We start from the raw sequence: 991,567 nt of genomic DNA on the forward strand, positions 1-991,567 counted from the left end.
TTACGTTGTCCATTCAACTAAGAATTCAACGCTTGCTTTGAAAGATGTTGGGGACATTAGCAACCCATTGACGTCGATGGTAACTGTCTCAATGCTCGTGATATTGGGATTTTTCATTACATCGTCCAAGATGGGCTCTCTTCAAGAGAACCTTTATCAACCATAAGTGTCCAGACCAATGCCATAGTAATACGAGCACTCACAGTGGATGCGAGACTTTGACTACTAACAGAAGACACTACAACATGTCTGGAGAATATCACCAGCACTGACTGAGAAGAAAACTCATAAGGGAACTCATTTGGTTAAACCTAACTGGTTTCGATGCAACTTTGGTGAATGTTCAATTAATATCCTAGATTTAATGGTAATATTCATTTTGCCGTAAAGTACTAGTAGAGTTATAATCGTTTGTTGAAAAATAGTTGGGTGGCTTGGAGCACTGAATGGTTGAACAACTGAGTGGATTGATATACCGAGCCTGTTATCGAGTTCAGGTTGGCCACACACGGCTCGCTGTTCAAATATTGCACACTTGACTGAGCAGCAATAAGTCTGTTCAGACAAGTACATTCATGGGTCTCTCTCTGCTCGTTCTAGCTGCAGGATCATTCTCTGACCAAACTAGCAGAATAGAGGAAGTAGAGGATGTAGAATTACGTATGCATTGTACAAATATACCTGCAGTTCTGCTTTAAAGTTCCATACAACACTTTATAATACGACAATCCGAATAGAAAATCACACTCAAAAACCTATATTACTGAAATCTACACCAGTCTATGTGAATATCAAAATATTAGGGTTTGAAAGTTCTGTATCGTTTAAAATAGAAGCTAAAAATACAGTGAAACCTCATTATCACGAGCGCGCCCAAGATGAACACTCGGTTAACCTGAACAAAGTTTTGGTCCCTGCAGGGAATGTATTATTTCCAATGGAAACACGAATTTCGGTTACCACGAACTACGAACTCATTTTCAGCCCCCTGAGTCATTTTATCACACTTAACGCGAACCACCGGTGCTATGTTTTGCGTTTGTTAAGTTGTTTTTCTGCTAGGAATGCAAGAAATCCGCGTAGATGAATGTAAATCATTAAACCACTGTAGGATATAGCTACGAAAAGTGTGTTAACATTGCTGCAATTAGATCGACTATCATGAACGTCACCGAGTCAACAATCAGTTTATATTCAAAGCCTAGGAAAACATTTCAGATAATGTGCACATTTAATGTAAGGTCAACAGTTGTCATTGTTAGAGATAGCGATAGTGATGAGGAGAACGATATAATTTCTCCCAGCCGCTAGGAAATTTTAACCACCTTGAATATTTTAGAGCCGGCCCCGTGGTGTAGGGGTAGCGTGCCTGCCTCTTACCCGGAGGCCCCGTGTTCGATTCGCGGCCAGGTCAGGGATTTTTACCTAGACCTGAGGGCTGGTTCGAGGTCCACTCAGCCTACGTGATTAGAATTGAGGAACTATCTGACGGTGAGATGGCGGCCCCGGTCTAGAAAGCCAAGAATAACGGCCGAGAGGATTCGTCGTGCTGACCACACGACACCTCGTAATCTGCAGGCCTTCTGGCTGAGCAGAGGTCGCTTGGTAGGCCAAGGCCCTTCAAGGCCTGTAGTGCGATGGGGTTTGGTTTGGTTTGGTTTGAATATTTTAGAACGTTTTGCTGCAAAATTCCGAGTCTCCGCTAAGTTTTCTGATACTATGGGTATAGATGACCGTGAAGAGACAAGATACTTTCGTTCCCGTAGCGACAGCGAAACTTCCTTGGATATTTATCCTCAATATCACTTGAGAACCGTTAGTTTTTTTTAATTTGTATTTAATTTTTATTTTTCCTTTTCATTGTGCTACTGGTTTAACGTCGCACTAACACACCGAAGTTTCTCGGCGACGAAGGATGAGAAGGGGATAGAAACGGAAACGTAGTGGCCGTAGCCTGTGCCAGTACAACGTAAAGAAAATTGTAAAAGATTTGGTCCACCCGAAATGGTTCCCTTGTTAGTATGAAATGGCAGGACTGTCTAACGAAAATCAGTGTCTCGAAAGAGGTCCATTTCAGGAGTACTGAGAGAATGATTACCGAACATCAACTTATGGGATGGACACGTCGCTCGCATGCCTAACCTATGCGTTCAAGGCAGGTGATGTATTCACAGTAGAATAATTCATGACGTAATTCGAGAGGACAGCAAAACCGATATAATGGCGTTCTAAAGTCTGATATGAAGGCGTGTTAAAAGGATATCGGCAACTGCCATCTGATCGGCCGATGTCCAATGGAGTCCACAACAGCGACATATTCCGCTATAGTTGATGCTTTCAACAGAACGCGAAGAATGCCATAATAGCAAGCAAGTTCAGTCATCCCCGCGCAGGCCATGCAGGCGCTTGGAGGAGAGGAAGGTAATGGCTTCTGCTATCCACAGCCTCGTTAGTTGTGGGATAGACTAGTTAGCTCTCAGGCCGCCTTTTCCCCCAAGATTTAACCTGGTACTCATTTGTGGTGTAAGCTGAGTGAATCTCAGGGCCATGTGCCGCTCGACAGGTGGCAATCTTGTTTCATAAATATTCCGAGTTCGTGACGGCGAATCGAGTCCACGTCCTTCCGAGTGAACCGAAAACGCCTTTGCCATCTCGGGTAGGTAGTCCTTGTGTTATAGTAGCAATTTCATTACACAATTAAACATAACAAAATCAACATCTGTTTCACCCCTTGGTACAGAATTCCCGTATTTACCTGCTCCCACATCGGCTATTTTAATCATCTCATTAATATTAATTGCGATACAGTAAACCTATATAAATACCTTGTTTATGTTATTGCTCTGTATGTAAAATGTAATACATTAACAAGTAGTTTGAATGAGCTTGAAACCTAATATACCATTAGTAACATACGCGGGATCCATCACAAATTTACGATGATAGCATTCAAATAGAAATATTTTGTGTAATGAAATCGCTTTTCATAATTAATAACTATTTATAAAGCATTTGGTTGTAGTTATTCATTCATATTAGTGGTTGGGGCATCTCTAGACATCGATCTCACGTTTATTTGCAAGTTAGGGGAATGTCTAGCCGGGAGGACATGGCTCGATTCGCCGTCAGAAAGTCGAAATATCTAAGGAACGAGATTTCCACTTCTGGAGCGACATATCGCCCTGAAATTCACTCATTCATCCCACGCCAAAAACGAGAACCAGGTTAAACTCTGGGAAAAAAGGCGTCCGAAGGGATAGCCAGAAATAAAGGCGATTGTTTGTGCACACATAGAAAGGAACTTGACTGTATATAATTTGAAAATAATCGGTCCAGCATTGGTGCTTTTTACCTGCCTCTCCATTCCACAGTAGGAATAACCATGTACTGACTCACGCCGCAGTCTAGTATACCAGTCGTGAAACTCTGATGATATTTATTTTATCCGAGGTGACTACAGCACTCCAAGTGGCGAGGTAAAGCAAACGCTGTACGTTCACTACAGCTGTACTGATTCAAATGCAGTCAAGACATTACGAAAACGCGTGTGGTGCTATAAATTGCTCCAATAACCGGAAGAATTAATCGGGATTGTCTTTCTTTAGATTTCCTAAATTAACGTCCGGCTCCATGGCTAAATGGTTAGCGTGCTGGCCTTTGGTCACAGGGACCCCGGGTTCGATTCCCGGTAGGGTCGGGAATTTTAACCATGATCGGTTAATTTCGCTGGCACGGGGGCTGGGTGTATGTGTCGCCTTCATCATTTCATCCACATCACGAGGCGCAGGTCACCTACGGGTGTCAAATCAAAAGACATGCATCTGGCGAGCCGAACTTGTCCTCGGATACTCCCGGCACTAAAAGCCATACGTCATTTCATTTTCCTAAACTAATAACAGTCAGCATCCATCCCTGGATGGCAACATAGATGCTTCTAAGCTGATATTCAGTAGCACAAAAATCATCTGTGATGACCTGTAGCAGTTTTCCGATTTCAGAGATGACGTTCTTTGTTTCGGAACACCATAGCCCAAACTTTTCAACAGCAACTGCGACGTAAACGTAATTATAGACAATGGATCTATATTTATTTCGCGGGTTCGATTCGCTTCCTCAGCCATACTCGAAGTGGTTTTCTGTAGTTTCCCACTTCTCCTCCAGGCAAATGCCGGGATGGTACCTAACTTAAGGCCACGGCCGCTTCCTTCCTTCTTCCTTGTCTATCCCTTCCAATCTTCCCATCCCCCACCAAGGCCCCTGTTGAGCATAGCAAGTGAGACCAACTCGGCGAGGTACTGGTCCCCCTCCTCACACTCCAGGGCACTGCCCCTGAGGCGGTAGAGGTGGGATCCCTCGCTGAGTCCGAGGAAAAAGCCAACCCTGGAGGGTAAACAGATTAAGAAGAAGAAGGTAAATGTGTTGCTGCAACAGTATCTACACAAATCGCATTCCACATTAAGGATTTTTGGTTCTTTCAAGGTATGGTTGATAGCCTGTAATATTTGTAAATACCAATAAATAATAATAATAATAATAATAATAATAATAATAATAATAATAATAATAATAATAATAATAATAATAATAATAATAATAATAATAATAATTGTTACGGAGATATCCGTGGTAGTTATGCGTGAAAGAAGGTGCGGGCGTGAACGGGTCTCAAACTACGGAATCAAAGTTAATATAAAATTTAACAAGGTTATATTTTCTTTTCAAACACAAAGAAATAACAAGCATGGCAGGTACAAAGTAGCAAATCAAAAGGGTAGTTACAATATTTACAGAATTTGGGCTTCGCGCCCTGACTTTACACTGCTTGGGCAATCAGCTCAGTTTTACCCCAAACACAAGTTTCAACAGAGGGGCAGAAAACCCCATTCATGCCTAGGAGCCCTTGCTCCAAATTGCACTGAAAAGCCTCCACGAGGCGTACAACACTCAATTTTCAAAAGAGCCACTCGCTCTCAAATTTAAGCCTCTCCCAGGCCACACCAAACTCCACCTTCAAGTTGTCCTCAACGGACATAACCACAGCAGTAAAATACCCAATCTACTGAGGTCTATTAAATGAAAAGCAGGTTAATTAAATGACCTCTAAAATAACAATTTGAGAGGAGGCGAACTTGCACTCCTAATACACTTTGATTAAGACCTACTTGGAACTAGGCCGTTAATACAAGGGCTAATCCCATACTAAAGAGGTGACTTAAGAAGAGAACAATTTGTTTTACGTTATCGAAGAATAGGTTGAGAAAAATAAGTTCACCTCAAAACAATATGAGTGGGAGCTCGAGAGGGTTAGCACTCTCTATCCCAGAATGTAGCTTTAAAAGAGAATAAATGAAAAGAGTAGTTACATTTAGGAAACGGTTACATGGTGGAAAGCTTAAAACCCGCCCCGAGAGTTAAACTGCTGAGCTAGCAAAGAAAGAAGTTATTAATCGGCCATTACCTTGTTGTTGACCGCTGCCGAGGAAAGAGGCGCTTCCCGCCTCCTGCTATGTACTTAATACACTGAAACATCCTCCCGCACATTCTTTATTGGCTAGGGTACAGAAACATATCCAAGTAGGGGGAAGATACATCGGATTGGTCGAGAAAAAACTCAAAGAAATTCGGGATTGGATAAATCTAAAACAAGGGGAAAAAGAGGGGTATACAGCCAACTTAAACAATAACAGAAGGAAATTTAGCAAAGAACAAACATTTGAAATAAAAATTTCTCCAACAAAATAGTTCTTTGACTGCGCACTAGGTTGCACTATTGTTGATCTTCAGTAGTGTCCTCTAGAAGAGAAAGTTCACACTTCTTACTTCAAGCGAAACAAAAACACATCAAAAATGACACAGTTCAAAAACTCAAAGTTTTCCATGTGGTGACATCTTCAGAGAAAGTAGAGAATTAATAGCGTAGATAAAGTTCAGACTTCCTCCAACAGAGGAGTTTCAACTGGCGCACATTTTGAATTAGCGGTGTGGAGGTGTACCGCCCGGTACAGACCTCCCCCCCCCCCAAAAGTTCCTCCCGGGGTGACACATGAAATGGTTTGAAAACAAGGTCCAAGTTTTGATGTAGATATGGAGATTAATTGCCAAAAAAAAATTTATAAGATTTTCTTAGTTTGGTTTGATTTAGTTTCAAAATTTTGTTGTTGCAGATGAAGTATAGTTTTTAAGTTTGTAGAAGTAGAATTCTGAAGATAACCTTTTAATACTAAAAGTGATGAAAAATTTTGCAATGTCCACCAAATATTGCTGTTGAATTCCCAAGTGTAGTCATTGCTTATCGTAACTGTCCATGTAGTTGATGTTGATAAAGTTGGATGGCCAGACCGGCCGTTGCAGCTTGCGTCCAAAGGAGGCCGCTCGGACCCCTCAAGTACCCTGAGATACCGCTCACCCGCACTATGAGGGGAGCAGTGGTGTTGAAACACGCCGCGCCCGCGGTGAAGGAATACAGGCTGCGGGCAAGTAGCAGGTCGTGCGCCGCACATCAGCCTTGGCCGGGAGGAGAGCTCCGGCTCGCCGTGCACATGTCGTCCTCGCTGGGGCCGAGGGGGCCCGTCCTCGAACCCAGTCGCGGCACAGCGCCGCGCGGCTGCGGGGGCACTGAAACATTAAAGCTAGGCGGCAGAATATTGTTGGACCATCATCATTTTTTTGAGGGCACAGTCTTGGTGAAAAGGTTGAGGGGTCAGCGGCGTGCAGTTGTCCATGGCATTCAATGCAATCAAGCCACAGTGTATATTGGAGCAGGAGACGGGAGCGTGGTAATGGCCGAGGCAAGGACAGAATGGCAGTTTAACAAATCGGGGGAGGTTTCACACAAATGCTTACATATAAAACAAAATATTATAGAAGGGGCAGAAAGCCTTAAAAGTGAAACTCAAAAAAAAAAAAATAACCTTCATATTCCTTTCAAAATAATATGAAGCAAGTTAACACAGAAATTACACCGGTTTCACCTGGGACAGGTGAACTCTAAATATCCTCTCGGTGGCTGGATTACTTAACAATAAGGTAACCGGCGTAAGGAAATCCAGAATAATGCATGGCCCATGGAATCTGGGGGCAAGCTTGCCCGCGGGGACAAAGTTCTTGACCATCACCTGGTCACCTACCTTCAAAGTGGTGGGTCTCCGTCCACGATCATACCTTTCCCTAACCTTTTCATGAGATACCTTAAGATTGGCTTTAGCCTTCTTCCAAAGATCTTTAATGTTATCCGGATCTATTGTCTCGGGTAGAATGTCACTCAGAGACCAGAGGTTAGAGAGCGGCGAGTTGGGAACAAATTTGAACATTAAAGAGGCTGGAGTGAATTTATGTGATTCATGAACCGCCGAATTCAAAGCAAAAGCTAACCAATGCAGGGACGTGTCCCACCTGGAATGATCTTCGTGATGATAGGCAATAAGTGCGGACCTGAGATTACGATTAACCCGTTCAGCCAGAGATGGTTGAGGGTAATAAGCGGAAGTAGTTACATGAGAGATGGATAAATCAAAACAGAATTTACGAAAAAGATTTGATGTAAACGCCTTAGCGTTATCAGACACAATATATTGGCACGGACCAAAAGAAGCAAAAATAGAATTTAGGCAAGTAATGGTGGACTGAGCGGTAGCCAGCTTAGTCGGAAATAACCAGGAAAATCTGGTAAAACCATCTACACATACAAAGATGAATTTGTTGGCATTTCCCTTCGACTGGGGGAAGGGTCCTACATAATCAATATACAGGCGTTCCATGGGGCGCGATGCTTGATGCGAAGACAAAAGGCCTACCTTGGTGGACATGGTGGGTTTACTGAGCAAACAAGATTTACAAGCTTTTACAAGTTCACGGATTTCACCGTCCATACCTTTCCAGATGAACATTTCACGAATCTTTTCACGAGTTTTAAAGATACCAAGATGTCCTCCTAATGGGGTCTCATGATAATACTTGAAGATCATAGGTACAAGAACAGCTGGAACGACAACTTTCATCATCTTGTCATGCCTCGAAGGGCAACATAAAACACCATTCCGCAGAACATAAGGGACAACATGTTCCCCAGAAGAAAGGGTTTCCATTATCGGAGCCAGCGTCGGATCTTCACGTTGGTATTTCTCGATATCCCTAAAGAGCATGGGGGCATCCGTTAAGATGGTATTAACATCAAATAGTGTGGACTCGGGAGGTGATGAACGGTCGACCGGTTCATGGATCTCAACGTCGTTTGAAAACATACGACTGAGTCCATCAGCAACAACATTTTCGGTACCTCTGATGTGCCTGACATCGAATTGGAAGGCAGAAATACGGATGGCCCAACGGGCTATACGACCAGTACGACGCGGCCTACCTAAGACCCAGCTTAAGGCTTGATTATCTGTCTCCAGGTCGAATTTAACATGTTCCAGATAGAGACGGAACTTCTCTAAGGCGAATAAGACTGCCAAACCTTCGAGCTCATAGATGGAATACTTGGCTTCTTGAGCCGACAAAGTCCTAGATGCATAGGCGATGGGTCGCCTCCCTAGTTCAGTCTCTTGAAGAAGGACTGCCGCTACTGCTGACGACGACGCGTCGGTTTGGACGATGAATTTCTTCGAGAAATCAGGCATAGCAAGTACAGGGGCATTACAAAGTGCTAATTTAAGGTCTTCAAAAGCGGCTTGTTGAGAAGGTCCCCACTCAAATTTGATGCCTTTCCTACGAAGAAGGTTTAAGGGTGCCGCTCTATTAGCGAAGTTAGGAATAAACTTCCTGAAGAAATTCACCATACCAATGAACCTGGCGATGCCTTTAATGTCCTTGGGAGGTTTAAAATCACGGATGGCCTGTGTTCTAGAATGATCGACAGCTACACCATCAGGTGACACAATATGCCCTAGGAAAGACATAGAGGGCTTAGCGAAGGCAACCTTGGACAACTTAACCGTTAACCCAGCCTTACGAAGGCGATCGAGAACTTCTCGCAGATGATCTAGATGCTCTTCAAAAGTCTCTGAAAATACGACGACATCATCCAAGTAGTGATATAAGTACTCAAATTTGATGTCGGAGAAGACCCTATCTAGTAGCCTAGTGAGTACAGCTGCTCCCGTGGGGAGCCCGAAAGGCACGCGGTTGTATTCATATAAATTCCAGTCCGTGGCAAACGCTGTAAGGTGTTTAGACTCTTCGGCAAGGGGAATTTGATTGTAGGCCTGATTCAAGTCCAAGATAGTAAAGAACTTGGCCTTACGAAACCATGAAAAACAAGAATGAAGGTCAGGAAGGGGCACAGATTGCAACACCACCTTCCGATTGAGAGCCCTATAATCAATGACAGGCCTGAAGCCTCCTTGGGGCTTCGGAACTAGAAAAATAGGCGAAGAATACGCCGACTTAGAGGGCCTAATAATACCATCCTTCAACATCTGATCGATAATTTCTTTCAGAGCCTTCATTTTAGGTGGAGATAGCCTATACGGTGGAAAACGGACAGGAATCGAATCCGTGACCTCAATTTTGTATTCGATCAGGTCAGTAACACCAAGAGTATCAGAGAACACCTCGGGAAACGACTGACACAATTTGCGAATACTATCAGCCTGCTCCTCAGGTAGATGTCTAAGGTCTAACAACATCTCATCCTGGGTAGGCGAAATAGAAGAACATAATGCAGAATTACACTTTAATAAAGGGATGTTACAATTAGAGGCAAATTTGAAAGTGCAAGACCTACTCTGAAGATCGAGCACAAGACCAGTGTGAGAAATAAAGTCCGCTCCCAATATAATGGGGCAAGACAAGAGCTTGGCCACAAACAATTTAACTTTCCATGTGAATTTAAAAATACGAATTTTGATATATAAGGAACCGAGAATTTCTAATGGGGATGAATTAGCCGAAACATATTGAACAAGAGATGAGACATAGTCAGGTAGTTTACAAACAGATTTCAATTTAGAATTCCATTCAGCCGAAATAATCGAACAAACACTGCCTGAATCTAAGAGAGCTGTTATAGGCTCGTTATTTAACTCGATCTTAAGAAAAGGAACCGGTGCGGGGGAATCTGCCGCAATCCTAAGACACTCTTTGGGACCTTCAAAAGATAAATTTGAAAATTGCTCGTTCCCTGAATTTACAACCTGTTTACCAGGGGCTGAGTCTCGGAAAGATGGATTAGTCGACTCAGCCGAAGCCACTAGTCACTTTTTATTATTGGCATAGGTAGAATTTGCACCAGAAGTTGAGCAGGAGGGGGTGCTATTCGAGTTTGGGCAATTCTTGGCGATATGTGAGAAAGCCCCACATTTAAAACAGCCTTGTGCTGAACCAGCTCCATTATTTGCCCTACTAGTTTTGACCAATGGACATTTATTGCGAAGATGGTCAGGCGACCCGCAAGCATAACATTTACGGGGTGTGACTGGTCGGCGAGGTGGAGGCCGAGTATTACTAAACGAAGGAGGGGGTTCTTTTGCCACACGCAAAGAATCAGCGTACCTAACTCCTTCCGCTGAGACGGCCAACGCTTCAAGTTCAGAGAAAGTTTGCGGGCACGCCGCGAAACACAAATATGACCTATAAGATGGTGAAATGCCTTCTACAATAGCCTGTACAATCTGGTCCTCAGGGAAGTGCAGAGCAAACACCCTAGTATAAAACTTAATGTCCTGTATGAAATCAGCCAAGTTCTCATCCAAGCGCTGTACACGATAATAGTACTTCTGAATAAGGGAGGACCTGGCCCTAGCCGGGATGAAGTTAGCTAGCAAGTGGGCATGGAAATCCTCAATAGATGATTGCTCGGCAATGGCTCTTACGATTTTATCTGAGAGAATACCAATAGCATACGGATAGATAATTTGCAAAATTTGACATGGAGAAAGAGAAAACACAAGTGCATGATCCTGAAATTCAACCAGAAATCTTAAAAATGAAATTACTTCACTGGTGGTATTAACCGAAAACTTAGAGATACCTCTGAGCAACATTGCCAATGGATGAGGCAAGCTGCTAAACCCGGGTGACATAGTAGGTAAAGGTTTCAAAGGCAAGGAAGTTAATTCCGAACGGATGTTACTCAACGATGCACGGCGTTCAGATTCGTTGTCCAATGGGGCAGAGATAGTTTGAGCAGCAACGGTTATCCTATTAACTTCTCCCTTATGAGGCTCTTCCTCGCTACCTACATTCACTGTGGTGGTAGATCGCTTTTGGGAGGACCCTCCCCTGTTAACAATTGAGTGACCTTGCTAGATAATTCAGACATATTTTCAAGCAGCGTACTAGCTTCCTTCTTCTGAACGTCATTCAACTTTAGAGACAATAGATCGTTAACTCTATTTGAAAAATGAAACAGCCTAGCTTGCACACGCTTAATTTGATTAGGAGAAGGATCATTTTCATCAAAAAAACTAACTACAGAAGCTAGCCCAGTAATATTCTCCGTGATCGTGGAAAGAGAGTCGTCAATTTCTTTCTCTCCCAAATTGGGGATGGAAATGGGCAAATCTAGGGACTCTCTAAGCTTGTTTGTGTCTACTGCAACCGTGCCTCCAGATTGTACATTTCTAATAGTCAATTCATAGATCAACTCCTCCTTGCGCAAATAGTTAAGATGGAGAACATCGCGAGGGCCGGGCATGGTGACAGAACAATTTTGAAAAACTCAAAAAAATTCCAGCAACTGGGAAAATAGTTAGAGTTCGGAACAAACAATGTTTAGCCGTCCAAAGGGGCTAAATTGAGACCCATTCAACCACGCTCTGCTACCACTTGTTACGGAGATATCCGTGGTAGTTATGCGTGAAAGAAGGTGCGGGCGTGAACGGGTCTCAAACTACGGAATCAAAGTTAATGTAAAATTTAACAAGGTTATATTTTCTTTTCAAACACAAAGAAATAACAAGCATGGCAGGTACAAAGTAGCAAATCAAAAGGGTAGTTACAATATTTACAGAATTTGGGCTTCGCGCCCTGACTTTACACTGCTTGGGCAATCAGCTCAGTTTTACCCCAAACACAAGTTTCAACAGAGGGGCAGAAAACCCCATTCATGCCTAGGAGCCCTTGCTCCAAATTGCACTGAAAAGCCCCCACGAGGCGTACAACACTCAATTTTCAAAAGAGCCACTCGCTCTCAAATTTAAGCCTCTCCCAGGCCACACCAAACTCCACCTTCAAGTTGTCCTCAACGGACATAACCACAGGGGTAAAATACCCAATCTACTGAGGTCTATTAAATGAAAAGCAGGTTAATTAAATGACCTCTAAAATAACAAATTGAGAGGAGGCGAACTTGCACTCCTAATACACTTTGATTAAGACCTACTTGGAACTAGGCCGTTAATACAAGGGCTAATCCCATACTAAAGAGGTGACTTAAGAAGAGAACAATTTGTTTTACGTTATCGAAGAATAGGTTGAGAAAAATAAGTTCACCTCAAAACAATATGAGTGGGAGCTCGAGAGGGTTAGCACTCTCTATCCCAGAATGTAGCTTTAAAAGAGAATAAATGAAAAGAGTAGTTACATTTAGGAAACGGTTACATGGTGGAAAGCTTAGAACCCGCCCCGAGAGTTAAACTGCTGAGCTAGCAAAGAAAGAAGTTATTAATCGGCCATTACCTTGTTGTTGACCGCTGCCGAGGAAAGAGGCGCTTCCCGCCTCCTGCTATGTACTTAATACACTGAAAGATGGAACAGAAGTGGCCCGGAGACCCTAAAATCAGCAGTTTATATCCTCTCGCAGAAGTTTCTAGGCGTTAGGGGAATGAAAACACCCTCCCGCACATTCTTTATTGGCTAGGGTACAGAAACATATCCAAGTAGGGGGGAAGATACATCGGATTGGTCGAGAAAAAACTCAAAGAAATTCGGGATTGGATAAATCTAAAACAAGGGGAAAAAGAGGGGTATACAGCCAACTTAAACAATAACAGAAGGAAATTTAGCAAAGAACAAACATTTGAAATAAAAATTTCTCCAACAAAATAGTTCTTTGACTGCGCACTAGGTTGCACTATTGTTGATCTTCAGTAGTGTCCTCTAGAAGAGAAAGTTCACACTTCTTACTTCAAGCGAAACAAAAACACATCAAAAATGACACAGTTCAAAAACTCAAAGTTTTCCATGTGGTGACATCTTCAGAGAAAGTAGAGAATTAATAGCGTAGATAAAGTTCAGACTTCCTCCAACAGAGGAGTTTCAACTGGCGCACATTTTGAATTAGCGGTGTGGAGGTGTACCGCCCGGTACAATAATAATAATAATAATAATAATAATAATAATAATAATAATAATAATAATAATAATAATAATAATAATAATAATAATAATAATAATTAAGCATTGAAATAGGATTAAAATAATATGAATAAAATAAAATGCTTAATCGCCTCACGCTTGGGCGAACATTGTAATCTAATTCAAAATATGTGGATAAATAACTGAATAAATTACTAACATAATTAAAATAAAATTAATTATAAAAAATAATTAATCGAAATGTCCGTAGTATGGGCGCTAGAGTTCACCATCCCTCGAATTTTGATAGAGCATGATAATTCTTTCTCTCCCAGTCAATCAGTCACTACTGATCTGCATTAAGGGCAGTCGTCAAGGTGGCGGATTCCTTATCTGTTGTTTTCCTAGCCTTGTCTTAAATGATCGCAAAGAAATTGGAAAATTATTGAACATTTGTCTTGGTAAGTTATTCCAATCCCTAACTCCCCTTCCTATAAACGAATATTTGCCCCAATTTGTCCTCTTGAATTCCAACTTTATCTTCATATTGTGATCTTTCCCACTTTTAAAGACACTAATCAAACTTATCCGTCTACTGATGTCCTCCGATGCCATCTCTCCACTGACAGCTCGGAACATACCACTTAATCGAGCAGCTCGTCTCCTTTCTCCCAAGTCTTCCCAGCCTAAACTTTGCAACATTTTTGAAACGCTACTCTTTTGTCGGAAATCACCCAGAACAAATCGAGCTGCTTTTCTTTGGATTTTTCCAGTTCTTGAATCAGGTAATCCTGGTGAGGGTCCCATACATTGGAACCATACTCTAGTTGGGGTCTTACCAAAGACTTATATGCCCTCTCCTTTACATTCTTTACAACCCCTAAATACCCTTATTACCATGTGCAGAGATCTGCACCCTTTATTAACAGTCATATTTATGTGATTACCCCAATGAAGGTCTTTTCTTATATTAACACCTAGGTACTTACAATGATCCCCAAAGGGAACTTTCACCCCATCAACGCAGTAATTAAAACTGAGAGGACTTTTCCTATTTGTGAAACTCACAACCTGACTTTTAACCCCGTTTATCATCACACCATTGCCCACCGTCCATCTCACAACACTATCGAGGTCACCCTGCAGCCGGTCACAACCTTGTAACTTATTTATTACTCTGTACAGAATAACATCATCTGCAAACAGTCTTATCTCTGATTCCACTTCTTTACACATATCATTGATATATATAAGAAAACATAAAGGTTCAATAATACTGCCCTGAGGAATTCCCCTCTTAATTATTACAGGGTCAAATAAAGCTTCGTCTTCTGTAATACTAATAAAAGCAATAATAATTACCGAGTGATTTGGCTGCATGGTGTGGGCAGATGACTTTTAGCTTGCTTTCAGGGGGTTCGAACACCCATCAGCAGCAGCCCCTAAAATGGTCATCTGTGGCTTCCCACTTTCACACCAGATAAATATTGGGGCTGCTTCTTAGTTAAGGCCACGGCCGCTTCGTTTCAACCGAGCTAGTTGGCTACGCCGTCTGCCTGAGTTAGCGCGACTTTAAATCACTAACGTATATAACATCTCTTCAGTACTTCTGAATGTTAATACACTCATTCATTCTACAACTTTGACCGGGCGAATTGGCCGTGTGGTTAGGGGACGCGAAGCTATGAGCTCGAATCCGGGAGATAGTGAGTTCGAACCCCACTGTCGGCAAACCTGAAGATGGTTTTCTGTGGTTTCCCATTTTCACACCAGGCAAATGCTGGGGCTGTACCTTAATTACGGCTACGGCCGCTTCCTTCCCATCCCTAGGCCTTTCCTGTCCTCTCGTCGCCATAAGACTTATCTGTGTCGGTGCGACGTAAAGCAACTAGCAAAAAGAAACAGGAAGGCCAGCACACTACCGTCTGAGCTACTCAGCCCGACTGGCGGAGCTGATGTATAGGGATATCGTGATACTTCACTCTACATGAACCTTTCTATGAGAAGAATATCTCACTTCAAAGGGTAGGAGGGGTCCACCTATTCAATACTATCAGTTTGTATATTGTCTTATAAAACTGGGACTAGTTTCGACCCCATATATATGGGGTCATCTTCAGTCACGCTTCAATTGGAAGACATAAGCACTCATATAACCAAAAATGATATAAACACTGATATGACACTATTTATAGTCTTAATTTAAACCACTGATGAAGTCTGAATAACATATCCACACTTTAAACTAAATAACACATCAAAAATGTTGTGGTTGATGACGAACTATTTTGTCATTTCTACAATTGTCAATACGGACCATAATGAAATTCATAACGTATGATAATATCTCATTTTGAGCAATGAGGGTGTTCATTATTACTAGGTACAAGGGGCCTCCGTTTCTCTTGAGTACTGTGCACTTTAATACACATTGAAAGAAAGGAGAGAGATACCTGACTCTTTCATTGTTTGACTTAACAAATGAAGCACTCTTTTACCACACTCATTAAAACTCCCACAATATCTCCCCAAAGCTACCTCAGTAGCTTCAGAAGAAGACGAATTGAACATTAATGTAAGTCTAATGAACATTTCAATTAAATAGACTTTAATAACTGATAAGTTCGATTGTTCTTAGGAAAATTAAAATCGCAGACATCTGACCGGTAGATAGAAGATTTCATTTTAATTATGAAACGTCTTTCTTGTTCATTTGTTCCTCTCATTCGATGTACAATGTCACGATCGGAAACAGTGAGAACTGGCAAGAAGTAGAAGAAGAATGAAGATTGGTGGCTGCATAGGGTACTTGGTTAGATTATATGCAAGAGATGTGCGTTAGTAGATTAAATAGTATGTATAACAGTATCCATCCAGGGATAGTCCGGCATTCTGGCGTCCCTTAAGACCAATAGCAGTTGAAGGGCCGTTAACTTGAACTTTGACTGTTCAAGGTCTGGTGAAGATTCAGTATATCGAGCAGTTCTGAACTTCTGGATTGGGTAGGTGTACAGACATACATGTGCTGCCAAAAGTTATTCTCCTTGACAGGCATATGAGTGCTTCTTATTCAGCCAAAATTTGTTCTCATACCTATTTTCCCTGACAGACATATGAGCGTTCCTTACATCCCCAAAAATTGCTCTTATGTCAATTCTCCTTCACATACATTTGAGACTTCCCTACGCTTCCAAAAGCTTATCTGATATCTTCTATCTTTTACAGGCATTTGGGAGTTCGTTTGAGTGACAAAACTTGTTCTCCAACCCATTCTTTTGTCAGACACGTAAGCATTCCTTACCCAACGGCGATGAGTAATTTCAATACGATATTTGACTTTGTCTTTCAGATCAAATAAGTTGGGATCAACAAAAGCTCCCTATTCTTGTTGAGTTTTGTATATGTCTTATCAAAATTTGCATTTACAAACTGTGATGATGTTCATATTTTTTTAAAATTGAAACACTATCCAGAGAGTAAGACCTTTTTAAAACAGAGAACGTGCTATCGGTAAGTCAACGTTTAGGATGTAATTTTCAGAAATATTTATTTCACAATAACACTTCTCTCGGTGTACTGGTATTTCAAATAATTATGTTCTTGAAATGATTGTTTTCACCCAATGCGGCAGTCGATTTGCATACGTCCTGCAACCATGTGGAGAAATTACAGTAATATATTTAACAGAACTGACGAACAGACAGCATTTTTGCGTTTCACAGAGACAACGCAAAGACTCTCGTATCTTCGTTCACCTGAAAGAGGCTGTAAACATGTTTTTTCTTTTTCTGAAAGTGAGAGAGATCATCTGTAGCTTTTACGATACTTAGGTCATGCTTCTTTCTTCATTCTCATCAGTCTGTATCATATACTTCTTTTAACAAGACTGTTCTTTCCAGCAGCCTGGATGTGAGTTGTTTCATGTTGAGTTTGAGTAATGGTCTGAGGTTGCGTGGGACGGAATAGGATATGAAAGGAGATAAAAAGCAAGTGGATATACTGTAGTTTGAAGAGAGGTCATCTGAAACGGAAAGAAAGAAGTTCATTATCTCTTGGATACCGTATAATAGCAAGAGGAGTGAGATTTAGAGTGAGAAATGTTTGTTGTGTGGTAGTCTTACGGCGAGTAGTGATAATGCTCTTGACAATAGCAACAAGAGGGTCATTCGTCTCTATTGCATTGGTAAGTAATACTACTGTCCAGCTGAAATGTCTCCGTTTAAGAATGAAGGGAATAAGAGAAAAATACGTTCAGAAGAAGAGAAATGTGTCACTTCTACTTGCTACTTTAACATACTCAACACTTTTAAGGTAGAGCGGACCTTTTAACAGAAGGAAAATTGATCTATTATTTTACTAGTCAGGAGATAAAATGAAGGAGGCACGACCTTTCATTGAACGAAAGGAGGGAAGAGGAAGCATGATAAGGAAGAAGTGAAAGATGTAAAAATGAAAAACTCTGTAAGTCTAAGAAGCGTAAAACCGTCGGGGTGAGAAGAAAAGTAGAGTTTCTAAGGAAGGTCGAGTAGGAAAGATGAAAACGAGGAGCCTGGCACTCATAATATTTAGCAGGGCTTAACTCAGAAGTGGATCCGGTGTTTGTTTGTCACCTCACACTGCCCATAACGAGAGCCCCTGGATATTAATACACATTAAGAAAACAGGAATCAATTCCAGCTCGTCTTTAACATCCATTATCTGTACATTCTGGCCATAACGGAATGTAACATATTTCGAACATTCAACTGCATTTTCTAGAGATACTTAAGTTATCTTCAAAATAGTTTCAACGTACAGTATTTCATTAAGGCTTTTCCTTTTTCACAATATTCTTTACTTCGCACCGGCACAGAAAGTTCTTTATTTTATTTAATTTTTTTTTTTTTACTTTTTTGCTAGTTGCTTTACGTCGCACCAACACAGATAGGTCTTATGGCGACGATAGGTAGGGGCTAGGAGTGGGAAGAGACGGCCGCAGCCTTAATTAATTAAGGTACAGCCCCAGCATTTGCCTGGTGTGAAAATGGGAAACCAGGGAAAACCATCTTCAGGGCTGCCGACAGTGGGGTTCGAACCCATTATCTCCCGAATACTGGATACTGGCCGCACTTAAGAGACTGCAGCTATCGAGCTCGATACAGAAAGTTCTTATGACGATGATCAGATAAGAGAGGCCTAGGAGTGGGAAGGACATGGCCTGGTGTGAAAATGGGAAACCAAGGAAATCCATCTTCAGGTCCGCCGACTGTAGGGTTCAAACTCACTATCTTCCGGGTGAAAGCTCACAGCTGCGCTCCCCTAACCGCACGGCCAACGCACCCGGTAAGGAGAATATTAAAACTATCTTCTACCTTAAAAAATTATGGGTCCTTCATTTATCAGGCCAACGGCCGTAGCCTTGTTGAAACACCGGATCCCGTGAGATCTCCGAAGTTAAGCAACATTAGGCGTGGTTAGGAGTTGGATGGGTTGTCACGCGCTGTTGGTTAGGGAATGGAGGAGCGGAAAGGAACTGGCCACCCTACCGCACGTAAACTCCGGCTCAGGAACACCTCTGCGGAGGTTCGGACCTGCCTTCGGGCAGAATAACGAAACAACATGCACACATACATTCTAAATGTATGTGATTTGTAAGAGTTTCGTAGTGAAACTTTCATTAAATTGTAACTCCTCTGTGCGTCAGTGGTAAAGTGCCGACCTCCGGATCCAAAGACTGTGGGTTCAAACTCGGCAGAGATAGTCGGAATTTTGAATGGTGGGTAAAGAGTCAGTTTAAAATTCCATGTCGTACGATGTCGGCGTTTGAAAGATATCTGGTAGCACATTTGGTGTTCACCCAACAAAATTCATTAAAAACTCAGCCGAATGTCCCCACGAGAAATTTTTGTAACCATGCGTTCTGATAGTGTAAAACGTAACATCAAAAGTTATGGTGGGCAGCCAAGATGGCGTCCAATTAAATGCCTGCCAATTGTAGCTGAGGCCATACGATTATTATTATTATTATTATTATTATTATTATTATTATTATTATTATTATTATTATTATTATTATTAGCCTACATCAGTAAACAATTTGGCTTAAAAGTAGAAGGAAGTAGACAGAACTCTGGAATAATAATTGTCATTTTTGGGGGGCTATTACAGATGACTATAGGCTAGTCCTTGCAAGACAGAAATGCCGATGAGGGTGGGTGGTGTCTACCGTTTAAAGGAAAATGCAACTTGCTGTGGAGAAGGATAGTGTTGTATGCGGTACGTGAGTTGTAGGAGTGTTAGATCGAAACACTTCATGAGCAACGGAAATTAACCGTTCGTGCTAAACTCCCTTAACCAAGCCGGAAATCGAACCCAAAATACCAAAAGTCCGAAGGTCAAGACATTGACCGTTCAGTCATGGATTATTGAGGTATTTGGATTCAAAACATGTTTGAATGGGTATTTAAAAGAATAATTCTCACAATACATTCCAAAACTCAGGGGCCCTGGTTCGATTCCTGGTACTCTCAGAAATTTCATTTCGGCAGGAGGGCTGGTGTGTGGTTGGAATTGTACATGCAGCTCACATCCACTGGGGTGTGCCTGAAAAGAGATGCACCACATCGGAATGAGGACACGAATTTTTTTTTGATACTTGCTTTACGTCGCACCGATGCAGATAGGTCTTATGGCGACGATGGGACAGGAAAGGACTAGGAGTAGGAAGGAAGCGGCCGTGGCCTTAATTAAGGTGCAGCCCCAGCATTTGTCTGGTGTGAAAATGGGAAACTACGAAAAACCGTTTTCAGGGCTGCCGACAGTGGGGTTTGAACCTACTATCTCCCGAATACTTGATACTGGCCGCACTTAGAGGACACGAATTTACTTATTCCACACTGCGTTTTGATAGTGAGTGTCCGCAGAAAAATATAGTTGTATTTCTGCATTATTGCTTTACGTCGCACCGACACAGACAGGTCTTATGACGACGATGGGATAGGAAAGGGCTATGAGTGGGAAGGAAACGATCGTGGCCTTAACTGAGGTATAGCCCCATCATATGCCTGGTGTGAAAACCACCGAAAGAGATGTTCAGGGCTGCCGACAGTGGTGTTCGAACCCTTTAATTCTCGAATGCAAGTTCACAGCTACGCGACCCTAACTGCACAGCCAATTCACTCGGTAAGTTAATATTTATAAGATAGGAAATGTACAGTGCAATTCTGCTTCTCTGATTTTAAAAAGAGCCGACGACTCTAATCAATATTTTCCATGCTTATTACCACGGAAACAATAGCTAATGTAGTGTGCTATTGTTCACGGTTGACTAATTCGCCCGCATCATTGAACTGCGTCCAGCTCCACCAATTGCTCTGCAAACTGTCATTATATTCGTGTGTCGTTTTTCTTCTCCCTCTCTTTTATGCCAGCTATTTTATAACTTCGAACTAAGGCATATAAATGGTTTCGGCTTTGCTAGCATAGAGCTGAAACTGGAAATATAGGCTCGTGCGGACATTGGAAACAACAGAAGACTATCTTCAGATTCGTCGACGGGGGTGTTCGAACCCATCATTCCCGTATGCAAGCTTACAGCTACACGTTATACAGAGTGTATCCGAAATGATGTTACAAATTTTCAGGGGTGACGGAGGACGACAAAAAGAACGATTTGAGATAAAGAAGCGTAATCCGGAAACGTTAGAGTCAAAAGTTATTAATTTTTTGAAGGGCCTTGGCCTACCAAGCGACCGTTGCTCAGCCCGAAAGCCTTCAGATTAATCCTCTCGGCCGTTATTCTTGGCTTTCGAGACCGGGGCCGCTATTTCACCGTCAGTTAGCTCCTCAATTCTAATCACGTAGGCTGAGTGGACCTCGAACCAGCCCTCAGCCCTGACCTGGCCGGGAATCGAACCCGGGGCTTACGAATAAGAGGCAGGCACGCTACCCCTACACCACAGGGCCGGCAAAAGTTATTAAGAATACAAGTTGTTTAACGTCCGTCCGTTCTTAACTGATGCGAGGTGTCGGAATTTCGTCCCGCAGTAGTTCTTTAACGTGCTGAAAGCCAACGACATGGGGTTGTCACCTTTAAACCCCTTTAAAAGCCACTGACCTCAGTCAGGTTTGAACCCGTTAACTTGGGAATAGGAGACCAACGCGGTATCCACTATACCAGTGCGGCCGGTAGTCACAAGTTAAAGCAAAAATCAGTCTGGTACCACCGACTATCCTGTACACTACATGTGCTAAGAGTACAATAGGAGAGACAATCACGACGAGCAGAAGAGTAGAATTTTGCATAACTTTTGATTCGAACGTTTACGGAATATGGTTCTTTATCTCAAATTGATCCATTTGCCGACCTCCATCATCTCTGAAAGTTTGTGACATCACCACGGATACACTCTGTATATTGCTCAGCCTACTCTCTCGGTATAATTTTGTTTCGGTAGCAGACATTTCTCGAAGGATCATAATTGTACCACTGTTCTACCGGTTGGGGAGAAATTATTATACTTCTACCCCTTTAGACGCCCAGGAACATTTTATTTCTCACTCAAAGAATTATATACATAAATATCTTACTCTTATAATGTTACGTCATTATTTGGAATGGTGATCATATATCATGATTAGCTGCCATCCCCAAAGGCGCGGGTTCGATTCCTGGTTCTGCCACGAAATTTGGAATATGGCACAAGGGCTGGAACGGGGTCAACTCAGCCTCGGGAGGTCAATTGAGTAGAGGGGGTTCGATCCCCTCCTCAGCCATCCTGGAAGTGGTTTCCCGTGGTTTCCCACTTCTCCTCCAAGTAAATGCCGGAATGGTACCTAACATAAGGCCACGGCCAATTCCTTCCCTCTTTCTTGTCTACCCCTTCCAATCTTCCTGTCCCCGCCCACACACACATACACACACACACACACACACACACACACACATACAAGGCCCCTGTTCAACGTAGCAGGTAAGGCTGCCTGGGCGAGTTACTGGCCCTCATCTCCTGTTGTATCCCCCGACCCAACGTCTCACGCTCCAGGACACTGCCCTTGAGGCGGTAGAGATGGGATCCCTCGCTGAGTCCGAGGGAAAAACCAACCCTGGAGGGTAAACAGATTAAGAGAGAATGAAAGATCATATATCTTAAATTTTCCCAAATTTGAATATGTTACTGAAGTCTTCGGAATCCTTTTGTCAATAATTTTCTGAAATTCGTGACGAGTTTATCAATAACGGGAACTACTGTATGCTTACACTTTTTTCCACATTTTCTGCACGTGTGTTGTTATGAATACAGTAGCCTCATGAGCTGTATTTCATATATACGAAAGATGACTAGAACTTTGCTAATAATGCTTATCACCGGGCGAGTTGGCCGTGATTTTAGGGTCGCCACAGCTGTGAGCTTGCATCCGGAAGATAGTGGGTTCGAAGCCCACTGTTGGCAGCCCTGAAGATGGTTTTCCGTGGTTTCTCATTTTCACACCAGGCAAATGCTGGGTCTGTACCTTAATTAAGGCCACGGCCGCTTCCTTCCCACTCCTAGGTCTTTCCTGTCCCTTCGTCGCCATAAGACCTATCTGTGTCGGTGCGACGTAAAGCAATTAGCAAAAAAATATGCGTATCGGTTTATAAGTGTAACAGAGATTCACAAAAGTTCGTGACGTGCCGAACAGATATTCATATAACATTGAAAAAACGGACATTTCACCGGTTTTTATTATACTACGAGGACGAATCAAAAAGTAAGTTACACTTCCAAGTAATGGCCATTTATTAAACCACTTACACATAGGCAACAGGGCTATGAGAACTTACCACTTTTCCATACAGTCCCCAAGAGACTGTAAACATTTCTCGGAACAGTTAAATAACTTTCATATTCCGGATGCGTAGAAATCACCTTCAGCGCTATCTGGAGACAGCTGCTTTCACCTCCTCGTCGTTTCGGAAAACTGAACGCAGGTGTGATTTTGTTATTGGATAACGCAGCACCACACACGGCCCGCCAAACGTCCGAACTGCTGCAGCGATTCAAGTGGGAGGTATGACAACATCCTCCATACAGTCCAGACTTAGCGCCATGCGACTAGCATGTGTTCGGTAAGCTGAAGAAGGATCTCGGTGGACGCCGATTCCGAAACGACGAGGAGTCTCTTCGGGACTATGTGGAAAAGTGAACTTACATTGTATGTTGTCGTAGCCGTGTTGCCTATGTGTAGGTGGTTTCATAAATAGCCATAACTTGGAAGTGCCTTTTGATTTGACTCCTGTAGGTGACCTGCGTGTCGTGATGAGGATGAAATGATGATGAAGACGACACATACACCCAGCCCCCGTGCAAACGAAATTAACCAATTACGGTTAAAATTCCCGACCCTGACGGGAATCGAACTTGGGGCCCCTGTGACCAAAGGCCAGCACGCTAACCATTTATCCATGGAGCCGGACAGAGGTTTAATAAATGGCCGTAACGTGGAAGTTTAACTCACTTTTTGATTCGTCCTTGTAGTTGAAGTTGCCCGTACCGACAGTAATACATGAGCACTGAAAGAGAAATCTTGGAAGTATAAATGTACTTCACAATAAGCACAGTGTATGAAAGATTCATTTCTGCAGTTGAATATTGCGTAACTCAAATCTAGTGTGTTCTAGGTATATGTCAGGAGCATCAATGAAATTATATTCCACAGGAAATACCTTTTATTCCAGTTTTGTTTAATAATCTTACTGAATATTAGAACACTGAACTCATTATGGATAAGCACATGAGGGTCGATGATAGCATTAGAGGTCTAGACATCGATGTTGTCGAACACAACTCATAAAAGCATTGGCTTAAAGTTGAATAAGCGAAGTTTCATCAGAAGGAGTGGTTTAAGTGGAAAGCAAGCGCAGTATAATGACTTTCCATTAAAAATGATACGTCATGCATTAGCTGAGATGCGAACCACGGCCACCTTGATGAGAACCCAGTGGCAATGTCACTGAGTTATCACGTCCTTCTAAGGTGACTGATTAGGTAGTTAATGGGTTAACCACCGTAGTCTACTCTAACAACGGTCACACTGAAAGACTAATAATCTTAATCAAAATTCAAGTAGTCATTTAAAACCCACAATTGTCTCCAAGATTTTCAGTTCTTGCTAGACCAGATTAGGTAATTTGGTTGTTGTGTTGCGTACGTATAAGCTGCATCATCCTCACAAACGTATCGTATGGCAGTGAATGTGAGGATACTCGTATGGAAATGTAAGGATACCGATAGTTGTGAGGAATATCGTCAATTTATCTGAGTGATTATCCAGTACTACACATACTAATTTAGCAAACATAAACAACTAGCTCAAAAATTAAACACGTAATTATGATGGACGTATGGGGAGATGTTTTCAGATGATTTATTAAGGACTACTGGGGAATATTTTGATATTACCACATCCGACAGGCAGATTCGAATCCATAAGAAAATGTAACAACAGTTCGGTGCGCTGTTGGCATGCTTTGAATTTGACATTCAACCTTGCCTACAATCTGGCAAGACTATTCTCGCACATGACAGGATTTATTTCGTGGGAATTTTGGTAAATCGCTATTTTTCTATGTTCAGGGATTTGGGATTGACTCCTTGTGCAATCATCAAAAAAGTTCCTCCAAGTACGGGTGAGCCTAGCTCAGTAAGGTATCCCTGTTCAGGGCAAATTCTGACACTCTGCCGTTGTTTGAATTCTATAGCAATTGAGGGAAAGTTAAACACGCATTATTATTATTATTATTATTATTATTATTATTATTATTATTATTATTATTATTATTATTATTATTATTATTATTATTATTATTATTATTAATTCATTTATTTATTCATGTCGTATAGGCCAACTTTGGACCACGTCATTTCAACTGTCTACTTCTGGCTTTGATATCTGCTCAGTACTTCCGCATGCGTTCTCGGTGTCGTTCTTTCCTCTCCTGTGTCCATGCCTTTCCCGTTTTTAATTTTGGCTCATCTCGGAAACAATGGAACGCTTGAAGTTTCTTCTTAAATGGTACAAGCTCCAAGTTTAATTAATTTAACAACTTTGGCAGCACCTTGGTCGGCGCGAAACATCGCTGGCCCCAAACTACAGTTTTACAACTGCCAAAAGCATGGAAGAAAATTCAGCATTATTATTATTATTATTATTATTATTATTATTATTATTATTATTATTATTATTATTATACCAGAGAATATCTTTAAACACGGCATCGTCAATTTCATACCTAATTAATCAATTAAACTTGAAAGTATTGTGTGACTTAGTAGGCCTTCTGCCTCAATGTTCTGTAACTTCAAAACCTTGAAAGTTACAAAGCTTAAAAAATAGGATAACTTACTAGTAGTTTACAAGGTTTCTTGGACAATTACAAAGTGTATAAAAAATATTAGGAACGAAGTCAGAGTAAGTTACTTAAGACAGTCAACCCTAAAGTAAAGTGGTTACCAGTTCGTTTATAACATAAAATAGCACCAATGCAGCTCTAATAGAGCAACTGATGAATAATTTCATTCGTTTGTTCCTCCAAACATAAACAAAAACTTCAATTGTTATTTGTCGTCATCAACATTTACGACTGCTCTGATTTAAGGCTGTCGCCCAGGTCGTGGTTTTCCCATCAGCTGTTTACTTAGACTTTTCCTAAATGATTTCAAAGAAATTATTCCAATTCCTAATTTCTCTCCCTATAAACTAATATTTGCCCCAGTTTGTCCTCTTGAATTTCAACTTTACATTGATTCGTACTTTGTTACTGGGAAGCGAGAATCTCCTTAACAGTCTATAATTTGTATTCTTAAAATTGAATTTCGGAGCATTCATTCATATTGCGTCGTGTAGCAGCAATGTGCCTTCTCATGTAGCAAGACAGGTGATACTGTGAAACGTTAATAACGGTGTTTGGCTCCGAAGAGGCCTGGTGCAGGTTTTTCAAGTTGACCCCCTTTAGGCGACCTGCGCGTCTGTGAGATTGAGGCCCTACCTATGATGAATTCTAGTGCCCCCTAGCAATTGGAAATCGAACCTGTGACCCAGAATTTTACTGCAGTCGTACAGTATGTTCGTTGGCATGTGAGAGTAAACTGCGTTGTTACACGTTCCATGGGCTGCAGCGTATCTAATGTATACAGACTACACAGAAAATGGTTTGTAGAAGGACGTATTACATTCAAGGAACGTTCTGGATGTCCGACATTAACAAATGCCACACAAAATCATCATCTTATAAGAATGTCAATAAGGGAATGAGCCCTCCTCTTTAGCTGAATGGCCTTCGTTTCAGAGGACCTCGGGTTCGATTCTCGACCGCACTCGTGTGGTTAATTCCTCTAGCTCAGGGACTGAGTGTTTGTGTTCATATTAATACACATTTTCATTTGCATGCAACACATCACATTACTAATCACCAAGAAACGAGCTATAGTTAATACATACCTCCACGTAGGGTTGACGTCAGGAAGGTTATCCGGTCGTGAAGTTCGGTGTGATCCACGAATACGGCCGACCCCAAGTATCTGGGAAAAGCCCTCGTAGAAGAAGTTAAAATGGAATGATTATCTCACTTCTCCTTCTTTTTATTTCTCAGCTTATTTTTTGTAACGGTGCAGAATTCGCTTGCTTGTACGACTTTCTCTACTTTTAGCTTCACTACCTCACCGTATCCCCTTAAAACAATCATCATCTCCTGAGGATGAAAGTGTGTTATCGTCTTCCTTCAAGTGGTGCGTTAGTTCAGCAATGATAATAGTAAGACGTTTGTCCTCGTGTCTTGTGTCAGTCTTCGATTCACACAGTATTCTCGTCACCATATCCAAAGGCTTGCCGTTGACAAACCATCACACGGTCTCCGGATTGCAATATTTCTTTAGCCGATATAGCTGGAAGGAGGATTGAAAGAAATATTGTTTTTTCTTATGAATCACTCTCTTGTTTCAGCAGACATGACAGGTTCAACCTTATCATTTGACGATCTGGTGAACGGTGTCATCTAAACTATATTCGCAATGTGGAATTTAGTGACGTGGTCAGTTCAGAGGTCCTCGGCCTTATGTTTCCTTGAATTGAAGCCTCTGTTCTGCCTGAGAAAGGAGGCATTTTTGGGGTTCTAAGTGCGACTAAATATGTAACACAGTCTTCTAACACATAAAAAACTTTAAGATAAAATTTGTAAGGGTAAGAGAGAGATAGTCGTATCTTCAAGACCTGATGCTAAATATTCGGTATACCGCCTGCATTAGACGAGACACAAACTTGAAGACAGGGGATTGTGGTTGAGTCGACAAAGCATTACCCTTAGAAGCTAACAGATCTCTGTAAGGACAGTCAGCACTTAGAATGAAAAATTGAAACATATATTTAATTGTATGATGAGTACTCAGCTCGAAGCCTGTTTCGGACCTCAACAGCTACGCCATCTGCCGTTAGGCGGTCCAGGCGCCATTGAAGAAGCGTACTAAGGAAAGGAGGAGTGAGGTAATTACCCATTGCTTTCCTCGATGAGCCAGAATTTGCTATTGCATCTCAGTCTGCCAAGCCCACTGAAATGCCTGCACCAGCTGACACTATGAGCAACATTTTCACATAATATATAACAGGGACTAATCATACCAATATTGCGAGCCCTCGTTCCGCCAATTACTTTGTGAGAGCGTCAACTCTAAGGTTTTGTTTCATTAAGACAATAATTTCAGACTTCATTTAGTTGCAACTTTGCACCTCCCACGGTTGCTACAACGCTAGATGTTTCACTCTTTGAAAATAAAGTTCGAACAAGGGTGAAAGAAGTGCGAATGGCTATTCCTGTGGACACAATTAAAACATTATTAGTTTCGATGCTCAGCAATTCATTTCTAATGTTCGCTGAGTGCACCTAGGAACATGAACCTCTCCAGTATGGCCGTTTCTAACTTTTACGACTTCCTAGTGGAAAATCGAACCCACGTTATTTCGGGTGAACGGACAGCACCTATCATTGATTTAGTTCTTGAAAATAAAAAATTCTTATAAAAATCAGACGACTGTTAGAACTGCTTGGGGTTGACGCTTAAGGCATTACATGATAACAACAACAACAATAACAACACACTCCTTAACGTTGTTCTTATCTTTATGAATGCAGGGATTTTAAACAGAATCAGATTACCTAACTGTAACGTTCCCTCAATTGTTAATTTGAAATGTAATCTCATTCCGAAAATGATTCCTCTAATACGGTAGTAGATATTGTCACGAGTCCCTCATATTCGACCGTTCTTAAATGTGAACCAAGTTCGCCTGAATTCTATCCTAAATCTTGAGGGTAGAAAGCTATGCTACGCTGCAAGTTTCAATTACGATAATATTTTAACTGAAGACAAAGACTATCAGATGGAGTTATTGAACGTTTTAATGGATTGTAATATTTAAATTTAAGGATTATTATTATTATTATTATTATTATTATTATTATTATTATTATTATTATTATTATTATTATTATTATTATTATTATTATTATTAATCATGTAAAATGAAAAGCAACGGAAAAGTATAGAAAAGCCATTTACATGTAGCCTTTCTCAGAATTATGTTTGTATATCGTAATGCATTTGTGATAATATGACAAACTACATGTACTGATGGAGACATTGACTGTATGCTTGTAAACAAATGTTTCTAAGAATGTAAATAGCGAAGATCTATTTGGAATTCCTGCTCCACACTACGGTATTTGAAGAACGGAGGTAGAGAAATGTGGGACAAACTTCCAGAAACTCCAATAATGTGGGTAAACTTGTTGGAATGCAGATTGGTACAACGGCAATGCGGTCTGTCTAATTACCCTCGTCGACATAAAACTTCTCATACTTCGTTTCCTCCGATCTTCTATCTTATATTATTTTTCTTACAGATTTTGTACGGCAGCAGTTGCTGAAGTTTCGTTCACGTAGACCAATACATGCTGTTGCTGGTCCCGAGGTCTTTGGACAGCAAGCTTGCTTTTTACCGAGGTGCCTTTGTTTCGATTCCTGGCCAGGTAAGTGATTTTAACCTGAATCATTGAGCTGGATCGGAGGACCACTCAGTCTGCGTGAGAACAATTGAGGAGTTAAGGTAACTTAGGGAGATCCCGACATAAGGGAGAACTCGACACTTTTAAGCTTTGCGCCTCTGGTAACCACAGTACTGCACAGGTCGAACTTGCAACTACATTTACTGGAGCCGTATGGTTTTGTGCTCATGGTCACCCTGTTAGCTGAAGATTATCACTATAAATAGAGCACAAGGCATATGAACAACTTGAAGGTGAGTAAGTAAGTGATATATGATTTAAAAGTAACTTGCTATAACATGACGAGTAGGTTGTGTAACGAAATAGGTAGATATGCGATACTTTTAAGATAATGTTTTAAGTTAGGCGCACTAAGCAAGTTTCGGAGAAGCGGTGATGTGATTTCCAAATCGCCAAACCTTCAGCTTGGTAAGTGTTACGACCTCTTGCCTGCCAATGAAACTCGGAGAGATCTAGACACGACAAGCTGGGAGATCTCGACACTGAATCTCTAAACCGTGATACATTTTTGGGGACATGGTTTAATGGTGCATTAATTCTACAGTTTAGTAGGAGTAATAAATGATGACAATGTAGTGTATTAGGATATGTATAATATTTTTGCAATGCGATATTTTTATAATAATGTTTGTAGTGTTAAATTAAACTCAAATTACGAAGGTTGGAGATTGATGATAAAATTTCGCATTAATAGTTTTGCATCCAAATGGTTATAGGTGGAGGATGCCACGGAAATATGTGTACAAAGGTCTGCTTGGACGATGGAATGAAGAAGATATGGCTGCTGCTATTAAGGACGTGAAAGAAAATGGAACTGCTTTGGCAACAGCTGCGAAGTATTTCAGTATTCTAAGAAATACACTCAGATCAAGAATACTGTCTGGTATATCTACCAATAGAAAACTGGGAAAAGGAGCAACGATTGCCAAATCTATAGAGGACCAGTTAGTCAACCATCTTTTTCATCTCGATTCTAAAGGGTTTGGGCGAACAGTGACCGACTTACGAGAACTGGCTTTTAGGTTCACTCAGATGAGTGGTATTAAGAAGCATATTTAAAAACCAAAAGGCAATGCCTGCATATGACTGGGTTTTTCAAGAGCCTGGTATATTTTGAATGTCAATGAAACTGGTGTTCAGCTCATATTTAAGGCAGGGAAGATTATCAGTGAAAAAAGGAAAGAAAAACGTGTTTCACAGCACCACGGCAGAAAAGGGATCTACGGTAACAGTAATGGTGTGTGGTAATGTTATCCCACCCTTTGTTATAATGAAAGGGGTAAGGCAAAGATACATTCAAAAGGAATGTCCAGTGGATCAGTTGTTAAATTGTCCGAATCATTATTCCTTGATCACCTAAACCGTTACAAACCTCAGGGCAGGATTCGGTTCATAATCGACGGACACTCAACGCACTGCAAAGATCCGGATGTGCTTGATAACGCATTAGCTGTATGAATAGGGATATGTTGCTTCCCCCCCCCCCCTTCCAACCGCCACGGTGACTTCGCAGGATTATCGGGAAAATTGAAAGAATAGGAAACGCGAAAATGAAAAGAATCCTTCAAATCGAAGGACAACAACGAGAACTCGGCGTGCGCAACGGGGAAGCTAGTTTCTCAAGCAGTCTTCTTTGCTCTGAGAATTACTGCGCAGTATGTGACGACAACCGTAATGAGGCATGGGTCCAATGTAGTGGGGAATGCAGGAAATGGTTCCACGAGTTGTGTGTGGAAAATGGAAACGATGAGCAGTTTATATGTACCCATTGTGTACAATAGTTGCGTAACTATTCGGAGGTCCTACCTAGCGTCAGGTTCTCTCTAAGTGCGGGAGAAGTGGACATTATTGCATCCTTTATTTATTCGATAATTTAACATGTTATGAAATGTTATTTTTGCCGTAAATAATAGAAAACATAAGTTAACTGTGTACAAAATCACCTGGGAAATAATTGAAATATTTTACAAATAAATCATGATCAAAATTTCAGGTTTTTGCTTAGCGTGTCGAGATATCCCTAAATTACTATATCTGATAGCGAGATAGTGGCTCCGGTCTAGAGAGACAAATACAGAGTGGTCGGAAACAATGTGAACCGGATATGTGAGCGTTAGAGGGCAGGTCATACTGATCAATTATTTGAAAAAATAATAATTCGATGGGTAGGTTTCCCTACAGACAATGCATGCGGGAGTGCTGGGTGCTGCTACCAAAAGGACTGTGAAAGCAGAACTCGTACTTTACGTGAGAAATGTAATGTATAAGATTTTAATTGTTTAAAATCGTCCCATACTGTAAAATAGAACATTTGATCATGTACATGTGTATGTATATTCATATGTACTGAGCGATTTGTTTTTATTTTTTATTTTTGTAGGTAGTGAATTAAGTCCTGACACGCACAATTGTGTGGGTTTTGCTTTTCAGACTATAGTTCTTATTTTGTAAAATAAACTGTAAAAACATATATTTCAGATCACTTTAGTAAGGTTTTGACGTACAAACAAAAATTCACACCTCTAGTTTTCTTTCAGGTCTGACGACAAGGTGCTGCCACTAAAAGTTCAGTAAAAGCAAAACTCGTCCTCAGTGTAGAAAATGTAATGTTTACTTGTGTTTTAACTAAGATTTTAATTGTTTTAAATTATTATCCACTGTAAAATAGAACATTGCATCATGTACATATGTGTATTCACATGCATTGTTGATTGTTTCTATTTTGTAAGTAGTGAATTAAGTCCTGACACGCACAATTGTGTCAGTGCTTTTCTTCAGATGTTAATTTTTATTTTGTAGAATAAACTAAAAATATATGTATTTAGGAGCATTTTAGTTTTTGACGTACAAACAAAAATTCACACCGCCAGTTTTCTTTCAGGTCTGAAAAGGATCGCACTGTTGCCAGTTTAGTCGTCAGGTCGCCTTGCGGGCGAATTCGAATGGGCTTTGCGAGGCGATGTTGCTAAATCTGCATGTGGCTTCAGATCGGCTTGAGAGCCATGGTTTCAGCCAGTGTCACCGAAGTGTATGGAGCGATCCTCTCAGCTCGAAGTTCCGTGTTCAAATCCCTCCTCTAGCAAAGGTTTTGTTCCTTCGATCTGTGCTCTCAAGCCGATGTTAAGTCAAGCACACATTTAACAACAGAGCCTGGCAAAGCCCATTTGAAATCGTCCGTGAAGTGATCTAATTGGTTAACTTGACAAAGATGCGGGATACCGAATTATTTTTTTTCAAATTATTTATCAAATGATCTGCCCTCTCGCTCATATGCCCGCTTCACGTTCTTTCCGAGCACTCTGTACTTTATAGCAGCCGAGGGGACTCGTCCCTCTGTTCGCGTGTCATCTTATATGCTACAGGAATTCGGGCGGAGTTCAAGTCACTTGCTAGGCCAAGCTTCATCAGGGCTGTGCTGCCATAGGGTTTTTGTTTTTGTTTGTTTGCTTTCATAATTTTTTCGTAATATCTGAAGCCATCTCTTTTCAGTTTTGACTCACTTAATATGTAACTGTTATGTTCTTCAGTCTGCTGAAACTAACTTTCAGTAATAAATTTATAAACTTCCTGAAAAATGAAACATACGATAACTTGAAACATGTAATTTAGTTGTTTCATTCTCAAGTATAATACTGTTACTATTTATGTTTTCTTCCTCAGGTACTTTATAAATGTATTAGTCAAAATTATTTTCGACAGATTGAAGAACCTAACAGTTATAAATGTTTTGATATTGCCATTCTTTCTCTCTTCGTAAGATCGAGGGTTTGATAACTCATTTCATTTTTAAATAAATTTCTTTATTTTTTATTCTATTTAATTTAATGTTTTGTTATTTTATTTTATTTTATTATTATTATTATTATTATTATTATTATTATTATTATTGTACCGCGTGTACACATTCTCCGTCCGGTTGAACTGCGCGCCTTCTAGAAGGCCATCTGTGCTATGAATCTTGAACTAATGTAACACAAGATACTTGGACCTTCAACCATTAGATGTCTCTACCATCAGCCTATGTGCCCCCTCTGGCGGGATTAAGAAAAAATAAATTTGAAAGGAATTTCATTTTTGAAAGTTTGTAAACCTTAAGTTTTTGTAGAATGTTTTGTCCATGCGTTAAAGTTGTCAACACTACTACTGTTTCCTTCTTCCTTAGTTATTAACCAATCAGGAATTTTGTGTTTATTTTCTCTGGCCAATTAAAATTGAGGTTGTTTACAAGCATCCTGCCTATCTGAAAAGAGTTCTGGAAACTTCCCTTCGGAAATGTTATAAAAGCTGGGCGCTTTGGGCCGTTTTGTCATCTCCATCACTCTGGTCTAGTAAGTGCGGCGTGTTATTTGGAGGCAGGGCTGCCTGTCGTCGTTCGGTAATGGCAGGAATTTCTTAACATGTGATAGCTCCAGGCATAGAACTTGAGAGGAAGGTTTCAAACTTCTTTTCTTAATGTAAAGTATAAAGTCATAGTTTAAATGTAAATTTTCGGCAAATGTGAGGACTCTGTTCAAATCCCTGCTGGGGAACATGTAAATTATGGGAACAAAGAGCGTTCACCGTCTGTTGATTCCCATTCAACTTGGTATGGGGTGAGTAACATGTTCTAAACCTCTAAATTCTTCACACTCCTTCGGTAATTTCTCCTTCCCGTTTAGTCACCCCTCTGTAGTGTAGGCTTAGCCTTTGCAACTTCGGGCTATAAGCGTTTTCTAAAAGGAGAACAAGTGTTTCGTCTCCTAGCCTTTGTTCATTTTTACATTAAGGCCATTTAGTATGGGCACTCATTGCCCCCGTTCAAATTGTAGTTATTCATAGGCGAGTGTGTAACAGACTGTTGAGCAGAAGTGACTATAAACACAGTATTTGAAGTTTGTAAGGCATAATTTTGTAAGAAGCTTGTGTCGATAATTTTCTCTATTGTACCTGATTATTTTGGACTTATAGTCCGCTATTGTTATCTGAGCTGACGATCTGTTATTTATTCCATACCATATTTTAAAATAAAGAGAAGGAAAATATAAAATGTAAAAATTTAGTGCTTTAACTTATGCTCTGGTGATTACCTTGTCCGCCATTCACCCCTGCACCTTCCTTCGTCTCTCTGTTCCACGATATTTCCATATAATTTATTATTATATGTACACGGCTCCATAGGAAATATGGGTAGTAACGGGGCACGGGATGCACCAAGTCCATTACAATAATTAAAGTATTTACCCATTATAATACAAACATTGATGTGCAGGTATATACAGAACTCTAGATCACTGGATCCCACAATGTTGCATATTGACAGGAGGACAGAACGTTGAATAACTTTTTAGATGTTCGGTGGAAGGCCCAGTTCTTGCAGACTCTTGTGAAGTGTGTGTCGAATGAGGCCGTTGACTGACAGAATCACAGGGACTATCCGTACCAGTTTCATCTTCTAGATCCTCTTGATCTCTTCTGCAAGTTCTTTGTACTTGCAGATATTTTCATGGTCTTTCCTGTCAATGTTGGTGTCATTGGGGATTGCGATGTCAATAACTAAAATTGTCCCGGTTTTCTTGTTTACCTGTATGATGTCTGGTCTCTTATGGTTCATTGGTTTGTATGTCACTACAGCAGTGTCCCAAGCTTAATCGACTCGTTCTCCAAGAGTGGTGTTGGATGGTACTTGTACTTAGGAATACGCTCCTGAGTTAATAGGTTTTCCTGAACAAGTGTCTGGTGTATAATTCCCGACATATGATTGTGCCGTCTCATGTATTCTACTGAGGCAAGTACTGGGCAGCCCGCAGTGATATAGTCGATTGTCTCGAGATGAACGGAGCATCGTCCGCATTTGTCGGAGAATACGCTGGTGTATTTGATGATGTACTTTTTGTACTTGGTTTTCTATAGCAACTGAAAATCCCTCTGTCTCCCAAATAAGCGCCCACTTTGTAACCACATGTATGACATATTCTTGTCTATGCTTTGTTGATTTAGATTGCCGTAGTATTTTCCGTGGAGGGTCTTCTCTTCCCAGATCTTTCTTTCCCTTGCAGGGATACTTGGTGATTTGTATGCTGGTGATTTGTATCAGGGTCAGAGGCGTTACATGGATACAGTACAGTGTACAAGTCAGCAAGTACTACAGCTTTATGAAGAAGGTCGTTTTGTTGCTTTTTTGAAAGTATCTTCTTAGGTTCTTTATCTAATTCAGAAGCATAACTTGAAGATCCAGTACTCCTCGGCCTCCCGATTTTCGTGAGAGAGTGACCCTTTCCATGCATGAATTTGTATTATGTAATCTATAGGTGTTGAGCAAAGTTCTCGTTTTCCTATGTGTGCTGTCTATTTCTGTAGCAGACCATTTCATAAGTCAGAACGAATAAACAATAATTGAAATAGCGTACGTGTTTTTAGTTTTAATTTTTTTCTTGGCATTTAGGTAGCTACGCAAAATCTGACGCTACCTCGATGTATATTTGTCAATGAGTTCATGTTTGATTTTCTTGTGCTCCAGCGGTTTATTCTGAGCAAACCTAAGGTACTTGTAGGTCTCTGTTTGTGTCATTCTCTCAATTAAAGATCCGGTATGAAGCTCATATGGTTGGCAGTTTGTGTACCGACCACATTCAATTGTTAGCAGCTTACACTTCCTTACTCCCAACGTCATTCCCACATCAGATGAGTAGGAGTATATTATGTTCAGCGGGGCGTTCATTTGTGTTTTGTTGTGGGCATACAATTCCAGATCATCCATATAAAACAAATGGGATATTCTGTGCTTCATACTGTTATAGTAAATATCAAATCCAAAACCAGTAGCTTTTAGAAGATTGGATAGGGGATTCATTGAAAGGCAAAGCCATAGATGACTTAATGAATTTCCTTGAACAGTACCACGTTCAGTTTTAATTGTGTCGGATATGATGCATTTATTTTCTGTCTTAGTGCAGAGCACTGTATACCAGTTATTCGTAGTAACCTCAAGAAAATGAATTATGGCAGGACTGATCTTGTACAAATGAAGTACATCTTTTAACCAATGAGTGGGTAACTGAGTCATATTGTTCATAGTAACCTCATGAAAATGAATTATGGCAGGATTGATCTTGTACAAATGAAGTACTTCTTTAAACCATGAGTGGGGAACTGATTCAAATTCTTTCGGATAATCTATGTACGCTGTGTACATGTTCTTTGTGAGTGCATTGCCTGCTGTATTACAACGGAGTCAATGATTATCTGTTCTTTGCACCCTAGTGATGATTTTTTGCATCCTTTCTGCTCCTCAGTCAGAATTTTAAGGTTGTTGATATGTTTATACATTTATTCTGTGAGTTTGGAGGTAAATAGTTTGTAGATCGTTTGTAGACAAGCGATTGGCATGTAAGTTAATGGATCTTTAGCATTTCCACCTTCCATAGGTAGGAGGTATGGAATTCCTGACATACAAAATTCAGAACACTCTTGAGGATAATGCACCAGGTAAGTGAATTGTTCGGCTATTTTCTTGTGCATGCAAGTGAAATGTTTGCACCAAAAATTTTGTATTTTGTCTGTACCTGGTGCTTTCCAACTTGGACTTCTCCTGACAGCATTACTCACATGGCTTTCTTCTATGGTATCAAAACTCATTTCTGGATAAGCATTGTTGTTTTGCTCTTCCTTAATCCAGGTTTTGATTGTATTTTGGACTGTGTTGGTACACCAAATAGGTTTCCAAAAGCCTTCCGTGTCCTGCATACTTGGAGGCTCTTCAGTCATAGTTGTTCGGTTTTGCTTGAGAGTTCTGTAGAATCGGCCCTCATTCTTGGTAAAAAGGTTGTTTTGCAATTTTCTAACTCGAGACACTGTACCTCCTGAGCCCTGCTGTTTTTGCACACAACTTTTGTTTTTGGATGTCAATGTGTTCTTTGATTTTTCTCTGTGCTCAGGTTCCTGTGTATAGGTGTTAATTATCCTGAACACACTCCTCAAGTTTCTGGTAGTTTTGGTTTTGTTACAGAGGTACGAGGAAAGTTTACCTATGGTTTTTATAGCTCTTGGATATCTCTTTGTAATCGATGTTGTATCTGGGAGTTTCTTGTTGGCCTGGATCAGTGGCATATCGTGCGTCTGAATTTTTACCGTTGGGTATTTATTAGAGACTAGATTTTGAGTGGCTATACGTGTGTAGCTGCTATCGACATTATAATCTGAAACTGCTGACATCTATTTGGTTTCGAGAGGCCTATGTAAGAGATGCTTTCTGCGAATTGCAATGCTTTTGATCTGATTTTCCACCATCTCTTGTATTGCTCGTGAAACTTGTAAGTACCCCTGTATTTGATTTAACGCAATTTTGAGCTGACGTTTTCCTTTATACCTTTCGTGTTTGATTAATTTAAATTTTTATTTTCATTTTAATAAAATTGGTGTGTTGAAATGTTTTTTCTTTTAGTAGCTTCGTTTACTTAGATGGGTATTTTGGTTGACGTTGTGAATAACTGGGTTCAGATTCTGACGGTACATAGTTTACACTGGTCTGAATCCATGACCCATTTTTAACACAGTGGTTTTCTTCCAGTGCGTCTGCGATCTCTGCCTTTGTTTATTTTGAGTTTCAATATAAGTATTCCCTGGTGTTGGCTGGTTTGGTGGTCCGTTTCACGATCCAGAGAGTCTCTGCGCCACAGAGAGTATGTTCTCCACGAAAACAGGAAAAATAAAAGAGAGAAAATAAAGAAAGAATTTCGGAGAACAATTTAGGAACCATTGAAAATAAAATATAGATTGTTTGCATGGGAGGAGTGAAGAACTATGCAAGGACTAAGAAAACGAAAGGATGGCGCATACGATCATAAAGAGCATAATTAGTTCTTTCGGTCACATGATAAATATGGATAACAACGGGGTTAGAGAGAAAATTTTCAACCATGTATACAAGAGCAAGAAAGGCAACCAATGTACGCAAGGAATAAGGAAAGAGATCAGGTTAACAGAAGATATAATACAAGACAGATCATCTTTCAGAATGTCGATACAAAATTTCAAGGGGTTACAGGAGGAGGAGAAGGAGGAACACGTGAAGAAGAAGTTGTTTGACACACAATGTGTTCGTGCTAAATAAGGTAAATAATTGTTCAACATATTTGTGCATTTTAGAAATATGGTGGGCATATTCAATGACAGGCACAGTGACATCAATCAGATAAAGATTATTCTCCATCATTTATTCTAAAATTATACCTCTTAGGACCTTCTTGCCAACATAAAATTTGAGCTGCTATATTTGATCCATATGTATCTATAAAATGGGAATACGAAATGTTTGCAGCTAGCAAAAACCAAGCCCAGTCCTTCAAAGTGAGATGTCTATACTTTACCCGTAGATCTTGGATCCAAAAACCGCAAACGAGTTACTATGTCGTAATTTACATCCAACGAATTTATATTTCGCGGTAAAAACACGTTTAACGTCGACTTCAAAAGTTGACTTTAACAGTAAAGTACATGCGCAAAAGGAGGAATGTGATAAATTCTAAAAATAGATTGTGCTTCCTTGATTCGAAAGGGAACTGAACAAGTCTGACTTTTACATGCAATATACAGAGAATAAATTGTCTAAAGATTGAATTTCTCAATGACGAACAGTAATATTAATCGTTTTTTCCACCTAGTCTACGTCATGTTAACACTAAAAAATCAAAGACGAACTTTCTAACAATTTTATACACTATCTAACACTTTCTGAGGTTAGCAAATAAGAGAATAAGACCTATGTTCTCATACTTCCATGTAAATCATTCTTTTCCAGAATATTGGCTTATTGTGCTGTATTACTATGGTAATGTAAAAATAACGAAAATATGCAGAACATTATAATTTGAAAACATTCGAATGCATGTACGATAACTCACTGTCATAGACATCTTCTATGAGAAGATGTACGAGGACAAGTCAGTAAGTATCTGCAATCAATTTGTATAATTTTTTACACAAAGAGTACACACTTTTTTATTGATATAATTTTTCAACATAGTCACCCTGATTTTCGATGCACATGGTCCAATGTTTCATAAGCTTTCTGATACCTTTGCAAAAAAGGGTTTTCGTTGCTCAGCAAGCCACATATGCACCGCTTCCTCCACCTGTTGATCCGAGCTGAATCGACGGCCTCTTAGAACATTCTTAAGTGGACCAAACAGATTGTAATCCGACGGGGTGAGATCTGGACTGTACGCAGGATTCTCCAACTCCTCGAAGCGCAGAATCTGAAGAGTTAGAGCGGTGTGGGCGGAGGTATGTGGGCGCGCATTGTCATGCAACAAAAGAACTCCTTCCGACAATCGAGCTCTGCGTTTATTGTGAATTTCAGGTTTAAGCTTGTTTACCAGTACATCATTGTAAATTTCACTGTTTGCTGTTTCCCCCTTTTCCTGTTAATGTTCCAGGATTGTCCCTTGAGAGTCCCAAAACACTGTGAGCATCACTTTACCTGCAGAAGTCTGACTCCTGAATTTCTTTTTGACTGGAGATCCGGGTTACTTCCATTTCATGCTCTGATTTTTGCACTCTGGTTCGAAGGGGTAAACCCAGGTTTCATCTCCAGTGATGATCCGTTTCAGAAGCGTTTCACTTTCGTTAGCATGACAGTCCAGTAGGTGCTGACAGATTCTCACACGATTGCGCTTCTGCTCTCCCTTGTTCTTTTGGAACCCATCTCGAACAGACTTTGTGAAAGTTAAGCCTGTTATGCATTATTTCATATGCAGAACCATGGCTAAATTGCGTATGGTTTGCCACGTCATCAACAGTCATCGTCTGTTATTCAGGATCACATCACGCACTTGTTCGAAATTGGCATCAGTTACGCTCGGATCTTTCCTCATCCTTCACGCTCGTGCGACCCCTTTTGAACTGTTCAGCCCACTAGTAAACACTTCGCTGTGGTAAAATATTGTCCTCGTATTGTGCTCAAAGTCTTCTATGAATTTTCACTCCTGCTACACCGTCAGACCACAAAAAAACGGATTAAGGAACGCTGTCCTTCCTTGGTGCAAACAGAGAGTGGCTGTTCCGATCTGATTACTCTGAAACAAGTAACAACGAGTAACCTAGCGGCTGGTGAGCACGCAACGCCATAGATCCAACCTAAAGACAATTAGAGCAAAATTGCAGGTACTTATTGAATTACTTACGTACTTACATACATTCAGTGATGGTGGTGATTATTGTTTTAAGAGGAAGTACAACTAGGCAACCATCCTCTATATAACACTAATCAGAGGGAAAAATAGAAGGGATCCGACACTTCGAAAAATGAAGATATCGGTCATAGAAAGAAAAGGGCCACGAAGGGCGTGAAAATGAAAGACTCCCTAGCCCTCGCAAACCTAATAGCGTCGGGGTCGGAAAAGAACAAGAGTTGACCAAGGGAGGTCGGATAGGATAGATGAAAGTGAGGAGCCTGGCACAAGTAAGTGGAAGCAATGGCAGGACCCAGCTGAAGACCCCGTGGTCGCCAACCCACGCTCCAAAGTTCAGAGTCCCTGGGGCCCCTTTTAGTCGCCTCTTACGACAGGCAGGGGATACCGTGGGTGTTATTCTACCGCCCCCACCCACAGGGGGAGTACATACATTCATACATGTACACCGTGGATCGCTATGCCTTTCAGAGAGCTCTCTGCAAGCCTCTACATGTACACTAAGCGCCTTTACAATCCTCGATTTCCATTATTGCCTGTAGCCTGCCACTACACATTGTTTTTCTGGAGTTATCAACGCTTGAACGTGGTGTATACTTTACAAGGTTTCCCTGGCTTGGTTCTGAAATGGTAACAAAACGTGATCGTCCTTATTTGTTACTCGGTTTAGTTAACGAATTACTTCGATGCACTTGTGAAATGTTTTAAATTCGAATCATAATTCGTTGCGATTAAATTATACAAAACGAATTCTTTGGACAGACGAAGCCTGTTTTAAACTGAATGGTTGTGTTAATCGCCATAACGGTGCCTACTGGAATGGCTGAAATAGTTACGATATAACGGAAAACCAGTGAAATGTCCCTAGAGTAAATGCTGGGCAAGTATTCGGAGTGGCAAGAATCAGGGAAAAGCTGTAATGGGAAATTTATACCTTGAAATTATGCAAGCTGCAGTGTTATCGGACTTACAAAATAACCTTTTTTTAAGGACAGCAAGAGAGAGCTTCTCCATTTTACAGTTTACAGGTACGGGAATTGCTCAGCAACAGCTTCAGTGAATTGATTCAACGGCGAGGCACAACAGATTGGCCCCCACAAGTATGTGATCTTACGCTGTGAGTCTTTTCGCTTTGGAAAATCATTAAAAGTATTTTTTCACAAGAGCCTAGAGATTAGGAAGATATAAGGAGAATTATCGAACTTTACAAGAACGTTGTGAGAAGTGTATTGAAGTGAATGGCAGACATTTTTAACAGTGGCTATATGTCTATAATAATAATAAAGATGCTGTGTGTTTGATCTGGATAGGCTCAAAAATTACTGGACCAATTTTTTGGTAAAGATATTGCTTGAACACTTCAGTCATACAAGGATTCTTTTGATATATTTCACCGTTTCGAACTAGTGGGAGATTTAACAGGGATATTTCCCAAAATGGGCAGTTTTTACCCAACATCAACTAAAATAACCGTAACACGGTTGGCTCAATCGAAAAAATGCAATGCATCGTGTGGCCTTGAAAATTTACATTTTGGAAGAAACGCCATATTTATTTGCTTCCTAACTCCAACCGTTTTCGAGAAAATTCATCTTTCTTGTATTTTGGCTATGGTCGCCTTCACTAACGAATAGCCTACTCATTTCGCGCATGTGTAATTTCATGTGAAGCCATGATCGTCATCATTCGTGTAGAGACGTTGTTCGTTTGTTAATAGGTCAGCTGAAGAGTGAGCGCGGAAAGCGTTTAGAGGCTACAGTTGCATTGTTGAGAGTGCTAACTCTACTTATATTTGAGAACAACTGTGGAAAGTAGTTTATTTGTTCAGCCATTTTCATTATATTCGTCATCGTATTTTTAATCTATATATAAAATAACTTGTCCTGACTGACTCACTGACTAATTCATCATCGCCGAGCCAAAACTACTGGACATAAAGAAATGAAATTTTGGGGATACATTCATATTAAGATGTAGGTGCTCGCTAAGAGAGGATTTTTGGATATTTCGTCGCTAAGGGGCCGAAAAGGGGAGTGACATTTTAAAATGAGTGTATCTGTATCTCAAAACTTTAAAAGTTTACAGATGTAAAAATTTGTATTTAGAATCTTCTTTAAAAATAAGGAAACATGTATCTTTTTTTTTACAGAAAATCCCAATAGGAGGGTGAAAAAGGGTGAAATAGGGGTTGAATGCCTTTAATCAGGATACCGGTACTTATATCTCAGAAACTGAAGATATTACAGACCTGAAAATTGGTACTCTTGATCTCTATTAAAAATAAAGAAACACGTACTTTTTTATTTTCGGAAAATCCAATTAATGGGAAGGTGAAAAGGGGGTTGAATTATTAAAATGAGAGCATCTATATCTCTAAATTTATAATGTTTCCAGATGTTATTGTTACCGTGTTTTGGTGGTAGTTATGCGTGAAAGAAGGTGCGGGGTGGTGAATAGGTCTCAAGCTACGAAGGTAAAATTAATTTAAAATTTAACAAGGTTACATTTTTCTTTCAAAATAAAGAAATAACAAGCATGGCAGGTACAGAGTAGCAAGTCAAAAGGTAGTTACAATATTTACAGGATTTGGGCTTCGAGCCCCGAATTCACATTTCTAGGGCAATTAGCCCAACCTTACTCCAAAAATAAGTTTTACCAGAAGGGCCGAAAACCCCATTCATGTCCCAGAGCACTTGCTCCAAATTACACAGAAAAGCCTCCTCGAGGCATACAACACTCAATTTTCGAAAAAAAAAAAAGAGCCCCTCGCTCTCAACTTTAAGCCCATCAAAGGCCACACCAAACTCCACCTTCAAGTTGTCCTTACTGGACATAGACACAGGGGTAAAATACCCGAAATTACATGACCTCTAAAATAACAATTTGAGAGGAGGCGAACTGCACTCCTAATACACTTGTTTCAAAACCTAATTTGGCTCTAGGCCACGGATGCAAGGGCTAATCCCATACTACGGAGGTGACTTTAGGAAAGAAATAATTTGTTTTACGTTAACGAAGAATAGGTTGAGAAAAATAAGTTCACCTCAAAACAATATGATTGGGAGCTCGAGAGGGTTAAGCACTCTCTATCCCGATATACAGTTTAAAAGATGAAATGGATACAAGTTCCTTTACATTTTAAGGAAGGTTACATAATGGAAAAACTTCGGACCCGCCCCGAGAGTTAAACTGCTGAGCAAGCAAGAAAAGAAGTAATTAATCGGCCATTACCTGGTTGTTGACCGCTGCCGGAGAAAGAGGCGCTTCCCGCCCCCTGCTATGTACTTTACACACAGAAAGATGGAACAAAAGTGGCCCGGAGACCCTAAAATCAGCAGTTTATATCCTCTCGCGGAAGGTTCGAGGCGTTAGGGGAATGAGAACACCCTCCCACAAACTCTTTATTGGGTAGGATACAGCAACATATTCAAGTTGGGGGAAGATACATCGGATTGGTCGGAAATTAATAAAGGAAATTAGGGATAGGCTAAATACAAAACAAGGGGGAAGAGAGGGGTATACAGCCAACTTAAACAATAACAGAAAGAAATTTAACAAGAAACAAACTTTTGAAAAAAAAAATTCTCCAAAAAACAGTTCTTTCACTCCGCACTAGGGTGCACTATTGTTGATCTTCAGTGGTGTCCTCTAGAAGAGAAAGTTCACACTTCTTACTACAAGCAAGACAAAAATACGTCGAAAATGACACAGTTCAAAAACTCTAAAATTTCCAGGTAGTGACATCTTCTGAGAAACTTGAAAATTAATACCGTCAATAAAGTTCAGACTTCCTCCAGCAGAGGAGTTTCAATTGGCGCACATTTTAAATTAGCGGCGTGGAGGTGTACCGCCCGGTACAGACCTCCCCCCACCCAAAAGTTCCTCCAGGGGTGACACATGAAATTTGTTTGCAAACAAGGTCCAAGTTTTGATGTAGATATGGAGATTAATTGCCGAAGAATTTATAAGATTTTCTTAATGTGGTTTGATTCAGTTTCAAAATTTTTGTTGTAACAGGAGAAGTAAAGTTTTTATGGTTGTAGTTGAATTCAGAAGAGAAACTTTTAATACTTGAAAGTGAAGAAAAATTTTGCAAGGTCCACCAAATATTGCTGTTGAATTCCCAAGTGCAGTAATTGCTGATAGTAATAGTTCATGTAGTTAATGTTGATTAAGTTGGATGGCCAGACCGGCCGTTGCAGCTTGCGTCCAGAGGAGGCCGCTCGGACCCCTCAAGTACCCTGAGATACCGCTCAACCCACTATGAGGGGAGCAGAGGTGTTGAAGCACGCCGCGCCCGCGGTGAACATATACAGGCTGCGGGCAAGTAGCAGGTCGTGCGCCGCACATCAGCCTTGGCCGGGAGGAGAGCTCCGGCTCGCCGTGCACATGTGGTCCTCGCTGGGGAAGAGGGGGCCCATCCTCTAACCCAGTCGCCGCACGGCGCCGCGCGGCAGCGGGGGCACTGAAACATTAAAGCTAGGCGGCAGAATGTGTTGGACCATCATCTTTCTTGAGGGCACAGGCTTGGTGGAGAGGTTGAGGGGCCAGCGGCGTGCAGATATCCATGGCATATAATATAAGCAAGCCACAGTGTGTATAGCAGGAGACGGGAGCGTGGTAATGGCCGTGGTAAGGACAGAATGGCAGTTCAACGGTGCGGGGAGGGTTTACAAAAATACTTACATATGAAACAAAATATTATAGAAGGGGCAGAATGCCTTAAAAGTGAAAACTCAAAAAAAAAATAACCTTTATATTCCTTTCAAAATAATATGAAGCAAGTTAACACAGAAATTATACAGGTTTCACCTGTGACAAGTGAACCCTAAATATCCTCTCGGTGGCTGGATTGCTTAATAACAAGGTAACCGGCGTAAGGAAATAGAGAATGACACACCGCCCATGGAATCTGGGGGCAAGCTTGCCCGCGGGAACAAAATTCTTGACCATTACTTGGTCACCTACCTTCAAAGGGGTGGGTCTCCGTCCACGATCATACCTTTCCCTAACCTTTTCATGAGACACTTTAAGATTGGCTTTAGCCTTCTTCCAAAGATCTTTAATGTTGTTCGGATCTATTGTCTCGGGTAGAATGTCACTCAGAGACCAGAGGTTAGAGAGCGGCGTGTTGGGAACAAACTTGAACATCAAAGAGGCTGGAGTAAATTTATGTGATTCATGAACCGCCGAATTCAAAGCAAAAGCTAACCAATGCAGGGACGTGTCCCACCTGGAATGATCTTCATGATGATAGGCAATAAGCGCGGACCTGAGATTACGGTTAACCCGTTCAGCCAGAGATGGTTGAGGGTAATAAGCAGAAGTAGTTACATGAGAGATGGACAAGTCAAAACAGAATTTACGAAAAAGATTTGATGTGAACGCCTTAGCATTATCAGACACGATGTATTGGCACGGACCAAAAGAGGCAAAAATAGAATTTAAGCAAGTAATGGTAGACTGAGCGGTAGCCAGCTTAGTCGGAAATAGCCAGGAAAATGTAGTAAAGCCATCTACGCACACAAAGATGAACTTGTTGGCATTTCCCTTTGACTGGGGGAAGGGTCCTACATAATCAATATACAGGCGTTCCATGGGGCGCGACGCTTGATGAGAAGACAAAAGGCCTACCTTGGTGGACATGGTTGGTTTACTAAGCAAACAGGATTTGCAAGCCTTCACTAGTTCACGGATTTCACCGTCCATACCTTTCCAGATGAACATTTTACGAATCTTTTCACGAGTTTTAAAGATACCAAGGTGCCCTCCTAATGGGGTCTCATGATAATACTTGAAGATCATAGGTACAAGAACAGCTGGAACGACAACTTTCATCATCTTATCCTGCCTCGATGGGCAACATAGAACACCATTCCTCAGAACATAAGGGACAACATGTTCCCCAGAAGAAAGGGTTTCCATTATCGGAGCCAGCGTCGGATCTTCACGTTGGTATTTCTCGATATCCCTGAAGAGCATGGGAGCATCTGTTAAGATGGTATTAACATCAGATAGTATGGACTCGGAAGGTGATGAACTGTCGACCGGTTCATGGGTCTCGACGTCGTTGGAAAACATACGGCTGAGTCCATCAGCAACAACATTTTCGGTACCTCTGATATGCCGGACATCGAATTGGAAGGCAGAAATACGGATGGCCCAACGGGCTATACGACCAGTACGACGCGGCCTACCTAAGACCCAGCTTAAAGCTTGATTATCTGTCTCCAGGTCGAATTTGACGTGTTCCAGATAGAGACGGAACTTTTCTAAGGCAAATAAGACTGCCAACCCTTCGAGCTCATAGATGGAATACTTGGCTTCTTGAGCCGATAGAGTCCTAGATGCATAGGCGATGGGTCGCCTCCCTAATTCAGTCTCTTGAAGAAGGACTGCTGCTACTGCTGACGACGACGCGTCAGTTTGAACGATGAATTTCTTTGAGAAATCAGGCATAGCAAGGACAGGGGCATTATAGAGAGCTAATTTAAGATCTTCAAAGGCGGCTTGCTGAGAAGGTCCCCACTCGAATTTGATGCCTTTCCTACGAAGAAGGTTTAAGGGCGCCGCTCTATTAGCGAAGTTAGGAATAAACTTCCTGAAGAAATTCACCATACCAATGAACCTGGCGATACCTTTAATGTCCTTGGGAGGTTTAAAATCACGGATGGCCTGTGTTCTAGAATGATCGACTGCTACACCATCAGGTGACACAATATGCCCTAGGAATGACATAGAGGGCTTAGCAAAGGCAACCTTGGACAACTTGACAGTTAACCCAGCCTTACGAAGGCGATCGAGAACTTCTCGCAGATGATCTAGATGTTCTTCAAAAGTCTCTGAAAATACGACTACATCATCCAAGTAGTGGTACAAGTACTCAAATTTGATGTCGGAGAAGACCCTATCTAGCAGCCTAGTGAGTACAGCTGCTCCCGTGGGGAGCCCGAAAGGCACGCGGTTGTATTCGTATAAATTCCAGTCCGTGGCACACGCTGTAAGATGTTTAGACTCTTCGGCAAGGGGAATTTGATTATAGGCCTGATTCAAGTCCAAGATAGTAAAGAACTTGGCCTTACGAAACCATGTAAAACAAGAATGAAGGTCAGGAAGGGGCACAGATTGTAACACCACCTTCCGATTGAGAGCCCTATAATCAATGCCAGGCCTGAAGCCCCCTTGGGGTTTCGGGTCTAGAAAAATAGGCGAAGAATACGCCGACTTAGAGGGCCTAATAATACCATCCTTCAACATCTGATCGACGATTTCTTTCAGAGCCTTCATTTTAGGTGGAGATAGCCTATAAGGTGGAAAACGGACAGGAATTGAATCCGTGACCTCAATTTTGTATTCAATAAGGTCAGTAACACCAAGAGTATCAGAGAACACCTCTGGAAACGACTGACACAACTTACGAATACTATCAGCCTGCTCCTCAGTTAGATGTCTAAGGTCTAACAACATCTCATCCTGGGTAGGCGAAATAGATGAACATGATACAGAATTACACTTTAATAAGGAATTTTACAATTGGATGCAAATTTGAATGTGCACGACCTACTCTGGAGATCGAGCACCAGACCAGTGTAAGAAATGAAGTCAGCTCCCAATATAATGGGGCAAGACAAGTGCTTGGCCACAAACAGTTTGATTTTCCATGTAAATTTAAAAATACGAATTTCGACTAGTAAGGAACCTAAAATTTCTAATGGGGATGAATTTGCCGAAACATATTGAACAGTAGATGAGCCATAGTCAGGTAGTTTACAAGCAGATTTCAATTTAGAATACCATTGGTCCGAAATAATAGAACAAACACTGCCTGAATCTAATAGGGCGGTTATAGGCTCGTTATTTAACTCAATCTTAAGAAAAGGAACAGGTGCGGGGGTATCCGCCGCAATCCTAAGACATTCTTTAGGGCATTCAAAAGATGAATTTAAAGGCTGATCGTTCTCTGAATTTACTACCTGTTTACCAGGGGCTGAGTCTCGGGAAGATGAATTAGTTGACTCAGCCGAAGACACTAGTCACTTTTGATTGTTGTTGTAAGTTGCACCAGAATTTGAGCAGGAGGGGGTGCTATTTGAATTTGGGCAATTCTTGGCAATATGTGAGAAAGCCCCACATTTAAAACAGCCTTGTGATGAACCAGCCCCATTCCTTGTCCCACTCGACTTGATTAGTGGACACTTATTGCGAAGATGGTCAGGCGACCCACAAGCATAACATTTACGGGGATTGACTGGTCGGCGAGGTGGAGGCCGAGGATTACTAAAAGAAGGAGGGGGTTCTTTCTCGACACGCAAAGAATCGGCGTATCTAACTCCTTCCGCTGAGACGGCCAATGCTTCAAGTTCAGAGAAAGTTTGCGGGCACGCCGCGAAACACAAATACGACCTATAGGATGGTGAGATACCTTCCACAATGGCTTGTACAATCTGATCCTCAGAGAAGTGAAGAGCAAACACCCTAGTATAAAACTTAATGTCCTGTATGGAATCAGCCAAGTTTTCCTCCAAGCGTTGTACACGGTAATAGTACTTCTGAATCAGAGATGACCTCGCGCGAGCAGGAATAAAATTTGCAAGCAAGTGTGCATGAAAATCTTCAATAGATGACTGTTCGGCTATGGCTCTTACTATTTTGTCTGAGAGAATACCAGTTGCATAAGGATAAATTATTTGCAAAATTTGACACGGAGAAAGAGAAAAAACAAGGGCATGATCCTGAAATTCAACTAAAAATCTTAAAAAGGAAATTACTTCACTGGTGGTATTAACGGAAAACTTAGAGATACCTCTAAGCAACATTGCCAATGGATGAGGAAAGCTGCTAAACCCGGGTGACATAGTAGGTAAAGGTTTCAATGGCAAGGAAGTTAATTCAGAACGTATATTATTCAACGATGCACGGCGTTCAGACTCGTCCAATGGGGCAGAGGTTGTTTGAGCAGCGATGGTTTTCCTATTTACTTCTCCCTTAGGAGGCTCTTCCTCGCTACCTACATTCACTGTGGTGGGTAGATCGCTTTTGGGAGGAACCTCCCCAGTTAACAATTGAGTGACCTTGCTAGATAATTCAGAAATATTTTCAAGCAGCGTACTAGCTTCCTTCCTCTGAACTTCATTCAACTTCAGAGACAACAGATCGTTAAATCTATTTGAAAAGTGATATAGCCTGGCTTGCACACGCTTAATTTGATTAGGAGAAGGATCATTTTCATCAAAAAAACTAACTACAGAAGCTAGCCCAGTAATATTCTCGACGATCGTGGAAAGAGAATCGTCAACTTCTTTCTCTCCCAAGGTGGGGATGGATATGGGCAAATCAAGGGACTCTCTAAGCTTGTTTGTGTCTACTGCAACCGTGCCTCCAGATTGCACATTTCTAATAGTTAATTCGTAGATTAACTCCTCTTTGCGCAAATAGTTAAGATGGAGAACATCGCGAGGGCCGGGCATGATGACAGAACAATTTTGAAAAAATCAAAAAATTCCAGCAACTGAGAAAATAGTTAAAGTTGTAATCAAAGCAATGTTTAGCCGTCAAAAGGGGCTAAAATGAGACCCATTCAACCACGCTCTGCTACCACTAGTTACCGTGTTTTGGTGGTAGTTATGCGTGAAAGAAGGTGCGGGGTGGTGAATAGGTCTCAAGCTACGAAGGTAAAATTAATTTAAAATTTAACAAGGTTACATTTTTCTTTCAAAATAAAGAAATAACAAGCATGGCAGGTACAGAGTAGCAAGTCAAAAGGTAGTTACAATATTTACAGGATTTGGGCTTCGAGCCCCGAATTCACATTTCTAGGGCAATTAGCCCAACCTTACTCCAAAAATAAGTTTTACCAGAGGGGCCGAAAACCCCATTCATGTCCCAGAGCACTTGCTCCAAATTACACAGAAAAGCCTCCTCGAGGCATACAACACTCAATTTTCGAAAAAAAAGAGCCCCTCGCTCTCAACTTTAAGCCCATCAAAGGCCACACCAAACTCCACCTTCAAGTTGTCCTTACTGGACATAGACACAGGGGTAAAATACCCGAAATTACATGACCTCTAAAATAACAATTTGAGAGGAGGCGAACTGCACTCCTAATACACTTGTTTCAAAACCTAATTTGGCTCTAGGCCACGGATGCAAGGGCTAATCCCATACCACGGAGGTGACTTTAGGAAAGAAATAATTTGTTTTACGTTAACGAAGAATAGGTTGAGAAAAATAAGTTCACCTCAAAACAATATGATTGGGAGCTCGAGAGGGTTAAGCACTCTCTATCCCGATATACAGTTTAAAAGATGAAATGGATACAAGTTCCTTTACATTTTAAGGAAGGTTACATAATGGAAAAACTTCGGACCCGCCCCGAGAGTTAAACTGCTGAGCAAGCAAGAAAAGAAGTAATTAATCGGCCATTACCTGGTTGTTGACCGCTGCCGGAGAAAGAGGCGCTTCCCGCCCCCTGCTATGTACTTTACACACAGAAAGATGGAACAAAAGTGGCCCGGAGACCCTAAAATCAGCAGTTTATATCCTCTCGCGGAAGGTTCGAGGCGTTAGGGGAATGAGAACACCCTCCCACAAACTCTTTATTGGGTAGGATACAGCAACATATTCAAGTTGGGGAAGATACATCGGATTGGTCGGAAATTAATAAAGGAAATTAGGGATAGGCTAAATACAAAACAGGGGGGAAGAGAGGGGTATACAGCCAACTTAAACAATAACAGAAAGAAATTTAACAAGAAACAAACTTTTGAAAAAAAAATTCTCCAAAAAACAGTTCTTTCACTCCGCACTAGGGTGCACTATTGTTGATCTTCAGTAGTGTCCTCTAGAAGAGAAAGTTCACACTTCTTACTACAAGCAAGACAAAAATACGTCGAAAATGACACAGTTCAAAAACTCTAAAATTTCCAGGTAGTGACATCTTCTGAGAAACTTGAAAATTAATACCGTCAATAAAGTTCAGACTTCCTCCAGCAGAGGAGTTTCAATTGGCGCACATTTTAAATTAGCGGCGTGGAGGTGTACCGCCCGGTACAGTAATAATTGGTATTTGGAATCTTCATCAAAAATAAAGAAACACGTATTTTTTTGTTTTCGGAAAATCCCAATAGGAGGGGAAGGGGCTGAAAAAGGCGTTGATGCCATTAATGAGGATACCTATACCTTAGAAACTGAAGATATTACAGACTTGAAAATTGGTGTTTGGGATCTCCTTTAAAAATAAAGAAACAGGTATGTTTTGGTTTTGGAAAATAGAATTAATGGGGGTGGAAAGGGGATGAATTTTTAAAATGAGTGTATCTATATCTCAAAACGTTTAAAGTTTATAGATGTAAAAATTGGTATTTAGAATCTCCTTTCAAAATAAACAAACACGTATTTTGTTGTTTTCGGAAAATCCCAATAGCAAGGGCGGAAAAGGGTGAAAATGTGTTGAATGCCTTTAATGAGGCTACTTATATCTCAGAACTTGAAGATATTACAGACCTGAAAATTGGTGTTTGGGATCTCCTTTAAAAATAAACACGTATTTTTTATTTTTGGAAAATCGAATTAATGGGGGGTGAAAAGGAGGTGAATTTTTAAAATGAGTGTATCTATATCTCAAAACTTTTAAAGTTTATAGATGTAAAAATTAAAGAGACATGTATTTTTTGTTTTCGGAAAATCCCAATAGGAGGGGTGAAAAAGGGGGTTGAGTGCCTTTAATGAGGATACTTAAATCTGGGAACTGAAGATATTACAGACCTGAACATTGGTATTTGGGATCTCCTTTGAAAATAAAGAATTTCCTTTTGCTTTTGGAAAATCCAAATAGTGGAGGGTGAAAAGGGGGTGGATTTTTAAAATGAGTGTATCTATATCTCGAAACTTTAAAAGTTTGCACATGTAAAAATTGATATTTAGAATTTCCTTTAAAAATAAAGGAACACGTATTTTTTTTTCTGTAAATCCCAATAGGAGGAGTGTAAAAGGGTGAATAATGGGTTGAATGCCTTCAATGAGGATCATATACTCAGAAACTGAAGATATTACAAAACTGAAAATTTGTATATGGGATCTCCTTTAATAATAAAGGAACACGTGTTTTTTGTTTTTGGAAAATGCAATTAATGGCGGTTAAACAGGAATGACAAATTGGGATGATTTTTTTGAAAGTATATATCCGCAGAATATCTGAGAAATGTAGAATGTTACAGATGTAAAAAGTGGTATTTGGAATCTCCTGTAAATGTAAAGAAACATAGGCGATTTCTTTTTGGAAACTCCTCTTAAAGGGAACTAAAAAGGGGCTGAAATTTTAAAATGAGAATTTATACAGTATATCTAAAAAAACTTAACATGTTACAGAAGTGAAAAAAGTTACTTTTTATCTCTATTAAAAATAAAGAAACGTGTATTTTTAGTTTTCGGAAATACCACTTGGGTGGATGGAGGGGTAAAATTGACTGAAAATGGTGTTGAATTCTTTTAATTAGGCTACTGTTATCTCAAAAATGAAGATATTACAGGCGTGAAATTTAATATTTGAAATCTGCTTTAAAAGTAAAGAAACGGGTATTCTCGGAAAATCCAATGAATTGGGGGGAGGGGGGGAGGTGAAAGAATTGAAAAATTTCTTGACTTGAGAATACTTACACCTAATAAAAACTAAAGTTGTTAGGGCCTACAGACGTGAAAATTGGTATTTGTTTCTCCTTTAAAAACAAAGAAAACTCCGTTTTGGCGGGGGAAATCATCTTGGGGGCAGGAGTGAAAAGGAGTTGAATTCCTTTCATGAGGACACATAAATCAAAAAATGAAGAAGTTAGAGTCGTGATAATTGGTATTTAGAAGATCCTTTACTATTAAAGAAACAAGTATTTTTGCCGGAAAATTCACTTGGGGGGGGGGGAGTGTGAAAGTGAAAAAAGTTAATTTTTTAATCTCAAAACTGAAGCTAATAGACGTGAACATTGGTGTTTGGAATCTCCTTTAAACATAAAGAAACACGCCTTCTTTTAGTTTTTAGGGGGGGGGGGGTATAATAAACTTAACGGCGGTGGGGTGTAATAGGAGGTGAGACCAATTGATTTTACTGTTCATAATATATTTATAAGGAGCCTCCGTTGCTCAGGCGGCAGCGCGCCGGCCTCTCACAGCTAGGTACCGTGGTTCAAATCTCGGTCTCTCCGTGTGACATTCGTGCTGGACAAAACGCAGGCGGGACAGGTTTTTCTCTGGATACTCCGGTTTTCCCTGTCATCATTCATTCCAGCAACACTCTCCAATATAATTTCATTTCATTTCATTTGTCATTCATTATTCATTGCCCCAGAGGAGTGCGACAGGCTTCGGCAGCCGGCACAATCCCTATTGTCACCGCTAGATGGGGGATTTATTAATTCCATTCCTGACCCTGTCGAATGGCTGGAAACAGGCTGTAGATTTTCGATATACTTATTCTGATTACAAACCTATCATTTTTAATATTTCCTGGGTTCGTTTGCAAGAGCCATCTTTTCCTTCGGAGAACGTTCTTAGATTACAGTTGATTCTCCTGGCATATATATAAAAATTTAAGCACATTTGAAATAAAAGATAGGAATGAGATTGACAGTCCAATTGTTCACCTATTTAATAAGGTCAATAATGCACGGAAGTATGTCATTCGTATCGCCAGAAATCCCGCACACTTGCCTACGCGCGACGATGGTGCTGGTCACATTCTCAACAATGACAATGGCAGCAGATGTAATTTACCGCCAAGTAGCGGTCTTACATCTTGCTGTGGGGTGCAGAACATCTATAATAATAATAATAATAATAATAATAATAATAATAATAATAATAATAATAATAATAATAATAATAATAATAATAATAATAATGTTCTGGACCATCGTCAAATGTGCGGACCGCGCTGGAAACTGGTCCTGGACGGGTAATGACTAAAAATGCAGTCCGGCCGAGGGTTCAGTATCGCCAAGGCACCCAAGACGACACCACGCTGGATCTTCTGAAGGATTTGATCCATATTAAAAAATGCTTACAGGAAAAGATGGCAAAGATTTATGGACCCAACTGACCGGGTGGAATACCTGGACCTAGCCCGGAAGTACGAAATCGATTGCTGGAAAGAAAGATTGAAAAATGGAAGGAACCTTGCCGTAATCTATTAGAAAACGAGTCAGATCGGGAATTTTGGCGGATTCTCTCAGAAAACGAGTCAGATCGCGAATATCGGCGTATTATATATAAAACAATGAGCATTCAATTCTAAATTTCAGTATAATACCGTAGCGAAGCACGGGTATGTTGCTAGTATTTAATATTTCATATTTAGTAGGTATAGATTCCGTGTTTCATTTTGCGTAGTCAAAAAATCACATATATTTTAAAGTTATTTTTATTATTACATTCTTTACAACCTCCCGTGTTTTTGTCAAACCCCTTCTAATAATTTATTGTGAGACGTACTGTGATGACCACGGGTCCCGTTCTAACTCCCTTTTACATTGGCCTTTGGAGTAACAATAAACAAGTTGCAAATTGAAATAGTGAAGGTAGTAGGACTGCAACTAGAAAACCAATGTTTCAGTCACGGCCATTACGTGACGTGCTGTAGAGTGTCGAGTGTATTGTCTACGAGAGCGTGTCGTAAGACACACATATAATTGCGGGCCACCTTCATTTAATCCTTGCTCATAAATCCGTACAAAGAACGGGTACTTGAGCTAGTTAATAATAAAATTGTCCGTCTCTATTGCTGAGTGGTCATCGTCTTGACCATCGATCCTCCAGGCCACGGTTTCTAGTCCCGACGGTGTCGAGGTATTTCAACCTGAATACGGTTATATTTTCGTGCAGCTCATAAACCACACACATCACTATCCTCCAACATACTAACTCGCAGTTTCCTATACACGACAGACGCCGCCTACCCTCACTAGAGAGTTTTCTTTACAAGGGATGTACAAGGGTAGTAATAGTCACACGAAATTATTAAATTATTATTTATAAAATTGTAAAGTAATTCAAAATTTACTGTAATTATTTTAATAAACCAACATTGTAATTATTAGTAATCCCTTGTGTATGCATGGGTTACGTAGGGATGTGCTTAAGAATTTTAAACTTTATAAGTGTAGAAAAAATATGGTTAAATAATTATAAGTTATGAATGTGCTAGTGTGTGATATACTTTACGGGGGTATTTTGTTTATATTGTAGTTCCTGTTGTACGTTCTCTGTTCCGGCTAGCACATCTAAAGTATCTTGTACCACTAAAATGAGTGATTGCCTGATGCAGTCTTTCTATCCGGTCTATAAGGAAATTCTGAGTAGCTTTGGCAACGCTATTTTTGTTAAATTATCTTTTCAGGAGGATGGAGGAATGCGAGTCTAGTATTTCTGAATAATTGAAGTATGTAGGGAATACAATCCCCTCTAGAATTCCCCTGTGTGCACCACATTACCATTATTTCTTTTCAACTTATTTAGAAGTTAATAGGCGTATAGTACATATGAGAGTATTAATTCGGAAGACCTGACGTCATCGTAGTAGTAGAAGCAATATAAATCCTTCTCATAACGGATCATAAAGATTCTTTTTCACACCACTCAATTTCAGTTCCTTTGACTTGTAGGTTTACATGATTGAATATCGTGATCATTGCCGCGGATTATCAATTTTTACAAGAAATCTGAAACATGAGGTCAAATATTTTAATTCAAAACATCCCACTGATTTGCCCGGGGCTTGAACCATGGTCGCCTTAATGAGATGCTATAGCGATGCCACTCTGCTATCACATTTTCCTATTCCTACTTTCGGTGTGATATAATTTTTCAACGGCCGTATTCCCCAAGAATCGTAAAAACTGTTTATGTTGATTGTAGGTTACAACATGAAAGAACTCTTTTATGTGAGTTATTACTGAAGTACAGTCCGGATCCATGGCTAAATGGTTAGCGTCCTGGCCTTTGGTCACGGGGGTCCTGGATTAGATTTCCAGCAGGGTCGTGATTATTAACCCTCATTGGTTAATTCCACAGGCACAGAGGCTGGGTGTATGTGTCGTCTTCATCATCATTTCATCCTCTTCACGACACGAAGGTCGCCTACGGGCGTCAAATCAAAAGACCTGCACCTGGCCAGCCGAACATGTCCTCGGTTAACCAGATAGGAAAACAGACCAAGGAAACGCATCACATTACAGAAAGTGTTGAAACTACTCTCCGTAAGTCTGTAGACAAGAGTTGTACCGTGTAATGATATTTTGGTTCACTCCCTTCTGTTAGCCTCACGAATATTTAACATTTCGGTGTTAATTGCATTTTTTCACTTCTTTTATGGAGCGAGGATTACTTCTGTACACTCTCTTTCAAACTACCCCACAATTAGGAGTCTCAAGGCACCAAATAGGATGAGTGAACTGGCCATAAACCTGCAATAATAATTCTACTCGCGAAAACATATCGTACTGTACTCACTGAATTACGAAGAGTATGTGCTGTAGACCCGTCTTTCTAGAAATATCCCAGCGACCTTTCCTGTTCAGTAAGTTGAGGAAACAATTCGTTCAGTATTAATTCTATGTAGTCCATTGGTCAGAATGAATGTTATCATTAACAAAATTGGCCCTACAATTCTTTTGGAACTAACAGAGCACCAAACTCTAATATCAAGGTCGTGAAGTGGTGTTTATTACCGAATTATCACGTGACCAATACCTTTTATTTTGCGAATTTATACGTCCATGTAAATAAAACCACGCCTCTTCAGGAAGAAGTACTAATTCAGAATTTAATTCACCACTGCTAACAGACTGAAGTACCAGCTGGATCTTTTGGGTTTTAACTTTGCACTTTATACGGCTTAAATTTCAAATTTTCTTGTGAACATTCTAGCAGAAAAGTGTGAAGCCTCGCTTTGCTGAGCTATATTCCTTGCATATTTTCGGAGGGATCGCACAAGTCTTTCACAAATATCGTAAATATTTTCGTCTGTTAAGACGGTCGGTTGTTTAACTCATTTTTTATTTAGCACTTTTTTTTGCTAGTTGCTTTACGTCGCACCGACACACATAGGTCTTATGGCGACGATGGGACTGGAAAGTGCTAGGAGTGGGAAGGAAGCGGCCGTGGCCTTAATTAAGGTACAGCCCCAGCATTTGCCTGGTGTGAAAATGGGAAACCACGGAAAACCAATTTCAGGGTTGCCGACAATGGGATTCGAACCTACTATCTCCCGAATACTGGATACTGGCCGCACTTAAGCGACTGCAGCTATCGAGCTCGGTATATTTAGCACTGAACCCATACTGTGTTTGTTTTAATTCTGTAACACGTTGGCACTCATGTTCCAGAAAATTGTTTGCGAGTTACTCTTCTCAGGCTTTCAGCAGATTCTTGCTTTAAAAATCTACAGTACACGACAATACGATCTTCAACACGTAATTTAGAAACTATGAAATGCACCAAGTCGATCAATTACTGCTGAATAAGAAGCAATCACTCTGTATGACATATGGCACGTTATTGTAGATAGCTGAGAGCATGATATATATGGGCCAGGAGGTTATTGCATCATCCACTCGCCCAGGCCAAGGCCCAAGGCACGGTACATTCATTACACTAGCAACGCCGTGTTTTAACTTGGTCTGCAACCAGCATAACGCAACAGTGCTGCAGAGTCCTAAAATAATATTCCGCCTGCCCGAATGTTTGCACACCGAACAGTAAGATTTCTATGAACTTACACTAACACATTTATATTGATCTGATTGTGAGATGTATTGGTTTAATGTCCTTCTATACATCTCTATGCAATCAGCGTTAATGGCAAATCCACTGAATTTGTGTTTAATTTCTCTCAAATAAGGCATTTTATAAATAACACGACACGGCAGATGCTGCTTTCCCCCGTCTGGGGGTCTGCCCTACAAGGACTTCTCCTGGCCAGCAATAGCCACATGAACTTATTATTACTGTGTTTACTCTTTTCAAGTCTTTTTAAAACGGCTAACCGACTTATTATCCAGTGAAGGTTCATTTAAAACACTGTCGTTCCTGTGTCCAAACGAATAATACAATTTTTTATTCTCGAAATAAATTGTACAGTGTCCTCAGAGGAAGTTACGTCTCTGGAGTCACTACATCTGATGAGAGTGGAGACATTAATTGGCAGTAATTCGAAGAATATATTCTAATATTTGAGTGTAACGACCCGCCGTAAAGTGTGAAATAAACATGGGGTGAAGTGCCAGAGGTACAACTGCCGAGCAGTTTGTTTTAATTTCATTACACATTTAGTTCCATCTCTCGTCCGTGAAAACCTTCTTATCTCCATCTACCAGAGCTATTGCAGCTGTTGTACATAACCTGGACGTAAGGACCTCGCAATCTCACTCTAAAGGTCTTTCCTGCAACAGAAATAAACACATCATGAATGAGGAACTCGAGGAAAATAAATAATAACTATACAGTATACACTCAGCACACAAATTAGGGGAACAGGTTTTTAATGCTGTGTAGAGTCTCAACATATGGATTTGTGGAAAGAAACACATGTTGGTGAAGGAACTGCATCCTTTATTCAATTAACAACAACAAAACCATCGCCATTGCATTTAACCATTCATCACAATTCGCAACACAACAGATGAACTACCACAATCACAATGTACAGTTCGTGCTAAACAGTCTGCATACCCGAGCGATAGTTGTCTAATACCGCGTTGCACCTCCCCTAGCGTCAAATAAAGCTGCACACCTATGTGGCAAGCTGCGTATGACTGCCTGTGCAATGGCGTCTCACTCCTCAACCAGTGCTTCACTGAGGTCGTGTAATGTTTGTGGAGCATTTTCGCGCTGCCGAATCCGTCTCTGCAATACATTCCATAAGTGCTCCAGTGGATTTAGGTCGGGGATCCTCGCAGGCCACTCATCACAGAAATGTGCAATCGCTCGAGATGATCTCTGGTGTCTCATGCAGTATGAGCTGTCACATTGTCATGCATCAGCAAGAAATCAAGCCCTACACCAAGAGCAGCAGGAGCAATATTGTCGTTCACGATGTCCCTGATTCACATTGCAGCATTCAAACGGCCAGGTACCACCACAAAATCCGTACGATTATCAGTCATGAACCCTCCCAACACCATGACCGATTCATCACCATGTCTGTCCACTTCCTGCATAAGACCTTCAACGAATCGCTGTCCTCGTCGTCTCCACACGCGTTGACGGCCATCCGGTCCATGTAAGTAAACTTGGACTCATCTGTAAACATTACCTGACACCAGTGTCTCAGTTTCCAGTGACGATGCCCTCTGGCAAATGCGAGACGAGCTGTGCGGTGTTCCCTAGTGAGTGGGGTTACTCGACAAGTTTTCTAGAGCGTATGTTATCCTCTCTTAATCGACTGCGTACGGTCTGAACACGCAGCTGAACGCCAGAGGCTCTTGTAGGGTCACTTCACAGTTCCCTGGCACTAGTGGAGGGCCGGCGTAGTGCTGATAACCGTAAGAATTTGTTTTGTTGAGCAGGATGTTCCCGTTTGCGACCTTGTCCACGGCGTCTAACCATTGAACTGTAGGTAATACTGGAACGCTGACTGTATGGGAGCGAAGTGCGGCTTCCGGCGCGACTAGCTGTACGACGAGACACAGGTATCATAGCAAATTTTAAACATTTAGGCGGAATGTCTCTTGCAAATTTCACCTCATTTGCGGTGAAATATCTCTTTCAGAGGATTAATAGCAATTTGAAATTGAAAATGGCTAGGAATATTGAGGAAAATGAAAATATATTCTAGGCCTGATTATTCTCAAACATTTTTCTTTAAGAGATCACAATACAGTAAATGCGTATATCTACACTAAAAAGTAAAAATCCCCTGGCGCAACAGCCTTGAAGGGCCAGGGCCTACCAAGCGGCCGCTGCTCAGTCCTAAGACCTGCAGATCATGAGGTGTCGTGGGGTCGGCATGACGAATCCTCTCGGCCGTTATTCTTGGATTTTGAGACAGATACCTACACTAAAAGGGCAAAAAAATAGACACCATACAAACGAAACATATGCAGACATATGCTTTTAGACGGGAAATATCTGCGAATGATGGTCAATTGAAAATACATTGTAATCTGTTTTTGAACCAAAAGTATTATCAGGACAAAGGCAGCATACGTATGCGTGTATATATTCATACACAATACACAACTTCATATTGCGATATTATACACTTAATAAACAAAATATGTACACTTTACAAAATAATCAATCACTATTGATATGCATTTAGGGCACCAATCCAGGTGGCAGATTCCCTATCAGTTGTTTCTTTAGTCTTTTCTGAAATAATTCTAAAGAATTTGAAAATATATCGAACATCTCCCATTTTTAGAGTCCAATATACCCTTCTCAAAGCTATAACCCATTTTTTTTTAATATTTCCGGACGTTTCCACGGAAATCTACAATTGTTGTTGTTTGTTTGTCCAACCCTTGTCCCGTTTCCCTACGGGGTCGGGTATGAGGTGAGGTGAATTTGTCATGGCGGGTTTTTATGACCGGATGCCCTTCCTGACGTCAACCTCATCAGAGGAGTTAATGAGATGAAATGAATGATGTGATATATGATATAGAGAGAGGATGAATCCCGGTGCCGGCACATAGCCTACTCCTGTCGAATAACACCAATGGGTCTGCTCAAGGCTTAACGTCCCCATCCGACAGACGAATCACCATCAACAGCGTCCTATGCCCTCACTCCATATGAGCACTGCGGAGAGGTTTGGAATTTAATCCAGGCTTTTGGCACGCAATCTAGTGATTAGAAATTGTATACCACCACCTCCCCTACCCCGCCGGCCAACATTCTGATGGCGAAAACTTTTTCGACCAACGGAATTCGAACCAGCTAACCTCGGTGTCAGACCGTTTAGACTTCAACGCCTTAACGATCATGGCCACCAAGCGGGCGCCCACGGAAATCTGCAATTGAAGTTATAAATTCTATAACAATATCATTCTGACTATAACCTATAAAAAGTATCGTACGATATTTAATATGCCAAAATATCATGTAAGATATCTCCATAAGTATAGAATACTTAATGACAAGAGCCAAACCGGAAGAAAATAGTACTTATCGTTTAAAAATACCATATTTATTGCCTTGCAGTGAGATAGTGCTTAGACTGCTTACTTGTGGTAACGATGCTTTTGTAAGTTCACATCTGTCTTCTTCTGCTGCACGTAGGTGTAACCGTATGCTACACAAGAAATAGGAATCTTGATTAAATCACAAATTTGACGTACGGTCAGATATTATCAAAAGAGTCCATCAAACACAACACATCAGCTAACTCCAGGCTCCGTATCTTGTCAATTTTGCCATACACGAGGAGGCGTGACTAGCCAAGGAACAGGAAGCAGTTTTCTGGGAGAGCTACCACTACAGTCACCATTCCAGTATTACCTAGAGTTCAATGCGTCTAACATACCCTCCTGTCTCCGCATAGCGATGACAGAGCCTGTGCACAACAGATGGAGACACTCTGAGGTCGTTAGTCACATACAGCATTGTTTCCCTTCTTGACGTAGGGCAGCAGATCGGGACACTTCCGCTTCACTTATGTACCTCATGATGACTGTCTCATTCTAGAACAGGGCCTCTCAGGGTGCATGCGCGTGGTGCATGCACTGTGCACGGTGCAAAAGACGATTTGGCTTGGTTGACCAGAGTGCAGACCCCCACTCCTCGATTTGGAGCAATAGCGCTTACTCTCTCTTTCCTCACGCCTGTCTCGCTCCCCCACTTGCGCCGTAGCGCTCCAAATCCGGGCTGAGTTGAGCCGAGTATAGCCGAGTAGAGCCGAGCATAGCCGAGTAGCCCAGAGACGAAGCGTTGATCCGAGCCATGCCGAGCGGCACCGATGCACAGTGCACGGAGCTCTTGCGCCTCGCTCTGCACGCGTGAGATTTTGGGCGTTTGAGAGGCCCTGTTCTAGAATAACGCGTATTAACGTCACCAATAGTGTGAGGACAGTGGTTCATCTACTGGGGACTACTTTGTATAGAGACCCGACGGGACTGGAAGCATGTTTATGTCAAATAGGGTAACCTTTACGCATTTAAATCACCGTGATAGCGTTACTGTGGTGTGGGGTAGCAATTCGTATAAACCTGTATATATCTCATGCTCCACGACATAAACATTCACAGCATGTCAAACATTTGTTCCCTAATTTTTGTGCCGAGTATATTAAAGAAAGTGAAATCTTCTTCCATCACATTTACCACAATTTTATAGAATCGTCGATGCGAACTGTGTCGCACATGTAAATTTGACCCTGTTTTACGGCTGGATACCCTTCCTGACGTCAATTCAACGTTAAGGGATATATTCGATATTGTGTGTTCTGCAGTGATCGGTAGTGAGTGAGTGAGTGAATGAATGCGACATTAACGGAAGTGAAATAATAATTGAAAAATGGGAAAAACTAAGAATTGGAAGAATTAATAAATGAAATATACAGCGAAGGAAGGAATAAATATAAAATAATGAGGGAGTATTTCTCCATTTCCATATTAACTTTATAACCGGAAAGTGGAGGTCGAACCTTTTATTTTTACATTCATTCGTACGATGTTATCAATGTAATATATTAGCACATTAACGAAATATAGTTTTACTCTCCAGCAAGGTAAACAATAACTGACGAAAAGAACGCGAGAAAGATATATAAAGCATTTTATTTTGAACAATCCTTTATTTTCCTATTTCCTATAACTTGGATTACTGCGATTACCAGCAAAGTGCCACAAAAAAGAAAATGTAATATCCTTAATAGATTAGTGTTGGCACTTCTTATCCTAGTACTGAGCTAAGTGTGTCAGACGGTACAGTGCAAATTTTCTTACCTCAAAGTGGTAGATTATATGCCCTGTCTCAGTCCGTGGTATTTGAAAATGTTCAAATATGCAAGTCTCATGTCGGTAGATTTGCCGATAAGTTCGAGAACTCCTGCTGGAAAAAAATTCTGGCACCACAACGCCTACGTGAAATGAAAACGAGTTAGTGAAAGGTAAAACCGACATTATTATTATTATTATTATTATTATTATTATTATTATTATTATTATTATTATTATTATTATTATTATTATTATTATTATTATTATTATTATTATTATTATTATTATACTCTGCCAGTTTTCGCCGCGATAACTACTCGAGAAACACGAGACACCATCAGGGGTGCTCAGTAAGTGATTTGACATGTTCCAAAAATGGTGTGGATCAAAGAAAATGAACAGATATCAGCAAATAACGACTCTCCAAATAAAAACCAATGATAGATTATTTATTACAGAAAATAAAATCATCCTGAGAACTATTATTATGAAACAAGAGCTCTAAATTTTAAATTTAAGTTCAATTCTTCATGTACATACAGAGATAAAAGAAATGGGGTGGTACACGTTAATAAATTCTTACTAATTCTGACAAATTCTTTGTTAAATATTAATTTCGAATCCGAATTTGAATAATTGTGAATTTGGTAATTTGGTAATGCTCGTGCGCATATTAAATTATGCAGGAAAAATCTGGAAAGAGATTTGAAAATGTTAGAGTTACATTACTGGTCAAAACAACGAATACAAAATTTACAATCAAAATTCTTCCACAAAATGATCTGAAAATTACTTGGAGCTTAGTTATGCTTCGTTCTATGTCCATCATAGTTAACTTTGACATTGAAGTTACTATCTGTTCAGCGTAACTTCAAAATACACGTAACTCCACGTGATAAAATATGAAATGTAAACGAAAATAATCTTAAACCATGTGCAATGGCCTCAACACAACGCCGAAACTTAGGACAACGATGGTGACACACACATCAATAAATTACACAGAAAATAAAAATCACTCAACCTGTGGAAATGAAATACAAGCAAGAAACCTCCCGTTACCATAATCTACCACTAGAATATATTAAAAACACTATCATACAAATATACAGCACGTGTCCACACGTGTTTCATCCGATTTAATGGGGATGAAATAATCCCATAAGTGATGACATGGAAAACAATAGTAATTAATCCGGTTGAAATAGTCTGGGTGATTGTGACTAACAAGGTTGTCGCCACAAACGTCGAACTCAAGTCGTTGCGGAAATCTGTCGAATATTGAGGAATTATAATACAGCTACGTTCTGATATCATTGTGACTGTGCTCATCAAGTGTAACAAAAGGCACTAATAATCTGATACGCCCAATTTTATTTCATAAGAAGATATGTGGTTTACATCGTGGTTCAATAATAGCCAACCTTGTGAAGACGCTCCCGTCTATCTTTTCACTCGTGGAAATCAACCAATCGCAGATATGTCAAATGGCTACGATTAATCCTTAAATATCAGCTCATCATTATACTCAACGTCCCATAAAATACTTCACATGTGCTCATAATCATAATGACGCGAAGATTCGTCCCCAAATAGCACATAGAAATTTCATAATCCTATGGTTCATGGTGTGGGTTACTGTAGTCACGTCCTAGTTCGTGAACCATGGGCAACGGCTGAATGGCCTAGTAAGTGGTCCTGAGAGTCGGAACACAAGTTGCTATGGAATGGGAGTGGGCATCTCGGACATATTCTGAGTCATGGCCCTCCTTGCGCTCAGGCGATTAAGACTATACAATCCACTGGTGGTCCATAACCCATTAGAGGAGCGATCCTCACTTGGACTATGTGTAAATATAGTAGCATCCTGATTCATAAATTTACCGAGCTCAGAACATGTTAAGCAACCCTCAGACCTACGGGAGTAACAGAGTCCCACTCCCATTTGACAGGCGAGGGACTCCTTGGAAACAACGTGACGAACGAAATGGAATTCGATGGAGCTATCAGTATTAACGGGGCTGATGGGAGAAGGAAAGTAGAACTGGCTGAGTCAACAAAGAGGATGCATCTGGATGTGCTATGAGTAAGTGATAATCGGATAAGGGGAGATAAGGAAGAAGAGATAGGAGATTATAAAGTGTACTTGCCAGGCGATAAAAAGGGAAGGGCAGAGTATGGGGTAGGGGTGTTCATCGGGAATACTACTGCACGCAACATAGTTTCTGTTAGGCACGTAAATGTTCTGGACAGTAATAAAGAATCTTAGGAATGGAGGGAAAAAGGAAATGAACAGTGTTTTGGGTAATTCAAGTGAACTCATAACAGATCCCAGGGAATCACTGGACAGGTGGAGGGAATATTTTGAAAATATTCTCAACGCAAAAAGAAATATTTCTGGTAGTGTCGCGAACAACCAAGTTCATGGGGAGGAGGAAAACGATGTTGGTGAAATTATCCTTGACGAAGTGGAAAGGATGGTAAATAAACACCATTGTCATAAAGCAGCAGGAATAGATTAAATTAGACCTGAAATGGTGAAGTATAGTGGGAAGACAGGAATGAAATGGGTTCATAAAATAATAAGATTGGCATGGAGTGTTTGTAAGGTACCCTCAGATTATACAAAAGCTGTAATTGCACCCATCTATAAACAAGGGAACAGGAAGGATTGCAACAACGATCGAGGTATCTCATTGATTAGTATACCAGGTAAAGTATTCACTGGCATATTGGAAGGGAGGGTGCGGTGGTTGAGAGGAAGTTGGATGAAAACCAGTGTGGTTTCAGACCACAGAGGGGCTGTCAGGATCAGGTTTTCAGTATGCGCAAGGTAATTGAAAAATGTTACGAGAGGAATATACAGTTGTATTTATGTTTCGTAGATCTAGAGAAAGCATATGACAGGGTGCCGAGAGAAAAGATGTTCGCCATACTGGAGGACATGGAATTAAGGGAAGATTATTAAAATCAATCAAAGGCATTCAGTGAGAATTGATGGTAGAATGAGCTCTTGGTTCAAGGTACTTACAGGAGTTAGACATGGCTGTGATCTTTCACCTTTACTATTCGTAGTTTACATGGATCATCTGCTGAAAGGTATAAACGAAAAACAATAGGGGGATATCCAGCCCAGAAGTAAACGAACAAAAAATGGAATGAGACTAATTAATCTCTGTAAAACCTCTCAGTTGAAATTAATGTCGGCTTTCTACAGGAAAATACAAAAGAAGAGGTAAAACATGGATATTTCCAAACCCAGTGTTAGAGAAATTCCATTTGGATCATATGGCTATTTCTCAAAGGAATATTAAAGAACTATGAATGTAAAAGTAATGAGAAACTGAGAATTTGACTCTGATCACTACCTCTCCGAACTCGAACTTCTCCCTCATAAAATTCAGAGAAGACAGAAAAAGATTTATAAAATAAACAGAATCAACATTACACAGGAAACAATAGAAATATTTCAGGAAGAAATTCAAGTAATTCATCTTGGTAACTGGCAAGAATTATCCAAAGAAATCAACATTGTAGCAAAGAATGTATTCGGGTCAACAAAAATTAAAAAGAAAGGAGATTTTTATGCGTATTTTATTTATTTATTTATTTATTTATTTATTTATTTATTTATTTATTTATTTATTTATTTATTTATTTATTTATTTATTTATTTATTTATTTATTTATTTATTTATTCGCTAATCGACCAAATAGGACCACGATAAGTTTCGTTACGCATTCTGGCGTTTATTCGAATTTACTTTGATCCAGCTAGTTTTCACTAGCTCGCTGTGTCGATCATTCAATTGATCATTTTGCACCAGTTGTCCATTTCTCATCACGTAAAGTCGCAAATATCACGATGCTTGTTCTGATGTTAATATACCATAGCATTGTTGTTTATGGTTACGTTTTGACTCAAAATGGTTACAATTACGCTTTGTCCATCGAGAGTCGCCCATCCATCGCAGGTGACCGCAGAAGCAGGCTCTGCGTTTGTGCATTGTTTCCGAGATGTTCTCTATCAGAGGAGATTTATTATGCGTATTTTCTTGTGTAGATCCCGTTTTTGCAGTTGGCTAAGTATGTTGTGGAGAATCTTTCATTTTTGCAGTAACCTAGCGATAGCACATTTTTGAGAGACGATTATTATTATTATTATTATTATTATTATTATTATTATTATTATTATTATTATTATTATTATTATTATTATTATTATTATTATTATTATTATTATTATTATTATTATTATTATTATTATTATTATTATTATTATCGTATGGCATTTACAAGCATAATCTGTAAAAATATACAATTAACATACACATTAAAATATAGAGGTAATTAAACTAGAATGTCCAGCTTCGACAACCAGTCCACTGCACTTGGTGTCAATTCATGCAGAGACCGTAAACCGTCCTTAAATGCTGACAGTGGACAGCTCTCAACAACATGAAGCAATGTCTGCTTCTCAGCACCACACTCACACGCAGCACTTTCACAATATCCCCACTTTTTCATCATATATCGGCACCTGCCGTGGCCTGTTCTGAAACGGTTGAGTTTTGACCACTCATGTCGAGGAAGATCGAAACCTGGCACATTCTTCGTTGGGTCTTTAATCAGAAAGGCGTTAGTGGGTGGACATTGTTCCCATCGCCGTCTCCATTCTGCTGTTACACTGAATTCTTCATAGGAGTGTAGATCAGTCCAGAGTGGATTCCTGGATTTTAACCTCATCACAGGTGGATCTCGTAAGGCATTGAACAAAAGTGAGTTCCTGTGTGCAAAGGTCTTATTGAGCAACTGTACTTTTGCTGCTTTTCTCCTCAGATCTGGAGGAGCAATGTTTGCTAAAACAGGCAGCCACTGAGTAGGCATTCGGGCGTTCCCTGGGCAACGGTGATACACCGGCTGATTCTTCCACGAAGGCGCTGCTACACAGCAACAAGCAGATGATAGCAAGTACTATGAGAGACGATAAGGAATTCTGACGCATAATGGGGTACCGACTTGATGACAGTGTTGTAATGATGAATTTTGATATTTATGAAAAATGAAATTTGTTATACTTGTTCCGAGTGGTTTGGAAAGCTACTTCTATTTTTGTGCTTTGCTCTGGAATATCGAATTCGGTATACCTGGGTAATTATTGCAAGTGAAGTCTTTCTGACATCTGTATTGGTGCGTACACTGGTAACCAACAGTGAATAGTTCGTAGCACAGGTGAAATTGCGAATATTGTAGTCTTACCCATAAACTAATATTAATTTAAAAATTGATTAATCAAATATTTTATGTGAATTTATTTCTATATAACACAGAAACATATTCCTTATTTAAAAAGCTAAGTGTGAAATTCATAAGCATTCCCCTAATAATAAAGCAGTGACACTATACAAATTCCTTTCTGCACTTTGACAAACCAGAAATGGAGAGAATTAATATGAATATTATGAATTTCAGAAATGAGATGGATAACTCCTGGTGATGTTTGGATGGGTAACTATATTCAGCATTAGTGGACCAGCCTGGGATTGCAGGAGTCGGAATTTTTTATTCTCAACAAGCGAATGGCACTAAGAATAAGATAATACGTTCAGTATAACGAAAGAATGAGTATTGTTGGAGTAGAAATCAAATTATGGATACAATAATAGTCCAAGTATACATGCCAACAAGGCTCATTCAGGAACTAAGTTCTGAAATACCTTAAAAGGAACAAAGAATATTTTAAGATAACGGAGCTTATTTCTGTGGATATAATGATACATAGGCCTATGCATCACCCTTGTTTAAGCACTTGTCGTAGCGTCATATAGGTCTGCCTCCAAAGACCCGAGTAACTATGATTGTAATCGCTGACTGAAGCGCAGCGTCACTGTCACAACGTCATCCTGCCAGAAATCTCTTCAATGGAGGAAGAGACGAATGTCACTACTTGTGTGGTCAGGGCTGTTTGGTAGTGGAGGGGGCGGGGGATCAAATATTCTACCCGAACTGCTGTAGAAGAAGCTGCGTGTTCCTCACTGTATGGGACTGTGCGTCATCCTGCAAGAACGTTAGGCCAGCACTCATCTTTCAAGTCTCTTGTTCAAGTCTCCACAGCTCCATCAGTGTGTCACAATAACTGCGCGTATCTCCTATTCGGCACGTTTACATGCAGGATTCAGATCGATTTGAGTACACTTCCCGTATTGAAAACGCCATGTAAACGGGGACTCAGTTCGGATTGATTTTCAAGGTCGATACGGTAAAATCTGGGATCGTATCGTACTCGGTTCGAATTGAGTCAAAAGGTCAGTTTGGATTCAGGATAAACCGAGGTACTACACAAGCAATACGAGGTCTAAAATTAATTATAGATCAATGAATGTAGATGAAAACATGCATTGCATTCGTAGATATATAAACATACAATGAGGTAAAATGTTTCAGATTCTGAAGGGAATAGGAATGAACTATAGAGACTGACGAGCAATATGTAATATTTACAGGAATGAGACAGCTGTTGATGAAAAGTCAATACAAGAAGAAGAGAGATCATATTGAAAACGACCGCGCACACACTCCATGTTTGTTCTGATGAAATCATCATCATCATCATCATCATCATCAAAGTTCTGTCTAAATAACAAATATAATAACCCAGTAAATATATTTACCTGTATAAATGATCAGCAACTGCAATCAGATTATAAGACGTCCAGCCCTTGCGATTAACAAAATCACGATAACCTTCTGTTGGGGGTAAAATTGGAATGTGCGCTCCATCTATTGCACCAATTACATTAGGAATACCACACATACTTTCAAAACTGAAAGTTATCTCCTGGGCTTCTACTGCACATGGCGTTTTTAAATTCTAAGAGTGATATCGATTTTACTACAATTCTGCATCGTTCGTATACATCGATGTTGCCTGGCGGATTCAACACGATACTCAAATAGCCTACTACATGTAAACGGGGATCGTATTCAATACGGTAAGTGTACTCAAATCGATCTGAGTCCCCATGTAAACGTACTATGTATGAGAGCGGTCATGTTTATCTTCGCAAAGCTTTAACACAACTGCACCCACTGAACTGCAAACATATCAGAGTGTTGCCACATGTTCTTCCTTTACTCCATCGCAAACTTGTCCCGCGTAAATCACCAATTCCACCTTGCTGCTCTTTCGAAATTTACTTCCTGGTTGAGCCTCATATGGCAAACTAGAATAGATCATTAGTATAGTAAAAATGCAATGAAAAATGTACCGTATGAGGTGATGTAAATGCTGTTTCTGGGGAGGGAAAGGAAGAGAAGATGTTAGAGGAATTCGTATTGGGAATAGGGAATTGAAGAGGAGACGAGTTTCTGTAATTTTGCCAAACAATTAAACACATTTCTCAATCACCAACCGAGGAGATGCCAGGAGATATTGATAGATAACAGACTGACTTCATAATTGTAAAAAAAAAGGTATCTAAACCCCAAGTCAAACTAGAACCTACCCAGGCTGTGATATAAGAAGTGACTACGTACTGTGATGAAAAGAGAGTTAAAATTCACGAAAATTGAAACAAAGGGGAAATGGATACAAATGGGAATTAGTGAAACTTCAAGAATGTATTTAAACTCTACCACGAGACAATAGACAAGAAAATGTTTCAAGAAAATGCAGTGAGGCAGAAGAAATGGTGCCTTAGGAGCAGCAAAATAAATCATAGGCAAGAAAAATGGAGGGAAAGACAGGAGGAAATAATGAATTACCTCCGAACTGTTGAACATGGTGGCATAGAGAAAAATAAAAGAATTCCAAAAAGAAAGATCAACCGGCGTATAAAATCGTGAGGAACACGATCAATAAAGATAAGAGACAAGCGAGAGGAAAGTACCCTGAAGATGTCTATACTGAAGTCGAGGAAAACTTGAAAAAGAGGAGTATAGGTAAGGCTTACAAATCGGTAAAACATTTCTTTGGAAAGAGAAGAAATAGAAGCAGGGTAGTTATGGATGAAAATTTTGAATAATGTAAAACTGTAAACATATGGAAACAGTTTATAGGAGAACTGTATTAAGAAAAGGACTTCCTATAAATACTATAGAGGAAGAAACAGATGTAAATAGTCTGGGTGAACCTATTCTGAAGGGCGAGTATGAATGAGCACCGAAAAAAAGTAAAAAGCAACAAAACACCAAGTACAGACAATATTCCAGCTGAAATTTTTAAATCAGGAGGAACAAAAATGAAAGACAGGCCTGAATGACCGTATATGTATCAGATATTAAAAAAACAAAGAAATATTCTCACTGATTTTGAGAAAAGCTCTGGGATTCCCATACCTAAGAATACAAATCCGATACGATTTAAGAACTATTAGTTTAGTTACGCACGCACCACAAATAATTACCAATATTTTCCTCTGTCTAACAGAAAAAAAGTAGAAGTTGTGCTCTCAAAAGGTCAGTTTGGATTCAGGATAAACCGAGGTACTACACAAGCAATACGAGGTCTAAAATTAATTATAGATCAATGAATGTAGATGAAAACATGCATTGCATTCGTAGATATATAAACATACAATGAGGTAAAATGTTTCAGATTCTGAAGGGAATAGGAATGAACTATAGAGGCTGGCGAGTAATATGTAATATTTACAGGAATGAGATAGCTGTTGATGAAAAGTCAATACAAGAAGAAGTGGAGATTCGGAAAGGTGTCCGACGAGGGCATCTACCATGTATAGGAAACTACATGTTATTGTGACGGAGGATAGGGTGTTTGTGTGTTTTATGAGTTGCATAGATTTTGGGGATAGCACAAACATCCAGTATCCGGACCAAGGGAGTTAAACATTTAATATTAAAATCCCTGGCCCTGCTGGGGGTTTGACCCGAGGCCCTTTAAAGCGAAGGCCACTATACTGAAGATTCAGCCAAGGATCCGGACAATGTAAACATACAAGAGGTACTTAAATTGCTATAGAAGAATGTTAAAGACAGGTGTAATAATACATGGCTAAAGAATAGATATACTGTACACTAACGAAATTGCAGTCCTAGCTGTCAGTCTTATGAAGAACTAAAAGGGAAGGCGGAGAAACGTGAGGAGTTCAGAGCTTCTGCCATTAAACCTTCGGATTAATCACCAAAGACGGAGAAGAAGAAATTATACAACAGTATTCATCCATACTTTGATATTTTTAGCTTGACAGGAACTACATTTATTTCTTCGTGTAGGTCTACACTTCTGTATAATTTAATAGAGAATGATTTCATCCATTCTTTCTTTCTTTCTTTCTTACTTTCTTTATGTATTTAATTATTTGTTAATGTATTTATTTACCACATGTCAGCCTTCCTTTTTAGTTATCATTAGCAACTCAAAATCTCAAAATTGTGATGTGGTATTAGAGTTATACTTCATGTTGTTTTTAAATTTGTTGGTGTGTCATTGTTAAGAAAATTAATGAATACTCTTTTTTCTACATGTATGTAACAATCGTCATTAAATTTTCAGCTGGATTATTTAATTTGGAAAGAACTGACCATGGCTTCTCATTTAGATAGGCAACCATCTTGACATTTCCATCGGTTTGAAGTGTGAAAGCTATGGAGAACCTCTGTCAGGAATGCCAAGAAATATATTTAATCCCACTTTACTGCTCAGTTGTGCTCTCTGGGATGACTGCAACGCATTCCACAACCAAAATTCAGTCTTGAATTTGAGCCTGAGTGTGGAATAAACCTCACGTCAATCGGAAAGGTGTAATAAAATTTACATTTGAAAACAGAATAACATTAAAGAAATACACTCATCGACTACAAACTCCACATATATACAGGGTACGTATTCAGGGTTCAAAAGAATCATTTGCAGCCAATAACTTGTTTTCTTTAATCTCAAAATTCATTTCTCTAGGATCTACGGTGATGTTTCATTCTCTTAATCGTAAATATCTATTAGTCCAGTTCAAATCTGCTGTGTCGACCACCTCCTAGCCACCTCTAGTGTCAATTGCAGTCCTCCACAACAACCCTAAATGATATTTACACTTCCTGAACAAAGCATTTACCCTCTTTGATGTTTGCCTCGCCTCGCCTCAGAGTCTCTCACGCAGCAGTATCGCTTTCTGATGAGCACGTTGATGAGAAGCAGTTGTCTGGTTCCCCTTCACTAACAAGTCTAACAACTCTCTGTGATGAAAACTATATATTAAGTAATGTCCAGCGCTGACTATCTTAATTCTTCTTCTCGGCATCGAATATTATTTGTTAAGCTCCTAGCCAATGTATTTGGGAATTTAAAAATGAAAAGTTACATTCCTGTGTTTCAGATTTCACATCAAATTGGAAGTACAGTCACGTAATATTATAAGCTTCCTTTCTTATTTGCTCATGTTACAAAAAGTGTTTGAGGAATAGCTGCTAATAAGTTTATAATAATTGGCCTAGAACAGTGTCCTCAGTGCATATAAATTGGTAGATTCAAATTTCCTTGTAACCGAGTGAATGGCTGCGTGGTTTGGGCCACGCAGCTATTAGCTTGCATTCGGAAGATGCTGGGTTCAATCTCAGCTCCCTTCGGTGGTATTTGAATGTATTCAAATACGACGATCTAATGTCGGTAGATTTACAAACAGGTAAATTACCGAGCTCGATAGCTGCAATCGCTTAAGTGCGGCCAGTATCCAGTAATCGGGAGATAGTGGGTTCGAGTCCCACTGTCGGCAGCCTTGAAGATGGTTTTCCGTGGTTTCCCATTTTCACACCAGGCAAATGCCGGGGCTGTACCATAATTAAGGCCACGGCCGCTTCCTTCCAACTCCTAGGCCTTTCCTATCCCATCGTCGTCATAAGACCTATCTGTGTCAGTGCGACGTAAAGCAAATAGCAAAAAAAAAAAAACAGGTAAATTAACTTCTACAAGGCAAAATGTCGGCACCTCGTCGCCACCGAAAACCGTTAAAACAGTCAGGGGGACGTATATTAAATAACATGGATTATTAAATTTCTTAAACGAAATATACAAGGATTTTTTTTTTTTTTTTTACAATTTGTTTTACGTCGCAACGACACAGGCCATATGACAAATAAATGAAATGACGTATGGCTTTTAGTGCCGGGAGTGTCCGAGGACATGTTCGGCTCGCCAGGTACAGGTCTGGTGATTTGATGTCCTTAGGTGACCTGCGCGTCGTGATGAGGATGAAATGATGATGAAGACGACACATACACCCAGTCCCCGCGTCAGCGAAATTGACCAATGATGGTTAAAATTCCCGACCCTGCCGGGAATCGAACCCTGGACCCCTGTGACCAAAGGTCAGCACGCTAACCATTTAACCATGGAGCCGTACAGGCCATATGGTGACGATGGGATAGGAAAAACTTAGGAGTGTGAAGAAAGTGACTGTGGTCTTAATTAAGGCACAGCCTGATGTGAAAATGAGCAACCACGGAAAACCATTTTCAGGGCTTCCGAGGGTGGGATTCTAATCCACTACCTCCCGAATGCAACTTGACAGCTACTTGGCCCAAATCGCGCAGCTACTCGATCGAGTTTAGAAATCTAAATTTCCTATTCATTAGTCTGGCCTGAGGTGCCCAGAATGCTAAATTCCAAGCATCGTTGACACTGTTTGAGAAACATTTTCGAATTTTTATTCATGATCTTCTCTGTAAATAAAATTACGTCTGTCTATCTGCTTTCCAAAACGACTTTCCGTCTAAACCGCTGGACGGGATTTCATGTGATTTTGCACAAGTACTCTCAGAGGGATCTGTCATGTGACTACGTTTTAATTCAAAATATAGACCTGAAAATACATTATTATTATTATTATTATTATTATTATTATTATTATTATTATTATTATTACTATTATTATTATTATTATTTGCGAAAAATCGTGCAATATCTTACTCCCAGGCCAGATTATGTGAGCAGAGCAATGGTATGAGTTTACTCGTATGAAGGCGATAATGTGTGGTTTGTCGAGTGTGGTAAAGTACGTACGTCGGCCTGTGGGTAATTTTACCAGAAATAGTCCTTAGTAATTTGTCTTTCGTAATTGATCTCTGTTTCTTAACAGCACGATTTCAAGGCTGGTAAAATCTTCAAAGATGCTCAAACGTCTGGGAGAAATAAAATTAAAGTTTACGACTTCTCTTATATTTTTAAATGCAATAGGAATTTTAAATACGAACTATAGTAGTAGTAGTACATTAAATTGAGTGCACGAAACAATGAACCAAAATATTTAACGTTTTTAAAAACGTTCTTTGTAATGCTTTAAGTCGGGGTTACATTAAAATGATGTGCTTCGTGTAATTATTTTCAAATTTTTCCCTGTTTACTGTTGCAAACAAGCGACTGCCGGACTATCGAACGAAACTATCTTTACATCGGTTTGTTTTCAGATCGACTTGTCTGTACGGATGTGAAAGTTGGGTGGACTCACGATATCTTATTCATAAGTTAGAAGTAACAGACATGAGAATAGCGAGAATAATTGTTGGAAAAAAAAGGTGGGATGAGAAGATAAAGGCTAAGTTAGAAAGAAATTATCCAACGAAAGGAATCCTGCAGCCAACAGAGGTTTATAATAAATAAAATCTTGATCTAGAGAAGTATATTTAAGACAGGTGAACAGGGCATCGGCTCTGTGGTGTAGTGGTTAATGTGATTAGCTGCCACCCCCGGAGGTACGGGTTCGATTCCCGGCTCTGCCACGAAATTTGAAAAGTGGAACTGGGAGGTCAACTGAGTAAAGGTGAGTTCGATTCCCACCTCAGCCATCCTGGAAGTGGTTTTCCGTGGTTTCCCACTTCTACTCCAGGCAAATGCCGGGAGGGTACGTAACAACGCCACGGCCGTTCCTTTCCCCTTCGTTGTCTATCCCTTCCAATATTTCCATCTCCCCGCAAGGCCCCTGTTCAGTATAGCAGGTCAGGCCGCCTGGGCGAGGTACTGGTCATCCTCCCCACTTGTACCCCCAACCAAGAGTCTGAAGTTCCAGGACACTGCCCTTGAGGCGGTAGAGGTGGGATCCCTCGCTGAGTCCGAGGGAAGAACCGACCCTAGAGGCTAAACAGATAAAGAAGGAGGATAAGAAGAAGAAGAAGAAGAACAGGGCGTCCAAGGCGCTACACAATGTAAAAAGAGTAAGCGAATTTTTATGCAATAATAAATAGATTACGTTCATATTTATTAAATCTTGCACTACGTTTCTGCAGAATGATGTGCATAAGCATTACGGGTGCTGTTCCAAACAGCGGGTTCGATCTCAGTTTCTTTTACTTATTTAAGGATTGTTATTAATTTATTTCAGGAACACTAATTTCGTCTAGAGCATCAGTTTACATCAGAGTTATTCAGCAAAGACTTCCACCTAAAATAACTCGTGAACCGTTAGAGATATTGAAATTGTCTTTTCACTTTCAGTAATGGTACTAAGGGCCTCATAATCAAACTTAAAGCACTATTTCATGGCATCAGTATCTTCTGATATAATGGCACTATTTTTTTAACGAAATTACTCTGTTTTCTACACCTACTCTGTAGGGGCTGCCTTGTTCGATTCGCGCTAGGTATGAAACATGCAGAATTCCTTCATCTTTTTCTGACAGCTAAGGTATTCGCTCTACTGTTTCCACAAATACACAATGATAAATTTATGATTTAACACCTTTCGAATTGCCGTACGTTAATAGGTAAAGGGAAAGAGGTAAACGGCTGCTACGGGAAATCATTATCTTGACGTGGCTTTAAGCGACACACAACCGAACGACCTAGCTGCGTGGAATGGACCGCGTAGCTGTTAGCTTGCGTTAGGGCGATTATAGGTTCGAACACCATCATCGGTAGCCCTAAAGATGGCTTTCCGTGGTTTGCCATTAATTTTAACACTAGGCAAACGCAGGGTTTCTACTTTAATTAAGGCCAATCGTCGAAGACCCACTTGAGTTTGTGCGAACACTAGAAGAAAGAAAACCACACTTGGATTGCGTCAGGAACGACATCTGGCCGTAAAACTTTCCCAAATCCGCATGCGTGAACCGGTCACAACCGCATCCCCTCCGTGTTGTGCGAAATGTGGCAGAGAATGAAAGAGAAACATTAATAAAATAATAAAAATAGAAATAATGGCTTCGTATGAAGGATGGTAGTTTGAACGTTTGAACTGGACGTTTGAAAGTAATACTGGTAGTGGAAGTGAGCATTATTTTAAGAAGCACAACAAGTACAACTGTGCAGTCACCCCTTGTTAACACCAATCAGAAGGGAAGAAGGACCGAACGAGCGACCGCGTGGCTTGCATTCGGGAGATAGTGGGTTCGAACCCCACTGTCGGCAGCCCTTAAGATGGTCTTCCGTAGTTTCCCATTTTAACACCAGGTAAGTGCTGCGGCTGTACTTTAATTAAAGCCACGGTCGCTTCCTTCCTTCTCCTAGCCCTTTTCTATCCTATTGTCACCATAAAACCCTATTTGTGTTGACGCGACGTAAAGAAAACTGTAAAAAAGAAAAGGGAAAACGGAAGTAGTTCGATCCATCGAAGAATGTACAAAAGAAAAAAGAACGGTTACGAAGACCATGAAAATGACTCCTCATAGGCTTCGCAAACCTAATAAAATCGGGGTAAAAAGAACAACTGTTGACCGAGGGAAGTTTGACAGGAAAGGTAATAATAATAATAATAATAATAATAATAATAATAATAATAATAATAATAATAATAATAATAATAATAATAATAATAATAATAATAATGCTATTGGTTTTACGTCCCACTAACTACTTTTACGGTTTTCACAGACGCCGAGGTGACAGAATTTAGTCCCGAAAGAGTTCTTTTAGGTGCCAATAAATCTACCGACACGAGGCTGACGTATTTGAGCACCTTCAAATACCACCGGATTGAGCGAGGATCGAACTTGCCAATTTGAGGTCAGAAATCCAGCGCCTCAACCGTCTGAACCACTCAGCCCGGCGGATAGCAAAGGAAATCCATCGCATATCTGATTTCCTCTTACCTGTTATCCTCGGTAACATTAAAGATTTTAAATCATACAATTTATCATAGTGTGTTTATTGGCGCAGTAGAGCGAAAGGTGAAGGAATTCTTTGTCACTTACGTAGCGCGAATCTAACAGGGCAGGCCCTTGCAGTCAACCCAAGTAACTTTGAATACATTTCATTTTCTCGAGAAGTACTTCTCCGATTTTCAAAATAACCACGGCTCTGAATTAATAATATGTGTACGTCTAAGTCTAGTTGTAGAAAACAGTGTAGTTCTATTAAAAAAGTTAGTACCATTATCGGAGTATAGCCTACCTATTGAAACTCTGGAAAAGTACTGCAAGTTATTTGAGGTGACCGTCTTAGCTGAATAACGCCGTGTGTTTGTTTGTGTGTTTATTGGTACTTGCAGCGTCGCTTTAAATCTGTTATATCTGTTAATTGCTTTTCTTAAAACATAATTCTGCAACACTAAATTAACATGTACCTTGAAATTCTGTTGTAGAAGCGGCGACACAGAAAAATAACTGAATAACAACACGTTCATTAAGTTCTACCTCCTTTAACTGCTCTTTTATCTTCATAATGAGCAAAGGATGTTCCATGTCACTGTTATCTAGACTGTTACAGTCCGACTGGATGTGCCAGTGGTAATGTCCCGTAAAATGTTCAGTAGCTCTATAAAAGAGCTTATCGTGGTTCTGAAATGGGATAGAATGACCTTTTTTCTGCAAAATGAATCCATTTTTTCAATGAAAAAATGTCTCTTCGTCTCACTCTGATGCCTCGTTTTATTTTCTGTTCCCAAGAGGTATCACGTTGTCTCGTCTACTGATGGTAATTTTTTTTGGTTTAACGTCATCTGGGTTATTTGCAAGTCAACGCGGAGGTCTTAGTACTGTGGTAGTGAAACAGAGAACACTGAGAGTATTTGATTGCATATACGTTTACGCTCTAATGTGTTCACCAACTTTCTGGCAAACATTATCAAAATTCATTTAGACAACCGATTGAGTTAGCTGCACTGTATGAATCATGTAGCTTAGATCTTGCATTTAGAAGACGTCGGGTTCCCATTTTCGCATCAAGACCGCTTCTTTCTCAATCCTAAAACTTTCTTTCTATCTTCACCATAAACCTCTGCGAGTTAGTGCGACGTAAAGTAAATAGCAAATGAAATCATTGGAGAGTTTCCAAAATAAAATGCACATGTCTTTCAAATGACCATAACACTGTATTGCTGCACCATCATTCTCCTTCGTATGTCAACTAATAATGTACCGTGTTTCATTTGGTACATAACTGCGAGGTTTCTTGCTCGCGCACTCACACATACACACATTCTTCATAACTGATATGGAAAGATCCGAGTTTGTGTTCAGAGCTATCATCCTTGGCTTGAAAACACAAGCTCGGGCACAAAAAGTTAGCTCTCTAGCCATTCAGGCAATAATGCCGTCATTGAGGTGTGACATATAAAGAGGAAATGAGGAAGTTACTACACATATTTCATCAAGAGGTGACTGACAATTAAAAACTTATCCAAATACATAGAGTTCATAGATTCGTTACCTAGTCTAAAGAATCCAGTAAGTCTCAGAAATACGGTTTTCAAAAATCGCCAATATAAAATTATCGGCAATCCGTAATGAAATTCCAAAAACTGTCCGTTAAATGCGAAAAGAAAAAAATGACAACGAATCGCAGAATTTCATTATTTTTTACCAAAGAAGGAAGGCTGTCAGGAAAATTGTAAGCGTTACCAAAACATGCAATATTAAAGTAAAAAGGAACACTTAAGAAAGAAATATGAGATAGCTAATTTTTATTTGACCAAAATATATGACCCAATTAGAAATAAAAACTTTGGTAATGGCATAGATATTTCTGCATAACTATTACCTTCAGTAATAAAAGAAGACCTCGCTAGACACTAGCACAAATAAAGAAATCACACAGGATTGGTAGTTAATATGCCGCTATTTAAAGAATCATTGGCGTATCCATACAGGATACTGCAACAACAGCAGAGGTCTTTAAAATTACAGGTGACGCTGTAATTTTAATGCTGCTAACAAGCTGCCCGAGGAAGGTGTACAATCTATCTTCATCCCAATCCACGAAACAGGATCGAGAAAAAATGTTAAAATTATAACTTCTCATAGCAGTAACGCTTTATCCTGCACAAACGACTTCGAGCATTCTTAGAGTACCAAATTCCTGAAGTCCATACTAGATTCATGAAACGAAAAGGCACCTGAGGACATATCTTAAATCTGATACAGATGATTGAAAATAGTAGAGAACTCAATGTTTCTGTATACATAATTATATTTTATTGTCTATCAAAAGGCCTTCGGTACCGTCACATGGAACCATCTTCGGAACATTCTGAATGACATGAGTTTGCCACTCTAAATGATCTCCTGTCCCTGTATAAGAAAAATTCAGCAACTTTGAGGATTCGAAACAAACATACCCAACAGTTCCAAATGAAGGCTGGAGTCCATCAAGAATATTTTCTACCACCACAATTTTTCACTCTGTACAGCGGATATGCAATTAGAACTGCACTAGGTGACTGAAATAATATTCTATTGGAGTATACAAGATCAACAAGTTAGGACTTTCTGATGACACCACCTTGTTAGCATCATCTGAAGAGGAGTTGACAGAGCTGATCAAAGGAGTGTAGGAAACAAGCCTACAAACTGGATTACCTCTAAATCGGCAGAAAACCAAGAACAACAGTTCACACATCCAGAAAATTGGTGGATATGAAGTTATGAACCAGTAAATAATGTATATTAGGTTCCGTGTTGTTCAATTCTACTGAAGGATCGAAATAGTAAACGTAGCAATGATCCGTCTGCAAAAGATTTAGAAAGATGATAATATTACCATCAGTAAAAAAAGGAAGCTTGTTGAATCTTTATTCTCAGTTCTTTAGTATGGTGCAGGTAAGTGAACCATCCTACGATGAGATCGTGCATGAATAGCAAGTTGCTTTTACGTCACACCGACACAGAGAGGTCTTATGGCGACGATGGGACAGGAAAGGGCTAGGAGCAGGAAGGAAGCGTCCGTGGCCTTAATTAAGGTACAGCCCCAGCATTGTGCATGAATAGAAATCTGGAGGAAAATACTAAAGATTCCTTGAATAGTTCATCGCACAAACACGTCTGCCAACTAATGAGTGGTGATTTTCCGTGGCCTGTCATCCTAAGGATGGAGAGACATGCTGAAAATAAAAGCAATGGTCACTCCAAAGAGCACTCTACCTGGAAGTTCCACGACTACAGGCCACCGCAGTCACTGATTCTCGGGAGTTGGTCTCAGGGACAGTTGCTTCGCATTAAACGTCATACAACTGTGTGGTCTTTATTAAGAGGTGACCGGGCAAGTTGGCCGTGCGCGTAGAGGCGCGCGGCTGTGAGCTTGCATCCGGGAGATAGTAGGTTCGAATCCCACTATCGGCAGCCCTGAAAATGGTTTTCCGTGGTTTCCCATTTTCACACCAGGCAAATGCTGGGGCTGTACCTTAATTAAGGCCACGGCCGCTTCCTACCAACTCCTAGGCCTTTCCTATCCCATCGTCGCCATAAGACCTATCTGTGTCGGTGCGACGTAAAGCCCATAGCAAAAAAAAAAAATTAAGAGGTGAAAGTAACCGTCTTCAGATAAAAGTTTAAGAGTTCGTCTGCCGTGCAAAGTCTCCCAGCGGATCATATGGCATTTTGGACATACAAAAAACCGAGAAGACAGTCGTAAAACGTTGTCTGTTAACTGCAAAATCCAAGAAACTAGACAACAATAACAAGCGAGTACCAACAAGATGAATCTACGGTACATGGTGAATGGATCCTTACAGAGTTCTCTCCGAGTAACCACACTGAAGAATTTGGTTGAAGAAGAATGGCGGAATATGGCTCATCAGTTAGCTGGTTGTCATGGCACCTCAACAATGAGGAAAAACGAATAAGGAGGAGGGGACACTAGCCCTGGGCAGGATAAAGTAGTACAATACGTCAACAAATGTGAGAGCACATATTGCTAGTCTGATGTTAATTAAAGGAGTTGTTTCGGATGTGCTTATAATTTCTCGAGGGGATGAGTTGGATATTACAAATTTTAGACCACTTAGCACCTGTTCTGTCGTCTTGAGGTTTATATCGAAACATTAGATCGCACCTCTATGGAATACGTGCTCTTCAACCGTTGACAATGGGGGTTTGTTATAACGCCTGGAACTTTAATTAATATAAATATTATCACTGGCATTATGCCTATAGTTCCTGTGTGCAAATCTTCTTCATTTTAGACATTCGTAAAGCCTTTGACATCACTGAACATGATCATCTAACTGCGACCATAGAGCATCCTCAGTTTTCTACCTCTCTCGAACATTTGCTAATAAAACTATTTACATAAAATAAAACAGATGCAAACGCACGAAGTTCGCACTGAGGAAATAAATATATGTGGAGTTATGAAAGGAGATCCAGCATTACCATTTTTAGTTAATTTGGGTATTAACCACATATTTAAATACACCTCGATGGAAAAGATATGCTTATGCCGTATGTTTCGCTGTTGATATAGCAATTGTCAGAACAAGCAAAGAATCAACATCGCTCTTAGTCAGAAGTACAACAAAAATCCTGCAAGAGGTAGACCAAAAAATTAATGCTAAGAAATCTAGAACCATTTTCATTAAGAATGGAAAATATATATGTGATAAGAGTTCCAACTAACTGTCAAAATATCGCGAGTATTGACGATAATGAAGAAGATAAATGTCTGGATATGTCATTCAATGATACGCTTATATTAAGTGAAAACCAAACTTAGAATATCTAATTAATTTAATGATATTGGCTTTACGTCCCACTAACTACTTTTACGGCTTTTTGGAGACGCCGAGGTGCCGGAATTTAGTCCCGTGGGAGTTCTTTTACGTGCCAATAAATCAACTGACACGAGGCTGACGTATTTGAGCACCTTCAAATATCACCGGATTGAGCCAGGATCGAACCTGCCAAGTTGGGGTCAGAAGGCCACCGCCTCAACCGTCTGAGCCACTCAGCCCGGCAATAAGTAATTTAGAAATGCTTTCTGCTACCCATTTGCTACAACCATTGTAAAAGTTAACTGTTATAAATCAGTTCATAGGTCCCACTTCTTCACTTTCAGTTCGATCTGCAGCTACAGACAACATTCCAAAAATGTTTTCAATAAAAGCAGACAATTTAATCAAGAGTGCAGTGAAGTAAATTGTTCCGCTACCAAGTGATACACCTAACAGCGTCTTCTACACAAGAATAAAATATAAACGTATTTATATACTTCGCACAAGGAGGAAGCCTATCTCCAACAACTAAACATTAATCGCAAACTTGAAGTAACTAATGATCTTCATGTTAATGCTGTCAGAGATTAGATTATAATGCCATCAATAATCATTGCTCTAAGAGTTGTATCAGAAATGATGGCAGATCCAAGAGTGATAAGAAAATCAGAAGGCTTTTTTGACTAAAGGAATTTCATACTTGGAGAAACTATGCACAGAAAGGGAGGGAGTTACCTTATACGTAGAAGTACCTTCCAACTAATGGGTGGTGAATTGCCATGGACTGTCATCCTCAAAATGGAGACATATGCTGAAAATACAGGCATGGTCACCCCAGAAAACGCTCCACCTGGACTTTCCACGATTACAGGCCACTGCAGTCACTGCGGTGTTCGGGCACTGGCTTCAGGGAGTGTTGGTTCACATTAAGCGTCATATAACTCCACGATCTTTATTAGCAATCAGTCTCAAAAGAAAAAAATAACTTTGAGATGCATGAAGAAGCCCATGGTATGACGAAGGGTGAAAGTAACCGTCGTATCGAAATAATCACAATAAACCAGAGGAAAATCGAATCAGAAACCAGTGAACCTACGATGAGGTTTGAAAACTCTCTCTATCTATAAAAGTTTTCATTCCCCACCCTGAGGGAGTGGGGCGGACTACCTAAAGGGTTACGCCCTCTCTCTAGACAAGAGATGCGGGTGAGTTGGTGGGATGTGCTGGGAGAGGGAAGTGGGTAAAGGATGTGAGAAATGAAGGAGATAGAAGGGGGAATTTATGGCCAATGGGCTGGTTTTATTGAACTGTCAGATGATTACAATATTGTTTCGAAGAGATACATGTAAGAAGTAGTTACATACATTCAAGATGAGGATAATATTTTCATTTTAAAAAACTTTTCTTTCTGCTTTTTTCTTTTTATATTATAATCTTACGCCTGATAAACATAGCAATATTGAGTTATGAATGCATATACAGTATAGAAAAGGTAGCATGAAGGTGGTAATTGCGTGATTCTGACTGCACATACACTCTTTATTTTATTCTTGACTTGGTTGTCCTTAGTGCATGGCAATGAAACATGGAAGCATATGGTATTATTGGGCAAGTGTATGAGGCTGAAAATACTATGAAAAGAATTATACATGAGTTTCTAAAGGTGCAAAGTTCATATGTATGGTTGTGAACTAGCGATCTATTCTATGGGTGGATATTGAGCAATGAAACTTTTACAAATTTGATCAGATCTTGACTTGTAGAATGGTGACATAGTATACGAGTTGCCGTGGTTGGTGGGTCGATAGTGCGAATGGGGGCTATTAATTCAGGGCCGTTTGGGAGAGGTACGGGACGGCCTCTATATCGGCGAGAATAAACTGCATGGTTGCAACCGCAGGTGTTACACCGGGGGGAGGGGGTGTTGAAGGGTGTTGGGGCATTTGTTGGTGAAGTGATGTTTGGTGCAATAACCGCACATGGAATTATTTGCCTTGCTGTTGGGTGTTGATTATAATGGAGACATTTTTCACATTTAAGAGACTGCGGAGGTGGAGCGCGGGATGGTTCGACTTTGTGATGATGACGATGGATTGAGACACCACTGGCAAGTAGTCTGTCCATGTCGGCTGGTGTTGGCAGGAGAATCCGCACCATGAATGTTGGCCCCGCCCCATTTCTGATGCGGAACGCTCTCTGAGCTGTTATTCCCTCTGCGTTGAGCTCGGTGACAATCGTTTCTTCTGTGAGTGATGGATCCACGCACCAGATGACACAGCTATCTGATTATAACGGGGTGGTCGAGGTGGGAGTTGAATGGGTGGTAATGGAAGGGGTTGAAGAGAGGAGTTTGGTCCGAAGGGGGTTGCTCTGATTTGGGTGGGGAGTTGATGAGCTGCAGTGTCTCCGTTGATTTGGATGATTATTCCTTTTGATATCTGTCGGATATCAGCGATGCCTTCTCGACGCAGATTGTAGTGGAGAAGCATGCAGAAAATAGCTTGGGGAAGAACTGGAGAAGAGAAATGCATGAGTTCCAGATGGGGTTGGCTGTAGAAAACGGAGGTGGGTGATGGGTCGTCTAGTGCCGGAAATGGAGGAATGTTCGAGCCGGGAGCTGGTGGTGGTGGCGGCATTTGTGGTGGAGGGTGGAGAGTGCTGTATGCTGATATCAATTGGAGGAGATGTTTCGTCTGCTGTGGCCAACAACGGTGCTGGCGCTGAATCCACTGCCAGGCTACGTGGTACCCGTTCCTGTCTCTGGGCTGGTCGAGGGACTCTCCTCGTGAATGGTGCTCGTGAGGTGTACGGATGATGAGCTGATTTCACTGGTAGAAAACGGGCTTCATAATTCGGAGCTGCATGGTTGGACATCAGTGCTGTGTGGAAACCAACGGCAGCTGTGCCTCCGGTGAATTGTCCGAAGGTGGCGATGGGGGTAGTGGTGGTGCTGATAGTAGCAGGAAAATATGGCGTGTGTGGGGTACATAGCTGTTGACTCAAGACGGGTCGACGGTGGAATATTTCCTGATCCACGTGTAGTGTGATGAAGCCGATGAGCTCGTCCCAAGGTGAGACCTCACTGATTTGCTTTCGTCCACCTGGCGAGAGCACAATCTCCGTGGCTGCTTGAAGTGTTGCAAACAGTCGGACAACAAAGGGCCCCAAAAATTTATTTTCTAGTCAAACGAAGTAGATAAAGGAAAATAGGTGATCATATACTAATTCTGCTGCTGCTGTTACTAGAGGATGAGCCCGTAGGTGAGCAGGTAACCATGTGGTGTCAACACAACGGAGTTACACCACAAATATCAGCACGGAGAAACATTCACATGCAGTGTGCTAGAAGCTTTCATTCCCCACCCGCGCAGGGTACGGCGGGCCTCTTAGACGGTAACACCGTCTCTCATGTCAGTAAAATTGTATTAGAGATGCGATTTGTGGAGAAAGTGAGGTGGGTACGGCCGTGGCCTATATACATTTTTAAAACCTAAAAACCATATTTATCCCGTGTATAAACTTTGCAGAAATGAAATTACATATCAGTTCATATAACATATTCTACTGTAATTGATATTAATAAAGAAATTCTAAATATATGTTACACACTTGTCCATTTCCCATTTAACACGCTAAATGTGCATGGATCAGTTAATGAAAACAGCAGATACCTCATCAGATCTCTTTGACCCCACATCTAGATCAACCTCTATGAGACTGAGATCAGCAGTTACAGAATGTGGATCTTCATCAATCTTAACTCGATTGTCAAAGGGTTGGACAGCATTTCCCTTAAAATTAGGGGGTTCTTCCGTATCTGCAGGCCATGATGGCTACATTATAAAAACACAGGTTCTTTATACTTTTCAACCTGTAAAATGAGAAACGTTTCAAGCTACATAAATACTGAGGAAGTAGGAAACCGAGTCATTGCCTTATCTCACTTTATTTTTTTTTGTTAGGGGTTTTACGTCGCACCGACACAGATAGGTCTTATGGCGATGATGGGATAGGAAAGGCCTAGGAGTTGGAAGGAAGCGGCCGTGGCCTTAATTAAGGTACAGCCCCAGCATTTGCCTGGTGTGAAAATTGGAAACCACGGAAAACCATCTTCAGGGCTGCCGTTAGTGGGATTCGAACCTACTATCTCCCGGATGCAAGCTCACAGCCGCGCGCCTCTACGCGCACGGCCAACTCGCCCGGTATATCTCACTTAAATAGTCCGTATCAAGGACACACATACTACTAGTGTTCTGACAATAATAAACGACACAAAATGTTACAAGATGATATTACAAACTACATGATGTTGCGATTTACTTCAAACTACAAATAAATTAATTTCAAAATCTGTGCAGCCCCTCCATCTTCGGAGTGTAAAGCTCCAAGAATAGTAAAACTAACCGCTGTTAAGGCACACTATACTGTCGCCTGGCCCTCCAAATCATCCGATTTAATACCACTTTACTTTTTCCTATGGAACCTTTTTAAACAACTAGTGCTTGTTCAGCAGCCAAAAGATCCCAAGTCTTCGAAATCCCATTGCGGCAGCCTACAGATTTGTAGTACCTATCATGCTCCAACGAGCCCAAATGTCAATTTAACGGCGTATGCAGATTTGCATTAATGAAGAAGTCCAACTGTTCGCTACTAAACTAGTCCTCAGTTAGCCGGATTCAAATCACCTGACAGTTCTATCCTCGTCCAGCCCTGCTTATTAAATGGCCCTCTTTTAGGACCAGCCAACGGCCGTAGCCGTATTGAAACACCGGATCACGTCAGATCCCCGAAGTTAAGTAACATTGGGCGTGGTCTAGATTTGGATGGGTTGCCACGCGCTGTTGGTGGGGGGTAAGGGAATGGAGGAGCGGAAAGGAACTGGCCACCCTACCGCACGTAAACTCCGGCTCAGGCACACCTCTGCCGAGGTTCGGACCTGCCATCGGGCAGAATACACCCTTACCTTTTTAGGACCACATAATCATCCGATCACGGAATAAGCATGAGCGATACGAAATAGCCATTGTCCTCATTACTTTTTTCAGTTATACTACTTTTCTAGTAGAGTGGAAGCGAAGGTCTGATCTTTACTGTATTAAAATAAATAAAAATTAAATAGACAACCCCACGATATTAGGCGAAACATCCAAATCAAAAACCCAAAACAGTCCTATTGTGGATTTAAACCTGCACCCAGTACGTCAACAGCCCGTTCCAGCTGAGGTAACCAAGCACACAGTGCATTGTTGGCGGATATTAGTTTATCCATTATGCTGTGTGTGGACCTATTGCGCCCTTACACATCGGCTAACGTGCCGCATTCCATACTGGTGGGATATCGCGTCGATTCAGGAGCAATAATTTTCCACATTCCATGGCATGAGGCCTTCAGGCAGCACCATCCACACTGTCACACACCAGCAGGCCGTGATGTCGTGATGTTTGTAGGATGTCTATAAAAGCCGTGTGACCTAAAAGTAAGGTGCAGCAGACTCGCATGGTACACTGTATTGGTGTATCAGAGTGAATGTAAACAGAACAATATGTACAACTGCAGTGCTTACTCTTTTTTGTTTTAAATTTGCCGTTTGTTTTGTCACTTACTTTAACAAGAGGACAGCACCGCAGGCTCCAGTTTGCGACGCTTCCGTAGCTGTCTCATTCGTTCTACAAATGTACCTTGATCGTATTCGATACTCCTGCAAACGTTATCTGCAGGCTTTTGCCAGGTTATTAGCCATACATTTGCAAATGTTTGAGACGTATGTCAATGCCCGTCAATTTTCAGTCGCAGACCAATCTTATTTAAATTTACTGTATTATTTTAATGTGTATAATGTTTTCTTATATAACTCCTCAAAACATATCAGATTAGACTTTGCTTGGCTTTTCACGCTTTGCAAGCTTCACCATGCTATAACTTACTTTCGACCGCCAAAACATATGTTAACTTCGCCGCCATCTTCTGATGACTTCAAGCGTATTAGGTGATCTACCATGGTCACATTTCGTGCATACTTCCTTTTACTTTGAAATAATATAGAAACTGTTCCCGTATAACTTATACCAGGCTGAGTAGCTCGGACGGTTGAGGCGCTGGCCTTCTGACCTCAACTTGGCAGGTTCGATCCTGGCTCAGTCCGGTGCTATTTGAAGATGCTCAGATAAGTCAGCCTTGTGTCGGTAGATTTACTGGCACGTAAAATAACTCCCGTGGGACTAAATTCCGGCACCACGGCGTCTCCGAAACCCGTAAAAGTAGTTAGTGAGACGTAAAGCCAATAACATTATTATTATTATTATTATTATTATTATTATTATTATTATTATTATTATTATTATTATTATTGTTATTATTATTATTATTATTACTATTTTATAGTTGCTTTACGTCGCACCGACACAGATAGTATTATGGCGACGATTATGATGATGATTATTATTATTATTACTCTTATTATTATTATTATTATTATTATTATTATTATTATTATTATTATTGTTATTATTATTATAACGTATGTGCTGTGTCCAACTCATTGGCTGAGTATTCAGTGTTGAGGTCTTCGGTTCAGAGGGACTCGGGTTCGATTCCCGGCCAGTTCGGGGATTTTAATTGCCTCTAATTAATTCTCCTGGCCCGGGAACTGGATATTTATGTTGGTCCCAACACTTTCCTGCCCATATTAAGACAACACACTACACTACCTACCACCACAGAAACACGCAATAGTGATTACATCCCTCCATATAGTGTTGGCAACAGGAAGGGCATCCGGCCATAAAACAGGGCCAAATCCACATGTGCGATACAGTTCGCACCCGCGATTCCACAGGTGTGGGAAAAGCAGTAGGAGAAGAAGAAGAAGAAGAAGCAGAAGGTAACTTATGTATAGTAATACTGTTGTAGCTATGATCACATTTTGCGTCACATCGACTTTTCGTAGTAAGCCACGACCCAAATTTGAAAGGCATTTCACGTCAAAATATACTCTAAAAATTCAGGGATCATTTAGACTACTGTCAGTGACTAGAATGGAACCTTAGCACCTTTCAGTCTATTAACTCGCCTACGAAAGTTGAATTAACAAAAGAGAAATTACTGTACTTCCAACGGCACACTTATTTTACATATCCGCGTCTCGGTTAGCGCCGATTAATGAACACTTTTCTGCAATTAATTATTCTACTTTCCGCCTCTGTGACGTAGTGTTTAGTGTGATTAGCTGCCACCCCCAGAGGCCCGGCCTCGATTTCCGGCTCTGCCACGAAATTTGAAAAGTGGTACGAGGGCTGGAACGGGGGCCACTCAGCCTTGGGAGGTCAACTGAGTACAGGTGGGTTCGATTCCCACCTCAGCTATCCTGGAAGTGGATTTCCATGGTTCCCACTTCTCCTCCAGGCAAATGCCGGGATGGTACCTAACTTAAGGCCACGGCCGCTTCCTTCCCTCTTCCGTGTCTATCCCTTCCAATCTCCCCATTCCCCCGCACGACCCCTGCTCAGCATAGCAGGTGAGGCCGCCTGGGTGAGGCACTGGTCATCCTCCCCAGTTGTATTCCCAGGCTTAAAGTCTGATGCTCCAGGACACTGCCCTTGAGGCGGTAGAGGTGGGATCCCTCACTGGTTCCGAGGGAAAAATCGACCCTGGAGGGTAAACAGATAAAGAAGAAGAAGAATTATTCTCCTAAGGAGAGAAAGGAAAAGGTTGAGGAGGTGTTATTCTACACGTACAAGTTATTGCCTTCCACAGCGGGGCACTAAAATAGAAGACTTTTCAAATGTCCCACTACCTCGGTAATATTCCACATGCTAAGTAATGCCATACATAATTAAAACTTTCTCTTTATAGAAGTTTTTAAAATATATTCCGTCCTTCATACGCTTCATACACTTCACAAATTACCAGGACTTGTGCTTTGTAAAGATGAAAGGGGTCGTTTTAGGGTCAATATGTAACTAAATGTATATTCAAAGAAGATTTGTATAATTAGGAACTTCACTACCAACAGTTTTACTTAACATCAGGTCGAAGAATCTTATTGCTCTCAAAACTCAGGGAACTAGTCAGAATATAAGTACCTTACTTTACATGTAAAACCACGTATGTCAGAGTGTCAGAACGGTCTCACGTCCCGAAGTTCAACAGTTACCAACTGGTAAATTTCACATAGGATATTTCTAATACCATGGGTGAGAGCATACAGGCGGATATAACGTACAAATATTTTTAAAATGTATTTGACTAAGTAGATCATGACACCTTCTAAATTAAATTCGAAAAGTTTTGTAAGCCACTTCTCCACTTTATCAGTCATCCTAAAAACAGAACACAGTACGTCATCTTCAGAAGAATTCGTCGGGATTTCCTCAAGGTCCAAGTCTGGGACCAATTCTGTTTTTACTTTTTATTGATTGTCTCCAAAATTGTGGTTACTTTATGCAAATGATCTGAAAGTATATACGCGTATTTCAAAACCAGATGATCGTAATCTTCTACAGTGCGATACAGATAACAACGTATAAAAAGAGAGGGGACTCTACGTAGGAATGCGAGGCGAGGGATTCATCCTGTCAAGAAAAGTTCAAAAGGGTAAAGACCTAGAAGCACTAGCTGGAATAGTCATTTTCTATTTGAAGGAAATAAGTTTTCTCAATGTTCCAACCACCTGCCATCGTCGAGTCTCCAATATTTACAGTTTAAAACATAGGACGATTGATCCTAGCACTCGCAGAAACTTCATAACCATTTGTTCATATAAAGAAAGAAAGAAAGAAAGAAAGGGGGTGGTAATTTCCCACTTTCCTCATATAACACATTGTTCCCTCGATTCCTCCCGGACCGAGAGAGCGCGTAACGCTCTAGGGGGCCCACCCCGTCCCGCGGGGAATGAAAACTAAAAAAATGAAGGCTGCTGTTGCGAGTTGTTGGTGATGTTGCAGCGTTCAGTAGAATGAGGGCTGACGATGTATTGTGACCGTATCGGCACAATTAATATTTATTTCAAATGATATGCTTGGGAAGGAAGTAGGCTTGTAGCTTCCTTTGTGTGGATGCTAGCAGTAGCGACATATTGCATAACACTTCGCGACATAGAGGCGCCTAGAGCACCCAGTGGGTGGCTCAGAAAAACTCCCAAACTGCGCGCGTATCATGGAACAAGGGGAAGAAGAACACAATTTTGCTGACTCCATCTTGAAAACAAACGCCAACGCACAACGATGCCAAAGCGATGGGGCGATTTTGGGGGTGTTTTCAGCTCAATAAAGGCTAAATTAACCAGAAAACATACGTCAGAGTAATAAGAGGAATATTGGATGAATGGCAAAATTGGAAATCAAGGTAGAATAATTTCACCTACGAAAATGCATCTTCATAAGATTACGTAACCGGCTCGACGTACCCACGCTTACAGTGAAGCCAGATGCTTATGGGAACTCCTACCCCCACCCCGATTTTATTGGAATTCATTACTACAAATCCACCGACCATCCTGAGTTCCGCATTACATCTTGTATTTCGGAGTAGTTGGCCACACAATTTGCCGCATCGCTGAGATTCGTAAGCCTTGTGGATCTGCAAAACTGAAATTTGTAGGAGGGAGATGTCTCCCAAGCATCCCCCACCCTAGGGTAGCCCTTATATTTGCCTGCACATATGAGGGTGGACACCAGTCTTCGAGGAGTCTACGAGGTGACCACACGGCCGATTTTTGGTCTGATTTCCCTCTCTTTGTATGGGAAGTTTTCTGTAAGCGGGAGTGTGAAAAGTCGGATTTCAGTGCGAATCTGCAGTAAAAATCTGAACTGTGTAAACATGATGTGCGCATTTCTAGTTTGATCGCGGTGCGACACGAAGGAACGTGAGTGACATAATTTCGCACCGAGAACTGTGAAACAATGAATTGCCGTCTATCGGGCATGGAACGTCATTTTTCAATCAGTATCCCCTAGTGGAGGCAGAGAGCCTCTTGATTATTGTCTATGTTTGAAACTGTGTAAACGGCAGGCGAGTGAAAAGAGATAGTACGGATAATTAGTGGTTATCACATAAACAAAATTACATCAATATTTATCGTGCTTCAGAACGGCGTAATTTGAGGGGCGCGCATACAAGGGGGGGGGTGCATACAAGACAGGGTTGATAATAAATATAAGTAGCCCATCTTAGGGTAATGCGGAATATTAAACTATTCCGGTAATGAAACTGTGAGCTCGGAATTGCATATGTCAGATTAGGATAGGCTAGCTGCGTCCTGTGCCTGGGTATCAAATACATAACTTTCGTTCTGGTGAGAGGAAAGGAAAACTTGCCTGTGAGGTGTGCAGTGGATATATTTGTGAAACAGTATAAACAGTGTCATTTCAGTGTTCAAACCCCACCGACATGGATTATTGCAGAATCATCGCAGTACGGCATGAACCAGTGTCCTCAAACTTCGCCATGATCGAGTAAGTCCTTCAAGGGAGCCCTTCCATGGGCTCGAACGGCGGACGATGGACAACGGACCAGCACTGTTGAGTACAAAGCTATAATTTTATGATATTAATATTTCCTGTAGATAAAATGTATCACAATATAGGAATAGCGTAGGATGATTTTATATTGAATAATTAAAGTAGTAAGATTGGAGTGTTCGGTATTTTCTTTTTAATTTTAATCATTTAAAGTTGTTTGGGAAGGAAACAAATTAGGAATAGAGTATGAATTTCCATCTAGTTGTCTTTATTGCATGAACATGGTTGTAGCCTTGTTTAACGAGTACTGTCAGAAGAGACGGGGGGAAACGGATAATGAATTTCGTTGAGGTAATGGAGGAGCCTTCGTTCTTGGAGAGATATATGAAAGAAGTCAGGTTAAGATGACGCAAAGATCTTTGCCAAATATCCTGTGAACCAAATACAGTTGGATAGATGAAGTACTCGATTTAATGTAATGTAGTTGTACTTGATGCATGATAACTTAAGGCTTTGCTGCATCATACGTGTGTGAAGAGTTCATGGCACCGAGGTACAAATGTCCACCCCATCAACCCTAGTTAGGACACTGTAGAAGAAGTCTCTGTTTGTTTGTGATTGTTTAAATACCTTTTGTTAGTTCATTTTATTTTATTTTAATTAATTAATTTGGTCGGATAATTTTATGCCGATCTAATGAAGGTAATATAAATTCAGGTCAGGTACACAGTTACTATGATTATTATTATTATTATTATTATTACTAATATTATTATTATTATTATTATTATTATTATTATTATTATTATTATTATTATTATTATTATTATTATTATTATTGTGATATCCGTGATATTATTCAACTCTTGTTTGCTAGCCCGTGGAGTGTGGTAATTCTACTATGAGAGGCACGAGGATGGAACACCGGACTCCCATTAAAGCGAGAGAGAGAGAGTAAAATAATGTAACGGCCCAAATGTTGAGAGATTGATCAGATGAAGAATACCTGAGCGGGTTAGAGCATGATTCTATGCACCTGTTTTTTATTTGTTAGTTTTGTTCGCGTGAATAAATTGGCCCACTGAATAGTCTCTTGTAAACGCACTAATGTTGGGTTTAAAGAGAGTGTGGCCCGTGTGCGGGCAGTTGACAAGGAAATATATAGCATCCTACCCCGGGAGGGTCGGAGCTCGCTTGTTGTGTCAAACCAGGTCTGCTAAAAGGAAAATGTGTGGCCGTCTTTCTCAAGGAAGTGTTGTTACTCGAGCCCTCTTTTGCTCTGCTAGTAAAATGTTTTATGTTAATCGATTACCACATTCCAATAAGGCTAGGTTGGATGAATGCAGGAACACTTAATTCATACACATGGAGAAGCGATAGATAGGGTCTTGATTTTCCAGGTTCCCCGACTCGAGAAACCTGTTGGTCTCCCGTTCGTACCTCGGACATGACAAAAGGGAGTCAGTCACACAAACGACGGCTAATGGTAAGCTAGATGCAGCTACAATGTATGGGAAATGTGATAATATGTATTTTCTCTTCCAGGTGTGACAATAGTGTAAATAGGATGTTGTTTTGATGCTAATTGATTTGTTTAATTGAGACTTCGAGAAAAATCCTTTGATAGTTCGTTTGAGTGGAGGGTTCAGGCCCTATGATGTGTATAGTTAGTCCTCAAATGAGGTGATTAGCAGTAACTAGAATTGTGTGCATTTCATGTCTTTGCGAGAGGTTGTAAAGCCGTGAAGTTGTTTATCATTTTATGATTTTTTTTAATTCTTTAAATATTGTATTTCTCGTGTTATGTTCGATGTAGGTGGCCACTCTAATCTTAGGGTAAATTAGTGTAACTTGCTGTGTTTTAAATATGTAATTTGGGAATTAATCCAGGGAATATTTATATCCGTAAAGTCATAGTTTTCTTATTTTTTTCTTTTTCCTGTAAATAAGTTAGGTTCATTATAATACTGTTTACCGTACTCAACAGGAAAAATAATCGTGTCCTTAAATTCGAAACCAAGCTTAACAACGAAGATTGTAGGAAATGCAACTCAGTTTTCTCCGAGTTGTTGGAAACTATATGTGAACACCCAAGTGCTTGATTTTGTGATTGTTCTTGTGTTCTAATATTCAACAGCGTAATGTCAGTAGACCACATAAAGACTGTAATGAAGATGTGGATCTAGCGTACACTTGGGTGACAGCACGGACCTGATTCGGCCGTCGCTGAAATCTGAATAAAATGTATTTCACTTAAAATTTGATAAACAAGGTTGTAGGTTGTAAATATGTTCAACGAGAATTAATTATATGTGTTAGAAAATTTAATCTGTGCCTATTTTTGCCGATAAATAGCATCCAAAACCTCTTCTGTTCATTGTAGGCCTTTAAGATAGTTTAAGTTTGATAGCCTCTACATGCAGCGAACGGTTTTCGACCCTGAGGAGTCCGTGTTCAGACCTCAGGAACGGGAGAGTAGCTTTGACCTGGCTGTGCTGTATGGCCGATAACTTCTCATGTGAGTGGATTAACGATACAATCCCAATGAGGGGAAATCGGCACAGGCCGAATAGGTCCCTTGACTATCAACTTCTATGGAGCATGGTCCCATGTGTTCGTGACCCGAGAGGGTTACATTTTTGTCGTTCACATGGTCCCATGAGCTATGGGAGGTGATGGGAAAGGTCCCAGTATGATGTTGCGGCGATGTGAGTAGTCCATAATAAGGTAATTTAAATACAGGCTTGTAGAATTTCCAGGGGAATGTTACATAAAAAATGTTTAAATGTGATCAGTTAACTAGTAGCAAAGTTGGTAGTAACTATTACATTCATGTGTAACCATCCTTGCCATAATAATGATCATTTCTACGTGTCAACCCATACTTAATTATGATGCTTATCATCATTAATGCAATTAGTATATGTGCTTCTACATTTTAAATTTGTGAACTGTATTGTAATTGAAGACTTGTTCTCTGTTGTATGCTTATCATTAAAATTAAACTTTATTTATACTACTCATAAGGATATGAAAACATCGAGAACAATAGTTCCGTTAATATGATAACTTGAACTCTTCAGTTCGCCAATAAGCGATAAGAATTTCAAATTAATGTGAGTGGATGATCAAACAAATTTTGAGCAAGAACATTCATCATATTTAGGTAAAACTAAATAGGAGGGTGGTTAAAATATTGAGTGGCATAGCCACTGACTTCTCACTAACGTAGCCGCAGTTCGAATCTCGGTAAATGCATGTGGGCTTTTGGATTCCACGTAGAACTGGTGGCCGTTTAGCTTAGACCCCAATTTGAATAATCATTTAACCTATAAGATCCCTTGCTCTCCATTTCACTTGGTGAAGTTACAACCAACCCTTCGTATGTCACCACCTAGGCCCTACAGTATCTAAGTAAGACACCCACATTACATACTCCTTGTGACCTTCTTTTTCCAATTTGCTTTACGTCGCACCGACACAGATAGGTCTTACGGCGACGATGGGATATTAAAAGTGTTACGAGTGGAAAGGAAGTGGTCGTGGAAATTAAGGTACAGTCTCGGCATTTGTCTGGTGTGAAAATAGGAAACCATGGAAAACCATCTTCAGAGATGCCGACAGTGGGGTTCTAACCCACTGTCTCCCGAATGCAAGCTTACAGCTGCACGATCCTAACCGCATGGCCAACTCGTTCAGTTTGTGACCTATTGAACAAATGGATGTGCTCTATGCTGTGTCCTTTACGTAGAATCAATACCTACAGTATGCGTCCAACGCAGTTCTTGCCACTGCGGACACATGCTATAGGATAGGAGTTTCGTTTTATACCAAGAACACACTTACCGAATTACTCCGTTCCCTGGAGAAGCCATGCCATCAGTCAATAAGATGGAAACAAAACCCCCGGGCGTTGTGCGGCTTCTTACTCTGCGTCTGTTTTTATCAGAAGTTCCAGTCAATAAGGACTGTGCTGTGAAGTAGTTCTCAGGTGAAAATAGCAGCTGTTTCACTGTAGTGGCACTGAAATAACGCACATTAAGAAATAACTAAATAGTTACCTTTCAAGACATTAAACCTTGTGATTATAAGAAAAGTTATCGATATTTCTCAGGTAACTCAGCTTGGAAAACATAGCGTTGAAGAGTTTACTTAGGCCTACTTAAGAAGAAAAATAACAGCTGATATTAGAAGTAAGAGAAATCTGGTTAACAAAGTTAACCGATCAAAGACAACCTTTAATAAGAAAGTGAAGTTCCTCAGGTCCAAAATCGTCAGCTTGAGGTTAACAAGAGAAATGTCGCATCCATCAATCCTAAACCTACTTTGAATCTTTGCTGACATAACCGATGTGCTACTGGAAGATCACATGCCAAAAATTAACTTCTTGTTTCCACTGGAAGGCCCCGAAATCGAATCTGGAATCCCACGTGGCCAGACGGTATCGCAGCGCAGCTGGACATCACTACCTCACTGACTAGCTGTGAAGACATCGACTCACAGTTTTCTGCTCTCTGCTCCACTTCTGGCTCTCTATGCCCACAGTGAGAGCTGCACAATACAAACTGTAGCGACAACAATCGCTTTCCTATGAATGATTTATTTCAGAGATTTATTTCGAAGCCTTGCGGTGTAAACATGGATATGTTTTGGGGTGAAGTCTATCTAGAATTAGCGTGGGCAGTTTTCCGTCAACAATGGTAACCGTGGCAACCAGTGTACGTATTCTATGTTTACTAAGGCAGGAGAAACATATCCATGCCTTTATGCTTCTCCGTGTAACGGAGGAACTTACTTAATTTCTTTTGTTGCATGTGGTCTTCTCGCAGCACATCGGTTATGTCACCTAAGGTACAAACTTTATTTCGGTATGAAATGAAATGAAATGAAATGGCGTATGGCTTTCAGTGCCGGGAGTGCCCGAGGACAAGTTCGGCTCGCCAGATGCAGGTCTTTTGATTTGACTCCCACAGGCGACCCGCGCGTGGTGATGAGGGTGAAATGATGATGAAGACGGCACATACACCCAGCCACAGTGCCAGCGGAATTAACCAATTATGGTTAAAATTCCCGACCCTGCCGGGAATCGAACCCGGGACTCCTGTGGCCAAAGGCCAGCACGCTAACCATTTAGCCATGGAGCAGGATATTTCGGTATGAAAGGTGTGATACCTCCCTTGTAAAGAAGTGTCAAGACGTGTGGGAAGCGTGTTCCTCCACGGATGTAAGACTTTGGCATTAGGCGTCGAAGCATTCGAGTTACGGGTGTTATAGAAGGATGTTGAAGATATGCTGGACAGGCCGATTTTGTAGTTTGAAGAAAAGGAGAGACGCCTTGCTTAACAAAGTATGTGAGGAAAAGAAGGAACGTCTGGAGGAAATTGTAGGGGCAGGCCGGGGTGGGCTGCAGAGGACAATTAGTGAAGGAGCCGGTTTGCCAATCCTAGGTGGAGCTGGGGAGACTGGCAAGACCAGAGAACTCCTGCCAATCAACCTCAGGGCTGACAGACTTCGAAGAGAAAGTCCACATTTAGCTGGGTTAGATAGTAATACTGGAAAGATTTTTTTAAATATATATTTGACTACTGGTATCATAATCATAGCCAGAAGATATCGACTGTTACATGGAATCTGAACCACAGGGACGTGGAATTAATTTCCATAATCTCTTATGTGTTGTCTGCGATTCGAAACATGGCCGCCGTGATGTGAAGTCAGTGACTACGTCACTCAGCTACCACGCACGTGGTTTGTACGGATGGATTGTGTTTACTGAGGGAATATCAATATTTAAGGAGAGCTCGTTGGTTCTTGAAGGTCTTGAGAACTTCGTGTAGTTAACTTCCAGCAATTTCCAGAAAGTAAAAGAACTCTTACAAAGTACAGCACTATTCATGGAACATTAGTGATTTATTATTATTATTATTATTAGTAGTAGTAGTAGTAGTAGTAGTAGTAGTAGTAGTAGTGTGCATACGTATATCTTCATTAGCCTATAGACAGTTATGGCTTTCAGCCTTCAGCATGCCAAGTCTCTGTGGATTAACTACTTGTCTCTACAATTCCTTATTTACAACTAGCTCTGTGATCTCGTTTAGTTCCACACCTATTATCTTTAGTCCAACTCATTAAAAAACTGAGTCTAGCCATCTTCGCCTTAGTATCCCTCTACTTTCCTTACCCTCCTTTTGCGAATGCGTAAAATCCCTTGATAATCTATCCTACTCCATTCGCCTCACCTTTGTCCAATGCAGTGTAAAGACTGGCGCTATTACCTACAGTCTACGAGGCCCGCATTCGTTTCTCGATATTGCTTCCCAGGTACACTCCCAATGGAGGTGAACTGCATGCACCATTTTAACCACACACCAACCTTGCTGTCATTATTAAATTTCTGGTAGTACTGGGAACTGAACCTGGGCCCCCGACGATGGCAGTTAATAGTACTAACCGTTACACTATGGAGGCGAACGAATCAACTCGTGTCCTCGTTCCGAAGTAATGCAGCTCTTTTGAGATACACCCCGAATGGAGGTAAATTAACCACACACCAGCCCTCATTCTCGTTCTCTTCAAATACATTAAAAGATCAACTTCGTCTTTTGCAATCTAGTTGACGGATATGGATTACGAATACACAACTACCTGCCTTTCCTCGACCTTAGACTTAAACCCTTACATTTATTCCCTCCAGAGGTTTGTCAACCTTTGGCTCAATTCTCTTTCGTTCTTCCACTGATACGTTCGGTGGTTTAGCAGACTTTTCAGCATTGTCCCTCAAATCCGTAACTTCTTTGCAACTTGTTTTGCTAGAGAATTTCAGCTTGTGGTATGCTTTCTTCCTGTAGATCTATGTGCACCCCTCTCAACCAGCGAGGGCCGGTTTTCCATTTCTCTTGAAGGGCAAGTAACGGGTGCCAGGAAATGTTCTCCGCAGTGCCTACATGCTGGTGCATAAGCCCGGCTGAGTGGCTCAGACGGTTGAGGCGCTTGCCATCTGAGCCCAACTTGCCAGGTTCGATCCTGGCTCAGTCCGGTGGTATTTGAAGGTGCTCAAATACGTCAGCCTCGTGTCGGTAGATTTACTGGCACGTAAAATAACTCCTGCAGGGCTAAATTCCGGCACCTCGGCGTCTCCGAATACCGAAAAAGTAGTTAGTGGGACGTAAAGCCAATGACATTATTACTGCTGCATAAGGGAGCATCAGCAGTTTAGTTGGCAGTACGGTGTATCTGTCACGCTCACTCACCGACAGGCCAAGGTCAACAGGATAGCAGTGCAGGGAAGACCACAGGTGTGAGCTGTCGAAATCGTCAGTGTATATTGCATTAAGCGAGCGTTCTGATAAATTATTGGAATAGTGCAACAGGATACAAGCGGTAATGTTTACTACTGAAGAGAGAGCTTTTTTGGTGGAATACGTGTTTTGCGAAGGCGATCGCTTTACAGAAAATTTAAAACTACAATTTCAGGCGTGGTCTCCTAATTCAAAGTGTCCAAACCGGGATACCGTTTGGGATTTGATAAGTAAATTTCGCGTGATCAGCTCAGTTTACGATGTACCGGGAACAGGCGGGCCTACACTTTTAACGGACGAAAAAAGATTGATGAACTTAAACTGAATATCATTAATTACGTGCAGTCCATTACGCAAGAAACTTCAGTGAAAGTCTTCGACAATATGTGTAAACTTGCTGAAGTCTGTTTTCGAACACAAGGACAATACTTCCAGCATCTGTTATGAATTGCTGTGGTGAGTACAAAGTTTACTGTTTGTTGTTTGTTTTGTTTATTTTTATACAATCGGCATCAGCCGTCCTGCCAACTTAACTGCTGATACCACCTCGCGCAGCAGCACGTAGGCGGTGCGGAGAACATTTCCTGGCGCCCTGTACCTTACAAGCTAATCTTTCCGGGTTCATTCTCTTCAACCAAGCTCGATAACTGTAGTCGCTTAAGTGCGGCCGCTATCCAGTATTCGGGAGATTGTGGGTTCGAACCCCACTGTCGGGAGCAGTTTTCCGTGGTTTCCCATTTTCACACCAGGCAAATCCTGGGGCTGTACATTAATTAAGGCCACGGCCGCTTCCTTGCCACTCCTATCCCTCTCCTGTCCCATCGTCGCCATAAGATCTATCTGTGTCGGTGCAACATACAGTAAAGGCAACTTGTAAAAAAAAAAACTTTCTCTTCAAATACGGTACCGTAAAAGGTGAACCTCGTCTTTCACCCTGTGGTTGATATATTTTCTATATTTGTATATGACTCCTTGTTGGACCTTAGATGGAACATAAACCCTTCTGGGCTTTCTAGGACCCCAATACCCTCCAGAGAAACTTCCTTTTCTTTTTCTCCATCAGGGAATCTATGTTGTCCAGGGTCTGGGTGGCTTATAGGCACTCTGGTCTGACAACTGGAGAGTAACGTTTCAATTTTGCTTTGAAAGATATGGGTCTGCATATGTAGGTATCATGGTAAAGTTTAAATTTTATTTCCATATTCGACACTCTTTCTCCAAGTCCTTGCTTTTCATTATCATTAGGACTAAGGATCTCACCGAGGTATTCTTGGGGACAAAACATGACGACCTCAGTTTCTGGAAACGAGTTGGAAACCAGCAGTCAATCACACCTGCACCCTGCTGAGTTCTAAGTGATCCTTGTTTGGTATGGAGGGGCTGCCAAACCACTTTCCTACACACTCTATTCAGTCTTGACCCTTCCTCGGTGTCGATTGCTGCAGACGATTTCACAACTCTGACTGGAGTAGACGTAGTAAATCCTATGAAATGGCGTATGGCTTTTAGTGCCAGGAGTGTCCGAGGACATGTTCGGCTCGCCAGGTGCAGGTCTTTCGATTTGACGCCTGTAGGCAACCTAGACACCGGGCTGCCGCTGGAGAGTAGTGGTGTGAGGTGAGGTCGTCATGTTTTGTCCCCAAGTATATTTACATTATTCAGTTCTCCGAACAGTTCCGTACGTTGTTGATGGGGTGCATGTTCCGTATGGGGATCATTGTAAGTACCTAGGTGTTAATATAAGGAAAGATCTGCATTGGGGTAATCACATAAATGGAATTATAAATTAAGAGTTCAGGTCTCTGCACATGGGTATGAGGGTGTTCAGGGGTTGTATTAAGGTTCTAAAGGAGAAGGCATATAAGTCTCTGGTAAGACCCCAACTAGAGTATGCTTCCAGTATGTGGGACCCCTCATCAAGGTTAGTTGATTCAAGAACTGGAAAAAGTCCAAAGTTCTGGGTGATTTCCGACAAAAAGAGTAGCATTACAAAAATAATGCAAGGTTTGGGCTGGGAAGACTTGGGAGAAAGGAGACGAGCTGCTCGACTAACTGGTATGTTCCGAGCCTTCAGTGGAGAGAGGGAATGGAATGACATTAATAGACGAATACGTTTGAGTGATGTCTTTAAAAGCAAGAAATATCAAAATATGAAGATAAAGCTGGAATTCAAGAGGACAAACTGGGGCCAATATTCGTATATAGAAAGGGGAGTTAGGGACAGGAATAACATACAAAGGAAGATGTTCAGTAAATTTACAATTTCTTTGCAATCATTTAAGAAAATGCTAGGAAAACAACAGATAGAGAATCTGCCACCTGGGCAACTGCCCTAAATGCTGGTCACCGAGCTAGATAGCTGCAGTCGCTTAAGTGCGGCCAGTATCCATTATTCGAGAGATAGTAGGTTCGAACCCCACTGTCGGCAGCCCTGAAAAAGGTTTTCCGTGGTTTCCCATTTTCACACCAGGCAAATGCTGGGGCTGTACCTTAATTAAGGCCACGGACGCTTCCTTCCTACTCCTAGCCCTTTCCTGTCCCATCGTCGCCATAAGACCTATCTGTGTCGGTGCGACGTAAAACAACTAGCAAAAAAATGCAGGTCAGTCGTGAATGATTGATGTTGTAACAATCTCGCTGACTGATTCTGTCTTCTCCGAGTTACTACTTATTATTTGGTGGTGGACGAGTCCGCTTGCAGAAGCAGAGTCCGAATCGATGGATCTTAGCAAAGGTTCACAAATTACTGAGATCAAAAGTCAAACAGGTGTTCACTTTGATCAAATAGGAGATGCATATTTTTATCCTACAGAATGGAGATTTGTCACATATGTAGATTTAAGACCCGTAAAAATTTTATGGAAGGAAACTAAAACTCGAATTATGAATTTGAATAATATATGTAATAGACTAAAAAATGAGACTTGGTTTGCATATACAGATTGCTAACCAAGTATACCTTATTTTCAATCCAAAAAGAAAATTGACGATAGGTTGAAAAGCATACTAATAGATTTGATGGGAAAAGACTCAAATTCAGAAAGACGGAAGCGAGATTTATTCAATTTCGGAGACAAAATCTTAAAATTCTTATTTGGGACAGCTACAGAAGATGAAGTAGTTACCAATTTCGAACGTATATAGGCAATGGGAAAAGATCATAAAGAATTTTTAAGAATAGCTTCAGAACAATTGCTAGTTCTAAAATCAACTATCATTACAATGAATTCGACGTTAAAAGACGTGTCAACAAATTAGAATAAAATTAAGGATATTTTACAGACGTTAAGTGAAAACATAAAAACGCAAACGGCGGAAGTAAAGAAGGAAATTGATGATAGCCGTATACTAAGTTAATTAATATAACAAATTGAACGGGGAATCGAGGAATGTCAACGCACACTTGATTTGTTAATTGATGTATACTTACATGCTCAAGATGGTATTTTACAACCACAAATTATTACTATACAAAAGATTAAAGAAACTCTAATGCAACAAACAATGCCAGAATCTGCAATGTTACCACCCTTCTCATCATCCGAACTCCTTTCATTAATCCATCCAACTATCTATACACAAGGTCCATACTTAGTGTACGCTGTTAAAATACCTTTGGTAATAGAAAGTAAATTTAAATTACAAAAAGTCATACCTAAAGTATTAAATGTAAAAAGAGAGTATATTTTTGTGGATACTCTAAATGAAAAATATGGGTATATGTCTCAGTATGAATTGGATAAATGTATTCAACCCAATCAACGATGTTATGTGTGCACAGAAAGAAATCCATTTTTAATTATATTCGCAATATGGAATGTGTACCCTCCTTGTTACACCCTTCAAATACCAGAAGTGTGTGTACTTTTAAGTATCTACCATTAAGACAAATAATGTGGTTACCACTACACAGAAGTAATTCTTGGTTGTTTGTAGCACCTAAAATGGAACTTTTCACAACTGTGTGTCAAAACGGAGAAAAGTACTCTAGTAGATTACTGGGCAGAGGTATAATTAATTTAAGAAAAGATTGTAAGGGATTAAGTAGCAAAACTACTTTATTCCCAATTTCACAACATGAAACTAATTTAACGAAGGATGACATTTTTTCCCCTTATTTATATAGATATTGATTGTTGTTTAACCCTTCCTGAACAAGAAAATATAAAAGTTGCTCCTTTGAGCCTTCCTCTATCAAATATAGTATCATCCTTAAATGATTTGTAAATGGCTAGTTATAAAATTTATGAAGTAAATCAATTCATAAAATAACAAGAAATCAGAGAGGAACAACGAACCTATTCTTGGAAAAGAATTGGTACATCATGGTATACGTATGTATTATCATTATTTTTATTCATATGTGTTTGGCTTTGTGGGTGTTGCTGTTACAAGTTGAGCTTTTGATAATTTAATCTATGTTTCCCTAAAAAATGGTGGATAGATTCAAAACAGTTTTGTACCTAAATCGAATTTAATAATAGTCCAGTAAATCAAATTAATCTCTCACTTGAAAGCATTCCACAAATCCAATTAGAACAACAGAGCTTAATGGAAGCTCCTCAAATAAAAATGAAAGATCGACTTCGGTACGATCACTGCCTTCAGCACCAGAATTGATGGAATTAGAGAATAATAAAGAAATGGAATCTGATCAACAATTGAGAAGATCAAGTAGACTCAAGAAAAGGTAATCATGGTCAATGTACAAAAATTAAAGTTTTTATGAAACACATCTGTCCACCTTTCTAAGAAAGGGAAACTCATAAACATGTTGATATCTAATCGTAACCAGTCAATAGGTTAGGCCAGAGGCCAAACACTCTCGATTGTGAGAGTATATAAATGGCAATGTAATATATGTAAATTTGTCAGTATACGGGCATCAATACTGTGGCTCGTATGCTGGAGGACTCGACTACACTTATATTAAATCGTCTGAACCTTTCATCTTTAAATACTTATTATTCAGAAGTTATCATAAGTACCTTAACAGCTACTAATACGTTAGTATCACGTACTTAGACAGCTGAATAATACTATCATCATTCTTGGACCTGTAATTTGATATCTTCTAATTCAAATCTTCTATCGGACTCGAGTTACGACTCAGGTCCGAACCCTAGATACCTTCATTCGGAACTTACTTCAAAATTGATTATCGTCGCAACGTTCGGCTACGCGACAGTAGTACCAGAGTTCTTCGGGTCAATTCTGACTCCGTGCTGGGTGTTGCTATTTGTTAATGTTTTATTAGATTACTAGCAAATGTGCCCGTGCTTCGCTACGGTATTCTACATTGTATTCGAATATCGAAGTAAATACTGTACATGCAGCAAATAAGATTGTTTTAAAATGGCATGTCTCTTAGCGTTATCCGAGAAACAGCATGGGGAGGTTGCCAATACGGTGTTTCCAATGTAAAGTGATTGTTACGAATTTGTGATGATAACGGCAGGCTCACTTTTTTACTGACATTCACAGTCGAGTTGCAAAGTTTTCATTGTAATTGCAGGCCCCATCGCCTACTGCGGGGTCACAATCGATTTGGGGAGTTTTCGTAACAATGGCAGGCCCCTTTCCTACTTCCAGACAGATTACAGTTCGGGAGTTTTCATTAGAATGTTAGGCAACTTCCCTACTACCAGTCGAAAGTGAGTTGTGCAGTTATCATTACAATGACTGGCCCCTTTTCCTACAGCCAGCCAGCTTACTACCAGTCACACCAAGTTGGTGAGTTTCCATAAAATAGCAGGTCACTATGCCTAATGCCAGTCACATTTTAGATGGATACATTTGTTTATAAGGGCGGGCTGCCTTACCTACAGCCAAATACAATCGTTTAGGGGAGTTTTAAACAAAACTGCATGCTCCCTTGCCTTCTGCAAGTCAAATCGAGAAGTGAATTATTCATTACAATCGTAGGCCTTCCTTATTAATGCCAGTTACACAGGAGTTGTAGAAGGACCCCATTCCTACTGCTAGTCAAAGACGGTGTGGGGAGTACTGATTACAATAGCAGACACGCCCATTCTCTATCGCTACAAAACGACATCAGTGAATATATATAGATCGACATACGAAAGTAAATGCATGCCTACAATATTACAGACCTTCATTTACAGATTAACTGCTGCTAAACGGTACGTCATATCGACAAAGGATTGTACCATAAGACGCCGGATTTAGGGGCCTAAATGGCTGGTCGTATGATATCTCATCTATTCATGGGTCCGATTGAGTTAGAAACGTTGAATAGGGTAAAATTTTTATAAGATTATCTCACATTGCATTACTTTTAGATAATTATGTGACAGCTACATACATAGCATTTGGCTCATATATGGCTACTGGCTGGGCCAATTTTCGTGTAGGGTTTCATGATTCTATCTTTCTTATAAGTGACTGAAAGTATGAATTATGCATGTGAAAAGTCAAAATTTACTTAACATCGAGAAATAGAGAAAAATCAAACGTAAAAGGCATACAGAGACGACAAATAGTAGCAAGACCAAGGTTGTAGATCACTCCAAATTGTACGGAGATTGTGGCATCCATTATGTGATCGGACTTCCCGAAGGTCTGCGCCATCATTAAAATTGCCTTCATATTTCGATATTCTTCGGGGATAAAAAGTGAAAAATTTAAAAATCTTGGAAATGTTCTGTCCGTTACAGCCTAAAACGTCTAATTTTGCCAAATTTCAGTTTTCTTGTTCGTCTGGCAGATTATGCCGCAATGTGGATTTTGGGCGAGGAGGGTTAAAATTAGGACTTTCAGGAAACCAAACCATAAAAAATTGCAGATGGTCATTATTACCCCTGAATCGCGTAGCTGTACGAAAATTTCACCGAAATAGTCAATGTACAGGCACACAGTCGTTTTATTTATGTAGATAGATAAGGAATCTGCTCCACGTACAACACCTTTTGGTTTATGTCTACTGGACTTAACGTGCAAAACTGACCATTCATGATATCTCCCTTATTAATCTTCCTGTCGAAAAAATGCACATGAAAAAAGTTTTAGAAATGGATTTCCAACAAATTTGGTCGATTTCCAGTCAGGTTGGTCTTGTGCTATATATATTTCGGAAGAGTAAATTCACCATTTCGGTTCCCTATAAACCGCTAGTCCATTCCGAGAACAGGAAATGTTATTGACCTTTAAAATCTACCTTTGTAAAGGTGGATGCTAAATAGAAAGTTTGGTTCAAATATCTTCAATAGTTTTCAAGTTGTAAGAAATATGCTCAACACGCACCCGTTCTTAAGTTAAGTCCGGTGGGACTTGTACCGAAAAACGGTCTGTTAATGATATCTCCCTTATAAATCCTCTTATCGAAATCATGCACATGGGAAAAAAAGGTTTAGAAATTAATTTCCATTAAGGCAGGTAGATTTCTATTAAGTTTGGTTGTGTATATTTTGTGGGAGTGCAAAACCACGGTTTCGGCTTCGTATAACCCCCAGTCAGTTCATGGATTTAGAAACAATATTTGCCCTAAAACCTACCCAAGTACAGGTGGATTCTAAATATGAAGTTTGGTGGAAATATATCCAGTAGTTTCCACGTTATAGACAAACAGACAAACAGAAAAACAGACACCAAAGCTAAAAATATGCAGATGGTCACTGTACCAGGAAAAGTTGTGGGCAAAGGGCATGAGTAGGACCTCAGGGAGTGGAACTGGGTTTTGGAGCCGATACAGAGAAGGATAGTCTCGCAGAGCGAATAATAGATGGTAAATAATTTTTTTCTTAAAACGATTTATTAATTTTTCACCCTGCGGTATGATTATTGACTCAAATTTTGCATAGAAATTAAATGTCGAAAATAATCTCCTTAAAAAAATGGCATAAATATCATTGGTTTCAAAGTCTTTCATATGTGGGAATTTCCACCTAAAGTCTTTTTAAACCTAAGCACACTTTTATAATGAGAAATTATCAAAGTTTTCAGTTCTCAGTTCGTCAATCTCGATATATAGCACACTTGAAAGCCTACAGTCTTTCTACTGAAATTAAATTTATCACTTTTGAGAAATTATGAAAATTGTTCACACGCGACACTGAAGTTTCACTGTTCAAAATAAAGGAAAAGGTTTAGTCAGTTTGTTACTCACTTATGACAAGAACTGTTGCTACCAAATGTCGAAAGATGGACGTCTGGAATGTTCCATGTAGAATCAGGATTGGCGATGTTGACGTTCCCAATGAGGTGATGACGGCTGGAACTGGATCACGTTGAGTTGTAGCTTGTTCGGGTGATTTTCTCACACGAAAATGGCGTATGAAGAATCACAGTCCTTTCTGTACGAAATGCTATTTACAGTCGTTATTGAAACGTTCATAATCACACAGTTCACATAAAAATAAAAAAAAAATAAAGTAAGTCGATAAGCACAGTCTTTGAACACAGTCTGAAGTTGCTAGGGATTATTTTCTGCTAATCCTGTTACTATAATGTTATATTAACACAGAAAAGTTCTCACTTTTTCACTCAAATTACTACTGTGAGTCTTATGTTGGTGTGACGTGAATATGAGTTCTGGTAATTCTAAGTATTAGGCTCAGTAAAAGTTCAATGTTACTGGAAGTTACCTAAGTCCACACGTAATGAAATAGTTAATATTTGTACTCCAATAAGTTCACTCGCGTTACAGTCTTAAATGTCTTTAGGATTATATTGTAATCGCAACGCGGTATACTAACTGCAGTGCGACGTCCTTTAATAATTCTATCGGTGATAGAATTTCGCGTTCCGGAGATACGACGGAAAGTACTTCTACCGTGACTGCGCGAACATACTGTACGCGGGCCGGTCTCTTCGCTATCTCACTCACACAGCTGTTTGCTTGTCCTTGTACTAGTTTGCGGGCTGTCTGGCCTTGACATATATAGATACCAGCGCAGGGAGGGGTGGCGGCTCTCTCGGCCTTGTGACCATGATTACGTAATTTCGTTGAGACTTTAAATTATTATAACTCAACAACCGTTTGATGAATTAATTTGAAATTTACAGGGATTAACTTTTATGATGTTTGCTATAATTCAGCGTTTGTCCCGTTGAAATTGGTTAAGGCGTTAAAAAGCTGTTAAAAGAAAATTTCTTTCGAGAAATATCTCTAGGGGAGGTGAGCTTCAAGCGACAGGTGACGTCACTTGACTCCGCCTAGCGCACTCGTAGGGTCTGGCACATACTGGAACATTCTTTACATGGATGTTCGTACGTCGGTCGGATCTTTAATGCTGGAAATAACATTTCTTTCAATTAACATGGACCAGGACCTAGGCCTTCCTGGTACATCTTCCCCTTGGTTGGACGAAAAGAAAATACGCAGGATTTTCTTTTCCAGGCTTTACTCTTCCTGTGGTACATATTGTTTTAAATTGGCCGTTAGGCTTACGTACTATGGCCAATGGATTCAAGTACTTAGTTACGCAAGGCGAAATTATCCCATCATCTGTCATTTTATGAATTAAGTTACGAACTTCTTCTCGATATTTCTCGGGTACGGGATATGGTTTCTTCTGATAAGGAGACAAGTCATTTACATCAAGATGATATTCGTAGTCAGCTATCTCTCCAGGCTTATCATCGAATACACATGCAAATTTCTGTAGAACGTCATTTTTTAGCCTCCTCCAATTTTAATTTAATTTCCGGGTCTTCAACCACACTGGCTATTGACATTATATAATCCGGACCTATAATGGAGTTCTCATTGAATAGGGACTCTGCGTCGTCCTCACTTTGGTCACCCTTTCTACTTTCTGCTACGGCTGGCGCAACCTCGCTTACAGCGGGCTTAATAATGTCACCACCGGCTTCTTCAAAACGGGCTCCCTTCTCTTGAACTTCCAGGTCACTTCGTCCTACCAGCTGTAGTTCTAGGGAATTATTCTGTAATCTTACGAGGTTGGCATCATAGTCAATGGTTCCTTTGTATTTGATCATAAAATCTGATCCAAGTATTAAGTTGAAGTTAAGACGTGATACTACCAAAAATATGTGTTCGAACATCTGACTGTTAATTTCAAACTCTAAAAATGCCTGGGATTTGCATTTAACAATCTTATCAGGAACTATCCCTCTTACTTTAATCTGAGCTGCAGGTAATAACAAAACATTGTTCTGATCTTTCAGCGAGTCTACAAGCTTATCAGAAATGAAAGAAGCTTGCGCTCCAGAATCGATGAGCGTAATCACCTGTAGGTTGCCTGTGCGTACTGTTATGACAGGTAATGAACGTGTAATAATTGGCCTTAGTGTTTGTGCGTCTTCGAATAGTAATTCGGAATCGTCAATATGCCAGTAATTGATAACAGCAGTACAATAATTTGACGTTTCGACCTCATCGTGTTCGGTAGTCAATCTCCCTATTGCGAGATCGGCGTTTTTTTTTATAGCGCCTGTTGGGTCAGGATCAGGTGATCTTTGTTCTCTTGGTCTGAATTGACGTTGATATTCCAGGGATGTCGCTCCAGGTTCATTAGGATTACGGTTTCTCTCCCTGATGTATTCCCGTGTGTCCTTCCATCTACTTTCGAGTTCTCGCCGTCTGGCCTCACGATTTCCTTCAGGAGTGCTTTCGCGCTGTCTCCATGAATTCCTAGGTTGGTAAGGGTGTCTATCCTGATTCCTCTGACGTCTAAAATTCCGGAATCTGGTTGGGTTAGTAGGGCTTAATCTGCCTTCTTCACGTATCCTGGGTTCCTCTCTCTCCGGAGGTTTTATTTCCGCAGAATTCGTATTTATTTCTCGACTCCTGTTAGTTTTCGGACTAGATTGGGTATTAGCCGTATCTAACCTACGCAAAGTAGCGTCAAAATGGTCCAATGTTTTAATGTTGGCAGCGACTAGTATCTCTTGAACATGAGGCGGATATTGAAGTGTCAGGATCTGAATAAGTTCAATATCTGGCAAAGGTGGATCTAAAAACTGGAGTTTCTTTAATCGCATTAGACAGTAATCTGAATATCGGGAAGTATTGACTGAAGTATTGTATTTGCTAGAGTAGAGTTGCATCTTGACAAGGTGCTGTCTTTCTGAATCCCAAAAGCGTTTAAGAAGTGCCTGTTTAAAGTCATCATAGTCTTTAAAATTGCTCTTAAAAGCTATGAACCATGATAAGGCTCGTCCTTCTAGAAGTTTGGATACTACTCTAAGTTTCCTATCGTCCTCTACCCTATTCTCTTCCAGGTAATCGTCGACATTTAACAAAAATTCTCGAGCAGTGTACTCATCACGTCCTGAAAATTTGACTGGTTTGTCATCTGGTACTTTAATAAGGGTAGTTGTATTGTGTATTTCCCTCGACGAACCAGGAATTGTGACGTCAGTTGTATGTTCTTTAAGTTTAATTTGATTCATTTCTTCGGACAAATTTTTAATTTTAGAATTAATTGAGGTGTCTAAACTTTTTATTTCATTTCTCAAGTCAGTTTTAATGACTTGTACGTCTTTACAGAAAGCAGCTATCTGGGTATGCGTGCTATCTAGCTGTCCTGTAATACGCTTGTCGAGTTCTCCTTGCGTGCTCTTAATTAATCCTATCTCGCTTCGTAATTTACCCACGTCGCTCTTTAATGCATCTCGCAAGGTTTCCTGCACCTGAGCTAACTTTGCTTGAGTTTGTGAGATGTTACCATGGGATTCTTGAAATTCAGTCCGTAAATCTTTAAGTTCAGTGGAAAATGCTTTAACGGAAGGAAGAACATTTCTAAGATCTTTGTCTAAAGACTTGACGACCTCTGTCTTTATTTCTTCCTTAATAGACTCTAAATTTTCAACAAACTGATCCCGCATGTTTTTCAATGTAGCTTCGACTTGTGCACTAGAATCAGTAAGTTTCTTTTCGAGGCGAGTTCCAGCTTCACGGAATCGTTGCTCGATAAGGGCACTAGATTCAGTGAGTCTTTTATTAATGACTTTATCCGCTTCAGCAAACTTAGTGTCCAAGGTCCTGTCAATTTTAGAAGTTAAGTCTTCAACCTTACTATTTGACTCAGTTAACTGCGCTTGAAGTTGAGTATTTTGTGCCTGCATTTGTTGTTGAAGTTGAGTATTTTGAGCCTGTAGTTGGGAATTAGACTCGATCATTTGAGCCTGCAATTGGTTATTAGACTCTACCATTTGTGACTGTAGTTGTGTTATCTGGTTATTAGACCTATCAATCTTGGCATTCTGATCGTTAATGCTAAGCCTGAGAGCTTCGATTGCTGCAAGTAAGTTATCCATGTTTCCGGAATATTCGATAAGTCAAATACAACAAATTCTTCGTGTTCGTAATGATTGCAGTCGGATCCTGTGCGCAAAATACAATGACTTGAATCGAACCCTGAATATTGCGATTATTACGGGCGCATCATCTGTTATTATAGCACGGCTCCAAGTTGAACCCTTGAAGTTGCGACGTCATTTATTATTATAGCACGGCTCCAAAATCGAGCCCTTGAAGTTGCGACGTCATTTATTATTATAGCACGGCTCCAAAATCGAGCCCTTGAAGTTGCGGCGCCATCTATTATTATAGCACGGCTCCAAAATCGAGCCCTTGAAGTTGCGGCGCCATCCATTATTATTTTACTATCCTCTCTGTACCAGGAAAAGTTGTGGGCAAAGGGCATGAGTAGGACCTCAGGGAGTGGAACTGGGTTTTGGAGCCGATACAGAGAAGGATAGTCTCGCAGAGCGAATAATAGATGGTAAATAATTTTTTTTCTTAAAACGATTTATTAATTTTTCACCCTGCGGTATGATTATTGACTCAAATTTTGCATAGAAATTAAATGTCGAAAATAATCTCCTTAAAAAAATGGCATAAATATCATTGGTTTCAAAGTCTTTCATATGTGGGAATTTCCACCTAAAGTCTTTTTAAACCTAAGCACACTTTTATAATGAGAAATTATCAAAGTTTTCAGTTCTCAGTTCGTCAATCTCGATATATAGCACACTTGAAAGCCTACAGTCTTTCTACTGAAATTAAATTTATCACTTTTGAGAAATTATGAAAATTGTTCACACGCGACACTGAAGTTTCACTGTTCAAAATAAAGGAAAAGGTTTAGTCAGTTTGTTACTCACTTATGACAAGAACTGTTGCTACCAAATGTCGAAAGATGGACGTCTGGAATGTTCCATGTAGAATCAGGATTGGCGATGTTGACGTTCCCAATGAGGTGATGACGGCTGGAACTGGATCACGTTGAGTTGTAGCTTGTTCGGGTGATTTTCGCACACGAAAATGGCGTATGAAGAATCACAGTCCTTTCTGTACGAAATGCTATTTACAGTCGTTATTGAAACGTTCATAATCACACAGTTCACATAAAAATAAAAAAAAATAAAGTAAGTCGATAAGCACAGTCTTTGAACACAGTCTGAAGTTGCTAGGGATTATTTTCTGCTAATCCTGTTACTATAATGTTATATTAACACAGAAAAGTTCTCACTTTTTCACTCAAATTACTACTGTGAGTCTTATGTTGGTGTGACGTGAATATGAGTTCTGGTAATTCTAAGTATTAGGCTCAGTAAAAGTTCAATGTTACTGGAAGTTACCTAAGTCCACACGTAATGAAATAGTTAATATTTGTACTCCAATAAGTTCACTCGCGTTACAGTCTTAAATGTCTTTAGGATTATATTGTAATCGCAACGCGGTATACTAACTGCAGTGCGACGTCCTTTAATAATTCTATCGGTGATAGAATTTCGCGTTCCGGAGATACGACGGAAAGTACTTCTACCGTGACTGCGCGAACATACTGTACGCGGGCCGGTCTCTTCGCTATCTCACTCACACAGCTGTTTGCTTGTCCTTGTACTAGTTTGCGGGCTGTCTGGCCTTGACATATATAGATACCAGCGCAGGGAGGGGTGGCGGCTCTCTCGGCCTTGTGACCATGATTACGTAATTTCGTTGAGACTTTAAATTATTATAACTCAACAACCGTTTGATGAATTAATTTGAAATTTACAGGGATTAACTTTTATGATGTTTGCTATAATTCAGCGGTTGTCCCGTTGAAATTGGTTAAGGCGTTAAAAAGCTGTTAAAAGAAAATTTCTTTCGAGAAATATCTCTAGGGGAGGTGAGCTTCAAGCGACAGGTGACGTCACTTGACTCCGCCTAGCGCACTCGTAGGGTCTGGCACATACTGGAACATTCTTTACATGGATGTTCGTACGTCGGTCGGATCTTTAATGCTGGAAATAACATTTCTTTCAATTAACATGGACCAGGACCTAGGCCTTCCTGGTACAATATCCAGTAGTTTCCACGTTATAGACAAACAGACAAACAGACAAACAGACACCAAAGCTAAAAATATGCAGATGGTCACTGTTACACCTGAAACGGATAACTGTACAGAAATATCGCCAAAATAGTCAATGTACTGACACACTCTAGAAGTGCAGACCTTTATTTCGAGAGTTACTGCTTTGAAACTCTGCGACATATCTACAAAGGGACTTCACCATCAGACGCCTCTTTCAGTGTTCTACATGGTTTTTCCCATGACATCTTCTCGTATCTCCTATATTTATGGGTTAGATTAAGTTAGAATCATTGAATGGTGTGAAATTTTGTACTGTTTTCGCATACTACTTTATATTTGTGATACTCATGTGACAGCTAGAATCGGAAAATTTGGCTATCACATGGCCTCTGGTCATGTCAATGTGCGTGCCAAATGTCATGATTCTATCTTTCCTATAAGTGTGCCAAATGTTAACATATACGTGTGAAAGTACAAAATTAACTTGAAATCGAGAAATACAGCTCTATTTAACGTATAAGGGATAGAAATACGACAAAAAGTCATTGGACCAAAGTTGTAGATTTCTCCAAAATGAAAGGCGATTGTGCTTTCTGATTTGTGATATGACTTTCCGATTAGCCACCAATTATCCCGAAACGAAGGCCTGCACCGTCGTTAAAATTGCATCCATATTTCGATATTTTCCGGGGCCAAAAGTTATACATTTGTTTTGCTTAGAATATTTCCTCAAAGGAAAGAGTGTCAAGCTTTCGGGTTTAGCACTCGCATACATACGGAGTAATTAAGAACGAAAATAATTCAGTAAAGTAAGTTGAAATTAATAGAAAATGGATTAAAACTGAGGACAGCCGGATAGGACAAATATGTAAATACCAAGTGAATGTATTGGAAAATCAAATGCCCCTCAATAAACTATGATGGTATGAGTTATGGATATAAGAAAGCGATAACAAAGGAGAAATGTAGGCGCAGGAACAACCACGAATTTAAATGCATGATGAGGAAAATAGCAATACGTTACCGTACTTCTCTGCTGGCAAGCAGTTAGAGACGTTGCCATGGTGACCAGTATGCTCGCTGTCGGTCTGTCGGTCACACACGCAGACCATGATACCCGCAGAAAATAGTAAATTTCTCCGTCATTTGAATAGTAAGGTAAATTATGAACATAACAAAAGTTGTTTATAATGAAGAGACGTTTCACATATGGTCCACGGAGTTTACAGGAAGTCAATAGTATAAGAGAAAATGGAGGAAACCCGTCCTGGTTTTCCTATAAACCCCCCGTCTAATCAAAGATTTTAAAATTATATGCACATCGAAACCTTCTTCGGGGTGAGTATACTCTAAATGTGAAGTTTGGTCGAAATCTATCCAGCCGTTTTGCCGTAATGGTGGAACAGACAAATAGACAGACATGAAAAATAAAAAAAAAACGGATTCGGTCTTGAGTTGGCCTAAAACGGATAAATATCTGAAAAATTGGCAAAACAAACGAAATTACAGACAGCGCACCCCCTACAACTTTATTTATATAGAATTATTATTATTATTATTATTATTATTATTATTATTATTATTATTATTATTATTATTATTATTATTGAAATCGTAACTTCAAATAACGCCCTACCTTGAATTACCTTCAGGTAAGCAAAGAAAATGTGAGCAGTCTCCTCAGATAGCGATCAAAACTTTCGATGGTACGTAACGTAGGTTCTAGTACATACGGCTATGAAAGTAGATGTTGGAAACAAAGATAATATTTAGAGAAAATGAGCCATCAAATATTAATTTCTAACACTTCAAGTTATCTTAATTTTTCCTCGAATGTACTCTATGCATATTCAGTAATCCAACGGGACATAATGAAGAGTCTACTCTATTAAACTTCCAGATAACAAAGACATGAAATATAAACACTGACAGAGCAATTCAGCGCACGAGGGAATAATAAATTTAAAGTAATTCACTCACTGTATTTGTAATCCAACATTAATTAAGTCTACAAATGAACTAACCAAGAGCATTAATCGAGGAATGGTATTCAGGCTATCTGCAGATGAAAGCTTTACAGTGTGACTCGTAATACAATACGTAAGAATCCCAGAAGGATGTTACGCAGATCAATTCTCTAGACTTAGGAGATAAAGTGGTAACCACGGGGCCCCTGGCATAGTCTCGCATTGCTATACGTTCCTCATTCTCATATCACTAACCAAGCAAAAGCTTTCATCTTGGAATTTCAGAAATATCGTCACCCTGCCGAAAATATAGTGACATTGTCTCTGGCAACGAGAACAATGCATGTTATATTTTTAAAATGAAGTGTCACATCTTTGGGGCTGGGGCTCCAAGCAAAACAGTAGGTACTGTGACTAATAATTAGGTTAACGATTGCATATCAAACGGAAAATTTGAGTTTTAGGACTGCTGCACAGCCTGATGTCCGGCAAACATACATTGTCAACATAACAACTTCCTCAACCATTTTATATGACTTGACTCGCTTCATTAATCGTCCTTTTGGATTGTATAACTTTTCGCTACCCGCTTTTTCTTTAACTTGTTAATTTATATCAAATATCTTAAATATTGTTTATCAAATTTCTGCTGTTGTTAAAATTTAATTGTTGTTAGACCCACTGAATTCCATCACCTGGTGTGCTTATAACTTTACCATCCCTAAACAGTTTTCTAAATAATTGATCCTTTCCTCGGACTCATTATGTCCAAAGTCACAGCTCCAGTACTTTCCTTGTGTGAAAATGGGAAACCATGGGAAACAATCTTCAGGGCTGCCGACGGTGGGATTCGAAACCACTATCTCCCGGATGCAAGCTCACAGCTACGTGCGCCCAGCCACATGGACAACTCAGTCGGTTAGAGCTGTTGATATCGTAAAATTCTATTTTTGGAGGTTGGTTACGTTGGAGTGCGCTGGAAGCACGTTTGCCAAATTTACCACCCGCTTCGCAGATGTATAGTTTCTTTGCGATGCGTCGTAACATGGAAATAAACATCTGAATGGTGTAGCGTGGGTGGCAGTTGCAACGCATTGAGCATCAGCTTCAGTCGTCTTTTGCCTGGTTATTGGCAGTGTTCCATTTGACATGGACTCATATTCAAATCGACTTCAGCCCGTATTGAACACCATGTCGGTATCGATTTTATTAGCAGAAATGTAGCCGTAACTTCGCGTTCAAACTCCAATGCCCTGATCCTCACGGTAATGTCAAGAGTGACATCTCACCTCGTAACGAGGCTTGTGATTCTGCTTGATGTTATTATATAGCGAAGTTCCAACTGGTGCAAGAAATGCCTGCTTGCTTTAAAACTGGGCATGTCCAGTAAGAGAGCTGCTTCTCTCGTCCTCTTCTTTAAGTGCCACTAACGTGTTCCTTGTCGCATGCATTCCGGAATTTGGTGTACATTATGCTCACTAACTCAAGAATGTTATTATTCTAGCGTCCTAGTCTATTAAGCACCTCTACTATTTGTCTCACTCTTCCCGGTAAAATAATAATAATCGTATGGCCTCAGCTACCGTGTGCAGACATTTCAATTTGACGTCATCTGGCTGTCTGCTCGTCAATTTCGACGTTCCGTTTTATTCTAGGCCCACTAGATGGCAGACCGAGTAAACCGGAACTCTCTTGGGCGTCTATGGCTGAGATTTAATGAATTTTGTCGGGTAAACACCAAATGTGTCACCAGAGATCTTTTACGTGCCGACATCGTACGACATGGAGTGTCGAATGGACTTTTTTCCGCCCTTCAAAAATCCCGGTGATGTTCTAGAATTTTATGTCTATTACTGCAAAGGTTTTGTTTGGAGATCTTGACACTGTTAAAGCTAGTTCGCATTTTTTTCAGAAACTTGTTTACACATCCTGACACTTACAAATTATTTGCATTGTTCTTTTTAACTTTCCTTTTTCGGAAAATTGTTCGTGGATAATTTCCCGTTTCAATCTTGGGAACGGGGGGGAGGGTTATGATTCAGAGGAAATGGAACTGGTTGTCACGTTGTGTGCTGGTGTCTCCGGCGTATCACGTATCTTCAGATAGTGTCCAACGTTCCCTCACTATAACACCACAATGCCTAGCAGTGCTGCCACGGACATGTTGCTTCAGTAAGTTATACAAATCCCGTGCAATCCGACTGCCCATGTGTGTTAGAGAAGTGCTGTTCGCCTGGTAATTCTGCATCACCTCATTCATCAGTATCTGTACCACAGCAGTCAATCAGCGAAACACGTAATAGTATGCAGTATTCCGCATACAGTATTCGTTAGTATGGAAACAAACCCATGCCCTGAATCAGACAACTAAATGAACAGTCACTGATGTACACAAAGTAGAATACCTAACAGGGATGCGCAGTATTACAAAGCGATATCGTGGCTGTTTGTTTTAGTGTGTTTTGCACGTTATGCCTGAAGATATTACAGTCGGTCGCCCTAATTTCATAAGTCTTGTTTTAGGAGCTTCGGGTGATACCGAAGTGATGAACTTAACATTACTTACTTTGGTATCTTTATTGTTCGTTCCAAAATAATTCGTGGCGATTGTCGTCGATAGGTCAAAACTTCCCTTGCAAGTGCTTTCAACGTTGTTAAACAGTCTTTTGGATGACGTCTCCGCCTTCAAATCAATCCTCATTTCTATCCACTAAATTTAAATACTGGAAGGGAAATTGTTAGTTCAGATCACTAGTACAATAATACTGTGTGTGTATAAATTCCCTTCAGTCGCTCTTGATCGTTATAAAAGACGGAGTAACTGAATTTCGTCCTGAAAAGTATATTATTAAAGTTCCAATAATCTTCAGACACAGGGTTAAACACCGTACCGGGATTTGAAGTTACAATCTTGACCACGTCAACTCGTTTCTGAGCTGGTTACATTAGCAACATCGCTAGGCTGAGTGGTTTGGACGGTCGAGTACACGTTTCCTGAGTCCAAGTTGGCTGCATCAATCCTGGCTGTGTCCGGTTGTCTGAAGATGCATAAATACCCCAGCCTCGTGTCGGTGGATTTACTAGTGCATAAAATAACTAAACTACAGCAAGACTAAATTCTGGCATTTCATCGTCTCTCAAAACCTTAAAAGTTTATCAAAGGTCATCAAAAGGTTATCAATATTTGGATAAATGCAAAACAATACAAGAATTACAACTCAAGAGAATAACTGTAGTGTTTAGTTTTATTACTTTGTAGAAAAGCTTGTTCTTTGAACCTCCTCATAACCTCATCTCGCACAATAATTAAACTATTTTGAAAAGTATCATATCTTGCGACATTTCTCACGTCTTGAATCATTTAAGAAAAGATTAGGTAAAGAACTAGTAGGAAATCTGCCACCTAAATCTGCTCTAAATGCAGATTGATTGATTGATTGATTGATTGATTGATTGATTGATTGATTGATTGATTGATTGATTGATTGATTGATTGATTGATTGATTGATTGATTGATTGATTGATTGATTGATTGATTGATTGATTGATTGATTGATTGATTGATTGATTGATTGATTGATTGATTGATTGATTGATTGATTGATTGATTGATTGATTGATTGATTGATTGATTGATTCAGATTTCAAATTATGGTTCAATAAATAAACTCTAGCTAACCCTCGTGATAGTACAGCTCTCTTGGCTTTTATTCGGCCGATAGTTGCCTTCCTTACGCCAAATCAACTGGGAAAGACCGAGGACTGCAAAGAAAGCAGCCTTGGTCTTAATTAAGGTACAGCCCCAGCATATGCCTGGTGTGAAAACTGAAAACCACGGAAAACCATTTTCAGGGCTGCCGAGGGTTCGAACCCACTATCTCCTGGATTCAAGCTCACAGCCACCGCGCCCCTAATCGCACGGCCACCTCGCCCGGTGGTCAGTTCGTCTGGCTCGGGAACTGGATATATATACTCGTCTTCATATACTTCTCTTCACGTGCACACAACGCACCACACTACCAACCAGCACAGAAACACTCAGCAGTGAATACATCCTTCCGCGTCAGGAAGAGCATCCGTTCGTCAAAATAAGCCACATCTACGTCATGTGCCGACCCCAATTAACTGAGAAAAGGACCAGGAAGGAAAAGATAGGAGAACACATAAACCCTTCTTTGGTTGGGGAATGCTGCATACTACCGATACCTCATGTTGTCTAGTTGTGCTAATCAGTGTTTTTAAGTTAATTTCATATACGATTAAAGTACATGGAAAAAACTCAATTATCCGGACTAATTGGTACCAGGGGTCCTCCAGATCAGATGAATTCAATATTTTTACATTTTTAAATAGTAATAAACATACAGTAAAAACATTTATGAACCATTATGAAGCCCCAAAGCTGATGTAACATATCAAAGTAGAAGAAAAGTGCTCATGTCCGGATAATTGAGCATCCAGATAACTAAGGTCCGGATAATCGAGTATCTACTGTACAGGCAAGAAGGAAACTCAATTTCTTACATTTTTAGTTTCAGTAGTATGAAAAATCCACAGCCTAATTCCAGTTCAAACCGGGTCAAGAACGGAATGAATGAAGCCCCATCTAGCGGCGAGGATAGGAACTTTGCCGGCTGCCGAAGCCTCTCTCACCACTCTGGATAATTGTTAATGGCTGACAAATGAACTGAAATGATATGGGAGAGTGTTGTAGAAATAAAAGATGACAGGAAAAACCAGAGTACGCGGAGTAAATCCTGTCTCGCCTCCGGTTTGTCCTGCCATGAAGGCTCGGTAGTATATGTATATACCGTACAAATTCATGTGCTGTACAGGTGCTATAATCTTCGATCCGTCTCGCTTATATACGTACATTATCTCTCCTCGTCTATCCTAAGGAAAATCTAACATGGCCTTAGGAATAACGACTTTCAGTTGTCTCATACGCCAGATAGAGCATATCGTGAACGTATTCTACTATCTATCCACAGGAGTCTATTGCAAAGTGTGCCGGTATGGAAGAAACACAACTTTATGCGGTATTAAACACTGTTTGTGGTTCTGAAGTGTACCCATTGACAAGATTAAATGTGTGCGTTTACTTTTGAAACGAACTGTACATTCACCGTGAGTATGGACGCGTGGGCGTCTGTAACTTTGCCCTTTTCTTTTCCTGTGGGTGGGCTTCATGAAGATGGACATAGAACTGTAGAAACAAGAGAAAGGTCTTACTCTAGGAGGAAACTGTATGGAAAGCAATATTTCAAGTCCTGTATGCTAGCTCACGGCTTCACTAAGGGTCATCAGTACAGCCCGGATTTTTATGCATTAATATGTTAGAATGCAAACTTCCTGAAGCGAGTAACGAGTAAAGTCCACCTCTACAACGACCACGCTATGGCGTTTGCATAAACATTAGGGGTACGCCCATGAGAACCCCTGTAATTTATGTTCCTCTTGCTACATTATGGAAGAGCGGGTGGCCGACACTTCCTACTAACCAAATTAGTTTGCAAACTAACCTGTTACTGCATAAAAATCCGGGCCTTAGTCATCAGTATTGGGCTTCGTCCGGCTACATGGCTAAATGGTTAGCTTGCTGGCCTTTGGTCACAGGGGTCCCGGGTTCAATTCCCGACTGGGTCGGGAAATTTAACCATAATTGGTTAATTTTGTTGGTACGGGGGCTGGGTGTATGTGTCGTCTTCATCGTCATTTCGTCCCCATCACGACGCACAGGTCGCCTACGGGAGTCAAATCAAAAGACCTGCATCTGGCGAGCCGAGCTTGTCCTCGGACACTCCCGGCACTAAAAGCCATACGCCATTTCACTTTTTTTTATCAGTTTGGAGAATTTCGTGCTCAGGAAAGGACTGAGCAGGACTCATAATGTAAACTTGGGCTTTTCACGGGAAGTAGATGTTGACAGAAATGAATCCTTTAGTGTTGTTTTACAATTTACTTTACACCGCACTGACACAGATAGGGGTAGAAGCCCCATCATTTGCCTGGTGTGAAAATGGGAAACAACGGAAAACCCTCTTCAGGGCTGCCGACAGTGGGGTCTTCCGAATGCAAGCTGAGAGCTACGTGACACAAAACACGTAGCCACTCGCTCAGTTTTATTGTTATGGAGGTGGCATGACTATTGAGTGGTGTTGTTACTGGCTTTCTGCGAAGCCAAATGAGATTCAAATCCCGGTCTATCTAGTGGGATTTTAGAACTGAAATGTAACGTTTCCATGGCTCGTATTCCACGTAAAATTGAATGTGTTGGGAATGTGATCATCATGACATCAGAAGCCACGTCCTAATGTCAGCTTACAAGCTTGTTTGCTTTATTGTTTATAGTCGGATGAGAGCTTGAATTCTGGCACAGTCGGTTAATGTTTAAGGGTGATTTAATGCGGTTTATTAACATATTAACCATCTCATTCAGATATTTATTGGCCCTTCCATAGACAACGGTATGTTAAACAAGACAATGATCTTCTCAAAATTCTAATCTTAGGAAAAGAGAGAGAGAACCTATCCTATCAGAAGTTAACAAGAGATGGCAATAAGAGAGTGGACAGTATAAAAGACGATAATAATAATAATAATAATAATAATAATAATAATAATAATAATAATAATAATAATGATAGTGAAGAAATAAAATATTTAGGGGCAACTTTCAGACAGACTTTAGTCTTCAATGAACATCAGGTACTTGAAAAATTGAAAGCTAACTTAGACCAGATTACCAGGACTCACTTACTCCAACCGCATCAAAAATTGACTGTAATAAATCAGTTTATTGGTCCTACACCGATATACCCCTTCCAGACTGTTTCGGTTGAGAAAATTCCCAAATAAAGTCTGTTAAAAGCCGACAACATGATCAGAAGCGCACTTAAAGAAATTCTACAACTTCCGAGTGACACACCGACAAGTATGATCTATTCGAGCCACAAATATAAAGGGTTAGCACTAATGCGCGGTACTTGGGAAGCGTACCTTCAACAGCTGAACATCAATCTTAAGCTAGAAGCTGTGAATGATTCGCACGTAAATGCTGTTCGAAATTTCACAGCAATAAAAACTCGCTGCCTATCTGAACTTCAACTCAATGAAGAGACATCAACGAAATCTGTTAGACAACTGCGCGATATACTTAGAACACACGAATTTGAAGCTTGGTGTGCATATCCACAAAAAGGAAGGGGTGTTGAGTTATTTACTCAAGTTCCTGCTGCTAATTCTTGGGTTACCAGAAGAGATGGTTTAACTTGTTCGGAATGGAGGGAGATGTTGAAGATGATCGCGATGGTTGCACCAGTACGTACTCTGCCGGGACGTTCTACCAGCACAGGCCACTGCAGACACTGCAGTGAGTATGAAACCTTACCACATGTGTTGGGGAGTTGCTCTCAAGGAGAACTGCTTAGGATCAAACGCCATAACATCATCAGAAATCTGATTGCTAATGCTCTTCGTCTCAAAAATCTAGAAGTGCACGAAGAAGTCCACTGTCTCGCCGAAGGAGGCAGCACTCGCAGGATTTATATTATAGCGATTGACAAGATGGAGGAACGAAGCAGAAATTATTGATCCTACGGTACGCTTTGAATCTTCATCCTCTCAGCCGACTGACGTAGACAATGAGAAAAAGGATATCTATAATCCAACCAACCCTTTCTTTCTTGAGTCGTATAACCTTAAAAAAATTACAGTGACTGGACTTTTCTTTGGCGCGAGGGGAACAATTCCCAAATCTTTCGTCACATGACGACAAAAATATAAACTAGAGGGAAGCCTACAAGATGAGATAGTCGTCTCACTCATCAAATACTCCGTTTCGATTCTTCGTCACCATTTATATGGAGTTCGTGCCATTTAACATAGTTAATTGTAACCTATCATTTTTTTAAACATTAATCTTTTTTATCTTCCCTCAAAATTGTTATTGTGTATTATTCTGTGTCTTATGGCAAATCTAGGGTGTCCTGGATCAGACTAAATAAATAAAATAATAAGAATAATATTAAGAATAAGAATAATAATCTCGTATGACTGTAATGATACAGGTCTGGTCTGAAATAACGACCTTTTCTAATTCCTTACTTGTTGGATATTAGAGAGATTGTACTGTTCACTTGCAGATTGACCCCCGAGTCCTTTATGCCAATTTCCTAGACTTAAATCAGAAATACTCGTGAGGAATTAACACTCAGGATATGTAGTGCCGAAGCTACAATTACAGCTTAGACTTTTGGGAAATAAAAAGTTCATGTCTCCGTTTTTAAACATTACTTCAATTCCTATACAGTATATTAGCATAAACTGGAACTTGTCTCGCTGGACTTACTTCATATGCCGCAAGCCAACAACTCGGATTTGTCGCAAATGAACGTATTCATTTTCCCAGAGGCTATTTTCCGGTGGCTTTCGTTTCCGAGACGCATTTACCCAACAACAATTAATACCACAGTATTTCAGTAACAAGTGGGTAATACTGAAATTATAATCATATAAATATCATTGAGTTAAAATATAACCGCGGAAACGTAATTTCTAAATGTGTAAGTTATATTATTTAGACTTTTATACCAAAAAGTAATAATTTTATCTTACTAAGAAATCCTTATTTCGAAATATACATTTAAATTTGAAAGTTACATTGTTCGCTTTTATGCTAAAAGATATTTTATCTCCTTAGGATATCGTTATTTCCAAATTAGATTAAAATATAATGCGAGAAAAATATATAGGCCTATATATTGGAAAAATGTACTTGAAGAAAATTAGATTGGGAATATTGTGGATGGACAAAAATGTTTGTCGGAAAGAACCGTTTTGGGAAATTCGACCGCGTATCCAGTAAACAACAACGGCAACGGAAGCAAGATCTAGCACAAAAAACGCAGAAGTCACCTATATGACATCAACTATTATTATTATTTTGAACTCTGGATCGCAGTTACGTGGGTCCAAACCCAGCGTAAACATGTAGTGGTTTTTAGAAATGCAAAATAAATGAAATGGAGTATGGCTTTTAGCGCCGGGAGTGTCCGAGGACAAGTTCGGCTCGCCAGGTGCAGGTCTTTTGATTTGACTCCCGTAGGCAACCTGCGCGTCGTGATGAGGATGAAATGATGATGAAGACAACACATACACCCAGCCCCCGTGTCAGTGAAATTAACCAATTATGGTTAAAATTCCCGACCTCGCCGGGAATCGAACTCGGGACTCCTGTAACCAAAGGCCAGCACTCTAACCATTTAGCCATGGAGCTGGACTTTTAAATAGCAGAAAATACTCCATTCAGCACTCCACGTCGTACGATCTTGGTATGAAATAACATCTTTGGTGATACATTCAATGTTTACCCGATAAAATCAATTTTAAAAGTCAGTTATCAGTGATCAGATTTCTCTCCCGTCTGGTGAAGTAAAACGGAACGTCATTTTTTTTTGTTAGTGGTTTAACATCGCACAAACACATTGAAGGTATTCGGCGACGCAAGGATGGGAAAGGTAGCGGCTGTGGCCTTAATTAAGGAGCTTCTGCATTTGTCTAGTGGGAGAACGTCAATATTACCATGCAGACAGATGAAATGCCATAAAATAAAACTGCCTGCACAAGGAACATGGTACCATTCGATTATTTCTTTTATGTGACGTAAGATCACGAGATAACAGATCCCTTTTTTACATTTGGCTTTACGTCGCACCGACACAGGCAGGTCTTACAGCGACGAAGGGATAGGAAAGGCCTAGGACTGGAAAAGAAGCGACCGTGTCCTTAATTAAGGTACAGCCCCAGCATTTGCTTGGTGTGAAAATGGGAAACCAGACACAAACATCTTCAGGGCTGCCGACAGTGGGGTTCGAACCCACTGTCTCCCGGACGAAAGCTCACAGCCGCGCGCTCCTAACCGCACGGCAAACTCGCCCGGTATAACAGGTTCTAATTGGTTACAGGTTATTTTAACTGACTTGGAGAGCGCTACCTGAGTCTCGGTCCCCTCTTTGATCAACATCGCAGGAATACCTTCATCCAACCCGCGACGTTAGCTGGGATCAGTTCCACAAGTATTCAAGTCAGATATTATCAACAAAGTCGCTCATCTGTGAATCGATGTACTTATCCGACAGGCGGCTGGTATTAAATTATTGGTTTTGTTGTTGTTGTTTTAAGGGGCCTAACATCGAAGGTTATCTGCCAAATTATTGGTTTTATATCCGACTAACCTCCTTGACCTTTTCCCAATATGTTAGGGTCATCACTTGGTGGATTTGGCCCAGTGTTGTGTGTAGATGAAGAGATGCGTTTTAAGACGTACACAAACTCCGATTCCCCGACCAGAGGAGTTAAATCAGACGCACCATACGCAGTTAAAATACCCGGACCCTGTGTTAGATCACTACGCGACCATTCAGTCTCTACTTTTACGACTTTCGCAGACGCCATGGTGCTGGAAATTTTTTCGCGCAGGAGTTCTTTTGCATGCTAGTAAAGCTTAGTTCAGGCGAATTCCGTAGCATTTGATCGTGTGTTTAGTCAAATATAGAGGACACAGAGGAAGTTTTCATCACTTCTCCACAATATTGGGTGCATTCTATATTAACGGACAGGATCGCACATGGCCACTTTGGCCTTTACCTAAAGTTAAGAAAATTTGAAACTAAGTTGTTCTACATTTAGAATAACTATCATCATCATCATCATCTGTTTACCCTCCAGGTTCGGTTTTTCCCTCGGACACAGCGAGGGATCCCACCTCTACCGCCTCAAGGGCAGTGTCCTGGAGCTTCAGACTCTTGGTCGGGGATACAACTGGGGAGTATGACCAGTACCTCGCCCAGGCGGCCTCACCTGCTATGCTGAACAGGGGCCTTGTGGAGGGATGGGAAGATTGGAAGGGATAGGCAAGGAAGAGGGAAGGAAGCGGCCGTGGCCTTAAGTTAGGTACCATCCCGGCATTCGCCTGGAGGAGAAGTGGGAAACCACGGAAAACCACTTCCAGGATGGCTGAGGGAGGAATCGAACCCACCTCTACTCAGTTGACCTCCCGAGGCTGAGTGGACCCCGTTCCAGCCCTCGTACAACTTTTCAAATTTCGTGGCAGAGCCGGGAATCGAACCCGGGCCTCCGGGGGTGGCAGCTAATCACGCTAACCACTACACCACAGAGGTGGACTAGAATAACTATAAAATTCGAAAACTGTTTAAAATCGTGAAAATCTCATAAAAGATGCTGTGTCACTAGAAGAAAATCAAAATCTCAGTATCGCGGAGCTCCGTATCCAAGACGGTATGTTCAGGGCAGCTGAACGCTCTCTCTCAGCAATTGATCGAAATAGAGGCGCAGTGGAAACGCGAGACATGCTTCTTTGCAGCCACTCAAGATACTACTGTGCGTACGTATGAGCCACCCAACCTCGAGTGAACGAATATACTTACGCAATACAACTTGACACCGCACGGTTTCGTTTCTGCTGATTCTGCACGGACAGAGTTGCAAAGTCTGAACTAATCCTGCATCTACTGACACATAACCGTCGTTTGTGAGCCCCTACGAATACCATCAAATCTGTATTTAACCTAGCTACTTGGGCTCAGAAAGTCAATGTTGTGCCTTACAAACTGAGGCACTCAACCGCACAATTTGAATAGTACAAGAACAGATAGTGAAGTAACGTACATTAATTTGTGCCTAGAAGTAAAATCATCTAATGATAGGCAAAAATACTCGTAGCCCAGAGCCATTTCTGGGGAAATATAGTGTTTACAGTACTGAAATGGCGTATGGCTTTTAGTGCCGGGAGTATCCGAGGACAAGTTCGGCTCGCCAGATGCAGGTCTTCTGATTTGACTCCCGTAGGTGACCTGCGCGTCATGATGAGGATGAAATGATTATGAAAACGACACATACACCCAGCCCCCGTGCCAGCGAAATTAACCAATTTTGCTTAAAATTCCAGACCCTGCCGGCAATCGAACCCGGGACCCCTGTGTACAAAGGCCAGCACGCTAACCATTTAGCCATGGAGCTGGACAGGGTTTACAGTGTGATATCTCTTCTGGGTTGTTTGTTACTTTCATCGACCTGTGTCGCTTTCATCTTTGTCTTTGACAATATTAAAGTGAAATAAAATGAAATGGCGTATGGCTTTTTTTTTTTTTTTTTTTTTTGCTAGTTGCTTTACGTCGCACCGACACAGATAGGTCTTATGGCGACGATGGGACAAGGAAGGGCTAGGAGTGGGAAGGAATAGCGGCTGTGGCCTTAACTAAGGTACAGCGCCAGCGTTTGCCTGGTGTGAAAATGGGAAACCACGGAAAACCATTTTAAGGGCTGCCGACAGTGGGGTTCGAACCTACTATCTCCCGAATACTGAATACTGGCCGCACTTAATTAAGCGACTGCAGCTATCAGCGTATGGCGTTTAGTGCGGGGAGTGTCCAAGGACAAGTTCGGCTCGCCAGGTGCAGGTCTTTCGATTTGACACTCGTAGGCGACCTGCGCGTCGTGATGAGGATGAAATGATGAAGACGATACATACACCCAGCCGCCGTGCCAGCGAAATTAACCAATCATGGTTAAAATTCCCGACCCTGCCGGGAATCAAACCCGGGGCCCCTGTGACCAAAGGCCAGCACGCTAACCATTTAGCCATGGAGCCGGACAATATTAAAGTGACTGAGATCTGTAAAGCTAGAAAGCATTCTTTAAGTAGTCAGTTCCTGTGATGAATGGTATGAAAGTATCTCTCACATGGCCGGTGGATGTGATCATTTCAGTGGGATTCCACGGTGCCTCGACGAGGTAAGCAACAGGAAACTACATCACTCCCGATTTTCCTATCACCCCTCTCCAAATACTCCTTGGCTGTGTAAGACATATGATGGTTGAGATGTCGAAGGTCCAGCCAGCCTGTGGGCTGAGGACTCAAACATGCACATGCAAGTATTCTACGCGAGTTGCGAACGATTTTCAAAGCTGTTATATCCACACCCTAAAATCTAGCTCATAGATATGGTGCTGATTATTGTTTTAAGAGGAATTATCTCATTTTAATCAAATGTGACAAAGAATGTAGGTTCAACCCTTTGAAGAATAAATGCACAGACAAAGTAAAACGAACAGTTTGAACATTAAAAACGCCCTAAGACTCACCAACCTAGTAATTTCGGAGTCATAAAAAGTAATAAATGACTAAAAGTCAGACAGGGAAGTGGAGAGCTTAGTCTAATACAAGTCGGTCGGAGTAATGGCAGACTGAGCTAGCAGCCCGAGGTCATCACTCCACACTTCAAAATTATTTTTTCTTTGCTTCTGGCTTTACGTCGCACCGACACAGATATGTCTTATGGCGACGATGGGACAGGAAGGGGTAGGACTGGGAAGGAAGCGGCCGTGGCCTTAATTAAGGTACAGCCCCAGCATTTTCCTGGTGTGAAAATGGGAAACCACGGAAAACCATCTTCAGCGCTGCCGACAGTGGGGATCGAACCTACTATCTCCCGAATATTGGATACTGGCCGCACTTAAGCGACTACAGCTATCGGGCTCGGTCACTTCAAAATTAACAGCCCTTGAGGGGTAAGAAAGATGAAAGGAAGATCCAGGCACAAGCAGGCTAGATGTAAGCAAAGCCATACTCAACTACAGGTCTCATAAATGTCATTCCACGTTCTCGTGTTCACCCTCCGAGAGAGGATGCTCAAAACTGTACCAGAATTATGAAATGTTACAGAAAAATAACTTGTCAGTGATGTATTTTTATTCATGTTATTATTTTAACTTTTTTGAGAATTATTTTTCATTCATCGATAAACTAGGAGGGGATGATTTTTCCTTTATTCACTGCTCTCACAAATCATTTATGAACATGAAAGCTACCGAAGCATCGAACATTTAAACCTACTACTACTACTACTAATAATAACAATAATAACATGGCCACAGATGCCGTGGGTAGGAATCTTAATCTCAAACCATTTAGGTTGCCTCCGAGTTAGTTTCGGTATTTTGGTTTACTCTATAAGATTACTGAGAAACCGAAACAATATTAGGAAATCTACTGGTGAGTTTTAATTTCGTTGTTGTTGTTATTTGTTTAATGTCGCACCCATACAGGCATGTCTTACAGGTGACGATGGGATTGGACAGGGAAGGAAGTGATCGCGGCCATAATTAAGGTATACAGTAGCTTAATTTGCCTGGTGTGAAAATGGGGAAACGACGGAAAACCATCTTCAGGCCTGTCGACAGTATTGTTCAAACCCACTATCTCCACGAGTTTTAATTCATTTGGGTCAACACTGTAACCGTACGTATGTACGATCCCCGAATTTTTAGGTTAGGAAATTTTCGTATATAGTTTGTAATGTTAAAATCATGTAATTTTGTTTATTTAGAATGTAAAAACGTAATATTATAAGAAGAATGTGTAGTTAGGGAATGTTGCATATGTGCATCATTATATTTTTTATAAATTTCCGTTTGGGTAAGAGTCTGTAAATATGGCCTAGCCGTAAGGATTGTTCAACCGGGAAAACTGCGACTATATCGGGAAGGACGGTTGAAGTCTGTTGAATGTGTTGCAACAAAGTGGCTTGGAAACACGGGGTACGGCAGGTAGTATAGGCTGAAGAATTGGAGTGGATCAATGTGGATGTACATGAGTGGACGTTCGATGTCACATCAGACGCACGATGGCCAATACGAGGGCTTTGTTTTAAGCGAGGTTGGATTGACTGAGTGACGCGTGAAGATGTGCCTGTGAGAGCGTTGCTACCAGTAAACCTTTCTGGAAGCTATAACCACGTGCAGCAAGCCTATATAAGCAGGTACGCGTGTGCGGCAAGTCATTCTAATGCTATTTCTGATTGTGTTTCTGTCTCTGATTCTGCGTGTTTCTCACTCGGACCGGCGCGCGGGAGCTACTTTGCGCATAGTCCTAGGCAATGTTGTATTGTTCTCGAGTATCGTTTTCGGAGTGAGCACGCTAAATGTCGCTGATGCTAACGAGTTTCTGGTGGCTGTTAGGTCAAAGACGCTACTTAAGTGTTTATTTGTGACTCCAACTCTGTATAATAGTTGGACTACAATTCTTCTACGAGATTATGTACAGTGGATGTGGTGATGCGTACAGAATCGAGATTCGGTAGTGGATGTGTGTTTGAGCACAGAGCTGATTCTTGGTCGAGGAAATCGTTGGCCGAGTATCCACTTTCAGTTGCAGAAACCTGAGGCGTTACACCAACCTGTGCGGCACTCGAGAAGAACTCAAGACGTCGATGAAGTGTGTAAATAAGTTTAGGGATGCTCTTCGTAAAGAAGGTTGCATCCGTACGTAGAGAAAGTCGTCGTACTTTTCTCTACCAGATTAGGCTTTTCTTCTGCAACAGTAGAGTGCAGTGCGACTCTTACCTGGAGGTATGTTAGGAAATGTATATATAGTATCAATAATTTTGTTGATGGTTTGTAGTGTGTATATTTGCCTTTGTAAATGACAAACAAGTAGGTCTCGTCAAGTAATGATTTTGTTGTTGGTAGTAGTGTGTATATTTGCCTTTGTAAACTACAAACAAGTGGGTCTCTTTAAGTGATGATTATTGTGGTATTTATTATATTTTGTTTATTATTTTGGGAGTAAAGTTCGGGTATCAAACTTGCAGTAAATCTTTTTATCAGTGGAGTGAGGATGAACCTGGCATGCTACCTACATCTAATTTCAGGGGTAAACAGGTAAGGTTATAAAGTAAGTCTGGAGCTTCGTCAGCCTGATGACCGTCGCCTTGGGAGAGGGAATTACTCATTACTCTATATAGTTATATATTCCTGTAATTGTTTTTCAGGCGGCGCCCAGTCTTGGTTTTTATACTTATTTCACTCACCGTTAATTGATATATATGTTTATTATTTATTGGTAGTCGTCAAATTGTTACAACACCAAACGTGCACCAGAGATCTTTTACGTGAACAACGTGAAGTCTCGAATGGAGTTTTCTTGCCTCCCTTCAAAAATCTGACAATCTCTTTCGGGTTTGAATAAGCAACCCTGGGATCCAGGGGCCACTGATCAGCAGAGATACACGATGTTTCGGACACACATCACTAGGCATTGGAACAGCCTAATTTTAAAAGTGAAATGCTGTAAGTCATAAGAAGTAACGTTCTAGTTTTATCTCTCCACGCTTTTAAGCTTCTAAAATTTAAAGATTCCAGGTGAAAATATGGAGTACGTTTTCTCCTTCACCTGACTATACATGGAGGGCTGGCTGTCAGGTAAAAAAGACGACACCTGCGTCTCACATTTATCAGCTTCTGAATTTTGTCAAGTGCTAAAAAGAGAGAATCTATTTTAAAGTGATGAGCACCTTATCGACCTGAATGAACGACGTTCAGTAATAAAGTGAGTTGCAGAGGTTGATTTTGGGAGGAGGAAACGTCCCATAATACCGTCAAATATGTTGTTTGAACACAGTGCATTCATTCGGTCATTACGCAGTAGAAGTAATTCGGTTTCACGAAAACAGATGTCTATCAGCGAGACAGACATGCTCTAATGTACGTGATTGGATCTGTTTACTTATCGTCATCTCCTGGTCAAACAGTGGGCGTTACCCACAAGGTAGTCTGCTCCACCATTCAAAAAGGGAAGAAAATCATGTAGAAAAACTGAGTTTACTGTAAAATGAAACTAAGTTACAATTACAATTTAAAAAGGTTAAATTACAAGCAAAGATATAAATTGAGAATTTAATCTACGGATGTTTGTGAGATTGACGATGATTTTGATCGACTTTCCTCATTCAAATGATTAGTACTATAGGAAAACGGCACAGTATGTTGAACTTACATGGGTAACTATGTGTATTTTGCTGCAAAACTGTTTATCTCATACTACACATCATGCATTCAGCCATCGCTATAGAAAGAGCAGATATTTATTATATTTATCTGCCAATTCAAATAAATTCCTGGATCTTTACTCCATATAACTTACCTAGCCAGAACTATCCACTCTAACTGCCAAAGTACACTCGTTTAATGTAAATAGCAAGACTGATTTTAAATTTTTTTGTTCCTCCTGAAAATTTATATTTCTGGGAATGTGCCCTTTCTTAAATGACTGATTCGACTGATATACCGGAAAAAGGGAACAAATAAAACGCAAACAAATAAAACAAATGATAGCACAGACTTAATATATATTTCTCTGTTCCTTTTGGCACGCAGTCTAGTGATAAGAAATTATATACCACCACCTCTCCTACCCTGCTGGCAAACATTTTATGGTGAATTTTTTCCACCATTGGGGCTCGAACCGGCTAATCTGGATGTCAGACAATAGAGATTTGATGCCATAACAACCATGATCACCAGGCGGGCTATAATAATAATAATAATAATAATAATAATAATAATAATAATAATAATAATAATGGATGAAATATCCTACGTAATGCTGCGAAGTACCTTAAAATGGTTGAGGAAATGAGTGCAGCAGACGTCTACAGTGTATCTCAGGGCCAGTTTGTACGCCTGTAGCGACAAATCTTCAGTTTCATGTATACAAATTTACAGTTGTTCATGAGTTAAAGTAGGCAATCCCATGAGAATAACGTGCCTATGGTTTCAAGTATTCTTCAGGCGTGAGCTTGACATCCAGGACAGAACATTTTTGTTTGCCACGTTGACCACACTATCCATAGAGAGTCACTATACTATAAACGTTGGAGAAACAGAAGTTCCATCCTTCCGAGAATGAGGGTATCGACTGAAGAGACAGGATACAACGAAAGGTGTACAGTGAAAGGCCTCCTAAACTCATTACCATTGAGACAGGAATAGATAATAAATAATAATATTGTTGTATTCACGTCCCACGAACTACATTTTAACGGTTTTTGGAGACGCCGAGAGTGTCGGAACTTTGTCCCACAGGAGTTCGTTTACGTGCCAGTAAATCTACCGACACGAGGCTGACGTGTTTGAGCACCTTCAAATACCACCGGACTGAGCCAGGATCGAACTTGGCAAGTTACGGTCAGAAGGCCAGCGCCTCAACAGTCTGAGCCACTCAGTCCGGCAAACAGGAATAGAACAAGAGTCAAATAAGGGAGGAAGGATAGCAGAGAAAAGGAGATTGTTGTGGTTATCATCGTCCCAAGGTACTATACAATTCGATAACCGATGCGTATTAATAATAATAATAATAATAATAATAATAATAATAATAATAATAATAATAATAATAATTGTTACCGTGTTTTTGTGGTAGTTATGCATGAAAGAAGGTGCTGGGTGGTGAATAGGTCTCAAGCTACTAAAGTGAAATTAATTTTAAAATTTAACAAGGTTATATTTTCTTTTCAAAATTAGGTAACAACAAATAGAACAGGTACTTAATAGCCGAAACACGATTGAAAAATACATTTACATAGGTATCCCATTTGGGGCTTCAAAAGTCAGAAACATAATTCTTGAGCAATGAGCCCAACCTTACAATGAACACCATACAACAAAGGGGCCGAAAACCCCCAAACATGCCAGAAACATTTGCTTCCAATTACACCCAAAAGCCTCCTTGAGGCAGAAACACAATTTTCAAGAAAGGGCAACTTCCCCCTAAAATACAAGCCTATCATAGGCCACTCCGAACTCCACCTTTAAGCTGTCCTCCAAGGACATATACACAGGGGTAAAATACCCAACCTACTGAGGTCTGTTAAATGACAAGAAGGTTAATGCATGACCTATAAAATACAATTTGAGAGGAGGCGAACTTGCACTCCCAATACACTTTGCTTAAGACCTACTTGGCCCTAGGCCGTAAATACAAGGGCTAATCCCATACTAAAGAGGTGACTTAAAAAGACAACAATTGTTTTACGTTAACGAAGAATAGGTTGAGAAAACTAAGTTCACCTCACAACAATATGAGTGGGAGCTCGAGAGGGTTAGCACTCTCTATCCCAGTATGAAGCTTTAAAAGAGAATATATGAAAAGAGTAGTTACATTTTAGGAAAAGGTTACATGGTTGAACGCTTAGAACCCGCCCCGAAAGTTAAACTGCTGAGCTAGCAAAGAAAGAAGTTATAAATCGGCCATTACCTAGTTGTTGACCGCTGCCGAAGAAAGAGGCGCTTCCCGCCCCCTGCTATGTACTTTACACACAGAAAGATGGATCAGAAGTGGCGCAGAGACCCAAAAATCAGCAGTTTATATCCTCTCGCGGAAGGTTCTAGGCGTTAGGGGAATGAAAACACCCGCCCACAATAATTTTATTGGCTAGAGTACAGAAACATATCCAAGTTGGGGGAAAATACATCGGATTGGTCGGAAATTACTAAAAGAAATTCGGGATTGGATAAACCTAAAACAAGGGGAAAAAGAGGGGTATACAGCCAACTTAAACAATAACAGAAGGAAATTTAACAAGAAACAAACATTTGAAATAAAAATTTCTCCAACAAAATAGTTCTTTGACTCCGCACTAGGGTGCACTATTGTTGATCTTCAGTAGTGTCCTCTAGGAGAGAAAGTTTACACTTCTTACTTCAAGCGAAACAAAAACACATCAAAAATGACACAGTTCAAAAACTCAAAATTTTCCACGTGGTGACATCTTCTGAGAAGGTAAAGAATTAACAGCGTAGATAAAGTTCAGACTTCCTCCAGCAGAGGAGTTTCACCTGGCGCAATTTTTAAATTAGCGGCGTGGAGGTGTACCGCCCGGTACAGACCTCCCCCCCCCCAAAAGTTCCTCCAGGGGTGACACATGAAATCTGTTTGAAACAAGGTCCAAGTTATGCTGTGGATATGAAGATTGATTGCAGAAGCATTTATAAGATTTCTTAATTTGGTTTGATTCAGTTTCAAAATTTTGTTGTTGCAGATGAAGTAAAGTCTTTATATTTGTAGAAGTTGAATTTCTGAAGATAACTTTTTATACTTGAAAGTGAAGGAAAAAAAAAATTTTTCAAAGTCCACCAAATATTGCAGTTGAATTCCCAAGTGTAGTCATTACTTATAGTAACTGTTCATGTAGTAGATGGTGATGAAGTGGGATGGCCAGACCGGCCGTTGCGGCTTGCGTCCAAAGGAGGCCGCTCGGACCCCTCAAGTACCCTGAGATACCGCTCGCCCGCACTATGAGGGGAGCAGAGGTGTTGAAGCACGCCGCGCCCGCGGTGAACATATACAGGCTGCGGGCAAGTAGCAGGTCGTGCGCCGCACATCAGCCTTGGCCGGGAGGAAAGCTCCGGCTCGCCGTGCACACGTCGTCCTCGCTGGGGCCGAGGGGGCCCGTCCTCTGCTCCAGTTGCTGCACGGCGCCGCGCGGCTGCGGGGGCACTGAAACATTAAAGCTTGGCGGCAGAATTGTGTTGGACCATCATCTTTTTTTTTAAGGGCACAGGCTTGGTGAGGAGGTTGAGGGGTCAGCGGCGTGCAGATATCCATGGCATTTACTCAAATCAAGCCACAGTGTGTATTGAAGCAGGAGACGGGAGCGTGGTAATGGCCGAGGCAAGGACAGAATGGCAGTTTAACGGATCGGGGAAGGTTTTACAAGAGGCTTACATATAAGACAAAATATTATAGAAGGGGCAGAAAGCCTTAAAAGTTGAACTCAAAAAAAAATATAACCTTCATATTCCTTTCAAATTATATGAAGCAAGTTGACACAAAATTTACACTGGTTTCACCTGTGACAGGTGAACCCTAAATATCCTCTCGGTGGCTGGATTGCTTACTAACAACGTAACTGGCGTAAGAAAATCGAGAATGATGCATGGCCCATGAAATCTGGGGGCAAGCTTGCCCGCGGGAACAAAATTCTTGACCCTCACCTGATCACCTACCTTCAAAGTGGTGGGTCTCCGTCAACGATCATACTTTTCTCTAACCTTTTCATGAGATACCTTAAGATTGGCTTTAGCCTTCTTCCAAAGATCTTTAATATTATCCGGATCTATTGTCTCGGGTAGAATGTCACTCAGAGACCAAAGGTTAGAGAGCGGCGTGTTGGGAATAAACTTGAACATCAAGGAAGCTGGAGTGAACTTATGAGATTCATGAACCGCCGAATTCAAAGCAAAAGCTAACCAATGCAGGGACGTGTCCCACCTGGAATGATCATCATGATGATAGGCAATCAGTGCGGACCTGAGATTACGATTAACCCCGTTCAGCCAGAGATGGTTGAGGGTAATAAGCAGAAGTAGTTACATGAGAGATGGATAAGTCAAAACAGAATTTACGAAGTAAATTAGATGTAAAAGCCTTAGCATTATCAGATACAATATATTGGCACGGACCAAAAGAAGCAAAAATAGAATTTAGGCAAGTAATGGTGGACTGAGCGGTAGCCAGCTTAGTCGGAAATAACCAGGAAAATCTGGTAAAACCATCTACACATACAAAGATGAATTTGTTGGCATTTCCCTTCGACTGGGGGAAGGGTCCTACATAATCAATATACAGACGTTCCATGGGGCGCGATGCTTGATGCGAAGACAAGAGGCCTACCTTGGTGGACATGGTTGGTTTACTAATCAAACAGGATTTACAAGCCTTTACTAGTTCACGGATTTCACCGTCCATACCTTTCCAGATGAACATTTCACGAATCTTTTCACGAGTTTTAAAGATACCAAGATGCCCTCCTAATGGGGTCTCATGATAATACTTGAAGATCATAGGTACAAGAACCGCTGGAACAACAACCTTCATCATCTTATCATGCCTCGAAGGGCAACATAGAACACCATTCCTCAGAACATAAGGGACGACATGTTCCCCAGAAGAAAGGGTTTCCATTATCGGAGCCAGCGTCGGATCTTCACGTTGGTATTTCTCAATATCCCTAAAAAGCATGGGAGCATCTGTTAAGATGGCATTAACACCAGATAGTATGGACTCGGGAGGTGATGAACTGTCGACCGGTTCCTGGGTCTCGACGTCGTTTGAAAACATACGGCTGAGTCCATCAGCAACAACATTTTCAGTACCTCTGATATGCCTGACATCGAATTGGAAGGCAGAAATACGGATGGCCCAACGGGCTATACGACCAGTACGACGCGGCCTACCTAAGACCCAGCTTAAGGCTTGATTATCTGTCTCCAGGTCGAATTTAACATGTTCCAGATAGAGACGGAACTTCTCTAAGGCGAATAAGACTGCCAAACCTTCGAGCTCATAGATGGAATACTTGGCTTCTTGAGCCGACAAAGTCCTAGATGCATAGCCGATGGGTCGCCTCCCTAGTTCAGTCTCTTGAAGAAGGACTGCAGCTACTGCTGACGACGATGCGTCGGTTTGGACAATGAATTTCTTCGAGAAATCAGGCATAGCAAGTACAGGGGCATTACAAAGAGCTAATTTAAGGTCTTCAAAAGCGGCTTGTTGAGAAGGTCCCCACTCGAATTTGATGCCTTTCCTACGAAGAAGGTTTAAGGGCGCCGCTCTATTAGCGAAGTTAGGAATAAACTTCCTGAAGAAATTCACCATACCAATGAACCTGGCGATACCTTTAATGTCCTTGGGAGGTTTAAAATCACGAATGGCCTGTGTTCTAGAATGATCGACTGCTACACCATCAGGTGACACAATATGCCCTAGGAAAGACATAGAGGGCTTAGCAAAGGGAACCTTGGACAACTTAACCGTTAACCCAGCCTTACGAAGGCGGACGAGAACTTCTCGCAGATGATCTAGATGTTCTTCAAAAGTCTCTGAAAATACGACGACATCATCCAAGTAGTGATATAAGTACTCAAATTTGATGTCGGAGAAGACCCTATCTAGTAGCCTAGTGAGTACAGCTGCTCCGGTGGGGAGCCCGAAAGGCACGCGGTTGTATTCATATAAATTCCAGTCCGTGGCAAACGCTGTAAGGTGTTTAGACTCTTCGGCAAGGGGAATTTGATTGTAGGCCTGATTTTAAGTCCAAGATAGTAAAGAACTTGGCCTTACGAAACCATGAAAAACAAGAATGAAGGTCAGGAAGGGGCACAGATTGCAACAACACCTTCCGATTGAGAGCCCCATAATCAATGACAGGCCTGAAGCCTCCTTGGGGTTTCGGAACTAGAAAAATAGGCGAAGAATACGCCGACTTAGAGGGCCTAATAATACCATCCTTCAACATCTGATCGATAATTTCTTTCAGAGCCTTCATTTTAGGTGGAGATAGCCTATACGGTGGAAAACGAACAGGAATCGAATCCGTGACCTCAATTTTGTATTCGATCAGGTCAGTAACACCAAGAGTATCAGAGAACACCTCGGGAAACGACTGACACAATTTGCGAATACTATCAGCCTGCTCCTCAGGTAGATGTCTAAGGTCTAACAACATCTCATCCTGGGTAGGCGAAATAGAAGAACATGATGCAGATTTACACTTTAATAGAGGAATGCTACAATTAGAGGCAAATTTGAAAGTGCAAGACCTACTCTGAAGATCGAGCACAAGACCAGTGTGAGAAATAAAGTCCGCTCCCAATATAATGGGGCAAGACAAGAGCTTGGCCACAAACAATTTAACTCTCCAAGTGAATTTAAAAATACGAATTTTGACCAATAAGGAACCTAGAATTTCTAATGGGGATGAATTAGCCGAAACATATTGCACAGGAGATGAGACATAGTCAGGTAGTTTACAAACAGATTTCAATTTAGAATACCATTCAGCCGAAATAATCGAACAAACACTGCCTGAGTCTAAGAGAGCTGTAATAGGCTCGTTATTTAACTCAATCTTAAGAAAAGGAACCGGTGCGGGGGAATCCGCCGCAATCCTAAGACACTCTTTAGGACCTTCAAAAGATAAATTTGAAAATTGCTCGTTCTCTAAATTTACAACCTGTTTATCAGGGGCTGAGTCTCGGGAAGATGGATTAGTTGACTCAGCCGAAGCCACTAGTCACTTTTTATTATTGGCATAGGTAGAATTTGCACCAGAAGTTGAGCAGGAGGGGGTGCTATTCGAGTTTGGGCAATTCTTGGCGATATGTGAGAAAGCCCCACATTTAAAACAGCCTTGTGCTGAACCAGCTCCATTATTTGCCCTACTAGTTTTGACCAATGGGCATTTATTGCGAAGATGGTCAGGCGACCCGCAAGCATAACATTTACGGGGTGTGACTGGTCGGCGAGGTGGAGGCCGAGGGTTACTAAAGGAAGGCGGGGGTTCTTTCGCTACACGCAAAGAATCGGCGTATCTAACTCCTTCCGCTGAGACGGCCAACGCTTCAAGTTCAGAGAAAGTTTGCGGGCACGCCGCGAAACACAAGTATGACCTATAAGATGGTGAAATGCCTTCAACAATAGCCTGTACAATCTGATCTTCAGGAAAATGAAGGGCAAACACCCTAGTATAAAACTTAATATCTTGGATGAAGTCTGCCAAGTTTTCATCCAAGCGCTGTACACGGTAATAGTACTTCTGAATAAGGGAGGACCTGGCCCTAGCCGGGATGAAGTTAGCTAGCAAATGGGCATGGAAATCCTCAATAGATGATTGCTCGGCAATGGCTCTTACGATTTTATCAGAGAGAATACCAATAGCATACGGATAGATAATTTGCAAAATTTGACATGGAGAAAGAGAAAACACAAGGGCATGATCCTGAAATTCAACCAGAAATCTTAAAAATGAAATTATTTCACTGGTGGTATTAACCGAAAACTTAGAGATACCTCTGAGCAACATTGCCAATGGATGAGGCAAGCTGCTAAACCCGGGTGACATGGTAGGTAAAGGTTTCAATGGCAAGGAAGTTAATTCAGAACGCATGTTACTCAACGATGCACGGCGTTCAGGCTCGTTGTCCAATGGGGCAGAGATAGTTTGGGCAGCAATGGTTTTCCTATTTACTTCTCCCTTAGGAGGTGCTTCCTCGCTACCTACATTCACTATGGTGGGTTGATCAGATTTGGGAGGAACTTCCCCAGTTAACAATTGAGTGACCTTGCTAGATAATTCAGACATATTTTCAAGCAGCGTACTAGCTTCCTTCTTCTGAACGTCATTCAACTTTAGAGACAACAGATCGTTAACTCTATTTGAAAAGTGATATAGCCTAGCTTGCACACGCTTAATTTGATTGGGAGAAGGATCATTTTCATCAAAAAAACTAACTACAGAAGCTAGCCCAGTAATATTCTCCGTGATCGTGGAAAGAGAGTCGTCAATTTCTTTCTCTCCCAAATTGGGGATGGAAATGGGCAAATCTAGGGACTCTCTAAGCTTGTTAGTGTCTACTGCAACCGTGCCTCCAGATTGCACATTTCTGATAGTTAATTCATAGATCAACTCCTCTTTGCGCAAATAATTAAGATGGAGAACATCGCGAGGGCCTGGCATGATGACAGAACAATTTTGAAAAAGTCAAAAAATTCCAGCAACTGAGAAAATGGTTAGAGTTCGGATCAAAACAATGTGTAGCCGTCAAAAGGAGCTAAACTGAGACCCATTCAACCACGCTCTGCTACCACTTGTTACCGTGTTTTTGTGGTAGTTATGCATGAAAGAAGGTGCTGGGTGGTGAATAGGTCTCAAGCTACTAAAGTGAAATTAATTTTAAAATTTAACAAGGTTATATTTTCTTTTCAAAATTAGGTAACAACAAATAGAACAGGTACTTAATAGCCGAAACACGATTGAAAAATACATTTACATAGGTATCCCATTTGGGGCTTCAAAAGTCAGAAACATAATTCTTGAGCAATGAGCCCAACCTTACAATGAACACCATACAACAAAGGGGCCGAAAACCCCCAAACATGCCAGAAACATTTGCTTCCAATTACACCCAAAAGCCTCCTTGAGGCAGAAACACAATTTTCAAGAAAGGGCAACTTCCCCCTAAAATACAAGCCTATCATAGGCCACTCCGAACTCCACCTTTAAGCTGTCCTCCAAGGACATATACACAGGGGTAAAATACCCAACCTACTGAGGTCTGTTAAATGACAAGAAGGTTAATGCATGACCTCTAAAATACAATTTGAGAGGAGGCGAACTTGCACTCCCAATACACTTTGCTTAAGACCTACTTGGCCCTAGGCCGTAAATACAAGGGCTAATCCCATACTAAAGAGGTGACTTAAAAAGACAACAATTGTTTTACGTTAACGAAGAATAGGTTGAGAAAACTAAGTTCACCTCACAACAATATGAGTGGGAGCGCGAGAGGGTTAGCACTCTCTATCCCAGTATGAAGCTTTAAAAGAGAATATATGAAAAGAGTAGTTACATTTTAGGAAAAGGTTACATGGTTGAACGCTTAGAACCCGCCCCGAAAGTTAAACTGCTGAGCTAGCAAAGAAAGAAGTTATAAATCGGCCATTACCTAGTTGTTGACCGCTGCCGAAGAAAGAGGCGCTTCCCGCCCCCTGCTATGTACTTTACACACAGAAAGATGGATCAGAAGTGGCGCAGAGACCCAAAAATCAGCAGTTTATATCCTCTCGCGGAAGGTTCTAGGCGTTAGGGGAATGAAAACACCCGCCCACAATAATTTTATTGGCTAGGGTACAGAAACATATCCAAGTTGGGGGAAAATACATCGGATTGGTCGGAAATTACTAAAAGAAATTCGGGATTGGATAAACCTAAAACAAGGGGAAAAAGAGGGGTATACAGCCAACTTAAACAATAACAGAAGGAAATTTAACAAGAAACAAACATTTGAAATAAAAATTTCTCCAACAAAATAGTTCTTTGACTCCGCACTAGGGTGCACTATTGTTGATCTTCAGTAGTGTCCTCTAGGAGAGAAAGTTTACACTTCTTACTTCAAGCGAAACAAAAACACATCAAAAATGACACAGTTCAAAAACTCAAAATTTTCCACGTGGTGACATCTTCTGAGAAGGTAAAGAATTAACAGCGTAGATAAAGTTCAGACTTCCTCCAGCAGAGGAGTTTCACCTGGCGCAATTTTTAAATTAGCGGCGTGGAGGTGTACCGCCCGGTACAATAATAATAATAATAGTTTTAAACTTCACTAACTACATTCTTACGCTTTTCAGAGAAACCGACGTATGGGAATGTTGTCGTACAGGAGTTCTTTCACGTGCCAGTAAATCCACCGATACGAGGTTGATGTATTTCAGCACCATCAAATACGACCGGACCGAGCCAGTATAGAACCCACCAACTTGAACTCAGAAAATCAGCACTCTTCCGTCTGAGCTACTCAGCCAAAACTAGATAACCCTCTTCTCTCCGCTCCAGTCAGAATAAAGGAAACCGACCGTCGACAGACATTAAAATTATTTTCTGTAGGTTGCCATTTTTCACACCAAGCAAATACTGGGAATGTGGTTTAATTAAGTCCACAGCGGCTATCCTCGCTGTCCAAGCCTTTTCTCATTCAGGCTTCGCCCAAAATCTTACCTGTGTAAGTGCACCGTTCAGGCCGAACTGAGTGGCTCAGACGGTTGAGGCGCTGGCCTTCTGACCCCAGCGTGGCAGTTTCGATCCTAGCTTAGTCCGATGGTATTTGACAGTGTTCAAATACGTCAGCCTCGTGTCGGTACATTTACTGGCAGTAAACCGTAAAAGAACTCCTGCGGGAAAAACTTCTGGCGCCTCAGCGTCTCCGAACACCACAAAAGTAGTTAGTGGGAAGTAACGCAAATATATTATGTTTATTATGATTATTATTATTATTATTATTATTATTATTATTATTATTATTATTATTATTATTATTATTATTATTATTATTATTATTATTATTATTATTGCACCGTTAAACAGCTTACAAGTGAGGTCTTACACTTCGAAGAACAAAAGTTGACACAAAAGAGCTTGAAAAGGGAGAATGAAAGAGAGGAACTTGTCACAAATAAATGAAAGCATTACCAGGCCGAGTTGTAGCCCTGTGGTTGCCACTTCACACTTACAAGACCCGTCGAAGGGAGATACAGTATCATAGGTGTGTAAAAATATGTTTCTTACAACTGGTCTACACCAAAAAGAATGAGGTCTACACCACAACGATTCACTACGCCTGAAATATTGCTGTCTCCTGTCAATCCTTAGTTAATCTAAGAGTTTTACCAGAGCACCGCCCGTTGTGTTCATTGTATTGGCACTCCGTTACCGTCAAGCGGACTGTTCCAAAAGTGCAGTGAATTGGGTGGAAGTAAGGGGTCGAAGCGAAAACTCAATTATCAGAGAGAGAAGCTATTAAAAGAGACTGATGGACAAAATGCTTTCCCAAGAGAAAATTACCTACTTATTGGAGGGGAAGCAAGGAGGAGGTACGTTAGTTCGCCTTGTGTTATCGCTCAGCAATTGACAGCCGCCCTAATAGTCTTAGACATACCATCGTTAACGCAGCGCAAATACAGTTACTACACAATTGGGATTGAACCTACACCTCACCCAACTAAGGCTACGAAAATAGCTACAAATTACGTACTACACTGTAGACAGAACACGCCCCGTGGTCCAGGGGTAACGAGCCTGGCTCTCACCCAGGGACCTCGGGTTCTATTCCCGGTGAGGTCAGGGATTTTTACCTAAATCTGAGGGATGGGTCGAGGTCCACTCAGCCTACAAGAATGAAATTGATGATCTACCTGAGGGTGAGGTAGCGGCTCTGAGAAATCAAGAATGACTGCCAAGAGGATTCGTCGCGCTGACCATGCTTCACCTCGGAATCTGCATGTCTTCGGGCTGAGCTGCAGTCGCCTGGTAGTCCAAGACCCATCAGGGCTGTAGTGTCGTATGGTTTGTTTACTTGATGCCGTATGTTTATGTTGAATCGTCAACCCAGCATCTTTATCGTCAACTGTCATATACAGCCTGGGCGTCACACTAGAGGCGTACCAAAACTTAGGAGTCAGGTAATTTTCTGTTGGTTTCGTCACTGAACCAGAAAGTTCTGCTGCTACATACCAGTCTGCCAAGTCTACTGAGAAGTACATCCAACCGGCTATGTAAGTGACACCTTCAAACCATTCTAACACGGGCTGTTTGCATAAGGAATGGGCTTATTAGCATCGCTCAAATCTCGGCCACTTACATATTGTCAAAGTCAAGGATGAGACAGAAGACAGTGTGCACTGTAAACTATATTTCTCACCAGAAATGGATCTGTCCTATATTTGATGTTATAAAACAGATATTGTTAGATACGACCGACCGCCAGTCCCCAGGAAGCCCTCTCCGGTTTGTTCTAGAAGGTACGAATGAGTCAGACTAGGAAGTGCCCGTCCTCCCTGAGGGCATGTGACGGCTTATGCTTGTATTGTGCTATTCGTCTGATATCTCCATGGATTTTCTGGAAGAGGAATCTAGAACGTTCCTATTTCGGACGCACCCTAAAGATACTAGATTTTCACCCGCGACCAGGTGAGTAGTTTGAGTTTTAAGAGAGTGTCGGCGTGGTGCAGTGTTGGTAGCGTTGGAGCGGTTGTCAGTGCTCAGTGGTTGGTGTTGATTTGGTGCTACTGGTGTTATTGTGTTGTTGAGAAGTAAGTAGTTCAGTGTGTGAAGCAGTAACGTGAATTGATTGTGCAATTTATCGGTCTTGTCTTGAAACGAACCAAGTGTACATTAGTCGTGCGTTGTGATAGTCAACAGAGCTGTGTTTGAACCTGTCTGTATGGAGCTGCTAAGTGAAAGGACAACAACGGTTCAAATGCCTGGAGTTGGATATTTTAAATGAATAGGTTCATTCCTGTAGTTCAGATTCCACGTACAGTAAAACTAAGTCCTGTAACTGATATCAAAATTTACGCTAAACTAGATGTTTTCTTACTTACCGACCTTAGCGGCGGCTAGTGGTTAGCAGTCTGTTCAGAAGATAGTAGATTCGATTCCAGCTGAGACCGGTGGCATCCGAGGGTCTTCAAATGCGGTAACTGCGTATTGTAAGCTAGTAACACGTTAAAGAACTCCTACGGGACGAAATTAAGGCACCAGACCAAACTTCTCGTTTTATGTGACTGTTGATTTGTAATTTTAGCCATGGGAACTCCAGTTTTACGTTGAATCCGTAACAGAGGGATTTGACACTTCATTTCAAAAATCCCACATGCATTGGCCTAGGTGAGAAGCCCGTGGCTATACTATTCGGTTATAACTCTCCAAACTAAGATACACAGGCATCTCTTAAAATTCATAGCAACTGGAAGAAGTTATTTTGGCAACTACCATGGAAAGTAATCTTTTTTTACGAGCCACAGGCGAGGGCGGAATTTCAAAACGAGTAACGTAAACTTATCACATTAGTGGCTGTTGCATACAATATTTTATTACATATTGTGGTGAATTTACTTATTTTAAATTAAATGGATTTAATTATAAATAACTGTGATTCGTCACGACGCAAATCGACAAAGTTTGACCCATGCACTGACGTTTCCTGAGAGATGTGTACATGGGGTTATGTTGTAATAAAACATAAAAAAAAACTAATGTTATTTGAAGGAACGAATAGTCCACTAAACTACCAGAGTCGTAAACGTGGTCCTCTGGTCCTGGATTAATGACGGCAATACGAACTTCATGATTTACTGTTATATTTGCAATATTTATCTGTTGGAAATGCATTAAGCTATATTAAGTATTGTGACGGCGGTAGATTAGGTGAATTGGAAATGCAGAGACGCCATATTTTGTGTAGATGAGCACGGAACCACGGTGCTGCAATCAGGCGAAGAAACATTTCAACAAGGTTAAAATCGGTGTTGCTTGATTCATGATCTTTCTGACCATCCATGTTTACAATATTGTAAGGTGGAGTTCAGCCAATCGGAGACAATTTGTAATACAACAGTACCGTAAAGTGTCTTTTGAGTGTGGGAAGAAGGCAATTACGTCATAGTATAAACTAAATTATTATTAGAATATTATTATTATTATTATTATTATTATTATTATTATTATTATTATTATTATTATTATTATTAAGCCTCCGTGGCTCAGACGTCAGGTGCCGGTCTCTCACCGCTGGGTTCCATGGTTCAAATCCCGGTCACTCCATGAGAGGTTTGTGCTGGATAAAGCGGAGGCGGGACAGGTTTTTCACGGGGTACTCCGGTTTTCCCTCTCATCTTTCATTCCAGCAACACTCTCCAAAATCATTTCATTTCATCTATCATTCATTAATCATTGCCCCAGAGGAGTGCGACAGGCTTCGGCAGCCGGCACAATTCCTATCCTCGCCGCTAGATGGAGGTTTCATCCATTACATTCCTGACCCGGTCCGAATGACTGGAAACAGGCTGTGGATTATTATTATTATTATTATTATTATTATTATTATTATTATTATTATTATTATTATTATTATTATTATTATTATTATTCCCTCTGTGGAACAGTGGTAGAGTGTCAGCATCCGGATCTGAATATCGTGAGTTCAAACTTGGCTGAGATCGTCGGATTTATTGAAGAGCGGTAAGAATCCGTGCAGAACTTTACACTATTACGATGCCGACATGTAAACGACCTCTGGTGACACATTTATTGTATACACTACAAACCAAAACCTCAGAAATACGTCACCCAATAGAGATCCAGTTTCTCTGCCATCTGGCAGATTAAAATGGAACATCAAACTAATATATAGACAGCTTAATTGAAACTCAGCGATAGATAGTCAGGCAGGGATCTGTTTCTCTTCCATCTGGTCGAGTAAATTGGAACGTTGGAAGTGTCATGCAAGCATCTTAAATGACGTCAAATCAAAACACCTGCATACGGTAAATGAGGCCATTCGATTAATAAAATTTATTATTAATCATCCGGTACGGTGCAGACAACTTCATTTTTCGCTATTTAATATTGTTGGGTGAACACCAAATGTGTCACCAGAGATCTTTTGCATACTGACATCGCACAACACAAAGTGTCTGCACTAATAATATAAAATATATGAAGACAATAGGAAGTATTTCACTGTACGTGCTACCTTATTTCAGTGCAATTACCAGGAACACCCCGTCGCGTTTTTATTTATGTTGCCGTGACCATCGTCATAACCATCGCTTTGAAATTCTTTTCTGTCCTTATCGCCAAAGTCTTGCGAATTCATTATAATAAGTTGCAGTATTTCGTCAAGCTTAATTTATTTAATAGTGCCCTTTGCATATTTATTAATTTTTGCCAGTTTCTTTATGAATGAGTATTTGTACATTGTTCATTCTGAAAGTGTTTTTTTCTGAAACTTTGTGCTTTATACGAGACCACACAAGCTCTATGGAGTTAAGCTGGCAATGAAACAAGGAAAGTCGTATAACTGTATGGATGGCCCGTTTCGTTTGCGACTTCATCGAGCTCCTATATTTAAAAGGTAATACAAGTTAGTTGTTTGAGTTTCAGGTACTGACAGTTCGAAGTCATTAGTTGCAACCACTTAATAATAGTTCATTTCCTATTGGTTGTGTTTAGAATTATGTCTAAAGTGGTGATTAAATGAAATGGCGTATGGCTTTTAGTGCCGGGAGTGTCCGAGGACAAGTTCGGCTCGCCGGATACAGGTCTTTTGATTTGACTCCCGTAGGCAACCTGAGCATCGTGATGAGGATGAAATGATGATGAAGACGGCACATACACCCAGCTCTAGTGTCAGTGGAATTAACCAATAATGTTAAAATTCCTGACCCTGTCGGGAATCGAACCCAGGGCCCCTGTGACCAAAGGCCAACACGCTAACCATTTAGAAATGGAGCCGGACTAGTGGTGATTGATGAAGGGCGATGTCCAAAACAAACCTTTGCCACATAGAGCTCTTTAAGGACTTTGCTAGCCAAGACGACTGTTGCACAGCCTGACGACCTGCAGATATTGGAATGCCATGTTGTCAGCATGGTGGCGTCGCCAGCCGTTTTGCTTAGCATTCATGACAGGGTCCTTAGTCTCTGGCATTGGACAGTTCCTCAGTGGGTCTAGAAAAGGTCGAGTGAACCCTGTTCCAGCCCTCAGCCAGAATCAAAACCTATGGACAAGCTGGGAATCAAACCTGGGGCCTCTGAATAAGAGACAGGCATGCTAGCCCCTTCACCACAGGATTAACAAGTACCAGGTGTGTGTATGTCTTTTCCTGTTTCACTAAGAGATGGCGCCAGCGAACAGTACGTAACGTATGAATTTGACACGTACGTCAGTTTGTTCGTCTGACATTAACCTACCAACACACACAAGTTGAGTTAGCCAAACACTAGCATCTGTGTGGTATCGTTCAGTGATCATGTCGACGTTTGTGCCTGAAAAAGAACATTTGATGCACGTGTTGCTTTTCTAAAAAGAAAAAGGCTGTGGGAAGTCATTGTTTGCTGGTAGAAACATATGGTGAACACGCTCCATCGATTAGAACATGTGAGACATGGTTTCGACAATTTAAACGTAGTGATTTCAATGTGAAAGACAGTGCGCGCTCTGGATGATGAACCAACTCAAACTAAACAGCAATTGGCACAAGCATTAAATGTGTCACAAGAAACAATCAGCAGACGTTTACGAATAATGGGGAAAGATCAATAAACTCGGTAAATGGGTCCCACACGATTTGAATGAACGGCAAATGGAAAATGGCAAAGTCACTTGTGAAATGCTGCTTCAACGCCACGAAAGAAAATCATCAATGTACCAAATTGTGACGGGTGACAAAAAAAATGGATTTATTTTGAAAACCCGAAGCGGAGAAAAATCGTGGCTGTCACCTTCAACACCAAGGCTAAATCGCTTCGGCAAGAAGACCATACTTTGTGTCTGGTGGGACCAGAGCGGTATTGTGAATTATGAACTCTTGAAGCCGGGCGAAGCCGTTCATGCACAACGCTATCGGCAACAAATGATTATCAAACTCTGTACTGTTCAAAAGACGACCGGAATGGGCCAGAAGACATGGAAAAGTGATTTTGTAACACTACAATTAGTGATGGGCGAATGATACGGAAGTTCGAGCAGGCTCGAGTCGGCCCGATACGCTACGTAGGCTCGATGCCGTATCGAACCTGTTCGAACTGTCAGGCGACACCACACATCGACTAAGCGGAGCGCGGACGGAAAATTCGTCCTATTAGATTACTACTAGGTACACTCAGTATATTTATGTGTGTGGGGGGGGGGGGGTGAACACAACGTTCTCAGTGAACGGAAAGAGCATTTGTTTAAGTCTTTCTGGCAGTACGAACAACAGATTGGTAATATTTATTTCGTTAATATGTACCTTTGCATTTTACATTTTGTCCGCTCTTCAGAAATACGTTTCTGTATAACTTCGTCGTGTTTTGCAGGCTTAATGTTGTTAATCATTACTTTCAAGTACCGATAGTTAACATGTTTTTCGTATGCTACGAGCTATTATTTTCTCATTAATAATTAGTAATACATTATTATTTTTTTGCTATTGGCTTTACGTCGCACCGACACAGATAGGTCTTATGGCGACGATGGGACAGGAAAGGGCTAGGACTGGGAAGGAAGCGGCCGTAGCATTAAGGTACAGCCCCAGCATTTGCCTGGTGTGAAAATGGGAAACCACGGAAAACCATCTTCAGGGCTGCCGACGGTGGGGCTCGAACCCACTATCTCCCAATAATACATTATTATGTCCGCCTCTGTGGTGTAGTGGTTAGTGTGATTAGCTGCCACCCCCGGAGGTCCGGGTACGATTCCCGGCTCTGCCACGAAATTTGAAAAGTGGTACGAGGGCTGGAACGGGGTCCACACAGCCCCTGGATGTCAACTGAGTAGAGGTGGGTTGGATTCCCACCTCAGTCATCCTCGAAGTGGTTTTCCGTGGTTTCCCACTTCTCCTCCAGACAAATGCCGGGATGGTACCTAACTTAAGGCTACGCAGGTGAGGCCGCCTGGGCGAGGTACTGCTCATCCTCCCCAGTTGTATCCCCCGACCCAGAGTCTGAAGCTCCCGGACACTGCCCTTCAGGCGGTAGAGGGGATCCCTAGCTGAGTTCGAGGGAAAAACCGACCCTGGAGGGTAAACAGATTAAGAAAGAAAGAAAATACATTATTATAATAGACGAATTTGTTATTACTTCAGACAGAGCAGACAATGGCCGGTAGAAAAAGGTCATGGACTTGGGACTACTTTGAAGAGCTTCCAGACAAACGAGTAAAATGCACTCGATGTGATAAAATATTAAAACGATAGTAAAAATACATCGACGATGATAAGATACTTAAAAATTCATAATATTCGTCCTTCGTCGAATGACACCATTCCAAATGAGGGGGAGACACCTCCACGTAAACGACGTCGACATATGCAGGTAAAATATTCTTAATAGGTTCCGTTTTGTTTTTCATGAATAGCACAGTGGACGGCCGCTCGCATTTGACTGGCGAAAGGCTCAGAATGTCCGCCTGGACAGGGTCTACATAGTTTACTGTTGAGGTATACAGTTTATACCGATTTTACGTGCGTAAGCATTACGTTATGAAACCATCAACTTATTAATTGATTGGCAATTAGTCCGCCTCTGTTGTGGAGTGGTTAGTGTGATTAGCTGCCACCCCCGGAGGTGCGGGTTCGATTCCCGGCTCTGCCATGAAATTTCAAAAGTCGTGCGAGGGCTGGAACGGGGTCCACGCAGCCTCTGGATGTCAACTGAGTAGAGGTGGGTTGGATTCCCACCTCAGTCATCCTCGAAGTGGTTTTCCGTGGTTACCCACTTCTCCTCCAGGCTATTGCCGTGATGGTACCTAACTTACGGGCACGGCCGCTTCCTTCCCTCTTCCTTGTCTATTCCTTCCAATCTTCCCATCCTCCCGCAGGGCCCCTGTTCAGCATAACAGGAAAGGCCGCGTGGGCAAGGTACTGGTCATCCTCCCCAGTTGTATCCCCGACCCAGAGCCTGAAGCTCCAGGATACTGCCCTTGAGGCGGTGGAGGTAGGATCCCTCGCTGAGTCCGAGGGAAAAACCGACCCTGGAGGGTAAGCAGATTAAGACGAAGAAGAAGATGGGCAATTAAAGAAAACGATGCTGAAAATCGAAAAAGTAGCTAGTGGGTCGTAAAGCCAATAACGAACAATGGGGTTCTTTACTTCTATGGTTATGGCCCCAAACAGGAAATAAACACCCCTTACATCCTCGTTTTAAAGCGCTGGGGAAATCGGGCTAGAAAAATATAAGGGCCAAGAAAGAATAATAATTTTATTGGCTTTACGTCCCACTAAAAAATTTACCGTTTTCGGACACGCCAAGGTGCCGGAAGTTAGTTCCGCAGGAGTTCTTTACGTGCCATTAAATCTACCGACAAGAGGTTGACGTATTTGAGCTCGAACCTCGGCGCGTATCGGGTCGGCTCGATCCCGCTCGAACACGGGCATCGTTTGCCCATCACTAGCTGTAGCCCGAGTTAGACTCCGCCTTCGGTCACGTGACTGCTCGAACTTGCTTCGAACAGGCTTGAACCTCGCCGCGTATCGGGTCGGTTCGATCCTGCTCGAACACGGGTATCGTTCGCCCATCACTAGCTGTAGCCCGAGTCAACTGCGCCTTCGGTCACGTGACTGCTCGAACCTCGACGTGTATCGGGTCGGCTCGATCCTGCTCGAACACGGGTATCGTTCGCCCATCACTAGCTGTAGCCCGAGTCAACTGCGCCTTCGGTCACGTGATGACTGCTCGAGCTTACTTCGAACAGACTCGAACCTCGGCCCGTATCGGGTCGGCTCGATCCCCCTAGAACACAGGTATCGTTTGCCTATCACTAGCTGTAGTCCGAATCAGAATCCGCCTTCGGTCATGTGACAGCTCGAGCTTGCTTCAAACAGGCTCGACCCTCGGCTCGTATCGGGTCGGCTCGATCCCGCTACAACACGGGTATCGTTTGCCTATCACTAGCTGTAGCCCGCGTCAGAATCCGCCTTCGGTCATGTGACAGCTCGAGCTTGCTTCGAACAGGCTCGAACCTCGGCTCGTATCGGGTCGGCTCGATCCCGCTACAACACGGGTATCGTTTGCCTATCACTAGCTATAGCCCGAGTCAGACTCACCCTTCGGTCATGTGACAGCTCGAGCTTGCTTCGAACAGGCTCGAACCTCGGCTCGTATCGGGTCGGCTCGATCCCGCTAGAACACAGGTATCGTTTGTCCATCACTAGCTGTAGCCCGAGTCAGAATCCGCCTTCGGTCTTGTGACAGCTCGAGCTTGCTTCGAACAGGCTCGAACCTCGGCGTGTATCGGGTCGGCTCGATCCCGCTAGAACACAGGTATCGTTTGCTTATCACTAGCTGTAGCCCGAGTCAGAATCCGCCTTCGGTCTTGTGACTGCTCGAGCTTGCTTCGAACAGGCTCGAACCTCGGCGCGTATCGGGTCGGCTCGATCCCGCTAGAACACAGGTATCGTTTGCTTATCACTAGCTGTAGCCCGAGTCAGAATCCGCCTTCGGTCTTGTGACTGCTCGAGCTTGCTTCGAACAGGCTCGAACTTCGGCGCGTATCGGGTCGGCTCGATCCCGCTAGAACACAGGTATCTTTTGCTTATCATTAGCTGTAGTTCGAGTCAGAATCCGCCTTCGGTCATGTGACAGCTCCAGCTTGCTTCGAACAGGCTCGAACCTCGGCCCGTATCGGGTCGGCTCGATCCCGCTAGAACACGGGTATCGTTTGTCCATCACTAGCTGTACCCCGAGTCAGAATCCGCCTTCGGTCATGTGATTGCTCTAGCTTGCTTCGAACAGGCTCGAACCTCGGCCCGTATCGGGTCGGCTCGATCCCGCTAGAACACGGGTATCGTTTGTCCATCACTAGCTGTACCCCGAGTCAGAATCCGCCTTCGGTCTTGTGACTGCTCGAGCTTGCTTCGAACAGGCTCGAACCTCGGCGCGTATCGGGTCGGCTCGATCCCGCTAGAACACAGGTATCGTTTGCTTATCATTAGCTGTAGTTCGAGTCAGAATCCGCCTTCGGTCATGTGACAGCTCGAGCTTGCTTCAAACAGGCTCGAACCTCGGCCCGTATCAGGTCGGCTCGATCCCGCTAGAACACAGGTATCGTTTGTCCATCCATAATTGTAGCCCGAGTCAGAATCCGCCTTGGGTCTTGTGACAGCTCGAGCTTGTTTCGAACAGGCTCGAACCTCGGCGCATATCGGGTCGGCTCGATCCCACTAGAACACAGGTATCGTTTGTCCATCACTAGCTGTAGCCCGAGTCAGAACCCGCCTTCGATCACGTGACTGCTCGAGCTTGCTTCGAACCTCGGCCCGTAACGGGTCGGTTCGATCCCGCTTGAACACGGGTATCGTTTGCCCATCACACGCGTAGAGAGCGGGATCGAGCCGACCCGATACGCGCCGAGGTTCGAAGCAAGCTCGAGCAGTCACGTGATCGAAGGCGGAGTCTGTCTCGGGCTACAGATAGAACGTGCAGATTAGCAAACAGCATATGAAGCGAAGTACCTTTCACACATGTGTGTGTATAATATTTATAACGAAGGTGCGTGCTTTCACATATTACTACATTCTGTCATTGACGTATATCTTATGAGGAATAAAGGTTGGCCATAAAATTAGAAGGCTTAGATTATGATAATATGCAATGAAAATGACGAAGGATGTACCCGTAATATTCCCCGCGTATTAATAGAAGTATTTCCTCCCAAGGCAGTACTTGTGTGCCGTGTAACAACTGCACGTTGGACGCAACGTTATGAACCGAAGGTCTGCAGATTACGAGGTGTCGTGTGGTCAGCACGACAGATCCTCTCGTCTGTTAATTTTGGCTTTCTAGACCGTGCAAAATTATGAATACGGTAATATTATTCTTACAATGCGATGCTTTGGGCGGCTAAGACAGCTGGCAGCGCCTCAGGCGAGGTTCTCCTTCTGTCCTCAATGTTGGGGGGTTTGAATCCACTCCTTGGGAGAGTATTACCCTTGTTGCTCGTATAGAAGACTTTGCGTAAGAAAGGTTTGACATCTCATCAATCGTATACACAAATACATGTATAAATATTATGATGCAGCAATGTTACTGTCTGATTGCGTGAAATATAGGCTATATGAAACTCAAACGTGACTCGCGATTTCAAGCTGTATCATTTACAAAAATTCAGGTCAATCGGTTCAGTAGGAACAAATAAAACAAGACATCATATTATGGTTTTAAAAATCCTGAATCTACCGGGTATCGAACCCGGGACCCCTGTAACCAAAGGCCATCACGCTTACCATTGAGCCATGCACCCGAGCGAGAAACAAGTTCGTGCGCAACCTCGGTCGAGGTAACACGGCAAGCAGCCAAGCGGTGACAGTGCGCTAAGGCGAAAGTCATTGCGACTCGTGTTCTCGTTACATCTTTGGAATAGCCTCAGTACTAATATGGCAAGTATAAGAAAAAATACTATTAAATGTGTGTTTGAGGATAGGAATAATAGGCCTACTCCACTGGAAATTCATCGCTGGATAGGAACAGAACTCAGACTTAACAAGGACCAAATTATAGCCATTCAACTTCATAATGGGGAAAATGCAGTGTATATTAAATTAGTCTCTGTTGTACTATATGAAAACTTATTATCCCGGCATGAAGGTGTGAAAGTATTCCGTCTTTCTACTGGTCTTTCAACTAATGTGACAATTACTGCTGCGGACACCTCTACTAAGCGAGTGCGTGTATTCAACTTACCACCTGAAGTAAACAACGAACGGCTTGCCCGCGTGCTGTCAACTTACGGGCTGGTCAAGGACATTCGGGACGAGAAGTGGAGTGACCCCTACGAATTTTCTGACGTGAGTAACGGCATTCGTGTTGTCAATATTGAACTTAAGTACCCTATACCCACTCAACTAACTGTTAATGACTGTAGAATTCTCCTAACGTATGAGGGCCAAATGAAATCATGTTTTTACTGTAAGGAAACGACACATTTACAAGTAGATTGTCCGCATCGTAGAAGCCGACCGGCTTTGAACGTCAGGCAGCCGACATACAGCACTGTGTTGACTGCTTCTGACGGAACTGGCAATATAAATAACATTATTGCGGATGGTGGAGACGTTAGTTCACCACCCCTTCCTAGCTTAGCAGACCTTACTACTTCACATGCAGATCTCACAGACATAGACAACACCATGGAACCAGCCGTACAGCACATTAACACAGATGAACCAGCTTCACATACACAGGATATTGAAGAAGTAGTACTAGAACCTTCCGCTGAGGGACACACACATAACACAGTGACAGGCCAGACTGTTGAACAGGGACAAGAGGATAGCAAACTTAATGTTAATGCGGCTACCGTAGTGAAATCCTCCTCATGGGCGGAACAGATGGACGTCCTAGAAGACAATGAGCCCCAGTTACATAAACCCATTCCAGTGGACATTCATCATGAGCCTGCCAACCATATGATGCCGTCACACCAACACCACTTAGTGCCTGTAGATGTCACTAAAGACACTGAAGTCGCACCTCCTAATATTGACATCGTACAGCAACTTGAGTCTACACTAACACCTGACCTGAGGACGGACTTAGTAGCCGTAGAACAACGAATATTATCTACTGGAAATCTGGATCATAAGACACCCACGCCTATAGTTCCTAAAGATTCGTTCACTCTAACAACGAAAGCTGCCAGTAAAAATAGTGCTCGAGAGGGAGCTAAACCGTATCGTACACAACCCCGCAGTAATTCCCGAAGCCGCCGCAAATCTCCAGAGGCTCGTAAATAGATTGATAATGGGACGCACTTTTGATGGGATATTGTGTACAAGGGAGTTGGTTATATTGCTGATGGTGCAGATTCTGACTCTCGCTACTGTAAACATCAATGTCATCCAAAGCCCCCTTAAATTTCAAGTGTTTGAACGATTTCTTCGTTCTAATGATATTGACATTGCTTTTTTACAAGAAGTCGCACTCCCTGTGTTACCCATATCCTCATACTTCAACCAATATATCAACATTGGCAATGCTAGTAGGGGAACAGGATTCCTTACCCGGCACGACCTGAAACTGGAAGATGTGCACAGTCACCCTTCAGGACGGATCATATCTGGACACATTAATGACACTACGCTAATAAATATTTATGCACCATCAGGGAGCCACAACCGTGTTCAACGTAAGAACTTCTTTCAGAACGATATACTCCAACACCTGCATAATATGAAAGAAAAAACAATCCTCGCCGGGGACTTTAATTGTGTTCAACGAACAGAAGATTCGACGGGGCAAACTTATGCGACCAACCCTACCTTAAATGATCTCATAATCTCATTAAAACTGATCGATGTTGTGGATAAGTTGCATGTACCCCTTCCCCACTATACCTACATCCAGTATAACTCCTCCTCCCGGCTTGACCGTATGTATGTTTCCCAAACACTCATTCACCCTAGAACTTACGAGGTGATCCCCGTTAGCTTCACCAATCACCACGCAGTTGTATGTAAAATAAATTTCCCACACAAAGTATACTATATAGGGAGAGGGTACTGGAAACTGAACTGCTCACTGCTACAGGATGATCAATGCACGGAAGCTTTTCTAAGACAATGGAACAAATGGTTACTTCAGAAATGTAAATATAGCGATAGTGCAGAATGGTGGGACCAGTTAATCAAACCGGGGATAAGAAGACTCTTCAAAAATATTGCGTATCAAAAGGCCCAAGAGAGACGCGATACAGCTGACTTCTATTACAGGGTTCTCCGACAGCTCCAGGAGAGGAATAACGCTGGCGAACGAAATTACCATGAGATTACAAATGTTAAAGATAAACTGTTGACGGTACAGCAGAGGACGCTCACAAAATTAAACGTAACCCTGAAGGATCAAACGGCACTACCTGATGAGGTTGCAAGTGTCTATTATATTGCACGTACACAGCGAGAGCAACAATGCCGGTACATTCATACAATAAGATCGTCCGATGGAAGCGAGGTGACGTCACAAGAAGACATCAGAAGAGAAATTTCCTCATTTTATCAAAAATTCTATGCCAGGGAATCTATCGATGTACACGAAGTCAATACTTTGCTTCAGTCCTGCGATGCCCACCTTACTCCAGCAAGTAAAGAACTGCTTGGCATGGACATTACTGATGATGAAATTCAAGCCGTCATAAGAAATCTTCCGACCAATCGCTCTCCAGGAATCGACGGGGTCCCTTATGAATTTTATAAACAGTACTGGTTTATTATTGGCAAAGAGTTTTGTGACGTTATTCGCACTATCTTGAGACGTCGTTCCCTATGTAAAACCCACTATGAAGGTATCATAGTTCTCATCCCCAAAAAGAAAGGAACCCTTCAGGTGGAGGACTTCAGGCCTATTACTCTACTATGCAGTGATTATAAAATACTAACCAGAGTGTTATCCCGTCGTATGAAGACAGTCCTCATAGATATAATTGGACCCGAACAGTGTTGCAGCGTTCCCGGACGTACAATTTTGACCAATTTAAGAACCCTACGTGATATCCATCTGAAAACAGCCTCTCAGCCGAGTGACCACCTCAGTCTCCTGAATATAGATCTTGATAAAGCATTTGATCGTATTAGCCATCAGTACCTCTACATCGTTTTAAAACACTTCCAATTCCCTGACACAGTGATCGATTACATTCGCATGATAAACTGCCACTCTATATCTCGAATCCTTGTTAACGGCTTCCTCTCGACGCCCATACCGATAGAAAGATCAGTAAGACAGGGATGCCCCCTCTCCATGTTACTCTTCGTCATAGGCCTGGAACCATTTATTAGGACACTTCAACCAAAGTTACAAGGATACAGAGTGAATATCCATACCTTTTCAATGTGTGTTTACGCAGATGACATATCGATATTAGTCAGAGGCGAACAGGACATTCAACATATCTCTCAAGCTCTCAGCACATACAGCGCCGGTTCAGGGGCAAAAGCCAATCCAAGGAAAACTACTTTACTGAACTTACACGATGGGCCCGGCATCGTACAGAAGGACTGGTTTAACATTGTTGATGAAGTGAAGATCCTTGGTATTAAATGGACAAAGACTGTGATAGGTACTTTAGAAACCAACTGGGCTACTGTTATTGCTAATGTTAGGGGTGTGATGATGAACTTTCGTACACGAAATTTAAATATAACTCAACGGATTGTGGTCACAAACATCTATGCTCTCTCAAAGGTTTGGTACTTAGCTCAAGTGTTCCCGCTACCCACCAACTTTGAAAGCCAGCTCTCAAAATATATTGGCTGGTTCATCTGGCAAGGCTATTTATTTAGAGTACAACGGGAACAGCTGTATCTCCCATGTAAACTTGGTGGATTAGGACTCATCGCACACGGAACGAAATGCCAAGCTCTACTTCTTAAAAATGATATTTCTACATTATTACAATCGGACAATTTCTCGAAGGCACTGTACAAAGACACTTGGAGCCCAGATAACTGTGACTCTAGTTCCTTGCCGAAAATTTTTAGAGATCACCAACTGAAACTCCACAAGTTCGTCAGTGAACTCCCGTCTGGAACGACTGCTACTACCAAGACCATCTACACTATGTTACGACGAGCTGTGCACTTCACCCCGCGGATTGAGTCCACGGCACTCTACGCCCACTGGTCAACAGTGTGGGCCAACTTTAGCCGTATGAAACTCTCGTCACACGCACGTTCCCAAATATTCCTTTTCCTAAACAATCTGGTACCAACAGCACAACGTCGCTACCAAATACATCTGAAACAATCGCCTTGGTGTACGGTGTGTGGTCAGATGGACACAGTGATACATCGCTTGACAACATGCACACATGCCGTGCGCACATGGAACTGGTGTAAACGACAGGTGTGTCGCCTCATGAACCTTCCTCTTGGAGACATCGATGACAGGAAACTGATTCGCCTGTCTGTAACAGCCTTTCCTCAGATAAAACAGCAAGCGATTGTATGGCTCCTAGGTCACTACATTACATACATGTTGGACAGTGTTGATGGTGTCATACTACCGGCTCTCTTGTACCAGCTAAGGAAAGAGAGATGGAAACTGAGTGAAAGTGGACAGCTAGAAGATAGATATGGCCATTACTTGAACTGTCTTGATATATAATGTGTCTTTGTGTTTTTACGTTTTAGTTTTGAATGAACACCTCGAAGGTATCAGTGATTTTTTTTTTTTTTTTTTTTTTTTTTACATACCAGACAGTGCATGAACAAATGAACTATTTCACCAATACCTGGCAAGTGCAGATTTATTTCATGTGTGAATGTAAATATTGAAGTATAGAATAAATAAAAATAGTTAAAAAAAAAAAAAAAAGAAACATGTCAACAACAACTGCAGGTAAAATATACATTTTTAGTCTTGTAACCATTTAAATGTGTAACTATTACGACACGTGAATGGTTTCCTTTTTCTATCTTTATACGGCCCAAACAACAAATTTTAGTAGAGAATTGGTTTATTCGGATGGAGGCATGTGTAACGAATCATCGCACAAACACAAATTTTGACTGTCTCCAATATATAGGCATGGGTCGAAATTATATCATCATCATCATCATCATCATCTGTTTACCCTCCAGGTTCGGTTTTTCCCTCGGACTTAGCGAGGGATCCCACCTCTACCGCCTCAAGGGCAGTGTCCTGGAGCTTCAGACTCTTGGTCGGGGGATACAACTGGGGAGTATGACCAGTACCTCGCCCAGGCGGCCTCACCTGCTATGCTGAACAGGGGCCTTGTGGAGGGATGGGAAGATTGGAAGGGATAGGCAAGGAAGAGGGAAGGAAGCGGCCGTGGCCTTAAGTTAGGTACCATCCCGGCATTCGCCTGGAGGAGAAGTGGGAAACCACGGAAAACCACTTCCAGGATGGCTGAGATGGGAATCGAACCCACCTCTACTCAGTTGACCTCCCGAGGCTGAGTAGACCCCGTTCCAGCCCTCGTACCACTTTTCAAATTTCGTGGCAGAGCCGGGAATCGAACCCGGGCCTCCGGGGGTGGCAGCTAATCACGCTAACCACTACACCACAGAGGCGGACCGAAATTATATTATGTACAAAATACACGGAAGTAACAGTAGAGAGGACGAACCGGTACTGTCCAGCATAAATACTCGTACACATCCTTCTCAAGTTTGCTGGGTGTTAGTAACAGCAAGGCGCTAGGTTGCGGCGCGCGCAAAAGCTCGAGCTCTGACGTCATCTGTTCGAGCAGCTCGAGCCGGGCTCAAGCACATCACTAACTACAATACTCCGTCTCACACAGCAAAACCAGTGAAAGACACCTTGAAATCGCTTGGATGAGACATCCCTCCGCACCCGCCGTACTCTCCCAACCTGGCGCCATCTGACTATCACCTCTTCGCATCAATGGGGCACGCACTCACAGTGCAGCACTTCAGCAATTTTGAGAAAGTTGGAAAATGGTTCGACGAATGGTTTGCCGCAAAAGACAAGCAGAGTTTCTGGTATGGTATTCATAACTTACCTGAAAGATGGGCGATGTGTGTAGAAGCCAATGGCCAATATTTTGAAGAAACAAGAAATTAATTTCCCTTGACAATTACGTGTTTTCTTTACCACAAAACCGGCGAAAACTTACGCACACACCTCGTACACTACTATGCTTCACTTTTTAAACAATTTAGTTATCTGCTCAAAAAAGTCCTTAAATACCACAACTATTATATCTCATAATAATAATAATAATAATAATAATAATAATAATAATAATAATAATAATAATAATAATAATAATAATAATAATTGTACCGGGCGGTACACCTCCACGCCGCTAATTTAAAATGTGCGCCAGTTGAAACTCCTCTGCTGGAGGAAGTCTGAACCTTATTGTCGGTATAAATTTTCAAGTTTCTCAGAAGATGTCACTACCTGGAAAGTTTGGAGTTTTTGAACTGTGTCATTTTCGACGTATTTTGTTTTGCTTGTAGTAAGAAGTGTGAACTTTCTCTTCTAGAGGACACTACTGAAGATCACCAATAGTGCACCCTAGTGCGGAGTGAAAGAACTATTTTTTGGAGAAGTTTTTATTTCAAAAGTTTGTTTCTTGTTAAATTTCTTTCTGTTATTGTTTAAGTTGGCTGTATACCCCTCTTTTTCCCCTTGTTTTGTATTTAGCCAATCCCGAATTTCTTTTAGTAATTTCTGACCAATAGGATGTATCTTCCCCCAACTTGAATATGTTGCTGTATCCTACCCAATAAAGAGTTTGTGGGAGGGTGTTTTCATTCCCCTAACGCCTCGAACCTTCCGCGAGAGAATATAAACTGCTGATTTTAGGGTCTCCGGGCCACTTCTGTTCCATCTTTCAGTGTGTAAAGTACATAGCAGGGGGCGGGTTGCGCCTCTTTCTTCGGCAGCGGTCAACAACAAGGTAATGGCCAATTAATAACTTCTTTCTTTGCTAGCTCAGCAGTTTAACTCTCGGGGCGGGTCCGAAGTTTTTCCATTATGTAACCTTCCTTAAAAATGTAAAGAAACTTGCATCTATTCTATCTTTTAAACTACATATTGGGATAGAGAGTGCTTAACCCTCTCGAGCTCCCACTCATGTTGTTTTGAGGTGAACTTATTTTCTCAACCTATTCTTCCTTAACATTATGTAAATTTGTTTCTTTTCTAAAGTCACCTCCGTAGTATGGGATTAGCCCTTGCATCAGTGGCCTAGAGCCAAATTAGGTTTTTAAAACAAATGCATTAGGAGTGCAGATCGCCTCCTCCAATTGTTACTTTAGAGGTCATGTAATTAACCTTCTTTTCATTTAATAGACCTCAGTAGGTTGGGTATTTTACCCCTGTGTATATGTCCTTAGAGGACAGCTTGAAGGTGGAGTTTGGTGTGGCCTTTGAGAGGCTTAAAGTTGAGAGCGAGTGGCTCTTTTTCGAAAATTGAGTGTTGTATGCCTAGTGGAGGCTTTTCAGTGTAATTTGGAGCAAGTGCTCCTGAACATGAATGGGGTTTTCTGCCCCTCTGGTAAAACTTATTTTGAAGTAAGGTTGGGCTGATTGCCCACGAATTGTGAAGTAAGGGCGCTGAGCCCAAATCCAGTAAATATTGTACCTACATTTTGTTGACTTGCTACTCTGTACCTGCACTGCTTGTTATTTCTTCATTTTAAAAAGAAAATATAACCTTGTTAAATTTTTACATTAACTTTGGTTCCGTAGTTTGAGACCCGTTCACGCCCGCACCTTCTTTCACCTCTACCTACCGCTAAAACACGGTAATAATAATAATAATAATAATGGCGTATGGCCTCGCGAGAGGCCTAGTAGAGGTCTTTTTCGAGTAGACGGTCTATAGGCGACCTGAATGTGTGTGAGGATGGGGCCCTAGTTAAGATGATTTCTAATGTTGAAGATACCACAAACACCCATCCCCCGAGCTAGACGAATTAACCTATTGTTTAAAATCCCTTACATGGCTGGGAATCGAACGCGGGACCCATTGGACCAAAGGCCAGCAATTTTACCATTTAGCCCTGGAGTTGGATATTTCTCAAAATGTGCAGAAGTTTTAGAGTGAAACATCCTTTTGCTGTCAGGAACAAAATCTGTCGTTGCTGAACCTGCGTGACATAGGTCCTAAAGAAGGCAGCAACTTTCTCCCACGAGAACCTTAGTCAACTAATTTGTAGAAGAATCATGAATATGATGATTTTGACTTAAAAGACGTTAGTGCAGATTTGGTGTACAGTGCTTAAGAATAGAAACCACACGGTTATAACATCAATCCTCTCCATTAAGAATTTGCGTACACTATTTGTACCGGAGGCCCAAATTCGTAGTATTCTGTAGGGAGATGAATTCGAGTCTTTGCATGAAAGTTTTGTTTTCAAAATTTCAGTAATCATTCAAAAGTTGGTAATTAACCTCTATTGCACAATGCTAACACAGTCCTGCGCGCAACATCCTTGTGAAAATTATGGTAGAAGATAATCACTTTTGAAGATCAGTCTGCTTCCTAGGGACATAAATAGGGAAATATTATTGAAACCCGATCTTTGACATCGTAAGCATGTGTAGAAGTTTTGAGTACGCCATTGGCTTTTGATGTGAGACTTCGGCATTTCACAAAGTAGAGTTTCTGTATCGCTTTCCATGAGGAATATCTTTTAAGCGGCAAAGCACTAGAATGAATTCTCTAAGCCTGAGTACGCACAGTAATATCCTCACCTGGTTTACTTTAAAGACACTTTGAGAAATCACAATCTCACAGAAGTACAGTAATTGACAAAATGTTACAAATCGTCCGACCATAATCTGAAAAAGTTAACTGATAGAGCTCTGGAAGAGAGATAATCTGCTTAATCCATAGGAGATATTGCCATCGCCTTTGTTGAATTTTATGAGGGTGCATTTTATAGTTTTCTGCTATTGTTTAGGTTATTCTGAGAAACTTGAACCTGAGAGGGTCATACTTGTATGAGATAATTACAACGCCTTCGTTACTGTTACTTTCTTTGGAGGATGGGGGATTTCCAGTGTGTCAAATGAATTAAAGACGTTGCAAACATTGGAAAACAATGAACTTGGCTGCATTCGGAAGAAATTCCAAACAACCAGTTCATTATTTGGAAACAAAAAGGTTGTTCTCAGAACTATTTAATACTACATGTTCTATCTTTCAGCGATAAAAAGAGACAGTATTATCCTCAACCTTAAGCGGCCGTGTACTACTGTCCTTCTTCCATTCCCAGGAGAAGTTAGAGGAGAGGCAAAACTGACGCTCATTAAGGAGCAGAGGGTGCTATAGACTATAATATCCCATTTTCACACGAGGCAAATGCTGGGGCTGTACCTTAATTAAGGCCACGGCCGCTTCCTTCCAACTCCTAGGCCTTTCCTATCCCATCGTCGCCATAAGACCTATCTGTGTCGGTGCGACGTAAAGCCCCTAGCAAAAAAAAAGACTATAATATTGTATGTAAATAGAACCTACAACATAAAATACCGTTATTTCAACCGTTTTCTACGTTATTTCAATCTTACTGCCTGTCCCTGTATGGGTGTATCTAAACTGAAATGTCAGGTGATAACCACTTGTGATACCAGTTCATATTACAAGCCTGTGTCGTCTATCATGTCTAAAGTCACCGGGGCAATATGTAATCACGTGTTCTACTGAACAGCCAACATATAATAGTAGCGGCCGTAGCTCAAGTACCAATCAACAACTGTGTCTCATTTGATTCAACCTGATCTCCCCTGCGGTGGATCAAATAGCAATATCCATGCTCCTACTATTTGTCATTAGCCTAAAGGAGAAATAAACACGCTGCGTGAAGTACTTCATCCTGTTATTAAACTGCTTCCGTCTCATTTCGCTAGTGGTTGGCGGAACTGTGGGAAATATCAGCCAACGATTGTTCGCAATTCGGAAGGCAGATTGCGTTGGACGGTAGTAGAGAATTAAATATCACTATTAGAAACTAATGGAAGATATCTTGAGTGAGGTTTTTCCTTGAATTTTCCTTAAGGTCATGTTGTGGGCAACTGCAACTTGACCTCGATAATGTTGTGAGATGGACAGCAGGCAATGGTACGATTATAAACGGGGTTAAAAGTCAGGTTGTTTCACAAATAGGAAAAGTCCTCTCAGTTTTAATTACTGCATTGATGGGGTGAAAGTTCCTTTTGGGGATCATTGTAAGTACCTAGGTGTTAATATAAGGAAAGATCTTCGTTAGGGTAATCAGATAAATGGGATTGTAAATAAAGGGTACAGATCTCTGCACATGGTTATGAGGATGTTTAGGGGATATAAAGGAGAGGGCATATAAGTCTCTGGTAATACGCCAACTAGAGTATTGTTCCAGTATATGGGACCCCATCCAGGATTACTTGATTCAAGAACTGGAAAAAAATCCAAAGAAAAGCAGCTCGATTTTTTCTGGGTGATTTCCGACAAAAGAGTAGCGTTACAAAAATGTTGCAAAGTGTGGGCTGGGAAGAATTGGGAGAAAGAAGACGAGCTGCTCGGCTGAGTGGTATGTTCCGAGCTGTCAGCGGAGAGATGGCGTGGAATGAAATCAGTAGACGAATAAGTTTGAGTGGCGTCTTTAAAAGTAGGAAAGATCACAATATGAAGTTGGAATTCAAGAGGACAAATAATCATTTATATGACGGGGAGTTAGGGATTGGAATAACTTACTAAGGGATACGTTCAATAAATATCCAATTTCTATGAAATAATTTAAGAAAAGGCTAGGAAAACAACAGATAGGGAATCTGCTACCGGGGCGACTGCCCTAAATGCAGATCAGTAGTGACTGATTGATTTTGCCCCTCTCTCTCTCTTTGTGTACAGTTAGAAGAAACTTTTTTGCATAATGGTTTATTCCTAAAATCAATCACCAGTCAAGTCGCTATGGTCTGACACTCTGGTTAGCCGGCTCCAGTCCCGTTGGTGGAAAATGTTCGCCGGCAGGTTAGGAAAAGTGGCGGTATACATTATTTATAATCACTAGTTTGCGTGCCAGGATCGAGGATTTAGTTCCAAATCTCTCCGCAGCGCTCATATCGACCTATTTCGCCAGAAAGACGAACGGGTCAAAAATAATAATGAAATTATAATGAAATTTCATGGAGACTGTACCGGGCGGTACACCTCCACGCCGCTAATTCAAACCTTGCGCCAGTTGAAACTCCCCTACTGGAATAAGTCTGAACTTTGTCTTATGTGTTAATTTTCAAGTTACCCTGAAGATGTCACTACTTGGAAATTTTGACGTTTCTGAACTGTGTTGTTTTCGACGTATTTTTGATTTGCTTGTAGTAAGAAGTGTGAACATTCTCTTCTAGAGGACACTACTGAAGATCAACAATAGTGCACCCTAGTGCGAAGTGAAAGAACTGTTTTTTGGAGAAATTTTTATTTCAAAAGTTTGTTTCTTGTTAAATTTCTTTCTGTTATTGTTTAAGTTGGCTGTATACCCCTTTCTTTCCCCTTGTTTTGTATTTAGCCAATCCCGAATTTTTAAAATTAATTTCTAACCAATCAGGTGTATCTTCTCCAAAGGGGATATGTTGCTGTACCCTAGCCAATAAATGATTGTGGGCGGGTGTTTTTCTTCCTGAAACGCCTCGAACTTTCTGCGAGAGTATATAAACTGCTGATTTTAGGGTCTCTGCGCCACTTCTGTACCATCTTTCAGTGTGTAAAGTACGTAGCAGGGGGCGGGAAGCGCCTCTTTCTTCGGGCAGCAGCTCAATAACCAGGTAATGGCCTTTTAATAACTTCTTTTCTTGCTAGCTCAGCAGTTTAACTCTCGGGGCGGGTCCGAAGCGTTTCCACCATGTAACCTTTTCCTAAAATGTAACTACTCTTAGCACCTATTCTCTTTTAAAGCTACATATTGGGATAGAGAGTGCTTAACCCTCCGAGCTCCCACTCATATCGCTTTGAGGTGAACTTATTTTTCACAACCGATTCTTCCTTAATGTAAGGTAAATTGTTCTTTTCTAAAGTCACCTCTGTAGTATGGGATTAGCCCTTGCATTAGCGGCCTAGAGCCAGATTAGGTTTTAAACAAAATGTATTAGGAGCGCAGATCGCCTCCTCTCAAGTGGTTATTTTTGAGGTCATGTAATTAACCTTTTTCTTACTTAATAGGCCTCAGTAGGTTGGGTATTTTACCCCTGTATCTATGTCCTTAGAGGACAACTTGAAGGTGGAGTTTGGTGTGGCCTTTAATAGGCTTAATGTTGAGAGCGAGTGGCTCTTTCTCGAAAATTGAGTGTTGTACGCCTCGAGGAGGCTTTACTGTGTAATTCGGAGCAAGTGCTCCGGGGCATGATTGGGGTCTTCTGCCCCTTTGTTGAATTTCTGTATATCATAAGAGTGAGCTAATTGTTTATGTATTGTGGGTTTGGCTCTCGGAACCCATCCTGTAACTCTGTAATTGTACATTCTCGAATAGTGGCTTTGCTACTCTGTACCTGCCATGCTTGTTATTTCTTAATTTTGAAAAGAAAACATAACCTTGTTAAATTTTAAATTCACTTTAATTTCGTAGCCTAAGACCTGTTCACCCCCCGCACCTTCTTTCACCTCTAACTACCACGGAAAACTCCGTAAAAAGGATCGAGGATTTAGTTCCAAATCTCTCCGCAGCACTCATATCGACCTATTTCGCCAGAAAGACGAACGGGTCAAAAATAATAATGAAATTATAATGAAATTTCATGGAGACGATTCGTTCAAGTACCCGCTTTAACTAGCTCCGTTTTTATTCTGTCACATTTGTACACTCCGTCCTACAATTATAGATTCATACTGTACGGTGGAGTGTGAATCTCCATCCGAATCTCGGTCACAAACATCAGGTAGTTTCAGATGCGCAGCTGGGTGTTTGTTTGAAGCACTGCGATATAGGAAGGAATCTTGGCGTGTAATACCTTCCAAAGGGGAACGATTGTTTTGAAAGCCTGTGTTTCCCCTTCCAGTAGTCAAATCATCAGCATCTTGGCGAAAATCGTTTTCAAAAATCACTATCGTACCATTATTAGTGTTAAACCAAGGCCCCACAGCGCTGACTGCGCAGAAACGTGTGACTGCTGAAGTTATGTCCAAGCGCGTACCGCCATGTTGTGGGCGCTCCTCAGCTTGACGAGGAAATCGTAGTATTGAATCCATGCAATTAACTTACATTACGCACACACGAAAACACCCGTCGATAGGTTATTTTTATTCCTACAACAAGGGATAATACAGTAAGAGCAGATAATAATAATAATAATAATAATAATAATAATAATAATAATAATAATAATAATAATAATAATAATAATAATAATAATAATAATAATAATAATAATAATAATAATAATAATAATAATAATAATAATAATAATGGCGTATGACCTCCGAAGAGGCCTGTTTCAGGTCTTTGAGGTCTTTGAGGATGGGACCCTACCTATGATGAATTCTAATGACGAAGGAGGCACTAACACCCAGCCCCTTGAGCCATCTGAATTAACCAATGAAAGTTAAAATCTTCGACCCGGCCTGAAATCGAACTCGGGACTTTCTGGACCAAAAGCCTTCATGCTAACCATTTAGCCATGGAGCCAGACAGTAAGAACATATGTTAATTAGATACATCGAAAATAAAATTATAAAAAAAAAAGGGTGCGGCAATAGGAAGCAGAAGATCCGTACGAAAATTCTCGTCTATTCGCAAACCGAACCCAAACACCACGCAGAAGTTATTCAGGATAATAATCCAGATGTATCAAGTGGAAAAATTGGACTGTAAAGTAATTCTCGGAAAGTGTCCAATAATATCTAGTACAAGGCTGAGGAAAAAGCCTTTCCCTACGTCTAATAAATTAAAGACAGCCTGCACCGACTACCGTGCACACACACAATAAAATATACATTTATCAAGACTTTGTTAATGGATAATGTTTTATGGATAAAAACTGAACACATTTTTCATTGTTATTGAACAGTTTTCACAAATCCTTTGAATAGTCTACAGGTAGCACACATAAAAGAAACCTTTAGCGGACCGCATAGGAAGACTGAAGAATACACTATCAAACATTTAAAACTAGCAGTTACCCGCGGCTTCGCACGCGCGGTTTTAGTAATTTGATGAAAGTAATCGTTACTCGGTACTATACTAAGACATTTTCTGAAAATCCCTAAAGTATAAAAACTCACCGAAAATTTGAGTTTCATTTACCCCAGAAACTCTGACCATGCGACATAGAACTGTACATGTGAGAAACAGTCTTCTCTCAAGTCGAAAGAAACCATACTTTTTAAAAAAAAAAAGGATATTCCAAATACCTATTTCTTTATTTTAAAGGAGATTCCAAATACCAATTTTCACATACGTAATATATTTAGTTTTTGAGATATAAGCATTCTCATAAATAATTATTCAAATTTTTCACTTCTTTTCTCCCCCGTTAAATGTTTTTTCCGAAAACAAAAAAATACTTTTTCGTTTATTTTTAAAGGACTTTCCAAACACCAAGTTTCATGTCTATAACATGTTAAGTTTTTTTATATATACTGTAGATATACCGGTACACATTTTAAAAATTCAGCCGCTTTTTCAATTCCTTTTAGCCCCTTGAGTGGATTTTCCGAAAACAAAAAAATACATGTTTCTTTATTTTGTTACGGATATTCACAATACCAACTTTCACGTATGTGAGATGTTCAGTTTTTGAGATAGCATCCTCGTAAAAAGAGTTCAACTTTTCTTTCACTTCTTTCCACCCCCTCTTCCAATAAGTAGACTTTCTCAAAACAAAATATGTATGTTTCTTTATTTTTAAAAGAGATTCAAAATACCTTTTTTCACATCTATAACATCTTTATCTTTTATAGATATAAGTACTGACAAACGAATAATTCAACAAATTTTTCAATTCTTTCATCTCCTTAAGTGGATTTTTTGAAAACAAAAGAATACGTGTTTCTTTGCTTTGAAAGCAGATTCTGAATACAAATTTTCATGTACAAAATCTTCACATTTTGAGATATAAGGATCCTCATAAAAATAATGCAATTCCTTTTTCACTCCACCCCCGTTAAGTTGATCCCTCCTTTAAAAAATGCGTGTTTCTTTATTTTTAAAGAATATTCCAAATACCAATTTTCACGTCTGCAACAAATTTAGTTTTTGAGATATAAGTATCCTCATACAAATAATTCAACTCATTTTTCAACTCCTCCCCCCCCCCCTAACTAAGTGGAGTTCCCGATAACAAAAATTATGTATGTATTTAATTTTAAATGAGATTGCAAATAGGAATTTTCACGTCTGTAACATTTTTTTTGTTTTGAGATATCAGTATCCTAATAAAAAGAATTCCCCAGTCCTTTTCAACACCCGACCCACACCCCAAGTGCTTTTCTGGAAACAAAAAATAGTGTTTCTTTACTTTTAAGAGACATTAAAAATACCAATTTTCACTTCTGTAACATGTTATGTTTTTGAGATATGCTGTAGATATACAAATCCCCTTACGTGGATTTTCCGAAAACAAATTATGTTTGTTTCTTTTCTTTTACAGGAGATTCCAAATACCAATGTTTACGTATGTAACATGTTACGTTTCTGAGATATATGCTGTATATAATATAGTCTTTCTAAAATTCACCCCATTTGTCACTCCTGTTTACACCCTATTAATTAGATTTTCCGAAAACAAAAAGCATGTATCTCTGTATTTTTTAAAGGAGATTCAAAATGCCAATTTTCATGTCTATAACTTATTCAGTTTTTGAGATATAAGTATCCACATAAAAGGTATTCAACCAGGTTTTCACCATTTGTCATCCTCTTAATGCGGTTTTCCGGAAACAAAAAATACGTATTTCTTTTTTTAAAGGAGATTCTAAATACCAATTTTTACGTCTGTAAACGTTTATGTTTTCGAGATATAGACATACTCCTTTAAACAATTCAATTCCCCCCCCCCCCCCACTTTTCGCCCGCTTAGCGATGGAATATCCAAAAATCCTCCCTCTATGTACAATAGTTTTGGCTTGGTGATGATGAATCAGTCACTTAGTCAGTCAGTCAGTCAGTCAGTCAGTCAGGACATGTTATTTTATATATAGAGACTAGCAAAATACCCGTGCTTCGCTACGGTTTTAAATTGAAATTTATTAGTCAAGTTTTACCTTTTTCGAGAGTCCACTGTTGGCTGAGCCTGAAAAAAGCACCCTGAATTCGTACGTCAAACGGTTTTGTGGTAATTATTATTTATTTAATGTTCTAACACTCACTTTGAAACACGTACAGATAAATTGGAATGATTTACACCCTATTTTATTTAATATCTACAACGTAAAAGCGACCAACTTGTGAAATTTTGATTTTGTACGTCTAACAGTAATGGAGGAATGAGTGCTGTTTTAGGGGGTGAATGTTGTAAAATATTTATTAATATCTAGGATATAGAAGACCACCCTTCATGTAAAATTTTATGTAAATGCCTGAAACGGTTTCGGAAGAATGGATATTGTGTTTTTGAGAGTCAACCACTATTCAAACCCCTTAGGGGAGAAATATTTTGAAGTATACGATATTTTACACCTAGGACATAAAGGAAGAACCTTCTCGCAAAATTACAACTCTGTACGTCAGACGGTATTGGAGGGATGAATAATTTCATTTCCGGAGCAACCCCCATTTTCTCATTTAGGGGTGGAACGTTAAAAAATATTTCTAATTTCACACTTGAGATTTAAAATATGTACCTCTATTCGGAATTTTGGCTTCGTACGTTAAACAGTTTTGGAGGAAGGAATGAATATAATTGTTTCCGGATCTTAACCTCCATTTAACTCTTTGAGAGGTTTAAATTTGTTTCAGACCCTATGTTATTCAACACCTACGATATATGTAATTTGTCGTACGGTAGTTCAAATGGTTTCATATAAGTGTATTTTTTATCATCATTACTCAACCCCCCAACCCCCCCCCCCCTCAGTCAAACTCCGTAGGGGTGTATTGTATTGTTAATGCTTATTTAAAATCTAAGAAAGAATTGTATGTTTATAGAGCAGCACCGATCTTTGATAAAAATCGAGATGAAACCTCCATTACCTCTATTATTACTTAGGCCTAGTATATGAATTAAGCTTGTGGATTTGATCAGTAATTTGAGAGGTTTAAATCTTTAAAAAGTAGACATTCAACGTGCGCAAAAATACATAGCAACCTACTATTAATCGTACACAGTCTCGAAAATGTTCCTCCAGTCGTGTACTAAGTTTAAGATTATTTCACTTAAACGCCTAAGTTTTACAAATTGATATTTTTGGCAATAAAGAGGAGAAATCGGAAATTGGTCGAGTACCTTGGCTGCTGTGACTTAAATTTATAACTTCAACTTCTATTTGGTCCCAATCCTTACATACATTAAATATTTTGAATTATATCATATTTGACACTTACGACATCCGAAGTCCTTGTAAAATTATAAATTCGTACATCGAACGGTTTGGAAGGATGAAGAATGTTGTCATAAGACTTCACCCTTAGCCAAAATCCCTTGGGGTATATCGTTTTATGACCTGTTATTATTTAAAATCTAAAACGTATAGAAGCAACCATCATGTGAAAATTTAACCTCATATGACAAACGATTTCAGAGAAATAGATATTTATGGCAGCAGAAGCCCCGCCCCAGTTAAAACCCATTAACGATGTGTTGTTTTAATGACAATTCTTAGTTAAAATGTAAGGAATACAGGAGCAATCATCATGTGAAGTTTCAACCTCGTACGTCGAACGGTTTCAGACAAATTAATATTTTATCATCAGGTCCCAAACCCCGATCATAACCCCTTAGGAATATATTATATCAAGACCACTTCTTGTTTTAAACCTAAGATATATAGGAGCAACAATCATGTGAAATTTCATCCTCGTATGTCAAACGGTTTCAGAGAAATAAATATGTTTGTCATCGGATATCACCCCCAGTTAAAACCACTTAGGGGTGAATTGTTTGAAGGCCACTTCTTTTTTCAAGTGTAAGATAGTGAGGAGTAATCTTCATATGAAAATTCAACCTCGTATGTTACTTGCTGATGCTTGTTGTTTCAAGGGGCCTAACATCGAAGGACGTCGGCCCTCCTCGTATATTGAGCGATTTCAAAACAATTGATATTTTTATCATCGGGCCTCACACCCTCCGCCAGTCAAAACTCCTTAGGGGCGTATTGTTTTAAGACCACTTCTTATTTCAAATCTATTACATATAGGAGTAACCATCATGTGGAATTTCAACCTCGTAAGTGAGACAGTTTCAGAGAGATGAATATTTATGTTTTCAGGCCTTACCATCCTGGTCAAAACACCTTAAGGGTGTATTTTAAGACCAGTTGTTATTTAAAATCTAAGACATGTAGGACAAACATCACGTGAAATATCAATCTCATACCGGTATGTCAAACTGTTTGAGAGAAATGAATATTGATGTCAAAAACTACCCCCCACCCCCACCAGTCAGACCCCTTAGGGCTGTATTGTTCTGTGTTTCTTTACCTTTAAAGGAGATTACGAATACCAATTTTCACGCCTGTAACATATTCAGTTTTTGAGATGTATCCTCATGAAAATTCATCTCGTTTTTCGTTTGTTTTCACCCACCCTTAAATGGATTTTCCGAAAATAAAAAATACGTGTTTCTTTGTTTATAAAGGAGATTATAAATACCAGTTTTCACAAGTTTCTTAGATATAAGTATCCTCACAAAAATAAATTGACTCCTTCATCACCCCCACCCCCTTTACGAAAACAAAAATACTTGTTTCTTTATTTAAAGAAGGATATTCCAAATACCAATTTTCACGACTGTAACAGTTTTAGTTTTTGAGATAAAAGTATCCTCATAAAAAGAATTCAACTCCTTTAACCCCCTTCCACCGTAAGTGGATTTTGCGAAAACCAAAGAGTACTCGTCTCTATATTTTTAAAAAGATTCCAAATACCAATTTTCACGTCTGTAACATTTTCAGGTATCTAATATATGAGTATATTCATGAAGATAATTCAACTCTTTCTTAACTTCTTTTCATCCTCCACCCCATAAGTTGATTTTCTGAGAATAAAAAGATTGTGTAAATTGTCATTTGAAAACTTACAACACGTATCCTCATTTTATAACACAGACGTTTTTCTATGTAACACTTTGACTAGAGCAATCAGGATCCTGATCTTTATCTTTCAGGCATGAGATTACGGCTAATGATGGGCGAAACATGTCCCGTTAAATTAGTATGACAGGATGTAAATCTTAATTTTAAGAACCAATGTGTATTGAATAGGTGGATCTTAATAAACTTTTGTAACATAGAATTAAGTGGTATGTTCCGAGTTGTCAGTGGAGAGATGGCATGGAATGACATTAGTAGACGAACAAGCTTGAGTGGAGCTTTTAAAAGTAGGAAAATTTATAATATGAAGATAGGGCCTAAAGCTAGAGAGCCAACTGAGGCAAATGCTTATTTACAGGGCGAGGGGTAAGGGATTGGAATAATGTATTAAGGGAATTGTTTAATGAATTTACAATTTCTTTGGAAACATTTAAGAAAAGGCTATGTAAACATTTGTTAGGGAATTTGCCACCTGGATGATAGCCCTAAGTACAGATCATTGATGACTGATTGAAATTGAAATCATCTCACACATTTCATGATTTGATAAACCCATTTTGCCTGTACTCAGACCTTGTACCCTGTCTTTAGTCATACATTTGAGGACTAAGATAATGTCCTCTATCAAGGCCGTTTATCATCCGAGTTTTAATGAAGATACAGTAGGTATTCAGTTGTCATACCAACATCATTAAGACTGCTCTTGTCTATCACATGCTTTTAGACTGTGCAGTGCCCTGACTCGAGACACGTAGATCTATATTGTACAGTCTTGTAGGGGAGGGCGGCAAGGGGAAATCACAGCTGTGTTGACATATCCAGTACCTATTGACTTCTCAAAAAGCATTGACCAAAGATTCGTGATTTATTTTTACATTCATTATGAAAGGAGTAATATTTTTGCAGATGTTTGCTTAGAAACTAGTTTAAATAATATATCTTATTTCAAATATATCCTATATATAAACACGATCCGGGCACCCTGATTAGAAATATATCCTTTTTATTTTGTATCCTTTGTATTTTTATGATTTTTTTAAAGTTTCTGGGCATTTGAGTTTAAAGAATTATTTGGTTATCGTTAGGAGATTTTTTGGGGGGTCATATTACCATATTAGTGTATGAAATTAAGTCTGAAAGCCTTAATTGGTAAATTACACAAATATTGAAATTCAGCACTGAAGTTTAGATGGCTGTGCAGGTGCAAGCTTATAATTGCTTTTTCTGAGAACAAGTTTTTCTTTTTTTGCGATTTGCTTTACGTCGCACCGACACAGATAGGTCTTACGGCGACGATGGGACAGGGAAGGGCTAGGAGTGGCAAGGAAGCGGCCGTGGCCTTAATTAAGGTATAGCCCCAGCATTTGCCTGATGTGAGAATGGGAAACCACGGAAAACCATCTTCAGGGCTGCCGCCCGTAGGGTTCGAACCTACTATCTCCCGAATACTGTATACTGGCCGCACTTAAGCGACTGCAGCTATCGAGCTCGGTAACAAGTCATTTGGAGAGTAGAATGCCTGGAATGTAACCTGGATTGGCCAGCACTTCTTTGATGGCTTCAGCTGTGTGGAAGGGAAAGGTATGGATTTCGCATGAATAGTATTGCCTCAGTTTCATACAGTTTGTAGCGTGCAGTATATGAAAGCATTTCAGTGCCACATTTGAAGATATGTATAATTAGATCACACATGTGAGTTCATTTAAAATAAATAGTAGCCTAGTTTGATGATAGCATGTTCTCTATTGATGGAAGAACCCTATATTGTAAACTGTACAAAACTAAGGTATCGGCTGAAAGATGGTTTACTGTGATGCAACATATTGGTTGCACGAAGCATGTGCATGCTCTTGAGCGTGCATCAAAGAAAGTTGCAGTTCAACATTTGCTACCTACTGTTGCTGCAACACCCACCACCTCACAGTTTAGCAAGGAACTTTATGTTGTGTTAAACTACGGGCACACGAGCTGATAATACAGCTTGAAGTACTACGGTAGCAAATACATCAGGAAAAATGTCTAATGTCGGATGTCTAATGGGGGATGGAAATGTATACAGTAGCATGAAATTAAAATATCTGTAGTCAAGGTAAAAAGATACAATAAGTTACAATAAGGGGAAGGCGGTGCAGAGGGTGTGTCTCCAGACGGGAAGTGTGTGTGCCGGCTTAGCATTGGCCAGCATCGCTGATCGCGCGGAACTTGACATGTCGCAAATTTTAGGCCCCTTAGTTAACGCGCTAATGAATGTTGGCGCCTAAAATTGATGCTGGCATTGTTTTTACATGTACCTCAATGTGTTTTCTAAGTTTCATCGCGATCGGCGACTTTACCATTGCCAATGTTCCCTTGTTAGTGACGTAAGTTTTACCGAAGGGGACTTTGTACGTGACAGGAATTTACCTGGAACAAGTACTGCAGGCTTGAATGCACAGGGTTCGGGCCCAGCTGATGCGAATATTTAGCTGTCACGAAAGAGATAACACGTGTTCGATTTCCATTCAAGTGGGAACCATGGCAGTGACAGTGGTGACGATAATACTGATAATAGTCCAACCAGTGTCAACCTGGGCCTAAGGTTGACATAAAGAAGGCCCTGCTTTGATCCAAAATTCCATCATGGTATAACGGGAGAGTTCTCGGAGAAAACGAAACCGAGCGAAATATATGAATTGTTTGATGACGAGATATGTCAGAACATAGCTGAACAGACAAAAGATGCCTGGCAGAAAATCGCACATAAAACTCAGCTTAGTAAGAACCGAAGGAGGAGATATCAAGACCGTGTTCGGACAAATAAGGACGAAATAAAGATTCTTATGGGCATACAGTTGCCGCAGCGGATTGTACAGAAAACGAAATTAAGACATTATATTTCTCGCAATTGCTTGTTGACTACTCCTATTTCCTATGAGCTGATGACACAGAAGAGATTTTTCCTCACCAGGCTGAGTGGCTCAGACGATTGAAGCGCTGGCCACCCTTCTGATCCCAACTTGACAGGTTCGATCCTGACTCAGTCCGGCGGTATTTGAAGGTGGTCGAATAAATCAGCCTCGTGCCGGTAGATTTGCTGGCATGCAAAGGAACTCATGCGGGACTAAATTCCGACAGCTCGGCGTCTCCGAAAACGGTAAAATTAGGTACCGGTAGTGGAACGTAAAGCCATTATTATTATTATTATTATTATTATTATTATTATTATTATTATTATTATTATTATTATTATTATTATTATTATTATTATTATTATTATTATTATTATTGTTACGGAGTTTTTCCGTGGTAGGTAGAGGTGAAAGAAGGTGCGGGTGTGAATAGGTCTCCAGCTACGAAAGCAAAATTAATTTAAAATTTAACAAGGTTATATTTTCTTTTCAAAAACAAAAAAAATAACAAGCATGGCAGGTACAAAGTAGCAAGTCAAAAAGGGTAGTTACAATGTATACAGGAATTGGGCTTCGCGCCCTGATTTTACACAGCTTGGGCAATCAACTCAGTTTTACCCCAAACACGAGTTTTAACAGAGGGGCAGAAAACCCCATTCATACCTAGGAGCCCTTGCTCCAAATTACACAGAAAAGCTTCCACGAGGCATACAACACTCCATTTTCAAAAGAGCCACTCGCTCTCAAAATTTAAGCCTCTCCCAGGCCACACCAAACTCCACCTTCAAGTTGTCCTCACTGGACATAGACACAGGGGTACAATACCCAACCTACTGAGGTCTATTAGATGAAAAGGGGCAATTACATGACCTCTAAAATAACAATTTGAGAGGAGGCAATCTGCACTCCTAATACACTTGTTTTTTAAAAAACCTAATCTGGCTCTAGGCCACTAATGCAAGGGCTAATCCCATACTACCGAGGTGACTTTAGAAAAGAGCAATTTGTTTTACATTAACGAAGAATAGGTTGAGAAAATAAGTTCACCTCAAAACAATAAGAGTGGGAGCTCGAGAGGGTTAGCACTCTCTATCCCAATATGCAGCTTAAAAGAGAATAGAAGAAAAGATCGTTACATTTTAGGAAAAGGTTACATGGAGGAACGCTTCGCACCCGCCCCGAGAGTTAAACTGCTGAGCTAGCAAAGAAAGAATTTATTAATCGGCCATTACCTTATTGATGACCGCTGCCGAGGAAAGAGGCGCTTCCCGCCTCCTGCTATGTACTTTATACACCGAAAGATGGAACAGAAGTGGCCCGGAGACCCTAAAATCAGCAGTTTAAATACTCTCGCAGAAGGTTCTAGGCGTTAGGGGAATGAAAACACCCTCCCACAAACTTTTTATTGGCTCGGGTACAGAAACATATCCAAGTTGGGGGAAGATACATCGGATTGGTCGGAAATAACTCAAAGAAATTCAGGATTGGTTAAATGCAAAACAAAGGGAAGGAGAGGGGTATACAGCCAACTTAAACAATAACTGAAAAAAAATTTAGCAAAGACAAACATTTGAAATAAAAATTTCTCCAACAAAATAGTTCTTTGACTTCGCACTAGGTTGCACTATTGTTGATCTTCAGTAGTGTCCTCTAGAAGAGAAAGTTCACACTTCTTACTTCAAGCGAAACAAAAACACATCACAAATGACACAGTTCAAAAACTCAAAATTTTCCACGTGGTGACATCTTCTGAGAAGGTAAAGAATTAATAGCGTAGATAAAGTTCAGACTTCCTCCAGCAGAGGAGTTTCAACTGGCGCACATTTTAAATTAGCGGAGTGGAGGTGTACCGCCCGGTACAATCATTATTATTATTATTAGATTTTCCCCACATCTTTTCATATTTATCTGACAATGAGGCGTATAATGGACAAATTCCTCCCAAAACATACAAGATAAAGATAGTATTTGACCACCTCGTAGCAAAATTTTCGGATGCTTATACCAAAGTGTCAATTGATGAGAACGTCTTTTTACGGAAAGGGTGGCTGGGGTGGAAAGTTTGCATACCAAAAAACGATCGAGTTTCGTAATGGAATCATTCAAATTATGTGAAGCCGAGACGGGGTATGTAATATGATCTGCTTCCGTGTGTAAAATAATGAACAGCTGTAAAAGAAACAGCACTGTGAAGACCATACTTACTGTAAACATTTCCTCTATTGTAGTGTAATATAATCCATGTGTGACAATTATAAAATGCAGGTCTATAAACTGGATCCCTCAGAAGCGCTAACGAACATAACAGAACCTTTTGTGAGCATTATTCATTCCATTTTATATGTTAACTTCACGGAAACGTTGTAAATCTAAAATTTATATGCATTGAAAAATTTATTTCCAGGCAGAGATTGTTAGTAAACTGCCTAAAATACTTAGGTATAAGTTAGGGGAGACTGGCCTAAAATGACATACCCTAAATATAAATTTAGATATAGTCTTAATGCATAAATAAACCATTACACGTTTCTCATGACATGGGAATTATTAGTAATCATTCAGTAACATTAGTAACATTAGTAACATTAGTAACATACGGAAAGCTCACAGTAAGTCATTTTAGGCTTGGCCTCTGGGTAAAATGGCATAGGCCTACCTAAATTGAAATTAAGAAGCATTCTGAAATTTAGGGCTGCTTCAAAAAAACTGAACATGTAATTTTCCCAAAATGAACAATAAGTTTGATGCATCTCCTGCTACGTCAAGAAAAACAAGTTGCATTTGATTTTGAAACATTGCTCTATAGAACAAGACATCCATATCAATCAATTTGCTAAACGTTCCAGAAGAGCAATAATATTAAGTTATTAAACTAAAACTATCTTGATTAAAACGATAATTTGTCCATAAGCCAATGTGAACAAAATTATTTTGTTAAGAGAAATTAATGTAGGCCTAGTGAATACGCAAAAGCCAGGGTTTTTAACCATTGTCTGATGCCTTGGCTAAAAGTCAGCATATCCAGAGGGTATCGGGTTCGATTCCCGAGTGGTTCGGGGATTTTAATCGAGTATGAGTAGGCCTAATTATTGTGGCTCGAGGACTGCATCTTTGTGTTTGTCCCAACACTCTTCTCTTCATACTAACAGAACACATCACAGTACCAACCACCACAGAAACACGCAATAGTGATTACATCCCTCCACATATGGTTGGCGTCAGGAAGGGCATCCGACCATACAACAGGGCCAAATCCACATGTGCGACACAGTTCAAACCCGTGCCCCTTCAATTTTGGGGAAAGTGGTAGATGTCTTGTTAACCATTGTTCTTAAAATACTTCTGTTTGCACATCTGTGCGCATTCCAGCTAATAATATGTTTGTGCGCAGCTGTCTATTGCCCATCCTTCAGTATGTCAGCTGCGGTCCAGATGGTCTTGGGTTGGTGCAAGCAAGATGCAAGTTGGTTTCAAGGAGATTTTAAGTGGTGCATGACATCGACAGTATGTTAACTCTTTGGTAATGTGGAGTTTGTTTACATCGTTATACTGTACTGACATACATTTATGAAGAAAAATATTGTAAATCTGCTGTTTCGTTCAAATGTATATGAGCGACACGAGAGATCAATTAGTGATTAATATCCCTGACTTTCGACGATTCTCTGCGTACGACTTCATATGCCGTTATAACCTTACCGGTGAGGCGTTTGAAGGTTATGTTTGGGTATTACATATCTTTCATATCTGGAACAGTGCGTATACCCATTTTGGTTTTTTCCTAGTCGACCTTGTTATGACATGCCTGTAAATTTTATTCTATGTTGCTTTATGAATAGGTATGGTTATTATAACTCAAAACTGTAACTTGTTTCTTTTGAAAGCTTACTGCAATAGTTCCCTTGGCGCATCATGAATTTCCAGAAACAAAAGTTATACTTGGAGATAAAGTGTGGATAAACATTAATCTTGTTCGTCTATAATAAATTTTCTCCATTTTTGTTTGATACTAAACTTAATAAGTACGTGGACCTGTTGAATTCACTTTTTTTTACCAGTTATCTTTTGTTTTTAACAATACTGTACAGAACAGTAACAGTGCAGGCAAAGTAGTGTACCTTGATTAATTTGACACTATTGCAGCTCTCTGCATTTTAGTTATGAACAGTTCAATATCCAGGTAGTGACATTGGTAGGTAAGCATATCTTCCTTAATAAATTGGCAAAGAATGATAACAATTTCACTGCTGATTTTAAGGCTGATGCTACACAGCCAGTTGTAGTTGACAAAAAGAATAGATACAACCCATATATCCTCTAGCCTATAATCTTAATCAATGTCATTCCGAGAACATTTAAGTCATGAGACTTTTGATCAGAGCATATCGAAAGCACAGATAGTCTTTTGTCATTAACTTCTGCAACAGACTCAGAATCAGTAAAGTTGTCATCTGTTCTTTTGTCCTTACACTACTAAAAAGATCCATCAGAATATTGAAACACCATTTATATTTAAACCCAAGTCAGTGCACTCAGTGCATTACAAAGCACAAATTTCTTCTTTGCTATTTTTGTTTTATTTACTTTGCTCACGACAACTGTAGGCTAATATTCCTTTTTTACTGGTTTTATTTCCCACTAAATACTCTTACTGTTTTCGGGGATTCCGAGGTGCTTGAGTTTAATCCCACAGTAGTTGTATTAGCCTATGTGTGGGTAAATCTACCAACACGAGGCTGGTGTATTCAAGCATCTTCAAGTACTACCAAACTAAGCCAGAATCAAACCTGCCAGCTTGGGCTCAAAGGCCAGTGCTTGCACTGTCTGAGCCATTCAGATTGGCAGTTTAATAATTTATTTATTTATTTATTCTAGTATCTTGCTGACACTTATGTTATTGAAGACAACTGAACAAAGTCAGTTGGTAGCACTTAAACAGGGTAATTTGTTTATTATCAAAATCAGTTGTGAAGTCAGTATTAATTCATATCAATCATGTCACCACTGATCTGCATGTAGGGCTGTCACCCAGTTGTTTACTTAGTCTTTTCTTAAATTATTTCAAAGAAGTTGGAAGTTTATTGAAGATCTTCCTTAGAAAGTCCCTAATTCCTGGCCTTGTGAATAAATATTTTCCCTAATTTATCCTCTTTTGACATCCAACTTCGTCTTATGATCTTTCTTACCACTCAAGCTTATTTGTCTACTGATGTCATTCCACTCCATCTCACCGCTGACAGCTAGGAACATACTGCTTAGACAAGCTACTTGTCTCCTTACTCCCAAGTCTTACCAGCCCAAAGTTTTCAACATTTTTGTAACACTGCTCTTGTGTCAAAAAACACCCAGAACAAATCATGCTGCCTTCATGTAGATCTTTTCCAGTTCTCAAATCAAGTAATCCCCAGTGAAGATCCCATTCACTGGAACCATAGGCCTACTCCAGTTGGGGTCTTACCAGTGACTAATATGCCATCTCCTTCACATCCTTCATCATCATCCCCCTTGTCCTGGATTGGGTTGTGGATCATTGATTTCCATCTCTGCCTGTCTTTCCACCATTCGTCATCAAATACATCTGGAAAGTTTGCATCCTTAGTAAAACCCCGTATTATCCCCATAACCATCTGAAGAGATCTGCAACCTTCATTTACAATCCTTTTAATGTGATTACCCCAATGAAGATCTTTCCTTCATCCACAAAATACCTTACCTGTGATTCTTTACTCGTATTGTTTATATACCAGGTGAATTATTTACCCCTAGCAGTAGCCTAATTTTAATGTTCCAGTAAATCTACCAGCACCTTCAAATATGACCAGACTGAGCCAGGTTCGAACCTGTCAAGCAAATAAAGTAAATAAAAAGTAATGGGTTGGGATTTAGTACCATATCTGAAGTAATTATTTGATTGCTCTTTGCATTGAAGAATTATACCAAATGAATGGAGAGTTGCTATAATAGCCCCAGCCTACAAAGGAAAGGGTGATAAACATAAAGCAGATAATTAAAGGCCAGTCTGCTTGACATATGTTCCATGTAGGCCCTGGGAAAGAATCCTTTCTGGTTATGTTACACACATTTGCAAAATGACTACAGGGTTTGATAGAAAACAGTTCAGCTTTAGGAAAAGTTATTCCAGTGACCCATAACTAGGATTCCAATTAGATATAGCAGATATTTTAGATTCAGAAGGTCAATGGACTGCATCGCTACTGACCTATCCATGACTCTGATAGGATAGATCATAGGAGACTACAGACAAAAATTAAGGCTATTGGGCCTTATAACAGATTGAATGAGCAGCTAAATTTCTGGAAAACAGACTTCAGAGAATTAGAGTAGGTGCAGCTTTATCTGATCCTGTAATGATAAAGAGGGTGTTCTGCAAGGCAGTATTGTTGGACCTTTATATTTTCTTATATAACAGGTTTGTTTAAAACAAACTGTTGTTTGATACACGTCCTTCCAGTATGCACACTAAAATTGATATCTTAGTATTTATTGCCTACACAAAAATGGGAAGCTGTTATGCCATATTATTAAATAGGCCTAATAGGAACCATAAGCATTCTCTTGAAACGATCTGATATGTAAATGAAACTTCTGTGAAATACAAAGTGAACATTGCGACCGTGTTAAAACTATTGCAAGAACACAGTGTAGTATAGCATAAATGATCAGAGCAAGCCAAACGCTATAGTGTGCCAGTCTTACATGTAATGGGTTCAAGTGCAGGACAGGTATACTCTTTTATTTTTATTCATTTAGTTTTTGCCATCTCATGATGTAGTGTACAAAAACATCCTCTTTTGTGCACATCTTCAGTTAATGCAGTTAATGATGAAAGTGTAAATAGGGCCAATATATCACCACCGTTGGATGAAGACTGGACAGGTAATTGGGGCGAACCAAGCAACATTAACAATGTTTGGTTACATTAGTAAGTGCCTGAAGTGATGATCTGCTGAGTTTGTGTGACATAAAGCCACTAGCAAAAAAAAAGTATTTTTGAAGGATATTCTAAAGCTGATTTTCTGCGCTATTTTCTGTAGTGATTTAACTTGTTGTGTTTCCTGAACATTGTTGGACATGACAGCAAGGTCATCAATGAATCCTGGCAGTTTCCCAGGCAGTTTAAACTTATGTTATCTCTGGATCTTCCAATTTTGATGTTCTTTGGGTTATTCTTATACCATTCTCTCATTATATATTCCAAGACACAGTTGAACAGCAGTGGTGACAGTTAATTTTCCTGTCTTAAACCTGCTTTTATGAAAAATGGCTCAGAAAATTCTCCCCTAAATCCATTACCTTTAGTATATCTCCATAAATCTGATCAGCTCCATCATAGCGTAATTGACATCAGTGTGGAGGAATTTAATAAATTGGGTATAAAACAACGTGTTATTAGTTACACTACTCCTCTCAGGCCCCAACATTCACATGAAGGCCTAGCACATATTTAGCTCAAAAATCTATTTTAGTATCTGTCACTAGTTTCTTGTTTTGACATTCTCTGTTGTGAGAGAGAGACTAGTTTGCTATATTGTATCCCATCCTACATATTGTACTGTAGTATGATAATTTTGCAGAGTTTTAAGTACCTCTGGCTTAAACAAGGGTTAGCTGTTAGCTCATGTTAATATCTCCTTGGATACTTTCAGAAACACTGTGCAAAAACACCAATACTGTAATTATTTTAGTAGTCGGAGTGTAATATCGGATCTGTATTGATGAGATATTCTGACACTTGATTTTGATAGAGATATTGTACGCTGAGTGCCCTTAATCTTCTATTACTGTGGTCATGTCTGGCTCCATGGCTACATGGTTAGTATGCTGGCCTTTGGTCACAGGGATCCCAGGTTCAATTCCTGGCAGGGTCTGGAATTTTAACCATAATTGGTTAATTTCGCTGGCACGGGGGCTGGGTGTAGGCCCTATATGTCATCTTCATCATCATTTCATCCTCATCACGGCCAGTATTCAGTGTTCGGGAGATAGTGGGTTTGAATCCCACTGTCGGCAGTCCTGAAGATGGCTTTCCGTGGTTTCCTATTTTCATACCAGGCGAATGCTGGGGCTGTACCTTAATTAAGGCCACGGCTGCTTCCTTCCCACTCCTAGCCTTTTCCTGTCTCATCGTTGCAATAAGACCTATCAGTGTCGGTGCAACGTAAAGTAACTTGCAAAAAAAGAAAAAAACCACTGGAGTACTGTATTAGTGTGGATAAAGACCCTTTCCCAATCACTGTGTGAAAATGCGATATTTGTGTCAAGCAGAGTTTGTGAATGAGTGACTGAACTTTTTCTGCTTGTACTGAAAATATCTCATTCACTAATGTGCACCTCATCGTCTGTCAGCAGTCATCAACAGTTGAGCAAACTGACTTGTAAAATAGCAATTCCAATCTTTCTTAGCAGAATCGCTTGCAAAACAACAGAACAATTTAAACATGTAAAGTAGGCGTACTTAATTGGAAACCTGTAGATCGGAAGATATTAAGAGTTTGAGCTGCCCGCAGCACATGCTGAGACAGCAAGGGACATCCTTGTAGCATAGCAGAGGATTGCAGCACTGCCGAATATATGCAGTTCTGGCTGAAGTGGTGAGGCAAGCATAGCAGATGGTGATGGTCCAGCAATCATTCTCATTACTGTAATGTCTGTCACTCTCAACTTACAGGATATCCCGAATCCAAATCAAGCCAGCTTTCGTTCTCATATGATAAAGTTGGTGTGAAAAGTCAGTGTGAAGATAGTTTTGTCCAAGGACTCACTTATTTCTTATACTATACTATTGAATCTATTAAAGAACTGACATCCTTGAACTGACATCGTTGATGAAGGGAACGGATGATTTTCCCGAAACATGTATGTTAAATTAATAATTTTCTATCATTATAAGGTGTATTGACAAGGTGGACTCAAAATAAAACTATAATAGTTTCTTTAATAGATTTGGACAAGTCAATACAGGATCTAATAAAATAACCTATTATGGTGAAGTTTATCAGCAGTACTGTTGATTGCAGTTGCAAGCTCACTGCACTAATTTATCTGTATCTTGATTCAATTTCACGTTAAATATACTACCACCCTAGGAGAGTGCTCATCATAAATACTTGAAATGATCCTTCTAGTTTTGCATTTCCTACCTGACATTCAATCCACTTAGGTTTCTTCTCTACCAACATCACTTCAGTCTTGGGGGCACCTCTTTTCAAGCTTCAGTGTATTACATTGCAGGCTTTTAGCACAGGATGTCATTAAGCCCAAGTTTTCAGCACAGGCCAGTTTCCTACTTCATTTCCACCCAAGTGAATCCCACTCTACCTCTGACCCACCAAATAGCAGAAAAGTATTTGTGAATGTAGGTAATATGAAGTTTAGGAAGGTAAGGACAGAGCGAGTAGGCCATGCGGTTAGAGCTGCGTAGCTGTGAGCTTGCATCCGGGAGATAGTTGGTTTGAACCCCACTGTCGGCAGCCCTGAAGATGGTTTTCCAAGGTTTCCCATTTTCACACCAGGTTGGGGGGGGGGGGTAGGTAAGGGAAGGGAATCAGAGATACAACCTGCACTTGGGTTTGAGTTTGTTAAGAAATTACCAGTTTTATTCTGTTATTGACTAGATGTGAGTTAAACATTTCCTTCCATAGTTATAAATAATTTTACCATGTATAATAGTGGTATTACATTCTCTGTGTGTGATGGATGTTCTGTGAATGTTGAGTTGTTTGTTTCATTGGCCATTATAGGGTTTAATTTCTGAGGGTATCTGTGAAGAAAGAATGGAACATTTGGTGGTGGAACCAGAGCTGATAATCTTTCCCAAAGAAGTGAAAAGAGAAAGATTTTATGATGGTATTGATCAGGTAGGTTCAGTTTCATCCTCTGATTCAGTCTCTTTTGTTTTTCATGTCCTGAATTCCTATTTTTTTTTTAAATGCTGTTTATTGCTGCAGGTTGAAGAGGAATCTGAGGAAGAGAGGGATACGGGATCTTGGTGCGATGGCAGTAAAAATTGGTCAGTATAATTATTTATTGAATTCTTTAAGTAGGCCTATTGAAAAGGAACAAACAAGTGTCAGAACACATCATATAAAGATAGGAACATGAGAAGGAACACACAACAGGACAAAACCCATGAGAAGTCAGATTAGGAAGACAGAGAAAGAGAAGACCAGGACAAACATGAAAACACAGAAGGACAGTCTCCACATCTTCAAATAGATAGGCTCTCTCCTCATTAATCCCTGTTCTACATCCGTCTCTTCAGCCCCCATTGAGCTCATTTCTTCTTCCTGGCTACATCAGGTGAGTGGACATAAACACTCGCTGAGAGGGCCATCTTGACAGATCTTCAATGTTGATACAAGAAGTGTACAATAAGAAAGCTGGACAAATACAGGAAATGGGAAGAAACATAAGATAAAGATAAATACAGGTGGTGAAAGACAATATTAGGAGCACAAGGTGAAAAGGATCCCAATGGGATAGTATAAATACTTATTGATGTCTTAAATCATCATCATCATCATCATCTTCAAGTTGCATAACCGTACAAGAGTGTTTCGAGTAGCATAGACAAGATTTCAGGTTTTTTTTGGTGGGTGAAAGGGGGGCATTAGTGTAGGTCTTCAGCCAGAATTTTATGTGTTTAGGTGGTATGGAATACCTAATAAGGAAATGAGTGTCCATGGCTGGTAGTAAGAGTGATGGATTCATGTGGATTCTGGAAGCTGTGAGTTTGCATTCGGGAGATGGTGGGTTTGAACACCACTGACAGCAGCCCTGGTTTTCCATGATTTCACATTTTCATACCAGGAAAATGCTTGGTCTGTACATTAATTAATTCTGATCACTTCCTTCCCAATCCTAGCCCTTTTATATCACATCATCGCTATAAGACCTGTCTTTGTCAGCGTGACATAAAATAGATAACAAAAATAAAAGATTCTCTACACATATGTCCAGAGTTCTGCTCTGATGGGAGATTGCAATATCATTAGCATAGTGGAACATTTGCAGGGCATGTCAGGAAGGTGTGCAACATAATACAGATTGAAGAGAATTGGGGCAAGAATGGATCCCTGGAGTAGGCCATTGTTGAGGGCCTACTCTTTTCTCCTTCATGTGTCTTAAAGCAACAGTTGCTGAACATCTTGCTGAGAAGATTGTCCAAGGTCTTGCATGGCACTGCTCTAAGAAATTCTAGCATAAGCCCTTCACACCGTAGTTTATCATGCACTGATGATAGATCAATGAAATAAACATCCCTTTACAGTTTCTTCTGAAAACCTGTTTCGGTGTAAACTATAAAGGTTAGCAGGTGTTTGCAGCAATTCTGTGAGGTTTAAATCCAGCCTGTTGAGAAGGAGTAAGGCAATTAATTGAATCTGGATCCAAGCTAGAATCATTCTCTCCAGAAGTTTTTATGCAGTATTAAATAGAGATATTAGATGGAAATGCTCCACAGCAGTTTCATCTTTTCCTGGTTTTTTGATTGCAATTACTTCTTGAATGGGGAAAGTAGCTTTTCCAAGCAAAGGATTTTATTAATGCTAGGGGTTTTACGTCGCATCGACACAGATAGGTCTTATGGCGACGATGGGATAGGAAAGGCCTAGGAGTTGGAAGGAAGCGGCCGTGGCCTTAATTAAGGTACAGCCCCAGCATTTGCCTGGTGTGAAAATGGGAAACCACGGAAAACCATCTTCAGGGCTGCCGATAGTGGGATTCGAACCTACTATCTCCCGGATGCAAGCTCACAGCCGCGCGCCTCTACGCGCACGGCCAACTCGCCCTGTGGATTTTATTAAAGAGGCATATCATCTTCAAGTAACAGGTCCAGAGTGCCCAAGAAATTCAGGGTAGAATCCGTCAGCACTAGCAGCTTTCCTGTATTTTGTGTATGACAGTTCAGTTTCCAGTTCATCAGTAATGAAAGGAGCAGATAAATCAGGGTTGGTTGTACTTTCTTTTCAACTTTGGATGGTTCTTTCTTAAATTTTAGCAATTTTTTGTCACCTGAAACTTTGAAAACCCTTAGCAGATGGCTTGCAGTGGTATCACACAAAACTGGTGATGTCCTTGAAGTTTGTGTTGATTCCTCCCCAAGCTTCCAAAGTAGGATTCAGACCTTTCTGTTAGAGTTGGTAAGGTTGAGGTCTTCAGTTTCCTTATGCCACGTTTCTCTCCTTTTTTTGCTGAGGTGGTCAAAAAGTTTCATGGCAATATTATGGCCTCCTGTCTTTTTGAAATTCTTAAATAGATGGCTGCTTTTCTGCTCCCAAACTAGGATATATTCTTTATGAAATATTTTGGCCATGCTAGCTTTAGCTTAAGTTGTTATTGTCCTCAGAAACATTGAGTAAGATTCAGGCATTGCAAGTATTCCTTCCATTGCTTATCCATGGAATCAGAGAACTGGGTCCAGTCTGGGTTTGAAAAGTTCCAGCGGCATACAGGAGCAAATCCCACTAGTGAGATGTTTTATGAGATGAGTACAGGATGGTTTTGACTGTAGGCGAAGTCATACAACTTGGTAGAGAGAGAAATGCATTTATTTCTGCTTCCCCCATTTGGAGGCTGCCAAAAAGACAAAGCTTACAGGAAAAGTTGATTAATAATCACAAGGGTTGTATAAAATATGTCTGTAAATGATTGGTATACCAGATTAACGCCTACTTATTACTTAATGAAATCGTATCAGTCAATAATTTTGAAATTCATGAGGAATTTCTTATAGGACGAAGATATAGCTAAGAGTATAAATTAATTTTTACAATTTTTAAAAATTGTAGATGAGGAGATGGATATTGTAGACAACTTCCAGTATTTAGGTAGTGTTCTGTCATCATACAATACCATGCATCAAGAGATTAGCAATAGAATACAGAAAGCTTCCAAATTTTATAATGCTGTACGTCAAATACTTTGGAATGAAACACTTCCGTTAGTTTCCAAGATTAGTTTTTACAAAATATATCTGGTACCTATATTGACATATGGCGTGGAAGCAGCAACACTTACTGGACCAACAAAGTCTTCAGGCAACAGAAATGAAGTTCCTCTGTTCTTGTCTAAAAAAAACAAAAATGGATAAAATAAGGAATGTGGATATCTGGCAACAGCTTGGATTGGAAAGAAGCTTGCTGGAGACTCTAGAAGTGAAGAGATTGCAATGGTGTGGTTACATGAAAAGAATGGATCCTCACAGGACTCCTCAGACATACTTTGACCACAATGTTCCTGGGAAGAGACCAAGAGGAAGACCTCGTGATGTTTGGGAAAAACAGATATTGAAAGACCTTGAAATTAGAGATGTGAACTGGCATCGCATATATGAGCAGCATCTGTGGATGGATAGGACAAACTGGAGGAGGCTCGTACACAACCGTACCCGGCTTTCTGGAGCGAAGAATTGATGATGATGATGATGATGATGATGGTAATTGTTATTGATCCTTTCAGGGCTGCAAATTCAATGTCCTCAATAAATAGGTTATCCAAATTAAATTTCTTATAAAAGTTATGAAATGTGTGAGTAATGGTGCCTCTTGCTCCTGTCATCAATCCTAAAACATCCGTGGACTCCAGATGATATTTCTCAGTATAATATGGAATTGTAGGTTCATATATATCACATTTCTCCTTGCGTGGTTGAATGGATGATGCCTCGGTTCTAATTGTGAGGTCTGTAATGAACCCTTTACTTGAGCCCGGTGGTATAGCTATCATGTCAATCTGCCGACTTGACCCAGCCTAAGACAATCCATGTATCTCCTCGTAGACTGTATAATGCTTTCCTCTTAGAGCTTCAGCACTCGTAAACTTTATACAATGATGTCTTGAATTCCATAGGGTGTCATTAATTGGACAGGAACCCAAGATGTGACCAAGTGTTCCAATCTCACCATGGCAACGCGGACAGTGGTTATTGTCTTGGGAACTGCCAGGTAATGCATGAATTCGAACTACATTTACTGTCAGTTTTATGGCATTTCTCCAGTCGCTGCTGGTTAAACCTTCAGATTTTCTTAACCACTGATTGGCTGGTGTGTATTCCTTATATAGTATAACATCATTCCCCTTTTGTGGTGAGGCACACCAGGCATCGAATTCTTTCTCATGGAGTTGTTGTAGGAGCAAGACCTTGACTGATTCATATTCAGTATTCAAGAGTAGGCCAAGTTTTTCGAAGCACTTCTGTGTTTCTGTATGGAGGTCTCTGGTTTGGTTAATGTGTATATTGTTGGATCGAGGGAGAACTTGGCATGAATTTATGTGCTGTAGAAAAGCCTCCAACCGCACTTGAAGAGACCAAGTCCTTTATACTTTTTATCGGAGTATGACATGCTGTCTGGTGTATCTATTGGAAGTTGAAGAACTTCTTTCAAGATGCTTATGATAAGTTTGTCAGTATCAGTTAGGAAACTCACAGGTATTCAATGTAAAGGTGTAGTGTGGAATTTGTAAATCAAAGATGGTCAAATGTAGGTTGATAGCACATTACATTTCTGGTGTGGTTGCAGTAGTGGAGTTGATGCTAATGCGCCTAGTTTACTCTTAAGTTTTTTCATCGTTAATTTAGCATCAAATACAGTAGCATTGTGATAGTTTACTCTGAGGTAGTGGATTGTCTCTTCAGGAGTTATAGATGTAATTTCATTGTAACCATCTAATGTTACAGATTTGTTGGTAGGACTTCCTTTTACTGTGGGAATGGATTTAGATTTGTTAACATTGATTGTTAGGCCAATTCCTTCGAATCTCTTGATGGCAATTTCAGTGATCTTTCTAGCTGAAGTCTCATTTTTTGCTACAATCAACGTATCATCAGCAAAGCCTAGAATGGTTAGGAAGGCCCGGCATTATACAATATCCATGTTCTTCCTGGAACTCTGTTGATGAAAGTTCTAAAATGTTGTCAGTTGCAATGTTGTAAATCGCCCGTGATAAGGGAGAACCCTGCATTATACCTTTATCGAAAACAGTTGGTTGGGTCTTGTGATGGGATTCTATTTGAGTAGTATTAAATATTAGTTTGTAGTGCCATTATTAGGTCAGCCAATTTTGATTGTAGGGCAAGGGAGGAGAGAGCATTCTTCAAGTGCTTATGCCCTACGTTGTCAAAGGCCTTAGTGATATCCAGAAAAACCAGGTAACAGTCGACGTTTTGGTGTTTGGCTGATGTCAGAATACTTTCCAAGATGGAAATGTTGATGTGAGTGCCAGCAGAGTTTCTGAAACCACGCTGATTGTCATTAAAGCTCACATAGCTGCGTAGTCGTGTATATAATATGTGCTCTGTTACTCCTCTCACTAGTGAATAGATGGTCTCTAGTTATTTAGATCCATGCGGTCTCCTCCTTTATGGATAAGCGCGGTTCTAGCTCTCTTAAGAATCTCGGGCACCTTTGTTCTTGTTAACATGGTTGTTGCAATCATTGCTAAACGGTACCATGTTTAAGTGCCCTCATCAATATATGGTCTGGGCCAGGGGATGTGTCATCAGCTATTTTCTTGATTGCCTGTCTACTTCTTGTTTGGAAATGACCATATTCATTGTATCTTCTAATTTTACAGGCACTAGTCCAGAGGAGTGTGAAGTATCTGTTGGTCTTTCCAAATCATTAGGGATTGAAACACAGGAGGAAAAGTAGTTGTGTATTTTATTTATATCTGCCTTGCAAACCTCTCTGTTGTCGTTGATTGCCGAATGTACTGCTTTTCATCTCAGGATGTGGTGTAGGAATTGAGTTTTTTGGTATTCAAATTTCTCACAGCGCTTTATTCTATCTGTCTTGGTCGCCCTTTCTGGATTGTTTGATTGCGTAAATTTATGTTGATTGTTAAGTAACTTTTTTTCTCTGCTGTATCATAAAATTTCATTACTGGGTGTTTTGGACCTGGAAGCTGATGCATGGCTTTGGATAAGAATTCCATGAATTCTTTGACATGATTACAGAAGTCATCGTCATTACTGATATTATGGAATTCCAACTTGAATTTTTGCATTGTTTCTTTGTATGTCGGTATGTTTTGATTTAGGACTGTGATTTGTTATGTTTGGCATGTTAATATCTTGTTTGATATTACCTGGAAGCAAGATGTCATTATCATTTGAAAGGGGTGCATGACCATTCCTCGCTGATTTCTATTCAGGCTGCCTAGCTAACAGTACAGTTCTATGTTCTTGTGGATAAGATTGGCTAATGTGGATGCTCACTCCTAGCTTCCCTTTATAGAGTTTACCACAGTGTAGACAGGCCGTGGCGTTAACAACTTCATGGGTGTTTGAGTCGTGTTAGGTGATTCGTCCAAGGGTTCCATTTCAGGATGCACCCTTATTTGCAAGAACGGAATTACTGCTGTTATGATCACTAATTACCAACTGGGCAATTTGCACATCACCATAGAATATGATTAAGTTTATCTGTAGACGCATAAAATCTAACAGACATAACCCAGTATTAAAGCGTTGACCATATGGTAGGTAATATGGATATGGGACCTCGCTGGACTTGGTTAAAGGAAATGGACACTTGAATGGTCAGTGTTTTCATTCATTGTTATGTCTTGATGGTATGATTAAGGATATTAAATAGGCCTATTAAATATTAGCACCGTTGATTAACAACATCATCTTCCAATGCCCATCAAATCAGCTGCCATTGCATTCTGGTGCTTCTTTACAACTACTAATGGAATGAATGTTTTATTGAAATATAACCTCCATGCTGAAACTGATGTGGTAATTGTGGTTACTCTGTCAGTGAAGAGCTTTGGATCTAAGAAAGGAAAATGGTGGCTTCTTAAATATTCTCCTCGATATTATTGTAAGTAGATGTTTTCGTACTTTTTGCAGTTGAATATATTGGACAATACTCCTTCGTCTGTAGGAGAATTTGATATCAGCTAATACTTACAGGTATTGGTTTGTAACTATTGGAATCCTTGTCCTTGTAGTTAAAGTACCGGTACACTCATACAGCATCCAAATCTACTTACTGTGGTTTCAATTGAATGTTGACCATAATATTTCCAGAGCAGCTATACTCTATCTCAAATTACCTAGAAGATAAGAATAACAAGTCTGGCCATGTGCGCATTGCAGTACTAGTTGCATAAAAACATCAGTCAAGAAACTGCGAGATTGATAACTAGTTCAAGTAATCTGTAACTAACATGTTATGAGAAGAATACAACATTTATACAGTCACCAGAATGAATCAAGATGATATTCAATAGAACTCTGAAGGTTAATGTACTCACCAATGTCACCTGCGGAAGAAAGATAGATTATTCAATCCCCTCCATATTGTTGTCGTCATCACTGTTGGAGTTGTTAGGCAAAGATCTTGTGTGCTCTCAGAACCCACATCTGGCTGATTTAAATGTGCCCTTTAAATGTTGTGATGTTATTCAGCTCCATCCATTTCGAGTCTCCTTCCATTGGCACTGCTGGTGGCTTCAAGTAGCCTATGCAGTGGCCTCCATGGTATGCACTAGCCTTGCGTCTTGGGTGGTGTGCTAAGTCCCAACTGATGAGCCTAACTTAGCACATGAGGGCGAAACGCAGGCAACCAAGAATGAGTTAGCTGGAAAATTTATAATGTCCAATAACGGACCATTATATTGGTATTATAAATTTACTCATTCGGGACAAATATTTTAAATTCCCTATGGGAATCAACATCTGTATTTTCTGATGGCCAGGCAGGCATCAATTTTTGGAAATGAGACATAGCTCTCATAGTGCATTGGCACTGCTGGTGGCTTCAAGTAGCCTATGCAGCGGCCTCCACGGTATGCACTAGCCTTGCGTCTTGGGTGGTGTGCTAAGTCCCAACTGATGAGCCTAACTTAGCACACGAGGGCGAAACGCAGGCAACCAAGAATGAGTTAGCTGGAAAATTTATAATGCCCAATAACGGACCATTATATTGGTATTATAAATTTACTCATTCGGGACAAATATTATAAATTCCCTATGGGAATCAACATCTGTATTATGTTCAATGATATCGAACTTCAGTCCAAGCTGGTGGAGTTTTCAACTTGATACAATGAAATATTTTTTAGTGCTTGGAAATGGTGAGTCCATTTATTTAAATATTCAAGAAAAGTTAACATAAAATACATTTGTGATGGTTAAAAATCATTTTCTTTAAAGATGTCCTCATCTTTCAAATCTGAAATAATCAACAACATTTTAAAAGTTCGAAAGTTCTCAGCTTTCTTACTTGAAATTTTCTGTCTGAGCATTTCCAGTTCTTCTAACACAGGGCCTCTCAAACGCTCAAAATCTCACGTGCATATCGAGGCGCAGAGACTCTGTGCACTGTGCATCGTTTCGACTCAACTCGGCTTGACTCGGATGGTGTAGTGCGCTGAGAGCGACGAAGCGTTCGGTGATAGACAGCTTGTTTATCAGTGAAATAGATAAGCGAAAGACAACAACATAATAATGGAGCAACCTGTTTCAAAGAAAGCAAAAACTTCCGAAAGTCCATTTCAATCAAAATGGGAACTTTCGTATTTCTTTGTCAGTCGTGACAATAAAGCCAAATGCTTAATCCGTGGTACAATAATTATGTGATAAGTTAATCAAAAAGATCTATTTTCCAATACAAAGGCTTTGCTCAAATTCTACGAGAATTTTTCGAAGGAAGATTTTCCTAAGCTGCATCGAGAAGCAGCAAAGATTATTTCTGTTTGGTTCCACATGCATATGTGAAAGGTATTTTTTCCTTGTTTGACTTGTATGAAAACTAGATTGCGTGCGAGTAGGCCTATTTCTGATTGTAATTTAAAGAAGGTTCTCAAATTGCTGTCGGCCGACCCCTTGTTGCAGGCATAACTGGTATCATTGCAAAGATAAAGGAAAAGAAGAGCTAGAGAAGATAAATTGTCTGCTCAAACCAAATTGAAAGAATGTTTTAACACCGGTAACATTGCCCCATACAACAGTGTCACCGCTCACCGCACATAAACATTTCACAGTGAGGGGAGGATCAGCGGAGAAGGTGGAGAAGGCGAAGACTGACCGAACGGGTGAGACAGGTGTAGGGGAAGTGGAGTGGAGGTTTGCACTCTGGTCAACCTAGTGAAGTCGTCTCCTGCACCTTGCGCCCGTGCACTGCACGGCGCATACACCCTGAAAGGCCCTGTTCTAACACATCAGATGTCAAAATGTTTTTTTTTCTAATTCCATTATTGTTGCTGAAAATATTTTTAGCTCACTTTGAATGAAATGGAGCCAGATGAGTGATTGTTGATCTTTCAGAAATGATTTCAACAATGTAGGACAGTTGTCTTGTGACAAAAAGTAACTTCTAAGTCCATCATACATGTTGATAACTCTGCTGACAGCCGGTAGCAATGAAAACCATTTTGTTTCAACACTACCTGGAACATACTTGTATTAATTTCTACAAATTAAAATTCACAGAACTGGGTGAGTTGGCCATGTGGTTAGGGGCGCGCGGATGTGAGCTTGCATGTGGGAGATAGTAGGTTCGAATCCTGCTGTTGGCAGCACTGAAGATGGTTTTCCGTGATCTCCCATTTTCATACTAAGCAAATGCTTAATTAAGGCCACGGCCGCTTCCTTCCAACTCCTAGCCCTTTCCTATCCCATCGTTGCCATAAGACCTATCTGTGTCAGTGCGATGTAAAGCCACTAGCAAAAAAAAAAATTCACAGAGTTTTTTTCAATTTTTCTACTCTTACGGTGTAAATATGGAATCACTTAAATATTTTATTTATATCTGTTACGATATCAAAAGGAAAAATATCAGCACTTGTGTGGACATCATTGTGAACAACATGAGCAGCACATGCAATACCAAGAATGTGCATGTTTAATTCTTTTCTTGGTCTTGAAAGTACGTTGATGGTACCTCCTCATTTGAATCCATAAAATTGGTATTTTTGTTATCTGCAGAAAACCCAGTCATTTTCTCAGTCAGCTGGTGCTTTCGAAAAATATCTATGATACAATTTACAAGAAGTTCTGCTGTTTCTGTTCTTATGTTCTGGAACTCGATAACTTTGACCTGAATACCTTCAGTTGGGATGAAGCACCAACTTCAGATCTCTATAGTTTGATGTGTCTGCCATAAGGTTTCTTTCAGTTCAGCTGCTTTTTCTCACATTGCATACAGTGCCAGGACATCTACTAAAATTGATTTGCATTTTGTTCATCCAGATGTATATTTATTTTGAAACAAATTTCTTAATATTGCAGAAGTACAATGCATCAGTCGCAAAGAGAGGTTGTTTCTGTTTCACTGTATGGAATGCAAACAATTTCCTCATTGTATTTTTTTGTGAAAAATGAATTAACATCTGACTTGAACTGGAAGCAGCAGCTGCCATTTTATGTTTTTGCTTTTTTAAATGTTCTATCAAAATGGCCATCTGTGTTCAACTGAAAAAAAGTGAACGACATATTGTACATAACAATTGTTTCTTTTAAATCTCAAGTGAAACTACACTTTCTTTTTGGCATGATTAAAAAACCAGGATGATATATCACCACTCACAACATATATATCTTTAACAACTTCACTATTATTATTAGGGGTACTGTACGCAGACTGGGATCAGCATGCACACTTGATGTAGTAGTGCTACCAATCGTTTCAGCAATTCCGACTTATTGCAAAGATAATACTTTCATAGAGGTGGGTAATAATTGTAATATGGATGCTTTTCACTTCAAAATATAACAAATCATGTCCGAACATACAATAAAGAAGTCATGCTATGAATTTGAGAAAGAAGGGACAAAACAGAATCAAAGTCTATAAAAAGGAATAATAAGCACCCTGTTAAGGTTTTATTGGAACAGCAGGACCAGAGGTCACCCTACCATACATGAAACTTTAAACAAAAGTATTAGTTATGGATACTTATAGTTGCAAATCATTTGTGAGGTTAACGATGTATTGAGGTCAACATCAATTTACCTGTGACATGGTTACGCATGTAACAAATGTAAGAACTATCTTCGATTTAATTCCAGCAGTGAAGATGTTTTGGAGTGTACAATGTATAGTAGAAACAGATAACTCAGCAATTGTACATTTGTGGACCCATATTGTTAGAAACAATTTTTTTTCTTCTCTCTAGATAACGGGGTACACCCCAGGGTGTAATAGTGAGGACAATTTGTTCTTGCTTTTACCAAAACTGTGAGGGATTTTTGTGACTGTACCAAAAATTATTTTTATATTCATATATATATTCATATGTTATATTCATCAAATTTTGCCCAAAAGCTTTGCTATACCCTGTATTTTCAATTTTCAATACTTTTTTTAAAAAAGTAGCTTGTTGTTAGGGTGCTCTTGTAAAATGTGTTAGTATAAAAGTAGATACTGTATAATACATATTTTACAGAAAACTTGGCAGGTGATGAAAACTGTATCTGCAGGATACTGGTATTCTTACAATGCCTAAATTATATGGAATTTAAGATTATTATTATTATTATTATTATTATTATTATTATTATTATTATTATTATTATTATTATTATTATTATTATTATATTATTATATATTATAATATGTAATAATAGTAATAATAATAATGATAATAATAACAATTTCATATGGCTGACTTCTGAGTGGGAAGTGATGATGCCATCTTAGATCCAATTAAGATGCTTTTTGTTCAGTACGTATGTGTGTTGGAAAATGGACAGCAAGGTCATCAGATGAATCAAAGATAATGGGACAGGAAAGTGGTAGAAGATATAAAATAAAATTAATTCCAACGAGAGACTGACAAGGAGAGAACTGAATAGAGATAAGATGAAAAGAAAAGTATGTAAAGAGAAAAAAGATCAGTCAAAGTGGGGGTGGGATGGAGAGATGGGTGTACTACAGTGAAGTAGAAGACTCAAAAGTGAGAAGAAGTAAGAATAATGCTGTAACAGTTGTACACAGGTTATTAAAGTGAACCATCTAGTGTTGATAGTCCAAATTTGGAAAGAAAATAAATAGTGGAGGACAGGGAGGAGAACTACCTATGTAAATCTTTCATGGCTGGCAACCAAGTACTGCTTAGTTGATAGCCAGTGTCTGTGTTGAAATGTTTTAGGATTTTTGTGTATTTCCACTACTTTCTGTATAGTCCTAGACCATGTGGGTAAGAGCTCGAACATCTTGGAACACAACATCATGTCCCAACAGTAGCGGGTGCTCAGCTGTTGCTAACTTGTCTGGCTGGTTGAGATGGATATTTCCTTGGTGTACCTTGATACCAGTGGACTGGATGTTTCACCACAAAAATGGAGAATTTCTTACACCCCAGGGTGTAATAGTGAGGAATTTGTTCTTGCTTTTACTTAAACTGTGAGGAATTTTTGTGACTGTGCCAAAAATTATTTTTATATTGTGCTTGCAAAGGATCTTGCCGATTCTGTCTGTGGTATTGTGGATGAAAGGAAGTTGAGCAGTTCCCTTCACTTCTTCATTCTGTGAGCTTTGTTTAGTTGTCCCTCTGGGATGCAGGGCTCTGTACATCGTTGTAACCATTACCCTGAAACATAACTTTGAGTGTCCATCTCCTCCTGGATAGTTGATGGCTCACAAATTTGTTTTATCCCTGTGGTGGGTGTCATGAGAATACCATGTATTTTTGCTGGTTGGTGGTGGTGAGAATCAGCATGGAGAAAACAATTTGTGTGAGTAGGCTTATGATAGATGGTGTGTCCTAAGGATCATCCGGTTTCTTTCTTACTAGAACATGCATGAAAGGAAGGTATCCATCCAACTCAATCTCCATAGGGAATTTAATTGAAGGATGCTTCTGATTTAGGTGGTCTAGGAATTGGTGAAGTTTCACAGGACCTTCTATCCAGACCACAAAAATAATGTGTTGTCAACATACCTCTACCAAATCACTGGTTTGATGGACACAGAAGAAATAGGTAGCCTCCTTCTCATAATGCACCATGAAAGAATTAGCCATTACCAGTGAAAGTAGACTTCTCATAGCCACACCATCTGTCTGTTCATAAAATTGCCCATCCCACAAGAAACAGCTGGAAGTTTTGTAGTGATGAAGTAGCTTAGTAATGCCGTGAAGAAACAGATGCTCAATGAGAGATATGGCCAAGTCAGTTGATGCTTCAGTGAACAAAGACTCCACATCAAAACTTGCCAGAAATGCATTGGGCTGAAGAGTTATGGTTGACAACTTATTAACAAAATATAGTGTGTCCCTAACATATGATGTATGATTCAGTACATCCTGTATGGGGCTGCACTAATTTGCTTCGATATTTTACCAGATCATATATCATCACTTCTCACTCGGAAGGCTAATGCAGAGTGAGCCATCTGGTGAGGAACAAGAGTAACACCTATAATAGACCAACGGTAAAGTGTTCTCAAATTAAAACGTCATTGTTAGAGAAGTCTTCCTCATCAATAGTCGAGTTTTCCTTCTGAAGACGCGGTGCAAAGTCTCCATGAAACATAAGTAATTTCTCCTTGTTTTCTTGAATCGCAAAAGCCCAAAATTATCATCATAATTATTAAATATTAGTATGTAATATTTAGTCAGTGAACTACATGAGATTGATGACCCAACTTCTAAGTCTGTTAACATTAATACTTGTTTTTAAAATTTGAGAATAAATGTTACGTGTATTCTTTGTAGGAGGAAGAAAATGCAGTTACCTGAGGAAGATGATGAAAGTGAAGATGAAAATACATGTGAGGTAGGACCAATGGTATAACTGATGAAAGATTTATGGTGGTTATGTGTTTGTTTATTGGTAGAAAACTTTGTAGGTTACTAGGAAATTTGCTATTACAAGATAAGTTGAAACACACTTTTTTTATGTACTTGTAAGTGGCCACCAAATGAAAGTACAAATGTCTGGAGGTTTTTTGGTTTCCTGAGTTCAGGTCTTGAATAGGTTATTTTACTTATTTTTCTTTTCCTTCTCCTTTTCTTCAGTTTTTCAGGCTTTCTCTTTATCCTATACGTCCTACATAAAGGAAGAAGAATTTTGAACAAAGGCCCCTGCAATGAGCGTAACACCCCACCCTCCTGACAAGATTGACTATCAGTGAGCTCATATCGAAACCTACCCTGAAGTTTTGCTAAATCATCTACATCTTGTAGGAAGTTCATTTACCAAAAATTAGCTGTGAATTTTAACTGCAAGGGTCCAAAATCAAAACTAGAATTCCATGGAACATAGTTGTGTTACTGCATGGAGTGTTAGAGTTACATTTGGCAGCTCTTTTTATTGACTGAATACATACATGCATGCATGCTACCGTCAAACGTGTGCCCCACCACTCGCTTGAGTATAAGGGGTGTCCAGCTGCTGCTAACTCACTGTTTTCATAAGACATACCAGTATCCAAGATTTGATTTCAGAACCTTCCAGTTAAAACTCACAGTTCATTTTTGGTAAGTGAGTTTCCTATAGGATGTAGATGATTTTAGTGAAATTTTAAGATAGCTTTTGGTGCTAGTTCATTGATAGATCCCTTGTGAGAAGCAGAAAGAAGATCAGGGACTGAGAAGATATAGATCTGGAAAAACTAGGATTTATGATGGAAGACCCCTTGTATTATGAATATGTGTGGTTAGTCGCTGTTCTTTTTTACTTTCATGTTTGGCCTTTCTCTCCATTTTGTTGTTCCTTCCGCCTGCACTAGCCTTCATTGTGCTTTTCCTTGTGTGCATTTCTATCCTCCTCTTTAGCTCACTGTCTTTGATCATGTATATTTACTGTATTTCACTTTTAGTCCATTATATTTGTTCATAATTCACTGTGGATTGTTACAGGATAAAGATGAGAATTTTGAAGGAAGTCTTCCAGAGCCAGAATGTATCTTCGTAGAGGAAACTCAGTGAGTGATATACATGAACATTTTTTTTATTATTATGGTCATTTTTTCTGAAAATGAACAGACTGTGAACCACATCAAAGCTAGGTACTCATCAACAGTTTTCCTGTAAGTCAATACAATTCACTGACTGACTGTAGTATTACAGTATAATCATTTTCTTCCTTTCATTAAAATAATCCATTTTTGTCCACCTGGAGAATCTGAAACACTATCCAAGCTCTGGCAGTTAGTGAGGCATGGATGTAAACCATGAATCGATCTTCATGTTGATTCTTCTTTTTCCTTCAGTTCTTCTCACTCTATCAGCCCTCATTCTCTTCTAACCATGTATTTTTAAGATTCTTGGAACTAGATCTCATTTTCATGTGAATACTCTTTTTCCCTTCTTCTTTCGCTGTAGTTACCCCCTCCAATACCTTTCTTCACCTCCTCTCCCCTCCCCTCCAAGTTCATGGCTTCAAAGTACAAAGTGCTGTGAATCCCTGCCCTACAGCAAGGGCAACTAATTTAAAAATTCACTGGCAGAAAATTAAATCCCAACACCAAGAAGACATTAGTTTTGAGGAATGCTATTTAGAATAAGCAATTCTCTAGGTAACATATTAATTTGATTAACATTTCCAGGTCACAGGTTCAAGAATGTGCGAGAAGACATGTGGCATTATGGTAAATAATATCATCTGTAGTCACTATGACTTTGAATGCAGGTATGAAAACGTGCATACATTGTGTCGTACAGTTGCTGTATATCATTTTGTTGGATGGATTTCTACACCTGTTGCACTTGGGCAGTCAAATCAGCAACGGGTAATGCTGGTATTGGATGACACTGGATTTTTCATCCCATAATGTTCCATGTTTGCTCAATATGGATCTTGCAGGCAAAGGCAACTGGTCAACACTCTGTAGAGCACATTGGGTGACAGCAGTGGTATGAGGACAACCATTATCCTGTTGGAAATCACCCCGTTTAATATTGCGAATGAACGGTAGCACAACCTATTCATTCACCAGTCTGACGTACAAATCCGCTGTCAAGGTTCTTGGGATAATAACGAGAGTGCTCCTGCTGTCAAAGGAAATCGCTCTTCAGGCCATCACTCCTGGTGTAGGTCCAGTGTGTTGACGCTGCAGACAGCCTGGTTCCAAGCACTCACCTGACCTCCTTCTTACCACCCTGCGGCTATCACTGGCAGCAAGACAGAAATGGCTCTCATATGAGAAGACTGCAGATCTCCACTCCACCATCCAATGAGCTCTAGCTTTGACACCACTCAAGTCGTAGATGGGAGTGATTGAGAGTTAGTGGCATGAATGCTACAGGACATCTGGCTCGAATCTGTCCCTGGAGTAATTGATTTCTTACAATTTGCTGTGCTACTCTGGTGCCTACTGAAGCTCTAATGGCTGCTGCAGATGTAATAGGATTGACCACAGCAATACGGTGAATACGGCGGTCTTCCCCTTCCATAGTGGGCTGTGTGAGGCCGAACCCCAGTTTTCTTGAGACAGTGCCTTCCCATAACCATTGTTGCCAACACTGATGAACTGTGGATACAAGTCTTTCTGCAATATCATGGAAGAAACATCCACCTTCTTATAGTCCTATTACATAGGCTCGTTCAACCTCAGTAAGCTGCTGATACTGCCTTCGTCTTTTTAAAGGAATGTTTGACTCACACCTACCTCACAATGTCAACACCGGATGATAACTAATGTTCATGAAGTGTACTGTGCCTATTTAACCTCTTAACTGGGTAGTACTGATGTGCTTGGTGTAACCTGTCCTGTGTATTTTTTCAGCAGATTGTTGTTACATGGCAGAATAGGCAGAAAAGTTAGTAATATCATTCATCTGTGATGCAAAAATTAAATAAAGGAGTTTTAATTAATTAATTTTTATGTTAGAGAAATTGGAATTTGAGAGCTGGCCGGCCCCATATTTTACAGCCAAAAGTTGAAAAAAATAAAAGCAAGGGGTATTTATAAATATCATATCATGCATGTGAGATTCTGAACCATTTTTAATTAACTGCTAGGTCATTTACCTAGGTCATTTGAGTGTTTTGTTCATATGTTAGCACCTAAAATTAAAACAAATAAAAGAAATGAATACTTACGAATTACACATCATACTAATGACATTGTGAAATATTTTACATTAACTTCACGGTCAGTTACGTCATTTACCTCACTAGAACTGCAGTGATTTGTCCCAGAGATAATTTTTGAAAAGTAAGGGGTTGCGATACTTTCCCGTTTCAAGAAGTACATACGGTTTTCTGGCTTATGAACTATTCCCTGCAGCATTAGAAGTCCAATTAGAGTTTTTATTTCAGTTGGACTTGTATCCACCCAATCTCTCGCTCGTGACCGTGGTTTCAAGTTCGGATGGACTTCTAAAAACTGTTTAGCATACACATTGGTCTGTTCGGCAATAAGTTGAAACATATCATCACCTATGAACTGTTCAAAATATTCCAACACATTGGATTCATTGTCAAAGTCCACATTTACACCACTAGCACCAGAAAATACTAATTTCTGACGCGAAACACCACGCGGCAGGAAAGGTTGAAACATGTCTAGCACTTCGCCTTCATCCGATTCATCATGTTGTTCACCTTGTTCTTCATTCTCATTCTCTGAACCACTTTCACTATCAGACTCACCTTCATTTATATTAAACCACTCATCTTTGGATTTCTGAGAAGATAAATCGTCACAATCATTCTCTAAGTGTTGAATAATCTTGTCTTCTTCGAGCGTTTTGAACTTACACTTTGAACTAGATGCTGCAATATTTGGCCTACTGCTGACAAGTAGCACTGCACAGTTGTAAAATGAAAATAAATAAGCTTCAAGAAGCGTGAAATGTGGTATTTACTGTCATCGTGCGGGGAAAAAACATCAATTAAGACTACAATACACGACGTGGCCAAGTAGCTCGTCATACCCAGGAGATATTTGCGGTAAAAGACAAGTACGTACCATATATATTCGTCATGCCCATTACCCTGTAACATTCAGCGTACAAATATACACGTCATGCCCAGTTAAGAGGTTAAAACAAACTTGCTTTGCAAGGTGAAAGCAGCGCTACTAGCACCACTATTTTTCGACAAGTGCGCAAATTTGAATAGGCATCACCTTTCAGACATTCAAACACGCCTCCCAAATTTTGTTTATCAAGCACAACTCTTTATTGGTGTTGGGATTTCATTTTCTGCTAGTGTACATTGTATAGCTGGTGCATTCTGAAACCTGCACCATTTAATGCATAATAACTTCATTATTTAACATAGCTGGATTGAACAGAATAAAATGTTACGTTCATATCTGTGAAAACTGTTATGTTTAAAAATGCCCAGTTAGCCGTAGCATAACTGCATTTAAGGCAAACTTTGGGGTGTTGTAAACAAGTGATGTGACATTTGGGAACAAAGCCCACAATATTTTATGGTATATTAATATAAATCTTTTGTTCTTACATTTACCTTAGAGCTCATTTATAATTATCTTAGTAATAGGAGAAGCTGGAAGATGTACATTCATTATTTAATTTTTCTTGTAAATATCTTCCAAAAATTCAGTGTCATCTTATATGCGAGGCCGTCTTTTATTTGGGCTAATGTGCTCTGTGTTAACCTGACTAGAGAAATGTCTTATCTTTTCATTCTCTGTATAGGATGGGAGAAATACAACCAGAGCTGATGCAAGAAGTCAAAGCTGAAGGTAGTTCAGATGGAGACATGAACCAGGTAAAATCGGTGATCTTTGCTCATTACTCTTTGAATGTTATACATTATATTAGTTCTGCTCTCCCTTGCCTTAGGATGAAGAAGAATGTTCTGATGAAGAAAGTTACCCAGAACCAGAATGTATCATTGAAGAAGAAACACGGTGAGCAATGCTGCATGCTTTCTTTGCAAAATTTATGTCTGGACATTAGAAGTAAACTGTCATAATTGCAAAAATTATAATTTTGAGATTTTTTTGTGTTATCTCTACTACAGTGGTAACACCAAACAAGGCACAAACACAGTTAAAAGGGGAAGGTAAGAGCACAATATCAGAAATCACTACACACTCGGCAAAACATTAGCTGGCATTACGCGGATCTCCAACAAAAACATGTACGTAAATATCAGTAGGGCCAACTAGTGCACAACAAACCAGGAAGATGAAAAAGGCTGGGAACCTACCAAAGGCATGGACATGGCTTAGATAGCGGATTCCTAAATAAATCGCCGTGATCCTTAGATTTGAAAAATATTACTTACAAAATAATTTTACAAATACATTCCAAATACAATTCCAAGTTATGAGCTATAAGTTCAGTGATATACATAGCTTAGAGGTTCTTTGATAATCCTTTCGTAGCAGTGTAAATTCAAATTTCAAATCAACTATACATCTAGTTACCAATGCAGTTGTACAATGCAATATACAGTGAAGTGAAACAGTTTCTCCAAAATCTAGCGTACCTCAAGCGATACAGAACTACCAGAGGGAAACCCCAAGGGAAATAATATTAAACTACAATCTACATATTTTAGTGAAACAAGAAATGGGAATGCCTCGGAAACGAACAGGTAAGCCCAGCTGTAAAACTAAGGCGTCATAAGTAACTAATTTGGCGAATCTAGGCGAGGTTAGGGCGAACTCCTGTATGAAAACCAAATTGGAACATTACGGAAATTTTAGCAGGAATGGAATTCAAGAGTGCTTACCCGAGGAGAGAGCCATCCCGGGAACCGGGCGACGTCAGCCAGATAGGCTGCTCACAGACAGATAGACCAAGACCGGCAGAATTCAGAATACCGAATTTCTTCGAACATTGCCTCGCTCACTATATATAGGAAATTCCGGCCTTGGAGCAGCCAATCAGCGTGCACGAGTTCCCTATCGCCACCTAGACTCACCAATTACAACCTTACTTTCGGTCGCGAACTTTGACTAACTTTCTGGAATACGCCTGATCGCGAATGTCGTACAGTGGGACCTCGATTATCTGTTCCCGGAAAATACGTTTTCCCGGAATATGCGTTCAAATTACGTGGTCCCGCGAACATCGTAATTAAATCACGTTGTAAAAGTCCCGCATTATCCGTTCCTCGAAGAAACGATTTCCCGGATCAACCGTCCAGAAATTCCAGTCCCATCAATGCTAAATCCTCGATAAATCGTTTTTTAATAAACTGTATCTCACGAAAGGATGGCTATGGCATATTTATGGATCTTGGCGTTAATGCCCCGTCATTGCGATAATTAAAGCAAGTACGGTACTGTAACCGGTACTGGAAAAGCGATCGGCGGTGAACTTGCATAAGGGACCATCTTAGCATCGCATTCGGGTAGTATTGTTTAGAGAATCTCGGAAAATCATACAGCAGAGAGTGGCCACAACAATTGCAAGGAGACACGGCGCATTTCGATAGCTCTGCTTGAAGACTGAACGAGTTTCATCAAATGTTCGCACTTATAAAACGTCCATATTATGTCCAGGGTTAGATGTTTATATTTTTACATTATTTCGATCGTACTGCCGAACAGGTTTTCGGCACTTTGCTCAGGGCACTGTACAGTAACTGGGCTTTCAGGCAAGAATCGAAACTGTTCCTTCCTAACACAAATTCAGTATTTTTGATATTATCGTACATGATTATATTAGCGAGACCAGAACAGATGTTGCACCTTACATTAAAAAAGAAAGTCATGGGAGGTCTTGGGATTGCCTATTAACTGTTTAGGTCCTAATGTATGACTGGGAATTTTACGTTTTCGTGTCAAAATACCAAAAACCGCAGTCGTTTTATTTGCGCACGTTAAATGGTTGGTACCATTTCCAACTCGTACTGACATGTGCAGCGTCCGCGCTTTCCAGATGACCTCAAGGTCACGAATAACCGTAATTTCTGAAATTTGATGATATTTCTTTTATCTTTCCAATTTGATTGAATTTATGACGGACAGAATTGAATATATTGCATTCGAGAACTTTTAAGAATAGATACATTCGAAACCATGTTTTCGAGTTCAACATAACCTTTAAAAGTCGATGTAGGCCTAATTTGCGCGGTACGAGATTTCCAGAAACTGACTACGAACAGTATACCCGTATACCGGAGACCAAATTACAATGAAAGATTAAGAAATGAAGGGATTTCGCCATCATTTTGGCTGCTTTTGTATCTAATGTGCTTCATTTTATTAGATGAGAGAATTAAAAACTACTTGTGGTCGATTGTCGTTTGGCTTGGCGTTACCGGTATTAGATTTTTCGAAGAGTTTGGCTAGCGTAATCAAAGTTGCTGAACTGAAAGAAGTTTTCACAGGAAACTGACGAAGATTCCCCTGTAAAATTGAATATAAAGTATAGAGATTTTGAACTCGCGTACCGGTAATTAATGCAGTTTCGCGGTCTGACATGCCTGCCTCTCATTCAGAAGGCCCGGGTTCGATTGCGACCAGGTCAGGCAATTTTACCTGGATATAAGTCTGGTTCCAGGTCCACTCAGCCTACGTGATTACCTTTAATTGTGGAGCTATCTAATGGTGAGATGGCGACCCCGATCTAGAGAGCCAGGAATATCGGCCGAGAGGATTCGTCGCACTGACCATGCGCACCTCGTAATCTGCAGGCCTTCGGGCTGAGCAGCGGTCGCTTGGCAGGCAAAGTCCCACTGGGGCTGTAGTTTGGTTTGGTTTAGGAGTTTTTGTAAGATTATAATTATACATATTTCATTTTTGTGATGTTTAGCCAAATTGTTGATGGTTTTCATTCATTCCCGGATTTTCCGTTTTCCCGTGTTGTACGTTTTATTTTCATGGTCCCTCGAAAAATGGAGAATCGAGGTTTCACTGTATTTCCAGAACAGTCACAAATATTTTCTAGAATACATTACCCACAAAACAACACACCCTGTTCCATAATTCATGTAACTTTCTGGATCCTTCCAGGAAATATAGAACAGAATTCTACTATTTACAAATGCACATGTCACCAATCTTACACAGTACAGGTTAGGTCATTACGTTATATCATGCTTTACAAATAACAGTACAGGTTTGGTCATAATAAATAAAACATATATTGTACTTCACAAATAAAGTTTTTAAAAAAAATACTTTCCACTTGCACTATATAGTTCACTTGTTACATTTTGTATGTGACTTATTTTGGTCGTTCATTCTTGTAGGTACACTGTTGTTTGTGTATGTTTCACAAGAATGAAGAAAAGCTGTGTGATACTATCATATGTGCAAGGAGAACGTAGCAATAATCAATAGTAAGCGATACAGTAAAACCTCGATGCGTTGTTTTTCAAGTGAGAGGGGGGCGGGGGGGGGGGGGGGGTGACGACGATGGATATGGGAAAACTGTAAATGTGGGTGGCATAAAAAATAGGGAGAAAGCAAATTAATAAAACACGGGTACTGTATTTGAACATTTTTTGTCATGTAAATATAATAATAATATAACAATAATAATGGTGTGTGTGGCCCCCATAGCCAGGTGCAGGTCTTTTGAGTTGTCATGTGATAGGTGATATACGTGCTTATGAAAATGCATCTCTACCTAAGATGAATCTTAATTCACAGGTTGGCACACATGCACATGCACACGCACACACATACACACACAGGGAGAGAGAGAAAGTGAGCCCCTGAACCATTGGAATTAACCAAGGAAAGTTAAAATCCCCGAACCGATCGAGACCCCTTTAACCGAAGGCCAACATGCGCTAACCATTTAGCCATGGAGCTGGACATGCTCATACTATACATAATTTTATCAGAATATTGCAACCATGATATACGTGATGAAAATAAAAAGCATGACTCTTAGCCTATGCCATTTTGTTTCAGTTTTCTTTACATCTGATAATGATTGAAAATCTTTAACGTCAGTTCTCTTATTGCAAATTAATGATATACGTAGGTATTACGGTGATAACCTGTATTTTGGTAAAGATTCTGTAGACCCATCTTGAACGATAGGTTAGAGATCCCACATGGCACAGTTCGGATGATGTAACAGAGGTTAGAAATTCAACACGGTGCATCTTGGACTATGTTACAGCGGGCTGTGCAAGGCTACCAACTTAGGAAATAGGTTGAAAAGATTATTGGTCTTCCTGGCTTGGTTAGGTCCAGCTTGTAGCAAGGCAGTTGGGCAAGGGGCAACAAAGTGGTCAACAGTCCTCTAGCATCCCATACGCTCCACAAGGTACGACACGATTAATAATCCTGTGACAGATTAGACTGCATGTGTGATTTTGTTCAAAAGTTTGTGGAATGTGGTTCTCCAGGATTTGGATGGAATATTTCAAGACAGTCTCTGCCACGTCTCTTGTTAATGCCTGATGAAGGTTAATGATCTTCCAGAACTTGCTGACTAGGAAAAGAAAGAATAATAGTTCCCGTAGCGCCAACCATTATCCAGTGACATCCGTATTATTCATCTGGTAGCAGGAGACTCTTATTGATAGAATATGGGGTGGTGGGTTCATATTGTTATGTGCTCAACCAACCATCAACAGTATTCTAACCCACTTTGGTATTTCCTGGAAGGGATGGTTGAGCTGGGCCGGACACCTCCCAACTGGCCTGGAGGCATGGACGATCTATCCTTGTATTTTTGTCTGGTCGCTCCATGAGCCTTTTGGAACGTGAAATGAGAATGTTCCTTCTGTAACCGCATCCCACACTTTCCAGTATTTCATCAGCAGGAATATAAAATGAGGGTAGCTGCAAACAGTCAGTGTCGGTGGTATTGGAGTGGTGGTGGTGGTGGTGTTATGTTGTGGAGATGGACAGCAGTAGTCGTCGTTGGAATTAGTGAGCCGTAGTAGTGCTCATCATCATTGCTGAGTGTATTGGAGGAGTACAATGAAGAGTAATGTTAAAGTGTGGCCTTTGTTGTTTAGTGATGCTGTGTTATTGTCTTCCTGAGTAATACATGCCGAGTATTTGACTGTGTGGAGTGGCCCAATGAAATGATTGTGTGAGTGATGGACTTCTCTGGAGTCAAGCCAAGGAACAGTCATGCAGTGTTATTGCTATGTGTAGTCAAACCTGTGTGCGTGAAACTGCTGAGTGAAGTGACTGTGTGTGCAAAGCAAAGTGAAAGGTGAGCTGTCAATCAAGATTACAGAAGGGATCATTGCTCTAGGCAAATACTACAGTACCAGAGTTGGCGACCTGCTTTGAGGAGAACAAGAGACTTTGTAAATAGCCAGTAATTAGGGAACCATTTTCATCCATTCTTAAATATAAGAGAGAGAGAGAGAGTGTGTGCGCGCGCGCTAATTGGGTTGTCATACCTTAAACTAGATCGATAAATGAGACAGTGTTTTATTAGTAATAATATGTTACTTTTCATAGAATGGTATTCACTTTAATTTAACTTACATAACCTGTTATTTACAGATGCAGTAATTTTATATTTATATGAAAACATTTCAGATAAAGATATTTATATTGAAACTGTCTCTGGAAAGCATTGTTTTCAAGATTCACTCGCAGCTAAAATGTTAAACAGTTTTTGTGTTCACACTGACAGTTCAGTGATATTCGGCCTTGTCTCTTGCAGCACATTAAATTTATTCTTGGCCATAACTTTGATAGACGAGCATGAAGTTCTTCTTTGATGGGTGAATGCCTACTTAGTTGTTTGGTTTTAATTATCTCCAAGCATGAAAATGCTTGTTAACATAAATGAGATGTAAAAATTTGGGGAGATATGTGTAAAGCTCGAAGGAAACTCTTTCTTAACCGATAATCAACATACCTTACCAGCCTGGACACTGAATTTGACTTCTAAAGTCTGATCACATTTCACTTGAGCTGATTGCTCTTCTTGCAGAGGCTAAATAAATTATCTGAACTGCTTGGGTACTCCACAAAAGGATTCATGATCAAGTTGTACATGACAGTTCGTAACGAAGGGAAGTATTATAAAGATTTGACAGGGATTTCAGATAGTAGGAAGTCAGTGATATAAGATCACCATGCTTGTTTTTTAGTGTCTGGAACTGAGACACTGAGGGAAACATTTCAACACTAGTTCTCAAAAGATGCTTTGTGGATTTCCACTAAACCCTTAACTGGCAGTTGCCGAACCCCGACTGGAAATCGTTGAATGGCTATTAGCTTACAATACCATTGCTGTGCGTGCAAAAATGACTATGTTACAATGTTCTCAGAGAAATACTGACCTGTAGCACATGTATCATTAAGAATGAGAGTTCTTTGGTAAACTCGCACACTATTGAAACTTAGATGGCAGAAACTTTCTGGTAGAAGTTCTAATCTGAAGTATTTCACATAGCTGTTTTTGTAGGTGCAGTGATGATATATTTTAAATAACGAATGTATAGTGGGGTTCGAGAGTTACTGTTTCTCAGCATGAACCGCAAACTGTTTAATTTTATGTAAGTAGCTTTATTTTTATCTTTTATTTTTACTTGGACTAACTAGTTTTATTTACTCTTTCAGGCCACGTCTGTATATTGAAACTTCTAGCGAGTGCAACGAATTTCCTTTCACTTGTAAAAAGTGTGGACAAGGCTTCTGTGACAGTGGAGAACTGATATTCCATGTATCTTCTCACTTTGGAGTAGTAAAGTACAGTTGTGAACATTGTGGACAAAAATTTTCTAAACAGGGGAATTTCAGCAACCATCTTTGCATGCGCAACAGCAAGAAGTTACTCCACCCGCACATGAATACAGACCAAAGCATTGAGAAGCCCTTTGTGCGTGGTCCTTATAATGGAAGATTTGCTCACAGAGAAAAGTTACTACAGTATGTACAAGCAAACACCAAAGTTCGACCATTCACGTAAGTATGAGGTTTCTTTTATGTTAGTTGAATAGTATTGTAGTGTGAATATTGCAGCTCCTTGGCTGAATGGTCAGCATCAAGACCATTGGTTCCAAAGGTCTCTGTTTCGTTTCCCAGCTGGTTTGTGTATTTTAATGACATCTAGCTCATTCCTCTGATTTGGAGACTGGGTTTTACTGTTTGTTCCAATTTGAATTCTCTTCATATACACACAACACAACACATTACCAACCACCACAGAATAGTGAATACATCCCACTGCAGAAGGTTGGCACCAGGAAGGGTATCCAGCTGTGAAACAGAACCAAGTCAACATGTGCGACACATTTGACACCCGTGACGTCACGAGTGTGAGGCCCGGGGGGGGGAATGCTGCGAAAGATGATTGTGCCATATAATCATTTAACAAACTCTCAATACTATAAGCACATGTTAGAAACACTCATAAAGAAATACCATAGAGAGTATCAGCTATTCTGATGGTTGTTGTCTCTGAAAAACTGTATCTTGTAAAATCTGTGCTATTGGACATGATCAGTACTTTACTGCATTCTGTTTGAAGTTGATTGTATTTTAAAATTGCTAAACGTTGTCTCAAATCCAAAGAAAGGGAAGAAAGCTTGCCAACTTGGCCTAAGGAATTGACAGTTCAGAATGAATCTTGGCTAAGTTCACTACAATAATCAAGATGCTGAAGAATTCATCAACATCAGTCAGTTGTCAAAATCTGTGCATATTTGTGGTGCAGCTATTTTGGTGATCACCTCTTATGCCCCAGCAAGCAGAATCACATTCCCATACAGTCAGTAGTTTAAGGACGTCCGGCTCCATGGCTGAATGGTTAGCATGCTGGCCTTTGGTCACAGGGGTCTCGGGTTCGATTACCAGCAGGGTCGGGAATTTTGACCATAATGGGTTAATTTCGCTGGCATGGGGGCTGGATGTATGTGTCATCTTCATCATCATTTCATCCTCATCACAATTGCACAGGTCGCCTACGGGCGTCAAATCAAAAGACCTGCATCGTGGCGAGCCGAACTTGTCCTCGGACACTCCCGGCACTAAAAGCCATACGCAATTTCGATAGTTTAAGGGTACTTGAATATGAAAAATCTTTGTTAGTAGATTTACTGGCATCTTTCTCAGAACTTCATTTCAACATCCTGTCCCATCGTCGCCATAAAACCTATCTGTGTCAGTGCAGTGTAAAAAAAAAAAAAAAAAGAACGAATGAAGCAGCCAAGAGGAAATGATTCTCCACAATGGTGCCCTCCTGCAGTAGCACTGGACATGTCCCCTAGAGTCAAATTCTGTTTCAGAACATCAGAAACAACATTTGATGCAATTTGATGTGCTATGGACCGCTTGAAGTGGAAGAAGGGGGGAGGGGAGTATGGAGCACAAAGGAAGGAGTAGGCGCAGAATCGATTTGCTAGTTACGTATTAGAAGTGAATGTGACTTGTTTTATGCATAGGCTGTTACAAAATGAAACCAGCTGTGGTTGTTAAGTTATTAGTGGATTTCTTTGGTATTTTGGAGAAAAAGCCAACTAGACTAGGAAACACCTACTTGATGAAGACATTCTTGTTGAAGAGTAGATGGTAGATGAAGAAGTCACCGATGAAAATTATATTGAATGTGATTTTAGAGATGATCCAGCGATACAGCTAGAAAATGAAGCAACTTCAGAAAGTGGTCCAGCATTATGTGGCAGTGATGAGAGCAGTACTTCCTTGTATTACCCATCACCACAAATAAGAATAGAACAAAATTTCCTGAAGGTTACTTGGCTGATATTTACAAAATCTGGATTGGGCGAGTTGGCCGTGTGCATACGGGCGCTCAGCTGTGAGCTTGCATCCGGGAAATAGTGGGTGCGAACCCCACAGTCAGCAGCCCTGAAGATGTTTTTCCATGGTTTCCCATTTTCACACCAGGCAAATGCTGGGGCTGTACCTTAAATAAGACCATGGCCACTTCCTTCCCACTCCTAGGCCTTTCATGTTCCATCATCGCCATAAAACCTATGTGTGTCAGTGCAATGTAAAGCAAATTGTAAAAAAAAAAAAAAAAAAATCTGAACGAAGCAGCCAAGAGGAAATGATTCTCCACAATGGTGCCCTCCTGGAGTAGCACTAGACATGTCCCCTAGAGTCTAATTCACTACTGTAATGGCACAAAAAGACAAAATAATAAAAAACAACATAGTTCTGCGATACTTTGGAAAGTCATTCAAATGACATAGAAGAAGCAGGAAGTTGCTACATGAAAGAATAAATCACGAGGTACGTGATCAGTTCATTCATCATCATCATTGTACAGTTCCAGTTTCCTGGGTACTGTTAATGAGCCTTTTCCACTTCTTTCTGTCCATATACAACTTGTCATGGAGAACATCATCCACTGTCCACCCTCTGGTAACTAGATCAACCTTGGTCATGTCCATCCATCAGGTTTTAGGTCTTCCTGCAGGTCTTTTCCCCTCCACTTGTCTTTCGAAATTTATTCTGGCTGTTCTTGTAGGCTCCATCCTCATCACATGCCCGTACCACCGTAGTCTGGATGTGCCGATTTGGTTTAATAGGGATGTCTTTATTCTGGCTTCTTTCCTCACCTCCTCATTTCTTAACTTGTCCATCTTGGTCTTGTGGATAGTGGATCTAAGAAATTTCATCTCGGATGCTTGCAGTCTTGATGAATCTCTTTTTGTGAAGGTGCACACTTCAATACCGTAGGCCAATATATGTATGACATAGCTGTTAAACGTCATCAGTTTGGCCAGTTTTGGAATCATATCATCCCATAAAACTGTTCTTAGATGTTGGTAGAATTCTGATCCCTTTCGCACTCTGTTTATAATTTCCTTTCTGACCAAATTATCACTGGAGATTACACTTCCAAGGTAAGGAAAACTATCTACACACTCTAGCTAGTGGTCTCCTAGTTTTATACTTGCTGGACGCCCTTCTCTGTTGACTGCCATCATCACTGTCTTGGTCTTGCTGATGTTGAGGTCATATTCCTGGAACTGGGATTTCCATACGTTGAGTCTGGTCTGTACTTCCTCTTCTGATTCGCCCCAAATCATGATATCATCAGAAAAGGCCACTGCATTCAGTTCACCTCTTCTGACTTGCCCCAAATCATGATATCATTAGAAAAGGCCACTGCATTCAGTTCACGTAACTTTTCCTTGACGTTCTTCATTATATTGTCCATAACTGTGATGAACAGTAGTGGGGACATTGCACTTCCTTGCTGAACTCCACTCTTGGTCTCAAACCAAGATGCAAGGAAACTCCATGGTGGAATAACAGAACAAGAACTGCTGTCCTGAACAAGAACAACATGTTCAGAAAATATTTCAAGGACCAGACTGACCATAATAAGGGTTGCTACAAAACAAGCAAACAAAGTTGTTACAGAAGAACGAGAGAAGTGGTTGAACAAATGGAGTGATGAATTGAAAGAGGATGTTAATGGTAATAAGAAAATGTTATATGGAATGAAAAATAGAAAGAGATAAAGAACACTCCAAATAACTAAGAGATGATAAAGAAAATCTGATCATTCAAGATGATAACATTAAAGAGACTTGGAGGACTTACTTTGATGAACTACTAAACGTGAATTGCATGCAGCCTACACAAAAAAAACAGTACCGGTACTATCTCATGCAATTCTGCCTCTGACAACAGGTTAGACTTAACATACATACATACATACATTTATTGAACATAACAGGCGACTTCGCCCCTATACATGTTCACATGCAATAATGATAATAATAATAATAATAATAATAATAGTAATAATAATAATAATAATAATAATAATAACGATAAAATGAATAATAAATAATAATAATAATAAAATGGATAATAATAATAATAATAATAATAATAATAATAATAATAATAATAAGGATAATAATAATAAGAATAATTAGCAGTCATTAGCTGAAGCAGTTCACTCACTCAGTGTTCATCCAGTGTCCTTATTATGCTCTGTACTTGCGTCACATTCTTGTTACTGACCTACACCTGATCAATAATCAAACAACAACACTCAGCATTTCAGCACTTGCATTCCAGCTAACTTTAAAACAAACAGACCATGCATTCCTGTCCTCTTACCCAACTCCACCTAACTAAGTACTCAGTCCCTATATTCCCTAATCCATTAGAATTTTAACATACTGTCCCCTTCCCTTATACAGATAACTATTCCACCCCCCTATTCCCCTGCCCACCCTCTAACTCACTCTCCTTCATTTTACTCTCGCAGGCCTTTTTTGTCGCACAAAAATACCTGTTCAATTCACCCCCTTTTTCCCATTGTTTAATAATCCATCTCAGTATTGCGTTCTCATCCCCTCTCCCCAATATTTCCCGATGCTCGGCACTCAATAATCCATGTCTTAACCCCCTCGGTACCTCACAGTCTCTTAGCAAGTGAAACTCATCATTCACATCTCCACAAAGTACACACCTTGTCTTATCCCTCCCCTGTAACCAGCCTGTATTCCTTGGCAAACCTAAAAGCCACCACATCATCCCATATCGTTTTGACCTATCGACGTATCTAATATTCAACCCTGCTATCTCCTCTATTTTCGTCAAAACAGTCAGCGAATTTCTTAGTCTGCTTTCCCCCAATAATTTCTGCCTATGGATATCTCTAATTCTCCTTTCCAGTATATTCATCCCTCTCACTTCTGTCTTTGACCAAACCTCCCCCCACAGGTGTCCTAATCCTATCCTCTCCAAATATCCCTTTATTTTTTCTAACCATCCACCCTTATACATGCTCTTAAATTGCTGTACATATGCTGCCTGTAATACTCTCCCACCTTCCTGTCTTTTAAAATTCATCCAGTATCTAACTATTCTTTTCACACCCTCTGATTCCAAATCCTCCCCACACATTAATTCCGCCCCTACATTTGCTGTACACCTCGGTAAGCCCATCACTAACTTAGCAAAACTACTAACAATCCTTCTTAGTTCCTCTCTTTTCTCATCCAGCCCCCAAACTTCTGCTCCGTATAATACCCTCCCAACGATTACCGACCTGAACACGAGTCTCAGTGTTTTATAACTGATCCCCGGGTACTTGAGTAGCAAATTTCTGACTGAGGCTAAGGCTGCCAATCCTCTATATTTCACTCTTTTGATCTGGTCACTCCAAGTTCCTTTATCATAAAAATTACCCCTAGATATTCCAACTTCCTTACCTGTTCCAATCTTTCTCCCTGAATTACCCAATTCCCTTCTATCTTTCTTCTTTTGTCCACCTGTACTACCAATATTTTAGACTTATTTCCATTAATTTTCAATCCCCATTTCCTCGCAAATAGCATCACTGACTCTAAGGCCCTATTCATCGCCCCTGCAGTTAGCGTCATCAATAACACATCATCCGCAAATATCAGTCCTGGTACTTCCAAACCATTAATTACTGGTACAGCCCAATTTTCTGCCCCAAACCCCTCTAAAATATCGTTGATAAATAAAATAAACAGTATTGGCGATAACTTGCATCCTTGTTTTAAACCCACCTTGGACTCTAATGGTCCACTCATTCTCCCTTCTCCCAATTTTACACAAAACCTGACGTCCCTATATATTCCTTCCACTGCCCTCAACATCTTCTCCGAAATCCCTAACCTACCTAATTTCTCTAGTAGGGCCTCTCTATTCACCTTGTCAAAAGCTTTCTCAAAATCTATTGCTGCTACATAAACCGTACTTCTAGCCATATTCTTATACTTTTCTAAAATAGTCTTTACTATCATTATATTATCCACTGTTCTTTTCTTTTTCCTAAATCCCCCTTGGTAATCTGTCAAAATTTCATTTTCTTCCGCCCACCCGCTTATTCTGTTCGCTAGCACCCCAGTATATATTTTACTCAAAGAATCCAACAGAGATATACCTCTATAACTGTTCACATTGTTCCTACTACCCTTCCCCTTGTATATAGGGCATATAATTCCTGTTTCCCATTCCTTAGGGTAATTTCCTCCCTCAAATATCCTATTGAATAGTTTAACCATGCCCTCTATCATTATCTCATTTTTACTAATTTCCTTCCAAAACTTGTTATTTATACCATTACACCCCCCGGCCGACTTCGCTCTGGCTCTGCTTATCACTCTCCGGATTTCCTCTCTTGTGATTTCTTTATCCAGGTCATAAATTGCCACTCCCCTATTCCTCCAAATTACTTCTTCTCCCGAACCTCTCCATCTATCACCCCCCTTTTTTCCTAGTAATTCATCAAAGTGCCTGACCCATTGCACTTCCTCAATACTCGTTCTCTCTATATTCCTTCCACCCTTAATAATTCTATTAATCTTATCCCAAACTCTCTCAAAATTGTTTGTCTTGCAGTCATTATTTATGGCTTCCATTTGTTCCTCTAACCACGTCTTTTTTGTCTCAGAGATTTTCTTTTTATACTCCTTCCTCAATCTACAGAAAAACTCCCTTTCTTGGCTCCCACCTTTCCTTCTATATTCTCCTAACGCGTCCATCACCTTCCTCCGCAATCCTTCACACTCCCTATTAAACCATTCTTCTCCCTCTTTCTTATTTCCTTTTCTAGCTTTCACCTTCTGCGCTATCATCTTTATTGGATGTAGCAACAATTCCAAGGCTTTATCAGTATTATTTTCTTCTAACGCCCCTTCCCACCCATATTTCAGAAGATGTAGCTCCTCCTTTACTACCCTATTCCAATCCCGGCCCACCTTCTCTGTCCATTTATACTTATTATAACCACTCCCTCGTTTATCCTTTGTCTCATCTTCCTTCATTGTACACTTCTCTTCCTCCCTTTTCAGCATAACCCTCACCGGGAAATGGTGTGATTCAATCCAATCTCCTATTTCCATACTTACAACTTCCTCAATCATCCCTTCCGAACTTAAAACCATATCTATCACACTACCCCCCTTCTCCGTAACATATGTCAATTTCCCCGTCCTGTCACCCTCTATCCACCCATTCAGAATATACAAATTTCCCACAGCACACATCTCTAGGAGCTTCTCTCCATAACTATTTGTAATTTTGTCCTCACTCCTTCTACTTTCCAACAAACACATTCCATCCTCCCTACTATAAACTGGGCTCTGTTCTCCTATTCTCGCGTTCCAATCCCCAAATAACAACATATCCTCCTCACCTGGATACATTCCCCTTATCCTACCAATATCCACCAATAACTCTTCAAAAAAATATTTATTTGCATATGCTGAATTACTAGGGTGGCAGTAAACAAAAGCTAGATTTATTTTCTTCCTCCTTCCCTCACTCCCTCCCAAATTCAATCTCAGCCATATGGTTTCCATCATATCGGTCTCTATATCCTCTACTCTTTCACTAATTTCTTCCCTAATTAGAACTATCATCCATCCTGGTGCTCGTCCCTTATTCCTCTCTTTTCTTCTATATTTATATTTTATCTCAAACCCCTTCCATGAAATCTCCCTCCCTGTTTCCAACCACGTCTCCAAGAGTGCCACAACATCAAAACTTTCAATTACTTCCCGAACTTTCTTGTTTCCTAATTTGTTCCTTAGTCCCTCAATATTCACACATCCTATCTTCCAATATAGTTATAACTTTCCCTCCCTCCCTTCTAGGTCTCCCCCTCTATTCTTACTTCTAGTATTTATCGACCTCTCTCCCTCTGTATCCTCCATCCCTTTACGTACTTTTCCCCATATGTCTTTTAAGCTCTTACTTCTGACTTTACTCATAATTTTTTTTACCTTCTTGTCGATCTGTCTCCTCTTGACCTTTCTTGTTCACTACACCACTGCACCCTGTTCTCACCCCTTCTTGCTGCTCACCCCCACTCACCCCCTCACTATTTTGGACTTCTGAATCCACCTTCCTTTGTCCTTTCTTGCTCACTGCACCTCTACACTCTACTCTCCCAGTTTCTTGCTGCTCACTCTCACCGTCCACTTCACTATCTTGATCTTCTGACTCCCGGCTGCACTGCCCATTCTCTTCCGAGATGCTCTGCTCTCCTGCCACGTCCCTCCTCCTCTTCTTTTCTTTCTTCTTCCCATCTTGCCTTGTCCTCTCACCACCCTCAACCCTCTCGTTTTCGTCCATTTCCTTTAGCTTCGTCACTGAATGTACTCTAACCCATCGCCCGTTTGTCACCTCCAACCTCAGACCTCTTATTCGGGCCTTTAGCCCCTGGTTCCTCGCTCTCCATAGGTGCCTATTCAAGATCTTCATATTTTCACTTCCTTCTCTTCCCATGTCTCCTTTCACCCCTATTTTCAGCCCTTGTAAATTCTTGCTGTTACCTAACACAGTTTCTGCCATTAAGGTTTGGAACAATTTAACCCTAATTGGCCTCCGACCTTTGATTTTACCAACTCTCTCTACATCATCTATGTCTATCTCACTAAAGTTTATCTTCATTGCATCACGTATAACTTCCACCACCTTATATATCAGCTCAATCTTGCTCTCTCTCGCCCCTTCCTCAACTCCATATATAAATATGGCTTTTTTCAGTCTCTCCTGCCTGTACCCCTCCGCTTCTTTCTTCATCTTCATCACCTCCTCTTTCAGATGTTTCACTTCCCCTCTCAATAACTCGATTTCTTTCTCGTTATTGACCACTCTCCTGCTCGATTCCTCTGTCTTCGTTTCAAGCCATTTCTTCATGTTCCCTATCTCCTTTCTCTGCTCCTCCATCATGTCCTTTATTTCCTGCACCTTATCCCATTGACACTTTTCCTGCATAACTTCACTTACAACCACCCTGAGTGCGGCCAAATCCTCCGTACTATATTTTCCACTGGTATTTGGGCCTGGGTTTACTTCCACCCCCCCAATAACCAGTAGCACTGCTATCACTGTCACCACCAGCACCGCCTCACTCATTTTCAATCCGTCCGTACTTATCACCAATCCACTCCTGGTCTCCTTCTTCTGCCTTGCCTGCCATTTCCCAATAGCGGCCCGGTACTGTTCAATGCTGACCATGTTTACAGCACGCACTTCACTACGCAACCTCTCTCCTCGACCGCTCGAGCTAGACGGTTAGACTTAACATGGAGTGATGTAGAAATGCCTAGAAGTACATCAAAACTGGAAAATCAGCTGGTGCTGATGAAATTAATGGAGAAATGATCAAGGCTATGGGCATTTCTGGAAAACATTGGATCTACAGACTCTTTTGTAAGATCTGGAAGGAAGGGGACATGCCAGTCGATTGGAAAACAGGCATCATAATTCCAATTTTCAAGAAAGGAGATAGAAAGAAATGTTTCAACTATAGAGGCATTACTTTCATATCTCACGTTGGTAAACTTTATGAAAGAATTATAGAGCATAAAATCAGACCCCTTATTGAAGAGAACCTCTTTGAAGAACAGTATGGATTCAGGAAAGGGAGATCAACAACTGATTTAATCTTTACAGTCCGTCAGTTAATGGAAAAATACTACGAACACAACTGAGATTTGTGGTTAGCCTTTCTGGATATCAGGAAAGCATTTGATGCTGTGAACAGAGAGAAGGTGTGGGAAACACTGAAGGAAATTGGAATACAGGATGACATGATACACAGGATCAAGAATTTGTATGAAGATACCCGAAGTAAAGTCAAAACACCTGTAGCAATGACTGAAACCTTCGATATAAAATCTGGGTTAAGACAGGGTGGTGTTTTGTCTCATTTTCTTTTCATCACTGTGATGAACGAGATTCAGAGAAAATTTCACCAAACCATTGCAGGAGAGAAAATGAAAGTTATCTTGTTCGCGGATGATATATGCTTGTGGGGAGACTCTAAAGAAGATCTTCAAGAACAAATAAACTCCTGGACAGAAGCTGCTAAGGAATATGGCCTGATCTTCAGCCAAGAGAAAAGTGAGGTTCTGGTCATGAAGAGATATGGACAACCATGCTTGTGGGGAGACTCTAAAGAAGACCTTCAAGAACAAATAAACTCCTGGACAGAAGCTGCTAAGGAATATGGCCTGATCTTCAGCCAAGAGAAAAGTGAGGTTATGGTCATGAAGAGATATGGACAACCAATGGGACACATTGAAATGGAGGGGAAACAGCTACAGATGAACCATCAATTCAAATATCTTGGAAGTGTTATCTCTGATACTGGTTCTATAGACAAGGAAATTTCCCACAGAATTCAGGCAGGTAGCAACTTTTACAAAATAGTTAAAGACATAATATGGAACAAGAAGATACCAACAAAATGTAAGAGAGTCGTATATGAAACCTATTATGTACCAATCCTGGCCTGTGGTTGCAAAACATGGACCGTGAGAAATAAAGATGTTAGTAGAATCCAGGCAGCAGAAATGAGATTTGTTCGTAGCATGATCGGTAAAACACGGATGGACAGAGTCCGTAATGAGGAAATCCGCAAGCAGGCTCAAGTTGTAAGACAGCAGGACAGAATAACATTGCAGCGACTGAGATATTATGGACATATGCGGCGCATGGGAGATAACAGATTACCGAAACAAATGTATGATCTAAAACTTGAAGACAGAAGACCAAGAGGGCGACCAAGACTCAGGTACAAGGACATGGTGAAGGGTGACGTTCAACAGCGAGGACATACTTTGGAAGGCATCGAAGAAGGAAAGAAGTTCAGAGACCGCAGGTGGTGGGGAAGCCTCGTTCACCGACCCATCGCTTAAGATGGAACGACGTGGGATATGTATGTATGTATTGATCTGTTACTTCTGAATCCATATTGCTCCTTCTCTAACTGTGGATCGATGATGGTTCTCAAACTCCTTTCTATGATCTTCTCTAGAATGTTTAGCCCATGAGACAGCAGTGTTATTCCTCTATAGTTGGTAGGTTTCCATCTGCCGCCTTTCTTAAACGGGAATTATAATGCCCTTGCTCCAATCTGCAGATAGTTTGTTGTCTGTCCATATGGCATTTAGTACTCTGTGCAGCCATTGTATACCCTGGATGTCTGCTGCCTTTATCTTGTCTGCATTCACTTCATCTGCACCAGAAGATTTTCCTTGAGGCATAGATTTTAAGGCTGTCTCAGTTTCTGTCCAGGTGATAACAGGTTCTTCATTGTAGGCTTGGATTTCCAGTTCTATATTTTGTTCTTGAATGGGTCTATACAGTAGGTGGTCGAAATGGTTCTTCAAGACTTCTCTTATGTCACTTTCTGTCTTAACCAATCCATTTTCATCTTCAATTGCCTTTATGGTATTCATTGGTTTCCTTTTACCTCTGATAACACTATAGAGTAGTTTCTTATTGCTTCTGCTGTCTTCCTCCAGTTTTCGAGTGTATATATTCCATACCTTGGTCTTTTCTTCTGTAATTGCAATGCAAAAACAACATGGGATTATACATGACCGAACATTACGAATCTGGGCGATTCCTTTTTAAGCACAAATTGATCCAAACAACACCTTAACATTCAAAGCTTTCAAATCATGGCTGCAGCGGTTCAAGACAAAAAACAAGATTGTTTCTCGCAAGATTGCATATAAAGTTGACGGCAGTTGTGTTGGTGATGCCGCTGATATAGAAGAGAAAGCTGATGAGTTTGTTACAGAAGTAAAGTGTTTCTTTGAAGAGTATAATTTTACACCAGAGCTGATAATTAATGCAGAACAGTCAAGATTTTATAAATAGTTACTGGGAGAACTCTTGACTCTTGCCGTTAAGGGAGCAAAGATGATTTATGGTACTGTGGTTTCAGTTGCAGCAACCACCCATTCATACATGTTAATGCCTCTTCCACATATATATGTTCTTGTCTCGAAAACCAGTGGGAAATTTCCAGCAAGCATGACATTTGAATCACCCAATGTGAAAACATATGCTAGCAAATCACCAAACATGACAAAACAGGGTTTGAAAGTGTTTCTGGAACAGGTGTTATAGCCAGATTTGCACGCAGAGATCGGATACTTCTTTTGATTGATTCTTGTACAACAAATGCTGTATACAGTCAGACAGTTCCAGAAGATGTTGAATTTCACATGAAGCTTTTTCCGTACATTCAGAAGTATGGTATGGTTCATCGCACATAGGATAGTGTTATCGTCCGCAGTTAAAGTGTGGCAAAGAGAATAATTTCTTTTGCATTCATTCGTTTGTGCACTTCCATTTTTCAGCAAATAGATTTAAACAATTGATCTGATTTGCTTTCTTCAAATGTGTTTACACTGATGACCATCCAGGATCATTTCAGAAACCTTCCGAATACTGTTTCGAGAATGGTTTGAAAGAAAAATGTTTCAAAGATTACTGTGTTCAGCTTGCCTTCATTCATTGTGCTCACTGTGAAAGATGTTTATGTCTAGACCACTGATTACTTATCGACCTCCATGTCTACTGCACTTGAACTGCCATGGGTGCGTAATGTATTTTATTTCCAGTATTTAAACATTGATAAGTGCATTTGCTCATCTATCTACAATATTCAGCTGAGTTTGGACTAATCTACATGAGGATTCCTGTCTTTATGTGTAACATAGGAGGTATGAGCTGCCAATAAATACTAATAGTATTTATTGGCAGCTCGTAGCTCCTATGTTTCCCATAGCAGCTGTAATTTTTATGTTATGCTTATTTCAATATTGTCAATTCAACACGCTATATAGATTCAAAATGTGTATGACAACTGTTGGGTACTCTTCCTTGTTAGTAACTTTGAGGAAGTTTTCTTTGCTTATCTTAAACACGTTTTTATGTACATTACTTCTAGCAACCACTCTGCTGGACTCTGGACTTTAGACTCTAGTCCAGCAGTTGTCACTGGATGTAACAGACATAGAACTGATTTGAGATAAGTGCAGAGAACTTTCTCACAGTTACTATTACGTAAGGACTTTTACATTTATAATTGATCTCACTTGTTCATAATATCAAAATCATTGACAAGTCAACACAGTATAAACAATATTGTACATATACAGTATACGGATGCTTAAAAGTAATTTGATAGAATCTGAGGATGTTCTTGTAGAACAAAACATGTCATTCTGCTTATAATTGTTAACTTTTTTTTTTTTTTTTTTTTTTTTTTTTTTTTTTTTTTTTTTTTTTTTACAGGTATGCTATAGTGAATTCTTAGTATTATATTTTGTGTTTTGATAGAGTAAAAAATGTTAAGCTATATACTCTTCCTTTTTTTTTTTTTCCAAAAACTTTTCCTTCCATGATGATGCAAATGAAATAGTTGTGTTTGATTAGGTGCCCAAATATTTTCACCTTCCTTTTCTCTATTTCACTGATGAGACTTTTCTTGCCATCATTACATCTGTCAATACTGGTGTTACTTTTTCTTTCAGTACAGCTTGTTCCAGTTAATCATCTCCTGCCTCTAGCCTGTCAATTTCTTGTTTTCCCAGGGTCCATGTTTTACTCCCATCTGTTAGTACACTCCACACAGAAGATTTAACAAACATTTTCCTGGCTTCAAAACTGGTGCTTTTATTGATTAACAAGTTAAATTTGGAGTGCATTTCTTGTCATTCTTTGTCTGTTTAGCCTCCCTCACACTTTGGTTATCATTAGTGATAATACTGTACTTCCAACATAACAGAACATTGAAATTTTATTTAGTTTGTTTTTCCAAGTCTTATTACTGGTTCCTGTATGATTTGCTTTGTTTACCATCATTGTTTTAGTATTTTCTGTGTTAATTTTGAACTTTAATTTGCCTATAGCTTTTTCCATAATTTGTTTCATCTTCTTCATGCCCTTTTCTGTTTTTTAACAATAGCAATATTGTCTGCAAACTGTATACTTTGTAATTTTTAATTTACTTTAAATTCTTATGGTCCATGTGTGTGCAATTGAAGATTAATATAATTTGTTTACATGGATTAAACTTTCCTCTGAATTGCACTTGATTAGCAAAATTGTTGTAAACCTAATGTACTCTATCTGCCAAAGTTTCACATATTCTAGTCATGAGCTACCTCAACCTCACTTATGAAATTACACGTATAAATAATGTTATCACTCTGACTGATAATTTTGATGGATAAAAGAAAACATCTCCTTGTTTAATTATGAGCTCTACAAGTAGAGAACTGCATTTTTTGTGATGGAGATGATTTGCTTTTTGTGACATCCTGAAAAATTTATTTTTAGAATGTTGTGGTCTCTCATCATCATTGTTAATTTTGTCAGGGTAAAATTTCTAACTGTTGCAGCTAACATCTTGGATGTCAAACCATATCTGCACTATTTTCATGAACTTTATAGTGCCCCCACAATCCTTGAATGGTTGAGCCCTCAGATGTGCACATGTTTTCCCGGGAGTATTTAAAAGCCATCATTATACATATATAAATCTTGCTTGTTGCTCCTTTCACTATCATTTTTACCAAGTTGTTCACAAGCATCTGGTGGAAACCAATACCATATTTGCTCGCATGTAACTCGCCACTACGTATATCTCGCACCCCTTTTTTAACATTTGAAATTGCAGGAAATAAATCCCCGCACATAACTCGCATTAATTTCTCACGTCAAGACATACGGTACATACACTATATAAAGTTTGGGTGTTCCGTGGACGTGCCTACATTAAGTATCAAGACTGTACCAGTTGCTGTTACGTACTTTGTACGTGACAGTACAAGAAGAAGCTGCATTTCTTTCTACCTGCAGAACGATTGAGGCTAACTGTTGTAACAAAAATACCTAACTCTCAAACCCCTGTCCCAAGGCCACATTCCTAGCCAGTGAGTCACACTCATCCATCCCTTTCACTCTTCCATCTTTGTCAATATGCTTATCACTACCTGTCGAGCAGAGTTGATCACGTAAACTGCAAGTGTTTCCTTGTCCAGGCAGTCAAGTGATCATGGTATTAGGTATCGTCCATCTGTTATATTGTCGACAAGTACCGGTATTCTGTCTTCACATTTCATTGTTGTTTCTCAGTTACGTTTTCTTGTGTAGGTCGATCTTTAAGTGATGGACAAATGTGGGAGTTACATGGCTAGGTTTAAACTCAAAGTGATACAATATACTTAAGAATATAGTAACAGAGCTGCCGGTCGAGAATTCAGTGACTGAATCTAATGTTCACTACTGGCTTAAACAGAACGTTGCGCTAGAAACCACCAACCGAACACGTATGGCATTCAGAGAGTCGAAAACTGGTAAGTTTCCTGAGCTGTAAGATGAGTTGCTTCATTATGTTACAGAGTTGCAAAATGATGGCTTTAGTATCTTGCATGAGATGCTACATTTCAAAACGTGTGAACTAGCGATTAAAGGAGGAATCAGCTGTTTGGATATAAAAGTGAGCCGTGGTTGAATCCGTAGATTCATAACATGAAAGAAATTGTATCTGCGAAGGCAAACATCTCTCTGCCAGAGAATGCCAAGCGATTTCAGCGAAAATATCATAGATTTTCATCTGCGATTGCAATGCGGAAGAAAAACAATTACCTCTTACCTCAAATTGGCAGTGCAGATCAAACCCCGATAAACATCGACATGCCATGCAACACCACCATCAACAAGAAGGGAGAATCTAGTGTGCTTGTACGTACAACTGGGTGTTAAAAACAGCATTGCACTATCATGCTAGCAATAACCGCAGACGGAAGAAAATTGTCAGCGTGCCTAATGCGAAGTTTCCCAAAGGCATTCATGTATGGGTTCAAGAGAAATGGATGGATATAGCTCTTGTCCAGGACTGGGTCCGTATGGTGTTGCGAGCACGGCCAGGGACACTGCTTCGACGCCTAGCAATACTAGTGTGGGACACTTGGTGGAAGACACGAAGAAACGCCTTCAAAAAATGAAAACTGGTCTCATTGTAATTCCTGGTGGACTCGTGCATTGTCTACAGCCCTTAGATGTTTCATCAACAGCCCTTCAAGAACAACATATGTAAATTGTATGCCGAATGGATGGCAGGAGGGGAGCATGAGCTGACGCCAGCAGGCAAAATAAAGAGGCCATCAGTTGAACGTGTGTGTGATTGGGTTATGCGGGCGTGGGTTATGGTGTGGACAGACGTTATTGTGAAGAGTTTCTTGAAGACGGGCATCGCAAATGCGTTGGACGGAAGTCAGGATGATGCAGTATTGGGTGGTGACCAGAATGATGCACGCGAGAATAGCTCTGAGACTGAAGGCAGTGACATTGAATAGGGTGAGGGTTTTTTTTTTTTTAAATACGATCTTCTGCACAAAATCTCCGCATATATCACACCAAACATGTTCACACTTATTATTTGTCAAAAAAGTGCGAGTTATATGGGAGCAAATACGGTACTTTATGAACACGCCATGTGTAATGAGGAAAAATAAGTGATCTTGTTAGCATTATGATGCATTTTCATGATGGAAACGTACTGTTAATATTGCATGAAATACTAGGTTTTGGGAATCAGCAGATTTTTTTCCCAAAGAAAGTGAGTATTCAACTTGTCATTCTGTATATGGTTTTAATGAAGTACATCTATTATTTAGGAACTGATACTGTCAGCTCTAGGAAACTGAAAGATTTTATACTACGGGTATTTCACCAGGTCTGTCACTTCAATACTGCATGATGCATCACCTACATAAGAACAAAGGTTGCTCCTAGGAAGTAACCTCAGTATATTACTGTCTATTAGCCTGGCTTTAATTAATTCATATACAATGCAGTGCATAATAATAGATTCAATCTTTCTTGGTGAAGATTTCTAATCATCATTTCTGGGATGATGATAGAATGAATTCTCTGAATTTGGAGGATTTTCATTATTTGCAACAGTAATTTATAGTAGTTATCATCATAGATTTTTATTTCCTGTCTTATAAATGTTTATATCCCCTTTCTTATAAAATATATTCTTTCTCTTGCCATGAAATTTAAATTGCAAGTTATATTTCCTCTGAAGCTTATGCAGCTTTTCTACAAATTCTTCAGTGTAACTCACAGTGGACTTAATTTGGGAAGTTTTAGGTCTTCATCTTGGCAGCTATCTGACTTGCAGTTCATATAACACCATCCCTTTCACGACAGCAGTTGCTAGAATCATGTTTGTTTCACTAGTGGTAATGGCTACATGTTTATGTTCTATGATTTTGTCTCACCTGTGATACAGTATTACCCCGCATTTATGTTTTCCCGTCTTTTACAACATTTTTTGTTGGTCCCATGGTCTATAACAACTCTTAGAACTCTCAGTATTGAACTTCCACTTAACCAACCCAGTGCATTCTTTGATATCAGGTGTTTTCCCACAAGGTCCTAAACCTATTTTCAAATCCGACAACAAGTTGAATTAACTCTCTAAATCTCACATGCACACAAACTTTCCACCATAATCCTATGACTTTTGAATGCAAGTAAACAAACACCCAATAGAAATCAAAAACATATATAATACTGCACATACAGTATCTGGGTAATGGCAAAATGCAGAGCCCAGCAAAACCGCAAAGAAGAAGAAGATATCAGTTGTTTGCTTTATTGCTAAGTACAGTATAAGCCACAAGAAGGAGACATTATCAAGTGATTCATTGTTTGTCTTGCCCGAGTTCGTTATTTCACAGTTATTGTTTTACACTTGCGCTTGTTGTTGGAGTTCTTAAAGTTATTGTCGCTGATTCGTCACATTTATTTTTGTTATTTATTACTTTTTTTGTTCTTGTTATGTGAGTCGAGCGGTCAAAGTGAATTGCCGCGATCTTGCTTTCTTGTCGTGTGTATTTGTTAATCCTTCTTTGTTATTGCTTTATTGTTTTCCTGCTAATAATGGAAAAAAGAAGGAAAGATAAACTTTCATTATGGATGAGAAAGTTTGAATATTAGAAAAGGTTGAGTCATACCGCGGAACACATGTTTCATTGGCACGCGAATTGCAGCTTCCTGTATCCACGCTGAATAAAATTGTGAAGAACAGAGGAAGCATTACATCGAGTGCTTCAGAATGTAGACCAAACTCCAAGAAACGGAAGTATGTGTCATACTGCAAATACGAGAAAATGGAAAAAATTGTAAAAAGTTGGTTTGAAACTTCAAGAGCCGCAGGCATTCCAATTGGTGGTGTACTCTTAAGGGAAAAGGCGCTTAAAGTGGCAAACATTCTAGGCATTGAAAATTTCAGCGTGTCCAATGGCTGGATCGACCGATTTAGGAAAAGGTATAACCTAACCTATAAAACTCTTTGTGAGGGAATCTAATGCAGTTAGTGATGAAACTGTGGAAGAATGGATCGATAGAAGATTGCAGGAGCTGACCAAGGATTACGAACACAGGAACATTTTAAACCTAGATGAAACTGGACTGTTTTTCAGTGTGTTGCCCAGTAAGACTTTGGCATTCAAAGGAGATAAATGCTGTGGTGGGAAACACAGCAAGATGAGGCTCACAGTGATGTTGGGAGCGAATGCTGATGGCTCTGAGAAGCTCCACCCCTATGTGATAGGGAAATCTAAAAAGCCTTGTTGCTTCAAGAATGTGTGATCATTACCTACTGCCTGTGATGCCAACCATAAAGCTTGGATGACCTCAGATCTTTTCCGACAGCAATTAATTGCTCTGGATTCAACAATGGGTGTGCAAAATAGGAAGGCCCTTCTTTTCATCGACCATTGTCCTGCACATCCCGTGGATGTTAATTTGAGGAATATGCAGTTAGAATTTCTGTCTGCTAACTGCACAAGCAAGCTACAACCTATGGATTTAGGGGTTATTCGCTCCTTTCACTTTATAGGAAGAACCTGGTGCAGCAAATTTTATCCCTTATGCATGCTGGAAAGGATCCATCATCATTTAAAGTTTCAATCCTGGACACAGAAGCAGACTACCATCTCAAATTGTTTCTTGAAAACAGGATTTTTCAAGAATCATCCCGAATCTCAGCTGCCAGAAGAAGAAGAAGAAGATGGCCTGCTACCTAATGTATGGAGAATGTTGCAGTCAGACTGCACTACTGAAGATTTTCTTCAGGTAAATCATTCTGTGATCACTGCTGAGGAAAGAAGTGTGGAGGAGTTGGTTGCTGAGCAAACATCAGCCGAGTCTCCCACCAGTGACAGCTATGAAGCAGAGGAAGACAGTGAAGTGATGCCTACCAGTGCTGATGCAAGTACAGCAGTGGATGTTTTACGAAGGTATCTGTCATATGTAGAGGAGGATGAAAATTATTTTCATAACCTTTATGAGCTTGAAAAACAAATAGAGGTCATAAGAAGTAAGAAGTGGAAACAGAGATCGATTCTGGACTATTTTGGTAGGAAGCAGTGATTGTGTAGTTTTCCATCTAGAATATTTTATGTTAATGTTGTAAATACAGGTTACAATAGTAGCAATTAAAATGTTTCATTCAGAGAAAATATTGCATCTTACATAATTCTATAGCCATTGTAAGAAAGTAACTACTTTATATTAAAAGAATATATTACACAAATTTTTAACCACCTACCAGTAACCTTCTCTTGGGCAAAGGATGAGTAGAATTACAAAAGGCAGTGTAGTCAACAGTTAATACAGTACAGTAATTAACTTACATGGACCTTTATTTGAGGTAAGTACAGTAAATCGATTGAGATTGAAATACTCTATAAATTAATAATATGCATTTGTGTAACATTTACCTCCTTTTCCAGAGCATCTTTATATATCCCTGTACAAGTTGTTTCCCACAATTTACACTTTCCCCCCTTTTACATTTCCCCCCTCCCCCTCTTTTACACCAGTATTCGTTGGTCCCTTGAAAAGTGTAGAAGGGGGGTAATACTGTATTTCCTTCATGGGATTCAAAGAAAAATAAAAGGTATGGTATTATCCTGCATTTCTTGAATTTCTTCATACATACAAACATACATTATCATTATAGACTGTTATGCCTTTCAACGTTCAGTCTGCAAGCCTCTGTGAATTTACTAAATGTCGCCACAATCCTTATCTTTAAATCGTTAGAAACTGATTCTAACCATTGTCATCTTGGCTTCCTCCTCTTACCCTCCATAACAGAATCCATTATTCTCCTCAGTAACCGATCCTCCTCCATTCGTCTCACATGACCCCACCACCAAAGCAGGTTTATGCGTACAACTTCATCTATTGAGTTCATTCCTAACTTAGCCTTTATCTCCTCGTTCCAAGTACCCTCTTACCATTGTTCCCACCTGTTTGTACCAGCAATCATTCTTGCTACTTTCATGTCTGTTACTTCTAAGTTATGAATAAGATATTCTGAGCCCACCCAGCTTTCCCTCTCGTAAAGCAAAGTTAGTCTGAAAACAGACCGATGTAAAAATAGTTTCGTCCGGGAGCTGACTTCCTTCTTATATAACACTGTTTATCGCAACTGCGAGCTCACTACATTAGCTTTACTACATACTTACTATACTACCATCCTGGGAGAACGCACAACCTAAATACTTAAAATTATCTACCTGTTCCAGCTTTGTGTCACCAATCTGACATTCAGTTCTGTTGAGAGGTTAATTTTCATACCATACTCATTGCACCTATTTTCAAGTTCCAAGATGTTAGACTGCAGGCTTTCGGCACAATTTGCCATTAAGACCAAGTTGTCAGCATAGGCCAGACTGCTTACTACATTTCGACCTAACTGAATCCCTCCCTGCCACTTTATACCTTTCAGCAGATGATCCATGTAAACTACGAACAGCAAAGGTGAAAGATTACAGCCTAACCCCTGTAAGTATCCTGAACCAAGAACTCATTCTACCATCAATTCTCACGGCAGCGCAATTGTCGACATAATTGCTTTTGATTGATTTTAATAATCTGCCCTTAATTCCATAGTCCCCCGGTATGGAGAACACCTTCGCCCTCCATACCCTGCCATATGCTTTCTCTAGATCAGGGCCTCTCAAACGCCCAAAATCTCACGCGTGCAGATCGAGGCGCAAGAGCTCCGTGCACTGTGCATCAGTGCCGCTCGGCACGGCTCGGATCAACGCTTCATCTCAGGGCTACTCGGCTCAAGCTCGGCTGTACTCGGCTCAACTCAGCCTGGATTTGGAGCGCTACGGCGCAAGTGGGGCAGAGGGAGACAGGCAGAGCAAGCGAGACAGGCGTGAGGCAAGAGAGAGTAAGCGCTATTGCTCCAAATCGAGGTGTGGGGGGTCTGCACTCTGGTCAACCAAGCCAAGTCGTCTTTTGCACCGTGCACAGTGCATGCACCACGCGCGTGCACCCTGAGAGGCCCTGCTCTAGATGTAAGAAATATAAACACAACTGTCTATTTCTCTCGTAATATTTTTCAGTTACCTGGTGCATACTGAAAATTTGATCCTGACAGCCCCTCTGTGGTCTTAAACCACAATGGTTTTCATCCAACTTCCTCTCAACCACTGATCACACCCTCCCTTCCAAGATGCCACTGAATACTTTGCCTGGTATACTAATCAGTGAGATACCTCGATAGTTGTTGCAATCCTTCCTGTTCCCTTGCTTATAGATAGGTGCAGTTCCTGCTTTTGTCCAATCTGAAGGTACCTTACCAACACTCCATGCTAATCTTACTACTCCATAAAGCCATTTCATCCCTGCCTTCCCACTATACTACACCATTTCAGGTCTGATTTCAATCTATTCCTGCTGCTTTATGACGGTGGAGTTTTTTTAACCATCCTTTCCACTTCCTCAAGTGTAATTTCACCAACATAATTTTTTCCTTCCCATGACCTGGGTTGTTTGCGACGTCACCAGGAAGATTTCCTTTTGCGTTGAGAAGATTTTCAAAATATTCCCTCCACCTGTCCAGTGATTCCCTGGGATCTACTATGAGTTCACCTGAATTACCCAAAACACTGTTCATTTCCTTTTTCCCTCCCTTCCTAAGATTCTTTATTACTGTGCAGAAATTCTTCCCTGCTGCTTGACCTAGCCTTTTCATGTTATTACCAAAATCTTCCCAAGACTTCTTTTTGGATTCAACAACTATTTGTTTCGCTCTGTTTCTTTCATCTACGCACACTTCCCTGTCTGCATCGGCCCTTGTTTGGAGCCATTTCTGATAAGCCTTCTTTTTACGTTTACAAGCTGCTCTCACTTCATCATCCCAACAAGATTTTCACTTTTTCCCATTTTTACACAGTCTTTCCTAGGCATTCCCTTGCTGTTTCTACTACAGCATCCCTGTATGCTACCCATTCTCTTTCTATATCCTGAACCTGCTTACTGTCCACTGTTTGAAACTTCTCACTAATCACATCCATCACATCCCCTAATTTCCTCATCCTAGAGATTTTCTACCCTTATTCATTTGAGGACATATTTTACTCACTCTCTCCTAGACCTAGAGACATTTAGTTCACTACTGATCAGATAGTGGTCTGTATCATCGAAAAATCCCCGAAAAACCTGTACATTCCTAACAGAATTCCTGAATTCGATGTCGGTTGAGATATAGTCTATTATACATCTGGTACCCCTAGCCTCCCATGTGTAGCGGCGAATAGCCTTATGCTTGAAGAATGTATTCGTAACTGCTAAACCCATACTAACACAGAAATCCAGCAAATGCTTCCCATTCCCACCAGCTTCCATATCTTCCCCACTTTTACCAATCACCCTTTCATATCCTTCAGTTCTATTTCTACATCTTGCATTGAAATCACCCATTAGCACTATCTAATCCTGGCTGTTGACCCTGACTACAATGTCACTCAGTGCTTCATAAAACTTGTCAACTTCTTCCTCATCTGCACCCTCACATGGTGAATACATTGAGACAATCTCGTCCTTATTTCTCCAACTGCTAAATCTACCCACATCATTCGCTCATTTACGTGACTAAGAGAAACTATGTTGCGTGCAATGGTATTCCTGATGAACAGCCCTACCCCGCACTCTGCCCTTCCCTCTCTAACACCCGTCAAGTACATTTTATAATTCCTTGTTATCTCCCTGTACCCGAATGTCACTTACTCCTAGCACATCCAGATGCATACTCTTTGCTGACTCAGCCAGTTCTACTTTCTTTCTTCTATAAGTCCCATTAATATTGATAGCTCCCCATCGAATTCCATTTTGTTCGCCAAGTTGTTTCGATGTGTCCCTTGCCTGTCAAATGAGAGTGGGACTCCATTACCCCCATAGGTCCAAGGCTTGCTTAAAATGTTCTCAGCTTGGTTTATTCATGGAGCAGGATGCTACCCTACTTACACTTAGTCCAAGTGAGGATCTCTCCTCTAATGGGTTAGGGACCATCAGTAGATTGTATAGTCCTCGCCACCAGAGCACAATGAGGGCCATGACTTAGAATATGTGCGAGATGCCCACTCCCATTCCGTAGCAGTGGTATTATGACTCTCAGGACCACTTACTAGGCCACTCAGCCATTGCCCGTGGTTCACGAACTAGGACGTGACTACAGTAACTTACTCTATGAACCATGAATTTCTAAAGGGCTAAAGTCTCTCTTCAATACTGTTAAGTTGCCTGTGCAGTTTGATTGGTGTTGAATAAGATGGAACCAGAATCATTTCTTTTCGAGTCATTGCGTGATATGCTGTATGGTCATATTGCATTGAGCTTGCTTTATGGAAGCGATGGGTTCGAACCCCACTGTCAGCTGCTCTGAAGATATTTCTCCATAGTTTCCCCATTTTCCCATTGTTCTACCTAGCTACTGCTCAGGCTGAATCTTACTTAAGGCTGTGTCTGCTTTCTTCTCTATTTTAGCCCTTTTTCACCTCATTTTCATTAACTCTGTATGTGAGTGTAATGTTATATCACTAGCTAGCAGTCAGTGTTGGTGTTAGGCCTCTTGTAAAAGGAACTATTATAATGAAACTCCTTGCAAGGAAAGGAAATCTCTCCTCTGCATTGCTTTAAGTAAATTCTTTCTCTCAAATCTATTTTGCTGGGAAACATTTAAATGACATCCTTTACTTTAATGTTTCTCTTGCACAGTTAAAGACACAACAATAAGCTATTTCCACCTTGTACTCTACACTTATACTGGTAATGACTTGTTATAGTGGAAGTAATTTCTTTTCAGTTTTCACAGTTTCAGTTCTTTAGTCTGTCAAAAACTATTTCATTTCCCCTTGTCCACCTCCTGCCAGGCCAAAGAGTTCAGTATGAAGTAAATTTAGAAAATACTTGAAAAAGAAAACATTAAATAACAATTATACCTGAAAAAAGATACAATTAATTAATTGAATAAATTGTTTAATTGTATCTTTTTCAGGTATAATCTGTTATTTTCTTTTCAGATTGAAGAACCTCACTGTTAAACCATTTATAATGACATGTACTTGAATGAAGATTAATTGAATTGTTCGATGATGAAAGGAACTACCTTGGTGCGACCATTACGCGAAGAATATTTTACTACCAGTAGCATGTAGGGACGCTCTTCAGAGGTAGCCCTGCCCAGGGATTGGTGCCCCTGCCTATGTGAGTCCCAGAGCACACTGACCCGGTGTGTAGCACCTGGTAACGGTTCCAGCTCAGGGTTACGAGTGAAGCCCTCAACGGCATCTACAGTGGAGAAGATGGCTACTGAACGGTGGAGATTGCGGAAGAGGCAGCCCAGTACTCAAAGAATAATATGAGTACGCTTGGCATCAGCAGCGTCTGTTTCCCATGTCAGGGACGGCTGCAAGAGCGTCTGTTCCCCATGTGAGGTGCGGCCTAAATAATTGCTGGCAGTAGCTCTAAAATGCCTTTGGGAGTGGCAACCCCATTCTAATCAACGCTCCTGAATAAGATTCAGAGTGGCCAACCCTGAAGGCGATTAGTTTTCACCCCTAGTAATTTTCTTTACTAGTTCACATACGATGATAAACAACGACGCAGATGTCTCTACCCCAGGGAGGATCCAATCTCCCGTCACCAGTGGTGGCGCATTCAGGCCTTCGGATTCTGGGGAGCCTGACCTCATTGTGCGGGGAAAGTTGGAGTTCCCAATTATCACCAACCTATTGAGATCCAAAACTGTTACACACTTTGGAACCATCAATATTCAAACCCTCTGTAAGACCGAAAAACTCAAGCAATTGACAGACATCTTGCATAAGCGCAAAATTGCAATAACAGCAGTGCAGTAAACCCGATTTACTGATGATGTGGCTTTTGAGTCAGAAGATTATAGAGTAATTTAGGGGAAACCAGTATCTAAGAACACACATGGCTCCGGCATTTTTGGTACAGCCTTTTTAATATGACATGATATAATGGATTCTGTCATCGGATTTATCAGCTAGCGAACGCATCTCCGTGTTATCTCTAAGATGTTGCAACAAGGGATACTCTATTGTAAATGCACATACTCCAGTGAATGATAACAATAAGAAGATCCCTGAAAAGGTCCAAAGTTTCTGGCAGATGCTATAAGATGAGATCAGTAAGATCCCTGGTCACCATGTTATAATCCTCGTAGGTGACTTCAACGCTCAACTGGGAAAAGAACGAAGGTACCATGATATACTGGGGCCTTACACAGCACATAGACGAACAAACACCAAAGGCAAGCACTTAATTGAACTGTGTAGATTATATCAGTTGAAGATCATGTCCACAGTTTTCCCCAGAAAGGCAAAATACCAGACCACCTGACAATCACCGAACGCAGCTATAGAATCATTTCAAATCGATCATGTTGCAATCAGTGTAAAATGCAGGAAAGAGATCATGAATATCAGAGTTGGTAAAGGGTTGAATGTTGATTCTGACCATTTCTTCACACAAATAAAGACCAGATTACTGCCCAAATGAAAGATACTTTCTACCACAATTCCACCAAGGATTGATCCCGAATTCCTGTTGGAGAATAATGAACAGTTTGCAACTGATATCTTGCAAAATATGAAAGACTGGAACCAACTGAAGTCCACCATATGCGAAACAACCTCGAAGGAAGGGACGACATAGGTGGTGGAATACTAAATGTGATCTTGCAGTTGATTAGCATGCCACAGCCTGGACGAAGTGGTACTCGACTAAACGAAAGGAAGACTGGGAGAATTTCAGAATGATGTGGAAAGTACGTGTAAGACTATCAGACGTGTGAAAAATCTTACGATCGGTCAAGACTGGAGAAGTTAGATGAAAAATTAAAAATGTACAACACCAGAAGCTCTTTTCGGGCCTTCAAAGAGGAACTCTCGGGGTCTTAAACCACAATGCCTTCACTTTAAGAATACACCTGTAACCGCCGGAACGTGGAACTTTTGGCGAACTACTTTGAGCAGTTGCTCAATTGCGAAGAGCTCACAGAAAGATTACCTATTGAAGATCCTCCAAAGATACACCTCCCATCTAACCCACCAACAATGAAGCAAGTTGCTAATACCATCGGACATCTTAAGAACTGCAAGGCACCCGGGGAAGATGGCATCATTGCGGAAGCTCTAAAAGCAGGTGGAAATAAGATCACAGAGGCCATACACTAGATCTTGGTTGACTGCTAGGAGACTTGCAGGATTACTGATGACTGGAAATCACCTATCATACACCCTTTACATAAGAAAGGTGACTGCAGTGATGTCAGCAACTACTGAGGGATATCTCTGATGTCAGTAGCATATAAAGTGCTATCAAGGATTTTACTGGGCAGTGTGGAAAGCCAATGTGATTGAACGATTGGTGAATATCAAGGAGGATTTCATCATGGACGGTCCTGTACTGAGCAGATCTTCAACCTAAAAACCATTCTCCAGCTAAAACAACTAAGGAGTATGAACATCGCTGTGGTTTTCATAGACTTCAAAAAAGCTTATGATTCCATCGACCGCTAGACACTCTTCTCCATACTGCAAGAACAAGGTGTCGATTACAACACATGCACGCTCATCCAACAGACTCTTAGGGATACAACATCTAAGGTGTAGTTCAGGGGAGAACTATCTCAGAGTTTCAAGATAAAAACTGCTGTATGACAGGGTGATGGCCTCTAACCCATTCTATTTAATCTAGTGCTTGATAAAGTCATCAAGAACTGGGAATGTACACTGAGGAGTCTAGAAATCAAATCAGCTGCCATTGGATCTGGGACCCGAAAGATTGAGATCAGGTGCCTAGCATTCACAGATGATATTGCAATCCTAACCAACAACTCTAAGGATGCTGTCATTGCTATCGAAGCCCTGCACGAGATAGCGGTGAAGGCAGGATTACAGATATCGTACGACAAAACCAAGTACTTTGAGACTTGGAATCCTAGAAACCCCCCCTTTAACGACCATACATGGAACGATTGGGAGAGTCAATCACTTCCACTATCTTGGTGAATGGGTCCGCGCCAGTTGTAGAGATGGTACATCCATCCGTCTTAGAAAGATGTAACAAACTCAATGCAGCATACCAACTATCCCACAACCATGATAACAAGAGGTGCATTTTGAAAAATGCTAAGATCTGTCATTACAGAACTATTGTCAGACCACAGTTTTTGTATGCCTCAGACCCTCCCGATGAACAAAAAAGGCACCATGGATGATCTAGAGAAAGCCGAAAGATGTATCCTCAGTAAAATTCATGGACCGAGATTGCTCCCAGATGGAACCTACAGACTGAAATCGAACTCTGAGCTATATCGACAGTTAGAATCAGCCAATACCAGCATGCGACGTAGGAGGTTTAAGTTCTATGGACACCTACAACGAATGAACAGCAACAGGCTTACCAAGATGATCTTCTGTTTGGTTAAAAGCTACAAGACTGGAAGCTTGTGGCTTATTGAAGTACAGAAGGACTTCGATTCGGCTGGGATTCAGACATTGATATAGAAGATCGTTCCAAATTTTGTGCTATGGTACAGTCTTGGACCCCACCACCTAGAATCCCTAGAAGTTGGAAGCCCCTTTCACAGGAGAGAAAGGAGAAATTATCAGCAGGGCTCCAGAGATATTTGGAACAAAGAAGAGCATTGAGGAAGAACTAGTCATCAGCGCTCCTTAGTGGACTTAAATTAATAATTACTGAAAAGAATAATTTATAACTAAATTGTATTTTATACAAATTTAAGGTGCAGGTAATAATCATGTATGTACATCAATACAATTAAAATAGTCCAAATCACAATTCATCATTTATTCGCAACAATTCGGTGAACATTTCTCCAATCTGAAAATTAAAAATGAACTTGTTCAGTTAATTGTCATTAATTGGAGCATTAAATTTAAAATATTACACTAGCAAAATATATTGCATTATTGTGAAATACGGACTTCCCGGTAAACAATTTACTTAAAATCTTCTGTGTCGCTATTGCTGGTTTCGGTATCCTATGCCCGCCTTCGCTGTTGCTTATACTATTTTCTGATTCTTCGTCATTCTTCCACACTGCATCATCTTCGAATTCGTCTAGTGCATTCAAAATCAGAGTCTTTTCTGGATGCTCTTGGAGACTAGTTCAGGTGGTGCAAGGTCGCAACACTTGATTGCCCAAGACCATAATTAGTCGAAGAATTGAAGCCTAATATTTCCAGCAGGCTGATCGCTGCTCATCATCCACTCGTAAAATCAACGTAAGTGATCGTTAAATGCCCAGTATCTGCAAAGTAGATGTTACGTCACCGGGAATGACTACTGATATCTGACCACTCGTTATTTAAAAAAAAAACGAGGTGGCTTTACTCCATATTAATCCACAAAACTTGTATTTAAGCATCTCTGTGTTGTAAATCATCAAAATAGTTCTTGTTCTCTTCTGAAAATAAGAGAAACTGACATTGTTCCTTTCTCCACTGACCGATTCAATTGTTCTTGAATAAGTTATGTAAATAACCATTAAGTAACAGTCAACTAATTTACCAGAACTTCTATTGGAACCAATATGGTTATGTTTTTTATGAATCTTAAATGTCATACTTCAGTGAGTTGGTTCTTTCTACCACTAAATGGGGATAGCAATGTCTAACAATGATCTTGCACCACGCTCACGTGAATGCAAGCATTATTGCACTTCTGCATAAGTCATTCCTTTTTAACCCATCAAAAGATAAGTCACTGGTATTTCTTATTGACCCCAGAAGGGTATATGAAGAAGGAAAGAACCAAATTTATTAAAATAAAATCAAAGATGTTGGCAAACTGGTGAAAAACATCAATCCAAGATATGCAGTTTTTCTACGTTGAGATAATGACCAACCAACCTCAAAGATGTAATTTGGAACATGATTTTGTGGAGATTTGGTTGTTTTGAAAGGTTAAGAACATTATGATGCTTTTGTTGTGTTGTGAAAAGATAAAAACATGATTTAGTGATTTGCCTAGTTGTGTTTTTAAAAGTTAAGACAGGTGATGATTTGCTTTAGTTTCCAGATATTTAGAATATGATTTAATGATTATGTGAATATATTTTTAACAGCCAGAAGATGATATAAACAGAATGTTTTTGCACAGTTTCTCTCTTGAAAGAATTCTCAGCATTGTAACTTTCTTTGCTCAGCACCATTTCTGTCAATCTCAGGTCATTGGATTCTCAGTATGATGTTTCAATATAGTTTATTTTAGGTTTATTTTAATTTACTTAGTTAATAAGGTTATTTTGTGGCAAAATATGTTTTCTTTTCTTGTGAGTGTGTCACCTGAAAATGGCTAAATTCTCTCAGAATCTGGAGAAAGGAACTGTGTCAATATTTTAAAAAAATATATTTTTGAAATACTACTCCAAAATTATCAAAATTACTGCTAATAGTATTCATGAACCAGTGTAGAATAAATGCGCAAAACTTGTATTTGAGCAGCTCTGTATTGTAATATCAAAATGGTTCATTGTCTCTACTGAAAATAAGAGAAACTGACATAATTCTTTTCTCTGCAGACCAGTTCAATTGTTCTTGACTAGGTTTTGTAAATAACCATAAAATAGTCAACTAATTTATGAGAACTTCTACTGGAACCAATGAGTATGTTTCTATGAATCTTAAATGGCATACTTAAGAATTTATATGGATAATTCAACCCAACATCATCATCATTACTGGTGTTTATGGAAACTAATGTTTAAAATTTTCAAATAAAAGTTACATTCACCATAGTAAGTGATGGGATAGGAAAGCAATTTACATAGGCACACAAATATTGTAGAAAAAGATGACTTATGAGGATATGTATTTTAAACTTCAGTGTTCATCATTGTGTGAGAGGATTCCAGTAAGTACAGTAGGAGATTATCCTTTGCTGCTCATTACCTGGAATCCTCAGGATCTGCTTCTCTGACATAGGCTCTACATTCTCTCCACTTTTCCTCCTGCCAACAACCTGTTGCCAAGTTTCTTTATTCTGTCCTTTCGATATGTTCTAGTCCTCAGACTATTTTGATCCACCTTCATCTTTCAAGGGCTCCTGTAGTTGTATACAGCCCAAGGATAAGACCATTAATGTCCATGAACATCTTTACTGTGTATAAGACTGGAGTGACTTCCAACAATGTTATCTACCAATTCTATTGCAAGAACTATCCTAAATTTAAGAAGTTTGTATGTTAATATTTCTGTCCACTCAGTTGAACAATCATAGAAGTACATGCCATTCCATTCCCATACATATCATTTCTCACAATGCCTTTTTTTTTTTTCACCATTAAATCATTAAACTTGTATGTACAGATCCTTTCCCTGTGCTGTTTCCTGCTTTCATAGAATCTAAGATTTCAAAGCGATTTGTTCTTAAATTTGGAGAAGATTTGGGGCAGAACATAATATAGTTCAAGCTTAGCCACACTTTTCTAACATCTCCCAATGATCTGTCATGAGTTCAAATTTGTGGGTTTGATTGCAGCCTGATGGTATTTGAAGATGCTCATATACACCAGTCTCATGTTGATAGATTCGTCAACATGTAAAACAAACTCCTATGGGGCAAAATTCTGCTACCTTGTGTCTTTGAAAACCATGACATAATAGTAGTAAATCCTGACATAAAAGTAGTAAATGTGAGATTCATTGGCATGTTAAAAGAACTCCTTTACATAGGTAAAATTATGGTACCCCAGCATTTCCCAAGATAGATAGATAGTAAGGTGTTCTGGGGATATATCATCATCATTATTTTCTCCTGCCTACCCTCATCCACATTTACTTTAGAACACCTACCAATTTGGCATTTCACTTCTCAGTGAATTTTTATTCCTGTAATATTGATGTTATGCTTGGTTATGAAGAATGTGTCAATAATGTTTTTGCCTAGGTACATCATTTCTCCTTTTCCCCCTTGAGTTGTAGATTGAAAACACATTGAACATTTTTGTTTTTATCAGGTGTGACATCTGTGGTAAGAAATTCACTCGTCGTGATACCTTGATGCAGCATTATAAATTGCATAAAGGTGTGAGTCCTCGCAAGACTTCAATATGTGATGTGTGTGGTAAGGGCTTTACGAGATATAACCATTTATTGGTTCATAAAAGAGTGCATACAGGAGAGAAGCCTTATTTTTGCACACGGTGCCCTAGATCATTTGCTGAGAGGAGCAATCTGATTCGGCACATGAAGACCAATCACTCCTTCAATCCCGAGAAACCCAATTTGAGATGCTACAAGTGTGATCTATGTGCCAAGATGTTCACAAGAGCTCATCACTTACAAGCTCATAAAAGAGTGCATACTGGAGAGAAACCTTTTAAATGTCATATTTGTGATCGGTGCTTCTCTGAGAATAGCAATCTTAATAAGCATATCAAGAGACATGAAACATATAAGTGTGAAGGGTGTTATATGACATTTTCAAGTAAGAAACTCTGTTCCCAACACATGTTAACACATGCTAAACCATCATAGCCTGTGTGAAAGAAGCCTGACAATTCTCTGGTAATTCATTACATCAGTGTTTACTATTACTTTGACCAACTGTATTCCTTTTAATTTGCATTAACTACATGTATTTCGTGATATTAACCCTGCCGTAGTTGCACTATAGGAGTTTCACCGAACTGTGGGTCTGAATATAAATAAATGTAAATTTACAAATATTAATTTTCAGAATCAGTACCTGCTTTCAAGATCATATGCAACAGTTGAAAACAAATAAAAGTTATTAATACTTAAACTCATAGACCTTCTCTTTATTGTGGAATGACCTGCAGTTTGTGCCGGTGTAGCAGTAAGCTCATAAGTTGGATTGCCACACCTTTCCAAGATGCTGGTGGTTAGTGCACTGTTGAGACTTCACTGAAAGCCTCCTTTGTAGGACAGTGCACTAGTGGAGATATATGCATCCACTTAACAATGGTATCTCACAGGTACAGTAGGTCCCAGTGTCTTGGAAAGATGTGGCAATCTAATTGATAAGCTCACTGACACACTGGGACAAAACACTGGTAATTTCACAATTGAAAAGTCGTAAGAGCTTGAATATTTTAATATTTGCAATCACTGAAATTAAATTATGATTCCTTTTGGGGAACTTAATTTTTGAAAGTAATACCAGTAGTAATACCATACTATGAAGATAACAGAACCCTTGAGATGACACCTATCTATAAGCCAGGGAACAGGAAGGATTGCAACAACTATCGAGGTATTTCGTTGATCAGTATACCAGGCAAAATGTTCACTGGGATTTTGGAAGGGAGGTTGCAATCGGTGGTTGGGAGTAAGTTGGATGAAAACCAGTGTGGTTTCAGGCCACAGAGGGGCTGTCAGGATCAGATTTTCAGTATGCGCCAGGTAATTGAAAATACTACAAGAGAAGGCATATGACAAGAGTGCCACGGGAAAAGATGTTCACCATACTGGGAGGGTATGAGATACCAAGGGAAAAGATGTTCACCATACTGGGAGGGTATGAGATTAAGTGTAAATTATTAAAGTCAGTCACCGGGTGAGAGGGCTGTGCAGTTAGGGGCCTGCAGCTGTGAGCTTGCATCCGGCAGATAGTGGGTTTGAACCCTACTGTCGACAGCACTGAAGATGGTTTTACGTGGTTTCCCATTTTCACACCAAGCAATTGCTGGGGCTGTACCTTAATTAAGACCATGGCCTTTCCTATCCCATCATCACCATAAGACCTATCTGTGTTGGTGCGATGTAAAGCAAATGATAAAAATACAAGAAAAAAACAATCAAAGGCATTTATGTTGGCAATTGGGCTGCAGTGTGAATTGATAGTAGAACAAGTTTTTGGTTCAGGGTACTTACAGGAGTTGGACAAAGCTGTAATATTTCACCTTCATTGTTCATAGTTTATGTGGATCATCTACTGAAAGGTATTAGGTGGCAGGGAGGGATTCAGATAGCTGAAAATGTAATAATCACTTTGGCCTAAACTGACGACTTGGTCTTAATGGCAGATCGTGCCAAAAGCCTGCAGTCTACTACCTTGGAACTTGAAAACAGGTGCAGTGAGAATTGTATGAAAATTAGCTTTACCAAGACTAAATTGATATCAGTAGGTAAGAAATCCAAGAGATTTGAATGTCAGATTGGGGATACAAAGCTGGAACAGGTAATGAATTTCAAGTATTTAGCATGTGTGTTCTCCCAGGATGGTAGTATAGTAAGTGAGATTGAATCAAGGTGCAACAAAGCTAGTGCAGTGAGCTCACAGTTGCGATCAACAGTATTCTGTAAGGAGAAAGTCAGCTCCTGGACTAAACTATCTTTACATCATTCTGTTTTCAGACCAACTTTACAGGAGTGAAAGCTGGGTGGACTCAGGGTATCTTATTCATAAGTCAGAAGTAACAGACATGAAAGTAGCGAAAATCATTACTGGTACGTACATGTGGGAAAAATGGCGGGAGGATACTCGCAATGAGGGCATAAAGGGTAGGAATGAACTCGATGGATGAAGCTGTATGCATGAACTGGCATCTGTGGTTGGGTCATGTGAGGTGAATGTAGGAGAATAGGTTACCAAGGAGAATAAGAGCATAAAACCTCCAGTTAAAATTGTTAACAACAAAACACATCTTCTGTTAGCAACAATAGTAAAGGTTCTGTAATGCTAGTGAGCCCACGTATGCTATTTATTTCAATAATGCTGCACTGATGATCAAAGTAGAACAAAAACTATGTTCATCAACTGCTTACTGCAGGGTACTGAATTTGCATAGTTCATAAATTCAACAATGTTGAACGGAAAGTGAAAAATAATTTCTTATGGGATATGAGTCCATGTGTGACTACTGCAGGGTTAATACTTGTGTGGTGTAAATTTGGTATAAATAATGAATATTTTCTATAATATTCCATATCTTCAAGATGAATGAATATCTGTACCTCAGAGGTTAAGAAAACTCCTTTTTAGTGGTTTTGAGTATCATAAGAATTGTTAGAAAGAGATCTATTTGAAGGCATATACAGTTGACCTTCCAGCTTTATTCATACCCAGTTAAGTTGTAAAAAGGAAATCATTGGGAGGTAAATAGTGTATCGCTATTTTAAAATATAAGATGTTATAATAGTACAATTAGTATGTTAAAATGAAAAATAATAAAGGAACAAATAAATAAAAGTAAGAGAGTCCTAACTATTCACTGGTAATAAGAGCACAGTGAAGTGTGCAGATAGTTTTTTCCTCCGCTTCTGGAAAGTATGAGAATTGTGAGTTACGACTCTTGACCTCTGTGATACAGATATAGTTAATCAATTGAAATTGTGTCCTTTGTGTGTGGTTACTGGTTACTGTCTTCCAGGGAGCCAGGTCTATCCCCTCTTCTCTGTCTAACTATGTAGGGTAAGATTCAGCCATAGAAACAGGACTTGTAGCCCATGGTTAAAGGCTATGGACTACAGATAGCTGAAGGAGTAGTAATGATCAGCATAGATTTATCACAGAGATACTGATGTCTTCCAGCTCTTAGCGTGGCATTGCTATCTTTATGCTGTCAGGGGCAACATAAAAGTTTTTCTTCCTGAGTGGCCTTGTTTTGATATTCAGCTCGGCCATAAATTTGAAGTTAGTTTGTGGGTCGCAGTATCAAAAAAACAACTGAGATAAGAAATGGCCGTCCTCATACAAAGGAACTGTTTGGGTTGGACTAGACAGATTTCAATGAAACTTGGTTGAATGATCAATGAACATATCCTGAATTTAATGATGAAAAATAGCTGGGTGGCTTGGAGTAGTTAGCTGGTGACGCAAAATTACCTTGCATATGGATTGTAAAAATATACTGATACTGCAGTTATTTTTTGAAGTAACCTAAAACAAATTTTGACACCACAAACAGAATTTCATGCTCTACAAACCTGTTTTACTAACACATACAGTGCATGAATATGACAAAATATTTAGGTTTTAATACTTCTATGTAATTTATTATTGAAGCAAAAATATTTTGTACTACGCATGCTGTTAATATAATATTTTATGAACACAAACAAGGAAACTGATGAATTCCTGTTCAGAATTGCTCATTTTGTCATGCCCATGTAACAGCAGAGGCCAATTTTCTGATGTCTTGATTGATCATCCTGTCAAGTTTCTAGTGTGATACCTTTGGTTCATCACATTCCATATAAATCTGCAGCAAAAGGTTATTACTGTTATGTTCATAATCATCAAGATCGATGATCCTACCAAGTTGTAGTATATTGCAATCGGTTTGGTCCAACCCATCCAGTTCTGTTGTGAGTGGTTTTCTGGGGTATCTCACTTCTGTTCCAGGCAGACATCAGGATTGTATCTAATATGCATACCATGGCCACTTTCTTTCTGTCAAAATCTCAGGTAATTTGGACAGCATTGATCAGAAAGGAACCAACCATAATGGAGTAAATTCTGAGAAAACTGAAGTCCAAGTTAAACTAATTTTATAAATCTGAAAATGTCTAGATCTGTGCAGATTCTTTCTCCTTTATTTTTTTCACTAAAAATAATACATTTATTTAATGTATTTAATGTATTTATTTAACTATTAACTATTTTTGAGGGATCCAGACAGTTTGTTTCTGAAAACCTGTCCCACAACTAACTCAGTCCCATACCAAATTCATCCCTGGCCTAATCACCTTCCCACCAAAGTGGTTCCTGCGTTCGTTCCTGGTTTCACAAATCTCACATTTGGACTGGACACGTGGCAACAGAGCATTCCAAGTAACTCTTGGCCTTTGCTAACAATGTCTGTGAAGAATCAATGTTGAACATTCCCAAGTAACTGCAGTGCGGAACTCGGCACAAAATTTACAGTGTCAAATTCATTTTAATATATAAAGCAAAATTCGCAGTTCGTTTAGAAGATGTTAAGCCATGGAAGATGAGATTCGCTGTATGAACATAGAGCGGGGTGCTAGAAAAGTAATTCTCAATGGATATACATATACTGAACATAGAAAATTAAAATAAGGTACAGCCTGGTGACGTGATGAGCATAGGGAGTGCTTAGTTACATAAAACAAACTTCAGCGCATAGGCCGGTTGGTGGTTAAAGACAATGCTGAGGCAGGAACACACACACAGTGCTGACTCTGGCCATTGTAAGGCCACAGAGACTCTCGTCAACAAAGACATCCTTTGCTTCCGCTGAGGCTGTGGTGCAGTCACACTTGGCAAGAGTATAATCCGAAATGGCAGTGAAACTGCTGAATGATGATAACTCGAAGTGAACCGTGAGGAGAGTGTGACATGCCAGCACCTTCCACCAGATCCAAAATCTCTCAGTGATCTCCACAATTTGCCAGAGAAATTCAAGACTACACTCAGGGGTGCGATGTGTGAAGGTTGGTTCGGATGTCTTCATTTCTTTCCTGCAAATATTCTACCCCCAGGTTTTCTGCCTGCAACCTTCATGAGAGAGTTTATCCAAAATGCAGAAGTCAGCCCGAAATTATATTATCTGGAAATGCTTCTCTTACAGCAGAGATAGCTTTTTTTTTTCTTCTCATAATCAGTGGATATTTGGTTAGGAGCAAGTGGCTGTTCAAACCACCACTACACTTCTGACCTTAGTACTTCAAAGAGAGTTCTGTAGGCTGCCGTCACTTTGTGTTGAAGCAATGTGATAACTACTGACAGTCATTTTCCATGCACACTTGTGTGTAAATTTGCCATATTACGCTCAGTGCGCTTTTAAAAATTTCAACTGGGACTAAAAGGTTTGGGAACCAGTTTTGTGGACCTAATTGTCCAGGGAATGAGTATTGCAGACAAATTGTCCTAGACCCATTATTGAGGCTTGATTCCTTTTTTTGCATTTAAAAAAATTGAAGGGCTGTAAAAATGCTGGAAAAAACTGGTCCTTTGGTTCCTTTCTTAATAATTGTAAATATACTGAAGGAATTACAAGGAAATGAATACCTCATACGAGGATAGATATTCAGTAGAAATTTTTTAAAAAATTATTGGGCAAGAAGCAAGATACATGTTATAAACCATAAGCTTTTGTTAGAAATTAAATCTGTCTACTCATTTTCAAGTTCAGAATCTGGGGAATTACATTAACCATCAGTATCATTTTGGTTACCAAATAAACTGCAGTAAAATTCCTTGGCATCAGTGGGAATCATATGTAATAATTTAGGTGGTGCAATATCCTTTCCCTCTTCCCACAATAATTTAAGAGAATTTCTGAAACTGACACTTTCTTCCTGTCTTCTTTCATTTTCATATACCTGTTTTACTCACTACAGGATTCACTCCATAAAACCAGATGTTTTATTCCATGGTGTATTTGGTCATTTTTCAAAGTTAATTACTGCATATTGTGATTCAAAATCATTTCAACAATATGATTGGAGGGTCTCCTTTTTTTACTTACTTGTTACCTTGAATTTTCAGCCAATCAATCTTCCACTTTTGCTCATCAGTTTTTCTAGCATGTATGTAACTTGAAAGCTTTTCAGTCTGTCAAACACCCAAGTTCAATATAAAATATAACAAACTGGAAGAGGACAGTAGAGGAAATATGAAATTGCTATACAGAGTAGTGAAAAACAAGCGAAGGGATCAAGAGACCATAAAAGCAATAGAACGTGATGATGGAACTCTGGCACAAGAAGAGGGAGAAATTAAACAAGAACTCAAGATCTATTTCGAAAAGCTGCTGAATGGAGATACAGAAAACATAACAACGGATAGAGGAGAGCCAAGTCGAGGAACCACAACTGAACCACCAATTACATGGCTTGAGGTTGAAAATGCGCTCAAGAGCATGAAGAAAGGAAAGGCAGTGGGCGTAGATGAACTAAGTGCAGATATGCTGAAAGCAGCGGGAGTTCCAGGAATCCAGTGGCTCTATAGACTGCTCAACAAGATATGGGAGGAAAATACTATTCCTGAGGACTGGAAGACGAGCATCATTGTACCTCTGTTCAAGATACGAAGCCGACGAAAATGTACTAATTACCGTGGTATCACACTACTGTCTCATGTCCTGAAAATATTGGAAAAAATAATAGAGACCAGAATCAGAGATATTGTTGAACCAATTTTGGAAGAAGAGCAGTATGGTTTCAGACCAGGAAGGTCAACTACAGACCTTATATTTGCAATTAGGATGCTAATGGAAAAATACTGGGAGAAAAACAAGCCTTTATTCCTAATATTTTTGGACATTGAGAAAGCATACGATAGTGTACCAAGGGAAAGAATTTGGCAATGCATGAAAGAACTTCAAGTGCGAGATAGCCTCATAGACAAAGTGAAAATGTTGTATAGTGGGAACAGAAGCTGTATTCAAGTAGGATGTGGTTTGTCGGACTGGTTTGAAACAAAGAGAGGAGTGCAGCAGGGCAGCTCATTGTCACCACTTCTATTTATTATTGTAATGGATGTAGTAATGAAATCTATTAAAAGGAAAGAACATGGAGATATCAAAGCCTTCACATTTGCAGATGATGTTGCGATCTGGAGTGACTCAGAAGATGAATTGGGAGAGAGAATACAAAGCTGGAATGAGGAGTTTAAGAAATATGGTTTAAACATCAGCAAGACCAAGATGGTGGTGATGAAAGTGTATGGGGAAGGAGCAGAACCAATAGTCATGTTAAATGAAGCTCAACTGGACAGCATTCCAGTTTTCAAATACTTGGGTAGCGTTATATCAAATGACAACCTAGCAAAACATGAGGTGAACAATTGAATCAATAAGGCAACACAATTCTACCACCAGGTAAGACACTTGCTGTGGGATGAGCAAATACCCATGAAAACAAAAATGACATTGTACAAGTCCTATTATACCCCAATTCTTACATACAGTCTCGAAACCACAACACTGACCAGTAGAGATAATTCCAAACTTCAGGCAGCTGAAATGAAATTCCTACGCACTATGATCCAGAAAACCAGGAAAGACAAGATTACGAATGAGAAAATTAGAGAAGAAGTAGGAATAGACAATTCTCTCCTAAATAAGATTCAGATATCAAGACTGAAGTGGTTTGGTCACATGAAGAGGATGCCAGTAAACAGAACTGCAAGGAAGGAATTTGACAGAAAGGTAGAAGGAAGACGACCCGTGGGAAGGCCACGAAGGAAATGGATAGATTTAGTTAAGAGCGATGTAATGCTGAGAGGTCATGATTGGGACAAGTTGGTGGAGGAAGAATGGTACAAGGACAGGATGAGATGGAGGAGGCTCATATACCACACCAGGGAAACTGGAGATGGTTTAGGATGATGATGATGATGATGATGATGATGATTACATACCTGTAAAAAATACTCACTACTAAACAAAGAATGACATATTTCATTCTACAAGAACATCTTTAGAATATATCATATCACATATAATCATGCATATATATGTGCAGGCTATTTCAAATGTCCTCTGAACATCATCATCATCGTCATCATCATCATTTCCCTTTATCCAGCTGTAGCCGGGTAGGGGCAAATATGGTTCCTCTCCACTTTCTTCGGTCGTTCCACCACTCCTCCTCCAACACTGTGTCCCAGTCCAGGTTTCTTTCTATAATGCTGCGTTGAATGGTATCCTTCCATCTCAATCGTGGTCTTCCATGGCCTCTCCTTCCTTGGATTTGCATTTCCATCACCTTTTTTGGCATTCTATCGTCGCTCATTCCCTTTATGTGCCCAAGCCATCTTAGTCGGCTCTTCTCTATTCTATCATTCATTTTTTCCACTCCAATTTCTTTCCAGATTTTCTTATTCCTTATTTTGTCTCTTCTACTCTTCTGTATCATACTCCTCAAGAATTTCATTTTGGCTGCCTGTATTCGACTCTCATCCTTCTTTGTCATTGTCCAAGTTTCTGCTCCGTAAGTTGTTATGGGTACGTAATACATCTTGTACATAGTATCCTTTGCTTCCATTGGCACATCTTTGTTCCATAACATATTTCTTACACTATGATAGAAACAACTTCCAGCTTGAATCCTTTTACTAATCTCAGCATCCAGTCGAGCATTCTCCATTAATTCACTCCCCAGGTATTTAAACGTTTCCACTACTTCCAGGGGCTTGTCTGCAAGTCTAATCTGACCTTTCCCTTCTTTCTCCCCTCTAGTCATAACAAGAGTTTTACTCTTTTCGACACTTATTTTCAATCCACATTCTTCAATCTTCCCATTCACCACATTCAACTGTTCTTGAACCTTCCTGTCGTCTTCTCCCCAAATCACAATATCATCTGCAAATAACATCATGTTCATTTCTCTTCCTCCATATGCTGCTTTTGCTGTTCTCATGATGTCATCCATTACTATTGTAAACAGGATTGGTGATAGAACACTTCCTTGTCTCAGCCCACTAGTTATTTTGAACCAACTTGTCCTGCCAACTTGTGTTTGCACGCAACTACAACATTCCTTATACAATGCCATGATCATTTTTATTAATCCCTGTCCAATTCCTTTTTGCACCAGACTGTCCCAAACTTTCGTCCACCGAGCTCGATAGCTGCAGTCGCTTAAGTGCGGCCAGTGTCCAGTATTCGGGAGATAGTAGGTTCGAATCCCACTGTCGGCAGCCCTGAAGATGGTTTTCCGTGGTTTCCCATTTTCACACCAGGCAAATGCTGGGGCTGTACCTTAATTAAGGCCACGGCCGCTTCCTTCCCAGTCCTAGCCCTTCCCCATCCCATCGTCGCCAAAAGACATATCTGTGTCGGTGCGACGTAAAGCCAATAGCAAAAAAAAAAAAACTTTCATCCTAGGGACACTGTCATATGCCTTTTCAATATCAATGAATGTCATCACCATATCATTCCCGTACTCCCAATGCTTTTCCATTAGTTGTCTCATAATGAAAATGTGTTCTATTGTTGACCTTCCACTTCTGAAACCAAACTGATTTTCCTGTATCTGCTTCTCAACCCTCAACCTTATTCTACTTTCCAGTATCCTTTCCATTATCTTAGCAACATGGGATATTAGAGTAATTCCCCTGTAGTTCTTCAAAACTTTCTTATCACCTTTCTTGAAAATTGGGATGATTATTCCTTTTTGCCAATCCTCAGGGACCTCCTTATTCTCCCAGACATTCCTGAGAACCCAATATGTCCACTGCAGGCCTACAGCTCCAGCTGCCTTTATCATCTCCACTGAAATTTCATCTATTCCAGCAGTTTTTCCATTCTTCATCTTTCTTACTGCCATTTCAATTTCATTCATTGTAATTTCTTTATCCATTTCTTCGTCAACTAATTGCCTTTCCTGGTCGTCCATTGAATGACTGTCATCCGTTCTTATGTTCAGCAGCTTCTGAAAATACTCTCTCCATCTATTTCTTATTTCTTCTGGCTTTGTTAAAATTATGCCACCTTCATCCTTCACAAATCTGGTGTTTACTTGATCTCTCTTTTTGTTTCTTAAGATACCATACAGTAATTTCTTGCTGCCCTGCGTATCATCTCTCAATGTCTGTGTGAATAAGACCCAGCTTTTCCTCTTTTCTTCCTCCACTACTTTCTTGGCCAAATTCTTTGCCTCCACATATTTTCTTTTACTTTCTTCGTTCTTAGATGTTTTCCATGCTTTCCATGCAATTTTCTTTTCCTTCACTTTAATCTTTACCCTCTCATTCCACCAGTGTGTTTCTTTGTCTTTCACATTTCCTGATGTTCTACCACACACCTTTTCTGCACATCCAACCAGTGCTTCCTTAAATCTTTTCCATTCCTCTTCAACATTCCCCACCTCTGTCCTGGGTACCAAGGGTATTATTTCCCTTTGAAATTCTTCTTGTATGCTTTTCTCCTTCAACTTCCATACTTTAATTCTTTTCTCTCTTCTTAATTGGAGTTTTTCAATCTTTCCAACTTTCAATTTTCCTATCACAACTCTATGATCTCCACCAAAGGCTTCTTCAGGCATGGCTGTTACATCTACAAGGTTCTTCCGGTGTTCTTTCTGTATGATTATATAATCAATCATGGTCTTTGTTCGTCTGTCTCCCCAGCCATACCTTGTAATCTTCTGACTGTTCTTCTTCCTAAACCAGGTGTTTCCAACAATCATTTGATTCCTCATGCAAAAATCCACCAACAACTCGCCTTCTGGATTTACATTTCCACATCCAAAGGGCCCTACAACATCTTCCTTTCCTTGTCTTTTCATTCCAACTTGTGCATTTAGATCTCTCATCAATAGTACTTCCTTATGTTCTGTCTGTCTCTCCACTTCCTCTAAGAAGTCCTCTAGATGTTCATCTGTGCAACCAGTTTGTGGGGCATACAACTGAAATAGATCTTTCACGCCATTTTCAAACTGGAGTCTCATCATCATCATCCTATCACTGACGTACTTTGTATATTCCAGATATTCTTGGATTTCTCTTCTAAGTATGATGGCCACTCCATTTTTTGCTTCAGGTCCTCCGCTGTAATACAGCCTGTATCCTTCTCTCAGAGGGATCTCCCCTGTACCCCTCTTCTTGGTCTCGCATAGTCGAAGTATGGCTATATCTTTTTCTATCATGAAGTCAACCAGTTCTTCTGTCTTTCCCGTCAGTGTCATTACATTAACTGTTGCAATTTTGATGTAGTTTGGTGCTGGTTGCCCATTTTTCACAGTTCCCCCAGCACTTGAAGAGCTGCGCGTCGCTTTTAGCAGGGGACGCCCTAACCTTTTCCGAGGCACCATATCTGCTTTGTCCATATAGGCTATTGTTACGATGGGCTCGCCACACCCAAAGGCATTTTATACCTACTGCCAGGTTCAAAATTAGGCCGCCCCTAACATGGAGACAGACGCCCTTCGTAGCCGCTCCTCTGGAGTACAGACGCTACGGGTATGCCCCTTCCGCCATCTCCGCCGTACCGAAGTCCACCTTCTCCGCCGTAGATGCCGTTGAGGTCTTCACTCGTAACCCTGAGCTGGGACCCATACCAGATGTTACACACCGGGTCAGTGTGCTCTGGGACTCACATAGGCAGAGGCGCCACTCCCTGGGTAGGGCTGCCTCTGAAGAGGGTCCTCTGAACATTGCTTCCTAACTACACGTACAGTGATACAAAGTTGTGATATATTGACTATAGCAAATGTTAGCTGTTGGTTACTCTTTCATTATCAGCCTCTAACTCTGTTTTGCTAACTACAGTGAATGAGTAAAATGCCATCTTTTCAATCAATAAACTTTTGCTAAAACCATTTACATGTTTATCGTAAACATTCTTCTGTTGGCCTAGTGGATGGTTTAGCAGAGTCCTTTGTTGTTACACATAGATTGCACACTTCAAAGCTAAAGCTCCCATGCCATTTGTTTTTAGCAACTATAAATCTTACGACAATATCAGTAGTGAGTGTGGCTCCTTGGCTGAATGGTCAGTGTCAAAGCCTTTGATTCAGAGGGTTCCTGGTTCAATTCCCTGATGGGAATGTGGTTAATTCCTCTGATTTGGGGATTAGGTGTTTGTGTTTGACCCAGCACACTCCTCTTCATACACACTCAACACACCACACTACCAACCACCACAGAAACACATAATAGTGTACAATACGTTCCTCCGCATAGGGTTAGTATCAGGAAGATCATCCGATCATTAAACAGGACTAAGTCCATGTGTGCGACACTGTTTGCACCTGTGACCCTACCAGAGGTTTGGAAAAGGTAGTGGAAGAAGGAGTGTCTATCCACTGTCCAACAGTGTTTATATAAATAAGAATTGCACTACAATATTTTGGATCATTCTCCTTCAGAAACCAGAGTTGAATCAAAGCTTTGGCTTACATGAGCATTGAATTCTCCTGTAAGATTTTCCCTCTCGATGCAGGGAATGCTTGCTCCAAAACTCAAAATATATTTTCTAACTCTGCCATTCGTTAATGTGGGCACCACAAAACATCAGAGATTTCATTCATAGTCCAAGAACTCTGTTTAATGACCTCAGATCCTCATCTCCTTCACTCTGAGATGGCTTCAGTAAATAATGATTATCTCTTCTTAGTTGCTTACTGTTTAAGATACCAAATCATCATGCTCCTTCGAATGTTTTTTTTGTTGGTTTTTTTTTTCTAAAATATGTTTCTAATGTGTAGTAGTATGAGATCTATAATCATAGTGCATGAGGTACAGGTAATACAGTAATTATGCAGTGTACCAAACAGAAATTAGTTCTAATTCTGCTATACAGAAGGAAAAGTTAAGTGGATTCAGGAATCAAAGGAATCGTTGATTCATCAGTAAATAAATGATCTTCGTGGGAAAATATGTAGTTCACTTTTACTTTTGATTCCTTTCACATGAATCCTCATTATACTATATATTTCTTCACCATATTGATTCAGGGAAAGCAGTCAGACCAACAGAATATCATTTTCATTGCCAGAGAATGTGACAGGGAAGGATATCTATAATAGTGATGCATAATTATGTCCTAATTTTTACTTATTGATGAATTTTGTTAGCAATGAAATTGCACTGTTTTATTTCACTTGTAAAATGCACTGTGGTCCATTTTATTTAGAATTCAATATAATCCTCCTCTCCTTCACTCTGAGACTGCTTCAGTTGATAACATCCTAAAATTTGTGTTGCTACTCTGTAGTAAATAGCACATTTTCTTAGGCAGGTTGACCAGTCCCCTTAGGCCATTGCAGCACATCTCGTAGCACTTATTCCTTAATCTCACTCTTGAATTACAGATTTCAATGTGTTGAAATTGTGTGTTTTATTGATTTACTCTTTCATGTCAAAATCTCAGCCAATGGCTGTGGGAATTTTGAAAAGAAATATATCTGTGTTGTTTGTATTTGACGTCAAACTGGAGGTCCCATGGCAATATTCATGATATCAACAATCATGTTAAATTGTAAGCTTACTATTTACTTTTTACTTCTCTTCTGAAAAGAAATTCCTATGGGTTTAAGTCTGGGCTACTTGGTAGCCAGTCCAAATTTCCTGTAATTGCCCAATAACTCTCCTGGGAAAAACATTGTCAAACTTTTCTTGTGATATGGAGCCAAAGTGGTTTGGTGACATGTCATGCATGATGATAATCTCATCAGTTGGTATAGATTTTAAGAGATGCTCATCATCCTCATCCTCCATTTCCCTCATCCATCTCCCGCCAGGTTGGGATGTATTTAGCACTTTTCCAGCTTCCTTCGTAACTATGTTCCAGTCCAGGTTTCTTCTCATATTTCTTGATCGTTTTCTACTACCTTCCTCTAGGTCTCCTTCTTGCCCTCTCTGCTTCTATCTGCGTTTCCATCGTCCGCTTTGGCATCCTTCTCTCTTCCATCCTCTTAACGTATCCAAACCATCTAAGTTCATCCCCCTCCATTCCATCAAAAACCTTTTCCACTCCGATTTCCTCCCTGATGTCCTCATTTCTTTCTCTGTCCTTATCTTTTCTATCGTACTTCTTGAAAAATAGATTTCACGGCCTGGATTTTATTGTCTTTTTGCCAGTGTCTAGGTCTCTGCTGGATACATTAGTATTGGGCAGTAGTACATCTTATACTTCACCTCTTTACATTTCATTGGTACTACATTCTTCATCCACCCAGGTTTCTCACACTCTGGTAGAATGCATTTCCCTGTTGAATCCTTATACTGATCCCCTTACCCAGCACTGCATCCTGCACCACTTCGCTTCCCAAGTACACCGAACAAGTTAGTCGTGCGGTTAGCGGATGTGAGCTTGCATCCAGGAGATAGTGGGTTCGAATCCCACTGTCGGCAGCCATGAAGATGGTTTTCCGTGGTTTCCCATTTTCACACCAGGCAAATGTTGGGGCTGTACCTGAATTAAGGCCATGGCCGCTTCCTTCCAACTCCTAGGCCTTTCCTATCCCGTCATCGCCATAAGACCTACCTGTGTCGGTGCGACGTAAAGCCACTAGCAAAAAAAAAAAAAGCTTCCCAAGTGCGGTACTTGAAGCTCTCCAGAATTACAAGGTTTTGACCCTGCATTTTTATAATTTCTTTCTCTTCCTTTTCGCCTCTAGTCAGTGCCATTGTTTTTCACTTTTCCATGCTAATTATCATTTCATACTTTTCAATAATATCACTTAATATGTCAAGTTACCCTTGTACTTTCTCTCTATTTGCTTCCCACACCACAATATCATGTTCAAACAGCATTACCTTCAGTTCCCTGTCCCCAAATTTTACCTTTGTCTCCTTCACAATTTTGTCCATAACCGTTATGAATAGTAGTGGTGACAGCACACTTCTTTGTTGTAGTCCAGATTCATTCCAAAACCACTCTGTTCTTCCCATGTGTGTCTGGATGCTGCTCCAACAATTCTTGTAAATTTCTTGCACATATTCTATCATTAGTTTTCCAGATCCTTTCCATTGCATTACTTTCCATACCTTTGCTCTGGGTACACTATTGTAATCCTTTCCTAAATCAAGGACTGTCATCACCATATATCTTCTGTATTCTCAATGTTTTTCCATTAATTCCCTCATACTGAAGATGGAATTTAGTGTTGAGTTGTCATTTTGAAAGCCATATTGCTTTTCTTGTAATTGTCTTTCCACTTTCCTTCTCTTTCTCTTCCCTAGTACCCTTTGAAATATTTTTGCTGTCTGGGATGTAAAGGTGAAATACCTTTATTACACTTAAAAGTGAACAGCAATGTTCTAGGTACAGTTATGCGTATTCCATTTGAAGAATTTACTTAATGCTGTGTTTATGAAATGTTTTGATCTTTCACTGTTGAGACAAGTTGCAAATATTTCATGGACAAAATCAATTAATACACATGTGCAATTGCTTCATAACTGTACACAAATAATTATTTACATGATTGCTTGAAAACAGTTTGTAATGTTTCAAGAAGAAGACTCCCGAGTTTGCACTTCCATTCTTATACCTACATCTGTTACATTTGCTGTCCATAATTTGCCTTGCAATTCAATATGAGGGCCTTTTCCAGATTTTGTGATGGAAGTTCATGACATGTTTGACTCTAAAGACCTCTCTCTCTTCATCTACAGATGTAAAAAAATAGTTTTTAAATTCGAGAGCAAGATTCGGTGTTTCATGTTTTGATTGATCCACATTATCAAGACCTAAACAGATCAGATGTAAGGCATTTCAGGCGTTTGCTCTATTAACCAGTGTTTCTTCTTAGGTCTGACACTAGACTCATCAGGGCTAGACTAGGGATGTGTCAGACCCTACTCACTGACGCTGGGGTGTATGCAGGTAAACTTATCAGAAGCCCTTATAACAGGCACAGTCTGATAACTGCATACGGGAGATAAATCTCCACAATGGAATTATTGCCCGCCTAGCAATTCTGAATGGAAAATTCTAAGTTCCCATGGAGGGAATTAGATATTTTTCACCAATAGAGCTTGTCAAAAACAGATCAGATGCAAGGCTTTTCAGCTGTTTGCTCTATTAACCAGCGTTCCGTCTTAGGTCTGACACTAGACTTATCAGAGTGGGATGTGTCAGATCCTACCCACTGACGCTGGGGTGTATGCAGGTGAACTTATCAGAGGCACAGCCTGATAACTGCATACCGGAGATAAATCTCCACAATGGAATTATTGCCCGCCTAGCAATTCCGAATGGAAAATTCTAAGTTCCCATGGAGGGAATTAGATATTTTTCACCCATAGAGCTTGTCAAAAACAGATCAGATCTAAACCTGTATAAAGAAGTGCTTTCATCAACAACTGCTTTGTAGCAGATATTGCCTAGTTGGTGTTGGGAAACTGTAATAGTTTTTGACTTAAATGCTGTAGCAGTCTTTAGCACATAGTTAGCAGCATTTATTAAAAATACTTGTAGATTATCTTAGCTAGCTGATGCCATAGTAAATGTAGCGTATCATTGACAAAGCAAATAATTATAGAATCTTTCCAACATTTTACCTGAGGTGATGTTTGGAGTTCACAGTTCATTTTCAATTAACTTACTAATATGTCTGCTGCATGCATCCATTGTCTCATCTGCAACTCCCCAAACCACATAATAAGCTCACAAGGAAGTTTTTGGAATCACTATGCACATACAAAATTGTTATTATAGCCTTTAAAGCTGAGTCAAAAGCTGGCTATATACTTCATTAGTGTTCAAAAGTTAAGCATAAGTTATGAATAAGCAGGGTAACAGGAACTAGACCGCAAATCACACAACATATGCATCTACCAACCTTACGTGTTCACTCTGTATAGGAAAGGAGTGTTCCCTGCTTTGACTAGCAGCATAAGTGCAAGGTAAACACAGCCAGTGGTGTAGCCTCGTGGTGAACGTGACAACATAATGGCACAATGACGCCATTTGGACCCCGTTTTGCAGGGTAGAATACTCGGCCGCCTGGAAGCAGGCCACACAAGAGACCGAAGTCGCTGTATCCTTAATGTGCCACAAAGTGTCATTTCCACTCTTTGGATACGATTTCGAGACACAGGAGATGTTAGTCATAGGCCAGTACCAGGTCGACCAAGGGTAACCACCCCACATCAGGACCGATATCTGGCCTTAACCCCCCGACGAAATCGGAGTGCACCTGCAAGACAATTGTCGGCAGAACTTGCAACCGTCTCAGGGGTTGCCGTTTCCTGGCAAACTGTGTACCGGAGGTTCAGAACAGCAGAGCTGTTTGCCCGACATCCAGCGGTGTGCGTCCCGCTCACTCCAGCACAGAGACGGACCCGTTTACTGTGGAGCCGTCAACATCGAAACTGGACCATGAATGAATGGAGGCATGTGCTCTTCACAGAAAAATCCTGCTTCATTTTGCAGAACGATTCCCGTCGCACATTAATCTGGAGAGAACTGCGTAGCCGATACCCACAGGAACATCGTGGAACGGGATCATTATGGTGGTGGTGGCGTCATGCTGTGGGGCGGCATCGTGTTGAATGGCCGTACAAAGATGCACGTCTTTATGGGTGGTCCAAGGAACACTGTTAACGCTTGGAGATACAGGGATGAGGTACTGAGACCACATGTTTGACTCTTCAGAGGTGCAGTTGGTCCAGACTTCCTCTTAATGGAGGATAATGCCCCACCGCACCGCGCTGCTCTGGTGGATGAATTTCTGGCTGGGGAAGACTTTCATTGCATGGACTGCCCAGCGAGGTATGCAGATCTGAATCCTATAGAACATGCCTGGGATGCATTGCGGAGGCGAATTGCATCCCGTCAGCCTCCACCAAGGACCCTCCAAAACCTTCGCATTGCCCTTTCGGAGGAATGGGATCGACTGCCACAAGAGCTCTTGGACCATCTGATAGAGAGCATGCCACGTTGCTGCGAAGCATATGTGGCCATTAGGGGAACCATACACCCTATTAACAGCATATTTTGTTGTAGAAGGCAGTGCCAAATTTTGTTAGTTGTTATCAAAGGTGTACCTTAGCTATCAGAACCTTTCTGACACTGTTTTTTGGACAAGTTGTGTGACGTGGTATGTGAGTCAGCTTCCGTTTGTTCAGCAATCTGTCTGACATTCCTATCAGGTGGTATGGCCTCGTTTAGTGATTATGCTTAATTTTTGGACACTAGTGTAGATCCAACTGTGAGGTTTGAATAAGTTCAGACTAGCCACAGGAGGTTGACAGTAAGGAGGTGGTCCTTTACAAACCCACAGTGCTCTGCTATAAAAAAACCCACTATCATATTATGGTGATCATGGAACAATTTAAAGCCTTCTTGTAAAGATCTAAGGATCCCAAATAATACAATCAAGGAAATTGTAAAATAGGTAGTTAAAGGATCTGTTGCAAATTTACAATGTCACTTATATACTATGTAGCTAATGTGTTATTGTTCCTAATCTTTTATACTATTTTCATATTGTTTATTTGTAATTTTCTAACCATATTATTTATATAGGTTATGCTTTGTCCTTGTGGCAGCCTGATAAATTTTAGGAACCCAAAACATGCTTTTTAAGTGCAGATTCTCGAGCAGTAGTTTGGTTGCAGTATTTTCCATGGAAAGGAGAAAATTGAAAGTTGTACAATATCTTTCATGAAATGTTTGTCATAATGATTATGTGATAAACATCACAGGGCAGTCACTCATTCTGTCCTGAAGAGGACAGTATGTCAGTCAAATTTGCTCTTTGTTTTATGGGTACTCAGTAATGAGTTCTAACTTTCTTTTTTTTACGTTGAACCTGTTTTTCACAAACTTGACAAAATATCATTTTACTACCTGTAGTCACCTTTACTTCTTACTCTTTTCATTCAGCATTGCCTCTGACTGCATGAAAATCACAGTTACAAAAACACTTGACCTGGTTCATCATCAAACAACACTTAAAATTCAACACTTTTAGTATAAAATACTGTTTTATACTGAAACACTTCACCACAGGTTTTAATTGCACTGCCTTATAAAGTGAATACAAGAACAACTGAGCACTGCTCTTCAGCTGTCTAGTTTCTTATCTGGAATACGGTTTGTCACAGTGGAATTTTACAGCTCACCTAAAGCTGCTGCCTGTAGCCTGTGGGTTTTTAACTTATGGACTGTCGTAACTATCAAGATGGGTTACTGTATGTAGCTTCTCAAAACACAAAAAGTTAAAGTACCTTTAAAATTATAAACCTTTTCAGAACTACATTTTTACTAACAATATAATTAAAACATAATAATATTTACAAATTGTAGAATCCTGGTACTAATTATATTTGTTAAACACAGAAGAAAGATGCTTTGTGTTTGCTGGAATAATAATAATAATAATAATAATAATAATAATAATAATAATAATGATAATAATAATAAATTTGTACACTCACATATGTCTGTGTTACTATTATTACTTATTACTAGAGCTCAGAAGTTGAATACCTATAAATTGCATAAAAAAGACCTAAAATTATCCAAATTAGGAACTAAAAACTGGCATAAAGGACTTAAAAATTCAGTCTAAATTCATTTGTAATTTGTTTTAATTACATATGTAATGAAGGTATTAGGTACATATTTTTAGATTAACATAATTTAAAAAAGGAATTCCATGTTTGTTAAAAAAAAGTACTTACAGAATTTAGAATTAAGTATTTTTTCCACCTAGAACAAATTCAGCAAACCTGCCATGGACATCCTACAGAAAGAAATTGAAATTAGTATAACTCAAATCATATGTGGTTTAACCACACTAGGGTTACAGAAATTGGAATACAGGAACCTTACCTCACTTGGCTTTGCAGTGTATCACAATAGCCATCTCCAGGCTCTTTAGGTGTAAAGGATCGTCGGTTCTCAGACAACACATTCTGATACATCAAGAAACTTCTCTCCACGTCAATGGATATTAAGAGTTCATACTTGAAGCAAGTGAGACCTTCCTCTTCAAAAAAAAAAAAAAAAAAAATACATACATACATACATACATACATACATACTGTGCCCTGACAGCAGTCCCTGTGACCATGTTGTAAATTTTAATTTTGTATCTCAGTGTTGGGTTAAGCCGCGGCGAAGCAATGCAGTCGGAGATCCATGAAGGCTCCACTCAAGGGACGTGCAAGTCCGACGAGTTGGGACACAGGTTAAATAAGTGGACTGTTATCATCGTGGCTTTTAACGTAGACTGAAACCATCATTTCTGCCTAAATTACGTGAATATTCCGCAATAGAGTATTAAGAGGCTGAGGATATTGGCATATTCGACGAGATACATCGACCAACATTTAATCTTATCCTAAATTAAATAACTAACCTAGTGTTCCTACGCTACTTTAAATGAAAACTCCGTGAAATGTTCTGTTTATGGAAGGATCTCCCGTTTAATGACTTTAAAATAACTTTAAATGCATCAACTACATTAAAAACAAATTATTGGCAACACAAACGGATATAAAAGGAAAATATTATGTTAAATTGAAAATAAATACCTAACTTCAAGCTCTTGTTACAAATAAATACAACATCGTCAATCGAAACAAAAGAGACAAAGTGTCCCTCTGCTGAAGGCTTACATGGAAAGATCAGTTATCAATCTCGCATTTTTCAAAAATAAATCACTGGGAATTATAGAATCGTCCACTTCAAAAATGTTATTCCCTACCCAAATATCTCATAATATTCCGTCATTTCTCCTTTAAAAATCATCGCACTATATGTCAGTATCTGTCTATCTAGCAACTTGAAAATTACCGTTATTCTAACTTCATAAAATCACCATAAATGCAATAGCAATGTTTGAAAAACACAGGATCGTAACATAATATGACATCCATCAAAATCATGCTTTACAAGACAGACTCGATCCTCCTGTACATTCATCGGTGACTGCACCTAGATAAAAAAAAAACATCAAGAGACATTGCAACGTCTACGATAACCTTGTCTAACTACGTTGATTCTGCGCCTCCGGATACCACTGCGATGTTGACCTGGAATACTACATTAGCACTAGGCGTCAACTCAAATGATCTACAAGATCCAACTAGCAAAGAAATGATTTACTTACCATAGAAGATCATATTTCCTTTACGACATGACCTCGATATCTTTACGTTTCCGATTATCTTGCAAAGATCCTAAACATCCCTTTAATATCGTGCGCTCTGGTCAATCTTGTATTTAAATAGGATAAAATGTGATGACCATCTATTAGTGTTCGTGAGTGCAACATCCTATAACATTATTCTAATATACGGCCTCGTACCTAAATAAATTATTCATCACGACAATATCAAAATTCACGCATGACCAACATAATTCCTACCGTCAATACCATCATCAGGACCTTCACATAACATCATCATAAAATTCGCAATCCTAATGACACGTCTATAATCATCACATCTCTCTATCCACGAAAATACTTTCAAAGATCCTACCATAATTATCACCTTACAACATCGCACAACACGTCATGCACAGCGAATTCACAATACTAAAGAACAATCTATTCAGGCAATTACGTAAATTACTAAATACGTTGCCGCATTAACATCATATCACCACAATAGTATCACACTTCTATTATCAAAACACTGTATTTCCACACAAGCACATAACATTTTGAAGACCACAGAATCGCACATCGCAAAATACCGAGCTCCTCCGAGGTATTCTGAGCTCCAAGTTAAATTAGCGTTCAATACCATAACATCATTACGTTACCAATAACCTCCATGTCGAAAAATCATTCCGTAAAACCTTGCTAGCAAACATTAAAGAAATCTTACACAACCATCGCATATTATCACAATGTAGTCTGGCTCACCGCACTAGACGTAACGAACATAAGTATTACAACGCAATGTCCAACAAATAACGGTCGCTTTCAAGTTAAATTTGTTCATGTCAAATCGACATTAAAATGAATACTACTCTACAACTACAATAAGCAATTACGTGGCGGAATATGTATAAGACATTCAAGTACTCATCCTAGGTTGTTGCTCCACGACGGTGTCACCTTCCGAGTTCAGCTCTCACTCAATAACATTGTCAAGTATTGTCCATCACATTTCTGATCAGATCCTTTGAGTGCCCCTCTATTTTAGTTGTTCATGTTGATTCGTGCACTCATTACGACTGAATGATTAACTGCTGACGGTTCCATTTTACCTGAAACTCACAAGGGAACATACACAAAGGTGAAGTCGCCGATCGCGATGAAACTTAGCAAACACATTGAGGTACATGTAAAAACAAAGCCAGCATCAATTTTAGGCGCCAACATTCATTAGCGCGTTAACTAAGGGACCTAAAAGTTGCGACATTTCAAGTTCCGCGCGATCAGCGATGAATACCTGCTGGCCAATGCTAAGCCGGCACACACACGTCCCGTCTGGAGACACACCCTCTGCACCGCCTTTTACCCTCCAAGTGGTTCTCCCCGGTACGTTCCCCTCCCTTCTCCTCGCGCTGGCCGGCTGCTTGGCTGTGGAACGAGACCGGCGCTATATTTTGCTTCTTTACGTACTATAATTATTGAAATCCTTTAAATCACGTTCCGTTTCACACATAATGATAATAAATAACCTAAACGTATTTACTAATATTTTATGCAAATGTTATATTTTCATTCCTGCTAATTCCGGTGAGTTGTCAATTCGTGGGTACAACCCCGAGTTAAGCACCATCGGGCGTGGACAAACGTGGTATAAGGTACCGCGTCCGACCTAGGCTGAAATTATTATTTACGTCTGAAACACCTTGAAGCTGTCGGTAGTGTCATTTAGAGTGGACATACATATGAAAGTTATTAAAATAAATCACCCACATTGAAACAACATTACATATCCTTTTATTTAAAGAAATTACGTGCCCGGGTAGAGGATCGCAATGAATGTAATGAGATGTTTTACCTCGGCATATCAAAATATGGTTACAGGTCCAGACCTTCTTTTCATGTCCACTCTCCTACCCCCATTTTGTGTACGCTACCAGTTGTGTCATAACGAAACGAAATCGCGAACAACAGCAATTATAAACTCCGAGTTAGAAACTGCTGGTATTTCCCGTATTACGTACTCTGGTATAAGGAATCTAGATAGAATGTTTTTATTTGTGCTTGTATTGAACGATGTATTTATGTTTTGCAGTGGAAGGCACAACACATTTCAATTGCAGCCATGGTTGTCGAACATAAATCAATTAAATGCATAGACAACTTTGATATGAGTATGACATGGAATGATTGACGTAATAAGCAACGTCTTTAAAAAGAACTAAAGTTGTGCATTTATATATGACCGAGCTCGATAGCTGCAGTCGCCTAAGTGCGGTCAGTATCCAGTAATCGGGAGATAGTGGGTTCGAGCCCCATTGTCGGCAGCCCTGAAGATGGTTTTCCGCGGTTTCCCATTTTCACACCAGGCAAATGCCGGGGCTGTACCTTAATTAAGGCCACGGCCGCTTCCTTCCAATTCCTAGGCCTTTCCTATCCCATCGTCGCCATAAGACATATCTGTGTCGGTGCGACGTAAAGCAAAATAGCATTTATATATGCAGTAGATATACCATAATCACAGGCAGAGCTGTAGTCCTACTTACTCGTACTTTTGCGCTATAGCTGACAGAGGTCTATGTATTCAACAAGTAGGCATATTAAAGTATCACACTACAGTCTTCTGGGTAAAATGGCAGTTACATACGTAAAGGTGTACATGGCTATTGTACGAACTGGTACAACAACAAAAAATTACAAGGCACCACAATAAATGACTCCATATACATTACATCGGGCAAACTCCTCGTCAATAATAGTAAGCAAAAACAATTTATGGTCTATTCGACACATTACAAAATAGTGAAAAGACGACTGAAACAAAACACAATTAACAACAGGCACCATACTTTTCTCAAGGGACGTATGCTTTACAATAGTGGTGTTCCTCGTAGAAGTGTGCGACGCACAAGTCCTTTGTACACCACGCACATTTGACAAAACCAGTATTCGGGCACAAAGAACATACCAAGCCAACACTGTCAAAGGAATACACTACCGGGTGTTCGAATTGTCCAGGATGATCATCAAGGTACCCACTGCGGTACCACGAGTACTTCCACATGTTTATGAATCGAGATGTCAGCTGGAAATGTAACAGTGATTGCAACTTTAAGATGGTGTTACGGTGATGCAGCACGATGCCGGTATTCATAAGTCGCAGCCCGGAATACATTCGTCTGGTGTATGTTTTCCAAATCCGAAACCCATACACGTCAAATGGCTGACAAACGGCTGTAGCGCCGGCTGGAATCTTCATAACTTCAACTTCCGTGCCATGAACAAGCGCATTGTGGCCAGAGAAAGAATCTAACAATAAAATATTTTGTCCATCGGGTAAACTTGGTTTCAAGATGTCATTATACCAGCTCTGAATTTCTGCTTTGCCCATCTTTCCAGACGTGGTGCACACGACATGAATATTTTCGTGTGAAAATATTCGTTTCTTAACAAGGGAACCAAAAACGCCATTTCTTTCCTTTAAAACGATTAGCAACGGGGAGAGTAGCTCACCTTCTGCTGACATGGTAGGCATAATCGTGTAGCTGTGCGTAGTAGAGGGAATTGATTGGACCACCGTGCTAATCGACTTTTCTCCTCGGCGCGCTAATGTTCTGCCGGTGTACATTTCCAAATTAAAGCCGCTTTGGTCGCTGTTAAAAACATGTGATGGGCTGTGTAACTGTATTTTTTCTTTTACGTTTTCCACAAACATTTGGGCTTCCACCATAACGTCACTTTCCTTATCAAGTTTTCTCGTTGTTGTCACGACAGTAATTTTTCGGGATGTGATCCCAAATTTCTTTTTGAAGTCGTACACCCAGCGTGAGGACGCTTTAAAGTCATGGAGCCCGCGAGAGCGGGCACTTTGCATTGCCCAGTGTTTGATTGTGGCGTCATGGATGGTAGACGTACGGTACTCCGGGTCAAAGTTTTTCTTGCAATCCATCGCAATAAGACCAAATTTGTCTCGGAGAGAGCCTCCTTCATCCACAACTTTTTTCCAGGCGGAGAGCTGTGACACACTATGTAAACGACGGAAGTGCTTTTGCACAGTTGTAAATTTAAGATTTTTCCGTTTTCCACTCCTCCAGAAGTTGATTGCTCTTGTTTTATACTGTAAGTCTACGGTGTCCGCCGAACTGGCACTGTCTTGGCTTCGTCCCGGTTCTGGCTCGCTATATTCAATATCCTTTTCGGTTTCCTCCGACTGATCAGACTTGTACGTCAAACTTGTAACGTCCTCCAAATAGAGACTGTCACCTTCAAGACAGCAACTTATAAGCTCTGAAACAAAATTAAACAAATAACTAAAGTACATGTTGTTATGTGTATATGTATTGACAGGAACAACGGAGAACACAACTGTTCGTTTAAAAACAACGAGAGTGTTATCGGTAATGAAATGAAATGTCGTATGGCTTTTAGTGCCGGGATATCCCAGGACGGGTTCGGCTCGCCAAGTGCAGGTCTTTCTATTTGACACCCGTAGGCGACCTGCGCGTCGTGATGAGGATGAAATGATGATGAAGACAACACATACACCCAGCCCCCGTGCCGTAGGATTCAACCAATTAAGGTTACAATCCCCGACCCGGCCGGGAATCGAACCCGGGACCCTCTGAACCGAAGGCCAGTACGCTCACCGTTCAGCCAGCGAGTCGGACAGAGTTATCGGTATCAACATATCATAAACCTACAATTTCACATGCAGCGCAAAAGACCACGCTTCAAGCTACGTTATTACGGCCTATATCCGCAGTGTGACATCTCCCCGTGAGCGTCAAAACCTATTTGACAATAGTTGACTGCTTAACACTCACCCTCAATCGCGTCATAAAGCTGCAGCTCCCGAAAGTTCAGCGGACCGTCTTCACCGTGACTTCCGTGCTTTGCTTGAAGATGAAAAATAATTTTTGACACGCTCAGTGACATTGCCCTTAAGGACTCGTCGCAAACGTTTTCATAAATATTTCATAAAATGTACACTGCCCATACAATGTGGAAATTCCAAGGGAGAGCTATGAGGACGGCTGATAGCGTACGCAGTGTAGCACAGGTTCTGTTCGACAGCTAAGCAGACGGCAGCGCGGGGAGAGGGAAACAAGTGGTGCTGAACCAGGCCGTGCGGTGGGGAGGAGGAGCAGAGGTGTGGTACAAAGCAGTGTTCCGGCTAAGCATTGGTCAGGAGGAATTCATCGCTGTTCGCGCGGAACTTGAAATGTCGCAACTTTTAGGCCCCTTAGTTAACGCGTTAATGAATGTTGGCGCCTAAATTTGATGCTGGCTTTGTTTTTACATGTACCTCAATGTGTTTGCTAAGTTTCATCGCGATCGGCGACTTCACCTTTGTGTATGTTCCCTTGTCAGAGATATCAATTAGAACAAGGTTATACACCTTAATACAATTCTTACAGTTTAAATGATACACTTGCCTTTTTCATTCAATAACAAGATATCTTGTTTTACAATATTATATATTTATAATATGCCAATATCTCTTTTATATTTCCTTCAATACAATCTTTTCCCTATGAATTCTTGCTTCCGATCTTACTGAGATGCAGTTTGATAATGATAACTTCTTCAGAGACAAAACAGATTCTACTACAACACAATAATTGCAGACGGTTTGCTTTTCTGAATTCTTCTCAGCTTCTAGCTCCCATATGCTCTTGACAATATGAAACATTTGACACATAATGTAAGACGATCTCGTACAAATCAGCTGTACTAGCAAAGGAACTTATTTAATAATTGCCGCCTCGTATTTAGGTTAGTAATCGACAGTTTCTTTATTTCATCTCGATCGTTGGATCGTGCGAGACTAGATGTACAAGGTATGGCCCTCTCATATAAACTTATTATTTACGTATTTCATGGCCCTCAGTAACATTCTGTCACAGATATACTGCCGTTCATGCATTTCGAAAACTTTACTTGAAGAATGTGTATTATTCGCTTAGTCCTGCCCTATGTTTTACAATGTTTAACTGTCTACAACATTCCAAGATACCACGGGGTTTAGAGCTTGTTATCAATCTGCTGATTTCTTCAATTCAGCGATGCCGTTCACGTAATTAGACAAATCAACTGCTTTCTAATTCATCTGGAGGTGTGATAACCGGATATAAGATTTCATTGACATCATTTCTCGACATAAGCTTCCAATGTGTCCACCAATCTCATCCTGACATACATTGGAAGGTTATATTCCTCCTCTACTCAAAAATGAAATTTCGTATGAAAGGAGAAATTTCATATTCATGCCAGATCTTATCATAATTATCTTCTTCAATGAAATCTTCTTTTATCACGTCTGAAATGAACGAAAATAACTCTGGTCTTGGGATACCGTTATACCATATCCTGTCTTCCAATCCTATCTGGACTTCATCATTCGTCATCTGATCCGTCGGTCAGCGAATAAACATCCCAAGCATCTCCGTTTCTTTCGTCTTCCACGATGATATTAACCTCCTCCTCTTCAACGATCGGAAAACTGTACTGTTTAAGACTTGAAGCATTGAAAATAGCAATGTTGTTGGACTCCAAACTCTGTATTTTATAGGCGTTATTGCCCAGTACTTCAATAACCTTGAACGGCCCGATATACAAATGTGCAAACTTGGAATAGAATTTTTCCGTAGGACAAGATACTGCTGGTTTTCTTACAAGAACATAGGTTCCAACCTCCAAAGGTTCTCTAAATTTCTTATGCCTTAACTTCTTGAGACGTTTTTCGGCCTGCCTTTTCATACACGCCTGAGCTTGCTTTATGTTCTCTTCGACGCTAAGACTTTCTTCGGCTGGCCTAGCAATGATCTCGTTCCAGGGACGTCTTGGTTGCTCATTCATATGAAGAACGCTTGGAATATTGCCGATAGACTCGTGCCAAGTAAAATTTATGCAATCGGCTATTGTCGGTAAACAAGAAGTCCATGTCCAATGACGTTCATGGCAGAAAATCCTACAATACTTCGCAATTTCCTTCATGACCCTCTCAGCTGCATTGGATTCAGGGTGCCTTATTGAACTAAATCGGTGTTGAATGTTCATTTTCCTTAAAGCTTCCGCAAATTCGTTTGACGTAAACTGTGTTCCATGGTCCGTTAGTATGCATTTTGGTTTACCCATCTTTGGTATCGTTACTCTTTCTAAACTCCTAATTATGGATTTAGAGTTGGCCTTCCTAATGGGCTGAAGTGATACAAATTTTGACATCACATCGAGGACTACCAATACAAAACGGTTTCCACGTTTACCTACGGGTAAACTCCCATACAAATCCATGGCATATACTTCCCTAGGTCGGTCTGGTATTACAGCTATCGGTGGTTGATACAATAATACGGAGTTATATTTCACCCTCTGGCATATATCACAGGTTTTTACTATTCTCCCTATGGTTCTCCGGAATCCAGTCCATGTGAAAGTCTCTCCTATTGTAGCCGCTAATTTATCTAGACCACCATGACCAATCATTCTATGGATGTACCATATGAGTTTACATCTTAATTTGCGTGGCACCACCACTCTTAATTTCTTCCGATCTTTGTCTATGTACTTATACAAGATGTTATTCGTCAGCACATAATCATTTATTTGATCTTCGGGTCCATCATCAGCTGACCTTCTTAGACAATATTCAATAATCTCTTTCAGAGATGAATCTTCAAGTTGCAACTCCGGCAATCGTTTTAAGCTTTCCAAGCATTCTTCATCCTCTTGAGTTATTTCAATAACATTGACCTCCAGAGGCTCTTCTGTTGGATTTCGGCTTAGACTGTCTGCCAACACATTACTTTTACCTGGGCAGAACTCAATTCTTAAATTAAATTGTTGTGCATAAAGTGCCCATCGTGATACTCTCTCGCTGGATAATGTGGTTTTTAACACAAACGTTAGTGCTTTATGGTCCGTCCTAACAACTACCGGATACCCATACACTATTTTCCTCCACTGTTGTAATGCGTAAACAATGGCCAACATCTCAAGCTCAGTGGTCGTATACTTAAGCTCATGGTTTCTTAATTTCCTACTAACGAAGGCCAAATAGTTTATATTATTCTCCCCATTACTCTCCTGATACAATACAGCTCCAACTCCAACTGCTGAGGCATCAGATTGTATGATAAACTCACGATCGAAGTCCGGATATCCAAGTTTTATACTGTTAGCTAGTAATTCCTTCGCGTTAACAAAAGCTCGATCATGACTCTCATTCCACCGCCAACGATTATTGGTCTTCAATAAATCCTGCAGGGGAGCTAATATCTCTGTATACCTTGGACAGTGGCTAGCGAAAAATCTCGTCATTCCCAAGAATTGTCGGATATGCTTAATCCTTCTGGGCTTCGGAAAGTTACATATGGCCTGTATCTTAACTGGGTTTGGTCTTATTCCAGTTCCATCAATTACATGTCCAACAAACAAGATTTCGGATTGGCAGAACTTTGACTTGGATCGATTGATTTTGAATCCAGCCTCATCTAAATTTCTTAGCAGCTGTTCCAACTTGACTACATGCTCCTCGAAAGTTGCTGTCGCCAGTACGATGTCATCAACATAAATGGTTATAAATTCTTTTACTTCCGGTTTCAAGTTCCTGTCTAGAGCTCGTACCAACGCAGCCGCAGAGTTAGAAATGCCGAATGGTAGTCTTTCAAAGATATACGTTTGATTATCAAACATGAAACCAGTAAATAGCTTGGATTTACTCTCTAAGACTATGTGGAAGTATGAGGAAGTCAAATCTAATATCGTGAAAAATCTCTTGTTCCGAAATCCTCTTATTATCTCCTTTATTACTGGGGCTTTATCATACTCTGGAATTAATTTGGAGTTGACCTGTCTCGCATCAATGCACACGCGAATTGATCCGTTGCTTTTTCTTACCACTACCAGAGGGCTAACGAATGGTGTATGTGCTTTAGATATTATACCATTATCCATCATCTCCTGTATTACCTTCCTAGCCTCGGGCATGAATTTATCTGGTATAGGGTACGGTTTAATCTTAAATGGCCTCCAATCTTTCACTAATAACTTGTACTCAAAGTTCTTTATTGCTCCAGGCTGGCTTTTAAAAGCATTGCTATACCTTTTCAGCAGATTCTCAATTATCCCTTGCTGTTCAGGATTTCCTCCTATTCCACTGTCGATTGTCTGTCCACATACAGCGTCTTCTGTGTCGTATCTTTCCATTATCTTCTCGGCAACATGTGCAGCTTCATTTATTGAAATGTTCATGGTTTTCTGTAGCTCACTCGTTTCCTTGTTTTCTATTCTAGCTGTAATGTCCTGTCCTCTTTCACCGTCACATCTGATCCTTATTTCTTCTTTCTTTAAATCAATTACTATGTTGTTTTCCCTGATAAAATCCGATCCAATAATTAAGTTATATTGGATTTTGTCCATGACTACAAATGGATGTTTCATTAAATTTCCTCCGATTTCTATTGGCAAATAAGTTTGTATCTTGCATTTCGTGACCTTGTCTGGAATTATGCCCTTGATTTTCATGTTGGCAATCGGAATTACAGGCAAGTGTGCTTTGTCTTGTAACTCTGAGAATAGTAGTTTGGAGATGATACTTATACTTGCTCCAGTATCCAATAATGACAATACTCGAATACCCAATATTGTGACGTAAATAACGGGCAGTCCTCTCTTTAATTTTATTCCTTTAGGTAGACCGTCTTCGTGCAACAATTCCTCGGGTTCAAATTCCCACGATTCGATTCCTGCTATGACCCATTCGTGCTGCCTATAATTTGGATTTATCTTACTAATTCTATTATTTGTTACTGATTCCAAAACGAAGGTTTTTTTTCACCCCGTCATTGCCTTGATTATTCTTGTCAAATGGTGTGGCTGCGGGATTTAACGTTTTATCAGTACCTTCTTTTCTTTGTTCTTGCTGATACAACAGACTAGTCGCGCCCACGCAATCAGCGTTCATATCTTGATTCAATATCGCTCGTTCCCATTGCTTGCACTCCTGCTGCTTTCTTAATTCGCCAAGGTACCTTTCTCTTTCCTTGTTTATCTCCTCGTCCTGTCGAATATCTGATTGTCTTGAATTTTCTCGATACCTATCTCTGCGGTACGGCCATTTATCTCTGTTTCGACTCCACCTTGTATTTCTGTAATACCTAGGATATCTCCGCTCTTCGTTTCGAGACGGTGCCCACTTCTGGCGTGTCTTGTCACTCTTCTCATCCCTATGTTCCACTCTTTTGTAGCCTTCATTCGTCCTAGGTCTATCTCCTTGACCGTGACTATTGTATCCCTGGTTTCTTTCTACACCTTCATCTCCTGCTGGTGTTACCACGTTTACCGTCGGATCGACGTGTCTTGCTATGCGGCTACTAGTATGTGTTGACGTGCTGTCAATTTGCCGAAGTATCGACTCCGCTTGCACGGCTGATTGAATGTTTGCCGCCGTCAATAATCTCTGTATATCCGCAGGGAACTGTTTGATTATTGCTCGTACCATTTCTGTTTCCGTAGGTGGAGAATCAAGCTCCTTCAGTCGATGAAATTGCATCGTGAAGTATTCGGCAAACCTACTCGGTCCCGTTAAAGAATATTTCCTTGAGTATAGATCGAGTCTGATTCCTTGCTGAACGTCGATCCCCCAGAATCTTTCCAAGAAAGCTTGTTTAAAGCCTGCATAATCCTCAAAAACGTAGCGAAAAGCTTTAAACCAAATGAGTGGTGCACCCTCTAGGTGTTTCTCCACTGTCTTTAACTGACGCTCTGCAGATACCTTTGCTTCCCTAAAATATTCCTCAATCTCTCTTAGAAAACCACGAGGAGTCATACTGGATCCTATATTTCCGTTAAATTTCTTAGGCCTATCTTCATAAGTGCGTATAATGTTAACAATCTGGGTTCCACTTCCTGTTTGAACTGTCCCGTTGTCATTTATATCAACACAAAGCTGTGGTATCTCAAATTGACTGTTTACTTCAGTCTTCCTTCCATCCTCAATTATCGTCTGTCGGTCATTCAACGATGATACCAAATTTCTATTTGTTTCGTTTTCGATTCTTAGGTTCTGTACGTCCTTTTGAATAGCATTTAAATCGTCTTTTAATCCTTTTATTTGTTGGTTCATCAAAGCTTTATTCTCTTCAGTTTCTTCCGTTATCAAATTGAACCTGTCATTGATCTGCTCTCTTGCTTGGGTTATCTCTTTCCGTATACTCTCATTGGTGATAATGACTTCATCCGATACCTTCTTGAGTTTTTCATCCCAACCATTATCAGTCTCTTTTATCTTCTCCTGCATCACATCCACTTCTTCTTTGAGCTCTTTAAGGTCATGGTCGACTTGAACTCGCAACTCTTGGATGCTTGACTTAAAATCATCCTTCAATTCTTCGAATTTTTCTTGAAAATTCCTCTTATTCTCGTTCATCGCTGCATTCACTTCTTCTTTTAAATTTAATACTTCTCCTTGTACTTCAGCGACTTTCGATCCTAACGATACAATCTCTTCTTGCATCACCTTCATATTTTCTTGCACCATATCGGTGATTCTGTCAAAAGTTCCTTGCATTTTTTCGTGTGATTCGTGAATTTCTGCTCTAGTAGTCCTCTGTGATTCCTGTATTTTCTTCTCGGTATTTTCTTGTGCCTCCTGAATCTTTTTCTCAGTGTTCTCTTGCGATTCTCGTACTTCTTGAATCCTTTTCTCAGTACTTTCTTGTGATTCTCGTACCTCTTGAATTCTCTTTTCTGTATTCTCTTGCGATTCCTGCATTTTATTCATTTTTCCAGCGAGCTCCTCCAATAACAGTTTTACTTGAGCAAGAGACGCCATCGTAATTTCCTATATCGTTCCTTATCGATAATATATCACTCTCAATCTGACTCTACAGTCTTTATCTAGTGTTTCCACAACACCTATACCTGCCTAACACCTCACGAATTAGATTCAATAAATGAACGTATGGGTCTCTCCGGATCTGACCCGAAATATGACGGACATCCTACAATAAGTGACACGGAACAACCTATCGCTTTATCCGAGTTAAATGATTCATTATCCCGATTAACAAGAGCTGAAACTTTACGGAAAATCCTTCCATAATGTCATAAAATAAAACTAAGTAAAATCGTAGTACTGATTAACGGTCAAATCCTTCCAATATTACTCATAACATATATGATTAAATAAATATTTCAAACATTCTTCACCAACAACGTTGTAGATTCAATGTTCTCTAATTACCAATGTCTTTTCGAGTTTTCCTTTCTTTAAGTCCACTGCCACGCGATAAGTAATTCGAGTCTAGTCGTTCGGTAATAAAATAATTCAACTCTGGCCCCACAGTTGGGTGTCAAGTAAAATTATAAAACCTATATGTGCCCTGACAGCAGTCCCTGTGACCATGTTGTAAATTTTAATTTTGTATCTCAGTGTTGGGTTAAGCCGCGGCGAAGCAATGCAGTCGGAGATCCATGAAGGCTCCACTCAAGGGACGTGCAAGTCCGACGAGTTGGGACACAGGTTAAATAAGTGGACTGTTATCATCGTGGCTTTTAACGTAGACTGAAACCATCATTTCTGCCTAAATTACGTGAATATTCCGCAATAGAGTATTAAGAGGCTGAGGATATTGGCATATTCGACGAGATACATCGACCAACATTTAATCTTATCCTAAATTAAATAACTAACCTAGTGTTCCTACGCTACTTTAAATGAAAACTCCGTGAAATGTTCTGTTTATGGAAGGATCTCCCGTTTAATGACTTTAAAATAACTTTAAATGCATCAACTACATTAAAAACAAATTATTGGCAACACAAACGGATATAAAAGGAAAATATTATGTTAAATTGAAAATAAATACCTAACTTCAAGCTCTTGTTACAAATAAATACAACATCGTCAATCGAAACAAAAGAGACAAAGTGTCCCTCTGCTGAAGGCTTACATGGAAAGATCAGTTATCAATCTCGCATTTTTCAAAAATAAATCACTGGGAATTATAGAATCGTCCACTTCAAAAATGTTATTCCCTACCCAAATATCTCATAATATTCCGTCATTTCTCCTTTAAAAATCATCGCACTATATGTCAGTATCTGTCTATCTAGCAACTTGAAAATTACCGTTATTCTAACTTCATAAAATCACCATAAATGCAATAGCAATGTTTGAAAAACACAGGATCGTAACATAATATGACATCCATCAAAATCATGCTTTACAAGACAGACTCGATCCTCCTGTACATTCATCGGTGACTGCACCTAGATAAAAAAAAAACATCAAGAGACATTGCAACGTCTACGATAACCTTGTCTAACTACGTTGATTCTGCGCCTCCGGATACCACTGCGATGTTGACCTGGAATACTACATTAGCACTAGGCGTCAACTCAAATGATCTACAAGATCCAACTAGCAAAGAAATGATTTACTTACCATAGAAGATCATATTTCCTTTACGACATGACCTCGATATCTTTACGTTTCCGATTATCTTGCAAAGATCCTAAACATCCCTTTAATATCGTGCGCTCTGGTCAATCTTGTATTTAAATAGGATAAAATGTGATGACCATCTATTAGTGTTCGTGAGTGCAACATCCTATAACATTATTCTAATATACGGCCTCGTACCTAAATAAATTATTCATCACGACAATATCAAAATTCACGCATGACCAACATAATTCCTACCGTCAATACCATCATCAGGACCTTCACATAACATCATCATAAAATTCGCAATCCTAATGACACGTCTATAATCATCACATCTCTCTATCCACGAAAATACTTTCAAAGATCCTACCATAATTATCACCTTACAACATCGCACAACACGTCATGCACAGCGAATTCACAATACTAAAGAACAATCTATTCAGGCAATTACGTAAATTACTAAATACGTTGCCGCATTAACATCATATCACCACAATAGTATCACACTTCTATTATCAAAACACTGTATTTCCACACAAGCACATAACATTTTGAAGACCACAGAATCGCACATCGCAAAATACCGAGCTCCTCCGAGGTATTCTGAGCTCCAAGTTAAATTAGCGTTCAATACCATAACATCATTACGTTACCAATAACCTCCATGTCGAAAAATCATTCCGTAAAACCTTGCTAGCAAACATTAAAGAAATCTTACACAACCATCGCATATTATCACAATGTAGTCTGGCTCACCGCACTAGACGTAACGAACATAAGTATTACAACGCAATGTCCAACAAATAACGGTCGCTTTCAAGTTAAATTTGTTCATGTCAAATCGACATTAAAATGAATACTACTCTACAACTACAATAAGCAATTACGTGGCGGAATATGTATAAGACATTCAAGTACTCATCCTAGGTTGTTGCTCCACGACGGTGTCACCTTCCGAGTTCAGCTCTCACTCAATAACATTGTCAAGTATTGTCCATCACATTTCTGATCAGATCCTTTGAGTGCCCCTCTATTTTAGTTGTTCATGTTGATTCGTGCACTCATTACGACTGAATGATTAACTGCTGACGGTTCCATTTTACCTGAAACTCAGAGATATCAATTAGAACAAGGTTATACACCTTAATACAATTCTTACAGTTTAAATGATACACTTGCCTTTTTCATTCAATAACAAGATATCTTGTTTTACAATATTATATATTTATAATATGCCAATATCTCTTTTATATTTCCTTCAATACAATCTTTTCCCTATGAATTCTTGCTTCCGATCTTACTGAGATGCAGTTTGATAATGATAACTTCTTCAGAGACAAAACAGATTCTACTACAACACAATAATTGCAGACGGTTTGCTTTTCTGAATTCTTCTCAGCTTCTAGCTCCCATATGCTCTTGACAATATGAAACATTTGACACATAATGTAAGACGATCTCGTACAAATCAGCTGTACTAGCAAAGGAACTTATTTAATAATTGCCGCCTCGTATTTAGGTTAGTAATCGACAGTTTCTTTATTTCATCTCGATCGTTGGATCGTGCGAGACTAGATGTACAAGGTATGGCCCTCTCATATAAACTTATTATTTACGTATTTCATGGCCCTCAGTAACATTCTGTCACAGATATACTGCCGTTCATGCATTTCGAAAACTTTACTTGAAGAATGTGTATTATTCGCTTAGTCCTGCCCTATGTTTTACAATGTTTAACTGTCTACAACATTCCAAGATACCACGGGGTTTAGAGCTTGTTATCAATCTGCTGATTTCTTCAATTCAGCGATGCCGTTCACGTAATTAGACAAATCAACTGCTTTCTAATTCATCTGGAGGTGTGATAACCGGATATAAGATTTCATTGACATCATTTCTCGACATAAGCTTCCAATGTGTCCACCAATCTCATCCTGACATACATTGGAAGGTTATAATACATACATGCGTCCTTTCAGTATTTCATTATCTTGTACATAATTTGATACCCTTGGATTTTCCAAGCACTAGTTTCATTTTATTTCATTTCATTTTCTCTCTTTTTCAGATATGGTTCAAATACTGTATATGTATTTACTATAGGAAAGATGTTTAAGAGGTTATGGATTAACTGATGATGATTTGAATTGAGAATGGACAGTAAAAATGTAATCAAAAGAAGGCGAAGTTGCCAAAAAAAGCTGTTAAGGCCTAAAAAGGACTAAAACAGGACCAAGAGGCAAAAAAATGCTAAAAAGACAAAAAAGGACATATAAAACCCACCATTTTCTGGCCTACAATGATCCAGAATGAGCATATATTATGTTGGGCCTCGTCTTTGACACTCGAGCCCTACTGATTACTTATTGACTGGTTTAATACCTATGGGTCATGAGAGTTGATTTGCCTGGTTGACTATGCGTCTTGCCATTTCATTTTTTCCTTCCCTCCTATAGGAATAAATATCATACTTTATAATATATAAACTTTGGAGCTGTTAGGCTTACTGGCCAGCAAGTTATTTCATTATGCACATATTACTATCATTCTAAGAAAGTTTCACTCTCGTTTCCCAAGATCTACTCAGCTGATGGTTACCTGCCCTCACCCCTCATAGAGTCAACAATTTTAAAGCATGGTGTAGTAACAGTACTTCTGTCTTGGACTTCTCTCTTGAATTATGTTCACAGCAATAAAAGGACATTGTAATTACCAGTGTATTGTGATTGTTTGCAAAACCTGTTAAAATATCTGCATTAGACATGGAAGTCCAAAATAGCACAATAAATTGTAAAATGTATATGCTTGTCTTCAGGGTTGCATTTAAGTTTTACGATACCCTGGACAGACTTTAAAATACACCCCTCACCTCACTCATGGATGAATGATAATGTGCCAATTCCAGGTTTGGTTTGGGAGGGATATTTCCCTTAATCTTCCACTGGAGAACCATGAGGATGCTGAAATAAACAGTGAGACAGGCACAAGTACCCACTCCCAGAGTGAAGGGAATCTATCATTTCAAGTAAAAATCCCTTCACCCAGCCAGGACCTTTGGATCTGAAGGCCGGCATACTAATCACACGGCTATTGAGGCAGACATCCCATTCCTCCATTATATGATACGACCACTAACTTAAGTCTAGTTGAAAAAGGAAAGGAATTTTTTAGTAGGAATTTAGGAAGGAAGGAAGGAAGGAAGGAAGGAAGGGGTTGTGGCCTTTAAAGAATGTACTATTCTGGCATTTGCTTGCTGGTGAAATGGAAAACCACAGAAGACCATTTGAAGAACGGCCAGTGGTGGGATTCAAACCCACAGTATTTCTAGAGTCTGGATAGTTGCGCATGGCCCTATCACTGAGCTAATCCTTTTGGTTGCTCAAAATAATAATAATAAGAAGAAGAAGAAGAAGAAGAAGAATCATCACCATCATCATCATCATCATTTCTTCACTCCAGAAAGCCAGTTGTGGTTGTGTACAAGCCGTCTTCAGTTTGTCCTGTCCATCCACAGATGTTCATATATGCGAAGCCAGTTTACATCTCTGATTTCTTGACCTTAAAAATCTGCCTCTCCCAACATTACGAGGTCTTCCTCTTGGTCTCTTTCCTGGAGTACTCTGGTCGAAGTATGCTCAAGGAGTCCTACGAGGATCCATGTTTGCTCTCTAGCAGGCTTCTTTCCAATCCAAGCTGTTGTCGGATATTCACTTCACTTATTTTATCCATTTTTGTTTTTTGTAGACAAGAACGGAGGAACTTCATATCTGTTGCCTGAAGATGACTCTTTGTTGATCCTGTAATTGTTGCTGCTTCTAGACCATACGTCAATATAGGTACCAGATATATTTTGTACAGGCTGATCTTCAAAATTAACAGAAATGTTTCATCCCGAAGTATTTGATGTATAGCATGATTGAATGTGGAAACTTGCTGTATTCTGTTGCCATTCTATTGATTTATTGTATTGTCTGAGGACAGAACACTACCTAAGTACTGGAAGTTTTCTACAATATCCACCTCCTCGTCTCCAGTTTTTTTTTTGCTAGGGGCTTTATGTCGCACCGACACAGATAGGTCTTATGGCGACGATGGGATAGGAAAGGCCTAGGAGTTGGAAGGAAGCGGCCGTGGCCTTAATTAAGGTACAGCCCCAGCATTTGCCTGGTGTGAAAATGGGAAACCACGGAAAACCATTTTCAGGGCTGCCGATAGTGGGATTCGAACCTACTATCTCCCGGATGCAAGCTCACAGCCACGCGCCTCTACGCACACGGCCAACTCGCCCGGTCTCCAGTTCTTAGATGAACAGTTGGAGAGTCTCTACTCCTCAAGCCAAATAATAATAATAAAAATACCGGGCGAGTTGGCCGTGCGCGTAGAGGCGCGCGGCTGTGAGCTTGCATCCGGGAGATAGTAGGTTCGAATCCCACTATCGGCAGCCCTGAAAATGGTTTTCCGTGGTTTCCCATTTTCACACCAGGCAAATGCTGGGGCTGTACCTTAATTAAGGCCACGGCCGCTTCCTTCCAACTCCTAGGCCTTTCCTGCCCCATCGTCGCCATAAGACCTATCTGTGTCGGTGCGACGTAAAGCCCCTAGCAAAAAAAAAAATAATAATAATAATAATAATAATAATAATAATATTATCCATAATATTTAATATGTTTATAAATGTGTACATTCTAATATTACTGTACATCTGCCATGGAAAGTAAGTAGGCCTGTAGTAGGCTGTATTCACAATGTTGTTACAAAAATTCTGTATCATTGTGTGTTTGAGAGATCATTAAAAAACATAATTTCACTAAACACACTGTTGTCTTTAATTTAAAAATTTTCCCTGCTTTGGGCCCCTAGGTATCTGCTCATTCTGCCCAGTTCTAAAAGCTATACTGCTCGTCTTATTCTTCATCCTGCCTAGTTGTGCGCGTACCACACTTTCAATACCGCTGGTCTAGGATAACGTGTAAATATATGTTTCTAGCAATTTATTTCTGCACATAGTGAAATATTGATGAGTGATCATATTGTTAGGTTCTGAAGGAAGTCCAAATAAAAAAATCCAATCATCCTACTGCGAGTAAGCTCCAACTGAAGATTCATTGATCCCTTTCTGCTGAGAGACAGTGATCAGTTTACCAGTTGTTTTGTTTTGTTTTTCCTTGCAGAATGTTCAAAAAGAGATACAACTTAAATTATTTCTCAGTATCAATCAATCACTACTGATCTGCAGTATATAGATACAGAAGAATAGTTTATGTACTTTATAGATGCTGTGGAATCCAGTTGCTTTAGTTAAAAAACTATTGTGACAGATGTAATGTTTTTCAGTATTGTATAATGCACATCTATGGATAATATAAATTGACTGATGCTCCTACCAATTATACATAACTGTTTTCATTCTTTAGTCACTGTTGTAATGTTTCATAATGCAATCATGTTTCAGGGTGGTGATTCATAATGAAATGCTCTATAATCCTTGCATTGTCCATGGAATTTTAACTTATTCTGATCATTTTTTGTGTCCAAAATATGTGTGACCTAATAAGCAACTTTTTTTTAAATGAACAATCCAGATAATTACTGATCTGTTATATCAAGAATGGAATAAACTGTCCCTTTCTTGTCTTCTATTTTGAGTGTTTTAATTTTAATCTGGCAAGTTTTCCTCTTTTTTATTACTTTTTTTTTTTTAGCTACATTCTCACTGTTTTCATGCATACAGCATTTCTAAATTACGTCTACTACATTAGAAGGTATCAGGTCTGCTGCAGTCAGTCTGGTATTCAAAACATTATATCAAGTCAACCATTTCTAGTCCTATTTAAGTACATAGAAACAACAAAGTCAAATATGTATTTTGCAGTTTACATCACTGAAAATTGTCTGTGATGAGTAGTGTGATATTTACTCCTTTACTGTATACTGTGTAAGGAAGTTATAGCCTACACAATATCATGTAATGTAAAGATGGTTCAGGTAATTCTGAAGTCTGTCCAAGGAATCTATGAATTGGCAGTGAGGAAACAAGCCTTGTGCACAGGCAACATTATAGCTGGCTGGTCCAGTGAGTTGTTAACACAAAAGGTATGGGGTGGGAGAGGAAACATACCATACATTTGGCTGGTAGTCTTAAAGCAAAGAACATGTCAAAATGGGAAAATGAAACATGTTTCATATTAAAAATAAAAGGCTGCATGCTAATATTTTGAAATAACTATAGCCTAAGAAAAGTCAGGTGCATCACACCAGAGTTTTGGTATGTGTTCTGCAGATCTGTATTTTGCACAAATTGGAATGTGGGACCCTCAGAGCAAAATTACTTACCTGCTTTCTTCTTGAGAATAGCTGGAGAATGTAAAGGGTGCATGCGTTATCAGGCTCTGCCCTTTCCCGAGTGATGTCATACGCGACCATACTTTACTGATTCCATGTACAGACTTTACACATTTGTAAATCATTTTATCTGAGTTCTTATTTTAGATTGCTGTATGTATTGAAATAAATTAATTCAGTTGTGCATTGCAAAATCTGTTTGAGTGTCAAGGTAATCAATACCTACATTATTATTGAGTAACATCACTATGAGTTTGTCAGCATGTCTAATGGAAAGGTTTATCATTGGGTGAAACAGGAGTAAGAAATTAAATATATAATTTATTTCATCCAACTGGCAATATTTTCATATAATACAGTGTCTTGTTATTTATCATCCCCTTTCTAAGAACTAATTATGGTATTTTGTAAAACATTAAAATGATATGAGATTTGCAATTAAAAGATGAAGAATGTACAAATGCAATCATGAAATGTTTTCAGGTTCTAAGAAATAAATTTACTTCGAGAAATAAATGCCTTGTTTATTCAAGAAGAACTTTTCCACATTTATTCAGTTTTTTGTGTTCTTGGTTAAATTGGGTAAATAAATGAATATAAACACTGGAGCAGCCAAGATAATTTAATGAGAACTACTATGTAGGACACTGGTTCTACAGTCTGACTCCCAGAACCTTTTCCTCAACAATAATAATAATTATATTATTGGTATGATGCTTTGCTAACTATTTTTACAGTTCTTGGAGATGACAAGGTGCTGGAATGTTGTCCAACAGTAGTTATGCTGGTAAATTACCATTACAGGGTGGCGTATTTGAGCATCTTCAGATACGACCAGACTGAGCTGGGATCAGACGTGGCAATTTCGGCTCAGAAATCGGGCGCTCTACTTCTGAGCCATTCAACCTGGTCTTTTTTCTCTGATGTTAACTGGTGATAGAGGAAGTTTGTACCTTGACAGCATTCAAAGCAAATTCATCTCCAGACAGACCATGGCCTGCCTGTTGCTATTTCTTGATGGATGTTGTATTTTTTCTTCTGTCTCTTGGCACAGGCCAGAGTAAATTGTAGCATCCATGGAAGTACCAGTCCCATTAATGGCTATGGCAGTGTGGAAGCTGCTGAGTAATGACATTCAGACCTTGACTAGTGCATCTGAGTATAATGAAAAGTGCTACCAGTATGATCAGTCATGCTGCAGTCATACTTTCTGGCCCAGTGAGGACAGCATTTGCAAACTGCCTCATTCCTTATCCTGCCTGGCATGTCTTATTTTGGTGTTACCATAGGTTTGTGTGATTTCCCTATAACAGCATAACCTCTGAAGGTCCTGTTTGAGGAATCAACCAGCCTGTGGGCTGATGATATAACAGACAGACACAGGTCATGAAGGCCCCCTAGAGCTGTGGAAAGTGAACACTTCATTTAAAAAAAAACTTTCATGATCGAACGAGTTGGCTTCTCTCTTCTAGCCATGCAGCTGTAAGGTTGCATTTGAAAGATAGTGGGTTCCAAGCCCACCGTTGGTAGCACTAAAAATGGTCTTTCGTGATTTCCCATTTTCACATCATAAAAATGCCGGCTCTAAACATTAATTCTGACCACGACCGCTACCGTATTAATCTAAACGCTCACTTCTTTGGAAGTCACCAAAAACCTCCCTGTGTTAGTTTAATGTTACATAGGATAAAAGGCAAACAAAACTAACTCGAAGATTCTCGTGAGTGGCCCCTGACGTTTGATAAACCTATGCGCCCTCATATTGGTTACTCTAGCAGCGATGGTTATATTCTCCTACTCGACAGGTTCATTTTGTGCTACGGTTTGTTGAACCTACCCGGGATAGCTTTGAATTCATGCAACACAACGGAACTCTTCGAGCTACTTGTGGCTGCCGTCAAGAATGCACTGTTAATGAAGATTAACGACTCATATAGAGCACCCTACTTGATATTTGAGCTTTGATTAAACTAGTTTACGTATTCTAGGAAATAAAGAGAAGAAAGAGCTTTATTGTTTATTCTAGGAACATTTGAACTTACGTTTTTTTTATAAGTATAATAAATATTAATTAAATCAATTTTTCAGTTTCCCACGTTCTACCTACAGTAGGTGACCATCGAATAAGGAATTTTGATGACACCTTGCCTTTGTAGAGCTGATGCTCTGTTAGCTCTCATTCATACTTGTTGGTGACATTAGCCGAAAAATGAAGGAAATTAAGACCCTGTTGCGAAACACTACATTAAAAGCGTGTGAAATGGCAAAGATACTGTATATAAGATAGCATCCTTAATTTTGGGAAGTGGCGTATGGAGGGGAGATGGGTTACCGGAACATTTGAACTTCTTTTTGTTGTTGTTGTTGTTGTTGTTGTTTTTGAGTCATCAGTCTATAGACTGGTTTGATGCGGCCCTCCATGGCACCCTACCCTGTGCTAATCTCTTAAATTCTTCGTAACTATTCCATCCTACACCTGGTCTAATCTACTTGTCATATTCATACCTTGGTCTAGACTTACCGTTCCTACCACCTACACTTCCTTCAAAAAACCAACTGTACAGGTCCTGGGTGTCTTAAGATGTGTTCTATAATTCTATCTCTTCTTGTCGTCGTATTTAGCCAAATCGATCTCCTCTCACCAATTCGATCTTTCCATCTCACCTTTAGCCCCTGCGGGTGGGGGACGCACATGTAGAATACACCCGCGGTATCCCCTGCCTGTCGTAAGAGGCGACTAAAAGGGGCGACCAAGGGATGATTATATTAGAACCATGAAACTCCTTGTGATTAGTACCGCCACGCTGGGAACACCATGGGTCGCATTTACCTGCGCGCAGTATCACTATGTTAGGTACCAAATAGATTTGTGATTAGTAGCAAACGAGAGCGCGACGGCTTTTACAGTACCTGTGATTAATAGCACTTTATGAGCGACACCATGGGATGACGGAACCCATGGTTCTGGCTTGCCTATGATTAGTACCCACTATATGAGGAACACCATGGGATAGTACGAGTCCCTGTGGTTCGTACACTAAGGTGATGAACACCATAGGTTTGCGTTGCCTGTCAATGACACCGCAATGTGCGAAACACAGTAGGTCTGTAATATATGTGCGAATTTCATTACCTGTGAGTAGTACCATAATGTGTGGAATACCGCAAGTCTACGCTACTCTTGATTAGTACCGCAACATGACAAATACCATGGTTCTACTTTTCTAGAGATAAGTAAGTTACCATTATGAGGGGCCGATGACTTGAATGTTGGACTCCTTTCGACTACAAGCATCATCGATTCGGTATCGTTCTATAGAAGCAGTCCCTTGGTCAGTAATACTATTGTTTTACACCAGCTTCTGTGCATGTGAGGCACTGTGGATCGCTGCCACTCATCGTTTTAAATTCATATCCATCCATTCATTTTTCGTCCTCGCGTTTTGAATTGTGTCAGTGGAGGATTTTAGGTTTTTAATTTGTCATTTAATTTCGTCTCATTTCGTACCATTAGGGGCCGATGACCTAGATGTTAGGCCCCTTTAAACAACGAGCATCAATCAATCAACCATCTCACCTTCGGCATTCTTCTGTAACACCACATTTCAAAAGCTTCTGTTCTCTTTCTGAGCTAGTCATCGTCCATGTTTCACTTCCTTACAATGCCACGCTCCAGAGTGAAAGTCTTCAGAAACATCTTTCTAATTCCTATATCAATGTTTGAAGTGAGCAAATTTCTTTTCTTAAGAAAGCTCTTCCTTTCTTGTGCTAGCCTGCATTTTATGTCCTTAATTCTGCCATCGTTGGTTATTTTACTACCCAAGTAAAGTCATAGCACCGCTCTCTAGTATATTTAAAGGGCGATGGTCTAGCAAACCCTTTTAAGGGTATTTCCCGTCACCGGTCTCCGCCACTATCCACCGGGCCGTGAAGACAGCTTGCCCCAGTGCTGAGCTGTATTGCATGCTGCAGGCAGACCGCGAGGCGTGAGCAGGCCTATTCCGCTACTCGCTGGCGAGCACTCAAGTTGGAACAGCCTGGCATACAGCATTTATGGGCGGAACTAAAATATTGTGATTATGATACTTAATGTTTAAAGGGGCCTAATGTGTAGGTCATCTGCTCGGAACCAAAAGAGAGACTGCAACAAAATAGGAAAAACTAAAGAAAGATGGAAGCCAATATCTCTTGAAGAGTAGCAGAAAATAGGCCCAAGAATCACGGCAAAACTAGTCCAGTCCATGTCGAAGAGACTTCAAGTTGGCATTGCTTCTTCTTCTTCTTAATCTGATTCCCTCCAGGGTCGGTTTTTTCCCACGGACTCAGCGAGGGATTCCCACCTCTACCACCTCAAGGAAAGTGTCTTGAAGCTTCAGACTTTGGGTCGGGGGATACCATTGGGGAGAATGACCAGTACCTCGTCCAGGTGGCCTCACCTGCTATGCTGAACAGGGGCCTTGTGGAAGGATGGGAAGATTGGATGGGACAGGCAAGGAAGAGGGAAGGAAGCGGCCGTGGCCTTAAGTTAGGTACCATCCCGGCATTTGCCTGGAGGAGAAGTGGGAAACCACGGAAAACCACTTCCAGTATGGCTGAGGTGGGAATCGAACCCACCTTTACTCATTTGACTTCCCGAGGCTGAGTGGACCCCGTTCCAGCCCTCGTGCCACTTTTCAAATTTCGTGGCAGAGCCGGGAATCGAGCCCGGACCTCCAGGGGTGGCAGCTTATCACGCTAACCAAATGAAATTCGATTAGATACTGAACAGTTATTTGTTCTGTGAGTCAACTGCGTGTGAAGTACAATTGGACGAATAATTTTGCTTAACTACTTGTCGGATCAAGACAGCTACAAAAGCCATTATTTTTAGACATGTTGTGTCATTCGATTGTTGTATCACGTTCTCATCTATACATATAACACTGACTGACTGACTGACTGACTGACTGACTGACTGACTGACTGACTGACTGACTGACTGACTGACTGACTGACTGACTGACTGACTGACTGACTGACTGACTGACTGACTGACTGACTGACTGACTGACTGACTGACTGACTGACTGACTGACTGACTGACTGACTGACTGACTGACTGACTGACTGACTGACTGACTGACTGACTGACTGACTGACTGACTGACTGACTGACTGACTGACTGACTGACTGACTGACTGACTGACTGACTGACTGACTGACTGACTGACTGACTGACTGACTGACTGACTGACTGACTGACTGACTGACTGACTGACTGACTGACTGACTGACTGACTGACTGACTGACTGACTGACTGACTGACTGACTGACTGACTGACTGACTGACTGACTGACTGACTGACTGACTGACTGACTGACTGACTGACTGACTGACTGACTGACTGACTGACTGACTGACTGACTGACTGACTGACTGACTGACTGACTGACTGACTGACTGACTGACTGACTGACTGACTGACTGACTGACTGACTGACTGACTGACTGACTGACTGACTGACTGACTGACTGACTGACTGACTGACTGACTGACTGACTGACTGACTGACTGACTGACTGACTGACTGACTGACTGACTGACTGACTGACTGACTGACTGACTGACTGACTGACTGACTGACTGACTGACTGACTGACTGACTGACTGACTGACTGACTGACTGACTGACTGACTGACTGACTGACTGACTGACTGACTGACTGACTGACTGACTGACTGACTGACTGACTGACTGACTGACTGACTGACTGACTGACTGACTGACTGACTGACTGACTGACTGACTGACTGACTGACTGACTGACTGACTGACTGACTGACTGACTGACTGACTGACTGACTGACTGACTGACTGACTGACTGACTGACTGACTGACTGACTGACTGACTGACTGACTGACTGACTGACTGACTGACTGACTGACTGACTGACTGACTGACTGACTGACTGACTGACTGACTGACTGACTGACTGACTGACTGACTGACTGACTGACTGACTGACTGACTGACTGACTGACTGACTGACTGACTGACTGACTGACTGACTGACTGACTGACTGACTGACTGACTGACTGACTGACTGACTGACTGACTGACTGACTGACTGACTGACTGACTGACTGACTGACTGACTGACTGACTGACTGACTGACTGACTGACTGACTGACTGACTGACTGACTGACTGACTGACTGACTGACTGACTGACTGACTGACTGACTGACTGACTGACTGACTGACTGACTGACTGACTGACTGACTGACTGACTGACTGACTGACTGACTGACTGACTGACTGACTGACTGACTGACTGACTGACTGACTGACTGACTGACTGACTGACTGACTGACTGACTGACTGACTGACTGACTGACTGACTGACTGACTGACTGACTGACTGACTGACTGACTGACTGACTGACTGACTGACTGACTGACTGACTGACTGACTGACTGACTGACTGACTGACTGACTGACTGACTGACTGACTGACTGACTGACTGACTGACTGACTGACTGACTGACTGACTGACTGACTGACTGACTGACTGACTGACTGACTGACTGACTGACTGACTGACTGACTGACTGACTGACTGACTGACTGACTGACTGACTGACTGACTGACTGACTGACTGACTGACTGACTGACTGACTGACTGACTGACTGACTGACTGACTGACTGACTGACTGACTGACTGACTGACTGACTGACTGACTGACTGACTGACTGACTGACTGACTGACTGACTGACTGACTGACTGACTGACTGACTGACTGACTGACTGACTGACTGACTGACTGACTGACTGACTGACTGACTGACTGACTGACTGACTGACTGACTGACTGACTGACTGACTGACTGACTGACTGACTGACTGACTGACTGACTGACTGACTGACTGACTGACTGACTGACTGACTGACTGACTGACTGACTGACTGACTGACTGACTGACTGACTGACTGACTGACTGACTGACTGACTGACTGACTGACTGACTGACTGACTGACTGACTGACTGACTGACTGACTGACTGACTGACTGACTGACTGACTGACTGACTGACTGACTGACTGACTGACTGACTGACTGACTGACTGACTGACTGACTGACTGACTGACTGACTGACTGACTGACTGACTGACTGACTGACTGACTGACTGACTGACTGACTGACTGACTGACTGACTGACTGACTGACTGACTGACTGACTGACTGACTGACTGACTGACTGACTGACTGACTGACTGACTGACTGACTGACTGACTGACTGACTGACTGACTGACTGACTGACTGACTGACTGACTGACTGACTGACTGACTGACTGACTGACTGACTGACTGACTGACTGACTGACTGACTGACTGACTGACTGACTGACTGACTGACTGACTGACTGACTGACTGACTGACTGACTGACTGACTGACTGACTGACTGACTGACTGACTGACTGACTGACTGACTGACTGACTGACTGACTGACTGACTGACTGACTGACTGACTGACTGACTGACTGACTGACTGACTGACTGACTGACTGACTGACTGACTGACTGACTGACTGACTGACTGACTGACTGACTGACTGACTGACTGACTGACTGACTGACTGACTGACTGACTGACTGACTGACTGACTGACTGACTGACTGACTGACTGACTGACTGACTGACTGACTGACTGACTGACTGACTGACTGACTGACTGACTGACTGACTGACTGACTGACTGACTGACTGACTGACTGACTGACTGACTGACTGACTGACTGACTGACTGACTGACTGACTGACTGACTGACTGACTGACTGACTGACTGACTGACTGACTGACTGACTGACTGACTGACTGACTGACTGACTGACTGACTGACTGACTGACTGACTGACTGACTGACTGACTGACTGACTGACTGACTGACTGACTGACTGACTGACTGACTGACTGACTGACTGACTGACTGACTGACTGACTGACTGACTGACTGACTGACTGACTGACTGACTGACTGACTGACTGACTGACTGACTGACTGACTGACTGACTGACTGACTGACTGACTGACTGACTGACTGACTGACTGACTGACTGACTGACTGACTGACTGACTGACTGACTGACTGACTGACTGACTGACTGACTGACTGACTGACTGACTGACTGACTGACTGACTGACTGACTGACTGACTGACTGACTGACTGACTGACTGACTGACTGACTGACTGACTGACTGACTGACTGACTGACTGACTGACTGACTGACTGACTGACTGACTGACTGACTGACTGACTGACTGACTGACTGACTGACTGACTGACTGACTGACTGACTGACTGACTGACTGACTGACTGACTGACTGACTGACTGACTGACTGACTGACTGACTGACTGACTGACTGACTGACTGACTGACTGACTGACTGACTGACTGACTGACTGACTGACTGACTGACTGACTGACTGACTGACTGACTGACTGACTGACTGACTGACTGACTGACTGACTGACTGACTGACTGACTGACTGACTGACTGACTGACTGACTGACTGACTGACTGACTGACTGACTGACTGACTGACTGACTGACTGACTGACTGACTGACTGACTGACTGACTGACTGACTGACTGACTGACTGACTGACTGACTGACTGACTGACTGACTGACTGACTGACTGACTGACTGACTGACTGACTGACTGACTGACTGACTGACTGACTGACTGACTGACTGACTGACTGACTGACTGACTGACTGACTGACTGACTGACTGACTGACTGACTGACTGACTGACTGACTGACTGACTGACTGACTGACTGACTGACTGACTGACTGACTGACTGACTGACTGACTGACTGACTGACTGACTGACTGACTGACTGACTGACTGACTGACTGACTGACTGACTGACTGACTGACTGACTGACTGACTGACTGACTGACTGACTGACTGACTGACTGACTGACTGACTGACTGACTGACTGACTGACTGACTGACTGACTGACTGACTGACTGACTGACTGACTGACTGACTGACTGACTGACTGACTGACTGACTGACTGACTGACTGACTGACTGACTGACTGACTGACTGACTGACTGACTGACTGACTGACTGACTGACTGACTGACTGACTGACTGACTGACTGACTGACTGACTGACTGACTGACTGACTGACTGACTGACTGACTGACTGACTGACTGACTGACTGACTGACTGACTGACTGACTGACTGACTGACTGACTGACTGACTGACTGACTGACTGACTGACTGACTGACTGACTGACTGACTGACTGACTGACTGACTGACTGACTGACTGACTGACTGACTGACTGACTGACTGACTGACTGACTGACTGACTGACTGACTGACTGACTGACTGACTGACTGACTGACTGACTGACTGACTGACTGACTGACTGACTGACTGACTGACTGACTGACTGACTGACTGACTGACTGACTGACTGACTGACTGACTGACTGACTGACTGACTGACTGACTGACTGACTGACTGACTGACTGACTGACTGACTGACTGACTGACTGACTGACTGACTGACTGACTGACTGACTGACTGACTGACTGACTGACTGACTGACTGACTGACTGACTGACTGACTGACTGACTGACTGACTGACTGACTGACTGACTGACTGACTGACTGACTGACTGACTGACTGACTGACTGACTGACTGACTGACTGACTGACTGACTGACTGACTGACTGACTGACTGACTGACTGACTGACTGACTGACTGACTGACTGACTGACTGACTGACTGACTGACTGACTGACTGACTGACTGACTGACTGACTGACTGACTGACTGACTGTAAGGAAATAAAATTATGAGGGTACATTTATATTACAATGTAGGTGCTCACTAAGGGATGATTTTTGATTATTCCGTCGCTAAGAGGATTGTTGTTGTTTTAACAGCAAATCCAAACTATAGAATTAATGCTGGGAACAAGATTCGCTTCGAGAAATGTTATATAATGTTATATAATGTGTGTGTGACACATTTGTTGGCTTAAGATAATAAAGGTTTAGAAAATTCATATTGATCGATCATATTATCGATTCAATTCAGATTTCATTTCTATTCAGTTGGCAGTATTACCGGAACCGGGAGAGCTCCCTCCCTACTCCTCCGCCCCATACAAAGAAATATCGCTAAAGGGTGCGCGGACTATACTTACTTTGGCACGACCGTGTCAGCTCGGAGGTCTGTATTCAAACCTCTCCCCTGTTGAAGTTTTATTCTATGACTGGTCCTCTCAAGCCGATCTTAAGCCAGGTAGGCTACAGATTTAGCAACACCGTCGCGCGAAGCCCTTTCAATTCGCCCGCGAAGCGATCGGATTGGCCAACTTCAGCAGCTGATAAAATGACAACTGTGCGACATATCCAATTATTTCTTTCAAATTATTTGTCAGTATGGCCAACCCTCCAAAGCTCATATACTCGGTTCACGTTGTTTCCGACCATTCTGTATACAAAAAGAAAGTCAAAAGTAGAAATCACCATCAGCTCGGGAAAATGAGTGAAATATTCCTGTGATTCTCCATAGTAGACCGAGCGAATTGGTTGTGCGGTTAGGGGCGCGCAGCTGTGAGCTTGCATGCGGGAGATAGTGCGTTCGAACCCCACTGTCGGCAGCCCTTTTTCGTGGTTTCCCATTTTCACACCAGGCAAATGCTGGGGCTGTACCTTAATTAAGGCCACGGTCTCGTTCATCCTACTCCTAGTCCTTTCCTATCCAATCGTCGCCATAAGACCTATCTGTATCGGTGGAACGTAAAGCCAACTGTAATTTTTTTCATCTTCGTAATAGTTACATTTTTGGTTAGGATTTTCGTCTTCCATAAATATCACACGCCCTCACTCGAAGGGAATGAAAATATTGGTATTTAGTCACTCGTGTAGATGGATTATCGTCGTGGTGCGCACAACTTCTTGGCATTGTAGCAATTTAATTAAATTCGCAACGTAATATGCCCACAGAAATGTGCTATATGGTAACAATTCAGTGAATAAATACCACGAAAAACATTACGTCCCTTTAATTTTTCATTATTCACCACATGAAAATAACATGCCTAACCTAAATAATGAGGTCTCATTATCTCAATAAGAGCTGTTTAGGTGGAGCCTGGTCTGGTAAATTTAGAGAAAAGGCATGCAGTATACTTTAAAATATTGATCTCCCTTTCAAAACCCACAATTACCCAAAAAATGTTCTCAATCACTATATATTACATTACTCATAACATTCGCTTAGACCACTTCAATCGATCAGCTGACGCGCTTGGTGCGCATCCTACAGTACGGCCTGTACGTCATGAAGGCAGTGACAATATATTCTTCTCATCCTATCGTTTTCTTTTGATCGTTAAAAACCATTATAAATGTTTTTGGTTTAAGGAAACAAATGTGTCTATGGAGTGAATTCAGTCTATTTGCAGTTCATATTGATCATGTGCATACAGTTCGTTTTGTGGTACTCTTGTACCAGCTGTTTATATTGTCGAGGCTACTTACAGTGTATTAGTCAAGTCCGTACCCTTTGTTCACTTGGGATAATGTTGGTTTGATTTTCCATCAATAAATCGATGAATATACATGGGTTGATTTTTTAATAGTGCCAACTATTTTTTAATGTTGCCATTGATGCTTTCACGGCCCGTACTTACAGACATGATATAGGTTTTAGGGCTTATGCCGTGTCAAGAAAAGAAGGTGAAATTCTTTACGTTTCGTAGAGAACTGTGCTCTGCGTCATCAGAAGAAAGTCTCGACTCTCCACAAGAAAGGCTTCTTAAACAATGAGATTTGAATTTAGACGTTATAATAGAAGTGGAAATGGTACGTTCGATCGTCACCAGATGGCTCCCAGGACGCGGGTACAGCGCTAGCGCTCGAAGCGGAAGCTGACGGAACCATCAGAATCAGTCTAAGAGGGTCACACAACATGTGTACGTAACATATGACATTGGCAGGTGTATGGCATTGACACAAGCCTGTAATGAAACATCTGGCGATGAGGAACGTACGAATTTGGAAAACACAGAGACGAAATAACAATAGTGAAGGGACAGGGAAGGGAACTACCTACGTAAATCCTTAATGGCTGGCAACCAGGTATTACTTCATTGATAGCCAGTGACCCTGTTGAAATTGTTAGGATTTCTGGAGTGTCTAGGGTGGGTAAGAGCTCGAGCATCTTAGAACATGTTATCATGACCCGACGATAGAGCGTGCTCAGCTATTGCTGATTTGTCTGGCTGGTTGAGACGAATATTACGTCCATGTTCCTTGATACGGGTAGCAATGGACCGGCATGTTTGTCCGATGTATACCTCACCGCAAGTACAGGGAATTTCGTGTAACCCAGGATGTAAAAGTGGGGATAATTTGTCTTTGGTTTTATCCAGACTGTGAGCAATTTTAGTGGCGGTTCCAAACACGGGTTTTATATTGTGTTTGCGGAGGACCTTGGCAATTCGATCTGTGGTGTTGTGAATGTAAGGCAAGTAGGCAGTTCCCTTCACTTCTTCCTTCTGTGAGCTTTGCTTGGTCGTTTCTCTGGGATGCAGGGCTCTGTGAATGTGCAAATCGCTGTAACCATTACCCTTGAACGTGACTTGGAGCGTGTCCATCCTCACCTGGATATTTGATGGCTCACAAATTCGTCTCGTCCTCTTGGCGAGTGTCGTGAGAATGCCTTGTTTTTGTGCTGGATGGTGGTGTGAATCTGCATGAAGATAGCAATTTGTGTGGGTAGGCTTAAGATAGACGGTATGTCCTAAGGAGCCGTCCGGTTTCTTTCTTACTAGAACATCCAAGAAAAGAAGGCATCCGTCCGACTCCATCTCCATAGTGAACTTAATTGAAGGATGTCACTGCTTTAGGTGGTTTAGAAATAGATGAAGTTTCTCAGGACCTTCTGTCCAGACCACAAATGCATCATCAACAGACCTTCACCATATAATAGGTTTGACGGGCGCCGAACCAATAGCCTCCTCCTCAAAATGCTCCATAAAGAAATTAGTCACTACGGGCGAAATTGGACTTCCCATAGCCACTCCGTCCATCTGTTCGTAAAAATTCTCACCTCACAAGAAATAGCTGGAAGTCATGCAGTGGTAAAATAGCTTAGTAATGTCCTCAGGGAACAGGTGTTCAACGAGAGACATGACCGAATCAGTCGGCACTTTAGTGGATAAGGACTCCACATCGAAACTCACCAAAAGTGCATTAGGTGGAAGGGTTATGGTTGACAGCTTGGTGACGAAATACCGAGAGTCCCTGACGTATGATTCAGTACACTGTGCGTGGTGGTTTGAGTAGATGGAATTTCCAGTCCAGCGCGGAAAACAAATGGGACCTTGCGCGGCAGTGTGTGCAGCTTGGCCGGTGGACCACCAGTGTTCATTTACAATTCCCAGAAGATATTCAAGGACCTGTTTTACCGGGCGAGTTGGCCGTGCGGTTAGGAGTGCGCAGCTGTGAGCTTGCATCCGGGAGATGGTGGGTTCGAACCCCACTGCCGGCAACCCTGAAGATGGTTTTCCGTGGTTTCCAATTTCTACACCAGGCAATTGCTGGGGCTGTACCTTAATTAAGGCCACGGCCGCTTCCTTCCCTCTCCTAGGCCTTTCCTATCCCATCGTCGCCATAAGACCTATATGTGTCAGTGCGACGTAAAGGCAATTGTAAAAATAAACAAAATAAAAAAGGACTTGTTTATACTTAATTTGCACAGTTCTGTCAATGAACACCTTACATGGACTTAATGGAAGTTATCTGAATCACCCTCTGCGGCAGTGCCGAAAATTTTACTGTCAATGAAAAGCACAACCGAACTACAACTCACAGAACCTACAACTCACAGACATTTTAACGAATTTGTATACTCTTATCACAATGTATTGTATTTGTGTCACATAATATTTTAACATTCATGTAATATTTAAGAACCATAGCTCTTGGTTCACTTCAATCATACATCATAACGCATGTTATAGTCCGACTCGTTGGCTGAATGGTCAGCGTACTAGCCTTCGGTTCAGAGGGTCCCGGGTTCGATTACCTGTCGGGTTGGAGATTTTAACCTTCATTGGTTACTTCCATTGGCTCGGGGGCTGGGTGTTTTTGCTGTCCTCAACATCCCTGCAACTCTCACACCACACATAACACTATTCTCCACCACAACAACACATGGGACAGTTACCTACACATGGCAGATGCCGCCCATCCTCATCGGAGGGTCTGCCTTACAAGGGCTGCACCCGGCTAGAAATAGCCACACGAAATTTTAAAAAATCACATGTTATAATAATAGTTATAACATTAGTTTTATTGTTTAATAGGAACGTAATATTTTAGGACATTATTATCTAATTATAGCTGATGATGACCCCAAGTAGGGTCGAAACTAGTCCCGAACGACTGAATGTAATGTAAATATAGGCATTGCAAATAGCATAAAGTATTGAATAGGTGGAATAAACAGTTTTTGTAAGACCAGGAGAGTTTGTCGTGCGGTTAGAAGCGCGCGACTGTGAGCTTGCATCCGGGAGATAGTGGGTTCGAATCCCTGAAAATGGTTTTCCGTGGTTTCCCATTTGCACACCAGGCAAATGCTGGGGCTGTACCTTAATTAAGACCGCTTCCTTCGAACTCCTAGGCCTCTTCTACCCCATCGTCGCCATAAGACCTATCTGTGTCGGTGCGACGTAAAGCCACTAGCAAAAAAAGTTTTTGTAAGATTAAATTATATGTAATCTCAGTTCAATACGGACCCAAAAAATGGAATTTATAACCCTTGGTCCTTTTATACCTCCGAATTCCCGGTCTTTGCTCTGTGTAAGCAAGAGCTTACTCATATCTGGATGAACCACATTGCTTGCAACGTCATTAAAGCAAGCAAAGGCCATCCTCGCTAGTCAGCAAACTTCGCTTCGAACATGCCCTGTCGAACGAATTGCAGCAAACTCGGGCATTTTAGGTTACATGCTCCACTCATGCGTGATGGCGGTTGCATATGCAGCTAGGCACATGTTGCACCGTCTTGGTTACCCGTCTCAAGTTCGAACAATGCACGCCATTAGTGTACAGACGTGCACATTAATGGTGTCCCGACATAAACAATCAACACTGCCCCACTCCAGTACTGAAAAGAAGGGGTGACAGTGAAGGGGCAGGGAAGGGAGTGAAGAGGTAGTGTCGAAGGCACAATGACTCACCTTTTCGCTTAAGGCATTGTTGCATGGACTGCATCCAGACAGCCCGCTACAAGACTTCGTTGTGATCGAATGGCGGATGTATTGAAGTACAGCATTAGGTTACCTACACGTCCGGCCCCGCGGTGTACGGGGCAACGCGTCCGGCCGCCCCGGGTTCGATTCCCGGCAGGGTCAGGGGGTTTTAATTGTAAATGATTGTATCCCTAGCCTGGGGACTGCGTGTTTGTGTCATCCTAAACGTTTCTCACATTCAACACTCAATACTTCCGCAATTCCAATTACATGCAGGTTCATATATTGTGCAAGTAGCGGCAAAAGAACTATATAGGTCGACGCCGCGAACAAACAGCATTTTAACTTAAAAAAATTAAAAGTTACCTACTCTGATAATTACAGTATTAAGAGGTAAAGGGGGTTTTTAACCGAAAAGTATTTTATACTAGTTAGGAATATTTTGTAGCTGCGTTATATCGGGTCTACCAATCCTTCTTCATCTCGTTCTTGCCATATTTCTATCCAACTCCAAACTGTCTTAAGACTGCATGGTATTGCTTGTGCTATTGCTTGAGGGACCATGTGAGCCTCCCACATGCCAATAATACGTCCTCGATTCACCTGTGATAGGATATGAGCCATCTTATTACAATGTTACAGTATAACGCCGGAATACACACACTGTGTATTCAGCACTACCTGTTCACTCCCTTCCCCTCCTTTTCAGTACTGGAGTGGCCTTCAACACTATCCCTTTACTCTCTCCCCTCCTTTTCAATACTGGAGTGGGGCAGTGTTGATTGTTTATGTCGGGACACCATTAATGTGCGTGCGTGTACATACACACCCAGCACTGTCACTGATGTTCAGAGGGTTACTTGTTTAGGGGACGCATTCTCCGGTTGTATTGGTCATGTTCCTGACGATGGGGTGGCGCATGTTTACCACTATTTTCATTTTTTTTTAAGGAAGGTGTTTCATTGTCATGTTTTTTTAATAACTCATGCCTTCATTGTCGACTGCCGTTTCAGATTCAAATTCAGGAAACATAAAAGTTTTATATGGATCCTCTTGGTTTATCCAATTGTTTCTTACGATGTTTTAGGATGTGAACAGTATTATCCATGCAATATATAGGTTGGTCAATATTATGCGCAAAGAATGTGCATTCGGCATCTGATCATTCAGGAAATGAAATGATTTTACTTTATTGTTGTCAGAAATGCCACTGAAAACATTGCAATTAGTCTTCTAGAAGTTGAACAACTTTCTTATTTATTTATTTATTTATTTATTTATTTATTTATTTATTTATTTTCCTGGTCAGCAGCTGGAAACTGCATATGACGATGATGATATATTTTTTTTTTTTTTTGCTAGTGGTTTAACATCTCGCTAACGGTGTCGCGAGGTTGGGAAAGGGCTAGGATTGTATCACACTGTACTTGTCGTTTCGGAAGATGTGACCGAAGTAGGCTGCTCTCGTGCATTTCGCGATGGTTAAGACTTCAAACGTCAGATGATTTTCTGACACACAACCATTGGTGACCTGGTCGACCCATGGGACCTTGAAAAATCTGCAACACATTCACGTTTCAAAGACCTGCGGTCGGCTTATTGACGAAACTTTTAATGTGCATCCTTAAAAAACGTAAAGCAGTACTGGTAACACAGAACACTAACGCTTTTCGAATTGGAAGTAACGATTGCATACAAGATGTTTCAATTTCAGAAACACACTTCTTGTAGTGCTGATTCTGGTTTTGTTCTCTGTACCCATATTTCATTCTTCTGTTTACCAGTGAAAATGAAAACCTACAACCTGTTTTCCAGTCATTGACCGGGTCAGGGATGTAATGAATGAATCATATATAGGCTAGTATTACGATGGGGTCGCCACTCCCAAAGTGATATATTAATGAATGATAGATGCTACGAAATGAGAAGGGAGAGTGTTGCTGGAATGAAAGATGACAGGGAAAACCGGAGTACCCTGAGAAAAACCTGTCCCGCCTCCGCTTTGTCCAGCACAAATCTCACATGGAATGACCGGGATTTGAACCACGGTATCCAGCGGTGAGAGGCCGACGCGCTGCCGTCTGAGCCACGGAGGCTCCACTCTGTTTACCAGTATCCAAGATAATTGAAATCTGACATTCTTATAATGGTATTTCCGTCTAGAGTGATAACAGCAGTGGCGGTGCGTGGATAAAACGTCTGAGGGTTCACTGCTTTGGAAAATAACGTGTTCAAAATTATTGTTACATGTTGTTTACATAGATGTAAAATAGTGATATCGCTTTATTAGTAACGTGACTTACCTTTTAGGACATACGACTGCATCTTGAAGAAGTACTTTCATTAATCACATAAACTTAGGCTACGTACGCCTATTGATGCTATACAAACCGTAGTTACCAAAATATTCAGGCACATTGCCATTGATTACAGTTCATATCAGAACCACAAAACCGTGAAATTAAAGTCCATTCAAACCCTACCACATATGGTAACTTTCAACTGCGCGCTCTGAAACATTGTTTAGGCGAATCTTGGAGCTACTCCTTTCTACTCGTATCTCTGGTCCACTCGCCAGCGATACCTCAGCTATGTTCTCCTTCTGTTCATAGGCCCTCGGCTTTCGCACCCTCCTTACGTCCAACAGCCCCGCTCCCACAGTCCTGAAATTGAACTTCTTCGCTGATTCCAGAGAACAACGTAGTATTGATGTCAAAATTATCGCTATGTGCGTGAATATGCGTAGCTAATTAAAGGAATAGGCTTTCGATAAACCATTACTGAGACTTACCTGTTTATAGGGGCTTCACTGAACCACCGAAAAATGAAATGGTGTATGGCTTTTAGTGTCGAGAGTGTCCGAGGACAAGATGCAGGTCTTTCGAATTGACGCCCGAAGACGACCAGCGCGTTTTGATGAGGATGAAATGATGATGAAGACGACACATACACCAGCCCCCGTGCCAGTGGAATTAACCAATGATGGTTAAAATTCCCGACCCTCCCGGGAATCGAACCTGGGAGCCCTGTAACTAAAGGCCAGCACGTTTTCAGCCATGGAGCCGGACACTGAACCACTGAACATATAGAACGCGCTGCGCCTGGGTAACAGCATTGGAGATTTTCTGATGATTACCATAAACAATTCTGAATGTTTATTGTAAGGCCAGTCTCTTTGCTTACTTTGTTCAAAAAGAATTCGCTCGGTTTATTGCGCATTAAACTGATGTACAAAGATTTCACGAATTTAGATTATATTGCATGTCTATAATTATCACAGTGTTTGTATCGTATCCTCAATGGAAAATGTATGTACTGTACCTCGAGCTTATTGTTCAGCAGTGTAACGATTGATTTGTGTTGTAACATTCAGGCCAGTATGTGTATTGCCATGTAGGCGTAACGAGAACGTGTGATATTTAACTATTTTTAAAGCTTCCCGTGTAGGCCAACAGTATTGTTTGGGAAGGAGGTCAGCTCCCATTTAAAAGCTTGATGCTATGTATAGCCAGAGTTGACACATTTATCAATATATCCAGCTGACAATAGCACTTGTGTCATATACGACCATAGCGATGTAGACTGAAGCTGCCTTTTAATTTTTAAACCCTGATTGCGCTATTCTCCCCCAAAGTGCCTCAATTAATATTGTATCAACACAAATGATATATCAATTATGGATTGTTTCAGCCGTAAAGTTCAAAATGGAGGTTGTACACGAATAAAAAAAATAGGCGTAATAGCGCTGTTAAAATGACTTGTCTTTCGAACATCTACCACAATACGGAAGACGAAAAAATTCCACTTACGAATCCGCCGCAACAGTGTTAAAAGAAATACAGTATTTTAAAACAAAAGTATCAAAAATCTACAGTTAAAACAGTTCTATGCAGAAATGTTGAGAGTATTGAAAACTTGATAGCAAACTTATCAGCTGACAATAATGGTTGCTGGTTACACTAAAAAAGAAGAAATGACTAATATGTAGGAATCAATAAAACAAAATAAAGTCGGCTTACCCTATACTTATATGGGAAATGTGACGCGGTCAAGTCTGCATGGTCTGTCATCGAGTCCCGTTGGTGGAAAAATAATTCACCATCAGAATATTGGCCGGCAGGACAGGGGAGGTGGTGGTATACAATGTCTAATCACCAAGACTGCGTGTCAAAAACCTGGATTCAATTCCAAATTCTTCCGCAGTGTTCATATAGAGTGAGGGCATATTATGACGCTGTTGGTGATTCATCCGTAGGTTTGGGACGTTACTCTTAATGTTAGTCGACAGGAGTATGTTATGTACCGACACCGGGTTTTGCCCTCTTCTTACCTCATTATCATCATCTCCTCGCAGCCAGACGCCCAGGTTGCTCATGGGCGTTAAATACAAAGACCTGCTCCAGGCGAGCCGATCACTTCTTCGGACTCTCCCGGCTGTTAAAGCCATGCCCTAAATAAATATCTGTATGGTTGACAAATGCCTTTGCTGGCGAGATGTACTGTTTACAGTGCACTATGGCTTCTGGTGTGGGCTATATCAAATTTGTTACTTTCATTGACCTGTCTCAGTCTCATCCTTGGCTTCGACAATATGAAAGTGACTGAGGTATGAGCGATGCTAGTAATACCATTCCTTATGCAGGCAGTCCCTGCTCTGAATGGTGTGAAAATAGCGCTCATAGGGTCGGTTGGTGCATGCATTTCAGTGGGCTTGGCAGACTGATATGTAATAGCAACGGCTGGCTTGGTGAGGAAAGCAACGGGAAACTACCTCACTCCTCATTTCCCTAGTACGCCTCTTCAGTGACGCCTAGGCTATTTATGACAGCTGTTGGCATTGCAGAGGATCAAACCAGCCTTCGGGCTGAATACCCAACATACATACATGATTGACAACTCAGAATTTAAGCAATAGTTACAAAATAACTGAAATACTAAGGTTTAACTAATGATGTTATTGGTTTTGCGTCCCACTAACTGCTTTTACGGTTTTCGGAGACGCCGAGGTGCCGAAATTCAGTCCCACAGGAGTTATTTTACGTGCCAATAAATCAAACTTCTAGTTTGACCTAAAACTGTCGCGTTTATGCAACAAGTTATTTATGTTTGACGATCTATAATATTTTTACCTGTTACGTAAGGGAAACTGGTAACATGTATGAAACAGAATATCGTCATGACATATTGGGAAATTTGTCACGTATGTCGAGTTTTATGAAATAGGGCCCATTACTTTTCCATAACGGTCACTGACGCCGTCATATCCACAGGATACGGGATATTCATTCTACGCCGGTTCAACTGCTGCTACGTATCTACGTATGTTTGAACACTTCATCAGTTTGATATATGCTTGTCTTAGTTTCGCTTACACTGGCGTAAATTTCTGCCACGGAAACTTGTAATTTGCCAATAAATCTACCGACACGTGGCTGACGTATTTGAGAACCTTCAAATACCACCGAACTGCATTCCAGTTCTTTACTGACATCAGAAAACATAAAGGTGAAATAATACTGTCCTGTAGGACCTCCCCTATTAGTCATTACAGGATTAGGTAACGCTTTACCTACTCTAATTTTCCGAGTTCTATTTTCTAGAAATTTAGCCATCCATTCTACCACTGTTTTGTCTAGTGCAACAGCCCTCATTTTCGTCAGTAATCTCCCATGATCTAACCTATAAAAATTCTTGGGTAGATCATTAGTTTGCCGGGCCAAGTGGATCAGACGGTTGAGACGTTGGCCTTCTGACTCCAAGCTGGCAGGTGCTCAAATACGTCTGCCTCGTGTCGGTAGATTAACTGGCACGTGAAAGAACTCCTGTGGGACATATTTCCGGCACCTCAGCGTCTCTGAAAACCGTAGAAGTAGTTAGCGGGACGTAAAGAAAATTAGCATTATTAGATCAATAGTGATATATTTCCATTAGATCTCCTGAATCTAAAATGTATGTTAAATCTTACTGAAATCCTACATGTTGAACCTCTTTGGAATAACCTTTCCTAAACCCGAACTGCCTTCTGTCAAACTGGTTAGTGATTTCGCAAACGTGTCTAATGTAATCAGAAGTGCTTTCAGAGATTAAAAACAACACATGTCAAGCTGACTGGCCTGTAATTACTGTATCCGTTTTATGACTATCACCTTTTCCCTTGTACACTGAGATTACTATTGCAACTCTCCATTCATTTGTTATCGCTCCTTTATACAAACAGTAATTAAATACCGTATTTCAGATAAGGTACTATATACCATCCCATTGCCTTTAGTACATTCCCAGAAAATTATAAATCTCAGCTGCTTTTCGAGCTTTCAACTTTTGTATCTTTTTGTAAACATCTTTGTCATCATAGGTACATTTCAGTTTTTCACCAGTATTATTTGCCTCCTCTACCCGAACATTATCCTTATATATAACTACTTTTACATACTGCTGACTTAATACTTCTGCGTTCTGTAAATCCTCACATATATACTCCCCTTGCGCATTAATTAATGATCGCTGATATGTTCTTCCTGGAACCTGTTTCTGCTTTAAGGTATCTATACAAATTCTTCCATAATTCCTTCAAATTTATATATATGGATGCCAGTTATGTTTGACGTCATATTATTTTACTTTTTTTTGCTTTACGTCGCACCGACACAGATATGTCTTATGGCGACGATGGGATAGGAAAGGCCTAGGAATGGGAAGGAAGCGGCCGTGGCCTTAATTAACGTACAGCCCCAGCATTTTCCTGGTGTAAAAATGCGAAACCATGTAAAACCATCTTCAGGGCTGCCGACAGTGGGGTTCGAACCCACTATCTCCCGATTACTGGATACTGGCCGCATTTAAGCGACTGCAGCCATCAAGCTCGGTCATATTATTCTTACCTGACATTTTTGGTAAATTCAATTTCCTAGTAAGTTCTTTCAATCTCTCTTTACTCCCATAACCATTCCTAACTCTAATTCTTCCTAACCTGCACCTCCTTTTTAAACTCTTTGCTATCGCGTTTTATGCTTGTCTAACCCTTTAGTCCCGTTTCTTAATGAGGTGAGATGAATTTATATGGCATGATTTTTCATGGCGGGATGCCCTTCCTGACGCCAACCTTAGTTGAGGGACAGCTGGTTTCTTATTACAAAAAAATAGAAGGAAACCGGGAGGCTGTGGAAAACAAATTTTACACTATTGACATTGCCATGTAACATTGAATATTGGACTCATTATTTGTTGACAAATTACTTTACGTCGCACGGACACAAACAGGTCTTATAGCGACGATGGGACATCAAAGGGCTAGGAGTGGGATGGAAGCGACCGTGGCCTTAAGTAAGGTAAAATCTCAGCATTTGCCTGGTGTGAAAATGGGAAACCACGGAAAGCATTCTTCATGGCTGTCGGCAGTGGGGTTCGAACCCAATATCTCCCGAATACTAGATACTGGCCGCACTTATGGATTCATTTCAGCTGAATGACGATACATTTGGATTTCTCTATATTTTTGTCATCAGGAAAAGATTCGCACTTAGAAAGCTTGCTCATGTGCGCTTAACTCATAGAAGAACACATACAAATTGAAGTTGCAAGAATCATTCACGAACAAGGGAAGTGTATATGTGGTTTACAGAAGGCAGCGAGTTGGCTGAGTGGCTAAAGTTCTAGAAAACAGAACTCACAGAATTAGAGTGGGTGAAGCATTATCTGATCATGTAATGAATGATTAAAAGGGCAGGTCTGCAAAAAGTAATATCGGACCTTTATCTTTTCTTGTATAATTTGCCCAGCTGGTGGCCATAAGCGTTAAGACGTCAAATATAATATGGTATGACACCGTTGTTAGCCGGTTCTTGTCTCGTTGGTCGAAAAGTATTTTCACCATAGGAATGTTGGCCAGCAGAGTAGCGGAGGTGATGCTATACAATTTTTAATCACTAGATCGCGTGCCAAAAGCCTGGATTCATTCTCTCCAAAGTATTCGTATCGGGTGAGGGCATATGAAGTAGCTGATGGTGATTCGCCCGTCGGATGTAGACGTTAAGCCTTGAGGAGACCCCTTGATGCTCTTCAACAGGAGTAGGGTATGTGCTGTCAACGGATTTCATCCTCTCCCTTTGTAATATACCGGGTGGTTCACCAGCCCCTTACCCAAGTAACGCGTGTAATCCAAAGATCATTATTAGTTTTATGAACACGAAATAACTTGAAATTTCTCGTTATGGTCGATAAGGCTATCCCCTATCCGTGTGTCATCACTGTAAATCGATCATGGGACCCAGTAAAGGAAAATCTTTCTTAATCTGTTTACCCTCCAGGGTTGGTTTTTCCCTCGGACTCAGCGAGGGATCCCACCTCTACCGCCTCAAGGGCAGTGTCCTGGAGCGTGAGACATTGGGTTGGGATACAACTGGGGGGATGACCAGTACCTCGACCGTATTTTTTCCATTAATTAGCAACAGTCCGCCTCTGTGGTGTAGTGGTTAGTGTGATTAGCTGTCGTCCCCGGAGGACCGGCTTCAATTCTTGGCTCTGCCACGAAATTTGAAAAGTGGTACGAGGGCTGGAACGGGGTCCACTCAGCCTCGGGAGGTCAACTGAGTAGAAGTGGATTCTATTTCCACCTCAGCCATCATGGAAGTGGTTTTACGTTGTTTCCCACTTCTCCTCCAGCCAAATGCCGGGATGGCACCTATCTTAAGGCCACGGCCGCTTCCTTCCCTCTTCCTTATCTATCCCTTCCAATTATCCCATCTCCCACCAAGGCCCCTGTTCAGCATAGCAGGTGAGGCCGCCTGGGCCAGGTACTGGTCATCCTCCCAGTTGTATCCCCCGACCCAATGTCTCACGCCCCAGGACACTGCCCTTGAGGCGGTAGAGGTGGGATCCATCGCTGAATCCGAGGGAAAAACCAACCCTGGAGGGTAAACAGATTAAGAAAGATTTTCCTTTGCTGGGTCCCATGATCGATTTACAGTGATGACACACGGATAGGGGATAGCCTTATCTGATGTTTTTTTCTGTAATGTTACTTCTAAGCATTATACATTCATAATAAAAGTTCACAATGATTATGACAAAGAAAAAGAACTTTTTTTTGCTAGTTGCTTTACGTCGCGCCGACACAGGTAGGTCTTATGGCGACGATGGGACAGGGAAGGGCTGGGAGTGGGAAGGAAGCGGCCGTGGCCTTAATTAAGGTACAGCCCCAGCATTTGCCTGGTGTGAAAATGGGAAACCACGGAAAACCATTTTCAGGGCTGCCGACAATGGGGTTCGAACCTACTATCTCCCGAATACTGGATACTGGCCGCACTTAAGCGACTGCAGCTATCGAGCTCGGTAAAAGAACTCTTAACTACCAAACCAAATGTTTTCGGATATTGGTTACTCTGTGAATATTATACTGATCCTCTCTATCATCCCTGAATGTGTGTACACTTATATGTCATTATTCATTAGTTCGATCAAATTGGAATATGCCTCTATTATTTGGAATCCATCAACAAAATTACACACAGATTTGATGGAAAGGATCCAGAAAAGTTCTTGAAATATATATACTTCAGGCAAAGCGGAGAATCTCCTATATATTTATCATATCATAAGATGATTGAAATGTTTGGTTTTCAAAGGCTTGGTATCAGAAGAAAATGTCAGTCAATGATGTTTCTCTATAAGCTGGTTAACAATGAAATAGACAGTAATGATCCTAACTTGTCAACTCCTACTGTATGCACCTAGAAAACCGGCAGGTAAATTTAGGAATTCGTTTTTCTTGCCAAGAGTGAACACAAAGAAACATGTAAATTCGCCTCTATACAGAATGATGTCACTATACAATAAATTACATCCTCTGAGTATAGTTATTTCAAAATAAGAAATCCGACTTTTTGAAATCCTGTAAGCATTTATTACACATAATTAGCTAGATGAATGATGCCATGGTGCTTGTTTTGTTTTGTTTCTATTCTTCTTTTTTAATGTATTCGTTATCTTTATCACTTATGTTATACTGTAGTTATGTAACTCTTTATTTCATACTCTATTTTGTGACTATTTTATTTCTTGGATTTTTCTAATTATATTTAATAAGATTAGAAGTTATGAGAAAATATTGTAATTGAGATAACGCCTGTATATTTGCATAAATAAATAAAAATGATTCAAGTCTATGATTCCCAAGTTTGTTCCTTCAGTAAGCCCCAGTAATATTCTTGATACTCGATACCTCTCCAGTTCGTTGACCAAATCGTTTCCTACTCGCTTTTGGTCAGGAAAAACAAATCCGTCACTCCCATCAATGCGAGGTTTGCAAAACAATATTAAAAGAATTCTTATACTATGGATGTACTTACACATGGATCTAGTGAATTTTTAACTATAATGGCGCAGAGACCACCGTAAATTTAGTCATTCCAGCCACTTGAGTTCAAGGAAATTCACGATTCGGAATATATTGGAGATGTTTGCTTCTGTACCGCACTAAATGGTGTCTTCTCGGCTCTCAGGACCACAAAGTGTGCCATTCAGATACTGCTCCTGACTCATTAACAGGAGTGCTCACAGGAACACGCACTGCGAAATACAAATAATTTGATGGTATCGCCATTTTAAATTTCACTCGTTAGTGAAACAATAAGTGGAGGATAAATGAGTGTAATTCTTCTTCTTTTTCAGCTCATTGTTAGTACTATGAGGCGTCGTGTAAATATATGTCCTTAATCGTTGGAAATCGAAGAATATGTTCTGCGTCTTTTAAATCATCAGCGCAGAAGCTGATTTGACCTTCGAATAGCACCACTGTAGGTTATGAGGTTATATGTAAACCACAAAAAAACAATAATGTTGTTGGCCTTAAGTTCTACGAGCTACGCTAATGATTTTCGGGAAGGCCGAGGTGCTGATAAATCGACCGATGCAAGGGTAGTGTATTCGAGCACCTTCAAATACCACCGGACTGATCGAGCTCGAATTAGGTTCAGGAAACTAGCGCTCTATCATCTGAGCCACCCCTCTTGGTCAGGAAGAGCGGATGGCGGCTCTATAATGACACGAACTAGGCAGGATCAGGAGTGAGGCTGGCAGCCTAGCTTAACCTAAATACCAAATTTCATAAAAATAATCTTTGATTTTTGCGTGATGGTGATGATCCTGTAAGTAACAATTTCCATAGTATCCAGACCAATTAGAATTGTACTGAATGTCATTAATCAGCACCAGCAGGTTCCATACTGCCTCAGTGACTGACACTTCAGTGCGAGCTACGTTTTTTTCTGATCTGTGCCAAGAAACAGATGCAAAGTTACTGACTGTATCCATCACGAAATAGCAACAGGCGGCAAAAGAAGGTTGTGGTTGGTTATGAAGTGCAGTGGTTGTGATACTGATTATTGTTTAAAGAGGAAGTACAACCATCCTTGAAATGTACAAGCACCTGTTTGACGGTCATCTGAGATATCAATATTTCGATGCACATTATGCTGATTGAACGATAGTAAATTAAACTCGAGTCCCCATCCCGAGGTGGTGCAGCTCTTTCAGGCACACCCCCAATGGAGGTGAGCTACATGTACCATTTTAACCACATACCAGCCCTCGTGCCATTCTTAAATTTCTGGCAGTACCGGGAATCGAACCCGGGCCTCCAAGAACGGCAGCTAATAGTGCTAACCGTTATGCTACGGAGGCGGACTGAACAATAACAGTTAATGAGAAAGGAAACTATTATTAATATTTGTAGTTTTGCATTAATTGTTAACTCACTTATAATAGGGCCACATATATTGTTACTAACTGTGCGTCGTTGATGGGCTGATAACCATCCTATAGGTGTGCTACATTGTACCAAATACAGTAGAGACAATACGTGACACTCGGGGAGATATCGAGGGACAGCTATTAGAGCTCTCTCTAGCGGATTGGCCTGAGAACTACTGATTCTGTCATAAGAGCACGTGTGTTTGTGTATGAAGTTTTTGGTGTTATTTATGCGTTTTCAGTGAGTTGACATAATTAAATAGTAGCGTGTGTCATTTCTTGATATATCCTCTCAACATGAGGGGAAAGGTATTTGTTGTGTTTGGCTGCAAAGAATGCGCGGTCTTTCTTCAGTTTCCCTCGTGACAAGAAAATGTAAGTAATATTGTGTTTGCATATATATTCTTCCAGTGACAAAGAGATTTTTATAGTACTTCATAATCTTCTGACCTGTTCGACCCATATTTTAACAGGCTTAAAATATAATACGCATATTTTATTGTATAGTGCAGCAGTTAACCTTCAATACCGATGTGTTGTTGTAGGTGTGATCTGTGGGTTTGATTTGATTCAGGAAAATACATATGCATATGAGTGTGGCTGGTTGTGTTCCAAATTACCCCATTTGGAATGCCGTAATGCGTTGTCAAGCACTGAAGAAAATATGGGTGACTTAAGTAATGTACATATTTTGTTGAAACAATATGATGATGAAAATTTGCTTTACCCTAATGTAATGGCATTATGGCAAGTATTGCTTATAGGGAAAGTTTGAATGTTTTTGAGGCTAAATTTATAGATTTTCTTTCTGTTAGTAGGCTTCAAATTAAAAGGAAAATTCTCCAGCTCTTAAATCTAAATTCATTAAATCATGTGTGTAAGGAATGTGCCGATATTTTTGTTGACAAGTGTTTTAATATGATACAATACTTTTAAATGAGAAAAAAAAAAAAGAAAAATCTAGCCGTGAACGTTCAGGCAGGAATTCTAAAGCTAAACAAGTTATGCATAAATGAAAGATCAAGCTCTTTCACAGCAGTCCATTTCACATCTTGATTATATGTCTAATTTCAGTCTTTAAATAATAACCTGTTAAATAATTCTTCATTCATTTATCCAGAATTGCTTTAGCAATTTTGAAGTTAATATCTTAGTAACACTTTCTTTCTAGACTAATTTATTTATCCATTTCCGTATATACATTTCCATTGATATTTGAATTTAGCGCGAATTTTCAGGTCAAGCCACTAGGAGCGCCACTTGCGATTTGTCTCCCATTTTAGCAAGGTTAAATCCAGAAGTGTGGCGTATTGTCTCTACTGTATTTGATTGTACTGTAAGATAACTCACCGAATTGAGGTACATTCTCATCCAGTCATACTTTCTCAACGCTTCCTAGCTTTTTACCACACTAATTTGCGCAAATGAAAAAGAGAACAGTTACTACTGACACTAGAGCAGACAACATATTGAGTGGGTCGTATGAGAAGCAGCTCGCACTGAAATCGACAACTAAAATCTTCAGCATCTTCCCTTGTGACTTATCGCAAAGCTGTCGTGCACTTGTTCATCATTTAAGAGGAAGATAGCTGCTGAGTGTGCTCTGTTCGGCGCCGGCCGTATGTCCATGGAAACTAAAAGCTTCATCCTATTCAAATTTTACATGGAATAAAAGTTATGTAAATTTTGGAAACAAAAAATACACAATAGTAGTGGATGGCAGACTAGCTTAGCCTAAACACCAAATTTCATAAAAATAATCTTTGTTTTTTGCGTGGTGGTGGTGGTGGTGGTGGTGGCGGTGGAACAAACAGACATGATCTGATTTTTGCGATCGTTTGGCTTAAATGTCTGAAAAATGTCCAAATCTTAAATTGGCGCAAAATAATAAACTAGGCATATATGCGCTACTGTTTTATTTATTTATGTACTAGTCAAAACAAATGGTATGAAAATGGAAAAAGATGGAAAATCATCTTCAAGACTTCCGAAGCGACCGTGGGATTTGAACCTAGTGTTTCCTAAATGCATGATAACAGCTGCTCGAACCGTATTACACAGCCATCCCGCTCGGTAGAAGATTTTCATTCCTTGATTCAAATGAATGTACAAGAAACGGAAGAATGTAGCTCACATACGATTTTGATTTTACTCTTTATGCAAATTTTTCGACTAAGATCGATTGTAAACGCGTTAGAGTAATGCAAGTATGTATATCCTCTCCCTAAACAGGGAGTAGGAGCATACAACGCAAATGGGACTTTCACGAGGACACCGCCAATATCGGTGTTCACTTGAACGTTCACACAGAACCGTGTTCATCACATCCATTGGTATATCTATTGTTACCATATCAATAAGTCAATCAATACTTCTCAGTCTATTAATCTCATGTCCCTCTTCCCAACCGTAACGTTTATAAAGTTTCATCATACAAACAATCGGATTAGCGAGCTAAGTCGTATGGGCTTATTTTTTTAATGAATAGGTATATGGAAAGGTCCTTTTGTTTCTTCCTTCCCCGGTAGTCATTCCTACTATTGGTTTCCAGGGGTTTCCGATTTTCTCCTCCACTTTTCTTCCTATCCTCGGCTAGTCTCTTCAACTCCAGGTATGAGCAACATCCCAGGTCCCCAATGATCTGCACTGGGTCTGCCTCTCGCATCGGAGCGGCCGACGGCGCCCTCCAGTAGGGTGAGCAATAGGCCCCGGTGCCCAAAGGTGCAGACCCACCAGGTATCCCTCCGTGAGCGGATGGTGCTCCACAGATATGGCATTTCTTTTATCATGCGTAGGACCTCCTCATTGATAACCTTGTCTACCTACGATATCTTGAGGATCCTCTAGTAGCAACCCTTGTGGGTGGGGGCGGTAGAATAACACCCACGGTATCCCCTGCCTGTCATAAGAGGCGACTAAAAGGGCCCCAGGGGCTCTATACTTTGGAGCGTGGGATGGAGACCACGGGGCTCTTAGCTGAGTCCTGCATTGCTTACACTTACTTGTGCCACGCTCCTCACATTCATCTATCCTATCCGACCTCCCTTGGTTAACTCTTGTTCTGAAAACGTTTTCCTTCGCGTAAGAGTGGGAAATGGACCCGGAACCCCTGAACCGAAGAACTCAAGGTGGTTCTTTTCCGACGACTCCGACAGTATTACGTATGGAGGCCTAGGGAGTCTTTCATTTTCACGCCCTTCGTTGCCCTTGTATTCCTTTGGCCGATACCTTCATTTTTCGAAGTGTTGGGCCCCTTCCACTTTTTCTCTCTGATTAGTGTTATATAGAGGCTGGTTGCCTAGTTGTACTTCCTCTCAAAACAATAATCACCACCACCACTCCTCTGGTAGCACCACATCTCAAAGGCGCCAATCGTCTTTCTTTCTGCTGAACCAAAAGTGCACATTTCACCGCCATAGAGCAGCAACCTCCCAGCAAATGTCTTGAGGAGCTGCTTCCTTAGGTCCAAGCCGATGTTGTTGGAAGTGAAGTTGTTCTTGTTGAAGGCAGCCTTGGCCTGATTGATCCTGTTCACAATAACTGCCATACTTTGTTTTTCGGACGTTATCCTGCTTCCTAGATAGGTAAAGCCATCCGCATTCTAATCTCTGTCCACCCAGAACCACAATGGTATCCGTCCATTGAGTGCTCACAACGGGGGTCTTGGTCTAGTCCTTGTTCATGGTCATGTTGTATCCGGTACTTGTGAGTATGCCTTTCAAGTCATTCAGCATGGGCGTTAACTGCTCCTCACTCTCAGTCACGACTGCTACGTCATCTGCAAAGCACAACGTGTCCACTTGTTCCTCCTGAACCCTGAAGCCATATTCAACCTTTGCCCTACCGAGCTCGATAGCTGCAGTCGCTTAAGTGCGGCCAGTATCCAGTAACCGGGAGATAGTGGGTTCGAGCCCCACTGTCGGCAGCCCTGAAGATGGTTTTCCGTGGTTTCCCATTTTCACACCAGGCAAATGCCGGGGGTGTACCTTAATCAAGGCCACGGCTGCTTCCTTCCACTTCCTAGGCCTTTCCTATCCCATTGTCGCCATAAGACATATCTGTGTCGGTGCGACGTAAAACAAGTAGCAAAAGAAAATAGCAACCTTTTCCCCCACATTTCTCTCTTACTTTTGCATCTACGCATTGGTATAAGGATGTTCTCATGACGCCATATTTGGTCCGTGTGGGTAATAGCATTAAAACTTGCCTGGTCGTGGTTCGAATATGCCGTCAAATTCGATAACAAATTTCGTTAAAATATGACAAGTTAATTAACAGGTACTTAAGAACACACTCTTCCAATGACAGGAGTGACAATAAATTAATGTTGAAAGGCCTAAATGGTCACCTCGGAGCTCTTTATCGAGTTCAAAACTGTTTAGTTCATTTTAGCTTAGAGACACACTCCACTTCATTCGCTAACGGAGAGACGAGAAGGAATCATTATCGCTAGGAAGTTGGGCAACTCCCTTCAATCTGGTTATCTGAACATCGTTCTCATTAATGACTATCCGACAGTCTTTGAACTTCATCTCGACCGTGATGAAGTAATATAAAGTTCCTATTTCATTTTAGATTACATAGATTACACATCTCCACGCGCCCTGTTTATAGATCTTGAAATCAGAACAGGAACACTTTTAAAACAAATAATGATTTAAGACACGCTGATCATTCAACAAAGGAGCTATAAATACGGAACTTTGTTCCACTGGACTAAATTATTATTCCTTAATTTCATTTTTGCTGCTTGTAAATTAGTTGCAAGGGACAATGGCCAGACAGAGTAGCTCAGAACAGTTCAGGGAACTGAACATAATTACAAGAAATGATCTATTTATTTTCGGATACTAAACTAGAATTACGCATTTCTTACAGTAATAATAATAATAATAATAATAATAATAATAATAATAATAATAATAATAATAACAATAATAATAATAACTAGCAATGTACCCGAGCTTCGCTACTGTATTCTACCATGTACACGGATTTCCACGTAAATTACTGTACACTCAGTGTGTAATATTATATTAAATTGCATGTCTCTTAGCGCTATCCGAGAACCAAAACGGGGAGGACCCCGTACGTTGTTTCCGATATAATGTGCGCGTAGGGGAGCTTTGATGATAATGGCTTGCCACACTTCCTACTGCCATTCACAATCGTGTTCGCTCTTCTTCTTCTTCTTCTTCTTCTGGGCTGCCGACAGTGGGGGTTCGAACCCACTATCTTCCGTATCCCAGCTAACAGCTGCGTGACCCAACCCGTGCAGCCAACTCACTCAGTGGCACTAAGTGGACTGGAGTGGTTAGCCCTATGTCTGTCGCTTTTATCCTGTAAATTAACCTCGTACTCCTTTTACTGAAGTCTGAGTGAACTTCAGGGCCATGTAGATTATAAGTACGACGGTGTCCCAATCATCAATTCATACATTCAGTATTCTTACACTATTAAACGGTATTCAAGAACTACTTGTTAAATTACCCCAAAAAATTGTGATAGACGAAGTTTTGTGCAAGAGACTTTAATTGTCGCTGTTGTAAACACACGAGCAACATGAACGCACAATGCTGACCTCTAATATTTACAATCGATAACCGATGAATCATTAAATGTTCTCGTAGTACTTGACCCAGTTTTGAAGAAAGGGACTTTAGAAGTCTCCATCACTGTTCCCATAGTTTCCACTGCAGCAGACAAATGCAATATAATAATAGTAATTATAATATTAATAATATCCCGGGATGCAGAAAATTTTGTTCCACTTGAGTTATTTTAATTGCTGATAAATCTACCGACATGAGACCAACATACACTGCCTGACAAAAAAAGTTAAGCACCCAGAAGGAGTGGTCCAACATTATCCCATTTCGGTATACGTGCATACCATTGATGTGTAAGTAAATGATTAGATTTACAAGGATCTGTAATGTGTAGAAAGCTCAGCAGAGTGTATTCGTGATGGTATTGTCCTGTTGTTGATAAGTTGTTACCAGTCAACTGCTGTGAGTCTGACAGTCTAAGCCAGGGCCTCTCAGGGTGCATGCGCGTGGTGCATGCACTGTGCACGGTGCAAAAGACGACTTCGCTTGGTTGACCAGAGTGCAGACCCCCCACTCCTCTCTCCCTACACCTGTCTCCCCGTTCCTCACCTTCACTGCTGTTTCTCCCCCACTGCGAAATGTTTACGTGTGGTGAGCGGAGACGCACAGTTGTATGGGACAAGGTTACCAGTGTTATTAAAAAAATTAAAAAAGTGAATTAGAAATACACATACATGTTTGAGAGGAATGTAAACATAATTTTAAAAAATGCAGAACCCGTAACCAGAATGAAAATGCTACAGTACTGGAACAAAACTCATTTGTGGATATAGAATGCTCTTCTTCAAGCTGTTTCAACTTCCTTAATTCTTTCTCTCTGACGTCTCCTATGATTTCACAATAATTTTCCGAATGTAGTCTGTTGTAGTGTCTTTCAATAGATGATTTTCTTACGCACGTAATTATCGTCCCACAGATTAAGCATTTGGCGTTATCGTCACGACAAACAAACAAAAAAAAAAAAAACGAAAGTTCCCAGTTCGATTGAAATGGACTTTCGGAAATCTTTGCTTTTTTCGAAACAGGTTGCTCCATTATTATGTTGTTGTCGTGCGCTTGTCTATTTCACTGATAAACACGTCGTCTACCACCAAACGCTTCGTCGCTCTCAGCACACTACACCATCCGAGTCAAGCCGAGTTGAGGCGAAGCGTACCGTTGCACAGTGCACAGAGCCTATGCACCTCGCTCTGCACGCGTGAGAGTTTGGGTGTTTGAGAGGCCCTGGTCTAAGCAATACGTGCAGAGAGGACTACGTACAGTACGAAGCACCCGCGATGTCTCGCAGACGCACTTAGACAGCCTATCCACCAACTGACAGCATTTGACAGAGGCCGCATTGTCCGACTATTGGTCGTATCGTGCAATTGCAGGCATGTAGGCCATTCAGATGTCACAGTGGCCCAATGTTGGGCTCGATGGGTACATGTGGGCACCCAATCACATCGTGCAGGTTCGGGTCGACCAAGAAACACCACCCCGAGGGGCGACCGTCGTATGGTGCGCCAAGCATTGCGGGATCCCGTAACTTCGGCACCCGCCATCCGCGAACATGTACTGGAGACTCTACAACATCCTGTGAGTTCCCGCACAGTGTCTTCACAACTCGCATTCGCCGGATTGGGGTCCTACCGCCCCATGCGTCGGTTGCCATTGACACCAGAACACCAATGCCTGCGTTTGGAGTGGTGCCTTGCCCGGGAGGCATGGACAGAGGGCGACTGGCGTCGCATCATGTTTAGTGATGGGTCCTGCTTCTCCATAATCTCCGATGTCCATCGTGTGCGGGTTTGGCGGCGTCGAGGGCAGATCCTTCCCATATTGCAGAAAGACACACAGGCGTAATCCCTGGCATCATGATGTGGGGAGCCATAGGGTATTCTTTCAGATCACCTCTAATAGTGCTTCTGCAGACTTTGACGGCACAGCGACACGTCACAGACATTCTACTTCTGCTCGTCCTACCCCTTATGGCACAGCTCCCTGGGACAGTGTTCCAATAAGATGAAATGGAATGGCGTATGGCTTTTAGTGCCGGGAGATCCCAGGGCGGGTTCTGCTCGCCAGGTGCAGGTCTTTTAATTTGACCCCCGTAGGCGACCTACGCGTCGTGATGAGGATGAAATGATGATGAGGACAACACATACACCCAGCCCCCGTGCCAGGGAAGTTAACAATGATGGTTAAATTCGCGAACCGAGCACGCCTTTACCGCCTCGGCCAGGCAGTCCCTTAATGAGAACTATACACCACAGAAACTCAGTCAAGAAGATGTTCACCTCATGTAGCCACACTGAAGGAAATCACAACTACATGGAAACACGCACTGCTTACATGGGAAGTTTGCAGCTGAAGTGGCTGACGTTACTGTCCACAAAGAATGGTCAAACAAGTGGCGTACGGCGTGAAAAATGATTCCTGAAACAGAAGGATGCATGATTGCTATCCAGGGTCAAGTTGTGGTTACAAAAATTGCATGAAGCATGTGGCAAAAGATCCAATGATCATTGCCTCACATGCAATATTGAGCAAGAAATAGACTATAAGGTAAGACGTGATGTTATTGGTAAGACCGTATATCGTGCAGTCGCCATCAAGTATAGTTTGATCACATCAGTGGAGCCGGGCTGAGTGGCTCAGACGGTTAAGGCGCTGGCCTTCTAACCCCAACTTGGCAGGTTCGATCCTGGCTCAGTCCGGTGGTATTTGAAGGTGCTCAAATACGACAGCCTCGTGTCGGTAGATTTACTGGCACGTAAAAGAACTCCTGCGGGACTAAATTCCGGCACCTCTGCGTCTCCGAAGACCGTAAAAGTAGTCAGTGGGACGTAAAGCAAATAACATTAACATTATTATTAACATCAGTGGAACCGTACTCCTCGCACAAGCCAGCTAACGAATTAGGAAACAACACATACAAACATTAGTATCTTGACTGATAGAAAAGTGGCACATAACAGACCATATATCATTCTATGGAGCCACACTGCCAAACATACTTGGATGATCGATTCTGCAATGCCCTGTAGTTACAATAATCAGTCAGCTTATCCATCGAAGCTGAGGAAATACCGAGTTCTAATACAGTCAAAGATCAATGGCGAATGGACCAAGTATCCATAGTACCAGTTGTGATTGGAGCAACAAGACTGTGCGTAACAACCTGAAACAGTCCCTGAAGAAGCCTCAGGTGCCCACCTATCTGCTTGGTATCATCCAAAAATCTGTAGTTGTCAGCACTTGCAGAATTATTCGCAAGTACCTCAATGAAAGTTCAACGAAAATTTAGAAAATAGCCAAAATGATTGTTCTTGGCCATTATTTACTGTGCATTTACTAAAATACTGGATGAAAAATATAGTCCTGAGTACAGAATAACATAGACTGTCTCCGATATTAAGAACGAAAGTGAAGCGAATGAGAAAGTCCGGCTGAGCAAACCCTGAAATGCTGTTCGCGTACAAGTGATTTACACAAATACGTCTGACAGTGAGTAGACTGGCTTTCAGATGAACTAAGATCAAACTCCTGTGGATATAATGGTACAGTTAGGCATACATATTCAGCGAATTCAGACTGGCTCTTCAGATTTCCAATGGCCTCTGCCCTTATTGTCCGACTCGTTGGCTGAATGGTCAGCGTACTGGCCTTCGGTTCAGAGGGTCCCGGGTTCGATTCCCGGCCGGGTCGGGGATTTTAACCTTAATTGGTTAATTCCAGTGGCCCGGGGGCTGGGTGTTTGTGCTGTCCCCAACATCCCTGCAACTCACACACCACACATAACACTATCCTCCACCACAATAACACGCAGTTACCTACACATGGCAGATCCCGCCCACCTTCATCGGAGAGTCTGCCTTACAAGGGCTGCACTCGGCTAGAAATAGCCACACGAAATTATTATCTGCCCTTATTGTGTTTTTTTTTTGATGCTCTAAACTGATTTTTTTTATTTGCTTTACGTCGCACTGACACAGATATGTCTTACGGCGACGATGAGATAGGAAAGGCCTAGGAATTGGAGGGAAGCGGCCGTGGCCTTAATTAAGGTACATCCCCGGCATTTGCCCGGTGTGAAAATGGGAAACCACGGAAAACCATCTTCAGGGCTGCCGACAGTGGGGCTCGAACCCACTATCTCCCGATTACTGGATACTGGCCGCATTTAAGCAACTGACACTATCGAGCTCGTTGAAAACCGATTTTTAATGCAGCTTCTACTGTTCTTGTCGATTATTTCAGTGAATCAACACCTTACTTAATCCGGTCAAGTTATCCCTCAATTATTCCGGATTAACGAGTTTCTTCTGTATTACATTTCAATTTAATTGCAATACTTTACCTCCTGCTTCAATAAAAGCCCTGCAACGACGTGTCGTTGCCTGCTGAATATTTTCAAAAGCTCCAGGCATCTGCAACCAGCCGAGTAAGGAGCATTTCCTCCGATTCCATTGGAGTCTCACATTGTACACCAGACTTTTCAGGAACCACTACACAAAACAAAAATAAAAATAAACGGGGCTGTGTCAGGATCACAACCACAGGTTTTGACGTAGGACGCGTACCGCGTGGCAGGTACGGTCGAAATAAAGTACCTAGTCAGTATGGATCAAAACTTAATTGCTGACATTTTATATCTTAATTCTAAACACATTGTCCGGCTCCATGGCTAAATGGTTAGTATGCTGGCCTTTTGTCACAGGGGTCCCGGGTTCGATTCCCGGCAGGGTCGGGATTTTTAACCTTCATTGGTTAATTTCGCTGGCACGGGGGCTGGGTGTATGTGTCGTCTTCATCATCATTTCATCCTCATCACGACGCGCAGGTCACCTACGGGTATCAAGTCAAAAGACCTGCTTCTGGCGAGCCGTACATGTCCTCGGACACTCCCGGCACTAAAAGCCATACGCCATTTCATTTCTAAACACATTTACACATCTTGAAGAAAAAGTCGATATTTTGTGCGGCTGTGATATAAGAAGTAACATACAGTACATATGGTAAGAGATCGACATCAATATTAGAGGCGAAATTTAAACCACTGGGGCGGTAAATGTGTTCTACACGGTATGCAGTAGCGCAGAACTCGTCTCACGATGCCCGTCCACCTTATCTTTGAGACGCTGTCGATCCTTTGAAACTCGCCATTGTTTTTTTTTTTTTTTTTTTTTTGAATTCTCGAATGTATTTTCAATAATTTTTAAAGACAATTAATGCTCATATGTCGTTTTCCACGGAAGAAAGAAACTTTTCGCACTTCTTCACACCACATGCTTCTCAAAAGGTTCACTATTTGACTTTACTGTATTTTATACCATATACTTCGAGAAATCACTAAGAGGAATCAGTCGACCCCTCACACACGCCGTAGTCCGAAGCTACACTAATTATTGTTAGCCGCGCGGCACGGCGAGTTTACTACCTCAAGATGGCGGTGCAATTGCATCACCCGATGACAACATACGGAGGTCAAACTATTGTCGTTAGGTACATCGGTCCTTTTTTCTTTACAATGAGCTGCTAAAGTAAAGTAAACTCGTGTCCTCATCCCGAGGTGGTGCAGCTCTTTTCAAACACACCCCCAAATGGAGGTGAGCTGCATGTGGCATACCAGCCTTCTTGCCATTCTTAAATTTCTGGCAGTACCGGGAATCGAGCCCGGACCCCCCGAGGACGGCAGCTAATAACACTAACCGTAGGCGACAATGAGGTCAATGCACAATGTTGTCGCATGTATTGTCTAGAAATTATTTCGATTTTAAGGTTTTTTAAATATATTTTATGGTTCCCAAATTATAATTATACTATTCTTCGTAAAAAAAGTCAAGTGGAGTGAGGTTGGAGAACTAGCACACCATGGAGCAGGAAGTCACACTTTTGGCAAGTTTTTGTATAGGATATTAAACTAAAATATAACACAGTGCGTTTACGTGTCGGATTCAAATCGATTTGAGTACACTTTATTTCTGAAAACGGCATGTAAACTAGGATTCAGTCCGAATTGCATCTCAGGGTCGATACGGTAAAGGCTGGGATAGCATCGTACTCATTTCGATGTGCTAATTTCCATGTAAATGCGGATCGTACTGAGATCTTATTGAAAACGACTGCGCGTGCACTCTATGTTTGTTTTGTCAAGAATAATTTCCATAATCGAATATGTTCTATTAATATTCCTTCATAATCGATAGCTAGTTGAATATTTACAGGCAATAGAACCGCGAGAAAATGACGAATTGTCACCTACAGAAGTGCTTTTAATGCGTCCATAATTAACTTACTAGGCTACTTCATTTCACTAGGCCATTAAAAGAAACACTTTTCCCTTTAGGAAAATCAAATGATCCGAAATATGTCTCCCGGTCATGGTCATCCATCAACGGCTGATAATTTCAGGTGGTAACCAAGTCATGAGACAAAGCCTGAACGGTTGCTACATAACATTTTCTGATCATCCATCCATCCCTTACGTCACCGGCTGAATGGTTGCTATGGTTACACTTCAGTCACACATTTTATCGAATTACGTTGGACAAATTTTCGAATGACCCCTAGTCATAAGACATATTTATATCAAAAGACACGTATGGAAATAGAAGCAGTACAAACGATGACGTTGAGATGGTTTATTTCAATCAAAGATATTGATATTACCGCCATTCTGTAACGTTGCTTGCCTGATTCCATACGATACTCAATACTACATCTGAAAGGGGATAATAATAATAATAATAATAATAATAATAATAATAATAATAATAATAATAATAATAACGTTATTGCCTTTATGTCACACAAACTACTATCATGGTTTTTGGAGGCGCCGAGGTGCTGGAATTTAGTCCGGCAGGAGTTATTTTACGTGCCAGTAAATGTGCCGATACGAGGTTGACGTATATGAGCACCTTCAAATTCCACCGGATTGAGCCAGGATCGAACCTGCCAAGTTAAGCCGTAACCGTCTGAGCCATTCACCGCGGCAACAGAGGTCGTATTCATTATGGTATGTGTATTATCCGCACACTTTATCTTGGTGCATTTACATTCTAGTGCTGAATCGGTCGACCTCGGCGATCTTCGAGATTCGTACTGGCAACCTTTGAAACATAAACTATGAATCGCATAAGCATCGTTGTGCGACATCTGGCGTACAGTTTACGTACTAGTACTGTTGTTGTTTACACGACAAAGCCAAAGTATAGAATTCATGCTTGGAACAAGATTCGCATCGAGAAATGTTTTATAATGTTATATAATGTGTATGTGACATAGTTGTTGGCTTAAGATGATTACGGTTTAGAAATTTCATATCGATCGATCATATTCTCGATTCAATTCAGATTTTATTTTCACTCAGTTGGCAGCACCAGATAGCACTATCGATACCGGGACACCTCCCTTCTTACTCCTCACCCCCGTACACAAATGCACCAAGATAAAGTGTGCGGATAATACCCAAATCAATTCTCATGTAATTGTAGTAATAATTCTCAATCACGTCAAGAAGTAACTCAGTTATCAATTTCCGACCTATATTTGTTCGATAAAACATATTTTCTTTTCTATTATCACTCCAAGTTTCATTATTGAATTTTGTTGAACACAGTATTTTTGGATGGTCTTGATACGCCTCTGATGTAATATGCTCTCCATTATTACATGAACTCTCCTCTATCCATTCCACACGTGAGCATATTCTTATAAAGGAACTGTTTAGTTTAGACCAGGAAGATTTAATTGCAACTTGGGTGAATGAACACTTAACACGTCTTTAACCTAATGGTAACAGTCATTTTGCCCTAAAATCAACGGTAGTGTTATACTTAATTTTTGAAAAATGGCTGATCGGCTCGGAGCAGCTAGCTATTTTAAAGCTACATAATATACTTTATATCGAAAAATAAGTTTTTAACAACACTAACAAGATTTCATGCCTTACAAACCTGTTTCCTAACACGCCCATTACAAGAATACATCAAAATGTTAAGTGTTTGATACTTCCGCATCGTTTATGTCGGAAGCTGTCCGGCTCCATAGCTAAATGGTTAGCATGCTGGCCTTTGGCCACAGGGGTCCCGGGTTCGATTCCCGGCAGGGTCGGGAATTTTAACCTTAATTGGTTAATTTCACTGGCAGGGGGGCTGGGTGTATGTGTCGTCTCCATCATCATTTCATCCTCATCACGACGCGCAGGTCACCTACGGGAGTCAAATCAAAAGACCTGCATCTGGCGAGCCGAACTTGTCCTCGGACACTCCCGGCACTAAAAGCCATACGCCATTTCATTTCATATTGGAAGCTAATATATTATGTCGATGGAATCTTGGTTATCTACACTATGATATATACAAATAACCCTTTATTAGCACAAGCGAGGAAATTGCGGGACTTCTGTTCATACCCGCTAATTTTGTCGTTGTTTGGACAGCCTATGTAACAGCGGCAGGCGTTCAGTGATTTTTGTTGTCTTAATTGATCATTCTAGTATCATTGCAATCGATGCCTTTAATACATCACGTGTGGCGTATACTTAAAGACAGATGGGACTAACCAAATTCTGTTTGATGTAATTAGTCATGTAAACATATTTTAATGGCCATTGGCTGCAGTAAAATCTTTATTTATAATACATCACGTTCCATTTGCAACTGCAGCAACATATCACTATTTTTAAAATATGTAGATATTATTTTACGACATAAACTATTATCATTAAGTTTACGATGTCTTAATTGTTCATTCTACCATGTTTCATTGTAGTCGGTCTGGTCCAACCTAGCTGTTCCTATGTGTCAATGCGTTTATTTTTCATCTTCATTTCTAATGATATTCATTTTCATATGATTTTTAAAATCTAACTCAGAACATAAGAAGATATCCAGAAAGTAATGTATTCATTTAACTGAAGAAGGATACGAGTAGCTGATATATGGCTATTGTAAACGTAAAAATTTAATACTCAGTGCTAAGGTTAGTACATCTCTTACACATTAAAGGAAATTTCACAGTAGTCGGCCCTATGCTGGGCCACCTTTCACCCCCAGAAATTATAGGCTGAGTGTACTTAGCGACATGTGCTTCTCCAGAAGTGGAAATCCCTTTTCCAGTTTTTTTGAGTTTAGGATGGGGAATGGAACCATTGGCGTTCTGGGTGAACTGAGTACCTCTTTCCGCCTCAGCCAGGAAGTCCCTTCCACTCCTATCAAACTCGTGAGGTTATAGTTAGTAGAAGCTTTACCCTCAAGTGTTCCAAGGGCCTTCATGACCTGTGTGGAAGTGGCTTTCGCTATTTATTTACTTTTACGAATGGAAGAAGCACTTTCTTCTACTCTGCAATGTTTTATTTACAATTTGTTTTACGTCAAACCGACATGCTGTAGATAGGTCTTATGGTGAAGATGGGATGGAAAAGACTTAGGAGTATGAAGGAAGCGGCCGTGGCCTGGTACAGCCCCAGCATTTGCCTGGTGTGAAAATGGGAAACCAAGGAAAACCACATTCAGGGCTGCCGACAGTGGGGTTCGAACCCACTATCCCCCGGATTCAAGCTGCACGCCCCTAACCGCACGGCCAACTCGCTCCATCTGCAATGTTGAGTAAAGTGAAGAGAAATACCCTATACCATTTCACCAAGTATATTTTATTCTTCTTGGCTTCTTTCCCAATATCTTATGATCGGCACTTGGATTGGATTTGGCCCACTTTTCTGGTCGGATCCTTCCCTAATGCCAGCTTTATATGGAGTAATGTATTTACTATTGCGTGTTTCTGTGGTGCATTGTCTTTAGAAGAAGATGAGTATTAAGATGAACACAAACGCTAGCTAGATGAATTAACCACACGCAGTTAAAATTCCCGACCTGGCGGAAATCGAACCCCGGACCCTCTGAACCGAAAGCAACTACGCTGATTATTCAGCCAAAAAGGAGGAAATTAAAAAATCACAGACTAAGGCATATAAAATAGCACATATATTCATTACATTAATTGTTTATTAATACTATAATAATAATTTCGTAGGGCTATTATTAGCCTGGTACAAGGCAGACCCTCCAACGAGGATGGGTTGTATCTGCCATGTATAGGAGACTTCGCAATATTGTGATGGAAGGTAGTGTTTTGTGCAGTGTATGAGTGCCAGAGATATTGGGGACAGCACAAATATCAAGTTCCCGAGCCAAGGGGATTGATCGTTTAAGATTACAATCCCCGATCCTGCCGGGATAACCGAAGAGAACTACGCCGACCGGCCAAGGAGTCGGCCCCAATTTATTGTTATGTAATATAATATCCCACCATTCTTCGTGGCACGTACAGCCCGTTAAGAAACGACAATATCCTCCATATTACTAGATTTTATCGACCGGGTTTAAATTGAACCCCGTTCAAGCCCTCAGTTCTTGATTTGTTTTCTAGTTGCTTTACGTCGCACCGGCACACATACAAAGGGCACTAGGAAAGTTTTGCAATGTGAGTGAACGCTTTAGACTTTTTCAAAATAATTTCCACCACACACAATACATTTCTCCATACGTCGAAACCAGTCACTGAACCAACTCTGCAACTTATCTTCGGTTACATTTTCACACTCATGATCCCATGCTGCCAGAAGTTCCTCGTCGGATGCAAAATGCCGCCCTTTCAGCTTCATCTTCATTTCTGGGAAGAGTGCGAAGTGACATGGGGCAAGATCAGGACTGTATGGAGGGTGATCAAGCGCAGTCAACCCTGATCTGGCAAGAAAATCCATTCTACATTAGCACGATGTGCTGGAGCATTGTCGTGATGCAAGAGCCAAGTGTTGAGCCGTGACCTTGGACGGAGCTGCTTGAGAGCCTGGATGACCTGAGGCAGACAAGTCTAACTGTACCACTTCGCAGTAACTATCCTTTGTGTTTCTAGCACAACCCGAGTCAGGATGCCCCGTTTAATGAAAAATACTACAATCATCCTTTTCTTCACTGACTTTGACTTTCGCACAGTCACAGGAGTACCCTCACATTCAAACAGCCACACCTTGTTCTGGGATTTTGTCGGGACATCGTAATTATAAAGCCAAGTTTCGTCACCTGTACTGTTTCAGCATTTCTCGGCACTATTTCACTCGATGTGCCCTTTGTTCCTCTGAAAGGGAATGGGGCACCCAAAGGTAACATACCTTTCTAACATGTAGATGGTCGTTTAGAATTGAATGAATAGCTGGTGCAGGGATGTGGAGGGTCTCTTCCGCCTGTCGATATGTCAACCGCCTCTCTTGCTGCAACATTTTCCTCACAGCTTCAATGTTTTCCTCAGTCACTGATTCAGACGGTCGCCCAGAACGAGGATCGTCTTCAACCTCAAAATTTCCCCTCCGAAACTCTTTGTACCAGCGGAAAATTGTTGTCCGATGTGGACAGTCTTTCAGCAGCACAGGAGCCATTTCCTCCAGGGACTGGTCAACAGTTAATCCACGAGAAAAATTGTAGCGGATAATTGATTCACCTTTATACCACACTGACATCTTAACTTGCTTTCAATCCCACTGCTTGGTAACAAGTGGTGTGAAGGTCGCGCCTTGCTTTCTAGGCCGGTTTTCAACCCTCTTTTCATCCCTCACCATAGCAGGGGTGTCCAGCCAACCGTTCTTGCGTATTGCAAAACTTTCCTAATGCTCTCTGTAGGTCTTATGACGACGATGGTACAGGAAAGGCCTAGGAATTGGAAGGAAGCGGCCGTGGCCTTAATTAAGGTACACCGAGCTCGATAGCTGCAATCGCTTAAGTGCGGCCAGTATCCAGTAATCGGGAGATAGTGGGTTCAAGTCACGCTGTCGGCAGCCCTAAGGATGGTTTTCCGTGGTTTCCCATTTTCACACCAGGCAAATGCCGGGGCTGTACCTTAATTAAGGCCATGGCCACTTCCTTCCAATTCCTAGGCCTTTCCTTTCCCATCGTCGCCGTAAGATATATCTGTGTCGGTGCGACGTAAAGCAAATAGCAAAATAATAATAATAATAATAATAATAATAATAATAATAATAATAATAATAATAATAATTAAGGTACAGCGCCAGCATTTGCCTGGTGTGAAAATGGGAAACCATGGAAAACCATCTTCAGGGCTGCCGACATTGGGGTTCGAACCACTATATCCCGGATGCGAGCTCACAGCTGCGCGCTCCTAACCGCACGGCCAATTCGCCCGGTCAGTTCATGATAAAACACTTGGAATCGAACCTGAGTCTTCCGGGTAAGACGCAGACACGATACCCCTACATCACGAAGCTGGCTCAATCTAAGCCAAACAAAATCAATCTTTATCACGTTTTTAATGCTCGTCTGACGGAAACAAATCATTTCTTTTAGGAAGCTCATAAATCGTGACATAATCTTTATAGTCATCTTGTGACTTCAGTTGATGTTTTAGTTACTTAATGTAAGGTGCCTAGTACATCCTGATTGTCAGTCCCGTGAACTTTGCCATGGAAACTACAGTTTTATGTGAATGTGGGTGTGGTGGTGATTATAGTTTTAAAAGGAAGTACATCTAGGTTATCATTCTCTGGGAGGTAAGAACCCAATAGACCTCAGCCTAATAGTCCCGAATACATTTAATCTGTATTTACTGAAATGAAATGGCGTGCGGCTTTTAACGCCGGGAGTGTCCGAGGACAAGTTCCGCTCGCTAGATGCAGGTCTTTTGATATGACAGCCGTAGGTGACCTGCGCGTCAGGATGAGGATGAAATGGTGATGAAGACGACATATACATCCAGTCCCTGTATCAACGGAATTAACCAATTATGGTTAAAATTCCTGACCCTGCCGCGAATCGAGCCCGAGACGCCTGTGACCAAAGGCCAGCTAACCATTTAGCCATAGAGCCTAAGCTGTCTCTTCTCTTCTTTCTCCGTGCCTGCTAGATTTCTTGCTCGTTTAGTATCTGTTTCATGATCAAACGTGGTGAACGTACGTTAATCATTTTTACAGTAGCCTATTGTTATCTCGGATCGTTTACGCAACGTCTACCTCGATTTAATTAATGTGTAAAACTCAGCAGGTCGAGTTAAAACTTAGCAAGATATGAAATACAATCTACTTATGTGTGTAAACAAAGCATTGAAAACCGGGCGAGTTGGCCGTGCGGTTAGGAGCGCGCGGCTGTGAGCTTGCATCCGGGAGATAGTGGGTTCGAATCCCACTGTCGGCAGCCCTGAAGATGGTTTTCCGTGGTTTCTCATTTTCACACCAGGAAAATGCTGGGGCTGTACCATAATTAAGGCCACGGCCGCTTCCCTCCAACTCCTAGGACTTTCCTATCCCAACGTCGCCATAAGACCTATCTGTGTCGGTGCGACGTAAAGCCACTAGCAAAAAAAAGCATTGAAACAAACAAAGAGCGTAAAAAACAATAGAAAAACGAATAATTATTGGTCATCCATCAGGGCATTGAAGTTCACTGTAAGGTACTGAACTCATAAAGGAGAACAGACTTGGTTTTACCTGTAGGTCACAGTCCTCCTGGCCCTTAATATTCCTCCACCTTGATTTCCTGACTCAAACTGTAAAACATTACACACATCAGAAGTTAATAGTATGTTTGAAATTAGGACAGTCCACACATGTGTAGTGCTCTGGAAAAGTGACATAAGTCAATTTCGACAATTTTCTTTATTTGTTTAAAATGTGTATCTGTACTAACTAATGCAGACTGGTAGAGGAAAGTCAACTTCTTCTTCTTCTTCTTCTTCTTCTTCTTCTTCTTCTTCTTCTTCTTCTTCTTCTTCTTCTTATGTTTACCCTACAGGGTTGGCTTTTCCCTCGGACTCAGCGAGGGATCCCACGTCTACCGCCTTAAGGGCAATGTCCTGGAGCTTCAGGCTCTGCGTTGGGGATACAACTGGGGAGAATGACAGGTACCTCGCCCAGGCGGCCTCATCTGCTATGATGAACAGGGCCTTACGGGAGGATGGGAAGATTGGAAGGGATAGACAAGGAAGAGGAAAGGAAGCGGCCGTGGCCTTAAGTTAGGTACCATCCCGGCATTTGCCTGGAGGAGAAGTGGAAAACCACGGAAAACCACCTCCAGGATGGCTGAGGTGGGAATCGAACCCACCTCTACTCATTTGGACTCCCGAGGCTGAGTGGACCCCGTTCCAGCCCTCGTACCACTTTTCAAATTTCGTGGCAGAGCCGGGAATCGAAGCCGGGTCTCCGGGTGGGGGGGGGCAGCTAATCACACTAACCACTACACCACAGAGGCGGACGACAACTCCTTCCACTGTAAGAAATACTATAAAATGTCAAAAGACGCACGCCCTTGCATACAGCAGCAGCAAAAACAACAATAATTTTAAAGCGAACAAGCAGTCAAGGAAACAAACAGTTTACATGACTTGATTATAAACCAGAAGCTTGTAAGAGAAATTAAAATCATAGAGATATGAATTTCCTGTTTTCAAATACCATGAAATCGAACAGATATTACTTTCAAACTGTTTCGAACACTCCATTCAAAATTCAAATTAAACTAATTACAAGCAAACCCATGGCACATGTTGCCTCTTAAGAGCTTTGTGGCCTCTCAAGACGACTGATGCCCAGCCAAATGGCCCGCAGATATTGGAGTGTCACGTGGTCAGCGTAACGACACCGAAAGCTATATTGCTTGACTTTCCCGCTGCCTCTCATTTTAGGCAGCTCCTCGTTTGGTCTTCCGAGCCCGAGTGAATCTCAGTCCATCCCTCAGTCGAGCTGGGAATCGATAGTAATATTATTACTTTTACGACTCCCGAAATACTTTTTGCGGCTTTCGGAGACGCCAAGGAGTTCTTCTAAGTGCCAGTAAATCTATCATCAGGAGGCTAGCGTATTTGAGCACCTTTAAAAAACACCGGTCTGTTCGAATTCGTGTAATCGGAGTAAGAGGCAGGTACGCTCCTACATCATGTGGCTGGCCAAATTAATTACAAGTATACAATATACGTGCTCGCCTGGTGGCCATGATCGTTAACACGGCAAATCTATACGGTCTCTCAGACGGTAAAACGCTGGCCTTCCGACCCCAGCTTGGCAGGTTCGACCCTGGCTCAGTCCGGTGGTATTTGAAGGTGCTCAAATACGTCAGCCACGTGTCGGTAGATTTACTGGAACGTAATAGAACTCCTGCGGGACAAAATCCCGGTACGTGGGCATCTCCGAAAACCGTAAAAGTAGATAGTGGGACGTAAATCTGTAACATTATTATTATTATTATTATTATTATTATTATTATTATTATTATTATTATTATTATTATTATTATTATTATCTATACGGTCTAACATCGTGGTTAGCCAGTTCGAATTGGTGGAAGACATTTGCACCGTCAGAATGTTGGTCGGCAGGGTACAGGATAGGAGAGGTGGTAGTATATAATTTAAAATCACTGCATTGCGTGTCAAAAGCCTGGATTAAATTACGAACCTCTATGCAGGGTTCACATGGAGTAAAAGCATATGACCCTGTTGATGGTAATTTGCCCGTCGGATGGAGACGTTGAAATTGAGCAGACCCCTTGGTGTTATTAGACAGTAGTAGACTACACGTCGGGACCGGATTTTACTCTCTCCCTATGTCATCATCATCATCATCATCATCATCATCATCATCCGACACTCAGACCCGCAGGCCACCCATGTGCATCAAATAGAAGGAACTGCACCAGGCGAGCCGATCATATCCTCGGACAATACCGGCACTGAATGAATGAATAAATAAGTAAACATTTAAAGGTTGTAAATACAAAAGTGTGTCACAAAAAACTTTTCCCTTTGCGAAAAGCCAATAATCATGAATATCCCTTGCAAGAAATGAATTCAAATACTGGTAACGAACAATTTTTTGCATCATTTCACAGAGCACCTTCGGTGACCAAGGCATGCGGTAAAGACTAAATAACGTCTCTGGCGGTACGCTTTCTATTTCAACACACTCTGTTTATACAAATCCACAGCCGCAGCATCTTTGGCGACCAACGCCTACGGTAACGACTAAAGTGACGTCACTTCCATCCCACATTTTGTCACATTTTCGGACGACCCCTCCCCATAAGCCATATTCATGTCTAAATAATCAAGAAACATGTATAAATGAATAAACTTTCTTCCCTGAACACTCTGTAATCAATACATTGTATATTACAAGTCATTAACCTCATTTTTGGTCCGTATTGACGACAGTGATTACATACAATTTACAAAATATTCGTTTAATGTTAACCTAGTCAATGCTTACAATACCACATTTTATAGTTAAATAATTATAAAAAATAGAAAGATCGTGAATATGTTTCGCCCTTCTTAATGGGCATCATCAGCACAATGGATAACCTTAAAACAAATAATTACAATTAGGACTGTTTAGAATCATTGGTCATATAAAATTGGTATGAGACGTTGTGTTAAAAGTTATTTTCAATATCATGATTAAAACGTTTGACGTGAATGTTACAAACACAAGTTAAAACTATTGTACAATTTTACAATATTGTCTAAAAAATATATATTTATGTTGGTGAGAAGTTTTTTAATCGGCATTCGTCTGGAATTGAAATGAATCCTCTTCTTTTAACTTTTTGGTGAAAGTCAATATTATTGTCATGTTAACCACCAAGTAGATTTGAAGAATAAAATATGTATAAAACATATGTTCCTATTGTAGAAAATTAGATCAGGAATGAACATTTGGTGTTTCTTCTTGAGTTAAAATGGTTAAAACACATTCAGGCGGGAATACGTTAAAATGGAATATACGTTGAACATTTTTCCGATGTACTAGTTGGTTAACACGACAATAATTCTGACTTTCACCAAAAAGTTAAAAGAAGAGGACCCATTTCAATTCCAGACGAATGCCGGTTAAAAAACTTCTCACCAATATAAATATATATATTTTTAGACAATATTGTAAAATTGTACTACAATAGTATTAACTTGTGTTTGTAACATTCACTTTTTAACTTTTTAATCATGATATTGAAAATAACTTTTAACATCACAACGTCTCATTCCAATTTTATATGACCAATAATTGTAAACAGTCTCAATTGTAATTATTTGTTTTAAGGTTATCCATTGTGCTGATGATGCCCATTAAGAAGGGCGAAACATGTTCACGATCTTTCTATTTTTTATAATTATTTAACCACAAAATGTGGTATTGTAAGTATTGACTAGGTTAACATTAAACGAATATTTTGTAAATTGTATGTAAACATTGTATATTTCCATTGCTTCGCTACCCGATTCTCATTTGTTTGTAACTTCTACCGATCACAGTACAGAAGGTTTGTTCAGCGGGTTCTTAACATATGTTTCTTATTTTATATTTTATGTTAAATATTTATATGCCCACCTCTGTGGTGTAGTGGTTAGCGTGATTAGCTGCCACCCCCGGAGGCCCGGGTTCAATTCTCGGCTCTGCCACAAAATTTTGAAATGTGGTAGAAGGGCTGGAACGGAGTCCACTCAGCCTCGGAAGGTTCTATTCCCATCTCAGCCATCCTCGAAGTGGTTTTCTGTGGTTTTCCACTTCTCTTCCAGGCAAATGCCAAGATGGTACCTAACTAAAGGCCACGGCTGCTTCCTTCCCTCTTCCTTGCCTTTCCCTTCCAATCATCCCATCCCTCCACAAGGCTTCTGTTCAGCAGAGCAGGTGAAGCCACCTGGGCGAGGCACTGTCCTCCTTCCCAGTTTCATCACCCCAACCCAAAGTCTCACGCTACAGGACATTGCTCTTGAGGCGGTAGAGGTGGGATCCCTCGCTGAGTCCGAGGGAAAACCGACCCTGGAGGGTAAACAAATTAAGAAAGAAAGAAAGAAAGAAAGAAAGAAAGAAAGAAAGAAATATTTATATGCACGTACATTTGTAAGACTAATCTATAGAGTCTCCTTTTATGCTATAAAACTCAGCATGAGTTATTTGTTGTATTTATAGGTTCAAGATGACTTTCAATAAAATAGAAATTGGAGTGCCTGAAACAGAGTAATTCGTGGTAAAATCTATATTCAAACCCCATCAAAATAAATAAATAAATAAATAAATAAATAAATAAATAAATAAATAAATAAATAAATAAATAAATAAATAAATAAATAAATGAATAAATAAATAAATAAATAAATAAATAAAACACAATATAGAACAGTCGCTTATATATATATATATATATATATATGTATGGATGAATTCTTCTTCTTCTTCTTCTTCTGATTATTATTAATAATATGTAGATCCAGTTAAAAGTCCCTGAGCTGGCCGGGAATCGACCCCGGGGTCTCCGGGTAAGAGGCAGGCACGCTACCCCTACACCGCAGGTCCAGCAGGTACAGTACACCCATGCATTCATTAAATAAGTAAAGGCTGATGACAATGCTCCACGGGCGTAAAATGATAAAACAACAAGAACAAGGAATTAGAAAAGTAATTTATTAATAAGTGGGACAATGCTCTATTAGGCCTTTACTCGTATGAAAAATCAACAGGTTGTTTCCAGTCCTTGACCGGGTCAGAAATGGAATGAATGAAGCCCCATTTAGTGGCGAGGATAGGAACTGTGCTGGCTGTTGAAGCCTGTCGCACTGCTCTGGGACAATGATTAATGGCCGACAGATGAAAATGAAATGATGCTGGAGAGTTTTGCTGGAATGAAAGATGACAGGGAAAACCGGAGTAGCCGGGGAAAAACCTGTCCAGCCTCCACTTTGTCCAGCACAAATCTCACAGGGAGTGACCGGGATTTGAACCAGCGGTGAGAGGCCGACGCGCTATCGCCTGAGTCACGGAGGCTCAGACCTATACTCATATATACCTTTGAAATGAAGCCGCAAGTAGCATGTTTATCCTGTTAAATGGGCAGCCTATGAAATTCAAAAGAAGAATATTGATTTCCTTTCTTTACGATATGTATTTTACGCTTTTACGACATATCCACCGTCTGATAAGCCAGTTCACGAGTTTATGGTTGGTAGTTCCGCGATTCATGGCGTATAACTCAATATATTCTCGAAGCTGCTCTGAAAATGAGTTGAGGGAGAAAGGAGCGCCCCGGTAAAGGCGGTCGCAGTCTGATTCCTGGTGAATGGGATTTTCATCTAAAAATTGCCGGACTGATTGGTGTAGCCGATAGAAACGCCGGTCTTCTGATCCCAAGTTTGCGGGTTCGATTAATGTTCAGTCCCGTGATATGTGAAGGCGCTTAAATACACCAGCATCTTGTTGTTAGATTTATCGGCACGTATTTTCACGAGACAAAATTCCAGCACATCAGTGTCCCGTAGCCTAAACTGTAAAATCTGGATCGTATCCAATGGTAGGCAGTTATTGGGGGTTAGAAGACCCCCCCCCCTCCATGGAAATTTTACAGAAGAAGAATTAATGGGAACTGACAATAAATAAGTGAAAGTCGACTCAAAGGGTTGGCTCTTTGGAACATTCACAGAGACAAAATTGTGAAACTAATAGATCTCTTACCGGGCGAGTTGGCCGTGCGTGTAGAGGCGCGCGGCTGTGAGCTTGCATCCGGGAGATCGTGGGTTCGAGCCCCACTGTCGGCAGCCCTGAAGATGGTTTTCCGTGGTTTCCCATTTTCACACCAGGCAAATGCTGGGGCTGTACCTTAATTAAGGCCACGGCCGCTTCCTTCCAACTCCTAGGCCTTCCCCATCCCATCGTCGCCATAAGACCTATCTGTGTCGGTGCGACGTAAAGCAAATAGCAAAAAATAGATCTCTTGAATCTATTTTCTAAGAAGACTCGAAAGTTGGATTTTTTTACAAGTTGTTTCACGTCGCACCGACACAGATAGATCTCATTATGACGACGATGGGACAAGAACGGGCTAGGAGTAGGAAGGAAGCGGTCGTGGCCTTAATTAAGGTACAGCACCAGCATTTGCCTGCTGTGAAAAAGGGAAACCGCGGAAAACCATCCTCAGGGCTGCTGACAGTGGGGTTCGAACCCACTATCTCCAAATACTGGATGCACTTGAAAGTTGAATTTTAGATTGTAATCTGAACATACCATTCGCCGTAAAACTATTCCCTTTGATAATATTGTTCTTGCTCTGTGTTATGGGGATACCGTGGTGAACAGAGGTGAAAGAAGGTGCGGACATGAATGGGTCTATCTAAGACAGTCAACAAATGAATTAATTTTTTTTAAACTATCGTTATATTTCGTTTCTCTGTTATCTTTTGGTTTTTTAAAGACAAGATTTGTAATTCAGGTACAAAAGGTCATAAGATAGGGTAACAATTTTTAGAATATCGAATAACAACAACCTTGTGCTTGAAGCTCCCTAATTATACATTCTCCATGAGCGTTGCGGCTCCTTTCAAAAAAAAGGAGTCAAGGAGAGGAACCTCCCAATTTCCTTTACAGAGGATTCAATACATACAGTGTTTCAAGAGCACCTTTTGCTCTACAAAATGATCTTGGAGAGTACTCTCCAAACCCTATACCACACCGGCCTTCCAAATTCACCATTTAACCATTGCAATGAAGGAGTGTCTCTGCTCTATTAAAATTTTACACTTGGAAACCTAGTTCCAGAAAGGTCCAGGCCTATCAAAGGCACAACCTACATTTTACAATTCAAACAGTATTCACTGTCTTAGATACTCAACAGGTCTAACCTCTTAACAATAATGGAATTGAATTTTACAGGGGTATCGAATACCCATTCTACCGGGCCTTTGTGGAAAACAACAGGTTAAAATTACCGGCCCAAAAATCAAAATGATAAAGAGGCGAACACTTACTCTCCTTGAAATTTGCAATTAAAAGATTAAAACCCCATTTGGGCTTCTGGTCCGAAGTTACAGAGGTGACTAGATGGAGAGAATATTTAAATTACAAAGATTTCATACTGAAACAGGTTACAAAATCATAGTTACCTCAAAATCAAGTTGATAGGGAACGCGAGAGTGTATCACACTCTCTATTCCCTGATTTTGCCTAAGTTCTATTCACTTGTTTGAAAATTACATTTTAGAAAATTAAAGTTACTTTAGTAGAGATTGGAAACCTTCTCCTCGAGGTAGCTTTCAAAGACTATCACTTAGATAGAACTGCCATTACCATTGATCTGGTGGATTACTCGGCGATGGACGAGGCTTCCCGCCTCCTTTATTAACACACACACTAGACTGAAGCGATGAATAAGACCACCTGGTCGAAAATGTGCCAGCTTTTATACCCGAGAGGAAGGTTCTAGAGAGCTTTGGGCTAAGTCCCGACACACCACCAATTTCCATTGGGTAATTACATAGATACAAGATAGATGTGATTGATTGAGAAATAAATATACAAAATTTTCTACTGGCCACCATCCAAATTTGGCGGGAAGGGACAGAAGTGTTGTCAATTTTACCATACCAAAAACAAAGAATAATCGACTCAGTGTAGTAAATCTTAAAATAAAATATAATTGACAATTTTAATAATTCCTATTCACACCAGAGGGCAGAAACATAGTTTGTAGTAGAGACATCTGTTGACAAAAGTTCAAACTTCTTGCGCTAGTTGTTGCAAGTTTTAGATTTAAGATGGCATTTTTCAAGGCGCTTCATTTAAATGAACGGGGCGGGTGTACTTCCCGGTACACTCTGTATTTTAATTTAAGGTTTTGTAATGCACGCGTAATGCAATCTGAATATTAGCATAATATACTTTATCTGTGTCCTTATGACACTCGTGCATGCGTGCACCACACACCCACCAGCACCAGTGGCTACGCTACTGCGTAAAATATTTTGTAGGAAGTAAAAGAGAAACCATTATTGTAATAATAATAATAATAATAATAATAATAATAATAATAATAATAATAATAATAATAATAATAATAATAATAATAATAATAATAATAGCCTTTCAAATCCCTTATGCGCCATGGCCTCCTGCATGCAGGGAGAAAACTCGGTTCAACTCCACAAGTGAGAAAGTCCTGTTACTGTTTTCTTCTTAACATTGTTTTTAACTAGCACTACCTCTGACTATCATATGCCCCATACCGAACCAACCCCCATGTCAAAACAGCCCGGAAGGGCCGTGACCTACCAAGCAACCGCTGCTCAGCCCGAAGGCCTGCAGATTACGAGGTGTGCTGTGGACAGCAGGACTAATCCCATCGGGAGTTATTCTAGGCTTTTTAGACCGGGGCCGCCATTTCACCGTCAGATAATCCTCAATTGTAATCACACAGGCTGAGTGGACCTCGAACCAGCCCTTTAGATAAAAGTCCCTGACCTAGCCGGGAATAGAACCGCTACCCCTACACCGCGGGGCCGGCACATGCAGTACTCCCATACATTCATTACATGAGAGTGACATCGCTGTCGCTAAGGTTACAAAGCCTTGGACACCATAGCCTCTTGCATGCAGGGAAAAAACTCGGTTCAATTCCTCGGGTGAGGAAGTCCTATCACAATCTTTCATTTCCAGCGAGAACACTCATTCAAAATTTTAGTTTAAATATTTTCTTCGCGAATGTTATTATTGCTGCCTGTTAGGACACTCCTGTACGTTAAAACACTAGCCATTGCAGCATCATTCAGTAGCGTATACAAGATATCTGCATTGTTTTTGTGTCCAGTGACAAGAAATTACAAGAAGAGTCGGTTTTATGAGTGCCCGGTGGAGTCACAGGAAGGTCTGCTTGCGCAGGTTATGGAAGCGGAGGATATTGGACTACCAGGTATTTGTGAGTAAGTATATCTGAACATGATGCGGATGTATGTTGTCTGTATCCAAGTGGGTGATCGCCAAGTCGAGCCGTTCTTGTTAGTAGATGAAGACGCGCTTTAACTACAACGTACGTACTGCGCTCCGTTCGCTGACGAAGCTGACGCAGGACGTTCAAACGTGTGATGATGTTTTGCTTGTAGCGGGGAAAAGATTCGTTTCCGGACATGGGTTCCTATTTAAATGTCTTATACTAGGTCTCCTCTAGAGGCCCTCAAAGTGTGTAATGGAAACTTAGATATACCCTGTATAATGGATTTGGGGCATATAGTACAGTACTAGGTAGGGTACGGAAAGTACCGGACAATGCAGAAATTACATATTATTGAGACAGGGATTCATCAAGAGTGAGAGAAATACTGTGTGTGTAAGAATATAGATCTAAGGACGAAGGATTTAAAACGACAAATCGTTGTTGCGCCTGCGAAAACCGCTATGTGACAACACTTTTGGCAAAATACTGATCCGCAGCACATATATTATGAAGAGCAAGAATACCTTGCAATACTCGCACAGTATTGAACCTTAGATGGCAGAACCGACCAAAGTTCTATGCTGAAATATTTCACATAGTGATTTTTGCAGGCGCGACGACGAAATTCTCATCGTCCCCCATTTACTCTCATGATCCTACAACCGAAGACCGTTTATGCATGCAGCTTCATCCGTCAAGTTTATAGCTAACTTACAGTGGCGTGTACTGAGGGCTACTAAGGCTATCGGTAAAGCCCAAACCTCAAATGACCGAGCTCGATAGCTGCAGTCGCTTAAGTGCGGCCAGTATCCAGTATTCGGTAGATAGTAGGTTCGAACCCGACTGTCGGCAGCCCTGAAAATGGTTTTCCGTGGTTTCCCATTTTCACACCAGGCCAATGCTGGGGCTGTACCTTAACTAAGGCCACGGCCGCTTCCTTCCCATTCCTAGCCCTTCCCTGTTCCATCGTCGCCATAAGACCTATCTGTGTCGGTGCGACGTAAAGCAACTAGAAAAAAAAAAAACCTCAAATGAGAACAATGGAAGTCTAAAGCACATTATAATGTAAGCATCTGACACATTGTTCCATTTTCAAAACTTGAAAGCAGTGAGAAAAAACGTCGCACATATTTCTGAGAGCTAAGCATCGGAAACTGATATCGCAGACCAGATTCTCGTCCCTCTCCCCTCTACTCACCCATAGCGGCTTGCCGCTGTATATCGGACAGAAGCGTGGACCTGGGGGAGGGATAGGTGTGCTAGGTTTCGGTCCGTCATATCGCCACTGCTAACTATTAACCATGCGTTATTCATCGTATTTACTTCCTCATCTCATACTTCTGACTTAATCATATAGATAACAGAGTGCTGGTATTTTACTCCCGTTTACTTCTACATCCTTATAGGAAGACACAGCAGGGCTGCTGTTATAGGAGCAATATTGTCAGTGGCGTATGCTGGGATCAAGACGTGGGCTATCACTAGACTTGGGTACCCCTTTTCAACGTTTTAAGCTGCATCCAATAGCCAACATAGTAGCCTGCTGTGTTGTCAAGGCTGCTTCACAAGCTACTGCCCTGGACTCTGCCACTGCCAATGGTCAACCCTTGATCAGTGAAGGTGGTAGCCTAAGGTTTAGCAAATTAAAATGCTGTTTTGTGGCTGACATTCAGCATTTGTATTTAATAATAATAATATTAACAATAATAATAATAATAATAATAATAATAATAATAATAATGGGGCATGGCATCTGTATAGCCTTGGTGGTGTCCTAATGAGGATAAAATTAATGGCGAAGACGTCATAAGCATCCAGTCCCCAAGCCAGAGGAATTAACGGTATGAGGAGGTTGATTCTGAAAATTTATCCGTGGCCATCGGACCAAAGGCAAGCATTCTATCCATTTAGCCACAAAGCCGGACTTTAATTTGCTTGTGAAGCAGATTTCACAACACAACAGGCTTCTCCGTTGGCTATTGGCTGCAGCTCAAAACGCTGAAGGCTTGGCGTTCACTAAAGCTACCATCGAGAAGGGGTAAGCTAAGTCTACTGGTAGCCCACGTCTTGATCCCAGCATAAGCCACTGATCAATCAATCAATCAATCAATCAATCAATCAATCAATCAATCAATTGATCGATCTCCTGGTTGGGTGCGGTAGAATAACACCCACGATATCTCCTGCCTGTCAATCAATCAATCAATCAATCAATCAATTGATCGATCTCCTGGTTGGGTGCGGTAGAATAACACCCACGATATCTCCTGCCTGTCAATCAATCAATCAATCAATCAATCAATCAATCAATCAATCAATCAATCAATCAATCAATCAATCAATCAATCAATCAATCAATCAATCAATCAATCAATCAATCAATCAATCAATCAATCAATCAATCAATCAATCAATCACCACTGATCTACATTTAGGGTAGTCGTCAAGGTGGCACAAACCCTGCTCTTTTCTTAAACGATTGAAAAGAATTTCGAAATTTATTCAACATCTCCCTTCGTAAATTATTCCAATCCCTAACTCCTCCTATAAACGAACATTTGGCCCAATTTCCTCTTGAATTCCAACTTGATCTTCATACTTCTTTCCTACTTTTAAAAACACCACTCAAGCTTATTCGTCTCGTTGTTGTATAATTCCACACGAACTCTCCACTGACAGCTCGAAACATACCACATAGCCGAGCATCTCGTCTCCTAACCCCCAAGTCTTCACAGCCCAAAGTTTGTTACATTTTCGTAATACTACTCCTTTGTCGAAAAACACCCAGAACAAATCGTGCTGCTTTCCTTTGAATCATTTCCAGTTCTCGTATCAAGTAGTCCTGGTGAGGATCCCATACACGAGAACCATACTTTAGTTGGGGTCTTGCCACTTGCATGCCCTCTCCTTACATCCTTACTACACCTCTAAATACTCTCATAAACATGTGGAGAGATCTGTAACATTCCTTGACAACCTCCTTAATATAATTTCCGCAATATGCCTTGCCCTGTATTATTCGTTAGTTTCTAGTTAAACAGTCAGCAGTAACAACGTTAATATTACGGCAATTACCTCCAGAAGATCAGAGATGAATGCTAGTCGAGATGAGATGCTCGCCATGCCAGTTATTTCTCTTCTACCAGACGTAAAGTTTTAACTTGACTTTGGGTGGGGGCAGTAGAATATAACCCACAATATCTCCTGCCTGTCGTAAGAGGCGACTAAAAGGGCCTCCTGGGATTCTTAACTTCGGAGCGTGGGTTGGCGACCACGGGCTCTTTAGCTGAGCCCTGGCATTGCTTGTGCCAGGCTCCTCACTTTCATCCGTCCTACCCAACTTCAGTTGATCAACACTTGTTGATTTCAGACCCCGATGGTATTAGGTCACGAGACCTAGGGAGTATTTCATTTTCATGCCCGTAGTGGACTTTGTCTTTCTTTGGCTGATAACTTCATTTTTCTAATTGTCGGATCCCCTCTACTCCCCTCTAATTAATGTTATCGGAGGGTGATTGCCCAGTTGTACGTGCACTTAAAACAATATTCACAACCACCGCTATGACAACAATGGTGCGGCACCACATTCTCTACGCGGTCCGCCCTTAATGTCATAAGTAGCGGCTGCAGTAATATCCTAATTTGAAGGGGGTATGCGAAGTAGCTCCTTTGGGAAGAGCTTTCGCATTACTGGCCATCCGCATGGTCTTTTGCAAGACTACATTTTATTTATTTATTCTCTCTCGACCGCGCGTCAAATTTTCTTTTTTATTTTATTATCTTCTCCATTTTATACCTTGAAAGCCTTGCAGACGGCCATGGACCGGGGGTGACAGTGGCTCTTGAGCGGCAGTGGTCTAGCGCCGGGAATGTCTTGGTATGACCGCGACAGGGTAACCAGTGCCGAAAGGAGATATGGGATTGCCTGGTGGGTTTAGGGAGGTTTCTCATAACTTCTCCTTTACGGAGGGGTGGAAGTAGCTGGCAGAAGACTAGCCTTTGCACCTCAAGTTATTCTGTACTCTTGTACTAGGCTATGTTCCTGCGTTAGTACTCGCTTGTCGGTCATTTGTCCAAACAGGTAGGTCACCACGGGCTGTGAGGCGGGGCGGAGCCTCACGGCACCCCCCCCCCCACCACCACCACCACCAGAAAAGGTACATACTAACACGGCTCTATTCTCTTTGTCTCACCTAGATAAAGGCAAACCTTGTCGAGCTGGACTGAGCGATGACCGTCCGACCAGGCCTCCAGTGATTTCCATCTCTTCAAATCGTTGATAAAGCACGAGGATGAACGTCGTGACGTAGCTTCAGAAACTGGAAGCAGATTTCTGTCTTGCCAACATCGATGTCTTGATGTAGAGGAACAAGAGCTTGGATAAGAACAGTGAGTATGTTGAATAGCAATGTGTTCTACTATGTATTCTTTTATGTGCCAGTAAAATAAAGTTTCTCCATGCAAGATCTTGTTTCCTTATTTTTAAGGGTACATTGCACTTATAACACATGGTGCCCGTCATCCTTGAAGGGTCTGCCTTACAAAGACTGCACCACTCTTAGTAATAAGCCATGCAAAATACACCCTGGGGTGTACAAAATTCCCTGTACTTGCGGCAAGGTATACATTGGACAAACATTCCGGTTCCACTGGTACTCGTATCAAGGAACACCAACGTAATATCCGTCTCATCCTGCCAGACAAATCAGCAATAGCTGAACACGCCCTATCTATGTCGCGTTCCAAGATGTGCGACTTCTACTAACATGTATTCATTTATTCCTTGAAGAAGGAGGCGAGCCTCTTAGACGGTTATGCCGTCTTTCAGACCAGGAGATGCTTGGTGAAAGTGAGAGGGTAGGCGTTCGTTGCCTATACTAGGAACTGTCTCGTCATTCACCTTAGTGTGGGAGAATGGAAAAACCACGGAAAACAATTTTAAAGACAGCCGAAGGTAGGGACCAGTCCCTCCCCGTCTCTCGAATACAGGGGCGTAGAGCCCCGGTAGAGCCGTGGTCATCCCTCCTCTACTCGGATGGCCGGTCAGAGTGCAGAGCTGTCGGACCACGGACCAGCGGTGGCCACGTGTGGACCCTGGACCCTCCCACCCGATGTTCGAGCTCTTACAATAAACACTACAGGTCTGGGATTATACGAGAAGCTGTGGAAATACGTATTTCAACAGGGACACTCTCTGTTACTTACGTAATAGGCATACGTGGTTGCCAGCCATTAAGGATTTATATATGTGTCCTTTTACTATTACTATTTCTTTCCGATCTTTACCAAATTCGTATTCTCCACATCACGAGATGGTTCACACTGTGCACAGGGAGCCATCTTGTGGCGAACGAAAGTACCACTTACTATAGACAACGGTAAAACATTCTTAAGTTCAAGTGATTCAAACCTTCATTCGTTTTTAGAGAAGTCTTGCTCGTGAACAGACGAAATTGTCTTTTCAAGACGCAGAGCAAAGTTCTCTGTGAAAAAAAAGCCCAAAAGCTTATTATCGTATCCACATACAAACTATTATTATCTATGTAATATCATCATCATTCATTGTGCAAAATTTGAATCACCAGTATACGGTATTTCAAGGAAAGTGTGGGACATGAGATCACATCTCCAAACTCTGAAACTGGACTGCATAGCCCTAAAAACACCCCCAAACATTTTTCTTCGGCCGGGTGGCGCCACACCTCTAATTACGCGCCCAGCCGACCCAAAAAAGCAAAATTGGCCAGACACCAAGAGGAAGTCGCCCCCCCCCCCCCGCCCATAATGTACTATACTTGCATTGCCCACGATATTGATCCAGCAATTCCAGCAGATGACATCCTTACGGAACTTCGCCCCACAGGCGTCTACGCCGCCGCTAGACTTTATCAACTCGACAAACCCACAAGAGAAGTACTATTATATTTTCTAGTGCTAGAGGACGTCTACAACGCTCTAGAAAATGGGGTATATATCCAAGGACAACTACATCGAGTGCAAGACACCCCAGGGAAATTACTCGACCGGCTAATGAAGGAATACACCGCCGCCACAGCCACCCCCACTACTGGCACATCACACCAACAGCAGTCGCCCTCTCCTTACACCTCTCAGACCACCACCACCGTCACCACCACTACTTGCACCTCCTCTCATTTTACCTCCAACACCCCTACCACCACCGCAACTACTACCCACCCCTCTGCCATAATGGCATACCACCCTCCACCCTCCCACGCTCAGGGCCAGCAGGAAGAAGTAACAACGCCGCCAAATGAAGCAATAGCAATTCAAGCAGACAATACACAACCACCAACACTAGATAATGTACGACCGCTAACTTCACCGCCCAGCCAGAACAACCTATACAGCTGTGTTGCCTATGGCGTGGAACCTAACCTACCACCAATAGCAATCCTCCAAGAACTCCAAAAAGCAGGAATCCCGGTGAAGAAAGCCATTAGGATTCACAACGATGATGGCCCTACATATTTAGTACGCCTGCAACTACCAACGCCCGAAGACGTCCAGCGCCTCATCACCCAAGGAATATACCTCAACGGCCAACATCTCAGGATAGAACCGTCCCGCTCACCGCCCCCAACTCCTAACCAACATAAATCACCCCGCCACCGCACACGCCCCCGGCCTGCACCCTCTCAGCAACCTCCCAGTCCACACTTCCGCTTTCCACCATTTTCACCCAGCAACCATCCACCACACCCACCTGCAATCTTCCCACTACCCCCTCCTCCATCTAACCTCTTAAGTCTCCTATTCACCTCCCTGGTAAATTTCTCATCCCTGTATCACATCCTAGCACTTCACATCCTCCCTCCACCTCATGAAACCCGTCACTTCATCACATCACCATACGCAACCTGGTTGTAAAATCGCTCATGTAACTCTCACAAACATCCATAAAGCTCTGTATGTATCTTTGTCAATAAAGCACAGAAAATGTAAATCTGTCAATAAAGCGCTAGAGAACCTACACTTCCTTTATCCCATCTCCTTTAATTATTCAAACCACCTTTTCCCCATCTCCCTCTTTTTCACTCCTTCTCAACCCCGTCATCTCTCCTGGCCAGAGAGAGAGCGACACCCTCTAGGTGGCCCACCCCACCCCATCAGGGTGGGGAATGAAAACTTGCAAAGTAAGTAAGGAAAGTGTCACGTCAACACACATCGCTTCTCGGGACACACAACGCATCTCTGAAGCGGACATCGCTGATCTCCGTTGAAGAAACTCCTGTTATTTTTGATTGGCCGGGTGGCTATCCATCTTTACTGCAAGCTCCCGCCGACTTGAAAAAAGCACATTGGCCGACTCCTCGTTGGATGTTAGCCTTCCCACAACCCTTCTACACCATGACTACCACCACCTCCATCACCACCACCACGACCTCTGCCATCACCTTTTCCTGCTATCTTATGACGACTCTTACGTCTTCCTATCCGTCACCGCTTATGTCCGCCTTTCTTTCTATGCCATTACCTCTTCGTTCAATCAGTGTTCCATCTCCTCCCCCCAGCAGTCTACGCCGACCACCAACTGATGCTACACCAGCACCACCCTCGATTCCGTTACCAACATTTACAACCACACCAGCAGCAGCCGCCAGCCAACTGTCATCACCGCCGTCAACCTCATCTATTGCTACTGTCTACAGCTGTGTCGTTCGTGGCGTCGACCCTCTCCTTCCAGCAACAGAAGTTCAACGTCACCTCCGTCTTCACGCCATTCCAGTCCAGAAGGCTCTCCGCATTTTCAGCACCTATGGCCCCACGTACTTAGTACGTCTTCAGCTATCTACTGCAGCAGCTGTCGACCATCTCATCATCAACGGTGCAACCCTCTACGACCGTCTTCATAAAGTCGAAACTTTTCGTTCTCCTCCCCGCTCTAGACATCCCCTCCCTACACTACGTCTTCATATCCGGCCAGATCATCCTCCCTTTCAACCTACACACTACGTCCGCCCATCTTCTCCCCATCTGAATATCTCTTTCCCCCCACCGCCGGCACTTGAACATCTACGATACTTCACACAACCGTCCTGTACCACATCGTCTCAACACCTCACCCTTCCCAGGAACTTCCAAACCGCCACTCTTGTGTAAATCTTCATTTTTCCCATCTCCCTTAAAAACTTCATCCCTAATGCACATCATCTTTCGTTAAGGGGAGTCGGAAAGCCCTATCTTGATAATGTTAATTTGACAGAAAAGATGCCCCGTTATCCCAGGAAGTATTAAGTGTAGAGCTTTGATATTTTTCATACTTGTATTTACATCCTTTCTGTAAGTATTGAACCAGGATGGAATGGTTGGAGCAAACGATTTTAAAGTTATGAATTTGTTTAGTAAGTTCCAAATTTTTTACAAAAAAATCATTAAAAATATATGTAAATCAGAAACTATACATGTGAAGTGCTTTTATCTGGTTCAGTAGCTGTATCATGGCACAAGGTGACTCTCTGCAAACAATGAACTGCCTATCCAGTGTAGTTTCTGAAATAATGGGTCAAACATGTGGAAAAAAGTCATTCTTCAGAATATGATTTCAAAGTAAAACATAATGTTCACTCGCACATTTACTCACAACAGTGCCTAAAATGCAACTCTATTTAATCGAAACTATTGAAATGTTTGTTATGGCAGTGCCGGAAACCTCTCGCATAACATTAAGGAATAAAACAGTGAAAACCACAGCCTTCTAGATTGAAAGGTTCCAGATATTTATATTTAAAAAAAGAAACATGTCTAAGTTGCCCAATTTGACACTTATGCATTGATATTTTTAAATATTTCTTTAGAATGCTTCCATGTGTCGTATTGAAATAAATTATTCTCCATTAATCGGCAGAGTCCAAATAATTGAATGAGGCAACATTTGGAAAAAGTCATTTTTAATTTTTTTTTGTGGTTTCCGACTCCCCTTAACAGCACCGTAGGCATTTCTCATTCAATCTGTCAAATAGCTTACCCACCTTTTTCATTTATCGCATCTCTCAGTTATCTTCACCTCTCTTGACCCGAGAGATCGCGTTACAATTTAGGGGGCCCGCCCCGCCCTTCGGGCGGGGAATGAAAACAAAAATAAAAAGGTGTGTGTTTGGTGGTTACTTACATTAGTGCGTGTATTTCATGTACATCACCCTTTATTTGATCAGTTTAATTTGTAAATGGTCTGAAAGAATGCAGTTTATCAAGTTTCTATTGACTCAAGGAAAAGTATAATTGTGCAACCATCCTAAGCAAAATATGAAATGTTCCAACAATGCTTAGAATGAATGCGCTGGCCAAAGAAATACAAGCACCATAAAGAGCTTGGAATGAAAGACTCCCTAGGCCTCGAAAACCGAATACCGTCGGGACGGAAAAGGAACAACAATTGACCAAGGGAGGTCGTATAAAAAATATGAAAGCGAGTAGCCTGACACAAATAACTGGAAACAATGCCAGGCACAAAAATGCTACAAAAACGAAAGCCTCTGGGACCCCTTTCATTGATACCGTGAGTGTATTCTACTGGCCCCACCCACAGGGGGCAAAGTAACATTATTATTCCTGTTTTATTACTAAATTCATTAGTCAGCCCGTACCATAGTTAGGTCTAGTTTTACGGCTGAATATTCTTCCTGACGCCAACGCTGTGTGGTGGGACATCATCAGTATTACGTGTTTTTGTGGTGAATCGTAGTGTGATGTGTTTTGTGTATGAAGATAATAATAATAATAATAATAATAATAATAATAATAATAATAATAATAATAATAATAATACCAGGGTTCCCGGCTATTTAAACTGCGCGCCTTGTCTACGGCCATCTATGTCAATTTCGTCTTCTACAGTTAGATGGCTCTAACATCGATTTGCTAGAACTTAAGGAAATTTCATTTTTGTTATTAGTAAACCTTTTCTTGAAGACTTTTTTTTTATGTACCGAAGTTGTCAACACTTCAGCTGGTTCCTCCTCTACTGCAATCTAACTATCAAATGCTTGTAAATATGTTCTCTAGCCAATCAAAACCGGGGATGTGTACAGGAATCCAGCCTATCAGCGAAGTGTGGTTCAATTTAATCGGGAAGCTTCCCCTTACGGAACTACATAAGCAGGGCACTTTATGGCCGTCTTGTCTGAATTGCTCCAGTGACTTGGAGTGTGACTTGACAGAGGCCTAGGAGGCAAGGGCGCAGCCTACTTGAAGAATATCCAGCGATACAAGATAATAGCAGAATTTTCCTAAACATGTGATAGCGCCTGCGGGTATTTTGAGGGGAAGGTTTTAGCCGTTTTCTTTTAATGTAATTGTGTAAACTGGTAATTTAAATGTAGGATTTTCGGCGAAGTCTGATGACTCTGTTTCTATTCCCTACCGGAAAATATGTAATGTAAAAGAAAGAAGAGTCGTGACCCTCTGCTGTCTCCCATTCAACTTTGCGATTGGGTGACTAAAGTTTTCAAACTCTAAATTTTGTAAATTTCGTCTTGGCTTTAAAGGTTCCTTCTTTAGTCACCCTCTTGTAGTATGGGATTAAACTCTATATCTTTGGGCTGGAGTTTCGCCTCCTTGCCTTTCGTTCATGGCCGGTTATGTGCAACCTTTGCTCTTTTACTCTTAAGGCCATGAAGTATGGGTAAATATGCCCCTGTTTATCCTGTATTATCCAAAAGGCAACTGTTCTTCGTTGCAGCTCAAAACGCTTAAAACGCTTGTCATTCACTAACCAACCATTGCAAAGGGGTAACCTAAGTCTAGTGGTAGCCCACGTCTTGGACTCAGCATACGCCACTGCTAACTTCGTCTTTATCTCCTCACTCCAAGTACCCTCTTGCCATTCTTCCCACCTTTTTGTACCAGCTGATAGTTCCTCCGTGAATATGATAAAATATCATAGAAAGGTGCCTCTAGAAAACAAAGCATTCACATTGGGTATTTTCTCTACTGTATCAGAAAGTGATGAGGTCTAAAGTATCCTCGTAAGGGGAGGATCTTTTGCTTCAACTGGAATGTCACTGTAGTTTCCACTGTAACGCTGGAAATGGAGAAAAGGTAGAAAATTACAAGTGAAACAATCATCCAATTAATAGCCTGCAGGCGTTACGAATAAAGGTGACACGGAGTAGATTCTTAACGTTCATATTCAAATTGTTATTGTTACGGGGATACCGTGGTTTACAGAGGTGTAAGAATGTGCGGGAATGAATGGGTGGATAGAGAGAACATCACATTTTAATTTAAAACTCTAAAATTCGAAACTTTATTTCTTTACTTGTTTTTTCCTTTTTAGATCTTAGACTTTGTTAAACAATAACACATAATAGTTGTAAATATATATGGGGAGCTCTGGAGCTCTAGAAACAATAATTGTTTGAAATCAGGTACGATAAGTAGATGAGTTAAGTAGCTCAAACGTGAAAAAATTACCAACAGCACTATTGCTCCTCTCAATTACAAGTCAGAAGACTGGGTTCCAAAATTTACAACATTAGAAAACAGCATCTTAGCCCCACATAATTACCTAGGAGACTACTCACCAAAATTTGCAAGCTTCCAGCCTTCCAGAGGCACAATTCAACTTTTACATTACGTTAACAACAACCAGTTTCCACCATCTTATTCGCTCGACACTCTACATTACATTTGAAAGTACATTTTAACAAAGTAAAGCAAAGTCACCTCCAAAAAGGCCATGAAGGCCCTTGAAGGAGTGGAAGGTAGAGGCTTCCACCATTGTTAACCTCGGCACGTGATGGGGTAGAGTGGTTAGCTTTACGCCCGGCCGCCTTTGCTCCCATGAATTAACCTGGTACTCATTTTTGGTGTAGGATGAGTGAACCTCTGGGCCATATGCACCTCCGGAAGTGGAAATCTCGTTTCTTAAATTTTACGACTTCCTTACGAGGATTCGAACCCACGTCCTTCCGGGCGAACCGAGCACGCCTTTACCGCCTCGGCCAGGCAGCCCCTGTAAATTTTAACAGGGGCAATAAATGCCCATTCTACCTGGCCTTAGTGGAAAGAAAAGGTTAAATTTATTGGCCGAAAATCAAAATGTTAGGAGGCGAGCACTTGTACTCCTTTGAAATACACTTGAAGATTTTTAAACCCTTATGTAGGCTTATGGCCCAAAATTACAGAAGCTAAGCCTATACTATGGAGGTGACTAGATGGAGAGAAAGTTTGAAATTACAAGAGGAGATAAATTTTAAAGATTACTAAATCCTAGTCACCTCAAGACCAAGTAGAAAGGGAATACAAGAGGGTTTACACTCTTGTTACCCTGAGGTCTTCAGACTTGTTGGGAAAATTACATTTATGATTATATTAGGAAAGAATTTGAAAGCTTCACCTCAAGCTAGCTTTCTGAGACGATTACATGATTACAAGATGTCTGCCACTACCTTGAGCTGCAGGGCCTACCGAAGATGGGTGAGGCGTATGCCCTACCTCCTCTATGAACACACCCTACTGCTGGACTGGAGCGATCAAAAGACAACATGGTCCAAAGCTTTTATAGCTGAGAGGAAGGTTCCAAAATTATCTGCGCTGAAGCCCTGGATACATCCCGAAATCCCATTAAACAATTAAATAAATATCAAAAATTCTTTATTGGTTTATTTCTAATGCCGGCAGGAAGAGAGAGAAATGCTGATAACCTTGGAACACCAAAAGCCGTCTACAAACAATTCAGTTTTACCAACTAATAACTACAAAATTTCTCTTGAAAATTAATTGTCCATCCTCTCACCACAGGGAGCACATAAGTTGACAGCAGAGAAATCTGACGATAAACGTTCAAACTTCTTCCACTAGAAGTTTCACAGTTCGTATTACAGATGGCCTTCTAAAAGGCGATTAGTTTAAATGTACGGAGTTGGAGTACCTCCGGTACAATTATTATTATTATTATTATTATTATTATTATTATTATTATTACCGAGCGGAGTGGTTGCGCATGTTAACGTGCTATGGATATGGACCCAAGCTCTGCGTTTTGGAGACACGTGAGTTCGAATCCCCATCGTTGGCTGTCCTGAGAATGGTTTTCTGTGGTTTCCCATTTTCACTTCCAGTCAATTGCCGGGACAGTTCCCATTCAAAGGCCACAACCGATTCCTTCTTCCTCCGTACACAATTTTATTCACCATAATTCATTTCATCTTCAATAACTCCTCAACTGAGGTTGGCGTCAAAGCCAACGTACATTTTCACATCGTCAGTGGAAGGTTCTTTGTAAGATCATATCGGCCGTAAAAGCTTGTGATATAAATTCATCTCACCTCATTCTCTCGACCCCGTATCAAGAAACGCGACAGAGCGGTAGACACTTATGATTATTATTATTATTATTATTATTATTATTATTATTATTATTATTATTATAGTCATGATGCTGGAAGTTCTCAAGGTGAAGGTATAATATTTATTTAAACAATCACAGCAGTTACATTCATAAGCAGGGGAGTTACCGATCTGAGTCAATAACGACGTGTTTGGTTAGTTTCGAATGCAGTGTGTTCGATTCTTGGTCAGGGCTCTCTCTTTAGGTTCACTTAGCTTCTAATAGAAATGAGGCGTGGTATTCAGTTCTCAGTATTTGATGATGGGGGCGATGGGGCGGGGGGGGGGAGGACAACAAGTTAGGCATAGAGCTGTCCACTATGTCCCACTTACTACTGAAATTAAGAATATTGGGAGTCTGTGTCTTCCATCCTCCAGGTAAGGTCATATGGAGTACGGAGAACTTATGCTTTGCTTTGCTCTGTATTTTTAACGTACATTTTTCACATCGTCAGTGGAAGGTTCTTTGTAAGATCATATCACTCTGTGAATGATGCGTTTATTTTTTGTATACTACTGTGAGTATAAATTCTTTTCCTCGAATCCCTTGACTTGACACAAATGCACTGACCGTATTCCTTTTGTTTAAATTACGAGTCTGAACTGACGCTGTGGTGCAGGCTGTAGTCACTTCTGCAGATGACTGTACAAACAGCTGATCGATTCTCGGCGCTGATGTGGGCTTGAAGGGGTGAGGGAAGGCAGGGCAACTCGAGAGGTGGTAGATAGTTCGCTTGTATCGTTGAGGATAGCTGCTACAAACGTTACTTCTTAGTTCTTGATATTACACATTATTAAGCCCTTGTGAACGTGTGCTTCATAGTGCTGTGTTCCGAGTGAACAACCAACCCATCAGCAACAGCCGTTGTATTTGTGCGAACAGCAAAAGGTACGTCTTAGTTTCACTTACCTCTGCTTGTTTTAATTTTTCTGGCATTTTGCCAATTTGACATTTGTATTGGATTGTGTTTGATCTATGAATTATCGAATAATAATTATAATGATAACTGTTCGAAGTGTATAGGAGCTCTGCCATGTCAAGAGCTGTGAATGGGATGGTCTCATGCGAGCCATCAATAGGGGATTTCAAAATGCTCCCTGTGGTTTCTTCGTCCACGTCTCCAGAAGATATATGTCACAATGAAATTCATTTTAGCACACTTATAGGGAACTTAAGTATATCCACAAACACAAAGGGATTTTTCAAATGACATTAACATGTATATAGCTGAAATTAATAAAGTTAATACGTACATTCGAAGTGAAAATTATAGGAAGGATAATAGGCTACAGTAACGATATATGTAAATTACTGGTCTGAAAGTTATTTAATCATTGAGTATAGCTGCCCATTTTAAGAACTTTTGCTCAAATCGGGAATAGTAATAAGCTATTCTCAATCAAAATTTTTTTCACATTCACAAAACCGAAAATTTCATTTTAAATTTGCATTACTCATCATAAGAGCTCCAGATTTTTAAGAAATTCTACTATAACATACTCTTTTACCCTGGAATATCAGCCTTTTGTTGAATTTTTCGTGCGAAAAATAAAATGCCTAAATAATTAATCACCGGGCGAGTTGGCCGTGCGGTTAGGGGCACGCGGCTCTGAGCTTACATCCGGGAGATAGTGGGTTCGAATACCACTGTCGGCAGCCCTGAAGATGGTTTTCCTTGGTTTCCCATTTTCACACCAGGCAAATGCTGGCTTAATTAAGGCCACGGCCGCTTCCTTCCAACTCCTAGGCCTTTCCTATCTTATCGTAGCCATAAGACCTATCTATGTCGGTACGACGTAAAGCCACTAGCAAAAAAAATATTTTGTAAATACTTCTTCTGAGATCCAAATCACATATTAGGTCATATTCCTCATAAAAGAATATCATGTCTAATTTGACGAAATTTACCATTCAGTGTAATACTGAACTTTGGTATTTAAATCATTTCTTGCAAGTGTTGTTATTGGAATATTTCTGAAGTATCTCCGGCGTTCTGATAATTCTGTATACAATATTTATCATTTATATTTTCCCTGTTTAATACGATATACATTACAATACCTATTTCAGACAGGATTCCATCCCTTCTCTTCTTTTCTTAATAATGTAAGATTTTATAGAATTATGAGAATTTAGAGCGCAAATTACCAATAATTATATAAGTTTTAAAAGAAACTCTGGCTTTTATAATTGCGAAAAGAATTTAAAGTAAAACGTATTTTTGCTGGTAATGGCTTACTACTTCCTAATATGAATAAGATTTCTTAATGGATTACATGTAATTTTAGGAAATTTTAATATTTCATGCTAAGATGTCTAAGTACGAAATGCTACGGCTACAAAATATAGTATTAGTCTTAAAACTCTTGTCATTTACAGCTATAAGTACTAACCAGAGAGCAACATGTTATTATCTAACAGGTTATGTGTGACTGCTGCAGCTGTGTTCATTAGTAATTGTAAATAGATAACATTTCCTGTCGACAGAGGTAATACGATGGCGAACGTAAGTCAACTGGTTGGTTCATTCATACAAGACTGGTTACTATGTTATGGTGCCCAGCTGTCCCTCATGCTGACGTAAAGAAACCACCTGGTGACTCATTATTACCTACGTGTTCAATCCGATTAGCTTTATCTGACACCATATGGCTAATAGGATAGGAGAAAGAATTTGCTCTTTGTTAGGGATATAAATATCGTAATCATCAGTCTCAGTTACTTAACCTATCTGATAATGTGTAATGTCAATGGAAGTTTATGCAACTGCAATTTAAGATAGTCAGGGAGAGAGGAAAATCATGACATAAAAGTGCATTGGGAGTGCGAATTCGGATCTTTGAGAGGACCGACTGACTACTCATCGATCAGATCAGAATTTAAATGTGTACATTTTAAATATTTCAGTGAGATATGGAGATCATCATAGCCTTGCCAACTATCTTATTCCCCGTGAAAGGATACGCCATAAGCTGAAAGTTTCAAACGCAATATCTACTTCAAATCAAATAAATCAGTACTGATCTGCATTTAGGGCAGTCATCTAGGTGGCAGATTTCCTATCTGTTGTTTTCCTAGACTTTTCTTAAATGATTTCAAAGAAATTGGAAATTTATTGAACACCATCCTTGGTAAGTTATTCCAATCCCTAACTCTCCTTCCTAAAAACGAATATTTGCCCCAGTTTATCCTCTTGAATTCCAACTTTATCTTCATATTGTCCACCTCAATGGCTAAATGGTTAGCGTGCTGGCCTTTGATCAGAGGGGTCCGGGGTTCGATTTCCGGCAGGTTCGGGAATTTTAACCATCATTGGTTAATTTCGCTGGCATTGGGGCTGGGTGTGTGTGTCGTCTTCATCATCATTTCATCCTCATCACGAAGCGCAGGTCACCTGTGGGTGTCAAATCAAAAGACCTGTATCTGGAGGCCGAACTTGTCCTCGGACACTCCCGGCACTAAAAGCCATACGACATTTCATTTCATCTTCATATTGTGATCTTTCCTACTTTTAAGGACACCACTCAAACTTATTCGTCTACTAATGTCATTCAACGCCATCTTTTCGCTTACAGCTCGGAACATACCACTTAGTCGAGCAGCTCGTCTTCTTTCTCCCAAGTCTTCCCAGCCCAAACTTTGCAACATTTTTGTAACGCTATTCTTTTGTCGGAAATCACCCAGAACAGTTCGAGCTGCATTTCTTTGGAATTTTTCCAGTTCTTGAATCAAGTAATCCTGGTGAGGGTCCCATACACTAGAACCGTACTCTAGTTGGGGTCTTACCAGAGACTTATATGCCCTATCCTTTACATCCTTACTACAACCCCTAAACACCCTCATAACCATGTGCAGAGATCTGTACCCTTTATTTACAATCTCATTTATATGATTACCCCAATGAAGATCTTTCCTTATATTAACACCTAGGTACTTACAGTGATCCCCATAAGGAACTTTCACCCCATCAACGCAGTAATCAAAACCGAGAGTACTTTTCCTATTTGTGAAACTCACAACCTGACTTTTAACCCCGTTTATTATCATAGCATAGCCTACTGTCCATCTCACAATATTATCGAGGTCATTTTGCATTTGCTCACAAACTTGTAACTTATTTATTACTCTATACAGAAAAACATCATCCGCAAAAAGCCTTATCTCTGATTCCACTTCTTTATTTATATCATTTATATATATAAGAAAACATAAAGGTCAATATGGTCTTGAGGAATTCCCCTCTTAATTATTACAGGGCCAGATAAAGCTTCGCCTACTCTAACTCTCTGTGATCCATTTTCAAGAAATATAGCCACCCATTCAGTCACTATTTTGTCTAGTTCAATTGCACTCATTTTTGCCAGTAGTCTCCCATGATCCACCCCAAACCCCATGACACTACAGCCCTTGAAGGGCCTTGGCCTAACAAGCGACCGCTGCTCAGCCCGAAGGCCTGCAGTTTACGAGGTGTTATGTGGTCAGCACGACGAATCCTCTCGACCGTTATTCTCTCCCATGATCCACCCTACAAAATTTCTTAGACAGATCATTTGACCTGAATCATAGGTATCTGCTATATCTTGCTGGAATCCTAAAAGTTGACCTTCAGTGGAATAACATTTTCTAAACCCGAACTGCCTTCTATCAAAACCAGTTATCAATTTTACAAACATGCCCAATATAATCAGAAGGAATGCTTTCCCAAAACTTACATGCAATGCATGACAAACTGACTGGCCTGTAATTTTCAGCTTTATGTCTATCACCCTTTCCTTTATACACAGGGGCTACTATAGCAACTCTCCATTCATTTGGTATAGCTCCTTCACGCAAACAATAATCAAATAAGTACTTCAGATATGGTACTATATCCCAACCCATTGTCTTTAGTATATCCCCAGAAATCTTATGCATTCCAGCTTCTTTTCTAGTTTTCAACTTTTGTTTCTTACTGTAAATGCCATTATTATCATATGTAAATTTAAATACGTCTTAAGTATCCTCTATCTGGACGTTATCCTTGTAACCAACAATCTTTACATACTGCTGACTGAATACTTCTGCGTTTTGAAGATCCTCACATACACACTCCCCTTGTTCATTAATGATTACTTGAATGTCCTTCTTGGAACGTGTTTCTGTCTTAATAAACCTATACATACCCATCCATTTCACACTAAAGTTTGTATGACTGCCAGTTATGCTTGCCATCATGTTATCCTTAGCTGACGTCTTTGCTAGATTCAATTTCTTAGCAAGTTCCTTCAAATTCTCCTTACTTCCACAGCCATTTCTAACTCTATTTCTTTCCAGTCTGCACCTCCTTCAGAGTATCATTATTTCTCTGTTATAATAAAGTGGGTTTTTACCATTTCCTACCACCTTTATAGTTACAAACCTGTTTTTCATATTCCTCAACATTTGCTCTAAACCCATCCCAGAGTCTGTTTACAGTTTTATTTACCGTTTTCCACCCATCATAGTTATTCTTAAAAACTCCCTCATGCCTGCTTTATCAGCCATTTGGTACTGCCATTAATCCTACCCTTAAGACCTTCCTTCTTATCACATTTATTTTTAACTATGGCAGAAACAGCTTCATGATCAATAATACCATCTAATACTTCGGTTTCTCTATAGAGCTCATCTGGTTTTACCAGCGCCATGTCCAGGATATTCTTCCCTCTAGTAGGTTCCTCACTTTCTGAATCAGCTGTCCTTCCCATATTAACTTATTTGTCATTTGTTGGTCATGCATCCCGTCGTTCGCATTTCTTTCCCAATTGACATTTGGTAAATTCAGATCTCCCGCTACAATCACATTCCTTTCCATGTTGTTTCCCACATAACTGATTATCTTAGCAAATAATTCTGAATCAGCGTCAGCGCTACCCATTCTCGGTCTGTACACTCCAAAGTCATCAAGTTGCCTGTTATCTTTATAGATGAGCCTTACACCTAGAATTTCATGTTTGTCATCTTTAAATTTTTCGTAGCTTACAAATTCTTTCACCAGAATGAATACTCCCCCTCCCACCATTCCTTTCCTATCTCTACGATACACACTCCAGTACCGTGAGAACATTTCTGCCTCCATTATATCATTTCTCAGCCATGATTCAACTCCTGTTAAATATCTGGTAAGTATATATCTATTAAATTACTTAATTCTATTCCCTTCTTTACAATACTGTACTCCTACAATTCAACACTAACATTTTACTGTCATCCCTACTTGACTTCTAGATCCCTGTACCCTTATCACCGCTCCCTAGACTACCCCGTTTCCCTGAATGGAACTCCCTATAACGCTTACAAACAAGCTTCCTAACTTATACGTACCATTGCGGTTTAAGTGAAGGCCATGTAAGCGCAGATCCGTATCTCCAACCCACCTATTAGGATCTAGAAATCTCACTCACAGTTTCCCATATACTCACTCCATAGTCTCATTTAAATCACCGGGCGAGTTGACCGTGCGCTTAGGAGCGCGCAGCTGTGAGCTCGCATCCGGGAGATAGTGGGTTCGAACCCCACTGTTGGCAGCCCTGAAGATGGTTTTCCAAGGTTTCCAATTTTCACACCAGGCAAATGCTGGGGCTGTACCTTAATTAAGGCCACGGCCGCTTCCTTCCCTTTCCTAGGCCTTTCCTGTCCCATCGTCGCCATAAAACCTATCTGTGTCGGAGCGACGTAAAGCAACTAGCATTTAAATCCCCAATCACCCTCCAGTCAGTATCCATCATACACAGTATTCCACTTATAACAGTTTCTGCTTCCTTAAACTCCACCTATGCTGCATTTACCTGATCCCACACATCCCCAACTGCGTTGGTACTTATACCTGCTTGCCTTACGTTGTTGGTACCAACGTGAAACACTACCACCTTCTCCTTCCCCTCCTCCTTCTCTTCTACTTTCCTCAACATCTGCCTCAACCTAATTCCTGGATAACAGTCTACCCTGGTTCCCTCTTCTCCACACTCTTTTCCCACATGTCTAACAATGGAATCCCCCATGACCAGAGCCTCAACACTACCCACCTCATTTGATCCTCTCCCCTTCGGGTCAGCCCTTTCTTTCCTGACAACTGCAGAAGCTACTTTCTCCCATAACCCTGTTCCACCTTTCTTTTCCTATCCTCTACTTTACATTTCCCTTTCCTACTTTGTCCCTCCCTTCTACTTCCACACTTCTAAGCAACAGTTCCCTGTTCCTCATCTACCCTCTGTTATTCTACCTGCAGTGGCTCGTAACGATTTCTCACAGATACCTGTCCTGAATTCTGATCCTGAATAGAGACTTTAGCCTGCAGTCTCCTTCCCCTTCCCCTTTTTCTGCTGTTGCCCAAATATACTCCAAACGCACTCTGGAATGATAGGTTATTTCACGTCTTGGGGTATAGTCTCCAGTAATTGGAGTCTGCCTAGCCGAGGCGGTGAGAGCGTACGCAGTTTATCTGGAAGGACGCGGGTTCGATTCTCCATCAGGAAATCGAATATTTAGAAACGAGATTTCTACTTCAGGAGTACAAATGCGGCCGAGCATAGAGTTATCGCACTTAGTGCCGGTGTTATGGATAATGGGAGCCTTTGCGTTCCACTTTTTCAAGGGCCTCTTATGGCCAATATGGAGATGGAACAATAGAGTCTTAAGTAACACAGTAATTACTATTGCACACAGCAGTGAGTAAGAAGTACGCCATATCAGTGACACTCATACACATCCACTCTTGACTCAACGGACTTTGCAGTATGTGCGATAGGTAGATTAAAGAAAAACCAATAGATTTTTTTTTCAATATGCATTACGTCACACCGTTACAGATAGGTTTTATGGCGACGATGGGAGAGGAAAGGGCTAGGAGTGGGAAGGAAGCGACTGTAGCCTTAATTCAGGTGCAGCCCCAGGGTTTGCCTGGTGAGAAAATGGGAAACCACGGAAAACCATCTTCAGAGCTTCGAACCCCTCTACCTACCGAATGCAAGCTACGTGAGTTGAAGCGCGCTCCCACTTGCTCGGCGGATTTATTTTTAAGAGTGGAAATATCTTTATGCGTTCTCTACTAGTTGATTTCTGCAAGCAGCTTGGGAACATTTGGTGATTAGTCCACTGTACTTGTCAGGGGCCGTGCTAAGTGCAGTGGAATAGCTGGGTTTCAACCCTGGTCATCTGAAAAATCATATGGCGTCAGGAAATTGATCAGAATTCAAACCACGACCAAAACCGAAATTGAGCCTGGGTGGTTCCAGCGTCCTGGGAGAAGACTAGCAAAAACCGAAAAAGTTTAGTTCCGTGTTCTTATCCGTGAATTATGATGACGTCGGTGATAGTAAGGCTACTTCTTTGACCGAGTGAGCGGGCCACGCGATCCAGGTCACGTAGCTGTGAATTTGCATCCGGAGATGGTGGGTTCGAAGCCTTCTATAGGCAGCAATGAAGATGCTTTTCCGTGGTTTCCCACATTCAAAGAAAAGTTATCTCCGTACAGGTCATGGAGGCCCTTGGAGGAGTGGAAGGTAAAGGCTTCCACTATCTGTAACCTCTGCACTTGATGGGATAGAGCGGTTGGCTCTACGCTCGTCCACCTTTACCCACAGTTTTTAACCTGGTGTAGGCTGAGTGAACATCAGGGCCATGTACACCTCCGGAAGTGGAAATTTCGTTTCTTAAAATTTTCGACTTCCTGACGGGGAATTGAACCCACGTCCATCTGGATGAACCGAGCACCACATTCTTACATTCCACGCTCCGACTCGATGTCAGTATCCATCTTCCTGATGATTGCCCCCTCTCGTGTAGTCCCCACCCGGCTTTCCGAATGGGGGATTACTTTACCTCCAGAATATTTTACCCGGGAGGAAGCCATCATCAGTACTCATTCATAAAGGGAGAGCTGCATGTCTTCGGGAGTTAGTTACGGCTGTAGTTTACCGTTGCTTTTAGCCGTGTATCAGTATCACACAACTAAACCATGTTGAGTATTATTACAAGGCTATATCAGTAAATCATCCGGACTGCCGCCCTTGGAACTTCCGAAAGGCTGCTACCCCCCTTTCGATGAACAATTTGTTAGTCTGGTCTCTCGACAGATACCCATCCGATATGGTTGCACCTGCGGCTCGGCTATCTGCATCATTGGGACACGCAAGCCTCCCTACCGCGGCAAGGTCACATGGTTCACAGGGGAGGTTGTTTGCTCTACTTGATCAAAATTAAGATATTTTCCTTTTTATGTTTGATTTGAATTAATAGATTTATTTGACAATAATACAGAGTATATCTCCTTGGCTGAATTGTCAACATAGAGACCTTCGGTTCAGAGGGCCATGGGTTCCATTGCCTTCTAGTTTGGGGACTTTTGCCACGTCCCATTAGTTCATATCGCTTGAGGACTGTGTGTTCGTGTTTTTCTTAATATACAGCTCTCCGTTTACACACAATACACTTCACTGCGGACATCACAGAAACCGGAATAGCCGAATACATTCCTGCAAATAGGGTAGGCGTCAGTAGGGTCATTCGGCCCTAAAACTGGGCCAAGTCCGTATGTGTGACGCAGACTTCACCAGGTGTGATAAAAGTAACAGAAGATTTCATTTAATAAAATGCATAAATACAGAGAGTTTATCTTCTTGGATGGTTATAATTTCATTAAGTAACTTAAACCTTGACGAAAACGGGACTAAGGAATCGAAGAAAAATTACATTACATCTGAGTATAGACGTGTTGGATAATACATGTTTATCAGTGTATACACAAAATCCTCGTACCGTACTGTGTTGGAAATGCTTATGAGAGATGCTTCATTTGTCTCGCAGATACTCTAGATGATCTCTATTTTTCACCTAGGTACCAAAAATGAGTAAGTAGACGTACAATCTGCGTATATGTTTGTTTGCTTGTTTTTAACTTCCTACCGAAAGCTCTCAAATTCCTATAAAACTTGGTATTGTATGATGAAAGTACAGCCACCCTAGTGTAGAGTGTTGTACTTTCTTACAGGTTCGATGCTGCTGACATTAAACGAACGACGATAGATGTTTTTCAGTGGCCCTACTTTTCCGACAGACATACTGTTTCCCCGACGGTTGGAAGTCTTACGCCTATTGCTCACAGACACCTTTTTCTACAAATATATTAATGCCAGTACTTGCAACAACCAATATTATATGATTCAACTTTCATATTCAAGAAGTGCAACCTATGTAATGGTTGTTCCATTTGAAGTAATAATTGAGGTACTACTAATCACATTTTAATAATTTCCATCGTCGTTGACAATCTGGAAAAACAGAGAATATATCCTCTTCAGAAAATAGAAAGGCTGATCCTTTTTGTTTTCAATTACTTGTATTGTGTTAATTTCAATTGGGGGGCGGGAGGGCACGTTCGGGCAATTTTCATTCCTCTTTTTTTTTCTAGTTAACAACATTTCAGTCAATCCATCACCACTGATCTGCTGTCATCCAGGTGGCAGATTCCCTCTTATTTGTTTTGCTAGTCCTTCCTTAAACGATTTTAAAGATGGTGGAAATATATCAGGCATTATCCTCGGTAAATTATAAAATAATCAATTAATTCAAAGATAAAGTAGTTTCACGGGATGGGTACATGAAATTGACTGACTCAGCATGAACACTGCTGCAAAGAAAAAAGTTTCACCTTGTCAACTTAAGAGGCTGTGCCATTCTTTTACATTATCCTTACTAACATATGAATTTGAATGTTAGTCTGTCCGTTTGTCTTTACGTACAGGATTCCCATTGATATACGAGGGTCGAGTCATAAGTCATGGCAACTATTCTTTTCTCGCGAACAGGAGATAACACGGAAAATCTAAGATATGCATTTGGAAATATAGGGCATGTACTTATACATAGTGCCTGAAGACAAATTCTGACTTCAGGAGATTCTCGTAGAAGAGTGACAGAACACAGGCCATTGGTAAACATTGTTTGATTATGGTATAGACAGCAAATACACAAGACTAAGTACAAAGAACAGGTCTCCACTGGTTGTAGACCTTCGAAATAATCACCCAAGTTTTCCACTGTGCGTTGCCAGCGGTGGGGCAGGCGCTGAATACCATTTGCTGCATGTGAACGTATCGCTAACGTGTGACACCTCTCTCCGAAATGCTGTTACGATGTCCTCTTTGTTACCAAACCGTTGTCCACCTAATGCTTCCCGCAGCTCTACATGGCATTGGCCTGCATTTCTGCCGCAGAGAACTGCTATGTTAATATACGATCGTTGCTCCTGCTTGTTGACTTCCATTTTGTGACGCTCTCACTCACACTGAACTTGGGGGCATGCTTAGACCCATACTGTTGTTTACATACACCATCTAGTGGCATCATACGCAAGTATATACCGCACGTTTCCAAATGCATATTTTAGATTTTCCGTGTTTTCTCCTGTTCGCGGACAAAATAATAGTTGCCATGACTTATGACTCGACCCACGTATACTGTCTATTACGGGTTAGTGCAGTGAAAATTAACGTGAAGCAAGTCAGATAAAAATAGAGCATGCCGCATGTACTTACAATTCAGTTTTCTACAAAGAAAGGTTTATAAGCATTTTCTTCCGAACTGTAGCAATCTTCTGTTTTGGCGCATACTTTAAAGCATGAAAGACAAAAAAAACGGGCCAACAATTAGTCGTACAAGCAAAAGGAGCATGCATACAGTATTTGGTATTAAATTTCCTATACTAATGCTCAGGTACGTTTTTCTCTACCGATTGGCCAGAAAATTGAGCTTATTTATGAGTCAAGGAGCAATTCGAGCATGCGGTCTAGGGCACTCATTCGTACAGCACGGAGTAAAGCCTACTCTTCGCACGTATCGTTGAAGTTCTGCTGTTGTTTTACGGCTAAGCCGGGGCGAACTCTTGGTTGGAATTTATATCAAACTGGAAAGAATTTCATGCGTGCGAAGCCGTGGGTAAACGCTAGTAATGTGTACCGTATATTACAATATATTTCGAAATAGCTTTCTCGAACAGTTGATCGAGAGAGTTTGGCGTGGGGTTGGGTCGCGTAGGCGTGACCTTGCATTCGGGAGATGGTGGGTTCGAATCCCCCCGTCGGTAGCCTTGAAGATGGTTTTCAGTGGTTTCCCATTTTCATTCCTGGCAAATGCTGGGACCGTACCTTAATTACGGCCAGAGGTGCCACTCACTCAGTACTACATTTTTAAACTAGTAGTTACAATTATTTGCAAGTTCACTTGTGTTTGAGTTTTCCACTCGGCACAGTTTTAACTCACAATCGTGACCAACGCTAGGACGATCACACAGCACTCCGGTGCGCCGAAGTCAGCTCCCAACAGGTCTCTCTCAGTGCATTCTCGTTCCGGAAAATCAAGACCGTCTTAATTCATCACAGTATTCGCTGTCCGGCCCCATGGCAAAATGGTTAGAGTGCCTAAAGTAACTTGGTGTGAAAATGGGAAACCACAGAAAACCATCTTCAGGGATGCCGACAGTGGGGTTCGAACCCATGATCTCCAGAATTCAAGCTGATAGGAACGTGATCCAAACCGAACCTCCACTTGCTCGATAATAATAATAATAATAATAATAATAATAATAATAATAATAATAATAATAATAATAATAATAGTAAAATATTAGGAGGAAACATAGTTAAAATACCACTAAATTGCATTTGAACAACCTGACTTGAAAATGAACCCCTCCTCCTTGACGAAATTAAGTGTTCGCCACTGTTCTTGGAGTACAATTTATTTACAGTCTTTGAATTACGATGAAATGTAATCTTAAGATTTTTTAGTATGCGCAGGCGCTGGCTGACATCTTAGATAGGTGGGGACAGCTAAATGGAGAACAACAGGAGTCGCTTGGGAAGAAAATCGAATCAAACGGATAAGTGGATCATCCCAAGAGGAGGGGAAACTTGAGCTAAAGGCTGTCAAGCGTCTCACAAGGGCGAGAGACCAAATTGCTTTCCGATTTACATGATGCATGGAGAGAGGGACAACGCCCTCATGGCTGACCGGTTAGTGTACTGGCCTTCGGTTCCGGGAATTACGGGTTCGATTCCCAATCGGACTGGGGATTTTAACAGCTTAGCGTTCATTTCTCTGGTTCCGGGGCTAGGTGTGTGTGTGTTCGCCTTAATAAACATCTTCATTTACACACTACTGAACAGCATAGAAACACGGAATAGTGAACACATCCCGGCTCATAGGTTTAAAGCGTCCGGCCGTAATGTAAGGCCAAACCACATGAAGTGCCAACCCCAATAAATTGGGAAAAAAGTCAGGAAAAAGAAGGTGAACCATGAGGGGGACAGTAATCTTCAAGGGTGTAACCTACGGAGGTGGCAGATACTGATGATATGCTAGAGTAATTTCCGTATCTTAAATCAAGCAATCCGTGTATACTGTAGATGCACAGAAGTAGATCCTTCTATGGTAGAGTGTCGGCCCCCGGTTTCCAACTATCGCGGTTCAAACCCGCCAAAGACAGTATAATTTTTGAAAGGCGCAAGAAAGTCCACTCGGGACTCCACTTCTTACGATGTCGTCATGTGAAAGACTTCTGGCGACACGTTTGGTGTTCATCCAACAAAACTAATTCGAATTTTGTCCGAATATTGCTCAGAATTCAAGAAGAATGTTATTTATATATCGGTCGTGTGCATAAAAAGAAGGAAATGCAATTTTAAATTTTCCGTCATCCTCCCATTTTTTCTGCTATTTGCTTTACGTCGCACTAACACAGATAGGTCTTATGGCGACGATAGGACAGGAAAGGCCTAGGAATGGGAAGGAAACGGCCACGGCCTTGATTAAGGTACAGCCCCAGCATTTGTCTGGTGTGAAAATTAGAAACCACGGGAAACATCTTCATAGCTGCCAACAGTACTATTGGAACCCACTATCCCCCGTCTGTCGTCTCTGTCTGTCACCCTGTATGTATGTATGAAATGTATTGTACCAGTAAAATAGCCCGACTTTATGAATTAATATTTAAAGTTAGCACGAAGTAGTTCTCAGGGCAATACTGGGTGATTTCTAGCTAGGGCTTGGTACAGGAGACAGGGTCCTATCTACAAGAAATTTTTTGATAGATTGAATAATAGTTTTTTTATTCAGAAAATGCATTTCAAAGTGCACATCACCTTACTGTTGATAGTCGCTGTCTTCAACATAGCCTTTTGATGACCCGTGCTCCCAGTTCACCAGGCTGAACGAGGCTGGAACACGTTCTGGAAGTTGCCAATATTACGTTGAGATAAGGCCGGAATACCCAGGTTGATTTGATATGGGTTTGAGTCTCGAACATTCGACGTTCTGGACGGTCTCCGACGATCTGCGACGGTGTTGTTGGGTAATGACTCGTCTCATAACTTACACGAGTGTCCAAATTTACACAGTCCCCCGACACTTTGGTTTAACAGCACTGTTTCATTTAATATGGTTGGGATATGCCGTCGAATTCACTCTTAATCTTGTAGATATAATTTATAAGTTCACGAAAGATGAAGATGCGGGTAGCATCGAGATTGGAAGAAAATAAAGCACAGTTCATGAATAGAAATCATGTTTTTGCTATTTGTTTTACGTCGCACCGACACAGATATTTGTTATGGCGACGATGGGATAGGAAAGGCCTAGGAAGTGGAAGGAAGCAGCCGTGGCCTTGATTAAGGTACAGGCCCGGCATTTGCCTGGTGTGAAAATGGAAAACCACGGAAAACCATCTTCAGGGCTGCCGACAGTGGGGCTCGAACCCACTATCTCCCGATTACTGGATACTGGCCGCACGTAAGCTACTGCAGCTATCGAGCTCGGTGAATATATATAATTAAACTGAAAATTGTTCACGCACTTGGCACAGTTCGTGGTGATTTTCCACTAAATAAAGTAGCACTTGACATTGAAAGAAATGTATGACTGACGAAAAACACAGTTCGTTGTTAGGCGCACTTGGCATAAAAAATAGGTGACTGTTCTGGAGTTTATCAAAGACACTGCTGTCAGTCACACAAAAATAATTTAATACAGAATTTTGTTTGAATAGGATAAAGAACACAGTTTGAGTTTGGAGTGAAACCTTGGTGTCGTAGCACACGATTATGGTAATCACTTGCATTAACATTCATGTGAAAGTTCGAACACTTTCATAAACACCCTTGTTTATAAATGAAATTATGTTGACTGAGATTTAACAAAATGTCACAGTTAATAGTATAACGTAGTAGTGTCACATTGAAATTCATGGCATTTTTGTTCAGAGGCTAAGTTTCACACGGGCAACATGGTAATAAACTCAGTTCTACAAGAACGAAAGTAAGTTCTATAGAGAAGTTTCTACAAGCGCACAGAATATAAGTTCAAGTCAACTGTTGTCACCTAAGTCCAATACATGACCTGTCATAATCAGAGTTCCAACACACGCAAAATTTATAAGTTCAACTTGACGGATATAATCCAAGTCTAATATATAAAGACTTTAAATAATTTGATATTGATCACGCGCAAAAATTACAAGTTCAACTTGACTGATAGACTTAATGTCCATTATAAAGACTTTGTTATACATTAGAGTTCACGCGCGCACAATTTATAATTTCAACTCGACTGTCAGAGTTTAACTCCCACATGAAGACTTTGAATCATTCAAAGTTAGACTCTGTCAGCACTTCGACGAACACTGCAGTGTGGAGAGTCAGGCTGGACACCCAGCGATTGACTGTCTGATCGGGTCTAGTGAGCTCAGCTTAATTCAGTTTGGGGCTCCTACGGCATCAGATAACGTGGTCTCTTTGAAGCTGATTATCTCGTGAATTCCTCGACGGATTCTTGAGATTCACAATTCGAGACGTTTATGTTATCCTCTACAAAATGCCGTGTCGCTCAAGTCGCTGCGATTATTATTACAGAAGTTAAAAAAAAATTCAATCGAATGTTCGCGAAGGCGTGACGTTCATATCCAGAATATACCAGGTCAGGCAGACTACAAGTGGCGTCAGGCGGGTGGCCTATCTTGTTTCTGCAGCTACGTCACACACACAGCTGTCGTTGGCTCGCCTGCTCGCTCCTCCGAACGTAAACAAACCAAGTTCGCTCTGAACGTCTTGCGTGATGATGAAGTGCAATTAATAGTCAAAATATACGGCATGTACAGGTCGTAACCGATACAGTATGTATGTATGTATGTATGTATGTATGTATGTATGTATGTATGTATGTATGTATGTATGTATGTATGTATGTATGTATGTATGTATTGTGATGGTCATATCACATTCCCACACTGGATTTATTACAGCATATTATTATTTCATTGGTGTATTAAGGTACGAACGTATGAAGCTGGAAGGTTTCGATGTTAGATATTAGTCATTTGTTTTGTACGGGTATTTGGGAAACGCACAGTTATTTCCAGGTTCGGAAAAACATCCAAGGGAAACTTTAGTAAGTCATGCGGGCGTGGTAGGGATATGGGGACGTGTTACCATGGCACGGGATATCTCTCGCTCATGATTGGACAGCCAGGCCTGTTCGAGTTTGGCGATTTCGAGACGGAGTTGGGAGAAGGAAGTATGCAAATACTTCGGAAGAACGCGATCCAAGGAACATTACTATCACTCTGGAACAATTTACGGAGTTTACTGTGAATATTATCTGCTGCATTTTGACTGTGAGCATTAACGAGTGTGCGTTTGATTATGGACGAACGGAGTAGTGTTGTTGTTTGCTTGTTAATACTTATACAGCTCTTGTGCTAAGGAACTGATCTAGCACATATACTTAGTTTTCTAAATCTCATGGTACTTTAGGTAATCTATGGTCCGGTTCCAAGGCATAGCGTGCGTTTCTGCAAACGAAAGTTTCCATAAAAGCAAGTGTTTGTGTCAGTAAATAGGTACAGCGTTAAAGTGGCATGCCATGTATTGATGGTGAGAGCCTGCAATTTGCGTTGGTACATAGAAACAGTGAAGGGCAATTTTCTACATGTATGTTTTGTAAATATTGGTCATCGGGCTCACTACAAATAGTAGTGCAGTCCTCGCTGTCGTTTTGCGCTGCCTTTTTTAAAATTATTTCGGGGTTATTGAACGTACCGATGTATAGGGAGTCTTCCAGCAGTTGTAAATGTTTATTGAGTGTGTTGTTCTTATACGTATTGTGGGTTGATGAAGTGCTTATGTAAATAATATTGTTAGGTCAAAATACAGACAGTTAATTTTCAATTAGTGGAGAAGTTATTGAAGGACCTGGGTGCCGTTCCTATCCGCTTATTCATTTTCAGCGGGTTAGGTAAGGCCCAATCAGCAGAGTACCAGTTGTGCAGCTCTATGAACACGACCTGAGTGGGACCTTTTGTGCTCTACCATTTATTATTATTATTCTTTCCGATGAGGCCTGCCAACTTCAATTCAGTTCTTCATACTGTGTTATTTTCTCTTCCGCTCCTTCCAATATTCTTTCATCCTTTCACTATGCTGTTTCCTTCTGTCCTCGGACCACTTTGCACCAGGCTTCTTGTTCAATCTTCCTTGGAATCCTTCCATACTTACTAGAATCTTTCCAAAATTATCTCCCTCCATAGTTTCTTCTTCTCTTATATTATTTCTTTCTAAATCTTTCCTTACTTCTTGAATCCAGCTAGTTGTTGCTTTTTTTGTCCCAAAGGTACTTGAAAATCCTTTTTGTTAATCTGGAATCATCCATTCTGTAAATATGTCCGAAAAATTGCAATCTCCGTTTTCTTATGATTTCTGTTATGTTTTCTATGTTCCTGTGTATTTCATCATTAGATCTTAATTTCCATACTTCTGTCATTTTCACAGGGCCTAAGATTTTTCTCATGATTCTCCTTTCTAGTACCTCAAGTTTATCTAATCTATAGTCTAGTACCAGGAATTCACTTGCATATAAGCATTCCGGTTTCACCACTGTAGTGTAGTGCCTTATTTTAAGATTTTTAGGTAGACACTTTTTGTTATAAAAATTCTTTGTGATACCATATGCTCTTTCCATCTTGTGTACTCTTTCTTCAACTGCAGATTAGTCTAAACCATTTTCTTGAATTATTTCTCCAGGATATTTGAATTTCTTTACTCTTTCTACTGGACCAATATCTGTTACCAAAAATTTTGGAGCATTCTTTATGTTTGTAATAAATTTTGTTTTTTCTACGGAGATTCTCAAACCTGTCTTGTTGGCTATTTCTTCCAAGAGATTGATTTGTGTTATTGCACTTGTTAGGTTTTTTGACAATATAGCGAAATCGTCTGCAAATGCTAGGCAATTTATTTCAATGCCTTTGTTTTTTTCTCCCCAAAGTTACCGGCAAAATGTTATGCTCTTTAAGCTTTACGTTTCAAATTCTTACAATTTTCTCTAGAACACAGTTGAATAGAAGGGGTGACAGACCGTCATCTTGCCGTACCCCTGTATTTATCTTAATAGGTTTGTATATTTCACCCATAAATTTCACCTTTGAAATTGTGTCAGTACGGGTATCACGTATTAGGTTTGCCAATTTAGTTTTCACTCCAAATTCACGAATTGTTTTTTCTATGGTTTCTCTATCAACCGAGTCAAAGGCCTTTTTAAAATCTACAAAAGTCACAACAATGTCTTTTGAATTCAATATCCTATGGCGAATTATGGATTTTAAGTTAAATATTTGTTCTGAACAAGATCTACCTTTTCTAAATCCAGCTTGATACTCACCCAGTTGCTTGTCAAGTGATGTTTCTACTCTATTTAGCAATATTTTTGAGAATACCTTGTATGCAATTTGCAGAAGAGAGATGCCTCTGTAGTTATCAACCCTTTGTTTGTCCCCTTTTTTTATGCAATGGGTGTATTAGAGCCTCTCTCTTCTCCAAATATCTTCAAAGATTAGCTGCAGCTCTGAGACCATTTCAAAAGTTCAGTTGTTATAGAGTCTTCTCCAATAGCTTTATTATTTTTCAGATTGTTAATTGCTTCTTTAATTTCTTCAGCAGTGGGTGCTATATCTTCTTCCAGATTTTCAGTTGTTTGAGAGAATTCCAACTTATGGTCGGTTTCAGGGCAGTTTAAAAGTTGATCAAAGTGCTTCGCAAGTGTTTCACAATTCTCAGCATTGCTTAGGCCAAGTCTACCATTTTCATTTTTGAAGTATAAGCTAGGTGCTTGATACCCCTTTAACTGACTCTTAAATGTCTGGTAGAAGTTTCGAGAGTTATTTTTAACAAAACTGTCTTGCAGGTCAATAAGTTGTGATTTTTCGAAAGTTATTTTAACTCCACTTATTATTCTAGCAGTATCTTTCCTTTGCTGTTTGAATTGGTCATAGTGCTCAGTATTTCTAGAGGATTTAAACTTTTTTCATTGTTTTATTCTCTCTTGTAATGCATCTTCATATATTTGATTCCACCAAGGTTTCTTTTTAGGTTTGACTAGCCCAAATGTTTTCTGGGCTGCATTGGTTATTTCTTTAGATAAATCTTGCCACTTCCCATGATGAGATACTTTTATTTCTTCCTGAAATGTATCCAATGTTTCTTGTGTAATTTGAAGTCTGTTTGTGCTATATTTGTTTCCCTTCTTCTGTGATTTCTGTTGGGTAAGAATTTTAGTTTGATTTTAGACAAGTAGTGATCGGAATCAAATTCTCTGCTTCTTACTACCTTGACATTCATAATTCCTTTCATGTTTCTTATGGATACAGCTACATGATCCAGGAAAAGCCTAGGAGTAGCTGCCAGTGGAGCCCTGGCCTTATCGCGTCGATGGGATAGGAAAGGGCTAGGAGTGGGATGGAAGCGACAGTGACCTTAATTTAGCTACAACCCCACCATTTGCCTGGTGTGAAAATTGGGAAACCAAAGAAAACCATCTACGGGGCTGCCGACAGTGGGGTTCGAACCCACTACTCCCTGCATGCAAGCTGAGCTGAAAATTGACTCGTTGAGGCACAGTGTGCTGTTGGCATTAGAACATACAACGAAATAGAGACAGGTACTCTTGCATGCTGTGTGACGATCGCTTCTCGTCTGATAATTTTTAAAATATATTGTTCGGAGGATTTAGCTATATTTGAAAGGTGCGGTTTCTACCTTAACGATCTGTCAAGACTGAACCATAAAAATGCAACAGTGCGCCAGTGCTGTCGGAATATCTATTCAGAATTTGAAACAGATTAGTAATTTGCTTACTTTTGATGCCTGGTGTTATGCAACAAATGGCTGTGGTAACGTAGTTGCTAGAGGTCGTTTGGGACATTATACAGTAATGAACAGCTCCGCGAATATTAAATGTGCTGAAGCTGAGATGAACAGAGACGTTGGGCTTTAACTTTGTACTCAGTAGATAGATGCTCTTCCACAGAATCCTCCACATTAGGAGGCTCCTTTTTTTTTCTTTTCTTTTTTTAGATAATCGGGTGTGGCACCCCTAGTTGAATATAGCTTTGCTTCAACTTACTTGTGCCTGGTTCCGTGGTGGACTCTTTGCTCTCTTCCAACCCGGCCGCTATTAGGTTTGTGAGTCTTGGAAGTATTCCATTTTCATCCCTTTCATGCTTGTTCTCATCTTTGTTTTCACTATACCTTCATTTTCTACAGAGTCGAGTCACTTAATTTTCTTCTTCCGATTAGAGTCAAGAAATTGATATTTGTTGTACTGTGTCCATAATACGAGAGACACCACTACCGTGCTTTTCCAATTCCATATAAATGTTGAGATTAGCATCTTGCATTGGGGAGATAGTGGGTTCGAACCCCACTGTCGGCAACCCAGTATTCCTTGATTTTCAATTTTCACACGAAACACATTGTTTCTTATCCCATCGTTACCGTAAGACTTATCTTTGTTGTTGCGTCGCACAACAAGTTGTAAGAAAAAGAAACGTTTCGATTTGATTTATTAAAGATGAATTTTAACAGACACGACTGCAGAGATCACAAACAAATTCCACATTCTTATAAATATATATTGATGTATGCTTATTAGAACAAAGTCCATAATGTCTTAGGATTCTGCTCACCCTATTTATCTTTACTTAAATTCCCCCTCCAATTCATTCTCGTTTAAACTGCATTGTCTGTGGCTGAAATTTCAGCTTCCAGGTAACAGTGCCAACAACTTGGTGTTGAGACCTGTCACTTTCAATAGTATACATTCCCGCGTGTGATGATTACTACTACTACTAGTAGTAGTAGTAGTAGTAGTAGTAGTAGTAGTAGTAGTAGTAACTCTACAGTAACTTTCGGTTCTGCATCCCCTGGTTCCTTGTGGAAATGTTAAGAAGTCTTTAATTTTTGCGATCGTTAAGTTTACATTACTTACTTTTGCTGACCCCATTGGCGCAATCGTTTAGATTTTATCCTTCTGACCGAGCAAGTTGGCCGTGCGGTTAGGGAAGCGCAGCTGTGTGCTTGCATTCGGGAGATAATGGGTTCGAACCCCACTGTCGGCAGCTCTGAAGTTGGTTTTCAGTGGTTTCCAATTTTCACACACGCCTATGCTGGGACTATAACTTAATAAAGACCAGGGCCGCTTTCTTCCAACTCCTAGCCCTTTCCTATTCCATCGTCGCCAAAAGACCTACCTGTGTCAATGTGACGTAAAGCCAATTGTAAAAACAAAGTTATCCTCTGTTTCCAAAGTAGTAGATTCGATTAAGGCTGAAGTTTGAGTTTGTTTAAATGCAACAGCTCGGTGTCGTTGGCTTCTAACACGCTAAATAACTCCTGGAGAGCAAAATTCTATGACATTTTAAGGGGGGTTAGAAAAATAACGTAATTATTGTAAATTTATTTTCATAAATCAGCAGGTGTTGATAACTTACTACAATCTTATGTCATTTACATTGCTTTTCACCCCTGCAGCACAGAAGAATTTGCTAACAAAACCCAAACTTTCATATATCTTACTTTGAAGGATAAATGAATACGGATATAGTATCGAAGTTCATTCTCCTGATTAAACTGTGTTGCTAATAACAATAATGAAATAGATATGATAATAAGCTGTTGGGCTTTTGTCATATGAAGAAAACAAGGCGAATTTCGCAGAGAACATTTTTCCACGTGAACATACGAGATTTTCTTCTGAAGATGCGGAGCAAAAATAAAAATAATAAAAAATAAATGGCGTATGGTTTTTAGTGCCGGGAGTGTCCGAGGACAAGTTCGACTCGTCAGATGCAGGTCTTTTTCCATTTGACACCCGTAGGCGACCTGCGAGTCGTGATGAGGATGAAATGATGATGAAGACAACACGTACACCCAGGCCCTGTGCCAGAGAAATTAACAAATGATGGTTCAAATTCCCGACCTTGCCGGGAATCGAACCCGGGACCCCTGTGACCAAAGGCCAGCGTGCTAACCATTTAGCCATGGAGCCGGACTGCGAAGCAAAGTTCTTGGCGAAAGGTGAATGTTTAATTCCAGCACTTGCCTTTATTTAAATGTGTAGCATTTGAACGAAATTTAAATACATGGTGGTTATATGTATATTTTGGGTAGTGGTTAAACGTTGCACGAATGCATCGAAGATTTTCGGCAAAGCGAAGATGGGAAAGGGCTAGGATTGGGATGGTAGCGGCCGTGACCTTAAATAAGGTACATCCCCAGCATTTGCTTTGTATGAAAATGGGAAACAACGGAAAGCCACATTCAAGGCTGCCGACATTGGGATTCGAACCCACCATCTCCCGAATACAATCTCACAGCTACGCGACTCTTACCGCACAGCCAACTCGCTCGGTATTCTTTTTCTTATCATTATTGCTAATCTTTTTCTTGATATAAATCTTTTTCATTTTCTTGTTCTTTGTTTTGGTACTGCTTGAGATGAATCATGTTGAAGAAAAGTTCCAAGTTTCCTTTTAGCTACTCATTTTGCAGCCACCTTTTAAGGGAAACAAGATATACTACAAAGGTATTATCATCTGCTCGGTTGACCGAATTCGATTCCCGGCTCTAGCATCAACATTTAATTACTGGCATAAAAGTTGTGAGCATGATAGGCTTATCTCGGACTTGAGAGGACAATTGGAATGGGAGCATCTGCAAAGACTATCAACTCTTGGGCATCATAAAAGATTTCAACGTTTTGCCACATTAAATCCAGGTAGATAACGGGGTGGAATTAATTATACATATACCGTACTACCGTTTCTTTCCTAATCATAGCAGTTACTCACAGTATTACCGTCCGACTCCATGACTAAATGGTTAGCGTGCTGGTCTTTGGTCACAAGGGCCCCGGGTTCGATCCCCGGCAGAGTCGGGAATTTTAACCATAATTGGTTATTTTCACTGGCACGGGGGCTGGGTGTATGTGGTGTCTTCTACACCATTTCATCCTCATCACGACGCACAGGTCGCCTACGGGTGTCAAATCAAAAGACCTGCACCTGGCGAGCCGAACATGTCCTCGGACACTCCCGGCACTGAAAAGCCATACGCCATTTCATTTTTTCACAACATTACCACCGTATTGGTGGTACTAGGCGTACCGGTTGATGGACTCTTTCCCAGAAATTCTTTTTAACATAACAGTAGCTAATTGGCGCAGGAATCTCGCATTTTGAAACTCTTAAATGCCAAGTGACTTGTCTTGAGATAGGATCCTTCAACCTCGAGCTCAGATGAACGACTAACCGGTAATTACAAATCATCAAATCACATATCACTGTCGACACTACAAGGTACGCGAGTCTGTTGACCAGGATGTCCATGCCCGTAAATATGAAACAACAAACAAAATATTTACTGACAGAGAAAGAGATTTAGTGAAACATGAAGAACTAGTAAACATCGGATCCGAATAGTTCCTTCAATATGATCTCAGCCGGCATGACATTAATTAGCCAGCCATCTCCTTAAAACCATGAAAAACGTCGGAGGAGAAGAAGATAAAAGCTTTCACTATCCGTAATCTCGGCACTCAGTGGGGTGGAGTGATTAGCTCTATGCCTGCTCACCTTTTACCCCCTGGAATTAACCTGGTACTCTACTTGATTTAGGCTAAGTGAACCTCAGGGCCAAATGCCTCTGCAGAAGTGAAAATCTCGTTTCTATATTTTTCTACCACCTGACGGAGAATCGAACGCAGGTCCCTTCGGTTGAAGTGAGCACGTCTTTACCACATCAGCTAGGCAGCTCTTATAATATTAATTAGATTCATTAATATACATTCAAGATAGGATAGGTGTTTTAGGTTGTACCGTCAAACATTAGAGTGTACCGTGGTATAATACGTAGGGTCTTTAAGAAAATATGGTGATTCATAAGCGAATAAAGTACAAATTTGACGCCCTAAACTGATGCATCTTGCGCTATTAGGAAGAGCAGCTGTCCAAGTGTGCGATATATTGTCGAAAGTTCGTGTATACTCCTTAGGGGGCCACGGGAACACAGTTTTCAAAAGTACAGATCAGTCTGAGGTTTCAAAATCCACAATTAAAGTGATTGTTTCCCCAATTATATACGCGTACGGTTTCCAAATGGATGGAACTCCTCCTTATTTTCACAGAAATGTGCGAGTAGTTCTCAATCAAGCTATTCTGCAGCCTGGATTGGCCGTCCTGCAGATTATTATGACAACTTTCTCCCGTAGCCACCTCATTTGCCGGACCTTATACCATGCCATTATTTCCTTTAGGTATTCGCTAATGATACCGTTTACGTACCACCAAAAACCATGTCCCTCCAGGGTCTCCGTGATTAGATAACACATACTCTACAGGCCGTAAAGGTGGACAGGGGATATCGGAGGATGTTAATCACCGTGTGTATGTATGATGTGAGATCGATAGGTGTACACGTTGAAGAACAGAGAATAATGTGTCTCAAACTTGAACAGCCACTCCCCGAACCCGTGTAGAACAAGAAGTCTCTATTTTATTCGCTAACGAAATACCACCATTCTTTTATAAAAACTCTATAGAATTTCATTCCTGTTCACCGATATAGACTTGATTGAGTATACGCCCAATTACTAAAAACCTGAACGAAAATGATTAATAAAACCGAATTCTCTCACACTGTGTGTAAAGATTATAAGAATCAATGTGTAACTGTTTTTATTTAAAACCTCCTTCTGTTGATATCTGCTTTAATAATCCCTATTGCTGACAAATTCCATTTTTACGATTCCATTTGTGGAGCTCAAATTTCCACATTTGACCTCGTAGAATGACCACAAATAGTTCAATTATGACATAGACAATTCCAACTGCATCATTTCCCAAAGCTTGACTTGCAATAAATTCATATATTCCATTTATCAGACGAGACTGTTTGAAACAGGACTATAATTCAGTGGTAAACACAGATCCTGTCGATGAAAGTGTGCGTGAAACTATTAGACACGTTTAAGTTCGTATAAAAGGTTCAGGTTGGATACAAGCCTTTGTTAATGGGTAGCCATTTTCAAACAATGGGCCACAATCTCTTTGGGTACTACAAGGGATCCCTGGACAATGTTGAGACATTGTTTTGATTTTTTATGTTGAACATTTTATTGCAATTAGAATATATACATTTTAATTTTAAAATCACCTATTATGTAAAAGTAGATTTTGAATAAAATATAAATAAATCAATAGAACGACTCTCCTCATCGTATGAAGTCGGCATGTAACAGATCTCCGATGACATATTAGCGCTTACTCTACAAAATTAAAACAGCCATAGATCTCCCAACAGAGATCTTGTTTTGCTCTTCCATCTGTAATGAATTGAAAATACCCACACACGGTACAGCTACTGTGTGCAGGTATCCTGAAAAGTTAAACAAATAAAAATTGCTTTACAATCTTTCGGTGGTGGACCAAACTTAGAAAAGAAACTTTTTTCATAGGTCTCGATCATATCCACCACTGCTCTAACCTCCGCAAATTATAAATACACACAGAGATACAGATTATTAAAATATATATAAATCAATAGAACAACTGTAACACATAATTTAGGAGACACAAATTTTTTCCAGGGCTTATAACTTGCCAGACGTGCGTAGCAACTTCTGTAGAGGACAACAAGCGAATCTGCAATTGATCATCCTTATTATAGTGTCCCTAAATTTGTAAAACCGATGAAGTTCTTCCTGCCTTTTAAGATACGTCTGCTTCCTTAGCTGATACTCTCAATCTTTGAGAGTTCTAATCATACCGTTTTAAAGTAAGTTTATGCATTGCCGCTTTAACCAGTTAGTAAATAAGCTTGATTATCTTGACGTTCTAAACTCCAATTAGAGTATGTACTTTTTAATTTTAGGTTACGTAGCGCATACCTATCTACGAAATGTCACTGTAATATTTGTCCCAAATGGAACATAATAATTGCTTTTACACAAATAAAGTCGAAAATTTGCTGTAAATTAAGAAATAGTACGAAATATTTTACTTGCAGAGAATGATATGGATACATACTTTACTACCTTACAACTATTATTTTTCTGCTACGTCGCAGCGCTTCCGTTATGTGTTTTGTTTGTCTAACACTTTCGTGTGTGATGTCTTTGCTCACTGAAGTTGTTTGCATTAATTAGGTGTCGTTTTCTTCATGTTGCTCGTTCGTTTTGTGCCCTAAGTCATTCATTAAATGATATATGTATTGGTCCAGAGATCATGCTATTTTCCTTTTAACAATGCTATTTTCCTTGCAACAAAAAAGTAATATATTTATTGGTCCAGGGGTCATGCTATTTTGCTGTTTGAACTGCCCGCGCTACTCATATGGACAAAGATAATGAAAATTCATAGACATAGCACTCCCATTCGTCGGTGCAAGCCATGCACTTCAAGAAAGGAACACAAGACGGCACGAGCAGTGAAATACAACATAAGGGAGTCCTGTCTACAGCTCGTAAGTACGTATACATATTTCTCTAGATATTTCTCTATTAACGACGGTATTTCTTAATTTACCGCAGATTTTTCACTTCATTTGTATAAAAGGAATTATTATGTTCCATTTGGGACATATATTACAGTTGACATTTCGCAGACAGGTATGCGCTACATAACCTAATTTTAAAATCATCTATTGTGTAAAAGTAGATTTTAATAAAATAATGAAAGTATTAAAATATATATAAATCAATAGAACAGCTGTAACACGCCACTTTGTATCAAGTTCTCATTGTTATTCACAGCCTTGCTGTAGTAAGGCGCTGCCTATCCCAGGCGGTAAAAGCTTAGGTTCACCCGGAAGCGCATGGGCTTCATCATAAGGTCGAAAAATTGAAAAAGAAGATTTTCACTTTCGGAGAAGCAAATGGCACTGAAGTTCATCCAACCTATTCTTAAAATGAGGGCAGAGTTAATTATATGGGGGAAAGGCGGCCGGTAATAGAGCTAACCACTCCATCCTATTTCGTGTCGAAGTTAGCTTAATGGAAGCCTATACCTTACATAGCTGTAAGGGCTTTCGTGGCCAGTACGGAGATGACATTTTTCTTACAGCTGTAAATGTGATGTGATAGAGTGTGATCTCCGGAAAGGCTTGGTGCAGGTCTTTCTAGTTGACGCCCATGGGCTACCTACGCATCTAGGCGAGTGGTTATGATGATGAGGTAGGGAAAGGGTGGAAACTGGTGTCGGCTCTTAGCGTACTCCTGTCGGATAACACCAAGGGGCCTGCTTAATGTTAAACGTCTCCATCAGACGGAAGAATCACCATTAATAACATCGCATGCCCTCACTCCATATGAACACTGCGGAGAAGTTTAGAAATGAACCGAGGCTTTTGAGTCACAATCCAGTGATTTAAATGATAAAAAATTGTATATCACAACATCTCCTACCCTACCGGCCACCGGGACTCGAACCAGCTAACCGCGGTGTCAGACCGTAACAGGCAGAAAATGACTCGTCTTTGCTAAAGCATTACCCACTTAGCTCATTCACGGCCAGAAAATAATGCTACAATCAGCTGTAGTTTATAATTATCCTTCATTTCTAGGGTTATCGGAAACTTGAAGAGTGTCCCCACCAAACGAGAGATGGTCTACAATTTAGAGAGTCCTGTAGAAACTTTTCCAATTATTTTCAAGTTCCATGGCTCCCTTCCCTCGCAAACCGAGACATGCGGTGTCACCCTGGCACGTAGAAGGTACATTACAAGAGTACACGCTAGTGACGGCGCGCTCATTTAGATTAATGTAGGAATAGTGGTCGCGATGAAAGTTGTCTTCAAGGGAAGAAAATATGTCCACCTTAATATTAATCTACAGAGGGTTAAGATGATTTACGCATCCTCAAAGAGGGAAAAGAGGTGAGGAAATGAAATATATTCCTTAGGCCTCGAACATGTAATACATTGTTGTTCATTAAGAAATTAATACGTAACAAATGTTGCGCTATGTCGTTTATTTTCATACGGTGTTTACGTGGGGAACTCCGTCTCAAGAGGCTACGTTGACCTACAAGATGCGGTCCCAAGCCCTGTTAAAGAATGAGATTTGGAGAGAGAAAGGTCTCGCTTTTCCCTGTAAATATAATCTACACTTACTGATGCATGGAGGTAAAAAGAGACAGTCCCTCTACAGTGCTACAGCGGAATCTATATAAATAAAGTTGTTGTCTGTAATTTCTTTTGTTTCGCCAAATTCTCAAATATTTATCCGTTTTAGGTCAACTCAAGACCGAATCGGTGGTTTTTACTTTTCGTGTCTGTTTGTCTGCTTGTCTGTTCCGCCATCACGTCGAAACGGCTGGATAGATCTCAACCAAACTTCATATTTAGAGTATACTCATCCCGGGGAATGTTTCGATATGTATATCATTTTAAATCTTTGAATAGACGGGGTGTTTGTAGGAAAACCAGAACGGTTATCCTCCATTTTCTCTTATACTATTGATTTTCTGTAAACTCCGTGGACCGTACGTGAAACGTCTCTTCATTATCAACAACTTTCGTTATGTTCATAATTTACCTTACTCTTCACATGACGGAGAAAGTTACTATTTTCTGCGGGTATCGTGCTCTGCATTGAGTGACCGACAGACCGACAACGAAACCTATAGGTTACCATGGCAACGTCTCTGACTGTTTGCCAGCAGGGAAATAACGTATTGCCATTTTCTTCATCATGCTTTTAAATTTGTGGTTGTTCGTTGGGTAGAAGGCAAGAGAGGCGTCAATCGGCCTATCTGGGGGATATTGGCAGAATATCGTTGGAGGTTATAACCGCCCTCGAATAGATTAAGTAATAACACCATTAGTCATCTTCTTATAGATTTACCTAAGAATCACTGCGCCTAAATTTTTCCTCTGTTACCGCTTTATTATATCCATAACTCACACCAGCATAATTTATTTGTTTTTTATATATTTTTTCCAATACACTCGTTTGGCATTTACTTATTTGTCGTTATCCGGCTGTCCTCAGTTATAATCCATTTTCTATTAATTTCAACTTTCTTAAATGTATTATTTTCTTCCTTAATTACTCCGCATGTACGCGAGTGCCAGAATCTACTGGATATATTTCCACCAAACTTCATATTTAGAATCCACTTGTCCTTGGGTAGGTTTTAGGGCAAGTATTGTTTCTAAATCCCTGAACTGACTGGGGTTTATACGAAACCGAAACCGTGATTTTGCACTCCCACAAGATATATACACAACCAAACTTAATGGAAATCTACCTGCCTTAATGGAAATTAATTTCTAAACCGTTTTCCTCAAGTGCATCATTTCGATACGAGGATTAATAGGCGAAATATCATTAACGGACCGTTTTTCGGTACAAGTCCCATCGGATTTAACTCAAGAGTATGTGCGTGTGAAGCGTATTTCTTACAACTTGAAAACTACTGAAGATATTCGATCCAAACTTTATATTTAGCGTCCACCTGTCCAAAGGTAGGTTTTAAAGGTCAATAACATTTCATGTTCCCGGAATGGACTGGTGGTTTATAGGGAACCGAAATGGTGATTTTACTCTTCCACAGTATATACAGTACAAGACCAACCTGACAGGAAATCGACCAAACGTGATGGAATTCCATCTCTAAAACTTTTTTTCATGTGCATTTTTTCGTCAGGAGGATTAATAAGGGAGATATCATGAATGGTCAGTTTTGCAGGTTAAGTCCAGCGGACATAGCCCAAAAGGTGTTGTACGTGGAGCAGATTCCTTATCTATCTATATAAATAATATCGTAATGACTGTGTGCCTCTACATTAAATATTTTGGCGAAATTTTCGATCAGCTACCCGTTTAAGGGGTAATAATGACAATCTGCATATTTTTTGGTTTAGTTTCCTGAAAGTCCTAATTTCTACCCTCCTCGCCTAAAATCCAGATTGCGGCATAATCTGCCAGACGAAACAGAAAATTGAAATTTGACAAAATTATACGTTTTAGCCTGTAACGGGCGGAAAACTTCCAAGATCTTTAAATTTTTCACATTTTATCCCTGAAGAATATCGAAATATGGAGGCAATTTTAATGATGGTGCAGACCTTCGGGAAGTTCTATCACATAACGGATGGCACAATCTCCGTTCAGTTTGGAATGATCTACAACCTTGGTCCTATGACTTTTTGTCGTATCTTTAACTGTTTTACGTTTGATTTTTCTCTATTAATCGATGTTAGGTAAATTTGGACTTTTCACATGCATAATTCATACTTTCAATCACTTATAGGAAATATAGAATCATCAAACTCTTCACGAATATTGGCCCACCCAGTAGCCATATGTGGGCCAAATGCTATGTATGTAGCTGTCACATAATTATCCGAAAAGTAATGCAATGTGAGATAATCTTACAAAAAAGAACCCTGCTCAACGTTTCTAACTCAATCTGACCCAAGAATAGATGATATATAATGATATATAATAGGACCAGCCATTTAGGCCACTAAATCCGGCGTCTAATGGTACAACCCCTTGTAAACACGCATATACTTTCGTATGTCGATCTATATAATTATATTCACTGATGTCGATTTGTAGCGATCGAGAAAGGGTGTGTCTGCTATTGAAATCAGTACTCCCCACACCGACTTTGACTGGCAGTAGGAATGGGGTCCTTCTCCAACTCCTGTGTAAATGGCATTAGTAAGGAAGGCCTACCATTGTAATGAATAGTTCTTCTCGATTTGACTTGCAGAAGGCAAGGGAGCACGCAGTTTTGTTTAAAACTTCCCTACCCGATTGTGTTTGGCAGTAGGCAAGTGTGCCAGCAATTAAAAACATATGTCATCATCTAAAATATGACTGGCATTAGGCATAGTGGCCTTCTATTTTGATGGAAACTCACCAACTTGGTGTGACTGGCAGTAGGAAAACGGGCATGACATTATAATGATAAATGCACAACTCAATTTCGACTGATAGTAGCGTAGTTGCCTGCCATTATAATAGAAACTCCTCAACTGTTATCTGCCTGGAAGTAGGAAAGGGGGCTGCCAATGTAACGAAAACTCCCAAAATCGATTGTGACCGCGCAGTAGGTAATGGGGCCTGCAGTTATCTCACAAATCCGTAATAAACACTTTACATTGGAAACAGCGTATGGGGACTTCCCCAAGCTGTTTCTCGGATAACGCAAAGAGACATGCAATTTTAAAACAATCTTATTTACTGCATGGATAGTATTTACTTCGATATTCGAATACAATGTAGAATACCGTAGCGAAGCACGGGTACATTAGCTAGTTTGACAATAAAACCAAACCCATGGCGCAACAGCCCCAAACGGCATGTTCTACCAAGCGATCACTGCTCAGCACGAATGCCTGCAGATTACGATGTGACGTGTGGACAGCATGACGAAACCTCTCGCCCTTATTCTTGGCTTTCTAGATCGGAGTCGCTATCTCACAGTCAGATAGCTCCTCAATTGTAATCACGTAGGCTGATTGGACCTCGAACCAGCCCTTAGATCAAGGCAAAAGTCCCTGACCTGGCCCGGAATCAAACCCGGGAAGAGCCAGGAAGTTATCTTTAAAGAGTAAAGAATAGCCATTTCTCTGCAAAATCTTGATGCGGACGACAAAAGAGTATCGGTGTAAGCAAGGTGGCAAGCAAACAAACAAGTTAGTTTACATTGCATTAGCAGTGTGCAGTAATCTCCATGTATGTGGAGTCTTAGCTAATTAGACAATGCAGCGTAATGGGTTTACCACCGCTCGTCATTCTGTAATAAGGGTGGCGCAACTCAGTTGAGGACATCAATAGGTGGTCATGAGGCAGTGAAAACACCACGTGTTCGTATGAGACTGTCGTTCAGGCATAGCGAGACCACCCTGATTCTTTGTCTCAGGCAGATGGCTTCCACCGATCAGGCGACACCATCAACGACCTTAGTGCAGCAGTTATACAGCTTTTCCCGACAGTTTAATCCTGAAGTAAACAAATAGGCGGAGTACCTTGCCTTTACACCTGTACATAGACGTAGTTGATTGGAGAAGCAACCGTCGCACTCACTCGACTGTATGCGAGCTCGAAGAAAAGTAGTCTTCTATCTTCTATCTTAATCTGTTTACCCTGCAGGGTTGGCTTTTTTCTCGGACTCAGCGAGGGATCCCACCTCTACCGCCTCAAGGGCAGTGTCCTGGAACTTCAGACTTTGGGCCGGGGATACAACTGGGGAGAATGACCAGTACCTCGCCCAGGCGGCCTCACCTGGTATGGTGAGCAGGGGCCTTGTGGAGGGATGCGAAGATTGGAAAGGGTAGACAAGGAAGAAGGAAGGAAGCGACCGTGGCCTTAAGTGAGGTACCATCCCGGCATTTGCCTGGAAGAGAAGCGGGAAACCATGGAAAACCATTTCCAGGATGGCTGAGGTGGGAATCGAATCCACCTCTACTCAGTTGACCTCCAGAGGCTGAGTGGACCCCGTTCCAGCCCTCGTACCACTTTTCAAATTTCGTGGCATAGCCGGGAATCGAACCCGGATCCCCGGGGGTGGCAGCTAATCACGCTAACCCTACACCACAGAGGCGGACCGAAGAAAAGTAATACGTCGCATTAATTTAATTTTATTTTAGTTTATTACATTTAGAGAGTTTGGAAGAGTACGTAATGAAATTAAAATTTGGTTGTTATACATAACGGTATATTATTATATATGCTTCTTTTATAAAGTAGTGATTAAATGACGAGAAATGAAGGCACAAGGCTTGGTGTAATACAGGAAGTGTTCTCGTAGTGGGGGGAAAGTCCCAACCTGTACAGCTTGAAGATAAGGTGTTGCATCTTCCAGCAGTCAGTGAGTCGGTATTCTTAGTAAGAGAAATGGAGCAAGAGGTAGGACCATCGCATGTAGTGAAGCACAAAAGAGGAAAACCGCTCAGAAGTGATCATGGCAGTGCATCGTGAATGTGTTCAATAAACTAATTGAACGGATTCCAGGTTTAGTCGTTTATTCAGAAGTTCAGATCGCACTGTTGTCGTATGCGATGCGCAGCCCTGTACGTCCAAACACGAGACGTTGACGGGGTGGAGTCGGTACTACACGCTCAGCAAATCACAACTCTTTCTTTGGCGGAGGCGTGGACATGCGATGTTTACATCAGGATTAAACTCTCGTGAAAAGACATATAACTGTTGCGTTACGTCGTCTTCCGAAAGACCTGATAAGACGTTGAAACGATGCACAGAGTGGTCTGATAAGCTCCTTTCCAAACCCAGGATGGTAGGTCTGCCAGTTTCCATTTTTAAAGTAGAATGCACATCGCTCTGAGCTAGGAACCATTCCACGTTCCCTTCCAGCGTTCTTTAATCTATATATATATAAAATAACTTGTCCTGACTGACTGATTCATCATCGCCGAGCCAAAACTACTGGACATAAAGAGATGAAATTTTGGGGATATATTCATATTAAGACGTAGGTGCTCGCTAAGAGAGGATTTTGGGATATTCCTTCGCTAAGGGGGTGAAAACGGGGGTGAAATTTTAAAATGAGTTGCTCTATATCTCAAAACTTTAAAAGTTTACAGATGTAAAAATTGGTATTTAGAATCGTCTTTAAAAATAAGGAAACACGTATTTTTTTGTTTTCAGAAAATCCCAATAGGAGGGGTGAAAAAGGGTGAAAATGGGGAAAATGGGTTGAATGCCTTTAATCAGGATACCGGTACCTATATCTCAGAAACTGAAGATATTACAGACCTGAAAATTGGTACGTTTGATCTCTTTTAAAAATAAAGAAACACGTATTTTTTTGTTTTTGGAAAATCCAATTAATGGGAGGGTGAAAAGGGGGTGAATTTTTAAAATGAGTGAATCTATATCTCCAAACTTTTAAAGTTTGCAGCTGTAAAAATTGGTATTTAGAACCTTCCTTAAAAATAAAGGAACACGTATTTTTTGGTTTTCAGAAAATCGCAATAGGAGGGATGAAAAAGGGTGAAAATGTGGGGAAATGGGTTGAATGCCTTTAATCAGGATACCGGTACTTATATCTCAGAAACTGAAGATGTTACAGACCTGAAACTTGGTACTTTTGATCTCTATTAAAAATAAAGAAACACGTATTTTTTTGTTTTTGGAAAATCCAATTAATGGGAGGGTGAAAAGGGGGCGAATTTTTAAAATGAGTGAATTTATATCTCCAAACTTTTAAAGTTTGCAGATGTAAAAATTGATATTTAGAATCTTCATTAAGAATAAAGAAACACGTATTTTTTGGTTTTTTGAAAATCGCAATAGGAATCGTAAAAATGGGTGAAAAAGGGGTTGAATGCCTTTAATGAGGCTACTTATATCTCAGAACCTGAAGATATTACAGACCTGAAAATTGATGTTTGGGATCTCTTTAAAAAATAAAGAATCACGTATTTTTTTGTTTTTCGAAAATCCAATTAATGGGGGAGGGGGGGTGAAAAGGGGGTGATTTTTTAAAATGAGTGTATCTATATCTCAAAACTTTTAAAGTGTATGGATGTAAAAATTGGTATTTAGAATCTCCTTTAAAAATAAAGAAACGCGTAATCTTTTGTTCTCGGAAAATCCCAATAGGAAGGGTGTAAAAGGGTGAATAATGGGTTGAATGCCTTTAATGAGGCTTCTTATATTTCAGAACCTGAAGATATTACAGACCTGAAAATTGGTATGTGGTATCTACTTTAAAAGTAAAGAAACACGTATTTTTTCGTTTTTTGAAGATATAAATATTGGGGGTTGAAAGTGGGGGGTGAATTTTTAGAAATGAGTGTGTTTACATCTTAAAACTTAAAAATTTACAGATGTAAAAATTGGTAGTTAGAATCTCCTCTAAAAATAAAGGAACACGTATTTTTTTGTTTCCTGTAAATCCCAATAGGAGGGGTGTAAAAGGGTGAAAAATGGGTTGAATGCCTTTAATGAGGATACTTATATTTCAGAACCTGAAGATATTACAGAACCGAAAATTTGTATATGGGACCTCCTTTAAAAATAAAGAAACACGTATTTTTTAGTTTTTGGAAATCCAATTAATGGCGGTTAAACAGGAGTGACAAATTGGGTGAATTTTTTGAAAGACTATATCTACAGAATATCTTGGAAACGTAAAATGTTACAGACGTAAAAAGTGGGTGTTTGGAATCTCCTGTAAATGTAAAGAAACATAGGTGATTTGTTTTTGGAAATCCACCTAAGGGGAACTCAAAAGTGGTGAAATTTTAAAATGAGAATTTTTACAGTATATCTAAAAAAACTTAACATGTTACAGAAGTGAAAAATGGTATTTTTTATCTCTATTAAACATAACGAATCGTGTATTTTTATTTTTCGGAAATACCACTTGGGTGGTGGGGGGTGGGTAAGAGTGACTGAAAATGGTGTTGAATTCTTTTAATTAGGCTACTGATATCTCAAAAATGAAGATGTTACAGACGTGAAATTCGATATTTGCTATCTGCTTTAAAAGTAAAGAAACACGTATTCTCGGAAAATCCAATGAGGGGGGGGGGGGTGAAAGTATTGAAAATTTAATTGACTTAATTGTATGAGAATGCAAACATCTAATAAAAACTAAAGTTGTTACAGACGTGAAAATTCGTATTTAGATCTCCTTTAAAAACAAAGAAAAACGCGTTTCGGTGGGGAAACCATCTTGGAGGGTGGGAGTGTAAAGGAGTTGAATTCCTTTCATGACGACACATAAATCAAAAGCTGAAGAAGTTAGAGTCGTGATAATTGGTATTTAGAAGATCTTTTACTATTAAAGAAGCAAGTATTTTTTGCGGGAAAATTCACTTACGGGTGGGGGGGATTAGTGTGAGATGAAGTGAAAAAAATAAATTATTTTTATGGGGATACTTATATCTCAAAACTGACGGCAATAGACGTGAACATTGGTGTTTGGAATCTCCTTTAAACATAAAGAAACAAGCCTTCTTTTAATTTTTTTTTTGGGGGGGGGTTTGCCGGTAAATAAACTTAACGGCGGTGGGGTGTAGAAGGAGGTGAACCCATTGATTTTACTGTTCTTAATGTACTTATAAGTATCCTCCTTTGCTAAGGCGGCAGCGCGCGGGCCTCTCTCACAGCTGGGTTCCGTGGTTCAAATCCCGGTCACTCCATGTGACATTCGTGCTGGAAAAAACGGAGGTGGGACAGGTTTTTCTCCGGATACTCCGGTTTTCCCTATCATCAGCCTTTCCAGCAACACATAATAGTAATAATAATAATAATAATAATAATAATAATAATAATAATAATAATAATAATAATAATGTTCCGGACCGTCGTCAAATGTGCGGATCGCGCTGGAAACGGCTCCTGGACGGGTAATGACTAAGAATGCAGTCCGGCCGCGGGTTCAGTGCCGCCAAAGCACCCAATATGACACCACGTCGGATCTCCTGAAGGATTTTATACATATTAAAATGATTATAGGAAAAGATGGCAAAGATTTACGGAGCCAACTGACCGGGAGGAATACCTGAGCCTAGCCCGGGAAGTACGAAATCGATTGCTGGAAAGGAAGATTGAAAAATGGGAGGAAACGTGCCGTAATCTAATAGAAAACGAGTCAGATCGGGAATTTTGGTGGATTCTCACAGAAAACGAGTCAGATCGCGAATTTCGGCGGATTATATATCTAAAACAATAAGCATTCAATTATAAATTTCAGTACAATACCGTAGCGAAGCACGGGTATCTTGCTAGTCTATATATATAAAATAACTTGTCCTGACTGACTGACTGATTCATCATCGCCGAGCCAAAACTACTGGACATAAAGAAATGAAATTTTGGGGATATATTCATATTAAGATGTAGGTGCTCGCTAAGAGAGGATGTTTGGATATTCCGTCGCTAAGGGGGTGAAAAGGGGGGTGAAATTTTAAAATGAGTGTATCCATATCTCAAAACTTTAAAAGTTTACAGATGTAAAAATTGGTATTTAGAATCTTCTTTAAAATTAAGGAAACACGTATTTTTTTGTTTTCAGAAAATCCCAATAGGAGGGGTGAAAAGGGTGAAAATGGGAGAAAATGGGTTGAATGCCTTTAATCAGGATACCGGCACTTATATCTCAGAAACTGAAGATATTACAGACCTGAAAATTGGTACATTTGATCTCTTTTAAAAATAAAGAAACACGAATTTTTTTTTGTTTTTGAAAAATCCAATTAATGGGAGGGTGAAAATGGGGGGGATTTTTAAAATGAGTGATTCTATATTTCCCAACTTTTAAAGTTTGCAGATGTAAAAATTTGTATTTAGAACCTTCATTAAAAATAAAGAAACACCTATTTTTTGTTTTCGGAAAATCGCAATAGGAGGAGTGAAAAGGGGTGAAAAAGGGGTCGAATGCATTTCATGAGTCTACTTATATTTCAGAACCTGAAGATATTACAGACCTGAAAATTGGTACATTTGATCTCTTTTAAAAATAAAGAAACACGTATTTTTTTGTTTTTGGAAAATCCAATTAATGGGAGGGTGAAAATGGGGGGGATTTTTAAAATGAGTGATTCTATATCTCCAAACTTTTTAAGTTTGCAGATGTAAAAATTGGTATTTAGAATCTTCATTAAAAATAAAGAAACACGTGCTTTTTGTTTTCGGAAAATCGCAATAGGAGGAGTGAAAAGGGGTGAAAAAGGGGTCGAATGCATTTCATGAGTATACTTATATTTCAGATCCTGAAGATATTACAGACCTGAAAATTGGTGTTTGGGATCTCCTTTAAAAATAAAGAAACACATATTTTTGTTTGTGGAAAATCCAATTAATGGGGGGGTGAAAAGGGGGTGATTTTTTAAAATGGGTGTATCTATATCTCAAATATTTTAAAGTTTATAGATGTAAAAATTGGTATTTAGGATCTCCTTTAAAAATAAAGAAACACGTATTCTTTTGTTTTCGGAAAATCCCAATAGGAAGGGTGTAAAAGGGTTAATAATGGGTTGAATGCCTTTAATGAGGCTACTTATATTTCAGAACCTGAAGATATTACAGACCTGAAAATTGGTATTGTGGATCTCCTTTAAAAGTAAAGAAACACGTATTTTTTCGTTTTTGGAAAATCCAAATATTGGAGGGTGAAAAAGGGGGGGGGGTGAATTTTTTAAAATGAGTGTGTCTACAACTTAAAACTTTAAAATTTACAGATGTAAAAATTGGTAGTTCGAATCTCCTCTAAAAATAAAGGAACATGTATTTTTTGTTTCCTGTAAATCCTAATAGGAGGGGTGTAAAAGGGTGAAAAATGGGTTGAATGCCTTTAATGAGGATACATATATCTCAGAAACGAAAGATATTACAGACCTGAAAATTGGTGTTTGGGATCTCCTTTAAAAATAAAGAAACACGTATTTTTTAGTTTTTGGAAAATCCAATTAATGGCGGTTAAACAGGAGTGACAAATTGCGGTGAATTTTTTGAAAGACTATATCCACAGAATATCTTGGAAACGTAAAATGTTACAGACGTAAAAAGTGGGTGTTTGGAATCTCCTGTAAATGTAAAGAAACATAGGTGATTTGTTTTTGGAAACTCCACTTAAGGGGAACTCAAAAGGGGTGAAATTTTAAAATGAGAATTTTTACAGTATATCTAAAAAAACTTAACATGTTACAGAAGTGAAAAATGGTATTTTTTATCTCTATTAAACATAAAGAAACGTGTATTTTTAGTTTCCGGAAATACCACTCGGGTGGAATGGGGGGGGGGGTTAAAAGTGACTGAAAATGGTGTTGAATTATTTTAATTAGCCTACTGATATCTCAAAAATGAAGATGTTACAGACGTGAAATTTGATATTTACAATCTGCTTTAAAAGTAAAGAAACACGTATTCTCTGAAAATCACTTGAAGGCGGGGCGGGGGGGGGTGAAAGAATTGAAGAATTAATTGATTTAATTATATGAGAATACATACATATAATAAATATAAAGTTGTTACAGACGTGAAAATTCGTATTTGGATCTCCTTTAAAAACAAAGAAAAACGCATTTGGTGGGGAAACCATCTTGGAGGGCGGGAGTGTAAAGGAGTTGAATTCCTTTCATGCGGACACATAAATCAAAAACTCTGAAGAAGTTAGAGTCGTGATAATTGGTATTTAGAAGATCCTTTACTATTAAAGAAACAAGTATTTTTTGAGGGGAAAATTCACTTCGGGGGGGGGGGGGGGGAGTATTGTAAAATGAAGTGAAAAAAGTAAATTATTTTTATGGGTATACTTATATCTCAAAACTGAAGGTAATAGACCTGAACATTGGTGTTTGGAATCTCCCTTAAACATAAAGAAACAAGCATTATTTTAATATTTTTGGGAGGGGGTGGCGGTAAATAAACTTAACGGCGGTGGGGTGTAGAAGGAGGTGTATCCAATAGGTTTTACTGTTATTAATGTACTTATAAGTATCCTCCGTTGCTCAGGCGGCAGCGCGCCGGCCTCTCACAGCTGGGTGCCGTGGTTCAAATCCCGGTCACTCCATGTGACATTCGTGCTGGACAAAACGGAGGCGGGACAGGTTTTTCTCCGGATACTCCGGTTTTCCCTGTCATCAGCCATTCCAGCAACACATAATAGTAATAATAAAAATAATAATAATAATATTATTCCGGACCGTCGTCAAATGTGCGGACCGCGCTGGTAACGGCTCCTGGACAAATGACTAAGAATGCAGCCGGCCGCGGGTTCAGTGCCGCCAAGGCACCCAATATGACACCACGCCGGATCTCCTGAAGGATTTTATCCATATTAAAAATGATTATAGGAAAAGATGGCAAAGATTTACGGACCCAACTGACCGGGAGGAATACCTGAGCCTAGCCCGGGAAGTACGAAATCGATTGCTGGAAAGGAAGATTGAAAAAATGGGAGGAAACGTGCCGTGAAATAATAGAAAACCAGTCAGATCGGGAATTTTGGTGGATTCTCGCAGAAAACGAGTCAGTTCGCGAATTTTGGCGGATTATATATCTAAAACAATAAGCAATACCGTAGCGAAGCACGGGTATCTTGCTAGTCTTAAATATAATTCTAGTTAAGTCAGGATCTAATGTCCACAGTCGTTTGATAGAATGTGATTCAAGGTTTATAATATTATGCAGTTCTTTGTACAGCAGAGATATTCTGTAGGATAACAGTTTTCAAACTATCAGACATTAAGGCCACGGACGCTACATTTTCAATCTTAGCTCTTCTCCAACCTGGCGTCGCCGAAAATGTGACGTTAAATCACTAGTAAAAAAATTAAAAACCAGTCAATAAGGAGCTGCCTCGATGGTTCAGAGATGGAATATTAGACTGAAGATCCCAAGTTCACGAGTTTTGAAGGACACTCAAAAATCTTGGTTCTCTATGTCATTGTTATTGGCATATTAAATATCTCTGTTGGCGCACTCCGCGTCCTCCGACAACATTAAATTGACCCAGTCATAATATCCATCCGGTAGAGCCCCGCTTTCGTTTCTAGATAGTAGCGCAATCGTAATGTCGAAACTGGCAGCGAGACTACCTATATGGCAAGGCGTATGAGAACCCATCTACTAGGCCTCCAGTAAAACGGAACGTCGAAATTGACAAGCAAGCAACCAACCAGGTGGCGTCAAATTTAATTTCTTGCATACAGTAGCTGAGGCGATACGATTATTATTATTATTATTATTATTATTATTATTATTATTATTATTATTATTAAACGCCACATTGTTAAAACCAGGTCACTCTCTTCTTTCCTTCGCACACTCAAAGATGTACAGGCGCAGTGGAATCTCGAATGTCAGTCATTGTTCACGACTAGCGCGGTGAGTGTGACTGTTCATATTAGTACAATATGTTGTATGTTTTGCATCATTTCTGTGCTTGTGTTATTTTCTGCACTGTGCTGTATATAAATGAGCAGTGTTTATATTATCCTAGAAAATTGATTATTGAATGTCTAAGATAATATGGAAGTGTGACAATTTTTTTTTTTTTGCTAGTTTCTTTACGTCGCACCGACACAGATAGGTCTTATGGCGACGATGGGACAGGAAAGGGCTAGGAGTGGGAAGGAAGCGGCCGTGGCCTTAATTAAGGTACAGCCTTTGCCTGGTGTGAAAATGGGAAACCATGGAAAACCATTTTCAGGGCTGCCGAAAGTGGGGTTCGAACCTACTATCTTCCGAATACTGGATACTGGCCGCACTTAAGCGACTGCAGCTATCGAGCTCGATGTGTGACAATTATCTTGCCAAATGGGTGTTATGTGGATAATATTGAAAATCGTGTTTGGAAAATGCAAGCCACCAATGGTAACGTGAAAGTTCGAAACACATTCAGTAGGACACTGTAATAAAATCAGTGGGTCGTTCAAGCCCGTAGCTAAAGAACTCCCCTTTCGGGATCAATAATAATCATAACAGCTATTGATATTAACAACAAGCTTGGTGGAGATCCATGTTTCAAAGCAATCATAAGCTGGCTAGATACATTCAAGGTATTTGGTGGTATAAGACAGTTAGCCATAACGATTGAAAAGCTGACTGCAAATGTGCAGAGCGTGTTTCCCAAATTATATTCTCCTATCCGTCTGTTCTCATATCTGTCATGGCCTCGATCTCGACTGCTGGTGGATAATCGAGTTTCTGATGTACAGTAGATCTTGTGGTGAGCTATGCAAAGCACCTTCAATTCAGGACTGTGAAATCCAGTCTCTTGAATGGTTCCCATGCTCACTAACAGTACTGCACCTATTGTATTTTGGAAGTTGCTGGCCTACAGTGGACTGATATAGGTGAAAAGGTCTCATATTAAGTAACTGATCTCTTCTTGCCATTATTCGTAAACTATGTATGCACAATACAACGTGTAATTCTCATCTGAATCCAAAATGTATTTTGCCGTGTTCATATTAAACTTTCTGAAATGATTTTCTCTTTTTCTTATTTCCGTGACTTTATTTACCGTAGGTAGGTAGATAAATAAAACTTGTATTGTCTTTGGTGAAAGTAGGGTCCCTGGCCCTCTCTTGTACTCAGCCACACACATGTTATTAATACTATAAACGCATAGGTGTACATAGGGTTCTCATACTCCTTGGAGCTGCCATCCTTTCTTCCTCACAATAATAGTATATTACCTGTTTAAAGTTATTTGCTGTGTTACATGGTACATGACAAATTGCATATGCCATAGTGAGTAAAGCTTGACATTCAAAATTGCATTCATGTGATAGAAAGGCTGGCTCGTGTACAGATCATAAACAAACATGTGTCCATGTCTAATTAACTCTTTTTATAACGAATGCGTACGGCCACAGAACACGATATAAATTTATAATGTGTGTTGATGCAAGTAAATGGCCCATGTTATCAATATTGATATAAATATGAACCAATGTAGGCTGACATCGTGATGTAGGTTTGCTAAAACACTGATATCGTTCGTGGTTGATTTTACTTACTGCACACAGTGGAGAGCTTGTCCCTGCAACACATGGCATTGTGTACGAGCTTTTCCTCAAATCAAAGCAAAGTCATTTCCGTACATTCTAATAAGGTCCCTGATAGAGTGGAAGATAAAGGGTCCCACAAACCGTAACCTCGGCTATAAGTGGGATTCGGTGGCTTGTCTTATGCCTGGCCGTCTTAAGCCCAGGAATATCTTTTTTGCTATTTTGCTCTACGTCGCACCAACACAGATAGGTCTTATGGCGACGATGGGACAGGAAAGGCATAGGAATGGGAAGGAAGTGGCCGTGGCCTTAATTAAGGTACAGCCCCAGCATTTGCCCGGTGTAAAAATGGGAAATCATGGAAAACCATCTTCAGGGCTGTCGACAGTGGGATTCGAGCCCACTATCACCCGGCACGGCCAGCTCGCCCGGTAAGCCCAGGAATTAACCTGCTACTCATTTCTAATGCACGCCAGTGAACCTTAGGGCCAAGGGCCAAGCCTCGTTTTTAAATTTTTAGACTTCTGACAGGAAATCGGACCCATATTCTTCTGAATTAACCTACCATGGCTCCATTTTAATCTATATAAATAAAGTTGTAGGGGGTCCGCTGTCTGTAATTTTTTTTGTTTTGCCTATTTTTCAGATATTTATCCGTTTTAGGTCAACTCAAGACCGAATCAGTGGTTTTTACTTTTCGTGTCTGTCTGTCTGTCTGTCTGTTTATCTGTCTGTCTGTTCCACATTCACGTCGAAACGGCTGGATAGATTTCAACCAAACTTCGTATTTAGAGTATACTCATCCCGGCGAAGGTTTCGGTATGCATATCATTTTAAAATCTTTGAATACACGGGGGTTTTATAGGAAAACCAGAACGGTTTTCCTCCATTTTCTCGTATACTATTGATTTTCTGTAAACTCCGTGGACCGTACGTGAAACGTCTCTTCATTATAAACAACTTTTGTTATGTTCATAATGTACCTTACTCTTCACATGACGGAAAAATTTACTATTTTCTGCGGGTATCATGCTCTGCATTGAGTGACCGACAGACCGACAACGGACCTACAGGTTACCATGGCAACGTTTCTGACTGCTTGCCAGCAGGGAAGTAACGTATTGCATTTTTCCTCATCATACTTTTAAATTTGTGGTTATTCCTTGGGTAGAAGGCAATAGAGGCGTCAATCGACCTATCTGGGGGATAATGGCGGAATATCGTTGGAGGTTATAACCGCCCTCCAATAGCTCAAGTAATAACACCATTAGTCATCTTCTTATCTGTTTACCTAAGAATCACTGCGCCTAAATTTCTCCTCTGTTACCGCTTTATTATATCCATAATTCACACCAGCATATTTTTTGAGGTCATTTTATTTTCCAATACAGTCAGTTGGCATTTACATATTTGTCGTTATCCGCCTATCCTCAGTTGTAATCCATTTTCTATTAATTTCAACTTAACTCTATTATTTTCTTCCTTAAAACTCCGTATGCACGCGGGTGCTTGAATCTAATGGATATATTTACACCAAACTTCATATTTAGAATCCACCTTTCCTTGGGTAAATATGGTTTCTAAATCCCTGAACTGACTGGGGGTTTATACGAAACCGAAACCATGATTTTGCACTCCCACAAAATATACACAACAAAACTTAATGGAAATTAATATCTAAACCTTTTTTCTCATGTTCATTATTTCGATACGAGGATTAATAAGGGAGATATCATTAACGCACCGTTTTTCGGTACAAGTCCCGTCGGACTTAACTCAAGAGTGTGTGCATGTGAAGCGTATTTGTTACAACATGAAAACTACTGAAGATATTCGAACCTAACTTTATATTTAGCATCCATCTGCCCAAAGGTAGGTTTTAAAGATCTATAACATTTCGTGTTCCCGGAATGGACTGGCGGTTTATAGGGAACCGAAATTGTGATTTTACTCTCCCACAATATATACAGTACAAGACCAACCTGACTGGAAATCGACAAAACGTGATGGAATTCCATCTCTAAAACTTTCTTTTCATGTGCATTTTTTTCGTCAGGAGGATTAATAAGGGAGATATCATGAATGGTCACTTTTGCAGGTTAAGTCAAGCGGACATAGCCCAAAAGGTGTTGTACGTGGAGGAGATTCCTTATCTATCAATATAAATAAAATCGTAACGACTGTGTGTCTCTACATTGACTATTTGGGTGAAACTTCCGCACAGTACCCGTTTAAGGGCTAATAATGACCATCTGAATAGTTTTTGGTTCAGTTCCTTGAAAGTCCTAATTTGTACCCTCCTCGCCCAAAATATAGATTGCGTTATAATCTGCCAGACGAAAAAGTAAATGGAAATTTGACAAAATTATACCTTTTATCCTGTAACGGACGGAAAACTTCCAAGATCTTTCAATTTTTCACTTTTTATCCCCGAAGAATATTGAAATATGGAGGCAATTTTAATGATGGTGCAGACATTCGGGAAGTCCTGTCACATAACGGATGGCACAATCTCCGTTTAAACTGGAATGATCTACAATCTTGTTCTTATGACGTTTTGTCGTATCTGTATCCTTTTTACGTTTGATTTTTCTCTATTAATCGATCTTAAGTAAATTTGTACTTTTTACAGGCATAATTCATACTTTCAATCACTTATAGGAAATATAGAATCATCAAACTTTTCATGAAAATTGGCCCACCCAGTAGCCATATGTGAGCCATTGCTATGTATGTAGCTGTCGCATAATTATCCGAAAAGTAATGCAATGTGAGATAATCTTACAAATACTTTACCCTGTTTAACGTTTCTAACTCAGTCTGACCCAAGAATAGATGAGATATCATACGACCAGCCATTTAGGCCACTAAATCCGGTGTCTTATGGTATAATCCTTTGTTGATATGACATACGTTTAGCAGCAGTTAATCTGTAAATGAAGGTCTGCAATATTGTAAACAAGCATATACTTTCGTATGTCGATCTATATATATTTACTGATTTCGATTTGTAGCGATCGAGAAAGGGTGTGTCTGCTATTGTAATCAGTACTCCCCACGTCGAATTTGACTGGCAGTAGGAATGGGGTCCTTCTCCAACTCCTGTGTAACTGGCATTAGTAAGGAAGGCCTACCATTGTAATGAATAGTTCACTTCTCGATTTGACTTGCAGAAGGCAAAGGAGCATGCAGTTTTGTTTAAAACTCCCCTACCCGATTGTGTTTGGCAGTTGGCAGTAGTGCCCGCAATTATAAACAAATGTCCTCATCTAAAATGTGACTGGCATTAGGCATAGTGGCCTGCTAGTTTGATGGAAACTCACCAACTTGATGTGACTGACGGTAAGCTTCTGGCAATAGGAAAGGGGCCTGACATTATAATGATAACTGCACAACTCAATTTCGACTGATAATAGGGTAGTTGCCTGCCATTATAATAAAACTCCTCAACTGTCATCTGTCTGGAAGTAGGAAAATGGGGCTGCCATTGTAACGAAAAATCCCCAAATCGATTGTGACCACGCAGTAGGCAATGGGGCCTGCAATTATAATGTAAACTTCCCAACTCGATTGTGAATGGCAGTAGGCAAGTGAGCCTGCCATTATATCAAAAATCCGTAAGAAACACTTCACATTGGAAACAGTGTATGGGGACCTCCCCATGCTGTTTCTCGGATAACGCTAAGAGACATGCAATTTAAAAAAATCTTATTTACTGCATGTACAGTATTTACTTCGGTATTCGAATACAATGTAGAATACCGTTGCGAAGCACGGGTACATTTGCTAGTTAGTATATATTGATTTAGGACCGCCTCTGTGGTGTAGTGGTTAGTGTGATTAGCTGCCATCCTCGGAGGCCCGGGTTCGATTGCCGGCTCTACCACGAAATTTGAAAGGTGGTATGAGGGCTGGAGCGGGGTGCACTCAGCCTCGGGAGGTCAACTGAGAAAATGTGGTTTCGATTCCCACCTCAGCCATCCTGTAAGTGGTTTTTCGTGCTTTCTCACTTCTCCTCCGGGGAAATGCCGGGATGGTACTTAACTTAAGGCTAACTTAAGGCTCCTGTTCAGCATAGCAGGTGAGGCCGCCTGGGCGAGGTATTTGTCATCCTCGCCAGTTGTATCCCCCGACCCAGAGTCTGAAGCCGCCTTTAAGGCTGTAGAGGTGGGATCCCTCGCTGAGTCCGAGGGAAAAACTGACCCTCGAGGGTAAACAAATAAAGCAGAAGAAGAAGAAGAAGAAAATATATTGATTTAGTTAGAGAACTGTCTGTACAATACATTGAACACTTCTTCGTATACTGCATACTGGGTTTTACCCTAACCCAATACTGCTGACCTCAGTGCGCAATTGTTCTGTACTTCTAATTGGGGCTGATGACGATACGTGGGTAGTTGAGTACTCGGATACCCATTATGACGGTTATCCGAAGCGAAAATATCTGGGTATCTGTTACTCAGGGTACGGATATCTGCTTATCCATTAAACATGTAGTATCATTTGTACGCGACGATAAGTTGCTTGGGTGTATTCTCGGCAATTCCCTTTCCCCTGCGAGAGTGCTTCTCTGCTCTACCACCGTTCTCTCCCTAAACGTAGTTCCTCGTGTGCAGAGAATGTTAACTTCCTTGTGTTTTTTTTTACATAAAAACGGGTTTTTTGAAACCCTAAATTGAAGGTCGCATATTTACTTATAATTTTATTACCCAATATGTAGTTTTTGTAAAAAATAATTTGGTTCGTCTACAGTCTATTTACAAATAGACAAATCAGCTTTTCTACAGATTCGTTCATTGGTTGGAATGTGGCCGTTTATGTTGGTTCTTTTGTAAACAATATCTAATGTGTGGCCATCAGGTTTCAGCGCAGGCCTAAATACTATTTTTTTCAATAAAATAATTTATCCTGAACACTAAACCGTCTTTGATTAAAATGCAATTATTCCAACTCTTGGAGAACGGGGACACATACCTGTGCATCATAAGGGAAATTCTCCGTTTCACCTGGCGTATATGTGGTAGAAAAATGCATACATTATTTTAAATCGGTATTCACGTACCAGTCCGCCTCTGTGGTGTAGTGGTTAGCGTGATTAGCTGCCACCCCCGGAGGTCCGGGTTCGATTCCCGGCTCTGTCACGACATTTTTGAAAAAGTGGTACGAGGGCTGGAACGGGGTCCACTCAGCCTTGGGAGATCAACTGAGTAGAGGTGGGTTCGATTTCCACCTCAGCCATCCTGGAAATGGTTTTCCGTGGTTTCCCACTTGTCCTCCAGGCAAATGCCAGGATGGTACCTAACTTAAGGCCACGGCCGATTCCTTCCCCCTCCTTGCCTAACCCTTCCAATCTTCCCATCCCCCCACAAGACTCCTGTTCAGTACCGCAGGTGAGGTCGCCTGAGCGTGGTACTGGTCATTCTCCCCAGTTGTATCCCCCGCCCCAATGTCTCACGCTCCAGGATACTGCCCTTAAGACGGTAGAGGTGGGATCCCACGCTGAGTCCGAGGGAAAAGCCATCCCTGGAGGGTAAACAGATTAAGATAGAAGATAGAAGATTCACGTACCATTTATATGCAACACATTACAAGGTGCAATTTATTTTGTAATAAACTTTACTGTTACATTTTGAGTTATGAATATTTCTAAAAAACTGCTCTTTACCCATCCTTATTATCATAATTATTAAGACTGTAGAAAACACAACTGTAACGACCGAGTACCCGGGTAACACGACAACCAGGTAATACGGGTACCCGCTTCTTATTATATCCCAATGGCTGTCAGCATGCCCAGGTGGCACAGGGACCTATACTTCTCAGCAACCAAACGTTTACCCACTCACAAATCAGGACATGGGATATGAATACGTGCATTCATTGTATACTGCATAGAAGTATAACTAATTTACACAATACAGCTCTAATGGTTATTCAGGTAGAAAAGGAGTGTACAAAGCCTACAATACTTCTTCAGGTGAAAGATGCTCCACTGATATAGACTACAAAAGAAAACAAAGAGTTTATAAATAGATTTTAGGGTGTCGTATATGTGTATAAATCAAATATGATAATATGTTTTAACCTGTCTATGATATTCAGAAAATACTAGTAATAACACTATAAAATTAATCAAATTTTCTGGAGATGAATCAGGTGAAGAATGTGGATTCCTGTGACTTCCCTCTACATAAACCCAATTCATGTACCCATAATGCAACTTAAAATGTGCTCAATCTATAACTGAAGCTCTAGAGAATAATTTATGATGACCTAAATAGTATAGAACTACTTACATCGACCTTTCTGGTGCAGAAATTCACATCACCTCCCAAAACCGCGCGCTTCTGGCATCCTTTACAGTACACATATATAAACAATCACGTCCACCAACCTAGGAACTCTAAATACACCAGAGCAGAATTGTTTCTATACTTGTTATGTCCACACCAAGTTGCAGCGCAAATCAGATGTGGGAATCGGGTCACCCAATGGCCCAATAGCCGACAAAAGTTAGTGGAAATTATATCACCCAGCGGCCACGAACGGGCTGGAAACATGCCAGTAACTTTTAATAGACTCGGAAGGTGTAACATTATTCATCTACAATGAATCCGGTAAGAATTTCAACGTATTGAAACAATAAGCTGTATTAACTTTATTTTGGTGTTCGTGTAGGAATTTTGAGGAAATTGTCATCAATCCCATGCACTTCCTACGTATGGAAATCGTATCTGATAAATTGTTATTCCGGTGCCTGCTCAATGGTTAGAGCAGAGGACCTAAGTACGACAATGATTTCTTAGATGTAATAATAACACATTTTCATTATCTTCCTATTTTGAAAACTGCTGTATGTTAAGTGTAACTGCATACAAGTCACTTGAACTCTGGGTTGAAGCGTTCATCTTTGTGCAAAGGGCCACAAATTGCGAACATTTTTATATTTATCCTTTATATAGAAGAAGTATTCTAAAGTGTCATATTAAAGAAGATTGGATGTTTTGTGTTATCTCATATGACCCTTCAAAGTACTCCACCATTGTATTACGAGCAACCGAGGCCCTGTAGATGGTAGCACAGTCACAGAAAATGTGCTAAATTTCAGATTACCACCAATGGTATTCTATCAGTCTCCAAAGCAAGCTGACATAGCACAGTGTGATAGAAATGGAATCGAACGAAACTGTGTAAGGGTCACGGCCGCAAGTTTTGACGTAGAATACGCAATTTATCGCAAAACAGGTGTTGCCAAATAAAATATCCAATCAGTATAGGTTTGATATTTTGTTTCTTAATTCTAAACAAATTCACACATTTTCATGGCCATGAGGTCCAAACCATTTTCCACCAATAATAATAATAATAATAATAATAATAATAATAATAATAATAATAATAATAATAATAATAATAATAATAATAATAATAATAGGTGTTACTGTTTTTGGTGGATCGCAGAGAGGTGAAAGAAGGTGTGGGCTTGTATGGGTCTAACTACGATATCAAAAATTGAATTAAAACTTTAAAAGGTTATATTTCTTTTCAAAAAAAACCAAACTTAACAATCTTTTTCACTGAGTGAACATAACAACATGACAGGTAAAGATAGCAATCTTGAAACAAGACTTGGATAATCCAAGATTAATGAATTTTTGCAGATTTGGGGCTTCTGCCCTTAGTTTACAAATTCTGAGATACCGGATCCAGTTTAAAAAACTTGCGAAATCTCAATGTTTAGACAAGGACATTTTGACTTAATGTATTCAGACGTGAAAATAATTTTAAAATACTTTTATTGTGATGTGATTGTAAACCATATGATAAATAAATAAATAAATAAATAAATAAATAAATAAATAAATAAATAATCCCACTTTAAGAACACTTTGCTCCAACAAATTTACAGCCTTCCAGAGGCACTCCTTAATATTACAGAAATTTAGGAAAGAGCTTACATGTTCTCTAACATTGACCAAATTTCTTCCAGCCCGCTTAAGCCAACATTACAAAACCTTACAATCTCTGGCTTCTCTAAGCACAATTTACACTTAACAAAAGTCAGTACACAGGGGTATCTAGTATCCAACCTACTGGCCTTTGTGGAAAAAGAACAGGTTAAATAAATGGCCCGAACACAAACTGAATGGAGGCGTACACTTGCGCTCCTAGCTAATGAAGTATAAAAATCCTAACAGGGCTCTCGACCCGATGATACAGAGGCTAATCCCAAGCTACTGAGGTGACTCGAATGAAAGAAAATTTAATACATTGCAGGAAAGAAAACAGTTACGAAAACGTAGTCACCTCAAACCAAGATGAAGGGGAACTCGAGAGGGTAACGCACTCCCTATCCCCTATTCACAGTTAAAGACTTTATGAAATTTTGCATGAAAAGGTAGAAGTTTACATCAAACGGTTACATAGTCAGAAATTCGGACCTTCCCCTCGGATACGTTTGCGGAGACAGCTAGAAAGTGGTGGCCATTACCTGGCTGATGTTCTGCCTGTCGAAGAATGAGGCGCCCCGCCTCCTGTCTTAACACACACACTCAGAAATACGACGATCAATGAGACAAGGTAGCCAGAGCAGCTGCAGTTTATATACCCGAATGGAAGGTTCGAGAGGATTCTGGACTAATCCGGACACACTCTCTCAATTTTATTGGCAAATTTAAAAGTTATACCCAAAGAACCAGAAAGAAGCCTGTGATCGGCAAAAAAAATAATTATAGAAAATGCCCATTAGCCAGATTCAAAACTGGCGGAATGGGAAAGGAGTGCTGCAACCTTTGAAATATAAAAGAAAAACAAATGAAAGTTGATTTACTAGGAAATACCCATGAACACAAAACTTCTTTTACTAACATATTTTACCTTGCACCAGAGTGCATGACCACAGTTTTTGGTAGTGACATCTATGGAGAAATGTCCAAACTTCTTGAAGTAAACAAACACAAAGCAACTAAAGCCAGTCAGTTTAGGCAACTTCACAATAACACAATTACTCAATACTTCAGTAGTGACATCTTCTGGTTAAAGTCCCAACTTGTAGTAGCAGTTTCACATTTGTTGGATAGATAGAGTTCATTAAGGCGCTTCTTTTGAATGAGCGGAGTTCAGGTGTACCTCCCGGTACATTAATAATGGCAGTGGTAAAGAAGTAGGGGACTGGAAATAATAATGACATTGCATTGAAAATTACTCACATGTGTATAGGAATCCATTTTATATATTATTAGGTCCCGAAATGTAGCATTATTAGTGATTTTGTGCGTAATATTGGTAATAATTGCACACAAGAAGTAGCAGGATATATTTATGATGGCCATCTTTGTTTCCAGAGATGTTATAGTATAGACTGGTTACTTTGACTTTACAACAAAGCAAGGAATTTCAGATAGGTGAGAAGCATGGAAGTTACAACATAAAGCATGGATGTTACAACTCCTCTAATTTAGTAGCTGTAATTTATCTTTGCAAATTCAGGCCAACCTCTGTCATAAGGGGACCACACTCCTTTCGAAAGGCTCTTAACTATCGCCGCGGCGCATACTGCCAGCACGGCAAGAAAAAGTATAATTTAGTAGCTGTAACATATCTTTGCAAAATCCAGGCCAAGCTCTGTCATGAGAACAGTGCCCCCCTTCGGGGGCCACACTCCCTTCGAGAGGCTCTAAACTATCGCCGCGGCGCATACTGCCCGCACGGCAAGAAAAAAGTATAATTTAGTGGCTCTAACCTATCTTTGCAAAATCCAGGCCAAGTTCTGTCATGAGAACAGTGGCCCCCGAAGGGGGCCACACTCCCTTCGAGAGGCTCTAAACTATCACCGCGGCTCATACTGCACGCACGGCAAGAAAAAAGTATAATTTAGTGGCTCTAACCTATCTTTGCAAAATCCAGGCCAAGCTCTGTCATGACAATAACATATTTGCATTGTAACTTCCATGCTTTATGTTGCAACATCCATGCTTTCTATTGTAACATCCGTGCTTTGCATTGTAACTTCCATGCTCCCATGCTTTCCAATGTCAAAGTAACCAGTCTATTCCATAACATCTCTGGAAACAAACAAAGATGGCTAGCATGAACACATCTTTATACTTAATATGTGCAATTATTACCAATATTACCGACAAAATCACTAAGAATGCCACATTTCGGGACCTAATAATATTCAAAATGGAGTCCTGAACACAAGTGAGTAATTTTCAATGCAATATTATTATTATTTCCAGTCCCCTACTTCTTTACCGGAGCCTTAATAATAATAATAATAATAATAATAATAATAATAATAATATAACAATGGAATAATCACTTGTAAGGTCACCCATTGAGTTGTAAACAGTATACAGTATACGTTTATCAAGCAGCACGTTTCCCGGGAAACGCAACCTGCCACACAAGAGAACTGTCCACGGTAAGCGAGCACCAGCTGCCCAGAAAGTTCAGCCATCAGCGGCGACAGTACTTAGCAATGCCTGCCCTCCAACGCAGAGGGCTGTTAAAATTTTATAGCGGCCATTTATACTGCCATTTATACTCAAAGGGATGCTATCGGCAGGAGTATGTGGACTTCATTTTCTGTCAAACATGTTGAACATTTAAGGGGGAGTCAGATCACATACCGGTATGTCTCTGGCTAGAAAAATTCTAAAAGTAGCGTGAATAGAGGCACATGCATTGTGGAACAATACTACTGCACTCTGGAGCTGTCCGTCACAACTCTCATCACAGAGCTTTGGAAGCTTAACCCAGTTTCATGTTCTGTGAATATCCTAACATTATGAAAGCCGAGAAGCAATAAAACGCACACGGGGGAGTTTGTATAGCTTCAAGAGATAACATCTACAAAAGTAAGGGAAATGAATACACAAATACACAGTGAAGCTGACGGGGACCTCATTTCCCCAGATTAGCACTCACATATTCGGAAATTAGATGTGCAGGAAAATGGAAATTAATGATATCACTGAACAAAGAAAGCTCGAAAATGAATAAAAAGTTTGCGAAAATTAATATCAAAATAGCAAATGAACAAACTAACAGAAAGTTACTTGACTCATAAAATTAGTTTATAATAATATACACAGTTACCATGCTCGTATTGCCTGCTGCCATTTCATGATGGATACAGTACTTTTGTATCCATCTCTTGGCACAGGCCAGAGTAAAGTGTAGCTTTCACCGAAGTTCCAGTCTCATCCATGGCTGTGACAATATGGAAGCTGCTGGGGTATGGGTGGTGCTGAGTAATGACATTCAGAGCACGACTAGTGCATCTGAGTGTTATGAAAGGTATTGCTCATAGGGTCAGTCGTGCTGCAATAGCACTCTTTGACTCAGTGAGGAAAGCAATGGCAAACTACCTCACTCCTCGTCTTGCCTAGTACGCCTCATTTTGATGTTGCCATTGGTTTTTGCGGTTTCCTTATAACCGCATAACCTTTGGTGGTGCTATTTGAGGATCCAATCAGCCTCTGGGCTGATGACCTAACAGACAGACACCATGCTCGTCATGTCTTCAGTGGGAGAAGTGTGTGTTAAACGCACGATCTATGTGAACTCCTGTATCAGTTCCATCCAAAGCAGCAAGAATTTGTTACCCATCCACAACCATATTTTCTCTTGGATTTCCCGCCAGAGTCGTTAGAAATACAAATTCGCCGGAAGAAGCACGTACACTAATAATAAATAACCAAAGAAATAAGAAAGGAATGTTACATAAAAGACGAGCATGGTGTCTGTCTGTTAGGTCATCAGCCCAGAGGCTGGTTGGATTCTCAAATAGCACCACCAAAGGTTATGCGGTTATAAGGAAACCGCTGATAACAAAGTACAGCATTTGCGGTATGGAGTGGATCAGACAGAACCGGGCGCGCTATCAACAGACAGTAAAGTAAGTTACTATGGATCATGGGTGAATACTGTTAGCCAGTGGATGTTCTTGGTATGAAAAATGCAATAAGGAGAATGCAGTATGTGAACCGCGTCAACTATCAGCACCATACGTTCCTACTTATTTCGAAACTGATGACCGAAATATTCGAATGCGAGTTTTGGGAGTAGGGTTAACATATGCCTACAGGATACATCCAACACTGCTACTACTAACTAAGCTTTCATTCCTCCCATGAGGGGGGAGACGGACCACCTAGTAGGGAGCACCTACTCTTTGGCCAAGCAACCAACACTGTGACAATCAGTATTTCATGTGATAAATAACTTATCGCCCTCTGTTATATTATTTGTATCATTGTATTTTAATATTTGCCTGCAGATTACATCCTCCTTCGCATTTCTCAACTCATTTCACGACGAAGAGAATATATTGCGCCTATTCTCGGCTTTCTTCTCGAGATGCTGTTCTTGTAAATAATGGATCTGAATGGGGACCTCTTTCAATCCCGTGGAGAACTCTAACAAACTTAGTTGGTCTGCTCGGCAGATAAAACCTTCTTTCCTTGGTAGAAATGAAATTTGTTCCTTTTACCTGGATGGTCACTTCAGTTTACTTGATGTGGTTTTCTTTGTTGTATTTTGTTCTTGTGTTAGTAGCTACAATCATTCGGGTCACTTACTAGAAAAAGATCATTCGAACTGAATTCACGTGTGAATTTGGAACATTTGCTAAAAGTAAGTGTATTATGAAACATTTGAAGCCAATTTCTTAGAAGGAAATGATATATCAGGTAAGTGTTCAGAAGTTCAATTTCCAGAGCCATAATACAGCTCTATCTCCAACAAAGAAAGGTTTGTCTGGCAAAAAGGGGACGTTCCGACTTATTTCGAAACTGATGACTGAAATATTCGAATGCAAGTTTTGGGAGTAGACTGTTCGTGGAGACCTCTTCGATCACGTTATTTAAATTACCAATTATTTTCCTTTGGTGTTACTTTTCAATTCATAATAAAATGCTGAACCTGACTGAGCGCAAGGAAGTTTGGAACACACAATGCGAGATGGTAACTTAAGGATGTTGGATGTATAGTCAAAGTAATTATACAATTTGAACAAAATATTTTGTCTTATCTTAGTCTGTTATAACAAAACAATGTTGGTGCAATGATCGACAAACTTGTTAACGGACCATTCCTTGTAAATATTACAATTCAAAACATGTTCGAGTGACGTTTAGTGTTTCCTTATACCAACAACCTGGTGATGTCGTGGGTGAAATTCATATCGCACCTACAGATTTGACCTAGTTTTTCGACCAAATGCCCTTCCTGACGCCAATTCTGTCTGGAAGAGTGTATTCTACTAATTCGTCTTTACCGCGACCTGATAATGATTGAGATCTGCGACATTTGGCTGGAATTGTCCTTGGTATCGAAGTAACAAAACTGGATCAAGTCACAATCGCTTTCAATGAGGAGGTACCAGGCACATAGCTCGTTAGAACCGCCAGCGTTCCACATATTGTAACGAGCTCTCAACTGCAGGATATGTGCCTGATATCTTGTAGCGTGTTCTTGTTAACTTCACTACAGCGTGCACAGCATCTCACTAAGGCGCGTGAGGTCGTTAATGTACTATTATACTATTTTCTTTTAAGTTGCTTTACGTTACACGGACACAGATAGGTCGTATGGTGACGATGGGAGAGGAAAGGGCTAGGAGTGGGAAGGAAGCGACCGTGGGCTTAATTAAGGTACAGCCCCAGCCAGGTATGAAAATGGGAATCCACGGAAAATCCTCCTCAGGACTGCCGACAGTGGGGATCGAACTCATTACCTCCCGAATGCAAATTTACTGCTCTGCGCCTCTCGCTCGGTTATACTATGTTTCAGGCTGATGAAAGGCTTCTTTCCGGTATAGAGTGTGTCTTCATGCCATAGGTAGGATCCATTGTTGCGTCATATAAAACCCTCTATGCTGACCACTTCAAGCCTTTCAATGACTTCATGCGACAAGATTGGGATGTTCAAACAGGATAGCATGCCATCTTACCGAGCCGAAGTTGTCCAAGTTTGGCTAGAGAGAATTTCAGCAATTGGTCTGGCCACTACATTCATGAGATATGATCCCAACTCATCCTTTATGTGACGTGGTAGAGAGGGCGATTTGTGCCAAAGATCATGCACCTACTGTAGTAGTACCAGATAAGTATAGAACACTGTCCAAAAATATTACTTTACCACCTCTCCAGAGTTCTTCTGTCAAGTTGTTAAATATATTCCACTTCTCCGGGCTATAGCGTAAGCTACAAGTAGCCTATCGGATGTCCTTTGGCATGTCAGTATGTATATCAGTCTGACGGAAGTCTTATATACAATGATGGGATGGGCTTGAAAGGTATAATTGGCAAGACGAGGTTTATCCAGAAACTGATTAAAATGTACGAGAAGAAACAAGAAATAACTGAAATTTGGATTGTGCCAAATATCCCCAGCTTTCAAAGGAAATTTAGTCAACAAGTTAAATCGAAATAGAGAACTACTACGGCTTCCTGAAATAACGCATGAATACCTATGGTTTCTGTCGTTCTAACTTCAGCCTATCTTGAAAGCGACGGGAAGTGCTGGAGAAGGGAAGACTTCCTGCTTCTTGTGGTCAGATAAGACGAGCGAGACAGCAAATGTCTACTTCTCCACTAGACCCAGTACTATTGTTTCACTAGTTTGAAATTGCATTGAAGTGTAGATTGACAGAGTATGTCTTGGCTATTTACACTTCACGCTGTGATTTAAGTAGAATGAAATTCTTAAACATTAGAACCATTATGTTTATTTTCTTCATTGGTGAGATTCCTCGAGGAATGAGAGAATCATACTCAAGCATACAATACATAAAATCCAAAACTAAGACAAAATTTAAAAAAAATTAATACAAAGTTATACATCTGATATTAAAATCCAAAACAAATACATAATAATAATAATAATAATAATAATAATAATAATAATAATAATAATAATAATAATAATAATAATCGTATGGCCTCAGCTACCGTGTGCAGACATTTCAATTTGAAGCCATCTGGCTGTCTGCTCGTCAATTTCGACGTTCCGTTTTACTCTACGCCCACTAGATGGCAGACCGAGTAAACCGAAACTCTCTTGGGCGTCTATGGCTGAGATTTAATGAATTTTGTCGGATAAACACCAAATGTGTCACCAGAGATCTTTTACATGCCGACATCGTACGACATGGAGTGTCGAATGGACTTTTTCCGCCCTTCAAAAATCCGACTACCTCTGCCGGGTTTGAACCCGCTATCTTGGGATCCGGAGGCCGACACTCTACAGATTTATTTTAACCAACTTTCAGGTTTATTAAATCAGGATTCAGAGTTGAAGAATTCTTTAAACAACTAGGTAATGCAATATAATCACTTACGAGCTAATAAGGGCAGATAGATTTGAAATTGTAAAGTTAAACACGGTAAGTATCTGTGTCTTATGGAAAAATATTAATGATAATTGAAAAACTGTAAAAATTTAAAGATTCTCTCATAATCATACTTATGAGCGATGATTCTCGGCTAGAACAGGATTCCTTTTGTACACAACTTATTTAGAAGCTTTACGAACTACTTTGGTTAAGACGGTTAGTTCTGAAACTAACAATAATACATACTAATGACCTAAGTACAACAATCAGATTGTTTTCAGATCGACTTTGCAGCACGGGAGTGTAAACAGACTCTGGATATTTTATTCATAAGTTTGAAGTAACTAGAATGGTTGCTAGTACAAACAGGTAGGAAGAATGGCAGCAGGGTTCACGAAATGGGGAGATAAATGCTCAGTTAGGGATACACTCGATGGATGAAACTGTGCGTATCAACTGGCTTCGGTGGTGGGGCCATGTGAGACGAATGGAGGAGGATAAGTTACCTAGGAGAATAATAGACTGGGCCTTGGAGGGTAAGAATAATAGAGGGAGACCAAGGGCATGGTGGTAACATCTCGTTTTTACTACTGTGGCGCAACGTCCACCATTTTGTTTGCTAGATCCTGCTAGGTTTTTGGCTCAGCTCTTCGCCGCGTGGACACCACTCAGAAGAACTAGTCAGAAGTGAAAATCTAGTCCCTCTACTTACGTCTCTATGGAAGCCTCTGACAACTACCAGAAACCTAGAGAGGACTGGAGATTGAGAATATTCCAGATGAAACCACCTTTTGAGTTATTCTCGGCTGTTAAGGACGGCCTATATAAGGCAGACCAGACGAGCTGAGTGGAGTTCATTGGGTTCAGGTCAGTTTCAGTGTCAGAGTGCTGAGACACTGTCGTCGTGGTGAACTGTCGTGAACTGTGTTCAGTCGTCGAGTCGTGGAACTGTGTTCCAGTTGAGTGTCTGCCGTAAAGTGGATGCCCCGGTTGCTGTGTGTCAGCGAGGATTCTAACAGGGGCCAGCGAGGTACATCGAACGGAGACTTGTTGAAGTGTACGACCGAGGTTGAATGATAGGAGCTTATTCCGATGGACAGTGCACTACAGATATTGAAAACTGTGTAGTGTATAACTGTGGAACTAGTGTGATTGTGAGTGCCTAAGTGATTGATAACACAAACTGTTAACTAGTGTGTCTGTAGAGTGTACTATTACTAGTACTAGTAACCAAATAAATGGTAGTTTTAGAGTAAAACACAGTCAGTTGATGTGTTCATTTATAACGCTACCGGCTCGTCACGTTACAATAATTACAAGAGGTGTGGAATTAGGCAACGGGTACATTCTGCCAAATTTTAAGATATTAACATTAAAATATAATATTTTCGAAATTATTTTAAAATTCGCGTATAGTTCAAAATGAGATGGTGTCTTCATTTCTTGCTCAACCGCGCCTGAATTGCTGAATCAATTGAGCTGAAATTTGGTATGGATACACCTCAGATATTTAGTTCAAATACAAGGCTATTCTTACTTATCAGTAATTAAACTTATTTAAATTGCGTCCATTAATATGCAGGTATTTACTACATTTATCTAATAACAATCAAAATAATGTACAAAAGGTTTGTCGTATCGTCAAATAAAACCCAGTATATGTACTTAAAATGCACATTTCTATTGAAGAAAATGTCTACGCATTTTCTTAGCAACTTCAATGATACTTTTATGTATTTTGAAATAGTTTATGATGCAAGTTAACCCACGCACATATCAGGAAAGAAAGGAAGAAAGAACGTGATGGAAAACACAATGAGTAATGTACAAAATAAAATAATTATAAAATGGGAAAGGAGAGACACAAAATAGAAATGGAGAGAGATATGCATAATGCAGAAAATAGAAAGAATTTTTTTAAAGGTGAGAAATGAAGCAAAATATAAATATAGACATAAATTAACAAGTGATAAATTTGAACTTAACTAGGGTGTCTAGTTGTTGCAGCCACTGAATAGCCGTTGTTGACGCTATCAGAAGGCCGTCGGTAGTTCCGCCGAGGGCTCTACGTGTGCATCGGAATATGATGCGTTGCATTGTCTGAAATTCTATTTTTCACCATAGTCACAGCTTGGAGAAGGTCGAAAGCCCCCAAAATGCACTACAGAGCCACTTCTTCCGTGTCCAGTGCGAACTCTGTTTAGTAGGACCTGTACACTCCGCGGAAGATGAAATTCGGTGGGAGGGGTGGGGTAGGGGGAGAGAGGAAGGACTGCGTAGGTCGAAAATCGATATCCATTCATCGGGCGGCCTTAGCAGCCCATTCTTCATTCTAGGTTCGCAATCGAGAGTAATTTCCTTTCATCAGTTTTTGAGTCAGCAGCAGAGGAGGGTGTCTGGATTAAGTCGGATTGATGCAATTCTATGAATGTCTTGGTGAATTGGAAGTGATTTGTTGACCTGTATTTGATTTGCTTCTCGGACAAGTTGATGCGGCGTAGACCTGATGAAGCGATGTGGCTAAGGACTGGAAGTGTAGTGCAGTGGGATTGTTTTTATGACACCATTGAAAACCGCATTGTCTGATTCAGGACGGTGTCAATTTTCTTGCTGTGGGTGTTACCCACCCACACCAAAGAGCAGTGTTAATCTGGTGTATAATCAGACAGCTCAGAATTTCGTAAAGTTGTCGCTGTGGCTTTCCATGTACTGCCAGAGAGCTTAGAAAGAATGTTGTTTCTTGAGTTTAGTTTGTCCACAAGGCTGGGGAGATATGTGTTGTATGGCAGTGTCCGTTCCGGTGTTAAACCAAGATATTTTGTTTTTGGGTTATACGGTAATGTGTTGTCATAGAGAGTCACTTTCAAGGTGGTCTGGGCCAGTATATTACTCAGATGAAAGCAAGATGTTTCTATTTTAGTTGTTCTAGGTGTCAGGCGTCACTTTTGAAAGAAATTCGTCAGTAGGCAGAGATCTTTCGTTGGTGTGTCCTCAAGGTTTAAAATTTTGTGTGTTGAGTGGCTATACAGACATCACTAGCATTCGCAAATTGTCTTGACACCGTTTCTGGGATGTCGACCAGATAAATATTGAATAACAGAGGGGTTAAAGTGGAACGTTTAATCTTCGTGGATTGGTTTGTACATGTTAAATTACGCGTTCCAGAGCAGCGTCCGGCTGAGTATTTGGCCAGTTCTTGGTAGGTCATGTTAATCCAGACTGGACACCAGAGTCTGCAAAGTTTGATGCTTAAAATATTACACGTTAATGAAGAAGTCAGTAATATCGCCAAGAATTGACCCGTCAGTGGCGGGTACTTTTTGCTAGTGCAAATATGTAATTACGCTAAATTAATTCATCATTGAATCAACCAATCAGTCACGACTGATCTGCATTTAGGGCTGTCGCCCGGGTGGCAGATTCCCCACCCCCCATGGTGCAACAGCCCCGAAGGGCCATGGCCTACCAGGCGACCGCTGCTCAGCTCAAAGGCCTGCAGATTACGAGGTGACGTGTGGTCAACACAACGAATCCTCTCAGCCGTTATTTTTGGTTTTCTACACCGGAGGTGGCAGATTACCTATCAGTTTTTACCTAGTCTTTCCTTAAATGATTTTTTAAAGCTTTGAAATTGATTGAACATCTCCCTTGGTATATAACTGCAATCCCTATTTCCTCCTCCTATAAACGAATATTTGACCCAGCCAATGTATATACATTCTTGAATACAATATACATGAAAATGAAAACCTACAACCTGTTTTCCAGTCAGTGACCGGGTCAGGGATGTAATGAATGAATCATATATAGGCTGTTATTACGATGGGGTCGCCACTCCCAAAGTCATATATTAATGAATGATAGATGCTACGAAATGAGAATGGAGAGTGTTGCTGGAATGAAAGATGACAGGGAAAAACCGGAGTACTCGGAGAAAAACTTGCCCCGCCTCCGCTTTGTCCAGCACAAATCTCACATGGAATGACCGGGATTTGAACCACGGTATCCAGCGGTGAGAGCTCGACGCGCTGCCGTCTGAGCCACGGAGGCTCTACAATATACATAATATTTTATAATTCTTGTAAAATTATTAGTTTGTGTTTTGTTAAAAGAATATTACTCCTTTTTATTTACGTAATTATATCTTCAAGAATATGTTCAGAAACATTAAAATACTTTTCAGTCACTTATTTCTTTCTAAATCTGCTTAACCTCCAGGGTTGGTTTTTCCCTCGGACTCAACGAGGGATCCCACCTCTACCGCCTCAAGGGCAGTGTCCTGAAGCGTGACACTTTGGATCGTAGGATACAACTGGGGACGAGGACCGGAGGTCCAATACCTCGCCCAGGCGGCCTCACCTGTTATGCTGAACAGGGGCCTTGTGGGGGTTTGGAAAGATTGGAAGGGATAGACAAGGAAGAGGGAAGGAAGTGGCCGTGGCCTTAAGTTAGGTCCATCCCGGAATTTGTCGGGAGGAGAAGTGGGAAACTAGGTAAAACCACTTCGAGGATGGCTGAGGTGGGAATCGAACCCCCCTCTACTCAGCTGACCTCCCGAGGCTGAGTGGACCCCGTTCCAGTCCTCGTACCGCTTTTCAAATTTCGTGGTAGAGCCGGGAATCGAGCCCGGGGCTCCGGCGATGGCAGCTAATCCCACTAACCACTACACAACAGAGGCGGACAGTCACTTATTACATTCATAAGTACGTCACTGGGGCCAGTCCATGGCCTCTCTTCGCGTGGAACGAAGGTTTCAGAGCAGCTCCCGTGGACAGCGCTGGTCTAGAACATGACGTTGGACAGGTGTGTTTAGAAACGGTTGACTAAATGAAACGTCGTTTTGGATGTTGGTATATGGATGGACTCTTATAATTACTCACTCTTCTCACACAGTATGGCATAACCGCTTGTCCACATGAGGTACTGTACGGTACGTCCGGCTCCATGGCTAAATGATTAGCGTGCTGACCTTTGGTCACAGGGCTCCCGGGTTCGACTCCCGGCAGGGTCGGAAATTTTAACCATCATTCGTTAATTTCTCTGGCACGAGGGCTGGGTGTATGTGTCGTCTTCATCATCATTTCATCCTCATCACGGCGCGCAGGTCGCCTACGGGATTCAAATCGAAAGATCTGCACCTGGCGAGTCGAACATGTCCTCGGACACTCCCGGCACAAAAAGCCATACGCCATTTCACTGTACAGTATGTTCCTCCCAGCTATCGTTATGTCGTAGGTTGACAGTTCCACTCTAATTACTCGTACTTGACGATAGCGAGATAACCGCCACTGGAAAACATTTGAGATTGCACAGTGCGAGCTGTGCATTTTAAATCACACTACTGCTAATGTGAGGATTGTACTTATCAGAGATGGCTCGAAACTAGTTTTAAGTTTTTGTCCAAACTCGACTCCAGTATATGTTTTTGTCTCGATACTCGGATACTTTTTTTTTTTTTTTTTTTGCTAATTGCTTTACGTCCCACCGACACAGATATGACTTACGGCGACGATGGTATAGGAAAAGCCCTAGGAATTGAAAGGAAGCGGCCGTGGCCTTAATTAAGGTACAGCCCCGGCATTTGCCTGGTGTGAAAATGGGAAACCACGAAAAATCGTCTTCAGTGCTGCCGACAGTGGGGCTCTAACCCACTATCTCCCGATTACTGGATACTGGCCGCACTCAAGCGACTGCAGCTATCGAGATCGGTCAGATACTTTCATTCTTGAAGTAAAACAGTGAAACACAAATTTCTAAATACAATCTTATTTATTAGACAGGCATTTCAATAACACTTCAATATCTGTATCATTGTAAATCAAATAAAAGTATATTGTGGTAGTTAGTTTTAGTTAATGGCTGGCCCCGTGGTGTAAGGGTAGCGTGCCTGCCTCTCGCCCGGAGGACCCGAGCTCGATTCCCGGCCAGGTCAGGGATTTTTCTCTCGACCTGAGGGCTGGTTCGAGGTCCAATCAGCCTACGTGATTAGAATTGAGGAGCTATCTGACGGTGAGATGGCGGCCCCGGTCTCGAAAGCCCAGAATAACAACCGAGAAGATGCGTCGTGCTGACCACACGGCCCCTCGTAATCTGCAGGCCTTCGGGCTGAGCAGCGGTCGCTGGGCAGGCCAAAGCCCTTTCAAGGGCGTATGTGCCGTGGGGTTCGGTTTTTTAAGTTCTAGTTAGTAACTGTTTAGTTAGTAGCTTCTTTCCCCTAAGCAATTATTAGAACAATATTCGGCACCATTTAAAATATCAAAAATCAGATTTTATGCTATTTTGCTGATATTTTTACAAGAGACTTGTTTGTTTGTGATTTCTTAGCTTAAATAGATGACAGAAGTTGTTCACTGAAAGTCTCTGTTATTGGATACACTAAAAAGGGAAGTATCAGGTAAGACAGGTCGAAACTCACCTTGAAATCTTTATGACACAATCGTTGTACTGTAAGAGGGTAGCGTGTGGGGAATCGCCCTCCAAATTTAACTGCAAGGTTCCGAAATCGTACTTGGAATCCTGGTACATAAGCATGACGGGTGGTGCAGCCAGCTCGGAGTTGTGGTGTGGCGCGACGTATGTGCATGCAGTCTCGACCCGCTCTGAAGCTGTATTGTTTCACTCACTTGTGCGCACTCACGAAAGTATAGCAGAAATGACTGGTATAAATTGCATGATGATATAACAAGTTTTTGTTCACCAAATACAACGAATTAGAACTTCATTGTCGCACTGTTTTTCACACGTTTCTTTCTTCTTCTCCGAACAATATTTAGCGGGCACTACGAACTCGGGAGGTCGCTCTCTTGTGTAATTCATTGCCAACGATGAATATTTTACCATATCCAGAAATCGTGGAGATTCAAGCAGAAAATGTATGATGGACTGCAGTTTAAGTATTTTGTCTCTGTGGTGAACCTCAACTTTAACGTCATTACGAGAGATTAGACTTTCTGTTAATCGGCAGTAAAAAGCTTTCCATAGCCGGAAGAAGAATTTATCTAACGGTTGAATTATGCCTGTAATACCTAGAGGAATCTGGCGCAGTTGTATTGTTTCGCGTGAAGGGATGTCTCCATATCAAGTTGTATCTCTGTATGTGGTCCACAAATCGAAAAGCAGGGCACAGCTGTCTTCAGAGAACGGAAAAAGGCTTCTCTAAACCGTATTTTGAGTTCTGTTTTCCCTACTTTTCCTGGTTTTATGGCAAAGGCAACGATGGTATCTGTTTTAAAAATATTTTTTGAAACCAGAGAACCGAAGTTTCTGGTTGGCTCCTGCAGTACAATAAATAATTTAGGAAACAAAGAACCGCCCATACTGATTGTTGGTACTATGGTGTATGAATGTACGAGTGAACTAACAGACTGGGCTATCGTATGCGTATATTTGTCACCTACAAAAGATATAACCTTTTCGATCGCATTTCGTACTCGAACCCTCTTTGATAAGTGTTGTAAATAGAGGACGGGGTGTAATGGAGAATCGTTCTCGAGCCGTCTCCAAAAATTATTCTGCAGCCTTATTCTTTTGTTTTTCGTCCTGAATATGAGAACTGGATACACATTTCGTAATTTTCCTTCTCCCAATTCAATGTTGTATCTTGAAGCGGCTGATTCAGGCATGAGAGGCGGAGAAATTACTTGTTTTCGTAGCTCACATGCAATTTCCAAAGCGCACAGCCATAAATCTTCATCACTTACACTTCGCCTTCCTCGGCTTGCCTCCTGGAAGCAGGAATATATGTATTTTCATGAGAGTTTAATCCTGATGTAAACAACGTATGTCCACGCCCCCGCCAAAGAAAGAGTTGTGATTTGCTGAGCGTGTAGTATCGACTCCACCCCGTCAACGTCTCGTGTTTGGACGTACAGGGCTGCGCATCGCATACAACAGTGCGAAGATCTGAACTTCTGAACAAACGACTAAACCTGGAATTTGTTCACTTAATTTATTGAACACATTCACAATGCACTGTCATGATCACTTCTGAGCGGTTTTCCTTTTTTGTGCTTCACTACACGCGATGGTCCTACCTCTTGCTCCATTTCTCTCACTAAGAATACCGACTCACTGACTGCTGGAAGATGCAACACCTTATCTCCACACTGTACAGCTTGGGACTTACCCCCCACTACGAGAAGACTTCCTGTATTACATCACGCCTTGTGCCTTCATTTCTCGTCATTTAATCACTATTTTATAAAAGAAGCATATATAATAATATACCGTTATGTATGACAACCATATTTTAATTTCATTACGTACTCTTCCAAACTCTCTATGTGTAATGAACTAAAATAAAATAAAATGAATGTGACGTACTACTTTTCTTCGAGCTCGCATACAGTCGAGTGAGTGCGACGGTTGCTTCTACAATCAACTACGTCTATGTACAGGTGTAAAGGCAAGGTACTCCGCCATTTGTTTACTTCAGGATTAAACTCTCGTGAAAAGCAGTATAGAGTTTATCATACATAGCTTTATATGTTCAATCACTCATACTTTCCAACTGCATCTTCCACAAGTAAAGATATCACTCCGACTTCACTAAACCAAAATATTTGTGGATGTGTGAAAGTGTTAATCGCTTTTCACCACCTTCGTTAAGCCAGAATTTCACAGCCCTCTTCTTTTACCCCATACTGATGTTTCCTGGCACGCTTTTTACGTGACTAGGAACATAACTAGAACTGGACGATTTGCATGGCAGCGGACTCGGAGCATCACTAGATTCCGGGGAGTCAGATGTAGCTTCGAACTGGGACACGGAGCTTAGCTTGCGATCGGCCGAAGGTTTGACAAACGCAATCACTTGGGTCGTTTTCACTGTCTCCGCTGTGCAGAAACCTCCTCAATACCTTGCACTCCTCTAGGATTATTTTCCATCCAATCAATCAGATACTATCCCAGTTCATTTTCATTGGAGCTAATTTTTCCTGAAAACAGAAACGCCTTTTCGCGGAAATAACTAATTATAAACTCCGCTACGTTAATAGGATTTAAAACTTGATCCTCCGAGGAACTCATTTTTACTGTCTTGTTTACTTAAAACAACCATCACCGAGCTCGATGGCTGCAGTCGCTTAAGTGCGACCAGTATCCAGTAATCGGGAGATAGTGGGTTCGAGCCCCACTGCGACGTAAAGCAAATAGCAAAAAACAAAAACAAAATAAAAACAACCATCAAAACTGTTACGTTATTGCTGGAACACCCCACAGTTGACTAGCGTGTACAGCTCTTCTTATAACTGGTCTTGGGTATGTCGGCCACCAGGGCTGTCCACTCCAGTACATGTACAGTACTCGCGTCACATCCCATTTATCTATATAAGTGATTCACCACATGATTTCGGAGACTTGCAGTTAAATGTGGAGGCTGATTTTCCTCACGTTGTTTTCTTATAGCACAACGATTGTGTCAACAAAATTTCAAGGCAGGTTTCGACCTGTCTTACCTGATACTTCCCTTGTCAGAAATAAGTTATTTTGTAGACGGTGCGTGGTTTTTCCATAGCCGTACAAACTAAAAATAAATAATGCCAAAATCAGTGCAATTTCACGTTCGAAAATATCTTCCTCAAGCTTCAATTCTGGACGTTTTATTGCCATGGTATATGACTTTTAAAGAAATTTGTACTTCAGACATACTGGGTCCAGAAAATCTGCCGAAATTTGGAGAAAAGTCCCTTTTGCTCTGAGATCAGTAGAACTATGAACGATCCCAATGTATTGCCAGAGATTCGGTTTTAAAACATATGAGTTATGTTCTCCTTGCGACCAATTTAAATTCTAATACTTCTCGCCAAGTTGACAATATTAATTTAAAAAAATAGTATTATGTTAACGCCGGCCCCGCGGTGTAGGACTCAGATTCGATCCCCGACGAGCTCAGGGAATTGTACCTGGATCTGAGGGGTGGTTCGTGGTCCACTCAGTCTACGCGATTACAATTGAGGTGCTATTGACGGCGAGATAGCGACCCCGGTTTAGAAACTAAGAATAACGGTCAAGAAGATTCGTCGTGCTGCCCACGTGATACCTCGTAATCTGCAGGCTTTCGGGTTGAGCAGCGGTCGGTTGGTAGGCCATGGCCCCTCGGTGTTGTTGCGCCATGCGGTTTTATTTGGTTTAATATTATGCTAACATAGTGTCGAAAATGTATCAAGCTCATCTGTAGTAGTATCGTTCGATATCGATCTCTTTAGTGACGAGCGTATCGAGGTATCGAAAGAACCAAGAACCCATCTCTAGTATTTATCCATGTTACTGCGATTGTCTGAGAGAGTTTAATGATAACATTTCTGGAACACGCAACTTGAGAACGAATTCTGTCCTCGGAACGTAATATATGAGCAGATATTTCAGCATCATCATCAGAATGCAAACGAAGAATGCTTATAGTTGTACGTGTCTACTGTTGTCGTGAATATGGAAACTGTCATTGACTTCAGCTGTAATTGAATCTGGTATCTTGGAAACAGAAAGACGATGACCAAGTGATATGCTGCACTGCGGCTAACGATCAAAAGAGTATCACATATTATGAAGTTAAGTCGCACTCGGAAATATTATATAACTTAGCCGGGCACAAGAAAATAAAGCAATGGTTGACTCAGCTTGGCATTCCGTGTGTTAGTTTCAATCTCCGTATCTGATCAGTTGTAGGTTTAGGTGAGAGAGATTCCTTAAAGACTGCACAAAGAGTCTTTCTCATAGAGTGCCGAATGGTCTATGTGCGGCTCCTTTTACCTTTTCCCGTCCGATCTCTCGTAGACATTTTTTGTTGTTTTATAGTCCCTACACTATAAGTTTCTGAAGTACAGAGTATCTTTCTTTTCTTTGCTTTTCGTGTATCTCCTTAAATTTGATGTCATTCTGTGATAGCCTGAAAATAGACCAATATTCTAATTAGTCAGGCAGCGGAGGTACCTCATGAGAATAAAGTTTGCAGCAGTTTTAAAACCACTCTATAATATCTTTAAGTACCTGGGATAACTTGGATCCTGAACGTGAAATTCACTGCCCAATAGAAAGCAACTGGGACGACATTTAACAAGATGTTGGGATGATTGTACCATTTCAGAAAACTTCGATCCTGAAAATTATAATTCGCTGCTGAATCGAAACAGCTAGGATGACATTTAAAAAAGGGGATCACTGTTTTGCAATGACGAAAAACATTTTCTCGAGAAGTACTTGTCCGATTTTCAAAACAATAACGGCGCTGAATTCATAATATTTATATGTTAAGTATAGATGTAGAAAATAGCGTAGTTCTATTTCCAAAAAAAAGTTAGCGCCGTTATCTCAGCAGATGTTGACACCATAGAAAAGTATTACAAATTAAATTATGAGCCCCTTGGTAATATTCTTGAAAATGAAAACAGAATATCGATATCTTGAACGGCTCGCGAGTTATTTGAATTGGATATTTTACCAAAATAACCCTCTATAATACAGTGGAACTTGGATAAGTCGGACTTTTAAATTCAAATTAATCTTTAATTCTCTTGGTCCCTAAAATTCTGCACTTTTAAACAATGTTAAAATTCATGTATAATTCGAATTTTGTTTTCGAAGATTTTACATTCACGTTTTAAATGTTAAAAGAAAATGTACTGTACATAGTGTTCTGTTTTCGGGAACAGCGGAGGTGACGTTGGCATGTGGTCAGTGTCCTCTCCTCTGCTCCTCTGTTCCCACGATCCACCAGAGTGTCGCAGGAGCCACGGAACACTTTCGAGATGTCAGGTGATAGGCCTATTTTTGAAGTCACAATAGTGTAATTGATTTATTTTTCAAACGTTATATCAGTTAGAATTATACACTATGACTGAGAGACTGAAATGCGGGCAACAAGTTAAAAACTGTGACGTTTTGAAGAAATTGTTAATGTAGTAGGCCTACCGTAGTAAATTAATACATTACAATTAATTTGTGAATTCAATCATCGTGAAGTAAAGTGCTATTTTTTCCATATCCCTATTAGCGAACATACTTTATACGATTATTTTAATAATTCGAATTATTGGATAATTGGAAGTTTTTCTCCGGCCCCTTCAGCTTCGAATTATCCATGTTCGACTGCATTGTATGTTCTGTTTTTAAGCAGAGTAAAACTATTCTTCCACTGACCATAACCTGGGTACTAATTGGGATAGCTCTATGCCGGGCCGCATTTCCCGCCAAGAAATAGCTGTACAGGTGATTATGAAACACTATCGTTGTCAGTGGTGTCCTTGTATTTATCGAAGACCACATGGTGCACCGCTAAAGTGTTCTTTAAGCTCACGACATGCCATTTACATACCTCCTACAGTGTAACACACCACTTGAGAGCATATTAAAAAGGCAGCAGCCCAGGGAAAGTAATTCAAGTAACGATTTGTGCTTTGAGACTTTCTGCGCGGTGGAAGTAGGTGCTACATCCTAAGTAGTCTCCACCTCCCTTACGGAGGGCATAAACATAATCTGTCCGAGCACCTGTCCCGCAGGAGTTATTCTGTGCGCCGGTGAATATACTGACACAAGGCTACTGTATGTTAGCACTTTGGAATACCACCGGACTGAGTAGGGATTGAATCCGTCTACATGGGCTCAGAAGACCAGCGTTCGGTCGTCAGAGCCATTCAGCCAGCAATTCCCTCCTCCCCACCTGTATTAATCATTTCGACGTATACAGAAGTTATCCGCGTTGTACCATTGCCTTCATTCAATGACCCTCATCCTTACAAACATTTCTCATAACTACTCGTACCAATTTTGCTCCAGTACAATTTTACTTACTTTACTATCTGTTTAACGTTGCACTAACACATTAAAGTTTCCCGCAACAATGAGACATGACTGGGAAGTAAGCGACCGTCGTTTTAATTAAAATATAGTCACTAATTTTGCCCTTCGCAGTGTAAAAATAGGTAACCATGTAAAACCACCCTCTGAGTTTCCGATGGTGTTTTCCGAACCCACCATCTCCAGAATGCAAGTTTACTATAAGGAGTAGATTACATCTCAAAATAGTCGATCATGCTATTACTCCACTATACATAGGGCCTACCATTAGCATGTACCGGTAGCTTTGCTCACGTTAATTCAACCCTTAGATGTTTTTAAGCCATTTTATTAAAATCGAACTTTTAAAAATTAACGCACGTCATTTTTTACATAAATTGCATGAAATACATTATTTTATTTCTAATAATGTTGTTACTTTCTATGCTTAAGATACCCGGTGAATGGGCGGTACAAATAATATTAAAACAATATACAAGACCATTTTACAGTATACCAAAGCAAACTAATTTTTCCTTATATAACTTACAGATAAACTATTTTAGGTGTCCATCCATTTGAGGCTAAGATGTACAGTATAGTGTGTTTGCCTTTCTAACTCTCGAACAAGCCACGTACAGTTGACCGTGGAACCGTGTTTTCGAAGATTGAGTCCTACAACTTTAAGCGATAGTCCTTGTGCCTTGTTGAAGCACATAGCGAAGCTCAAATAAACGGGGAACTGCAGACGTCCAAACTGAACCGGTATGGCTTTTAGTGCCGGGAGTGTCCGAGAACAAGTTCGGCTGCCAGATGCAGGTCTTTTGATTTGACGCCCGTAGGCGACCTGCGCGTCATGATGAAGATGAAATGATGACGAAGGCGACACATACACCCAGCCCCCGTGTCGGCGGAATTAACCAATTATGGTTAAAATTTCCGACCCTGACGGGAATCGAACCCGGGTCCCCTGTGACCAGCACGCTAATCATTTAGCCATGGAGCCGGACAATTGAACCGGTATATCCGAAGGAATGATTTGAATCCCAGGAATGAATACTACTTCGCCCACGGCATGTCCAGTCATGATGGTAATTTCAATAATATTCGGCATCAGTTTCTTGAGTGAGATTCGTGCTCCACTGCAGAGGAAAGGAGGATTCATATTTCTGAGAAGGATAGTAGGTGCGACAATCATCCGCTCCAAGATATTCAAGAGTAAGCCAGGTGACTCCAAGTTGTTCGAAAGCTCTGTCGTGTAGTTGAGAGTCTCATCTGTATTGGATGTCGTGTCGATGGACTTGTGAATTCGTACAACACCGGGTAATTCTTGTAAATGTTGCTTGTTGATGACGTTGACAGCTTCCTTCCCTGGAGCAAGAATTGCTCTTTGACACAGCCGTGTGTGTTCGGTGAAATGCTGTGTCCACTTATGACCAAAATTTCAGATCGCTGAGAGCCATGAAGTTGGCTGGGCATCGTGTACAAACAAAATCACTTTCGGATATCACGGACTGAAATAAAGTGGATTCCTATGTCATGGACTTAAAATGGCGCCTTGATTGATATATGTATTGCTACTCCTTTTTTATTTTTTATTTATCTTTTACAATTTGTTTTACGTCGCACCGACACAGATAGGGATAGGAAAGGCTTATTAGTGGTAAGGTACAGCCCCAGTATTTTCCTGGTGTGAAAATGGGAAACCGTGGAAAATCATCTTCAAGGCAGCCAACAGTGGGGTTCGAACCCACTATCTCCCCAATGCAATCTCACGGCTGCATACCTCTAAACGCACGGCCAACTCGCCTCGTTTTTTTATTATGATCTATCTTATTTAGGGTGAAGGTCCCTGATTTGGTGACACACCTTATTTGGTGATAGATTTTATTTAGTCCATCACACGTTAGATTACCTCAAAGGAATTCTAGGAATTCCCAGAAAACTTTATCTCAGCACTTGTCAGCTGCAGGGAACTTAAAACTAAAATCAGAGGTACCGAGCTCGATAGCTGCAGTCGCTTAAGTGCGGCCAGTATCCAGTATTCGGGAGATAGTAGATTCGAACCCCACTGTCGGCAGCCCTGAAGATGATTTTCCATGGTTTCCCATTTTCACACCAGGAAAATGCTGGGGCTGTACCTTAATTAACGCCACGGCCGCTTCCTTCCCAGTCCTAGCCCTTTCCTTTCCCATCGTCGCCATAAGACATATCTGTGTCGGTGCGAGGTAAAGCAAAAAATCAGAGGTTTTTTATCTTGTGTTAGCTGCTTGTCGACACTGGGAAACGCATTTCAAGATAACCAGAGCAATTTTAATACTGCGTGTTCGATTTGTATATCAGTGCTTTCAGCGAAGTGTACAGTTTCATATAAATTATGTGAAATCTTGTAATAATAACCTGGATACATTATACAGCCGTAGGTAAAGAATTTCAACTCATTTCCTGTGAAGGCGAATGACCAAAATTTAAGCTTGTAGATAAATTGGGTAATTAGATACTAAAGAGTAATTCATCATTTATTGAATGTATTAGGGGGTGGATAATTTTACTTTGTAATTATTTTCAAAATCTACACTATCACCAAATAAGGTAGACCATATATATATATCACACTGTCTGTCACCAAATAAGGTTACCAAATTTCGACCTTTTACTTCTTTTTTCAGTACGATGGCTTCTATTCACAAATCGGCATCTAGAAAAAGAGGAACAAAATGTGAAGTTTTCGTATTATTTTTATAAAATATTCAAGCCTTCATTTATTAAAGCCATGTCTTCCAAAAGTTGCATTCAATGAAAAATGTAATTTCTCAAGAAAAACTTTCTCCATCCCTGTTAACAGAACGACCAGCCAAAAGTGAGGAACCTCCAGCACCATGATATAAAAAGAGCCCGCAAGTAGCATTTCTGACCACATTAAGAACACTATCCAATTAAAACGCTGAAGTGGGCGAAGTTCTATCTTCGACAACAGCGTCACTTCTGAAAGAAAGAGCTCATGAGAAACAGCCAATCTTCGTCCTCCAAAAAGCTGGTAGGCCTACCTCGGGAAAGTGAAACACAGAAAAGACTACATCAAAACATCGTGAAAGTCAGGAAGAATAATGGATTTGTTGTGTATGTGGAGGGACATTTTCCGAAGACAGAAAGAAACAGAATGCAAGAAAATGGATCCAGTAAAATTCCTTACCATGAACTTTGCCAGAATGAAACTTTTTTGATCTTGTTTTCATGTTTGATCAATGTAGTATTGATGAAAATTCACACTAAACATGTAACACAACGCGAATATGATATGTAAATTAATGTTCTCTACTTTATCATGTTAATATTGTACTGTCACCAAATTAGGTGAGTTCTATTACCAAACTGGGTTCCTTATTACCAAATAAGGTTGCTTAGTTGTCAGGAAATTAAATTTTAATAAACCTATGTTAGGGTATACTTTAATTATTTTCTTTGATAAGATCCTGTAGGGCAAATCTTGTATCAAGTATATACATCAATTACAGGGTTTTCAAACTTATGTATGTGCCTTAAAACAAGCATCAACTGAAAATATTACCAACTTAGGTACATTTACCCTACTACATGTTTCCTCTAAATAAAATATGATTGAGTTAGTTGAAAGAAAACACGGTTCACATTTCATTGCCGGTATAGCGAAATCCCCGTCTCACCTAAAATTGTAATAGAATTAAATGAATATGGGGTAAATAAATAAATAAATAAATAAATAAATAAATTAATAATAATAATAATAATAATCATATAGTAATAATAATAAGTGGCTGTATGTACCATTAACTACTACTTTTATGTTTCCGAACACGCCAGAGTGCCGGAATTTTGTCACGTAGGAGTGCAGTACATCTTCTGACACGTGGCTGACGTATTTGAACTCCTTCAAATACCATCGGACTGTACCAGGATCGTTCCAGCCAACTTGAGCTCTAAAGGCCAGTGCTCTACCGTCTGAGTCACTCAACCCGGCATTTGTTTGTCTAGGAGTCTGTATTGACGTCTGTGTGTGTTGTCTTCAGTTGTGAATATATTTGTGTACAAACAATACGCAGTTATTCTATACATAAAGGATTGGTTCTCAGGTATATATTAAACTCCTCAAATTTAAGCAGAAAACGGTGTTGTTTTCTTTTGGTCTTTTATGTAAAGCTTCGGATATATCGATCATAAGACCTATGCACTTATTTGTTGGAAGTATTTATCTGAAATAATGTATCATTGTTTATCCGGCTCTTTGCTGATTTGTCAGCGTTGCAGACATGGGATTAGAATTCTGAGGTTCGATTCCCAGCCTGTCGAGGGATTATGCCGCATCTGGTTAATTCTTCAGGCTCAAGTGTTTGTGGTACCTTTAATACCACCTCCTCCTTTAACCACAACACAAACCATCACAGAAACAAGCAATGGTAAATATATCCTTCCACATGGAATTAGTGTCAAGAAGAGCATCCGGCTGTAAAAAAGTGCCAAATCCAAATATGCCGCACAGTTTGCACTTTCAATCCCACCAGAGTGTGAGAAAAGTGGTAGAAGAAGAACAAGTTCAATGAAGAGTATAATACTTTTTAGTTCATTTCTGTCAGAGGCAGCAAAGGCGTTCTTGGTTCAACTAGAAGGCCGTGGATTCCGTTCCCTGTTAGGAGTTCGAAAATTGTTGGGAAATAAATTATCACTTCTGGAGGCACAAAGGCCTGGGATCCACTCAGTATTCACCAGAAATTACCACCAGGTTAACCCCAGGACACAGAGACGACCGGATGTTCAGCTAACCACTCTACTCCATGTAGTGCCGAGGGTAGGATAGTGTCGGAACGGACATGACTTTGCCTTTGAAGTACCGTCAGTACTTGTCATCCTGCGGTATGTGGTTTAAACGCTCTCATTTAAGCACTGGGAAAGCATCAGATATTAGACACGTTTTTGAAATTACCAGATGTTTATTCCAGTGAGGCTCACTTGCTGGATTCCAGGTGATCAAATGGCCTGTGTAGATATTGATTTATCCAAGGCATTTGACAGGGTGCATCATGAGAAATTACTGAAGACAGAGCTATTGGACTAGACAAAAGACCTGTGTGGTTACAGTTCTAGAAAATATAAATCAGAGATCCTGTAATGATTAAGAAGAGGGTTCCAAAAGGCAGTATTGTTGGAGTTTTATGTTTTCTTATACTGTATATGATATGAGTAAAAAAGCTGGAATCACATGGAAGTTTTTTTGCGGACGATGTCATATTGTATAGAGTAACAAATAAGTTACAGAATTGTGAGCAAGTGTAAAAAAAACACTTCGACGAAGTTGTGAGATTGTATGCTAATAAATGGGACGGAAAGTCAAGTTGTTTCATCAAAATGAAGAGTCCCCTCAGTTCTGATTACTGTCTTGATCAGTACATAGGTGTTAATATAAAGAAATATCTTCATTGGAGTAATCATATTAACGAGGTTGTAAATAAGGGTTACAGATCTTATCATATGGTTATGAGGGTATTTAGGCGTTGTGGTAAGGATGTAAAGGAGAGGATGTATAAGTCACTGGTAAGATCTCAGTTAGAGTATATATGGGAACCTTACCAGGATTAATTGATTTGAGAACTGAAAAAGGCGCGAAGGAAAGTAGCACCATTTATTCTTCCGACAAAGGAATAGTGCTACGAAAATATTACACTCCTTAGGCTATCTCTAATCCATCCACACGCCCAAAACATATTACCTTCTTCTGCTGAAGGTCAAGAACCCATCAGCATAGTAATTCACCAGTGTTAAACTCATCATCATCTGTTAACCCTCCAGGTTCGGTTTTTCCCACGGACTCAGCGAGGGATACTACCTCTACCGCCTCAAGGGCAGTGTCCTGGAGCTTCAGTCTATTGGTCGAGGGATACAACTGGGGAGAATGACCAGTACCTCGCCCAGGTGTCCTCACCTGCTATGCTGAACAGGGGCCTTGCGGGGGATGGGGAAGATTGGAAGGGATAGACAAGGAAGAGGGAAGGAAGCGGCCGTGGCCTTAAGTTAGGTACCATCCCGGCATTTGCCTGGAGGAGAAGTGGGAAACCACGGAAAACCACTTCCAGGATGGCTGAGGTGGGAATCGAACCCACCTCTACTCAGTTGACCTCCCGAGGCTGAGTGGACCCCGTTCCAGCCCTCGTACCATTTTTCAAATTTCGTGGCAGAGCCGGGAATCGAACCCGGACCTCGAGGGGTGGCAGCTAATCACGCTAACCACTACACCACAGAGGCGGACAGTGTTAAACTCAATGAAAATATTTGATAAATGTAGCAATGAGTACAGACTAGATATACTTGTAACTACATACTCTTCTATAGTAAAACAGTGTAAACAAATAACTTAATTGTATTCTGTTCTAAATTAAAATTCCACTTTGCTGACTCTTACTGTTAATTTTATAGTTTTAGTTCTCATTCTAGGGGCTGCCTGGCCGAGGTGGTAAAGGCGTGCTCGGTTCGCCCGGAAGGACGTGGGTTCGAATCCCCGCCAGGAAGTCGTAAAATTTAAGAAACGAGATTTCCAATTCCGGAGGTGCGGATGGCCCTGAGGTTCACTCAGCCTACACCAAAAATGAGTACCAGGTTGATTCCTGGGAGCCAAGGCGGCCAGGCGTAGAGCTAACCACTATTTTTTTTTTGCTAGGGGCTTTACGTCGCACCGACACAGATAGGTCTTATGGCGACGATGGGATAGGAAAGACCTAGGAGTTGGAAGGAAGCGGCCGTGGCCTTAATTAAGATACAGCCCCAGCATTTGCCTGGTGTGAAAATGGGAAACCACGAAAAACCATTTTCAGGGCTGCCGATAGTGGGATTCGAACCTACTATCTCCCGGATGCAAGCTCACAGCCGCGCACCTCTACGGGCACGGCCAACTCGCTCGGTGCTAACCACTCTACCCCATCACGTGTCGAGGTTAACAATGGTGGAAGCCTTTACCTTTCACTCCTCCAAGGGCCTTCATGGCTGTTTTGCTTTTGCTTTTTTAGTTCTCTTTCTAGTTTTTAGTAATATCATCTACCGCATCATCGTTATCATCTTCAATAACATCACTACCATCGTGTATAATTACAGTAATAATACGGTTTTAAATCCGTTAGTAAATCATTTTAATTTTAATAGTTTAAATACCTTGTTACACTATGTGCATGGTTAACTGGATATTTATAATGCTATTATGCTAGTGAAGAAAAGTGTATTTATAGTCATGTATGACTATTTTACAAGGACTTTCATAGGAGATAATATAGTTTTCATTTGATATTTGTTTGTAGGTAATGTAATAGTATACAGCGTGTAACAAAAATGTACGGCACAAATGACAGGATACATTCCACACTCGTAGACGAAGAAATGATGTTATATGAACATAGGGGTCCGGAAACGCTTTGTTTCCATGTTACGTCTTATTTGCTCCAACTCATTAATCATGGGGAACATGCACTCTTGGTTTTGTCTGGGTAACGGTGTCATTATCGTAGGTACACTGCAATATGTTTTGTTTTGTTTTTGTTTCGTTTTTGTTTCCGTTTCCGTTTTTGTTTTTGTTTTTCGTTATTTGTTTTTGTTTTTGCTTTTGTTTTTGTTTTTGTTTTCGTTTTTGTTTTCGTTTTCGTTTTCGTTTTTTTGTTTTTTTGTGTTGTTCTTGTTTTTGTTTTGTTTTTGTGTTGTTTTACATGTCCCTGTTGCCATGCGACTTACGTCATTGCTTGTTTACAGGTAGCATCAGCTGTTACATTGATCAGTACGACCTTGGCTAGCATGTATCAAAGCTCACGAAGGGCATATTGAACATCTTCTGTGAGAAAGAGTTGCATGTACTTTGCTGGCACGTTCTGTTCTTGTGTGTTTCCCATGATTAATAAGTTGCAGACAATGAGGTGTAACGTGGAGACAAAGCGTTTCCTGACCCATGTTCATATAACATAATTTCGTCATCTATGTATAAGGAATGTGTCTTACAATTTGTGCCCTACATTTTTGTTACATCCTGTATGTGTTTCGCATAATAAGATTTATACCTGTGTGAAGCACAATTAAATAAATAAATAAATAAATAAATAAATAAATAAATAAATAAATAAATAAACATTTGTAAGTAAGGAAACGGGCAGTTCGACTAGGCAGTATGTTTAGGGCTGTCGTTGGAGAGAGGGCATGGAATAAAGTTAGTAGACTAATAAGTCTGAATGGAGTTTTTTAAAGTAGAGTGTAACGACACACTCGGCTCCTCGGTTGAGGAAAATTTCTTTACTATCACTGCTGTACATGCCTTGTACATATTGGGGGATCCCAAGTGCTACTTAGATGGAAAACTAAGCTTCATATGCTAGACATTTTTGGGACTATGATAGAGCTCGCATTTGAATCTAACTCGCACTTATTTGTGTAATAGTCAGCTCCTCACTTGGTCATACGGGCTGAATGATCCCCCTGGTAAACAGCATTCCAACCCTCCATCTAGAATTAAAATCCCTGGACTAGCCAGGAATCGAACTATGGTTTTCCGGATAAGAGGGAGGCTTGCTTATCCTACACAACTAAGCAAGCACTATTGTTATTATTCCATTTGACACTGTCAAACAATGCTTTATATGTAATATAATTATTTTTCAAGCCCATGTCAAATAGAACCACCTTACGACTCATGGAAGAGGAAGAACGAAATAAGTGTTTGCAGACTGAAGACCTGGCAATTTCAATGATACGCGATAAAATCTGCCATTAACATCGTAGAAGCGCATCTGATGACTCTTCAAAATAATCCTTCTATTATCTCAGGTTCATAAACACGTCGATGAATGGAATGACTGACGTGTCAAGTGAGATAAAGGCACGGTAAATGAAGGAATTACTGAAGTGTAAAAGCGCTTGCGTCTAATGAGCATTTCTATTGTTGTGTTGTAGAGAGAAAAACATTAGAAGTGATCCATTAACAGGGTACATAATATTCGGTAAGAGTAAACAGATTTCAATAAGCTCATTAATTATTTTTAGAAGTATCATACAAAGCGAATCCAATTATAATTGAGCGGGATGATGTTGTTAAGTTATTCAGTTAACTCGTAATGTACAAATAAACTGAGTATCCACTAAAGTACAATTAATGTATTTATTACGTAAAGTGTTCGTGAGCTCTCGTTCACAAGTTCTATGTAGTTGATATTTCTAATCCAGACGTCGTCAAACTCACAAGAGGACTCTATGAGCTGGACCAGAGATATTGCTATGAACCTTGGTAGTTTGAACAACTAAGATATCGTAAACTTAACTGTAACAGTTGTTTTGCCACAAAATGATTTTTACTTTCGTACAACAATAGTATTTTGTTGCTGGAATTTTAAATGGGGCGTGGTGTATTGAAGCCATTGATTGCAATGTAAAGTGGTAGGATGATCTATGAAGAAATCAGAATATCTGCCATTGTTGTTTCGTACGTAGGCTGCCCCAGCGTAACAAAGTGATTGATTCTGAACAGTAATGCGGAAGTTTCCTGGTTTGTGTTAATAAAAGATTATAGGCTACATTGGTAATAGCATGCACGTTTATATATAAATGTCCAAGAATGCATACTACATAATATATTACCTTCTATTATAAACAATTTAAATAATTATTATGATGCTAATAAGTTCTCCACCGAGCTCGATAGCTGCAGTCGCTTAAGTGCGGACAGTGTCCAGTATTCGGGAGATAGTAGGTTCGAACCCCACTGTCGGCAGCCCTGAAAATGGTTTTCCGTGGTTTCCCATTTTCACACAAGGCAAAATGCTGGGGCTGTACCTTAATTAAGGCCACGGCCGCTTCCTTCCCACTCCTAGCCCTTTCCTGTCCCATCGTCGCCATAAGACCTATCTGTGTCGGTGCGACGTAAAAAACTAGCAAAAACAAAAACAAACAAGCTCTCCGAACAAAACAATGGTCACCCCTGGAGAAATCATCATAAGAATAATTGAATACCGTGTAACTCCGCATCTGGACGTGATAACCGCCTGGATTTGGTTAGGAAGTGAGTTGTACAGGTACGTAGCATCCAGGAGGATTTGATCGCGCAATTCCAACAAATTACGGGGATGCAGATGTCGGTGTTCAGAAACGTCCCACAGATTTTTTTATGGGGTTCCAGTCATGTGATTTTTCAGGCCAGTCGAGATGTAATCATGTAGTCATAAAACTAGTCACATATGCGTGCAGCCCGATGAACTTTGCTGTTGTCATCTTGACAAGTCGGGGTATCATGCAGTTGTTGATTGAAAGGCAACATCTGATCATCCAGAATTTTTAAATAAACATGCTGGGTCATGTCAGTGCCAACGGCCGTAGCCGTGTTGAAACACCGGATCCCGTGAGATCTCCGAAGTTAAGCAACATTGGGCGTGGTCAGGAGTTGGATGGGTTGCCACGCGCTGTTGGTGGGGGGTAAGGGAATGGAGGAGCGGAAAGGAACTGGCCACCCTACCGCACGTAAACTCCGGCTCAGGAACACCTCTGCGGAGGTTCGGACCTGCCTTCGGGCAGAATAACCCTTACCTTACCTTACCTCAAGTCAGTGGTCACCTCAGCAATCCCTGATACGAAAAACACCCCCAAAATGTCACAGACCCACCTTGGGCTTGAACCTGACCTTGCACACATCCAGAATGAAGCGCTACATTTGACCTTCGGTACACTCGACGACGTGCGTCATTGGAATACAGGCAACGAACGTGATTCGTCAGACCACAGCACGTACCATCAGTCAGCTACTGTCCAAGTTCGATCATTTCTAGCCCATTGAAGACGCGCACCTTTATGTCCCCGTGTGAGCAATGGCCAGTTGCGCGTGACCGGCTTCAAATGTTCATTTCATGCACTCGCTAACAGGTTGGGATGGACCTTCATTTACTGACTGCAGCAATTTCTGTCGGGTTAGGAAGCGATTTTGATTTTGATTCACAAGCCGTGAAATGCGTCTCCAGACCCTCTCAGGATCTTTTTTACGACCACAATTCTGATGTCGTGTTTTGTGGCCACACCACTGCTTGAAGACTCCGCTGCGAAACACCAATAAATCCAGCAACTTTACGTACCGTATGGCCATTGGCACGGCCAAACATGATTGCCCCTTTTCGCCACTCTGTCACTGTCCGCTTGAAACATCAGTCTCACTGATCACTACCGCCTTATGCTCACGTAGAGGCAGTGCGCGTGCGGTTGAGCACGGGACTCATTCGCTGCGCCATCTGTACAGGCTTAACGATCCATCTGTGCGTGCGCACTTGGGTGACTAAATTTTTGTCCGGCGAGCTTACATAGGTTGACTTTTTAGTAGTGGCGACTATTTATTTTCTAGATACATAACAAAAATGCAAGATTCTAGAATTTACAGACCTTCGATGTAGCCACTAGCATTGCGTACAATGTGCGCCGTGGAAGCCTTTGGGTACCGTCGACACTGGATGGTGCGAAGAGGGCGATCGATTGTCTCCAGAACGTCTTCAACTGTTCGGAAGCGAATCCCACGCGATAGTTCTTTCATCTTAGGGATTAGGTCGGAGTAGGGACAATTTACGCATAAATCACCCATCATTCTGCACGACAATGCAAGGGCGCAAGCAGCTAGAGCGGTGTCTGATTTGTGGCTCTGTCCATCCACCTACTCCCATCATATTGAAATCATGTCCATTATGTAAATATGTAGCAGTTCCCAAGTGTTGAATTCCAAAAATTCATTGGTTCTTGAATTTTTTATTTGATATTTAATGTCATGTTCGATAAACAAATTTTGATATTCGGACATCAATTTTTACAATCCCTGTTTTTTAAGTAGGCCTATATTGACAAGATATAGTGCAATAGGTATATGCATACATTTTTCAAATTTTAAACATATTTTCTTTAATGATCTGAACACAAATGCCATTATAAAACAGAAAACTGCATTTCTGCTTCTTTCCCTCTTCCGTGTCTATCCCTTCAAATCTTCCCATTACCCCCCCTCCCCCCACAGGGCCCCTGTTCAGCATAGAATGTGAGGCCGCCTGGGCGAGATACTGGTCGTCCTTCTCAGTTCCATCCCCCGAACCAAAGTCTCACGCTCCAGGACACTGCCCTTGAGGCGGTAGAGGTGGGATCCCTCGCTGAGTCCGAGGGAAAATCCAACACTGGTGGGTAAACAGATTAAGAAAATCTATATTAATAAAATTGTAGGGGGTCCGCTGTCTGTAATTTCTTTTGTTTTGCCAATTTTTCATATATTTATCCGTTTTAGGTCAACTCAAGACCGAATCGGTGGTTTTTTCGTTTCGTGTCTGTTTGTTTGTCTGTTTGTCTGTTTGTCTGTTTGTCTGTTTGTCTGTCTGTTTGTCTGTTCCACCATCACGTCGAAACGGCTGGATAGATCTCAACCAAACTACATTTTTAGAGTATACTCATCCCGGGGAAGGTTTCGATATGCATATTATTTTAAAATTTTTGAATACACGGGGGGTTTATAGGAAAACCAGAATGGTTTTTCCACCATCACGTCGAAACGGCTGGATAGATCTCAACCAAACTTCATATTTAGAGTATACTCATCCCGGGGAAGGTTTCAATATGCATATCATTTTAAAATCTTTGAATACACGGGGGGTTTGTAGGCAAACCAGAATGGTTTTCCCACCATCACGTCGAAACGGCTGGATAGATCACAACCAAACTTCATATTTAGAGTATACTCATCCCGGGGAAGGTTTCGATATGCATATTATTTTAAAATCTTTGAATACACGGGGGTTTATAGGAAAACCAAAATGGTTTTCCTTCATTTTCTCTTATACTATTGATTTTCTGTAAACTTCGTTTACCGTACGTGAAACGTCTCTTCATTATAAACAACTTTCGTTATGTTCATAATTTACCTTACTCTTCACATGACGGAGAAATTTACAAATTTCCGCTGGTATCATGCTCTGCATTGAGTGACCGACAGACCGACAACGAACCTACAGGTTACCATGGCAACGTCTCTGACTGCATGCCAGCAGGGAAGTAACGTATTGCCATTTTCCTCATCATGCTTTTAAATTCGTGGTTGTTCCTTGGGTAAAAGGCAATAGAGGCGTCAATCGGCCTAAATGCGGGATATTGGCGGAATATCGTTGGATGTTATAACCGCCCTCGAATAGATTAAGTAATAACACCATTAGTCATCTTCTTATTTTTTGTTTATCTAAGAATCACTGGACCTAAATTTCTCCTCTGTTACCGCTTTATTATATCCATAACTCACACTAGCATAATTTATTGAAGGGCATTTGATTATCCAATACATTCACATGGCATTTACATATTTGTCGTTATCCGGCTGTCCTCAGTTATAATCCATTTTCTATTACTTTCAACTTTCTTAACGGTATTATTTTCTTCCTTAATTACGCCGTATGCACTCGAGTGCTACAAACTACTGGATGTATTTCCACCAAGACTCATATTTAGAATACACCTGTCCTTGATAGGTTATAGGGCAAAATATTGTTTCTAAATCCCTGAACTGACTGGGGGTTTATACGAAACCGAAACAGTGATTTTGCACTTCCACAAAATATACACAACCAAATTTAATGGAAATCTACCTACCTTGGTAGAAATTAATTTCTAAAGCTTTTTTATCATGTGCATCATTTCGATACGAGGATTAATAAGGGAGATATCATTAACGGACCGTTTTTCTGTACAAGTCCCATCGGACTTAACTCACGAGCGGGTGCGTGTAAAGCGTATTCCTTACAACTTGAAAACTACTGAAGACATTCGAACCAAAATTTATATTTAGCATCCACCTGTCCAAAGGTAGGTTTTAAACGTAAATAACATTTCATGTTCCGGAATGGACTGGCGGTTTATGGGGAACCGAAATGGTGATTTTACTCTTCCACAATATATACAGAACAAGACCAACCTGACTGGAAATCGACCAAACGTGATGGAATTCCACCTCTAAACCTTTTTTTTCATGTGCATTTTGTCGTCAGGAGGATTAATAAGGGAGATATCATGAATGGTCACTTTTGCAGGTTAAGTCCAGCGGACATAGCCCAAAAGTTGTTTTACATGGAGCAGATTCCTTATCTATATAAATCAAATCGTAACGACTGTGTGCCTCTACACTGACTATTTCGGCGAAATTTTCGTACAGCTTTCCGTTTAAGGGGTAATAATGACCATCTGCATAATTTTTGGTTTAGTTTCCTGAAAGTCCTAATTTTTACCCGCCTCGCCCAAAATCCAGATTGTTGCAAAATCTCTCAGAAAAAAAAGAAGATAATTGAAATTTGACAAAATTATACGTTTTAGCAACGAACGGAAAACATCCTAGATCATTCAATTTTTCACTTTTTATCCCCGAAGAATATCGAAATATGCAGGCAATTTTAATGATGGTGCACACCTTCGGAAATTCCTATCACATAACGGATTGCACAATCTCCGTTCAATTTGGAATGATCTACAACCGTGGTCTTATGACTTTTTGCCGTATCTGTATTGAACCCATGACCTTTGTGCCCTAAGAACATTATGCATAGTGTAACAATTAAACTAAAAGTTGGATTCTTGATAGCATGGACTTGGCACGTGACGAGGGGGTGATTACCTTCGGTCCCACGCTCTGGGGTACGTGACGTCAACCACACGTGTCGACGGCGGAAGAATCTCAAGTCATTTTTATGAACTATTTCAAAGAGCGTGTACACGGCGTGACCACGCCAAGTCAAAAAAAATATAGTGCCTATCAAAGGAGGTCAATCATCTCACAAATCGAACCCGTAAAATTTTTAAATGTCCATGAACACTACCGCCAGAAATGTAGCAAGCATGTAGTCACTTTCAAAACTCTTGAAATTGCAGTTTAGGTAAGTCAGAAAATTTATAGGAATTTTCTTGGCGGCAAAGGGAGAGATCCGAAGAGAGGGGGTAACTGCTATAAATATGAAGGGACGCCATGACGAAGCTTCCTTCTCCGGCATTTGTGATACAAAGCGGACGAAATTGTTGAGCTGCTCTGCGAAATCAAATCAACGAAAGTAGACTGAGTTCGACTGCAGATTTTAGCCATTGCGGCTAAGTCTTGACTCCATGGGGAGATAGTTTTCTTGAGAGAAATAAGTGTATCAGATAGGACGGTCAAAGTACTGAAATATTCTAATGTGATTAAGTAATTCGTGTGCGGGAATAATTATAGTCCATCGTGTGCGTACAAGCAAACAAGTGAAGGGTATTTTCTTTTTTTTATGCTTTATTCCAGGAAACCTGAAGAAATAATTATAAATTGTGAAGCCATGAATGTAAAAATGGCTAAATAAAATGCCAGGGTCGCAGGTGAGCCCTAAGACGAATACTGGCATGAAGACATGAGGTAGGTGACTTCCCATCTTACTGCCTCTTATATCTCGTCTCGTGATTTCTTAAAGTGTATTTGAATGGGGATATACGACGCAGTGGTCGCCCTACTAAGTTTTGTAAATGTGAGAGTACGACTAAAAGAGTCATTGGTTTTATTTTCCACTTGGATAAATTTTGAAGTCTTGCGAAAGCCGTATAATGTTGTAAAAAGTTATTGATAAGGGTTCTGAAGTGATATCACGTCCAATGTAGATCGTCATCCGTGTGAGTGTACTGCCTGTATTTTGTGATGTCGAAGTAAGATGTTCATTCGATGTAAAATTCTTCTGTCTGCAATTTGACGTTAATAATAATAATCCATGGTTACTCATTTTCAATCGAGTGGAAGCGCGCTGTCCGGTGAGGACATAGGGAGATGAATTTGGTCATGGAGAGAAACGTTTTTCTATGCCCATTTTAAACTGTGTCTGACTGACAAATAAAAGATCTAGTAGAATGTTTCAGTCATTTCTCGTAAAAATCAAGTTATTAAATACGATATAATTTATGCGAAGTTATTCATGATTAATGCATTGTGCGATATTAGACGTCGGTATTTCTAGTGAGGATTTTATTCCAGTTCTTTGTCGATGATAATTGTGGAGCTGGGAAACAGAGGTTGGTTTTGTGAATCAGGTTGGACCTGTCATTGAAGCCGGGACCCGGAAGCCCGAGGAATGTTTATATGAGTTGAGATGAGATGTGCGAATCAGGTTAGAGTCCTGTCATTGAAGCCGGGATATGATAGCCCGAGGAATATTTATAATGTTGAGAATGGAAAGAAATTCATAGAAATCCATAGCGGTATAATTGGCGACGCGTATAATTAGTGTGGGCATCTTGAAGCATATCTGTGCATTTTGTTGGTTAGAATATCGTATTTGTTGAATCATGTCGGCAGAGTTTAAAGGGAGCATTTTGAGGAGTCAGTCATCTGTGAATAAACCAGGTGGTTCCTGTAACTGCCAAGCGAGCTTGGGGTGAGAGACCTAAGCGGACAGCGGGGATAATAACGGGAATAGGAGTGGAGTCGAGATTGTACTGCAATTCTCGGCCAGGGAAAACGTTAAAATGCTGGATTTAGTTGAAAATTCATAGCCGGTAATGATCTAAGTATTGTGAAATACTGTAATTGGGGACGTAATGAACATATGAAACCATGAACTTTGAGTATAAGGAACAGAGTAACCCAATTTCAGGGTTGTCCAAAATATAGAGCGATGGTCGTGATGATCGATTTGTCTGTGAGGGGTGTGCAAAATTTCGTAATGGTAATGACGAGATATGACATCGTAATTATATGGCGAGTTGTTTGGTTTGTGCGTAGATTATTAGGATATCCAAGTGTTAATAACGGTTAGGATTATATTGAATTTTAAAGTGTGATATCACGAGATGAGATATATAGCTGGACATGAATGATGTAACAAATTCTTTTCCAGCCAGATAAACATCGCAATATTGAATTCACATCACAGCCGCGTAGAAATTTGTGAGGAAACCAGAGTCCGCGGAGATGAAATTTGTTGTTTGTTAATATTTCGTTAAATCATTTAAATTTATTAAATTATTAAATTCAGTGAAACCGCATTTTGAAATAACTTTAATCAAGCGAATAACTTGGAGATGCATTCTGGAAATTTTAGTTTGTTGTCTGGGGAATATTAAAAATAAAGTAAAGATTAAAGGGACATATCCGAAGGAAATGGATTTTACTGCCACAAAGTTTGTGAGCATTACTATTGTTGTAATTATTGAACTTTGATTGATTGAGCAGTGAATGTGCTGGGGATAGTAAAGTGGAACTTTGGTCATCAACCGATGTAACTTAATTGTGTTTAGCCTTCAGCCTAGAAACTTGGATGGTCAGGGGGTCATCAACCTCAGTGAATTAGATTAGGGCCATATGCCATTGTAGCATCCTTTCCTTGCGGTCATCATCCACAATGACTTTAAAGTAACTTAGAAGATTAGATGTCGGTCCATGACATAGACGCAGGTCACATCGATTCAATTAAGGGTCCATGCCGTAGAACCACTGTGTGGCACACACCGATTGGACGGCCTTAATTATAACCAGAGTCCAGAGTTCGTGTTACGAGGGCTGGACCATAACGAATCACTATGATGGTACATGTGATCTCACATGGAAGCCGAATTTAAGGATTTCCAGACTTTCCTTTCTTAAATGATTAATAATTGAGACAATGGTTTCTAGTAAGAATGCCCATCAGGCAATTACATTAAAGTCTCACACCAGTGTTCTGACCATTATGTAAAAATGATTGTGGTGTCCAGTGGATACAGTTGACTTATATGATACCAGTGACAGATTGCTTCAGAATTTCCTGAATAAATAGGAATCTTTTAAACAGACCTTTAATTCCAGTAGATAGATTAGAATTAATGAACCCTACCTTTACCTCAGCAAGTGACGAAGAACCCGAAACGACCCAAGAGACAGATCTCATGAACTTTGCTGATAGGTAAGGAAGGTAGGTATCCCTCAATAAGGACCTAAAGGGTTCAGTATCCCTTTTACGTTTGATTTTTCTCTATTAATGGATGTTCAATTTGGAATTTTCACATGCATAATTCATACTTTCAATTACTTATATGAAATACAGAATCATTAAACTCTTCACGAAAATTGGCCCACCCAGTAGGCATATATGAACCAAATGCTATGTATGTAGCTGTCACATAATTATCCGAAAGGTAACGTAATGTGAGATAATCTTACCAAACCTTTACACTGTTCCACGTTTCTAACTCAATCTGACCCATGAAGAGATGACATATCATAGGACCAGCCATTTAGGCCACTAAATCCGGCGTGTCTTATGGTATAATCCTTTGTCGATATGACGTACGTTTAGTAGCAGTTAATCTGTAAATGAAGGACTTCAATATTGTAAACACACATATACTTTCATGTGTCGAACTATATATATTCACTGATGTCGATTTTTAGCTATCGAGAAAGGGTGGGTCTGATATTGTAATCAGTACTCCCCACACCGACTTTGACTGGCAGTAGGAAAGGGTTCCTTCTCCAACTCCTGTGTAACTGTCATTAGTAAGGAAGGCCTACAATTGTAATGAATAGTTCCCTTCTCGATTTGACTTGCAGAAGGCAAGTGAGCATGCAGTTTTGTTTATAACTCCCCTACCCGATTGTGTTTGGCAGTAGGCAAGGGTGCCCGCCATTATAAAGAAATGTCCTCATCTAAAATGTGACTGGCATTAGGCATAGTGGCCCGCTATTTTGATGGAAACTCACCAACTTGGTGTGACTGGCAGTAAGGTAGCTGGAAGTAGGAAAATGGACCTGGCATTATAATGATAACTGCACAACTCAACTTCGAGTGATAGTAGGGTAATTGCCTGCCATTATAATAAAAACTCTTCAACTGTAATCTGTCTGGAAGTAGGAAAGGGGGCTGCCATTTTCACGATACTCCCCAAATCGATTCTGTCCGCGTAGTAGGCAATGGGGCCTGCAATTATAATGTAAACTTCCCAACTCGATTGTGAATGGCAGTAGACAAGTGATCCTGCCGTTATATCACAAATACATAACAAACTTTTTACATTGGAAACAACGTACGGGGACCTCCCTATGATCTTTCTCGGATAACGCTAGGAGACATGCAATTTTAAAACAATCTTATTTACTGCATGTACACTATTTACGTCTATATTCGAATACAATGTAGAATACCGTAGCGAAGCACGGGTACATTCGCTAGTAAATAAATAAATAAATAAAGAAAGAAAGAAAGAAAGAAAGAAAGAAAGAAAGAAAGAAAGAAAGAAAGAATGCAGATACCTTATAACTACATTCAGAAAAAATTTCATTGAGACTGGTTAACATTTAGGTTAAATAGTTGGCATTGAAGTTAGAAAAAACTTACGGGAAAATGGATTGTAATAAAACTTTAGTAAATAAATGCTAGTTCAAGACATATGTCCTTCAAAATTCTCCAGCACCAAATGTTTTCCCTTTCTGCTTTTGTAAAGATTTCAGGACCATGGTAGCCACTACTTCACACTATTTACACTAACATATGTAATAGAAGTTACTATTTGCACAATGAAATGTCGTATGGCTTTTAGTGCCGGGATATCCCAGGACGGTTTTGGCTCGCCAGGTGCAGGTCTTTCTATTTGACTCCCGTATTCGACCTGCGCGTCGTGATGAGGATGAAATGATGATGAAGACAACTCATACACCCAGCCCCCGTGCCATTGGAATTAACCAATTAAGGTTAAAATCCCCGACCCGGCCGGGAATCGAACCCGGGACCCTCTGAACCGAAGGCCAGAACGCTGGCCGTTCAGCCAACGAGTCGGACATTTGCACAATGAAACCACGTGTTGCTGCCACTCTCTGGCAGGCACTTATTCCGCGTTTACTACTAAAATATTCACAATTATGACCAATATAACTATAACAACTTAGATTGGCAGTCACTTCTATAACACAACACAATCATTGCTGTAAAGGTGAAAAAGAGAGCAAACATTCATGAATTTCGCTCTCAATAAAATGTTTGTTTATATAACTAGTAACTAACCTAACCCATAGCACTACAGCCCAGAAGGGCCTTGGCCTACCAAGCCCGACGGCCTGCATATTATGAGGTGCCGTGTAGTCAGTACAACGAATCCTCTCGGCAGTTATTCTTGGCTTTCTAGACCGGGGCGCTATCTCACCGTCAGATAGCTCCTCAATTCTAATCGCGTAGGCTGAGTGGACCTCGAACCAGCCCTCAGATCCAGGTAAAGATCCCTGACCTGGCCGGTAATCGAACCCGGGGCCTCCTGGTAAGAGGCAAAGAAGCTACCCCTACACCACGCGGCCGGCTTAGATAACTTGTGCAGGTTCTTAATTCCCACTAGGAATCGCTACGTGTCTAGGAAATCCAAGGAGTGAACATTGGAACACAGAAGTGTGAAGATGGTGGTGTTTGATGGCAAGAAAATTCAAAAACTATCTTTGGCAGCTGGCAACGTGCCACGCCCCCTCCTGCAGTCCATATTTCAAATATGTTTTAGACACATTTGTTATTCGAACACTGACAAATCGTTTTGGGATCTAAGAGTAAGTACTCCAAAGATCTGAATTAGCCATTAACATCTTTTTTGAGAACAATTGCTCTTTTAGGGTGGAATCTCCCCTCAACATCTGTCCAACAGTCGTCTCCTTCCGCTTCTACCCTCCACGGCCAACCCTCGATGGTCTATTAATTCTTATACAAAATAGGTGATTCTATTCACCAATCATGCACAGTACATATATCTAGTGGTAAGTTATGCCCGACTCATTGGCTGAACGGTCAGCGTACTGGCCTTCGGTTCAGGTGGTCCCGGGGTTCGATTCCCGGCCGGCTCGGGGATTTTAACCTTAATTGGTTAATTCCAATGGCACGGGGGCTGGGTGTATGGTGTTGTCTTAATCATCATTTCATCCTCATCACGACGCGCAGGTCGCCTACGGGGGTCAAATAGAAAGACCTGCACCTGGCGAGCCAAACCCGTCATGGGATATCCCGGCACTAAAAGCCATACGACATTTCATTCTTTTTCATGGTAAGTTATGGTTCTATTTACTGATAAAGTGCTTGCTTCTTTTTCCAGGTGAGTGTTAATGTTGCCTCGCTGGTGATTGAAGAAGGCTATCTACTTACCGTGAGTAAAACGCATAATTATGTTATGTTCTACAGTGATCGAAAAAATGTTTTACATATAACGCTTTCACGCGGTAGACTATATCATGATATCTCAAATATGTTGACAGTATGCACTGTAGGCCAATGCCTGAGAGGCACAGTAACGCTGAACCCAGAACAGATTCGATATTTGTCCGATAGGAGGAATTGGTGTATCTAAATTAACATCACTTATAAGGTAATGTAGAATTCGAATACAGCTAAATCGTTTTGGGATCTAAGAGTACGCACTCCAGATATCTGAAATAGCCATTGAAATTGAAAAATAATGAAGTTTTAGGGTGGAGCCTTGCCTTAGAAGCTGTGTACAGCTCGTGTTGGATTCATAATGAGGCAAGCATAGTAAGAGTACCCATTTCTGCTACTGACCGCATTCGAATTGTAACATTGCTTCAAGTTGGATGGCGACAAGTAGATGTTGGCGCAAGTGTTGGATCGAGTCAGAGTGATGTCTTGAAGAAAAGTTCAGGGAGACACATAAGGTCTCTGATCGACAACAGAGACAAAAGGAACTCACAGTGAGGATCAATATTTGTTGCTTTCAGCACGTCGCAGCCCCACTGCTACTGCCACTTCGTTGTGGAGAGCTACCGGAGTGAATGTGTCAGAACAGGCAGTGCAAAATCGGCTGCACGACCGAGGGCTGAAGGGCCCGTGCTAAAAGCTTCTTTAAACCACACCGTAGAGTAGCTTGCGTTCGATAAGCAGCAACTCATAGCCCATGACATCAAGAACAGTGGAGGTGTATGCTTTTTCTTGCACCCATACAACAGGAGCATAATACTCTCACGACACTTCAGTGAGTGACAGAACGAGTCTTTCATCCTAGAGCGCCATCATCAGCAAAGGGCATAAGCCAATTTTTGGGGTGGAATCATGTTTGGTTGACGTACGCCGCTAATTCCTATCAAGGGTAGCATGACTGGTCTGATATGCAGAAACATCTTCCAATCTGTAGTTACAGGATATGTTGCCACTGTGGGCGAGGGCTTTTCACTAGTGGACGATAATGTTCATGTCCTTTGAGCCAGAGTGGTCAATCAGTTCCTCGAGGCGGGTGATATAGAGCGAATAGTGTGGCTGGCATATTCTGTGGACATGAACTGTTTTGGAACTGCATGGCGTGAATTGAGAACACTTGCCCACCGTCTTAATCTTCCTAGTAACATTCAGCAACTGACTGAAGCCGCTATCCAAGAGTGGTCTAATCTGCCCCAAAACAAGTTGGATTCTTTGGTCTAGAGTGTGCCTCGTCACGTGCAACAATGCCTCAGGGACCGAGGCAGCTACGTAAACACAGTATTGATCTGCCACTCATCCGGATCCTCGGCTGAATGGCCAGTGTTGTGGCTTTCATTTCAGAGGGCTCCGGGTCTGATTCCCGACTGGGTTGGGGATTTTCATCTTAAATTATTAACTCCTTTGGTTCAGGGACTTGGTGCATGCGCTGTCCTCAACATCCCTGCAACTCATTCACCACGCATAACACTGTACTCCACCACACTAACACGCATTTTCCCATACGTGGTAGTTACCGCCCACCGTCATCAGAGGCTCTGCCTAACACGGGCTGCACCAGGTTAGAAATAGCCACACGAGAATATTATTGTTATTATTATTATTTTTACGGGATTATCGTGGATCACTGTGGTATAATAAGGTGCTGGGGTGAAAGGGCGTACAAGGAATTGACCAGAGCATAACTTAATGCAATAAAGTTTTAATGTTATTTCTTTCTTTCCTTTTTTAAAAAAATATAGAAAATTTGGAACAAATAACAATCAAGAAAATCTAAATGAGCTCGTCAGCTTCCACAACAACAGTGGACCATAAGTCTGAATATCAGGTACCAAAACTTGAGGGAGTTTATTTATTTATTTATTTATTTATTTATTTATTTATTTATTTATTTATTTATTTATTTATTTATTGAATGTGTCACCAACAAAGACATACTCCAGTTATAGCTGGCTTTTATAAATTATTTGATACAAATAACACAAAAGTACTAAAAAGAGGAAAACATGGAAAGGCTATATAAATGAGAAGATAATGCTCTGTATGAAATGGATGGTCTGCCTCTGTGGTGTAGTGGTTAGCGTGATTAGCTGCCACCCCCGGAGGTCCGTGTTCGATTTCCGGCAATGCCACGAAATTTTAAAAGTGGTACGAGGGCTGGAACGGGGTCCGCTCAGCCTCGGGAGGACAACTGAGTAGAGGTGGGTTCAATTCCCTCCTCAGCCATCATGGAAGTGGTTTTCCGTGGTTTCCCACTTCTCCTCCAGGCAAATGCCGGGATGGTACCTAACTTTAGGCCACGGCCGCTTCCTTCCCTCTTCCTTGTCTATTCCTTCCAATCTTCCCATCCCCCACCCAGCCCCCTGTTCAGCATAGCAGGTGAGGCCGCCTGGGTGAGGCACTGGTCATCCTCCCCAGTTGTATCCCCCGACCCAGAGTCTGAGCTCCAGGACACTGCCCTTGAGGCGGTAGAGGTGGAATCCCTCGCTGAGTCCGAGGGAAAAGCCAACCCTGGAGGTTAAACAGATTAAGAAGAAGAAGATGAAATGGATGAATCAGTATCTCTTTTACAGAAGTCTATTACTACATTTTTAACATTTTTTAACTAAATCATGTAAATATTATACACAAGGTCTATATACAAATCACTTCGACGAGTATTCTTTTAATGTATTTACGTATGATTCATATTCATAAACAAAGTCAAGATCTATATGATATTTATTAATTAAATTATTGTATGTTTCACATATATTGATAAACGGAGAGTTCTTAAAAGATACAGTTTTGAAGACTGGAGTTATAAGCAATTGCCGAAATATTATATTTCCTTTTGCCGTGTTGAAACACCGGATCCCGTGAGATCTCCGAAGTTAAGCAACATTGGGCGTGGTCAGGAGTTGGATGGGTTGCCACGCGCTGTTGGTAGGGGGTAAGGGAAAGAAGGAGCGGAAAGAAAGTGACCACTCTACCGCACGTAAACTCCGGCTCAGGAACACCTCTGCGGAGGTTCGAACGTGCCTTCGGGCAGAATAACCCTTACCTATCTAATATCAAATCATAACTCGTGAAGCAAACTATTATCGTCAATTTGTCTTCGGACACTCCCGGCACTAAAAGCCATACGCCATTTCATTTTCATCGTCAATTAATGCAATAACAATCTTATAGAGATAAATTACACGCCTACTGGCTAGCAACACATATTTAAATTCATTCAACAGAAATTCATAAGAAACATAATTTCTAAAGGGGAATATCTTATATTTTTTTTATAATAATGATATGTTGAAAAGCGTTTCTGCACTCTTTCAATTTGATTTCGATAACATTTATAACATGGAGACCAAATTATACATGAATACTCAAGTTTTGAGCGGACAACACTATTGAACAATAAGATGAGTGCATACGTGTTAGTGAAATTTCTTGAATTTCTAATCCGCTGTCGTTCACATCGACATTTCTCAGTCAGTATTGAACCCCATGTATTCAGTGACACGGATTTCTCAAGGATTAGGGTGATAAACGCCATAACAATAACAACTCATAAATCATCAATATACAACTTTGGATTTGCTTTCTATTCGTTTCAATTTCACCGTAATGCAGTAATAATTTCGCCATTATTGTCAGGCTTCCTAGGTTCATGGAGTTTCGGGTTCTATTCTCCGCCTGGTCAGCTTTTTAGGCGTATCTCTTTAATTGAGACTGTGTGTGTTTTCTTGATATACAGCTCACCGAGCTCGATAGCTGCAGTCGCTTAAGTGCGGCCAGTATACAGTATTCGGGAGATAGTAGGTTCGAACCCCACTGTCGGCAGCCCTGAAAATGGTTTTCCGTGGTTTCCCATTCTCACACCAGGCAAATGCTGGGGCTGTACCTTAATTAAGGCCACGGCCGCTTCCTTCCCACTCCTAGCCCTTCCCTATCCCATCGTCGCCATAAGACCTATCTGTGTCGGTGCGACGTCAAGCAACTAGCAAAGAAAAAAAAAAGATATACAGCTCTTCATATACAGAAGTTACACCACACGACGAGCAACTACAGAAACACGCATTCATCCCTTCAGATAGGGTTGGCATAAAGAAGGGCATCCGACCATTAAAGAGGGCCAAGCCCATATGTGCAACACATTTCGCACCCGCGACCCCAACAGACCGTGGGAAAAAGAGAATAAGTTTTAATTTAATTACGAAATTGCATGAACATAGATCTCCTTGTATGTTGAAAAATCTGCCACATCTCTCCTTGCAAACATGAAGACTACTCCATATTCAGAATTTACTGTATGGTATTACTTCATCATAATACCGAGTATGAGGTTTAAAATGATACACAGCGCACTGACATCACCCTTTCTCACAATAGTACTACACTGGTCTTTCCCATATCCCCTCTACTTCTTCCTTCTCCTCTCAGCTTTATGTAGGTAGATTCCGGGTCGTTTAATCCGAGTTCTATACCCAGCTCCACCCCAAACTTGAAATTGAACAGTGATCTGGGCAAATTCAGCTTAAGATAAGAAATTTAATACTAGAGTACTACTGCTTTTCATTTTTACTATTGGTTTTTATGTCACATCGACTCAGGTAGATCGTGTGGCGACGATGGAATAGGCCGGGGTCTAGGACTGGGAAAGAAGCTATTGTGCCCGTATTTAAGGCACAGATACAGCATTTGCCTCGATAAAAATGAGAACCGACGGAACGTCATATTTAGGGCTGTCGAGAATGCGGCGCGAACCACCCATCTACCAAACGAAATTTTACAGCTTCCTGATCCGAACCACACAGTTAACTCGCTCGGTGATACTCCTAAAACTTCTACGATTACTACTAATAACAATCTCGTGACGTCGTTGTTGCGCCTGCCAAAACCGCTCTATGACCATGTTGATGGAGAAATACTGACCCGCAGCACATATCTGATACCTTCTCCTCTGAGTTTTAGGTAAGTAGATTCCCAGTCGTTTAATCCGTTTAGGTAATTCCATAACAATGTAGTTAGTGGGATATTTTTACGATTTTTCTTTACGTCGCGCCGACACAGATAGGTCCTATGGGATAGGAAAGGGCTAGGAGTGGGAAGGAAGCGGCCGTGGCCTTAATTAAGGTACAGGTCCAGCATTTTCCTGGTGTGAAAATGGGAAACCACGCTAAACCATCTTCAGGGCTGCCGGATATGGGGTTTCAACCCACTATCTCCCGAATGTAAGCTGACAGCTACGTGACCCAAATATTATTATTATTATTATTATTATTATTATTATTATTATTATTATTATTATTATTATTATTATTATGATCATAAGCTTAAATGTTTCACCTAGAGGTTATTGCAGGCACAACAACGATATTTTATATGAGCCTGTACGTTAATTAAGGCCATACTCACTTCCTCCCCAGTCCTAGCCCTGTATACATGCAGTAATACGTAACAGCCAATTCCTCTGTCCAGAAAAATGTAAGACTAGAGGGTCCAGGAAGCTGCAAGTTTACAAGGATGCTTGGTGACTGAAAATTCGAACAGGAGTTCCAAAATATGAACAAAATCATCTCAAAAATTAGAAGCCTTTGCAGCTGCAAGTCTCTCAGCAGGAAACCCGTAACTTCTAAAGGTGAAAGAATACTTGAGAACTGTAAAATCCTACGAGGGTTTCAAAACAGGGTTTTCTGACAGAAAGAAAAGGAATCTTGCAAAGAAAGTGCCGTTGTAATCCTTCAGCAACATGGGATTCTTCCTCAGAGGGCCAGATAGCTAGGCCTATATGAAGCGCTAATTAGAACAAAGTTCTACGAAAATTTTAACATTTCCATTCAAGACAGTGAGGAACAAGGCCATACACTATGAAATGAAAATGTATTAAAAGTATCGTTTATATGTGCAGTAACTATTTCTTTAATTGCGGTTTTCTCCTTATAGTCAAGTTAATATTTCGGTACAGACTCTTCAAATCAAACCCGTCTTCTTGTTATCAAGAACTGCGAAAATTATTCCCTTTCCTATCATTGTCCAACAAATAACAATGGTACACATTAAACAGCCACAAAAAGCCGTTGATTTTTCAACGGGTTTAATAATAATAAAATTAATAATTAAATAAATAATTAGTGGTGCAGCGGTTAGTGTGTTTAGTTGCCACCCCGGGAGGCCCAGTTTCGATTCCCGGCTCTACCACGAAATTTGAAAAGTGGTATGAGGGCTGAAACGGGGTCCGCTCAGCCTCAGAAGGGCAACTGAGTAGAGGAGGGTTCGATTCCCTCCTCAGCCATCCTGGAAGTGGTTTTCTGTGGTTTCCCACTTCTCCTCCAGGCAAATACCGGGATGATACCTAACTTAAGACCACGGCCGCTTCCTTCCCTCTTCCTTGTCTATCCAATCTTCCCATTCCCCCCCCCCCCACGGCCCCTGTTCAGCACAGCAGGTGAGACTGCCTGGGCGAGGTACTGGTCCTCCTTTCCGATTGTATCCCCCAACCGAATGTCTCACGAGGTGGGAACCCTCACTGAGTCCGAGGGAATAACCAACCCTGGAGGGTAAACGTATTAATAAAAAAAAAGAATCTCATGTGACTATTACAGCCTAGTGAATCCCTTGTAGGACAGACTCTCCGATGAGTGTTTGTTGAAAGTCACTCGTAAATGTTCGAAGATACTAACAGACGGCTCAGGGTTGATAACTGGCTACAGAAAAGACAAGTTAACAGTCATCTGCCTTACCTTCGCAGATGACATCTCACCCCTCGCACTCAGTGTGGAAGAAGCTATAACCAACTCTTCTACCTCAACGATAAAGTAGCTAAGTAGGTTGAGAATAGCCTTCAATAAAACTAGAGTTGGGCCGATGACCTTCGATGTTAGGCCCCTTTAAACAACAAGCATCATCATCATCATCAAAACAGAGTTCATCATCAACATCCGAGATGCAGCAAAATCGATCCCCCTGGCGGACACAGTAATACGAAAAACTAATTCCTTGAAATATCTCGTAGAATGGATAAATCCCGAACATCAGTGAGGCACCAAGCCAGTGAGAGCCTACCACTGCTGTAAGAACATGTACAGATCTAAACGTAGCGTTACAGCACCGTAGTGAGACTATCAATACCGTACGCCTCAGAATGCCTGACCATGTCCAGAAAGGTACAACTCAGGAAACTGGAAATAAATAATCGAATCATCCAGATAAAAATTATGGGACCCATCAAAGGAAAACGAAAATACAGGATCAGTCACAACAACGAACTCTACTAACAGCTAAAGAGCATTACAACAGATATGAGAAAGAGGAAACTAATGTTCAACGGCCGCTTAGTTAGGATGCACAAAGATACACACCTCCAGAGTCTTCAACACCACCTGTAGAGGGAATACGACTAAAGCCAAGTGGATGAGACTAGGTAGAAAAACCTGGAACAACTGCAAAATTGACCCCAGTGTCATCTACATTAAAGAAAAGTACAGAATGCTGATTAAAACATTAAACTCTCTCCCGTCACAGGATTAAGGGTGAAATGGATACAGGAATGAAAGGACTTTCACAGCGCGAGGATGAGATAGAACTGCGCTAAGAAGAAAGCCTTTATCGTCGTCATAAGACCTATCAGTATCGACGCGACGGAAAGCAAATAGAAAAAAAAAGAAAGCCCGCCAGGGATAAGAACCACGTGGTCCGTAGTCGGCCTAACCGAGCCCCATCCCCACTAAAAAGAGGTGCCGGGCTGAGTGGCTCAGATGCTTGAGGCGCTGGCCTACCGACCCCAACTTGGCAGGTTCGAACCTGGCTCAGTCCGGTTGTATTTGAAGGTGCTCAAGTACGTCAGCCTCGTGTCGGTAGATTTACTGGCACTTAAAAGAACTCCTGCGGGACTAAATTCCGGCACCTCGGCGTCTCCGAAAACCGTAAAAGTAGTTACTGGGACGTAAAGCAAATAGCATTATTAATTATTATTAAAAAGAGGTTTTGTTTAACATTCCTTCAATTGTTAAGAAACACTATGACCGGGCGAGTTGGCCGTGCGCGTAGAGGCGCGCGGCTGTGAGCTCGCATCCGGGAGATAGTAGGTTCGAATCCCACTATCGGCAGCCCTGAAGATGGTTTTCCGTGGTTTCCCATTTTCACACCAGGCAAATGCTGGGGCTGTACCTTAATTAAGGCCACGGCCGCTTCCTTCCAACTCCTAGGCCTTTCCTATCCCATCGTCGCCATAAGACCTATCTGTGTCGGTGCGACGTAAAGCCCCTAGCAAAAAAAAAAAAAAAAAAAAAAAAAGAAACACTATGGAATAGAATTTATGTTTCTTAGGAGTTATTTACTGTGTCGGAAAACAACCATATGGAATTGTTTCACTTAAACACCCTTAAAAGCTACCGACCTTAAAGTGATCTACAAATTTGTATCATATAAACAAAAGATGCCTAACTGACTGTCCACTGAGATCGAATAAAACCGAGGAAAAATGAATTAAAATTCCAGTCAACCATTTAAGAAGTGTTTTCCTTTGTAGTTTGTCTAATTCAATGACAGACAAATACAGTGACGATACCTGACACCTGGTTCACAGCTGCTTTCTTTAGAATCCTAGCTACAATTAATTACACCACACACACACATACTAGATTACACGGCATTAGCTACAAGGTTGTCAGTTAAATTTTTCACATACACCATGCCAGGTGCTGGCTTTCGAAGCCCAATTTCGCAGGTTCAGTCCTGGCTCAGTCCGATAGTATTTGAAGGTGCTCAAATGTGTCAACCTTGTGTCAGGAAATTTACTGGCACGTAAAAGAACTCCTGCAGGACGACATTTCGGCACCCCGGCGTCATTAAAAGCCGTAAAAGTAGTTGGTGGAATTTAAAACAAATAACATTATTATTTCACCTACACTAGCTGAACATCAAACATCAAGAACATCAAAAATGATTTTCTTATCTTTACTTACTATTGATCTATCTACTCCCCAAGACTACCAGAGTTATAGAACTGCAATACTGATTCCTCATTCAAATCCAGGGTCCCGGTAGAAGAAAGATGTCTATATGTTGCTTGGGAAATTATTATTATTTTTTATTATTGTTATTATTATTATTATTATTATTATTATTATTATTATTATTATTATTATTATTATTATTACAACATATTAGGACTTTTGGTGACGCAGGGAGAGGGAAAGGGTAGGATTGAGAATGATATGATGTAGTCTCCTCTTCCACGGAGTTGGCTGTTGAGAAAACAAAAACCGATCGAAGATGTTCTGTACGATTTGTGGTGGTGGTGTTCGAACACACTATCTCCCGATTTGAAGTTTACAGCAACATAGGCTATACCGCATTGTCAATAATAATAATAATAATAATAATAATAATAATAATAATAATAATAATAATAATAATAATAATGTGGTTGGTTTTATGTCTAATGCTGGGGCTGTACATTAATTAAGGCCACGGCCGCTTCCTTCCCACTCCTAGGCCTTTCTTATCCCATCCTCGCCATAAGACCTATCTGTGTCGGTGCGAAGTAAAGCAAATAGAAAAAAGTTTTACGTCTTTCTACTTTACGGCTTTCGGAAACATGTGTATGTATGTGTGATTCAAATATGTTTCAAATATTTGCGTTTGATATTTGACAATTTTCATCCACGCTGATAGCGTTCTTGGCTCCAGGCTTGGGTTTTCGTTTCGAGCATGGCGTGAGTAATTCTTCAAGGCTGGTAATTTGTGAGTACGATAGGAGTAGAGGCTCTATTCCATGTAATGCTGTTGAAAACTCGCTTGCGGGCTGTCGTGCGGAAGTCAAGAGCTAGCTGGTGGAGGACTCTTGAGGTGTGCTTGGTCTCCGCCAGGGGCAGCTAGGTCGCGAGTGTAACGTGTCGGGACTCTTCAGTTGACGGCAACGCAAACAGACTGAACACCCATGCGCTCCAATGCCCGGCTATTCTGGTGAGTTCGAGTGATTCATATGAAAGTTAATCAGGAAGGATGCACAAACCTTTGTCATGAAACAATAATTATCACAACATAGCATAAACCACGTTGCCAATAATAATAATAATAATAATAATAATAATAATAATAATAATAATAATAATAATAATAATAATATCTGGTTTGTTTCGGAACAGTCGACAATAACATTCTTTTCTTCCTGATTTCGTAGGGATGTGTGCGTTCGTCAAGATAATGTTGGTATTATAGAGATTTAAACTGAGCTAACAACCGGGAAATAGAAACCTTTTGACCTCATATCGGGTCTTATAAGGACTAAGGGTAGGGTTGGTTAGTCATGACACGTATGGTCTATGAGGAATGTATTATCGGGCATTTACCTATTTCGACATTGGCGGGTATCTCTCTATATAAGGTACCGAGAGCTAAGTCAATGGAATACAAATGCTCATCGGAATTTCTTATCAAAAAAGGATGTGTTGCCCACTTCCGGAGATCCATTAAATTACTCCAGTTTGTCAACAACTTCTTGATAGAAGCCTCCTTCGGTACGTATTAGTGGCTCTAAACATGTGTAGGGGTTTGATAGCTAAGTGCAATAATCGCTGGTTTCTCACCAAGATGAGCGCAGTTCGAATCCCGTCAAATATACAAGGGATTCCTGAAATGAAAAGTCATGTTCCTGTAGATAAGATTCCTCATAAATCTGGAGATCCTGTGGTTAAAATCATGATATGAATCGTCACATAAAACTACAAGCTTACTTTCTAAAGAGCATCTTTTAAGATAAGTTTTTATAATAAAAATGCGATTGGTTTTACGTCCCACTATTTTAATTTTTCGGGGACGCCGGGATGCCGGTATTTTGTCTAGCCGGAGTTTCTTAATGTGTCGGTAAATCTTTCGACATGATGCTAGAGTATTTGAGTATCTTCAAATACCACCGGACTGAGCCAACCTGCCAAGTGGGTGTCAGAAGACCAGCGCCTCAATCGTCTGAGCCTCTCAGCCCAGCTATTATTATTATTTTTTTAATTAGAGTAACGATTAAGAGAAATACCAGTAAAATGGTCTTGTTGCACTGTGTATCAAATTGAGAAAATATATTATTAAGTTACGTTACGTCCGGAACCATTTATAAAAGAATAATGGGTATAAAGGATTGGAACTTGCACAGCGGTGGTCTGTTCAAAACTTGGGTGTGGGATAGCCGAGTGCCAATGTCACTGGCTTCTCACCAAGGTGACCGTGGTTCGTATCTCGGCCAATACACGAAGGACATTTGAAATGAAATGTCACGTCCTGTGGTTCGGATTCCTTAAACAGCTGGCGGTCTCATGACTGTGATCACTAAATCAAGTCATACAAAACCACGAGTTAATACACATAAAATAGAAGTCCTTGAATTTCACTCCTTCACATGCTTACCTTTCGAGCATAATAAACTAAAAAAATCGTTTTCATATGGTCAGCGTTGTAGCCTTCCGTTCAGTGGGTCCTGGGTTCGATTCCGGGCTGGGTCGGGATTTTAGCTGCGTTTGGTTAATTAACTCCGACTCGGATAATGGGCGTTCGTTTGTCTCAGTACTTATTTCTCCATACACTCACAACATAACACACAACCTATCACCACAGAAACATGAAATATTAACTATATCCCCTAGACAGTGTTGTGTCAGGAAAGTCATCTGCCGCAAAAAGGGTAAAATCTAAATGTACGACAGAGTTCGCACCCGTGACCACCACAGGGTTTGGGGAAAGTGGCAAACGAAGAAGAAGGACACGCTGTTACAAAGAACTCCTGTTATCTTATAACAACCCGATCAATAAAGGCAAGTTATTTCGTGCTGTTAAGTTGTAGAAATCAGCTAATGGTGTTGGTAGCTGGTGACAGAAAGGTAATATGAATAGCATAATATGCCATCAATAATTTGAAATTATAGAGCTTTTAAGTTTCTCCTGACGAGATAAGCATATTTGGTTTATTAAATTTCCATGAAAATTGTACAAAACTGTTAGGTATTTTTTTTTTTTTGCTTTACGTCGCACCGACGCAGATATGTCTTATAGCGACGATGCGATAGGAAAGACCTAGGAATTGGAAGGAAGCGGCCGCGGCCTTAAATAAGGTACAGCCCCGGCATTTGCCTGGTGTGAAAATAGGAAACCACGGAAAACCATCATCAGGGGTTAGGTATTTCTACAGCAGATGAAACGTTATTAATGTACAAAAATAATCACAGATTACACGTACCCTCATTCAGTAGGCTGGAGGCGACTTCATAATTAATTAATTACCATAATTACACCCATTTCATCAATTTAGTCTCTCTTTAAGAGGAAGAGCAGATGTGCTCATCTCGTCAATGAGAAAGTTTGCTACGTACAGTGCATAATTCATGACACTTCCTCGACGTCACCTGCCATAAATTCGGTTGATTTCTTCCATTTAATTGTGTGAAATATATTACATTAAATGTTTGGAAACATAAGATTTAGTGTCTATTTTGTAAAATGATATATTCTAGTTTTCGATTTGACGCTTGAAGAGTGCTTATTAGTGACGTTATAAGATTGCATGGACATTTTTTTAGGTTATTTCACTGTGATTCGGTGGCTAAATGTTGTTATGTTCGAGGGGTTCTCATTAATAAAGCATTAGAGTAACAACTTGCATTTTTCTCGGTGACTGTAAAAATGTTGTAAGTCTTTCACCTGAAAGATGGCTACCATTCAACTCATTGCTGATGCTCCGTGATGAGTAGTAGCAATTTGCTTTAGATCCCACCGATACAGTTAGGTCTTATGGCGACGATGGGATAGAAAAGGGCTAGGAGTGGGAAGGATGTGGACGTGGTCTTGATAAGGTACAGCCCCAGCATTTGCCTGGTGTGGAAATGGGAAACCACAGAAATCAATCTTCAGGGCTGCCGACAGTGGGGTTCGAACCCACTATCTCACGAATGCAAGTTCACAGCTGCGCGCCCCTAACTGCACGGCCAGCTCGCTCGGTACTGAGGGGGTAGGAAGCTGGTATTTTTGTATTAGAGGTTCCTAACCACGGATAATGCTATGGTTCGCGGACTGGATGTTTGTACTGTCTCATCTCAAAATTGCCCCAGACGACAACATATCCCACTATTCTACAACACACTTCAACCAGTTAGCATGGCCTCTCTGAAGCTCAAATGATTAGATGCCGGCCTTCGAACTATGACTTCATTCCAGTATTACATTACAGGAACTACATATAATCTGCTATACACAAAATGGAGAGAGAGAGAAAGAGGGAGAGAGAGGGAGAGAGAGAGGGAGTATTTTCCTACACTTTGCGACGGAAAAATTGATCGACGAAACATTTCTAAGGTTCCGACAGTCTGCGTTACAAAGGCTGCACTCATTTTCTGCTTACCTCAAGTGCATATTCAGAGAGAAACGGAAAGAAAAACAGACAGGAAAGTTATTATTTTTACGACTCATTAAATTATTTCACGGTTTTCGGAGACACTGAGGTGCAACAATTTTGTCTCACACGGCTAGCATACTGGAGTATTTGAGCACCTTCAAATAATATCGGTCTGAGCAGGGTTCGAGCCCGCCAAGATTAGCACTTCTGCCGTCTGAGCTCCTCAGGCCAATGAAAACTGAGGGAATCACAGGATCCGTGGTACTATCCTCTTCTCAACACAGAATGCATACACTAATGATACAAGTAATGTCCATTGTATGGAACAATATTAAATTCTCCTTACAACCATAAGTGACCCCGTTTATTGTCTGCCAGAAACTTTCACTTGGTGGACAAATATGGGTGGACACTTTGTTTCCACGTGGCTTTCTAAAGTGATACCTAATGAGGATTTCATAAAAAATTTACATATCCAAAGTCACCAAAGCATATTTTAATGATTTTTCAGTCTTTGGGCTGATGACGCAACATGCAGTTGATGGAGCTTCTGCCTTTTCATGTAAAAACCGCGGTTAAAATTCACGGCGAATATCTCGAATGCTGTACTGTGAACGACTATAGACAAACAAGTCATTGAAGTCCACTCATAAAGCCTAGCCTTTCTCATTTTCCCTATTGAGTGACTCAAATACTTGTCATAATGACTTTCAAAAACGAAGCAAAGCACTGTATTTCGTTAAGGATCTTGCCTTGCCAGGCACTTAACCAAACTGCCAGCCGTTATTGAAGTACGGTACTACATGTTCAGGATGATGACATCCTCAGCCGTATTTCTTTGCTGTCATACGGGGCCGCTGCTTTTTATATCAACAGCTCCTTACTTGGCCCCACGAGGCTAACCGAGTCCCGTTTCAGCCCTCTGTCCGGGATTAGAATCCTTGAACAAACCCTAGGCTAACTTGGGAGAAAACTGCTCCATCAAACGTAAGATCACGGCAGTTGTAATAGATAGGCTTTTTGACTGGACTTCAGTGGCTTGTTTGTCCATAGTTGTTCACAGTACAGCATTCGAGATGTTCACCGTGTATTTTAACCGCGGAGTTCACACGCATTGTCACAGGCTCCATCAATATTGTATGTTGCATCCTCAGCCCAAAGGTTGATTGGATCCCTCAACAGACCCACCATCAGCTGTCGCAAATAGCCTAGACCGCTAGACGTCACTAACAAGGAAAGTGAGGAGTGAGATAATTTTCCCGTTTCATTCTTACCGAGCAAGAAGGTGCCGGTCGCATTGAAAGTACACCAGCAGACTCTATAAGCGACACTTTCATCGAATTCATCAGAAGGATTGGCTGTAGAAAATAATAATAATAATAATAAAAAAATAATAATTCCACAATCGTTCTGGAACGACGCTATGTAGACCATCCGTGGGAAATCCTAGCTAAGTTCTGGGTAAACACCAACGTTTCTTCAGAGATCGTTTACATACAGACATCGTAAGACATGAAGTGTCGCATGGACTTCTTCCTCTCTTCAAATAACCCACTGGATTACTGCGTGTAATGTCACAATATTGGAAACAGGAAGCTGATACTACACCGCTGAACTGTAACTTTGAGTATAGTCAGGCCGAGCGCGTGGGTATTTGAACTGATCCGATTAGTTACTGCCCAGACACAAGTGTTAATACTGCTGTAACCTCTCATTGTACTTGGTAATTCCTCTGGAAGTGTAGTGGGAGTCCGTATCCATATACTCTACACCCACCCAATGTCTTACTGCCTACGTCGTGGATAATTCAATTTTGTTCCTCTACACCAGGGCCATCCAAACAGCGCTCCCCGAGCGCTAGCGCTCTGGCTGCGCTCCAAGCCAGTGCTCCGAGCGCTTTGGGGAAGGTAGTGGTGGGAGAAGCTTGCCTGGCTGAGCGAGCGGTCTGCCCGCCCCGCCGAAGGGAGCAGTCGATCCATCAGTCGTAGTCTAGTCTACAGCGACTATACATATAGTGTCACTGTAGTCTAGTCCAATGCGCTTTGTTGACAGCGTGTAACTAAATAACTAAATCAGTTTGCAGTTGTCATGATTGAACATCATACCAAAAAAAGGAGTGGTGAAGCAGCAGCCTTTAAAGCAGAATGGGAAATTTAATTTTTCTGTACAGCTTATAAAGGGCATGCCAAATTTTTAGTGTGCCACCGAAATTTAATGTGTTAAAAAAAAAACACAATTCGGAACGGCAATACAGTGCCAACCATAGGGATGATTACGCTGATTTGACAGACCCCAGACGCCAATCGAAGTTGGAAGAATCGAAAGAAAATTTCAAGCAGCACTGTTCTGTAAATATTATTGTTTTAATTTTTAAATGCTTGTTTACAAACGGGAATGAAGAAATGATTGAATTATCTGAAGAATACTAAAATTGTGACTTGCCGTATTTTTGTCTGACAGGTGATTGAGGAGAGTGAGTTGGTGGACCCATTTTACGAACAAGCTACAACTGTTCGCCGCGAACTGCCAAAGCTGGGAAACCCTTCACAGAATCGAATGTAATCAACGAGTGCCTAATGGATGCGGCGGCATGTATTTGTCCTATGGAGCTAGTTGAGAAATTTGATAAAATCTCTCTTTCTCCTCAAACTGTGGCTCACAGAATAGACGATATGGCCGTTGATATGGTACAACATTTAATGGAGAAGGCAGCAAATTTTGTATCCTTTTCCATCGCCCTCGACGAATCAACCGACATTGCGGACAAAGCTCAGCTCGTTATTTTCATTCGAGGGGTGGATGACGATCTTCGGGTCACCGAGGATTTCCTAGACTTGGTAGCTCTCAAAGACACCACTACCGGTTTCGATATTTTCCCAGCAGTGGAGGGTGTTTTTGAGTCAATGGGATTAAAATGGGAGCGGTTGACTAGTGTAACGACGGATGGAGCTCCTGCTTTACGTGGTCTACGCACGGGTTCCTCAGCTATGTAAAATTAAACATGGCTGAGAGCGGTAGTACCCTAATGGCGGCAATCCAGTGCTTTATACACCAGGAGGCAATCTGTGCAAAAGTCGTCAAGCTTAAAGACGTAATGGGAACAGTTGTGCGAATGGTAAATTTTCTTCACTCCCATGGACTCACGCACCGTCAATTCAAAGAGTACCGGGCGAGTTGGCCGTGCGGTTAGGGCGCGCAGCTGTGAGCTTAATTAAGGCCACGGCCGCTTCCTTCTCATTCCTGGGCCTTTCTTGTCCCATCGTCGCCATACGACCTATCTGTGTCGGTGCGACGTAAAGCAAGTAGGAAAAGAAAAAAAAACAGAGTTCTTGGATGACATCGAAGTGGAGTATCCGGATATCCCGTACCATGCAGAAGTAAGATGGCTGAGCAACGCGAAGTGCTTCATCGAGTTTTTTGCTTGCGGAATGCAATAGATACCTTTTATGACATGAAAGGGTGGCCCGAGTTTCTTTTGCGTGATACTAAGTGGGTGGCGGACTTGGCCCCTTTAAGTGACTTTACTACCCATCTGAATACTTTGAACACTTCGCTTCAGGGCGAAAAGCGCATTATCTCCGATTTGGTGGAAAAAATTCAAGCGTTCAAAAGAAAATTAATTTTGTGGGAAAACGAGCTGCGTGCAAGGAACCCAGGACATTTTCCACTGCTTGAAACAGTGAAATAAGGTGTCGACTTTGATGAGTATTTGCAGGTAATTCTCCAATTACAAGAAGAGTTTGAAAAGAGATTTTCAGATTACAGAACTCCAAGCGGTGTTAGATGTATTTGTTCGACCATTTTCTCTTAGTGCAGACAGTGCTCCACAGCTATTTGAATTAGAGTTGCTTGAACTGCAGTGCAATGTTCGTCTTAAAGACCGCTTTCTAATGTCACGAAGTTTAGAAGAATTTTACAGCGGTTTTCCGCAAGAATATCCCCTTTTGTATAAACATGCATGTAAAGTTCTGTCAATGTTCGGCTCAACGTACATTTGTAAGCGTTTCTTTTCGGTTCTTAAGCTTAACAAAAGTAAACATCGTGCAACGATAAGCGATAGAAACTTGCGCAGTTGTTTAAGAATAGCTGTGTCCAGAAATATTGTAGGCCTACTCAGTTTGGAGATGATTGTATGCTCCAAAAGTAAAAGGTCGTAAAAACGACTGACCAAAAGTCACTCAATGTCTGTACTATCTGTTCATATCGGTAAAACGTTGTTGAATTTTCCTCGCAGATATGTTCAAATTTCAGTTTTGAATAAATCGCATTACTGTATTCTTTACTTAGCACTTGATTTCGTTCCCTGCATATTCCATACGTCGGAGTACCTTTCGATTTGTAGATGCGGTATATTTTTATGGCAAAACAGCCCTATCAATATTATGTTAACAAACCCACAAAAGCCGTCGGACGCACGACTGTACGTACGTATCTGGTCAGCGCGGTCCGAACATCGTCTCTCTTAGGTCTCCACGCTGCCACACTGTAGTGGTGGTAGGGGAAGGAGCGCTAGTCTGACTGCCCAGTGCTCCCCGAGCGCGGGCGCGCTCTCGGAGCGCAATGGCTGGATGGCCCTGCTCTACACTTTCATCCACCCATCTTCCACGTCCCTCTTTCATATACATTTCCTCACACAGAAAAAGTAGGTAGGACTGAAAGGAAGGAGCATCTTATCGTAGAGATGTATTGGCTGATATCCTAATCCTTGGTTGATTTGTTAGCTTAGTTGTCTTCAGTTCAAAGGGCCCTGTATTCGATTCCCGGCTGGATTGTCGTTTTAATCGTAAATGGTTTATAACCTTTAATGAAGTAATGGGTGTTTGTGTTGTCCCCAACATTCCTGAAACTCACACAACTCAATTATTCACCACAATAACACGCGGTTTCCTATTCACGGCAGACGCCACCCACCCTCGTTGGAGGGTCTGCCTCACAAGGGATGTAAAAATTAAAATTTGCTAGTTAATAAGTAGAGATTGATCTACACTTGAGGGCCAATGACCTAAATGTTAGACCCCTTTACACAACAAGCAACAAGATCTACACTTTGCCAATAAAAAAAGGTGTTCTTCTAGGCATTTAGAAAGATGTTATATGGTAACATTCGCTATAAAATGCCCTAAACACTACTCGTCACTTTTATAACACAATAAAAGTACGCAGGTTTATTGTAAAGTGTGTATTGAACCAATGAAGTTCAGATAGGTATTATATTAAGAGATGAAGTATGACGCTGATTTTTCCGTACAAGAGTCCGTTCAGTTTCTGCGTCTCCGAAATTAAGTTTGCTTTTACTAGCGCCCAAAAGGCCTGAGAATTTATTGGCCAGCATCTCTCCTGGTCGGCTTACAGGCTGTCTGTGTGAAGACGAGCTTTTTCTCAGTTCCTAAAATTTGACAATATCAAACTCATTTCTTAGTTCATTCTAAAGAAAACCCTTTCTTTCTTTCTTTCTTTCTTTCTTTCTTAATCAGTTTACCATCCAGGGTTGGTTTTTCCCTCAAACTCAGAGAGAGATCCCACCTCTATCACGTTAAGGGCAATGTCCTGGAGCGTGAGACTTTGGGTCGGGGGTTACAACTGTAGAGGAGGACTAATACCTAATCCAGGCGGCCTCACCTGCTATGCGAACAGGGATCTTGTGGGGGATGGGAAGATTTGAAGGGATAGCCAAGGAAGAGGGAAGGAAGCGGCCGTGGCCTTAATTTAGGTACCATCCCGGCATTCGCCTGGAGGAGAAGTGAGAAACCACGGAAAATCATTTCAAGGATGGCTGAGGTGGGAATCGAACCCCCCTCTACCTGGCCCCGATTTCAAGTAGTTAGCGCCCTGGGCAAACAATATTTAGCCGCCTGCCCTCTGCTCGTTTTCCTGTTCCTTTAAAAAATAATTGTTTACAAATTAAATATTACAGTTTTCAAGATTATGAGTTTTAAAACAGTGCATTATGGAAATACAGTTCTTATAATTAAACTTATCAAGCCAAATAATGATAACAGCCAAATAAGAATGAGGCTGTTTTTTTATTTATTTAAAAAGCCGTTGGTTCAGTTTGATAGTTTGTATGTTAGTAAATAATTTTAGAAATAAGACACGTTGTCTTCATAAAATTTAAATATATAAATTAAATTCAGGTTTTAAAGTTAGAATAGTTTAAAGTGTTTTAGGCCTATATAGTCTAATAAAATAATTGGAATAATTTGTGGAATGTAAAAGTCATTTGAGTGTAATGAATTTAAGACGTAATTCACGCAGTCCATAATTACTCGATCCGCCGGCCGCCTCCCCTCAAAAACTGGCGCCCAGTCCGCCCATTTGTAAATCGGGGCCTGGCCTCTACTCAGTTGACCTCCCGAGGCTGAGTGGACTCCGTTCCAGCCCTCGTACCACTTTTCAAATTTCGTGGCAGAGCTGGGAATTGGACCCAGGCCTCCATGGGTGTTATGAATAATATTCTTCATTTACAAATACAGTATTTTAAATGTAATCGTTGCCTCTGTCTTTTATTTATATAACATGTTATTTTATCCCATTTAATTTGCCTCCCATTTTCTCATATTAAGAAGAAGCATGGTATAATATTTCAGTAAAAGAGTATGTCTTTAATGAAACACGAATCGCCTTACTAAGTTCTTAGTAAATTTCTTGTGTCTAAATTTGATATCCGTGCACATTTTAGTGCAAAATATATCACTTCTTCTTTTGACAGTGCCTACCAAACTATTAGTGTAGAGTAATTTAATAGGACCTATTTTGACGAAAATAAGGGTCATTCTTTCTTACAATGGTCGGCCGCGATGCTATGCTATTTGACAATAAGCTTATGGTCGAGACTGCTAATATTTGAGCCATCCTTTGCATAAAAGAATCACAAAGAAATAGAAAAAATTGACCCCCAGTGAATTTACATACTAGTCCGCGGTGGTTCCTTCCTTCATTCACTTCCCTAGCGCATATTCAGGGTCGAGCATGGGAGGCTTGTGGGCAGGTGGGGAAGCAGGTACTTTCCCCTCTGCACGTGTTTGGTTCAATGTTAGATCTCCCGTCATTCGCTCTCTCCATTTCCCCTTGCTCTTCAGGTGTGAGCACGTGTTACGCGTCTAATGGATGTGACCAATGAGAGAAAATGTGTAAGCAGGTACTGGGGCAGTTCTGAGGGCTGTACTGATTTCTGGCCTGAAATGAATATTTCTGGCCACGAGATTTTAATGACCACTAGTATACTAGCAATAATTTTCACAAGCCTTCATGTCTATTAATTTCAACTTATGAATAAGATATATAGAGTCCACCGATATTTCAATCCCGTACAGAAAAGTCGGTTTGACAGCAAACCGATGTAAAGACTGTTTCATTCCATAGTCCGGCAACCTATTGTTCTCTATAGGGTTATAGAAGAATATAAGCCAAAATCTGTTAACTTTTATGTAATATATACATTGTAACGCTTTAAATCAGAGTTATTTTAAAACCTACAGGTACGTGCTTGATGTCATTATTTTCCAAATTTATTCAAGTTTAATGCACTATAGTTAGAATTCCAAATTCCTACTTTATTTTAAAAATACGGAAGTCATACATTTTAATTTCATTTCACCCAGACTTTTGAGCAATTTGGGTCTTTAGAGATCTTGCAGTTCCCCTGTTACAAATATTTCGAGCCCTCACCTCACCGTTAATATCCTTGAACGTTTCGGGATTGAAACCTAAAGTCATCGCGTAAGATACTGATAGGAAACATTTACACCGTAGCGCCGGTTAAAAAATATAATAGCAGGTGGCAGAATTTAGTGTCCTTATTGTGACAGTTAAAATAATTGCAGTATGTACGACGTTCCATTTCTTCACTATATCTTGACGATACGGAATAATGTGGAGTTTGCTCAAGTGCTCTTCTCCATGATCCCAGGCGAGAAATTTTAAAGAAATTGATTAGTGCTTGATAAACGCAATTATTCTTGTCGTTAATATTTAATGCATCAATTTAAAGAATATTTTTGCTAAAATTCTCGAAATGAATGAAGTCAGTAGACTGAAACCTTTCTTGAAATATATGCTATTGAACAAAGACATTCGAAAATTATTGAAGGCCGGACTGAGTGGCTCAGACTGTTAAGGCGCTGGTCTTCTAACCCCAACTTGGCAGGTTCGATCCTGGCTCAGTCCGGTGGTATTTGAAGGTGCTCAAATACGACAGCCTCGTGTCGGTAGATTTACTGGCACGTAAAAGAACTCCTTCGGGACTAAGTTCCTGCACCTCGGCGTCTCCGAAGACCGTAAAAGTAGTTACTGGGACGTAAAGCAAATAACATTATTATTATTATTATTATTAAATTATTGAAGAGAGATTATGTTCGAATCCATGGAGCATTTGACGTTAATTTATTTACAGTCGTAAGTAATGTTTAGCCTCCTGGTAGCTTTGTTGTGGAAATCACCCGCCTCCAAGAACAAGAACATGTACTTGGGCGTTAAAATACGACGAAACGAGAACTCTGAGAAGGAAGGAAGGAACAGAGCACATCTCTAGGCATTATCTTCAGGATACAGTTTGGAGAACTACCCTCTCACTGTGCGGCACTGAGATAACATGCTGTCGATCTAAACGTCGAATGTTTGGACACTGGTAGTGCAGAGTAGTTGGAACTGTAGAATATATCGACACTTAGCACTTGTTGAATTAAACCTCACGGTGTCAAGCGAATTATTAAGATACAAACCATGTTATTCTAATTTGATACTGAATTGTATCACGCTTCTATCGTCCGGCCGTTGAGGTTGTAGCGGAGGGGCATGCCGTCCTCTCTGTAGCCACCCCCTCCCATTCGTCGCACGGTGGAGGAGGTCTGTCCCGGTACACTGAAAACTTACTCCCGCGGGCCCTGAATATTCGGCCTCCAAGCGAGAAGTTAATCCTATTTTACGAGTCCAAAGTCGTAAACCTTCCGACTGCCTAGCTTAGGCTCGTGGCTGGGCGATCAAGCAGTCATCAGGAGTTCCGACGAAGACACTTTTATAGGAGGACGGGACGGCTCTAAAGACCCTTGATCTTCCTGGAGATGTCACGAGAACGTGAATATATTTTGTAGCAGCACTCAAAGTTTCAGAATACTTTTTTCAGGCTTGTATGCCGTGGTCAGTTCGGTTTTGAGTTAGTGGCTGTTGTTTTATTTTTTGTTCATAACTTCCGTTGTTGCCTAGTTTGGTTAATTTAGTAATTTAGGGTTCTTTAGTAGAACAATGAGTGGTAAATTTCAAATTGATTGAGCTGGTGGGTGGTTTTTATAATGTAAAATGTTCACGTTCGGAAGAAACAAATCTTTAGAACATTTGTTTAAAAACTGAAATGAAACTGAAATGACAACAAGGACAGGGAAGTTAAATAATAAAATAAGCACCTGGAAGAGAGAATTATATTGATGTGCATTATAATCTTAAATTTTGAAGTATAGGGCCTATTATTAACGTAAGTTGAGTTGTGCGCATGAATGAAAACAATTTTTCATATATTATACATGTTATATTGAAGCCTCCGTGGCTCAGACGGCAGAGCGTCGGCCTCTCACTGCTGGATACCGTTGTTCAAATTCCGGTCGCTCCATGTGAGATTTGTGCTGGACAAAGCGGAGTCGGGACAGGTTTTTCTCCGGGTACTTCGGTTTTCGCTATCATATTTCATTCCAGCAACACTCTCCATTAACATATCAGTTCATCTGTCAGTCACTTATCATTGCCCCAGAGGAGTGCGACAGGCTTCGGCATCCGGCACATTTCATATCCTCACCGCTAGATGGGGGCTTCATTCATTCCATTCCTGACCTGGTGGAATGACTGGAAACAGGCCGTGGAGTTTCATTTTTCATACATATTATAGTATGTATTTAGGTTCAATAACACGTAAATAGCCCTGCTTTATAGGTTAGGTTACGTTTCTTGTTTGTAAATAATATTTCATCTGTTCAAAGTAATTCAGGAAACTTCTGGTTAAGGTTACATCATGCCTATCATTTATAAATAAACGTTCGTGTTTTTCAAGTTGCTCAGGAAACCCAGAGTTGTGTATGTGTTAATATAAGTGAGTTCTGGAATCTATATATCAAGGACATGTTGCATAATATTCTACTTGTTTCTAGATATCCTTAGGTTATGTGCCATAATGACAAACTTATTTCAGGACAATTCTAGAACAGGAACTTGCTAAGGACTTGTCGATGGTCATTTTACAAATTCCTTTACGTCACACCAACACAGATAGGTCTTATTGTGACGGTGGGCTAGGAAAGGGATAGGTGTGAAAAGGAAGCAGCCGTTGCCTTAATTGAGGTACAGCCCAAGCATTTGCTTGGTGTGAAAATGGGAAAACGCGAAAAACCATCTTCAGGGCTGCCCACAGTGGGTAGTTGAAGGGAAGATATGGAGTTGTGTTGTTGATACTGTTGTGGCAGACCAATAGCGGTTTACTGTGTGAGAGGAGAAGTTAACTAATAATGTTGATAGTGTGTTGCTGTTATACTGGCATCGCGGCGGCGGGTCATTCGTAAACTACTCTGTATTTTGTATGTGATTTGTTCAGTGAGCAAGTTATAACTCCAGACCAGGGCCTCTCAAACACCCAAAATCTCACGCGTGCAAATCGAGGCGTAGAGACTCCGTGCACAGTGCATCAGTCTGACTCGGTTAAACTCGGCTTTACTCGGATGGTGAAGTGTGCTGAGAGCGACGAAGCGTTCGTTGGTAGTCGGCTTGTTTATCAGTAATACAGTTAAGTGCAAGACAACAGTATAATAATCGAGCAACCTGTTTCAAAGAAAGCAAGGACTTCCGAAAGTCCATTTCAATCGAACTGGGAACTTTCGTATTTTTTTCAGTCGTGACGATAAAGCCAAATGCTTAATCCGTGGGACAATAATGATGTGATAAGTTAATCAAAAAGATCCAATACAAAGGCTTCACTCAAATTCTACGATAATTTGCCGAAGGAAGATTTTCCTAAGCTGCATCGAGAAGCAGCTAAGATTATTTCTATGTTTGGTTCCACATGCATATGTGAAAAGTATTTCTTCCTGTTTTGACTTGTACGAAAACTAGATTGCGTGCGAGTAGGCCTATTTCTGATTGTAATTTAAAGAAGGCTCTCAGAATTGCTGTCAGCCGGTCCCTTGTTCCAGGCATTACTGGTATAATTGCAAAGATAAAAGAAAAGAAGAGCTAGAGAAGATAAATTGTCTGCTCAAACCAAATTGAAAGAAGAGTGTTTTAACATCGGTAACGTTGTCCCATACAACAGTGTCACCGCTCACCGCACATAAACATTTCGCAGTGAGGGGAGAATCAGCGGGGAAGGTGGAGAAGGCGAAGACAGGCCGAACGGGTGAGACAGATGTAGGGGAAGGGGAGTGGGGGTTCGCACTCTGGTCAACCTAGTGAAGTCGTCTCCTGCACCTTGCGCCGTGCAGTGCACGGGCGCATGCACCCTGAGAGACCCTGCTTTAGACAGTCAGTTGTTGATGTAGCAAGCTATCGTAGATCACTCGTACCGTACTGATACTGCTTCGCGGGTTGATTGTAAATTACTGTGTACGTATTACATTCAAAGTAGAAATCGTTGTTAACGTTGTAAATCTGCCGTTACTTCTCACAACAGTGCAATATATGAGAGTGTCTTGAGGATAAGTCTTCAAGATGTCGTGGCGTTGGTTCTAACTATCTTTTATCAGCGTTTGCGTCCTCTCGAACAACCCACTTACGACTTAGAGTTTAGGTGGACCTTTTACTGGAATCTTAATTTAGCTGCGGGTTACCTAAAGAATGCTGCTGTAGAAGCAAATCTTTTACTTCAAGTGGTGTTACGGTCCAGCAAGGAAAGGGCTTCTCTGATAAAAATAGCACGCATTCCTGAGAAGAAAGAATTCTGTTATTGTTAAATTGGAAGTTTCTGATTCCTGCAAGAAGCACTCTCGACTCGTGTGAATTTAAAGTAAAGCTTAGCGGTTAGAGGTATTCGAAAAAAAACAAAAGCGGACCGTCTTAGAATAAGTCTGAACAAACTTCCTTTTTTTCCAAAAATAAATGTGTTTATGTCGTTGAGATTCGTATTTGTTGACGAACACTAATACATATATCAATCAATCAATCAATCAATCAATCAATCAATCAATCAATCAATCAATCAATCAATCAATCAATCAATCAATCAATCAATCAATCAATCAATCAATCAATCAATCAATCAATCAATCAATCAATCAATCAATCAATCCTCACCTGAATTTAGAGTTGTCGCCCAGGTGGCAGATTCCCTACCAGTTGTTTACCAAATGTTTTCTTAAACATTTCGAAGAATTTGAAAATTTATCGATCATTTTCCTTGGTAAATTATTCCAATCCCTAACTCTTCTTCCTAAAAAAGAATATTTGCCTTAATTTGTCCTCTTGAATTCCAACTTTATATTGTGATCTTTCCTACTTGTAGAAACACCAAAACAAATCAAACCCCATGGCACTACAGCCCTTGAAGGGCCTTGGCCTACCAAGCGACCGCTGCTCATCCCGAAGGCCTGCAGATGTGTCGTGTGGTCAGCACGACGAATCCTCTCGGCCGTTATTCTTGGCTTTCTAGACCGGGTCCGCTATCTCACCGTCAGACAGCTCCTCAGTTCTAATCAAGTAGGCTGAGCGGACCTCAAACCAGCCCTCAGGTCCAGGTAAAAGTCCCTGACCTGGCCGGGAATCGAACCCGGGGCCTCCGGGTAAGAGGCAGGCACGCTACCCCTACACTACGGAGTCGCCTGTAGAAACACCATTCAAGCTTATTCGTCTACTAACGTCATTCCACGCCGTCTCTCCACTGACAGCTCGGAACATGCCGCTTAGTTAAGTACTTGTGTCCTTACTCCCAAGCCTTTTTAGCCCAAAGTTTGCAACATGTACGTAACACCACTCGTTTTTCCGAAGTCACCCTGAATAAGTAGTGCTGTTTTCCTTTGCAACTTTTCTAGTTCTTAAATCAAGTAATTCCTGCGGAAGGAACCATACTCTATTTGCGGATTTACCAGTGACTTACACGCTTCCCACAACCCCTAAATACTCCCATAACCATGCGAGGAAATCTGTAACCTTTGTTTACAATCCCGTTTATGCGATTTCCCCAAGAAGATATCTCCTTATATTAACACCTAAGACTTAAGTTGATCCCTATGCGTTACTTTCACTCCATCAACACTACAATTAAGACTGTCAAAACAAGCTACTTCACAGTTGTCCAGAACGTAGCTTCTTTATTCACCTATAACGTACGCAGGGTCCGGCTCCACGACTGAATTGTCAACGTATTGTTCTTCGGCTCAAAGGGCACCGGGTTGCATTCCCGATCAGCCGGGGATGAACTGCGTAAGGTTTTCTTTAAATACCGGTACACATTTATTCATTTACATTTAACACACCACACTACTAACCACCACAGAAGGACGTAATAGAGAATACTTCCTTTCCGGTATGGCTGAAAGGGCATCTGATCGTTAAACTGTACCAAATCCACACGAAGTGCCAATCCTAAGAATTGGGAAAAGGACAGGAAGAAAAAGAAGAAAAGAAGAATGTTCGCCGGCCCATATCAATATTTTCTTGAACTCTCAGTGGGAAGAGAAATGTGAGACCTCTCCCCCTCCGTTATTACATTTCCTAATGTTCAGTAAAATAATAATAATAATAAAAATAATAATAATAATAATAATAATAATAATAATAATAATAATAATAATAATAATAATAATATGATATCAGCTGGTATATGCAGGCATTTCAATTTGACATCATTTAGTATGCCTGTGAGTCAGTTTTGATGTTCCATTTTACTCTACCAGATGGCAGAGTAGGGGCTGCCTGACCGAGGCGGTAAAGGCGTGCTCGGTTCGCCCGGAAGGACGTGGGTTCGAATCCCCGTCAGGAAGTGGTAAAATTTAAGAAACAATATTTGCACTTCCGGAGGTGCCATTGCATATGGCCCTGAGGTTCACTCAGCCTACACCAAAAATGAATACCAGGTTAATTCCTGGGGGCAAAGGCGACCGGGCGTGGAGCTAACCACTCCACCCCATCATGTGCCGAGCTTACGAATGGTGGAAGCCTTTACCTTCCACCCCTCCAAGGGCCTTCATGGCCTATAAGGAGGTGACTTTGCTTTGCTTTGCTTTGCTTTTCTTAGATAGCATAGTAACGCGGAACTCTGCTGGGCGATCCATCGCTGCACTTAGATTAATTTTGTCGGACAAACATTAAATGTCTTACCAAATATCTTTGGCTTGCGGATATCGTCGAGTAGATTTCTTTCCGCCCGTCAAAAATCTAGCTACTCCTGCTGACTTTGAACCCACGATACTCTACCACTGATCCACAGAGGGAGCTTGATAAGACAAAGAGGGCCCACTAAAGCGTTAAGGCCTCAGAATAGTCAAGAATGATCGGGCATAAAAGGTGCATAAATACCAGAAGACATTTCAGACTCAGTTTTGGTCATGAACAAGAATGGTGGTGGTGATTATTGTTTGAAAACGAAGTACAACAGGGCTACCATCCTCTCTTAATACTGAACAGAAAGGGAAAAAGGAAGATATCCCATATTTCGAAGGATGAAGGTATCGGAAAATTTAAGAATAATAATGTTATTGGATTTACGTCCCACTAACTACTTTCACGGTTTTCGAACCACGAACCTACTACGCTGGCGTAGCAGGGGGGGAGAGGTGATACTCCCACGTGGCGCGTCCAGGTGGCGGATAGGGGGGTCCTAACCGGCTTGCCGGCGGACTTGAGCGAAATAAAATACCTCTCGCAGACCAAACACACAATCCCCTTTGGGTGGGGGACGCAGACGAAGAATACATCCACGGTATCCCCAGCCTGTCGTAAGAGGCGACTAAAAGGAATGATCAACTTAGAACCATGATACTACTTGTAATTAGTACCACCGCGTAGGGAACAACATCGGTCGCTTTTACTTGCGCGTAGTACAGCTCTTAGGTACACAATAGGTTTGTGATTAGTAGCGACAGTGTGTGCCCAGGATGCATTTTACAGTACCTGTGATTCGTAACACTACATGAGCGACATCATATGTTTGCCTTGCCTATGATTAGTACCCACTATGTCAGGAACACCACGGGATAGTGCGAGTTCCTGTGGTTAGTCCACTTATGTGAACAACACCATGGGTTTGCGTTGTCTGTAAATAGCGACACATTGTGCGAAACACCATAGGTCTGTGTTAGATGTGCGCATTACATTAGCCTACCTGTGAGTAGTACCGCAACATGACAAATACCATGGTTCTACTTTCCTAGCGATAAGTACCATTATGAGGGGCCGATGACCTGGATTTTGGACCCGTTTAGACTACAAGCATCATCGATTCAGTATTATGCTTTAGAAGCAGTCACTTCGTCTATTGTTTACCGCTAGTTTCTGGGAATGTGGGGCATTGCGGGTCGGATCCACTGATTGTTTTAACTTCATATCCATCCATTCATTCTTCATCCTCACGTTTTGAATTCTGGTCAGTGGAGGATTATGGATTTTTAATTATCCTTACATTTCGTCTCATTTCGCGCCATTAGGGGCCGATGACCTAGATGTTGGGCCCCTTTAAACAACAAGCATCACCACCACCATCATCACGGTTTTCGGAAACGTCGAGCTGCCGGAATGTAGTCCCGCAGGAGTTCTTTTACGTGCCAGTAAATCTACCGACACGAGGCTCTCGTATTTGAGCACCTTCAAATACCACCGTACTGAGCCAGAATCGAACCTGCCAAGTTGGGGTGAGCAGACCAGCGCCTCAAACGTCTGAGCCACTCAGCCCGGCAAAAGAAAAGAAAGAGAAGGGTCATGAAAATAAAGACTCCCAAGGCCTCACAAACCTAATAATGTCGGGTTCGGAAGAGAACAAGTGTGTACCAAGTGAGGTCGGATAGAAAATAAAGATGCGAAGAGCCAGGCACGATTAACTGGAAGCAGTCTCAGACTTGGCTGAGTTCTCCGTGTTCGCCAAACCATGGTCCCAATTTGGGAACCTCCTGGTTCCTTCTTTAGTTGCCTGTTACGATAAATAGGAGATACCGTGGATGCAACCTACCGTCCCCACAATGAACAATAAAGGAGCTCCTTATGTTTTCACGACTTGAGAGTTCTCCTGATTTATATGTTTCTGCAATAAGGTCATGTGTTCTGTTAACTGCTCTGCCATAAACGTGATGATGGTTGGGGGATTCGAAACCACTGGTCTCCGGGGGTCAGGGTTCTACGGGAAGCGCGTCAATGCGGCCAGCAAAACTGGTACATGTAAAATAAGTTTCTAGCTCAGTTTGATATACACCAGGCTATCACAAGGAGCTTTCATTCCTGTTGTGTAGTTATCAGCTAACGGTACAAACTCGACCAGTGGGCCGGAGATAAGGCTGGCCTTGTCACAAACTACACGTACGGTGATTTCCATACCGCTTCCTGTCACTAGGAATCCATGTCCCTGGACACAGCTGTGAGCTGTTAGTGATTACTGATTTAATCCTTAACCGTACATATCCGTAATATAGACGAGAATATTGATTTCCAGGCCTCTACAGGGAATCTCATTAAGTAATACGCTTTTCACTTGCATACTGGATACTCACAGGTCTTTCTGTTGACGTTGATTTCCTTTTAGCTGCCTTTACTGTGGAGTATCAGTAATATTTATTGGCATAATAATAATAATAATAATAATAATAATAATAATAATAATAATGGTTGAGGCACCGGGCGAGTTGGGCGTGTGGTTAGGAGCGCGCAGCTGTGAGTTTGCATCCGGGAGATAGTGGGTTCGAACCCACTGTCTGCAGCCCTGAAGATGGTTTTCCGTGGTTTCGCATTTTCACACCAGGTAAATGCTGCGGCTGTGCCTTAATTAAGGTCACGGTTGCTTCCTTCCCGCTCCTAGGCCTTCCCTACCCCATCCTCGCCATAAGTCGGTGCGACGTAAAACAGATTGTAAAAAAAAAATGTTAGGGGCCTACCAGTTGGCAGAGAAATCAGAGTATGCGACGTTTTGCTAAGGTTTAATTTCGCTCTATGAATACCTTATAATGTCACTAAAGATCTTTTACAAGTTGACATCGTTGAACTCTGGTTGAAGTTGCAATATTCATGTTAGCGCACCTACCGGTAGTTCTTGCGAATATCTAAATTTAGGCCTAATTGGAATTTTCATTTCTATTTGTGCTTAGTAAGAAGCTAGTATACATCCGAACGTAGTTTAAACATTATTGTAGTGTAGTATAGTAACTTATTAGAAATTAGAGTGCCTATTCTATAATTTTGAGTAGTTTTGCGAATTTCGAACTTTAATAAGAAAGTTGTCTTATTTTTCCTTTTCCTTTCATTATTTAGTAAAAAGAATGCCTAAGCAGTGCGAGTGTAGGAACTGTGGGTGTGGCCAGGCATTAAGGAGTATGAGGGAGGAGTTGGAGAGCTTGAGGATACTCTCAGAGGACAGGAAGGAAAGTAGGCCTCCAAACAATGTACAGGATACAGTAGGTGAAATAGAGGGATAGGAAGGAAATGGGGGAATTGTGGAAGACAGGTGGTCTAATGTTTTAAGGGGAAAGAGATCGCAGGCTAAGGGCTCCATTCAGGATCAAAATTCAGTACAGGTGTCGGTGAGAAATCGGTACGAGTCACTGCAGGTAGAACAACCGAGGGAAGATGACGAACAGGGAATCGTTGTCGAAAAGTTTAGAAGTAGGAGAAAGGGAAGGGGTAGGAAAGGGAAATGTGGAGTAGTGGATAGGAAAAGACAGGTGGAACAGGGTCATGGGGTGGAGAAAAGGGAGGAGGAAGTAGTTTCTGCAGCTGTCAGGAAAGATAGGATTGACCAGGAAGGGAGGGGATCAAATGAGGTGGGTAGGGTTGAGGCTCTGGTCATGGGGGATTCCATCGTTAAACATGTCGGGAAAGTGTGTGGAGGAAAGGGTACCAGGGTAGAGTGTTATCCAGGACTTAGGTTAAGACAGATGTTGAAGAAAGTAGAAGAGAAGAAGGAGGGAAAGGAGAAAGTGGTGGTGTTTCACGTTGGTACCAACAACGTAAGGCAAGCGGGTATAAGTACCAACGTAGTTGGGGATGTGTGGGATCTGCTAAATGCAGCACGGGTGAAGTTTAAGGATGCGGAGATTGTTATCAATGGAATACTGTGTAGGAGGGATACTGACTGGAAGGTGATTGGGGATTTAAATTATACTATGGAGTGGGTATGTGGGAAACTGGGAGTGAAATTTCTAGATCCCAATGGATCGGTAGGAGATAGGGATCTGCGCTCAGATGGCCTTCACTTAAACCGCAGTGGTACATATAAGTTAGGAAATTTGTTTAGAAGGGTTATAGGGAGGTACATTCAGGGAAACAGGGTGCGCTAGGGAGCGGTGATAAGGGAACAGGGAACTGGAAATCAAGTAGGGATGACATAAAACTGTTAATGCTAAACTGTAGAAGTATTGTAAAGAAAGGAATAGAATTGAGTAATTTAATAGATATATATTTACCAGATATTGTAATAGGAGTTGAATCATGGCTGATAAATGATATAATGGATGCAGACATTTTCTCACGGAACTGGAGGGTGTATCGTAGAGATAGGATAGGAAAGGTAGGAGGAGGTGTATTCATTCTCGTGAAAGAAGAATTTGTAAGCTACGAAAAAGTTAAAGATGACAAGCACGAAATTCTAGGGGTGAGGCTCATTTCTAAAGATAATAGGTAACTAGATGTCTTTGGAGTGTACAGACCAAGAAAGGGTAGCGCAGATGCTGATTCAGAATTATTTGATAAGATAATCAGCTATGTGGGAAACGATAAGGAAAGGAACGTGATCCTAGCGGGTGATCTCAATTTACCAAATGTCAATTGGGAAGGTAATGCGAACGACAGGAAGCATGACCAACAAATGGCAAATAAGTTAATATGGGAAGGGCACCTGATTCAGAAAGTGATGGAACCAACTAGAGGGAAGAATATTCTGGGTGTGGTGCTGGTAAAACCAGATGAGCTCTATAGAGAAACCGAAATAATGGATGGTATTAGTGATCACGAAGCTGTTTTTGTGGTAATTAAAAATAAATGTGAAAGAAAGGAAGAGATTAAAATTAGGACTGTTAGGCAGTACCATATGGCTGATAAAACAGGTATGAGGGAGTTTTTAATAAGTAACTATGATCGGTGGAAAACGGTAAATAAAAATGTAAACAGACTCTGGGATGGGTTTAAAGCAATTCTTGAGGAATGTGAAAATTGATTTGTACCTTTAAAGGTGGTAAGGAATGGTAAAGATCCACTATATTATAACAGGGAATTAAAGAGACTAAGAAGGAGGTGCAGGTTAGAAAGAAATAGAGTTAGAAATAGCTGTGGAAGCAAGGAGAAATTGAAGGAACTTACTAGGAAATTGAATCTAGCAAAGAAGTCAGCTAAGGGTAACATGATTTCAAGCATAATTGGTGGCCACACTAATTTTAGTGAAAAATGGAAGAGTATGTATAGGTACTTTAAGGCAGAAACAGGTTTCAAGAAGGACATTCCAGGAATAATTAATGAACAAGGGGAGTGTGTATGTGAGAATCTTCAAAAGGCAGAAGTATTGTCAGCAGTATGTAAAGATTGTTGGTTACAAGGATAATGTCCAGATAGAGGAGGTGACTAATACTAAAGAAGTATTAAAATTTACCTATGACAGCAATGACATTTACTGTAAGATACAAAAGTTGAAAACTAGAAAAGCAGCTGGAATTGATAAGGTTTCGGGGGATATACTAAAGACAATGGGTTGGGATATAGTACCATATCTGAAGTACTTGTTTGATTTTTGTTTGCATGAAGGAACTTTACCAAATGAATGGAGAGTTGCTATAGTAGCCCCTGTATATAAAGGAAAGGGTGATAGGCATAAAGCTGAAAATTACAGGCCAGTCAGTTCGACATGCATTGTATGCTTTGGGAAAACATTCTTTCTGATTATATAAGACATGTTTGCAAAATTAATAATTGGTTTGACAGAAGGCAGTTTGGGTTTAGGAAAGGTTATTCCATTGAAGCCCAACTTGTAGGATTCCAGCAAGATATAGCAGATATCCTGGATTCAGGAGGTCAGTTGGACTGTATTGTGATTGACTTATCTAAGGCATTTGATAGGGTAGATCATGGGAAGCTACTGGCAAAAATGAGTGCAATTGGACTTGACAAAAGAGTGACTGAATGGTGGCTCTGTTTCTAGAAAATAGAACTCAAAGAATTAGAAAAGGTGAAGCTTTATCTGTCCCTGTAAAAATTAAGAGGGGAATTCCTCAAGGCAGTATTATTGGACCTTTATGTTTGCTTATATATATATCAATGATATGTGTAAAGAAGTGGAATCAGAGATAAGGCTTTTCGCAGATGATGTTATTCTGTACAGAGTAATAAATAAGTTACAAGATTGTGAGCAACTGCAAAATGACCTCGATAATGTTGTGAGATGGACAGTAGGCAATGGTATGATGATAAATGGGGATAAAAGTCAGGTTGTGAGTTTCACAAATAGGAAAAGTCATCTCAGTTTTAATTATATCGTTGATGGGGTGAAAGTTCCCTTTGGGGATCATTGTAAATACCTAGGTATAAATATAAGGAAAGATCTTCATTGGGGTAATCACATAAATATGATTGTAAATAAAGGGTACAGATCTCTGCACATGGTTATGAGAGTATTTAGGGGTTGTGGTAAGGATGTAAAGGAGAGAGCATATTTGTCTCTGGTGAGACCTCAACTTGAGTATAGTTCCAGTGTATGGGACCCTTACCAGGATTACTTGATTCAGGAACTTGAAAAAATCCAAAGAAAAGCAGCTCGATTTGTTCTGGGCGATTTTCGACAAAAGAGTAGCGTTACAAATATGTTGCAAAGTTTGGGCTGGGAAGACTTGGGAGAAAGGAGACGAGCTGCTCGACTAAGTGGTATGTTCCAAGCTGTCAGTGGAGAGATGGCGTGGGAGGACATCCGTAGACGAATAATTTTGGATGGTGTCTTTAAAAGTAGGAAAGGCCACAATATGAAGATAAAGTTGGAATTCAAGATGACAAATTGGGGCAAATATTCGTTTATAGGAAGGGAGTTAGGGATTGGAATAACTTACCAACGGAGATGTTCAATAAATTTCTAATTTCTTTGCAATCATTTAAGGAAAGGCTAGGAAAACAAGAGATAGGGAATCTGCCACCTGGGCGACTGCCCTAAATGCAGATCAGTATTGATTGATTGATTGATTGATTGATTGATTGATTGGATGATTGATTGATTGATTGATTGATTGATTGATTGATTGATTGGTTGATTGATTGATTGATTGATTGATTGATTGATTGATTGATTGATTGATTGATTGATTGATTGATTGATTGCTATTCACAGAGGGAGTAGTTACAATAATTTACATTGATATGATTTTTTGTAATTGTTATAAACGAAATAAACTTTCATCTTTTTAGGTCATGTTCAGTACAGACATAAGTATTTATTTATTGTTCCTTTATAGGTTAGCCCTCTCTTACACTCAAGCACAGTAGTAAAACTTTAATGTAAACAGAGCTTAGTGTAGATAATGATATTTAATAACAGTCTACTCAATAATACATTACACTTGACTAACTTACAGCCATTCATTCATACAAATTGGTCACCTGCATTCAGCAGGTTGTCTCGGCAAGCGGTCTTAAATTTAGGAAATGAGGTGGTGTCTCTGACACTCTGACAGGCAGGAAATTGCCTTCACAACAAAAGAATATTGTTATATAGAGAGAATCGGTGGATAGGGAGAGAAAGAGCGGGACCAGAGCAAGTATTACTGCTGTGAAAGGAGGACAAGTATTTAAGTTTGGATGAAATTTATAGCGATGTATCTTCAGTATGTAGACGGAATATCTGTATCAGTATGTCATATGTTCGTCGTTTATCACGTCTCAGCCATGAAGTAGCGTGATAATACAGTTTAAGGTCTCATGTCTCGGATTGTAAATACATATAAGGCAACAATTAAGCACTCGGTGAAGTTTCAAATTCTGCTCCTTTGTTGCGTCTACGAGAATAACACGATATTCGTCAAGAATGGGAATCATATAGTATTAGTTTAACTCACATACCACATGGCAAAATATTTCTCTTTCATTTGAAAAAATGAAGAATCATAAATATCTGTTTTTACAAACACGCATAATGTTCAGACCAATAATAAAGTTTCGTTCATTGCGACTTCCAGATTTCTCACGGTTTGGTTGAATGGAATAACTCCGCCATTCAGTATAACTGGAAGAATAGTTTCATCTCGCAATTTAGTCAACAATTTTTGAGAGCAAATAATGATTACTTGAGTGTTCGAGGGATTAAGGAGGAGAGAGATTGGTTTTCAAAGTGCGAGTACTAAGTCGCTCAAAGTCAGCATTGATGTCACTTATGGTTTGAGGTAAATCATTGGTCTTACAGTGAGAATATATCTATAAGTCGTCCGCGTAAATATGCTGCTACACATAATGGTTGCTAGCAGAAAACGCTGGTCACTTGATAGAATCCGGTTTCAGTAACTCCAAACATGCAGTTTGTGGGGGAGGAGAAGTATCGAGGGAGGGTGGCAGGCTATACACAATGTTCATTTTCATGTGCCACTGACCTAAGGGCAGCATTTAGCTATCTCGTATTTTTAGTCTTGACAGAACACTTATAATTCCATGTTCTTACTACGCTGTGTTGTTGTTTGAGTCATCAGTCCACAGACTGGTTTGAAGCAGCTCTCCATGCCACCATATCCAGTGCTAACCTTTTCATTTCTACGTAACTATTGCATCTTACATCTGCTCTAATCTGCTTGTCATATTCATACCTTGGTCTACCCCTACCGTTCTTACCACATACACTTCCTTCAAAAACCAACTGAACAAGTCCTAGGTGTCTTAAGGTGCGTCCTATCATTCTATCTCTTCTTCACGTCAAAGTTAGCCAAATCGATCACCTCTCGCCAGTTCGATTCAGTATCTCTTCATTCGTGATTCGATCTATCCATCTCACCTTCAGTATTCTTCTGTAACACCACATTTCAAAAGCTTCTATTCTCTTTCTGAGCTAGTTATCGTCCATGTTTCACTTCCATACAATGCCACACTCCACACAAAGTCTTCAAAAATATCTTTCTAATTCCAATATCAATGTTTGAAGTGAGCAAATTTCTTTTCTTAAGAAAGCTCTTCCTTGCTTGTGCTAATCTGTATTTTATGTCCTCCTTACTTCTGCCATCGTTAGTTATTTTACTACCCAAGTAACAATATTCATCTACTTCCTTTAAGACTTCATTTCCTAATTTAATATTTCCTGCATCACCTGCCTTCTTTCGACTGCATTCCATTACTTTCGTTTTGGACTTACTTATTTTCATCTTGTACTCCTTACCCAAAACTTCGTCCATGCCATTCAGGAGCTTCTCGAGATCTTTTGCAGTCTCAGATAAAATAACAATATCATCGGCAATTCTCAAGGTTTTTATTTCCTTTCCTTGGATTGTGATACCCTTTCCAAATTCCTCTTTGATTTCCTTTACTGCCTGTTCTATGTAAACATTGAAAAGGAGGGGGACAAAGTGCAGCCTTGTCTTACTCCTTTATAGATTGTTGCTTCTTTTTCAAAGTCCTCGATTCTTATCACTGCAGACTGATTTTTATACAGATTGTAGATAATTCTTCGTTCTCGGTATCTGATCCCCATCATCTTCAGAATCATAAATAGCTTTGTCCAATCAACATTATCGAATGCCGTTTCTAGATCTACGAATGCCATGTACGTGGGCTTGTCCTTCTTGATTCTATCCTCTAAGATCAGACGTAAAGTCAGGATTGCTTCACGTGGTCCTACATTTCTTCTGAAGTCAAATTGATCTTCTCCCAAATCAGCTTCAACTTGTTTTTCCATTCTTCTGTAAATGATACAGGATTTTTACAGGATTGAGATACTAAACTAATAGTGCGGTAGTTTTCACACCTGTCAGTACCGACTTTATTAGGAATAGGTATAACAACATTCCGCCGAAAATCGGATGGGACTTCTCCTGTCTCATACATCTTACACAGTAAATGGAATAACCTTGCCATGCTGGTTTCTCTTAAGGCAGTCAGTAATTCAGAGGGAATGTCATCAATTTCAGGTGCCTTGTTCCTATTTAGTTCACTCGCAGCTCTGTCAAACTCTGACCTCAAAATTGGGTCTCCCATTTCATCAGCATCAACAGCCTCTGCTTGTTCAAGGACCAAATTATCTACATCTTTACCTTGATACAACTGTTGGATATGTTCTTGCCATCTTTCTGCTTTGTCCTCTTTTCCTAGAAGTGGCTTTCCTTCTGAGCTCTTAATATTCATAGACCTAGATTTCCTTTCTCCAAAGGTCTCCTTGATTTTCCTGTCTGAAGCATCTACATTTTCTAGGACCATACAATCTTCAACATCCTTGCACTTCTCCTTCAGCCATTCTTCCTTAGCTACCTTGCACTTTCTATCCACTTGATTTTTTAATCGCCTGTATTCTATTCTGCCCCCTTCATTTCTAGTATTCTTGTGTTTTCGTCGTTCATCAATCAGATCTAGTATCTCCTGAGTTATCCACTGATACTTAGTTGATCTTTTCTTCCTTCCTAACCTCTCTTCAGCAGCCCTACATACTTCAATTTTCATGACTATCCACTCTTCCTCTATTTTGTTTCCTTCAGTCTTTTCATTTAGTCCGTTTGCAACTTGTTCCTTGAAACAATCCCTCACCCTCTTTTCTTTCAACTTGTCTAGATCCCATCTTTTTGCATTCTTTCCTTTCTTCAATTTCTTTCAGCTTCAGATGGCAGTTCATGACCAACAAGTTGTGGTCAGAGTCCACGTCTGCTCCTGGGAAAGTTTTGCAATCCAACACCTGGTTTCTGAATCTCTGCCTAATCATAATGAAGTCTATTTGATACCTTCCAGTGTCTCCAGGTCTCGTCCATGTACAAAGCCGTCGTTTGTGGTGTTTGAACCAAGTATTGACAAGGACTAAATGATGATCAGTGCAGAATTCAACCAGCCGACTTCCTCTTTCGTTCCTTTGTCCCAATCCGAATTCTCCTACTGTATTACCTTCTCTTCCTTGGCTTACCACTGCATTCCAGTCTCCCTTCACAATTAGATTCTCGTCACCTTTTACATATTGAATTAAATCTTATATCTCTTTATATATTCTTTCGACTTCCTCATCATCCGTTGAGCTAGTAGGCATATAGACCTGCACTACGCTATGGAAGTAAAATTGCAATCAGTATGATGCATTGGTATTTAATTGCGTACCGGTAATTGTTAGACAGAAATGCCACGACCTTCAAGTCACATAAACGCACTGAACTGCATATATTTTTGGTAACATAACAGTTGTATACAACATTAAAGATTCTCAGACATTGACCAAATTCTCTTATTACCACAGCATATTCAAATTACGTTTCTTTGTGCGTGTAGAACTACGTAATGTTTTATGCACCTCCCTTTTAGTGACACGGAGCTCCACTTTGTTTCACCCTTCCAGTCCCCCCCCCCCCCCAGGTGCTTGTAGTAGATGAAACTTGAAAGACAACCGCCAGGCCGTAAGCTGAGTCAGCTACTACTTCCATTCACTTGCGCAAGGCTCCTCTATCTGACCTCCCTAGGTCAACTCAACAAGGATGTCTGGAAGTATACATTGAACCTACCTGCCCCGTAGATCCATGTATAGTGATAACCGTGACAAGTACGAGATCTGAAAAGAAAGGATGTGTCTGTCCTGGTTGGTACCTTACAGTGATTTTAAGCTGAAAAACGAAAAACTTTCCAGAGTCGTACGAGATGCAGATACCGCTTTGGACTACTGGAAACGAACAAACCAATAGCCGAGTAGAAAGTGTTCATCATTGGCCACAGGTCTAAGATTTTGTTTTTAAACAGACGATTCTAACAGATGTTACGCTTCAGTTCGAAGATGTCGAGTTTTCTTTTCTTTCAGAAAACATGTAGAAGAAGAAATACTGAATTATTTTTAAAGATGAACGTATGAAAATAATATTGTCAGTTAAACGATAGGTGAAGAATAGTAGCGGGTTGCTAATTTTTCGTAATATCTGCTATAATAATAGGTCGTGTTGTGTAATATTACGTGGAGGTGTTGTGTATATAGTAGGCTAACATGACAAAGAGATGTTAAGTACAGATCAAAAATGGTCAACCGGACATCAGTGAGAACTGATGAGATGATTTCATAATAAGCGGATGTGACGCATATGTGCGTCGGCTTCCTCTGGTATCCGCTGTATTTTCTAAATAAATAATAATTTCGTGTGGCTTTTTCTAGCCGGGTGCAGCCCTTGTAAGGCAGACCCTCCGATGAGGGTGGGCGGCATCTGCCATGTGTAGGTAACTGCGTGTTATTGTGGTGGAGGGTAGTGTTATGTGTGGTGTGTGAGTTGCAGGGATGTTGGGGACAGCGCAAACACCCAGCCTCCGGGACATTGGAATTAACTAATGAAGGTTAAAATCCCTGACCCGGCCGGGAATCGAACCCGGGGCCCTTGTGACCAAAGGCCTGCATGTTAACCATTTAGCCATGGAACCGGACATCCACATATGAAATGACGACACTTCACCGCATCAGTGCTTACAACAGGAAGGAAGTGTTTCCACCTCTACACCGGGAACAACAAGGCCACCTTTTACACAGAACACTCTCATGTTCATATATCATGATAGTTTGGTCATTGTAGGGCATGGAACATCGCTGTAATCACTGTTATGTGAGTACTAACTAATATATTGTTTTATGGGTTATCTTCTCAATTATGACTGTAACAATATGACTGAAAGAGGAGTACTTGTGAAAAACACTGAGCGAGTTGGTTAAGTGATAAGTGTCGTGTAGCTCTAAGCTTGTATTCTGGAGTTCATTCCCCACTGTCGTCAAAATTATATTCCGTGCTTTCTCACAGAAGCTGGGTATGTGTCCTGATCAAGACCATGGTCACATCCTTCTTAGTCCTAGCCTTCTTATCCCACTGTCACATAAACCTATAGTGTTAGTGTAACGCTGTTATTAAACACACCTCAAAGAACATTACAGCAGGTGTAGCCTATTTTGAGTGATCCTGAAGAATGTACGCTGAGACAGTCTCATTAAAAAGATACGTTGGAATGCAACGCAACGTCACCTGTTAGATGTACGAGAATGTACGACATGCAATCTCAGGACAGTTCGAAAGAGAGAACTGTAACTGAATCCTTGGATATAACATGCACAGAACGCAGGTTGTGGCTTCTTCAGTATGTAAACATATCTCGACGAGTCGTTACAGCATTTGAGCGTACGCATATTCGTACATTGCATCAACAAGGCCTCCAGTTGTGTACATCATAGACGCCGTCGTCAAATAACCGAAGCTTATGACCACTCCTTGCGAATCTTGGCTCTAAGGAACCGAGAAAACTTCGCAACAAGACCACCTAATGTCTTCTTGACGACAGCTGAGAGGGATTTATCTATTCAGATAATCCGAAATCATACCCTAAGGCCCGGTTTTTCAACAAATGTTATGTGTTAACGCTGCTTTTAAGGAGACTTAACCCATAATTTAAAAAACTGGTCGTCTCATCAAGAATTGTTAACTCTAACAAATTGTTAATGCTTGTGTTAAATTAACCTGGCAAGAGCCCTCTGTTAAACCTCTCAACAGCTGCTAAAATCTCAAAATGGAGGCATGTAGAAGACGTAAGTTTGAAGATTTACTGCTGTATGCAGACTATTTATAACCTGAAGAAGGCAAAGGATGACCCATACTAAGAAATAATGACTCTTTGGAGTTTTCAGAAGAAATGTTTCTAATTACCAAAGCCATAATGAACAAGGTATATGAACTATATTGAAAATAGGTTAGAGTTTCCAACAGAATGAAACCAGACCTTTTACATACGATACGATACAACTTATCGGTGTCTCCAGTGCAGCAGCTGACCCTTATACACGAGTTACTGCTGGAATGTCGTCATTCCTGGGTTACACATTCATCGTATCTGGTAACCACATTTTGACTGACGCGAGTGAGTTCTTCAATGTAATGTTTCTGATTTCATTCGTAATGATTCCTTTCAGTTCTTCCAATGTGTAAGCTCTTTGATACATTTTTCTTTCAGTTTAACCCACAAGTAAAAATCACACACTGTTAGATCTGGAGAAGGAGGAGGAAATAGACCAGCACTGTTCACTCTCTCTGCAAACACTTCCGAGATTGTAAGAAGGGAATCTTCTGCTGTATGAGCAGGGGCTGAATCCAGTTGAAACCAACCACGCGATTTCCCTCCTTCCGTTAACAGACGGAAGAACGACGTCAAAATGTCATCTTGGTACCTTTCTGCATTTACTGTCGTCTCAAAAATATAGGCCCAATTATTCGTTTTGCAGTAACAGCACACCAAACACCAATCTTCCTATCATAATGAGAGATTCCAAAATACACCATTAGGATCTTCTGCACGCCAATAGCGAGAGTTATGACTGTTCACACGACTATTAAGATAAAACTATAAATTTTACATACGAAAATACGGTGTTGCAATGATAACTGTCTCACCATGTCAATACAGCTAATATTCAGACTGGCGACTGATGCTTGCCAGGTCGAACACGTGCAGGCTGCTTGTAAAGTCAAGGACTATGCGCACGCCTCCCATACTGGAGCTTACGTATCGGAAAGTAAAAACGCCGCTTCGACGGTTTTATTTTATATGAGAGACCCTGTATTGGATACAGGTTCGGTCTGTTATGCAGATAGGAATGCTCGCGCGCACAGCTCCGTCTTGCTCAGTGAACCCAAATCGATCGCACAGAAAGGTCTAGGGTGTCTGCTGGCATGAATCCTATTGAACGTGGCTGGAACAAGCTGAAACAGGTGGCATGAAGACGTAGGATCACATCTGTCAACCTGGGCGATCCATGGAGGGCTCCTGTCAAAGAATGGGACAGGGTACAGCACGATAGTCTCTACCACCAGAAAAGCAGCATGCCATGAATAATCAAAACATGACTCACTACACAGGGTGGATTAGCACTATACTAACAATAAGACGCAGGCTGTGATTTCCAGATTTCATAGATGTGCTTTGCCAAATAATCATCGTAGTTTTCGTAGGTTTGTGTGTATTCTTCAAAACAGTATTATATTCACTACAGAAAGTGTGTATGTTCCTCTCATTATTATTATTATTATTATTATTATTATTATTATTATTATTATTATTATTATTATTATTATTATTATTATGTCATTGTTATTTAAAACGAGCAATACATGTTTGTAAAATAAGTACTGTAATTCGACAGCTGGACTTAGAACAGTGTTTAAAGTCATATTTTCTTCGAGTGAATTTAGGTAAACAAGTAATAGTAAATAATGCGAGTAATATTACTGGCTTCAAGTCCCACAAACTACTTTTACTGTTTTCAAAGATGCCGAGGTACCAAAATGTAGTCCCGCAGGAGTTCTTTTACGTACCAGCAAATCTACCGACACAAGGCTGACGTATTTGAGCACCTTCAAATACAATGCACATTGTAGAAGCAGCTCCGACGTCGACATAGTGTGGACATTGTGTTTTGCTGATATAAGCTGCCATATATTGGGGTATCTCTATATTTGATGGTGATTGAATGACTGCTATACCATTTTCCTTGGATATTAATGGCCTATTCACTTTTGGAGAATGTTTTACTCCCTACAACACTGTTTTCCTCTTTAATTGGACTCACTAGTCGTGTCGATCGTCATGTTTTTGAAAGCGTATTACTGAAGAAACTGAAGTGCAGTGCATGTCTTGCATAATATGCTCTTCCAGTTTTAATTTCAATAAGTTTAGGTGCGTAACTGAAGGAATAAGATACAAGCAAGATTTTGGATGAATGCAATTCATCTGAGAGCTGTCCATTGCTCTCGATGATGAACTGCGCCGTTTATGTAGTGAAAGTGAAGACGAAATGTCCGAGAACGAGCAACAATTTACATGTGAACTGGAGGAAAAAGGAAAAGATATTTCCTACCAGGCCCAACTACATATATGACAATGATTGTGAGAGTACCGAATGAGTTGGCCGTGCGGTTAGGGGCGCGCAGCTGTGAGCTTCCATCCGGGAGACAGTGGGTTCGAACCCAACTGTCGGCAGCCCTGAAGATGATTTTCCGTGGTTTTCCATTTTCACACCAGTTAAATGCTGGGGCTGTACATTAATTGAGGCCACGGCCGCTTCCTTCCAACTCCTAGGCCTTTCCCGTCCCATCGTCACCATAAGACCTATCTGTGTCGGTGCGACGTAAAGCAATTGCTAATAATTTTTTTTTTTAAAAGATAACTAACCTCTCCAACCTTCCTCATATAGGTAATAGCGACAGTGAAGATATAGACTCTAATAGTGACAAAGGGGGGCAGCTGTGGAGAAATGAATCATGTTCGTTCTAATATTGATTAAGATTTAGTGGTAGTGGGTGTGTCGTGGTGTAGGAGCAGTGTGCCTGCCTCTTACCCGGAGGCCGCGGGTTCGATTCCCGGCCAGGTCAGGGATTTTTACCTGGACCTGAGGTCTGGTTCGAGGTCCACTCAGACTACGTGATTACAATTGAAGAGCTATCTGACGGTGAGATAGTGGCCCCGGTCTAGAAAGCCAAGAATAACGGCCGAGAGGATTCGTCGTGCTGATCACACGACACCCCGTAATCTGCAGGCCTTCGGCCTGAGCAGCGGTCGCTTGGTAGGTCAAGACCCTTCAAGGGCGGTGTGCCATGGGATTTGGTTTGGTTTTGGTTTGGTAGTGGGTGTGTAGGAGGTGAGGCTGCAGCTACCGTAGGCATGTCATAGTGACAGGTATGAACGAAAGCAGACATTGCATCTTGGTGCATATTTCAAGAAATATCATACCTGAAAGTTAACTTCTTCCTCTTCTATGGCTTTTCCCTTACCCTGGTGGGGTCGTGGGTACGAACTCCCATGTGGAATTGATCATATTTTACGACCAGATGCTCTTCCTGACGTGAATATATGAGGAGGGATATATCCAATATTGCGTGTTTGTGTGTTGTGTTTATATGAAGAGGGGAGTATTGGGACACACATAAATTTCCAGTCCCCGAATGAACGGAATTAACCATGTGCGATGAAAAGCCCCGACCCGGCCAGGAACGAACTTGGGCCCTTCTGAACCGAAGGCCTCGATGCTGACCATTCAGCCAAGGAGCCGGACCATATCATAGTGAAGTACAGGTCATGAATAATTTGAAAATGGTTCAAACACTCTTTATTGTTTAAATTGCACATTCATTTCAGCTTATTAAGATCATTTTATGAATTGTTTGGGACAAATCCATTGTAAAAAATAATTTTCTGAAGGAAGAGAAGAAGCAATTCACGGTGGACTATTAGCAATATTGAAAACATGGAGTGCAAAAGGATCTTGCTGTTTAAGCTTTTACCTATTTCTACGAGCAATGCCGAATTCCCGGGCATACCAAAAAGTGGTCGATTAGGCATTGTGATGGCCACTAGAGGTCAAATTGCTTTTACAGCGAGCCTCTGAAAGGAGATTAAATATTTGAGATGCAGCGTAACCGAGTTTCGTGGCTATACACTGCCCACATGCTCTGACGCAACCTGTGGGGGTGGACTTGTCCAACCGATCGAACCCACGACCTTCCACGTGACGTAGACTCGCCCTGTATCGACGCGGAGGATGAACTGAACTCAAGATAAGCGTTTCACTCTATTTCTGGCGTTGACGAACAGTTTGTCTTCATCTCATCAGACTGAATTACGTCATAATTGACATTTACTTTGGGGAGGAACGGCGGAGCTACAAGGATTGAATTACAAACCCCGAGCTTTTCTCTAATTAGACTAAAGATATGTTTGTAACAGCTGCTTATGTTTTGAAACTGAAATACGGATAGCATTGAGTTCTTGTTTCTTTTATATTATCCGACCAGCAGTCCGCAGTCATTGTCTACAGTAACTTCAGACACAGTCGACGTGAACTCAATTCCTGGCTCAGCGTTCGGGTACTGCTTGTTATATTACAAATAAAAGTTCAGGTATTTCTGGTGAGATATAGCGTCTCCTGATACGGGATAAAACTAAGGTTCCGTACGTCCAAAAACATTGGGTTGTCGTGAATTTTAGCTTCGAAAAAGACGTCTAGCCTGAATTTTTAACTTTTCGCAAATATCCTGACTTCTTATTATTAGTGGAAATAAAGATTAGAGCTCTCTCTGTGCACATACTTCTATAGATTTTCATTTTCGGTTCTAGTAACTTTCAAATTCAATACAAATTTTCTTTATTAACTTTTACCGGCAAAGAAAAATGCAGAATTATCCCGTTATCACAGAGGGCGCAGAGTTTATGATCTACTTCCAAAGTCACAAATAGCTCGATTCCTGTAAGCTTGAATCTGAATCGATAGATTTTATTCCACATTCTTTTTTATGTCTGTGCTGTTGATACTTGTACTTTATCTTCTTTGTGCTTGTTAATTTGTTCTATTACTTTTTAATCTGTTTACCCTCCAGGGTCGGTTTTTCCCTCGGACTCAGCGAGGGATCCCACCTCTACCACCTCAAGGGCAGTGTCCTGAAGATTCAGACTCTGGGTCGTGGGATACAACTGGGGAGGATGACCAATACCTCTCCCAGGCGACCTCACCTGCTATGCTGAACAGGGGCCTTGTGGGGGGGGGGGGTGGGAAGATTGGAAGGGATAGATAAGGAAGAGGGAAGGAAGCGGACGTGGCCTTAAGTTAGGTACCATCCCGGCAATTGCTTGGAGGAGAAGTGGGAAACCACGGATAACCACTTCCAGGATGGCTGAGGTGGGAATTGAACCCACCTCTACTCAATTGACCTCCCAAGGCTGAGTGGACCCCGTTCCAGCCCTCGTACCACTTTTCAAATTTCGTGGCAGAGTCGGGAATCAAACCCGGGCCTCCGGGGGTGGCAGCTAATCACACTAACCACTACACCACAGAGGCGGACTGTTAATTTGTTCAATAAGTAAATGTAGGTATTTGCTGCTTCAGATGAACAATAAGCTTACATATATATTAACAACAAAAAAAAAATGTCTTTCAAAGTAATATTAACCGTTTGAATGAATTACCGTGTTTAAAATGTAAAATGTCATGCAGTAAATAAGCCATGATATCTTTATAGAAATTTGTATTTGATAGTTCAATATTTTTATACCTTGACTTGTCGCATCAAAATGAAGGCCCTGGTCGCTTCCCTTCCAGTTCTAGCCCTGTCTTATCCCACCGTGATTATAGGAGTCACCATGACGTAAATCCAATAGAAAAATATATATAATAGGCCTATATATCGTCTGTTAGCAAACTTTTCTGTAAGATATAACGCATGCTGGGGCTGTACCTTAATTAAGGCCACGGCCGATTGCTTCCAACTCTTAGGCCGTTCCTATCCCATCGTCGCCATAAGACCTATCTGTGTCGGTGCGACGTAAATCAACTTGTAAAATATATATAACGCTTTCTCAACTGCAACTACTACCGGTACTTATAACAATGGCGTGTGGGCTCCGGAGAGTTTCGAGTTGACGGCGTACAGGCAACCTGCGTGCCTGTGAGGATGGGGTCCTACCTAAGTCGAAATCCAATGCTGAATATAGTACAAACACCCGGACCCCGAGCCATAGGAATTAACTAATGAAAGTTAAAATCCCCGATCCGACCGGGAATCGAATCCGGAAACCCTTGAGCCAAAGGTCAGCTTGCTAACCATTTAGCCATGGAGCCGGACACCAGTACTTTATTTCTGGGCTATGAATATTAAAACTCGTTGAGTTTCCAAGATCACTGAAATTTGAAAACGTATTTATTTCGGAATGAATATACTTTTATTGTCAAGAAATGAATTTATTTATAATGAAAAACCTGAAATGTGACCCCACCTTGTTCATAATGAAGGACGTGGTAGCACTGCGACATCGCTACTAGCGTCATTTCATAGAGACTCGTTTGGGTAATAGGTTAGTCTTCTTCTTATTCCTCTTCTTCCCAGCTACTTGGGGTCAAAATTCCATGCGTATTAAGATAAGTTTTACGGCTCGTCCCATAGTCTAAAGGTAATGTTCCTTCCTCTTACTCAGAGTCCCCGAGTTCGATTCCCGGCCAGGTCAGGAATCTTGACCTGTATTTTAGGGCTGGTTTAAGGTCCACTCAGCCTACGTGAAAAATAATTGAAGAGCTATTTGACGGTGAGATAGCGGCTCCGGTCTAGAAAGCCAAAAATAGTGGCCGAGAGTATTCGTCGCGCTGACCACACGATATCTCATAATCTGCAGGTCTTTGTACTGAGCACCGGTTGCTTGGTAGACCAAGGCCCACCATGGCCGAAAATGTTACAGTTTTTGGTGACATTGATTGAGTTTCAATAGACGCTACTATGCTACAATATAGTGAATGTTGAGAACTGGGGACTTGAAAAGTACAGTGGGTTATCCATTGGATTTCCGCCCACGCAGCTAAAATTCGAATCCCGATCGATCCGCAGTTGGAAATTTCACCTCAGAGAGCACGTGTCGTAAAGAAGACCATCTGGCCTTACCCCTGTCTGGGTGGCTTAGCGACCCTGGGAATATGTGGGATAAGTTGAAGAAAGTTCAGTCAAACTCCTTGACTGACAGGTTAGCATAGTGACCTTCGGTGTAGAGGGCCCCGGGCTCGATTCCCTCTGATCCGGGGATTGTAGCTGTGTCTAGTTAATTCCTCGCCCAATGAGACGATCTCCGATTTTGGATGTTTTAGTGGGAGTAACACCTATGTTAGCCTCTCTAAAGGCTGGTTTACATGGGACACGTAGCTTTTTAAGGTTTTTTCGTTTTTATTTTGTTTGATAGTGGTTTAACGTCGCACTAACACATAGAAGGTTTTGGATGACTCTGGGATGGGAAAGGTAGCGACTGTGGCCTTAAGTTACAGCCTCAACACTTGCCTGGTATGATAATTGGAGAATACGGAAAACCAACTTCAGGCCAGGCAACGGCGAGGTTCAAACTATCTACCGGATCCAAACCCAGAGCTACTGTACACCAACCACGCAGCCGGCTCGTCTGGTACCGTTTAAGTTACTTCAACAAGTAAAAAAAATCAAGTGTTAAAGTAGTGAACGTTATTCGTTACATTTGTTTAATTGTTTTACATGAAAATGGACCTCAGATGACGTACTGTGCAATATATTGCTAGGATTTATGTCAAGAGTTGGAAAAATTACTGAAAAGAAGTTAAGAAAGCAAAAGACTTTGGATTAGAGAATTATTACACTGAAGAATACTCCTAGAGTTCCAGCATTTCTTTCTGAGCTTGTGTTGGGTGGATCCAAAGGAAGACAATGCTTGCTTGACATTGACACCTGCAAGTGTTGATGATTTATTGAGAATGATTACGACGCATATACAGGAATCCAACATTCATGAGGGTCTCATGGCAGCATGAGTAAGATTTTATTTTTTTAATGATTTCCTTCCGTGTGGCAAAGGCTGCAATTTCAAATTTTATTTCAGAAGTATGCTTTTTGTGGCGTTGCGGGCCATTTTTCCAAAACCAATTTTCCGACAAGTCATTTTTCCGAATATATTTTTTCCGAAACTACTTTATCTGAATCTTTACCTAATCGCTGATAACCTAGATGTTTTGTACATCTTTGAAGACTACGTGAATACGCTTGCGACGAAATGTTACCAATTCTGGATTATTTTGACACTAAATATACTATACTGTATTTCAGGCACAACACCTCGGGGCAGAAGACAGGAAATTTCTCCACGCTATCCACCGTACTCATGGGCGACAGCTCAGAATAGGCACAGGAGCAACAACGTAAATGAAGAGTTCCATATCAGATTTCAACTAGTAGTGGAGATGCATCTTCATACTTCTACTCCCTTGTCAGAATTACGAAAAGAATTGGGCTATTCTTAAGCTACGATAAATGAGTTCAGATTGAGGCGAAGAGTAAGGGCAACACCGACAAAACAATGGAGAAGTCTTCTGAGGAGGATAAACATACTGTATATTAATGGAGTAGGCCCTATACGACTTACATAGAAAAACGATACCGGCCAACTAGGCCACAAATTCATATTATACACGTTTTCACCTGTTATTATTATTATTTAACACGTCCGGCTGCATGGATAAATGGTTAGGGTGCTGGCCTTTGGTTCATGGGGTCACAGGTTCGATTGCTGAACGCATCGAGAATTTTAACCTTAATTGGTTAATTGCTCTAACTCGAGGACTGGATTGGTGTACCATCTTCAACGTTAGAATTAATCGTATGTAGGGTCCCATCCTCACAGACACGCAGGTCATTTATAGGCGTAAATTCGAAGTATCTGCACCAGGTCTCTCCGGAGGCCATATGCTTTTATTATTATTATTATTATTATTATTATTATTATTATTATTATTATTATTATTATTATTATTATTATTATTATTATTATTTAGCCATTCAGCCAATTTTATACAGAGGGGAGTAGCCGTGCGTGTTAACTTGCTACGGCTATGGAGCCAAGCTCTGCACTCAGGAGACGAGTGGGTGCAAAGCCCACCGTAGGCTGTCCTCAGAATGGTTTCCATTTTCACTTCGTGGTTCAAATCCCGGTCACTCCCTGTGAGATTTGTGCTGGACAAAGCGGAGGCGGGACAGGTTTTTCTCCGGGTACTCCGGTTTTCCCCGTCATCTTTCATTCCAGCAACACTCTCCATTCTCATTTCATAGCATCTATCATTCATTAATAAATCACTTTGGGAGTGGCGACTCCATCGTACTAATAGCCTCTATCTGCTTCATTCATTACATCCCTCACCCGGTCAATGACTGGAGAACAGGTTGTAGGTTTTCATTTTTTCCATTTTCACTTCCGGGCAAATGCCGGGACAGTTTCTATTCATAGGTCACAGCAGTTTCCTTCCAACTCCTTACTCCATTACTTTCGTGGTTATTCATTTCCTCTTCATGAGCTCCTCAACTGAGGTTGGTATCAGGAAGGGCATTCGGCCGTAAAACATGGCATATCATTTCACATCATCCCTGACCCCGTATCAGGAAACGGGACTATGGGACAGATATTTTTGTATCTCATCAGAAATAATGTTCGATGAAGTGAATTTCAAATAAATTCTGATTTTGTGAGTTTCAGGAAATTTTGTATTCGTTGCACTAGTTATAGAAGTCTTGACTTTCGATAAAATGGCCTTTAGAAAAATTAACCATTCTGTAGAGCCCTTTCATAGCAGGAGTGTAAACATAATTTGTTCCGAGACCAAAAATCTTGGATCTTACACTCCCCGCACGTTCCTGGAAATATGTCGCTTACAAGTTTTTAATTTTGTTTCTCACTTCTTGAATGCCAAACACTTCTATGTTCATTTTTATAAGTACCTTATTACTGGCTGTCATTCATCTGTTTAGTCGTCCGACTCGTTGGCTGAACGGTCAGCGTACTGGCCTTCGGTTCAGAGAGTCCTGGGTTCGATTCCCGGCCGGGTCGAGGATTTTAACTTTAATTGGTTAATTCCAATGGCACGGGGGCTGGGTGTATGTGTTGTCTTCATCATCATTTCATCCTCATCATGACGCGCAGGTCGCCTACGGGGTCAATTAGGAAGACCTGCACCTGGCGAGCCGAACCCGTCCTGGGATATCCCGGCACTAAAAGCCATACGACATTTCATTTTCATCTGTTTAGTCAACCAACTCTTCTCACATCCCACAGGCATTTGCTGTATGTTCTTCACATAACTAAGGATTTACGAGTCAACTTCTCTGTGCACATCATTTTTTGAAAGAATTCAAATGGGGCTGTGTCGGGATCACGACCACATGGTACATACTAACTACATGATAGGTATTGGCGAAATTGTGTTTGAAATTATTCTGTTGACGTTCCATTTCTTAATTCAAGACAATAAACAAATCCGATGGTCCAATAGCGCGCAACTTTCCTCACGGCACTCGGGCGCCTTAAATTTAAGACGCTCCCATTGAGGTTTTTGACTCTCAGCACTGAAGATTCGGAATTTTTGGCATTCTTACAAGACGCTCCAACATCTCCAATATGTCTTCTATAAATCTAAAACCCTTTACTGTCCGTATGTTAGACATTTTGCAAAAATAAAGACAATTTTCGCACTTCTTGGCACCATAATATTCTCATATATTCAATATTTGATTTTCATTTCTCATATACATATTGTACCCTTAGCCCTCCTGGTGGCCTTGATCGTTAAGGCGCTGAAGTCTGAATGGTCTCACACCGAGGTTAGCCGGTTCGAGTCCCGTTGGTAGAAAAAAATTTCACCATCAGAATGTTGGCCGGCAGGCTAGGGGAGGTGGTGGTATACAATTTCTAATCACTAGATTGTGTGCCAAAAGCCTGGATTAAATTCCAAACCTCACCGCAGTACTCATATGGAGTGAGGGCATATGACGCTGTTGATGATGATTCGTCCTTCGGATGGGGACGTTAAGCCTTGAGCAGACCCCTTGGCGCTATTGGACAGGAGTAGGCTATGTGCCGGCACCGGGGTTCACCCTCTCCCTACGATCATATATCACGTCATTCATTTCATCTCATGAACTCCTCTGATGAGGTTTACGTCAGGAAGGGCATCCGGTCATAAAAAACCGCCAAGACAGACTCATCTCACCTCATACCCGACCTCGTAGGGAAACGGGACAAGGGTTGGGGAAACAACATGTACATATTGTACCCTTGGAAACGTTGAAGTGGTAGTAACTTGCTCTTGGGTTCTGCCACGGCCCTCTGTAATAAAATATACTTACCGCTCAGAGACTCTCCTCTGCTTGGGGCGCGATCAGTTCGCTATTCTTCTTTTAAAGTCGGTACACAAGGGAATTCAGTACTACGGGTACTATCGCTACTAAATGAGAATAGGCCAGATTAAATTTTTACTAATTAATTTATTCTAATCGTGAAATTAAATACATTCCAAAAAATCATTAATTTGCTCAAATTGTAGAACAACAATCAATAGTTAGGTTACGCCATAAGCAACAATTTTCCATAAATGATTAATTGATTTTAAATGAATTGCTGACACAACAGATGTGCAATATTGATTAAATGATTGACGCAACCTTAGTTATCTTTCATATAAAAATGTCAAATACAATAATAGTTACATAAGGAAGCTCTGAGCAGTGTTAAAGTTATCTTTAATTAAATTGAAATGTATCAATATTAAACATTCAAATCATATAAAATTACACTGAATTATATTAATTAACTGCTCCAATAATTAGGAGTTTCCTGAGAACACGCCTCAGTTTGTGAGTTTACTGCTCCATGTCATATTACCGTTGTCCAAATTAGCATAAAATAGATATGGCCTCAACTGGCCTTACATGATCTGATATCGGATGGATACTCAAACAAAATTTATCAACTTATGACATTACCTACATAAGTGACCTGAGTTTGGTATGAACAGAATATGAGCTAATATAGAATGTATGATTTTTATATAAGAAAGTTGTAAACACTTAAGAGCACTTATGATCACTGTGTTTTATACATGCATTAGATCAGCTGAACAGACCTGTCTAACATTTACACATTAGAATTTTACACATTCCAATATTTAACATGATCAGGGCTGCATGATTCGCGGACATTTTACCCCAGTTATTAAAGAAATTCTTAATGTCTACAGATTTACACTTACAGTCTAATTTATTTACACTTTACAGAGGACTGTTCAGTGATTTAATTCTTCAGTTGCAATTTGTTTCGATACTGTAAGCGAAATGTTGTTTTAAAAGATGTAACCAGGCTGCCTTCCTTCCCTAAGGTGACTGACCCCATATTTACATAACAGTGCGGGTGAATCCTCCCACGTTGACATAAACTAAATTACACGAGAAAAAAATTTTTTTGCTAGTTGCTTTACGTCGCACCGACACAGATAGGTCTTATGGCGACGATGGGATAGGAAAGGGCTAAGAGTGGGAAGGAAGCGGCCGTGGCCTTAATTAAGGTACAACGCCAGCATTTGCCTTGTGTGAAAATGGGAAACCACGGAAAACCATTTTCAGGGCTGCCGACAGTGGGGTTCGAACCTACTATCTCCCGAATACTGAATACTGGCCGCACTTAAGCGACTGCAGCTATCGAGCTCGATACGAGAGAAATCATTTAAGCCTCTGTTATCCTAATTATACCATCTAAATACAGTCCTGAAAGAGAACACACCCTATCGTATGTAACCTATACAATAACGTGTCAATCTGTTATTTTCTTCTAAGATGCTGACCGCACCTCTCATTCGAATGACTGAATATTACTGAATGTTCTGATGATTTCACTCGTAACAGTGGCTATGGTAATGTCACTGTGGACGGTGTGTGTGACCAAGTCTAATTATCTCATATCATGGACACTATAACAATTTCAACTAGTTTGAAATGTCGCTTAACTTTAACATCAAAAGAGACAGATTAAAAATAGATAGGCATAAAAATACATCTGGCTGTAAGGTCCTCGTAAAATATCTTATAATTATCCGTCCATGATAAAATTACGAATGAAAGGTCAAAAAAATTATGATGGACATAAATATTATTATATAACCTTTGTAACTACATGTTACCGTGTCGCCGGGCTGAGTGGGTCAGACGGTTGAGGAGTTGGCTTTCTGACCCAAACTTGGCAGGTTCGATCCTGGCTCATTCCTGTGGTGTTTGAAGATGCTCAAATATGTCAGCCTCGTGTCGGTAGATTTACTGGCACGTAAAAGAACACCTGCGGGACTAAATTCCGCCACCTCGGCGTCTCCGAAAACCGTAAATGTAGTTAGTGGGACGTAAAGCAAATAAGACTGTTATTATTATTGTTACCGTGTCAGGTAATTATCATTTGGTTATTATTGCATTCGGCATTAATGTTTTTGTTATAATGTTATTATTATTTACAGGTTTAATTTTCAAGTATTAAATAATTGGGTATCAATTTAACTCTGCTCCATATCAGAGGGAACAATTTGGAAATCAATTCAACATCAACTAAATATTCCCAGTGCGTCTGGATGTTGTGATTATGATGGTCTTTATATCCTGTGTTCGAGCATTACTCCCTATTACAAAGCGGCTTGTCCTTCTTTATTCCATCCCTTATTTTCAACGTAGATTTTTATTTCTATTGCTGTCTTATTATTTCCTCGGGGCTTTATTTATATTCTTTCCATCCTTACTCGTAGATATTGGCTCTCATAACGACGCTCAGCTCATCACTTATATCCAGGATTATTTTCACTGGCACCTCAACGTAACATTTTCCTCCCACTTGCGGGGTTTTATTACTTTCTCATTGTGGGACAAAAATTTCTTATTGTTCGATATTTAATTTACATAATTATTTATTATTGTTTATAATTAATTTATATGAGACCTCAACACACGTCTACGCATCCGGTCGGCACTGCATCAATTAACTCACCGTTACGTAAACAACACAAAACATTTATCATTTATTTTTTATAAGTTCCAATTATTTTATTATTGTATGGCTATCAATGACAGATCCTCCCAGGTAATCAATATCCACCTATTCCGACGTTATGTTGAAAACTTCGGAAATTCCATAACTTAGAGTTGGCTAAAATCTCGTGTAAATCGCAACTTTATTATTATTATCTTACTTCACAAATTTTCATAAATAGTTATTGTTAATTACGTTATCAAAAACATCATGACAACTGTTGTTATCTTTGCGACCCATCACTACGAAATTTTCATTCGCATCAAACATATTATTATTATTATTATTATTATTATTATTATTATTATTATTATTATTATTATTATTATTATTCTCATATGACCTAGAAATTAGGGACACGGTAGATATAATTTTAGATTATAAAGCGACACAATAGATACCCCAAAACCTGAATATAATTAAATCATACACGTTAAGCAGATTATGACTTAATGTCGGGCTCTCAACTTTATTCACGACAGGCCCGTAATTTATGGTAAGTGACATAATATTTATATTAATGCGATTTTAGCTCTCTTTCCTATAACATAAGATAAAAAATGGGCATAATTATACCTATCGGATGACAGCTTGGTCACGGATATAGTTAATTATTTACATATTAATTAAAACAACATTTCAATGATCTGGTACTCACATCATTTAAGCTGCGTCGTCGGACTATCCCATGCGGTCCCCTCGGCAGCTTCCTTGGGATTTAGACCATGTTAAATATTAGCCTTGCCACGGTGAAGATTGCTGTGTATTCAAATTGGCACATTATTTATACACTGATAGCACATGCAGCGATCGAGTTGGCCGTGCGGTTAGGGGCGCACAGGTGTGAGCTCGCATCCAGCTGATTGTGGGTTCAAACCCCACTGTCGACAGCCCTGAAGATGGTTTTCCGTGGTTTCCCATTTTCACACCAGGCAAATGCTGCGGCTGTACCTTAATTAAGGCCACGCCACTTCCTTCCTTCCCATTTTCAGGCCTTCCCTATTCCATCGACGCCATAAGACCTATCTGTGTCGGTGCGACATAAAACAAATATCAATAATAAAATACACACGCCTTATTTTATGCACACACGTAACACTCTTCTTCAACTTAATTCTGTGCTCTAACACTAATGGTTATCCTAACACACTCCCGGTAATAATCTCACTCTATCATGTTGGTGTGACGCTGTCCTACAGTTACATACTTTCCTATCAGCTGGTCAACTCTGCGGGAAAAGAAATAGCCCTTTGAAATCTCGGTTAATGGAATACCTGTCCTCGCAGGCTGGCTAGCGATTGTTTATCTTCTTCTCGTTCAATATCCTCATGCTTGTCAGGTCAAAGGAATGTTCTTAATGAGCTCAAGAACAGGTTAGCGTACTTGGAGACTGGTGAATACACAAGAGGCAGTCATTTACCAAAATGTTCCCTTTACTACCTGCTAAGAACGTTCCTTTTGTCTCTGCTAAATTTAGCCTTCCAACTCCACTCTTTTTAAAACAAACTGGCTACTTTTATCTCGATTATGTATTTGCAACTTGTTTTATGAAATCGTACATTGTCCTAGGCTATGGTACGTTTTTACGCTAAGAAATTCACATGCTTAGAGCCTATCCTCTCCACTGAAATTGAATAAATGTGATTTATGGATATTCACTTACATTTCCGAATTATATTGATGTAAGCCCTGAATAGTCGGTTGCCTGGCGTTCACTCGAAGTCGGTTGGACACGCACACGGTTGATCATACTGAGACTGAAGTAGACTGACCGACTGACTGCTTACTGTCTGCTCACTGACTGCGGGTTCGGTTCACCTCTCTGTTATAAACCTTCGGTGATTCTGACTCAACTTCCGGTGATATTACGGAGCGTCACAAATTAATCCAGTAGCTTCGACGAGTCATTAACAGGTGTCCGTTGTTACTTATTTTTCTGGTATCACGGTACGGAGCTGAAAGTAGGTGTACGATCGCAGTGTTTTGAACGATTCACTTGGCGAGGGTTCGATTAAACTAACGTCGGCCATTTGTTTGATGGCACCACTTTGTTCACATCCGTTTGTGTTCACGCCATCAACACGTGATCAGTCGCACACGATGACTGTACTTCACCTACGTTGTAATTAATTTAACTGAGTCTACCAAAAATAATATTCACTCCGATGCAATCACTAGAAGCCCACTTGACGTGTAACCTTACCCGTTATAGGCTAAATTGTTGTCAGCGGGAAATTTCGGTGCTTAAAATGGAGCAGTTTGATTGGCTGAGCCATTTTTCTACGGGGCCTACTCATCTAATTTTAAAGGATTTCGACTATCCTCTGTCCTTCTCGCACATCTCAGGTTTCTCAGTTGAACAAAGATATGTGGAAAATTTAGAAAGTTTCGGTTCCCAGGGTGCGGCGAATGCTCACAGGTAAGGGACTGTGCAGGGTGCAGCACCTTGCTAAGTGCATTAATATCATAATTGCTTAACAACACCCATCATGATGTGCTCTACCTCTGCTAAGGTGGCAATTCTGCAGTCCTTGCTAGAATTGTCGAATGCTGCTTCGTTTCTACTCAGAAATTAATGGATTAAATATTCCACCATATCGCAATCTGGGTGCAATATAGAAATCACTGAGACGAATAAAATTACATATCGCATAATGTGGTACCTCGCCGGACTTAAGAGCTACCACGTGGCACGACAGTTTTAGTACCGGTACCTCAAGATGGTGATACTTAACGATCACCCGATTACTTCACACAATGGTCTGATTCTTGTTGGTATGCACGTTGATGTTTCTTATTTACAATGAGGTATTGAACAATGTTCTTGCACGGGCTGTCTAGAAATTATTTCGATTTTCAAACGGTCACGTTTTCGGAACGCTCACTGTCCCAAATGTGGTTTCGAAACTAGAGATGTTAAAAGTGAACAACAATGGAAAACTAGACGCATTCGTAACAATACTCGCCAGGCGCATTTAAATGAGGCAAGTGTGGCATGTTGCTTGTATTCCAGGTTATCGTGGTTTGGAGAGACACATTATAACTAAATTGAGGTTATATTACCCGCACCGGCCAGTAACGTAAGATCGAAACCATGTTTACCACAGCTTGCTATAAAGCAAGAGAAGTGTCTGTAGCCAGAGCACAGCAGACATAGGATGTACGCGACCACTACGCTACAACGAAAAGGGAATATAAAGCTATGGTTAAGGGAACTCAAAAACGACACTGGGGTTATGAAGAATCGCGTCTTGTAGAAGAAACTAAACAAGATCTTTATAAAGCTTTTTTTTTTTTTTTTTTTTTTTGCTATTTGCTTTACGTCGCACCGACACAGATATTTCTTACGGCGACGATGGGATAGGAAAGGCCTAGGAATTGGAAGGAAGCGGCCGTGGCCTTAATTAATGTACAGCCCCGGCATTTGCCTGGTGTGAAAATGGGAAACCACGGAAAACCATCTTCAGGGCTGCCGACAGTGGGGCTCGAACCCACTATCTCCCGATTACTGGATACTGACCGCACTTAAGCGACTGCAGCTATCGAGCTCGGTCCCTTATAAAGCGCTTCGTTCAAAGTATCCCAGGAACACATAAATGGAAATCTGAGAGAAACACTTGCGTACAGTTCTACAAGAAATGGACAGCCGGCCAATGAAAAGAGAACGTTTTGATGAGTTTACGGTTGAAGAGATAATGGCAACCATCCACAAAGTTTGGAAAACAACAAAGCATTCGGCTCCAATAATTTATTTAATGGCCATCTGAAGGCAACTCTCCCAATGCTGAACGAATCACTTACACACCTTTTAAATGAATTCCTACGTAAAATCATGGTACCCGGGTAGCTGGAAAACATCTATAATAAAAAGGTGTATAAAGGAAAAGGAAATACAGCTAACCCCAACCCCTACAGAGGTATCACACTAGAGTGTACACTTCTCAAGACAATGACGACCCTAGTCTACAAAAGTCTATGTGGAATTGTAGCAGACAATCTGTCAGACTCGCAGTGAAATTTTAGTAGGGAAAGGTCGACAATTCAAGCAGTCCAATGTCTTCAAAACGACATACAGGAAGCCCTGGCAGAACAAAGTGGGAAATTACATGTCATCTTTTTCGTCTACACTAAGGCATTTAACAAGGTCAACAGGACCATCTTAACGGAGAAACTACAGGCCTTTACGGGAACAAGTTGTTATCAGATATTTCCTGCTCCCACTCATAAGAAACTTACTATCAAACAACTGGGTAGTAATAAGTGATGGCATCAGTAAATCGAATCCCTTAGCGCAGACTATAAGTGTATTGAACGTTGATCCTCTTAGCTTACTGCTTTTCCTACATCCTACTGTAGACATTATAGATGCAATAGAATCAGAAAACGTCAAGATTCTCAGGTACGCTGAGGATCTGGTATTGACTTCACCCTCACAGACAGCTTGCAGACCGCTTTCGATCAAGTGATAGAATGGGCGGAAAATAACGCATTGAGATTGAACGAGGATAAGACCACCCCAGTGACTTTTTGATTGCGGGGGGGGGGGGGGGTGCGACGTTTCACATCATAGATAGAGAGCTAAAGATGACCATTGGACAGAGAGATTAAATGCAACATTCTTAAAGAGATAGTTGTCTGCTTACCCAAGTACACTCTCTCTCGGCTAGTATTGTTGGGAGATCAGAAGAATGCACATGCCCGGTGAGGCACGGGGAGAAGGGGTTTTCACCAGCAGAGCCAGTGACGCAATGGTTACCATAACAACTCCGCTACTACCTAGGCGACTATATATTATCTTCTACTGACAGCTCTTCGCTCTTGTCAATTGTAATCCAGGAAACTGCAAAGTGTGAGTCAATGTTTTCGCGTAGCAGATAAGAGCCGATCTGTCTTGGCAGAACAGGAAGTTCGTGTTTGCAGACCACATTCCTCATTCTTGCATTCTTCTCATCTCTACACAGTATACGATCTGACAAGAGAGTGTTCTGCTTGAAAGAACAAAGATTACCACTGTGTCTGCCCGATACACCGGCATATGTGAAACTTTTAAAGAAGTGTATATAAAGAAATCCGATATTTGGGAGGAGTTTTACACTAGTAATGCCATGATCAACATAGAATGGACACAAAGAGGCTACGAAATGAAGCATGTCATCACAAGACACTCTGTGCTTGGATTCCATCACAAATTGTGCTACACCAAAGGTTTGCATGTACCAGTTGCAGAATGCGCATGTATTAATGTCAGAATCCCTGTTAGGGACACCAGTGCTGAAGTGAAACCGCCGTACGGTTCTCTTTTAAAACATTGTGTAGGTCTACTGGGGAATGAGTTGTATGGCCATTTGGATGCAATAAAGCTTTTTTTATTGAAAGTAAGCTAAGTGCTGTTCAACTCACTTGACTGACATGGTTAATTGATCAACTGCTTGATTGGTTGTTTATAATATTCACTTTTCCTGCTTCTAATGACTTGTTTAAGTAACTCGACTGGCTATGAAAACCAGCCTTAAAGTCCATCATGTGCAGTAGCACCAACTGGAAGTAAGCCGCACTTACGGTCAGAGAGTGTTTGATAGTTCGCCAGGCGCCAGTGCAATGGCAGCTTCAGTTAGGTACACAACAGCTTGTTGACAAATGTGTTCAAGAAGGAGTAGACTCTCCCGAGTGTCCGCCACTTCAGTAATGTAACAGGAAGTATCGTATAATGGAATTGAGAGCTGTCTGCACGTATTTCCTTAACGGAAAAGTCTCTTCTCCTGGGATCTTATTATGTAATGGGGATTGATTTCAATCAAATAAAAATATTACGTGAGACCAGCTTCACTATCGCTCAGTGGAGAGGAAGTGATAGACATAGCCCGATAAAGGAGGGAGGATGAACGTACTGTGAGGGCGGTTCAGTATGTAATTTAACAGGACCTCTTATTGCGTAAATACACGCAATTCTTCCATACACGTGTAAAACAATGGACTTCGTACGTACAGTATTCTTCCTGAACATTGCTCCCCTATTTGTCTAAGTACTTGATTTTACGTTATAACAAGGCATTTTTCTGAGCATGGAAGAAATTATTGCCAAATATCTGATTCAGGATACGTTCGCTGAACATCACTGTCGGGTCCTAATTCTCTTCCAGCTAAATGATTCTACAGTGATCCTAAAGGCTAAATATCAGCAATGCCATATCTAGACAAGGTGGTCCATTGCCTTCCAATGACAGTACCGTAGCAATTCATGTGTGCGGTTGACGGAATGTAAGCTAGTGTTGTCGTGCTCTAATACCATGCCATTTTCTACGACATTTTGAGCTATTGATTTACCTTTTAGATGAAAAAATAAGTTTAAAATACATATCTCAAAAAATTTCACCACCTTTTGCCTCAGCCCTATTGTTTAACACGTGATAATAGAACGGTATAACTTATATTATGTGTTGTGTTATGTTTTTAAGAAGAATCGGCAACGTTATATGCTCTAGTTTGGTGTGAAATTGGACATAAATACATTGACTGTTATGCCTTTCAGCGTTCAGTCTGCAAACCTCCGTGAATTTACTAAATGCCGCCACAATAATCTATTTGCAATTAGCCCTGTGGCATTGTTTGGTTCTATACCTCCTATCTTTAAATCATTAGAAACTTAGTCTAACCATCGTCGTTATTGTCTCCCTCTACTTCTCTTACATTCCATGACCGAATTCATTATTCTCCTAGGTAATCTAGCCTCCTCTATTCGCCTCACACTATCCCATCACCGAAGCCGATTCATACGTACACTTTTACTTAAAGCAGACTCAGCAGTTGTTTTCCATGGTGTCTGAGGACGTCCTCTGCCTCTCTTCAACTTTTCAGTGGTCATAGCGTTTTGTGCTAATTGGTGTTCGTCACGTCTTCTGACGTGGTCGCACCTGCGGAGATGTTTTGACTTAAATATTATACCCGTTTAATGCCACGACATTGCTCAGAGAGGAACAAGAAACTTCCTACAGGGGGTTCGAGTTTCGTATGGAAGGCGAGTATATTCCTCGCAAGTTCGATTCTAACTCAAGGAATATGACTCGTAAGAGAATTACTCTAATTTCCAAATCTATGAAATGGCAACTCTTGATTTATTACGATTCTTATATTTATTTAAGATTTATGAATCAAAGTAAACAAGACATCAATTGACAATAAAATTAATGGACACGTCTATTCATTGAACTAATGACTCTTGGTCAAGGTTAAATTCGTGTTTTGTTCAAAGACATGTCGGCGATCGCGTTTGGAAGTACTGTATTTTTATCAATGTTAAAATTAGTTTTCCGTTATAAAATTCTGTATGATATAAATGAATTAAATATGATCAAATAATTGAAATGTCCGCCTCTGTGGTGTAGTGGTTAGTGTGATTAGCTGCCACCCCTGGAGGCCCGGGTTCGATTCCCGGCTCTGCCACGAAATTTGAAAAGTGGTACGAAGGCTGGAACGGGATCCACTCAGCCTCGGGAGGTCAACTGAGTAGAGGTGGGTTCGATTCCTACCTCAGCCATCCTGGAAGTGGTTTTCCGTGGTTTCCCACTTCTCCAGGCAAATGCCAGGATGGTACCTAACATAAGGCTAAAGCCACTTCCTTCCCTCTTTCCTGCCTATTCTTTCCAATCTTCCCATCTCCCACCAAGGCCCCTGTTCAGCATAGCAGGTGAGGCCGCCTGGGCGAGGTACTGGTCATTCTCCCCAGTTGTATCCCCGACCTAATCTCTCACGCTCCAGGACACTGCCCTTGAGGCGGTAGAGGTGGGATCCCTCGCTGAGTCCGAGGGAAAAACCAACCCTGGAGGGTAAACAGATTAAGAAGAGGAAATAATTGAAATTTTTAAAAATATTATAATAATTAACTGGTATGAATTATTAAATTCCAAGTGAAATTTTTGAATGTACGAATCTTACATAAAAATAAATATTTGTGCTTGTGACGACTGTATCACCTTTCTTCAAATATCTCAGCATAATTCCTCTGCAAGTTGTATTTGACATAATGTTAAATATTGATATTAAAAATGCCAATATTATAAATATCAACTATTTAAGCAATTAAAATCCTTGACCCGCCGAAAATCGAACCCGGGACCTTCTGAACCAATGGTCAGTGCACTGACGATTCAGCCAACGAGTCGGACTTCTTCTTCTTACCATTTATCCCACTTAATTCCAGGATCTGCTGTTGTGCACTTTCTTTTCCACTTGATGCGGTCTTGTGCATCTTTAGGAGAGACTTCTGCCACATGCATGTCCTACCGCAGAGTGTCGAGCTGGCGCTTCTTTGGTCGCCCTCGTGGTCTCCGACCCGCAGGACTTACGTGTAAGCCCCCTGCGATGTCCTTTGCGTCGGATCTTGCGGGAGCTAGCGAATGGGAGTTGTTCTATTTCTTGTCGCTAGGAACTCTGACAGCCGTACCCTACTGGAAGCACGCACCAGTGCATTACAATGAGGTTTATTGTGATGTACGTGTGTTCGTGAAATAAAATTGCCGATATCTGAGAGTTTCTTTGTTTTTACATCAATGTTTCCCTGTACTTTTGAAGGTTAGCTAAATAATTAAGATTATATTTCTTCTAGATCGTTCGTATTGAATTTTTCAGACAGTTATTTGTACTCATAGTGGCTACCATACATTACAATGGCACACTGAAGACATACAATCTCAGGCTCTTCAGATGGTGTACTGTTGCGTTCCATTTTGTAAAAAGTATAAAGGCAAAAGTTAACGGTACCGGTATAAGTTACCACGAATTACCTGTGGATCCGGAACTGAAAAGGAGGTGGATAATTTCACCAGGTAAGTTTGAGCCAAATACGTAGTCTTAACTCATCTGTAGTTGTAGCGAACATATTTCGGAATAGATTGAAAACCAAAACCGTAAAATTCGAGTTTTAAAACCAGGCAGAGTGCCAAGTATTTTCTCAAAACATCCACCCCATAAAGTGACTACAACAGTAACACCAAGACGGGAATTGATTAAACAAAATATGCCGGTGAAAAATAGAAAACGAAAGCGCAGCCCTGCCCAGGAAGAACACAATTATAGGTCTACTTCTTCTTCTTCTTCTGCTTACCCTCCAGGGTTGGTTTTTCCCGCGGACTCAGCGAAGGACCCCACCTCTACCGCCTCAAAGGCGGTGTCCTGGAGCTTCAGACTCTCGGTCGGGGATACAACTGGGGAGAATAACCAGTACATCGCCCAGGCGGCCTCACCTGCTATGCTGAACAGAGGTCTTGTGGAGGGATGGGAAGATTGGAAGGGACAGGCAAGGAAGAGAGAAGGAAGCGGCCATGGCCTTAAGTTAGGTACCATCCCGGCATTTGCCTGGAGGAGAAGTGGGAAACCACGGTAAACCATTTTGAGGATGGTCGAGGAGAGAATCGAACCCCACTCTACTCAGTTGACCTCCCGAGGCTGAGTGCAGCCCGTTCCAGCCCTCGTATCTCTTTTCAAATTTCGTGGCAGAGCCGGGAATCGAACCCGGGCCTCCGGGGGTGGCAGCTAATCACAATAACCACTACCCACAGAGGCGGACGGTATACTTTTCACCGCCATTTTTCCGTCTGAACTGCCCGCGCCAGTCATGATGGACAAAGATATTGAGAATTCAGAGACATCGCACTTCCATTCGTCGGTGCTAGCCCTGGACCTCGAGAAGGAAACAAAAGACTGCACGGTGAAGCGGAATGCCACAGAAGAGAGTCGTGTCTACAATGAAATAGTCGCCGTAGTTACGTGTCTCTATTTCTCTAGCAATAATGGTATTTATTAATTTACCGCAAATTTTACTCTTGACTTGTGTGAAAGCAATTATTATCCTCCATTTAGAACACAAATTACAATGGAATTTCGTGGATACGATTCGTCCACGTATTTCTCATCTACTTCTGTTTTCTGCTTTAAGTTTTTACCTCTGCATTGGCTCTTTAGGCGTTAGTAATAACAATATTGGGTCAGGAATTTTAGGCAGCATTTGTAAACTCCGCTGGCACGGGGGACTGGCTATATGTGTCGTCGTCATCATCATTTCATCCCCATCACGACCCGCAGGTCGCCTACTGGCGTCAAATGAAAATACCAGCACCTGGCTAGCCTAAAATTTCCTTGGACATTTCCGGGACTAAAAGTCATAAGCCATTTCTAAGCTGTTCAAATGTGTAACTTTTGGCCCCGAAAATTTTTAGTGACGGTGCATACCTTCGTTCGGTGGCTAAACGGTAAGTCGTATCACAAATCTGACAGCACAATAGTTTTTCAATTTGGAGAGATCTGCAACTTTGATCTTATAACTTTTGTCGTATCTCGATCCCTTATACGTTAGATAGAGCTGCATTCCTCCATTGTAATCAAATCTCTCCAACTCGATTGTGACTGGCATTAGGAAACGGGGCCTGTAATTGTAATGAAACTCTCCATCTTTATTGTGAATGGGAGTTGGCTAGTGAGCCTTTCGTTATAGTAGAAACTCCCGAACACGATTGTGAATGGCAGTAGGAAATGTGGCCAGGCATTATCATCAAAGCTCTCCAAAGCGCACCTTACATCGGAAACAACGTGTGCGGTCGTCGCCGTTTTGTGTCTCGAACAGCGCTAAGAGACATGCAATTTAATATAATATTACTCAATGCGTGTACAGTAATGTACGTAGAAATCTGTATACAAGGTAGAATACCGTAGCGAAGCACGGATACACTGGCTGGTAGCTTATACAGTGAATGTGCAAGTCAATTGAACTTCACTCCATCTAGCTCTGGTCTATAATAAATGTTTATCATTACCACTTACTCCTCTGCTACTGTCCTGACATCTCGATGGTAATTATCTCTTCATGACAGTTAAATAATTCACTTCTCCATTCTATTAGTGATAACATTCTGACCACTTGTCATTAAAAGTGTTAAAATGTCTACTCTAACACTGAGTGAACACTGAGATTTGAGATTGGCTCAATCAAGACGCATGGTGAACGAGCACGACTGATGAAGACTGCGACCGAAAAAGACTGGTGGTGATTGTTGTTGGTTTGCTTCTGACATTCCCTCTTCGAATCTCGCTTTTGACACCGAAGATATATCCTTCGACTCGAAAATCAGAGCGCATCAGAGAAGGATCTCCCAAGCCTGTTGTTCAGTTAATAAAATATTAGGTCCTCTGACTACATAATATCCAGGCAAATTACTAGTCCTCACAGATTAAATATCCGATCTTCAATTTCAAATCATTTACTTGGCTTGGGTTGAATTAAATTTCAGAGCGGATAAATGGTGTCGAGGTGTACTTCAGTAAGGCCTCTTGGTTCATATGACACCACCGGATGTTCTGACCTACTTCCTCACAATTAATTGTTCACTTAAATTATCTCCAAAAATTGGTTTAAATTATTTGACGCAAGGAACATTAGATTTCATCACTTATTTGTATCTGTATCACGAAATAACTAAAAATATTTGTCCTCCACGTTTGGCGCTTTAGAATTTCCTGCATTCTGATTGGCTGGTTTGCTTCCAAATTTCTCTTGGGTTGAACCATTACACGTAAAAAAAGGGAATTCAGGTATTTCCTATCCGTGTTTTTTCATCCTCTTTCCTTACCTTTCCAGTTTTCTTGGTACATTGTTCTGCCAACTTTGTTTCTCACGTAAAAGTTTGTGAAGGTGGGGCTCTGGCGGTGCGCAAAATGTTGTTAGACCTGGTTTACAAGATAAATGCCAAAACTCTCTCCTGCCTTAGAGTGCTTCCAGTGGTTAAAGATCACCAGCAGGTGGTCTAGAGCTGCGAAAGAAAATGTATGTTCTGAATCTCCTGTGTATGTTGAATTCGCATATTTGAAATAATGTAATTAATTGAATTACCATGTGATATTTGCGTTAATGGTGCAGTACTGTATATGAACTTTTGAAACACGCTTGACTGGTCCCAAACCACACGAGGGCACACGATGTCGTTAACGTGCTAGAAATAACTCTATTGGCATCAATAATAGATACCTGAGCTAATAAAAGATACTTCTCCTACACCTAGACACAAGATTTGAACAATAAAAGCAATGTGCTTAAGTTACTCAAGCCTCGCTAGGTGTTGTCATCTGTGGTCTCATGTATATGTAGTAATATTCGTATCCGAATGGGCTTCGTTGCCATTCTGCATGTATCTACGCTTTCCAGTTCGATACCACTGCAAATCCGGCTGCATGGCTAAATGGTTAGCGAGCTGGCCTTTGGCCGCAGCGGTCCCGGGTTCGATTCACGGCAGGCTCGGGAATTTTAACCACAATTGGTTAATTTCGCTGGCACGGGAGCTGGGTGTATGTGTCGTCTTCATAATCATTTCATCCTCATCACGACGTGCAGGTCGCCTACGGGAGTCAAATCAAAAGACTTGCATCTGGCGAGCCGAACTTGTCCTCGGACACTCCCGACACTAAAAGCCATACGCCATTTCATTACCACTGCAAATGAGACCGCCAATGATATGGTGTCGATTGGAAGTGATGTAACGTGTGACGATCATACAGAATGGCACAGGATGCTGCAAATATAGTTCAGCTTGCACTGGGATCGATGATTCGCTGAGTGGCTGCGGTTCTGTGGCCAAGAGGTGGTCGGTCATCGTATTAGGTAGGTATCATAATGTAATAGGTCATCGGTGTATAGGGGAAACATAATAGTGTGTCAAAAGAGGTGACTGAAGTTTATAGCTGGATTTTACCAGCGATCCTACCTTAATCTTCATACAAATTAAAATATTCTGATGTTGTAATCATGATATACTTTCCTAAACTGATTTTATATAAAACACACTTTTTTTTCTGAAACTACCTTCTCACTCTTTATCTTATTACTCTGAGTCTTGGGTTCAAACCGATGGTCTACAGTGGCATGTTGTGATTGATAATGACCCAACGTTTCAGATGACCACACGTTCCATATTCACCGATCGCGCAGAGCGACGCGCATGTTGTCTCTGGTCGAGTTTCCTATAGGCTGGTCGCAACACGAGCATCAGGTGGGTACTACATCGAGCCCAGGTAAGAAACACGCTGGTCGAACTTTCAAACATCACGCATATTTCCCCTGTTTTGAAAGTTATTCTCTTGTCCCTCACATCAGTTGGTTTCAATCTTTGTCAAACGAGGGCACACTAATCCACCATCCAAGATCTGTGATGTACTTATATAGCATTATCTATTCACCCCTGTGGGAGGATGGGAAGCTGGTGGTGGAGATATAGTACATCAACAGTATTCTCCGCTGCATTCCAGGTCAGATGGTGTGCAGAATGTTAAATGTCCACAACTAAAATATCCAATCAGATAAGGTTACAAGTAAAAATGCCCGTTATACAAAAATGTCCAGAAGTCACAGAAGGGTTAGTTCTGGACATAGTGTAATTATTTTCAGATTTACACAAGATATAATGCAACAACAGAATGAGGCAGATGACAGGAAATTCAAAACAGCCACTTGAACGTATGGCATCTAGTAAATAAAAAAGCATATTCCAAATCAAAGCTAAACTGCAAGGATTGTACGCTGATACAATGGATACAAGTCAAACGGTAGTGTAATGCTGTATCCGTGGACACCTTCGTATGAAGATACGCGCTAACCGCAGTGCAAAAGAAAATTATAAATGAAATTCAACTTACATTGCACAATATTGTAAATTTAGTTAACATTTCATTGTTGAATTATTAATTTACATTAAATACCTTTTCTTGACATTTCACGGTCATATAATGACTGTGCATATCTCTGGTAATGGTCATATGATTTCTATGAGCACTTCTAATAATAGCGATGTACAATAATGTCCGACGATTTTTCTGATAATGGCTGTGGATATTTCTGATACTGGACATGAGCATTAGTGGACCTATTTGCTGTGGACCTTTCTCTATCGACTAGTTAGACCCGATCATTGCACGTCTAGTGTTAGCGCGTTTACCGTTTATACAGATAGACTATGTCGACTGCGTTACGACGGCAACAATAGCATCTTCGGGCATGTCGATGTTAACACTATGGTACAACAACTGTGCATCACTTGGACGATGGTCAGGCGTTCAGTGTTAACATCAAGTAGAACCTTCTGTGAGCTTTGCTTGGTCGTTTCTCTGGGATGCAGGGCTCTATGAATCTGCAAATCGCTGTAACCATTACCCTTGAACGTGACTTTGAGTGTGTCCATCTCCACCTGGATATTTGATGGCTCACATATTCGTCTCGCTCTCTTGGTGAGTGTCGTGAGAATGCCTTGTTTTAGTGCTGGATGGTGGTGAGAATTTGCATGAAGTTAGCAATTTGTGTGGGTAAGCTTACGATAGACGGTATGTCCTACGGAGCCGTCCGGTTTCTTTCTTACTATAACATCCAAGAAAGGAAGGCATCCGTCCTACTGCATCTCCATAGTAAATTTAATTGCACTGGTACCGTCTTGAGAGACTTCATGAATATGAGCATTGCCAGACGTCATCGACACTATGCAAATATTGCAGTGCTGAAGAATAGCTTGTCACGAGTATTGATCAACTCCAAACTTCTGAACGATTTAGTATTTTCTTAAATTATTTCAAAGAAGCTAGAACTTCTTCGAACGTCACCTTTGGTAAATTATACCAATCCCTAATTCCACTTCCTATAAACAAATAGTTTTCCCAATTTATCCTCTTGAATTCCAACTATATCTTCTGAGATACAACGGCTTACAACAGTACTGCCATTTCCAAATTCAACCCTCAAAGAATGCCGGTATTGAAAATTAATGATTTCGGCCACTTATTTCCCATTTATAATCCCACTTAATTAATTATGAAAGCACACAGACATAGTGATTTAGTCACTTGGCTTCCAAACCACTTGGATATGACGGGTTATGGTGATATTTTCAGTAGGATACATACGTGAAGGCGGGGTGGGAATCCTGTCTTAAACCACCAACCAACATCGAAACTGAGCCTAGGTGCTTTTTTAACTCCATGTAAACAAAGGAAAATGGAGTCTAAAATACAGTGTCAGAGTTTACCGGATAAAACTTTACACACTAATGAAGAAGCAGCCTTAAACTTCTCATACTAAGCAACAACAATGAGTACCACAAGAACATATATAGCTGTAAATAACACAACAAGGAACAGATAACCACAATAGTTCTAACTCCAAAATGAAACAATACTATTTGTTAAGGGCACAAGGGCAGTAGGGTAGAGCCTAGGATACTGGACAAATGACCACACAACACTATAAATTTTGATTGTATTCCCTAAATATTACTTTCTATTTTCTTTTAGTTTCTTTCTACCCCAAAACAACAACAACGACAACAATGATTGACAGTGTGAATAAAATATTTGAAAAGTTATTAACAAGGATTAAACGATTCCAGTTTAGATCTTCGTAATGACCAGGGAGAACAAAGTCCCAGTTCACAACCATTGTAAGACAATCTTTGGTTTTTAGCTTAAGAAGTATAAGTTACCGATACTTAATTTTTACGTTCCAGAGGGAGATCAAACTGCTAAGATTCAAGACCGTAAGGGTCTAGCATCCACCTCAAGGTACCTTTTAGTACACTTATTAGTTTATCAGCTTTTACACCATTTGACACTTGCTGCCCTTAATTCAGAAGGAAGCAACAGCACAAGATATGGATCATAAGGATCCAGTTGAAACAGGAGCAGTAGCTCATGCTACATGCCAAGGATCACTAAACTGGAAGGTTAAACAGAAAAGGCCAAAATACACTAGGGTGGGATAATGAACCTACTCAAGCAAACCCGTTACATGGCAGCAATTAAATACAATGAGGAAGAAGGCCCAGTAACACAGAGGATAAGCCATACTATATTGCGACTAAGAGGGGAGCAATGACCGCAAGCAAAAAGAAAGAAATTCAATTTTGAAACATCTTAGTCAAAATAATACAAAATTAATAAGGAAAACGAGGGTCTACACTCGTGCATCCTTAAGACATATCACCTGCTCGGGTGGTTACACTTCGTAGCAAGGTAGAAAACTACATTTTACAAAATAAAGTTAAATTAAGGAAATCTTACATTAAAATAAGACAAATGCGGCTCGACACCATAAGCAAGTCAGTTCACATGATAGGGTAAGATTTATCCGCCCACCTTAGAAGTTGCCCCAGCTCACCTGTAGCCTTCTGTGAGGAGAACCTCACAGGTCGTCGCACTAATCAAGACAGATATATAATGTCCAAGCTTGCTCCTATTTATAGGGTCAAGATGGGTGATGATTAGCGTGGTGGCCTTTGGTCACAGGGGTCCCGGGTTCAATACTCGGCAGGGTCGTGAATTTTAACCGTCATTGGTTTATCTCTCTGGCAAGAGGGCTGGGTGTATGTGTCATCTTCATCATAATTTCATCCTCATCACGACGCGTAGCTCGCCTACGGGAGTCAAATTGAGACCTGCACCTGGCGAGCCGAACATGTTCACGGACACTCCCGGTATTAAAAGCCATATGCTATTTCATTTTCATTTCATTTCAATTTTGAAATTATGGTTGTGGCAACTTGGGAAGAGAAGACATACGCTAGCTTGTGCCAAGCCCTAACAGTTACAATACTCCACTAAAGAGCGTTCATTCCAAGACTCTAGGTGGCACCTAAAACCAAAGTAGTGGCATCTGTTAAAAAAATTTAAACCCATGTGTTCTTCATAAAGTTCAGTTTGCCTCCGCAGGACTTCACCACCCTCAGGCGTTTAAGGTGTCGCCTACCACTAGGGAGAGACCTTGCTGGCGGTAAACTACTATATATCATTGCTGGTTGGCATAATCAACAATATTGGTTTTACCTCCATGAGTCCCCTACTAGATAGCGCCTGAGTGACATGTCGGTTTGGCAAGTACACTATATCATTGCCACTCTCATGACGTTTTGTACCGGCTGTGAGATATTCTACTGTAGGCTAGCGAGTCTTGTTTGCTTCTTAGAAGAAATACCGGAAGTTCAAGAGCTAAAGCTGTTAAAATGAAACGTCAGGTCAGACAGAGATCCGCTTATGTGTACGATCTCTTCGTCGCAATCCGCTTGACTGCGTCCCAGGAGGGTTCACTGTCCGTCAACGTCTCCGCCCTTCCAATACTTCTTAGATAGAACTCAGTTCTGTCAAGTTGTGTATCTCACTGTTCAAACCAACTTTACATCTTATACTTTTAGCAAAGCTCGAAGGCCGGTTTCTGGTTCGCTCGTTAAATCACCGAATACTATTATTCCAACATTAATGCTATACAAAAACCAAACCCCATGGTGCAAAAACCCCGATGGGCCATGGTCTAACAAGCGACCGCTGCTCAGCCCGAAGGCCTGCAGATTATGAGGTGTCTTGTGATCGGCACGACGAATCCTCTCGGTTGTTATTCTTGGCTTTCCTGACCGGGGCCGCCATTTCACCATCAGATAACTCCTCAATTATAATCACGTAGGCTGAGTAGACCTCGAACCAGCTCTCAGATCCAGGTAAAAGCCCTTGACCTGGCCGGAAATCGAATCCGGAGCCTCCGGGTAAGAGGCAGCCACGCTACTCCTACACCGAGGGGACGGCATTAATGCTATACGGCTCCTGTAAAAATGTTTCTCCAATAGGGTACAGTTCCTTGATTTGTGGACATGATTGGAGTCTCAATTCTTCTTCTTCCTCTAGTTGGTAGTCAGCTTCGACCTATCAAGAGACTGCTTGTCATCATATTACGAGGGAATGCGTGGTCAGCGCGACGAATACTCTCGGCCTATTCCTACCTTTCTAGACTGCGTCCGCTGTCTCATCGTCAGGTAGCTCCTCAATTGTTCTTAGGTAGAATGGGTGGACCTCGTACTAGCCCTCAGATCCAAGGAAAATTCCCGACATGGGCAGAAAAGGAACCCAGGAGTTTCGGATAAGAGACAGGCTCGCTATCCCTAAACCTCGGAGCCGGTTAATTACTTGTATAATACCTCAAAATTTATATTGCACTTTCTTCTCATTTCTTTCTTGAAGTGTGCATTTTCGTTCACTTTCTCTTCTAGTGCCAACGGCCGTAGCCGTGTTGAAACACCGGACCCCGTGAGATCTCCGAAGTTAAGCAACATTGGGCGTGGTCAGGATTTGGATGGGTTGCCACGCGCTGTTGGTGGGGGTTAAGGGAATGGAGGAGCGGAAAGGAACTGGCCAACCTACCGCACGTAAACTCCGGCTCAGGAACACCTCTGCGGAGGTTCGGACCTGCCTTCTGGCAGAATAACCCTTACCTTACCTCTCTTCTAGTTGCCCTCGTGCCAGACTCATTATGAAGGAAATGATGATGATTATGATTATTGTTGATGTTGTTGTTGCTACTTAAGGAGGCCAAATATCTCGGTCACCGGCTCATTAAAGTAATATTGGCTAAATTCATTCTGAAATCAGGAAAATGTTGCCTGAAAGGCTTCTATGAGATGTTTCCAATTTTCATTAGCTGACGAATGGAATACATCCTGCATTTTAGTAATTTCATTTAACGATTTCAGGGCCTGTTTAAACCAAAATTTCCTGAGTCTTTCGGCTATATATGGGACGGAAATTGTATTGGTTGTAACTTCAATAAGTTAGGGCATTCCATCAAGTTACTAGCACATTTGTATATGAAACATGCATTTACAAAAGACCTGTGCAGATTTCTTAGTACATTTAAAGCTCGATAGCTGCAGTCGCTTAAGTGCGGCCAGTATCCAGTATTCGGGAGATAGTGGGTTCGAACCCCACTGTCGGCAGCCCTGAAGATGGTTTTCCGTGGTTTCCAATTTTCACACCGGGCAAATGCTGGGGATGTACCTTAATTAAGGCCAAGGCCGCTTCCTTCCAATTCCTAGCTCTTTCCTATCCCATCGTCACCATAAGACCTATCTGTGTCGGTGCGACGTAAAGCCACTAGCAAGAAAAGAAAAGATACCTCTCACACCGCCGGCAGCCCTGAAGGTAGTATTCTGAGCTTTCCCGTTTTCACACCACAATTTCCGACTTCCCAGTCCTAGCCCTTTGCTATCCTTGAGTTGTTGAAAATCTTCTTTGTGTTAAGTGTGACGCTAAATAACTTGTATTCTTATTTTTAAATGTCTAACATAGATTGGCTTGAGATACTCATTTCGGCTGAATATAAGCTTTTTCTGGTCAAGGGTTTCCATTATATTAAATGTTCAATATAATATATTTGGCCGACATTAAACTTTTTACAGCAATATTACGAACACACTATTAAATATATTACTTCCATTTCTTTACGGTTGTAAAAATAATACTATGCAAGGTACAATGATATTAGATTTTGTTCTGCAATTTGTTTTACGTCGCACTGACTCAGATACTCGTAGGTCTTATGGCGACGATGGGATAGGAATTGCCTAGGAGTTGGAAGGAAGCCACCGAGGACTTAATTAATAAATAAAATCTGTAGACTATGTGAAACGTCCCTTCATTTTAAATATTTTCGGTTATCTCCATAATTTCGCTTATTCTTCAAATGACGGAGCAAATTATGATTTTCTGCGGGTTTTGTGCTCTGCATCGAGTGACGGACACCCTTGCAGACCGACAACGAACCTACCGGTTACCATGGCAATGTCTCTGTCTGCTTGCCAGCAGGGAAGTAACGTAATGCCATTTTCGTCATCATTCCTGTAAACTCGTGGCTGTTCGTTGGATAGAATGCGAGAGAGACGTCAAGCTGCCATTCAACGGCATATTTGCGGAATACAGTTGGAGGTTACAATCGTATACGAATAGTACTAAGGGTGGCTGTTAATATTTCAACAATACCGCGGAGTGTGGCCCATTATTTCACACCGCAAAGTGTTTTCTGGCATTTGCTATAATGTTTGCCTATTTCTCCTCTACTTCCGTCTTTTTCTTTAATTTCTTGCCTCTGCCTTGCCTCTTTGGGGTTGATTAATAACACCGTAAGTCATCTTCTTATCTGATTACCTAAGAATCACGGTTACTAAATTTATCCTTCGTTACCCCTTTCCTAAATCCGTAACTCATATCATCACTATTTAGTGAGGAACATTTCATTTTTTCAATTCATCCACATGGTATTTATATATTTGTCCTATCCGGCTGTCCCCGGCTATTATCCTATCTTCAATTAATATCAATGTTTTCTCAATACAGTTAGGGAATTAGTAATTAATTAATTAATTCATTCATTTATTCATACATTCATGTAGATAATCGTAGGCGTGGCCCTTGCATGTGGAATGGTGATCCGCCTGTGCAAAGGGCACTATTTTAGGCAGGGAATCATAGCCAATTAATTAATTAATTCATCAATTCATACACTTATGTAAGGCTATAACCGATGTAGGACGGGATAGGACGGGCCTATCCCAATCGAATATGTAGAGTGACCTAAATGCAACAGAGAAAGAAGAATAGGGAGGGGGGCACATGGGGAGCGGGATTTCCGCTTACGTGTGCCTCGCAGAAATTAGGGAATGGTGAGTAATTAGTGTTTGACAGCTATTAGATCAGGTGGGGTCTTCCGTTTGGGCCTCAAGAGAAAGGGCCGGACGTGTTATCCTTGGGAAGGTGGCTCCTTTTCTCACCAGGGGTGGATAACACGACCGGGCAGTAGTTATGCATAATCCCATCCATGCATTTATCCTGCGAACCGAATGCTCTCTCCTCAGTTGGTGGCTATCCGTGACTGGGAGAGAAGTGTTCATTCATTTATTCATGCATGCATGACAATTTAATTCGGTCATGGAATCATTCATTTAAAAAAATATCATTCAGACATTTATGTTCACCTATGTAAAGTGTCTGTGAAAACAGAGGAGAACTCTGTACAGACTTATGACAAATAAATAAATTAATTAATATCAACTTTCTTTCTTAATTTCTCTGTATGTATTTATGTATGCGAGTGCTAATCACGAAACCTGGGCTCTCTTTCCTGTGAATGTTACTATGCACTATTTCATTCCCGCATTTTTTTCCTTCGCAGTCTATGATTTCGTCGATTGTCGCATAACATACCATTAACTGGAACTTATTAAGAATCAGTAGGTAGGTTGTGACACTTTTGAGTGTTGGTGCCTCTTTCTATGGCAACTAAAACCGAACTGCCGGTGAAAAATCTTCGTTCAAACCCTAAAAACACCAGTCTACTTCTAGGGCGTCTGAGAATGCTTCTGATCGTGAGGCCGGTTTGAATGTGCTCAGATTTAGGAAGACACTTGGGAAACGATGCTGATAGTAGGCCAGGTTCAGCTCGCAGAGAGAACGTCATTGTATACCTCGGGTGTCTGCGGTTGCTTCTAATAACGTTGCTTTACACCACAAAGTTTCCGAAGACACCGAGTAGCCAGACATTTTGTGCTCCAAGAGTTCAGTTATGTACAGGTAGATCTATTGACACGAGCTTTCCAACTTCCCAAGAGCGATACCTCTTCATATACCATCGAGCTGATGCACGATCAAACCCACTTCCCGTTTTTAAATTTAGTGCTCAGCATAAGAACGCAAGTGTAAGCATTTCTTTCACACAGAGAGGTATATTTTTCCAAAGAGATGACCTATAGTTTTCATGAGCGTCACAGCTCCCTAAAAGTCCTAATATTTATCCCCTCCCCTCAAATCAAGATGGGGGACACAATTTGCTAGACGAGGTAGAAAATTGAAATTTGGCAAAATTATAACATTTAACCTGTAACCGACGGAAATATTTCAAGATGTTCAAATGTGTAAATTTTTGGCCCAGAATAATATTGAATTATTATAGAGCCAATTTTAATGACGGTGAAGACCTTCCATTCGGGGTAACTGATGGATAAACTGTGAGTCGTATCACAAAACAGATAGCACAATCGCCGCTCAATTTCCAGAGACCTACAACTTTTGTCCCATAACTTTTTGTTGTATCTCGATCCCTTATGCGTTAGATAGAGCTGGATTTCTGGATTGTAAAGTTTGTAATTTTTACGCGTATATTTTACATATAGAATGCAAAAAGACCTGCCATTGTAATCAAAACTCCCAATTTGGATGATGACTGGCTGAAGAATAGTGTGGCTGCCATTATAACAAAAACTCCTTAACTCCCTCAACTCCATTGTGACTTACATTAGGGAAAGGGACCTGTCATTATAATGAAAACTTCCAAACTCGATTGTGAATAGCAGTAGGCAAGTGAGCCTGCCGTTATAGTAAAAACTCCCTAACTTCTTTGCGAATGGCAGTAGGAAATGTGGCCAGCCATTATCATCAACACTTCCCAACGCACACCTTACATCGGAAACTACGTATGGGGACCTCCCCGTGGTGCTTTTCGCATAACGTTAAGGGACATGTAATTTATAATAATCTTACTCACTGTGTATATAGTAATTTACGTAGAAACCCGTATACATTGTACTGTAGAATACCGTAGCGAAGCATGGGCAGATTTGCTAGTGAGAAACTGAGAAAAGCCATTATGGTCTCAGTTTCGATGATGGTGAAATCCTAACATTCGCCTCCCCGGGGTAGAGAGGGGGCAACGACTGTTTATGACAATTTTGTTATATGCAGGCGGCTAACGAATGAAGGGACCGAGTATCTTCCGGTATAAGAAGATCCCCTCTACCAAGTGCCAACAGTCTCCTTGAGGGCGGATGAGCGGGTAGAGGCTAGGGCACTCTATTGTCCTTGGGACAGGAAATGGTCCCAAAAGGCGGAAGAACCTACAACTGGTCAACGGCATTAGGATACGGAAGACAACGGGAAACCACTGCATTACAGATCCTGAAGGATATCCCTTTAAGTTCACATGGCATGGCTCTGTTTAACGTAAAATTATTATCCGGAGTTTCTATTCCCCCATTCGGATTTCTGGGGGGGGGGGGGGGAATTCTTTCAACGTTGCTATGAAGGACATCCGAAGATGGCACAACTCACAATATCAATTTTTTATTCTCTTCAATCAATCAATCAATCAATCAATCAATCAATCAATCAATCAATCAATCAATCAATCAATCAATCAATCAATCAATACTGATCTGCATTTAGGGCAGTCGTCCAGGTGGCAGATTCCCTATCTGTTGCTTTCCTAGCCTTTTCCTAAATGATTTCAAAGAAATTGGAAATTTATTGAACATCTCCCTTGGTAAATTATTCCAATCCCTAACTCTCCTTCCTATACATGAATATTTGCCCTAGTTTGTCCTCTTGAATTCCAACTTTATCTTCATATTGTGATCTTTCCTACTTTTATAAACGCCATTCAAACTTATTCGTCTACTAATGTAATTCCACGCCATCTCTCCGCTGACAGCTCGGAACATACCACTTAGTCGAGCAGCTCTTCTTCTTTCTCTCAGTTCTTCCCAACCCAAACATTGCAACATTTTTGTAACGCTACTCTTTTGTCGGAAATCACCCAGAACAAATCGAGCTGCTTTTCTTTGGATTTTTTCCAGTTCTTTAATCAGGGAATCCTGGTGAGGGTCCCATACACTGGAACCATACTCTAGTTGGGGTCTTACCAGAGACTTATATGCACTCTCCTTTACATCCTTACTACAACCCCTAAACACCCTCATAACCATGTGCAGAGATCTGTACCCTTTATTTACAATCCCATTTATGTGATTACCCCAATGAAGATCTTTCCTTATATTAACACCTAGATACTTACAATGATCCCCAAAAGGAACTTTCACCCCATCAACGCAGTAATTAAAACTGAGAGGACTTTTCCTATTTGTGAAACTCACAACCTGACTTTTAACCCCGTTTATCAACATACCATTGCCTGCTGTCCATCTCACACATTTTCGAGGTCACGTTGCAGTTGCTCACAATCTTGTAACTTATTTATCACTCTATAGAGAATAACATCATCCTCAAAAAGCCTTACCTCCGATTCCACTCCTTTACTCATATTATTTATATATATAAGAAAACATAAAGGTCCGATAATACTGCCTTGAGGAATTCCCCTCTTAATTATTACAGGGTCAGATAAACCTTCACCTACTCTAATTCTCTGAGATCTATTTTCTAGAAATATAGCAAGCCAGTTTTATTCACCAGCCGAAACCGAAAGCATTGCTGTATTCAGATATTTGTTCCGTTTTAGAATATATAAAACATACTATTACTACTAAGAATGTGAACAACCCACGTGATTTACATATAATTGAAAAGCCTGTATTATGTATGTGAAAATAAACCTCATTCAGTTCTCTATTTCCAAGGATAAATGAAACATGAACCTCGGAATTTACGAAAAATATTATACTCTAATTTTTCTACGAGCACTAATACGATTAAGAAAATATTTCTTTTAACATAATCTTTGTTTCAACATTTTTCTACATGTAGGATATTTTAAGATTTTGGAAAATTTTTAAAAATCCTGCGTTCATTTTTTATTGTTTCTAGGCCAGCTTGTCGTGGAATTTATCAGATAACATTCAAATGCAGTAATATGTGGACGTTGGCCCGAAAATGTCAAATCTTTACGGACTTTACCAGGAACCGTCTAGAGATTTCGACTGCATAACTTCTCATAAAGTAAACAGAAGAAAAGTTCACCCCAAACCAGCAGACGATCCTCGATTTTCGCAGCGCGCTGTGGGTTGCCAAAGAGTCTGACATGGAGTGCGGGCACAGTACGATTGCGTAATTAATTCCAGTGGGTGACTGGTCGACGCTCTATTGACGCTCTGTTTACTTGGCCGCCATGTCTAGACGTCGCCTCTGCCAAGTCAGAGTAGTTATTAATGATGTGGCTGTCCAGAGGAAGAACAGAGATGGAGCAAGATTTTACAATTACAGTACATTGTGTCCCATCAATACTAGATCATAAGTACAGCCCGGAAGTTAGGCAAAATGCCTTTTTTTTATCTGGCTGGATATACCGAAGTGTCAAATAGAGATAAACATGTTTTCGTACATTGAGGAACGATAGGACCAGATATTATTTTTCCTTTATTGCCTACTTTAGCTTCCGTTGCCTATTTGAAAGTTGAATTACTTTTTGCCTTTTCTGAGTTGTTATGGACATACCAAAATTAATATCAGTGGAAATAAAATGTAGCTCTAATCTATTGTATACCGGGCGAGTTGGCCGTGCGGTCAGGGGTACGTGGCTGTGGTCTTGCATCCAGGAGATAGTGGGTTCGAATTCCGCTGTCGGCAGCCCTGAATATGGTTTTCCGTGGTTTCCCATTTTCACACCAGGCAAATGCTGGGGCTGTATCTTAATTAAGGCCACGGCCGCTTCCTTCCAACTCCTAGGCTTTTCCTATCCCATCGTCGCCATAAGACCTTTGTGTGTCGGTGCGACGTAAAGCAACTAGCGTTAAAATGTCTATTTTATTAACAATATTCTTCTTCTACCGCTTTTCCCACACGTCTAGGGTCACGGGAGCGAACTGTGTCGCATGTATGGATCCGGCCCTGTTGTATGTCCAGATGCCCTTTCTCAAGCCTACCCTATTTGGAGGGATGTACTCACTTTTGCTGTCTCTGTGGTGGTTGTCTAAATATGAACAGGAGAGTGTTGCGAAAAACACAAATATCCAGTCCCCGAGCCATAAGAATTATTCATACGTGATTAAAATCTCCAACTCGGGCGGGAATCGAACCTGCGACCCTATGGATCAAAGGCCTCAACGTTGACCATTCAACCAATGGAATCGAACCCGGGGCCCCTATGAACGAAGGCCTCAGCGTTGACCATTCAGCCAAGGAGTCGGGCAATGTACTGTATGAATAATCAATAGAACATTTCCATTCTAATTTTTAGATAAAAAATAACATTTGCACAAACGATAGGCTATTTTCGTATTACACGAATCTCAACTGAAGATATGTAGGTACTAAAACCGAGCTCGATAGCTGCAGTCGCTTAAGTGCGGCCAGTATCCAGTAATCGGGAGATAGTGGGTTCGAGCCCCACTGTCGGCAGCCCTGAAGATGGTTTTCCGTGGTTTCCCATTTTCACACCAGGCAAATGCCGGGGCTGTACCTTAATTAAGGCCACGGGCCGCTTCCTTCCAATTCCTAGGCCTTTCCTATCCCATCGTTGCCGTAAGACATATCTGGGTCGGTGCGACGTAAAGCAAATAGCAAAATAGTAGGTACTAAAATGTGACGCAGAAGTGTATTAAGTACCTTGCACTAGAATATTTTTATAATTTTAGTGTCCATTTTCGTAATTTTAAATGCCTATTTTCATTATTTTACTGCCGGTTTCCTAAATTTTAAGTGCTTATTTTCACGCCCAGTCAAAATAAATGCCTAAACTTCCAGGCTCTAATCATAAATATATCGATTGACATAAAGCGGGGCAGTTCAACGTTTACAAATCGGATTAGTAGGCTACTTGAGCCGACCGTAAGTAGGAAGGTAGGGACGTCGGATTGCCGGAATGTTACCACAAAGGGCACACGAAAGATGCCAATAAATCTGAAACTTCGTTTCTTAAGTGCAAACAGCCGGACAAATAATTTATAAAAATAAATCATGTCCCTACTTTCCTCTCTGTGTGGATCCATGTTTTAGGAAGTAAGACAGACATCTGCTAGCAAGTTTTCAGTGCCCTAAGAGAAATGCGATTGATCTTCGTTTCCTTTTGTAACAGAATGTACACAATCTAACTGAGAAATATTTGAGTTTTATACAATTTTCAATGTATTTTAGCAGCCTTTGAATTAAATAAGCTATTACTTGAGTGTGATTCAAAATGGGCCATGGGAAGAATACTTCCCACCATTTTATTGAGCTACCAAAAAAATGCTTCTTCTTCTTCTTCTTCATTATCTGTTTACCCTCCAGGGTCGGTTTTTCCCCTCCGACTGAGCGAGGGATCCCACCTCTACCGTCTCAAGGGTGGTGTCCTGGAGCTTCAGACTCTGGATCGGGGGATACAACTTGGGAGGATGGCCAGTACCTCGTCGAGGCGGCCTCACCTGCTATGCTGAACAGGGGTCTTGCGGGGGGATGGGAAGATTGCAAGGGATAGACAAGGAAGAGGGAAGGAAGCGACCGTAGCCTTAAGTTGGGTAACATCCAGGCATTTGCCTGGAAGAGAAGTGGGAAACCACGGAAAACCACTTCGAGGATGGCTGAGGTGGGAATCGAACCCACCTCTACTCAGTTGACCTCCCGAGGTTGAGTGGACCCCGTTCCAACCCTCGTAACACTTTTCAAATTTCGCCGCAGAGCCGGTAATCGAACCCGGGTCTCCGGGGGTGGCAGTTAATCACACTAACCACTACACCACAGAGGCGGACAATAAAAATTGCGTGTTTAAGAATATTACTCTTTACTTACTTTCCCATTCCCAGACAAGAATATAAAAAACAAAACAAAAAGCCTGTTGCACTGCACCAAAGAAAGGCCTGTGAAAGGGTTAAGAGACACCAGCATGGCGGGATGTGTAGCTCAGACTGTAGAGCGCTTGTCTTCTGAACTCAAGTTGGGGGGATGGCTCCCGACCCACTTCGGTGGTATTTGAAGGTGCCCAAATACGCCAGGCACGTGCCGTTAGATTTACTGGTAGATTCAACATCTCCTGAGGGACAAAATTCTGGCAACTCGGAGTCTCCGGAAACAGTGAAAGAAGTTAATGAGACCTAAAACACTGTTAGGGGTACAATTAGTGTACAGGTGCTGTTTATGCATGAAAATCCTCGTCCACATCGGGTATTGCTGGTTGATACCCAGAATGTGAAGCTATCAGCCGGTTGAATTAGCTAGGATATTCTCCCAAACCTCAACGCTATTGCTGGTTTATACAGTCGCTTAAAAAAAAAATATAAAAAATTAGCGCATACCTCTATATAAGTTCCTCTTTTTTTTTAAGAATTTGATTTACGTCGCAGCGACACAGATAGGTCTTATGGCGACGATGGGGTAGGAAAGGCCTAGGAGTGGGAAGTGTAATCTTTCTAAGTCGCTGACTGACTAATTTTACAAACATATAAATCTGTATTTAACTTGTAAAATTTGAATATCTGCATTTAAAATGGAAATTATGAAAATTAACATTTATTAAATAAAATACACACTCGTCGAACCTTGTACTCACACTTACTAGTTACCTGCTTACTTACACATACGTTATTTGAAGGGCGCCAGCTGTCACTCAGTACAGCAATAATAGAATGAGACTCTTGACTATCTCTAGGGTGTGGGGTAATAAGCTTACTTTTGACAACATACCATATAAGTTCTGGGAAAAGGAGATTGGCGTTCGGTTTCCCCATTAATTTTGAGGTTAAGATATTTTACTGTCAATGAAATGAAACTATGAATTCGTTTGATAGAACAATATATATTCTTTAAAAAATATATCAAAAATAGTGAGTCTTGTTGCGATAAAACAGATGAGAATATGAAATAATGACATTGCAACTGAAAGAAACTAGGCATGAATTTGAATTCTTCTTGACCGGACATTTAACAATTTATACGAAATATTTCCCTCACTGATTCACTTGACTGTACCTTTAACACTTTGAGTGTAATTACGACGTAATCCATTGCTCTGGTGTTTACTGTAGATGTGTCACGCCTCACGTGGTGATACATCCTTGAGACTGCTTCTTCTCCATATCATCTGACTTCTTTGTAAGTCAATATGGTATGACCTCTTGGCAGGTCCAGGGTTGCCCTCTCTGACTCCTTGGTAAGCCTTGCGTCCGCGTCTTCCACTAAGTGACGGACCAACCATTTGGTCTCACTCTCTCAATGACCAATAATGGCTCACTGAGTCTTCACCATCTCTCGTTCACACTGGTTGACTGACCAACTAAGGCCTCTTGATCTAGTAGACTACTTCACTGTACTGCATCCGTATAAGTAATGACTGACGCTACAATGTGCATCCACCTTATATAGACGTTGGTTGACACAACTACGTAATCTCCAGAAATAACAATGACATACTCCCACCTACGCGACAAATATTACATACAGTGGTGAAATAGCCCGGCGGCGGCTAACTCCGTGAGCGCATATCTAAATAAATACGATGACATAGCCATGGCGCGGCGATGACTTGGCAGAATCGCCACTAATCTTGCACAATGTCCCAACGTCACACCCAATCTCTGATATATACAACAATTCTCACTGTACAGGTATTGAGTGTTATACTACACATACGTATATATGCATACATCTAAGTACAATCTTGCAAGCAACAGGCAATTGCAAAATCGAATTAAATAAGACTGATAATTACAATAATAGTAACAATATCACAGATAACATAATAATAATAATAATAATAATAATAATAATAATAATAATAATAATAATAATAAAATACAGATAAAATCATACAATAATAAAAATACAGATATCATCTTGTAACGGGATTTGAACCGTTACAGAAGGAAGCGGGCGTGGCCTTAATTAAGGTACAGCTCCAGCATTTGCCTAGTGTGAAAATGGAAAACCACGGAAAACCACCTCCAGAGTTTATAACAGTGGGGTTCAATCCACTATCTCCCGGATGCAAGCTCACAGCTGAGCGTCCGAAACCGTATGGCCAACTCGTCCTGTGTATAGGTTCCTCGCAGGTACATTTTCCTCCCAAAAAGTAACCTACACAAATAAAGTTTGTTGTGGGTATCCACATGGTTTGTATATACATGGAAGGTGCATTATATCTTGATAATAATTGACATGGTATGAAAAAATAATATAAAAATGCGAGGAACATACATTCATCTTTTTGAGCGACTGTACATACATGGGATTCTATTGATGGACAATCTTGTTCACCAACATAAGACCGCATTGTAGCGTGTCACTGACTAGAATACCGCACGTCGTAATGACACTTTATTGCATTGTCAGTGGTGCTTTCTTTTTTTTTTGGGGGGGGGGGGAGGCAATATTCTTTTACAAATGTATTCATATATACTGTTGCAATAAACAATTCATCATAATTGTGGAAATGTACTTAAATAACTTATCCTTAAGTTTTTCACATGAGTATACCAAAACAACTGCGCTCAACCTCTTTTAAGACCTATGATAGTTGAACTGATGATTTTGCTTTTATACTTCAACAGTCAAAAATATTAGTCATAGAACAATAGGATAAATATTCAATTTTACCCAAACGTAAATTTTTTTCTATACTTCGCATGTACTGAAAACTGAACTACTAATAACAACTTTTGTTCCACTATTTTTTCATGCTGTGTCTTTAAGGCTATATATCCTCATTCTAGTATGAGAATCCTATCTATCAATTGGCAGAATTCGTTCCACGACGCCTGATATAAAGGAACATTGGGATAGTCATGTGTATATATCTAACACTCCTCTTATTCTAGAAAAATCTAGTCATAAACTTACTGTGCAGTTCATCCTCTCCGTTATTTATTGACATCTTTAGTTAAGTTACTTCTGAGATATTATCACTCATTACAGTGTGTCGCATGACTCACTCGATCAACGACGCCCGTTATATTGTTGCTTCCTTTTTCTTTTGTCATAGCCCGCCAATTTATCTGGCAGCAGACAGTAATTTACGACTCAGCACGAGCCCCAAGCTGTTTAACTAACCACTTTGTTGCACTGGCCATTACTTAGCATCAAGGATTCTCTAGGATTACAAGAACGCCATAGGCAAGTCTCTCACCAGTGAAAGAACATTTACTTTGCTTTTACGTTTGGTAAAAGATAAAGATGATCGACATAGGCTCAAGTGATCGTCTCCTGTGCTCAAGTTTTTGTAATCAAAACTCCCTTAATCCGGGAATAAAATCGCAGAGGGTTGACCCATCGAAAAATGTAGGTATCAGCTAAAGTAAGAGGAGTCTTCAATGGGGTGAAAATGAAATGCTCTTTACTCCTTATTTACTTAATACCGGCAGGTTTGGAAAAGGAAAAGATCATGGCACAAGTAGGTGTAAGCTATACCACTGTCTGTTCGAGACCCCGTGGTCGCCTCCTAACGCTCCCAAGTTGATAGCCCCTCGGTGTTTGCCCATTTTAGAATTAGAACTGGTTCGTGAGGAGCATTCACGGCTAAGGTACAGGTGTACACAAACGTGTTCTGTGGTGGTTGGTAGTGTAGTGTGTTGTGTGAATAGGAAGAGGAGAGTGTTGGGACGAACACAAACACCCAGTCCCCGAGCCAGAAGAATTAATCAGAAGCGATTAAAATCCCCGATCCGGCCGGGAATCGAACCCGGGACCCTCTGAACCGAAGGTCAGGACGCTGACCATTCAGCCAACGAGTCGGACTATTCAGGCTCAGTCAGCAATTTAATCTATCTACCCATCTGCAGTCGCCGGAATTCGAACCATTACGACAACAAGTCTTTGTCATTATAAATAGCGGCTCTGTGGCTGACTGGTCAGCGTCTTTGCCTTCGAAATTCTGGGACTGTAACCGTGAACAGTATTTGTGGTGTCCTTAACATTCCTGGGCCTCACACAGCACTCTCACAACACTACTCACCACCACACTAACTCAGTTTTCTCTTCACTGCAGACTTTACTAATAGCAACAAGCTATTATTATTATTATTATTATTAATATTATTATTATTATTATTATTATTATTATTATTATTATTATTATTATTATTATTATTATTATTATGTCCGACTCGTTGGCTGAATGGTCAGCGTACTGGCCTTCGGTTCAGAGGGTCCCGGGTTCGATTCCCGGCCGGGTCGGGGATTTTAACCTTCATTGGTTAATTCCAGTGGTCCGGGGGCTGGGTGTTTGTGCTGTCCCCAACATCCCTGCAACTCACACACCACACATAACACTATTCTCCACCACAATCACACGCAGTTACCTACACATGGCAGATGCCACCCACCCTCATCGGAGGGTCTGCCTTACAAGGGCTGCACTCGGCTAGAAATAGCCACACGAAATTATTATATTATTATTATTATTATTATTATTATTATTATTATTATTATTATTATTATTATTATTATTATTATTATTATTATTATTATTATTATTATTATTATTATTATTTTACGAGGCTTAATGTAACCCGAACCAAACTTCACACCAGGACTTAAAATCATCTCGAACATAGTTGGAAATCGAACTCTGTCACAACGTAGCGGGGAGCTAACGTACTACCCCGATCGTCGTTTACCTTATTCGTCCGTCGCACTACTTTGTACATGGGGTATGACCACTATATAACAATCGCAACCAATAAAGAGGGTATCTATCTATAACTTACTGGCGGAAAATTATATCCCAACACTAAGAAGACATTAGTTTAGAGGAATGTAATATAGACGAAGCAATTGTCTAGGTAACATTTTTATTTGATTAATGTTTCCAGGTCACAGGCTCAAGTATACGCGAAAAGACATGTGACATGGTGGTACAATAATAACCGCTGTAGTCGCCACGATGTTGAATGCAAGCATGAAAACGTGCATGCACTGTGTCGTACAAGTGTCGTATGTTATTTTGTGGGAAGGAGTTCCATGCCTGTTGCATTTGGTCAGTCAGATCAGCAATGGCTAATTCTGGTATTGAATGATGCTGGATTTGTCGTCCCATGATGTCCCATACGGTGAAAGGTCTGGTGATCTCGTAGAGCACGTTGGGTTACAGCAGCGGTATGAGGACAAGCGTTATCCTGTTGGAAAACATCCCCTTGCATACTGCGAATGAATGTCAGCACAACCGGTTCAATTACCAGTCTGATGTACAAATCCGCTGTCAAAGTTCTTGGGATAACGACGAGAGTGCTCCTGGTTTCAAAGAAAATCGCTCTCCAGACCATAACTTCTGGTGTATATCCAGTGTGTTGACGCCACAGACAACTTTGTTCCAAGCGTTTATCTGACCTCCTCCTTACCAAACTACGGCCATCAATGGCACCAGTACAAAAACGGCTCTCAACTGAGAAAACGACAGATGTCTAATGAGCTCTAGCTTGACACCACTGAAATTGCAGACGGCAGTGATTCGGAGTCAGTGGCATGTACGCCACAGCACATCTGGCTTGCAGCTGTCCCTCAAGTGATCAACTTGTTACAGTTCGCTGTGTCACTCTGGTGCCAACTGAAGCTATAATGGCTTCTGCAGATGCAACACGATCTATTACAGCAATACGGTGGTCTTTCTTCTCTGTAATGACCCGTGTACGGACGGACTCCGGTCTTTTTGAAACAGTACCTTCCCGTGACCATTGTTGGCAACACCGATGCACTGTGTTTACATCCCTACCAAGTTATCTGCAATATCGCGGACAGAACATCCACCTGCTCGTAGTCCTATTACGTACACGGCCTCGTTCAAACTCAGTAAGCTGCTCATACAGCCTTCTTCGTCTCCTTACGTACTCACACGCACGTCACAACGTCAACACCGGATGATGACTAACGCTCACGAACTACTACTATATGTTTTCATACCTCCCCTGAAGGGGGAGGTGGGTTCCCCAGACGGTGACGCCGTCTCTCAGGCCAGGAGATTTGTATCGGAGGAAGGTGAGAGGGTTGGCAGCCGTGGCATATACTAGGAACTGTGCAGGAGAATGGAAAACCACGAAAGAGCATTCTCAGGACAGCCGACGGTGGAGACCAGCCCCTCTCCGATTCCCGAATATAGAGCCGTAGAGCCACGGTAGAACCGTGACCACTCCCTCCTCTACTCGGTTGGCCGGTCGGAGTGCAGAGCTGTCGGACCACGGACCAGACGTGACCACTTGTGGGCCGAAACCTATTCTGCATCCACTGACGCGCTCACGAAATGAAAGCAAACTTGCTTGGAAAGGTCATAGTGGCGCTACTAGCATCACTCTTCGTCGACTAACGCGCAACGTGAATAGGTGTCATCTTTTAGATGTAAAATTACGCATCCAGAATTTCGTCTATCTAGCACAACCCCTTCTTGGTGTCGGGATTTCATTTTCCGTCAGTGTATCCATCTATTTATCTAGCCCTCGGACACTTGCACTAGCAATGGACGCAACATTACTCGCGCGGGCTACAATACGTAGCCCAAACTAAAATTCCGCACTATTTTTCGGTTTCTTTGGTAAAAGTATCTTAAATAGTAGTATATATAAACATTCTAAGCCAAATTTGAAGACCATATGTAGGTTTTTCTTTTGTTGAGAAGAGGCAATCAAAACTCTTGAAGAAAAATTTGATTGCATCGCACCCCAAGGAAAATCTACCATGGAAACAGAAATTTAAAAAATTACAGCTTTTAAATTTATTTATACACATACCCATGTAGCTACATTAGAACATATTTGCATGCTAAATAAGTGAAAATAATATCAGGTTAAAAAGCTGTCTTATAATTTCTGTGAGTATTTTAGGGAATTTAGCACTCACTCAAAGCACGTATTTCTGCAGGATCGGTACATTTTACTTCATGATCACGTTCAAACTTGTCTCTTAATTCACCTATATAAATATGTGTCGCTGTCGTTATCATTTGTAGTATATTGCTACTTATAAAACGTTCTAAATATTCTAGTTCCGTTTTCAGAATACGAGCAATTCCCTTAGGGCCAGGAAAGTGAACGGTAATATTACGGGCTCTTGTACGCACATCGGTACGTGAATGATCCCTCGGTACGTGGATGATCCCTTAGCCACTTGAAATTGTCCTTGGCAGTGAAACATTCGGAATTATTGCTTCCGGTACCTGCATCGTCATTTGTCGCTGGACGCTCGAGCGGGGTATCTTTCTCAATGCTTGTACCTTCTTCAGATTCAGTTTGGTGTACTTCGTGTGTAAGTATATCCTGTTCACTTTCGTCACTATCGCCGCTAACAATACTATCACTACTTTCATCTAACCACTGACTGATTTGAAAGTCATCTACTTGGCCGCCTGCGCAGCGACGTTTCCTTTGCTCGGTCAGTGTCAGCTCTGAAACAGCAATGCTCGCGCGGGCTACTATCAAATACAGTAGAGACAATACGCGACACTGAGCGAGATATCGAGAGACAGCTATTGGAGCTCACTCTAGCGGATAGATCTGAACAGTACTGATTCTCTCATAAGAGCACGTGTATTTTTGTGTGAAGTTTTTGGTGTTATTTATGCGTTTCCAGTGAGTTGACATAATTAAATAGTAGCGTGTGTTATTCCTTGATATCTCCTCTGAACATGAGGGGAAAGGTATGTGCTGTGTTTGACTTCAGTAATTACGAAGTAGAGAAAAATGCGCGGTCGTTCTTCAGGTTCCCTCGTGACAAGAACATGTAAGTAATATTGTGTTTGCATATATATTCTTCCAGTGACAGACAATTTTATAGTCCTTCATAATCTTCTGACCTGCTCGACCCATATTTTAACTGGCATAAAATGTAATACGCATATTTTATTGTATAGTGCAGCAGTTAACCTTCAATACCGATGTGTTGTTGTAGGTGTGATCTGTGGGTTTTGAAATGTCAGAGAAGTGATTTGGATAAGGTGTACAAGAAAGAAGGGACGTTACGCTTATATAAGAATTATAAGATCTGTTCAGATCATTTCCGGGCCAGCGACATTAAAAATCCTTGACTATACAGCCAAGGGTATGTTACATTTTTACTCTAACTGTACGTAAATATTCCTCAAAGCATCACTATTGACAGCATTTTCACACTTTTATTTCTTTAATCCCTCTTCTCACATTAAAGCCGGAATTTTATAGATTTTCTTTCTGTTAGTAGGCTTCATGTTAAGAGGAAAATTGTCCAGCTTTTAAATGTTAATTCATTGCATCATGTGTGTAAGGAATGTGCCGATATTTTTATTGACAAGTGTCTTAATGTGATTATACAATGTTTTCTAAATGAGAAAAAAGACAAATCCAACCGTAAAAGTTCAGGCAGAAATGCTAAAGCTAAAAAAGTAATGCATAAATGAAAGATCAAGCCATTTCACAGCAGCCCATTTCATATCTTGTTTATGTGTCTAATTTCAGTCTTTGATTAATAACCTTTTAAATAATTCTTCATTCATTTATCCAGAATTGCTTTAGCAACTTCGAAGTTAATATCTCAATATCACTTTCTTTCTAGACGTAATTTATTTATCCATTTCCGTATATACATTTCCATTGATATTTGAATTTAGCGCGATTTGTTCAGGTCAAGTCACTAGGAGCGCCACCGTCGAATTGTCTCCCATTTTAGCAAGGCGAAATTCGTAAGTGTCACGTATTGTCTTTACTGTATTTGCTACTATTGTAGCCCAGACCACTTCTAATTCGTCTGGCGCCTAGACAAGCCGGAAACACACTCGCCAGTTAAATACAACATTGATAGGCAGCTACAGAGAGTATCAACGTTCCTGGCAACGAATATACTCTGTACTACAAATAAATAAATGACTGGGCGAGTATCCGAGGGCTAGCTATCTGTTATTTATTTATTTATATAGCAAAACGTATCATAAACGGACCCTCTATTAAGCGGAATCGTGCCTTTAACGGAAAATTAACCCAGTCCCCTGACTTGAGAGTACCATGTAATGCAAATCAGCGAATCATCCTATATTATAAGGGAACTGTCAAACGCGGAAACGGAAGACGAAACTTGCAATTAAACGGAAAATTTCCAGTCTCCCTAGCGGATCGTTCAGTAATATTTTAACCATTATGTACATTCTAGACAGTCTGTGATGCAAGGGCAGGCACTATGTATGACACAGTATATTTCTTCTTCCCCAGTCTCTTTGTTTTGGGGATTAACTCCTTCGACCGGCTGAATTGCCTGGAAAATCTACTTTCCGTCCGGTACTCTACGAGTAGCTCCCCTTTTGAATTCACCACCTGTAGTTCAGTAGTTCTCACTACGGGGAAAAGAAAAAGAGGAAAAAAGGATTGAATGCAGATTGAAGATTTATCAAGACTGCGTCAGAAGTTCTAAGGGAGCTGCTGGAATTCGCCCTTCGAAGGAATTATTTAGATACGTTCCTTGTACTTTTTCAGACTAAAATTTTAGCCTCCAGTTAGACAATCAAGAATAAGACTAATGAAATTGAGAATAATTTTACTGCTGGAGTTTGAATAGTACTGTACCGATAAGAGAAGTTATCAATTTTACACATTCTGATATTCGACTTGTGCGGCTAGTATCCAGTATTCGGGAGATTTGAATCCCACTGTCGGCAGTCCTGAAGATGGTTTTCCGTGGTTTCCCATTTTCACACCAGGCAAATGCTGGTGCTGTGCCTCAATTAAGGCTAGGGTCGCTTTCTTCCCACTCCTAGCCCTTTCCTGTACAATCGTCGCCATAGACCTATCTGTATCGGTGCGACATAAAGCAACTTGTTAAAAAAACGTATTTGACGTATTTTCGAGCATCTACTCTACCGGTAAGTACAGTCATCACTGCTCAGTTTAATGCATTCTGTTAATATCTGACACGTGTGTAGTACGCACAAATGGAGATAGTTGACTATTTTGTAGTACACACAGTATATGCTAAATGACTTAACAAGAGCAATTAAAGGCGCTGAGCTGTAAATGGACTAACATTTGTATATTTTTGTACTCAGTTTTATCAGTATTTGTCGCGTGTTCCTCCTTGATGATAAACAAGTGAGCGGGCAGACTGCTAATATAAAAGCAAACAGCCCTTTTGGAGAGTGGATCATAAAAGAGAGGCAATATTTGTATACAGTGTGATACGGTGGGCCACTACCCAGAAGAAGCACGTCTTATGGAGCGCCGGCTGGTTGGCCGCCGAGACAACTCCATACGTGAAAGCTGTAGCCTCATCTCCATTTTATTAAATACTTACTGTTCGGGTTGCACGGAGAAAAAAGAAGCATCTTGTACAAATAGTAATTTTCTAGTTACAGTTGCTTCTCATTAAGGATTAAACATATCTTTGACATCAATCTTTCTTATGAGTGAAAAGTCTGTACAGCAGACATATGTTCCTCTACCCGTCGTCGTCATCATCATCATCATCATCATTAAGACTACCCGCTGCCATTGTTCCCACCTATCCACATTATCCCAAGTAGCCTAATGGAAACAATAACATACCCGGTGAGCACCCAGGCTTGGCTACGAACAGAAAATTTGGTTTTAGCAGTCGTACATTGCACTTATAATATTACTACAGAAATACCAACTTAATTCCTAATGTTCAAATTTCTTACTATAAATTGATAATTTCATTAAAGTATTTTCATGGTCGTTTGAATGAATGAAGGAATGCATGAATTAATTATTGGAATACTCTTCTCTCCCATTGACGAGTAATCAGCAATACGGGAAAGAGTATTCACTTGTTGTTGTCATCATTACTGATACATTCAGTTAGTTATTTATAATTCAAAAGATGAATTATATTTCAAGCTACAAAATGTAATAAATAATATATATGTGTATCATGTGCATATTCCTTAGAATTGGCTGTTTGTTGTAAAATGTATTAATGGACTTTAACTAAGTCAAAGTGTATAGCATACCTCCTCATGTATTCTCTCCATTTGCTTCATGTAACACTTATCTCTTTACTTCCTATCGATTTTTTTCTCCACATTCCTCTAATGATATCACATTATTTTGATGTCCTCCTTGATTTCTTCTATTCGCTACTTATTTATTATACATTTATACATATTATTATAACGTTTTCTTCATTTTCAGCATATCATATACCGACACGTCATTATCATCCATATATGCTTTCTCTGGTCTTCATAGTCTCTTTATTGTCTTTCAGTATCAACATCAAAATTGATAGTGTTCAAGTTTCTCAATCTTCAAAATCCCAGCGTTGAGCCCAGTGTAGCAGCGGGCTCATCTTTCAGTAGTGTTTCACTTCTGTCTTTATTTCATAAAGTGACTTGACTTTGCTTATTTTATTTCGTTATGTATATGCATTTTATATACTTTCATCAACCATGAAATTATTCCTCTTTTAATGAACATTTCTGTCTTGACTATTTCATACAAGATTCTGCTGGCGCTCTTTTGTTGTTATATTCTGCTGGTAGGTAATTATTTACTGCTAAAGAAGTGACTTAGTCCACGAGAATTTACAAGTTGACACAACTGTTGTACCCTCACTCTTACCCTTTTTCCACATCAAGTAACAACACATGGAGGAAATTTTCCCTCCACTTAGATAAATGAAGCATCTATGAGAGCCGAGCATCAATACGACGCCCGCAGTTTAAAGCGTGCGTTGCCATGGAGTAACCGTATCTGTAATTATCAACCTTATCGATTCCTTCAATATTTGAAGAGAACTGGCGGATGAGAGAGGCAACGTATCAAGGTGGAAATTGCAGCCTCGAACATCACACAGGAGCTAGACTGGCATTATTGCTTGTAAGAGATGTGGGTTAATTATATCACTATACAAACATGACGATGGTTCACGCGGCGAGAGCAGGACCACAGCCACTTTGTTATGTCTGTATCATGTACGTCCTAAGTTTAATTTCTTGTACATAATATTATAAGGGGCTTCGTAAATCTCGGTCAATAGTCCCCTACTTACTTCCATTTTCTAGACGTATAATACTAATAGTAATAAAAATAATTTTTACATACATAAAGCTCAGCGTACGCATGTATGTATTAGTCTTCTGTCATAACTCGAGAACCACTGGACGGATTTTTATGCGTTCTCTAGAGGATTTCATGAGGAAAGTTTCCATGTATTAAATATTGATTTGTGATTAAAGAAATCGGCAGTAGCGATTCCTGATAAGCAAATAGAAGAACATAACGTCACATGAACAATTTCTCAGTTTTGGCTGCCTAAATCGTAAATGATATCAACAAGGTATATGAGTAAAAACTCTAGAGCATAATAATATATACAAACTCATCCCTGGAACCACATAGGCGTACCTACAAATATGTTAAAATGCTTGGCCTCAATAGTCATTTTGACTTTTGATAACTGTAGAAATCTGCGCTAGGTACGGGAAAAGCATTCTATAATTCATGAACCGCTCAAGTGGTTCCGAAATTACCCAAAGGTTCTGCCGGGGAAAGTTTCCGTAGGCCTATATTACATATTTTTAAAAGGTCGCCAACAATAACAATTTTTACGTTTTTTAACGGTAGAAACCCTCGCAAGCTACGGGAAGAGCATTCGTACGGCTGGACTTGACGCTGCCTAAATCTTTAAAAATATCCATAGAGTATGTGTCTAAGCCATTATAACTCGAGAACTGCTGCAAAGATTTCTGTCCGGTTGTTTTTCGTTGCTTAGATGATCTCTCGAGAAAGGTGTTCATTCATTAAATGTTGAAGAGTATTTTGGAACTCAAGCAGTAACACTATCTGCAAAACAATTCGGAAGAAAAAGAGAGACGACACGCGGTTATTCTGCCTACACCGGTAAAGATATTCACAAACAACATTGTAAGAACTATAGACCTCCAAACATAAGACCGGAGGACACTGATACTATTTTTAATTGTTTTATATTTTTTAAAAGCAGAAACCTTGCGTTTGGTACAGGGAAAGCAATCCTGAGACATGACTTGACGCTGTCTAAACCGTTATAAATATCCACAAACTATGTGTTAGAATTGTCGAGCATAACATGTTATACAAAAGAGTCCGCGAAACTACATATTGTAGTGAGGAAGCTCTGCTATCGTCGTACGTACGTACGATGCAGAGATAAAATAGTATACTGTATTAGTTGATAGCTCAAGCATACATGTGGTAGAAGAAGCAGCACGATATAATAATCATAATAATAATTTACGGCAGAATTCGCGCAGTGAGAAGGAATAGGACCAAGAGAAAGTGACAGGAACAAGAAAAATCTCGAACTTAACAAAGTAAATAAGATATGTATTTGACAAATAATAAAAATAGTAAAAATTTCTCAACAAGTTTAGTAAATCGCAGACAAGAGTTTGCTAGACTGAAATATATAGAGGAAACTTCGAAAGACAAGGAAAATGTACCACATTTACAATATAGATATTTAGAAATACATCAAAACCGTATGAATAAGTATTAAGGGTACAATGAAGAATAATAAAAGTCGAAATAGAGGAAGCAACCTGAAAGAAGATGTGAAAAGAAGGGAAAAGAAAAATGAATTAGGGATGGAACTGGGAAAGGGATTCTCTTCGCCGGGTGAAGTTACGCTGCAGAATGTGTTATTATAATTATTATATCAAAGGTAGCATTGGTCCAAGGAAGCAGATATTGTGATTTCAAAATTCCATTGTCCGTAGTACAGTTCGTGTTTGAAAGGTTTTAGTCGAAATAATGTCCTGCATATATATTTTTGATGCCGTAATAAGCTGGCGAAAGTAAAGTTCAAGTGGGGCAGATGGCCCAATGAAGAATTTAATGTCAAAATAACATTATGATAAAACTTGCTCACCGGATAACCTGAAGAAAATAACAGTCCAGATGGTAAATGACAATATAGAACGTAGTAGTTGTATGGGTGCTTCCACCATTCCGTTGCGAAGCCAGACTCAATTTTTAAAGCGGTGGAGCGAGATTATATAGTCGTACAGAAACGTCGAGAAGAATAGAGAAGTTGAAAGCCAGCATGTTGCAAAAACGTCATAATCACGTGATGAACAGAGTAGGTAGACGACAGGTGAGCATAGCAGAAGAGTGAGTGAAGCAGTGGTGGCGCGATCGGTGAAAACCAGCATGCGAAGGTAGGAAGTATACGTAGCAGTAGCGGAGATCGTAACATAATCTATCTTTAAAAGGCCGTTCATATTAACCGAGTTTATATTTGTTAAGACTAGAAACCCTGCTCTAGGTTCTGAAAGAGCACAACTTAGACTCTGCTGTTGCTTAAACCTTCAAAGGTATCCTTGCACTGTGTAAGGATTAGAGAGTGTAAAAGGTTCTACGAAAATATTCACGAGACAGCATCTGTAACAAGAAGCCGTCAAATAAATAAGAACATGTTCCCACGTCTTCTCCTATGTGAACTAAATTAAACTGCAAATCTGTTTTAGAACAGTTCCTGCGGAGAGGCCTCCCTCAGGTCTTTCGAGTTGACACCTGATAGGAGAATGGGGCCCTACATATGATGAAATCTAATGCCGTGCGTCATGATTGCTAACACAGTGTGTGTTCTAACTTGTCTGCGTGCAGCTGTTGTGTGAAGCAACTGAACATGGAAGCGATATGAAAGTGAATCCTGTCAATCAGAATTATCGACCACCCCAGACAATAGCAGCAAGCTGGACTACCTGTTGTGAGGATGAGAGAATTGTTTTAAATAGCCACTAATTGCGGAACTGTTGCCATTCTGATATATAATTGTTTGTGTGTGAGTTTGCACTAACTTAGGCCATCCTACATTAAATTAGATCGATCAAACTGATATTCGTAACGGTATATATTAAACTAAATAATCAATTATCGATCAATTCAAATAATTATACACAATACTGCTGCATTCTCATTTACCCCCATGACGTAGAATTTACCTTGGTAACTTCCTGCACGGTATGCTAGGGCACTTCTTGCAGCTCAGGTTTCAGGAGCTACAAAAAAGACATAATCGGCCCAGTAAACACAGATAAGTTATGATAAGTGGTATAAAATGGCACACCCTGGCGGGGTTTTATAAACTCGGTCTCAAGTACGAGTATATATTTTCTCATGAATTCGACCCCAACAATAACATAAATTCGCCTCATTTCCCCTTATCCCTCGAGATAGAAAGGCTAGCACACTTTATTTTTGGATAATATTTACATCGTAGGAGGCTGTGTGTTTTCAGTACAATAATACTTACGGTTGTCAGTGTCATCGTGTAAACGTTTGGGTATGAAATATTGGTTTGTAATACCTTCTGTGACTATTTAGATTATGGCTTCAATTACTAATCCAGTGAATATCGGGAACTTCAACCAATCAACAGCTGTCTATCGCCATGGTACTGGGTGTCATATAACCATATAACCTGGTTAATCATCATCTTCTATCTCCTATCCGTTCCGGATGTTAGCTACCATCTTGGCTGTGCATTCTCTGTTGTGAGCTGCCTGGAATATCTCTGCCGATGTCTTGAGAGTTCAGTCCCTGAGTTTCTTTTTTATAGCCAGAAGATTCGTGTCCTGCCAACAGCTCTCTTTCCAGGTATCTATCCTTTCAGAGTTTCTCGGGTAGATGGTATCTGCTTTTGTTTCTCATGATGTAACAGAGTTTTTGAAGCTTTCAGGTTTTAACAGTGGTAGGTACTTCCGTATCATTTCTCATCTTTAGAAGGATCTCTGCATTTGTGACATAATCTGTCCACGATACTCTTAACATCCTTCTGTAGAGCCATATTTCAAAGGCATCTAAATTTTCATTGAGCGACTTTGTCAATGTTCATGCCTCAACGTCGCAATAGAGAATAAAGGTACATAGCAGCGAAGGTCTCATTTTTGTGGTTTATGTTAACTCATCACTTTAAAAAATCCCCATTTTTTAACACAGTCTTGGTTAATATAACAATCCTTTCTACAAACGTAGAGTCACGAACAGCATGCAGTATTTCAGGATACGTGCGCGTAGAAGTCTCTTAAAAAAGATTTCTATACTCTCCCATGTCGTGTAAAATATTGGTAAGATGTGATTGCAATGTGTGTCTTGAATCATCAGTGAACCAACATCATCCTTTAAAATCGCTCCAAAATGGTCAGCAATGTCTAAATCTGGAGATCCTTTAAAATCGCTCCAAAATGGTCAGCAATGTCTAAATCTGGAGATGCACCTGGATATTCAGAAGTCCCAAAAATATCAATACCACTGTCTCGCAAGAGTTGTTGCGTTGCACTCGCCATAAAGTATGGTGCATTTTCATGGAGAAAAAATACTTTTGCCGAATCAAGAGTGTTGACTGGAGTGTGCAACAAAGGGAGAACATTTTGCTCTAAAACCATGTCCATATTCTGTCATTTTGGTCGTTAGGTCTTCTGACTGCCCATACAATGAAATCGTTACGTGATGCTAGATGCATGAAATCTTCATACCAGTCACGGAGGTAATCGCAAAACTACAAACGGTATTAAATGTTTAACACAATTTTCATGGGTTATGGATTATTGGAAAGTGTTTTTATTTCTGCTTGTTCCCCATAACATCACACGGTCTCATGTGGAGCAGTTCGCAATGATGTCTTTACTGCCTTTGGCAGTTTCTGAGGTCAGCCGTGTTCAAATTCCGTCTTGCAAGTTATCGTATCCTTTCTTCTAGTTAGCCGTAATACACTGCTTCGTCACCATTATCTCAGCAATACACTTTTGGTTAATAAATGTTACACCGGGCGAGTTGGCCGTGCGGTTAGGGGCGCGTAGCTGTGAGCTCGCATCCGGGAGATAGTGGGTTCGTACCCCATTGTCGGCAGCCCTGAAGATGCTTTTCTGTGGTTTCCCATTTTTACACCAGGCAAATGCTGGGGCTGTATCTTAATTAAGGCCACGGCCGCTTCCTTCCCATTCCTAGAGCTTTCCTGTCCCATCGTCGCCATAAGACCTATCTGTGTCGGTGCGACGTAAAGCAAATAGCAAAAAAAAATGTTGCGTCAGCTTCCAACGGCTCACGATACTGCAACCTGCGGCAACAGTGTTTTTCTCTTCACTTTGCCCCATGTATGGGCAACAAATTTAATGCAACCTGCGGCAACAGTGTTTTTCTCTTCACTTTGCCCCATGTATGGGCAACAAATTTAATGCAACCTATTGGTGGCCTCATAGTCCTAATTCTTACCAAGGTCCAGGTTGGACTGATAAAAATATAGGTATCACCATCGCGCTGTACTTCCTCATACTTCACCTCAAGTTGTAGTACTAATTTAATATGATGTTGCCCGTGCAATATTTCCACTTACATGTTGCTAATTAACTATGCGAAATCGGGGATGGATATACCAATCAAACGCGGTGGTTGCATGTCCATATTAAGTCATTATCTCAGGGTAAAAACATCTATATATATTCAACAATACTATTTACCTTCGCAAGTTCCGTTGAAGAGGGTGTATAGTTCAATGTGTTACTCATTTACTCCGAAATCCTACCGTAGAATTAATATAAGCCTTTAAATATCATGACTCCGAAATATCAGCCTAAATGTATCCTTACAACTAATCTTCCTATCTCTACCTTTGAAAATAAACGCTAGAATAAACTTAAAACTAATTTATTAGCATGCCAATATTATAATTAACAAAATAATGATCATCTTTGGTAATAGAGGAAAGTAAATAAAAAAAATCACATATTATTTTTCTTGACAACTAAAATTGACGAATTGACATAATTAAAATTGAGCAGGTATCTTTAATTCATCTGGGCAATTATTATTTTGTTGCGTGACCACACTTCATCACTTTATTTCAATATGGGGACAACTAGGATTTACTCTTTATTAAAGGAGGGAGTGGTCTTTCTTTCCTTTAGGTCTATTTGCACTACTCTTTGGAATTGGTTTGGGAATTTGCGTATTGACTTGTTTATGGCATGAGATAAGTAACTCTTTCCAATGATGGCTTCAAAATGCCATTTTAAGTATCTAAAAGAAATTAATCCTAACCATAAATATAAATTCCAACATCCTATATATATATTAAAAATGTGTGCCAAAAATAAAATTAAATATCTTCATTTACGAATGCCATCGTTCTTCAACCGTCATGACCTGTCAGAATCGTACCGACCGATTAATTATTATGTGTATTTTCAATTAAAATTACTCCTTCTACTGCCTACTAATTTTACCATTTTCAGGTTAACGCGTGCTCCACCGCTATATATTCATTATATGAGACGAATATATTACTAGGCGGCTATATCTCTTTTCTATATACACTTCAAATACATGTAACTTACGATCCATCTATCTCCATATTCCATATAAGTTCGACCAATAGACCATTTAATCTCACTGCTTCACTTAATATATTCACGTATCTAGGCCTTAATTTCACTGCTTGCCTCATTTTCAATCGCAACATAACTGTAGCTAAGAATAAATTCGCACCTATTTCCATCAATCATTTACTTACACAATACCTATTCAACATCTCAAATCTCCAACAACATATTATCATTTATGCATTTAATTACTGCGATTCCTCCGCATACAACAATATCTCTACTCAGATTCCACGTAATGTCTACCACGTCGCAGTAAAACATTCCTTTTACTTAAATATCTACTCAAAACACCGCAAGCTGCTACTGTTTATTTCAACTCATCGTAAATGTAGACGATATTGGCCTAGTTATTCAATCTGGTCATTGGGTAGCCTAGGTTTATTATTATTATATTGCACTTCACTATCTTAGCCTTGCCTAGTTTAATATATATGACGTTCTCGTAAGCATATAGGTTCAAAAACATCAATTCTCTTCCCGATACTGCTCACATTAACCTCATATCAAACTTATGAGCACGGCAGTATATTACTACACATAAATAATACGTATCTGTGGTTATTTTCTCCGGCATATGCCTTAGAATTCACACAATGGCACAAACAGGTCATATCTTTGGCATTTCAGCATTCCTACAATTATACTACACCAAATGAAATACTTTATAGTTAAATTTACTAGAACGTTACTTATCTCTGGCCATGTTATGTCCGACTCTGCTTTCTTCTTCCTCGTCACGGCATCTCGGAATGCTTAGCCTTGCACTGGATCACGTCATGCTGGATCTCTAGGTCTTCAGGCTTGAGCTTACGATGATCTGGTCAGCCTCCCTCCATCGCTTTAGGCTAGCTCCATTTCGTGTCCAATTTCCATGCAACGAAAAGACAATATTAAATTGATAGAATACATCTTAATTTTCAGTATATAAAGCTTTTCCAAGTACTTTCTCTAATTGTATATATATTTCTTTTCCTCTAAAGATACTGCTCAGATTCAATTTTATTTTCATAAACTGGCTCTTCCTTGGTCTTTTTTATGTTGTCTGAATAATGTTCTTTAAATCTTATCAATGGGCAATACGTATAATTTGATGAAAATTTGGCCGTTTATTAAGTCAGTGTAGGCCTTATTTACGAATGCCGTATCCCAACACCTCTTCTTCCGTACAGTATTTGAAATCTATTATGCGTGTTTCCCTGCCGTTTTTATGTTTTTTCCAGTAGTTTGTTTCTGGATTCTTCCTTCGTATGGCTCCTATTATGGTTATATTGATTATGTCAGCTAATCTTCTGGTCAAGTAATCGCAATTCACAGTCCGTTTACGACGAAAACTCTTCTTGCCAAAGTAGATAATAATAGACCGTTTTTCAATTTTTTTTACGTATAATGGTTCATTTCTCATAGAGTTTCCTTTCCATCTCGCCAGGCACTGCCTCCTAATTGCGGTCAACTTGTCACAAAAAGTTATTCCGTGCATTCTTAACGCTTGAAGCTGATCTGCGCCATTTTTCTTCCGATGTATATTCATGTAAACTGACGTCAATCGTAACGTAATGGTACAATACGTACTTGTTCTAATACCGTCAATAAAACGTTGCTTCTAGGTGGTATTCCAGTAAGTTCGCAGTGGTTCGTCTTTCACGATGAAATGAAAAAAGTCATGTTAACAAGGAAAAGAGTTACATTGTATGTACAGCTGTTGTTATTTCCCACACAGCCCTAGAAAAGGGCCGTGTAGCACCCACTATATCGTTCTAGTATTATCATTTTTCGTATTATCGCACCTACTTTCATTAGAAACGTCTTCATAGCTTCCTTCCACTAATGTCGTACTTCATTATCTTCAGTTGATACATAATGTAATTGTGTTATTCTGGTGAAGTCGATTATGTTTCTAGCAAAGCCCCGTCGACGTAGTGTACGACCCAATACGTACTGTGCAGTGCGAAGGATGGTCTAACCTAGCGTGCTGCAGGGGCTCTCGATGATCTTGGAAATACAAAAACTGCATTTTAATAAGACGCATTCTGTTCTGCACATAATGCTATTCTGCTCATTAGTCCTTCCCTCACCCTAAGCAAGGCAAGTAGCTCTGATCCTCAACAGAGGAATGTGTCGTGACCTTCTTCACTAAACGGGAAGCAAATATTTGTTTCCACAGTATATAACAGTAGCTCGTAATAATATGACAGTGTTACTTTACATGAAAGAGGATAACGAAATTAATCTCTCTTTGATGCTTACAGTAACTATTTAAACCGTTCCATAGTTAGTGACTGAGAGAGGTGGGAAGTTTAGATGTGTGGTCAATGAATCTTCAGTTCGTTTGCGATAAGAAAGAGTTCATTTAATAATAATGATAATAATAATATTAGTAAGGCGCCAGGTAAGGTTGATGGGTTCAATTCCGGCTCAGTCTGATGGTATTTGAAGATACTAGGGCAGAAAAAATAAGTTGCACCTCCCAGTTATGGCCATTTATTACACCACCTATACAACAGCAACACAACTATAACGACATACACTGTAACGTCACTTTTCCACATAGTTTCCAAGAGACTCCAACATTTCTGCCGCGTTCTGCAACCAATCGGAGACAGCGGCCTTCACCTCCTCATCGGTCTGGAAACGTCGACCACCAAGCCCCGTTTTGAGCTTGAGTCACATGGCGCTAGGTCAGGACTGTAGGGTGGATGTTGCCAGACCTTCTACGTGAAACGCTGCAGCAGTTCTCTCGTTTGGCGGGCCTTGTGAGGTGTTGCGTTATCGTGCAAGAAAATTACACCTGTGCTCAATTTCCCCCGGCGCTTCTCTTTAATCGCTTTACGCAACCGGTGCAACGTTTGACAATACGACGCCGCGTTGATCGTCGTTCCTTTCGGCATGAATTCCACGTGCAGCAAATCCTCCATGTCAAAGAACACTGCCGCCATAACCTTACAGGCTGAAGGTTGAACCTTGGCCTTCCTCCGTTGTGCTGATGAGGGGTGCACCCATTCCATTGATGTTCTCTTCGTTTCGGGGGTGAAGTTGTGGACCCACGATTCGTCTCCTGTGACGATTCGCCGCAGAAACCCGTTGCAGTCTGCGGCATAGCGTTGAAAAAATGCCAGGGAGGATTGGAAACGTTGCCCCTTGTGCTCATCAGTGAGAAGACGTGGGATCCATCTTTGACACAGCTTACGATATCCAAGGTCCTCGTGAACAATGGCAAACACACTGCCATACGACATGTTCAGCTGCGTCGCGATTTCTCTCAATTTAATGCGCCTGTTCTGCCTAATGATCGCATTCACACTGTTGACCTTCGTACGTGTCCTGGACGTTGTGGGCCTGCCTTCGCGATGGTTGTCCGTGATATCCGTGCGTCCGGCTTCGAATTGCTGACACCACTTTACGATACCTTGGCGGTAAATGGCCCGCTCCCCATACAAAGCACTAATTTCACGATGAATGTCCGCGCAATTCTTCCTTTTGGCCCATAGGAATCGGATTGTCACGCGCACCTCATATTTGGAGTGAACGTCCAGTTGACGCGCCATTGCATTTAGCCGCTATTCACACAATACTAGACGAGACACCATAGCGACCTGCCTAACAGACGTGTGGGCAGTGTCTGTCCCTTTCTCCGCTGTGCCCACGTTTGCGACACACAGCGCGCTGCTGAGGCGCGTTAGTGCAACTAACCTTTTGATCCACCTACGTACTTACATACCCCAGCCCGTGGCGGTAGTTTCACTGGTACATAAATAACTCATGAGGGACCAAAGTCCCTCACAATCTAATGGTAACTGACGGCTAGTAAATAATAAATTGATTATGGTACTTGAATAAAACATATTGCCTCATTAGAAAATAAATACAAACTAAGAAAATACGGGAGATAACTGATAAGGTATTGAACGTAGCTAACACGATATGTGCATGGAATACTACACAACAGGCAGCAAGTGTTACAAAGAGCATATTGCGTGATTGTTATTGGCTTTCATTTCCATTGCATGTAGACGCTTGAATCTACCAGAGTTTCGAATGACGTAGGTGTGTATTGACTAACATAAAGGTAATTGATGTAACGCAGAGCAATCCAACTCGTCTTTATACGTGACGTGAGGCCTGCTTTGTGAAACTTCCATTGTGCAAGTTTAATTTGTTCCTGGCCGCCTGCAAAGAGGCTGAAAAAACAGTAAATAATTTGTACTTTGTCTTTTATGTTTGTTGATTTGTGTATACATTATACTGTATGTTTAATACCACAGTAACTGAAGAATTTATCTGAAAGTCACAAATTCAAACGCTTTTTTCAGGAGAACTACTTACGGAACATATAAGCCATCATGAGTCAAAAACTGTTTATCCTTTTCTTCCTGTTTTATAGGATGTGCTGTGCTTTCATCATAATTAAAATGTCATTGAAGATATTTGCATGACTTGTTGCATATTGGTGTATTTTATTTAAATCAACAACATGTTCCAGATCTTTCGTTTTACACAAATAATTTACTTAAACACATTTAGTTGTAAAAAGGACAAATACGAAAGGTAACGTTAATAAAATAAACTGAGGCATTATATTACGGATTCTGGAGTACCGGTATTGAAGATAATTGATGTGTATAGGGTCCAATTACGCGAGTAATTAGCTGTATGGAATAAGTGCGTAACACGAAATCGCACAGAGTGAGTTGTATGGTTGAGATTAGAGTACGCGTTCCTCCAGAACGATTTTTTAAAATGAAAAATGTTCACCTGTCAGTAAAATAAATTTTAATGAATATTATCTAAACTTACAGCCGGGATGAGTGGCTCAGATGACTGAGGCGTTGACCTTCTGACCCCAACTTGGCAGGTTCGATCCTGGCTCAGTTCGGTGGTATTTGAACGTGCTCACATACGTCAGCCTCCTGTCATTCATCATCACAAATCGATTTAATGATTTCTGAGTCTCGCGACCTCACTGGCTTTGCTGGTAGTTAGTGAGAAGTTACACCGTTATATATATATTGCTATTTGTTTTACGTCGCACCGACACAGATAGGTCTTATGGCGACGATGGGATAGGAAAGGCCTAGGAATGGGAAGGAAGCGGCCGTGGCCTTAATTAATGTACAGCCCCAGCATTCGCCTGGTGTGAAAATGGGAAACTACGGAAAACCATCTTCAGGGCTGCCGACAGTGGGGTTCGAACCCACTATCTCCCGAATACTGGATACTGGCCGCAATTAAACGACTGCAGCTATCGAGATCGGTACCGTTATTATTATTATTATTATTATTATTATTATTATTATTATTATTATTATTATTATTATTATTGTTACGATGTTTTGTGGATTTGCAGAGGTGAAAGAAGGTGCTGGCTGGAATAGGTCTCAACTACAGAATTAAAGTTAATTTAAAACTTTGACAAAGGTTATATTTTCAACAGACAACAAGGTTTAACAATTTTCGTATAGACTTTCAAAGCTCAACAAATAACAAGTCAGTAACAAGCCAAAATCGGGTACAAAGAAATTACAAGATTTCGGGGGTTATTACCAAAATCTGGGCTTCAAGCCCCAATAATTCCTGAGCTCTCAGCTCACAACTACCATTGCTGAAGGGCATAAAACCCCTAAGTACAAGGAGCACTTGCTCCTAATTACAGTGTTAAGAAAAAGAGCAGTCCCGCTCTCAATTTGACAAGCCTATCAAAGGCTACAACAAACTTCAGTTCTATCTGTCCTTAAGGCACACCAAGAAACAGGGGTATTTGATACCCAACCTACAGGGCCTTTACATGAGGAAAATAAAACATCAGGTTAAGTTATTGGCCCATAATACCAAATAGAATGGAGGCGAAGCTTGCACTCCTAATACACTTTTAAAACCTACTTGACACTAGGCCGCTTACGCAAGGGCTAATCCCATACTAAGGAGATGACACGATAAGAAACTTTATTACATTACGAAGAGAAGAAAAACGGTTATGAAAACGTAGTCACCTCAAAACAATATGAGTGGGAGCTCGAGAGGGTTAGGCACTCTCTATCCCAATTTGTAGTTAAAAAGACGGAATTTTTACCAAATGTCTATTACATTTTAAAGATAGGTTACATGAGAAAAGTTTCGAATCTGCCCCGAGGGTTAAACTGCTGAGCTAGCAAGAAATAAAGTTATTAAACGGCCATTACCTTGTGGATGAACTGCTGCCCGAAGAAAGAGGCGCTTCCCGCCCCCTGCTACATAATCACACACTAAGCAAGATGTCGATGAAGTGGCACCGAGACAAGAAAATCAGCAGTTTATATACCCTCGTGGAACATTCAAGACCTTTCAAGAATGAGTACACACACCCCCCTCAACTTTATTGGATAGCTTAAAGCAACATCTCCATATCGGAGAAGACATACGTTATTGGTCAAAAATTAATTAGAGAAATTCGGGATTGGCTAAATTCAAAACAAGCGGGAAGAAATGATTAATCTTGCCAAACCCCAAACCACAGAACAAAATTTAGTAAGGTCAAAAACTTATGAACACAAAACTTCTTCAAGAAGGTTCACTCCTTTGCAACAGAGTGCATGAGGATGGTTGCCTAGTTGTACTTCCTCTTAAAACAATAATCACCACCACCACCACCACCAACAGAGTGCGTAATCCTAGGTTTTTCTCTGTAGACACATCTAGAAGAGAATGTCCACACTTCTTGATACGGGATAAACAAACACAAATCGAAATAGACACAGTTCAGAACACTTCGAAATTACACCATTTACCGTAGTGACATCTTTTAAGAAATAGTAGAATTAGTTCAGTTTTCAAGGTTCCAAACTTCTCCTGTAGAGGAGTTTAAACTGGCGCAATATTTGAATGAGCGCCATGGAGGTGTACCGCCCGGTACAATTATTATTATTATTATTATTATTATTATTATTATTATTATTATTATTATTATTATTATTATTATTATTATTATTACTCACGTTCGTAACATACACAAACACACACACTCGAAGACCGGCGCGTCGAATTTCTGTTCTCAACTCGGTTTCATACAGCGCAGAACAGTAGTCGTCTGACGGACTCACTTCCGACGAACAACTCGTCACGGACTCGTGATTGACGTACTCAACACTGACTCGCTCGAGTGATAGGCGTCCGCCAGTCTCGCTCTGTTAATCAGCTTCCAAATTCTTCCAGGAACTTCCTTTTCACTAGCCTCAAACAATTAGCTGGTGATATTGCAATGCTCGCTGCTGGCCCTGTCCACACTGTCGCCGTGGCGCCACAATTATCGTCTCTCACTGGCATTGCCGGCTGCCTCGCCCTCGACCTTCGTTTTCACGATATGTAAACTTGATATAAAATATTATTTATTTACATCTGAACATTTTTGCCTAGATGGTAATGACTGTACCGAGATCAATAGCTGCAGTCGCTTAGGTGCGGCCGGTATTCAGTATTCGGGAGATAGTGGGTTCGAACCCCATTGTCGGCAGCTCTGAAGATGGTTTTCCGTGGTTTCCCATTTTCACATCAGGCAAATGTACCTTAATTAAGGCCACGGCTGCTTCCTTCCCACTCCTAGCCCTTTTCCTGTCCCATCGTCACCATAAGACCTATCTGCGTCGGTGCGACGTTAACAAACTTGTAATAAAAATTAAAAAAGTTATGAGTGTCGGTTAAATATGCAAAATTGTGTTTGTTTTAGTAGAACTTGCGGTTGCTGAGCTGTAGTTTGTCTCATTTTAAGTTATTTTATGGTGTACCTCCTCGTTTAAAATGTTGACAGTGTTCCACTGTTTGTAGTTGGTAACTCCTCCAAAGTAGCTGCTGTTACAGAGATCTACGAGCTTTGAAATAAAAATTCCGAGCAATATCGTTTCTTCTTCGTCTTCTCCTTCCCAGTTACCTAGGTTTGACACTTTGTTTGGATGTAGCCCAGTTTTACGGTCGAATGCCTTTCCTGGCACCAACCCTCTGTGCATATATATGTATTCATCATTGCGTGTTTCTGTAATGGTTTCTAGTGTGATATGTTGTATGTAAATGAAGATGTGTATTAAGACGAACGCCAGTTTCACACCAGGCATATGATGGGACCGTACCGTACCCACGGTCACTTTCTTTTCATTCCTAACCCTTTTCTATCCCGTCATCACCATAATCCCTATCTGTACGGGTGCGACATAAATCAAATTGTAAAAAAAAAAGGCCATCTCCCAGCCCCCGACCTAGAGTAAGTAACTAGACACAGTTAACATCCACAATCCGGCCGGAAACTGAACCTAGGCCACTATGCTGACAATTAAGCCAAGCAGACGCACTTCCGAAAAAGCTCGCTACATATTGTTCTAGTGTTTTCGTCATACAAGGGAGTTACCCGCACAATACAACATGACCATGGTGCAGGCTTTGTCTGAGAAGAGCATTAAATGACGATATAACTCTCTATAATTAACATTCCTCAAATTCCTGTTACACGAAATTATCGGATTTTCATTATCGTGTGACAGAAATTCATCTTTTATGGAAATTTAAAAGTTCGTTAGTTCACCCTGTCGAGATAATTAACATTTTTGTTTCTTGTTCAAATTCCATCAGTAAGCTCATGTCGTTATGACCCTCACTAGATCCCATACCTGGCGAGTTGGCCGTGCGATTAGAGGCGCGCCTGTGAGCCTGTGATACTGGGTTCGAATCCCGCTGTCGGCAGCCCTGAAGAAGATTTACCGTGGTTCCCCATTTTCACACCAGGCAAATGCTGGGGCTCCTTCCTTCCCATTCCTAGGCCTTCCCCATTCCATCGTCGCTGTAAGACCTACCTGTGTCGGTGCCTTACCTCTCCCATCGTCGCCATAAGACCTATCTGTGTCGGTGCGACGTAAAGCCACTAGCAAAAAAATTTAGATCCCATTTCCCTTAATTTGTTTACGTCATATGTTTGTATTTTATTTCTGACTGGAGCACGTAAAATTGGATTAATATAAAAAACACATAATTGCATATCAATCATCGAAATTTTTTAGTGGGTATTGCACATAAGTAGTTAATAAAATTATAGCAAAGCAATAATAATATTTGAAACATATTAACACTTCAGAAACACGCGCAAAATCGACGTTACGTATCTACAGTGAAACTATAGCCGTGAAGTGTCGGGATGGGACGAGGGTAAATCGAGGTCACAAGTAATGTGCGAAGCCACGTGCTTAGACAGCCAGAGTTGCAGTTCTAGCTGGCCACCACGTCTAGTCACTCCAAATGGACGGAACGACCGTAAAAGGCTCTGGCGACTGCAACGCTGAGATTCTCTAGAAGGAAACACAAGTTTACTCATGGACACTCCGAGGTGTACAGTATAGAACTTTCTACTTGTGTAATTCACCACAGAGGGCGCACATTGATAAAAGCCACTTAAACGTCTCGTCACCCAATTCCTATTCTGTAACTAAGGCTCTTGTATTCCTGAAAGGATGAATTGTTGACGGAAGAAATCAAGCTATTAGTTCAACGCGACTGTTGAAATCTTAATCGTAGCCTCGGGACCTCCAGTTCTATGAGAAACTAAAACAACAGAAACGTGACTTTTCATTTCAAAACTCCACAAACACTGACGGGCGTTCTAACCGCGGCCACCTTCATGAGTAACGATACCACTTGGCTATCACGTCGCTCAAGAGTTGAAATTGTGTTTGATTCACGTTCTTAAATCTGAAGGTACAAATCTAATTCCAAACTTTATAAACTTGACTACCAAGCAGGATATCTGCAAGTCCACAGCGGGAACATGTTCCAAATTATTTCCTGATGACGGGGCACAGAGTAACCACTCTATTTCGCATGACCCATATGGAAAAGAGCTCAAGCTTTACAGGTGGTAAATAGACGAGGGAGAGTGGAACAGACATGTCTGCTGCAGCCTTTCAAACTTAACGGAGCTTGTAATTGATTTAACTCCCTCTGTTGATCTATTACGCGGTTTCAGCCAGACGGCGCTTGGCAGATCCTCGACATACACCGCCTGCCAGGCGGCAACTCCTTCCTATACTTCCCTTTGTTATTTATTTTACATTGAAAAGAGCAGTTTAAAACTCCTTAACCCCATTCACCAGTACAAATCAGAATTGCGATGTTGATCTTCAGTACAACAAACTTACGGTTGAAAATTATCCATGAATATTCATTTACAACCTTTATGAAAGTTTATCTCGGCTTTTTCTGCCTTTCTATTTTGTTTTCAAAGATGACAGATAAGATGTAAACAGGCAAGATGTGTTGGAAAATTTTCGAACGTTGAAAGGGGCTTACTTTTAGTGTAGTTAGCTTTGTACTGCCCTTTTCTATAAAACAATGTTTCCACTCAATGGAAGCAGTCCAAGTAGGTAATTTTGGTGATAGTGTAGGGTTCCGCCAGTGATTTCAGTCTGATCTCTTGAATTCACTGAAATCATTACCTTTTAAGGTGAATTTTGCACTGGGGAAATTCTACTGGGGCTAAGTCAGGCAATCAGGGTGCGTGTGGAAGCATAATTGTATTTATGTTTATACAATATTCACGAATCAAAAGTGAAATGTGAGCTGTCGCGTTGTCAGGTCCAGAGGTCGCTCCCATACAAGTCCTGTACTTTCCTCCCGATGTTTTCCCTCATACGTCTCAAGACATCCCGATTATATCACTGTTTGACCTTAGGGTAGGAATAACACCGTTGATGTCAAAAGAGACTGTCATCAACAGTTTCACGTTCAACCTGACCTTCCGCACTTACTTCGGTTTCGGCAAATTGCCATACCTAAACTGTCTCTATTATTTGGTAATGTTATCCCAAGTTTGTAACAGAAACGAATGTTGATACCAAAAGCAAACCCCTTGGCGTAACAGCCCCGAAGGGCCATGGCCTACCAAGCGACCTCTGCTCAGCCCGAAGGCCTGCTGATTACGAAGTGTTGTGTGGTCGGCATGAAGAACCATCTCGGTCGTTATTCTTGGCTTTCTAGACCGGGACCGCTATCTCACAGTCAGCTAGGTTATTATGCTGTAATCACGTAGGCTGAGCGTACCTCGAATCAGCCCTCAGATCCAGGCAAAATTCCCTGATCTGGCCGGGAATCGAATCCGGCTCCTCCGGGTAAGAGGCTGGCACTCTAACCCTTCACCGCGGGACCAGCATGAATGTTGATATGCTGGTATTCATTGAATGTATATATCCGCCCTTTTTCGACGACTTACTTCAATAATAATAACATAATAATAATAATAATAATAATAATAATAATAATAATAATACACTGACTGACAGAGCAAATGCAACACCAAGAAGGAGTGGTCAGAACTTTATGCCAATTGCAGGGTAGACTGACGTCACTGAGGTATGCTCATGATGTGAAATGCGCCGCTGTGCTGCGCACGTAGCGAACGATAAATGGGACACGGCGTTGGCGAATGGCCCACTTCGTACCGTGATTTCTCAGCCGACAGTCATTGTAGAACGTGTTGTCGTGTGCCACAGGACACGTGTATAGCTAAGAATGCCAGGCCGCCGTCAACGGAGGCATTTCCAGCAGACAGACGACTTTACGAGGGGTATGGTGATCGGGCTGAGAAGGGCAGGTTGGTCGCTTCGTCAAATCGCAGCCGATACCCATAGGGATGTGTCCACGGTGCAGCGCCTGTGGCGAAGATGGTTGGCGCAGGGACATGTGGCACGTGCGAGGGGTCCAGGCGCAGCCCGAGTGACGTCAGCACGCGAGGATCGGCGCATCCGCCGCCAAGCGGTGGCAGCCCCGCACGCCACGTCAACCGCCATTCTTCAGCATGTGCAAGATACCCTGGCTGTTCCAATATCGACCAGAACAATTTCCCGTCGATTGGTTGAAGGAGGCCTGCACTCCCGGCGTCCGCTCAGAAGACTACCATTGACTCCACAGCATAGACGTGCACGCCTGGCATGGTGCCGGGCTAGAGCGACTTGGATGAGGGAATGGCGGAACGTCGTGTTCTCCGATGAGTCACGCTTCTGTTCTGTCAGTGATAGTCACCGCAGACGAGTGTGGCGTCGGCGTGGAGAAAGGTCAAATCCGGCAGTAACTGTGGAGCGCCCTACCGCTAGACAACGCGGCATCACGGTTTGGGGCGCTATTGCGTATGATTCCACGTCACCTCTAGTGCGTATTCAAGGCACGTTAAATGCCCACCGCTACGTGCAGCATGTGCTGCGGCCGGTGGCACTCCCGTACCTTCAGGGGCTGCCCAATGGTCTGTTTCAGCAGGATAATGCCCGCCCACACACTGCTCGCATCTCCCAACAGGCTCTACGAGGTGTACAGATGCTTCCGTGGCCAGCGTACTCTCCGGATCTCTCACCAATCGAACACGTGTGGGATCTCATTGGACGCCGTTTGCAAACTCTGCCCCAGCCTCGTACGGACGACCAACTGTGGCAAATGGTTGACAGAGAATGGAGAACCATCCCTCAGGACACCATCCGCACTCTTATTGACTCTGTACCTCGACGTGTTTCTGCGTGCATCGCCGCTCGCGGTGGTCCTACATCCTACTGAGTCTATGCCGTGCGCATTGTGTAACCTGCATATCGGTTTGAAATAAACATCAATTATTCGTCCGTGCCGTCTCTGTTTTTTACCCAACTTTCATCCCTTTCGAACCACTCCTTCTTGGTGTTGCATTTGCTCTGTCAGTCAGTGTAATAATAATAATAATAATAATAATAATAATAATATGTAATTCACACCCCACACATAACACTATCAATCACCATAATAACACGCAGTTAGCTATACATGGTTGATGCCACCCACACTCATCGGAGGGTCTGCCTTAAAGGGCTTCACTCGGCTAGAAATAGCCACACAAAATTTTATATTATTTTTTTGAACGACTATATCACCTTGAGCTGAGTCCTCAATAATCTCGATCCTGCAAAATTTCGAGGGCGATCGATACTTTTGGGAATATAACTCGATATATTTTGGATACTTTTTATAAGAGGTTTTACTATCTTCCTTTCTTGTTTTCTTAGTACCTGTTTTAATCTGTCCTCAAGATAACAGGTTTGATGTTGACTCAGGTCAGTGGCATGTAAAGGTGGTTAAACACGGCAACTCCGTGTCATTTGTTTCCGGTACGAGGGACGCTTGCGGGATACAATTCATACACTCCTTAAATCTATGGCAATTGAAGTTACTTACAAGAAATTACTATAATAATAATAATAATAATAATAATAATAATAATAATAATAATAATAATAATAATAATAATAATAATAATAATAATAATAATAATAATAATAATAATAATAATAATAATAATAATTTGTAGTAGTACCTGTTGCCATTTCTTAATAGATGCAGTATTTTTCATCTGTCTCTTGCCAGAGAAAATTGTAGCCTCCACCGAAGTCTCATTCTTAGTATGGAAGCTGCTGAGGTATGGCTGGTGCTATATTGACATTCAGAGGACGACTATTGCGTCTGGATGTTATAGGGTCAGGGGTACTGCAATAGCACTTTCTAGCCCAGTGAGGAAAGCAATGTCAAACAACCTTGGTTCTCATCCCGCCTAGTACTGTACGCCTCATTATGGGGTCGCCATAGGTCTTCGCGGTTTCTTTATAACTGCATAGACTTTGGAGGTGCTATTTAAGGATCCAACCAGTCTTCGGGCTGATGGCGTAACAGATAGACATTATTAGAATTATTATCGCTTGTTTTACACAAATATGCTGTATTTCCCAAATTTTTAAACTATGTTTAAACAACATGTTGTAAAACAATTATCGGTATTCCCATGGTAAATCAAAAATATCACTAGCCCCACTGGACATTCCACCAGCATCCAGGCGCTCAGTTATGATATTAGGAATTTATAAAAGTATTGGCTGAGTGAATGATTTCCAAATTTCAGCGATAAGTTTGCAAGTCATAGGCAGATGAGCCTTCCCACATTTGGAGAGAATACGCGGTTAGTTTAAAAGTTGTAACATTTGTTAATGCCATCGTCCACCCAAAATCTAACTAAACGTAGCCTCTTCTTCTTCTTGGCCCTATTTTGCTATTTTTTTACTTCGCATAGACACAGGCAGGTATTGTGGTAACGACAGGATGGTATAGGGTTATGAAGTGGAAGGAAGCGTCCGTGGCGTTAATTAAGGCACAGCATTTGTCTGGTGTGGAAAGGGAAAGCCATGGAAAACCATCTCCAAGGCTACCTACAGTGGAGTTCGAACCTAAATCTCCCGAATGCAAGCTCACAGCTACCTTCCCCACTTTCTAGCCTTAAACCCAGTTTATTGGGGGAGAACGGTGATATCGATTTGGTCTAGTTTTACGGCCGGGTGTCCTTCCTAATCCCCATGTGGATGGATGTATTCACTATTATGTGTTTCTGTGTTTATTAGTAGTGTAGAGCGTTGTGCATACGTGGTAAAGGTAAGTGTATTCAGACGAACAAAAACACTCGGATCCCGAACTAGAAGAATGAACCTTACGCATTTAAAATCCCCCTCTTGTCCGGGAATCGAACCTGGGGTCTCTGAACCGAAGACCAGTACGCTGACGATTCTGCCAAGGGACTGGACTGAGTAAATATAGCCTAAGTGCTATGAATGAACCTCAGATGTCCGAGACTAAAATTGGCGAGGTCAGGATGACTCAGACAAAGTGCAAGTCGTCCCTCTTCTTTAAAACAAACGTGACAAACAGGACGCTGAAAGTATTAGTAAAGTGTTACTTAGTGCAGGCAGCCTGACGCCGCAGACGTCTCTGGACGCTTTATGTTAAACTTTTAAAGTATCAGCATCGAGTGTCGCAGCTGAAAAAGGAGTACAGGGATTAAGAATTTATAGTATTGGTTCATCACTTGTAAAACTAATTATTTGTTGTGAATCAAAATTGCGGAGATGGTTTACTGAGTATTCTAGCAGAAAGATCGTCGTCCACCTCTGTAGTGTAGTGGTTAATGTGATTACCTGCCACCGCCGAAGGACCCGGTTCGATTCCCGGCTCAACCATCCTCGAAGTGGTTTACCACTTCTCCTGCAGGCAAAATGTCGGGATGGTACCTAACTTAAGGCCACGGCCCAGTAGCCCCTCTTCAGCATAGCAGGTGAGGCCTCCTGGGCAAGGTACTGGTCTTCCTTCTCAGTTGTATCCCCGAACCAAAGTCTCACGCTCCAGGGCACTGCCCTGGAGATAGAGGTGAGATCCCTCGCTGATTCCGAGGAAAAAACCAACCCTGGAGGGTAAACGGATTAAGAAAGAAAGAAAGAAAGAAAGAAAGAAAGATCGTCTGTGATTTCATAAAATGTTTTACTTCAGGTCGCTGGCACAAATCACGTGTGTAATGGAGGTAGTTGTGCGGGAGTAACTAACCAAAATATATTGTTTTGCATCAAAATAACGGGAGGCCAAACTGTTACTGCATGCGTCTTCGATTACCCTCTGAAAGTAGTTTTATTTCACGTTGGCTCAAAATTCACCATACAGCCACTTACATTTTCTACGTATATTGTATGTATGTCTACTCTTTAGTCCCTTTTCTTGATACGGGGTCGAGAATGATGTGGGATGCTAGTATATGGCATGTTTTTACGTCCGGATGACCTTCCTAAAGCCAACCTCAGTTGAGGAGCTTGTAAGATGAAAGGTGAATGATGGTGACAAATTGAGTAAGGAGATGGAAGGAATCGGCTGTAGCCTATGAATAGGAACTGTCCCAGCATTTTCCTGGAAGTGAAAATGGGAAACCACAAAAAACATTCTAAGGATAGCTGATGGTGGAGTTCGAACCCACTTGTCTCCCGAATTCAGAACTTGACTCCTCAGTCGTAGTACTACGGCCACTACGTTTCGTTCCAGTTTCTACGTATAATTACATTATGTTAAAAATTATATTTACTTATAGCATGTTGTTCCCGAGGGTATTAAAGTAGGCAAATGCACGAAGGAACGAATTATAACGAAGCCAAACCAAACCTTATGATACATTTAGTCCATGATATTGGGGACAGCCAAGATCACTGTTGCCCCTCTAGATGGTCTGGATATTTGTTGAACCCAAACAACCAGGCCAGCAGTTGGATTCAAACCAGAAACAGACGTTTCCCATAGATTCACAGATAGATTCGGTTCAGAGGGATTTCTGGCCGGGTCGGGGATTTTAATCGAGTCTCATTAATTCTGCTGGCTCGGAGACTTGGTGTCTGTGTTTGTTCCAACACTTCCCTCTTCAAACAACCACCACAGAAACTCGCAACAGTGGGTACATCCCTGCAGGAAGAGCATCCAACCTTAAAACAGGGCTAAATCCACATATACGACAAAGTTCACACCCGCGACCCTACAATTGTGGGAAAAGCGGTAGAAAAAGTATAAATAGAATATTACAATCATATGAGAATCGGACGCACTGTTAGACTTGAATGTGTTTTGTCTTCTTTAGAATTCTTAGAAAGGAAAATTATTTCGTGGTATGAAAAAGAAACAACAGCTAGGTTAATGGATATCTCCTCCTGGTCATTTAACTTGCACGGAGATATGATATTAACTATGATCTTAAGTCCAATAAAAGAGTGTATGCTTCTTAGAAGAAGTAACTTTCAGGATAACTCAATGTATTACAAGGCACATGACACATTGTACATTACACACTCCGATATTTCAATGGAATTATGTTCTCACAGTAAATTTTCGTAACTGTACAGCAAAAGTATGACTGAGTTGGGAATTGTATTAGTTTTACTCATTCACGATACACACAATCAACATACAACGTTGGAAACGAAAGAATCATCTCCGCACGGGATAGGAAGGCCCCTGTAGTAGTTGAATGTACAGTCATTCATTATCCGTAACCTTGGTACAATGTATAGCTGCCTTTGTCCCCAGAAATTAAATTCGTACTTATTTCCGATGTGGATTTAGTGAACCCCAGGGACACATGTCCCTTCAGACTCATTTTAAAAAATGTCTACTTTGTGAAGGGAAATCAGTGCATCTCCTTACGGGTGAGTTGAGGACGTTTTTACCTTCTCAGCTAGACAGCCTCTATATTTACAGCTATAACAATCAACAACAGTACTAATTCAAAATTAGTATCCATGTAAGGCAATTTAACACAGGATGATTGCCATCGCTAACCGAACTAACTTTTAAGTATTTTTACCGGTAAAAACAGCAATCTCCGCGTGGAGTTGCTCGACGGAGGTGTGGTGCGGAATCATTTTTGTAATAAATGAGTCGAGTACTTAGAAGTACCGCCAGGCAACAATGTATTTAGAAGCTTAACTAATCTCTTACGTATCGAGAACTTCACTTTGCACTTGAAGAACAGGATAACTCATGCTCACAGATATTCTAAGGATATGGCAGTAGCTCGTATTTTGACATATACTACTAACATTTTTAAATGTGGTCGTTATTCTTAAAATACAACTTCTCTTATTCTCTATAATGTCATTACTTTGTAGATGTTGCACAGTTAAGTCCAAATCGGCAAATCTCACTGTACTGGAAATATACATGAGCCTTCGTTAGTTTTGTGGTAAAATCTATGTTAGTTTGTTCTTTCATGTTAGTCCTTTGTGTGTATGAGGAAACAAAATTAACTTTCTGGATATCGTATCGTTCCACATTTTCCAAAGAAAGAACAACTCGTGCGATAATACGATAATATGAATTAAAAGAGCAAGTAAAACTTTCCTTGTGGATTCAGTAGTTATCCAAGCGCATGACATGTCCTGCACACCTCAACCTAGATGTTTTCACTATTTTCATAACACTTGAATAATATGATATAATTCTTTGCTATGTCACTTACGCCATTCATCACTGTCACAGACTAGGTCAGGAATTCTATGAAAGATCTTTATTTCGAATAGAATTTTTGTTCTACCCTCCTTTCAGAGGCATTTATTAAAATAGATACAATCAAAGTTTTACGTACGATGAGTTCACTTTGTTCGGAAATCAATCTGCTATTAAAGAGCCTTAATAATACCAAGTATGCTCTATTAGCAGCTGTGAGGTAGGCTCTAACTTCTTTGGATGGATTGTAGTAATAAATGACCCTAGAGCCAAGTGTGAATCTAACAATCCCTTCCAATCTTTTCGGAAAAATAATTGGATACTGTTAATATTGAAGATTCATGGGACCTGTGCGCTTTTCTAGCTGCCATGCATTTTATTTTATGCTGATGTAATGATGAGAATGTATTTGTTTTCAACAGTAGACAGCACTTCAATGATGGCAAACGGGTTTATTCAAATGTACCACATTCTGGCCACCAGAGTGAAGGGGAGATTAAAAATTCCACAATACATATATTTTTAAACTGACCAGATCCCTAATATGATGATAACCTACACTTTTTTCATTGATTAGTAAATTAATGTCCCAATTTTATGGTAGGCGTACTAGGTAAAGTATATTTCCACACGTGGTGAAGACTGATATAGGAAGAAATTACCTCAAAATATATTTTATCTTGCAGGCCGGGTATTTGATTGATGAGAAAGTCGATATTCAATTTATTCTTTGACGCTGAGAATTATTAGTTCTTGCTAAAGAAAGGATTAAAGAAAAATTTAATAACTTGCTCTTGGAATAGAAGCTCAACATACGAGGTGATAAATGCGTGTTCAGTTCACTAGGAAGTACTTGGGTTCAGTTCCTCACCAGAAAGTATAACGCGTGACTCTGAGACTCACTCACCCTGTAGCAGAAATTAGAAATTGAACTGACCAATCAGTTTCACTTAGTGCCGAGTTTACGGGTAGTAGAATCCCTTACCTTCCACTCCATCAAGGGCCTTCTTGGCCTGTAAGTAGATAACTTTGCTTCGTTCCTGAAATACCTAATACCCCTTATCGGTTATACACTCGTTCCTCAGACTAAGATATCCATCCTACCATTACTGCAAATCTTAAACTCAAGGCGATTCCTTCTTTTGAAACTGAAGTTGATTTAGATTTGTTTTTCCTAATCTGTACGTTTAAATGTGAGTTTTCTTGAAATAACTTATTTTCGAACTGCCACGTACATACATTTTATGAGTAAATTGGTTGTTGTAGCTATTTATGGCGGGTTACACTCGCGACGTGTTAATAAACGTACTAATACAATTTTGCAGCTTGAAACGATTGTAAGTGCTGAATTCCCTCCAAAGTTCAAAACAGTGTCAATCGTTCACTGAATAACGTAATGAAAAGAGCCGAGCTGGGTGGCTCAGAAGGTTGAGGAGCTGGCATTGTGAACCTAGCTTGTCACATTCGATCCTGGCTCAGTCCGGTGGTATTTGAAGGTACTCAAATACGTCAGCCTCGTATTGGTAGATTTATTGGCACGTAAAAGTACTTTGGTGGGACTAAATTTCGGCACCACGACGTATCCGAAAACCGTGAAAGTGGTTAGTGGGACGTAAAGCAAAATAACATTATTATTATTATTATTATTATTATTATTATTATTATTATTAATTCATAATGAAAAGAGAGATCGACTGAAAATTACCAACCTCCTGAATACGGCCATGACCGAAAGGTAGAATCACATCATATAGAGTAGATTTCTTGGCTAGTTCATACATGAAAGTGGATTTAGTGAAAGCGTGTACTTCTGTCATTTTAGAACTAGTTCAAATGACATCACTCGATGCAAATGTTTTGCGTCGGTGTACTGTAATTTATATCTTGCATATAAAAATGTTGTAATTATGATACTTCCATGGCTGTCTCCGTCCAACATTATTTTCTCTGATTTTTATAACATTTCTTAATGATTTACATAAGTGTACACAACATGACGTAGGGACGTAGTCAGGCATTGTTCTTAAGTTACCATGATAGTGGGTTCGTTCCCAGCGGAGACTGTTGGCATTTGAGAATTAGAGGAGACGATTCCACGTCGTTCGATTCTGGCATGTTAAAGAACGTCTACAGGACAAACTTTCGACACCGTTGTGTCTCATAAATGCTACAGAAACTGAAGTTATGTTAAATAAATAACATACTTCAAGTTGTATTGGCTATTGGGTCGTGCACATGCCAAAGAGATGCTAAGTACAAAACTAGAATGGCTCAAAGCGGACAACTAGTGCACTATAAAGTTGTGCTAGCAATAGAGTTCAAGAACGCATATAACATGCATAAGGTGGCAGCCTTGAGGTTTACCGCCGTAAAGATGGCAGCAGTGAGGTTAGCGACGCTCTATTGTCCTTCAGTGTGAGGTTAGGGTCCGTCAGGAAGACAGCTGTCAAAAAAGCACGTGGATTTGTTTACCGATTCAAATATCGCGCTAGTGAGGTTAAGTTGGTAGCACTGAAGTTTAGGCCCGCCAAGATGGCAGCACTGCGGATGACAGGTGACGAATTTGCAGCTACTGCGATAAAGAGGGCGGCACGGTGCTCTGTAGTTTAAAGATGGCGGATGACAGCTGTCAAAAAAGCACGTGGCTGTCAAAAAGTACGTGGCTTTGTTTATCTCGCGCTAGTGAGGTTAAGTTAGTACCACTAAGGTTTAGGTCCGTCAAGATGGCTGCACTGAGGTTTGCGATAAGTTGTTGTCTGTCAAAAAGCACGTGGCTGTCAAAAAAACACGTGGATTTGTTTACCTCGCGCTAGTTAGGTTAAGTTGGTACCACTGAGGTTTAGGCCCGTCAAGATGGCAGCAGTGAGGTTAGCGATGCGTTGTTGTCGATGACAGCTGTCAAAAAGCACGTGGCTTTGTTTACAAATTCATATCTCGCGCCAAAATTCAAATCTCGCGCCAAAATTCAAATTTCCCGCCAAAATTCAAATTTCCCGCGGGAGGAGGAGGAGGCCGCCGAACCATCCAATTATACTACTCCTATTCATTATTCTCCTTTAGATTGATCGCGCCTCCCAGTCACGAATGGATATGCATTCCATCAGAACAATTTTTGTTGTGTTCATTTTCGTATGCCATGGTGTAAAGGAAAATGAACCTTACTGTACCGTACTGTAGGGATGTACTGTATGTTTCATGACGTATTTACGCACTCCTACAGTTTAATGCTTTTAAGGTTTATTTTCGTTTACCCGTCGGCATAGGAAAATTAACACAATGAACTTTGTTCTGATGGACTGCGTATCCATATGTGGTTGGGAGGCGTCACCAGTCTTAAGGAGGCTAATAGATCGGAAGAGCATTGTGGAATACGAGATTTTGCCGGTGCAGTGACGATATGCTGTATATACTCGACATAATATAATAGCTGAAGGCCTATGTGCAGTATAATGCGGTTATGAAAGCTATGTTCAAATAACATCATTACTTACCAGATTTTGGTACTATCGATTGTAAATACGTGAAATAAAACATAACCTGTCCACTGTGGATACTAGCCGTCTTTAGATTTCAAGTTATACAATCGACATGGATATAATACGCTACTTCCTGGAATAATGCTAATCGACTTGCTTAGATAACAGATAATGTTGCAAACAAAGTAAAGGAAACCAGTTAAAGGTGAATATCAAAGGGAAGTGAACAATGAGAGAGTGTGAATAAAGGAAATGATAATGTCTTCAGTAATACTGAAATTTTCTACCATATTAATGTACTTCAAGTAATTTACACTTGCAATTAAAGTTGTTTTAATGGATACGGTTGGGAAGATTCCATAAAACTTGATTCCACACAAATCTCCTCAAAGTTTGGTAACATTAGTCAGTTGCAGACATCTGAGATACCGTATATGATGAGAACTAGTTGTCAGGAATGGAAGGTAAAACTGTATAACCTCACTTCATAGGAATGTTTACATCTCACCTTAGTGCCATATGAATTAGGATTAGTGAAACAGTTTATGGCGAGATTGTGATTTCATCTAAGCCACAAGCATATAACAGATAAGCTTACTTGAGATACGGAGCACAAACTCTGGGGCGAGTTCTGACGTGGGTTATGTACAAAATAAACACTGCCTTCCACCGTGGTGTAGTTTACAAGATGTGATACCTCGTGAACAGAACGTAATGAATCATACACCACAACTTCGACCAAGATACTGCAAACCAAACTAGGGATCATTAAATGGTATTATCATTTGAAATCTGCGCTGAATGGTCCAGACGATAGAGTGCTGGCCTTCTGAGCCTAAGCTAACGGGTGTCCGACCCCAACTTGTAAGGGAACTAGAATGGTTCTAATGAAACGTGGTAGAATGATCAATTAGATCAATTAGAATCTGCTGTTGTTAAATAGGCTGTCCACAGCATGACAAAACGGATGATTCGGAACAGAAATTCGACAATTTTCTCGTTTGTGCTAATAATTGAAAATGAAAACCTACAACCTGTTTTCCAGTCATTGAACAGGTCAGGGATGTAATGAATGAAGCAGACGTAGTGATTTATTAATGAATGATAGATGCTATGGAGAGTGTTGCTGGAATGAAAGATGACAGGGAAAACCGGAGTACCCGGAGAAAAACCTGTCCCGCCTCCTCTTTGTCCAGCACAAATCTCACATGGTGTGACCGGGATTTGAACCACGGTATCCAGCGGTGAGAGGCCGACGCGCTGCCGTCTGAGCCACGGAGGCTCCTGTGCTAATAAAATATTATATAAATTACATGCAATTTTTTATATATAGACTTGCAGAACGGACCCATCGTTGGCGGGTCAGTAGTTAATGTAATCACTGACTTCTCTTTGCACCCTCTGCTGACGTGTAATGTTTAAGCAGCGAACTTCGCACACTCTGTAGTCCATTCTAATTAAGAGAATCTACCAAGAATTAGCCAAATACCTAGCTGAACAGCGCTTGGCCGGAGGGTGCTTTAGAACGTATGCTTTAACTCATAAAAGCCTAATTTCCTGGAAAACCATTAGAGCATGGGTCGGCAACCTTTTAAGAATGAAAAGCTATTTAAAAATGCGGTTCACTATTGGGACGCCAAGGAAAATGCCATTTTTAAAAGGCTGAAAATGTATTTATCACGATGGTTTCACGTAATGGTAAACAATTAAAATTAGCAGAAATATTAAAACTCGTCAAACTGCGACGCATATTAATGTGAAAGTTGGCTCTGCATAGCGTCAGCCAACTCGTTGTAGTCAGGAATATAACTAGAGATCGCTGTACGTAAACAGTTATCAAGATGAACATTAATCTGGACCTGTATTTTTACTTCATATGTTTCATGGTTGAGATGGAAAATAACCGATATTCATGTCGAATCAGTTGTTTATGTGTCGCTAATACGAATTTTGACGCTCTGAATACCGTTTAAGTCCACGTTCAGCCTCCATTGAGACGGGGGGCTTAAAAGTAAATAGTCTAAAATGACAGAGATTAGTGTTGAATCCACTGTTTTTGGGGTAGCAAGGCTGATTGGCGTCAGTCTCAACAACAAATGACATCGTGTACATCATATCCATAGCGCGACGGGTATATACATATAGTTAGCATTGATTATTGTTCTCAAAGGATCAATAGTTTTACTCAAAAATTAAATAATCTAAAACTTGAAATCAAACACATCTAAATAACTCTAAAACAATATAATAGATCGTAAAATATCAATCAACAACTCAAAAAGGAATGCTATAAAAATACACTTCACACATAACTAACTGGTAATACAAAGGTAAACATTCAAAAACTATCCGAGGAACGCCGGGTATTACAACTAGTGTATATATATAATAGTTGTAATATATATATATATATAAATGAATGCCTATCTATATGTCTCGAATGGGCTCAAAAACTACTGGACCGATTTCGCTGAAAATTTCATAATTTATTCTTATTACTCCTAGGAGGGTTCGGGAAGTGGTTTAAATGAAATCCGATGGGTAATTTTTTATGATGAGTAATTTTATATAATTAATTTAATTGTAAAGCCGCACCAAGATTGGATCGACTTGGTGGACCGATTGTCACTAGGCGACAGCAGCTTACGCTATATCATGACAGTCCGGTAAGAAATGATGTTTACAGGAGGATGGGAACACGCCGCCATGTTTTATGTACCTTTCTTGATAAGAGGTTCATGACCGTGCCTGTTATTTATAAATAGCAATCAAACAAGCCATGATCAAGATGTACTCTTATATCATAGGACCAACTTTGATAGGTCTGCCCTGTTAGGAGAATGTAGTTGTCTAACAGATGTAGAATATCAACTGTGGAATGACACGAGTTATCACCCACTCCTAACGAAGAGCAACTGGGGATTTCCAACGAACAAAGGCAAGTCTATACCTAAATTATATATATATTTATGTGGGTTTGTACCACATCTCCTCCTAAACCAATGGAGCGATTTCAGTCAAACTTGGTACACTTCTGGCTTAGTATCAGAAGACAAACTGCGTGGCGGTAAGGGGGGAGAGGGGGCAAGATATACAAATGATCGAAAATAGTGTCGAATCCATACATTTCGGGGTCGCTGAGATGAATAGTGACACTCCGAATTTTTAAAAGTTCAAATTCAGCCCCCTTCGGGGAGGGGGACAGCGGGGTAATATAAAAATAATCAAAAATAGTGTCGAATGGATAGTGACTCTCCAGAATTTGTATTAATCCAAGTTCAGTCCCCTTTGTGATGGGGGCTGCGGGAGAGTGAGATATAAAAATAATCGAAAATAGTGTCGAATCCATAGTTTCCGGGGTCGCTGAGTTGAACAATGGCACTCCGGTTTTTAAATTTAAACTTCAGCCCCCTTTGGGCTGGGGGCAAAGGGGGCTGAAATATAAAAATAATAGAAAATAATACCGAATCCAGAGGTTTTGGGGTCACTGAGATGAATAGTGACACTCCGAATTTTTTACCCTTGAGGCTGGGGGGCGAAGGGGCAGTGATACACAAAAATAATCGAAAATAGTGTCGAATCCGTAGTTTTCTGGGTCGCTAAGATGAATAGTAACACTGCAAGTTCAGCCCCCTTTGTGGATGGGAGTGAGATATAAAAATAATCGGAAATAGTGTCGAATCCAAAGGTTTAGTGGTCACTGAGATGAACAGTGAAAAAAATTCCAAAATGACCGAGAATGTGTACGTATGTGTGTATGTTCCAGCATAGCTCTCAACGAAACCTTATAAAAATATGAATTACTATCTGGTAAATAATACCTTGGGTTCGCTGAGATGATCTGTGACACTCTGGATGCCGTTTAAGACAAAGTAAGTCCCAATCGGCAAGGGGATGAGAACGGGTGATGAAAAAAAATGTCCCAAGCGGCCGAGTTAGGACGTGTGGTACACATATGCCTTACTGTTTGTAATAAATTACTATGGGATAATATACCCCTAGCACCCTAGGTGCTGAGGTTAATTATAAAAAACACCGAAAGAAGGGAGAAATATATTAATAGACAACGATAAATATTAATGTACATTCCATAGTTTTTGGTGTCGCTAAGGTGAATAATGACACTCCGGATATCGTTGAAGTGCATGTTCAGCCCCCATCGGCATGGAGATAAGAAAGGGTGGAAGAGAAAACGTCTGAAATGGCCGAAATTACTGTTGGAGTAAAACACCTCTAGCACTCCTAGGGAAGGTGGTGGAATATAAAAATTAACGGAAAAGACTAATATTAACTGTGATACTCTGGATGGTTAAGTCATACTTCAACCACAATAAGTATGGAGGTTGAGAAGGGGTGAAAATGAATGTAAAAATTACCAAGAATATGGATGTATGTGGGTATGTTCCAGAATAGCTATAAACGAAACTTGGTACACATATGACTTAGAGCCTACCATCTGGAGAAAGAATACTATGGTGTTGAAACATCCCAACCATCGCTCGGCGTGGGAGATGGGAGGGTTGACATGTAAAAAATAATGGAAAATAACCTACTGTATATTAATGTCGAATGCATTGTTTATGTGCCCCTGAGACGAATTGTGACCCTCTGGATAGTGTTTAAGTCCACGTTCATCCTCCATTGAGACGGGAGGCGTAAAGGTCAATAGTATAAAATGACCGAAATAAGTGTTGAATCCACTGTTTCTGGGTCACAAGGCTGACTGGTGACAGTCTCAATGACAGTTGAAATCGTGTAGATCATATCAACAGCGCGGCGGGTGAATAGACCTACACATATATTATTTTTTTGAAAAGATCAAGTACTTCCCAGTAAATTCGAGCTTCCACAAGGACAAAGTTGTACTCGAAAATTAAATAATCTAAAACTTGAAACCAAACACATCTAAATACAAAACTACGTAATAGACCATAAAATATCAATCAACGTCTCAAAAAGGAATTCTATAAAAATACACTTCGCACATAACTGGTAACAAAAATTTTAAAAGTAAACATTAAAAAACTATCCGAGCAAAGCCGGGTACTATAGCTAGTACGTTATAAATATCCTCGCCTCTCAAGTTCGTTGTCTCAGTGGAAGTACATTAAGAAACTCTTATTTTACAAAAGTCGCTACACGCCATTTTCACTATTATCAATATAACTGTGCTATATTTGAAATGTCCGTCGAATCATCTAATTACAAGGAATAAAATCCGCACCTTTTTAAATCATATTTTAACTGGCACTCCATGTCTTCCGATATATTTTCCATCTTCCTTGTAACCGTTCTAGCCGATAACAGCATTTTGTTGATAACAGAAATAATTTCAGTTTTATTTTGAAAACCATCAAACAGTGACTCCTAAGCAGCTGCTATCATCGCTTTTGAATATTTCACTATCTTCAAATGGTTTTTTCCTTTCCAGTATTATGTGAGAAACTTTAAAGGAGTCAATTGTTGCATTTGACGATAGCTTTTTTTTGTGTATTAAAAACTGGCTGTTGAGATTTCAACATGGTTTTCAAATCATCAACTTTTCTTTTTCTTATTTCTGAATCCAGAGGAAAACTATCGTTAAAAGATCGGTGAACTGTATTAAAGAGCCTCTCAACATTGCTTTTCTTGGGAATAGAGACATTGGCGTTACAAAGTAAACACACGTATTTACCTTTTACATCTACAAAACAGAACTGCAGCTTCAATTCATTATTAAAATAATTTCTCTGAGTTTTCTGTCTCTTCTTACTACTCATTCTTAAAACAGAACTGCAGTGTCCGTCTGGTTCGTCACAACATAAAATACTGACAATTGCGAGCCGTCCAATATGCTATCTTAAGACAGTCTCGCCAACCAGATGTCTACCCTATCACTATAGCGCAGAATCACAGCCTTCTTGATAGTTTTGATAGAACGCTAGAGCCAGTACCACAGTACTATAACGGAATTTCAAATTGATTGGCCAGTGAGAACTACTTAAAAAATACATTAAAATTAAAATCTTATAAATAAAGTTGTAGGGGGTCCGCTGTCTGTAATTTCGTTTGTTTTGCCAATTTTTCAGATATTTCTCCGTTTTAGGTCAACTCAAGACCGAATCGGTGGTTTTTACCTTTCGTGTCTGTTTGTCTGTTTGTTTGTTCCAGCATCACGGCAAAACGGCTGGATAGATTTCAACCAAACTTCATATTTGGAGTATACTCACCCCGATGAAGGTTTCTATATGCATTTCATATTAAAATCGTTGATTAGATGGGGATTTATAGGAAAACCAGAACGGTTTTCCTCCATTTTCTCTTATACTATTGATTTCCTGTAAACTCCGTGGACCGTATGTGAAACGTCTCTTCATTATAAACAACTTTCGTTATGTTCATAATTTACCTTACTATTCAAATGACGGAGAAATTTACTATTTTCTGCGGGTATCATGCTCTGCGTGTGTGACCGACAGACCGACAACGAACGTACAGGTTGCCATGGCAACGTCTCTGACTGCTTGCCAGCAGGGAAGTAACGTATTGCCATTTTCCTCATCATGCTTTTAAATTCATGGTTGTTCCTTGGGTAGAAGGTAAGAGAGGGCGTCAGTCGGCCATTCTGCGGGATATTGGCGGAATATCGTTGGAGTTTATAACCGTCCTCGAAAAGTAATAACACAATTAGTCATCTTATCTGTTGACCTAAGAATGCCTGCGCCTAAATTTCTGCTCTGTTACCTCTTTCTTATATCCATAACTCACACCAGCATATTTTATTGAGGGGCATTTGATTTTCCAATACATTCACTCGGTATTTACATATTTGTCTTCATCCGACTGTCCTCAATTTTAATCCATTTTCTATTAATTTCAACTTTCTTTACCGAATTATTTTCTTCCTTAATTACACCGTATGTATGCGAGTGCTAATCCCGAAAGCTTGACACTCTTTCCTTTGAGGAAATATTCTAAGCTATGCAAATGTATAACTTTCGGCCCCGGAAAATATCGAAATATGGATGCAATTTTAACGACGGTGCACACCTTCGTTTCGGGATAATTGGTGGCTAATCTGTAAGTCTTATCACAAATCGGAAAGCACAATCGCCTTTCATTTTGGAGAGATCTACAACATTTGTCCTATGACTTTTTATCGTATTTCTATTCCTTATACGTTAAATAGAGCTGTATTTCTCGATTTTAAGTTAATTTTGTACTTTCACACGTATATGTTAACATTAATTTGGCACACTTATAGGAAAGATAGAATCATGACATTCGGCACGCACATTGGCATGACCAGTGGCAATGTGATAGCCAAATTTTATGATTATATCTGTCACATGAGTATCACAAATCTAAAGTTGTATGCGAAAACTGTACACAATTTCACACCCAATGATTCTAACTCAATCTAACCCATAAATATAGGAGATACGAGAAGATGTCATGGGACCAACCATGTAGAACACTGAAAGAGGCGTCTGATGGTGAGGTCCGTTTGCAGATATGTCGCAGAGTTTCAAAGCAGTAACTCTCGAAATAAAGGTCTGCATTTCTAGAGTGTGTCTGTACATTGACTATTTTGGCGACATTTCTGTACAGTTATCCGTTTCAGGTGTAACAATGACCATCTGCATACTTTTAGCTTTGGTGTCTGTTTTTCTGTTTGTCTGTTTGTCTATAACTTGGAAACTACTGGATATATTTCCACCAAAATTCATATTTAGAATCCACCTGTCCTTGGGTAGGTTTCAGGGCAAATATTGTTTCTAAATTCATGAAATGACTGGGGGGGTTTATACGAAACCGAAACCGTAATTTTACACTCCCACAAAATATACACAACCAAACTTAATAGAAATCTACCTGCCTTCATAGAAATTAATTTTTAAGCTTTTTTCTCATGTGCATCATTTCGGTAAGAGGATTTATAAGGGAGATATCATTAACCGGACTTAAGAACGGGCGCGTGTTGAGCGTATTTCTTACAACTTGAAAACTATTGAAGATATTTGAACCAAATTTTATATTTAGCATCCACCTTTCCAAAGGTAGATTTTAAAGGTCAATAACATTTCCTGTTCCTGGAATGGACTGGCGGTTTATAGGGAACCGAAGTGGTGAATTTACTCTTCCACAATATATACAGTAACATGACCAACCTGACTGGAAATCGACCAAATTTGTTGCAAATCCATTTCTAAAACTTTTTTTCATGTGTATTTTTTCGACAGAAAGATTAATAAGGGAGATATCATGAATGGTCGGTTTTGCAGGGTAAGTCCAGCAGACATAGACCAAAAGGTGTTGTACGTGGAGCAGATTCCTTATCTATATAAAATCCTAACGACTGTACATTGACTATTTTGGCGAAATGTTCGCACAGCTACGCGTTTAAGGGGTAATAATAACAACCATCTGCATAATTTTTTGGTTTAGTTTCCTGAAAGTCCTAATTTTAACCCTCCTCGCCCAAAATCCACATTGCGGCATAATCTGCCAAACGAACAAGAAAACAGAAATTTGGCAAAATTATACGTTTTAGCCTGTAACGGACAGAACATTTCCAAGAGCTTTAAATTTTTCACTTTTTCCCCGAAGAATATCGAAATATGGAGGCAATTTTAATGATGGTGCAGATCTTCGCGAAGTCCTATCACATAAGGGAAGGCACAATCTCCGTTCAATTTGAAGTGATCTACAACCTTGGTCTTTCTCCTCTGTTACCTCTTTCTTATATCCATAACTCACACCAGCATATTTTATTGAGGGGCATTTGATTTTCCAATACATTTACTCGGTATTTACATATTTGTCTTCATCCGACTGTCCTCAGTTGTTGTATCTTTTTGTTGTATCTGTATCCCTTTTACGTTTGATTTTTGTCTATTTCTCGACGTTAAGTAAATTTGGACTTTTCACATGCATAATTCATACTTTCAATCACTTATAAGAAAGAGAGAATCATCAAACCCTAGACGAAAATTGACCCACCCAGTAGCCATATGTGAGCCAAATGCTATGTATGTAGCTGTCACATAATTATCTGAAAAGTAATGCAATGTGAGATAATCTTACAAACATTTTACCCTATTCAACGTTTCTAACTCAATCTGACCCATGAATAGATCAGATATCATACGACCAGCCATTTAGGCCGCTAAATCTGACGCCTTATGGTACAATCCTTTGTCGATATGACGTACCGTTTTGCAGCAGTCAATCTGTAAATGAAGATCTGCAATATTTTAAGCAAGCATATACTTTCGTATGTCGACCTATATATAATCACTGATGTCGTGTTGTAGCGATCGAGAAAGGGTGTGTCTGCTATTGTAATCAGTACTCCCCACACCGACTTTGACTGGCAGTAGGAATGGGGTCCTTCTCCAACACCTGTGTAACTGGCATTAGGAAAAAAGGCCTACCATTGTAGTGAATAATTCACTTCTCGATTTGACTTGCAGAAGGCAAGAGAGCATGCATTGTTGTTTAAAAGTCCCCTACCCTATTGTGTTTGGCTGTTGGCAAGGGTACCCGCCCTTATAAACAAATGTATCCATCTAAAATGTGACTGGTATTAGGCATAGTGGCCTGCTATTTTGATGGAAACTCACCAACTTGGTGTGACTGGTAGTAAGCTGGCTGGCTGTAGGAAAATGGGCCTGTCATTATAATTATAACTGCACAACTCAATTTCGACTGGTAGTAGGGAAGTTGCCAAACATTCTAATGAAAACTGTAATCTGTCTGGAAGTAGGAAAGGGGGCCTGCCATTGTAACGAAAACTCCCAAATCGATTGTGATAGCGCAGTAGGCGATGGGGCCTGCAATTATAATGAAAACTTCCACACTCGATTGTGAAAGGCAGTAGGCAAGTGAGCCTCTTTTTTTTGCTAGTTGCTTTACGTCGCACCGACATAGATACGTCTTATGGCGACGATGGGACAGGAAAGGGCTAGGAGTGGGAAGGAAGCGGCCGTGGCCTTAATTAAGGTACAGCCCCAGCATTTGCCTGGTGTTAAAATTGGAAACCACGGAAAACCATTTTCAGGGCTGCCGACAGTGGGGTTCGAACCTACTATCTCCCGAATACTGGATACTGGCCGCAATTAAGCGACTGCAGCTATCGAGCTCGGTGCAAGTGAGCCTGCCGTTATCATCACAAATCCGTAAGAAGCACTTTACATTGGAAACACCGTATTGGGAACCTCCCTATGCTGTTTCTCGGATAACGCTAAGAGACATGCCATTTTAAAACAATCTTATTTTACTGTATGTACAGTATTTACTTCGATATTCGAATACAATGTAGAATACCGTAGCGAAGCACGGGTACATTTGCTAGTAATTAATATGTATCAGAGTCCGCCTCTGTGGTGTAGTGGTTAATGTGATTAGCTGCCACCCCTGGAGGCCCAGGTTCGATTCCCGGCTCTGCCACGAAATTTGAAGAGTGGTACGAGGGCTGGAACGGAATCCACTCAGCCTGGGGAGGTAAACTGAGTAGAGTGGGGTTTTATTCCCTCCGCAGCCATCCTCCAAGTGGTTTTCGGTCCCACTTCTCCTCCAGGCAATTGACGGGATGGTACCTAATTTAAGGCTACGGCCGCTCCTACAAGGCTCCTGTTCAGCATAGCAGGTGAGGCCGTTTGGGAGAGGTATTGGTCCTTCTTCCCAGTTGTATCCCACGACCCAAAGTCTCACGCTCCAGGACACTGCTCTTGAGGCGGTAGAGGTGTGATCCCTCGCTGAATCCGAGGGAAAACCAACCCTGGAGGGTAAAAGGATTAAGAAAGAAAGAAATAAAGAATTATTTATCAGAGGAAACTATTACAAAAATTGTACAGAATTACAAGATATAGGAGAGGCGACAAATACCTTGCATCATGGCACCCGATCACCGATTTGCCGACCCCTGCATTAGCGTAACAAATTAAGTGCATGTCGCCGCTTTTGTAGAATACTAAACTTTACATTTGCTTGGCTGTATTTGATGATGGAACTAACCATATGCCCATTATTTTGGTTTCCGGTGGACCACTTAGAAAACATTGATTAATGAATGGAATGCTATTTGCTTTACGTCGCACCGACACAGATAGGTCTTATTGCGACGATGGGATAGGAAAGTCCTAGGAAGTGGAAGGAAGCGGCCGTGGCCTTAATTAAGGTACAGCCCCGGCATTTGCCTGGTGTGAAAATGGGAAACCACGGAAAACCATCTTCAGGGCTGCCGACAGTGGGGCTCGAACCCACTATCTCCCGATTACTGAATACTGGCCGCACTTAAGCGACTGCAGCTATCGAGCTCGGTCATTAATTAATGAACGAATAGCGTATTTGAACTGAATATATTACGTATCAACTTACCAAATTTCAGCTCGATTCGGCGTAGGCATGATTGAGTGAGAAATAAAGACACGCCATCTCATTTTCAACTATTACGCGGTTTTTAAATAATATCGCAAATAATATTTTTCAGGTCAATTATTATTACTTATTATTTGGCGTATGATGAATAATGACAACCTATAAACTATTTACACAACCAGTGAAAGTTAAGTACAAAGTAAATACAAATTATCATATCTATACAGCCAAAGAAAGCGATTTACAAAGTTTGAAAGAACAAGAAGAAAACACAATATACGGTATTTACATCACTATCAGCCTATCAACTCTGACAGTTCATATATTCACATTGAGTGCGAGTGATGTACATCTTGTAACGTTCCAGACGTTACAGTGTAATTATGTTAATTTTATTATGTGTAATTAATTCAGGAATTTAACGTCATGATATTTATTTTGGTATGTAATTGTATTATAATTCATGTTTAATCATTTGCTCACTATCATTTCATTACTTTGTAACTACGACTTGTAAACGAGGGCTGAATATCCTAATATTCACTTAGATTCTTGCGACATTCGTTTAAAATTAACTTGCAGTAGATTTCCTCTATCTTGCCACATCACCGAGGAAGAAGGAAGGACAAATTTAGACACCAAGTTCTGGGAAAAGCGAGCACGTGTTCAAGCGTTCTAACGTAAGCTACCGTATTTCGACCAGAATTATTCAAACTGATCACCGCCTATATTTTCAAAGGAGCGTCATGTTGCCATGGAGACTGAGTGAAAGGACTAATAGAAGAACAGTTGATATCAGGGTTAAGACCCGTCAACTCTAATATCTGGAGTGGGGAGAGACGTGTCATCTGATTGGACCACGTGTAGCGACCTGTAATTAGCGCCAGAGAAGGTTATAAAAGGGCGTGTTGGAGCTCTTGGCTTCATCTTCTACGTGATTCTTATTGAGTTTCTACAATCTTCTACTTGATCTTCTACGTGATTCTTATTGAGTTTCTACTTGATTCTTCTACTTGATTCTTCGGATTCTTCGTTTGATTCTGCATTAGTATTCTACATTAATTACTTCATTACCACGACGTGGTACTTAGAAATTCTGAAAGAGGGGTGTATAGCTACTCTCATCAGGAAGTACGTACAGCTCGGCTACAAGACCGGTTTGAACCAGTCTAAGTCAATAGGTAGTATTAATCTAGATAGAAATGAAACTTCAGAGCACATTTTCAGTAAAGTTGGAAGGATTCTTAATTGAGTATCCTCTCCATAAAACCCAAGGTGGTTCTTCTAACTATAACTTAGGGCTTATCTCCAATATATGGGATAGAGCATAATAGGGAGTGTTAGTTTTGAAGTCATCTTCCAATTAGTGGGAGGTGCAATTTGCAAGGTAGGAATGGTACTTAGCTGCAGATGAAGAGATCTCAAAGACGACCGGTGATGTTCCAGCTACAAGGATGGAAGCTTTCCAAGGACCAGCAGAACAAGACTACATGGTGAGCAAGCGAGTTAAAGATATTGCAAGTTTTCGCGAAGTAGAGTCATTCAATTTTTTGTTAAATTCATTTTCTATTTTAAATTCAGTTCTCGTTAAACCGTCGTCATTTATATTCAATATAATAAATAGTATTTTTCTAGTTCACTTTAATCAATCTGCCTTAATTAGCCTTTTGATTTCTAATTCTCCTGCTTATTGATTAGTGCACTATCACCCCACCCCTGTGATAAGAGTCCGTCCAAGCTCGATTATAAATTTTTATCTTTAAGTCCTCAACTTAAAGATTGGCGCCCTTAGCTTGAATGGTTGCATTTCTCGTTCGATGATTGTTCTCCGAGAGGGGAAGTCACATAAATGCCGCTCCAACGTGTGGCGAGAAAATCATTAAGTACGGAGCAGTTAATGACAGTAACGATATCAGAATTCGTATTATGGGCAAAATTTGGATATCCACGTTGCATTAGGAGTGTTTGATTGTGGGAAGGGTCATGGCTGATCAGACGAAAGAGGAGAGGATGTTGCGCAGTGGACGGGCGATAAAAGGCAATAATGTATTGAGTTCAGAGGAAGAGTTGTGTAGTCTAGTAGAGGAAATTGAAGATAGAAGTGTAAGTAGTATGGAGAGTGAAGGCAAGCAGAAAGAAGTCAGTATGGAGTCAGATGATAGTAGGATGGGGGGCGAAGCGGAAGTAAACACTAACAATGAAAGTAATAATAATGATCAGTTAATGGGAATGATGCAGTTAATGTTAAGTAAGATAGAGGACAGTAAAACTGAAATAAAAAGTGAATTGGAACAAATTAAAACAGATGTAGAACAAATTAATCTGAGCTTAAAGGTGAATTAGAACAAACTAAATCTGAACTGAAAGAACAGTTAGAACAAACTAAAGCTGAATTAAGCAGGGAGATGAGGGAAAATAAGGAGGAAGCGAATCGGAGAATGGACGAACACAGTAGGCAGTTACGCGATCTGGTGGTAAAAAATGAACATTTTAATAAGCGATTAGAGGACCAGAAAAATGAATATGTACGGCAAGGGAAAGAGGTAGAAGAAAAGTTTGCGGAGCAGAGAAGTCAATTCCTGGAATTAATGGGGAAGGAAAACAACTCTACTAGGGAGGAAGTAATGAGGCAGGTCACTAGTATTGATAAGAGAGTTGAGACTCAAAGAGGGGAAATACTGATATTTAAAGACCACGTCCAACAAGAGATTGACACAGTAAAGCTTAGAATAGAAGATGAGACCCGGGCAAGTGAAGAAAGGTTTGCGATAGCTGAAGAGAATAAGATGGAAATTAGGACATTGAAAGAGAAGCAGGTTAATTTGGAGAGAGAAATTGATAGGAGAGACAGAGATGTAGAATGCCGGATGGAGAAAGCAGAAAATCAGTTAAAACAGGTGGCAAAGGATAAACAGGTTTTCACGGGAAGGCAATGTCTAGGAAATAGCTACATTAGGGAAATTGAACTACCTAAATTTAATGGGAAACAAACGAACCCGCTAGATTTCCTTAAGATGATAGAAAAACGATTTGAAAAGCGTCTAGAGGAAGGGTCTATGGACTGGGAAGACGTTATGGAAAATATTGACCATGCTTTTGTAGGAGAAACTCGGTCTTGGTTCATGGTATATAGGCAGACGATGACGAACCTGAAAGAATTCAGAAATAAGTTTAGAGAGAAATTCTGGAATGAAGCGATACAAGCTCGGGAGAGAGAAAGGGTGGTATTTGGGAGGTACAAACAGCATGAAGGAGTTACTATGACCGAGTACTTCCTGGCACATGTCATGATTTGTCAGAACTTAGATGGTATAACCGAGGGGTCTGATGTAGTAAGACTACTTTTAAGACATTTTCCGGACAGGGTGAGAGAAGCGGCCTGCATGCAAAAAGTTGGAACTATTCAGGAGATGGAGAACCTACTAGGCAGTTTTGATGCATTAGGTAACCTTAGGAGTAGAACGGAGAATATTCAGAACTTTAGTCATCACAACGGAATGAGACATAACGGTAGAATACAGAATCACGAAGCTCGCAATCAGTTCAGACCTCAGCAGAACAGCAGGAGCGGAGCACCTGAATATAGGACAGGAAATTCCCAACGGAGGCCAGAGCAATGTACTAATGAGTCCAACGTCAATACACAAAGGGAAACTTTAAACTAACTAGAGGCTGTAATGTTAGGTCAGAATTCCAGCCTAGTACGAAGGTAGCGAAGTGTCTTGCCATGAAGGTGTTACCATATGACCTAGATGTTAGAGACGATTTGTTGTATTAACCCGAGCAGAATAATGGAGATTCAAGTAATAAAGTAGTCAATCCCGTTGTTAAATTGAAAGTCTGGGGGGCGTGGGTTAAAGTTTTGATCGATTCTGGTAGCCAAATATCATGTATTAGTTCTCAGTGGTATGAGTCATTAGTGAAACAGGGTATTCAGTTGGAGGAAATGCCTGTTAAGTCTACTTTCATCATTACGGCTGTTGGAAAGAGGTCTAAGCAAATTTGTAAACAAGTAGCTGTCCCGATCTGCATTAATAATTCTATTAGCGTTCAGATATGTTTGGTAATTCCGCATTTAATATTTGATCTTATCTTGGGATCTGACTGGTTAACGTTAAAATTGGCTCAGTTAAATTACAATGATCTAGTGCTAAATTTGAGGTGGAATAATGAGGATATCAAGGTCAAGTTTGAGGAGGAAATTCAGAGGAAAACGGAAGTTAGTACAGTGTGGAGAATGAGAGAGGTTTCTAAAGTAAATGAAGAGGCTAGTGAGGGCCTGAAGTTGTGCCAGTTGTGGATTAATGAGGATAAAATATGTGGCTTGAAAGAAGCCGTAAGTAGAAATCAGTTGAATGAAATCCAGAAGGACAAGTTATATGAAGTGTTATGTGAACACGTGGAGATTTTCTCCGAGAAACCTGGTGTTACCCATCTGTATGAACATTCTTTTTCTGTGCTGGATAAGACTCCATTCAGCGGACCGCGGTATCCGATACCACACAAATATGCCAAAGCCGTAGAGGATCAAATTCAAGCTATGTTAGCAGACGATGTGATTGAATTATCAAACAGTCAATACGTTAATCCCTTAATTGTCGTGCCTAAGTCTGATGGATCAATACGTTTGTGTATTGAATGCGAGAGCGTAGTGAGAGTGTTAGGTTTGCCTGAGGAACCACCTCGTAATGCTGAATTTTACGTCCGACTGGCACGGGAGAACCTGATTAAATCTGGAGATAAACGTAAAAGGCAGCAGAAACGTAAGGTACTGGATAACTTTGAGGTAGGTGATATGGTTTTGGTGAGAGTTCCAATGTTGTCAAATAGTGAGGATAAGGTAACAAAGAAATTTTTTCTTTTATATCAAGGCCCTTATAAAGTACATAGAAAACTAGGACCCTGTGCTTACAAGTTAGCGGATGGCGAGAGCGTAATGAATGGTTCATATAACATTAGTAGTTTACGGAGATACCTGTCGTGTGAGGTGGCTGAACCGGATTGTGAGATATAGGTCAGTAACTCGGGGAAGTTGCTACTTGTTATGTCAGACTACGAGCGGAATGAGTTTACGTCTCAATTGTGGTGGTATTTCCTAGTTGTGTTTGTAAACAAGGGAGGTGTTTGTGTGGCGGTAGATTTACGCTCGTTCATTGACGATAGATCATCTGTTTTCCGTATGTGAGGCCATGAAATTTTATATATTATTTGTTTTCCGAGATGTTACAGAAGGCTAATTAAAGCTGACGACGGCAAATAATTAATTTTCCCGTATGTGCATTTCTAACTTGCAATAATTTTACCGTGAGCTTAAATCACGTGTGTATTCGTGTGAAGTGTATTGCATCCTGCTTCAAGATAAGGTTGAAACATTCGAAAGAGTGATAAAAGTGTAAATTGTTTGTATCATTTGTTTTCCATGGTTCTAATGTAAAAGATTGGAAGAGAACGTGTTACTGCTATCTAGCAAAGAATGTCGGAGAGATGGGGAGTAAAAGGACAAATAGACACTCGGCAGAGTCTGTAATCTGAATTGTATATATATTATGTTATATTCTCTAGGATAATCTTGTTTTTTACAAAAATGGAAAGTTGCTTGTGTTGGGCATAATTTAGTATCTAAACCTCAAGATGAACTGAAATAACAGACATTCGCAATGGTAAGCAGTCTAAGAGAGATATGGAAACAGTGAGATATAATTAATTGTATGAAAATAATGTCGCTCGTTATGGGCAAGTAATAGAGGTATTTCAAGTCAATGTGGGAGTAAGTGTGTGAGTTCTCAACTCATGTGATATTTGTTAAGAACTCATGGGGGCGTATGTAACGTTCCAGACGTTACAGTGTAATTATGTTAATTTTATTATGTGTAATTAATTCAGGAATTTAACGTCATGATATTTATTTTCGTATGTAATTGTATTATAATTCATGTTTAATCATTTGCTCACTATCATTTCATTACTTTGTAACTACGACTTGTAAACGAGGGCTGAATATCCTAATATTCACTTAGATTCTTGCGACATTTGTTTAAAATTAACTTGCAGTAGATTTCCTCTATCTTGCCACATCACCGAGGAAGAAGGAAGGACAAATTTAGACACCAAGTTCTGGGAAAAGCGAGCACGTGTTCAAGCGTTCTAACGTAAGCTACCGTATTTCGACCAGAATTATTCAAACTGATCACCGCCTATATTTTCAAAGGAGCGTCATGTTGCCATGGAGACTGAGTGAAAGGACTAATAGAAGAACAGTTGATATCAGGGTTAAGACCCGTCAACTCTAATATCTGGAGTGGGGAGAGACGTGTCATCTGATTGGACCACGTGTAGCGACCTGTAACTAGCGCCAGAGAAGGTTATAAAAGGGCGTGTTGGAGCTCTTGGCTTCATCTTCTACGTGATTCTTATTGAGTTTCTACAATCTTCTACTTGATCTTCTACGTGATTCTTATTGAGTTTCTACTTGATTCTTCTACTTGATTCTTCGGATTCTTCGTTTGATTCTGCATTAGTATTCTACATTAATTACTTCATTACCACGACGTGGTACTTAGAAATTCTGAAAGAGGAGTGTATAGCTACTCTCATCAGGAAGTACATACAGCTCGGCTACAAGACCGGTTTGAACCAGTCTAAGTCAATAGGTAGTATTAATCTAGATAGAAATGAAACTTCAGAGCACATTTTCAGTAAAGTTGGAAGGATTCTTAATTGAGTATCCTCTCCATAAAACCCAAGGTGGTTCTTCTAACTATAACTTAGGGCTTATCTCCAATATATGGGATAGAGCATAATAGGGAGTGTTAGTTTTGAAGTCATCTTCCAATTAGTGGGAGGTGCAATTTGCAAGGTAGGAATGGTACTTAGCTGCAGATGAAGAGATCTCAAAGACGACCGGTGATGTTCCAGCTACAAGGATGGAAGCTTTCCAAGGACCAGCAGAACAAGACTACATGGTGAGCAAGCGAGTTAAAGATATTGCAAGTTTTCGCGAAGTAGAGTCATTCAATTTTTTGTTAAATTCATTTTCTATTTTAAATTCAGTTCTCGTTAAACCGTCGTCATTTATATTCAATATAATAAATAGTATTTTTCTAGTTCACTTTAATCAATCTGCCTTAATTAGCCTTTTGATTTCTAATTCTCCTGCTTATTGATTAGTGCACTATCACCCCACCCCTGTGATAAGAGTCCGTCCAAGCTTGATTATAAATTTTTATCTTTAAGTCCTCAACTTAAAGATTGGCGCCCTTAGCTTGAATGGTTGCATTTCTCGTTCGATGATTGTTCTCCGAGAGGGGAAGTCACAATCTCACCAAATGTGGATATCCAAACTCGCCACCCACTTCACTGCTTTGGGTGTTGCTGAGTTGAGGTCTTCCATGGTGCCAGTGAAAGCACGGAGTGGACATTCCTGCACTACATGTTACATTGTTTGGCGAACCTCCCCACAATCACAGTATGGAGAAACTGGCCAGCCCCAGGTGTGTAAAGTAGATGCTTGTTCTACCTACTCCACATCTCATGCGATTTAGTCTACTCCAGGTGCAGCGTGGCAGATCGAAGCCTGCCAGTTTTGTGAATGGGTTATTAATATCCACTATTGACCGAGGTGGGGATAAAGATCACTCTGTTGACCATTTAGAGGTGGGATTGAAGTCGCTGAATGTTATCTTCACGGCAGTCTTCCAAGCAGGCTGGCGAGACTTAAGGCGTGTGCATTTCTGTCTGATATCCTCATGAACAGGTAAATGTTCATTCTTCAGCATTCCGGTCCATAGCTGAAAAAGGGCCTTCTGTCTCCTGATATGTGGAGGTAGTATATTTCTTTGAACCGGTAACCATTGGATCGGTGTAGCATGAAGTGTACCAGTTATGATCCGCATGGTTTGACGAAGTTGTAAATCTGCTAGCTGTGTTGTGAACACTGTTAAGCCAGACACCAGAGCAGTATTCTGCTGAAGAATAGACCATGGCCAAAGATGTTGTCCGTAATGTGTTTCCATCCGCTCCCCAAGAAGTTTGTACCAGTCTATTTGTTCAACACCTCTTATAATTAAATCATTAAAAACGAAGTTTAACCATCGTCCTCTTGTTCTCACTCTACTTCTCTTACCCTCAAGGCTCAGTCCATTATTATCCAAGAACCTTTCCATTCGCCTCGCATAACCCCTCCGCCGAATCTGGTTGACTTCTACAGTTTCATCCATCGAGTTTATTCCAAATTTGCCTTTATTTCATCGTTTCGGGTACCCCAATGTCATGCTTCCCACATGTTTTTACCAGCAATCATTCACGCTACTTGCATGTCTACTACATCTGGCTTATGAAAAAGATATTCTGTGTCTACTCAATTTTCACTCCCGTGCAGCAAATTCAGTCTGAAAATAAAGCGATGTAAGTATAGTTTCGTCTGATAGTCCAATAGCACCGAGCAAGTTGGCCGTGCGGTTAGGGGCACGCAGCTGTGTGCTCACATTCGGGAGATAGTGGGTTTGAACTCCACTGTTGGCAGTCCTGATGATGGTTTTCCGTGGTTTCCCATTTTCACACCAGGCAAAAGCTGGGGCTGTACCTTAATTAAGGCCACGGCCGCTTCCTCCCCACTCCTTGCCCTTCCTATCCCATCGTCGCCATAAGACCTGTCTGTGTCGGTGCGACATAAAGCAAGTAAGACAAAATCTGTAAATATATACATGTAGAAGTTCTTTTTTAACACCAATTCTATGATTAATTTCATCGTTGGTACGCAAATTTGAAGCAATTTTTTCATATATATATATATTTCAAGTGCATAAAATCTAACAACTACATTTTCAAGTTTCGTGTAATTCAAATTCACCACAAATTTAAGCCCTTCGGTTTCATTTCGTTATCAACAACTTGACTGAACTAACATATATTGATAATTGGTCTATTATAGTAATTTTGACAGGAAGTAATCACAAATGCCTGACCACAAAAGGTGCGATAAAATTTTAAGTCACTTTACGTCTAGACGCTCATCTATGTTATGCGCTCGAGTTTGATCATTTTGGGTTTCAATAACTCTCTTGCACCTAAAATTGCCTTTCCCCGAAAATTACCTGTTTATTCTAAACTTTTCCTCATTATCTGAAGTAACATTGACGCTTCCTACATCGCAACCGCAGGATCGTTCGCTATATCCTCAATGTCAGAGTTGCGGTACACCTCTGTCACCTGATCTACTTCACCTTCATCACTATCATGGGCTGTGGAATTCAGTTTCATAATCCTCATCTAACCAGTCCACAATGCGAAGCTCATGGCTAATCCCGCAGAAACTCACTAAGACGTGGTCACGGCGGAGCCACAATATCGATAAGAGCGCGGGCTGCTTAGCGTAGCCTAACAGATATTGAAGCGAAATAACACTGACACACTTTCAATGGCAAGTACTAACTCACACAAGTCTAGAAAAGGGTGGCTAGAAGGAAGGTACTGAGAGTCGCCCTCTCCACCACCAAGAACCTGAGAGTAGCAACGAAAAGAAACTAGCTGAACTACAGTGGTAGTCCAACGTGAAGTGTTTATTTACTATGGTTGGAATTTCAAATTCCTATTGTGTTTCAAAATGATAAACAAAAAATATAACGGAAGTTGTAAATTCTAATTTCCATTCTAGCAGGCTTTTGAGCAGCTTTAGAGCTCTTAGAGCTCTTAAATTTGCCCATTTAGAAATATGAGGTCAGTTAGGAAAGATAATTTACTAAGAAATGTTTTTGGTGCAGAAAACTTGCACACAAGCTGACGTACAGTCACCACGCATGGCAAATTACAAACCATACATACAGTATGTTGGCTATCGCCTTCATATCAGTAAACTCATGGCATTCCTATGCTCGTGTAACCATATTACCTAACCTGGAAGTAAGTTATTACACGATTTTTTCGCTGACAATTTTCGAAAATAATTTCCAGCTCCATAATTTTTAAATACAATTCAGCCAGTCGTGCGAAAGATACGTCTAAGGGTATTATTATGCAAAGTGTCATGAAATTCTGCCCATTTAAACATAATGCTATTTAGGAAGAAAGACAGACAGACGGATGTCATTGCAAATTTCATACTGCACAATATTTTTTCTTCCATTATAAAAACTAGAATCATTACAACCCTAATATTTTGACATTTGTATCAGTAGCCTATATCAATGTACTGTACATGTCAGTAAAATAGGTTTGTGGAGTGTGAAATTCTGTTCGTGTTGTCAAAATCTCCTCTTCGATATATATATATATATAAAATGGAAAGCAACAAACATGTGCAAATTAAGTTATACATAAAATGATAGAAACGTTGAAGAGAACACATAACAGGAAAAATACACTAAGATATGCATTTGGAAATATAGGGCATGTACTTATGCATAGTGCCTGAAGACAAATTCTGACTTCAGGAGATTCTCGTAGGAAAGTGACAGAACACAGGCCATTGGTAAACATTGTTTTATTATGGTATAGACAGCAAATACACAAAACTACGTACAAAGGACAGGTCTCCACTGGTTACAGACCTTCAAAATAATCACCCAAGGTTTCCACTGTGCGTTGCCAGCGGTACATCTTTGTCCATGGACACTGGACGGCCTGGGCGAGGCAAATCGGCAGTTGATACTCTACGCCGTTTGAACGTCTCCACCCACCTCGCCACTGTTCTACAGGGCATGACATGCACTCTAATGCTTACCGCAGCTCTGCATGGCATTGGCGTGCATTTCTGCCGCAGAGAACTGCTATTTTAATATACGATCGTTTCTCCTGCTTGTTGACTTCCATTTTGAGACGCTCTCACTCACACTGAAGTTGCGGGCATCCTTAGACCCACACTGTTGTTTACATACACCATCTAGTGGCATCATACGCAAGTACATACCGTACGTTTCGAAATGCATATCTTAGATTTTCCGTGTTGTCTCCTGTTCGCGAGAAAAAAAATAGTTGCCATGACTTATCATTTGACCTACATACATACATACATACATACATACATACATACATACATACATACATACGGACAGACAGACAGACAGACAGACAGACAGACAGACAGACAGACAGACAGACAGACAGACAGACAGACAGACAGACAGACAGACAGACAGACAGACAGACAGACAGACAGACAGACATATTCATTACAGATTGTTATGCCCTTTAGAGTTCAGTCTGCAAGTTGGCCTTTCAAGGTTATTACTGATATATTCCCACGACTTCTTCTTGGATTCAACAATTACTTGTTTCACTCTGTTTCTTTCATCTAGATTGGCATGTTCGATCCCGGCTCACTCCGCTAGTATTTGAAGGTGTTCACATATGGAGTCTCGTATCGGTAGATTTATTAGCACGTTAAAGAACTCCGGAGGGACGATATTCCGGCACCGTGGCGTCTCCGAAGATCTTGAAAGTAGTTCGTTGGGCGTAAAATAATAATAATAATAATAATAATAATAATAATAATAATAATAATAATAATAATAATAATAATTGTTACCGTGTTTTGGTGGATCAGCAGAGGTGAAAGAAGGTACGGGCTGGAATGGGTCTAACTACAAGTCCGAAAGATGAATTTAAAATTTAAATAAAGGTTATATTTTCAATAGACAACAAGATTTAACAGTATTCACTAGGTGAAATAACAAAGAAAAATCAGGTACAATGTAACTTTACAAACGAAAGCACAAGTTAAGGGGTCTTTACAAATTCTGGGCTACGAGCCCCAAAGTTTAACAATTTCTGAGCTCTCAGCTCACAACCACAAATTACCAAAGAGCAGAAAACCCCTCATAACATGGAGCACTTGCTCCCACCTTCACATCTCAAGCCTCTCTGAGGCACTTTTACCACAACACCATAAAGAGCTGACCCGCTCTCAATCTTTCATGCTATTGAAGGCAATACAAAGCTTTACAATCACTTGCCATCGAGGCACAACTTGCACGAATTAAGCAGGGGTATCTCGTACCCAGCCTACCGGGCTTTAAAAAAATAGGTTAATGAAATGGTCCAAAATACCAATATGAATGGAAGCGTTGCTTGCACTCCTGCATGCAACTTGTTAAAACCTAAGGGGCACTAGGCCGATTACACAGGGGCTATTCCCACACTAGGGAGGTGACTCGTATAGGAAAAATAATTTAACACATTAATGAAGAGAAGAAAATCGGTTATGAAAACGTAGTCACCTCAAATCCAAATTGAAGGGGAGCTCGAGAGGGTAAAGCACTCTCTATCCCCGATTTACAGTTAAAGTAATAAGAAAATGTTTACATAAGCCGGCACTAAGTTACATTTTTAAACAGGTAGGATACTTTGAATAGGTTTCGAACCTTCCCCGGGGGTCAAACTGATAAGCAAGAAAGAAATAAAGATGTTAAAAGGCCATTACCTTTGCTGAAGAGCTGCTGCTCGAAGGAAGAGACGCAACCCGCCCCTTGCTATGCTTCCATACACTAAGCTAGATGTTGTTGAAGTGGCCGAGAGACCAGAAAATCAGCAGCTTTTATACCCTCGTGGAAGATTCGAGACCTTTCATGAATAATTAAGACACACCGACATGCGTTTATTGGTCGGCTAAAAGTTACAAGTCAAAAATGAAGAAGAAACCTGTGATTGGAGGGAAATTAATTACAGAAATTACTGATTGGGTAAATTCAAAACAGGCGGAAAGAAAGGATTAATATTGGCCACCCACCAACGAAAGAACGAAATTTAGTAAAGACAACAACTTATGAATACAAAATACAAGAAAAGTTCCTTCACTTCACACCAGGGTGCATGATCATAGTTTTTGGTAGAGACATCTGTGAGAGAATGTCCACACTTCTTGATAATTAGTAAACAAAAACAATTCGAAATTAACACAGTGACATCTTCAGATAAACGGTTGAATTAATTCAGTTTTAAAGTTCAGAGTTTCAGCTGTAGAGGAGTACCTTAAGGCGGAAAATTCAAATGTGCGGCGTATAGGTGTACCAACCGGTACAATAATAATAATAATAATAATAATAATAATAATAATAATAATAATAATAATAATTTTTCTTTGTAAAACTGAAATCAGATTTCCCCCCGAAATATTGAACTTTTGTGTACCATTTTGAAAGTTTCGGCGAGGTGGTTCGCAGCCAGAACAGATACGATTCCATGAAATACCGTCTAGAAGGGTGTTAAGAGAAAATAGCTGTCGGCCATATCAAAGGAAGATCCTAATAAAGGATATCCTCAGATTACTCTCGCATCTGGAGCCTTTACACCGTTACACCTTATTTCAGAATGTGATTAAAGCCGTGGAGTATAGTGGACTCCTTGTGAAAATAATTATGACGGACGATCACAAAACAAACGTCTTCATGTTTAGGCCTTTTGGACAACCTCAAATATCCAAACGATAATGTCCCAGTCAACCTAGAAACAGAAAATCAAGTCCTAATAGTTTGCGGGTACTTGGTTCTTGTTGTTGAAGAGAGGTTGGAGTGTGACATTTGCGTCAGCAACATCTAGATCTTCGGCACCACTAAATGGAAATGATTATGCATCAGGACAGAGGAGGATTTTGATACCCAAAACCTCGTTTTGGTGCTCTGATGAAGCGTCTGCAGCAGTCTGTTGAAGCTGCTATGATCTTCTGTCGGAAGTCCTTCAAACGCACGAGCGTAATACGAGGACTTGCAACTTCCTACCTTTCACAGTGTGTTCTGTTACTGTGTGAGGTCAAAGAATATCAGTGAACTGTTAGTTCTTAAGACTTCTATTAACAGATATATAATATACAAGTAAGTTTTCTGTCTACAATCCGTCAACGACTTCTACTTGGCAGATTTCCAAGTTGTTCGTTTTAAGTTAAAGATACATGTCTCTACAGTCCGCATCACTACGTTTCTTCGTTGATAGTTATCACTTTAATATGAATTTTTGATTATTCTGATGAAGCTTCCTTTCGGCTTCAAAAAGCAGTTCACCGCCATGTTGATCCTTCTATACTTCCTGCTCTATGCAAGGCTTTTTGCGAATAGGCTCCGACAAAAATTATCCGCTAGATGGCAGGCATAGATGCACAGACTTCTTAACGCGTTATTATGACTACAGCCTACAAAACACTATGCAGTGCAGTCATGTGTTCACGGAAGGTCGTAAATTACTGTTCATCAGTAATGTTAATTATCGGTAATATTAACTGTATGAAGTCATAGCTGACCACTTCATGTCACAATTTAAAGATTTTCCTGGATGAAGAACTCTTTGTGTTCTTGCCAACGCTATATCATTTAATAGAAGGCTTACGAACTTGGTTAGGATAATACCACTAACAGTTCGCTGATATTCTTTGACCTCACACAGTAACAGAACACAATGTGAAAGGTAGGAAGTAGCAAGTCCTCGTATTACGCTCGTGCGTTTGAAGGACCTTCGACAGAAGAGCATAGCAGCTTCAACAGACTGCTGCAGACGCTTTATCAGATCAACACAACTAGGTTTTGGGTATCAAAATCCTCCTCTGTCCGTATGCATAATCATTTCCATTTAGCGGTGCCGAAGCTCTAGATGTTGCTGACGCAAATGTCACACTCCATCCTCTCTTCAACAACATTAACCAAGTACCCGCAAACTATTAGGACTTGATTTTCTGTTTCTAGGTTGAATGGGACATTATAATTTGAATATTTGAGGTTGTCCAAAATGCCTAAACATGAAGACGTTTGTTTTGTGATCGTCCGTCATAATCATAAGCACAAGGAGTCCACTATCCTCCACGGCTTTAATCACATTCTGAAATAAGGTGTAACGGTGTAAAGGCTCCAGATGCGAGAGTAATCTGAGGATATCCTTTATTAGGATCTTCCTTGGATTAGCCGACAGCCATTTTTCTCTTAACACCCTTCTAGACAGTACTTCATGGAATCGTATCTGTTCTGGCTGCGAACCACCTTGCCGAGACTTTCAAAATGGTACATAACAGTTGAATATTTCTGGGGAAAATCTCGTTTCAGTTCTACAAAGGAAAAGATAAATAACTTGCACAAACGAAAGAAAACAAGTACACTTCCAAATAACTTTTACAATATATATAAGCACAACATGATTAATGTACAAAATATCACGTGGACAAGCGGAAGTGAACAGGCAAGTTTACTCATTGTACGAAATAACTCAGCTTTTCACACACATGCATGCATCAGTAACGCAATGCTACACCCACACTGACTGCGAAGATTGTGTGTCTACGACTGCACTCGTACGGCAACTTTAAGAAATATTGGTATTCGCGCTTTCCTGAGTTAAACTAGTGGCATAGAGCAGCCAGTATAAGAGAATCGAGGCTGCGGTAAAGCAGTTTAAATCAGTTCCAATAACTGACAAGGCATGGCAATATCGCAGTTCACTCTGAATTCAATAAATGGCAATACCACAGTTGCATTCTAGCGAGGTCTATATCCACGAGCTACCGTGCAAAAACATAGAGAGGCGGAAGCGTTGCCTGGCTGAAGCTAATTGAACGAACGTCTGCCATGTTTTCAGTAGTCGCATAACCAAGGAGGCATGACACTTGAATGACGAAACATGTTGAAAATATTATGCAATATATAACCATTGGTGCAAAATTAAAGACCGTTAGCCAAAAGGTTAGAGCATTAACAATTAAAGAGTGCGAATAGCACCACTTCATCCATGTTGCGACGCGAGGCCACCAAGATCAGCTGATTGCAGGGTAGTTCGATAAGGACAAGGAGAATCACAATACAGTGACATACAAACAGGCCAGGTAATCGTAACCCTGCTCGGCTGCTGTGATTAAGGGTAAATTTCAATAAAACCGTGAACATAATTGAGTATTTATGACGTAAATCCTTAAAACAAAAGGGACCTACAACCTCATTCTGATCATATTTTTAAACGTATCCTCAGGAGTTCCGCTATAATTGTTTAATATAATTATTTATGCCTGGTGTACGTTTGACTGAAATTGGCTTACTTTAAACCAAAACCAAGCACAAGACACAGTTGGTCTCTATACACAGGTCTGGTCACGATCTCAGAATTCTTTGGGTCAGCGGCCATTTTGAGACATTCTGGCATCTGCATTCTGCATGTTATCCAGTGCATTGAGACTGAAGCTATAAGGATTATTGTGTCGCTCTAAATTGTAAAAGTCATTCATCTAAAGGGACTAGATTATTTAAATTTCCGAGAGATAAGAATAGGAGAGCAAAATGGGTGCAGAACTGCCGACTTGATAAGTGGTAGCAAACAGAGCATGCACAGCTGTGCCCAAGTGTACGCCACCGTAGCGTAACGGTTAGTGTTATTAGCTGCCATCCTTGAAAGCGCAGGTTTGATTCCCGGCACTGCCAGAAATTTAAGAATGGCAGGAGGGCTGGTATGTGATAAAAAATGGTACACACAGTTCACCTCCGTTGGGGGTGTACCTGAAAAGAGCTGCACCACCTCGGGACGGGAACACAAGTTTTTCCCGGCTCCATGTCTAAATGGTTAGCGTGCTGGCCTTTGGTCCAAGAGTCCCGCATTCGATTCCCGGCCGAGTTAGAGATTTTAACCTTGATTGGTTAATTCCGATGGATTAGGGGCGGGGTGTGTGTGTGTGTGTGCCGTCTTCATAATTAAATTCATCATAAGTAGGGCCCCATCGACACGGAGGTAACCTATACAGCGTCAAATCTAAAGACCTGCACCACGTCTCTCCGGGGGCCACACTCCATCATGTGCATGCCCCGATGTGCGTTAGCAGACTTTTGAAAAACATAATTGGTAATTACATCTCTTTTGGAGGGAAATTCATTGTTCTAGGTGGAGATTTTAGATAGGTATTTCCTGTTGTTCCGCATGCTTCAAAACAAGCTGTTATTCGGAACGGTATTAAATGTTCTCCTCTTTGGTCAGAATAAAATTTCATCTGTTTAAAATATGCGAACATTGCTGAACATTGGTAATGGAGATTATCCTTCAGTGAATCTTGAATCGCCAAAGCAATCTGTTATTGAGTGACCACCCTCTACCATCGCGAAGCAAGACATCGTCTCTGAAATTTACAGGAATAAATTTGAGTCACCAAAAGATGCTGCAAGTTTCTCCAAAATTACCATTCTCGCACCTATAAACGATCGCTGTGATCAAATCAATTCTAAAGTTATAGATCTACCTGGATCGCCCAGAACGTACTTAAATGTAAATAACTTAATTACTGAAAATGAAAATGAAACTCTCCATTTTCCCATAGATTTTCTGAACAGCTTAAAATTAAGTGGGCCGGGCTGAGTGGCTCAGACGGTTAAGGCGCTGGCCTTCTAACCCCAACTTAGCAGGTTCGATCCTGTCTCAGTCCGGTGGTATTTGAAGGTGCTCAAATACGACAGCCCCGTGTCGGTAGATTTACTGGCACGTAAAAGAACTCCTGCGGGACTAAATTTCGGCACCTCGGCGTCTCTGAAGACCGTAAAAGTAGTTAGCGGGACGTAAAGCAAATAACATTATTAAAATTAAGTGGCTTGCCTCCTCGGGTCCTAACATTAAATCCCGGAACAATTTCAATGTTATTAGGAGACTTAAATGCTTCACAAGGGCTTCTAAACTGAACCGGATTAATTGTATGGAAAATGCACGACAGTTGTTTGGATCCCGAAATGTCTACGGGGTTAAGTGTTGGACTGAGAGTTTTGATTCCTAGAATGGATTTAACACTTTCGACACTACTCTTTCATTTAATTTTAAAGAAGCCAGTTTCTTATTCGCCTTGAATTCAGTATGACGACTAACAAAACTGAAGGATAGATTTTAGACCGTGTTGATGTTTCTACCCCAGCCTGTATTTAGCCATGGCCAGCTGTACGTAGCAATGTCACGCGTTCGATCATTTGACAGTTTGGAAGTACAAATAGCGCCAGCAATCCATAGAACAATACATGTGGAGTATAAGGAGGTGCTCTAACAGCACTACATTTCAGAAGACATTCAACCTAAATGTATCTGCAAATAGGTGATACGCACTTCAGTCCATAAGTTAATTCCTGGAGTTTGTATTTAGCCTCTGCAAACTACATGTAGCATGCTGTCACTCAACAGTTTGTAAGTGCCAGATAAATAAATTTAACCGAACTAGGAACTTAGTATTCCATTGATTTTTAACGGGGTCAGCCTAGTTATTATTATTATTATTATTATTATTATTATTATTATTATTATTATTATTATTATTATTATTATTATTATTATTATTATTTATATTTTATCTACATACAATTCCCTGTCTGCATCAGTCCTTGTTTGGAGCCATTTCTGATACGCCTTCCTTTTATGTCTTCAAGCCGCCCTCACTTCATCATTCTGTAACTGTTCGCTCTCCTAAGCTTCACACTTGTGGAGACGAATGTTAATAGCTGTGGACACATGAATATAAAAGAAACTATATGTGGCTTGCCCGCAAATTGCCACGCAAATAGAATCAATTATTACTCCATGGTTTCCCATTTCTCTATGAATGGTTTGGACGCCAGTTTTCCAGTTTTAAACAAAACTGTGCAGCAAAATTTATATTTAATAGCATAGAAACTTATACTTAAATCACAGGGGTAGGATTTTAAATAATTAACCATTAAATATCGCTTTGAGAAAGAAAATGAACGCAATATCTGGTCAAATGAATTTATTAAACATAAAAAGTTTGATGAGTCGGAAACGTACCTTTTAGCTTGGAGGGAATTAAAAATTTAACGTTACTGTAATTTACTGTTGCTTGCATTGTCTAATAATTGTGGCTCACCAATTGTAGCTTCCGTTGAGGTCATCTGTATTCCGTGGTTACTCGTTCCCCTTTTCTCGTTGCAGACTGGCTCCATGGACATCCTTCCTTCCTTCTGCGATATGGTTTGGGCTATCTGGACTAGCACTCCCTAATTGCCTAGTCTTTAAATTAGACATTGGCCCTATGCTTGTGAAAATTGATCACCGTTGATCGTACGAGGAAAAAATTCAGTGTTGTGAATTTTTCCATGTTATCAGAAATCTTAATCCAACTTAGCTATTCTCCTGATACAATACAGACTTGTACCAAGTACCGTGGACTTGAACTAACGTAGTTCATCGTCCAGAATAATTATAGAATATATCACAAGCCGTATGCTTGTTTCGTCTCACCCTGATCAGACAGCATCACAGCAGCTACGTACTGTGTCTTGAAGCGACAACTCACTGTCCAGAAAATAATTGTTTCTCGAAGCGACCACTCACTGTCTCAAAAAATCAAGTAGTTGTGTGTTGAGGATTTTTTTTTTTTCGGGGGGGCCCCCGAAGCCCGCTCCCCCCGCGTGACCAACGACTCAATCTACATGGCCTCCGACATGCTATTATTTCTAAGAAGAAGAAAGAGATAGCAGGGAAGAGTGGGAAGTGATACAAGGAGTATCTGCCTGTTTCCATGTCAGACACGCTACCAGGCGAGATTGTATTAGGTATATGGTGTTGAAGTATGGTATTGAAGGGTCAGGGAAAAACCACATAGGCAGAAAGAAGAAAGAGCCTACATGTAAAACCTGACATCTTGTGATAGCACATGCAAGGATGTGGGCTGGAAAAAGACCAGAGGTTGTGTTAGTCAGGAACAGGTAACATGCACAATACATAAACCAATTCCTTGCCATTCCATCACCTGGGGATCAGTCCGTCTGGGCACTGCTGTGACTAGCACGGTCCTTGCCGGCTGCGGAGCCATGCGTCGAGTACCACTAGGGCCTGTCGCACGACTCCACCTCCTTGGGGTACCTCGTACCCAGTCTCCGATCCCGGAGAATGAGGCCAAGCCCGCCGAGGCGGGGGCCTCCTGGAAGGGGGTGGGTCATGGCGCCGGGCCTCCTTCCTCTCTGCCCGCGCCATGGCCCGGTAGACAGGGCAACTACGATGGGAGGCCGGGTGGCCCCCCGAGCAGTTGACGCACTCAGGCGCGTCTCTAAGTGTTGCGCAGGCCGTGTAGTAGTGATCACCACCACAGCGGTTGCACCTCACCTCGAGCCCACAGCTGACCTGACGGTGGCCCCACCTCAGACAGCGGAAACACTGCAAGAGCTGCTGAGGGGGACGTTTCACTCTCATCTGACTGCCGCTACCCGCTGAGGTCCTCTCCTGATTGGCTCCTCGGTTGACTGCACTCCTGGGAGCAGTCCTGGGTTGCGGCTTGGCGGTCCTCTCCTGGTGAGCCAGCGTCGCCTTCTGTTTCCTGGTGCGGCGTCGTCTTCTTCTTCTCCTTCTTCCCGGGGGTTGCTTCTCGGCGGGGGAAGAGGCCTCGTCCTGGTGACCCTCCTCCCGGCCTGGTGACCCCAGGGTGGCTGATGGCTCCGCTGCGTCGCCATCTTCTTCTTTCCCCTGGCTGGCGGCGGCGGTGGCGTCGGTCGGTCCTAAGGGTTGCTTCTCGGCTGGGGAAGAGGCCTCGCCCTGGTGGCCCTCCTCCCGGCCTGGTGACCCCGGGGTAGCTGCCGGCTCCTCTGCGTCGCCATCTTCTTCTTTCTCCTGGCTGGCGGCGGCGGTGGCGTCGGTCGGTGATAACACTCGACTGCGTTCCCAGTCCTGGGGGGCGCACGTCGAGGTCTGCAACTCGACAGACGTGCAGGCAGGCTGGACCTGGGCAGCAGTCTCAGTACGCCAGGGGGCGTCCTTCTCCACCGCTGTGCTGCTTTCCACCATCACGGGCGCGTTCCTGGTTTGCGCCCGGGTAACAGGCCCTTCCTGGTAGGCCTGCGTCTGCGACCACTTCGCCCTGGTTGTCGCCTTGTTGGTCTGCGTGTACTTAGTGGAGTATAGCTTTCCAACTGGAGTCGCGCCGTCGCGGCGCTCGGGAGTGCCGCCGTCGTCCTCGGTCGTTGGCTCCGTCTGCGAGGCTGCCTCCTTGTAGCCCGAGACGTCCAGGTGCTCCCTGAGTCCTGGTAGCCGGGCAACCTGGAACTGCTGGGACGCGCGCTCCTCGTAGACCCTGAAGCTGGCTGCGTCGTTAGGGCGGATGATGATCGCCCAGGAAGCAACCATAATGCCGATGATCGGCAGGAGTGGCTCTCCGATGAACTCCGCAGTCGCATTCAGGTGGTCGAAGACGCGCAGCGTCCCCTGGTAGTCGCTTTCCCCCGGCCGGTTGAACACCACCAGTCCCGGGCGTTCATAGCTGGGGACATCCGCCGTGTCGAGCGCGTCCAGCAGCTTCTCGACGGCTCCCTGGTAGTCGTAGTCGACCAGTCTCACTGGTAGGGTCGGCTTCTCCATCTTGGTCCTCCTGTAAAATAACCTGAAACAGAAGAAAGAGCGAGCACTGAGAAGTGCTACAGCTCAGACAATGCTCCTTCGAAAATGTACTAATAAGTACAAGTGCCTGGCTGATACTTGAAAAGTACAGAGCGCCTGGCAAGGAGAGAGAGAGCGCAGCGAGAGGCACGTATGTCCTTTCACTACGGCAGTCAGCTCGTCCTTTTGTGTGTTGAGGATTGCTCCAAGCAAGATAATATACCCGGGCGCTCCCCACCCTTGGTAACTGCTCCATGCCCAGTCTCTATACAACGAAGCATCAGATTCGTTGATCTCATATCATATCTTCCCTCTCTTCATTCTTCACAAGTAACCAGTAGGCGTGGCGACGAAGTAGTCGGTAGCTTGCGCTAGCCTCGCGCGCGGGTCGCTGTATTACACATTGCTCATGAGTTTAACCCAGTGAGTCATTCCAAATTCCCCGCTTCAAGAATAACTTTTTCGTGTACACAAGTATGAGATGAAATGACACAAACTCTGTCTCAAATTGGCCATATTTACAGTACATAATGAATTCCTAATGATGTTCTAATATACATGTAATATGATTCCCAAAAGCCTTCTTATTTACAATAGATTGAAGTTAAATTAATGTTTGTTAATGAATAATTTCCTATGACGAATGATCTTGATATCGAGTGATTTCACGTAATAGGACTGTATAATAACAATTAATATGCCTGGAGAAGCCTGGACGGTTACAATTCCACCAAGATGTTCGCTTTTTCCTATCTTTACACACAGGTGTTCTTAGCTATTCCCTGTGCTGTTTCTACTACAGCATACCTGTATGCCACCCATTCTCTTTCTACAATATATTCTGAACCTGCTTACTGTCTATTGTATGGAACTTTTCACTACTCATATCCATGTACAGTACTTCTGACCAATTTTCTCGTCCTTGTGATAGCGTAACCGACTTTGAATTCCGGAAATAGTTTAGTGAATTTGCGGATATTCCGGAAATTTTCGATGATACAGACAACTATCTGATCGGTAGTGAACTAAGTATCTCTAGGTCTAGGATAGAGAAAGTGAAATCTATCTGCAGACGAATAAGGATAGTGCATTATTGAGCTGTTGCCCCTACCTTCCCATCTGTAGCGATGAATAACCTTATGCTTGGAGAATGTAGTCCTAACTGCTAGACCGGGCGAGTTGGCCGTGCGGTTAGGAGCGTGCAGCTGTGAGCTCGCATCCGAGAAAGTGGGTTAGAATCCCGCTGTCGGCAGCCCTGAAAATGGTTTTCCGTGGTTTCGCATTTTCACACCAGGCAAATACTGGGGCTATAACTGAATGAAGGCCACGACCGCTTTCTTCCCATTTCTAGGCCTTTCCTGTCCCATCGTCGCCATAAGACCTATATGTGTCGGTGCGACGTAAAGCAAATAGAAAAAAAAAATCTAACTGCTAGTCACATACCAATACAGAAGTACTTCATACTTTCTCAACAGTTAACCATCACCTTACCATATCCTTCATTTCTCGCATTGAAATAGCTCATTAGCTCTATCCTATCCTTGCAATTGACCATGACTATTACGTCACTCAGTGCTTCAAAAAACTTATCAATTTCCTCCTCGTCTGCACCCTCAAATAGCGAATAGACTGTGACAATTGTCATCCTAATTTCTCGAGCAGCTAAATATACCCTGACAGAAACTATGTTGCATGAAATAGTATTCGTAATGAACAGTCCTACCCAACAATCTGCCCTCCCCTTTCTAACACATGTTAAAAGCACGTTATAATCGTCTATCTCTTCCTCTTTATCTCCCGTTACCCGCTCTTCATTATCTCCAAACACACCCAATCACATCTTCTTTGCTGACTCAGCCAATTCTACTTCCTTTCTTCCATAAGCCCCATTAATATTGATAGCTCCTCATCGAATTCCATTTCGTTCGCCAAGTTATTTCCAAGAATTCCCTCGCTTGTAGTAAGTAAATTCATTATTTGTTAAATAAGAGCTGAAACAAGAAATTTCTTCTTTATTTTTCATTTATGTTATAAATTGTGTTCCATCGACTGGAGAATTTCATAGACTAACTCTCAGCAAGTCGTCATTGAAGATCTTGGTTTCCAACCAATCCCGTGCCCAGTCAGGAATCTCTATGAGGCGAACGGGCGTCTACAACGGGTAATTCACTTCTAGCGGTGACATTTCATTTGAATTTCTTGGAGAGGACATTCAACGCTGAATAGCGTAGGAAACGATGTAATTTCCCGTTCGTAATCTGCGGAGAGCAGGGGACGGACTCCCAGTACCAGAATAGATGACTAAACTGCGTACGAGCCAGAGGACGTCGCATGGGAATGTTTTTTTTTCAAAGCGGGATCAAATACAAATACAAAATACAGGGTTAGGTTTTATTTACGTAAATCTGCATGGAACAGGATATTCGTCACTGTTAATACATTAAATCTGTGCATGGATTATTTCAATTTTAGAAAACAAACCAAACCAAACTCCATGGCGCAAGATCCCCGAAGGGCCATAGCCTACCAAGTGACCGCTGCTCAGCCCGAAGGCGTGTGGTTAGCACGATGAATCTTCTCGGCCATTATTCTTGGCTTTCTAGACCGGGGCTGTCATCTCACCGTCATATAGCTCCTCAATTGTAATCACTTGTGCTGAGTGGATCTCGAACCAGCTCTCAGATCCAGGTAAAAATACCTGACCTGGCCGGGAATTGAACCCGGGGCCTCCGGGTAAAAGGCAGGCATGCTATCCCTACACCCCTACGCCGCGGGGCCGGCTTTATTTTTTAAATTTAAATAGTTAATACAAAGTCAGTCCTTGTAGCTGAATTAATATCGTTTCCTGCTTGCTATCTTTCTTTCTTTCTTCCTTTCTTTTTCAGAATTATTTGGGCCAACACTACATGTGGATTTAACTTCCATTTAATAAATATAATAATAATAATAATAATAATAATAATAATAATAATAATAATAATAATAATAATAATAATAATAATAATACTAGGCTATATTGGTGTGCAAATATTGTATTTGAATTTCACGCAGAAAGATTTGATGTTCTTATTAATTCAATTACCATAAAGTATAAAGTCATGTCTTAAAGAAGTTTCAACCACAAGGTGGCAGTGTCCCAAGAATGGATGTGATATCCCCACTCATTAGAGCTATGCTGATGTGCTGAATAAGAAAAGTAGTTGATCGCGTATCGCCGGAAATCTGAGCAATTCGTTGGCCAAACTCTTTGATAAAATTGAGGCCATCATTACCTCCAGGTACCACTCTATTCACTAGCTAGTGACACGAACAAGAATTTGTCCAAAAAATGTTCCCTATTCGCGACTGTACTTCCAGCACTCATTGACGAAAAGGGAATACTGCACTGGTCGAATTTATCGGCACAGGTGAAATCTCACAAGAGAGATCTACCACTTTTCTGTGGAACGCGTGCCATTCCGTCTGGCCATTTACCGCCTGAACGGCAGCAGCCAGTGGTCTCTCGTATAGAAGGAACTTCTGCTGAAACCGGAGCCAGCAAGATGACATCATTTATAATGGAGTGGCGGATGTGTCTGCCTTTACTTTTCACACAGGAAAGACCATGGAGGTCACGTCGATCAACGTAGAAACCATAAGATGAGCATCGGTGCGACTCGTAGACGGCTGCTCCCGAGCGTTAAGCCAAAGCTGGAGCTCTCATTGGAAAGATGAAGACCAGGAGAAGGCGAAGGTAATCCATTCTCCAGATTCAGGAGAAGCAGCGAGAAGCCGGGCTTTGTCTTGAAGACTACTAGTTGGCTGCTGCAGATGTGAGTGGAGATGACTGATAAGAGGAGCATCCCAAGCAGCTTTGCCAATATCAGTGGTAACTACGCCGACTAAGCTTGACCACCGAGATGTGCTCTCTCGTACGTCAGCATCAGGATCCAGGCATCCACCAGGTGGAAGGAGAGCCTCTACAAAACGAAGAGAACCGCGGAAAGACGCTAAAATAAGGCAATCGGCAAATCCACAGCACGGCAAATGCCGAAGCCACCAGAAGCAACAGGAAGAGAATCCTGTAACCAGGCATTGTTAGCCAGGGAGAAAATGGGGAAGGTTTCGAGGCCATTTCCCATTTGAATTCCTCCCATAGTGGGGTCTCACGCCAAGACGGAGGACAATGCAGGAAGTACATCAATCGCGGGATGCAAAACGAAAAAGAAGGCTGGATGCGCCCAAACCACGGAATGGCGTGAAATAAACAACTGAAGTTTCGAGTCTTTTCAGCCAATATCCTGCAGAGATTTTCAGGGGATAGCGCTGCACCAAGCAGACACGTATTCGATGTTGTTAAAAGACGAGTTCCAGGGGCAGAAGCATTAAACTTATCGTACAGTATCTCAGCTTGTTCACGACGAACGCCAAGGAAACCCACTTCGCACTTAGAAAAATTAAGATGTAGACCAATGTTTGAAGCTAGTGTGCGAATGTTATCCAGAGATGAAAAGACGAAGTCAGGTTCATCAGCAATGGTGCCATTATCCAAATATCAAATGTACTCGGTAGTAATGGAGTTGACAATCGACTGAAGAGTAACTGCGAAAAGAGGAGGACGGAATCGATCACCTTGTTGAACTCCACAATGAGAAAGTATAATTTCTTCACCAAGAAAAAGTCACTAGGCTGGGAGTAGCACTGATAGACATACGGATAGATGGAAGGAAACTCACTCTTCACTGCCAACAACCCAGCATCACGATGCAAATCGTTGAAAGCATTACGAAAATCTAATTTAACGAAAGGTTTCGGGCACTAATGAGGAGACGAGTAATAGATATGTGCGGCATGGACAGCAGCTTCAACTCCATTGCGAACACACACTCCTAGTTGGTGAGGAGATAAGAAATCCATAGCTGGTGTACGGAATCTGTAGCATACGATTTTCCGAGCCACTCAATGCCAAACGGTACCGACAACAATATGGCGAATACCACCACATTTCTTCTTCAAAGCGGTGAGTGAGGCACCAAAAAAATAGTGGGCGAACTTCCAACGGGACTCTGCCAGAAACGATGAGGTCAAGTAAACCAGGAAATGATCTTATGAATTGCTCCTTAGAATCATGCTCTTGATATTGGAGAAGGTCTTTCAGGACAACAGGACGAAGGCCAGCAGATCCAGAAGGAAAAGAAGAGATGGCATTAAAAAGTTCTGCTGTCATCACTCTAGGAACAAAAGTTGATGTATTCGGAGGATCGGGAAGAACGACTGGACCGAAGTGTGCAGGATGTTTCTCACGAAGGGCTTCCAATATAGATGCATCAGGCGTGGCGACAGTGTCACCAGAAATAAGCAACCGAAGTGCTCCACGACCGTCACCTTCAGCACGTTTGTTCTCCACGCCATTGACATTGACTGAATTGTGGCTCCGATCATGTAAAGAAGGGCAGAGTAAGTCATCACGGTGGACTTCATTCCAGCATAGAACTCTCAGTTTAACCCACGACGTAAGGTTGATTACCTTATCTGATTTCTGAGGAGCACGGAGAGTAGCAAAAGGAAAAAAGATCAGTCCTGGAACTAGCACCGTTGGTATTTACCACGCGGCGAACAACTTCATACAGAGCGTCGGCTACAGTTCAGCGAGCACCTCTAGGCACATGGCGCAGAACAGGGACACGAGGCTTTAAATTGTCAAGAAACGTACCAATTTTCTATAGTGGCAAAATGTATTGTTAATGGGTATGCATCTCGAGGAGCCGTACTGATTATCCTTCTTGATGTGGAGTGGTTCAGAATTTCCTCTAAGTACATCACTATGTGACTTTCTAATAGGGATCGCAAGACCCCTGGAACCCATGAAGAATGTGCAGCAATGAGGACAAGGCACTTCGCTTATACATCTTGACATATTAAAACGCTACTTGTAACCTTGACAAGCCCTACTGAAGCAACTTCATTGTCCTTCATGTTAAAACCGATCTAAAAACGTGTGTGCAATAGTAAAGCAAGTTTAGTCCGACTTTTAGAATAGACACGCAACTTTCTTAATAATCTGGCCACGGTTTCTCAGAAATAATGTAACTTAGATGTGCATCACGTAAAAATTTAATAGTCCTGAGATTTTAATAAAAAGGTCACCTGATTAATGCAGGAATTTATATTAAAATGTATTGTTCAACACAGGTAATAAAATTCTCATTATGATGTTGTCATAGTCTTGAAATTCGGCACGGTGTGCGTTTGAAGTTATTCTGACAGAGCGCTATTCGTATGCTAAAGGAGAAATAAAATGGTGTGTCATGGATTGTGCAAGAGATGATTGAGACGGTGCTATGTATGAAAGCCAGGAACATTCATTAGCTCGAGTTCTTGCCAACTAGCTGATGCTGTCTTGTTTTGTATTTCTCTTCTCTTAGGAGCGCAGCTTTGTAGATAATTATCTTCCAAATGTATGGTCAATGTTAAAGAAAGGTTAACCAAAATGGCTACACTTCAAGACTCGAAACAATTAGAAGAAATAAACAGAAATCTCGTCACTGATGGCACAGGTAATAATATATATAACATCAATACATATGAAACACTCACACACCAGAAAATGTAGTTAAATGCCTCTTCTTTTTTTTTTTTTTTTTTTTTTTTTGCTATTGGCTTTACGTCGCACCGACACAGACAGGTTTCACGGCGACGATGGGAAAAGAAGGGGCCAGGACTGGGAAAGAAGCCGCTATCGCCTTAATTAAGGTACAGCCCCAGCATTTGCCTGGTGTGAATTAAATGTCTCTAAGAGAGCAACCATTGGTTAAGTATGTCGTGTATCAGAGTGGTGATATGATATGATATGCCATGTTCACCGCCTTCTTTATAATATAAAGTGGCGAGTATGTTAGTTTTTGGCCTTTACTTCCAAAGATAATGAGTTCGTTCTTAAAGGCCAACTACAATGCTTTGACAACAATAAAAAATGTCTCTCACAAACGTTCGTCCTGAGAGTATATCCGGGAGAAAAAGGACGTTGAAGAGTGACAATCTGGCAACACTGTAACCACATGTAGGGTAACTACCTCTGTCAGCACACAACAGTCGCGCTGTGCAGTTGGATAGAATACTGGGTTAGCATGCAGGAGGTCGAAGGGGTCGGACATGGTTTGAGGAGTATGTTTTTTATTTCGTAAATGTAGTCCAGGTGGTATGGTATCTGGCATCTTAATCGTCAACAGCAATTGCAGCGGGTCCTCTAGAAACCATTTGCACTTACATACTACGATCCTAGAAATGGACGAACATTCGTTTTCATTGGTCAGCTTTGAAAGACGCCCTTTCCACGTCGTGGGCGTGAATTTGTTCGCACCTCTTCGTCTACTAGATGCGTTACAACGTGTTCAGCTTTACTAAATTTTGTAAATGTAGGATACATGTGACCTAAGAAACGTTGTATTACTGTATTACAATATGTAGTGTCCGATGGAAATTAGCAAAGAAAAAAGTGCGCCTCAACCCAGGATCGAACCCTCGAGCTCCTGCATGCTAACTCAAAACTTTACCCACTGCACGAACTGTACAGCACAGCTAGAATGTGCTGACAGAGGTAGTTACCCTACATGTGGTTACAGTGTTGCCAGATTGCCACTCTTCAACGTTCTTTTTCTGCCGGATATACTCACAGGACGAACTTTTGTGAGAGACATTTTTTTATTGCTGGCATGTGTAGAGTCGCGCTGCAACGCCCGAGTGCGCGAATTTCGCTTCACCCTGTAGATTGATTACATCTGTGACGCTGAAAGGACATTCTCTCGATTTAGAAATATCTTTAATGAAGCGGGAAAACCTTGAAAAGTACACATTAGTCAACTGTAATATAGCTGGAGAGTAAGCTGGTTCAGTATTTACAAAACAGTTTCATTCAGATCAATAACAAATCGGCACTTCCAAATAGAGTAAAACCCAGGTTTAAAATTCTTCAGGAGATTATTTCAATTTAGAAAGTTAATACAAAATCTGGCCATTTGGCTGAGTGTTCAGCGTCGAGTACTTCGATTTAGAAGGACTCGGATTCAATTTTTGTTGTGGTCGTAATTTAATTGCGTCTGGTTAATTCCTCTGTTTCGGGGACTGGATGTTTGAGCTTGTCCCAACACACTCCCCTTCCTTCACTCAGAACACACCAAATTACCAACCACCACAGAAATACTGAGTACATTCCACCACATAGGAACAGGGGCGAAGCGTCAGGGGAGACAGGGTAGACAGCGTGTACCCTTAACATTTTGTGAAGGAAATATTGTCTAGTTAATGCAATTAGTTTTTAGAACATTAATTATTTCCACATTCGTGGCATTATTGTATTCCCCGCTTTACTTATTTTCTTCTCACTTCGGCAATGCTAAGGCTCGCGTCAGTTACACGAAGCACGTAGGCGAAAGTAGACGCTGTCCGTTCTGTGTATTTTCCCTCTGATTTTCAAAGCTTTCAGATAGAGCAACACTAACGCTATCTGTAGGTGCTGACTGTGGAACTATGACTTTCCTATAGCGAGATGTCTCCGCCCAGTAGACAGACTTACCAGCGTCTCTTCTTGCTCTCATTGGCAAGTATTTGGATCTCTCTTGTGAAGGTGCTCTTATTGGCTACCATCTCAGACATGCTTTTAATGTAATTAATTTGAATTTACTTTATTATAAGACACGTCTAAAAACAAATTAATAATATTCAAATACAAAGTATAGTCACCTAATAAATGAATGACAGCATCAAAACCCTTCAAGTACGTGCATTTTCTTGCCTGCCAATGTTAGTTGCGGTGTTATAACCCCAACAACTATTGGCTTCCAGTCTTAATAAGGTATTCTAGAGTACACATACGGAAAACATTGCTTAACTTGATGCTGTATATTCCCTTAAAGTCAGTTTTTGTTGAACGCGCTATGAGTGCCTTCCAACGAATTAAAACGTATTTAAGGAATTGGATGACCAACCAGAGACTGTCTAACTTGGGAACTCTAGCTATAGAGAAGGAATTTCTGTGGAATCTTAGCAAGACGCTCGACTTCAAGACGAAAGTAATAGATATATTTGCCGAAATGAAGGACAGGCGGATTAAACTCATTTAAAGAATATTGTTTAAGGTGACTTGTACGAACAACTATTTATTTCTTATTTCTCTAATTAAATCTACACAACAATGAAATATATTGCTATTTTTTATTTTAAAAGTATGTTGTTATTTGACAACTCCCGCGGCATATTTCGTCTATATTTAAAAATAAATCAAGTGCACGTAGGGTTAGAGGTTGTTATAGGGTTTGTCTTATTTTCAGTCATTAATATACTACTGAATACAGATGTATGCGTCGAAAACAAAATTCCTGATTATAATAATATGCTTGAAACAGTTTAAATAAAATAAATCTCTGTCTACCCCCTTACTTAGTTCACGCTTCGCCACTCCATAGGAAGGGAATCCAGTCGTAAAACAGAGTAAGTCTACATGTGCAACGCAGTTTGCATTCAAGACCCCACTAGTGTATGGGAAAATGAAAGAGAAAGTAATCGAAAATTTAAGCATTCCATGTACATTTAAAAGTAATAGGAATGGTAGGGGTCAGTGTTCGTTATTTTCGGAAAAGACATTCCGACGATCCTATTGTTATTAGTAATACTGATCCCTATAATTAGCAAGAAAGATAATTTAGATTTAGAAAGATGTAATCACATTCTGAAGATGATAAGTTTGATAGTGCCTGTTTTCATGGACTGTCTTTTTAATGCGTCCTTAGGTTGCCTAAACCAAGATTTTGAAAGCCTAATTGTCCTCAGCTTAGTAATGAGCTACTTTGTGTGGCATTTGGAACATTGGCCCACAGACGAATAACATCCGTAGAAGATCCATCTTTACAGAGTTCAGGTGTCCTTAGAAAGGCGTAGTAGAAAAATAGTCAGTTTACAGTTGCTTTCCTCACCAATCCAGAAGAAGACTTTTCTTGACAATTGACAGTTGTGATCTTTAAAATGCTATAGGACTATTCTTTTGTGTTATTTGTTTTTACGTCGCACAGACACAAAGTGCTCTTAGGGCGATGATCGGATAGGGCAGAGCTAGAACAGGGAAGGAAGCGACCGTGGCCTTAATTAAATTACAGCCTGGTGTGAAAATGGGAAACGCCAGGAAACCAACTTCAGAGCTGCCGACAGTGGAGTTGGAATCCACTCTCTTGAATACAAGCTTGGAGTTATGTGAACCAAACCGCGTTACACCAGCTAACTCTACAAGCCATGATTTTACATCATTCATGACAGGAACTGTCTGACTAAGGAATTACGATAGTAGCATCGTTCATATTTGTCACTTTCATATTGTCTAAACCAAGAATAAGATTGAGATAGATCCATGAAAAATAACAAAATTAAATTACCAGATGACAGTGCAGAGTAGACATTATATCTCAGTACATACGGATCTCGGCCTCTTTCATAGTTGAGGAAGCTATTAGTGACATTAATAATAATAACTAGTAGATACCCAGCGCGCGCTGCTACGCCTCAATAAATAACATCAAGGTCGATCCAATCTTGGTGCGGCTTTGTAGAAGTATTTCATCTTGAAAATAAATATATCTTATTTCCGTTGATTTTTTAAGAAATGCAACAGTTTTCCTGTACTATTGAGACGATTTGGAAGATTTTGATACAAATCACACCTTTTAACTCCCTCTGGTTCAAGAGCTTTTGTGAAAGATACACGTTAGCGTTTTAGATAGGTATATAGATAGATGGATAGATAGATAGAGGAAGAAGAAGAAGCGGTTGTCGTGCGTATGGCGAGGTAGGTATTGAAGGTATCTAGTCAATATGGGTTTGAAATATTATTCTTGACATTAAATGTCCTATTTCTAAGCAGATTTACGCACTTTCAGCACCATGAGTTCCTAATCATTTTACGCCACTGCGGCAACAGATGTTCTCGATTGGGGCTCCGGAAGCATACCACTTGTCACACGGCGCTCGTCCGCTTTTAGTTTGAGACGCTCTCGATAAGTCGCTCGACTGAAAATTTTCGGCTCTTGAAATGTTGACAAACCGCTCTATCTACTCGAATACGTTTCCGATCATTTTGAAGCCATTTATTGTCCACTTAGCATAACATTTTACGAATGAAATATTTCACAATTCTTCGCAGCACCATTTGCTCGGATGTTCACTATTTGATTTTTGGCATAAAGGTGTCTTATGGCTGGGAGTCATCTAAAAACCTGCGTTAAAGAAGTTAGCTTCACGCTTTGTGTGACAGAAGTGTAACCCTAGCCACCGTGCAGGCTGTGATGTAAGGTATGGATGGATGTCCAAACAATGTTACTTAGCCACCGTGCAGGCTATGTCTAACGGCTGGTGAAATGAAAAATGAAAACCTACAACCTGTTTTCCAGTCATTGACCGGGTCAGGAATGGAATGAATGAAGCAGATATAGGCTATTAGTATGATGGGGTCGCCACTCCCAAAGTGATTTATTAATGGCTGATAGATGCTATGAAATGAGAATGGAGAGTGTTGCTGGAATGAAAGATGACAGGGAAAACCGGAGTAACCGGAGAAAAACCTGTCCCGCCTCCGCTTTGTCCAGCACAAATCTCACATGGAGTGACCGGGATTTGAACCACGGTATCCAGCGGTTAGAGGCCGACGCGCTGCCGCCTGAGCCACGGAGGCACTCTAACGGCTGGTAATCATGTGAAATTAGCATCCGTTGATGGATGGTCTTTCGCATTCGTGTAGAATCCACTAGGATGAATCAAACGAAATCTTACACAACGTCCTGCTATACCGGAACCCAAGAGCTACATTAATTGCTAGGCGCACGGCACATCAAGTTGCCAACACTATTAGATCAACGGATGACGTCATGCTGATGTTTGTTGGTAGAGAACCTGGTCCTTCCTCTTTAAAATGAGAAATTGAACGCTATCGTCACACGTTTTATTTCGATTTTAACACGTTTATGTTTTTGTACTGCTCACCGGTCAAAGTACGGTATTCAACAGCAAAAACTGTCAGATAAACATCAAAAGTGTCACCAGAGATCTCTTACAAGCCGACTTCGTATGACATGGAGTTTCAAAAGGCTCTGCGGCATTACGATCAAGACACCGTATGTTAGTAAAAACGTATATTTTTATCTTTCACTATAGTAATTATGATATTATACTGATTCTGCCCAGCCGGTAGCCATGATCGTTAAAGCGTCAAGTCTTATCGTCTGACACCGTGATTGGCTGGGTCGAGTCCCACTAGCGGATAGAAAATACCATCAGAATGTTGGCCAACCGGGCAGGAGAGGTGGTTATATGCAATTTCTAATCACTAGATTGCGCGCCAAAAGACTGGATTCAATTCTAAACCTCCCCGAAGTGTTCATATAGAATGAGCGTATGACGATGTTTACGGTAATCTAACCGACGGATGGGGATGTTAAGCCTTGAGCAGACCCGTTGGTGTTATTTGACAGGAGTAGGCTATGTGCCGACACCGGGTGTCACCATTCCCTTACCTCATTATCATCACCACCACCACATCTCCAAACGCGCAGGTCACCTATGGGAACCAAATTGAAAGACCTCCACCAAGTATGTCCTGAAGCCACACGCAAGCACGCAATAGCTAGGGAAGTAACTCTGTTCTACCGTCATAATTTGTTTTACAGTATTATTGACAACGGGAGGTAAATTAACTTAACTCCCTAGGTAAGTGAGCGGGTGAGTGAGTGAGTTTCACTTACGCCGGAGCAACACATACAAAAGAATACTGATACTCGACATATTCATTTATATTAACTGATGTAAATTCAGAGATCATTAATATCTAGTATTTATTACCTGTAATGTGAAAGTGGGAAAAAATTAATTCATGACGTAAAGAGAGTTCACTATTCTCTAACTCTACTGCAATCCCTGGCTATCGCGTAAGCGCATAGTCGTTCTCGCCTGGTCACTACTCCTTAACTCCTTTATGACATAAATAAACTACTGTACAGTTCGGACTGCGAGTTTTATGCTCAACCTCCCGAGTGGGTTTTATATCGATGTCCGATAAGTTAGTTGAAGCATAACCGACATGACAGCTAAATGCGCGGTTATGTTTGCTTGACATAATCTTCTTGTATATGTTTCGCAAACTCCATCCTGGAAACCACATATCTGTTTACGTTTAATCTACTTAAATGTTGGTTGATATCCTGCGTTATTCACCGTAACTATATTTCCCTTCAAGCGATTATTGCGCAATAAATGTCGAGTTGTTTGAGAACTTGGAACACATTTTTCAGACGGACAATATCGTTCATTTTTGAAACTGCTCTTGCCTTCGCTTCCCTCACAATCATGTGTATCAAGATAAAAGCCATTATTCCCTCTCTTTATAGAACTTGAAAAAGATTTAGAGCCGAAGAAGTCTGAAATTAGATTTCTTGAATTTTGTTGGCGAGATGCTTCCCTAGACGGATCATCCCAGGAAATAATAAGGTTGTAGCGATGGATGGACGTGTTTACTCTTTAGCATCTAACGATACATCCGAACTTAATAGTAACAACTTTCGGTAAATGCGGGATCGGTCTAACTGGAAGGATGCGACGTTCATTCCCGTTAGCAAGTCGAAAAGTTTAGAAACGAGATTTCCACTTGTGAGGAAGCACATGCCCTTGAGTTTACTCTAATTTATTGGATTTAGGTAACAAACTAAACAGTCAACTACAAGTACATTTGAATAAAAATAAAAGATAAAAAATAAATTTACCTTTGCAATGCATGCACACGTATGAAGTATTCATAATAATGTATTTGAATTTCATAGTTTTAATGTTTCTGGGTTCTTAAAGTATACATATACACACAGAGAAAAAACTATGAACACTGCTACTGCTGTCGGTGAAGTTATCTTTTGCCGGTATTGTAGCACTGCAGACCCTATATTCTTAAATCAGTCTTTTATGAACTTGGCAATTGCTTCATACTCGCCCGGAAGGACGTGGGTTCGAATCCCCGTCAGGAAGTCGTAAAATTTAAGAAACGAGATTTCCACTTCCGGAGGTGCATATGGCCCTGAGGTTCACTCAGCCTACACCAAAAATGACTACCAGGTTAATTCCTGGGGGCAAAGGCTAACCACTCCACCCCATCAGGTGCCGAGGTTACTGATAGTGGAAACCTTTACCTTCCACCCCTCCAAGGGCCTTCATGGCCTGTACGGAGAGGACTTTGCTTTCTTTGCTTTTTAATTGCTTCACACACCTATGGTTGCTAGGCTGATAAAATACTCTGGATGCCAAGTTGGAGTTGAAAGTTGATTTTAAGTAAAGTAGTAATTACTTCTTTTCCACTGTACATGATAATGTTGGCACGAAAAGACGGTGTGATTGAGATCGGCGATTGCTTGACGGTCACATTAACAGCAAGACGAGTTCAGTACTCTTATCCAGTAAAGATGGCTTGCAAAACTTCAGTGTGAGCCTTGAAGTTCACTCAGCTTACACCAAAAGTGTCCTGGGGGACAAAGGCAGTGAGGCGCGAGGCTAACCACTGTCTCACTCTTAGTGCCGAGCTTATGGCTAGGAAAAATTTTCACTTTTGCTTCTCCAAGGTCCTTCACGGCATGTTTGGTGAACTCGTTGCCTTTCATAAGAATGTTATTGGTTTTGTATCCCGAGAACTACTTTTACGGTTTTCGTCCAGATACCGGATTTTCCCCTTACATTTCTTTTACCTGCCAAATTTACCAAAAGCAACCTTGTAGTTTTCCGTGAATGTATATATCGTGATCGTAGCCAGGAGTACTCCAGTTTTCCGTGGCCGGGATTCGAACCGGGGGCGCCTTGGTGTGAAACCAGTAACAATGTAAATTTATCGACACGAGGCTGGTATATTTTAGACCTTTCAGTTACCTCCAGACTAAACAGGGATGGGCTGAGAAAGCCAGCAGTCCACTGTCTGAGCCACTCAGCCTGGCATATTTGAACGTCAGCACTAGGTACTGGTGTGTGCGATCTGCAATAATGAGAACCGAATTCAAGATGAACTAACTGCTTCCGTTGAATTGATTTTTTTTTACCTCTCACATTATAATTTCTAAAACACTCCCACATATTTAAAGGTTGCCTTATGAACGAGGCTTCTTGGTCGAACTACGGCCTCAGCATTCAGCATGGTAATTCTTATTCAAGCTTTATTTCAACTATCCATTTGATTGCTCTTAGTTACAGGATGAAAATCATTGTATTATACAGTAAGTTATTATATCAGAGGTAGATTGTCGGCCTCCAGACGTGAAGATCACAGGTTCAAAACCGGCACAGGTTTCTGAAAGGTCGAAGTAACATCACTCAGCAGAGTTCTAATTTCTCTGCTGTCTAGTGGAGTAAAACCGAACTTCGAAATTGATAGATAGCCTGAATGACGACATGATGTAAAATCAAAATGTCTTTAACAGGGTAGCTGAGGCCATATTATTATTATTATTATTATTATTATTATTATTATTGCAAGAGATAAATTTACTTCCTTAATTTCACAAAAAATAAATATAATTTACCCAGAGAAATGGCATCTTGTGATAAATCTCGAAGCATCCTTTTCATTCTCTTTAATCTAATGCACTAACTACTACTAAACGTTTCCATTCCTCCCATCAAGGGGGAGGTGGGCCTCTTAGACGGTAACGCCGTCTCTCGGGCCGGGAGATTTGTTACGGTGAAGGAGATGCTCGGAAAAGGTGAGGGGGTGGGCGGTCGTGGTCTACACTAGGAACTGTCCCGCATTCGCCTTAGTGCAGGGGAATGGAAAACCACGGGAAAGCATTCTCAGGACAGCTGACGGTTAGAGCCAGCCATGAGGTCCAGCCCTGTCCCGTCTACCGAATGCAGAGGCGTAGAGCCACGGTAAAGCCGTGGCCATCCCTCCTCTACTCGGCAGGCCGGTCGGAGTGCAGAGCTGTTGGACGACGGACCATCGCACTCTGCATCCTCCGACTGTTTTCTAATGCACTAGAGTGCCAAAGATCATGTGATAGTTAATGCATATATTTTAAGTGTTGCCACAGACCCATGGCGCCTTTGGGGTGGTCTCTCGTAAACCAGGTTGAGCCTGCTGGGCTGACCCTGACAAGAAGGAGACTTGACGGATGGAATATGATATGATACCCGAATTACATCGTCACTTGTTGATCATCTAGGTGGTTGCATTTTTGAATCCTGGCCACTGCATATGGAATTTTTAAAATGTGATTCAGATTTCACGTAAAACTAGAGATTCCGAGGATGTGATAATTATATCGACAGAACTAAAAGCTATGGAACGTTGCATTTCCGAAGACGTTAACATTCACCTGTAATGTCATGCGTGCTGCGAATACCTTCTTGAATGTACTACCACTCACCATAGCGTAGAGCAGGGCCTCTCAAACGCCCAAAATCTCACGCGTGCAGATAGAGGCGCAAGAGCTCCGTGCACTGTGCATCGCTGCCGCTCGGCATGGCTCGGATCAACGCTTCGTCTCTGGGCTACTCGGCTAAGCTCGGCTCAACTCGCCTATACTCGGCTCAAGTCAGCCCGGATTTGGAGCGCTACGGCGCAAGTGGGACAGAGGGAGACAGGCGGAGCGAGCGAGACAGGCGTGAGGAAAGAGAGAGTAAGCGCTATTGCTCCAAATCGAGGAGTGGGGGGTCTGCACTCTGGTCAACCAAGCCAAGTCGTCTTTTGCACCGTGCACAGTGCATGCACCACGCGCATGCACCCTGAGAGGCCCTGGCGTAGAGGCTGAGAGCATCTGTTTTGAGCTCTCGGCAAAATGTTGCGTCTATCTTTCTAAGTACGTGGCATTTCACGAGTCAGTTTATGCGAAAGCGCCACTTGTCTGCTGTCCGCTGTCGAGACATCAATAGCACCAATTGCACTGTCGTGTCATTCCAGTTGCGTAGAGGTTTCCATCTATGCAACATTGATGGGTCAGTTTTAAGTAATATATTACTAGAGGACACGTGCCACTCCGCAGCCTTCGTTATAAATAGGTGAGATAACATGTCTTGATTTACGTAAAATTGTTCCCTGCGCTGCCTGGGTATTATTTTTAATATTTACATTGAGGAAATGTAATACCTGTTAATTATGTGCAAAGGGACATTTTATAGATGTCTTTATTGTGACGATGAATGATATTTTACGAAATCGTTTTTGTTTTACAATTTGTCTTATGCCGCACCGACGCTGATAAGTCTATGGCGATGATGGGATAGGAAACGGCTAGCAGTGGAAAGGAAGTGATCGTGGCCTTAATTAAGGTCCAGCCCCCAGCATTTGCCTGTGTGAAAATAGTGTTGCGGAGAACCACCTTCAGAGCTGCCGACAGTGGGGCTCGAACCCACTCTCTGCGGAATGCAAGCTGAGAGTAACGTGAAATAAACCGCGCAGCCACTCACTCGGTTTTTACGAAATATTTTGTAGCTTTAGAGTTCTTGTTGTGTTTGTCTTTTTTTTTTTTAAGTTTTCATTCCCCGCCCTTCGGGCGGGGCGGGCCCCCTAGAGAGTGACGCTCTCGCTCGGGCCGGGAGATGTGCAGTGAGAGTGAGGTGTGATGAAGGAGAAAGATGGGAAAACGATGTTAGAAAGTCGTGGAGGACTTGGCTAGGGAGATGCGAGATAGAGAGGGTGTGCAGAAGGAGTGAAGTGTTAAAAGGGAGTGCCAGGGTGGAAGAAGGGTTGAAGAGTTGTAGGGCTGCAGCGATGTGACTTAGGGAAGTTGTGAGTCGATAGAGATCTGTATGTGGAGGAGGGTGGAAGAAAGGAAGAGTTGCGGGAAGTTGTGGGTGTACGTAGTGACGAGGTTGATAGGGAATATTAGCTGGCCGGGTGCGGTGACATGTAGCGACGGAAGGACGTCTGGGGAAAGGTCGAGGAGGAGAGCAAGAGAGTTCTACTGGATGCTAACGTCGGTAGATGTGCTCTCCACTTGCGATGAGGCGATGGACTGCTTCTTCTGTCGGTAGATGCAGACGTACCAAGGTGGTTGGTCCAGAAGAGTTCAGTATGCGGAACACCCGCCGTGCTGGGACTCCTGTTGCTTGAAGTTCCTGGAGGACTTCTTGTTCAGTGATTGTTGTAGCAACGCCGCGAAGGACGCAGCTAAACATGGCGGGTTGAGACGGTGGTGGTGGTGGTGGTGGTGACGAAGTTGACGGTGCGGCGGTTGCGGTAGTAGATGCTGGCGTTTCGGTGATTCGCTGGTGATGGAAGTAGCGAGATGGGGTACGTAGAAGGCTAAGACGTTCAGAAGTGAGTTGCATAGGAACAGATGAGGACATTACTGAGGAAGGATGGGAGTAAGTTAAAGTTGTGAGAGGGAGGCATTGAAGGTTGAAGGCGGAGGTCGTGGTAGTCGTAGTAGTTGTGGTGGACATGGCACACATCCAGTGCGGAGTACGGCCACTTGCTTCTTGAGGTCGGCGGGGTAGCTGATTACAGTTGACGAGCAACCCGGCCGAGCAAAAATAGTAGGAGGAACAGCGATTGGATATGCCCAACAGCGAGATCGATGCGAGAATACCAGAGCTATGCGTGCTTGTGTACTCAGGTATGACTGTCTTTATGTGTGTTTAAGTTAAAGTTTTAGCTTCATATTATTATGTTTTGCACGGAACATTTTCCTTTTGGCAGCCCAGATTGTCTGGGAAGTGCATAAGTGATAACTGTATTCGCACTGTAGATATGATGTATACGATTCCAGCCGGCTTTGGTACTGTCACCAACCAGCTAAGCGAACCCGAAAACTGTACATGAAGTATTTTTGACAAACAACGAGTCCACAACTGACCACAGCGAGGAGAAGTCCACCAGACACACATGGGCAGCAGTGGACCAGCAAGTGGCCTGAAGTACCGGCGAGTGCTTTCGCCAATCGTAATGCTACATGTTCTTTAAAAATTTAAAAGTGTATGGCAAGAAATGTGTATGTTTTTAAAGGCACTCTGCAAATCTAAAGACCAAGAGCTTTCATCAGAATGTTTTACGAGTCAATTGGTTCAGCCGTTCTCTCAAAATCGCGGTAAAAATAATCAGCTTAGTATTTACAGAATATAGAACACTCGTTTTGCTAAAAGGATGGTTGATTTTTACAATAATTTTGTTTTTAATCCAAGGAATATGTCTTAATGAACATTTAATTATTTAAAAATTGTTTAAAATTTATTTATTTATTTATTTATTTATTTATTTATTTATTTATTTATTTATTTATTTATTTATTTATTTATTTATTTATTTACCTGAGAGTTACGCCAACATTTCCTGTGGAGAAATTGCCCTGCACTAGATCTTGCCTAACTTGAATCGTTCCTTGAGATTTGACCACCAATTCATCAAACTAAGCTATTGACATTCTAAAATTTTAAAAAATATTTTCCCTATCCTGCCTTAATTTTCCGTAGAAGTTGCAAAACGCTCAAACTTTAAACCTAGCCTAGTAGATAGGATGTACAGCTCATCTTCCTTTCCGCCTTTTCACTGCAGGACGCCAGTACGCATTGTAGGACATTCCTGAATCCATCTAACGCCATTCAAGGCGAAAAGGCTTTGGCGGCACTGATACTATTTCTCCATTTGTACTATGAATTACGTTTATGGCGACAAATGTCGCATGCTTGAAAATAAACCTATAAACCTATAAAACGTGAGACAATTCGCATTATGTGTCGCGCGTCAGTAAAGCGTGCGTAAAAGGGCTCTTAATGGTCATCGCTAGCGGCGACACACTGTAATTATTATTCGAGTTGCCTGACAAGCCATACGGACTGAAGTTGCATCCGCATATCAGCACTCAGCAAGTTTACCAGGCGGATATACAACAGGCCACGTAAGCGTTAAGGTTTTATGGGACACCAAAGTGTCTCCGTCAACTCTACTATGCCATATATAAGGGTCTCATCTGAGTTTATACATAACTAATTGGACCATAGAAAACATATCATGTGATCAGAACTGGAGAGTTACAAGATTAGCTATTTTAAGGAGTTGTTACTGTTCAAATATATCCCACACCTCAATAGACCATGAACTCCTGTTATCAACAACTCATTTCTGAGGATGATGATGCTGGTCCTATAATGCTTCGAACCATTTACTGTACACATAATATGCAGTAGGTTGAAGTTACTCGCTTTGAAAAATAAGTTCAAATGAAAATCAGAATCTCTTTATTTGCAAGTGAGGTATCTACCTCCGTGGCAAATGGTACACTAAAATACATTATTGTCAAGCACTAAATTTTAAATTAACAAGAGAAGAAGAAAATTTTCCTAGAATACAATATTATACAATTTACAAGTTATACACTCTAAATGGATTCTAAGTTCATTCTGGACACTTTGAGCTAATACTGTCATCACTGTATTCTCCTGACATCAACCTAATTGACAAATTATGGTATTCTGTGGAGAATTATCTTTTCACTAATTCTCCCGCCCTCTCCGAAACCGTATACGACTTATGAAATAAATGTCGTGTCAATTTGTTGCACTTTTCCAGAGTAGGTAAAGTTCAGCATGATACTGCAGAGATTATAGTCACTGAAAAGAAGAATGAGTATGATGGTATTATTTGTAACTCATATTTAGAACTATATTTTTCTTTAATAATTTAAAACTATACGGCAAGGAATTTTATACTTTTAAAGACACTCTGCAAATCTACAGGCTAAGAGCTTTCGTCAGAATCTTTTACGATGTCAATCGGTTCAGCCGTTCTCTCAAATTAGCGGACTAAATGTTAAATTGTTATCAAAATACCCGCAACAAACATATTTTAGGTCCAGTTGCTTTTGATGAACTTATAAAACACCATGCTACATACTCTTTTTGAGGGACTCTACATAATGCTATTTACAAATGGAGTGTAGAAACTCCCCTCCCCCACGGCACTACAGCCCTTGAAGAGCCTTGGCCTACCAAGCGACCGCTGCTCAGCCCGAAGGCCTGCAGATCACGAGGCGCCGTGTGGTCAGCACGACGAATCCTCTCGGTCGTTATCCTTGGCTTTCTGGACCGGTGCCGTTATCTCACCGTCAGATAGCTCCTCAATTCTAATCACGTAGGCTGAGTGGACCACGAACTACCCCTCAGATCCAGGTAAAAATCCCTGACCTGGCCGGGAGTCGAATCCGGGGCCTCCGGGTAAGAGGCAGGCACGCTACCGCTACACGACGGGGCCGGCTAATGGAGTGTAGGCTAACTTGAAATCTATTCGTTATTCTCTTTACTGGATGCAGACATCGTGATCATCCACAATATGTTAAGTTTATGCGAGGACACTTGCTACATTGACTGAGCTGAAAAATATGTTCAATAACAGCAATAATTTACAAATTTAGATAAGAAAAGAACTCTACAATTTTAAATCGTGTGCTATAGCAGAGATTTTAATAATACACCCATGTTCATAAAAACCAGAACACCTTGAAAGACTAGAGATAGGAAGTTCATATTCACAGTACCTGTGCATTAGCATGTTCTAAAAAAATGATCAGCATTTGAACCATGTCGGCCCTCAGGTTCGAGGTCCACATCGATATCTCGGCGCACCACCACCGACTGGTAAAATGTGCCTGCAGCTCTCGTTGTCGCTATAAACCTAAGGTAATGGATCAGTGTGACTTGAACAGACATACAGGATGCCTAGCAGACGTATGCAAGAATCGTGCCGTCATATGAGTGAGTTTGAAAGAGGGCGCATTAATGGCATGAGAGAACGTGATGCATCCATCCGGAAAATTGCTGCTCGTGTGGGATGAAGAGTGTCGGCAGAGCAACGGGTGTGTACAAAATGCTTCACAGAAGGCGATAGAACACGACGAGATGGGTCTGGTCACACCATCCAGACCCCCCCGAGATGATCGACATCTCCTCCGAATGGCATTGCAGAACAGATCTGCGTCCTCCTCGGCTCTGGCGCAACAGTGGAACAGTGTAACATATGGTACACTATCAGGAGTGACAGTCCGCCGCCGTTTATTACGGTCTGGGTTACCGGCGCGTCGGCCAATTGCAATGGTGTATGAAACGAAGTCACTGGGGACGGGAATGGCAGCAGATAGTGTTTTCGGACGAATCCAGGATCAGTTTATTTCAAAATGATGTCCGCATTTTGGTTCGCCGCAGACAAGGAAAGAGGCATCACAGTGACTGTATTCGCATAAGACATACAGCGCCAACTCAAGGCCTCATTGTGTGGGGTGCTATTGGGTACAACCACAAATCACAGCTGGTAAGTGTTCAGGGCACTGTGACCAGTTAGACCTACGTGAATGACATCCTGCGACCCGTAGCCATACCCTTTCTGCACGATACCCCAGACGCCATATTTCAGCAGGACAATGCGCGACCACATGTTGCTGCACGAACACGTGCCTTCCTGCTGTCACAGGATGTCAGACTGTTGCTCTGGCCCACCCGATCACCGGACTTGTCGCCAATCGGAAATGTGTGGGATATGGTGAAACGACGGGCGCGGCGCTGTGACCCAATGCCAACCACCAAAGTTGAACTGTGGAACCAGGTGAATGCCGCATGAATGGCTATACCCCAGGACGCCATATGGAACAAGTTATCAGTGGCCATGGAGGACCCAGTACTTACTAGGCAACAGGACACATGCTGAACATAGGCGACTGAAATGCTAATCGTTTCTGCAGAACATACTAATGAACATGTCCTGTGAATATAAACTTCCTATCTCTAGTCTTTCAAGGTGTTCTGCTTTTTATGAACATGAGTGTAATGATATGTTTTACATCCCACTAACTACTTTTACGGTTTTAGGAGACGCTGTGGTACCGGAATATAGTCCCGCAAAAGTTATTTGACGTGCCAGTAAATATACCGACGCGAGGCTGAGGTATTTGAGCACCTTCAAATACCACCGAACTGAGCCAGGATCAAACCTACCAAGTTGGGGTCAGAAGGCCAGCGCCTCAATCGTCTGAGCCACTCAGTCCGTCGCAGAGGTCTTCAACATATAAAAAACAATGAAAAATCGTGCAGAGTTGTGACTGTTCTTCAGAAATGAATACCTTGGCCGGGTCCGAAACCGCTAATTTAGGATCATCCACTGATCTTCCGATTCAACTAGTGCATTGTTAAACCATTAGCACAAAGAAATACAATCCACACGGCTGATACATTTCATTTCAAATCCCAAGGGTATATCAGTATAATTTTCATCATCTGAATTTAATTTCGTTTTTAACACTGGTTTTTAATCGTTTTCTAGTAACATGTAAATACCTGCACAATGGTGGTCTCCAGAAACCACGAGATAAGACGCCACAGTGTTGGCGGGCTGGCTATTAATTCGAGTGCGGTGAGAAATAGCGTCTGTTATCAGCAGCAAGCACACGGAGCTTGTAGTGAAATACCCCATTGGAGCAAGCAATGCTGTGTACCGCGCCTCTCACTCCAGAAAACATCAACTTTTATTGGGAATCATACCAACTTCACAGCGTTCTATCTCGAAGTTTTAAACATGGAAGATATTGTCCACCTCCGTAATTTAACTATTACATTACCTGCCGTCCTTACAGCCGGGAATTCAAACCGGGGTCTCCTCGTTAGAAGCGGGTTCGCTACCCCTAGACGGCGGGGCCAGCTTACATGGAACATATGATTTTTGAATTGCATATTAAAGATCTAGTAAGCTTCTTTTTTCTTCACAGTTGGCTTTACATCGCACCGACACAGATAGGTTTCATGGCGACGATGGGATAGGAAAGGGCTAGAAGTTGAAAGAAAGCGACCGTGGCCTTAATTAATGTACAGCCCCAGCATTTGCCTAGTGTAAAAATGGGAAAACACGGAAATCCCTTTTTAGGGCTGCCGACAGTGGGGTTCGGATGCAAGCTCACAGCTGTGCGCCCTTAACTACACTTGCCCGGTATGAGCTAATGGAAAGCAAACAAGCAAGCTTGCAGTTTAACGTCACATGTGATATCGTGGTCATATGTGCATGGCTGTTCATTTCAAGAATCCCACATGGATTCTACGGGATTCTAACCATAGACGCCTTACTAAGGAGTTTGTGACGATATCGCCAAGCTGTCAACCGCTTTCGCTAAATAAAGGACAGATCCATTAAAGGTGAAAGAATGAAAATGACTAGCAAGACCTCAAAATCCCGGGGGAGAAGGCGTTTGGCAGGGAATGAGTTGTTAATGGAGAGCGGTAGGACAAGGGAAATGAAATAGAGTCCTGTCAAAAGTAAGTCGCCGGGATGAGTGGCTCAGACGGCTGAGGCTCTGGCATTTTGGCCCCAACTCGGCAGGTTCGACCGTGGCTCAGTCCGGTGGTATTTGAAGGTGCTCAAATACGCCAGCCTTGTGTCGGTAGATTTACTGGCACGTAAAAGAACTCCTGCCGGACTAAATTTCGGCACCTTGGCGTCTCCGAAAACCATAAAAAGTACTTAGTTGGACGTAAAGTCAATAACGTTATTATAAAGTTATCACCAGCATAGGCATTCACTCGCTAGCGAGTCTAACGATTGTCTTCCGCGGGTTCGCTGTAGCTGATTATTATAGACTCTTAGCTGACTAGAACCACCAGCTGTACCGCAGTGATGGCACGTCAGATTAAAGTTTTGATTTATTTTATAAGATCCTTGTATATCGGACTCTTGCCTTCGACGCTGTCGTTCAAGGTGTTATGGGTCTCGTGGTCAATCCCCTGCGGGTGGCGGTGAAAGAATAACACCCACGGTATCCCCTGCCTGTCGTAAGAGGGGACTGAAAGGGACTCCAGGGGCTCTGAACTTTGGAGCGTGGGTTGGCGACCATGGGACCCTTATTGAGTCCTGGCATTGCTTCCACTTACTTGTGCCAGGCTCCTCACTTTCACCTATCCTGTCTGACCTCCCTTGGTCAACTCTTGTTCTTTTCCGACCCCGACGCTATTATGTATCTAGGGCTAGGGTGTCTTTCTTTTTCATGACCTTCATGGCCCTTGTCTTCCTTTGGCCGATATCTTCATTCTTCGAAGTGACGGTTCCCTTCCAGTTTTTCTCTCTGATTATTGTTAATAGAGGATGGTTGCCTAGTTGTACTTCCCCTTAAAACAATAATCACCACCACCACCTCTCGTGGTCAATACGTCGCCGTCTCGGAATCAGGCACTCTATGCTCTAAAATGTAAGTGAAAACAGTATATCAGCTAACGTTCTGTGATTGCCATGCATGTATCGCGAGGATTGCACGAAGGAAGGAATGACTACAATTTTACCGGAACAAATATTTATAATACATTATTATTATAATTGGCTTTACGTCGCACCGACACAGATAGGTCTTAAGGCGACGATGGGATATAAAGGCCTAGAAGTGGGAAGGAAGCGACCGTAGCCTTAACTAAGGTACCTGCCGGGCTGAGTGGCTCAGACGGCTGAGGCGCTGGCCTTTTGGCCCCAACTCGGCAGGTTCGGCCGTGGCTCAGTCCGGTGGTATTTGAAGGTGTTCAAATACGTCATCATTGTGTCGGTAGATTTACTGGCACGTAAAAGAACTCCTGCGGGACTAAATTCCGGCACCTCGGCGTCTCCGAAAACCGTAAAAGTAGTTAGTGGGGCGTAAAGCAAATGACATTATTATTATTATTAATTATTAATTAAGGTACAGCCTCAGCATTTGCCTGGTGTGAAAATGAGAAACCACGGAAAACTATATTCAAGGCTACCGACAGTGGGGTTCGAACCGACTATCTCCCGAATGCAAGCTCACAGCTGCGCGCCCCTAACCGCACGGGCAACTCACTTGGTATTTAGAATTCATACGTTCAATACTGACAGCCAACGGAATTTCATACGATACTCTAGATTTTCCGAATTGGTTTGAGTAAACGCTTTGAAGAACCTTAGAATAGGCGTTATGGAGCAACTCTCTTAACCCGGAAGAAGTCTCATTATGTTAGGTAACCAATAAGTCGCACGCGGGCGAAGAGACTGCACCTGCATACAGCTCGGCTTTCTTTAGTAGTGATTTTCATTACTTTGATTTAATTTCGGGTGATCGCACGTTCATAGCTCAAGATGATGGGTTACCGTTAACAATGATTTCTATATTGTCAGTCTAGGTGTTCTGTAGGAAAGAGGAGCTGGCACTTTATGTTAGATAAAGTAGGCCTACAGTATGCGGCCTAAAAAACAGTATTGACATTTCATACATGTCTGAACATCATCAAGATACTTCATTATAGCATGGAAAGTAATGAGGCAACGCGTATCTTACTGCATCTGTACAGCATACGTTCAAAATATGCACCCTCACGTCTCCTACATTGTTCGTAATGGTCCTCTAGATTGTTTATTGATGAACACAGATAACTGTGTCTTCTCTCGTGCTTGCGACATGCTGAAATAATATTTCTGGTCAGGTGACCCACCTAAGAATGTTCCCCAGCATTCGCCTGCAATGAAAACGGGAAACATAGAAAAAAGATCTGCAGGGACTCGACAGTGGGGTTCGAACCCACATCTTCTGAACGCAAGCTAAGAGCAACATTCTCTGAACAACTCAGTGGTAACAAACTTTTTCTAGCTCATATCAAAAGATAGAGTTTACTATAGTCACAATATCTCACTAGGCATTTTCTGGGTTTAAACTTCGGTTTCTAAGGTTATAAAAGGTAGTGATGGGACGTTCGATTCATTTGAATCCGTTCACGTTACTGAATCGATACAGTGATCCGATTCACGGCACATTAGTCACCGCTCCTACTGCATCTGTGTAGTATGTACTGCTAAGACAGCAGCAACAGCATTCAGTGCTAGCAGCTGCCATCTGGTCTTCATACTATGAACTCCTTTCTTAGAAAGAAATGCTAGTCACTCTAATACATCGAGAGTTTCTGGTGACGCAGGATGGGAAAGATCTAGCAGCCATGGCCTGAATTAAGGTACAGTCCCAGCATTTCCTGGTGTGAAAATGGGGAAACTACGGAAAACCATCTTAACGGCTGCCGACGGTGGTATTCGAACCCACCATCCCCCGAATGCAAGCGCATAGCTACGCGATCCTAACCGCACGTCCAACTCGCTCAGTCATTTTTGAAAATATGTATTTTTTCTATCGGCTGAGGATTTTTTTTTAAATCGTCATATTTTGTATAGGCTACCCGAGATGTACAGTAGCCCGCTGGTTTTCTGATTCAACATACTGTTGGTTAAGTTATTGCGTCAGTCGGCTCATTTACAGTCCACATATGATTGAAGTCTTGTACAACGATGTGACATATGAACTGAGAGAATACTGAGCCGTTCGTCCCAATATAAAAGAGGTACTTTTGAGTGGTCATGAGCATGCCTTATAGTCATAGGGCAGGCTAGAGTCGAGTTTAATCGACAAATGTCAACTAATAATACTAAGATTCATTAAACTAATACATAGTATAACCTAATAGCCTACCTACTTACTAGCTACTTCAGAATTATGTTTTGACTACCTTTTTTAACGCTGCAAATAAATCCATCTCTTATTTAAACCTCCCTGTAAGAAGAGGATAGTGAATGCAAGTGGGTATTATTTTCAAATGAGCTGAGCTCGAGAGTCCATTATAGCATACGATTCTTTCAGTGTACCATGGCTCACTGTAGGTCTCGCTGCAGCGGAAGCTCGGCTCTCCGCCAGTGTCCAGTCTGCCGATAAGGAGCCGCGTGTATCTTGTGTCTCACCGAGCCGTGCTCGTTCACGATTCTTTCGGTGTGCAATGGCTCACTGTAGGTCTCGCTGCAGCGGAAGCTCGGCTCTCCGCCAGTGTCCAGTGTGCCGATAAGGAGCCGCGTGTATCTTGTGTCTCACCGAGCCGTGCTCGTTCACGATTCTTTCGTTGTGCCATGATTCACTGTCTCGCTGTAGCGGAAGCTCGGCTCCCCGCCAACGTCCAGTGAGTGCGCTACTCAGCACTGTCCGCTGGGAGTAAGCTGAATCGTGTGCCGTGAGCTCGCCGTTCCTGTGAATCGATTCACTCGGACACTTGAATGAATCGATACACTGCTTCGAATTATGCATTCAGTAGCCAACACTAATAAAAGGTGTAGTCGTAAGGACACAAGTACAAGAAAGACCACAAGTTACAAGGAGACTATATAGCAATGAGCTCATATCGAAACTTAACCTTCAAATGTTTGTACAATCTCCTACGTTCTGTAGGAAGGTCACATTTAAAAAAATGGCTGCGAGTTTTAACTGTAAGGTTCCGACATTGAAATCAGAATCCCGAAAAACATAGAAGTGAAACTGCATGGGATGTTATGCTTGGGAAACCCTGATTACTGAATGAACACAGGCATGCATGCACCATTCGCTCGAGTATCTGGAACTGTTCAGTGAGCGATGATTGTTGAGCGAGGATTGTTACCTCACTGCTCATCAACTGAGATGGTTAGGCCATGTTCACCGCATGGGTGATACCAGGCTTCCCCGCCAAATTCTTTACTGTTAACTTTGCTCCGGCAGTGATCTCATGGAGCCTCTCTTAAGCTTTTTAAGGAGCAGCTGAAACACATCATGAATACAACTGGTATATATACAGTATACAGACATGGGAAGAATCGAAGAATGTGCTGTAGACCGCTCATTGTGGCGGAACACTACATCCACCACTGTCAACTTGTTTGAAGGAGAATGCCGCAGACATCAAGAGGCCAAGCGACAAGGAAGAAAACTCCGTCAATTACAACCCAGCCCTTCTCCATCCATTCAGTGTGATTTGTGTGGACGTGTGTTTTATGCCAGTATTGGTCTGTTTAGTCATCGTCAACACATCCATAAACTGAGTTGAACTGATCAATGAATGCAGGAAGAAGTTATATATACTCGGATCGAGTTACAGCCGACGACGTCAGTGATATCCAGCTACTGCCAACTCACCGCTATCATAAGACATATTCAAGGTTTGATTTTGGAACTTTCCAGTTGAAACTAGCAGTTATATTCTGATAAATGACCTTCCTCTGGGGTATAGTTGATTTTAGAAAAATGCCAAGGTAGGTTTCGATATCTGCTAAATAATAGTTCCCTTGTTATATGCCCACTCCTATTCCATAGTAATTTGTTTCTTCACTTCCACTATCACTTACTAGGCCTCTTAGACGTTAGCCATGCTTCACGAATCAGGAATCCACACTATAAGTCACGAGAAACAAGCTGTTTAAAGACATAAATGAATATATCAATTCAAAGAAAGCAGTTGACTATTTTTCTTCCCCAAAGCATCTTCTCATATTACTCTGTTTATGATTCTGTTTATATCCGTTCTAGATCCGTTTCCGCCAGGAGCTGCATGAAGCACACATTGAGATCAAGCACTCTCCGAAGGCAGTGGGAGTAAAATCAAATTACGCTCCATCTCGGGAGTTGGTGTAGAACTGAGATATACGGTTTTCTGTTTGTATCTTAGATTTTATACCCACAGCAGTTGACATATATCAACAGTTATATGAAATGACATACAGTCTTACCTGTTATAGTCTGTCCAGAGTTTAAAATAATAACTTGGCCTTTTAGCTTACCCCCTTGACCTAATATGTCGAATATGATCCGATTTCACGATCTCCTGTTGTGATCATATGTTGAATGTTTTCCAATATATTATTATTCCAAGAAAAGCGTATTTTAACGGAGACATTAAAGCATTCCGATACGGCCGAATAATAATAATAATAATAATAATAATAATAATACTAATAATAATAATAATAATAATAATAATAATAATAATAATAATAATAATAATAATAGTGACTTTTAGACACCAATTTTAGTTTCGAAATTACCTAAGTTATATTTTACACTCGTCCACTTAACCCGTGAAGGGTCGCGTCCGGTCGTTTCAACCATTTCAGTTTATTTTGATCAATCCTTCCGCCAACACTGTTTATTATACTCCCTCCCTCTTAGTACCTTTCAATGGACTCGTCTGCACTTATGTCACACCACTGTTATCACTCTCCACTCCTTCAGTGAGTGACAAGCTGGCTATCCGGTCGTTTCGTTCGCACGCGACTCCTGACGTTACCTGTCTCTGGTCTATTCAACCATACGCGACTAATGGCGTAGATTTATTTATAATGTGGAAATTGCACTGTTATCAATAATTGTTGAGTAGAGGGAGAAGGCACATTGTCTAGATGTGTATTAAATGAAATTAAACATTATTTTAAAAGTACTTTCTATAAACAGAATTTGAATTCTTATTTTCAATTTCATCAGCAAAAGGCAATCTCACTATTATAATTATTATTGTAAAAAAGTGTTTTTCTATGCTTAAATTGCATTTCCTTATATTAGTGTAACAACAAATAGCGTATTAAGTAAGCGTTTGATGTTTTATTGATTTCCGGTCGAAATGACCGTACGCGACTCCTGACGTTACATTCGTCACGCGACCCCTCACGTGTTAAAACTGAAATCGTTCAGAATAAATAATTTTAATCTCTTCATTTATTATGAGCGGGTCCTCAGCTGAATTGTCAGCTTACTGGTATTGGGTTCAGAGGGTCCCAGGTTCGAATCCTGGTGGGGCTGAGGATTTTAGTCGCGTCTGGTTAATTTATCTGGCTCCGGGACTGCAAATTTGTTTTCGTCTTAATACACAACTACATATAAAATACCATAGAAGCACGCAATAAAGAATGCATCCCTCCTCACAGAACTGGCGTTAGCAAAAGCTTTCGTCCGTAAAACTAGACAATCCCGACATAGTATCGACTCCAAGTAATTGGGATTAAGGCTAGGATGCGAAATCTCTCATTATAAATATTCACAACACAATTATTCAGGTTGTAAAGTTGAACTTCTGGAGATGTAAACATACCCAGCTTTTCTTTATTGATACTTTTCTCTTGCTACAAATATGTTTAATAGTAATGTCGTCGAACACAATAATCTGCTCAAAACAAGTCAGTAGCATCCAGTTTTCTTTTGAACTTCCACTATTGTAATAACATATGAGTAATTAATGATTTTTTTAAATGAAATCTTGTAAGAAACGCGTCGGAAAAGTGCGTAACTGCGCACTCTACGTCACATGCGTAAAACACTCACATTTCGGCACTCGTTACATAAATTGTTGTTAGGAATATAAAGCTAGCTTTCAGTGTTATATGACTTTCAGTATTGTGGTCATTGCTACATGAACTCCAGTTTCACATCCAGTCCGAACCACAGGGACCTGACTTTCATTCCAAAAATACCACATTCAGGGACTGGGTTAGTTCCATCGCGTGCATCCCACTGAGGCGGGGGAACGGGCGCGCTCGACTGCATAGTCTAATGTCAATGCGTGAGAGGGTGCCGTGTGCTGCGCTAAATTGTGTTGGTTCCCCTCTATTCAGAATGTGTCTGCGTTACCTATGAGTAGTACCACTATATGAAGAACAACATGGGTCTACGTTGCCTGTGATTAGTACCACTATGTAAGGAACACCACGGGATTGTTCGTTACCCGCGATTAGTGCCACTATTTGAGGAACACCATGCGTCTGTGTTGCCTTTGTGTAGTACCTTTACTCCGAGCACGATAGCTGAAGTCGCTTAAGTGCGGCCAGTATCCGGTATTCGGGAGATAGTGGGTTTGAACCCCACTGTCGGCAGCCCTGAAGATGGTTTTACGTGGTTTCCCACTTCCATGCAAATGCTGGGACTGTACATTAATTAAGGCCACGGACGCTTCTTTCCGACTCCTAGCTCTTTCCTGATCTATCGTCGCCATAAGACCTATCTGTGACAGTGCGACGTAAAGCAACTAGTAAAAAAATGTAGAACCTTTATGTGTGACATACCATGGTTCTTCATTATCTATGATTAGTACCACCGTGTGAGGGACACCATGAGTTTACGTTACCATTAGTACCATTATGAGGGGCCGGTGATATGGATTTTGACCCCTTAGACAACAAGCATCATCTCAGAAAATAAGGGCCGGACTGAGTGGCTCAGAAGGTTTGGGCGCTGGCCTTCTGACCCCAGCTTGGCAGGTTCGATCCTGGCTCAGTCCGGTGGTATTTGAAGGTGCTCAAATACGCCAGCCTCGTGTCGGTAGATTTACTGGCTCGTAAAAGAACTCCTGCGGAACTAAATTCCGGCACCTCGACGTCTCCGAAAACCGTAAAAGTAGTTAGTGGAACGTAAAGCGAATAGCATTGTGAATTGGATCCACTGATTGTTTTGGATTCATGGTCGTTTTCCATCATCAATCATTTTATATTCTAGTCAAAGGATATATTTTGAAGTTTTAATTGTTGTTTCATTTCGCTGCACCTCGTACAATTTGGGGCCGATAACCTAGCTGTTTCGCCCCTTTAAACAACAAACATCATCATCATTATCAGATAGTTCTTTTCACTGATGTGTCAAGAATCTTAAAATAGACACGTGCTGCACTTAGCAGTTTACATTTAACCGTTTGATTCCAATAGGATCGCGTGGTGGAATCTTGTCCAAAGGTTTACTCTGTAAAGTTAAATGATAAATACATATATTTAGTTAAGTTGAATATTAGACAGAACGAATATGCTACTTTAGTTATGTTTTCTTTCCTCTGTTCTAGGTAAGTGGCGGTGTTCTATGTGGAGCTGAATGAAGGCTTTGTGAGTAGATAAAAATATATTTCGTTTCGAGGGAAAATAGGATTCATGTAATGCTGACTATTATAATTTTTGAGATATAGTATCGTTAGGAGGGTAGTGCTTATAAATACATTCTCCTTCCTTCGATTTGGGCTAGCTATGGATCATGTGAAGCATCTTACTCATGTATTTGTCTCCTCTCTCGATATTTGGGTCTCTCCAGTATTCCTTCATCCTTTCAATGTGTTCTTTTCTTCTTTCATCTGTCCAGACAATTGCACGCTTTCAATCTACTTCCTGAAGACCAAATATTAAATTATTAAAACCAAACAATTGTTCTCTTTTTCTCTTTCGTTTTTCAAAACACTGAAGGTAAAACATTTTTGTACAGTGTCATTGTTTACCTGATATAGGCGCCATTTCTTAAAGTTTTAAAATAATACTAGCCGAAACCCGTCAAAACCTGACGGTCATTGCGTGAAATATTTAGTGAAGAATTTCCATATATGATGCATTCCTTTTACAATTAATAGAAGTGTTTTATCTGATGGAGTTAAATCATCTCGAGAGATTATCGCTCTCTGCCTATTTTGAATGTACAGTGCACAGGGATCCTGGTTTGCTATGAGCACAATGTCGGCCAAAACAGAAATGAAATTTGGCACGTTATCAGTTTGCTTGTAGTAAAGGTACAATGACAGTAAATTATGACACGGATGATCGACTCACTTTCCTAACTACCGGAGTGGAAGAAGTTCACAGCCTTAATGTTAGAATTACGACATGGAGAAAAGAACTTTACATTTCTCCGACATCACTTCGAGCTAGCAAATATAGGGAGAGCTACGAAGGGACAGTAACATAGCGATGAACAGCTATATGGCTCTTAAACACTCGCAAATTTTCTCAAAATCCCGCTAAAATTTCAAGCTATCGCTGTATATTTATTGGAAATTGGGAGTGGTTGAATACAAACTGTACGTATTGAACGAGATGACTACCAATATATTACAGTTTACATTCATTTCCAAATTTTACAAGAAAAAGAGAGAAAAGTTATAGGCGTGTGTACTATATAAACTTACCAAGATGCCATTGAAATATAATATAGTAACTCCTCAGCCTCGTTACATGGAAGTAGAAAGGTCTCTTGACATTTGAAATGGTTTGGTTATTAATGCAGACTTATAGATTAGAAAATACACAATATAGAAAATTTCACCTGATATCCCTAATAACCAGTCCTTAAACTTCGGGCCCGATAACTACTCCTTTGGGAAACGCTTTTGGTAACTCGGTTTTGGCATGTTACCAGAATAGTACGTACGCTATGTAGTACTGTACTTACACGGCAACTGTTGTAGTATTCGGATATCTTGTCAGCTCTCACGGAAACCTGAATTGTTACTAATGTGTGATGTATTGTCGTGTCTAGTGGGTGGTTCGACCAACGTGCAAAATCGGCAATCATCCCACACTTCCAGACGTTTGACATTCTAGACGGTGACATACCATGGACTACAGTACTGTATGCTGACAGAAGGGAAGTGCTGTCATCACCCCGTCGACAGATCACAGAGACGCAGCGGTTCCACTTTCATCTGAACTACAGCCGCAAGGAGCTAGACAGAGGATTAAAACGAAAAGATTCCAATTTCCTATTCCCAGCAAAATAAGAAATAAAGCTATGATGCATCATTATGTAGACTTTTTATTAGCCTTATAATACAAAGCCTCGCTTACTAAAATATAACTAGGGTTGTTAGTACTATACTAATAAATAAAATCGTATTTAATAGCAATAGTATTCCCGGCTAGATTCAAGCTATTCATAAATTAGAGCCCGCCAGAAAACACGCTATCCGCTGTCGTTGATTTTCACCCGCTAACTTAACATTAAAAACCTCCACATCCAGCAGGAAAGTCGATGAACTGGCAACCCTGCTAAGCGACTCTCTGCAACACGATACAGACTGGAACAGCTGAGCAGGAAGACGTCCGACTGCGCGTGCGTGCTTGCCACCTTTCACCTCCCGCCTGCCCAGCGTTCAGCGCTCCCACAGTCCAGGTGGCCATGAAGTACTGGCGAGCGCTTTGGGCAATTATATTGCTTTAATATAATAATATACGGCAAGAAATTCTTATGCTCTTAAAGACACTCCGCATATCTACAGGATAAGACCTCTCGTCAGAATGCTTTACGATGTCAATCGGTTCAGCCGTTCTCTCAAACTCGCCGGCACAAAATTCAGCCTAGTGTTTTAAATATATGGACATCTCTTAATTTATGTCTTTGAGTGCGTTGCGGCTTGTGCTGTTTTGTTTTACCGTATCACTGGGTTAAAATCACGCCGTTTATTAAGCATTTTCAAAATTCAACTCTATGAAATTGATACATTTTATTCTCTTGTGTTCGTTCAGGTTTCGAGTCCTCGAAAATTCCATCCCTATAAACTTACAGTATTAAAGAGGACGATATTCTGTAACATCTGTGTTCATGTGAAAGACGCAGACACGGGGTAATGTAGAAAAGGCACAGCATGAACATGAGGAAGTATTGTGTACCAAAATGTTTAAACCGTTGAGATAATAAAAGCCAGACTATTCCTGTTGGAGGGCCGCCCTACTATAGTGTACAACGCCCAGCGATCGAAAGCCATTCTACTAAAAATTGAATTAAAGGAGCTGCCTCGTCATCCAAGAACCAATTGGTTGAATGGAATACAAAAGTAAACGTATAATATGGATGTTACTCTGTTACTGAGGACCGGAGGGAAACGGTCCAAATCGATAACTGCGGAAGAAGATTTATTGAGGAACTGCAAGATCGTTTAAACCTCGTCGAGATATATGTATGGACACTGCCTGACAAAAAACTGAAGCACCCGGAAGAGGAGGAGGAAACTTCACATGTTGAGTGGGTATGTGATGTTACTTCAGTGATTACGAAATCGAGTCAAATTTACAAAGAATTTGGCAGTACGAGGTCACTTATCGGTGTGACGTTGCACCCCCTCTGGCCTGCACTGATTTCATTGGGAAGAGTGTCATAAAGTCGTTGTGTCCTCTCCTGAGGCAAGCTGGCCCAATACTATTGTAACTGGTCCTTGGTATCCAGGATACTAGCACTGGAATGGAGTTGGTACCACACATCTTCTATCGGGGAAAGATCTGGCGATCTTGTGGCCACGGGAATACCTCAACGTCACGAAGACAGTTCATAGAGACAGGAGTCGTATGTGGAGGAACATTGTCCTGTTGAAAAATGACACCAAGATACTGTCGATGAGAGGTAAAACATGAGGACGCACGATGTCCATGACCTACAGTTGCGCCGTCAGAGTTCCTCAATTACTACCGGGCGGGTTCTGAAGTAGTGATGGGACATTCGATTCATTTGATTTCGTTCAAGTTACTGAATCGATACAGTGATCAGATTCACGGCACATTAGAGTCACCGCTCCTACTGCAACTGTGTAGTATGTACTTGTAAGACAGCAGCAACAACATTCAGTGCTCGCTGCTGCCATCTGGTCTTCATACTACGAATTCCTTTCTTAGAAAAAAAATGCTAGTCACTCTAATACATCGAAGGTTTCCGGCGACGCAGGATGGGAAAGGTCTGGGATTAAGAAGGTAGCAGGCATGGTCTTAATTAAGGTACAGTCCCAAAATTTTCTAGTGTGAAAATGGGGAAACTACAGAAAACCATCTTAACGGCTGCCCTGAATGCAAGCGCATAGCTACGCGATCCTAACCGCACGTCCAACTCGCTCAGTCATTTTTGAAAATATGTATTTTTCTATCAGCAGAGAATTTTTTTTCTTAATCGTCATATTTTGTATAGGCTACACGAGATGTACAGTAGCCCACTGGTTTTCTGCTTCAACATACTGTTGGTTAAGTTATTGCGTCAGTCGGATCACTTACTGTCCACATATGATTGAAGTCTTGTACAACAGTGTAATATACGAACTGAGAGAATACTGAGCCGTTCTTCCCAGTATAAAACAAGTACTTTTGAGTGCTCATGAGCATGACTCATAGTCATAGGGCAGGGTAGAGCCGAGTTTAATTAATTGTCAAATGTCAGCTAAGTTATAATATTAAGATTCATTAAACTAATAAATAGTATAGCCTAACAGCCTACCTATTTACTAGCTACATTAGAATTATGTTTTGACTACCTTTTTAACACTGCAAATAAATCCATCTATTATTTAAACCTCCCTGTAAGAAGAGGACAGTGAATGCAAGTGGGTATTATTTTCAAATGAGCTAAGCTCGAGAGTCAATTATAGCATATGGTTCTTTCATTGTACCATGGCTCTGTATGTATTGCTTCAGAGGAAGTTCGGCTCTCCACCAGTGTCCAGTGAGCCGATAAGGAGCCGTGTGTATCTTGTGTCTCACTGAGCCGTGCTCATTCACGATTCTTTCGGTGTGCCATGGCTCTCTGTATGTCTCGCTGCAGCGGAAGCTCGGCTCTCCGCCATTGTCCAGTGTGCTGATAAGGAGCCGTGTGTATCTTGTGTCTCACTGAGCCGTATGATTCTTCGGTGTGCCATGATTCACTGTCTTGCTGCAGCGGAAGCTCGGCTTCCCGCCAACGTCCAGTGTCCCGCTAGTGAGCCGTGAGTGCGCCACTCAGCACTGTCCGCTGGGAGTAAGCTGAATCATGTGCCATGAGCTCGCCGTTCCTGTGAATCGATTCACTCGGACACTTGAATGAATCGATACACTGCTTCGAATCATGCATTTAGTAGCCAACACTACTCTGAAGCCATACCCTATGGCTCTCCACACCATGTCGCCAGGAATAACACCGCTGTGCCTCTCCAAAACATTGGAAGAATGGGATCTCTCCCCAGGTCGCCGCCATACTCGCAGACGATGGTCATCTGGGGTGGTGCAGAACCGCGGTTCATCGCTGAGCATAATGTGACGTCATTCATCAGCAGTCCATGCTTCCTAGTCACGACACCACTCTAAACGCAGCCGTTTGTGTTGTGGTGTTAACGGCAGCTTACGCAGGGGACCGTAATTTCCTAGTCCGGCTGCTGCTAGTTTCCCACCAATGGTGTGGGATGACACAGAATATTGAGGAGAGTCCTTTACATGCTCTCGGATGGCAGGCGCGTGTATGAAGGGGTTACGATGTGGTTTGTACTCAATACGGAGATCCTCCCTTGAGGTGGTCAGACGTGATCGACCGGAAACTTGACGACGAGTATGTCTGGCCTCACGTTCCCATGCAGCCCAACATTGGGCCACTGTCACAACAGAACGCCCCACAAATCTGGATATTGCACGATTTGACCAGCCGGTCAAATGGAGACCAACAATGAGACCCCTTTCAAATTTTGTCTGGTGCTGATAACACTGTCTCACACGAGTTCGCGTTATCTCCATGTCCTTCACAGTGATCACGCAATATCTGACGCTTTTCGCGCCCCTTATATACTCTACCAGGCCTGGTAATAACAAGAGGCGACGAATAGGGGCCGCAAGGGCTCTGAACTTTGGAGAGTGGGTTGGCGAACACGGGGCCCTTAGCTGAGTCCTGGCGTTGCTTCCACTTACTTGTTCCACGCTCCTCACTTTCATCTGTCCTCTCGGACCTACCTTGGTCAGCTCTTGTTCTTTTCCGACCGTGACAGTATTAGAGCACTCGAGGCCTAGGGAGTCTTTCATTTTCACGCCCTTCGTGGCCCTTCGCTTTCTTTGGTCAATACCTTCATTTTTCGATGTGTCGGATCCTTTCCATTTTTTCCTGTGATTAGTGTTAGATACTGGATGGTTGCCTAGTTGTACTTCCTCTTAAAACAATGATCACCACCACCACCTGGTAATAACATTAAACACGAACAACACTAATGCACTCTGGTGGCCATTCTACCTGTCACAGAGCATTCCAACTCTAATCATTTATATACCCGCTGATGGTGTGTACGTGTATGAAGTTACGTTGACATCCGACCATTTCTTCCGGGTGCTTCAATTTTTTATCAGGCCGGAAAAAATATCTGAACACCATGAAATAAAGAATGTAGAATACGGATATTTTAGCAATACGTTCGTCGAGGTAACATATTTAGTTAATTAAAGGTACAATACTCCAGATCAATATCCGCGCGAGAAAAAGCCATCGCAAATGTGCCATTTTGGTCCATTAATAACCGGTGTAATCGCCTGAATGTTGAATGCAAGCATGCAAACGTACATACATTGTGTCGCACAGGTGCCGGCTGCAGGGCCGGATTAAGAGGGGGGGCTAAAGGGGCCCTGGGTCCCGCGTGCCAAGGGGCCGAACCTGAAATTGTATAAAAAGGCCTGCTGTTCCACTTCTGTGCATGTACATGAATATTTACGCTCGCAAAATATCGAACATGCACTCTTCCATCCTTCTTATCAGTTGTCCGCTTTAGTATTTCATCACTCCTAGAATCAAATACCGTCCGGAGGCACAAATCCTCGCTGCTTACGCACTGTAATTATTGTAAAGGTTATTGTTGACGACAATTTAAATCTGGCAGCTTGCGAGTACGGGCAGAAGGGGAAGGGGGGAAGTGAGCGGGGGGGGGGGTACACAGGGGAAGCGCGGTGGAATGCGCATGCTATACTATATCTTTGCATCAGGTAGAGAACTTCCAGTTCACCTCTGATTATTGAACCATTCGTAAGTTACAACTGTAATGTTTTCGTAAAATGGATAGAAAATATCCTAGTGGTGCTAAAAAACGTAAGTTCTGTTTTGTATTCCGATTTGATAATGATGATGAGACAAATGTAAAATATGTTTTGGCATTATGAAATATTCACATGAAAAATAGAGAAAAATTGTAGTCTATTTCAATACTTCCCTATTCATTAATTTAAGTGCAAGTAGTTCTATAACGACTTCAGTATGCTAGTCTGACGTGATGTTACGAAGAAGGGGCCCCACATTTTTAAATAGCCCAGGGCCCCCAAACATCTTCATCTAGCACTGGCCGGCTGTCACCTTGTGGGATGGAGTTTCATGCCTGTTGCACTTGGTCAGTAAACACAGGTACTGTTAATGCCGGTTGTGGATGACGCTGGAGTTGTCGTCCAATGATGTCCCATACGTGCTCGATTGGGGACAGGTCGGGAGATCGAGCAGGCCAAGGCAATATGCCGACACTCTGCAGAACACGTTGAGTTAACACAGCATCATGGGGGCGTGCAATATCCTGTTGGAAAACACCCCCTGGGAATGCTGTTCATGATTGGCAGCACAACAGGTCGAATCGCCAGACGGACGTACACATCTGTAGTCAGGGATAACCACGAGAGTGCTCCTACTGTTATAGAAATCGCTTTTCCCACAATAGAATTCCCGGTGTAGGTCCAGTGTGTCGACGCCGCAGACAGGTGGAATGCAGGCACTCACCTGGCCTCCTTCTAACCAACACACGGCCATCACTGGCACCAAGGCAGAACCGGCTTTCATCGGAAAACACAAGGGGCCTCCACTCCATCATCCAATGAGCTCTCGCTTGACACCACTGAAGTCGCAGACTTTGGGGTAAGTGGAATACACGCCGAAGGGCGTCTGGCTCGGAGCTGTCCTTCGAGTAACCGATTTTGAACACTTCATTGCGTCACTGTGGTGCCTGCTGCCACTGGAATTGCTGCTGCAGATGCAGTCCGCTGCGTCACAGCCATACGCTGAATACGGCGGTCCACCCTCTCGGTGGTGCTACGGGGACGTCCGGAGCCCGGTCTTATTGAGAGTGTATCTTTTCGTGACCACTGCTGCCAGCACGCTTGCACAGTGGAGACGTTCCTGCAAGTCGTTCTGCAATAGCGCGGAAGAAAAATCCTCCTTCACGTAGCCCTATTATACGCCTCGGTCAACCGCAGTGAGCTGTTGACACTGACCTCTTCGTCGTCGCAAAAGCATTCCTGGCCCACTCAGAGTCACTTCGTCCAATCTCACAGGTAAGTAACGCTCTCGCACAGTACAGCCCGTATTTAAAGCAAACCTGATGTGCAATGTCATGGGGCCACTACTAGCGCCACGCTAATGCGATTTGCAGGAAATTTGAACCAACGTCATCTTTCGGATGTACAAATACGCCTACCAACATTCGTTAATCTAGCAGAACCCCTTCTTGGTGTCTGGATGTATTTTTTCACCAGTGTATGTATGTATGTATGTATGTATGTATGTATGTACGTTGCTACTGTTGCTAATTATGTAAGGGGCTTGGGACAGCTTGGGCTATCCTTATGAGATCACTTCCCCTCTCCTGTGACGTCATCCAGCATTGACAGCACGCAGTCGATAAACATGTCTAAATGGCCACTCACTGCCCGATAAATTAGTACAGCTCCAGCTCTCATTGCGCTAGAATGCTGTTCATGATTTCAAACAACTCGGCTGAATCACGCGCTTTGTCTATAATCCAATCGCGGATAACTGGATCGTGAAATATTGCTACAACCAGGGTTCATTCAAATTGAAGATGATCCCAAAATGGATAACGAATACGTTCGAAACTTTCAAAAACGAAAACGGGGCAATAGACCAGCTCATAGCAATTCCAAAAAGCCGTCCTTGGGGAAGCGTGCTGAACGGGGTGAGTCAAAGTCCGGCGCACGGAGACACATCCGGATATTTCTTCAGCTCACGAATTGCGTGGTGCATAGTGAAGTGAAGGGAACTATTTGTATGGTTTAGTTATCATAAACCTAGAGGGCCGTGAGATGCAAAGTGACATTTACCTATACAGTATTTCCGTAATAGTTCCGAACGCCTAGGAAATGGAACCCGTGTTTGGTTGTGGTTCGCGGCATCGTGAGTTGACGGTCTTGGAACTGATTCTGCCTGTGGTTCATGATGTCTGTGTTGATGGTCTTGAAACTGTTTCTACCATTACCTTATTTTAAAACAAATAAACTGGAGAATAATATTGAAAATAAACTGCAGTAATTATACAATAAAGATAACCAGCACTGGAGAAATTGTACATATTTGTATATGTTGAGGCCATGATATTTAATTTGACGACTGTACTATTGCATAGCCTTCTGTTGTAATTACTTCCACTCGTTCTATGGGTCGAGAATTCACATTATACTAGTACAGTATTTCTGTATGAAGCCTAATTTTTAAGAATTTCTTAATGTTCTTTACTTAATTTGTAATACTTTAAAACGTAAATATAGTAGTATGTGAAATTAAATTCATGTCTCTGTTAATAAACGAAATTATTTCATGTCACATTCTACTGCTTCAAGAGATACATTGAGTCAAAGTGAAACTCACACGCCACTATAACTAGTATGTGTTTATTCATGAATTAAATGTGGACAATAATATAGGTTCGCATACCGGGCTCAATGACACTGGCTTTAGGAGGCCAAGTTGTCAGGTTTGATCCTGGCTTAGTCCGCTGGTATTTGAAGGTGCTCATATACGCCAGCTCCGTGTCGGTAGATTTTCCGGCACGTGAAAGAACTCCTGCTTGACAAAATTCTGGCATCTCGGCTTCTCCGCTAACCGAAAAAGTAGTCATCGGTACGTAAAACCAATAACATTATTTAAAGGTTCCCATTTTGTGTGTGGAACAATAAAGGTAACTCTTGAATTATGATGTCACCACAGGCTAGTTTGCGTATGTTGCAAGTTACGAAGTTATAACAGATTCTTTGTCGATATGTGAAGATACAGATAAGTTCCGGTGCTACCTCGGGGCGTCAAAGAGGACAAACACCGAATGGGGAAAGAGAACTGATGATTCTTCATTATTAGAGAAAAAAATCACTCCGATATATTGATAACACAGTGAACAGGACACATGCAACAGTACAGTGCGTTATAAATAGATAAACTCTATACGCAGCATTAAAAATACAAAGACCGAGCTCGATACCTGCAGTCGCTTAAGTGCGGCCAGTATCCAGTATTCGGGAGATAGTGGGTTCGAGCCCCACTGTCGGCGGCTATGAAGTTGGTTTTCCGCGGTTTCCCATTTTCACACCAAGCAAATGCTTGGGCTGTACCTTAATTATTTTTTTTTGCTAGGGGCTTTACGTCGCACCGACACAGATAGGTCTTATGGCGACGATCTACCTTAATTAAGGCCACGGCCGCTTCCTTCCCATTCTTAGGCATTTCCTATCCCATCGTCACCATAAGACCTATCTGTGTCGGTGCGACGTAAACCAAATAGAAAAAATAAATACAAAGCGAGAAGGAGGAGCGCTGGGTAGTAAGACAGATGAAGAAAAGTTCAGCGATTACTGCTCCAAACATTTGCTGTGATGGCTGAGGAACATACCAGCAAGAGAATACATCCAAAAACTATTTGCCTTTTCCTAAGGAAAAGTAAAAGGCATTAAAGAATAGCTTGGTACAAACCATTTGTGAGTAAGATTAATAGGAAGAAAAGCTTTAGCTTCGTTAAAGCGCGTATAGAAGAACAAATTTCGACTTCTGGAAGACCGTTATTTTTGCAGATGAAAGCAAGTGCAATTTATCTTTGGATCAGATAGAAAGGTTATTTTCTGGAGGAAAACAAATGGTATTAAACCTAGCAATTTACGTCCACAGCCGCCTCTGTGGTATAGTGGTTAGTGCTATTAGCTGCCAACCCCGGAGGCCCGGGCTCCATTCCCGGGTCTGTCACGAAATTTTAAAAGTGGTTCGAGGGCTGAAACGGGCTCCACTCAGCCTCGGGAGTTCAGCTGAGTTGAAGTGTTTTAATTCCCACCTCAGCCATCCTCGGAGTGATTTTCCGTGGTTTTCCACTTCTCCTCCATGCAAATGCTGGGATGGTACCTAACTTAAGGCCATGGCCCTCGAGCCATTATTTCCCTTTTCTTTGTCTTCCGATCTTCTAATCCCCGTTCAACATAGCAGGTGAGGCTGCCTGGGCGAGGTACTGGTCCTCCTTCCCAGTTTTATCCCCCGACCCAAAGTCTCACGCTCCAGGATACTGCCTTAAGATGGTAGAGGTGGAATCCCTCGCTGAGCCCGAGGGAAAACCAACCTGGAGGGTAAACGGATTAAGAAAGAGAGAAAGAAAGAAAGAAAGAAAGAAAGAAAGAAAGAATTTACGTCCAAGTGTCAAACATGATGAAGGAAGTGTAACTCTCTGGGGGTAAATGTCAGTTGGTGGACATGGAGAATTTACTGTTCTTGATGGGGCAATGGATCAAAATATGTATCTAAATATACTTAAATAATACTTACGACCTAGTGCTCGAAAGCTTTGTGTGGTTGACCGATTTAAGTATTACGAAGATAACTACACAAAGCACAAAGCTCATGAAGTAACGATGTAGTTGGTGTATAATTGTCCAAAAGTACTCGAGATACCTCCTCAGCCACCGGACGTAAACATTATAGAAAATCTATGGCATTACTTGGAAGTATCCATAAGAAAACACCAGATTTCGAACAAAGATAATCTAAAAACAGCTTTAAGTGAAAAATGGTAGAAAATAGATCGATCTTGTTGCAAAAATTTGGTGTAATCTATGCCTAATCGTATAAGAGCCGTGAAAAGTGATAAAGGTTATCCTACAAAGTATTGTCCATTTTAAAAAATGTCTTATTGGAAATTGCTAAGGATCCACCCAAAGGTATATGCGTTTTAATTTTACCTGCCCATACATGTTTAAGAATAACATACTAATTGTCTTTGAAATTTTAAGAAATAGCAGTTGATTTACTCTGTTCCTTAGCCCTTTGTTGCCTGAATAGTGAAAAAAAATACGTATACTTGATTTTTTCACCTTACTCTATTGGAATATGTTCAAATAGTAAATGCTAATACTTTCAAATCATAATTTTAATTTTTGGTATGTTTCTTGGGGCCTGGTACTTTTAAGTACCGTCAGGCATGTAGGAGGCTTCATATTCGGGTAGATAAGAATGTTCACATTTTGGAATTATATCATATTTATTGTCTCAAAATATTAGTAGAACATGTAAAATGTAAAAGCAAAATTTAAAGCAAATATATGTAATAAGAGTGAAGTTTCCTAATATTATTTTTCATATGTAGAACATCTTGCATACATCCTATACAACTGTCACATTATGATATTCTGCAAAGTAGCTCTTTTTTTTTCATTGCAGCAAAGAAAAACACTACTTTTTTTTCTAGTTGTTTTACGTCGCACCGACACAGATAGGTCTTACGGCGACGATGGGACAGGAACGGGCTAGGAGTGGGAAGGAAGCGGCCGTGGCCTTAATTAAGGTACAGCCCCAGCATTTGCCTGGTGTGAAAATGGGAAACCACGGAAAACCATTTTCAGGGCTGTCGACAGTGGGGTTCGAACCTACTATCTCCCGAATACTGGATACTGGCCGCACTTAAGCGACTGCAGCTATCGAGCTCGGTAAAAACACTACATGTACTACACTTTGAATGCGGTCTTGACTACAAAAACAACAACATGATTTCCACGATTACTTAGTCTGACATCACTGGGCACAGAATATTCTGTTTTCCTCCTTTTTGGTAGACAAGTTTGCTCTGGTGACTTTGGTGACCTCATATCAATTGAAAGTTTTTCTGAAAGAGGAATTTCTTTCTGGTTCATCAGTCCTAGGGCCACATTACGCCGGAATGCAATTAGAGGGACTTTTTCATGCAGATTACAGTATATGATGTAGGCATTGACAAATGCTATCTCAATCATTCCCCAAAATAATCTATGCCACCATTTTTTGGATCGACGTCTAAATCATATAAGCCTCGAAGTCTGTCAGCATGGTCCACTCCACCCATGTGTGCATTGTAGTCTTGTACAACAACCGGGTAATCAACAGTAACATTACTTCCATCCTTCTGTTTCCTATAAACAGTTGTGGCTTCTGTTCCATGGAAATTAGATGCTAAGCACACACCTTTACTGTCTTTTCATAGAAAAACACTGATGTCCATCGAAGAAATTCTATAGTCAGAACACCCCCTTTTAATTTCTCTTTCAGGCATAAAATTCTGTGGGATTCCCTTTCTAGTCATTCGAATGGTTCCACATGCTAGAGTATTTTCCTCTTTCAACCTTTCAAGAAGTGGGAGAGAAGTAAAATAGTTATCAAAGTATAATTTTCTGTGCTGTCCCCAGAATGGCTTTGATAGGCTCAGCCCATCTCTTTCCCCAAGCCCATAATTCTGGAATTCTTGTTCTAGGGCCTGATTCTTCCCTTGATAGATATCAAATTTCAGAATATACCCCTCTGATCTGAAATGCGCCACAGTTTATAACTCCTCTTTATTTGTTTCATGGGATTGTACTGCTTGATACTACTCCTTCCCTTGAACAAAATCATTGACTCATCGATGCAAAGTTCCCTTGTTCCCTTGTAAATGTCTGGAAAATGACCATTGAATGCTGTTACCAATGGCCTAACTTTGTAAAGCTTGTCCGTTTTATTTTCTGGAATTTTAGAATTGTCATTGATGTGTAACATGGTGAGTATGGTGTCAAAGCTGCCACGGCTCATTGTTCTTCTAAATTAGCGGGATTCCTAAGTCTTCACTTGTTGACCAGTATTTTTTCCATGAAGGAAGCTTATGCTAACCCATAAAGAAATTAATGCCTAAAAATGCTAATAGTTCCTCTTTTCTTGGTTTAGGGTCTTACTTCTCTGCGTTGCATACAAATTACTCTGAAACATCATATTTTCAATTACCGGTTCAAGCACGGCTTATTATTACATCTGTTGCTGTTTCACATGAAGAAAATACTTCCTCTGTTGGACCTGGGGGAAGAAAGACGTATTATTAGCATACAAGCAACAGTAGGTAACAATACAGTTCATTGGTAGCTCAAAATAATATACAAACCTTCATTCATACTGTACTGTGGAATTCTGGTTTCCAAATCTCGTTTTCTCCATTTCCTGTCGATATTAATTATCGGAGAGGCTTTTGAGGTAGACGTGACTGGATCCACTTCTACGTCCGATTCTCGGGGAAAGTTTTCAATATTTCTGTCCCCAGCTTCACGAGTTATTGCATCCACTTCATTATCAAAAATGGCATCAAATAAAGTAGAACTATTGGTCGTAACTGCACCCGGATCATCTTATTCTTTCTCCTCTATATCAGTATTTTCCGAATCATCTTCTGGCAAGTCCTCTATTATTATCTTACAGATATCATCAGTCAACTTGGCTGTTTTGTCACACATAATGCAATCCAGTAATGTAATAGATACTAGTACTTTTATTTGAGATGCGGTATGTCTTAATATTTGAAGAAATATTCTTAAATTATTGAATTAAATTATTAAAGAAAACATAAATTCATAAATTCCGAATATTTTGCATTAGTAAAATATTACTTTCGGTTTTGGGTATGACTAACATGAGACCCTCCATATGGCCTGACGGTGCTTCTAAGTACCTCGCCATTTACTAGCTATATATCCACACCAATTGCAAATTTCATCAATTTGAGTATGTTATTGCATTTCAGAAGCATACTTATATGTACTAAGATCACTTGCAGGTCGAATGTAACAATAGGAGCTAAGAAATAATCAATCAAAATGTAATTTGTTTACAGTGGTAACACTATGACTACACTCCTAAGAATAAAACGATCTCCCGCGTTTTTCATCAATACCAACCTCAAAAATGAAATATCTCTGTTTCAAGAATTAGGTACTTGAAAGTACCATGAGGGAAATACAAGGGTAGGATTTACTGAATAATTACAAAGCCATGAAATATGAGATGGTACTTTAAAGTACCGTCAGGCAACAAAGGGTTAGTAGAGAAGTGTATTTGTTAAAATAAATTAATAATTCTATTTTTATTGAATACAAATAAACAAACTTCCCCCCACCACCCCCAATGTATGAGTTTCATTTCGACTCCCTGTAGGTAGATCCATTCTACGCTTTAAATCATTGCGGCCATAGCCCGAGACAGCTCCGTACCTTATACAGTAGACCTACTCATCCGTTTAAAGACACAACTGTATTATGGACTTCGATTTGAAGTGAGTCTTCCTGGAGAAGGAAATGTTACATTTGATGGCGAATTCCACACTTATTTATTTTTTTGTAGCAGTTGGAGTCCATGCAGCTATGGGACTTGTTGTGTGCATGATTTTAGAACGAGCTTATGCATCAGAACTCCCTAAGAAGAACAATAAATTTCTGCCTAATTGCTAGGGGTTTCACTGCCGGAAGACGTCGATTACGAGCGCTGACTCATTGTTCTCTAACAGCGAGCTCTCTGATGACCAACGACAGTACCATCAATAGATCAGATCTTTAGGCACTGTTATAACAGTCGAGGTTGATCGTGGTTCGCTCGGATAGAACGGTGAAAAGTCTTCACGAAACGTAGACTAAAGGGTGCCAACAATGTATGTAGTTTCGCCCAGTATAAACCCAAAGGAACTTCATGTATATTGTTCTGGGGTGTGAAAGCGTCAGTATAAATGCTGTTTTTGTTTTGTTTTACCGAATTGTGGCCCATTCTGTATTAACTCTGCAAAGAATTCACAGGGAATAAGAGTGGTTAAGATTCAGCCATCCAGTTTTACTTAATAGGATTTATTTTTCTACACTTGTTTTTCCCCGGGCAAATACTGTATATCTCTACATTGAACAAACATCCAATGATAAAGGTTTCCAGATTTTATTGATTGAGATTTGAAGCTCGCTATAGAACAATAGAGACGGCATCTCGGCGCGACATAGTCGTTAGTGGAGTAAAGAAGAGCCTCAGGCCTTCCTCCTTACTTGGATCGATGGATCTCAGTCTCCAGCAGGCAATTTGAGCCGCGGCTTGATTGTCCTTGCCGTCCGTCATTGATGCGAGCAGTAGCAACGCCCCTACAGCGTAGGCTATCCCGCGAGACAGCACTGCCAGCTTAACACTAAACTGAGTTTTGCCTCCTTGCTGCTAACAGTGGGAAATATCGAAGGAAGATTTCTCTATCTTTCTTCTGAAAATTCTTACCCAACAGAATCATCATGAAAGTATATTTTTACTGTATACTTAACACATCCACCGGGCGAGTTGGCCGTGCGCTTAGAGGCGCGCGGCTGTGAGCTTGCATCCGGGAGATAGTAGGTTCGAATCCCACTATCGGCAGCCCTGAAGATGGTTTTCCGTGGTTTCCCATTTTCACACCAGGCAAATGCTGGGGCTGTACCTTAATTAAGGCCACGGCCGCTTCCTTCCAACTCCTAGGCCTTTCCTATCCCATCGTCGCCATAAGACCTATCTGCGTCGGTGCGACGTAAAGCCCATAGCAAAAAACTTAACACATCTAGTATTGTATGTATCATGGAAGTAAGCCTACATTTTCCTGTAATTATCTGCCAGCAAAGAATTATTATTATTATTATTATTATTATTATTATTATTATTATTATTATTATTATTATTATTATTATTATTATTATTATCAGCAACTGCAGCAAATGTACCCGTGCTTCACTACGGTATTCAACATTGTATACGGATTCCTCCGTAAATTACTCTAAAAGCAGGGAGTAGGAATAAAATAAATTGCATGCCTCTTAACGCTATCCTAGAAATAAAACAGGAAGGTCAGAATACGTTGTTTCCGATGTAAGGTAGGTATTGAGGAAGTTTTGGGGATAATTGAAGGCCACATTTCCTACTGCCAATCGCAATCGAGTTCGAAAGATTTGATTATAATCGAGAAATGAAGTGCTACCTAACGTATCAACAATCGAGACAGGACAATAAGTCATAAGACCAAAGTTGTTGATCTCTCCAAATAGAACGGGGATTGTGCTATCTGCTTTGTAATACGACTTACCGTTTAGCCACCAATTATCCCGAAACGAAGGTCTGCACCGTCATTAAAATTGCATCCGTATTTCGATATTTTCCGGGGCCGAATATTATATATTTGTATAGTTTGGAATTTTTCCTCAAAGAAAAGAGTTTCCAGGTTTCAGGATTAGCACTCGCATACATACGGAATAATTAAGGAAGAAAGTAATACAGTTAAGAAAGTTGAAATTAACAGAAAATAGGATTATGTCTGACGACAGCCGGATAGGACACACATGTAAATACCAAGTGTACGTATTGGAAAATCAAATGTCCCTCAATAAATTATGAAGGTATGAGTTACGGATGTAAGAAAGTGGTAACAGAGGAGAAATTTAGGTGCAGGGATTCTTAGGTAAACAGATAAGAAGATGACTTAGCCTATGGTGTTATTACTTAAGCTATTCGAGGACGGTTATAACGTCCAACGATATTCCGCCATTATCCCGCAGAATGGCCGATTGACGTCTCTCTTGCTTTCTACGCAAGAAACAACCACGAGTTTACAGGAATGATGACGAAAATGGCAATACGTTACTTCCCTGCTGGCAAGCAGTCAGAGACGTTGCCATGGTAACCTGTAGGTTCTTTGTCTGTCTGTCGGTCACTCAATGCAGAGCATGATACTCGCAGAAAATAGTAATTTTCTCCGTCATTTGAAGAGTAAGCTAAATTATGAGCATAACAAAAGTTGTTGATAATGAAGAGACGTTTCACATGCAGTCCACGTATTTTACAGAAAATCAATAGTATAAGAGAAAATTGAGGAAAACCGTTCTGATTTTCCTATAAATGCCTGGTCTATTCAAGGATTTTTAAATTATATGCATATCAAAACCTTCTCCGGGATGAGCATACTCTAAATATGACGTTTGGCTACGATATATTCAGCCGTTTCGCCGTGATGTTGGAACAAACAGACACGAAAAATAAAAACCACAAATTCGGTCTTGAGTTGACCTAAAACGGACAAATATCTGAAAAATTAGCAAAACAAACTAAATAACAGACAACGGAACCCCTACAACTTTATTTATATAGATTAAACAAAATTATACTGATTCAGTTATTGGTTACCTCGTTTGAGCGATTTTACCTGCCTCTGGTCAGTCGTCCTCAATAATTGACTTCTGGCAAAGGAACGCTTAATATCTTGTGATCGTGACCAACATTATGGTTAGGAAGGCATGTGGTCGAATAATACAAATGATATTTATATCAGTTAATTGAGAATCAATCCTGGAGCTTAGAGATACATTGCTGTGCATATTTCATACTGTCTAGAATGTTGAGTATGTGTCGCTTAGAACTAACGTTAAGAATATCTATGCTTGTGTTCAGAATGTGCGTTCCTGTCCTGTGTAATACAGTTTCAAATACGAACTTTTGAGTTCTCTGTATTCTGTATAATTTATTTTTAAATGTGGAACAATTTGACCGGAATAGAATCTGAGGGCATAAAACTGGGCCAAATCCACATGAAGTTCTGAATCCAATAAATTGAGGAAAAAGGGCAGGAGGAAGAAGAAGGTGGTCATTTCCGTATGTTCATCTGCTGGATCTTGGACTGAATTCTCTTAATTGTTCTGTTCTTCGTTCTGAGCGTTGCTCACGGACGTGAGATCTTAAGCGTACCTGACACTGGAGTTAGTTGCTGATGACGGCCGGTCGGAATCTGTTAAGTCGAGTTGATTGGCTCAAATAATAGAAACTCTGTCCTTCTGAGCCCAAGATGGTGTGTGGATTTTATTTCAAGGTGCTCAAATACGTCAGCCTCGTCTCGATAGATTTATTACTCACGTAGTAAAGGATCTCCTGCGGGACAAGATGCCGGCACCTCAGCGTCTTCAAATCCCGTTTTCCTTTTTTTTTTAACATCGCACCAACACAGATAGGTATTATGGCGACGATGGAAGAGAAAAAGGCTCGGAGTGGGGAGGAAGCGGCTGTGGACTTAATAAAGGTACAGCCCCAGCATTTGCCTGGTGTGCAAATGAAAACCTCTGAAAACCACCCACAGGGCTGCCGAGAGTTGGGTTCGAACCCACTATCTCACGAATGCAAGCTCACAGCTGCGTGACGCTAACTGCATGGCGAGCTCACTCGGTAAAAGAAACGTACATAGAGGGTTGTAAAACCAATAACATTGTTAACAGAATCCTTTGAAAGTGCTGCAACCACGTAGATGATATAGGCTACCATGAAACAATAGTACCGAAGTGGATATATTATTATTATTATTATTATTATTATTATTATTATTATTATTATTATTATTATTATTATTATTATTATTATTATTATTATTATTATTATTATTGTTATTATTATTATTATACGTTTTAACTAATATCAGATGAAGAGACATCTAAAGGTGTAAGGTTCCCTTTAAAAGTGGATTCTTCCGTGCGAGAAGATTTTATTGATAGAAGTGTTTAGAATTTTAACAATCTCTGTAATTAATGTAGTTTCTGTTTATTCCTATTTCACAACCATAAACATCATGTATGTATGTTCAGTCTTCAGCCCTAAGGCTGGTTGTATCCTCAACAGCTCTGCCATCAGCTGTCATAGATGGCCTAGGCATCACTGAAGAGGCGTACTGGGGAAATGAGGAGTGAGGTAGTTTCCCGTTGCTTTCCTCACCGAGCCAGAAGTTGCTATTACATATCAGTCTGCCAAGCCCAGTGAAATGCATGCACCAATCGACCCTATGAGCAACATTTTCACACCAGTCATAGCAGGGACTGGCTGCACAAGGAATGGCATTTCTAGCATCGCTCATACCTCAGTCACCTTCATATTGTCAAAGCCAAGTATAAGACAGAGACAGATCAATGAAAGTAACAAAATTGCTCTAGCCCATACCAGAAGACATAGTGCACTGTAAACACTAGGTCCCGCCAGCAAAAAAATCAACTATGTTGTAGTGAGACTTCCTAAAAACAAGCGAACCAGGATCCTATGCACGACTTATTTTAGAAAATGAATTTATTGTGATATTTTTGAGGATTTTGAACATTGTGTGAAACTCATGTCTATCGACTGTTTTTTACCATGTCTATATCTGCATTGATTTTTTTCGTATTGTGAAGAAAGTTGAGGATTGTACATCAGCATTGCATTCAAGCAGGATACCTAGAGCATCCTCTCATGGTAGTGGACTGCGAAATTCACACCCAGTTGTCACCCGAAACCACGTGGTACACATCACTGACCAGTACTTTAGCACTAATTACTGAATCAGGAATAGGGTCCGACTTTAGACTACAAATCTTGGATTCGATACTGTCCGAGGTATTTACTTTAATGGGATGGACAGTAATTGCTCTCGCGATTTTAATGGGGCACTCAGTGTCCCCTGACAGGATCAATTCATCAGCCTTAAAAAGCGTCCAGTAAATTACGCTGTGCATTTGGTATTATGAGACGTATATATATCCTGACCTCCTGAATTGGTGCTATTTAGGTGGTCTGCAATGCCAAATTTTTGCCAGGAAAATACAATATTTTGGTCAGGGAAAGTCAGTTTGACTATCTGGCTGGTAACCCTATTATAGGATAGAAAAATTTCCCTTGTGCTATATATTTTTATACCTCTAACCTTTCCAGCAATTAATGTGGTCATAATTCTCATAAAACCCACATTTGAGAATATAATGAAGGTGTCTGCAGACTGGACGTGAACCACTTATGTTTTGTGTCTCAGCGCGTTTACAACACCCAGATTTAGGACACACAGCTACGTGTGGCTAATAAAATGTTAATAAATAATGACAGGGATAATCAGAGATTTTAATAACTACCCTAAAACTACTTTGTCAATCACATGCTTTATGTTTACTGACAAATTTTTACCCTGGAAATGTCGAGGTTTTGATACACGAGTAATGGATAAAACTTGTTTAATTATTGAAATACATGCAGACATTTAATTATCTAAAATGTAACGCAACGTTTGAACGATTCACAAGAGCGGCGATCAGTAAAATTAATGAGGTTCATAAATCTCGAAACAGATGTAGTTTAAACATCAGTGTAAATATAAGTGGCAGTAAAATCATTTAATGCTGTACGCAGTTGAAAACAATGATAGAGTAGATAGTAGGATAGTGTAAACCAAGGGTGGCCAACCCACGATAATTTGGTGTTTTAAATACCGCCTTTTCTAGTAATTTAATGTCGCACCATCTGAGACAGCTTTTCTGAAACGCTGCAGTAGAAAAGAGCAAGAAGTGGGACGGTAGAGCCATGACACTTCGCCTGGTATGAAAGGGAGAACTTAACATCAGAACTGCCGGTGGCGAGTTTCAGACACTCCTCACGAATACACGGTTAGAGCTACACAACGCGTACCGAATCACTGGGTTAGATAAAATGGAACCTGCCAGTGTACCTTGAACCACCCTCTTCGGTATGCACATATTGATGCATTCGGTCAGGTTAGCCTGCTCTTGGATAGCACCTTCAGTCAGTTGCCGAATGTTATCACGAGGATTAGGACGCTAAGTAATTGCTCTCTTCCTCCAGTCCCATGGTGTAGGGGGCAACGCGTCCGCCTGCCGCCCAGCGGCCCCGGGTTCGATTCCCGGTTGGGTCATGGTTTTTAATTGTAAATGATTAATATCCCTGGCCGTCGTCCTTTACCCTCTACAACACTGTACACTTCCGCCATTTCCAAATACACTCAAGTTCACAACATATGGTGAAAAGTAGGGGTAAAATATCTTCTTAGGTCGACGCCCCGAATAAATATAATTTAAAAAATTTGCTCTCTTTAGTTTATGTCATGCATGTTCAGTACAGTTAGTGTCCCCACAATATGCCGGCCATTCAATTCGCTGCGTGCCTTATGTCTCAAGAAATTGACTGACCACTGTGGCTCAATTGGTGGTGGTGGTGGTGGTGGTGATTGTTTTAAGAGGAGGTACAACTAGGCAACCATCCTCTATATAACACTAATCAGACAGAAAAATGGAAGGGGTCCGACACTTCGAAAAATGAAGATATCGGCCAAAGGAAGACAAGGGCCACGAAGGGCGTGAAAATGAAAGACTCCCTAGTCCTCGCAAACCTAATAGCATCGGGGTCGGAAAAGAACAAGAGTTGACCAAGAGAGGTCGGATAGGATAGATGAAAGTGAGGAGTCTGGCACAAGTAAGTGGAAGCAATGCCAGGACTCAGCTGAGGGCCCCATGGTAGCCAACCCACGCTCTAAAGTTCAGAGGCCCTGACGCCCCTTCTAGTCGCCTCTTACGACAGGCAGGGGATACCGTGGGTGTTATTCTACCGCCCCCACCCACAGGGGGATGGCTCAATTGGCACGAACGTTATTATCTGCTAGTGTAAAGTCCTCACGCACAGACTCAGCAGGATCGTGTGATGTTAACCACGCTGGGAATTAGAAATGTACGTCGACCAAACATGATCCAGCTACAAAACTTGACGGAACCCCTTTCCTGCTGATGGCACTTCGGGATGAAGAGCGCCTTCCATTTCTCACCGGATTGTCTCCAGCCTCGAATGCTCCTGTTGTGTGGGTGCAAGCTTATGGTGACCTCATCAATAAAGAGCGTACGCTTTCACTGGTCCTAATTCCATAGCCTCTGAGTTATTGCCCACCTCACAAGAACTGCCCTGTGGTGTGGTTTAAGAGGACATTCTGAAGATCCTGAAGGAACGAGGTGGCACAAGTAACAGGCCTACGACGTGCTTAAAGCAATAAATATCAATCATCTGTGCGAGTGGCTTTGCGTGGGCATCCCGTCCGTTGTCGATCAGCAACCGTTTGTCTCCCTGAGCTTTTTCCGAACTCTGAAGGCATGACACTGACTCACTTCAACACGAGCGGCGACATCCACTTGTCACCATCCATCTTACAGTAATGTCACAATTCGAATGCGGTCGGTAGCAGAAATGGGTACTCTTGCTACATCTAGCTCAGTCTTACACATGCTATCTATACAGGTGATGATGATGATGATGATGATGATGAAGGTGATGATAAACTGACCGACACGACAATTCGCTCCTATAAAACAAACATAGAACCTGATCTGGGTTTGGCGCCGACCGACTCTTTGGCTGAATGGTCAGCGTACTGCCCTGCGGTTCAGAGAGTCCCGAGATCGATTCTCGGCCAAGTCCGGGATTTTAGCTGGGTCTCAGGCCTGGTTTGAAGTCTACTCAGCCTACGTGATTACATTTTATAAGCTAGCTGACGGTGAGATAGTATTCCCGGTCTAGAAAGCCAAGTGAAAAGGCCGAGAGAATTCGTTATGCTGACCACACGACACCTCGTAATCTGCAAGACTTCGGGCTGACCAGTGGTCGTTTGGTAGGCCATGGAGTTTGGCATTACGTTGTTGGTGGTAAGAATCTATATCAAATAAAGGAATTGCCTGAAAGGACAGATTTGACGCAGTAAAAACATTCCTGTTCTCGCCCCGAGGTGGCACACGTGTAACAGAAATGAGCTCATGTGTCATTTTAACCACATACCAGCCCTCCCACCAAATTTAAATTTCTGGCCATACAGGGATTCGAACTCGGTCTGCCGAGGATGGCAGTTAATTTCAGTTAATACCGATAACCATCACGTTACGGAGGCTGACTTCACAGGCAGGAAGTATCAAACATATTTCTTTTTTGCTAGGGGCTTTACGTCGCACCGACACAGATAGGTCTTATGGCGACGATGGGATGGGAAAGGCCTAGGAGTGGGAAGGAAGCGGCCGTGGCCTTAATTAAGGTACAGTCCCAGTATTTGCCTGGTGTGAAAATGGGAAACCACGGAAAACCATCTTCAGGGCTGCCGATAGTGGTATTCGAACCTACTATCTCCCGGATGCAAGCTCACAGCCGCGCGCCTCTACGCGCACGGCCAAACATAAATTGACACGGCCTGATCTCCCATGCTCGGTTGTAGTAGGCTACTGTACAAGACTGCTTGACAGGAACATCGAGTGGTTTGCCGATATACCCGGGGTTCAGACTGTTTCATTAACCTATTGTCTTCATGCTCGGTCATCGTGTACTATCACTCCGCTAGCCTTGACTACCCTTCACATTCAACAGCTGTTCCATACAACTAGCGTTGTAACGTCGTGTCGTGCTTATTCCATGCCTAGATCTCTTTCCGTATCGCTGACGAGAAATGTGCATGAGTCTCTCTGACATAGATACATTCCTAAGTAAAGGAGGGAAACAATGAGTTTTGGTGGTTAATATCCACCTTGTTCTTCCACGCTACCATCCTCCGAGACCCAGGCTTGATTCCCGGGACAGCCAGAGATTTAAGAATGGCAAGAGGGCTGGTATGTGGTTAAAAAGGTACATGCAGCTCACCTCCACTGGGAGTGTGCCTGAAAACAGCTGCACCACCTCAGGACGAGGATACGAGTTTAGTCCGGTTTCTTGGCCGAATGGTCAGCGTAGTGGGCTTCGGTTCAGAGGGTACCGAATTCGATTTCTTTTTTTGCTATTTGCTTTACGTCGCACCGACACAAATAGGTCTTATGGCGACGATGGGACAGGAAAGGCTTAGGAATGGGAAAGAAGCGGCCGTGGCCTTAATTAAGGTACAGCCCCAGAATTTGCCTGGTGTGAAAATGGGAAACCACGGAAAACCATCTTCAGGGATGCCGACAGTGGGATTCGAACCCACTATCTCCCGGTTGCAAGTTCACAGTTGCGCGACCCTAACCGCACGGCCAACTCGCCCGGTCCGATTTCGATTACCAGTTGGATCGGGAATTTCAATCCTAAATTGTTAATTCCCTTGGCTCGAAAACTGGGTGTATGTGGTTCCCTCAACATCCCTGCAACTCACTCACCAAATACAGTAGGCCTACTCTCTGCCATCACAGTAACAAGCAGTTTCCTCATATACGGCAGGTGCCGCCCACCCTTGTCGGAACGTCTACCTTACAAGGGCTGCACTACCTAGAAATAAGCACACGAAATTATTATTATTACTTTTATTACTATTATTATTATTCACGTTTTTCGGGCTCTAGCGATATTCAGTTACATTAGGTGGTATTACTATCCAAGCCTAGAGAAACACTACTCTTTTTTTTTTTTTGCTAAGGGCTTTACGTCGCACCGACACAGATAGGTCTTATGGCGACGATGGGATAGGAAAGGCCTAGGAGTTGGAAGGAACCGGCCGTGGCCTTAATTAAGGTACAGCCCCAGCATTTGCCTGGTGTTAAAATGGGAAACCACGGAAAACCATCTTCAGGGCTGCCGATAGTGGGATTCGAACCTACTATCTCTCGGATGCAAGCTCACAGCCGCGCGCCTCTACGCGCACGGCCAACTCGCCCGGTAGAAACACTACCGATCTTCTGGATGTCTTCATTTATGCATCCTTCAAATCCATATACAGTACTATCATCATCATGGTGGAGGTTTTTAAAACCATTACCTTGTAGTTCAATATAGATGTTCTTATCTAGTTTTATATGGTGAAGTGTATCATACAGCTGATGGTGAATTTATGCTAGTGCTCTCTCCACTGTTAGAACGATGAAAACTCCATCCTAGCGCCAGATCTCTTTTATTTCACTTGACTTTCACCTTGATATTCTTATAGATGTTCTGTTGCTGGTGTTGCAGTTTCGAACAGATATTATGGGACCCTTGATGTGTTATCTGTCAGTGGTATCTTGTTGGTCGTGACTCATTGTTTTGTTAGTTCGTACTTCCCTGTTTCAGTCTCGATTATATAAACGGGATGCGGATGGTACTTAAGATAGGATGCATGATCGATGATAATACTGAGTGGCTTAGGCCTGCATAGTTAAATATGAAACAAATTATTTACAATTCTGAATGAAGGAACAGATAAAATAGAGCAAATCACAAACATAAACTTATTAATATATCAACAAAGATAATAATGTTACATTAAGTGTTATGTATAGAAATTCATATCCAACTGATGGTAAAATATAGGACATAATGAGTAGGTTGGTAGTTCTGTAATTAAATGTCCTTCGCCAGCTGAAGTAGCATTTAACCTAGCTTCCATGGTATATGTTGAGGACACAAGGTACACTAGGGATTTAATATTGCAGTCAGTTACTCCCCAGAATCATACAGGGATGTATCTGATGAAAAGCCCCGTTTCTGCATATTCAGCTTAGTTTCGTTAACACCCGCTTTCAATATTATAGATTTCTCCTAGTAAATGCAAATTATTCTCCTCGTCCCGAGGCACACTCCTAATACCATCCCTCCTGCCAATCATACATTTCTGGCAGTATCGGGAATCGAGCCCGAATCTCCGAGGACGGCAGCTAATAGCGCTAACCGTTCCATTACGGAGGTGTGACCACATAGGACCTTTGCCTCTATCTCTTTCGAATTTTAAAGGTTATCAATTCTTCCTGCCCACATTTTGAACTTGGCCGTATCTGCTTTCCCTTATTTATTCTTGCATCATTTTTTCAAATGATAACAGACAATGAGATAAGATATGGCTATTTCCAACAGGATTCTGCCACAGCTCATACTCCACAGGATTCTTTGCAAAACATAGAGGCGGTTGTTGATGATAATATCGAAACGGTTATGCCTCTCGCCCGCTCCTCAGATCTTACTGTGTGCGACTTTTATTTGTGGGTAACCCTAAAAAATAAAGTTTACAGAATTAATCCTCACACCATACTTGAACTTAAAAACAATGACAATTACGCAACTAAAACTTATGCGTGTGAATAACAATTTCATTAGAAGATGCCAGGAATGTTTGAATGCTGAAGGACACCACTTTCATCACCGCCTGTAACCAAAAAGGTTAGTACTCATGATAAAGGTTATTGGGTCCATAATTAAGCAACAAATGCAATAATATTGGTAACAGAATACGCGAGAGGTTAAGAATATACCGCTCAGAACATGCATGTTGCTTCCCGGTCCCGCTGGGAATGGGACACACTGTGCTGCTGCTACTATTACTACTACTACTGTATATTATCTAAATAATACCATGGCGCATCTTGCGGGCTCATAATGGTACCTCGACGTGAAACCTGCACGTTTCAAGGCCTGTTTTGCAGCTCATTTCAAAATAAACTATTTGTTCCTAGACTATCAAACTTTTCCCACCGTTCAACATCAGTTTTCACTGAAGATATGAATCATTATTCCTTAGTGCAAATTAATAACTCTTGTACCTACAATGAATACAAATGTATCCGAACAGTATATCCCTATTAAAATGGGCTCTCAAAAAGAAAGTACCCTTTCTCTAAAACTTGGAAGTGGATAGTGACATAATAATATTTTATTGAAATTCAAGTCTTTATTATAGAGTTTAGGCAGTTAAAGAAGTGTAGTAAGTTTGCTTTGCTCTAACGTTTAAGGTCACCGAAAAAAATATATGGAAATGTAATGTTAGCTGACAGTTGAAGATTTGCTGTAGTATCTCCATAGTTTATAGCAGGAACATGCACAAAATATATATTCCTAAATTCAGGAAAGTTTAATTCAATGAGGTGAAAAACCAAATATTAGTTTTAAATGACCTTCCGCGTCACCTTTAGCCTACTTACCGATGACTGAGTTCCTCGGCACGAGGCTCGTGGCCTGTGTGGTGGATCACACAGACAGCCGTTAATGTAGGACCTGTGTCACTACCTGTCGGATCAATAGCTCGTCTACTGTCTTCTTTTATCGTACCTCCTTGCCAAATAACATAAATCAAAAGTAGGTATGGAAATGAAAACTGAGACTGGTTAGATCTTTCAACTGTAGAATATTTATTTTTACTTTTTTTACAATTTGTTTAACGTCGCACTGACACAAACAGGTCTTATGGCGACGATGAGATAGGAAACGACTAGGAGGTACAGCCCCAGCATTTTCCTGGTGTGAAAATGGGAAACCACGGCAAACCATATTTAGGGCTTCCGACATTGGGGTTCGAACATACTATCTCCCGAATGCAGGCTGATAATTACGTGACACAAACCGCGCAGCCACTTTCTCTGTGTTAAATCATTCTGCGATCCTACTACTCTATTTCTTTGTTTATTTAGAGCGCACTCGTAAAATTACGAAACTAGCTCGAAAGAAGTCGTTAACTCTATTGCTGGCAAGTTGTCCGGCTCCATGACTAAATGGTTAGCATGATGGCCTTTGGTCATAGGGGTCCCGCGTTCTATTCCCGGCAGGGTTAGGAATTTTAACCATAATTGGTTAATTCCGCTGGCATCGGGACTGGGTGTATGTGTAGTCTTCGTCATCATTTCATCCTCATCATGACGCGCAGGTCACCTACAGGTGTCAGTTCGAAAGACATGCACCTGGCAAGCCAAACTTGTCTTCGGACACTCCCGGCACTATAAGCCATACATCACTTTTTCTTCTTTTTCCATTTGTGACCCACTACGCGGAGAATGACCCAAAGTTGACAATAAAAGTTTTTCAGCACAGCTGAGCAAAAGTGTCTGAGGTTTAAAAATTGTATTTCTATGTTTTGACTTCTTATGCTACCTATGTGTGTTATTAACGAACTAAAACGCAACAGTTCCAGTCTTCACCACTCGTCGTCATGAACCACAATTGGTAAGAAAATCACTGAAAGCTATAATTCCGTTTTTTTCTCAAAATACAGTTTCTTTAATAGCAACAGTCAGTAATTAATATATTCTGAAATATTGCAGCTAGAATTATGACACCGTTTTTTTTAATTTTCGGTATCTTATGCCTATTTTAGAACCCCAAAATTCTCATAAATGAAAAATCCTACTTTTGATCCCTTTCCGCGCAACGAGTTTACATTTTAAGAACAGACTTCTCTAGGTGTCTTTGAAATTCTCGTAACATTAGAATATTAGTAGGATGCCGAGCAAATGCCTGCACAGTTTGACCCACGTAGCTATCAGCTTGCATTCGAGAGTTAATGGGTTCGATCTCTACTGTCGGCAGCCCTGAAGATGGATTTTCCGTGGTTTCCCACTTTCACCCCATAAAAATTATGGGGTTGTACCTTAATTAAGGCCACTGTGGCTCCCTTCTCATTCCTATCCCTTTCTTATCCCATCGTCGCCATAAGACCTATCTGTGTCGGTGTACATAAAGCAGATTGCAAAAGAGTGTATTAGTAGGATACCTTTGGATCTAGTACATGTGGCTGTGTTGTCCCTTTCATCGTTTTCTTGATTGCCGGAATGAGTAGCTCGGACGGTAGAAGCGCTGGTCTCCTGAGCCTAAGTTGACGGGTTTTATTCTGGCTCAGTCCTGTGGTATTTGAAAGTACTAAAATACAACAGCCTCGTGTAGTAGATTTACCGGCACGTAAAAGAACCCCCTGAGGGACAATATTGTGTTATTTTGGTGTCTACGAAAATCGCAGAAGTAGTTAGCAAGATGTAAGACCAATAATATTTTTATTGTTTCCTGACTGAATTCTCCATAACGCCTTGACAGGGTGGGATGACTAGCTGCTTTCCATTCCTTGGATTGAAAATTACACCTTAACCTTATGCTCATATGTATTATAGTAAAACATATGTAAATAATGTGGGATACAGCTTTGTATAAAGTGAAGAATACCAGCAGGAAATCCACCTTCAAAATCATCTTCATAGCACGAACTTTAAAATAAAACTTTCTTTATGCGATACTTGTGTATCTTTTGTGCTAGTATCTTTCAGAATATGTACAGGAATATCATAATTATCAACAACATTAGTATTCAACTGGATAGACGAAGGTAAGATCCACGATAGTGACAGAGATTTAAATACACTTCTACTCCCTCGTTTCAGGCCATCCTTAGTCAACTCACCCTGTTATTCTAATGAGTAATGTGGATTTTTTCCCATGGATAGAATTCCCTCCGGATATAGTGGTCGATCGAGTAGCATAGGACGTGAAGAAATGTGATGTACCGGGCGAGTTGGCCGTGCGCGTAGAAGCGCGCGGCTGTGAGCTTGCATCCGGAAGATAGTAGGTTCGAATCCCACTATCGGCAGCCCTGAAGACCTATCTGTGTCGGTGCGACGTAAAGCCCCTAGCAAAAAAAAAAAATGTGATGTACTGTATCTTCAACAATTACAGTTTCCATTAGACCAGAAGATGTGCTTAAAATGCACTAACTCCAATATGTTAGTAGACCGCGCAGGTGGGTACGAACTGTGTCGTACACATATGTACTTGGCCATGTTTTACGGTAGGATGCCCTCCAGACGCCAAACCTATATGAAGGGGCGTATTCACTACCGGTATTGCATGTTTCTGTAGTAGTTGGTAGTGTGGTGTGTTTTGTATAGATTAAAGAGGAGAGTGTTGGGATCAAGATCTATTCCTTGAGTCAGGGGGGAAATGAATTGAATCGGGATCCTCTGAAACGAAGGCCTCGATGCTGACCATTCAATGAAGGAGCCGCACAATAATAATAATAATAATAATAATAATAATAATAATAATAAGAAGAAGAAGAAGAAGAAGAAGAAGAAGAAGCATATGCACGTATCGTCACGTTAACTACTAGCGGTCTTAAAGGACCAGAGTGCCAGAATTTTGTCAAAAAGGCCCTCCTTAACATGTATATATGAATGAATAAATAAAATATTCTTCCCTCCAAATCACGGGTGAACGCCAACTGGGGACACAGTATTCATTTAGTATAATCATTATTTTCACAAACAGTCCGGCTCCTTGGCTGAATGGTCAGCGCACTGGTCTTCTGTTGAGAGGGCCCCAATTTCCTCTGGTTCGGGGACTGGGCCTTTGTGATCGTCTCAATACACATCCCTTCGTCTAAGCACACCACGCCACATTACCAGTTGCCATGGAAACACGCAATAGTAATTACAACACTCCCCATTGGCCTGGCGTGAGGAAGGGCATCCGTTCATAAACCTGGACAATAAATTAAATAAATACCGACCTCTTTAAAATTATAAAAAAAGACCTGGTAGAAGAAGAGGAAGATTACTAACACTGTTATTTATTTATTTATTTATTTATTTATTTATTTATTTATTTATTTATTTATTTATTTATTTATTTATTTATTTATAATACAAAATACGAAAGATATATCAAACAACAAAACGTTACAACAAATTTAAAACAACTGTTTTATGTATCCTTTCTGTAATCAAACATTGATCTTGTGTTCTTAGTCCTTAAGTAAGTCATAGAGTCTATGATACCGCCTCCGATACATCCTTACTACTAGTTAAGTGTATCGTCTCTGTTTTCATCTTCTTTGGATTTCTTTTTTCACTTTCTAATAATTTATTTATTTATATTTCTTGATACTTCCTTGAAGGAATCGTTGTTCAATCCATTGATTAGTCGCCTTGGTATGCAGACGCCTCGGAATGTCTGCGTCATTGTTGAGAATGTGTCTCAGGTTGCTTCAAGGCTTCGGACTCCCCACTTTCTTCTAATAATACTATATAGTTTTGCTGTTAACTCTGGTATCTTACATCCTCTGTTCAATAACTTAACAAGTAAAATTTAAGTTCATTTTCCATTCTACATATCCATTTCTCACCTATATATTTTCCTCTGATATTTATTGCTCCTTCATAGTCCATCAGTAGCGGTGCAAATTTTATATATTACATAAAGTGCATTCGTTTTCCTCATTTTTTTTCTTGATATTGTGACTTCCCCTCTCGCAGAACAATCATCGAACGAGAAATGCAACCATTCAAGCTAAGGGCGCCAATCTTTAAGTTGAGGACTTAAAGATAAAAATTTATAATCAAGCTTGGACGAACTCTTATCACAGGGGTGGGGTGATAGTGCACTAATCATTAAGCAGGAGAATTAGAAATCAAAAGGCTAATTAAGGCAGATTGATTAAAGTGAACTAGAAAAATACTATTTATTATATTTAATATAAATGACGACGGTTTAACGAGAACTGAATTTAAAATAGAAAATGAATTTAACAAAAAGTTGAATGACTCTACTTCGCGAAAACTTGCAATATCTTTAACTCGCTTGCTCACCATGTAGTCTTGTTCTGCTGGTCCTTGGGAAGCTTCCATCCTTGTAGCGGGAACATCATCGGTCGTCTTTGAGATCTCTTCATCTGCAGCTAAGTACCATTCCTGCCTTGCAAATTGCACCTCCCACTAATTGGAAGATGACTTCAAAACTAACACTCCCTATTATGCTCTATCCCATATATTGGAGATAAGCCCTAAGTCATAGTTAGAAGAACCACCTTGGGTTATTTGGAGAGGATACTCAATTAAGAATCCTTCCAACTTTACTGAAAATGTGCTCTGAAGTTTCATTTATATCTCGATTAATACTACCTATTGACTTAGACTGGTTCAAACCGGTCTTGTAGCCGAGCTGTACGTACTTCCTGATGAGAGTGGCTATACACCCCTCATTCAGAATTTCTAAGTACCACGTCGTGGTAAATGAAGTAATTAATGTAGAATACGAATGCAGAATCAAACGAAGAATCCGAAGAATCAAGTAGAATGCAGAAGAGTCAAGCCAAGAGCTCCAACACGCCCTTTTATAACCTTCTCTGGCGCTAATTACAGGTCGCTACACGTGGTCCAATCAGATGACACGTCTCTCCCCACTCCAGATATTGGAGTTGACGGGTCTTAACCCTGATATCAACTGTTCTTCTATTAGTCCTTTCACTCAGTATCCATGGCAACATGACGCTCCTTTGAAAATATAGGCGGTGATCAGTTTGAATAATTCTGGTCGAAATACGGTAGCTTACGTTAGAACGCTTGAACACGTGCTCGCTTTTCCCAGAACTTGGTGTCTAAATTTGTCCTTCCTTCTTCCTCGGTGATGTGGCAAGATAGAGGAAATCTCCTGCAAGTTAATTTTAAACAAATGTCGCAAGAATCTAAGTGAATATTAGGATATTCAGCCCTCGTTTACAAGTCGTAGTTACAAAGTAATGAAATGATAGTGAGCAAATGATTAAACATGAATTATAATACAATTACATACCAAAATAAATATCATGACGTTAAATTCCTGAATTAATTACACATAATAAAATTAACCTAATTACACTGTAACGTCTGGAACGTTACATACGCCCCCATGAGTTCTTAACAAATATCACATGAGTTGAGAACTCACACACTTACTCCCACATTGACTTGAAATACCTCTATTACCTGCCCATTACGAGCGACATTATTTTCATACAATTAATTATATCTCACTGTTTCCATATCTCTCTTAGACTGCTTACCATTGCGAATGTCTGTTATTTCAGTTCATCTTGAGGTTTAGATACTAAATTATGCCCAACACAAGCAACTTTCCATTTTTGTAAAAAAAAACAAGATTATCCTAGAGAATATAACATAATATATATACAATTCAGATTACAAACTCTGCCGAGTGTCTATTTGTCCTTTTACTCCCCATCTCTCCGACATTCTTTGCTAGATAGCAGTAACACGTTCTCTTCCAATCTTTTACATTAGAAACATAGAAAACAAATGATACAAACAATTTACACTTTTATCACTCTTTCGAATGTTTCAACCTTATCTTGAAGCAGGATGCAATACACTTCGCACAAATCCACACGTGATTTAAGCTCACGGTAAAATTATTGCAAGTTAGAAATGCACATACGGGAAAATTAATTATTTGCCGTCATCAGCTTTAATTAGCCTTCTGTAACATCTCAGAAAACAAATATATAAACTTTCATGGCCTCACATACGGAAAACAGATGATCTATCGTCAATGAACGAGCGTAAATCTACCGCCACACAAACACCTCCCTTGTTTACAAACACAACTAGGAAATACCACCACAATTGAGACGTAAACTCATCCCGCTCGTAGTCTGACATAACAAGTAGCAACTTCCCCGAGTTACTGACCTATATCTCACAATCCGGTTCAGCCACCTCACACGACAGGTATCTCCGTAAACTACTAATGTTATATGAACCATTCATTACGCTCTCGCCATCCGCTAACTTGTAAGCACAGGGTCCTAGTTTTCTATGTACTTTATAAGGGCCTTGATATAAAAGAAAAAATTTCTTTGTTACCTTATCCTCACTGTTTGACAACATTGGAACTCTCACCAAAACCATATCACCTACCTCAAAGTTATCAAGTACCTTACGTTTCTGCTGCCTTTTACGTTTATCTCCAGATTTAATCAGGTTCTCCCGTGCCAGTCGGACGTAAAATTCAGTATTACGAGGTGGTTCCTCAGGCAAACCTAACACTCTCACTAGTTCATTCTGAGGCTTACAACCAAAATGAACTTGTGACGGCGTCAATCTAGTGCTTTCATGTTGAACTGCATTGATCCATGTCTCTATGCGGGATAAATGAGCCACCCAGGCTGTATGCTTATCGAACACTAAGCATCTAAACATGCGAGATAACTCTTTCATAACTTGCTCACACATATTGCCCTGAGGGTATCTAATAGATGAATGAACCTGTGTAATACCTAGCTCTCTAATTATGGACTTCCATTTTCTCGAAATAAATTGCGGTCCACTGTCTGATAATATTCTAAGAGGAGTACCTAATTCAGGGATATACTTCTCTTTGATTATACGACTACAAGATTTTCCAGTGGCTTTTCTCATACCGTATAATCTGACCAATTTCGAGAAGGCATCAATAATGACTAAAATATATTGGAAGCCGAACTGTCCCTTTACCACAGGTCCAAATAAATCAGTACACACCAAGTCACCAGGTCTTTCTGAGATTACTGCCTGACGAGGTCCTTCTAAATAGCGGTTAGGAACTTTGCTACACTGACACAGATCGCAAGTGGAAAGAATTTTTCTTATATCTCTTCCCATCTTGTCCCATATAAAATTCTGTCGGATCTCATACAGAACTTTATTAGCTCCAAAATGTCCTAATTCCTTGTGGATAAACCAAATCAATTCCACACGTAGCGCTTTGGGTACACAAATCCCCCAGAGATCCTCGCCACATTTCCTGGCTAGAAACCCGTTAACCAGTTTGTACGTGTGCCTACCATGCGACACAGTGAGCTGCTCTCCTCCCTGAAGTACAGACAAAGGTTCCCGACATTCTTCGTCTACCGACTGTTCAACCAATAGGTTACGTAGTCTATTTAGAGCAGTTTCATTTTCCTTAGACAGACATGTACATATAATAATGCCCTCACGTGGCTCTAGAAGGCTACCTTCTTCGCTCAACTTCGGATCACGTGACAATAAATCAGCAAGGACATTATTCTTTCCCTTAATGTGAGTTACCTTAAAATCATACTCTTGTAGGGCGAGTATCCATCTACTAACTCTGTTAGATGATAATTTACACTTGGATACAAAAGAAAGAGCATGATGATCCGTCCTAATTTCAAATTCGGTACCTAAAACATACATCCTAAATTTACTGAGGGAGTATACGATAGCTAGGAATTCAAGTTCCGTTATAGTATAACGCTTTTCAGCAGCACTTAAACCTCTGGAAGCTAAAGACACAATCCCTAAATTACCATCATCATCTACTTGACATAGTGCACCAGCGATACCACAGTGAGATGCGTCCGTTAGCAACACATACTTCCTATCGGGCATGGGGTATCTCAAAACAACCGCCTGCCTGAATCCTTCTTTTAATTTTAGGAAAGCTCTATCATGATCATGTGTCCATTCCCACTTACTGCCAGCTTTCAATAGTTCTCTAAATGGCTCTAGTAAGTTACCAAATCTCACTACAAATCGTCTGAAAAAATTACATACACCAATATACGATCTCAGCTCCTTAATATTTCTAGGTGTCGTAGTATTCAATATTTTTTCAATTCTTGTGCTCTCAGGCGTCACTCCCATTGCCGATACACGGTGCCCCAAAAAAGTCACCTCTCGTCTACTGAAAACACATTTGTCAAGTTTCAGAGTAAAACCAGCATACTCTAATTTAGAAAAAACCCTCTCCAAGTGGTCCAAGTGCTCTTCAAAGGTACTAGATCCTATAACCAAATCATCGATATAAATAGTAGCATAATCTCCAGTATCATCTCCCAAGGCAATACTTAGTGCGCGAATAAGAGCTGCCGAACTCGTACGGGTCCCAAAAGGAACACGCCTAAATTGGTACAAACTATGCTCATAGCTGAAAGCAGTAAGAGGCCTGTCTTCTGATCTTAAAGGTATCTGCCAAAAACTACTCCTAAGATCTAACGTAGAAAACCAACTCTTACCCTGAAAATTCTGTATCAACTCTTCAATGGTTTGTGATCTCAACTGATCAGCACCAATACGTCTGTTCATCTCCCTGCCATCAATACACAAACGTATTGATCCATCAGACTTAGGCACGACAATTAAGGGATTAACATATTGACTGTTTGATAATTCAATCACATCGTCTGCTAACATAGCTTGAATTTGATCCTCTACGGCTTTGGCATATTTGTGTGGTATCGGATACCGCGGTCCGCTGAATGGAGTCTTATCCAGCACAGAAAAAGAATGTTCATACAGATGGGTAACACCAGGTTTCTCGGAGAAAATCTCCACGTGTTCACATAACACTTCATATAACTTGTCCTTCTGGATTTCATTCAACTGATTTCTACTTACGGCTTCTTTCAAGCCACATATTTTATCCTCATTAATCCACAACTGGCACAACTTCAGGCCCTCACTAGCCTCTTCATTTATTTTAGAAACCTCTCTCATTCTCCACACTGTACTAACTTCCGTTTTCCTCTGAATTTCCTCCTCAAACTTGACCTTGATATCCTCATTATTCCACCTCAAATTTAGCACTAGATCATTGTAATTTAACTGAGCCAATTTTAACGTTAACCAGTCAGATCCCAAGATAAGATCAAATATTAAATGCGGAATTACCAAACATATCTGAACGCTAATAGAATTATTAATACAGATCGGGACAGCTACTTGTTTACAAATTTGCTTAGACTTCTTTCCAACAGCCGTAATGATGAAAGTAGACTTAACAGGCATTTCCTCCAACTGAATACCCTGTTTCACTAATGACTCATACCACTGAGAACTAATACATGATATTTGGCTACCAGAATCAATCAAAACTTTAACCCACGCCCCCCAGACTTTCAATTTAACAACGGGATTGACTACTTTATTACTTGAATCTCCATTATTCTGCTCGGGTTCATACAACAAATCGTCTCTAACATCTAGGTCATATGGTAACACTTTCATGGCAAGACACTTCGCTACCTTCGTACTAGGCTGGAATTCTGACCTAACATTACAGCCTCTAGTTAGTTTAAAGGTTCCCTTTGTGTATTGACGTTGGACTCATTAGTACATTGCTCTGGCCTCCGTTGGGAATTTCCTGTCCTATATTCAGGTGCTCCGCTCCTGCTGTTCTGCTGAGGTCTGAACTGATTGCGAGCTTCGTGATTCTGTATTCTACCGTTATGTCTCATTCCGTTGTGATGACTAAAGTTCTGAATATTCTCCGTTCTACTCCTAAGGTTACCTAACGCATCAAAACTGCCTAGTAGGTTCTCCATCTCCTGAATAGTTCCAACTTTTTGCATGCAGGCCGCTTCTCTCACCCTGTCCGGAAAATGTCTCAAAAGTAGTCTTACTACATCAGACCCCTCGGTTATACCATCTAAGTTCTGACAAATCATGACATGTGCCAGGAAGTACTCGGTCATAGTAACTCCTTCATGCTGTTTGTACCTCCCAAATACCACCCTTTCTCTCTCCCGAGCTTGTATCGCTTCATTCCAGAATTTCTCTCTAAACTTATTTCTGAATTCTTTCAGGTTCGTCATCGTCTGCCTATATACCATGAACCAAGACCGAGTTTCTCCTACAAAAGCATGGTCAATATTTTCCATAACGTCTTCCCAGTCCATAGACCCTTCCTCTAGACGCTTTTCAAATCGTTTTTCTATCATCTTAAGGAAATCTAGCGGGTTCGTTTGTTTCCCATTAAATTTAGGTAGTTCAATTTCCCTAATGTAGCTATTTCCTAGACATTGCCTTCCCGTGAAAACCCGTTTATCCTTTGCCACCTGTTTTAACTTATTTTCTGCTTTCTCCATCCGGCATTCTACATCTCTGTCTCTCCTATCAATTTCTCTCTCCAAATTAACCTGCTTCTCTTTCAATGTCCTAATTTCAATCTTATTCTCTTCAGCTATCGCAAACCTTTCTTCACTTGCCCGGGTCTCATCTTCTATTCTAAGCTTTACCGTGTCACTCTTGTTGGACGTGGTCTTTAAATATCCGTATTTCCCCTCTTTGAGTCTCAACTCTCTTATCAATACTAGTGACCTGCCTCATTACTTCCTCCCTAGTAGAGTTGTTTTCCTTCCCCATTAATTCCAGGAATTCACTTCTCTGCTCCGCAAACTTTTCTTCTACCTCTTTCCCTTGCCGTACATATTCGCTTTTCTGGTCCTCTAATCGCTTATTAAAATGTTCATTTTTTACCACCAGATCGCGTAACTGCCTACTGTGTTCGTCCATTCTCCGATTCGCTTCCTCCTTATTTTCCCTCATCTCCCTGCTTAATTCAGCTTTAGTTTGCTCTAACTGTTCTTTAAGTTCATATTTAATATTCTCAATTTTAGTGTTAGTTTGTTCTAATTCACTTTTAAGCTCAGATTCAGTTTGTTCTAATTCACCTTTAAGCTCAGATTTAGTTTGTTCCAATTCATTTTTTATTTCAGTTTTACTGTCCTCTATCTTACTTAACATTAACTGCATCATTCCCATTAACTGATCATTATTATTACTTTCATTGTTAGTGTTTACTTCCGCTTCGCCCCCCATCCTACTATCATCTGACTCCATACTGACTTCTTTCTGCTTGCCTTCACTCTCCATACTACTTACACTTCTATCTTCAATTTCCTCTACTAGACTACACAACTCTTCCTCTGAACTCAATACATTATTGCCTTTTATCGCCCGTCCACTGCGCAATATCCTCTCCTCTTTCGTCTGATCAGCCATGACCCTTCCCACAATCAAACACTCCTAATGAAACGTGGATATCCAAATTTTGCCCATAATACGAATACTGATATGGTTACTGTCATTAACTGCTCCGTACTTAATGATTTTCTCGCCCTACGTTGGAGCGGCATTTATGTGACTTCCCCTCTCGGAGAACAATCATCGAACGAGAAATGCAACCATTCAAGCTAAGGGCGCCAATCTTTAAGTTGAGGACTTAAAGATAAAAATTTATAATCAAGCTTGGACGGACTCTTATCACAGGGGTGGGGTGATAGTGCACTAATCATTAAGCAGGAGAATTAGAAATCAAAAGGCTAATTAAGGCAGATTGATTAAAGTGAACTAGAAAAATACTATTTATTATATTTAATATAAATGACGACGGTTTAACGAGAACTGAATTTAAAATAGAAAATGAATTTAACAAAAAGTTGAATGACTCTACTTCGCGAAAACTTGCAATATCTTTAACTCGCTTGCTCACCATGTAGTCTTGTTCTGCTGGTCCTTGGGAAGCTTCCATCCTTGTAGCGGGAACATCATCGGTCGTCTTTGAGATCTCTTCATCTGCAGCTAAGTACCATTCCTGCCTTGCAAATTGCACCTCCCACTAATTGGAAGATGACTTCAAAACTAACACTCCCTATTATGCTCTATCCCATATATTGGAGATAAGCCCTAAGTCATAGTTAGAAGAACCACCTTGGGTTATTTGGAGAGGATACTCAATTAAGAATCCTTCCAACTTTACTGAAAATGTGCTCTGAAGTTTCATTTATATCTCGATTAATACTACCTATTGACTTAGACTGGTTCAAACCGGTCTTGTAGCCGAGCTGTACGTACTTCCTGATGAGAGTGGCTATACACCCCTCATTCAGAATTTCTAAGTACCACGTCGTGGTAAATGAAGTAATTAATGTAGAATACGAATGCAGAATCAAACGAAGAATCCGAAGAATCAAGTAGAATGCAGAAGAGTCAAGCCAAGAGCTCCAACACGCCCTTTTATAACCTTCTCTGGCGCTAATTACAGGTCGCTACACGTGGTCCAATCAGATGACACGTCTCTCCCCACTCCAGATATTAGAGTTGACGGGTCTTAACCCTGATATCAACTGTTCTTCTATTAGTCCTTTCACTCAGTATCCATGGCAACATGACGCTCCTTTGAAAATATAGGCGGTGGTCAGTTTGAATAATTCTGGTCGAAATACGGTAGCTTACGTTAGAACGCTTGAACACGTGCTCGCTTTTCCCAGAACTTGGTGTCTAAATTTGTCCTTCCTTCTTCCTCGGTGATGTGGCAAGATAGAGGAAATCTCCTGCAAGTTAATTTTAAACAAATGTCGCAAGAATCTAAGTGAATATTAGGATATTCAGCCCTCGTTTACAAGTCGTAGTTACAAAGTAATGAAATGATAGTGAGCAAATGATTAAACATGAATTATAATACAATTACATACCAAAATAAATATCATGACGTTAAATTCCTGAATTAATTACACATAATAAAATTAACATAATTACACTGTAACGTCTGGAACGTTACAATATGACTTGGATCTCTGATATAACATTAACCACAAAATTATCCCTCTCATTTTCCTTTTAGTTAACATTTCAGTTATATTTTTACTTGGCAGAATTATGCTAGTTTTCTCTTGCTGTTACATTCAGCCGTTTTTGTATGTTTATCTGTCTTTCACTCCCGTAACTACTTTCTTACACAACCTCCTGCCTTTACTTGTTACTTTCCTATAGCACCCTATTTCAATGCCATCTAGTAACTTTATTTTCGCGTCCACCCAGTAACACTTCCTTTTCTTTTTCATTTGGTTGATTCACCTCCTGACCCCTTTACCTGTATCCAGTATCTGCTGGCACATTTTCCTCGTATTTGAGCACCCTCCAATGCCATTCTCCTATGTCATGATATACTCCATCAACTTAGGGACGGATGACAAGTCTCTAACAAACTGTATTCCACAGGAGGGAAGCACCAATGATAACGCCCCTTATTTTCCCTCCTCCACCTCATTTTCCACACCCTGGTAGGTTCGCGGGTACGGAATGTGTAGCATACGTGGATTTGGTCCTGTTGTACGGCCGCATGCCCTTCCTGACTCCAATCCTACGTGAAGGGTTGTGCTTTCTACTGCGTGTTCCTATGTGGTTGGTAGTGTGGTGAGTTGTGCGTATGTGTAGAGGAGTGTCATGAGACAAGCACAAACATCCAGCCCCGAATCGGAGGAATCAATCAGAAACTGTTAAAATCCCCGACCCAACCGGAAATCGAATCCGGGAGCCTCTAAAACTAAAAGCCTCAATGGTGACCATCCAGCCATGGAATTGGGCGTCATGCCCCTAATTAATATGCGAAAACTATTTTAATTACGGTCGCTATTAATGAAGTAATATCATTAGATAGATATAGATAGTTTAAGGGGTGCTAAATGAAGTTCTAGGGCAAAAGTGGAAAATATACCTGTATTATTTTCATTTTAAAAACAGGACCCTCCGTGACTAAGGTGGAAGCCTACCGGCCTCTCAACGATGGGTTCCGTGGTTCAAATCCCGGTCACTCCATGTGAGACAGAATGGAGGTGGGATAGGATTTTCTCCGGGTCATCCATCATTCCAGAAACACTCTCCGATATCATTTCATCTATCAGCCATTAATCATTGCCCCAGAGGAGTGCAACAGGCTTCGGCAGTAGGCACAATTCCTATCCTCGCCGCTAGATGGGACTTCATTCCATCCATGACCCGATCAAATGACTGGAAAGAGGCTGTGGATTTTCATTTTCATTATTGTCATTTTAAAAAGCTCATGGAATTCTCTATTTAAATCAGCTAACTGTTTGCTAATGTGTCTATTAGTTTTTATGTTGTGGGCTATTGAAGTTGTTGCTGTAAGGTGGACGTGGCATTTACATCCTCTAGCTGTACAGGTGCATGTTAATTTAGATGAGGATATTTCATTTGGTGAGGCAAAGAATTTTATAGATAAAGGGCGAAAAGAGAAAGCAGTAGCAAGTTCAGGTACCAAAATCATGGCTGGAGGAATTCATTTGCTTTATATAGTACTAGCAAGATACCCGTGCTTCGCTACGGTATTATACTGAAATTTATAATTGAATGGATATCGATTTATATATAATCCGTCAAAATTCGAGATCTGACTCATTTTCTGAGAGATTACGGCAAGTTCCCTCCCATTTTTCAATCTTTCTTTCCAGCAATCGATTTCGTACTTCCCGGGCTAGGACCATGTATTCCACCCGGTCAGTTCGGTCCCTAAAAGTTTGCCATCTTTTCCTATAAGCATTTTTAATATGGATCAAATTCTGGAGGAGATTCGGCGTGGTGTCTTCTTGGGTGCCTTGGCAGTACTGAACCCGCGGCCGGAATGCATTTGTAGTCATTACCCGTCCAGACCCGTTTCCAGTGCGGTCCACACATTTGACGACGGTCCAGAATATTATTATTATTATTATTATTATTATTATTATTATTATTATTATTATTATTATTATTATTATTATTATTATTATTATAGATGTTCTGGACCCCACAGCAAGATGCAAGACCGCTAATTGGCGGTAAATTAAATCTGCTGCCATTGTCATTTTTGACATTGTGACCAGCACCATTGTCGCGCGTAGGCAAGTACGCGGAATTTCTGGCGATACGAATGACATACTTCCGTGCATTATTGACCTTATTATAGAGGTGAACAATTGGACAGTCAATCTCATTCCTATCGTTTATTTCAAATGTTTTTAATTTTTATTTATATGCCAGGAGAATGTACTGTAATCAAAGAACGTTCTCCGAAGGAAAAGATGGCTCTTGAAAACGAACCCAGGAAAGATTAAAAATGATCGGTTTATGTTCAGAATAACTACATCGAAAATCCACAGCCTGTTTCCATTCATTCGACAGGGTCAGGAATGGAATGAATAAACAGCAAAATCAATTGGTCTAACCTCCTTTTACACCCCACCGTCGTTAGTTTCGTCCCCCCCCCCCCACAAAAAAGAAAAGAAGGCGTGTTTCTTTATGTTTGAAAGAGATTCCAAACTCCAATGTTCACGTCTACAACCTTCTGTTTTGAAATATAAGTATCCCCATAAAAATAATTCACTTTTTTCACATCTTTCACACTCCCCCCCCCTCCCCTAACTGAATTTTCCTGCAACAAACTCGTTTCTTTAATTGTAAAGTATCTTCTAAATACCAATTATCACGACTCTAACTTCTTCAGTTTTTGATTTATGTGTCCTCATGAAAGGAATTCAACTCCTTTTCACTCCCGCCCCCCAAGACTCTTCCCCCCCAAAACGCGTTTTTCTTTGATTTTAAAGGAGATCCAAATACAAATTTTCACGCCTGTAACAAATATAGTTTTTATTAGATGTAAGTATTCTCATATTAAGTCTATTAATTTTTCAATAATTTCACCCCACCCCCTCATTGGATTTTCGGAAATTACGCGTTTCTTTACTTTTTAAAGCAGATTCAAAACATCAAATTTCACGTCTGTAACATCTTCATTTTTGAGATATCAGTAGCCTAATTAAAAGAAATCAACACTATCTTCAGTCAATTTCCCCCCCCCCTCCACCCAAGTGGTATTACCGAAAACTAAAAATACATGTTTCTTTATTTTTAATAAGATAAAAAATACAATTTTTCAATTCTGTAACATGTTAACTTTATTGAGATGTACTGTAGAAATTCTCATTTTAAAATTTCACCACTTTCAGTTCCCCTTAAGTGGAGTTTCCAAATACAAATCACCTATGTTTCTTTACATTTACAGGAGATTCCAAATACACACTTTTTACGTCTGCAACATTTTACGTTTCTCAGATATTCTGTAGATATAAGTCTTTCAAAAAATTCACCCCAATTTGTCACTCCTGTTCAACCGCCATTACTTGGATTTTCCAAAAGCAAAAAAATACGTGTTTCTTTGTTTTTAAAGGAGATCCCATATATACAAATTTTCAGTTCTGTAATATCTTCAGTTTCTGAGATATATGTATCCTCATTAAAGGCATTCAACCTATTATTCACCCTTTTAAACCCATCCTGTTGGGATTTACAGAAAACAAAAAAATACATGTTTCTTTATTTTTAAAGAAGATTCTAAATACCAATTTTTACATCTATAAACTTTAAAAGTTTTGAGATATAGATACACTCATTTTCAAAATTCGCCCCTTTTCACCCCCCCCCCCCCCTATTAATTGGATTTTCCGAAACTAAAAAAAATACGTGTTTCTTTATTTTTAAAGGAGATCCCAAACACCAGTTTTCAGGTCTGTAATATCTTCAGGTTCTGAAATATAAGTAGCTACATTAAAGGCATTCAACCAGTTTTTCACCCTTTTCCACCCTTCCTATTGGATATTTTCCGAAAACAAAAAAATTATGTTTCTTTATTTTTAAAGGAGATTCTAAATACCAGTTTTTACATCTATAAGCTTTAAATGTTTTGAGATATAGATACACTCATTTTAAAATTTCACCCCCTTTTCAGCCCCACCATGAATTGTATATTCCAAAAACAAAAAATACGTGTTTCTTTATTTTTAGAGGAGATCCCAAACGCCAATTTTCAGGTCTGTAATATCTTCAGTTTCTGAGATATAAGCATTCTCTCTACAGGCATTCAACCCCTTTTTCACCTCTTTTTACCCCTCCTATTGGTATTTTCCGAAAACAAAGAAATACGTGTTTCTTTATTTTTAATGAACATTCTAAATACCAATTTTTACATCTGTAAATAAAAGTTTTGAGATATAGATGCACTCATTTCAAAAATTCACCCCCTTTTCACCCTCCTATTAATTGGATTTTCCAAAAACAAAAAAATACGTGTTTCTTTATTTTTAAAAGCGAACAAAAGTTCAAATTTTCAGGTCTGTAATGTCTGCGGTTTTTGAGATATAAGTACCGGTATCCTGATTAAAAGGCATTCAACCCCTTTTTCACCCTCTTTCACCCATCCTATTGGGATTTTCTGAAAATAAAAAAATACGGGTTTCCTTATTTTTAAAGAAGATTCTAAATACCAATTTTCACATGTGTAAACTTTTAAAGTTTTGAGATATAGATACACTCATTTTAAAATTTCGCACCCCCTTTTCACCCCCTGGGTGACGGAATATCCAAAAATCCTCTCTTAGCGAGCACCTACATCTTAATATGAATATATCCTCAAAATTTCATTCATTTATGTCCAGTAGTTTTGGCTCGGCGATGATGAATCAGTCAGTCAGTCAGGACAAGTTACTTTATATATATAGACTAGCAAGGTACCCGTGCTTCGCTACGGTATTATACTGAAATTTATAATTGAATGCTTATTGTTTTAGATATATAATCCGCCGAAATTCGCGATCTGACACGTTTTCAGCGAGAATCCACCAAAATTCCCGATCTGACTCGTTTTCTATTAGATTACGGCACGTTTCCTCCCATTTTTCAATCTTCCTTTCCAGCAATCGATTTCGTACTTCCCGGGCTAGGCTCAGGTATTCTTCCCGGTCAGTTGGGTCCGTAAATCTTTGCCATACCGCATTTTCCTATAATCATTTTTAATCTGGATAAAATACTTCAGGAGATCCGGCGTGGTGTCATATTGGGTGCCTTGGCGGCACTGAACCCGCGGCCGGACTGCATTCTTAGTCATTACCCGTCCAGGAGCCGTTTCCAGCGCGGTCCGCACATTTGACGACGGTCCGGAACATTATTATTATTATTGTTATTATTACTATTATGTGTTGCTGGGATGAATGATGACAGGGTAAACCGGAGTATCCGGAGAAAAACATGTCCCGCCTCCGTTTTGTCCAGCACGAATGTCACATGGAGTGACCGGGATTTGAACCACGGAATCCAGCTGTGAGAGGCCGGCGCGCTGCCGCCTGAGCAACGGAGGATCCTTATAAGTACATTAAGAACAGTAAAATCAATTGGTCTCACCTCCTTTTACACCCCACCGCCGTTAGTTTTTACTGCCACCCCCCCCCCCAAAAAAAATTAAAAGAAGGCGTGTTTCTTTATGTTTAAGGGAGATTCCAAACACCAATGTTCACGTCTATTACCTCCAGTTTTGAGATATAAGTATCCCCATAAATATAATTTACTTTTGTCACTTCATTTCAAACTACTCCCCGCCCTAAGTGAATTTTCCCGTAAAAAATACTTGTTTCTTTAATAGTGAAGGATCTTCTAAATACCAATTATCACGACTCTAACTTCTTCATTTTTTGATTTATGTGTCCTCATGAAAGGAATTCAACTCCTTTACACTCCCGCCCCCCAAGATGGTTTCCCCACCAAAACGCGTTTTTCTTTGTTTTTAAAGGAGATCAAAATACGAACATTCACGTCTGTAGCAACTTTAGATTTTATTAGATGTATATATTCTCATACAATTAAAGTCAATTAATTTTTCAAATCTTTCACCCCCCTTCCCCCGCTTCATTGGATTTTCCGAGAATACGTGTTTCTTTACTTTTAAAGCAGATTGCAAATATCAAATTTCACGTCTGTAACATCTTCATTTTTAAGATATCAGTAGCCTAATTAAAAGAATTCAACAGCATTTTCAGTCACTTTCACCCCCCTCCACCCAAGTGGTATTTCCGAAAATTAAAAATACACGTTTCTTTATGTTTAATAGAGATAAAAATACCATTTTTCACTTCTGTAACATGTTAAGTTTTTTTTAGATATACTGTAAAAATTCTCATTTTAAAATTTCACCCCTTTTGGGTTCCCCTTAAGTGGAGTTTCCAAAAACAAATCACCTATGTTTCTTTACGTTTACAGGAGATTCCAAACGCCCACTTTTTACGTCTGTAACATTTTACGTTTCCAAGATAATCTTTCAAAAAATTCACCCAAATTTGTCACTTCTGTTTAACCGCCATTAATAGGATTTTCCAAAAACTAAAAAAATACGTGTTTCTTTATTTTTAAAGGAGATCCCATATACAAATTTTCAGCTCTGTAATATCTTCCGTTTCTGAGGTATATGTATCCTCATTAAAGGCATTCAACCCATTTTTCACCCTTTTACACCCCTCCTATTGGGATTTACAGGAAACAAAAAAATACGTGTTCCTTTATTTTTAGAGGAGATTCTAACTACCAATTTTTACATCTGTAAATTTTAAAGTTTTAAGATGTAGACACATTCATTTTAAAAGATTCACCCCCCTTTTCACCCATCAACATTTGGATTTTCCAAAAACGAAAAAATACGTGTTTCTTTACATTTAAAGTAGATCCCAAATACCAATTTTCAGGTCTGTAATATCTTCAGCTTCTGAAATATCAGTAGCCTCATTAAAGGCATTCAACCCATTATTCACCCTTTTACACCCTTCCTATTGGGATTTTCAGAAAACAAAAGAATACGTGTTTCTTTATTTTTAAAGGAGATTCTAAATACCAATTTTTACATCTATAAACTGTAACAGTTTTGAGATATAGATACACTCATTTTAAAAAATCACCCCCTTTTCACCCCCCATTAATTGGATTTTCCAGAAACATAATAATACGTGTTTCTTTATTTTTAAAGTAGATCCCAAACACCAATTTTCTGGTCTGTAATATCTTCAGTTTCTGATATATAAGTAGCCTCATCAAAGGCATTCAACCCCTTTTCACCCCTCCTATTGCGATTTTCCGAAAACAAAAAATTACGTGTTTCTTTATGTTTAATGAAGATTCTAAATACCAATTTTTACATCTGCAAACTTTAAAAGTTTGGAGATATAGATTCACTCATTTTAAAAATTCACCCCCTTTTCACCCTCCCATTAATTGGATTTTCCCAAAACAAAAAAAAATACGTGTTTCTTTATTTTTAAAAGAGATCAAAAGTACCAATTTTCAGGTCTGTAATATCTTCAGTTTCTGGGATATAAGTACTGGTATCCTGATTAAGGGCATTCAACCCATTTTCCCCATTTTCACCCCTTTTTACCCCTCCTATTGGGATTTTATGAAAACAAAAAAATACGTGTTTCCTTATTTTTAAAGGAGATTCTAAATACCAATTTTTACATCTGTAAACTTTTAAACTTTCGAGATATAGACACACTCATTTTACAATTTCACCCCTCTTTTCACCCCCTTAGCGAAGGAATATCCAAAAATCCTCTCTTAGCGAGCACCTACATCTTAATATGAATATATCCCCAAAATTTCATTTCTTTACGTCCATTAGTTTTGGCTCTGCGATGATGAATCAGTCAGTCAGTCAGGACAAGTTATTTTATATATATAGACTAGCAAGATACCCGTGCTTCGCTACGGTATTATACTGAAATTTATAATTGAATGCTTATCGTTTTATATATAACCCACCGATATTCGCGATCTGACTCGTTTTCTGAGAGATTCCGCCACAATTCGCGATCTGACTCGTTTTCTGAGAGATTACGGCAACGTTCCTCCCATTTTTCAATCTTTTATCCAGCAATCGATTTCGTACTTCCCGGGATAGGTCCAGGTATTCCACCCGGTCAGTTGGGTCCCTAAATCTTTGCCATCTTTTCCTATAAGCATTTTTAATGTGGATCAAATCCTTGAGGAGATCCGGCGTGGTGTCGTCTTGGGTGCCTTGGCGGTACTGAACCTCTACTTGGCGGTAAATTACATCTGCTGCCGTTGTCATTGATGACAGTATGACCAGCACCATTGTCGCCCGTAGGCAAGTGCGCAGGACTTCTGGCGATACGAATGACATACTTCCGTGCATTATTGACCTTATTACAGAGGTGAACAATTGCACGGTCAATCATATATCTATCGTTTATTTCAAATATGTTTAAATTTTTGTTTATATGCCAGAAGAATCTACTGTAATCTATGAAGGTTCTCCAAAGGAAAAGATGGCTCTTGAGAACGAACCCAGGAGAGATTAAAAATGATCGGTTTATTTTCAGAATAAGTACATTGAAAATCCTCAGCCTGTTTCCAGTCATTCAACCGGGTCAGGAATGGAATGAATAAGCCCTGCCGAAGCATGTCGCACTCCACTGGGGCAATGATTAAATGAATGACAAATGAAACGAAATGATATTGGAGAGTGTTGCTGGAATGAATTATGACGGGGAAAACCGGAGTACCCGGAGAAAAACCTGTCCCGCCTCCGCTTTGTCCAGCACAAATCTCACATTGAGTGACCGGGATTTGAACCACGAAACCCAGCGTGAGAAACCAGCGCGCTGCCGCTTGAGCCACGGAGGCTCCTTATAAGTACATTAGGAACAGTAAAATCAATTGGTCTCACCTCCGTTTTCACCCCACCGCGGTTAAGTTGATTTACCTCCCCTCCCCCCAAGAAAGAAAACGTGTTCCTTTATGTTTAAGGGAGATTCCAAATACCAATGTTCACGTATGTTACCTTCAGTTTTGAGATATAAGTATTCCCATAAAAATAATTTACTTTTTTCACTTTCACAATCCCCGCCCCCACTTAAGTGAATTTTCAGGCAAAAATACTTGTTTCTTTAATAGTAAAGGATCTTCTAAATACCGATTATCTTCAGTTTTTGAGATATGTGTCCTCATGAATTCGAATTCAACTCCTTTTCACACTTGCCCCCAAAAATGATTCTCCGCCCCCCCCCCCCCAAAACGCGTCGTTTTATTTTTAAAGAAGATCTAAATACCAATTTTCACGTCCGTAAAAACTTTAGTTTTTATTAGATGTAAGTATCCTCCTACAATTAATTCAATAAATTTTTCATTTTTTACCCCCTCCCAACCTTCATTGGATTTTCCGAAAATACCTGTTTCTTTACTTTAACAGGAGATTCCAAATACCAATTTTTACGTCTGCAACATTTTACGTTTCTGAGATATACTGTAGATATAGTCTTTCTAAAAATTCACCCCAATTTGTCACTCCTGTTTAACCCCCATTAATTAGATTTTCCAAAAACAAAAAATAAATGTTTCTGTATTTTTAAAGGAGATTCCATATACTAACTGTCTGGTCTGTAATATCTTCAGTTTCTGAGATATAAGTATCCTCATTAAAGACATTCAACCCCTTATTCACACTTTTCACCCCTCCTATTGGGATTTTCCGAAAACAAAAAAAAATACGTGTTCTTTTATTTTTAAAGGAGATTCTAAATATTAATATCAACTTTTGAAGTTTTGACATATAGATACACTCATTTTTAAAATTCACCCCCCTTTCATCCCCCCACTATTTGGATTTTCTAAAAACAAAAAGTACATGTTCCTTTGTTTATAAAGGAGATCCCAAATACCGATTTTCAGGTCTGTAACATCTTCAGTTTCTGAGAAATAAGGTTCCTTATTAAAGGCATTAAACTATTTTCACTCCTTTTCACCCCTCCTATTGGGATTTTCCGAAAACAAAACAATACGTGTTTCTTTATTTTGAAAGTAGATTCTAAGTACCAATTTTTACATCTGTAAACTTTGAAAGTTTTGAGATATAGATACACTCATTTTAAAAATTCACCCCCCTTTCAACCCTCCACTATGTGGATTTTCCAAAAACATAAAGTACATGTTTCTTTATTTTTAAAGGAGATCCCAAATATCTTTTTTCAGGTCTGTAATATCTTCAGTTTCTGAGATATAAGTATCCTCGTTAAAGGCATTCAACCCCTTTTCACCCCTCCTATTAGGATTTTCCGAAAACAAAAAAATACATGTTTATTTATTTTTAAAGGAGATTCTAAATACCAAATTTACATCTGTAAACTTTTAAAGTTTTAAGATGTAGACACACTCATTTTAAAAATTCACCCACCTTTTCACCCCCCATTATTTGGATTTTCCAAGAAAGGAAAAATACCTGTTCCTTTATTTTTAAAGTAGATCCCAAATACCAATTTTTGGGTCTGTAATATCTTCAGGTTCTGAAATATAAGTAGCCACATTAAAGGCATTCAACCAATTTTCACCCTTTTCCACCCTTCCTATTGGGATTTTCCGAAAACAAAAAAATACATGTTTCTTTATTTTTGAAGGAGATTCTAAATACTAATTTTTACAGCTATAAATTTTAAAAGTTTTGAGATATAGATAGACTCATTTTCAAAATTCACCCCCTTTTCACACCCCCCATTAATTGGATTTTCCAAAAACAAAAGAATACGTGTTTCTTTATTTTTAATGGAGATCCCAAACACCAATTTTGAGGTCTGTAATATTTTCAGTTTCTGAGATATAAGTATCGTCATTAAAGGCATTCAACCCATTTGTCAGCCCTTTTTACCCCTCCTATTGGGATCTTCCGAAAACAAAAAAATACGTGTTTCTTTATTTGTAATTAAAATTCTAAATACCAGTTTTTACATCTGTAAACTTTCAAAGTTTTGAGATATTGATATACTCATTTTAATAATTCACCCCCCTTTTCCCCCTCCCATTAATTGGATTTTCCAAAAAGAAAAAATACGTGTTTCTTTATTTTTAAAAGAGATCAAGTGTACCAATTTTCAGGTCTGCAATATCTTCAGTTTCTGAGATATAAGTACCGGTATCCTGATTAAAGGCATTCAACCCCTTTTTCACCGTTCTTCACCCCTCCTATTGTGATTTTTTGAAAACAAAAAATACGTGTTTCCTTATTTTTAAAGAAGATTCTAAATACCAATTTTTACATCTATAAACTTTTAAAGTTTTGAGAAATAGATACACTCATTTTAAAATTTCAACCCCCTTTTCACCCCCTTAGCGACGGAATATCCAAAAATTCTCTCTTAGCGAGCACCTACATCTTAATATGAATGTATCCCCAAAATTTCATTTCTTTATGTCCAGTAGTTTTGGCTCGGCGATGATGAATCAGTCAGTCAGTCAGGACAAGTTATTTTATCTATATAAATAAAATTGTTTCTGTTTGTCTGTTTGTCTGTCTGTTTGTCTGTTCCACCATCACGTCGAAACGGCTGGATAGATCTCAACTAAACTTCATATTTAGAGTATACTGACCCCGGGGAAGGTTTCGATATGCATATCATTTTAAAATCTTTGAAAAGACGGGGGTTTTATAGGAAAAACGGTTTTCCTCCATTTTCTCTTATACTATTATAGGCAAAATATCGAATTTGTCGTATAAGGACGAGACAAAGCTCAATTTAATCCTCTTGACGCAAAGAACAAAACTCGGTAAGCACTACGGGCCCGAAAACCATGTTTTAAGGCCCTAAAACCAACCGTTACGGAGATATTGGCACCACACTACCCCTGCTCTAGGAATCGGATAAAGAAATGAACTGCCGTAACCATGGCAACGTCAGCTCCAGGATTCTAGAGCAGTGAAATTATGGATGTACGTTTGGGCATAGCTGTCAACCAAAATAGGTACAAATAAGACTTAATATCTGGGAAAAAAATATACTGTTGTGTAAGGCACTCATAGGACTCCTTTGGGCGGGGATGGAAAGGGGGTGAAGAACGAGTGTAAAAATCTATATAAATAAAATTGTTTCTGTTTGTCTGTCTGTTTGTCTGTTCCACCATCAAGTCGAAACGGCTGGATAGATCTCAACCAAACTTCATATTTAGGGTATACTCATCCCGGAGAAGGTTTTGATATGCATATCATTTTAATATCCTTGAATAGACAGGGGGTTTATAGGAAAACCAGAATGGTTTTTCCACCATCACGTCGAAACGGCTGGATAGATCTCAACCAAACTTCATATTTAGAGGATACTCATCGCGGGAAAGTTTTCCATATGCATATCATTTTAAAATATTTGAATATATGGGGGGTTTATAGGAAAATCAGAATGGTTTTTCCACCATCACGTCGAAACGGCTGGATGGATCTCAACCAAACATTGTATTTAGAGTATACTAATCCCGGGGAAGGTTTAGATATGCATATCATTTTAAAATCCTTGAATAGACGGGGGGTTTATAGGAAAACCAGAGTGGTTTTCCCACCATCACGTCGAAACGGCTGGATAGATCTCAGCCAAACTTCATATTTAGAGTATACTCATCCCAGGAAAGGTTCCGATATGCATATAATTTTAAAATCTTTGAATAGACGGGGTGTTTATAGGAAAACCACAGTGGTTTTCCTCTATTTTCTCTTATACTATTGATTTTCTGTAAACTTCGTTTACCGTATGTGTAACGTCTCTTCATTATAAACAACTTTCGTTATGTTCATAATTTACCTTACTCTTCACATGACGGAGAAATTTACAATTTTCTGCTGGTATCATGCTCTGCATTTAGTGACCGACAGACCGACAACGAACCTACAGGTTACCATGGCAACGTCTCTGACTGCATGCCAGTAGGGAAGTAACGTATTGCCATTTTCCTCATCATGCTTTTAAATTCGTGGTTGTTCCTTGGGTAGATGGCAAGAGAGGCATCAATCGGCTCATCTGCGGGATATTGGCGGAATATCGTTGGAGGTTATAACCGCCCTCGAATAGATTAAGTAATAACACCATTAGTCATCTTCATATTTGTTTACCTAAGAATCACTGAACCTAAATTTCTCCTCTGTTAGCGCTTTATTATATCCATAACTCACGGCATTTATTTATTTGTCGTTATCCGGCTGTCCTCAGTTATAATCCATTTTCTATTAGTTTCAACATTCTTAACTGTATTATTTTCTTCCTTAATTACGCCGTATGTACGTGAATGCTAGAAACTACTGGATGCATTTCCACCAAGATTCGTATTTAGAATACACCTGTCCTTGATAGGTTTCAGGGCAAATATTGTTTCTAAATCCCTGAACTAACTGGGGGTTTAGACGAAACCGAAACAGTGATTTTGCACTTCCAAAAAATATACACAACAAAAGTTTATGGAAGTCTACCTACCTTGGTAGAAATTAATGTCTAAACCTTTTTTTCTCATGTGCATCATTTCGATACGAGGATCAATAAGGGAGATATCATTAAAGGACCGTTTTTCTGTACAAGTCCCATCGGACTTAACTCACGAGCGGGTGCGTGTAAAGCGTATTCCTTACAACTTGAAAACTACTGAAGACATTCGAAACAAAATTTATATTTAGCATCCACCTGTCCAAAGGTAGGTTTTAAACGTAAATAACATTTCATGTTCCGGAATGGACTGGCGGTTTATAAGGAACCGAAATGGTGATTTTACTCTTCCACAATATATACAGAACAAGACCAACCTGACTGGAAATCGACCAAACCTGATGGAATTCCACCTCTAAACCTTTTTTTTCATGTGCATTTTTTCGTCAGGAGGATTAATAAGGGAGATATCATGAATGGTCACTTTTGCAGGTTAAGTCCAGCGGACATAGCCCAAAAGGTGTTTTACATGGAGCAGATTCCTTATCTATATAAATCAAATCGTAACGACTGTGTACCTCTACACTGACTATTTTGGCGAAATTTTCGTACAGCTTTCCGTTTAAGGGGTAATAATAACAATCTCCATAATTTTTGATTTCCTGAAAGTCCTAATTTTTACCCGCCTCGCCCAAAATCCACATTGTGGCATAATCTGCCAGAAGAATAAGAAGATAATTGAAATTTGACAAAATTATACGTTTTAGCCTGTAACGAATGAAAAATCCTATATCATTAAATTTTTCATTTTTTATCCCCGAAGAATATCGAAATATGCAGGCAATTTTAATGATGGTGCAGACCTTCGGAAATTCCTATCACGTAACGGATTGCACAATCTCCGTTCAATTTGGAATGATCTACAACCTTGGTCTTATGACTTTATGCCGTATCTGTATCCCTTTTACGTTTGATTTTTCTCTATTAATCGATGTTAAGTCAATTTGGAATTTTCACATGCATTATTCATACTTTCAATTACTTATATGAAATACAGAATCATCAAACTCTTCACGAAAATTGGCCCACTCAGTAGCCATATGTGAGCCAAATGCTACGTATGTAGCTGTCACATTATTATCCGAAAAGTAATGTAATGTGAGATGATCTTACAAAACCTTTACCCTGTTCCACGTTTCTAAATCTGACCCAAGAATAGATGACATATCATTGGACCAGCCATTTAGGCCACTAAATCCGGCGTGTCTTATGGTATAATCCTTTGTCGATATGACGTACGTTTAGTAGCAGTTAATCTGTAAATGAAGGTCTTCAATATTGTAAACACGCATATACTTTCGTATGTCGATCTATATATATTCACTGATGTCGATTTAGCGATCGAGAAAGGGTCGGTCTGCTATTGTAATCAGTACTCCCCACACCGACTTTGACTGGCAGTAGGAAAGGGTTCCTTCTCCAACTCCTGTGTAACTGTCATTAGTAAGGAAGGCCTACAATTGTAATGAATAGTTCCCTTCTCGATTTGACTTGCAGAAGGTAAGTGAGCATGCAGTTTTGTTTAAAACTCCCCTACCCGATTGTGTTTGGCAGTAGGCAAGGGTGCCCGCCATTATAAAGAAATGTACTCATCTAAAATGTGACTGGCATTAGGCATAGTGGCCTGCTATTTTGATGGAAACTCACCAACTTGGTGTGACTGGCAGTACGCTGGCTGGCAGTAGGAAAAGGGGCCTGTCATTATAATGATAACTGCACAACTCAATTTCGAGTGATAGTAGGGTAATTGCCTGCCATTATAATAAAAACTGTAATCTGTCTGGAGGTAGGAAAGGGGGGCTGCCATTTCAACGAAAACTCCCCAAATCGATTCTGTCCGCATAGTAGGCAATGGGGCCTGCAATTATAATGTAAACTTCCCAACCTGATTGTGAATGCCAGTAGGCAAGTGAGCCTGCCGTTATATCACAAATCCGTAACAAACACTTTGCATTGGAAACGTACGGGGACCTCCCCATGCTCTTTCTCGGATAACGCTAAGAGACATGCAATTTTAAAACTATCTTATTTACTGCATGTACACTATTTACTTCGATATTCGAATACAATGTAGAATACCGTACCATGGCAACGTCAGCTCCAGGATTCTACAGCAGCGAAATTATCTATATAAATAAAATTGTAGGGGGTCCGCTGTCTGTAATTTCTTTTGTTTTGCCAATTTTTCAGATATTTATCCGTTTTAGGTCAACTCAAGACCGAATCGGTGGTTTTTACGTTTCGTGTCTGTTTGTTTGTTTGTCTGTTTGTCTGTTTGTCTGTCTGTTTGTCTGTTCAACCAAACTTCATATTTACAGTATACTTATCCCGGGGAAGGTTTCGATATGCATATCATTTTAAAATCTTTCAATACACGGGGTGTTTATACGAAAGCCATCACGTCGAAACGGCTAAATAGATCTCAACCAAACTTCATATTTAGAGTATGCTCATCCCGGGGAAGGTTTCTATGTGCATATCATTTTAAAATATTACAATAGATGGGGGGTTTATAGGAAAACCAGAATGGTTTTCCTCCTTTTTCTCTTATACTATTGATTTTCTGTAAACTTCGTTTACCGTACGTGAAACGTCTCTTCATTATAAACAACTTTCGTTATGTTCATAATTTACCTTACTCTTCACATGACGGAGAAATTTACAATTTTCTGCTGGTACCATGCTCTGCATTGAGTGACCGACAGACCGACAACGTCCCCCTGTGGGTGGGGGCGGTAGAATAACAAGAGAGGTGTCAATCGGCCATTCTGCGGGATAATGGCGGAATATCGTTGGAGGTTAGGCCTATAACCTTTCTCGAACAGCTTCAGTAATAACACCATTAGTCATCTTATATGTTTACCTAAGAATCCCTGCGCCTAATTTGCTCCTCTGTTACGGCTTTCTTATATCCATAACTCACACCAGCATAATTTATTGAGGGGCATAAGTAAGAGCAATACATTCACTTGGTATTTACATATTTGTCGTCATCCGGCTCTCCTCAGTTATTATAATCTATTTTCCATTAATGTCAGATTTCTTAACTATTATTTTCTTCCTTAATTACTCCGTATGTATGTTGATTGATTGATTGATTGATTGATTGATTGATTGATTGATTGATTGATTGATTGATTGATTGATTGATTGATTGATTGATTGATTGATTGATTGATTGATTGATTGATTGATTGATTGATTGATTGATTGATTGATTGATTGATTGATTGATTGATTGATTGATCGATTGATTGATTGATTGAATCCCAGCAGAAAGCCGTAATTGTTCAATACAATCCTCCACATTCGGTTGGCCTCAGGAACGGCATACGATCTTAAAATTGGGCCAACTCCCGAGATCTCTCAAACATAAGAACACAAGTCGGATGAGAGAAGAGAGTGGTGATGGTGCTGATTTTTGTTTCAAGAGGAACTACAACGGGGCAACCATCCTATATTAACAGTAATCAGTGACAAAAATGGAGGAATCCGACTCTTCCGAAATTAAGTTATCCGCGAAGGGCGTGGAAATGAGGCCTCGAATGTTCTTATGCCGTCGGAGTCTGCAAAGAACAAGAATAGACCACGGAAGTTCGGATAATATAGCTAAAGTGAGGAGCGTGGCATAAGTAAGTGCACCTAAAAGGGTCCGTGGTCGCGAGCCCACCCTGCCAAGTTAAGGACCCCTGGGGCGATTTCAGTCACCTGTTACGACAGGCAGGGAATAACCCGGATGTATTCCTCCACCCCCCCTCCCACCTTCACCACGCAACAGGCGGTTCACAGAAACGAACTACGATGCACACGCTACGCAAAATACAGTAGGTCACTATATACACCAACAGCAATATAAGGAAAGAAATTACGTACAGATGTTACATGGAAATCTTTCCTTTATAAGAGAGACAGCTATAAACAAAGAAATAAGATACACGTGCGGTTGTGTGCTACACAGTCACGGTGCTCCTGTGGGGAAAACCAACATCTACTGTCGTTCTCTATATGCGATTTTCTATTTTACGCAATAAAAATATCACACGAGAACACTTTAACGTATTCTAAAAGCAACTTTATTATCGCTACGAACTTATCCTGTCAGATAGAAGAAAACATTCAGTGCCTCTCTCGGAATACAAAAAAGAAAACAATCGCTCTCTAAAACAATCTACATAGAATTTATACATGTTTTACATCAGAGATCTAATGGTGCTGTTCCTTGACGCCATATTGGAAATCTGTGTGCCGTACGTCCGCACGTTATACGTCCATGGACACGAAACATAAATATAATAACATAATAATTTCGGCTCATCATAAACCTTCAAAATACCAGTATTGAAGGTTTTATCCTAATTAGGATACCTGTCCTACGACACTACTGCGCAACCAATCTGGGCCACCCGTGAGTCACAGGCAACAGCTACTTCGGTCAGCTTCAGCAGTCTATATCATCCATGTCGATAAGCGTAACCGAAATCAATATTGCTCTGAGCAAAAGGAACTTGACTGCTTAATGGTATTCACACTGGTGGCGCTTAGTTCTTCTCTGTATTACATTGTTACTTTCTAACTGAGATTGTTAACATATCTATGTGAGTGTTCATGTCAGTTATTGCGTTTAAAAATATCTGAAATATTGTTTCCTGTTTCAGAAGTGTTGCGACGGTACGTTAATTTATTTCCACTTTAGAAATTTTCGGATACTCTAATTTCATTGGGAACCACTGCATCTGAAATTCTTTTCTGGGCGGGGTTTGTGGTTGTTATTTGGAAGCATTTTGCGGCCTTTCCCTTTCTTTTGCCGATATCTTCATTCTTCGAAGTATCGGATCTCTTTCAATTTCGTTCTGATTAGTGATAAGGCAGGATTGTTGAGGAGTTGTCCTTCCTTTTGAAACAATCGCCAATACGGCCATTTCAATTCTGTTGCTGATTGCGATTTTTAACCCCTTTGTGGACTTTATCTTCCTTTTCCGATATCTTCATTCTTCGAAGTATCGCATCTCTTCATATTTCGTTCTGATTAGTGTTAACAGAAGATTGTTGCGCATTTGTACTACCTCTCGAAACAATAATCACAACTACCTCTATTTTGTTGACTATTACCCCTTAGTACTTCCTGCCTTCCCAGTTTCTGCTCTGGGAGGGGTTTCTGTTTTTGATATTTTCGAGCTCATTGCGGCCCTTCCCTTTATTTTGCCGATAACTTCATTCTTCGAAGTATCGGATCTCTTTCAGTTTTCTTCTGATTAGTGTTAATAGAGGATAGTTGCCCCGTTGTACGTCCTGTTAAAACAATAATCACCAACACCACCGTCACCAACAGAAAATAATCACCACCACATGCACTTTGCTGCCCATTACAGAGTTACTGATTGGGTTTCGACACTTTTGTGACTGTTCCTTTGACCATGCCTGCTAGGAAGCGAATTAACATTGGACGGTCCATATCAAAAGCTAAAAAAGTTAAGATATTGAGGGCTTCCGAGACTGCTTCAGACCGCGAGGCCAGACTCAATGCAGACAGACTGAGGAAGAGCACTCACCGTGATTCGGAGAGTGCTTCTGAGCGCGAGGCCAGGCTTAGCTCACAGAGAGCACGCCAGTCCACATCTAGGGCGTCTGAGACTGCTTCAGACCGCGAGGCCAGACTCAGTGCAGACAGACTGAGGAAGAGCACTCACCGTGATTCGGAGAGTGCTTCTGAGCGCGAGGCCAGACTCAATGCAGACAGACTGAGGAAGATCACTCACCGTGATTCGGAGACTGCTTCTGAGCGCGAGGCCAGGCTTAGCTCACAGAGAACACGCCAGTCCACATCTAGGGCGTCTGAGAGTGCTTCAGACCGCGAGGCCAGACTCAGTGCAGACTCACCGTGATTCGGAGAGTGCTTCTGAGCGCGAGGCCAGGCTTAGCTCACAGAGAACACGCCAGTCCACATCTAGGGCGTCTGAGAGTGCTTCAGACCGCGAGGCCAGACTCAGTGCAGACAGACTGAGGAAGAGCACTCACCGTGATTCGGAGAGTGCTTCTGAGCGCGAGGCCAGGCTTAGCTCACAGACAACACGCCAATCCACATCTAGGGCGTCTGAGACTGCTTCAGACCGCGAAGCCAGACTCAATGCAGACAGACTGAGGAAGAGCACTGACCGTGATTCGGAGACTGCTTCTGAGCGCGAGGCCAGGCTTCGCTCACAGAGAGCACGCCAGTCCACATCTAGGGCTTCTGAGACTGCTTCAGACCGCGAGGCAAGACTCAGATCGCAAAGATTTAGACAGATGCGTTTAAGAGAAACAGAATCAGAGGATCAGCGGATGGCTCGAATGGAGCATGACAGAGAGCACCATTCCCTCACACGCGAAAACCTAGCTGCGGAGGAATATTCTCAGGCGTTAACACAACGACGAAGTACCTACGCATCGTTAAACGAAATGCAAAATGTCCAGCAGGAAGAGAAAAGACAACGTGCAGCAGAAAGACGATCATCAGAGACCACTGATGAATATCTCAGACGGTTAGATGAAGATAGAGTGAGACATGCCAATGTTAGAGAATTACATTCAACGTCAATTGAATCTAGGTGTCCTAATATGATTCCATGGCATGAAAAGCAGCGAAGTGCATTTGCTTATAACCCTCTTATCGACTACCATCCAAGAGCCCATATAGGGTCTTTGAGTAAAGTGTGCCCTTTCTGTAGGGCTCTCAAATGGAAGCAAGAGCCAGAGGGAATGTGCTGCTCTTCCGGAAAAATTAAATTAAATCATCTAACTCCTCTACCGGAACTTCTTATTTCTCTGTTAAATGGGACGCATACTGACTCTCGCCATTTTCTTCAATTTGTGCGAGCCTACAACAGCGCATTCCAAATGACAAGCTTCGGAGCTACTAAAGTAGTGGAAGGAAATTTTATGCCAACATTCAAAATTCAAGGACAAGTATACCACTTAATAGGTTCACTTCTCCCTGCAAACAATGAAAATTCTAAATATCTTCAAATATATTTCATTGCAGACCACAAAGCACAGGTAGATCAAAGAACAGCAATAATACCAAATTTAAAAACCCATTTAGTTAATGATTTGCAGGGCATGTTACATGATGTGAACCCATATGTCAAGGAACTGAAGACAACTCTAGAGACAATGCCGGACGGTGACACCCACAAGATTGTGATCCACGCCGACCGAGTTCCTGCTGGTGAGCACAGAGGCTGTTATAATCAGCCGACAACAAACGAGATAGCTGTCATATTGGTTGGACACGAATGTGATAAGCGAGACATCGTGCTTCGGACAAGAGACCAGGGCCTGAGACGAATATCTGAAACCCACCGATCATACGACGCTCTTCAATATCCCCTGATGTTCCCTCGTGGAGATGATGGCTACCACTTCCTACTGTACCACGTAGACCCACGAACCGGAGAACTAAAGACCCCTCTCAAGAAAACATCTTCTCTTCAGTTTTATTCTTATCGTATAATGATAAGACAAGGCGAGGTAAACTACTTACATTGTTACCGTCAACTGTCCAATCAGTTCTGGGTAGACATGTATGCTAAAATAGAGACTGAAAGGTTAGTCTATATCAGAACACACCAAAGGGAATTAAGGGCTGAGAGCTACATTCACCTTAAAGACGCCCTGAGGAAGGACGAGGGTAACATGGCAGATTTGGGACGGTTAGTCATTTTACCGTCCACTTTCACTGGAGGACCCCGATATATGCACGAGCGATCTCAAGATGCACTCTGTTATGTGCGAAAATACTCATGTCCAGATCTTTTTATTACAGCTACAACTAATCCAAAATGGGAAGAAATTGGTAATGCCGTATATAATGGTCAGTCAGCGAATGATCGTCACGACATTATTACACGTGTATTTCACATGAAATTAAAATCTCTCATGGACTTACTAACCAGAGAACAAATATTTGGGCCAACTCTTTGTTTTATGTACTCTGTTGAATGGCAAAAGCGTGGCTTGCCTCACGCCCACATATTATTATGGCTTGAGGACAAGATACGACCCGTCGATATTGATAAGGTTATTAGTGCTGAATTTCCAGATCCTGATAAAGATCCACAGCTTTTTAACATAGTTAAATGTCACATGGTCCATGGACCATGCGGATCTTTCAACGTAGGCTCACCATGTATGAAAGGTGGACGATGCTCAAAACGATACCCACGAGCATTCGTCAATGAAACTGTCACAGGGAACGATGGGTACCCATCCTACAAGCGCAGGATTCCTTCTATGGGTGGCTTCACTGCACGCCTTATGATAAATGGACAGGATATGGAAGTGGATAATAGATGGATAGTGCCATACTGTCCTGTTTTGTCTAGGGTATTCAAAACACACATCAATGTTGAATACTGTAGCAGTGTTAAGTCCATCAAATACATCTGTAAGTACATCAACAAAGGAAGCGATCAGGCAGTCTTAGGTTTGCAAGACAAAAATGATGAAGTGTGCCAGTATCAGAGCGGAAGGTACATATCCAGCTCAGAAGCAGTTTGGCGAATTCTTTCATTTCCTATCCATGAAAGGTATCCTCCAGTAATGCATTTAGATGTTCATCTACAAAATTTTCAAAGAATTGTCTTTACTGCAGAAACGGCTCATGACATAGTAGAAAATCCACGTAACACCACCTTAATGGCATTCTTTAACTTATGTCAGACAGATGATTTTGCTAAGACACTGTTGTATGAAGAAGTTCCCTCTTACTATACGTATAACAAACAGCAAGGTACATTTGTAAGAAGAAAGAAAGGAGTACCTGTGGTAGCATTTTCGGGCGTTAGAAAGCAGCACGTAATTAGCCGAGTGTATGCAGTCCATCCTAATAATTCCGAGTGCTTCTATTTACGCATGCTTCTGTTCACTGTCAGGGGACCAACATCCTTCACTGACCTTCGCACCGTCAATGGCATACTTCACCCTACATATCGGAGTGCATGCAAAGCCCATGGATTACTCCTGGATGACTCTCAATGGGAAGAGACACTGAAGGAGGCGATAGTTTCACAAAGCCCAGCAAAACTTCGCCGGCTTTTTGGCATATTGTTAGTCTTTTGCAGTCTCTCTGATCCGTTGGATCTGTGGAACAAATATAAGGAGAGCCTAGCAGAAGATTTCTTACGACAACTTTCCCCCTGTAACGACGGTACTGCTCATGAAATGATCGCCCATGTGGAAGACAGATGTCTTCAAGACCTCGAAGAATACGTTCTATCGATTGGCGGTCAGCCTTTGAACATTTACGGCCTTCCTTCCCCTCAGATCTTACAAACGTTAAATGCTGACTATCTCAGAGAAACAAATTACAATAAAGAAGCGTTAAGGTCTTTTGTTCTATTAAATGAACCAAAACTTACAGATGAACAGACTGTAGTATATCGGGAAATATTAAACTGTGTTAGAAATAAGGAAAGTAGAATGTTTTTCTTAGACGCTCCGGGCGGAACTGGAAAAACATTCCTGATTAACTTACTGTTGTCTAAGATCAGACAGGATAGTAAGATTGCTGTAGCAGTAGCCTCTTCGGGGATCGCAGCCACTCTTTTACCCGGTGGCAAAACTGCTCACTCGATGTTTAAAGTGCCTATAGATCTTGACTGCACAAAGTCACCAATATGTAACATCACAAAACAAAGTAACATATCCAAGGTTCTGCAAGACTGCAGTCTTATAATTTGGGATGAATGCACTATGGCTCACAGAAAGGCGATTGAAGCAGTTGACCGAACGCTGCGGGACATCCGAAACAGTGATAACTTCTTTGGAGGTGTCCCTATCCTCTTTTCTGGTGATTTTCGTCAAACGTTACCGGTTGTTCCAAGAGGGAGCAGAGCAGATGAAGTGAACGCTTCATTAAGGAGATCATCACTTTGGCCAAATATCAAAAAACTGTCTCTGACACAGAATATGAGGGTACATCTAGGTGGTGATGAAAACATACATACATTCACTGAAATATTGTTGTCGATTGGGAACGGCTCACTGGGAGACAGTAACGGGATCATTACTCTTTCTGATGAATTTTGTTTGTCGCTTTCTAACCTTGAAGCTCTCATTTCATCGGTGTACCCGGACGTAGAAAATATTAGGAGCAAACCCATCTCATGGCTCTGCTGCAGAGCGATCTTAACTCCAACTAATGAACAAGCGGCGTACATTAATTCGACTATCCTCACAATGTTCCACGGCGAGGAGACAGTTTATACGTCTGTCAATGAAGTAATCAACTCTGACGACGCAGTTCACTATCCTCCTGAGTTCCTGAATTCTATAACGGCTCCGGGGCTTCCATCGCACAAAATTACCTTAAAGATCGGCGCACCAATCATACTCATGCGCAATCTCAGCCCACCTAATTTGTGCAATGGGACAAGACTTCAGGTAAACGCCCTCCACAAACATGTGATAGAGGCAACTATCATGACTGGATGCGGTGAAGGAGAGTCAGTTCTTATCCCGCGGATACCACTAATCCCAACCAACTACCCGTTTGAGTTCAAGCGTCTGCAGTTTCCAGTCAGCCTCTGCTTTGCGATGACTATTAATAAATCCCAAGGCCAGACGTTGAGTATTGCTGGACTTGACCTCAGATCACCCTGCTTTTCCCACGGGCAACTGTACGTCGCATGTTCCCGAGTCAGCAGCAGCAAGTCCCTGTTTATATGTGCACCAGAAAATAAAACACGAAACATTGTTTATCAAGAGGTTCTTCAATGACTCTGTTCTTCCTTCGCTTCAGTACGTGTACTGGTGACAAATTAAATGAAATTGATCCCATAAACGAATAGACTCCTAATTATGGGAAGATCATCAGTGTTACTTAATTTTTCCAAGCACACTGTTGATTATCTGGAAGTAGAAATGGGGGCATGCCAACATAATGAAAACTGGCCAAATCGACACTGACTGGGAATAGGGAAGAAGACCTACGTTAAAATGGGAATTCTCCGAATTGACTGCGATTGGCCCTAGGTAAGGGGGTCTGCCCTTAAAATGAAAACTCTCGAGCTTGATTGACACTGGTGGTAGGCAAGGGGGAGTGCTATTATAATTAAAACTCCTCAACTCGATTGTGAATTGCAGTAGGTAAGGGGCTTGCTATTATAAAAATCCTTCCCAATTCGACTATGACTGGAAATAGGAAAGGAGATCGGCCGTTATAATAGCAACTTCAAACTCGACTGTGACTAGCACTGGTAAACTCTACCAGCATTGATGATGAAAACTCCCCATTTTGAATGTGACTGGTAGTAGGCAAGGGGAACTGCTACTATAATTAAAACTCCTCAACTCGATTGTGACTCGCAGTAGGCAAGCGGGACTACCATTATAACCAAACCTCGCCAATTACACTATGACTGAATATAGGAAAGAGGGCTGTGGCTATCGATAGGCAAGTGGGCCGGCCATTATAATGAAACCTGCGCAAGTCCATTGTGACAGGCAATAAGAGAAAGTATGCCTGACATCATAACTAAAGGGTGTATTCTGCCCGAAGGCAGGTCCGAACCTCCGTAGAGGTGTGCCTGAGCCGGAGTTTACGTACGGTAGGGTGGCCAGTCCCTTTCCGCTCCTCCATTCCCTTAACCCCACCCAACAGCGCGTGGCAACCCATCCAAATCTTGACCACGTCCAGTGTTGCTTAACTTCGGAGATCTCACAGGATCCGGTGCTTCAAGACGGCTACGGCCGTTGGCTGTCATCATAACCAAAGCTGCTCAAATCTACTGTCTGTAGCGGTAGGGAACCTTCCACCTCGACTGTGACTGGCAATAGGCAAGAGGATCTGCCACTGTAATGAAAATACCCCACGTCGGTTGTGACTGGCAGAAGGTAAGGGGGCCTGCCAATATAATTTTAACTCCTCAACTCAATGTTTTTCGCAGTAGACAAACTGGAATAATATTACAATGAAAACTGTCCAACTTCGTTGTGACTGCCAATACGCAAGGGGGCCTGGCAATATAATCAAAACACGATAACCGGAAATAGGAAAGAAGATCTGCCGTTATCATGGGAACCCCCAAATTGACTGGGTTTGGCAGTAGCAAGGGGACCTACTTTTATAACCCACACGCCCGAACACATTTTTGATTGGTAATAGGCAAGAAGGCTTGACATTGTCATGAAAAGTCGCCAACTTGATACTAACTGGCCATAGGCAAGCGGAAATGCCATTTCAATGAAAACTTCGCAAATCAACAGTGACTGGGGATAGCAAAGACGACCTATAATGATAATGGGAACCTTGAAATTCGATTGTGACCGCCTGCCCACCAGTGGGCCTGCCATTATATTGAAGAACCCTAAATACATTTCGCTAACAGTAGACAAATGGGCCTTCTTTTCTAACCGAAACTTTCCAACTCATCTGACTGGGAATAGCAAAAATGATCTACCGTAATAACGGAAACCCTCCACCTCGACTGTGACCGGCACTAAGTAAGCAACCGAGCTCGATAGCTGCAGTCGCTTAGGTGCGGCCAGTATCCAGTAATCGGGGGATAGTGGGTTCGAGCCTCACTGTCGGCAGCCCTGAAGATGGTTTTCCGTGGTTTCCCATTTTCACACCAGGCAAAAGCCGGGGCTGTACCTTAATTAAGGCCACGGCCGCTTCCTTTCACTTCCTAGGCCTTTCCTATCCCTTCATCGCCATAAAACATATCTGTGTCGGTGCGACCTAAAGCAAATAGCAAAAAAATAAGTAAGCAGAACTGTCATTATAATTAAAACTCCCAACTCGACTCTGACTTCTACTCGAACTCCCCAATTGGAATAATACTGTCGGTAGACAAGTCCGCTTGCCATTATAGTTAAAACTCCCCAACTGATTATCATTGGAAAAAGGAAACAAGATATCCCATTGTAATGGGAACTCTCCAACTCGACAGCGACTGGAAGTACACACGGTGGCCTGGCATTAAAACGGAAAAACTCCATCACGTTTTTGATTGCTAACACCCAAGGCCACCTGCGATTTCATGATACTTCCCCAACTACACTATGACTGGAAATAGGGAAGGTATTTTCATTATAATGGCACGTTCCCTTTACTACTGTCAGTCGCAGTCGAATTCGAGTGCTATCATGATGCCGTGTCATAAGAGGCGACTACAAGCAACCTCAGGGGCTGTTAAGTAGGGAGTATGGGTTGGCGATCGCGGGGCCTTACCTGAGTCCTGACATTGCTTCTGTTTCCTTGTGCTAGGCTTCTCACTTTCATCTATCCTTTTCGACCTCCCTTGGTCAACTTTCGTTCTATTTCAACTCGCACGGTATTACGTGTGGAGGCCTTTCATTTTCACGCCCTTTGTGGCGAGGGGGGGAGTGATATATACAAATAATCGAAAATAGTGTCGAATCCATAGATTTCGGGGTCGCTGACATGAATACTGACACTTCGGATTTTTTAAAGTTCAACTTCAGCCCCCTTTGCGGTGGGGGCGTACAAATATAACCTACTATGTGGAAAAAGTACTGTGGGAGCAAGACGCCCCTAGAACCCCTCGGTAGGGGGGTGAAATATAATATATATATTAATAAATTGAAGTCGCTTTGGAGACTCACCTAAGGGTCCGTGGTCGCGAGCCCACCCTGCCAAGTTACGGGCCTACTCACTGCCTTTACAGTAATTTACGGAGGAATCCGTATACAATGTAGAGTACCGTAGCGAAGCACGGGTACATTTGCTAGTATCTATATAAATAAAATTGTTTCTGTTTGTCTGTTTGTCTGTCTGTTTGTCTGTTCCACCATCACGTCGAAACGGCTGGATAGATCTCAACCAAACTTCATATTTAGAGTATACTGACCCCGGGGAAGGTTTCGATATGCATATCATTTTAAAATCTTTGAAAAGACGGGGGTTTTATAGGAAAAACGGTTTTCCTCCATTTTCTCTTATACTATTATAGGCAAAATATCGAATTTGTCGTATAAGGACGAGACAAAGCTCAATTTAATCCTCTTGGCGCAAAGAACAAAACTCGGTAAGCCCTACGGGCCCGAAAACCATGTTTTAAGGCCCTAAAACCAACCGTTACGGAGATATTGGCACCACACTACCCCTGCTCTAGGAATCGGATAAAGAAATGAACTGCCGTAACCATGGCAACGTCAGCTCCAGGATTCTAGAGCAGTGAGATTATGCATGTACGTTTGGGCATAGCTGTCAACCAAAATAGGTACAAATAAGACTTAATATCTGGGAAAAAAATATACTGTTGTGTAAGGGACTCATAGGACTCCTTTGGGCGGGGATGGAAAGGGGGTGAAGAACGAGTGTAAAAATCTATATAAATGAAATTGTTTCTGTTTGTCTGTCTGTTTGTCTGTTCCACCATCACGTCGAAACGGCTGGATAGATCTCAACCAAACTTCATATTTAGGGTATACTCATCCCGGAGAAGGTTTTGATATGCATATCATTTTAAAATCCTTGAATAGACAGGGGGTTTATAGGAAAACCAGAATGGTTTTTCCACCATCACGTCGAAACGGCTGGATAGATCTCAACCAAACTTCATATTTAGAGGATACTCATCGCGGGGAAGTTTTCCATATGCATATCATTTTAAAATATTTGAATATATGGGGGTTTATAGGAAAATCAGAATGGTTTTTCCACCATCACGTCGAAACGGCTGGATGGATCTCAACCAAACATTGTATTTAGAGTATACTAATCCCGGGGAAGGTTTAGATATGCATATCATTTTAAAATCCTTGAATAGACGGGGGGTTTATAGGAAAACCAGAGTGGTTTTCCCACCATCACGTCGAAACGGCTGGATAGATCTCAGCCAAACTTCATATTTAGAGTATACTCATCCCAGGAAAGGTTCCGATATGCATATAATTTTAAAATCTTTGAATAGACGGGGTGTTTATAGGAAAACCACAGTGGTTTTCCTCTATTTTCTCTTATACTATTGATTTTCTGTAAACTTCGTTTACCGTACGTGAAACGTCTCTTCATTATAAACAACTTTCGTTATGTTCATAATTTACCTTACTCTTCACATGACGGAGAAATTTACAATTTTCTGCTGGTATCATGCTCTGCATTTAGTGACCGACAGACCGACAACGAACCTACAGGTTACCATGGCAACGTCTCTGACTGCATGCCAGTAGGGAAGTAACGTATTGCCATTTTCCTCATCATGCTTTTAAATTCGTGGTTGTTCCTTGGGTAGATGGCAAGAGAGGCATCAATCGGCTCATCTGCGGGATATTGGCGGAATATCGTTGGAGGTTATAACCGCCCTCGAATAGATTAAGTAATAACACCATTAGTCATCTTCATATTTGTTTACCTAAGAATCACTGAACCTAAATTTCTCCTCTGTTAGCGCTTTATTATATCCATAACTCACGGCATTTATTTATTTGTCGTTATCCGGCTGTCCTCAGTTATAATCCATTTTCTATTAGTTTCAACATTCTTAACTGTATTATTTTCTTCCTTAATTACGCCGTATGTACGTGAATGCTAGAAACTACTGGATGCATTTCCACCAAGATTCGTATTTAGAATACACCTGTCCTTGATAGGTTTCAGGGCAAATATTGTTTCTAAATCCCTGAACTAACTGGGGGTTTATACGAAACCGAAACAGTGATTTTGCACTTCCAAAAAATATACACAACAAAAGTTTATGGAAGTCTACCTACCTTGGTAGAAATTAATGTCTAAACCTTTTTTTCTCATGTGCATCATTTCGATACGAGGATCAATAAGGGAGATATCATTAAAGGACCGTTTTTCTGTACAAGTCCCATCGGACTTAACTCACGAGCGGGTGCGTGTAAAGCGTATTCCTTACAACTTGAAAACTACTGAAGACATTCGAAACAAAATTTATATTTAGCATCCACCTGTCCAAAGGTAGGTTTTAAACGTAAATAACATTTCATGTTCCGGAATGGACTGGCGGTTTATAAGGAACCGAAATGGTGATTTTACTCTTCCACAATATATACAGAACAAGACCAACCTGACTGGAAATCGACCAAACCTGATGGAATTCCACCTCTAAACCTTTCTTTTCATGTGCATTTTTTCGTCAGGAGGATTAATAAGGGAGATATCATGAATGGTCACTTTTGCAGGTTAAGTCCAGCGGACATAGCCCAAAAGGTGTTTTACATGGAGCAGATTCCTTATCTATATAAATCAAATCGTAACGACTGTGTACCTCTACACTGACTATTTTGGCGAAATTTTCGTACAGCTTTCCGTTTAAGGGGTAATAATAACAATCTCCATAATTTTTGATTTCCTGAAAGTCCTAATTTTTACCCGCCTCGCCCAAAATCCACATTGTGGCATAATCTGCCAGAAGAATAAGAAGATAATTGAAATTTGACAAAATTATACGTTTTAGCCTGTAACGAATGAAAAATCCTATATCATTAAATTTTTCATTTTTTATCCCCGAAGAATATCGAAATATGCAGGCAATTTTAATGATGGTGCAGACCTTCGGAAATTCCTATCACGTAACGGATTGCACAATCTCCGTTCAATTTGGAATGATCTACAACCTTGGTCTTATGACTTTATGCCGTATCTGTATCCCTTTTACGTTTGATTTTTCTCTATTAATCGATGTTAAGTCAATTTGGAATTTTCACATGCATTATTCATACTTTCAATTACTTATATGAAATACAGAATCATCAAACTCTTCACGAAAATTGGCCCACTCAGTAGCCATATGTGAGCCAAATGCTACGTATGTAGCTGTCACATTATTATCCGAAAAGTAATGTAATGTGAGATGATCTTACAAAACCTTTACCCTGTTCCACGTTTCTAAATCTGACCCAAGAATAGATGACATATCATTGGACCAGCCATTTAGGCCACTAAATCCGGCGTGTCTTATGGTATAATCCTTTGTCGATATGACGTACGTTTAGTAGCAGTTAATCTGTAAATGAAGGTCTTCAATATTGTAAACACGCATATACTTTCGTATGTCGATCTATATATATTCACTGATGTCGATTTAGCGATCGAGAAAGGGTCGGTCTGCTATTGTAATCAGTACTCCCCACACCGACTTTGACTGGCAGTAGGAAAGGGTTCCTTCTCCAACTCCTGTGTAACTGTCATTAGTAAGGAAGGCCTACAATTGTAATGAATAGTTCCCTTCTCGATTTGACTTGCAGAAGGTAAGTGAGCATGCAGTTTTGTTTAAAACTCCCCTACCCGATTGTGTTTGGCAGTAGGCAAGGGTGCCCGCCATTATAAAGAAATGTACTCATCTAAAATGTTACTGGCATTAGGCATATTGGCCTGCTATTTTGATGGAAACTCACCAACTTGGTGTGACTGGCAGTACGCTGGCTGGCAGTAGGAAAAGGGGCCTGTCATTATAATGATAACTGCACAACTCAATTTCGAGTGATAGTAGGGTAATTGCCTGCCATTATAATAAAAACTGTAATCTGTCTGGAGGTAGGAAAGGGGGGCTGCCATTTTAACGAAAACTCCCCAAATCGATTCTGTCCGCATAGTAGGCAATTGGGCCTGCAATTATAATGTAAACTTCCCAACCTGATTGTGAATGCCAGTAGGCAAGTGAGCCTGCCGTTATATCACAAATCCGTAACAAACACTTTACATTGGAAACGTACGGGGACCTCCCCATGCTCTTTCTCGGATAACGCTAAGAGACATGCAATTTTAAAACTATCTTATTTACTGCATGTACACTATTTACTTCGATATTCGAATACAATGTAGAATACCGTAGCGAAGCACGGGTACATTCGCTAGTATATAGATAAACTGAGTGAGAGATCAAATCCAAGTAACTACAGTTACATGAAGAAGAAAAGATGCAAAATGTTTATCAGGGCAATCGATTTAAGTCATTTTTGATTCGGTGAATAGACGGGCTTTCGTATATCATTGAGTCAGATTGGCATATCAAGGAGGATGATAAGAGCACTGAAAATATTATGTGGAATTTAGATTTTCTATCGAAGTGGAAGATGACATAGACGTGGGAGAGATATTTTCAAAACTAGGTTTCAAGAAGGTTGAATATTTTCACCAATATTCTTGTTTATTATTTACTGCTAATAATGCGAATGCTTTCAGAAAAGAGCCTCTCCATGTCTCTAGAACCACGATATTCCGGGTCTCATCATCGCAGATGATACCCTTGTACTCACATTAACAGCTGTCAGAATTCAAAATAGTATTACAGAGAGTAAATTATTGTAAGAATTGGGGCCTAAAAATGAATCCACAGATAAGAGATTTATGTTGTGAAAAATGGGCGACAAACTCTCAAAAAGTGAGGAGTAGTGGATAGGTAAGACAAAACTAGAAGTTCTAAAATAATTGAATACCTGGGAAGAAAATAAGCAGAAATTGCAGATGGAGAGAAAATATAAACAGAGCAAAAATGAAAGGAGTAAGTGCTCTGGCTAGTATAAAAATGTATTGAATAGAAATATGCCAAACATCGAATATAAATTCAGAAATATGTATACTTAACTCAGCGGTTAAAACGAATCTATTGTATGGAATAGAAATTTAGGAGTATATGATGGAATTGTTGAATTGTATGTAGTTGTAAATACAGTTGTCAAAATAGTAATGTGATTGCCAAACTGTATTGCAAACAGTGGAGTGAAAATGATGTGTGAAGGGGAGATAGTATACGGACACATATTGTTAAACAAATAATTAAATATTTATTGAAGCTAAAGACGGGAGGGGAAGGTGAAATTCTAAGGATAGCATGCCAGCACCTAATGAAATATCAAAATGACGGTTACTGGGTGGATGGTGTGAAGAAACTACTGGATGACATAGGAATGGGGTGTGATTGGGAAAGAACTTTATCAACGGATGACATTGAATTGTGTAAGAAGGTGGTTCAAAGAGTTCAAATCATTGAAGGACAAACAACAAGCGCATAAAGTAATAGCAAGAGAATACCTATTGAATTTTGTAAAATGGCAGTAAGGACTGAAATGTTAACAAAAAGGGAAATGAGAGGGATAATTTGGTGCCTGATGAGAGTAGACATTTATAAGAATAAAGCTATAAGATAAAAAATGAGGAAAATCGATGCATTTTATGCAATAAGGATAATGAAGTGGGTTACTTACTAAAAGAAACAAGGAAGATCGGAGAGAAATTATATAGATGGGAAGGAGATAGATAAAATCGAAAATGAACCTGAACCGAACGCTCTTGTTAATTTATGAGACAGAGAATGGAATATAGCAGGGAGAGCAGCAAAACAATGTAATATTATAAGATGAATGTGGGGAAAAGGAATATAAAGAGTATGAAAACAGATAAGATGCATGTAGCTAGTAGTAAGGATATGAGTGTGAAGGTATCCTAGTCTCGATGACAGTTAAAATCTAGGAATGATCTCAAATGCTAAAGTTTGTATAATAGTTAAAGATACGTTCAAGTACTATGTATGCGAAATACTGTACATTAGTTAGAATACTTACACAAAAAATTAAAAATGGTTTGGTTTGATCATCATCATCATCATCATCTGTTTACCCTCCAGGTTCGGCTTTTCCCTCGGACACAGCGAGGGATCCCACCTCTACCGCCTCAAGGGCAGTGTCCTGGAGCTTCAGACTCTTGGTCGGGGATACAACTGGGGAGAATGACCAGTACCTCGCCCAGGCGGCCTCACCTGCTATGCTGAACAGGGGCCTTGTGGAGGGATGGGAAGAGTGGAAGGGGTAGGCAAGGAAGAGGGAAGGAAGCGGCCGTGGCCTTATGTTAGGTACCATCCCGGCATTCGCCTGGAGGAGAAGTGGGAAACCACGGAAAACCACTTCGAGGATGGCTGAGGTGGGAATCGAACCCACCTCTACTCAGTTGACCTCCCGAGGCTGAGTGGACCCCGTTCCAGCCCTCATACCACTTTTCAAATTTCGTGGCAGAGCCGGGAATCGAACCCGGGCCTCTGGGGGTGGCAGCTAATCACGCTAACCACTACACCACAGAGGCGGACGGTTTGGTTTGATTATTGTCCTTAATGTTGTGCATCATAAAAACTGTTTGTACGGTACTAATTGTGAATTCAATAAATGAACACTGTATCCCCAATTTGGGGTCATCTGTGAATGGGAGATAAGTGTATTCTATTCATTCATTCATTCATACGTCCGACTCGTTGTCTGAATGGTCAGCGTACTGGCCTTCGGTTCAGAGGGTCCCGGGTTCGATTCCCGGCAGGGTCGGGGATTTTAACCTTCATTGGTTAATTCCAATGGCCCGGGGGCTGGGTGTTTGTACTGTCCCCAACATCCCTGCAGTTCACACACCACACATAACACTATCCTCCACCACAATAACACGCAGTGTCCTACTCATGGCAGATGCCGCCCACCCTCATCGGAGGGTCTGCCTTACAAGGGCTGCACTCGGCTAGAAATAGCCACACGAAATTATTATTATTCATTCATACAGGTGAATATTCTACTTCAGCCGTCCGTCATTTTTCAACATTAACATTATTTCGTACAAGAGTTACATTTTCTCCCGAAGTATGTATGCGTTCCTTCAACATGAATTTAGCACGAGTTCTTTCATAGTTGTACGTCATTTTGAATGTTTAACAATTAGCATTTTATCTCAAAATGTGAAATATTGTAAAAACATTCAACTACAACGTATCCTCTTTTAAGTAATACTTATTGGGAAATAAATCATTTTAATACATCAGATTAACTTCCACACTCTGAAAATACAGCAAGAAGAAACTGAGATCAGGTTCGTGGGTGGTTTCCGAGACAACACACCATAAATAATTTTTACACCATGGAAAGAAATAGTAAAAAAAAGAAAATTATCAACATGCAACTCTACAAATTAGTCCACGTATAAATGAACTATAAATATGATAAACATATAATGCAGACCAATTGTATGGCTCAGGAGATATCAATTGTTCTCTTGAAATCTAAATGTGGTTAGCACCCCATTTAAGTCATACTAGCACAGGCGGGGTTTCGGTGATGCTAGGATAGAAAATGGATGGGACTGGGTAGGAATAGACTGTGGCTTTATCTAAGATATAACTCTGTAATAATAACTTTATTGATTTTTTCAAGTACTCCTAACTGCTTTTACGGTTTTCGCGGATGCCGAGATGCCGGAATTTCGTCCCAAAGGAGTTATTTAGCGTACCAGTAAATCTACTGACACGAGGCTGACGTATTTGAACACATTTAAATACCATCGAACTGAGCCAGGTTCGAACTTGCCAAGTTGTACTCAGAAGGCCAGCGCTCTACGATCCGAACTACCCATCCCGGTATATAGCTCTGATTTGAGTGATGCGAAGATGTAAAACATAGGAACCATCTACAGGGTAGCTGACGGTAGATTACAAACACGCCATCTCCCTCCAGCTTCACCTGCTCACTCACTCAGTAATGTTAATAAATAAATTTTCTGTGAATTGTCTTGTCTATAAACTACTGAATGCGGGGCTGACAGGTTCGATCGTGGCTCAGTCCAGTTGTATCTGAAGGTGCTCAGATACGTCAGCCTCGTGTCTGTAGATTTACTGGCACGTAAAAGAACTGAGGGACAATATTCCGGCATCTCGGCGTCTCCGAAAACCGTAAAAGTAGTTAGTGGGACGTAAAGCAAATAAAATGAATTATTAAACTACTGAATTAATTCACAGAACCTCCTGAGCCTATAAAGGTGAAGTGACCCCTTTTGACCCCTCGCGAATGCTTGTGCTAGAACTACAGTATTCTAGATCCTTTAAGGTTGAATGTGCTTCTTTATATGTAAGAAATAATGTATTCTGAAGAGTATAGCTGATAGTTAATAAGAATGTTATAATGATTTAAGTAGTTTAAGCAGTTGACTTAGGAAATCTGCCTATCAGACAGCTTGTCACGCAGGAACCTCTTCTCACTGCCGCTTCATCGTGTATCGCCTTTTAATTTCCTCTTTGAAACATATTCGCGGGAATTCGCGAAATGCCGGAAGGAGAGTCGGCCCAACCCAGTTATGATACATCGAACAGTAATTAAGAGCTACCACAGAAGAGAGAGAGGGAAAGGGAACACGTAGAGGAACGAGAAGGATGGGGCAAGGCGTGTGGCCTAACGAACAGGGAAGATCAATACTTCACTCCACAGTCAGACACTAGAGTGCTCTGACTGGGTCGAGAGTCCGAGTAGCCATGTTGCAATGTAACGTTGCCAGTTTGCCACTATAGCTTGAACATGATGGTCGTGTAAAAAAATAAAACATTGAAAAATCTATACTTTGTGCGAACGTGTTTGAAACGATAATGCGTGTTGCGTTGTGCCAGTGTTAGTTGAGGTGGCTGTGCTCGGCAGTAAACTCTTCCGCGCTATCTCTCCGGTTCGTGTGGTGGTGGAAGATCTTCTCCGGCACTGAGGTTAGTAGAACAAGCGCTACTGCAATGCTGTCTCAGTAATCAATATAAGCATTGTGTCAAACACGAGCCGGTGCTCGAAATGTCACTGGAAGGAAGATAAAAGATTCAATGTACTAGCTTCTATCTGTCTGCGTTTACATCCATCATACTCGAATGAAATTATATATTTACTTTAAAATGAACTACCGGTATTTAATTATTTATATCTGCATTTCCTTCTGAAATATATAAGTTATATTGAATTTCCTTATGCATTCTGTAAATCTTCTAACTTAATTCTTCAGCGATAAAATATTTTAATTGACTTGATACTGGTTGACCTGATTCTTAATCGATCTTACATTGTAAAATGCTTTGGAAATCACGTTTCATGTTGAATTATGCTCAGGATGGATTAAAGTAATTTCAAAACGTTCTGGCATATCACTGCAATACTCATCTCTTAAATAAATAACATATTGTGTGTCTACATTTCCGACTACTTAACTACAGTGAGCTAAGGATTGGAAATTGATTTCATAAATATTCATACTCCTTTCTATTTTACATCTGCCAATATATTGCATGAAATGGTACCTAAATTGCGCACAACTTTTATGTCAATTAATTTCTCTGAAAAAATTAAGGAAATTGTCTTGTGATTATTCTTTCGTCTGGTGAAACAATATACAGTTTCCGTCAGCACAACAATGGTATAAGTTACATCTCTCATTTCAATAATCGCGATTTAGCTACATCGAGTTATTTAAATCTTTGGCCGTACTCTGCACACTACGTTTGGTAGGTTGGTACACCTGCGGCCATTCACAGGACTGATTTGCTCATAGAACCATCCATCAGCTGAGCAACATGGTGGCATACTAACTCCTTTGGCTGTATGGCCCTTCCTGATTTTCAAGAAGTAGAGTTTGTAGACTTAACTTTAAGAGTGCATTTTAATTCGAAAGATCGGCTGTTAAAAAACTGAAAACGACAAACTTCGTGGCAAAAGGAAATGTATTGCACGTTATTCGTGCATTTAGATAGCGTGTAGATAACTACTACGTACATATATAATGTTTAAATGAATATTCGAAACATTTTCCAGTTGGTATGTAATGCATCAATGTAAATATTTAATTAATCAGTGTATATGAAATTAGGATAACGTTTTCGTTCCATTTAGCGATAGAGAAAGATATAAACAGGTTTCTCTAGCTACATACCATTGTCTTCTGACAAGCTGTCACCACCATGATTTTCACGTCTTATGTGAAATATGGCAGAGTAGTTTATAAGTGCTAATTGTATGTCAAATATCTTTGAATATTCTCTTGAACAAGGATTAATTACAATTTTCGTATTTTATGTGTGTGGATCAAAATCTTTCATGAACTCCTATTTTGTTTTCAATTTGCTTTACGTCGCACCGACACAGATATGTCTCATGGGGACGATGGAATAAGGAAGGGCTAAGAGTCAGGAGGACGTGACCATGATCCTAATTAAGGCACAGCCCCAGCATTTACCTGGCGTGAAAATGGGAAACCACGGAAAACCATCTACAGGGCTGCTGACAGTGAGGTTAGAACCTACTATATCCTATAATTTTCGGAGTGGTAAGAGAATATTAGAAGATCTTATTTTGATAAATGCTGTTTATGGACTGTAATCTAACAATATTTTATATATTTTATCCCATCTGGAGACCATTCAAAGCTACCGGAATGCATTCTATGTGTTTTAGTTTTATATATATATTGCCTCTCCTTTTTTCTGTTGTCGCCCTTTGGAGTTATAAGCCCGTCTGTTGCGTAGTAATTATTAAAAAACAACCAAAATGAAAACTTCTCCGATTAGGCCATGAAGGCCCTTGGAGGATTGGAATATTAAGGTTTTCAGTATCAGTACCCCTCCCTCCGCATCCCCCAGGAGTTAAACTGGTACTTATTTTTATATAGTGTGAGCAAACCCCAGGGTCATATGCCTCTCCAGGAGTGGAAATCTCGTTTCAAAATTATTCGATTTACTGACGAGGAAGCAGATCCACGTTCTTTCAGGAAGAACTGAATACGCCTTTGCCATCTTTGTTAGGCACCTTTTCTTTTTCCCTCCATAATGTTGAGGCCTTCGGTTCAGAGGGTCCCGGGTTCGATTCCCGGCCAGGTTGTGGATTTTAATCGCGTCTCATTAATTCTTCTGGTTCGGGGACTGGGTGTTTGTGTGTGTCCCAACATTTTCCTCTTCATATTCAAACAACACTACACTACCAACCACCACAGAAACACGCAATAATGAGAAAACCCCTCAATATAGGGTTGGGCATCAGGATGGACATCCGACCGTAAAACAGGACCAAATCCACATGTGCGACACAGTTCGCACCCGCGACCCAACAGGTGTGGGAAAAAGCGGTAGGGAAAGAAGAAGTGAATTTAAAGCGGCCCATATATAATATTTAGAAGCAATTAATACTGTTGTCACCCTCTTGTCAGTATAATCCATAAAAACAGTAAATTACTGTGTTACGTGAGCGTAATTGGTAGTTTCTGAAATTTTAGATCGTTTAACAAATTCCTTCCTACTCTTCCACCAATAACAATTTGTTGATTCATTTATAAAGCATTGACTTTATCTGATAATCAGTTCGCCGTAATGTGCATCCCTTGCATTTGCCTGGTGTGAAAATGGGAAACTACGGAAAACCATCTACAGGGCTACCGACAGTGGGTTTGAACCCACTATCTCCCGGTGCAAGCTAACAGCTGAGCGATCCTAACAGCACAGCCAACTCACTGGGTAGAAAATGAAATTTTAAAGGAAGTAGATAAATATTTCTATTACTTGGATAGTAGAATTAACGACGGCAGAATTAAGGAGAAGATAAAATGCAGATTAGCACAAGCAGGGAAGACCTTTCTTGAAAATAAATTTGGCTCACTTCGAACACTGATATAGAAATTAGAAAGAGGTACTTGAAGAATCTGGTGCATTGCATTGCATGGACAATAACTATCTCAGACATAAAGAGAAAAAAAATTGAAATGAGGTGTTACGGAATAATGCTGAAGGTGGGATGGATAGATCGAATCACGAATGAAGAGATACTGAATGAAACTGGTGAGAGGAAAATGTATTTGGCTAAATTTGACCAGAAGAAAAGATGGAATGATAGGGCACATCTTAAGACGTCCAGGACTTGTTCAATTCGTTTTTAAAGGAAGTGTAGGTGGTAAGAAGGGTAGGGGTTCACCAAGGTATCAATATGAAAAACAGATTAGAGTAGATATAGGATGTAGAAGTTATATAGAAATGAAAAGATTAGGGCAGCATACAGTGGAATGGAGAGCTGCATCCAACCACTCCATGACTGATGACCGAAACAGCATAAATAAATAAATAAATAAATAAATAAATAAATAAATAAATAAATAAATAAATAAATAAATGATTAAATCTATTCTTCCGCTACTTGTCGCGTATGGGAACTGCGTCGCACATGTGAACTTGGCTCTTTCTTACACTCGGATGCCCTTCTTGGCGCTTACCTTAACTGGAGCTGCCTCTGTGGATCAGTGGTAGAGTGTCAGCCTCCGGATCCCAAGATAGCGGGTTAACACCCGGCAGAGGTAGTCGGATTTTTGAAGGGCGGAAAAAAGTCCATTCGACACTTCATGTCGTACGATGTCGGCATGTGAAAGATCTCTGGTGACACATTTGGTGTTTATCCGACAAAATTCGTTAAATCTCAGCCATAGACGCCAAAGAGAGTTTCGGTTTACTCGGTCTGCCATCTAGTGGGCCTAGAGTAAAACGGAACGTCAAAATTGACGAGCAGACAGCCAGATGGCGTCAAATTGAAATGTCTGCACACGGTAGCTGAGGCCATACGATTATTATTATTATTATTATTATTATTATTATTATTATTATTATTATTATTATTATTACCTTAACTGGAGGAATGTGTTCGCTATTGCGTGTGTCTGAGATGTTTGGTAGTATGGTGTGTTGTAAATGAAGAGGCGTGTATTAATACGAACGCAAACACCCAATTTCTGAGCCAAAAGGAATTAGATAGGCTAAAATCCCTGATCAAGGCGGAAATTGAACCCAGGATACTCTGAACCGAAGGGAACATCACTGAACATTCGGACGAAAATACGGATAAATAAATAAATTAAATAAATAAATTGCGTAAATAAATGAAATAAAATATATTTTACCCTATCTTAGATTTATATTGAGGTCCAGCTCCAGAAATGAATGGTGAGCGTGGCAGCTTTCAATTCAGAGGTCTCTTGGCTGAGACAGGAATTTTAGCCACGTCTTCCTAATTACTGAGACTCTGGGACTGTCTTAATACGCAAAATTCATCACACTACAAACCAGTAACACACAATATTTGAACACATCTTTCTTCGTAGGTCCGGTGCGAAATGAGAATTTGACAAAGTTCTCATGTATGACGCAGATCTCACTCGCATCCCCGCTAGGGTATAGCAAAGAAATTAGGTTTCTAATTGAGCTTAAGAATGTTTTCCTCCATATCCTTTGATGAGAAATGGATTTCCACCTGTTGACAAAATAACTGATATTTTTCTTCCGTCTCTAACACCAATATAAATGTGTCAAATGCACAAATACTATGCATATTAATCTTTATCACAAATGCCTATATTCTTGACATTAACGGTATGCTGATAGTGCAGAGCATCACAGGATGTATTAAGTAGACGCACGACGTTTCAGTTTATTGGTAGAAAGTAATTTATGATCTAATATATAATAATTTGAGACACCAATTTCATTTTTCAGTTTCTTACAGCGTAGTTCCATTTATATCTCCTCATTACTACATTTTATATATTGGGTTATCTTCTATTACGGTAATACTCAAAAATGTCAAAAACATGTCCTCATAAAAATTAATTTTGCATGGAAGTCGTATCACTGGAACTGGAATTTTCATTCAAAATCCCACTTGCATTTGAATGGGATTAAAACCACAACCGCTTTGGTGAGAAGCCAGTGGCGAAGCTACCCAGCTATCACGCTCCCATACAGAGAAAGGAGGAGTCCCCGCAACGAATTGATGTTCTACCAACACATCACATTATTATTATTATTATTATTATTATTATTATTATTATTATTATTATTATTATTATTATTATTATTATTATTATTATTATTATTATATATCTTTTTCCACACTGGTGGGATCGCGGGTGCGAACTGTCGCGCATGTGGATTTGACCCTGTTTTACGAACGGCTCCCTTTCCTGACTCCAATCCTATTCGAAGGCATCAATTCACTGTTGCGTGCTTCTGTGGCGGTTGGTAATGTAGTGTGTTGTGTGAATATGGAGAGGAATGTATTGGAACTAACACAAACACCCCGTCCTCTAGTCGGACCGGGAATAGAACCCGGGACAACATGAGCCGAGGGCTTCAATGTTGATCGTTCAGCCAAGGAGTTGGAGATTATTATTATTATTATTATTATTATTATTATTATTATTATTATTATTATTATTATTATTATTATTATTATTTGGAAGAAATTTTATTTGTTGACTGTAGCACAGTAAATATGTTCTAAAAGTAGCATAAAGCAGTCATTAATACAATTTAGAGATTGAGTGTAAATCATAATTAGGTGTAAGTGTAATTTTTTTTTTTTTTTTGCTTTACGTCGCACTGACACAGACAGGTCTTATGGCGACGATGGGATAGGAAAGGACTAGGAGTTGGAAGGAAGCGGCCGTGGCCTTAATTATGGTACAGCCCCGGCATTTGCCTGGTGGGAAAATGGGAAACCACGGAAAACCATCTTCAAGGCTGCCGACAGTGGGACTCGAACCCACTATCCCGCGATTACTGGATACTGGCCTCACTTAAGCGACTGCAGCTATCGAGCTCGGTAAGTGTAATTTTTAAGGCAGTAGATAGATTTAAATGTAACAAGATAAGAATTCATGTATCAAAATAATATGAATTGCAATAATTGCAATAAATAATACGAATTGCAGTTCCAGGCGATCCGGAAATAGGGGATGGGAGTATTCTATTATATTCTAAATAAAGCAGGTATTACCAGTTCAGTGGTGATTTAAACTGAATTTTGATTCATAGACAGCGAAGTTGAATCAAAACCTACGTGCCTTATCCAAAACTGGACTTTGATGACCTAGGTCAGGAACACATGATTAGGCGTCCTGCGCCAGAATTTAGTTGCGCTGGGGTGGCCTGTTCCTTCCCGCGCCTCCACTAGCCAACAGCACACGGCCACCTATTCATGTTCTGATGGCGGTCAGTGTTGTTTAACTTCGGAGATCTTGCGGGATCCGGTGTTTCAACATAGCTACGCTGTGTACGACAATGAAGGTAGCGTCTACTGTTTAAGGAAGTGAACAGCTCCCATGTGGGTCTGTTCGAGAGAGATTACAGGTGAGATCCTAGCGCTGCAGCCCTCCCCCCGACCCTCGTACAGTCTCCTATTAGCACAGCTGTAACCTAGTTATTCATTACGTCGTCAACCTGTCAGTCAATGTGCTATTGTCTACCCAGTGTGTACGTAAATTCAGAAACACAATTCAACTTTGTCATTGTACTTTATTTTTTAGAGTTTGCTTTACGTCTTATGGCGATGATGGGGTAGGAAAGGGCTAGGAGTGGGAAGAAAGCAGGAATGGCCTTGATTAAGGTACATCCCCAGCATTTGTGTGGTGTGGAAATGTGGAACCACGGAAACCATCTTCAGGGCTCCGACAGTGGGGTTCGAACCCACTATCTACCAAATGCAAGCTGATAGCTAGGTGACCCAAACCACGCGGCCACTTGCTCGGTTATTGTACTTCTCTTTGTAGAGCTGACCAAATTGAGATTATGGTTCGAATGAATGTGGTTAGAAGGTCCGAGCTCATTCTCCGCAACGAAAGGAATGCCCATCCTCTTATTTCGCTCCTAAGGTCTTGACGTCCTCTAACCCTGAACCATAAACAAGCAATATATTAAAATCAATTATCACATTACCCATACTATCCACACCAGGCAAATTAAAGCCTTAATTAAGGCCACGGCCCCTCCCTACCCACTCCTAGATCTCTCCTATCCCATCGTCGCCGTAAGACCTATATGTGCCGGTGGGACGTAAAACTTATTGTAACCATACTATCCAACTAGCCAATTGCTGGGGTAAGACATTTTATTACGAGTCTGGTTGCAATATTCCCATTTTCTGCTAACGTTTATTTCTTTCATTCTTTCTTTCAGTCCTTACTTATTTAATTAATTAATTCAATTATTTGTTTCTTCATCGTTTGAGACCACATTGGATCATTTTAATCAACCATTTGGTTTATCGATTTCTTGGTAGGAACTGTCCGAGCCTTGCGGTCCTCCCAGTACTTCTTCATGGGTGTTGATATTCTTGCCCTTTCTTGTGTAGAGAATGTTCTAGTTGGAATTTTCTTCTTAGTTTGTGTAAAGTGGAAAGTCATATTTTTAAGTGTTGTATTTATTTATTAATTTATTTATGCATAACCGAGCAAGTTAGCTACAAGGTTTTGGTGTTTGCATTCGGGAAAAGGTGGGTTCGACTCCCACTGTCGACAGTTGTGAAGATGGTTTTCCGTTTTCACATTTTCACATTTTCAAATGCTTGGGCTGTACCTTGAGCTGTACGATGTTTTCCTTCCCATTCCTAGCCCTTGCCTCTCCCGTCATAGCCATAAAACCCATCTGTGTCGGTGCGAACTGACACAAACAGCGAAAAAGAATTTCATCGTTGTGCCTGCAAAAACCACTATGTGAAATATTTTAGCGTAGAACTTTGGTCGGTAAGATTCTGTCATCTAAGGATCAATATTCTGTGAATATTGTCAAGGAATTCCTGCTCTCCATAATATATGTACTGCGGGTCAGTATTTATTCAAAAATATTATCACATGGCGTTTGTTTTTTAGGCGCAACGACGGTTTATTTACTTTATTAAGTAAAGTATTTAATTCTTTGGAAGGGCATCCGGCCGTAAAACAAGGTCAAACTAACATACATACATACATACATACATACATACATACATACATACATACATACATACATACATATATATGTGTGACAGAGTTCGCACCCGTGACCTCACAATCGTGGGGAAAAGCGGTAGAAAAAAAGAAAAAAGAAGTATTTCTTTCTTTCTTTCTTTCTTTCTTTATTTGTTTATTTATCTGGGTGTGAGATCATAAGCACAAAAAAATTCTCATAACTACAAAATCCATACAGAAATGTCTAGTTTATTGACTTATTATGGCATTTAATAATAATAATAATAATAATAATAATAATAATAATAATAATAATAATAATAATAATAATAATAATAATAATAATAATAATAATAGTACAAGCTCAGCTACTATGTCGGATGATTTGATTTGACACCATTTAGGCGTCTGCATGCCACTTTCAACATTCTGTTTTCCTTTACCAGCTGCCAGAAAACAGACACTGTTGTATACCTGGAGTACGTCTGAGTTTTAATTAATTTTGTCCGCTAAACGCCAAATGTGTCACCAGAAATCTTTTGCGTGCTGACTTTATACGACATATAGAGTTCCCAAAGGATTTATTCGCCTTTACTTGATTTGAACCCATGATATTGGGATCTGAAGGGCAACTTTCAACCACTGATCCACAGTGGGAGCTGCTAATAATAATAATAATAATAATAATAATAATAATAATAATAATAATAATAATAATAATACATTCCCTTTACTCATTATTCGGATACGTTAATGGCTAAGTGAGTTGACTTATATTATACGGGTAAGGTAACTGTTAGTGTACATTCAGAAGATGGTTGACTCGAACCTTGCTGTCGGCAGCCATGAGACCGTTTTCTATAGTTTCCCACATTCACGCAAATAAAAGTGGTGAGGTTGTACCTCAAGTAAGGTCAAGGCCGCTTCCTTTCCATCCAATGGTCGCCGAAAACCTGTCTGTGTTGTTGTGACGTTGAAAACTTTAATAAAGAGTAATAATAACAATACCATGTGGAATCGTAATATCGTCGTTGCCGGGACAAAACCTCCTATGTGATGATATGTTTTGGAGATATACTGACCCGCAGCACATACATTGTGAAGAGCGAGAATGCCTTGACAATATGCACACAATATTGCACCTTAGATGACAGAACCTTACCAGCCAAAGTTCTAAGCTAAAATTATTTCACATAGGAGGTTTCGTAACGGCAGCGACGATAGGCAAAGCCTTTTCTTTTTTTAATTGTTAGCACTTTAATAATCTGGACCCCACAAATGACCTGACATCATCGTCTCCCACGGTTTTACAACTTTAGAGACGAGGCCTAGTGTCTGTTGGGCTCCGATTGACTCTGGCATTGCTACTTGCACCAGTAATCAGGTTCCTTCCTTTTATTCTTTGGTAAATTCCTGTTCCCCCACATTCCTGGTGGTATTTAGTTCATGAAGCCAAGGGAGTCTTTGAATTTTCTCAGCATTATGATCCTCACTTTCCTTTGCGCAATGCTGTTATTCTTTCATGGGAGGAGTATTTTTCCATCTGTTTCGATTAGTGTTTAAGAAGCTCTTTGTCTAAGCACCCTAGATATCGGACATAGCCTTCTTCATCAAGGCTATCTATTTTGGTACTGTAGGTGACGCACCAGGCTAACAATTTAGGGTTCAAGACCATAGGCATCTTACATTTTCAAATTAATACATTTATCTACTACTTAGATCAGGAGAAGAAAAGTGATGTTCGGGCCTCAATGTGTCAAAGTCTACTACAAATGTTCAGAAGTAGGGAATTTCCCCCCTGAGCGCTCTAACGAGCCGACACGCAGCGGTCACAATAAAATGCCCTAAAGTGCTATCGACCCGAGCCACGATCGAACACAGTAGCTTGGATTTAGAAAGCCAGATCTTAACAGTCTGCTATGCTCTGGTCGGACTTGATAAGAATAATGTATTCTCTAAGTGATATATTGTGTACAATAGGTAATTTTATTACTGTACTTTGAATAATTTGGAACCATTGGCATAAGAAAAACACACATTTTCCTCAAAATCTAGTCTGTCGGCACAGATAAAATAAAAGGAGGTTAAAGGGATAAAGATTTAATGCGATATTGTGTAAACACGCTATCGTTGTCTACGATCGTTAATGCAGTACAGTAGTTGATCGAACATTGTGTGTCTACCCATTTGTCCCGCTTCCTGATACGGGGTCATGGATGTGGTGGTGAGATGAAATTATATGGCATATTATTACGGCTGGAAGTCCTTTTTGACGCCAACCTCAGCTGAAGAGCTTATGAAGATGAAATCAGTGATGGTGTATGAAAATTGGTTAAGGAGGTGAAATGAATCGGCTCTGACCTATGAATAGAAACTGCACCGGTATATGCCCGGAAGTGAAAATGGAAAAGTACAGAAAACCATTCTTAGGACAGTCTACGCAGGGTTCGAACCCACGCGTCTCTCGAATGCAGAGTTTGTCTCCATAGCCGTAGCGTGTTAACACGCGCGGTCAATCCTCTTGGTTACTGAAGATTATTAAAACCATTACATCGCAACTGTATTTCTTAGGGTTTAGGACCTTTCAATTCTCCTGCTTTCATGATTTTTCGTCTCTCTTACCAGATGCATTACATGCTCAATGGTCATAATTTTACACTTAAGAAAATGGAAATTGCAACACCATGAATGCATTGGTCGTGTGTGTTGATTTTCAAGATATGGAACGATGCCATGTAGGTATGTAAACGATCAAAGTTTCAGACCCATTGGATTGTTGCTACAGGTCTCCCCACGTGATTGGTCGCGGAGGAATCAACTCTAGTATACGGGCTCTGATGTAGCGTAGTTGACTTGCAGTCTGTGCAGTGAAGTGTTCCCCGTCAAACATGCCTCGACGACAGAGAAGAGCACGTTATCAACAACTGTCGCCGTTTGAGAGGGCTCGGATAATTGGGCTGTGTGAGGCTGGATTATCTCTAAGGACTGTCACTGTACGTGTTGGCCGACAGGCATCTACGGTACAACGTGTATGGCAGCAGTGGTCAAATGAAGGTACCCACACTCGGAGACCTGGCACAGGCCCAGCGTGACAGACAACTGTGAGAGAGGATCGCCACATCATTTGGGTGGCCCGGATGGAACCCCATGCAACAGCAGCGCAAATTCAAGCAGCTGTGGCACCCCACGTTACACAACAAATAGTTGGTAATCGCCTGCGTGCAGCTGGCTTACGAGCCCGTGTCCCTGCAGAAGGTATTCCATTGACCCCACAACAGCGACGTGTAAGGCTGGCCTGGTGTCGAGAAAGATCGACGTGGGTCGACGAATGGCATAGGGTCGTCTTTAGTGATGAATTGTGCTTCTGTCTTGCCCGCAGTGATCCCAGGAATCGTGTGCGCCGATGTATCGGGGAGAGGGGCCGCCCAGATCTTATTGTCGAGAGGTACACAGGGCCAACATCAAGCATTATGGTCTGGGGAGCTATTGGCTTTAATATGAAATCACAATTAGTGCTTGTTGAGGGCACTATGACTGCTCGACAGTACGTTGATAGGGTACTCAATCCAGTGGTTGTCCCTATGATGGCGAACATTGCTAATGGCATGTTTCAGCAGGACAGTGCCCGGGTTCACACTGCACGCATCTCCAAAGAAGCTCTCCACGACATCACAACCTTAGAATGGCCCGCCAGATCCCCGGACCTCAGTCCTATTGAGCACTTGTGGGACATGATGGCTCGACAACTGGCCAACCGTCCTCAGCCACCCACAACTCTGGAACAACTGACCCGCGCAGTGCAGTAAGCAAGGGCCACAATTCGTCAGGAAGCGATCCAGGGCCTTATTGACTCCATGCCTCGACGAATTCATCAATGTATTGCAGCTCGTGGTGGGCACATCCTGTATTGATTGTTGTCCAAACTTGCGGTCAGAGGGACCAGAAAGTGTAATCATAGAATCACAACCGAACACTCGTCCTGCATGTTCAATTGCAGCAATGTAGTATCGCTCCGTCTGGGTGTTGCAATGTCCATTTTGTTCAGTGTAGCAGGGATAAAAGTAGCCCAACGATATGCCTCTTCAAACAATAATGTCAACCTTGATAATGATCTTGGGTTTCGGGCCGGCTCTGTCAGTTCCAAAATACTTTCTACGGAAGAAAATAACACTCGCTGAAACTGGAGAAAGAAAGACGATATGTGGCTATTGCTAGCCTAATACAACCCGTGTTAGGCAGGCCGTCTGACGGGAGTGCGCTGGCATCTGCCGTGTATAGGAAACAGCATGTGATTATGGTGGTGGACAGTGTTGTGTATGAGTTTGCAGGGATGATGAGAACAGCACAAAATCCTAGTCCCCGAGCCATGGGAATTAATCATTTAATATTAAGACCTCCTACCCGGCCGGGAATTGAACATGGGGCCTCCGAACCGAAAACCGCTACGCTGACCATTGAAACATGGTGTCGGAAAAGAAAGCAATTGAACTTACTCATCTTTCAGAAAGTACAAAATGAAATGTGCCGCCTCTGTGGTGTAGTGGTTAGCGTGATTAGCTGCCACCCCCGGAGGCCCGGGTTCGATTCCCGGCTCTGCCACGAAATTTGAAAAGTGGTATGAGGGCTGGAACGGGGTCCACTCAGCCTCGGGAGGTCAACTGAGTAGAGGTGGGTTCGATTCCCACCTCAGCCATCCTCGAAGTGGTTTTCCGTGGTGTCCCACTTCTCCTCCAGGCGAATGCCGGGATGGTACCTAACATAAGGCCACGGCCGCTTCCTTCCCTCTTCCTTGCCTATCCCTTCCAATCTTCCCATCCCTCCACAAGGCCCCTGTTCAGCATAACAGGTGAGGCCGCCTGGGCTAGGTACTGGTCATTCGCCCCAGTTGTATCCCCGACCAAGAGTCAGAAGCTCCAGGACACTGCCCTTGAGGCGGTAGAGTTGGGATCCCTCGCTGTGTCCGAGGGAAAAGCCGACCCTGGAGGGTAAACAGACGAAGATGATGATGATGACAAAATGAAATGTGCATGGACAATAACTAGCTAAAATGACAGAAGCTTTTGAAATGTGGTGTTACAGAATAATGCTGAAGGGTGGATCGGATCACGAATGAAGTGATACTGAATCGAGTTGGTGAGAGTAGAACGATCTGGTGAATTTTAATCAAAAGAAGAGAGAGAATGGTCAGTTTTTGAGGGGGAGTGTAGGCGTCAAGACAAAGAGATTATAGTAGATGTACACTGTAATAGTTACTAAGAAATTAAAAGGTTAGTGTACGATAGGGTGATATGGGGAGCTGTGTCAGGCCAGTATGTGGACTGATAACCCTCCCTATAAACGAATATTTGCCCCAATTTATCCTCTTGAATTCCAACTTTATCTTCATATTGTGATCTTTCCTACTTTTAAAGTCACCACTCAAACTTATTCGTCTACTAATGTAATTCCACACCATCCCTCCACTGACAGCTCGGAACATACCACTTAGTCGACCAGCTCGTCCCCTTTTTCCCAAGTTCTCCCAGTCCAAACTTTGCAACATTTTCGTAACGCTACTCTTTTGTCGAAAATCACCCAGAACAAATCGAGCTGCTCTTCTTTGGATTTTTTCTAGTTCTTGAATCAAGTAGTTCCGGCAAGGGTCCCGTACACTGGAACCATACTCTAGTTGGGGTCTTACAAGAGACAAATATGCCCTCTCCTTTACATCCTTACTACAACCCTTAAATACCCTCATAACCATGTGCAGAGATCTGTACCCTTTACTTACAATCATATTTATGCGATCACCACAATGAACATTTTTCCTTATATTAACACCTACGTACTTAAAATGATCCCCAAAAGGAACTTTCACCCCATCAACTCGGTAATTAAAACTGAGAGGACTTTTCGTATTTGTGAAACTCACAGACTGACTTTTAACCCCATTTATCATCATACCATTCCCTACTGTCCATCTCACAACATTATCGAGGTTATTTTGCAGTTGCTCACAATCTTGTAACTTATTTATTACTCTGTACACAATAACACCATCTGTAAAAAGCCTTGTCTCTTGATTCCACTTCTTTACACATATCATTGATATATATATATATATAACAAAACATAAAGGTCCAATAATACTGCCTTCAGGAATTCCCCTCTTAATTATTGCAGAGAAAAGCTTCGCCTACTCTAATTCTCTGAGTTCTATTTTCTAGAAATAAAGCCACCCATTCAGTCACTCTTTTTTCTAGTCCAACTGCACTCACTTTTACCAGTAGTCTCTCATGATCTACGCTGTCAAATGCCTTAGATAGGTCAAACGCGATACAGTCCATTTGACCTCCTAAATCCAGGATATCTGCTATACCTTGCTGGAATCCTACAACTTGAGCTTCAGTGGAATAACCTTTCTTTGTTGGTATGAAAGCTGTCAGGGGAAACCGGAGTAGCGAACAACCTGCCCCGCCTCCACTTTGTCCAGCACAAATCTCACCTGGATTTGAACAACGGAACCCAACGGTGAGAGGCCGGCGCACTGCCACCTGAGTCGCGGAGGCTCGTGTTCTTCTAAATACACATAAAGCACATCACACCACAAACCACCACAAAAACACAAAATAATGAATACTTCCTCCGTACTGGGTTGGCGTCAGGAAACGTAAAACTGGGCTTAATTCACACAAAATGCTGGCCTCAATAAGGCTAAGAAGAAGTGGCCAAATATAAAGATATCAAAAAGGATCGTTAAATTATTTACTTTCTATCATGTCTTTTGGAGGGAATCAGTTGCAAGCAGTAGAAATTTGATTTATTTGCCGTGACTTGTCTTGAGTAAACGACGCCTTTCCGTTAATTTTATTCATGCCTTTTCCGATAAAGCTCTCGCTTCCAGGAGAAGACGTCAGGGTAAATAACCTGTTAAAGACGGAGTCGCTCCGCGGATTGGTCTTGTTTACCAATTCCATTCCCTTTGTTAGTCTAACAGTCCTCATTTTATCTCTATTTGACTGTTTTACCAGTGAATTCGAAATGTAGCAGTATTCTAACATTCTGTGACAGTTCTGGTAACAAAAATTGAAATAGCTCTCAAGTAAATTTCTAGGACGATGCTATTATTATTATTATACAAAAGTAATGTATAAATGCTTCAATCTCTGATCAATCATTTAAGTAACTCGCAACTTGTGCGTATGTAGTGATCACTGAGCCCACCTGAGTCACATATTCCCCCTACAATTTTTTACTCTAATCTCTTCCCTGCGCGACTTAGTTCGCACTGATGGATTGGTTGCGTGGTTCGGGTCGTGTAGCTATGAGCTTACTTTCAGAGGAAGGTGGGTTCTAATCCCACCGTCGGCAGCTCTGGGATAATTTTCTGTGATTTCCAATTTTCACACCAAGTAAATGCTGGGACTGTCCCTTTAATTAACCACGGCTGCTATCTTCCCTTACCCATCCTTGCATCGACAGAATCCTCCTATGTGTTAGTGTGACGTTAAGCAACTAGCAGAAAGAAACTTCACTTGTACATATTTTGTTCTTTCTGTACACAGATATTGCCGGCCCCACTGTGTAGGGGTAGTGTGCCTGCCTCTTACCCGGAGGCTCCGTGATCGATTCCCGGACAGGTCAGGGATTTTTACCTTGTTCTGAGGGCTAGTTCGAGGTCCACTCAGCCTACGTAATTACAATTGAGCAGCTATCTGACGCTGAGTTAGCGGCCCCGTTCTATAGAGCCAACAATAACGGCCGAGATGTGCTGACCACACGACACTTCGTAATCTGCAGGCCTTCGGGCTGAGAAGCGGTCGCTTGGTAGGCTATGGCCCTTCGGGGCTGTTACGCCATGGATTATTTTGTGGGGTGGGGGGTCGTACGTAGATCTTACTTCGTTATTGTCCCACTCGTTGGCTGAATGGTCAGCGTACTGAACTTCGGTTTAGAGGGTTAACTGGTTAATTCCAGTGGCTCGGAGGCCGGGCGTTTGTGCTGTCCCCAACATACTTGCGACTCACACCCCACATATAAAACTATCCTCCGCCACAATAACACGCAGTTACCTACACATGGCAGATGCCGCCCACCCTCATTGGAGGGTCTGCCTTACAAGGGCTGCACTCGGCTAGAAATAGTCACACACTGTGGTTAACTGGTTGGAGTCCCGTTGGTGGAAAAAAGAAATCTCCATCAGAATACAGACTCGTAGTGTAGAAGAGGACCGAGCGAGTTGGCCATGCGGTTAGGGTCGCGAAGCTGTGAACTTGCATCCAGGAATAGTGAGTTGGAATCCCACTGTCGGCAGCCCTGAAGATGATTTTCCCTGGTTTCCCATTTTCACACCAGGTAAGTTCTGCGGATGCACCTTAATTAAGGCCACTGCCGCTTCTTTTCCACTCTTAGGCCTTTCCTATCCCATTGTCACCATAAGACCTATTTGTGTCGATGCGTCGTAAAGCAAATAGAAAAGAATAGAAGAGGTGATGGTGTACAATTTCTTATCGCTAGATTGCGTGCCAAAAGCCTGGATTTAATTCGAAATCTCTCTGCATTATTCATATTGAGTCAAAGAATATGACGCTGTTGATGGTGACTCGTGCGGAGGATGGGGACGTTCAACCTTGAGTAGATCCGCTGGTGTTATTCGACAAGAATAGGCTGTGTACCGACACATAGATTCACCCTGTCCAAACATCATCATCATCATCATCATCATCATCATCATCATCATCATCATCTCACACCCAGACATATGCATCGCCCATGGGAGTCAAATAGAAAGACCTTCACCATGCGAGCCGAACATGTCTTTGGACATTCCCAGCGTTAAAAGACATACGCTAAATAATAATAATAAAGTTATCAGTGCCCATGGAGGACCCAGTGCCTATTATGCACCAGAACACCTGCTGAACCTAGGTGACTGAAATGCAAATCGTTTCTGTAGAACATACTAATTAACATGTCCTGTGAATATGAACTTCCTATCTCTAGTCTTTCAAAGTGTTCTGTTCTTTATGAACATGTGTGTAGATTGTTGAGAAGAGTCAACTCCGATATACTGATAATCAATCACAGAGTACATTGGTAAATTTGACATACTCACAAGATATCCCCTATTTCACATTAGTACTCCATTTTCATCTCATCTACTAATCAGGGTCGGTGCGTGGTATTGTTGCAGTGTTGTACAACTCCCAATAATTTTGCACTTCATTTGTCGTCTATTCTTCCAATGTTTTAGTTTAATAAACCAAAAATGTATTCGAAAACATGTTAAAATCAACCATCTTCGGTCGCTCGCTGTACTAATGCTTCGTAACGGACCAACAAACGCTGCTGGCTTCGAATCAAACTCAGAGGGTTTGCTTTCCTGCGGCAACTCCCTAGCGGACAGCGCGGCGCAATGTGCCTCAGCAGGGACGAGCCTAAGCCTGCATAGCGATCATGTAGCATGCTCGCCAGTACCGGTCTGAGGGTGTTGCACGAGACTAGTAAGTCCCCTACCGAGAAACAGTTCTAAATTTCCCCTTTAGATTGCGCCACTCTGCGGAGATTACTTCATTCCTACTTTCTCTCCTCTCGCAAAGGTAATTCATTTCCATTTTTTAAATTTATAAATTTCATTTACGTTGCACCGACGCAGATAGGTCTTACGGCGACGATGGAATAGGAAAGGGGTAGGAGTTTAAAGAAGCGACCATGGCTTTAATTAAGGCACAGCCACAGCATTTGCCTGGTGTAAAATGGGAAACCGCGGAGAAACATCTTCAGGGCTTCCGACAGTGGTGTTCGGACCCACTATACCCCGAATGCAAGCTTACAGCTACGCGACCCTAACCGCACGGCCAACTTGCTGGGTAATTTGTTTTCCACGCCATACCAGACCACCCACAATATAACCAACATCTTGCTTCAATGAAAAACAGAACTGCAAATTTTCAGTTCAAGTGAGGCAAGAGTAACTGTACCAGGCTGAGTGGCTCAGACGGTTGAGGCGTTGGCCTTCTGACCTCAACGTGGCAAGTTAGATCCTGGCTCAGTCCGGTGGTATTTGAAGGTGATCAAATACGTCATCCTCGTGTCAGTAGATTTACTGGCATGTAAAAGAACTCCGGCAGTTCGGCGTCTCCGAAAACCGTAAAAAAGTCGTTAGTGACACGTAAAGCCAATAACGTTATTAAGAGTAACTGTAGTTACAGTGTATAATTAGCCTCTTATTTCCTGGGTTGTAATTGCCAGATATATTACAGTTTTAGTAGGAATGTAGTTCATTACTTAACGATAATAGAGTTTCCTGTTATTTCTGTAAGCTATAAAATTTTGACACTCAAAATGTTGGTGCAACACCCAGCTTCAGATACCACCAGCCGCCACTGCTACTAATCACTGAAAGTATAAATCTGTCATGTAATAACTGTTCTACGGAAGGTGTTCAGTGAAGCCTATCACTGACCTGAATTATTATATGTGTTGAATTTAATGTTATAAACCCATACAAAACAATTATAATGAATCCACGCATTGGTAACCACTTTTTAATTTAGTTTCCAACTAATTATTCAATAGATATGCTACTTTTATATGAAGTGTCCCCATTTAAGCTTCCAATACAATACCTTTGAACATTGCAAGGATGAGAGGAGGCTATACTTTTCCCATGTACTCCAAGATTATAAATTGAGAAATTAGAACAAACAAAAATAACCTGCCATGGAAAGGCAATGGGTGAAATTATAACCTCCAGTATCATCAGTCTTCCTTACACAATGTTTCCTTTAACAGTTATTAATGATAGTTCATGTTTAGTAGCGCTCCATGGCTGAATAGTCGGCGTATAGGCCTTCGGTCCAGAGGACCGCGGGTTTGATTCCCGGCCAAGTCTAGGATTTTAACTCTGGTTAATTTCTCTACCTCAGGGGCTGGGTGCTTATGTTCATCGTAATGCACACCTTCCTTTACATACAACACATTGCACTACAAACCACTACACAAACTCGACGTAAGGTTGCCGTCCTGAAAGCCATCCGATAGTTAAAAAATTGGCTAAATTAGACACAAAGTACAGACTTCAGGTAATTGAGAAAAAGCCAGGAAGTAGACTAAGAAGGATATGATAATTTTATCTTAAGAACATGGATTTAAGTATAATAATAAAGTATTTCATAATTCTTCAAGTCCGTTTATAATTTTTCTTTCTGTTGATTCGTAATAGAGTGTTGGTCTCCTGATCTCAAGATCATGAGCTCAGCCCTAACAGAGTTAGTAAAATTTGTTGAAAAAGATATCGTACGATGTAGGCATATAAGAACTTTCTGGAGACACATCCGTGTTTTCCCGATATAGGCCTAATAAGAATTCAGCAATTATTCAACCATTCCCGCTCCTCATCCATCCGGCAGAGCAAAATACAACGTCAAATTTGGCATACAGACGGCGTAAATGGCGTCATATCAAAATGTCTGTACAACAAAACCAAGACTACTCTATACGATTACTTTTCTTTTGTTTTTCTGAATTATTAGAAAAAGTGTCATTACTCTAGATCAGTTGCAATTAAAGTAAAACAATATGTGATGTGATGTGATGTGATGTGATGTGATGTGATGTGATGTGATGTGATGTGATGTGATGTGATGTGATGTGATGTGATGTGATGTGATGTGATGTGATGTGATGTGATGTGATGTGATGTGATGTGATGTGATGTGATGTGATGTGATGTGATGTGATGTGATGTGATGTGATGTGATGTGATGTGATGTGATGTGATGTGATGTGATGTGATGTGATGTGATGTGATGTGATGTGATGTGATGTGATGTGATGTGATGTGATGTGATGTGATGTGATGTGATGTGATGTGATGTGATGTGATGTGATGTGATGTGATGTGATGTGATGTGATGTGATGTTTCGGTCATATTCTCCAAGAAGGGAGAGATCATTTGTCTACCGGACATCAGAGATATTAGCTAAAAGGTCCGGAATAAAAAGAGTGTAAGGAGCCAGGACAGCCAGGAAAGTATTTATGATAAGGTACTGTGTATTGAAAATGCGATTGAAAATGAATGAGGGTGGTCTATCGTTATTAGCTGTGCTCACACGATTGCGGGTGAGGGCACAGGCACGCCTTCTGATGGAGCTACACACACATTTTAGTACGGAAATGAAACAAGCCACGTGCACTTGTTTATAATAAAATCAGAAAAGTATTTACAAATAATTGGAATAATTGGTCTAGTAGCATATATATTCAGTTTCAACGCGCTCAGTTGATAATTTTCTATACTTTAGAGCAGGGCCGCTCAGGGTGCATGCGCCAGTGCACTCCACGGCGCAAGGTGCAGGACACGACTTCACTAGGTTGACCAGAGTGCAAACCCCCACTCCTCTTTCCCTATAGGTATATCTGTCTCACCCGTTCGGCCTGTCTCCGCCTTCTTCGCGTTCCCCGCTGATTCTCCCCTCACTGCAAAATGTTTATGTGCGGTGAGCGGAGACACTCTGTTGTATGGGACAATGTTACCGGTGTTAAAAAAACTCTTCTTTCAGTTTGGTTTGAGCACACAATTTATCTTCTCCAGCTCTTCTTTTCCTATTTCTTTGCCATTATACCGGTGATATTTGGAACAAGGGATAGGCTGACAGCAATTCTGAGAGCCTTCTTTAAATTAGGCTACAATCTAATACTCGCACCCAACCTAGTTATCGTACAAGTCAAAAGAGAAAGAAACCTTTCACATATGCAAGTGGAAAGAAACACAGAAATAATCTTAGCTGCTTCTCGTTGCAGCTTAGAAAAATCTTCCTTCGAGAAATACTCATAGAATTCGAGCAAAGCCATTGTATTCAAAAATAGACCTGTTTGATGATAACGTAATTATTGTCCCACCGATTAATCATTTGGCTATATCGTCACGACTGAGAAAAAATACGAAAGTTCCCAATTCGATTGAAATGTATTTTCGGAAGTCTTTGCTTTCTTCGAAACAGGTTGCTCCATTATTACGGTATGTTGTTGTCTTGTGCTTATCTATTTCACTGATAAACAAGCCGTTTATCACCGAACGGTTCGTCACCCTCAGCACACTACACCATTCGAGTCAAGCCGAGTTGAGCCGAGTTGGACCGATGCACAGTGCACGGAGCCTCTGCGCCTTGGTTTGCACGAGTGAGATTTTGGGTGTTTGAAAGGCTCTCTTTAGAGGGTTAAATTTTTCACGAAATATTGTTTGGCTGATAACGAACTAAATGAAACGAGATTTCCACTTTCTGAGGTGCACATGGTCCTGAGGTTCATTCAGCCTACACCAAGAATGAGTACCATGTTAATTCCTGGGGGTAAAGGCGATCGGACATAGAGCTAACCACTCTACCCCACCAAGTGCCTTTACCTTCCACCCCTCCAAGGACCTTCATGGCCTGTACGGAGACGACTTTTTTGATAACAGACTAAATGGTTGGAAGAAACCTTAGTACTCACAGAGTAATCAACTTTAAACTTTAAGAAGTATTATCTGTAGCAAGACAGAATTGTTCCGGGAAAGTGATTTGATCTTGGACTAAATGAGTAAATGCAAATTGATAGATTAAATTCATGTTATATTTATTTTGTTCTGTATAGATGTTTCGTAAATACAATGAATATTGCTATTTTTCAGGTATATTTGTATTCAAAATTTGTAAGAATTGTATTCTCCCATTAATATAAGCATAAAATATAAGCTTATCAATAACCAATCTCTCTAACTTTTGCACACTGAACCTGGTATAATCTCTCCCTCGCCCTTTCCAATCCCACCACTTAAGCAGTTGCCTTACCTTTGGCATTCAAATCCCACTCGATCACAAGTGAAATTTGTACCTGATAGGTCACTTGGCATCATGAAGAACATTCGGTCTACAACCTCTGACCAGATACCAAAATTGTGTCGGTGTGGCCTCGGTAATCATCGAAATAGCCAGGATAAGCTGGGCAAAGATCTTTTTGAATCCGGTATCTAAGCCATCTGAGTTGTTACGTTCAATAAAATGTTTTGCACTGGCATATATATAATAGTTACTTTGCATACGAGAAAACTTAGAAGTAAATCCAGGAAAATGTTCCCTCAAACCAATACATGTAGTCTGAAAGTTTTGGTGGGAACTGTAATTAACAAAGCATCTGGGAGCCATTAGTTTGATAGAACAAGTGGTTAATGCAGCAACATTGTAAACTAATATTGTAATAATGAGAATCCAATTATAAGGAGAGTTGCACTGCTATTACTGCAGTGCTTCATTTAAATTATGGGGAACGATAGGCTACCTCAGCTAGCGCGTACTGTATCTGGCGGATTGAGTATATCAGCTCATCGTAAGTAAGGGAAAGAGTTCCAAAATCTTGAATATAAAGGTTCTGGGTAAAGAAAATCAACGTGGAGAAAACAAATAGTCATTAGGCGAGAAAAAAATCGATACAGACTAAATCAGAAGAGAATAAAACATGGCCAATGGGGGTCAGATAGGAGAGATGATAGAGATGAACCCGGTACAAATATTACGGTATCGGATTCAACATGTATCCAGTCATTTTTGCTACTTTGTAATTAAGGTACAGCCCCAGCAATTTCTTGATGTGAAAATGAGGAACCACAGAAAACCATACTGGGGAATGTTCTAGATCTAGAGATGGTGATATTACAGTATCTCTCCCAGGATACGCCCAGAGAGGTAAGGACTTTATGGCGTAGTTGGTTAGGTAGGATCGATCCTCGGCACAGGCGGTTAGCATTCAGCGGTGATTGCATGCAAGAGACGTCTGTATCAGTAGCTTTACGAGCACACTGATGATGCTTGTTTTTTAAACTAACATCTAGGTCATCGGCTCCACGAGCACTTTAAAGAACTTCTATTTCTCGGGCAGAATTCCAGATACTAGATGTCTTCGATAGTAGATCAATGATCGTGAGATAGAAACTATCATTATTATTACGGGGATTTCGTATATTGAAGATTGTTGACAAAATATTTCGAAGAGATGAGTTTTGAAGCTCAAAAGTTACACTGCTTCAAAGAGCACTTTTGCTCCACTCAATTACACACTATGAGACTGAGCTCTAAAATTTACAACACTCCACCCTCTCGAAAACACAAGTTTCTAATCCAAATTTTACATTAGATTCCTTTGAGAACAATGTTCACTCTCATCTCAGCTCGACAGTCAGATCCATAATAGACTATGAGTAATTAGAAATTAACAGAGACAATAAGTGCCCACTCTAAAAGGCCTTAGTGGTCAAAAGGTTTAAGAACTCGACCATAAACACAATGCTAGGAGGCGAAACACTTGCACTCTTTTTGAAAAAACACTTTGAAACACTTAAAATCCTATCTGGGCTTATGGCCCGAAGTTACAGAGGCTAAGCCTATACTACCGAGGGTGACTAGATGGAGAAAATATTAAGTTCCAAGATAAGGTTAAGATTTAAGTTTTTGAAAGTCATATTCACCCCCATGCCAAGTTGAATGGGAATTAAAAGAGGGTGAACACTCTTTATTCCGTAAGTTACATCTTTCCCAGCACCGATTTGAATAAAGTCCGTAAACTTGCTTGAAAATTTACATTTAAAAGATAATATTAAACCTTGAGAATTAATTTTCAAACCTTCCTCTCAAGTCATTTTTATGAAACTATCACATATTTAAAAGATGCCTGCCATTACCTTGAGCTGGTGGGCCTCTCGACGGTGGGCAAGGCTTTCCCCTGCCTCTACGAACGTATGCACTCTAGACTAGAGCGATGAAGAAGACAACCTGGCCCAAAAGCTCTCAGATTTTATAGCAGAGGGGAAAGTTCCAGAACTCTCTAGGCCGACGGCCTGTACACACCCTTAATTTTGATTGGCTTCCTTTTATATACAACAAAATTTCCGATTGGTTAATAATTTAAGAAGGAAGAGATAGAAGTGCTAGTAACCTTAGAACACACACCAAAAAAAAATCTACAAACACTTCACTTTTGAAAACATGGAAATACCAAAGTTCCTTTGAAAATGAATTGTCCATCTTCCCACCAGAGCTGGCACATAAGTCGGCAGTACAGAATTTAGCAAAATTCTTCCAACACACAGTAACGAGTTTACACAGGTGGCCTTCAAAAAGGCGCTCAGTTCAAATGCACGGGGAAGGTGCAATTATTATTATTATTATTATTATTATTATTATTATTATTATTATTATTATTATTATTATTATTGTTATTATCTATGGATCCATGGATAAATGGTTAGCGAGCTGACTTTTGTTCCAGGGTGTCCCGGGTTCGATTCCCGGCCCGGTCGGGTATTGTAATCTTCATTGGTTAATTCGGATGGTTCGGGGGCTGGGTGTGTGTGCCGTCTTCATCATTAGAATTCATCATAGGTAGGACCCCACCCTCATAGACACGGAGGTCGCTTATACGGTGTCAGCTCGAAGGACCTACACCAGGCCTCTTCAGAGGCCACATTATTATTATTATTATTATTATTATTATTATTATTATTATTATTATTATTATTATTATTATTGTTGTTGTTGTTGTTGTTGTTGAAAGGTAGAGCCTTCGTGGGTGAGGTGGCAGCGTGCCGGTCTCTTGCCACTGGGTTCCGTGGTTCAGATTCCGGTCACTCCATGCGAGGCTTGTGCCGAACAAAGCAGAGGCAGGGCAGGCTGTTTTCTCCTGGTACTCAGGTTTCCTTGTCATACTTGATTCGAGCAACGCTCTCCTATATCATCTCATTTTATCTGTCAGTCATTAATCTTTGCCCCAGATGAGTACGACAGGCTTCGGCAACCGGCACGATTCCTGTCCTCGCCGCTAGATTGGGCTTCACTGCATTCCTGACCCGGTCGAATGACTGGAAAAAGGCTGCGGATTTTCATTTTCATTATTTAACGGGAAATACTCTGGCCTCGGCAACTATCTCGAGTTTTCACTCTAGATTGGCTGATTACCATTTCACTAATTGATGAAGCGTGGCGCTCAGGTGTGACTGCGTGTGACACGAAGTGATGCGATCGATCAGATTGTAGTCAGTGGGAGAGTAACTATATCCTCCAGACCCATCTTGGCACAGTGACGGCGGCAGCCTACAGGTGGCAGAGAGTCTGCGCTGGGCTCTGTACGATCAATTACAGTTGGCTCTGCTGACGTCAGCCATATCTCACGTATTCACATAATGCAGCCCACACATATAGTTAAGAGAGGCGCTGATCTGACCCCAGCTTGATACGTTCGATCATGGCTCAGTCCGGTGGTATTTGAAGGTGCTCAAATATGTCAGCCTCGGGTCGGTAGATTTACTGACGCGTGAAAGAAATCCTGCGGGACTAAATTCCGGCATCTCGGCGTCTCCGTAAACCGTAAAATTAGTTAGTAGGACGTAAAACAAATACCATTAATTTTTTTATTTGTGAATTGACCACTGAGGATCAAGCTACCATTTTCTTTTTCTGAAGTTTCCTCTTCCTCCAGTACTCCTTCATACAGGCACTATGCTGTTTCTTCTGTTCATCCGACCAGGCTCTCCACGTCTTCCCAGTTATTTCGACTTGAAACCACTCCAAATTTTTAATCATGGTTCGAAATGTTTTCCTGTCTAACATGTGAAATTCCTGGGTGTTGGACTTCTCTAGATCTTTACGAACTTCCTTTAATTCATGCCGTCATTGTCTTTTTATTCCACAGGCAGTCGAATAACTTTCTGGTTAATCTGTTTTTTGTCCATTAATAGCAAAGAGAAAATGTTATTTATATTAACAGTATGTTTGAAATCGTTTCCCATGCAATAGTGGAGCAAAGTCATGTCACAGTAATTATACTTCCTATATACAGAACGTCAGCTTTTGAGTTTAAGTGTTAGCACCAGTAAGGAAGTGTTAGAATTGCCTTCTTAGCAGTGTAGGAAAAGAACAATATCGATATTTGATCACTTTACAATATATAGTTATATTTGATGTGGTAAAGGCATGCTCGTTTCACCAGAAAGGACATGGGTGCAACACAAGTCGGAAAGTTGGAAAATATAGCAACGAGATATTCACTTCTGCAGAGGCACATGATACCGAGGTTCACCCATCCTACACCAGAAATAAGTAGCAGATTAATTGCTGGTTGTTAATTTTGTCGGGCATCGTGCTTATCACTCTATCCCATTTAGTGCTAGCGTAATGAATAGTGGAAATCTTTACTCCCCACTTCAGGGCTGCCCACAGTGGTGTTCGAACCCACTATCTCCCGAATACAAGCTGATAGCTAAGTGACCAAAGGTTCACTGAATTTGTAGATTTGTGAAGATGGGCTCGTAGTGCCATTCTGGGTCCAGTATGATTCCTAAGAGCTTTCAAACTATTTCTCAATTGCATTCACCATAGATGACACTCCTGATAGATTCATGAGTAACAATCTCTATTATTCGAATTTTTACCATTGTTTGAAGTAATCTATATCTGTCTTTTTGGAGTGAGTTGGTGTTTTATATTAGAACTGTACTTCTTCTGAATAAATGGAAATTTTAAAAAATGTGATTTGGAAGTAACATAATCGTAATAAATGAAAGGAAATTGTTCTAGAATTATTTAAAATAATTTAAATGATTTTTCTCTTCCAGTCATTATTTACTTGTCAGTTCACAAAATAAGTAACTAACATAGGTAAGGTAGGTAAGGGTTATTCTGCCCAAAGGCAGGTCCGAACCTCCGCAGAGGTGTTCCTGAGCCGGAGTTTAGGTAGGGTGGCCAGTTTCTTCCCGCTCCTCCATTCCATTACCCCCCCCACCACCACCACCAACAGTGCGTGGCAACCCATCCAACTCCTGACCACGCCCAATGTTGCTTAACTTCGGAGATCTCACAGGATCCGGTGTTTCAACACGACTACGGCCGTTAACTAACATATGTAAACAAAAATTCAGTGGCTTAAAGTGTCACTCTTGTCGGAATTGATAGGGTTAATGAATGCCATTGGAAGTTCTCTACTACAGTATCAGCAAGTGTTAATTCTCTTCACTGCGCGCCTTATATACTCTCAATAACCCCAAGACCGTTGTCTACGTAGTTTGGATCGTGTAACTGAAATCTCGTGCTCAGGATTTGTTGGGCACCAACCTCGTCGTTAGTTTTCCTGAAGAGGGTATTCTGTGGTTTCTCAGAAAAATACCACGGCTGTACCTTATTAAAGACTACAGTCGTATCTTTCCCGTCAAAGCTTTTCCCCATCAAAGAATTGTCAGAAATTGAATTGTGTAAGTGTGACGTTGAATAACTAGCAAAAAAGAATGGTCTCGTGGGGTGTTGTTGTTAAGTTACTTTATATGCAACCGTCTATGTCGATATTCAACTCACCAGGCGAGTTGGCCGTGCGCGTAGAGGCGCGCGGCTGTGATCTTGCATCCGGGAGATCATGGGTTCGAATCCCACTGTCGGCAGCCCTGAAGATGGTTTTCTGTGGTTTCCCAATTTCACACCAGGCAAATGCTGGGGCTGTACCTTAATTAAGGCTACGGCCGCTTCCCTCCAACTCCTAGGCCTTTCCTATCCCATCGTCGCCATAAGACCTATCTGTGTCGGTGCGACGTAAAGCCCACAGCAAAAAGATATTCAACTCGGTAACCTTGAGCATAGGATGCGAGTATACAATCAATTACAGTAAGCAGCCGGTCATTTGTCCTCCATTCCTTTTCTATCTACAATTCAAGAACAGCCCACATTCGAAATCTACACAACACTGAACTTCTATTATACCGTACAGTTATCGATATCTGGACGAAGCTGGAGAAAGTATATTTTATTCATAAGCGGGGGCGTTGTGAAAAACACAATTTAAAAAGAACAAAGCCAAGCTATATTAACTGGCTCCTTGAGCCCTCGGTGGTGTAAAACCATAAATGCACCAAAGAACTTTCATTGTAAAGCTTGTAGAACAAATTAAATGAAATATGCTTGAGCTCCGTCAGTGGAAATACGAAAAGAATAACTGCTGTTCTTTGTGTCTGGCTTCCATATTTAAACAGATATTAGCTCTTTGTGTTGATATTACGTATAAAACCTGCTGAATTGGTTATCATTCAGTTTCATAAAACTCTAAACTAATACACACACACAATAATCTCTGGTAATCTTTGGCATTTCTGAACCTCGTTTTCGTATGAACTGTTCTTCACGTTCAGTGCTTACACTGAATGTAGCCAATCGTTCTGTCTCCTATCCTGCCTGACTTAACCGAGATGAACTATCTTTCACTTTAGACTGCAATGGTTATACATTTTCGAGGTGTACATGGTCTTTAATTTTCGTGCCCTTTAATGATCCTTCAGTATGACTAGCAGGCATCCTTTAAGCTTTGTGGTGTGTCACGACTTCTCCTTTCCCCTATGAAACATTTCGTTCCGGTACTGGGTCCTTCGAAAAATCCGTGTGTCCCGAAAACGTGTACATCATGCTTCCTTTCTCTCTTTCTCTGTGTCTACCTCTTCGATCCGCTTCTCGATATGGGATCGGAGATGAGGTGAGAAGAATTTACATGGCATGTTTTAACTGCCTTCCTGACACCTGTCTCAGATGAGTAGCTAATCAAGATGAAATGCCTGATGGTGAATCAAATTGCGTAAAGGGGTGGAAGGACTCGGCTGTGGCGTATGAATAGCAAGTGTCCCGGCATTTGCCTGGAAGTGAAAATGGGAAACCACAGAAACCCATTTTCAAGACAGCCGATGGTGGGGTTCGAATCCACGCATCTCTCGAATGCAGAGCTTAGCTTCATAGCCGTAGCCACTCCGCTCTGTACCAAACTTCCTTTAATAATTTAAAAATATAAAAGCTAGCAAAAATATAATATTTTACTTGAAAAATCAATATCAAAAAAGGATTTTTTTTGCTAGTTGTTTACGTCGCACCGACACAGATAGGTCTCACGGCGACGATGGGACAGGAAAGGGCTAGGAGTGGGAAGGAAGCGGCCGTTGCCTTAATTAAGGTACAGCCCCAGCATTTGCCTGGTGTGAAAATGGGAAACCACGGAAAACCATTTTCAGGGCTGCCGACAGTGGGGTTCGAACCTACTATCTCCCGAATACTGGATACTGGCCGCACTTAAGCGACTGCAGCTATCGAGCTCGGTAAAGGAAATTCTAATTGATTTCGAAGTCAGATGGCGCAACAGTGAGTGGCGCGCTCATCCACCATTTTGTGGTGAATTCGTTGCTCGGAGGGTGAAGTAAAATGAGTATAACTCGGCACCGCATTGTGATATCACATACCGCGGGTTGTCTTTGATTTCCTTACTCAAGATCTATCGATTTCCTTTTTATTATTGCTAATGGTTTAACATCGCACTAACACATCGAAGGATTCCGGCGACGGAAGAAGGATGGGAAAGGGGTGGGATTAGGACGGTAGCAGCTGTGGCCTTAAATAAGGTACATCATTTGCCTGATGTGAAAGTGGGGAACCATTGATATATTTAATACTCTCCGTGAGAAAACTTTATTGGATATATCAAATAAAGAGTTTTGTGAAAATTTCCGAAGTATCTCAATATCTTAATTCAGGGCCTCTCAAACGCCGAAAATCTCACGCGTGCAAATCGAAGAGCAAGAGCTCCGTGCACTGCGCATCGGTTCCACGCTCGGCTCGGACCAACGCTTCGTCTCTGGGCTACTCGGCTAAGCTCGGCTCAACTCGGCTCAACTCGGCTCGGATTTGGAGCTCTACGGAGCAAGTGAGGAAGAGGGAGACAGGGGGAGCGAGCGAGACAGGCGTAGGGAAACAGAGATTCAGCGCTATTGCTCCAAATCGAGGAGTGGGGGTCTGCACTCTGGGCAACCAAGCGAAGTCGTCTTTTGCACCGTGCACAGTGCATGCACCAGGCGCATGCACCCTGAGAGGCCCTGTGTAATTTAAAGAAGGTCCAAGACTGCTGCAAATGAAAAATTAAAGCATGAATCAAAGAGAATCGAATAAGCCAGCTATGCCTGTGTACGACGTAGGAAAATCGAGGCAGCGGAGCCCCGCGACCTGCAAACGATACTTCTCCGGTCTAGCCTATGGAGATAGATAAGCCGGAAAACATTCAGAAGATATAATCAGGTCAATGAAGTCTGGAAATGGTGTGGTTTCAAACACATTCGCAAGACGAAAGCCCAGTCAGGAGTAAAAAACTCTCTTAACCTTAACTATGCACATTCATCTACCTTTCCTTAAAATACACCCTAACACCCAGAGAACGTATTGTGTGCCCAAAGGACTCGCGCGTGTGGCTTGGACATAACCTCCACACATTATTTTCCTTGTATCAATCACAAAGCGATTTGACTATGCAATGCAGATCATGAAGCTGTTAGTTTGCATTTGGAACACAACGCCACCAGCGACCTACCTGAAGATATTTTGCAGTTTACCTTTTTCACATCAGGCAAATTCTGGGCGTGTACCTTAATTGAGACCACAACCACTACATTTCCAGTCCCAGGACCTTCATTATCTCAGCGTTGAGCATGCGGGTTATAACGGCGTTTAAAAGCTGCACATGAATTGAAAGCAAAATAAAACTGTTTAATGTCGAACAGAAGACAATCAATCATATTTCTTGTAAAAATATATGAATTTCATTAATAAACATTAAAATTTGATTAAGGGGAAAAAGGAAAATAAATAATCATAGTATACATAGAGCAATTAGTTACAAGTACTCTTTAAATTCATAGTCTCGTGAACATCCTCGCGAGCCCTGGCAATCACCGTACATCTGGTTAGCACCAGATTCATGCGCGCGGTGGGCATTGCCTGGTGGACCCAGCCTCGCCGGGCGGTGGTCACTGCGTAAGGAGTCCACTACATAGCCTCTACAGTACTTATATCGGTAGATTAGATTTATTCACAGAGCCAACGGCACTCCGGTAGCGTGTCAACCGTTGGCCATTTATCCTCAATTTATTATCAATTTGTTTTCAATTTCTACAGGGTTTTGTTGGCTTAGGCTATTATGGATTTGAACTGTGTATTGGGCGAAGGCCTGTTTGGTTCAATAAATCCACTACTCTTTAAACTCATGAGTGAAGTCCTCCTCTCTTAACCTGCAACCTAATCACCCTCTTCTTCGTTCCCACAGTTGTGGACTTGGTCTTGTGTACGGTCGGATGTCCTTCCTCACGGGAACCCTATTGGGAGGGAAGTATTCGCTGTTGCGTGTTGTTATGTGGTGTTGAATAGTGTGGCGTGTTGTGTGTCACAGGAGATATGTATTAAGAAAGACACAGACATCCAGTCGCAAGTCAGAGGAATTAACCAAATGCAGCTAAAATCTCCTAATGGGAATCGAACCTACGACCCTCTGAACCGAACAGAGCAATCACCACGTGATAAACGAGCGTTCTGAATGTAATCCGTTCACAACTTGCTATTGAAAAACTGTTAGATTAATTATTTAGTTCAGAGGTCTCTTCGTAGTGAGCTAGATTGATCGTGCAATGTGGCACCTAAAGCTCATCTTACATCCAAGTAAACCGAGAGGGCTTGCTGCATAATACGGCCACGTAGCTGTTACTTCGCATTCAGGATAATGGTGGGTTCGATCCCCACCATCGGCAGTCAGGGATGTACGTCAAGAAAGGCTACAATCGCTTCCTTCCTAGACTTGGTCCTGTACTATCCGATCGTCGCCGAAAACCTGAGTTAATGCAACGTTAAAACACTAGCAAAAAGAACTTACATTCATATACGAGACCTTTTCTAGTACGTCATCTATCGGATGTGTGTTTATATCAAGGGTTCAGAATTGTATCGGTGAACGTTTGTTCTGATCTATGTCACTGACACTTTGTGAAAATCATTAAACCCTGGGAAGATTTGAATGGATCGTGGTGGTTTCTTCTACACAGTGTTCTTGAAAAATCTAAGACGACTTTTTTCACGTCTAAGGATGCATTCCTTATTGTTTGCCAGTCTAGTAAGGTGTCCATTTCAAACTTACGAACAGGAAGAGGTGTGCTAAGAAATACTTCACAGACCTATTAGTTCCATTTCAGGAGATGGAGTATGGTAAACAATGGAATAAATGGCTCCAGTACGTATTTTAATCGCTGACTGCCATGAGAAGTCCTTGTAACGTGGGGAATGATTATTTTAAATTTCTATCCCCATTGATTTCGAACTTCAACCTTCTAGTTAGAAAAATCACGCCTATATTATGTACTACTCTGATTCTAATTCTATTACTTGTACCAATATATATTTTTCACTTACAGGAAACGAATAGGGATGAAATATGTGAAAACGTTAGGCTAAATATCAAATTAAAATACTGCAGTGGCTTTCCCGGTGAAAATTGTGAAATGTAATCCATTCAGAATCAGGACTCGGTCTGTAGTGACTCATTAGAAGATTATACTAAAATATTTTGAATAATTTATAATATCTATTTGGTAGGGATGGCGGATCTATGAACACGACTTCTATGGTATGTCGGACAACATATCTTAATGCTTTCAACATGTGGTAAATAGTCAAAAATCTAGCAACATAGCATATTTCAACATTCCGCTTTAATAAATAAGTATGTCTCAAGTAATTCTATGGCCATATTTTTTTACAAATTTATTAGGTCAAAGCAAAAATATACCTTATTCTTAAAATTTACCTGTATTTAAAATGTAATTTTCAATGATGTTTGCAAAATAAAATCATGAAACATTCAGTCGCTTCCGTGGTTTCCCATTTTCACACCAGGCAAATGCTGGGGCTGTACCTTAAGGCTACGGCCGCTTCCTTCCCACTCCTAGCCCTTTCCTGTCCCATCGTCGCCATAAGACCTATCTGTGTCAGTGCGACGTAAAGCAACTTGCAAAAAAAAAAAAAAAAAAAAAAAAATTGACACGCTAATCGATAAAGGTTTGCCATCTCTGGTCTATATCTTAAATAAATATCATCTACTTAGACAGGCCTACGTACCATACCAGACTCAATTGTACTGGTGAGAGACTAAATGACTCGTTTATCATTACTACCCTCATCTAAAGAATCACGTGACTTAGGCCGACACCAAGAGAACGGAAGGTGAAAGAATAAAATAGAATATAATTTATTCATTCACTAAATGCATTCAATTTTGCCATTGATGCTTTCACGGCCCGTACTTATAAACATGATATAGACTTTTGGACTTATGCCGTGTCAAGAAAATAAGGTGATATTCTTTACGTTTCGCAGAGAACTGTGCTTTGCGACATCAGAAGAAAATATCGACTGTCCACGAGAAAGGCTTCTTAAACAATGAGCTTTTGAATTTAGACGCTATAATAGAAGTGGAAATGGTATGTTAATTCATCACCAGATGGCTCCCCGGACGCGGTAGAGCGCTGGCGTTCAAAGCGGAAGATGTCTACATTCAATTTATTTCTCCAATGTTGAATATTCAATAGATATTTTCAAAGAAACGAAACCAAAATATACGTTCAACCATACAAAAATTGGCCGGGAAAGGAATATTTAATTTTGTACATTATCTATAGTGTATCCGAAAACGTAAAAGTAGTTAGTGGAACGTAAAGCCAATAATATTATTATTCTCGAAATGTATGTTCGTGAACTGAGATTTGCCCACAGTAGAAGTACATACCGAACAATGTCCTGAAATAATGTAAAGTAAGCATTTAAAATATATTCACTGTGAACTTTACCTTGGATAGCTCTCAAGCGTTACACTACTCTCGATAGTTTACTAGAAATAAAAGCTATGTGAGTACCATTCCAGTTGAAGTTTGTATCCATATGTATTCCTAATTATATCACCGGCTCATTATCGTGATTTAATTGATTCGTATTTAAATTAAATACCATTTACTGGAGTCTTTTTGTCATCTACCAAGAGCTTATTTGCGGAGAACCATTCAACTACCATGTTCAGTGCTTTCCTACGTACTAAGTTCTTTGAACAATTTGGTCTCATTTGAAGAAGTAGTATTGTATAAAATGTTTAAAAAATTGAACAGGTATTAGCATTTATGTTACAAGGTAGGTCAGTTATTTGTACAAGAACTAGAAAGACCTAATACACAGCTTAAAGGATCTCTATGTTAAACCCTCGCGTCTACCGTTTCATTTCGATTACGAAGGTAGGAAACCGGAATGTCAAGCTGTTCATCAATAACACCATAGTAATTCAGTTTTGAAATAAAAAACTGAATAAGAGGCACAATTAAAGTAAGATCTCACAACGTGACTGGAGCAAATTACTTGTTTTATAAAGCTGAAAGTATACATGAGAGATTCCATTTTTTCAACCTTAGTGATATCCAATTTGGTTCTTGTACACATGGTATTTTTATTCAAAATAAACTAAGAGTTATTGTATCGAAACATTAGAATTTTACCGAACAAGGAGATAACTGAAACTGCTTGATAACTATTGGGGTCTTTTGTAAGATTTTTCTTGAAAACGGGAGTTATTTAAACATAATTTTGGCTACAGAGAAAATACCAGTCTGTAAGCAATCATTTGTAGTAACAGTAAGATGTTTTGTTTTATAAAATAAAGAATTAAAGTCTTTAGGAAGTTTCCTGACGTACCATTTATATATTTACTATCAGATCTCTTTAAATTGTTCACTATACAGTTTACTTCATCCGTCACATTGTTGCTCTGCTCAGGGACAACTTTTATTGATGAGGTAGCTCGATACACTATTTTCAGTGGCAGGAATATTTTCAGAATTATTAGTTACATATTGAATAGAGTTGTTATTGAATTCACCTGGTGTAATCTCAAGTTTTGACCTGCTTTGATTAACACACCTATTGCTCTCTGTTAATATTATCTCCCATTCTGATTTACTTTTATTACTTTCATTTTTAATATAATAGTAATTGGTTTTTTTGTGTCACTGCTGTGATCTCCTTACATATGTGAATAAATGTACGTTTTTTGGGGGGTATTTATTTCTCTTAAAAATGTCTATAGCAAATCATGAGATTATTCCCAGCTCTTGTAAAATCGCGATCTCACCTAGAAGTGCCGCAGCAGTTTTCAGGTACACCACAATGGGGGTGAGCTACATGTACCATTTTAACCACAAACGAGCACTCCAGTCATTTTAAATCTCCGACAGCACTGGGAATCGAACCCGGGCTTCCGAGGACAGCAGCCAATATCGCTAGCCGTTACACTACGAATGTGGACAAGGTCTGGTCATAATTTTATTGATTTTGCGTCCCACTGACAGTTTTTACAATTTTCTGAGATGCTGATGTGCCGGAATTTTGACCCGCAAGGAGCTGCAGTCGCTTAAGTGCGACCAGTATCCAGTAATCGGGAGATAGTGGGTTCGAACCCCATTGCCGGCAGCCCTGAAGATGGTTTTCCGTGGTTTCCCATTTTCACACCAGGCAAATGCTGGGGCTGTACCTTAATTAAGGCCACGGCCGCTTCCTTCCCATTCCTAGGACTTTCCTGTCCCATCGTCGCCATAATACCTCTCTGTGACGGTGCGGCGTAAAGCAAATAGTAGTAGGAAGGGAAAAGCTAGCCACCTTCCCCTACTCAGAATACCTTCTGGGATACTTTATATTTAATAATGGTATAATGCACAATAAATTCTACAACTGCTGATCATTGTGCCTGAAGGCTATATGTGATGCTTTTCTCTATGCATATCCTGTCGCATGTAACAGGAAGTTACAGAAGGGTATATTCAATTTGTCAGTGAACCTAGCTGACACTTCCGTATCCTCTAACAAAGCAAATAGTCCGGAAATTCAGCTTATCAGGTTAGGAGACAAATACTCTGAAATGAGGAGCCGATAACCCCAAGCGCAATGGATTTAGTGGCCAACGGACTAGATTCAGGCCACCAACACCTTCTGTTTCGTAGTTGTAGGGGGCTACAGTCATCCTATAAATCACTGATTGTGGAATTTGTTTAAGTAAATGAAGTCTAAATCAGAGTTCTAACTGTGATTACAACAATGTGACTAGGTCATCCCTGTCCTTGTCAAGGAAATTATCTCTTCAGATTGAACTCTTCGTATTTTTGCGACGATTATCAATGAAACTGATGGAGTATTAACTTTTATAATATGTGACAGTATAGTTTTGATATGATTTCTCTGAGACAGGGCGGTTCAGGAGGATTAGTACTAACATTCATACAGGACTCGATCTGCATTGATAAGAACATCGGATATGTAAGGGGAGGAGTTATCCAGAAGGGAGTGGGACACAGTTTGCTTGTTCCACTTACGTTATTGTGTTTATAGAGTCTGTAAAAAATCAAAGGGAAATATGAGAATGGAATTGCAATACAAAGCAATTAAATACAAATCTGTATATATATAAAATAACTTGTCCTGACTGATTGACAGATTCATCATCGCCGAGTCAAAACTACTGGACATAAAGAAATGGAATTTTGGGGTACATTAATATTACAATGTAGGTGCACAATAGGAGAGGACATTTCAATATTCCGTCGCTAAGGTGGTGAAATGGATGAATTTTAAAATGAGTGTATCTATATCTCGAAAACTGAACAGTTTAAAGACATGAAAATTGCTATTTGGAATCACCCTTAAAAATAAAGAAATACTTTTTTTGTTTCGGAAAATCCTGTTAACGGGGCTGAAAAAAGGGTGAAAAAGGGGTTGAATACTTTTTATGTGGACACTTATATCTCAAAAACTGATGATGTTACAGTGATTAAAATTGGCATTTGGAATCTCCTTTAAATATAAAGGAACACGTACATTTTTGTTTTTGGAAAATCTACTTAACGGATGGTGAACAGGAGCGGCAAAGGGGCTGAATTCTTAAAATGAATATATCTCAAAAACACAACATGTTACAGACGTTGTAACTATTTGATGATAATAATAAATATAATCAATAACATATGATAAAATGTATCATAAATGAAAATATTCAAAAACTTCATCAAATACTTGAAATAAATTAAATTAATAAAAATAGTTAATCGAAATGTCCGTAGTATGGGCGCCAGAGTTCACCAGAATGGATCCCTCGAATTTTGATAGAGCATGATCAACTTTATATCCCAGGGCGTGTACATAATGCTGCGTACTATTACATCTGCTGCAGGCCTTACCTAACCTCCTGAAAACGACTAAATAGGTAGGAACTGCACCTAGGTTCATCAATAACTCCACTGATTCTAAAATAGCTAACTATATTCGTAACAAAATCCGTGCATGAGCACCTCATCAACACACAAAATTATACATATAATACACACATAAAATATTGCTGGAAGACTCCATATTTACAACAACAACAACAATGAAAACAGTGGGAAAACGAAAGCGAGAACTAACTACCATTTGTAGATAGTCCGATGAACAATGTACATATATGTAGATAAATACCCTTCACTGTCTCTGTATCAATACTACTTGCCAATTCTCATAATCAGCACTTCTAACATCACACAGATACTGTACCTCGTAATACTGTATTCACAGACTTTAACACTTGTTGTAAAGATATATACATTTAAGTAACACACGCTTTTCGACCCTGAACATAAATTATGGAAAGTCTGAGATAGCTTTCACCAACATATAATGCCAGGCCGCCACAAGTGCTACAATACTTAATGCGCAAGGACTCCACAATTTGTTGATCAGCCACTTTCCACGAACATAACAAGACTACGCACCACTAACGTTTGAAGTCCAGTCCATTGCAGCCGTGTCACTCCAGTACCGTGTATCAGCACCACTTCCTTCCCGTACAGTGTGTCGGTTCTCCTTGCCCGTACCGAGTGACAGTTGTAGTTCTAGTAGTATCGAGTGTCAGTACTCCTTCTTGTCCGTATCAAGTCATTTCTGGTTCCCGCCGTTTGATCAACCTTTATAGGCATCAGCATTGCCCTTCCTCTCACATAATACGTCTGGATTGGTCCTTGCCAGCCAATCATGTGTGATCCACCATTCAAGACCATGCCCTGAACTTCTTCATGCTCCCAAGACATAAACAAACGCTGGGGTATATCACATGACTCATAGAACTTTCCTAGTACAATAACATCAACAAACACATCTCATCAGACACTGGGATGCCCGCATGAGTCATTCAAATTACCTGGGTCCAATATAGCAATGTTTTCCCACTCGTTGTTCAAAACAAATTACTCATACCTATATATGTGGATATCTTCCAGCTTACAAATATAAATGACAAAATATACAAATGAAATACTGATAATAATAATAATAATAATAATAATAATAATAATAATAATAAAATCAAATACTGACAATAATATCTTCACTACATACATTGCTAGGGTGTGATATATGTACTATCACAACGTAAAAATTGTTATTCGTGATCTCGTGTGAAAGTAAAGGAACACGCATATTCCGTTTTTTTGAAAATCCACTTGAGGGGAAGTGTTAAATGGGGTATTTTTTTAAAATGAGCATACATGCAGTATATATCAAAACTTAACATTTTACAGACGTGACAATTGGTATTTTTAATCTCCTCTAATAATAAAACAAACACGTATTTGTTTGTTTTCGGAAGAAAACACTACAGTGGGGGGAGGGGGTAATATAGGACTGAAGAAGGAGTTGAATTCGTTTTACGTGGATACTTATATCTCAAAAACTGAAGATGTAACAGACATGAAAATTGGTATTTGGAATCTACTTTAGAATTAAAGAAACACGTATTTTTGTTTTCAGAAATTCCACTTAAGGGGGTGGGGCGGGTGAAGATAAATGAACTTAGCTGAATTATTTTTATGGGGATACTTATACATAAAATACTGAAGATGTTACAGACGTGGAAATTGGTATTTGGAATCTCTTTTAAAAGAAAACACGTATTTTTCGTTTTCGGAAAAATCCTCTAAGGGGGGTGAAATTTTTTTGAAAGGGGTTGAATACCTTTTTTAGTATACTTATCTCAAAAACTGAAGATGTTACAGTCATCAAAAGTTTCATTTGGAAACTTCTTTAAAATTAAAGAAACGCGTTTATTTCTTGTTTTGGAAAACCTACTTAATGATTGGGGGGGGGGCGGTAAACAGGACTGTCAAAGGGAGTGAATTTTCAAAATGAGTATATCTCAAAAAACAGAACATGTTACAGACGTAAAAATAGGAAATTTTAATCTCTTTTAAAAATAAAGTAATGCATACTTCTTTGTTTTCGGAAAAATCACTTGGGGGGCGGGGTAAAAAGGACCGAAATTAGGGTTGAATTATTATTAGGATGCTGGTATCTCAAAATATGAAGATATTACAGACGTGAACATTGGTATTTGGAATCTCCTTTAAAAATAAACACGCATTTTTTGTTTTGATTTTTTGGGGGGGAGGAATCGACGTTAAGGGGGGTGTAAAAGAGTTTAGTTCTTTTATGACGAAACAAGAAGTGGACTTAAAAATACACCGCTAAGGGGTTTTGACAGGGGGATGAGGATTGGTAACAAAAATATACGTTTATAAGAAACCATTTGAATTTCGAAGTTAAAATGTCAAATGATATCCTAGATGTTAAATAACAGAAGGTTTGAAACAAACGAATTTAACCTCTGAGAGAGCTAAATGGGGGTTAAGATCCGAAAACAAATATATTATATTAATTCGTTTCTCCGAAACGTACGAAGGCAAAATTCCAGATAGTGGTATATATTTTAAATCCTAGGTGTGAAATAGGAAATATTTTCAATCGTTCCACCGTTAAAGTGTGAAATGAGGTCAGCTCCGTAAACGAAATTATTCATCCCTCCAAAGCCGTCTGGCGTACAAAGTTGTAATTTTACGGAAAAGGGTTTCTTTTATGTCCTAGGTGTAAAATATCGTATACTTCAAAACATTTCTCTCCTAAGAGGTTTAGATGGTGGTTGACTCTCAAAAACACAACATTCATTCTTCCGAAACCGTTTCAGGCACGAAAATAACTTTTTTATCCTATATCCTAGACGTTAATGAATATTTCAAAACATTCACCCCTTAAAAAATAATTCATTCTGTTACGGAGTTTTCCGTGGTAGGTAGAGGTGAAAGAAGGTGCGGGTGTGAATAGGTCTCCAGCTACGAAAGCAAAATTAATTTAAAATTTAACAAGGTTATATTTTCTTTTCAAAAACAAAGAAATAACAAGCATGGCAGGTACAAAGTAGCAAATCAAAAAGGGTAGTTACAATATTTACAGGAATTGGGCTTCGCGCCCTGATTTTACACTGCTTGGGCAATCAGCTCAGTTTTACCCCAAACACGAGTTTTAACAGAGGGGCAGAAAACCCCATTCATACCTAGGAGCCCTTGCTCCAAATTACACAGAAAAGCCTCCACGAGGCATACAACACTCAATTTTCAAAAGAGCCACTCGCTCTCAAAATTTAAGCCTCTCCCAGGCCACACCAAACTCCACCTTCAAGTTGTCCTCACTGGACATAGACACAGGGGTAAAATACCCAACCTACTGAGGTCTATTAAATAAAAATGGGCAATTACATGACCTCTAAAATAACAATTTGAGAGGAGGCGATCTTGCACTCCTAATACACTTGTTTTTAAAAACCTAACCTGGCTCTAGGCCACTAATGCAAGGGCTAATCCCATACTACCGAGGTGACTTTAGAAAAGAGCAATTTGTTTTACATTAACGAAGAATAGGTTGAGAAAATAAGTTCACCTCAAGACAATGTGAGTGGGAGCTCGAGAGGGTTAGCACTCTCTATCTCAATATGCAGCTTAAAAGAGAATATATGAAAAGAGTAGTTACATTTAGGAAAAGGTTACATGGTGGAACGCTTCGCACCCGCCCCGAGAGTTAAACTGCTGAGCAAGCAAAGAAAGAAGTTATTAATCGGCCATTACCTTATTGATGACCGCTGCCGAGGAAAGAGGCGCTTCCCGCCTCCTGCTATGTACTTTATACACTGAAAGATGGGACAGAAGTGGCCCGGAGACCCTAAAATCAGCAGTTTAAATACTCTCGCAGAAGGTTCTAGGCGTTAGGGGAATGAAAACACCCTCCCGCGATGATTTTATTGGTAGATCAATAAACCCCCTACACAATACTAAGAAGAAACACATAATTGGTGGAAAATTAATTCAAGAAATTCGGGATAGGCTAGATTTAAAACAAGGGGAAAGAAGGGGTTAATATTGCCAACTTAACCAAAGACTGAAAAAAATTTAGCAAAGAACAAACATTTGAAATAAAAATTTCTCCAACAAAATAGTTCTTTGACTCCGCACTAGGTTGCACTATTGTTGATCGTCAGTAGTGTCCTCTAGAAGAGAAAGTTCACACTTCTTACTTCAAGCGAAACAAAACCACATCAAAAATGACACAGTTCAAAAACTCAAAATTTTCCACGTGGTGACATCTTCTGAGAAAGTAGAGAATTAATAGCGTAGATAAAGTTCAGACTTCCTCCAGCAGAGGAGTTTCAACTGGCGCACATTTTAAATTAGCGGAGTGGAGGTGTACCGCCCGGTACAGACCTCCCCCCCCCCCAAAAGTTCCTCCCGGGGTGACACATGAAATTGTTTGAAAACAAGGTCCCAGTTTTGATGTAGATATGTAGATTAATTGCCAAAAAAATTTATAAGATTTTCTTAATTTGGTTTGATTTAGTTTCAAAATTTGTTGTTGTAGATGAAGAATAGTTTTTAAGTTTGTAGAAGTAGAATTCTGAGGATAAACTTTTAATACTTAAAAGTGATGAAAAATTTTGCAATGTCCACCAAATATTGCTGTTGAATTCCCAAGTGTAGTCATTGCTTATCGTAACTGTCCATGTAGTTGAGGTTGATGAAGTTGGATGGCCAGACCGGCCGTTGCAGCTTGCGTCCAAAGGAGGCCGCTCGGACCCCTCAAGTACCCTGAGATACCGCTCGCCCGCACTATGAGGGGAGCAGAGGTGTAGAAGCACGCCGCGCCCGCGGTGAACATATACAGGCTGCGGGCATGTAGCAGGTCGTGCGCCGCACATCAGCCTAGGCCGGGAGGAGAGCTCCGGCTCGCCGTGCACATGTCGTTCTCGCTGGGGCCGAGGGGGCCCGTCCTCGAACCCAGCCGCGGCACAGCGCCGCGCGGCTGCGGGGGCACTGAAACATTAAAGCTAGGCGGCAGAATTGTGTTGGACCATCATGTTTCTTTTGAGGGCACAGGCATGTAGAGAGATTGAGGGGCCAGCGGCGTGCAGATATCCATGGCATTTCATCTAAGCCAGCCACTGTGTGTATTGGAGCAGGAGACGGGAGCGTGGTAATGGCCGTGGCAAGGACAGGATGGCAGTTTAACAAATCGGGGGAGGTTTCACAGAAATGCTTACATATAAAATAAAATAGAAGGAGCAGAATGCCTTAAGAGTGGAACTCAAAAAAAAAATATAACCTTCATATTCCTATCAAATTATATGAAGCAAGTTGACACAAAATTTACACCGGTTTCACCTGGGACAGGTGAACCCTAAATATCCTCTCGGTGGCTGGATTGCTTACTAACAATGTAACCGGCGTAAGAAAATCGAGAATGATGTATGGCCCATGAAATCTGGGGGCAAGCTTGCCCGCGGGAACAAAATTCTTGACCATCACCTGGTCACCTACCTTCAAAGTGGTGGGTCTCCGTCCACGATCATACTTTTCCCTAACCTTTTCGTGAGATACCTTAAGATTGGCTTTAGCCTTCTTCCAAAGATCTTTAATATTATCCGGATCTATTGTCTCGGGTAGAATGTCACTCAGAGACCAGAGGTTAGAGAGCGGCGTGTTGGGAACAAATTTGAACATCAAAGAAGCTGGAGTAAATTTATGTGATTCATGAACCGCCGAATTCAAAGCAAAAGCTAACCAATGCAAGGACGTGTCCCACCTGGAATGATCTTCATGATGATAGGCAATAAGTGCGGACCTGAGATTACGATTAACCCGTTCAGCCAGAGATGGTTGAGGGTAATAAGCAGAAATAGTTACATGAGAGATGGATAAGTCAAAACAGAATTTACGAAATAAGTTAGATGTAAAAGCCTTAGCATTATCAGATACAATATATTGGCACGGACCAAAAGAAGCAAAAATAGAATTTAAGCAAGTAATGGTAGACTGAGCGGTAGCCAGCTTAGTCGGAAATAACCAAGAAAATCTGGTAAAACCATCTACACACACAAGGATGAACTTGTTGGCATTGCCCTTTGACTGGGGGGAATGGTCCTACATAATCAATATACAGGCGTTCCATGGGGCGCGACGCTTGCTGAGAAGACAAGAGGCCTACCTTGGTGGACATGGTCGGTTTACTAAGCAAACAGGATTTACAAGCCTTTACTAGTTCACGGATTTCACCGTCCATACCTTTCCAGATGAACATTTCACGAATCTTTTCACGAGTTTTAAAGATACCAAGATGCCCTCCTAATGGGGTCTCATGATAATACTTGAAGATCATAGGTACAAGAACCGCTGGAACAACAACTTTCATCATCTTATCATGCCTCGAAGGGCAACATAGAACACCATTCCTCAGAACATAAGGGACAACATGTTCCCCAGAAGAAAGGGTTTCCATTATCGGAGCCAGCGTCGGATCTTCACGTTGGTATTTTTCGATATCCCTAAAGAGCATGGGAGCATCTGTTAGGATGGCATTAACCTTAGATAGTATGGACTCGGAAGGTGATGAACTGTCGACCGGTTCGTGGGTCTCGACGTCGTTAGAAAACATACGGCTGAGTCCATCAGCAACAACATTTTCGGTACCTCTGATATGTCTAACATCAAACTGGAAGGCAGAAATACGGATGGCCCAGCGGGCTATACGACCAGTACGACGCGGCCTACCTAAGACCCAGCTTAAGGCTTGATTATCTGTCTCCAGGTCGAATTTGACATGTTCCAGATAGAGACGGAACTTCTCTAAGGCGAATAAGACTGCCAAACCTTCGAGCTCATAGATGGAATACTTGGCTTCTTGAGCCGACAATGTCCTAGACGCATAGGCGATGGGGCGCCTCCCTAGTTCAGTCTCTTGAAGAAGGACTGCAGCTACCGCTGACGACGATGCGTCGGTTTGGACAATGAATTTCTTCGAGAAATCAGGCATAGCAAGTACAGGGGCATTACAAAGAGCTAATTTAAGGTCTTCAAAAGCGGCTTGTTGAGAAGGTCCCCACTCGAATTTGATGCCTTTCCTACGAAGAAGGTTTAAGGGCGCCGCTCTATTAGCGAAGTTAGGAATAAACTTCCTGAAGAAATTCACCATACCAATGAACCTGGCGATACCTTTAATGTCCTTGGGAGGTTTAAAATCACGGATGCCTGTGTTCTAGAATGATCGACTGCTACACCATCCGGTGACACAATATGCCCTAGGAAAGACATAGAGGGCTTAGTTAAGGCAACCTTGGACAACTTAACAGTTAACCCAGCCTTACGAAGGCGATCGAGAACTTCTCGCAGATGATCTAGATGTTCTTCAAAAGTCTCTGAAAATACGACGACATCGTCCAAGTAGTGATATAAGTACTCAAATTTGATGTCGGAGAAGACCCTATCTAGTAGCCTAGTGAGTACAGCTGCTCCCGTGGGGAGCCCGAAAGGCACGCGGTTGTATTCGTATAAATTCCAGTCCGTGGCAAACGCTGTAAGATGTTTAGACTCTTCGGCAAGGGGAATTTGATTATAGGCCTGATTCAAGTCCAAGATAGTAAAGAACTTGGCCTTACGAAACCATGAAAAACAAGAATGAAGGTCGGGAAGGGGCACAGATTGTAACACCACCTTCCGATTGAGAGCCCTGTAATCAATGACAGGCCTAAAGCCTCCTTGGGGTTTCGGGACTAAAAAAATAGGCGAAGAATACGCTGACTTAGAGGGCCTAATAATACCGTCCTTCAACATCTGATCGATGATTTCTTTTAGAGCCTTCATTTTAGGTGGAGATAGCCTATAAGGTGGATAACGGACAGGAATCGAATCCGTGACCTCAATTTTGTATTCAATAAGGTCAGTAACACCAAGAGTATCAGAGAACACCTCGGGAAACGACTGACACAATTTGCGAATACTATCAGCCTGCTCCTCAGGTAGATGTCTAAGGTCTAACAACATCTCATCCTGGGTAGGCGAAATAGAAGAACATGATGCAGAATTACACTTTAATAGAGGGATATTACAATTAGAGGCAAATTTGAAAGTGCAAGACCTACTCTGAAGATCGAGCACAAGACCAGTGTGAGAAATAAAGTCCGCTCCCAATATAATGGGGCAAGACAAATGCTTGGCCACAAACAATTTAACTTTCCATGTGAATTGAAAAATACGAATTTTGACATATAAGGAACCGAGAATTTCTAATGGAGAGGAATTAGCCGAAACGTATTGGATCGCCGACAAACAATAGTTAGGAAGCTTACAAACAGATTTCAATTTTGAATACCAATCAGCCGAAATAATAGAACAAACACTACCTGAATCTAAGAGAGCTGTTATAGGCTCGTTATTTAACTCAATTTTGAGAAAGGGGACCGGTGCGGGGGAATCCGCCGCAATCCTAAGACACTCTTTGGGACCTTCAAAAGATGTATTAGAAAATTGCTCGTTCCCTGAATTTACAACCTGTTTACCAGGGGCGGAGTCTCGGGAAGATGGATTAGTCGACTCAGCCGAAGCCACTAGTCACTTTTTATTATTGGCATAGGTGGAATTTGCACCAGAAGTTGAGCAGGAGGGGGTGCTATTCGAATTGGGACAATTCTTGGCGATATGTGAGAAAGCCCCAAATTTAAAACAGCCTTGTGATGACCCGGCTCCATTCCTTGTCCCACTTGACTTGATCAGTGGACACTTGTTGCGCAGATGGTCAGGCGACCCGCACGCATAACATTTACGGGGATTGACTGGTCGGCGAGGTGGAGGCCGAGTATTACTAAAGGAAGGCGGGGGTTCTTTCGCGACACGCAAAGAATCGGCGTATCTAACTCCTTCCGCTGAGACGGCCAATGCTTCAAGTTCAGAGAAAGTTTGCGGGCATGCCGCGAAACACAAATATGACCTGTAGGGTGGTGAAATCCCTTCCACAATAGCTTGTACAATCTGATCCTCAGGGAAATGAAGAGCAAACACCCTAGTATAAAACTTAATGTCCTGTATGAAATCAGCCAAGTTTTCATCCAGGCGTTGTACACGGTAATAGTACTTCTGAATAAGGGAGGACCTGGCCCTAGCCGGGATGAAGTTAGCTAGCAAATGGGCATGGAAATCCTCAATAGATGATTGCTCGGCAATGGCTCTTACGATTTTATCTGAGAGAATACCAATAGCATACGGATAGATAATTTGCAAAATTTGACATGGAGAAAGAGAAAACACAAGGGCATGATCCTGAAATTCAACTAGAAATCTTAAAAAAGAAATTACATCACTGGTGGTATTAACGGAAAACTTAGAGATACCTCTGAGCAACATTGCCAATGGATGAGGCAAGCTGCTAAACCCGGGTGACATAGTAGGTAAAGGTTTCAATGGCAAGGAAGTTAATTCAGAACGGATGTTACTCAATGATGCACGACGTTCAGATTCGTTGTCCAATGGGGCAGGGATAGTTTGAGCAGCAACGGTTATCCTATTAACTTCTCCCTTGGGAGGCGCTTCCTCACTACCTGCATTCGCTGTGGTGGGTAGATCGCTTTTGGGAGGAACCTCCCCTGTTAACAATTGAGTGACCTTGCTAGATAATTCAGACATATTTTCAAGCAGCGTACTAGCTTCCTTCTTCTGAACGTCATTCAACTTTAGAGACAACAGATCGTTAACCCTATTCGAAAAATGATATAGCCTAGCTTGCACACGCTTAATTTGATTAGGAGAAGGATCATTTTCATCAAAAAAACTAACCACAGAAGCTAGCCCAGTAATATTCTCCGTGATCGTGGAAAGAGAGTCGTCAATTTCTTTCTCTCCCAAATTGGGGATGGAAATGGGCAAATCTAGGGACTCTCTAAGCTTGTTTGTGTCTACTGCAACCGTGCCTCCAGATTGTACATTTCTAATAGTCAATTCATAGATCAACTCCTCCTTGCGCAATTAGTTAAGATGGAGAACATCGCGAGGGCCGGGCATGGTGACAGAACAATTTTGAAAAACTCAAAAAATTCCAGCAACTGGGAAAATAGTTAGAGTTCGGAACAAACAATGTTTAGCCGTCAAAAGGGGCTAAATTGAGACCCATTCAACCACGCTCTGCTACCACTTGTTACGGAGTTTTCCGTGGTAGGTAGAGGTGAAAGAAGGTGCGGGTGTGAATAGGTCTCCAGCTACGAAAGCAAAATTAATTTAAAATTTAACAAGGTTATATTTTCTTTTCAAAAACAAAGAAATAACAAGCATGGCAGGTACAAAGTAGCAAATCAAAAAGGGTAGTTACAATATTTACAGGAATTGGGCTTCGCGCCCTGATTTTACACTGCTTGGGCAATCAGTTCAGTTTTACCCCAAACACGAGTTTTAACAGAGGGGCAGAAAACCCCATTCATACCTAGGAGCCCTTGCTCCAAATTACACAGAAAAGCCTCCACGAGGCATACAACACTCAATTTTCAAAAGAGCCACTCGCTCTCAAAATTTAAGCCTCTCCCAGGCCACACCAAACTCCACCTTCAAGTTGTCCTCACTGGACATAGACACAGGGGTAAAATACCCAACCTACTGAGGTCTATTAAATAAAAATGGGCAATTACATGACCTCTAAAATAACAATTTGAGAGGAGGCGATCTTGCACTCCTAATACACTTGTTTTTAAAAACCTAACCTGGCTCTAGGCCACTAATGCAAGGGCTAATCCCATACTACCGAGGTGACTTTAGAAAAGAGCAATTTGTTTTACATTAACGAAGAATAGGTTGAGAAAATAAGTTCACCTCAAGACAATGTGAGTGGGAGCTCGAGAGGGTTAGCACTCTCTATCCCAATATGCAGCTTAAAAGAGAATATATGAAAAGAGTAGTTACATTTAGGAAAAGGTTACATGGTGGAACGCTTCGCACCCGCCCCGAGAGTTAAACTGCTGAGCAAGCAAAGAAAGAAGTTATTAATCGGCCATTACCTTATTGATGACCGCTGCCGAGGAAAGAGGCGCTTCCCGCCTCCTGCTATGTACTTTATACACTGAAAGATGGAACAGAAGTGGCCCGGAGACCCTAAAATCAGCAGTTTAAATACTCTCGCAGAAGGTTCTAGGCGTTAGGGGAATGAAAACACCCTCCCGCGATGATTTTATTGGTAGATCAATAAACCCCCTACACAATACTAAGAAGAAACACATAATTGGTGGAAAATTAATTCAAGAAATTCGGGATAGGCTAGATTTAAAACAAGGGGAAAGAAGGGGTTAATATTGCCAACTTAACCAAAGACTGAAAACAATTTAGCAAAGAACAAACATTTGAAATAAAAATTTCTCCAACAAAATAGTTCTTTGACTCCGCACTAGGTTGCACTATTGTTGATCTTCAGTAGTGTCCTCTAGAAGAGAAAGTTCACACTTCTTACTTCAAGCGAAACAAAACCACATCAAAAATGACACAGTTCAAAAACTCAAAATTTTCCACGTGGTGACATCTTCTGAGAAAGTAGAGAATTAATAGCGTAGATAAAGTTCAGACTTCCTCCAGCAGAGGAGTTTCAACTGGCGCACATTTTAAATTAGCGGAGTGGAAGTGTACCGCCCGGTACACATTCCTCCATTACTTTTCGACGTACAAAATCAAAATTTCACAGTTTGGTCGCTTTTACGTCCTAGATGCTAAATCACGTTATGGTTTAAAACATTAAAATTCCTCCGTACGAGGTTCAAGTGAGTGGTAGATTATAAAATAAATAATCATTCCCTCAAAATCTTTTGACGTACGAACTGAGGACGTATTTTACAGGCTCAGCTGACAGTGGACTCTCCAAAATGTAAAACAGTGAATAATAATTTTCATTTTAAAGCCGTAGCGAGTCACGGGTATCTTGCTAGTTTAAGATATGCCTGTTGCGTTATTTCATCTGAGCGTGAAGAGGGCTGAGTAGTTCTGACGGTGGAGTGCTGCCTTCTGAGCTCAAGTTGGTTGGTTCGACCCATCTGAAACACTCAGCTCAATATTAGAAAGAATTCTGAGGTCGTTAGTGTGACTCATGTTGTACTGAAGTAAGTGTAGAGAATAACTTGTGCTGAAGGAAAGGTCCTCCTCTGTGGTGTAGTGTTTAGTGTGATTATCTGTCAGCCCCGGAGGCCCGGGTTCGATTCCTGGCTCTGCCACGAAATTTTAAAAGTGGTACGAAGGCTGGAACGGGCTCCACTCTGCCCCGGGAGGTCAACTGAGTAGAGGGGGTTCGTTTCCCATCTCAGCCATCCTCGAAGCAGTTTTCCGTGAATTCCCACTTCTCCTCCAGGCAAATGCCGGGATGGTACCTAACTTAAGGCCACGGGCGCTTCCTCCCCTATTCTTTGTCTATCCCTTCCAATTCTCCTATCTCCCATAAGGCTCCTGTTCAGCCTAGGAGGTGAAGCTACCTGGGCGAGGTACTGGTCCTCCTCCCCGGTTGTATCCCCCGACCCAAAGTCTCATGCTACGGGGCACTACCCTTTAGACGGTAGAGGTGGGATCCCTCGCTGATTCCGAGGGGAAAACCAACCCTGGAGGGTAAGCAGATTAAGAAAGGAAGAAGCTGAAGGACAGGAAACGCGAATCTTTCAAATGTGGTTTTACATAAAGTGAGGTGGGTATGAGATCATAAATGGAGGAATATTTAATAATAATAATATTATTGGCTTTACGTCCCACTGCCAACGGCCGTAGCCGTGTTGAAACACCGTGAGATCTCCGAAGTTAAGCAACATTGGGCGTGGTCGAGAAGTGGATGGGTTGCCATGCGCTAATGGTGGGGGGTAAGGGAATGGAGGAGCGGAAAGGAACTGGCCACCCTACCGTATATAAACTCCGGCTCAGGCGCACCTCTGCGGAGGTTCGGACCTGCCTTCGGGCAGAACACACCCTTACCCTTACCTATGTCCCACTAATTAATTTTACAGTTTTCGGGAGCGCCCAGGTGGCGGAATTTACTCCCGCAGGAGTTCTTTTACGTGCCGGTAGATCTAACGACACGAGGCTGTCGTACTTAGGCACCTTCAAATACCACCGGTCTGAACCAGGATCGAATCTGCTAAGTTAGAGTGAGAAGGCCAGCGCCTCAACCGTCTGAGCCACTCAGCCCGGTGGAGAAATAATTAATCAAACAGGTGAAAGGAGAACGATTCGGTGAAATATGCCCAAACATTGCCACAATAAGTTATTACTTTCACCAATATGTCTGTTTTACTTTTAATTCTACATTATTGACAGTATGAGCAAGCCTGTTATGAACTGTGTAAAGGTATCCTCATATGCTCGATTGAAATATGCATTTGGGAAGATAGTAAGTTCGAATCCCACTGTCGGCAGCCCTGAAGATGGTTTCCCGTTTTCACACCAGGCAAATTATGAGGCTGTGCCTTAATTAAGACGACGGTCGCTTCCTTCCCACTCCTTGCTCTTTCCTATCCCAGCGTCGACTTAAGACCTGTGTAAGTCGGTACGACGTAAAGCAAACTGCGTGTCTTCCTAAGTTTGCATTGGCATAATTTGCTGTTGTTTCTTGAAGAATCTGAAAAGATATCCGTACATACACACATTCAATTAACTTGTGCCTGTAAAAGAAATACCACACAAAGATTTAACAAAAACGTTCAAATCAAGAAAAGGTTAACGGAAAAAGAAAAGAATAACCACTTATAATTCCATAATTGAAATATCTCTGAGATATTGGATGATTGCAATATATATTTCTATCCTGTGAAGCAAGGGATAGTAGATATGGTTTTCGAGAACTTTTGTTTCTTATTCCTGATTAATTTCCTTCTCAGGGTGACCAGACAGCATTTCCAGAAAGTACAGTAGGACAGATGACATCAGAATATAAGACATTCAAGAAAAATGTAGCACACTTAAAAATAAGCTGAAAACAAATTATTATTATTATTGTTACCGTGTTTTTGCGGTAGGTAGAGGTGAAAGAAGGTGCGGGCGTGAACGGGTCTCAAACTACGAAATTAAGGTTAATGTAAAATTTAACCAGGTTATATTTTCTTTTCAAAATTAAGAAATAACAAGCATGGCAGGTACAGAGTAGTAAGGCAACAAAGTATAGTTACAATATTTACCGGATTTGGGCTTCGCGCCCCGACTTCACAATTCTTGGGCAATCAGCCCAACCTTACTCCAAAATAAGTTTTAACAGAGGGGCAGAAAACCCCATTCATGCTCAGGAGCACTTGCTCCAAATTACACAGAAAAGCCTCCTCGAGGCATACAACACTCAATTTTCAAGAAAGAGCCACTCGCTCTCAAACTTTAAGCCTCTCAAAGGCCACACCAAACTCCACTTTCAAGTTGTCCTCTCAGGACATAGACACAGGGGTAAAATACCCAACCTACTGAGGTCTATTAAGTGAGAAAAAGATTAATTACATGACCTCTAAAATAACAATTTGAGAGGAGGCGAACTTGCGCTCCTAATACACTTTGTTTAAAACCTACTTGGCACTAGGCCGTTAATACAAGGGCTAATCCCATACTAAAGAGGTGACTTAAGAAAGAAACAATTTACATTACTGTTACGGAAGAATCGGTTGAGAAAAATAAGTTCACCTCAGAACAATATGAGTGGGAGCTCGAGAGGCTTAAGCACTCTCTATCCCAATATGTAGTTTAAAAGATAGAATAAATACAGAGTGTCTTTACATTTTAGGGAAAGTTACATGGTGCAAACGCTTCGGACCCGCCCCGAGAGTTAAACTGCTGAGCTAGCAAGAAAAGAAGTTATTATACGGCCATTACCTTATTGTTGAACTGCTGCCCGAAGAAAGAGGCGCTTTCCGCCCCCTGCTATGTACTTTACACACTGAAAGATGGTACAGAAGTGGCCCAGAGACCCCAAAATCAGCAGTTTATATACTCTCGCGGAAAGTTCGAGGCGTTTCAGGGAAGGAAACACCCGCCCACAATCATTTTATTGGCTAGGGTACAGCAACATATCCCCTTTGGAGAAGATACGCCTGATTGGTTAGAAATTAATTTTAAAAATTCGGGATTGGCTAAATACAAAACAAGGGGAAAGAAAGGGGTATACAGCCAACTTAAACAATAACAGAAAGAAATTTAACAAGAAACAAACTTTTGAAATAAAAATTTCTCAAAAAAAACAGTTCTTTCACTTCGCACTAGGGTGCACTATTGTTGATCTTCAGTAGTGTCCTCTAGAAGAGAAAGTTCACACTTCTTACAATAGGGAAACAAAAACGCGTCGAAAACGACCCAGTTCAGAAACTACAACATTTCCCAGTAGTGACATCTTCTGAGAAACTTGAAAATTAATACCGTAGATAAAGTTCAGACTTCCTCCAGCAGAGGAATTTCAATTGGCGCAAATTTTAAATAAGCGGCGTGGAGGTGTACCGCCCGGTACAATTATTATTATTATTATTATTATTATTATTATTATTATTATTATTATTATTATTATTATTATTATTATTATTATTATCTTGCACGTTCAATTTACAACTACGACATATATCACATGATGCACTCAGCAAGAGTTTCTGACAAATACTTCAACACCGACCACTTACAGAATGTTATTCAGCGTTAAGTAGAACACGTGTAGAATTATTCTACTAATCAGGGCCACTTGATCACAAGAAACAAAAACCTTTTCACACCTTACACTTATTAGCTACGGAAATATACGCGTATTTCCTCACTGGAAGAAAAGAGTACTTAAAAACTACATACGAATTTCTTTCACATTTGAATTCATGTATTTATTACCCTAAGTTACGCCAAAATGTACGTTTCAGCATTCTTCAAAAAACTCCGAACTGCAGAACAGCTATGAACCAGACTATAAAACAGACACAACTTATCGCACGCCAAGTAAAGCAACATCAAACTGCAATGATTAATAACAAGGTGAGCTGTTCTCCAAAATCCTTGTAAATAACTTGAAGTTTCTGAAAGAAATATGAATGTAATCTTAGGACAGAATTTGTAAATGGAAGATTACTTTAAGAAAGCCTGAATCAAATACGAAGGCATGTGACAAAATGACAGAAATTTCACAATACTTAGAATATGTCGGTAATACTCAAAAAATTTCTCGAACCCTGGACAGGAGGTTAAAATGTAGGACATGTCCGCTCAAAGGAGGACGTCTGTTCTGACTGCTTTACGGCATGAGTTAGAAGCAATTCCAGGTGCGTATCTACGCACGATGTGTGTTTTATAGAGCTGATAGACCTCACCAAACCTAGTTTTATAAACCGTTTACATCATTAATGGCACCAGCTGTGTCGTGACCACATCCTTGCTGTTATCTCACGAGAGCTGATACTGGCTTCCCCCATAGCCCACATACAAACAGCATGCGAGGTGAAACTCATGTCAATAACATGAGCTCAGGTTGGTCGTATGAAGGTCAATGGCAAATACATTGTGTATTCACACGGTCATTGACACATTATCTCATCGGGTAACATTATCTGATGCCTGAAGCTTCTATCGCAGTAAATATTAAGGGATGATATGGCGGTAAGGTATTTTTTGAAAAATGTAAATATTTAAAATAACCAATATTGTAAGTTCACGTACCTGGCGGTTGTACTGGGAAGTTTTCGTATGAATGTAACATTAAGATATTTAAAACACAAACCCATTTGTTGTGTTTTACACGTATTTTTCTTTCTTTGCTGAAGTATTTACGTATTTAGTTTCTGTTCTGTTTTTTAATCCCAGGCTTTTGCCTTCAGATCTCTGGTCATAATATCTTTTGAATGATTTGTTGATTTTACACATGATATATTACCACCGATCGTAGTGACGCGCGTATTAACGCGCTACTGTTTTGTAGCCATGCCCTACATTCAGGAGACGCGTGGGTTAAAACCCCACCGTCGGCTCTCCTAAGAATGGTGTTCAGTGGTTTCCCATTTTCACTTCCAGTAAAATGTCGGGACAGTTCAAAGTCATAGGCCACAGCTGATTCCTTCCACCTCCTTACCTAATTCCATTCACCATCATTAATTTCATCTGCATTAGCTCCTTAACCAAGGTTCGAACCGCTGTAAGACACGCCATTTAAATTCATCTCACCTCATCTCTGACCCCATATCACGAAACAAGACTAAAGAGCAGACATTATAACTCCAGAAATACCAAGGGCTATGCGGCCAAAAAGATCAAATTTGATAATCGTAACCCAGTGATAATCAGTCGAGCAAGCTACGCAATCAAGAGATTGGCTCAAATTCTTGCTATAATCCCGATATCAAGAATCACTTAAAACTACAAGCTTGATTAATACTACTACTACTACTACTACTACTACTACTAATAATAATAATAATAATAATAATAATAATAATAATAATAATAATGCATGTTGAGTGCTCAGTCCGAAGCCTGGTTTGGACCTCAGCAGCTCCGCCATCAGCCGCCAGGTGGCCCAGGCGTCTCCGAAGAGGTGTAATAATTAAATTAGTATCGATGTAGTTTCCCGTTGCTTTCGTCACTGAACCAGAAGTTGCTATTACATCTCAGTTTGCCAAGCTCACTGAAATGCCTACACCAACCGACCGTATGAGCAACATTTTCACACCATTCATAGCAGGGACTGCCTACATAAGGAATGGCATTATTAGCATCGCTCATACCTCGGTTACCAAGTATAAGACAGAGACAGATCAATGAAAGTAACAAAATTTTGCCTAGCCCACACCAGAAGACATAGTGCACTGTAAACACTACAGTACCGGGCGAGTTGGCCGTGCGCGTAGAGGCGCGCGGCTGTGAGCTTGCATCCGGGAGATAGTAGGTTCGAATCCCACTATCGGCAGCCCTGAACATGGTTTTCCGTGGTTTCCAATTTTCACACCAGGCAAATTCTGGGGCTGTACCTTAATTAAGGCCACGGCCGCTTCCTTCCAACTCCTAGGCCTTTCCTATCCCATCGTCGCCATAAGACCTATGTGTGTCGGTGCGACGTAAAGCCCATAGCAAAAAAAAACACTACAGTAGGTCCTTCCAGCAAATACATGTAATAATAATAATAATAATCAACTTAGAATATTTTGACTTGACACAATTTAAGCCACCTGTGTAACAATTTTGACGTTCCATTTTACTCTATTAGGTGGCTGAAATTCTGTTGATGACCTATGACTATGTTCTAATTAATTTTGTCGGGTAATTCATGTTTTGTAAGATTTACCGTTATGCATTCTAAATGGAATAGCATCTCCAATCTCCTGCTAAAAGACCCAGACTAATTTCAATTTCACCCTGTGTTTAAGGGATGCTGGGTTCGAACTCAACCATCGGCTATCCTGAAAATGGTTTTCCATGATTTCCAATTTTACACCATACGAATTCTGAGGCTGATATTTAAATCAAAGCCTCGGCCACTTTCCGTATCGCAGCGTCGCCGGAAACATTAGAAAAAAAGGAAAACATTGAGATAATGCAGCTATATCTGATACCTAACGATATCAATGAAGCATTTTGTAGTCATTCATATGAAAGAAGAGTTGACGTGATTTGGAGTTGTTGACAGAAATATTTTCCTAACTCTAAATTTTTTTCATATATTAGTTTTATACATAGAAACATTCCTAGCATAAGGGATACTAAAGTTCGCGCAGTTGAGAAAAGTATCCCGTAGGGAATTGTTCGTTCACGGGATGCACGCCGTTTATGATTCAATATATAGTTTAGCGTAGTTTTATGAATGTCAGTAAAGTCGTATTGCAGTGCAAAGGAGACCTCGTCTGTTATTACTGATAGAATAACGAAAGAGTTCAGGTGGAATTTACGACCTTTTTGAACAGGTTATAAAGTGTAGACAAGGTTTCTGTATGCGTACTTAGTTCATATGTGGACAGACACTTCCTCGCTACGTAAAGACAGAGAACATAGCGTCTGCTTTTAATTTCAGCTGTGGTATTTTAATTTTGTTATCAGAGACATGAGTTAAAAAGCTATCTTCTTTCCGAAGCTTCAGACTTCATTTTTTTTGCTAGGGGCTTTACGTCGCACCGACACAGATAGGTCTTATGGCGACGATTGGATAGGAAAGGCCTAGGAGTTGGAAGGAAGCGGCCGTGGCCTTAATTAAGGTACAGCCCCAGCATTTGCCTGGTGTGAAAATGGGAAACCACGGAAAACCATCTTCAGGGCTGCCGATAGTGGGATTCGAACCTACTATCTCCCGGATGCAAGCTCACAGCCGCGCGCCTCTACGCGCTCGGCCAACTCGCCCGGTGACTTCATTTTTATGTTCTATCAGATCTCAAAGGTGCCCCGGGAAGAAAACTGATAATTTGATATTTTAAGAAATAAAACATCGAAACATTGCTAGGACTTACACAGATTTAAATTTTGTCTAGTAGTGTTAATTCAGCTCATCAATCAAATGGGAAAGAATATAAAATACAACACATTTAATTTCGTTATATTTTTCTTTTTGTTTACTACGCCCTTTACTACTTCCTCTGCTTATCATTTACTTTTTGAATTGTAAAGAAGACATTTGAGAGATTTATTCACATCAAAATTATACCATCTCTTAATCTGCACACCGCACTGCCACAAGGCTCGATGATGATGGTGGTGGTGGTGGTGGCAATAGTTTAGTACATTTCTCTACATGGGCTTTGAGGCAGGTAATAAAACTGGACCAAGCCCACATGTGCAACAGAAATCGCATCCGCGACTGAAGAACGACAGAAGGAAAGTTCTATAGAAATACAAAGGGTAAAACAAACAGGATACCATGGACAGCGGCATCCTACCAGTCTATGAACTTGATTTAATATAATACAGTCCCAGCAACTGGATAACTGGATATCTTAATTGCCGATTCACTGATTGGAATATTTGTTCTAGCATAAAAACAATCTTCTTGTTTGCGATATGAATTTAACAGTTCTTTCTCTCTCTCATCACCGTACGAGAAATGTACAATTTACTTTCCGTAGTACCGTTACATATAGGTCTTATAGTGACAATGGGATAGGAAAGAGCTAGGAGTGGAAGGAAAGCCACCGTGACCTTAATTAAGGTATAGCCCCATCATTTGCCAGGTGTGAAAATGGGAAATCACGGAAAACCATATTCAGGGCTGCAGATAGTGAGGTTCGAACCCACTCCTCCCGACAGCTTCGTGACCCAAATCACGAAGCCACTGGAAGAGAAATAAAAAATTGTCAAGCCTCACCCTCTGTCCTCAATGTTAGGAGATCGATCGATTCCCGACAATGTAGATATTTAAAAGTGCTTGAATATGAGTTAGGCCCTACTCATATCAGTACATTTTTAGTAGCACGTTATACGAGGGCTATAAGTAAAGTGCTAGCAATATTGATAGAACGCAATATTTAATGAACTAACAAGTACATTCCTTCAATGTAGTAACCCGCAAAGTCTATTACCTTTTATCAAATGTTGGGAAGACATTGGGGACCGTTGGCAAGGCGTTCTCTGTTGATGACAGCGACGGAGAGCCCTACTGCGCAGAGTTCAGATGCCACGTCAGGAAATCGGTGGCCTCGGAGTGGTTCCTTCAACTTCGGAAACAGGTCGAAGTCACAAGGGCTCATGCCTGGTGAGTACGGAGGGTGTTCAAGACCTCCCATTGCCACCGTTGCAATAAGTGCTACCGACTTCGATAGCTGCAGTCGCTTAAGTGCGGCCAGTATCCAGTATTCGGGAGATAGTAGGTTCGAACCCCACTGTCGGCAGCCCTGAAAATGGTTTTCCATGGTTTCCCATTTTCACACCAGGCAAATGCTGGGGCTGTACCTTAATTAAGGCCACGGCCGCTTCCTTCCCATTCCTAGCCCTTCCCTGTCCCATCGTCGCCATAAGACCTATGTGTGTCGGTGTGACGTAAAGCAATTAGCAATAAGTGCTTGACATATTTGCGACGTGGCAACGTGCGTTGTGATGCAACACGATAGAGCGATCGTCTCGTAATAAACGTGGACGCTTGCGCCCCATAGCCGGACGCAGATGTCGCTTAAGAAATCGGCAATAGTAGTCACTGTTGAGGGTTTGTTAATAATAAGACCCTCGTAGTCGTATGCCACAATCAGCATAAGGACGTGGCGAACCTGGGTCACGCCATTCATTCGATTGATGCTTTAATTCAGACTCGTAGACTCGTGTCCACGTCTCATCAATGGCGACAATAAGCTGCAGTAATGTGTCTCCTTAATTGTGGTATCTGTCCAGATGGACGCCAGCCAGTGCATACCGGTGCCATTTCTGTACGTCGGTGAGCTGACGTGGAACACAATGGGACGCAATTTTCCTCATTTTAAGATAATTGCTCAGTGTGTGCAAGACCGTTTGATGACTGAGACCAACATCTACGGTTAATTCTCGGACAGTCCATCAATGATTATGATAATGAGAGACATTCCTTGACGTATAACTCTGTTACAAAACGAATAAAACTGTAAACTGCTTAAAATATGAGTCCGAAAAGTACTCTGACTGACAAGAGAGATATTCGTGAGTGATGTGTGTTTGGGACCAATTTATGGGTGAATTGAATTTCAATTTAATATTTTATACTGAACTTTTCTTTACAAATTATTCATTAAATGCTGTTTCACAATTTGTGACAGTAGAATCCAGGTTATTTTAAAATGGGATTCAGAAGCCCCTCCCCCGGTCTTATGTGTAACAACCTAGCCTTAGTCCTTGTAAGGTTAATAAATATCCCTTCCCTGCATAAATACTACCACCCACCATAGAAACACGCAATAATGAATACATCTCTTCAGATAGGGTTGGCATCAGGAAGGGCATCCGGTCGAAAAACTATTCTACATCGATATCCAGTGCCAACCTCAATAGAGTGGGAGAAAAGTAAGGAAGAAGAATATAGATAATCTAAAAATCCCTCTTTATGGCAAAGTTTGTGACTTTTGGGTCTCCTAAAACCTGTAGTAGTTAATAGGACACTAAAAACATTATATTGTGTTTGAACTTCGCCACATGTTTGGCTTGCAGAAACAACATTGCATGATTTTATGATGTAAAATGTTGAATTCTTAACGCATAGAAACAAATCTACTGGAGCATACGCAGTTTCTGACGTAATAAAATATAAGAACAATTGTATTAAAAAGCGTTATTCAATGTCTAAATTATATTTTAAATTTAAACAAGTTTTCAGTTCGTAGAACACATTTATTTTCTACACTTGTTTATATAGTATATTTTACAATGAAGAGTTTTAAATCAAATTAATACAATTTCATAAATAGTAGAGTTTAGCACCACAAGACTTCCAGAAGGTTAAATATTAGCAGACACAGTAAGTTTATTAATTTTGAGAATTCTGATAATTGTACGAGTTTAAAGAAATCAAAACCAAGATAGGAATTGTCAACAGTGTATTTCTGAAAGTAAAATATCCTGTGTGTAACCGTGACCTCTGATTAGAAAATTGTTGGCTGCCGTGATGTATTGTGTTACCCGTGCTGCATTACGGTGCCGAGGAATGGAAACTGAAGGCTTCGTCAATTAACTGACAGCAGGTCTTTGAAATATGGATGAATCGCAGAATGTTCCAAGATCCTACGGGTACAACGACGAGGTAAATCATGCAGCGAATCCCACTGTCGACAGCCCTAAGATGGTTTTCCATGGTTTCCCATTTTCACACCATCAAATGCTGGGGCTGTACCTTAATTAAGGCCACGGCTGCTTCCTTCTCACTCCTAGCCCTTTCCTAACCCATCGTCACCATAAGACCGATCTGTGTCGGGACGACGTAAAAGGACAAAATTGTAAAAATAGCCCTGCAGCGAAGTCTTAGCCCTCGCAAAACAGAGGAAATCTGCCTATTTATGTACCATTTTCCGAAATGGAAAATCGTCGTTACGCTCAGAAAAACTGCTATGTGATAATATTTCAGTTTGTAACTCTGACCAGAAAGGTTCTCTCACCTAAGATTTAGTATTGCATGAACTATATAACGAATTTTCGTTCTAACAATAAGTAATATGATAGATCCTCCGTGGCTCAGACGGCAGCGCGCTGACCTCTCACCGCTGGGTTCCGTGGTTCAAATCCCGGTCACTCCATGTGAGATTTGTGCTGGACATAGCGGAGGCGGGACAGGTTTTTCTCCGGGTACTCCACTTTTTCCTGCCACCTTTCATTCCAGCAACACTCTCCAATAAAATGTCATTTCATCTGCCATTCATTAATCATTACCCCAGAAGAGTGCGACAGGTTTCGGCAGCCGGCACAATTCCTATCCTCGCCGCTAATTGGGGGCTTCATTTATTCCATTCCTGACCCGGTCGAATGACTGGAAACAGGCTGTCATACGATACATGTATTGTGGGTCTGTACTTCTCCCCTCAACTTTGTCACATAACGGTATTTTGAGGCGCAACGACGAAATACAGCCTGATCCGTACAACTGATCGTAGAAGGCAAGATAGAAGAGAAACTTGGACGTGGGTGCAGAAGATTACCCTGGGCGCGGAACATCCGACAGTGGTCCGATACGGCAACTCCGAAACGGAAAATACGAAATAGGAAGCCAACCATCTGTCAAGAGACGTCATCGGAAAAACAACCATCGAAAATTATATGAACACAAAACCATGGAAACCGGAATCAAAATGTATTTCTCAGAATCATGAAATTATAAAATAACTACTAATTGATTTCTTGTTTGCGATTTGAAGAGTATCGAGATAGCGTTATATAATATAATGTACTTAACGTCCATTGATTAGACAAAACGTGTCACTCTGTAATTAATAACGTCTTTTACTTCAACTCTCATGTCTTACCTTATTGTTTACATAATAAATTGTGTTCTACATACTGAAAACTCTTTTCATAGCCTCGCTGTTATAAAGTCAACACCAATAAAAATTACTTCCAACTGATCATATTACATTGCAGCACAATAGGCCCTTTAAACAGCACATAGCATTCAGATGCATTAGTCGTGCTCCGACTGTCATTACTCAACATCCTCCACACCGCTGCAGAATCTGTGCTGCTAGACTCCCGGCAGGGCCTTTCAGGGTGCATGCGCCTGGTGCATGCACTGTGTACGGTGCAAAAGACGACTTCGCTTGGTTGCCCAGAGTGCAGACCCCCACTCCTCGATTTGGAGCAATAGCGCTGTCTCTTTCGTTCCCCACGCCTGTCTCGCTCGCTCCCACTGTCTCCCTCTTCCTCACTTGCTCCGTAGCGCTCCAAATCCCAGTCGAGTTGAGCCGAGCTTAGCCGAGTAGCCCAGAGACGAAGCGTTGGTCCGAGACGAGCCGAGTGGAACCGATGCACAGTACACGGAGCTCTTGTGCCTCGATTTGCACGCGTGAGATTTTGGGCGTTTGAGAGGCCCTGTTCTAGAGTCTTAAATAAGACTGCGATTTCGATGCAAGCTACATTTTGCTCTAGCCTGTGCCAAGAGACGGATTTTAAAATATTGCATCCCTCAAGAATCACCAGTCTGCCTCTGTGGTGTAGTGGTTAGTGTGATTAGCTACCATCCCCGGAGGCCCGCGTTCGATTCCTGGCTTTGCCACGTAAAGTGGTACGAGTGCTGGAACGTGGTCCACTCAGCCTCGGGAGGTCAAATGAGTAGAGGGAGATTTGATTCCCACCTCAGCCGTCCTCGAAGTGGTTTTCCGTGGTTTCCCATTTCTCCTCCAGGCAAATTCCGGGATGGTATCTAATATAAGGCCACGACCGCTTCCTTCTCTCTTCCTGTCTATCCCTCCCAATCTTCCCATCCCCCGCCCCCCACAAGGCCCCTGTTCAGCATAGCAGGTGAGGCCACCTGGGCGAGGTACTGGTCTTCCTCCCCAGTTGTTTCGCCGACCCAAAGATTCACGCTGTAGGACACTACACTTGAGGTGGTAGAGGTGGGATCTCTCAATGAGTCCCAGGGAAAAACCAACCCTGGAAGGTAACCGGATTAAGAAAGAAACACCAACAGGTTAGGAGGGTCGATACCGGAAAGATTGGAGTTACTTGTAAAACATTAATTGGTCCATTGTCAAGACGAAAACGTTATTTTGATCGTAAGTTGTTTCCAAGTCTACATCGCAGCATTACACAGTACCTGCTCCTAGCAGGCCACGGAACGCGTGACCCTTGCCCTAATCACTCGCGAGTGTTGGAAGTAGATGATAAATTGAGGAAGCAGGTCCACAAGTTGCATCGACCTCAAAAAAAAAAAAAAAAAAACTTCTCTGACCACTAATGTAAACAAACGATAAGATAAAAAGGTTCATTGTTTCGTTTAAGTGAGTTACTTGTTGTGCACGTCATTTCCCACTAATGGTACAATACGCTCACGCAGCCAGGACGCATATCGAATAATAAGTGGAATAATATGCGTTCGGTCATTAAGACATATTAAGTCGTTGTGAGGGAAGTCTTTCTATGTTTGACAGGTCTTCGGGTGTCAATAATGCTCCATTGCTGTCCTATCTAACCGGCAGTAAGCAACTTCATTACATTTTCAGGAAGGAATTACATCTGAAACCTTGAGACTGTACAAAAAGTGTGCTCATTAGGTCTTAAAGTTCGTAATACTTAACCATGGAGGTTGTATATGCTCCGTGCGTATAGCAATGTACTGCTGCGGGTGGAAACTACGAGAACTACTGAGAGCCATGTTCATCAACAATTGACCGTAAGGAGCTGGCGTACGTGCGATGTTTACATGCATTTATTCAATCATTTTATAATACTGAATTTAGGTTATTCATTGTTAATGCCACAACGTTCCGACAGAACTATGTGCTCACTGCTGGGTGCATTAATAAGAGCTTTCTTTCACGATCTAGTGAAACTTAGGAGTAAATCGCAAGAAGTAACTCGGTTTAAATATTGTAATTAATACAAAATAACTATTTATTAAACTTATTTTAAATTTGTTACAAATAAGTTAACAATTACAAGCAACTTGTTTAGCAATGTTATATTTGCAAAGTAAGTTGCAGTACGCCATATATATTAAAGCACAATAGTAGACACACTATTGTAGTATATAACCTTAGTCTTAACGATAGGCATAATGATGATGATGATAATAATAATAATAATAATAATAATAATAATAATAATAATAATAATAATAGGTCTACCTACATTACACAATACCAATAGCTCACAGAAATACCTTATTTTACAAATGCGTAATCATGCGTAAAATCGTCCCGAGGTGGTGCAACACTTTTCAGGCACAGCCCTAGTGGAAATGAACTTTCTCGTATTTATATTGAACTTGTATGTTCAAAGACTGAAACGCTTTTAAGTTACATTTAACGGAGTCGTCACCGGAAAGCATGACTTCATACTTAACAAAACTAAACTGAAATATGCTCAGGCCTACATCTCTCTCACGGAGATCATTCGTGGGAACAATCGACATCCTAGTAACATTTACCTTCGCTAACATGTTATCGTATTAGAAATAGGCCCAAACTATTTTTTTTCTGAAGACAGCATTGTTGAATGTGTACATGAACTTAATCTCATTACCACCACTACTAATACATAAATCACTATGTTGCCTCAATCGCGAAATGGTAGACTAGCTAGTGAACCGATGTTTCTCGTATCATATTAGCAATTATTACTCTATTGCTATTTCCTGTGAACTGTTTTTCTTGTAAATATGACCACTTTCTGCAAGATTGGAAGAAATAGGCTGATAGCTGTCATATAAAACACTTTGAAGTCCCACTGTTATTTATTTTTTTAATGCAATTTGTTCGTGGCATCGACCTATAGAGGTCTTTTGCCCCTACTTGCACCATATGATATGAACCTGCGTGCAATTGGAATTGCGTAAGTGTAGAGTGTTGAATGTGAGAATGGAACATTAAGGACGACACAAACATCCAGTCCTCAGGTCAGGGATATTAATAATTTACAATTATCAACCCCTGCCCCGGCCGGTAATCGAGCCCGGAGCCGCCGGGTGACAGGCGGACGCGTTGACCCCTACACCGCGGGGCCGGGACCAACTGTTATTTAGTCGGCCATTGCAACACACTATGAGACTACAGCAGATTGCGTGGTGACACACGATAAGTTACAATGTTCGCCACACGCAGCACAGCGGTGTATTTCTCCCATTAACGCATGGAGCCTTGGTATGGTATAGCCTCGCATTTATTGTAATATATTTTTACCCCTTGTGTGCATCTTCAAACACCGTCTCTCGCGATTCGTATTCTGCATTTGTACGAATCTGAATAAAGATTGCTTCCGTTACCCCATTTACCTGTAAGTCCACCCAAACAAATATCCTCCGCCCACAGTCGCGGGTAGGGCTAGGCTGAGCGGGTCATAGCGATTGCTTACTGAGCCAAAATTGGCGAGTTCGATTCCGGCTCAGTATGGTGGTATTTGAAAGTATACGGATACAAATATATACACACACATCTCGTATCGGTGAATTTACTGTCACGTAAAGAATTCCTGTGGGACAAAATTCCTACAATTTGGCGTCTGCGGAATCCGTTCAAGTAGCTCGTCGGACGTAGAGCGAATACCGTAACACTAATATTTACTGTCGTGCTTTGAGTTAAAAAGTTACAATCACAGGGCCTACCACTAAGATTCGCAGGTGTTCTCAAAACAACATTTTTTCAAACACCCACTGTCATACCCAGTCTCGGGATCTGAGATCGAAATTTCTTCGCTAAATCACACAATCGCTCATATCTTTCCTTCACACCGAGCGAATTGGCTGTGCGGTTCGGGTCGTCAATGTGAGCTCGCATTCGGGAAATAGTGGGTTCGAACCTCCTTTCAGCAGCCCTGAAGATGGTTTTCCGCAACTTCCCATTTTGACTCCAGGTAAATGATAGGGCTGTGCTATAATTAAGGTAACGATCTCTTTCTTACCTGCCCTATCTCATCGTAGCCGTCCTCGTAGTCGGTGGGACATAAAACCAACACCGAAAGTTTCTCCTCTTTCCTTGTACGACCACTGAACTGTGGTTGTTCACAATTGTCTGCCATCACAATATACACTGACTTAGCAAATGTCATGGGATAGTTACCTAATAGGGTGTGGGGCCTCCTCTGGCCCTGCGAACTCCAGTGAGACGCCGTGGAAGTGAGTCGACAAGTCCCTGGTAGTCCTCTGGACGCAGCTGGCACCAAATCGTTTGCAGAGCGGCTGCCAATGCTGGTCTGTTCGTGGGTGCAGGATTAATGGCACGGAGCCTGCGTTCCAGGACATCCCAGATATGCTCGATAGGGTTCATATCGGGGCTCCTGGGTGGCCATGGCAGTCGTTGGACCTCCGCTGCATGTTCCTGGAACCATTCTCGGGCGACGTGGGAGCGATGTGGCGACGCGTTATCATCTTGGAACACCACAGAACCGTCTGGGCGCTGGAAGGCCAAACATGGGAGGAGATGGTCTCCGAGCAGCTCAACATACCGCGTACCATTCAAAGTCTCTTCTAGAACAACTAGCGGGCCCATTTCATATCATGAAAATGCACCCCAGACCATAACAGAGACACCAGCGCCTTGGACCACACCTTCGAGGCAGGCGGGATCCATCGCTTCATGTGGTCTGCGCCATACACGGTGCCTCCCATCGGCATGGTGCAGTTGAAATCGTGATTCATCCGACCATATCACGTTACGCCATTGTTCCAGTGTCCATCCCTGGTGACTGGCGACAAATGCGCGTCGTTGTGCCCGATGACGCTGGATTAACAGTGGCACCCGTGTGCCATACCCCATAGAACCCATGTTCCTACGGATTGTCCACTGGGAGACGTGTCTAGCACGGCCTGTGTTGAATTGAGCCGTCACTATTGACAATCCGTCTCAGATGTCGCCGGTCACGGTCGTCGAGGGAGGCTGGACGGCCGGTCGTTCATCTGTTGTGGGCGGTGACACCCGCATTCAACCGTTCACGATACACCCTGGACACAGCTGATCGTGTGAAGCCGAATTCGCGCACCACTTCCGAACTCGCACTTCCCATCCGTCGGGCACCGACCACCATATCCCGTTCGAACGGTGTCATCTCACGACGACATTCCATATTACACCTGTCACATGCACAGCCACTGCTCACAAGGTCTCCTATACAACTGACGCTGGCACAGGGGGCGTGTGGTACGCAGACAACACACTTTCGCATCAGTGCTCCGCTATCCCATGGCATTTGCTCAGTCAGTGTAGAACAACATGGAAGTGCACAGTAAACGGGAAGCGCGACTCGGGTCGTAACCCAGTGGTTACGAAAATTTTGACTGTGCCGGGCCCGATCCGTGAGTCAGCCGAGTATTGACCGCTACCCGGTAGAAGAATTGTAGTGTTATGCAAATACAATGGTTCAAATATCACCGCATCATACCCTGTGGGTGAGGGCGGTAGAATAGACTCCGCGGTATCCACTCCTTGTCGTAAGAGGCGAATGAAAGGGTCATAAAGGGTTCTTAACTTGGTAGCATGAGTTGGCAACAACGGGGACCTCAGTTGAGTGCCAGCATTTCTTCCACTTCTGTCAGGTTCCTTGGCGAAATGAAATGGCGTATGGCTTTTAGTGTCGGGAGTGTCCGAGGACAAGTTCGGCTCGCCAGATGCAGGTCTTTTGATTTGACTCCCGTAGGCGACCTTCGCGTCGTGATGAAGGTGAAATGATGATGAAGACGACACATAAACGCAGCCCCAGTGCCAGCGAAATTAACCAATTACGGTTAAAATTCCTGACCCTGCCGGGAATCGAACCCGGGACTTCTGTAACCAAAGGCCAGCACGCAAACCATTTAGCCATGGAGCCGGACGGTTTCTTGGTGTGTACATGGGAAACCACAGAAAACCATCTCCAGGGCTGGCGAATGGCGTTCGAACACACTATCTTCCGAATACAGGCTGACAGCAACGTGACCCAAACCACGCAGCCACTTGCTCAGTGCCCTTGGCCTTTATTTTACCGATACCTTCATTCCTCAAAGTGTTAGATTTCTTCCATTTTAGCTTCGATTAGTGTTACTAGGGGTGGTTGCCAAATAGTATTTTACCTTAAAACAATAATTGATCGGTTTGGTGCTTTTCATGGCTTCTGAATTAAGTGTTGAACATCGTATTTTCATGTACTGTTGATGTTTAGATGTGATTTGCACCGCCATTTTGAATATTATTGAGGCTGGAGTAGAGAAAGTGAACCGGAATAGCATCACACGCTACAGTGTCTGTTTTCAGGCTGAGGGAGAGGATTTACAACACTTACTTGAATGCTTTCTTTATTGTTTTTCTATCTAATTAACCATTCATCGAAGTTGATGAGTTTTCTACGGGCGTATGAGTACGGTGTGACGGCCATCACACTCTCGTTCACCGGCAGGTGGTGTGCAGAGAGGACAGCAACTCTTGCGGGACTCGCTTCATATTATTATTACGTTGATTGGGGTATTTTATTAGAACTCTTACTGATTTTTAATATAGTTTAAATGATTAAAATATGATTAGCTAACTGGGTCGAGATTTCAAATATTAAAATTAGAAAGTCAGGATTTCATACTGTAACAGCATTCAGGATAATGTAACACTGGTGTATTGATAATGACTCCAGGCTTTCTAGAGGAACAATTAATCCACTGAGAGAACTGAATGTAGAGAAAAATATATAAAGAGACATAATTCTTTCCTTTAGAGGAGAGCAATAAATCTTCCCTCCGCTACAAATTGCTATGAACACAACTTGGCGCTGACAATTCTTCGATGATATAAATAATCTTTAAACCCCTGGAATTGATTCCGTGTATATTGCATTTTTCTCCATGAACCATACTTTCAGCAAGTAATCGTAAATTGTGAGCGTTTCAGAGTTTGGTTCTGATACATAAAGGCAATGTTATTTAGAGTTAGATAGTGTGTATGTTATGTGTGGCCGATCGTGGCTTTTCACGGTTTATATTTCTCCCTAATCTGAACAACACAAAGTGGGAACAATTTAACTCCAAATTTCCCAGTCTCTTTTCTTCCCGCCAGACTCAGTAGCTAAGACTGTGGAATCCCAAGTTGCCGGATTCGATCCCGGCTCAGTCCAGTCATATTTGAAGGTGCTCAAATACCTCAGTCTTCTGTATAGTAACAAATGCGGAACAAAATTTGAACACCTTGGCGTCTCCCATGACCATATAGTCAATGGGACGTGAAAAAATTATTATTATTATTATTATTGTTATTATTATTATTATTATTATTATTATTATTATTATTATTATTATTATTATTATTATTATTATTATTATTATTATTATTATTTACACAAAATAGAATTACCCAGCCGAGTTGATAAAAGCATGCTCGGTTCACTCAGAAGGCTGTGGGTTGTGAATACTGGAAGCCTTTAATCTTCCACTTCTCCAGGGGACTCCATGGCCTGTTCAAAGATGTATTTGAATGTGAACTCACAAGAAATCCTGTCTGAACCGAAAATTTTAAAAATAAACTAAACCAAGAGAAAGTGCAACAGAGACCGAGTGAGTTGCCTATGCGATTTGTGTCAGTTGGCAAATAATAATAATAATAATAATAATAATAATAATAATAATAATAATAATAATAATAATAATAATAAAGTTCGCTGACAGCTCCATAGCTGTCTCACCCGGATCCCTGTAGGTAACCAACATGTCTTAAAAACTATGAGCCCTTCAGGCGATTACGTCGGTCAACCGATTTTTAAATATATATATGTACGAAAGAAGCTTACAACGAACCTTTTTACGCCGGAGACACCTTCATTGGACTGGTTCATAAATTCGAAATGAACTGAAGCGTGTAAAACAGCGTAGAGTTGGACAAAACACTCTCTCCTTTATTTTTTGATGAAAACATATTGCAAAAAGCGTTGATATCGCACGCTGCCTTGTGCTATCACAAGGTGGTTAATGAATGAAACTTCGTTGTAACTGGCGCTGTGGAAAAGATAAAAGAGGCAGCCAAGCGTATTACTGGATGTCATCAAAGAAGAGGAAAAGCAGACAAAACTTGCGAGATGACTAAGTAGAACACGTACAAAAATAAGGGGAAATTTTACATGAATATACGTATGTATAGGTAATATTGAAAGCCGTAATGAAGGACTTCACTGCAATGGAGTCACATAGGATATTGTATATCTTCCTGCGGTTGAGCGCATAGTGAAAATAAACAACAAATGGTTAAGTTTTCGGTACAAACAAAGCTATGCTCATCACTCATCCCCATCCTCACGAGATACGCTATCGCACATTTGGTGAAACAACACAAGCAATGTTCATTTGTACGATAAATGGCTGACGAGGGACTGGCCGGTGTGACATGTCTTGTCAGACAAGTGGGCTTGGTACTCCCTCAGATATCGACCGTGTATCTTCGACTCTAGATACTTTCATTAAAGCTATGACTGCTTCCTACTTTATTATTCTTGGACTCAATTGATAGTCTACTGGTTTCATACGACAGCGGGAATTACAAATATATTTATTCAACACCATTTTGCATGTTTATATAAATACGGTCGGTGGAGTCTCAGTATAGGACTTTCCAATAGTTTAAGGCGCCAGCTCCGCGATCTAGGGGCTATAATAATAATAATAATAATAATAATAATAATAATAATAATAATAATAATAATAATAATAATAATAATTAACAATTGAAATTTCACGTGTGACGTCATCATAACTTATTGACTGACCCTCGTAGATTTCTTTTAATTTTGTAAAAATAAAAATGTGCATGTTGGACTATGTATACCGTACCTCTATTCACAACAAAGAAATAATAGAAGGAAGGATGCACATTTTTATTTTTACAAAATCAAAAAATTCTACGAGTGTCAATCAATAAGTTATGATGACGTCACACGTGAAATTTCAATTGTTAAAACAGGCAGTTGCCTGTACACAAAAATGAAAAGCACACATCAGTGACAAAAGTAAAGTCCCCTTTAAACCAAAAACGCACACAAAAAACACAAAAGCACTTAAACCACTGCAAGTGCGATCAGCTGATGCGTCCGGATACATATTATTATTATTATTATTATTATTATTATTATTATTATTATTATTATTATTATTATTATTATTATTATTATTATTATTATTATTATTATTATTATATATCCTCAGCTACTTTGTTGCGGCATTTTCATTTCACGCTGCCTGTGTCTCAATTTCGATGTTTTGTTTTACTTTACCAGATGGCAGAGAAACCAGGACTCTGTTGGATGACCTATGGCTCAGTATTAATTAATGTTGTCGGGTAAACACCAAATGTCACCAGAGAGCTTTTCCATGCGAACATCGTACGAAATGGTGCGTCGAAAGAACTTTTTCTACCCTACAAAATACCGAATACCTCTGTCGAGTTTGAAAAAGCCATCTTGGAATCCGGAGGCTGACACTCTACCACCCATCCCCATAGGTAGAGAGCCTGCCTCTTACCAGGAGGCCTCAATTCCAGGCCAGGTGTGAAATTGTTACCTGGATGTGAAAGAGGATTGGAGGTTCACTCAGCCTACATTGGAACAATTTAACCGTTATCTGACGGTGACATAGCGGCCAAGAGGATTCGTCGCGCTGACCACGCGTCACCTCGTAATCTGCAGCGGTCGCGTGGTAAGCCAAGGTCCCTCAGGGCTGTAGTTCCATAATATGACTGTTGAATACATAAATACATAATCTACCGGATGTGTGTGTATGTTCAGTCCTCAGCCCGAAGGCTGGTTGGATCCTCCACCATTAACTGTCATAGATGGCCTAGGCATCACTGAAAAGGCGTACTAGGGAAATGAAGAATGAGGTAGTTTTCCGTTGCTCTCCTCACCGAGCCAGAAGTTGCTATTACATATCAGTCTGCCAAGCCCACTTAAATGCATGCATCAACTTACCATATGAGCGACATTTTCACACCATTCATAGCAGGGACTGGCTGCATAAGGAATGGCATTACTAGCATCGCTCAAACCTCAGTCACTTTCATATTGCCAAAGCCAAGGATAAGACTGAGACAGGTCAATGAACTGTAAACACTAGGTCCTGCCAGCAAAGGCATGACGTGTGCGTATTCTTCTTAATTGTGAATCTGTCACCGTTACTACATTGAGTGTGGAAAACGATACGTAACTTAAGGTTGACAGTAGGTATAACTTAGTTATAAAAAATGTATTCCCCATTCCTTTACAAAAATTCTTCCGTATTGGCTTAAAATATTGGAAATTCGTCTTCTGTAACCGATCCCTGATAGCTTTTTATGAGAATGACTGAACCCCGGTGTGTACCTCAGTCAAAAGTTTAAATCCTTGAACGATCTGGGACTCAAACTTGAAGACTTTGGATCAGAAACAGAATCGCAACCACCACACTACGAGGTTCTCGAAAACACACAATGTCGAAAAAGGGAAGGTTGGGAGAAGTTGTATGAAAGGTTGAAAAAGTTTACAAAAGAGTGAGAGCTTTAATCTGTCGGCTGTGTATCATTATGATAATGACAATACGTAGGGCTCAGTTACCAAGTTGCTGACCTTTTGAAGTTGTCCTGTTAAGGTGGTCTGCTAACCAACTTCTCATTCCGATTGTGGTGCTAACTAGGAACGAAAGCAGAATTCTACCGGACAACTTCCGTGGCTAAGTTCATTTTCTGGGATGACACTAGTGTACCATCAGGGATACCATGCCAACAACAATGACACAGACTACCAAGATCTGTGACAGTCCTTCAAAAGTCGATGAACTCAGCCGAAATCGCGAACTTGGGATCATGATTTGGGCACTCTTACAACTGATCCACGCGAAGAAAAATTCTGTGCCCTCCGAGAATGAGATTATCGGCTGAGAAGGGAGAAACTCATGAAAGGCATAAAAGTAAAAGACTGCCGAGGCCATAGAAACCCCATGAAGCCCTGTTCGGAAAACAATAGATTTAGAGAGATCAGAAAACATGTGAAAAAGCTCCTGTTTTTACTGCGTAGGAACAATGCCAGATTCAAGTCCATATATACCTTCCCAGTCTTTTCATGGTGTCTATACAATCACTGTGTTATCTCAGAGCGGTCCTGTACCATATTCCCTTGACATCATTGAAACCTACGAATGGTGAATTGGCGATAAGCATGTATTCCACGAACACAGTTCAGTCAAAGGTAGTACAACCTGTTAAAGCGTTAATCAGATTGAATCCTGTAGATTTAGGACCGACAGGTTCTGTATGATTGATGTGCATGTACAGTTCTTCAATTACATGGAGATGATTTCACTGAGTAGGCTTTAATATATTAGTGGACAGTTAATTTGCATACGGCTCGCAACTCATGTCTATAAGCACTTCATCAATCATTTAAAGTTATCTCGTTATTGGAACACAGAGTAACAAGCTGCTGAGCGATGTGAGACAAACAAGCAAGGTGGACGATGTACCTCAGGGAAATGATTCTTAGTATGGGGGCCATTCAAAAAGAAACGAACCGGAGGCTTTAAAATGGAAAACCGCTGAAACGATCGTAATGCAATTGCCTGCGGAGGAAGTTGCGGTCCCTATAGGAGCGCTAAGGTCATAAAATCGCCACTAGAGGGACATGGGTTTACACCACGTGACGACGCAGCGAGCACGCGCACTCGTTGATCGTCCACTGCACCCAGTTGTGCTAACAACTGTGATATGGAGGCCTCAAAAGGGTGTAGAGCGTTTCCTGACAGCAGAAGAAGTGAGGGAAACGAAAATTCATCGAAGAATGGCACAGGTTTACGGAGAGCACTGCATGTTCGTTGCCAGCTTCAAGACATGGCACAAGCGATTCAGGGAAGGACGGATGTCATTGGCCGATGATGCACGGTCTGGAACGCCACACCGCATTACCGATGCCATTGTCCAGCAGGTGGAAGCCCTCATTATGCAAGACCGGCGAGTTACGGTAGCAACCATTGCCGGAGAGGTCGAAGTTAGCATCGGAATCCACGCCATCATTAAGGAAAGATTGAAATTTCACTAAACGTGCGCTCAATGAGTGTCTCACAGTATTCAACCAGCACAGGAAGCATGTCGAATGGATCTATTTCTTGAACATCTGCTGTGCTATGACAAGGAAGGGGATGAGTTCCTGTCACGAGTGGTCGCTGGAAATGAGGCATGGTGTCATCACCTTGATCCCGAGTAAAAACGACAAAGTTTCCAGTGGAAGCATGCAGAATCACCGCGACCCAAAAAGCCCAAGGCTCTGAGAGGCAAACAATTTACCTCGGACGACGACGTCAAGCAGTACGTTCGGAACTGGTTCACAACGCAGCCCCAGGAATTTTACGAGACGGCCATTCACCGTCTTGTGTCACAGTGGGAGAAGTGCCTCAACAGTGCTGGGCAATACTTTTGAAATAATGGCACAGATTTTCCTTTTATAGCTCCCAGCTCGTTTCTTTTAAAATAGCCCTTATACTATGGATCTCGATCTATCATACTGTACATAACTTCCAAAATCTCTCCCCTTTTACTTGGTTTTCACATCCACAGGTCCTTAGCTCATGGTATCAAGATTTGAGACCGTATAAAACTATGTTTGCAAACTCCTGTAGTTTTCAACTCATGGTTGGCACTATTCACGTTTTCGAAATGAGTAACAATAGGGAAATCTGAAACAGGAACCTTATCGGTTCGTGCAAGAAAGGCTCACGCTGTTATGTCATTTTCGTGTCCTTCGGTGAACTGCTAAACTGAAACTAAAGAAACTTCATGAGGGCTGCGGATAAAGACAAAAGCCTCTGGTAAGATGATTTGTATGTGCAGCACACCAGCGTTGTCAGAAACGGCCACTGGTGGCTTTTATTCTCGTTTTGCCTGAGGCCTGTGCCCGTAACTCTTCGTGCCCCGAGCTCGTCACGCCAAAAGAAATACGGCAATGAGAGAAGGTTGGCACTGCATGAATAATGACTGCGTCGCAACGGAATCTCTTATTTTGCATGAAAAGCTCTCAGTGAGAGAATTTTGTTGTTATTGATAATAATTGTTACCGTGTTTTAGCGGTAGGTAGAGGTGTAAGAAGGTGCGGGCGTGAATGGGTTTTCAAACTACGGAATCAAAGTTAATGTAAAATTTAACGAGGTTATATTTTCTTTTCAATATTAAGTAATAACAAAGAACAGGTACTTAGTAGCCAAAACACAATTTGAAATGTACAATTACAGGGGTTACAGAGTTTGGGCTTCGAGCCCAGAGTTCACAATTCTTGAGCAACTAGCCCAACTTTCCGATATACAAATTTTAACAAAGGGGCAGAAGACCCCAATCAAACCCTGGAGCACTTGCTCCAAATTAGACAGTTAAGCCTCCTCGAGGCACACAACACTCCGTTTCCAAAAGAGCCACCCGCTCTTTAATTTAAGCCTCTCCCAGGCCACACCAAACTCCACCTTCAAGTTGTCCACAACGGACACAAACCCAGGGGTAAAATACCCAATCTACTGAGGTCTATTAAATGAAAAGCAGGTTAATTAAATGACCTCTAAAACAATTTGAGAGGAGGCGAACTTGCACTCCTAATACACTTTGATTTTAAAACCTACCTTGGCACTAGGCCGTTATTACAAGGGCTAATCCCATACTACAGAGGTGACTTAATAGCAATTTACATTACATTACGGAAGAATAGGTTGAGAAACAATAAGTTCACCTCAAAACATTATGAGTGGGAGCTCGAGAGGGTTAGCACTCTCTATCCCAGTATGTAGCTTTTCAAGAGAATAGAAGAAAAGACTAGTTATATTTTAGGAAAAGGTTACATGGTGGAACGCTTCGCACCCGCCCCGAGAGTTAAACTGCTGAGCAAGAAAAGAAAGAATTTATTAATCGGCCATTACCTTATTGTTGACCGCTGCCGAAGAAAGAGGCGCCTCCCGCCTCCTGCTAGGTACTTAACACACTGAAAGATGGAACAGAAGTGGCCCAGAGACCCAAAAATCAGCAGTTTAAATACTCTCGCGGAAGTTTCTAGGCGTTAGGGGAAAGAAAACACCCGCCCACAATGTTTTTATTGGATAGGACCCCGCAACAGATACAAGTTGGGGGAAAATACACCAGATTGGTCAGAAATTACTAAAAGAAATTCGGGATTGGATAAATCTAAAACAAGGGGAAAAAGAGGGGTAAACAGCCAACTTAAACCATAACAGAAAGAAATTTAACAAGAAACAAACTTTTGAAATAAAAATTTCTCCAACAACATAGTTCTTTGACTCCGCACTAGGGTGCACTATTGTTGATCTTCAGTAGTGTCCTCTAGAAGAGAAAGTTCACACTTCTTACTTCACGCGAAACAAAAACACATCAAAAGTGACACAGTTCAAAAACTCAAAATTTTCCACGTGGTGACATCTTCTGAGAAAGTAGAGAATTAATAGAGTAGATAAAGTTCAACCTTCCTCCAGAAGAGGAGTTTCAACTGGCGCAACTTTTAAATAAACGGTGTAGAGGTGTACCGCCCGGTACAATAATAATAATAATAATAATAATAATAATAATAGTAATAATTATAACATACAGTAAATATGTCTTATGGCAGGGGGTAATTTGAAATTAGCAGCTGTTCAAGGATGGCCATGATTGTGATAAATATTTATGATCATATGATTTTCGCAGAGGGAAACGTGTGTTTGTGTACTGTATTTCCGTTTCACGAACCGGAGAGAACGCATTTTAATTATATTTATTATTAACAGAAAATAGCCTATGCTAAATAATAATAATCGTATGGCCTCAGCTACCGTGTGCAGACATTTCAATTTGACGCCATCTGGCTGTCTGCTCGTCAATTTCGAAGTTCCGTTTTACTCTAGGCCCACTAGATGGCAGACCAAGTAAACCGAAACTCCCTTGGGCGTCTATGGCTGAGATTTTAATGAAATTTGTCGGGTAAACACCAAATGTGTCACCAGCGATCTTTTACATGCCGACAACCTACGACATGGAGTGGTGAATGGACTTTTTTCCGCCCTTCAAAAATCCAACTACCTCTGTCGGGTTTGACCCCACTATCTTGGGATCCGGAGGCCGACACTCTACCACTTTTATATATATGAAATAGGTTCTAGATTTTGTTATCTATCTCTTGTATGATTTCACTTCCTGAATAAAAAGTGTGTAAGAAATTAAAATTTTATTTCGGAAATATCCAACATTGCACTGCTGTTTATTTATTTATTTATTTATTTATTTATTTATGTATGTATGTATGTATTTATTTATTTATTTATTTATTTATTTATTTATTTATTTATTTATTTATTTATTTATTTATTTATTTATTTATTTATTACCCCCTGCGGGTGGGGGACGCAGACGAATACACCCACGGTATCCTCTGCCTGTCGTAAGAGGTGACTAAAACGGGCGACCAAGGGATGATCAAATTAGAACCATGAAACTATTTGTGATTAGTATCACCACGCGGGGAACACCATGGCTCGCCTTTACTTGCGCGTAGAACGACTATGTTGGGTACCAAACAGGTTTGTGATTAGTAGCAAACGAGAGTGCGACGGCTTTTACAGTACCTGTGATTAGTAGCACTATATGAGCGACACCATGGGATGAAGGAACCCATGGTTTTGGCTTGCCTATGACTAGTAGCCACTCTGTGAGGAACACCACGGGATAGTACGAGTCCCTGTGGTTAGTACACTTAGGTGATGAACACCATAGGTTTGTGTTGCCTGACAAGGGCGCCGCAATGTGCGAAACACATTAGGTCTCTAATACATGTGCGAATTTCATTACCTGTGAGTCGTACCATAATGTATGGAATACCGCGAGTCTACGCTACACTTGATTAGTACCGCAACATGGGAAATGCCATGGTTCTACTTTTCTAGCGATAAATACCATTATGAGGGCCGATGACCTCGATTTTGGACCCGTTTCAAGAACGAGCATATTCTAATCGATTCAGCATCGTGCTATAGAAGCAGTCGCTTGGTCCGTACTACTATTGCTTTGCGCCAGCTTCTGTGCATGTGAGGCACTGTGGGTCGGATCCACAGATCGTTTTAACTTCATACCAATCCATCCATTCATTCTTTGTCCTCACGCTTTGAATTATGGTCAGTGGAGGATTTTGGACTTTTAATTTGTCATCTCATTTCGTACCATTAGGGGCCGATGACCTCGAAATTAGGCCCCTTTAAACATCAATCAATCAATCAATCAATCAATCAATCAATCAATCAATCAATCAATCAATCAATCAATCAATCAATCAATCAATCAATCAATCAATCAATCAATCAATCATATTTATTTATTTATTTTTATTTATTTATTTATTTATTAGATATAGCCGAGGTTTCATTTATAATTATAGTATGACATGTAACTCCTAACAATATAGCAGTGAAAAGAAAAACTATTACAAAATCATAAAACAACAAATAACACAGGTAGTAACAAGAAACAACAATAAAGACAGAGGTAGGAGACAATCATACCCCAGGAAAAGTAGATACGGAAATAGGAAGAAGAAAACTATAGCAAGGTCGGATAGGGAAAGGAAAAGCAGGGTCAAAATTAAATGAATATTCTAATTTTTTGCTTGAATATGGTATAGAGAGAAAAAATTGTAATGTTTGGAAGGGAGTTAAAGGTGTTAGGTAGTCGGTGAATGATGGAGCGCTGCTGCTATTCGAGGCGTGGGCGATATAGTGGTTACGTGTTGAACGGAACGGAACATGGATTGGGAAATAGGTTATTATGTTGTATTTACTACACCCGTTTCCTTATCTCATGTCGATAACAGGTCGGACACCTACACTATTCGTTGGATTTGCTGTTGTTGGGTCATCTTCCCTCAACTTTCACTCAGTGCGTTCTGGTCACATTTGAGCTTCCATAACTACAGGACATACTTGGTTGAAATAGGATCTGCATTTTATGGCCGGCGTTACGATGACGGTAGAAGAAGATCCCTAGCTCCCAACATTTTGCCGGATACTGCGCTCAGCGTTTTCCAGAGTCTACTCTCTCCGAGTCAGAAGTAGACTAAAGCACACACCACCATTATAACAGTTCGGGCTGTGCCGCGAACACTGGAGGATTTTAGCCCATCGTCCTAATGAGGCCATAAGTGCTGTTCAGAATATATTTTTTTTAATTGCAACTGGATTACTGTTTGGTAAAGTAAAATTTATATCGCCTTAACTGGCCAGGGTATGTTGCAGTCTAGCTACTTATTACAGCTGTGACCTAATGTTCTTCGCGCAGTGCGCAAATTTGCAGTGCCGTTGGGATCGACGCTGGTCTGTCTGATACGAGACAAGATTGGCGCAGTTATCTTTGGGCGCTTCCTCCCTGGGTGCCAATCCCTCCCAAAATCCCGACCTAAACTCCCCCCCCCCCCCGTTTAAATTTTCAAAACTCAAAAATTTAGTCCCTAATAAGACACAAACCCAAACACTCCTCCCCTCCCAAAATCAGGACCACCTCAGTGGACTGAATAGCCGAGATCCTGTAGCCAAGATATTCTCCCTCCCGCCAAGTTACACCAAGTCAATCCTCCACTTCACGTAAACCAAGAATTACGTAAAACCTAAAATCTTTCCACCCTCGAACCTTGAAACACCAGAACGATAGGAGGTCGCCGAGGTTAGGTGCACCACTAAATGCGGAAAAATAAATCACTGCTTTTAAAAATTCCAATACCTGCACACTAGTACAGTATTGCACATATACATTCGATTAGTTTGTATAATACAATTCATTGCATTTGCCAATCGGTACAGTCCCGCTGCAGTCCCATAAGCAACGTTGGGCGAGGTTAGTGCCTGGATGGGTGACCATCCAGGCCTACCACATACCGAGTCGTATTGGTCGCTGTGTCAGTCTAGTAAACGAACAACACGATCGAGGGGAACTATCAATCAATCTCATACAACAAAACACACCATTAAAACACATCTTAAAAGTATTAACCCGCGATCATTCGCGCATCGGCAAGTCACGCGATTACTCGCGTTGTTAGGTGGAACCTAATATCTGTATTTCTCTTATAAAATCATTAATTTAATATGTTTATTTTCGTTTTTATTTTATTTTAATGTTTTTATTCTATTCTGATAATTTAAACATGTTTTATTATTTTTATTGAATACGACATACAGTTAAACTTAAACATTACATTTATTTCAAATGAAATAGCACCAACTGACAAAAGTAGCCTATAAATGTATCAGCCTACTTACTAAATCACAAATACAACTTGGAATATTAATGAATTCTACAGTATATTGGTTTACGGTCTGAAAGATAGGTTACTTTATCCTATGATATCAATGTTATTTTCAGCATTTTTACACAATCAACACATAATTATTCCCAGGAAAACCCATGTGATCAACGTAATTTTCATCTAACAACCAGCTAATAATTTGCTGTCTTTGACTTACACTCATATTTCCGGTTATAACAATAAATATCAATCAAATTGTAAAAAATCACACACACGTGATCACTCGCGCTGTTAGGTCTCCCCTAACGCTACTCACTGGTTACACATACACGACCGCTCGCGCTGTGAGATAGCAACTAACACAACGCGTGACGCGCTCTTTCCCCCACTTTTTCCTCCCCTCCAAAATATCACAGCTACTACACAAATATATTATGGCGTGCTCAAAGGACCGAATGAGGCATTGATTCCAAGCTATGGACAAATGAATTGTAGCCAAATTTGTAAAAATGTTAGATTGAACCTCATAGCGCGAGTGATCGCGGGTTAAACCTACCTACCTACCTAAGACTATTAAAACTTACTAAAATATTTAAAAACTTCTTAAACACACACACTCACAAATACGCCGACGGAGGAGCACAAAGGCACATCGGTATCGGCACAACTCAAACCACATACAGGTGATATGAGTGGCCTGTCTGCTGTGGAGGCTGTTTCCTCCCTCTGTGTCTCCCTGGCTCATTTACCGCACGTCCGCCTCCATAGCGAAACGGAGGCCCGGGTTTGATTCCCGGTAGTAGCAGAGAATTAAGAATGGCAGGAGGGCTAGCAAGTGGTTGAAATATTACATGTCGCTCACCTCTATTGGAGGTGTGCCTGAAAAGAGCTGCACCACCTCGGTATGAGGAAATGAACTTACCTTTTAGTATTTACCGCACTATTTTAGTATGGGTATCGAGGTTCTGTTAGTCACTCATGGAAGTTTGCGCACATATCCATGCTAAAAACAGTCAAAGTAAAGAAGACAGAAGAAGCACAACCTAAGCTTCAGTTCATCACTCACTTTTACTCGCACCGAATCCTCAAAAATATCAGGTGCAGTACCCAGTAAAATACTGGAATCCAGAAACTCTTCGACCACGGTCTACAAATTTACAAAGAGCTACAGACAAACAAATATGTAGATATACTGTATCTATATACATAAATAGTATCTCATCCAAACGAAAGTGATGGAGGTATGAGAGATGCTAGTAACACCATTTCTTATGCAGCGAGTCCCTTTGATGGATGGTGTAGAAGTGTCGCCTATAGGATTGTTTGGTGTGTGTGTTTCAGTGGGCTTGAGAGACCGATATGTAATAGCACATTTAGCACGTCGAGGAAAGAACCTCACTCCTTATTTACCTAGTACGCCTCTTCAGTTATTCCTAAGCTGTGCAAAAGCTCATGGTAGAACTGTTGGGCATACAACCACCTTTCGGACTGAAAATTCAATACATAACAGATTAATTCAATATAATTCTACTGTGTATATGTTACTGTTGTTATGATTCAGCTATATACTTTAAATGAATCGATCAGGAAGCTATCAGCTTGCATTCGGGATATAGTGGGTTCGAACCGCACTGTCGGCAGCCCTGTAGATGATTTTCCATGGTTTCTCGTTCTTACACAAGGCAAATGTTGAGACTGCTTCTCAGTTAAGGCCACGGTTGGTTCCTTCCCCACTCCTAGCCCTTTCCTATCCCATCGTCGCCATAAGACCTATCTGTGTCGGTGCGACGTAAAGCAGAATTGTAAAAAAATAAAAATAAAAACAGACGAAAACTACTATAGACTACAAAGAGTTGTATTGTGTATGTAACAACTCTTTAATGAGAGACTTTCACCAGCAATTAATAGAACTATTGAGTTGGGACGCTGCGTGAATGTAACACTGGATGGTAAAATGGTATCATCTTTGAATAAATATACGAGGCTCTCACTAATACGAAACGAACATTCCTTATAAAGAGGGTGCCGAAATAGAGAGAGTGCCGGGTAATTGAGAGTGTATGGGAAATAAAGTTGAATACCTTATTTATCAAATCCAGTATTTTTTTCTAGTTGCTTTACGTCGCACCAACACAGATAGGTCTTATGGCGACGATGGGACAGGAAAGGGCTAGGAGTGGGAAGGAAGCGGCCGTGGCCTTAATGAAGGTACAGCCCCAGCATTTTCCTGGTGTGAAAATGGAAAACCACGGAAAACCATTTTCAGGGCTACCGACAGTGGGGTTTGAACCTACTATCTCCCGAATACTGGATACTGGCCGCACTTAAGCGACTGCAGCTATCGAGCTCTGTAATCCAGTATTTCAATGTAGCATTCATACAAGCATTCATACAAGAAAAATTTAATAGAAAAATCTATCCCTTGAATTTTCTACACGAAATATTACTCGCTGTGAAGTACTTAGTTGTCGCAATGGAGGTGCTCACTGGCGGCTTTACAAGCATAACATCAGTATTGCACGTATTGGGTTTTTACACTAAAGTAATACTCCAGGAATATATATGCAGTTTCGACACTAGGAATGTGGAAAATGCTCTCCACTTCTTCATCACTTTAACTTTTATTGTCCTGCACAGTTTTGACTGTTTCTTCGCGATTTAAAATCTGGTCCACTTCGCAATCGTCCTTGCTTAACCACTTAGTAACGTTTTCTCACCAATTTTCCCTCCTCCTGGAAGCTAGTGGAACTTCTCAGTTTACTGACAAGTGAGTATCAATAACTGATGATTCCGAATTACACTAACAGGATTATCACTGTCGCTTTAACTACAACTGGTCTAAAATGTCCACTTTCTGCTTTAGGTTCGAAGCAACGTGCTTTCTTTTTGGGGACATGATATTGTACTGTAACTGAAGCCATAATTTCAAAATTCGTTAACATATTATTGGTGCCCGTTTAACAGCTGTAGCACAGCTTTTGATAGCGATTCGTGACAGCATAAATCATCTATACAATAGGCCGGATTACTGAGAGACCGGACTATTGAAAGCCGGATTAGCTAGAGTTTAGTGTATCTCATCCGGTACAGTAACCACATTTGTGCGAATATGTATAGAGAAGGAATTCTGTATACGAATGTTGTAGAATCTTGAGTATGTGATGTTAAGCGTGATAAATTACAGATATTCAGATGAATGTTTTGATTTTTGTAGATTATCTAACAATGACAACAGAAGCCTTCTCTCCTTAGATGTATATTTTATTAGGCTGAACATATATCGCCACCATGTCTAATTTGTGTTACCTATTTTTGAATACAAATGCATCGATATACCAAACTGAAACCTCAAGTTGTGAATTATTTCATTTAGTACTATATTTAACTATCATGAGTTCTAATTACCTCCTAATCCCAAGGTCGATAGCTCAAACCTGGCAGAGGGACTCAGACATCTGAAAAATGGAAGACAATCCATGTCCGGCGATATCGGCATGTAAAACATTAAGGTGACACATTTGATGATTACCAGACAAAATTAATTAAAATCAGCAGTAAGTCACCCAATGAACATCCAGCTTCTTTGCCACCTGGAAGAATAAAACAGAACAGTAAAACTGACTCTCGGGCATAAAATCAAAATTCCGGTATGATTTTATCAGGAAATTAACCAAACACGTAGTACACTAAGAATGAATTCCAGCCTCTTCCCTAATAAGAACAATGACTAGTTATCGGCACTAATGGAGTCTTACAAGGACGATCAGGATATTTTTCTGAGAATTTTATACTGTGAGGAGCTAGAAGTTTCTTCTGCTAAATGCGAGAGAAAAATTCTCACCTGTAATTGCTAAAAAAGCGGAGTTGGAAAGCAGTGTTCTGCTGAGAATGAAATTTTGATTTTAAGAGGACTGAATAATATAGGGAAGGTCTGACGGTCATAAGTAAATAAGCGTGTGTAAGATTTAAGGTAGAGGAGTTTAGAATAAGTTAGGCATGGGGGGGGCGCTTACATGAGGATTGGTCTCCGCCCATGTGAGCGTCCACATAGTAGACTTTGTATAGGGGTGGCGCTCACATGAGGATTGGTCTCCGCCCATGTGAGCGTCCACTTAGTAGACTTTGTATAGGGGTGGCGCTCACATGAGGATTGGTCTCCGCCCATGTGAGCGTCCACATAGTAGACTTTGTATAGGGGGTGGCGCTCACATGAGGATTGGTCTCCGCCCATGTGAGCGTCCACATAGTAGACTTTGTATAGGGGTGGCGCTCACATGAGGATTGGTCTCCGCCCATGTGAGCGTCCACATAGTAGACTATTTTAGGAATGGGAGGAGGGAAGGAATGGCACAAGAGATAGGTATCGGGCGAGCCTATCCCAAAGATTGTTGACAAAGGTGAACAGATGAAGGTCGAGAAGGAGAGAGAGAGAGAAACGGGGCGCCTGGTTTGTTAGATTCCAACGCGCTGGTGGCCTGTAATCAAACGGAATGGTGAGGTTATAGCTTTGTCAACTGTGTAGAGGGCCGGATGTGTCGTTCCACGGAGGACAGCTCTTTTGTTTCCTCACCAGAGGGGACGGCACGGCCGGTCAGTAAGGTAGTTATAAGGGTAGCGCTCACATGTGGATAGGTTTTCCGCCGATGAGAGCGTCCACGTTGTAGACTTAGTTTATTTTTATTTTGCGTCCACATGGTAGATTTAGTTCATATTTCTTAATTTTTTCTCTTTGTAACGGGAGCGTGTATATAGGCCGAAAGCCTGTATTCTTCAATAAATATCAAATTCTCACCTTTAATTAGCATACTATGAATAACTCCAGATTACTATTATGGAAATAACCAGATGCTGCTGAAGGATAAAAAACAGAAACAATAATATATGGATTTAGTGCAGAATTGGTAAAGGAAATGGGACAGTCTTTCATGGAAACCTGTACAAATTATAAACAAGATCTGGAACGAAGAGGAAATGCCCAGTAAGTGGAATCAAGCACTTATATGCTCAACACACATGAAGGGCAGTAGGACGAGCTGCAGTACCTACCGATGAATCTCATCGCTGAACAGAGTATTTAAAATAATCTGCATGGTGCTTTTAGAAAACTATAATTGAAATGGAGGGTGAAATCAAAATGCTTTCCGAAAAGTTTTCTGGACCACACATATCTGAATAGAAATGGAAAATTTGTACAGAAAAGTGGAAAGCGATGGGGAAACAAATTAGGACTGTGAGACTCTGTATTGAAGGGCTAGAAGTGTCAGTTCTGTTAGGACAAAAATTGCTCAGCTATCACAAACAAGCAGTCCTGCACAACTGTATATTAGATATATAAAACAACGCTTCATCAAGGCTGGTTAACAAGTTCTGAGGTTTTTATGAGCTGTCCAGGTTCAAAATATATTCCATTATCAAAGAGCAGAAAGATAAGATCTACATTTCCACCAGAGCACCCATTGTTCTCTACAGCTCTGAAACATTAGCAGAAAAGAAAAGTAACCGTAAACACCATGAATACCTTTAAATGCAAAAATGAATGGAGACCAGTGGAAGAATGCTGAATTTGGAGGCATAAATCAAATGATGAAAGGTTTTAAGATAATTGGAGGGAGAATCATGTGTTTATTTAACTGGATCAGTCATGTCGGAAGAATACTACGTATAAGCAAGGGAGGTAACATAAGGATTTCTGGAGAGGAAGAGGTCCTCAGGAAGAACTAGAATAAATATGGAACTAAGGAAATGTCCGGATGAACTAGAAGCAGATACTGACTGGATTAAACTTGCTTTATTTCCGATCAAGTTCCTTAATAGCGCTTTCTAAAATAACAATATACATCTAAATGATGCCTTTACTGGCAGGACCTAGTGTTTACAGTGCACTGTCTTCTGGTAAGGGCTAGAGTAATTTTGTTACTTTCATTGATCTGTCTCTGTCTTATCCTTGGCTTTGACAATATGAAAGTGACTGAGGTATGAGCGATGCTAGTAATGCCATTCCTTGTGCAGCCAGTCGCTGCTATGAATGGTGTGTAAACGTTGCTCATAGGGTCGGTTGGTGTATGCATTTCAGTGGGCTTGGCAGACTGATATGTAATAACAACTTCTGGCTCGGTGAGGAAAGCAACGGGAAACTACCTCACTCCTCATTTCCCTAGTACGCCTCTTCAGTGATGCCTAGGCCATCTATGACAGCTGATGGCGGAGCTTTTGAGGATCCAACCAGCCTTAGGGCTGAAGACTCAACAGATCTAAATGTACCAGCATCCCCCGACAGTTATGATGATGATGATGATGATGATGATGATGATGATGATGATGATGATGATAATAATCAAATTTTAGCAACAGACGCTTTATGAACTAAGTTTACAGCGTTGGAAATAAGCAAAGTGATTTCATTATAGGCGACGAAGACTCCTGGAGAAGTAGAAGGATTGCACTGTTCGAAAACTTAGCACTAAGTAGTCTACGGGGCGGGTACAAAGTTCCATTATACCCCCCACCCCTCCCCGCAACCTCCTTGCCATACAAGCTATGCAATCTTTTAATATAACTTTAAATATACACTCTGTATATGTAGCCTAATTTTTTATGTATAATGGACATCTGTTGCTGTAAGCTTTAATCTATAAATGTCCAAAAGATAGATATGCAATCCATCGTGTTCAGACCACAAAATAATACGTCTCCAGGCTCTGTGGGACATTCTTCGTAGCATTTCTTTTGTAACCGTCAGAAAATAAGTCTCGCAGCTTCTTTCAATTCATTAACCGTAGCATAACGTTACTCTGCTCCAATATTCTTGACGAACCGCCAGAGCGAATTGTCACATGTCGATGTCGTTAGATCAGGGCTGAGGTGGCCATTCAAGTGGTGCTGGCAATGAACGCGATTCACGGCCAATCCGCGTTCTAGAAACACCTCATTAATGTATTATCGAATCGAAACGTCAAAATGAAGAGACACTGTATCTTGCTGAAGCCAGTAGTCATCCCTGATCCCTCTGGTTTCCCTTAGCATATCAAGATACGCATATTGGTAACACGTCCATCAAATAAATATGAACCGTAAATGTGTGTGTTGTCCATGTCAGCCCAATCATGACATAGGGAGAGTTATTCTCAACCTCCTCATAATGGGGGTGACGAAACTTCGTATCTACCCTGTAGAATATAATGGTTAACACTCTCCTGGATTCCCTTGCACCCAAGAATATTTTTTGCTAGTTGCTTTACGTCGCACCGACACAGATAGGTCTTACGGCGACCATGGGACAGGAAAGGCCTAGGAGTGGGAAGGAAGCAGCCGTGCCATTAATTAAGGTACAGCCCCAGCATTTGCCAGGTGTGAAAATGGGAAACCACGGAAAACCATCTTCAGGGCTGCCGACAGTGCGGTTCGAACCCACTATTTCCCGGATGCGAGCTCACAGCTGGGCGCTCCTAACCGCACGGCCAACTCGCCCGGTCCACTGAAGAATAAACTTAGAACTAGTTTTTGGTGTCGATTGGGTGAACACTAGGGCTAGAACCCTTCTAAAAAATGAAGTCTCATCTCTTAAATATTTAGACTTTCTGACTTGGCACTGAATCCACAACTTTCCGATGAAATGAACATTTTTTTTCACCGCCACCCTACAGTTAGAGATAACACTCGTGCAATCGAATTGTTGAACAACGCAGTAATGGACTTATTGCGATGCACTTGTGTAAATACCGGCGCGTTGGATCACGTTCGCTGTAAACATGTGCCATATCTGAGCAGATGACTGCAAGAGGAACTTAACTTGGTTAACTGCATGAATCCAACAGTACTGGTAATCTAGTTCACGTGGCCTGGTGCAGGGTGCGGTAATGGAACCCCTGAGATATAGGCTTCATGCACATCTCCTTGAATTGATTGTACAGGATTATTGTAGTAAAATATACTGGGGAATAATAATAATAATAATAATAATAATAATAATAATAATAATAATAATAATAATAATTCTATATTTTAAAAAATATGAAAATTAAAGTCAGTCAGCCCGATCATTCTATCCGGTCTATTTCCTTCATTTTTTAACTTAAAGCTATTCATGCACAGATTTGTCATCAGGTACTATAAATCATTCAACTTCCGCCTTCTTCAAATAATTTCATTTTTTCAGTTTTTGTATCTTTGAAGCAATCTCATCTTTTGTTCTAATTGAAGTGCGGAGTTCGTTTTGGTCTAAGAACACTCAGTGGATCAAGCCCTTCCATTCCAGCCCTTAATTATACAAATTGGTTGATTCTGAGGAAAGTTATGAGTGCACATTCAGTTTGACGTCACATTTCTTCAACATTTTTTTCTAATTGAAGCAATCATATCATCCGTTCTAATTGAGGTACGCAGTTCTTTTTGGTATAAAATACTCAATTGAACAAGCGCTTTCTTTTGAGATAATAACTACTTAAATTGGTAGATTCTGAGAAAAGTTATGAGTACATTTGTCTCCATGACGAAGATCTTTGAAGGACTTTTCAACAGTTCGGTGCGTAGTGTTATTCCAAGGAACGTTTAATTCAATTTCTTTGTGTGATGTATTTGCAAGTGTTTTGTTCACATAATATTACATTCTATTGCCACAGCACATCATGTGCTTTATTTCATTAACTCGAAACTTTGCAAATACATCCGTGAGGATAGTAACGAACAACACCATTGCGGGCGGAACCAGCGGGAAACTGCTAGTAATATCAATAATAATAATAATAATAATAATAATAATAATAATAATAATGGAGGTCACGTGCTGCTCCGCAGCATTCGTTATAAATAAGTCAGATAACTCGTCTTGATATGCCTGTCGTAGTCACATTGTTTTGCCTGCCCTTTTCAGTGGTTCTATGTACATTGAATAAGAAGCGCGATGTGGTATGCCACAGTTCGTAGTCAGAGTTCATCCATTCTGACGTCATCATGTCGTCTGTTTGGTAAAAATCTATCCATATATTCGCTTATATTCTTCTTCAGCTCTTGGTGTAAAGCTTGGTATTGTGTCGTAAAAGGCAATGGTACTTTTAATCGCAATTCTTCTATATAGAATGGTTGTCTTGTAAGCTCATAGGTTAGTCTCTAAGGAGCGGGGTTTCTTTTTTGCCAGACAGAGAACTTTTTTTAAAGATACATGCCCTTCACTCTTTCTAGTGTTGCTAGGTTATCCTTCGATAGGTGTTACCAGGTAATGTCTAAAGGTGTATGTCATGATGGGTCTGTTTGTACGTAGACATTTCTCTCTTAGCAAAATATACACTGACTGACAGTGACAATGCAACACCAAGGAGGAGTGGTTCGAAAGGGATGAAAGTTGGGGAAAAAACAGAGACGGCACGGATGAATAATTGATGTTTGTTTCAAACCGATATGCAGGTTACACAATGCGCACGGCATCGACTCAGTAGGATGTAGGACCACCGCGAGCGGCGATGCACGCAGAAACACGTCGAGGTACAGAGTCAATAAGAGTGCGGATGGTATCCTGAGGGATGGTTCTCCATTCTCTGTCAACCATTTGCCACAGTTGGTCGTCCGTACGAGGCTGGGGCAGAGTTTGCAAACGGCGTCCAATGAGATCCCACACGTGTTCGATTGGTGAGAGATCCGGAGAGTACGCTGGCCACGGAAGCATCTGTACACCTCGTAGAGCCTGTTGGGAGATGCGAGCAGTGTGTGGGCGGGCATTATCCTGCTGAAACAGAGCATTGGGCAGCCCCTGAAGGTACGGGAGTGCCACCGGCCGCAGCACATGCTGCACGTAGCGGTGGGCATTTAACGTGCCTTGAATACGCACTAGAGGTGACGTGGAATCATACGCAATAGCGCCCCAAACCATGATGCCGCGTTGTCTAGCGGTAGGGCGCTCCACAGTTACTGCCGGATTTCACCTTTCTCCACGCCGACGCCACACTCATCCGCGGTGACTATCACTGACAGAACAGAAGCATGACTCATCGGAGAACACGACGTTCCGCCATTCCCTCATCCAAGTCGCTCTAGCCCGGCACCATGCCAGGCGTGCACGTCTATGCTGTGGAGTCAATGGTAGTCTTCTGAGCGGACGCCGGGAGTGCAGGCCTCCTTCAAGCAATCGACGGGAAATTGTTCTGGTCGATATTGGAACAGCCAGGGTGTCTTGCACATGCTGAAGAATGGTGGTTGACGTGGCGTGCGGGGCTGTCACCGCTTGGCGGCGGATGCGCCGATCCTCGCGTGCTGACGTCACTCGGGCTGCGCCTGGACCCCTCGCACGTGCCAAATGTCCCTGCGCCAACCATCTTCGCCACAGGCGCTGCACCGTGGACACATCCCTATGGGTATCGGCTGCGATTTGACGAAGCGACCAACCTGCCCTTCTCAGCCCGATCACCATACCCCTCGTAAAGTCGTCTGTCTGCTGGAAATGCCTCCGTTGACGGCGGCCTGGCATTCTTAGCTATACACGTGTCCTGTGGCACACGACAACACGTTCTACAATGACTGTCGGCTGAGAAATCACGGTACGAAGTGGGCCATTCGCCAACGCCGTGTCCCATTTATCGTTCGCTACGTGCGCAGCACAGCGGCGCATTTCACATCATGAGCATACCTCAGTGACGTCAGTCTACCCTGCAATTGGCATAAAGTTCTGACCACTCCTTCTTGGTGTTGCATTTGCTCTGTCAGTCAGTGTAAGTTATTAGAAAGGTTCTGCCATCTTTTCAATATATTTGAAAGCTGGAAAAGGCTAGAGAATCAAAGACCGGGCGAGTTGGCCGTGCGCGTAGAGGCGCGTGGCTGTGAGCTTGCATCCGGGAGATAGTAGGTTCGAATCCCACTATCGGCAGCCCTGAAAATGGTTTTCCGTGGTTTCCCATTTTCACACCAGGCAAATGCTGGGGCTGTACCTTAATTAAGGCCACGGCCGCTTCCTTCCAACTCCTAGGCCTTTCCTATCCCATCGTCACCATAAGACCTGTCTGTGTCGGCGCGACGTAAAGCCGCTAGCAAAAAAAAAAAAAAGAGAATCAAAGAGTGTTTATCAGAGAATAGTATTCTTCCGTGATCAGAGGAAGTGTACATTCTCTGGCTTGACAGGTAGTAATCATTCCTTGACTAGACTTCCAATTGTGGATTGGATTGATCACAACGTGAATTAGGGTTTCTCAAATTATATTGACTAGAATTTATCACTGCGTGAGTTGGGGTTTCTTCAGCTGATATGGTCGCCTGAGTCGTAAGAATTTTAACAATACCGGAACCTTGGTTAAAGTCATTCATGTTAGGGTTTGAAACAGTTTGAATATTCCTTTTAGAAAGAAGCCTGGTTATGTTTTAAGATTAAAGCGTGTAAGTAGGATACATATTGTTGATAGACACGGCTGCATGCAATGGCATTATTTAGAATGAAAATTATATATCAGAATATTAATGAAAGTGTTAGTCGCTTAACAACCTGATAAATATAGGATGTATTGCGGGTTAGGGTAAGCCTTCGCCTGCAATTATTGGAGTGATCATTATAATGACTTGATTTTATGCTTACTCAAAGTTGGCTGAACTTAGAGACCTATCAGTGTTTCATGACTCGCCGTCAGGTAATTCCGGAGAGAATAAAACAAGAACGAAGCAAATCGGTCCAGTAGAACGGACGGACGGACGGATTTGCCAAAACTGTTTTAGTAAATTATTTTGATATTTAAGTCACACTAACAAATTTTACGCTTTTCGGAGACATTGAAAAGCCGGATTTTTTCCCGCATGTGTTTTCCTCTCCTCAATGGTTTTTTTCTTTTTTTTTTTTTTTTGGTAGTTGCTTTACGTCGCACCGACACATATACGTCTTATAGCGACGATGGTACAGAAAAGGGCTAGGAGTGGGAGGAAGCGGCCGTGGCCTTAATTAAGGTACATCCCCAGCATTTGCCTGGTGTGAAAATGGGAAACCACGGAAAACCATTTTCAGGGCTGCCGACAGTGGGGTTCGAACCTACTATCTCCCGAATACTGGATACTGGCCGCACTTAAGCGACTGCAGCTATCGAGCTCGGTCCTCAATTCTTTGCCCTTGAAAGAGTATGGTGTCATTTCATGATTCTTCTACATTGTTTTACGTGCCAGTAATTCTAGCGACACGAGGATTGCGTATTTGAAGACCTTCATACACCACTGGACTGACCCGGGATCGAACTCATCAACCTGAGCTCAGAAGGCCATTCCGGTTCCACTTTTTCCACCACTAATTCAATATTAGTTGCGGCAATTTGAATGGAGCATGAAACATGGAATTCCGACGTCTGTGTGAACCACAGATGCACCCTTATGAACTGCTCTCTGAAGTTAAATTTTACTAGCTGCCTTTGCTGGCGGGATGTAGTGTTTACAGTGTACTATGTCTTCTGGTATGGGCTAGAATAAATTTGTTACTTTCATTGACCTGTCTTAGTCTCTTCGTTGGCTTTGACAATATGAAAGTGACCGAGGTATGAGCGATTCTAGTACTACCGCTCCTTATGCAGTCAGTCCCTGTTATGAACGGTGTGAAAATATCGCTCATAGGGTCGGTTGGTGCATGCATTTCAGTGGGTTTGGCAGACTGATATGTAATAGCAACTTCTGGCTCAGTGAGGAAAGCAACGGGAAACTACCTCACTCCTAATTTCCCTAGTATGCCTCTTCAGTGACACCTAAGCTATCTATGACAGCTGTTGGTGGAACTGTAGAGGATCAAACCAGCCTTCGGGCTGAATACCCAACAACATATAGCTGCACTACCCATCACTGACTGGTTATTAATAAAAGCCATCACAACAGTAACCACCAACAGCACCATTTAAATCCTTACCTTGGTAACTGAACAATACTTGGAAGTCTGTAAAAAAATCATAAGTATCTCCGTTATTTTCCTCATACGGTGCAAACGATGAAATGTGTTTTTGTTGAAAGGAAAAATATATTTTGAGCAACATTCATTATGTAGATTTTTATCGATACAGATAATATTAACGGGGAAATCTGACATATATTTAGATCCCCTGAATATTACTGCGCCGCTGTATACTTACATAACACAGTGCGTTCTTTTTTATTCCTGGCCAGACGATCGCGTGTAAGTGTGGCGAGCGGGCCGGGACCGAAATTTCCGTTCACATACTTTAGTACTGCTTCCGTAATTCTCTTGATTTCTGTTGTTATATTGTCTTTAACTTCTTCTGCGTGTGAGGATCATTCCTGTACACTTTATTTTTTAGGTTTTCCCGCAAATAAAAGTCACACACGATAGGACCGGAAAAACATCTGTCTGAACCATAGATGGACCCTTATGAACTGCTCTCTGAAGTTAAATGTTACTAGCGATAGCTGCACTACCCGTCACTGACTGGTGGTTATTAATAAAAGCCATCACAACAGTAACCATCAACAGCGCCATTAAAATCTTATCATTACAAGTGAACAATATTTGGAAATCTGTAAAATAATAATAATAATAATAATAATAATAATAATAATAATAATAATAATAATAATAATAATAATTAATAATCACGTATCTCCGTTATTTTTCTCCTACGGTGAAAACGATAAAATATAATTAAAAAAGGAAAAAATATATCTTGAGCAACATTTATTATGTACAGTTTTATTGATACAGGTAATATTAAAGGGAAAATTTGACATAATATATTTAGATCCCCTGAATATCAACAAGTATGGGCTGTAGCAGAATGTTGTTGGAAATACCTCAGGTTTCTTCTCGTAGTTTTAATTTCTCGGAAATAAATATCCAGCACCAGCAGCAGAAGATCAACAATCGCTATCAGTTCCACATAATCTGCATTACATGCAGTGAAACACATTTCATGTCTCGGAAATGTTGTGGGTGTTACTTTACGTACACTAGTGAAGTTTAAGTCGCCTCGTATCTAAAGCAGTAGTGCAATTGTCCAAGATAAGGCAGGGTAGAAGTAGTGATATGTTCCGTGCCTAAAATGTTATAATTTATGAATCAAGAATGCGTGTACATAAAACTGTATCTCCTGATTGATAGGGTAGGTGTGTGCTCTCTCGCTAAGAGAAGATGATACTGTCGATATATTCCATCAGCGGTATTTATTTTTCTTTCTTGCCTTTCAGTCTTACGACCATGCAGTCATACACATATATCAATAGGACAACAAACAGGATTAAAGGGGAGTCTGTGATTAACCAATAAACCAATCACAGCGGAAAGAGAAAGATATTTAAAGGTATACGAAAAATAACCGGAGGTATATTAAATAAACATTCATCATTTTTGGTGGTCCAAAAGACATTTACAGGGCAAATTTGTTTCACAAAGATATTGCATTAGAGAGCTAAATACACGTCACACTTAACATAGAATAATAGTACTGTCACGCTGGTAGGGAGGGTGATTCGAATTACATACAACCTTTTATATAGTCGGTGTTGTGCATATTGATAGTGTTTACAAGCCAATAGTATGTGGTTTAGCTCCTCAACATATGACGGGTCACAATCACACGTGGTGGAGTTCAACACTTCGATGCGATGTAAGTGGCTTGGATAACTTGCGTGGCTCAAATGCATGAGGATGATTGACGTAAGGGGGCACCTTTGAAGAAGTATGAAATAAAACCAGGGTCTTGGTGAAACTTCAAGTTGAATGACTGCATAATATCGTCATCTTTGTGTTTATGTCCACTCAGGCGACTACTTTACGACAAATCGTTGACGTACCATCACTGGTACACAGAGGATTTATTCTCATTCTAAGGGTAAGGTAAAGAAATTAACAAACCCATAGAACAGGGCCTCTCAGGGTGCATGCGCGTGGTGCATGCACTGTGCACGGTGCAAGAGACGACTTCGCTTGGTTGACCAGAGTGCAGACCCCCCACTCCTCGATTTGGAGCAATAGCGCTTACTCTCACTTTCCTCACGCCTGTCTCGCTCGCTCCGCCTGTCTCCCTCTGCCCCACTTGCGCCGTAGCGCTCCAAATCCAAGCTGACTTGAGCCGAGCATAGGCGAGTTGAGCCGAGCTTAGCCGAGTAGCCCAGAGACGAAGCGTTGATCCGAGCCATGCCGAGCGGCAGCGATGCACAGTGCACGGAGCTCTTGCGCCTCTATCTGCACGCGTGAGATTTTGGGCGTTTGAGAGGCCCTGCCATAGAACATCAAACAAAGAACGCGGAAGAAAGAAATGATGCGGTGAATAAAAAGCAGGGCTATCGAAGGCGGGGACATGAGAAGTTCCTCAAACTTACCTAATACCGTCGGAGCCGTATAATTTAGATCGGACAGAAATAATCACAAGGTGGATCTGCTTCAAGTTACGTGGAAACAATGCTATTATCAAACGAATCTTCGTAATTATCAAAAGTGAGCCCCTGAGGGAATATTTATAAAGTGCTCTTGAGCAGATCGAGGTACTCACACAAAAAATACAGTGTGTTTTATTATTCTGTTACGAGTTTTAAGAACAGGTTACTACTGCCTACGAGGAGCACGATTAAACTTATTATCTTATAGTAGCTCATGAGGAAGACTAGCAGTCAATAAAGTGTTTGTCATTCCATTGTATGATTCGCCATATACGATACCGGAAAGCAGAAGGAACTCCCATATTGCACAGTGGCAAACAACTTGTAGTTACGTAATAGGACTGAAAAATTAACCTACATCTCATCTGACCACAACACAGAATCTTAAGGGAACAACTGTAAAAGACGGTCCTCTTTATTCAAAGATATGGAAATCCTGAAGCAAGTAGTAAATTTATTGGAACTTAAACTCTGAGAACTTGGTTACAGGTAATGATTTCGTATACGACTAACGAAGATCTTGAGAGAGTAAGCTTTCCACACTTGGGAAAGGACATCCTAGTAAGTAGGCTTCCGGGTGAGCAATACTCTTAAAACGTCCCGCAATATTTCGGTAGTTCATGCAGCCCCCGTAGAAGTCCAAGTACGGCGCACTAATATCGTTCATACTGTAGTGAGAATGAAAAACTAGGACATGCCCTCAAATTTCCTTGCAAAAGAGTAGTGCACGTGAATACACGTCATCATCAAGATAGATCAGTTTTAGCCTACGCAATGCGCGAATCAGGTAGGCAAGTCAATAAAGCTCACTTAACTTAACAGGCATAGAAATAACTGGAATTATGCTGGGTGTAAGTGGTACAATTCTCAAGAAAATGATCAGTACTATGAGACGTTACCACGTACCAAACGAATCAAGGGGGAATACGCAGTCTAAAGAGATCCATATCCCTCTTCCATCTGCTTGCCACCTGTGTTCGATTTGTTTTTCTTTGTATCTTTTAAAATAATAGTGTATTTTTAAACTGAATACTTATTTGTGATATTGTCATTCCTGGTATCCTCACTGGTTTGGTGAAGTATAATGTAATGTTTCTCCCAGATCTGTGAGAATAATAGATTCTGTTGCATCGTAGCCACCAGGCGGACTACTGATCAGTCCAATCAGTGAACTGATTATGTTAATATATTTATATATCTTTGTCTAGAATATACAGCGTTCATTCATTCAATCAATCAATCAATCAATCAATCAATCAATCAATCAATCAATCAATCAATCAATCAATCAATCACTACTGATCTGCCCAGGTGACAGATTCCCTATCTGTTATTTTCCTAGCCTTTTCTTAAACGATTGCAAAGAAATTGGAAATTTATTGAACATCTCTCTTGGTAAGTTACCCCAATCCCTAACTCCCCTTCTTATAAATGAATATTTGCCCCAATTTGTCCTCTTGAATTCCAACTTTATCTTCACATTGAGATCTTTCCTACTTTTAAATACACCAACCAAACTTGTTCGTCTACTGATGTCCTCCCACGCCATCTCTTCACTGACAGTTCGGAACATACCATTTAGTCGAGCAGCTCGTCTCCTTTCTCCCAAGTCTTCCCAGACCAAACTTTGCAACATTTTTGTAACGCTACTCTTTTGTCGGAAATCGCCCAGAACAAATCGAGCTGCTTTTCTTTGGATTTTTTCCAGTTCCTGAATCAAGTAATCCTGGTAAGGGTCCAATACACTGGAACCATACTCAAGTTGAGGTCTCACCAGAGACAAATATGCTCTCTCCTTTACATCCTTACTACAACCCCTAAATACTCTCATAACCATGTGCAAAGATCTGTAAGACCTCGAGCATCTTGGAACATGACATCATGACCCGACGATAGAGCGTGCTCAGCTATTGCCGATTTGTCTGGTTGGTTGAGACGAATATTACATTCGTGTTCTTTGATACGGGTATGTTGATGATGCATTTGTGGTCTGGACAGGAGGTCCTGAGAAACTCCATCTATTTCTAAACCACCTAAATCAGCAACATCCGTCAATAAAATTCACTATGGAGATGGAGTCGGACGGATGCCTTCCTTTCTTGGATGTTCTAGTAGGAAAGAAACCGGACGGCTCTTTAGGACATACCGTCTACCGTAAGCCTACCCACACAAATCGATATCTTCATGCACATTTTCACCACCATCCAGCAAGAAACAAGGCATTCTCACGACACTCGCCAAGAGGGCGAAACGAATGTGTGAGCCATCACATACCCAGGTGGAGATGGACACACTCATAGTCGCGTTCAAGGGTAATGGTTAGGCCTACAGCGATTTGCAGATTCATAGAGCCCTACATCCCAGAGAAACGACCAAGCAAAGCTCACAGAAGGAAGAAGTGAAGGGAACTGCCTACTTGCCTTATATCCACAACACCACAGATCGAATTGCCAAGGTCCTCCGCAAACACAATATAAAAACCGTGTTTTGCACCGCCACTAAAATTGCTCTCATTCTGAGTAAAACCAAGGGCAAATTGTTCCCACTTTTACATCCTGAGGTATATGAAATTCCCTGTACATGCGGTGAGGTATACATCAGCCAAACATGCCGGTCCATTGGTACCCATGCCAAAGAACATGAACGTAATATTCGTCTCAACCAACCGGACAAATCGGCAATAGCTGAGCACGCTCTATCGTCGGGTCATGATTTAATGTTCCAAAATGCTCGAGCTCTTACCCACACTACACACTACAGGTCCAGGATTATACGGGGAGCTGTGGAAATACGTAGAAATCCTAACAGTTTCAACAAGGACACCGGCTATCAATTAAGTAATACCTGGTTGCCAGTCATTAAGAATTTACGTAGGTAGTTCCCTTCCTTGTCCCTTCACTATTGTTATTTCGTCTTGGTGTTTTCCAAATTCGTACGTTCCTCGTCGCCAGATGTTTCATTCCAGGCTTGTGTCTATATCATACACCTGTCTATGTCATATGTTACGTAGAGACGTTATGCGAACCGCTTAGTCTGATTGTGATGGTTCGGCCAGCTTCCACTTCGAACGCTAGAGTTGTGCCACGTCCTGAAGGCCATCTGGTGGCGAATGAACGTACCATTTCCACTTCTATCATAACGTCCAAATTCAAAGTGTCATTGTTTAAGAAGCCTTCCTCGTGGACAGTCGAGATTTCTTCTGAGAACGCAGAGCACAGTTCTCTGCGAAACGTTAAGAATTTCACCTTATTTTCTTGACACGGCATAAGCCCGAAAGCCTATACTGTATCATGTCTATAAGTACGGGCCGTGAAAGCATTAATGGCAACATATCGAACAAGCATCGATATCAGTGCAGAAGGTAAAATCATCCACGAACTGTGCAACTGGTACCTACAATAAGTGAGATCTAACTGGCAGGTGGTCTGTTGTCTGATTGGCTTTCAGTAGCAGGAACAGAGTGCCTAAATCAACGTGGATTATTATACAAGAACTCACCCTGAAAGATCCAGTATTTAGACTTATTCGTATTATTATTGCACCCGCCTATGTAGCGGTCAGTGCCAAGTTATCCCGGTAGCTCTTGATTTCTTCTCAGGGTATTCCATTTTTCGCCCATAAAATCTGTGATTTTATATAGTTAGTTATTTTACGTGGTTTCGGATGAGAATCAGTCCGTTGGGATGAACATCACAGGAGTACCTACACGCTCAAGAAAGAACCTGTGGCCGTTAACTTCAAAAAGAATCTCTTTCCATTTGTGGAACTAATCAATTGCTTATATCTACAAAACTTATTAACTAACTTACAAACTAGCCGTTACCCAAACAGAAATTAAGACACAGTCACTTACTAAAAGAAAAATAATAAGAATATTTATTGAATAAGTCATGATCAATGTATGTTAATATGAAATCTGGGTAGTATTCTTTTAATAATATTTCAGCATAAAAGATTAGAGTCAGCGCTGGCTCAAATAAAAATAAAACAACTAAGCCTTAAAATATTTACATTCTTTCTTATTTAATGTGCAATTCATATTAGTTGTTTGCTTCTCTATTCGTTGCCATGTTCCGAAAAGTAATTCATTTTCTCCAATTATATTCAAGAGATCACTGAGCAATCACGGTATCAATAAAATACTCGTTGTGAATACTGTCACGCTAATTATTTAAATTATTCTCACAACATTTAAGTCATCTCGCTGAAATAAAAATGAATGGTTTGCTAACTTGAAACGTAATAGAATTAAATGGGAAAAAGTCAGATTATAAATGTAAATCTGCTCATATCTTCACGTAAGTATTTCCCAAACAAACTCTTGCGTGAGTATTAAATCGTAAAAGTGCTCTCCAACTTTTCCATTCATAAATCTGAACTCTGATTATTTGGTCACTTATCTTGAGTACGCATAAATAACAACTTACGGGCTAAGACAATACCTCCCTAAAGCCTACGACATATGGCTCCTAACTAACATTCTCATATTCTTTATATTTAAAATACTTCAACTGAAATCATTACTGCGTGAAAAGAAATGAACATCTATCTAACTATTCAAGTAGTTTCCAATCCACACACTCCTCTATCAACAGCTCAATGTGCTTTAGCAAACTGCTCTTTTTCAATATCTCATATGTATTCGAGCTACTCAACTCGTATGGACAGTATAGAATGAAATTATTACGTATTACATTGAAATGTCACCGCACCAAAGAATATCACTTTTATACTAAGTCATGAGCGTAGTAAACCGTATATTAAAGCACTCTCTTATACTCAGTACCTGTCATTTACCAATGTCAGACAAAAACAACTGTCACGATACACAATACACGTGACGTAATCTTTGTACAGGTAAACGAGATTAATCGAAATTTCACTAGTTATATAGACTCATAGCTATTAGGTCTTCACAAGTAACACTTCTTTCTTTTATCCATGCTAGTTTCTACTATATGTATGCAAGTGCGGTACCCTGTATATGATATAATTCTAATTCTACACTTCCATCTTATTTTATATCCTTAAATATCTCACACTTCACTTTATATTTCTCACACGTTCTTAATTAATTCATAAATATCACCAATATTCAGCACATGCCGAGTTAGATTGAGGGTGTAGATTACAAGAAACTACTCTACTAAAGAAATGTATGGACTTAGCTCGTCAGTTGCTACGTTTGGTCTGGTTGTTGCTCCATTCCTCGGTTGTAGTTAGACCCTCCGATAGGATCTGGATCTCCGGTTGGATAGCGTCTTTCTGGTCATCAGCTGGTCACATGGCTCGCCGGTCCACTCCTCATCGTCCAGTCCTTTGGCTGGCCGGTGCTCATCCTCATCATCCGGTCCTCTGGTTAGCCGATCCAATCATCATCAGCTGGTCCTCTGGCTCGCCGGTGCATATCCCCAGTTCAGTCCATCATGTAGATTTAGCAGACAGTCATCATTCCAAATCTGCAGACAACGAAGAAAATTCCTTTTGCGGAGCAATCAGTCATGATATATTCCATATTACTATTACTTATTGTAAACGACGAAGTTTTCTTCGGTTGGAATAATATCTCCGTATATAAATATTAAGTTTACTACCGCAGGGGTAACTATCTTCTCGTATGAAATTATCAGTTCTGCAGTATGGTGAGTCCATTTTTCTTCAATCGTAGAGTGGCTGCTCACGGATCCAAGTCAGACGTATCTCACCACAAGTTATTTATTTCTATAATATTTCGTCTCTTTTTTTTAGCTTCCGCCCGTGAATTATTTTATCGTATGTAATCGCCGATTGTAAACAGTTAATATCCTCCTCAGTAGTTTAAGATATTCTTCAGTAGTGAAGCTTCGCTCGTATTTGCGTCTTACTTCTGCGGATGTAATTTTTAGAGTATATTTTTAAACAATCCTTCCGCTGCTATATTTTTTTTAAACAATTCAAAATGAGCCTCTACTGTTCTGCAGTGTCTTCCAAATCAGTCCGTTCCGTGACGTGCATAGCCTCCTATATGCAGTATTAATAAGAAGTTCATTGCCTTAGTAGATCGCATGGGCCATACCTTCCTACGCCGCCATTTTGTAAATGGACTACGAGATGCGAACGGGCACATTATTATTATTATTATTATTATTATTATTATTATTATTATTATTATTATTATTATTATTATTATTATTATTATTATTTACTGTAGGTCTCCTATGACATGACCCGTTTATTTATTTTTATTTATCGTATTGCGTTTAGTGCCGGGAATGCCCGAGGACATGTTCAGCTCGCCTGATGCAGCTCTTCCTATTTAATTCCCATGGGCGACCTGCACGTCTGGATATGAGATGATGATGATGATGATGATGATGATGATGATGATGATGATGATGATGTAGGGAGAGAGTGAAAACCGGTGTCGGCACATAGCCTACTCTTGTCAAATAACACAAAGGAGTCTGCTCAAGGATTAACGTCTCCATCCGACGGACGAATCACAGCATCATATTCCCTCGCTCCAACTGAACATTGCCGATAAGTTTGGAATTTAATCCAGGCTTTTGGCAACCAGTCTAGTTATTAGAAATTGTGCACCATCACCTCTCCTACCCTGTCAGCCAACATTCCAATGGTGAATTATTTTTCCGCCAACAAGACTCGAACCGGCTAACCATGGGACAGACCATGCATAATTAACGCCTTAATGATCGTGGCCACGAGGCGGGCTACTGACCTGTTCAATCACCGAACTGATGATGTTAATAGATTTATATATCGTTGTCTTGAATAGAAAGAACTTGTGATTTCTCATTTATTGTAGGCCCTTGCGTTTATCCCCGTGCTGTAGGGGTAGCGTGAATGCCTCTTACCCTGAGGCCCCGGGTTCGATTCCAGGCCTGGTCAGGAACCGGCCTGGACCTGAGGGCTGGTTCGAGGTCCACTCAGCCTACGTGATTAGAATTGCGGAGGTGAGATAGCGGCCCCGGTCTAGGAAGCCAAAAATAACGGCCGGGAGGATTCGTCGTGCTGACCATACGACACCTCGTAATCTGCAGGCCTTCGCGTTGAGCAGTAGTGCTATGCGGTTTGGAGGGGTGTTCTTGCGTTTATCAGGCTGAGTGGCTGAGAAAGTAGAGCACAGACTTTCTCAGTCCAAGTCAGAAGGTTCGATCCTGGCTTAGTCCGGTGGTATTTAAAGGTGCTCAAATACGTGTGTCGGTAGATTTACAGGCACGTAAAAACTCCCGCGGAATGAAACTTAGGTGTCTTCTAAAACTGTAGAAGTAGTTATTTGGACGTAAAAATCAATTATATTAGTTTCTTAAAATATATGCGTATGAGAAAAAGTCATATCTCGCAAAAGAAGGGCTTTGTCTCGAACAGGGAATGTCTTCGTCAAAAGTTGTATGCGAGCTCAGATTTTAATCCCAATGAATTCCCTACGGCTATTCGACTGTGTAACACTTTGCTTGTCTGATACAGAGTGTTAGGGAAAGACGAATAGTTTGAGTGCCGGCAGTTAAACGTTGTCGTGTGCAACACCCGTTTCTCTTTGTTTCCATAGAACAGTGATAGTAAATAAAACAGGAATCTATTAACATTTGCAGTGTTTTAAAAATTGTCATTTAGACTGAGATTGGATACCTCAAGGCATGCTGTTGTAAAATAATAGCACAGTACACCAGTTCAAGAGCCTTCGTGGCTCAGGCGGCAGCGCTGGGTTCCGTGGTTCATATCCCGGTCACTCCATGTGAGATTTGTGCTGGACAAAGCGGAGGCGGGACAGGTTTTACTCCGGGTACACCGGTTTTCCCTGCCACCTTTCATTCCAGCAACACTCTCTATTATCATTTCATTTCATCTGTCACTCATTAATCATTGCCCCAGAGGAGTGCGACAGGCCTCGGTTGCCGGCACAATTCCTATCCTCACCGCAAGATGGAGCCTTCATACATTCCATCCCTGACCCGATCCATGAATGGAAAAGAGGTTGTGGGTTTTCATTTTTCATTTTCACACTACTTCACACAATAACTTAGTGGACTCTTGTACAGAAGAATTCGTGTCAAAACATGATGATGATGATGATGATGATGATGATTATGGTTGTTGTTGTTGTTGTTTTGAAAGGCTAAGCATCTAGTTCGTCGGCTCTCGAAACTTTGTTTATTTTTATTAAAATAATTGTGTTACTCCTTAATGTGCATTTGTTCGTTACATACTTTGTCAATGAATTCGCGTAGCTCTGTTTTCTTGACTGATATATATGTATTATTTCTTGTTTATTCTTATCGTCTATCTTGTGTCCTATATATTTGTCCTAAATGTATAGATGTCCAACCCTTGTCCCCTTTTTCTACGCGGTTTGGGTGTGAAGTGAGATGAATGTTCGTTGCGATTTTTTACGACCGGGTATCTTTCATGACGTCAACCTAATTAGATGAGTTAATGACATGAAATGAATGACATGATATATGACAATAAGAATGAGGAGGATGAAACCCGGCGCCGGCACATAGCCCACTCCTCTCGAATAGGTCAAGACTTTACGTCCCCATCCGACAGGGTCATATGTCCTCACACCACATAAGACAAAGAACGGCTTCCTACGCCATGGATGTAAAATGACTCCTTGAATATTGTGTTCTCTATCTTATGTACGTTGCCTACCGACAGTGACTCTATGCAAATAATCTTGGTGACAGCACGTTAGATTGTCATATCCCACTACACGTTTTCCGATAGTTTTTCGTTCATAACTCACCAACGAAAGCGAAAATGAAAATTCCGGCATTCAGACCTCCTTCCATCTACCTATGCTCAAAATTTCAGATCTCTGTGTGCTGTAGATTTTGCTGGGCATCGCGCACAGACAGACAAACAAACATTTCCTTTTATTATAATAGATGGCCTTTCCACTGCGATCACAGTCTTAGCATTGTTACAACCTTTTATACATCGAAATTATTCAGAAACGCTGTTTGATTCACACTGGGGGATTTGATCTCCTATTATTACTCTAATGCAATAGTGAAGTGAAATACCTTTTCTGAGGTGAGGTTAAAAAAACAATAAACTTCTCTTGTCTCTAACTTGTGGCTAAAACAGAATAGCTCACAGCTGTGTATTACCTCATACAGAAGACAAGGCGCTGAGGGTTCCGATGACGTCACCGACGGTCAAGCATGGTGGGGAGACCTGCGCGTGATCCCTACCTCTTACTCTAATTACCTTGCTACGCAACGATTAATGCTGGTATTGGATGACGCTGGATTTGTCGTCTCATAATATCCAATACGTGCTCAATAGGCGAAAGATATGGTGATCTCCAAGGCCAAGGCAAATGGTCGACACTCTGTAGAGCACGTTGGGTGACAGCAGTGGTATGAGAACTAGCGTTATCCTGCTGGAAAATAGCCCCTTGAATACTGCCAGCGAAAGGTAGCACAACCGGTTCAGTCACCAATCTGACGTACAAATCCACTGCCAAGGTTTTTGGAATAAAGACGACAGAGCTCTTGCTGTCAAAGGAAATTGCTTCCCAATCCATAACAACTGGTGTTAGTCCAGTGTGTCGACGGCTGTCATATGAGAACACAACAGGTCTCCTCCAGTGAGCTATAGCCTGACACCAGTGAAGTCGCAGATGGCAGTGATTCGGAGTTAGTGGCATGACCGCTACATGACGTCTACCTTGGGTCTGTCTCTCAAGTAATCGATTTGTTACTGTTCGCTGTTCACTCTAGTGCCTATTAAATCTCTAATGGCTGCTGCAGATGAAGTACGATCCACCGCAGCCATACGGCGAATACGGCGGTCTTCCCTCTTCGTAGTGGCTCGTGAGCGGCTGGACGCCGGTCTTCTTGAAAAGTGTCTTCCTGTAACCATTGTTGCCAACACCGATGCACTTTAGATACATCACTGCCAAGTCTTCCTGCAATATTTCGGAAAGAACATCCACCTTCTCGTAGCCATAGCCTCGTTGAAACTCAGTAAGCTGCAGACACTACCTTTCTTGTCTCCTTTAAGGCATGTTTGACTCACACCTACCTCACAACGTCAACACCGGACCATGAATAACGCTCTCGAAATGTTCATCGCGTATTTAAAGCAAACTTACCTTGCAAGGTCATAGTGGCGCTATTAGTACCAATATTCGTCGACTAACATGCGAATATGAACAGGCGTCATCTTTTGGATGTGCAAACACACCTCCTGAATTTCGTTTATCTAGCACAACTTCTTGGTGTTGGGATTTCATTTTCCGCCAGAGCAAACGCATGTGGTTTTCACGAAAACCACTTCTGTCTCTCTCTTTGAAACAGAATATTGAAAAGAGAAGTAGGTTCAAAGGTACCTGTTAGCGATATTCTTTTGCCTTTCTCTTTCCCCTAAAAATCTACCCAGTAACTACACAGCATGCAGATAAAGTATTCAAAGCGTCAACTTCCATGCACTGTAAGTACTTGTGGTCTACACAGATAACACTGGGAAGGTGGTCTGTAAACACTTATCACCCCTGTTATCTGTTTATACAGTCTGCTAATCCCGGCTGAGTAACGAGTGATCCGCCAGAGATAACATAAGCTGTACACTTGCTTTTGCCCCTACTTGCGCTATATGTTTGAACCTGCGTGTATATGGATATTGCGGAAGTGTATAGTGTTGAATGTGAGGAAAGGAACGTTAAGGACGACACAAACACCCAGTCCCCAGGCCAGGGATATTAATCATTTACAATTTAAAACCCCTGACCCGGCCGGGAATCGAACCCGAGGCCGCCGGATGACAGGCGGACTCGTTGTCCCCTACACCACGGGGCCGAACACAGACTACCTTACACGGATTTCGGAAATACAAAATTCTGGGTGGATGTGCTCAGCCTAACATAACATGATATGTGAAAATCGAGTTTAAACTCTATTCTCAGCCATCCTAGAAGTAGTTTTCAGTGGCTTCCCACGCACATAAAATTCAAATAATTACCATATAGTATCTGAAGTGCCGGACTGAGTGCCTCAGACGGTTGAAGCGCTGGACCTCTAACTCCAACTTGGCAGGTTCGATCCTGGCTCAGTCCGGTTGTATTTGAAGGTGCTCAAATATGTCAGCCTCGTGTCAGTAGATTTACTGGCAAGGAAAAGAACTCCTCAGGGACAAAATTGCGGTACTTCGGCGTCTCCGAAAACCGTCAAAGTAGTTTGTGGGACGAAAAAACAATAACATTATTATTCGAATTACCAAGCCGCTTATTAATGAGCAAGGCAACAGGCATACTTTTGACAACGGTTTGCTACTCGTTGGAATCAGTGCTAACTAACTAACTAACCCCTCGGCACTACAGCCCTGACGGGCCTTGGCCTCCCAAGCGACCGCTGCTCAGCCCGAAGGCCTGCAGATTACGAGGTGTCGTGTGGTCAGCACAAGGAATCCTCTCGGCCGTTATTCTTGGCTTTCCAAACCGGGACCGCTATCTCGCCGTCAGATAGCTCCTCAATTCTAATCACGTAGGCTGAGTGGACCTCGAACCAGCCCTCAGATTCAGGTACAAATCCCTGATCTGGCCGGGAATAGAACCCCGGGCCTGCGGTTAAGAGGCACGCACGCTACCCCTACACCATGGGGCCGGCTAATCAATGCTAAACTAAATATTATTAACAAATACATTGCAACTGGTAGATTTCTCGGTGGCAATGCTTACTTATGTCTGTTAGGTCATCAGTCCAGAGGCTGGTTGGATCCTCAAATAGCACCACCAAAGGTTATGCGGTTATGAGGAAACCCCAAAAACCAATGGCAGCACCATAATGAGGCGTACTAGGCAAGATGAGGAGTGAGGTAGTTTGCCATTGCTTTCCTCATTGGGTCAGAAAGTACTATTGCAGCACGACTGACCCTATGAGCAGCACCTTTCATAACACTCAGATGCACTAGTCATGCTCTGAATGTCATTACTCAGCACTACCCATACCCCAGCAGCTTCCATATTGTCACAGCCATGGATGTTGACTTTATCAAGGTGACTTGGAATTAGTAATATAATATGTAGCCGGCTAAAGTCGTGCCGATAATGTGGAAGCTACACTTTACTCTGGCCTGTGCCAAGAGATGGATACAAAAGTACTGTATCCATCAAGAAATGACAGCAGGCAGGCTTACTTATAGTAGCATAAATATCACAACAGCAACAACAACAAACAATTACATGGAATCTAATTATTATTATTATTATTATTATTATTATTATTATTATTATTATTATTATTATTATTATTCCTAGCCTTTTCTCCCTTTCTGACACCAACCCTATGGGGAGGAAAGTATTCACTGTTATGTGTTCCTGTGGTGGTTGGTTGTGTGATGTGTTATATGTAGATGAAGGAAAGTGTATTAAGGCAACACATACCTATACCCAGTCCCTGAGGACAACGTATTAATTATACAAAGTTAAAATCCTCGGTTCAGCCGGGAATCTAACCCGGGACCCTCTAAACCGGAAACTAGTAAGTTGACCATGCAGCCAAGGAGCCGGACACATGGCAAACAAACATCACAAGAAATTATAAAGAAGAAATTTCATGACAACGAAAAAAGATTGAAAAGAAGTACCTTAAAAGAAGAAACAAAAACTGACCGGGTAGTGTAACATAATAATAATAATAATAATAATAATAATAATAATAATAATAATAATAATAATAATAGCAATGCATAGAAACTAACAGGCAGTTTTTGGAAAATAACAAAAATATTGCCGTACATGTACATAACTGATCGGCTGTATGGATTAGCCGCCTATGACAAAGGTTACGGGATCGAATTTCAGTTCAGTCTCAATTTAATAATGCTAAAGCATGGCAAGAGACAGTGTTATTAAATATACTGGCACGATAAGAAACCTTTCTGTCAACACGACGAACTAATTAAACAATATACACCATCATCATTTACAATAGTCTGTAATCATTAGACTACCAGAATGTTTTGTTTCCAATGTAAAACACCCAGTGAGGTAAATGAACACGTTACAGCTAGAGGAAAACTTAAGAGAAATAAATACTCATAACTAAGGGTTATTGAAGTTCCTTAATTAAAAGCAGTTTTCCTGTTCCACTTCCAATCATCCTTCAAATTGATCGGTAACCGATACCTATTTTATTGGATAGACCTTTCTCTTATTGCATACTACAGGACACTTTATCTCATTTAAACTGTCATTATTTAATACTAAGTACCGGTATTATATTGAAAAATGAAGTAATTAACTAGGCCTATAATGTTTTTTTTAAGATTGGAAGGAAAAGATGCCCATATCGACGCTAGAAAGGATGGAGTGGTTAGCTCTATGCCCATTCACCTTCGACATGAATTAATTTAGTACTCATTTTAATGTAGGCTGAGCGAACTCCATAATATGTGCCTCTCCAAAAGAGAACGTGTCATTTCTAATATTTTGGACTTCCTGAGTTGAAAAACGAACCCATGTCCTTCCAGGTGAATGAGGCACGCATTTATCGCCTCGACTAGGCAACTAAATAATAATAATAATAATAATAATAGCCAGTGGTAGAGTGTTTGCCTCCGGATCCCAAATCGCGTGCTCAAACCCGACAAGTTTAGTCGGATATTTGATGGGTGATGAAAAGTTCATTCGGCAATCCTTTTGGTATGATATCGACGTAAAGGATCCTTGGTGAGGCATTTGATGTTTGGCCGACAAAATGAATTGAAAGTTCATGAATAGGATACTAAAGATTATCGAGTAACGTATTTTAACATCGTAAATCATCCGTTTCGTGACCCAGAACAATATCAAAAATCATAAGCATATAATCGTGGAGGTTTTATCAAAGGACAGAACATGTATCAGTATACGTGGGTTGTGGAGTAGGGAGATTTGAGTAGGGAGCTATTAACGTAGCAAATCATCCACGGCACAAAGCAGTCTATTTTTAACAGAGTACTACTCAGACGGAAGAACCTCTATAATAGGCAGCAATACATTATCGACACCCTCCGGGAATTTTCTCCTTTATTTGCCTCAAGAACTAGCTGACTGATGAGAAATGATTGGATACACTACTCTCCACAGATGATAAGCTGACATTACAGTCGACCAATTTGCTCTAAAAAGAGAACACTACTTATTAAACGCTCTGGCATAGGATTCCTTTTCGTGTGTCTTTCACTTTCAAACGTATTAAGGTGTTAAGAGATCTCAACACGCAAGAAAAATTGTTTAGAAGGTATGTATGAAGAAAGTAAATAACAATAATAATAATAATAATAATAATAAAACTTGGATTACGTAAATGTGAGCTTGCATTCGGGAGGTGGTGGGTTCGGATCCCACCATCAGCAAACCTAAAGATGATTTTCCATGGTTTCTCATTTTCACACCAAACCTTAATTAAGGCCACGACCACGACGATTACCTATCCTAGCCTTTTCCCATCCCTGCATCGCCCAAAACCATCTGTGTTAGTGTGACGTTAAAATATCAGCACCGGACGAGTTGGCTGTGCGGTTAGGAGCGCGCAGCTGTGAGCTCGCATCCGCGAGATAGTGGGTTCGAACCCCATTGTCGGCAGCCCTGAAGATGGTTTTTCGTTGTTTCCCATTTTCACACCAGGCAAGTGTTGGGGCTGTACCTTAATTAAGGCCACGGCCGCTTCCTTCCCATTCCTGTCCCATCGTCGTCATAAGACCTATCTGTGTCGGTGCGACGTAAAGCAACTAGCAAAAAAAGAACATCAGCAGAGAAGAAAGAAAAAAGGTCATCTTCTATTGTCGATTAGCTTTGTTCCCTGAAATACAAATCTATGGCGGACCTGGTCAATTTCAAGGACCTATATTGCCCTGAAAAGCCTGGGGTATTTATGGTTTGTCGATTTATGATATCGGGTTGTGATTGAATCATGCAGAGGGCATGTCATGGCTGAATTACCGTACGTAATTAACTTACCATGAACTTTGGTTCACTTCTCTGGTATCCGGTGCTAGCCAATCAGAAGTTACTGCTCCATGTTTGTTTTAATAGTTAAAAAAGATTCGGTAATTATCATTTCATGGTCTTTGTCATGATATTCAGTCGTTTTAAAAGTTTAATATTTCCTTTCTACCGAGATTTTAGTCTAATGTGGACATATGTCTACATGCAAATTTTCTAATTGTATTAATTCAAAATAAATCCATGTATCTCAGTTCGACTTGTGTTCCCGTGTACACCCTCAGTCACTTAATGTAAAAGCTTCACCGGTCAGTGCAACATAACATAGCTGCCACGACATTAGGGGTATTGTGAAGGTACGGAATTACGGGAGGAGGAGGAGGAGGTGCCCTATAAATGCACCACGACATTAGGGGTATTGTGAAGGTACGGAATTACGGGAGGAGGAGGAGGTGCCCTATAAATGCACCCACGACATTAGGGGTATTGTGAAGGTACGGAATTAGGGGCAGGAGGAGGAGGTGCCCTATAAATGCACCCACGACATTAGGGGTATTGTGAAGGTACGGAATTAGGGGCAGGAGGAGGAGGAGGTGCCCTATAAATGCACCCATAGAATAATACAGCTGATGGTTTTGGAAAGTTGTGACACTAGAGAAACCTAAGGTTTGCCGTACCTACTACCCTGAGTCTAACCTTCTACTTGCTCTCCTTTCCATTCATCTCTCTTTGCCCTTCTACGTCGCAGGATCTGGGATCATAACTTTTCAAAGATTAATACCTTCCTAACATTCGTTCCAAATTTAATTGCAATGTCAAATTTAATATTATCATTTAAGGCACTTATTTAAGATATGTTTGTTTCCTTGATATTATTCTCTAGTTTAATTATCAACGTCTAATGGGCAAATTTGTCCGAAGTATTTTTGTTTTTAAATCTGGTTGTTTATTACTGTTCCTCCTGTGATTTGTATCAAGTGACCCCAAATGTTTGTTCTTACTTAAGTCATAACTCCCAGTGTTACTACTGCTTTGCCGGGCTGAGTGGCTCAGACTGTTGAGGCGCTGGCCTTCTGACCCCACTTTGAAGGTTCGATCCTGTCTCAGTCCGGTAGTATTTGAAGGTGCTGAAATACGTCAGCCACGTGTCGGTAGATTTACTGCCACGTAAAAGAACTCCTGCGGGACTAAATTCTGGCACATTGGCATCTCCGAAAACCGTAAAAGTAGTTAGTGGGACGTAAAGCAAATAATGTTAGCTATTATTATTACATTTGCTGTTCATTCTCCTTTGACGAACACTTATTCGTGACCAATCAGTCAATCAATCAGTCACTACTGATCCGCATTTAGGGCAGTCGCCCAGGTGGCAGATTCCCTATCTGTTGTTTTCCTACCCTTTTCTTAAATTATTGCAACGAAATTGCAAATTTATTGAACATCTCCCTTGGTAAGTTATTCCAATCCCTAACTCCCCTTCCTATAAACGAATATTTGCTCCATTTTGTCATCTTGAATTCCAGCCTTATATTCTTATTTATTGTGATCTTTCCTACTTTTAAAGACACGACTCAAACTTATTCGACTACTGATGTCATTCCAAGGGGCTGCCTAGCCGAGGCGGTAAAGGCGTGCTCTGTTCGCCCGGCAGGACGTGGGTTCGAAACCCCGTCAGGAAGTCATAAAATTTAAGAAACGAGATTTCCACTTCCGGAGGTGTATATGGCCCTGAGGTTCACTCAGACTACACCAAAAATGAGTACCATTTTAATTCCTGGGAGCAAAGGCGGCCGGGCGTAGAGCTAGCCAGTATATCCCATCAAATGCCGAGGTTACGGATAGTGGAAGCTTTTACCTTCCACCCCTCCAGGCGCCTTCGTGGCCTGTACGGAGATGACTGACTGATGTCATTCCAAGCCATCTCTCCACTGACAGCTCGGAACACACCACTTAGTCGAGCAGCTTGTCTCCTTTCTCCCAAGTCTTCCCAGCGCACACTTAGCAACATTTTTGTAACGCTACTCTTCTGTCGGGAATCACCCAGAACAAAAATCGAGCTGCTTTTTTTATTCTTTTTCCAGTTCTTGAATCAAGTAGTCCTGGTGAGGGTCCCATACACTGGAACCATACTTTGGGGTCTCACCAGAGACTTGTATGCCCTCTACTTTACATCCCTCATAACCATGTGCGATCTGCACCCTTTATTTACAATCATATTTATGTGATTACCCCAATGAAGATCTTTCCTTATAATAACACCTAGGTACTTACAATGATCCCCGAAAGGAACTTTCATCCTATCAACGCAGTAAAAAAAACAGAGAGGACTTTTCCTATTTGTGAAACTCACAACCTGACTTTTAACCTCGTTTATCATCATACCATTGCCTACTGACCATCTCACAACATTATCGAGGTCATTTTGCAGTTGCTCACAATCTTCTAATTTATTACTCTGTACAGAATAACATCATCTTCAAAAAGCCTTATCTCTGATTCTACGTCTTTACACATATCATTTATATATATAAGAAAACATAAATGTCCAATAATACTGCCTTGAGGGATTCCCTTCTTAATTATTACAGGGTCAGATAAAGCTTCGCCTACTCTAATTATGTGAGTTCTATTTTCTAGAAATGTAGACACCTATTCAGTCACTCTTTTTTATAGTCCAATTGCACTCATTTTTTCGAGTATTCTCCCGTGATCTACCCTATCAAATGCCTTAGATAGGTCCATCGCGATATAGTCCATTTGACCTTCTGAATCCAGGATATCTGCTATATCTTTCTGGAGTCCTACAAATTGAGCCTCAAGTGGAATAACCTTTCCTAAACCCAAACTGCCTTGTATCAAACAGTCTTCTGTCTATTCGTAAACCCCCCCCCCCCCCCCATCCCGATGATATTACATTTGTGAGGTCCAAAGATACAACTTTTTTCTTTTTTGCACTTCCCTTTCTTTCTTTCTTTCTTTCTTTCTTTCTTTCTTTCTTTCTTCTACGAATGGTTGGAAATTATCCTCCCCTGATTAATGTTCCTACAGTATTATAATCACGTTGTCATAATATTATCATGATCGTTATCACAGTAGAGGAACATTCCGGATAGCGTACTTTGGAAACTTTCTGGAATACGTAAACTTCACAAAACAACCCAGGACATTCAAAGATGATTTTTCTTTCTTGGAAGGAAAGTTCTGTAACGTTTTCAACTTTTAAGAGCTCCTCCTCCCTCGGGCTGATTCAGCCAAAGGACAAATTCTTTGTCGGCGCAATCTGCCTGGAGGCATACATTCTGTGGAGATCCCTTAGAGGATACAACTTGGCGGCGTGCTGGATATTACTGCTGTTCTCAGAAGATTAAAGTGTACAACTCCCGCAATTGTGTTCCAGTATATGGGAAAAGAAACATTTCACCTAAACACTATGTATTCATCATTCACAAAGAAAATGTGGCGAGTACACCAAAGAATTTCAACTTTGGATACACTTGTTAACTTTTAGCCAGTTTTTTTTTCCTTGCTATTTGCTTTACGTCGCACCGCCACAGATATGTCTTATGGCGACGATAGAATGGGAAAGGCCTAGGAACGGGAAGGAGGCGACCGCGGCTTTAATTAAGGTACAGCCCCAGCATTTGCTTGGTGTGAAAATGGGAAAATGGGCTGCCGACAGTGAGGTTCGAACCCACTATCTCCCGATTACTGGATACTGGCCGCACTTCAGTGACTGCAGCTAACGAGCTCAGTTTAGCCAATATTAGGCCGGGTGTTGTGTGTTAAGTCATCAGCTCGAAAGTTGCCTTCTTCGTCAATGAATTCCATCGTAAAGAGTAGCATCGTTTTACTATTATTATTATTATTATTATTATTATTATTATTATTATTATTATTATTATTATTATTAGCGTTGTTAAGCAATTACAAATTATTGATCAGGCGAGTTGGTCGTGTGGTTAGGGACGCGCAGCTGTGACCTTGCATCCGGGAGATAGCGGGTTCGAACCCCACTCTCGGCAGCCCTGGAGATGGTTTTCCGTGGTTTCCCATTTTCGCACAAGGCACACCAGAGTAGCTGTGAATGAGTGGAATTAAGGCCACGGCCGCTTCCTTTCCACTCCTAGGCCTTTCTTGTCCCATCGTCGCCATAAGACCTATCTGTACCGGGCGAGTTGGCCGTGCGGTCAGGGGCACGCGGCTGTGAGCTTGCATCCGGAAGATAGTGGGTTCGAATCCCACTGTTGGCAGCCCTGAAGATGGTTTTCTGTGGTTTCCCATTTTCACACCAGGCAAATGCTGGGGCTGTACCTTAATTAAGGCCACAGCCACCTCCTTCCAACTCCTAGGCCTTTCCTATCTCATCGTCGCCATAAGACCTGTCTGTGTAGGTGCGACGTAAAGCAACTAGCAGGAAAAACACCTATCTGTGTCGGTGCGACGTAAAGCAAATTGAAAAAATCGTTTAACCGAATGCCTTTATTCGATTAATCAGCCGATTAATCGAATTTTAACCCGGTTCATACAGTATAATTTCGATAAAACACCTTACATAATATATTTGTACAATTCAACATAGTATAAAAAGAAGACATTTTTTATATTTTAAATTATATATGGCTTGCAAGTAATAAAATAATTTAAAAGCAGTTAAATTAATATATTTAAATATTGAGGATTTAGTTATATAAAAGTTTGAAACTGTGAAGTTGACAGTACTTAGTCACACCTCATTGCTGCAGGACTTCAGACATGTCAGTACGTTGAGATGTTCAGAACTAAAGGCTCTTAGTAACGATATTTACAGCATCACTGAACACTCTCTCACAGGGAAACGAGGTAGCTGGAATGCAAAGCAATTATTTCGCTATGCATGCGAGATGTTGATGCTGGACTCAGTGTATTTTTCACCATTGCAGAGGGTCTGCGAGGTCGTTATCTAGTTCAACCAACGACTGCAATCTCCAAACTCGAAATCGAAATGACATGACCAGAATCATGTTCGTCGTCGTCGTTGGCTTCAAAATTCAGATTCCTCATTTTGCTGCTTGGCTTTACTGGAAATTATACTCCGTCCACGTCTCTTTCCGAAATTATTTTCCACACGGATTTCTGGCCCTTTTCTTCAATACATCTAAGATATTTACATCTAGGATCGAGAGCAGTGGCTTTCTAGTATGTCTTCAACTTACAACAATCATTTATCATCTACAAGAGTCCTTTTAAATGTAGCTATGTGGCTAGGAGCAACATAAAGATAATGTCAACTGTGTTACTGCAGAAAATACAATAATACCTGTCACAAATTTGCTACCACATGGCATAAAAGACATGCAATCATTTTACCATCTCACATTCAATTGCTGTTAGAGGTCTGAGTGAGTTGATAGGATGTCTATAATACCACTTTTAGCTTTCATATGGCTCCTTAACACGGCATATGAGCTATTCCATTATGTCCCGTTTTAATTTACATGCATTCAAAGTGTTTTATCAAGCTGTTTTTCTAGATAAGGGCTATGTTTAAAATGCCACACTACTTTCCTGCACTTTGAAAGTAAAGTTTCGATAACAGCATTCTCGATAGCTTTATTTAAACTTATTGTAGTGTATGAGCTGCAGACCGAAAATTATCGTACTTCGCTCCTTCAACTCCTAGAACGATATTTCTTGCATTGTCAGCGCAAACAAGACAACTTTATCTTCCAACTCCCATTCGCGAACTACATCTTCAAACGGTTCTATGCAGTTAGCGGCATTGTGGTTTTTTGTAACATTTTAAACTTTTAATTGCGATATTCCCAATTTGAATCAATCAAGTGAGACCACGATGAGAGTCAATGTCGACCGGCCTACTATCCTGCACAATACTGATATACGCAAATACACTTTGGAAAGAATGAAAATGTTTCAGATGATATTGACAACTAGTTTAAGTTTAGTTAAGAGTGTATATGTCCCAAGATTGCCGGACATTTGTTGCCCGACTAAACGTGCCTTGACACTCATAAAAATGCTTCTTTTTAGCATGGTTTTTAAAGCTGTCAATATCCCTCTCTCAGACAATAGCTAGAGACAAGAAATTAATACAGTCAATCACAAAATCACTAATTATCTGCATTTAGGGAGTCGCCCAAGTGGCAGATTTCCTACCTGTTGTTTCGCTAGCATTTCCTTAAATTATTTCAAATAAATTGGAAACTGATTGAACATCTCCCTTGGTAAGTTATTCCAATCCCTAACTCCTCTTTCTATAAACGGATATTTGCTCCAATTTGTCCCCTTGAATTCCAACTTTATCTTCATATTGTGATCTTTCATACTTTTAAAGACATCACTCAAACATACTCGTCTACTAATGTCATTCCACACCATCTCTCCACTGACAGCCCGGAACATAGCCTACACTTAGTCGAGCAGCTCGTTTCCTTTCTCCTAAGTCTTCCCAGCCTAAACTTTGCAACATTTTTATAACGCTACTCTTTTGTCGGAAATCATCCAGAACAAAGCGAGCTGCTTTCCTTTGGAGTTTTTCCAGTTCCTGAATCAAGTAATCCTGGTGAGAGACTACTTATGATTCCAAGATAACTGAACGATTTTCCGCACTTATTACAAAACGCTGTTTTTCTTGTCTGTCACCATACCAAAACCATTTTGTTTAAATCCATGACTTTCACCAAGCTTTCCTCGCATCGGTTCATAAGCCATGTTTGTAACTGAACTTCACAAACACTGAATGTGAATAGACCGGTATACTGCCTTCTGAATAACAACCACACACGAAATGAGGTTTAATTTGTCACTTTTTTACTGAGCCTTTCTAGCAATTGATAGGCTTATCTGACCATTCACACATTACCTGGAAATTCCTTCAAATACCTTCCCCTACCCATTATGCCGCCTGATTGTTTTCTGCAAAGGTCCTCAAATATACTACGATAGCCTGTTCGGTATTTCCTTTCCAGTAGTTTATAAAAGCAATAGTCCCTAATCGTTTCTGTTCATCGGCTGAAACACATTCATCACTTAATCGCATTTGTAAATTAATCCATTAAATCGATTAATCGATTAAATCGGCAGCTCTAATTATTATTATTATGATTATTATTATTATTATTATTATTATTATTATTATTATTATTATTATTATTATTATTATTATTATTATTATTATTATTATTATTATTATTATTATTATTATTATTATTATTCTACTCTGTGAACCATGTGACCTTGCCGCGCTGGGGAGGCTTGCGTGTCCCAATGAAGCGGGTAGCCGAGCCCTAGGTGCAACCATATCGGATGGGTATCTGTCGAGAGCAAACTAACGAATGGGTCATCGAAAGGGGGGTAGCAGCCTTTCTGAAGTTGCACGGGCGGCAGTCTAAACGATTGACTGATATGGTCTTGTAATATTACTTAACATGCCTAAGCTATTTTGATAATGCTAACTGAAAGCAGCGGGAAACTACAGCCGTAACTAACTCCCGAGGACATGCAGCTCTCTCTGTATGAATGATACAGTATACTGATGATGGCTTCCTCCGGGTAAAATATTCCGGAGGTAAACTAGTCCCCCATTCAGATCTCCGTGTGGTAACTACACGAGAGGGGCAATCATCAGGTAGGTGGATACTGATATTCTGCGAGTCGGAGCGTGGAATGTTAGAAGTTTGAATCGTTGTGGGAGGCTAGAGAATTTGAAGAGGGAGATGGATAGACTAAAGCTGGTATAAGTACGTTGGCAGGAAGAGAAGGATTGTTCGTCAGGCGACTACAAGAATTATCAACACAAAATCAAACAGGGGAAATCCAAGAGTTGGTTTAAAGAAAATAGGGCAGCGGGTAAACTACTGCGATCAGCATAGTGAAAGGATTATTGTTGTCAAGATAGGCACCAAACCAATGATCACCACAATAGTCCAGGTCTATATTCCTACTAGTTCAGCGGATGATAAAGAAATCGAAAGAATATATAAAGATATAGAAGATTTAATACAATATGTAAAAGGTGACGAGAATCTGATTGTGATGGGAGACTGGAATGCAGTGGTAGGCCAAGGAAGAGAAGGTAACATAGTAGGAGAATTCGGATTGGGACAAAGGAATAAAAGAGGAAGCCGGCTGGTTGAATTCTGCACCGATCATTATTTAGTCCTAGCTAACACTTGGTTCACACACCACAAACGACGGCTGTATACGTGGACGAGACCTGGAGACACTGGAAGGTATCAAATAGACTTCATTATGATTAGGCAGAGATTCAGAAACCAGGTGTTGGATTGCAAGCCTTTCCCAGGAGCAGACGTGGACTCTGACCACAACTTGTTGGTCATGAAATGCCATCTGAAATTGAATAATTTGAAGAAAGTAAGGAATCCAAGGAGATGGGATCCGGACAAGTTGAAAGAAAAGAGTGTGAGGGATTGTTTCAAGGAACATGTAACATAAGGACTAAGTAAAAAGGCTGAAGGAAACACAGTAGAGGAAGAATGTACAGACATGAAGAATTAGATCAGTAAGGCTGCTGAAAAAAGTTAGGAAGAAAGGAAAGATCAACTAAGAAACAATGGATAACTTAAGAGATACCAGACCTGATTGACGAACTAAGGAAGTACAAGAATGCAAAAATTGAGGAGGGCAGAAACGTATACAGGTGAATACTGAATGAAGTAGATAGAAAGTGCAGGACAGCTAAGGAAGAATGGCTGAAAGATAATTGCAAGGATGTTCAAGGTTGTATGGTCCTAGGAAAAGTACATACTTCATGCAGGAAAATCAAGGAAACTTTTCGAGAAAGGAAAATTAGGTGTGAAAAAGTTCAGATGGAAAACCACTTCAAGGGGAAGAAGACAAGTCAGGAAGATGGCAGGAACATATCCAACAGTCGTATCAAGGTAAAGAAGTAGATGATAGGGTTCTGGAACAAGAAGAGTCCGTTGATGCTGATTACATGGGAGACCTAATTTTGAGGTCAGAATTTGACAGAGCTTTGAGAGATTTAAGTATGAACAAGGCACTGGGAATTGATGACATACCCTCAGAATTACTGACTGCCTTAGGAGAAACCAGCATGGAGAGGTTACTCCGTTTAGTGTGTAAGATGTATGCTACAGGAGAAGTGCCATCCGATTTTCGGCAGAATGTTCTTATACCTATTCCCAAGAAAGCTAGTGCTAATAAGTGTGAAAACTACCGCACCATTAGTTTAGTATCTCACGCCTGCAAAATTTTAACACGTATTATTTACAGACTACCGGAAAGACAAGTTGAAACTGAGTTGGGAGAAGATCAATTTGGCTTCAGAAGAAATGTGGGAACACGTGAAGCGATCCGGACTTTACGTCTGATCTTAGAGGATCGATTTAATAAATACAAGCCCACGTACACGGCTCTCGTAGATCTAGAAAAGACATTCGATAATGATGATTGGACCGAGCTATTAAAGATTCTGAAGGTGATCGGGATCAGATACCGAGAAAGGAGAATTATCTACAATCTATACAAAAATCAGTCTGCAAAGAATCGAGGGCTTTGAAAAAGATGTAGCAATCCAGAAATGAGTGAGGCAAGGCTGCAGTTAGTTTCCTCTCCTTGTCAATGTTTACATAGAATAGGCGATAAAGAAAATCGAAGATGAATTTGGAAAGGAAATCAAAACCCTGAGATTTTCTGATGATGTTATTTTATCTGAGACTGCAAAAGATCTGGATAAATTACTGAATGGTAAGGGCAGAGTCTTGGAGAAGGAATACAAGGTGAAAATAAATAAGTCCAAAGCAAAAGTAATGGAGTGCGGCCGAACAAGTTCCGGTGATGCAAGAAATATTAGATTAGAAAATGAAGTCTTAAAGGAATCAGATGAATATTGTTTCTTGGGTAGTAAAACAACTAACGATGGTAGAAGTAAGGAGGACATAAAATGCAGACTAGCACAAGCAAGGAAGAGCTTTCTTAAGAAAAGAAATTTGCTCTCTTCAAACATTGATATAGGAATTAGAAAGATGTTTTTGAAGATTTTCGTGTGGAGCGTGGCATTGTATGGAAGTGAAAAATGGACGATAACTAGCCCAGAAAGAAAGAGAATATAAGCTTTTATAAGCTTTTGAAATGTGGTGTTAGAGAAGAGTGCTGAAGGTGAGATGGGTAGAAGTAACACGCATGAAGAGATATCGAATCGAATTGGTGAGAGAAGATCAATTTGGCAAAATTTGACTAGAAGAAGAGATAAAATAATACTGATCTTCATTTAGGGCAGTCGCCCAGGTGGCAGATTCCCTATCTGTTGTTTTCCTAGCCTTTTCCTAAATGATTAAAGATTCTGAAGGTAGAATGAATGATATGGCACATTTTAAAACACCCAGAACTTGTACATTTGGTTTTTGAGGGAAGTGTAGGTGGTAAGAACGGTAGGAGTAGACCAGCAGATTAGAGCAGATGTAGGATGTAATAGTTATGTAGAAATGAACAGGTTATCATAGGATAGGGTGGCATGGAGATCTGTATCAAACCAGTCTATGAACTGATGACTCAAACAACAAATATTAGTAGTAGTAGTAGTAGTAGTAGTAGTATCATCCCTTCATTTACTTTTTAACCGTATTTCTTCTCTCACACCAAAGTAGCAGTGTTACGTACTTGTCAGGGCTGCCGACAGTGGGATTCGAACCCACTATCTCCCGGATGCATGCTCACAGCCGCGTGCCCTTCACCGCTAGTATAGAACCTAAGCACCTAATTTTAAAATCTCTAAATATAGAACAATTTCTGTAGTTTCTCATGGGATGGTAGTTTTATGGCCATAGCCACTGTCTTCCCATTCCTAATTCGTACAATTACACCTACACAATGAGACAACACCCTCACACAGCGGTGCATGTAGCTCAGGAGTGTATCCAGAAAAGCAGCTACAAAACTGGTGAGCCAAATATGTCCTCAGACAAGCCCGACATTAAAAACCACGCTACTTAACATTTGAGCAAATTACTAAAGACATTTTCCACCTCCGTAGCGTAACGGTTAGCTGCCGTCCTCGGAGGCCCGGGTTCTGCCAGAATTTTTTTTTTTGCTAGTTGCTTTACGTCGCACCGACACAGATAGGTCTTATGGCGACGATGGGATAGGAAAGGCCTAGCAGTAGGAAGGAAGCGGCCGTGACCTTAATTAAGGTACTACCCCAGCATTTGCCTGGTGTGAAAATGGGGAAACCACAGAAAACCATCGTCAGGGCTGCCAACAGTGGGATTCGAACCCACTATCTCCCGGATGCAAGCTCACAGCCGCGTGCCCTTGACCGCACGGCCAACTAGCCCGGTGCCATATATTTAAGAACGGCAGGTTGGCTGGTATGTGGTTGAAATGGTGCATGCAGTTCACCTCCACTGGGAGTGTGCCTGAAAATATCTGCACCACCCCGGGATGAGGACACGAGTTTACTTTACCTACTAAAGCAATTGGGGGCCGATGACCTTCGATGTTAGGCCCCTTAAAACAACAAGCATAATTATCATCTACTAAAGCAATTAAGGAAATGAAGACATGCATTTGAGCAAATTAAAGAAGTGCAGAAATGTCACTTAGATGTGACAATTCTGTGTCGGTCGGTGTGCTCTCGGTCCCGCACTTTCCACACATCGCTTCTTTCTTTTTAAAAGTAAAGTCTTCAATTTGATGGGCACATCCTGATGACAGTGTGGAAATTACCATGTTTGTGCTTGTTTTTTCTATCCCATTAGCGTGACATAATGTAATACCCCGAAACATAAATAGTTTCAGTTTTTAATGGTGCAATGTTGGTTTATTTTAGGGGCCAATGACCTAGATATTAAGCCCTTCTAACAACAAGTAGCATCAAGCATCATCAGGTTTATTTCAGATATCTTATGTTCCCTTTGCTTCGCAGAAGAATGCAATCGAATCGATATGTACGTGTGAATTAGTCGCTCCTTTAAAAATTGTGTTAACACATGAATCGATGGATTTGCACTGTAAAACTCCCTTTGGAAATGTCGGTGATATGACTCTGTGCCATTAGTAGTTCTGAAGCTGTGCACGATGATTTGGTGAGAACTGTTTTTCACGCTTACGTAGTTCTCCGAAACGTAATCTAGAAATATATTAGCTAGTGTAGTTTCGGGAGCGGTTCTCTACAGTTTTAAAAGTGCATCGGACACCTGCTCTAGAAGTAAGTATTGTAACCCGAAAAACTGACAACCATTTTCCCATGTTCGAATGTTTATCTGCCTACTCTTGCTTCAGTTCTATTTGAATTATTTTTCGAATCAAAATTGTCCGAAATAAAAATTACAACATTTTTGGAGTTGAATCAGAAAAGCAATTTTAATAGCTCCGTGCACTGAAACTTCAAAATCTACAATTATTATTGACGTACTAAAGTACCCGTTGCAAAATGTTCTAATTAGTCTCCACATGATTTCGGTAAACCTAACAATTTTGTTCTGAAGTAAACAATAAATAGGTTCGTATCCCACTATCGGCAGCCCTGAAAATGGTTTTCCGTGGTTTCCCATTTTCACACCAGGCAAATGCTGGGGCTGTACCTTAAATAAGGCCACGGCCGCTTCCTTCCTACTCCTAGGCCTTTCCTATCCCATCGTCGCCATAAGACCTATCTGTGTCGGTGTGACGTAAAGCCCATAGCAAAAAAAAAAGCAATAAATAACTTGAATATAACCCACCTGAGAAAACATATGTTTCGCACACCTATAAAACGTCGCATCTGCTAAAACAATTTAACTGTTCGAACGTAAATACTGCAAATTAGTTTTACAAGTAGAAATCTAAGTCTACATGACAAAATTGTTCGCATTTGTTTGTTTTTATTGATGCTTTATGTTACTGCTTAAGAGCTATTGTTATGGACTTTTTTTATAGCTCTGTACACTGCTAAACGAATGTTCTTAAAGTCGTAGAGACGAAATACCAGCATTACTACCATTTGACAATGACTGATGACGAATTTTATTGGGAGACAATATTGATTCGCCACATGCTTTTATTTTACACTTATTACGAGCTATCTGCACTTCCATTTCTTAGTCATCTAACGGCAAATATATATTGTCGTTGCTCCTTGAAATGTCGTTATGTGACAACGTTGTTGGAGAAATACTGACCCGCAGCACACATATGACAGAACGAATATTCCATGATATAGTTCATGCAGTAGTGAGCCTGAGGTACCAGAACGTTTCTGGTCAGAGTTCTAAGTGAAATATTTTACATAGTGGTTCCTCTAGGCGCAATGACGATATGCTGCTCTAATTCACGGATTCAGTCACCCTACAATTTGTTTCGATCTTTGCACTACACTTATTCACCGCTCATCTCCACGATTTAACTCCTGATTGCACGTCTCGTTCAAATTTGTGTTTAAAGCTATTGGCGAATATACCCTCTGCACCACGATTAGTAACAGATCTGATGAAGTCTATATGGGTAATTGACCTGGCACACCGCGACGTAATGTTTCTGTCTGAACCTTAATCATGCAAGCCAGGTGACCAGGTTATTGCTGGTTCAAGTCGCCATGCAGAGACGTTGTTGTAGCCCAATGTCGCCAATATCTGAAATAAAACCAAAAACTCTAGGTTGTCAGTTGAACGTGGTGTTGCCGAACCGTTGGAATATATGACACGACTGATGAGCAATGACCAATCTTTGCTCAAGTGAGGTAGACATTATTGCTCATGTAAGGTAGACATTTCCCCTCCTCATTTGTTCAAAAGTACGTCATCCAAAAGCCATACCCTAGCAAGCAAAGAAATCATTTAAAAAACATGTATTGTGTGTTGCAGGCAGTATCATATGTTACCAAACCCTTGACTTCTGCTGTCTCTGTCTCTTGATAAACATAAAAGATTTGAATTTCATTTTCTTCACTCCGATATTGTACTGTATTGCAGATGTCGGGCGGCCAGGACCCCAAATGGCAGAAGGATGCTGCGGATCAGAACTTCGATTACATGTTCAAGCTGCTCATCATCGGCAACAGCAGCGTGGGCAAGACGTCCTTCTTGTTCCGATACGCGGACGACTCGTTCACGTCCGCCTTCGTCTCCACGGTGGGCATCGATTTCAAAGTCAAGACGGTATTCCGGCACGATAAACGCGTTAAGCTGCAGATATGGGTGAGTTCACTTGCACAGCATTCCAAAGTAGTGTTTTAATTTATATTAAGATCATGAATAATGAGTAGAATACTCATCTCTTCCAATTACAGAAAATGGGGAGCAAGTATTCATTGATTTTGACTGCAATCATGACTAATCCATAGTTAGTTGTTTATTAAATGCTAAAGGCATTTCAACTGACAAAATGTTACAAAAAGTAATGATTAAAATATAATTTACTTTTACAAACAAATATTCCACTTAATCAATACATATTTATATCAAACAATCACAACACAACTCATGAGCGCATCAACCAGTTTTCAATGTATAAGTTTTGTCGCCGGGCTGAGTGGCTTAGACGGTTAAGGCGCTGGCCTTCTGACCCCAACTTGGCAGGTTTGATCCTGGCTCAGTCCGGTGGTATTTGAAGGTGCTCAAATACGTCAGCCTCGTGTCGGTAGATTTACTGGCACGTAAAAGAACTCCTGCGGGACTAAATTCCAGCACCTCGGCGTCTCCGAAAACCGTAAAAGAGTAGTTAGTGGGACGTAAAACAAATAACATTATTATTTTATTATTATAAGTTTTGTCATTGTTTTATGTATACATACAGAGGCTAATGCCTTGTCAATTTTTAGTTATAAGTGGCTGAAGATGATCATTATATGATTGAAACTAGTCCCACAATGTGATATATATAAACAGTCACATATAAATAAGTACGTATTGATTAGGTGGAATCCTTATGTCTATTGTAATTGTATCAGTACGGACCAATATGAAGAGACTTCCATAATTTACGTGTTCAGAGTATGCACGGTACATCAGGGGATATTGTACATCATCCATAAATCTTTCTTGGATGTATTTTTGATAATTAATCAAGGTTAGAATTTTCAGGTATTTCCTAGACTTTTACTAAGTCATATAGTTTAGAACACATCCTTCTGCATATCTTTAAAATCAGTTATATATCTCCTCTATTTCAACTTTCAAGCATTTATTTTTTCCATATTTCTCTAATAAATTAACGTTTAACGAATAACAGTGTGAAGCTCAAGTTCGTTTTCAGGTTTACATAGCATCTACATATTTATCTCAAAATAAAAAGAAACAAGAAACTATTAAGAGTACCAATGAATGCACCCACAGTATGCCGTTATTTAAACCTCTCGGTTCATCCAGTGTAGTTAACTACCCTTGGAGAAATCGAAGACTCGTCTGGCTCACGCTGGACTTTTCGTTCCGTGGACACACAGCATATTAGTGGGTGTATGTATTTCAGCTACAGTAACGTTGTGGTTACGTCACAGGCCGTGAAGGTCAATGCCGGGGGAAGGTGTGACAGTCAATCTCGATTATTGCGGCAGTACACAAACTCGAAATGCAGGCATAGAGTAATGAAAATTAAAAGAGGGTCTCACCGAATCTGACTGCAGAGAGCCAGTGGGAAGAACAACATTTTTTTGTGTAGGCATGAGACTTGTCGATATATCAGACTGCCCACATAGTATTCATTTTGCACAATCTCCTATTACAGGAGATGATCGAATAAAAACGGTTGAAGATAAGTTCAGGAACTCAATGAACAAAACACTAGACTCACTCACTCACTCTCGTGGTGCTACAGCCCATGAAGGGCTCTGACATCTCCAATCGCTTTCGCCCACTTCTTTCGGCCCAGAGCTCTCCTTCTCCAGCCCTGGATCCCTAACAACTCCAAATCTCTCGAGACGTTGCCCAGTCATCTTGTCCTTGGTCTCCCCTGTCTGCGTTGGCCGCCAGGATGTTGGTCAAGGATCATCTTCGTTATTCTATCCTTGATGTGCTCGAGGTACCGAAGTCTCCTCTTTTTAGCCTCTGCGACTATCTCGAGGTCACCATACAGGGCAGAGACTACTTCTTCATTTGTCCTGATGCGCCACTCTCCTTGATCGTGAACCGTGTCGAATATCTTCCTCAAAATCTTTCTCGGGCTGATGACCTTCCATGTTAGGCCCCTTAAAACAACAAGCATTATCATCATCATCATCAAAAAGATCTTTCTCTCTCACACCCGTAGAAAGTTCTTGTCGCGCTCCATTAGGGTCCACGTTTCGCACGCATACAGCACAACTGGACGGATTATAACCCGGTAAGCGGCGAGTTTTAATCTTCTGGACAGTGTTGCAGACTTCAGTAAGTAACAACTGTTCCCAGCTGCCACCCTAGCTTTTATCTTTTCGCTGACCTGACAAAACGCTAGAACACTGTGCAAAGCCCCTAAAACTCGTTGCATTATGTGTTACGTTTTACTGAATGATTAACAGTAAGTTTACTTTTCTTAGAAGAAATCTGTCATTCCCATCCACGAAATGGTAAATCGTAGCTTCCGTGCTTTCAACCCGTATCTCTGTACAGTCGTTAATGAAAGTGAAAATCCACAGCCTGTTTCCAGTCATTGAAGAGAGTCAGGAATGGAATTAATGGAGGCCCATCTAGCGGCGAGGATGGGAAATGTGCCGACTGCCGAAGCCTGTCGCACTCCTCGGGGGCAATAATAAATGACTGACAGATGAAATGAAATGGTAATGGAAAGTGTTGCTGGAATGAAAGATGACAGAGGAAACCGGATTACCCGGAGAAAAACCTGTCCTGCCTCCGCTTTGCCCAGCACAAATCTCACATGGAGTGACCAAGATTTGAACCATGGTATCCAGTGGTAAGAGGCCGGTGCGCTGCTGCCTGAGCCACGGAGGCTTCTACATTCGTTAATAATAATTATTTAATTATTATTATGATATAGTTATTTAACGTCGTACTAACACATCGAAGGTTTTCAACGACGGAAGGCTGGGAAAAGGATTGAACTGGGATGGTAGTGACCGTGGCCTTAATTAAGGTATAGCTCCAGCAGTTGCCCGGTGTTAAAATGGGAAATCACTGAAAACCATCTTCAGCACTGCCGAATGTGTAATTCGAACCCACCATCTCCCAATTAGAAGCTCACAGTTACCGTGACCCTAACCTCGCGGCCAACTCATTCGCTAAGAAAACAGAATGCGTGCATATTAACTTCCCCGTAGGTACATTTTTCTCATAAATGATTGATCCTACAAAAATAATGGTTATAGGCGTCCGTAGTTTTTATCTACATAGAAGGTGATCAATATTTTCATATTTAAAAATAAATCTCATAAAATAGTGAGAGCTAGAAACATACACTACCTTGCGCTTTTTTTACTGACAGTACATTTTAACAGAAAATTTGTAACCTTTTATATTCTTTCCGTGCGTAAATATAGGAAAATAAATAGTATAAATCAAACACGAATATTTGAAAAAGATTGAAAATGATGCGAGGAAAGATACTTAGTCACAATCCAATGCACTGTTCCTGTCCCGTGCCCGTGTACTAACACGCTCTCTCGCGTGAAGTACACTTGGCACGTACAAGTTGCCTGCATCTCATTCAAACCAGCCCGACCGCACTGGGTTGGTCTCAACGGGCACCCAGCAGCGCAAATCTGTCCTAGACGGACTAAACTCACACGGGCAATGGAAAATAATGCTGTGTATAGGTTACTGGAAAGAAACTGTGATGAACTGTAGCTTAATCTATTAAAGCTGATAGATAAACTCAGGGAAAATTTTTGTCAGAAATTTTAAAAAATGCTCCTAAAATATGGGGAGGATATCCCCATTGTAGAAAATGTGAACAAATCTCTAACTGTATGTGTCCGCAGTACAGGACGTAATACAATTACCAAAGCATGGTATGGAAATAGGAAAGAAATGCGAATGAAGAGCGTCTGAGGATTGTTCAGGCAGCAGCAGCATTGTTCAGGAGGATATAAGGAAGATATTTGAAACATCATCTCATCCTCCTGATCATTTTCAGAATGATGTAGAATTATTCGTTAGATATATTCTTAAGGCAAGTTATTCTAACAAATGAGATATTTTGAGAAATGGGAGACAAAATGTATAGCTTGGGCACCGCAATGGGGCCCAGGTCATTTCTATTATCACTACAGATTGGGATCACTACATTTCTGTTATAAATGCAAATATAAGCAAATGAATGTTCTTTCCTCTCCGCATCCTACAAGGATCAATCACTTTCATTAAAGAATACTTTCTCTCAGTTAATTTTGGTAAAGCGGATTTAACGCTTTAGATTGTTTCTATACCTTCCTTCCATGGTATGGGTGCCATACATTGTATAACTCAAAGCACAATCACATCTTCAGATCAAAGAATTTTTCGAGTTTCGAGGAATTTTATCTGAAAAAGTAGTGGGGCTATTTGAATCTCTTCATTTAAAAAGATTTCAGCGGCGCCAGAAATCTGGGTTGAAACAATTATTATGATGGTCAATTTAAAAGACATACACAAATACACCCCTGATCGGTTAAGTGATATGCAGAATATAAAAATGGGACGCAGCAGCAGCAGCAGCAGCAATTGTCCTCAGGATATAAGCAAGATATTTGAAACATCTTATCCTCCTAATAATTTTCTGACTGATGTAGAATGTGGTGAAAATTGAAAGTATATTGAAGAAGTACCAAGAATTGCATTTTTTTTCTCTAGTCAAAGTCAAAAGTCACCTCCGTACAGGCAATGAAGGCCCTTGGAAGAGTGGAAGGTAAAGGCTTCCGCCATTGTTAATCGCGGCACATGATGGGGTAGAGTCGTTAGCTCTAGGCCCGGCTGCCTTTGCCCCCAGGAATTAACCTGGTACTCATTTTTGGTGTAGGCTGAGTGAACCTCAGGGCCATATGCACCTCCAGAAGTGGAAATCTCGTTTCTTAAATTTTACGACTTCCTAACGGGGATTCGAACCCACGTCCTTCCGGGCGAACCGAGCACGCCTTTACCGCCTCGGCCAGGTAGCCCCTTTTTTTCTCTAGTGCGGAAGAAAATAACTCGTTTTCCAAGGACTGCTCGCTGAAATGATTGAAATACGAAAAAAATGAATATAGCAGGTATTTTTGAAAAAAAGAAATCTATTTATTTGATTATAACCACCTTTCTGATAGAATGCACGTGAGTAAAGATATTTTGTTAAAAATGAAGCCATGTTTTCCAGTGTTGACTTAGTTAAATGTAGCAAAGGCTCTTCAGTCTGTCAAACACATAGCAAATACAATGTAAATTAAAACACTAAAAGCATATCTGTAAAACACACACTAACATACAAAGAATGACATGTTTCGTTCTACAAGAACATCCTCAGATTCTATCAAATCACTTAAAATAAGCTTATATATGTACAGTATTGTTTACAAGTTTACGCTACGTAAACAATACTGTACATATATAAGCTTATTTTAAGTGATTTGATAGAATCTGAGGATGTTCTTGTAGAACGAAACATGTCATTCTTTGTATGTTAGTGTGTGTTTTACAGATATGCTTTTAGTGTTTTAATTTACATTGTATTTGCTATGTGTTTGACAGACTGAAAAGCCTTTGCTACATTTAAAGATATTTGTAAAAGATAGAATGTTTTTGCTATTTTACCAAGTTGATAGCGGTAGCGGAAATCTAAAAGAGTTGCAAATTTAGTACTTCTTTCGAGTCATCCAAATGTTCACATTTATCAAGTTTACAAACGTATCTTGCTTAATACAATGAAAACTACGTATCGACTGGAGAACAGTAGGAGAAACCGTAAAAGTAGTTACTTATTTTGTAATATTACGTGACTGTTCATATCGTGATCGTAACCGCAATACCTCCAGGTTTACGCGGAATGGTACTATTCGTTGAAAAATCCCACATGAATGGGCCACGATTTTAAAATGGATTTTAATCAATCAATCAATCAATCAATCAATCAATCAATCAATCAATCAATCAATCAATCAATCAATCAATCAATCAAACAATCAATCAATCATTACTGATCTGCACTTAGGGCAGTCGCCCAGGTGGCAGATTCCCTATCTGTTGTTTTCCTAGCCTTTTCCTAAATGATTTCAATGAGATAGGAAATTTATTGAACGTCTCCGTTGGTAAGTTATTCCAATCCCTAACTCCCCTTCCTATAAATGAATATTTGCCCCAGTTTGTCCTCTTGATTTCCAACTTTATCTTCATATTGTGATCTTTCCTACTTTTATAAACGCCACTCAAACTTATTCGTCTACTAATGTCATTCTACGCCATCTCTCCGCTGACAGCTCGGAACATACCACTTAGTCGAGCAGCTCGTCAATAATTTTAAATGAGACGACAGTGACAGTACCACTTGGGTATGACGCTCTCGTAAAAGTAATTTATAGTTTGTAAATTATTATTATTATTATTATTATTATTATTATTATTATTATTATTATTATTATTATTATTATTATTATTATTATTATGATCTAGCTCCTTAGCTGAATAATGAATAATCAGCGTTCTGAACTTCGATTAACAAGGCTCCGGATACGTTTTCCAGCCAGACCGATGATGTTAACTGCGTGCAGTCAATTCCTTTAGCTCAGGGATCGGGCGTTTGTATTCTTCTTAACAAGCTTCTCATCATTTACACACAACACATCACTATACCAACCACCACAGACAGTGAATACGTCTCTCCTCATAGGGTTGACGTCAGAAAGGTCATTCAGCTGTAAAACCAAACCAAATCCACATCAAGTGCCGACCCCAAGAAATTGGGAAAATAAACCAAGAAAAGATTTTTCTACATAGGGGTGCTATACATAGCGTATGTGAACAGCAATAGCGTTATAGTTTCAATTTGAGATACTTCACTTTGTTAGTTTACCAACTATGTTGTGTGTCAGTGTGTCTTTTCAGCCGAAATATATTTCCATGCCAGTGGTTTTTGAACTTTACATCATTTTTAAAATGTCAAAAAAAAATATTTATTACAGTTTACGTTCCACTGAGGATGTGGTAATTGCTGTAGAACCCTTCGGGCTTCTGTAAGAATGAGTATTCCTTGCGTATGTTACGAAAGTCGAAAGATGATTGCAGCCAGAAGAGCGAGCATTTCTATCGAAAATATCGACGTCTCCTGCGGTAGTGAGTGCTTTATAGAAGTGTGCAGAAAAGGGCGGTGATAAGCAATCCGACATCGTCCATAGCTTTTTTATCCATCCGTGTATATGTGTAAAGAAAATTGGTCCATATCGATTGAATGAATGCCGTTATGCTATTGTACGTTTTATTGGATTGGCGTAGGTAGTCTGGGAGGTAGAATACTGCAGTAATAATCATGGCGTATGGCCTCCGGAGACGCCTGGTGCAGGAATTTTTTAGTAGACGGCCTATTAGGCGACCTGCATGTCTGTGAAGATGAGTGCCCTACCTAGGATGATTTCTAATGTTGAATACGCCACACACACCCAGCCCCCGAGCCATTGGAATTAACCAATTAAGGTTAAAATCCCCGACCCGGGCAGGATTCGAACCCGGGACCCTCTGAACCGAAGGTCAGTACGCTGACCATTCAGCCAACAATCGGACAATACTGCAGTTCAAATAAAGGACATTTCATACAGATAGTGCAAGTCTGGAATCGCTTATTACAACCGGTATGATTTACTTCAATTCTTTGTAGCTTTTGCCAAGGATTGACTGGAGTTCGCTGAATACGTTCTTTCTTTCTTACTTAATCTCTTTTACCCTCCAGGATCGGTTTTTTCCTCATACTCAGCGAGGGATTCCACCTCTACCGCCTCAAGGGCAGAGTCCTGGAGTTTCAGACTCTGGGTCGGGGATACAACTTGGGAGGATGACCAGTACCTCACTCAGGCAGCCTGACCTGCTATGCTGAACAGTAGCCTTGCGGGGGATGGGAAGATTGGAAGGGATAGACAATGGAAACGGAAGGAAGCGGCCGTGGCCTTAAGTTAGGTACCATCGCGGCATTTGCCTGGAGAAGTGGGAAACCACGGAAAACCACTTCCAGGATGGCTGAGGTGGAAGTCGAACCCACCTCTACTCAGTTGACCTCCCGAGGCTGAGTAGACCCCACTCCAGCCCTCGTACCACTTTTCAAATTTCGTGGCAGAGCCGGGAATCGTACCCGGGCCTCCGGGGGTGGCAGCTAATCACACTAACCACTACACCACAGAGGCGCACTGAATACGTTCTGCTAGTCTTAAATACAAAGTGTCCGTTGTTAGTTTTACCTTCGACAGGAGACAAAATATTCTTGAGTGTTGCACGCCGAAGTAGAAATATATTCGATAATAGTTGACATCTGAGAGCTGAAGGCATTTCATTTGCTTCGATTAGATGCCATAGGACCGATGCATAATGTAATAGTTCGCTATTGTATTGCACCCAGCTTATGAAGAGTTTACTCCGATCTATTTGCGAAGTAGATACTGCTATAGTCTAAAATTGGTCTTATTAGAAACTATTAGGCCTATATTCCAATTGGAAATTAGCTACAACATATTATCTTCTGTTACTTCGTCTGTTTTCTGCATTATCACTGACTGTTTTTAATGTAATTTCAGTGTATCCTGTGGTTTAAGACTGGAAAGCCTCCATACCACCATGAGCTGGTCATAGTAAAAATCCTATCTGAAGTCGCAGGGATTCGTACCCTGGACACTTTCATTGGGAGTCGAGTTACCAGACCACTGTGTCAGAACGGTCCATTTATTACCACTAACCTTAAAATTCTGTATTTTTATATGAGGCCTTAGATCACGTGGCAGACAGTGATTATATTACTAATTTTCAAAGTAGAACATTGTCTGCAGCACATTACCAAGTTAGGTTAACATTTAAAACTACAAAAATTTGTAGTGTTATATTCTGTTTTTCAGTAAATAGATATGAAAGGTGATGATCGTTTATTATCACAATACTCTACGGTTCCTGTAATTGGCTGATGTTTGAAAATCATTATTGGGCACTAACAAGTTCCATTAGCCGAAGTAGCAAACTGCGATGAGTACGCCTGAGCGGTAGTTAACACTGCATTACAGAGATAACCCCAGTTATTAACTGTACAAGCATGAGAGAACAAAGTTTCAGTACGCACTGAACCATAGCTCTTTACGTACAGAACTTGCTAGACTAGCAATGTAGCAATGTCCTAGACACTTCTGACACCAGATCAAAATCCTGATCTACAAATTGATGGTAGTCAAATTATTATTATTATTATTATTATTATTATTATTATTATTATTATTATTATTATTATTATTATTATTATTATTATTTTGCTTTACATCACACCGACACGGATAGGTCTTATGGAGACGATGGGACAGGAAAGTCCTAGGAATGGGAAGGAAGCGGCCGTGGCCTTAATTAAGGTACAGTCCCAGCATTTGCCTGGTGTGAAAATAGGAAACCACGGAAAACCATCTTCAGGGCTGCCGACAGCGGGGTTCGAACCTACTATCTCCCGAATGCGAGTTCACAGCTGCGCGCCCCTGACGGCACGGCCAACTCTCCCGGTATTATTATTATTATTATTATTATTATTATTATTATTATTATTATTATTATTATTACAATTTGCTTTACGTCACACTGACACAGATATGTTTTATGGCGATGATGGGATATGAAAGGGCTAGGAGTGGGAAGGAAGTGATCGTGGCCTTAATTCCGGTACAGCCCCAGTATTTACCTGGTGTGAAAAACGGGAAAGCACGGAAAACATCTTCAGGCCTGACGACAGTGGGTTAGAACGCACTATCTCCGAAATGAGTCTAATTATTGTAGTTGTTTTAGTTCCTTGTATATGCCGAGATGGATATAGACGAAAGCCTCGTTTCTAGCTCATCAGACTCCTAATAATAATAATAATAATAATAATAATAATAATAATAATAATAATAATAATAATAATAATAATAATAATAATAATAATAATAATTTGAGATAGAAAATGAAAGTCCACTGCGACAATCTGGTGTAAAATTAATTTAGGAAAATACCTGGTATTAAATTGTCCAGCTTCTTGGCTGAAAGGTCAGCGTACTGGCCATCACTTCACAGAGGGCCCCGAGTTTAATTCCCGGCTGAGTCGGGATTTTTACCCGCGTCTGATTAATTCCTCTAGCTCGGGCGCTGGGTTTTTTGTGTTTGTCTTAATACAGTACGTCACACTACAAACCATTGCAGAAACATGCGATAGTGAGGGTTAGCATCAAGGAAGGCATCCGGTCTTAAAATTGAGCTCAATCCACATACTGTACATAGTGACGACCCCACGTAATTAGGAAAAGGCCAGGAAAAAGATGATGATTACCCGCCACTATATTGTAAACCTCGGCGAACCTGAATTCCATTTACCACGTCATATTTATGTAAAGAAATATTTTCAGTGGTCACACATACATATATACATGGTACGTAAAAACAGCTCCATTAAGGATGTTTTATGCCTTTCAACGCTCAGTCTGCTAGCCTCTGTGAGCTAACTAAGAACCTCCGTAATCTTCTATTTGCAACCAGCTCTGTTTCCTCGTTTAGTTCTACATACTTTATCATAAAATCATGTCAGTGGTCACTACAATAAAAATCAAGTATAGATAATAATTTCGTGTGGCTATTGCTAGCCGAGTACAGCCCTTGTAAGGCAGACCCTCCATTGAGGGTGGGAGGCATCTGCCATGAGTAGGTAACTGCGTGTTATTGTGGTGGAGGATAGTGTTATGTGTGGTGTGTGAGATGCAGGGATGTTGGGGACAGCAAAAACACCCAGCTCCCGAGCCATTGGAATGAACCAATGAATGTTAAAATCCCCGACCCGGCCGGGAATCGAACCCGGGACCCTCTGAACCGAAGTCCAGTACGCTGACCATTCAGCCAACGAGTCGGACAAAAATCAAGTAGAAAAGATCATTCTCCGTACAGACCATGAAGGCCCCTGGAGGATTAAAATGTAAACGCTTTCATTATACATAATTTCGGAACTAGACTACTCATTTCTGTTGCAGGTGAGTGAAGTCCACATCCGTGTGTTTATCCAGAGGTGGAAGTCTAATTTGTAAATGTCTCAACTTCCTGATGGGAAATGGAACCCACGTCCTTTCCAGTACACATAAGCAAGCCTTTCTCTACCCCGTCCTGACAAAAATCAAGTATGAGTGCACCCAACTTTCATTCCAAGATTTGATACAATTATGGTGAACTGCACGCATGATGACATGTTCGTTCAAAGTTTGAATTTTAAAAAATTCATATTCTAGATAAGTTTTGTGTGTTTAAAATTGTATTTTTATTTTGTTGCATTACTAAATTGAAACCAACCCTGAGATATATAGGTAGTGAGCAGCGTCGTACCAGGAGATCATGGGTTCGATTCCCAACCAGATCAGGAATCTGAATCTAAGGGCTGGTTCGAGGTCCACTCAACCTGCACGAGTGCAATATTGAGGAGCTACTTAAGGATGAGATAACGACCCGTGTCTGAAAGCCAAGAATAACGGCCGAGAGGATTCGTTGTGCTGACCATGCGTCACCTCGTAATATTCAGGCCTTAGGACTGAGCAGCGATTCAGTTGGTAGGCCAGGGCTCATCAGAGCGTCATGATCGGTTTTTACTGAATTAAACATGAATGCAGTTGTTACATATTCCATATGTGCTGATTTAGAGAAATCCTCATATACTAAAGGCACAGAGAATTTGAAAATGCTTCGTAACCACCGCACTGAAGTAGTTGGCTACGTCTACCTTTAGAGGCAATAGACGGTGTAGAAAGATGTAGAAATCGATAGTGTTCCAGGGTAGTCGCTCTGAGAGTGGTGCATGCGACGGCCAATTCACTTAATATTTCACAGGCTGTGGAATGGGGTCAGGTGAATTTGGAGTGTTAGCGGACGTTGCCACACACCGTGATGATAGGAGATAATCACAGTTTTTCCCACAAAGGAACAAGTTTGTTGTCGACTTGTCTAGGAGGATGACGGGATGGAGTATCTGTCTACGCATAACAGACTACGATAACGAGTACGGGGCATTCCATGTGAAATATAGATGTTGAATACTCAGCCCGAAGGCCGGTTCGAACCTCAACAGCTCCACCGTCAACTGTCAAAAATGGCCTAATCAACAATAAAAAGGTGTAGTAGGGAAATCAAGAGTGAGATAGTTCCCCGTTGCTTTCCTCACCCAGCCAGAAGTTGTTCTTACATATTATTCTGCCAAGTCCACTGAAATGCACTCACCAACCTACCCTATGAACAACATTTTCACACCATTCATAGCAGGGATGGGCTGCGTACGGATTGGTATTACTAGCATCACTGATATCTCAGCATATTGTCAAAGCCAAGGACAAGGCTGAGACAAGTCAACGAAAGTAAGAAATTTGTTCTAGCCCACACCAGAAGACATAGTGTACTGTAATCAACACTACATCTCGCCAGCGAAGGCACATATGTGAAATAGGACCGTAAATATGTTTGTAATTTTAAAATTCTGAAGAAATATCAAAGAAAAATAAAGCGATTGAAGATACTCATTTCTACCCAATATCAGCTTCCTTTGTTCACCAGTCATTATATTAAATGTTGAATATAATATAGCCTATTTCTTCGATAATAACAATGTACAGAAATATCATCAGATAACTATTAATGACAGGACCTTCATTTCCTTAAAATCATAACTATCTATCTATATTTAGGAAACTAAAATAATTATGTATTTTACTATCTTTACGAATAATGACGCGTGGAGTTGAAAAATGCTGTGTTTATTTTCCATGTGTTGGAGTTCAGTTCAATAAAATCAACATAGTCCATATTTCTGGTAAGAAAATCGATTCTATTATATTAATATTCTTCTCATTAATGGATGAACAAATTAACAATTTATACTTAATATTTCATATGTTTACTTCTTGTACAGTTAAGCAATAAACAGTCTGCCACTGGTTTCTCGTTTACTTCGTAATTTGGATATTCTCTTTCACTGCTTCATGGGACTCTATTATGAGCGTTCTGCATGCCATAGACTCTGAAGATCCAGCCTCAACTAAAGCTCTGTGAAACAAGTGTGAGAAATTACTTAAATTACATTAGCATAAGTGTTCATGTATCACAAAAGCACTCAAAAGGCTCCAAATCTTGCATCTGTCATTTTGTGAAAGTTTCAAAATTGTGAATAATACTGTGGAAGTACCGGAGAGTGATAGAGGTAAAACTGCGAAAATAAAAATGCACACTGTACATTTTAAGAACCATGGACTTAATCACAGCAGGCGTTGTAAAGTGAAAATATGCCCTCACTACCTCGTCTGATGTTGAACGTTGTTTCAATCAATATAAATAGGTCCTCAGAGAAAATAAAAGAGCTTTCCAGCATTTGAAAGAACATCTTATAATCCCTTCTTTTGGTAAGAGGGAATACAAAATTGTTTTTTTCTACTTGTTTTACGTCGCACCGACACAGATAGGTCTTATGGCGACGATGGGATAGGAAAGGCCTAGGAGTGGGAAGAAAGCGTCCGTGGCCTTAATTAAGGTACAGCTTCAGCATTTGCCGGGTTTGAAAATGGGAAACCACGGAAAACCATCTTCAGGGCGGCCGACACTGGGATTCGAACCCACTATCTCCCGGATGCAAGCTCACAGCTGTGCACCCCTAACCATATTGCTTGCTTTCCTTGACCGAGTCCGCTGTGTCTCGTATCAACTAACTTCAGTTGGTCTCACGGCGCTGAGTGGACACCGTTCCAGCCCTTAGTCCAGATTTAAAGTGCCTAGACTGTCAGCTATACGAACCAACGTCCTCTAGATCAAATACAGGTACGCTACTCTTACTACATGGGACAATCTATCACAACAGCGAATGAATAAAAAACTGTACATTCGCTCAAAAAAGTGAATGAACGCATGGTATTGTTTTTAAGTTCCTCGCAGGTACACAGTTATAATGTATCCACAGCGTTTGTATCTATATAAGAGGTGAATTGTGTTTTATAAACTGAGCGGTTTGTCTATGCGGTTTGTGTCACGTAGCTGTCAGCTTGCACTAGGGAGACAGTGGATTCGAACCTCATTGTTGGTAGCCCTGGAGATGGTTTTTCGTGGTTACCAGTTTTCATACCAGGAAAATGCTGGGGCTATATCTTAATTATTGTCATGGTCACTTGCTCCCCACTCCTAGCTCTGTCCTATTCCATCGTAGCCAAAAGAACTCTTTGTATCGATGCGAGGTAAAACAAACAGAAATAACAAGTAAAATTAAGACTGATACAATACTAAAGCAAGGAACGTACAATACCGGGCGCTTATTCTCTTTTTCACCGACTATACAAATTGAAATGTGCATTAGTATGACTCGCAGATTATTTGATAAGCTGTTCTTTGTTAGCACAATTGGAGCGGACAGGGAATTTGTGAACGATGGAGCCCACTGGGTGCAGGTTCAAATTTTCAACGGGTCTGTTTGAGCATTTTCCATATCCGTTTTCAGTGACTGGATGTTTGTGTAGCCCTGGATGAAGGTAAGAACCCAGTAACTTGTACACTTCTTCACTGACGAAGCAAGTGCTCTGAGGATCTTCTTGACCAATGCACATCTGAACTCGCCGTTAGACAGCCATTGTGACACGCTAGCGCATCATTACAGGCCACCATAACGAGATTTCGAATACTTCCAGCTGCTGAACACACATTACTTTTTGTATGCCCATAGAGGAAAAAGTCCAATGGTGCTAAACCTGGTGGAAAGTGACAGGTCCTTCCCTTACTATCCACTGACCAGAATGTGTACCATTCTCCGGCAACAGAGGTTTAAGTTGAGAGCAGTCGTGAGATGGCCATGACAAAAATGCGTTACAATTAGGTAGTGCTCTCATCACATTTTTACACCTTATTGTGCCTGAAATGCTGCTTCGCTCAGTCAGTATCATTGTGGTGGTAGAGGTGATTGTTTTTCAAGTACGACTGAGCAACCATCCTCTCTTAACACTAATCAAGGGGAAAATGGAAGAGGTTTGACGCTTCGAAGAACAAGTATACCGCCAAAAGATAGGGAATGGCGCCGAAGGCGGTGAAAATGAAAGACTCCCTTGGTCTCTCAAAGCTAATACCATCAGGTTCGGAAGGAAACAAGAGTTGACTAAGTAAAGTCGGACAGGATAGACCAAAGTGAGAAGCCTGACACAAATAGTGCCAGACACAGCTGGGAGACGCATAGTCACCAGAGAGCCCCTGGGAATTCCTCTTTGTCACTTCCTACGACAGGCAGGGGATGCCGTAAATGTAGTTTGCCGCCTCCATTCTCAGGGGGTAGAGTGAGAATTGTCACAGATGTTAGCCCGAGCTTCAGAATCTCGCCCGTAGAGCTACTCCTAGTGTAACTTGGCAAGCTGGATCCGCACTACAGACGATTAGCTGATATTACCTTAATGTGTTCCTGCCCGAGAATTCATGTGATAATTATCCCGAATAGCGTCAGAAACAACCTCTACAATAGCATTGGACGTCACTGGGGTCTCTCTAAGACTATCGCCCTGTGGGTGGGGGTGGTAGAATAACACCCACGGTATCCCCTGCCTGTCGTAAGAGGCGACTAAAAGGGGCCCCAGGGGCTCTGAACTTTGGAGCGTGGGTTGGCGACCACGGGGCCCTATCCGAGTCCTGGCATTTCTTCCACTTACTTGTGCCAGGCTCCACACTTTCATCTATCCTATCCGACCTCCCTTGATCAACTCTTGTTCTTTTTCCGACCCCGACGCTATTAGGTTTGCGAGGGCTAGGGTGTCTTTCATTTTCACCCCCTTCGTGGCCCTTGTCTTCCTTTGGCCGATATCTTCATTTTCCGAAGTGTCGGATCCCTTCCATTTTCCCATCTGATTAGTGTTATATAGAGGATGGTTGCCTAGTTGTACTTCCCCTTAAAACAATAATCACCACCACCATCTCTAACACTAGGTGTTCAGGAAAGTGGCGCTATAATGCGCAAATATATTTTAATATTCCTAAGATGTTGGAGTAGTCGTCCATTGGAGGCGAATTTCTACGAACTGCGAGTTAGGCCGAATCTGTACGAAGTCTGTTCGTCCGAAATCGTGCGCACGTTCTGCGTATTCGGCTGAGTTACGAGTAAGTAGTAGATGTCTCAGGTAATGGCGCGGGAAGGAAGTGATAAGATGGGTAAATAGAAGGGCCGTGCACCAAATCATGTTCATAGAATTATAATTGATACCACAGATCAAAACTGATACATTCTAGTATGTAATATGTGTAAGAGACAGATTAACGATGTGTATGAATGCGTCGTACTGAATTAGTGGGTCACCAAATATTGTCACAGTACGAAGTTGTCGCCTCGATAGGATTACGGTATTTTAACCAGTCATCTTCTTTAATTACCCATTTTGAGGTGGGAGAGTACGTCATTGGTGCACCCGTTTTGATCATCGTAATTTGTATTGCATAATTATTAGATCTCAACGTATATCGTAGAACTTTTCATTGAAAATCATTAGAGATGGATGCTGAACAAAACGTAAGGTGTATTGCGGAAGGTCTATGTTCTGGGGTGGGTACTAAGGTTGGCGCGCCATCGTTTAAAAGGAAGTAATGATTGTCTTCAATAATGTTCATTATGGCGTACACACAAGCGTCATTGAAAGCACAACCCACGAAGTATGATGAGCATTAAGATCTCCGCAGAACAAGTAAAAGGGTTCCAGTTGTTTGGGAAGTAAATTCCAATAATTCCCATTAATCGTCATTCTTGGAGGACAGTAGATGGATATTACTATGAACTGTAAATGTTGAAGAGATGCGACGTGCGGTTGCTTGAAAACTGTCTATATTAGAATGATCAATGTTAGTATTAGCTTGAGGTAGTGAATTTTTAATCAGCAAAGCAACTCCTGCATACCCAGCGTCACGATCGGATCGCATTGTATTGTAGCCTCTGAAATACTAATTTGATCCGGGGATGAACCAAGTTTCAGTGAGGGCGGCGATTTGGATTTCTTGAGCGTGTAGTTCGTGTTATAAAGATTACCGATTCGCATTAACAGATCGGATATTCCCCTGCAATAACTTACAGTGGAGTTCTTAAAAATGCTGGTAATTATTTGACGTATAGAAGCCGGATGTAAGGTCTGTGACGTAGGGGACTGCAGTTGGGTGATGATAACCATAATAATGTTAAAGATTTGTTCGATTAGTTGTTCAGATGATCGCTATATGAGCTATATGAGTAGATTCGTACGATGTGGTTGCGGAGGGTACGGATTATATTGTATGGGAGTTACGGGTAAATGTTGAGGCATATAAGAACATTCAGAAATAGAGCGATGGTTTGGTTGTCAAACGACTTCAGAAGGCTGTCTGATAGGACGATTTTTGAGGGTAGGGTGGAGTAGGAAGAGTATTCTGAGGTATATGAATGGGGTTTTGATTCAACAGCCCCTGTAAGCTAGAAGCGTTGACCGGTACTTGAACTGGGATTCTAAGATCAGAAACATCTGTTCCCTGAGTTGGGTTGACTGCCCTTTCATGTCGTATTTGAGGGGTGACAGTTGGGAGAGGAGGAAAATCCTCCCTACTTCGCCAGTTGCAAGGGGGGCTGGAAACAATTGTTGCATACGGCGTATTATTATACACGTGAAGAGCAGCTTGCTGGGTTATGTTGTTCAGTGCCATCAGTCGTTTCACTTCAGCCTATTGCTTGTGCTCTGGACATCCTTTGTCTGTAGATAGATGTGCACCTTGACATTAAATACAGCACGGGTTGACTGATGCCGAACATGCAGTAATATCGTGAGGTCCTGCACAGTGGTTGCAGCGCTGAGAATGGTTATAACGTAAACAGTGGTGGCATTGAACAACAGGTAGTACATACGGGAGAACAGCACAGTACGTTCCGTGGATGTAAACAGCTTCAGGCAAGAGCTGTGAGCGAAATGCAAGTAGGCAGACTGGAACTGGCCTAGTTTCTTTAGTTGGGGTTTGTTTTATAAATTGTTTTACGCGTGTTACCGGGAATTCACTGTAAATCTCACGAGTTCCTCTTCGCTGAGATGTCAACATTTTTTATGAGACCTTTCCTATGAGTGGTATGATGAGGTATGAAAGCTTCTATATTATTTTGTTTGAAGTAGGTAGACTCAACCGGTTTGCGTACTATAGCCTCATTAAATATCATTTTCCTGAGTGTCATAGGGTGTAAATTACCACTGTGCGGCCCTTCTATATATATTCATAAAAAGGTGCATTGCCTGATATATTATATCGGTTATCACTACTGCGTGGGGGTGGCTGTTTTTAGGTTCTCGAAGAGTTTACGGTTGGGGTTACTGCGTTAAGGGTATTCATTGCCACGTCCGAACGATTGGTCGTTTCGAGAACACTACTAGAACACTTCATTGTCACTAATAGTATCACAGTCATCTCGGCGAAAACGTTTCGGTTGAAATTCAGAAACACTCTTGAGAAATATTAAATCGTTACCTGAAGTTGGTGATAACGGGTGTGTTGCAGTATACTTGGAACTTGTGATCTCCATTGATGGGGACTGATGGTCTGCGACGGGACAACCACCTCCTGCTGGCGATGGTTGACACTAATGTGAAGTGAAGTCTTCAGTATTGAGGGTGGGTTGTAACATCGACGATTCCATGTTCACAAATGAGTGAGATGTTTTTATGTGTATAATGCTTCTAGTCTGGTCGTTGGTACGATTAGTTGGCCACAGGATTGATTAATGCAGTTGATGGTTTTTCTTTTATAATTGACTTAACTTCGCACCGACACAGATAAGTCTTATGGCGACGATGGGATAGGAAAGGCCTAGGGGTGGGAAGGAAGCTGGCGTGGCCTTAATTAAGGTACAGCCCCAGCATTTGCCTGGTGAAAAAGGGAGAAACCACGGGAAACCATATTCAGGGCTGCCGACAGTGGGGTTCGAACCCACTATCTCCCGGTTGCAAGCTCACAGCAGCGCGCCCCTAACCACAGTTGATGTTACCAACATCTGCGGCACATCATGGCTGGTATAAATATCAGAGGAAATTACCCGCCCCAAGGGTGGGTCATTCCTTGTTCGAAACTGAATTTGTTAATCAGCACTGATGAACGACAGTATTTAGTAGCACAAACGAAAGAAAGTCACTACGCAAGTGAACTGGACACACAAGATGCACGGCCCACTATGACTCACAAGCGCTAGGATAAAACGTGAGTACACCTTGGCGAGCGAGGCAAGACTGGGATTCAAAGTTCGTATAGCCGTTTATACAGTAAGTAGCTCAACTTGTAGAATTCCAGCAAGTTATAGCAGGTATCTTGGATCCGGGAGGTCAAATTGATTGTATCGCGATTGACCTGTCTAAAGCATTTGATAAGGTGGATTATGGGAGATTACTGGCAAAAATGAGTGCAATAGGACTAGACAAAAGTGTGATTAAATGGGTGGCTATATTTCTAGAAAATAGATCTCAAAGTATTAAAGTAGACCAGGGCCTCTCAAGCGCCCAAAATCTCACGCGTACAAATCGAGGTGCAAGAGCTCCGTGCACTGTGCATCGGTTCTGCTCGGCTCGGCTCGGACCAACGCTTCGTCTCTGGGCTACTCGGCTAAGCTCGGCTCAACTCGGCTCGGATTTGGAGCGCTACGGAGGAAGTGAGGAAGAGGGGGACAGGGGGAGCGAGCGAGACAGGCGTGGGGAAAGAGAGGGACAGCGCTATAACTCCAAATCGAGGAGTGGGGGTCTGCACTCTGGGTAACCAAGCGAAGTCGTCTTTTGCATCGTGCACAGGGCATGCACCAGGCGCATGCATCCTGAGAGGCCCTGGAGTAGACGAAGTTTATGTCAGGCGCATGCACCCTGAGAGGCCCTGGAGTAGACGAAGTTTATGTGACTGTAATAATTAAGAGGGGAATTCCTTAAGTCATTATTACTGAGCATATATAAATGATATAAGTAAAGAAGTGGAATCTTTGCCGATGATGTTATTCTCTCTAAATGTTACAAGATTGTGAGCAACTGCAAAATAACCTCGATAATGTTGTGAGATGGAAAGTAGGCAATGGTATAATGATAAACGGGGTTAAAAGTTAGGTTGTGAGTTTTACAAACAGGAAAATTCCTCTCAGTTTTAATTACTGCGTTGATTGGGTGAAAGTTCCTTATGGGAATCATAGTAGGTACCTAGGTGTTAATATAAGAAATGATCTTCATTGGGGTAATGACATAAATGGTATTGTAAATAAAGGGTACAGATCTTTGCACATGGTTATGAGGATGTTTAGGGTTTGTAGTAGGGATGTAGAGGAGAGGGAATACAAGTCTCTGGTAATACCCCAAATAGAGTATCGTTCCAGTGTATGGGACCCTCACCAGGATTACCTGATTCAAGAACTGGAAATAATCCAAAGAACAGCAGCTCGATTTGTTCTGGGTGATTCCGGACAAAAGAGTAGTGCTACAAAAATGTTGCAAAGTTTGGGCTGGGAAGACATGGGAGGAAGGAGACGAGCTGCTCGACTAAGCGGTATGTTCAGGGGCAAAATATCCACATGGGTCGACGCCCCGAACAAATAGCATTAAAAAGCGGTATGTTCTGAGCTGTCAGTTGAGAGATGGCGTGGAATGACATTAGTAGATGAGAAAGTATGGGTGGTGTCTTTAAAAGTCGGGAAGTTCACAATATGAAGATAAAGTTGGAATTCAAGAGGACAAATTGGGGCAAATATTGGTCCATAGGAAGGGGAGTTAGGGATTGGAATAACTTACCAAGGGAAATGTTCAATAAATTTCCAATTTCTTTGAAATCATTTAGGAAAAGGCTAGGAAACCAGCAGATAGGGTATCTGCCACCTGTGTGACTGCCCTAAATGCAGATCAGTAGTGACTGATTTGTTGTCAAGTTTTGTGCATCTTGATGGCGTTTACAGGCCAATATTATGTGGTACCATATCACTCGACACGACCTCTTAACCTCACCGTATGGCAGATCGATACGTTATATAACTACCTGATGAATACATGTACTTACAGCAGTGCTGCTGTAATGAAGTGGCTTGTGGCTGGAGATCATTGTGTTCTACAAGGTACATCCTTCTCATAATATCACAGTTAGGAAAAGGACTATCGACCATCGTGTTCTTGATGTTATAAATGTGTGTGTGTGGGGGGGGGGGGCTGTCAAACGTCAAGAGAAATAATTGGATATCTCAATAGACCCAGTGTACATTAAGATGTATACCATTTCCTTGTATAATTTACTTACTTGTGTTTATAGATTTATCTGCCGTATATACGGCGTTGTTTAAAAACATGAAAAGAGCAGGAGCATGTAGATACGGCTGAACACGGCACAAATTGAAACAATTCCAAACTTCACGATTCCATGAATATATATCATTTAATACAAAATTTTCGTAAATATGGCTCCTTGGTTGATTTAGAGGGCCACGGGTTCGATTCCCGGCCGGGCCGCAGATTTTCACTGCATACAGTTAATTTCTCTATTTCGAAGACTGGGTGTTTCTGGTGGTCTTAAGCCTCAACTTCTAGGATGTATATTGCTATATAAGGTCACGAAGACTGCTCACGGATTATTCTTAGTGATATACAAGTCGGGATTAGTGGCTTGGACGGTTGAGGCACTGGCCTTCTGACCCCAACTTGGCAGGCTTGATCCTGGCTCAGTGCGGTGGTATTTGACGGTGCTCAAATACGTCAGTCTCGAGTCGGTAGGTTTACTTGCACGTAAAGGAACTCCTGCGGTACTAAATTCTGGCACCTCGGCGTCCCCGAAAAACGTAAAAGTAGTTAGTAGGACGTAAAGCAAATTAACATTACATTTACATACCCACCAATGGTGTGTTTGTGTATAAAGTTACATTGACATCCAACCATTTCTTCTGGGTCCTTCAGTTTTTTTTCCTAGAGCTCCCTCCTTATTTGACTTCAATGCGAATCCACCTCCGGAAACTTTCTTAGGTTGTAAAAAGGAACGTCCTTTCTCTTTTCCATATTATTATTATTATTATTATTATTATTATTATTATTATTATTATTATTATTATTATTATTATTATTATTATTATTATTATTATTATTATTATTATTATTATTATTATTATGATTATTATTATTCGTAATTGTGGAGAATAATGAGAATATCGCATTATTTTATTTTTGGTCTAAGCAAGAAGATAACGTTAAACGTTCCAAAGCACATTGAATGCAAGTTAAGTCCACCACTAATCACCACTTATAAGCCTTAAAGAATGGAGCACAGTTTCTCTTAGATAAGAACAGCATTAACATAACTGCGCATATTGAACACACTCATAGATGCGGTGACTGTTTTGAGTTTTGTTCCTTCGCGGTTCCACTGTGTGTCTCTCAAGGGCAGAAAAGATGTTATCGACCAAGTTGTCGGTCAATACGAGCCCACGTCACTTGTTTGGAACAACGGTGGAACTTCAGCAACGCAATGAGGTCACAGTAGGCTGGGAATGTTTATTGCTCACCAAAATCTGGCATTCTCTGTGATGTCTTATTCAGAAAAATGATACTTCAAAGAGACTTAACGATGACCTTGTGTGGCTACTCTAACCACTACTCTTATACCTTCATATCTTCCACATAATATAAATAACATTTGTTTGAGCGCCAGTTGCTTTTTTAAGAAAAACAACAAAATTCGGTAGAGCATACCTCTTATATCAATTATCTCAAGGCGTGAGGTGATAAACTCACATATTTGGCAATATACAGGGATATGGATCAGGAAAATATTAAATTACTATTGCATTTCCACAATTGAGGATTGTACATGGAACTGGAATCACTTATTATAATTAAAATAAAACTGAGTTTATGACTATAATTTACGTCACAATGAACAATCATTGACGTCTTTTAATTTAACAAAAGAAATATATCGTGAGATTTGCGGTACTAATAAAAGGAAAATTTAATCTAAACAAAAAAAGCTATTGGCATGAACTTGAAGTGAGATGTGATATCGCCGCTGATTACACTCTTCTTCATGTTATGAATGCATAACATGTCTGATGCTTTAATTACCTGTTGTCTGCATACACCGCTGTTGAACTTGAAATTCTTGGGAAAACCTGTGAGCTGAAGTCGGGAGCCGTCTGTTGTAATCTTCTTATATAACAAGGAGTTGGCCTACATACCATGTACGCGTGTAGGGAGCTCCAATGTAATTACGTCCACTCAATATATTTTAAATAATTGGAAAATATTATTGAAACATTTTGTGAAGTCCATCCTCACAAGAAGATGATGTTTCTTTATCAGCATAGTACCCGTCTCTGCTCGGATACAAGCACCACTTGTAGACCTCCTCGATGATTACCTCTTCAAACACAACTCTTAGCTCTGACCATCACACTAAGACCACTTCTTCCATTTGATCCATCTGACTGTTACATATGATCTGCACGATATCAACTGCTTATGAACTGAGTACTATCAACTGATTGATATCATCTGAACTGAGTAAGAACAGAATACCTCTCCCCACCGTCGCCTTGACTTTATATAACCTCGCGATGACGACTCCTCTCCCTACTCCTGTTCATCCCTTCCACTTCCACATACAGTAGCTGGCGAATACTGACACTTGGTCGCAATCACGTGTCCACGCACTGATGTCATCAGTCATGTGTCGTCTAAGCGTACCCAAGCGGTCCGAGAATGGCTATACCGAATGCGTCACCGGGAAATCTCCTTGTACACAACATTCCCAGTTAAACATAGCCTCGATTGCAAAATACTATGCCAGCTCATCTAGCCAAAGTTACAAGCCACAGCATGACAATATGAAACCAACAAATCTCACTTACTACAATACAGAATAATTACAAACATATTCACTTAACCTATGATGAAATACAATAATATACGTGATACCTAATTATTACAGTCTAAATGATGAGAAACAGAATATAAAAAATCAAATGAATCGGGTTAATAATAATAATAATAATAATAATAATAATAATGATAATAATAATAATAAATAATGAATGGAATCTGTAACCCTGTTGTACGGTTACAGAACGCCTCCCTCATGAAATAATCGATTAAATGAATCGATTGATTCATGAAATATATACATAATCACCTGAAATCGAGTACACCATAGATACATGTATAAAAATGCCCTTTACAAATTTGGGTACATAGTATCATCCATCTGGATGTTCGTTGTTACACATATAAAACATTTATCAATTATCATTTTCACTTTGATTATACAGTATTATTTACATACAGATTACATTTCTTTCTCACTTCTGTCGTTTCAAACGTTCATTGAGTGTTCAAAAGTAGTTCTCGAAGACATTCCATTATATACACTTTCTCCAAGCACTGGAGTTTATTGCACTGCCGTGCCTCACTTATTATCACAACACACGCTAATTTCACTGAAGTCCTGTTCGCAATGCCAGCTTCATAAAACATGGTGAATTAACATAATAATGAAAATTAATCAACAAACTCACATGATATATTTCTTAAGATTTCTTATATTGTATGTGCCTACGATATTTCCTTCCTTGTCTTCTAATGAATAAGCACATTTCCCAATCCGTTTCACTACGGTGAAGTATCCCTGATATAACAAGAAAAACTTAGAAAATTGACCAGCTTCTGCTGATGACGGAAGTGGCACTCTGAGTAAAACCTTGTCACCAAGTTCAAATTCATCCAATATAGTCTTACAAAAATTATCATGCACAATCTTACCGTGTTATCCTTCTTAGGTATAGTAACAAGTGGATTTAAATTAGGACTACACGATGGTTCAATTATATTATAATCTAGAATAATGTCAATCTGCTCTTCAACCGCGCTAGCGTATTTTAACGGAAAGGGATATTTCGGTCCTACAAAAGTTGAGTTATCAATAACATTAAATTTGTGTTCGTAAAGATGTGTTCTACCAGGCCGGTCACTAAAAACATCACTATGTGATATCAATAATTCACACAATTCGTCCTTCTGACTTTCCGCTAAATTACATTTCTCCACTGTCTCATACAATTCATCTCTAGAATCTCTCTGTATGGACACATGGCAGACATCAATATTTTTCCTAATATTAGGAATTTCACAAGATCCTTCCGTACTAGAACACACTTTATTCGCACTAATTTCTGACAAAACATCATATGGTAAACTGACTTCCCTGCTACTCTTTCCCCAAATAAGATTGACATTACACAGATCAAAATTTAATTTAGCCTTGTGACACGTTAACCAGTCGGTACCTAAAATAACGGCATAAACTAAATTAGGCACAACTAAGCATGGTTGGAAAATACATTCTCCACTTATGCTAATGGGGATAGCTATTTGTTTATTCACTCTTTGAGACTTGTTTCCAACAGCTGTTACGATGAACGTATTCCTCACTGGAATTTCCGCTACCTCATACTTCTCTCTCAAAACTTCCTCATACAGCTTGGAATTTACACATGACTTCTCACTACCAGAGTCCAACAAAATCTTAACTTTTCTGCCCCATATCAGCAGTTCAATCGTCGGTGTAACAGTAACACTACTTAAATTATCCTCATTACATAATATAAGATCACTTAACAAATCTTGCCTTATATCTAAATTTAAATTACACTTATAAAATTTATTGTCTACGATCAAGTCGTCACTTAAAATATTTGAATTATTGCTACTTAGGTCACAATCATGTTCACTTACAACTATAGGCTGGTCGACATTAACATGCTTATCTACCTTATACGTGAACTCACCATTTACGGACTGTCTCAGTGACCTGTTTATACAGTCCGTTGCGCGTTTAAAGTACTAGGTTCGGTTACGACTTGTTGGTTACACACCTCAGTCGGCCTCCCCTGTTGCCTATTTCCTCTAGCGTCATTATTATTATTATTATGGCCTGTATTCTCCCGCCTCCCAGATTCTGGTTGATTACCATAATCACGCCTCCCAGTCCTGAAATTTTCCGAACAATTTTGATAATTTCTCTCCCTGTGGAAATTATTATTAGGTCTCTCCTGATATTCTCTTCTGTAGTTACGATTATTCATAGTCCTGTCCTGATTATTATATTGGTTACCCCTTCCTTCTACATTCCTATTTAGTGTCCTACTATTATTCAAGCTACTACCTAAAGCATCAAAACTTTCCAACAAAATCTCCATTTCCTTAATAGTCTCCACTCTTTGCATACAAACAGCTTCTCTTATTCTATCGGGATAGTGCTTAGCCATAAGTCTAACTATATCAGCCTCAGGTCCAATACATTCTAAATTTCTCCACACCAAAACATGAGCCAAAAAGTATTCAGTCATTCTAACACCCTCGTTAGAATTATACCTGCCAAACATTACTCTCTCTCTCTCTCTACTCTGAACACCTTCACTCCAAAATTTAGCCATGAATTTCTCCTTAAATTCAGTTAAACTAGACATCGAGCTTTTATATACTTGAAACCAAGACTTAGTCTCTCCTACGAAAGCATTAGATAAGATCTCCAATACAGTTTCCCAGCTAATAATATTGTCTCTTAATTGAACAGCAAATTTCTTCTCTACTACTCTCATAAATTCCATCGGGTTAAATTCTTTCCCAGAAAACTTAGGTAAATCATGATCTCTAGTGATTAAACCATTATTTACAATTATCTCACGTACATTCTTACTATCACGCACTTCTTGCTGGAGTACTCTCTGGCAACTCAGAAATTTTTCTTCCACTGTTTCCTCAGTCTTTTCTTGAATTTTTCTTAATTCCTCCAACTTTTTTTCCGATTCTCTCACCTTCTGTGATAATGATTTTTGTTCACTCTCTAGATCACCTACTTCTCCAAGTTTTCTTTCCACATGTTCTACCCTACTAATACATTTCCTAGTTTCTTGCCCCACTGTATTGGTTATCTTTTCAAACCTTTCTTCTACTAACTCATTGATTTCTCCTTTATTAGACTCGATCTTGGCACTTAATTCATCAATCTTATGCCCTTGTTTGATGCATGTCTCACTAACTTGCTCTATTTCCGTATGGAGATTGCTCCGACCCAATTCCATCTCAGCTCTGATGTCACAACACTCCCTATTTACCTTACTTTCTAAATTATTAATTTGCTTACTTATTTCTAACACCTTATGATCTATCTTATTACTAACATCATCGATCTTCTTATTAATACTAATACCCTGAGCTTCAATTTTCTCACTAATGACCGCTTCAATTTTCTCACTCATAATATTATTTTGAGATTCAATTTTCTCACTAATAACCGTTTCAATTTTCTCACTCATAATATTATTCTGAGATTCAATTTTCTCACTAATAACCGTTTCAATTTTCTCACTCATAATATTATTCTGAGATTCAATTTTCTCACTAATAACCGTTTCAATTTTCTCACTCATAATATTATTCTGAGATTCAATTTTCTCACTAATAATATTATTCTGAGATTCAATTTTCTCACTAATGATATTATTCTGCTCAGCCATTTTGGACATCAGCAAATTAAATAAACCCAGGTCAATCACCCCTTTACTTTGATCTTGCGTGACAGCGTTTTCCTCAGTTTCTACTATTTTCTGACTTTCAGTAGGTCCCACCTTAGTCACCAACTTCCTATTTATGTTACCACCTTGGATTTCCTTGGACACAATAACCTCAGCCTCATCACCTGACTGCATATTGCTATCCTTGTCCATCTTCGGTTTCCTACTAATTTTTCGCGATCTCAAAGCTATTTCCCCTTGCACTTCCTCTGACATTACCCCTTAAATACAAACTTCAACAAAATGACCTTCCTAACATTACTCGGTGAATTTAACATGTGCGTACTCATTAAAAGAACTGATCCATGTATATTGCCATTCAGAAACACTTTTTCTGAACCTTTCGAGTCCCACGTTGCTGGCGACACGTTGTGGCTACTCTAACCACTACTCTTATACCTTCATATCTTCCACATAATATAAATAACATTTGTTTGAGCGCCAGTTGCTTTTTTAAGAAAAACAACAAAATTCGGTAGAGCATACCTCTTATATCAATTATCTCAAGGCGTGAGGTGATAAACTCACATATTTGGCAATATACAGGGATATGGATCAGGAAAATATTAAATTACTATTGCATTTCCACAATTGAGGATTGTACATGGAACTGGAATCACTTATTATAATTAAAATAAAACTGAGTTTATGACTATAATTTACGTCACAATGAACAATCATTGACGTCTTTTAATTTAACAAAAGAAATATATCGTGAGATTTGCGGTACTAATAAAAGGAAAATTTAATCTAAACAAAAAAAGCTATTGGCATGAACTTGAAGTGAGATGTGATATCGCCGCTGATTACACTCTTCTTCATGTTATGAATGCATAACATGTCTGATGCTTTAATTACCTGTTGTCTGCATACACCGCTGTTGAACTTGAAATTCTTGGGAAAACCTGTGAGCTGAAGTCGGGAGCCGTCTGTTGTAATCTTCTTATATAACAAGGAGTTGGCCTACATACCATGTACGCGTGTAGGGAGCTCCAATGTAATTACGTCCACTCAATATATTTTAAATAATTGGAAAATATTATTGAAACATTTTGTGAAGTCCATCCTCACAAGAAGATGATGTTTCTTTATCAGCATAGTACCCGTCTCTGCTCGGATACAAGCACCACTTGTAGACCTCCTCGATGATTACCTCTTCAAACACAACTCTTAGCTCTGACCATCACACTAAGACCACTTCTTCCATTTGATCCATCTGACTGTTACATATGATCTGCACGATATCAACTGCTTATGAACTGAGTACTATCAACTGATTGATATCATCTGAACTGAGTAAGAACAGAATACCTCTCCCCACCGTCGCCTTGACTTTATATAACCTCGCGATGACGACTCCTCTCCCTACTCCTGTTCATCCCTTCCACTTCCACATACAGTAGCTGGCGAATACTGACACTTGGTCGCAATCACGTGTCCACGCACTGATGTCATCAGTCATGTGTCGTCTAAGCGTACCCAAGCGGTCCGAGAATGGCTATACCGAATGCGTCACCGGGAAATCTCCTTGTACACAACATTCCCAGTTAAACATAGCCTCGATTGCAAAATACTATGCCAGCTCATCTAGCCAAAGTTACAAGCCACAGCATGACAATATGAAACCAACAAATCTCACTTACTACAATACAGAATAATTACAAACATATTCACTTAACCTATGATGAAATACAATAATATACGTGATACCTAATTATTACAGTCTAAATGATGAGAAACAGAATATAAAAAATCAAATGAATCGGGTTAATAATAATAATAATAATAATAATAATAATAATGATAATAATAATAATAAATAATGAATGGAATCTGTAACCCTGTTGTACGGTTACACTTGCTTCTCACCAGAACACTTACTATGGTATGAATAAACCACACACTCAGATTTGATTCGCAGATAATAATGTAATTTAACTTTGTGTGACTATTACACCCGAAAGTAGCCCTTGAAAAGCAGACCATCCAGTAAGGTGCTTGGCGTGTGCTGTGTGGAAAGCTGTGTATTATACCCTCATTTGTAAAAAGAAAAGAAAAAGTGTACTATGAGGGAACCGTCAGTACAGGCCCAGGACATAGTAGTATAAAACCAATTTTCGTTTTGCAAAAGTCAAATGATCATAAATATGTCTCTCAGTCATGGCCATCCATCAATGGCTGCTATTTTCATATGATCACCAGTCATAAGACATCTTTCTTCTTTAGAAGATATATTGATCTATAACTTTTTGGATCTTCAGGGGTTTTGCCTGGTTTTAGGATTGCAATTACCCGTGCCTTCCGCCAAATCTTTGGGATGTTGGATGATACTAGGCATTTGTTGAATAATTCCACGAGCCACAACTTTGTTCCAGAACCGAAGTGCTTTATTTGCTCAGTGCAGATATCGTCCAAACCTACAGCTTTATTCTTTTGCATATTGTAATACCAGTTTCTAATTCAGTGAGATTAAATGGTCTGGCTAAAGCGGTGATAGACTCAGATTCCCGGTCACAATTTTTGACTCTGATTTCCTAATAGTTTATCGTGATTTGCCATTATTAAGCAACTGTGATGCAATATGATTGACTGTGACATTAGCATGGACTGAACATTTGGTTGGGTCACTGTTCAGTTTTTCAGAAGTCTCCAAGCCTTTTGACTATTAACTGAGAAATCTGTTTCCTCCATCAGTTTCAACCAAGTTTTCCTTTTGTTTTCTGAGATCGAAGAGAGTAAGTCATGTCCGGCTGAAATTGTCTCTTTGCTGAAAGGGTTCACTTCGAAGAGGGCAAGGTACTTCTTTAGGTAGACTTTTGCTTCAGCATTTAAACCTTGGTAGTAGTGATTTCTGCAACCTCTGGGTATTGATAAACGTGAGGTTCTCGATACTGCATCAACAAAAGTGTCGTATGATTCTGGTTCCGGATGAATCTCCCTCATGAAGCTGTCAAGTGGATTGCTAAATTTTTCCCAATTAGCCTTTTTGAAGTTAACCTGCTCTGAAAAGGTACTGTAATCGGTCGTGTTACAGTGGTTATTTGGCACATAATAGGGCGATGTTAAGAGTTGGGTAGGGGAGAACAGACTGATTTCGCACACTGGTGAGATACATGTTCACTGGCGAAAATGTCTGGATTGTAACCACGTTTCCATCGACCACTGTTGAAACTTGGTAGAAGCTTACTGTCGTGTATAAGGTTAAGTTGGAAATTATCAGCCCACAGCAATACAGCATCCCCATTTCCATCATCATGTGCATAACCCCAAACTGTACTATGACTGTTGAAATCTCCTACTCCAAATTTCGTACTTTGCTTGCAAAAGTTATCAGACGGCATAAAGGAAAAATCAATACCTGGTGGCTTATACACTGATGAGATAATGCAATTACTAAGCTCAACTGTTATTATTTCAATGTTATTGTGATTTGTTACAGATATTGACAAGACCTGAATGTCAGGATGAACAAATATTGCTCTTCCTTACTGACTATGTGGTCTTTCAGCCACAAGTCGTAAACCAGCAATTTTGGGACGTCGTTGATGGTCACTTCTGTGTGTTTCTTGAATACAAAGCACGTCACAGTTATTAGTTTGACAGAGTTGACTCAATAGTACCTCTTTAGATGGTGATAGACCTTCTACGTTATGGCATAATATTGTTAATTTCGGCCTTGAAAAAGGCCTTTGAAGAGTAGTTGCCATCTAGTATTTCTGGTATGCTGACGTTCGGTTCGGTAATAGAGTTTTAATTCCAACTACCTTATCAGGGGCACCACGGGCAGGAATCAGCTTCACCCCCTTCATAAGACATAGCCTGCACGGTTGCTAGGTAACATTGTTTGGCCATCACCTTACATCACAGCCTACACGGTTGCTATAGTTACACTTTCATCACACTAACTTCCGTAATGCAAATTTTTAGATGACCTCCAGCCATAAGACATATTTCTGTTAAAAAAAACCATCAAAATATTGCACCACACCAATAATTTATTGCAAGGTAAAAAATGCTTGCAGGATGCAAGTGTTGGACCACCCGTAGTACGGAGACAGGTAGTGATACGGTCAGGCAAGGAGGCATACAGACGTTGGATGTTCTCCTGGAGAAAATCTTGTCACAACTGACCCTCCATATCTACCGTAGTTGTCGTCTAATCTTGTCCCAAACGTTGTCCATGGGCGAGAGTTCCGGAGAACTTGCTGGCCAAAGAAGCATGTTGACATCATTAAGGTAGGTCAGAGATACCCGTGCTGTGTGAGGCCGGGTTTTGGCCTATTGGAAAACGGGGTTGTCGAGCTGCACCACGAAGAGAAGCACACATAATCGCAAAACTTCCTGAACGTATCGCTGCGCCGCGCCCTCGCAGTTCTTTCTATTACTATCAGTGAGGAGCAGGAATCATAACAAATGGTACTCCACACTATGACACACCTCACTGGAGCTGTGTGCCGCTTTGCAATGAAGCGTGGATCAGTGCACTAGTCATGACGTCTTCATACTCGAATTCGGTGGTCGCCTGTATCCAGTCAGAACCGCAGTTTGCTGCTGAACACCACTCATTACCACATCACAGGCTGCTACGCTCTCCGTTCCTAGTAGAAGTTCCATTGTGACGATGATGCTCAGGTGATAATGGTAGACGTCGTAAGGAATGCGGTATGGATATGGTACTGGTGGACACAGGCGTTTTCCCAGATGTCGTAGCATGTCTCTATATCGTGCTGGAGTACTTACGGCTTGTGCACGATGAAATGATCCTCCCTGCCAGCGGTCCGCGTAGTTCGACACTGTATGTATGCTCACATTTACGCTGCGTTCGGCACCGACACACAGTGTAGTCAGAATATTTCAAGTGGTGTACCGAAACGTCTAACCTGACGCTCTTAGACTGACGATGTCGCCTTTTCCAAATTAATCTAGCTAGTCAAACGTTCGTCATATCTGCCTCGTGTTCACTCAACTTAGCTCTATGGCTCACAAGAGTCACATAGCTGCTAAGGCCTTATTCGGCAACTTGCATCTATGAATGAGGAAGTGATATGTTCGCCCCCTAGTGACACTTCCGTGCAAGCAATCAGCATTGAACGCAGATAAGGCACATATCAGCCCTTGACGATATTGTGTGGCAACCTCTGTTGTACTCGCGCGATTCTTTCATAGTGCACAATGTCTTTATGCAAATGAGTGTATAAAAATAATAATAATAATCCTTCTTCCACCGGGCGAGTTAACCGTGCGGTTATTAGCGCGCGGCTGTGAGCTTGCATCCGGGAGATTTGGGTTCGAATCCCACTGTCGGCAGCCCCGAAGATGGTTTTCCGTGGTTTCCCATTTTCTCACCAGGCAAATGCTCGGGCTGTAACTTAATTAAGGCCACGGCCGCTTCCTTCCAACTCCTAGGCCTTTACTATCCCATCGTCGCCATAAGACCTAAGTGTGGGTGCGACGTAAAGCAACTAGCAAAAAAAAAAAAAAAAAATCCTTCTTCCTAACATTTTCCCCAATTTATTGGGGTCGTCAATTGATGCGGATTTGGCTTAGTGTTACGGCCGGATGGTCATTTTTCCGCCAAACGGATTCATCACTGCGTGTTTTCGTGATGGTTGGTAATGAGGCGTTTTGTGTAGACTATGAGAAGTGTTCGAAATAAAACTGTCAACGTATTAAGTCGGTTTAGTACATACAGTATGTACCGAAGAGACGTTGAATACAGAAAAAATGGCCAACCGGATACCAGTGGGGATCCGAACCCACGATCTTCCGAAGAAAAATTAAAACAGAATATTTCATGGAATTATATCAAACCAGTTCGCCTCTGCGGTGTAGTGGTTAGTGTGATCAGCTGCCACTACCGGAGGCCCGCGTTCGATTCCCGGCACTGCCACGAAATTTCAAAAGTGGTACGATGGCTGGAAAGGGGTCCACTCAACCTAGGGAGGTTCTACCGCCACCTCAGCGATCCTCAAAGTGGTTTTCCGTGGTTTCACACTTCTCCCCCAGGCAAATGCTGCGATGCAACCTAACTTAAGGCCACGGCCGCTTCCTTCCCTCTTCCTTGTCTATCCCCTTCAATCTCCCTATCCCCCACAAGGCCCATGTTCAGCATAGCAGGTGAGGCCGCCTGGGCGAGGTACTGATCCTCATCCCCAGTTGTATCCCCCGACCCAAAGTCTCACTCTCCAGGACACCGCCCTTGAGGTGGTAGAGGTAGGATTCCTGGCTGAGTCCGAGAGAAAAACCAACCCTGGAGGGTAAACAGATTAAGAGAGAAAGAACATTATATTAAAAAGCCCGCCTCTGTGGTGTAGTAGTTAGCTGCCACCCCCGGAGGCCCGGGTTCGATTCCCCGCTCTGCCACGAAATTTGAAACGTGGTACAAGAACTGGAACGGGATCCATTCAGCACTGGATCTGGTTGAGTACCGCATTTGGTAGGTGCTTGTATCAGCATTTAATGTTGCAGAATCAAGTTTCTGCTCAAACAATTGACATTGAACGGTGATTAAGAACCTTGCGTTAGTGAATCTAGTGGAACTGGCAGTGCAGAATTTCGGCGCAAAGGCACCGCTTAAAACCTATAACAGTTGAAGGAATAGTAACTTCATATCACAATCATTATAATTATTGTTAAGTAGCACATTAACATACTTGAGAAGTTTTGGCTGTTAGAAAACGGGCTTGATAAACAACACACAACCGAGAAATCCTACCTCTTGCAAACAATAATGTAGTGCTCTCGACGCCTGAAAACTGACACATATAGAAACGTCAGACTTGTACTGTATAATCAATCCGCAAGTTATAAATAGCTTGCCGGGCCGGGACCTCTGTGCCCACCTGGTAACCATGACAACCGAGCAACTTCTCCTGGAGCACCGGGTACCAGGGCCACGATCTCACAAGAGTAGCAACTTGTTCGGTCCTCTCGTTTCCTATTCATCCTTATGTTTCTCCAATGCCAGTGAAACACTTTGTTATTCCTTAGATAATTGGTGAAAATATTTGATAGGAATCCAAATACATAAGTGCAAAGTTACTTTCCAGAAGTCCGACAGTTGTGTCTCTTTTAACTAGTAGTAAAAATATATTAACAACCGATCGGACTGGCCACTATGACGGCTATGGAGCCAAGCTCTTCATTCGGTAGAAGAGTTGGTTCGAACCCCACCGTCGGCTGACCTGAGAGCGGTTTTCTGTGGTTTTCCATTTTCACTTCCAGGCAAATGTAGGCATAAGCAACAGCCTATTCCTTCCGCCTTCTTACCCAATTTAATTCACGGTAATTAATTTCATCTTCATTACAACCCCCCCCCCCCCAACTGGCGTTGGTGTCGGGAAGGAAATACGACCGTAAAAGCAGCTACATAATTTAATCTCATATCATCCCCGATCCCGTATCGGAAAATAGAACTAAGGGGTAGACAGAGTAATAATATGGGTTCGAACCTCCAAGATGATTTCCTACGATTTCTCACTGTCACACTAGGTAAGTGTTAGGACTGTGCCTTAATGAAGGCCGCCGTCTCTTTCATTTCTGTTCTAACTCTTTCCTAGCTTGCCTTTAGGCCAGAAACTGGCTGAATCCTCAAAATAACACCATGAAATATTATGCAGTTATAGGGAAATTACAAAACCCGGTGGCGGAGTCATAATAAGCCGCACAAGGCATAACGAGGAATGGAATAGTCCGCCATTCTTACCAGGGCAGAAAGTGTTATTGCAGCACGATGGGCTCCACATGCACTAGTCGTTTTTGAATGTCACTATACAGAACCACACATGTGTTAGTACTGTACATATTGTCTCAGGCATAAAATAATGAGACCGAGACTTTGATGGGAGCTACACTTTATTCTTGCTTGTGTCAAGAGACAGATGAAAAAATACTGCATCCGTCAAGGAATAGCTGCATGTGGTTTTTCTATCCTATCGACACCAAAAACCTATCTGAGTTAGTACCACATTAAACCACTAGCAAGAAAAAGGAAGCGTATATAAATTGGTCCTGAAAGAGGATGCTTTAATGTGCTAGTAGATACGAAACACTGGTATGTAAACACCCTCATATAATTAATGACCGCGTCGGAATCTGATCGCTTATCCTTGAGCATAAAAGACAAATACCATGTCGTTTTCACTAGCACGCTTCTGATCAAGACCAAACAGATCGACGTTGGCAGTAAGCGTGATATCTGGAGACCAGTCGGACATCTTCCATTTAGCTATATATGTTTTCCATTCCATTGCTAATTAGGATTCCAGTCAGAGATTCAAGTGACAGATTAATATATAATATAATATAATATAATATAATATAATATAATATAATATAATATAATATAATATAATATAATATAATATAATATAATATAATATAATATATAACCTAGACCCTCATATCTAGTCTTATGGGCTCCCAGTTAGGGTGGTCCATGGCTGGGTCTAGGGCTGAAGCAAAATCTGACGAAAAATATAAGAAGTCTGACTAACTAGTCAGTTTGATTCCCGGCCAGGTAAGGGATTTCTACCTGGATCTGAGGGCTGGTTCGAGGTTCTCTCAGCCTACGTGATTACAATTGAGGAGCTATCTGACGGCGAGATGGCAATCCCGGCCTAGAAAACAAATAATAACGGCCGAGAGGATTCGTCGCACTTATCACGCGTTGCTTCGTAATCTGCAGGCCTTCAGGCTGAGCAGCGGTAGCTTGGTAGGCCCTCAGCCCATCAGGGCTGTAGCGCCAATGGCTTTGTGACTTCTGCCGCCTTTAGTTATTCTACCAAGTATTATTATTATTATTATTATTATTATTATTATTATTATTATTATTATTATTATTATTATTATTATTATTATTATTATTATTATTATTATTATTATTATTACATATAGATGACTTGCGACAGCGCGATTGGCATATACTGTACTTAGTTTTTATGAAATATCTCCAATAACCTATTATTTTCTGTTTTGATTTAGGAAGGAAGCAGCAGTGGGAGAGAATTTAGGTACTAACATTTGCCTATTGCTGAAATTAGTAAACAATATTTCAGTATCCTTTTATGGAGCAATAACAAATATTTCATGCATGCTGCTAGTTCACTGGCTGTGAACGACGACGTTCACAACTCCAAACGAATATGCCATGCACAGCGCCAACTGTAGTAAAAATTGAACAATATCCCTCTGCCATGTCACGCAATTAAATCGAGATAGGTTTGCTTAGATGTATTAGAAGTATGAACGGAGGAACAAGCATGTTAACGCACTGCACTAATATTGTTCACCAGGTGTACAAGTTTAACGAGATCTTAGCATGCTTATCTGTCAGGATTGGTATGGGATTCAACCTTCCTATCTCTGAAGATCTCTGAAGATTTCATAGGGTCCATCGTGAATGAATTCCTTTTATAATATGTAAAAAAATCGAAATATTTTGGAACGTTCATGGAAAGGGAAGATGAAACGAAAAATCTTCTACATTCTACACCACTGAATTTTCAAAAACATTCGCCAGGTATGAACGTTTATAAATGGCTACATTAATAGAAGATACGCTAATTAGCACATAATTATTATTAAAGTCAGTGCGATGAAGTACGCTGCTTCTTTTGCTCTGAATTTGGCTTAAATGATCAGTCCTCAAAAATGCATATGTCAATACCAGTCAGCTGAAAAAGTGCTGACATTTTTTCCCGCTGATCAGCTAGTGTGCAGCTTTAATTACTTTTTATGCAGACATGAATGCAATGGGCCGTTGTGAATGTTCACACCTTCCGAAAATGTTAAATAATTCCGTCAGGATCGAACAGGTGTACTGAAAAGGAGGCACGTAATACTCGTATTAATTCAATTACCGTAACTACGTTTCATTATGGAGCCAAACATATTACGGGCATTATGTGAGATAAAGTCATAAACTGACATGTCCTTGGGCAATGGGCAGATCTAGTTAGAGAGGGATCGTGTAATCAGGCTGCAAGAGGCAGAGTGGACGACGTACTGTTTGCCCGTTATTACTACCTTTTGAACTTCAGTCAGATCACATTGAGAACAGATACCTAGCAAGGACAAATATGCCAACTCGACGATCTATACGGTTTTTGCCATCAGTAGCCTTCGTTATCACTAGTATAAGCAGACACAGACTGCGCAAAATTTAGCACTTTATGAGAAGTCAGTCAATTATTATTATTATTATTATTATTATTATTATTATTATTATTATTATTATTCACATCTCACTCGCCGTGGTGATTCACCGATCAGGAGACGGACTGTTGTCAAGTTCTCCCGACTCTAATTATTTTATAGGAAGGTAATTGTCACGCGGCAGGTGTTCAGAATGACAGCCTTCTGTATTTTTGGAAATGTATAGGCGAGGTCCATATCCTGCAGGTGTTGTTGCAGCTTAATGTGTGCTATGACGGAGATGACTACAGGCCCCACAGTTGGTAGGTTAATTTCCCACAGTTTTCGAACTTCTGCTGCGAGGTCAGTGTACATTTCAATCTTCTGGACATATACCTGGTGGACATTGTGATCTGGAGGAACTATCACATCCAGAAGATTATTATTATTATTATTATTATTATTATTATTATTATTATTATTATTATTATTATTATTATTATTATTATTATTAATTCTTTCTTAATCCGTTTATCCTCCAGGGTTGGTTTTTAATTTCAAACTCAGCGAGGGATCCCATCTCTACCGCCTCAAGGGCAGTGTCCTGGAGCGTGACATTTTGGGTCGGGGATACAACTGGGAAGAAGGACCAGTACCTCGACCAGGTGGTCTCACCTGCTATGCTGAACAGGGGCCGTGTGGGGTGGGGGATGGGAAGATTGGAAGGGATAGACAAGGAAGGGGGAAGAAAGAGGCCGTGGACTTACGTTAGGTACCATCACGACATTTGCCTAGAGGAGAAAGGGGAAACCACGGAAAACCACTTCCAGGATGGCTGAGATGGGAATCGAACTCTCTACTCAGTTGACCTCTCGAGGCTGAGTGGACCTCGGACCACTTTTCAAATTTCGTGGCAGAGCCGGAAATCGAACCCGGGCCTCCGGGAATGGTAGCTAATCACACTAATCACTACATCACAGAGGAGGATATTATTATTATTATTATTATTATTATTATTATTATTATTATTATTATTATTATTATTATTATTATTATTATTATTAAATTCACTGACACTATTCGGGATGATTTGCGAGGAATATCTACAGTCACTCTGCTGTAATCCACTTCATTGATCTCTGCATCGACCAAGGCTCTCAGTAGGTAGAGCATTATATTCAAACAGCGTTCCATTTAATCCCATATAGCGTCGCCCACTTCTCTGCAACACGATCTCAGCTGATTCATAAATTTCACATAGCATGCAGCGGATACAAACTGCAAATGATGTATGAGCTATAGCATATATTATTGCGGCCCAGTTCGTGTGCTGACTTGAAAATACGGTATAGTCGCACACTTTGCTTGTGTTCCGGAAATCTAGTTCGAGAATAACCATTAGTCAACATTCTTCAAGACATAGAGAAAAATATATTAACAACTTCTAAAATCAAGCTTGTATTTTTATGTTATTGATAGAGTGATGATATTCAAAGAACGTTCAGTTTTACGTGGAAACATCATAAGAACTTCAATTCTTTCTTTCTTGATCTGTTTACCCTCCAGGGTTGGTTTTTCCCTCGGACTCAGCGAGGGATCCCAGCTCTACCGCCTCAAGGGCAGTGTTGTAGAGCGTGAGACATTGGGTCGAGGGATACAACTGGGGAGAATGACCAGCACCTCGCCCAGGCGGCCTCACCTGCTATGCTGAACTGGGGCCTAGGTGGGGGATGGGAAGATTGAAAGGGATAGACAAGGAAGAGGGAAGAATGCTGCCGTGGCCTTAAGTTAGGTACCATCCCGGTATTTGCCTGGAGGAGAAGTGGGAAACCACGGAAAACCACTTCCAGGATGGGTGAGGTTGGAATCGAACCCACCCATTCTCAGTTGACCTCCCGAGGCTGAGTGGACCCCGTTCCAGCCCTCATACCACATTTCAAATTTCGTGGCAGAAGCGGAAATCGAACCCGGGCCCCCGGGGGTGGCAGCTAATCACACTAACCACTACACCACAGAGGCGGACAAAAACTTGAATGTTCATTTTATAAATTCCAGATACATTGGTTAAGATTCGAACCATATCCACCTAGGTTAGAACACTCTGATGATGGTACTCAACTACTGTATCTCGTGTCCGGCTCCGTGGCTAAATGGTTAACGTGCTGGCCTTTGATCACAGGGGTCCCGTGTTCGATTCCCGGCAGGCTAGGAAATTTTAACCATAATTGGTTAATTCTCCTGGCACGGGGACTGGGTGAATGTGTCGTCTTCGTCATCTTGTCATACTCATCACGACACGCAGATCGCCTACGGGCTTCAAATCAAAAGATCTGCACCTAGCGAGCCGAAGTCCTCGGACACATCGTGGCACTAAAAGCCATAGTTCATTTCATTTTACTGTATCTCGTCCTTAAGAATGGTTTGTTCTAAACAGTGTACAGCTGTGTAATTCTGGCATATAGATTTGGGAAAGTATGGATTCGACCTGTACTATTTGGTTTCAGTAGTAAACTGTGTTGGCTTGTAATACAGGCTGCATTATAGAATTATTGATATGGCGGTCAATACACTGTCAGGCTGAGTAGCTCAGGCGGTAAAGTGCTGCCCTTCTGAGGTTAAGTTGGCGGGATTGATTCCGGCTCAGTTCATGATGTATAAAGTTAGTCAAATACGTCAGCCTCGTGTCGGTAGATTTACCGGCACGCGTAAAAGAACTGCCGGGCTGAGTGACTCAGACGGTTGAGGCGCTGGCCCTCTGACCCCAACTTGGCAGGCTCGAACCTGGCTCAGTCCGATGGTATCTGAAGGTGCTCAAATACGTCAGCCCCGTGTCAGTAGGTTTACTGGCACATAAAAGAACTTCTGCAGGACTAAATTTAGGCACCTCGGCGTCTTCGAAAACTGTAGAAGTAGTTAATGGAACTAACTAACTACAGCCCTTGAAGGGCCTTGACCTACCAAGTTAGTGGAATGTAAAGCCAATATTATTATTATTATTATTATTATTATTATTATTATTATTATTATTACGTAAAATAACTCCGGAGGGATGAAATTCCGGCATATCTACGTCTCTGGATCTACAGTAAAACAATTAACAGTAATTATTCTAATACACAATGTTGCCTACCCTTACTGCTCAGATAGCCCAGTACTAGGAAAAAGTGATCAGAGACTTCAAATTTAGACAATGTTAATAATAATAATAATAATAACAATAATAATAATAATAATAATAATAATAATAATAATAAATTCAATCCGGAGACTAGAAAGTATCCCTTTCAATCCAAGTCGCATCATTCTGATCTCAAAAAACATTCTGTGAACCGTCATCATCCTGGTACATATAATATTTGTGTATGTACACTTTGCCAGCCTGTGGTGTAGAGGTAGTATGCCTTCCTCTAATACAGAGACCCTGGTTTCGATCTTCCGTGCGTATAGATCGATTGCTAGGATGGGATTCACAAATCGCCGTGAGGTCAAGTTGGTCAGGAAAGCCAAGCAGTAAGGCTGCGGAAGGTATCACACGGACCACGTGAAACTGGTTGATCAGCAGTCATCTTGTCAGACTAAGGTCCTCACTAGACTGTGTGTCTCACAGGATGTTTTTTAAGGTCCTCACTAGACTGTGTGTCTCACAGGATGTTTTTTAATATACTGTATGTCCTTTAGTTTTCAGGTTATTTCTATTCTTTTGAGTTACAGTAAAACACACACTATTATTTTAGATGCTTAATTATTTTTACGTTTGGCTTGTAAGTTCACACGTAATTTTAAATTTGCATGCCTTAAAAATAACAGTGTAAGAAATATTCTTAGGTGTGAACTTCTGCGTGTAGATTATTAGCAAACAAATCCTGAAGACTTTTTCGCTCTACTATACCCAATTTTCCAATCGATTTTCTACACATTCAATATATTCTGTGTTACAGCCTCAAAGCTACATAAAGTAATCAGGTTTTAAGCTAGTAGTTTTCATGAAAATTATCGCAAATTTACCTACTATCAAAATATAAAATAAACCAAAAATGAGATTTTCCGAATAAAGGTTTAGTTTTCTGGAGAGCGTCACAAATACAGATCAGTGGCGTTTGTGATTGTGAACTTAAGGCCATTTCCATATTATCGATACTAAATTATCCAGTTTGCGGTGTTCGAGCGGAGTGGTAGCGCGTGTTAACCAGCTACGGCTATGGAGCCAAGCTCTGCATTTCGGAGGCAAATGTCAGAAGAGTTCCTACACACAGGCCACAGTCATTTCCTTCCACCTTCTTTCCCAGTATCATTCATCATCATTCATTTCATCTTCTTTAGCTTCTCAACTATGCTACACTAACTACATCTATATTACAGTATAAATAAAATTATAAGTTTGTCTTTAGTCACGAACAAAAAAGCTGAGAATGTCCACTTGATTGGACGAAATATGTATTATGTCGTTTGATACAAGGTGGTGTTTTAAATATCCAGTTCTTTTTGTCTTACCTTTTCGTGTATATTATTTAATTGTGTTCGACTGACTAGAAGTTTACTTCACATTCATCTTTCCCTCATGCACGTGGGTGAACAAATTCGTACAATTTGGTGAATCATTGGAGAAACCAGCGTGTGCTTTTGATACGGAATACTCTCTTCAGAAGCCAGCGAACTTGGCACTTGAACAGTGGAACAGCCTCCCACAAAAGGTTTCGACCGTGAAGAAACATGCTTACGGCGCTACTGTTTTCTGTTTTCTGTAATTAACTTTGTAAAGCCAGCAGTTAGAACCGTTCAGGCCTAAGTGAATCTTGTGTGTTACTGAAGACAAGTAGTTATGAACGTAACATAAATGACATGGCTACTAAGATTCAGCAACAAGTTTCACACTAAATGTGAAATCTATATTTCACTTAAATTCTATTGGCAATATTACTTTTTGTTTGCTTATTTCTTATAATATTAAATATCAAGTGTGTTTTAGTGAAATTTATGGCTTTACTAGATCTTTAAGTTACGTTAGGTGTTAAAACTTACGTATTTTAAATTTATTTTTATTTTATTTTTGCTCTATTTTCAAAATAACAATATGGAACATGCATCCAAATATATTTATACGTGATGCAACTAATGTCTGAGTCATCAGACAATAGACTGGTTTGATGCAGCTCCCATGCCACCCTATCCTGTGCTATTCATTTCTACGTAACTACTGCATCCTACATCTGCTCTAATCTGCTTGTCATATTCATACCTTGGTCTACCCCTACCGTTCTTACCACCTACACTTCCTTCAAAAACCAACTGAACAAGTCCTGGGTGTCTTAAGATGTGTCCTATCATTCTATCTCTTCTTCTCGTCAAATTTAGCCAAATCGATCTCCTCTCGCCAATTCGATTCAGTATCTCTTCATTTTTGATTCGATCTATCCAGCTCACCTTCAGCATTCTTCTGTAACACCAAATTTCAAAAGCTTTTATTCTCTTTCTTTCTGAGCTAGTTATCGCCCATGTTTCACTTCCATACAATGCCACACTCCACGCGAAAGTCTTAAGAAACATCTTTCTAATTCCTATATCAATGTTTGGAGTGAGCAAATTTCTTTTCTTAAGAAAGCTCTTCCTTGCCTGTGCTAATCTGCATTTTATGTCCTCGTTACTTCTGCCATCGTTAGATATTTTACTACTCAAGTAAAAATATTCATCTACTTCCTTTAAGACTTCATTTCCTAATTTAATATTCCCTGCATCACCTGCATCACCTGCCTTCGTTCAACTGCACTCCATTACTTTTGTTTATATCTTTTACTCCTTACCCAAGACTTCGTCCATACCATTCAGCAGCTTCTCGAGATCTTCTGCAGTCTCCGATAAAATAACAATATCATCGGCAAATCTCAAGGTTTTCATTACCTCTCCTTGGATTGTGATTCCCTTTCCAAATTCCTCTTTGATTTCCTTTACTGCCTGTTCTGTATAAACATTGAAAAGGAGGGGGACAAACTGCAGCCTTGTCTCACTCCTTTCTGGATTGCTGCCTCTTTTTCAAAGCCTTCGATTCTTATCACTGCAGACTGATTTTTATACAGATTGTAGATAATTCTTCGTTCTTGGTATCTGATCCCAATCACCTTCAGAATCTTAAATAGCTTGGTCCAATCAACATTATCGTATGCCTTTTCTAGATCTACGAATGCCATGTACGTGGGCTTGTCCTTCTTGATTCGGTCCTCTAAGATCAGATGTAGAGTCAGGATTGCTTCACGTGTTCCCAAATTTCTTTCGAAGCCAACCTGATCGTCTCCCAACTCAGTTTCAACTTATCTACCCATTCTTCTGTAAACAATATGTGTTAAAATTTTGCAGGCATGTGATACTAAACTAATGGTGCCATAGTTTTCACACCTGTCAGCACCGGCTTTTTTGGGAATAGGTACAACAACATTTTGCCGAAAATCGGATGGGACTTCTCCTGTCTCATACATCTTACACACTAAATGGAATAACTTTGCCATGCTGGGTTCTCCTAAGGCAGTCAGTAACTCAGAGGGAATGTCATCAATTCCAGGTGCCTTGTTCCTATTTAGGTCGCTCACAGCTCTATCAAACTCTGACCTCAAAATTGGGTCTCCCATTTCATCAGCATCAACAGACACTTCTTGTTCCAGAACCAAATTATCTACATCTTCACCTTGATACAACTATGTTCTTGCCATCTTTCTGCTCTGTCTTGTTTCCCTAGAAGTGGCTTTCCATCTGAGCTCTTAATATCATACACCTAGATATCCTTTCTCCAAACGTTTCCTTGATTTTCCTCTAAGCAACATCTACCTTTCCTAGGACCATACAACCTTTGACATCCTTGCACTTCTCCTTCAGGCAGTCTTCCTTAGCTACCTTGCACTTTCTATCCACTAAATTCTTTAATCGCCTGTATTCTTTTCTGCCCTACTTCATTTCTAGTATTCTTGTATTTTCGTCGTTCATCAATCAGGTCTAGTATCTCCTGAGTTATCCATTGATTCTTAGTTGATTTTTCTTCCTTCCTAACATTTCTTCAGCAGCCCTGCTGACTTCAATTTTCATGACTATCCACTCTTCCTCTATTGTGCTTCCTTCAGCCTTTTCATTTAGTCCTTTTGCAACATGTTCCTTGAAACAATCCCTCACACTCTTTTCTTTCAACTTGTCTAGATCCAATCGTTTTGCATTCCTTCCTTTCTTCAATTTCTTCAGATTCAGATGGCATGACCAGCAAGTTGTGATCAGAGTCCACGTCTGCTCCTGGGAAAGTTTTGCAATCCAGCACCTGGTTTCTGAATCTCTGCCTAATCATAATGAAGTCTATTTGATAGCTTCCAGTGTCTCCAGGTCTCGTCCGCGTATAAAGCCATCGTTTGTGGTGTTTGAACCAGGTATTGGCAAGGACTAAATTATGATCAGTGCAGAATTCAACCAGCCGACTTCCTCTTTCATTCCTTTGTCCCAATCCAAATTCTCCTACTGTATTACCTTCTCTTCCTTGGCCTACCACTGCATTCCAGTCTCCCATAACAATTAGATTCTCGTCACCCTTACATATTGTATTAAATCTTTTATCTCTTTTTATGTTCTTTCGATTTCCTCATCATCCGCTGAGCTAGTAGGCATATAGACCCGCACTATTGTGGTGGGCATTGGTTTGGTGTCTATCCTGACGACAATATTTCTTTCACTATGCTGGTCATAGTAGCTTACCCGCTGTCCTGTTTCCGTATTCATTATTAAACCAACTCCTGCATTTCCTGTGTTTGATTTTGTGTTGATAATTCGGTAGTCGCCTGACCAGAAATCCTGTTCTTCCTGCCAACGTACTTCACTTATACCAACTTTAGTCTATCCATCTCCCTTTTCAGATTCTCTAATCTACCACAACGATTCAAACTTCTAACATTCCACGCTCCGACTCGCAGAATGTATATATCTTCCTGATGATCGCCCCCTCTCGTGTAGTCCCCACCCGGAGATCCGAATGGGGGACTAGTTTACCTCCAGAATATTTTACCCGGGAGGAAGCCATCATCAGTACATCATTCATACAGAGAGAGCTGCATGTCCTCAGGAGTTAGTTACAGCTGTGGTTTCCCGTTGCTTTCAGCCGTGTAGCAATATCAACACAGCTAATCCATGTTGAGTATTATCACAAGGCTGTATCAGTCAATCATCCAGACTGCCGCCCTTGCAACTTCCGAAAGGTTGCTACCCACCTTTCGATGAACCATTCCTTAGTCTGGTTTATCAACAGGTACCCATCCGATATGGTTACACCTGCGGCTCGGCTATCTGCTTCATTGGACACGCATGCCTCCCCATCGTGGCAAGGTCACATGTTTCGCAGGGGAAGGAAAGGAGGAAGGAATGAAGGAAGGAATAAGGTATTATGGTTGCATGGCCATTTTTAAAGGAAAATAACAAGTGGCACACTAGACAATTGAAAATAATAAACCAGTCTTATACTGGCACACTAGTCGAAAAGGGTTCGCCATCATTGACCGACGCCATACATTGACTAATATTGTTGTTAGCTGAGATGTTATCTCTTTCTTCGGCTGTCACTCATTTTCCCTAGAAGCCATTACTGCTACAGTTACAAAACCTAACTCGTCAACGACGGGTATGCAACAGCTAGCAGCATATGAGTGTCTTAAGCCCCGCGGAAAGGTAAACCGCTAATGACGAGCATGCCGCGCTGTACTCATGGTATGGTGACAGCATGGCACTGCCCAAACGGAAAACATATCCTTGAGTATTCACAAGCAACACATTGCCTTCCTGAGCGTAGTCACGCTGATGCAAGCAAGAGGAACCACGGGAGATGGTGTGATCATTTTAGCACCACTAGAGAACGCAGCTGTTGACGGTAGTCTACATCAAGATTTTTAGAACCAGTGGAGGAGAGGTCAGCGTCCAAGCTTCAGTATTTCATTTCGATTCTGGCCGAGTTCGACTGATTTTTAAAATTTGGTAAATTATAGCACGCCATCGTAAGACAAAGACACTTCTGCGAATATGTCGGGTGTTCATTCAGTAACATTCGTTCGATATTCTTATATTTATACCTACATAGTATTATTGATTTTGCTGCTAGGAGCACTGACAGAAGTGTGACGTCTTTGTGTCAGTGACGCGCTAGTAGCCCAAGTAATATTAACTCACACATTTTTCATTTTGACTAGCGAGGCTATTCGATATTATATTTATTTTGAATTGTTTATATTGTTATCTTTATTATTATTATTATTAATATTAATATTATTTTCTTCCAGATCTACAGTATATTACCAAATTGATCCGTTAAATGAGAAAAATAACAATGTCCAGCCTTTACAGGCTCTTTCGACTTTAGCCTTGCTGAGCAAATATACATATAATCAAACAATCCAAAATAAAATAAATTAACATCGAATAAAGGACAGTCGTTGTCATTTGGTCCACGGTCTACTCCTTATCGGCAATCCGAAGGCCGTGGCAATAAGGCAACAGGATGAACAAAAAACAATATGACATACAAATTTAAAATAAATTACGGCAACTGGATAAAAAAAACATAAAATCGGGTGAAATAAAACATCGACAGACGGCACATGAAGTTTGAAAAACTCTTCATATCTCTCATGGCTAGACTCGTAACCTAGCACATTTCACACCATACACTGTCCTCCCTGTTGACCTACTCAGGTTGCTGACCCAGCCTTTGCATTACAACACTTTGTCGTGTTAGCGTACCACATTCTCCTCTCGTTGCATTTTCTACGTGGACTACTTCCTGGTTACTAAACGTCATTACCTCACTTCATCTCCAAAACTTTACTCGTTTTAGTATGTAATCCCTCAGACCAGCCATTACTCAAAATTACCACCCCACCAAACTCTTCTCTTTCACCTAATCACTCTGCCAAATAACCTTATTCACACTCAATTCACAAGCATTCCAAATACAATTACCATAACCACACTCTACCCTGATTCAAATATTATCACCAACAAACTGCGCATTGAATTCACTGATCTATTCAAATTCTCGTCAAACTCATACACACTCTACCATATGCCTTCCCTAATCACTCTTACCTTCACTTATTCAAATAGATCTAATCACTCTTTGACCAAACATACAATTATATCCATCAAGCCCTTTTCGTAATACCCATATCAAGTTCACTATATCTTTCAGTTACAATTAGCATACAGTTAACAAAGAAACAGGTCCACCACTGACTTGCTAAAAATCGTCATAATTTACCAACTATACTTCACGAACTCCCTTATCATTCAAACATAGCCTATTTAATCATCAATCTCACATAAAATTCGGACACCCACTTTGAAAACTACCACATTTAACTTCGTAATATCTTCCACTCTAAATATATAATTCCAATAACTCGGATCACTCTATGACCAACCTCCAACCACCTTTCAGAAAACCTTCATTATATCACCAAACTCATAACCACCTTTCATAATTTACATACAATCAACTATATTAATTCCTCCCTCCACTACAATTACATCCGCCAACCACTTTCCGTAATGTACACACGATAAAGCAGCCATAATTCACTATTCAAACTCCACATTAATTCCACTACCCAATTAAAATAATTTAACCATTATCTTGTTTACTCTTCCGCCACCACTTCACTCTCATTAAAACTTAAGACACACATTCTACCCTCCAAAACCATCTCTAATACAGTCAACTCAACCTCTTCCTGCTTACAGTTAACACACACACTCTCTCATCGCCGCCACCACCACTCCCAACTAATTTACTTACCTTTAAACCATCAGCTTGACTACTTATTCATCATTTCTCTAACCTTCACAATTCAAAATCACACTTTAATCACACTGTACCTACCAAACTAATTATACATGCCACCGTTATCTAGCTACTTACTAATACTGCATGACTTTACTCCATCCTCTACTGACTTTATTTAACTTTCTACTTCTCGTTACTATACCCTCCTCATTTTTTCTTTCTTTCCCCACAAATTTTTTGGACTCATGTTTCTCCCTTTTTAGAGCTTCCCCTTTAATAAGTTCCTCCTTGAAACTTCTCAGATCTTCCTAGTTCATCTGCATTTGTCTTAAACAGTCCTCCCAACCAATTTCTTTTCTTGCTTTGCTGACTACGTTCCTGTCTGCTTCTCTAGACGATTCCATTCTCACTCTATTAAACACTGACCTTTCTTTATCACTTTGTATTACCACCCCATCACTGTGTTCACCTCCCTGCCTTTCATTCGGATTCGACGCTTCCAAAACAACTTCTATGACCGTACTGGTTCCTGGACTTCCCTTTTTACCATATCCATCTTCTCCGGCAAGGTTTCGCATTGCCTTCCTTTCTTTCACTCTCTGCTCCGTCACTTTATCCAGCTTCATCCTTTCTTCTAATTCCAGTAAGTTTGTCACAGTCCAAGACCTTATCCACCTGCCATTAGTCACTACTAATTGCTGTCCTGTAATGTGAGCTTTTAATCCTTGGTGTCTGGTCCTCACTAAATGTTTCTTAAGAATTTTTTGATTCATAACCCCTTCTCTTCCCATGTCTCTCTTAATCCAATTTTTTTCACTCTGAAGTTTACGCGCATTTCTGATCACTATTTCAGCCATCAGTTTAGATAACAACACATTTATAGGCCTGTGACCCTGATATTACCTATCCTTTCCGCATCATCTATATCAACGTTAAAATTTATTTTCATTTTACTCTGGATGAGCTGCACCACTTTATAAATTGTATTCACTTTGTCCTCTCTCTTTTCCTCCGGAACTCCATATATAAATAGGCATTTCTTTCTTCGATCTTGACTACTGGCCTCTACTTCTATTTTCATCTTCGACACTTCCTCTTCTAAATTTCTTATTTTCTCTCTTAGTGACATATTTTCTCTCTCAATGTTTGCCACTTTGGTTGTTGTTTCGTTCGTTTTTTCTGGAACCATTTCTTCATACTATCTAACTCCTTCGCTTGCTCCTGTATCATATTTTTAATTTGTTCAACCGGCCAACACCTTCTACCACCTCTTTTACCACCTTCCTAATTACTTCCACGTCTTCCCCACTCATGCTGCCACTGGAGGTCGGGCCGGGGTTTACTTCCACTCCCCCGATAACTAGCATTACCATAATCACCGTTGCCACAAACATCATCTCCTCCTTCATTCCCAGTTCCAATTTACTTCCTTCTTTTTTTAAACTTCTTCTTTCTTCTTTCTCCCTTGCCATCATCCTATAACTGCCCGATATTGATCCACACCAATCATCTTCCTTGTCACTCTTCTCCTCTCTCTTGCACGCCCCTCCTACACTCCCCTCTCGCTCTACCGGCACACTCAACCCAGCACGTCCGCACGCGTTGCTTGCTGAGGCTAGACTGCGCGAATTGTTTATAGTTACTCTGCACGTAACTATCGGAGGGGCACTACTTTTTCACAAATGTACATTCTTGTTAAACACACGCAAGTAAACAAATACATGCTCCGTTTTTCTTAACCTGGCCGTTATGTTAGGTTTGTTAATCGATTAGCGATAAGCAAAGCCCTGTTGAGTCACCCTACTCCTACATTCCATGCATGAATTAGTATATTGGGAGGAACTTTCGTGTTTGTATTTTTTTCTTCCAAGTCTTCGAGATCTGTTACTCCAGATTTCGTCAAAATCAAGTCAAGTCCAAATAACACGCACGGAGAACAGAAAAATTCATTATTTGACTCGTAGTCACACAAAGCGTTCGTGTTCTGTATACACCCCTGCGCCCTATAAATTACCGCACTTGTACTAGTCCTGAATGAGGAGCTGTATCCGCACACAGCATACGGCAGATTTAATTTTAACTCCACAACACTGAATATTATGTAATATGACATTGACTAATTCCATTAGCTAGCATAACGCGCTTCTCGGACGACAGATTTGCAACACTTGCATTTAAAACATGTTAGCCTCAGCACGATAAGCCTTCGTGTATTTCCGTTAGTAGAGGCTGGCTTCGCCAATGCCCAAAACCTCCGTTCTGTGCATATTAAGAAATAGTAGGCTCTACGAAGCCGCGAACCAAATTTTCTTTCTTAACCTGTTTACCCTCCAGAGTTGGTTTTTCTCTCGAACTCAGCGAGGGACCCCACCTATACCGCCCCAGGTGCAGTGTCCTGGAACGTGAGACATTGGGTCGGGGACAAAACTGAGGAGGAGGACCAGTAACTCGTCCGGGCAGCCTCATCTGCTATGCTGACCAAGGGCCTTGTGAGAGGATGAGAAGATCGAAAGGGATAGACAAGGAAGAGGGAAGGAAGCGACCGTGGCCTTAAGTTAGGTACCATCCCGGCATTTGCGTGGAGGAGAATTGGGAAACCACGAAAAACCACTTCGAAGATGACTGAGATGGGAATCGAACCCGCCTCTACGCAGTTGACCTCCCGAGGCTGAGTGGACCCCGTTCCAGCCCTCGTACCAATTTTCAAATTTCGCGTCAGAGCCTGGAATCGAACCTGGGCCTCTGGGGGTGGCAGCCAATCACAAACCAAACTTACCAAAGAAAGAATCTGTAAAGGAGGACAGAGGCACTGATTGACCAGCCAACAAGCTAGAGGAAGCGAACTACGCGTCAGATGAAAACATTGCTCCACTAGCTGCATGTTGCGGCTAGTACTGAAACAGAATGCGTCGTCATTCAAAGTATCATTAGCTTTAAAACCATACAATGATAGTTAATTAGCTGGAGGGGCGCGTGCCCTTCTCTCCTTTACAGCCAGCCGCTACTGTGCACTATTATTATTATTATTATTAGTATTAGTATTATTATTATTAATATTAATATTAATATTATTAGCCGGCACCCCGGTATAGGGGTAGCGTGCCTGCCTCTTACCCGGAGGCCCCGGGTTCGATTCCCGGCCAGATCAGGGATTTTTACCTGCATCTGAGGGCTGGTTCGAGGTCCACTCAGCCTACGTGATTACAACTGAAAAGCTATCTGACGGTGAGATAGCGGCCCCGGTCTAGAAAGCCAAGAATAACGGCCGAGAGGATCCGACGTGCTGACCACACGACACCTCGTAATCTGCAGGCCTTCGGACTGAGCAGCGGTCGCTTGGTAGGCCATGGCCCTTCGGAGCTGTTGCACCGTGGGGTTTGGTTTGGTTTCATTATTATTATTATTATTATTATTATTATTAGTAGTAGTAGTAGTAGTAGTAGTAGTAGTAGTAGTAGTAGTAGTAGTAGTAGTAGTATCAAATGCATTGCAGTTAGGAGATATCCTGGTGGTAATGCTTGCTAATAATAACATAGCAACAAGAATATATAAAAACAACCATTGCATTACAGCAACAACAAGAAACTACAACAAGATAATTACATAAAAGCAATATTATTAAACAATTACATCTGAAACAGTAAGTTACGTTATAACAAAAGAAGAGAAATATAAATAAATACATAAATAAATTAATTAATAAAAATAAGGAACAGATCGAGCGGAGCGACCGCGCGTGTTAACGCGCTACGGCTAAGGAGCTAAGCTGTGCATTCGGGAGACGCGTGTTCGAACCCACCGTCGGCTGTCGTGAGAATGGTTGTATGTGGTTTCCTATTTTCACTTCCAAGCAAATACCGGGACAGTCCCTGTTCATAGGCTATAGCCCATTCCTTCCAATTCCTTTCCGAATTTTATTTACCATCAATCATTTGATCTTCATTAGCTCCTGAAATGAGGTTGCCGTAAAAAGCATCCCATATAATTCCATCTCATCTCATCCCCAGCCCCGCATCAGAAAACTGGATTAAAGGGTAGACATATATACTTAAAACAAGAAATACAAAAATACATGAAAATTAACGATTACTTACAAGTGACGTGACTTAATAATTACAGTCAATCGCATAGGAATTCACAAACCGTATACAAAACATAACTTAAATCAAGCCGTTGCTAATTGTGTAGCATAAAAATAGTGTTTCATTGCAACCAATGGCCATATACATAACGTGTTCAGCGACACAATGAACTGTACAGATACGTGTGCACATATTTAATCTTTGCTTAGTTCAGTCAGACAATTTCTTGCATCCAAGAGCATGGTATCTGTCACACTGCCGATGACACCACATACATATACATTGTGAATCCGGTACAAGATACGTCTTTAGTTGATAAACCTTGTGATGAAATCCATGTATGGCAAAACAAGTTACTGCGTGTCTCAATCTGTATCCACTATTTGTCCATTCTGTCGTTGTTAGAGCATTAGTGACATAAAAGTCATCCCACATTTCGTGCTTCTTCCGCTTCACTTCATTCTAGGGTTCTCCATAGCTCGTTGGATAGGGCAGTGTTGGTTGCGTTCGTATGTAGGTCTTCAATAAAGAACGCCTCTTTTGCCGTTTCATTTGCCATTTCATTGGGGTATGGCTTTTAGTGTCGGGAGTGTCCGAGGACAAATTCGGCTCGCCAGATGCAGGTCTTTTGATTTGACTCCCGTAGGCGACCTGCGCGTCGTGATGAGGATGACATGATGATGAAGACGACACATACACCCAGCCCCCGTGCCAGCGAAATTAACCAATTATGGTTAAAATTCCCGACCCTGCCGGGAATCGAACCAGGGACCCCTGTGACCAAAGGCCAGCACGCTGACCAATTAGCCATGGAGCCGGACGGCCATTTCATATATCAAACGTGATGGAGCGAATTTGGACACATCCAACATTCGTTTCAAGTAAGTTGTCTTGACCTTCTCTAGTTCCTTCAAGTCCTGCTTATTGAGATATTCCCAGATGAGTTGTGGTCCATAAGTAACCACAGGAGTTATTTTTATCTTGAATAAAGTCATGGCTGTTTTTAGATAAATCTGTTTTATCTATCTAATGTTGTTAATAGCCATTAATCCAGCTACCTTCTTTCTTTAATATAAGCTGCAAATACAATTCCTCGTGAAATATTTACATTTACATTATATTTATATTTATATTTATATTTATATTTATATTTATATTTATATTTATATTTATATTTGTTGACTATGTTAATGTTTGTGTTATCATTATCACATATGAATGGTTCTTTACCTGATAGTCGACCTCCTCTTCTTAATACCATAGGTACAGTCTTGTTTTTATTGATGTTTAGTTGATTTTCTTTGGATCACTTCTTTATCCTTTCCAATGATTCTTGCAGTTTGTCTTGGTTCTGATTGTGAGAAAATAGCACCATGCTATCTGCACAAATTAATATTTTGACTTGTTCTGTGACACAGGCTTGCACTACATCATAGGTGCCTATATTGAATAATAGTGGACTGATGGGGTCACCTTGAAGTATACTCCTTTTATGTTATTTTTGTGCTATTTGTTTTACGTCGCACCGATACAGATAGGTCTTATGGCGACGATGGGACAGGGAAGGGCTAGGAGTGGGAAGGAAGCGACCGTGGCCTTAATTAAGGTACAGCTCCAGCATTTGGCTGGTGTGAAAATGGGAAACCACGGAAAACCATCTTCGGGGCTGCCGACAGTGGGATTCGAACCCACTATCTCCCGGATGCGAGCTCACAGCTGCGCGCTCCTAATCGCACGGCCAACTCGCCCGATGAACTATACTCCTAGAGTCTGACGAATAAGTTTCGAAGTTGACAAGTTATCGTATATACATACATAATTATCTGATAATATATTTCTAAGTAGTCTTAAGATGTAATGGTCTCCGATGATGTTTTCTACTTTGTTCAATATGATGCTCCTACTAACTGAGTCAAACGCTTTTATGAAGTCTATAAAGCATACAGCTTCCTCTTTGGTGCTCTGAGCGTTTCTTCAATTTCGTCAAGAAGACATTTTACTGCTTGGAGAGTTTGATCGTCCACTTCGGAACTCAAAATGTTCATCTGGGGTGGTAGTGAACGGGTTAGATGTGACAATATTAAGTGGTGTATTAACCGGTGATTATAGAGTGAATAAGATCCTACCTAGTTGATATAATGGGGGTATATTGTCTATGAAATGCAGGCTCTCAGTGGGATGTGGTCTTTATAGTGTTTAACTGATTAGTAAGGCAAGAAAGAAACCCGCCTGGTGGCTATGATCGTTAAGGCGTTGGAGTATAAACGGTCTGACACCGTGGTTAGCCGGTTCGAGTCCCATTGGTCGAAAAAATATTCACCATCAGAATGTTAACCGGCAGGGTAGGGGAGGTGGTGGTATACAATTTATATTCACTAGATTGCATACCAAAAGCCTGGATTAAATTCCAAACCTCTCCGCAGTGCTCATATGGAGTGCGGGCATATGACGCTGTTGATGGTGATTCGTCCATCGGATGGGGACGTTAAGCATTGAGCAGACCCCTTGGTGCTATTCGACAGGTGTAGGCTATGTGCCGGCACCGGGTTTCACCCTCTTCCTTCCTACTATCATATATCACGTCATTCATTTCACTTCATTAACTCCTCTGATGCGGTTGACGTCAGGAAGGGCATCTGATCATAAAAACCCGCCACGACTGACCTCATGAACGACCCCGTAGAGATACAGAACAAGGGTTGGACAAACGGTAATGCAGGAAAGAATTTATAGAAAGAAATATAACTTTTGTCAAATCCGTTACACGACGCCATATTGGCGGCAAGAAATTTCTCGATATCAGATCAGTGCAAAATATTTCAAATAGTCTCCATATTGGAAGTTACCCAATACAGAATATCGATAATCTATCAAGAAGTAAACACAACTCTTTGACTTTAAAGAGCAGGAAGAAAACCAAGAAGAATAACAGCGCTTTTAATAGGAAGTTGCGAACAGTCAAATTGTTATCTCTTAGACACAAATTAACAGCAGTGTTAGCTAACTAAAGGATTGAAAACTACTTTCGTAGTAGACGTGAACTCAGGAGAGCCATATTCGATCTAGAGTTAAACTTTTCACGGAGTTTTCTATCGAGTGGGACGAGAAACCGAAAGAACTTACGGGACCAAACCTGGTCAAAGAGATCACATCAAGGAGAATATATATTCGTGTATTATAAATAATGCCGAGCCCAATACACATACAGAACAAAGGATATGGCAATCAGTAGGTACGTCCGCAATGCAAACATCAATTTGAAGAGGATTCCAATGCAGTAGAATTTGATGGAAACTGCAAAGAATGGTTCCACAAGAAATGTACAGTACACCTCTGACGACAACAGAATTTAACGCATTGAAGGGAAAGAAAGGAAACCTGCTCTGGATGTGCAATGAGTGTCGCAGACTCTTACACATTTAGCATAATAATTAGAATAAATGTAAACCTACACCTGTTATCCAGTCTTTGACCGGGTCAGGGATGTAATGAATGAACTTTATATAGGCTATTATTACAATGGGGTCGCCACTCCTAAGGTGATTATTGAAATGAAATGAAATGTTGTATGGCTTTTAGTGCCGGGATATCCCAGGACGGGTTCGGCTCGCCAGGTGCAGGTCTTTCTATTTGACGCACGTAGGCGACCTGCGCGTCGTGATGAGGATGAAATGATGATGAAGACAGCACATACACCCAGCCCCCGTGCCGTTGGAATTAACCAATTGAGGTTAAAATCCACGACCCGACCAGGAATCGAACCCGGGACCCTCTGAACCGAAGGCCAGTACGCTGACCGTTCAGCCAACGAGTCGGACAGGTGATTATTAATGACTGATAAATGCTATGAAATGATCATGGAGAGTGTTGCTGGAATGAAAGATGACAGGAAAAACCGGAGTACCCGGAGAAAACCTGTCCCGTCTCCGCTTTGTCCAGCACAAATCACACACATGGAGGGACCGGGATTTGAACCACGGTATCCAGCGGTGAGAGGCTGACGCGCTGCCGTCTGAGCCACGGAGGCTAATTAGAATAAAATCTAAACTACGTAGCATATAAGTGGCTTCTATTTCTTATTAATATTAAATCATAAGTGGCACAATCTATGTTTTAGTGTTCAAATCCGTAATTACTGCATGGCTAGTGACAAAGCCATTGGTCTCGATACGTTAGGTCCGGCTAGTAACTAAATCATTGGACTGTGAACAAGCGGCTTCTAACCTATATCAGCGGCTTCTAACCTCTATTTCTTATTAATATTCAATCATAAGTCGTGTGGCTTTAAACCTCTATTTCCTATTCATATTAAAGCATAAGTAGCGCAATCTATGCTCTCCAGTGTTGAGAATCGTAATTACTGCATCGCTACGTCTGAACTATTTCAACATGTTCTTATTTCTCTTTGGTGTTCATATATAATCAGGGCTGGCTGTGGCAGGAATGGACTCTGCCATTACCTGAAGATTTGCCCTATGAAACGTCACTCCCATAATTCAAGACTGCGAGATATTGTTATTCTTATTTATTTCATATCCTTATTCTTTCACGTTGTCTCATTAGGCCTTTTTATTCCGCGTAAGTCTTGAATTATGAGAACGACATTTCATTGGCGTAATCTTCAACCAATGGCAGAGTCCATTTGCCCACCGTCAGCCATGATTACTATGTTATTTATCCTGGCGATAACACCACATGAAATATGTTTTAATTGTCAATTTGATCTTTATAGCCTACGTCAAAGGGTGGCAATATAAAAATAGTAATAAAATCATGAAGTCATGATTTAACTCACTCTTATCCTAATTAAACTTGTCGTGTAGAAAAGAATCACTGTACTTAATGTTTACATTTATACACAATTCTACTGATTACTGTCTAACCTCATCAAGAGTCACGACAATTTTACAAACGTTGCTGTTATTGACGTGGGAGTAAAAGGGTTAAAACTGAGTTAGTGGAAGGTGAGGTCATTAACTGTCATCTCGTTATCAAGCTGAAAGGTGTGGTTCAAACTGTTTTATCTGCAGGTGTTTAAATAATTACCGTATTATGCAGGTGGTTGTGAAGCAGTCACGTATCAGCGGCCGTTCTGAAGTTCGTTATAAAGTTGCGTGTTCTCGTATCATTGCCGCATTCAGGATGCCCCGCACTTGAGAAACAAATCTTCTTTGTTTCACCCATCTTCGTATCATTCATACTCCGTATAATTCATGCACATAAATAGAAGTGGGTAACTGCGCCATTCAGAGATCCTGGTGTTAACTGGATAATTAAAGTGTGTGCTTTTCCCACGTTTTCTGTATTCTTTCCAGGCATAGCCCAAGAACTTGCAATATTTAAAGTTCAGTGGCAATTTTCATAATCCTGCGTCCAAATGCATTACAAGTATACTGTTTGCAAGAGACCATGTAATTCATTCATTCTCTAAAGGCCAAGCCTTATCACTGCAACCACAGTATTCTGCCTCGAACAGTCCGCTTTAGCTTCGAATAAGAGTAGTAGATTATTTTGATGGCCAAGGTTCTGAAACAGGGCTATGTTGGTTGTCTTCTTCCCCTCTTACCAACAACTTTTCTTTCGAAAATGGTGCAGAAGAAGTTATTGTGTCTAAACATGTGACCTACGGGTTTTTTCTTCCTTCTGTCAATCTTCAATCTTGTTGATGAGGCTTGTTTTTTCACCTATTTCTTGGATAATCTCAGTGCTTTTTTTTTCTTATGTTCTAACTTGTACGGGTCATTCTTCTCCAGATCCGCATCTCCATTTCTTCCCATCTCTGTCCTTCAGTTTTCTCCAGCGTCCAATTTTCACATTTATACGTAAGTACACACCAGACAAAGCTCTTCACAAATGCTTTCTTCATTTATGTATTTATGTACTTACTGCTCAAAAGTTGTTTGCTTTGGAAGGCGTTATTAACCATGGCTATTCTTTTCTTCATCTCATGGATACCTAAGTCGTCACTGGTGACGGTGCTTCTCATATAACACAACTGGTTCACCTGCTTAATTTTTGAATTACCGATCTTTATTTCAACCTAAGATCTTTGGGTCCACAATAGCACAGCTCAAAACGTAGTTACTACTACGTGGTAGAGCCTGAAGACCAACGACATCCGAGCCCGTAAATAGATACATCTTTCTTTATTGATATTATCGTGCGCCCTTTGATAATGCTTTTGTTTCCTAATTCGGAGAGGACTCCTTAGCCAAGGTGGTTAAAGCTTGCTTGGTTCACCTGGAAGAACATGGCATCGATTCCCCGCCAGAAAGTCGAACGCCGCTGATAAGGGCCGTCGAGCTCTAAAGTGTACTGTACGAACCGATTGTCAGACATCCTTGTCAACTATTGCAGAGGGCTTCCGTTGCTGGTCAGGGAGAGAGGTCAGTCGACAGATGATAGGACTCGGTTTACCGGATCGTGCTGCGGTCCGGAAGCCACTGATCACACGAACGAATACGAGACGTCGCTTAGAGTGGGACCAACAGCACCGTCATTCACCTGTGGAGCGGTGAAAGAAGACTTTATGGAGATATGAGTCACTGTATATGCTGTGGCATATGCGTGTGTGGACGTCCTACATGCTGTGTGTTATTTGCTTTACGTCGCTTGAGTGCTTCCCCGACGTTTCCGCTTCACAAAAATGGCGCTAACGGCGGACCTTAGCCCGTGCAACTCCAGTGAAATCTCTGAACGGAATGCCTGAACCTGTGGTCCCGAACAATCATGCCCTGTTCGAACTCGCGCAATTCTCTACGTTGACCCATTTTGACAGAAAACACGTCTATGAAATTGGTACATTATGTCTGTACTTCTACTGTATACCGTATTATGCATAGACGGAGGTCACACATAGCGCATTCAGTGGGGTGCCCTGAGACTTTTGGCTACATAGTGTTGTTTGCAATTGTCAGACTCATTTGCTGAATGGTCAGCGTTGAGACCTTTGGTTCAGAGGATCCCGGGTTCGATTTCAGGCCGCGTCGGGGATTTTAATCGCGTCTGATTAATTCTTCAGTCCCGGGGACTGGATGTTTGTGTTTGTCCCAAAACTTTCCTCTTCATATTAAGACAACACACTACACTACTAACCACCACAGAAACACGCAATAGTAATTACATCCTTCCATATAGGGTTGGTGTCACGAAGGGCATCCGGCCGTAAAACATGGCTAAATCCACATGTGCGACACAGTTCACACCCGCGACTCCAAAGATGTGGGAAAAGCGGAAAAAGAAATGTTGTATGCCATTATTGTTGCTGAGGACGGAAATTCCACAAAAGATTGAAGACGAAAGTGGGCCAAATGTTGATATCAGAAGGTACCGTCAATGTGTCTGTGATAAATTAAACAACATTTGCGTGCGACCGAAGAAGAACAAATGAGCTATGGCTGCACACATTATTGGAGTTACCTTCTGGAATGAGTCAACGCCGTCAGGAAATGTAACGTTGTAAAGTTCGTCATCTCTCGATGCTGTCTGAGTGCCAACCATAACAAGACCTCTATCTTTATCCTGCACATCTAGTCGCAACGCATGTGCGAGAAAAATGTTGGTCATATAGAGTTGTAAACACCTTGATTTTCCGTAAATGGATTGAGGGAAACTGGCCAGTGGTCTCCGATACAAGGCTGTACAAATGAAATGGGCCAGCACTTCCATCATGGCAGGATCATGTAAGATTGTGTGGTTGAAACTATACTTCTAACAAGGCCAAAGATCTGCCTATCTCTCTTCATCGTGAGAGTTATTTCTGATCACAACTCTTTATCAAATCTAGACTGATCTGCATTCATTACTTATTCAAAATCTGTTTACTCTCCAGGGTTCGTTTTTCCCTCGGATTAAGCGATTTCCCTCCACCGCCTCAAGAACAGTGTCCTGGAGCATGAGAATTTGGGTCAGTGAATACAACCGGGGAGGAGGATCAGTACCTCACCCAGGCTGTCTCACCTGGCATGCTGAACAGGGGTCTTGTTGGGGTATGGAAGATTGGAATGGATAGACAAAGAAGAAGGAAGGAAACGGCCAGGGAATCGAACCCCTCTCTACCCAGCTCACTTCCCGCGGCGGAGTGGACCCTGTTCTAGCCCTCATACCACTTTTCAAACTTCGTGATTGGCAGCTAATCATTCTAACCACTGCACTACAGAGACGGACAGGAGATATATCATGTTCCTCAATAACAGAACTGACTTCTCATTAGGAGAACTGGTACTTTCCTGGATCTCAGTTATTGTTGGCATTAATTTATCCCTGAAGTCGCTATCACTTTCATCATATGACACATCCTCATTGATTATAAGTGTACTGACCTCATCTACGACTACTACCTCTTAAAAATATGTTTCTTTACTTGTTCAAAACTAATATGTTCTTCTGTGCAAGGTGTGTCTTCAGTACCAAAGACATCCACCAATAGTTTCGCAATTATTACTGCTTGTCTCATTGTATGATATGATCGCATACCAAATAACAAGTAAACGAACGTTGCATTCGGGAGATAGTGGGTTGGAACCACACTGTCGGCAGGCCTCAAGATGGTTTTCCCTGGTTTCTCATTTTCACACCAGGTAAATGATGGGACTGTGCCTTAATTAAGGCCACGGCCACTTCTTTCCCACTCCTAGCCCTCACGTATCCCATCGTCGCTCTAAAACCTGTCTGTGTCGGTGGGACGTAAAGCAAATATTTAAATAAACCTCTCCTACTGTCTTCAGTCAGCAGGCAAGCAAGAGCAGGCGGAACACCCATCATCCTCTTTCCGCCTGCACCCTACCGTTCATACCAGTGATCCAGAGAAGCTAAAATTTTGTAAGGAGGCATTGTTTACGATCTTTTGATACAACAAAAATTGTCTTGTTCTGTTCCCCGCGCACTGGCGAGATCCTAGACTCATTTCAGGACTTCATGTGAGCTCGTCAGGGTTGTTAACAGTCACTCTATACGAAAAATGCCTATTTGAAAAAATATCTAATAGATATTTAATAGCTAATGAAATACTTCTTATATTATAAGAGTTTTGAAAGTAGTCTGTTGTAATGGGTAAGCTCAAGTAAGGGTTTTTTTTTTTTTTGCCAGTTGTTTTACGTCGCACCGACACAGATAGGTCTTATGGTGACGACGGGACAGGAAAGGGCTAGGAGTGGGAAGGAAGCGGCCGTGGCCTTAATTAAGGTACAGCCCCAGCATTTGCCTGGTGTGAAAATGGGAAACCACGGAAAACCATTTTCAGGGCTGCCGACAGTGGGGTTCGAACCTACTATCTCCCGAATACTGGATACTGTCCGCATTTAAGCGGCTGCAGCTATCGAGCTCGGTCAAGTAAGGTTCTCATAAGGTGTTTTGATCCCTATACGTTTCATTCAGAATTAGAACTATAAAACGATTACCGGACGAGTTGACCATGTAGTTAGGGGAGCGCAGCTGTGAACTTGCATCCGGGAGATAATGGGTTCGAACCCTACTGTCAGCAGCCCTTAAGATGGTTTTCCGTGATTTCCCATTTTCACACCAGGCAAATGTTGGGGGCTGTACCTTAATTGAGGCCACGGCCGCTTCCTTCCCCCTCCTAGGCCTTTCCTATCGCATCTTCGCCATAAGACCTATCTGTGTCGGTACGACGTAAAGCAAAGTGTGTATAAAACGATTTTGAAAATTTCGTGCGACTCAACCAGGCGTTGAACCATGGTCACCATGGGGAAAATTCTAGCGATTTACTGACTGAGCTATCATGTCCAATCAAAGAGAGGGGGACGTTCAAGTAAATAGGTCAAACCATCACCCCCCTTTTTCTTGAATGTGGGCATTTTGGCAATGCAAGTGTATAAAAACAGCATATCAGTGGGCAGCTGTACAGAACGTAACTATTTATAAATGTAATTAATTGATATGCAGTGAATTTCTCGTAGATATTAACGTACACATCAACAACAGCTGACGGGAACAAGTACGACACCACCTGTCACAGACATACACTGACTGACAGAGCAAATGCAACACCAAGAAGGAGTGGTTCGAAAGGGATGAAAGTTGGGGAAAAAACAGAGACGGCACGGACGAATAATTGATGTTTATTTCAAACCGATATGCAGGTTACACAATGCGCACGGCATCGACTCAGTAGGATGTAGGACCACCGCGAGCGGCGATGCACGCAGAAACACGTCGAGGTACAGAGTCAGTAAGAGTGCGGATGGTGTCCTGAGGGATGGTTCTCCATTCTCTGTCAACCATTTGCCACAGTTGGTCGTCCGTACGAGGCTGGGGCAGAGTTTGCAAACGGCGTCCAATGAGATCCCACACGTGTTCGATTGGTGAGAGATCCGGAGAGTACGCTGGCCACGGAAGCATCTGTACACCTCGTAGAGCCTGTTGGGAGATGCGAGCAGTGTGTGGGCGGGCATTATCCGGCTGAAACAGAGCATTGGGCAGCCCCTGAAGGTACGGAAGTGCCACCGGCCGCAGCACATGCTGCACGTAGCGGTGGGCATTTAACGTGCCTTGAATACGCACTAGAGGTGACGTGGAATCATACGCAATAGCGCCCCAAACCATGATGCCGCGTAGTCTAGCGGTAGGGCGCTCCACAGTTACTGCCGGATTTGACCTTTCTCCACGCCGACGCCACACTCATCTGCGGTGACTATCACTGACAGAACAGAAGCGTGACTCATCGGAGAACACGACGTTCCGCCATTCCCTCATCCAAGTCGCTCTAGCCCGGCACCATGCCAGGCGTGCACGTCTATGCTGTGGAGTCAATGGTAGTCTTCTGAGCGGACGCCGGGAGTGCAGGCCTCCTTCAACCAATCGACGGGAAATTGTTCTGGTCGATATTGGAACAGCCAGGGTGTCTTGCACATGCTGAAGAATGGCGGTTGACGTGGCGTGCGGGGCTGCCACCGCTTGGCGGCGGATGCGCCGATCCTCGCGTGCTGACGTCACTCGGGCTGCGCCTGGACCCCTCGCACGTGCCACATGTCCCTGCGCCAACCATCTTCGCCACAGGCGCTGCACCGTGGACACATCCCTATGGGTATCGGCTGCGATTTGACGAAGCGACCAACCTGCCCTTCTCAGCCCGATCACCATACCCCTCGTAAAGTCGTCTGTCTGCTGGAAATGCCTCCGTTGACGGCGGCCTGGCATTCTTAGCTATACACGTGTCCTGTGGCACACGACAACACGTTTTACAATGACTGTCGGCTGAGAAATCACGGTACGAAGTGGGCCATTCGCCAGCGCCGTGTCCCATTTATCGTTCGCTACGTGCGCAGCACAGCGGCGCATTTCACATCATGAGCATACCTCCGTGACGTCAGTCTACCCTGCAATTGGCATAAAGTTCTGACCACTCCTTCTTGGTGTTGCATTTGCTCTGTCAGTCAGTGTATATGAACACACGCCGTCACTTTCGCACTGTGCACAAATAGGACACCTACTGTGTCACAATGTTTACTGCCTGTCTCATTGTATGAGAATACCGTACACCACAAATAATAGGTAAAACTACATTCTCATCCCACACACGAGTGAGCTACCCTAACTGCTAACTGGTGTCTGCTCTGCTTCCCTGCTGACTGGAGACAGTAAGAGTCCTGCACACTGATCTCTATACATGGATGGCTGGTACCTTGGGTAGCAGTAAGCCGAATAGAAGATGACTGGCGTAGTAAGATGGCAGCGAGCGCACGGTGCAGTAGACCACGAGGAGCGCGCTTGCTTTGTTTATGCTTAGTTCAGGGACGCCAGGCCTCTTGATTGTAGTTCCACGGGTGTTTTGTGCTGTGTTATTGCAAAGGAAATAGTGGTGTACTTTATGAATTTAGGTTCGTTGCCTAGTAGTATGCCTGTAAATTACAAGATTAAATTTCAATGCTTATGTGTTTATGTGAAATCTGAATGAAGAGTACGGGTTATTAACATGCCGCAGTATTCAGGTTATGGATGTACAAACAGAACCGATCAGCAGAAGGAGAAATCATTTCATCGGTGCGTTTTATCTTCTTCTTCTTTATCTGTTTACCCTCCGGGGTCGGTTTTTCCTCGAACTCCACGAGGGATCCCACCTCTACCGCCTCAAGGGCAGTGTCCTGGGGCCTCACACTCTGGGACGGGGGATACAACCGGGGAGGATGACCAGTATCTCGGCCAGGTGGCCTCACCTGCTATGCTGAACAGGGGCCTTGCGGGGGAATGGAAGGGATTGACAAGGAAGAGGTAAGGAAGCTGCCGTGGCCTTAAGTTAGGTACCATCCCGATATTTGCCTGGAAAAGTGCGAAACCACGGAAAACCCCTTCCAGGATGGCTGAGGTGGGAATCGAACCCAACTCTACTCTACTCAGTTGACCTCCTGAGGCCGAGTGGACCCCATTCCAGCCCTCGTACCACTTTTCAAATTTCGAACCCGGGCCTCCGGGGGTGGCAGCTAATCACACCAACCACTACACCACGGGTGGTGACTTTTATACTGTACATAATAATCTTCCTAGGGTAGTGTTTTGAGTTTTAAGTTTATTGTATCTCATTTCGCATATTCTGGGAGCAAAATGGCAATTAATTTTGTAGGTTTCCTTTCTCGAGACCCGAACTTCTAAGATCATGGATTAGGAGTATCAGGCGGGAGAATTGGGAGCCTTCTAAAACAGCTGTTCTCTGGTCGGATCACTCTGAGGAAGACTGTTTTTGATAGAAATGGACAAACTGTACTCCTTAGAAGTGATGCACAGCCAACTGTTTTCAATTTTCCTGAACATTTACTGCAAGTAAGGATTTACTCATATTTTTATTTGTCATCATTAATCTGACGGTTTAGCTGAAATAATTGACGTGATCTTATAACAATCTTAGAGAATGAAATATGGAGGAGTTCTAGGCCTTATTACATCAGTAATAATTATGGGTTTCAGACACTGGAGTAGTGAGAGAAGGGAAAGTGTGGTGGGTGTTTTAGGCTATCCCATTATAATGTTTGTGGTATTTTTTTTTTTTTTTGCTAGTTGCTTTACGTCGCACCGACACAGATAGGTCTTATGGCGACGATGGGACAGGAAAGGGCTAGGAGTGGCAAGGAAGCGGCCGTGGCCTTAATTAAGGTACAGCCCCAGCATTTGCCTGGTGTGAAAATGGCAAACCACGAAAAACCATTTTCAGGACTGCCGACAGTGGGATTCGAACCTACTATCTCCCGAATACTGGATACTGGCCGCACTTAAGCGACTGCAGCTATCGAGCTCGGTGTTGTGGTATTTGGGGCTCTTTTAAGGGGTGTTACATTTTTATGATGATGACCATCAATGTTGCTTTGCTAGCTGAATTTAATTAAAGAGGTCTATAATAGTTATTTAGGGTAACAATTTATGAGCTGGAACGAAGTCATAAAACCATAACACCGAGCTCGATAGCTGCAGTCGCTTAATTGCGGCGGCCCGTATTCAGTAATCGGGAGATAGTAGGTTCGAGCCCCACTGTCGGCAGCCCTGAAGATGGTTTTCCGTGGTTTCCCATTTTCACACCAGGCAAATGCTGGGGCTGTACCTTAATTAAGGCCACGGCCGCTTCCTTCCACTTCCTAGGCCTTTCCTCTCCTATCGTCGCCGTAAGACATATCTGTGTCGGTGCGACGTAAAGCAAATAGCAAAAAAAAAAAAATTAAAAAAAAACCATAACCTTAATTTACTCTATTCACTGTCATAGGCTTGCAAGTGGCGAGGGTGTTTTGATCACATTTCCCCACCCTTTCATTGTTACACCCCTAGTTTCACGTTATTTTCAGGCAGTAGTATTTTTTTTTCGGCCGTTATTATACACTCATTTTTATTGCTATTCCGGAGATTTTCTGACCTCGGAATGACATGTCAGTGATCCCAATGTCCTTATGCTTTGAGTGAACATGTCTCTATATTTTTAATTATTCCAATGCGCCATTAATTGTGATTTAAAATTGACTATATTATCAGGGTGGGTACGCCAACATGGCGAACCGCGCGCTCAATTTGGCGTACTTTCTCCTGCAGCGGAGAGCTGCCATCAGCGATCCATGTATAGAGATCAGTGGTCCTGCACGACCACAAACCTTGTAAGTTTAGGGATTTTTTGGTCTCTCCCTACTTTTCTTCACGGATGGAAAATTTAAGTATATTAATTCATTGTAGTCTTGTCCTCCAAAAAATATATATTTGCTCACAAAACATCTGTAGGTTATTCAGAAATTCCCATTACAAGCTTCTTGGGCTAGTGGAGGAGACTGAGTAGATTACGTTTTGAGTAGGAACCCATAGCCGGGTGCTACAGGTATAATAATTAAAATCAAGCTTTTAAATCTCCCGCTTATGCTGAGCTATCCTGTAATTTAAGCTTCGCTGTAAGCTATTGTCATTTTGATGTATTCTGCAAAGGAATATTCAAATATGTTCATCGCAATTGCAAGTGAATGATGCGTACAGTTCGAAGCAGTAGGTAATCAGACAGGCACGCGACATCAGGTGATCGCCGTACTGCAATGACGCGGTTGTTTACCAGTACAGGCAAACTTGATGTAATCGCTCCTTCACCCAGTAGACGCGGGAAATGAAAAGGCTTCATTTGAAGTTGTATCGGAAACTGTACGTTTGGGGACATGGGTTCCTATTCAGTCCCCTCTACAAGCTATGAATTTGTTATGGGAATTTCCGAATACCCTGTGTACGAGCATGCATGCTTACCGAGTGACATGGCCGTGTGGTTAGGGTCGCGTAGCTATGAGCTTGCATTGGAGAGGTAGTGGGTTCGAATCACTGAACATGGTTTTCCGTGGTTCCCAATTTTCACGCCAGGAAAATGCTGGGACTGCCCCTTAATTAAAACCACGGACGCTATCTTCCCATTCTTGCATTGCCGAAAGTCTACGATATGTTAGTGCTACGCTGAACAAGTAGCAAAGAAAAACGTAAGAAGTTTATTTCGGATAACTTATAAATCGTTAAAAGTAGTGAAAACCTGTTCCCTCCTGTTTGTAGCAGCGATCGTCCGGCTCCATGGCTAAATGGTTAGCGTACTGGCCTTTGGTCACAGGGGTCCCGGGTTCGATTCCCGGCAGGGTCGGGAATTTTAACCATGATTGGTTAATTTCACTGGCACGGGGGCTGGGTGTACGTGTCGTTTTCATCATCATTTCATTCTCATGACGATGCGCAGGCCGCCTACGGGAGTCAAATAAAAAGACCTGCATCTGGCGAGCCGAACTTGTCCTCGGACACTCCCGGCCACACGCCATTTCATTTTTGTACCAGCGATCATTCTCGCTACTTGCATGTCTGTTACTTCTGATTTGTGAATAAGATATCTTGGGTCCACCTAGCTGACTTCTTTTTTACAGAATACTGTTGATCGCAACTGCGAGCTCACTACATTAGGTTTGCTGCACCTTGGTTCAGTCTCACTACCATACTATCATCCTGGGAGAATACACATCCTAAATATTTGAAATGATATACCTGTTCCAGTTTTGTATTTCCAACCTGACATTCAATTATCTTAGAAATTTTCCCTACTGACATCACTATAGTCTCGGAAAGACTAATTTTCATATCGTACTCATTTCACCTATTTTCAAATTCAAAGACATTAGATTGTTGTGGGCTTCCAGCACAGTCTGCTATTAAGACCAAGTCATTGGCATCCGTTTACTACATTTCCACCTAACTGAATCCCTCCCTGCAACTTTATACCTTTCAGTAGGTGATCCATGTAAATTATGAACAGCAAAGGCGAAAGATTACAACCTTGTCGAAACCCCTCTAAGCACCTTAAACGAATAACTCATTCTACCATCAATTCCCACTGCAGACTGTCAACATAAATGCCTTTGATTACTTTTAATAATCTACCCTTAATCACATAATTCCCCAGTACGACTAACATTTTCCCCTCAGTACTCTGCCATATACCTTCTCTAAATCTACGAAACATTAACTCTCTGTGGTCTGAAACCATATTGGTTTTCATCCAACTTACTCTCAACCCTTCCAAAATTCCAGTGAACAATTTGCGTGGTACACTGATCAATGAAATACCTCGATAGTTGTTGCAATCCTTCCTGTTCCCTTGCTTATAAATACTTGCAATTACTATTTTCGTCCAATCAGACGGTACCTTACTAATATTTTCATGCTAATCTTATTACTCTATGAAGCTATTTCATCCCTGCCTTCCCATATGTTTCATCACTTCAGGTCTGATTGTATTTATCCCTGCTGCTTTATGACAATGTAGTTTATTTACCACTCTTTCCACTTCCTCAAGCGTAATTTCACTAACATCATTGTCCCCCTCCCCACGAGCTCGGTTTTCGCGACGTCAACAGAAAAATGTCCTTCTGCGTTAAGAAGATGAGAAGATTTTCAAAATACTCCTACCTGTCCAGTGATTCCATAAGATCTACTGTGAGTTCACCTGATTCACCCAAAACCACTATTCATTTCCCTTTCCCCTCCCTTTCTAAGATTCTTTATTACTGCCTAGAAACGTTTACCTGACACCTGACCTAGCATTTCCATATTATTATCGAAATCTTCTCATGACTTCTTCTTGGATTCAACAATTATTTGTCTACGTGCAATGCCTTCCTTTTTACGTTTACAAGTCGCCCTCACTTCACCTTCATTTTCCCATTTATACGCACAGTTGTTCCTAGGTATTCGCTTGCTGTTTCCACTCCAGCAGTCTTGTATGCCACCTATTCTCTTTCTATATGCTGAAGCTGCTTGCTGTCGATCGTTTGGAACATTTTCATGTACTTCTGTCTAATGTCCTTGTCCTGCAGATTTTTTTCTACCCTTAATCGTCTGCAGACATATTTCACTTTCTCTTTCCTAGCCTTAGAGATACTTAGTTCACTACAGATCAGATAGTGGTCTGTATCATCGTAAAATCTCCGGGATGCCCGAACATTCCTAACAGATTTCCTGAATTCAAAGTCTATTATGGATCTGGTGCCCCTACCCTCCCTACACCCCCAAATGTAGCGATGAATAGTCTTACGTTTCAATAATGTATTCGTAACTGCTAATCCCGTACTAGCACAGAAATCCAGTAGACGCTTCCCATTCCTATTAGCCTGCATATCTCATCACCTAGTCACATCCTTCAGTTCTATTTTCAACTCTCGTATTGAAACCACCCATTAGCACTATTCAGTCCTTGCTGTTAACGCTGACTCCTAATGCTTCATAAAACTTGTCAACATCATCTTCATCTGTACCATTCAGAAGAAGGCATAATTTCAAGTATAAATGAAGATAGATATCCGAAGCAAGTGTTTGAGGTCAAGTCGGAAGGAATGGATCCAATACGTCGGCGAGGTGACAGAGGGAGCAAGCCATCGGAGTTAGAAATGAATATTCAAAGTGGCTGGCAGACCACATAGGCCAAAGGGACAGATAAAGGAATGTTTGAAAGTCAATGGAATCTTCTTTTCCTTTCACACTGTCTTCACACGTTTATACGGGATCGGTGGAGCTCTAGACTCAGTTTACAACATTGCTGGGAGTTTTAAGATCGGTCACCACACATTGATTCTCCTAGAAACACTACCCGAAGGATTTAGAATTGGATGGCCAGCCCCTGGAAGCCATTGAGGTGGTAACTCAATTCTCATGTCTCTCCAACACAGTCCAGGTTTCAATTATATTAAACAAACACCATCTTCAGTGGTGTGGCTGTTGTAGTGGATACTGCTAATAGAAAGGGCAAGACAACAGGATATACAGCCAGGAAAACTGCAGTAATCATCGTTAATTCTCAGGAGCACATCACAACATAGTAGAAGTAAAGGGCAGATCACAGTCCTCGAGGTGAATAGTGAAGGATTATACGGTTGTACGGTCAACGTTAACGCTGATGATATCGCAGCTGAAGCTGTTTGCAGCAGTGAATAACACTAAAAGCTAGTCGCACGTGATGACGCATGCTGTGTCCTAATTATTCCGTATTTGAGTTTAGCCACTGCGCGCGCAACTGGTTCCTCTTATTGATTCCAAAACAAGGTGAGAATACCAATATCGTCATTGAAGACCAAAATACTACATTACCTCTCCATACTCCGTAACTGCTCACAAAAGGAGACAACTTTTCAATTCATTCTTCAGTGGTCGATAATATCCAACTGTATCTTATAACTGCGATAAAACTGAATATTGTTCGATCCAGTAAGCGTCCGTATAAATAATCCTTTTCCAATCGACACCCTAGATATCGATATGAGCCTTGGATGGACAAAAATGTATCTCAACAAACCCATGGAATACTGGAATAAGGTTGTATACTTGGATGAGAGCAAGTACAAGTTTCTTGGATGTGATGCGTGAAGGTATGTGTGGGTTAAACCAAATCAAGAATTCGATCGTAAGAACATTGTATCAACTGCCAAGCATGGTGGAGGTCACGTCATGATGTGGGGATGAATGAGCTACTCTGGAGTGGGAGAATTGGTTGTTGTTGAGGCTAATATGACTGCCATAGCGTATGTGAACATACTACGTGATAATTTGCTGGCCAGTGTTGCAAAATTAAATCTTGAGGACTCGTTTGTTTTCCAACAAGACAACGATCCCAAGCAATCGGTTCGAATAACTCAAGAATAGCTGTTGTATAATATTCGCGAGCAACTTCCAACGCCTCCACAGTCCTCAGACCTCAATCAGAAAGAAAATCTGTGGGCATTATTGGAATGGAAAGTAAGGAAATGGACACGTCCGTCAAAAGATGACTTCATCGATCATCTGAAGAAGGAATGGTCGAAAATTGATGCCGAAACCACATCAAACGTCTAAGCTTCATGTCACGAAAGCTTCAAGCATTTACAGACGCCCAGGGAATGCATGCGAAGTACTGATTGTCGAACTGAGTGTCTTTAAGGACAGTGTTTCAACATGTATGAATATTAATTTTGAGGACAGAAAATTATATTAGTTTTGTTTTGTTGTAAAGACTGTAAAATTTACATCCGTAGGTGGTTCTCCACACTTGTTTAAGAAATATAATTCGTGTACTAGGGCATGAAGTATTTACGTTTTTAATAATGTTATGTGACAAGCCGGACATGCAGTGTATGAATACTTATTTTATTCACTGTAGCAATATACAGCGTGTAAAAATAAGGTACGGCCAAACTTTCGGGGCACATTCCTCACACGTAGAAGAAGAAAATATTTAATATGGACATGGGTTCGGAAACGACTTATATCAATGTTAGAACTCATTGTCTACAACTCTATACAGTATAGTAATCATGGCAAACTGGCAGAAACAGAACTTACCAGCAAACCTCATGAAACTGCGATGGCGGGTTGGACCCCGTGCTAACGGAAGGCATTTTGAACACATCTCTCTATTTTGTCGTCAGACAACGGAAACACTGACTGCACAGAATAGCCAACATTTCAATCGGTGTGATCAGTGATTCTGAAAGCTCCGTTTGTCCCAGACAAAGGTATTTACAAAGGTATTTTCCGACGTTGCAGTAATTACACAGTGTCAAGCCACACACAGGCTACGCTCTCCCTTGACATGCGGCATGTCTCAACACTTGAAAGAATGTCCTTCAAACCGGAGAGCAGATTGCTACAGAAAATATCGATAAAATACAGGTATTATTTTCGTATTTGCCAGTACTGCTATAGGAGACCGTACATAGTTAATACCGGTATTATGTTTAATATGACATGCATTCCGGTACAGACTTACATCAACAAAATACCGGTATAATACCCGTAAAAGCATCCAAGACTGACCTGTACAGTCCATTGTTTCGTTACGTAGTGGAGCATACAGCAACCTTTAGTCGGGCTGCAGTCGTAACACCTGTTGTGCGGTGAGCAAGTTAAAATGGGAAGAAAACAAATCGCATACACCGGTACTTTGAATATCAGCGAACATCAAACACATCCAGATGCATAATAAACAGCTACTTGAATGTTATGAAGGTTTGTACATTATATGAATAATGATAATAATAATAATAATAGTCCGCTTCTTTGGTGTGATTAGCTGGCACCCCGTGAGGCCCGAGTTCGATTCCAGGCTCTGCCACGAAATTCGAAAAGCGGTACTAGGGCTAGAAGGGGGTCCTCTCAACTTCGGGAGGTCAACTGAGTAGAGAGGCGTTCGACTCCTTCCTCAACAATCTTCGAAGTGGTGGTTTTCCGTGGTTTCCCACTTCTCCTCCAGGCAAATGCCAGGATGGTACCTAACTGCCACGGCCGCTTCCTTCCCTTTTCTTTGTCTATCTCTTCCAATATTCCCATCCCCCAACAAAGCCGCTGTTCAGCATAGCAGGTGAGGCCGCTTGAGCGTAGTACTGGTCCTCCTCCCCAGTTTCATCAGACGACCCAAAGTCTCACGCTCCAGGGCACTGCCCTTGAGGCGGTAGAGGTGGGATCCCTCGCTGAGTCCGAGGGAAAAACCAACCCTGGAGGGTATATTCTAATGAATTAATGAATTCATTCGCCGATAAAGTACTTCTTTAGCGGGCGAGTTGGCCGTGCGGTTAGGGGCACGCAGCTGTGAGCTCGCATACCGGAGATAGTGGGTTCGAATCCCATCCTGTCTCATCGTCGCCATAAGACCTATCTGCGTCGGTGCGACGTAAAGCAAATAGCAAAAAAAGTACTTCTTTATGATTATATTTGCCCGCAGTTTGAAAATACCGTTATTGGACGTATATTACATGTAATAATAACGGTTCCTTCAATTACGGTTATATATGGGCTCAGGTATTTTGTAATACCAGTATTCTACCCAAACCTAAATTATTCCAGTATTCGGTCTCTGTTTCAAACCACACATCTCTGTACATAATAAATTTCCTCCCAAAATTGGATCGCCGGACTGAATAGCTCGGACGGTGAAACGCTGGCCTTCTGAGCCCAACTTGACAGGTTCGATTCTGGCTCAGTCTGGTGATATTTGAAGGTACATAACTGCATCAGCCTCATGCCAGTAGATCAAATGGCACGAAATAGAATTTCTGAGGGAGAATATAGCTCGATAGCTGCAGTCGCTTAAGTGCGGCCAATATCCAGTATTCGGGAGATAGTGGGTTCGAATCCTACTGTCGGCAGCCCTGAAGATGGTTTTCCGTGGTTTCCCATTTTCACACCAGGCAAATGCTGGGGCTGTACCTTAATTAAGGCCACGGCTGCTTCCTTCCCAGTCCTAGCCCATTCCTGTCCCGTCGTCACCATAAAACCTATCTGTGTCGGTGTGACGTAAAGCCAATAGCAAACCTTAAAATTATTATTATTATTATTATTATTATTATTATTATTATTATTATTATTATTATTCAAAATTGGGCATAAGGTGTTTTCAAATTTCGTTTTAGGAAGTAGGCTATTTGTAAAGTCTTCGTCATACAAAGCAAAATGGGAACCAATTCTAAATCACTCCTCTCGATATCTGAGGTGTCTATTGGGAAGGGTTCCTTGTTAGTGAAACTTCGGGGCATGAGGCATAGGATGACCGAGCGAGTTTGCTACGCGCGTTAGGTAATGTATCTGTGAGCTTGCATTCTGTAGATAGTGGGTTCGAACCCCATTGTCAGTAGCTCTGAAGATGGTTTTCCATGGTTTCCCATTTTAGCGATGTTATTTGGTTTACGTCCCACGAACTATTTTTTACGTTTTTCGGAGACGCCGAAGTGCCGGACTTTTGTCCCGCAACAGTTATTGTAAGTGCCCGTAAATCTACTAATACGATCCTGACGTACTTGAGCACCTTCAAACACCTCCAGACTGAGCCGAGATAGTGCCCGCCAACTTGAGTTCAGAAGTCAAGCGCTCTATCGTCTGAGCTTCAACCCGGCAATTTTCAATTTTCACACCAAGAAAACGGTGGGGCTGTACCTTAATTAAGGCCAAAGTCACCTCGACATGTTCCTAGCCCTGTCGTAATCCATCGTCGCCTTAAGACCTGTCTGTTTCAGTGCGACGTGCAACAAACACAAAATCGTAGGTTGTCCTGGGAAAGAGGTATTGATATCAACAAAAGCAGTTGCATTACTACATAGTTAATGAACAAGTGGGACTGATAGTTAAGTTCCTCTAGCATGGAACAACACACATTTCGGCGTACTATCGCTTACGGAAACGACTGCTTATAGAACATACCTACAGAATTATTGTTTTTTTTGAATTTCTGTTGTTGCAGATAATACCCATTCACACGGTTCTAAAATAAATTTCTTCTAAAAGTTGTCCTGCTTCAGTGCAGTGTCCGCTGTTCTGATTCTGGAAAGCCATTTAACACGATCATGTGGATCTTCGGGACGAAGGCCGATGATACATCTCAATTGACTGCATCAAACCAGCGCTGTTTCGGTCGACTGTGAAGATGTCGGCCATCGACTTGTAGGTGGTGAACAGCAGTGATGACAGTGACCGGAGTCTTCTCTCTCGCATATCAGTGATAGACACGATGCCCATTTACTGTCTTTTTAAATTTCGTTTATGGTCGAGTAGGGAAGCTTTCAGTGACCAGAGGATCATGAGCTTCTCCTTTGCCTGGAGGCGGTGCTCAACAGTTTTTTGTACTGGCACTCTTTTCCATGTAGGGCCACTGGGTGAAAGATCTTAGACTTAGATTGAATCAATATTTTTATGTCATACAAGGATCCTGTAACTTCCCTCCATCGTAACATCACCTAGAAATCAACAACTTCTCTCAATTGTTACCGCAGTATACTAGAATATCTACTGTATAAACCTTTCACCACTTTATTTTACTTGTTTTTCTCTCCCAGGTTGTGACTACTCCAACCACTACTCTTATACCTTCATATCTTCCACACAATATAAATAACATTTGTTTGAGCGCCAGTTGCTTTTTTAAGAAAAACAACAAAATTCGGTAGAGCATACATCTTATATCAATTATCTCAAGGCGTGAGGTGATAAACTCACATATCTGGCAATATACAGGGATATGGATCAGGACAATATTAAATTACTGTTGCATTTCCACAATTGAGGATTGTACATGGAGCTGGAATCATTTATTATAATTAAAATAAAACTGAGTTTATGACTATAATTTACGTCACAATGAACAATCATTGACGTCTTTTAATTTAACAAAAAAAATATATAGTGAGATTTGCGGTACTAATAAAAGGAAAATTTAATCTAAACAAAAAAAGTTATTGGCATGAACTTGAAGTGAGATGTGATATCGCCGCTGATTACATTCTTCTTCGTGTTATGAATGCATAACATGTCTGATGCTTTAATTACCTGATGTCTGCATACACCGCTGTTGAACTTGAAATTCTTGGGAAAACCTATGAGCTGAAGTCGGGAGCCGTCTGCTGTTATCTTCTTATATAACAAGGAGTTGGCCTACATACCATGTACTGTACGCGTGTAGGGAGCTCCAATGTAATTACGTCCACTCAATATATTATAAGTAATTGACAATATTATTGAAACATCTTGTGAAGTCCATCCTCACAAGAAGATGATGTTTCTTTATCAGCATAGTACCCGTCTCTGCTCGGATACAACCACCACTTGTAGACCTCCTCGATTATTACAAGACCTCTTGAAAACACAACTCTTAGCTCTGACCATCACTCTAAGACCACTTCTTCCATTTGATACATCTGACTGTTACATATGATCTGAAAGATATGATCTGAATACCTCTCACCACCGTTGCCTCGACTTTTATAACCTCGCGATGACGACTCATCCCCCTACTCTTTGTTCATCCCTTCCACTTCAACATACAGTAGCTGGCGAATACTGACACTTGGTCGCAATCACGTGCCCACGCACTGATGTCATCAGTCAAGTGTTGTCTAAGCGTGCCCAAGCGGATTGCAGATGACTAAGTTTCATGCGTCACCGGGAAATCTACATGCACATAACATTCTCAGTTAAACATAGCCTCGATTGCAAAATACTATGCCAGCTCATCTAGCCAGAGTTACAAGCCACAGCCTGACTATATGAAACCAACAAATCTCACTTACTACAATACAGAATAATTACAAACAAATTTCACTTAACCTATGATTAAATACAATAATATACGTGATACCTAATTATTACAGTCTAAGTGATGAGAATCAGAATATAATATCTAATGAATCGGGTTAATAATAATAATAATAATAATAATAATAATAATAATAATAATAATAATAATAATAATAATAATAATAATAATAATACTGAATGGAATCTGTAACCCTGTTGTACGGTTACAAGGTCGTCATCTTGAAGGGTCAGCTGTCTGTAGCGGGTATTTAGGTGATACACAACGTAACGGTATGGTGCCTTCGGAAGTCACCTTCGAAAAGGGCAAAACAATTTCTGTAACAGTGCATTTTCTGCCCCCCCCCCCCACGCTTTTTTAGGACACTGGTCACCTTTAAATACGATCATCCCTAATTTCCAACAAGACTGGATATTATCTTAATTTATAAATAGAGCGTATTAAGAAATTGTGTACCGGGCGAGTTGGCCGTGCGGTCCTATCAGTCAGATAGTGCGTTCGAACCCCACTTTCAACAGCCCCGAAGATGGTTTTCCGTGGTTCCCCATTTTCACACCAAGCGAATGCTAGGGCTGTATCTTAATTAAGGCCTCAGCCGTATCTTCTCCACTCCAAAGTATTTCCTGTCCCATCGTCGCCATAAGACTTATCTGTGTCGGTGTGACATAGGCTATAGCAAGTTGAAAAGAAACGTTTGATTCCGACTCCTTGGCTAAATTTTCAGCATTTGAGGCCTCCGATTCAAAGGGTCAGAGGTTCGATTCCCGCCCGGGTACGGGATTTTAATCGCATCTGATCATTCTTCTGGCTCGGGGTTAGATGTTTGTGTTTGTCCCGACATTCTCCTTTTCATATTTAGAAAATACACTACACTACCAACCACCACAGAAACACGCAATAGTGATTACATCCCTCCACATAGGGTTGGCGTCAGGAAGGGCACCCGGTCGTAAAACTATGCACTTGTGGGGCCCCCGCAGGTATGGGCAAAGTGGCAGAAGAGAAGAAAAGTAGCATTTAAATTCTCTTTATCCTTGACAGGTGACATGATAACGAGTACAGACGGATGTATTAGACTGACTCTAGTGTACTTTGTAAGGTACTCACCTTCTGGGTGTCTGATGTTAAAAGCTGCTTCAGTGCGAGTGACTCGTGTCTTTAGATTCACTGGCATTAAGACATTTTCAGCGCAATATTTTGCACACTGTGGCATCTCTTATAATCTATAGCAAGTTAAGAGGCGTTTAACATTATTAATATTATTATCGCAGTTACGATCGATGGTATTCTGCAAGAAATGAGTGAGCTCTCGGATGAAATTATCTGTACGTTCTGTACTCTACAGTACAGGAGGGAAAGCTGGATAGATTCAGGATCAGGAAATTATTCATACGTTGGAATTCATAAACTTGAAGGTATAGAGAATTATTAATGGTGCAAACAGATGGGAATATTGGCAGGAAGGTATTCTCGACGAGCAGATAACGACTAAATAAGAAATTAACTCGTTGGATGAAGCTGTGCGTATAAACTGCTTCAGTAGTGGGCCATGTGAAGCGAATGGAGGAAGACAGGTGTCGCCTAAGAGAATAATGTGCACGACCAAAGAAGGTAAGAAAAGCAGAGGGACACCGAGGCGATGATTAGCCTTTTTAAAATAAATCTAAGATGTGTGGAGTTAAACAGTACCAAGGAGATAGTTGCAAATTGAGGACTGTGGAAGTCAGTCGGTTACTTCGCAGAGACTTGCAGACTGAACACTGTAAGGTGTGAAAGTCGATAATGAAGATGTAATGTAATAAAACCGGCAACACAGCAAGTAATGCTTTACAACAATGACCGACTTTTCAAATGCTGTCTTATTTGGGCGATTATTATTATTATTATTATTATTATTATTATTATTATTATTATTATTATTATTATTATTATTATTATTATTATTATAGTTACATTTGCGTAAAGCTGATGACCAGCATAATTGTCAAAATCAAATTATGTCATTTGTACTGTTCTTCGTATTGAAGGTTCAACGATCTGTTAAAATGGTTTTTTTTTTTTTTTTTTTTGCTAGGGGCTTTACGTCGCACCGACACAGATAGGTCTTATGGCGACGATGGGATAGGAAAGACCTAGGAGTTGGAAGGAAGCGTCCGTGACCTTAATTAAGGTACAGCCCCAGCATTTGCCTGGTGAGAAAATGGGAAACCACGGAAAACCATTTTCAGGGCTGCCGATAGTGGGATTAGAACCTACTATCTCCCGGATGCAAGCTCACAGCCGCGCGCCTCTGTTAAAATGAATACAGTTCGTCCGATTTGACTATGCCATACATTGTGCACAATTTGCCGACGTTTCAAAATGCATTGTTCATTATGCATCTCGGTAAAACAGTGCAGTCATAAGCTCACTGGACAAAAAGTCACCCTAATGCGCAAGCACAGATGGATCGTTAAACCTGTACAGATGGCGTGGCAAACGAATCCCGTGCTCAACAGCACGCGAACTGCCTCTACGTGAGCATAAGGCAGTAGCGATCAGTGAGGCATTGATGTTTCAAGCGGACAGTGACAGAGTGGCAAAAAAAAAAGGGCAATCGTGTTTGGCCGTACCAATGGCCATACGGTGCGTGGAGTTGCTGGATTTGTTGGTGTTTCGCAGCGGAGTCTTCAACGTGTCTACAAGCAGTGGTGTACTACCCGTGGCCACGAAACACGACGTCAGAATGAATGCCGGGAAAAGATCCTGACTGAGAGGGGCCAGAGACGCATTTCACGGCTTGTGAATCAAAATCGCTTCCAAACCAGACAGGAATTGCTGCAGTCAGTGAATGAAGGTCCATTCCAAGCTGTTAGCGAGAGAACATTGCGAAGTGAACTGCATGCAATGAACATTTGGAGTCGGTGATCTCGCAAGAGGCCATTGCTCACACAGGCACATAAAGATGCGTGGCTTCAATGGGCTAGAAATCATCGAACGTGGACAGTAGCTGACTGGCGGAATGTAATATGGTCTGACGAATCATGTTTTTGCCTGTATTCCAATGACGCACGTCGTCGAGTGCAGCAAAGACCAAATGAAGCATTTCATCCTGGATGTGTGCAAGGTCAGGTTCAAGCCAGAGGTGAGTCTGTGATATTTTGGGGAATGTTTTTCGTATCATGGATTGGGCTGACTCACTGAGGTGACTACTAACACGAACCTTTCGGTCAACATCTGCATGATGAGTATGCTATTGATACCCCGATTTTCAAGATAGTTCATCTAAGTTCATCGTTGATACCCCGATTTTTCAAATTGGTAACAGCAAAGTTCATCGGACTCGACGCATTTATGATTGGTTTTATGAACAATCCCCCACCCTATTACATCTCGATTGGCCTGCAAAATCACCTGACTTGAACCCCATTGAAAATCTGTGGGACATGTTGGAACAGCGGGTAAATCGCCGAGATCAGAATCCCCGCAATTTGGTGGAATTGTGGGATCAAATCCTCAGCGACTGGCTTAACCTGGATGCGACGTACCTACACAACCTTGTTGGCTCACCTCCTAACGAATCCAGGCAATTATCAAGTCCAGAGATGGAGTTACATGGTATTAAATTATGGTTGGTATAATTTCTCCAGGGGTGACTATCTTTTTGTCCGGTGAGCTTATATCGTCGTTGCGCCTCGAAATACCGGTATCTGACAATGTTGAGGGGAGAAATACTGACCTGCAGCACAGATGTCTGCACATGGTTATGAGGGTATTTAGGGGTTGTAGTAAGGATGTAAAGGAGAGGGTATACGAGTCTCTGGTAAGACCCCAAATAGAGTATGGTTCCAGTGTATGGGACCCTCACCAGGATTAGTTGATTAAAGAACTGGAAAAAATCAAAATAAAAGCAGCTCTATTTGTTCTGGGTAGTTTCCGACAAAAGAGTAGCGTTACAAAAATGTTGCAAAGTTTGGGCTACGAAGACTTGGGAGAAAGGAGACGAGCTACTCGAATAAGTGGTATGTTCCGAGCTGTCAGTGGGGAGATGGCGTAGAATGATATCAGTAGACGAATACGTTTGAGTGGTGTCATTACAAGTAGGAAATATCACAATATGAAGATAAAGCTGGAATTCAAGACGACAAGCTGGGGCAAATATTCGTTTGTAGGAAGGAGAGTTAGGGAGTGGAATAACTTACCAAGGTAGATGTTCAATAAATTTCTAATTTCTTTGCAACCATTTAAGAAAAGGCTAAGAAAACAACGGATAGGGAATCTGCCACCTGGGCGACTGCCCTAAATGCAGATCAGTAGTGATTGATTGATATATCACTTAGAACGAAAAGTCGTTGATATAGTTCATGCAATACTGAACCTTAGGTGACAGAACCTTTCTGGTCAAAGTTCTAAGCTGAAATATTATCACATAGCGGTTTTTCTAGGCGCAGCAACGATATGTACCCTGTGTTTTTTATTTCCTTATTTCAGAAATATAATATCCTGGATTTTTTGACATAACAATCTGGTCACCGTAGTCTATCTGGAATTAGCGTTATCAATTCTGCGTGGACTAAAAATCGACATCGTGGTAACCAGGCAACCAGTGTTCGCCATTTGTCTGTACCAAGTCTTCGTCATTCTTTTCCCTCACGTCATTAGCGTGTGCCTTGCATAATATACACTAGGTACACATGGCGCCATGTTTTAAACGAGTTTCCACTGTCTGACTTGCGTTCCGTCTGAGTTTAGGTCACAACAAAGGCCTTTACACACGGTAAAGTAAGCGAAGGCAACAGCATTTTTCTTGTATACATGTGTATGCCCAACGCTTGTCAGGTCTCACTACGGGATTGAATCTTCGTAGCGAGGTTTTACTACCGGATGCCCTTCCTGACGTCGGCCTCATCGAAAGAGTTAACGAGATGAAATTGACGTGATACAACCTGTGACAATAAAGTTTGGTAAATGAAGTCAGAACGATCGATGCGGCAACACTGGCGCCACACAACGCTGCACCTGCGTAGCAGCAGGTTTTAACCACCTGCTCCCAACGTTGTTCAGTTGAGCATCGTGTGTGTGCCGTGTAAGATCTGTTTGACACAGTGCGTGTTTAGTGCGTTGGTTCTGAACTGCGAACAGGAACATGAACGACATGAACATGGCATGACACCGAAAGAAACGCACGCGATGCTGGTACGTGTTTATGAAGATCAAGCACGGTCCTTGAAGTGTGTGTACGAGTGATTCGCCCGTTTTCGAGGAGGCCAGGAAAGTGTTTCTGACAACCCCCGTAGCGGAAGACCGGCGACCGCCGTCAGTGACGAAAACATCGAGAAAGTGAGGACATTAATCACGAACGATCGGCGATTAACTGTGCGCATGATAGCGGATGAACTGCAGATAACCGTCTGTGCGACAAATCGTTACCCAGAAATTAGGGAAGAGGAAAACGTGTTCTCGTCTTGTGCCACATCACTTGACGGACGATCAGAAGCAGGCAGGTTTAGAGGCTTCACAGGATTTTGTCGAAACGGCGTATGCGACACCAAATTTCTTGAACTGTATTGTCACTGAGGATGAAACCTGGTGTCTCGGGTACGACCCTGAAAATAAACGGCAAAGCATGGAATGGCGTTCTCCGGGATCTCCTCGTCAGAAAAAGGTCAGAGCCGAAAAGTCACGCATCAAACTCGCTTGGAAAGGAAAGAGATTTGACGATATCCCTGACATCCAACGGAACGTGACGAGGCTTTTGAACACCATCCCAAAGGAAACCTTCTTACAGAGTTTCCAGGACATGTATTGCCGATCTCAGTTGTGCATAGTTACGGGAGGACTATTTCGATGGACAGTAAGGTTACTGTCTGCATTGTTCATCTATGTTGATAGTACAGGACTATTCACCGAACTTTATTGACACAGGTTGTATATGATAGTAGGAAGGAAGAGGGTTAAACCCATTGCCGGGACATTAGCACCAAGAGGTCTGCTCAAAACTTTCCGTCCCCGTCCGACGGACGAATCACTATCAACACCCCATATGCCCTCACTCAATGAGCACTTCGGAGAGGAATTGAATCCAGGCTCCTGGCACGCAATCTAGTGATTAGAAATTGTATACAATTACCTCCCCTACCCTGCCGGCCAACATTGTAATGGTGACATTTTTACCGATGACCAGGACTCGAACCGGAAAACCACGGTGTCATACCATATAGACTTCACACCTTATCAAGCACCAGGCGGGCTATTTCTCATAATACGAAACTTGCAAATATTTATGGCCATAAAACTGTGTCTAAATCAGCCAACATTTCGGTGGACATATATCTTGCTAGGTTGGGCTCTTTTGAGACACGTTGTGGGAATTTTGTGTGCTGGATCATCTGTCATATTGTTGGATGTAGATCATGATGCTACATATTTCCAGTGTTGGCAACCCATAAATCTTTTCTCCGCTAAATTTTAGTTGAATATCCGCTAAATTTCGAACTGAAGCAAAATAGCATACACCAGCCGTTTTAATTAAAGAGATTAACTCAACTCTCACCAGTTTCAGAACAGGAGTTCATCTTCTCCTCCCCGCACTATATACTCTGAAGCAGGTGTCCTGGGTTGAGGTCCTGTGGTTTCATATGAACCTACATGGTACCATTCTTTTTCAAAGTATATGTTGGCAGTTCACAGCAGCAAAGCACATACGGAAATTTTCAAATCTATTTCGAAAGGTATTTTCACTTTCGTTACTGTTTTCCTTGTTTTTGATAGGTGCGGAAAGAAATAATGTCAAACAATTTCGCATTTATATTGCACTGCCAACAGATGCACCGTCGGTATTTGGGATCAGTGGGAAGTCTTTAAAAGTTTAATTATTTAACCACTCTTTAGGAAATATTTGACTACTTTTAACCTATTCTTTCGACATATTGATGTACCAAAAAGAAACTGATGTCAAAAGAAACACATTATCAAACACGATACTATCCGGCTCATCGAGAGTACAGTAACGATTGTAACAAATTCTGACTGAAGTTATGGGCCAGAGCTGGTCTAGAAAACGAGTCGTAGGCCCTAGTATGCAGCATAATTTCAGTACAACGAGAATAAGTAGAGTATTTTGCAATAGTAAGTTATATTTATTCTTTTCTCCTGGTGATGAAAGGTGACATTGTTACCGCTGAAAATCGCTAAAAAGAAGTTTGAAAATTCGTCAAAAAAATCCGCTGTCCACTAAATGGAAAATTTATCCACTGTTCTATTTAAAAATCCGCTAAATTTGGTGGAAAATCCGCTGAGTTGGCAACACTACATCTGTCTGTTAGGTCATCAGCCCAGAGGCTGGTTGGATCCTCAAATAGCACCACCAAACGTTATGTGGTTATCAGGAAACCGCAAAAACCAATGGCAGCACCAAAATGAGGAGTACTAGGCAAGACGAGGAGTGAGGTAGTTTGCCATTGTTTTCCTCACTGGGTCAGAAAGTGCTTTTGCAGCACGACTGACCCTATGAGCAACACCTTTCATAACACTCAGATGCACTAGTCGTGCTCTGAATGCCATTACTCAGCACCATCCATACCCCAGCAGCTTCCATATTGTCACAGCCATGGATGTTGACTGGGACTTCGGTGAAAGCTACACTTTGTCTGGCCTGTGCCGAGAGATGGATACAAAAGTACTGTATCCATCAAGAAATGGCAGCAGGCAACAACACTACGTATTTCTTTCGATTTATCAGAACTCTTTATCTCCCTTGCGGGTGGAGTGAAAGGATACATTATCTATACTTCCTGCAAGTCGCAAGAGGCTACTAAGAAGGGAACAACCAAAGAATCTGTACTTGCTCTCTCGTCCTCTAAGCCTAAAAATGTGCCCTTCATTCTATGCTTTGCCGTGTAGCGGAGAAATACATACATCTTGTTAGTACAGTGTAGTGAAACGAAACATTGTATGATTTCACGTAGTTTGTTTTGTCTTCATTTACTGTTCAGTACAAACAAATTCATATGGTACGGTGATATGTCCCTTCTTACTCTATATCAGGGTCTCTCAGGGTGCATGCGCGTGGTGCATGCACTGTGCACGGTGCAAAAGACGACATGGCTTGGTTGATCAGAATGCAGACCCCCCACTCCTCGATTTGGAGCAATAGCGCTTACTCTCTCTTTCCTCACGCCTGTCTCGCTCGCTCCGCCTGTCTCCCTCTGCCCCACTTGCGCCGTAGCGCTCCAAATCCGGGCTGACTTGAGCCGAGTATAGGCGAGTTGAGCCGAGCTTAGCCGAGTAGCCCAGATACGAAGCGTTGATCCGAGCCATGCCGAGCGGCAGCGATGCACAGTGCACGGAACTCTTGCGCCTCTATCTGCACGCGTGAGATTTTAGGCGTTTGAAAGGCCCTGCTCTATATAAACATTGTGCACTCTTGTGTTTTAGGAAATAAGACATTTATAATGTAGTTGTTTGTGACAACGCGCTAGAATTTGTGGATCACCTGCCGAAAATGCCGTGGTGGATGTTTATAAACTCAGTAATTCTCTTTTCTTATAAACGAATGAAATGAACCTGTTGGTTTACGCAATATTACGCCACCGTTTGTCTCATTAACATCGCATTAGCTGGTGTCGCTACAGACTGCTGCTTCACGCACGCCCACTGCACCTTACAGTGAATTTTAAATTTGCATTATAGGAAAAATGTAGATTAATCGGAAAATCTTGTAATCCAAATTGGTCCCAGTTAGTTCGGATTAATGAGGCTCTTCTGTACTTCCTACCGTCCAAGTTTGGCTTGAGCCGCACTCTGGCAAGAGTGGAGGGTGGAGGGTAATTGGGGATTTAAATGAGACTATGGAGTGGGTATGTGGGAAACTGGGAGTGGAATTTCTAGATCGTAATGGGTGGGTAGGAGATAGGGATCTGCGCTCAGATGGCCTTCACTTAAACCGCAGTGGTACGTATAAGTTAAGAAATTTGTTTGGAAGGGTAATAGGGAGGTACATTCAGGGAAACGGGGTGGCCTAGGGAGCGGTGATAAGGGAACAGGGAACTGGAAATCAAGTAGGGATGACATAAAATTGTTAGTGTTGAACTGTAGAAGTATTGTAAAGAAAGGAATAGAATTGAGTAATTTAATAGATATATATTTACCAGATATTGTAATAAGAGTTGAATCATGGCTGAGAAATGATATAATGGATGCAGAAATTTTCTCACGGAACTGGAGTGTGTATCGTAGAGATAGGATAGGAATGGTGGCGTGGGGGGGGGGGGGGGAGTATTAATTTTGGTGAAAGAAGAATTTGTAAGCTACGAAAAAGTTAAAGATGAGAAACATGAAATTCTAAGTGTAAGGCTCATTTCTAAAGATAATAGACAACTTGATATATTTGGAGTGTACAGACCGGGAAAGGGTAGCACTGACACGGATTCAGAATTATTTGATAAGATAATCAGCTATGTAGGAAACGACAAGGAAAGAAATGTGATTGTAGCCGGAGATCTGAATTTACCATATGTCAATTGGAAAGGAAATGCGAACGACAGGAAGGGGAGTTAGGGATTGGAATAACTTACCAAGGGAGACGTTTAATAAATTTCCAATTTCTTTGAAATCATTTAGGAAAAGGTTAGGAAAACAACAGATAGGGAATCTGCCACCTGGGCGACTGCCCTAAATGCAGATCAGTACTGATTGATTGAGAATGGTTCCTCTTTCTGCCCAACCTGGTTTCGGTGTGTCATGCGTATATGTTTGGGAGACAGGTTTTAGTTTGGCTCTCTCACCCTTTGTGTGGAAGGTTGTATTACTGAATCCCGGCAGAGCTTGTTAACGTTTAAAAGATTTCAAATATGACTGATCCGTGTAGGTAGATTTACTGAACCCTTATGCTAAATCCCCCGCGGTGTAGGGGTAGCGTGCCTGCCTCTTACCCGGAAGCCCCGGGTTCGATTCCCGACCAGGCGAGAGATTTCTAGCTGGATCTGAGGGCTGGTTCGAGGTCCACTCAGCCTACGTGATTACGATTGAGGAGCCATCTACCGGTGAGACGGCGGCTACGGTCTAGAAAACTAAGAATAACGGCCGAAAGGATTCGTTGTGCTGACCACACGACACCTCACAATCTGCAGGGCTTCGGGCTGAGCAGCGGTCGCTTGGTAGGCCATGGCTCTTCAGGGCTGTTGCGCCATAGGTTTGGGTTGGGTTGGGTTGGGTTGGGTTTGTGCTAAATTCTGCCACTTAAACTTCTCCTAGGACAGTTTATAGTTTTAGGGTCATTCCTAATACTGTTTGACATTTTCTATGGTTGTTTGTGACATAGCATGTTAGGACTTGTGCCCAGAGCGGAAGGGTGATCATCTGATGAAATGCCATGACGGATGATGTTTACACGAAGTAGAATACCACCAAAACTCCATAAAGGGTGGTCGGAAACAACGTGAACCGGCTATATGAGCGTTGGAGGGTTGGTCATACTGACAAAATAATTCGATATCTCGCACAGTTGTCATTTCATCAATTGCTGAAGTTAGCCAATCAGAGCGCTTCGCGGGCGAACTCAAATCGGGTTAACGAGGCGGTGTTGGTAAATCTACACGTGGCTAAAGACCGGCGTGAGAGGGGTTTGAGTACAGACCTCCGAGCTGACCGGAGCAAGTACGCTACGGTGACACCGGCTGAAACCAACGGTGTGTTTGTTGCTCAGCTTGGCTCTCAAGTCACGTATAGTACGCGCACCTTTTAGTGATAGATGGACACCCTAGTGCTGAATCGGTCGACCTCGGTTATCTTCGAGATCCGTATTGGCAACCTTCGAAACGCAAACTAAGAATCGCTGATGCATCGCTGTGCGACATCTGGCGAACACTTTACGTACTCGTACTGTTTTTGCACGACCGACTGGATCCCTCGCTGCGCTCCCTAGCTAGAGCGACGCATCAAGTCGGCCGTGGTTGTTGTTTATGTTGTAACCAAGGTTGAAGTTTACAAAACACAACTTTTATTGCTTCACTTTATAATATTTACACAAATAACTGGAATTTATTTTGAAGCAAAAAGGAATATTGAATCTTGAGAAAAGTCTGTCTTTATACAATATGTACAGGTTTGCAGTCTTTATATACACTTCTATCTTGAAAAGATAGTCTTTGTGAATTGACACTTTGATAGTCGAGAACTATCTGGCACACTAACATAAATGTTCATGAGAGTCCTTGTTTGTGGAAGTGCCTGAATTCCTAAAAAGCAAGTTCAATTGATTGAAGAAATTCCACCTAGCGAAACTAAGGGAGCTTGCATAAATGAGGGAATGAAAATGGCTTGTAACAGAATTACGGAACATAGGCAGCGGAAACAGGAAAGGGAGCGGTGACCAGAGGTGAAACCTCGTACTGCCAGAAATTCAGTCCACCTGGTCGAAGCACATTTTCAAGAGGAGTAGCCTCCGTGCTCGACGTAGGGTGTATTCTGGAGCTGGACACCGGGGCAAGTGGGCAAGTGAGCAGGCCGGGAGCTCCTATTTATAGTACACTCGATGGTCAGGCACGCGCACTGAGGGCTGCGCGTCGAAGCTAGCAGAATGATACACAGGCGCGCGTGCAGCTGGCTGGCTGAGCGAAAAGGGAGCGCCGGACATACAACACCCTCCCCTCCTAAATGCGCCGGTACGGCGTGAAACGGCGGCGGCGCTGGCGGCGACTGCGATGCTGGGGCGGAGCTGCTGATATCTCTGTTGTATCGTCCGGAGCTGGAACTGGGCGGAATGGCGCTGTCTCGTCCTGAAAGGAACCCATTGTTATTAAATGATCTAAAGCGCGTTCAGCAATAGATTTATCAGGTTTAGCAATAGCATCAATAGCTGGACAGGGGCGGTAGCGCAGACGTATCTGATCTTGATGGCGGCAGATACGTTTCTCCGTAGTCTGTATCTCGTAGAGACGATGACCCAAAGATCTGCAGATGACTCCAGGTATCCAGAGTGGGTTGGATTTGAATGTCCTGGTGTAGACCTTGTCGTTGAGGGAGAACTTCGTTGGTGAGGTCTTATGCTGGGCCGGAAGAGGCTGTAACAGAGAAAGTAAAGTTCTGTGAGGTCGTCCATGGAGCTTCTGTGCAGGAGTGATATTATCAGCGCCGGGTAGAGTTCTGTAGTTGTTTAAGAGTTGGAGCAAGGCTTGGTCTTTAGTTAAGCCTGAAGAGACAGCTTTCTTCATACTTCTTTTAAATGTTTGTACGAAGCGTTCAGCTTCACCATTAGATTGAGGGTGAAAAGGTGGTGCTAGGATATGACGAATGCCATTATGTGTACAAAAGTTCTGAAAAGCAGTAGCTGTAAATTGAGGTCCGTTGTCCGAAATGAGTACTTGCGGTAAACCTTCTGTAGTAAAGATTTTCTGGAGAGCACGAATGGTAGCTTCGGTTGTAGTAGTCGAATGCATATCCACGACATATGGAAAGTTTGACAGTGAATCGATGACTATTAACCACATGGAATTGAGGAAAGGACCTGCGAAATCGATGTGAACTCGTTCCCATGGAGTAGTAGCAGGAGGCCATGAAGCAAGATCAGAAGACGGGGCGTTCTGATTCGTTTGACATTGCTCACAATGACGTATTAGCTTTTCGATGGCGGCATCAATACCGGGCCAGTAGCAGTGTTGACGGGCGAGTTGCTTTGTTCTGGATATACCCCAATGGCTTTGGTGTAATAATTCGAGAACTTGTTTTTGTAGGCTAAGTGGGATAACCACTCGGAAGATGGTGCCTGCTTCAAGTAGTACAACTCCGGCACGAGTCGTGAGACGATGCTGCATACGATGATAAGGTGCCAGGTGGGCAGGAAGTGTGCTCTGAAGAGGCCAACCGTTGCGGATGTAAGTACGTACAGTAGCAAGTGTACTGTCCTTATCCGTAGCTTTAGCTATGCAGGTAGCATCAATAGGAAAACTGGATACAGTATCGTCAAGTTCTATGTCCAACTGAAGACATTCAGATTCTTGAGAATCGAAGGCAGTATCAGGACCAACGGGTAAGCGGGAGAGGGCATCAGCATTACAATGCTGGGATGTGGCTCGATATACAATCTGATAGGAATAATCAGAAAGGAACATGGACCATCTTTGAAGCTTTCTGAGGGAATTCTCTGGGATCTTATTACCAGGATGGAATAAGTGTACGAGAGGCTTATGATCGGTAATGATCAGGAAATGGTTGCCATAAAGATATTCATTGAAACGGCGAATACCAAAGATGATGGCTAAAGCTTCTTTCTCTATCTGTGAGTATCGACGTTGATGGTCATTAAGTGTTTTCGAAGCGAAGGCGATGGGGCGTTCTTGTCCATGACGATCCTTCTGGGAGAGAACGGCACCGACACCGTAGTCTGAGGCGTCAGTAGCTAGCGTGATGATCTTGTCGGGCTGAAAATGAGTGAGTTGTATAGCTTGAATTAAGGCGTTGTTGATTGTTTTCCATGCCTGTTGGCATTGCGGAGTCCACTGAAACTTAACACCTTTTTTACGTAGAGCGTTTAATGGAGCTGCCACTGTAGCGAAGCGTGGAATGAACTTATTATAATAGTTCGCTTTGCCTATGAAGGACTGAAGCTGCTTGAGGTTCTGAGGTGCTGGCATGTTTACTATCGCGGAGACATTCTGTATACTAGGACGAATTCCATTCTTATCAAGTATATGTCCGAGGTAGTGAACTTGAGGCTGAAAGAAGGTACATTTAGCGAGATTCGCTCGTAGGCCATTGTCTTTCAATTTCTGGAGAAGAAGGCGGAGATTGGTTAGATGTTCCTGATGATCTTTTCCAGTAACAATAATATCATCCAGGTAGTTAGCACAACCGGGAATTGAGGCGGTGAGTTGAGCCAAATAGCGCTGAAAAATAGCTGCTGAGGATGAAATACCGAATGGGAGCCGCTGGAGCTGGAGCAGTCCGAGAGGAGTGTGGAGTGTGAGAAATTTCTTAGATTCTTCGTCTAAAAGTAGCTGGAGATATGCTTCTTTAAGATCAACTCGAGAGAAGAATTGTCCACCAGAGAGACGACGGAATAAGTCTTCTGGACGTGGAATAGGAAAGATATCGGTTTCGAGTTGTGCGTTGACTGTAGATCGAAAATCGCCACAAAGTCGAACATTACCATCAGGTTTCTTGATTACCACGAGTGGAGTAGCCCATTGACTAGAAGTAACTGGTACGACAATTCCAGTTTGTATCCATCTTTCTAATTCTTTCGTGACCTGGTCTTGAAGTGCTAGGGGTACTGGACGTGCTTTGAGGAAGCGAGGCTTAGCTCCGGATTTCAGCTGTATGTGAGCTGTATAGTCTTTTGCTGTTCCGAGCTGAGAGTCGAAGACTTCAGGAAACTGCGCTAGGAGAGCGGTAACGTCAGAAGTAGGATGCAATGTAGATACGACGTTAATGTTGTCATGTATCTGGAAACCAAATAAGTTAAATAGATCCATGCCCATAATGTTTGATGCAGTGTAGTTGTTAACTACGAGAAGAGGAATGGCCTTCTGAATTCCTTTATAACTAGCCTGAAGCTTAATTTGACCTTTGATGTCAATTTTCTTCTTGTTAAATGTCACGAGCTGGATGTCAGCTGGAGAGCATGAAGGTGAACCTAAGTCGTGGTAGGTAGTCAGGTTAATAATAGAGACAGGTGATCCAGTGTCTAATTGAAAATCGACAGATCGATCAGAAAATGAGAGAGGAATGATGATTTTGTGAGAATCCTTTGTGGGAAGAATAAGATTGATCTGATCAACTTCCATGTCTTGGCGGGGCTGTATATGCTTCCGGCGCGCTGCAGTAGTCTTAGCAGGGCGGAGCGAACTTTGACAGACAGTCTGAATGTGTCCACGTTTATTACATCGTTCACAAGTAGCTTTGAAAAAACGACAGTCACGACGTTCATGATGCTTGAAACAACCTCGGCAGGAAGGCAGGAGTTTCGAGGTGTTTTTAGAATTGGGCTTCCGTGTAGCATTACGAGAGGGAACCTGGTGAGAATGCTTGGTGGAGAGCGCCTTATCCGTACGGTTCACTGTAGCAGAGGACTTGCGGGCCTGAGGAGAGACTTGTGCAACTTCGTGTGGAGAAGCTATGGCTGCGGCCGTCTTGGTAGTAAGCTCATAAACCGTAGCAATACGCTGGACGTCTTCTAAAGAAGGGTTACTCTGCTTGACAGCGTCAAAACGTATTTTGTCTTCAGGAGTATGTAAAATTATCATGTCCCGAATGAGAGAATCAGTGTAGGATGAACCACAACCGTCCTTGGAGCAGATGAACTGGCAGGGTTTAGCTAGACCACGCAATTCAGTTATCCATTCAGTATGTGTCTGATGGGGTTGCTTTCTGCTCTGAAAAAATTTATAGCGAGCAGCCACTATGTGAGGAGCTTTGGCATAGTGTTCCGTGAGACGGGCTAAGAGCTGCGTGAAGGGTACCTCAGATAAGTGTTCTTCTGGACTTAAGTTACGTAGTAATTCACACGTAGCATTGCCAACCGAACTAAGAAATAGTGCGCGGCGGCGTTGATCATCTGTGACAGAATGGCAGATGAAATGCTGTTGCAAGCGGGCTAAATAAACTGACCATTCTTCCTTAGCTGGATCAAAAGCAGAGAACGGAGGAATAGCTGATGGCTGTGTAGAGACAGAAATAGCTTGAATAGCCTGAATTAATGCTGCCTGTTGTTGTTGCATAAACTGTTGTTGTTGCTGCTGTAATGCTTGGAAGATCGTAGCGAGTTGTTCCGCAGTAGCCATTGCGAGATGCGTGCAAGAAAGAGTAAGGTAAGCTGTGTGTCAGAACTGGTTGGAGTGTCGTTGTTGTTTAACACGTCGCCGTAGAGTTGACAACTGGGCCCGTGGAATTGTAGTGTTGGTTTCGTGTGTACCTCGTCGCTATAGAGTTGGCAACTGGGACCGAAGAATTGGAGTTTGTTGCTTTTTTACCTCGTCGCCATAGAGTTGTGTTGTAACCAAGGTTGAAGTTTACAAAACACAACTTTTATTGCTTCACTTTATAATATTTACACAAATAACTGGAATTTATTTTGAAGCAAAAAGGAATATTGAATCTTGAGAAAAGTCTGTCTTTATACAATATGTACAGGTTTGCAGTCTTTATATACACTTCTATCTTGAAAAGATAGTCTTTGTGAATTGACACTTTGATAGTCGAGAACTATCTGGCACACTAACATAAATGTTCATGAGAGTCCTTGTTTGTGGAAGTGCCTGAATTCCTAAAAAGCAAGTTCAATTGATTGAAGAAATTCCACCTAGCGAAACTAAGGGAGCTTGCATAAATGAGGGAATGAAAATGGCTTGTAACAGAATTACGGAACATAGGCAGCGGAAACAGGAAAGGGAGCGGTGACCAGAGGTGAAACCTCGTACTGCCAGAAATTCAGTCCACCTGGTCGAAGCACATTTTCAAGAGGAGTAGCCTCCGTGCTCGACGTAGGGTGTATTCTGGAGCTGGACACCGGGGCAAGTGGGCAAGTGAGCAGGCCGGGAGCTCCTATTTATAGTACACTCGATGGTCAGGCACGCGCACTGAGGGCTGCGCGTCGAAGCTAGCAGAATGATACACAGGCGCGCGTGCAGCTGGCTGGCTGAGCGAAAAGGGAGCGCCGGACATACAACAGTTTACACAGCAAAGGTAAACTATAGAATTCATGCTAGGAACAAGATTCGCATCGAGAAATATTATATAATGTGTGTGACAACAGTTGTTGGTTTGAGATAATAAAGGTTTAGAAAATTCATATGGATCGATCATATTATCGATTCAATTCAAATTTCATTTCCATTCAGTTGGCAGTATTAGTATTACCGGAACCGGCAGTGCTCCCTCCGTACTCTTCAACCCAGTACAAAAATCTAACACTAAAAAGTGTGCGCATAATACACATTTAGCAACACCGCCGCGCAAAGACCATTTGAAGTGATGTGATTGGCTAACTTCAACAGCCGATAAAATGACAAAGCCGCGAGATATCGAATTATTTCTTTTATATTATGTATCAGCATAACTAGCGCTCCACGTTGTTTCCGACCACCCTGTATAGACTATACTTCAAATGAGCTACAGAACTACTGAGTACTCTATCTATCACATGTTTCATTAGTGTTACACACCAGTATACCAATGTGTCATAGGCTGAGAGATGTGAAGTGCATTTAAAACTGCACTAGCTTACAGCACTTCACTAAAACAGTTTGATATGAAACACTGATATGTCCATTCTCGCTGTATATAACCATTGTGCACTCTTTTAGGACGTGAGAAATTCTAATGTGTTTTTTTTAAACATTTACTAACAGTTAACCGTGTGTTAACAGGACACAGCTGGACAGGAGAGATACCGTACCATCACGACAGCGTACTACCGGGGAGCTATGGGTTTCATCCTCATGTATGACATTACCAATGAAGAATCTTTCAACAGTGTGCAAGATTGGTAAGATCACATTTTATCTCACATTCTGTACATGTCTACAAAAGTGTGTTCTTTATTATCAAGGGGAGCCAATCATAAAATCTAGTAGATGGAAGAGTCTCATCCATTTGTATAAGAAGACGTAATAGTCACCTTGCTTGTTGATTAACTTTACGAAGGAATTTTTTACTGCAAAGGCCATGTGGTACAAGAGTGAAATGGTTACACTTCTGATTCGATTTGACCTTTGAAGCGTACAGAATTTAGCACCTTGTGGAGCCGCCATAGGCGACGACAACTGTTGTTACATAATTCAGCACAGAAAGGTAAGTTCTTGGATTTGTGTCTACCAGGGCCTTAGTGCAGAAGGAGAGCGGGTAGATGCCGTCCCCCACACCTCCCTCCCAACTTTTTTCGGAAGGAAATTGCTTTCTTCCACGGAAAACATTGTTTCATGGCTCTACTAACATTGTTCGTAGTTAAACGTATGACTTTGTGACTTTTTTACTGTTTTGTTCCAGTGGCAAGTATAATTTTATAGGCGAGTCCCCCACCCCCTGCCCACACACACGTGTTTTTAAGGCCTATGAGGAATTAGGCCCTGTTGCCCAGGGTGTCAGTGTATTTTCAATACATGCCAAAGTTTACCTCCTGTAACTGAGGATGGTCTGTGGTTCACTAATTATAAGCAACAGTTTTTTAAAAGCCACTTTACGTCTCACAGGCACAGATAGGTCTTATGGTGACGATGGGTCAGGAATAGCCTAGGAGTGAGAAGGAAACGGCTGTGGTCTTAATTAAGGTACAGCCCCAGCATTCGCCTGGTGTGAACATGGGAAACCACAGAAAACCATCATCAGGGCTGCCGACAATTGGGTTCGAACACACTATCTCCCGAAGCAACAGTTCTGGTCAACACACAGGGCAAGGAAGAAGTGGAACTTGATGGCCATCTACTAAATGTGAGATGTCCCATACTACATCCATTGCCATGATGGTAAATAGCTTGAAGCAAATCTTAGAGGACTATGATAGGAGCTGTGATATTATGGTCACTGTTTAACGTACTGGTAATGGGTACTAAGTGTTAGACGAACTGGAATCCAATAGCACCACTTACTTAGTGATGTGGTGATGCATAATGCAATTTCATGCAAGGCTTGCCCAGTTTGTCTATGCAGTACCACCAGAGTGGAGACAACCAGTATGGTGCTGTAGGTAGAAGAGGTATTCGTCAGAAAAGATGAATTAAAGCTAATTGTTTCTCGATATACTATGTTCTGGGCACCATTGAATTTACAGTTGCAAATGCCGTGAGGACGAAAGTAGCTTAACTATTGGGCACTTTGAAAAAATGCCGTTATGCCGCAGACAGTGTTGAAATGTATTTGTAGAACTAGTTGCTGTGCAACACACCTAAATTCTTCAGTGAGTGTTTGTAATACGACTGCATGATTCATAATAAACGTATGTGCAAGATGCTTGGCTAGTTCAAAGATGTTCATCTGGTACAGAGAGCTGGAACGGGGTTCAGTCAACCATGTGAGTATGTTGTTGAGTGCTCAGCTCGGAGGCTGGTCTGAACCTCAAAAGCTCCGCTATCGGACACCATAGGTGGCCTAGGCGTCACTGAAGAGGCGTACAAGGGAAATGAGGAGTGACGTAGTTTACCGTTTCTTTCCTCACTGAGCCAGAAGTTGCTATTACATCTCAGTCTGCCAAGCCCACTGAAATGCACACACCAACCGACCCTATGAGCGACATTTTCACACAATTTATAACAGGGACTGGCTGCATAAGGAATGACATTACTAGCATCAAAATACCAGGTCACTTTCATGTTGTCAAAGCCAAGGATAAGACTGAGACAGGACATTTAAAGTAACAAATTTGATTCCAAACCAGAAGACATAGTGCACTCTAAAAACTAGATCTTGCTGCTGACCTGATCAAGGAAGTCGAGCAATACTGCTGAGGAAATCGTCTCACTGACCATGTTACACTCCAATATCTGCAGGCCTCCTGGCTGGGCAGCAGTCACCTTGTCAGACTAAGACACTTGATGGAGAAATGTTTAGGTTTAGCGGACAATTCATTCACTAAGAAACGTCCATTCATAGATTCGGTACACTCCAAATGTCTATGGAATTTAGTCCTTTTAGTTATGTCTATGTATAGGTCCACACGTGAAAAATATCCACACTTCTAAATGGTAATCTTAATAACGTCCCTGCTATTTATCCTTTTTAACGACATTTTAGAGCCTCCGTGGCTCAGACGGCAGCGCGTCGGCCTCTCACCGCTGGATACCGTGGTTCAAATCCCGGTCACTCCATGTGAGATTTGTGCTGGACAAAACGGAGGTAGGACAGGTTTTTCTCCGGGTACTCCGGTTTTCCCTGTCATCTTTCATTCCAGCAACACTCTCCATTCTCATTTCATAGCATCTATCAGTCATTAATAAATCACTTTGGGAATGGCGACCCCATCGTACTAATAGCCTATATATGATTCATTCATTACATCCCTGACCCGGTCAATAACTGGAAAATAGGTTGTAGGTTTTCATTTTCAACAGACATTTTAATCGCTGTTGATGCTTTCACGGCCCGTATTTATAGACATTATACTGTATAGGCTTTTGGGCTTATGCCGTCTCAAGAAAATAAGGTGAAGCCTTTCTCGTGGACAGTCGAGATTTTCTTCTGATGACGCAGAGCATAGTTCTCTGCGAAACATAAAGAATTTCACCTTATTTTCTTGACACGGCATAAGCCCAAAAGCCTATACAGTATCATGTCTACATTTTAATCTTGGTAATACTGAACAGCTACGATATAATTTTTATAAAAAATAATGTTCTTTTCCCAGCAGTGTTAATATATTTCCCTTCGTGGCATGAAATTTATAAGCATCCATATAGTGTGTATTGTAGTTACAATGTGTCAGTATGACGTTTAATTTATAAATACGCAAAGCAAAGTAAAACCAAAGTCACCACTTTACAGGCCATGAAGGCCCTTGGAGGAGTGAAAGGTCAACCTCGGCACGTGATGGGGTAGAGTGGTTAGCTTTACGCCCGGTTGCTTTTGCCCCCAGGAATTAACCTGGTACTCATTTTTGGTGTAGGCTGAGTGAACCTCAGCCTCATATGCACCTCCGGAAGTGGAAATTTCGTTTCTTAAATTTTACGACTTCCTGGCGGGGATTCGAACCCAGGTCCTTCTAGACGAACCGAGCACGCCTTTACCGCCTCGGCCAGGCAGAATTACAGTGCTCACAGAAAGATGAGTTAATGCTTCATTTTACAGGAAATTGTTACCATTTTCACTCCTTTAACACGGACGGGAGTAAAACACATTGGCGCTGTGAAGAGAAAAGTACAGTATGTGCAGAACCCAATGTACTATAAAATTTAAATAGCATTACAGTTCTAATCTGTGGGACAAACAATCTTCAGCACAATACTAGTATTGCTGGCGAAGTAAGAGAAACCGTCAATACGTTTCAGCAATGTCCACGCTATTTAATCCTTTTAATGAGGTCCACGTTATAAAATTTGGAAATAAAATATTCGTGTCATTTGTAAAACTTAACATTTTAAAATAAATTATACACCAAATACTTATGCTTGTATTAAATAAATAAACTATACACTTTTTTATCCATGGACCAATCAGCATGGACCTCTCTTCTTTTTCTTGTACCGCTTTTCCCGATATCTGTGGGGGTCGCGACAGCCAGAAGAGTTAAAGTAAACTTGTGTCCTCATCCCGAGGTGGTGCAGCTCTTTTCAGGCACACCCCCATTGGAGGTGAGCTGCGTGTACCATTTGAACCACATACCAGCCCTCCTGCCATTCTTAAATTTCTGGCAGTACCGGGAATCGAACCCGGGCCCCCGAGGACAGCAGCTAATAACACTAACCGTTACGCTACGGAGGCGGACGTCAAAAGAGTTAATCACGTGCGATTAAAATCTCCGACCCGGTCGGGTATTAGTAGAGGAGCTAGGTGCGTTCAAACACAATTTTATCTACGCCACTGCCACCTCTAGTAGTGTAGCTATGCAGGTTCTGACCGAGGTTATTGACCCCTGTATAGCCTAGTAGTTGTACGATGCCGATGTTGCTGATTTGCATAAGAGCAAGCCTAACCTTACAGACACAATCTTGAGGGGCCTAACCTCAGTTTTACGATTAGATGCCCTTCCCGACGCCTAAGAGAGGGAGCCTAACCTCACAGCCGCTATCTTGGAGTGGCCTAACCTCAGTTTTACGGAGAGATGCCCTTGCCGACGTGGACGCCACTATCTTGGAGGAGGCTAACCTCAATTTTACGGTCAGATGCCCTTCCCGACGCGGACAGTCTCTATCTTCGAAGGGCATTACCTTAGGTTTACAGGAAGATGCCCTTCCCGACGCAGACAGTCGCTATCTTGGAGGGACCAAACCTCACTTTAACGGCTTGATGCCCTTGCCGACGCCATCTTGAGTAGTAGGCTAATGTGGATTCTCGCGACGCCATCTTAGGTAGTAGGGCAATGGGGATTCGCATAAGAGAGCACACCTAACTACATGGAGGAGCCTACCTACATAGGGCCCTAGTTTTTCGGCCAGATGCCCTTCCCGGCGTGAATTGCACAAGATGGCGGCTATACACAGGCTCTTATGAGACTAACTCCTAGAACCTGGGTCAGAGGTTACTGTGGAAGATGGCGGCTATACATAGGCTCTTATTAGACGGCCTAGGGAAGCTTGAGCAAGATGGCGGCTATACACATACTCTTATGAAGAAAGCTGGCCCAGGGGCTACTGCGTAAGATGGTGGCTATACATAGACTCTTATGAAGAAAGATGGGTCAGGGGAGACATAGGACTTAAGGAGACGGCCTAGGGGCGCTTGCGCAAGATGGTGGCTATATACAGGCTCTTATGAGACTAACTCCTAGAACCTGGGTCAGAGAAATCAATCTCGAATGTGAGAACCTACAGTTGAGAATCCTCCCATTATCTTATACAAGTACCTACAATAAATTGCATAACGCTGCTTGTTTCTTCAAATACAATGAGGGAATAACCATTCTACTTCGTGAAATATTTCAACTCCTGATTTTAAGTATCTATTTAAGAATCCGTTTTCACTACAAAATGAATGGTCTTAGATACAGAACTTAGTGGCAGTTTCGAAGATAAAGTTGTATACAAGTTACTGTATATGTAGTTAAAGGAACATTACAAAAATCACTTTCGTCTCCTTTGGGTTATACAATGCAAGGCAGGCTTGTAGAACAATCTCAAAATTAGAGTGTCACTAAGGCCTTCCGTGTATAAAAATGAGTTTTCTATCTGCTTTTAATTTTTTATTGTTAAATACTTTTATCTATTGACTTTGTTTTAGTTCATTTTTGTGTTTTAAATGTGTTTTTCAACTTTTAATTTGAATGATACATAGTCTATGATTTCACTTCAAGGCAATGCCTTATTCTATTTTATATCATTTTATGAGAAAATAAACCATTGCGAATTAGATCCACTGATTATTTTGAATTCATAATCATTTCTTCATCATGTTTTTTTTTTTTTTTTAATTCTAGTCATTGGATCTTTCTTTCTTACCCTCCAGGGTTGGTTTATTCCTCAGACTTAGCGAGGGTTCCCACCTCTACCCCTCAAGAGCAGTGTCCTGGAGCGTGAGACGTTGGGTCGGGGGATACAGCTGGGGAGGAGAACTAGTACCTCGCCCAGGCTGCCTTACCTGCCTTGCTGAACAGGGGCCGTGTAGGAGGGAGAAAGGTTGGAACGGACAGACAAGGAAGAGGGAATGAAGCGGCCGTGGCCTTAAGTTAGGTACCATCCCGGCATTTGCCTGGAGAAGAAATGGGAAACCACGGAGAACAACTTTCAAGATGGCTGAGGTGGGAATCGAACCCACCTCTACTCAGTTGACCTCCCAAGGCTGAGTGGACCCCTTTTCCAGCCCTCGTACCGCTTTTCAAATTTCGTGACAGAGCCTGGAATCGAACCCGGGCATCCGGGGCTGGCAGCTAATCACGCTAACCACTCCACCACAGCGGCGGACTTAGTCATTGGATACAATTTAAAATTATAATTATTACATTTCTTTTCATTTCGTACCACTAGGCCGCTTTAAACATCAATCATCATGATGATCATCGTCATTAAGGCCTTCTGTACACAGAGCTAACTCAGTGCTTCAATGTTTCCCATTGCAGCGCTTTTTAATAATGAATTAGCAAGATCTAACCATGAAATTTGTAAGGGAGGTCGTGAAACACCCCATTCTCTATAATTTCAATCTAGCTAGGTATGCAAGGAATATACTGTAGTCTATGTATCGATCGACCCAAAAGCACCCTTCTTCCGTTCTGCTTAATCGTAACCGATAATATAGTAATCACTCTTTGACGTCATTACGAAAACGTTAAAAAAACACGGATCCAGAGAAATAACGTAGAAGTCTACCACGCTGTCCCCTCGAAAACACGGGGTGACTGGCGTTGACATCTCTTGAGGTTAGCTTAGTGTGTGGCATGCTTGTCTCGTAATGACATTCAACATGTTCACTGCTGAAGCATTTTGTGTCTTCTCCGTCACTCCTTGTGTGGAAGGCCTAATAAATAATGTAATCCATCAATGGTAACATTTGAGATATTTAAGGTGTAGAGTTTACTAATGCTGAAACTTCAGGTTACATGTTAAAACGTAAGGTGCCGTATTATTAGGTTAAGAAAGGAATACATTTTCATATGGCAATAATTGCATTGTTTGAATTTAAAGTTTTCAGTGATATAGTATATTTCACTTTATAATGAATTACATCATTCGTGAACTATCATGTTAGAAATATTTTAAAATTTTACCCTAATTTTCATTTTAGGACTTATAAACAATAATCACCACAGTATGTTTAATAAAAGTAATAACACTAATAATCATGGTAACAAAAAATTTGAAAGGTATCGTTAGACTTGGAAGACTTAATACTGTAGGTACATATTCCAAAGCTTAAAATGAATAAAATTAAGCAATGTGATCAGTTTTATTTTTATTTTGCATATGCCTTTTTGTGCTACGAGTATCTGAGGACAAGTTCGGTTTGCCTGCTACAGGTATTTCTACTCTATTTGACGCCCATGGTCGACCTGCAAATCTGGGTGCCAGATGACGATAATGAGATAGGAAGAGGTTGAAACCCGGTGTCTGTATATAGCCCACTCCTATCGAATAACACCAAGGAGTCTGCTCAAGGCTTAACGCCTCTATCCGAGTGACGAATCACCAACATTCTCATATTCCCTCACTTCATATGAACCCTGTGAAGAGGTTTTTAATTGAACCCAGGCTTTTGGCACGCAGTCCAGTGATTATAAATTGTATACCACCACCTCTCCTACCCTGCCGGCCAACATTCTGATGGTGAATTTTTTTCCACCTACGGAACTCGAACCGGCTAACCACTGGGTAAGATCATATAGAACTGACGCCTTTCCATCAAGTGGACTAATGTGGTCAGTGAAAATAATAATGAAGGAAACATAAAGAAAAGGCAAAGTCGTCTCCGTACAGGCCATGAAGGCCCTTGGAATCGTGGAGCTAAAGGCTTCTATTTTCCGACACCTTGACACTACGTGGGATAGGGTGGTTAGCTCTATGCTCGGCCCCCTGTGCTTCCGGTAATTAACCTGGTGCTAAATTGAATACCTGCCGGCAAAAACGTTGTAACCCTCACTTTTCTAGAATGCTGGGTTTCCGTACATAAACGATGTATGCGGTCAGAGTGAGGCATGTAGGAAGTCAGGTATGTTGGCAAACATGTACGCTAAGCGCCTTTTTTCTTTTGTTTAAATTTCGCCACGGGTCGTGCGGATGCAGAAACGTTGTATCAATGGAGGAGGAAAGTCGTGTGTCGCTAAGTCCGACTGTGTGCAAAGATATAAATAGGGGACGAAAACGCAAAATTAAATATAGTAAATGGAAGAGGAATGAAAAGAATTCGGGGCAACCATATTTGGCCCACAATAACAAATCAGTGCCTGGGAAAATCCTTGCTGAACAGGCGGGTGCAAAAACGTTGCAAGCCAATGTAAGAAAGTCAACGTGTTTAATGGGAGATTCATATTTTAATGCGTAATCAGAGTTTTTATTCTCGACTGTATTATATACGCATATAATGTATTATATATACTGCATATGCATAGCCTATAAATATGTCTTGCTCTCTTTACAGACTGCTCATTATATTAATTAAACGAGGTATTGCCTGTATCTGCGGAAAAGAAAGCTAATCTGCTAGTCTGCTAGACATGTGCATTCGTGAAAAATATTGAAGTTTTTATGAGAACCTAAAGACAAAGTGAAGTGACAATGTAATGTTTATACATTATTGCAAAACATTCTCGCAACAATATTGCTGGTGTTCAGTGAATTATGTTAAACAATGGGAAGCTCTGACAATGGGTACTGCAAATTAGAAGCGTGGTTTATGTATTATTATTTTTATACAGAATAAAAACAATAAATAATATTAAAAGCTATAAATATTTTCAATAGTATAAACGTTGTAACCCGCAAAAATGTGCTACTTCTGTTACAGTTACAACCTTTTTGCACGGACGTCCAACGATCATCTCTTATATCTTTATTTTAAAGTCGCACACTGTCAAAATTATTATGCATTGATAACTAGTGAACTCATTTAAATTAATTGTCAATGGCGGAATAAGCATTCACAAACAATTCGCTTGTTTATTTGTTTTTCTTCTTTCCTGAGAAATTTGCATTTTAAGGGTTACAACGTTTTTGCCGGTAGGTTTTTTATTTTATTTTTTTATTTTTTGCAAGTTGCTTTACGTCGCACCGACACAGTTAGGTCTCATGGCGACGATGGGACAGGAAAGGGCTAGAAGTAGGAAGGAAGTGGCCGTGGCCTAATTTAAAGTACAACCCCAGCATTTGCCTGGCGTGAAAATGGGAAACCACGGAAAACCATCTTCAGGGCTGCCGACAGTGGGGCTCGAACCCACTATCTCCCGAATACTGGATATTGGCCGCACTTAGGCAGGTATTCAATTTTGGTGTTGGCTGAGTGAACCTCAGGGCCATGTGCCTGTGCCATCCCAGAAGTGGAAACCTCATTTCTTACATTTTTCAATTTCCTGGCTGGGAATTGAACCCTCGTCCTTCCGGGTGAACCTGGCACTCCTTTACCCCCTGGACTAGGCATTCCCTTAAAAGAAACAACGTTAATGCAGTAACACCATCAAAATTAATCGTCTTTATTTGTATTTTTATTTAGGGTATGACTTTTAGTGCCGGCACAGTATCCGAGGACAGGTTTGACTGATCTGATACAGGTCTGTTTGTGGTTTTTTAATTTATCGCATGACTTTTAGTGCCAGCAGTGACCGAGGACAGGTTTGGTTCGTTTGGTACACTCATGTTCATAAAAACCAGAACACCTTGAAGGACTAGAGATAGGAAGGACATGTGCATTAGTATGTTCTGAAGAAATGGTTAGCATTTGAACCATGTCGGCCCTCTGGTTCAAGGTTCATATCGATATCTCGGCGCAACACCACCGGCTGGTAAAATGTGCCTGCGGCTCTCGTCGTCGCTATAAATCAAAGGTAAAGGATCAGTGTGACTTGAGCAGATGCGCAGAATGCCTCGCATACGTATGCGGAAACCGTACCGTCAAATGAGTGAGTTTGAAAGCGGGCGCATTATTGGCATGAGAGAACGTGATGCATACATCCGGGAAATTGCTGTTCGTGTGGGACGATGTGTGTCGGCAGTGCAACGGGTGTGTAGAGAATGGTGCACAGAAGGCCGTAGAACACGACGAAATGGGTCTGGTCCCACCATCCAGACCAACCTTCTGAGAAGATCAACACCTCAACCGAATGGCGTTGCAGGACAGATCTGCGTCCTCCTCGGCTCTGGCGCAACAGTGGAACAGTGTAACATATGATACACTATCAGGAGTGACAGTCCGTCGCCGTTTATTACGGTCTGGGTTACCGGCGCGTCGTCCACTGCTCCGCCTACCTTTGACTAATGTGCATAAACATGCTAGATTGAAATGGTGTATGAACGACAGCACTGGGGCCGGGAATAGTTTTTCCGGACGAATCCGGGTTCTGCTTGTACCAAAATGATGTCCGCATTTTGGTTCGCCACAGACAGGGGGAGAGGCATCATATTGACTGCATTCACACAAGACATACAGCACCAACTCAAGGCCTTATGGTGTAGGGTGCTATTGGGTACAACTACAAATCACAGTTGGTGCGTGTCCAAGGCACTGTGACCAGTCTGACCTACGTGAATGACATCCTGCTACCCGTAGCCACACCCTTTCTGCACGACACTCCAAACGCCATATTTCAGCAGGACAATGCGCGACCACATGTTGCTGCACGAACACGCGCCATCTTGTTGTCACAGGATGTAAGATTGTTACCCTGGCCCGCCTGTTCACCGGACTTGTCGCCAATCAAAAAATGTGTGGGATATGGTGCTAACCACCAAAGATGAACTGTGGAACCAGGTGACTGCAGCATGGATGGCTATACCATTTGCGCCTTATACGCGTCGGTGCTATCATGCATGGAACAATTTATCAGTGCCCATGGAGGACCCAGTGCCTGCTAGGCAACAGGACTCATGCTGAACCTAGGTGACTGAAATGCTAATCGTTTCTGCAGAACATACTAATGAATAGGTCCTGTGAATATGAACTTCCTATCTCTAGTCTGTCAAGGTATTCTGCTTGTTTATGGGCATGAGTGTATTTTTTTTTCTTTTTGCGTATGCCTTTTAGTTCCGGCAGTGTCTGAGGATAGGTTTGACTCGTTTAGTATAGGTCTATCGATTTGATTCCCATGGGCGACCTGTGCGTCTGGGTGTGAGATGATGACGATGATGATAATGATGATGGTGGTAATTTAACGCGTAAGTTTATAAGGTGTAAACCGAATGCCTGAAAAACGTCCGCTGTAACTCATTCTCTTCACCAGAATATGGTGTCCGGCTCCATGGCTAAATGGTTAGCGTGCTGGCCTTTGGTCACAGGGGTTCTGGGTTCGATTACCGGCAAGGTCCGGAATTTTAACCATCATTGGTTAATTTCTCTGGCACGGGAGCTGGGTGTATGTGTCGTCTTCATCATCATTTCATCCTCATCATGACGCGTAGGTCGCCTAAGGGAGTCAAATCGAAAGACCTACTTCTGGCGTGCCTAACATGTCCTCGGACACTCCCAGCACTAAAAGCCATACGCCATTTCACTTACCAGAATATGGTTCTCTTCCTCACAATTTGTTCCCAGGTGAATGGGTGGTATGAACTTCAAAAGAGCTAACCACCTTTTTCTGAGTAGTGACGGGCCTTTTGTTTATATTCATTTCCAAATGCTGACACACGCTAGTGCTGCTTTGACGCAAATTGGGATATGAGTTAGTGCCTCAGTAAACAGCTACAGCCTAGCGGTTTCTGTTAGAAATATGACATACGATAGTGTTGAACATTATTAAGACAAAGTTCCTTCATAGCATAAGTCATTTATGTGGAAAACTTACTTACCTATGCCCTTGTTACTTTTAACCCCTAAAGTATAGAGCACTGTACTATGTATAACTTGTTAAAATTGCGAGTAATACAATGCAAAATGTACTCTGTTTTGTATAGGGTTACCCAGATCAAAACATACTCATGGGACAATGCACAAGTCATCCTGGTAGGCAACAAGTGTGACATGGAGGATGAACGTGTCATCAGCTTTGAACGAGGGAAACAGCTGGCAGAACAATTGGGAATTGAATTCTTCGAGACATCTGCCAAGGAAAATATTAATGTCAAGGTGACTACTTTAATTATTATTAGTAATTTTCACCAAATGTGTAGTCTAAGGCACGAGTCTCTGCCACATTACGACTGAGAAGGCATGACTAGATGATTAATGATAAAATGTGGGAACATTGTAAGGGGACAGTTATCTTTTCATATTTCCCATTAAAGCAATAATCACTGCCACCAGACTGCATTTCCACAAGAAGTTTTCCCAGACCTAAAGTGGACAGCACATATCATATCATAGTACGTCGTTATTTCAAATTGTATTACGAGAGAAAGTGAGCCATCTCATCTTTGTTCTCACAACCCTGCTTCCCCACCCCCAAGAAAGGTCAGTGGCACTATAGGAAATGTGAGAAGACGCCACAGGATTGTGTATCCGAAAAGATGGGATACAGATTAAAATGCATCTCAGCAGAGACTCGTGTGTTCGGCTCTTCGTGTTAATATTAACAATTTGATCTATGTGGGATAGGGATACATACGTATTCCCGCAGTGAGTTCTGACTTGCCCATGAATTAGAATGTATACCCATGTTAAACAACTTCCCTTTACCTCAAAGTATAGAAGTACAGAGTACAGTACAAAAGTAGTGGAGAGCTTGCATCTTCTGATGTGGACCAACACACAAAAGTTTTATCCTGTGACCATCTAGTGTTGTTTAAATATTTTACATATACCGTATTTATATGTGTGTTATGTAATGTAGGCTAATGTATGTATGTATGACTGTATGCATGTATTGTACCAGGAAGATGTCTTCAGCCGCAGATACTAGCTTAAAGAGCATGGGATATTTCTAAGGGGCTGTGCGTGGAGTTCGTACATTGAATTTATATTCTTTTGAAAATCTGGTTTTATTGTTCATTTGAAACAAATTCATATCACCCTTTACACAAGTTGAGTTGATGCGTTGTGGCAGGCTGGAACCTCGGGACTCCGGGATGATTACCGGGCTCGGTCTGGACGGGAACCACGCCCGTCCTTGATGCAAAGTTCTCGACGTTCTAGAATTAATCGAATTTCTGGAGGATCTGGAAGTTCTCGAAAATTTAGAGAATCTGGAAGTTCTCGAATGTCCAGGTACACACATTGTGGGGTCCGATCCCGCACGAGAATACTGAGAGGTGAGGCGTGACGGGCACACAAGTTCCCCGTATGGTATTCAACTCAATTGAATCACTGTCGAATAAATTAATTTTTGCTTTAAATACTGCATTGATACATTATAAGTGAGATACGTCAAATATTAATGAAACTGACACTTTAATCTTTGACTTAAACACCTCGTTAAAACACACATGTCAAAGTTTCTTGGAATTGACACTTGAAAAGAAAACAATTGAACTGAGTAACACGTTGCATGTTAGCCGAATTGATACTTGGAAAAATTATGTACAAATTTACAATGTCAGGTTCGCGACGTAAGTCCGCTGATATTGGCACAACAGTTTGAAATATTCTGTTAGATCACTAACTTGTATTAGCACTGTTCCTAACTGACTGGCTTCGTCATTTTTATGATTGGAATACAACTCTGAACGTAATATTTACATTTCGTGCAAGTTCAGGACATTTTAAAATGTTTGTTATAATGGCACTCGAAGAATGTTCTACACTGTCTGTAAATAATTATTAAAATTACGTGCATTCGAGAACTGTTCAACACTGTCTATAAATGATTAAAGTTGAACTGCGTCCGCCTCTGTGGTGTACTGGTTAGTGTGATTAGCTGCCACCCCCGGAGGCCTGGGTTCGATTCCCGGCTCTGGCACGAAATTTGAAAAGTGGTACAAGGGCTGGAACGGGGTCCACTCAGCCTCGGGAGGTCAACTGAGTAGAGGTGGGTTCGATTCCCACCTCAGCCATCCTGGAAGTGGTTTTCCGTGGTTTCCCACTTCTCCTCCAGGCAGATGCCGGGATGGTACCTAACTTCAGACCACGGCCGCTTCCTTCCCTCTCCCTTGTCTATCCCTTCCAATCTTCCCATTCCCCCGCAAGGCCCCTGTTCAGCATAGCAGGTGAGGCCGCCTGGGCGAGGTACTGGTCATCCTCCTCAGTTGTATCCCGACCCAGAGTCTGAAGCTCCACGACACTACCCTTGAGGCGGTAGAGGTGGGATCCCTCACTGAGTCCGAGGAAAAAATCGACTCTGGAGGGTAAACAGATAAAGAAGAGAAGAAGAAAGTTTAACTGCACTTGAAGAATGTTTAACACTGTCTGGGAATAATTATTACGAAGTATAAACTATTAGTTTAAATGCGGGACTGAAAAATTCTGTGTTCTCTCGGAACTTCACGAGAAGAAAACACAAGTTCAAATATGACATTCATATTCTATGTTCCCACAGTTTGTTTCGAAAACACAAGTTCAAATGTGTCACTCGGAAATATTATATGTTCCCACAATCTGTTATGACAACACAAGTTCAATATGACACTTGGAAAAATTACAACACTTGGAGAAATTGTAACACTTGGAAAAATACTATGTTCCTTTGGAACACCACTGTTAGTAAAGAAAACACAAGTCCTAATATGGCACTTGAACAGAAATACTATGTTCCACTGGAACCGAGCACTAGAGAGTCAGAGTATCGTCTCACCGAAATACCGAGTCCCGGCTGGACATAGCTTCGGTCTGCCGCACTTGTAGAGCTCCACTCGTCACCCGTATCGTATAGACAGTGGAGTATTACTGTCTGTCTGTCTGTCTGTCTGTCTGTCTGTCTGTCTGTCTGTCTGTCTGTCTGTCTGTCTGTCTGTCTGTCTGTCTGTCTGCCTGTCTTCTTCAAATGTTTTCATTCCCCACCCAAAGGGCGGGGCGGGCCCCCTAGATCGTAACGCGATCTCTCGGGCCAGGAGCAGTGAAGAGAACAATGTGATGCTTGTAGATGTAGGAAATGAGTAAGCGATGTGAATATTATGGAGCAGCCACTTGGCTTGGGGAAGTGACTTTAGATGGAGATTTACACCGGAGTGTCGAGAAGGAAGTTGCGTGGAAAGGTAAGGCGGTGAAGTGTTGAAGCTATATGGTAAAGGACAGTTGGAGATGTGCAAGAGTAGGTGGGGGTGGAATATAGAGATTAGAAGAGGAAGGAGGTGGACGGGAATGGAAAGAACGCTGGAAGCGGGGATGATCAGGCCGGGTATGGCGACGATTTGTGCAAGGGGGATGGCTAAGGCGGGGAGGTGAGTGAGAGGGTTCGACGGTATGATGACGGTCGTAGAGAAGTGCAGTTGGAGATCAGGTGGGCGACGGCTGCTGCGTTGCGAAGCTGAAGTCTGATTAAGTACGTCGGGCCGATGGAGTTGTAGATACGGAACGCCCTCTTGACGGGTATGGCTTGAAGGCGGAGGTCTTGAATGCGGTTGCCGGGATGAGTGGGCTTAAGCCGCGGACGACGCAACTGAAGACTTCGTTTGTGGCTGATGTTACTGACGGTTATGAAAGTTGATGAGAGGCTGCTGCTGATACGACAGACGGCGGTGGTGACGTAGTGGTTGGCAAGGCAGATGTAGACGGCGTAGAAGGGCGGGTGAAAAAGCGGGGAGGAATACATAATAGTCGAGGTGGATCAACAGGAAGTGTGGGGGGAAGGGAGGTGGATAGAATCGGTGATGGATAGGACGACGTAGCAGTTGTGATGCAAAGGGAGGAGAAGGTGTGAGCAGGGGTCGCAAATGTAGTGGTGATGGTGGTGGTCGTCATGGTGGTTGATCGTAGGGAAGCTGACATCCAACGAGGAGTCGGCCTATATGCTTGATTCAGGTCGGCGGGCGCTGGTATTAGAGATGTGGAGCCACCCGGCCGATCAAAAGAATTGGAGAAGCTGATGTGAAAATCGAGGATGTCCGCTTTAGCGAGGTCGATGTGTGTTCGTGTGTGTCTGTAGCCTAGATCGCCTTGCTTTTATATCTCGAGCCGATGAAGCATCTCGAAACGCGGATATTATCCACCTCTGTAGCTCCTAAGGTACTTGATATATTTGCTTAAGAATTTGATAATTTGCAGCTGATATTATGGTCTCAACGTTCGCGGAGAAAAAATAATTGTATCTTAACTCTAAATAGACGTTTTACAGATGGGAACATGACCATATATGGTCATGCTCGCTCGAGCGAGGCCAGCCCGAAGCGGACACGTCACTGCTGCGTACGTCAGCCGAGTTCGGCAGGCTTGCCTATCCTTCACCTCGCGCGAAGTTTAACTTTCATTCTTCGAACTTGCCTTCTCGTAGCGGTGTTTCGGTACATTACAGTATGTATGTATGTATGTATGTATGTATGTATGTATGTATGTATGTATGTATGTATGTATGTATGTATGTATGTATGTATGTATGTATGTATGTATGTATGTATGTATGTATGTAATGTATGGATGTATGTATGTATGTATGTATGTATGTATTGTTGGGAGATCAGAAGAATGCACATGCCCGGTGAGGCACGAGGCGAAGGGGTTTACAACAGGAGACCCAGTAACGCAATGGTTACCATAGCAACCCCGCTACTACCCAGGCGACTTTATATTATCTTCTACTGGCAGCTCTTCGTCCTTGACAGTTGTAATCCACCAAACTGCAAAGTGTGAGTCAATGTTTTCGTGTAGCAGATAAGAACAGATAAGAGCCGATCTGTCTGGGCAGAACAGGCAGTTCGTGCTTGCAGGCCACATTCCCCATTCTTGCATTCTTCTCATCTCTACACAGTATGTATCACCAAGGCTTCAAACGTTCTACAGTCGACCGCATTTTTTACGTACGTGCGTACATTTGACACTCATTTATATTAAGAATGAAAAATAGTGCATGGCTGCTCATAACTTGTGAAGTTTTTCTTGTGACTGTGATATTCTGAACTCCCATAGTGGCAGGGACTCTCCTTTAAAAATATTGAAATGTTTTTTGTTTGTTTTTTCTGGAAAATCGACTTGGGGGAGGGGAGTGAAAATAAGTAAAGGAGGAGTTGAATTCTGTGTATAAGGATACTTACACCCTCAGAAACTTAAGATGTTACAGACGTGGAAATAGGTATTTGGAATCTCCTTAAAAAGAAAATTAATTTCTCGACTTGAGAGAAGACTGTTTCTTATATGTATAGTTCTATGTCGCATGGTCATCTTAGCCCCAAAAGGCAATACCACAAACGTGGTTTACAAAGAGTTTCAGTGGGTAAAAGAAACTCAATTTTCGGTGAGTTTTTGTACCTCAGGGATTTTCAGGTAAAATCTTGGTATAGTTCCGAGGAACGATTATTTTTATCAAATTACGAAATCCACGCAAGCGAAGCTGCAGCTAACTGCTAGTATCTCATATACCTATAGACGTTAGTAAGCATCAGAAGGACTGGCAACAGGCAGATTTCCCCATGACTCCTTACTCTTTACTACGCTGTGGAGAAACTTAAATTTTCTTAATGAATTAATTAATTTTCATTCATTCATTTTTCGTGTCCAGGACATGAAATTATGCACATACTAAGCAAATATACCCCTATGGTGATCTTGTATGGAAAAGGAAAGACTGCTTAGTTTTAGGTTTGCAAGATTTCGGAAGAAAAATGTATTTAAACCCTGTCAATACATTGCTATTCCTTCATTTAGTTACTTTCTTCTACTAACACAGGGCATCACATGATGTATCTGTAGCCAAGAAGGCTGCAGATGCTTAATTACTATGTTTTTTTTTTTTTTGTTATTAGCTTTACGTCGCGCGGCCACAGATACGTCTTATGGCAACGATGGGACAGGAAAGGGCTAGGACTGGGAAGGAAGCGGCCGTGGCCTTAATTAAGGTACAGCCCCAGCATTTGCCTGGTGTGAAAATGGGAAACCACGGAAAACCATCATCAGGGCTGCCGACAGTGGGATTCGAACCTACTATCTCCCAGATGCAAGCTCACAGCTGCGCGACTCTAATCGCACTGCCAACTCGCAATTTTTATAAACGTGACAATCACACAACGATCCTAACTATATAGGCCCTACCAGGTGTATGCATAAGTCTTTTTCGGTTTCACTAAGAGATGGCACCAGCTAACAGTACGCAGCGTATGAATTTGTCACATATGTCCGTTTGTTCGTCTGACATTAATCTGCCAACATACACAAGTTGAGTCAGCCAAACACTAGCGTCTGTGTTGTATCGTACAGTGATCATGTCGACGTTTGTGCCTGAAAAATAACATTTGCGGCACGCATTGCTTTTCTTATTATTAGAAAAAGGCTGTGGAAAGGCATCGTTTGCTGCTACAAACATATGGTGAACACGCTCCATCGATTAGAATATGCGAGACATGATTTCGACAATTTTAGACCATGCTTTGTGCTTGGTGGCACCAGAGCGGTATTGTGTATTATGAACACTCGAAGCCCGGGGAAACCGTTAATGCACAACGCTATCGCCAATAAACGATTAATTTAAATCACGCATTGACCGAAAGATGATCAGAATGGGCCAGAAGACATGGCAAAGTGATTTTGTTACATGACAATGCGCCGTCTCACACAGAAAAACCGGTGCAAGACGCCTTGAAATCGCTTGGATGAGACATCCTTCCGCACCTGCCGTACTCTCCCGACCTGGCACCATCTACCACCTCTTCGCGTCAATGGGGCACACGCTCGCAGAGCAGGGCTTCAGCAATTTTGAGGAAGTTGGAAAATGACTCGACGAATGGTTTGCCACAAAAGACAAGCTATTTTTCTGGCATGCTATTCATAATTTACCTGAAAGATGGGCGAAGTATGTAAAAGCCGATGGCCAATATTTTGAATAAACAAAAATTGGATTTCCCTTGAAAATTACGTGTTTTATTTACCACAAAACCGGCAAAAACTTATTCGTACACCTGATAGACGAGGGTCTGAACGGAAGATTTAGATGTGCCGCTTGCCAGATGGCGATGTAACTCATTGGTGTTTGGCACCATCTACAACAACCCTTATGATCCTCCTCACAGACCACATTATATTTCAAATTCTCCGAGCCCAGAAGCTCTTACTGTTTTTTAAAAATCTTGTTTTCAGAAGAGACTTCATTAATGTATGTGCCAAAATGCCTGAAGTACAGCAACACAAAAATTCTATAACACAGCACTTAGTATTTTACATAATGATATTTGGTATTAGTAAGCTACCTATGTTTTGTACGATTGTTGAAACGATTGGGAAGTAATTAGGTTTAAAAGGGATGTGATTGCCTTCGAACATTTGAACTGGAATCGTTTGTTTTACCAGTCATTCAGCAATCTTGTGATTCATAATGCTTCTTGACAGGCTTCGGTGAGGACCTCATATTTAGCTTCAGTAGATGAAAGCAAAATGCATGTTGTTTTCTGCATGCCCAACCAATCAAATTAGCATTCAGTTGAAAAATAAATCTTCTAAATAGCTTGGATGGAAATTAATCTGACATGCGGTCAAGTCTACATTCCTCAGACTTTAATTATTTAATTATCCGTAGTCATCATTTTAAGTAAACTACCGTACTGTAATTCTACTATTATTTTTACTTTCAATTAGAATGTTAACCATTTCTTACAATATTTATACTTTCCATTATTACTATTAGCTCCAATATTCGGCTCCCTGGCTAAATGGTTAGCGTGCTGGCCTTTGATTACAGAGGTCCCGGGTTCAATTCCCGGCAGGGTCAGGAATTTTAACAAACACTGGTTAATTTCGCTCGCACGGGGACTGGGTGTATGTATCGTCTTCATCATTTCATCCTCATCATTGTGCGCAGGTCGCCTACAGGTGTCAAATGAAAAGATCTGCTGCACCTGGCGAACCAAACATGTCCTCGGACACTCCTGACACTAAAAGCCATATGCCATTTCATTTCATTAGCTCCAATTATTTTTTTTTATAAATATGAATTCATTTCAGTATTTACCTTACCATTTCACACCGTGAAATTCCTTCATTTGTTCAGTAACATTATAAATCACTTCATCATAGTCCTTGACTTTTAATTAGTCTTAATTAGGTTTATTTTACTGGATTTAAACTCATTCCTAATTCTTCAGTTATAAATTATTTTTAATCATCCTATGTCTGAGTTTAGTTGCATCAGGTGTGCCCAAAAAAGAGCTGCACAACCTCGGGATGAGGACACGAGTTTACTTGAATAGGTACCGTTATCTTTTATCATCGGATGCATTCATCTGGCAACACATGCTCATATGACTGGTGGTTTCTAAATCAATCTATCAATCAGTCAATCAATCAATCAATCAACACTGATCTGCATTTAAGGTTGTTGCCCAGGTGGCAACCTAGTCTTTTCTAAAATGATTTCAAAGTAGGCCTAGTTGGAAATTTATCAAACATCTCCCTTGATAAATTATTCCAATCCCTAATTTATTTTTGTCGTCTTGAATTCTAACTTCATCTTAATCATACTCATATTAGTATCACTTCACTCTTACTCCTCAGTCACATAGAGGAAGTTTGTTCGATAATGTCACCCAGTAACATGCATAATGTGCATTACTGAAAACTGAATATTTGACAAAATTAGCTCTACCTTTGTAAAACTAGAAGGATATACTCTATATTGATATTGTCACACTGGTGGTGGTGTAGCAGTATATTGTAGATATAATATTACATGTAAAATAATTTGTAAATTATCATCTGGCATCACACTATATGGCCTAGAGTATATGTTTGCTGAAACCATAATTAGCTATCAAAAGGAACTGATAGGAGTTGTCTATAAACCAATGAATATTATTAACCTTTCTGACCTTGAATCTGACTTCTCAAACAAGTACCAATCTATGAACATACAATAGACCTTAGTGACTTTAACACAAATATCTTAGCCCCGACTAGCAAATCAGATCGAATCAGCAACCTATTTCCGTCAACACGATGATCTAATGACTACTGTTGACCAAAATATTATGTGTACTCAAGTTTGGAGATTGTTCACGAAATAAGAAATAAGCCTACATAAAAACCAATTATACCATCATTTTCCTACTTTCATTTCACCTTACAACATGTACTGTAAGTTTTGAATTTTGAATTAATATTTTAATTTTTTTTTATTGCTGATGGAACAGAGAAGTGCCCATTTTTAAGCATGCTTCAACCATGCATCAAATTTAAAACATTGTTTCTCCAAATCCCATCATTATACATTGTTTATACCAGATGGTTCACCTGCCCCTTGTGATCTACTTTTATACAACCCACTGTGTTGGCATTGGCACTGCTGGTGGCTCCAAGTAGCCTACGCAGTGACCTCCACGGTATGCACTAGCCATGCGTCTTGGTGGGTGTGCTATTTACCAACTGATGAGCCCAACTTAGCACACTGGGATGAAACGCTGGCAACCAGGAATGAGGTAGCTGGGAAATTTATAATGTCCAATAACGGACCATTTATATTGGTATTATAAATTTACTCATTCAGGACAAATATTTCAGGTTTCCTATGAGAATCAACATCTATATCATCTGATGGCCAGGCAGGCATCAATTTTTGGTAATGTGGCAAAATCTTTGATAGTGCATTGGCACTGCTGGTGGCTCCAAGTAACCTACGCAGTAGCCTCCATGGATGCACATCCTTTGCCGTCCAATGGTTTTTCTACACCGTAACTCAGGCACGCAGGGCATTCCCTATTAAAAAAGTGTTCTAGGTGGACAGAAGAAATTCCAAGAGGTATCACCTCAGGGCCAGCTCATCGTCAGTTGTACTCTACTTCTTCAGACGACCATAACATCATTCTTTGTGATGCATTGCTATTCATCTTATCGTCCAGTTACCTCTACAGCAACGACCACGACAGCTACCACCACTACCACCACCGCCACTGACTTCAGTCAAACAGCCACAGCAGCTTATCACTCAGCCATAATGTCTAGTTTTGCTGCTCCTGACTACCAGGCCAGATTTCTTCCCAAGACATCAGCTTCGCTGGGGGACAATACTATAGTTAACTTCCAGTTCAAGAGGTTTTCTCCACGGTCTGCTCCGGAGGAAGAACAAGCCCCACGACACCTTGCTCTGGACCTGAAACCTACACCATCGACAGACATTACAAGTGCACCTCCACAGTCCACACACGCCATCAATCAGCCCATTTCTGCCAATTCTCCACCCACCACCACTATCCGCTCTCCACTTGGACTTTCATCCAAATCCGGCACAAGTAGTCTCATCATTTATTCCCGTTTGCTCCAACCTACCCCCTCAGGAACGCATTCATTTCTACTCTCCAACCCTGCCCCCCGAGTTCTAGTCTCCCAACGCTGTTTTCTCCACCATGCTCAGATTTAATATGTGCCGTGAAGATATAGCGGACATCCGACAAACAACAACTGGAGTCATCATTCAAGTTACTGGGGACACCGCAGCCACTCAACTCACCACTGCCGTAGGAGCTCACCAACTTGGATCAAATACCCCTTTTCAACTCCTCCCTCCTCAACCAATCAAAACTCCCCCGACCCCACCACGCTACTGCCTTCTCAGCTGTGTAATACAAGGTGTTGATCCCCCTATTACAGAAGAAACAATAATCTCTGAACTTCACGCGGAAGGCATCCCTGTCAAGAAGGCATTCAGAATCAAGAACTCCATGGGTCCCACCTATATGGTGAGAATTCTTCTGCCATCGCCCGAAGATGTCGACTGTGTTTTGGCCAGTGGGGTCTCTATACATAGACACTACCATAAAATGGAATCATTTCGTGCCCCACCACCACAAGCCATCCGGTGTGAGCACTGTCTCATCTACAATAATCATACCACCATTCAGTGTACCACCAAGACCTGTGGAGGTAATCACGCAGTGTATTCTCGCCGATGCCGTCACCGCCCTCCACCACCTCGAAATCAACCAGAACTCACAGCCCCTATCAGAACCATTGATCCACCTACGTCACCTAGCCGTTCCCCTTTTCAAATACCTACAGTAGAGGATCTCATTCGTTTTGTCACCATTTCATTACTAAATATCCATCCCTACAACTGTCTCTTAGTTCTCAATCACTTACAAGCCACAGCAAACCAAACATTCAATCTTCATTTTCTCACCACCCATTTGGGCCTAAATTCACACTTCAACTTTACCCTTAGAAACCCTTGTCTGAACACATTCCCAGCCCCCTCAGCTCATGCAACCCCATCATAGCATTGCATCCTCTCCACTATTTCTAATCACTGAATGGACACATTGGCCCCTCTGTCTCCAGAAGAGATCACCATGGCGAAGGAACCAATGGAAAAATTTCTAATCAGTACTGTGTTATACTTTAGACCTTCATACATGACTGTAAAGATAAAACTCATTAAGTTATGTTAAAATCCCACATACTGTCAAACTGTAGACCGTATTTATATATCAATGTACATGAAAAAAAAAAAAAGGATGCCCTCCCCCATATACTATATTCTAATAAAGTTATCCCACTTTCACTACCCCAGAAATTACAATACCATACCCTCCACCCCACCTATCCATCACTCCTTCCATACCACACCATCTCTTATGGCCAGAGAGAGGGTGTTGCCCTCTAGGTGGCCTATCCCACCTTTCAGGGTGGGGAATGAAAACATTTGATTGATAGATATATAGATAGCCTCCATGGTATGCACTAGCCATGTGTCTTGGTGGGTGTGCTGTTTAACAACTGATGAGTCCAACTAAGCACACTGGGGTGAAACGCTGGCAACCAAGAATGAGTTAGCTGGGAAATTTATAATGTCCAATAATGGACCATTTATACTGGTATTATAAATTTACTCATTCGGGACAAATATTTCAGGTTCCCTATGGGAATCAACATCTATATCACCTTTCAGTTTGTCAAAATAGTCCCCAGCAATAACTTTATTGAGCTTTACAGCCCTACCAGGATTTCATGCTTTGAGCCTTTGAACAATTTTTGTCCAGTAAGTCTATTTAATTTGTTGAAAGGTTTTTCAATATTATTTTGTTTACAAAATGTTTAAACCGAGTGATGAAGTATTGTGCTATTTATTGGTATACCTATCTCTGCTAGTCTAAATATCCTGTTGCAAAGATGGTGTTCTTCAGCGGAAGACAAATATGATGGTCCCCCTAACGTTTTTGTAATCTTTCCACTAATTGGGTGATTTTGTAATGTCCACTGTGGGATCTGAAACTGCACTGCTGCTGTTCTTACAGAAATTCCTTGAGTTATAGCCTCCATTGCCTGGTGATATTGTTCATCAGCCCAAAAGGCCCTCTTTTTCTTAAGCTTTCCTATCTGGAAAGGAATAGGGAAAAAGTACTAAAGACTAGTACAATTTTCTTTCTTGCAAGGAGTTTGACTTCACACCGACAGAATTTTTTTAGCAATGATGGGATAGGAAAGGGTACAACTTGATAAAAAGTGACCTAGCATTAATTAAGATGCCAGGAGTAAAAGTGGGAAACCACAAAATACCATCTTCATGGCAGCCAATAGTGAGGATCAAACCCACCATCTCCGGAATGCAAGCTAACAGCTACCTACGTGACCTGAATCATTCTGCTAACTCACTCGGTTGAAAGAAAATAAAAATAACATAAGTATTTTAACAAATAAAGTTGGTTATATTTTAACCTAAATTAATTATGAATTTTGAATTATTGTTCATTTGATAATTATCTTTTTAAAATTGTTCATATAAATTACTGTTACCATATTCAAAATGAGGAAAATCTTGATGAAACTGATGTTCCAAATAAGTCCCATCTATTCAGTGGAAGTAGTTAAACCAATTTAGAATAAACTGATACAAGTATCGCCATACCCATGGATAAGTAATTGATTAGCAGTGATAAAAAGAGATCCAAATTTATTGAGTGCTTGTCTTCCTTCAAAAATATTGTCTTAATAAGGAATAAGATTCTAATTTAATCAAAGTACATTTTTCATATGTGTCTAGCTCCCACTAGCAATATTAATTCTATGCCCAAAACCAAAGTGTGTAAATATCAACATGATGACCTGACACTAAGCTTTACCAGAATTCTTTTGAATAATCAGGAACGACCTCAATGTGTTTTTTTTGTTTGTTGATTTTAGCCAACAAGAGATTGGTGCTCTCCCTTTCTTTCCATTTGGCATTTAATCTCTTCCGTTGAAAAAAGGATCCTAGGCTGTATGCAGGGGCGTATTCTCCTTGAATGCAAGGCATTCACTGCATGCGTTATGATAACACAAAGAACTGTCTGATGTACGATTTTAGGTTGTTTTAAGTCAAATATTAACGATTTCATCTCTCAGAAGTTCAAAAGGTCCGCGCAACTGTACTAGTTCCGTTGCTTGATTACGTGTGGTGCTGGTGTAGTCTCACCGTCTACTCCTCTCTAGGAAGAAAGGGACAGCATGGCGGAGTTAAGGATGCAAGGCATTCAATCTTAAAATTGCATTCGGTGGCAGACGTAGTTCTGAAACCCTACGAACGATGTTGCTGCAATTGAAACTTCAGAATTTGTCACCCCATACCCGTGCTACCCTCTGCCATCTGTTAGCAACTTGGAGAAAGTCGACATGTTTACAGCAAACGGGACCCACAGATTATCCCCCAGCGAGAACCCAACGTGACGAAACTGACCAATGCCACTGAGGTGACTTTCCTCCAGTGCTTCAGTTGTGGCTAACTAGTGAGTTAATTCATTGTGTGTTTTGCCGATTAGTGAGTTCATTCTGTGTGTGCTGTTCCTGTGCTATTCGTCGTTTTCGGTCTTTTATTATATTTTGCGCTTATTGTGGTATTAAAGATGGATGAGTCTAAAACGGATATAATTGTAAATCAGTTTACTGGCCGTTCGTTTGATGAAAAGATTCAAATAGTTCAAGCCGGGAGACCTCTACCTTCCCTCGTATATTTCTTCTTTACCGGGCGAGTTGGCCGTGCGTGTAGAGGCGCGCGGCTGTGAGCTTGCATCCGGGAGATAGTAGGTTCGAATCCCACTATCGGCAGCCCTGAAGATGGTTTTCCGTGGTTTCTCATTTTCACACCAGGCAAATGCTGGGGCTGTACCTTAATTAAGGCCACGGCCGCTTCCTTCCAACTCCTAGGCCTTTCCTATCCCATCGTCGCCATAAAACCTATCTGTGTCGGTGCGACGTAAAGCCCGTAGCAAAAAAATTCTTCTCCTTCTTCTTAATCTGCTTACACTACAGGGTTGGTTTTTCCCTCGGCTTTTCGGACTCAGCGAGGGATCCCACCTGTACCGCCTCAAGGGCAGTGTCCTGGAGCTTCAGACTCTGCGTCGGGGACAAAACTGGGGAGGATGACCAGTACCTCACCCAGGCGGCCTCACCTGCTATGCCTTGCGGGGGATGGGAATATTGGAAGGGATAGACAAGGAAGAGGGAAGGAAGCGGCCGTGGCCTGAAGTTAGGTACCATCCCGGCATTTGCCTGGAGAAGTGGGAAACCACAGAAAACCACTTTCAGAATGGCTGAGGTGTGAATCGAACCCACCTCTACTCAGTTGACCTCCCGAGGCTGAGTGAACCCCGTTCCAGCCCTCGTAACACTTACTTTTCAAATTTCGTGGCAGAGCCGGGAATCGAACCCGGACCTCCGGGGGTGGCAGCTAATCACACTAACCACTACACCACAGAGACGGACTCTCGTAAATTTAAAAATAGAAAACAAGAGTTGTATACGCACGTTCAATCCAGGAACTTACAGTAAAACTGTTTGGCTCGAGTTCACTTACATGTAATTAGGGTGAGTAGAATTGAAATTTACTTAATACATTGTGTTAACTGCATGGTTACTAGTTGCATGCCTCAGTGGAGATTCCAGGATACGCCACTGGCTGTATGACTTGGCCCAGTGCTTTTCCATGCTAAACGGTACAACTGGAGGAGCTAGCAGAACTCTCAAGTGACAGAATAACTTTGAAATTAATTTAAATCTAAGTCTCTTGAAAATTTTCACAGGTCTATGGAATTTAAGAGACACTTGCAGACAAAACATCCAGACCATATGATTAATCCCAGAGAATTTTTAAGTGTCACAAGCAACAACTAAAAGGAAATGTCAGATTCCTTGGAAAACAGGTAACAGTTACTAATAAAGTGCTAAGAGCAGTATCCTGTTTAACTACCGAATCCAAATCACTACATATCATTGGTGAGAAATTACTTCTTCCTGCAGCTGTGAAAATGTATGTGATCATGCATGGAGAAAAGTTTGGCGAGTATCTGAAGTTGAAACTGCTCTCAGATGATACAGTGGCTCCTCATATTGATACAATGGTCCCCGACATAAATAATCAATTCCTACCACATCTTCATGATAGGCCAAAATTTGCCCTGCAACTTGATGACAGTATTGATATCATAAATAGTGCCCCAGCTTCTTGTTTTTGTATGCTACTGTCATGAAAATGAAATGCATAAGGACTTTCTATTTTGTAAAGCTCTGGAAGAGAGGACTACAGGTGAAGATATTTTCTCTCTTGTGAATTCCTTTTTTATTTATAACAATCTGTCATGGACACACTGTGTACCGATGGGGTATTGTTGAAAATTTTATACATTAATTTCTATTGCCTATTGACTATTTGATGCAATTATTTAGATGACATTGTGTATTAAGCATTTAATTTTAATGTATCAACAGCATTGTGTATCTCTCCCAGGTATTTAATTTTTCTAGAATTACTATATCTTGCTTTTTGGTTGGGGGTGGGGTGATTAGCTCAGTGGCTTAGTTGCTGGCTTCCCACCCAAAAGGCTGAGGCTGGAATCCTGGATCAAGATTTTCATCTTGAGAACCACATGGAGTCAGGAAGGACATCAGGCCTTAAACACCCAGCCAGTACCAAACTGAGCCTGGGTAGCTCCAGCAGCCCGAGAAATAATTGGGATAAGCTGAAGAAAGACTGTCTTGCTTTGATAATTTTTAAAATTTTAATTTTCATTGTTATCTGTTCTCCAGTCCAGTATTTTTATTAAAAGTAAATAAGTGTAAGAGAGGGCTGTGAGCCCTAACTTCAAAAGAATGAAAGTCGAGAATAATAAAAAAAGGAAATAAATATTCTCCTTTCCAAGATTCTAGGCCCATAACTTATTTATTTAAACAGAGGGACAAGTGAGTGGGAACTAGATATATGATAAATAACTTGGGTAAGAGCAATATTTTTGAAAAATTATAACCTTCATGAACCTGACAATCGAACAATGATCCTAACTGGATGAGGGTCTGGACAGAAGATGCAAAATGTCAATGTAGATCAGGGCCTCTCAAACGCCCAAAATCTCACGCGTGCAGAGCGAGGCGCAAGAACTCCGTGCACTGTGCATCGGTGCCGCTCGGTATGGCTCGGATAAACACTTCGTCTCTGGGCTACTCGGCTAAGCTCGGCTCTACTCGGCTCAACTCAGCCCGGATTTGGAGCGCTACGGCGCAAGTGGGGCAGCGGGAGACAGGCGGAGCGAGCGAGAGAGGCGTGAGGAAAGAGAGAGTAAGCGCTATTGCTCCAAATCGAGGAGTGGGGGATCTGCACTCTGGTCAACCAAGCCAAATCGTCTTTTGCACCGTGCACAGTGCATGCACCACGCGCATGCACCCTGAGAGGCCCTGATGTAGATCATTGGAGTTTGATGCCATTTACAATAATTTTAACAAAATAACTATAGTCTAGACCAATAATATTCCACAGGTAGTTCAAATGGTGCAAAAAGCAAAGAGATGAGAGTTTGACAATGGACAGAAAGATAACCAATATAGGTCCCTCAAATGTTCTGCTACAAACTGATGTGCAAACATTTTGCCTTTCAGTGCAGAAGTATGTAATTCAGTAATACATTAAACAGTGATATTCATCAGAGAAAGGATTATAGGAGCAGAGATGCACAGTAATGGTGAAGCAGCTGTTATATTATCTTCTTGTACTTCTGTAATTGTTCATCTGTGTGGAAAGAGATGTAGAAAGAGTTCAGGGGAGAGGCATGATACTTAAGTGACTTTACCACTGGCATCTCATGAGGTCAACAACAGTTTGAAACCCTGCTAACGAATGTGGAGTTTAGGAGTCCAAAGTCATATCATGGCAGTTCCAATTCCACATAAAGCTAGAGGTCCATGGCTTTGGCTATGATATCAGCAGTCAACGAAAACTTGCTTAGTAGCAAGTTCTCTATAAAATACAGTGTGTTGTTCTAAAGTTTTTTTGACAACTGTGTTTCTTTGGTTGAATAACTGCTATATCCTTTAATAGGAAGAACATTATTTTTGTGAAATATGACATTTTTAACAATCTTGTCTTGATAAATCTGTCTTTCCTTCTATTTATAATTTTTCTTATTTAGTTCAGTTAATGTCTATATTCTGTCATGGGACAATTGAACACTTAGCCATTCAAACACTCTTTCCAGTAGTGGAGGTATTTGAGTTTTTGAGGGGTAAAAGAATTATACTATAAGCCCCAGGTCACCCTTACTATTCATAACTTCAAGCCCTATTTGATTTGAAATGCCTCTAATGTATGCGGACCTTCAGCTAGCGAAACCTATATTTCTGTTTCATGAAGTATTACCAGCAGAAAGGTCTGAACTACACCACTTACCCAACTGATCCACATGTTAGACTGAAGACAGTTTTCTAATAATAAACCCTTTCAAAAATATAACACAACCTGGCCATTGATTGGACCAACTGTCATTAGCAGTGGTATGCCTTTCTCCTATGTTTATTACATTGATGTATAAAAACAAATGCATACTTCTTATATACAGTCTGTTTATTGAGAGTTGCTTAACTGAGATTGGTGAGCTCCAGGTTTGATTTCTGCCCAGTCCAGATTTTTTAATTCTGAACTGAGGGTTGGAATGGAGTCCATTTTGTCTCGTTAAACCAACAGAACATCTGTCCGATATGAGAGGGTGCATGCACCCTGTCAAGAAAACCAAGTAATATGGCTCACGATTTTATCGTGTTCACCAAAAGCCACTCCAGTGTCTGCAGGTCATCTGACTGGGCAACAGTCTTCTAGGTATGGCAAGGCCCTAATGGGCTGTTGCACCATACTTTTTTGTTTTTGTCTTCTTAAATTGAGGTCATAACCCCCTTCTGGTCTGCCACTAATCAATACCTCCATTAAATTATTAAATTAACAGTATTCACGACATATATTTTTAGAAAATGTTCAGACTCAGTAGTATGCACCAGTTATTCTGCCTTAAATGTAGCTTCATCATATGTTTCATGAAATTAATTGCATTAACTTTTTCTTATTTAATATTTTTCTTTCTTTTTTAATTTATAGATTCTTTCACTTAATTCTCAAATAATGCCTTGGTTTTTAATTTAATTTATTATTTATTTGCAGGCGGTGTTTGAACGGTTAGTAGATATCATCTGCGATAAGATGTCGGAGAGCTTGGACTCTGACCCAAACCTCATGAATGCTGGGTCCAAGGGAACGCGACTGACAGAGCAGCCCACTGGTCCGCAGAATGGAAGTTGCAACTGCTAACCTCCCTTCTTCTGCCAGCCCACCCTCCTAACTCTAAAGTACTACTAAATGGAACGGCAAACAAAAAATTCCCACAAAGAATTCAAATTATTAAAAAATACATGTAACAACTGGAAAGAAAGGAAAGTTCAATAAGTGGTACTCATTTTTAAATAGGTTAACAGCTGATTGTGTCTGAGGACAGAACTTGTGATCTCATGATCCATTGATAGTTTGTGTTTTGGCTGAAGTGCAATACAAATTGTACTGTAGGTAAGTTGTCTATCCAAAACCATTTCAAAATACAATCTTCTGCTGGGTCTTATCTACAATTGTTTCTGGCAGACTGCCTTACTGTAAAGAGTAACAATGATATAGAGAGAGGTATGTTTATTGTTGCTAAATATATCAAATTGGAACTTGCTCCATAAATCTCTCACAGATCTATGTTTAATTTTATTCAGATGTAATTTGTTATAGGAAGGATTAATATGTTTCTCCAAATGAACTTTAGAACCATGCAGAGAAATAAGTAGCCATGTATATCATGACTAATTTATTTGGCACACCATAATTTTGTTGGTTCCTGCTCTCTGTAGTAATATAAAATTATATTCCCTGCATCCATAAGAAAATGTTAATAACTGGCATTTTGAACTTTCATTCATCATTTTGAAATGTTCGGAGAATATTCTTGGAACTAGAAATTTTGATCACAGATCAACAAGTTTTCTTGGTAAAACAGACCTCATAATAACTTTCATTGTTTGACTGATGAAGCTATTTTGAACATCTGTTGAGGACTGAATCATTTTAGGGTAGTATTGTACCTTGGATATGAGAACTGTTCCCTACATCTTACTGAATACTGGTATGCTTATGTTGTCTTAACAGAAATTGCCAAGAGTAGAATGTCAAAATCTGTTGTACATCAAATGTAATATGTCACATGTGGAACTGTAGCCTATAATACATGTTGAAAATGAATTTCATTACTAATAACAAGAACAATAAAAAACTGCTATGAAGATAGTGTATACGAGGGGAATTGGGTCTTTACATGATAAAAAATTAGAAATGTATGAACTCTAATATTAAATTGTATTTCATATCAAGATCATTTTTGTAGCAATACAATTAACATTCATTGCGGCTTTATCCTTCAAAGAATAATAAGCATTTATAGTAACTTCCAATTAAATTTCAGTGAGATTTGCTTAATGTATTCAGTATCAAATGTGAAGTTATAATACAATACCATATACTATTCTAGCACACTTGCTGACACTTGCTGTACAAATATCAAGTAGGCCCTACTTACTTGAAAATGTAGTCATAATGACAAAATGCTATGCCACAGATGTTAAAGTCTATTTGTTACATAGAATCTATAAATATCCGATTGCAATTCATTCAACAGCTTTTTCCATAAAGCCTTTGGACCATTTAGGGGATTTTAAATTACCTCTCTAATATGAAAATGTCTTGAACTTAAGCCTGTATTATCCAACCTGAAGAATACTATTAGGCCTACAATACAGAAAATCTTACAAAATTTGGAGTACATTTTTCTTCATCATTTTTAGAGCAAAGTCATTGAAGTTTCACTTTCTAGTATCCAACTTCATATACAGTTTTTTTATGTTTCAAAATTAGTTTACAATAAGGTTTTTAATGCTTTAATATTACAGTCAGGGTAAAAGACATTCTTTATTATGACAATAACACCTGTGATTTTATGTTCTAGAAAATTTAAAAGCTATTTATTGGTACGTATTACAAAGATGGGGAAAGCATTCGAACATGAACATGTTTCTTACTGTAAATAATAGAAAGAAGTGAGAGGTACTATTTTATAAAATGAAGCATTTAAGCAGGAAATAATCTGTAAATAATTCATAACCATTATAAGTAAATGTGTATTCCACTGTTCTTTATCTGACTTACCGGTAATACATGAAAATAATTGGATAGGGAAATGTATAATGATGGAAATCATTCTAAAGCATCCTCATAATATGAAATACTGGTAGTACACTCTGTTATGCATTTTTAAGATTTACAACTTACAGTAAGACTATTTGAACTATTAGGCCTACACAGGAGAATCATTCTTTTTTCCAACTCAAAATGCAATGTCTCTAATGTGCACATTTCTCTATGAACATTTTCCTAAAATTAATCAAACATACTGCACCATTATTGTTGTATATTTTTTTACAAATATAACATTTTTGCAAGTAAAACCTTCAGGTATTGTATATAGAATATGTCAATTAGGCACATCTTCATATTAAAAGTGACAATTCAAATGAAAAAAATAAATACAAAGCACAAATCATAGTCTCATTTCAAACACTCCCTAACCATCCTTGACAAATTTCCCACAGGATAATTAAAAAAACCCTGGTAAAAACAGAAAGAATATTACTTTTTTATGGATGGCTTATGATTTATTGTGGTACAGTTCACATATAACCAAGGCAACATTTACTACAGAAAAAGACTTTCCTTTCATGTGTCCAGAATCTTCTAATTAGATGTCAGTAGTGATGTGCGCGAATGACTCCTGGAATCGCGAGAATCGGTTCCTACGACTCCGCGATCGCACTCACTGTCGCATGCGAGAAATCGGTTCCCGATGACGTCACCAGAGTGTGCTGGGTGTCTTCCATATATAAGTGGGGCAAATTCGAACGTGCAACATTTACTATTTATTTTGTATACAGTGAAATGTCTTATTGGTTGTCACGATTGAATCATGCCACATAATAATGAAATAACCATTTACGCTGATGGTCTGGAAATCACATTACACATTTCGACACCGGGTGTAGCAATCGACATAGTTATTTATGCTTATACTGTATTTTTCTAATGGGGTTTTCAAACATTGCTAGTATAAACGTATAAAGTCTGTGGAATTAAGTCACATTTTAATAAGTACACAACATGTTTCGTAGCATACCTGTATTCCGCTACATTTAATTTGCAATGAACATTTCGTGCTACTGTCCGACTCATTGGCTGGATGGTCAGCGTTGAGGTCTTCGGTTCAGAGGGTACCGAGTTCGATTCCCAGCAGGGTGGGGGATTTTAATCGCCTCTGATTAGTTATTTTGGCCCGAGGACTGGGTGTTTATGTTTGTCCCAACATTTTCCTCTTCATATTCAGACAACACTCTATACTCCAAACAACCCAGGATCACGCAACAGTGATTACATCCCTCCATAGAGGGTTGGTGTCAGGAAGGGCATCCGGTTGTAAAACCGGGCCAAATCAACATGTGCTATTCAGTTCGCACCCACGATCCCACAGATGTGGGAAAACTGGTAGAAAACGAAGGGGAATAAGAAGAAATTTCATACTACTGCTAAATATTATTATGAGAAACTGTTAGAATTACTATTTTTGTTTTGCTTGCTTATTGTTTTAAGGGACCTAACATCGAAGGTCATCGGTCCAATATTTTTTAAATTTTTTCATCACAGCTTAACATTAATTAAGGTTGTCTCTTTAGTACAATTGTTTTTTTTAATTTTAAATAGTAGTGTTGATATGTCATAATCCCCATACAAGTTTTGATTTGTTTACAATCCATGTGATTTTATTAGTTTCAAACAGAGAATCATATTTTCTGATAAAATTACAGTCGCATTAGAGTATATAACTCCAGGATGCTACAATGAGAGCAGGGCATGGTTTGTAAAGTGACCTGGTTATACCAAAACGAACTCACAGGTTTTACATAAAACATTCGTGCTGCACGTGTTTACGCATCTGCATCATAGATGGTGCTACTAGTTCCTCGGAATCGATTCCGGAATCGGGTACCCGATTCCCCAGGCGTATGGAATCGACTCTTCGCGATTCCAGTCACAACCCATCACTAGATATCAGAAATAACCATGCAATTCAAAATGGACCAACATTAAGAAAATAAAAGAACTTGTAAAAAGTAAAGTGTAAATATTACAGGTTGCACTAATGATCCAGTTGAGAGTGTGGAGCGTAAATACCACATCACACCTGAAATAACTGTAAAGAGGGGCATAGATATTATATTGTGTATAAGTATATATGAAGTTGTTCATCGATAACTAAAGGTACATCATGAGTAGCCTTGTATAGCCAACCACAGAATGCATTTCAGAATGTGTATGAAAATAAAAAGAATTATTGTATGAATTTAAAAAGTAAGGATAAACTAAAGAAAGAAAACTATACCTAGTCAACAATGTTTTAAAATATATAAAAAGAGAATGGAATTTCATGATTGTATATTGTACATAGAAGAATGTATGCATTAGTATTTAATTTATTGTTTGTGAAGATTCCTTAGTTCTTCCTTGAAAAATAGATTCCATTCCTTTGGGAGTGCATCACAGGCTAAGACATCTAACAAAATTTATTGCTCTTTTTAAAAACTGATCACTTGCTGTTATGTGAAAGGCATGTAACTAAACTACAGTCAAAGCAGGAATCCAATTTAAAGGCCTGAGAAGATGTAATCTTTAGGGGAAAACAAGTCAATTGTCTAGGAATAGAAAACTAACTGTATTATAAAATTGATAATGTTTTCTTTCAGTACCCTATATCTAGAGCTGTCTACACTTTGTGCTAACATATGTGGTTGTAAAGTCTTGCTGTCTTTTTTAATGTACATTTAAAATATCTATATAACTGAATAATCTGACATTACTTTTACATAACTGGCAAAAGAAAAGAGTGGTAAATGAAATATTTGATGGAAAATAGAAAATGTCACTGATTCTTTTTGCAACACCTCACTAGTAAAGAAGAATGTTATTATATGACCATTTTATTTTGTCCACTTGTTGGCATGCAGTCTGAACTCAGTGATTAAAGAACTTTCACAATGATACTCGGATATTCTCAATCTAAATAGCCTACTGTCCATGTGTATTACATGATTTTCCTTTGACAACTTTTAGCATGATCACTAATAAAAATATTGAATCCTCTCATTTTCACCATAACCGACATTGACTTCACTGAAAATGTATTAACTTCAAAGAAATTGATAAGAGGGGATGAAGTAGCTTAGGCGCCAGTGTCCAGGATGCTGGTTCTGGTTCCAACTCTGCTTAATGTAACAATTTTCAAACTGAATTTATATTCATCTTAGGCCCCAACAAAATCATGAATATGTTTGACAGGTTTTTAGGGTAACAGAAGATCAAATCTTGACCATAATACAGTTCAACTTACCTCACATGTAATTTGTTCCACCTTCATTGGATGCACACAATCACATTCTTAATTACATCTATGGAAAGTCTGCTCTAAATTTATATTCTTTTGACCCTCTTCGGGTAAATAATGAATAAAGCATAATTTTCATCCCCTTACCTTCATTGTTAAATTTTCAGTATGGTACTGGTACTTTTAACAGTTATGTACCAATATAGAGTATATTAACTATACTATTCTGATTTAAATGGTTATGTTTCTATTGTCAATAGGATATCTTGTGAAGCTTTTAAATGGTGAAGACTAATAAATGAAATCAAAATGATCTACTGTAATGTCCACCATCCTTCAGGTAATCATATATTTTATTTTTAAACTATTTGACTGACCTCCATAATTTTAGATGTATCTCATCACTAAGTAAAATTTAGAGTGGGGGAAAAAGGAGGTTAAGCTTACAGTAAAATATATCTTTTTAAAATGTCTTTAAATTCATCATTTTTACCTCTTATTTTACAGTATTATTTCTGCATCAACTCTCATGTTACAACCCTATTTTTATGAGAAAGCAAGAATAAATAATGACACATGTCTCACTTCCTTTCAGAAAAACAGAACATTTATTTTAAAAATTGGTTATTTCCCTGGTGGTGGAATTTCGGGACATTTATTTTGTAAATGGGATAGTATATTCTTTGCTGGAAAAATCATAAGAAATACAAAAATACATATACACACATACCATACTATTCATAATATTGTCTCTTGCCGAGTTCTTATTTTCTCCTGCCAAGATGACATGACCTCATTCTACATCTGAATGAATGCACATCTTTTGGGAAAGGGTTGAAGATGTCCTTTGGTACGCTGTTTCATTCTCTTTCCCCACTTCCCATGAATGAATATTTCCCCAGTTATTGTGCCATTGGCTTAACATTATTTTAAACTCATAATCAAAGCTACCCATATAAACCCCTCCAGTTTTCAATCTCTTTCCAATATCCTCCCAAGTACCCCTGTACATGCCAGGTACATACCCCGCAACTTGCTCTCTAAATGGTTCTCAAAGAGCCCAGAATGTCTGGATTTTATTTCAATGAAATTCTCTTCTTACTAAAAAAAAAAAAAAAATACCAGCATTGGAACACTGAACATTCAACCATTCTTAAATGAGATATAAAGGTAGGATCTATTAGATGTGATTAGTAGCTCCATAGCAGTCTTTCATGCAAACACAGAATGGAAATATTATGGTGCAAATTAACATAAAATAATCAACTCGCCTCTAAACTTGACTGAAGGCACCAGACATATGACTTGGTAAAGAAAGTGATTATTTCAGAGTTGGTTGCTTCTATATATGTATGTACAAGAGTGTGAACCTGGTGCCCCTGTCCTGTCCAGTGGTGATCCTCAAGTAAGTTTTATGGTATCTCAACATAGAGAAACTCCCATCTACTCTTGCTGTGGTCCCGGGCGTGATGACCAAGATATGGAGCAAATTAAAAATGTTGGGGAACTGTGATGAAGAGCAGGCAGCTAGTTCATACATGGCTGTTGCAGGGAGTTCTGCACTGCAACTGTTACCCCAGTCTCCATAAACCCCACTCTGCTTTAAAAGTAATTCTTTCAGTAAATTAATGTATTATTTGTCCACCTTTTCAATACTTCGCATCGACATTTATTTCAAGTTTATAAACATCTTGAGAAGACAATGTTACTGTAATTTCAATTGATCTCTGAATGAACAGCAGCATCACTTGAAAACCAACCTTTTTTGATTTCCATGACCAACTTAAGGATAACTTTTACAACTTGTTACTTGTTTAAATTACATAAATGATTAGGGACTAGTTTCGACCTAGTACTACGTCATCGTCAGCCTAAAGCAAAATTAAAATACAAATACCGAAGAAATTAAACAATATAAAGACACGTAAGGTCTCGTAAAAGTGAGATATTGTGCAGCAATATGTTAAAAAATAACTTTCTGAAAGAGATTCATAAGTCCAGTGCACATTAAAAAGATGTTATAGATAAGAATTCTTGAGTTGCTGGATAAGGAGATTAGAATATGCTGGCTCCTTTAAGATGCAGGTATCCAAATTGAAGAATCAATGAGCCAAAGTTACGTCGTTTATTTATGAATAAAGTCCAGTGCGCCATATAGCATTAGAAAGTCCAGTGCACACTAAAAAGATGTTATAGAAAAGAATTCTTGAGTTGCTGGATAAGGAGATTAGAATATGCTGGCTCCTTTAAGATGCAGGTATCCAAATTGAAGAACCACTGAGCCGAAGTCACATTGTTTATTTACGATTAAAGACCAGTGCACCGTCTAGCATTAAAAAGTTGATAGGGATGGAAATTTTTCAGTTGTGGGTCAAGGAATTCAACATATGCTGACTTCTTAAATTTCTCTCTGCAGCTTATTACAACACGCATTAATTCCTTTATGACAGAAGAACTTTCTTCTAGCATCTTACTTCGCATCGACATTTATTTCAAGTTTATAAACATCTTGAGAAGACAATGTTACTGTAATTTCAATTGATCTCTGAATGAACAGCAGCATCACTTGAAAACCAACCTTTTTTGATTTCCATGACCAACTTAAGGATAACTTTTACAACTTGTTACTTTTATACAGCGCACTGGACCTTTTTATGGATTCTATTTTTTAACATAATATAGTGCATCTCTGGATTCTTAAACCTCCTCACGCAACAATTACCTTCCTTCAAGTTCCAAGAAACTAAAGAGCTTTTCCAGCATCTATGTGTTTTTACGTCTATGAATATCATAAAAAATTACGTAACGTCATCTCAGTTGTTCTTCGAATATACAGCAGCAAATTTAATTTAAGAAGCCAGCATATGTTGAATTCCTTGACCCACAACTGAAAAATTTCCATCCCTATCAACTTTTTAATGTTATACGGTGCACTGGTCTTTAATCGTAAATAAACGATGTGACTTCAGCTCAGTGGTTCTTCAATTGGATACCAGCATCTTAAAGGAGCCAGCATATTCTAATCTCCTTATCCAACAACTCAAGAATTCTTTTCTATAACATCTTTTTAGTGCGCACTGGACTTTCTAATGCTATACGGTGCACTGGACTTTATTCATAAATAAACGACGTAACTTCGGCTCAGTGGTTCTTCAGTTTGGATACCTGCATCTTAAAGCAGTCAGAATATTCTAATCTCCTTATCCAGCAACTCAAGAATTCTTATCTATAACATCTTTTTAATGTGCACTGGACTTTTTATGAATCTCTTTCAGAGAGTTATTTTTTAACATAGTGCTGCACAATATCTCGCTTTTGCGAGACCTTACGTGTCTTTACATTGTTTAATTTCTTTGATATTTGTTTTTAATTTTGCTTTAGGCTGACGATGACCTAGTACTAGGTCGAAACTAGTCCCTAATCATTTATGTAATTTAAACTCTTTACATTTCGTATTGAAAAGGTGGACCCAAATAATACATTAATTTACTCTAATCACAGTTCAATATGGATCTATCATTATGAAACTTAGTTGATTCTTTCAGTGCTGAGATGAGATCTTCAAGGAATGTTATAAAAGTTGAAACATGACAGAAGACCTGTGGATCTGTAGTAGAAAAATTGTACGAAGTGACATTAGTAAAGGAATAAGCTTGAGTGCAGCTTTTAAAGGTAGGGAACGTCATAGTATGTAGAAAATTTGAAATTCAAGAGGACAAATTGAGGCAAATATTCATTTACAGGAAGATTGAAATAACTTAAGAAAGGACTAGGTAAACAACTAATAGGGAATCAGCCAGCTGGGCAATAGTTCTTGAAAACTCTGTTGGAATTCTGATATGGCTCTCCAAGATTTTTTTACAAGCTTGATTTCACTGAAGGCACAAGTCAATGTCATTTCTGTTTGGAAAGGATGTTTGTTATATTCAGCAATGTGCACAACCCAAACAGAGAGACAAAGAACGATGCACTATACTGTAAATACTGTGTAAAAGAAGTGAAGCTGTGTTAGCTGTCCACATATTCCAACTCCAAGACAATTTAGGCAGGGGCCATGATATCCCTGGTGCCCCACTTTATCCCCCTTTTGGTACGTGCCAGATATTTATATACCACTACTAAAATGTTTTCATTCCTCCCCTGAATGGGGAGGCAGGCCTCTTAGACAGTGGCGCCATCTCTCAGGCTGGGAGATTTGTGACGGTGAAGGAGATGCTCGGAGAAGGTGAGGGGGTTGGCGGCCGTGGCCTGTACTAGGAACTGTCCCAGCATTCGCCTTAGTGCAGGAGAATGGAAAACCACGGAAAACCATTCTCAGGACAGCCGACGGTTGGGGCCAGCCATGAGGTCCAGTCCTTTCCCGTCTCCCGAATACAGAGGCATAGAGCCATGGCCACCCCTGCTCTGCTCAGTTGGCCGGTTAGAGTGCAGAGCTGTTGAAACACGGACCAGCCGTGGCCACTTACGGCCCGAGACACACTCTGCATCTGCCGACCATATTTATGTTTCTCCACATATCAAATCAAGAGGTCTTGTTTGTGGAAGATATGAAAGTTTCAATACCCTAAAGTAGGTAGGGTAGCATTATTCATGTGTATGTTTGGCACAAAATGCTTGGCATTTGTTTCTCTTGTTACCTGTAAACAATTTGGAGATGTGTGTGTTGATGTGTTGAATGATCAAAATTGTCATCATATTAAATGAACTGAAATGTTCTACAGATGTTTCCAAAGATGTCATTTTTTCAAATAGGAGCTTTAAGACATTAGAAGATACAGACATTTGGCTGCAAATAGATGAATATGTAAATACATAATATTATTCAAACTTTCTTATGGCCAGCATTATTAAAAGAGAATATTCTGCTATGTGGATACAACATGACACAATATAAAGTCCATTTATGACAGATTTTTAATCATTGAAATCTATAAAGTACAGTATATAGCCTGGGAGGGAGAGGGGGGCATGATTGGCTCAGTGGCTAAGCTGCTGGCTTCCCACCCAGAAGGCTGAGGCTCGAATCCCGCTGGATCCTGGGTTAAGATTTTCATCTTAAAAATCACACGACGTCAGGAAGGGCATCTGGTCTTAAATCCCTGACCAAAATCAAATGAGCCTGAGTGGCTCCAGCAATCCCAGAAAATAACCGGGATAATGATGATGATGCTTGTTGTTTTAAGGGGCCTAACATCGAAGGTCATCGGCCCCTAATAACCGAGATAAGATGAAGGACGTTTATAAAGTATATAGCCTAAACAAAAGCAATGATCGTGAATGTTTTAAATAGATATTGTTGGTAAAAAGAGGATCCTCTGAAATCATCATCATGACTGCTAAGTAACAAGACAGAATATTTCTTTTTAGAATACAATAATAATTTGGATGGTAAATCTATTGGAAAAGAGAATCCCTGTTGCCAACATCATAAATTATGTTGTGCATTTTGTAGTATATTTATTAATACTGTACAATAATTACTAGATATTTAATAATTGTTCACTACATGTAAATTTATGAACTAAAATGTAATATTTGTATATTTTTGGCCCAAAAATCTGTTAAAGAATGAGTGAAGAGAGAAAACATTGTACAGATGATTAAGCATGGGTGCCTTTAAGGAAGAAATGGTACTTGGCAATTTGAGTGTTAAATTCTACCTTTCCATTAGAGCTGAACCTTAATTAAGGCTACAGCTGTTTCTTACTTCCCTTTCCTAGCTCTTTCCTATCACATCAGATGGTATCTGCTACCAATAGCAAGCGTATTGTGTTCTTTTAGGTACCCATGATAATGAGCGTTAGTATTTCACTTGTTATACTGACATACAGCCAAATGGATAAAATTATCAACATTTCACCCAGCAAAGCAGGTAAATGTTGAACTAAAGCAAACAGGAGGTGGAAATGCTGTTTTCTATGTTAAATGTTTAATGTAATCTAAATGATCAAAAAATTGTGTCTGATAAATCAAAGATGGGAAACTATTGAAAATAATGTTGTTAAACATTTAACATTATTCTGAGTTCTTACAGTTGAAGGTGATCATTGTTGTTGGACCAGATCAGATCACACAGCTTTCAATGGTACTTGCAAATATTAACATTTCATTGGCTGAAAGTAAATAATATGGAGTATGAATGGATGACACACCTCCATCAATAAGGTGCCCAGCTATATCCCAGATTTTATGGACAATCCATTATTTCTTGTATTAAGGCCAGTATCTGTAATCAATAATTAAGTAACTAAACTATAATTTAGATGACATCAAATTGAAATGTCTGCGTACGGAAGCTGAGGCCATACGATTATTGTTGTTGCTGTTATTATTATTACAATAAACATCAATATTATTTTCCTTCTCAAATATATTCTTTAATACCTCTAATTTTGTACGTCCTGATGTTGAGTTTGAGAACTTTCATAAATGGCAGTATTAATTCTTTGCAGATATGAATGACCATGCTCTGTTGAGTGGTACACTGTAAGTTTTCCAATAAAAATTAGGTTACAAAAGATTATATAATTAAAAATTAGTGCTTAATATAAAAATGATTGCTTACTATATTAAATGGGGGGCATGATTAGCTCAGTGACTTAACTGCTGGCTTTCCGACCAGATGGCCGATGTTCGAATGCTGAGTCAAGATTTTCATCTTAAGAATCACGTGGTGTCAGGAAGGGCATCTGGTGTTAAACCCCCGGCCAAAACCTAAACGAGCCTGGGAGAATCCAGCAACCGTAGAAATGACTGAGACAAGCTGAAGAAAGTTTTACACTAAACTAAATTTTGAAATTTGTTAATGTTAATATCACAAAATTACTAATACATTCTATCACAGAGGAGTCTAAGCAAACAAACATATTTTAAGAGCTACTAAACTGTCAACTCAATCAGGACAGCACATCAAGATTAAGGTGAATCATCTTCATAATAAATCCTTTCTATAAATGAGTTATTTTCATTCATGGAATCTCTGCATTGCAACCTTCCTTTAGACATGTTAGAAAGGAGCTTACATCAGTAATTTCTTGAAGTTTCAGTGTATTATGGGGAAAATGACGCATTCAAATTCAAAATCCAACGTTTGCACTTCTTTCTGCAAATGACAATTCCTCACATCAGTGAAATGTAAGATTGATCGATCGCAGTTAGTTGCAACTAGAGACCCCATCAGTCATGGCTGCCCAGGCTTAAACTGGCCATGCAATACATTGTACATTTTTTGAAGTAGAGACCATGTTGAGTTGAAATATTAAGCATGAAGTGTTAAAAATTATGTAGGTAGTCATGGTGAACATTTTGTGATATTCATTCCCCTGGCCTCCCACCATTAAAAACCATGAGATTCTCTTGACATTCTGTAGGCTAAAGAAAAGAGTGTTTGAACGTGTTTTATGAAACAAAGACAAATGAAGGAAAACTAGCCCTGGATTCCTGCAAGAAGCACTATAATCTATAATTAGATTAATAATAAATTTCAATGTTGCATAGAGGTCATCCAAACCTTATGCATAATATTATCATGCATAAAGATGCTAGTGTTGACAGTAACATAGCACCACAACTTTAAATCCAGACCTGGCATAATTACAAGATATCTATAGAGTTGTTGCAGAAAACTGAGGCACATGACAACTTTGTTAATAAATGATAGATATAAATAATTTTCTTTTTTAAAAAATCATGAAAATGATTTTAAGATTCTTGGTTTTAGGAAAAATAAATTCTAACAGACATGATATGGCCTTTTGTGCTTATGCCATGTCAAGGAAACAAGGTGAAACTCTCTACATTTTGCAGAGAATTGCCTGTTTTCCTGACATATGGCATAAGCCCAAAAGCCCATATCACGTCTACAACTACAGGCCGTGAAAGCATCATGTTAACATAAATACTAATGTTTTCTTAGTTCAACTGCACCTTAATCATTATGTATAGAGAGAAGTACAAAACAGTTGCAAGTCAAGAGCACTAAGGTGTTCAGCTCATTAAACTGTGCTTTAAAGACCCAGACTACTTTACATCCAGCTTTTATGAATTTGTAGACTCATCTGGCCCAGCAACATGGTTACTACTTCATGCGTTCCCTTTGCTACCATAAGACTGTGTAATACAATAGCTACACCATGCTCTCTTGTGCCTACTGAAATATTTCCCCTTCAAAGTTTCTCGTACAGTCTATTGGAAATATTTAAGAAAAGAAACAGAAAAATTCCTCTAAACGCACGTACTTCAAACAATGTAATATGTTGTAATGAAAACTGATTGTAAGAAAAATTCTTTTGATTTTATTTATATGACCATGAAAATTTGTGTGTGAACGTGTGCAAAAGTAATACTGTAGCCATTAAAAACAAAGTTACTGAAAGAAAAATAACATGAGTACAGTTCATCATTTCCTGCTCCCTTATAATGTTTCAAGAAAAAAAATGTTCTCATAGTGCCAATAGAACCCAGAAAATATTCATGTCAAACTAATTCTATACTTATTATTTCCTGTTTTAATAACTTTGAGTTTCTTCAGTCTGTTGAAACTGTATAACATAAATTTAAAAAATACCTTCAAAAGAAAACATTTATTATTAACAGATTATAACTGAAAAAGATGTCATTAATTAAAAACATATTTTGTTCTTGAAGAAAACATCACAGAATTCTATCAAATCACATCCTTTTTATTTTTTAAAATTATATTATAAGCTGATGAGAAGAGCCTCCGTGGCTTAGATGGCAGCACGTCGGCCTCTCACCGGAAGATACCATGGTTCAAACCCCGGTCACTCCATGTGATATTTGTGCTGGACAAAGTGGAAGCAGGAGAGGTTTTTCTCCGGGTACTCTGGTTTTCCCTGTCACCTTTTCCAGCAACACTCTCTATTCTCATTTCATAGCATCTATCAGTCATTAATAAATCACTTTGGGAATGGCGACCCCATTGTACTAATAGCCTATATATGATTCATTCATTAAATCCCTGACCTGGTCAATGACTGGAAAACAAGTTGTAGGTTTTCATTTTCATATTATAAGCTGATGAATATTATTAAGAAATGTAAAAACATTTATGTTTACATTCTGCTTAACTGGGCGAGTCGGCTGTGCAGTCAGGGGCGCGCAGCTGTGAGCTCGCATCTGGGAGATAGTGGGTTCGAACCCCACTGTTGGCAGCCCTGAAGATGGTTTTCCGTGGTTTCTCATTTTCACACCAGGCAAATGTTGGGGTTGTACCTTAATTAAGGCCATGGCCACTTCCTTCCCATTCCTAGGCCTTTCCTGTCCCATCGTCGCCATAAGACCTAATCTGTGTTGGTGCGACGTAAAGCAAAATAGCAAAAAAGAAAAAAACATTCTGCTTATACCCTGGTACTACTTGAAAGTTAGAACTTATCTTCACAAAGTGCTCCAGCATTCTCTCTCTTTTCTAGTCCAGCAAAAAGTGCAAGGTGGTACAATGCTTTGTCATTGGCATGAGGCCAGCTGGTTAGTTTGAGAGTAACTTTTCATTACGCCATGCTCCAGTGACATAATTAGCTTTCACAGAACTGTACTTGTAGCTTCTCTTCTTCTTCTTCTTCTTCTTCTTCTTCTTCTTCTTCTTCTTCTTCTTCTTCTTCTTCTTCTTCTTCTTCTTCTTATTATTATTATTATTATTATTATTATTATTATTATTATTATTATTATTATTATTATTATTATTATTATTATTATTATTATTATTGTTGTTATTATTGTAATTAAAATTTGTTTTTTCTAGGGCTTGTTTAATGAGTGTTAAATAGGCTGGCTAGTTTACTGGTAACTGTCCATTAAGTCATGTTCCGGTGACATCATCACCTTTCATGGAACTGTACTTGTATTATTATTATCATCATCATCATCATCATCATCATCATCATCATCATCATCATCATCATTCATGGAATTTTATTATTATTATTATTATTATTATCATATTTTACATTATTTTGGTGAGTTTGGAGTTGTTTAATGAGCTTTAGTGATTTACCAAATTATATAATTAATGGACTTAGAATTGTTGTGCTTTAATATCATGTGATTTATTTTGGTAGATTAAAGAGTGGGGAATCTTTTAGATGTGTATGATCATTGCAGTTATTCTGATTGACTTTCTTCATGATGTATATTTCTAGTACCTTCTTCTATTATTTTCAATTATTTTCAGTGTGTAAGGTTTTAAGATCTGTGCTGATGTCTCTGAAGTGGTGGATGTTTTCACGTATGTATTCACAGAAAGCGGAGTGTCTGTTGTGTCTAATTGCATTTTTGTGTTCTTTGTACTTGGTGTGAAAATAATGGTTTGTTTGATTGATATATGTGGCATTACAATTGGTTCTTGTCATTTGAACTCGTATATTCCTGATTTGAAAAAACTGTCTATTTAGATCACATTTACAAATTTGTTTTTGTAATTTGTTGTTCATTTTGAATACTATTTTAAAACCATGGTGTTTGAATACTTTAGCTGTTTTATACATGTTTTTGTTCACAAAATTCAGAACTACATATTTGTCATTTTTGAGTGGGATTTGTTTAGTCTTTTCCATTATTTTCTTAATAGATGGTCTACTGTGTTAGGTGGATGGTTGTTTTCTACCACTATTTGTATTTCATTGTTAAAATCTGTTCTGTTCTTTGGTATGGTTGTAGCTCTGTGTATCATTGTGTTCAATCCTCCTAATTTGTGTGTGGTGTGGTGATAGGATTTTATATCTATTGTGTGTGATGTTTGAGTGGGTTCCCTGTGATGTTTACAAATTTAATCTTCCCATTTGTTATTGATGAGCCAAAAGATATTTCAAGACTGTCAAGCCTTGGCTCATAACTCTTCTATTTTACAGGCTGTATTTGTACATTCCATTCTTCTTTTTATCTTTTCAAATTAGCTATAATTTTACAGTTAAGTACAAACTTCTATACTTATTAGTAGGAATAAAAACTGAAAGCGCATGTCTTGTGAAGCCTGAGAACTTTGGAATGTCTTGCAGAAGATTCATTTTTATTGAGCCTCTTGAAAAGTACTAACCTTCGTACATCATACTGACATTGTACTGACAGCGATAACATGCTGTGACATCTTGGTCAACCAGACAAGTCAGGAGGCAGCTGGCCTTCCATTCACAGTAAATAGTAGATGTATAAGCCAGTGGGAAGGAAGTTGGTAGTAGGTCTGATTTACCAGTTAGTCCACAAGGTGGGTTGCAGAATCTGTAATTTCATTTCATCCTGAGCCTTTGATTTACTGTGGATGGGCAAGATCTATACCTTTCTGCTCATAATTTACTGAATGACATTTTAATACACATGTATGCCTTCCAAAAGAAAGTCTTAGCTGGGAGTATTTCAGTTCCAGAAAATAAAGTGCAATGTAATTGTTGTTTCCAGTGTGTAAGTTCTGAGAACAAAAATGCACTGGGCATGATTCACCATTTAAAGAGCCAAGAGAGATTTCAAAGCTGTCAAGCCTTGGGTCACAGCTCTTCTAATTTTACAGGCTGTGTTTGTTGTTAACAGCATATGATATTGAGCTTTCCCTAGATAAAGGTTGCCCAGTACCGGGCGAGTTGGCCGTGCGCATAGAGGCGCGTGGCTGTGAGCTTGCATCCGGGAGATAGTAGGTTCGAATGCAACTATCGGCAGCCCTGAAAATGGTTTTCCGTGGTTTCCCATTTTCACACCAGGCAAATGCTGGGGCTGTACCTTAATTAAGGCCACGGCCGCTTCCTTCCAACTCCTAGGCTTTCCTATCCCATCGTCACCATAAGACCTATCTGTGTCGGTGCGACGTAAAACTCCTAGCAAAAAAAAAAAAAAAGGTTGCCCAGTAGACAAAGCATTTCAAATCTTATAGTCTAACTGTAAATGAGATTTCATATGTCAGTCACATGAAGTTATACGAATGCTTCCTCGAAATAGCAACAGAACCCTTAACAGCTAACAAGGCCACCATGTTTATGAGTAGATATCAGCTTACAGAACTATGCATTATGTGTGTTATTGTGCTTCCAGCTTCAATCATAATATTTCTATATATGTCAACTTGTATTTTGCTTTATAGTATGGAATTGTGGGTTTGTAAGCATCACACTTCTCTTATGAATATACACTGGTTGAGTTTCAGAGACCTCAATTCTAACTGTATGGTCAATTATAAAACCACGAGTCAGCCAGCTGGAATGGCTATCATATATATCTGCTTGTAGGATCCATCAAACACAAGTCCAAGTACTTCCTTGTGAAATTTATATAGACTTTCTCTTAAGGCGTTAGCAACCAAGGTCCGAATGAGGTGATGGTGGGCATGGCAAGCATTATTGTTAGTAATATGAATTTTCGTGAAAAAAGGAAGTATATAAGAGGGGGTACCAAAAAAACAAATTATTTTTTAAAAGCTATATATTTTCAATTATTTTACAAAACTACCTTATCCCATTCAAAGTACTCTCCATTACAACTGATAAATTTGTCCTACTGGTGCTTCCACTGCTTGAAATATTTTTGTAGTCATCTTTAGAAATGGCCGACAGTTCCTCGCTCATTTTTTTCTTGACCTCTTCAATGTTGTCAAATTGGTGTCCTTTCATGCCTCTTTTCATGCATGGAAATAAGAAAAAGTCACATGAAGCCAGGTCAGGTGAGTAAGGTGCGTGGGGCAGCAGAATCATGCCATATTTAGCCAATAACTGTCTAACAGAGATGGCTGTGTGTGGAGGTGCATTGTCGTGGTGGAAGAACTAGTCTCCTGTCTGCTACATTTTTTTTTTTTTTTTTTTTTTTTTTTTATGAACACTGTTGTACAATTTTACTTGACAACATTTTTTTTGATGGGGTGACAATGACGTCCTCCACTGGCTTGATTGTTGCTTTGTTTCTGGGTTGTAACCATAGCACCATGACTCACCACCAGTAATGACCTCTGACAGAAAATCTGGATCAGTTTCACGCTGTTGTTTCAAAATGCGACATGTTTCAACTTGACGTTCTTTTCGATTGTCAGTCAGAGCCCGAGGAACAAACTTGGCAGCAACCCTTTTCATTCCCAAATCTTCTGTTAAAATTCACTGAACCGAGTTCCAAGATAACCCACTATTCTCTGACAGTTGATCAATTGTCTGTCAATGGTCTGTGAGCATAAGCTCTCAAATTTTTTCAAAATTTTCATCAATTCGGGCAGTTGATGGATGTCCAGAACGAGATTTGTCATCAATCAACCTGTCGCCATTTTTAAACTGAGCCCACCATTCGTAAACTTGAGTTTTTCCCATAGCGTCATTTTTGTACACTGTTTTCAACATTAAAACAGTTTCAACAGCATTTATTTCAAGGCACAAAAAGGTTCCAGTAAGGACATTTCAGGAATCATTAATCAACAAGGGGAATATATATGTCAGGATTTAGCCTACAGAAGGTGGAAGTATAAAGTTGAAAACTAGAAAAGCAGCTGGAGTTGATAAGGTTTCTGGAGATATACTAAAGACAATGGGTTGGGATATAGTACCATACCTGAAGTACTTGTTTAAGTACTGTTTGCATGAAGGAGCTGTACGGAATGAATGGAGAGTTGCTATAGTAGCCCCTTTGTACAAAGGAAAGGGTGTTAAACGTAAAGTGGATAAGTACAGGCCTGTTGGCTTGAGATGTGTTGTGTTTAAGCTCTGGCAAAGCATTTTCTGATTATATGAGTATTAGACACATTTACAAAATTACTAACCAGTCTGATAGAAGGCAGTTCATGTTTAGGAAAAATATTCCAGTGAGGCTCAACTTGCAAGATTTCAGCAAGATATAGCAGATATTTTAGATTCAGGAAATTAAATGGTCTCTATCACTATTGACCGATGCAAGGCTTTTGATTGGGTAGATCATGGGTGACCATTGACAAAAATGAGAACTATTGGACGAGACAAAAGAGTGATTGAATCATCTTCTTTTTCAACAGCTTTTCCCACACCCTGGTGGGGTCACAGGTGAAAGCTGTGTTGAACATGTAGATTTGGTCCTATTTTATGACCAGATGCCCTTCCTGATGTCAATCCTGTTTGGAACGATACACTCACTATTGTGTATTTCTGCGATGGTTCGTAATGTGGTGTTGTGTGGATATGAAGAGGAATGTGTTGGGACAAACACAAACACCCAGTCCCCAAGTCATAAGAATTAACCAGATGCAATTAAAATTGCCCATCTGGCCGGGAATTGAACCTGGGATCCTCTAAACTGAAGGCCTCAATGTTGACTATCCAGCCAAAGAAATGGATAAAAGAGTGATTGAATGGGTGGTTAGATTTTTAGAAAATTATACTCGTTGAATTAGAGGTGAAGCACTACATCATCCCATAGTGATTAAGAGGAGTGTTTGATATTTTTCACATACAGACACGCACGTGCGCACGCACGCACACACACACACACACACACACACACACACATTAAAAAAACAGAACACCTTGAAAGACTAGAGATAGAAAGTTATAATATGAATGTACAATACAATCAATACTGATCTGTATATAGGGCAGTCGCCCAGGTGGCAGATTCCCTATCTGTTGCTTTCCTAGCCTTTTCCGAAATGATTTCAAAGAAATTGGAAATGTATTGAACATCTCCCTTGGTAAGTTATTCCAATCCCTAACTCCCCTTCCTATAAATGAATATTTGCCCCAGTTTGTCCTCTTCAGTTCCAACTTAATCTTCATATTGTGATCTTTCCTACTTTTATAAACGCCATTCAAACTTATTCGTCTACCAATGTCATTCCATGCCATCTCTCCGCTGACAGCTCAGAACATACCACTTAGTCGAGCAGCTCTTCTTCTTTCTCTCAATTCTTCCCAACCCAAACATTGCAACATTTTTGTAACGCTACTCTTTTGTCGGAAATCACTCAGAACAAATCGAACTGCTTTTCTTTGGATTTTTTCCAGTTCTTGAATCAGGTAATCCTGGTGAGGGTCCCATACACTGGAACCATACTCTAGTTGGGGTCTTACCAGAGACTTATATGCACTCTCCTTTACATCTTTACTACAACCCCTAAACACCCTCATAACCATGTGCAGAGATCGGTACCCTTTATTTACAATCCCATTTATGTGATTACCCCAATGAAGATCTTTCCTTATATTAACACCTAGATACTTACAATGATCCTCAAAAGGAACTTTCACCCCATCAACGCAGTAATTAAAACTGAGAGGACTTTTCCTATTTGTGAAACTCACAACCTGACTTTTAACACCGTTTATCAACGTACCATTGCCTGCTGTCCATATCACAACATTTTCGAGGTCACGTTGCAGTTGCTCACAATCTTGTAACTTATTTATCACTCTATAGAGAATAACATCATCCGCAAAAAGCCTTACCTCCGATTCCACTCCTTTACTCATATCATTTATATATATAAGAAAACATAAAGGTCCGATAACACTGCCCTGAGGAACTCCCCTCTCAACTATTACAGGGTCAGACAAAGCTTCACCTACTCTAACTCTCTGAGATCTATTTTCTAGAAATATAGCAAACCATTCAGTCACTCTTTTGTCTAGTCCAATTGCACTCATTTTTGCCAGTAGTCTCCCATGATCCACCCTATCAAATGCTTTAGACATGTCAATCGCAACACAGTCCATTTGACCTCCAGAATCCAAGATATCTGCTATTTCTTGCTGGAATCCTACAAGTTGAGCTTCAGTGGAATAACCATTCCTAAAACCGAATTGCCTTCTATCGAACCAGTTATTAATTTCACAAACATGTCTAATATAATCAGAAAGAATGCCTTCCCAAAGCTTACATACAATGCATGTCAAACTTACTGGCCTGTAATTTTCAGCTTTATGTTTATCACCCTTTCCTTTATACACAGGGGCTACTATAGCAACTCTCCATTCATCTGGTATAGCTCCTCCAACCAAACAATAATCAAATAAGTACTTCAGATATGGTACTATATTCCAACCCATTGTCTTTAGTATATCCCCAGAAATCTGATCAATTCCAGTCGCTTTTCTAGTTTTCAACTTTTGTATCTTATTGTAAATGTCATTGTCATCATATGTAAATTTTATTACTTCTTTGGCCTTAGTCTCCTCTTCTATCTCGACATTATCCTTGTAACCAACAATCTTTACATACTGCTGACTGATACTTCTGCCTTTTGAAGATCCTCACATACACACTCCCCTTGTTCATTAATTATTCCTGGAATGTCCTTCTTGGAACCTGTTTCTGCCTTAAAATACCTATACATACCCTTCCATTTTTCACTAAAATTTGTATGACTACCAATTATGCTTGCCATCATGTTATCCTTAGCTGCCTTCTTTGCTAGATTCAATTTTCTAGTAAGTTCCTTCAATTTCCCCTTACTTCCACAGCCATTTCTAACTCTATTTCTTTCCAGTCTGCACCTCCTTCTTAGTCTCTTTTTTTCTCTATTATAATAAGGTGGGTCTTTACCATTCCTTACCACCCTTAAAGGTACAAACCTGTTTTCGCATTCCTCAACAAATTCTTTAAACCCATCCCAGACTCTGTTTACATTTTTATTTACCGTTTTCCACCGATCATAGTTACTTTTTAGAAACTGCCTCATGCCTGCTTTATCAGCCATATGGTACTGCCTAACAGTCCTACTTTTAAAACCTTCCTTTCTATCACATTTATTTTTAACTACCACAAAAACAGCATCATGATCACTAATACCATCTATTACTTCAGTTTCCCTATAGAGCTCATCTGGTTTTATCAGCACGACATCCAGGATATTTTTCCCTCTGGTTGGTTCCATCACTTTCTGAATCAGCTGTCCTTCCCATATTAACTTATTTGCCATTTGTTGGTCATGCTTCCTGTCGTTCGCATTTCCTTCCCAATTGACATCTGGCAAATTCAGGTCTCCCGCTACAATCACATTTCTTTCCATGTCGTTTCCCACATAGCTGACTATCCTATCAAATAATTCCGAATCCGCGTCAGTGCTACCCTTTCCCGATCTGTACACTCCAAATATATCAAGTTGCCTATTATCTTTAGAAATGAGCCTTACACCTAGAATTTCATGTGTCTCATCTTTAACTTTTTCGTAGCTAACAAATTCTTCTTTCACCAGAATGAACACTCCCCCTCCCACCTTTCCTATCCTATCTCTACGATACACACTCCAGTGCCGTGAGAAAATTTCTGCATCTATTATATCATTTCTCAGCCATAATTCAACTCCTAATACAATATCTGGTAAATATATATCTATTAAATTATTTAATTCTATTCCTTTCTTTACAATACTTCTACAGTTCAACACTAACAATTTTATGTCATCCCTACTTGATTTCCAGTTCCCTGTTCCCTTATCACCGCTCCTTAGGCCATCCCGTTTCCCTGAATGTACCTCCCTATTACCCTTCCAAACAAATTTCCTAACTTATACGTACCACTGCTGTTTAAATGAAGGCCATCCAAGCACAGATCCCTATCTCCTACCCACCCATTAGGATCTAGAAATTTCACTCCCAGTTTCCCACATACCCACTCCATAGTCTCATTTAAATCCCCAATCACCCTCCAGTCAGTATCCCTCCTATACAGTATTCCACTAATAACAATCTCCGCTTTCTTAAACTTCACCCGTGCTGCATTTACCAGATCCCACACATCTCCAACTATGTTGGTACTTATATCAGCTTGCCTTATGTTGTTGGTACCAACTTGAAACACTACCACCTTCTCCTTCCCCTCCTTCCTCTCTTCTACTTTCCTCAATATCTGCCTCAACCTAATTCCTGGATAACATTCTACCCTGGTACCCTTTCCTCCACACACTTTCCCCACGTGTCTAACGATGGAATCCCCCATGACCAGAGCCTCAACCCTACCCACCTCATTTGATCCCCTCCCCTCCTGGTCAGCCCTATCTTTCCTGATAGCTGCAGAAGCTACTTCCTCCTCCCTTTTCTCCTTCCCATGGCCCCGTTCCACCTGTCTTTTCCTATCCTCTACTCTACATTTCCCTTTCCTACCTTTTCCCTTCCTCCTATTTCCACGGATCTCAGCAACAGTTCCCTGTCCCTCATCTTCCCTCTGTTGTTCTACCTGGAGTGACTCGTACCGATTTCGCACAGACACCTGTCCTGAATTCTGATCCTGAATAGAGCCCTTAGCCTGCAATCTCCTTCCCCTTAGAACATTAGACCACCTGTCTTCTACAACTCCTCCCTTTCCTTCCCCTCCCTCTTGTACACCTACTGTAACCTGTACATTGTTTGAGGGAGTCCTATCTTCCTTCCTGTCTTCTGTGAGAATCCTAATTATCTCCCTCAAACTTTCCAACTCCTCCCTCATACCCCTCAATGCCTCACCACACCCACAATAAGTACACTCACGCTCCTTAGCCATTCTTTACGGGGAAAAAATTTTAAATTAAAAAATAAAATAACTTATATGCAAAAAAAAGTGAACAGAGGGATATATTGTCTGGGATAGTACACAACAATAAGGTAATTAATATACAACTACACTACAATACTACTTAGTCGTGCTCTATTTTTTTAAATCCTACAACCCCTAACAGGATAAAAACTGCTGTTAATTACTGCATATCGAAAGTAATACACAAGAACTACACAATTCCAAACTGCAATCAAGCCTATCCTAATTACAACAACAGTATTTTAGTAAGAGTTTCTATGGATACCTCTACTACACCAGTACTACACAAATATTTTACAATAATAAAATAAGCACACTAAATTCTAATAGGATATTACTTGTATACTACTGTACAGTACACTACAGTAATTTTTAAACTACTTTCAGACGTATCCTAATTACGATACCGGTACCGTACCGTATGTCACTACTAAGCACAATAGAAATGAAATTTGCAAGAACTACTGTACTCAAAGATTACCAACGAAGCTAAATGCTTAGACAAATTATTATTAGTATTACAGTCTAATAGATGCACACGAATATAGCAGGCAAGATACGACACTATCTAAATGTACTGTATCTATACTGCAATGTATCTACACTACACTACACTGCGTTTGGTTAAATGCTTAAGTATCAAAAGGATGGCCGTACATGAAGAAAAACACAAATATAACTGGCAAGATACTATCTAATATATTATACCTTATCTTCACTACAATTCTACTGAAATGTGGTTATGTGATTATTACAGCTGGTGGATTACTATTATTTTCCCTACTCCACGGGACGGAGAAAAAAAAAAAGTGTCCTTAATTAGGCCTACTGAAAAATACGAAGTTGTCTAAAATAATTTTTCAAATATTTCTATCAAAACTACTACTACTCCAGGGACTTGAACTGCAATTACTGGGATATATGAACTTTATTATTATTAGCTAACCGCTCATGAATAATGAAAGATCGAGGGAGCGAAATATAAATTACGGATACTAACTACCTACTCAGAAGTACAAATGAATGGAATACAAGGTCAGCTGATTTTTATTTATATTTACTTGACTACACCACTACACCCATTGTTCACGACTGTAGCCAACAATGCAATATTTGAATATGAGGAGCGACAATAATCAATAACAATACGACTGTTAACTATTACCGTGTAATCTCTTTAACTTCTTTTCAAATGGAAGTTTACAGGCGTATCGTGTTTTTTAATGTAATAAATTTTTACCTTCACGATAGTTTGAACGTATATCTATACGAAATACCGGAGAAGTTGCTGCAGAAGTTACGGTACTATTCCTTATGATAATCTGCCTTTGTAAGTACAACCAACGAAACCTACAGATATTTACAAATATTTTTTTTTAAGTTAATATTATTACCTAAAGTATTTCCTAAACCTAAATTCGAAACAAGGTACATCTAGCTAGCCTACTTAACCTAGAAAACGTAATTTACTGAAGACCAACTGAATTACTTGTTACAAAATTTAAATAAATATCACTACTCCCAATTTCTACCAACAAGCACTAAACACCACTATATAAACAGCACTAAATGAATCAGATATACACAAAATTAAGGTATTTCAATAGGTTTTCACTACTTTATCACTACAATAATGCAAGAGCTCTCTCAACAGCCAACCGTTCTCAAGCACATCCAACAATGCAAGGTCTAATGATCCTTCCGCAGGTTCACCTACGGAAACCTTGTTACGACTTTTACTTCCTCTAAATAATCAAGTACCGAGCTCGATAGCTGCAGTCGCTTAAGTGCGGCCAGTATCCAGTATTCGGGAGATAGTGGGTTCGAGCCCCACTGTCGGCAGCCCTGAAGATGGTTTTCCGTGGTTTCCCATTTTCACTCCAGGCAAATGCTGGGGCTGTACCTTAATCAAGGCCATGGCCGCTTCCTTCCCACTCCTAGGCCCTTCCTGTCCCATTGTCGCCATAAGACCTATCTGTGTCGGTGCGACGTAAAGCAAATAGCAATAATAATATAAATAATCAAGTTTGGACATCTTTCCAGACACATCGGAAACTGCGCGAAGCAGATCCCGCGCACCGGTCCGAAGACCTCACTAAATCATTCAATCGGTAGTAGCGACGGGCGGTGTGTACAAAGGGCAGGGACGTAATCAACGCGAGCTTATGACTCGCGCTTACTGGGAATTCCTCGTTCATGGGGAACAATTGCAAGCCCCAATCCCTAGCACGAAGGAGGTTCAACGGGTTGCCTGGTCCTTTCGGACTAGGAGGACATGCTGATTCCTTCAGTGTAGCACGCGTGCGGCCCAGAACATCTAAGGGCATCACAGACCTGTTATTGCTCAATCTCGTGCGGCTAGAAGCCGCCTGTCCCTCTAAGAAGATGTGTTGTCGCCGGTAGCACGAACGGATACCGGATGCGACTATTTAGCAGGCTAGAGCCTCGTTCGTTATCGGAATTAACCAGACAAATCGCTCCACCAACTAAGAACGGCCATGCACCACCACCCACCGAATCAAGAAAGAGCTCTCAATCTGTCAATCATATTCACAGGACCTGTTCATTAGTATGTTATGCAGAAACGATTAGCATTTCAGTCACCTAGGTTCAGCATGTGTCCTGCTGCCTAGTAGACACTGGGTCTTCCATGGGCACTGATAACTTGTTCCCTGCCTGATGGCATCGACGCGTAAAAGGCGCGAATGGCATCCTGGGGTATAGCCATCCATGCTGCATTCACCTGGTTCCACAGTTCATCTTTGGTGGTTGGTATTGGGTCACAGCGCTGCACCCGTCGTTTCACCATAGCCCCACACATTTTCGATTGGGTTGGCAACAAGTCCGGTGATTAGGCAGGCCAGGGCAACAGTCTGATATCCTGTGACAACAAGAAGGCTCATGTTCATGCAGCAACATGTGGTCGCACATTGTCCTGCAGAAATTTGGCATATGGGGTGTCATGCAGAAAGGATATGGCTACTGGTCACAGGATGTCATTCACGTAGCTCAAACTGCACACAGTGCCCTGGATACGAACCAACTGTGATTTGTGGTTGTACCCAGTAACACCCTACACCATAAGGCCTTGAGTTGGCGCTGTATGTCTTGTGCAAGTGCAGTCAATGCGCTGCCTCTTCCCCTGTCTGTAGCAAACCAAAATGCGGTCATCGTTTTCAAACAAACAGAACCTGGATTCATCCAAAAACACTAATGCTAATCATTTCTTCAGAACATGCAAATGCACATGTCCTGTGAATATGAACTTCCTATCTCTAGTCATTCAAGGTGTTCTAGTTTTTATGTACATGAGTGTAATATATAAATGATATGAGAAAAGGACTGGAATCATGTATACACTTTATGCAAATGATGTTATTCTGTACAGAGTAATAAATAAGTTACAGGATTGAGAGCAACTGTAAAAAGACCTTTACAAAGTTGTGAGATGTCAGCAGACATTGGTATTATGGTAAATGGTGTGAAAAATCAGGTTATTTTCACCAAGAGGTAAAGTCCTCTCAGCTTTAATTACTGTGTTGATGGGGTGAAAGTACTTCATGAGGATTACTGTAGGTACCTAGATCTTAATATAAGGAAAGATCATTAATGAGGTTGTGAATAAAAGTTACAGACCTCTTATGATTATGAGGGTATTTAAGGGTAGAAGTAAGGATGTAAGGGAGAGGGCATATAAGCTGCTGCTAAGACTCCAGTTCTGGAGATCACAGGTAAATTATATACCATAGTAAATTCAAAAACAACAATTTTGAGGTTTTTGTCATATGTGACTAGTTTTGGTTGTCTCTTCTTATGGGTACACTATTGTATGTTTCACAGGGATGAAGATAAGCTATGAGATACTATTGTATGTGCAAGGAGAACCCAGCGATAAACAATGATAAGTGTAAGTGATCATACAACAGCTCAACCTTATGCTGTCCACTCCACTCCTTATCGTATTCGCTCTTACTATAGTTTACCATGGTGAGAGCTATTGATCAGACCTGCCTTAAAGGTAGCAAAATATGCGCCTTAGCAGCTATGAAAATGTTGCAAACATTGGGCTTGGAAGACCTGGGTGTATGGAGACAAGCTGCTCGACTAAGCTGTATGCTTCAAGGTGTTCAATAGATTTCCTGCTTCAAATACTGAAAATTCTTTTGGCTTCAAATAATAAAATATTTATACTGATAACAACAAATATAATACAGTTTTATAACTCCTATATTTTCTTTTGTACAAGATTTTAAATACCTCATACTATGATTTTATAGATCTAGGATTTCAATGCAATTAAATAAAATACTAATATTACTAGGGTGGAGTTATAGTCTATTTATGGGACTATACATGGGAATGTTTTAACAAAATTAGTTACAAACCTACTTAATGACCTCATATTACTCAGAAAAGATAACTGAATTGATACATGAGCCCCAATATCGTCATGCATCATACACCGTTCACAATTTAGTGTTATTAAATTGAAGGAAAATTTCAGTAATAATAATCATTATCATAAATAATAGTCATCATCATCATCATCATGCTCAACTCAGATGGAACTTCATAGGGACCAATTTGATTTCTCTCCATTTTTCTTCACCACTCATTCTTTCATAAATCATTTTTATGTCCTAGTCCATGTTCTGTTTCCCATTCTTAATCAAATCCATATACTGAAATCTCTTCATAAGGTTTTTTTCTATTTTGTCACTTAACTTTAACAGATTACACTCTTTGTTTTATAACTAAGATGAGAATATTTCCTAAAATGTATACTGTTCTTGTAATTGCTAAACATATAAAGTTAAAAATATTTTTGGGTCAAATTATGATGAAGAAAAAGCACATGCCCTAGAAATGCCCATTTTGATTGTTAGTGTCTATTTTGTGAAAAACGCTTATTTAAGCGCCTAAAACATATTATTGCTAAAGTCCAGAGAGCTCTTACCCCTGAAGGTAATGATGATGGTGTACAATGCAGGAATTGGCCTGGATTAAATTGGGCAAAGCCTTCAGGACCAAATGTAGATAGATTTTGCAAAGGAACATAGGTTAGGGAAATGTGGAACAAGTAAATGATGTCTTCAGTGGAACTTCATCAGCCACTATATTAGGGCTGTCACCAGTAGAAATGGCTTCATGTAAGTATTACTCGATCACATCCTGTGATATTGAGAGGATATTCTTTCAACTGAGAAATATCTTGACTGTAACAAGGCATAAATATACACCAGAAAACTTTGAAAAATACACTGTAATGAACTTTAATATAGCTAAAGAGTAAGTTTTTTCAGTAGTTTTGGTACAGTTTCATTCTTACAGCACAGAATGAGATAAATACCACACCGGCAATTCCAAATAGACTAAAACACCTATTTATCATCATTCAAGAAGTAATTTAACTATTAAATAGTTAAATGGTTAATACAGGTAAGCCATATTAGCTTGTTCGCCTGATCTTTTTCACTGACCATGTTTCAGCACCATATATCATTGCTGGGCATACTATGATTTTATATATTGTTCTTTTCACTATTGGCTTTATTCAGCTATCACAGAGTACATCTGACATATTTCTACAATTCGTCCTGTGGGTTATCTCTTCAGACAAATTTCTATCCTTTGACATGACAGTCCCTCAGTATTAAAATTTTTCTGACACACTGGTATGTCATACTGTAACTGACAAGTGGAGTCAAAAACTGGAATCTTTGACCAACAGACCACTCCAAGCACATCTATTCATAATCATAAAGCTGAAGTTTACTTGTACATTCAACTATAACTGGTTGTTTTTTTTTATTTGTTAAAATGTTTCCCATATATCTCCCTTCTTGGTTTGCAGCTCTGTTTGTAACTGGTTGAATGCATCTGTTTATGGCAATATTAGTTTGTGTCGTAGTTCTTCTGTATAGAAGAGTTCTCTCGTCAGCTCATAACATAGTCTTGAAGGAGTGAATTTGGACAAACACAATAGCTTTTTCATGTAGATTGCTTTTAAACTTTCATAGTGACTAGATTAGTAACACACAGTCTCCATCACTGCGTGTGTGCTAACAAAACTTTTCACACCCCGAGAAAGGAATGTATATGTGTACTGTGCGAGAAGACTTGTGACTTATATCATGTTGTGACATGTACTAAAAGACAGATTGGACTAATGAAATTCTGTTTAATGTAACTAGTCATGTAAAAAAAAATTAATGGCCATTGGCTGCAATAAAATCTTTATTTGTTTATTTGTTTGTTTGTTTATTTGGTTGGTGTTTCTTGCTACTGGATTAACGTTACACTAACACATCAAAGGTTTTCAGCAATGCAAGGATGGGAAAGGGCTATGATTGGGGAGGTAACAACCATAACCTTAAATAAGGTACAGCCCCAGCATTTGTTTGGTGTGAAAATGGGAAACCACGGAAAACCATCTTCAGGGCCGCCGATGATCCACTATCTCCCACATGCAAGCTTACAGTTACATGGCCCTAACCGTATGGCCAACTCGTTTGGTAAAACACTGGTTAACTCACTTGTCCTGAGGACAGAGTATTTGGCTTCACAGACATTCAAAAAGTTGGATAGAACAATTCCCTTTCATTCACTTGAGGCAATTTCATCACAGAATTTTTATGTGTACCAGTTGCCATGATAAAAAAAAATGATTACCATAATGATATTAGCCTCAAAATGATGCAACAATAAGGAGCAGGTTACCAAAGTTCCAGTTCCTTAAAATGAATCAATATCAACTTAATATAAGAAAGGAAGTCTGGCCTATAAAGAGTCTTTTTATTCTTTCTGGCCTTGTTTACCAATTTACTGAGGTCATCACGTGTGGATTTGGTCCAGTTTTATAGGCAGATGTCTTTCCTAAAGCCAACCCCATGGAAAGGGATGTGTTTACTATTGTGTGTGTCTGAGGTGGTTGGTAATGTGGTGTGTTTTATGTAGATGAAGAGAAGAGAATTAAGACAAACACAAACACCCAGCCTGAGAGGAATTAACTATAAACAGTTCAAAAACCCAGTCTGGCAGGGAATCAAATCTGAAGCCCTCTGAGCTGAAAGCCAGTATGCTAAACATTCAGACAAAAAACTAGACACTGGCTTATAAAGAATAGTGTATCTAAATTTTAAATGAAAGAACATTCAAAATGTAAACATTAAGACTTCATAAAGGGTTGTGAGTTTCACAAATAGGATTATTCCTCTCAGTTTTAATTACTGTGTTGATAGGGTGAAAGTTCCTTATGGGGATCACTGTAAGTACTGTACCTAGGTGTTAATGTAAGGAAAGATCTTCACTGGGGTAATCACATAAATGGGATTGTAAATAAAGGGTACTGATCTCTGCACATGGTTATGAGGGTGTTTAGGGGTTGTAGTAAGGATATAAAGGAGAGGGCATATAAGTCTCTGGTAAAACCCCAATTAGAGTATGGTTCCAGTGTATGGGACCCTCACCAGGATTACTTGATTCAAGAACCGGAGAAAATCCAAAAAAAGCAGCTCGATTTGTTTTGGATGATTTCCGACAAAAGAGTAGGGTTACAAAAATGTTGCAAAGTTTGGGCTGGGAAGACTTAGGTGAAAGAAGACTAGCTGCTCGACTAAGTGGTATGTTAAGTCAAAGAAAATATTAATATATATTAATATTTTAATATATATTAACATATAAGTTTTAATTCTTAATTAAAACTACTCTTTATGTATTGAATAGGTGGAATTTAATAAACATTAATATGTTCTTTGACTTAAATGTACATTTCAATACGGACCAAAATATGAGAATTATAATGTGTAATGTAAAAGCCAGCCAGGTATATTATATGTTAAACAAATATCTCAACCTAAAAGTTAAGATCAGCAGTTTAATTTAAAGACATAGCCTTTTAAAAGAATGTCTTAACTTATACTAAAATTGGTACCAAGATTCTTGAGACATGTCCCAAGGAAAAACCGATCATCTCCTTATTAAGTAAAAACCCAAAACAAACCCAAAGAAACCTGGCTTAAAGACTAAATTAAAACTTTCTACAGGAAGAAGTCACTCTTAAACTTACAAATATAGACTACATTTATCTCAAAAAACCTATAATTTACTTCATAAGTTTTAATTCTTAATTAAAATTACTCTTTATGTATTGAATATGTGGAATTTAATAAACATTAATATTTTCTTTGACTTTAATGTACAATTCAATATGGACCAAAATACGAGAATTATAATGTGTAAGTGGTATGTTCCGAGCTGTCAGTGGA

General features: G+C 40.8%; 1 protein-coding gene and 1 pseudogene across 5 annotated transcripts; both read left to right on the plus strand.

The window, feature by feature from the left end:
* Positions 1–104,912: 104,912 nt before the first annotated feature.
* On the plus strand, positions 104,913–125,456 carry LOC137497039 (uncharacterized; annotated as a pseudogene).
* A 231,014-nt stretch (positions 125,457–356,470) lies between these two features.
* On the plus strand, positions 356,471–964,504 carry LOC136877265 (ras-related protein Rab-3). Of its 5 annotated transcripts, none has more exons than XM_067151172.2 (6): positions 457,807–457,872; positions 515,909–516,003; positions 835,094–835,318; positions 929,193–929,311; positions 941,001–941,172; positions 959,495–964,504. In XM_067151172.2, exons 1-6 carry the CDS (start codon positions 457,857–457,859, stop codon positions 959,639–959,641), a joined length of 774 nt encoding a protein of 257 aa, XP_067007273.1. In that variant the 5' UTR covers positions 457,807–457,856; the 3' UTR covers positions 959,642–964,504. The 5 variants fall into 5 exon arrangements, with proteins under 5 accessions (XP_067007308.1, XP_067007298.1, XP_067007273.1 ...); XM_067151189.2 differs by having other exon boundaries at positions 457,858–457,872; positions 515,909–516,025; XM_067151207.2 differs by lacking the exons at positions 457,807–457,872; positions 515,909–516,003 and adding an exon at positions 356,471–356,662.
* Positions 964,505–991,567: the final 27,063 nt, after the last annotated feature.

Source organism: Anabrus simplex, chromosome 1, assembly GCF_040414725.1.
Source record: "Anabrus simplex isolate iqAnaSimp1 chromosome 1, ASM4041472v1, whole genome shotgun sequence".
NCBI lineage: Eukaryota > Metazoa > Arthropoda > Insecta > Orthoptera > Tettigoniidae > Anabrus > Anabrus simplex.

Coding starts and splice junctions, on each gene's coding strand:
- LOC136877265 (XM_067151172.2), top strand. Junction 516,004..835,093: donor GGTCGCAACACGAGCATCAG/GTGGGTACTACA, acceptor ACTGTATTGCAG/ATGTCGGGCGGCCAGGACCC. Junction 941,173..959,494: donor AGGAAAATATTAATGTCAAG/GTGACTACTTTA, acceptor ATTTATTTGCAG/GCGGTGTTTGAACGGTTAGT.